The sequence below is a fragment of the Mastigoproctus giganteus genome, chromosome 10 (genome assembly GCF_048544385.1).
Source record: "Mastigoproctus giganteus isolate SK-2022 chromosome 10, ASM4854438v1, whole genome shotgun sequence".
NCBI lineage: Eukaryota > Metazoa > Arthropoda > Arachnida > Uropygi > Thelyphonidae > Mastigoproctus > Mastigoproctus giganteus.
Genome location: NC_143584.1, coordinates 94,298,986 through 95,228,601, shown reverse-complemented (window position 1 = coordinate 95,228,601; position 929,616 = coordinate 94,298,986). Strand labels below are relative to the sequence as shown.

Below are 929,616 nucleotides of genomic sequence, written 5' to 3'. Positions count from 1 at the left end.
CCCACTGCCCTCCTGCCTGAAACAGAAAAAAATTTGAGTAAAAATGTAAGTTTTTTTAGCTATGTTTATGATAAAATTGACTATGTTTACGAACAATAATTTTTTTCACACGAAGCATGTTTACTGTTGGCTAGCTGCATAGCGCAAGAGAAACGGCAGTGAATAGAGGTGAAATGGTAGTGGTAGTAGTAGTAGTAGTAGTAGTGGCATGTGATGCAAGAAAGCAAGTGTATGAGCTTATGCAGCATCAGCCAAAAAAAAAAAAAAAAAAAATCACACCATTCCCTCCAAATGCCTGTCCAGTTACTCCTTAAATTTATTTAACCTATCAATTTCCACAACGAAAAATGGAAGTTTGTTCCAGCAATTAACCACCCGCTGACTAAAGGCAAATTTCCGCACATCTATTCTACAGCTGTCCTTTCTTAATTTGAATTCATGCCCCCTTAGGTTCGTAATCTGAACAAGTGGAAGGATCCCGTCAGAATTCAGCGTGCTCAATCCATTCAAGGCCTTATAAACGTCAATCAGCTCACCGCACAGGCGCCTAGTCTCCAGCCACTGCAATTTGCAGAGCTTAAACCTCTCTTGGTAAGAGGATCCCTTCATTTCCCATGGTATTAGCATGGCTGCTGCTTCCAGGGCAATATTTAAGGATTTGTGACTGCTGAGGTGAAAGTCAAATAGGGACACACTTATTGGGGTCATTATTATTGAGTATAGTATTACTATTGCACCTGTAATATTTCTAAGTATTATAGAGAATATTTTTGAGCACGTAAAAGCATGCGTCGCGAAAGAAACATGGAAAAGCAATACAGGACTTGATAGAATTATGGAAGAAAATTTGCAAGAACAATGTAATTTCTGGAGAAATGAATTAGAACGGGTGACTAAAATAATCCTAAAATTGTCAAGAAATTCATTAGCTTTAAGGAGTTATGGAAACATTTGTGGGATGTAAAGTTGTTAGCAAAATGCAACCCAATTTTGAGACGGGTTGTGATTTACCGACCGGAAGAGTTACTTATTTAAGTCGCAAAATCCAGAACGACGTTATTGAATGCTTGGGCCAACATTTAAGAAAACAATTAACTAAGGATGTTAAAGAAACTCCATATTTTTCCATCATTGCTGATACAGAGGACTGCCGACTTGAAAATGCAGAACTGCGCTTTAAAGTTAACATTTTTCATAGTGTAATTGATTTAGTGACCACCTAACTTCACAAAGGTATCAAGGACTAAAAACATTTCCTGATTTGTTTGCATTTCTTACTCCAACTTAGTTAATACAGTTGGATGAAAATTCTATTATAAAAAGGCAGAGAAAGTGCAAAAGAAATTTTCAAGTGATTTTTCAGGAATCATTTTTAATGCAATTACTACTTTGCGTAAAGTCACTAAAAAGTGAAATTGCAAAAATTAAAACTATTCGCGAATTTGCAGAACTAGTCATAGTAAAATACTACGATATGAGGGCTAGTTCTTCGGAAGTGTGCTTCTTATTGATATTATTTTTAACAATTCCGGTTACTCTATCAACGACAGTTACTGTATCATTCTCGAAATTAAAATTAATTAAGAATTACTTGAGAAACACCATGGGATAACAACGTCTATCAGCGCTAGCACTGCTTAGCATAGAAGCTGAAAGAATGGCCGTTTCTAAATTACGGATTTTGTCAATGCCAAATCTAGACGAAAACCATTCTAAATTACGTGAGTCAATATATGACTTCGTTTCATTTTCAGAATTTATTTTTCATTTTATATTTACAGAATTTAATATATTTTTGTTTTTATATTGTAGTGATAAAGATCTTAAATACACGTTTTCCGTTGCATTGGAATCCACTTTTTCTAGTTACGCCACTGCCTACCATAGCATATTGTTCCCACATCTGGGTTGGTGCCCCAAAAACCTCTTTCAGGCTTCTCTTTTAAATTGCATTCAAAAGAGAGCAGCGAGGTTAATTACTCACCTCTAACAGTGTCTTTCCTCCCTGTCTCATAGACGTTCTGTTTCTGCTGAATTCCTTTTCTATAGATACTTCCATGGGCACTGTTCTGAATTCGCTTTTATAATTCCGGTTATAGCTTTCAAAGCACTCCAAACACGTGCCGAAGCCAGTCAATATCCATTTACTGTCAACTCCAAACTCAAAGAACCAACTTTCCCTCTTCGTCATTTAATCATTCAACTTCAGTTTTCTGGAATAACCTTCCCTCATAGGCAATACTTGAAAATTACAATATACGGAAGTTCACATCTAATGTCAACAAATATCACCTTTGATATTCTTCACCTTCAACCCATGCACAGTATTAAGTACAATAGGTTCTAATACCGCTCGTGTTTGGGGTTTTCATTGAAAAAAGAAAAAAAATCGCGCTGCTCAAATACGACAGCAAAGAATGTTGAAATTAACAATTTCCGGTCATATTTTTCCGCATATCTAGATGGAACTGTTGTAGTAGTAGTAGTTGTGGTGGTGGTGGTACACTGCTCGACAAAATCGTTATTAGTGGGTTTTAGGTGCATCGGCGACTAAGGACATGTTGCTCCGTGCATATTGTCTGTAGATTTGTGTGTTCTGAGGTACATTTTCTGTTTGCTGGACGAAAAACCCAGATTTCCAGGAGAAAATCCACCCTCGGTTGAGACGAACAAACTCAGCCACGTTGTGAAAAAGACCCATAAAAATTTCTCCCGTGGTTGAGGCTGACAGCCCAGGGAATGTCAAAGGTCAACTGGATCGGTAGCTACTAGAAAATGGCTCATACTTATAGTTGTTTGTTTTGGTTTTTTTTAGGAGCATTAGCAACTAAGGCCATATTGCTCCGGGAATATGCGGTAGCCATTCCCTGACCTTCCCGCATCTTCCGTATTTGGTGGTGACAGGCTCGAACCCCGGTCTAATCAAGAAGCGTGTGCTACACACTGTTGCTCCTTCCCACCTGGCTACGGAGGCGCCATACTTATAGTAAATTATAAATAAATATTTCATATTAGCGTTTCCCGAGAGAACAGTCATCCGCCCATCTGTATTATATCTATAATTTGAGTGTTGTCTTGTTGGTTCCCTCCTTTTTGCTGATCGAAAAATCGGTTTGCGGTTTGCGGAAGAGAATAAAAACTTCCTGTCCTCGTTTGAGGCTCACTAACTCAGCTGTGGTGAGAAAATAGTTCTAAAGCAGTTACTCATAGCATTGACAGGATTCGAACGGAGACCATTTCCACAAGGTGTGAGGCAATTGGTATTATCACTGTCCTCCTTACACATGCATGCGAGTGGCGCAATTCATATAATTACTGCCGTCATGCCAGGTGGAATATTTGAGTTCAAATTCCCTGAATGACGCTAAGAATTTTTATGGGTTATTTTCACAATGTGGCTGAGTTAGTGGGTCTCAGGAAGGGTTGCATGGTTTTTCTCCCAGAGGCTGGGGTTTCTTTTTCATCAACAAACAGTAAATCGGCAACATATGGCACAATATGATCGAAGTTGCTGATGCGCATATACCAACCAACCTCTCCACACTGCTGGGAAAAGATTTCACTTCGAATCCGAATCGCATCAAACAAAAAAAAAAAAAAAAAAAAAAAAAGCAGTTCATCCGTCCGTAAACTTTAAGAATTTGTCTAGTTCTCCCTTCAATTTGTTCAACCTATCCACTTCCACAACAGATAGAAGCCTATTCCAACAATCAACCTATTCCAACAATTTACTTCACAAAATCAATTCAAGAAAATAATTCAACACATCACCAGGGATATCTGATTCAAATTACCTTCCACTCAACTCCTGGATTTTAAAAACACCAACATGGAAATAATGTACAAATGTTAAAGGAGGCAATTGGCAAATAGTTTGTAAATTTCTGTGCATGTATCTCATCATTTTTCTTTTCTCTCATTTAATTGTAAAAATGTTCACAATGATGTTATACGTAGTGATGCTTTTTGAAGTCTTCTGTAAAGAAATGTACAAAAAAAAACTCCAATTTATTTATGTCTTTCCTGTTGAATATTACCTGTACAATTTCAGAACTGTACATTTTTCAATTGTATATTTATAATTTTTTAAGGGAACACTCCCTAAAAAGCCATTGGCTTATGTGTTCTCCCTCCCTTTTTGCTGTTTTCTCCCAAAAAAGTGTAACGTAAAATAGGGATGGATAAATAAATTACTACTACTACTACAACCTGCCCTCGTGGATAGCCAGTCTCAGGTGAGGGTAGCATGGTTTTATCTCCCGAAAACTCGGGTTTTTCTTCCAGCAAACAGAAAATCGACGGCAGAACATACACAATTTAGAGACCATAGTCGCCGATGTCCTTAAAACTCTACTACAATAACAATGAACCGCGCGATTATATCAAATATTCGACTTTGGCGAATATGCAACACTTCACAATAAAATATTAATGAAAAACATTTTGTTCTAGCTCTCATGGGTAGCACAACCACCGACACAGTCAACTTATTCAATTAACTCACTGGCTAAAAGAAACTTCCTCGCAGTAGCACATAGCGGAAAAAACGTATGTCAGCAGTAACAGTGGTCCCCACCCACAAAAATCAGCCAAGCCAAGATGAGGGTGTGAGTAACACAGGTATCAAGAATAAATTGTTAATATTATTCATCTGGTCACTTTGTTACTGTAAGGCCCATCACCAGGAAGGGGTATTTTAGCCTCTATCCATGGCACAAGGAGCCGGATCAGGTCAGTAGAAGTGCATCTGTCTATAATAGGGAGTGAATAGGGGGGGGAAGAGGTTAGGGGAATAAAAAGTGTTGAGAAACAGTAGGAACCACAGAAGGAATCCCTTCAAAAGTTAGAGCAAGGAGAGCAAGAGTGCGAGTTGATTACAGAAACGAGAGTAGCAAAAGATTGACGGAGAAGGCACTCCTCCCCCAAAAGAGGGAGAGTGCAGACACAGAGAAATCCCATGCCAACCTAGCGGCATCAGCAATAAAATTCTACTCAGAAGGGTTTCCTGAATGAGTGGAAAAAGATTGAGTTCATGCAATGCCCACATGACCAATCTAGTCAGAAGCCAGTGGGATGGCTGGAGTGGATGCAACAGCCAGATGTCTTCTTCGCTTGATGAGCTGTACAAAATTGTAGGAAGGTGATGAAAGCATCCTTGTTTACAATCAAGGAGTGAAGTGAATGAAGGTCTGGAAGGTTGTTGTGAAGAACTGTTGCTTGAGGTCGAGGTTAGCCATGCAGATGAGCCCATTCTTCATTCTTGCCACAGAAACATGTGCCATCCTCCACAGTCACAAGCTGCTTTAGGAAGCCTTAACATACCCCCCCCCCCCCTTCGTGTTTATTCCTGGCCCAGCAGGGATGCCATATGTTGGTAATATTGTCTAAGCTCTTCTTATCCATGGTATCAGTCTTCGGTGAGAGTAGAAATTCCCTGGATGTTGGTTGGTTGGTACATTGGTCCATATAGGAATCCGCAAAAGATGATCTAGAGGGAGATTACTAGAGAGCTGGAGTGGAAATGGTTCTGGAAGTCCTGATTATTTGAAGTTTCACTTGATTTAGTTATTTATGAGTTATTCTTTTCACCCTGCAGAACCAGAGGAACATAAGAAATTATTGGAAGGAATACAGCTGCATACACAAGATTGAGGATCCAACCTTTGAGTCCCTGGTCTTTCTGGGTTACCAGCACAAGCATAACTATGCATTTCCTAACTTTGCCCTTGATATAGTCCAGATGTGACATAAAGGTCCATAAGGACATCTAGACATCTCACTGTGGTGCTGCTGATTTTTAGGGACTTACACCAAATGTGGATAAGTTTTTGGATGTCTAGAATACCCTAAATTAAGAGCATTGTGATTTTGGTAGACAGCTTGTTTTGGCCCAATTTGAGGGAGCAGGCAAGACATGATTAGCCTGCAACTCAAGGGAGGCCCTGAAGGATGAGATCATCACCATAAACAAACATGGTGGCTTGTTGGAAACAGTTTCAAAGTCATTTGTCGAGAACAGTTCCCTATGGCGGGGCCCATGATGGAACCTTGAGGGCAGCCTCTTGGCAATTGTATGGTTATACTATGAAGAGGGTTCCGATAGTAATTTTCCTCTCTGTAAAGTAGCTGGTGAGGCTAATATAGATCTGTGGTGTGCATTCTGATTGTCTGGCCAGTCTGATGACTTTTGACTCAGTCGGAGCCACCAGACTGAGTCAAATGCTGTCTTGAAGTAACAGATTTCTTGTAAGTATTTAGATTCTGAATCTTCTCTCTTCCTGGTGAGCTGTAATAGTGCATCTGTTATCAAGTGCCTAGGCTTGAAGCTGTACTGGTTATGGGCAGAGTCCTGGTACCTTGTCAAGAGTCTGGATAGAAGTAGTTGTTCCTGAACCTTCCCCAGGATTGGTAAAAACAAAATGGGGCAGAAGGTAGCTCTTTGGTCTGAAAGGATGAGGTCTTTAGGAATGAGTTGGAGATTCGCGTGCTTCCTGATGTCCAGGAAGCAGCTCTCACGTAGACAGAAGTTAAAAGGTTCCGGAGTTATTGACCAGACATACTTCTTCAATCAGGTCAAGGCCTGAGCTTTGCCCAAATTGATTTTGATGGCTTCAGCAACTTCCGTGACAGTGAAGTTCTCTTCCTGTTCAGTGAGCATTGTTTTCTACTATTGCCTTGGATTGAATGTCATTACTGGTCCTCAATAATCAGTTCAAGGATCGTGCATGGTATACAGCCAGGGGGGTAGTTTCAGGGTCCCTTGCATGGTGATGTAGTCTATGTCCAGAGTGCTCTCTGTCCTACTGATCTTATGCACAAAGCCATAGGGATTCTTGTTGCCCTCAACGCAGACTAGCTTTTGCCAAGTAGATTGCTTTTGATGGCATATTGGCTTTTTTTAGGGTTCTGAATTATTTTAAAAGTGGCTCAACCTGTTGGGGGAACCCCCCTCTGCCTACTCTCTGGAGTCTTCATCTTAGTCTTCAGATGGGACCTAAGCAAAGACAGTTTCGCAGAAACAAAGGAACTCTTAGCGAGTCTTCTTCGTTGCAGGTCATTGTTAGTGTAGGTGACCAGCTCAGCCTTGGAAGTAGCAGACAACCCCTCCAAATCCAGTGAGGAGTGTTGCAGGAGAGATGGTGGAGAGAAGCTGAAGGTTTCTCAGTTGGCAGGTTTGATGGCATATTGTGCAGTCATTAGGCTTAAATCTGCAAATTGGCTGACCATTCATGATGTTCAATGAGAGACCTGTGGTCACTTGTGAGAATCTCATTAACTTTCCAGTTGGAGATGCTGCTGGTAATACAAGGAGCAGCTGCTGTGATGTTGACATTTCATTGGCCTGTAGAGGCAAAGAATGTAGAAGCCTTTTTTGGCATGGTATAAGGATGGCAATGTCATGGGAAGCTAGAAAGTCCTCAACCAAAATACTTCTAGCATTCATAGTAAATGGTAGCACAATACTAATCTCTCCTAATAAAAACACCAAGAGGGTAAGTATGGGTGTTAAGCGCCAAAGCAACTAAGGGGACAAAGTAACGATATATATCGTGTCAGTAAATTGCATATATGTGATCAATTTGCCTGTGAAAAACCAGCATTCCAGGAGAAAAACTGTACAACCTTTTCCTAAGATAAATAAAATCAGTCGTGCTGTGAAAAAAAAAAAAGCCATAAATTTCTCACAATGACAGTATTTCAACCCAGAAAGGGAAGGACAGTGATTATTGGCCACAGTGCTACCAACAGGGCAACACCAGGATGGATGGACACTACAACTTTTTCCTACCACAGTTGAGTTACGGTATATCTTTTGTAAAAATAATCCAAGATGCAGCACCATATGTAGAACAACTCATAATAGTAAAAATATAATAATGAAGGAAATAAAGCTGCCATAATGCTTTCCTATGTAGGCTTTTAAGATAAATTAGCACACACAAGTCAGCACAATTCTTTTGTGACATTCAATTAGTGGGACAACCCATCTATCTATACACCACAATTTAAAACCTAAAGTATTTTGTGAGATATTTAAGCTGTTTTCCCCCTTAAACAAACTGACTTTCACACAGCATAAAGGATATAATATTCTGAAGGGAAGGGCTTTTGCTTTCATAAAGGTAATTACAGAGGTCTCAGTTTTTAATTTCTGTACAGTGGGATCAACTGATGATGTTACCAAGATTGAATTCTAAATGGGAATTTAGAATTCAATAAGCCTTCAGAGACTTAATTTTGGAGGCTACTAGGTTTATCATTCCAATTAAGAAATACTGTTCAACGTTTAGGCCTAAATGGATGTCAGATGAATTAATGAGGCTCGAGGCACAGAGGCCTATGGCAGATATAAACTGGTGCGTAATCAAGTCACAAAGAAGGTTAGGCAGATTATGAGAAATCTTTGGCAAAGGATGCAAAGAAAAACAGCAGAGTTCTTTACTTATGTAAACTCTAGAAAGGGATGAATCGGATTGGACCACTTAACATACATGGGTTGACTATTGATGATCATGCTCAGGTAGCTGATAAACTGAATGAGTATTTTGCATCTACATTCACACATGAGGAGCTATTCAATGAGGACACATGCGTGGGTTGGGACAGTATAAAAAAACACCTGATACTGAGCTCCGTTAATCAGTGATATTACTCTTGTTTTTCAGATGGGAAAGGCAGCAGACTTACGCGAGTTTGCCAAAGGCCAAATTGTAATGGCCAGATGACTGGATCAGAGCATATACAAAACGGCACGGCTGGTGGGGTCAGCCGTGGTTAGTAACTACCAAAAGTGGACCGAGGAGGGGGAACCCACGAAACGCCAGCGAGGTTTTTTTGGACCACAGCCCATCGATGCTCAAGGTGAGCTAAGGATCTCCCAATGGTATGTGGCAACAGAAGGGCGACTGTGCCGCAACTTGCCAGTAATTGGAATGCTGGTGACAGGAGTAATGTGTCACAACACAGTACATCACACCCTGCTGAAAATGGGGTTGTGTAGCTGCAGGCCATTCCAAGTGCTCATGCTAACCATGGTTCACAGGCGACAGCATGTACAATGGGCAAGTGAGCATCGAAAGTGGACCTTGAGTGATTGGAAGAAGGTCGTCTGGTCCGATGAATCGCATTTCCTATTGCACCATGTGGATGACCGGGTATGTGTGCGTTGTTTACCTGGGGAAGTGATGGCACCTGGATGCACCATGGGTCGAAAACAAGCTGGTGGCGGTGGTGTCATGCTTTGGGCAATGTTCTGCTGGGATACTCTGAGTCTAGTCATCCATATGCCGGGCACTCTGACAGCTACCACCCACCTAAACTCACTGCTGACCAGGTACACCCTTTCATGGCAAGGGTCTTCCCCTCTGGCGGTGCCATCTTTCAGCAGGATAATGCGCCATGCCACACCACCCGGATTGTTCAAGACTGGTTCATGGAACATGAGGAATACTTCCAAATATTTCCCTGGCCTCCAAAATCCCCAGACATCGATCCAATCGAACATCTCTGGTTTGTGTTGGAACAGCAACTCCGATCTGAGGCATCTCAACCACGGACCTTACAGGAGTTAAAGGATCTGCTGGGTACGTGTTGTACCAGATACCACAAAACACATTTAGAAATCTTGTAGTGTGCATGCTTCACCGGGTACGAGCTATTTTGGCTGCATGTGGAGGACCAACATCATATTACGTAGGTGGTCATAATGTTTTAGCTGATCGGTGTAAGTGCTGTGAAAATAAATATGATTATGTTAGGGGCCAAATGATTGGGATGAATATATCAAATAATACAAACGAAAAAATAAATCTGTATGGAAAGGACATACACATGTGTTCCCCTGTCTATAGTAACCCCAGACAAAGTCCACCTTGTGTCACTGTGATGGATTACAGAACGTCTGTAGAACAGGCCTGATGTATTGTGCAAATGTGGGTTCGTGTGTGTATTGTAGTGTATGTTGTATATGTCAGGGAGCAGCCATTGCCTGCACAACTGCTTGGTGCCTGTCCCCCGGCACGTGGAGCAATGCCTACATCCCTGTCTTTTGTAGCATCCACCGGAAGTAGTGCTTAACCCCCCCCCTACATAGGTGGCCCGGACCTGTGTAATGAAGAGAAAAAAATATATATATATATATATTTGAACTCTTTCCTTGCAATCCAAGCAAGAAGATTCACCCACAGCAGGAAGTGCAATACCTGTGGGTGAAAAAAAATTTTTCAACAAGATATGTATATAACAAGGTATATACATAATCACTGATCATAACCAAGATATTCAGGAATCACTTATGTCTCGAATCACCCTATTTAAAATAATCAGGATTTCTAAATAGTCTTCAAACAAAACAAGAACTTCAAGAATTTAAATTTTCAATTTGCAGTCTCTTTGCCAATATCTCCAAAGAGAGTTTTTGTAGGGCACTGAAACTCCTTGAATCTTCAGTCAGTTTATTAATCTTTGCTTCATTTAAATCTGATATTATACTGAATAGATTAGATCTGATGTTTTCATATAGGGGACATGTCATGCCCAGTAATAATATATTTTGTAAACATGGATGGATAAAACCAAGAAAAAGTAGCCTTGCTTTCACAAAAGAAACATCACGGATGAAGTAACATGTTACACTACCAGTTGCACTTTGGTCCCAGCAAATTTTCCAAAGTGACAAAAGTGTTGTCAGAGTTTCAATTTTTCTTGTTTAAAATTACTAAATGGGTAACTTGTGATTCCAAGAGTAGCAAGAGATAGTCCTCTTTTAAGAGTGTATATCAATCCATGGTATATGATGAATAGGTTGAAGGGTGAGGTTCCAGCAATAATTTGAAAACAGTGAATTGAAATATTTCTGGGAGCTTTCAGAATAGTAATTAATATTGGCCTTTGAAGAGAATGCAATTTTGCCTGAATTTTTACCTTATTCAAAGTATGATGCCAAACACCTGCTGCATATGCCACAATTGGTAGATTGTTTTATAATATAAGAATGGGATCTTATTTCCAAGTCCACATTCGGACATGTACGGAAAGGTAAGACAGAGCAGGCAGGTTGGGGGTGTTATATTGTTGGTTAAGTACATAGGAACCTTGGCATATGGCACTGTACCCAGCTGATGTGGGTATCCAGTGAAATGTTGACACAGTATGGCATAACATAAGTACTAGAAAAACAAGCATCAGTATTTGTATGTTATAGGAGTATTAAACCGATATAGTAGGCCAGCACTGCTTATGTCTTATAATGGGGGATTTTAACTTTTCAGTTAATTTGTGGATTAGACACTTACACAATAGCAAGATTTTTACAAGACACTTACACAATAGCAAGCATGGTTGAGAGGCAAAAAGAGAAAGCAATAAATACTCTTGATGTGATTATCAGTTGTTATTTTTAACAGCATTAGCAACTAAGGCCATATTGCTCCAGGGATATGCGGTGGTCATCCCCTGACCTTTCCACATCCTCCGTATTTGGTGGTCACGGGCTCGAACCCCGGTCTAATCAAAAAGCGTGTGTTATGCACTGTTGCTCCTGCCCACCTGGCTACGGAGGTGGCATGATTATCAGAGCAGCGACTCTTTATGTATTAAGAACATCCAGATAAAGGAACTAGATGGCAGTGAACATAATATATTGAGGTGGGATTTACTTAAAATATATATCTACTGCCAAGGTAAAAGAAAAGAATTTTGTTTTCATAAAGGTGAAAAAAGTAGTCTGAGTGAGACAGTTTTTAAATTCTTTCCAGTGGGAACAACTGATGATGTTGCCAATTACAAATTCTAAATGGGAAACATTCGGAGAAATAATCATAGAATCTAATCTACTAAGCTTTTTACATCAACCAAGGAATATAATTCAAGGTTATATCCATTTATCTACTGTAAATGGATGTCAGATGAACTGATGAGACTAATGACAGGGGAGAAAAATACATGGGATTTTTATAGATTATTAGGGATAAAAAAAACTTAGTAAGTAAAAACTAATCTGCCATCAAGTCACTAAGGTGGTTAGGCAAACTAAGGCAAATTATAAGAAGCCTTTGATTAAGAATGCAAGGAAAGTTAGCAAAGAATTCAAAAAGAAAATTAGCAAAGATAAAGGATGAACCACATTGGTCCACTAGATACGAATAGTATAACTATTGATGATTCTGTAAACGTTGTTGACAAACTGAATAAAAACATTTATCTATATTCATGCACAGTTTCAATGGACCAGAAAAACAGGAATACTCCAAGTTACAAAAGCTAAACAACTTTGTGATAATTGAAAAGGAGTGGAAGAGAAACTGCTGAAGCTGTTGGAATCTCTCCAATTTTATTAAAACCAGCAGCAAAAGGGGTAAGCAAACCCTTGGCCATAATTATTAGAGTATCCGTAGATTCACAAGAGGTCTCTACAGATTGGCAATGTACAAATAAACTTTCTGTTTATACTCCAGTACAATCACACAGTCAGAGGAATTTACAAGACAGAGAATACAACAGCACCATATTTAGCAGTCAAGGGCATGAACCCCAGTCACTCAAAGCATGCATTCTAACACTTGCCCATTCGGGCATAGTGGTCTATCCTATTCACAAAAGTAACAGATCAAAGGGCGACCTGTAATTACAGGTCGCCCTTTGATCTGTTACTTTTGAAGACAGCTTGACTTCCGTTCCAGAGAAAATAACAAAATCAGTGGTTCAAGAAGTAATACAGGATCATCTTGACAGGAATGTAGAAATACCACATGGGGTTTATTTAGGAAAAATCTTTGTCTGGAAAATATGATTACTATTATGCCACAGTAACAAAAATAAGTGGATGAAAAAAAAAATAATTTTGACATCCTACAATTAGATGACAGAAAAGCTTTTGACACTCTTCCACGTGGAAGGCCACTAAAAGAATTAGAATAGTGTAGTATTAACAGAAAGTTACTGCTATGGTGTGGTTATTTAGGGTGGTTACAGTAAACTGAGGAGTGGCATTTCACTGTGTCACATCCACACCACACAGAGAAATGCTGTCCCTCTGTGTTATTAAGCAATACTAGGCAGTAGATGGCTCTCATCGACCAGTGCAATACAACTACTTTACTTATTGGAGGCTTGAAGTGGTAAAACCCATGTTTAGTCTCCAGAGTAAAGCTACTGTAAACCCACATCTCTACCATCACAGTATGATTCATGTCTTTTGAGTTTACGTTGGGTATCATGGCGAGATCCAATCTTCTTTACATTTTGAGGGTACAGTTCTAAAACGGTGTTCGCAGGCTGGTGGCTAGGTAGTCCACCAGACCAAACCTACTGGTAACTCTCTAGGAGGCTTCAGGATCAGCTAGTGTATAATCTTGCTACCTCTACTCAGCCAGACAGTGACTGCAGGGAGTCTGAATAGTGTTATGTGGGAGGGAATCATTCTCAAAGCTACATTATGTCAAGGTTAGGAATATTCTTGTGTGCATGCCATATCCAAAAATTTCACCGTTTCATGCATGTCCTCCCCACGTTTTCTTACTACTGAATACATCATGGTAAAACTAATAGAACTTATCTGCAAAAAGACCTAAACCCCCAAAAACACTTCCTTCTTCATTTCACAAAACATGTGGTCTCAGTTAAAATCTCAATGATGCCCATTTCAATTTACAGTTTGCCAAGCCCTGCTTACTTTTTCTGACAGAATTCCAATTCTTGGTTGATTCAACCACTACTCATCTCAGTTTTCCTAATTATTTGCTGTACAATTCATTTTGTTTCAAAGGTAATACTTGTGTATATGTCCACTCTGATATTCCCTAGTAATCCACTCTGATTACTAAAGTCAGAGACTTAATAATTTGTAATCTCTTTTCAATTTCTCTAGCTTAAAATCTCTCTACCCCTCCATCCCCATTGGGTTAAATTCATCTGTTGGCCCTTTCATTCTCCCACCTTTACTAATCGCTTGGAACTCGTTGATTTCCTTTCTTTGAAACTTGACTTTCTCCAGTCCAACTTTCCTAACAGCGAGGTACTTTTTTTTCCTTGGTGATTTTAGCATTCACAACTCCAGCTGGCTTCTGATTTCTAGTCACATGGACAGCTGGTTGAGATAAGGGCTGCAATTACTAATGACTGCACACAGATTGTTCGTTTACTTATCAGAATACCAGAAAATCCTAACCACACAGCCAACATCTTGATGTTTTTCTCAAAAGCAACCCTTCTAAATACAGTAATACCCCGACTTACGTGAACTCGGATACGCGGTTCTTGATTTTTTCGTTTGGTGTATATCTAAAATTAGCTTACCAGTGATTTGGAAGTCAAATCATAAAGCTTGGGTGACAGCTTCCATTTTTGAGGACTGGTTTGGTCACCACTTCATACCCGAAGTCGAACATTATTGCAAGTCTAAACAGATTCCATTTAAAGTGATGCTTCTTATTGACAATGCATCCAGTCACCCTCCTGCCACCCTAATTAATTTCGACCCACGTGTGAAAGTTGTGTTTTTGCCTCCAAACACAACCAGCCTGCTTCAACCGATGGACCAGGGAGTCATCAAAACATTCAAGGCTTACTACACGAGGCATTCATTTGCACGTCTGAATGAAGCTATGAGACAAAATAGTGATATATCTGTTAAAGATTTTTGGAAACAATTCAATGTTTTAGATGCCGTAAGAATCATTGAAGAATCTTGGGATGAAATTCACAAAAAAACATTGAATGGTGTCTGGAAGAAACTTTGTCCATTTTTTTTCAAAAACGAGAGGAAAACAACACCAGAAACTGATCATGTCGCTCATGCGATAGAAGTTGTTAATCTTGCCAGGCAATTAGATTTGGAAGTCAATGGTGATGATGTCAATGAGCTTTTGGATTCACATAGTCAGGAGCTGACAATGAATGAGCTCATAGAGATGCATGAGCAAAATGTCACTGAAGTATCCGACACTTCAGACCCAGTTTCCCCAGAAAAGCACATGACAATTGCAAGCTTGACAGAAGGTCTCAGCTCAATTGAAAAGGGCTTAAAAATTTTAGAACACAGACTCCAACGAAGAATGGGTTATAGCTACAAAGCAAGGAATAAAAAAATTATTAGCTTGCTACGAAGAAATTCTGCGTGAAAAAAAGAAGGCGCTGTGTAGTCAGACGAATTTGCTAGAATTTATGAAGCCATCGACATCGAAATAACTTTTTTACGTAACTCATTTATTTTTTTAATACGTATTTTGTATTAATATGTATAAAGAACTGCAATTTTATTAAATATTTTTCTTCTAAACTAGTGTTTTTGTTAGTCCTTGGTCCCAATTAAACAAAATTTATATGTATTTATATGCAAAGTTGTACCCCGACTTACGCGAATTCGACTTAAGCGATTTTTGTTGGACCCACCTATGGCATAACTTCGGGGTATTACTGTACACAATTGAGGTGAGTGGCAATCTAGGTATCTCAGATCGCAACTTGGTGATGGTCTTTTCTCCAACAGAGCCTTTCTCTTATAGCCATTCCAACCTCGGATAATATCAGTGACATTATTATTGTAGGGATGAAATCCTTCATTCAACACTTCACCTTAAAAGAATAATTTCACTGACACGACCTAAGCAAACAATAACATCAAAAGAATGTGAAGGTGCTTATATTATTTAATTAATTTAATCTTTTGTAGGACTTATAATAAAAATGGATAAACATGTTATTAAAAAGAAAAAAAAAAAAACATTGTAGTGGAACTGGTGAGAAGTGCACCATCATCTTCAGTTTTTTTTTTTTTTTTTTTTTTTTTTTAAATGGGGCATGAGGTATTAGAACCTAAAGTACTTAGTACTGTGCATGGGTTTAATATTGAGAAGATGAAAGAACTTGTTAACATTAGACTTTAATTTCTGTAGACTGCAATTTTCAGGAAATATGTATGAAGGGAGGTTGTTCCAGAAAACAGAAGATGAAAGAATAAATGAGAAAGAAGAAAAGCTGGTTGTGTAATTTTGAAGTTGGACAGTAAAAGGATGCTGACTGACTGGTTGTGGCACATTCGGACTGATTTGGAAGAGAGAACAGGAATCATAGAAGCCAATTCAGAAGGACAGTGCCCATGAAAGTATCTAGAATAGGCATGCAGTAGAAACAATGTCTATGAGACAGAGTGGAGAGACTGTTAGAGAGATGATTAGAGTCATTAATTAAGCTAACTGCCTTCCTTTGAATGGAATCTAGAAGCTTGAGAGAGTTTCAGGGGCAGTGGCCCAGATGTGCGAACACTATTCCATGGTAGGGTGGATTTGCGATTTGTACAGAGTGAGCAGCTGTTTGGATGAAAAGTAATGCAGAGGGTGAAAGAAAAAAAACAGTTTTTTAGATGCAGAGGAAGCAATATTTGTGATGTTCTTATGCCAAGACAAATTAGAAGTCAGGGTAATCCCTAACAGAGACATGTGATCTAGAAATCTGAGTGTCATCAAAGATAAGTGTAGAAGCAGAAATCCTGTCATATATCTCACAGAAACCTTTTTGCAAGATATAAGACAGGATTGAAATCAACTAAGTTATTTTTTTGATCCACTGGAGATCGGTATTTATGCAACTGGTAGCAGATATTCAAGAAGCTAAAGCCAACTACAAGAATCTCATACTACATACTGAAGTAAGATGGCTATCACAGAGAGTTCGGGAGAGGGTTTACACGTTAAGAAAGGAACTAATGGTTTTTTGTTGATGAAAATGTGTACTTTTCATGATTTATTAAATAGTGAGAAGTGGTACATCAAATTAACTTATCTTGTAGACATATTTGCACAAGGTTAATACAGCTATGCAAGGACAAAATGAAAATATATTAACTTCTTGTGATAAACTTTCCACTCTATTAGAAAAATATTCACATCTGGATAGGCTGTGTTAGCAATAATCAACTAGAAATGTTTCCACTTACAGTTGAATTAAATAGAGCAGAAATATGTCGACTGATATTAAAGCATTTAAAAATGCTGAAAAATAATTTAGGGTACTATTTTCTGGATTTAGACACTGAAAAGTAAGATTGGTTAGAGATCTGTTTACTGGAAACTCAAGAGTCACAGAATTCAATACCCAAGAGGCAGAATAATTCATTGAAATGAGAGATCACTTATGAGAGATGAGATGTTACTGAGAGATCACTAAACATGAAGCATTAAAGAATAACCACTGAACAACTTTTGGGTTCAGGTTTCCAAGGAATATTCAATTTTAGGACGAGAAGCACTTGCCATCTTGCTGCAATATTCTACATCACACATATGTAAACTTGGTTTTCGGCTTTGGCAAATATAAAAACAAAACAAAAAAAGAGACATTTATTTCTGCTGATGAGAAACTGAAAGTTTGTCTATCCATGATTTGTCCAAGAATCAGTGAAATCTGTAAGAAGCAGCAAGTTCAAATATCTCATTAGAAAAAAATCATTTGCGAGTGTTTTATATTTATGTGTTAGCAAATTGTTTATATTTACCTTTATATTTTTCTTTAGAAATATATTACATGGCTTTCATAATTTACCTAATTAATGCTATTATTACTATGACAGTACAGTAGTGTACACCCACATATTGTTATGACACTGATCTACAAGAGATATTTTATTTGTCGTGCTAAACGATATTATAATAAGCACTACGCCTACCTACCGCAATATTTTAAATTAAAATTTCTACTTCTAAATGTTCACAAGTGATGTAATTTTATTTACATTTAAAAATGTCAATTATCATATATCAAAGTAAATTATCATACACAATAAAGTGTTGAAACTACGAAACTTTACTAACTAGTAGAATAAACAATGATAAAATCTTGATTTCTCACCTCGTGTGATAATGAAAAAGCATGATTACTACTGGTGGGGAAGAGAAGGGGTGCTGCTAAAATCTGAAAACTGCTTAAGGGTGCCACAACTATAAAAAAGTTGAGAAACACTGCTGTAGACAGAAGACTAAATGTTCATGTACAGATTATTACCCTGATACTCCTTGAAGTTATTTGAGCTTGTGTTTTTTTATTATTATTTTTTATTTAATGAGCTTGTTTTCCTAGTATTAGCTACCTGTTCATTTGAAACATTGTTAGCGTTGCACATCTTTGTCCATTATCAGCTATTGTAACAACAGTCTTGAGATACATGCAAGTGTAACTTTGACCTATACCATCAAATAAACAGTTTCTATCACCTCCCATCCTTACTTGAGTTTCCCTGAAATAAACAGTAAGAAATAAAATGCCTGAGAAATATTTATATGCTGCCTTGCAACGTTCATAGTCTACACTTTGCAGAGTAAGAATCCACCTCAAAGATATTGGTAAAGTCCCTTGCACCACATTTATTCAAATGTATTCAGTTTCTGCAATGTAGGTTCCCACAGACAAAATCCTGCCCGAGTTCAAGTTTTGGATTAATCCACGAGGCTTTCATCTCCTAGTGCTCCTATCATCTGGGCAGAATTGCAGATAGATAAATGTTCTAACTCGGCATTTTCTCAGAATGATCTTATATGAAGTCAACAAATCATCAGTTCACATTCTCTTAATATCATTACTCTCCAATTGCATAATTAAATGGTCTCTTTTTATTAAATATCTTCTTAAAAACTGATAATTTGTTGGTTATATTATCAACATAAATTTTTGCTCATGACAGACACACCTCAGTTCTAGCACAATATCCTTATTACGATGTTATTAGATCTCATGACAACAGCATCTCTCAATAAATTAAATCCTCTTCAGCCACTTCTTGTCCTGTTCACCTAATTTGCAGCCAAAATAAAGTTCATATGCTTTCTTTTAGATTGTCTGCAAGATTTATTTGCATAACTGCCACAAAAATTATCTGGTGAATTAACACACTACTGTGACATTTTAAAATGTATATTCAACTGAAATTGACACCAAAAACTATAAAAAGACCACAAGTTTACTAATATGTAATGTTAACTCACATATAGCCCCAACCAACTTACCCAACGAGGAGTTCTGCTTCTTATATCTGTCTGAAATTCAGGGAGCATGTCTGACAAATATATAGTGTAGTCTAGAAACTGACCACTGCAGAAAAATCTAGGAAACGGACTCCAGAACTTCAACCAGAAGGCCAACTAATATGAATAGATAAACCAAAATCTAAGTTAAGTACATATTAAGTATTTAGTACATGTACTAAATACATGTTAAATACTTAGTAGAATTATCTTGCAAACTACTGGCGATAGGGAACAAAGGCTGCACGTTCAAAATCAGAATCATAAAATACAAAGTCCATCATGGTTGAAGAGCCCAAGGGAAAAAAAAATTATCAGTCCAATTTTAATTGATTCTCAACTAAAAGCTCTATCTAATAGTATTTCAGGACAGGTTTAATTATAAAATTTGTAAAATGGTCTGATCAAATTTCCAAGGCATTTTATTTCTTACTGTACAATTACAGTAAGAAATAAAATGCCTGAGAAATATTTATATGTTGCCTTGCAATGTTCATTAGTCTACACTTTGCAGATTAAGAATGATAAGATCAGGGGCCATCATTTATACACATGAATGCAATTATTCCTTGTTCAGACCTACCAGAGAAATGAAGAGAAGTAATATGAACCAGCAGGAAGAGACCATCACCACTGATGGGTCATTAGTTGCTCTCCCGTTATGTTCAAGAACTGGACAGAGTATCCTCGCCAGCTTTAAGTAAAAAATTAGCACATTCCAAGACCAATATCAAAATATTACGCATAAGAATAGTCAGTTTCTTTACCACCTTGAATTTTACTTCAGCTCCCACCACTCACCAGCTGTAACTTTAAAAGAAATCAGGTACACCTAAGTGTTAATGAACTAAAAGGATTGCATGCTGATATTCTAACAAAGTCAGCTAAACATAAGACACTCCGCATTTAAAACATTTATAATCAGTGTGCAACCTCGCAAGTTGCATACGAATTATAATCACATCCTTCCTTCCAACATCATATGGAACCATTTCAGTTCAAATCCCGTCAACGACAAAAGGAATTTTTATTGGGTTTTTTTCATAACACAGTTGAGTTAGTCAATCTTGGGCAATGTGTGAAGGCCAAGGCATCAGTATATTATGTCTGTAACTGTATTCTTCCGTCCATTTGCTTAGTTAAAAACTAAGAAAAACTGGAAGAAAAACCGTGCAAACCTGACCTAAACAGTTCTGTTCAAATGCTGAAGTCAAATTGCTTTTAAAAATTTTTCCTTTGCAACCAAAAGGAAGTAATGTACATCAAGGATCAGGTAATGACAAACATGTTCATTTAGACCAAGAAATTCAGCCACATTTTCGCTACTCTCAAACAATCAAACTACTTCAAAATCTTGTATATCAAAATATCATTTATAGACAAAGGTAAATTTTCAAATAATAAAATTTTAAAATAAAGAAAACCAGTACATTTTATGTGCATTAGTTTTCGAGCAAAATCTGCAAAAATTTAGTTCAAAAGGTTTTTTTTTTTTAATTCTGGAAAGGTACTAATTGATCAAAAAGTATGGAAATTTCATAAAGTTATTCTAGTTCCCATGGTATCCAGTGACTGTAGTGTGACTTATTTTCATACCATCTCAGTGTGTTTTACCTTTCTAGGTCTTGGAAAACATTACTAAAATCCTTTATTCCAGTGGTCAAGAGCAAGAGTGCATAGTACGCGTCCCTTGAGTGGACCGTGTTTCAAACCTGTGACTACTAAATACGATAAATATTTGTATTGATGATTTATTGTAAACTCTACTGACTTGGTTGTCGTGCCGGAGTATAAACAGAGAATTTATTTATTTATTTATTCAGTCAGGTTTTTGTAAACCAGTTAAAATTTAGTCCAGTCTGGTATTAAAAGATGATGAGTCACCCACTTAAAGCAGATAATTAGCAAGTTAATCTTGCCTGGAATGCTGGGGAGGATTTGCACTTTCTTTACTTCAGTGTTACTTCCTTTTGATTTGATCAACATACCCATTCAATTGATTGATGTGTTGCAATCTTACTTCAGTGTTTCTGGTTACATCCAGTTCATTTTTGTTCTTTTCAAATGACTAGGCTGAACAATAATTTTGTTCATTTTTTGATATTCCATAAAGGAGACAGAGTGCTCCTTTTTTTCAATTTTCTATCCATTTAGCTCCTTCTCTGTAAGAAACACATGAAATGCTTTGGTAAGAAATAGAAATGAACGTGGACTGTTTGGAAATCAAAACTACAGACTCATTGAACTAACATCTTAATTTATCCTTTTTCCTTTTCTTTGGAAAAGGACCATACTTCTTATGTATCTCCTAAATATTTATAATCTACGAAATCCAAGTTCAAAATATCAATGATTATTTTCGTCTCTTCAACTCATATGTAGCACTTGAGTACTAAAGATTACACTTATCTTTCATTTGAGATTAAAAAGGAAAAAAAAAAAAAAAAACAGCAACTGATGCATAGTGACTTCAAGTAATTTATGCATCAAGGAATCCCAAACAACCAAACTATATAAATGTTTATCACTAAACATTTATTACATTTCAAGGGTACAGCTCTAAAATGGTGTTTGCAGCTGAACCTACTTGTAGATCTCTAGTAGGGTTCCTCATCAGATAGTGTAAATCTTGCTGTCTCTACTCTGCCAGATAATGACAGAAGAGGGTTTTTCAAGTAGTGTGTATGTGAGGGGCATTGTCGAGGCCACATTATGTCAAGGAGCAGGGTATATTCTTGCCATATGTACACCATATTCAAAAATTTCATTACTTCATAAGGTCGTACCCACCTTTTCTTACTACTAAATACATCATGCATAGTCAAACTAATAGAACAAACTTATCTGCGAAAAAATTTAACCCTCCCAAACACGTAATTGTTCATTTCACAAATATACATGGTCTCAGTTCCAATCTCAATGATGTCCATTTCCATTTATAGTCTGCAAAGCTCCACTTACTTTTTCTGAAAGAATCCTAATTATCGGCTGATTCAACAACTGCTCATCTCAGTTATCCTAATTATTCGCTGTATGAATCCTTTCATTTCAAAGGTGGTACTTGTGTAACCATTTTTGTAATTGGGCCAATTTTCCCTCTGATTCCTCTGCAGGCGATGGTAAACAGCACTCTGTCTAACTTCTCCACTAATGCAGGTGTTCCCCAAGGTTCAGATCTTTCTCCCACTCTTTTCCTCTTATATATTAATGACCTTTCATTTTCCACTGATCGGAAAGCCACATTTTTTATAATGACAGCATACTGCATTCCACCTTACAGTTTGACAAACCTTGCTCTGCTCAACCAGCTTCATCTTCTCGAATATTCACTACCAATTCCTTAAATGCTGATCTCTAGTGGAATAAAAAGAACTCAGTTGATTTCAAAATTCAGTCCTGTCTTATATCTCATCTTCAATAACATTCAGATTTCTATACAAGATCACACATATCTCTATTACGGATTACCATGACTTCTATCTTGGCTTAAGCATATTACAAATACTCTTCCTCTGCCTCTAAAAAAGTTGGTTTTCTCTTTCACTCAGTGTTACTTTTCTTCCAAACCGCTTTCTGTACAAATCACAAATCCACTCCACCATGGAATATTGTTCCACATCTGAGGCAGTGTCCACAAAACCTCTCTCTCTCAGGCTTCAAGACTCCATTCAAAAGAGAGCAGTTAGGTTAATTAATGAGTCATCTCTAACAGTCTCTTCACTTCCTGTCTCATAGATGTTCTGTTTCTATTGCATGCCTTTTCTATAGATACTTCCATGAGCACTGTTTTTCTGAATTGGCTTCTATAATTCCAGCTCTCTCTCTCTCTCTCTCTCTCTCTCTCTTTCTCTCTCTCTCTCTCTCTCTCTCTCTCCCAAAGCAATCCAAACATGTGATGCAACCAGTTAACATCCTTTTACCATCCAACTTCAAACTCGCAGAACCTACTTTTCTTCTTCCTCATTTATTCCTTCAACTTCCGTTTTCTGCAACAATCTCCCTTCACATGCATTTTCTGAAAATTACAATCTACAGAAATTCAAGTCTAACATCAAGAAATATCTTCTTTTATCTTCTCCAACTTCAATCGATACACAACTAAGTACTATAGGTTAATACCTCTTGTGCTTGTGGTTTAAAAAAAAAAAACTGTCAGCTCAAATTAGCAGTAATTTATTTATGTATTGTTTTTTGAGAAAGCTAACTGACATTTAATGTTTCTTATAATAAGCCATAATTGTCAGTATTTAATTATTTTTACTATTATTCACTTTCAGTGAAAATGCACAAAAATTACAAAATGTTACATTACACAGATGATGGATTAATTTAAAATCACATGAACATTTTAAAATCGCGCAAACAACTGTCATGAGAAAATATCCTAACAAGACTGCCAGAAATATTTTCCACGGTATTTACAAATTTCATTATTAGACTGCTGTATTTATTCTTGTTTTCTCTGACAATTAACTAAATTCACTTTTCAAAGGAACACTTAAACAGCATAAATAAAATATACATTTAATGAAACGTATGCTTTATTTATGCTTTAAGATATGTATGTATTCATTTCTTGTCTTGTTCTTCTGTAGGGTTAAACGAACCATGAAGTGCATGAGATATTTCAATCCAATCCATTGCACGCACAACTTTATCACTTTCAGTGGGAAACTGATCCCAGTTCCAATATGTAAACTTTTTAAAAGAATCTTTCATCTGGTATTCTGGTAGAGATTTCTCTTCCAACTGTGTGGAAGACTGTTCTAAAAGAATACCAATATATCCATCTGGAACTTGCAACTCTCTTCCATATAATGGACGTCCCCTGCAAAAAGAAATATAAACATGTAGTTACAAGATGAATTCTTCATATGGCAAAAATATTAATGTACCTAAAATTCAAGTTAAATGTGTTACTAGAAGGTATCTTATTTAATTCACCTGTAAAAGTAAATTTAGCAAAATGTGAAAAACACAGAATTATTAGTTTTCAATTCATATGCTTATTACAGAGTTCAACAAATTTTTTCCAAATCTGGGTAACAACTGCAAAAATTATGCAGGATTAAATTAAAAATCATGTGCATATCAAAGAATGTCCTTTTGATACTACTGTACACACATGCTACCACCCAAGCTAGTCTAGATTTGATGTTGCTGAATTCAAATATGGCAACCATATTGCTGTAACACCCACCAATTTTAAGAGAGAAGGGATTAAAGTCAAAAACTAGGTTTCTAGTAAAAAAGATTTCATATATTTTAAGAAAATGTTACATACAATACTAAATATTGAACAAGGGGTCTATTAACCTTTTTTTTTTTTTTTTTTTTTTTTTTATGAAAACCCCAAACACTAGAGGTATTAGAACCTATAGTACTTAGTACCATGCTTGGGTTGGAGGTTGAGTAGACGAAAGAAGATATTTGTTGACATTAGACTTGAACTTCTGTAGACTGTAATTTTCAGGAAATACGTATGAAGGAAGGTTGTTCCAGAAAATGGCAGTTGAATGAATAAACAAGGAAGATGAAAAGTTGGTTCTGTGAGTTTGAAGTTGGACAGTAAATGGATGTTGGCTGGTGGTGGCATGTGTTTGGACTGTTTTGAAGGAGAGAGCAGGAATTATAGAAGCCAATTCAGAAGAACAGTGCCCATATAAGTATCTGTAGAAAAGGCATGTAGCAAAAACAGTACGTCTATGAGACAGCGAGTGCAGAGACTCTGTTAGAGAGGAGTCATTAATTAACCTAACTGCCCTCTTCTGAATGGAATCTGGAAGCCTGAGAGAGGTTTTGGGGGCACCGCCCGAGATGTGGGAACAATAATCCATGGTAGGGGCAGATTTGCGATTTGTACCTTATTCTATTTACAAAAATGTTTACCTGATAACAAAACTTTTGTCATTTTTTGCCTTTTATAATCGTCCATTATTGTCTTCTGTATGAGATTCCAACAGTAGTCTGCCAACATATTTGGACTCCATTTTCTATGGTATTTTTTTTTTTTTTTTTTCATTTGAGAAATATCTTGGTGAAAGGTTTCACCAAGATATTTCTCAGAAACTGCTCCCAAATTTTCAGGAAAAAAAAAGTCTAAATGTGAAAGCTTTAACGGCATGTTGCATCCATGTTGTTAAAGTACACAAAAATTAGCTCATCAACAATTTCATTGTAATTTTGTGATTTCTCATTAACCTAAAAAGTTCTGGCAGATGTTTTCAAATGCCTTCCAGGCTCATTTCTGTAGCATTTAATTTTTTAGTGAATTCCTCATTTTGGAATAGCAGTTTGATTTGAGGACCCACAAAAATTTCCTCTTTTTATCTGGCCACACTGATTCGAGGAAACCTTTGCTACAAACAGGAAAATCCTTCTTTTTTATTCATCACTTTCATAAATATTTTTTTTTTTTTTTTTTATTCAAACCTAGCTTGATGTGCAACGGAGGTAAATAGATTTTTGGCTTGTACATCAAAGGAGGATGTGCTACATTTTTCTGGCCTGGTGTAGTTTCTGAATGGTCTTCTGGCCATATTTTTACCCTATAATGGCAATCCTTTGTTCTGCTGTCCACTTACACAAAAAGCAGCAGTAATTAGTGTGTTCACCTTGCAACCCAGTCAGCAAAAATACCACTTTTAAGTCAGCACAACAGATGTTCCATTTGTATTCTTGGTAGCATATTTTTTGCAAAAGAACCTGTAGGTTCTTGTTCATTTACTTCATGTGAATTTCATGGGGCAATGAAATTCAGCTTTCAAATTTTCCATTATGGAGTAAAACTGCTTTCAAATTTTCCATTATAGAGTAAAAACTGTTTTCAAACTGACCTTGGATGAATCAATGAAAAGCCTCCACTGCTCAGGGACATGCTCCAGATGCAACTCTTGCATTAATTCCTGGACACTATTACAATAAACTAAAACACTATCCATGGAGTAATAGGTAGTTACGTCAGATTGCCTCTTCCTATAAAAAGACACCTTGACACCCTTTTCAAGAAGATTCCACTGCTGAAGCCATGATCCTAGTAATTAAGCCTTGGTTTTGGAGAGTTCCAAATATCTGACCAAATTGTTCAATTCTGCCTAGGTGATTAGATGCAGCTTTGCAGTATCAAGAGTTGAAAAATCTGGATCTGTACTCGTTCTGGGTTCTGCATCTTCTGGATGCCTCCTTTTCCGATCCTGAATCAGAGTCAAGTCCATACAGAAGTTTCTGGTGGCTATAGCACTGGCATTGCATCATCATGAGAAACTGACCTTAGAGCAAAAAGTATATTGGGAAATTTCCCAGAAAAAAATGGTCAATCATTTATGTGGTCTTAAGTTTCCAGCCATATCACCAGAACAGCAAAAGGCATCGATTTATGACCACATCTAGGCCAGCCTGTTAATGTCCTTGCTACAGGAAATATTTGTAGCCCATACTTTATCTTTATCTCTGACCTTACATCAAAATAGAGCTCATAGGCTTTTCTAAGAAGATGGGACAGTAGCTTCTGCTGCAATTCTAATTTCACTTCTCCACAAATGTAGCAAAACTATCAGGCTTATTTTGGCAAGAATGTGACATATTTCATGTAGGGTTGAGCTACTTGCACATAAAAACACAATTAAGAAATTGTAGATTTTTATTTCTAATTTAACCACATTTCACACAATTTACAGTAATGCACACAACACTTGTGTACAGCACTAATTCACTAAAACACTTGTTCACTTTGTTCACCACTTACTCTCTGAAACATATACATTTTATGAAATAATAAAATGTTTGCTTGGTGCATAACCCACTCGTATATATACTAGTAGAGAAGTTTCTAGAAGGCTCAAAGTTTCTAGAGAACTCCTTCAAAAGTTCTAGAAATATCCAGACCCTTTTGCAAGTAACAATATTCTAGAATGTTCTGAAACATGTTGAAGAAAACTCCCGAATACTTGGGAAATCTGAATGTTCTTGAAATAAAAAAACATAGACAGAAAAGATGATTAAACTAACTACAGGGCTTGGTTTTTGGTCATTAATCTACGGTATTTGAAAACTGTGGGTGTTGAGAACTTTTTATGCATATAACTAAGTTTTTGAACATATTTCCCACGAGAATCTGTCGAAATTATTTCAGGGAGGAAATTGATGCTGACTAGTGTAATAAATAACAGAGGTATCTGGGTGGTTTAATTAATTTTAAATAATTTCACATGACCACAAGAAACTTACTACAGCATACTGAAGAAACATATTTTCCAATTTTTGAAAGTGGTACCTTTTGAGTGGCAAGTGCAACTTGAAAATCAGAATGGTAATTAAGCTTCTCAACCCAGCAGAAAAACTACCTTACTGCTAAGTCTGCCAACATGGGATGGAAGGGGGGGGGAGTCAAGGCAATCCCATGGCTAATTTTTTATGGTTGTTAGAGATCACATGGGGGACGGATGGCAATTTGTTGGGGAGGGAAATTCATAGCTTCACCACTGTCTAAAACTCTATTTCACAAATTGTTTAGTTTTCTGCGTGGGCTTGATATGTTTGAAGACTGACTTTAATTATGGATTTAATAATACGATACAATTTATAATTTTATATGGGTAAGTGCATAACATATGAAATGCAACAATAACCAATAACCAGTGCCTAATTTTCAAATTGTTTTAACAACCACTCTTCCAAATATAATATAATCCAACTCAAAAACCAAAATTATACTAAGAAATAATAAATTCATATTCATATCACTCTCACTGATATTTTCTATTTTAAAGTATTTGAGACAGTATTCATTATTATTATTATTAGTAGTAGTAGTAGTAGTAGCAGCAGCAGCAGTGGCAAATGATGCAGGAGACCAAGCTTATTTTATTTTTTTTTTTACAGCATCAGCCAAAAATAAATCACATTTCCCAATTCAACTGTCCATCCACTCTAACAGTTTATCTAGCTGAATTTATTCAAACTACCCACCTCAACAAAACCAGATGGAAGTTTGTTCCAATAATCAACCACACTCCTGCTAAAAGCAAATTTCTGCACAACCAACATGCAACCATCATTCATCAATTGAATTTATGACCAGTGGAGTGTAGCGTGAGCAAGAAGAAGGATTCAATAAGTATTGAGCTTATTCAATCCACGCGAGACATTAAACACCTCAATCAGATATCCTTGTAGATGTCTAGTCGCTAGATGCTGCAATTTGAAAAACTGAAGAAGAGCCTTCCCTGGTGAGAGCACTCTTTTGCTCCACTCACCAATCATGTTGCACTTCTCTGAAGTCATTCCAACAGGTTCACATTCTTCCTAAAATAAGGCTTCCAGACCTGATGTGGCCTAACAACTGCCTTATAAAAAAAAAAAAAAAAAAAAAAGGTAAACTGCAGCCAGCCATTATCAACTCACTGCAGGATGGAAACCTCCTCAACAATTCATGCTGAGGGAAATGGACCTTAATCTGCCACGCTGGTCCAGTGCAGGTTGGCAGATCGACCATATTTAGCAGTTAGGGGCTTAAACCCCAGTCTACTCAAAGAGCGCGCGCTACTCCCACTATTGACCACTCACCTTATATAAAGGGATAAAAACCTCCTTATCCATGCTGGCAGAATTCCTGTATATATCATTGAAAAGCCCCATGGGCTTTCTTGGCAGCCTGTCAGCACTGCTCAGAAAACATATCTAACTGCACAATTACTGCCCAAATCTTTTTCATTCTCCACAACGAGTATGGTACCACACAGCACAAGTTATCTGAGATTACTGCTCCCCATATGAGGTACTCTGCATTTGTTAAAATTAAACTTCAATGGCCAGTTCTTAGCCCATCTATAGCCAGTTCTTAGCCCTAATTTGTCTAGATCATGTTGCAGTAGCATACCCTAATTCCTGTGATTAACTACTCTGCCACCCTTCATATCAGCTGCAAACTTATATACTAAGTCTGATATACTTTCATCAATATCATTAATAATTATAGAAAACAACTGGTCCAGCACTGAACTGCAGAAGGACAATACTTTAGTCAGGAAGAGCAGTGCCCACTGATAACCTCTCTGTCTGTCTTCTCCCATCCCTTTATCCATAAGCAGCAACATGCCTTAATGCCACACTACAATTTGTATAGCATTAGCATTAGTAGAGGCATTTGATGCAAGAAAGCAAGCTTATACAGCATCAGCCAAAAAAAAAAAAAATAAATAAATAAATAAAAAATAACCACTTCCACTTCACCCCTCTGTTTGTTCGAAATACCTGTCCAGCTGAGCCTTAAACTTATTTAGGCTATCAACTTCCACGACAAGGGATGGAAGTCTGTTCCACCAACCAACCACCCGCTGGCTAAAGGCAAATTTCCGCACGTCTATCCTACATCTGTCTTGCCTCAATTTGAATTTATGCCCTCTCAGGTGATTATTCTGAGCAAGAGGAAGAATCCCATCAGCATTGAGCATGCTCAATGCAGTCTTTTTTATGTGTAACAGTATCAAAAGCTTTTCAGAAATCTCAGTATATGATGTCAAAATTATTTTTTGCATCCACTTCCTTTGTTTCTGTCATAATATCCATTCAGATTGATCAGAGAAGATTGCCTCTCAATAAATCCATGTTGTAACTGCATTCCTGTCTAGATGATCCTGCACTACTTCTTTAACCAGCAACTCCATTGAGTTGTTGGTTAAATTTTCTTGTGTCTGAAAAAAAAAAAAAAAAAAACTTTTTTCAGACATTACATATCCATAAATTCACATGGGAAGCAAGAAACAAAGTCTATAATAGATTATATTACCATTAATGAAAATTTAAATGACAAAATTAGAGACACTAGAGTATTCAGAGGCAGTGAAATTGACAGTGACACTACCTAGTAGAAAGCACTTTCAAAATAAAAAGAAATTATCTTAATAAAAAGAAGAAAATACCAACAAAAACTACTAAAAAATTAAAAATACATTTGTTGGAAGATGAAAGTACTAAATTCCTGTATGAAAGTCGATTGAAAGATAAACTCAAATCAGATGAAAGTGATAATGTTGAGGAAATCTGGTCAAACATGAAAAAATCAATTCTGGGAGCTGCTGAAGAAAGTCTTGGATATAAACCTATAAAAAATAAAAACTGGCTAAGAACTTGGAATGAAGAATTGAAACAAACAATCAATGAGAAAAAAAAAGACCTATAAACTGTTCCAACAAACTAAAGACCTACATCTACATATAAAATATAAAAAGCTTCGAGTGGAAGTCAGAAAACTAACCAGAAGAATCCAACGAGATGACTGGGATAAATTTGTTAAATCTTTAGAGTGTGATATCACAGGCCCACAGAGAAGAGGTTTTAAAATTTTTAAAAAATTACAACTAGACACAAATGATCAAATAAAAACCAACTCCATCTCCCAAGGAGAATGGAAGCAACACTATTCCAAACTATGGTATAACCCAGGCACTAGGGAATTGGAAGATGAATCTGTGATAACCAAAGATGAAGAAAATATAACAATGGAAGAACTAGAGTTAATATTACAAAAATCAAAACCAATAAAGCCCAGGCATAGACAATTTGAATGTAGAACTATTTAAATATGGGGGCACCTTACTAAAAAACGCACTACTAAAATTATTTAACATCATATGGCATAAGCAACAGATACCCAAAGATTGGGAAACAGGAATAGTAATCAATTTACACAAAAAAGGCTCCAGAAATAAACCTAACAACTACAGAGGGATAACACTGCTGTCAAAGCTATACTCCAATATACTAAAGAATAAACTTAATAAATACAGTGAACAATTCTTAGAAGAAGAACAATGTGGGTTCAGAAAAGGGAGAAGCACAATAGATGCCATTTTCTCACTACAACAAATTTTGGAGAAAAGAAGAGAATTCAATCTACCAACATTTCTGCTCTTTATTGATTATGAAAAAGCATATGACAATGTAAACCGGGAAAAACTTTGACAGATTCTACGTGAAGAAACTATCCCAACCCAACTCCAGAAAGCGATCCAAAGCCTATATAAAAACTCAAAAGTCTGTATAAAATATTCTAATGGCCAACTATCAGACCCAATTAACACCAATAAAGGAGTGAAATAAGGATGTGGACTATCACGAAATTTATTTAATATCTACATCAATAAAATTCTTAAGGAATGGAAACAAACAATTAACAACGGAATACAGTTGAACAACAGGAATAAAATCCAAACTATATTATATGCTGATGATCAAGTTATAATTGCAAAATGCGAATGTGAACTACAGATAGAAGATGAACTACAAATGAACTTAATAAAATAGGTAAAAAGTATGAGATGAAAATCTCCACCTCAAAAACAAAATCAATGGGATTATGTGGAAAAAACATACAAAGAGTCAAAATTGTTATTGATCATAAAATAATAGAACAAATATCTGACTTCACCTATTTGGGAAATTTAATATCAAATGAATGGAAAGACATCCACACGAAACTACAAAAATATAATAAAATGAATGGAATGATTAAACGCCACTTCGGAAAACAAATGACAACAAATAAAATTACAACTGCACAACATCACTTCAAAACCAGCCCTCTTCTACAGCTGTGAGACTTGGGTCAAAAATAAGAAATATGCACACAAACTAGAAGCAGCACAAATAAGATTTTTAAGACCATTATTAGACTTTACAAAACTAGACCACCAAAGAAATTTAGACAGCCGCGAGAAATTAAAAGTAGATAACATAGTAAACGACATAAAACGGTATCAGGAAAAATGGATCAGCCACATAGAAAGAATGAACCCAGACCGGATCCCAAAATTAGCCTTTAACTACAAACCTACAGGCAAGAGAGATGTTGGTCAACCAAGACAACGATGGCGAGATCAAGACCACTTCCAAGAGCTACAATGGAACAGGTCTTAAAAGGCCTAAGCCGGACCAAGTTCAGATGTTTCTGAAATTGAGAACGTTGCAGTCGATTTTGAAACCAGATTCAGTGATTTTAAAACAATTGAAGACATTGTTCAATATATTTCTTATACATTTAATGTTGACTTAGATACAAAAATTGCAGAAAAAAAATCGCTGCGATTTTTCACATGGAGAAAATTTTACTTGAAAAGGAAATTATTACATTGCGAAACGATATCTTCCTAAAAGTCAGGTCATCAGAAGGAGACTTCTGGAAATATGTTTGCCGAGAAAAGTACCTAAATGTAAAAAAATGCAGTGAACTTTTAAATTGCTGTTTTTTGGTTCCACATATCAATGTGGAACCAAATGTGTCGGCCTTTTCATATTTGAAACAACAAAGACCAAGAATCGTTCTACTCTTACAGACTTGCATACAGAAGATTTTTATGGTTGGCCTTATCACGGTGTATCCCTGATTTTGAAAGCTTGGCTTGTTTGTTATTTGGTTTTTAGGAGCATTAGCAACTAAGGCCATATTGCTCCGGGATATGCGGTGGTCATTCCCTGAACGACCTTTCTGCATCCTCCGTATTTGGTGGTGACGGGCTCGAACCCCGGTCTAATCAAGAAGCGTGTGCTATGCACTGCTGCTCCTTCCCACCTGGCTACGGAGGCGCCAAAAGCTTGGCTGATAACATGAAGATACAAACTTTGCATAAATTAAAATACGTATAAATTTAAAACAAGAATTCTGAATTGTATTGAATTTTAAAATTTATAAACAACATTTTTCAATATGTGTTGATTAACTTTTTTAACCTTGTGCAATGAAATTCTTGAGATGGTAGATCACGGCACATTTTGAAGGAAAAAAGTAGATCGCATCACAAATTAAGTTGGCCACCCCTAGTCTATATGATTTAGGATCAGCATTGGGGTTTCACAGGATTTTTTAGAATTAGCCTTAAGACAACTTTTTTCCATATTTTTGGGAATATTCCCTCTATCAGGCAGTGATTGTCTATTAATTTGTTAGGGTGCTATTAAATATATTAATTTGTTAGGTACTATTTCTGCTAGTTTTTTGATTTGAGTATTTCAATTTCTAAGAGGGTCAAAACCTGGGCATTTATTGTTCTTGGTTTTAGATAATGCTATTTCTAATTCTTCTGTAGTGAACAGGGGTTCTATATTGTTATTTTCATAATCAGTATTTTCTTTCATGATGTCAATTGGGTAGGGGAATAGTTCCCAGCCTCAGTCTGAATAATACTGTCTAAGACGTTGTTCAAAGATTCTGCCCAACACAAGGTTAGGGTTCCATCTATTTGAAAGTTGTTTCTATAAAATCTCCTCTTGGCAGCTTGTTTGCCGCTATTCTTGTCTATTTCCATTTGTTCCAACCAAGTGCCTCCAGGATTCTTTTTTCTTGTCTCTAATGAGGGCTGTATATTGATTTGTGAGAGTTCTGTAAGAATCTCTCAGGACATCCACTTGATTTTGTGGCCAAGATGTTCTGGCTCTTTGAAAGTGTTTCCTCGCCTGGTGTACCCTTCTCCTGAGTATAGTCAGTTCAGGACACCACCAGCGGACTACGAGCTTCCACATTTTTTTCGTTGGATAGTAATAGAAATACAGGCAGGTGATACAAGAAAACAAGCTTATGTAGCATCAACCAAAAAAAAAAAAAAAAAAACATTTCACACATCCATCCCCTCTAAACGTTTGCCCAGTTTCTCCTTGAAATTATTTAAGCAATCAACTACCCGCTGGCTAAAGGCAAATTTCAGGCCATCTATTCTATAACTGTCTTTCCTCTCAATTTGAATTTATGCCCCCTCAGATTTTTAATCTGAGAAATTGGAAGAATCTCATCAGAACTGAGCCTGCTCAACCCATTCAAGGCCTTATACACCTCAATCAGATCACCTCGCAGGTGCCTAGTCTCCAGATGCATGCAATTTGCAGAACTTAAGCCTTTCTTGGTAAAAGGACCCCTTTGTTCCCCTCACCTATCTTGTTGCACTTCTCTGAACATGCTCAAGCTACTCTACACCCTTCCTAAAATGAGGCATCCAGACCTGTACGCAGTACTCAAGGTGTGGCCTGACCATTGATCTATACAAAGGGATAATCACCTCCTTTTCCCTACTAGCCAAATCCCTGTATATCATTGACAATAGCGCTTGACCTGTTCCGGCAGCCTGCCTGCACTGCTCAGAAAACTTCATATCTGACTTCACAGTTACCCCCAGGTATCTTTTATTTTCTACCACCATAAGTGTAGTACCACACTGTTGGTATGTTTCTCTGGGGTTACTTCTACCCATATGCAGTACTTTGCATTTGTCAATGTTAAACTTCAGTTGCCACTTCTCAGCCCATCTGCCCAACTTTTCTAGATCTTCTTTCAGCAGCATACTGTTATTACTGTCATTAACAACCCTGCCAACTTTTGTATCATCTGCAAACTTGGACATTAATCCAATACATCAATATCATTGATTAATATACAAAACAACAATGGGCTCAACACCAAACCCTGGGTGAGGGACACCACTCCATTACATTAGTCCATAAAGAGCAGTGTCTATTGATTATCATAGTATCACTCTCTGTCTTCTCCCATTCAACCATCATTTTATCCATTGTGGCAACTTGCCCTTAATGCCATACTCTCAAATTTGTACAGTAGTTTTTCATATGCAAGAGTATCAAGCACTTTCCTGAAATCCAAGTATATGATATCAAAATTATTTTTTGCATCCAGTTCCTTTGTGACCACATCATAGTATCCAATCAGATTGGTCAAACAAGACTTGCCCTTAACAAATCCATGATGTGTCTGAACTACAACTGCAGTCTTGTCTAGATAATCCTGCAGTGCTTCTTTAACCAGTGACTCCATTATTTTCCCCAGAACAGAAGTTAAACTAAGAGGTCTGTAATTACTCATGTCAACCTTTGTGAATTGGGGATACATTTGCACATCTCCAGTCCGTGGGGACTTCTCCTGAGTCCAAGGATGCTCTCATCATTATGGCTAAGCGTTTGCTTACTTCCTTTACCACCTCCTTTGATATAACTAGATAGATCCCATCCACCCCAGGTGCCTTTCTTATGTTTAACTTCAATTTCTCCTCCACTTTGCTCTCACTTATAACAAAATCATTAAGCTCCCTGTTAGAGTTTAATAAGCTTCTATCCTCCACTTCCCTATAGAATTCCTCATATGTGAATGTAGATGCAAAATACTCATCAGTTTGTCGGCTATCTGAGCAGGATCATCAACAATCAAACCACCAATATCAAGTGGACCAATCTGATTCATTTCCTTCCTTTTAGAGATTATATAAATAAAGAAGTCTTTGCAATTTTCTTTGCATTCATTGCCAAAGATTTCTCATAATCTGCCTTCGCTTGCCTAACCTCCTTTGTGTTTGCTTACAGACTGGCTTATATCTACCAGAGGCCTCTGTGTCGCCTGATAATTTCTATGCATCCCATGCATTTTTCTTCACTGAGACGAGTCTCATTAGTTCATCTGACATCCATTTAGGTCTATACCTTGAATAGTATTTCTTAATTGGTATGAAAAGCCTAATAGCTTCAACGATTAATTCCATGAATGCTTCCCATTTAAAATTTGCTGTTGGTAACATCATCAGTTGATCCACAGTATAGAATTTAAAAACTGTCTGAGACCACTGTAGTCACCTTTACGAAAGAAAAACCCTTGCCTTTTCCCGATGATAGTTATATGTTTAAATAAATCCCACATCAGTACAATGTGATCACTGTCACCTAGTGGTTCCTTTATCTGTAAATTCTTAATGCACGAATAATCACTGACAATAACCAGATCAAGGGTATTACTCTCTCTTGTTGCCTCTCGAACATACTGATGCAGAAAATAATCACCCAATAAATCCACAAATGTCTTGGTAGTGTGCATATAACCAACCTACAAGTTCCAGTCAATATCTGGGAAGTTAAAATTCCCCCATTACAAGACATTGATTAACTGGCCCACTATTTCTCTGTACAAAAGATATCAATCATACTGCATGATGAAAGAGATGGGGGAGGGTGCTCTGGAGACTAAACATGGGTTGCACCACTTCAATCTTCCAATAAGCAAAGTAGTGGTATTGAACTGGTTGATGAGTCATCTACCACCTAGTATTGCCTAGTAACACAGAGGAGCAGCATTGCTCCATGTGGTGTGGGTGCCACACTGTGACCCCTGCTTACATTGGTTCACACCTGGGTGGTCACCCATAGTGTGCTGGGTGCTGTATTTCAGCAATTGCACATAGCAGTTATTGCCCTATACCCAGACCGACCCCACATGCGGCCACTGCTTGGCAAAAGGCCACACTTACAGGGATTGCCCAAACAAGAGTACTGACCTAATCTGCACCAACTGCAAAAGTCTAAAGCTGGACTGCACCCACTCAATCAGGGATAACAAGTGCCCCACCTACATGAAAGTTAAGAGCTTGTTCCAATCCAGGCTGGATTATGGGGACACACTTTAGAGGATACAACACTACAGAGGTAAAATTTCTGCAGATCAATGCAGAGGGCCAGGGCAGTAGCAGATGAGATCCGTATAAAGGCTTAAGAGGAGAATGTAGACGTCATGATAATACGAGAGCCATACTCACACATAAAGATAGTAAGGGGATACCCCCCCCTGACCTACAAGATAGTACAATTCAAGGACAACACCCATGGGCCGCAGTCATGGTCAGAAATCTGGATATTACTGTGACCAAAATCACACAGCTTTGCACAGCCTGGGCTGCATGTGCCCACCTCACCACAGCTCTGGAGGCATTTTATGTTATTGCCCTCTACTGTCGCCCAGGCAAAGACATCCTTTGCCACAAGATACCTCCAACTGGCTGCTGACACCCTTCCCAATGCTAAAATTATAGTCGGTGCAGACGTGAACTGCCAGTCACCAATGTGGCATAGTCACACGCCAGACAGACATGGCACAAGAAACAGAACTAGATTGGAGGAGTTCCTTGCAAATTCAACGTTGACAGTGTTAAACCAACCAAACAATTTGCCCACATTCAGTAATACACTGTGGGAGGCCACCATAGATGTCTCCATGGCTTCCAGGAACATCGTTAATAATTTTAACGACTGGTCCGTCCAAGAGGACAACGTCCAATCACTGAGCCATTACGTTCCAACTCAACAGATCACTGACTAGGGTACCTGCAACTAGACAAACCACTCACAGATATGCCATTTCCAAAGCAAATTGGGAACTCTTCCAAACGACCTTAAAAACCAGCATACAACAGAGACAGAGGGAGCTTGAGTGCCTTGAAGATCCAGATCACCTCCAAAGCAAGATAACAGAGATCATAACGCATACAAGCGACATTGCTATTAAAAAGAAAAATCCAACCCCTGGGGCTGTGTCCTGGTGGAACCTAGAACTGCAACGACTCCAAAAAGAAGCACAAACCAGAAGAAAGGCCTTTCAGCGGGCCAGGCACTCCTGGCCGATGGTGGAGGTCAAAGTACTCCAACAACGCTACAAAGAAGCAAGCACAGCCCAAATCAGAAGCATAAACAGCAATCTTGGGAGGGCCTGGTCTCCACTACGGGAAACGAGAACCCCTGGGGAATCGTCTACAAACTGACCAAGAATAAACTCCCACGAGGGGAAGCTATTGCCGCCACCATATTGACCCAAGGAGGCATGTCCACAACCTGGGAACAGACCATTTCCAATATCCTGGACACAGTCTTCCACCCAGCTATACAAAAGGCCACAACAGAGCAGATCCAACTCTGCTTAGAAAATGAAAGCTATCAAACAGCAACGACAGAACCTCACTTCACCATGGAGGAGCTCAATAGTGCTGCCACTCTCGTTAGGGTAAATAAATGCCCTGGACCAGACCGTTTGGAGCCTGAAATCATCAAAAAAGACAGTAGAGTGTGCCCCGAACCTATTGCTCAACCTCTGTCACCTTCCCGACCTCATGGAAGAAAGCAAACGTCAAACTAATTCTGAAAAATCCAACCAAACCACCACAACTCCCAGACTCGTACAGACCGATCGCACTTCTCACAACTGCAAGTAAACTACTTGAACGCCTCCTCTATGGATGAATACAGCAATATTATGACAGGGCTGGCCTGGCCTCACCCAACCAATTTGGCTTCAGGCAGGGTTGCTCAGCCGTGGATGCCTTAACACACCTACAAGAACAAGTAAGAAGATGCACCAAGAAGTATTTCCTCGTGATTGCCATGGACTTTGCTGGGGCGTTCGACTCACTTTGGTGGCCGAGCGTCTTGGCAAGGTTACGGGTTGCTGGGATCCCAGGCAACCTCTACAGCATCATCAAGAGCTACCTCACAAACAGATCCATCAGGATTGTTGCTCCCTATGGGATCCTCTTCAAAAATACATTTCGCAGCTATCCACAGGGTTTGGTCCTTGGACCACTACTTAAGTTCTGCAAATTGCAGCAGCTGGAGACTAGACACCTGCGTGGTGATCTGATTGAGGTGTATAAGGCCTTGAATGGATTGGGCACGCTGAATTCTGATGGGATCTTTCCACTTGTTCAGATTACGAACCTAAGGGAGCATAAATTCAAATTAAGAAAAGACAGATGTAGAATAGATGTGCAGAAATTTGCCTTTAGTCAGCGGGTGGTTAATTGCTGGAACAAACTTCCATCCGTCGTTGTGGAAGTTGATAGGTTAAATAAATTTAAGGAGGAACTGGATAGGCATTTGGAGGAAATGGTGTGATTTTTTTTTTTTTGGCTGATGCTGCATAAGCTCATACACTTGCTTTCTTGCATCACATGCTACTACTACTACTACTACTACTGTGAAACATAGTAATGGACTCCTTCCTAGCCATACATAGGTATGTTCGTGTCAAACGGCACCTGGGATTTCTCCCAACTCAGCATGTGTTTCGCTGTATCAAGGACAGTACACTATCAAGCCAGAGACGTGAAAGTGTGTGGGCCGTGACTGTGCAGTGTGATATGTTGTGCCCATTGTTTGACCGGCTTATTGGCTGCCAGGCCCCTAGTGGAGTCTGACATTGCCCATACCCTGCCATGCGGAGGCTAGCCGGGTGTATCCAGTATCACAACAAATTGCTCTGGCAGGTCCTGCCACCTAGTTTCCTGGGATTTCAGTGGCTAGGACCTTAAAAAAAAAAAAAAACGCATTTGGCATTAGTGCTTAATGGGATTGCTGTTAGGAAATCGCTGGTTGGGGTTGAACACTAAAGAGATGTGTTAAAGGCCTAATAGGTCAGGCAAAATTTTGTTATTAAGTTTAGACGTGAGGCTATAAGCTAGATAAAAGCTAATAGTATTTGTTGTCTTAGAGATTTAGATGAAACTGGTGGAATTTAGACGTTAATTAGAATTTGGCAGCATTGTTAAGTGAGAGAGAGAGGGGGGACTGAAGACTGGGGGGAAAACAGAAGAATAGGGATGATAGAGTAGGCATCCCCAAAGGGGTCAGTGGAGACGAGCCCCACCAGGTGAAGTATGGGGGAAGATAGGCAGGGAGGAGAGGAGACAGAGATCTATCTCCCCCCCCTGCCTGGGGATGGGGTTTTAAAGGGAACCAGGTTAGAGTACCCAGTTCAGATTGCCAATGGCATGTTGGCAGCAAAGCCGCAGAATGTCTTCGTCAGTGTCATGTCCAAGCAGTGTTGAATCCAGTATGAAGGTCAAGCTGCCCATCCCGCTCCGGGGGTAGGATATGTTAGCTGGCAGTGGGGAACCCACCAGGCGAGGGGGGTGGGAGAGACACATTTATTTCATTCATAATCTGCATTCTCACTCTACTTGCATTCTTTTTTTTTTTTTTTTTTTATTATATATATATATATATATATATATTTTTTTTTTTTCCACTCAACTCATTCATCTTTTTCTCACACACCAGGAGGGGATGCAATGATGTGTAGTGCAAATTTAAATACTAATTAAAACGAGTTAGTGTGTACTTAACTGTAGCATTTATGGTTTGTGTTTTTTTTCTCGCATGCTTACACTTTTATTCATTCTTCTAGATCTCATCTCATTTATTCGACTCTTACTTTCTGCACTGCATTCTGGGCACCTCAACTTACTGTTATTCTTCAGTTGTGGTGCAGGCCTAGCTGCAAGGTTTTTTTTTTTTTTTTTTCTTTTCTGCAGGCCAGGGGGAGAATGCAGTGATAGTGTTTATGTGGTTAGTAAATGTTTGTTAGTACAGTATATGAAAAGTAACGTAAGTTATTTTTAGCTTTGTATTCTTTCAGCCAATTACATTTGCTCTTCCACTCATTCCCATTCACTCTCTCTTTCCCTCATGCTGGGTCACTCTTTCTTTCACCAAAACTGCCATTTATTCCCTTTTACCATAATTCCTAGTTCACTCAGTGCCCAGCCTATTCATTCTCTTTCATTTTCATTCTACATTGGATCCCCTTGCTACTAGCTTACTGATATTTTTCAGTTAATCTGCTTCCCTGGCTGCCTGTACATCTCCCTCCCCTGCATGGTAACTTATTTGATGTGGGGCCCTAGGTTCCTACACATGGCAGGGTAGTCCTTGGGAGTTTTGTTATATCAGGTTTCTGTCAGGGTGCAGAATACTGCTGTCCTAACAGTTTTTAAGTCATCGTCTGGGTGTGGTGGGAAAACTTGGGCAATTTTACTATTCATTATTGTCTTAATTGCTGGGGGGCTGAATTGCCATTCTTTGGATTGCTCTGCGCATTTCGAATACTTTCTGTGTGAAAGATGTAAAAGCTTTATAATTTTGCTCTTCTATGATGAACAGATGTTCTTCTCCCCTGGGAAGGGGACCAATCTGTGCTATTAGCTCTGTTCTGGGTATGTCATATATTATACATTCATATAGAATGTGTGCCCAGTCTTCACGCCACAAGTGCAGTTTTGGTCATCAGTCAGGCCTAAGGAGGTTAGTTTCGCCTTTAGGGAGCCATGACCTGTCAATATAAATGTTGTAAAAAGTCCAGGGGCATACCACTTAAGTGGCTCTGGGCTAACCATTGACACCGGTGACAGAAACCATTTGGTAACCAGACCTCTGGTTTCCTGCTCCAACTTTGTTTGCCATAGCTCATGGAGCTTTGTGGCTATTCTTTTTCTTTAATCATTGAAGGTGTTGGTTGTGTCAAGGGCTATCCCCAGAAATTCTGTGGGTATGCCCTTTTTAAATCTATAATATAAGCCTCTTTTGGCTACTTCCAGGTAAAGTGGGAGAGTTCCGGCCAGCAACTGTAGTGCAGGTGTGCTTACTGTGTGACATGCTCTGGTAATAGTGAGTAGTATTGTCCTTTGTATTGATTCTATTTTATTCCTATTTCTTACTATGGCTGAGTGGATGAACCACGCACCGGCTCCATAGGTGATAACAGGTAGGAACATTGCACGGTATATGACCGCCAGGGTCTTTCTTTTGAGCCCCCAGTCTGCTCGACTGATCCTGGCAATCATACCTGCATAATTTCTCACTTTCTTCGCCAAGTAGATCAAATGGGGGTAAAAAGTTAGTTTTGAATTTTGATTTGTGGACGTCTGCGTATGTCCAAATTGCCTTTTAGAAGTATTTGTTTGGTTTTTTCAGGAGATATTTTGAACATGTGCATTTGTGCCCACTCCTGCAGCTGCAAAAGGGTGCCATTTGCTCTACAACCACTTGTGAGTTACCTTTTACAAGGAAAATCATGTCATCCTAGCCATACACTGTGACGAGGTAAAATCACAGGCCTTTGCTGATGACCTCATACTAACAGTGTCAGCGGACTCAAGAGCACAACTGGAGACATTGGCAAACCGGGCTCTGTCCACCCTTCAAGAATGGGCAAAGCAAAATCAACTTAGAATATCCCCTGCAAAGACAAACTCTATCCTGCTCAAGGGGTGCCTCAACCTCAGGCGGCCTCCACAAATCAAGACTGACCAGAAAAAAATTTAATTCTCAAAGCATCTAAAGTACCTTTAGATGATCCTAGATCCAAATCTATCATTTCAGGACCACCTGAAATACTTGCACACAAAAGTCAGACGGTACACTACATTGGTTGCCAGAGTCACTCGCAGAGACTGGGGCCTAGACAGACGGGTGCTACATCTTTTCTATAAAACCATCTTCACCCCAATAGTCATGTATGCATCTGGCACATGGTATTACAAAGCCACAACTGTTGTCAATAAACAAATCATTGACTCGATTCACTGATCAATCCTTCTGACTATTACTTGAGCTTGCAGCACAGTGAGCACACATGCACTGCAAGTCCTTGCTGGTGTCCTCCCACTGGACTTAGAGATCATTCAATGGGCCTCACGCACCACCTGGACAAGGGTATCCCACAGACATGTTTGGGATTCGCCACCAATAGCAAGACTATGGAGAAGAAAAAGCTGCATGCTCACCTGCTGCAAATGTGGCAGGATAAATGGGCCACCTTGCAAAAAGGCGAAATCACCAGAAAGTTTCTGCCCAACATTGGCCGGGTTTTTCCGAACTACCCACCCTGGTTCTCCCCTAGCCTACAAAGTAACATACCTTCTGAATGGAGCTTTGAATGCAAAGCTATCCCTACTCGGAAATAGGAAGATCTCACCTGCACCTCGGGGGCTGGAGAGTTGGCAGCACCTCGTGCATGATTGCCAGCTCTATGATGACCTCCGCAGCGCATTCATCACCAAAATACAGTATTACCATACGGCCAGGAGCACCACATCTTGGACACCAGGGAGGAATATGAGGCTTGCAATCATGCATGAGGAGCCAACTATGCACTGGCCCTGTTCACAAGACGGAGAGCTCTTATCGCAGCAAACTGCAACCAACCACTGACACAATAAGGAAATGAACAAACCTCGAAGGCAATCGTCCCACACACAGAAGACGTCTGGAGCCCAATAGCCTCTGATGATCAAGGCACTAAACCCTGAAGTGGATCTAAAGTCAAATTAATGAGAAATTACTCTATAAACAACAGCGACGCAAATACCACATGGATGAGAAATGACAAAAGAAAGACTCCACAAATGCCGACAAGCAAACCCAGATGGGAACCATCCCATGAACGATCACGCTTCGGTCTGATATCTGCTGGGAATGGACTAGGACCACCAGCTCCGCTGCCAAATGCTATATGGCGATCTGAATGGGGTACCCAAACCCTATTCATCTTTAATTCCCTACCCACAACAGGAGGGAGAGGAGACATGCTGTTTCCTCCTCCCCGCCGACCCAGCTCTTCACCTGGTGAGGCATGGACCTGCCTCACTGACCACCTGGGGTCGCCTTCTCTATCATCCCCATACTTCTGCCTTTCATCCCATAGTTTTCAGTCTCCCCCCACTCTACCTGTATACCCTATCCATGGCAGGGGGAGATAACTTTTCTGTCTCCCCCACCTGCCATCCAAACTTCCCTCTGGTGTGGCATGGGCATGCTACACTGCCTAGCAGGGGTCATCTCTTCTATCGACCCCTTACTTCTACGCCCCCAGTCTTCAGCCTCGCCTCCCCTCCCTCCCACTATTATCTTTCATCTAGCACATAGCCCACATGTCTAAATTTAACAACAACAAAAGTTTGCCCGACCTATTAGGCCTTTTAACACATCTCTCTAGCATTCAACCCCAACCAGCGATTTCCTAATAGCAATCTCATTAAGAATTAACGTCAAATGTGTGGATTATTTTTTTTTAGGTCCTAGCCACTGAAATCCCAGGAAACTAGGTGGCAGGAACTGCCAGAGCAACTTGTCATGATTCTGGACACACCCGGCTAGCCTCCACGTGGCGAGGTATGGGCAATGTCGGGCCCCACTAGGAGCCCTGGTGGCCAATAAGCCGGAAAAACAAAGGGCACAACGCATCACACTGCACAGACATGGCCTACACACTTTCTAGTCTCTGGCTTGACAGTGTTACTGTCCTCGATACAGTGAACACATGCGGAGATGGGAGAAATCCCAGGTGCTGTCTGACACGAACATACCTTATATACAGCAGTTACACCCAGGGTTACCAATAGTCCCGCAATTGTGAAAGTTCAAGGAGAGGATCTGGCTGTCATAGACCAAACCGACTTTGCCGAAATTGTGTCCACTCGACTTGAGTGTCACCGGAATATCACATCCATTAGTGTTTTAGACTCCCAGGTAGCAAGCACAGCTTGGCATATCTGAAAGAATGTCTGCAACACCCTCAAGGACCTGGAGGGCAACCTAGTTATGATGTGTGTATAAATATATAATTTCACCGATATACACCCATCATCAAGACTTTGTGTGCATAATTTCAACTATATACACAGTCACATTCAACATGTGGGATGATACAAAACTACACTTCTAGTATTTCTGAGGAAGCGCCATGACCATCAATCATTCATTTGGAAGGGGGATACATATATATATATATTGAATCTTTGATTATATATATTTTTTTTTCTTCAGAACAGATATAGAATGTTATTTACCAGAAAGTACAATTTACACAGATTACAATACACTATATAATATTAAAATTAATAATGTTTACTAAATTTAATAGGTCCACAAATGAAATGAAATATATGAAAATCACAACTATATTACTAAATACAATGATAATAAATTCTTCAAAATATAAGATATGAAATATGAATAACATATATGAAAAATAAACAACCCTGAATCAAACTTAATACATTTTGTTATTGATTAATTTGTAATTAAACATTATCAATGTACTTGTGTTGTTTTTTTATAACTAGCTTGCAATAATTTTCCATGCTATTAATCAGCTTCTCAGCATCATTAATGGATATGATAAGATGCCAAACTTTTAACAATTGATTCAATAAGCTGTTTTCAAATGTGCCTGACTTATTTTGATAACTCCTGACCAATATACTTCCACAGGTTTTCAGTGAAAAAAGACAATGAGAAAATAAGCACATTACTAATGACCATGACCAGTAATGCTTGTAAATAAAGAATATCAGATCATCAACTATGTGAATGATCTGATTTGACTCAGAATTATTGATTCTTTATGTGTGCTAATTAGCATTAGCAGAGGCATATAATGCAAGAAAGCAAGCTTATGCAGCATCAGCCAAAAAAAAAACCCCACTTCCATTTCACCCCTCTGTTCGTTTGAAATACCTGTCCAGTTGAGCCTTAAATTTATTTAGGCTATCAACTTCCACGACAAGGGATGGAAGTCTGTTCCACCAACCAACTACCCGTTGGCTAAAGGCAAATTTCCGCACATCTATCCTATATCTGTCTTTCCTCAATCTGAATTTATGCCCTCTCAGGTGATTTTTCTGAGCAAGAGGAAGAATCCCATCGGCATTGAGCATGCTCAAACCATTCAAGGCTTTATACACCTCTATCAGATCACCTCGCCGGTGCCTAGTCTCCAGACACTAATTTGCAAAACTTAAGCCTTTCTTCATAAGAGGAACCCTTTGTTCTATTCACTAATCTTGTTGCCCTTCTCTGTACTCGTTCCAGCAGCTCTACACAATTCTTGAAATGAGGCCTCCAGACCTGTATACAGTACTCAAGGTGTGGCCTGACCATTGCCTTATACAAGGGAATAATCACCTCTTTATTCCTGCTAGAAAAATTCCTGTATATCATTGACAAGACACCATGGGCTACACTTGCAGCCCGTCTAAACTGCTCAGAGAACTTCATATCTGCCTGCACAATTACCCCCCAAGGTCCTTTTCATTCGCTACCATTGTCAGTACCACAGAGTTGATACGTTTCTCTGAGGTTGCTGTTTCCCCTATGTAGTACTTTACATTTGTCATTGTTAAACTTCATTTGCCACCTCTCAGCCCACCTGCTCAACCTTTCCAGATCCTGTTGCAGCAGCATAGTGTCAGTAGTGCCCTTAACAACTCTGCCGACCTTTATATCGTCTGCAAACTTGGACATTAAGCCTGATATACCATCATCAATATCATTCATAAATACAGAAAACAATGGACCCATCAATGGAATGAGGGGCTCCACTAATAACATTAGTCCACGATAAGCAGTGTCCATTGATTACCACTCTCTGTCCCACTCAACCATCCCTTTATCCATAGCAGCAATTTGCCTCCAATGCCACACGCTCCAATTCGTGCAGCAGTCTTCCATGCAACAGTATCAAAAGCCTTTCTAAGATCCAAATATATAATATCAAAATTATTCCCTGCATCCAGTTCTTTTGTGACTGCATCATAGTATCCAATCAAATTGGTCAGGCAAGACTTTCTCTCAACAAAACCATGCTGTGTCCGAGCTATAACTGAAGTCTTGTCTAGATGATGCTGCAGTGCTTCTTTAATGAGTGCCTCCATTAATTTTCCTGGAATAGAAGTTAAACTCACAGGTCTATAATTACTTGTGTCAGCCTTTGATCCTCTTTTGTGAATTGGGGTCACATTTGCACATCTCCAGTCTATGAGTACCTCCCCTGAGTCCAAAGAAACTCTCATAATTATGGCTAAGGGTTTGCTTACTTCCTTTGCTGCCTCCTTCAATATAACTGGATAGATCCCATCCACCATGATGTGGTTACAAAGGAACTGGATGCAAAAAATAATTTTGATATCATATATTTGGATTTCAGGAAAGCTTTTGACACTGTTGCGCATGGAAGACTATTGTACAAATTGGAGCAGAATGGTATTAAGGGTAAGTTGCTACAAGGGATAAAAGGATGGTTGAGTGGGAAAACACAGAGGGTGGTAATCAATGGGTGCTGCTCTTCGTGAACTAATGTTATTAGTGGAATTCCACAGGGTTCGGTGTTGGGTCCTCTGTTGTTTTGAATATTTATCAATGATATTGATGAAGGTATATCAGGCTTAGTGTCAAGGTTTGCAGATGATACAAAGGTTGGCAGGGTTGTTAATGACAGTAATGGCAGTGTGCTACTGCAACAGGATCTAGATAATTTGGGCAGGTGGGCAACTGAAGTTGAACCTTGATAAATGCAAAGTACTGCATATGGGTAGAAGTAACCCCAGAGAAACATACCAACTGTGTGGTACTACACTTAGGGTGGTGGAAAATGAAAACGACCTGGAAGTAATTGTGCAGTCAGATATGAAGTTTTCTGAGCAATGCAGACAGGCTGCCAGGGCAGGTCATGGGCTTTTGTCAATGATATATAGGAATTTTGCTAGCAGGGAAAAAGTAGGTGATTGTCCCTCTGTATAAGGCAATGGTCAGGCCACACCTTCAGTACTGCATACAGGTCTGGAGGCCTCATTTTAGGAAGGATGTAGATTTGCTTGAGCGTGTGCAGAGAAGGGCAACAAGAGTGGTGAGGGGAATGAAGGGATTCTTTTACAAAGAGAGACTTAAGTTCTGCAAATTTCAGTGGCTGGAGATTAGGCGCCTGCGCTGTGATCTGATTAAGGCCTTGAATGGATTGAGCACGCTGAATTCTGATGGGATCCTTCCACTTGTTCAGATTATGAACCTAAGGGGGTATAAATTCAAATCAAAAGAAGACAGATGTAGGATAGATGTGCGGAAATTTGCCTTTAGCCAGCGGGCGGTTAATTGCTGGAACAAACTTCCATCTGTCGTTGTGGAAGTTGATAGGTTAAATAAATTTAAGGAGGACTGGACAGGCATTTGGAGGGAATGGTGTGATTTTTTTTTTTTTTTTTTGGCTGATGCTGCATAAGCTCATACACTTGCTTTCTTGCATCACATGCCACTACTACTACTACCCCAGGTGCCTTTTTTTTTGTTTATCCTCAACAATTTCTCCTCTACTTTCCTCTCAGTTATTACAAAATCATGAAAGAAGTAAACTCTAGCTCACTGCCAGAGTTTACTTCACCTCTGGCATTCTCCTTCCTGAATTCTCCTTCCCTCATGTGTGAATGTAGATGCAAAATACTCATTTAGTTTGTTAGCCACCTGAGCAGGATCCTCAACTGTTAAACCATTAATATTCAGTGGACCAATCTGATTCATCCCTTTCCTTCTAGAGTTTACATGGGTAATCCTTTTATAGAAAACCTTTTGAAAAATTTATTATTTATATTACACATTACTTTTAAGTTAAACGCTTATCAAAAATAACTTGAAATGAAAAAAGGGGTCAAGGCAGTGATTGCTGCTGGAGCCCATGGTGTTTAGTATATTACACATACAAAAAAGGAGTGGGGGGGGGGAGATTGTTCAAACTGCCAGGACCAAAGACAGCCTGTTAGTCCCAGAACGTCTAATTTAAGGGCAAGAGTAGCGTTAAATTTCAAACTTCACTTTTAACTGTGTCACTTTCTGCATTTGCAAGTTGGTGCATCAAAATTTTGAAGCAATCAGTCTTTTTTTGTTAAAAAAAAGATGGAGGGGGGGGCTTCTGGAATGCCTTTGGAGGGGGGCTTCAAAATTTTGATGCACCAACTTGCAAATGCAGAAAGTGACACAGTTAAAAGTGAAGTTTGAAATTTAACGCTACTCTTGCCCTTAAAAAGGATAGGTGGAATAGGACCAGGGTATGTCTGCCAGGGGCAAAAGTTGATGACGTTGTAGAGCGGATATCATCTTTTAAGGGCACAAAAGGTGATATAGTTGTACACGTTGGCACTAATGACATTAAGAGTAGGAGACCGGCGGAATTACTTGACAAGTACAGGTCACTGATGAAAAAAAGCCGTGAATTAGGGTTGAAATTGAAAGTGTCTGCAATTCTGCCCAGACACGATAGGAGGGAGTATATGATGAGAGCCCTGTCAATCAATTCGGCCCTGGAAAGATTGTGCAGGGCTCAAGGGGTAGAATTTTTTTCAGCCTGGTCTGTACTTGTTAACAGGAGAGACTGCTTCTACAGGGATGGGATACACTTAAATAGAAAGGGTGCAAGAATGTTTGCTGATGCTATCGAGGCAATGTTAGGTGGGTCGGAAAACTGCTAGATTGGGGGGATACAAGGACTAATAGATTAACAGTAGCCACTGGCAGAGGTGAAAGTGATTCTTGCACTGCTTCTATTGGAATGAGCCGCAGCCTGGAAAATAAGATGCAGGATATTTCAGAGACTGCTGGGAATCATTGGGGTACAAGTAAACACATGGGTTGTGTTAGGGTAGCTAAGAAAAAGAACAGGTGCATGTATACTTGTGTGTACACCAATGCTAGGAGTTTAGTAAATAAATTTGATGAATTTGAGGTATTGCTCAAAACATCAAAGGCAGATATTGTGGGGATTTCAGAGACGTGGTGTCACACAGATATAAGAAATGCAGAACTGGAATTTGGGGAGTACAATGTCTACAGAAAGGATAGACAGGATAGGAAGGGAGGAGGGGTTATGCTATTAGTTAAAAAACACATAAAATCCAAGGAAGTGAAGCCAGTCGACATCGCTGGACAGTGCAGTGTCGAGTCAGTTTGGTGTGACATAAGCATTGGGAGATCAAAATTGAGAGTAGGAGTGTGCTATAGGCCTAATGACTCTGATGAGTATAATAAGAAACTGTTCGGAGAAATAGAGTGGGCCAGTAAATCAGAGAGTCTTATAATGGGGGATTTTAATTTCCCAGATATTGACTGGAATTTGGGGGCTGGTCACTCACACAGTAGCAAGGCTTTTGTGGATTTATTGGATGATTGTTTTCTACATCAGCATGTTCGGGAGGCAACTAGAGGGAGTAATACTCTTGATTTGATTATCAGTAGTGATTCTTCATGCATTAAGAATCTGCAGATAAATGAACCACTTGGTGGCAGTGATCACAGTGTGCTGAAGTGGGAGTTACTCAAAGAGGTAACTACCATTAGGGGTAAAGGGAAGGGGTATTGCTTTCGTAAAGGCGACTACAATGGACTGAGACAGTATTTAAATTCTATACAGTGGGATCAACTGATGATATTGCCAACAGCAAATTCAAAATGGGAAGCATTCAAAGAACTTATCGTGGAAGCTACTAGGCTTTACATACCAACTAAGAAATATTGTTCAAGGTTTAGGCCTAAATGGTTGTCAGATGAACTAATGAGGCATATGGCAGAGAAGAAAAATGCATGGGATACATACAAATTAACACGTGACACGGACGCCTATGATAGATACAAGTTGATCTGTAACCAAGTTACAAAGGAGGTTAGGCAGGCGAAGGCAGATTACGAGAGATCCTTGGCAAGGGATGCGAAGAAAAACAGCAAAGAGTTCTTTACTTATGTAAACTCTAGAAGGAAGGGGATGAATCAGATTGGTCCACTTGAGATCGATGGGTCAACTGTTGATGACCCTGCTCGGGTAGCTAACAAACTAAATGAATATTTTGCATCGACATTCACACATGAGGAGTTATTCAGCGAGGGGAATGCCAGAGGTGTATTCAAATCTAGCAGTAAGCTAGAGAATCTTGTAATAACTGAGAGCAAAGTGGAGGAGAAATTGTTGAAGATAAACACAAGAAAGGCACCTGGGGTGGATGGGATCTATCCAGTTATATTAAAGGAGGCAGCAAAGGAGGTAAGCAAACCCTTAGCCATAATTATGAGAGCTTCCTTGGACTCAGGGGAGGTACCCATTGACTGGAGATGTGCAAATGTGACCCCAATTCACAAAGGGGGATCAAAGGCTGACACAAGTAATTATAGACCTGTGAGTTTAACTTCTGTTCCCGGAAAATTAATGGAGGCACTGGTGAAAGAAGCACTGCAGGATCATCTAGACAAGACTTCAGTTATAGCTAGGACACAGCATGGTTTTGTTAAGGGGAAGTCTTGCCTGACCAATTTGATTGGATACTATGATGCAGTCACAAAAGAACTGGATGCAGGGAATAACTTTGATATTATATACTTGGATCTTAGAAAGGCTTTTGATACTGTTGCACATGGAAGACTGCTGCACAAATTGGAGCAGTGTGGCATTGGAGGCAAGTTGCTGCTATGGATAAAGGGGTGGTTGAGGGGGAGAAGACAGAGAGTGGTAATCAATGGACACTGCTCATCGTGGACTAATGTTATTAGTGGAGTCCCTCAGGGTTCAGTATTGGGGCCTTTATTGTTTTCTGTATTTATAAATGATATTGATGATGGTATATCAGGCTTAATGTCCAAGTTTGCAGACGATACGAGGGTTGTCAAGGACACTACTGACACTATGCTGCTGCAACAGGATTTGGAAAGGTTGAGCAGATGGGCTTCGAGGTGGCAAATGAAGTTTAACATTGACAAATGTAAAGTACTACATATGGGAAACAGCAACCCCAGAGCAACGTATCAACTCTGTGGTACTACACTGACAGTGGTAGAGAATGAAAGGGACCTGGGGGTGGTGGTGCAGGCAGATATGAAGTTCTCTGAGCAGTGCAGACGAGCTGCAAGAGTAGCTCATGGTGTATTGTCAATGATATATAGGAATTTTTCTAGCAGGGATAAGGAGGTGATTATTCCCTTGTATAAGGCAATGGTCAGGCCACACCTAGAGTACTGTATACAGGCCTGGAGGCCTCATTTCAGGAAGGATGTAGAGCTGCTGGAACGAGTGCAGAGAAGGGCAACTAGATTGGTGAATGGGACAAAGGGGTTCTCTTACGAAGAAAGGCTTAAGTTTTGCAAATTACAGTGTCTGGAAACTAGGCACCAGCGGGGTGATCTGATAGAGGTGTACAAAGCCTTGAATGGTTTGAGCATGCTCAATGCTGATGGGATTCTTCCTCTAGCTCAGAAAAATCACCTGAGAGGGCATAAATTCAAATTGAGGAAAGACAGATGTAGGATAGATGTGCGGAAATTTGCCTTTAGCCAGCGGGTGGTTGGTGGGTGGAACAGACTTCCATCCCTTGTCGTGGAAGTTGATAGTCTAAATAAGTTTAAGGCTCAGCTGGACAGGTATTTCGAACGAACAGAGGGGTGAAGTGGAAGTGGTTATTTTTATTTATTTATGTTACTTTTTTTTTTGGCTGATGCTGCATAAGCTTGCTTTCTTGCATCAAATGCCTCTACTAATGCTAATACTAATGCTAATGCTGTGGAGAGCAGAAGGCATGCATTTTTCCCCACAAAGGGACAATCAGGTTCAGGGACTGTTTGTCCCAGTAATTTTTTTTTTCTATCATGGCTGCAAATTTAAGTTTATTTTCATATCAATTACTGTGACTGCATCATTTATGCATTAGTTCGAATTTTTATTTTATTTATAATATTTTTATTTCAAATATGTAAATATTTATTTTCACAAGTTCGCAAATTGTGAAACGGTGTTCGACAGAAAAAAACAGCTCCGAAAGTGATAATTGAATTATATGCAAATTTATCACTGCTATGGCAAAAATCCGTTATTACCCCCACCCTAGTCCCTTCGACACGGTCTTCGCGATAGCACAAGTGGTTATAATCAACGCCCTCCCAACACTGACTGGCAAAAAAAAGTAGGGTGGAAAGTTTACCAGTCAACAAAGTGAAGCACTTTTATACGCTTTTTTTCACTGCGCAGCCGAATTAGTCGGTCAGAACGAACAAATCCGCTCCGAATTAGTGGCGTAAACTAAACTAACCTTTTTTCACTAGCCAAAAATGAAACCCCACACTAAAAACAACCCACACAATTAAAAAAAGCTATAGTTTGGAGTGCACACCCTGTTCTGAATTTTAGCCAAAAAATTTACTGACTGGAAATAAACGGAATTTGATTGCCATCTCGGTACCTTGTGCGATAACGTAGACTGAAAAGTTAGTGTAAAATCTTAAGGTTATTATTATATTAAAACGACCCATACTATAAACAGCATAATAAACTACATTATTAATTTTCACGTGGTATAAGAGTGGTTTTAATATAATAATAACCTTAATCTTTCCCTAACTATTTAGTAAAATCGCTAGGAGAAAAACAGCCTGAGTAAACAATGGATAATGCTTCCAAAATATAACTCCATGTCCTTAATATTCCTACTTATAATAATCAGCACATGCCTTCGGAGAAATAAAGCTTTTCTATTCCATCACTGATATGATAAATTTAATATATTCCAATTTGAGCACTGAGTGACAGTAATAAATTTTGCTTACCTGAATGAACATTTAAGAACATTAACATCACTTGAATGTGTCCTGATGAAAGGATTGAAATACATCGAAACAGGTGCAGGGCCATTCCAATCAATCTGACAAGGCATCAAATGGAACATTTTATTATCTGTAGTTTCAACAAAATTTTTCTCACGTTCAAACTTCACACTCATCTTCAGACTTATCACTGAACACAACAGTAAACAACTCAAAACTGCTCCTAGTCTAAAGAGATGCACTGGATAACCATGGACACAGTTCGGTCAAAAATCAGGAATCTATTACTTTGTTACTAATACTATAAAGTTATTGGATATGTGTGAAAAGTAACTGTCACGAAATAATTTACTTGTAACGAATAGCGTACACAGAATACATCGCAGAGTAGTATATAACTACTCTGCAGAATAGTACAAATCTAATTGGAAGAATATTGAGCTCATGGGAACGCATAAGTTTATAGGAAACTTTTTACCGTATTTTTGATTAATTAACATATTAAATTGTGTTTGACAAATAGTTTAATAGTGTTGGTCACGTTCGTTAGCTTATTTTTAAATTTAGCTAGTAATTTTGTAAATTACAACTTACTATTCGTACCGCTAGTGCCAGACTACTCTGTGCGCTACTTACGTTGGTGCGAATGTCGTTACACGTAACTAGTAACGCAGTGGAATAGTTGGGATCAACTATTCCACTGCGTTAACGGTTCTAATCACTTGTTAAGCATTTTTTTTTTTTTTTTGCTAAGAAATTTTACTTTTTTTGGAAAGGACATAAGTAATTTAAAACTGCGATCGTAATGGTATATATACGTATATCTTGAACTTGATAGCCGAAGGTACACGGTACTGTACTTCCGTTCAGGGTTATTAGCCCTGACGGTGGTGGCACAGAGTATCTTACTTCTCTGTGGGTGGTGGTATCCACTGAGAATAAGTAACATCAGTCTTCTCCTGTAGGTGAAGCGTCACTTATTCGAAGTAGCGCAATATCATGGCAACTCGTTGTGAAGTTATTCACAATATGAGATATAACTTAAAACGACGCCGCCTTTGCAAATATTTTGCTAATTTAGAATTGGCTGGCAAATGAGGCATTTGCACTTAACTTATACATAGTCTAGACTTTCTCGCAGCCTGAGGCATTAGCCCTAAACGCTTTTTAGGCAGGTCTTTCAATACTATCCTATATATTCCATTTTTATTTGTAATAACTTAACGATTCTAATCACTGTGAAGAAATTAGACGCAAACTCAGCGTTTACATGGCTATTTATGAGAGTTTGAAAAATAGAGTAAATGCCCTCGAAGGAATTAAAATGAGGTTCATCAAGCTCTCAGGTGCCCAACTCAACGCCAGAACTCACGCATGTACATCAGGCAATACCGAAGGCACAGAGTAGTAAGATATCTTACTTATCTTAGTAAGATATCAGAGAGTAGTAAGATATCTTACTACTCTCTGATATCTTAGTAAGAATGAGCTGGTTCCACAGGAGTAGGGGCGCACCGTCCACGTGTGCAATGTGTGCGACGCACACAGGCTCCAGGAGGCCAAAGGTAAAATTCGTTGAAATTTAGAATATTATTTTCTGATGTTTTTAATTAATGGTGCGTATAAATTTTTGCACACTCCTGGCTTGCTCCTGGAGGTTGATATTGTCAGGGAAACGGGAAATATATATTGTGCAAGTATAGATAGAACAGGATCAGAACATGTCTGCCAGGAGGAAAAAGTAAATAACGATGCACAGCAGATATTATCTTTTAAGGGAGAAAAAGGTGACATTGATACGTTAGCACTAATGATATTTAGAGTAGGAGATCAGAGGACTTACTTAACAAGTTTTTTTTTTTTTTTTATCATATGATGTGAGCAATACACGAAGGAGCTAGTTTTTTCTGCTTTCTTCGTGTATCGTGGCAGTGAGGTCCAACCGGAGAGTACGGCACCATCGTAATATCCATGCCCGAGGCGGGATTCGAATCCGCGAATGGTGCGCATTATAAATTTGCCAGGCAGCCAAATTGGGTTGCCAGGCAGGCACTTTACCCACCCGGCTGACCAGGTCTGCACTTAACAAGTACAAGACAATGTTGGAAAAAAGGCGCGAGTTAGGATTAATTTTGAAAGGGTCTTCCATTCAAACAAGACACAATAGGAGGCAGTATTGGTTGAAAACCATGTCAATCAATTTGGCGTGGTCTGTACTTGTTAACAGGAAAGACTTTTTAATAGGATGGCGACACTTCAATAGACGGGAGCAAGAATATTTGTTGATGCTCTCGAGGCAGTTAGGTTCGAAAACTGATAGCTTGAGGGATACACAGACTAATAGATTGACAAGAGATGTAGGCAGACGTGACGGTGATTCTTGTTGCACAGCTTCTAAGGAAAAATGCAGCAGCCTGGAAAGCAAGGTGTTGGAGATTTCAGATTTTGTGTGGGTCATCATAGAAAAGGTGAATAGTAATAGTAATGGAGGCATGAGATGCAAGAAAGCAAGCGTATGAGCTTATGTAGAATCAGCAAAAAAAAAAAAAGCAATTTCACACATCCATTCCCTCAAAACGTTTGTCCAGTTCCTCCTTGATTTTATTTAAGCTATCAACTTCCACAACGACAGATGGAAGTTGGTTCCAGCAATTAACCACCAGCTGGCTAAAGGCAAATTTCTGCAACTGTCTTTCCTCAATTTGAATTTATGCCCCCTCAGGTTCGTAATCTGAGCAAGTGGAAGAATCCCATCAGAATTCAGTGTACTCAACCCATTCAAGACCTTATACACCTCAATCAGAGGTGTATAAGGTCTTGAATGGGTTGAGTACGCTGTCCTTATGTTCTTACTCCTAAACTGCCCTTATACACCTCAATCAGAGGCGTATAAGGGCAGTTTAGGAGTAAGAACATGTGCATGCATATTTGATTGTACACTAGAAAAGATGCAAGAATATTTGCTGATGCTATCAAGGCAGTGTTAGGTGGGTCGGAAACCTGCTAGCTTGGAGGGATACAAGTACTAATAGATTAACAGTAGCCACCGCAGAGATGAAAGTGATTCTTGCACTGCTTCTATTGGAATGAGCAGAAGCCTGGAAAACAAGATGCAGGATATTTCAGAGACTGCTGGGAATCATTGCGGTACAAGTAAACACATGGGTTGTGTTAGAGTAGCTAAGAATAGGAACAGGTGCATGTATACTTGCGTGTACACCAATGCTAGGAGTTTGGTAAATAAATTTGGTGAATTCCAGGTATTGCTCAAAACATCAAAGGCAGATATTGTTGGGATATCAGAGACCTGGTGTCACACAGATATAAGGAATGTAGAACTGGAATTTGGAGAGTACATTGTGTACAGAAAGGATAGGAAGGGAGGAGGGATTATGATATTAGTTAAGAAACACAAAAAATCCAGGTAAGTGAAGCCAGTCGACGTCGCTGGACAGTGTAGTGTCGAGTCAGTTCGTGTGACATAAGCATAGGAAGACGAATAATAGAATAACCATTGCACAAAAAACTAGAAGCATAGGGAGATCAAAATTGAGATTAGGAGTGTGCTATAGGCCTAATGACTCTGATGACTATAAGAAACTATACAGGGAAATAGAGTGGGCAAGTAAATCAGAGAGTCTTATAATGGGGGATTTTAATTTCCCAGATATTGAATGGAATTTGTGGGTTGGTCACTCACACATTAGCAAGGCTTTTATGGATTTATTGTATAATTGTTTTCTACATCAGCATGTTCGGGGGGCAACTAGACGGAGTAATATTCTTGATCTGATTATCAGCAGTGATTCTTCATGCATTAAGAATCTACATATAAAGGAACCACTAGGTGGCAGTGATCACAGTGTGCTCATGTGGGATTTACTCAAAGAGGTAACTACCATCACGGGTTAAGCAGCAAAGGAAGTAAGCAAACCCTTAGCCATAATTATGAGAGCTACCTTGGACTCAGGGGAAGTACCCATGGACTGGAGATGTGTAAATGTAACCCCAATTCACAAAGGAGGATAAAAGGGCGACACAAATAATTATAGACCTTTTAGTTTAACTTCTGTTCCTGGGAAATTAATGGAGGCACTGGTTAAAGAAGCATTGCAGGATCATCTAGACAAGACTTCAGTCATAGCTCAGACACAGCATGGTTTTGTTAAGGGGAAGTCTTGCCTGACCAATTTGATTGGGTACTATGATGCAGTCACAAAAGAACTGGATGCAGGGAATAACTTTGATATTATATATTTGGATCTTAGAAAGGCTTTTGATACTGTTGCACATGGAAGACTGCTGCACAAATTGGAGCAGTGTGGCATTGGAGGCAAATTGCTGCTAAGGATAAAGGGGTGGTTGAGGGGGCGAAGACAGACTGGTAATCAATGGACACTGCTCATCGTGGACTAATGTTATTAGTGGAGTCCCAGAGGGTTCAGTATTGGGTCCATTATTGTTTTCTGTATTTATAAATGATATTGATGATGGTATATCAAGCTTAATGTCCAAGTTTGCAGACGATACGAAGGTTGGCAGGGTTGTCAAGAAGACTGCTAACACTATGCTATTGCAACAGGATCTGGAAAGGTGGAGCAGATGGGCTTCGAGGTGGCAAATGAAGTTTAACATTGACAAATGAAAAGTACTACATATGGGAAACAGCAACCCCAGAGCAACGTATCATCTCTGTGGTACTACACTGACAGTGGTAGAGATTGAAAGGGACCTGGGGGTGGTTGTGCAGGCAGATATGAAGTTTTCTGAGCAGTGCAGACGGGCTGCAAGAGTAGCTCATGGTGTATTGTCGATGATATTTACGAATTTTTCTAGCAGGGATAAGGAGGTGATTATACCCTTGTATAAGGCAATGGTCAGCCCACACCTACAGTACTGTATACAGGTCTGGAGGCCTCATTTCAAGAAGGATGTAGATCTGCTGGAACGAGTACAGAGAAGGGCAACAAGATTAGTGAATGGAACAAAGGGGTGCTCTTACGAAGAAAGGCTTTAAGTTTTGCAAATTACAGTGTCTGGAGACTAGGCACCGGCGAGGTGATCTGATACAGGTGTATAAAGCCTTGAATGGTTTGAGCATGCTCAATGCTGATGGGATTCTTCCTCTTGCTCAGAATAATCACCTGAGAGGGCATAAATTCAAACTGAGAAAAGACAGATGTAGGACAGACGTGCGGAAATTTGCCTTTAGCCAGCGGGTGGTTGGTTGGTGGAATAGACTTCCATCCCTTGTCGTGGAAGTTGATAGCCTAAATAAGTTTAAGGCTCAGCTGGACAGGTATTTCGAACGAACAGAGGGGTGAAGTGGAAGTGTTTATTTTTTATTTATTTATTATTATTTTTATTTATTTATTTATTATTTTTTTTTTTTTTGGCTGATGCTGCATAAGCTTGCTTTCTTGCACAAACACAAATGCCTCTACTAATGCTAATGCTAATACAATTTGATAACCTTCTGCCATTTTCAAACCTTAGTAATTCCTCATGTGTGAATATAGATGCAAAATACTCATTCAGATTGTTTGCTATCTGAGCAGGATCATCAACAGTCGAACCATCGATGTCAAGTGGACCAATCAGATTCAACCCCTTCCTTTTAGAGTTGATATAAGTAAAGAAATCCTTGCTGTTTTTCTTATCATCTTTTGCCAAGGATTTCTCGTAATCTGCCTTCCCCTGCCTGACCTCCTTTGTGACATCATTACAGACTAGCTTATATCTGCCATAGGCTTCTGAGTCGTTTGATAATTTATACACATCCCATGCATTTTTCTTCCCTGTTACGAGTCTCATTAGTTCATTTGACAACCATTTAGGCCTAAACCTTGAACAATATTTCTTCATAGGTATGAAACTTTTAGGAACATCCACGATTAATTCCTTGAATGCTTCCCAATTAGAATTTACTGTTGGTAACATCGTCAGTTGATCCCACTGTACAGAATTTAAAAACTTTCTGAGACCACTGTACTCACCTTTACGGAAACAAAAACCCTTTCCATTACCCCTGATGGTACTTAAATCTTTAAGTAAATCCCACATTAGTACACTGTGATCATTGCCACCTAGTGGTTCCTTCATCTGCAAATTCTTAATACACGAATGATCACTGCTGATAACCAGATCAAGAGTATTACTCTCTCTCTGGTTGCCTTTCGAATATGCTGCTGCAGAAAACAATCATTCAATAAATCCACAAAAGTCTGACTAGTGTGTGATTGACCAACGCATAAGTTCCAATCAATATCTGGGAAGTTAAAATCCCCCGTTATAAGACATTCTGATTTACTGGCCCACTCTATTTCTCTGTACAATTGTTCATTGTATTCATTCGAGTCATTAGGCCAATAACACTCTCCTACTCTTATTTTTGCTTTCGCAGTACTTATGTCACACCAAACTGACTCAAAAGTGCACTGTTCATCTATAACAACTGGGTGCACTTCTTTTGATTTTATGTTTTTCTTAATTAACATTCTAACACCTGCTCCCATTCCATTCTATGTATTCTTTCTGTACACATTGTACTCCCCAAATTCCAGTTCTGCATTCCTTATATCTGTGTGACACCACGTCTCTGCTATCCCAACAATATCCGCCTTTGATGCCTTGACCAACACTTCAAATTCATCAAATTTATTTACTATACGTCTAGCATTGGTATACATGCTCCTATTCCTATTCCTAGTTACCCTAACACATCCCATATACCCATCCCTGAAACCCCCAACACCCCTCCAGGTCGCTACTTTTTCTAATAGCAGTCGTGCAAGAATCACCTTCGACTCTGCTTACGGCTACTGTTAAACTATTAGTCCTTGTATCCCCCAAGCTGTCAGTTTTCCGACCCACCTAACACTGCCTCGATAGCATCAGCAAATATTCTTGCACCCTTTCTATTTAAGTGTATCCCATCCCTGTAGAAGCAGTCTCTCCTGTTAACAAGTAGTCCAGGCTGAAAAAAATTCTATCCCTTGGGCCTTGCACAATCTTTCCAGGGCCGAATTGATCGACAAGGCTCTCATCATATACTCCCTCCTATCGTGTCTGGGCAGAATTGCAGACACTTTCAAATTCAACCCTAATTCTCGGGTTTTGTTCAACAGTGGCCTGTACTTGTTAAGTAATTCCGCCGGTCTCCTACTCCTAATATCATTCGTGCCAGCGTGTACAACTATATCACCTTTTGTGCCCTTAAAAGATGATACCTGCTCTACAACGTCATCAGCCTTTGCCCCTGGCAGACATACCCTGGTCGTGTTCCACCTATCCTTTTTACAAAGCATGTTTCCCGTTTCCCTGACAATAGAGTCACCAACAACTACTAGTTCCTGTGATACCAGCGCATTCTGCCTTGGGGTTTGCCGCTGTGTTGCGTGATGACCAAGTGCAAGCTCTGGCGTTGATGTGGGCAGCTGAGAGCCTGATGGGCCCTCAATTTAGATCTTTCGAGGGCATCCACCCTGTCCTTCAAACTCTCATATGCCCATAGCAACGCTCAGCTGTCGCCTGATTTCCTTACAGTCCTTACATCGCGCACACACAAAGACATCCCCATGGCAATATCATGTTCCATTCCGGAGAGTTCGGCAAACATTTCACAAGTTGCACATTTTTTTAGGCTGTGATGCGTTGGAGAATCGCCCCCCTCAGTTCTCCCCCAGTCACAGCACTCCTGACACTTTGTGCCCGTTACTTTGCTGCTCTAGTTTGTTGCATGCTATTTTAAATTAATAAGATCAGAATCACCCCCCTCAGTTCTCCCGCAGTCACAGCACTCCTGACACTTTGTGCCCGTTGCTTTGCTGCTCTAGTTTGTTGCATGCTATTTTAAATTAATAAGATCAATAAATTAAATTAATTAAATGTCAATACTACGCTATCTAACAGAAACAGTGAAGCGTATTACTCTATATAATTATGCGTTAGAGCTACCTCAATTATCAGGTGTTTATTCCCTTGATAAGCCAATGGTCAGGCCACACCTTGACTACTGTATACAGGTCTGGAGGCCTCATTTCAAGAAGGATGTAGAGCTGCTGGAACGAGTACAGAGAAGGGCAACAAGATCAGTGAATGGAACAAAGGGTTGCTCTTACGAATAAAGGCTTAAGTTTTGCAAATTACAGTGTCTGGAGACTAGGCCCTGGCGCGGTGATCTGATAGAGGTGTATAAAGCTTTGAGTGGTTTCAGCATGCTCAATGCCGATGGGATTCTTCCTCTTGCTCAGAAAAATCACCTGAGAGGGCATAAATTCAGATTGAAGAAAGACAGATATAGGATAGATATGCGGAAATTTGCCTAAGTTAGCGGGTATTGGTTGGTGGAACAGAATTCCATCCCATGTGTTGTGGAAGTTGATAGACTAAATAAATTTAAGGCTCAGCTGGACAAGTATTTCGAACGAACGGAGGGGTGAAATGGAAGTGGTTTTTTTTTTTTTTTTGGCTGATGCTGCATAAGCTCGCTTTCTTGCATCATATGCCTCTGCTAATGCTAATGGCAGAAGCAGTGACGGATCCGGAAAAAATGACAGGAGGGGCACCATTTGTGACAGGGGGGACACAATTTTGTGCTTTGTTTGTGCACAAAAAGGCACAAAATAATGCACAGAACAAAACAAATATGACACTCAAACATAACCCCAGGGGCTCACATCAGGAGAGTATTGGCTTGGCACACCCAGGTTCCTGAGCTGGATATCATTATTCTTCTGTTTCTTGGTGATTCCTTTTTACTTCTCTCTCTCTCTGTCTGTCTCTCTCTCTCTCTCTCTCTCTCTCTCAGGGCAACTCGGAAATTTTTTTTTAGCTGGGGCAGCATTAGCCTGTGGCTTCCTTGCACCATATGCCTAATAATAATAATAATATGACTGGCGGACACAGGTACACAGCTAAAGTCTGGATTACTTTGAAGTAAACATTCGCATGACCGAACTGCGTGACGCCTCGAACTAGAATGGCGATCAAATCAACATCTGTGTTGCCAACTGCGGTCAGCTGAAAATAGCTGAGCCACAATGCAAAAATAGATAAAATCCTATGTTAACATTTAAAAAAAAAAAAAAAAAATTTGTAGCTAAAGGGAATTTAAACAACTGGTATATATTCCCCGATAAACGAGAGGGGACACGTCCCTGGGACCCTGCCCTTACTTCGCCACTCGGCAGAAGCACTCTAAATAAACGATGAATTTGGTGTACTGAAGAAGTCATCAAATGCCGTCACTGTAGGGATGGCAGAGACATGATGTCATTCAGTCATAAGTGATGCTGAATTTGAATAGGGGAAGTAAAATGTATACTGCAAAAACAGACAGGGAAGAGAGGTTTCTCACTTGTTTGAAAAGTAAATTAAATCTAAGGCAGTGCATTTAGTCCCCATGGGTGACCAGTGCAATGTTCAGTCACATTGGCAGGGCCGCATTTCCCATTAGGCACCATAGGAATAGTTCCTAGGGCCTATGAAGAAAGGGGGGGGAGGAACAAACAAACAACAACAGTTCACCGGGACCAACGAAAAACGAACTGAGAAAACATGTGCGCAATAGACTCTAGGAGCTTCAATTCAATACGCATACGCTATCTAGCGACTGTTCCCGAAACTAGCAGAATTGAAGTAATGGTCGCTCCGTCAATTCAGGTGGTTTATCATTTATTAGCCTACGAAGAGCAGTATCCATTGATTACCACTCTGATTTCTCTCACTCAACCATCCATCTATAGCAGCAACTTCCCTTGAGTGTCACACTGCTCATACGTGTATAGTAGTTTTCCATGTGCAACAGTATAAAAAGTTTTCCTGAAATCGAAGTATATGTTATCAAAGCTAGTTTTGCATCCAGTTCCTTTTTGACCTCATTGTAGTATTCGATCAAATTGGTCAGGGAAGACTTCCCCTTAACAAAAGCATGCTGTATCTGAATTATTACTGCAGCCTTGTCTAGATGATCCTGTAGTGCTTCTTTATCTAGTTCCTCAGTGAATTTCCCCGGAATAGATATTAAACAGTTCAGTAATTACTTGTGTCGCCCCTTGACTCCACTTTCGGAATTGGGGTCACATTTGCTCATCTCCCATCCATGGAAGCTCTCATAATTATGGCTAACCGTTTGCTTACATCCTTTTCTGCCTCATTTAATATAACTGGACAGATCCCATCCACCCCAGGTGCATTTCGTATGTTCCACTTCAACAATTTCTCCTCAATTTTGCTGTTGTTAAGAAATCATTTAGCTCCCTGCCAGAGTTTGATAAACCTCTGGCATTGTCTTTCTTGAATAACTGCTGTGTGAATGTAGATGAAAAATACTCATTCAGTTTGTCAGCTACCAGAGCAGGGTCCTCAACACTTGAGCCATTGATATCAAGTGGACCAATCTGATTTTCAGCTAATTTCTTCTGGAGTTTACATAAGTACAGAACTCTTGGTTGTTTTTATTTGCATCCTTTCCCAAAGATTTTTTTGTAATCTACCTTTCCCTGCCTAACCTCCTTTGTGACTTGATTACACACCAGCTTATATCTACCATAGGCTTCTGTGTCACCCAATGATTTAAATGCATCCCATGAATTTTTATTCTCTGCCAAGAGTCCCATAATTTCATCTGACGTCCATTTAGGTCTAAACCTTGAACAGTATTTCTTAGTTGGGACAAAAATCCTAGTACCTTCCAAGATTACCTCCTTGAATGCTTCCCATTTAGAATATACTGTCGGTATCATCATCAGTTGATCCGACTGTGTTGAATTTAAAAGCTGTCTCAGACATCGTAGTGACCTTCATGAAAGCAGAAACCCTTCCCTTTACCCTTGATGGTAGTTACATCTTTGAGTAAATCCCACATCAGCACACTGTGATAACTGCCACCTAGTGCTTCCTTTATCTGCATATTCTTAATGCATGAAGAATCACTAATAATCAGATCAAGAGTCTTACTTCCTCTGGTTGTCTCTCGTACATGCTGCTGTGGAAGACAATCATCCAATAAGCCTTGCTGGTGCAAACAACCTAGAAGTCCTAGACAATATTTGGGAAGTTAGCATCCCACATTACAAACAGTGTGATTTACTGGCTCGCTCTATTTCTCTGTACAGTTGTTCAACAGAACATATACAATACACACAAACCCACACCAATCACATTTCTGGACCTTTAGAGTGGCATTCTTCTCAGAGATACAAGGCAGAGCTGAAACAACATTCTAGCCTTCCTTTACATATACGCATGACCATATCTATAGTTGTTCATTATACTCATGTCATCAGGCCTATAACACACTCCTCTGAATTAGTAGTAGTAGTGGCATGTGATGCAAGAAAGCAAATGTATGAGCTTATGCAGCATCAGCCAAAAAAAAAAAAAAAAAAAAAATCACACCATTCCCTCCAAATGCCTGTCCAGTTGCTCCTTAAATTTATTCAACCTATCAACTTCCACAACGACAGATGGAAGTTTGTTCCAGCAATTAACCACCCGCTGACTAAAGGCAAATTTCCGCACATCTATTCTACAGCTGTCCTTTCTTAATTTGAATTTATGCCCCTTTAGGTTCGTAATCTGAACAAGTGGAAGGATCCCATTAGAATTCAGCGTGCTGAACCCATTCAAGGCCTTATACACCTCAATCAGATCACCGTGCAGGTGCCTAGTATCCAGCCACTGCAATTTGCAGAACCTAAGCCTCTCTTGATAAGAGGATCCCTTCATTCCCCTCACAATCCTGTTGCCCTTCTCTGTACACGCTCAAGTAAATCCACATCCTTCCTAAAATGAGGCCTCCAGACCTGTACGCAGTACTCAAAGTGTGGCCTGACCATTGCCTTATACAGAGGGATAATCACCTCCTTTTCCATGCTAGCAAAATTCCTATATATCATTGACAAAACCCCATGACCTGCCCTGGCAGCCTGTCTGCATTGCTCAGAAAACTTCATATCTGACTGCACAATTACTCCCAGGTCTTTTTCATTTTCTACCACCTTAAGTGTAGTACCACACAGTTGGTACGTTTCTCTGGGGTTACTTCTACCCATATGCAGTACTTTGCATTTGTCAAGGTTAAACTTCAGTTGCCACTTCTTAGCCCATCTGCCCAAATTATCTAGATCCTGTTGCAGTAGCACACTGCCATTACCAACCCTGCCAACCTTTGTATCATCTGCAAACTTCGACACTAAGCCTGATATACCTTCATCAATATCATTGATAAATATACAAAACAACGGTGGACCCAACACCGAACCCTGTGGGACTCCACTAATAACATTAGTCCAAGAAGAAGAGCACCCATTGATTACCACCCTCTGTCTTCTCGCACTTAACCATCCTTTTATCCATTGTAGCAACTTACCCTTAATACCATTCTGCTCCAATTTGTACAATAGTCTTCCATGCGCAACAGTGTCAAAAGCTTTCCTGAAATCCAAATATATGATATCAAAATTATTTTTTGCATCCAGTTCCTTTGTAACCACATCATAATATCCAATCAAATTTGTCAGACAAGACTTTCCCTTAACAAACCCATGCTGTGTCTGAATTATTGCTGCAGTCTTGTCTAGATGATCCTGCAATGCATCTTTAACCAGCGACTCCATTATTTTACCCGGAACAGAAGTTAAACTAACTGGTCTGTAATTACTCGTGCCACCCTTCGATCCCCCTTTGTGAATTGGGGATACATTTGCACATCTCCAGTCCGTGGGAACCTCCCCTGAGTCCAAGGATGCTCTCAGAATTATGGCTAAGGGTTTGCTTAGTTGCTTTGCCGCCTCCTTTAATATAACTGGATAGATTCCATCCACACCAGATGCTTTTCTTACGTTTAACTTAAACAGTTTCTTTCCACTCAGTTATAACAAAATCATTAAGTATCCTGCTACAATTTGATAACCTTCTGCCATTTTCAAACCTAAATAATTCCTCATGTGTGAATGTAGATGCAAAATACTCATTCAGTTTGTTTGTTATCTGAGCAGGATCATCAACAGTCGAACCATCGATGTCAAGTGGACCAATCAGATTCATCCCCTTCCCTTTAGAGTTTATATAAGTAAAGAAATCCTTGCTGTTTTTCTTGGCATCTTTTGCCAAGGTTTTCTCGTAATCTGCCGAACCTATTTTGTGACCTGATTACAGATTAACTTATATCTGCCATAGGCTTCTGAGTCGCTTGATAATTTATATGCATCCCATGCATTTTTCTTCTCTCTTACGAGTCTCATTAGTTCATTTGACAACCATTTAGGCCTAAACCTTGAACAATATTTCTTAATAGGTATGAAACTTTTAGTAGCATCCACGATTAATTCCTTGAATGCTTCCCACTTAGAATTTACTGTTCGTAACATCGTCAGTTGATCCCACTGTACAGAATTTAAAAACTGTCGGAGACCACTGTACTCGCCTTTACGGAAGCAAAAACCCTTTCCTTTACCCCTGATGGTAATTAAATCTTTAAGTAAATCCCACGTCAGTACACTGTGATCACTGCCACCTAGTGGTTCTTTAACTGCAAATTCCTAATACATGAATGATCACTGCTGATAACCAATCAAGAGTATTACTTTCTCTGGTTGCCTCTAGAACATGCTGCTGCAGAAAACAATCATCCAATAAATCCAGAAATGTCTGACTAGTGTGTGAGTGCCCAACCCTCAAGTTCCAGTCAATATCTGGGAAGTTAAAATCCCCCATTATAAGACATTCCGATTTACTAGCCCACTATTTCTCTGTACAATTGTTCATTGTACTCATTCGAGTCATTAGGCCTATAACACACTCCTACTCTTATTTTTGCTTTCGCAGTGCTTATGTCACACCAAACTGACTCAACAGTGCACTGTTCATCTATATCAACTGGATGCACTTATTTTGATTTTGTTTTTCTTAATTAACAGCATAACACCTCCTCCCTTCCTATACATTGTACTCCCCAAATTCCAGTTCGGCATTCCTTATATCACTGTGACACCATGTCTCTGATATCCCAACAATATCCGCTTTTGATGTCTTGACCAACACTTCAAATTCATCAAATTTATTTACTATACTTCTAGCATTGGTATACATGCTCCTACTGCTATTCCTAGTTACCCTAACACATCCCATATACCCACCTGTTTCACGATGACTGCGACCCGTCCCTGAAACCCCCAACACCCCTCGCTCCAGGTCGCTACTTATTCTAATAGAAGTTGTGCAAGAATCACCTTCACCTCTGCCTACTGTTAAACTATTAGTCCTTGTATCCCCCCACGCTATCAGTTTTCTGACCCACCAACACTGCCCCGATAACATCAGCAAATATTCTTGCACCCTTTCTCTTTAAGTGTATCCCATCCCTGTAGAAGCAGTCTTTCCTGTTAACAAGTAGTCCAGGCTGAAAAAAATTCTATCCCTTGGGCCTTGCACAATCTTTCCAGGGCCGAATTGATCGACAAGGCTCTCATCATATACTCCCTCCTATCATGTCTGGGCAGAATTGCAAACACTTTCAAATTCAACCCTAAGTCACAGCTTTTTTTCATCAGTGACCTGTACTTGTTAAGTAATTCTGCCGGTCTCCTACTTTTGATATCATTAGTGCCAACGTGTACAACTATATCACCTTTTGTGCCCTTAAAAGATGATATCTGCTGTACAACGTCATCAACCTTTGCCCCTGGCAGACATACCCTGGTCCTGTTCCACCTATCCTTTTACAAAGGATGTTTTCCGTTTCCCTGCCAATAGTCACCAACTACTAGTTCCTGAGGGACCAGCGCATTCTGCCTTGGGGGTTGCCGCTGTGTTGCATGATGACCAAGTGCAAGCTCTGGCGTTGATGTGGGCAGCCGAGAGCCTGATGGGCCCTCAATTTAGATCTTTCGAGGGCATCCACCCTGTCCTTCAAACTCTCATATAGGCCCACAACAACGCTGAGTTTGTCGCCTGATTTCCTTACACTCCTTACATCGCACACACACAAAGACATCCCCCATGGCAATATCATGTTCCGTTCCAGATAGTTCGGCAAACATTTCACAAGTTGCACATTTTCGCTATCTGCTTATGTCACACTGAATTGATTCAACTTTTCACTGTCAATCCATATCAACAGGATTCACCTCCCCTAAATTTTGTTTCTTAACTAACAGCATAACCCCTCCTATCCTTCCTGTACACAATACTCCCCAAATTCCAATTCTGCATTCCTTAGATCTGCGTCTCTTGATATCCAAACATCTGCCTTTGATGTTTTGATCAGCACCTCAAATTCATTTACTAAACTCCTAGCATTGTGTAAATGCAAGTATTCATCGACGTTATTCTTAGCTACCCTCGCACAGCCCATGTAATTACTTGTTCCACGATGATTTACAGCAGTCTCCGAAATCCCCCCCCCCCCCCGAAAAAAAAACCTTTCCAGGCTGCTGCTGATTCCAATAGAAGTAGCTCAAGAATCACTTTCACCTCTGCCAGCAGCTACTGTTAACCTATCCATCTGTGTATCTCCTGAAGCTAACAGTTTTCCAAACCACCTAACACAGCCTTGATAGCATCAGCAAATAATCATATTGTTGCACCCTTTCTATTTAAGTGTATCCCATTCTTGTAGAAGCAGTCTCTCCTGTTAACAAGCTGAGACTGGGCTGAGTATAATTCAAACCCACGAGCCTTGGACAATCTCTCCAGAACGAAATTGATTGAAAGGGCTCTCATCATATACTCCCTACAATCATGTCTGGGCAGAATTGCAGACATGTTACATGTAATCTTTAAAGATTAGTATCTAAGTTTTTAAGATGGCTTAAAACTAAGTTTCCTAATTACAGCTCATTTTGTGTTAAATATAAAAATACAATATCATAATTAATAATGAGAATTGACCAGCTACAACACTAATGATCCTTGCATTTCAATGATAAAACCATTTTCCCCACCTGCTAACCCTTCCCTGGCATAGCAATTAGAAAAAAAAAAATTCATTGAAAGTTGTAGCAAGATAGATTAAATGTTACCTTCAGAATTGTCAGTCTCATCAAAAACTAATTGTACTCGTGGACAATTTAAAGTTCAACCATTATGGAATCTTAATGATCCCAGAAACGTGGTTCTACTGATCATTATTAGATGCGGAGTTCCTCTCCCCACTCAACTTTTGCACACTTCATAATGATTGTAGTCAGGAGAGACTGCAAAATCTTTATTTGCCATTATGTCCTTCCAAACTATTGAGGTCTACACCCTACTCAATAATTTGGAAGGTTTATACACCAAAGTTAAATTAAAAAGATGCCTCATTCTGTTCATTAACCTTCATTGCCTGGTAAATACTGTCAGTTCTGTTATAATGTGCAATTTGGCAACCTGAATTTGCTCCAACACGACTGATATATTAAGGAACCATGCAGGTATAACACAATTTTTGAGTTGGCATGTGTGTGATGTTGTCTGCGAGTAAGATCAGGTAAATGCAAAACCCGGCACCAAGCTGAACATAGCAACCTGTGCAACAAAGCATACAAGGTTACTAAGTTCAAAAATGTCAAATGTGCGAGAGCTATATTTCCCATTTACTGTAGTTGTATTCATCGGGAACACTGTTGTCATTCACTCTATTCACAAGATAACACATTGTAGGTCTACTGACATTTTCAGCTCACATTTTTCATTTCAAACAGAACTTTCGTGAGGCGTGATAACATGTGCAGAGTACATTCCTGGAGGTCACTACCATAAAATAATAAAAACAATTTGCAGTTCCCAGTTTATTGGGCTTTTCTATTAGCTCAATCTATTTATAAAGTTAGTAAACTCCATCTTATTGCATTTGCGATAATACCGATAGCTGGAACTGCGTGGGGTTTTTACTTTATTACAATGAAATGTGTTTCTCCTACCATGAAATCTTCAATCATATAAAAAACAAGTTTTCAGAATCTTCTCTTCATTCATATTTTCCTATTTTTAATGTGTGAAATTGTTACTGTTTCTCACTTGTGCATGCCATGTTCCTCGTTATTGATTGCTTATCTTTTTTACTGTTTTAAATTTTACAATCGAGAGAAAAAAAAAAGTCAGTGAACAGAAATATTAATTAATATGTATACAGGGTGTCTCAAACATATTGGTACAAACGTTTAGGGGAGGTAGGTAACATCTAAAGGAATGCGAATCGCATAGGAACTCATAACCGGAAACGTCACCATAAGTCGGTACACGGCGCTGTTCATCAGTTTGCGAGAGGGAAAATTTCTGGTTTACTCATTCAAGCAGCTGTTGTTGTTGTTGTTATTTGGTTTTTAGGAGCATTAGCAACTAAGACCATATTGCTCTGGGATATGCGGTGGCCATTCCCTGACCTTTCCGCATCCTCCGTATTTGGTGGTGAAGGGCTCGAACCCCGGTCTAATCAAGAAGCGTGTGCTACGCACTGCTGCTCCTTCCCACCTGGCTACGGAGGCGCCCATTCAAGCAGTAGTCGCCGCACAAAGAGCATGCATCGATATACGAACTGAGCTGGCAGACATGCACCTAGTGTATGGATTAGCAGAGGGCAATGGACGAGCCTCTCAACAAATTTATGGAGAACGCTTAACAGACATGTACCAAACCACCGTTTGTTTGCGTGTGCATCAAAATTTGTGCGACTATGGGTCATTTAGAGGTAACAGGAGTAGTGCGGGCAGACCACGTTCAACGCAAACTTCCACCATGGAAGAAAGTGTGTTGAACGCTGTCCAGAATAATCCTACTACCAGCACATGTGCCATTGTCTCTGCCTTAGGAGTGTCTCATTGCAGTTCACAGCATCTGGCACGATTCCTTACACCATTTTCATCTCCAAAGGGTTCAGTTACTGTTCCCCCAAGATCATCCTGCACGTGTGGCTTTTGCGCAGTTCTCTATCCAAGAAAGTGTTCAAGTCTTGAATTTTCCAGCCTATGTTTTGTTCACGGATCAGGCTTATTTCACTCGGGAAGGCTTATTCAATCAGCACAATGCTCATGTGTGGGCTCACAACAACCCACACAGTGTGCATCCCCATGCGGCACATCGCTTCGCAATAAATGTGTGGGCAGGTATGGTCGGTGACTGCTTAGTCGGCCCATACCTGTTACCATCAAGCACGAACTCCGCTAAATATCGGATCTTTCTTGAACAAGTTTTACCAGGGTTACTTGACGATGTTCCAGCAAATGTGAGACGCAACATTTGGTTTCAACATGACGGGGCGCCTGTCCATTATGGAAGGTGTGTTCGTGACCATTTGAACAGGCATGTTGGGCATCGATGGCTTGGTCGGGGTGGATCCGTTGCCTGGCCCCCACGCTCACCTGATTTATCGAGCCTTGATTTCTTTCTTTGGGGAGCCCTCAAATCTATCGTATATGAATCGCCTGTGGAGACGGAAATGGATCTTGTGGCGAGACTCATCTGCACTGCTGCTGCTGTCAAAGAAACTCCAGGTGTGTTTGACCGTGTTTGCCAATCCATGCTGCGTCAATGTCACGACAGTGCATCGCATCTCATGGTGGAACCTTCGAGCATCTGAACATCATGAAATGCATCCATCTCATGCTCCATTGTTAATATTATGTCAAATAAATGTTTGCCACTAATTACTGTTTTGTCATTTCTGCTTCTTGTGCCGCTGCTACTACTTTCCTGTGATGTTTTCGGTTATGGGTTCCTATGCGATTCACATTCCTTTAGATGTTACCTACCTCCCCTAAACATTTGTACCAATATTTTTGAGACACCCTGTATATTACACCCTGTATGGGCAATTATAACAAATATTACCCTGTATATTTGCTGTAATATTTATTTATTTATTAGAAATTTCAGATGTTTAAACCTGTGTTAGCATCATTATGTTTCAAACTTTTTTTTAGTGTTTTACATTGAACATTTTTTTAGTGCTCTGCCTCATCCCTATTTTTCCCCATAAGCCCTGTTTCTTTTAATGTGCAAAATACCATAACACAGAAATTTTTACATAGGCATTATAGCAGAACTACTAATTTATTGTGGGAGTTTGTAAAAACCTAGATCAATTAACTTTGACATTTAAATATTTGGATACCATCATAGTACATTTAAATATTTGGATACCATCATTTCACCAGATTAAAATCTTCCATCACTGGAAGATTTTAATCTGGTGAAATTAGCTCACCCTGTGCTACACTAATTAGAATCTGATAATAAAAATTACGAACAATCGCGCTCCAGTCCAACAAGTGAATGTTCCAAACCAGAGAAGACCCCATCTATTTAATATTCTCAAATATTCACTTGGAATTTGATGTCATCAGCTTTATTCAATCGGACTATAAAGCACTAACTTTTAATACAATAATAAAAAATAAATTTTCTGTTTATACTCCGGGACAACCACATGGTCAGAGGAGATTACAAGGTAGAGAGAATACAAGAATCAGCACTGTATTTCAGCAGTCACGGGCTTGAACCCGGGTCACTTAAGGCAAGTGTACTTATGCACCCGTGCGCCTGACCACTCGGCTACGGTGGCGGCAAACCACAACAGTTTAACTGATATTATAATAAAGTAAACTGGACCTCCCTTAATTATACTATACCACTTTAATGGGCAGTCAATAACAGGGACAAGTTGAACACTAAAGAGAACTCACTGAGGCAGCTGAAAGCAAACCCACCTTTGTGAATTTGACCGTTATGGGTGACATGTTTTTAGTACAATCCAAATTGAAGCAAAAAATTGCAGAGTAGAAGGCTCAAAATTTAAAATATTTCGTCAAGAAGGGTAAAATATTGAAACTCATCACCTTCTACAACGGGAAGGGAATTGTGCACAAAGCCAGTGTTACTGTTGCCTACTATCTGGATGTTTTGAAATGCTTGTTGTGGAGAATCCATTGTGCAACCTCAGTATGAAGAAGACTGGTTCCTCTTGCATGACAGTACACCAAGCCACAAGCTCTTGTGGTTCAGATTTTGGCTAGCAAAATAAAGTCTGTGTACTGATGCACAAACCATATTAGCCAGACTCAGCTCCTTGCAACTTTTGTTCTTAGAGCTCAAGGCACCACTGAAAGGCTGTTATTTTCATAACATCCACATTATTCAGAGGAGATGTAATGAGAACATTGAACAGTGCACCAGTCGTGGCCTTCCATCAGTTATTCAAGTCTACTTTATGATAGTTTCATGCAGTGTGTGGATGCAGAAGTTACTTTGAATAAACCAAGGTTAGTTTACTCATACACGGGATCATTATTTTTTTTTCTAATGTTAGTCTAGTTTTCTAATTGCTGCACTGCGTAATTATCAAATGAGCTAAGTCAAATTCTTGTTCCAAGATTACCACACAGTATAAATGAAGATAATCCTCATTGCCAAAGTGAGTTTTGTGAATGTTTTAAATGGATGTAAGGTGTTCAAATAAGGTTGCTTAGTTGGATGAAGCAATTCAAGCAAAGTGGTACATTGAACCAATATAATTTTGTTTATTAGTCATCCAATAATCCAAATATTCTTGTAGAGAAGGCAGTAGTGAATTTATGAGATAGTCTGGTGTGGTGTCTCAGAATTATTGAACCATTTTTTGGAGTTACCAGAATATGTACCTCCAAAAGTTATGTATCCATTGTGCTTGGCCATTTATGAGCTGTATGGGGGTGAAGTGGTTTACTATTAGGTGTTTCAATTAGTTTAGTGCATGACTTTAAGTAGTGGATGATGACATTTCAAGGTCACGGGCATAGAGAGTTATGTACATGAGGTGCTGAACATGCAGTGAACAGATTAAAACCTTTCAACTGCCATGAACTTTTACTACTTCTAACAAACCCAATTCTGGTAAATTTTACTGAATAGGTAACATGTATGCACACTCATACACCCAATCTATATGAAACACCTAATATCCAGGGGCGGGAAATGCCATGTTATCATTATTTCATGGCATATCTCGAATTCCATCTCCAATCAGAGATTACATCTGAGATGTAATGAACTGTAGTAGTTTTGAGAATATAATATCCAAGATGTGTTTTGTATCACCCATATTTCTTTTTCCATTTTAAATTATTAAAACTGAGAAGTTCCTATTCCTTGAAAATTAAAAAAAAAAAAAAAAAAACTCAATTTTGTATTTTTTATTCCTTCTAAATTCAATTCCAAATTGGAAAATTCTTTACAAGTTATATACATTTAAAATATACAGCCAAAAATATGGCTGCATAGAGTTAAGTTTTTTAACAATACATCAAGTTAAAACAATATGATCGAAATTACTACATAATTATGAATTAAAATCTGGACAAGAAAGTAAACTGAAGCAGCACCTTTGTAGTTGAAAGTGATCAAATGATTTTTAATTATAATAAACATACCAATTTCTAGTTTTCGGCCATTTTCAGAAAGAACAAAATTTGTGTTAATATGTTTTCTTTCTTCTTATGCAATCATCACTTATCAATGTTCTTTTTAGTTAAAACAAATTTTTTTTCATTTAGTGATTTACTAGAGATCTATACCTTTTTTTTTAAATGAAAATTTTGCAATTTTTTTCTTTCTTCATATTTTTTCAGTATAAGTATTTTCTTACTTTTATAGATTTATTTCTTTCACACTGAAGTAAAAAAAAAAAAAAAAAAAAAAAAGTAAAGTGCAGCCATTATCAACCCACTGCAGGATGGAAGCCTCCTCAACAATTCATGTTGAGGGAAATGGACCATAATCTACCATGCTGGTCCAGTACGGGTTGGCAGATCGACCGTATTCAGCAGTCAGGGGCTTGAACCCCAGTCTACTCAAAGAGTGTGTGCTACTGCACTCCCGCTCCTGCCCACTCGGCTACGGAGGCCTTGAAGTACTTAAGTTATATTTGGGAAAAAATCCAATGATTTGGTATGAAAGTTACATAAAATAAAACAAGAATTAAATACTTTAAGTAGCTGTGAAGAAATATTTAAATTTCAAAACCATACGTCATATGTTTAATTCTATTTTTTTTTATCCATTGTTTAGATGCCTATGGTGGCTTTACCTAAACAGTTTCATATATTAATAAAGAATTCAAAGATATGGCATATGGTTTAACTAAACAATTTTTGTGAAAAATTACATTTAAAACAAAAGTGAAAAAAAAATAAGGACTTCTCTAGAAGAGGCATCACCAAGTGGCATATGCAGAACTAAGAAAGCTGGCACAAGCTTTTAACTTCTGGAGTTTTATGACTGAAATCTGATGTGACATCACCTTTTTCATCCTGAAGATCCTCTTTATTATTTTGTGTTTCTGTAAGTAAAAAAGCTTAAAAAAATTCATGCACATATACAATTGGTGCAATGTTAATCAAAATGTTCAGGCTTATACAAAACTGGTGGTATAATTTTGAACAATTGAGCCTAAATAGCTAACAAATATTACTTGTAAAATCAGAAGTCCAATTAGGAATGGAGACTAACATAGTTTTCGTACCACATATTTCTAACTTTTAAATATAATGTTTAAGGCATACATTTTCATTTTAAACATGTACTGAAGTACCCCCAACAGCAGCAGCCATGTGGAAAGGAGCAGATATTGGATATATGCATGTAATACATTATACAAAAATGAATAGAACTCACACTGATGTGGAAGGAAATTAAATGGTAAAATTCCTCGTCAGGGGGGGGAATCACTGCCATGACAAATAAATATGGTATACTAGTACAGGTCTGACGTAGCCCAGTGGTCAGGAGCGAGAGCGCATAGTATGTGTTCCTTGAGTGGACCGGGATTCAAGCCTGTGACTACTAAATACGATAAATATTTGTATTGATGATATATTGTAAACTCTATTGACTTGGTTGTCGTGCCAGAGTATAAACAGAAAATTTATTTATTTATAACCCCCTCATGTTACGATGGAAAAAATTGGTGTGTAAATCCATTCTGCAACAGGCCAACTTTTGCATCAAAACATGCTCAAAAGTTTACACGCACACACACGACAAAAAAAGAAAAAGTCACTTCATCTGCCTATTCCTGCCAGTATTTGTCCAAAAATTCTTTAAATTTAATTTTATCCAAACTACACACTTCCACAAAATAGAAATTTACTCCAGCAATCAAATTAATAAATGCAAATTTTTATAACTCTATACAACAACCATCCTTTTTAAATTAAATTTGTTTCCTAATGTGTGTCATCTCAGAAATAGTAAAGATATCACGTCATTTAATTTGCCTAACTATTTTATAAAGCATCTGTACCACACAGATACCAAATTTCCAGAATTCTAGTCTTTCTTGGTAAGAATATCCTTTTGTACCCTCAACTAATCTTGCTGCTCTTCACTGCACCCTTTCCAACAGATCTATGATGTCCTTCCTAAAATGACGGTTTCAAACATGTACACCACAGTGCTTTGTAAAATGCAATATAAGCATCCCTTTGTCCTTGCTAGCAAAGTCATGTATGTCACTGACAGAACCCACTCCATGGGCTGTTCTAGTGACCTGTTTGCCCTGTCAGAGAATTTCATGTCAGACTAGAGGTACTACTAGGTCTTTTTTTCCTTATCAACTACCTTGACCTTAGTTCTAACCAAACATCATATTATTCTAGGATTTCTGCTACCCAAATGCAATACTCTATACTGATCAATGTTAAACTCCAGTTGCCACTTTTCAACTCCTCCACTTTGCTTTTCTAGGTTTTGTTAAGTAGCATACCATGACTACTTTCATTAATCATTGTGCCCACCTTCATGTCATCAGCAAACACTTAGACTTAAAACAGCTAAATCAATATCATTAATTTCAATAAGGGGTTCAAAAATGGTTCCTGTGATACCACAAATCACATTAGACCATGAAGAGCAGCGACTATTTGGGCTGATGAGAATCTGAGTAGTGCAAGTTCAACTTGCAAAAAAAAAAAAAAAAAAAAAAGTTTGCACACACATATCCTTGTTCCCTTAACATTTAAAGCCTTTACCTTTAAATTCCTTAACCTTGCTTCCTTCTATTTTGCTGGTAAATTAAGTCATTAGTTCCACGAGTGACCACAGCAAGCACAATTATCATATAGCTGAAAATTGAAACTGTTTAGAAAGACTAGTGAGGTCACTGTAAGATAATCATTATATCATGAAAACAGTAGTTCTGCTTGTTTAAGGAAATTTATATTTACACATGACTGTAAATATTTTCCACAAAATAAATTTAAACTCTTTAAAGTTCAGCAAACTAAATTGCAAAGCATATTTAAATTACAACTAAGGAATCTTAGTAGTTTTAATTATAATTTTTTAAAAATTCTGAATTACTACTAAGGAATTTCTTTCGATAACCTTGAGGTTGGTAATGTTCATATTATTTTGAGGGTAGTTTTACTATTGTGGGCATCTATGAACAAGAAGTATTAAATTAGAGAAGATGCTATCAACTAGTCAGAATTAAAAAAGAAGATTAATCTATAGAATACACTTTGAAGAATTCTTTCTACAACACCCTTTGAAAACAGCAGCACTGGGTGGGGGGGGGGGAAATTACAGTCGATCGGTTAAAGATGTAATGGATTTGATAAGAAAAAAAAAGTAGTCCTTTTGAAAATTTGGACAAGGAATCTCTAAGCATTTTCAAATTTTGTAGTGAAAAGCAAATTTCGGTTAGCATTTGATTTCAAAAACTAACCAAATTCATTGCTAACTGCAAATGAGAAATTGCACAAAAAAAAAAAAAAACCCCAGGCATGAAGTTGAGGGGGGGGGCCTTTAGATTTACAACAAGAATAAATATAAAAGTCAAACAGAATTTATTTTGTTACGTTTTCCTTTCTGATTTTCACTATTAAATTTTTAAGTAATTTCTTCATTTTTTTAATTAACCTCAAACACAATAGTGGTGCAAGTCATTTTTTTCCCCATTCAGAAAACATATTTTCAATGTTTTTAATTTTAGTAATCTATGCTGTTTCAACTCTTTTGCTATAACAATATAGTTACTCAGACATTTCATCATTTATTATTCCAAAAGGGGACTATACAAAAGGGGACCACACAGTCAATGATATAAGTAATTAAGAGAAAGACACCACTAAATGGTAATAAGGCAAGGCAAGCAACAAAATTAACGGTACAATATATAAAAATTGTACTGTTATTTATTTTTGGAGTACATGGTCTCTTTTAATTATTAATATCATATTAAAATGAAGCTCTTGTTATTTTTAATATTAGCTTAATAACTAGCAATCATCAGGGTATAATTAATGTTAGTATTACTAATATTATTTGAGTGTCATGTTTCTCGATTTTTCTGTGATGAAGTACTAAAAAAACTAAACAATCATACGTGTGGTTTTGTAACAAAGGCTTTACTGAAACCTAAGTACACGATTTCAAAATTTCTTTGCATCCAGTTCCTCTGTTAACAGCTTATAGTAGCACAATCTTCCTATAACAAACCCATGCTGTGATTACCTTATGATTACACTCCTACCAAGATGATTTTGCATTATTTCTTTAACTGCTGATTCCATTACTGTCCTTGGCACACTGGTCAAACTTACGGTTACCACTTCACCCTTTGAACCACCATCGTAAATAGGAGATATATTTGCACTTCTCCAATCGGCAGTAACTTCTCCTGAATCTAAAGATGCTTTCATTATTATGGCTAAAGTTTAACTACTTCTATTAATAATTTAATCTTTTAATAATGCATTTTGTTAATGCCATCTAAATTAAATTCAGATTGCATTTATGTTCATAAATTAATCAACATTTATTTAACATAATTAAACGAATAACACTGATCAAACTAAATTTTCAGATTAATGTGTCTATCTGATATTATGGAGCATTCAATAATCAGTATCTAGAGCCTAGTCTCTAGATGCTGCAATTTGCAGAACTGAAGCTTTTCTAGGTAAGAGCACCCTTTTGTTCCCTCCACCAATCTGGTTGCCCCTTTTTGCACCCAATCCAGTAGATCTACATCCTTCCTAAAGTGAGGCATCCAGACCTCTACACAGTACTCAAGATGCAGCCTAAAAATGGCCTTATACAAAGTGATAATTACCTCCTTATCCCTGCTAGCAAAATTCCTGTATATCATTGACAAGACCTGCTCTGACAGCCTGTCTGCACTACTCAGAAAACTTCATATCTGACTGCACAATTACTCCAGGTCTCTTTCATTCTCCACTATCCTGAATCTAGTATCCCACAGTTGGTACATTACTCTGGGGTTACTGCTATCTATATGCAGTACCTTGCATTTGTCAATGTTAAACTTCAACTGCCCATCGTCCAATTTTTCTAAATCTTGTGGCAGTAGCATACCATCATTAATCACCCTGCCAACCTTTGTATTATCTGCAAACTTTGACATATAGCCTGATATACCTTCATCAATATCATTAATAAATGTCGAAAACAACAATGAGCCCAGCACTGAACCCTGGGGAACTCCTTGAAGAGCAGTGCCCATTGATACCACTCTGTCTTCATCCACTTAATCATCCTTTTATCCATAGTAGTAACTTCCACTTAATGCTACATTACTCCAGTTTATACAGCAGTCTTATGTGCAACAGTATCAAAAGCCTTCCTGAAATCCAAGTATATATCAAAATTATTTTTTGCCTCCAGTTTCTTGGTCACATCATAGTAACCTCTCAGAATGGTTAGATAAGCCTGCCCCATAACAAATCCATGCAAATCGATGCTGTGAGTGCAGTGTATTTGCATTCCTGTCCAGATGGTCCTGCATTACTTTTTTAACCAGTGATTCCATTATTTTCCCTGGAACAGATGTTAAGCTGACAGGTCTGTAATTACTCATGTCCCGTTTTGATCACCCTTTATGAATCGGGGATGCACTTGCACATCTCCATTCCATAAGGCCCTCCCCTGAATCCAAGGATGCTCTCATAATTACAGCTGAGGGTTTGCTCACCTCCTTTGCTGCCTCTCTTAATATGATTAGATAGATCCCATCCACCCCAGGTGCCTTTATACCACAATATGTATCTCCCATATTGTGAACTTTATATACGTGAAAGTACTCAAAGGGTGCAGAAAAATAAAATGAATTAAAGTGAGTTATGGAAAAAGCCTATGTTATTGTTGCTATATAACACTATTGTACTTGGAGGGCAAAGCTGCATTTGGCAAATCTTTAAATAAAACAGCAATATACCTCTCCACTGCAGCAGTGTGTTTCATTTAGAGCAATCCAATATGAGGCAACACCTATCTCCACAATGTGAGCTAGGTGCAGTAAGCAGCAAACTTAGACTGTTAAATGCTATATACGAAATGCAGCTTTGCCCTTGAAGTACAAAGGTGTTATATAGTACTTTTAGTATAGGCTTTTGCCATAAACTCACTTTGCTTCATTTTATTTTCCTGTATCCTCTTGCATCTTACAATATTGTGGATATTATCCAGTCACAAGTTAAGGTATTCATATTGCCTATGTGCCCACAAACATATTAAATAGCACTGGCACTTGAGTCAGGATAGTGGCAAACACTTTAAATAAAACAGCAATATACTTCTCTTTTGGAATAGTGCATTTCTTTTAGCATCTAACTCACACTGTGGAGGCATTCAACCAAGTATATATCGAAATTATGTTTTGCATTGCATCCAGTTTCTTTTCATTCACACAGCATAGTGTGCTGTGTGAATATTTAGAACAAATTTCTGCACCTTCAATGCCAAACAGAAAAAAAAAAAAAAAAAAAACTTTCTCTGATACCACCTTTCTCAGTTTAGAGATGTACCATGTTTTTTTCCTTTAAAAATTTAGTGAAACTGTTACCAAATCTTCAAAGCCACAAGAACTCATTGAAGTTAATGTAATTTTAACATTAGTCTTAAATTATATTCACAACAACTATAATAAGCTTCCTACAGTAAACTTGTGCAATGTGAATAAGATTTGGCAGAAGGGACAAGCCAATATTTAAAACAATCATTTATTGTAAAATGTTTAACTGCATAATACACTAATTCACACCACACTCACTTCTTACATTAATCTTTAAGAGCAGGGTTTGTTTGTTTATTTGGTTTTTAGGAGCATTAGCAACTAAGGCCATATTGCTCCGGGATATGCGGTGGTCATTCCCTGACCTTTCCGCATCTTCCGTATTTGGTGGTCACGGGCTCGAACCCCGGTCTAATCAAGAAGCGTGTGCTACCACTGCCGCTCCTGCCCACCTGGATACGGAGGCGCCTTAAGAGCAGGGCTCTAGTCAAGAAGACAATGAGGCATTCACCTTAATTGCTTAAAATAATTACTCAGGATTAAAAATAACAGATCAATAGATGTATACAGGTTTTCACAATGATATGGCCTCATTCATTCTTCTGTGAAGCCATTAACAATGGTTAAAGTAAATAGAAGTTATATCTTTCATTATATAAAAAAAATAATGGGGAAGAAACCATCCACCATCTTCAAATTTATGCTATGACTCTTTCACACACATATTGCTCACATTCGTCTAACACTCCGTTCTAAATGAGAATATTCTTTTGCACTTGGTACTATTTTGAAAATGACCACAAATTTACTAACTGCTTCAAGGGCACTGATTTTAACCCCTGACTTTCTCACTCATCCTTTTTTGAGATTCAAAAGGTCCTCTTTTATACCAGAGACTATCCTGAGTTTCCAAGTCATACGCTTTTAAATGGATGCAAAGTTGGGGTTCATGTTCCTAGCAACCAGACAACACATGATGGAAGAAAGATTCCATCATATAAGATTCATTTAGTATGTCCTGTGACTAGCCATTAAATATAAACAGAACCCTCTTCATTACTTTATTTGTATTGGAAAGGTGAAAATTGATATTATGTATATGGACTTCTCCACTCGGTTCATGCCATAATATTTTACCAATCATGTAAAAATCACTTCCTTTCCCATTTGGTTAATAATAACACAGGATTAGTCTTGCAGTGTCCTGTTGTTTAACTTTTAAAATTAATTTTACTCCATTAGCTACCTTTCGTTAATTCTGAAACAAAGTAATGATCCACGCGTAATGTCTTAGCAGTTACAAAAATGGTGTTTCGACATGATATTTGATAAGCATAGAGTTTCTAATAAAACACTTCACTCGAGGTAACTGCCTTTCAGCTGGCAAACTCTCAGAAAATACACTAGTGAACATTTTATAATAATATAAAATAACAGAATTATAATATCACAATAATATAATGTAATAGATACATTAATACCTTGGAAAATTAAAAGGGACGGGGTAATAATAAAAATTGAGAGGGGAGGAGAGAGAGAGACATTCCAACTTTGTAACAGCAGAAAAAAGACTGAAACCCACTGCATCATGCTGTGTTAACATGGAAGGTTGTACAGAGGTGCCAGCACCTAGGGGGGGAAACAAAATGAACACAGAAGGTTTTGTGTTTGGGAGAGGAAGTACCAAGATGAATAGTGAGCCCTTCCTGTATTTTTGGTGGGAGGGATTTCTTGTTTGTAGTCAGCCATTTAAGTCTTGACATGACCATGCATTACATTAACAAATGTTTTCAAGTAAGAACAAAAGATTTGTAACCATGAAAAAAACTTGTCATTATGGTCTATATCTGGAACCACAATGAAACTGAATTTAATTCGATGTTTGTTTGATTTCTGCATTTTTAAATATTTACACAAGATGTGTAAATAAAAAAAAAAATAAATAAATAAAAAAAAAACAATGGATTTCAGTATGATCATTCAAGAATATGGAATTCATACAAGGCATTGATCCTTCACAGACAGTACATTGGTTATGATCTCTGCTTCCCACACAGTAGGTTAGTGCGGGTAGTTTTCTTTTTATAAGCTGATGGCATTTAAGCTTGCTTCCTTGCCACACTATCTGAAATGAATTTGGGAAAAAAAAAAAAAAAAAAAAATTACATAAGGGATGTGTGTAAAAGAATAAGAGAAGTTTACCTCAATATGATATGTAGAACACTTCCGTATGATACTCTCCAGAAATTAAAATGAAAACAATTTACAAAAATCAAATCTTACATTACAGTAAGAAATAATTAACAATAATTAAAAATCAAATGAACACAATTAAAAATCATTTGTGTTCATTTGAAGAATGAAAATAGTTTAGCAATTTTTTTCGTTTAATTAATTTTTTACTTAATTAGGAAGGAAAATCGGTTCGCAATTTTTTTCGTTTAATTTTTTACTTAATTTTTTAATTGTGTTCATTTGATTTTTAATTATTGTTAATTATTTCTTACTGTAATGTAAAATTTCTATTATATTTTTAAATTGTTTTCATTTTAATTTCTGGAGAGTATCATATGGAAGTGTTCTACATATCATATTGAGGTAAACTTCTTATTCTTTCACAAATATTAATATCAATGTAGAACGTATTGAGCATTATAGCTCTTGTTCATACTATATAAGGGATGTATACCATAGATTAGTCAGACAAAAATCACCTCTTAACAAACCCATCCTATGATTGCCACATAACTCCATTCCTGTCTAGGTTGTCCTTATTAATTCTTTAATTAGTCACTCTTATTTTCATTGGAACAAAGGTCAAAACACTTATATGCTTGAATTCCATTCCAGTAAAAATAATGAAGTCACTGGTTAAAAAAGGAATGCAGACAACCTAGACAGGAATGCAGTTATACAGCATTCACAGAAAATGGCTCAGAAGCCTATGGCAGATATAAGCTAGTCTGTAATCAGGTCACAAAGGAGGTTAGGCAGGCAAACGCAGATTACGAGAAATCCTTGGCAAAAGATGCTAAGAAAAACAGCAAGGATTTCTTTACTTATATAAACTCTAAAAGGAAGGGGATGAATCTGATTGGTCCACTTGACATCGATAGTTCGACTGTTGATGATCCTGCTCAGATAGCAAACAAACTGAATGAGTATTTTGCATCTACATTCACACATGAGGAATTATTAAGGTTTGAAAATTGCAGAAGGTTATCAAATTGTAGCAGGATACTTAATGATTTTGTAATAACTGAGAGCAAAGTGGAGGAGAAATTGTTGAAGTTAAACGTAAGAAAAGCACCTGGGGCGGATGGGATCTATCCAGTTATATTAAAGGAGGCGGCAAAGCAACTAAGCAAACCATTAGCCATAATTATGAGAGCATCCTTGGACTCAGGGGAGGTTCCCACGGACTGGAGATGTGCAAATGTATCCCCAATTCACAAAGGGGGATTGAAGGGTGACACGAGTAATTACAGACCAGTTAGTTTAACTTCTGTTCCGGATAAAATAATGGAGTCACTGGTTAAAGATGCATTGCAGGATCATCTAGCTAAGACTGCAGCAATAATTCAGACACAGCATGGGTTTGTTAAGGGAAAGTCTTGTCTGACAAATTTGATAAGATATTATGATGTGGTTACAAAGGAACTGGATGCAAAAAATAATTTTGATATCATATATTTGGATTTCAGGAAAGCTTTTGCCACTGTTGCGCATGGAAGACAACTGTACAAATTGGAGCAGAATGGTATTAAGGGTAAGTTGCTACAATGGATAAAAGGATGGTTAAGTGGGAGAAGACAGAGGGTGGTAATCAATGGGTGCTGCTTTTCGTGGACTAATGTTATTAGTGGAGTCCCAAGGGTTCGGTATTGGGTCCACTGTTGTTTTGTATATTTATCAATGATATTGATGAAGGTATATCAAGCTTAATGTCGAAGTTTGCAGATGATACAAAGGTTGGCAGGGTTGTTAATGACAGTAATGGCAGTGTGCTACTGCAACAGGATCTAGATAATTTGGGCAGATGGGCTAAGAAGTGGCAACTTAAGTTTAACCTTGACAAATGCAAAGTACTGCATATGGGTAGAAGTAACCCCAGAGAAACGTACCAACCGTGTGGTACTACACTTCAGGTGGTAGAAAATGAAAAAGACCTGGGAGTAATTGTGCAGTCAGATATGAAGTTTTCTGAGCAATGCAGACAGGCTGCCAGGGCAGGTCATGGGGTTTTGTCAATGATATATAGGAATTTTGCTAGCAGGGAAAAGGAAGTGATTATCTCTCTGTATAAGGCAATGGTCAGGCCACGCCCTGAGTACTGCGTACAGGTCTGGAGGCCTCATTTTAGGAAGGATGTAGATTTACTTGAGTGTGTACAGAGAAGGGCAACAAGATTGGTGAGGGGAATGAAGGGATCCTCTTACCAAGAGAGGCTTAAGTTCTGCAAACTGCAGTGGCTGGAGACTAGGCACCTGCGTGGTGATCTGATTGAGGTGTATAAGGCCTTGAATGGGTTGAGCACACTGAATTCTGATGGGATCCTACCACTTATTCAGATTACGAACCTAAGGGGGCATAAATTCAAATTAAGAAAAGACAGATGTAGAATAGATGTGCGGAAATTTGCTTTTTAGCCAGCAGGTGGTTAATTGCTGGAACAAACTTCCATCTGTTGTTGTGGAAGTTGACAGGTTAAATAAATTTAAGGAGGAACTGGACAGGCATTTGGAGGGAATGACGTGATTTTTTTTTTTTTTTTTGGCTGATGCTGCATAAGCTCATACACATGCTTTCTTGCATCACATGCCACTACTACTACTACAGCATTAGCATAGACACAGGATGCAAGAAAGGAAGCTTATATAGCATCAGCCAAAAAAAAAAGAAACATCCCCCTTCTCAATTCACCTATCTGCTCGCTCCAAATGTTTGTCTAGTTCTTGAATCTATTTAAGCTATCAACTCCTACAACGATAGATGGAAGTTTGTTCCAACAATCAACCACACCTGCTGGCTAAAGGCAAACTTCCACAGATCTATCCTATAACTGTCTTTCCTCAATTTCAATTTATGCCCTCTCAGGGGATTATTCTGAGCAAGAGGAAGAATCCATTCAGCATTGAGCATGCTCAAACCATTCAAGGCTTTGCACACCTCAATCAGATCACCTCGCCGGTGCCTTGTCTCCAGACACTGTAATTTGCAAAACTTAAACCTTTCTTAGTAAGAGCACCCCTTTGTTCCATTCACTAATCTTGTTGCCCTTCTCTGTACTTGTTCCAGCAGCTCTACATCCTTCTTAAAATGAGGCCTCCAGACTTGTATACGGTACTCAAGGTGTGGCCTGACCATTGCCATATACAAGGGGATGATCACCTCTTTATCCCTGTATATCATTGACAGACACCATGAGCTACTCTTGGAGACTGTCTGCAGTGCTCAGAGGCGCCTTCGTAGCCAGGTGGGCAGGAGCAGCAGTGCATAGCACACACTTCTTGATTAGACCGGGGTTCGAGCCCGTGACCACCAAATACGGAGGATGCGGAAAGGTCAGGGAATGACCACCGCATATCCCTGGAGCAATATGGCTTCAGTTGCTAATGCTCCTAAAAACCAAAACAAACAAACAAACAAAGCAGTGCTCAGAAAACTTCATATCAGTCTGCACAATTACCCCCAGGTCCTTTTCATTCTCTACCACTGTCAGTGTGGTACCAAAGAGTTGATACATTACTCTGGGATTACTTCTTCCCATATGTAGTACTTTACATTTGTCAATGTTAAACTTCATTTGCCACCTCTCAGCCCACCTGCTCAACTTTTCTAGATCCTGTCATTCGTGTCATTAACAACCCTGCCGACCTTTGTATCATCTGAAAACATGGACATTAAGCGTGATATACCATCATCAGTATCATTAATAAATACAGAAAACAATGGACCCAACACTGAACCTTGGGGAACTCCACTAATAACATTAGTCCGTGTCATGGAAACGGGGAACATATAGTGCAAATCGGATAGATGGAACAGGACCAGGTGCCAGGGGCAAAGGTTGATGATGTTGTAGAGCAGATATCATCTTTTAAGGGCACAAAGGGTGATATTGTTGTACACGTTGGCACTAATGATATTAAGAGTAGGAGACCACCGGAATTACTTAACAAGTACAAGTCAACGCGGAAAAAAAGCCGTGAGTTAGGGTTGAATTTGAAAGTGTCTGCAATTCTGCCCAGACATGATAAAGGAAGTATATGATGAGAGCCTTGTCCATCATCTTAGCCCTGGAGAGATTGTGCAAGGCTCAAGGGGTAGAATTTTTCATAGCCTGGTCTGTGCATGTTAGCAGGAGAGACTGCTTCTACAGGGATGGGATACACTTAAATAGAAAGGGTGCAAGAATATTTGCTGATTCTTGCACTACTTCTATTGAAATGCAATTGAGCAGCAGCCTGGAAAGCAAGGCAATGGGGATTTCCAGGATTGCTGGGAGTCATAGTGGAACAAGTAAATACATGGGCTGTGTTAGGGAAACTAAGAGTAGAAACAGGTACACGTATACTTGAATGTACACCAATGCTAGGAGTATAGTTAATAAATTCAATGAGCTTGAAGTGCTAGTCAAGACATCAAAGGCAGATATTGTTGTGATATCAAAGACATGGTGTCACACAGACATAAGCAGTGCGGAACTGAAATTTGGGGAGTACAATGTGTATAGAAAGGATAGACAGGACAGAAAGGGAGGAGGGGTTATGCTGTTAGTTAAGAAACACAAAATCTAAGGAAGTGCATCAAATTGATGTTGGTAGACAATGCAATGTTAAATCTATTTGGTGTGACATAAGCACTGGGAAAGGAAAAATGAGAGTAGGTGTGCGTTACAGGCCAAATGAATATGATGGGTATAATGAGCAATTGGGCAGAGAAATAGCGTTGGCCAGTAAAGCAGAGTGTCTTATAATGGGAGATTTTAATTTCCCAGAGATTAACTGGAATTTGTGGGTTGGTCACTCACACACTAGCAAGGCTTTTGTGGATTTATTGGATGATTGTTTTCTACAGTAGCATGTTCGGGAGGGAGTAATACTCTTGATCTGATTATCAGTAGTGATTTTTCATGCATCAAGAATCTGCAGATAAAGTAACCACTAGGTGGCAGTTATCACAGTGTGCTGAAGTGGGATTTACTCAAAGAGGTAACTACCATCAAGGGTAAAGGGATGGGTTTTTGCTTTCGTAAAGGTGACTATGATGGTCTGAGACAGTATTTAAATTCTATATGGAGGGACCAACTGATGATGTTACCAGCAAATTCAAAATGGGAAGCATTCAAAGAATTAATCTTGGAAGCTACTAGGCTTTTCATACAAACAAAGAAATATTGTTCAACATTTAGGCCTAAATGGGTGTCAGATGAACTAATTAGACATGACAGAAAAGAAAAATGCATGGGATACATATAAATTAACATGACACAGAAGCCTATGATAGATATAAGCTGGTCTGTAACCAAGTTACAAAGAAGATTAGGCAGGCAAAGGCAGATTATGAGAAATCTATGGCAAAACAATCAAAGAAAAACAGCAAAGAGTTCTTTACTTATGTAAACTCTAGAAGGAAGGGGATGAATCAGATTGGTCCACTTGATATCAATGGTTCAACTGTTGATGATCCTGCTCAGGTAGCTAACAAACTAAATGAATATTTTGCATCTACATTCACACATGAGATGTTATTCAGGGAGGAGAATGCCAGAGGTGTATTCAACTCTGGCAGTAAGCTAGATAATCTTGTAATAACTGAGAGTAAAGTGGAGGAGAAGTTGTTGAAGATAAAAATAAGAAAGACACCTGGGGTGGATGGAATCTATCCAGTTATATTAAAGGAGGTAACAAATGAAGTAAGCAAACCCTTAGCCATAATTATGAGAGCTTCCCTGGACTCAGAAGGTACACATGGACTAGAGTTGTGCAAATGTGACCCCAATCCACAAAGGAGGATCAAAGGGAGACACAGGTTTCCCTTTTACAGACCTGTTAGTTTAACTTCTGTTCCAGGGAGATTAATGGAGGCAATGGTTAAAGAAGCATTGCAGGATCATCTAGACAAAACTTCAGTTATTGCTCGGACACAGCATGGTTTGTTAAGAGGAAGTCTTGTCTGACTAATTCGATTGGATACTATGATGTAGTCACAAAGGAACTGGATGCAAAGAATAATTTTGATATATATTTGGATCTTAGAAAGGCCTTTAATACTGTTGCACAAATTGGAAAAGTGTGGCATTGGAGGCAAATTTCTGCTATGGATAAAGGGATGGTTGAGTGGGAGAAGACAGAGTGGTAATCAATGGACACTGCTCTTCATGGACTAATGTTATTAGTGGAGTGTCTCAGGGTTTAGTGTTGGGTCCATTTTGTTTTCTGTATTTATAAATGATATTGATGATGGTATATCAGGCTTAATGTCCAAGTTTGCAGATGATACGAAGGTTAGCAGGGTTGACAGTACACTGCTGCAACAGGATCTAGAAAAGTTGAGCAGATGGGCTGAGAGGTGGCAAATGAAGTTTAACATTGACAAATGTAAAGTACTATGTATGGGAAGCAGTAATCCCAGAGTAATGTATCAACTCTGTGGTAACACACTGACAGTGGTAGAGAATGAAAAAGGACCTGGGGGTAATTGTGCAGGTAGATATGAAGTTTTCTGACCAGTGCAGACAGTTTGCAAGAGTAGCTCATGGTGTCTTGTCAATGATATACAGGAATTTTTCTAGCAGGGATAAGGAGGTGATTATCCCCTTTTATAAGGCAATGGTCAGACCACACCCTTGAGTACTGTTACACGTCTGGAGGCTTCAGTTTAAGAAGCATGTAGAGTTGTTGGAACGAGTACAGAGAAGGGCAACAAGATTAGTGAACTGAAGAAAGGGTTGCTCTTACGAAGAAAGGCTTAAATTTTGCAAATTACAGTGTCTGGAGACTAGGCACCTGCGAGGTGATCTAACTGAGGTGTATACAGCCTTGAATGGTTTGAGCATGCTCAATGCTGATGGGATTCTTTATCTTGCTCAGAATAATCACCTGAGAAGGAATAAATTCAAATTGAGGAAAGACGGTTGTAGAATAAATGTGTGGAAGTTTGCCTTTAGCCTGCAGGTGGTTGATTGGTGAAACAAACTTCTATCTGTCATTGTAGAAGTTGATAGCTTAAACAGATTCAAGGCAGAACTTGATAAACATTTGGAGCGAGGGGATGGGTGAAATAAGAGTTTTTTTTTTTTTGGCTGATGCTATATAAGCTTGCTTTCTTGCATTATGTGCGCTTGCTAATGCTAATGCTAAATATTGATATTAAAGAGCAGTGTCCATTGATTACCGCTCTCTTTCTTCTCCCACTCAACCATCTCTTTATCCATAGCAGCAATTTTTTTTTTTTTTTTTTTGGCTGATGCTATATAAGCTTGCTTTCTTGCATCATGTGCCCTTGCTAATGCTAAATATTGATATTAAAGAGCAGTGTCCATTGATTACCACTTTCTGTCTTCTCCCACTCAACCATCTCTTTATCCAAAAGCAGCAATTTGTCTCCAATGAATGGATTTGTTTAGACAATCTTGTGTGGCCAATCTGATTCCATACTATGATTAGTAACAAAGGAACCGGATACAAAAAATAATTTTAATATTATAGGCTTAAATTTCAGAAAAGGCTTTGGAGACTATTCCACACCTGATGTACAAACTGGAACAGTGTGGCATTAGGGACACACTACTGATATGAATAAAGGGATGGCTGAGTGGGAGAAGACAGTGTTATAAATGGGCACTGCTTTTCTTGTATAAATATTGTATATACAAAGGGTACTAGGAAAGTTTTGCAATACAGCTTTGTTTATTTAATTTTTTCAAAGTAATTTCTTCTACATTCAATACACCTCTCCATCCTCCGAAACCAATCTTTAAACCAGTTCTGCCAAGTTTCACTAGGGAGTAAAGCACACTCGTTGTCCCAAGCCCGTAGAAGGTCCTCATCACTGGAAAACCGCCTCCCTTTTAGCTTCATTTTCACATGCGGGAACAGTGCAAAGTCGCAGGGAGCAAGGTCTGGCCTGTAGGGAGGGTGCTCGAGAAGTTTCAGTCCTGTAGTGGTCAAATATTCGGTGCAGGCTTTGGCGCGGTGAGCTGGAGCATTTTCGTGATGGAGGTACCAGGTGTCCATTCTTGACTTTGGCCGCAGGTTCTTCATAGATCCAATGACTTTAGGCAGGCATTGTTCAGTATACCACTTAGCTGTGACTGTCTTCTGCGTGTCCAAAACGACACGTTCCACAATTCCACTCGATTTGAAAAATACAGCTATCATTTTCTTCTTTACAGATCGGGATTTTCTGACAATTACAGGTGTGTCGTCATCATCAAAGACCCAAACTTTGTTTTGAGCCTTGGTCGGCAGATCGTAATAGTACAGCCACGTCTCGTCACCTGTCACGATGTTGTTCACATACCGAGATTGTCCCTTATCAAACTTTTTTAACATCTCCTGGCACCAAGTCACACGTCGTGTCATCTGCTCTTCAGTCAGTTGATGCGGTACCCAGAGAGAACAAAGTTTCTTCACGTGCAAATGATCTTGCAGAATCGAACGAATTGCTGGTGCATTTAGGCCCAAAGTATCCTCTATCTGTTGGTAGGTCACTCGCCTGTTTTCGTCAAGCATTTTCCTCACAGCAGTAACGTTTTCCTCCGTAACTGACGTTCGTGGCCTTCCCGGCCTCTCAGAATCCTCCAGAGTGAAATTTCCCCTTTGGAATTCTCTATACCACCTGAATATCGTTGTACGATGTGGACAATCATCATCTAGTGCAAGAGTCATTTCTTCTAAGCACTGGTCTATGGTTAAACCACGCACGAAATTATACCGCAAAACTGTCCTTATCTCTTTTCGTGACCACGATGCCATCGCAAACACTTTACACTCTCACTACTAATGACTGAGCCCATCGACTTGGCGCGGCGGCTACTATGCACGTATGAACATGTCTCAACATGCAGCAACAAGCAACTTCCTGTGATTCATTGTTGCGTCATATTGCAAAACTTTCCTAGTACCCTTTGTATAATTAATAAAAAAATTAATAAATATTGATGTTTTCAATATTTATTAATGACATTGATGAAGGCATATCATGCTTAATGCTTAATTTGCAGATGATACAAAAGTTAGCAGGTGGTTAATGACAGTAATCAAAGTATGTTTCCAACAAGATCTAGAAAATTTAGACAGATGGCTGGGAAGTGGCAACTGTTTGTCACTGACAAATGCAAGGTTATGCACATGGGTAGCAGTAATCAAAATAATAACATATCAACCCCAAAAAATCTGGGGATAATTATGCTTCTGCTGCTCTGTTTACTTTTAATTGTAATAACTTTGCTTCTAGTACCTTTCCAGTTATCATAAAATCATTCAATTCTCAATTACTGTTTAAATAACTAGACCGATTGTTGCATATAAATGCAACATACTTATTCAGCCTATCAGTAATCACTTCATGATCACTGATAGATACTGTTACCACAGATATCAAGTGGTAATATATATATAGTTACTCCTATCCTTTCCATCTTTTGCTAACATAAGCATTTAAATCCTTGATATATTTTTTTTTTGGCCTATACCTTGAAGAATACCATTTTGTTGGTATGAAAAGCTTAGTAGCTTCAAGAATAATCTCCCTAAAACATTCCCCATTTAGCAACTGCATTTCTTAAAGTTACCACTGAATGCCACTGAAAAATAATTTAAATGATGCCTGAAACCACTATGATCCCCTGTGTGAAAATAAAATCCCCTCCCCTTTCCTTTGATAGTTATTTCTTTAAACAGATCCCACTTCAATACACTGTGATGATTACTGCTTTCCACTGGCTCCTTTATTTGAAAGTTTTTAATATCTGATGGATCCTTACTAATAACCAAATTAGGAACTTTTTTTTTTTTTTTTTTTTTGTGGCATCTCTAACATGCTGATCAAAGAGGCAACCATTCAGCAATTACAAAAATTGCCTAACTACTACTACTATTAGTTCTGGTGAATTAAATTAATGGAATTATTTAATGTAGCAACATCACTATCTCAACATTAAAAAAATAATACATAAAAAAACACTAAGACACTTCCCACTTTCCTTCTTTTTTAAAATTCAGTTTACAGTAAGCCCCATTGCTTTTACATGCCAGTTTTTTTTTTTTTTTTTTTTTTTTTTGTGAAACAACTCCATTTCTACCTTACACTGCTCAACTACAGTCATGCTAAGTAAAAAAAATTTGGCCAAGTGAAGAACCCACTACACTGCTGTGGAGAGCAAAACTTGAAGTATCACGTGAAATGTCAATCTTTTGCTAAAAACTATTAAAGGCCATGTTGCAAATGGTCATTCTACTTTGGAACATGAAACAGTTTTATAACAATGATGCCCTACAGGCACTAATATACCTGCTTATGTGTTAACAGATATACAGGATGTTTCTTAACATATAGGCCATACTTTTAGGATAGATTCAGGACCTAAAAAAATAATATAAGCATTTATATAAATGTTTCCAATTCTGAACAGTTACAGAAATGGATGGAGCTATGGCTGTTTGAATTTTAAAAAATAGATATGGAGTTTTCAGTGGCAAAAAATAATAGCAAGCATATACCTAATATCAATAAATATTTTACTAGCTATGTGCTGCTTATTTTTATTTATTATTTTATACAAGTTGAAAATTCCATAACTATTTTCTAAAATACAAGCAGCCATAGTTCCATGATGATTCACAATCGGACACACGCTTATTTGAACATTTGCATTGTTTTTCCATTCCTGAATTGATCCTGAAACAGTCCACATGTAATGAAACAGCCTGTATATAGAAAGTGTAAAGTTAATTTCTGATAATACTAACCTTCCAACATTTAAGTAATCATAGAAAAATCTTGAGATGTAAAATATACTTGAAACATTTCATCTGAAAGAGATAACTGAAATGGAGTATAAAGTAAGCACACATTCACAAATTGAAATCTATTTTAAAAGATTACCTTTATGGAAAACAAAAGTAAGGGTTTCTGAAAATATTCAGAAGCGAGATTTTCCATCTGGACCATCTTCCAGGAATTCATGACCTAGCCCAATACCACATCTGCCACATGATACCTATTAAAAGTAATTTATTAATACAAAAAATTACTGATCAGAGCACAATTTTGGGGGTGGGGGATGGAGGAGAATGGAAGGCTGGCTTGAGAGGAAGAATAATCATAATACTCATCTTTTCTTGTAAATGCAACATATTCCATTATTATAAACATCTATCACATGATTATTTGAAATTGAAATACTAATAATTACTAACTAATCAGCATTTTTCATAAAGACAAGATTTTCACAACTTAAGTCATTTTACAGTAAGTGCAACTGATGTAATATTGATCATCATTACTTTGTAACAGATGCTTGTAATAAAGACACTCAAAAAACAACTTTTAAGATACTTGAACGCAAAGGTTCCCACTCAAAACAGTGATTTTAATATGGCATCAGTAATGTAGTGCCACCACTTGTGATAATAAGTGTTGTGGGGTCTATCAGAAGCATAACTTTTTTTTAAAATTTCTGATTTTTTTTTTTTTTTTTTTTAAATTCTGCTTGGAATATACCAATGCTTGCACTTTAATGGATTGCTATACTAATTAAATTTATTATATTTCAGAGAAGACTTCAAAAATTTAGAGATACAATATTTTATATATCTATCCATGTTAAAGGATCAAATAAAATTTTTTTATTAAATCTGCTTGCAAAAAAAAAAAAAAAAAAATGAAACTCATCCATCAAGTTCATAAAAATTAAATTAAATTTTAAACTGAAAAACTGAAGTGATTTAAACTGATTTTCTGAAGGGGATGGGTAGAATAAAGCAGTGTTTCTGGGAATCATTGAGCTGTGATCACCATGTAGCAGTAAAAAATAAATAAATAAAAAAAAATAAATAAATAAAGAAACATTTTTTATCATGGCGAGAAGGGAGACAATAGCATCACTGACTCTTGAGACCATCGCTGTCATTAACCAATCCATGCTTCTCAAAGACAGTTTTTACACAACAATCATTTAATAGCAACACTGACTGATGCAATACTAACTGCCAATTATTTTGCAATAGATGCCTCTAATTAGGGCAATCAAAGAATAATTATTTAAGACAATTTAACCCAGATGTTACCAAACAGAGCAGTACAATTTTGATTGGTGAGAACGTTATAAGGTGGCAGTATAGTAATTTTGCCACTACACTTTTTTTTTCTTTGATTACCTTAGTTGTCAGACTTAGTTTTTTTTATCTTAGCTAACATTTTAACCTAAAGTTCTGAGATTACTGCATTTTGAAATTTTTACTTAAATGACAAAACTTTGAGCCATCCTGAAATTGTTTTTTGTATCTTCCCCAAAATCTTCAAGATTTTCAATTAGCCTAGCCTTTTACAAAAACTAATAAACAAAAATAAATAACATTAATAAAAAATCTGCTGCTAAAAATTCTTATATTTTTTTCCCTAACTGCCTCTTAATTTCTTCAGTACACCATGCTATTCCAAAATTACAGACCTTCTCCCTCACCTTCTTTTACAGCTTCAGTAAAATTATTGCCATTTTTCACCTAAACCACTCCATTAGGAATGCCAATTAACTTTTGCACCAAGAGGTTTCTATAGAGTGTCTCAAAAAAGATGTACACACACATTTTAAGGAAATGCATAAAATTAATTACAAACCTCTGAAACTATCATTATTGGGTGTGTACAGTAGTAATAGTCAGTGCACATGGTGAACTAGCTTAGAAACTCAATTTGTCTAACATTTGTTTCCAGGCACTATTGAATGGCAAATGTTTGCCAAGGCAAGATAATCTTCGCCTGCTTAATTTCATCCTTTAGCTGTTGAGGTAGCAAAGTTTTCAACTGTACACTATATCCTTCAGGTATGAAAGATGTAGTGTACAGGAGGAAGTAAATTGTGGGGATACCTGACACTTCCTCACTGACCTACCCACTGGTCTCTGAAATGAATATCAAGATAGGACCTGACATGATGATGTGCAAGTCCAGTTGGTTGTTAGCCACTTCATCCTCAAAAATGGCAGGCACAACGGATGCCTAAAACACAGAGGTGTATATATCACCAGTAAGTTACCTTCAAAAAAATAAAATAATAAAATAAGTCTACAATTCCCAAACCTGGTCAATTTGCTGCGTTCTGTATGTTTGGATCATCGGGGACCAATACACAAAATTATCAGCTCACTGAACTTGAATGTTGCCTTATCTGACCAAACAATCTTGTATCCCCATTCACTTTCATTTCAAACCATTCACAAGAGCTCAACTCTGTTGTCAGGAACTTAATTCATGTCTAATAGGAATCTTGACACAACATTTCCATTTCACTCTTTTGAGAATGTGGCATTCGCTTGTTTTGCTGATTCCTATCTCAAAGCAGCTTGCCTAACAGATTTCTATGGTAATTGTACAAATTGCTGCAACACCATAATTTTCAGTATTTTCCTCATTTATGGATAAGTTGCTTAGACAGATCTTGCCGGTACCATATGTCTCAAATCTATCACAAATTCTTGAAAATTCTAAATTTCTTTATGATGACAGTTTGTGGCAACGTCTCCACTGTCTTTGAATTTTGCACTCATTCTTAGATTTCTGATACCACTTCACTTTACATTTGCTTTGCATTATGGGTATGCATTTTGCTTATGTTTTTTTTTAACAAAATGCCACCTTTTAGCAAAACATACTAATCAATGATGATAAAAGTTAAGTTCAACTATATATACATGATTTATAAATATTTATGAAGAAAATGTGGATACATCTTTTTTATGCTATTACTCATTCAACGGTTCTTAACCCCAGGGGCTCACATCTGATGAGTATGGGCTTGGCACACCCAGGGTCCTGAACTCTGGATATCACATTCTTTTTCTTGGTGATTCCCCCCCCCTCTCTCTCTCTCTCATTCAGAAATTTTTTTTTTTTTTTTGGCTGGTGCAGCATAAGCCTCAGGCTTCCTTGCACCATATGGCTAATAATAATAATAAATATGAGATGGTGGTAAAACTATCATACCATCAAGTATGCCACCACAGGATGTCTTAATCCTCCAACTCCCAAAGTGGCTCTCATCAAGTGGCAGATGGTTATTTTGGCATTTAAGGAGAACAAAGAGGCCTGTTCAAGAACTGCATGGGGGAAGGAAAGAAAGAATATGTAGTTTTGTTTCTGATCAGAGAATTTAGATTATTGTTTCAGTACCTTATTACACCTCTTGTTTTCTAATTAAGTACTAATTACCATTTGTAATTATAGCAGCTTGTATCTGCTAAATACAAGCTGATAGCCACTTCCAATCTCAAACCCTCTATATACTGTTGTATCTTTATATGTACAGAATCTGATACTTCTCTATTATTATGCTTCCTTGTTTCTGTTATGCTCACTACATGTAAACTTGTCTATTTTTATGCTGAAATAACTGTTTGTAATTAAGAATCAATAGCTTCCAGAAAATTCTATTAGCCTTTACCATTACTGTTATGTTTATCTTTCTCTCCAAATTATTCTAAAATATCTCAGCAGAGCAGATAATTGTTATTTCCTACCCTACTGTTTAAATTTTAGACTAGTACTTTCTTTCTTTGCCATCAGTTTCTACTGCTTTTCCTAAAATATTAAAGAACTAATAACGATTAGGTGCGAGAGTACATGTGAACAGGCAGAGTTTTTACGGCTCCAGCAAACAGAGAAGTTATTGCTTTTTTATTGACTTTAATTGGCATATTAATTTATTTTTTAGAGTTGCTTTATATTCATAGTAACAATAGTTCCTAGTTTAAATTGAATTTAGATAGAGATTTTGTAGGTTATTACTTAGTATCGGTAAAGGTATCAAATCCACGTGTGGACAGGTTTTGCAGCTCCTGCAAACAAAAGTTTTTAATTATACTTAGCCACTTTATTGACTTAATTGTAAGATTAAATTATTTTCTATAAGTAGCTTATAGACCTAGTCAAGCTCCGCGGTTTATTTTGAATTTAGATAGGGCAATTTGGAAAGTAAATAATACCCCGTGTCCATAGATTGACCGTTTGTAACTTGCCGCCATTGTTATACGATACAATGTGTGCTAGCGCAAGGTTTAACAGAAAACTAGATAACAAGTATAGTAGTATAAATTAATCAGTAAAATTTATTAATCTTATTAAATTTCATTGTCAATTGAATTGTACTTTTTTAACTAAATAATAACGACATAGTTATTACAAACATAACATCAAAAATTAATACATATAAGTTGACAGGTGATAAGAAGGTCATATAACGTAACTTGGAGATAATATTAGATACGGAAATACATATATATAGTACTATAACTGCATTGGGATATAGGTTTAGGGTTATATATTGTATTGGAATTTTATTGAACTTGAATGAAAATCATAACTCAGACTAGAGCAGCAAAGCAAAAGGCTCAAACTAGTGGAAGTACTGTGGCTCAGGGGAGAACTGGGGGGGGGGGGTTGTCCTCTGATTCACAGTCTGTTGAATTGCACTGCTTGTTTGATGTTTGTGGAGCAATAAAGAACAGGACATGATATTGCCAAGGGGAATGTGTGTGTGTGTGTGTGCACGATGTAAGGAGTGCGAGGAAATCAGGCGCCAACTCAGCATTGTTATGGGTTTATATGAGAGCTTGAAGGACAGGGTGGATGTCCTCGAAGGATTTGAATTGAGCGCTTGCACTTGATATCATGCAACACAGAGGCAACCCCCAAGGCAGAATGCGTTTGTCCCAAAGGAATTAGTTGTTGTAGGTGATGCTATTGTCAGGGGAAACGTGGAACATATTGTGCAAAAAGGATAGATGGAACAGGACCAGGGTATGTCTGCCAGGGGCAAAGGTTGATGACATAGGGCAGATATCATCGTTTAAGGGCACAAAGTGTGATACTGTTGTACACGTTGGCACTAATGATATTAAGAGTAGGAGACCGGCAGAATTACTTAACAAGTACAAGACAATGCTGAAAAAAAGCCGTAAGTTAGGGTTGAATTTGAAAGTGTCTGCAATTCTGCCCAGACATGATAGGAGGGAGTATATGATGAGAGCCTTGTTGATCAATTCGGCCCTGCAGAGATTGCGCAAGGTTCAATGGGTACAATTTTTCTCAGCCAAGTCTGTGCTTGTTAACAGGAGAGACTGCTTCTACAGGGATGGGATACACTTAAATAGAAAGGGTGCAAGAATATTTGCTGATGCTATCGAGGCAGAGTTAAGTGGGTCAGAAAACTGCTAGCTTGGGGTGATACACAGACTAATAGATTAACAGTAGCCAATAGCAGAGGTAAAAGTGATTCTTGCACTACTTCTATTGAAATGCAATTGAGCAGCAGCCTGGAAAGCAAGGCAATGGGAATTTCCAGGACTGCTGGGAGTCGTAGTGGAACACGTAAATACATGGGCTGTGTTAGGGTAACTAAGAGTAGAAACAGGTGCATGTACACCAGTGCTAGGAGCATAGTTAATAAATTCGATGAGCTTGAAGTGCTACTCAAGACATCAAAGGCAGTTGAGATATTTATTATTGTTATTTGGTTTTTTTTTTTTTCATTAACAACTAAGGCCATATTGCTCCAGAAATATGCAGTGGTCATTCTCTAACCTTTCCGCATCCTCCGTATTTGGTGGTGATGGGCTCGAACCCCGGTCTAATCAAGAAGGGTGTGCTACCCACTGCGGCTCCTTCCCACCTGGCTACAGAGGCACTACAGTTGAGATATCAGAGACATGGTGTCACACAGAAGTAAGCAGTGTGAAACTGGAATTTGGGGGAGTACAATGTGTACAGAAAGGATAGACAGGACAGGAAGGGAGGAGGGGTTATGCTGTTAGTCAAGAAACACATAAAATCTAAGGAAGTGCATCCAATTGATGTTGGTGGACAATGCAATGTTGAGTCTGTTTGGGGTGACATAAGCACTCGGAAAGGAAAAACAAGAGTTTGTTTGTTTGTTATTTGGTTTTTAGGAGCATTAGCAACTAAGGCCATATTGCTCCGGGATATGCAGTGGTAATTCCCTGACCTTTCCGCATCCTCCATATTTGGTGGTGACGGGCTCGAGCCCCAGTCTAATCAAGAAGTGTGTGCTACGCACTGCTGCTCTTTCCCAGCTGGCTACGGAGGCGCGGAAAAATGAGAGTAGGTGTGTGTTATAGGCCTAATGAATCTGATGAGTATAATGAGCAATTGTGCAGAGAAATAGAGGGGGCCAGTAAATTAGAGTGTCTTATAATGGGGGATTTTAATTTCCCAGATACTGATCAGAATTTGCGGTTTGGTCACTCACACACTAGCAAGGCTTTTGTGGATTTATTGGATGATTATTTTCTACAGCAGCATGTTTGCGAGGCAACTAGAGGAAGTAATACTCTTGATCTGATTATCTGTAATGATCCTTCATGCATCAAGAATCTGCAGATAAAGTAACCACTAGGTGGCAGTTATCACAGTGTGCTGAAGTGGGATTAACTCAAAGAGGTAACTACCATCAAGGGTAAAGGGAAGGGTTTTTGCTTTCGTAAAGGTGACTATGGTGGTCTGAGACAGTATTTAAATTCTATACGGGGGAACCAACTGATGATGTTACCAACAGCAAATTCAAAATGGGAAGCATTCAAAGAATTAATCTTGGAAGCTACTAGGCTTTTCATACCAACAAAGAAATGTTGTTCAAGATTTAGGCCTAAATGGATGTCACATGAACTAATTAGACATGTGACAGAGAAGAAAAATGCATGAGATACATATAAATTAACATGTGACACAGAAGCCTATGATAGATATAAGCTGGTCTGTAACCAAGTTACAAAGGAGGTTAGGCAGGCGAAGGCAGATTACGAGAAATCTTTGGCAAAGGATGCAAAGAAAAACAGCAAAGAGTTCTTTACTTATGTAAATTCTAGAAGAAAGAGGATGAATCAGATTGGTCCACTTGATATCAATGGTTCAACCATTGATGATCCTGCTCAGGTATCTAACAAACTAAATGAATATTTTGCATCGACATTCACACATGAGTTATTCAGGGAGGAGAATGCCAGAGGTGTATTCAACTCTGGCAGTAAGCTAGATAATCTTGTAATAACTGAGAGTAAAGTGGAGGAGAAATTGTTGAAGATAAACACAAGAAAGGAACCTGGGGTGGATGGAATCTATCCAGTTATATTAAAGGAGGCGGCAAAGGAAGTAAGCAAACCCTTAGCCATAATTATGAGAGCTTCCCTGGACTCAGGGGAGGTACGCATGGACTGGAGTTGTGCAAATGTGATCCCAATCCACAAAGGAGGATCAAAGGGAGACACAGGTTTCCCTTTTACAGACCTGTTAGTTTAACTTCTGTTCCAGAGAAATTAATGGAGGCACTAATTAAAGAAGCACTGCAGGACCATCTAGACAAGACTTCAGTTATAGCTCGGGAAACAGCATGGGTTTGTTAAGGGGAAGTCTTGTCTGATTAATCTGATTGGATACTATGATGTAGTCACAAAGGAACTAGATGCAAAGAATAACTTTGATATCATATTTGGATCTTAGAAAAGCCTTTGATACTGTTGCACATGGAAGACTGTTGCACAAATTGGAGCAGTGTTACATTGGAGGCAAATTGCTGCAATGGATAAAGAGATGGTTGAGTGGGAGAAGACATATTTTATTATTATTATTATTTTTTTGTTAGTTGTTGGTGCATCGGCTTCTGTGACCATATTGCACCTCCTACTCTGATCCAAGCCCAAGGTGGGATTCGAACCCGCAACCTTTGGGTTGCCAGGCAGGCACTTTACCCACCCGGTTAGCCTGGTCGGCAGGAGAAGACAGAGAGTGGTAATCAATGGACACTGCTCTTCGTGGACTAATGTTATTAGTGGAGTCCCTCAGGGTTCAGTGTTGGGTCCATTGTTGTTTTCTGTATTTATAAATGATATTGATAGTGGTATATCAGGCTTAATGTCCAAGTTTGCAGATGATACGAAGGTTAGCAGGGTTGACAGTACACTGCTGGAACAGGATCTAGAAAAGTTGAGCAGATGGGCTGAGAGGTGGCAAATGAAGTTTAACATTGACAAATGTAAAGTACTATATATTGGAAGCAGTAATCCCAGAGTAATGTATCAACTCTGTGGTAACACACTGACAGTGGTAGAGAATGAAAAGGACCTGGGGGTAATTGTGCAGGCAGATATGAAGTTTTCTGACCAGTGCAGACAGTTTGCAAGAGTAGCTCATGGTGTCTTGTCAATGATATTCAGGAATTTTTCTAGCAGGGATAAGGAGGTGATTATCCCCTTGTATAAGGCAATGGTCAGACCACACCTTGAGTACTGTATACACGTCTGGAGGCTTCATTTTAAGAAGGATGTAGAGTTGTTGGAACAAGTACAGAGAAGGGTAACAAGATTAGTGAATGGAACAAAGGGTCACACGCACAAAAAAATACGAAGAAAGGCTTAAGTTTTGCAAATTACAGTGTCTGGAGACTAGGCACCTGCGAGGTGATCTGATTGAGGTGTATAAAGCCTTGAATGGTTTGAGCATGCTCAATGCTGATGGGATTCTTCCTCTGGCTCTCAATAATCGCCTGAGAGGGCATAAATTCAAATTGAGGAAAGAAGGTTGTAGGATAGATGGCAGAAGTTTACCTTTAGCCAGCGGGTGGTTGGTTGCTGGAACAAACTTCCATCTGTCGTTGTAGAAGTTGATAGCTTAAAGAGATTCAAGGCAGAACTTGACAAACGTTTGCAGTGAGTGGATGGGTGAAATAAGGGGTTTTTTTTTTTTTTTTTTGGCTGATGCTATATAAGCTTGCTTTCTTGCATCATGTGCCTTTGCTAATGCTAACTGTTCTATTTCAGTTTTTGTGCCTTCAACTGGGTCACACGCACAAAAAAATTTTATCACTTAACTCTTCACCTTAAATATTGTCCACATAACTCCCCTACATAATGCCTTGAGCAAATCAAACCTTCTTTCACATTAGCCCCAAAAGATATTGCTACACATTTGTTGCACTCAACTTATTCTTCGGAAAAATTAATTTGTAATTACTGTTTTAGGTGTAGCTCCTCTGTATTCATTCTCTCGTTTCTGGGATATCTGCTATTCTATTATTTAACACCCTACTTCACATGTTAATTTCACTTCTTTGCCATTAAACTTATATCACTGAACAATCATGATAGTACCTCTCTTGGCTGTTCCAAAAGCATATTTTGCCTGTGTATCTTCCTGACCTTGACAAGTACCGGGAGGGTATAAAATAAGTTTCCTTATCCAGGAGACCTGAGTGTCAAAATGGTTAGAGATAGCACAGTGAAAATCGATGGCTATGTCATTTTGGGTATGGAGAAGCGCTTTATAGAAGAAAAAAAAAATAGTTCAAATTTCTGCCACTAGGGGAGAAACTGGCACTGTAAACATGAGATGGAATATTGAGCTTAGGATTAGATTTTAATATCAGAACTTAGAAATCTACAGATATTGTTCTATGTGCTTTCCTTCACTTGAAATGACATTTTGAAAACAGAGGATTGTGTGTGACACAGCTTCGAGTAGTATCTCATTGAAGATGTTGGCTACATGCTGTTTAATGCTTGCTTTCAAATCGAAAAACATCTGTATGCTGCCACAGTAAACTCTCTCATTCAGGTATCCCCATAGCTAGAATTTACAGGGATTGAGGGCTGGCCAGAACTGCAGGAAAGTCTCTAGAAATGATGCGATCATTTCCAAATGTAGAATGCAGCAGTTCCTTCACTTGTTGACCAACGTAGGGAGGGGCACCATCTTGCACGAACACTACGGTCTCCAAGCACTGTCTTTCTTGCAGAGCGGGAATAATGTGATCTCTTAGAAGAGCGCAGTACCAGGCACTAGTACCTTACAGGTCCACGAGGTGTAGACTCAAAAAAAAAAAAAAAAAAAAAAAAAAAGTCCGATTATAAACTCTGCTGTGAATCCACACCCTGCTGTAATGTATGGACTTTGTAGTGGTCTTTCATGCACAGCAGATGGATGTGAAGTTACCCATATGTGGCAGTTTTGTGCATTTACAGCTCCATGAAGAGTGAAACGTGTCTCATCAGACCACAAGATCACTGGAGCCCATGTATCATCAAGTTCCATACGAGCCAGAAATTGTAGAGCAAAGTCTACTCATTGTTGCTGATCACAAGACTAGTTCTTGCACTACGTGAATCTTGTACGGGAACCAGCGTAAAATTAATCGAAGCACTTTATGTACAGTAGACCAAGGAAGGTTCAAGTCTCTTGACCCACCTCTGGCAGGAACTACAGACTTGTAGTGTTTCGCATTCTGACCACTGCAACTGCCACTTCCTGGCACCTCCATAGCCAGGTGGGCAGGAGCAGCAGTGTGTAGCACATGCTTTGTGATTAGACCGGGATTTGAGCCCGTGCCTACCAAATACAGAGAATGCGGAAAGGTCAGGGAATGACCACCGCATATCCCCGGAGCAATATGGCCTTAGTTGCTAATGCGCCTTAAAAACAAATAACAAACAAAACTTCCACTACCTCCTTTCTGTTATGTGGTTGTCCCCTGCCGGGAATCACACCTAACTCCCCGTCGCTTCAAATGTCTTTATTAGTTTTCGAAGCCCCACTGATATCAGAGGTCCTTTATGCAAACCTTTAAGTTTCTGATATTCACGTAGTGCTGCATTAGCACTACTATTATTCTGGTAGAACAGTTTTATTAAAAGCGCATGTTCCTTTTTGGTAAGAGCCATAATGGTTATTGTTGGTGGCGTAAGCAGCATGTCTTGAAGTAAATGACAACTTTTACATATGTGCAGTGCCGTTTCCCCCTGGTGGTGGAAATTTGAACTAACATTTTTTCTTCAAATCGTTTCCCCATACCCTAAATGACACCCACCGATTTTCACAGCTCCAACTCTACCCGTTTTGACACTAGGGTCTCCTGAATAGCGTAACTTACTTTATTACCAGCCGGTACAGTGAGGGCATGGCTGACACAGATGACATTTCGGCTGATATATATATATATATCAACCAGTTTGTTCTACCATAGTGATAAGTATTCTGCTCATAAGTTACCTAATCTGGTTAGTAACCCATTCTTTTTTCATTCAGTAGCCAAACAGAAAATTTCTTACTTAATAGGTATAAATCCTAGTGAGTTCCCCACAAGCCTAGTTTAAGAAATGTAGAGGGGGAGAGTTCTCCTCCTGGCTAAATAACCTCAGAACATTCAAGTAACTCAAAAGGTAAAATGGATATCTAAAATGTTGATCTTTAAGAAAACAATTTTAATAGCTAACCATTTAGCTCCTAATTAAACAGTTATTATTATTTTTTTAATTTGAGATGAATACATAAAAAAGTAAATACTCACTGTAAAGTTATTTAGCCCTGTAATTAATTTAAACATGTGAATTAGATAGAGGCGAGTGAAACTATTTCATTCTCTATTATATCCTGTTATAACTCTATACAACTATAAACTTTAAACCCTTTGCTTCTGTCTGAAACAGAAAGTAGCAATTGCAATTTATACTTTGTTAGAGAAAAATTGTTGTGAAGCATAATCCATACAATCTATGTTTGCATTGTAAATAACACATGGCAACAATTGGGTGCACTGTCATGTGCATGGTGGCATGCAAACATGTATTATTGTATATATTAATATTGCAACAACTTGTGAAAGAAATGGATCATCAATGCAAACTATAAACTTAAAGGAAACCCTTAGAATAATTATTAGATTAATAGGCCATTATTACAAGTGTTTTTACAAATGTTCAGATTACAGATACAGGTGCTTCAACATATAACAGATGAAAGAAATACACCAAGCTGTTGTCTTTAGAACTAATAACTCTGAATTTTAAAACTCCTAATTATTTCCAAAGGCTATAATCCCACACTCCCAAAATAAAGAAATAAAAAAAAAAAAAAAAAAAACAGGTAAATTCAAAACACATTACAAAAAACTAAACATATGAATCTGAGCATAAATAAAGAAACAAAGTAGACTTTGGAAAACTTTTCATCGCATGCTAGTTACATACAGACAACAGAACTGTAATGTTAGAAAGGTTTAAGAGGTCTTATCTGATTAAGCTATATTTTGTATAAGTCCACTGTGTTAAAATATATTTTTCTTTTGCTCAAGGTATTATGTCCTTGTCATTTATTTGATCCTAAGAAACATTATCTACCTTTTTTGAATTTAAATGAAAGCTGAAATTAATGGATACAGAACATGTTATTAAAGAGAAATAGAAACTTGTTCACTCATTTTGTTCACACCATAACTGCTCCTAACACAATTTATAAATTACATACCTTTAAAGCTTTTGGTCTTAAAAGCTCTGGTTTTTTAATAACACTGTCCTCTTGCACTGTTTGGGTAAATGCAGGCCAAGGAGAATGATGGGCATATTTACAACGACTGGAGAACAATTTATGACCACACTTGGCACACACATATATACCTTAAACAACAACAAAAAAAATAAATAAAATAAAAAAAAACTTTACTACTGTACAGAATTATAGAAAACATGCAGTATATGTATATCATGGAAGTTTGAAAAGTCTGAGGCTGGCTATACTTCAGCACACTGTAAGAAGCTATAGTTGGGCAGCAAATCATATGGTAATGGAATAAAAGTAGTTAGTAGAGATAGACAGCAACATTAGTCTAAGTTTTTTGTGTCTGCAGCTGTCTACTGCTTGAACCACTATAGTGGTTCAAGCAATTTTTCATATGTATTAAAAACCTATAAAATCATAAAAACTTTTCACAGATTTCAAATTCTGTGAAATATTGAATTTCAAAGGAAAAAGTGGCCAGGAGATGCTGGAGCATATTCAATAAGTTTGCAGACTGCATATTAAATAGGATATTAGAATTAGGTACGTAAAGCATTTTGAGGATAGTAAAGCCTGTGCTGATCTTCTCTTGTCATAGCAAAGATTATGCTCCTCTCTTTTCTGCTGCAAAAGCAACTCTGTAACACTGGGTTTTCACAACCAAATGATGACTGGTAACATAACTCGGCATCAATTTCTTCCCTGAAATAACTGACAGATTCTTGTAGGAAATATTTTCAAAAATTCAGATAGGTGCTTAAAAAGTTTTCATCACCCTGTTTTCAAATATCATAGGTTAATGACTGAAAACCAAAGCCTGTCATTAAAGCTTAATTTTCTACATTCCCATTTAGACTTTTTTCCTGAAAACTTGAAAGTGGTCTCCGACGAACACAGCAAAAGGTTTCACTAAGACATTTCTCAAATGGACAAAAAAAAAAATACCAAGGAAAATGGAGTCCAAATATGTTGGTAGACTACTCTTGGAATCTCATATGGGAGACACTAATGGACGATTATAAAAGATAAAAAATTACAAAATAAGTGTTGTTATCAGGTAATCATTTTTGTAAATAGATTAAGGTTAATAGACCCATTATTCAATATTTAATATTGCAGGTAACATAACATTTTCTTAAAATATATGTAATCTTTTTTACTAGAAACTTAGTTTTTGACTTTAATCCCTTCTCCCTTCAATTGGTGCGTGTTACAGCAATATGGTTGCCATATTTGAATTCAGCAATGTCAAATCTACAACAATTACCCGGAATTTTAACAGGGAACGAGTGAAAAAATTTATTTTGCCGACCAGTGTAATTATTATTTGCAGACTATGGAATCAATGGATTCTGCCTCATTACAAAGCCAGACCATATGTTGAATATATGGCACTATATATGGCCATTAGGGCATCTGTTGTAAAGACAATTTCTCACCCACATGCAATTTTTCAGTGTTCCCACTTTAAAACAAGAGCAAAGATAACACAAATTTTGGTAGAAATGTGACTGTCACTGCAATGAAGAGACAAAAAATTTTGCTGGAAATGAATTACATGTAAAAGCCACTATTTTAAAAAAGAAACTTCAGATGCTGAATAATTGTTGTACACGTTGGCACTAATGGCATTAAGAGCAGGAGATCTGCAGATTTACTTAACAAGTACAGGTCAATGTTGCAAAAAAGTTTTGAGTTAGAGTTAAATTTGAAAGTTTCAAATTTAACTTGATAAATCCACGACAGCCATAGCCACATTTTCAACACGAGAGGAGTCCACTCGTTTTCAACCTCTACCTGGTTGAACACCAAAATGTCCTGTCACTTCAAATTTCGCAATCATTTTGCGGACAGCACAAACAGTCATAGGTCCACACCTTATGTGTTTCTCATGCTGGAATTCTCTGATAGCTGCAGCTGCATTGTTGCTGTTCTGATAGTACAGCTTCACTAATAGCACCTTTTCCTACAACGTTGTAGGCATTGCTGCTGTAGTGCAGGCAAACATCTACTGTATGATTTTGAAGAGACTGCTTTGCTTTTATACAGTACAGTAGAGCTGAGAAATGGCACTGTGGCAATAACTTACAATTATGCAAATAACGTAAGTTATTTGCATTATCATAACTAAGACAGTTACGAGCCATACAGTGACAAATTTTGTAACTAATTTTTTTCCCCAATAAATGACGAGCGCATTCTTTATTGTACCTGTTGTCCAAATTTTTCTTCAATGCGAGTCTTAGAACTCTCTCCAGAGCCCTCTACATAGGGATACTTTAATTTTAACAACCCTGTACATAGTATGGCGCAGCCAGTCAGCATTTAAAAATAAATAATAAATAAATAACATCAAAAAAAAAATAACAATCAGCATTTAAAAATAAATTACACAAAAACAAAATATGCCAGCAGATTAAAAATTTGTAAGAATACTGGGACTAAAATAAAACTGACACAAGCAGGAAATTTAAATGACTTGCAGTCTGAAAGACATCACCATACTAGTACTAGTTAAGGATTAACTTGGCAGTGGTGGTGGGTCCTGATGGTATTTCTTCACTTTTTCTCAAAACATTGCTCCTGAATTTACTCCTGTTTTTGTAGCTTTTTTAACGTTCTTATTCCAAAGGTGTGTTCCCTTCTGCCTGGAAATTTGCTCATATCTAGCCAGTTCCTAAAAAGGGTAACAAATCCCTCCCATCCAATTATCGTCCCATTGCAATTACTTCTACTCTTTCTAAAGTAATGGAGAAATCAATTAACTGCCAACTCTTAAACTATCTAGAAACCTTCCATCTGATCAACGATCGCCAGTATGGATTCTGTCAGTGTCGATCCACTGGTGATATTCTGGCTTATGTCACCCATTTATTGACAAATTCAATGGAAAGGTTTGGTGAAACAAGCAGTTGCTCTTGACATCTCAAAAGCTTTCGATCGTGTTTGGCATAAAAATCTTCTAAACAAGATTCCAACTTATGGTTTGCCAACTGTTTTTTGTAATTGATTATCCAGTTTTCTCTCTGACTGCTCACTGAGGGTGACGGTAGATGGCTCTGTCTTCTAGCTTCTCCACTAATGCTGGTGTCCCCCAAGGTTCAGTTCTTTCCCCCCACTCTTTTCCTCTTGTATATTAATGACCTTCTTCCACTGACTGGAAATCCTATCCATAGTTTTACCAATGATAGCACATTGCATTCCGCATTCCAGTTTGAGAAACCTTATCCTGCTCAATCAGCTTGAACTTCTTGAATATCTGCTACCAATTCCTTAAATTCCAATCTCCAGGTAATTCTCCAGTGGGGCCAAGACAACTTAGCTAATTTCAATCTTTCTAAAAAACTCAGTCCTGTCTTATATCTAACAAAAAAGGATTCTTCTGTTCCTATGCTTATCTTTGGTGACACTCCAATTACTAGGCAAGATGATATATCTCTTTTGGGGATTACCCTGACTTCTAATCTCTCTTGGCACAAGCACATTAAAAATATTGCTTCCTCTGCATCTAAAAAAAAAAAAAATTTGGTTTTCTCTTTCGCTCTAGGATTACTTTTCTTCCAAACAGCTGTTCACTCTGTACAAATCGCAAATCCGCCCTACCATGGAATATTGTTCCCACATCTGGGGCAGTGCTCCCAAAACCTTTCTCACGCTTCTAGATTCTATTCAGAAGAGAGCAGTTAGGTTAATTTTTTTTTTTTTTTTTTTTTTGGCTGATGCTGCATAAGCTCATACACATGCTTTCTTGCATCACATGCCACCACTACTACTACTACTCATCTCTAACCGAGTCTCTCTGCTTTCTGTCTCAGACAATACTGTTTCTGTTGCATGCCTTTTCCACAGATACTTCCATGGGCACTGTCCTTCTGAATTGGCTTCTATAATTAACCCCGGGGGCTCACATCTGGTGAGTATGGGCTTGGCAAACCCAGGGTCCTGAGCTGGATATCATCATTCTTCTCTTTCTCTTGGTGATTCCTTTCTACTTCTCTCTCTCTCTCTCTCTCTCTCTCTCTCTCTCTCTCTCTCTCTCTCTCTCTCTCTCTCTCTCTCTCTCTCTCTCTCTCTCTCTCTCTCTCTCTCTCTCTCTCTCTCTCTCAGGGTAACTCGGGAATTTTTTTTGGCTGGTGCAGCATAAGCCTCAGGCTTCCTTGTACCATATGGCTAATAATAATAATAAAAATAATAATAATAATAATTCCAGCTCTCTCTCTTTCAAAACAGTCCGAACATGTGCCGCCACCAGCCAACATCCATTTACTGTCCAACTCCAAAATCCCAGAACCAACTTTTCATCTTCCTCGTTTATTCATTCAACTGCCGTTTTCTGGAACAACCTTCCTTCATACATATTTCCTGAAAATTAGTCTGCAGAAGTTCAAGTCTAATGTCGCAAATATCTTCTTTCGTCTTCTCAACCTCCAACCCAAGCATGGTACTAAGTACTATAGAATCCAATACCTCTTGTGTTTGGGGTTTTCATTAAAAAAAAAAAAAATATATCTGTCAGACACCATGCAAACTGCTAGCTCAAGGTAGCTCACAATTTTAACATTACTTATTAAGTTGTTTGGACCTAACTACTTAATAAACGGAACTGTTAGTTATTTCTTTTGGCCTAGGGCACTGTAAAAAAATTACCGAGACACTAAGGGTGCTGTTAACCGAGAAAGTTTGGGAACCTTTGCACTATGCTATAGAACTCATTACGGCAATCCTGCAGTTTAGTGTCATTAGTCACGGTCAGCTCCAATCTGTTGTGAATCAGATTCTGACAGAGCAGTTCCGACTTGACTGAGCATGCACAACACTCACTGTATCTGCTGGTCTATCAGAGCATTGCCAAGGGTGAGGCAAACGAAGCTCTTGACTCAGATCAAAAGCTGAAAGGGGCACCAAAAGAAAGATTAAATAATTGGCAACGTTGCCATGATTAACAGTAGTGCACAATTTTTCATTCTTGCCTCAGGTACTAAAATGGCTCTGCACCACCGGTCTATACACTGGAAATGTATTACGTACTTGCAGTATTTTTTTATTTTTTTTCTTCCCTCTTATCTGTATTCTGGGAAAATAGCTATTTCAATGCGTTTTCAGAAAGAATAAAAAACAATCTCCTGACTACATAAGAATTTGGTTATAAAAATAAAAGTAGATAGTTATAAAAACAATAATGGAAATAGGTAATTATCAATTTTTAATTAATTATAACACTGGCATTTTGTGTTACCTAAAAATAATATGATTATATTTTGTGATTATTTGTATATATTTTTAATAATTTGTATACATCGCAGTGTTCTCATCTGTATTCTGGGAAACTTTTCTGACCATATAAGAATTTGATTGTGACACACCTCCCTTTGTACTTAAATTTAATGGATATACAGGCCAATTCTGATTATAAGTGCTTTTTTTTTTCACAGAAGGACCTTATGGCACAAAGGTAAGTATCGCACACAGGGCAAGGACCTTATGATTGAAAGGGAAGTGTGTCTTATACGTCAAGTGGTAACACTGCAATGTGTGACATATACAAATTATTACAAAAAAAAAGCCTTATTATTTTTAGGAAATACAAAATGTCCTTGATATAATTAAAAATTAATAATAATTACCAACTTCCTTTACTGTTTTTATACTCTTATTTTTATAATCAAATTCTTGTGCAATCGTCTAGTAATGTACGGGCGAGAAGAATCGTAGTTTGCACGTGGATCTAAATTTTTGTTAATTGTTTTTAAAAAAAAATTGCGTTTTGCTTTCTTTTTCATTTACAACTCCGACATACTGTTACGGCACGTGATATCCGCCACGTGCGGTCGAGGAGAAGAGGGGGGGGGAACGCAGCGAGTGGCGGACTCAACCCCTCAATTACTGCTTTCCCCCTCTTAGCCATCTTGCACCCTAAAATAAATTTTTGCCCTTCCGGTATGGTTGCGAGGCGTTACGTCACAGTATATGAATAGTCCGCAATGGTTAGTCATAGGGTGTTTATTACCCCCTTACCGCTGTTTTAAAATTGGGAACTCGTTTGCCTCTGTTAAAACAGGGGTATGGCATTAGATAAACACCATAACTAATACTAACCATAGCGAGGGCTAAGCATATCATTTACTGCTACTCGCAACCGGAAGTGTACCAGCTTGTAAAAATCAACCAAACTGCGGTACATTGTACATTTTCGGTACATAAACCGGCAGAAACAGCGAGTGTCGCGCATGCTCAGTCAAGTCGGAACCGCTCCGTCAGAATACAATTCATGCCAGGTTAGAGCTAATGGTGATTTGCGAGCTGACCGTGAATCCCGACATTGAAATCCAGATTACCCTCATTACTTACTCATTGAAAAAAATGTTGGTCTGCTTCCACTAATATAATTATAATCCATATATAATTCATCGGTAGGCCAATAAAAAAATCAGTTACATAACATTAAACAACAATCATTAGATAACAACTAAGCAGCATTTACTGAAACGGTCTTGCAAACTTGGATTACCTGGCTCGAAATGATCCTTATATTTCTCTCCTCCAGACCATAGACAATACGCCATAATGAACACTTTGCTTAAAGCTGATATACCTTAAAGAAATGCTGGAGTTATGAAACAACCGCGATTTTCAACGAACGAGACAAGAATAAAAGTTGCAGCGTAGAATCAAACACCGTATGCCTTGCCACGTGCAAGAATGAGAAAACCAAAACGTGGTAGAGTGATCAGTCACATGGAGTGAATGGATGGGTGAAATGAGAAGTTTTTTTGTTTTTTTTTGGCCGATGCTGCATAAGCTCGCTTTCTTTCATTATATGCCTTTACTAATGATAATATATCTATAGTAGTTATTTTATAATTACTATAGTTGTAGGGTTTTAGTCAGAGACTTAGACCACATTATGCCATACATATTACGTCTATTAATTGCGTGCGTTCCGTATGCGATTTTATGTTTGCTTGACGAAAAGCACGAGTTTCCGGGAATTAAGACCACACAGCCTTTTTCCGAGACCAATAAAAAATAGCCAGTAAACATTCTTCCCTTAATTGATTGGATTCTAACCGGGCAGAGGCGGATTTAACGGCGGGCGCACCGGGCGCGCGCCCTGGACCCCGACTTCTGAAGGACCCACGCAAAACCCCAACAAATTAGTTGAACATATTAGTTCAACTAATAGTTAAACTAATATGTTCAACTATTAGTTCAAAACTTTGTGATTATTATTATGCTATTATTATTATTATTATTTTTTTTTTTATGAAAACCCCAAACATGAAAGGTATCAAAACCTACAGTACTTGGTACCGTGCATGGGTTGAAGGAGAAGGGGGAAGGAGGATGCCGGAAACTTTGCTCTAGAGACTAAACATGGGTTTCTATTATACATATATTATATTCAAATTTTATTGGAAATAAAACATTAATAGCACATAATATTTTTTATTTATTTAAAAAAATGGTTAACATGTATTTTTATTTTCCCTATCTCTCTCTCTTTTTTTTTAAGCCCAATATTTTCTTCTGCGCGCGGGGCCTTAACCTCAACCGACCTTAATCCTCTCCTGTAACCGGGATTTTCTTCAGGTGGACTGTGCTTATATGAACTGTGGTACTGGGAGCCTATAGGAAAATGGCGGCGACTAGGCGCCATTCTTTAAGGGGCGCAAAACAGAAGTACAGTACAATGAGACAAAAAATATATATATGTCCTTAGTAAAGGACACCAAAAATCATTCTGTCTGGAGCGCAGAAATACCTTCGTCCGGCACTGTTTCCACCAATAGATTGGAAAACATCACTCTATCAGTCTCAGGAATGGATAGAGTGGCATTTTCCATCTGAAACACGGATTTTTCTTCCAGAAAAAGAGGTAAATCGACCAGAGAACTCACATACACAACATAAATTGTGTGGATGAGTACATAATACACATGGACAGATATGATAGCTCTTGGTCGGCAGCCCCTAAGGACCAACACTATTTCAAAAGGTTACAACCACAAAATCTTTACTTAAGGTACTCTTTACTGATGAGAGTAGATGCAGTCTCAGCAACGATTCTGGACATCAGCTAATCTGGCGAGCGGTTGGCACACGGTATCATCCCACAAACATCATTGAAAGGGATCGATATGGCAGTCGAGGCGTTCTCATCTAGGGAGGCGTTATCATGGATGGACGTACACAACTCCAGATACTGGAAGGCGGTAATGTAACTGGTGCACCCTAATATACTGAAGTAATCCTTCCCCATGTGCGTCTGTTCCGAGGTGCCATTGGCCCCGAGTTCGTGTTTATGGATGATAACGCCACACCCCAACGCACTGCAACTGTTGATATGCTTTTCGAAAGTGAGAACATTGTTCGTATGGATTGACCTGCCCGTTCTGCCGATCTAAATCCCATCGAACACATATGGGACGCTCTGGGGAGACGTAGACGTCTCGCGGCACGTCCACACCCACCAGAAAATGTTCACCAGCTGAAGATGGTGCTGACAGAGGAATGGACAATGTTACCGCAAGAACTTATCAACAACATTGTTCTAAGTATGGACAGGTGGTGCAAAGCCTGCATCAACATTAGGGGTGGCCATATCTCCCACTGAGGTACTCCCACCTCTTCCCTTTGTTCCATCTTTGGCAGTGATGCATCTGTAAAATGGCAGCCAGTGCTATGTTGCCATTTTTGAATAAAGTCACTCTGTGCCGTTTTGTTTCCGTTGTTGTTTCCTTCATCATTTCTGTACCTCACGAGGTTCCTTTGGTATGCTTTTCCCATATCCAGGCCACTCCTATGAGAAGCTATAGGTGAAAACGTGACTGGTCCTTAAGTTTTGCACACCAGTATAAACCAAATATGGAGGATGCGGAAAGGTCGGAGAATGACCACCGCATATCCCCGGAGCAATATGACCTTAGTTGCTAATGCTCTAAAAAACCAAATAACAACAATCAGTATAATATGTAGGGGCGGGCCGTCCCGAGGGTGATAGGGGTTCACATTTTTTTTTTTTTTTTTTTTTTACATTTATATTACATTTATTTACATATACAGGCACTTCTTGACTTACGTACTTAATCGGGTTTTTTTTCATGTGCGTAATTCCGTTTTGTACCTAAGTCCAACTTCAGTCTTGTAGATACAAAATACAAGAATGCAGACAGGCTGCAAGGGCAGGTCATGGGGTTTTGTCAATGATATATAGGAATTTTGCTAGCAGGGAAAAGGAGGTGATTATCCCTCTGTATAAGGCAATGGTCAGGCCACACCTTGAGTACTGCGTACAGGTCTGGAGGCTTCATTTTAGGAAGGATGTAGATTTACTTCAGCGTGTACAGAGAAGGGCAACAAGATTGGTGAGGGGAATGAAGGGATCCTCTTACCAAGAGAGAGGCTTAAGTTCTGCAAATTGCAGTGGCTGGAGACTAGGCACCTGCGCGGTGATCTGATTGAGGTGTATAAGGCCTGGAATGGGTTGAGCACGCTGAATTCTGATGGGATCCTTCCACTTGTTCAGATTACGAATCTAAGGTGGCATAAATTCAAATTAAGAAAAGACAGATGTAGAATAGATGTGTGGAAATCTGCCTTTAGCCAGCGGGTGGTTAATTGCTGGAACAAACTTCCATCTGTCGTTGTGGAAGTTGATAGGTTGAATAAATTTAAGGAGGAACTGGACAGGCATTTGGAGGCAATGGTGTGTTTTTTTTTTTTTTTGGCTGATGCTGCATAAGCTCATACACTTGTTTTCTTGCATCACATGCCACTACTACTACTACTACTACTACTACTACTACTACTACTGCTACACATGCAGTACAGTACAACGCACCGAGTTTATAATCCCTCGACAAACTTCATCATATACAGCATTTTACAATTTGTAACCTAGATAAATGAGGCTGAAAAAACATACAATGAGTAATGAATAATAATGTATAGTACAGTATTTATTCAAAACTAATTTAATCTAATAAGCGAAAATAAGAAAAATATTATCCAGGCTATAAAATTAAAGAGATAGAACACAAATTTACACTTTACTTCCTCCAATTAACAAAATTAAATCATGCGTGAAAATCGGAAGAATATTTCCCACAGGTTAGTAAAATAAAAATAAATTTACGCTTGCATACTAGCTTAATTAATAGTTGAACTAATTTATATTTCTGTTCACTGGGATTTTTTTTTTTTTGGTCATAAAATTTAAAACAGTAAGAAAATAAGCAATCAATAATAAAGAACACGGCACGCACAAATTGCAACTAACACGATACCGGTAAGTGAGATACGGGGTAACAACTTTACGAAGCTCAAAAAATAGGAATGAAGAGAAGATTCTGAAAATTTATTTATGTTTTTTAGAAAAATATCACGAAGACATTCAAAATTGATTCTTATAAACGAATATTATTATTATTATTATTATTATTTATAGCCATATGGTGCAAGGAAGCCTGAGGCTTAGGCTGCACCAGGAAAAAAAAATTTCCAAGTTACCCTGAGAGAGAGAGAGAGAGAGAGAGAGAGAGAGAGAGAGAGAGAGAGAGAGAGAGAGAGAGAGAGAGAGAGAGAGAGTCAAAAGTAGAAGGGAATCACCAAGAAAGAGAAGAATGATGATATCCAGCTCAGGACCCTGGGTGTGCCAAGCCCATACTCACCAGATGTTAGTCCCCGGGGTTATAGCAACAGCTTTGTGCTTTGTACGTGTCTACTTAAGTAGAGGAGTGTCTGTATACAAATATACATAGATACAAACACATTCTATTTACAGACATCCGACGCTGTATAATAAACTCTTTCCATTTGTAAAGCTTCACTTACCAACTATGAAAAGCATTATGTATGAATGAATATATATGTAAATATGTATAACATGTCTTGGGTGGCTCCTAGCTGTTAGCCAAACTCCATCTTTAACAAATTTTAACAACTGTGCTGAAACAATATGACTGTCTACAGGCCTGATTGAAAACGACACCTGGTCATCTGCTACTTGGTGCTCTTCCCTAGGCATGTATACATTGGCCAGGTATTACAATCTAGTGCTTTCTGCACAAACAGGTTGTCCATGGGAGGAAGTGCAATACCAAAGGACAAAATTTCCCAGACTGCCCAACCTGAGGGAAAAAAAAACAATTACATATATACACTGAGTGATCACTGAATTATGACTACCTACCTAATACTTCATAGATCCTCCTTTTGCCCTCAGTACAGCAGCTATCCGATGTGGCATTGATTCAACAAGATGTCGGAAGTGTTCGGGAGGTATGATCAACTAAGCTGTGTGTAATGCGGTCAGCAATGCAGGTATAGATGTGATTGGTGTATCCAGATGCCTGATATGCCTTTCCATAGTGTCCCACAAGTGCTCTATAGGATTGATATCGAAGCAGTTCGGAGGCCAATCGACATGCTGCTAGTCAGAACTGTGTTTCTCAGACCATGCACTGTAACCTGGGAGACACCATAGCCATTCGGGAAAAAGTGTAACATAGTGGGGTGTACTTAGTCAGCAAGCAGTTGACGACAGTGGATAGACCACTGATACGTTGTTTCACATGACCAGGGGTACAAGTGCCTTCCAGTGAAACATGCCTCCAAACCATACAACTGCCTCCATCGGCCTTTTGATACATGCATTATGTCAAGAGCCTCATGTTATTGAGGCCAAATCCTTACACGACCATCCAAGTTGTGGAGTAAATAACGTGAGTAGTTGAGACTGGTGTTCTAACAGACTTCAGCTCTATGAATTTTGCCATCGATTTTCGTTCGTGCTGCTGCCGCCTTAGTTTCGAGCATGTGCCGAGGTTGAGGCTTAGTTGTTCGGGAGGAGAAATGCTAGATTTTTATTTAATTAAATATAATTTTTTTTTTCCCGAGGCTCGAGCCCATTTCGTATTTACTGCCGAACTGGTGTTTATCCCCACCGATACCCTTTCAGTTGTAAAAATATGTGTAAATGTGCCTGTTATACTTAACAGTGTGTATGTGGGTGACGTCAAGAGAGCTCGTATTTTGCATACGAGCTTTGTTCTGATTGGTTGTGGGGTATGAACGAGCAGTCTTTTTATTTATGTATTTTTGAGGATTAAATGTATATTTTGGCGCGATAGCGTGGCGCCATCTATCGATTCTTTCTGTAAGTTGAAAAGTGAGAATCTGAAATTAAAGGATTTTATATTTTTTAATTTTAGTGCTTTGATGATTAAATATATATATTTTTTTACCCATAGCTATGCAAGGCAGTATGATGGCGCCATCTGTTGAGTCCATCTGCAAGTTGAAAGCTGAGAATCTGAAAATTAAGGGATTTTATTTCATTTTATGTACTTTGACGTTTAAATATACAGTATATACTGTACAGTATTTTTACCCATAGCTATGCAAGGTAGTATGGTGGCGCCATCTTCTGATCCTATCTGGAAGCTGAGAATCTGAAATTATTGATTTTATTTTATTTTATGAACTTTGATGATTTTATTTCATTGTATGAACTTTGATGATTTTATTTCATTTTATGAAATTTGACGTTTAAATTTATATATATATATATATATATTTTTTTTTTTTATTTTACCATAGCCATGCAAGGTGGCGCCATCTTCTGACTCTATCTGCAAGCTCAGAATCTGAAATTAATGATTTTATTCCATTTTATGTACTTTTGTTTAATGTTGTGTTTTTGATGGTTAAATTTATATGTATATATTTTTACTCAATAGCCATATAACTGTACAAGTTGAATTTGTTTCTCAATGTTTAGAGACACATTCTGTCTTGGAAAAAACCTGAAAAGTAAATGTCTTGATGCGTATATTTATTTATTTCACCGTCCTCGTGAAACGGTGGCACCTTCTACTGGTCCAATCTGCAACTTGAATTTTTACTCTATACATTTGAAATAATTTAATACCTTTTACATTTCTAAAAAGTAACTTCTCAAAAAAAAATTAAGGTTATTGATTAATGGAAAAAATTAAAAACTTATTTTCTAGTATCTAAGAAAAAGAGACAGACAATATTGTTCAAATAGATATATTTTTATTTACAAATAAAAAAAAATTACAAGTTGGTGGTTATTGACATGTTTACACCAGTAACAAAATCTTAACCGTGAGTTATCAACTCCCCTTCTTTTGACAACAACAGCATTATTGTTGGATACGGCTCGGATACGGCGCAAAGAAAAACAACTATAAAAGCCACAAGTACTCCTGGTTGTCGTATGAGTAAAGACTCTCCATCTGGAAAAGAACAAAAAAAAAAAAAAAAAAGTTAGAAGATTACAACGATCCTAGTGTCGTGGGAAGTTTCAGTGGTGTTAATGCATTCCAAAAACATATAAAATTACCCAGGCGTATCGTGATAGAGTACTTGTCATCTCAGCAGCCTGCTTATGTGAGACACAAACCTCAAAGAGTTAATTTTCCTAGAAACCAAATAATAGTTCCAGGACTACCCCATAAGTTTCTGTGTGACTTAGCAGAAGTTTACAATCTGTCTGAAGATAATGGCGGAGTTTGCTATTTGCTTGTCTGTATAGATGCCTTTTCAAGATACGCCTGGGTGAGAACACTTAGAAATAAAACATCAAAGCAAATGGTAAAGGCATTCAAATCAATTTTCAAGGAAGAAACGCCATTCAGTCTTAACAGCGACCAAGGCAAATAATTTACAAACAAAGATGTGAGAGCATTATTTAAGTTTCTTAACATTAATTTCTATACTACTAGATCGGAAAAAAAGGCTGCCATAGCTGAACGTTTCATCCGAACCCTGAAAGAAAAAATATTTGAATGGATAACTTATTCTGAAAGTAAGAAATATATGCATGTTCTTCCCGACATTGTAGCTACATTTGTACTTATAATCGAACGCCACATTGAACCGTAGGAATGCCACCAGCCGATGTCACTTTGCATAATGAAGAAGACGTCTACAGGAAATTGTATTGAAAAAACCCAAAGAACATATTCCTAAAGTTAAACTGGGGGATCGTGTCGTTCTAAGCACAGGTTCTCATCTTTTCCGCAAAGGATTCTGGGGTCGTGAGATTTTTACTATATCCCAAGTATTGAAACGAAGAAGGACAGTTGTGTACAGAGTACAAGACAAAACAGGCGATACGATCGAAGGTATCTTTTATGAGCAACAACTACAGCTTGTTAACATCCACGACACATTGCCTGTCGACGTCTATCTTACTGAAAAAGTACTTAAGGAACGACGTGTGGGTGCAGAGCATCAATTACGTGTTAAGTGGTTAGGATATCCAGCTTCCTACAACAGTTGGGTTTCGGCTAAAGATGTTCTTCTTAACCCTACCGAGTAATGCGTGTATGGATTTCCATCCCCAGAATAAGCAGTCTAATTTTACTATTATCTTACCCGATACTATAGCACTCAAAGGCAAGTGGGAAGTTTCACTGGCAGAAATACACGTTCCTAAGTCCTGGGACAACTAACTGGTCTGTAATTACACGTAGTAGTAGTAATAGTAGTACTGGCATGTGATGCAAGAAAGCAACTGTATGAGTTTATGCAGCATCAGCCAAAAAAAAAATAATAAAATAATAATAATAATAAAAAAAATAAATAAAAAAATAATAATAAATAAAAAAAAATTAAATTAAATAAAATAAATAAATAAATAAATAAAATAAAATAAAAATAAATAAATAATAAAATTAAAAAAATCACACCATTCCCTCCAAATGCCTGTCCAGTTCCTCCTTAAATTTATTTAACCTGTCAACTTCCACAACGACAGATTGAAGTTTGTTCCAGCAATTAACCACCCCCTGGCTAAAGGCAAATTTCCGCACATCTATTCTACATCTGTCTTTTCATAATTTGAATTTATGCCCCTTAGGTTCGTAATCTGAACAAGTGGAAGGATCCCATCAGAATTCAGCGTGCTCAACATATTCAAGGCCTTATATACCTCAATCAGATCACCACGCAGGTGCCTAGTCTCCAGCCACTGCAGTTTGCAGAACTTAAGCCTCTCTTGGTAAGAGGATCCCTTCATTCCCCTCACCAATCTTGTTGCGCTTCTCTGTACACGCTCAAGTAAATCTACATCCTTCCTAAAATGAGGCCTATAGACCTGTACGCAATTCTCAAGGCGTGGCCTGACCATTGCCTTATACAGAGGGATAATCACCTCCTTTTCCCTGCTAGCAAAATTCCTATATACCATTGACAACACCCCATGACCTGCTCTGGCAACCTGTCTGCATTGCTCAGAAAACTTCATATCTGATTGCACAATTATTTCCAGGTCTTTTTCATTTTCTACCACCTTAAGTGTAATACCACACAGTTGGTATGTTTCTCTGGGGTTACTTCTACCCATATACAGTACTTTGCATTTGTCAAGGTTAAACTTCGGTTGCCACTTCTTAGCCCATATGCCCAAATTAACTAGATCCTGTTGCAGTAGCACACTGTCATTACAAACCCTGCCAACCTTTGAATCATCTGCAAACTTCGAGATTAAGCCTGATATACCTTCATCAATATCATTGATTAATATACAAAACAACAGTGGACCTAACACCGAACCCTGTGGGACTCCACTAATAACATTAGTCCACGAAGAGCAGCACCCATTGATTACCACCCTCTGTCTTCTCCCACTTAACCATCCTTTTATCCATTGTAGCAACTTACCCTTAATACCATTCTGCTCCAATTTTTACAATAGTCTTCCATGCGCAACAATGTCAAAAGCATTCCTGAAATCCAAATATATGATATCAAAATTATTTTTTGCATCCAGTTCCTTTGTAACCACATCATAATATCCTATCAAATTTGTCAGACAAGACTTTCCCTTAACAAACCAATGCTGGGTCTGAATTATTGCTGCAGTCTTGTCTAGATGAACCTGCAATGCATCTTTAACCAATGACTCCATTATTTTACCCGGAACAGAAGTTAAACTAACTGGTCTGTAATTACTCGTGTCACCCTTCGATCCCCCTTTGTGAATTGGGGATACATTTGCTCACCTCCAGTCCATGGGAACCTTCCCTGAGTCCAAGGATGCTCTCATAATTATAGCTAAACTTAATTGCTTTGCCGCCTCCTTTAATATAATTGGATAGTTCCCATCAGCCCCAGGTGCTTTTCTTATGTTTAACTTCACCAATTTCTCCTCCACTTTGCTCTCAGTTATTACAAAATCATTAAGTATTCTGCTACAATTTTATAACCTTCTGCCATTTTCAAACCTTAATAATTCCTCGTGTGTGAATGTAGATGCAAAATACTCTTTCAGTTTGTTTGCTATCTGAGCAGGATCATCAATAGTCGAACCATCGATGTCAAGTGGACCAATCAGATTCATCCCCTTCCTTTTAGAGTTTGTATAAATAAAGAAATCCTTGCTGTTTTTCTTAGCATCTTTTGCCAAGGATTTCTCGTAATCAGCCTTCGTCTGCCTAACCTCCTTTGTGACCTGATTACAGACTAGCTTATATCTGCCATAGGCTTCTGAGTCGCTTGATAATTTAGATGCATCCCATGCATTTTTCTTCTCTGTCACGAGTCTAATTATTTCATTTGATAACCATTTAGGCCTCAACTTTGGACAATATTTCTTAATAGGTATGAAACGTTTAGTAGCTTCCACGATTAATTCAATATTAATTCAATCCAATTCCTTGAATGCTTCCCACTTAGAATTTACTGTTGGTGACATCGTCAGTTGATCCCACTGTACAGAATTTAAAAACTGTTGGAGACTACTGTACTCACCTTTACGGAAGCAAAAACCCTTTCCTTTACCCCTGATGGTAATTACATCTTTAAGTAAATCCCACATCAGCACACTGTGATCACTGCCACCTAGTGGTTCCTTTATCTGCAAATTCTTAATAGACGAATGATTATTGCTGATAACCAGATCAAGAGTATTACTTTCTCTGGTTGCCTCTCGAACATGCTGCTGCTGTGTCCAGTCCGTGGGGACCTCCCCTGAGTTTATTCATAGTTAAGGGTTTGCTTAGTTGCTTTGCCGCCTCTTTTAATATAACTGGATTGATCCCATCCACCTCAGGTGTCTTTCTTATGTTTAACTTCAACAATTTCTCCTCCACTCCGAACTTTCATGTAGTAGTAGTAGTGGCATGTGATTAATGTGGCAGGGTGCTTAATGATTACAAAATCATTAAGCAACCTGCTACAATTTGATAACCTTCCGCTATTTTCAAACATTAATAACTCCTCATGTGTGAATTTGGATGCAAAATACTCATTCAGTTTGTTTGCTATCTGAGCAGGATCATCAACGGTCGAACAATCGATATCAAGTGGACCAATCAGATTCATCCCCTTCCTTTTAGAGTTTATATAAGTAAAGAAATACTTGCTGTTTTTCTTAGCATCTTTTGCCAAGGATTTCTCGTAATCAGCCTTCGCCTGCCTAACCTCCTTTATGACCTGATTACAGACTAGCTTATATCTTCCCTAGGCTTCTGAGTCGCTTGATAATTTATATGCATCTAATGCATTTTTCTTCTCTGTCACGAGTCTAATTATTTCATTTGATAACCATTTAGGCCTAAACCTTGGACAATATTTTTTAATAGGTATGAAATTTTAGTAGCTTCCATGATTAATTCAATCCAATTCCTTGAATGCTTCCCACTTAGAATTTACTGTTGGTAACATAATCAGTTGATCCCACTGTACAGAATTTAAAAACTGTCTGAGCCCACTGTACTCACCTTTACGGAAGCAAAAACCCTTTCCTTTACCCATGATGGTAATTATATCTTTAAGTAAATCCCACTTCAGTACACTTTGATCACTGCCACCTAGTGGTTCCTTTATCTGCAAATTCTTAATACACGAGTGATCTCTGCTGATAACCAGATCAAGAGCATAATCCTCCCTGGTTGCCCTCGAACATGCTGCTGCAGAAAACAATCATCCAATAAATCCACAAAAGTCTTACTACTGTGTGAGTGACCAACCCACAAGTTCCAGTCAATATCTTGGAAGTTAAAATCCCCCATTATAAGACATTCTAATTTAGTAGCCCACTCTATTTCTCTGTAGAATTGTTCATTTTACTCATTCGAGTCATTAGGCCTGTAACACACTCCTACTCTTATTTTTGCTTTCGCAGTGCTTATGTCACACCAAACTGACTCAACAGTGCACTTTTCATCTATATCAACTGGATGCACTTCTTTTGATTTTATGTTTTTCTTAATTAACAGCATACCACCTCCTCCCTTTCTATCCTGTCTATCCTTTCTGTACACATTGTACTCCTCAAATTCCAATTCTGCATTCCTAATAGCAGTGTTTTAGAGTGTTTTCTTTTATTCTCTTTATACTTTTTCTCCACGTTATGTCACCTCCAAACAGTAAACATGGAAAACAAAACAATGCATTTTTAACTACACAACCACAAAGACAACTTTTCCTTTGGTTCCTTTCAGTTTTAAAACTGGGAATATATATATTTTGTATTACTTATTTCGCGCTGGGAAATTTGAATCTTTGGTGTGGGGCGACCTTCTTTTTAGATCGCATTTTTTTTTGGAGTGATAATTGTGGAAAACTAAGTTGCTGAAATTTATTCACTGTCTCGTGATTTACTTCATGGAAGCATGGCGCCATGATCGAATCAAATTTCACAAAACCGTGTTTCATAGAAATAATGTTTTACTTACACATCACCTCATAGTATAACTTCAACTTACCAAGGTCAAGCCCAATTCGCAATTAAGCTGTAATCACATAATTACACTGTTGAATGTTGAGCTTTGACTTAACACTGATATTATTTAGTTACTTAATGGGAATTCGGGAAAATACAAAAAAGACACCAACATTGTGCTATACACCCATCATGGTCAACGATGAATCTGCGCTTTACAGTGACTTTGATTTGATTCACCTATAAAAAAATGTATATTGGCAAGTTATCAATGGCAACCAACTACCAGGTATTCACTGGAATGCAAAATGTCTCACTGCCTTGTGCACATTGAGGCCTACGGTTAATTAAACTTGAACGTTGGAGACGTCGTGTTTTTATTCGTTTATTATTGAAATGATTACTGGAAATAGAGAATGCGCATGCTATATGCCGGTCCTGTTAACAAAAATATTCATTGCGTTTCATTGTTTTTCACAAAATTTCATATTACTCCATTCACTTTATATCTAGATTTAAAAAGGTGGGGGTGCTGCAGAGCCTATGGACCAGCCACCCCTATCTCTCTCTTTCTCCTCCCCAAACATTAAGATGCCTTTGTTTATTTTGATACTCTTGAGAGTTGATGTCTGGATGCAGCCAATCCAGGGCCTCTGTGTTTTAACATGTCCCTATATAGGGCATCTAATTAATTCCTTAAGCCCAAGGCGGGAATCGAACCCGCGACCTTTGGGTTGCCAGGCAGGCACTTTACCTACCTGGCTAGCCCGTCGGCATAGGGCACATATTGGGCATGATATCTTTGTGCGTACATAAGTAGCACAGAACAAGCTAAAAAGAGAAATGGTAAAAATTCACATTTCTGTGTTCTTGATGAGGTTGTGTATCCTTTGTATCATGTTTTGCGTTAGAAAGTATACTGAAGATTAAGCATTAATTTTTTTTTCAAAATTTTTTTAGCGGCAAATACAGATGTACAAAAGGGTTGACCTTCGCATTGTGTAAAAATGCCTTGACTTTCACATTGTGTACATCTAGAATCTCTTGATGGACATGGCTTTTATAAAGAATCTCTGATGTAGTTATAAATGTTTAAGTAGAGAGGTTATATACTTTATACATTTTCATTGTGAACGTGTTAGCGCAATCTGAACAATTTTATTTATTTTTCATGCTTTCTTTTATTATCCGTTTTTATTTCATTGCATTTTCTGGATTTGTCTGTATGCATGATTTCTGTGTAGTTCTGCTATTCTATGGCGTGTAGTTTTGGAATGTTTTTGATAAACTGTGGATTACAAGATTGGTGTTAGAGGATATCTTTGAAAGATGGCTACAGATGACAATGGTAGGGATATGAAAGGTACGCATCTGTATGAAAACAGGGTTAGCGTTCATCTCAGACTGTTTTGTTCTTTAGTATTAATATATTGAAATATTGATAGCCCGATAGTGATTGCAATGATGGTAACACTATATACCATTATTGAGAAATGTAATTGGATGTATGCTAAATGCATTACGCGTGTTGTATTTTCAATGTAAACAGCAGTTTAAACATTACGAGTAGCCGATATTTACTTCTTTTGATAATGGATAAAAAATAAAATAAACAGAAAGTCACGATTGACGTAGTAGCGTAGATGCTACGTTTTTGGATTAGATTATATATTAAGTAAAGTTAGCATGTTGCAGTTTGTTTAAATAAGTGACCTTAAAATATTAAAGAAATTTTCTTTTTACACTAGTTTGATGTCTCTTAGATAATAAGTAAATGATTATTCTGTTGGAGAAGAGTGCAGAGGGCATATAACATTAATGTTAAATTAAACTGTTAGTACATGACAGTTTTGTAATGACATTTTAGCAATTAAGATACTGGAAGAATACTTTTGGAAAATTGTTTTAAATTAAAATGAAAGTTTTTATTTATTTTCATTTAAAAGTTTGGCCTTTTCGGTTTAATATGTTTTTTTTTTCTTTATAATAACAAAAAATCATATCCAGGATGAGCAAGAAAATAACTAAACATTTTAAACTAATGTAAATTCCAAAAAAAAAAAAGTTCAGTGTTCATTTTATTTAAGATCCTTGTAAGGGTTAGTGAGATGGTTGAATGAAGAAACTGATAGAACAAGGATCCTGAAGTCACACTCTGAATTTTTGGGTTCATTTTATTTTATATTTTTTTTGTTTGCAGAATTCTTTCATCTATTTTTCATTGCTGCTTTATTTTATGAAATATCTTACAACCATTTAGAAGGTAAATTTTATGTATGGTATATTTTCTCAGTGAGGGCTTATAAGTTCGATTTGGCTTGATCAAGAAAGTTGCTTTACAAGCATGTTTAATTTCTTTTACTAGTTTGTGTAGGCACCTCCATAGCCAGGTGGGCAGGAGCAGCAGTGCATAGCACACGCTTCTTGATTAGACCGGGGTTCGAGCCTGTGACCACCAAATACAAAGGATGCGGAAAGGTCAGGGAATGACCACCGCATATCCCCGGGGCAATATGGCCTTAGTTGTGAATGCTCCTAAAAAAAAAAAAACTAGTTTGTATGCATTGAGTGGTATGTAAAGTTGACAGCTGTACACATACAACTATGGTTGTTAATTTTGAAAAACTTTTAATTATACTTTAAAAAAGTCTAATTATTGATTAAGAAAGATATGGATTAATACAGCAAAAAATAATGGAGAAAAGACTTGTGCAAGCTGAGAACCGAGGCCATTTTGTTACTGTGCATTTAACATGTTGCTACTTCATTCAAGGCCTCCATAGCCGAGTGGTCAGGGAGTGCAGTAGCACTCGCTCTTTGAGTAGACCGGGGTTCAAGCCCCCGACTGCCGAATACGGTCGATCTGCCAACCTGCACTGGACCAGCGTGGCAGATTATGGTCTATTTCCCTCAGCATGAATTGTTGAGGAGGCTTCCATCCTGCAGTGGGTTGATAATGGCTGCACTTTACCTTTTTTTTACTTCATTCCTCCAGCCTACAGCAACAACACAGACTTAAACAAAGATTCTTTCCAATAAACTGGCAGAATAGAAGCAGTGCTAGAATCCATTACTCTGCCTGCCGCTACTATTATTCTACCAGTCTATGTATCCTCTTAAGCTAGCAGTTTTCTGATCCACTTGATGCCTTGATGTCATCAGCAAACATTCTTGCACACCTATTTAAGTGTATCCTATCACTCTAAAAACACGCTCCTGTTGACAAGCACAAATGATGATGAGAAAAATTCAACCCCTTAAGTGTCGCAGTCTATCCCAAGCCTGCAAAAAATGAATTATCTGTAGTGGGACCTAAACCCTTTGACCTTATGTCCCACTACAGATAATTCTGCAAAAGGATAGTGATTAGCCCAATTAGCTCAATGAATGTAACTATGATTTACAAAAGAACTGCCATCAATGTTTCCCTATCCAAAGCATTTCTGCTACTTGAAGCTTTTTGCTGTGCTGTATTTGAGTCATGTTTTCTTTGGAAGACATTTTTTAAGTGTCTTTCTAAAAAATCATAATTTGAATGATAGAACTGGAATTTGAGTATAACTCCATGATCCTTACTGTGTTGATTTTTTTCCATTCTACGTTTAACTAATTCTGACAATAAGGTCCTTAATAATAACCTGTACTAAATTTTACAAGGATCATTTATAATCTGAGATAAATTTTAAGTGACCATTATAAGCTAAAATAAAAAGGAAATTAACATAAAACTGTTTTAAAATTTAAAGTTAATGTTATGTTTATTCAAAGCTTATATAAATTTTGTGTTAGTATTAGTAGTTGCAAATTGTGCAAGAAAGTAATCTTATACAGAATTAGCCAAAACAAAAAAAATAATTCTCACCTTATCTTTAGAACTGCTTGGAGTCATCATGTAACAAGTAAATATATGGGCTGTGTTCTAGTAACTAAGAATAAGAACAGGCACATGTATACCAATGCTAGGAGTACAGTAAATAAAACTGATTAATATGATGTGCTGGTCAAGACATCAAAGTTGGATATTGTTGGGATATCAGAGATGTGGTGCCACACAGATATTTGAATTTGGGGAGAACAAGTTGTGCAGAAAGGATAGGATGGAAGGAGTGTTATGCTTTTAGTTAAGAAGAATATTAAATCTAAGGCAGTTATTCCAGTGGACATGTGTGGTCAGTGCAATGTTGAGTCAGTTTGGTGTAACATAAGCACTGGGAAAGCCAAAATGAGAGGAGTGTGTTATAGGCCTAAACAACTGTACAAAGAAATAGTGGGCCAGTAAATCAGAATGTCTTATAATGGGGGAGTTTTAACTTTCCAGATATTGACTGGAACTTCTGGTTATTCACTCACGCTAGCAAGACTTTTGTGGATTTACTGGATTACTGTTTTCTACAGCAGCATGTGTGAGAGGCTAACCACAGGGAGTAATACTCTTTCTCTGATTATCAGCAGTGATTATTCATGCATAAAGAATCAGATAAAAGAACCACTAGGTGGCAGTGATCAAAGATGTAACTACCATCAGGGGTTGTTATTTGATTTTTAGGAGCATTAGCAACTAAGGCCATATTGCTCTGGGAATATGCGGTAGTCATTCCTTGACCTTTCTGCATCCTCCGTATTTGGTGGTGACGGGCTCGAACCCTGGTCTAATCAAGAAGTGTGTGCTACGCACTGCTGCTCCTTCCCACCTAGCTACGGAGGCACCACCATCAGGGGTAAAGGGAAGGGTTTTTGCTTTCGTAAAGGTGACTATTTTGGTCTCAGACAGTTTTTAAATTCTATATGGTAGGACTAATGATAATGTTGTCAGCAGCAAATTGTAAATGAGAAGCATTCAAGGAAGTAATCTTGGAAACTGTTAGGCTTTTCATACCAACTAAGAAATATTGTTCAAGGTTTAGGCCTAAATGGATATCAGATGAACTAACAAGACTAGTGGCAGAAAAGAAAAATGCATGGGATGCATATAAATCATCAGGCGATACAGAAGCCTATGATAGATATAAACTAGGCTGTAATCAAGTCACAAAGGAGGCAAAGGTAGATTACGAGAAATCTTTGGCAAAGGATGTAAAGACTTCTTTACTTAAGTTAATGCTAGAAGGAAGGGGATGAATCAGATTGGTTCAGTGGATATCGATGGTTTGACTGTTGATAATCCTCCTCAGGTAGCTGACAAACTGAATGATTATTTTGAATCTGCATTTAAACATGAGGAATTGTGTAGAGAAGTGGAGGCCAGAAGTTTGGCCAACTCTAATAGGGAGCTAAATGACTTTGTAATAATGAGAAGAAAGTGGAGGATAAATTGTTGAAGTTAAACATAAGAAAGGTACCTGGAGTGGATGGGATCTACCTGGTTATATTAAGGGATGCAAATGAGTAGCAGCAAAGGAAGTAAGGAAACCCTTAGCCATTATTATAAGGGCATCCTTGGATTCAGGAGAAGTCCCCACCGATTGGAGATGTGCAAATGTATCCCCAATTCACAAAGGGTATCAAAGCATGACACGAGTAATTACAGACCTGTTAGTATAACTTCTGTTCTAGGGAAAGTAATGGAGTCACTGTTAAAGAAGCAGTGCAGGATCATCTAGATCTGCAGCTATAGTTCAGACGCTGCATGGATTTGTTAAGGGGGAAACTTGCCTGACCATTTGATTGGTTACTGCGATGTGGTCACAAAATAACTGGATGCAAAAAATAATTTTGATATCATATACTTGGATTTCAGGAAAGCTTTTGATACTGTTGAACAAAGAAGGCTTCTGTACAAATTGGAGTAGTATGACATTAAGGTAAAGTTGCTGCTATGGATAAAAGGATGGCTGAGTGGTGATCAGTGGACACTGCTTGTTGTGGATTAATGTTATTAGTGGAGTCCTCGATGGTTAAGTGTTCTAAATTTATCATGATATTAATGTAGGTATAACAGGCTTAATGTCCAAGTTTGCAGATGATACAAAGATTGGCAGGGTAGTTAATGATAGTAACGATGGTATGCTGCAACAGGATCTGGGAAGGTGGGCTGAGGGAGGTTGCAACTGAAGTTTAACATTGACAAATGCAAAGTTCTGCAAATGAGTAGCAGTAACCCAAGAGTAACGTACCAACTGTGTGGTACTACACTCAGGGTAGTGGAGAATGAAAAGACTTGAGGGTATTTTTTCAGTCAGATATGAACCTTTCTGAGCAGTGCAGACAGGCTTCCAGAGCATGTCATGGGATCTTGCAAATGATATGTATTCAGGAATTTTGCTAGCAGGGATAAGGAGGTGATTATTGCTTTGTATAAGACAGTGGTCTTATACAAAGGAATAATAACCACACCTTGAGTAGTGAATACAGGTCTGGAGGTCTCATATTAGGAAGAATATAAGAGCTGCTGTAACAAGTACAGAGATGGGCAACGTGATTGGTGAGGGGAAGAAAGGGGTGCTCTTACCAAGAAAGGTTTAAGTTCTGCAAATTGCAGTGTCTGGAGACTAGGCACCTGTGAGGTGATGTGATTGAGGTGTGTGCCTTAAATGGTTTGAGCAAGTCAGGAGAATCACATCAGTACTGATGTGATTCTTGCCCTCACTCAGATTATTAACCTGATGGGGCATAAATTCAAAATGAGCAAAGACAGTTGTAGAATAGATGTGTGGAAATTTTCCTTCAGCTAGTGGGTGGTTGATGACTGGAACAAACTTCCATCTGTTATTGTGGAAGTTGATAGCTGAAACAAATTCAAAGAAGAAATAGAGAAACTGTTGAAGCTGATGAATAGGTGAAAAGGGAAGCTTTTTTTTTTTTTTGGCTGATAGTGTATAAACTTGCTTCCTTGCATCATATGACACTACTAATGCCCAGGTGGTAGATGACTCTCATCAACCAGTGCAATACCACCACTTTGCTTATTGGAGGCTTAAAGTGGTGGAACCCATGTGTAGTCTCCAGAGCTAAGTTCCAGTCAACCCTTCCCCATCTCTTCTATCGTGCAGTATGACTGATGACTTTTGAGGTTATGATGAACATCAAGGCGAGATCCAATCTTCGTTACATTTCGAGGTAATAGCTGTAAAACGGTGTTTGCAGCCTGGCCACTAGTTAGTACACTGTACCAAACCTATTGGTAACTCTTCAGGAGGCTTCTGGATCAGCTAGTGTATATAACCTTGCTACCTCTACTTTGCCGAATAATGACTGGAGGGAGTCCAAGTAGTGTGTATGCGGGGGCATTGTCGAGGCCACATGTCAAGGATCTGGGTATATTCTTATAATGCGTATGCCATATCCAAAATCACTACTTCATACAGCATGTCCCCCCCACCACTTTTTCTTACTATTATTGAATATACCATGAATTGTCTAATTAATAGAGTAAGCTTATCTGCGAAAAGACCTAAACCTCCCAAACACTTCCTAGTTCATTTCACAAATATACGTGGTCTCAATTCTAATCTCAACGACGTCCATTTCTACTTGCAGTCTGCCAAACCCCATGTACTTTTTTTGACAGAATCTCTGTTATCGGTTGATTCAACTGCTGCTCATCTCAGTTGTCCAAATTATTTGCTGTATGATTCCTTTCACCTCATAGGTGGTACATGTGCATATGTCCATTCCGATATTGCCTGTCAGAGACTTGGTAATTTGGAATCTCCTCTTTTCGATCTTCTCTGGCTTAAAATCTCTCTACCTTGTTGTGTCAAATTCATCTGTTGTCTCTACCGTTCTCCCAACTTCACTAATTAGTTGGAGCTCTTTGACTTCCTCTCTTTGCAACTTGATTTTCTCCAGTCCAACTTTCATAACAGTAAGGTAATTTTCTTTAGTGATTTAATGTTCACAACTCCAGCTGGCTTCTGTTTTCTAGTCACACCGTCCCAGCTGGTCAAGATGCTGAGGCTTTTGCAATTATTAATGACCTTGCACAGATTATTCATTTACCTAAAAGAATACTGGACAATCCTAACCATACAGCCAACACGCTTGATCTTTTTCTCACAAACAACCCTTCTAAGTACACAGTCAAAGGGAGTGGTTCTTTAGGCACCTCTGATCACAACTTGGTGATTGTCTCTTCTGCAATGGAGTCTTTATCTCATGGCTATTCCCAACCTCGTGTTGTTTGGCATTACAAGAATGCAAAATGGGATGACCTGCGAAATTTCTATTCTTCTTTTCCTTGGTCGGATTACTGTTTCAAAACTTCTGATATCAACGTTTGGTCAGATAGTGTCAGTGAAATTATTCTTGTAGGAATGGAATCCTTTATCCCACACTCCACTTTAAAATCTCGTCCTTTATCTAAATCTTGGTTTTCTGATAAATGTGCTTAGACTGTTCAAGAAAAGAACGTTGCATGTCGTAATTGGCTTGTTTCCAATTCTTCAGTTTCATTTTCTACCTACACCAAAGCTCACAACAATTGTAAAGCAGTTTTTAATCAGTCCAAACTAGATTTTGAACAGGCTAAGAGTAGAAAACTTGCTTCTTTCCCTAATGGTAGCTGAGCATTCTGGTCTCTTGTGAAAGCTATTGGCCACAAATTTTGCCCATCTCTGCTCCCACCTCTGTCAAAACCAGATGGTTCTGTTGTCACTTCAGCCAAGGATAAAGCTGACTTGCTAGCATCCCATTTTTCTTCCTACTTATGTATTAATGTTCTTGGTAAAACACCTCCCACCATTCCCAACACACTCCATTCAGTGCCTTCTATGGTCTTCCGTCAAAAGGATGTCAGAAGGATTTTGACGAATTTTGATGCTAAGAAAGCTCCAGGTCCTGATGGTATTTCTCCACTTGTTCTCAAAACCTGTGCTCCTGAACTTACTCCTGTTCTTTGCTGCCTTTTTTCACTTTCTTATTCCAAAGGCGTTTTTCTTTCTGCTTGGAAATTTGCTCATATCCAGCCAGTTGCTAAAAAGCTTGACAAATCCCTCCCATCCAGTTATCGTCCCATTGCAATTACTTCTACTCTTTCTAAAATAATGACGAAATCAATTAACTGCCAACTCTTAAACTACCTAGAAACCTTCTGTCTGATCAATGATTGCCAGTATGGATTCCGTCAGTGTCGATCCACTGGTGATATTCTGGCTTATGTTACCCATTTATGGACAAATTCAATGGAAAAGTTTGGTGAAACGTAAGCAGTTACTCTTGACATCTCAAAGTCTTTCGATCGTGTTTGGCATAAAGGTCTTCTAAACAAGCTTCCATCTTATGGTTCACCAACTGTTTTCTGTAATTGGTTATCCAGTTTTCTCTCTGATTGCTCACTGAGGGTGATAGTAGATGGCTCTCTGTCTTCTAACTTTCCCACTAATCCTGGTGTTCCCCAAGGTTCAGTTCTTTCCCTCACACTTTTGCTGTTGTATAAAAATGACCTTCCATTGACTGGAAATCCTATCCATAGCTTTGCCGATGATAGCACATTGCATTCTACTTTCCATTTTGAGAAGCCTTGCCCTGCTCAATCAGTTTCAACTTCACGAATATCCGCTACCAATTCCTTAAATGCTGGTATCCAAGTAATTCTCCAGTGGGGCAAAGAGAACTTAGTTGATTTCAATCCTTCTAAAACTCAGTCTTATCTTATATCTCGCAAAAAGGATTCTTCTGCTCCTATGCTTATCTTTGGTGACACTTCGATTTCTAGGCAAAATGATATCTCTTTCGGGGATTACCCTGACTTCTAATCTCTCTTGGCACAAGCACATTACAAATATTGCTTACTCTGCATCTAAAAAACTTGGTTTTCTCTTTTGCTCTCGGCATTACTTTTCTTCCAAACAGCTGTTCACTCTGTACAAATCGTAAATCTGCCCTACCATGGAATATTGTTCCCACATCTGCGGCGGTGCCCCCAAACCCCTCTCAGGCTTCTAGATTCCATTCAGAAGAGGGCAGTTAGGTTAATTAATGACTCCACTCTAACAGAGTCTCTGCACTTGCTGTCTCATAGATGTACTGTTTCTGCTGCATGCCTTTTCTACAGATACTTCCATGGGCATTGTTCTTCTGAATTGGCTTCTAGTATTCCCGTGCTGTCTTTCAAAACAGTCCAAACCCGTGCAGCCACTAGCCAACATCCATTTACTGTCCAACTTCAAACTCACAGAACCAACTTTTCATCTTCCTCATTTATTCATTCAGCTGCCGTTTTCTGGAACAACCTTCCTTCATACGTATTTCCTGAAAATTACAGAAGTTCAAGTCTAATGTCAACAGATATCTTCTTTCGTTTACTCAACCTCCATTCCATGCACGGTACTATATGTTCTAATATCTTTCATGTTTAGGGTTTTCATAAAAAAAACCAAAAAAAAACCTAGTATTTGAAAAGTGTTAGGGTGATGAGAACTTTTTATGCAGATATCTTAGTTTTTGAACATATTTTATACGAGAATCTGTTGATATTATTTCAGGGAGGAAATTGATGCCAACCAATCTTATTGGAGGGGATGGATAGGTGATGTGGGAAGTTTTTTTTTTTTTTTTGCTGATGTTCCATAATCTTGCTTTGAAATGCTTGATAATTAGATGCAAGAAAGAAAATTGTTCACTTTTACGATAGCATTTTAATTTTGAATATTTTATGAACACAACTGAAAAATCCATTTATTATACTGCAAAGATGATCTTTAATTAATTTTTTTAAATCCCCCCCCCCACATTTAATGTGCTTCAGATTTGTGCGTTAAAATTTTTTTTTTTTTTTTTTTTTCCAACCTCTGCCTTTGTGCATTATTTTCATTGTTGGTGAGTGAAACTTGAAAGAAATGATATTGAAAAACCATGTCCTACATTGATTTACACCTTGCTACATTCATAAGCAATCTCCGACTAGCGAGTGTCTCTGTTTGCTTGCTTGCTTGAGATCAAAGGTTACGATAAGGAACCATTTTTATTGGACTTATAGACACCACTAATTTTAAATTTTAGTTTTGGAGCACTTGGTAATTATATTCAAGAATTGGCTTTACTAAGCTTAACAGAAACTTTCCTTTTATTGTTTATCATGAAATTTGTTCTATAATAAAAATCTTAATGATACAGATTGACCTCCTGAGTGTAGTATCACACAGTTGGTACATTTCTCTTCGGTACATTTGTCAATATTAAACCTCAGTTGCCACTTCTCAGCCCATCTACCTAACTTTTCTAGATCCTGCTGCAGTAGTATACTGTCTTTACTATCATTAACAACCCTGCCAACCTTTGTATCATCTGCAAATTTGGACATTAATCCTGATATACCTTCATCGATATCATTAATAAACACACAAAACAACAATGGGCCCAGCACTGAACCCTGGTGGACTCCTTAATAATAACATTAGGCCACGTAGAGCAGTGTCCATTCATTACCACTCTCTGCCATCTCCCACTCAACCATCCTTTTATCCATTGCAGCAACTGGCCCCTAATGCCATACTGCTCCAATTTGTAAAGCAGTCTTCCATGTGCAACGGTATCAAAAGCTTTCCTGAAATCCAAGTTCATGATATCAAAATTATTTTTTGCATTTGGTTCCTTTGTGACCACATCGTAGTATCCAATCAAATTGATCAGACAACTCTTCTCCTTAACAAACCCATGATGTATATCAACTATTACTGCAGTCTTATCTAGATGATTCTGCATCACTGTAACCAGTGACTCCATTATTTTCCCTGGAACAAAAGTTAAACTAACAGGTCTATAATTATGTGTCACCCTTTGAGAATCCCCTTTATGAATTGGGGATATATTTGCACATTTCCAGTCCATGGTGACCTTCCCTGAATCTAAGAATGCTCTCATAAATATGGCTAAGGGTTTGCTAATTTCCCTCGCTGCCTCTTTCAATATAACTGGATAGATTCCATCTGCCCCAGGTGCCTTTTTTATGTTTAACTCAACAATTTCTCCTCCACTTTGCTTTCTTCTATTACAAAATCATTTACTAACCTCCCCTTCTTTACAGAATTCCTCATGTGCGAATGTAGATGCAAAATCTCATTCAGTTTGTCAGCTATCTGAGCAGGATCATCAACAGTCGAACCACCAAAATCAAGTGGACCAATCTGATTCATCCACTTTCTTCTAGAGTTTACATAATTAAAGAAGTCTTTGTTGTTTTTCTTTTCATCCTTTACCAAGGGTTCTCGTAATTAGCCTGTGATTGCCTAATCTCCTTTGTGACTTGATTATAGACTAGCTTATATTGCCATAGGCATCTGTTTCACCTGATAATTTATATGCATCCCACATTTTTCTTCTCTGCCATGAGCCTCCTTAGTTCATCTGACATCTATTTAGATCTAAATCTTCAACACTATTTCTTAGTTGGTATGAAAAGCCTAGTAGCTTCCAAGATTAATTCCTTGAAGCTTCCCATTTAGAATTGGCTGTTTCAAACATCATCAGTTGATCCCACTGTATAGAATTTAAAAACTCTCTGAGACCACTGTAGTCACCTTTACGAAAACAAAACCCCTTTCCTTTACCCATGATGGTAGTTTCATCTTTAAGTAAATCCTACATCAGTACACTGTGATCACTGTCACCTAGTGGTTCCTTTATCTGCAAATTCTTAATGCATGAAAAATCACTGCTGATAATTAGATCGAGCATTACTCTCTCTGGTTGTCCCTCGAACATGTTACTGTAGAAAATAGTAATCCAATAAATGCACAGAAGTCTTGCTAGCGCGCGCGAGTGACCAATCCACAAGTTCCAGTCAATATTTGGTTTTACGTGTTTCTTAATTAACAGCGTAATCCCTCCTCTATTCCTATCCTGTCTATCCTTTTTGTATACACTGTACTCCCCAAATTCCAATTCTGCATTCCTTATATTTGTGTGACACCACGTCGCTGATATTTCCAACAATATCTGCCTTTGATGTCTTGACCAGCACATCAAATTTATTTACTAAACTCCTATTGGTGTTCATGCAAGCATACATGCACCTATTCTTACTCTTAGTTACCCTAACACAACCCATGTATTTTCTTGTTGGACGATGACTCAAAGCAGCTCTTGAACTTAGCATTAGTAGAGGAATATGATGCAAGAAAGTGAGCAAGTGAGCTTATGCAGCATCAGCCAAAAAAAAAAAAAAAAAAACCCTTTCATTTCACCCCCCCTCTGTTCATTCAAAATACCTGTCCAGCTGAGCCTTAAATTTATTTAGGCTATCAACTTCCACAACAAGTGATAGAAGTCTGTTCCACCAACCAACTACCTGCTGGCTAAAGGCAAATTTCCGCACATCTATCCTGCATCTGTCTTTCCTCAATTTGAATTTATGCCCTCTCAGGTGATTATTCTGAGCAAGAGGAAGAATCCCATCGGTATTGAGCATGCTCAAACCATTTAAGGCTTTATACAACTCTATCAGATCACCTCGCTGGTGCCTAGTCTCCAGACACTGTAATTTGCAAAACTTAAGCCTTTCTTCATAAGTGCAGCCCTTTGTTCCATTCACTAATCTTGTTGCCCTTCTCTGTACTCGTTCCAGCAGCTCTACATCCTTCTTAAAATGAGGCCGCCAGACCTGTATACAGTACTCAAGGTGTGGCCTGACCATTGCCTTATACAAGGGAATAATCATTCCTTGCCTGACCAATCAAATTGGTCAGTCAAGACTTTCCCTTAACAAAACCATGCTGTGTCCGAGCTATAACTGAAGTCTTGTCTAGATGATCCTGCAGTGCTTCTTTAACCAGTGCCTCCATTAATTTTCCTGGAACAGAAGTTAAACTCACAGGTCTATAATTACTTGTGTCAGCCTTTGATCCTCCTTTGTGAATTGGGGGTCACATTTGCACATCTCCAGTCTATGAGTACCTCCCATGAGTCCAAGGAAGCTCTCATAATTATGGCTAAGGGTTTGCTTACTTCCTTTGCTGCCTACTTTAATATAACTGGATAGATCCCATTCACCCCTGGTGCCTTTCTTGTGTTCATCTTCAACAATTTCTCCTCCACTTTACTCTCAGTTATTATAAGATTATCTAGTTTACTGCCAGAGTTGAATACACCTCTGGCATTCCCCTCACTGAATAACTCCTCATGTGTGAATGTCGATGCAAAATATTCATTTAGTTTGTTAGCTACCGCAGCAGAATCATCAACAGTTGAATTATCGATATGAAGTGGACCAATCTGATTCATCCTCTTCCTTCTAGAGTTTACATAAGTAAAGAACTCTTTGCTGTTTTTCTTTGCATCCTTTGCCAAAGATTTCTCGTAATCTGCCTTCACCTGCCTAACCTCCTTAGTAACTTGGTTACAGATCAGCTTATATCTATCATAGGCTTCTGTGTCACATGGTAATTTATATGTATCCCATGCATTTTTCTTCTCTGCCCTATGTCTCATTAGTTCATGTGACATCCATTTAGGCCTAAACCTTGAACAATATTTCTTAGTTGGTATGTAACGCCTAGTAGCTTCCAAGCTAAGTTCTTTAAATGCTTCCCATTTTGAATTTGCTTGGTAACATTATCAGTTGGTTCCACTGTATAGAATTTAAATACCGTCTCAGACCATCGTAGTCACCTTTATGAAAGCAAAAACCCTCCCCTTTACCCCTGATGGTAGTTACCTCTTTGAGTAAATCCCACTTCAGCACAGGCGCCTCCGTAGCCAGGTGGGAAGGAGCAGCAGTGCGTAGCACACGCTTCTTGATTAGACCGGGGTTCGAGCCCGTCGCCACCACATACGGAGGATGCGGAAAGGTCAGGGAATGACCACCGCACCGGAGCAATATGGCCTTAGTTGCTAATGCTCCTAAAAACCAAATAACAACAACCACTTCAGCACACTGTGATCACTGCCACCTAGTGGTTCCTTTATCTGCAGATTCTTAATGCGTGAAGAATCACTACTGATAATCAGATCAAGAGTATTACTCCCTCTAGTTGCCTCCCGAACATGCTGATGTAGAAAACAATCATCCAATAAATCCACAAAAGCCTTGCTAGTGTGGGAGTGACCAATCCACAAATTCCAGTCAATATCTGGGAAATTAAAATCCCCCATTATATGACTCTGATTTACTGGCCCACTATTTCCCTGTACAGTTTCTTATTATACTCATCAGAGTCATTAGGCCTATAGCACACTCCTGCTCTCAATTTTTATCTCCCAATGCTTATGTCACACCAAACTGACTCTACACTGCACTGTCCAGTGATGCCAATTGGCTTCACTTCCTTGGATTTTGTGTTTCTTAACTAAAGCATAACCCCTCCTCCCTTCTTATGCTGTCTGTCCTTTCTGTACGCATTGTACTCCCCAAATTCCAGTTCTGCATTCCTTATATCTGTGTGACACCACGTCTCTGATATCCCAACAATATATGCCTTTGATGTTTTGAGCAATACCTCAAATTCATCAAATTTATTTACCAAACTCCTAGCATTGGTGTACACGCAAGTATACATGCATCTGTTCCTATTCTTAGCTACCCTTACACAACCCATGTGTTTACTTGTAATGACTCCCAGCAGTCTCTGAAATATCCTGCATCTTGTTTTCCAGGCTGCTGCTCATTACAATAGAAGCAGTGCAAGAATCACTTTTGCATCTGCTTGCGGCTACTGTCAATCTTTAATATGTGAATCCCTTAAGCTAAAAGTTTTTCGACCCACCTAACACTGTTTATAGCATCAGAAAATATTCTTGCACCCTTTCTATTTAAGTGTGTCCCATCCCTCTAGAAGCAGTCTCTTCTGTTATCAAGAACAGACTACACTGAAAAAATTCTACCCCATGAGCCTTTGCACAATCTTTCTAGGGCTAAATTGATTGACAAGGCTCTCATCATATACTCCTTCCTATCATGTCTGGGCAGAATTGCAGTCACTTTAAAATTTAATCCTAACTTGCAACTTTTTTTCAACATTGACCTGTACTTGTTAAGTAAATCTGCAAATCTCTTACTTTTAAGATTATTAGTGCCAACATTAGTGCCAACAATATCACCCTTTGTGCCCTTAAAAGATGATATCTGCTCTACAAAGTCATCAACTTTTGCTGCTAGCAGACATACCCTGGTCCTGTTTCACCTATCGTTTTTGCATAATATATTTCCTGTCTCCCTGTAACAGTTGTCACTGACAATAACTAGCTCCTGTGGGACCAGTGCATTCTGCTTTGGAGATTGCTGTTGTGTTGCCTGATGCACAGGAGTGAGCTCTGGCATTGAGTTGGGCAGCTGAGAGCTTGATTGGCCCCCCTCATATTAATTTCTTCGATGGAATCTACCCTACACCTCAAAATCTTTAGTCACCCATCTGAACGCTGAGTTGGCGCCTAATTTCTTCACCACCTAGCACACACACAGACATCCTCACTGGCTAGATCATGTCCTGTTCTAGACAGGTTTGCAAACATTTAAAATTTTGCACATTTTTTTAGACTGATGTGTTGGAGAATTGCCCCCTTCGGTTCTCCCTCTAGCCATAGTATTACTGCTACTTTGTGCTCATTGCTTTGCTGCTCTAGTCTGAGTCATGATTCTGTTTAAATAAATTTAATTAACAATGAAATGTAATAAGATTAATAAATTTTTAATTCATTATTTGATAATATTATACTAAGCTAACAGAAATCTAATACAGTGCTACGTATTTCGCTATCTAGTTTTACGTTAAATCTTACACTATCAAGTTAATAGAATAGTATAATGCACATTGGGATGTACGTTAAGCTATTCTGTATCGTATAATAATGGCGGCAAGTTATGAACACTGTATCTATGGACACTGTAAGTATTAACTTTCAAAATCGCTATCTAAATTCAAAATAAACCAAGGAGCTTGACTAGGACTATAAAGCTACGTACAGAAAATAATTTTATATGACAATTAAGTCAATAAAACAGCTAAATATAAATAAAAAGCGTTTGTTGGAGCTGCACAGTCTTCTCCAACTCATGGATACAGTCACGCGCTCCACTTTAGTTGTTGAAAAGATGGATGCCATTGTTCTTATACTGATTATCAGAGCAGTAATTGCAGTTGGTCTGAAAATGTGCATAGGATATGATTAAGGACATTCATAGAACTACAAACACATTTGTATATATTTCAATGAATATATCTCAAATGTTATTTTGGATTGAATTTTAACAGTTTCAGTAAAAGTCTTGTTCTTTTATGCTTTTGACCTTAATAAAAAATATTAATATATCAATATTTTCAATCATTCAAATTGAACACAATAATATTTAATTTGTTTTCTGAAGTACATGAACACACTGGGTATTTGTATAGAAAATAGCTAGGCTTTTTCATACATGGAACAAGTTTCCTCAGTATTGCACTTAGCAAAACAACAATCCCTGTTGAAATAGGAAAGTGTTTTTTTTAGCAAAAAAACACTTTACTATTTTAATGCTTGCTCTATTTTAAGTAACTTTCCTATTTTAACAGGAAGGTGACTTCAAATAGAGCAAGACAAAAAACCCCTATAACTTACTGCAAAAGAAGCTTGACATTTTGGGGGAAAAAAAGAGTTTCTGATTAGTTTCTTGGTGGTTTCTTTAGGTCAAATAGGTGAAGTGCAGGTGATATGCTTGTTTTATTTGAAGCACAAACTAGAAAAAAGATCAATTTTGTAATACAGGGTGGCCATAAATTAATTCACCTGATTATGAAGCTCGATTAAAATTCTATTTGTAAAAGAAGCTTGACATTTAGGGAGAAAATTTTCTGATTAGTTTGCTGCACTTAATAAAGAGACCCAAAAAATTTCTTATCATACAATTGCAATTCAATAACCTTCACATGGTCACTTTTGGTAGCATGTAAATTGTCAAGACTGTAGCTTCATTCCACGTGTTTTGAAGCATCTCTTGAGAAATGGAGGTCACTGCCTGTTCAATCTGGTCTTTTAACTCTCTAATGTTAACTTTTTTTTTTTTTGCATACTCCTTGTCCTTTACATAGCCCCCTTATAAAGAAATCCATAGGTGTGATATTCGGGGAATGAGGTGGCCATGGAATGGGACCATCCTGACAGATTCATCGGTTAGGAAATTTTTATTGAGGAAATTGCACAAATGCAAGCTTCAGTGTGGTAGTGCCCCATTTTGCTGATAGAACATGTGGCTGCATATCTTCCGGCTAAGATGCAGCATACAATTTGAACATATCTAGATAATTTGCAGGGTTCATGGTATTCTCATGGAAGAAAAATGGCTCAGTCACCTGGCCAAAGGGTACGCACCACACATTTACCTTTGCATTTCACATTTGGGACTATCATGCCCACGTTTATGAACTGAATGGGGATTTTCAGATCTCTCATGAGGTGATTGTGTCTGTTAGCTTTACCAGACTGGTGGAATGTGGCTTTATCACTGAATGACATTTTCTAGAAAGTACTCATCTTTGTCTATACTTCTGAGAATGTGAACAGCAAATTCCTCTTGTAGTTTGTCATGAGGTTTAATTTCCTGGACAATTGCACTTTGTAAGCATAAAGTTTCAATCTCTTGCAAAACACTCTGTGCAGTATTGCTCGTGGTATTTGCAGCTGCAGGTTTTCCCAGCAGTTAGGTTTTGTAGGACATCAAGTAAACACTTCCTGAATTTCCAAAAACTTTATCTGCAGATACATTAGGCTTGTCTACTTCTTTCTGATGCAGCACACTGCTAGTTTCTTGAAACTGCTTCTACCATCACTTCATTGATTGTTCCATAAGTGGACCTTTCTGAAATTTCCGTCGAAAACATCTTATAGCCACTGCAGATTTGGTATTCTACAGCCAAAACATGCAAATTGCTTTCTTCTGCACTGTTGCCATTTTAATGCTGTACTGTTGCAATGTTTGCTGGGATCAAGGCTGCCAATTGCATGAGAAAAAATTCATTGAGTTGCTTTGATAACTGCAACAAACATTTTTAAGATACCTATTACAATAAAATTTGAATCGAGCTTCATAATCAGGTGAATAATTTATGGACACCCTGTATATCTCTGCAGGGATAGGTTCTCCCAGGTGGCCTAGTGTTGATGCTACTGGGACTAGCTAGCCAGGTGGGTAGGAGCAGCAGTGCGTAGCACATGCTTCTTGATTAGACCAAGGTTCGAGCCCGTGAGCCACCAAATACGGAGGATGCGGAAAGGTCAAGGAATGACCACCGCATATCCCCGGAGCAATATGGCCTTAGTTGCTAATGCTCCTAAAAACCAAATAACAACAACTGGGACTAGCAGCAAATATGGGTTATTGACTAATAATCATGACATGGTAAGTGATTCAGATGGGATCAGAATTGTTGAAAGCAACTGGGACCAAGACCTGCTAGTCCAGCCCATTATCTTTGGATATGCAGTTCATTTTTTTTTAAGTTTGGTACTTCTGATTACACTAATAAAGTTGGCAGGTTTATTGCACAACTTGCACAATCCAAAAAACCCCAAGCTTTAAAGTACATAAATGTATTATTAAATATGTTATTTTCCTAGTTTGAGATTGTAGTATCTTAACACAGACATTTTTTTTTTTTTAATTTGAAAAGAAAAAAGTGAATACTTTTCCTGTAAATTGATACCTCCTTCCAGAGTTTACTGTACCTGCAGGATGAATTGCTTTGGTTTGTACTACTTCACATGAAGTAACCAAGGTTTAAAAAAAAACTTTTCTGTTTAAATCATGTGCATCTTTTATAATATGTTGCCCCTTGCTTTTGTTTTTCTTTAATAGCATTTCCTTGGCTTTGTGTGATGTTGTGCAATGCTATATCAACCTGTAAAAGTAGCAGAATTCTCTATATTGAAAAAAAAAGAAAAGAAAAGAAAATACAGTAACTGATTCAATAGGGAAATGCTCCAATGTTAGAAATAGTGCAAAGTCATGACAACTATTTGTGAAGAGTGAAGGTCTATGCCATTACAGGAAAAATGACTTTTTACTCGTTTTTTTCCTAATGTTAATTTAAGACTGTCTTTAAAAAATGACATACAATTTAAATATCCTAATAAAGATCCTTAAATGACATCCTAATGGGGATTAACTCAGTCATTGATTTGTGATAATTTTATTTATTGAAGTACAGTACCAAGGCAGCGCATTGTAAAGATAGAGGATACTCAATCTCTAATGGTAACCAACTCATTAAGAACTGTAAAAATCATTCATGAAATACAGTTTTCTTGCTGTTCTGCTCAAATGCCAGAATATCATTAGTAGTTACCAGTAGGTTTGCAATCATTGACCTGTTCTTGAATTCGTAGTGGATTTTTTCTGTGTTATTGGATACGAGGACTTGTGGTGGTTGGAATGTAATTTTTTATAGAATCTGTAGTAAACAAGATGCCTTACAAGTAGATCTGAAGCAACTTGACCTCATTTGGGACTGTAGGTTTTTAGGATTGGCCTGATGCATATTAGACCTGATGTAATTAAATGATCGTTGTAGATGATTTATATATTTTATATATGAATCAAAAACATGTTTGATTTATATAATCAATCATTTATTGCCATACAATAAAGTAAGGGCAATATACTGGTACAGCCATGCTAGAAGGGGTTTACACAATTTCAGCAATAATAATAAAATATAAATTGTGACAAGCTCAATGAAACTTGAGATAACAAGTCAGCAAAATTAGAAGTTCATATGAATGATTTAAAATTCTTTTTCTGGTACATCTTGTTGTGAATCCAGATTTTACATCTTTCTGGTACATTTTTTTGTGAATCCAGATTTCAGGATCAAGATCGAAGGATGTAGCTAGCTTGATGGAATTGTTGATTATGAAGAATTAAATGTTTATTCTGGAGAGTTTAGACTGAAGAGATGGAGTGGCAATGGTAGTCTTGGGTGGAATTTGCCACTGAAGAAAGTTGCAGATATTAAAGAAATCACTTTGGCCAACAATCAGAGTTACAAAATGCTGAATTGTTTTGTAATGCCAGTGAATGATGACAAGGTCAAGGTGTGTTTGTTTTAATTGCTTGCTCCAAGATTTCCCCTATATGTCGCCGTAGCATCTGAAAAGGCATAAGGCCAAGGCCGGCAAGTGTATGTATGTATATAGATGTGTTAAGTATGTGTGTTGTTACGTTGAGTGCTGGCGCCTGGTGACTTCCAACCTTGGCCATGAAGAGGCATGCCAGGGACTGCTTTTTAACTGAAACTCTTACTGTGTCTATCAGGCAAGCCTAGGAGCCCCAAGGTGTTTAGGGAAGGAAGTGGAGATAAGAATGAAAAGTGTTGGGATTGGAAGGGAAGGAAAAGTTGGATAGAAGATAAGGGGAAAAAGAAATAGACATCCTCTGAAATAGAAGAGAAAAGTTTACAATAGTTGAGAGAGAGAGAGAGAGAGAGAGAGAGAGAGAAAGAAAGAAAGAAAATTATTATCAAAGGAGAAGTAGGGGTTGAAAGGGAAAGGATAGACTGATTGGAGATGAAAGAATGAGGCATCTCCTGGAAATAACTAAGAACGAAGGGAATAGAAGATAGATAGAAATATATAGACTGAGTATTGGACATTTTGATCCAGTTAAAGTACCTATAGATAAAGACAGATAAAGCAAAGAGTTCTTTACTTATGTAAACTCTAGAAGGAAGGGGATGAATCAGATTGGTCCACTTGATATCGATGGGTCAACTGTTGATGACCCTGCTCAGGTAGCTAACAAACTAAATGAATATTTTTCATCGACGTTCACACATGAGGAGTTATTCATCGAGGGGAATGCCAGAGGTGTATTCAACTCTAGCAGTAAGCTAGAGAATCTTGTAATAACTGAGAGTAAAGTGGAGGAGAAATTGTTGAAGATAAACACAAGAAAGGCACCTGGGGTGGATGGGATCTATCCAGTTATATTAAAGGAGGCAGCAAAGGAAGTAAGCAAACCCTTAGCCATAATTATGAGAGCTTCCTTGGACTCAGGGAGGTACCCATGGACTGGAGATGTGCAAATGTGACCCCAATTCACAAGGGAAGATCAAAGGCTAACACAAGTAATTATAGACCTGTGAGTTTAACTGCTGTTCCCGGAAAATTAATGGAGGCACTGGTTAAAGAAGCACTGCAGGATCATCTAGACAAGACTTCAGTTATAGCTCGGACACAGCATGGTTTTGTTAAGGGGAAGTCTTGCCTGACCAGTTTGATTGGATACTATGATGCAGTCATAAAAGAACTGGATGCAGTGCAGGGAATAACTTTGATATTATATACTTGGATCTTAGAAAGGCTTTTGATACTGTTGCACATGGAAGACTGCTGCACAAATTGGAGCAGTGTGGCATTGGAGGCAAATTGCTGCTATGGATAAAGGGGTGGTTGAGGGGGAGAAGACAGAGAGTGGTAATCAATGGACACTGCTCATCGTGGACTAATGTTATTAGTGGAGTCCCTCAGGGTTCAGTATTGGGTCCTTTATTGTTTTCTGTATTTATAAATGATATTGATGATGGTATATCAAGCTTAATGTCCAAGTTTGCAGACGATACGAAGGTTGGCAGGGTTGTCAAGGACACTACCGACACTATGCTGCTGCAGCAGGATCTGGAAAGGTTGAGCAGATGGGCTGGGAGGTGGCAAATGAAGTTTAACATTGACAAATGTAAAGTACTACATATGGGAAACAGCAACCCCAGAGCAACGTATCAACTGTGTGGTACTACACTGACAGTGGTAGAGAATGAAAGGGACTTGGGGGTGGTTGTGCAGGCAGATATGAAGTTCTCTGAGCAGTGCAGACGGGCTGCAAGAGTAGCTCATGGTGTATTGTCAATGATATATAGGAATTTTTCTAGCAGGGATAAGGAGGTGATTATTCCCTTGTATAAGGCAATGGTCAGGCCACACCTAGAGTACTGTATACAGGCCTGGAGGCCTCATTTCAAGAAGGATGTAGAGCTGCTGGAACGAGTACAGAGAAGGGCAACAAGATTAGTGAATGGAACAAAGGGGTGGGTGCTCTTACGAAGAAAGACTTAAGTTTTGCAAATTACAGTGTCTGGAGACTAGGCACCAGCGAGGTGATCTGATAGAGGTGTACAAAGCCTTGAATGGTTTGAGCATGCTCAATGCTGATGGGATTCTTCCTCTTGCTCAGAATAATCACCTGAGAGGGCATAAATTCAAATTGAGGAAAGATAGATGTAGGATACATGTGCGGAAATTTGCCTTTAGCCAGCGGGTGGTTGGTAGGTGGAACAGACTTCCATCCCTTGTCGTGGAAGTTGATAGCCTAAATAAGTTTAAGGCTCAGCTGGACAGGTATTTCGAACGAACAGAGGGGGGAAGTGGAAGTGGTTATTTGTTATTTATTTATTTTACTTTATTTATTTATTTTTTTTTTTGGCTGATGCTGCATAAGCTTGCTTTCTTGCATCAAATGCCTCTGCTAATGCTAATGCTATATACAATATATACTATTAGCTAAGTGAGTAAGGTCACCACTCCCAGGGATCTTAATCAGAAAATCCAAAACTACGAATACCAATCCAATTAATTAATTAACACCATTTCAAAAGTATTACTATTAGGCCGCAGCAACCAGACACTTATTCAGTCATTATACAAAGGGTACTAGGAAAGTTTTGCAATACAGCTTTGTTTATTTAATTTTTTCAGAGTAATTTCCTCTGCATTCAATGCACCTCTCCATCCTCCGAAACCAATCTTTAAACCAGTTCTGCCAAGTTTCACTAGGGAGTAAAGCACACTCGTTGTCCCAAGCCCGTAGAAGGTCCTCATCACTGGAAAACCGCCTCCATTTTAGCTTCATTTTCACATGTGGGAACAGTGCAAAGTCGCAGGGAGCAAGGTCTGGACTGTAGGGAGGGTGCTCAAGAAGTTTCAGTCCTGTCGTGGTCAAATATTCGGTGCAGGCTTTGGCGCGGCGAGCTGCAGCATTATCGTGATGGAGGTACCAGGTGTCCATTCTTGACTTTGGCCGCAGGTTCTTCATAGATCCAATGACTTTAGGCAGGCATTGCTCAGTATACCACTTAGCTGTGACTGTCTTCTGCGTGTCCAAAACGACACGTTCCACAATTCCACTCGATTTGAAAAATACAGCTATCATTTTCTTCTTTACAGATCGGGATTTTCTGACAATTACGGGTGTGTCGTCATCATCAAAGACCCAAACTTTGTTTTGAGCCTTGGTCGGCAGATCGTAATAGTACAGCCAAGTCTCGTCACCTGTCACGATGTTGTTCACATACCGAGATTGTCCCTTATCAAACTTTTTTAACATCTCCCGGCACCAAGTCACACGTCGTGTCATCTGCTCTTCAGTCAGTTGATGCGGCACCCAGAGAGAACAAAGTTTCTTCACGTGCAAATGATCTTGCAGAATCGAACGAATTGCTGGTGCATTTAGGCCCAAAGTATCCTCTATCTGTTGGTAGGTCACTCGCCTGTTTTCGTCAAGCATTTTCCTCACAGCAGTAACGTTTTCCTCCGTAACTGACGTTCGTGGCCTTCCCGGCCTCTCAGAATCCTCCAGAGTGAAATTTCCCCTTTGGAATTCTCTATACCACCTGAATATCGTTGTACGATGTGGACAATCATCATCTAGTGCAAGAGTCATTTCTTCTAAGCACTGGTCTATGGTTAAACCACGCACGAAATTATACCGCAAAACTGTCCTTATCTCATTTCGTGACCACGATGCCATCACAAGCACTTTACACTCTCACTACTAATGAATAACTGAGCCCATCGACTTGGCGCGGCGGCTACTATGCACGTATGAACATGTCTCAACATGCAGCAACAAGCAGCTTCCTGTGATTCATTGTTGCGTCATATTGCAAAACTTTCCTAGTACCCTTTGTACAGGACTCAACTACTTAGTCTCTTAATAAAACTCAATGATTATCTGATCCTACACTATCAGATTTCAGCATTAAACTTAGCAGGCAAACGTAGTATACAAACAAGATAGCACTTTGTCAGTGCTGTATGATTCGATATATTTACAACATGCATAACCAACTTTTCCTCTGTACACCAAACCGCTATCATTATCCTGATGGTCTTTACAAGTCACACCATGACAGGAGAGACACTCAGCTCAAGAACCAATAACACAACCAACAGATAACCTGTCTGTTAAATCCACTAAATCCAATTTTATATTTACAACAAATAATCCACAAAAAATTACCATAGGGAAGAACCAAACATATTTTCATTAGAGAACAAAACTAAGTACTCATTTACAGAAAATGTAACAATTTGTCTGAAAATTTAGAAAAGGCTAGGAAATTGTCTTTATCATTGACAAAATGTGGTAGGTCATCTTCATTGTACACTTCTATAAGCAGCTGTAAATTATTTCTTAAATCTACAAAGAGGTAACAGTCAGATATTAAATGCTCCATGGTCTCAGGAGCACCACACTTACATAATAGAGTGGCAGCCAACCCCAGAATGAACAATTTGGAGTTCAAGCTGCCATGCCTCATAAGAAGAAAAGATACATTCTGGCCTGGGCAAAACCAAGTCGACTGTTGCTTGGTAAATTCCGACACGTTAGGAAAGTAGCTCTACCTACATCTGCAGTGGACCAAGTTGATTGCTAACTATTAACAAACTGTCTTCTAATTCTAGAATTATCATCCTTGGTTGGTATATCTAAATTAATTGAATAGTTGCACACCCTTGCAAGCAGGGCTTTCCAATGATGATATTGTAAGTAGTGGTACATTACTTCATATTGGATGGGAAGTTTCCCACTCAGTACTTGAGTGCCATTGTCGACACTGTTTTACAATTTCTAGTGATTGCAAGGAGAAAGAAACTTTGTGCTTGAGCCAAATACTTCAAACCAAATAATTATTAACAGTGAATGATAACAGGCACTATTTCAGTTTGTTGGTACAGTTGATGACACAATAGGATGTCCAAGCTTGGCATTTAACCATCCAGTAAGAAAATATTTTCCCAACATGTTAAGCTGAAGAGCAGATTTCAAGATGAAAGACTAGATAAGTGAGATAGGATAAAGATAGCAAAATATTTCTGTATAGTGTTTGAATTATGAATGAGAGTGAGGTCACACTTCATAAACCAAAATGCTGTTAGAATGGTAGATGGAAGCTTTGTGCCTTGGACTGGACTGAGAAGTTTAGAATCCAGGTGTACTCTGAAGAATTTAATTGGTTTACAGGTGGAATTAATTTAGATTGGATTCTAACTTGTAGGAAAGAGGAGATTGTCTAAGGCGCAAACGGTAGATACTTGGTCTTCAAGGGGTTGACATGCAGAACAGCAAGTTCAGTATGATTCAAGGAGTCATCAATCAGTTGTTGAGCTCTACATGATGAATTGAAAAGGTTGATGTTGCCAAAAGGGCCTGGAAAAGTCAAGATGTTATGAGTGAGAACTAAGTTTGCATGATTTTATGTTTGTTTGTGTTTTAGGAGCATTAGCAACTTATGCCATATTGCTCCGGGATATGTGGTGGTCATTCTCTGAACCTTTCCGCATCCTCCGTATTTGGTGGTGACGGGCTCGAACCCCGGTCTAATCAAGAAGCGTGTGCTACGCTTCTTGATTAGCACTGCTGCTCCTTCCCACCTGGCTACGGAGGCAAGTTTGCATGAACTGAAAGAAAAGGAAAGATTATGGCTGAGAGGAACAAGGGCGAGAGAGCTCCTCCTTGGAGCAGGCCTAAGCTAATGTTTCGAATACAGGCTGTGGATTTGTTAAAGATGATAATAGTGCAGTAATAAAGTAACTGTTAAATCACTTTCATCAGAGGGTTTGACTGTGGTTCAAGCCCACATGACCCCCTAAATATATTTAATAATGATATGTGGTTGTGTAGGAGTATAAATAGAACATTTTTTATATTTTCATTCCATGTTTCCTGAAAATATTGCTGTCAGTATGGAGGTGTCAATTTTTCTCACTATTTATATTACCATTTTAGTACCCCCTGTTAATTATTTAAGAGTTAATCACCATATATAACTTCCATTCAATTCCTCTATATGTGTCAAATTTATTTTAGTACTTTTATTATCATAAAGTTATTTAATTTTTCTTTTTGGCTATAGTTATCCATTCTATGAATAGTAGTGAAATTAACTTGGGATGATAATTCTTAGAAGAACGGTGCATTTTGATTTTGAGAGATATACATACGATAACTTAAACCATAGACTTATTTAAAATTTTTAATCTTCATGTATTTTTTCAGACTGCTCTCAACAACCTGTAACACAGATAGAAGCTGTGAATAATACACATGTTCAAGAAGTAAGTAAACAAGATGCCCCTGATCCAGAAATGAAAACAGGTGGAAGTGAAAATAGTGATTCAGTTACAGAAATGGCAGTTGATTCTACACACAGTCTTTCAGGTATATTTTGAATAGTTCTAATATCTTGACTGGACAATCACTGTGAAGTGTCTCTAATGGTAAAATTAAACACACACACACACACACACACACACACACACACACACACACACACACACACACACACACACACACAAAGCCTTCAAGTCCCTGACTACTAAATATAGTCAACCTGCACTGCACCAGCTTTGCAGATTATGGTCCATTCTTTCAACATGACTTGCTGATAGACCTCCATCCCTGCAGTGGATTGAAAATGGCTGCAGATTTATTTATTATTTATTTATTTTATATACATACAAATTATTCTCTATTTACAACATGGATATGTTTGTAAAATGCCAACCTTAAGTCAAAATGTTTTTGCATTGAAATAAATGTCAAATGGAGGGTGTATTCCTGTAAGATACTATTTGTACATAATTTACAGAAATGATTTAATCGAAAAAATTCTCAAAAATAATTATCATCTAATAATTTTTTATTTTAATAACTTGACTTCCAGTGGACGGAGTTTCATGAAATTTTGTATTTGGCTGTTTTAGAAAGATTTTTCAATCGATCTTAAATTTAAATGGAAAATGAAAAAGATCTGGGGATAATTGTGCAGTCAGATATGAAGGTCTCTTAGCAGTGCAGACAGGCTGCCAGGATAGCTCACTGGGTTTTGTCAATGTTATACAGGAATTTTGCTAGCAGGGAAAAGGAAATGATTATCCCTCTGTATAAGGCAATGGTCAGGCCACGCCTTGAGTACTGCGTACAGGTCTGGAGGCCTCATTTTAGGAAGGATGTAGATTTACTTGAGCATGTACAGAGAGGGGCAACAAGATTGGTGAGGGGAATGAAGGGATCCTCTTACCAAGAGAAGCTTAAGTTCTGCAAATTGCAGTGGCTGGAGACTAGGCTTTCCTAATGTATTTTGTGAAGAGTCTTACCAATTTCTGTGTTATGTCTCTTCCTCCCAATTTTAACAACTCTTCAGTAACTTCATCTTCACCTGGGGCTTTTCGATCCTTCATTTTCTTCAATGCATGTTGTATCTCATTAGGAAGGATATTGGGTATGTCGTATTTGTTGCAAATTTGTGAACCATCTTACCCTCTGCTGGCATCATTCCCTTGCTCCTTATATAATACTTTATAGTCTCCATCACTATTATTCAGATTTGGTATCATTTGTCTTTCTGTATTACTGCTCATGACTGTTGATTTAAGTCCTTTATTTTCCCTTAATGCTTGTTCTACTTTTCTTGTGTTAAATCTTCTTTTGTCCTCTCTGAGTCTTTTTAATGGCTTTGCATAACTCAGTATACTCAATTTTGCCCTTCTCAGTGTTTATCGTGCTCTTCATTTGTTGTCTTTGGTTCATCATGACAAGTGTTTCTCGACTAATTTTTTCTTCTTAGGATTTCTTTTTACTTATAGATTTTCTTGGGCTTTATCACTTTCAAAAAGTTGTATTCCTCATTGATATCTTGGTCCTGAAAGGTCTGCAGAAGCTGAAACTTGTTCTTAAGTTCCAGTTCATACTGCTTTTTCTGCTCTTCTGTTATCTCAAAGACCTTCGTATTATTTACTCAAGTCAGTTTTTTCCTTTCTTTTCTTACATTTATATGAAGTGTGCATCTTACCATTCTGTGATCACTTCCAACATTTATTTGCCTTGTTAGGGATGGTAACATTATTCACAATATATCTTCTGTTAGTGAGGATGAAGTCAATTTCATTAGTTGTTAATCCATTTGGCTTTTCCATGTCCACTTTCTGTTCACCCTTTTTTTTTGAAAAAAAAGTGTTCGTTACTGACATTCCTCAAGATTCTACAAATTCGACACGTCTTTCACCTCTTTCATTTCTTTCACCAATTCCAAAATTTCCTATAGTTTCTCTTTCTGTGCTGATTTGTCTCTTTTGAACCTTAGCATTGAAATTCCCCATAATGATGGTGTAGTGAGTTTTCTGTTCACCTAGAAGTCTAAATTTTGGTGTACATTTCTTCAACCTCTTTATCATCATGGCTCAATGTTGGTGCCTATATCATTATAACGTTTAGTTTGTACCTCTTAGAAATCCTGAATAGTAATCTTGACACCTTTGGTGATGTACTTCTGAATTCAAAAATGTTGATTTTTATATCTTTATGGACCGAAAAGCCAACTCCACCTTCACTCTTTTCACTGTTTCTGTTGGTATACAGTCTATTTACGCTTGATAAACTTTATAAGTGATTCATTTCTTCTTGTTTCAGCCAAGCCGTTGATATTCCAATTCACATTTTTTAATTCCTGTTCCAGCTCTGATATCCTCTTCACTAATGAGTGATCTTACATTGTAACAGGCCAAGTTCAGTTTCTGTGCATGGCAGCCTGGTCACACCAAGAGATTCTTAGCACCCTCTGCTTCCACTCTGATTCTCTTGCTGCTATAAGAGGGAGAGTGAAAGCTACTGTGAACTGAGAGCCATTTTTTTGGCATGTTTTCCAAAAGTGCTGAGTGCTGGAGGGTTTGGTCTTTTCCTCTTCACACTGACCAGGCGCCTTGAAGAGAACCATTCTGCCCATTCTTTGCCACCAAAGTGATTTAATAGGGTTTACCAATGTGGTGTGCATGAGTGGATTTTATGGAGGCAGGTCAACCAGACTTCTCCTAAATCTTCTAAAATAGAAAGATATTGAATCCATCAGTGTTTTAGGCTGAGTGTCTGATAACACGCAGAATGCCTGTTCCCCCTCCAAGCCCCAGCACCAGAGGTACTGTGCATGGGTTGAAGGTTGAGAAGATGAAAGACGATACTTGTTGACATTACATTTGAATTTCTGTAGATGGACAAATTCAGTGGAAAAGTTAGGTGAAACTCAAGCAGTTGCTCTTGACATTTCAAAGGCATTTCTCAATCGCTGATATGGTCAACTGGGGATATATTGGCTTTTGTTACCCATTTATGCACAAATTCAGTGGAAACGTTTGGGGGAAACTCAAACAGTTATCCTTGACATTTCTTGATCTTGTTTGGTTTAAAAGTATTTTGAAGTGATCATGTTTGGTATAAAGGTCTTATAAATAAGCTTCCATCTTATGGTTTTGTAATTGGGTATTCAGTTTTCTCTCTGACAGATCACTGCTTTTAATGATGGACATCTGTCTTCTAACTTCCACTAATGTTGGTGTTCCCCAAGGTTCAGTTCTTTCTCCCGCCCTTTTCTCTCTTGTGTGTTGATAACCTTCCATTCACCAGAAATTTTGAACGATAGCACATTGTATTCGACCTTCCAGTTTGAGAAACCTTGCCCTGCTCACACAGCTTCAATTTCTTGAATATCCACTACCAATTCCTTAAATGCTGATCTCAATTTAATTCTCCAGTGGGGGTGAGGATAACTTAGTTGATATCAGGCCTTCTAAAACTCATTCCTGTCTTGTATTTCACAAAACGATTCTTCTGCTTCTATGCTTACCTTTGATGACACTCAGATTTCTAGACAAGGTCACATATCTCTATTGGGGATTGCCCTGACTTCTAATCTCTCTTGGTTGTTGGGGTCCAAATGTTAATCGAGCATTCTGGTCTCTTGCTAAAGCTATTGGCTGCAACTTTTGCCTATCTGTACTCCCATCTCTGTTAAAACCACCAGGTTTTAACAGAGGTGGGAGATAAAGCTAAAAATAAAGCCAATTTATTAGCATGCTACTTTTTTTCTAACTTTTGTATTGAAGATATTGGTAAACCACCTCCTACCATTCTTGGTACACTCCACTCGGTGCCTCCTGTGGTCTTTCATCAAAAGTATGTCAGAAGAAGTTTAAACATTCTTGATATCAAAGAAAGCTCCAGGTCCTGATGGTATTTCTCCTCATGTTCTCAATGTGCTTCTCAGCTTAATCTTGTTCTTTGTGTCCTTTTTACACTTTCTTATTCCACTAGTATCCTTCCTTCTTCTTGGAAATTTGCTCATATCCAAGCTGTGCATAGAAAGGACAACTCTCTCCCATCCAGTTATCACCCTATTGCACTTACCTCTACTGTTTCCTAAGTAATGGAGAAATCCAGCAACAGCCAACCCTTAATCTATCAACTTCCATCTTATGGACCGGTTTTTTGCAATTCAATATCTGGTTTTCTCATTTGCGACAGGCAATGTTAGATAGTGCTATGTCTTTTAACTTTTCCACTAATGTGTTTGTTCACCAAGGTTCTGTTCTTTGTCCCATTCTTTTCCTCTTGTATATCATGACCTTCTTCCACTGACTAGAAATTCTGTCCATAGTTTTGCTAATGCTAGCACATTGTATTCCACCTTTCAGTTTGAGAAACCTCTGTCCCACACAAACAGCTTCAACTTCTCGAATATCCACTTCTAATTCCTTAAGTGATGATCTCTAGGTAATTCTCCAAGGGCAACGATAACAGTTAATTTCGACCTTTCTAAAATTCAGTCCTGTCTTATATATCATAAAAAGGGTTCTACTGCTCCTATGCTTATCTTCGATGACACATTTCTAGGCAAGATGTATCACATATCTTCATTAGGAATTACCTTGATTTCTAATCCCTCTTGACATAAGCACATTACAAATGTTGCTTTCCTTGCTTCTAAAAAACTTGGTTCTTGGTGTTTATAGATGTGGGAAGTTGCTCCGAAAACCCCTCTCAGGCTTTCAGACTCCATTCAAAAGAGGGCAGTCAGGTTAATTAATGACCTGTCTCTTACAGAGTCTCCACTCTTTGTCTCATAGACGTTCTGTTTCTGCTGCATGCCTTTTCTATAGATATTTCCCTGGGCACTGTTCTTCTGAATTGGCTTCTATAATTTCTGTCCAAACCCAAAGACATTCTGCAACTGGTCAGTCTGTCCAACTTCAAACCCACAGAACCAATTTTTCTTCTTCCTCATTTATCTCTTCAACTTCAGCTTTCTGGAACAACTTTCTTTCACATTTATTTTCTGAAACTTATAATCTACAGAAATTCAAGTTGAATCATATCTTCTGTCTTCTCAGCCTTCAACCCAGACATGGTACTAAGTACTATAGGTTCTAATACCTTTCATGTTTGGGAATTTGTAAAAAAAAAAACTATCATGGAGGACATGGTGAAAATTGTGGTTAACAGTTCTGGTGTCAGTAACATTGTGGTTCTCTTCAATAATGTTATAACTGAGTTTGATTGTATTAAAAAAATAATACAACTCACACACATGTACATATACAAGACCATTCCATCGAATCTGATGCCTCTTACTGTAATTTATTTACCTTCAGTAAATTTATTCTCAGTACCTTAAGATTTAATAGAATGAATCAGAGCTGTAATGCTCAATACATTCTATATTGATATCAATATTTGTAAAAGAATAAGAGAAGTTTACCTCAATATGATACGTAGAACACTTCCGTATGATACTCTCCAGAAATTAAAATGAAAACAATTAAAAAATCAAAAATATTACATTACAGTAAGGAATAATTAACATAATTAAAAACAAATGAACACAATTAAGAATCAATTTAACCCAATTAAAAATTAAGTCAAAAATTAATTTAACAAAAAAATTGCAAAACGATTTTCCTTCCTGAAGCACTGATTTTTAATTATTGTTAATTATTCCTTACTGTAAATGTAAGATTTTCGATTTTTTAATTGTTTTCGTTTTAATTTCTGGAGATTATCATACGGAAGTGTTCTACGTATTATATTGAGGTAAACTTCTCTTATTCTTTTTATAAGTACCATAAGATTATACTTCATGTATGTTGGAATAGTTGACAGTAATAAAAATATTTCCACATTTTTCATTTCTGTGCGGTTAACAATTAATACAATTACTGCTTAATTAATTATTTTCATATTATATTCAGTTAATACCCAGAACTGAATTGAAGTAAGCCTTCTGCCTTCTAAAGATCACATCCTAATAATAATGACTTCTGATAATGTAATTTTATTTCATGTAGTAATAATATTATAAAATTTCCACACTTTATCATCAAACTGTTTTATTGCTTTGCTTTTGCAGAAAATAAAACTGACAATGGGGAATGTAGTGTTTCTGCTGAACCATCTTCACAACCAGAGGAAGTAGAATTTAAAATAATATACAATAAACAGAAGTATGATGTAAGTTTTCCTTTTGATGAAACAGTAGCATCTCTTAAGTTGGATATTGAGAAACTTATAGGCAAGTATTTTTATTTTGGAAAAGTATCAGTTTCATTTTGAATATTATGGTAATGATAATATAATGAAAAGTTTTCCAGCAAGTTTATAAATTAGTTGGAAAAGTTGATTTGAAATAATAGCCTCTAATTGAAGTAGCAGCATTAGCTATCATTTTTTCCAAAAAAAATATTTTTTGGAAAAAATATAATTTTTTATATTTTTTCTGAGGCTACTATGGCATTATATTGGAGCACTATGGCATTAAGGGCAAGTTGCTACAATGGATAAAAGGATAGTTGAGTGGGAAAAGACAGAGAATGGTAATCAATGGACACTGCTCTTTGTGGACCAGTGTTATTAGTGGAATCACTGTTGGGCCAGGTGAACCCAGGGTTCAAAACAACAATGGGCCCAACAGTGAACCCAGGGTTCACTGTGGCCCATTGTTGTTTTGTATATTTATCAGTGATATTGATAAAGGTATATCAGGCTTGATGACCAAGTTTACAGATGATACAAAGATTGGCAGGGTTGTTAATGAGTAATGGCAGTGTGCTACTGCAACAGGATCTAGAAAATTTGGGCAGATGGGCTGAGAAGTGGCAACTGAAGTTTAATATTGACAAATGCAAAATACTGCATATGGGTAGAAGTAACCCCAGAGGAACGTACCAAGTGTGTGATACTACACTTAGAGTGGTAGAAAATGAAAAAGACCTGGGAGTAATTGTGCAGTCAGATATGAAGTTTTCTGGCAAGGTCAAAACAGGTCATGGCGTCTTGTCAATGATATACAGGAATTTTTCTAGCAGGGATAAGGAGTTGATTATCCCTTTGTATAAGGCAATGGTCAGGCCACACCTTGAGTACTGTGTACAGGTCTGGAGGCCTGTACACAGTACTCAAGGTGTGGCATCTCTGTACATATGCTGCAATTTGCAGAATGTGTACAGAGAAGGGCAACAAGGCTGGTGAGGGGAACAAAGAGGTGCTCTTACCAAGAAAGGCTTAAGTTCTGCAAATTGCAGCATCTGGAGACTAGGCACCTGCGAGGTGATCTGATCAAGGTATATAAGGCCTTGAATGGTTTGAGCAGGCTCAGTGCTAATGGAATTCTTCCTCTTGCTCAGATTACGAACCTGAGGGGGCATAAACTCAAACTGAGGAAGGAAAGTTGTAGAATAGATGTTCAGAAATTTGCCTTTAGCCAGCAGGTAGTTTATTGCTGGAACAAACTTCCATCTGTCATTGTGGAAGTTGATAGCTTAAATAAATTCAAGGAAGAACTGGACAAACTTTTGGAGTGAGTGGATGGGTGAAATGGGAAGGTATTTTTTTTTTTTTTTTGGCTGATGCTATATAAGCTTGCTTTCTTGCATCATATGCCTCTGCTAATGCTGAAGTACAGAATGTTCTTATTTAGTGGTAACTCAACTAATTAACAAATAATAATTTTGTTTGGCTATAATAGGATGTCTATGTTTATAGCACAGGAGGGAAAAAGGTACAGTGCCTAATGAAAGGCATTGATATCTCTCAGATAATGCTGTTATAAGTTTTCTTATGCTGTACTGCTAATAAGTAACACCTCTTTAAGGGGAGAGATACTGTTCGCCATCATAAGTTCTCTGCAATAATTTTATCTCTGGCAGATAATTTTTTTATTTATATTTATTGGTCACTTTAGCACTTATTGGATGTATGTAATCGTCATTAGTTTAACAAATAATGATTAAAAAGAATCATCGTTTGTTCATAAAAATTCTGCATTTTCCTAATATGTAGAAGTTTTGATACTGAATTAAATCAGCCAGAAGAATTTCTGGCTGATTTAATTCAGTATCAAATTTAAAATCAATACTATATAAAACTGGTATTTTAATACATTTCCATTGATATTTCATGTTTTCCAACTGCCTTTCCCATCTTCCTTTCCCTTGATGGTGCTCTATCCTGTTTCAATTATTCTTGGTACCTAGCTCATTGTCATTCACCCCATATTTATCCTCACTCAACCTTATTTTTACTTCTCTGTCTGTCCTATATAAATCTATATATTCATTTCATCATTCATTATAGTTCTTCTCCTTTTAATAATTTGCGGGCGCCTCCGTAGCCAGGTGGGAAGGAGCAGCAGTGCGTAGCACACGTTTCTTGATTGACCGGGGTTCGAGCCCGTCACCACCAAATACGCAGGATGTGGAAAGGTCAGGGAATGACCACCGCATATCCCGGAGCAATATGGCCTTAGTTGCTAATGCTCCTAAAAACCAAATAACAAACAAACAATTAATAATTTGCCATCTTAATCCTCGATGGCATTCTGTCCTGCTCCTTTCTTAAATTCCTCATGGCTTACTGCTTGGTGAATACAGGCTATTCAAGTCCTGGAGCACTTAGCCGAGCTAAAGCTTTTACACATTACTTTTTCTTGTTACTTTTATTTGTTTATTTATTATTATTATTATTTATTTTTTTTTTTTCCAGTTAACTTTTCTAGAGAGAAGTTAAGAACTGAGAGAAGGCAGTAGAACCTGCCTTCTTTACTTCAGAGAGAAGTTAGTGAAATCTGCCTTCTCTCTAAAGTAAAACTGTCGTGGTAAACTACCATGACCTGTTTGTATTTCCCTTGTATATGATGTGAGTGAACTCATAAATTAGCAGTGCAGTAGGCCCTAAATTATCCAATTATTAAGTCAGCCAGACAAAGGAAATGAGGGGGGTGGGTGGATAGAGTATGAAATTTTAAATTGATTTCCCAACAGTGTCTAGCCAATAAACTCTCAACTGTTGCTTGCAGTGGAAAACAAGAACTGACATTTGGATAAAAAAAAAAAGGTAAACTGTAGCCATTATCAATCCACTGCAGAATTGAAACCTCCTCAGTGATTCATGCTGAGGGAAATGGATTATAATCTGCCATGTATTCAGTGTGGCTTGGCAGATCAATCGTATTTAGCAGTCAGGGGCTAAAACCTCTCTCTACTCAAAAAGCGTGTGCTACTGCACTTCAGCTCCAGACCACTTGTCTACAGAGTTTCTACTCAAACTTGTAGTTGACATCGATTATCTTAATCTTTTTGGAAAGCTTAGACACTAATTATTTATACAGCAAAAAAAAAACTTATCAGCAATGCATTTAGAACTTTTTATTTTTAAGCATTTTTATCTATGTTATTGCATAAAATTATAAATTTATCAGTTTAGTGAATGCCACATGATATGCATTTTAATGTACTGTATTATATTTAATTAAAAAAACTTTAATATTATTCTGTATTTACTCATTTCAGTCATTGTAAGTAATAAATACTGGACAGTAATAAATGAATCCCAAACCCTTATATAAATTGGCAAAAAAGAAAAAGTTTAGTTTCTGAGATTTCTGTTATCCAAGGCAGTGTTTCAGTCCCATTCACTTTGGATGATCAGAGTGGTCCTACCGTATTGGTGATGGGATTCTTTGATGATGACAAGCTTTTCTCCATAATCACGGGACTAATCATGATGATAGCCACACGCTCCTTGATTAGACCGGGGTTCGAGCCCGTCACCACCAAATATGGAGGATGCGGAAAGGTCAGAGAATGACCACCGCATATCCCGGAGCAATATGGCTTTAGTTGCTAATGCTCCTAAAAACCAAATAACAAACAACAACAAATATGATGATAGCCTTTCTCTTTAACATCTAGCAGGGAAAGAGGTGTGATCTTCTATATCATTAAGGGAAATCCTCATGGGGACAATCTTGTAAGAGAAGAGAGAGTATACTCTTACTTATTGGTAATGTGGTCCCCCTTCCTCATATGTCAGCTTTGGTGCTCATCAAAGGGATGATAGGCATCTCTTCAATACAGCATCTTACAATTCAGTGATGGTTTAATTCACAAGATTTTCATTAAGTACATGACACAGGTTTGGTAAATCTTTAAAACTTGTTTTTAACTGAAGTTTGGGATATCTTTAGTTCACTGAAAGTGTTCTTGTGTATTTTGTTTGATCCAGAACTACCTTAACACTTGAAATATTATCTTGTTTGCTTTCTAAGTGAATGCCTACTTTCTGTTTGAACTGAGGGTAGGCATTCACTCATAAGGCAATTAGCAACACTTTGTCTCATTGAAAATCTTGTTATTTGATATTGAGGGTATGATCAAAAGCTCTAATCCCAATATAGAAGCAGCTAATAAGCAACACTGAAAATAATTTTCTTTCTCAATGTAATTCTTAGAGGGTGCTGCAGCATTTTATCCCTCCCAAAAAAAAAAAAAAAAATTCTTTTCAAAGAAACAAGTCATTGGAGGCCAGATCTGGTGAATAGGGTAGATGATTAATGATTTCAAATCTAGCTTCATGAGTGGCAGCCACTGCAACTTGAGATTTCTGAATTGGTACATGAGAACAGCACACAGTGATGCAACTTTCCCCTACTATTCTTCTCTTTAATTCTATCATTCTCCAAACTCCACTAATCACCAGGAACTCTTTGAAACTTGACTTTCTCCAGTCCGACTTTCCTAACAGTGAGGTAATTTTCCTTGGTGATTTTAATGTTCACAACTCCAGCTGGCTTCTGTTTTCCAGTCGCACAGACCCAGCTGGTCGAGATGCTGACACTTTGCAATTACTAAAGATCTCGCACAGATTGTTCATTTAACTACCAGAATACCATGCAGCCTTAACCACAGAGCTAGCACACTTGAACTTTTTCTCACAAACAACCCTTCTAACAACCCTTGAACTTTTGTCATGGTAGAGGTGAGTGGTTCTCTAGGCACCTCAGATCACATCTTGGTGATGGTCTCTTCTCCAATTGAGACTTTCTCTCGTGAGCATTCCCAACCTCATTCCCCCCCCCCATTAGTCGTTGGCGCATCGGCTTCTGTGGCCATGATACACCTCCCAAAGTTTTTGCATTTTTCACTGATCCAAGCCCGAGGTGGGATTCGAACCTGCGACCTTTGGGTTGCCAGGCAGTCACTTTACCCACCTGGCTTTGGTCCTTGAGGCTGTCACAGACATTCTCTCAGATATGCCAGACAAGCTGTATTTGTTAACTGGGAGTCTAGAACGCTGATGGAACTGATATTCGGGTGACACTCAAGTCAAGTGGCCCCAATTTCGGCGAAGTCTGGACAGTCTGTGACAGCCAAATCCTCTGCTTGCACCTTCATGATGGTGGGACTGTTAGTAATCCTGGGTATAACCTCCATGTACAAGTTCATGGTGGGTAACCACCCAGGTATGAACCAACGTAAGCAGGGGTCGAGGTGTGGCGCCTGCACCACATGGAGGAATGCCTCTCCTCTATGTTACCAGGCAGTACTAGGTGGTAGATGACTCTCATCAACCGGTGCAATACCACCACTTTGCTTATTGGAGGCTTGAAGTGGTGGAACCCATGTTTAGTCTCCAGAGCTAAGTTCCAGTCAACCCTTCCCCATCTCTTCTACCGTGTATGACTGATGACTTTTGAGGTTATGATGAACATCAAGGCGAGATTCAATATTCCTTACATTTCGAGGGTACAGCTCTAAAACAGTGTTCGCAGGCCGGCCGCTAGTTAGTACACTGGACCGAACCTATTGGTAACTCTCTACGAGGCTTCCGGATCAGCTAGTTTATAATCTTGCTACCTCTACTCTGCCAGATAGTGACTGGAGGGAGTCCGAGTCATGTGTATGTGGGGCCATTGTTGAGGCCACGTTATGTCAAGGATCTGGGTATATTCTTACCATGTGTACGCCATATACAAAAATTTAATTCCTTCATACAGCATGTCCCACCCACTTTTTCTTACTATTGAATACACCATGAATTGTCAAACTAATAGAGCAAGCTTATATGCGAAAAGATCTAAACCTCCCAAACACTTCCTAATTCATTTCACAAATATACGTGGTCTCAGTTCTAATCTCAACGATGTCCATTTCCACTTGCAGTCTGCCAAACCCCATGTACTTTTTCTGACAGAATCTCAGTTATCGGTTGATTCAACTACTGCTCATCTCAGATGCCCAAATTATTCGCTGTATGATTCCTTTCACCTCAAAGGAGGTACTTGTGCATATGTCCATTCTGATATTCCCTGTCAGAGACTTGGCAATTTGGAATCTCCTCTCTTTGATCTTCTCTGGCTTAAAATCTCTCTACCTCATTGTGTCAAATTCATCTGTTGTCTCTACCGTTCTCCCAACTCCACTAATCACTTGGAGCTGTTTGACTTCCTCTCTTTGCAACTTCACTTTCTTCAGTCCAACTTTCCTAACAGTGAGGTCATTTTCCTTGGTGATTTTAATGTTCACAACTCTAGCTGGCTTCCATTTTCTAGACACACCGACCCAGCTGGTCGAGATGCTGAGGCTTTTGCAATTACTAATGACCTTGCACAGATTGTTCATTTATCTACAAGAATACCAGACAATCCTAACCATACAGCCAACACGCTTGATCTTTTTCTCACAAACAACCCTTCTAAGTACACGGTCAAAGTGAGAGGTCCTTGAGGCTGTCACAGCCATTCTCTCTGGCTAGCCCGGTCGGCCCCAACCTAGTGTTGTATGGCCTTACAAGAATGCAAATTGGGATGATCTGTGAGATTTCTTATTTTCCTTGATTGGATTACTGGTTCAAAACTTCTGATGATGTTTGTTCACATTGTGTCAGTGAAATTATTCTTGTAGGAATGGAATCCTTTATTCAATGCTTCACCTTAAAACCTTATCCAATAAATGTGCTAAGAGGTTGTGTAAGAGAAGAATCTTGCAAATTGTAATTGGCTTGTTTCCAAATCTTCAGTTTCATTTTCTGCCTACACCAAAGCTCGCAACAATTGTAAATCAGTTATTAATCAGTCCAAACTAGATTTTGAGCTGTATAAGAGTAGAAAACTTGCTTTTTGTCCAAATGGTAGCCAAGCGTTCTGGTCTCTTGCAAAAGCTGCTTTGTCGCAACCTTTGCCCATTTCTGTTTCCACCTCTGTCAAAACCAGATGGTTCCATTTCCTCTACAGCCAAGGATAAAGCTCACCTGCTAGCATCCTATTTTTCTTTCAACTTGTGTATTAATGATCTTGGTAAATCACCTCCCACCATTCCCAGTACACTCTATTCAATGCCTCCTGTGGTCTTCCATCAAAATGATGTCAGAAGGATTTTGATGAATCTTGATGTTAAGAAAGCTCACTGTCCTGATAATATTTCTCCATGTGTTATCAAAAGCTGTTCTTCTGAACTTACTGCTGTTCTGTGTCACTTTTTTTTTCACTTTCTTATTCCAAAGGTGCTTTTCCTTCTGCTTGGAAATTTGCTCATATCCAGCCAGTTCCTAAATGGGTGACAAATTCCTCTCATCGAATTATTGTCCGATTGTAATTACTTCTCTTTCTAAAGTTAAGGTGAAATTAGTTAACTGCCAAATCTTAAAATATCTAAAAACCGTCCGTCTCATCACCAGTATGGATTCTGTCGGTGATGATCGACTGGTGATATTCTGACTTATGTTACCCATCTTTGGACAAATTCAATGGAAAAGTTGCAATGGTGAAAATTAAGCAGTTGCTCTTGTCATTTCAGAGGCTTTTGATTGTGTTTGGCATAAAGGTCTAAATAAGCTTCCATCTTATGGTTTGCCAGTTACCATTTTATGGTAATTGGGTATCCAGTTTTCTTTCTGATTGCTTACTGTGCGTTATGGTAGATTGCTCTCTGCCTTCTAACTTCTCCACTAATACTCGGGTTTCTAAGGTTCAGTTTTCTCCCACTGTTTTCCTCTTGTATATTAATGACCTTCTTCCATTGACCGGAAATCCTATCCATAGTTTTGCTGACGATAGCACATTGAATTCCGCCTTCCCGGTTGAGAAACCTTGCCCTGCTGAAACAGCTTCAACTTCTCGAATATCCACTACCAATTCCTTAAATTCTGATCTCCAGATAATTCTCCATAAGGGCCAAAGATAATTTAGTTGATTTCTATCCTTCTAAAACTCAGTCCAGTCTTATATCTTCTGCTCTTCTGCTGATTCTTCAACTGAAGATACTTCTGAGGGTTCTTCTGGTGCTACGCTTATCTTTGATGACTCATTTCTAGGCAAGATCATATATTTCTATTGGGGATTACTCTGGCTTCTAATCTCTCTTGGTATAAGCATATTACAAATATTGCTTCCTCCGCATCTAAAAAACTGGGTTTTCTGTTTTGCTCTCAGCGTTAATTTTCTTCCAAACAGCTGTTCACTCTGTACAAATTGCAAATCTGCTCTACCATGGAATATTGTTCCCACAACTGGGGGATGCTCCCAAAACTTCTCTCAGGCTTCTAGATTCCATTCAAAGAGGGCAATTAGGTTAATTTATGACTCATCTCTAGCAAAGTCTATCCACTCTCTGTCTCATATACCGTGTGGTTATAAAATAAGTTCCCCTATTCAGGAGACCCTAGTGTGTCAGAACGGTTAGAGTTAGCCCTGTGAAAATCGGTGGGTATGTCATTTAAGGGTATGAGAAAGCAATTTGTAGAAGGAAAAAAAAAATAGTTCAAATTTCCGCCACCAGGGGAAAAACGTGCTGCACACATGTAAAAGTTGTCATTTACTTCAAGACACACTGCTTACGCAAATGACATCCTGTTAGAGAAAAGCAAAAAGGCCAATGCCACCATCAATCACCATTATGACTCTTACAAAAAAGGAACGTGCTCTTTTAGTAAAACTGTTCTACCAGAATAATAGTAATGCATTAGCATTACTATTCACATAGTGCTGCATTAGCAGCACTATGTGAATATTGGAAACTTAAAAGGTTTGCGTAAAGGACCTTTGACGTCAGTGGGGCTTCAAAAACTAATAAAGAAATTTGAAGCAACTGACCGGGGAGTTAAGTGTAATTCCAGACAGGGGATGACCACATATCAGAACGGAGGTAGTGGATGAAATGGCAGTTGTAATGGGCAGAATGCGAAACTACCAATCTATAGTGTCTGCCAAAGGTGTGTCAAGAGACTTGAACCTTCCTTGATTTGCTCTACATAAAGTGCTTTGAATAATTTTACGCTGGTTCCTGTACAAGATTCACATAGTGCAAGAACTAAAGTCTTTTGATCAGCAACAACAAATAGACTTTGTTCTACAATTTCTGGCTCATATGGAACTTGATGATACATGGGCTCGAATGATCTTGTAGTCTGATGACACATTTCACTCTTCATGGGGCTGTAAATGCACAAAACTGCCAAATATGGAGAACTTCTTGCTGTGCATGAAAGACCACTACAAAGTCCATACATTACAGAATGGTATGGATTTACAGCAGGGTTTATAATCGGACCATTTTTCTTTGAAGAGTCTACACCTCATGGCCTGTAAGGTGTATAGTAACTAGTGCATGGTACTGCGGTCTTCTAAGAGATCACATTATTCCCGCTCTGCAAGAAAGGCAATGCTTGGAGACCGTAGAGTTCATGCAAGGTGGGCCCATCCCCACGTTGGTTGACAAGTGGAGGAACTGCTCCGTTCAACATTTGGAAATGATTGTATCATTTCTAGAGACTTTCCCACAGTTGTGTCCAGCCCGATCACTAGATCTCAATTCGTCTGATCTTTGGCTATGGGGATACCTGAAAGACAGAGTTTACTGTGGCGGCATAAAGACTTGTCAATTTGAAAGCAAGCATTAAACAGCATGTAGCCAACATCTCCAATGAGATGCTATGTGAAACTGTGTCATAAGCAGCCCTTTGTTTTCAGAATGCCATCTCAAGTGAAGGAAAGCACATAGAACAATATCTGTTTCTAAGTTCTGATATTAAAATCTAATCCTAAATTAAGTATTCCATCTCATGTTTACAGTGCAAATTTCTCCCTGGTGGCAGAAATTTGAACTAATTTTTTTTTCTTCTACAAATCGCTTCCGCATACCCTAAATGACACCCACCGATTTCCACAGCGCGACCTTTAACCATTTTGACACCAGGGTCTCCTGAATAGGGAAACTTATTTTACAACCACCCGGTACATTCTGTTTCTGCTGCATGCATCTTCTGTAGATGCTTCCATGGGCACTAGTCTTCTGAATTAGCTTCTATAATGCGAGCTCTTCCAAAAGCAGTTAAACCTTTTGTGATGCAACCAGTCAACATCCTTTTACTGTCCAACTTCAAACTCACAAAACCAACTTTTCTTCTTCTTCATTTATTCATTCAACTTCCATTTTCTGGAACAACCTTCCTTCATACTTAGATGATTTATAGAGCTTCTTCCCAGACAGCTTCACCAAGTGTTTGCCAATACAGACATAACGTTAATATTTTCTTCGTGCAGTAAATTAGGGACCATGTTTAATACATATAAAGAGACACACGAATATCCAATAAGTGACATTAACGTTATATATTTAATTAAATGTCAATCCGGTTGTAATGCATGCTACATCGGGAACACTACTGCAAAATACGGCACCACAAAAACTTCCAATACACATGCTTATTACTATCGCAATAGCTTCAGAACTAATAAAGCCAGCACCGAACTTACACATGTACACACTCATAACCATAATCCTCTAATTGATTCAGCCATTGCAATTATTAAATTAAGATCTAGTTACAAAATCTTCCAACATGAGGTGTTTGTCATAGAATGGTATTGTCACAACACTAAATTTAACGTTCTAAACACGAAACTGCCAACCAACCTTTCACCGGTCGGGAACCTTATGCACATAAGATTTCCACATGTCTTGAAATGCATTATGGGAATATAAAAATTCTTTAAATACATAATTCCTTTTCTCCTATCATTGCCAACTGAAGACGTTTTACACAAAAATCACTCGTGACTATTGGCTTCACCTGTTCTCATATTAATATTTTATAGTATGAATCAGAGCTGTAATACTCAATACGTTCTACGTTGATATTAATATTTGTAAAATAATAAGAGGAGTTTACCTCAATATAGTATGTAGAACACTTCCATATGATACTCTCTAGAAATTAAAACGAAAAAAAATCGAATTTTTTTTTTCGTTTTAATTTTTGGAGAGTATCATACGGAAGTATTCTACGTACTATATTGAGATAAACTCCTCTTATTATTTTACAAAAATTAATATTTTATAAATGACAACCAGGGACGAGGTAGTGCACTTCTTCTTCCTTGAGAAAATTTTAATTACAGGTTTTAACAATTCTGTATTTATTTATTTATTTTAACTTATTTTAACTTCATTTCCACTTGAATACCATGTAACTAAACAGATCAGTTGAGGTGAGCACCGTCAATTAAGCTCTTATTACTATTTTCATTATTAAGTCTACAATAATGTCTTTATTTATTTATTTATTAAGTACAATAATGTCTTTATTTATTTTATTATTTATTTATTATTTATTTATTTATTAAGTCTACAATAATTACAATCTACAGAAGTTCAAGTCTAATGTCAACAAATATCGTCTTTCAGCTTCTCGAACTCCAACCTGTGCATGGTACTAAGTTCTATATGTTCTAAAACCTCTCGTGTTTGGGGTTTTCGTAAAAAAAACTTCTGTATTAAACATAAAAAATAACAATATTTATTTCTTATATGGTGTAAAGGAACTTTCTAATACATATTAACCGAATTTTTTAATAAACAAATATATTTATATAGAAAATCTTGTTCTTTTGCAGGGGAATGGTATGTGCTTCATATTAAACGAGCACTTTGTATAAACCAAGTTTGTATTAATGAGATTTTACTGTAATGTGGCAAACGAATATATCGCATTTTTTTTTGTACAGATTGGCTGTTATTAAATATTATTGTTATACAACTACAGTAGAGCATCAATTATCCGGAATAATTGATGTCAGAACTCTTCGGATAGCCAGATTTTCTGGATAATCGAATGTAAGGTAAGATTAAATAAATTGAATCTTACCTTATGATTAAATCAAATAATTAAGATTAATTAAATAAAAAAAATTATAGACCAATCTTGGAAAACAGAAACATAAAAAAATCATTTTTATGATTTTTATACAAAACAGGAAAATTAGAAAGATTTTTAAATGCTCAAGGTTTTTTCGACTTACTGATAATGAACATGGACGATTTGTGCATCCCAGTAGCATTTGCACACACAGCAGTTGTAACTCATTCTTTTCTTATCTTAAAACCTGGTGCAGACATTTCTCTTTTAGTGGCCAGGATTTTTCTCGGTAATGCTTTCCATAATAAGCATGTCTCATCAACATTATAAATGTTTTCTTTCTCATAATTTGCTATAACTGAAGCAAACTTACGACACCGCTACAGATTCATCTGCAGAAAGTTTCTCAATTTGAATATTTAGTTCACGTATACCCTGTCAATTTCAGTTTAAAGTTTTCAGCCAACCTGTGCTTGCCTTAAAATCTTCATTACCTCTTAATTTTCGATTAAAATCCAATGCTTTTTCACACCACATTGAGGCCAGACACTAGTCCATCTAAACTTCTCTTTTGAAGAAACCACAAATAAAGTGCACTCTCTACAGAGGAATTTTCAGGTGTCAACATCTTTTTCCTGCCAGATCCTCTTTCGCTATCCATAATCTACACAAATTCTGTTATAGCATTGAAATTTTTCCTTGATGTTGTAAATTGTTGAAGTCTCCACATTAAACTCTTTGGAGAGATTTCCTAAATTTTTACCTTTTCTAATTCTATTAATAATTTCCATTTTTCGTTGCTATGTTAAAACTGCGTGCTTTCATTTTCTTCACATTTTACTGTAAAAATTGAAAAAAATAATAAATCACACCGTTTCGGGCAGATATTATTCTTACCGAATTTAGAGAATTTAAACTAATCTGAAATTCACTCATGGTTTCTAAGAAAACCCAGTAGTGTCTGTGATATTTTTCTAAAGCACATTTCTGAAGGTCACATAGAATTCTAGAGGTCACAACCATAAAACAGTAAAAACAATTTGCAGTTTTCGGTTTATTTGGATTTTTGTTTGTACAATCTGTTATAAACGGGTAGTTAGCTCGATCATTCACTTATTAGAATAAAAATTTAATTTGCGAACATGATCACTATAACCAGCGCTTACTGCACTACTGTTAATTAAAAAAAAAAGAAAGATCAGCCTTTCAAATTATTTTGGATAACTGATGTTCTACTGTATTTGCAAAAGCATAGTAAACTTACTGGGAAAGAAACAGTAAAAGACACACAAATACAGTAATACCCCGACTTACGCGAACTCGGAGTTACGCGGTTCTTGATTTTTTTTCGTTTGGCAACGCTGCCGCCCACTATCTTCAAGGTCGTTTTTCATATGTTATCGATATACGGTGCGACGGCGGAGAATGAGAGCGAAAGATGAACAAAATTTAACTTTGTTGCTTTTATATTTTTTATATCAGTGAAGGGGAAACACATTTCACCATAATAACGTAAAAACCAACACAATTCCAGCTATCGGTATAATTGCAAATGCAATTAGATCGAGTTTACTACCAGTTTATAACAGATTTCACTAGCAGAAACGCAACTGGATTTTTATTGTTTTATGGTAGTAACCCCTAGAAATGTGAGGTGTTAATAGCGTACCTCTGCCTTTATGGTGTTGTTTATTCAGTTGCTACATGCGCGCAGCTTTGTTTATGCGTATCAAGCGTGCCTCCTCATTTTGTAATTGTGCTTTATTCCCTAAAAATAGTAAAATACTTAATTAAAAGGTGTGAAAAGAAAGCGTCCTGGTGAAGACACTGCAGATTCAGAGAGAAAAAGAAAAGCAATTATCGATAAACAGAGGCGGACTGGGTCAAAAATTCTTACCTGGGAAAATTTATAGTGGCCTCATACTATGGTTTATGGCCAAAATCACACTGGCCCACCGGGGTTTCCCCGGTAAGGCTTATGGCCAGTCCACCTCTGTCGATAGAGAAAAAATATGAAATTGTGAAATGCTTTGAGCGAAATGAAAGACCATGTGATATTGCACGTGCTACAGGCCTAAATGAAGCAACGGCGAAAAGCACATGACAATTGCAAACTTGACAGGTTGAAAATTGAAAAGGGCTCATTTGTAAAGGGCTTAAAAATTTTAGAAAACATAGACTCCAATGAAGAACGCGTTATAGCTACAAAGCAAGGAATAAAAAAAAATATTAGGTTGCTACGAAGAAATTCTGCTTGAAAAAAAGACGCTGTGTCGTCCGACGAATTTGTTAGATTTTATGAAGCCATCGACATCGAAATAACTTTTTTACGTAACTCATTTGTTTTTTTTTAATACATATTTTGTATTAATATGTATAAAGAACTGCAATTTTATTAATATTTTTCTTCTAAACTAGTGTTTTTGTTAGTCCTTGGTCCCAATTAAGCAAAATTTATATGTATTTATATGCAAAGTTGTACCCCGACTTACGCGAATTCGACTTACGCGATTTTCGTCGGACCCACCTATCGCGTAACTTCGGGGTATTACTGTACTGACAATGTGAGCAGAATACACTATTTTATTCCTATATCACTGAATGGACTGTCAATGAAAAAGACTTGGGAGTAAATGCACATTCTTGCATGAAGTTCTTAACCTTGCAGACAGGCTGCTAGAAAAGCATATAATGTATTATGGTGTACAAGAACTTCACTAGTCGGGAGAGGGAAAAAAGGTTATTTCATTATATGAAGTTTTGGAATTCTCATTTCAGGAAAGATGTAGAACTGATGCAAAAGAGTTCATATTCCTGGAGTGGGGAAGAGGGGGATGAGTTTAGTTTTGTGGTTGCAAAATCTTGAGACTAGATATCTGTGTGGCAACTTGATTGAGGTATGCAAGTCTGAAAGGCTTTAGTAAATTAAATAATGGGTATTATCTTTTTCCTTTTAGAGGTGGCACAAACTGAAGGATATACAGGTAGTTCTCAACTTTACGAGTTAATTCGCTTTACGAGCGCAATTATTTCGTGCTCGTAAAGTGAAAACTCGTAAAGCGGGAGTTTATTTCCCATAGGCATAATGTTAGTAATGGGGGTTACGTTCTCAACAATGAAATTAGTTAGCCAATTAATTTATGTTCAAACAATGATTGATTTATCCAAAGAAATGAAAACATAGCCTGTAAAATCAAGCAAATTATAATAATAAAGAAATTATTTATGACTTACAAATGTTAAAGAATGTTTATTCTTCATCGTCATCGACTAAATGCACACTCGTTGATCACTCAGTATTGGCTTGGTACTCACTGGTTTGTTGCACAAGGAGTCGGCGTCTTCAGAAATGCTTCAAGAGGCGTTTGTTTCCAAGATAATCTTCTCTTTTCTTTATAAATTTCAATAGCATACATAAGCATTTTTTTTTTAAAAAGAACGCACAAATTGCAACTAACACGATTTGCGTGGAGTAGCAAGTTTATGAAGCTTAAAAAAAGGAATGAAGAGAAGATTCTGAAAATTTATGTTTTTTATATGATTGAAGATTTCAGTAAAGGGGAAAACACATTTCACCATAATAACGTAAAAACCCACACAATTCCAGAACTATCGGTATTTTTGCAAATGCAGTAACATCAAGTTTACTACCCGTTTATAATTGATTGCACTAACAGAAAAGCCCAATAAACCGGAAAGTGCAAATTGTTTTTATTGTTTTATGGTCGTAACCTCCAGAAATGTGCTTTAGAAAAATATCACAAAGGCATTCAAAATTGATTCCTATAACAGAACATATGATAACAGTGAAAGTGTAGTGCATTTTAATGATTTGAACTGGTAACTAATAATACAATTTACACTATAAAAATGACCTTTCAAAGAGTTATATAGCGAAAATTTCAACTTCTGAGGTCGTGGAATGAATATCCAAAAAACAATGTGTTATTGGGTTCACATTACAATGGTGTCTCTGGAATGGATTAATATTGTAAAGCAGGGTGCACTGTATTGTATAGCTACAAACGTGGTTTGAAATGCAGGATTGCAATTAATGTTCATATTTTCGATTTTGTTGATACTTGAAAAAAAAAAACTTGTAAAGTGGGAACTGCCTGTACATTTAGGAAGAGATAGTTTTAAGCTGGATATAACAAAATTCTATTTTTAGCCATAGGATCATTAGCTGTTGGTATAAATTACTACCTAGTCTTGTAAAACTGGAGAAAGTATGTAAATTTAAGAAATAGTTGCTCAAGACACCTGGATGGAACCAGGTCACTTTTTTTTTTTTTTGTTGCTTTGTTTAGGCTGATGATGACATCAGTGTGGCTGCCTTGGATCAGTTTGTTTTTATTAATACTAGTACTGGCCTTTTACCTTTGCTTTCTGGATACATACATTTAATAAGAGGGAAAGAAAACTTATGAAAATTTTTTTTTTTTTTTTTATGTAAGATTTTTATTTTAAATACTGAATACATTTTATAGAAAATAAGAATTTGATTTTTTTTAAAATTACAAGAATTTAATTGAAATTGAATTTTCTTCATAGGTGTGCCAGCACCAATGCAAAAGGTTATGTATAGAGGTTTGTATTTCTTTATCCCTTAATCTGCAATGCTATTACTTGTTTTAATTCAAATTATGCACTGTTATTAATATCACTCATGATTATTTTGTATTTTTTGGCAGAGGGAAGGGGAAGTATTGCTTAAAAAAAAAAAAGGACAGTTTTAAAACTATCAACAAACACAGTTCTAACCATTGTCACATCAGCAGTCAGTTTCCCATGTTAGTGGTACTGTGGGTTAAAAGTAGAATAAATTTGGTGGGCTGTACCTGCTGGGTACAGTCATGCTATAACCCTGGGACAACTGTAAATAAAAATTCAAAAAACCATACCAGGTAAAAATTTGTTTATATATTGAGGAAGGTACAGAAAATAATAGTTTTTTATCTTCAGCCAACAATTAATATAGGCTTATTATTTTTAGTTACACCACACAGGTATAGCACCATGACTATGGGGTTAACAGCATTACATAGCATGTAATGTTAGTATGATGTATTCTGTATGCTAGTATGTACTTGTGATATATTGCAGAAAATGTTGGCTTCATAGTGTCAGTTATAATGCTGTATTGTATTTTGGTATCTTCCCCAATAGAAAAAATGCATTTGAATATAACTGAATATATAACAAAATTGCTAATGTTAAAGAAAAATCCTGCCCAGCAACAACTACATCAGTTCATGGCCAACTTGGAACTGTCCCTGAAGCAGTTAGAGAAGATCCCATTTATTTTGGTGAAAAAGCAGCTGTAAACTCACTCGGTAATCATACTACAGAAATGATCCTGTGAAGTATCCACGTTTACAGCGTGGTGCAACAACGCTTGCCAAGTCCTTTAGTCCAGGTTTACTTTAGTCCAGCCATCCATAACACATGCTAATGTCTTGAACCTTTGAAAACATGAGAATTAAATTCATATACCACATCTAAAATTTAACTACTACTATTGCTGCTGTTTCTCACTTCTTCATGCTTGCAACATGTTTTTCTTGTAAACAGAATGAACTGTAATCAATAAAAATTCAGAAATCAGTAAGCATTTACTTTTCTCTACTGGTGCCTCCGTAGCCAGGTGGGAAGGAGCAGCAGTGCGTAGCACACGCTTCTTGATTAGACCGGGGTTCGAGCCGTCACCACCAAATACGGAGGATGCGGAAAGGTCAGGGAATGACCACCGCATATCCCGGAGCAATATAGCCTTAGTTGCTAATGCTCCTAAAAACCAAATAACAAACAAACAAACTTTTCTCTACTATTAATAAGTTTAACATTGACAAATGTGAAGTACTGCCTGTCGGTAGCAGTAACCCCAGAGTAACCTACCAACTGTGGTACTATACTCGGGTAGTGGAGAATGAATTTTGCAGTCGGATTTAAAGTTTTCTGAGCAGTGTAGACAGGCTGCCAGAGCAGCTCATGGGATCTTGTCAAGATATACAGCAATTTTGCTAGTAGGGATAAGGAGGTGATTATCCCCTTGTATAAGGCAATGGTCAGGCCACACCTCGAGTACTGTATACTGGTCTGAAGGCCTCATTTTAGGGAGTGATGCTGAGCTGCTAGAATGTACAGAGAAGGCAACAAGACTGGTGAGGGGAACAAAGGGTTGCTCTTATCAAGGATGGCTTAAGTTCTGCAAATTGAAGCATCTGGAGACTAGGCACCTGCGAGGTGATATGATTGAGGCGTATAAGGCCTTGAATGGTTTGGGCATGCTCAATGCTGATGGGATCCTTTCTCTTACTCAGATTGCACACCTGAGGGGCATGAATTCATTAATGTTTGGAGCTAATTGATGAATGAAATGTGATTTTTTTTATTTTTATTTTTTTTTATTATCTGATCAACATTCTGTACTCAGCACAATCATGAATAAAACATAGTTTGGCATTGACCATGTGGAAGGATTAAATCCAAGGCCATTATTGGCTGGTTATCAGCAAATTTAAAAGTACTGATAATTCATAAATCTCATATTTCATTTTATTTCATGTCTTATTTGGTTGGTCTCTTGCTACAGATAGTTTCAACAGTCTTGGCATTAGAACAGTAAAAATGTAGTGACCATCCAGTCAGAATGAATAAGTTTATTCACTCAAAAAGGAATGAACCTGTTTATTTAGTGAGATGAGTAATTCTTGGAAATTAGCTTTCATAATAAAAAATTAAAAATGCCTAACAAAAAAAATATAAAAAAAATCTTCACAGTCATCTTACAGAAAATGGTTGCAAATGTTTTGGACTTTTCTGAGAAAGAAGCATTGAATGGTATTCCAATCATACCAATTAAAAGTGGACTGCGGTGCATAGACAAAAATGATGTTTCTTGACATCATTTTTGACATCAAAAATGATGTTTCAATGGACAGTTTTTAGAATATAAAAAGGAGCAAAACATATTTCAAATTACCAAATAAAACAAGAGATGACCATCTGATAACTGGTATTGATGATTTTTACTGTTCTATAATCTGAGTGATTATTTATGATTAAAGTTCATTAAAGCTGTTCATTATTACTTCAAAATAATAAGCTGATATGCAAGCATGGCTTATTGAATAACAACATCCCATTTTTGAACAGATGCTAAAGGCAAACTTTTATATTAACAAAAGTTCATAAACCTTCAAAGAAAAGATAGAAATTAAATCAATATTACAGCCATATATAGAGTTGTTTTTCAGTTGCTTCCATATTATACAGATCTGAATCCCATCAAGTGATAAGTAGACATTAAATTGAAATCTGTTTGGATATTCAAAAGAAAAATTAGCGAAACCATACAAGCTGGCTGGATTTAATGTAACTGTGTTGTTAAACTTTAAAATTTCATAAATCATCCTCTAATTGAAAATATAATTATTATTCAGTTTGCCAATGTGTCAAGTGAAGAACATCCAGCGAAAATAGCATATGTTAAGCAATACTGAATGATTAAAACTTTTCATTTTCTTTACTGTTAACAATAGTTTACTACATTATGACTTTTCTATTGTTAATGTCTGTTCAAATTTGTTTAGTCCAAAACAGCTTTCTGGAATATTTTTACAAAATGTCATGTAATTGGTTTGCACAAGTTTTAATACAAGTATTATTTATTAGAATGGAGGGATTTGGTAAAATATTATTACTGTTTATACTTGTATTGTTTATCTGGCAATAAATTATTAATGTTTCAAGAAAATAACAGACACCAAAATTATATAATTGTAAAGCAGTGAAGAAAGAACATTCAATCAAATATGTTATTTTTGCTATAAAGCTGGAAGGTGAACCCAATTATTAGAAAAATTCTGATTAGAGCAGAAGAGTTGGCAGATTTGTGAATACCCTTTTGTATCCCTCAACTAAACTCTCTTCTCTCCACTGTATATACATCCTTTCTAAAATGAGGCTTGTAAACCCATATTCAAGATGCAGCCCAATAATGACAGTATGCAACTGAATAATCCCCTTTTTGTCCCTGATGATAAATTAACTATATATCATTGACAATCCCATAAGAAAAATTCTGACCAGAAGTAAGTCAGCTTAGTAAATACTAAGCACTACCTTGAATGAAGAATATCTAGGGATAATTGTACAGCCCAATATGAATTCTCTTAGAAGTGCAGATAGGTTGCTAGGAATGAGATTTTGTCAATGATAAGACTGACTCATGTTCAAATCCAGTTCATGACCCAAAAGAAGGAGACAAATTGATGAACTCACAAAAAAAAAATTCTGAAATTGCAGACTTCAGGTAAAAGCAATCCTAAACAGGCTGTGTAATCTGATGAATTGTAGGCATGTTATCCTCAGTCATGCAGAAAGTCTGTTTGCTTTTCTCTCTTCTGGCTTGAATAAGACAATTTCTTTGTTTCTTTGAAATGTTATGCTAACATTTTAAAATCTGAATATGGCTCTTCAATCCAACATACCTTACTAAGCCTGATGTAGCCAAGTGGTCAGGAGAAAGAGTGAAATTGCATGTGCTCTTTGAGTGGGACAGGGTTCAAGTCCGTGACTGCTAAATACGATTAATGTTTGTATTGATGATTTATTGTGAACTCCACTGACCTGGTGGTCATACCGAACAAGAACTTTTTTTTTTTTAATATACTGAGGATTACTCAGTATATTAAATTAGATTTGATATACTGATTACTCTTAGATATGTTGAAGAAATGTTATATGCAAATTTGTCTAACCAGGAGTTTACAAAGCTTCCACTTAAATTTTGGAAGTTGATTACTATAGCAGACTAAACCAGAAAGGATGATTCTGAGTTAGTCATAGGCATTTCTACTGCTCAAGTAGTGGAGAGTAAACAACAGGAGAAGATTCTGTTCTTTTGCCCAATGACTTAATGGCTGCATGTGGCCACATGGTGCATGAGTTTCCATTGAAAAATTGTTCTTATAAATGCTGAAGTAGCACAAGTTTCATCAGTAGGCTGTGTGTCATTTTCAAATTTGAAATTTTTTGTGGATAGTTTTCCTCTACTTCCTGTTTGTTAAAGAAAGAAAAATAGATGAAGCAATAGATGTTTTGCAACATCAGCTGTCAGTTTCAGTGGAGAACTTATAAGACTCTATTGTAAAAGAAGAAAAAGCTGATATACAGCAGTCATTGGTTGGGGAAATGACACGTACACAAGGTAACTTGAAATATAATATTTTCCCAAATCAAGTTTGTCATTTTAACAATTCCTTATAGGATTCTGATGTGAGAGATATTCAGCCAAGTAGAAAAACAAACTGAGTTCGAAGCTTTGGAAATATCTCTGACAGCAGGTTTAGCAAGTTTTCCATTGTTTGAACAAAACTTTTGACTTAACAGTTCGGAAGAGGACACAGTCTTCAACATTATCTTTCTTGAAGCATTGAGAACCATTTGTTGTCTAACAGAATATCCAAACAGAAATGTACAGATGGGAAAATTTTAATTAATCTAATGTTTAATACTATACTGTTCTTGATGTTTCCATGGAATCATTACACATTTTTAAATATAAAATTCCATGGTTGTATGATTCCATGGAATCATTACACATTTTAATATAAAAATTACACATTTTAATATAAAATGTGTAATTTTTCCAGTGAAATTTAATTTCTAATGCAGTATGAACTTCAAAAAATCTCCTACTTTTTCCAATAATTACCACATTTTTCTCTTCTTTTTGCACTCCTGCGTTTTTGCAATAAAACTTACTAAGTTTTTCATGTTTTTCTCCTGCTTACAAATGCTTAATTTATATCTTTTTGGAAAGTTAGAAGAGGTTGGCAGTTGTGCATATGGGGTCAAAAATTAACAAACAAATAAAATAATTAAATATTAAAAAACCCTACTTTAACTATGGGGACCCCCCCCCCCCCCAGAAATACATGATGTTTATGCAGTACTGCTGACTGTGACATGATGTTATGCAAGACTACAGAATTATGCCATGCTAATAAATGCAAACCATCAAATCAAAAATCCAAAATGAGAGGGAAAAAAGAAAATTGAAAGAGTAAGGGAACTATCGGCATGATTACTTTAGGGGAGTCCTTGTTTAGTTTATTTTTGATTTGATGGTCTGTGTTTGTCTGCAAGAAATAATTCACAGTCTTCTTGCTTTAAATAAATAATAAATATTAATAATTTATATTATTTATTTTATTGGTTTGTTATTTTTTTTTTTCCCATATATGGCAGCAGCAACAGTTACTTGATATTTTTATTTGAAATTATTTGAGAAATAAATGATTATTTGAATAGTTTAATGTTTGCTTAATTATACCATGTAGGTTTCCTTTATCCTTTTTTCCCTAATTTGATACTTAAAGTAATACAATTTTCTTCCCTGGGTGGCCATTTGGATGGCCAGAAGAAATAAGAAAATCCTTTTATTGCATAGATTAAATTGTTGGATTAAATTAAACTGCATGAGCTTGAAAATTTATTAACTCGGTAATGTAGCTCATGGATGTTGTTCTTATTTACAGCAATCTTACAGCTGTTTCATGTTATTTTAATAGGCTAGTTCACTCCCTCACAAGGTATCAGCTTGAATATAAATCCTTCCATGATCAAAGTGTATAATCATTTTGGTCTATCATATTTGAAAAAACTTCCCTTGATCTGGTTGATAATTTTTTGTCTTTATTATTGTTTCCTACAATGAGAACAAAAGCACTCCCAGATATATACAGTAAACCCCCGCTATTCACGGTATCTGTATTCGTGGTCGCTGATTTAATATAAAATGAAACCTGAAAAAATGTGAATTTTAAAGTGCCATGAATTTTTTCCGCCATAAAAAAAACATGGACGTGGCTAAAATTATCTTTCCCGGTCAAAACAGCGCTCAGCGGGTGGGGGGGAGAGGGGTGACAAAATCGCGAGCGTGGATGTTTCTCGCTAATCCTTGTTCAGTATGTGTTATGCGCTTGTCATGGAAGGTTTCGTCGTTTGCTTTTAATTTATATGCTTATAAATTTAATAAATTTATAAATTGATATGCTTACAAAAGTGATAAATCTACCGTTTTGCAGTGTAAAACAGACTTTTTCAACTGTGTTAACGGAAGAAAGTGACTTTATTGTGGCTTTAAAGTGACTTTAAAGTTCTTTCTAACCCGTACAAAAATATGGCTACGAATAACAAGGGAAATGTGAAAAGATCAAAGGTGATGACATTAGCGAATAAAATTGAGTTATTAGACAAAATTTCTAATGGTGAAAGTGTCTCCTCAGTGGAAAAACATTGTAAAATCAATGAGTCAACGGTACGATCAATCAAGAAATTGGAAAGAAAAAATCTGCCATAGTGTCCATAAAAACGTGCTAATTGCTTCAAAAATTTGCTCTGTAACTCGTGATGTTAAATTAGAAAAAATGGAAAAGGCTTTAAATCTGTGGATAGAATACCGAACTCAAAATAAAATTCCGTTAAATTCACTCATCATTTGTGAAAAGGCAAAACTCCTTTATCAACACTTTAGCGAAACTGGTGATAGCACTGGCGGGATACGTTTTTTAGCTAGCAAAGACGCTGGTTTGAAATATTTGTTTGAAATTTCTAATAAATATTACATTTAATATTAAATTGTTTCTTATTTTCATTTCGATGCCATATGCTTGCATTTCACTATGTACTGTCTATGTACATAGCCATATTATGAAGGTACATATAATACATACATAGACAAAATTTTAGACCAGTTTTTCTTATATATTTCATACTTTGGAACGGAACCCCTTTATTACTATGGGAACCATAACTCAGTATTCGCGTTTTCGGTATTCGCAGCATTTCTCAGGAACGTAACCTCCACGAATAGCGGGGGTTTACTGTATATATATATATATATATATATATATCCAATATTTTAAAATAAAATAAAACATAAGCCAGTAGTATGGCAAAAACTGTAGAGCGAAAATTAACATAAAAATAACTCAAAATAAAACGAAAGAACGAGAAAGGGAAAATAAAGATAAGACATAAACAGTAGCCGAAAAACCCCTATATAATTTAGCACTTTAAATCCAATTAATAAAACTGATATAAAATTTAAAATAATGCCAATTACATAATAATTTAGCGGTATCCCCCCCCCAGAAAGGTACCAGTTCCGAAAGACGTGAAATATCACCAAAAAGGGTTACTACTAAAAGATAACAAAATCAAAATAAAATAAAAATAGACTGACCATTATGCCCCATACCTGATTCTGCAATATGCCAACCTGATCTGAAAGTACAGCCTTTTCTTCACAGAGTAGCTTGATGAGTAATATGGAAAGAAAGTTAATAAATTGTAACAAGCTGTAACTAATACTTATGGGCCAATGCAGTTGCTAGAGCAGTTATGAATTATGACCATAATGTGTATAAAATATTTTGTATAATATTGAAGATAATAATATAGAAGGTAATTCAAGCAGACAATACCAAGCCGGATTTAAAGAAACGCAAGGGATATATATATATATAAAAAAAATATATATATATATATACTTATCGTCTACCCACAATCTAGATGACTTCGACTGAAGGCAAAAAACGACAAGGAGTTCTGTGTTTCTGTAATGATCAATATCTGCTAAGATATATAAAATATAAAAAAATCCAGAGATTAAGTAATTTGAATCTAAACCAATTAAAGGTAGTTAAAAATTTTTGAATCAAAAGGAAGATATTATAAATGAAACCATATATTGAACATTGTTGACCCGACAGAGAACGTAATTTAATAATTAAAAAAAGAATAAATGTAAAGTATAAGGCATATCTATCGTATCCAGGACATAATGTAACAATTAGTCATTAAAATAATAATCCCTCTAGCGAGTATATATGTGGTGACCCCTATGTGATGGATATGGTAAAAATAAATAATTAATTAAAGTTAAGTTAACGCAAAGAGAAACATGCAGATAGTAAGAAGAATAAAAACTAATAGAGTAGGAATAATAGAACCTGAACTCCATAAAGGCGAAAATATAGCGAGTATAAATAAGAAATAGTTTCTCCTACATCCTTGGATTACTCTAATAATTTCAGAGAAATAAGAACAAAGAGTGTAGGATAGCTTAAAGACAATACAAGATATAAGTTGTAGCTCAGGTGTGCCCGGGATCGCAAACCCGTTCCTATAGTAGGATCCTGAGCTGAATTTGCATGTCACCTTAGCGTGAACTTAAGTATATACAGTGTGAAAATAAAATAAATGATACACTATAATTTGCAGGCTGGTGGGTACAAGTTTTCTAAGCTGTAAGACACAAAGAAAGCAAAGTGTATCCTATGTACATAATATACATGGCTCTAAATCCGTAATTATGGTAATTATATTGAAGCAATGGGTTCAGAAAATAAATTTTTGAAATTAATTTTATTTATCGCCTTCCTGAAGTGGTATTTCAGGTAAGTGATAGGAAAATTATTATTTATCAACTTATTGTACAATGCTATTATGTTTGCTGAATAGGTTGTGTTTTTATTGCAAATAGAAGCAATCCTCAGGCATTGGAATAAAATGATAGTAGCATGCACTGATTTCGATATATTAGATCTCCAGTTTGTAAGGCTGACTACATTGAAATTAAATGCATCTCTTTTATTATATATGTTTACATCTATATTATTATGGAATATTTCTATAAGAAGATCCAGGTGATTTGCTATAGTATCAGAACTGTTAGTTTTCTCCAATACAAGTTCTTCTGGATATAATTTGCTGTAATCCTGAACGAAATGCAGACAATTAAACACACATAGATCATCTATGTATCTGAACATAAGTAGGTTATCTTGGAATGTTCTGTAGAATATAGATAGAGGTTTGCAATTATGCAGGATGCTTGACTTCCCATAGGGGTGCCATTCACTTATTAAGTATAACGAAGTTCTGTCATATACGTAATTCTTAAAAATACATAAATTTATTAGAGTATCCCAGTAGGCTAAATCAAACTTTATAGCATTTTTATGTTCCAGATATAGTTTTTGGAGAACATCTTTTAAATTGTTGAGATTGATGCTAGTGAATAAACGGTTAAAGTCAAATGTTTGTATTTGCTGAATATTGTTATTTTTTATTGCATTTATAATTGGTAAGTTGTTATTTATTATAATAGTTTTATTTACATTATTTAATATAGTTTTAAGTAACTTTTCTAACGTTTTACCTGGAATTTTAGTATAACTATCTCTACATGATGTTACGAATCTAAATGCAATAGGTGATTTATGGAATTTAGGTATATCATATATAAACGGATATTTTAGGTTATTGTACTTTAACTTTAATTTTTTATGCAATGCTATTAGTTTTTTGATTATTACGTTAGGGGAAGATGCTACGTACAGTCTGTCCTCGTATAGCACGATAGTTGTGTTCCTAGAAACCCTCGTGCAATGCAAAATCGTGCAATATAAACAACAGGCCCTATGGGAAAAGTGGGGTTAGGTGCCGACCACCCAAGATTGAACACACATTTGGAACCAAAACATTACCAAACACAATAAATAATCGGGTAATTTTAATCGTTATAAAATACTTATGTATTTTATAATGATTAAAATACGTAATAAAAAAAATATATTTTTTTCATTATAATATAATAAAGTATTTTTAGTATTTTTTAATACTAAAAAAGTATTTTTTACGAATAAAATACGTATTTTATTTGTAAAAAATTTATTATATTAAATAAAATAGTCGTAATAAAATACTTACGTATTTTATAATACGTAAGTATAAATTATAATACGTAAGTCGTAATAAAATGCTTACGTATTTTATTACGACTATTACATAATAAAATATTGCTAATGCTTTTGCTTCTATCGTAAGCAAACTTGTTTTTTGTTTGATTTTCTATCCAAACAGATGACAGCCGTTCCATCTCTTCCAATTCTTGTGTCTTAACCTAATGGATTTTAATTACACTTTGAGTTGTTCCCGCTATGAAAGTTTTTTTTATTTTCTCTGCATTCTTTGTAATTCTCAGGGTTGCCTCATTTAGGTCTGTAGCACGTGCAGTATCACATGGTCTTTCATTTCGCTCAAAGCGTTTCACAATTTCATATTTTTTCTCTATCGACAGAGGCGGACTGGCCATAAGCCTTACCGGGGAAACCCCGGTGGGCCGGAGGCCGGTGTGATTTTGGCCATAAACCATAGTATGAGGCCACTATAAATTTTCCCGAGTAAGAATTTTTGACCCAGTCCGCCTCTGTTTATCGATATTGCTTTTTTTTTTCTCTCTCTGAATCTGCAGTGTCTTTGCCAGGACGCTTTCTTTTCACACCTTTTAAGTATTTTACACATTTTTAGGGAATAAAGCGCAATTACAAAACGAGGAGGCACGCTTAATACATAAACAAAGCTACACACGTATAGCAACTGAATAAACAACACCGTAAATGCCGAGATACGCTATTAACACCCCACATTTTACTAAAGCACATTTTAATACTACCATAAAACAATAAAAACAATTTCCAGTTTCGTTTCTGCTAGTGAAATCTGTTATAAACTGGTAGTAAACTCCATCTAATTGCATTTGCGATTATATCGATAGCTGGAATTGTGTTGGTTTTTACGTTATTATGGTGAAATGTGTTTCCCCTTCACTGATATAAAACACACAAATACATTTTCAGAATCTTCTTCATTCCTATCGTGTTGCGTTCGGTTGGGGTGATTCCGTGTTCGACTGCCATTTCTTGTAAACACAAAGGCGAATCGTGCATAAGCAAATTCGGTTCGTGTTATATAAGATAACGTTCCCCTATTTATAAATCGTGTATGATTGAATTCGTGTAATGTAAACACGTGTTATACGAGGACCGACTGTATTTGTATGTGCTACTGGACTGCAGTTCATTTTTAATAATTTCTGTGTAATATGACTTACATATAATTGCGAGCAGCTTTGTCAACCGGAGTAATTACAAAATGCCTGTGTATTTCTTTGAGCTGCTTATTTATTAATTTTGTATTATTTAGATTATCCGGTATGAATTTCAATTGATTGTATTTGTTAAATATGATATTTAGCATTGTGAACAGCCACATGTGGTATACCTCAACCGGTATGTTATATTTGTTATTTGTATGCGGATCTTATGCAGTATTTTAATAAATCTAGATATAACAGTTTTTTAAAAGTTGATTTATTAATAGGTAGATTAGGTCGAAACTTAAAACTGAGTGATAAAATATCTCTAAGCTCAGGATATGGGATTATATCTAAATCGCTGGTTATAATGTGGTTATGGTTAGGATCTGCGTATCTAAGAAATGAAGGCTTGTGGAAAACACACATCCTGTCCAATGTTAATATTGTTGAAGGTTTGTAGCTATAATTTTGTTGTTACACACTTTAAGACCAAATGGTTTAGCATATCTAAATCTGATATTAATATGTAAGTTATTAATAGGTAGCAAGTTGTTACATAAGTTAATAGTTCTATGTATATCCAAATTATCCATCATTTTATTTTGAAAATATAAGACAAAGACAGAGTTTTTTGGTTGCTAGTTAATATTAAAAATATTAATTCTGAATTTAACAATGTCTAGTATAATGTGCATAAGGTGAGAAGATCCAAAGACATAATTATTGGCTTTCCTGCTTAGGGCTTTGAGTGCACTAAGTTTAATGATGAAGAGTGTATTATGTATTTTACCAATGTTTATAGGATTGGTGTCCCAAATTTTAAATAAATCTATGACATCCCCTAGCTGTTCTCGGTTGCTCTTAAATGTTTTAGATTTACTATATTTTCTTTTGCATTTATATTTATGAAGTTTAGCAATTTGAAACATATTATAAACACAAATATCTTTCAAATTATTAGTCATGTAGTTTTGATTAAATCTGTTATTCAGTCCATATGGATATAGTGTTTTATATTGTAACATGTGCTAATTTCTTCCTGCAGTAATCTTTCATTTGTGTTAATAATTACATTAAGTATTGAAATGAAAATATTACCAAAGGTTTGTTTTTGGAAATGTCTAAATTCAATATCATGTTCAAGATTACCTGTTTTCTTACTAGACTTGTTACTGTAAGTATTAATGTCTGAACGACATTAATACTTTACATTTATTCTTATTTTAATTATTAAATTATGTTCTCTGTCGGGTCAACGATGTTCAATATATGCTTACATTTATAATATCTTCCTTTTGATTCAAAAATTTTTAACTGCCTTTAATTGGTTTAGATTCAAATTACTTAATCTCTGGATTTTTTATATTTTATATATCTTAGCAGATATTGATCATTACAGAAACAGAGAACTTCTTGTTGTTTTTTGCCTTCAGTCTGGGTGGTTGGCCCCAGTTGAAGTCATCTAGATTGTGGGTAGACAACGATAAGTTTTATGTATATATATATAAATGTTTTATATATATATAATAATATATATATATACATATATATCCCTTGCATTTCTTTAAATCCAGCTTGGTATTGTCTGCTTGAATTACCTTCTATATTATTATCTTCAATATTATACAAAATATTTTATATATATATATATATATATATATATATAAAGTTATGTAGAAGAATATGAGGAATAGAAAAAGAGTGTCAGAACAACAGATTAATGCCATCACATTATTGATTGAACATTACATCAGTCTGTATATAACCTTAATTTTTTAAATACAGTACCAACTGGATAAATTGGAAAATTTAGAATATAAGTTAGGGGCTAAAAACTATACCCATTAGGTCAAAGGGCCAAGTATTTAGGTAACATAAGTTGGACTTCTTTGTTGTACCCTATAAATAAACACACAGAATATAATAAAATAAAATAGTAAAATTAAAATGATGTAGCTAATCACAGATATATGGATACATTGAATGGAACGTTAACACTTGCTATCTCCACTCAGTATATCCCATTAGTAATTATCTGAGGCTATCTGTTTCTGTTTGGCATATATTTAAACTGGCATATATTTAATATATGCCAGTAAATCAGAATGTCTTATAATTGGGGGAATTTTAACTTTCCAATATTGAATGGAACTTGTGGTTATTCACTCGTACTCTAGCAAGACTTTTGTGGATTTACTGGATTACTGTTTTCTACAGCAGCATGTGTGAGGCAACCCAGAGGGAGTAATATTCTTGATCTGATTATGAGCAGTGATTATTCATGTATAAAGAATCCCCAGATAAAAGAACCACTAGGTGGCAGTGATCATAGTGTACTGATGTGGGATATACTTAAAGTTAACTACCATCAGGGATAAAGGAAAGGGTTTTTGCTTTCATAAAGGTGACCGTTGGTCTCAGACAGTTTTTAAATTCTACTGTGAGACCAACTGATGATGTTGCCATCAGCAAATTCTAAATGGAAAGCATTCAAGGGATATACTTAAAGTTAACTACCATCAGGGGTAAAGGAAAGGGTTTTTGCTTTCATAAAGGTGACCGTTGGTCTCAGACAGTTTTTAAATTCTACTGTGAGACCAACTGATGATGTTGCCATCAGCAAATTCTAAATGGAAAGCATTCAAGGAATTAATTATGGAAACTACTGGGCTTTTCATACCGATTAAGAAATATTATTCAAGGTTAGGACTAAATAGATGTCAGAAGAACTAATGAAATTCATGGCAGAGAATAAAAATGCATGGGATGCATATAAATTATCAGGCTAACAGAGCAGAAGCAGTGCATAGCACACGCTTCTTGATTAGACCGGGGTTTGAGCCCATCACCACCAAATACAGAGGATGCAGAAAGGTCAGGGAATGACCACCGCATATCCCGGAGCAATATGGCATTAGCTGCTAATGCTCCTAAAAACCAAATAACAAACAGGCTACACAGAAGCCTATGGCAGATATGAGCTAGTCTGTAATCAAGTCACAAAGGAGATTAGGCAAGAGAAGGCAGATTACGAGAAATCTTTGGCAAAGGAAGCTAAGAAAAACAGCAAGGACTTCTTTACTTATGAAGAAGGAAAGGAATGAATCAGATTGGTCCACTTAAAATACATGGTTTGACTGTTGATGATCATGCTCAGGTAGCTGATAAACTGAATCAGTATTTTGCATCTACATTCACACACAAGGAATTAATCAAGTAGTGGAATTCCAGAAGCTTATCAAACTCTAACAGGGAGCTAAGTGATTTTGTGATAACTGAGACCAAAGTGGAGGAGAAATTGTTGAAGTTAATAGAGGAAAGGCACCTGGGGTGGATGGAATCTATCCTGTTATATTAAAGGAGGCGGGAAAGGAACTAAGCAAACCCTTAGCCATAATTATGAGAGCATCCTTGGACCCAGGGGAGGTACCCACAGACTGGAGATGTGCAAATGTGACCCCAATTCACAAAGGAGGATCAAAGGCTGACAAAAGTAATTATAGACCTGTGAGTTTAATTTCTGTTCCAGGAAAATTAATGGAGGCACTAGTTAAAGAAGCACTGCAGGATCATTTAGACAAGACTTCAGTTATAGCTCGGACACAGCATGGTTTTGTTAAGGGGAAGTCTTGCCTGACCAATTTGATTGGATACTATGATGCAGTCCCCACAGACTGGAGATGTGCAAATTTTTCCCTGATTCACAAAGGGGGATCTAAGGGTGACACGAGTAATTACAGACCAGTTAGTTTAACTTCTCTTCTGGAGAAAATAATCGAGTCACTGGTTAAAGAAGCATTGCAGGATCATCTAGACAAGACTGCAGTTATAATTCCGACACAGCGTGGGTTTATTAAGGGAAAGTCTTGTCTGACAAATTTGATTGGATTCTGTGATGTTGTTACAAAGGAACTGGATGCAAAAAATAATTTTGATATCATATACTTGGATTTCAGGAAAGCTCTTTATAGCGTTGTGCAAGAAGACTGCTGTACAAATTGGAACAGTATGGTTTTAAGGGCAAGTTACTACAATGGATAAAAGAGTGGAGTTGAGAAGATAGAGAGTGGTAATGAATGGACGCTGCTCTTCATGGACTAATGTTATTAGTGGAGTCCCCCAGGGTTTGGTATTGAGCCCACTGTTGTTTTGTATATTTATAAATGATATTGATGAAGGTATATCAGGCTGAATGTCCAAGTATGCAGGTGATACAAAGGTTGGCAGTGTTGTTAATGACAGTAATGCCAATATGCTACTGCAACAGGATCTAGAAAAGTTGGGCAGATGGGCTGAGAAGTGGCAACTGAAGTTTAACATTGACAAATGCAAAGTAGAGAAAGACAGAAAATCTTTATTGCAACTAAATGAATACAATATACATAGATTTAAGTGAAGTTGCAATTGCCCCATCACGGCCAACGGCCAGGGGCTCACATCAGAATAGATAATTAGTTAATAGATAAAAGGTAATGCACATAGATAATAGATAATGCTCACATTAGAATAAATAATGGATAATGCACACTAATTTTAAAAATGTAAACATGTCATTACACTTCCTCACATTACGCAGGATTAACTATATTTACAAGTTACATCATATGGTTATATTTACAATAAAATTTACAATAAAAATATCTTATTTACAATTTTATTATTTAAAAATTTTATTTTCAATAAAAATATCTAATATACACGAATGGCACTTCTCTGTCAAATGAATTTTGTCGTGGCACAGGAGAGCTTGGCAGATGGTGCAGAGGGCACACGAACTTATTCAATTCTGGAATTGGAGCGAGCTGTTAATACTTCTTTCCTGTAGGTTTTATTCCTGCAAAACCTATGCAAGTCAGCGTTGAGGTGCTGTACTTCAGGTAGCATTTGGTTTGGGAGGAAGCAGTCTGTGATATGAAGCCTCCGATTCCTCGAGCAGAGCATTGGTGTTGACCGAAGTTCTGGCTTGGGTATTTGCCAGTAACACAAATCCCAAATGGACGATGTTGAGATCTGACCCGTGATCATTTTAACTGTAGCTATCAGTCGATGATATCAGGCAGTCGCTGATATTTCGATGATATCAGGCAGTCGCTGTATCTCCAGTGAGGTTGATAAGCCTGTAGTTCTTTCCTGTGGTGGGAGACAAGCTTTCCAGTTTGCCCATTTAAGGAGCCAGAATTCTGCAGCGAGGATTGGTTTCTTCATTGTAGTAGCGGCTGACGCCCACACTTCAGCAGCATAGAGGAGTGGAGAATAGATTACTGTTCTGATGAATTTCTTATTTGATATCATATACTTGGATTTCAGGAAAGACATTTTACCATTAATTGTGGTACTTTGTCCACCTCCGCGGTTGCTGTCGCTGGAAGGGAGTTTATTGCTGTTGTCAGCTGACGTGTATAAATGGTGATGGAATGTACGATGTCTTGTTGTAATTCATTGTCAGGACATAAAAGAGAGTTTAGTTGATCTGCGTGTGTATTGAATCTGGTAATATTATCTAGCCATCGAGCTGGGTCCAGCTGACTAGGAAAGCTATGGTGGGATCTGAAGCGTATGGGATTTTCCCTTTTTGAAGTTGGGTGCCCAGTTGTGCTGTTATTGCTCACGAGTTCTCCCTATTAAATTGTGCTCATGCTCTTAAATAAGATATCCGGTAGGAAGCCTGTTGAGTTCTTTTGCAGATCTGGTGTAGCTGCTGCTTTAACAGGAAAACCATGTGTACATTTGCATTCCACTAGGCTTTTGAGTAAGATGAGATCCTTATCTTCTTTGATGTGGAATATTGTGCAATGGTGTTTACCCAGTTTGTCAATAGTTTTACTGCAAGCGAGATGTCACGCGTTTCAAGGACATGCCAAGGTATAAGGGTGGCGGCTTGCAGGCATTTTTGGATGTTAAGGAGCTTGGAGCTGACGATGACGGCGGTTTGAACGTTTTTTCGGCAGGTGGTCCCGGAGTAGGAATAATTAATTTTGCGTAGATAGGGTTGTGATCCAATTTGTAGTGTATCTCAGGTGGTTCTTCAGTCATACATGCTAAGGAGGAAAATAGCAAGTCAAGGTGGTTTTCTCCTCCAGTAGGGCAGTGATCGATTAGATGTATATTTGCTGACTTCTTGTAGTCAACAAGGACCTTCTTGTGGCCAGTGAGCTGTGGAGTGAGGTTGAAATCTCCGATGGCTATATTGTGAGCTGAGGAGTGAAAGTGGGTGATTGCCCAGTTGGCTGCCTCAGTAATGATATCAATTGTGGGTACCGGCAGGATATACATTACGCAGATATCTATTGTGGATGCGTTTCTGAGCAGTGTAATGGCTAGGGCTTCAAAATTTGGTGAGTCACTGTAGATAGTTTTGATCAATTTGAAGGCCGTGTCTTTGAAGACCATAGCAACACTACCTCCCCATCTATTCCTCCTGGAGGTGAACTCTGCCACATAGCCTGCTGGTGTAGCCCCATCACTATGTTCTGTTGCTCAAGCCATTTTTCGGATATAGCTAAAATATCGAATTCGCCTGCTAGCATGATTTGCTCCGTAGTCTCCATTTTATTTCGCAAGCTCCTAACGTTCTGATACATAACACTTACAGTGTCAGAGCGGTGCACTTGAATTAAATTTTTGGACATCGAACGAGGAAGTACCACACGAGGTCGTGGGTGTGTCATTGTGATCACTGTTGGGATTGGCCAGCATAGCTTGTTTTGCTTGCTTGGAGAATTTGGGCTATGGGATAAAATGGGGCTGTTGTCTACTAGACTGACTGTCTTGTATTGTGTATGGCATAAGGGGCGCAGCAACATAGAGCCTGGATCTTGAGTCAGCTTCCATTTAGTCGAGTATCCGATGCGTGTTCCGCAATGTTTCTCCTTCTGACGCTGTTGCTTGGGTCAGACAATAACACCAATCAGCCAGGAAGAGGGGTTACTAATAGCTTCGGCGGACATTTCTTTACAGGATAACTTGAATGAAACGTAATTATTGCTCTTGGTAGGTAGCTTAGTGACTTCCGCACTGACGTAGAGGTCTTGAAGGAGGACGTTAGCTGCTTGTCCTCGAAATGAAAAAATTCTTAGATGTTTTGTTGCGATATGGCATCATGGCTCTGAGCCTAGAAGAATTTGATGTGCCTGTTACACATGCATTTTTCATTCGTGCACCTGGTTCGTGTGATTGTTTGAACTTTGGTGATGGAGTGTTGTAAGTGGGATGGGGCTGAGATCTAGCCACAATTCCTGCCCATGTTGTTCTGATGGCCTTTTTATTAGGACGAATTTCAGTGCCGTGAGCTAGCGGTTCTGTATGATGGCTGATGTCACTTCTTGGTGCAATTCTTGTGGTACCGATGGCATAATTTCTGGAATTTCTTCACGACTGCATGAATTGACTGATGAGTTGTGCACGTGTATAGGTTGTGAGGCACTCGTGATGGCTGTGCTACGGCTGGTTGGAAGGGACATGGAATGCTCACTCGGTGGAATTTTTACATTTTCATTTGACGTGTCAGTTGAGGACTGCATTGCAGGTATATTATTGCCTTTTGCATGGGAATGCGATATTTTCTCTGTGTAGTGATTGATTTCTGCAACTTTTCCATAGCAGTGTGAGTCAGGAATAGAATGACTTATGCTGCGTTTCACATCCTCACAAATTTTGCTAGAGAAAAGCCCGTAACACTTATCGTAGAATGCATCAAACTCCGATTGTACACGTTTTAGCAGCGCAGCCTTGAAGTTACTCAGCATTGGCAACAGGAACTCATCAGTTATATGCGGTTGGGTGGAACGAACAGGAGGGTTTTTATTTTGCAGCCCTATTGAATACTGCCTATTCGTCTCTGCTGTGACTTCAGCATCAGGGTACATGCTGACACTCCTTGCCGTCCAAATCAATTCGGCGGCCTCGGGTGCGTGGGTCCATTTAGTCTGTGAGAGGTAGGATTGAGATTGTGCTGTGTTCCGATGGTGCGCTTGGTTGTGGGGATGTCTTTAGCATTACTGGTTTCACTGGGAGTATCCTCCCAGTGAAACCAGTAAGTTAGTCCGAGGAACGGAATGGCACTTTCAGTATCAGTGGTCGATGTAGCTGGCTGTGTGCCCTTTGGTTTCTGAGCTCAATTCACGTCTTGAGACGTCGAACCGGGTTTCTCCGGTGAGATTTCAGATTTCCTTGGGGATATCCTCCGGCACTGAGCACAAACGTAACACTCTTTAGCTGACTTTGACATTTTAAAGATTTGTGACTGTCCAGAGTTTGCATAACGAGCAGCTGCAGTCACTATTGCATATTAGTATATGTTTGACCTTCTTCTGACAGGCCTTACAAGTACTGCATATGGGTAGAAGTAACCCCAGAAAAACATACCATGTGGTACTACACACAGGGTAGTGGAGAATGAAAAAGATTTGGGGTGTAATTGTGCAGTCTGATATGAAGTTTTCTGAGCAGTTCAAACAGGCTGCCAGAGCAGGTCATTTGGTATGGTCAGTGATGTATAGGATGTGATTATCCACTTGTATAAGGCAACACCTTGAGTACTGCATACAGGTCTGGAAGTCTAATTTTAGGAAATATGTAGAGTTGCTTGAGCAAGTACAGAGAAGGGCAACAAGATTGGTGAGAGGAACAAAGTGATCCTCTTACCAAAAAAAAAGAAATCTTAATTTCTGCAAATTGCAGCATCTGAAGACTAGGCACCTGTGAGGTGATCTGATTGAGGTGTGTAAGGCCTTGAATGGGTTAAGCAGGCTCAATTCTGATGGGATTCTTCTTCTTTACCAGATTAAGAAACTGAGGGCAGTATAAATTCAAATTCAGGAAAGACAGTTGTAGAATAGATGTGTGGAATTTGCATTTAGCCAGTAGGTAGTTGATTGCTGGAACAAATTTTCGTCTGTCGTTGTGGAAGTTGATAGCTTAAATAAATTCAAGGAGGAACTGGACAGACTTTTAGAGGGAATGGATGTGTGAAATGTTTTTTTTTTTTTTTTGGTTGATGCTACATAAGCTCATGTGCTTGCTTTCTTGCATCACACACCTCTACCACCACCACAACCAATTGGAACTGATGGTAGTACATTGCCATTATGTAGTAGCACTGCTTTTAAACTCAATTTAGAAGCATATATGAAGAGTCTCTGGTCTTGAAGGTTGTGATCAGTATTAAATGAGTCCGTTAAACCATTGGTCAGTGCAGGCAAGAAGATTATTTTCCATTTTAAAAATGCTGGGTTAAATCCTTTTTGGTGGCACCAGTATACAGACACTTTAACATTATCTTAAGGAGATTCCAATGTTGCAGTCTTGAGCTTGAAAGTTCTGCCCTATTTTTTTCGTAAATCAAGATCTCTGAATTTTGTGTCCCTCTGAAGAGTGGAAATTGGAAATAAAATCAGGGTCTGTTGATGTGGAGGGTTCAAGTGATTTATCTTGGCTATAACCTGACTTTTTCATCAGATTCTGAAACATATTCATGTTTTAGAATCTGATGGCTTGTGAAGGGGAAATACATCTCTGTGGCATACTGGTCAAATAGCAGATAATGTATTCAGGTAGCTTAAGGTCCACTCTTTCATCTGTGAAATACCCTGCTGAAGGGGTGGTACTATACAAAAATAACAGTCCATTATATGACCTACTAAAGGCTCTCTTCATATCATAGGCATGGAGAAAGGCATTGAGCAGCCTTTGTGATTTAACCAGCTGTAAAGATTAGAAACACAAGTATTGCAACTTATGCGGCACTCAGCTTTTGTCTTGGTCCCGAACCTTGTAGTCAAAATAACAGTTGTATGCTTTTTTTAATTATCAGAGTAATGGCACGCTCCTGTGATGCAGACGTCACTTCACTACAAACAACAAAAATTATCAGCACTATTTACTTATGTGGCATGCAAAATTTTAAGATTTTGCTCAGTTGAAAACAAGTGTAGCATGGACAGATGCCTGGCTTAAACTGACTGATGTCTAGACAGGAAGTAGCTGATTTAGCACCAATGGCTGCAGTGCTGCCACACATACTGTACCTGAAAGGTCAAATTTCCCTAAAAATTGAGCAAAAATGTGCTGAAAGTGACATGTATAGTATCATCAAAACTAGAGTTAATAATTTGTTTTAACTGTCATATTCGTATTTATTGCATTAATATTGTGCTAAATATGAACATTAATATTAATTTTGTTATTAGCACATTAATATTGAAATTGATTAATTTTATTACCGAAACATTTTAGCTGTTGACCAAAATCAAACAGATTTATGGCAAAGTTTCCAGTGTGTTGTAGTGTAGCAGAAGGAATCAGAATTTTGAAAAATGAATGTTTTTTTTTTTTCCCCCTCGTTCCTTCCCAGATAACATCATTTCATGGTTTGCTAATGGTATGTCCTTGGCAAACCAATGATATGACACTATTTGAAAAAAGTTACATTAATAATATTAATAAAAATAACACATATTAATGATAAACTAGCATTTAAAGCAACTGTTATATAGAATACGTGTGTGATGTATTCTATATATGTTATTATAATGTCACTTTTGGAAACTAATGTGTAGGGGAAAAAAAATTAGCATTTTTTTTTTTTCATTATTCCTGACAAGTAGGGAAACTATTCATTGTTTTTAGTCAACAAAAATCAAGTGTATCAGTGCTCTTGTTTCACCATTAACTTCATATATTTATATTTTAATATTGTTTTATGTAATAGTAATAGTTGACTTTGTATGGTTTTCATATATATATATATATTTTTTTATGTAAACCGCAAACACGAGAGGTATTAGAACCTATAATACTTAGTACCGTGCTTGGGCTCGAGGTTGAGAAGACAACAGATGATATTTGTTGATATTGGACTTGAACTTCTGTAGACTGTAATTTTCAGGAAATACGTATGAAGGAAGGTTGTTCCAGAAAACGGCAGTTGAATGAATAAACGAGGAAGATGAAAAGTTGGTTCTGTGATGTTGAAGTTGGGCAGTAAATTGATGTTGGCTGGTGGCAGCATGTGTTCGGACTGTTTTGAAAGAGAGCGGGAATTATAGAAGCCAATTCAGAAGAACAGTGCCCATGGAAATATCTGTAGAAGAGCCATGCAGTAGAAACAGTACGTCTATGAGACAGCGAGCGGAGAGACTCTGTTAGAGATGAATCATTAATTAACCTAACTGTCCTCTTCTGAATGGAATCAAGAAGCCTGAGAGTTTTGGGGGCACTACCCCCGATGTGGGAACGATATTCCATGGTAGGGCGGATTTGCGATTTGTAAAGAGTGAACAGCTGTTTGGTAGAAAAGTAATGCCGAGAGCAAAAGAGAAAACCAAGTTTTTTAGATGCAGAGGAAGCAATATTTGTAATGTGCTTGTGCCAAGAGAGATTAGAAGTCAGGGTAATCCCCAAAAGAGATATATCATTTTGCCTAGAAATTGGAATGTCACCAAAGATGAGCATAGGAGCAGAAGAATCCTTTTTGCGAGATATAAGACAAGACTGAGTTTTAGGATTGAAATCAACTAAGTTGTCCTTTGCCCCACTGGAGAATTACCTGCAGATCGGCATTTAAGGAATCGGTAGCAGATTTTTGAGAAGTTGAAGCTGATTGAGCAGGACAAGGTTTCTCAAAATGGAAAGTGGAATGCAATCTGCTATCATCGGCAAAGCTATGGATAGGATTTCTAGTCAATGGAAGAAGGTCATTAATATACAAAAGGAAAAGAGTAGGGGAAAGAACTGAACCTTGGGGGACACTGGCATTAGTGGAGAAGTTAGAAGACAGAGAGCCATCTACCATCACCCTCAGTGAGCGATCACAGAGAAAACTGTATAACCAATTACAAAAAACAGTTGGCAAACCGTAAGATGGAAGCTTGTTTAGAAGACCTTTATGCCAAACATGATCGAAAGCCTTTGAGATGTCAAGCGCAACTGCTTGTGTTTCACCAAACTTTTCCATTGAATTAGTCCATAAATGGGTAACATAAGCCAGAATGTCACCAGTGGATCGACACTGACGGAATCCATACTGGCGATCGTTGATCAGACGAAAGATTTCTAGGTAGTTTAAGAGTTGGCTGTTAATTGATTTCTCCATTACTTTAGAAAGAGTAATAGTAATTGCAGTGGGATGATAATTGGATGGGAGAGATTTGTCACCCTTTTTAGGAACTGGCTGGATATGAGCAAATTTCCAATCAGAAGAAAAACACCTTGGGAACAAAAAAAGTGAAAAAATGCGGCAAAGAACAGGAGTAAGTTCAGGAGCACAGGTTTTGAGAAAAAGTGGAGAAATACCGTCGGGACCGAGAGCTTTCTTAGCATCAAGATTCGTCAAAATCCTTCTGACATCCTTTTGACAGAAGACCACAGGAGGCATTGAATGGAGCATATTGGGAATGGTGGGAGGTGTTTTACCAAGATCATTAATACATGAGTTGGAAGAAAAATGGGATGCTAGCAGGTCAGCTTTATTCTTGGCTGAAGTGACAAAAGAACCATTTGTTTTGGACAGAGGTGGGAGCAGAGATGGACAAAATTTGCAGCCAATAGCTTTGCCAAGAGACCAGAATGCTCGGCTACCATTAGGGCAAGAAGCAATTTTTCTGCTCTTAGCCTGTTCAAACTCTAGTTTGGACTGATTAATAACTGCTTTACAATTGTTGCGAGCTTTGATGTAGGCAAAAAATGAAACTGAAGAAGAAACAAGCCAATTACGATATGCAACATTCTTCTCTTGATGAACAGCCTTAGCACATTTATTGGAAAACCAAGGTTTAAATAAAGGATGAGATTTTAAAGTGTAGAGTAGAATAAAGGATTCCATTGCTGCAAGAATAATTTCACTGATACGATCTGAGCAAGTGTTGACATCAGAAGTTTTGAAACAGGAATCCTACCAAGGAAAAGAAGAAAAGAAATCTCGCAAGTCATCCCATTTTGCATTCTTGTAATGCCAAAAAATCAGAGTTTGGGAATAGCCATGAGATAAAGGCTCCATTGGAGAAGAGACAATCACCAAGTTGTGATCTGAGGTGCCTAAAGGACCTCTCACTTTGACTGTGTACATAGAAGGGTTGTTTGTGAGAAAAAGCATTTTGGCTGTTTGTTTAATAATACCCGGATTATCCGGTATTCTTGTAGAGCTGTCATCAGATATGGGAGGACATATTTAGATAACAGTCAAATATAGGCAAGGCAGGCAGATATGCAGAATCTGATGTCAGCTGAAGTAAATATTGATACATGGTCAGGTATTGTCCGGTAGGTAAATGAACAATCTGTGCAAGGTCATTAGTAATTGCAAAAGCCTCAGCATCTTGACCAGCTGGGTCTGTGTGACTAGAAAACGGAAGCCAGCTGGAGTTGTGAACATTAAAATCACCAAGGAAAATTACCTCACCGTTAGGAAAGTTGGACTGGAGAAAGTCAAGTTGCAAAGAGAGGAAGTCAGAGAGCTCCAAGTGATTAATGGAGTTTGGAGGAAGGTAGAGACAACAGATGAATTTGGAATTGGTAGCAGATTTTTGAGAAGTTGAAGCTACAATGAGGTAGAGAGATTTTAAGCCAGAGAAGATCAAAAAGAGGAGATTCCAAATTACCAAGTCTCTGACAGGGAATATCGGAACGGACATATGCACAAGTACCACCTTTGAGGCGAAAGGAATCGTACAGCGAATAATTTGGGCAACTGAGATGAGCAGTAGTTGAATCAACTGATAACTGAGATTCTGTCAGAAAAAGTACATGGGGTTTGGCAGACTGCAAGTAGAAATGAACATCGTTGGGATTAGAATTGAGACCACGTATATTTGTGAAATGAATTAGGAAGCATTTGGGAGGGTTAGATCTTTTCACAGATAAGCTTACTCTATTAATTAGACAATTCATGGTGTATTCAATGGTAAGAAAAAAGTGGGTGGGACATGTATGAAGTAATGAAATTTTTGGATATGGCGTACACATGATAAGAATATACCCAGATCCTTGACATAATGTGTCCTCGACAATGCATCCCGCATGCACACGTCTTGGACTCCCTCCAGTCACTATCTGGCAGAGTAAAGGTAGCAAGATTATACATTAGCTGATCTGGAAGCCTCCTAGAGAGTTACCAATAGGTTCGGTCCGGTGTACTAACTAGTGGCCGGCCTGGGAACACCATTTTAGATCTGTGCCCTCGAAATGTAAGGAAGATTGGATCTCGCTGTGATGTTTATCCTAACCTCAAAAGTCATCAATCATACTGCATTTATCAAGGCATATGAATTAGTATATGATAACGAGGTCAAGTGCCTGTCTGGCAACCCAAAGGTTGCGGATTCGAATCCCGCCTCGGGCTTCGATCAAAGTACTCCAAAAACCTTGGGAGGTGCATTATGGCCACAGAAGCCGAAGTGCCAACAACTACCAAAAAAAAAAAAAAAAAATATGATAACGAAACTTAATTGAAACTTTTTTGATACTCTCATGAAATTTGGAAACTGCCACTCATACTGACTTCAGGTGCTCTTGTAACACTTTTATATTTGGTTCATCTCAACATATTTGACTAATATTGGAAATCCTTTTCTAAACAAATGTATTTTAGAGAAAATTTTTTCATTTTCTTAGGACTTGCAAAAGATGATAAATCACTGAGGGATATTGGATTAGTGAAAGGTGCCAAAGTCATGGTTGTAGGTTCCACTGTAAATGATGTTATGGCAGTTATCAAACCTACTGATCAAACAGTAAAAGATGATAAACCAGCAGGTAAGAGTTTTTAATAATTTAGATGGCCATTCTTAAAACATATGTCATTTAAAAAAAAAAAAAATACCTTAATATACTGATGTTACAGATGTCTTGTTACTTCAAGTAGTACAGCAGGATAAATATATTTTCATATATATATATATATATATATATATATATTTATAATAATGGATCAAATAACCAACAATATTCAACATATGTATAGATGGTTTGTTCTTTTCAAGGGATAATAACATTGCCATCTTTTATGGAAGATGTTATACAACATGCAGTTGTTCACATTTCTAAAAGTACTTCCCATGACATCCTTCTACTTGTTAAGTCCCCTTAATTGACTGATGAGTTGAAGTTTAGGAGGAAGTGGAGTGACTAGAACCAAGTTATGTTGTTTCAAAATAATTTGGACCAGTTACAAATTTGGTCTGAAAAATGGCAGCTGAGAATTTAGGACTTCTAAATGTAAGGATGTGCATCAGGGAATAGAATTACTTGAAAACTTAGGGAATCGGGGAGTTAAAAATGGTTCATGATGAAAAAAAGGTTGAGGTTATTATATGAATTTTTAAGATATGGAGAATATGATGTGAAGTTTGCCATGCAATGTAAACAGGCAGCAGGTAAGGCATTTGGTGTACTCCAGTGATGTATTAGTGGTCAGGCGCGGGTGCATAAATACACGTGCCTTGAGTGACCGGTGTTCGAGCCCGTGACTGCTGAATACTGTGCTGTTTCTTGTATTCGGTCTATCTTGTGAAGTCCTCTGACTGTTTGGTTGTCCCGGAGTATAAACAGAAAATTTATTTATTTATTATTGGACTTTTACTAGTAGAGAAAAGGATGTCATTAATGGTATAAGGGGATATTTAAAAGTTTGTATCATTACTGTAAAGCTATTGACTTATGCTAGTGATTGTTTATTATTTTTTAGTATATAGTCTCCTCAGAGCTGCATACACTTTATGCTGATGCTGCAGTGCAGTTATAACTCCTGTCAAATGATTTGTTAAGGCCTGATAAAAATGCTTCCATGGCTGGTATAATTTCTTCATTTGTTTTGAATTTTTGTCCAGCTCATGAAATTTAAGTCTGGGAAACAAAAAATAAGCCTGAATGGTACAGATCTAGTGAATATGTGTGTGTGGTATTAATTCTTATTCACACTGATAAATTTCAGCCATTGTAATTATATTAAATTATGTGAGTGGGAGCATTGTCTTACTGAAACAAGACATCTTTTCTTCTAAACTTTGTAACATCTTGAAATTTACATAATAGGTTTGAATAGTATACTGTATCATGTTCCAGTTTGACCTCTTTGAATATAGTCCACCATTATTATTCCTTTAGAATTCTAAAGAATTGTTACCTTTCTTGTCAAGGAACTACTTTTGCAGTGGTTAACTCATGTTTCCATTGCTTGGACTTCTACTTTTGCTCAAGATCCATGTTTACAGATTTTGCCATTTTTCCAGATCTGTTTCAATAATATCACCGAGAAAATCTTGTATTGACTGTTTTTGAATGGATATCAGAAGTTGTGGAACATATCTTGCAGAAACTTATGATAAGCCTAGTATCTTTTGTCAAAATGTTTTCACCCATTCATATGAGATGCTTGTAGCTTTCACTATTTTGTGGATTTATGAAAGGGTGCACTTTTCATATCAAATATCAGTTCTCCAAAAGTTTGAGAGAATCTTTATGGGACCTCAAATCAGAGAGTTTCTGCAGGATGAAAGCGTTGAGAAATGCTTCAGTATATTACAATGAAAAGCGTAGCATTCTTTCAAATGTCTTTATGGAAATTTTTTTGGGTAACCACAGGTCTTCTGCGTATAGAGAAGTGTTCAGAAACTGCTTGGTGCATATAAAGAAGTGAGATATCACATGTAAGTGGAACCTTAGCTTTTGCATTTAGATTTCTTTCCCAAAAATCTTGGCACAGTGAGTGACAAGCAGGGGGAATGATTTCATCAAGTCATTGGAAAATGGCTATAAAGCTTTGTGGAAAAGTGTATGTTGACAAACTACTGCAAAGATATTGTACTTTGCAATATTATACTGTGATTTTGATATTGCAACATTGTACCGTGTTATTTCAACTGTGTATAAAGTGCATTAGATTTAAACTGTAAAAGTGATAAAAATGTAATTGTAACAAGTCTTATGTTTTGTAATTATCTTAATTAACTTGTACTACAAAAATGCTGAGAAAAGCACTGAGAAAATATTTGAAATAAGCACTCAAAAGAAAAGGTATTTAAAAAGTGTGTTTAAGTCATTTTGCTGATTAGTGACTTCTAATCAGAAGTCATGCAGCAGCGACTTTTCATGTATTAAGAATCTTCAGGTAAAGAACCACTAGGTGGAATTGATCAGCGTGTATTGATGTAAAATTTTAAAGATATAACTACTGTCAAGCATAAAGGGAAGGAAGGAATTTTGCTTTTGAAAAAGTGACTACAATGGTCATAGTTTAATTTCTTTTCAGTGGTCCAACTTGATATTAAGAAATGCAAATGCCAAATGGAAATTGTTCAGAGAAGTAATTACAGAAGCTAATAAGGTAGCTTTTTATACCAGCTGAGTGATGAAACTAGTGGTATAGAAGGTTATATGTAGAATGATTATACAGAGAACACCGATGCCATCACCTACAGTAAGTAGAAACTAGTAACTATTAAGCAGGTCACTAGACGCCTTGGGCCAAGACTGTGAAGAAAAGTAGCAAAGAATTCTTTACTTTTTTTTTTTTTAACACTACAGGGAAGGGAATGAACCACATTGGTCCATTGGATATGAAAAGCACCAGTGATAATTCTGTACAGCTTTTTGACAAGTGAAATATATTACATTTACATTCACACATGAAGTTTTTAGGGGTGGGGATGCCAAAAGTATACCAAATTCTAACTGGGAGTTAAAAAAAGATTTTGATTGCTGAGAAGAAAGGTAAAGCATTGGTTGTAGCTAAAAGGAAATAAGGCACCTAGAGCTGATTGAATCAATCCATTAAATAATTGAGAAAGCATACTTGGATTCAAAGCAGGTTCCTATTGACCAGAGACCTTCAATGACTGTTTACAAAGGGATATTAAAGAACAAAGTTAGTAGTTGTAGTCTTTGACTTCTGGGTGGAAAAATAATAGTCTGTGGTTAAAGAAATAATGTAGGACCAACTTCACAGGAAATATATCATTTGCAGCACAGATTTCACATAATAATTTTGACACCATTTACTTAGATTTCATTGAAGCTGTTGATACTGTTTCTCATGAATGACTGCTATAAAAATTGGAGCAGTGTGGAATTAGGGGACAGCTACTACTGTGTCAAAAGGTATGGCAGGGGAGTGGTTCTTAATGGCCTCTGCTGTTCATGGACTAAAGTGAAGTCCCTCAGGGTAAATGATGTTGACTCCTTTGATATTTTCTCTATTTATTAACAAAATTGATGAAGGCATATCAATTTTAATGTCTAAGTTTGCTGGTGATATAAAGATTGGTAGGGTGGTTAATTGACAATAATCAGGATTATAACACTTTAGGACCTAGATAAATAAAATAAACACACATTTATCTCCTTGTTAGAGTTTGATAAACTTCTGACATCCCCTTCCCTAAAGAATTCCTCATGTGTGAATGTCAATGCAAAATACCTATTCAACTTGTCTGCAACCTGAGCAGGGTCATCAACAGTTATTGCATGGACATCAAATGGCCCAATGTGATTTAACCCTTTTCTTCTACTGTTAATATAAGCATAAAAGTCTTCATTCTTTGCCAGAGACTTCTCATCATCTGCTTTAGTTTGCCTAACCTCCTTTGTGACATGATTATAGACTAATTTATAGGGTTCTGTATCACCTGATAATTTATATGCATCCCATGCACTTTTTTTCTCTGCCACGTGTCTGAATAATTTGTCTGACATTCATTTAGGTAGCCTTGAACAGTATTTCTTCGTTGGTATGAAAACCATATTTGATTACTTCTGTGAATGCTTCCCATTTAGAATTTGCTGTTGGTAACGTCATCAGTTTGTCCTACTGCACAGAATTTAAAAACTGTCTGAGACCGCTGTAGCCTCCGTTATGAAAGCAAAAGCCTTTACCCTTGAGAGTAGTAAACTCCACATTAGTACACTGTGATCACTGCCACCCAGTGGGTCTTTTACCTGCCATTCGTTAATGCATGAAGAATCACTGCTGATAGACAACAAGAGGAACATTGCTTCCTCTTTTTGCCTCTCTAACATGCTGCTGTAGAAAACAGTCATCCAAGAAATCAAAAGTCTTGCTAGCATGTGTGTGACCAAATTCCAGTCAACATCTGGAAAGTTTAAATCCTTCATTATGAGATATTCTGATTTGCTGGTCCACTCTATTTCTCTGTATAGCTATTTGATATACTCATCACAGTCATTAGGCCTATAACACACTTCTACTCTGTTTTTCTTTTCCAGTGCTTATATCACACCAAACCGACTCAACATTGCACTCGTCACCCATGTCAACTGGATACACTGCCTTAGATTTAACATGCTTCTTAACTAAGAGAATAACCCTCCACCTCTCTTGTCCTGCTGTCTTTCCTATATAGACTGTATTAAAATCATAATAACACACCAATTGGGTGGTACACCAAATTGGTGTGTTATTATGTCAACATCCATGAGCAGTAATACAGAAAGACAAATGATACTGAAACTGAAGAATAGCAATGGTGTATACTTATAAATAGCAGAAGACTACTATACAGAATTATACAAGGAGCGAGGGAATGATGCCAGCAGTGGGGAAGATGGATCACAAATTAGCAACACATATGACATACCCGATATTCTTCCTGATGAGGTAGAACATGCAGTGGGGAAGATGAAGAATCAGAAAGCCCCCGGGGAAGATGAAGTTACTGTAGAGTTGTTAAAATTGGGAGAAAGAGACATAACACGAAAACTGCAAGGCTCTTCACAAAATGCATTAGAAAAGGTGTGATGCCTAAGCAGTGGAATACTGCAATCATAGTTTTGCTGCATAAGATAGGAGATAAATCAGAAATTGGAAATTATAGACCAATTGTATGGTTCTGTCAATAACATAGAGCAATTTTGCAAGCAGCAACAAGGCAGTGGTTATCCTGTTGTTTAAGGCAAAGATTAGACTATGTTTTAAATACTATGTACAGGTTTGGTAGCCTGATTTTAGACATATGTGGATCTGTTAGAATGGGTGCAGGGCAGTGCAATAAGATTAGTGAGGAGGAACAAAAGGTTACTCTTACCAAGAAAGACTAGTTCTGCAAATTGCTGCTTCTGGAACAGTTTATCTGAGGAGAACTGATTGAGGTGTTTAAGGCTTTTAATGGATTGAGTAAACTAAATGTTAATGGCATTGTTACTCTTGTTCAGACATCACACACACAAAGGAACATAAATTAAAATTGAGGAAGTACGGTTGCAGGATAAATATGTGGAAATTTGCTTTCAGCCAGCAGGTAGTTGTTTGTTGGAACAATTTACGCTTGGCACTGTAGAAGTGGGTAATCTGAATAAATTTAGGGAAGAACTTGACATTATTAGAGGGGAAGGACAGGAAGTGAGAAGGTTTTTTTTGGCTGATGCTGCATAAGCTTGTTTCCTTGCATTATTTACTGATACTAATGCTATATCTGTGTTACACACACTGAAAGGACAGAATTCATGGGATACCTAGTTCCTGGGCAACACAGTGCTGTCACTCCTCTCACTAGTGGACAAACCCACCACTTGGCACGTATATAGGTACACTGCATTCACATAGACGGCAATTCGATATTAGTATGGATAAATATCATGAGTTAACCGATTTTGAAAGAGGGATGATAGTGGGTGCCTGATGCATGGGTCACTTTATCACAGATGTGGTACAGAAATTGCACTATCCCTGTTTGACAGTACGACGAGTGTATCGGGAATACGCCATTTCCGAATAACATCTCATTGTGGACAGCGCTGTGGGCTGAGAAAGATGGTGGATGAACGTGGTAGTCGATGTCTATCTCGCATTATTTCAGCCAACTGGAGAGCAACAGTGGCACAGATCACCAGCGACTTCAGCAAGGGAGGTGCCAGAAATGTCTCCACCACGACCATCAGGTGATCATTAGCTGCAATAGGTTATGGGAGCTGCTGACCCACCAGACTCCCATTGCTAACACCACAACACAGGACTTTACACCTCAACTGAGTGAAAGGGCATTGGACTTTGGATGACTGGAGACTGGTCTCCTGGTCCAATGAGTCTCGTTTCCAGTTAATGAGGAAAAAGAAAAATTGGTTCTGTGAGTTTGAAGTTGGACAGTAAAAGGATGTTGATTGGTTGCGGCACATATTCGGACTACTTTGAAAGAGATTTGAGCGGACAGGAGGGTGCTTATCTGGCAGAAACTGCACCTATGCACCCTTCATGTCAACAAGGAACTATTCAGGCAGGCAGGCGGATGGCTGGTAGTGGTGTGCGGTGTGTTCAACTGGCATGCTTTGGAACCTCTGGTACATCTAGACGCATCTCTGAATGGTCCAGGTTACATGTCCATCCTTGCAGACCATCTGCATCCCTTCATGGTCATCGTGCACCCACAGGGCAATGGAATCTTCCAGCAGGACAATGCCCCACCCCACAGAGCTGTGGTGACTAGAACCTGGTTCAAAGAGCATTATGACCATGGAATGACCTCATTGTTCATCGGACATGAACCCTGTGGAGCATCTTTGGGATGCTGTGGAACGGTCTGTTTGAGCTTTGGATCTTCCAACCAGGAATGCAATGGAATTATGGACAGCAGTACATCAAGCTTGGATGGACCTGTGGAATGCTTTTGTGAACTAGTGAACTTAATGCCTCGCTGTGTGACTGCCCATATCTGGGCAAAAGGTGGGCCTACCTGTTACTAGGTAGGTATTCCATGATTTTTGTCCACCCTGTGTGAGAATTTTGATCACATTGGGCCATGTTATATGGCACGGCACTACTTCTGCTACTGACCACCAAAATAATCGAGTCATATGGAGTGCACAGCTACATGTTTGACCTGCCTGCCCTAACCATATACAGTTAACTCTTTATAGCGATCCTCTTTTTAATGTCCCACACGTCATAATTCTATGTGGTTTGTCCTGGCCAAGTTCTCATTAACCTAATGCTATTTTATGAACAATTGATATAGCGCCCTTCCGATATAACAACTGTTTTCTCATTTCCCTGGTGGGGCGGTCATTATATAGAGCTTCGACTGTACAATAAAATTACACAACATTAAGTCTAATAGTGTTTCTTCAACTTAATTTATTCAAAATGAATAACTGTGTAATGTCACTCTGTCAGTTGAGTTTTGTGTATATATATTCTATACTGTCTTTTGATATTTTATTCATGATATTGTTATTTGTTTTGGTTTTATTTATAGCATCAGCTAAAGAACCTTTATGCAAGCAAAAGGTAAATGAAAACATTTATTTCTAAGATTTCAGCCTGGACTAAATTTATTATTATTTTTCTTTTTATATATACTGAATACAATCTCAAAGTTTCAGGACTGCATACTTTATGCAAAAACTGCTCTACATTACTGACTAACTGGAGATTTTTTTTTTTTTACCTGTCTCTAGCATACATATTACAAAAGCATTATTGCTTTTGATGCACGTCTAGTTTTCTTCTTTAGTACTGGCTTTCACATTGACAAGTGCAAAGTACTGCATATGATTAGAAGTAACCCCAGAGAAACGTACCAACTGTGTGGTACAGTGGTACTACACTTAGGGTGGTAAAAAATGAAAACGAACTGGGAGTAATTGTGAAGTCAGTTATGAAGTTTTCTGAGCAGTACAGACAGGCAGCCAGAGCAGGTCATGGAGTGTTGTCAATGAAAAAAAAGCTTTTTGATAGTAGGGAAAAGGTGATTATCCCTTTGTATAAAGCAATGGTCAAGCCACGCCTTGAGTACTGTGTACAGGTCTGGAGGCTCCATTTTAGGAAGGATGTAGAGTTGCTAGAACGAGTACAGAGAAGGGCAACAAGATTGGTAAGAGGAACAAAGGGTTGCTCTTACATAGAAAGACTTAAGTTCTGCAAATTGTAGTGTCTGGAGACTAGGCTGAATTCTGATGGATTCTTCCTCTTTCTCAGATTACGAACCTGAGGAGGCTTAAATTCAAATTGAGGAAAGACATTTATAGAATCAATGTGCGGAAATTTGCCTTTAGCCAGAGGGTAGTTGATTGCTAGAACAAACTTCCATCTTTTGTTGTGGAAGTTGATAGCTTAAATAAATTTAAGGAGGAACTAGACAAACTTTGAGAGGGAATGAATGTGTGAAATGGTTTTTTTTTTTTTTTTTTTTTCCCCACTGATGCTACATAAGCTTGCTTTCTTGCATCACACGACTCTACTACATATTTTACATTGTTATCTACTGTTGCTTGCACTGAAATATCCTTATGTTTCAAGACACATTTTCAGTTTGGAAAAGTAACTGAAGGGGGATTGAAGGTGCTTCAAAAGGTATGAGATGTCATGGTACACCAACGGTGATTGAAATTTGATATGCTATTGGTGAAAACGATGACAAAGGTGGAGTATCAAGTTTACTCCATAAGTGCTTAGGTTTCTGGAAATAGGGTGCTGATTTAGAAATAAAATAATTTGGAAGGTAATCTCTTCAATTATTTTGCAGCTGTGGCAGTTTTCATTCAAAAAGAGAATTCCAATTCAGCCCAATGTAGGATTATCAACAGTTGAACCTTAGAGATGGGAACATGAAGTTCAGCAACATATTGAATATAGAATATCGTATCGTCTGCAAACTTGGACATTAAGCCTGATATACCATCATCAATATCATTTATAAATACATACAGAAAACAATGGGCCCAACACTGAACCCTGAGGAACTCCACTAATAATAAAAATAGTCCACGAAGAGCAGTGTCCATTGATTAACGCTCTGTCTTCTCCCACTCAACCATCCCTTTATCCATAGCAACAATTTGCCTCCAATGCCACACTGCTCCAATTTGTGTAGCAGTCTTCCATGTGCAACAGTATCAAAGGCCTTTCTAAGATCCAAATATATGATATCAGAGTTATTCTTTGCATCGAGTTCCTTTGTGACTACATCAGTATCCAATCAAATTAGTCAGACAAGATTTCCCCTTAACAAACCCATGCTGTGTTTGACATGAAGCCTTGTCTAGATGATCCTGCAATGCTTCTTTAACCAGTGCCTCCATTAATTTCCCTGGAACAAAAGTTAAACTAACAGGTCTGTAATTATCTGCGTCTCCCTTTGATCTTCCTTTGTGGATTGGGGTCACATTTGCACATCTCCAGTCTATGGGTACCTCCCCTGAGTCCAGGGAAGCTCTCATAATTATGGCTAAGGGTTTGCTTACGTCCTTTGCTGCCTCCTTTAATGTAACTGGATAGATTCTATCCATCCCAGGTGCCTTCCTTATGTTTATCTTCAATTTCTCTTCCACTTTACTCTCAGTTATTACAAGATTATCTAGCTTACTGCCAGAGTTGAATACACCTCTGGCATTCCCCTCCCTGAATAACTCCTCATGTGTGAATGTAGATGCAAAATATTCATTTAGTTTGTTAGCTACCTGAGTAGGATTATCAACAGTTGAACCATCAATATCAAGTGGACCAATCTGATTCATCCCCTTTCTTCTAGAGTTTACAAAAGTAAAGAACTCTTTGCTGTTTTTCTTTGCATCCTCTGCCAAAGATTTCTCGTAATATGCCTTCACTTGCCTAACCTCCTTTTGTGACTTGGTTACAGACCAGCCTATATTTATCATAGGCTTCTGTGTCACATGTTAATTTATATGTATCCCATGCATTTTTCTTCTCTGTCACATGTCTAATTAGTTCATCTGACATCCATTTAGGCCTAAATCTTGAACAATATTGCTTTGTTGGTATGAAAAGCCTAGTAGCTTCAAAGATTAATTCTTTGAATGCTTCCCATTTTGAATTTGCTGTTGGTAACATCATCAGTTGGTCCCACCGTATAGAATTTAAGTATTGTCTCAGACCACCATAGTCACCTTTACGAAAGCAAAAAGCCTTCCCTTTCCTCTTGATGGTAGTTACCTCTTTGAGTAAATCCCACTTCAGCACACACTGTGATCACTGCTACCTAGTGGTTCCTTAATCTGCAGATTCTTGATGCATGAAGAATCACTACTGATAATCAGATCGAGAGTATTACTCCTTCTAGTTGCCTCCCAAACATGCTACTGTAGAAAACAATCATCCAATAAATCCACAAGAGCCGTGCTATTGTGTGACCAACCCACAAATTCCAGTCAATCTCTGGAAAATTAAAATCCCCCATTATAAGACACTTTGATTTACTGGCCCACTCTTATTTCTCTGCACAATTGCTCATTATACTCATCAGATTCGTTTGGCCTATAACACACACCTACTCGCATTTTTCCTTTCCCAGTACTTATGTCACACTAAACAGACTTAACATTGCATTGTACACCAACATCAATTTGATGCACTTCCTTAGATTTTGTGTTTCTTAACTAACAGCATAACCTCTCCTCCCTTCCTGTCCTGTCTATCCTTTCTGTACACATGTCTTTCAGTCCTGGAAATCCCCATTGCCTTGCTTTCCAGGCTTCTGCTCAATTGCATTTCAATTGAAGTAGTGCAAAAATCACTTTTACCTCTGCCAGCGGCTACTGTTAATCTGTTAGTCTGTGTATCCCCCCAAGTTAGCAGTTTTCCGACCCATCTAACTCTGCCTCTATATTATCAGCAAATATTCTTGCACCCTTTCTATTTAAGTGTATCCCATCCCTGTAGAAGCAGTCTCTCCTGTTAACAAGCACAGACCGGGCTGAGAAAAATTCTACCCCTTGAGCCTTGCACAATTTCTGCAGGGCCGAATTGATCGACAAGGCTCTCATCACACACTCCTTCCTATTGTTCAAATTCAACCCTAACTCACGGCTTTTTTTCAGCATTGACTTGTACTTGTTAATTAATTCTGCTGGTCTCCTACTCTTGATATCATTAGTGCCAATGTGTACAACAATATCACCCTTTGTGCCCTTAAAACATGATATCTGCTCTACAATATCATTGACCTTTGCCCCTGGCAGACTTACCCTGGTCCTGTTCCATTTATCCTTTTTGCAAAATATATTCCCCATTTCCCTAACAGTAGAGTCACCTACAACAACTAGTTCCTTTGGGACCAGTGCATACTGCCTTGGGGTTTTGCCGCTGTGTTGCTTTATGTTCAAGTGCAAGCTCTGGCATTGATGTGGGCAGCTGTGAGCTTGATGGGCCCATCAATTTAAATCCTTCGAAGGCATGCACCCTGTCCTTCAAGCTCTCATATAAGCCCATAACAATCCTGAGTTGGCGCCTGATTTCCTCGCACTCGTTACATCTTGGACACACAAAGACATTCCCTGTGGTAATATTATGTACCATTCCCGATTGCTCCACAAACATCAAACAAGCAGTGCATTTCAATAGACTGATTCAGAGGACAACTGCTCCCCTCAGTTCTCCCCTGAGCCACAGCACTTCCAATAGTTTGGGCCTTTTGCTTTGCTGCTCTGGTCTGAGTCATGATTTCTAATCAAGTTCAATAAAATTCCAATACAAAATATAACCCTAAACTTATATACCAATGCAATTATAACACTAAATATATATATATATATTTCGGTATCGAATGTTATCTCCGAGTTACGTTATATGACTTTCTTACCCCCTGTCAACTTTTACGTATTAATTTATGATGTTACGTTTGTAAAAACTAGGTCACTATATTTATTTAATTAAAGTACAATTCAGTTGACAATGAAATTTAATAAGATTAATAAATTTTACTGATTAATTGATACTACTATACTCGCAATCTAGTTTTCCGTTATACCTTAGGCTATCTAGTTCGGTGCACACGTATCGTATAACAATGGCAGCAAGTTACGAACAGTTAATCTATGGACACGAGGTATTATTTACTAATCGCGCTATCTAAATTCAAATTAAACCACGGAGCTTGACTAGGTCTATAAGCTACTTATAGAAAATAATTTAATCTAACGGTTAAGCCAATAAAGTGGCTAAGTATAATTACAAACTTTTCATTCGCGGGAGCTGCAAAACCTGTTCAACACTTGGATTTGATACCCTTGCCGATACTAAGTAATAACCTACAAAATCTCTACCTAAATTCAAATTAAACTGAAGTATTGTTACTAGGAATATAAAGCAACTCAAAAAAATAAATTAATATGCCAATTTAAGTCAATAAAAAAGCAATACATCTCTATTTACTGGAGCCCGTAAAAACTTTCAAATTTGCACATCTCCAGTCCATTGGTACCTTCCCTGAGTCTAAAGAAGCTCTCATAATTATGGCTAAGGGTTTGCTTACTTCCTTTGCTGCCTCCTTTAATATAACTGGATCGATCCCACCCACCCTGGGCGCCTTTTTTATGTTTATCTTCAACAATTTCTCCTTCACTTTCCTCTCAGTTATTACAAAATCATCTAGCTCACTGCCAGAGTTTAACTCACCTCTGGCATCCCCCCCCGAATAACTTGTGAATGTAGATGCAAAATATTCATTTAGTTTGTTAGCCACCTGAGGAGGATCATCAACAGTTGAACCATCAATATCCAGTGGACCAATCTGATTTATCCCTTTCCTTCTAGAGTTTACATAGGTAAAGAACTGTTTGTTGTTTTTCTTTGCATCCTTTGCCAAAGATTTCTCATAATCTGCCTTTACCCGCCTAATCTCCTTTGTGACTTGATTATAGACTATCTGATATTGCCATAGGCATCTGTGTCACCTGATAATTTATATGTATCCCACATTTTTCTTCTTGGTTACAGACCAGCTTATATCTATTATAGGCTTCCATGTCACCCATTAATTTATATGTATCCCATGCATTTTTCTTCTCTGCTACATGTCTCATTAGTTCATCTGACATCCATTTAGGCCTAAACCTCGAACAATATTTCTTAGTTGGTATGTAAAGCCTAGTAGCTTCCAAGATTAATTCTTTGAATGCTTCCCATTTTGAATTTGCTATTGGTAACATCATCAGTTAGTCCCACCGTATAGAATTTAAATACTGTCTCAGACCACCATAGAGGCGCCTCCGTAGCCAGGTGGGCAGGAGCAACAGTGAGTAGCACACGCTTCTTGATTAAACCGGGGTTCGAGCCCGTGACCACCAAATACGGAGGATGCGGAAAGGTCAGCGAATGACCACTGCATATCCCCGGAGCAATATGGCCATAGTTGCTAATGCTCCTAAAAACCAAATAACAACAACATCTAGACCACCATAGTCACCTTTACGAAAGCAAAAACTCTTCCCTTTACCCTGCCTTTTTGAGTAAATCCCACTTGAGCACACTGATCACTGCCACTTAGTGGTTCCTTTATCTGCAGATTCTTCATGAAGAATCACGACTGATAATCATATCAAGGGTATTTTCCCTCTAGGTGCCTCCCGAACATGCTGATGTAGAAAACAATCATCCAATTTAACCTTGGGGCTCACATCTGGTTAGTATGGGCTTGGCCCACCCTGGGTCCTGAGCTGGATATCATCATTCTTCTCTTTCTTGGTGATTCCTTTTACTTCTCTCTCTCTCTCTCAGGATAACTAGGATAACTCAGAAATTTTTTTTGTTCGGTGCAGCATAAGCCTCAGGCTTCCTTGCACCATATGGCTGATAATAATAATAATAATAAATCCCCAAAAGCCTTGCTAGTGTGTGTGATCATCCCACAAATTCCAGTCAATATCAGGGAAATTTAAATCCCCCACTACAAGACTCTCCGATTTACTGGCCCACTCTATTTCCCTGCACAGTTTTTTATTATACTCATTAGAATTAGCATTAGTAGAGGCATATGATGCAAGAGCTTATGCAGCATCAGCCAAAAAAAAAACAAAAAACCCTGCCTCCCATTTCATCCCCTCCGTTCATTCCAAATTGTCTCTTTCCAGCTCAGCCTTAAATTTATTTAGGCTATTAGCTTCCCCAACAAAAGATGGAATCCTGCTCCACCAGTCAACTACCCGCTGTCTAAAGGCAAAGTTCTGCACATCTATTCTAGAACTATCTTTCCTCAGTTTGAAACCGTGCCCCCTCAGGTTCTTAGTCTGAGCAAGACAAAGAATCTCATCAGCATTCAGCTTGCTCAACCCATTCAAGGCCTTATATACCTCAATTAGATCACCTCGCAGGTGCCTACTCTCCAGCCGCTGCAATTTGCAGAACTTAAGCCTTTCTTGATAAGAGCACCAATCTTGTTGCCTTTCTTTGTACTCATTCTTGCAACTCTACATCCTTCCTAAAATGAGGCCTCCAGATCTGTACACAGTACTCTAGGTGTGGCCTGACCCTTGTATAACGGGATTATCACTTCCCTGTCCCTGCTAGCAAAATTCCTATACATCATTGACAAGACTCCATGACCTGCCCTGGCAGCATGTCTGCACTGCTCAGCGAACTTCATATTAGGCTGCACAATTACTCCCAGGTCTTTTTTCACTTTCCACTTGCTTGAGTGTAGTACCACCTAGTTGGTACGTTTCTCTTCGGTTATTGCTACCCATATGCAGTACTTTGCATTTGTCAATGTTAAGCTCCAGTTGCCACTTCTCAGCCCATTTTCCCAACTTATCCAGATCCAGTTGGAGTAGCATACTGTCATTACTGTCATGAACAACCCTGCCAACCTTGGATCATCTGCAAACTTGGACATTAAGCCTGATATATCTTCATCAATATCATTGATAAATATCCAAAACAACAATGGGACCAACACCAAACCCTGGGGAACTCCAATAATAACATTTGTCCACGAAGAGCAGTGTCCATTGATTACCGCTCTGTTGTCTCATCAGAGCCATTAGGCCTACAACACACCCCCTGCTCTCAATTTTGATCTCCCAGTGTTTATGTCACACCAAACTGACTCGACACTACATTGTCCAGTGATGTTGGCTGGATGCACTTCCTTGGATTTTGTGTTTCTTAACTAATAGCATAATCCCTCCTCCCTTCCTATCCTGTCTAGCTTTCCTGTACACATTGTACTCCCCAAATTCCAGTTCTGCATTCCTTATGTCTTTGTGCACCATGTCTCTGATATCCGAACAATATCTGCCTTTGATGTTTTGACTAACACCTGAAATTCATCAAATTTATTTACCAAACTCCTAGCATTGGTGTACATGCAAGTATACATGCACTGCTTCCTATTCTTAGCTACCCTAACACAATCCATGTGTTTACTTGTATTGCAATGACTCCCAGCAGTCTCTGAAATCCCCAGCACCTTGTTTTCCATGCTGCTCTTTGCTTTTTATCGTCCTGATTTTGTTCCACTTTCAGTCATTTTATCCATTTTGTATTGTCCCTTATATTGAAGGGAATAATTTAACATTTTTATTTTCAGTCTACACCTATTACAACTCAAGTTTCACCTTTTTTTCCCAGTCTACTCCTATCACAATTCAAGATTTGCCTTTTTTTCCAGTTTTGGCGGGAAAACTGCCAAAAACGAAGAATACTCTATCAAATTCTAAAGATACGTTAAAACTACTGTTGGAATAGAGTTTTCCATCCAAAATAAGTTTAGTGTAAGTGGTTTTAACTTTAATATACCCAAAATCTCTGGGTTTTTGAGGTGCAAGCAGTCCAGTGACTGTAACAGTGAGATCATTACTGCCAATGCTATAGCGATTCCGCTGCACAAATGCACACTCAAAGACACAAAAATAAGCAGAAACTATAACCAACAAAACTTTTACCTGGATTAAATTACTTATCTCCATCAGCAATTTCCCTGAGAATGAAAAAATCCATGGTGAAATTAGCAATTCTAACCTAGCAAAATCGTTATCGGTCACATCAAATGCCGTTTTGTTGTTTTTTCTTGTTATTTGGTTTTCAGGAGCATTAGCAACTAAGGCCATATTGCTCCGGGGATATGCGGTGGTCATTCTCTGACCTTTCCGCATCTTCCGTATTTGGTGGTCACAGGCTCGAACCCCAGTCTAATCAAGAAGCGTGTGCTATGCACTGCTGCTTCTGCCCACCTGGCTATGGAGGTGCCTGTGGAGCTTCGTGCCGATGCATCTGTTCACATCCACGACTGCAGCGCCACCCTGCAGAGAATGGCAACGAGATTGATGGCGGGTGCAAAGCGGTGTCCTTAAGCCAATTAAGAAGAACAGTGCCCCTGGAAGTATCTGTAGAATAGGCATGCAGCAGAAACAGTACATCTGAGACAGCGAGTGGACAGACTCTGTTAGAAATGAATCATTAATTAACCTAACTGCCCTCTTCTGAACGGAATCAAGACGCCTGAGAGAGGTTTTGGAGGCACCGCCCCAGATGTGGGAACAATATTGCATGGTAGGGCAGATTTGCGATTTGTAAAGAGTGAACAGCTGTTTGGAAGAAAAGTAATGCCAAGAGCGAAAGAGTAAACCAAGTTTTTTAGATGCAGAGGAAGCAATATTTGTAATGTGCTTGTGCCAAGAGAGATTAATAGTCAGGGCAATCCCAAAAAGGGCGCCTCCGTAGCCAGGTGGGAAGGAGCAGCAGTGCATAGCACACTCTTCTTGATTAGACCGGGGTTCGAGCCCGTCACCACCAAATATGGAGGAAGCGGAAAGGCCAGGGAATGACCACCGCATATCCCGGAGCAATATGGCCTTAGTTGCTAATGCTCCTAAAAACCAAATAACAAACAAACAATCCCAAAAAGAGATATATCATTTAGCCTAGAAATCAAAGTGTCACCAAAGATGAGTATAGGAGCAGAAGAATCCTTTTTGCGAGATATAAGACAAGACTGAGTTTAAGAAGGATTGAAATCAACCAAGTTGTCTTTGCCCCACTGGAGAATTACCTGCAGATCAGCATTTAAGGAATTGGTAGCAGATTTTTGAGAAGTTGAAGCTTATTGAGCAGGACAAGGTTTCTCAAAATGGAAATTGGAATGCAATGTGCTATCATCGGCAAAACTGTGGATAGGATTTCCAGTCAATGGAAGAGGGTAATGGTAGATGGCTCTGTGTCTTCTAACTCCAAGGTTCAGTTCTTTCTCCCACTCATTTCCTCTTGTATCATTAATATCACCCTCAGTGAGTGATCAGAGAGAAAACTGGATAACCAATTACAAAAAACAGTTGGCAAACTGTAAGGTGGAAGCTTGTTTAGAAGACCTTTATGCGAAACACGATTGAAAGCTTTTGAGATGTCAAGAGCAACTGCTTGTGTTTCACCAAACTTTTCCATTGAATTTGTCCATAAATGGGTAACATAAGCCAGAATGTCACCAGTGGATCGACACTGACGGAATCCATACTGGCGATCGTTGATAAGACGGAATGTTTCTATGTATTTTAAGAGTTGGCGGTTAATTGATTTTTCCATTATTTTAAAAGAGTAGAAGTAACTGAATGGGACGATAATTGGATGTGAGGGACTTTTCACCGTTTTTAGGAACTGTCTGGTTATGAGCAAATTTCCAAACAGAAGGAAAAACACCTTTGGAATAAGAAAGTGAAAAAAGAGGCAAAGAACAGGAGTAAGTTCAGGAGCACAGGTTTTGAGAACAAGTGGAGAAATACCATCAAGACCTGGAGCTTTCTTAGCATTGAGAATCGTCACAATCCTTCTGACATCCTTTTGTCGGATGACCACAGGAGGCATTCAATGGATTGTGTTGGTAATGGTGGGAGGTTTTTACCAAGATCATTAATACATGAGATGGAAGAAAATGTGACAACAGAACCATCTGGTTTTGTCAGAGGTGGGAGCAGAGATGGGCAAAAGTTGCGGCCAATAGCTTTGGCAAGAGACCAGAATGCTCAGCTACCATTAGGGCAAGAAGCAAGTTTTCTACTCTTAGCCTATTCAAAATCTAGTTTGGACTGATAATGACTGCTTTCAATTGTTGCGAGCTTTGGTGTAGGCAGAAAATGAAGCTGAAGAATTGGAAACAAGCAAATTACAATATGCAACGTTCTTTTCTTGAACAGCCTTAGCATATTTATTGGAAAATGAAGGTTTAGATAAAGGACGAGATTTTAAAGTGGAGTGTGCAATAAAGGATTCCATTCCTACAAGAATAATTTCACTGACACAATCTGAGGAAACGTTGACATCAGAAGGTTTGAAACAGTAATCCGACCAAGGAAAAGAAGAAAAGAAATCTTGCAGGTCATCCCATTTTTCATTCTTGTAATGCCAAACAACACGAGGTTGGGAATAGCCATGAGATAAAGGCTCCATTGGAGAAGAGACAATCAGCAAGTTGTGATCTGAAGTGCCTAAAGGACCTCTCACTTCGACCGTGTACTTAGAAGGGTAGTTTGTGAGAAAAAGATCAAGCTTGTTGGCTGTATGATTAGGATTGTCCGGTATTCTTGTAGGTAAATGAATAATCTGTCCAAGATCATTTGAAATTGCAAAAGCCTGAGCATCACGAGCTGGGTCGGTGTGACTATAAAATGGAAGCCAGCTGGTGTTATGGACGTTAAAATCATCAAGGAAAATTACCTTGCTGTTAGGAAAGTTGAACTGAAGAAGGTCAATTTGCAAAGAGAGGAAGTCAAAGAGCTCCAAATGGTTAATGGAATTGGGAGAATAGTAGAGACAACAGATGAATTTGACACAATGAGGTAAGAAGATTTTAAGCCAGAGAAGATCAAAAAGAGGAGATTCCAAATTACCAAGTCTCTGACAGGGAATATTGGAACAGATATATGCACAAGTACTACCTTTGAGGCGAAAAGAATCATACAGCAAATAATTTGGGCAATTGAGATGAGCAGTAGTTGAACTGATAACTGAGATTCTTTTGGAAAAAGTACATGGGGTTTGGCAGACTGGAAATGGACATCGTTGAGATTAGAATTGAGACCACGCATATTTGTGAAATGAATTAGGGAGTGTTTGGGAGGTTTAGATCTTTTTTGGAGATAAGCTTACTCTATTAGTTTGATAATTCACGGTGTATTCAATAATAGTAAGAAAAAGTGGGGGGGGGGGGACGTGCTGTATGAAGTAGTGACGTTTTTGAATATGGCATACGCATTGTAAGAATATCCCCAGATCCTTGACTTGACATAATGTGGTCTCGATAATGCCCCCTGCATAGACACTACTCAGATTCCATCCAGTCACTATCTGGCAGAGCAGAGGAGCAAGATTATATACTAGCTGATCCAGAAGGCTCCTAAAGAGTTACCAATAGGTTCAGTCCGGTGTACTAACTAGCGGCCAGCCTGCAAACACCGTTTTAGAGCTGTACCTTCGAAATGTAAGGAACATTGGATCTCTCTATATTGTTCATATAACCTCAAAAGTTATCCGTCATATTGCATGATGGAAGAGATGGGGAGGGTTGACTGGAACTTAGCTCTGGAGACTAAACATGGGTTCCATCACTTCAAGCCTCCAATAAGAAAAGTAGTGGTATTGCACTGGTTTATGAGTCATCTACCACCTAGTACTGCCTGGTAACATAGAGGGGTGGCATTCCTTCATGTGGTTTTGGCGTTACACCTCGACCCCTGCTTATGTTGGTTCATACCTGGGTGGTCACCCACAGTGTGCTTGTGCATGGAGGTTATACCCACAATTACTAACAGTCCCACCATCATGAAGGTGCAAGCAGAGGATTTGGCTGCCACAGGCCGTCTGGACTTTGCCGAAATTGGGTCCACTTGACTTGAATGTCACCCGAATATCAGTTCCATCAGCGTTTTAGACTCCCAGACAAGACGTACATCAAGTACGTCTTGTCTGGCATATCTGAGAGAACGTCTGTGACAACCTCAAATTCCAAGGTCCTTGAGGGTGTCACAGACCTCAAGGTCTGCAAACATGCATTGGAGAATCGTCTCTTTGCTTCTCCACGAAGCCACAGCACTCCTCTTACTTTGTGCTTGTCGTTTTTCTGCTTTAGCCTGGGGCATGATTTCCATTTAAATACTATTTAATTGATGAACAATGAAATTTAATAAGTTTAATAAATTTAATTGACGATACTATGCTAAGTTAATGCTGTAATATATATTACACGATCACGTTCAAGTTATTCGCTATCAAGTTACGCTATACCGTACCGATCACAATGTTAAATTAGTTATATTCTTAGTTAAAAACAAAAGATATATGGCCAACAAATGATTAAAACTTTCAAACTACTTATTTATCATGATTAAAACCCTACTATTCCTCTGCACTACTGGTTACGTTCTACGATATTTGCATCAAAAACACCTATACAATAGCGGTATGAGCAGTGAGTCATAACTTACAAAAAATCACTAGTTAAATTTAAAAATAATATAAAAATTGATACTAAGCCTATTTAATATCTTTGTCATTATATTAAAAAAAATTTCGTTTCAAATAAAAAAAAAAAATCATTGACAAATAGATTTTAGGTTAAGTGTGATCTTCATGGGACCACTAACAAGGCAAATTTTGCATTACAGCCAATGAGTTTAGAAGCATGTCAGATTTGGGAATGACAGATTTGAGAGTTTGTGTGATACATTTATATAATATAGTTTATTTTGTGAAGATTGTATAGTGATTGGATGATGGAATATCCAGCCATAGTGATTTTTTTTATCTGTCAATCAGTCATTTTCTGTTATGAATGGTATTTTTTTTTAAATCAGTTAAATCATTTAACTGATAATTTTTCACATACTTTTATACCGTGTATATTATTTCAGATGCATAAGAGAATAATCGACAAGAGTGTACCGGAGGATGCTATGCCTGGAATAAAAAATGTTAAGGTAAGCTTGCTATAATTAATTTATCAATATTAGAAAAGATGAGGATTGATAACACTTTCATGCCCTTTGACTCATGGTTTAAAGATGTACTAGAACACACTCTGAAATAGCAGTATTTAACTATTAGGACTTATGACTTAGTTGGATTAGTAAGTAGACTCTCGATTTTCCAGGATAGATGGTAAAATAAAAATCCTGGATAATCGATTTCCCAGTTAATCCAAAAATATAGTAAGTTCCTGACATATGTCCCATGACTTCTTACGTAAGTAGAGTTTCACATAACTCGGGAATAACTAATAAAATATTGCTCCTACATCCGTGATATGCCAGAATTACAAAAACCACATAATATCCTCAGAAGAATGAAAAATAGTTATATTTTTTTCGATTAGTTAGTTATATATTTTTTATATATTAGTTATATATATAGAAAAATAGTTATATTTTTAATTAGTTCAATTAAAAACTAAATTTATCTGGGGACAGTGGTGAAGTTGCTGGAGTGGCACATAAGAAAATAAAACATTAAAGGAAGAAATTGTATAGTAAAAACTGATTTGTATTTCGTAGCCTTGGTTATTATAGTTGACTTCATTGGTGCCGATCCCTTCACCGTTTGTCGTATTCTCTCTTTCTCCTTTATTATTGTGTTCACTGTTGACACTGACAGATCTAAATTCCTCGTGATACTTGTTCATCTTTGACCATTTTCAAACAACCTTGTTTTAATTTTCTGATCTGAATTGATCGCTTTCCTTTTTTTATTATTTTGATAGATTTAGTAGTACCCCTGTCGCTTCTCTTAGTCGGCACCATGATAACAGTCAAAATGAAATTTTGTGTAAAGAACTTCACGAGGTTGTTAAGGCCAAAACTCACTATTATCACCTCATGTGAGCTCACATTTTACTAAATCACATTTCTGGAGGTCACTGCCATAAAACAATAAAAACAGTTTGCACTTTCTGGGTTACTAGGCTTTTTTGTTAGTGCAATTCATTATAAACGGGTAGTAAACTCGATCGTATTGCATTTGCGATAATACCGATAGCTGGAATTCTCTGGGATTTTACGTTATGGTGAAACGTGTGTCCCCTTCACTGAAATCTTCAGTCATATAAAAAAATCTAAATAAATTTTAAGAGTCTACTCTTCATTCCTATTTTTAAGCTTGTTACTTGCTTGTGCAATTTGTACATGATCGTCATTATTGATTGCTTATCATTATTATTCTGTTTTAAATTTTACAGTCCTAAAATAGAAAAAAAAATTAAGTGAAAAAAACTAACGTAAGTTGAAGTTACGTAAGTCAGGGACTTACTATATTCAAAAATGTTCAGCAACCTACTTAAAAAATATGGCGATAGATAAAACACTTACAACGTACTACTCGTGTGTCCAACAGATGCTTCCCTTTATTTTTTACAATGTCATGTATGGTTTGGTCACCAACATTATAATGGTTCTTTAGAGATTTAACGGATGCACCGTTTTCAAACTTTTGAATAATTTCAAGTTTTTGTTTAATTGAAAGTGCAACTTGTTTGTGTTTACCCATAATTTAAAAAAAAAAAAAAATTTTTTTTTCCGTTATCCTGATATAATGAAATAAAATTTCTCTTTGCGGTCCGACGGAACAACAACAATCGAAGCGACACACTAAAACAAACTAAACATTTGTTCTCTCTCTCTTTTAAAAAAATTTATTTTTATTATTTTTTTTTTTTAGCGTCGGGTGTGAAGACAGTGGTGGTTGCAAGATAATGATCTCCCAATGATGACTTTATAATGCCCTGCTTGTCGCTTATATACCTCTTCTAGTTATTACTTGAATTTTATGATTTCTGGTTGATTATTTATTTATATATTTTTTTTAATTTGGAGTCTCTAAGTGTCCCGGTTAAACCGATCCCGGTAAATCAAGAGAGTGCTATATATGGGAAAATCTCCTCCACAAGTGTTTCCTCTCACTTGCCTTTTCATCTTATAATTGTTCTTTTTGTTTGAAGGATTTTTGTATGGTGGCAGAGAGAATTGTAAATCTGTGATTCTTCCTTAAAACAATCACCACCTGTTCACAGTCATTTTCCAATATTCATTTATAGCCTTGATTGTGTTGAACTGTCTTCATAATGTGACATAACCCAGACTGTAATTCTAAGTGAACACTTAACAGTAACTTTGGGGGGGTGAAATGAGAGAGGTTTTTTTTTTTTTTTTTTTTGGCTGATGCTGCATAAGCTTGCTTTCTTGCATCATGTGCCCCTGCTAATGCTAAATGCTTTGGAACATTGAGAAAAAATATCTTCCTGACAGTTTTATATAAATTGTATTGAGATTCCTAGTTGTATAGAACTTATTGTATTCACTAAAAGTAATTCAATAATTTTAAAGTAATATTTTCTCATTTCTTAGTGGTGTGATGCATGCTGATTTGCACATTGTAATTATATTTTGCATTCGAAAGGTTCATCAGTAAAGATTCTGAAACCTGGATCCCAATTGCAAAAAACAGTCAACAACCCATAGGATGGGAATTTGTTTATCTTTATGCCAGACACAGTCAGAAATCTTACAGATGTCAAGAGCAATTGCTTGATTTTCATAAAAATTTTCTATTGAGTTTATTCAAAAATGGATAACATAAACAGATATATAACTAGTGGATTGATACTGGTGGAGGAATCCATATTGGCAAATTATTAATCATGGAATATTTCAAGATAGGTTAAGAGTTGGCAATTGATGAATTTCTACATTACTTTGGAAAGAGTAGAGCTAAGTGCAGTTGTGTGATAATTAGAAGGAAAGGATTTATTGCACTTTTTTAGAAACTGGCTAGATATAATAAAATTTCCAAGCAGAAGGGTAAAGCACCAGTGGAAGGTGGAATAAGAAAATGTAAAAGGCGATACAGAACAGGAGCACAGGTTTCAAGAACAAGTGGAGAAATGACATCAGGACCTGGAACTTCCTTCGGTTGAGATTATTCAGATTTCCATCCTCCTTCTGTTGAATGATCACAAGAGGCATTAGAGTGTATTTGGTATGGTAAGATGTGACTTACCAAGATCATCAATACAAGACAAGAAAAGTAAGATGCTAGGAAGCTAGTTTTTTTTTTTAGTTGAGGATGCAGTAGAACCATCAGGTTGTAAGAGATGGGAAGGTAGACAGAGGGACATTACAGTCAATAGCTTTGCCGGTAACTAGAATGCTTGACAACCATTTTGGCAAGAAATAGGTTTTCTATTCCTAGACATTTCAAAATGAAGTTTGGATTTGGATTTTCACAGTTGTTGTGAACTTAATGTAGGCAAAAAAAAAAACAAAGGTGAAGATTTGGATAAAAGTCAGTTATGATATGTTACATTCTTATCTTGAACATGCTTAGCACATTTATTTTGAAGCCAAGCTTTAGATAAGGAATGAGATTTTAGGATGGAAGGTGGAAAAAAAGGATTTCAAAAAAAAAAAAAAAAGAATTTCACTAACGAGCTGGTAAACACTTGGGTCAGAAGATTTAAAACTAAAATCACATGAAGAAAAAGAAGAATAGAAATCATGCCCAATTTACATTCCTGTAATAGTAATAGTATTTACCATATTGTGGAAGGAAGCCATAGACTTTTACTGCATGGGCAAAAAAAAAAAAAAAAAAATGCCATAAGAAAATGCAAATTATATGCTTTCCTCCTCATGCAGGTAACTATCCAGTTGATCTTTAAATTTATTCACTGTCAGCCTCAACTACATGTGAGGGCAACTTGTTCCAGCAGTCAGTGACTCTCTGGCTAAAAGAAAACTTCTAACAATCTGATCTAAACATCAGCCCCTGTAATTTGAATTTAGGGCCCATAGTTCTGGAATTCTTTATAACAGTGAGAATTCGCCTTCATTCATTTTACTAATCCCTCTAAAATCCTTATAAACCTCAATCAGGTCACATCTAGAGCGCCTGGTTGCCAAGCTCTGTTCACATAATCAGAGTCTTTTTTCAGATGAGTTCTCCATACTTGAACACAGCGTTCCAAATGTGGTCTTATAATTGCCTTATACAGTGAGCTGTGATCTCCATATCTCTACAGGATATGTTTGAAAAATCATCGATAGGACACCATGGGCTTTCCTGATTGCCTGTTTACACTGTTCAGGAAACTTCATATCTGTCCATATTTTAACTCCCAGATCCCTTTCCTCCTCCACTGTTTTTACTTCAACCCACCAAGCGTATAATTTATTTATGGGTTGTTATTCCACAAAGTAAAACTTTGCATTCAGTAGCATTAAAACAGCTGCCACTTTTCTGACCATCTTTGAGGTCTTTTCGAGTCATCCTGAAGGAGCACTGCTTGGCACTGATTGTTAACAACTCTGCCAATCTTTCATCTCTCTGCCAAATTTTGACATCATACTTTTTGTTCCTTTGTCAATGTCATTTATGAAAATCAGAAACAACGGTGGTCCAGTTTGTTAAGAAGTTGGGTCCAATTTGTTGGGACCCAACTTCTGATGTTACATAATTCTGGGCGCATTATAGCCTTAGTTGCTAATGCGGCAATAAAACCTAACAAACATAATTCTGAAGAATATCCATTAATCACAAACCTATGCCTTCTGCCCTGCAGCCACCCAGCAATCCATCTTAGAATTTTACCAGTAACCCAGCCTGTTCCAACTTATACAGTAAACTCTCATGAGAGACTGAGTCAAATGCTTTGCCAAAATCCAAAAAAATGTTGAAATTGTTCCCTAAATTCATCTCATGAGTAACTGTGTCAAAATAGCTTACTAACTATTAAGGGTAAATCATTAAGCATGATTTACCCTTAACAAAGCCATGTTGTGTGTCTTTCAGAATGTCATCTTACTAAATGTCCCTGGATTGCAATCTTAATCATTGCCTCTAAGATTTTTCCTACTACTGAAATCAGATGAACTGGTCTGTACCAGCTTCACTCTTAGAACTGCTTTTATGTATTGCCAATACATTGGCTCCTCCAATTCAAAGGAATCACCAAAGTCCAGAGATGCCCTCATAATTAACCTTAATGGTAAAATACACAATTTTGCACTCTCTCAAAACTACACTCGCTTAGCCTCACTCGCACTGCCTCCTCTTCTCAGAATGAAGGGTCTTTTGTCACAAAAGACCAATGCAAAGTACCTCTTTAATTAATCCACAACATCAGCTGAGTTATCCAAGACTTTCCAACACCCAGTGCACACATGTCCAATCTAATTAGCTTTCTTCTTTGTTGTATTCACATACGTAAAGGTGACTACAGTGGGACCTACAGTTAAATTCTGTACAGTGGGATCAACTGATGATGTTACGAACAGCAAATTCTAAGTGGGAAGCATTCAAGGAATTAATCATGGAAGTTACTAGATGTTTCATACCTATTAAGAAATATTGTTCAGGGGTTAGGCCTAAATGGTTGTCAAATGAACTAATGAGACTCGTGGCAGAGAAGAAAAATTCACGGGATGCATATAAATTATCAAGCGACACAAGCCTATGGCAGATATAAGCTAGTCTGTAATCAAGTCACAAAGGAGATTAGGCAAGCGAAGGCAGATTACATGACATCTTTGGCAAAGGATGCTAAGAAAAACAGCAAGGATTTCTTTACTTATATAAACTCTAAAAGAAAGAGGATGAATCAGATTGGTCGACTTGATGACGATGGTTCGATTGTTGATGATCCTGCTCAGATAGTAAACAAACTGAATGAGTATTTTGCATCTACATTCACACACGAGGAGTTATTAAGGAAGGAAAATGCCAGAAGGTTAGCAAATTGTAGCTGGGTGCTTAATGATTTTGTAATAACTGAGAGCAAAGTGGAGGTGAAATGTTGAAGTTAAACATAAGAAAGGGTGGATGAGATCTATCCAGTTATATTAAAGGAGACAGCAAAGGAACTAAGCAAACCCTTAGCCATAATTATGAGAGCATCCTTGGACTTGGTCCCCACCGCCTGGAGATGTGAAAATGTATCACCAATTTACAAAGGTGGGGATCAAAGGGTGACATGAGTAATTACAGACCAATTAGTTTAACTTCCGTTCTGAATAAAATAATGGAGTCACTGGTTAAAGATGCATTGCAGGATCATCTAGACAAGACTGCAGCAATAATTCAGACACAGCATGGATTTGTTGAGGGAAAGTCTTGTCTGACAAATTTGATTGGATACTACGATGTAGTTACAAAGGATCTGGATGCAAAAAATAATTTTGATATCATATACTTGGATTTCAGGAAAGCTTTTGACACTGTTGCGCATGGAAGACTTCTGTACAAATTGGAGCAGAATGGTATTAAAGGTAAGTTGCTACAATGGATAAAAGGATGGTTGAGTGGGAACAGAGGGTGGTAATCAATGGGCACTGCTCTTTGTGGACTAATGTTATTAGTGAAGTTCCACCAGGGTTCAGTGTTGCGCCCACTGCTGTTTTGTATAGTTATCAGGCTTAGTGTTGAAGTTTGCAGATGTTACACAGGTTGGCAGGGTTGTTAATGACAGTAATGGCAGTGTGCTACTGCAACAGGATCTAGAAAATTTGGGCAGACGGGCTGAGAAGTGGCAGTTGAAGTTTAATATTGACAAATGCAAAATACTGCATATGGGTAGAAGTAACCCCAGAGGAACGTACGAACTGTATGGTGTACTACACTTAGGGTGGTAGAAAATGAAAAAGACCTGGTAGTAATTGTGCAGTCAGATATGAAGTTTTCTGAGCAATGCAGACAGGCTGCAAGAGCAGAGCAGGTCATGGGGTTTTGTCAGTGATTGTTAGCAGGGAAAAGGAACTGATTATCCCTTTGTATGAGGCAATGGTCAGGCCACGCCTTGAGTACTGCGTACAGGTCTGGAGGCCTCATTTTAGGAAGGATGTAGATTTGCTTGAGCATGTGCAGAGAAGAGCAACAAGATTGGTGAAGGGAATGAAGGGATCCTCTTACCAAGAGAGGCTTAATTTCTGCAAATTGCAGTGGCTGGAGACAAGGCACTGCGAGGTGATCTGCTTGAGGTGTATAAGGCCTTGAATGGGTTGAGCACATTGAATTCTGATGGGATTGTTCCACTTGCTCAGATTATGAACCTAGGGGAGCATAAATTCAAATTGAGGAAAGACAGTTGTAGAATAGATGTGCGGAAATTTGCCTTTAGCCAGCGGGTGGTTAATTGCTTGAACAAACTTCCATCTGTCATTGTGAAAGTTGATAGCTTAAATAAATTCAAGGAGGAACTGGACAAACATTTAGAGAGAATGGTTGTGTGAATTTTTTTTTTTTTTTTTTTGGCTGATGCTACATAAGCTCATATGCTTGCTTTTTTTGCATCACATGCCTCTATTACGTGAAAAATTCTTTGTCTCCATTCTTCTCTCTCTTAGCCAGTGCTTTCTCATATGTAGCCTTGGCCTCTGTGACGTTATTTCTGTTACTATTGCAGTTCAACTTGTGCTAATTGTAGGCTTCAATATTTTTCATCACTCTGTAACTGTCCCATGCTATCTTTTTCTGCTCTATTTTACCAGCCAGCTCTGCACTCATCCATTACATCATTCTCCTCCTGCAATATTTTCTTAATAGTATATATGTGTTCATGGCTTCTGTGATTTTTGCTTTAAAAGTATTCCATAATTCAAATGTACTTGCCATCCCTCAGCAATCTGCCCAATTCATAGATGCCATATATAGTGCCTTAAAATGTCAAAGTCCTCTCTTCTGAAGTTAAAACCCATGCATTTACCTTTAACTACTGCAACATCTTTCTTCATCTTCCAACTGATGATTGCATGATCACTTCCTGGCAGTGGTTCCTCTCCTTTAAGCCCTGAGATGCATCTGATTTGTTAGTAATGATGCGGTTAAGAATATTCTTGCCCCTAGTACTTTCCTTAACATGCTAGTACAAATAATAATCATCTAGTTTATTTAAAATAGTTTTTCCCCAAGGTGAGTTTTCCTCCTACTTATTCTAATCAAGCTGGGGCAGATTAAAGTCACCCATAATAAGACATTTGCACTTTCTTTCCCATTCCATTTGCATGCAAAGACTCATGTCATGTTCTTCACCATCTTCTGATCTTCTTCTTCTTGTCAATAAAATGGCTGAATGAATTCCGCCATTTTATTGACAACACTCCTGACTTTACTATAGACAGAGTTGAGACTATAGTTTATTATCCTGACATGCCCTTTGAAGTTATTTAGGTTTGTATCCCAAGCTTTATCTTCCCCCTCATTTGAAATATTGCTACCTTCAGAACACCTTATAAACATTGCCTGTTGTAGCAACAAACAAGAATTCAAGAGGTGAGTGCAATTTTTATCAGGAATGCTGATAAAATCCCCCCCCCCCACAAGAGCCTTGCAGATTCCCTCAAGTCTAATGTTAATTGTTAATCCACAAGGCTTTCGGCATATAATCCCTTCTATCATGTCTGGGCAGAATTGCAGGCACATACATGTTCTGATCCAACTCTCCTAATTTTTTCAGCATAGTCCTATATTTAGACAACAACTGATCAGGTCGTGCAAGTTTAATATCATTAGTCCCACATGAATAATAATTTTCTCTTTACCTTCCTTAAAATCTGACAAGCTGTTGGTAACATCATCAATTGTTGCTCCCCACAAACACATTCTGGTTCTGCTCCACTTACCTTTATTACAAAAAATGTTACCACTTCCCTGACAGTAGTTTCTCCCAATAAAACTCGATCACCTTCAACCAGATACCTGTAATGTTTGTAATTTCACTGACATGATCTGAGCAAACAGTGGGGATCAGATTTAACACATTAAATACAATGAAGGAAAAGAAAAGTAGTGAAAGAGTCAAATTGTCAAAATTAAAAGGAATAGTCTGATTAATGTCTTCATTCTGGTTTTGAACCAAAGGAATAGGTAAGAGAATCAAAGCTATATTATTATTTGCCTAATTTGAAATGCTTGTTATTGAATTTACACTGACAATGAATGATGTTATAGGCACTAACAATTCTGAACTTTAACCAGAAAGCAAATTTAGTAGTGCCTAAACTCGTTTATTAAATGTTTTTTCAACAAACTAAATTAATTTTTAAAGTTGGATTCATTTAAAGGATATTACTAAACGTATTGTCCTTTTCCTCATTTTAAATAAATGATTTTCTTCCAAAGCAGAATTTGTTGGATGAAACAGCCACTTAATTTAAAGGTTTATATGATTCCAATCATATAAATCTTTAATATTGGTCATGTAACTTTGTTACTGCTTGTTAACAGAGGGAAAACTATCAGAAATATGTTTGATATTTCTGACAATTGAAAACTGTCCAAAATTGCAGCAGCAACTCTTAAGCTCACTTGCTTTATGCAAAACATTAATTTTCAGCACTGATACAAGCAAGAATTCAGTTATTGCACAGTGTGTGAAAAATGTAGCAGTGAATCCAAATTTGAGTTCTAATGGCAAAGCATCTGCCTTTAGAAAAAACAAAGGAAGCCAAAAAGGGAAGCCACTTGTTTGTTTTAGATGTAATTTACCAGGGCATATATATCAACCTATTGTTCTATTACAAATACGTGGACAGCATTGTTTGCACAAATTTCTCTGGTTGCCTTATGTGATAATACTACACAACTACCTTTGCCATTCTTCTGAAATGAAAGAGCAGAATGGAAAGAATTCTAGTGTAAACTCTTTAATTTTAATGCCATAACCATTTGAATCTAACTTAATTTATGAAAGTGCTCAGCACAAATTGACTAATTAATAGAGTGAATGCTGAGAAGGCTTGAACAGGGATAAAGCCCTTAGAACTTAAGATATTTTGGTTTCAGTGACTGAAACTGTTGCACTTCTAGATGTAGGTTAGATGATTCTCATATATCTACTGAATTTTTTGAGAAGCTGAAGGCTATGATTGGTTTAAAGAAGGAATCACAACTCTTTGAACTAATTTAGTTATTGATACCAAATGGGGTGGTTCTTGTAGACAGAGTTGAAGTGTCTATGCAGTTACACATTACACTTTACATATTCATTTTACATCTTGGACAAATCAGAACATTTGGGATATGACTTAGAATTGGGTGAACAATGTCTTATAGACGTAAGCATTGCTTTGAACTATCCAGACAAAGTCATTGAATTTCTTGGCAGATGCATATCAATAAAACCAGGTATCATCACTCTTGATGTATCTAAGCAAGTTGCTCAAGATGATGGACAGTACTATTCTGCATTTTGAAAAAAAAATTAACTGATGTTTTCTCAGAAAACAATTTACTGAATCATTTTTAATGCTGATTTCAAAAGTGACTTCCATTTGTTTCCTCATGTCAGATTTATTCAAAAATTACAATTACAAAAAAAAAAATTTTTCACAAATGTTTATTAATTTTGGCAAGATTTGTGCACTGAAATTATAACAGAGTGCTACTCTTACCAGACTTTTATATATAAATACATCTTTAAAACACTATTAAAAAGGGCAGCATGGTAAAAAGGCCATTAAACATTCACCTGTTATTTTGAAAACTGATCTATGTTGGTCATATTTTTGTTTCTTTGATTTTCTTGTAGATCCTTCTACCTTACAGTCCCTCTTTAGCATCCAACAATAGTTAGCCATCATGTTGAAATTCCACCTACCGTGGTACCCGATCCCCATGTCTGTAATGTCCCTGGTGAAACCTCTCACCCTGTTCTTCACTAACACTTCCTAGATTTTTTGGGAAGTAGTAGACGAAGTGTAAAAATGTACACTTCGTCTACTAAGTGTAAAAATGTACCTTGACACTCATGTTGCAGCCCAGCTTCTTAAAGTTTGCCAATCTATTTTCAACTATATTCTTGTACTCTGGATCTTTGTTGTTCCTTAAGTTCTCAACAACTGATCTGAACCTAATCCATGCCTGTTTTTCTCTTATGGTTCCCTCAAAATCTTGGTCCCTCTTCAGTTTGCGAATTTGAGGTCCAACAAAAATACCTAACTTTAGTTTCTCTTGATTGATCTCTGGGAATTTAGTACAAAGGTAGTTGAAGCAAGGACCTTCCTGAGGTAAAGCTTTCACAGACTGTTTCATTAAACCCAGCTTGATATGCAAGGAGGACAGTTTTGGGTCTACCAGCGGTTTTTGAACTATGTTCTTTGATCTTGGCAACAAACAGTCCATCTTTGGCTAGATCTTGCCATCCCAGTGCCTACTCCTTGCATGACTGTCCCACTCACAAAAAAGCAAGACATTTTTGTTTAGCCAGATTGTTGTCAAAGTAATGTGCATATCACTTTAAAGTCGGCACAGGCCAACCGACCATGTTTTTCATTCTTAATATTTGTCAACAACTCCAAGTTCTATGTTTCTTTCAAATGCATAGTGCGAGCTACTGGAATTGACCCATATTTATTTCCATTGTGGATCACCTTTGAGACTCCTCTTTAATGAGTCAGTAAGAAGATTGTAACTAATTCCTAAATAGTTCATTAAGTCTTTATATTACTGTAAAAAACATAGAATTATCCTCAGAAAAGTAGGGGACTAGTCTCATTCTTTGTGTTTGTACCATGAAAAAAATCATCCCATGTGCGTGAAGATTTTTTGGCTTAAGTCTAGAACCAAGGAGTTCTGCAGATCCCTTTGGTAAATTTAAATGTCTAATCAGATCATTGAGTTCATGCTGTGAAAACAGTTAAGGGCTGAACTCAATGTCTCCAGGCATGTCGACTTCAGTTTCATCTTTCAGCACACTCTGCTGCTACATTCTCCAATATAAGTGGAGAACATGGAATTGGCAGATTATGTCTCAGACATAGCATGGGTTTGTTAAGGTCAGCAAATTAGTCAAACTTGTCTGACTAATTTGATTGGATGCTATGATGTAGTCACAAAGAAACTAGATGCAAAGAATAACTTTGATATCATATATTTGGATCTTAGAAAGGCCTTTGATACTGTTGCACATGGAAGATTGCTGCACAAATTGCAGCAGTGTGGCATTGGAGGCAAATTGCTGCTATGGATAAAGGGATGGTTGAGTGGGAGAAGACAAAGAGTGGTAATCAATGAATGCTGCTCTTCATGGACTAATGTTATTAGTGGAGTCCCTCAGGGTTCAGTGTTGGGTCCATTGTTGTTTTCTGTATTTATAAATGATATTGATGTTAGTATATCAGGTTAATGTCCAAGTTTGCAGATGATACGAAGGTTGGCAGGGTTGTTAATGACAGTACACTGCTGCAACAGGATCTAGAAAAGTTGAGCAGATGAGCTGAGAGGTGGCAAATGAAGTTTAACATTGATAAATGTAAAGTACTACATATCGGAAGCAGTAATCCCAGAGTAATGTATCAACTCTGTGGTACCACACTGACAGTGGTAGAGAATGAAAAGGACCTGGGGGTAATTGTGCAGGCAGATATGAAGTTTTCTGAGCAGTGCAGATGGGTGTAAGAGTAGCTCATGGTGTCTTGTCAATGATATACAGGAATTTTTCTAGCAGGGATAAGGAGGTGATTATCCCCTTGTATAAAGCAATGGTTAGGCCACACCTTGAATACTGTATACAGGTCTGGAGGCCTCATTTTAAGAAGGATGTAGAGCTGTTTGAATGAGTACAGAGAAGGCCAACAAGATTAGTGAACAGAACAAAGGTTTGCTCTTATGAAGAAAGGTTTAAGTTTTGCAAATTACGGTGTCTGGGACTAGGTACCTGCGAGGTGATCTGATTGAGGTGTATAAAGCCTTGAATGGTTTGAGCATGCTCAGTGCTGATGGGATTCTTCCTCTTGCTCAGAATAATCACCTGAGAGGGCATAAATTCAAATTGAGGAAAGATGATTGTAAGATAGATGTGCGAAAGTTTGCATTTAGCCAGCGGGTGGTTGATTGCTGGAACAAACTTCCATCTGTCGTTGTAGAAGTTGATAGCTTAAATAGATTCAAGGCAGAACTTGACAAACATTTGGAGCGAGCGGATGGGTGAAATAAGGTTTTTTTTTTTTTTTTTGGCTGATGCTATATAGCTTGCTTTCTTGCACATGTGCCCTTGCTAATGCTAATACAACATAATGCTAATGTCCATGTGAAACTGATCTAATGGCAGTTGGAATATTAGAATACACAATGCCCTTCTTACTCTTTGCATTGTATCCCTCTGCATTAACTAAGAAAAAGTAGCAGTTATCACAGTGGTTTGTAGGCTCATGCAAATCATGGGAATTACAAATTGCCTAGCCTTCTTTTTACCATTTTCCCACAATCTCAATGCTTCAACACAAGTTTGGAAAACTTTACATCGAGCCAACATTTATCTTAGTCACAGAGTTTCACTCTAAAATAAGCACAACACACATTTTTTACAAATTCTGTAATTTCTTTTCTTTGCTTGAGAACTACATAACTTACGCAAATATAACAAAATAAGTTCGGATTGTTCAAACACTTGTGTGAAGACATTTTACTCGTTTTTCAGCACAAGTTTACACGATAACCTCAAAAATAAACTGGGCTCACACTGATAAACGCTGTTGCATGGAGTTCTCAAAGTCAAGAAACAAATGACTGAAGGCAGTGTTGCCAACATATAAAGATTTAGTTTATAAATTCCTAGCATTTACTCCTAACTTAATACATTCAATAATAAATCTCATGACAGCAGCTTAAGTGATTTGTGAAAAAAATGGTGCATGATCTAAAAAAAAAAAAAAAAAGTCTGAAACAGCATATATTTCATAATTTCATAACATGTCTGAAATTATAATACTGTTAAAAACAGCGATTAGTTTACAAACATCGAAAACCATGCAGTGTGTGTGGTGAAATCTATACATATATAGCCTAAACAAACAAGAGTTAACTCTGACAAGCCTGTCAGAGTTAACTCTTTTGTTTGAGATAGTCAATGTTTAGGTTAAGTAAAGATAGTCGGGATATCTTAGCTATTGCCAAGGACTGTTCCTTGGTTCCGAAATCAGCAAATTTTGTGCTCAGCTAAGAATGGGGCAAGAATATGCTGACGTATCTTGATTCAAATAATGGTATGAGATTAAGGAACAATAAGGTAAGAACTCTTAATCCATTCATATCTCTACAAAGGATTGAAATCCTATCATGAAGATGATGTCATTGAATTTGTTTAGGCACGTCATGGGTGCCAAGTTAGAAGTTTAGATGCAAGGCATCTCTTCCTCCTGTGCTTTTCTTAATAGGAATTTTCAAAACATTGCCATCGATATCATTGGACCCTTGCCTCTCTGATCCAATGGAAATTGATATATAGTAGTAGTTATCAATATGTTCTCTAGGTGAACTGAAGCATTTTCCAGAAGTATTAATTATTGGTTTGTGACGCTGCAAATGATATTGTCTGATAGAGATCTAGATTTCACTTATGAGCTCGTACAGCAGTTATGCAAATGGTTGAAGATCAAGAGACTGTTTATTACCCCATTTCATACCCAAACTAATGGAATGGTAAAACATGTAAACAAGATACTTAAAGAAATTTTGGCTTAAATAGTTAGTGAAAACATCTTGATTGAATTCTGTGCTTAGCCAAGCCCTCTTTACTTATAATACTCCTGTATGCACTAGTGTTAAAGAAAAGCTATTTTTTATTCTCTGTGGATATTATCGTATTTTACCAAATGTTTATTCTTTGAATTATGACACAGAGACCTTAAAACTGGTAACCTGGTACTTAAATCAGTATTAAAGCAAAAGTTGTCAGATAAGAGATGGCAAGAGGGCATTTTAGGATTATAGAAAGAGTATTGAAATTAACTTTACCACCAATTTTAAACACACACACCAACCGTTTATGACTGATTGAATAATGAAATAAAAATAAAAATTTTTAAATTTAAAAATTTTTATTTTTATTTTTATTTCATTATTCAATCAGTCATAAACGGTTGGTGTGTGTGTTTAAAATTGGTGGTATGAGTAATCCCAACCTCAGAGGCCTTATTGCAGATAGAGTTAACTTTACATTAAGAGATATCTTATGCAACTTGTATTGCTCACATTGACAACATAAAGAAGTACCAACTAGGATAAGTTGAAGTCAACGTGTCAGGCATTAGCAGTACTGTCTTAAATAAGGATCATTTCTCCTCACTGAATAAAGAGAACTGTTTACAACCTCATCAGAAGAATTTCATTCTCAAGTTAGTTTCACAGAGATGATGAATTGTGAAACAACTTGACAAGGGTTGAGTCTATCTTTAGGAATAACTTGGTGGTTTCAAATCAATTAAAACATGATTATCATTCAGCTGTTATCCTCTTCAAATATTCCTGATATGGAAATTTAAGAGTGAAGAGATTCATTTGTCTCAACTGTCTCCATTGAATTTATCTAAGAACAATTGTAAAGAGATTGGTTCTGTTCACATTGCACCTCTTGGTTTGTTCTTAAGAGAATCCCCTCAGGGCCAGTCCACTCTGTCAAAGAATTTACCAGGCATACTTTGTATGCCTTACAAGACCTGTACTCAGAGAAGACAAAAGACTTGTAAATTCTGTGAATGTGGAAATTGATTTGTTAGATGTAACTCTAATAAACATATTTAGCATATTAGTTGTGTTATATATATTAAAAAAATAATAGTAACAAAAAAAAAAAAAAGAAATTGTACTTATATCGAGAAATAATGGTTTGTATGTTTAGATTATCTAAAAAACTTTTGCAATACGTTAGCTAATCCAGACACTTCCCTGAGAGTTACCACTAGGTTCAGTCTGGCAGACTAACTAGAGCTGTACCCTAGAGTCTAAACATGGGTTTTACCACTTTGAGCCTCCAATTAGCAAAAGTGGTAATATTGCACTGGATGACAAGGGTGATGTTGTTTAGCACCTTGGCTGTTACGTCCAATATACAAAGTGTGTATTGTTTCTGATCTTGCAAACTGAGGGAGGAGTATACTAACTGTCCCGCCATCATGAAGGTGTAAGTAGAGGATCTGGTTGTTGTAGAATGATGAGACTTCATCGAAATTTGGTCCACTTGACTTACAATTGGGACCTGCATGTCAGGTTCATCAGTTTTAGACTTCTAGGTAGCAAGCCCTAGACTGTCATAAGTTGAAGAATGTAACAAGCCTCAGGGACCTAATTTAACCCTGCACCAGTAGCACTGGACCATTGAGGATCCTCTTGAACATAATGGGCCCACATTAATCAATATTTTAAGTTAAAAATCTGATTTTCTGTACCTTCCTAAATATAAATAAATTTTTACATTTGTTTGCATTTTCCCAGAGTTACTGTTTGAGAAAACCTACTGGTTTCATGCCACCACACAATACTAGTGCTATGGAGTTGGGAATTGTGTTTGTTTCTAATTATTTATAAAACTCTCCCATATGATCTACAACGTAATCTATCCATGTGATATATCGACAGTATTCTAATGGTTTTATGTGAGTTATTTTTGAACCATTCACTTGGAAGATTCGTTAATATTTTTGTTTGATAATGACTTCATTATCATTCAAACCTGTAAGGTGACATTCTCTCACAGATAACATGTATAATCAAATTTTGTCCATTTCATGGTATGCCAAATTTGAAATAAATTTCAAAAATATTTTTCTAATATTTATATATTTATTAGAAATTAGATAATATTTTCTAATATACATTTTCTGATATATATATATATATCATTTAAAAATGTTTCTTTTTAAATTATTATGCACCTTATAAGCCTAAAAATATGCACATGAACACATTTTGAATTTCATGTGTTTAACAGTTTTTTTTAAACTGGAAAATGGAAGTGACCAACAGTTCAATGGAATCTATCAGACAAAGCTACAATTTAAACATATTTAATGACTTCCATCCCCAATTTTGGGAGAATACTTAGGAAATCTTTCGAGATGCCTCATGCTAATTGTGGAAGGAATCTGTATAGCAAAGTATTATTTCAAATCATTGTCATTCATTTAGTCATCTCAAATGGAGTAAGTGAGAATATCTCTTTCCCATAATTTGAGTAAGCATTTTGCATACTGCTGCTGTTTTTTTTTATGGGTTTGAATTGTTACATTCAATCATAAAAAAAAAAAAAAAAAGTGCATTATTTTGAGACACAAATGGCAGATCTAGTGTTTGATTTGTCAGGAGACAGTTGCTGTTCTCAAGGAATATAATCTTGAGACACATTACTAGTCAAAGTGTCCAGCATCTTATAAAGCAGAGGTTCCCAACCTTTCTCGGTTCATGGCGCCCTTAGTGTCCCAGTAATTTTTTCACGGCACCCCTGGCCAAAAGAAATACCTAGCACAGTGGTTTAGACCTTTTAGTAATCCAATTCTGTGTGTGTGTGTGTGTATATATATATATATATTTAAAAAATATATGTTATGTGATAGTTACTACAATAATATAATTAGAAACAAAATTACAATTAATAATACAAATTATATATACTTATATAATGATTTTATTCTTTATATATAGGTACTAAATAAATATCAATTATAGATCACTACAAAATTAAAACGATATGGTACAATGGATACCGTACACCATTTTTATAATGAAATAAATTTTTATAAAAAAGTTTTAATTAACTTAAACCCAAAAGATATGGCACCCTAGTGTGATGCGGCACCTCGGTTGAAAACCACTGTTATAAAGCATCCAGCATCTTATGAAGCATACACCATGTCACTCAGACCTTGTAACCATTTTGTCCAATTCATGGCATGCCAAATTTGAAATAAAAATTTCAAATTTGGCATGACTAACAAACCACTGAATAATAACCTGCAAGATGCAGCAGTGTTTGTTACTCAGTGGTGTGCAGCCTTTCAAGAAAAAGCCACTGGCATGACCTCCAAGGTAGCTTTCTTGATTGACAAGCATGGTAAGTCATTTTCAGAAGGTTTGTTATTGGTTTATGAATTGCATTGCAAAGTTAGTGGAGGGTCTTGTGTCCTGAAAAAAAGATAATACTGTGCAGCAACTGATTTTTATTCAAGGTACGGATGAAGGCTTTGTAACAGGAGCTTGCATAGCATAACTTCAGGGAAAGATATCTTTGAAGAATTTTTAAATGTTTGGAAGGTTGTTGACTTCTGGGAAAAGTCAACAACCACTAACACCGTCCCCTAAAGATGGTATTTTGAGCAATGCATAATTATCACCCTGGACTCACTAGCCTCGTGGTAATTGAAATGGAGAAGAATTGCAACTCTCTCATCGCTCTCTATTGTTTAATTCACCAAGACATTCATGTTTGCAAAAAATTGAAACCATCTGATCCACCTCAACCACTGTTGCATGCAGTTCATTCCGATGATCTGCACTGCTCTGGCCTTTGACTTTTGCATTTGATTCAGTCCCTCATGAGAGTTTACTGTATGAGCTGGAACATGTTCAGATTACTGGAAAGATTCCAAAGTGTATTGCTTGATGTCTGCAGGGCAGAAAGCATAGGTTTGTGATTAATGGATATTCTTCAGAATGATGTAATCAGAAGTGGGGTCCCCCAAGGATTGTTTCTTGGACCACTGTTGTTTCTGATTTTTATAAATGACGTTGACAAAGGAACAAAAGGCATGATGTCAAAATTTGCAGACAATGTACAGATTTGTAGAGTCATTATGTAGAGTCATATATTATCAATGCCAAGCAGGCCTCCTTCAGGATGACTTGCACAGATTTCAGGAATGGTCAGAAAAGTGGCAGCTAAGTTGTAATGCAACAAAATGCAAAGGCTTACACTTGGACAATAGCAACCCCAGAATAAATTGTACACTTGGTTGGGTTGAATTAAAAATCGTAATAGCAGAAAGGGATCTGGGAGTAACGATATAGGCAGATATGAAGTTTCCTGAGCAATGCAAACAGGTGGCCAGGAAAGCTCATGGTGTCCTGTTGATGATTTATCGAACATTATCCTGTAGAGATATGGAGGTTATAGTCCCACTGTATAAAGGCACTTTTTGGAATACTGTGTTCAAGCATGGAGACCTCATCTGAAAAAAAAAAAAGATGTTGAGCTTCTTGAAAGGTTCCAAAGGTGGGCAACTCACATGTTGAGATCTGCAGAAGAGTTACCATATGAGGAAAGGCTCCAATTATGTGAGCTACAGAGCTTAGCAACCAGGCACCTTAGAGATGACCTGATTGAGGTTTATGAGGCTCTGAGTGGGGTTAGTAAAATGAATAAAAGCAGAAATTTCACTGTTACAGAGAATTCCAGAACTTGGGGGCATAAATTCAAATTATAGGGGTAGAGGTTTAAACTAGATTGGAGAACATTTTATTTTAACCAGGAAGTTGTTTGGTCGGAACAGGCTGCCTTTGCAGGTAGTTGAGGCTGACAGTTTGAATAAATTCAAAGGTCAACTTAATGGTTACCTATGTGAGGAGGGAAGCGAATAATTTGTAATTTCTTATCTACTATTCGCCCATCCCCAGCCAGTGCAGCAAAAGTGTGCAGTTGGCTTGCACTATGTGGCTATTGCTATTACTATATTATTATTACCTTTACTAATAAACACGATATTGTGAAATCAAAAGCAGCTTGCTTTCTATGCCAGTATTGGAAGGTGCCTACAGGGTACAATATTTGACAACTTCTGAAAAATCTAAAAGCATATAGAATTCCTTTAGAAAATTGTCAGTCAGTGTTGATTACTTTCCTTTTATGGTAGACCTAAAAACTCGAGTATTGAAAGGTACTAAATATCCCTGTTATCTGATTAATTTGTGTGCCGAAAAGGAGTGCATACCTTCCTGTGAAAGTGGATGAATATTTGGTTGATATTGACTATTGTCTAAAAAGAAGTGCTAAAAGAAATGAAAAATTGAAACAGTTTCAAATAATTCATGCCATTATTGAGTTTAAAAAAAAAAAAAAAAAATGAAGCATGTGTATTCAAGTAGTTCCTGACTTTACAAGCTTTATTAATACTAATTCGTTCCTAGCACACATTCATAAAGCAGGAATTTATTTCCCATAGATGCAATGTTAAAAAACGGGGGGCTATGTTCTCAACAGTGAAATTTGACCATAGTAATGTTAAATAAAGGTCAACGAAACAATAGTTTATGCTTAAACAATGATTTATTTATCCCAAGAAATGAAAACAGGCTTTAAAATGCAAATGTTAAAGAATGTTTATTCTTCATCATCATCGACTAAATGCACACTCGTTGGTTTGTTGGAAGTACAAGTAGTTTTCTTCTTCGTAAATGCTTCAAGAGTCGTTTGTTTCCAAGATCTTTTCTTAATAAATTTCATGATAGTATGCATAATCAAAATTTGAATCTTGTGACTCGAAAATCTCAGTTGCTTTTTCTGTGTTGAAAAGCTTTGCCAAGCCCTTTGAGAGTGAAGGAACAAACAGGAGTTTCAGCTGTTAAATCTTCTTCCTCAGCTTCTTCATATTTTGCCATTTCAAGGAGGTCTTCATTGGTGAGCTCTCCATAGTGTGCTTAAAGCAGATCAGTGATGTGAGTTGTAGAAACCTCAAGTGGCAATTGGTTAGCAGAATTAATGACTGTTTCATTTTATAGTCTCTGCTGGTTCTTGAAATCCTTCAGAATTATCAATAAACTGATGACAGTTTATTCCAAACAACCTTCGTTCATGTTCTTCTCTGTAATTTTGGCCCAGACGCGTTTTATTATTTTGATTTCATCTAAAATATGGAATTCTTTCCAAAATTCTTTTAAGGGTTGGACCTTACTCCTTAACTCTGCCTGAACAAACAAATGCACACACAGTAGTAGCACAATAATACACAGTAGTATTGTATAACTACGCCCGTGGTTTGAAATGCCATATTTATGTTTAGCAGCATTTATTTATTGCAATTAATGTTCATATTTTCGATTTTGTTGATACTTGAAAAAAAAAAAAAAAAAAAAACTCGTAATGCGAGACCTGCTTGTACATTAGCTGTCTTTAGGTAAATTTTTAACTAGACTAGTAGAAAAGTGGCAAACTCAGAGAAGCCTACTTAAAGAAGAGGTTGTAATGGTAAGAAAGCCCTATTGAGCCATTTTCAAAGTAACCCAATTGAAAAGTATAACAATCGGAGATGTAACATGAGTATAACAATCGGAGACATGTCTTGAGTCAGTTAATAGTGCTGAGTCACATCCAAATCCAGTTCATGGTCCAAAAGAAGTTTTGTAAAGAAGATATTAACAAACACTCCAAGGAAAAGAACTTGGCATTTTTAACATTTCCTCATAGCAGGGTCAAGTGTGAAAAATTATTCGGCCTGGCGAAAAGAACGAAAACTGAGTTCAGATCTTCTCCTTCTGGTGAAACTTTGGAATTGCTCTTGACAGAAGAATCATTGTTATAAAGAAAACTGTGATCCAACATTTGAAGAAGGCAAAGCATGCAGTAGTATGTTTTTTAATGAAGTCATAATCAGGTGATGTCTCACAGTGTTCAGATAGTAATCTACAGATAGAAAATTCCTGGGTGAGCTAGAGTTCAGAGCATACTGCTTGTATGCAATCATATGGGTGTATTTTAATATAAAATGCATATATTGTCAGTGAAATAATTTCACTTCAAAAGTATATGTTTTGTTTCCCCCCTTCCCTTTTTCCAAAATTTTCCTGCTTTCACCCTGTACAGTAATTTGATCTTCAGCTTTTTTAAAAGTCAAAAATTGGTATCTATGTTCATAGTATAATTAGTCTTTGAAAAGCTGCACAGATCACTTGCTACTATGCCTTCAAGAAAGAGTTATCTAACAGTTCTACTCTTTTGAAGGTCATATTATTCACCTATTTTTGAAGACAAAGATTTATTTTATTTTGAGAGAATTTCCTAAAGCCTTTCTCTTCACATTCTGTTCATTGATGTTCGTTTAACTTGATTGTGAAACTTCATAACAGCATTTTAAGCCGACCGGGCTAGCCGAGTGGGTAAAGTACCTGCCCGGCAACCCAAAGGTCGCGGGTTCGATTCCCGCCTCGGGCTTGGATCAAAGTACTGCAAAAACCTTGGGAGGTGCAATATGGCCACAGAAGCCGATGCGCCAACAACTACCACATCACAATCACAGCATTTTAATTTTCTTTCATCTCTGTGTATACCAAGGTTACACCCTTAACTTAAAGAAATTAATGTGGTTATGAATATCCTAAACTAACCTTTTAAATGAAAAAAAGGGGGAAATGTGTGTATAGTTAACAATGATATTCTGTTTGCCTTAATTGTTGAATAAATAAATTATTTTTTAAAAGTTGTATGGAGGAAGAAGACCATTTTATGTAGTCTTTATTGAACTTAAATTAAAATAATTTTGTGCGCTTGAGTTGATTCACAATATTGTTTTTTTTTTTTTTTAATATGATGTTAATTTCTAGGATGGTTTACCACCATTTCCTCTCTCTGGAATGGTAAATAAAAGTGGAGGGAAAGTTAGACTAACTTTTAAGCTGGAGTTAGATCAATTATGGATAGGGACAAAAGGTAACCTTTTTATCCTATGAGAACCACATTATTCTATAATATTTATTGCATGAATAAAATTATATCTAAATTTATCAGATATAATATTGCAGCTATGACCATGAAATTTCAAATTTGCAATATAGGCAGTAGTTGACATTTTCAGGAAAAATGAATGAAAATCATTTATTTACAGCTATATTATTATAAATGGCTTGTGAGTTGTCTTTCTTCAGAAATTAATTGGAGAATTACTACTGCAGTTATGATTATGATATTTCATTTTCATAGAGAAAATTGTTTTTTTAATAAGTAATCACTAAAAATGGGGGGAGTGACATGTTTCATTTTCAGGTTCTATATAGTATTGTTGAACAACTAAAAGATTTTCAGTATATAATTTCTAGTCAAACCACATGAAATATTCTGCAAGGTTTTTTTTAGGAACAAATTGTTATCAGCATTGGTTTCTTTAGTAAGTTGAAGGCATCTGTTTGATAGAGCTAGAATACATTTGAACAGTAATGGTGCAAGTGCCTTTGTCAGTATCATTGAGAAGGCCTTTAGGGTTCAGAGTAACTGCTAGTTGTGTGTGTGGGGGACATAAAAAATTCAGTTATGCATTTTTGTGATGATACAGGTTAATACACACTTTTCAAGATTTCATGTTATGATGGCTGCAGTGCTTTAAATGAATGCAAAGTTAATGCTAGGGCAACAAACCTGATTCATGAAATGTTTTAGAGTAGTAAACAATACAAGAATACTTAGTATGTCAAGAGTGTTAGAAAAAAGAGTGGGTTTGAACTCTTGTTAGAATGACTAATGCCAACATAATAGGTTTGTTGGAAATTTGGTGTCACCCAGAAATAGATGTTGAGGTTTGTTATGACATTGTACAATGTGTTTAGGAAGGGTGGACAGGAGAGGAGGGATGGAGAACTAAAGTAGCCCATGTATGATATTTTCAAATTGAGAACTAATACATGCTATCGTTGAGTCTATGTTGTGTGAGATAGTAGGAAGCAAAGGAAAAATGAGAGCAGGCATATCCTACATGCCAGAGTACTGTGAAAAGTATGATGAGAATATTTCTAAGCAGATGGAATGGGTGAGTAAATGTGAGGGCATTGTGTGGGAGATTTCAGTATGTTCCATATTGATTACAGCAACTGGGAGGAAATCTCACCATGTAGATCAAACATTTGAAATCAGCTAGATGGTTGCTATTAATATTTGCATGTTAGAGAAAGAACTAGGGGTAAGAATATACTGGACCTGATCATCATTTCTGATACTTATAGTATCATAGTGTTGATCGACAGTTTAAGAGTCATTAACAGGGAGTTGATGATGAGTGAAGTCTTAGTTATTAATTTAAGGTAAGGGCAAGCATTTTAATTTAAGTAATGAAGACTGTAAAAATCTAAGATGCTTTATGGCTGTTTATCACCTGGAAAGAGAGGGTGGGTAAGAAGAATATGGGAATATTTTGGAATATCTTTAAAACCACAATAATGAAAGCCGTGAATATATATCATTATACTATATATACCATTAAGAAAACAGTATGGGAGGAAGATGCTGAGATGGATGAATGACTCACGTCAACCACTTTGCCTTCACTCTACAATCTACCCAATTAATAGATGCCATATAGCACCTTAAACTATCATCATACCCTTTCTGAAATTAAAACTCATGCCTTTAACTCCTGCAACAGCTTTCTTCTTTCAACTAACAATTTCATCATCACTACCTGCCAGTGGTTCCTGTAATTTAAGTGCTGTGATATCCGCTTGTTCATCACTTATAATGAGGTTGAGGATATCCTTTTTCCCTAGTATTTTCTCTAATATGCTGGTTCAAATAAAAATCATCTAGTTTATTTTAAAAAAATTTCACCATGTTACCATTGGTAAAATACTTATTCCAATCAACCTGGGACAAATTGAAGTCACCATAATAAGATATTCACTTTTCCTCTCCCATTCCTTCTGCATACAGACTTGTCATACTCTTCACAATCTTCTACTCTGTAGGTTACTCCAACTCTCAGGGCCGACCGGGCTAGCCGAGTGGGTAAAGTACCTGCCCGGCAACCCAAAGGTCGCGGGTTCGATTCCTGCCTCGGGCTTGGATCAAAGTACTGCAAAAACCTTGGGAGGTGCAATATGGCCACAGAAGCCGATGCGCCAACAACTACCAAATCAAATCAACCAACTCTCAGTATACCTTTGTTTCTAACTCACCACACAGATTCCATGCTGGCAGATGTAACTTTTGATTTAACACAAGCTCTTTTCATGCTCAGGCTGCTTTAGATAAGCATGACCCATCATCACCCCCTTCTATCTACCCTGTCTTAAATACATTATACAGACAGACCATAGTGGAACCTTGTCATCTCCAATTTATATGTGGTACCACGTTTCTGTTAGCCCTATTATGTTAGCATTAGTTGTACTAACCAGGAGTTTGATTTCAGCCATTTTTATTGATAACACTCCTGACATTACTGTAGACACAGTTAAGACAGTTAAGTATTCTTCTATACATTAGTTTAAGTTTGTTACCCTTACTATATCTTCCTGATCATTTGAAATGTTGCTACCCTCAGAACATCTTGCTAACTTTGGCTGTTGTGACAACAAACAGGAATTATTGAGGTGTGTGTGTGTGTGTGTGTGCAAACATTACTTTGTCCAAATCATCATATAAATGCAGATCTATATTACCCTTTCCCGTCTAACTAACAGTTTCCCTGAACCCTTAAGTTATTCAATTCATGGTATCCTGAATGATACTGGCAAAAATCCTTACCACCTTTGTTCAAATGAATTCTGTACAAAACAGATTCCTTCTACCTACAAGTTTGGGTCACACTGATAAAAAAAATTTCCCATCTAGAGCCTTGCAGGTTCCCTCAGAACTTGAGCTAATCCACAAGACTTTCAGCATATAATCCCTCCTATTCTGTCTGGACAGAATTGCAGATGCCTACACATTCTGACGCAACTTGCAACATTTTTTGCAGCATGATCTTATATTTATACAATAAATGGTCAGGTCATGTTCATTTAATATTGTTAGTCCCCCACACGAATAGTACTGCTCTCTCTACCCTCCCTTAAAATCTGACAGTTTGTTGGTAACATCAAGTGTTGTTACTGGCAAATGCATGTTGCTTCTGGTCCACCTATCTTTATTACAAAAAATGTTACCCATTTCCCCTGGCAATAGTCTTCAAATAAAACTAAATCACCTTCTGCCAGAGCAGTATTCTGGGACCCGAATCAGGGGGTCATGAGCTACTTGAGTACCTGATGAGCTCCCATTTACATTTGAGTCTAGGGGAAGCACCCATTTCCTTAGTGACTCAAATTCTTCTCATAATGCACGAAGTTCTAATTTTAGATTGGTACATTCCTTACACCGTGTGCAAAGAAAAGAGTTCTCAGTTAAGCTAGGTTTTCTTAGAATATGCCACAGGCCATAAATTCGACAAATTCGTGACTTGTTTGTAGAAATGTTTGCAGGCATTTCTGTCTGAGTCACGATGTCCTTGAATTTTATAAGTGGATATTGTAACTACCATTATTTAGGTAAAATTTGAACCTAAATTTGAAAGATTACAAAATTTAAATTGTGATATATTACAGAATTTAAATTAACAAAGTATTACATAAGTTATAAACTGTTAACAAAACTTTAACCACTACTGAAAATAAATTTATTTACTGAATGAAAGTTATGAAGTTCCTGCCAAAATATTGATAATAAAGGGTATCTGTGTTATTAAGCAATAGTTTTCCAAATACTTATCTAAATACAAAAATAAACTAACCTACATGACTATAGGAATTCAAACTATATATTAACTACAGTTTAGTATATTAAATAAAAAAATTTAAAAAAAAAACAAAAAAAAAAACTCAAAATTATTTCAAAAAGTAACCTGCTATGAAGAGCTTCTGAAATACACAGCAACACAGTATAGCTTTGTTCCCATCATTGAAATGAGGTATACCCTCAGTATATATTCATTTCCTTAATAAACTTCTGTTAATTAAAACCCCCAGAGCTGGCAATGCCTTTCCCAGTGATACTACTGGGTGGGAAGATGTACAAGGTGCATTTTTTTTTTTTGGCTGATGCTGCATAAGCTTGCTTTCTTGCATCGTATGCCTCTACTAATGCTAAATGCAGGCCTGTACATGTGACCATAGCATTTTATAGCCCCGGACACAGGAAACATCTGTCATTTCAAATGTAAATCAGCTACAGAAAATTAACATTAAATTAATGTAAATTATTCATGGGCATAAAAAATAACTTTTGGGAGAATGAACATACAGCTTTCAAAGTTTCTCCTTGAGATAAATTGAAACTTGCATCATTTCCGGTTTTTCTTGCAATTCAGCCATTTTCTTGTTAAAACAGTATTAGTTAAAAGTAAATTTTTAATAGCATAATTAAAGAACACACCTTTGAAGGCATGCACTGTAAATTATAGTTGGTTGGAAAATAAGATTGAAGAGCATTGATGTTTTTTCCAACGGGACCTTTCAGGTACCCAAACATCTGCTAATGGCTTGCTCCTTTCAAGGTGTTTGGAATGAGTAATGCTATTCCAGAGGAACTGTGTATTTTGATGTGTAAAAAAATAAACAGAGTGCTATAGTGGGCAAATGCAGAGTGTACTGAGGTATAGAGGGGATAACTGTACTAATAATACTAACTTAGGTACTTAACCTTAAGTGTCCTACTACAGAAACCTTGAGTGTGTGTGTGGAAAAAAATTTACATTATAACCATCTAAATTTCTATGAGTAAGAATGTTTTGAATTTGATGGTCATTTTTATAATTGTGTTAGTATATGTTTATTCTCTGATAATATAGATGTAGCAGAATATTATTTACATTTTGGTTAATTCAACATTTCCTTCCTGTTTGAGACTTACGTTATAATGGTAATATACGCCGATGATCCAAAACATGACCAGCGAATCGTTATGCAAATCGAAGCAACTGCAGGTGAACTACGGCGTGTGCACAGATCGGGACACAGTATAAAAAACACCTGATACTCAGCTCCATTAATCAGTATCACTCTTGTTCTTCTGATGGGAAAGGCAGTGGACTTAAGCGAGTTTGACAAAAGTCAAATTGTAATGGTCAGAGCATATCCGAAATGGCATGGCTGGTGGGATGCTCACGGCCAGCCATGATTAGTACCTACCGAAAGTGGTCCAAGGAGGGGGAACCCACGAACTGCTGGCGAGGTGTTGGACGACCACGGCTCGAGGTGAGCGAAGGCTCTCCAGGTACGTGGCAGCAGAAGGGCGACTGTGGCGCAACTCACCGGTAATTGGAATGCTGGTGACGGGAGTAATGTATCACAACACACAGTACATCGAACCCTGCTGAAAATGGGGCTGCGTAGTTGCAGGTTACTCTGAGTGCCCATGCTAACCACAGTTCACCAGCGACAGCACCTACAGTGGGCACGTGAGCATCGAAACTGGACTTTGAGTGATTGGAAGAAGGTCGTCTGGTCTGATAAATCATGTTTCCTGTTGCACCATGTGGATGGCTGGGTACATGTGCATTGTTTACCTGAGGAAATGATGGCGCCTGGATGCACCGTGGGACGAAAACAAGTTGGTGGCGGCGGTGTCATGCTTTGGGCGATGTTCTGCTGGATACCCTGGGTCCAGTTATCCATGTGCTGGGCACTCTGAAGTTACCACCTACCTAAACACCATTGCTGACTAGGTACACCCTTTCATGGCAACGGTCTTCCCCTCTGGCCATGCCGTCTTTCAGCAGAATAATGCACCATGCCACACTGCCCAGATTGTTCGAGACTGGTTCACAGAACATGAGGAAGACTTCGAGGTATTGCCCTGGTCTCCAAATACCTCAGACATCAATCCCATCGAGCATCTGTGGTTTGTGTTGGAATGGCAACTCCGATCTGCTGCATCTCAACCACGGACCTTACAGGAGTTAAAGGATCTGCTGGTTACATATTGGTACCAGATACCACAAGACACATTTAGAACGTCCATGCCTCACTGGGTACGAGCTGTTTTGGCTGCGCGCGGAGGACCAACATCATATTAGGTAGGTGGTCATAATGTTTTGGCTCATCGGTGTGTATATTATCCTAACTCATAAAGAAATCTGAAAAAATTAATATTAGTTAATTGTTTATTTGTAATATGATATATCTCTAAAATTTAATGCACAGTGTCTAATTTTTTAAAAATTAATTTTCAGAAAGAACAGATAAGATACCCATGAATTCAATAAAAAATGTAGTAAGTGAACCAATTGATGAACATGAAGAATATCACATAATGGTACAGTTTTTTTTTTTATTATTTTTTTAATTGATAATGTATATCTTTGGATACTTGAAGTTGCTAATTTAGAATTTTGAGTTCATGTATATAAAGTATATATACAGTAAAATCCTGTTACAACGAGTACTATTTTTACAAAAATTTCAGTAGAACAAAAATATTTCAGGTCCTAACTGACTTACCATATTATTAATGTTTGGTAAGTCTTGTCTGATTGAAATAGCTTTGATGAAAAATTCAGCACAATGAATTTTTTCAAAATCCAGCTAGGTTAGATTATGCTTAAAATGCATCGGTTTACAATTACTATTGAACAGGTTAGTACCATTGCACCATATTTTGTCCGTAGTGAACTGCTGGAGTAGATAATTGGCATTGTTTTAATTGTATCTCTTATTGTGAATACCTTCACGAGTTGCCATGGTATTTCACTACCTCAAATAAGTAATGCTTCACCAGTGGAGAAGACTAATGTAACTTATTCTTGCGTATACCACCACTGCCCAGACGGCACTGTTTCAAGGCTTGTTGGCCTCTCCTTGGTGGGCAGGCAGGTACCCTGTTGTTACAGTCGTGACAATTCAGTTATGAACTTTAACTCCACAATATGAGAGATGCCAGATGGTGTGCAATAGCATAAACTAAGGTGATTATTTTGCATAAAATATGAGACTATGCACAAGATTGACTAGTGAATGGGTTAGTGCCATTGCACCATATTTTGTTCGTATGGAACTGTAGTAACGCTTCAAGTGTTACTACAGTTACTACCTTGAATAAGTAATGCTTCAAGCATTACTTATTCAAGGTAGTGCAGTACCATGGCAACTCTTTGTGAAGGTATTCACAATATGAGATACAATTAAAATGATGCCAATTATTTACTTCAGCAGTTCACTATGAATAGAACATGATGCAATAGCACTAACCCATTCACTAGTAAATCTTACACATAGTCATGTTTTATCCAAAATAATCACATTGGTTTACAATGAAAGAAAGAAAGAAAGACTTTATTGAAAAATTATTATATAATATTGGTATAAATACACCATAGTTTACCCATATGTTTAACTACATAAGTAGTGTAAAGGCATCGTTTGATTTTATCTCATATTGGCTTCCTTACCTTCAACAACAAAATACCAGGTATTGCACTACTTCGAATAAATAATACTTCTCTACTAGAGGAGACTATTGTTATTTATTCTCAGTGGGCACCACCATCGGTGGGTGGGCAGGTACCCTGGTAATGCAAACATCATGCATGTTTGCATTACCAGGGTACTTCGAATAAATAATGCAAACATCATGCATGTTTGCATTACCAGGGTACCTGCCCACCCACCGATGGTGGTGCCCACTGAGAATAAATAACAATAGTCTCCTCTACTAGAGAAGCATTATTTATTCGAAGTAGCGCAATACCTGGTATCTTGTTGTTGAAGGTAAGGAAGCCAATATGAGATAAAATCAAACGTAAAATGTAGTTAAACTTATGGGTAAACTATGGTGCATTTACAACAATATTATATAATTAATTTCAACCCGTAACATTATGCCTTGTGCATTTAGTCTTCTAAAAATTGAAAAATTATGAATGGCACTGTGTGCGACATATTTACAATATGTAGCACACAATGTGAGCATTTGCTTGTTGAGTGGGAGGGGATAGAATTTTTGAAAATTATGCAAAAGAATTCTGAACTTTACTACATGTTCCAATTTTTTTTGTTTATGCTTTTTCTTTCTTTTTTCTCCATAGCAGTACACATACTTTCAATTTCTCTGAAGTTGAATTTCTGTATAAATATGGGGAGTTAAACATTAAAAATAAAATTGAAATGTTAATATGTGAAAACAATAACTTCAATATGCTGTATTGTATTTCTGAATGTGTGGTATTTTGTATAAATAAAATATGCTTTTTTAACCAACACTGAACAAAATATTTTTACTTTTTGTGGTATATAAGTATTTTATTATTTTATTTATTTATTATTGATTTTAAAGTCAATATTTAAATAAAATAAAACAAAAATTACCACCTAAATATATTAGAAATCACAGCAGAATTTATTTATATAAATAATGATCCCTTTGAAATAATTTTTAGCAATATACATTACAATGAAATTTCGATATAACGAAATGATTCTTGCAATCCTGAGAAATTCGTTGTAATAGGATTTTACTATATTATATATATATAATATGAAGTGTTCATTTTAAAAGTAAAAGTGTATTATGTATGCTATGAATGCTAGTCAAGTTTTGAGAATGGAGTATAGATGACACAGATACAAACATCTGGGTTTTTTTTTATTTTTTAATGTGTTCATTCTGAAATCCAGTTTACTTCTTGCCTTGGCTTGGATGAGGTTAAAGGGTTTTAGGAATGAAAAGAATCCGAACATGTTTGACATTTAAAAGCATATATTTTTTTTTTCAACAATTTCATCAATTTGAGGTTGCAATACATGTTCAGTAGGTAAATTACTTACAACGAGTTTGTGATAGCTAAAATAGGAAACATACACTTGAGATTGTAAAGAGTCTAAATGTCTTTGAAACATGGCATCAATTATAATTCTGTGATTAGTACTCGATACAGATTTAGAGGTATTTAACATTAGTCTAAATTTATTTTCTAAGAAATCAGTCAAAGGTTTGGATTGAGTATCTGCACAATTAACGTTGAAATCTTCACTAAGTATCATTGGTATTCAGTCGTATTGTTTGCGAGAAAATTGTAGCAGTGCAGCTCCTTCAGTCGTGTAATGAAGTAAAACAAAATGGATGAATTCAATGATGTGTTTGATCTTTTGGTTAGACAAAATGTAAATGACTACTTATGATGTCATATGACCATCAGGAAGAAGGCATTCAGCTGCACAAATGTCTCCAACAGGTCGAACACTCAATATTCCAACAGTTTGTCGATAAATCACTTTCATATGAGGAGTAACAACACGAGTATGATTTTCTCTCTTTTGATAAACTGCTACACCACCAGCTCGTTGATCTTTTCATTTGAATTGAATGACACAATCGAAGTTAGGTATGCTTACTTCTTCGTCGTTATTTAGCTATGTTTCAGAAAGTAAAAATAAATTGTATTGTTGGGTGACTGCATCAGTAAGATAGTCACTGTGAGCATGTAAACTTTAACAATTTAATGTCAGAATGAAAAGATCGTGTTGTTTACTGATGAACTCGTATAAAGTGTCTTGCATGGTAAGTAGAGAAATACTTGAAAACCTGGTCATTTCAGCTTGAAGTGCAAGAGTGGATGTAGCTTTTCTCGGTCTGTGATAAAATTCTTTACTCCATTTGCAGCAGTAATGTAAAGATCATTGGTATCGGTAACTTGAGATAATGCAACGTAAACTAGTTGTAGTTCGTGACATTTCTCATATTCATAAACTGCAGAATCCTAGTTCATGAATACCTTCTGAGATTTATGGATGGTAATAGCACAAGCCAGTTTAGTGGAAAATGATTTCGTTAAGCTGAGATCATTCTGTTGTTATTCAACAAAACACTTGTACCTCTTCTTGTGACGCGATCGGGTACGACTTCTGAATCGATTTCTGGAGCCATAGCAAACTGACAAGCCTTCATTCTAGCAAGGTGACCCACAGCAGGTGAATCTGGAAATTTCAACCAAAGACATTTAATAGAATTATTCTCTTCATCATATTCAGCACCCACCAATTTTCCTAAAGCTCTGTTAGCTAGACCATCAGACACATAACTATTAGTTATTATCAAGTATGGTTTGCCATTAAGTAAAGGAAATTCATACTGTACTCCACCAGTGTCATATTCAACACATGCCAATTTTCCTAAAGCTCTGTTAGCTAGACCATCAGACACATAAATATTAGTTATTATCAAGTATGGTTTGCCATTAAATAAAGGAAATTCGTACTGTATTCCACCAGTGTCTAATACTGTCATTTTATGTAGTTTTTGTTGCACATGAGCCTCACATTCTGCACATCTGCACCCTCTGCACACAGAATTGTTATAATCATTCACAGATTTATTTTTGAAATATAAATGAACACCGTTATAACAAATTGTCCACTTCTTCTTTGCTTGAAAATCTCAACTCGATAAGTTTGTTTGTCGTCATTTAACCGAACACTTTTTCCGATTTTAGCCAACACTCGAGAATTCTGAATTCAACTGTCTTGTTACTTCATTGAGTTCATAATATTGTAACCCACGCCAAGGAATGGGGCCTGTGACATATTGCTTAATCTGTTTATAAATAGGCATTGCTCATATGGGGGCAGCTGTCGCAAATCACTAATAAAAAAAACATGTCTAATCCACCCAAATTATGATCTACACAGCCTGTAATTTGTTGCAGGTGAATATCAATCTGAGATAAAAGTTCAGCTTTAATCATACTAACTTTGTCGATAATTAAAACACATATTTGAAAAGAGTACGTATTGTTGAGCAACTTCATAAGACAGGTAGATTCTTTGATATCGAAATTTCCGAAATGGTGTGCACAGTAGTATCATCAATAGTTGCAACAGCTTTTCCAGTGGAAGCACGAGTTATATAAGCATTACCGAAATTATCGGTGCTAGTAAACAATTATAAACTTCCATTAATAATCGAATCACAAACGTCTTGCCACAGCCAGCAGGGCCAGTAAGGAATATTTGCATAGGTTGACGATTAGTTGGAATATTTGCATAGGTTGACGATAGGTTGGTGAATTAGCAAAGAAACAAGAAAATTTAATGCAAAATTCATTCCTGTTTTAAATTAGCTTTTCACGTTAAATTCCAAAACAGATCATTTGCATTAAATTTTATTGTTTCTTTGCTAATTCACCAAGGTGATTTAGAGTTGCTAGTTGAAGATTGGAATTCATTTCACTGTTTGGGTGTTTGTAGAAATCTTTAAATGGATAAGCATCTTCACGAATCAACATTGCTAAGTTTTGTACATCACTGACGATGGCTGCATCAGCTTCTATGTCAGTATAGCATATTTCATGACAGATCTGCATAGTTTTGTGAATATCTAATCAGATTCATAATTTTTACGTGCTAAAATAATCTTACATACAAGGAATTTCAGAAAGTATTTCCTCTTCTTCACTTCGAAAAGCGAAATAGAGTGTAACCATCTCACTTATATTCATTCGAGTTGTTGGCCATATCATAATTTTGATATCGCAGTATTCTTGGATATTGAAGAAGTCTATATTGACATCCTAAGGCGCAAGGATAATTGGCAATGAAATCAGCTGAAGTAACGTTTTCTAATTCTAGAGGTCTTTTTTTGCACTTACCAGACCAATTCTCTTTCCAAATGTCAGTTGAATCCATGTTTTCTCTCTCCACTTTGTTCAATTTTCTGTTACGCTGTCGCTCAGTAGGCCACACGTGGTAGGTATATAAGTTATAATGACTGAACTCTCAGACATCGGTTATTGAAGCAACCACCAAGCATCCTCTTGATTAGTAATTTCCACAGAGTTGAGAATGTCACTGCTTAATTTTCTTTTAATTTTATTGATGTTAGCTACTGACAGTACAATGGAAACAAGTACTGCAGTTAAAAAGGCTGTTGCATAGACCTTGAAATAGGACTTTAAGTCTGTCAAAGTCAAATTGCTACGTACAATCAGAAACAAGGGCATTGTGGTGGAAACAACTGATAAGTTTCTTTTCTCTGAGGTATTAACTAAATAGGGTATTTCAGTATAAGCGAATTATGAATAATCCAATAATACTAATATATATGATGCCCCTAAAGAACTCACTAACGATGATATTGTTGACCATCCATTCTACAAGAATTTCAAAGACTGGGTATATGCTTGATGAGGTCAAGAAGCAAAAATGCTAACTGGGTCATTGCATTCCTGGTTAAGATGACGAAAAACTTATTTGAGCATGATAGATTTATTTAGGATATTCTTCGCATAAGTTTTGAAAGTTTACAATCGTAAATAAGTGCTTTCATTGGTTAGGGTATAGGCATTCGTCACAGTACTGTTCTCACAAAACAGTATCTTGCGGCCATTTTGCCCTTGGTGGTCACCTATTTGCCAAATGTCTGAGTAAAAGCACTGCTCCACAATGCATCAACTGCAAAATAAAGACTCAGACTACTCTGTAAAGGACATCTCCTGTCCTCAGTACCAAAGAGCTTTAGACATGGCAAGATCAATGATGCTTGATGGGTAGTCCTTCTGACTCCCTAAGAACAGCTGTTTCTGGTGATGCAATTTCATATAGTGATATCTCAATTCTACAATTGAATGCTCAGAAATCTTGATCAGATGAGATAAGATAAGATTAGTTGTTTCTGAAAATTCTTACAATGTCGTGTTTACAGGAACCTTATTTTGTACAGCATCATGAGGGGGCAGCGTTCCAAAGTTTGGATTTTCCTACAATGTTAAGCGTAATCTCTTCTCTGGTGGGCTCTCCGAAAACAGCAATAATTTTAAACTCTAATCTCAATATCACAGTTATAAATTCCCTCTGCTCACAGAATGCTACTTGTGTATGTGTCTCCTCTGTCAGCCATACTTTTTATATCATTTCCTTATATTGTCCTCCTCCTGATAACATCCAACTGGCTCTGAATTATCTGGATGTTGTCCTCAACTTGTCCTCTGCACCAGTTATCGTAACAACAGATGCCAATGCCAGATCCCCTCTTTGGAACAGCAATAATGTGAACCCATGTGGATGGCTCTTGGAGGATTTTATCCTCTCATAACCTATGTGTCTTAAACAAACCACATCTGCCCAGCAATTTTTTTCTCTGTTTTGTGTGAATCAAATATCGACATCAGCAATTCTAAATACATACATAATTGTAGTGACCACAGAGGGATCTCCTTTACCATCTCTAAAAACCAAAATGTTGTTCATCCACCTCCACAGGATCTTCGTAGATACTTTATCAAATTTATAAAATGGTCACTTTTCTATTCTTCTTTATGATTAGCTTTCAATGACACCCTTGCCTCTCTGAATCAGCTGAATCCAAATGAGTACCTTTCTATGTACAGGCAGCCCTTCCCCTGCTACTGCTACATCAACTAAAAGAAAGACATGGGCATTTTCTGTACCCTGGTGGAACCCTCACCTGTCTGAGCTGGGAAAGAGATTTAACCACTTTATTTTTATTAACCACTTTCAATAATCTGTACATTGTGCCAGAAGGCAGGCCAGAGACCATTGTTACCAGACGAAAAAAGGGATTATTGTGCACTGAAAAAGGAGTATAATAAAGAAATCAATAAGCAAAAGGTTCTAACTTGGCCAGTTTTTGTTGGCACAACTGGAAAATCTGACCCATGTGGTTTTCTATATAAAATCTCTAGGATAAATTGGTTACAAACTAGATCTAAAACTCTGTAATATGTGATAACTTGGAAACTTTGATGGACTGACACTGTTAATGGTATTCTTGATGTCTTGTTTCCAATCGATGACTGTTCCTCTGATACCACTTTCAATAATCCGTTTGCAAAATTAATTCTGAATATTCTACCAGCCAGGAAACAGACCTTTTTACAATACCTGAGTTGTGAGCAGCATTAAAAAAAAACTCAGCTTATCTAAGTGGCCTGGACCGGATTTGATCGAAAATGTTGTGATAAAGAATTATGGGAACTGTTCCCTGATGTTCTATTAAATTTGTTTAACAAATGTCTGCTAAATGGAGTCTTCCCACGTTTGTGGAAAACGGCCCTGGCGAAGCTCATCAAAAAGCCGGGCAAGCCAGCTACACATCCAAAATCTTTTTGTCCTGTTTCCCTTCTTCCAAACTTAGGTAAGCTATTTGAGTGAATGCTTTACCATAAAATTGCAGATTTATTTCATAATCAGGAATCATTTTCGACTCACCAATTTGGCTTTATCAAGGGAAAATGTTGTGAGGATGCTTTATTAAAACTAAAGAAACATGTTAAGAAATTGGGTTCTAATTATCATTTAGCTATCTTTATTAATTTTGAAGGTGTGTTCAATTGCATGTGGTGGGAAAGCGTATTCGAAGCTCTGCTCTGCGTGGTGCTAAGTGTTTGCTGCCACTTTATCTGGTCATCTGGAATTACTTCAGAGAGGTTTATCCAAGTGTCAGCTAAAAATCAGACAACTAGTAGGTTTTTCTTGCCTGGACTCTCAAGGATCTGTCCTGGCATCTCTCTGTTTTGGACCATTGTTTTAAATAGATGGCTTATCAGGAAATTTGAGTTCACCCACCCAATTGCCTACGCAGACAACTTGGTTCTTATTGTTTCTGGATGTTCAAGATCTCAGCTTGAAATCAGGGCATCTACAGTCCTTCTGGACCTAATTGTTTGGACTAAACCAAACACGCTTACAATATTTCAGTCGAAAACTAAGATGATGTCATTTAACAGCCAGTTTAATCTAAACTGCTGTCCTAGTATTAAGATTGATGGCAAACAAATACCCTACATCTGTAATTTGAAATATCTTGGCATTGTTCTAGATGACCAACTAGACTGCATCCTACACATCAAGAAATTTACTGTGGCCATAGTGATAATCTCTAAATCTGACTAGGGTCTTGGCAGGAAGACCCTCTTGCTCTACTAAAAAGCCGTGTTTCTTTCAGTTGTCTCTTATGGGTCTCCTATGTGGTTTGAGCGTGTTAAAACTGTGAAGTTTCGACTTAAACTGTATTCTCTTCAGTGCTCAGTGGTGCTTAGTATGCTAAGTGCCTGCAGGACAGTTTCTGTGGATACCCTACAAGTAATAGGTGGGACATTGCCGTTAGATCTTCATTTTATATTCAGATCATTCTGTTATCATCTCAAGCACACATTACTGACGGAATTTGCTGGTATTACTGCAAACTCTCCAAATGATTTTAAGCAGGAAAGGAGGCATATCTGGTTGGAACTTAATAACATCTGGCAAGATCGTTGGACCACTTCAGTCAAGGGCTGAATCACATACAAGTTCATTGATAATGTATTGTTTGCTTCTGATCGGCAAATTTCATCTTGGCTTTCTCCTAATATCTTTTCTCATCACTGGGCACAGTTCCATCAAATCAAAACTTGTTCAGTTCGGTTTAGAAAATAATGACACTTGCCTTTGTCAGCAGCGAGAAGGTTGGGAGCATGTTGTCTTCCACTGCCCTTATTATTGTGACTTTAAAAATTCCCTACTGGAAAATGTTCTGTAATTCTCGCCTGAAAATGTAAAAGTTTTGATTGAAACTGTCTCCAATTTCAACCATTTTCAACAGTTTTCTGTTGACATTTTCAATAGAAGAAGGCAGTTACTGACAATGAGTTCCAATCACGTATCATGGTGAATGGATGCTTTCTTCTTGCATCCTGTTTGTCTTTTAGGATTATCCGTAGTAATACTGAAAGTCATGAAAGTTTCTTTCTTTTCTTTTTTTTCCTCTAGTATGTGCAACTAGAGAAATCTACTGGCAGCCACCAATTTAGCACTGCTTTTGGTGAGTGTGGATCTGCTCCTTTTTTGGACAGTTAAGTTAATACAGTCAACCTCCTCGTGCTGAGGATGGGTACTGCTTTGCTGCTGCCTGGTTAAGGTGACACATACAAACCACGTGTGATCTACATTTGGCCGAACTACAGCATTCTGTAAACATTGTTAACTGGCAGAGTCGAACTCTGTTCCAAGTGCTGCCGCTGCACTGAACTGTTGCAAGTATATATTTGTATATATTTATATATATGTAAATAAAAATAAAAAAATAAAAAAAAAAGAAATATATGTCAAACTCAGGATACTTATTCATAATTTCAGTAATTTACATTGTAAATTGCTAATCTCTTGATTGGTATTGTTCATGTATTCAACAACATAAGCAGCACAAGAATATTCTTCCACAATGAATTGAATGTCCATGTTAGACTTTAAAACACTCAACACAAAACGATTGAAGGGGTTATGTCATTTTTGACGAGGTTCTCATTTCAGAAAGACTTTTGGCCAGTAATACCAGCTCGAAGTAAAGCGATATATGATTCCGGATGAATGCGATTTTCTTTAAAGAAGTGATCGATGCTAGTATATTTGTTGTCCACTAGACCCTTGCACAATTTCTTGTATTCAGCATTATATTTGTGTCATCGAGTGTCTGCTTTTGGCATAGGAATTAAAATGATTGTAGATTGTGATGGCATAAATGGAGCTTCAGAATGGCAAACCTGTTTGTCGGTGGCTTGTATCCTCTTATGATAAGTAAAATTATGTTTATGAGTTTGGAGTTTGATATTAGCAGAAGCTTTTGCAATAGAAACGGATATGAGCTGAATTATCATAACTATCATTGCATTCATACCATTTCTCATAGGTTCTTTAGGAGCATTATTAAGCCACAAAAGAATGCAAGCACGTGACTGCCATGATGTTGAAATTCGTTCCATTTAAAACATTAATGTCATAATATTGTTGAAATGGACTGAAATGCATACAATCCACAAGTTTAAAATGAATTGCACATGTTACGGCATCTTCGTTAAATGTTTCCTTCTCCCAAAAATGAAGAGCTTCTGCTTGCTTGTCAGGAGTATCCAAATCATTGTGTTTTAATTTGTATAAAATATTTAGCAATTTAGGCTAACCGATTTTGTTTGCACTCAAAATTAAGAAGAACATAGGTTTACCCAATTGTCTGGTCATTGCAAACAGATCTCTTTTACGTCGTGTCCAGTAATAAGTTGAAATAGGAATCGATTTCATAAACACTAAATGTTTTTCAATTCAGTTATTTACGTATTCTTGAGATTGGATTTGTTTTTTGTTGAGCTTAGTGTCTTTTCTGACGTATTTAAAATCACCTGTTAATGAACCTCGAGATCTTAGTCTCATTATTTTCATGACCATATAAGGAAGGTGATAGGTGTCATTCCACACTGATCTGAATGATGAAGTTCACTTGATGCCATCATAAACAGTGTAACTTAAATTATCCTTAAACTCTTGATACTGACCAAGGTAAATGCTAGGAGAGGGCAATTTTTCGGTACGTTTGTCAAAAAGTAAACTGGAACATTTCATTCACCAGGAGCTATTCATAAATATTTGTCATCGCTCCACAAAAGAGTTTGTTGTCAAGCGACTAAACTTTATTCAATAGGCATAGCCTCACTCATTTCATCACGTGTATGAGCATCTTGTTCCATGTCTTCATCCGAAGACTGCTTTGTCAATATCGATATCATACAGATGATACAAAGGAGTCGTAAGCAGATACTTTTAACCAAACCTTTACATGTCGTTTACCAACCAAGCCCATTAAATAACTCAATTTGTGAATTTTCTTATGTTTGATATTAACATTAATGTAATAATCGTCATCTATACTCAGAGGCAAATGATTAAGCATCGAATTAACATTTACAGGAACATTTATAACTTGGCCCAAAATTCCATATTAGCCGAAACCATGTCTTAGTCTTCTAATTTGCATGAATGGTATACGAGGAGAAATGAGTCACTCGGTCATTAAATCCATTCAAGGCAGATGAGGTGGAATAGCAGGATAAACGAAAATGTTGGAATTGCATTGATAAATCCTCCTTACCACACTGCAGCAATCTCAAAGAAAAGGCAAAAAATGTTGCTGGAAAAATAGCTTGAGTCACTTGGAAGGACTGGGGTCTGAAGGGACTCCTGCTAAAATTATGCTATGTGTGTATATTTCTCCCTATTATGACATATAGTGCTGGTGTGTGGAGGGAGGACACTGAATAAAAGTTTCTGCTGTCTAGTAAAGACACCCAGACCCAGAGAATTATCCTCTTCATAATTTCCAGGGCCTGCAGGATGCTTCCACTCTAGCCCTGCAGGTCATATGTGGAAAGCTGCCAATTGAGCTTGAGATTGTCTTCCATTGCCTAGAAAGGGCTTCCATAAAGAACTAGATAGCATCATCCTATACATGAACAACCAAATTCAATTGAAAAAAACCAGATTCAGAATGGAGCTCATGAACCTCTGGCAATTGGCTTGGAATCTGACCATCCCGGGCAGGACCTTTAGACTTCTACCAACAGTGCAGGAGTTTAGTAAAAGCCATCTCAAATGGTTTAATCCAGAACTTCATGCCACATACCTCATCTCTGGATACAGCAGCACGAAACATCACAAACTTCGCTTCTTTTCAACTGCAAATAGAATCAACTGGAATCCTCGGAACACATACTGCACAATTGCCCATTCTATACTGACCTGCATTTCAACTGCTGCATTCAAACTGAATTTTCCACCACAGAGGATGTCTTTAATTTTTTTCTATTGAATGATAATATTTGATATTCTTGTTATTATTCTTTGTTTTGTTTTGTTTTATTTATACAGGGTGTTTCAGTTAAACGTTTCAGAACTTCTAAGAGGGGTAGGGTACATCCTGACAACTCGAAATCATATAGCAATGTGGGGTCGGAAATGCTTTCCTGAAGTGGTGTTGTACACAGAAGCACCATAAAGAAAAGAGACCGTAAGTGAGAAATCGTTTTAATAATACATGAAAAGAAGCAAAAGGTACATGGATTAAAGTAAGTGTTCGAAGTTTCTTCCACGGGCTACAATGCACGCCTCACATCTCCGACGCATGGACATCCGAACATTCTGGAATACTCCAGGCGAATTTCGAATTTCTTCGGCAGCTACTGCGATTCTTGCAACCAGCTCCTCAGCATTGTCAACAGGGGTGTCATAAACTAGCGATTTCATATGACCCCAGAAATAAAAATCAAGACATGATAGGTCGGGTGACCGAGCAGGCCAACGCACGGGACCACCACGTCCGATCCACTGTTGACCAAATGTGACATCCAGGTAGTTACGAACATCTCCGCTATAATGGGCAGGGGCTCCATCGTGTTGGAACCACATTGTCTGTTGCATCGATGCAGAAATCTGTTCATCTCTCAAAAGTTGTGGCAATACTTGCTGCAGAAAGATCAAGTAGATAGGTCCGGTTAGACGACACGGTAACAGGTAAGGTCCGATGAGGTGATCTCCCATAATACCGGCCCATACATTGACCGAAAATCGAATCTGTGCTGCACGACGTCGTATTGCATGCGGGTTCTCGACCGCCCAGATATGGTCGTTATGCGTGTTGAAAATTCCTTCCCTTGTGAAGGATGCCTCATCGGAAAACAACACTTCAGCAGGAAAAAGGGGATTTGTAGCACATTTTCCAAGGTACCACTGTGCGAAAGCAATACGAGGTGCATAATCCTCCGGTTGCTGTGGCTGGACACGCTGCACGTGAAACGGATGCATGTCTTGTTCTCGGAGAATCCTCCAGACGCTGCAATGGGAAACCCCGACTGCGTTTGCTAGACTTCGTGTATTTGTTCTTGGATTCCCCTGTACATGCTGCAGCACATTCTGTTCGACGGCTGGAGTCCGTGCTGTTCTTACCCTGTCCCTGTCAGCTCTTTCAAATGAACCTCTCTCAGCTAACCTCTGGTGCAGTCTTGCAAAGAAATTATGACTGGGAATTCGCCTCGTCGGATATCGTTCCGCGTACAAACGCTGTGCGGCTGGCCCACTACAATTTGCAGCCCCGTACGCCAAATGCATATCGGCTAACTCTGCGTTCGTGTAATCATCCATCCTACTAACTTGGCGTTCTTGTTCAAGAAATTCGAAATTCGCCTGGTGTATTCCAGAATGTTCGGATGTCCATGCGTCGGAGATGTGAGGCGTGCATTGTAGCCCGTGGAAGAAACTTCGAACACTTACTTTAATCCATGTACCTTTTGCTTCTTTTCATGTATTATTAAAACGATTTCTCACTTACGGTCTCTTTTCTTTATGGTGCTTCTGTGTACAACACTGCTTCAGGAAAGCATTTCCGACCCCACATTGCTATATGATTTCGAGTTGTCAGGATGTACCCTACCCCTCCTAGAAGTTCTGAAACGTTTAACTGAAACACCCTGTATAGACCTTTTTTCCTATACCCCCACTTACACATCTGATTTAGACTTCACAGGAGAATTCCAGATTTAAGGGAACTTCTCAATTACGTATAATTCCCTTCGGAAAAGCTGAATGTTCAAGAATGACAAAAGCACAAGTTAATTTATAACATAACATAGTTTATTTACATATATATATATACAACATGAAAAAATGATCAAACTCAGGCACATACTAGTATTATCCAAATTTGCCTATGTAGCATCAGATATATATATACAATTTAATACATTGGTTTTACACTTGAAGGGTTATTTCTTTATACACAACAAAATCAGTATCCTTACACAAACCTATTTTAGTTTCTTCTTTCTTCACACAGGAACAATAATTACTTAAAAAGGTTTAGTTCACACTCTTTCTCTTATGTAAATCTTATTCTTACCTTATAAATTGATTTAGGAATTTCACTCTTAATTTCTGATTTAATTAATTCCCTTTTTGTCTTGGGGAATATGATTTCACAAACTTTCCCCAATCAAGACAGATAGTACATTTGACCTCAATTTCTGGACTAATGCTGGTCCCAAGGGTTAGCTACATTCATAAGGCTATTTCTTTCTCTGTATTTCTCTACCCTTCCCTTCCAAAATATATCATATCTATATGTTAGACAATAACTAATAACAAATATCCAATTTCTCCCTTTTGCCTTTCTACCTATGTCAAATTATACATTACTCAAAATCCAAAACTATCATCTGACTTATCTCTATATTTATTTATACCTTTGTACAACCTTCCCTTAACATCTTTCTAAATTTCTACTAATCTGATATTAGAGTTCCTACAGTCCTTTATAGGTAAGTGAGAATACCTTATAACTAGTCACTTACTTAATTTTACGAATCGGATTTCTCCGTTTTGGGGCCTTCAGCTCCTTGTCTGGGAATGGCATCATCGTTTGCCAAGGGCATTCATCTCTGGACTTCTAGTTTCTCAATGGGCTGTAGTCTACGTCTGGATAGGGCATCATTGTGTCTTTTAGGAATTTATGGGCTTGTCTTCGATACTGCTACTTAGCCTATGGTTCAGCTATTCTGGCGGACTTGGGATTACAACTTTACCTTCTCAGCTCACTTATTGCGCATTGCCTTTATCACTGCCTTCAGATGATGGACTAGGGTTATTTTTCTCGTGACACTACTTATTTTCACTCTGGCCACTTTCTCTACCTTCCTACTCATCGAGCTACTAATTCCGCGTTTTCGCTCCTTCTCTCGAGCTACTAATTTTGCGGATTTCGCTCCTTCTCTCTCCACCTTATTAAAACTTATTCACAAGAAGAAAACTCACAGGGCATCTCTCACTAACTCCTTCTCCACTCCACTTTTTACAGCTCATCCACAAGGAGAAAGCTCATAGGGTGCCACCCTCGCTCCTCCGCTCCACCTTTTAAAAACTTCTTATTAAAGTAAGAAATATTTCACAGCGCTCGTTTGCATACGGGTCACTACCCTTGCCTTCCAACTACGGACTACTCGACTGTTCTCTTCTATTATGAAACTCCACTAACTTTTCTTAACTTACTGACTGCACTTAAACTTATCTAACCCTTCACTACTCCATCTTAACTTTGTCAGAACTTTCCTAACTGGCTGACAGGACAGGACAGGACTTATCTAACCCTACACAACTTATTACTCATTTTCCCACTAACATTGTCAAAAACTCAACTCTGTCTTTCCTAACTCATCTTCACAAAACACCAACAAAAGCTCAACTCAGTGTTTATAACTCATTTCCATAAACACCCACATAAACTCAACTGTGTGCCTATTTTAACCCATTTCCACAAACACCGACAAAATCTCAACTGTGTGACTCTAACTCATTTTCACAAAGAACCAACAAAATCTCAACTGTGTGTCCTAACCCACTTCCATAAACACACACATAAAACTCAACTCTGTGGCTTTTAACTCATTTTCACAAAACACCAACAAAAACTCAACTCAGTGACTTTCTAACTCATTTCAATAAACACCGACAAAATCTCAGCTTTCATGACCTATAACTCATTTTCACAAAACAACAACAAAATCTCAACTGTCCGTTTTTCTAACTCATATTAAAACCACCAACAAAAACTCAGTTCTTATCTTACTAACTCATTTTTACTTACACCGACGAAAAAACTCAATTGTGTGTCTCTTTTGGCTGAGTGCGCTCTCTTTTTGTTTTCCGAATTTGTGTAACGCCCTTTTGTGTTGGCCCACCTTCGCTCAGAAATTTAACCACTCGTACATCAATATTTAAATTTACATCCTGACTATTCGCTAGTGTGGGTTTCCCATGCTTATGACCATCCTCGCTAGATTCAACCTCCCATTTTAATATCACTATTCCTTTCCCAGGCTATCTAGAAAGAACGTCCTGGCATTTTCTCGATTTGCCAATAAAGTCTTCAAGTGAAGAACTCAACTCCACAGGCTGGAGTAGTCTATCCTTCTCTAACTTGTTGCTGTAGACTATACTGGAATCTACTCACACAGGGCCAACTGCCTACTTATGATGATTCCTTCAGTGACTGACCTGTCAAGATCAGATGGCTTTGCTGGCATCTGATCTTGACTTTCCTTACTACCGGCTAACCAAACTTGACCTGTTGCTCACTATTGGAGTTTACATCCTGACTTTGACACATACAAACCAATTGCTGATCCCATCCCAGGGTGGGATTTACTATTGATCCAGCATCACGCTGAGTGGGATTTCCCTGCTGGCCCTAAAGACACTCTTGGAGTGGGTTTTTACTAACCCTGTAGAGGTAGGAAATAGCGAACCCTAGTCTTCCAGATGGGATTTTTCCAAGCATATAGTTTGGATGTACTAAACCTCTGTTGGGGTGAATAGACCTTGTCCTTCCTATTCTTTCAACTTGCCTTCATAAGTATCTTATATCTTTAAACTTCCAAGGGCAGGAAGCTTCTTTCACCCACCCCCTTTCTTTTCTCACCCCGATTCAAAATTTCTCCTGCTTTCCTTCCCACTCATTTCAATGTTTCATCCAGGCTTCCCCAGAATTCTCTGGAAGAACGTGGCTTGTGCCTCCTCAGGGTGAAGGACAGAAGGCAGAATGCAACCGACCGGGTGTCCTCCCCCAACTGCCGTGTTGCTAGTTTCCTGCCTACAGCATTCCAACAGAACTGTTCACCAACAATTCTCACAAACCCCCACTTCAACTGTATGGCCAGCATTGGCTTCTGCCAAGTACAGGTGACATAGTGGCAAATGGGGGAAACCTGGAGACTACATACAAGCACATATGACACATTTACATTGTATACGCTTAGACATGATGGATGCAGAATTTGAATGCACTCCCCTCACATGTTCAAATTATGCATCCATTATGCCTGAGTGCTATTACATTTCCACTATCCTTTCAATGTTGGCATTACATGATGAAAACTGTAAAATGAAATTTAAATTGTAAGTTGTAGCTTATTATTTTGAATACAGTTTCAGTTATTTCCATTATTAGTATTTCTTACTATAATCACTCCTTCCAGTGAGAAAATTTTTTGTGCCAAAATTTCCTCATGAGTTTCTAGCTATTATTTTCAAGGAAACCATCCAACGAGCACAACAGCACATTAGCATCAATTACTTTAAAGTAATTGCTAATGTGCTGAATTGGAAGTTTGGAGACAAATGAAATAGAAGTTGCAGTTATTTGTAACTGATAGCTATCCAATTCTTCTGAGTATGTCACTTGGCAATTCTAGGTATAACACCTTCACTGCATTAAAATTTTTTGACAGTTTTCAGTGCACTCTTCTTTAGCTGTCTACAAATCTAGTATCCTTAGTCACACTGCAGTTTTGTTTTAAATATGGTTTTGAAAATAGCATTGAACTTCTAGGTTATTTTAAAAAATATATTAGACAGCTATACAGGGTGATTCACTACCAGTGCGACAAACTTGCAGGAGGTGTAGGGGGCACAAAGACGAATCGGAATCACATAGCATTGCAGGGTCCGAAATGCCTTCGTCATGCAGTAGAGGACATTGAACGGGAGGTCGCGTGAACAGCGATCCCGCTGGAAGTCAGCATTTGCGAACCGTTTCTATTGAAGAAGCCAAGTAGCAAAAGCCCTCCGGAATGGATAATCCACAGGCTCCAATGATTGGACGCGTTGCAGATGGTATGAACTCATTTGGTTTGTTGACAGTATCCTCCATACAGTGGATTGGGAAATACCCAATCGTTGGCCTATCGCTCGAGTACTTGTACTCGGATTACTTTCTGCAAGATGTAGGACATTCTCCTCATTGTCTAGCGTCCTCGTTGTTCGCTCTCGATTCATGGTACCTCTCGTGAAACAACCAGTCTCATGTGCGAAAATCGTATGATGAGGAACACGCCTGTGCGGGAAACGTTCCTGGTACAAGTGCAGAGCGCCGCACCCATTACAGTCAGCAGCTCCATACGCGAAGTGCATGTCGGCCAGTTCACCGTTTGAATACTCGTCCATCCTACTGCCTCGGGAACCGGTTTGCAAATGCTGACTTCCAGTGGGATCGCTGTTCACGCGACCTCCCGTTCAACGTCCTCTACCGCATGACGAAGGCATTTTGGCCCCTGCAATGCTATGTGATTCCGATTCGTCTTTGTGCCCCCTACACCTCCTGCAAGTTTGTCGCACTGGTAGTGAATCACCCTGTATATCTAGAAAATAGCAAACATGCAAAGATTTACAAATTTTGGCTCTTTCAGAATTTGTAAATGAAGCACACTATGGAGGCTTGCTGCTTGTTTCCCTAATTTATCAAATGTTACAAATACCAAGTCCCCAAAAAATTTGTTCATTGATCACCTGTTCAAAACTTGAGACTCGTGTGTTCTCATAAAAAAAATGTAAACATTATTGTAATTTACAGAAGTACACGTAACAAGTTGTAAAGCAACTATAATTAAGGTAAACTTTCTTAGTAAAAATTAAATTAATGAAAATATTCTGTAATTCACAGTGATTTTTTAATCCAAAACATCTGTGATCTTCCTTCATTTGTCATATCATCCCAGTGAGTTTATCTACATCTATTATCCAAAATTTGTGTGGACCCCTAAGGTAACCAAATAGATTTCACAGCAAACAGAAATCTTCTTTTTTCTCTTCTGTTTCTCATATTACATTTAATTTTTCTTCCACACTTAAAACTGCTCATTTAACTTGCTCGCTGCATCGTTTGATGAAAAAAAAATACAGCAGGCCCTCGTTATAATGTGGTTCGTTTTATGCTGATTTGCTGTAATGCTGTTCTTATATTATAACCCGTATCTTACTATTACGCTGTCACAGATCACTATAACGCTCTTTTACAGATTGCATTTTTGGCATATTTAATGAAATCGTTTCATTTGATGGAGTCAATAGCTTGAAAATGAATGGCAAAACAGCATTAAAACGTTTCCCACGCCGACTTGAGAAATTTTCCCACGCTCAGTGAAATTTTCTCGCACGCTAATTTAATTGCAGTACAGTGACTTGTTACGTATTCCGAGATCAATATTTTAATAAATGATCAAGTATATTGCTTGTAACATTTGCGTTATATGCATTTATCCGAAGTCTAGTCATCACTCAGTACAGTATTAGACATCATGTGTAACGGACAGTTTACTCGAACATTGTATTGTAATTAATGCAACCAATGCAGTGACATTTTTGAAGAGTTAATAATGGCAGATAAGAATGAAAAAGCAACGTCTGAACACAGTATGAAGACTATAAATGTAAGAAAAAGACTGAATTTTAAAATTAAATTAGACGTTTTGAAGCGAATCGATTTCGGTCAATGACAAGCGGATGTGTGCCATAATTTGGGACTGGTAAGTTTAACTATAAGAACAATCATAAAAAATAAAGAATTAATTTTAGCAGCGGGGAAGACAGCTGTTCCACTGCAAGCAACTAAATTGGTAATGGCGAGGCCAGCTACGATTGAAATGGAGAGACTTTAACTAATTTTATTGAAGATAATATTCAATGCAGAATTCAGTTAAGTTAAATATTATAAATAAAAAAAGAGAGAGAGATTAGCCAAATGATGATCTGAAGAAAACTCAACTAAAAAAAAAAATGTGGAACCATTTAAAACTAGTAAGGGATGGTTGAATAGATTTAAAATCCAGGGTGAAGCCACAAGTGCAGATCAAAGAACCAAAACTTTCAAAAAAGAACTTTTTAAATTATTGAAGAGGGGTATTATATGTGTTATACTTCTCAACAAGTTTTTAACATAGATGAAGCAGGACTTTTTTGGAAACGAATGCCTAAAAGAAGTTTCATATTGAAAGAAGAAAAAAACATGCCAGGTTTCAAAGCGGCAAAGGATCGGTTGACTTCATTGTTGGTGGTAACACTGCGGGTGATTTAAAATTATAACCCCTTTTAGTTTACCAGGAAGAGGGTCAATGTACAACCCAAAATCAACACATTTTTCATGATTAAATTAAATCAATTAAAATCAATTTAGATCAATTAAATTCATGATTTTAATTGGAATTTTAAGTTTAATTTTGATACTTAAGTAGTTACCACGTAATTATATATGTATGTAATACAGAATATTTTATACGTACAAATATTTGAATATTAAATATTTTGACCAACATTTGTGCATCTTTTCACTACCGTTTATCATTGATTAGGAAATATCCTATGGCACTGACCGCAACTCACAAATACGTATGTTACCTTATGGGAAAGCGATGCTCGCTTAGCGAGGATGTACTTAGCACTCCTTTTTTCCGGAACAAATTATCAGCGTTAAGCAGGGGTCACCTGTAATAATAAAATAAAAAAGATTTTTACTTTTTACTTGTTGGCAGGATGATGATTTCACTTCAGATGCATAAAATTATTTAGCATGCTCCAACCACTTTGAAATGAATAAATAGTCAGGTACATTATAGTTACTTTACAATAAAGAAACCCATTTTGGGCAGAAGTAATCAATTTATAATGGGGGAGTTTTTTTGAATTGCAGAGGCCTATCTCTGTTGCTCTTTGCCAGTTAATTTTACGAATCATTATTAATTAATGATGAAAAGTGTGCCCCAGTGGTTCTTTCCTGAAACAAACTCTGTGTTGAATCAGTTGAATCATCAATTTGAATTTTATTTGGGGTGGTGGAATCAGAGACTGTACTGTAACAGTTTTAAGCAGCATTGTGTGTATGTAATTCGATGAGCATCTGTGTTTCTACATACATAACAGATAAATTTGGTTGCATGAGTCCCGTACTGTAACAGTTTTAAGCAGCATTGTGTGTATGTAATTCGATGAGCATCTGTGTTTCTACATACATAACAGATAAATTTGGTTGCATGAGTCCCGGCATGGTTGCACCTGTTGCTTAACTCCAACCTTGGGCCAAGGATCACATTGTGATGCTCCCCCCCCATCTCATTTGGTCATCACATTAAAATTAAAATGGAGGCTACTAGGCTTTTCATTCCAACTAAGAAATACTGTTCAAGGTTTAAGCCTAAATGGATGTCAGATGAACTAAGGAGGCTCGTGGCAGAGAAGAAAAATGTATGGGATGCATATAAAGTATCAGGTGACACAGAAGCCTATGGCAGATATAAACTACTCTGTAATCAAGTCACAAAGGAGGTTAGGCAGGCGAAGGTAGATTATGAGAAATCCTTGGCAAAAGATGCAAAGAAAAACAGCAAAGAGTTCTTTACTTATGTAAATTCTAGAAGGAAAGGGATGAATCAGATTGGACCACTTAACATAGATGGGTTGACTATTGATGATCATGCTCAGGTAGCTGATTAACTGAATGAGTATTTTGCATCTACATTCATACATGAGGAGTTATTCAATGAGGGGAGTGCCAGAAGTTTATCAAACTCTAATGACAGGGAGTTAAGTGATTTTGTAATAACTGAGAGCAGAGTGGAGGGGAAATAGTTGAAGTTAAACATAAAAAAGGCTCCTGGGGTGGACGGGATCTATCCAGTTATATTAAAGGAGGCATCAATGGAAGTTAGAATCCCTTAGCCATAATTATGAGAGCTTCCTTGGACTCAGGAGAGGGTCCCATGGACTAGAAGTGTGCAAATGTATCACCGATTCTCAAAGGGGGTTCAAAAGGTGACAAAACTATAGACCTGTTGGTTTAAATTGTGTTCTGCGGAAAATGATGGAGTCACTGGTTAAAGAAGCATTGCAGGATCATCTAGACAAGACTGCAGTAATAGTTAAGACACAGCATGGGTTTGTTAAAGGGAGGTCTTGTCTGACCAATCTGATTGTATACTGTGATGTGGTTACAAAGGAACTGGATGCAAAGAATAATTTTGATATCATATACTTTGATTTCAGGAAAGCTTTTTATACTGTTGCACATGGAAGACTGCTGTAGAAATTGGAGAGGTATGGCATTAAGGGTAAGTTGCTACAATGGATAAAGGGATGGTTGAGTGGGAGGACAGAGAGTGGTAATAAATGGACACTGCTCTTCATGGACAAATGTTATTAGTGGAGTTCACCAGGGTTCGGTGTTGGGCCCATTGTTGTTTTGTATATTTATCAATGATTTTGATGAAGGTATATCAGGTTTAATGTCCAAGTTTGCAGATGATACAAAGGTTGGCAGGGTTGTTAACGACAGTAAAGACAGTATGCTACTGCAATTGGATCTAGATAAGTTGAGCAAATGGGCTGAAAAGTTTAACATTGAAAAATGCAAAGTACTGCATATGGGTAGCAATTACCGAAGAGAAACATACCAACTGTGCGTGATACTACACTCAGGGAAGTGGAAAGTGAAAAAGACCTGGGAGTAATTGTGCAGTCAAATATGAAATTCACTGAGCATTGCACAGGGGCTGCCAAGGTAGGTCATGGAGTCTTGTCAATGATAGGGAGGTGATTATCCTGTTATTCAAGGCAGTGGTCAGGCCATACTTAGACTACTGTGCACAGGTCTGGAGGCCTAATTTTAGGAAGGATGTAGAGTTGCTAGAACGAGTACAAAGAAGGGCAACAAGATTGGTGAGGGGAACAAAAGGGTGCTCTTACCATGAAAGACTTAAGTTCTGCAAATTAGAGCACCTGCAGAGGTAAGCATCTGCGAGGTGATCTGATTGAAGTGTACAAAGCCTTGAATGGGTTGAGCAAGCTGAATGCTGATGGGATTCTTCCTCTTGCTCAGAGTAAGAACCTTACTAGGACCGACACTAGGGGAATGGTTGCATGTGCAACCATTTCCCTGAAATAATCTGAAATTAATATTGTTGCTTTTACAAAGGGTCCTGGAGGCTGTTAGTCTCAGACATCCAGAAAAAATGGCTGCATTCTTCTTTGCTGAATGTACATTCACTATACAATATTTAATTATCATGAAATTTTAGTGTTGGCTGGCTCCAGCTGCAGAACATCCCTAAATGAGCAGCAAAAAGGATAGCTGAAATATGGATTGTTTGTATTGTTGCCTCTCTAACATGCAACTGTAGAAAATAGTCATCCAATAAATCTACAAAAGTCTTGCTAGTGTGTGTGGGTGACCAACCCACAAATTCCAGTCAGTATCTGGAAAGTTAAAATCCCCATTTTAAGGCATTTTGATTTTCTGGCACACTTTATTTTTCTGTGTAGTTGCTTGTTGTACTCATCACAATCATTAGACCTATAGCACTCCTATTCTTATTTTTGTTTTCCCAGTGCTTATTTCACACCAAACTGATTCAACATTGCACGAGTCACCCATATCAACTGGATGCGCTGTGCCTTAGGTTTAATATACTTCTTAACTAAGAGCATAATTTCCCACTCTTCCTGTCCTGTCTGCCCTTCTGTATACAGTTTGTACAATAATTAATCATAAAATAAAGATCTATTTTCTGTAGCAGATCCATTTACCACATATCAGATGACATTGCCAGTTTCAAACTATACATGAGTCATATGTTGTTTGTGAGATGCGGAAAGCAGAAATAGCACGTTAATTGAGAGAATGTTTTCTTTAGAAAGTCAGGTGTTACTGGTAGTAACCTTGACTTTTTCAGCAACCATTTGACATGCAGTCAGAGTGAGGTGCTGTGCAATTATAGAGCACAAAATGTTTGTGGAAAACTTGTCAGATTCTTTACATTTTTAATTCAAAGCAAACATCTTTTCACTTCCAAACATTTTGAATTAAAAAAAAAAATTCAGATTTTTAATCATTAATTAATGATTAATGTGCAATGGATAATTTTTGAAGGATTCCTGTGAAGTGCTGCACAGTTACCTCTGAGTTAATTAAGTTTTAAAAAATCACACTTCACTATCTTAATGCTGTTTTAATTGTTTTATTGGTAGCTAAAGAACAAAATTGTTACTCCTTTTCCCTAATAAATCCAAACGTTGTAGGTATATCAAAGACATGGTATCACTCACACATAAGGGATGCACAATTTGAATATGTGGAGTACAGTGTGTACAGACAAGAAAGGAGAGGGTGTAATGTTCTTATGTAAGAAGCACATAAAATCTAAAGTAGTGCATCCATTTGACCTGTGCAACTTGAGCCAATCTGATATGACATAAGCACTGAGAAAACAAAAATGAAAGTAGGAGTGTGTTATAGACCAAAAGACTGTGATGAGTGTAATGAACAGCTATAGAGACAAATAGAGTGGGCCAGTAAATCAGAATGTCTTATAATGGGGGATTTTAACTTTCCAAATATTGACTGAAACTTATGGGCTGGCCACTCACATAGTAGTAAGCATTTTGTGGATTTATTGGATGATTTTTTCTACAATAGCATGTTAGAGAGGCAAAAAGAGAAAGCAGTACTCTTGATCTGATTATCATGCATTAAGAATCTACAAATAAAAGTTGCTAGGTAGCAGTGATCATAGTTTATTATTGCAAGATTTACTTAAAGATGTAACTACTGTTAAGGGCAAAGGGAAGTGGTTTTGCTTTCATAAAAGTGACTACAGGGATCTTGTACAGTTTTTAAATTCTTTGCAGTGGGACCATCTGACAATGTTACCAACAGCAGCGTCTTAAGTTGGAAGCATTCAGGGAAGTAATCATAGAAGGTACCAGGCTTTTTATAACAGGTTTTTTTTTTTTTTTTTTTGTTAGTTGTTGGTGCATCGGCTTTTTATAACAGGTGTTTTTTTTTTTTTTTTTTTTTTTTGTTAGTTGTTGGTGCATCGGCTTCTGTGGCCATAATGCACCTCCCAAGGTTTTTGCACTACTCTGATCCAAGCCCGAGGCGGGATTGGAACCCGTGACCTTTGGGTTGCCAGGCAGGCACTTTATGCACCCGGCTAGCCTTTTAGCTTTATACCAGTTAAGAGATACTATTCAAGGTTTAGTCTTCAATGGAAGTTGGGTGGACTGGTGAGAGTTGTGTTAGAAAAGAAAAATATATGGGTTGCATATAAAGTATCAGGTGATACTGAGGCCTATAATAGATATAAATTACTGCAATAAAGTCACAAAATGCAAAGAATAGGAAGCTAAATAATTTTGTGATAACTAAGGGAAATTGTTGATGTTAAATGTAAAAAAAAAGGCACCCGGGTTAGATTGAATCTGTCCAATTATATTAAAAAAGCCAGCAAAAGGGGTAAGTAGAACTTTAGCCATAATAATGAGGGAACTTTTGGATACAGGGAAGGTCCCTGTAGAGTGGAGATTTTATCCTTAATTTTATTCCAAATTCACAAAGGAGTATCAATGGGTAACTTGATTAATTACAGACCTCTTAGCTTGACTTCTGTTCAGGGAAATTATGGGGTCACCTATTAGGTGACCCCATAATTTCCTGGGGGAAAAGGTTGGACACAACTGCAGTAGAAGGTTGACTAAAGCCCATTGCCAGCATCGAGAATACCCCCTGATCTGCTCACTGTTGACCAGCGCGATTTCTTCGTATGTGGGACAGCTGGTCGTATAGGTGCTATGGTGCAACCAATGAGTATCCCTAAGTTGTAGAATGGTAATCTCATTAGCTCTCTTAATTTGTGCAGCAGCACTAATTGCCTGAAGGCCAGAAAGACGAACAATGCTTACCGAGTTAAATCTGTCCTAACCCGTTCTGTAATTAAGCTTATTTGAATAGCAGGTAAACATGTTAAAAAAAATTTACGGAATATTACAAATTTTGAAGTGTACTGTATCCAAATGTCACACATCACTGTTAATAAAGGTGCCAGTATGCCGTACTGTTGGGTACCATCCCAAAAAAAAAGCACTATATATATATATATACACACAGTCAAACTTGGTTATAACGAGCATCAAGGGACCAACAAAATTTCCTCGTTATAATGATTACTCACTATATCAGTGATAGTGGAGATGGGGAAACTCCTGAGGTCATTAAACAATGAACACTTTATATCAGTGATGAGTTAAATCTTCCTCCTATTTTTTAAATTCTCAATAACTTGATAAAAAGATAGATCCAAAAAAAAAAAGAAATATTAGAGAGAAAAAAAATAATATTAAGTATATTATTTTACTAGGCTGAGAAAAATTCTACCCCTTGAGTCTTGCACATCTCTCCAGGGCCGAATTGATCGACAGTCTCTCATCATATACTCCCTTCTGTCATGTCTGTGCAGAATTGCAGACACTTTCACATTCAATCCTAACTCGCAACTTTTTTTAACATTGACCTGTAAATAATAATGTAATAATAATAATAATATACCTACATATTATTTATATTAATATTCTTGTATAAACTACAATACACTTAATATTAAGCACAGTTTATTTGTCTGTAATTTTAAACCATACACTTAATACTAAGCACAATTTATTTTTCTGTAGTTAAAAACAATACTATTTAATAATTAACACAATTTCAATTAGTCTTTATTTATGAATCTTAAAATTGATCTTTGTTTTAAAGATTACACTTTGATATTTCTTAAGTTTCCCCTTAAAACACTCAACATGTTAAGTCTCATTGCCTCAGTTCCTTCAAAAAAATTGACTAATGTGTGTATTGCACCTTGAGCTTGTGAGATTGTTGGCACTGATTTTAATTCACTTTCAATTGTCATCATATCATCGTCTTTACCATCGTCATTATCGTCTTTGTTGAGCACAGCATCCACAATGTCACTCTCTATAGGAAGATCACTAGTTAATAAGTTGTCATTGACTCGTACAGATTCATCAGTGTTATCAATATTAAAACCTACAGCGTTGTTACGTAGCAACCATTCGGATAATGGTAAGTTGTTTTCTTCGTTTCCATCTTATTCTTCTACAATTGAAATTTCATTTGAATTTAATTTTGATTTCTTGAAGCAATTCAATATTTGAAGTAACGTTGTTCCACGCATCATTCAATAAATTTATAGCATCCAATATCGATATAGACTCGGTAAGTTTCTGTTCTCTTTGACTGATCATGAAGAACTAGAAATCTTATAAAATCCTTTCAAACTCTTTTGATTACTCCTATGTCCATTGGCTGTAAATTTGATGTCGCATGGGAGGTAGAATAATGATGTAACGAGAAAGTTTTCTCGTTACATCATTATGGCTTTTTGCCTGTGATCTTGTTATTTCTGTGTTCGTTATAACCAAGTTAAACTGTATATTATATTTTTTTCCTTCACATCTACTAACAACATTTCAAGGAAATTCATCTATTGGCAGCCTCATATATTGCAAAAACTAGCATCAAATAGAAAACACTACATTTTCCACTGAATAAAAATTAAGTTCATATTACTCCTATAGATTTGTTTGTGAAAATGATATTGCTGCAGCGCTTCCCGAGATGTGTATTTTGATCTTGTAACAAAATTTCAAAAAAAAAAACCCTCACCTCCATTGTTACTTGGAATACAAAAGAAAAAATTGTGCTATTCTTAATAGGTTGTTGTTTGAAAATTGTACTTACAAAATCTTTATTTGATGTATATTTGACAAACTTTCAAGGAAAAATTCTCTAATAACAGAATTTTTCCTTGAAAGTTTGGAATATTACTGCTGCTATTACCTGTAATGTTTGGAAGTCTGCATTATGACCTGCACACAAAGTTATAATTGATTGAAAGAGGTTTTTTTTTTTTTTTACTGTGACAACTGCAATATGGAAAAATGTTTTACGCTATGATTATTCTCAAGATGGTCTGTATGTATGTATTGCACATTAGATCTTAGATGATCCTGGGGATATTGTATCTCTAAGTTACCCAGGGCACTAGTTGCTTTTTAGAATGGAAAACATTCGCTGTTCACAATGATAAGGAACACACTCTCGTTTTGTGCACAAAGTAAACCGAAGTGAGTGCTGCTCATAAAGACTTGCTTTATTTTTTTTTAAAAAATTGTATCTTTTCTTCGATGGTATTCCATCTACTAACAGTAGTTAAAGGAAGTGTATCAATTGACAATTGTGTTATAAACTTACAAAGAGTGATGTCAAACTGAAACTTTAGCTTGTGTGCAAAGGATAAAAAAAATATTTATTATTTGTTATAAATTGTTTTTTGAAATTTGTATTGTTACATAGTATTTCAGTTATGTATTTGAATTAATTAGAAAAAAATTTCAAGGCAAATTTTCTATTGGAAACTGCATTATAAACTTCCAAAAAGCCTGACATCAAATTGAAAAACAGAAAAAAAAAAAACAATAAATGAATTAAAAAAAAAACTAATTATTGTGACTATTAATATGAAAAGTTGATTTTGCGAGCTAGATAGTAACTAGGGTGGAACAACAAAAAAAATTTTTAAATTATCGTAAATGCTTATGTCGTATCGAGTTAACTTTCTGTAAACTCGATACCACGAATAAATTATACCTGTGATACTAGGATTGGTCCACCTTGATCTTTTTGACACATGTAGGCCAACTAGTGTGATAATCATAGACGACAGTGCAGTATGGTTAAAAAGTTGTTTGATTTCAGTAAATCCTTAAAATAAGAATTAATAATTTAAAGCTTTTTTTAGTTCTTGGCAACTGTAATGCTCCTAATGCGTACACTGGTATAAAATACAGCAGGCCCCCATTATAACGCGGTTCGCTTTACGCTGTTCTTATATTATAACCCGTATCTGACTATAACGCTGTCAGAGATCACTATAACGCTCTTTTACAGATTACATTTTTGACATATTTAACGAAATCGTTTCATTTGTGGAGTCGATAGCTTGAAAATGAATAGCAAAACAGCATTAAAACGTTTCCCACGCCGACTTGAGCAATTTTCCCACGCTCGGTGAAATTTTCTCTCACGCTAATTTAAGTACAGTCACTTGTTACGTAGTTCTGAGATCAACATTTTAAAAAATGATCAAATATATTGCTTGTAATATTTGCGTTATATGCATTTATCCGAAGTCTAGTTACTCATCACTCAGTACAGTATTAGACATCGTGCGTAACGGACAGTTTACTTGAACATTGTATCATAATTAATTCAACCAACGCAGTTATATTTTCGAAGAGCTAATAATGACCGACAGGAATGAAAATGCAACAACGTCTGGGCGCAGTACGAAGACTATAAATGTAAGAAAAAGACTGAATTTGAAAATTAAATTAGACGTTTTGAAGCGAATCGATTCCGGTCAACGACAAGCGGATGTGTGCCATAATTTAGGACTCGCAAATTTAACTGTAAGAACAATTATGAAAAAATAAAGAATTAATTTTAGCAGCGGGAAAGATAGCTGTTCCACTGCAAGCAACTAGGACTAGACCGGCTATTAGGATTGAAATGGACAGACTAATTTTTTTGAAGATAATATTCCAATGCAGAATTCAGTTAAGTTAAATATTAAAAAAGAGAGAGAGAGAGAGAGAAAGAGATTAGCCAATACGATGATCTGAAGAAAACTCACCTAAAAAAAGAAATGTGGAACCATTTAAAACTGGTAGAATAGATTTAAAATCCCAGGAGAAGCCGCTAGTGCAGATTAAGGAGCTGAAACTTTCAAAAAAGAACTTGTTAAAATTATTGAAGAGGGGTATTATACTTCTCAACAAGTTTTTAACATAGATGAAGCAGGACTTTTGTGGAAACGAATGCCTAAAAGAAGTTTCATATTGAAAGAACAAAAAACATGCCAAGTTTCAAAGCGGCGAAGGATCGGTTGACTTTATTGTTGGGTGGTAACGCTGCGGGCCATTTAAAATTAATACCCCTTTTAGTTTATTTGGAAGAGGGCCAAAGTTCAACTCAAAATCCACACATTTTTCATGATTAAATTCATCCATTAAATTAAATCAATTAAATTCATTATTTTAATTGGAATTTTGTTTACTTTTGAGACGCAAGTAGTTACCACATAATTATACGTATGTAATGCAGAATATTTTATATGTACAAATATTTGAATATTAAATATTTTGACCGACATTTGTGCATCTTTTCACTACCGTTTATTATTGATTAGGAAATATCCTATGGCACCGACCGCAGCTCACAAATACATATGTTACCTTATGGGAAAGCGGCGCTCGCTTAGTGCGGATTCACTTAGCGCTCTGTTTTTCCGGAACGAATGATCAGCGTTAAGCGGGGGTCACCTGTAATTAAATTTTCATGACTGACCTAAACAATCCAAACCAGTTTTATAAAGATAATCACATGATGAAAGTTAACAATGAACTGGTGAATGTGAGATTGAAACAAAAAAGCATTCGTTGTTAACTTTCATTGTGTGATTATGTTTATAAAATCAGTTAGGATTCTTTCGGTTGGTCATGAAAATTTAAGTGTTTCATTCCAGGGTATGTACTAGGACAGAAGTTCTCAAAAGTGTGGGGCTGAACTTGTTTTTTTTTGGCACCCCATTATATAAATCAATTTTATTTCAATCTTTGAGATTAAATATATGGAACTACATGTTAATTTATAAAAATTTGTATGATTTTTATTTTGTATAATTTGTATAGCTAAATTTTATGTTAAATCTATTTATTTGCACTTGTTTTGGAAGATGTGGGAGGTGGAACATGAAATTTACCATCACCATTCTATTTGAACAGTATTTTTGGGTGGAAGAAGTACCCCAAGTATAAAATCTGGCATCTTGCAGAATGTTATCACACATCATCCACTACATGTATTGAAATCAAATGAAAGAGTTAGAGTAATCTATCAAATGTAGTTTAATATATTGGGTATGTAAAGTACAACGCAACTTAAGGTGAAGACAGTGATGTGTTTATTGTGTTATGGCTACTTTCCTAAGTAGGTGCTGATAGACAGTGCAGCACAAAATATAATATTCTTAAATGCATTTATACGAGGTGGGCCAAAAGTCGCGAAGGGGTTTTAAAAATTTGTAACTATTTTCTATAATAGTTTTTTTATTTTATTTTTTTTTGTTGCAGATGAAGAAGTCCTTGGAATTTAATAATGGAGACTTACGTGGTTGAGCAACATACCAAGATCACTGAATTTTATTTTGCAAATGCTCAATTATTCAAATTCAGAAGAACTTATCAAAGACATTATAAAGTTAGATAATCACCATAAGAATCCATGATTTGTCGTCTCATTGCATGATTCCAAAAACAGGGTTCTGTAGCTGATTTGCCATGAAGCCGAATACCATGAAGGAGTCATACTGATGATAACATGGAGTGAGTGTGGGAGAGTGTTGAAGAACACCTGCAAGAATCCACCTGAAAATGAGTATCTCAGTTTGGATTGCCAAGAACATCACAGAGGTGCATTTTGAGAAGCTGTTTACACCTATTCCCATACAAGCTGCAATTGGTTTATGAATTGATGCCACCAGATCAGGTTCAGCATTTACAATATGCAGTTTTACAATATGCTTTTCAAGAATTGGCTGGAGAAAATGACTCATTTATTCACAAACTGATAATAAATGATGAAGCTCATTTTCATTTAAATGATTTCATCAAAAAGCAAAACTTGCAGTTTCTGGAGTATCAGTAATCCAAGAATAGCTCACCAGTGACAAATGCAACCACTTTGCTGTAGTGTAGTGTGGTGTTACATCCAAAGGGATCATTGGTCCTTACTTCTTCAAGGACGAAGATGGTGCTGCTGCCAATATAAATGGCAACTGATAGTGGGCCATGGTTAGAAAGTTTTTGTATCCAGAGTTTGTAGGCAATCCTGCAGTGTGGTTCCAACAAGATGGTGCAACAGCACACACTGCTTGAGAGACTGTGGACTTAAGATCAGTTTTTGGCAAATGCATAATCTCAAAAAAATTCAGCATTTAATTAACTTCCACATTTGCCTGATTTATCAGCCCCAGATTTCTTCCTTTGAGCTATCTCAAGGGACATGTTTATGTGAACAAACCTATGTAGAGGCATTGAAGAACAACATCCAAGATGAAATTGATGGTTTAGAATATGTTTGAGAAATTCAATGTTAAATGCACTCAAAAGAGCTAGTCTTTGTGAAGCTGAAAATGGGGATCACTTAAGTGACTTAATTTTTCGTAATTAGTTTTCCATTAAATAAATTAACGTTTTCATTTTATTTCTCGTATTTTTACTCAATTTTGAAAAATTTATTGGCATTACACTCCCTCAGAAGAAGGTCAAACTTTAAATAAAATTGATATATTGAGCACTGTGAAGAGTAAAATAATGCTATATAGTGCTATATATTCACTGTTTTTAAGTTCATCTTTATTTTATAAATGCATTAAAGAAATTATTGTTTACCTCTTATTATATTTTTGTGCTGTGCTGTCTATTAGCGCCTAATTTGTAACCTACCAGGAATGGCAGCCACTGCACGATAAAAATAACATTATCTTTACAGAGTTGTGTTGTACTTTACATATACATTATATCATTCATTCATACTTCAGGTCTTATGTACATGTATATTCAGGTAGGATATACATGTACATAAGGAAAACAGAATTTATTATACCTAATTCTTTTGCACTTTCTAAACTTGCATCTCTCTCTCTTATTTTTAGCAAACACTATTAGTGTTTATTTCCTTCCCCATTGGCCTTATTTACGATATTGGTTGCACCAGATATGGTGTTCCAGTGAATGAATTTTAGAGACAGCTGAGGAAAGTAAACTAGAGTTTATTCATTCCTCCACTAAACATTCACAATTTTCAGGTTTTTTATTATTATATGCAAATCAAATACATTTTATGCATAGGTGTACTTGAAAAATAATTTGTTGCACCAGATTTTTTTGTCAGTTCTCTTTTGCTTGAGTGAGACTTATAAGGTACTGTTATTAAGGGAAGTCCTCTAGAATCTAGAAGTATTTTTGTTATTGTGAAGTTTTCATTAAGTAGTATTTGTTGTATTGGGATTTTACTGCAACTGTTAACAAGAAAATTTTCAGAATTAAATATGATATAATAAAATGCAAGGATATTAAATAGATGCTAATTGGATTCTGGTACCATTCTTTTGTTTATGCTCTGCATTAGCTCTAACATTCTGTACCCTGTTGAAAATATGTAGGTGTAAACAGAAACTGAACTCAGACTTATGGTAGTTCATGGTAAGGGTTATTTCATTTTTTTTTTTTTTTTAAAAGGAACTGTTTAACAATATTTTACTTATTCATGTTTCTTTACTTATTGTAATTTATTTAAAAATGTTTAATTCATTTTAGTCACAAAAAATTTACTTGTAGGGTATACAGCTGGGTCCTACAGAAGCATCAAGGTACTGGATATACTGGGTACCTGCACAATATGTGGATGCTATAAAAGATGCAATTCTAGGAAAATGGCAATATTTCTGATTGTGATATAAAATGTACAGAAAAAAAGTCTATTGTAATTTTATTAGCCAGTTGATTTATCGGACTAAATGCTGGTGATTAGAAATAAGACTTCAACAGCAAGTGCTCAAAGTTTTCAGCCAGCTTCAAGGTGCTTCAAAATAATAAGTTAAACTATGATAAAAATTTCTTTGGAGTGATACATATCACTTGGAATGTACAAAAAAAAAAAAAAAAAGGGGAAAGAAAAAGAAATGAAGGAAGCAGAATTTTGTACTATGTGTCACAGGTTTTCTAAAGCTTAAAGCATTTTTTTTTTTTTTTTTTTTAATGTTCTATAAAGTTTCAGAAGGTAGCTATTGTAGTCTTCTCTCTTTCTAGATTTTAGACTTATATGTTTCCAATTCTTTACTTTTTTTTTTTTTAATGCATATAATTTTAGTTCCATTCTTACAGCTATATTAAAGATAGCATAGAGAATGTTTGTTTGTGTAAAAGTGCAGTTCCTGCAGTATACTACGGTCCTAAAAGTAAATTTCTTTTGTATGTTTGGAAGCAGTATTTTTGTACAAAATTTTTATATTAAAATCTGTAAAGTGTTAATCCTCAAGCAATTAATCTTTATATTGTAAATGTCTAATTTAGAACAGTTAATATTTATAAAGCAGTTCTTTATATTATCCATGGCTATACAGCTGGCACAAAATGTTTACAGTTGCTAATCTTTAAGTGCTTGTTAATTATTTTTTGCCTACTGTTCACAGATGTACAAAATTTTCTAAGCATCTTTGAATAATGATTGCTGCCTTTAATGAAAGTGCTAGCTTTTATTAATGTTATATACCAGTTGAGTGCTTGTTCTTTTTTCACATAACTGAAATGACTATGGTGTTATTATGCACTTAATTTTCATTTCTGTGTAATGAAAGATTCTGATAGTCTCCACTTTAATAAACTTTATTTATTACATTTCTGAAATGAGTTTGTTTATTCTTTGTATCACATCATTTGGTTTGGGGAACTACGTTTTGGTAATAAAACATAGAAAAAGGTTTGCAAAAAAATTCTTATTTTTAAAGAAAATTTTGATAGAGTAAAATACTTGGGGCTGAACAGTAGTCTCATTATGCTGATTAACACATGATTTACTTCTGATGCCTTGTTGAAGATCATTTTGACATCCATGTTCTGTCCCCCCCCCTCCCATTTCATTATAGAAAAACCAACCATTTTTTCACTTAGAAATAATTTGCAGTGGTTTAAAAGGTAGTTTTTCAACGTAATGTCACTATTGAAATTTCAATTATTTTCTGTTGAATAAGGAAAGTGTTAGCGTTCTGTGCATGAATTCATGTAACTGCCACCAGGCTAATACTAATTTACTTAATTTTAAATGAAAGAGAAAATGTGGTATATTGCAGATTCAGAAAATGATTTGGTTACTAACTTTTCAAAAGGGAAACTTTCTGCTCCTTGTTGGTAATCAGTGCTGTTGAAGGCAACCTTACATGTTGAAATCTAAAAGTTTTCCTTTTGTGTAATTAGTAGCTGAATTTTTTTATAAAACCTGTAAATGTGTCATGATGCTTTATAGCTTGATGAAAATGTCTGTAGATAAGATTTTTTCATTGCTTCTCTTTTCTGTTTTAAGAAAAAAAATGTGGAATTTTTGTGTCCATTGTTTTCAAATAAGTTTGGATTAAACTATATCAGTTATCATTATTTCCTTATGATCTCTCTCTTTCTCTCGGCGCCTCCGTAGCCAGGTGGGAAGGAGCAGCAGTGCGTAGCACACGCTTCTTGATTAGATTGGGGTTTGAGCCCGTCACCACCAAATACGGAGGATGCGGAAAGGTCAGGGAATGACCACCGCATATCCCGGAGCAATATGGCCTTAGTTGCTAATGCTCCTAAAAACCAAACAACACACTCTCTCTCTCTCTCACACACACACTTTACCATCCAAAAATTTTAGGGCTTCTTTCAACCTCAATTAAATTAAATTTTAATCTAGAAAGAATTTTCCCCACCCATTTGTGTCCTGTATGCTTAAATAAGGTTGGATATTAAACAGAATCAGTTATTCTCCAATTATATTTTTAATTTTTTTATGATTAAATAAACATGCTAATCTAAACATGTATAAACATGCTAATAATTTTCATATTGAAGAAAACCTGTTAGAGCATTATTTATTTTGTAAGATAAGGATGAAATTATCTTAAGAACCCCCCCCCCCCCACAATTAACATTACATAAGTGTTAATAAGGCAGTTTGTGATTAGACAAATTTTGATTATATTTTTATTTTCCATGGAATTATTTATCATAACAGATTATTACATAAGTTCAGCCTCCAAAATCTAGCAGTCCGTTATCTATCACACCCATTTTTAGAAAAATTGGCAAATGCAGCAAATCATGGAATCGAAAAATTTAGTTCTTCCATTGGCCACTCATGTGTGTCAGAGCTGATTATACAGGGTTGAGATTTCACATTGGAACAATAGCAATTTATTGCAATCCAGCTATATAGGGAAATTTTTAAGATCATGGGATTGTCTGCTGTTATTAATAAGATTATTGGCTCACTGATAATTATCATTTGGTACGTTCTCTTAAATAATCATCCTAAAGAAAAACAATTTGCCCAGAAGATTGCAGCGATCTAAAATGAAAACATAGGCAAAGGTTACATTGTTAAACTGTAGAGCAGAAATTTTGTGTGCTTGTTTATTGCATGAATAATATTCTTATATTAAAGAAACATGGTTGATGAATGAGGTTTTTGGCATTGGGTCATCAGTTGTGTGGGGCATATTTTGGAAGGGGAAATAATTTTATTTTTACTGTACTGCATTGTACTGTACAATTGATACTTTTCAATGTATTGTTACTTTTCTCTTAGTATAGAATACGCTTGTGCAGTAATATCTATTATAAGTTTCAGTATATAAATCAAGCACATTTCTCTTTTTTGTTATATTGTATGAATATAATCTGACCAAAATCCATCATATCCAGGTCCCAAGGTTGCTAGATTTAAGAGGTTCGGCTGCATTCTAATTAAACTTTTCTAGTTTGAGAATTTGTTATCAGTGAATTGTTACGTAATGTATCATCTATGTTATAATGCCGTGGGTGGTTCCATTATGTAATAAATGATATTAGATAAATACATTGTTGATAGTTAATAAAGGAAGATGTTTCATGTCTGTTGCTCAGAAACATTATGGTTGTTGCAGAATTGTGTTGATGTTCAGAGGTGTTATCATTTTAGAGATTTATTTGCACGTCTGTATTGTAAAGTGTTTATTCAAATCATGTAAGTTGTATTAGTAGGTTATGGAAGTTGCTCATTCTAGAGTTATGTGAAGGATGCATTCCTGTTCTGAATAATCAGAATAGGAATGATTCAATACCTGGTCTAGCTGAGTGTTTTTAAAATTTTCCCCTGATATCATTAATAGTAATTATGTAAAAAAGTAATTAGCTATAGGTACTGCAAACAACTGGTTGTATCAATCACAAAGTAAATGTAGTTTTTGCATTTCTGAATTAGCTGCTGTATTTGTATTGCAAAAACTTATATGATGGCCATTTGAAAAGTTTTTGGCTGGCCTAGCTTGGAAAGCATAAGCAATCTGTAAATGAATCAACTGTTATTCAGCATCTTGACCTCTGTGGGCTGCACACGGTGCAATATTCCTCTTTTTCACATCTTCCTTGTTCCGGAAAACTGATAACGCTACCGTAATAACTGTTGGCATCTTCAAAATTTCTTGTAACAAGGGGTCTTTCATAATGCCATTCCATGTACTTATTTTTTGCTCTCTGGATCATAGTAATGATTTAAGTTTTATCCATGGTCACAAGTTGGCTGACATTTGAATCTTGGGCAAATTTCAGTTTTTTTTTTTTTTTTCCACAGTTCATTTTCTTTGCACAGTCCATCCTCTGTCCTTTATTCAAATCCTTTGGTATCCATTTCCCTGATTTATTTATTATTATTATTTTTTTCATGCTTAATTCTTTATAGACATTATGATGGACTTGTTCACAGGATATGTCAGGTATTGTAACCCAACCCAGTGAGCTTTCCAACTCATGTCATAAACAGCATCAGTGTTTTAAATGGTCGACACTATCATAGGTCAGTCATTCGTCTTTGGATGATTCCTTGATCCCTTTTGAAATTCTTGATGGATCAGTACGGTGGACAATCATTGTATAGTGTATCCTTTGATTTGCTACCCAGATAGTTCTTTAAAAGAATGGTACTCCATTACAGCATTGTTTGCTTTTATGAAATTATTAGTTTTTTGGAGAATATGGCTTTTAAACCTAAACACACACACACACACACACACACACTAACCACTTTATTAGGTACACCTACTTTATAAATAGAATTAGCAAGTAAGCCCCTACTACTGTAGCCCTGAAAACAGCCTAGGCTTGTTGTAGCATGGACTGAACTAGGCACTGAAATCACACCACAGGGATGCTGGTCCTCACTGACTTGTTTTCTTTCCACAGGTATTGCAAATTGGATGGTTGTGGATCTCTACTTCAAAGAGTTCATTCTGTGGGTGCTCAATTGAATAAATACCTAGTGACTAAGCAGGCTATTACAGTAGGATAAATTAGTTATGATGTTACTGAACCAGTTTTGTAGATTACTGTTTTTGTGACATGTCATATTATCCTGTTGAAAGAATCTATTTGCATATGGATATGCTGCAATCATGAAGGGATGTGCCTGTTCTGAAATAATTGAGTTAGCCCTGTAGCATCCAAATGTTGCCCCACTGGCATTGAAGGACCCAATGTGCACCATTAAAACACTCCCCACACCATTATACCACCAGCCTACATTATTGATACTTGGTAGGATGAATCCATGGACTTATGCTGTTTAACTGTATTCTGGTCCTCCTATCAGTATGAAAAGGCAGGAACCAGCAAAGTTTCTGGAATCCCCCCCCCCCCCCATACTTCTCCTTCAACCCATGCACGGTACTAAGTACTATAGGTTTTGATACCTTTCGTGTTTGGGGTTTTCATTAAAAAAAAAAACCAGGATTTTCCATAGTGGGCAATGCTTTTACAATCTTCCATTGTCCAGCTTGTTCCTAACCCCACTCTAACTTTACTACTCTAAAGGGCTCTCAGAATCCTTTTTTTGTTGAGAGGAGTGGAATCTGGTTCAGTTGTAGTACTCCAGGTACAAGAAGTGTGTGTGTTCTAAATGCCTGTTTTGCTACCACTGTTATACTGGGTTGTCTGACTACAGCCTTTCTGTTATCCTGTGCAAGTCTTGTAGTCCCCATCATTGAACTGTTTTTGACCATGATGCTGATTTGAATGCACTTCAACATGTAAGTTGTATTAGTAATGCTGCACCAGGTTGATAGGTGGGATCGCTGTTGACTGGATGTTATTTGGTTATTGGATAAATCTCAGTATAGACCCAAGACAGTTTTATGTGAAGACTCAAGCAGGGTTGCAATTTCAGAGATCATACCAGTCAGTCTCAACCATTGTCACATTGGATTGTACACATACAGCATCCTCATGAATCTTTCTACTTATATTGTCTAGTACAAATTCAGTATTGTTACTGAAGACACTCCATTTCATTGAAAGGGCCTTATATAGTTGAAGTGAAAGTGGCCACTCTGTATGTATTTGTAATTGAATATGCTATAATAAAATATTTAAATAACCTTTTGGAAATTAGCATTAGTAGAGGCATATGATGTAAGAAAGCAAGCTTATTTAGCATCAGCCAAAAAAAAAAAAAAACCCTTCCCATTTCACCCATTCATTCACTCCAAAAGTTTGTCTAGTTCTTGAATTTATTTAAGCTGTCAACTTCCACAACGACAAATGGAAGTTTGTTCCAGCTATCAACCACCTGCCGACTAAAGGCAAATTTCTGTACATATATTATTATTATTATTATTAGCCACATGATGCAAGGAAGCCTATGCTGCACCAGCCAAAATATTCTACAATTGTCTTTCCTCACTTTGAATTTGTCCTCTCAGGTGAGTAATCTGAGCAGTAGGAAGAATCCCATCAGCATTGAGCTTGCTCAAACCATTCAAGGCTTTATACACCTCAATTAAATCACCTTGCAGGTGCCTAGTTTCCAGAAGCTGCATTTTGCAGAACTTAAGCCTTTCTTGGTAACAGCAACCCTTTGTTCCACTCACCAATCTTGTTGTCCTTCTCTGTACTCATTCCAGCAGCTCTACATCTTTCCTAGAATGAGGCCTCCAGACCTGTATACAGTACTCAAGGTGTGGCCTGACCATTGCCTTATACAAGGGGACAATCACCTCCTTATCCCTGCTAGCAAAATTCCTGTATATCATTGACAAGACACCATAAGCTACCCTTGCAGCCTGTCTGCACTGCTTAGAAAACTTCATATCTGACTGTACAATTAACCCCCCCAGGTCTTTTTCATTCTCCACTACCTGAGTGTAGTACCGTACAGTTGGGATGTTACTCTGGGGTTACTGCTACCCATATACAGTATTTTACATTTGTTAATGTTAAATTTCAGTTGCCACTTTTCAGCCCATCTGCTCAACTTTTCTAGATCCTGTTGCAGTAGTGTACCATCCTTACTGTCATTAACAACCCTACCAACCTTTGTATTGCATGCAAACCTGGACATTAAGCCTGATATACCTTCATCAATATTGATGAAGTCTTCAATATCAATAATAAATATAGGAAACAACAATGGGCCCTGCACGGACCTCTGGGGAACTCTGGTAATAACATTAGTCCATGAAGAGCAGTGTCCATTGATTACCACTCTCTGCCTTCTCCCCCTTAACCATCCTTTTATCCATTGTAGCAACTTGCCCTTAATGCCATACTGCTCCAACTTGTACAGTAGTTTCTCATGTGCAACAGTATCAAAAGTTTTCCTAAAATCCAAGCATATGATATCAAAATTAGTTTTTGCATCCAGTTACTTTGCGACCATATCATAGTATCCATTCATTCATTGCACATCGTGTTGTTTTAAGGAGCCACAGAATGGTAATGGTTTATGGAAGCACTACCATTCTGTGGTAGTGGTTTATAGGTTTGTCTGCAGATGTCAGTTGCTGTGTTCTCACATATGGATATCTCACTGCTATATCTTTTTCTAACTGCAGTATAAAATCCTATCATTTTCTTGTATGTGTTATATGTCATTAATGGCAGCAAGATCTAGAACATTAAAGCACCTGAACAGGCCATATTTGTGAACCAGTTTTACAGCATATTTCCTAGCCATTTAGTCCATGGTATCATATCCATATTTTGTGCCATTATAAAGCCACAAAGTTTCAGGTTTTTTCTTGCAGTCAATACCAATGGAAACAGATGACTGTGAAGTACTTTAGCAGAGTTTTTTTTTTTTTTTTTTTTTAAATAACAGGATAAGCTTGATTTCCCCCGATAAACAGTAAGTGTATATTCATTCTTAAAACTGGCCATTTCATATAACTGACCCTTGCTGTTATTATACCTTATTATGATTCCTAGTTTGTGTTATAGTGGTATTATTAACTGCTAATTGTTATTTCTACCTTACTTGTTGGAAGGCACTAAAATATGAAGTACCACATTTTCAGAAAGCAGTTGATCATTTGTGGACATTTCATCTTCAACTTAATATGGAAAATCATTCACAACATACTTAGACATAGATCCTTCACTCTGAGAAGTGTTAGGTGGGTTGGAAAATTGCTGGCATGGAGGCATACGCTAACCAATGGTTTAACAGCATCTGTAAAGCAGAAATAAAAATTAAATCTTGTATTGCTTCAATTGGAACACACAGAAAACAGGAAAACAAGGTATGGGTTATTATAAGGCTTGCTGACAGCCCTTGTGGAACAAGAAATTAATGGTATGTGTTAGAGTTACTAGGAGCAAAAACAGATGCATACATGCTTTTGCACTGATTCTAAGTATATAGTAAATTGGAGGAATTTGAAATTTTGGTTATTTATTTCATTAGTTGTGAACATTGTAGGAATAGAAGAAAGGTCGTACCACTCCTCTCAGACATAGGGGATGCAGAATTTGAATATGGAGAGTACAACTTTCACAGAAAGGTCAGACAGAACAGGAGGGGGGGGGGAGTTATGTTCTTGGTTAAAAAGCACATAGATTTGAAGGCAGTGCACCTGGTTAATAGATGGAAACTAATGTTGAGCCAGTTTGGTGTAGTTGTATTAAAAGAAGCAGCAAGCCAATATAAAAACCAAAATGAGTATAGGGGTAGGGCCAAATGACTATAGTGTGTATGATGAAGAGCTATATGGACAAATAGAATGAGAGAGTAAATCAGACTGCCTTATGATGGGGGACTTTAGCAGAGAGAGTTATCAGTTATTGGTTGTCACTTGTGGACTGGTTGATCACACTTGTGCACTGATTCTAAGAATATAGTAAATTGGAGGAATTTGAAGTTTTGGTAGTTATCTCATCAGTTGTAAACATTGTAATGCTCTAACATGCTTTCTACACCGGCATTATGCAGACAACAAGGGGAAGCAATACTCTTTATCTGATTATCAGCAGTGACTGTTTGTGCATTAAGGACCTGGAGATGAAAGAACCACCAAGTGGTAGTGATAAATAGCATTAAGGACCTGGAGATGAAAGAACCACCAAGTGGTAGTGATAACAGATGTTAATGTGAATTTACATAAAAAGATGTAGCTACTGTCAAGGGTAAAGAGAAGGAATTTTTATTTTGTAAAGATGACTATAATGGTCTTAGTTTAAATTCTATGCAGTGAAACCATCTGATGATGTTACCAACAGCAAATTCTAAATGGGAAGTAATTGTAGGAGCTACTAGGCTTTTTATATAAATCAAGAGATGCTGTTCAAGGCTTACAGTAGACCTAAATGGATCTCAGATGAACTGATGAGACTTATGACCAAGAAGGAAAAATATATGGGATGGTTATAAATTATCAGGGAACATAGGAGCATAAAGTAAGTACAACTAATCTGCAATCAAATCACAAATGGAATTAGGCAGGCTAAGGCATATTACAGGAAGTTGTTGGCTAGGAAAGTGAAGAAAAGTAGCATAGCAAAGAGTGCTTTGTTAATGTTAACACTAGTCAAAGGAATGTACTACACTGGCCCAGTAGATATGAATGGCATACCTGTTGATTCTCTTCTGGTTGCTGACGAAGAAATTTTGTATCTACATTCATTAGTTAATTAAGTTTAGTAAAAAGCAAAAATGTTTGTGGTTGAACATAAGAGAGTATACAGTAATACCCCGACTTACGCTACCCCGACTTATGCGAACTCGGAGTTACGCGGTTCTTGATTTTTTCGTTTGGCAACGCTGCCGCCCACTATCTTCAAGGTCGTTTTTCATATGTTATCGATATCCGGTGCGACGGCGGAGATTGAGAGCGAAAGATGAACAAAATTCAACTTTGCTGCTTTTATGTTTTTTATATCAGTGAAGGGGAAACACATTTCACCATAATAACGTAAAAACCAACACAATTCCAGCTATCGGTATAATCGCAAATGCAATTAGATCGAGTTTACTACCAGTTTATAACAGATTTCACTAGCAGAAACGCAACTGGATTTTTATTGTTTTATGGTAGTAACCCCTAGAAATGTGAGGTGTTAATAGTGTATCTCTGCCTTTATGGTGTTGTTTATTCAGTTGCTACATGCGCGCAGCTTTGTTTATGCGTATCAAGCGTGCTCCTCGTTTTGTAATTGTGCTTTATTCCCTAAAAATTAGTAAAATTAAAAGGTGTGAAAAGGAAGCGTCCTGGTGAAGACACTGCAGATTCAGAGAGAAAAAGAAAAGCAATTATCTATAAACAGAGGCGGACTGGATCAAAAATTCTTACCCGGGAAAATTTATAGTGGCCTCACACTATGGTTTATGGCCAAAATCACACTGGCCCACCGGGGTTTCCCCGGTAAGGCTTATGGCCAGTCCACCTCTGTCGATAGAGAAAAAATATGAAATTGTGAAACGCTTTGAGCGAAATGAAAGACCATGTGATATTGCACGTGCTACAGGCCTAAATGAAGCAACGGCGAAAAGCACATGACAATTGCAAACTTGACAGGTTGAAAATTGAAAAGATCTCAATTGTAAAGGGCTTAAAAATTTTAGAAAACATAGACTCCAACGAAGAACGCGTTATAGCTACAAAGCAAGGAATAAAAAAATTATTAGCTTGCTACGAAGAAATTCTGCATGAAAAAATAGAAGGCGCTGTGTCGTCAGACGAATTTGTTAGATTTTATGAAGCCATCGATATCGAAATAACTTTTTAACGTAAGTCATTTGTTTTTTTAATACATATTTTATATTAATATGTATAAAGAACTGCAATTTTATTAATATTTTTCTTCTAAACTAGGGTTTTTGTTAGTCCTTGGTCCCAATTAAGCAAAATTTATATGTATTTATATGCAAAGTTGTACCCCGACTTACGCGATTTTCGTCGGACCCACCTATCGCGTAACTTCGGGGTATTACTGTATTAAGTTATAACTGGGAACTGAATGATTTTGTGATAACCATGAGGAAAGTAGGAGAGAAATTGAGACTAAAAGTAAATAAGGCACCTACAGCTGCTGGAATCTATCCAATTGTATTAAAAGAAGCAATGAACAGATAAGTAAACCTTTAACCATAATAATTATTAGAGCATCCATGAATTCAGGAGTGGTTCATATGGAATGAAGATATGCAAATGTTTTCCCTATTCATAAAGGGAGATCAAAGGAAAGGGAAATGCGAGTAATTATAGACCTATGATTATAAGCTTGACTTCTGTTCTAGGTAAAATAATGAATTCAGTGATCAAAGTAATGCAAGAGCATCTTGACAGGAACACAGCTATATGGCAATTGTAGCATGAATTCATTAATGGAAGATCTTGTCGGACCAACCTGGTTGGCTACTATGACTAGTAACAAAGGAACTGGAGAGAAAACAATTTTTACATTGCATACTTAAATTTTAGAAAAGCTTCTGATACTGTTTCACATGAAAGAGCTGCTATATATATTTGAGCAGTTTGGCATAAGAGAAGCTGCTGCTAGAAATAGAGATGGTTGTGTCAGATGGCAAAGATTGGTTATTAATGAACACTACCTGCTTTGACTAATGTTTAGTCAAATCACCGAGGGTTCAATGTTAGGCTTTTTATTGTTTTCAGTATCTGGTGTTGCAGAAGTTGGCAGTTTGAATAAATTCAAGGAAGAATGCTAATTCCAGTAATGACATTTATTAATGTTGATGAAGATAATATCCAAGTCTGCAGATGATACAAAGGTTGGCAGGGTGATTAATGACAGTAGGTCAGGGTATGATGCTACAAGAAGACTAGAAAAATTAGCCAGATGGGGTAAGAAGTGACAATTGATAAATGCAAAGTACTGCACAAAGGGAGCAGCAATTTCAGATTAATATACCAATTACAATATTGTTTATTTGAATTTCTGCAAAGCATCTGACTCAGTCCCACCTTATAAGCTGGAACAGGTTGGAATCACGGGGAAAATCCTTAGATGGATAGCAGGATAGCTTCAGGGAAGGAGGCAGAGGGTTTTGATAAATGGTTATTCCTCGGATTGGGTTAATATAAGAAGTGGGGTTCCCCAGGGGTTAGCATTGAGACCACTGTTGTTTTTGATTTTCTTAAGTGACATCGATGAAGGGATAGAGGGCATGATGTCTAAATTTGCAAATGATGTAAAGATTGGTAGAGTAGTTAATGATCACTGCCAAGCAGAGCTTTTTCAGAGTGACCTGGATAGATTTCAGGGATGGTCAGAAAAGTGGCAGCTTAGCTTTAATCTAGCAAAGTGCATGGTCTTACACCCGGGTAACCCCAAATTAACTTATACACTTGATGGATTTGAACTAAAGTCAGTAGTGGAAGAAAGGGACTTGGGAGTTATTATATATACAGTCAGACATGAAGTTCTTTGAGCATTGTAGACAGGTTGCAAGGTAGACCCATGGTGTCCTATCGATGGTTTATCGAACATTTGCTAGTAGAGATAAGGATGTCATAATCCCATTATACAAGGCTGTTGTTAGACCACACTTGGAATACTTTGTTCAAGTATGGAGAATGTACCTAAAAAAAGAGCTTCTCGAAAGGGTCCAAAGACGGAAAACTTGCCTGGTGAGATCAGCAAAAGGGTGTCCATATGAGGAAAGACTTCGAATATGTGGGTTGCACAGCTTGGAAATTAGGCCCCTTAGAGGAAACTTGATCGAGATGTTTAAGGCTCTAAGAGGCAGAAGTAAAATGAATGAGGATGAAATTTTTCACGGTTGTAAATGATGCTAGAACTAGGGGCCATAATTCGAGTTACATGGGGAGATGTTTAGACTGGATTGTAGGAAGTTTTATTTTAGTCAGCGAGTTATAAATTACTGGAATAAGCTACCTACATGGGTGGTAGAGGCTGACAGTTTGGGGAAATTCAAAAGTCAGCTGGATGTTCAAAGGTCAGTTACCTATGGGAGGTGGGAAATGCATAGGTTGTCTGTTTCCTTTTCTTTTATTATTTGTTTAGTATTTATTTTATTATTATTTTACTTCTTTTTTTTTTTTTGCTGGTGCAGCACAAGCCTTAGGCTTGTTTGCACCATATGGCTAATACAAACAAGGCTGGAAACCACAAGCTAAAGCCATTGTGGCATAAGCTCCAAAAAAACTTAGAGGCTCTGTTACTGTTGAATTACTGTCCAACTCATCCTTCAGCTAATGTCCTGAAATTGTGAAAGATGATGGCAAGATCAGAGTTGCATTTATGCCAAGGGACATAACTGCACTAATTCAGCCCATGGATTAGGTCATTATTCAAGCTTCAAAGCCTACTATCATGGCTTACTGGTGTTGTGAACTCAGAAATTCAAATTCTAGAATTTCCAAAAACATTAACACTGAAAGATGTTTTAAATACAATATTGGATTAGCATGGGAGAAAGCAAGCTCATCAGCAGTTGAAAACTGATGGAAAAAATGGATTGAAAAGATGAGATCACAAATCTTGAATTAACTGTATTTTTAGAACAAGAAGCAAAGGCTGCTTTTAACATATTGGTGGCAGTCTTGGATACTGAAAAAATGCTGTCATTATTTCAGGCAAACTACATTATGTGACTATTTCAGAAATGGATGAGTAAAATGTAAGTTTGTAACAGCATTTTGTATTAGTAGAATGTAAAGGGAATGATATAGCCTTTAATACTTTGTCTTTAATTTGTATACTCATAAAACATTATTTACTAAGTAAAATGTATTTATGTTAAAAAAAAACTGGAAAAAATGGTAAAAAAAATTTTCAGCTAAAGTTGTCGCCTGACACCCTCATATCGAGGTTGCACTGAATTTTTGTGGTGCTGAGGATTCTTGTTATATTTCCAGTATATCAGCCAATGTTGAAGGAAGCTTTTTCAAAGAAGCCAATCAGAATCCACCTCTGTTCCACAATGACAAAAGATCAGTTGGTTTGGTTGGAACTTAAATCAATTGAACTTGCCATCACCAAGGATTTAGACCTGGATGAAATGATTCAAAGATTTGCAGCTGTTAAGGTCCAAAAAGCTGAAACAGAAAATTCAATGAATATGTCATAAATGCTACTTGTTTATTAAATTTAAATTAATAAATTATATTTTTATTTTAAGATTTTAATAAAATGAATTTAATAAACTTATACACAATTTATAATTTATTTTTTCAACTGGAAAACCTTTTTTCAGCTGAATGGTAATGGAGCACAGGCCTTTTGAGCTGATTCTGAAAGCAGTAAAAGTGATAAATGTGGTGGAGGAAAAATTAACCTGACTACCCTTTTTTTGAATAGAGTTAAGGAACTGAGAAAGGTTTTGGGGTAGTGCCTGAAACCTTTCGGGCACAACTCCAGATCCACGAATAATATTACATGTTTAGAAGAAAAGTTAGTTCAGGTTAGCCAACAGAGAAATTTATTTAAAACAATAATCCATCTAAGGAAATGGGGAACAGAAATCAATAAATTAACCAGTTGTATAAGATCATACTTCTTCACGTGCCATCTCCATCTTGGAGGCCATCAAACACCAGCAGTCTCGTTTTCTACTCCTATGAATGATTCCTTCTGTGGAAAGTCCTGTCCGTCTTATATCATCCATCCAGTTTCTTCTTTTCATTCCTCTGAGTCTTTTTTCTTCTAAGCAGGGCTGTGGAGCTGTAGCCATGGAGCCAGAGGTTTCTATGGAGCTAGAGCCAGTAAAAAAAAACTGGCTCCTTGGCTCCACCTAACTTGGTCAATTGTAATCATGAGGTTGGCACATATGTTATATGCTTTGATGCTGCATGGTGTAGTTTCATTTCCCTGTTCTTTTTATTTACTATTTTTTTTTTTTTTTTTTTTTTTTTTTAAATGTCTAAACCAGTGAGTGGTTTTCAAATAATGCACATTTTATTTTTTCAGAAATGTCAAATGTGTGGAAGCCCCTACAATGAACAAAAGATCTAGAACAAAGTCTAATGTATTTGAACACTTTATGATCACTGAAGATGATAAATAATATATTTGCACATGCCAAGTGAATGATACTGATGACTTTTGAATGATTTGACTTGTGGAGCAAAAATTAGTAAAACTTTGACCAATAAAATCAGTGTTTCAACATATGTCCAACATACAAGTAAGTACCTTCATCAACTAGTGAAAAGTGTTCTGCAAGAGTTTGAAATAAGAAAAGAGCATGTAGTGTGCATTGTGACTGATAATGCCTCCAACATGTCAAGTACCATTGAGAAGTTAAATAAAGACCAAGAGAGAGGTGATTTAATAACAGATGACAAAAGTGAAAGAGATGAATCAAGTGGTGAGACTCTAGAAGTAGAACCTGATGATGATGTAGAAATAAAACTGGATTTAAGTGACATCATGGATGAAATTTCAAACCTCTTGAGAGTCCAGCACATGCGTTGTAGTGTTCATACTTTACAGCTGGTAATTCCTGATGGCTCAGGAAATAAACATGCATCTGCCCTTGTAAGATGAGACAGGTTGTACTAGCTGCTAGAAAGCCAAAAATAGAAGCAATAGTTAAACGGCGTACTGGAAAAGTAGCAATTTTGATCAAGTTACTAGGTGGGGTAGCACATGTATGATGATGGACCACTTATTGAAACTGAAACTCGTGGTGTGGATGGGTATTGGGAAGCAGCCTTCCTGGTGATCGCTGCTTCTTGGTAGCTAAATGGCCAGAAACAACTAAACAACACAAACACAATATGCAAACACAGCACTACACTCATTTCTGGCAATTGTAAAGAATTTTGTATATCATCACAGAGAACCATGGCTGAAATGAACTAACGTTTAGAGGCTGCCTTACATAAGACATAACACATGTCCACATATCCTTATTGACGTGGCCAACCCTGAACTAACACTAACAGAAGTACTGTGGGACCAGGTGCAGAAACTTAAAAACTTGCTTTGCCAACCACATACAAAGAAAATTCAAGGTGAAGCTTGCATTACCAACCAATCACAATTCTTGCTTTACCAACCACTACAAAGAAAATTCAAGGTGAAGACTCGACGCCTAGTCAGTTCCTAAAGGAATGGAAGCCTCTAATCTACTGCCTCTCCAAGATATATGGTCCCATAGCTGAAGGTGTCATGACCTCCATGTAGAAGTTAAGGAACAATTTTTTATTGGGAAATGATGTAATATTAGCTAGCATTTGTTATCTCAAGTACAGATGTTTATTAACAGATGGACAACAAAGCAAAGCAAAGGAAGCTTTATGTGATATAGCACTCAGAATAAGAAACCCCCAAGAATTACTGGCCCCAGGAGATGAAATACAAAGCAATCTACCACCATCATCATCATCTAATAGTAATTCTGAAGATGAGTTTGACTTTGAAAAGATTATTGACAAACAGCACAGCTCGAAAGGCTGTCGACTGGAATTAGAAAAAGGCGTACCACTTGTTATTCCTATTAGTACATCGACTAAATTCAAGTTAGAAGTATGTGTCCTTCACTGAAGTCGAAAAAAGGTGATCGTCAATCAAAGACGTCAGCAAAATATGCAATATTAAAGTACCCTAAAATCATACGAGATGTTGCACAACAGGTGTGTTTGCATTGCCCTCTACTCAAGCCAATGTAGTGTGTTTATTTTCCAGCTCTAAAAATCATTAAATCAGATTTGAAAGCATCAATGAAAGAGAACTTGCTTGAGGCAATCTTGTTCTTAAGAACAAACTGCTATACATAATTAAAAATTTGAAAATTCACTTTTTAAGGGAATTAAAGTTAATTTGCATGTTTTTATATGGTAAATATAAGTCAATGTTTTTTCCTATAATGCAATAAGTTGTTTTCAATTCATAATTCATTCATTTTTGTTCCTTTTGTTCATTAAATTAAAGGTCAAATTAACGGTGTATTTTTAGTCTATGATGTTGGATAATTCCAACAGTGTTTTCATTTGTTAGTTGGGCATGATCATTGCTCACTTCCAACAGTTCAAAACTAAATCAAATTTTGATGAATTAAAGGAGCCAGAGATGGAGCTGCAAAATTTTCTTCTGGCTCCACAGCCCTGCTTCTAAGGTCGATTTAGGTATTTCATATTTTGAACACCTTATGATATGACCACAGTAGCCTACTTTGAGTCTGCAGATTTTGTTTAAATGTTCTCTTTTGGTACCACTCATTTGGATTCATGTTTCACATCCATATATTAAAATGGGTCATATGTAACACCTATCTAACTTCATTAGTAATTACAAAAACCTCAAAAAACTAGTTGGTCTGTCCAACTGGAAACTTGAAGCTTGCTGTGCTGGCAAGAATCAAGGAAAATTACCTCACTCTTAGGAAAGTTAGACTGGAGAAAGTTGAGCTTCAAAAAAAAAGGTCTATTGATTTGTAAAGTTGGGAGAATGATAGAGGCAGTAATTTAATTTAACAGAATGAGGTAAAGGGATTTTAAGCCAGGGAGATTGAAAAGAAAATATTCCAGATTAGGAAGTCTTTGACAAAGCATTTCAGGTGACTGATATGCTTTGTCAGTATCACATTTGAAGAGAAAGGAAACATACAGTAATTAGAGCAACTGAGATTCTGTCAGAAAATGTAAGTCGGGCTTAGCAGACTTACATGACTTATGGATGGAAATGGACACATTAAGATCAGAACAGAGACTATACATACAGGTGCAAAATCATTGCAAATTTAGAAGTCTAGGGACAGACTTGAAGATTGCTGGTTTTTAGATTTTCTGTTTTTTGGACAGTAAATCATGCTGTCTACTTTTCTGACAATTTTTCGGTGTGATTAACTTATGATGCTTAACTGTAATATTTTATTCTTTTGTCCTTTGCACTGATGTTCAAAATTTTTAAATGAAAAGCCGACTGCCCCGAAGTGATCACGTACAAAATCACTTCAGTAATATTCCTTAAAAAAATAAAATAGCAAAGAGAGTGGGGGAGAAAAAGGACCACATGATATAATTTTTTTTCCCTAACAGATGAAGATGACACCACCTGCATATAGGAATAAAAGAAAAGGCTTTTAGATTTTTTCCCTTTGTGATCAACACAGAATACTTCTGCTGCTATGGTTGCCATGGGAAAGCATTCTAATGGCAGTGTAACAACTTTCAATTCCATACAATCAATGCAAAAAAAAAACATCACTCTAGAGAGTGAGAGAGAAATGAAAATAAAATACTGATAAATTGTATTAATTTGACATTACCAATTCATTTTATTCAGAAAGTAGTCTCACAATCTCTTGTTGTAGTTCAGGGGTCAAACAGTTTATTCCAAAAGCTTGTGAGATGTAAGACAAGATTTGGAGGTGATACTTTATCAGGAATTGCTAAGTGAAACTTACTTTTATTCCTTTTTATTTTTTGTAAATTTTTATCTAAATTAGTAGTGCAGTTATTGCTTGTGATTCTCTGATTAAGTTGGTGAATTTATTCATTTCTTGGCCTTTGCAATTGCTTAAGAAACTAAGGTTGACATTATTATTATTTAAAAAAAAAAAAAAAAAACCCTTTTTCTTTTATGAGATTTTTTTCCATCCCTTAATGTTAGTTAGTTAGTTAGTTATTTGGTTTTTAGGAGCATTAGCAACTAAGGCCATATTGCTCCGGGATATGCGGTGGTCATTCCCTGACCTTTCCACATCCTCTGTATTTGGTGGTGACAGGCTCGAACCCCGGTCTAATCAAGAAGCATGTGCTATGCACTGCTGCTCCTTCCCACCTGGCTACGGAGGTGCCCCATCCCTTAATGGGTACTGGTACCAAGTGCATTGGGAGGTTGTGTCCAGTTACTATTGTTACTGTTGGTCAAGTAACTTGCTTACTATCCTACAGGTGATAAGGACTGTGGCTTTCTGGAGTTCCATGTAAATGTTCCCTAGAAGGCCTTTTGCTACTAGGTTTTGAGGCTACTAGGTTTGAGGCTTATTGAGGCTGTTTGGCACCATTCTGCTGCTTGACACAATGGTCGGGATTGTCGTTAGATGTTCTTTGTGCCATATATCTTTGACTTCTTGTCTTAGGTCTGAGTACTTTTTGATCTTTTCCTCGTACGTTTTCTGGAGGGTGCTGGAGTTGGACACTACTATGTCAATCAGTCACTTAGAGGGGAACAGGCATTCTGTGTGTTATCATACACTCAATCTAAAACACTGATTGATCAAATATCTTTCTATTTTAGAAGATTTAGGAGAAGTTAAGAGAATTTAAACCCTGTTACATCACTTTGGGGGCAGCAAATGTGTAGAGTGGTTATTTTCAAGGTGCTGGTCAGCGTGAAGAAGAAAAGACCAAACCCTCCAGCACATGACAACACAACGAAACAAATGGCTCTCACTCCCCCTCTTACAGCAGTGAGAGGATCAGAGTGGAAGCAGAGAGTGCTAAGAATCTCTGGTATGACCAGGCTGCCATGCATGGAAACTGAACTTAGTCTGTTACAACGTAAGATCACTCATCGGTGAAGATAGGATATTAGAACTGGAAAAGGAATTAAAAAATATGAATTGGAATATCGGCATGGCTGAAACAAGAAGCAGAAGAAATGAATCACTTATAAGTTTATCAAGTGGAAATCTGCTATACACCAATGGAAACAGTGAAAAGAGTGAAAGTGGAGTTGGCTTTCTGGTCCATAAAGATATAAAAAACCACATTTTGGAATATAAAAGTACATCACCAAGAGTTTCAAGGCTACTGTTCAGGATTTCTAAGAGGTATAAACTAAAGGTTATAATGATATATGCACAAACATCGAGCCATGATGATGAAAAGGTTGAAGAAATGTACACCGAAATTGGGAGACTTCTAGATGAACAGAAATCACTACACCATTATTATGGGGGCTTTCAGTGCTTAAGGTTGGAAAGAGACGAAACAGTGCAGAAAGGGAAATTATAGGAAATTTTGGAATTGGTGAAAGACTTGTGGAATTTGCAGAATCTCAAGGAATGTCAGTAATCTCACTTTTTTTTTTTTTTTTTTTCCAAGGAAAGGGTGAACAGAAAGTGGACATGGAAGAGCCCAAATGGATTAACAATAATGAAGTCGACTTCATCCTCACTAAGAGCAGATATATTGTGAACGATGTTACTGCCCTGAACAAGATAAATTGGGAGTGATCACAGAATGGTAAGTTGCACAATTGATATAGATGTAAGAAAAGAAAGGAAAAACTGACTTAAATAAATAATACAGATTTTTGAGATAAGATGAGAAAAAGCAGTATGTACTGGAACTTAAGAATAAGTTTCAGCTTCTGAAGACCTTTCAGGCCAAGATATCAACGAGGAATACACCTTTTTGAAAGTTATAAAGCCCAAGAAAACCTATAAGTAAAAAAAAATCCAAAGAAGAAAAAATTAGTTGAGAAAGACTTGTCATGAAGAACCAAAGACGACAAATGAAGAGCAAGATAAACACTGACAAGGACAAAATTGAGTATACTGATTTATGCAAAGCCATTAGAAAGAGACTCAGAGAGAAGATTAAACACAAGAAAAGTAGAACACGCATTAAGGGAAAACAAGGGACTTAAATCAGCAGTCATGAGTAGTAAGACAGGATACTAAAACTGAAGAATAGTGATGGTGCACTTATAAATAGCAGAAGATTACTATAAAGAATTATATAAGGAGTGAGGAAATGATTCAAGCAGTGGGGAAGATTGATCATAAATTAGAAACATATGACATACCCAGTATCCTTCCCGATGAGGTAGAACATGCATTGAAGAAAATGAAGAATCAGAAGCCCCAAGTGAAGATGAAGTTACTGTAGAGTTGTAAAAATTAGAAGGAAGAGACGTGACACAGAAACTGACAAGACTCTTCACAAAATACATTAGGAAAGGCGTGACACCTAAGGAGTCGAATAATGCAATCATAATTTTGCTGCATAAGAAAGGAGATAAATTGGAAATTATAGACCAATTAGCTTGCTCCACATCTACAAGTTGTTCACAAGAGTCATTACTAACAGATTAAAAAGAATGCTTGACAAGAATCAACGGAAAGAGCAAGCTGGCATTAGGACAGGACTCTAAACTGTGGATCACCTTCATGTAATTCTGCAGCTAATAGAGAAAGCAAATGATTATAACACACCATTATGCCTGGCATTTGAAAAGGCATTTGACTCCATAGAGCATAATGCAATGTTCTGGGCACTATAAAGACAAGGCATAGACACCCCATACATTATGATTTTGAAGAAAATATATGAGAACGCTACCTCCTTTATTAGACTAGACAAAGACAGTAGCAAATTTAAAATTGAGAAAGGAGTTCAACAAGGAGACACAATCTCCGAAGTTGTGTACTGCTACCCTTGAAGAAGCTTTCAGAAGATTGGACTGGTTGCAGAAAGGAGTCAGTGTGATTGAAGATACCTAAACCATTTACGATTTTCAGATGACATTGTGATCATAAGCCACGATCCCAAAGAATTAGCGGAAAATCTTAATCAGTTATGCAGAGTTAGTAAGGATTTTGGACTAAAAATGAATATGGCTAAAACAAAAGTAATAGTGAACGAGTATGTCACAAAAAGGGATGTAATCATTGAAGGAGTAGTAATTGAAAAGGTAGATTCATATACTTATCTGGGACAAGTCATTAGCTGTAATGATGATAAATGGCTGGAAGTCAAGAGTAGAATAAATTACAGATGGATAGCATTTAGGAAATATAGTCGCATACTGAGAAGCAATATCCCAATTTGTCTGAACTGTAAAATAATGAACCATTATATATTCCACACCGTGACTTATGGAAGTGAAACTTGGGCACTCACCAAAAAAATGGAAGAGAAGCCAGATGGAATCCACACAGCGAAGAATGGATTGAATTATATTAGGAATCAGACTGTTGGTTAAGAAGAGAAACACTTGGATTATGTAGCAAATACAAATAAAGGACATCCTTATCAAAACTAAAGAACTGAAATGGTCTTGGGCAAGACACAGCTCGAAGACATGATGACAGATCGACTAAGAAAATAACAGAATGGTACCCCAGAGAAGCTAAAAGAAAACCCAGAAGACAACAGTTGAGGTGAACAGAAGAAATTCACAAGTTTGTGGGTAATAAATGGATGGCCATTGCACAAAAACAGAATGAACTGGAAAGTTGCTGGAGAGGCCAGTGGGTTGAAAATGGGTGATGATGTCAATCGGGTAGATAGCCATTTCTTTCTTGTCAGTGAGGGTTATGTCTAGTCTGTTGTGTGGGATCATCTTGTCTGTTGTGATGGCAAGGTCCCAGTATAGTCTGTGAGTAGAGGTCTCTAATACAGCTTGTACTTGTAATACGGTAAACTTTCTTTGATCAGATGGTATTTTTGCAATAGTTTCTGATGTATTATCCCATCTGCCTGTTCGTTTGTTTGTTTGTTATTTGATTTTTAGGATCATTAGCAACTAAGGACATATTGCTCCGGGGATATGTGGTGGTCATTTCTTGACCTTTCCGCATCCTCCGTGGGCGCCTCCGTAGCCAGGTGGGAAGGAGCAGCAGTGCGTAGCACATGCTTCTTGATTAGACCGGGGTTCGAGCCCGTCACCACCAAATACGGAGTATGCGGAAAGGTCAAGGAATGACCACCGCATATCCCGGAGCAATATGGCCTTAGTTGCTAATGCTCCTAAAAACCAAATAACAACAAGCATCCTCCGTATTTGTTGGTCATGGGCTTGAACCCCTGTCTAATCAAGAAGCGTGTGCTACGCACTGCTGCTCCTGCCCACTTGGCTACAGAGGTGCCTGCCTGGTCGTGTCTGCAAGTATATTCCGTTTGGATGATGTGCTGGATTGTTTCTGGGGCCAGATGGCATCATTAACATTTGTAATCTGTTACCCTTCAGTTCTTGGTGATATGTTTCCTGTTGTTCCTGGTGTTGATTACCTTGTCTTGGATGACAAGCGTGAATCCTTCAGTCTCGGAGAACAGTTTTCCATTTGTGAGCTGAGCGTTGGAAGCCATCTTATCTTCGTAATCTTGATGGATGTCATTTTAGTGTTTTCTGTGGCAGATACTACAGTTACATCTGTCTCTGTGAGTGTGGACCCCTTGTTAAGGTTGACTGCTGTGTGCCATTTGTCTACTTTCTTTCTTATGGCTTGGTAGATTGGTGCTATGTTTTCCTGGAAGTAATCCTGCAGGTTCTTAATCACTTTCTCTTGTGCAGTGACATCAGTCAATCCCCTCCCTACTTCTTGGCACCTCTTGGTCATCATTATCCTTGTTGATCTCATAATCTCCTCCAGCTCAGTGTTGGCCCAATATATGATCCCAAAGGAGTAAGTTAGTACTGGAACTGCATCGGTGTTTATGGCTGTGATCATGTTTCCGTGGCGCCTCCGTAGCCAGGTGGGCAGGAGCAGCAGTGCGTAGCACACGCTTCTTGATTAGACCGGAGTTCAAGCCTGTGACCACCAAATATGGAGGATGCAGAAAGGTCAGGGAATGACCACTGCATATCCCCAGAGCAATATGGCCTTAGTTGCTAATGCTCCTAAAAACCAAATAACAAACAAACATCTTTCCACCATTCAGCTTTGATTTTAATAGGCCTCTCAGTCTCTGATGGTATTTCTCAATGAGGCGGGCCTTGATCTTGTGTTCTCACTTGTGAGCCTGCATCATCTGCAATATTTGTATATATCTCTCTGTATTCGCTTCAATCTCTTTACTGGTCTTCAACTGGTAGTTTTGTCCAGCTAGATGCCCTTGATGCAATCCATGGGTCTTCCGTTTGTCCAGGCCAAATTGCATCTTGATGTCAATGCTGAACCCTTCAGTGTTCAAGAGTAGCTGTTAAAGGTGATCCTTGGTTTCTGCATAGAGTTTGATATCATCCATGTACATCAGGTGAGAGAGGGTGTAGAGGTTAGAGGTTCTTCCTTTCTTTTGGGCATATCCATACCTCCTGTTATCAAGCATGGTGGACAGTGGGTTGAGTGCTAGACAACCATAGCAGGCTCAGGACATCTGCCTGGAAAATTCCTCTTCTGATGGATATTGGTCTGGTCATGTTTTTGACCTTGTTGGTGCTCCACCATTTTGTCATGGTCTCTTGTAGGAAGTGTGTCAATGTTGAGTTGACTTATTATTATAACTTTTTTCCTTTTTTACGCCCCTTGATGGGTACTGGTATCAAGTGCATGGGATGGTTAGTTGTCCGGTTACTATTAGTGTTATTATTGTTGGTCAAGGATCTCTCTTACTATCCTACATGAGTTCAGGATTGCAGATTTCTGAAGTTCCATGAAAATGTTCTCTGGGAAGCCTATTGTTACTTATGGTTCTTATGCAGGCTCTTTGACACCATTCTGGTGGTTGACACAATGATCAAGACTGTCATTACTTGTTCCATATGCAATATTTCTTTGTCTTAAGTCTGAATACTTCCCAATCGTTTCCTTGTATGTTTTCTGGAGAATGGTTGTGTTGGGCATCACTGTGTTGATTAGGTAGACAGCCATTTCCTTCTTGTTGATGGGGTTATGTCTAGTCTATTCTGCGGGGTTTTCTTGTCCGTTATTATTGCATGGTTGCAGTATAGTTTGTTAGGGGTCTCTAGTATGGCCTGAGATTTGTACTTGTAATACAATAACCTTTTTTTGTTCAGCTAGTATTTTTGCACTAGTATCTAATGTATTATTCTTGCCACCTGGTCTTGCCTGTGAGTAGTCCATCTGGATGATCACACAGCACCCTATGGTGATGTGCTGGATTGTATCTGGGGCCAGGTGGCATTGTGACATGTGTCATCTGTTACTCTGGTCCTTGGCAATGTATTTCCTGTAGTTCCTGATGATGATGATGATGATTACGTAGCCGAGTGGTCAGGAGCAGAAGTGCAGAAGTGCTTGAACCCCAGTCTACTCTTTGAGTAGACTGGGGTTCAAGCCCCTGACTGCCGAATATGGTTGATCTGCCAAACTGCACTGGACCAGCTTGGCAGATTATGGTCCATTTCCCTCAGCATGAATTGTTGAGGAGGCTTCCATCCTGCAGTGGGTTGATAATGGCTGCCCTTTACCTTTTTTTTACCTGGTCTTCGATGGCAAGCATGAATTCTTTGGTTTCTGTGAAGAGCCTTCCTTTCTATAGCAGATCTTTGATGGCTACCTTAGGGAGCTATTTTCACAGGAACAGCTGAACTCTGAAATCTCTACCTGTCGATGATCAGGTAGATTTTATACAAACAAAAATCCTAACAGCTTGTAAAATGTCAATGCATTATAGAAAAAGGAAGCCTTATCATGTACCTTGGTTGTCCCCTGTTTTATCTCAGTTGAAATTGTTGAGTAAGGTGAGAGAATCAAAGAGCAAAAAGAGATAGACCTTGTTCTTCCCTAGAGATAACTGTGTTACAGAATAGGTATAAACAGGTGAGAAGGAAATATCAGGAGATTTCTAAACTGAAGAAAGCCTCTTGGGAAGACTTGATGAGTACCCAGGGAAATGCTGATCTTAGGGACTTATTTATAAGCTGTTGAACAATAAGATCCTAACTGGAGATGTATTTGTTTCATCAGAGTGGCAGATGTCAGGATACTTTGTCTTGGGCACCCACTATTAATAGGATTCTTGATGTCATTATCCATCAGGATAATGAAGATTGTGTTCATCCCATGCAAGCAGAAATCAAAATGAAAAACTCTGCCTATACTGGTTCTCCTGATGAACTCCCTTTCTCAATAGAGGAGATCGACTCTGCTATCAAATCATGCTCTGGAAAATGTCTGGGTAATGACAGTTTAGAGGTTGATGTGATTAAATGGGTTTGGAAGGTTGTTCCTGCTGTTATCCTTGCTTTGTTTAACTCTTGTCTTTTGCAGAGCATTTTTCCTAGGGCATGGAAGATTGCTAATTTGAAGATCTTACTAAAAAAACAAGAAGCCCAAGTCTGTTCCATCTTCTTACAGGCCTGTTGCCTTGCTCCCTGTTTTGGGCAAGGCACTTAGAAGGTTATTGCTTGATGTATTTTGATTGCTTACACTAATAAAAGACTTCTGTCTCCAGTGCAATATGGATTTACAAGTGGCAAGGGTACGGAGGATGCAATTGCTTCTCTTCTAGCATCACAGGCGGAGACTACAACTAAATATTTGCTTGGCCTCTTTGTGGACTTCAAAGGAGCCTTTGACACCCTTTGGTGGCAAAGTGCCCTGGAGAGGTTCTGGGAGGCTGAAGTGTCAAGAGCAATATACAGTCTTTTGTAAAGCTATTTCTCATATCGTTCCATAAATGTCAAGAGTGGATCTGTACAAGTCTCCAGGAATATTTCACGAGGATGTCCACAGGGGTCAATATTGGGGTCCCTGTGTTGGAATCTGGTATTCGACTCTTGGCTTAACAGAAGATTTGAAGTAGACCATGATTGCATATGCTGATGATCTTATCATTCTTGTGCAGGGAAACGCAAGGATATCTTTAGAGGTTATGGCCAATTATGTACTGCAGTAACTTGGTCCACTTGGTCTAAAATACACAAATTGCAGGTCTCAACGTCTAAAACATCTCAGATGTTGAAGGGTAAGCTAGATAGGGGCATCCTCCATTGATCAAGTATCGAGGCCAGTCCACGAAGTATAATTCCACAACTAAGCATTTAGCATCTACCTTGATGGCACCTTAAGTTTTCTGCCCCATGTAAATCAATTTTAGCAAGATTACGATTAGTAATCAGAAAGGAGTGGGGCCTGAGAGGTCACTATATTACAATTGTCTTTTTGTCTGTTATTACCTATGGTGCTGGTGCTTGGGGGCTATAGAGCTGCTAAGTCTGCTGTGATTAAACAGTTGTTACAGGCCCAGTGTGCTGCCCTCCTGATGATGTCTAGAGCATGTAGGACTACATGTACTGTGGCTTTATAGGTTCTGTTGGAAAAACTACCAGTACATTATGAGATCCAATACAGATATACGAATTATCATCTGAAGAAAGCATGCCCTGTTTCCTTGAAAGATGTGCAGCTTGATTTGAGTGCTTCTTTGGCTTCTGAAAGGAAAAGACTGTATTCCATCTACATTGAAAAGTGGCAAAGAGATTGGAATACCTCAGATCTTCGTAGTGTAACGAGAGAATTTTTACCTTTAGTTAGAGAGTTTAAGAAGAAATAATTTTTATGGTTTTCTCCAGGTTCCTGCTGTCGGGTCATGGCAGCATTAATAGTAAACTGTTTAAACTAGGACTGTCTCCTACTGCACTTTCTGTGTGGGGCTGAAGAGAACGTGGATCATATCTTATTTGATTTTCACTACAATTTAGACTATAAACAAGAACTTAAACTTTTGAAGGACACTTCACTAGTGAAAATAAACGTTTGCCTGTTCGATCTCAGGTTGCATTTATTGCTCTTAATACAAGCACACGCTTCTTGATTAGAAGTGTGTGCTTGTATTAAGTTTTGGTGGTGACGGGCTCGAACCGGGGTTCGAGCCCGTCACCACCAAATACTGAGGATGCAGAAAGGTCAGGGAATGACCACCGCATATCCCGGAGCAATATGGCCATAGTTGCTAATGCTCCTAAAAACCAAATAACTAACAAACAAACAATCGTAATACATTTGCTGCATGTCTTCAAAAGGAGAGATGAACTTCGATCAGTTAACTCAAGAAAGACTGTTCTTGTGGCTTTTTTGTACTTCAGGGTTGGTGTATAGAAAAATGATTTCTATGTATGAGTTCTCACAGTGATTACTTGTATTAGATGGTAACAATGTTATTGTTATAAATTAGAACTACTGGATTTCTACTGCCTCTGAATATTCTTCTTTTTTGATTCTTGGAATTGCTAATCCAGTGGATTATCCTTTTGGGCCTGTATTGTTTGGTGAACTGTTGAAGCCAACTTGGACTTGCTATTGATTGTACATAGTACATATATTTGTTAATGATGAATCTTTCCCTATTAATGGAGTTTGATGGGGTGAAAATTGGTTCATGATATTTGGACTCTCCTCAAAGAAGACAGGAATGTCCTTGAGGAGCTTCCTCTGTTTGCTGATCCTGATACCAGGATGGGACTTTTGGCAAAATGCCAGGTGCCTATCACACAACATAACAGCAGAACAGAGCACAAATTTACACACATGACCGGTTATGGTGCAAGCCTCCCCACAAGAAGTATAAAAGCAGCTAATGGGGGAGAACCCGGGGGTCCATAACAACTATACTTAAATACACTTAACTAACTTTATGTGCCATGCATTGGAAACCATTTTATCTATGTGGTCTTGATGGAGGTTGTAGTTTCTGCCATGAAGTGTCTTCGCCCATTTTTTTGTCTTTGTTTCTTCTGTCTCAGTGCGGTCTCCTTGATAAGGTTGAGTGTTGTGTGACATGTCTTTCTTATGGCTCGGTAGATTGCGCTGTTTTCCTGGAAGTAATCATGCAAGTTCTGAATTGCCATCTTCTCTTTTTCAAATTGGTCAGTAAGTCCCCACTCTCCATTCGCGCCTATGGTCAGTCTCTCGACAACTGACTTGTGGCCATTGAGAGAGTGACCATAGCCTGGAAAGGAGGGAAGCATCATCGTTTTCCTGGTCAGTCACACGATCTCCTCCAGCTCTGTGTTGGTCCAATCTATGATCCTGAAGGAGTATATTAGTACTGGAACTGCATAAGCATTTATGGCTGTGATCATGTTCCCACTATTCAGCTTTGTTTTTAGCAAGCTTCTCAGTCTCTGTTGTTATTTCTCATTGAGGTGGGCCTTGACCTCCTCGTGTTCTAACTGGTGGGCCTGTATGATCCCAAGATATTTGTAGGTCTCTTCCTCTGTCATGGATTCAATCTCTTTACCGGTCTTTGGCTGGTAGTTTTGGGAGACTGGATTTCCCTGATGCAGTCAATTGATCTTGCATTTTCTAGGCCAAATTTTATGCTGATATCAGTGCTGAACTCTTCGGTGATCCAGATTTGTTGGTTCTTTGGTGTTGATTCTTGGTTTTAGCATAGAGTTTGATGTCATCCGTCACAAGAGAGGGTGTACAGGTTCTTAACGCCTTCTTTTAGGGTATATTCATACTTGTTATTGAGCCTGGCAGACTGTGGGTTGAGTGCTAGACCAAACCATAGTCTGCTCAGAGCATCTCTCTGGAAGATTCCTCTTCTAATGGGGATTGGTCTGGTCATGATGCTCTCAACCTTAATGGTGGTTCTACATTTTGCTATGGTTGTTTCTAGGATGTGTATTAATGTTTGGTTGACTAGATCTTTATTGTCTCTATGTGCCAGCTATGGGGCATGGAGTCAAAGGCCTTGTGGTAGTCAACGTAGGCCATGTACATGTTGCAGTGCTTCTTGTAGGCTTGCTCCATAACTGCTGTTTCAATGCTAAATTGCTCATTGCATCCTTTGCTGGTCTGCTTACATCCCTTTTGCTGCTCAGTTGTGTTCTGGCTTTCCAAGTGGTCTGATATCATCTTAGTTGTTAAGCTTGTCTGGATGTTGTACCTTCCTGGTCTATATTCAGTAATTTTGTACTGTATTTGTTCTTAGCTTTCAGGTAGGTGATTCCTTGAGTCAGAGACTGTGGGATTGTGTAAGGGTGCCTCATATTGGATTGTCAAAGTATTCTTCGATCCTCTGATTATAGGTCTTGTTTTTGCTGTGGATATTTTCTTTCTTGAGGATGGCCTCCACTTCTTCTGTTACACCATTGATACCGGTTCAGTTAGCCTACCTTCACTCTTATCTTCTTCTGTAGCCTTCTTTTCCCAGGCTGGTTTTGTGTTCTGTCGGTCTCTGGTTTCTCTTCTGTTCATCCCTGTGGCTGCTACAGCGCCACAGTTAATGACTGTGTAGATGTCTAGCTTTACATCATTGTTGTTGAGGTAGTTCAGTATTATTTACTATTTGAGGTGGTCTGTGACTTGCCCCAGGATTCTTTTGGGTCTCTGCTTCGGTGTGGTGTGGGTCTTTGTTGGGGTGGGGGGGGTCAGTTCCCTTGAATTCTGCTAGAGCTTTCTTTCACTTCTAGATATCACGACCTTGCATTTCCACTTCAGTTGCTCTGGGTTGGAAGTCTTGTATTGCTGTTCCTCCTCCAGTTCCGGTTTGGTTGTATCCATATTTGCTGTTGTTTGCAGTTGGTCATTCACATCGTGCCTTGATTTTTTTTCCAATATTGCAGGAGCTATGAGGTTTTTCTTGGCGATGGTCCATCTCTGGTCTGCTATTCGCTGTTCGATGACCTGAACAGTTTGGATCCATTCCAACCACTTGGTGTGTAATTTTGTCCTGTACATTGGCATGTTTGTTTCTAGTTTATGCTCGCATGATGAATGTATTCATTTTGATGCTCTACTTCATGCATCAGCTTTTTCCTCTATGGGTGGTCACTAGTGCAGTTGCATAGGAAGCACTTCCAGTTGGTTTGGCTGGGTGGGCTTGCCCTCCAGTTTTTGGGAACATACAGTAGACAGTGACATTTGCTCCACTATCATCTGTGGGAGACTGGCTCTGGCTTTTTGAGAACTGATCCCTCTGCCTAAGACCTGAACATGAGAACTTTATCCTGCACCAGACTCAATTCAGTATGTTCAATATTTCTACTTCTCATCTTTGTCCGGCTATGGAGGTGGACCTGTTAAGCTTTGGCATCCACGGGTGGTAGTTATTGAGAGACACCAGATTGCACCACTCTTTGCATCAGCTGTCACTTCAACCTTGGGGGGGGGGGTTGATGAACTGACTTTTGCTTCCCCCCTTTGTGACAGGATTTGAACCCCTGTTCATGATATTGGTGGTCTGGCATTGTAACTTCTGACTAATCACATGCCTCTATTATAAAACTTTTTCTCCTTTATATGGGATTTTTTCTGTCCTGTGATGGGTGCTGGTACCAAGTGCATGGGATGGTTGGTTGTGTCCGATTACCATTATTACTATTGGTCGATTAACCGTCTTACTATCTTACAGATTTTCAGGATTGTGGCTTTCTGCAGTTCTATGGAAGTATTCTCTGAGAGGCCTATTGATGACAGGTTCTTATGGAGGGGCTTTGGCACCATGCCTGTGGTTGACACGATGATCGCAGTGATCATTACTTGTTCCATATGCTACTTATCTTTAACTTCCTGTCTTAAGTCTGAGTACCTCCTGAAATTTTCCTCGTATGTTGCTAGTGTTGGACACTGCTGTATTGATCAGGTAGGCAGCCATTTCCTTCTTGTCAGTTAAGATTATATCTGGCCTGTTGTGCAGGATCATCTTGTCTGTTATGATGGTATGGTCCCAGTATAGTCTGTTAGTACAGGTTTTAGTATGGCCTGAGGCTTGCACTTGTAATACTGTAAACGTTTGGAGCAATATGGCCTTAGTTGCTAATGCTTCTAAAAACCAAACAAACAAACAAACAAACTGTAAATGTTCTTTGATCAGCTGGTATTTTTGCACTAGCTTCTTGATGTATTATCCTGGCCACTTGGTCGTGCCTGTGAGTATACTCCATCTGGGTAAACACACTGCAACCTGTGGTGATGTGCTGGATTGTTTCTGGGGCCAGGTGGCATTATCAACATGTAGTAGTAGTAGTGGCACGTGATGCAAGAAAGCAAGTGTATGAGCTTATGCAGCATCAGCCAAAAAAAAAAAAAAAATCACACCATTCCCTCCAAATGCCTGTCCAGTTCCACCTTAAATTTATTCAACCTATCAACTTCCACGCCAGGTGGAAGTTGATAGGTTGATGTGTCATCTGTTACTCCATGGTCCTTGGCGACTTATTTCCTGTGTTGATTACCTGGTCTGATGGCAAGCGTGAGTCCTTTGGTCTCGGAGAAGAGCCTTCCATTTGTGAGCCAAGCATTGGAAGCCATCTTATCTATGTATTCTTGATGGAAGTCATTGTAGGGTATGCCATGGAGTGTCTTCTTTGCCTATCTTTGTGTGTGTGTGTGTGTGTGTGTGTGTGTGTGGTCCCCTTTTGAAGTTGAGTGTTGTGTGCTGTTTGTCTGTTTCGTATGGCTTGGTAGATTGGTGTTATGTTTTCCTGGAAGTAATCCTGCAGGTTCTTAATGTCCTTATAATAATTATTATTATTAGGAGTAGCAGTAGTGTGTAGTGCACACTTCTTGATTAGACGGGTTTGAGCCCGTGACCACCAAATACTGAGGATGCGGAAAGTCAGGGAATGATCACCGCATATCCCCAGCCTGGATAAAGGGTGAGGGTTGGCGTCAGGAAGGGCAATCGGCCATAAAAATTTCATGCCAAAACAATAAAAATGCTGACCTCATATATATAATGGGAAAAGGTGAGGACAAAAAAAATAGTAGTAGCAGTTCTTGAATTTATCTCAACTGCCCACTTCCACAACAAATGAATTTTGCTCCAACAACCAATAACCTGCTATCTTGAGAGCAAACCTTTATGCATCTACTTTGCAACCATCCTTCCTCAATTTGAATTTATGATCCTTCATGTGAGTACTCTGAGCAAGGAGAAGAATGACATCAGCATTTAGTTTTCTCAATCCATTCAAAGTCTGAAACACTTCATTCAGATCAGCTTGCAAGTGTGTAGTCTCCAGATGCTAGGTAAGCCAGTCTACCATCTTGGTAAGACCATCCTTTTTTTCCCTTCAGCAATTTTGTTGCCCTTCTCTGCACCCAATCCTTTTTGATCAGTGGTCAGTGTCACTTTCTCCACTCTTAAAGTTCCTACCCAATGTCTAACTGTACTCACATCTACAGTATTGTCACCATAAACGGTTTTGAGATGTATGGATTTCGATAGGCATCCCTTTCCATTCCCCAGTTATCAGAAAATTATTTAGATCTCTGTTAGAGTTTGACAAACTTCTGGCATTCTCTTCCTTAAAGAATTCTTCGTGTGTGAATGTGGATGCAAAACACCTATTAAGTTTGTCAGCAGGCTGAACAGGATCATTAAAATTTTAACCATTGATATCAAGTAGACTAAAGTGATTCATCTCCTTTCTAGTGTTTAGATAAACACTTGAAGGTAGGGGATGAATCACCTCTGCCTGCAGTTCTAGTTAAATTATTATCTGAGGCCAAAGCCAAACCAGCAGTTTTCCAACCCTCCTAACACTGCCTTGACAGCATCAGCAGATATCCATGCACCCCTTGTATTTAAGTGTATCCCATCCCTGTAAAAAAGTCTTTTCTGTAAACAAACAGAGACCACACTGAGAAAAGTTCTATCCCATGAGCCTTGCACAGCCTTTTCAGGACCAAATTGATTGAAAAGGCTCTCAACATGTACTCACGCTTATCGTATCTGGTGGAATTGCAGATACTTTCAAATTTAATCCTAACTCAACTTTTTCCCAACATTGCCCTGTACTTATTAAGTGAGTCTTCAGATTACCTACTCTTAATATCAGTAGTGCCAATGTGTACAACAATATCGCCATTCATGCCCTTAAAAGATGTATGCTCTACACCATCACCTACTTTTCCCCCTGACAGACATCCCCTTTATATTAATATTTTATTTGTTTCATAACATCTGGTGAGTACTGTGTCATTTACATGTGGCTTCTTGAGGAGGAGTAGTTTGATGAAAATGTTAGGAGATAGATTAGGATAAAATCAATGCAGCTGGGTTTTAAAAAGGGGTACCCGAAAACTGATATTTGTGACTGATCAAGAGTCAAACATTGTTTGTACTCTTGCTGTGCACACATTAAATGTAGTTTTTGCCTTTTAAATACAGTTTTATAAAATATGTTTACTAAAATATTTTTTGTTAAAAATTTGTCTTATTGGTTCATTATAAATGATACAAAATCACTTGGCTTATTTAAAATTTCTGGACTTATTCAATATCTAATTAAAATGGTTTTTCAAGGATGTGAATCTTGCTATTACAGTGTAGTTGATCCAATCATTTTTATGCCACTGCTGGAAAAGGTGATGATCATTTTAATGGAAGCTACCAAAGCTATCAGTGGGATTCCTAACAAAGACATGGTGAGACCTGATGACTTTCCCTTCTTCATGCAGTCCATAAAATTTTTCACACCTTTCATTTTAGATGTCTTGCTACATATCTTGAGCATCATGATAATAGTATGTAGATATGTTTTTCTGCATATTATCATTGAAAGTGTCACCCTTTTGGTTTCAAATTCACACTCATTCATAAAGTAAATAATTCAAAAGTCTTCAAAGTTTCTGTTAGCTGTCCTTATTGATTGGTTTCGAGAAATATCCACAGGAAATTATAGACCACTAGTTTAGCCACATACTGTCATTCATAAAGTCATTCAACCATTAAAAACCTTCCAAATTCAGTATCTGGGAAGCTCTCATTGCTAAGTTACATATATTGTCTTTTTACTGTAGATGTAAAATCAACATATGACAGACACTCTTTAAATATGCTTATGCCCATAACAGAACATCATTTCAGCTTTGATGGATATCTGTTTTCTGCCATTTCCAAACTGAAAAAATATGAGCTTGTGATATCAAACAGACACAGCTTGATATTTTACAAGGAGTGCCATATGAAAAAATTCTATCAGCTGCACTTTTTACCTACAGCATTGGACTCTTTTCTGTTAATCCATTTGAACTTTGGTTGATATTAAGTACCTGACACACTTAAAGCATGCTATTTCTACTGATAAATTAAACCACATCCACATTAGCCTGGCAAAATTGGAACACTTATCCACTTCACTGGCCTAATCATTAGCAGTGATAAATGAGTGCTCAAATGAGTTTTGTTTAGAGGGTTATAAAAATGATATACAGGTGTTGTCTTGATTTGGGGCAGGAATCTTACTTTTGAGCCACGCTTCAGTAATCTTGGAAGAAAATTTTTCATTAGCATGAGCCTTGAGGCAATAGTTAAGAAACATTTTAGATCAGGATACTCTTATGCAGCAGAGGATTCTTACTAGAAATTTATCCTAGGACATGAGTACTGGCTTACAAGGTGAATTACCAGATGGCAAATAAACCTTTCATAACTTGTACAACCATCCTAAACTTCTCTAAATATAAAAACTGTTGGTGCTTCATAATAATGTCTAACATAAAAATTCTGAGTGAGCTCCTATCTATGAAATTAACCACCCATTCATTTCTATTATATTCTTTGATAAGGGGGATTCCTGAATATCAGTAAGTTAATATTCATTCGCAGAAGAAATCTGTGGAATATTCAAGGTCAGAAGCACGTTCCTTCATAATGTTCTCATAAGTTCTGTGATATTCCTTCATAATGTTTTCATAGGCCTGCGGATTGATTCATTTGCTTTTTGTGATGATATTTCTTACAGAACTTGAACTTTGAAAGAAGTTCTCATGTTTATAAAATTATAAAATAAGAACTCTACCTACTGGATGGATTTATTAAAATCAAATTTGCTGACCTTTTTAGGTGCATACACATATGTGTTCCTAAGATCCTATTGTCTTCATAATGTCAGTTTGTCCACATGTAACAACTCAACTCCCAGTGGATGGATTTTCATGAAATTTTATATTTAGTTCTAGATTTGTCAAGCCATCCCAAATTTTATTAAAATTGGCAAACAGAAATCTAACAATTATTATTTCTTTTTCATACAGTTCGTAAGGAAAACAGAAATTCTTAGATTAAATGTGATTTTAATGTAGTATTGTTAGGTTTTTTAGGCAGTCGTGTGTATTGTTATGTAAGATTTGTGAATGTGTTGTCACTTATGAAGAGACGAGAGAGAGAAAAGAAGAGACAAAATGCTTATGGGAGAAGAATAATAAGTATTATACAGTTGTAATTAAACTGAATGGCTAAGTTTAGAAAATATAAAACTGTTGCCTGAAATGTAATGCATAGCACATGTTACCTAGCTTCTTCATCATCATCTGTTATGTATACAGGTTTTTCAAAACTATATGTGGAAAAATTCTGCAGTGATAACTTATTAACCCCAGGGGTTCACATCTGGTGAGTATAGGCTTGGTACACCCAGGGTCCTGAGCTGGATATCATCATTCTTCTCTTTCTTGGTGATTCCCTTCTACTTCTGACTCTCTCTCAGGATAATTCAGAATTTTTTTTTTTTGGCTGGTGCAGCATAAGCCTCAGGCTTCCTTGCACCATATAGCTAATAATAATAATAATAATGACATGTCAAAGGACATGTCATGTGTTTATGACATGTCCTTTGACCTGTCATAAACACATGTCAAATTCTGAATGGTTACAGAGCTATGGGTGATTAAATTTTTAAAAAAAATGGATTTGGAGTGTTGAATGGTAAAAAATAATAAAAAAATAATAACAAAACATGTGCCTAACATTAATTATGCAAAACATTTTACTAGTAATGTATTTGCTTATTTATTTTTGTACTATTCAAAACTCCATAACTATAAACAATTGGACATATTTGTTTTTTGTCATGCTTTGAGCCATACTTTTAAAACATTCTGTATTTTGTTCTGCTATTATAACTCTGTGCTATAACAGGTGAATTTTATATGAATTTTATTTGTTTTTTGCAATGCATTTCCTTTAAAACTTAGTCTTGCTTGTAAATTGTTACCCTTCTAGATAATGCTGTCCTGTTGAATGTAAATGTACTGAAGAAAATAATCGAAGATGAATTTTCTCTTTATATTCTAGGGCAGGGGTTGGCAACCTTTCAGCACTAATAAAAGAGTGCACTGATATATTTATTTATATATATATATATAGACTTATTATTATTAGCTATATGGTGCAAGGAAGCCTGAGGCTTATGCTGCACCAGCCAGAAAAAAAAAAAAATTCTGAATTACCCTGAGAGAGAAAAAGAAATAAGTCAGAAGTAGAAGGGAATCACCAAGAAAGAGAAGAATGATGATATCCAGCTCAGGCCTTGGGTGTGCCAAGCCCTTCTTTACCAGATGTTGGCCCTGGGACTTAATTGTTGTATACTGTGTATATATATATATATATATATATATATATATATTTTTTTTTTTTTTTTTTTTTTGATAACTATAATATTTTTAGAGACAACAAAAAACAAAACTTAAAGAAAACAAAGATCTGCTTGCGAGATACTATTAAGAAATGTGTAAATGTAATAAAATCTATTTTAAATTTAATTTTTCAAGGAAAAATGAAAAGTATCACATTCTCATTACTTGTTTCTCTATGTTTTTGTAATTTAATTAATCAGAATTTGTGGATGGCACACCTCAGTTTATCAGTGAAATGCCCTGAGGGCCAAGCAGAAAGGACATGTGTACCGCATGCAGAATGGTCTGCAGGTGCCAGTTGCCAATCCCTGGCATAGAGCAAACATACAGTCAGAGGAGTTCGCAACTGCAGTGATTTGTAGCTGCTGCGTAGCATTCATTGTTTGCAGACTTTTCCAGGGTCACATGTAGACCTGAATGCATGATGTGCAGAATTTTGCCTTTTATACAAATTATTTAACCACAACAGCCTCAACTCAAAGCTGCATTTAACATGAAATTGTGTTTTTTGTGTATAGATTTTTTTGTGCAATTGTTCAGTAATAAAGATTATATTATTATGAAATTAAACATTTCTTATGCCATTTTGGCAGTGTTAGTCACACGGGATTGATTTGACCCCAAACAATATTTCAGAAATTCATGCTCATCATCTACTCCCTCCACACAGCTGAAATTCTTATAGTTTTTTGAAATGTTATCTTTGATTTCTAAAAATTTCAGAAATCTCTAATTATTGCACAGTCAGGAAAAATTCTTGAATTAAGTTAATCCTAATTACATGCACTTGTTGATTGTCATGTGTCACTTCAGTTATTGATAGCAAGTTGTGTTTACTGCCATGCACTTTCCTCCAATCAGTAAGGCTGTCTAGCTTTGTGACTTGAAGCATCATCTGGAATCAAACTGTTGATGCGTGCACATCACGTTCAATGCAGTTGATGCTCCTGTTAGTGACAGGAGCATCAACTTTAGACCTGTCGGCAAGCAAAATGCTTGCCGATAAGTCTAAAGGGAATTTTAATTTCAAAAATTTATTGAATATATATATATATATATACTTTCAATATAAAAAATGGAATTTTCACAGTTGTGTTCAGAAAAGATTAAAAATAAGGGTAGCATGAAAAGAGTAAACAATTTTTAATTATTTTTTTTGCTGATCATGTCTAATCATGTGGGATCACTTGGATCCCACATGATTAGAGGAAGAACAATCCTTTTCATGCCTATGGGCAGGTTAATTACTACAATGTTCTTTTTGAGTGCAGGATTTTAATAATTTTAATAGCAGGATTTTAATGTCTAGGGTAGGGCAGCACCAAAATGCGAGTTCAACTCTGCCTGTTCTAGTAAATAAGTACAACACCCCTTATGGGAGTAATATTAAAATAAAAAAAATCACTTTATGCACAGCCATTTGAAGCTTGTAAAAAAAAATAATTCACTCGGAATGTCTTTTTTTGTGGAAGTAATATTTACAGTAGTCTCTGGACCTGAATGCCAAATACATTAAAATTCAAAGTAGGCAGTCACGTGATGAGCAGTCTTTAATGGTGATAACTGGATCAGAACGGTAGCCAGTAAATGTTTTCCCTTCCTTTCGAAGTTCTCTAATGATATTCTTCCTACAATCCTGAAAAAGACTAAGACAACTTTTGTGGTTATGCCCAGATATTGTGGAAAGTCTCTTTCTTTTGGCTGCTTTATTGTCAATATCTAACAGCAGACTTAGTTCTAGACAAGGTGGGGTGGTATCACTGTAACATGGAGACAACTGGTATAGTGTTACACCATTAGGATATTTCAGCTCCAATTTGCTGTCTGTGTTTCGTCTAGGCACCTCTTCTATAGTATTTTCGAATATCCCTGGTGGTACACTGCCAAAAAGTTTATTCTCCGATGACTTTTTACCAATAAGCCAGTATGTCCTCATTTCTCCCTTTCCCTAGAAGCATTAAAAATGGTAGAGTTAGAGATTGAAGTTTACTTGTCTAATAAATTAACTTCAGAAACTTTGCTATATTTTGCATAAAACTGTAGTTTGTACTTTCACAGTTAACATAATTTTATCCTAAGAAAACAGTTAACATAATTTAACATGATTTAATATCCTAAGAAAACATTTTTTCCAAATTAAAAACATTTTAATTTGGAACATATTTTACATTTCTTAAAGAAATTACAAATGGTAGAAATTTAATACTCTTGTTTATACTCTGATATGATCACCTGGTCAGAAGAGTTTACATTAATTATTTTGGCAGCAAATACAATCCTTAAACCATATTTGATAATCATAGCTTGAACTACAGTCTGCTCAAAACGTGTATACTTCTGCACCCTCTAACCTGACCACTTATCTCTATTGGGCCTTTACTCTTATGATAACCATATAACTAGAAAGACTCTTGGCTATATCATATTTATTCAATATGGAAAGTTAGTTTGTTTAAATTAAGGTCTGAAGTTTTTAGTGAGCAATCTTTCAATGGCCATTGGTAATGCTGCCACTTCGGAGTTTAACATGCTAATGGAGCTGATATTTAGGTCCTACTTATGTGCAAGTCACCAAATTTCAGCAAAGTCCAGTTGTTCTGTGACATGCAGATCCTCTTATTACACCTTTGTTACTGGAATTGTTAGTAATCCTGGGTATATCTTCTGCCTGTGAGGTTTAAAAATACTATGCCTATATGTGAGGTAAAGGTAGGAGTCCCAGAAAAAGAATTTAGACTGTTGGGGTTCATAGTGGTTATTATGTTTGTTCAGTGCCCAGGCTTCCCACCCACTATGGAGTACAAATGGGGCATCTGCTACCTGGCAAGCAATAAATGTGCTCAGGAGTAAGAGAAGAAAAAGGTCTGTGGTATATATATTTTTTCTTGTAGTGTTTTAGTTGCATTATTTTTGTGTGTGACAATTTGGCTGTAGTGTTTCAACAGGGGACCTTGTTTCCTTCATATAACTTTGTCTTGCAAATAATATGAACGTGCAGTATTTGCAAATTCTTGAAAATATTGATATTTGCAAATTTCTGCAATTTCTGCAAATATTGTAAGTTCTTTTTTTCTCTGAAATTTCTAGTTTGCCGCTGTCAAGCTGCTTGTCATATCCAGTTCAACTTTCAATGCTGAGCCATTTTAGTACCTGAGGCAAGAACGAAAAATTGCACCCTACTTTAAATGATGGTAACGTTGGCAATTATTTAATCTTTCTTTTGGTGCCCCTTTCAGCTTTTAACCTGAGGCAAGAGCCTCGTTCACCTCGTCATGACTGTGCTGCAATGAATGCGACTTCATTCTAAAGAAGAATGAAGAGACTGTTCATGGAGATTCATCACTCCCTTCCATCTTAAATATTTTAAAAACCATTCACCTTATAAACCTTTCAAGTTATTGGTATCTTGGCTTATGCTTTGAAAGTGTATTTAAAAGGAAAACAAAACTGTATTAACAAAACTATAAAAATATGCTGAAAATTAACAGTCAAATGCTAGTACATGTTAGTATTAGTAGTGATAAATGATACAAGAAAGCAAACGTATGCAGTGTTAAAAAAAAAAGTAAAATAATGCACTTTCCTCATCTGTTCATCCCTTCCAAGGATTTTGTCTAGTTCTTCCTTAAAATTATTCATACTACCGTCCTCTACAGTACCAGATGTTAGTTTGGCATCATCTACTTGCTGGCTGAAGGCAAATTTTTACACACCTGTTCTGCAACCATCTGTTCTTCAATTTAAATTTGCATCCCCTCATGTATTGTCTGTGCAAGAGGAAGGATGCCATCAGCATTTGGCTTACTCAGTCTGTTCAAAGCTTTAAACACCTTAATCAGATATTCTTGCAGGTGCCTAGTTGCTGTATACTGCAATTTGCAGAACTGGAGTCTTTCTTGGTGAGAGAGCACCCCTTTGTTCCCTTCACTAATCTCGTTGCTCTTCCCTGCACCTGTTATAACAGATCCACATCCTTAAAATGTGGCTTCCAGACCACCTCAAGAGATGGCCTAACCATGCCCTGTACAACAGTATAATCGCCTTCCTATCAAAACTGGAAAAATTCCTATATATCATTGACAAAACCCCTTGAGCTTTCCTAGCACTGTGTCTGCACTGCCCAGAGAACTTCATGTCTGACTGCATAATTATCCCACGTCATTTTCATTCTCCACTACCCTGAGTATGGTACTACCTAGTTGGTGTGCTATTCTGGGATTACTACAATAGCTTGCTACAGTAGTAGATAATGTTTAACATTTGTCAGTGTTAAACTTCAACTGCCACTTCTTAGTTCATGAGCTTTCCTAGCACCCTGTCTGCACTGCCCAGAGAACTTCATATCTGATTGCATAATTGTCCCATGTCATTTTTCATTCTCTACTACCCTGAGTATGGTACTACCTAGTTGGTGTGCTATTCTGGGATTACAGCAGTAGCTTGCATTTTATGGCCGATAAAGTTTAACATTTGTCAATGTTTAAACCTTCAGCTGCCACTTCTTAGTTCATTGGCCTGATTTTTCAAGATCTTGTTGTAGAAGCATTTCTTGATTACTTTCGTTAGCCATCCTGCCAACCTTCATATCATCTGCAAACTTAGATATTAAGCTTGATATGCCTTTACCAATATCATGCATAAATACCTAGAACAACAATGGACCCAGCCTTGAACCCTTGGGAACTCCACTAATAACTTCAGTTCAGGAAGAGTAGTGCTCATTGATAATCACTCTTTGTCTTCTCTTGCTCAACCATCCCATTATCCATAATAGTAATTTGTCCTAAATGCCATACTGTTCCAATTTGTACAGCAGTCTTTTATGTGATACAATAACAAAAGCTTTTCTTGGAATCATTGTAATTGATTAAGACTGTGCAATATGAGCAAGTACTTCCCAAACCATGAAGCACTAGGCACATGAATATCATAACATCATAGCATGACTTCATGTTTAGCTAACAAGAAAGCATTAGTTATATTCCTGTTGTTGCAAACAGTTAGCCCAGTGCTGATCATAGCAATCAGAAATAGTTGGGCTCTTATATTGATAATTTTAGCATGTTATATATATGTCTGTGTGTTGCTGAAATGGAGGGAAGGTAAATTCCTTTTCTATGAGCTATTCCAGATTTTTCATTTCACAGAACACAAAAATCAGTGAACCAACTTAGAGAAACATGAACTGGTTCACCATAACCAAAATAGTTAATGTGCCAAAAGTCTAAACTATCAACAAACCAAGTAATCTATTTTTTAACAAATTTTCAACAACACAAAAGGCTTTTTTTTTTTTTTTAATTTAAAAACCAAATTTTTTTTTTTTTTTTTCCTTTTTTTTTCTTGACTGAAATGTTCATAAACTGACATGACTATTCCATTGGAAAATTTCCACGTTCTCCAGTCATTTCCTATTATTCTCCTCTCCCACCTCCTTTCAAAAGATCTTACAAACCATAGCACACTAAGGCCATAGATGCCGATGTGCGTAATAAATCCCTAAACAAACAACTTTACAAATCATGTAGATTTTTTTTGCTGGTCATAAGGTTAGAACAAACCTCTAAAAATTCAGATAAGAATAAAATAACCTAGATAAGAATAAAATTACCTTGAGTTGTGTCAGTCCTCGTTCTTGCAAGATGTATTCCCCAATTTTATCCAGAATATCTTTGAAAGCCTGACTTACGTGTATTTTCAGTGCTTAAAGATGTAAAAAAAAAAAAAAGTCATTTTGGTATACCAATGTATTTAGATGAAGATAATGTAAGCCAACTCTATAATGAAGCACTGCATACTACACTCAACTATCCTGCTTTATAGCTTAGTGTAGTACTGCACACTAATGTACAGGCACTCCCCGGCTTACGTCATACTCGACTTACAGAAATTCGAATTTATGTAAGTTTTTGCTAGCCGGTGCAAGCTTAAAAAAATCATGGAAACATATTTTGCATTCTGTAGGAATAAATGGAGGGGGTATCATAAAAATATCGTAATCATAAAAATAATCCCAATAACACTTTTTTTTTTTTTGGTTATTCATTCCAAAACCTCGGAAGTTGAAATTTTTGCTATATAACTAAGCTATTTATCTCTCTAAAAGGTCATTTTTATAATGGAAATTGAACTACACTTTCATCGTTATCATATGCTCCGTTATAAGAATGAATTTAGAACAACTTTGTGATATTTTTCTAAAACACATTACTGTAAGTCACCCAACTACTAGGGTGACCAACTCTTGATCAGCCGATTTCGGGATATCGACCTTAAAAAAAAAAAAAAAAAAAATCGGAATTTCATTGGTACATCAGATTATAAAATACCTTGTATTTTATGGCAGACCCCTGCATTATCTATACATGCCAATGAACATGTTTCACATATATTGCGATGTGGCAGTACACACACATGTACCAATCAGAAGCTTGGATTTTGTGTCCGGGAATCTAAGACAAATAAACATCGATGTAAATGGAGATTTATTTTATTTAAACTTTCTATACACATTCACATTATGCTAGTTAATGAATTTTAGTACAATCTATTATTATATTTTATATTATGTGATAAATCGGGACAAGTGGCCTAGGGTGCTTTCCGGACGTCCCATAAAATTCGGGACGGTTGGTCACCCTAGTCATTACTATAAAAAAATAAAAACAATTTGCACTTTCCAGTTTATTGAGCTTTTCTGTTAGTGAATCTAATTATAAATGGGTAGTAAACTCGATCTTATTGCATTTGCAATGATCCAGATAACTGGAATTGTGTGGGTATTTACGTTATGGTATTATGGTGAAATGTATTCCCTTTCATTGAAACCTTCAGTCGTATAAAAAAACAAATAAATTTTTGGAATCTTCTCTTCATTCCTATTTACTTAATACAATGGTGAAGGGAAAGGGACCAACGGAAAGTGCAAGTGCTGACACTGCTAGAAAATGAAACAAAATTGATTTAGAAATGAAGATGATTAATTAAGAAGTATGAAGCAGGACAAAGTTTGTCATCTATTGCACAGAATTAGGTCTCGCTGCTTCAACAGTGAATACTATTTTAAAGGACAGTGCATGTATAAAAGAACATGTTAAAGGAACAATGCATTTAAGATCACTAGTGATCACAAAACAGCATTCAGGTGCTATATCGAAGATGGAAAAGCTATTAATAATATGGATGGAAAATCAGATTCAGAAGCAAGTGCCTCTGAGTCCAATGGTGATTCAAGCAAAATCAAGACTTATTTATGAAGGTATTAAGGATAAGTACGGCGAACCCCAAGCCAAGTTTGTGGCAAGCAATGGTAAAGTATGCGGTGAAGTCGCCAGTGCAAATTCTGCAGAGAAATTTTGTGATGTGTTGGGAAAAAACCCTTCTAAACCTCCACAGCCCTCCACTTCCACAGTGGTGTGCTTATCAGTTGGAGAGATAATTCTGGCAATGATGCTCGAAAGGTAAAACTTGCTGACATACCTGTCTCCTCTCTCTTTTTGTAATTTTGAAATTTTTGTAATTTTTCCTGCGCATGAGATAAAAAAATTGAATAAATAATTCTATTTAAATGTTCATCGAACGTTTCTTTTTTGCTTCAATTAAATTCAGCGTGCATATTGCAAGTGCTGCATAAGCATTTAGGGAAATTCCAACTTACGTAAAATCTGACTTATGTAGAGTTCTGCGGAATGCAACCTTTACGTTAGTTGGGGAGTGGCTGTAATGTAGAATGCTTCATTAGATACTTAAAAATATAGTTTCAACACAGTTAATTCATTTCATATTACAAACTGATTTAACAAATGAATGATATCCAGTTAATTAAACTGAAAGGATATATTGTACATGCTGTGGTTTAGATACAAAGTATAAAAGCCATAAGCATTTTCAACACAAAAAAACACTTCTAACACAAAAGCTATGACTGTTCTTTAGAAATCAAGTTTTTTCCATTTTTTTTACTGCTGGCTAGTTTAATATATTTTTTCTATTGGCAGATAGTATCATATGAAAGCTGCACAAACTTTCTCTCTCTTTTTTTTTTTTTTTTTTTTGCTTTCTGATTACTGGTAACCGCTATCATATGTGATCTAACCAACTTTGAGATTGATGTTTCCCAAAAAGGCATGGTTGGGAAATCTTTCATCTCTGTTTGAGTAGTGATGAAATGTTTCCCAGTTTTAGAATCCAAATAATGTGCATCACTATGAATGAATGCAAATCCCTGTCCCTCCTGCAAAGTGAATTATAAGAGATACAGTCTGTTACTTCATATGTTCATATGAAGCATAAGCTTAGACTAAATCACATCCAGTGCATGGATGTGGATGAGCCTGTAGCTATGATAAAGACAAAGATTATATCTTCTGCATATGCAGAACATTCAGACAATATGGGCTCATGAGTAAAAGGACAACACACAAGGTATAGGAGGGAGAGAGGGGGACCATGTGGCTCATGATCATTAGGCATCTTTATATGTCTAATGAATTCAGGATATATCATTGGTTACAAATCTAATTTGCAACTTAAGGAGATTTAACTAGCTCCAAATTCCCTTTTTAATGTGAAACATCCTTGGGGCACCACAACTGAATAAATCTGATTGGTTGCAAAAAATGCGACATGGAAGTGATGTCATCTGCAGCTTCCACTAGAGCCGTTGTGTTGTTGCAATCGTACTATTCAACAAATGGCTACAATCAAATGGGTAATTAGGCCATTGGGTTGGATTTTACTAACCTCTTGTGCCTGATCAGATTTATTCTGTTTAGATGCCCTCAAAGATGTTCCACATAAAACCTTCTACTGCACATGCCAATTTTTTGCTTCATATTTCTTCATTAATAATAGGTAACAAATTTAACCAGTCGCTAGTCACACAAACAATTTAAATTATTCTGTGTGCATGAAAAGTCGAAAAATCAACAAAAAACTATAATTCAAAATTGTTTCATTTTTTTTGATGCAGCCTTTATTTTCAGTCCTTTCTGAACACAACTGTGAAAAATCCATGTTCTATATTAAAACGTATTTTTTTAATTCATTTTTTAAATTAAAACTCCCTATAGACATGTTGGTGAGTGAAATGCACATTAAAACTGTGTATTTCAATAAATGCTGCAGTTAGATGCCAGCCTGTCAGTAATAGCAGTGCTCACTGTGTGAAATGTGAAGCACACATGTCAACAGTTTGATTCCACACAGTGCATCAAATCCATAAAGCTAGGGAATGTTACCAACTGGAGGAAAGCAAGCAGCAGTAAAGCCAGCTTTGCTATAAGCAACAGATGCCAATCAACATATCATATAATTAGGTTTAACTTATTCGTGAATTTTTCCTAATTTTGCAATAATTAGAGATTTTTGGAATTTTCAGTACAGAAAATACCAAAAATCTCTGTTAATTATTGCAAAGAAATCATTTTCAAAAACAGTTGTTAGCAGTTTCAACTGTTGTGGATGGAGTAAATGATGCATGAAATGTTGAAATATTGGGGCTCATTGACCCTGCTCACCTAATTCGGGATTAAAATAAAAAAATATTTAACTATGATGAAAATGAGTGAATTTACCTAACGTTGATACTCCCTGATTTAAAAAATGAAATAGAAAAATTTTCTATCATATTAGAGTTTTTGACTATTTGGAACTTGGTACTAATTTGTCCTTAACATACCACTATATTACACAAGACTCTTTTAAAGGTGAAAATTATATTAAGAGAGGCAGCAAAGCAGGTAAGCAAACTCTTAACCATAATTATGAGAACATCTTTGGATTCAGGAGAGGTTCCAGTGGGCTGGAAATGTGTGAATGTATCCGCAGCTAATAAAGGGGAAATCAAAGGTGATTTGAGTAGTTACAGGCCTGTTAGCTTAACTTCTGTTCCAGGAAAAATAACAGAGGCACTGTTTAAAGAAATAATGCAGACCACCTAGACAGGAATGCAGTTATACTGCCACCACAATGGCAGTTTCTTAATGGCAGTAATCAGGGTAAGTACTGCAACAAGATCTAGAAATAGGCAGATGGGCTGAGAAATAGGCAGATGAAGTTTAAACATTGACAAATGCAAGCTACTGCATATGGGGTAGCAATAATCTCAGGTTAATGTACCAACTGTGTGGTACAGGGGGTCCTCGTTATCCGAGGATAATTGGTTCCAGAAAATTCCATTTAAAACGGGGACCAAATTTTCATAATGTGTATTTTGTACTTGTACTATAAAGTAGTGGTGTGAATACACCATATATAGCTCATAAATGAAAAACTACAATCGTAGTGTAAAGGCATCAATTTAATCGTATCTCATATTGTGATTACCTTCACAATGAGTTACCGTGTATTGCGCTGACTGGGCTAGCCGGGTGTGTAAGTGCCTGCCTGGCAACCCAAAGGTCGTGTGTGTGTGTGTGTGTGTGTGTGTATACTGTGTCAGGGTGGTTCCCAGGCAAAAGCCCATCTCCACCTAAATAGTTTTACAACAGAAAATCTGTAAATTGGACCTGAAAAATAAAAAGATAGCTAAGAAATAAGAAGAGTAAAACCTAATTTTGAAAAGAAAAAGGAGGGAGAAAATTACATTAAGTTCATATACTAAATCTAGTGCATAATAAATAGATTTTCGTATAGGAAAGAATGAAAGTATATATACGAGAGATATGTTTGTGAGTGTAGTATGTTGTTTATGTCAGGTCACTTTGCCATCAGAAAGCAGCTGGACTTTTCAACTACAATCTGATGCCCGTCCCCGGCACGAGGAAAAGGCCCTCTGAAAAGTTTCTTATTATACATCTTCTGGAAAACACAGTATTTGCGAACACCTGTAAGGCCTGAAAGTTGTCAACTCCTTGCACCAATGTATGCACATTATCTTCATCAAAATTAGATATTTGTTCTTTCAAAAGATGCCTTTCTACTTTATAGAAAGGACAAGAAAATAATATGTGTTGCCAAGTCTCTATTGCTCCACAAGAACACCATGGATCTGGCTCCAATCCTCTAGAGTGCAATTTATCCCGGATCGAACCGTGTCCTGTCAGCAGAAAACTGGTATACATAGTGGGGCAAAACCACGACGACACTTGCTTAGAGATAGCAAAATCTGCCACTGGAATAATCTTTCTAGTTATCGCTCCCACAACCCAAAGGTCGTGGGTTTGAATCCCGCCTTGGGCTTGGATCAAAGTACTGCAAAAAAACCCTTGGGATGTGCATTACGGCCACAGAAGCCGATGCGCCAACAACTACAAAAAAAAAAAAAACAAAAAAAAATGTATTGCGCTACCTCAAATAAGTAACGCTTCACTAATAGGAAGACTTTTTTACTTATTCTCAGTGGGTGCCACCACCCAGACGGCATAGTTTCAAAGCTTGTTGACCTATCGTTGGTGGACGGGCAGGTACCCTGGATGGTGGTGCCCACTGAGAATAAGTAACAATAGTCTTCCTTATTAGTGAAGTATTACTAACTTGAGGTAGTGCAACATGGTAACTCGTCGTGAAGGGAATCACAATATGATATACAATTAAATCGATGCCTTTACACTAAGATTGTAGTTTTTCATTTATGAGTTATCTATAGTGTATTTACACCAATATTTTATAGTACATTTTAAGCTCATATCGTATTATGCCTGTGTATTTATATCCTAATATTTGTACTTGTACATACTCCTCGATGTGGGGACCTCCCAGTGACGCTGCTGGGCATCCAGATTAGCATCACTGGGATCCAACACCCACAGCCTAGGTTCCAGGCTATCATCATAGGAATCTGATGTGTTTGATGTGTGCTGCAACCCTAAAAATTCGGAAAGGGGATCTGATGGTTGAGGGGCCCAGCTTCAATGCACCACTTTGGCCCCTGCTTTCACAAGATGGGTGGTCCTGGATGGCCCAGCTAGTGGGTTCACTTACAAGGGTCAACCATGCTCAACCATGCTAATGTCAAGCCCCCTACCCTCATGGTTCAAGGGACAGGATTCAGGCTGGCGGCGGTGTGAGTATAGTTTCTGGTGTCCCATTCCCGAGCACATTTATTGCTTGCCGGGTAGTGGACATCCCTTTGGCCTCCGTGGTGGGTGGGGTGCCCGGACACAACCAAAACAAAATCTCTATGAATCCCGATAAATTAATTTCTTCTGGGGCAGCAACGTGGTCCCTAACTGAAAACTTGATTGTTAACCAAGAAAATGTCACTTCTGCAAAAAAAGCCAGAGAACAGAAGATATATCAGGCCCAACACCTCGGTTCCTGATTCACTCAACTAGCGAGAAGCCTATAGGAAAAATGTCACACTTCTTTATCCAGAAAGGTTTGGAAGGGTTGGTAGACTCTCCTAAGTCTGTCAAATGGCTTTGCTTAGATGACAAACTTGTAGAAACCAGAAGTGACAGACATTCAGAACAGCTGCTCTGAGCTACGTCTATCGGGGGAATGTTGATCACTGTCACCCCTCACAAGACACTGAACTCATCCCATGGTGTCATCGTGGAATTGGGATCTTATGGATGTGACCGAAGAGGAAATCTGTTCTGAATTAAAACCACAAGGAGTGACAGCTGTTAAACGTATATTCATGTGTTGGGATGGAAAACTTGTTCCGTGCCCACCCAAAATATCATCTTGACATTTAATTCACTAACATCTCCTAATGAGATCAAAGCTGGCTATATTAACTGTCCAGTGCATCCATATGTTCCAAATCCTTTGCAGTGCTTTAAGTGCCAAAAATACAGACACTCACAAATGCAAGGGCACCACAACAGGTTTGCTGTGGTGCCCTTGCATTTGCTAGATATGGTGTAAAGGACCACAAAACATGTTCAGCTGCAAAGCCAACCTGCATTAACTGCCAAGGAGAACACCCAACTTACTCATGAGCATGCCAGAGGTGGAAGGAAAAAAAACTTAAAGCAGAGCTGACATATCGAGAGGCAAGAAAAGTGAAACCCATAAATACAAACAAACCCACCTACACCCAGAAGGTAGCAAGGAGATGTTCCATTGGAACTCAGACAGAAATGACCATTCCACCAAAAGAGTCATTCACTCCCATCGCAAGCTGCCTGTTAAGTTCAAAAAATCCGCACAGGACCAATCAGCAGCCACTCCCATATCGGTAACTACTAATGCTCCACCAGTAAAAAAAGGTAGAGAATAAGAAGCCTCGGGTACCCACCAGTGCGCAAGAAAATATGGAGGTTGAGGAGGAGGTACCAGATGATTCAGTCTTGGAACTCTTTGCGGAGGAGGAAATGGACATGGAACAGCATCCATACTTCCCCAAAAAAGATAAATTTAAGACTGAAAAAAAGTCAGCCTTCAGCACCTCAGAAGCCGTCTGATGGACCCACCAAGCCAAAATAACGGCTAAATTCCTACAATGGAATTGTCTTGGATTCTGGCAAAATACTGATGACATCAAGGCCCACCATGCGTAACATCACAATTTTTCACAAGGATAGAATTGTGGATGATCCTGCTCATGGAGGAGTAGCTGGCTATCCTTGTGGGCAACCGGACCCCATCTGAGCCCTTACTACTTACAACCAGCAGAGGCTGTTGCAATTCGCCTTACAGTGGAATTTTTATTTCCACGTGTCTACCCGTATGTTTTCTGCCATTGATCTTTCCATCTGCTCTCCTTCTCTATTCAGTGCCTCCGTATCCAGGTGGGAAGGAGCAGCAGTGCGTAGCGCACGCTTCTTGATTAAACCGGGGTTTGAGCCTGTCACCACCAAATACGGAGGATGCGGAAAGGTCGGAATGACCACCGCACCGGAGCAATATGGCCTTAGTTGCTAATGCTCCTAAAAACCAAACAACAACAACCTTCTCTATTCCCTTTGTTCACTTGGGAAGTGGAGGAGAACCCATACATGATCACTTCCCTGTGATAACCTCTTTACACAGTGGAGACTGTGTCTTCCTTTTAGGTTACCATGGTGGAAGATTGAACAGGCTGACTGGAATGCCTTCCAACATTTGGCAGAGTTTGATATCACTGCAGTCAGTCAGGAGCCCATCAGTGATGTCATGTACATCATTGAAATTATCATCCAAGCAGAATGCCATTCCAAAAACATCAACCTGGTTTCCATCTTTTCCCAAATCATGGTGGAATTCACAATGCACAGCAGCGAAAAAGGCTCAAAACAAAGCCTGGGGAATATTCCGAAGATATCCTACCACTGCTAGCCTTTAAATGTACATGAGCCAAAGCACAACATATCTGCCATCAGAGTCAAAAGAAATCGTGGATCCATTTCACATCCTCTATTATCCTGAGGTGGTCTGAGAGAAAAATTGCAGATTTTACTGCAATAGCAAATACTCTTGGGGAAACTTTTTCTAACATCTCAGCAACATCATCCTACTCCCCAAAGTTTCTGGTCTTTAAATATAAAACTGAAAAACAGGCCCTTAATTTTACATCCAAGAGTTACCACCCATATAATGGACCATTTACCATCCACGAGCTGAAAACAGCACTTGCCCTTACAAGGCTACTGCTGTTGGACCAGACAACATCCATTATGAAATGATCAAATACTTTTCACCAAAATCCATGGACCTTCTGCTCTTCCTGTTCAATAGAATCTTCCTGAAGAGCATTTTCCAGACACCTGGTACACGACAACTGTTCTTGCTGCCAAGCTAGGAAAGGATCCTAAATCTCTGAAAAACTATTGTCCTTTTGCTCTGACTAGCTGTCTGTGCAAAATATTGGAGAGAATGGTCAACGCTCGTCTCTTATGGTACTTAGAATTGAATGACCTTCTCTCCCACTTTTAGCGCAGCTTCCGAAGAAACGAGGCTACTTTGAACCACTTAATTAGACTGAAAACATCTACCTGACATGCTTTCCTAAAAAGAGAACACTTGGTGTCCATCTTCTTTGATGTGGAATGACACAACTTGGAGATTTGATATTTTAAAAGACCTTTATACCCTTGGTTTAAGAGGTGACCTTCCCGTTTTTATTAAAAATATTTTATCCTGCCATCATTTACAAGTTTGAGTAGAATCCACCCTTTCCTGGCCCTTTTGCTAAGAGGAGGGGGGGGGTACTGCAAGGATCTGTCTTAAGTGTCGCGCTTTTTGCCATTAAAGTAAACTCAATTACCGAACAACTTCCTCCAACTATAAACAGTGCACTTTACGTCGATGACTTTAGCATATTTTCTCAATAATGCAATATAAGGGTATTGAGAGACAACTGCAACAAGCCATTGAACGTCTGAACTCCTGGGCGAAAGCTAATGGTTTCAGGTTTTCACAGAAGAAAAATGTCTGTGTACATTTTTGTCACAAATGTAACCTCCACCCCGAGCCTGTTGTGGCTTGGGCAAAGCACCATTCCAGTAGTAGCAGAGACGAAATTCTTGGGACTCATATTGACAAAAAGCTGACATTCATCAGCTATGCACAAAGTGCATGAGAGGGCTTAACATTCCCCATTCTCTCTCTTCTATCCCTTGAGGCACAGACAGATGCATTCTACTCCATCTGTACCATGCACTAGTAGGCTCAAAATTAGATTATGGGTCTCAAGTATATGCATCTGCCAGAAATAATGCTCTTTGTTGGCTTGATCCCATCCACCATCAGGTCTTTTCTATTGCTACTGGTGCATTCAGAACATCACGTCCAAAGTCTGTTACGTGTGTTGTTTGTTATTTAGTTTTTAGGAGCATTAGCAACTAAGGCCATATTGCTCTGGGATATGTGGTGGTTATTCCCTGACCTTTCCGCATCTTCCATATTTGGTGGCGATGGGCTCGAACCCCGGTCTAATCAAGAAGCTTGTGCTACAAACAAAGCGAATGAACTATCCTTGTCGCTTCGATGAATACAGTTGTCTCTATAATATGATTTCAAGCTGAAATCCCTGCCAGGATCACCCCACGTTGACATCTTTTTTTGAGCCGTGATGGGATCAAATTGTTCGATCATCAAATCTTTTGGTGATCGAGCAATCTTGTCTGCCAATTGCCCATTCAGCATTTGTGTTCAAGAGCTACTCAATGAGCTTAACATCACGACTGCTCGATCACCAAAGCAGCCCCTTCCACCCTAGCATGCTCAAATACCAGCACGTGACTTCTTGCTCAAGAATGCAACGAAGTCTAATACTCCATCTTCTGTCTACCTTCAGCTCTATTCACAACACTGCAGGACGTTCTGCCAGTTTACATAGATGGCTCGAAGTCAGAATTGTATGTGGGAGCTGCTGCTGTTTTTCCAGCTAATACTATATCAGAGCAGATAACCCTTGACTGCAACATATATACTGCAGAGCTGCATGCTATAGAGTTAGCTGTAGATCACATAAATCACTGATTCCAACAGTGTATTATATATGCCAATTCAATGAGTGCACCACAGGCTTTATCAGCGATGTCAACACATTGATCATCCAACCCTATCCCGAATTCAGCAGATAATATACACCCTCTATGCAGGTGGATTCAATATCTGCTTCTACTGGATCCCCAGTCACATTGGGATTAGAGGAAACAATTTGGCCGACACTGCAGCCAAATCTGTAGCCCTGACAAATAACCTTGACCTGTTAGTCCCCTATACAGACTACAGGCAAGTAATCTGTAGTAACTTACATTCTCAGTGACAAGAAGCGTGGCATCGCCTGATTATAAACAAACTACATCGGATTCAGCCTGTGATCCATCTTTGGCAGTCGGGTCTACGCAGGGATCGTAAATAGAAAGTTGTTCTTGCTCAGCTTCACATAGGACACAGTAATCTGACACACTCCTTTTTACTGAGGGCTGATGACCCTCCTATTTGTGAGCAATGCGACACCATTTTATCTGTTAAGCATATTTTATCCGACTGTACCCAATTTAAAAATGCTCGTTTTGCCGCTTTTACTCATCTGACTGAGCCATATACACTCAGTTAGATTTTAAATGACAATGTGTCAGTAGTTTTTAAATTTTTAAAGACAATATGTTCACACTCATAAATTTTTTACCTATTTACTGTGTTATATATAGGGTGGCCATAATTTAAGTATCCCTATTCAGAGCTCTCTGTAGCTCTAAGTAATAAGCAGAATGCCACCAAAATTAGTAAGTAAACTATTCAAGGCATGGGGAGAAGGATCCTATGAAAAAAAAAAAAGTTCCAAAATCTGCCGATTGGGGATAATATGGCACTGTACAAGAGGAAAGACATGACAAAGTACCAACAAATAAATAAGACAAACCTTAATGAAATTACAAATTTTTATTTGTGCTCTTTGCAAAAAAACAAAGACTGAATTGCAGTAAAGTTTTAAATCCAAACTAAAAAATAAGACACCCAAGAGAGCAGAAAATTTGCATAAATCTGACTTAATTTAATTTTCCCAGCAGCAGAGAGCTATAAAGGCACAATGCAAACATCACAAGCGTATTCTATAAGTTTACTGTTAACATTATTCCTCAACCGCAGCAAAGAGGATGCCTGGATGAGACAATTTTAATGCAAGATGGGGCTCCTCTTCATATTGCATGACCAGTACAGCAGCTTCTCCGGCATCACTTTACTGTAGAAAGAGTTATTAGTCATTTAGGGTTGAATTTGAAAGTGTCTGCAATTCTGCCCAGACAAGATAGGAGGGAGTATATGATGAGAGCCTTGTCGATCAATTCGGCCCTGGAAAGATTGTGCAAGGCTCAAGGGATAGAATTTTTTTCAGCCTGGACTGTACTTGTTAACAGGAGAGACTGCTTCTACGGGGATGGGATACACTTAAATAGAAAGGGTGCAAGAATATTTGCTGATGCTATCGAGGCAGTGTTAGGTGGGTCGGAAAACTGCTAGCTTGGGGGGAGACAAAGACCAATAGATTGACAGTAGCTACTGGCAGAGGTGAAAGAGATTCTTGCACTGCTTCTATTAGAATGAGCAGAAGCCTGAAAAACAAGATGCATAGTATTTCAGAGACTGCTGGGAGCCATTGCGGTACAAGTAAACACATGGGTTGTGTTAGGGTAGCTAAGAATAGAAACAGGTGCAGGTATACTTGTGTGTACACCAATGCTAGGAGTTTAGTAAATAAATTTGATGAATTTGAGGTACTGCTCAAAACATCAAAGGCAGATATTGTTGGGCTATCAGAGACGTGGTGTCACACAGATATAAGGGATGCAGAACTGCAATTTGGGGAGTACAACGTCTACAGAAAGGATAGACAGGATAGGAAGGGGGGAGGGGTTATGCTATTAGTTAAGAAACACATAAAAACCAAGGAAGTGAAGCCAGTCGACATCGCTGGACAGTGCATTGTTGAGTCAGTTTGGTGTGACATAAGCATTGGGAGATCAAAATTGAGAGTAGGAGTGTGCTATAGGCCTAATGACTCTGATGAGTATAATAAGGAACTGTACAGGGAAATAGAGTGGGCCAGTAAATCAGAGAGTCTTATAATGGGGGATTTTAATTTCCCAGATATTGACTGGAATTTGGGGGCTGGTTACTCACGCACTAGCAGGGCTTTTGTGGATTTATTGGATGATTGTTTTCTACATCAGCATGTTCGGGAGGCAACTAGAGGGAGTAATACTCTTGATTTGATTATCAGCAGTGATTCTTCATGCATTAAGAATCTGCAGATAAATGAACCACTAGGTGGCAGTGATCACAGTGTGCTGAAGTGGGATTTACTCAAAGAGGTAACTACCATTAGGGGTAAAGGGAAGGGTTATTGCTTCCGTAAAGGTGACTACGATGGACTGAGACAGTATTTAAATTCTATACAGTGGGACCAACTGATGATGTTACCAACAGCAAATTCAAAATGGGAAGCATTCAAAGAACTTATCTTGGAAGCTACTAGGCTTTACATACCAACTAAGAAATACTGTTCAAGATTTAGGCCAAAATGGATGTCAGATGAACTAATGAGGCATATGGCAGAGAAGAAAAATGCATGGGATACTTACAAATTAACACATGACACAGAAGCCTATGATAGATACAAGTTGATATGCAACCAAGTTACAAAGGAGGTTAGGCAGGCGAAGGCAGATTACGAGAAATCCTTGGCAAGGGATGCAAAGAAAAACAGCAAAGAGTTCTTTACTTATGTAAACTCTAGAAGGAAGGGGATGAATCAGATTGGTCCACTTGATATTGATGGGTCAACTGTTGATGATCCTGCTCAGGTAGCTAACAAACTAAATGAATATTTTGCATCGACATTCACACATGAGGAGTTATTCAGCAAGGGGAATGCCAGAGGTGTATTCAACTCTAGCAGAAAGCTACAGAATCTTGGAAATAACTGGGAGTAAAGTGGAGGAAAAACTGTTGAAGATAAACACAAGAAAGGCACCCGGGGTGGATGGGATCTATCCAGTTATATTAAAGGAGGCAGCAAAGGAAGTAAGCAAACCCTTAGCCATAATTATGAGAGCTTCCTTGGACTCAGGGGAGGTACCCATAGACTGGAAATGTGCAAATGTGACCCCAATTCACAAAGGAGGATCAAAGGCTGACACAAGTAATTATAGACCTGTGAGCTTAACTTCTGTTCCAGGAAAATTAATGGAGGCACTGGTTAAAGAAGCACTGCAGGATCATTTAGACAAGACTTCAGTTATAGCTCAGACACAGCATGGTTTTGTTAAAGGGAAGTCTTGCCTGACCAACTTGATTGGATACTATGATGCAGTCACAAAAGAACTGGATGCAGGGAATAACTTTGATATTATATACTTGGATCTTAGAAAGGCTTTTGATACTGTTGCACATGGAAGACTGCTACACAAATTGGAGCAGTGTGACATTGGAGGCAAATTGCTGCTATGGATAAAGGGGTGGTTGAGGGGGAGAAGACAGAGAGTGGTAACCAATGGACACTGCTCATCGTGGACTAATGTTATTAGTGGAGTCCCTCAGGGCTCAGTGTTGGGTCCATTATTGTTTTCTGTATTTATAAATGATATTGATGATGGTATATCAAGCTTAATGTCCAAGTTTGCAGATGATACAAAGGTTGGCAGGGTTGTCAAGGACACTACTGACACTATGCTGCTGCAACAGGATCTGGAAAGGTTGAGCAGATGGGCTGAGAGGGGGCAAATGAAGTTTAACATTGACAAATGTAAAGTACTACACATAGGAAACAGCAACCCCAGAGCAACTCTGTGGTACTACACTGACAGTGGTAGAGAATGAAAGGGACTTGGGGGTGGTTGTGCAGGCAGATATGAAGTTCTCTGAGCAGTGGAGACGGGCTGCAAGAGTAGCTCATGGAGTATTGTCAATGATATACAGGAATTTTTCCAGCAGGGATAAGGAGGTGATTATTCCATTGTATAAGGCAATGGTCAGGCCACACCTAGAGTACTGTATACAGGTCTGGAGGTCTCATTTCAAGAAGGATGTAGAGCTGCTGGAACGAGTACAGAGAAGGGCAACAAGATTAGTGAATGGAACAAAGGGGTGCTCTTACGAAGAAAGGCTTAACTTTTGCAAATTACAGTGTCTGGAGACTAGGCACCAGCGAGGTGATCTGATAGAGGTGTATAAAGCCTTGAATGGTTTAAGCATGCTCAATGCTGATGGGATTCTTCCTCTATCTCAGAAAAATCACCTGAGAGGGCATAAATTCAAATTGAGGAAAGACAGATGTAGGATAGACGTGCGGAAATTTGCCTTTAGCCAGCGGGTGGTTGGTTGGTGGAACAGACTTCCGTCCCTTGTGGTGAAGGTTGATAGCCTAAATAAGTTTAAGGCTCAGCTGGACAGGTATTTTGAACGAACAGAGGGGTGAAGTGGAAGTGGGTTTTTTTTTTTTTTTTTTTGGCCGATGCTGCATAAGCTTGCTTTCTTGCATCAAATGCCTCTACTAATGCTAATGCTAATTTATTTCCCATTGCATGGCCACTACGTTCACCTGACCTTACACTGTGTGATTTTTGGCTGTGGGGTCACCTCCAGGCCAATGTCTATCAAGGAAGTGTCCCTAACCTGGCTGTCTTAAAGGACAACATAACTCAGTGTACAGAACATTACTCCAGAGATGTTGCATTCTGCAGTGGAGCACACTCTGCATCAAATGCAATTTCTGGTACAGAACAATGGTAATCGCATCGAAAACCAACTCATCGACCATCGGGAGTAAACTGTGAGTGAATTTGGAGCTGTGAAACCATTTCTTCTGGCAGTTTAGTTCAGTTTTTTTCTGTTTTTTTGCAAAGAGCACAAATAAAAATTTGTAATTTCATTAAGGTTTGTCTTAGTTATTTATTTGTTGGTACTTTGTCATGTCTTTCCTCTTGTACAGCACCATATTATCCCCTATTGGCAAATTTTGGAACTATATATATATATTTTTTTTTCATGGGATCCTTCTCCCCATGCCTTAAATAGTTTACTTACTAATTTTGGTGGCATTTTGCTTATTACTTAGAGCTTCAGAGAGTTCTGAATAGGGATACTTAAATTATGGCCACCCTGTATGTAAACTTTTGTAAACTTTTATATGTAATATATGTAAACTTTTGATGAGGCAACCTTTTTTAAAGGTTACCTCATCAAAAGTTTATTCATAAAGCATAAGTTTGGTAACCTTTTTTAAAGGTTACCAAACTTATGCTTTATGAATATTAACCTTTTCATGGCACATTATAACCTTGTCGTTTTTGTGCCACAAAAAAAAATCAAATCAAATCAAATCTACATACTGTATAACTTCTAATTTAACATCTAAACCATAACTTTTGCATTGTCTTTTTTTTTCATGATGCTTTATCATCAGCACTTCACTTGGAATGCATGGTTAATATAAATAAGGAAACTAAGAATTCACTTAACTTAAAAATTATTGAAAATAACAGACACATCTACTATAACGAACAGTAAACAAATAACTGACTGTAGGTAGAGTGAGTCGAGTCAACAGGATGCTCGCAGGAAGAGCAGAACAAATAGTCAAGTGTGTAGTGGGGGTGCTGTAGCCGAGTGGTCAGGAGTACAAGTGCAGTAGCACACGCTCTTTGAGTGGACCGGGGTTCAAGCATGTGACTGCTAAATACAATTAATATTTGTATTGATTGATTTATTGTAAACTCCACTGACCTGGTGGTCGTGCCAGAGTATAAGCAAGAACATAAATCAAAACAAAGTACACAGATACTATTATATTTTTTGTTTTTGTATTTTTTTATGTATTATTTGCAACCTTGTAACTGCAGGGACACGGATAATGAATACTCGGATACCGGGGACCCCCTGTACTACATTCAGGGTAGTGGAAAACAAAAAAAAGGACCTAGGAGTAATTGTGCAGCTAGATATGAATTTCTCTAAGCAGTGCAGACAGGCTGCTAGGAGAGCTCATAAGGTTTTGTCAGTGATATTCAGGAACTTTGCTAGCAGGGATAAGGAGGTGATTATCCCATTGTACAAGGCAATGTTAAGGCTATATCTTGAGTAATGCATTCAGTTCTGAGGGCCTCATTGTTAGCAGGATGTACATCTGCTAGAACGTGTGCATAAAATGTTAATGATAAAAGCCAATAAAAGGGTGCTCTTATCAAAAAGGCTTTAGTTCTGCAAATATGCAGTTTCTGGAGGCTAGGAACCTGAATTGTAATCTGATTGAGGTGTTTAAGGCTTTGAATGGATTGAGCAAGCTCAGTGCTAATGGCATTTTTCCTCTCTGATAGCTGTTCTTATTCAAATGGAGTAAGACCACAGGCATCAAATCTATCATATTTGTCCTTTGTTTTAAAAATCTAGATATTTAGAAATATCTAGATTTTTAAAACAAAGTGAGAATTGTTTCTACAGAGCAGGTCTTTACTTTCTTCTAATTTCATTTGCAGTGCAGGTATTTTTTAAAATGGGAAACATAAAAAACATTCTTTTGTAAATTTATTATCCATAGCTTTAACTTTTTCATAAATGCACTTTATCTTGCTGGATCAGAGTATGAATATGAGGGCTTTGCATTGATTTATTTAAAGTACCCAGTTTTTCAAAATATTCACCAAATATGCAAGTTCCAGGAGGAAATTTTTGCAATAAAATGAATTTGCTTCCTCATTGTTATCACTAAGTAAAATAGTAATTTCTTCTTTTAGCTCAAATACTCTTTGAATACTTTGGCACAAGAAAGTCAATGTGTTTTGTGATAATAAAGAAGTGCCCTATGTTCTGCCCTCATATCATCACAGGATTTTGCAAAAGGCCTTTCTTTTAATGGATTGATAAAGTTAATTACTTTTGTAATAGCTTGAAAAAACTGGGTAGCCCTTCACTCATATTTTTCAATGCAAGTGATTGGCATTGTGAAGCATGCAGTGTTCCAAATTGCATGAGGGGGGCCACGTTTTTTGCTTTAGCACTGTAGACCTACATTTTTTACTGTAGACCTGTGTTTCATGTTGACATCAATTGAGCTCCATTAGTGCAAGGTCCAATACAGTTTCTCAGTTAACTGATTGCAAAGATCTTCTGACATAGGCAATTCTCTTTCCCACTGTAAGTTGAACCATTCAGCCATTTATTTGTGTATTGATAGATGTTGTCCCTGTTGAGTGCCTATCAACGTGTAAAGGATGGCAGTTAGTTTTATATAATTAATTATATATTTTATTGTAACGTATATAAATATAACATTTGGCCAATCCTTTTTTGGCCTATTTAATATGCTTAAATTCATGTCCTTACTTATCATGGTTCAAAAACAGTAGTACTAATTAATAGGTTTCTTTTTTGCAGCAGTAATAAGTAATATGTAAACAACATTGCTAACTAGATTAATTTCTGTCACAATTGATGATAGTTGTAATTACATTATACTGTATATTATATAAGTACATATAATACATAAATTTTACAGTAGTTTTAGAATTTTCAATTCACAATTAGCTGAAATATATATATATATACACACACACACTTATATAATAAAAGAATAATAGTATTCTAGAAGCTAAGTAATCATAGAGGGTGGAGAGTAACAGTACAAAAAGGAAGATAATGTTGATTATGGATCAGGGACACTGCATTAACAAAACGTACCCTACAGCCATAATGTGTATATATATATATATATGTTGTTGTTGTTGTTGTTATTTGGTTTTTAGAAGCATTAGCAACTAAAGCCATATTGCTCCGGGGATATGTGGCGGTCATTCCCTGACCTTTCCGCATCCTCTGTATTTGGTGGTCACAGGCTCGAATCCCAGTCTAATCAAGAAGCGCGTGCTGCTCCTGCCCACCTGGCTACGGAGGCACCCTATATATATATGAATCTACTGTATACACCAGAAGTGAATTCGACGAAATGGATAAGGAATGTAGCAATATATGGTAGGATGAGGTGACCAGGTATGATATGAAAAAGAGAGAGACAGATAGTTGGCAAAAAATTAAAATAAGAAATGAAAAGGTGACCAAAATAAGACTACATTGCAGTGTTTTTCGCAATTTCAGTGTCTTCATCAGAGGCCGTCAACCGAAATTATGAGAAAGACAACAATGTTCTTGCTTCTGTTTCCAACATGTTCTGTATGCTATGGTGCACATGTGCTGTAGATACATGTTAAGAACAAAATTTGAAATTTTGCAGCATGAATAAGGTCTAATAAATTGTGCCAATAAATGTAATTATATTATATAGAGCGTACAGATCATGGATGACCTTACAGAAGCATGTAAAAAGAACTGAAAAACTGGAGTAATAGAAGTGCATCCAGTTGATATAGATGAACAGTGCACTGTTGAGTCAGTTTGGTGTGGCATAAGCACTACGAAAGCAAAAATAAGAGTAGGGGTGTGTTATAGGCCTAATGACCCGAATGAGTACAGTGAACAATTTTACAGAGAAATAGTGGGCTAGTAAATCGGAATGTCTTATAATGGGGGATTTTAACTTCCCAGAACTTGTGGGTTGGTCACTCACACACTAGTCAGACTTTTGTGGATTTATTGGATGATTGTTTTCTGCAGCAGCATTTTCGAGAGGCAACCAGAGAAAGTAATACTCTTGATCTGGTTATCAGTAGTGATTATTCGTGTATTAAGAATTTGCAGATAAAGGAACCAATAGGTGGCAGTGATCACAGTGTACTGATGTGGGATTTACTTAAAGATTTAATTACCATCAGGGGTAAAGGAAAGGGTTTTTGCTTACGTAAAGGCGAGTACAGTGGTCTCCGACAGTTTTTAAATTCTGTACAGTGGGATCAACTGACGATGTTACCAACAGTAAATTCTAAGTGGGAAGCATTCAAGGAACTAGTCATGGATGCTACTAAAAGTTTCATACCTATTAAGAAATATTGTTCAAGGTTTAGGCATAAATGGTTATCTAATGAACTAATGAGACTCATAACAGAGAAGAAAAATGCATGGGATGCATATAAATTATCAAGCAACTCAGAAGCCTATGGCAGATATAAGCTAGTCTGTAATCAGGTCACAAAGGAGGTTAGGCAGGCGAAGGCAGATTACGAGAAATCCTTGGCAAAAGATGCTAAGAAAAACAGCAAGGATTTCTTTACTTATATAAACTCTAAAAGGAAGGGGATGAATCTGATTGGTCCACTTGACATCGATGGTTCGACTGTTGATGATCATGCTCAGATAGCAAACAAACTGAATGAGTATTTTGCATCTACATTCACACATGAGGAATTATTAAGGTTTGAAAATTGTAGCAGGATACTTAATGATTTTGTAATAACTGAAAGCAAAGTGGAGGAGAAATTGTTGAAGTTAAACATAAGAAAAGCACCTGGGGTGGATGGGATCTATCCAGTTATATTAAAGGAGGCGGCAAAGCAACTAAGCAAACCCTTAGCCATAATTATGAGAGCATCCTTGGACTCAGGGGAGGTTCCCACGGACTGGAGATGTGCAAATGTATCCCCAATTCACAAAGGGGGATCGAAGGGTGACACGAGTAATTACAGACCAGTTAGTTTAACTTCTGTTCCAGGTAAAATAATGGAGTCACTGGTTAAAGATGCATTGCAGGATCATTTAGACAAGACTGCAGCAATAATTCAGACACAGCATGGGTTTGTTAAGGGAAAGTCTTGTCTGACAAATTTGATAGGATATTATGATGTGGTTACAAAGGAACTGGATGCAAAAAATAATTTTGATATCATATATTTGGATTTCAGGAAAGCTTTTGACACTGTTGCGCATGGAAGACTATTGTACAAATTGGAGCAGAATGGTATTAAGGGTAAGTTGCTACAATGGATAAAAGGAATGTTAAGTGGGAGAAGACAAAGGGTGGTAATCAATGGGTGATGCTCTTCGTGGACTAATGTTATTAGTGGAGTCCCACAGGGTTCGGTGTTAGGTCCACTGTTGTTTTGTATATTTATCAATGATATTGATGAAGGTATATCAGGCTTAATGTCGAAATTTGCAGATGATACAAAGGTTGGTAGGGTTGTTAATGACAGTAATGGCAGCGTGCTACTGCAGCAGGATCTAGATAATTTGGGCAGATGGGCTAAGAAGTGGCAACTGAAGTTTAACCTTGACAAATGCAAAGTACTGCATATGGGTAGAAGTAACCCCAGAGAAACGTACCAACAGTGCGGTGCTACACTTAAGGTGGTAGAAAATGAAAGACCTGGGAGTAATTGTGCAGTCAGATGCGAAGTTTTCTGAGCAATGCAAACAGGCTGCCAGGGCAGGTCATGGGGTTTTGTCAATGATATATAGGAATTTTGCTAGCAGGGAGAAGGAGGTGATTGTCCCTCTGTATAAGGCAATGGTCAGGCCACACCTTGAGTACTGCATACAGGTCTGGAGGCCTCATTTTAGGAAGGATATAGATTTACTTAAGCGTGTACAGAGAAGGGCAACAAGATTGGTGAGGGGAATGAAGGGATCCTCTTACCAAGAGAGGCTTAAGTTCTATAAATTGCAGTGGCTGGAGACTAGGCACCTGCGCAGTGATCTGATTGAAGTGTATAAGGCCTTGAATGGGTTGAGCACGCTGAATTCTGATGGGATCCTTCCACTTGTTCAGATTACGAACCTAAGGGGGCAGAAATTCAAATTAAGAAAAGGCAGTTGTAGAATAGATGTGTGGAAATTTGCCTTTAGCCAGTGGGTGGTTAATTGCTGGAACAAACTTCCATCTGTTGTTGTGGAAGTTGACAGGTTAAATAAATTTAAGGAGGAACTGGACAGGCATTTGGAGGGAATGGTGCGATTTTTTTTTTTTTTTTGGCTGATGCTTGCTTTCTTGCATCACATGCCACTACTACTACTACTACCTTGAAAATGACCAAGTTGGTGGCATGCCAGTATATTTATGTATAGGTCTGCTAGCAGTTCCTAGAGTTAGAAAATGGTGTGAAAAAAAAAAAAAAAAATTGCATGGTATGGTGTCTGTAGGCTAGTTGGATGTATAAATTGAAATGCAATATGTGGTGATAAATGCTGTTAAATACATGGTGCCCAAACTGCCCAGGATAGTTGAGAGATATAATAGCTTACAAAGTAGTGGTGAAGAGCAGCTAAACTTTGTTTAGGTGAAAAATAGATTTTGTCATCAATTATTTGCTGATTATGTTGTCTAATGGCTCACAGGACATAAGAAGTAGGGACAAGTAAAGCAGAAAGATGAATAAAGTAGAGGTAAGTAGTTGGGCTCGGGTAGTTCGGGGTTGCAAAACCTGTTCTTATAGTTAGGACCCTGAACAAAGGAAGTCCCTCCCATCAGACTGCGCCATTTGATTGTCAGTTGCCAGTTAATTGTTGTGACTGTAGAAGTGAATCAGTGAATAGCAGCAGTTGTCAGTTCCAATTGTAGAAGTGTTTGCTAAAAATGCCAAAATGCCGCACATTTTTACTAATGCTGAATATGCAGATATGCAGTATGTTTACGGCTTCTGCGATGATGTGCCCCTGCTGCTGTTGTAGAATACCGTCGACGCTTTCCTACATGTTGAATTCCGGATCGTAGAGTGTTTTCCAAAGTTTTCAACACATTGCGTGAAAGTGGTATGCTTCCCAGTGCTCATGTTTCATATGAACAAAGACATCAAGAAAATGTGCAGGAACAGGAACACATTCTGAACATGGTTCAGCGTAGTCCTACAATTAGTATGCAAAGACTTTCTGCACATCTTGGTGTTTCACGAACATGTGTATGGTGAACACTACACGAAGAGAGCTCATACCCATTTCACCCACAGTGTGTGCAAAATCTTCACATAGGGGACAGTGCCACGCATCTTGAATTTTGTCATTGGTTAAATGCCAATTGTGAAGTGCATCCATCAATACTATTTACTGATGAAGCCACATTTACCCAGAATGGAATCAACAACACACATAACACTCATCGATGGTTGCATGAGAATCCACATGGTATAGTGGAAACAAATTTCCAAGTTGGTTTCTCAATCAATGTGTGGTGCGGTATGATCGATAACCTGTTGATAGGTCCCGTTATTTTAGAACATTGAATGACAGGACTCAATTACCTTCATTTTTTGCAAAATACATTAGGACATTCCTTTAGCCACATGGTGTGCTATGTACTTTCAGCATGATGGGGCCGCTTCCCATTCTATCAGACGTGTGAAGCAACATCTGGACCGAATTATCCCTAATTGGTGGATTGGTCATGGTGTTGCCATTAACTGGCCACCAAGATCTCCAGACCTAACCCCATTAGATTTTTGTTTATGGGGTTAGATGAAGAGTGGTGTACAGAAGGAATGATCTGCTAGCTTGCATAATGGACACTGTTGCCCCTATAAAAGAACGTGAAGATACACTTAGACAAGCAACATGCCATGTTCTCATGAGAGTAGAAAAGTGCATTGAAGTTGATGGTGGCATTTTTGAAAATTTATTATAAACTGTTCCAAATTTGCCACTTGGAAAAATAAATATTCAAATGCCTCTATCTCGGAAACCATTCAAGATAGGGCACATGTTTATATGAACTTTTTTGTTTAAAATGACCTATCCTTTCACTTCCTGGAATTTTGACCTTTCCTCCTGGGACAGACTAATTGCTTATGTTCAGTTTTAATTTTTTTTAAAGGCCATAAGTTTCTTTGTAATTATATTGCAGGAACTGGATATAGGTTTGTATGTGTTGCTGGAGTTAAGTTCAGTTCTCAAAGTGTGTGCATAAAATGTTTTGCAAATAAAAGCATAGTTATTTGATGTACTTTATCTACTGGTGTAATGATGAAGTCTTTATGTATCTCTAGCAGTTTTTGTTTTAGTTTAGCTAGGTTAAAGTAGCTGCATTTGTACTGGCTATATATATATATATATATATATATTTGAACTTAGTGATGTAAATTTATGTTTTAAAAGAGTGAATGTATTGCTAATCCACATATGGTATGCCTCTATTGGTGTGTTATGTTTATGTGCTAGGCGAAAGCAGTAATAGGTCTTGATATAGCTGTTTCTTGAAAGTAGTTAGATTTATTTTGCTACATGGCCTGAATTTAAATCCTTGGGCTTGTATATATTTGAGTATTGGGTCTGCAATTGCAGACCCAATATTGATACTAGAAAGGTTGTTCTGCTGCATTTATATCCATAACTGTAGTCATGTGACTTGCAACGTTGTGGGACAAACCATTTGTGTGCACAGCAGGGGGTGTACCTAATAAAGTGGCAACACAGTATATATATATATATATATATAAATAATGTGTGGTTTGTAACATAAATAATATCCTTTTGCTTCCTTTACTGTTGCGCTGCAAGTTTTGGAGCATTAAACATATGATAACTTTTGTTATTTTCCTTTTTCTGCTTATTTTGCTTCTTTACAGTATCATATCAATATTATATATATCAATATTATATATATATATATATATATATAAAAGAGTAAATGAGCCTGTAGTACCAGGATCCTTTGCTTAAATAAATATAAATACATTTGAAATCCGCTTCAAAACGGCCTCCATCCTCCGATGCACATGACCCACCTGCTCCAACCTTAATCACCGATAGCACGACGCTCTTTCCTCCATAAGAAAAGACAACACCATCGTCGTGCTTCCTGCTGGCAAGGAACATCACACTGTCATATTGTACTGGTCAGCCTATCTAGAGAAAGCCCTCGTCATCCTATAAGTCCCCAACATCTATGAACCGGTGACAGATCCACCTATCAAAGTCTTGGGATGCCTGGAGTCAGACGTAAACAAACTTTTCTATGCATGGTTTAAAGCAAAGAAAATTTCTGCTTCAACTCGGTGGCTTCTTCATGCCACAGGCTGCCAACTACCTCAGTTTTATGGCATGCCTAAGATTCATAAGCCAGGCATTCCTCTCCGACCCATTGTGTCCTGCTGCAATGTGCCTACATATGAACTATCTAAATATATTGCACGACTCCTCACACCTCTTGTAGGAAATACCATCCACACTATCACTAACAGTGTCAAGTTCATTCACCTTATTAAAGAGTTCAATCTCTGACAGTGAGATTATGGCATCATTCGATGTAGTGTCTCTGTTTACATTGATTCCTGTCCAACAGGCTGTGAGCTGCACCAAGAAGCTCCTGGAGAATGATCCGAACCTACCGAGCAGAATATCACTGTTCACTGATGGCACTGTACCTCCCTCAACCTGTGTTTATCAGGTAGCATCACTGCCTTTGAGGATTCCTTATACAAGCAGGTGCACGGCACTGCCATGGGCGCTCCTGTTAGTTCCGTTGTGGTAAGCATTGCCATGAAAGAACAGATATTCCCGAACCCACCTGTACCTATTACAACATGGTGCAGATACGTCGATGACATCTTCACCGTCATTCCACATGGTTCTGAAACAACATTACTGGAGTACCTCAATTCCTTGTCAGTGTTCATCCAGTTCACTTTAGAGTTAGAAGTGGACAGATCCCTTCCATTCTTGAATGTCCTGGTAAAATGCATGGGCCCACACCTGGAAACCTCAGTATACCGCAAGCCAATGTGGTGCGGTCAGTTCACCAACTACAGATCTGGCCATGCCCCAAGCCATCTCAACAGCACCGCCCACACCCTGTTCTACTGGGCTTGGAGCCACTCCAGCACAGATGAAGCTGAAGCTAGGCACAACAAAATTTCCAGAGTGAGGACAGACTAGGTCAATTGTGACTATCCAACCCACATATCGGACAAGTGCTTATTGCAAGCACGGGACCTTGCAATCCACTCGAGACTGCCATCAACTCGTGACAATGTACCTACCACCTACATTCCCTACTATCTGGGCATGTCGGGCCAGATTTCAAAAATCTTTTGAGAATACAACATAAAATGTGTGCGGCTACCTGGTCGAAACTTGCGTTCTGTTTCCAATGTGAAGACTGGTCACTGCTCTCTTATGCAGCAGTGTAGTATACCACATAACCTGCAAAGATTGTAACAGCTGCTAAATAGGGGAGACCTTGAGACTCCTTCAAGACTGCCTTGCAGAGCACGACAGATTGATTCGCCTTGCTGAGACTGACCAATCCGCAATCGTGGAACACTTCTGGTCAACCCACCACGACCTTAATCCCAAGCACAACTACGAAGTGATTGACCAGTCCCGACACTTTCGCCATTGCCTCTGGCTACAGTCGCTTAATATATCATGTAATTCAAGAACTATGAACTGCAGCAAGGGAATGAGACTACACCCTATCTTGGAGGCAACTGTTTTGAGACTAAATAAGCACTGGAAGCATAACCATACACATCCATACAGCACCAATGAACACCAATCTAGTGGTTGAATGGTCAACCTCGTACCCACGCACGCCTCATTGTGTGCACAACTGTATCCTTTAAAATTTTGTCTCTAACGTCTCCATTCTGTTAGTATTTGCTGATGAAGAGGCCCGTTTAGCCTCAAAAGCTATAAACCATTCGTAATTAAATGTGTATTAAAATTTTTACTAGATATACGTATTTATATTTATTTACTTTTATATATATATATATATATATTATTATTTTATCTTTCTATTGTGGTTTATTGTGTTTATTTTCTTAATTACGGGTGTTTTCTACTCATAGGTATTATGGTTAATACATTACTGGTCTTTAAGCTAGCCTAAACTCGGTTATCTTAAATGCCCAGGGCCTATTCATTTATTATTTTTCAACTTGTTACGTATTGCTAAAGAAATTGTCATATTAATTATAGATGAAAAACTGTAGCAATACTACTTTATGACAAAATGATAAAATATTAAACATTTTTATACATTTATTGTATTACATCTTTATACATATTTGTATTACATCACATGGTCGTCAATCCCCTACTTCATCGGGGGCTTTGAGCGGATTGACGGTCCATTCGATGTAATGCATTACTTACTTACCCGTTTCTGTTTGTATCTATCACAGCTTTGCTATTTTATCCGATACTGAATTCTAAGTTTCTTTTAAATTCCCATTTTTGTCCCTTTCCCATAGCTATTAGTTAAATAGGTATTATTTATTATAAATTTATTATGAACCGAATTAATATCCCATAATTTCTACAGCAACTGTGATAGAATACACAAAGCCCAACGGGTGAGTTTTTTAAAAAATTACAATAACTTTACTTACTTGATGTGTATAAGTGGAGGTCGTAGTGTCGAATCAGGAAAGTTTCCCATCCTACTTGATGTGTTTCGGTGGAGGTCGTCGAGTCAAAAAAGGAATGTTTCGCACCCTTAACTTGTTTTATAGATGGCTATTTTTATGGCTTTGTCGCTTTAGCGTTTCCCTGTGTTCCGATGGTGTTTTGGCGGAAGTCCCCGAACTTCAGGCCAAGGTCTATTATGGTGGTTTTGTGGCAGGTTAAATGAATTTATTTAGTTGTGTATTTACAATATTTTTACATTTATTTTATGTCTCACCTCGGACAATATATATATATATATATATTTATATATATATAAAAATATATATATATATATATATATATATTTTTTTTTTTTTATTTTGATTGCTTAGATTACTTAAATTTTTCTGGTATCTATTTTCTATAGGGTATTAAGGTGTATAATGAACAGGAGATTTAGTTAGCGTTTTTATTCTAACCTATTCCTGGGGGTCTGTAATGGTATTAAATTATATAATATATAATGAATTTAGTTTTAATTAATCATCATACAATATGATGATTAATCATAAGACAATACGGGCTGTTATGCCTTAGAAAAGCTATACCGGCCCAGTCCAAAGGGATAGCAATACCAACTCATGTAAATAACACTTAATGTAAATAACAAACCGGCGCCTCCGTAGCCAGGTGGGAAGGAGCAGCAGTGCATAGCACACGCTTCTTGATTAGACCGGGGTTCGAGCCCGTCACCACCAAATACGGAGGATGCGGAAAGGTCAAGGATTGACCACCGCATATCCCGGAGCAATATGGCCTTAGTTGCTAATGCTCCTAAAAACCAAAACAACAACAACAAATAACAAACCAACTCATGTAAATAACAAAAAACAACGCTTGTAAATAACAAAAAACAATGCTTGTAAATAACAAACAACCAAAACATGTAAGAATTTAATTTTCACCACAGAGTCAATTAAAAACCGGAAATAAAAAAAAAAACCCGGACTCAGCCCCACCCCAGCTGACGTAGGAATCAGCCCACTCATCGGATGACTTGCAAAAACATCACCCTACAACAATATCAAGCAACAATAGGCACGGCTGCGCACTCAAAAACCAAACCAGTGATAAAACAAACAATGAGTAGGGCAAACCCCTCATTTACCGAAAGACCACCACCGGACAGATAAGTATAACTCCACTCGCTTATTCCGATAATTACCCGTTGGGCTTTGTTTCCCCTCTACCAGTTTGCCGAATCCGATGTTAAAATAAAAATACTTTCAAAAATTAAAATTAAACTAAAAGACAAATTGAAATAAAAATATCCATATTCAATTAATTAAATAGACTTAAAGAGCAAAATAATCTCACTGCTTAGGCAAAACTGGTAAGGAGATAACAGAAACAGGTAACTATGAGACATTCCTTTAAAACTGGCTATCGATCCGCTCAAAGCCCCCGATGAAGTAGCGGGTAGATGACCAGGTGAGGGAATGTTAGTTAGTTAGTATTGTATGATGATTAATTAAAACTAAATTCATTATATAATTTAATACCATTACAGACCCCCAGGTTAGAATAAAAACGCTAACTAAATCTCCTGTTCATTATACACCTTAATACCCTATAGAAAATAGATACCAGAAAAATTTAAGTAATCTAAGCAATCAAAATAAAAAATATACATCAAGCACGTAGCCCCGGGGGCTCACATCTGGTGAGTATGGGCTTGGCACACCCAGGGTCCTGAGCTGGATATCATCATTCTTCTCTTTCTTGGTGATTCCCTTCTACTTCTCTCTCTCTCTCTCTCTCTCTCTCTCTCTCTCTCTCTCTCTCTCTCGGGGTTACTCGGGAACTTTCTTTTTTTTTCCTGGTGCAGCATAAGCCTCAGGCTTCCTTGCATCATATGAATATTAATAATAATAATAATAATAATAATAGTCCAATTGCCACAGGGCAATGGCATTAACGTAGCAAGCGATAAATTAAAAATAATCAATTAGACATTAACAATAATAATAATAACACAAAATATATATATATATATATATATATATATATATACACACTATTGGAATTATGTCTAATGACATTTAGATTTAAATATTAAATAGCATAAATGAGGGTATTGGCTCCTATGTTAATGCTATTGTCCTGTAACAATTAGACATTATACGTGCAAGGATTATATATGTACTTAAATTATTTATACATTATTACTTATTAAATTATGGTACTACTTGGGAGCATCAGGTTTGTAATGACCCCAACAACCTGCTAGTTATACATTTGTATATAAATATAGAACATAGATACATATAAAAACAACAAATTAATGTTATATATAAATATATAACATAGATACATATAGAAACAACAAATTAATGTAAATTTAAAGAAGATTAGAAAAATTGGAGAAAATTAGCAGAAGTTAGTGAAAAATTAACATTCTCCCTCATGGCCATACCTCTGCTACTTCCTCAGGGGCTTTGAGTAGACATATATCCCTACTAGAGGAATGTATTATACATACCCGTTTCTGTTATCTCTATACCAGTTTTCTAGGTTAACTTTAGGCAATTACTTGGTGGATAATTTGGAACAATGAGAGAGTAATCTTTTTGAATGTATGTACTTAATTTTAAATAAACAGGGTGGTTTACGAATGTGGCAGCAAACTGTGATAGGAGATTCAAAGCCCTATGGGTATGTATCAGATTGAAATATCATAGTACCTCACCTCCATATCCTGTGGTGATCAGTCTGAAAATGTTCAATTTTCCCGCTTTCATTAGGTTTTATGTGTGTAGTACTATTTGTTGCGCAGACGTACCAGGTTTTATCCGTGGTGTGATAGTTTACCTTGCTGTAGGCAAAATCTAATGCTTTGCATTCCTGAGAGTGGGTTGGATGTTAATTATAATTTAAAGTTTGGGGAATTGTATATTTTTGCTTGTGTTATTGTGGGAAGCAGATACAATATGATTTCAATTTTAGCCAAAAATGAAAAATAATAGAAATAAATGGAAAAAGTTGACTTGGTGGTATTAAACTAAAATGATAGATCTTAAAATTAAACATGTTATCCTTAGGGGTGGACTGGCAATGCTTTTCTAAGGCATGACGGCCCTGTATGTGCCCTTGGAGATAACTATTTACAAATATATACAGCCTCTTTCATTGTGAATATTAACCCTGTGGTTTCTCATTATATTCCGTGCTTGTAAATAAATCTCATTTTAGTGGAATGCAATATACCTGCATGATGATGATGACCTGTGTATGTACATTCATGGTGTTAACAACTCTGCTAGTGGGGGATATGGTTTTGACATCCAGGTACTATGTGGATAGGTGACAAGCCTCACCTATGCGCAATTAACCTGAGGTTCAAATGGGGGCCAATTTACAGCTCTAATTGGAGCGTTTATGTTCCATGAAAATTATTTTTTATAAGATACTATTAGAATTAATGTTAGTAGGTTGTTTGAGTTTAGCTTGTGCGGCTACATTTATGTGGTGTCTGATGTAATTGTCATGTATATTGTTATTGATGAGGGTATTTTTCAGTTTTATTAAAGCTTCCATCATGCTTTCTAGGCTATTGCATATGTGTATAATTCTGTTGGTTTACTTTCTGATCATGTTTCCATGTATATTTTTGGTTAATTTAGTTTCCCAGTTAGTTAGTTTAATAGGTGGGAAGCTAAACCAGTCTCTTTTATCATAGTGTCTAGCAGTGGTGGATTTAGCACTTGAGAGGCTCCAGGTGCAATTCAATTTTGAGGCCCCCACTCTAAATATTTTCGGTACCACTACAGTGTGCATTCTATGTGCACGTTTTTACTATAGCACACGTTCTAGATTTGGTGTTGCGGTTTTAATCATTTTGGTTGCACAGTTCTTTCATACATATTTTAACTAATGTTTAAATGAAAAAAATGGCACAACTAAGCATTAATGATAATACATATTCTACTTCAGATTCACTTAGTTCGCATAGATATTTCATATAATATGTAGGGATATTCGCATAAGAGTTTACTAACTTCTCATATTAAATTATAGTTTTATTCAGTAACGGTAATAAAGATGAGTGTAAAAATTAAAAATGAACAATTTTTTTTTTTTCGACACCTGAGATTTGAGGCCCCCTCTATTTAAGAGGCCCCAGGTGCGCACCTTGTGCGCCTGTGCGGAAATCCACCACTGGTGTATACGAAGTCATTCGTTATGGTGATTTGACTATCTAGGTAGGTGGTTTGTAGGTTGCTTTCTGTGTTGGTTCTTTCTATAGTCGATTCTTTGGGATAAATTTTCTTAGCCATGTTGTCGAAATCTGCATAGTTGATGACAAGTACATCGTCAATGTACTTGTAGTATCTGATGTCTTCTTTAATCTTATTTTCATAAATGTGCAAATAGAGGTTGGCTATCGAGCAAGAACTGCTAGAACCCATAGCCACACCTCTTATTTGCACATAGTTTTTTTTTACATTAAGGTTGACAAGGTCTATCCAGTACTGTTTTTTCCATCCTAGTTTATCTTGATATTCTATGTAATATTCAGATAGTACTTTTATCCAATTGTCTTGTGATATGCTGGTGAACAAGTTTTTGAAGTCACGTGTAAAATTTGTTAATATGGTTGTAATGTTTAAATAAGTTAAATACGTATATAACCCATGCACATATAATGTCTAATTTTCACTGTACAATAGCATTAATGTAGGAACTAATACTCTCATTTATGCTATTTAATATTTAAATCTAATTGTCATTAGACATAATTCCAATATATATATATATATATAATGATAAAATTATAAGTAATTAATAAACAATACAAAAAGATGGAGAAGTAAATAACACAAGGTGCCGAGCCTAATAGGGGGAAAAAAGAAGAGAATGAGAAATTAAAAGAAAAAATGTTTAGAACCTAAAAAAAATATATATATATATAAAATTATATAGAATTAAAGGCTGAATTAACGAGCCAATCATATGTACATGAGCTGAAAGGGAAAGAAGAAATTAATCAATGTTAAATAATAGAGAGCATCAAAATGAGGGTGGTAGGAAAGGTTAATAGGAGAAAAAAAATACTTCTCCATCTTTTTGTATTTTTTATTAATTACTTCTAATTTTATCATTATATCTTTTTGTATCCTGTCTTTGCAGCTTTGTGCATTCAGGTGCAATTCCTGTTTCTCTCTCTGTCTCTTTCTTTTTTGTTGCTTTTCCCATTTTCTTGCATTTCCTACTCATATATACTATATATTTGATAGTATGAACCAGAGCTGTAATGCTCAATATGTTTTACGTTGATATCAATATTTGTAAAATAATAAGAGAAATTTACCTCAATATAATACATTGAACACTTCCGTATGATACTCTCCAGAAATTAAAATGAAAAAAATTACAAATCTTACATTACAATAAAAAATAAAAAATAGTTAAAACTCAATTGAACACAATTAAAAAACAATTGAACACAATTAAAAAATTAAAAAATCAATTGGACACAATTAGAAATAAAGTTGTATCACCTGTCTAAGACAGGTGATACAATTTGGGATTAAAAACTACGATACACTATTTAATAACCTTAAGGACTGTAGACTTGGCGATAATGATAATTTATTCTCACTAGATGTTACCTTGTTATATACAAATGTTAAATAAGGGTGCCATAAGCATTAATTTGACATGTCACAAAATATAGTAAATTGGGCAAACGAATTAATTAAAACTAATTTAATAGGTATTATTTATTTATTATTCAAAATATTTTTATAAATTTTCCACAGTAAAATCATGTTATTATTATTTACATGGTGCAAGGAAGCCTGAAGCTTATGCTGCACCAGCCAAAAAAAAAAAAAAAAAATTCCCGAGTTACCCTGAGAGAGAGAGAGTCAAAAGTAGAAGGGAATCACCAAGAAAGAGAAGAATGATGATATCCAGCTCAGGACCCTGGGTGTGCCAACCCCATACTCACCAGATGTGAGCCCCTGGGTTATCATATTTCTCATTGTGTTTCTTTTAACTATGAGTCTAACTTAACTCTGTCGATGCACAACATGCCAACAGCATTAATAATAAATAATCATCCTTATTTTAAAATGAATATTTTTTTGTTTTAAATATACGATTTTTTAATTTGTATTTCTTTTTAACTTCCAGAATGCCATTCCAGCAAAAAACAAGCCTTATATATATATATATAGTTGTGTCCCCGTATCCGCTGATTCAGTTACCCTTGGTTAACCACAGAAAAAGACCGAAAAACTTAACACGTACTACTCGCGTGTCCAATACGATGCTGCCCTTTATTTTTTACGATGTTGATTTTAAATCAAATAAATAGCTTCCCTTTATTTTATACAATGTCGCATATGGTCTGGTCACCAACATTATAATGGTTCTTTAGTGATTTAATAGATGCACCATTTTCAAACTTTTGAATAATTTCAAGTTTTTGTTTAAAAGTATTACTGTGGAATGAGAACGAATACTGTGTATTGTGTAAGTGCGATATTATTGAAGTAACAAAAATAAAGGAAAAGGTGATATTTAAACACACTACAACAAAGAACTAAAAGTACACTGAGTGGCCAAAATGATAAAATTATTTTTTTTCTTGAGATATCAGGGGGATAACATTCAAAACTAACTGTTTAAGACTGTTAAAAAAAAAAAAAAAAAAAAAAAAAAACGAAATTTGAAAACTTGGCATATTTGCACCATGATTTTCAAAATCCAGGGGAGGACCCACAGATCCACTCTTCTTCTTTTTTTTTAAAATTTAAGTATTAGAAGGAAATTAAAATAACTGCAGAATCAAGAAAAAGTGAAAAAGAATTCATTATCAAAATTTTCAAGCAAACTTTGAAGGGATTCACAAACCACCAGCTGAGAAATGTTGATTTATATTTAACTGAGATAACTGAACTTAAAATGCTGTAAGTATAAGTTACCAGAGTCTTCATAAAAATCTGTAAAAAGTAACTGCAGAAGGAGAATTTTGCTGGATTGTTTAAATTAGCTGGATTGTCACATGGCACAAATTACCTTGTTAATTCGGGCCATGTGACAATAAGTATTACTTTTTTTTTTTTTTATTTATTGCGTAGACACCACCTGCTGAGCAATGGCATTTGTACCAAGTATTGTGTTTGTAAGAACATTTGGTGAAAGAGAGAGAGAAGAAACAACATGGGAAAGTCTTCCGCCTGAGACAAGCTAACTGAGTGGCACTTGAAAACTTGTTCAAAAATTACCTTGCATCAATGATAGGATTCATAACCGAACCTTTTCCAAACAGATGGTGAGTGGCAGATCCACTCGGCCACAGAGTTCTTGATATGAGGGCAGTATCTGGTTTCATATTGGATTAAAAATGTTTCTGAAAGTATTCTCTTCTCAGAATAAGCAGGTATCCTTGAGGAACTGGAAAAAAAAACTTTTTTTATAGATCACAGGTAGTTCCCTATTTATGAGCCATTGTTTTCTGTTTAAATAACTGATATAAACAGGGGATGCATTACTGTGTAAATTTCTGTCCACATAACTTTAAGTACAGAGATGTGCAAATGTGGCCCCAATTCACAAAGGAGGATCAAAGGGTGACAAGTTATTATTACAGACCTGTTAGTTTAACTTCTTTCCGGGGAAATTAATGGAGGCACTGGTTAAAGATATACTGCAGGATCATCTAGACAATACTTTGGTTATGGTTCGGACACAGCATGGGCTTGTTAAGAGGAAGTCTTGTCTGACCAATTTGATTGGATACTATGATGTGGTCACAAAGGAACTGGATGCAAAAAATAATTTTGATATCTATCAAAAAATAATTTTGATATAAATAATTTTGAACAGGAGTAAGTTCAGGAGCACAGGTTTTGAGAACAAGTGGAGAAATACCATCACGACCTGGAGCTTTCTTAGCATCGAGAATCTTCACAATCTTTCTGACATCCTTTTGTCGAACGACCACAGGAGGCATTCAATGGATTGTGTTGGGAATGGTGGGAGGTTTTTACCAAGATCATTAATACATGAGATGGAAGAAAATGTGACAACAGAACCATCTGGTTTTGACAGAGGTGGGAGCAGAGATGAGCAAAAGTTGCGGCCAATAGCTTTGGCAAGAGACCAGAATGCTCAGCTACCATTAGCGCAAGAAGCAAGTTTTCTACTCTTAGCCTATTCAAAATCTAGTTTGGACTGATAATGACTGCTTTCAATTGTTGCGAGCTTTGGTGTAGGCAGAAAATGAAACTGAAGAATTGGAAACAAGCAAATTACAATATGCAACGTTCTTTTCTTGAACAGCCTTAGCACATTTATTGGAAAACGAAGGTTTAGATAAAAGATGAGATTTTAAAGTGGAGTGTGCAATAAAGGATTCCATTCCTACAAGAATAATTTCATTGACATGATCTGAGGAAATGTTGACATCAGAAGTTTTGAAACAGTAATCCGACCAAGGAAAAGAAGAAAAGAAATCTTGCAGGTCATCCCATTTTTCATTCTTGTAATGCCAAACAACACGAGGTTGGGCATAGCCATGAGATAAAGGCTCCATTGGAGAAGAGACAATCACCAAGTTGTGATCTCAAGTGCCTAAAGGACCTCTCACTTCGACCGTGTACTTAGAAGGGTCGTTTGTGAGAAAAAGATCAAGCTTGTTGGCTGTATGATTAGGATTGTCCGGTATTCTTGTAGGTAAATGAATAATAGTAGTAGTGCCATGTGATGCAAGAAAGCAAATGTATGAGCTTATGCAGCATCAGCCAAAAAAAAAAAAAAACAAGCACACCATTCCCTCCAAATGCCTGTCCAGTTCCTCCTTAAATTTAATCAACCTATCAACTTCCACAACAACAGATGGAAGTTTGTTCCAGCAATTAACCACCAGCTGGCTAAAGGCAAATTTCCGCACATCCAATCTACATCTGTCTTTTCTTAATTTGAATTTATGCCCCCTTAGGTTCGTAATCTGAACAAGTGGAAGGATCCCATCAGAATTCAGCGTGCTGAACCCATTCAAGGCCTTATACACCTCAATCAAGATCACCGCGCAGGTGCCTAGTCTCCAGCCACTGCAATTTGCCGAACTTAAGCCTCTCTTGATAAGAGGATCCCTTCATTCCCCTCACTAATCTTGTTGCCCTTCTCTGTACACGCTCAAGTAAATCTACATCCTTCCTAAAATGAGGCCTCCAGACCTGTACGCAGTACTCAAGGCGTGGCCTGACCATTGCCTTATACAGAGGGATAATCACCTCCTTTTCCCTGCTAGCAAAATTCCTATATATCATTGACAAAACTCCATGACCTGCCCTGGCAGCCTGTCTGCATTGCTCAGAAAACTTCATATCTGCCTGCACAATTACTCCCAGGTCTTTTTCATTTTCTACCACCTTAAGTGTAGTACCACACAGTTGGTACGTTTCTCTGGGGTTACTTCTACCCATATGCAGTACTTTGCATTTGTCAAGGTTAAACTTCAGTTGCCACTTCTTAGCCCATCTGCCCAAATTATCTAGATCCTGTTGCAGTAGCACACTGCCATTACTGTCATTAACAACCCTGCCAACCTTTGTATCATCTGCAAACTTCGACTCTAAGCCTGATATACCTTCATCAATATCATTGATTAATATACAAAACAACAGTGGACCCAACACCGAACACTGTGAGACTCCACTAATAACATTAGTCCAAGAAGAGCAGCACCCATTGATTACTACCCTCTGTCTTCTCCCACTTAACCATCCTTTTATTCATTGTAGCAACTTACCCTTAATACCATTCTGCTCCAATTTGTACAATAGTCTTCCATGCGCAACAGTATCAAAAGCTTTCCTGAAATCCAAATATATGATATCAAAATTATTTTTTGCATCCAGTTCCTTTGTAACCACATCATAATATCCTATCAAATTTGTCAGACAAGACTTTCCCTTAACAAACCCATGCTGTGTCTGAATTATTGCTGCAGTCTTGTCTAGATGATCCCTCAATGCATCTTTAACCAGCGACTCCATTATTTTACCCGGAACAGAAGTTAAACTGACTGGTCTGTAATTACCCGTGTCACCCTTCGATCCCCCTTTGTGAATTGGGGATACATTTGCACATCTCCAGTCCGTGGGAACCTCCCCTGAGTCCAAGGATGCTCTCATAATTATGGCTAATGGTTTGCTTAGTTGCTTTGCCGCCTCCTTTAATATAACTGGATAGATCCCATCCACCCCAGGTGCTTTTCTTACGTTTAACTTCAACAATTTCTCTTCCACTTTGCTCTCAGTTATTACAAAATCATTAAGTATCCTGCTACAATTTGATAACCTTCTGCCATTTTCAAACCTTAATAATTCCTCACGTGTGAATGTAGATGCAAAATACTCATTCAGTTTGTTTGCTATCTGAGCAGGATCATCAACAGTCGAACCATCGATGTCAAGTGGACCAATCAGATTCATCCCCTTCCTTTTAGAGTTTATATAAGTAAAGAAATCCTTGCTGTTTTTCTTAGCATCTTTTGCCAAGGATTTCTCGTAATCTGCCTTCGCCTGCCTAACCTCCTTTGTAACTTGGTTACAGATCAACTTGTAGCTATCATAGGCTTCTGTGTCACGTGTTAATTTGTATGCATCCCATGCATTTTTCTTCTCTGTTACGAGTCTCATTAGTTCATTTGACAACCATTTAGGCCTAAACCTTGAACAATATTTCTTAATAGGTATGAAACTTTTAGTAGCATCCACGATTAATTCCTTGAATGCCTCCCACTTAGAATTTACTGTTGGTAACATCGTCAGTTGATCCCACTGTACAGAATTTACAAACTGTCGGAGACCACTGTACTCGCCTTTACGGAAGCAAAAACCCTTTCCTTTACCCCTGATGGTAATTAAATCTTTAAGTAAATCCCACGTCAGTACACTGTGATCACTGCCACCTAGTGGTTCCTTTATGTGCAAATTCCTAATACATGAATGATCACTGCTGATAACCAGATCAAGAGTATTACTTTCTCTGGTTGCCTCTCGAACATGCTGCTGCAGAAAACAATCATCCAATAAATCCACAAAATCTGACTAGTGTGTGAGTGACCAACCCACAAGTTCCAGTCAATATCTGGGAAGTAGAAATCCCCCATTATAAGACATTCCAATTTACTAGCCCACTCTATTTCTCTGTACAATTGTTCATTGTACTCAATCGAGTCATTAGGCCTATAACACACTCCTACTCTTATTTTTGCTTTCGCAGTGCTTATGTCACACCAAACTGACTCAATAGTGCACTGTTCATCTATATCAACTGGATGCACTTCTTTTGATTTTATGTTTTTCTTAATTAACCGCATAACACCTCCTCCCTTCCTATCCTTTCTGTCTTTTCTGTACACATTGTACTCCCCAAATTCCAGTTCGGCATTCCTTATATCAGTGTGACACCATGTCTCTGATACTCCAACAATATCCGCCTTTGATGTCTTGACCAACACTTCAAATTCACGATGACCACCACCCGTCCCTGAAACCCCAACACCCCACGCTCCAGGTCGCTACTTATTCTATAGAAGTTGTGCAAGAATCACCTTCACCTCTGCCTACAGCTACTGTTAAACTATTAGTCCTTGTATCCCCCCAAGCTATCAGTTTTCCGACCCACCTAACACTGCCTCGATAGCATCAGCAAATATTCTTGCACCCTTTCTATTTAAGTGTATCCCATCCCCGTAGAAGCAGTCTCTCCTGTTAACAAGTACAGTCCAGGATGAAAAAAATTCTATCCCTTGAGCCTTGCACAATCTTTCCAGGGCCGAATTGATCAATAAGGCTCTCATCATATACTCCCTCCTATCGTGTCTGGGCAGAATTGCAGACACTTTCAAATTCAACCCTATTTCACGGCTTTTTTTCAACAGTGACCTGTACTTGTTAAGCAATTCTGCCGGTCTCCTACTCTTGATATCATTAGTGCCAACGTGTACAACTATATCACCTTTTGTGCCCTTAAAAGATGATATCTGCTCTACAACGTCATCAACCTTTGCCCCTGGCAGACATACCCTGGTCCTGTTCCACCTATCCTTTTTACAATCTGTGCAAGGTCATTAGTAATTGCAAAAGCCTGAGCATCACGACGAGCTGGGTTGGTGTGACTATAAAATGGAAGTTAGCTGGTGTTCTGGACATTAAAATCATCAAGGAAAATTACCTCACTGTTAGGAAAGTTGGACTGGAGAAAGTCAAGTTGTAAAGAGAGGAAGTCAAAGAGCTCCAAGTGATTAGTGGAGTTGGGAGAACGGCAGAGACAACAGATGAATTTGCCACAATGAGGTAGAGAGATTTTAAGCCAGAGAAGATCAAAGAGAGGAGATTCCAAGTTGCCAAGTCTCTGACAGGGAATATCAGAATGGACATATGCACAAGTATGACCTTTGAGGCGAAAGGAATCATACAGTGAATAATTTGGGCATCTGAGATGAGCAGTAGTTGAATCAACCGATAACTGAGATTCTTTCAGAAAAAGTACATGGGGTTTGGCAGACTGCAAGTGGAAATGGACATCATTGAGATTAGAATTAAGACCACGTATATTTGTGAAATGAATTAGGAAGTGCTTGGGAGGTTTAGATCTTTTCGCAGATAAGCTTGCTCTATTAGTTTGACAATTCATGGTGTACTCAATAGTAAGAAAAAGTGGGTGGGACATGCTGTATGAAGTAATGAAATTTTTGGACATGGCGTACACATGATAAGAATATACCCAGATCCTTGACATAAGGTGGCCTCGACAATGCTCCCCGCATACACACTACTCGGACTCCCTCCAGTCACTATCTGGCAGAGTAGAAGTAGCAAGATTATACACTAGCTGATCTGGAAGCCTCCTAGAGAGTTACCAATAGGTTCGGTCCGGTGTACTAACTACTGGCCGGCCTGCGAACACCGTTTTAGAGCTGTACCCTCGAAATGTAAGGAATATTGGATCTTTCCACGATGTTCATCATAACCTCAAAAGTCATCAGTCATACTGCATGATGGAAGAGATAGGGAAGGGTTAGTGTTTCTGCTTTTATCTAACAGGATGTCATTTTTGTAAGCAGCATGTCTTGAAGTAAATGACAACCTTTACATATGTGCAGTGCCGTTTTTCCCCTGGTGGCAGAAATTTAAACTAATTTTTTTCTTCTACAAATCGCTTCCCCATACCCTAAATGACATACCGACCAATTTTCACACTGCTAAATCTAACCGTTTTGACACTAGGGTCTCATGATTAGGAAAACTTATTTTATAACAATCCAGTACGTGGATCTCAAGAAAGCTTTTGATACTGGTGCACATGGAAGACTACTGTACAAATAGGAGCAGTATGGCATTAAGGACAAAATGCTGCTATGGATAAAGAGATGGTTGAGTGGGAGAAGACAGAGAGTGGTAATCAATGGACACTGCTCTTTGTGGACTAATGTTATTAGTGGAGTCCCACAGGGTTCATCTTTGAGTCCATTGTTTTTTGTATTTATTAATGATATTGATGAAGGTATGTCAGGCTTAATATCTAAGTTTGCAGACAATACGAAAGTTGGCAGAGTTGTTAATGATACTAATGACAGTGTGCTACTGCAACCGGATCTAGAAACATTGAGCAAATGGACTGAGGTGGCAACTGAAGTTTAATGTTGACAAATGTAACGTACTGCATATTGGTAGCAATAACCCCAGAATAACATATAAACTGTGTGGTACCACTCAGAGTGGTAGAGAATGAAAAGAACCTGGGGGTAATTGTGCAAGATATGAATTTTTCTGAGCAGTGCAGGTTGAGTACTGTATACAGGTCTGGAGGCCTCATTTTAGGAAGGATGTAGAGCTGCTAGAACAAGTACAGCGAAGGGCAACATGATTAGCAAATAGAAGAAAGGGTTGCTCTTACGAAGAAAGACTTAAGATTTGCAAATTGCAGTGTCTGTTGACTAGACACCTGCGAGGTAATCTGATTGAGGTGAATAAGGCCTTGAATGGTTTGAGCATGCTCAATGCTGATGGGATTCTTCCTCTTACCCAGATTAATCACTGGAGGAGACATCAATTCAAATTGAGGAAAGACAGTTGTAGAATAGATGTGTGGAAATTTGCCTTTAGCCAGCGTGTGGTTGATTGCTGGAACAAACTTCCATCTGCCATTGTAGAAGTGGACAGCTTAAATAAATTAAAGGCAGAACTAGACAAACATTTGGAGCAAATGGCTTGGTGAAATGGAAAGGGTTTCTTTTTTTCCTTTTTTTTTTTGGCTGATGTTGTATAAGCTTGCTTTCTTGCATCATATGCCTCTACTAATGCTAATACTTTAGGTAAATTTTACCAATTGTCCGTTTTCAGCTTGCTTAGGTATGGTAGGAATAGCAGACCACCTTGAACATGGCAATAACTGCCAGTCCCACTGACTGTATAGTGAAGTTGTTTACAACAAAGTTAAAAGAATGCTAACATAAACGAACAATTTTCATATGTCATGGGGCAGGAGAACTGAATAAATGTAGTAAATGGTTTTTATTGATATAATGAAAGCTTCTAATGAGAACTTTGTTACTACATATTTTGCACACATTGTTTGCAGCAGTTTCTCGATATTGCTGATAGATGATAAAAGAAATTTGTCTTCAAATAAAAATGCTTCTGTTTTTATAATATTTATAAGCAGGTGAATGTCAGAATATTTTCTTATGTGTGCCATTATTTCACTTTGCTGATCTAGAATGAGCACGGTTTTGTTACTCTACTTTTTCTTCACACAGTGAACACCTTAATCCTAGCAGCACTTATTATTAAGTGTTTGAAAATATTTTCAGCATTTTCACAAATCATCATTGCTATGGCTCAGGCAAGTTAAATGTTGGATGTATGTTCACCTGTATCAAATTGTTTTACTTTGAATTTCACAACAGAGACTGTTTTCTGTGAACTTAGCCACATAAATTTGTTGATAAGACATATATATAGCTGTAAATATGTATGTCTGACATATGTACTTGTCCATTTTCCATACAAGGTTTGTGGAAGTTTTAATGGGATTTGTCTAATGTTATTCTCACAGTGAACAGTAAACTCACAGAGAATTAGCAATAATTACTCTACACAGGCACAGGAAACAATGCACTCTTCTTCCCTTACAGAGAAAAATAATTGCCATCCTTCAGTTTTCATAATGCTATAGCAGTGAAACTTTGCAAATCATACATCATATCAACAATGTTATAAAAGAGTGATGTCATTGTACAAAACAATGTAAATAGAAATATTGTAAACAGAAGACTACCTGTATAATGATTATGACACAAGAAGATCGACCTAAGTAAATGAGTAAACCAAATTTCTCATTTTTATAATAATGAAAACATTTCTAACAATTCCTCTGAGCACATCCACATAAACACTTTGTGCTTGTGTGGGTACACTGAGAGGATTTGTGGTGTACATATATCAGTCATTGCTCTACTATTTATTCACCTTCTCCTGTTGATTCCATCCTGGAAGCAGTGTTCACTGTATCTCCAAAGAGACAGTACCTCGGCATCTTGAGTCCTACCACACCTGCCACACATGGACCTATAAAAATAATAGCAGTAAAAAGTATAGTTAGAGGAAGGGAATGCAGTGGACATGCTTTTTGGCAAAAAACCATGTCTACAGAAGGTGGCATGGCATACTGCATGAGAATATGTGTTTATGCTATTTAGCCCACTTACCAGCTACTGAACACTTAATGATTTTATGGGGTCCTTAATACTATACCCATGATTACCAAATACTTTGAGCTAAATTTTTAATTCTTTTACCCTTTCACATAGGAACACTAGGAGAGTGCCTGAGGTAGAGTCCTTCATTGGGTTGGGTACTGCAGGAACCCACAGGTCACCACATATGGGTGAGGGTTGCAGGTCAGATCTTCAGAAATTTTGCAGTTCATGCATCAACTGCACTTCCAGTTTTTGAATGTAAATAATTTAATATGATAACAGAAATTAATATACCAACTCATATAAAGGACTAGTTTTATTAGTTTTTTTTCTTGTTCCTAAGTAATGTATCATGGTTTTATTGTGAAAATTTTCATCCTGCAGTGGGCTGATAATGGCTGTACTTTACTTTTACTTTTTTTTTTACTGTACTCTGCTACTCTGATATCATTATAAATTTACATATATTACATAAAAGGTAAGATTAGTTTTCTAGATTTAAAACTATTATTTTACCTTCCCCATCACCATCCCTCTATTAATATGGCATCGTGTCAGACATGAAAAGTAGTTAAAAAAAAGTTCCTTTCTGGTTTCTGAATTCGCTTATTATGATGTTATTATTATTATATAATACGTTAGTAATGTATTACTAATAAAACTAGTGATGTAAAACTAGTAATGTAAAGTAAAATAAAAAATTAGTAATGTAAAGTAAAATAAAAAATTAGTAATGTAAAGTAAAATAAAAAATTAGTAATGTAAACACCACCATATAAAGCCAGTGCTGCAGAATTAGAAATTGAATCAATGCTAAAAATGAAATCTTTTTAACACAAAACCGAAAGGAAAACATCACTAAAAGTTTCTTTAAAATTGCAGCTTAAAAGGATTCTAACTTTTTAAGAAGCATTCATTGCAGGGAATTCATAATTATTATATAATTTAAGTAGCTTATGGTCATACAAACAAAATCATCTGCATTTTCATTTTTTACTATTTATTAACATTATTTTCACAAAGTGTATGCTCATGTCCAGACTTCTTCAAGTAATAAGAATATAAATATTGAATTAAGATTTGATTTCAATTTAATATGGCTCATAGGCAACATAGCATTCATTATAGATTCTTTCAAAGTAATAAGGATATAAATATTGATATAACAATTTGATTTGATTTCAACTAATAACGCATGAGCAACTTAGGCCATAGTGTGCCAAGTCAAATGATATAAAGACGTGAGATATATGAATATATAAAATAATACATATGATTAAGAAAAACAGTATTTAGAGTTTGAAATCAGGGCTGGAAATTGGTGGGGGGCATTTAGGTAAGCACACTCCTCACTATGGCAGGTAACATTTTAGAATATAAGTGATGTCCAGTCTTTATCAGCTACATTTCATCCTCTCTAATTTAATTCTTTCCATTTCTGCCAACAATACAATACACAAAGCTTTCTGCATTTGGATATATAATCCAACTAAGAAGAATACAGCAAACCCATAAAATGTTGATGTCTTGTTTCTGCACAGCAACTTGCCAAAAAATTTGTAAAACTAATTATATTATGAATAGGTTTAATTTTTTTTCTGAATTTAATTTTATTTTTTTATATACACACACAATAAAATATTAATATTATTGATTTATTTATTTTGATTTTAAGCTAACTACTGCATTATTACTGAGAATGAGTAGAATATTTAATACAAATTTTCTTAATATGTCCTTTTTTTTTTTTTTTTTTGCATGTGTTATGGGTAGGTTTAGTTCCAGTTACTGTGGGTGCAGGTCTAATTTGGTGGACCCATGCATGACTAGCCCTGGGACAATTCCTAAAAGTTTATATTATTTTCAATATTTTATTAACACATCACTAGGTCAATCAGAATATCCAAGTGACACTTTTTTTTTTTAATTGTCTCTAACTGTGTATAATAAAGCATTAATCTTAAGTAGAATTTTATTAATTTTTCAATTATTATTTATTTATTATAGAAAAGGCCTGCGTGTCAGGGACCATATCAACAATAAAATTACCTGAGATGACTGACTGAACTTTATTAAAATAAATATACAAAGTGAGTAAAAGTTAAAAATGAATACAAATAATATACTAAAAAGGATAAAAATATATCAGGATAAAATATGTTAAATCATAAAATATAAGCAAGATAAAATCAGTTAAAATAAAAAATGTGATTACTTCAAGGTGGTGCACCTTTTCATTAACCAAATACTGCATGGCACAATGTGCCATAAATAGACAGTTTATCATGATATAGGAATGAGGACAGTGATTCCCCCACACACACAGTGATCTGGCAGTGATAAACAATGTTCTTTGGCAACAATATTCCAGGTGCAGCAATGTTTGTCAAATTGTAGGATGATGGACTCCATAATAGGGCAGATATGCATACATTTATTGTGGTTGAAATTGGGGCCCACCATAGCAAAACGAAGTGCCTTGAGCCACAAGGAAAAACAGAAATTGTGCAGGCAGTCAATAATGCCACTGCTATATCAGGGATCAAGTTTATCATACTGTTCATTTCAGTAATGATCAGCAACAGTGGACTGAGCAAAATTGGCAGTGCCGCAAATAGTTATGTGCACCCACCCTATAATGGAATCTGCCATCCTGCAATTTGATGAACGTTGCCAAGCTCAGAATATTGTTACCAATGCACCCTGTTTATTGCCACTATACCCTGATTAGTTGTATTGTGTGTGTGTGTGTGTGTGTGTGTGTGTGTGTGTGTGTGTGTGTGTGTGTGTGTGTGTGTGTGTGTGTGTCATTATGTCCTCATTCCGCTATCACATGACAAACTTGCTATTTATGCCTTATTGTGCCATGCACTATTTGGATGATGAAGAGGCACACCACCTTGAAAGCTTCGATGTTTTTGATTTTAATGTACAGGTAGCCCTCAGTTTACGACAGGGTTCCGTTCCCGAAGGAACTGTGGCAAAAAAAATTGGTGTAAAATGAATCTAATTATATAATGTAAGTCGATGAGAAGTCAGTGATTTACATTCCAGGCCCCTCTCAAAATTGACATAAGTAATATAATATTATATTTAAAACTCTGAAATGAATGCTATGAATGTAAAAACAGAATTTTTATGAATATAAATCAATTAAATGTAATACAGTATAAAATAACCAAATTAAATTAAATTAAAAAAATAAATTTTGTACATTTACTTTGATATGTTCGAAAGTTTTTGTAAGCGCCACTGTAAGGCACCTGCATTGATCTTATTTTACAGTGGTGTAATGCAGAGATTTTACTTCTGTGATGATGTCTCTGGTTGAGGATCTTCCCTTTTTTTGAAGAAAGCATGCATTGTTGACTGTCAAGATTTCCTCTATCTTTCTTTGAGAATCTCAGAATAAGGGCCAATGGATACAGTTACATTCCTTTTCACTTTCGCACTTCTCTCCCAGTCGTGGTCAATCTCACAGAGCTCATTTGTGAGAATCTCCATGGTTGAAAGGATGCACCGTAGATCATTTCTATTCATAGATTTTAGAGGAGGCTCTTCATCTTTATCCTCCTCTTCCTCCTCCTTCTGCTGGCTTAGTTCTTTAGCCAATTCTTCCAAGTCTTCATTGAAAAGCTGCTGTCCATGGCTATCCAACAGCTCTGTTACATCTTCACCTGTAACCTTGCTCAATCCCTCCTCTTATGCCAGCCTGCTAACATCTTCAGCAGTGTTCTCCACTGGCTCTAATCTTGTGAAGTCGTGCATAAGTTGTGGGAGAAGTTTGTGCCACACTTCATTCAAACCGTCCTCCCAAGTTGAGTTGATGTTATTATTTCGCTTCAAAATGTTGAATGAGTGCCAATAATCCTTGATAGTTTTGTCTGACCTGTCTAAATCTCTCCCCATTTCCATGAAGGTTTGGTGGAGGTAATAGGCTTTAAAGGTTGCTATTACCTCCTGGTCAATTGGTTGAAAAACTGAAGTGGTGTTTGGTGGCATGTAAACAACTTTGACATCCAGAGATGTTCTGACTTCAGCAAGGTTTGCAGGATGGACAGGGGCATTGTCCAAGAGAAGAAGAGCCTTGGCTGGTAACTCATTCTCTTGACAAAAACAGAGCATAGTAGGGCAAAAATAGTTTGTGTACCAATCCAAGATTTCTTGTATCACCCAAGTCCTCCTGTTTCTTTTCCAGTAGACTGACAACATGGCTTTGTTTAGGCCCTTGAGAGCACATGGTGTCTGTGAATGGTATACCAACATTGGTTTTAATTTTAAAGTGCTATAGACATTGGCGCCGAGCAGAAGCATTAGCCTGTCTTTTGCAGTCTTGTAACCTGGTGCAGACTGCTCTTCATGGTCAATGAAGGAATGTGATGGCAATTTATTCCAATAAAGCCTTGTCTCGTAAACATTAAAAATGAGATCAGGAGGATAATTACCCTCCTTTACAATAGCTTGAAACTCTGCAGGAAATGCTGCAGCTGCATCAGCATCTGCACTTACCACTTAATTTCACACAGTGGCACTTACTTCGAGATTTAATTCACATGAACCATCCCTTGATACCTAAAAATGTCTCATCACCACCCTCTTTTTTTCTTAAGATCTTCAAAAATTAATTGCATTATCGGTAATAACAGCTTTAGTTAACAGAATGTTTTTTTTTGATTTACGTTATCCACCCACAATGACAATAATTTCTCCATATTTTCTAAAAGTTCACTTATTGTTGTAGCATGTTGCATTGACTGTTTTATTTTATCTGCATTTTTCATTATGGTACTCACAGTTGATGGAGGCAATTTCATACTTGTACACACACACTAGGACATGTTTGACCATCATCCCTTATACGAATTACCTCCATCTTTTTTTCCAATGTGATTGATCTATGTGACTTTTTAGCAACATTTTCACATTAACTTGACTTTACTGCACTTCTCTTATAGACATGGCAGCTCTTATTTTATTAATTTAATCAAAACTCACAAATTGACACTGTAGAATAGTGGCCCAACAAGAAAACTGAGTGTTCCTCTCTTCTTATCTCTGGCTATCTCATCCCTGATTGGCTTCATAGTAGGTGGGGATAGCTCTCATCTCTGATTGGCTCTGTTGTTTCTTTACATTATATCCAGTATTTATAGTTGCACATTTTTGAAATTTTTTATAGTTTTTTGATATTTTTGGTCTTTTGGTTTCGGAACAGTTGTTATTGTGAATCATCACAAAACAAACCATCGTAAACCTAGGGCTGCCAGTATTTATCCTGTATATATATTTTCATCCTTTTTAGTATATTATTTGTATTAACTCTTATTATATTTTTAACTTACTTTTACTTATTTTTGTATATTTATTTCAATAAAGTTCAGTCCGTTATCTTGAGTAATTTTATCATTGATACTAATTACTTAAATTTGAAGTGCAATAAATTTTGTAGCAGTAGGATCCCAAAATTCCAGAGCATCTAATGCCCCAGCCAATCTAAACACACCTGGTAATAGATCTTAGCTTAATTATTTATAAGAATAAAAATATTATTTTCTTTGTCAAACAAGGTGCGCATCATGTCCCTTAATCCTTCAGTGACTTGGTGAGAAAAACTTCTTCGCTGTATGGATTTAATCTGTCTGACTCATGGGAGAGAAAAATGGATGGCAGAGACAAAATAGAATTTAACAGTAAATCAAGATTTGTTAATGTTCATGGTAATGTAATGCAAAAAGTCTCAACAAAAAAAAACAAAACAAAACCACAGATCTGCAATATTGTTCAAACCACAAAAGTGTTTTAAAAAGAAATTTATGTCCTTCAATTCATCATTTATGTTCATTTAGAGTGATGCTTTTCTATGCAGTCTATAAAAATAAAAATACACTAACATTTTAATGTATGTTACACAGAGATATTTTTTAGATAGTATGAATCAGAGCTGTACTACTCAATGAGGTAAATTACATATATTGAGGTAAACTCCTCTTATTATTTTACTAACAGAGATATTTTTTAATTTTTACTGCTAAAAAATGCATTAAAGTAAAGACAGTCTTCAAAGTTGCATCATTTAAAAATCTAACTCACAGAAATTGTAACAAACAACTCTTTTCACTTTTACGGAACATCACTATCCATGTTAAGTCCAACAGACCACAACAGAAATTATTAGTATAGGTCCTAAATTGAAGCCTACTGACAACTAATTGATACAATATAAAAAAGATGGTGAAATGGTAGGAAGTTAGCAAGATTACCAACAAAATCCTGCATAAAATGAGTAATGGGCAAACAAAAATATTAATGCATAGGTAACGAAGAAGTATCCATATATTTCCTAAACTAAAATCCACTACAACTAATTAATACACTAGCAAGAAGACAGGGAAAGGGTAGCAAGGTACCTTACATGCAAACACAATACACCTATACAATAACAGATTTAAACGTTAGCGGTAAATGGTTCAAGAACTCTCTGGGGTCAGTAATTGGATACATGTAACCAGTGGCAGCTCGTGACTCTGATGTTTAGGGGTGCTGCATCTTAAAGTTACATTAAATTGCCTTGATTATAAGAGATGTAGACATACACAGTAATAATAACAAGCAAGTTAAAAATACTACAAAACATTAACTAGACATTTACCATTAACAGACTTGAACTTTTATTTAAAAACAAAATCCATTCTTCGGTTTTTATTTGTTGAAAATAGATTAATAACTTTTTCATTCAAGTTTGGTGCACTGTTGACCAAGCTTTTCTCTATTGAAAGCATTACTTGAGCATTTTGGCCTTTCCTGATTCATAGTGCTTAAAAATGTTTTTATTCTTTTTAATGTCGAATGGCAGCGTTCGGGCTCTGAAGTAGTCATCAGAATGGTCAAAAGAACTTTTATGAGTTTTGTAAGTTCACCAAGAACTTCAGCTAGATTATTTTCTGAGATAAATTTCAGCAAGTCACTTAATTTAACCCCAGGGGCTCACATCTGGTGAGTATGGGCTTGGCACACCCAGGGTCATGAGCTGGATACCATCTTTCTTGGTGATTCCCTTCTACTTTTGTTTGTCTCTCTCTCTCTCTCTCTCTCTCTCTCTCTCTCTCTCTCTCTCTCTCTCTCTCTCTCAGGGTAACTTGGGAATTTTTTTTTTGGCTGGTGCAGCATAAGCCTCAGGCTTCCTTGCACCATATAGCTAATAATAATAATAATAATAATAATAATAATTTGCAATAATTGTATAGATCATGTCTGCTATAGAACACTTGTATTCCATAAGAAGTTTTTCTCTTTCAATCATGAGATATGCCTCAGTAGTCTGCCATACCTCTTCCATGGGCAATTTTGTACAAAAAATAACAAAGTTCTCCTTGTTAAGCAATTTAGCAGCAATTAATTGCTTTGTAAAAGAATATCTCTCACCTATGTCAACACTTATATAGTTGCATACTTCCTTTGCTTCAATCATGAGTGTTTTTGAAGGATTTTCACTCAGTAAAGTGAATTCCTGATTTTAAGAATGGCATTCTTAAAGTTTCTTATATATTCATGTATTTTAACTGCCTCGGTTTCTCAAGATTGCATTTGATTATAAATAACTTCCATGTGAGGCATTATCTGATGGAAAAGTTCTAACCAGAACTCGAATTTTTCATTACTCAAGATGTGCAGAATTCCAGTTGCTTCTGAAATTGTCCTATCTGCATTTGCTGTTGCTTGTAGTTCCTCCATGCACATTTTTAAGGATTCAAAATTTTCATAAACGCTGTTCACGGTGCGTATATTGAAGTTCCATCTTGTAGGGAAGATCGGGCAACACTGCTGTCCATATGCTTTCTGAGAACAGAGAGATGCTGTGGTGATCTCGAGAAAAATGTCGGTATCGACATGAGGTTCGAAAAGAATATCCTTGAATCTCGGGTACTACTTGCTGCATTTCTCATCATCAGATTCAGTTGGTGTGCATAGCAGTGAATAAAATGTGCATTTTTGTACACTTCTTTTATTTTAGCCCGAACTCCCCCTTTCTTGCCTTTCATCACACTTGGGCCATCAAATGTTTGAGCAACCAGTTTTTGAGTATTTCCTTCGAGGATTATGTCTAACTGATCTAGAATGCACTTCGATATTCCATCTGCCGCTTGGTTTTCCGGAGTGAAAAAACCCAAAAAATGCTCAAAAATGTCTCCATTCAGTTCATATCCCAGAACAGTTACCATTTGTATATGTTCTGAAACATCTGTTGTGTCATCAACCATGATAGCTATGAATGAAGCTTCTTTAATTTCTCTTTTTATTTCATCCCGGAATATCTGAATAGTTTTTGAAATACCTTTAAATGCTGCATTACTTTCTAAATGGTTCTTTAAATTGGAATCTAATGTACAGGTGAAATTTATTAATCCTCTGAATATTCCTAGATTTTTAGAATCATCTTTTTTGTCATGTCCACTTAAAGGAATTTCAAACTGTCCACAAAATTTAATGCAGTCTTATTTTAGATAATACCTCACAATTTTTGGTAACTTTTCTTTATGTTTGCAGATCGAAAGTCTGTAGGCCTCACTAAGCTGTTCTTTAATATTTATGCTTCCTAAAAGTGATAGTGAAATCACATTATCAATATGTTTCTTCGAACCCTCATGTTTTAGAGTTTTTTCTTTCATTCTGTTTATATTTTTAAAGCCACTTTTTGTCCACGTTAAGTCACCTCCGAACAGTAAACATGGAAAACAAAACAATGCATTTTTAACTTCACAACCACAAAGCCAGCTTTTCTTTGGTACTATTCAGTTTTAAAACTGCGAATATATTTCTTATTATTACTTATTCCCCGCTGAGAAATTTGAATCTTTGGTGTGAGGCAGCCTTCTTTTTTAATCGCATTTTTTTCTTGGAGATAATTGTGAAAAACTAAGTTGCTGAAGTTTATTCACTGTCATGCAATTTACTTCATGGGGAAGCATGGAGGCCATGATCGAATCAACAATTTCACAAAATCGTGTGTCATAGAAATAATGTTTTACTTACACATCACCTCATAATATAACTTCAAGTTCAAGCTCAATTTGCAATTAAGCTGTAATCACATAATTACACTGTTGAATGTTGAGTATTGACTTAGCACTGATATTATTTAGTTACTTAATTGGAATTCGGGCAAATAACAAAAAGACTGACATTGTGACTACAGACATATCATGATCAACAATGAAATCTGCACTGTGCGTTTTAGAGTGACTTTGATTCGTTTCACCTATAAAATATGTGTCACTGCCTGATGCACAGTAAGGCTTGTGGTTAATTAAACTTCAAAGTTGGAAACAATTTTGTGTTTTTATTCATTTATTATTGAAATGATTACTGGAAATAGAGGATGTGCATACTATATGCGGGTCCTGTTAATAAAAATATTCATTGCATTGCATCATTCTTCACAAAAATTTCATATAACTCTGTTCACTGTATACCTAGATTTAAATAGCTGGGGGAGCTGCAGTGCCACAGTGCTTATGGACGAGCCGCCCCTGCATGTAACTTATTGTAAACATCAACCACTTAAAAAGAAAATTTACTATAAAAGTAAAAGGTTATAAAGTATTTAAAGTTAAAACTCATTAAACAGAATGTATTAAATAAAAGAAATTAAAATACACTGGTTAAAAGCACTAAAAATATACATAAGAACAGTAGTTTTTGGCTACTTCAGGCAACCTTCATGAAATAAACTAACAGTAGTTAGCAGAGTGACTGTAGGTGATGATGTGTGCAAGCAAGTCATGGGGAGAGGAAGGAAGAAGTGATGTTGTGAATTAGAATGGAGGGTAGATCTCGGTAGCAGGTGAAGAAAGAGGAGAAAATAGAAGGTGTTGTTGTTGTTGTTATTTAGATTTTAGGAGCATTAGCAACTAAGGCCATATTGCTCCGGGGATATGCGGTTGTCATTCCCTGACCTTTCTGCATCCTCCGTATTTGGTGGGCATGGGCTTGAACCCCGGTCTAATCAAGAAGCGTGTGCTACGCACTGCTGCTCCTGCCCACCTGGCTATGGAGGCACCCCCATTATCATTAGTTGAGGCATATGATGCAAGAAATCAAGCTTATACAGCATCAGCTAGAAAAACCTTATGCTTATATGGCTGATGCTTATACAGCATTAGCCATTCATTCTCTCCAAATGTTTGTCTAGTAGAGCCTTAAATTTATTTAAGCTATCAACTTCCACAACAACAGATGGAAGTCTATTCTAGCAATCAACTACCTGCTGGCTAAAGGCAAATTTCTCCTCAACTCTTCTACAAATGTCTTTCCTCAATTTGAATCTATGTCCCCTCAGGTTCGTAATCTGAGCAAGTGGAAGAACCCATCAGCACTGAGCCTGCTCAAACCAATTCAAGGCTTTATACACCTCAATCAGATCACCTCGCAGGTGCCTAGTTTCCAGATGCTGCAACTTACAGAACTAAAGCCTTTCTTGGTAAGAGCACCCCTTTGTTCCTCTCACCAATCTTGTTGCCCTTCTTTGTACTTGTTCTAGCAACTCTATGTCCTTCCTAAAATGAGGCCTCCAGACCTGTACACAATACTCAAGGTGTGGCCTGACCATTTCCTTATACAAGGGGATAATCACCTCCTTGTCTCTGCTAACAAAATTCCTATATATCATTGACAAGACTACATGACCTGCTGTGGCAGCCTTTCTGCATTGCTCAAAGAACTTCATATGTGACTGCACAATTACCCCCAGGTCTTTTTAATTATGACTTCCCTGAGTGTAGTACCACACAGTCGGTACATTTCTGTTGGGTTACTGCTACCCATATGTGGTACTTTGTATTTGTTAATGTTAAACTTCAGTTTCTACTTTTCAGCCCATCTGCCTAACTTTTCTAGATCCTGTTGCAGTAGCATACTGTCATTAACAACTCTGCCAACCTTTGTATCATCATGTAATAATGTAGCAGATCCCACTCAGTGGTGGATCTTAATGCCATAGGCATGATCTTATATGAAAGCATCACTATGAGGTTATGGCCTTTGTGGGGTCACTTTTACAAACTTCCTAAAGTCTGTAGAAGTGACCCCATGAGAATAACCTGATATTCCCTCATGTCTGATTATATCCAGCATTGGCACTCTAACCCATGAACTTGCATCCACAAGGCCATCATAAAGCCCTAGTAGGAAGAACAGACCTTACAGTAAATTCATGTGAAGAAATATTGGAGAAACCAGAACCTCAGTGAACAAGACCTCCTAATGTCCTATGACATCACCTCGTTATATACCTGTATCAAGTGGTGGGATTCAGCCGGTTCGCACCGGTTCGGCAGAACCGATACCTAATTTTTTGTTGAGTTCGGCGAACCGGTTGTTAAAATGGCACTTGTGATTAGGGTTCTCTCTAAGGTGGGCGCCTGGTATTCTATGCCATTTATTAATTCAGCAAGAAATTTTCGTTTAATATCAATAAAATGAAGAAAATGTATGTTCTGACTGATGTTTATCAATGGTCTAAGCATAGTGCTTTGTTTATAAAAGTTTATGATATGACCACACGTGGACAGAACTAGTAAAAATATTCAAATATATTGGCACTGCTCTATAATATATTAAAATAAAACATTTTAAAATTTTTTTGCAGTAGCCCTTAAAAGGATGAAAAGGCAACAGAGTTTGACAGATTTTTTTCAATAAGAAACCAAAATCAGAATTTGTTGTATTAGAATTGGCCTTGGATTCAGTTACATCACCAACAATTTTCGTTGAACTAGTTGAATTGGAAAAAACAAGATGCAGAGACAATACATTCTTCAGTTATGGAAAGTTTAAATAATGTTGGGCTTACTAAGAACTACCTAGAAAAAAATTTAATAGGATTTTGGTCCGATGGTGCCAGCGTTATGCTTGGAAGAAAATCTTGAGTGAGCACTAGGATTGCAAAAGAGTTTCCAAACATAATAATATGGCACTGTTTAAATCATCGCCTCCATCTTGTTTTAGATGATTTGATAAAGGAAACAAAGCAAGTAAATCATTTTAAAATATTTATTGATAAGATATATACTATTTTTCATCAATCCAATAAGAACCAAATTGAACTTTCCAAAATATCCGAACAACTTGGAATTGAAATTATAAAGATTGGTAGAGTTTTGGGACCAAGATGGGCTGCCTGTGGTTTAAGGTCAACCCTAGCTGTGTGGCCCGCTTATCCAGCGCTACATCACTATTTTTATTCAAATAAAAAGTACTTAGGTATGGCTGCCTGTCTTGAAAATATATATTTTATAACTGATTTGGCACTGATGATTGATATTTTAAACGAAATTTCTCTTCTTTCAAATGCACTGCAAGCAAGAAATATAGACATAATAAAGGCTGAAAAACTCGTGATAAGATCTACTAAAGCATTTCAAATGCTTGGAAAGGAAAAGGGTCCATACAAAAAAAAAGTTGATGAATTAATTACTTCAGAAACCTTCAAAAATATAAAATTTGTAGAAAATCATCGATTTGTCTCGGGCTTCCTCGGGAAAGACTTTTAGAAAACATCGTAACGAATTTGAAAAAAAGACTAATGGATTGTAAACATTTAAAAGCAAGTTGTAGCTAATTTCAAGATAGGAATAAATTACAATTTCTCAATTTTTTGGAGCCAGATTACTGGAATATTGAAGAAGTATTAGTTCCATGGAAAGCAGCTGAAGAACAATTGCTCGTATTTAATGACATTTTTAATTACCAAATTGATATTAATGATTATCGAGATTTCTTGGAAAACGTTTTAAAAAATTCCCAGAATTATGCAATTTCAGAATTATCCTGAAAGTGTTCAAAGAGCTAAAAATATTGTCAGAACAATTGCTGTAAGTTCAGCAGAAGCGGAAAGGGGTTTTTCAAAGATGAACATAATATGTTCAGAGAAGAGAAGTCGCCTAACTGTTTCTAATATATCAAACACAATGACTATTAGTCTAATCGATCTACCTCTAAAGGAATGGGATCCTACTCCTATAGTGATTAAGGATAAATCACTCAGCCGATGATGCTCGGATAAAAGCGAAGAAAATTGCAAGCGAGGACGCCAATCAAGAAACAATATGGAAATATCTTAAATAACAGTTTTATTGTTTTTTGTCAGGTATTATTTCATATTTTTTCATTAATATTTTAAAACTCTTTCTTATAACATAATCTAGTTTTGTGGACCTCTTTTATTGTTCTTATTTAAGTATCAACTGCATGAAATAATAAACTACCTTTCGGTATATAGTTTTTTTATACTTAGAACGGTCATTAGGGCAGCGAACCGGTTGTTAAATTATTTGAATCCCACCACTGCCTGTATCCCCATAACTTGTGCCTTGAACAGCATATGTTGACCTCTGGAAATTGGCCAAAACTTAATACTGCAGACATTTGTATGCCCTGTATATGTGTGTAAATAACTTTTATTTGTGAAAACACTACATATAAACAATCCCATGGCTTAGTTATGGGCTCTTCCATTAGTCCTCCTGTGGCAAACTGTGTCATGGAGGATTTTGAATTCAATGTCCTTTTTAATACTCCCCAACATCCTATGAAGAAGATATATTGGAGATATATTCAGTATACTACCCCAGGGCAGTGAAATGGTAGCATTCTTGGCCTATTTAAACAGTAAATCATAATTTTTGATATTAAAGGAGTTCTCTGAGAAGTCTGCAGACAGGTTGCCAGGAAAGCTCATTCAGTTTTGTCAAATGGTATACAGGAATTTTGCTAGCAGGGATAAGAAACTAATTATCCTGTTGTGTTAGGCAATGGTTAGGCCACATCTTAAATACTGTATACAGGTGTGGAATCTTCATTTTAAAATCTCTTTACCTCATTGTGTCAAATTCATCTGTTGTCTCTACCGTTCTCCCAACTCCACTAATCACTTGGAGCTCTTTGACTTCCTCTCTTCTCCAGTCCAACTTTCCTAACAGTGAGGTAATTTTCCTTGGTGATTTTAATGTTCACAACTCCAGCTGGCTTTCACTTTCTAGTCACACCGACCAAGCTGGTCGAGATGCTGAGGCTTTTGCAATTACTAATGACCTTGCACAGAGTGTTCATTGCTACAAGGATACCGGACAATCCTAACCATACAGCCAACACGCTTGATCTTTTTCTCACAAACAACCCTTCTAAGTGCACGGTCGAAGTGAGTGGTCCTTTACGCACCTCAGATCACAACTTGGTGATTGTCTCTTCTCCAATGGAGCCATTATCTCATGGCTATTCCCAACCTTCTATTGTTTGGCTTTACAAGAATGCAAAATGGAATGACCTGCGAGATTTCTTTTCTTCTTTTCCTTGGTCGGATTACTGTTTCAAAACTTCTGATGTCAACGTTTCCTCAGATCGTGTCAGTGAAATTATTCTTGTAGGAATGGAATCCTTTATCCCACACTCCACTTTAAAATCTCGTCCTTTATCTAAACCTTGGTTTTCTAATAAATGTGCTAAGGCTGTTCAAGAGAAGAACGGTGCATAGCATAATTGGCTTGTTTCCAAATCTTCAGTTTCATTTTCTGCCTATACCAAAGCTCGCAACAATTGTAAAGCAGCTATTAATCAGTCCAAACTAGATTTTGAACAGACTAAGAGTAGAAAACTTGCTTCTTGCCCTAATGGTAGCCGAGCATTCTGGTCTCTTGCTAAGGCTATTGGCCGCAACTTTTGCCCATCTCTGCTCCCACCTCTGTCAAAACTAGATGGTTCTGTTGTCACTTCAGCCAAGGATAAAGCTGACCTGCTAGCATCCCATTTTTCTTCTAACTCATGTATTAATGATCTTGGTAAAACACCTCCCACCATTCCCAACGCGCTCCATTCAATGCCTCCTGTGGTCTTCTGTCAAAAGGATGTCAGAAGGATTTTGACGAATCTTGATGCAGAGAAAGCTCCAGGTCCTGATGATATTTCTCGACTTGTTCTCAAAAACCGTGTTCCTGAACTTACTCCTGTTCTTTGCCGCCTTTTTTCACTTTCTTATTCTAAAGGTGTTTTTCCTTCTGCTTGGAAATTTGCTCATATCCAGCCAGTTTCTAAAAAGGGTGACAAATCCCTCCCATCCAATTATCGTTCCATTGCAATTACTTCTACTCTTTCTAAAGTAATGGAGAAATCAATTAACTGCCAACTCTTAAACTACCTAGAAACCTTCCATCTGATCAACGATCGCCATTATGGATTCCGTCAGTATCGATCCACTGGTGATATTCCGGCTTATGTTACACATTTATGGACAAATTCAATGGAAAAGTTTGGTGAAACACAAGCAGTTGCTCTTGACATCTCATCGCTTTCGATCGTGTTTGGCATAAACGTTTTCTAAGCAAGCTTCCGACTTATGGTTTGCCAACTGTTTTTTGTAATTGGTTATCCAGTTTTCTCTCTGATCGCTCACTGAGGGTGGTGGTAGATGGCTCTCTGCCTTCTAACTTTTCCACTAATGCTGGTGTTCCCCAAGGTTCAGTTCTTTCCCTCACTCTTTTGCTCTTGTATAAAAATGACCTTCTTCCATTGACTGGAAATCCTATCCATAGCTTTGCCGATGATAGCACATTGCATTCTACTTTCCATTTTGAGAAACCTTGCCCTGCTAAATCAGTTTCAACTGTACAAATATCCATTACCAATTCCTTAAATGCTGGTATCCAAGTAATTCTCCAGTGGGGCAAAGAGGACTTCGTTGATTTCAATCCTTCTAAAACTCAGTTTTTGCTTATATCTTGCGAAAAGGATTCTTCTGCTCCTATGCTTATCTTTGGTGACACTCCGATTTCTAGGCAAAATGATATATCTCTTTTGGGGATTACCCTGACTTCTAATCTCTCTTGGCACAAACACATTACAAATATTGCTTCTTCTGCATCTAAAAAACTTGGTTTCTCTTTTGTTCTCGGCATTACTTTTCTTCCAAACAGCTGTTCACTCTGTACAAATTGCAAATCCGCCCTACCATGGAATATTGTTCCCACATCTGGGGCGGTGCCCCCAAAACCTCTCTCAGGCTTCTAGAATGCATTCAGAAGAGGGCATTTAGGTTAATTAATGACTCCTCTCTAACAGTCTCTCTCCATTCACTGTCTCGTAGATGTACTGTTTCTGCTGCATGCCTTTTCTACAGATACTTCCATGAGCACTGTTCATCTGAATTGGCTTCTGTAATTCCCGCTCTCTCTTTCAAAACAGTCCTAACACGTGCTGCCACCAACCAACATCCATTTACTGTCCAACTTCAAACTCACAGAACCAACTTTTCATCTTCCTCATTTATTCATTCAACTGCCATTTTCTGGAACAACCTTCCTTCATACATATTTCCTGAAAATTACAGTCTACAGAAGTTCAAGTATAATGTCAACAAATATCTTCTTTCATCTTCTCAACCTCCAATCCAAGCATGGTACTAAGTACTACATGTTCTAATACCTCTCTTGTTTGGGGTTTTTATAAAAAAAAAAAAAAAATTGAAGAAGCGTGGTTTCAGGATAGACATGCAGAAATTTTCCTTTATCCAGTGGATTGTTGGACTAAACTTCCAGTTGGTGTTGTAGAAGTGGACAATGTGATTAAATTCAAGGAAGAACTGGATAAACTATTAGAAGGGATGATCAGGTGACATGAGAACTGTGTTTTTTTTTGTTTTTTTTTTAATTTTGGCTGATGCTGTATAAGCTTACTTTCTTTCATCATTTGCCACTACTAATACTAATGCTTTATACAAATAATTGCATGATTGTATTATTATTGATCAATGTTCATGAATGCATAAGGTCACAACATGGAAGTGTGAATCAAATTTTAGGGTAAAACTCCCTTTTGTTGTTGACATGAAGTTGTCATGATGTTAAACATTGCATAGTAACTCTTATTGTTAAAAAGTTACTATATTCTATAAAGTTCCTTATTGTTAAAAAGTTACTATATATAGCTATAGTTATCAATTATAGTTATAATTTTCTTAATAACTAATCATGGCTCTTTAATAGTTTAATGATTATTATTATCATACAACACTTTCATTTTCTTATGCGTTTATATTTCTGAACTGCAAGAAACTGGACCCTGGCTATACAAAGTGGTCCCCAACTATATAAAGTTTTGCCTGTTCTAAATGATTATACAGTATGGCATTTTCTCTTTTCATTTCAATAGATTATATTATAAACTTTATAATTATATTATAATTATTTATAATATAATTATTATTATATTATAAATATAATTATTATATTATAATTATTTATAATATAATTATTATTATAAATATAATATAATTATTATATTATAATTATTTATAATATAATTATTATTATAAATATAATATAATTATTATTATAAATATAATATAATTATTATATTATAATTATATTATATTATATTAGAGATTATAAACTGAGAATTTGATTTTTGTTTAGACTTTAAAAGATGGAAGGTGATTAAAAAGGTTTTTCTTGTACTCAATTGCCATTCTCAGTGGTATCTGTGAGATGCCAGTGAGAGGTGTCTAATCTTTTGATAGAACTTTGGTTTTGCTGGTTAAATGTGAACAGCTTAGTTAAAAAAAGAAACTCATGTTGTTGCCACTGAGCTGCTGTGTTTCCATTTATGGGTTCTCGTAAATTTTTTGTTTGCTATTTTGTAACTGAGTCAACAAATCATAATTAATAGAACACTGCTTTCGATTCAGTAAAAAGCTAAAAATAATTTTTTATAATTAAATGAAAAAAGACGTCTTGCATATGCCACATGAGATATTGGTTGTATTTCACCCTCTGTTGTTCAAGCATGCGCAAAAGAAGACTACAAGGTACACACAGTGTTTTGAGAGGAGGTGCCACCGGTGGTGTCCCACAACTGTAAAAAACAAGGTACACACATTGATACTCAGTTTTTATCTGTATTTGGACAAGAATCATGGGTGTAACACATTCAATTACTTTAGTGATGGCTTAAGAGAGCCATATCATCAATATTTTTCGTTGTAAAAAGTCTTTGTTGTTTTGGTGTAAAAAGCTTCCCCTCACATGATCACATAAGTTGAGTGGTGTGATATCAGAACTCCCTTGTGGCCTGATCCCATGCAACAATAGATTATCTGATGGAAGGATCGGTAAAAATGGGTCAACGTATAAAGTCATGTACACTGTTTTATTGAAAGAGAATGCAGAAATTATTACCATTTAGAGTTTGAGATAATTGAAAAACTACTGTACCACCAGATCTACTGCTGCAGGAGAAGCTATGGTTCTGATTTGGTATGTTTGTTAAAGATCACATGGGGATCACTGGGCAATCTAGTGGGGTCCCAGAATATATATAATTTTGTCACTAGTTTGAGAACAATTTTTTTTTCTTTTTTGAAGTTTCTGAATAAAATAAATGAATGTATAATGTAAGAATATTTTTTAAAATTTTTATTTATTATTATATATTTTTTTATCTCAAATACACTTATGAAATCCCACAGTTCATTTTTGGAAAACTGTATACAAACTTCAGCTTTGGAAATGTAGCTTTATTGCATGCACTCATTGTTTTCTTTTCTTTTATTTCTTTCTTTTTTTTTTTTTTTTTCACTATATATATTACAAAAATTTTAAAATAAAGTTCAACTTTTGGGAACCCTCAAATAATGGGTCCCTAGATACATGCCCAGTGCACATATGCATCAATGTGCCAGTGATAACACATCTTTTTAATACCCACACATCTAATACTCTTGCTAACACCTCTTTTAATGAAACCACTTTCAGATACATACAAAATTTAATAGACTGTCATTTCATGAATTATAATAAAATTATAACAAAATTATGGCGTTTCAGCTGCTGAACTGTAAATGAAACTAATTAGTTAATTATGTACTTTGTGGTTTTTGGTGCCATTACCAGGGTACTGCATAAACAAGTAACAAATGGGCAATTTTCAGTTACAGTATGAAATGAAGGCAAAGTTTTTGAAATGGAAAGTAACTAAGATCATATTAAATACCTGAATGGATTCCTATTCTCAGTTTTAGTCTCTCTCCTGGCCTGTGTCTGATCTCAAAGTTTTGAATAGCTCCCAAGAGATGAAGGGCCATGGAAGCAATTTCTGCTGCATGTTTTTCTTCATTCCGGATGGGCAGCCCACTGACTACCATGTAAGCATCTCCAATTGTCTCCACTTTATATACATCATAGTGACCAATGATGGAATCAAAACAGGTGTAAAGATCATTCAGCAGATCCACTACCTGTAGAAGATAAATGGCATGTAGGAAATTGCAACTGACATTTACCTTATATTATCATAACTTTAATATTAAGCAGATTACGGTTCATTTTTGGAGCAAATGTAGAAGAACATTGACAATTAAATATCTACAAGAAATATAAAACTGAATTCAGTACTGCCTTCCAATGAACTAGAATTATGATGGATATTTTTTATTGCTACCAAATACTATACAAGAGCCAACAGTAAGTAAATTACAATCAAATGGAAACATTTACAAGTACAGATATGGACCTGGCAGTATGGTGAAACTATCTCACTGCCAGGTCCACCACTGTAGGGGTGCCCAAGGAGTCGGGGGAACAACAGCTGGTTTGGTAATGGTTGTTGAGGATCATGGGCATTTTGGCAATCTTGGGTGGGGGACCATCATTTATAGTTTTGCTGGCTAGTAGATGCTGGACTAACCATTGGACACTGTCTAGTTTGGTTTGAACTGTAATAAGTTTGGTTCTGCGAAACCATATGCTGGCTGCATATATAACGATTGGAATAAACACTGTAGTATAGAATTCTGAGGGTTCCCTTTTTTAAATCCCAGTCCTGCCGAGAGATTTTGAATAATATGGCCGTCAAAGTTTTCACTTTTTTTGGAAAGATTCTGGATGTGTGGTAAGAATGACAATTTTTCATCAAAAATAATACCAAGATGCTTGTGAGTGGTAACAAGTGGCAGAGATGCTCCATTAAACTTGACAACCGGAGGTCTATTATGGTCTAGTTTTCCATGAAATATCATCATCTTGGTTTTAGATGGTGACACTTAATTTATTTTTCAGAGTCAATCCAGCAAGTTATTGAGTACAGAGTTAGCCCGTTGTTCCAATTGGGACCTGGAGTTACCATGTACTAAGATGGAGAGATCGTCGGCAAAGGCAGGCATTTGCGCATCGGCCATGTCAGAGGGAGAAGACAGCCAATCATCACAGACGAGGGGCCAAGAATGGAACCCTGGGGACACCCTAGAGAAACAGCTTTAGATACCGACTGATGTTTGGTTTGGATGTAGACAGTACGTTCAGCAAAGTAACTTTTGAACAAAAGGAAAAGATGTCTAGAACAACGAGTGATTCTAAGGCGCTGTAAGACACTCTCCCACTGGACATTGTCAAAGGTACCTTCAAAATCAATAAAAACTGCCAGTGTATATTTGTAAGTAGAGTTATCAATTAATTTTTTCAATTCAAAAAGTGCATCCACAACTACAACCAGGCATAAATCCATACTGAAGAGAGGAAGATAGATTATTTTCCAAAAGAAGATTACATCTGTTTGCCATGAGTCATCAGCCACAAAAAAAAAAAAAAAACAGTACATACTTTCCATCCATATCCTCCAAGAATTTGTCTAGTTATTTCTTGAATTTATTCAAACTGTTACCTTCTACAACAGATGGAAGCCTGTTCCAACAATCAACCACCCACCCACTGGCTGAAGACAAACTTCTGCACATCTATCCTGCAACCATCCTTCAACTTGAATTTTTTACCCCTCATATGCAGTCTCAGCAAGAGAAAGAAAGCAAGAACAGGCATTACAGCAAATGAAACCAACTGATAGCATATATATATGTAAATATATATATTAAACCCTAAACAAAGGGTAATCCACCTTAAATAACTGAATATCAATCAATGCAATGTATAATAACATTAAGGCAAAGAGGAAAAAGTAAATAAATAAAAGATACTGTTGAAAAGAAAAAGATTAAAATGTATGTAATTTGTGTATACACTTGCTCAGTCAGCCATCCTCCAGGCCAGCTGTCACTCTGCTAGCACATTCCTAAATTCTGGTAAATGACTACTGAGTAAACCCCACCAGATTCTGCCATCAGAAACAGACAGCACTCAGTGGCTGCTACCTGGATGCACTGAATGGTGCCAGCCCCAGACAATGCACCATTCAACGTACCCACACATGACAATCAACTACAATAACTTCATTAATATTTGATACTCCATCATTACAACCTTCTTGAGGTCTTTCTCCCGTCTCCAGAAGGGCATACATAGCCCCTCTTTCTTTACCAGCTTGCCTTCCCCTTTTTATACATATATATATATATATATATATATATATAATTATATTTAAATAATGTTGAAAAAGAAGTATTACTTAATAAAAATCTCTCTTCCCTCCCTGTTTAGATTTGAATTTAGGTTTAATTTTGTTTTTTCGCTCTAGTCTTGCCGTACTGCTGGTATTATTTTGTTTTATTTTAAACCTTATTCTAATTTATATGATTATATATATATATATATATATATATATATATATATATACACACACACACACACGTACCTTGTCCGTTATTATGGTGCAGACCCGGTATAGTCTGTGAGTACGGATCTCTAGTATGGCATAAGACTCATAGTTGTAATATGGTAAACTTTCTTTGATCAGCTGAAATTTTTGTACCAGCTTCTGATGTATTCAAGCCACCTTGTCGTGTCTATGAGTGTACTCAGTCTGCGTGATCACACTGCATCCTGCGGTGATGTGCTGGATTGTTTCTTGGGCAGGCGTCATCTCTTCTCACTCTGGGATCCTTGTATTACCTAAGATCAGGTAATCAATTCCTGGTATTGATTACCTGATCTTAGATAGTGAACATGAATCCTTTGGTCTCAGGGAAGAGCTTTCCTTTCATGAGCCGAGCTTTGAAAGCCATCTTATCTTTGTATTCTTGATAGAGGTCATTGCAGTGTCTGCCATGGAGCGTCTTCGCCTATCTTTCTGTCTGTCTGAGTGTGATCTCCTTGTTTAGGTTGAGTGTTGTGTTTTGTTTGTTTCTTTCTTATGGCTTTGTAGATTTATGCTGTGTTTTCCTGGAAGTAATTCGACAGGTTCTTAGTCACCTTCTTTTGTTCAATGAGGTCAGGCAATTCCCTTCCTCTTTCTTTACGGACTGATCAGTCTCTCGATGGCCAACTCTGGGTGGTGTTGGCAGCTACTGCTCATCGTTATCCTGGTTGATCTCATACTCTTCTCCAGCTTGGTGTTGGGCAAACCCACAATCCCGAAGGAGTACATTAGTATTCAGATTGCATAGGTTTTTATGGATGTGACCGTGTTTCCACCATTCAGCTTTGATTTAAGCAGCTTCTCATTTTCTGATGGTATTTCTCAGTCAGGTCGGCCTTGATCTTGTTTTGTAACTGCTGGGCGGGCATCATCCCCAGCTATTAGTATGTGTCTTTCCATCTGTCATGGCTTCAGTCTCTTCACTGGTCCTCAGCTGGTAGTCTTGTCCAACTAGATATGCTTGATGTAATCCATGATTCATGCATATGTCTAGGCCAAATTGCATCCTGATATCATTCTGAACTCTTTGGTGATCCGAAGTAGTTGTTGGAGTTAATTCTCAGTTGCAGCATAGAGTTTGACGCCATCCATGTACATTGGTGTTCAAAGAAAGTGCATCACCCCTTAAAATTGTAATTGTCGTCCGAATAACAAGTATATGGCAATATTTCTTACAGATTGCATCAGATAAGATTGACACGCGTAGGTGATGACGTAATATTGAATCAGCTGTTACTTTTGGCTATATAAGCACGCTCTGCAAGAGTTGCAGTCATTCCTTGCTTGTGTCAGGATGGCGAGTTATGTGCTGGCACGAAGAAAGAGTGCTATTGTTGCTTTACGTGAGGAAAGATGTTCTTCTCGTCATATTGCTTATAGAGTGTCTTGTAATCAGTCAACAGTGAGTAGATTTCTTTCCAAACTCAAGAATACTGGTTCTGCTGATAGGAATAAAGAAACCAGATGCAAACGAATCTATGCCAAAACAGGACCGCGTTTTGAAGCACTTATGCCTTAAAAACCGTAAAGCTTCATCTGAGCTGAAAAGAGAACTGGAAGAACATACAGAAGTGGTAGCAAGTGCAGTAACAGTCAGAAGACTCCTCTTCAAAAATGGACTTGTAGCCCGTCGTCCTATGAAGAAGCCCCTCCTCGCACAAAAAATGAAAAAAGCCCAATTAATTTGGTGTAAGGAGCATGTCAAATGAACCACCGTTAGTTAGTTATTTTCTTGGATGAGAAGAAATTCAACCTGCATGGCTCTGATGGGAGACAAACAATTCGCCATAGACATGGTGAAGAATACCATACAGACTGGTGTCTACAGTGAAATTCCCTACCAGCCAAATGATATAGGGGTGCATTTCGTATCGCGGAGTAGGTCACCTGCAGTTTATAAAAGGTTCCGTAAATGCCAATGGATACCTGGCTATATTGGAAGGCATATTGCTGCCAACCATTAGAGACCATTTTAACCTGTCACGTAACTGCATCTTTCGGGACGACTCTGCTCCTTGTCATCGGGCGAAAAGTGTAAGTAGGCACTTCTGTAGTTACTTTAGCTTCATTTCTGCATTAGAGGTTCGACAGTAATGTGTTTACATTTGTTACAGGTGAAAAAAATGGAAGAACGGTCCATTACGACTGTTAGCTGACCAGGATCTTAATCTTATAGAGAACTGTTGGCATTGTGTGGAATCTGCAGTTGCCAGAATTCGTGTTTGGAACCACGAGCTATCAGTTGATTATCTTCATAAATTGATCTTGTCAATGCCTCGATGGTGTGCTGCTGTCATCAGCGCCACAGGAGGTTCAACTAAATATTAGTTTGCACCTGGTAAACTTTTCAATTTGTTTTCCTTTTAAAATGAGAAACTGAAGCATAATTGTCGTGTTTACCAAAACTGTTGTATAAAGGTTGCAAATGCTCATTTTGGAATATATTGAGGACACCTGTCAAATATTACTTAGCGTTGCCTTAACTATTAATAAATACCTTTTGTTTATATTTCTATTTGTGATGTTAGTCATTAATGTAACATACCATCGCGAAAAAGGGTTAGAAATGTGAAATTCCTAGGTGATGCACTTTCTTTGAACACCAGTGTACATCAGGTGAGAGAGGGTGTACAGGTTCTTGCTCTCTTCTTTTAGAGTATATATCCATGCTTGGTGTATTGAGCATGGTGCACAGTGTCTTGAGTTCAAGACAGAACCATAGTGGGCTTATGGCATCCCCCTGGAAGATTCGTTCTCTGATGGGTATCGGTCTGGTCATGATGTTCTCAACCTTGATGGTGGTCCATTTTCCCGTGGTTGCTTCTAGGAAGTGTGTCAGTGTCAGGTTGGCTCTGTAGATCTGCAGTGTCTCTATCATCCAGCTATCAGGCTCGGAGTCAAAGGCCTTGCGGTAGTCGATGTACGCAGTGTACAGGTTGCGTTACTTCTTATAGGCTTGATTCATAACTGCAGCGTCAATTATGAATTGCTCCTTGCATCCTTTGCTCATCTGCTTACATTTTGCTGCTCAGTCATGATATTCTAGCTCTCCAAGTTGTCACATATGCAGCGAATCAGGATCTTGTATATTGCTGGAAGAGAGGTGATTGATCTGCACTTTGCCTGGTTTGTATTATCTTTGTCCTTATCCTAGAGGTGGGCGATTCCTTCAGTTTGGGACTCTGGGATTGTGTCACGGTGCCTTATTATCTGGGTGTACTGGGGGTACCAGTAGTTGTGGATGTTATCTCTTCCTGCAGTTTGCCAGTTGTGATACTTCCTCATCGACTGTTGTACTTCTTGCTTTTGAATCTCCCATTCTCTTTCCTTTGTTGATCTATCCAACTGGCAGGGCTGTTATGAATAACTTTGCTGTAAAGCTTACGACATCAGTTTTGCCAAGTGTGTAACTGATATATTAATCTAACGAATGAATATATAGGAATGGTATGAAAAGCACACATCTGTATTTACTCTTAGGCTATTCATTTACATACTTAATGAGAGAGAGATCTTTACCTGAAGGGGTGTACTGACGGCGGACAATGCTGTGAAACCTACAATGTCACTGAAGTAGATGGTCACGCTGTCAAAACTTTCAGCTTGAACGGGCTCTCCACGTTTCAGTTGTTCAGCTACAGGCCTTAAGGAATATCAGAATAAATTTTAAAAAAAAGTAACAGAACATGAAACTTGAGAGAGAGAGACGTCAGAATATCTTTTGCATAATAAAACAAAAGATTAACTTTTAGTACTAGTAAAGTAGAATCTGAAAAATCCGGGATTTTCAAACTTTTTGAAAATTTTTTAAAATATTTTGAATAAAAAAAAATTTCTAACCACCAATTTCTCTCTGTTTTATATATTTCCTATACTGTATTTTACTTATAAGCTAGAGTTAGTGGAGTTCAAAGTAAACCACTTTTAACTCTATTATCTCGAGCTTATAAGTAACTCCGACACCGACGAGCCAAAACATTACGACCACTTACCTAATATGATGTTGGTCCTTCACGTGCAGCCAAAACAGTTCGTACGCAGCGAGGCATGGACGCTACAAGATTTCTAAATGTGTTTTGTGGTATCTGGTACCAACTCGTAAGCAGCAGATCCTTTATCTCCTGTAAGGTCCGTGGTTGAGATGACGCATATCAGAGTTGCTGTTTCAGCACAAACCACAGCTGCTCGATGGGATTGATGCCTGGGGAATTTGGAGGCTAGGGAAATACTTGGAAGTCTTCCTCATGTTCTGCGAACCAGTCTCGAATAATCCGGGCGATGTGGCATGGCGCATTATCCTGCTGAAAGACAGCACCGCCAGAGGGAAAGACCGTTGCCATGAAAGGGTGTACCTGGTCAGGAATGATGGTTAGGTAAAAACCAAATTATGATATTAGGGTCTCTGTAAATGATTATATCTACCCATATATTTTGTCTGTAAATTGCGTGTATTCTCAGGTCGATTTGCCTGTTTGCTGGAAGAAAATACCCCAATTTCTTGGGGGGCGAGAACCTTGCTATCTACGCCTGAGACCGACTAACTCAGCCACGGAGTGAAAAAAGCCGACTAAAGGTACTCGCGTCATTGAACCCGGGTCCTTTCCATCCGGTGTGGGGAGGACGGTGATACCACTGTGCTACCCACGCAGACTAATGATGTTTAGGTAGGTGGTAGACGTCAGAGTACCCAGCACATGAACCCAAGGTATCCCAGCAGAACATCGCCCAAAGCATGAAACTGCCACCATCGGCTTGTTTTCGTCCCACGGTGCATCCAGGCGCCATCACTTCCCACGGTAAATGACACACACGTACCCGGCCGTCCACATGGTGCAACAAGAAACGTGATTCTTCAGACCAGACGACCTTCCAATCACTCAAGGTCCGGTTTCGATGCTCGCGTGCCCATTGTAGGCGCTGTCGCCGGCGAACCGTGATTTGCATGGGCACTCGGAGCGGCCTGCAGCTATGAAGCCCCATTTTCAGCAGGGTTTGATATACTGTGTTGTGACATTACTCTCGTCACCAGCATTCCAATTACCGGCGAGTTGCACCACAGTCTCCCTTCTGTTGCCACGTACCATCCAAGAAAGCCTTAGCTCACCTCGAGCATCGATGAGCCGCGGTCATCCAACACCATTACAATTTAGCCTTTGTCAAACTCGCTTAAGTCCGCTGCCTTTCCCATCTGAAGAACAAGAGTAACATTGATTAACAGAGCTCAGTCTCAGGTGTTTTTTATACTGTGTCCCGACCCACGCAGGCGCCATAGTTCGCCTGCAGTTGTTTCGATTTGCATAACGACTCGCTGGTCACAGTGTTTTGGCTCATCGGTGTAGATCTCTATCCTAGTCCTGACTGTTGCTGCGGACTCAAGGGCAGCTCCTGGCCAACTGCGCGCTGGTGATCCTGCAGGAATGGACGACGACTCACTGCCTATAGATATCAACGATGAAGACTTGCTTAATCTTACTGAATGGCACGATTGATATCAGAAGACTACCGCAAATTAAGCTCCAAGGGAACAGGATAAAACTGATGAAGCAAGTGAAATATCTCGGACTTATCATAGACAACAACCTGTCCTTTAAACCGCACCTCTTATACTTAAAAGAAAAAAAAATAAGGAAATACGCAGCCAGGTCGGGCATAAATTTTGGTGTGTCTTAAATTTTGATGTTGGGCTGATCGCTATGTAAGATGACAGTTTTGGGTGGGGAGGCAGAAGACTGGGGGTGGAAATAGGAAGCAAAGGGTCGATAGAGAAGATGACCCCCCATTTTTCAGTGGAGCATGCCCATGCCCCACCAGAGGGAAAGAAGGGTGGCAAGGGGAGAAGAGGGTTCTTCCCTTGCGAGGAAATGGGGTTTAAAGAGAATCCTGCAGGTGCAGGATCTGAGAGCCAGATGGCGCTCTACTCTAGCTCTGGGACGCTTCAATGTTGGTCTCTTTCAGGAATTTCATCAGTGTGACGAGAATTTGTCTTGTCTGTGGTAGTTTTCCTCAAGATAGTTGTTTTCTCCTTTTCCTGAGCAGCTTTGATTGGCACTAATGGTGCATTTTTTTGAACTGTTGAATTTTCTTCTTTGTTTCTGGTTTGTTTGAATTTCTCCGTTGTTCTGGTTCATCCATTCCTTCTAAGTTTAGGCTTTTCTATTGAGTGTTGTTGTCTTCCTGTTCGACAGATTGTATTGCAATAATTGTTTTCCTTCTTGTAAATAGTTGAGTTGCAAAGTTGGTAAAAGCTACAAACTCCTCTTGTGAATTCAGGAGTCGGGATTCTTGGTTAATTGGATTGTACTGGATGTTTCTAATGAGGCTCGCTCTTATGTCGTCATAATTTTCACATTCATGCATGATATGAGTCCATGATTCGGGTTCTCCGCAAGTACAATTTCTATCTTCTGTTATGCCTAGTATGTTTAGCGTTGCTGTATGGCCAAATTGGCTTTCCTGACCACACTCCCCTCCCCCTGGCGGAGGTGGGAGGAGACAGTTTCTGCAGTCTCTTCCCTCCCCCGCCGCCTCCCCGTTCTTCGTCTGGTGAGGCATGGGCCTGCCTCACTGGCCAAGTGTCCTCGGCAGACTCCGGGAGGCAAACATTCCCAGCAACTTATACCAATGCATCAAAACCTATCTTTCAGACATAAGGATCTCAGTATCTACACCCTATAGCCAACTCACCCGGCCAGTGTTCCGGGGATGCCCACAGGGATCAGTCCTGGGGATCTTGGTTTTGGACGGCTTCCTCAACCAGGATCTAAACGGAGCAGATGCTCAAGCCTTCGCAAATGACCTGGTCCTGATGCTAGAGGCGGACAATCGTGCACAACTTGAGGCTATTGCAAACAGGGCCATAGATACCCTCCAAGAATGGTCAAAAAATCATCACTTAAGAATGTCACCTTATAAGACATCCTCAATACTTTTAAAAGGCTCCCTTGATATCAGGAGGCCACCTCAGATAAAAATAGAAGGAAAAACCATAAAACTGACCACGGAATTAAAATACCTAGGAATCATCCTTGACAAAAATCTTTCATTCACCCCACACCTCGTATATCTACAAAAAAAGATCAAAAACTACTCAGCCCTCATAGGAAGAGTCTCGCGAAAGGATTGGGGCTTAAGGAAAAGAACCCTGATCCTCTTTTACAAGGCTTTCTTCATTCCAGCCATCAGCTATGCAGCAGGGATCTGGTTTAAAAAAGCAACCACCGCAGTCAATAAAAGAAAGCTAGAAACGATACAGCGCAGCATCTTAATCACCGTCTCCAGAGCATGCTGCACGGTCAGCTCACATGCACTGCAGGCCCTTGTGAGGCTCCTACCCTTGGACCTGGAGATTGTCCGCTGTGGCATGCTATATCAACTATCAAGAGGGAACAGTGTAACTTGCATTGGCTTCACCACAGACCCGACCAACAACAGCAACGCAGAAAAGAAACGACTAACCAAATATCTTCAACAAACCCGGCAGTCCCGATGGGCGGACTCAACTAAAGGTGAGATAACCCGGAAGTTCATCCCGGACATTACCCAAGTGTATCCTGAACAGCCAAACTGGTTCTCACCGGGGCTGTACACCACCTTTCTTCTAACAGGGCATGGCTCTTTTAATGCCAAGCTGTCAACTTTCGGCATCAGGGATTCTCCATTATGCCACTGCGGAGAAAGCCAAACATGGTCACACCTAATGCACGATTGTCCCCTCTTTGAGGACAGGACATCAGATGTCATTTCATCACAAAGATACGCTTTAATCCGAAGGAACGGGAGCACCTTATATTACATGAGGAGGAGCACTACAAGGCCCTCTCGTGCTTTGCACATGAGCTGTTTACCTGGCTAAGGGCAATGACCCAACCTCCCCAGGCTTGATGCAGGACTTAACTACAACTGCAACTCATTGGACGGGACTCTGCTCTTATGAGTGCCATTACTTTGTCAACTGTACCAGAAAGATCAAAGTACCACGATATCGGACGGGACTTTGCTCCCACGAACATCACAATCAAACACAGACACCCTGTCAACTGGACCGACAGTGCATGTAATTTACCCAACGAACTACCTAGAATGTGACAATCACCATATGCAGGAGTGACAACACTGCATCGACGCCCAGATAACAGAACAAACAGTGAAAGTGACCACATACCAACAATGACCACCCAAAATGGAAATAGAAGGACCATGACCACAACCAAACTGAATGAGACCTTGGTCCCATTACCAACGCCGGCATTCAACCGATCTGTGAACAAGTCGGTAGAGACCTTGTCCCTGGATGTACCTCCTGGTGGGGCCAGTGATGTGATGCTGTCCTGAACCTGCTGGCCTAGCCACCACCCTGCAGACAGGCTGCACACACGCCATATTGGCGACCTGTGCTGGCTCTCTTGTCCGGCCTTTCTATCCCACCCCGGCAGGGGGGAGGAGACGGTCATACTGTTTCCTCCCCTCCACGCCACCCCCATTCTTCCTTCTGGGGCATGGGCATGCCCTGCTGACACCAAATTTAGGCCTCCTACTCTATTGGCCTTATCCTTCCTCCTTTAACCCCCCCAGTCTTCATTCTTCCCCCTCTCTATTTTTACACAAGCGAATTCCCCCACACATAAATTCAATGAATCCAAATTAACTTACGCCCATATTTCGGTCTATCCTTATTCAAGCGACATCACCCTACGCAATCGAGAGATATCACACATATATCTATACCTATATGTGTAAAAAAAAAAAAAAAAAAAAAAAAAATTTATTTATTTATTTTTTTTTTTATTTATTTATTATTTATTTTTTTTAAGTGGCTAGGACCAGCCACTGAAATCTCAGGAAATTAGGTGGCAGGACCTGCCAGAGCGAACTAAAGACTATCGAGTACCTGGTCTGCCTCCACAGGGCGTAAGTGGGGCAACGTTGGGCCTCAGAAGAGGTCCAGCGGCTAAATGGCTAGAGGAACAACGGTACAAAACACTACACTTCCATAATCCATACACTTTTAAATCTCTGGCCTTCCCAGTGAACTGGTACACCCACAATAAAAGCAACGCGGAGATGGGGGAAACCCCTGGTGCCGTTAGACACTGAAAACACTTACTGACAATCTAGGGACTCCTTCTCTATCGTCCCCATACTTCTGCCTTTCACCCCCAGCTTTCAGTTCCCCTCCACTCTATCTATACGCCAGACAATGCCCACACTGTAAAACTCTAACAATGCCTAAATTAAACTAACTACGCAAATTTTTAGGATTTACAGAACCTAGTGTTTACCCCTTTGATGCTTTTTTTTTTTAAGGCCCTAGCAACTGAAATCCCAGGAAACTAGGTGGGAGGGCTTGCAAGAGCAAAAATTTCAAACTACTGTGTACCTGGTCTGCCTCCGCGAGGCCAATTATGGGTAACGTTGGGCCCCAGCAGGGGTCTAGCGGCTAAATGACCAGATGAACAACGATACATGACACTACACTTACAAAATCCATACACTTTTAAATCTCTGGCCTTTGCAGTGAATTGTTACACCCACAATGAAAGCAACGCGGCGATGGAGAAAAACCCCTGGTGCCGTCAGACACGAATATACTTTACACTTATCCCAGAGATATAAAACCTTACAGTTACCAGCATTAAATTTCAGTTTCCATTTTTCAGATCAATTGTGCAACCAATCTAATTTCTTTGAAATAAATCATTTAGCCCTTGTGGGTCGCACAGTTGGTAAAATCACAGTCCTCCCCATACTGGATAGAAAAGACCTGACGCGAGGAATTTTTATGGATCTTTTTTACAAAGGCTGAGTTAATCGGTCTCAGGAGTGGCTAACTCGGTTTTCTTTCTCTTGGATTTTTCTTCCAGCAAAAAAAAAAAAAAAAGCAAATCGACCACAGAACACATGCAATTTACAGACTTAATGTAGGCCATACGGTGCAATATGGGCAAAGTTCCTAATGTGGGCCTAAATTCTACAACAATCAATTAATAAAATGACTTAGATTAGTGGCACAATAAAGTGACAGTAGTGGTCGTTAACCACCCTCCCCACTTTTAGATCATCACAAAACTTTGACAACTTCCTTTGCACTTCATCGCCAATGTCATTGAAAAAGATAAGAAATAGAAGCGCACCCCAATACTGATCCCTGAGGGAGTTCATTCTGAGGAATGTCCATTTATGACTACTCTTTGTCTCCTATCTTTTAGCCAGCCATTTTTAACCAGTAATCCTAATTTGCTGCAGTTTATATAATAGCCTTTCATGGGGAATAATGCCAAATTTGGTTCTTGGATCCAACTGTTTTATGATCCGTCATAATAAACTGGGTTGATCAGGAAGGGCAAGATTTGCCCTTCATGAACTCATTAAAGAAACTTTCCAACTTGCATGTGATCCATTAAGGATATTTTTCCATGCTGTATTCCATTAAGGATGTCTTTCCATGTGAATTCTCATTCTATTATCCGTTCAGGACCGATATCTTTCCCAGAGGCGGGCCGTCCCGAGGGTGAAAGGGGTGCACTGCACCCTGGCGTCAACGTTTAAGGGGCGCCAGTAAACCTGAAACTTACATACATATATGAAGAAAATTTTAAAGGGGACGCCAGATTTAAAATTGCACCGGGGCGCCACATATCCTAGGGACGCCCCTGATCTTTCTAACGTGAATGTGTAATCTACAGACTCCATGATTTTTCCCACCACCGAAGTCAAACTCATTTATCTATAGTTGCCCATCATTTCCTTGTCATTGCCTCCTCGTCATTGTTCCCTCGTGGTTTTCGATCATTCAACTGTAAAGATTGTCGCGAAATAAAAGTACATATTCAAGTCATCTGCTACTTCTCCTGGCCTTTTTATGACTTTTCAATTTCGACTAGGTAAGGGGAAGCCTATATGATTCACTCCCTTTTTTTTTACGTACTAAAAGAACTTTTTGTCGACCATGTTACCTCTCTCTTTGCTAGTAACGTCTCGTATTCAACTTTCACAAGTCTTATTCCATAAATGGTTTATAAACGCTTATAATATTCATATAAATTAATGTCTCACGATAGTCTGTAACTGTCCTATGCTTTTTTTCCCTTTTACTCAAATTAAACCATTAACCTCTCTCTCTCTCTTTCTTGGCATCTATTTGGACATATTTATTTTGCGAAATTCTCTATTGGAATGCGTCCATACCTTCAGGATAATTCCCTTGAATACGTCTTATAATGAACTCGTATCCAACACTGTAAAGTTGTCTCTCTCCTTTATAGAGTCCAAAAAATAACTAAGTCCACTATAGTGCCCTCTCTTGAACTTGAAGCCCATGTCCTTTTTTCTTGACCACAAATCTCTTTAGACAGTACTCATTTTATGACATTGTAGTCACTACTTGCTATTGGTTTCTGCATTGTCAAATTTTGGAAGCAGTTTCCATCCTTGGTGAAAACCGAGTAGAAGATATTAGAATTACTGTTATTGTAGTAGGGTTATAGGGGCATCAGTGACTAAGGCCATATTGCTCCGTATATATTCTCTGTACATTGTGTGTGTGTGTGTGTGTGTGTGTGTGTGTGTGTGTGTGTGTGTGTGTGTGTGTGTGTGTTCTGAGGTCGATTTTCTGTTGCTGGACGAAAAAACTGAGTTACTTGGAGAAAAAACCACGGTACCTCAGCCTGAGACCAACTAACTCAGCCACACTGTGAAAAAGGCCCATAAAAATTTCTCTCTCATCGACGGTACTCGAACTCAGGTCTTTTTCCCAAGTGTGGGGAGGACGGCGATCCTACCAACTGTGTTACCCACGAGGGCAAGATACTAGAGCCCCTTGTACTTCTCTCGCATGTTGGAATAAATAGCAGTCACTTATATGGCTTAAAAATCTGTTTCCTCCATGGCATATTGCTAGTTCGCGATTTTTAATCTATAAGAGGCAGGGTGAAATCGCCCATTACGAGGCGATCACATTTGGCTGCCCATTCAAGTTGCCTATAGAGATTTTTGTCATAGTCTTCAGAATCGTTTTGGTCTATAATATGCTCTCATCTTATCATATCGCCAATATGGCCACCATTCAGTGTGCACGTGCTAATTAACGCTCCGTTAATTTCAGTATAAATTAATGATTTTAACTTGCGCTACAGCTTGGATTTTCTCCATAACACGATTCTTATGGACGAAGAACAACGTGGCGAGGTTTGTTTCTCGGTTTATGGTTCCATTCGTGTGTCTCAATGAGTTAATTATTCAACGCCAGCGACATTGTGTCTGCTCAGCCGCCAGAACTGGGTTGTTGAGCTCGCGCCCATGGCATGGAGGGCTTTAAGCACCCAGAACAGAATCTATGTTAACTGAGGCAGTCACCGCTTTCGGGAGCATGTGACTGTGCCCAAATGCTATAGGTGCTGCAAATTTGGGCATACAACCCATACATGCACCCAGACAATTCCCACGTGCGGGCATTGTTCGGCAAAAGGTCACGCCTTCCGTGACTGCCCAAACAAAAACACTGACCCAACCTGTGAAACTGCAAGAGTTTTAAGTTAGATAGCGCACATTCAATCAGAGATGGTCAATATCCTACATACCTCAAAGCAAAGAGTTTATTCCAATCAAGACTCAACTATGGGAACACGTCCTAAAAAATATAACATCACAGAGGTTAAATTCATGCAGATAAATGCACATAGAGCCAAAGCGGTCGCCGACCAAATCCGCAAGAAGGCGGAAGAAGAAAACATTGATGTAGTAATACTACAACAAGAAGACGTGCAGTTTAACGCTCCGTAGAAATTTGTTTAAAAAATGTGCTTTAACTTCAGTTCTTGTCTCAAAATGTGTTTCCACTCAAAGATGTCAACTAATGGACTCCCGTGGTAAGAAAATTTGAAATTTCTGTTGGGAAATTAGGTTATTTGCGTTAATATCTGTATCCTTTGTTTACCAGACCGCAGTGGTCACCATGTGGCTGGCAGCAGGGATATAGATAGGCGCCGCTATCTCGCGGTTGCCAGGTAAATACCCTGCACTTCGTAAGATGTAAAAATCTTACAAATATAATCTTTTTGTGGAAGAGTGAGATTTATTTAAAACAAAACTTATAATATGGCAATATGGGGGAGCGAACCTTACAAGCCAAGGGATTAAATTAGACAACGTCTATACAAGGGGAGCGGTAAGTGAAAAGCTATTAGCAAGCTAAGGACACTTCAACTCTCAGCTCACACAGGCAAACCAGAACAATAGAAACGAGTAGCAACGGCTATTAGTAAAAGGTGTCAACTCTGGTAAACAATAGCGCCGTGGATCATGTGCTGTTGGGACATTTCTTTAATCGGTTACACCTGGACAGTAAAAACGAACAAATGCTGGGAATTAGATGGAAGTCTGGCTCTGGCTGTCGGTGATGGCAAGTTTTATAGATCGTGGGAAATTAGTCTGCTAAAGTATAACTATAAGCGGCTGACTTCAAAGGTACTGATAGCCTGAGAAATTTTACAAATTTCTTAAAATAAGAAGTTAGATCGAGCAACAAGGAATCAGCGTAAGAAAGATAAAAATTAGCGAATAAGAAGAGAGAGAAAGTTGATAAAATGAGTAGATTGGTTAAACAGAAAACTAAGGCATTTTTGACATATGTAGGCGGTACAGAAAAGGAGATGAACAAAAAGTGAGTGAACAGGGGAAAACACAGTCATACCCCGAGTTGAGTTATGTGGGTGTTTAGGAAAATGAGTTAGTGGGATTCTAAGTTGAGTTTTTTTTGTTGGTGCTAAGGAAAATGAAATAGTCAGTGGACACAGCAGTCGAGATTTTCGTCGAGATAGGTAAAATGAGTTAGTAACACGGACAGTTGAGGGTTCTGTTATGGTAGGAAATATGTGTCAGTTAACAGTTGAGTGTTTGGACGTGGTGGAAAAAGAAAAGGGTAGCGCCCTGGGAAGTTTTCTTCTTGAAAGAGTTCTTAATAGGTGGAGCGGAAAAACGAGGGTAGCACCCTATGAGTTTTTCCTTGTGATAAGTTTTAATAAAGTGGAGTGGGGAAGGAGTTAGTGTGAGATGCCCTATGAGTTTTTCTTGTGATAAGTTTTAATAAAGTGGAGAGAAAGGGAGAGAAATCCGCAGAATCAGTAGTTCGAGAGAAAGGAGCGAAAATGCGAAATTAGTAGCTCTAGGAGAAGGAAGGAAGCAACGAATGGAAAAAATAGAAGTAGCTCGATTAAGGTGGAGAAAGAACGCCAGTCCCATGCAGTAAAGAGTTCCTAAAAACTACCTGTAGCAAATTCAGGTGTAGCTGATGAAGGAGATCCTCAGTGAGCCAAAAATGAAAGTTTGAAACCGCCCCAGAAAGCGAAAGAAAGAAAAAAGATAATAGTAAGTACTGTAAGTTAACAAAGACTGTTAGTAAAACAGTACAGTGATTAATTAATGAAAAACAGAGATAGTACTAGACGTAAATTGATAAATAAATTATCTCTTAAGTAAATTATATATATACTAACAGAGTTAATTAATTCAAAAAGGTTATTGTAAAATGCAAGAGAAACGGAAGATAAGTAATAGATTAAATTGTTGTTCAAATGATTATAATATGTTAGAAGGATAATAAAGTTTATAGTGAGAATCTTTGAATGTTTTAAGGATAGGTAATTGAATATAGTGTTTGTATTAATGAAGAATTGTTGATCTAACTGAAAGACTAATAACAAATAGAGACTTTAGGAAAGTTAAGATTAGTCTTCAGTGTATTGTAACAGAATGGCGAGAACACAGATTATAATGATGCAAATAGCATATTGATTGTTAATATAAGAATAATATATGCAAGGTATCCTTGACTTAACCTTGCATATATATTACATGTTTTTTATTCAATTGTGTATATATATATATATATATGTAAATAAACTTTGTTGTTATATATTAATGTGTGTGTTGTTTGTTATTCCTGAACACCCAGCCTTTCCGAAGGGAATTATAATTAACTGAGAAGTTCCCTCGAATCTGGAATTCTCCTAAGAAGTAAGTCAGATGCGTAAGTGGGGGAAATAAGAATAAAGTGGACAAACACATAATAGGGAACAAAACAAAACGAAATAAAATAAAAATAACAATAAAACAATAACCAAAATATATAAAATAACTAAATATATCATCAATCATCTTTGTTTTCCACCCCCCACAACTTGACTCTGGAGGGTGCCCCCATCAATGACTAACCCAGGCTGAAAGAGAGCCCTAACTTTCTGTGACAGTAAAGTGCACTTATACCTGTAACTACAAGCAAGCAGCTCTTAATTCGATTCAGGTTAATTTTGAATTTTGAACATTACTTTGTTCTCTGTGATAAAGGCAATTGTCCGTTGCTTTTCCGGATTGTATGAGGACATACAGAACTCCCTGCCTGCACGAGCTGCCGACACTAAGCTTGTCAGTAACATCTCTGGAATTTACGCCTCAGGGCTCATTGACCCACTCCTCACTCACTCACGGTGCCTTCAGCGACTTTACACATATTCTGTATTCGTCGTTCAGTTATTCGCTGTCTTCAAGGACGCTGATAATCCTTTAAATCGCAAATACCTACGGTTTCTGCAGCTATGAGCGAACCTACTACTTGCACAGGGTGTGGTTATCAAGTTGACTATGGTTGACTATGGCCAACAGAGGCGGACGGCTTTGCACGAAGTGCACAGCCGTCCGCCTCTGTTGGCCATGTAGCCCATACACTGATCTGAAAAGATTTGCAAAGAAAATTAAAAATTCTTGGGAAATGTCAACTTTGCAAACAAGCAGAAAATGACTCGAGGAACGTCGATGACACTTCACCTAATTTACAAACTGATCCGGAGTGCGTATCCCGCCGTGATTTTATTCAGCTAAGTGATTCTGTAAACGAAATTCAGACCGCAATCTCTCAACTTTCTGCTGAGTTTACACAGTTAAAGGAGTCAGGGCAACAGAGAACCGACATCACAGGTGCGAAACCTGATGAACTTCTAGAACTGAGGATACCTGAACCCGGTGTGTCATGTTCAGGAACCACGGACACAGTTGTTGAGAGTACCGAGCGGTTGATCTCCAGAATTAATCAGCTTGAAAATGAATTATTAAACTTCAGGACACCCTCATCAGAAGCAATAGCGAAAATAGATCATGGAAATCAAATCTCAAAAGCACAACTGGCAGAGCTACAAGACACCTCACAGTGCTACACAAAGAAAACAAGGAGATGAAATTTATACTACTTGATATCTATAATAAGATCGAACTGAGCAAGCTAGCAGATCCGAGCAAACTCACTAACCTTCTGAACTCAGACGATCTTCGTAGATTATATAAAAATTACCCAAAGGCCATTACAGTATCAGTCTGTCCCGAATGTAGCAAAAAATAAATCCCCAGTCCTCCATCAGAAGCTCCAGGTAGGAAGGAATCTGAAAAACGACCAAACATTGGACATCGTCGAGCGCCATCTCCTCGCTCCAGCCAGCTTCTAAAAACAGATGGGAAAGGGCAAAAACCACCCACAAAAGCCCATCATTCACGTACGCTCAAGAAGAATCTGAAAAGGGCAACTGATACTAATCACCACTCAACGAAAGAGAGGTTTCCACAATTACAGAAGCAGGCTCCACCAACGGTCAATAGCACCGCATGTAGAAACTCTCTTACTTGCAATAACGAATTGTCTACCTCTATGCCAATGAGGCAAAAGTCATCATTTCCACCTTCACACCCAACTTCTCGCAATGCCTGTCCTGTCATACCTCACTCGCACTTCTCATCTTCACAAGGCCTGGGACTCAGTGTCGGAGAGAATTCAATATTCGAACCAGCGGATTCTTCCACACTACAATTTCCACTCCCAGTTCACCCCACTGCAAATCCATCCTATCCTATGCAACCAGAGGAAAGTACATATATGAACTTCAGAGTGAGCCAACGAACAAGTACAGCTTCACGTAAATGGCTTCGAATTGGCACATCGACCAACTCCAAACTGCAGCCTTCCCACACACCTCCCAGACGGCAGAAGTCCAGACCCTCTAGTGGACTTTTCATATCTCCCTTAGCCCCAAATACCACAGCAAATCATGTTGCTGAGGTTCTATGTGATCAACTAAACCTTCGACTAAAGGTGCAGCAACTTCACACCAGGAACCCCCGCTGCGCATCGTTTAGGGTTGAATGCGCACAGGACCTGTTCAATTTAATTGGAACCGAATCTATCTGGCCTACTGGCATCATTATTCGACCCTTCTATAATAGGAGAACCAGTCACCTTCCCCAACCTCCACCTCTGCACCAAAACCAAGTCTGCAACATCACCACCTACAGCTGACTGGATTCACTCCCGGACAACTTCCAAGGATCTCAGCAGTCCTCCTTTAATACCACTGCTCTGCCAAGCCCACAGTTAAAGCACCACCCCGCCATGATAAGAGTATCCTGAGTCCCCTATGTAATGGTCCCCATAAAATACCAGTCCATATTTCGTCAGGAAATCGTGCCGTTCGCTCGCGAACATAGACGCCACACAGCCATGGTTGCCAAGGTCACGCGTAAAGAATGGGACTTGAAAAAGCGAGTCCTCAAACTGTTCTACAAAACTATCTTCACTCCGATCGTCACCTACACATCCGGCGCATGGTTTCAAAATACAACAGCAGTAAACAGACGTATCACAGACCAAATTCACAGATCCATCCTCCTAACCATCACTCGCGATTGCCAACTCAAAACACCTCCAATCAGGACGGAAGTTCGTCGAACACCTGTCATCAGGGTGTACTTCCAAAATATCAGGTCCATTAGGAACAAACTAGACTCAGCAGAAGAGATCTTCCTCTCCCAGGTCGCTGACGTGGTCTGCCTCGCAGAAACGTGGCTTCAACCTAATCAAGACACTCTTCTGCTCAGCTATTGCTGGTTACCACATGCTCTCTGCCTCCAGGGACCAATCTAGAGGCGGTGGAGTAGCATACTGTACAACACCTCCCTATTCTCATATGAGAATTCGACCTCAACTACAACTCAAGCTTTTGAAGCGATTATAGTCTCGCTACGCTTCCACTCCAGCCACATTGATATCGCATCTGTGTATATTCCCCCAGGGGCTACAATTGAAATTATTGAAAATCTAGGGAACTGGTTCTTAAACCATCTTCGTCCGTCTGCACAACGCCTTGTTTGTGGTGATTTTACCCTGCCTCCAAACCGACATCACCTCTTTATCAGGTTCTGCGAGTTCTTCAAATCCATCAACATGACACGGGTCAATAAAAACCCCACCAGGGGATTGAACCTACTGGATCTCGCTTTTGCTTCAACACCATGCACAGCTGAGGATGATCCCATCACATTCTTCCTGTCCTATCAACAGCCCATAGTTTTGACATGGTCATTGCAGGTGCCAAACTTCAACATCCCTGACAACAAATTAATCAAATACGTTTCAGCACCTAAATACCTTAATCCTCAACTCTGTGTAGAAGCAGCATCCTACATTCATTGGGATGTCCTCATTGACTGCGACCTCAGCCTCGCAGTGACACTCTTGTCTAACTGGATTAAATCCGTCACCGACTATGCTGCCACCAAACGAATAAATACTTGATACTCAATCAATAACTCGCCGTTCCAGATCGTGGTGGACTGCTGACCTCAACAACAGCTTCAAAATGAAACAAGTCCTACATAATAAATGGAAGCTTACAAATGGCAGTCAAGACAGAATCGCCTTTTCCCGCACCAGGGCCCACTTTAATTGAAAGACAGCTGCTGCAATCCAAGTAAATCTTACCGCACTTTGAGGAAAGGAAAGCCATTCTATGCTGCCCCACATGGTGGATTCAGTCATATGCTTGATACTCAAGAATGCCTCAAATACATCGCCAGGTTTTCAAATACAACCACAGTCCCATCTACAGTTGTCCAGCCTGATTATGAAAACCCTTCAGATGTCCTAGGGACTATCCAGATCACGAAACAGGAACTCATACGTGCCATCAATTCCCTTCCCACAACAGCCACTGTTGGGGAGGATGGATTTCCGCAATTTATGATCAAATGCTTGGGCACATTAATCATAGACCCTCTTCTCTAGATTTACAACAGATGCCTCGCTGAGCATTATTTCCCACCCCGGTGGAATAAGTACAGAGTGCACCCCCATCCCTAAAAACCAATTTGCCACAAACGTCAGCCAGTTCAGACCCATATCAGTTGCCTCTTGTCTGTTAAAAACTCTTGAAAAGGCTGTGCTACCCACAATCACTCAACAAATCCTCCAGACAAAACCACCTGAAATCCACTATGCCATTGCAGGAAAATCATCAATGACTAACTTGGCAGCCACCACAGAACGCATTCTCTCAGCATTCGAACAAAGAGCTGAGCCAGCAACCACATATCTCGATATAAGCGCAGCCTTTGATGCCGTGTCGATCCCGGCCTTGCTCCTCCTACTTAAGGAGAAATTTCACATTCGAGGTGATATGCTGTGCTTTTTGGAATCTCTTCCCTCTCACAGAATACTTATTCTCCATCGGCAGCAACATACCCTATCCTGCGGCATTACTGCTGGAGCACCGCAGGGGGGGGTGTCCTATCTGGTGTCCTGTTCACAGCTCTCATCGTGCCCATTATTGCCTCAACGAATGGTCTCCTATGCTATGCCGATGACCTCAAACTGCTGACTCAAATTAACCCTGGCGACAACCCCGTTCATCTCAGCAACAGGATCAATTCCCAACTTAAGGATCTAGAATTGTACTTGGCAAACTTCAATCTAAAAATCAACCCACTGAAGTCTGCTCAGGTTATATTCTCCCTTAAATCCATGCCGACAGTACTCAACGTTACACTCGCAGGGGTACGAATACCAAACGTACCTCGCACCACAGACCTTAGCGTTCTGTTTGACCAAAAGATGTCCTTTGTCAACCAGATTGACAAAATCAATACCAGATTTTTTCGTACAACTCCTGCCCTAATAAAACCGCCCGACCAGTGTGCGCAAACTGCAAAGCCTTAAAACTACCAACAGATTACTCCATTAGAAACAGAAACTGCCCCGTCTACATAAAAGCCAAAAGTGGTCAACAATCAAGAACCGATTATGGGAACTCTTCATAAAAGCAATAATGTAAACACAAGCTGTTGCCGCGCAACTAAAGAAGAAGGCTGATGAAGACAATCTTGATGTCCTCTTCCTCCAGGAGCCCTACATGCACAAGAAAGAGGGGAAGGGCTATCCTCTCTCGTATAAAATAGTTCAGCATGACGGATTGATTTTGATTTTATTGGCGCAAAAACGACTGCGGTTATACTGCGCCAAGAAAAGATTAAAATATCAACAAAGATAAATTCTGTTAACCTTTAAAAAGGTTACCCTGTCAAATTGTTATATATATATATAACAATTTATATAAGTGTGTGTATATATATATATATATATATATATACACACACTTATATAAATTGTTATATATATATATATATATATATATATATATATATATATATATATATATACACACACTTATATAAATTGTTATATATTAAGGCAGTATAAGTTTAAAAGTAAATTATCCAATTTATATACAAATTTTGTATGTGTATATATATTAATAGCTTGTAAAAACTTAAAAACTGCTGACACGTGGTCGTTGTCTGATGAAATCTGACTGAGTGTATAAGGCCCAGTCCAGCATGACGGAGTCAAGCATACCCCCTGGGCGGCTTTGATAGTTCGCAATCCTGACTTCACGGTAACAAAGATAACACATCTCTGCAATGAATGGGTCACCTGTGTCCAAATCATCTCCCCATTAGAAGAATTCTATGCAATATCATTATACTGTCGACCTGGCGAAGACATTCTCCCTGCAATACATTACCTGCAAAACGTCCTCCATGAGCTCCACAACGCCAAGGTCTGTGCAGATGTTAACTGCAGGTCGACTGAGTGCGCCGATCTGTTGTTTCAAACAGTTTTAATAAGTACTGTTAATGAATTACACTTGTTTGTCTCAGATAGAGATAGATTTAATGGTTTTCAACATTTTTGTCTTAGTGTCTTTAGAAAAAGACGACGATTGCTGCAAGGCACTCAGTAATATCTATCTTTTTTTTTTTTCTTTCTCTTTCCCATAGTTTTGGTTTTAATAATTTGTAAACCAATAATTTGTTGTTTTATTTTAATTTTAGATATTTTTGATATTACCATTTTTTTATATAGATATTTTTAATTAATCAATTATTTTATTTATATATATGTAATTTTTTTTTTTTTTTTTTTTTTTTGCTGGTACTCGTGTTGGGTACGGGATTTGCTGGCATCCACTGGTATGGCACACCCGCCGGTGGACGCGGGACTTTATGCTATAGCACAGACTGTTGGAACAGGCCCAGCTCTATATGACGTCGAACGTGCGCCGGGAATTGGCTGTCCAGGAGCAGCTGCTCCCTAGTGGCAAAATGGCCTGACATGGATGACACATACTATAATATTGTAGTGTACTATGTCAGGCCCATTGTACAGAGATTATTCCTTCACAGAGACATTAAGTGGAGATAGGCACATGCCTGGGGGCCGCCATACACAGGGAACATACACATACAGGTCGCCTGAGTTCAGATGTGAGCTGATACATTTGGCGGCTAATTTTGGCAGGGGGAATGAGGCAGTGTTGTCTTCAGCTGTTAATTATAATGCATTACAGCATTTTTGTAGAATGGTTTTTACAAAGAGGCGGTTGTTGTCAGTTAAATAAATTTTCTGTTTATACTCCGGCACGACAAACAAGTCAGTAGAGTTTACAATAAATCGTCAATACAAATTTATAGTACTATTACTGAATAATTGCATTAATGACGTTACTAATATGTTTATACAGTATTAATTATATGCCTGTACGTTTTTTTTTTTTTTTTTTTTTTTCTGCTGGCTTCCTGTGGATTCAGGTTGCGGGATGATACCCCGTATTTGGGAGTTATCTCCTGGGGTGTGTATATATGTATGTGTGTATATATATGTATATTAATTCAAATCAAAAGGGACAAATAAGTACAATTATTATTATAATAATCTTAAATTATAGGTGAAAATCTCATACCTTTGAGTAGGACTGTTAATCTCTCAACACTCAATGGCGAATGATTATAATATGAACTTACCCCCCCCCCCGTGTATTGTCATAAATGAATCAAGTTAAAATAACTATTAATTAAAATAAGCGTGTATTCAACTCTCATATCACGTCAAGGGAATCGGAAAGAATCAAGGAAAGACGGCGGCCACCAACCTTCAAAAACCAACCAACACCACAAGCCATCATGGGAATTGAAAAACAATTGTCGCGAAATTCTAAAAACGACGACACTAATAAATTAATTCACACATAAGTTAAACTTTAAAATCGTTATTAACTTGTTTTAGGAGACCACCTTATTCGGTTTGTTACCGCGTTCACAAGAAGTACAAAACTGATTCGCGAATGCTATCCCCCGTTTTATATCAAATTAACGACACCTGACACGAGATTATTTATATAAACCAATGTATGAATTGTTGTTCATGCATGCGCATAAGAGTTCACGAGTCCGAAATATTATAAGGTCTGCGTATATTAATAGAACTAACATTTAATCTCATTTCTAATGTTTCGACAATTAATAATTTAAAATATTCACGCTGTTTATTAAGAACCTTGGATTCATTAAAAAGAAACACGTGTCCATCGGTGATTGCATGAAACGCAAGCTCAGATGCACCCGTCAAACCTGCTCTAACTGATGCCAAATGCCGCTGTATCCTTACCGAAAGTGAATTTTGGGTCGAGCCAATATAAGTAGAATTGCATCCACCACAAGAAATACTGTAAACAATATTGTGAGCTTCCATGGTAGGAACTACATATGATCTATATTTCAAGATAGCGTGGAGCTTACTCGTGGGTTGTGGAACAATCTTAAATTAGGTGTTCTTAAATACTGTATGTTAATAAATTGTCTATACCAATGTTGTATTACGGAACTTGAATAAAATGTTTGTGATCGGCCCTGTCATTTGTCGTACTCGTCTCTAATTTATATTTCGCCCGTTGACTAATCTGCATAATGGTACCTAATGAATAACCCCTATTTAAAAATCTTTTTATAATTTCCGCGAGCTCATCCAATAAGGATTCTTGAGGAGAGCTGTATCTAACGGTATATGCATTATGTAACTGGTTAAAAATAATGCTCCTTTTATATGTAAAAGGGTGGTAGCTCGAACGGCGCAAAAATTTTTCCATATTCGTTGACTTCCTATAAATTTAAAAAAATGTTTTCATTAATTCTGGTTAAAGTAAAATTTAGAAAATTTATGGATTTGTGATGCGGGATTTCCATTTCTAGAGTGAACTTAAGTCGAGTATGAACGTTATTAAATGTATCCAGGACCTTCTGTTCCATGTATTAATTTAGTAATTATTAAGATATCTGCCGTAGAACATTATATTAGGGAGATGTGGTGTTAAGTATACCTGCTCGATCTTATTCAGATAAATTTCAGCCACCAATCCACTCGAGCTAAGTCCCATTGGTAACCCGAATATCTGCTTGTAAATTTTATCTTGGAAATTAATATAATTGGTTTGTACAAGAAATTTAATCGAATAAAATATTTCATTTCTGGGTAAATTTGACACGTTTAAACAGATTGTCTGATCATTGATAAGGTCCCATATTACGTCAAGGGCATATTCTACGTGTACGTTGGTGTACAAGGAAACGACTTCTAAAGAGGATAATTCGTCATCTCCATTTAGCGTTTTTCTTTTAATTGGTCGAATAACATCTCTGAATTCTTTAGACTAAACTTTAATGTTAAACGCTAAGGTTTAATAATGTTGTAAAGATACGCCGCGAGCGATGCAAAAGCTGTGTTTCTGTAAGAAACAATAAGTCTAATTGGGTATCGTATTTTATGAAGTTTGACTTGTCCGAAAAGAGTTGGTATCGCATTAGTCCTAGCCTTAAGGGATTTTAAACTGGCCATCGAAATCTTTTTTTCTGTACTCAGTTAACTCGCTATTAAATTGTTTAATTAAGTTGTCAAACACCACTTTCTCTTCAACCTAGTACGTAGAACTATCTGATATAATATTACTAAGTTTTTTTTTTTTTTTAATGAAAACTCCAAACACGAAAGGTATCAAAACCTATAGTACACGGTACTAAGTACCGTGCATGGGTTGAAGGAGAAGTATGGGGGAGGGGGATGCCGGAAACTTTGCTCTAGAGACTAAACATGGGTTTCACCACTTCAAGCCTCCAATAAGCAAAGTGGTGGTATTTCACCGGTTGAGTTCGCCTATGTAATCCATTTTATTTAAGACTACAACTGTATCACCCTTGTCGGCTTTCTGTACAATAATATTGTTGTTCCGTCGTAATTTTTGGAGACCAATACTTTCTTCTTTTGATAACCTCGGTATATACGAGTCCCTGTTCTGATTCCATGTGGCTCACTGAACTGACACAAAGATTTTTAAATAGGGGTTATTCATTAGGTACCATTATGCAGATTAGTCAACAAGCCAAATATAAATTAGAAACGGGTACGACAAATGACAGGGGAGATCACAAAACATTTTATTAAAGTTCCGTATATACAACTTCGGTATAGACAATTTATTAACATATTTAAGAACACCGAATTTAAGATTGTTCCACAACCCACGAGTAAGCTCCACGCTATCTTGAAATATAGATCATATGTAGTTCCTACCATGGAAGCTCACAATATTGTTTACAGTATTTCTTGTGGTGGATGCAATTCTACTTATATTGGCTCGACCCAAAATTCACTTTCGGTAAGGATACAGCGGCATTTGGCATCAGTTAGAGCAGGTTTGACGGGTGCATCTGAGCTTGCGTTTCATGCAATCACCGATGGACACGTGTTTCTTTTTAATGAATCCAAGGTTCTTAATAAACAGCGTGAATATTTTAAATTATTAATTGTCGAAACATTAGAAATGAGATTAAATGTTAATTCTATTAATATACGCAGACCTTATAATATTTCGGACTCGTGGACTCTTAGGCGCATGCATGAATAGCAATTCATACATTGGCTTATATAAATAATCTCGTGTCAGGTGTGGTTAATTTGATATAAAACAGGGGGGATATCATTCGCGAATCACTTTTGTACTTCTTGTGAACGCGGTAACAAGCCGAATAAGGCGGTCTCTTAAAAGAAGTTAATAACGATTTTAAAGTTTAACTTATGTGCGAATTAATTTATTACTGTCGTCGTTTTTAGAATTTCGCGACAATTGTTTTTCAATTCCCATGATGGCTTGTGGTGTTGGTTGGTTTTTGGAGGCCGATTCCCTTGACGTGATATGAGAGTTGAATAAACACTTATTTTAATTAATAGTTATTTTAACTTGATTCATTTATGACAATACACGGGGGGGGAAGGGTAAGTTAATATTATAATCATTCGCGATTGAGTGTTGAGAGATTAACAGTCCTACTTAAAGGTATGAGGTTTTTACCTATAATTTAAGATTATATATATATATATGTATGTATGTGTATATATATATATATTTTATTTTTATTTTATTTATTATTATTTTTTTAAATTTATTATTTTATTTATTTCATTTTATTTTTTTTTTTTGCGAGCTCCTAGGAGTGGGCATCCTAGGGGCGGGATGCTGACACCCCACTAGTCTTGCACTTCACTAGTGGGTGCGGGAGTTAGGTTCATATCGTACCGTCTGTGATAGCAGACCCAGGCCTGGCTTTTCGCTCCAGGGCACGCACCGGGTGATATTTGCCCAATTGTGGCTATCACCTGGTGGCTGAGTGGCCTGTTCACTATAACATACTACACCCATTTTTACACACGCTTACTTTAACAGGCCACCATATTTAGATGACTAGTATGCCTACAATTATATTGGTTGAGATGGATGTAGATCCGGGTGCCACCCTGTGATGGAAACATACATATATATATATATATGTATAAACTAAACTAAAAAACTGCAGGTCGCCGGCTTGGCACAGTTAAACCCCTGACCGACGTGGTACTGCTAACGGCCTCGAAGAATTCCTCACCAACAATAGCCTGGCAATACTAAACCAGCCGAACAGCACATTATGGGAAGCAACAATAGATGTAAGCTTTGCCACCCGCTCCATCGCTGGACATATATCTTCATGGAAGGTCAGAAAGGATTGGACAACTTCTGACCACAGAGTTATTACATTGCAGATGCACCGTGCTCTTAACAGACAACCCACACCTAGAATAACTGTCAACAGATTCGCCGTTGACAAGGCCAGCTGGGAACAATTTCAAGAAGCACTGACTGGCTCTGCCCAAACTTTTGACTATGCAACCCTTACCCCGGACCAACACCAACGCGCGATTATAAACAGAATTACAGAGGCTGCAAACGCAACCATCAAAAGGAAGAAACCATCCCAAGGAGCAGTCCCCTGGTGATGCCCGGAGCTTCAGAGACTCCGACACCAGGTAAATACACGCAGGAAAAAATTTTCAGCGAGCAAGAAGATCCTTGCCGGCAGCAGAGGAGGAGGTTCTCAGACAGCAATACCGCGAGGTCAGGAATGAATACACCGCCTCGATCAGAACCCGGAAGAAACGATCCTGGGAAATGCTAGTTTCAACTACCGGGAACGAGTACCCCTGGGGGGGTACTCGTTCCCGGTAGTTGACATCCCCCTATGCCACTGCGGACTACGCGAGACATGGAGGCACTTGATATACGACTGCCCACTGTACGAGGATCTCCGCTGCCGATTTATAACCACCACCCAAATAATGCTAAGAGACCAGGAATATCTGATACTAACTGAAAAAGATACTTATAGTGCCTTCACTCAATATGCGCAAGACCTCTTCACATGAAGGCGGACTCTCCCGCATCCACCACCACAACAACAACCATGATATGATATGTGGACCTCCTTCGGACAGGACACAGCCTCATAAGTGACTTTCTATTCAGCTGTATTCCAACCAGTCCAATGAGACCACAGAGCTTTCTGCATATGCCAGCCATAATGGTAATCGGTGCCGGCGCTCTTGCTGGACCCATCTTTCTTTCCCCCTCCCTTGGCGGTAGGGGAGGAGACAGGAGGTTTTTCCCTCCTGCCTTCTGCCCTACTCGCCAACCCAGATTTCCTCCTGGTGGGGCATGGGCATGCCCCACTGACTTTTAATGGGGTCGCCTCCTCTATCGACCCCATTTCTTCTGTCTTTCTCCCCCCAGTCTTCAGTCTCCTCTCCCTCTCTACCTGCTCGCCAGCGTATATCCCACAGGTCAAAATTTAATAGCTCCAAATTAAGTTCGCTCACATTTCGGTCTTTCAATATAGCGATCAACCCACGCAAACGGTTTTTTTTTTTTTTTTTTTTTTAAGGTCCTTGCCACTGAAATCTCAGGAAACTAGGTGGCAGGGCCTGCCAGAGTAAATAACTGTAATACTAGTGTACCTGGTCTGCCTCCACGGGGCGAAGTGTGGGCAACGTCGGGCCTCAGCTGGGGTCCGGCGGCTAAATGGCCAGAAGAACAACGGTACACAACATCACACACCTCAAGATCCATATACTTTTAAATCTCTGGCCTTTACAGTGAACTGTATCACACCACAATGTAAACTACGCGGATATGGGGGAAACCCCTGGTGCCGTTTGACCCTAAACACACTTTACACTTTACCGCTGGGGGGAGGAGGTCTGCGCGGTAGCACAGTGGTATCGTCACCGTCCTCCCAACACCGGGTGGAAAAGGCCTGGGTTCGAATCCCGTCGATGACGCGAGGAACTTTAATGGGCTTTTTTCACTCCGTGGCTGAGTTAGTTGGTCTGAGGCGTAGATAGCAAGGTTTTTCTCCCCAGTAACTGGCGTTTTTTCGTCCAGCAAAACAGTCAAATCAACCATAGAACATACGCAATTTACAGACACAAATACGGGTTAATGTATTTAATTACGGGTAACCCTAAAAAAAATAATAATAATACCCCTGGGGGGTTGTATATAAAGTTGCAATGAACAAGCTAACCAAAGGAGATGTAGTTCCCTCGACTGAAACACCTGCTGGCTTCTGTACAAAATCATGGTACCAATCAATAGACAGTGTCCTCAATACCACCTTCCGGCAACTCCACACAGCTCACTCCCCAGAGCAAAAAAAACTATTATTTTAAGGTCGCCCGAATAATGAAATTCATCTGTCGTGCTGTGTATCTTATGTCTGTTAATTGCGTGCGTTCTATGATCGATTTGTCTGTTTTGCTGGACGAAAAAACCCCAGTTTATTGAGGAAAAACCTTGTTATCTACGCTGAGACTGATTAACTCAGCCACGGAGTGAAAAAAAGCCCATTAAAGTTCCTCTCGTCATCGACGGGATTCGAACCCGGGCCTTTTCCACCCGGTGTAGGGAGGACGGTGACGGTACCACTGTGCTACCCACGCAGACTACTCCTCGGAGCAGCACCGTCTCTGCGAGGAAAACGCAAACTACAACCCAGTACAAAGCGAAGACCCATTCACACTAGCAGATCTCTACTTGGCCACCGCCAAAATACGAAACAAGAAAACGCCTGGTGAAGACTATCTGGAACCAGAGATCGTGAAAAAGGCCGTAGAATACATCCCAACAACTATCCGAAATATGTTCAACCACTGTCTCTCTGCAGGCTACTTCCCTCACGACTGGAGATCTGCGCGGATCCGACTGATCTTGAAGAACCCGACAAAATCACAGGAACTTCCGGAGTCGTACAGACCTATAGCACTATTACTAGTACTGAGCAAACTATTTGAACATTTACTCCACAACAGGATAGAAACCCACTATCTAGAAGCAGGCCTACGATCCCCCACACAATTTGGCTTTCGTAGAGGCTGCTTCACTGTGGATGCCTTGGAACGTATATTAACCGCAGCTACCAACTGTAACCGCAAATTCTTCCTGATGATCTGTGTCGATTTTTCCTGGGAATTTGACTCACTTTGGTGGCCAGTGTCCTCGGCAGACTCTGGGAGGCAAATATCCCCAACAACCTGCACCACTGTATCAAAACCTACCTATCTGACAGAAGGATCTCAGTATGTGCTCCCTATTCTCAACTTACTCGGCCTGTCTAACGAAGGTGCCCACAGGGTTCAGTCCTGGGGCCACTCCTTTGGAACCTGGTGATGGACGGCTTCCTTAATCAGAATCTTAATGGGGCAGATGCACAAGCTTTTGCAGACGACCTCGTCCTGAGGCTGGAGGCGGACAGCTGGGCACAACTGGAAGCCGCTGCAAACCGGGCAATTGACTCCCTGTAAACGTGGGCAAAACAGAACCACCTAACGATATCACCAACCAAGACATCCTCAAGGGCTCTCTCGACACCAGAAGGCCACCACAAATCAAAATAGAAGGAACCACAATTAAACTAACTAAAGAATTAAAATACCTCGGAATCGTATTGGATAAAAACTTATCCTTTACCCCACACCTCGTATATCTCCAGAGAAAGACCAGGAACTACTCAGCCCCCATAGCAAGAGTTACACGAAAAGATTGGGGACTAAGGAAAAGGACCCTGTCTCTCTTTTACAAAGCTTTTTTCATCCCGGCCGTCTCATACGATGCAGGGGTTTGGTACGACAAAACAACCACGGCCGTCAAAAAAAGGAAATTAGAATCAATACAGCGTAGCATCTTGCTCACCATCACAAGAGCGTGCTGCACTGTCAGCCCACACGCGCTGCAGGCCCTGGCGGGATCACTCCCCCTGGACTTGGAAATTGTCCGCTGCGGCATGCTCTTTCAACTATCAAGTGGGAAAAGTTAACCTGCATTGGCTTCACTACCGATCCAACCAACAACAGCAACATAGAGAAAAAACGTCTTATGAATCATCTCCGGCAAACCTGGCAGTCCCGATGAGCAGAATCAACTAAAGGCGACATAACCCGTAAATTCATCCCGGATGTTACCCAAGTCTACCCCAGACCAGTCGGCCTGGTTCTCACCGGGGCTCTATACCACCCTCCTTCTAACTGGGCACGGTTCCTTTAACGCCAAACTTTCGACCTTCGGAATAAAAGAATCACCACTACGTCATTGCGGTGAAAACCAGACATGGACACATCTGATGCATGAATGTCCCCTCTTTGAGGATATAAGATGCCACTTTATAACAAAAATAGGTTTCAATCCGAAGGATTGGGAACACCTTGTGCTGTGGGAGGAGGAGTACTACAGAGCCCTCTCACAATTTTCTCACGAACTGTTCACCAGACTACGGGCACTACCACAACTTCCCCAGACTCGACATTGGAACTCTGACAACTATGACTTTACTGGATGGGACCTAGGTCCCATCAGTGACGCTGTCGCGGACCTGACGAAGCCGCAGCTTTGCTGCATACACGCCATATTGACGATCTGAGCCGTCTCCTTTCTCCGGCTCTTTCTTCTTCCTCACCCCGGCGGGGTAGAGGTGACGGCTTCACTGTCTCCTCGCCGACCCCACTCTTCCCTCTGGTGGGGCATTGGCATGCCCCACTGATTCCACCTGGGGTCATCTTCCCTATTAACTTCATTCTTCCGTCTTTATCCCTCACAATCTTCATTCTCCCAACCCCACTCTATCTGTATACAAGCAAATGCCCCACACTTCAAAAAAAAAACCGTATCTAAATTACACTGTTCGCTCACCATTTTGGCTTTTCCAATTCTAGCGCAATATCCCCATGCAATTTTTTTTAGGTCCTAGCCACTGAAATCTCAGGAAACTAGTGGCAGGATCTGCCAGAGTGCAAATTTAAACTACTGGTTACCTGGTCTGCCTCCACGGGGCGAAGGGCGGCTAACATTGGGCTTCAGCAGGGGTCCAGCGGCTAAATGGCCAGAGGAACAACGGTACATAACATTACACACTCACATGATCCACACACTTTTAAATCTTTGGCCTTCCCAGTGAACTGGTACACTCACAATGAAAGCAACGCGGAGATGGGGGAACCCCTGGTGCAGTTAGACACTTAACACACTTTGCAATTGTCATCTTATCAGTCTGCGCGGATAGCACAGTGGTATTGTCATCGTCTTCCCCACACCGGGTGGAAAAGGCCCGGGTTCGAATTCCGGCAATTACACGAGGAACTTTAATGGGCTTGAGTTAGTCGGGGTCAGGCGTCATAGCAAGGTTCCTCCCCCCCCCCCCACCAAAAAAAACTGGGTTTTTTCCCTCCAGCAAAACAATCAACTCAACCAGAGAACACGCGCAATTTATAGACATTATACATATATGGGTATATACATGTATAAGAAATTATGGGTGGCCCTAATATAATAGTTTGAGTTTTGTCATCTTATCATCTTCTCTTTATAGTAAATTTGTGTTCGTAGTGTGTGTGTATTTTAAGCGCCAAAGAAACTTAGGCTATAAGATGTCAGTGTGTTGTGTCTGTAAACTGCGTGCATTTTGTGGTCTATTTGCTTGTTTTCTGGACGATAATCCGGTCTTCGGGAGTGAAAACCATGCATCCCTCACCTGAAAATTCCCCACATCATTGATTGAATTCAAACGAGAGCATTTTTCACTCGGTGTGGGGATGACTGTGAATATAATCTCTGAGCTACCGTGCAGACTGCATTATGGTAAGTCTGCTTGTTTCGCTGGTGAAAAATATGAGCTTATAGACATTATACATATATGGGTATATATAAAAAATTATATGTGGTCCTAATATAATAGTTTGAGTTTTGTCATCTTATCATCTGGGGGGGAAGGAAAGAATCGTATCGCGCGACGTCGATTCTCTCTGTCACGGTGCCAAAAATGCCCAGTCTAAAATACAGTACAGAAAGACAAAATCTCAAACACATTGCTACCGCGAGCATATGTTATGCCTAATTATAGATAAGAAATGGGAACAGTATATTAATAATTAGCAAAAATTAAATTTCAGCCATTCCAAATTGCTAATTAAAGTTCATCAGGTTTTCTGCAGTGTTTTTACCGAATGCTTTTTTATTTACGAAGAATTTAGCCACAGTTCTCAGATTTTAAATTTGCCTCATAAAGAGTTAAGAGGTATTAAAAGGGTACTCAGAAGCCGAGTGGTCAGGTGCCAGATGCATAAGTACACGTGCTTTCAGTGACCGGGATTCAAGCCCATGACTGCTAAATACGGTGCTGTTTCTTGTGAACTCCTCTGACCGTGTGTTCGTCCCGGAGTATAAACAGAAAATTGATTTTATTTATTTACTAATGGTCCTATCCTTGCCAGTAACAACGCTGAAGCCACCGACATCCTCTACGACATTGCCCGCATTGCCCGGCCATACGGTTTGAAGATCAATGCTGGTAAGACAAAGGCCCTGACAACAGATGGGTCGCAAGCCACCATCTATCTCGAAGGCGTCCAGATCGAGCAAATGCAGGACTTTAAATACCTTGGATCGCTGGTCCAGGAGAAGAAAGTTGCATCCACCATGGAAATCCACAGCAGAATTGGACAGGCGGCCACTGCGTTCGCCTCGCTCAAATGGTGTCTGTGGAAGAGGACCAACATTTCCACAAAGACTAAAATCCGACTCTTCCGGACTTTGATCCTGCCTATTCTTCTTTACGGATCGGAAACATGGATTTGTCTCAAGTTAGATTTGAACAAACTTGAGGTATTCCAAATGAGATGCCTGCGGCAGATCTTGGGCATCTCTCTTCGCGACCGCATCACTAATGATACCATCCGCGCCAGATGCCAACAGCAACCAACCATTGCCGACCAAATCCAGAAGCGAAGGCTTAGATGGTTTGGCCACGTATGTAGAATGGGCACGAACAGAATACCATCCAGACTCCTTTGGAGACAACGACCCACCCAATGGAGCATCCAACGGACCGCGCCTAGGAAAACGTGGGCCAAGCAAGTGGAAAATGACTTGAAGAGCCGACGTCTCGACCTTAACCAGGCCAGGACTGACGCCATTGATCGTAAGGTATGGAAGAACATCACAGAGCAAGTCCGAAACCCTGCGGCACCTACAGCAGCATACTGGTTGCGTGGCCAACCGCCTCCCCCAGCTGCCAGCTAAGGACCAAAGAAGAAGAAGACTAATGGTTCTGGAGTGATGTCCATGGCCACCATTATGCATGTTTCGAGCCCATGCACTGCAATAAAAAATGCATAGTTCATTTCAAACTGTGGCGTTGTTATATTGGCTGCGAATATGCATTTATAATGAAGGTATAAACTCTTCTGATTATTCTAATACTGATTTGGAATATATAAAAAAAATTACTTACTTTGGGAGCATGCGAAGAAGAAGATTTTCAGTTTTCTTCTTTTCTTCCATTAACTGAGTGGTCCTTTCCTGAACTAATCCTTCCAAGTTGTAAGAGTACTTCTCCATCATAGCTATCACATTATCAAAGATATTGGATTTTCTGAAATAAATAATTCCTAGTGAGTCTATTTTGCCACAAAATAACCCAAATAGGTTTTCAAATAAACGGGACTGATTTACCATATTAACCAAACAATTCCGAGTAGTAATATTACACCGTTATCAAGATTAATCACAATGTTTTAACGATTCTCGTCTTCATTTTTCAAGGGCTTAACAGCCATTGATTGTCGACTGTTTTATGGCTTTTTTTTTTCACATCTTAGTCGAGGTTAGCCTATGTTGGACGAGGGTTAAACGGTTTTTAATCCAGGAAAACAGACAACTTCCTACAGAATACATGCTATTTAAATACAGAATACACTGACGCCTCATAGCCTTAGTTACTTTTGTACAGACCAAGACGTGAACAATTAAACAGCTGTCACAGCTTTTAATTCAAAAAATTTTAATGCACATTTGATCCCAGTTTTCTACCTACTTCCGGAAGAAAAGTCGGGATTCGCCTGCATGCTGCATTCCTCCTCCTCCTTCACAGCAGCTGCCATTACAGCGTTTTGGCCCCAGTCTAATCCAGCGCTCCATCTAGTGCTACTAGCGCTCAGTGGGATGTGGTCCGAGCTCTGAGTCAGACAGTCCAACTTTCGATGTCATTGTTCACAAACCGACCCTGTATAATCCTCTCAATATGACGAAGTGTTTATTATTATTATTATTAGCAGCCATATGGTGCAAGGAAGCCTGAAGCTTATGCTGCACCAGCCAAAAAAAAAAAAAAAAAATTCCCGAGTTACCCTAAGAGAGAGAGAGAGAGAAGGGGAATCACCAAGAAAGAGAAGAATGATGATATCCAGCTCAGGACCCTGGGTGTGTTGTCGTGCTAATAGTGACAGGACTCCTTTCCGTAGTACTGCCGCAACATAGGTAGCGTATAACTGTCCAAATAGTTCATGGACCTTATAGCTTCCGGCACTACTGCCAAATAAGACCAACTGAAACAGCCCTATGTTATCATACAGCTTCCACCAAATTTCAATGTCGAGACACTATACTCAGATAGGAAACAGTCCGTAATCTCTAAATCCACCGAAAAGAATTCGATACGCACAGCACCCTCTGCCACAGAATCTGTGAACGTCGGGAACGACACCACTTCAAACGCCAATTCAAAATATTCTTATCCAAGTACTTTCCCTAACATGCTGGTTCAAATAATAATCATCAGGTTTATTTAAAAATTTTGTTTTCCGTGGTGAGTTTCCTTTCCACTTGTTCCCGTCAAAGTGAAGCCACCGATAATAAGACGTTCGATCTTGCTTCCCCATTCCATCTACATGTAAATGCTATATAATAAAGAGAGCCTCTACATACGTCGAGGTTCTCTATACCCACTCGAATTATACCTTTGTTTATAGCTAACTCATGCCACGATTCTATACTAGCCTTCTAGACTCTACACAGATTCTATTCGATTATTTTGTAGCGCTCAAGCTGCTTTTGATAAGGAGCGCGACCCCATCACCCCTTCTATGTTCCTTATCCTCCCTAAATGCATCATACTTACCATATTGAAACTCATCATCTCTTATCTCTGGGTAATGCCATACTTCCGTTAGCTATATTATGTCAGTGTTAGTTGTACTGGCCAGGAGTTCGAATTCACTCATTTCATTGAAAACACTGCTTACATTATTGTAGACACAGTTAAGTCAAAATATTCTTGTGTAGTTTGCTACCCCTAACACACCCCTTGTAGTTATCTAAGCTTGTTTTCCAAGCATTGACTTCCCTTTCGTTTGGAATATTATTACACTAGGCCTATCTTGACGCAACAAGCAAGAATTCTTGAGATGAATGCAAGCATTACTTTGATTTATATCATCACATAGATTGGTATCTATATTACGCTTGCCCTTAACTAGCAGTTTTCCCTGAACCCTTAAGGTAATCTCAAAGATTCTGGAAAAGACCTTTGCATTACCTATTTTCAAATGTTTTCTGTGTCTACAGAATAGATTCCTTCTATCTACAAGTGCGGGCCACGATGCTAAATATTCTCCCCCCCCCAAAAGCCTTGTGGAATCCTTTAAGTCGAAATAATCCACAGTCGTTTGGTATATATTTACTCCTTTTGTGTGTAGGCAAAATTAGCATTAGCATTAGCGGAGGCACATGATGCAAGAAAGCAAGCTTATACAGAATCAGACAAAAAAAAAAAACTCTTCCTATTTCACTGATCCATTCATTCCAAATGTTTGTCTAGTTCTGGCTTGAATTTATTTAAGCTATCAACTTCCACAACAAGATGGAAGTTTGTTCCAGCAATCAACTAAAAGCTCGCTAGCTAAAGACAAACTTCCACACATATATTCTACAACTGTCTTTCTTCAGTTTGAATCTATGCCCACTCAGGTTTGTAATCTGAGCAAGAGGAAGAATCCCATCAGCATTGAGCCTGCTCAATCCATTCAAGGCCTTATACACCTCAATCAGATCGCTTCGCAGGTGCCTAGTCTTCAGAAGCTGCAATTTGCAGAACTTAAGCCTTTCTTCATAAGAGCACCCCTTTGTTCCCTTCACCAGTCTCGTTGCCCTTCTCTGTACTCGTTCTAGCAACTCTACATCCTTCCTAAAATGAGGCTTCCAGACCTTTACGCAGTATTCAAGGTGTGGCCTGACCATTGCCTTATACAAGGAGATAATCACCTCCTTATCCCTGCTCGCAAAATTCCTGTATATCATTGACAAGACCCCATGACCTACTCTGGCAGCCTGTCTGCACTCCTCAGAAAACTTCATATCTGACTGCACAATTACCCCCAGGTCTCTTTCATTCTCCACTACCCTGAGTGTAACACCACATAGTTGGTACATTTCTTTGGGGTTACTGCTACTCATATGCAGTACTTTGCATTTGTCAATGTTAAACTTCAGTTGCCACTTCTCAGCCCTTCTACTTAACTTTTCCTGATCCTATTGCAGCACCATACTGTCATTACTATTATTAACAACCCTGCCAACCTTTGTATCATCTGCGAACTTTGACATTAAGCTTGATATACCTACATCGATATTATTGATAAATATACAAAACAACAATGGGCAGAACATCGAAACCTGAGGGGCACCACAAATAACGCCCCTGGTAGACATACCCTGGTCCTATTCCACCTATCCTTTTTGCACAATATATTTCCCGTTTCCTTGAAAGTTGAGTCACCAACAATAACTAGCTCCTGTGGGACCAACGCATTCAGCCCTGAAGGTTGCCGCTGTGTTGCCTGGTGCATAAGAGTGTGCTCTGGCGTTGAGTTGGGCAGCTGGGAACTTGATGGGGCCCCCCATTTTAATTCCTTCGAGGGCATCCATCCGACTCTTCAAACTCTCATAGATCGCCCATCAGAACGCTTTATCGTTGTGTATCGATACTACACAACGGCGGCAAGTTTCGAACGGTACAAGTTTTACCGATTCTAAGTAATAACACACAAAATCTCTATCTAAGTTCAAGATAAACTAAGTATTGTAACTAGGAATATAAAGCTACTTCTAGAAAATAAATTAATATGCCAATTTAATCAATAAAATGGTAAAAATTTAAGAAAAACTTGGCCCGCACCGAGCTAATCTCGTTCCCACTCTTGGGAACGAAAAAATTGCCACATTTCTTTTCATCTTTGGTTCTTCCAACAACTCGTCAGTTCGAGCGCACTTAATAAGATTAATTTTCACACGAATGATAATGCTCCTTTTATCACCCTTCACGCAAACATTAAAACTGACAGTTCGGTTGATTACATCATTAGTTGTTGCTTCTGGCAGTTACTTATCCTTATATTTTGTAAGAATTATAAGTTCACTTATCATTATTACAAAATATGTTTTTTTATGCAATATTATATTCACATTCAACATAAAAATTATGCAAATTGAAGCGTCACATGGTGATGACTTCTGACTTGGACAGGAAGGCGCTATAAAGCCATGTGGCCAACTACTGCCCAAATTTCACAGGCAACTGGGAATGGACGGGATATCTCACTGACTTCAAAGAGGTATGACTATCGCTGCACGTTTAGCAGATGCTGCACTATTCGTAATGTTCGAGGTAACATTCATAATGGAATTCGAGTATTCAACGAATTAAAAAACGTCCAGAACATCTGGAACGCCCGGAAAAATGGCGATGGACATAATAGAATTTTTTTTTATGAAAACCCCAAACACGAAAGGTATCAAAACCTATAGTACTTAGTACCGTGCATGGGTTGAAGGGGAAGTATGGGGGGGAGGGGGATGGCGGAAACTTTGCTCTAGAGACTAAACATGGGTTTCACCACTTCAAGCCTCCAATAAGCAAAGTGGTGGTATTTCACCGGTTGATGAAAGTCATCTACCACCTAAGGAATGATTTCATAGTCGAATGATTGGAAATCGAGAGATTGCAATAATCGAAATATTCATTAGTTAAAAATCTTTAAGTTTTTTCGAAATTCGAATCATGGAGTAACGTCGGTCGGTTTAGCATAGTTGGATAAAAATTAAGTCAGTATATCTTATGCAGTGCTGAACTTCGGGCAGATGGCACCTAGGGCGAGTGGTCCTTGGTGTGGTTTCTGCCACAAACAAAACAAAAAAGCCATATGAAATTGAAAGGGGCAAATTAATCATACACGAATGAAACTGAAGGCCCATCATAAAAAAACAACTTTTTTTACACAGATTTTAACTTTTTAAAAATATTTTAGAGATTTTAACACAGCGTTAAAATACATAAAAAAATTTACACCTTTCTATTAGCAACGTCAGTTCTTTCCCGATTTTCCGTGAAAACAATAAACCAAAAAAAAAAAAAAAAAAAAATCGATTATCTTATAAACATTTAAATAATATATTTTGATTACTTATTGTTATAAGGTTTTAAGCGACTTAGACAGTATTGTGCCGTATATATTATATTTGTAAATCACGTTCTGTGGGTGGTTCTCTATTTTTCGTCCTGTTTGCTGGAAGAAAAATCCTAGGTTTCTGGGAGAAAAAAAACATGCAACCCTTGTCTGATCCCGACTAACTCAGCCATGTTGTGAAAAAAGCCGATAAATTCCATGTGCTATTTATGGGATTTGAACCCGAGCTTTTCCACTCGGTGTGAGGAGGATGGTTCTTATGCCCTGTGCTTCCCGTGAGGGCAATATTTTGAAGAGCAATATTTAATTTTGCTATAAAATCGTAGAAAAGTTATCAATGTGTTTTGTAAATATATTCCATACGCAAACGGTAAATAAAAAAAATTATGTGACTGAAAGCCAATTTCAAATTTACAGAAATTATTCAAAAAAATCTCTCAAATAATAGTAACTATTTACTAACAATCATCCGATATATTCATATTGAGAGAAGATTCGTAATTTACTTGGTCAACTGTTGACGAAGCAAATTAACTAATCATTCGAATTATACGAGTATAATCGAATGACTCGATTATGCTATGAATCATTGAATGAATCGATATAAGATGACAAGGAAGAGTGTTCGATATCTGGGGAAGTTTATAAAGTGCAATCCCCGCCAAATGGACAAACTGTATCTCATGCGAGAAAACCGCAAGGGCGTGAATACCCGCACTGTGGGAGTTGAAGACCACTTAAATCGTAGATCTCGAACACAAACAGGAAAATACGTCTGTACTGGTACCATGAACGCAAAAGGTGGATACAGAAGGACTGAAGAAATCATGTGATCCGATCCACAGGATCTATAGCCATCCAGTTATGTATTGACAGCGTAGGCTTCTGGAGGAGGCGTTATAGCGAGGGAAATGTTTCGCGGCATACCTTTAGTTTTCTGATCCCACTGGAGAGCATTGTGAACACCAAAGCATATCTAAAAATCGATCCAATATATCTACAAATGTTGCTGTTTCATCCTATGGATAGGGATGCTTTCAAGATGACAATCCAATCATCCACCACGCGATTGTATGAAAGAGCACCTGACCTGGCCAGTCAATTCTCGGATCTCAGTTCCGTTGTGTTCATATGTAGAATGAACAAGAAAGGTGCGTTTGTAAACGCAATGTTCACATGACATCCTTATATCACATTTCACAGCTTTTTGACTCCATGTCACATTGTCTGGGGGAAGTTTTTTGGCTAAAGGCGGTCCAACACGCAATTTATTCTGATAAAATGACCAGGTATTTGTAGGCAGTTGTAACAGGAATTTATCAAGAAACAAGTAGATAAAAACGAAATGCCGTATTTTCATTATATTAATTTTAGAAGTGAATCATGACTGCTCCAGAAGGGTTTGTGATTTCTTTTAAATGTGCTTTATTTTCCCTAATAATTGTATTAACAAGGCTTTAGGCGATATCCACCAAAAATAATTTCTTTATCATAATAAATCGAAAGAATTAACGTAGATGAAAATTTAATACTATGCATACGAGGCGCAAATTAGTAATTAAAAAAATACGATAAATTAATCATTCTTACAGTCCTGTTTGCATTTCTCGAAGTTTGACATTAATCAAGCGGAAATCCGGTCTGGATTCGGGATCCTCACTCCAACATTCCTCCATGCACCTAATGATATATTCTTCGCAATTAAGATTTTGAATATAAGGTCGATGGAATTTCCACCAGTGGTTTCCAGGATTAATTACTCTCTCTATTATACCTGCAAAGAAAGAGACAAAATGATTTATTCATTGTCCAAATGCGACTGTTCATACTGTTGGATCAATTTACTTGCTAAATCTAAGAATATCCCAAAACGCCAATTTAATTACCACAAAAATGCCATTATGATCAACGAGAATGAATGAGGTATGTAAATCAACAGAAAGTAATCTTATAAGTTAGGATTTGGTAAAAATAGCGTGCATAATTTTTTATCACATCTTAATGTGATTCAAAGGGAGTGGTCACAAAGATGCGACGGATAAGAGCGATTGACCAAAATGATTGGAACAGTCGCAAGGCAGACTACATTTATTAAAAAGGGGGGGGGGTAGGAAGATAATGGGACGAGGAATAATAGCAGACTCTTGTAGTGACATACAACTAAAGTTATGTTGACATGATTCCACTGCAACAACTGAATAATCTGTTGAAGAATAACAAAAAGTTCTGGTAGCAATATTTCTATGGTGTTTTAATTTCTCATCAGTTTATATATGTTTATATCTAATCAACCGCAATAGCTATTACAAATGATCCACACACGGAGTTGGTATTTTAGATTTATCTAAAAGAACAAATGCCAAAAAAAAAGAAAAATTGAAAACAAAATGGCACATACATATTTTTGCTTCTTCATTTTCCACTTCACTCTGGCAGTTGCCTCCTGTCACTTATAACGTTCGTGTTACATATTGGGGATGCGGTTATTTCATGGTCCTTAATTTACTTTTAGCATTTCGATTCAATTATTCAGCTATTTAATGTGGATTAAGATGTAACTAAGCATAAATTATATTGGAACTATAGTCCCGCTAAAAATTGGGACGCTTTTCTAAAGTAAAATTTAAAATTCACATTTATTTTTCATCATTACTGACGTGCTATTTTCGGATCACTGAGAATTGCTACTTATTCTCACTCTAGTGGTAGGTTTTATTTCATATTATATTTACACAATTTGGATTTTACAGAACAAGCTTTTGATCTTAGGGCCATATACTACTTGTATCACAGCGATTTAGATGATTCCTTTGTTAATCAACGCATCTATTTTAAGAGCCTGATCACCAATTTAAGTTGATTTTAAGATATCATCGTTGAAGAAGGGAATTATTATATTACATGTCCATAATGAACACCGGACGTTACATCGTTTCAATTTAAACCATCTCGCATAAGTACGCACATGATTCCCATAAGTACTAAGAAGGTTCTTTCACAGAATTTTTTTTGACGGATAGATTCAGATACATGCGAACAATTTAAATAAATTCGGATGCATGCAAACAATAATGTGCAAGTTTGGGTAAGTCGATTTTAAATTATTTTTAAAAGTCAGAAGGAAGACTTAATTTAAGCCCTAAAGTTTTTGAAATATTTTGTTTCGAGATAATATTAACATCATCTTGAAGATCTCATTTTTTAGATCGTAAAAATCTGGAGCAAGGTGCTAACCTTCTCTTGCAGCGTGCTACATTATGTTGGAAATGCGTTGCGTGGCACCAGGGAGCAGATTTAGAAGCTGCCAGAATCAATACCCCCACTTACAAATTTATTTGTTAGATGTAAAATAGTTTATTTATTTTTTTATTTGCAAGCACATACCATAAAAGTACTTTACGCAGTTATCAAAAATATTTGATGGCTCCAGGCGCAGATCAGTAAGTGGGGAAAGGGGGTTAGTTAGTCCGTCAGACAAATAACACACTAACACCCCCTCCCCCACTTACTGATCCGTTCCTGGCACCATCATCAAATATTTTTGGTAACTGCGTAAAGTACTTTAATGTTATGTGCTTGCAAATTAAAAAAAAAATAAACTATTTTATATCTATCAAATAAATTTAATATAGGTTAAGGAATAAATGTTCGTCCTTATACAATTAATATCATGAGGAGCACTCCCCACTTACCTGTTCTAAATTAAAGCTAAAAGGCGGTAAATGTGAACTTAGGGCAAAGGTCAAGTAACCTAAAGCGACGCAGAGGCCTTAATACGGACCAGATTTTTTATCAGGTGACTCTTACAGTATTTCTCTCTCTTTCTCTCTAGGTTAATGTTATTTTTAACAGGTAAGCAAGGTAATTGTTATGAAAGATCCATGAAATTAAATTATGTTTGAAATTTCTTACATTTCACTGGAAGCACATTTGGCTCCCATGGTCCTGCACGACCCATTATCTCATGAAGAATTATGCCAAACGAATACACATCTCCCTTTTGAGTACCTCTACTAGGAGGGTTCCTCGCCCTTAGAAGTTCCGGGGCTTTCCACAGAAGTCCTATATAGATATACATACACAGAATATATTAGAAAAGGATTCTCACAAAAAAACTAACAATATACCAAAATTTGGCCCCTTACATTAAATTGAAGATCACCTGAATTTATATTTCCTTTTTTTTTTTTTTTTTTAGAATTATTGTCGGACGCACAGTAGAAGGAGTAACTAACGAAGAGCGATTTATACAAAATGTCAGAGGTGAAAATCTCTTTAAGCTTTGAAGTGTTTTTTTTTATTTTCAGTTTAATATCGGGACGTCGTGCTGTGTTTTGAATCTGCGTTGGGCAATTCGGAATATGAAACTTCAGTATGCCGTCTATAACTGCTCGTACAGTTTGTTTGTTTTTCAAGAATGAAGAAGAAAAAAAAAAAAAAAAAAACCTGGGTTCGCCGGAAGTTGCCTACCATTAGCAGTTATTAGTCAAATAATAAATTGCCCTAGAAGGAGACGAAAGAACGATCAGTCTATTACGCGTGTGTAAAGAAATTAAGTTTTTATAGAATTTTACTAAATATTCAACTAACAAAGCCCAGAGGCAGAAATCAGTTTTAAAATTAAAGGAGACAGTTGTTAAATGATTTCCGGGTTTTTCAGGTCTCACAATGCCGATGAGATTTCAAAAATTATCGAAACCCGGTTCAGGGTAGCGGAATACACTCTAAATAAAAAGCAATGTACTTCTCCATTGGAGCGGTGCTTTTTATTTATAGTAGTGCAATACCAAAACAACTCGTAGCGAAGTGCCTCGACAATATGAGATGGATGTATTAAGTAGCAAACCCAGTTTCCTCACATGACTCATTCATCTACCTTTTCATCATAAACTAAAGAACACGATGTATATACATTAGAGTGGTCGGAAGCAAGTAACAAAGTTGTCCAACGTTCAATCATTTAATGAAGAAAAGATATTGTGAAAATGTAATGTCAATTTTAATTGCACAATTGTTGGGGATAGTAAAGGTACAAAGCCAAAACCTATACCCATATTAGCAGTACAAGTTTGCATTGACAACTCTCAAGCTATTTTTATAGTTCATGGAAATTTTATCCAACCAAAATTTGGGAAAATATTACTTCAAGAATGTAGTCCAGAAACTTGGCTTATTAGAAGTGATCCTTCAAAGTCACAGCGAAAAGTTAATCTAATACATTTGACAAACTGCGGAATGCTTTTAGCGTCCTGCTCTGTCTACTACCGATGTAGCAAATTCAATTTTCTAAACTGTATTATGACTCGTAGAAGACGCAGATACTAAAAAAGATTACTTTGATGGCAAAAAAGAAAAAAAGTGAGATTTGGAGAAAACAAAATCGGGATGAGTCAATTGTAAGTGCGATTTCCGGTACCATGGTGTAAGTAAAAGGATGAGTACCACTCGTTCAGAGTTATTAGAGTTTACTGAGTTAATGCACAGCATTAGTGAGAGGTTGTGCACTAGACATAATGAATATTTCATCGTATATATTGTATTCTGATAACATCTAACATTATTCTGTTTTCAAGCAGTCCTTCATTTACTACCACTGCTGTTTGCTTATAAAAATATTTTTGCTCATCTTTCACTTTCAAAATTAAACATTTTCATTTGAAATGAATGCTTATTATGTTAATTATGACTCGAACAAAATTTTTGATCACGTCCCTGTGAAGTTATTTTTATTTATTTATTTTTGTTTTGGTGAATATGCCTGGGACATTTCCGAAAATGTTGCTCCAAAATAATTTTCCAGCAGATTAGTTGGCACTTTATGTTCATGGCAAAGGTTTCAACTATGGTTTTATATTTGCTACTCTCTTTTCGTTTTTAAGTTGTTTTTTTTTTTTTTTTTTTTTTTTCACAAAACAAATAAATAATAACAAATGTATAAGCTGTTAACTTTCTTGAGTTGTTCAATTATCATCTTAAACTATTTATCTATTATTCTGTTGATGTTTACTTGACAATTTCAACTATAATTTACCTCACAAAGGGCTCTTATGATTTATTATCTCGATGAACGTACCTCGTTGGTATCTGGTCTCTGCTTCAGGCGGAATTTCCTCTCCTTCTTTGAATTCATGAAGCCCAAAATCGGTGATTTGTAGGACCCACCTGCTGTCTACCAAGCAGTTGGATGATTTAAGATTACCGTGAGAGACAATCTCACTATCGTGAATGTAAATCATTCCCTAGAGCAGAGGGGAAAACGAACAGCTTAAGAATTCAAATATAGAAATGTAATGATAAATAGAAACTGCCAGATATCCGTTAACATCGCTCTCTGTTTTTTAGATCCTGTTATCCTGAATTTATTTATTTCAAAGTTTATTCATTAGTATCAATGAATTTTGTAAAACATTTTTTTTTTAATAATAAGAGCTCTTACTTATAATAGGAGCCAATTGATTAGCCGGTTGTAGTCTGACCACGATTAGAGATTAACATGGGAACAGGATAACTACTGAGGCAGATACCCGTTTTTATCATGGTTTCCCATAGTTAATTCAGTTCGAGAAGTTTAGGGAAACTAAAGCGAACACTTCTTTTAAAACAGAAATGAAATCTTTTTCTTCACAAATATCCTGATAGTGAAATGACTATATAAAAGGAGCACACATCGTAAGCTGTTTGCAGGATCTATTTGTCTAAGGGAAAGTATCAAAAAAAAAAAAAAAGAAGCACCAACATGAAGCGTTCCTCAATTTTTCTTGGAAACTCTAATTTTAATTTTTCGTCGAGCAAACCGACTGAAGTAAGCATGCGCTTACAGACATTATGTTGATGCCCCATAGCTTTAGTTTCTTTGGGGCTTCACGCACACCAAACTAATCTAAGTTTCTGAAAAGGTAACAAATGTTAAAGAAATGTTTGAAAATTTTCTAACCAAATCTCTACAAAAGCGGTGAATTATTGGGAAGAACTGGGGATTTATTCGTATCTCATGTAAAAGTGGTTTACAGTCAGGTTGGGAAGGTAAGTGCTGTAACCAAGATCCCGAGGTGTCAGTATATCGCATTCGTAAATTGCGTGAATTCTAAACTGGGCCGCACGTAGAAAGAAAATGCGAGTTCGGGGAGGAAATCCTTAACCTCTGCTTGAGACGGGAATCGAACCTCGCACCTTTTCCAAATGGGTAATGAATCCATTTTTCGTCATGGAAGATGAAAAGCAATTTAACACGACACACTTAGGTAATATTATTAACCTTGAAGCATGTCAGTATATTAATGTTACATAAAGAAAGACGACAACTTTTATGTTTGAAAAATCCCTGTCTGATATTGAAGTTGCACCCATAGTTCCAGTCGCCGAGTTTGGTATCAGACCATGATCAGAGAATTCTGTGGACGTTTCTGCTCAATGATGGAAGCTTTACTGAACTCCTTAAAACGATATCTGGTTAAATGAAGGTGTTTTATTTTCCCACGTGGTTGGTTTTTTTCAGCAAGCATTTTTTTTTTCTTTTCAAAATGGCATTTAGGTCATAGTGCGGGGTGACTCAAGAGCGAGTGCTTCATTGATCAATTACATTTTGAGTGGCACAATGAATACAGCACTGTTGCTGGAATTACTTAAATATTGGCTTCATAATACAACATTCTAGTCAGCGTTACATCACAATATCACATTATTAGCAACTGTATTACTGTTGTATACTGCATTAGCAACCAAATCACCCTAATTTGAGAACTGACGATGTGATTATAATTATTATAAAACTTTTTCTCCTTTATGGGAATTTTTCCCGCTCCGTGACGAGTACTGGTATCAAATGCATGGGGGAGGGGGTTGTTGTGTCCGGTTACTATTATTATTATTGTTGGTCGAGGAACTTTCTTACTGTCTTAAAGGTGTTCAGAATCGCGGCTTTGAGTTCCATGTAAGTATTCTCTAGGAGGCCTGTTGCTGCTAGGTTCATGGAGGCTCTTTGGAACCATACCAGCTGCTGAGAAGGTGATTGTATAGTTACTTCATTGTTGTTGAGATAATCTGGTTGTCTGTCGCTTACCATCAGGTATCCTCATTAAAGAATCATTTTTCTTTGATGTCCATGTCTCTAACATTGTGAAGGTAGCTAGCAAAAAACTAGGTTTCCTGAAAAGAATTAACCGAGACTTCAATCAGTTGGCACTTTTCATCTTTCTTTACAAAATCTATGTTAGGCTAGCCCTAGAATTTGCCTCACAGGTCTGGTCCCCACATGTTGCTTATCAAAAATTAGAAATTGAAAATATTCAAAAAAGAGCAATCCAATACGTTTGCTTTAAAAGTGGCCTTGAATACAATGAGAAATCCTACCAAGAGTGGTGTGTATTCTTTTGACTCGAAACGCTGGAAAAAAGAAGAGATAAAGCCGACTTACTCCTTCTTAACCAGCTGTTAAATGGTACCCTGAATTGCCCTCATCTCGTCTCACAAATAAATTTCAACGCTCCGACAATAGCATTAAAAAACCATCCTATGCGAGAACAAATTATGGATACTACAACTTCTAAAACAGGACTGCAAGATCAATGAACAAAGCAAATGTGGAGATATTTGACACCCCCGGACACTTCAAGAGGCAACTGAAATTGCTAACCTCATCCGTTACCTGACTTAAAATGGACTCTTCTTGCAAGTTCTAAGACTCTGATTGTGTAATGTGTGTGAAGAAATACCAGTGCTCTGCCTTACTCCTACCTGTTCACTTAAATAGAACGGATGAGTCCTACTTTTATTTATTTAGTTTTATTTTATCTGTACATTTCAATTCGCTAGTCTTCTTATGTACATTTACTTCTCTCTTTACTTTGGAAATGTACAAATACTCCAAGCTTCTGCTTTATAGCTGTGTAATAATGCTTGGTAGCTGCACCCTCAGGCACGTTTGTTTGCGGTTTTGTAGCTGTTAACAATAATAATAATAATAAATACCACTCGATTCTGTTGGGTCTCTGCTTTGGTATGATGTGTGTGTGTCTTTGTAGGGTCCATTCCCTCGAATTTTATGATAGGGCTTTCATATACTCTTCTTCTATTCTGGATATCGCAATCTTGTCTGCTTCCACTTCGGCTGTTCTGGTTTGTAGTTCTTGTACTTGCTGTTTAGCCTCCAGTTCTAGTTTCGTTTTTGTCCTCATTCTTTGTTTTTGTAGTTGGTCGCTTACATCGTGCATTGATTTTTTTTCCAAGATTGCAGGAGCTATCAGGTTCTTCTTGAGATGGTCCGTCTCTGGTCTGCTATTCGCTGAACAGTCGGGATCTGTACCAACCACTTGGTGTGTAGTTTCGCCTTGTACATTGTCATGTCTGTCTCTAGCTTCGTTACATTGTAGTACCCTCGCATGATGAATGCATTCATTTCGATGCCCCGCTTCACGCGTTGGCTTATTTTTTCTTGGGTGATCACTAGTGCCGTTGAACAGGAAGCACTTCCAGACGGTTGGGCTGGAAATGCTTCCTGTTCCGAATTTTTGAACTGACCCCTCTGCGTAAGGCCTAAATATGAGTGATTTTTTTCCTGCACCCCACGATACGGTATGTTCAATGTCTCATGTTCATCCAGCTATGGAGGTGGACCTGTTTTAGATTTGGCTTTTGCACCTTGTGGTGGGTAGTAGTTATGAGAGCGACATCAGATGGCGCCACTCTCTGCCTCTGTCACTTGGACCTTGGGGAAAGATCGGTTCGACGAAGCGACTTTCGAGATTTTTTCAGCCTGTGATTTTTTTTCCCTTGGCGGTGGGATTTGAACACGGGTTGATGATATTTGGGGCCCGGCCTCTTATTCATTGGGTTAATTTACCATTATTATTATTATAGGGGAAACTGTCTAGGGGCACGAAAACCCCTAAAACACACAGAGTGCTTGTTCCTCGGTTGGACAAAGATAAAGACAAGAAAAAGGATAAAAATAAAAATCCTCATGGGTGGGTGGAAGAGTCTACCTCATCGATGGGAACGGATGTCATTGTTATTACTTCTACGGTTAATACGGATAATCAAAATAGTTCTAGTGAAAATGATGTGGTTCAGGATATCCATAGTTTGTGGGTAGATTTGGAGGCAGTCACGTCAGCTTTATTGATTGACAATGAGCGATTAAAAGCTAAATCAGCGGAACTAGAAATTCGGGCGAATCATTTTGATCAGCTAATGAGGAAGCGGGCAGCTTCTCACAAATTATTTGCTGATGCAGTTAGGCAGAATTTGGTTTGTGAGGATTCTGATGGTGATACTATTGTTAGGGAGGCTACCGTGCGGCGCGCAATGGGTGTTGCAGCTGCAGATTAGGTTGTGCCTATGTCCTCAGTTAGTTCTCGGGGTATTTCGGACTCTAAAAACATTGTTATACTTAGACCAACAGAGAATTCTGCTTTGGTTTCGAGCCAAGACATCAGGAATGCAATTAAGAAGGATTATAAGAATATGAAGATTAAAAATATTCTTCTCCTGAGGAGTAAAGGGGTTTTATTAGAAACCACAAACTCAGTGCAAATAGGATAGGGAATGTTTCAGTTTTAAAAGAGGTTGGTCTATCGATCGAGACGCCTAAAATGTCAGATCCAACAGAGCTTGTATACGGAGTGCCCAAAGAGTTTACAAAGGACGAAATCCTGGAGGATTTATACTATAAAAATTTTAAAGATTATGAATTTACCCAAGATGAGGTAAAATATGAAGTAACATTCAGATTTAATTCTGGATCTGGAACTAAAGTGACTAATTGGGTCATTGGTTTCAACCCTGGATTATATAAATGCTTGTTTCATAATGAAAGAATTTTCCTTGGATTTGGTTCTCATAGGTTTCGGAAATTCACGGTAGTGAACAAGTGTTTTAGATGTCTGGGTTTTGGACATGCTGCGCAGTCATGTGCACACTTCACACAAGACTGTTTCTTATGGTCACTGTGTTAGTGGAGGTTATGTTTTCGCTGAGTGCCCTCACAAGGAGGACCCTCCACAATGTATTAATTGTAAGAGACGAAACAGAGATTGTAATCACTCTGTAAGGGAGATTAAGTGTCCCAGGTACATGAGAGCAGTGGAATTAGCAAACATGCGTATCACTCATGGATAATAGCTCCTTCTCTGATTTTTACCTCTGGGGTATTGCAAGGACACAGAGATTTACAAATTTTGCAAATAAATGGTCAGCGCTGTCGGGCAGTTGCTGATGGAATAAGGGTGATTGCTTTGGAGCATTGTATAGACATTGTTTGTATCCAGGAGCCATTTTATTCCTCACAAGTGGGATTTCATAAGATTATGGGCTTTCCTTCTTCTACTAGAATAGTAGCAGCTGTGAATGTTCCTCCAAAATCCGCCATTGTGATTTTTAATCAAGACTTTGTTGTAACGTCAATCACGGATTTGTGCTCGGCGTGTATTACCAGCATTCTTGTGTCTTCACAAGTTTCTTCTTTCTGCCTGGTATCACTGTATTGTTCTCCATCTGAAGATATTCAGATAGCTCTTTATAATTTGGAAAATATTTGTTTAAGATATGAATCCAATAATCTCATTGTGACTGTTGATTTTAACGCAAAATCACATTTTTAGCACATTGGATATACTGATATGAGAAGGAACCAATTTGAAGACCTCTTATCTCATAATCTTGTTGTTCAAAACCTTCCAGATAATCCGTTCACCTTTTCAACTGTGAATGGAGAGTCTAATATTGACGTTACTGTGACATCTCTTCGTATGTCCGATTCTATTTTGAATTTGGAAGTCAATCCTGGCTTAGTAAATAATGATCTATTTCTTTTGATCTATGTTTCGAAGGAGGGGAAAAGGGCTTAGCTGTGAGTGATCTGTGTAGATTTTGTATGGACCGTGTTAATTTGAACAATTTTAAAAATTATTTGACTGCAGTTTTCGATAGTGATAATAGTGAGATACCTGGAGAGAGTTTAAATGCTATGGCAGCTTATGAATATGTAAACTATGTACAGTATTATATTTTCCAGGCTTGTGTGCACTCGATCAGGAGAAAAAATATTAAAAAAATTGTCTGTCCTGTGGTGGACTCCTGCTTTGTCTACTCTGAGATCTCAGGTATGCCAGGCTAGAAAAGTATACCAAAGAAATAGACATCTCTCTAGTGTTGAAGTGGAATCATTTAAAATACCTATAAAGAGAGAAGAAAGCCTTTTCATAAGGTTATTGCTAAGAGCAAGAGAACTTGTTGGCAAAATTTGGTTAATGAGGTTGGTAACACAGATCTCTGGGGGTCTCGTGTATAAAATATCTAAAATTTCTCGCAATAAATTGCTTTGTGGAGAAATATACAACACTGTATTGAACAATAATGATGTGACATCGGATTGGTTTTCTACTGTGGAAACAATTATTAGAAGTCTATTTCCTCAGGATCGTCCTCAAGATGATTCACCTGAACTAGCGGAGATACGCCGGATTAACTCTGAGTTTACAGGAGCAGGTGATTCTGATGCTGATCTGTTCAGTTTGGTAGAGTTGGGTGCAGCTGTAGCCAAAATTGAACCTTAAGAAATGTCCGGGTTTGGCTTAATTGAGAATCAAGTAATCATTAAGTTTTATGATTATTTGCCTCAAATTATGTTAAATTTATTTAATAAATGTTTCATTGAGGGTACTTTTCCAAGACCGTGGAAGCTGGCACTGCTAAAGATATTGCATAAGCCTGGTAAGCCTAGCACTGATCCCAGAACATACAGACCAATTTCTCTCTTGGCGAGCATGGGTAAGGTTTACGAAAGGTTACTTGCTCCCAGAATTTGTTAGAGGATAAGCATCTGTGTTCTGTTGATCCGCATGGATTTAAGAAGGGGCACTCTACAGAGGACGCCATAACATCTCTTTTAAACTACATCAAGGATTCTTCTGATAAATATGTTCTTATGGTCTTTATAGACTTTGAAGCAGCATTCGATTCGGTACGGTGGGAAAGTGCCTTTCGATCTCTTGTGCTTTCACAGTGTAATAGGTACATATTTAATACTATAAGATCATATTTTTAGGACAGATTTATTACTGTGCGTGCACATCATCTGTCATATAGTGCCGGTGTCTCGAGAGGTTGTCCTCAAGGTTCGGTTTTGGGACCTCTCTTCTGGAATGCAGTTTTGGATCAGTGGCTTGTTAAGGAGGGTACAGAGTTTGTTAAGATAGCCTATGCTGATGACCTTGTGATTGCAGTTTCTGGCGCTCCAGACTTATATTGGAAAAAAAATGCAGTCAGTTTTAGATGATTTAATGCAGTGGGCCGAATTGAACAAATTGAAGATCTCTGCAAATAAGACCTGTTTTATGGTTTTTTAAAAAAAATTTGATTAAAGCAGACCGCCAAGAGTTCTTTTAGGTGGAGTTCAGATTCCTTATGTGGCTGAAACTAAGTATTTGGGATTAATCATAGATGACAACCTTTCTTTTTTTCCACTGCTTTCACACCTGAATCTAAAAATAAGACACTTTACAGCCTCCATTGCTAGGTTTTATCGCAAGGAGTGGGGATTGAATAAGAGGGTGTTGTCATTGTATTATAAGACTATTTTTCTCCAGATAGTGGCATATGCGGCTGTTGCTTGGTTTTCTATGGTAACTAAGACTAGGATTCGATCGAAACTTTTATCGATTCAGCGCTCTATGTTATTAACTTTACTGAAAGTACCTAGAACTGCGTCTACAAATGCCCTACAGGTTATTGCTACAATGCCATTGGATTTATTTATTGTCTACAGAGGGTTTTTGTACAAATTGAAAAAGGGTATGTTGTTAACGTTTTTGGATATCACAATCGATTTGGAGAATAATATTAAAGAAGAAAAACAACGAATATGGAATAAATTAATGGATTTATGGCAGACCAGATGGGAAAGTGGTACTGTTGGAGCTGTGACAAGGAAATATATTCCCCAGGTGAACTATGCATTGTCAAAAACTGTGGCATCTTGGTTTGCGCCTTCTATGTATACTTCTTTTTTGTTAACAGGACATGACTCACTTAGGGCCAAATTATATGAAAGAGGATTGGAGACGGATCCTTTCTGTACATGTGGCGAACAGGAGACTTGGATGCTTGTAATTTTTTTGTCGGGAGTATGAAGACCAAAGGCAGACTTTGATGGAACATATTCCTGGCTTATCATGTGATACAGTACATTTACTTATTGCAAATCGTGACTGTTTTAATTCACTTCAGGAGTTTTCATGGATTTCATGCTGTTTTTGCAAGAAGAACTGTTCTTAAAGCCTTTCTTTGAGGGGAAAACCTGGTGACTGGATTGTCTTCATGGAGTTTCTTGTTCGACCCGATCCCTTGTGTCGGTTCGGTGATTTTGGAGAACATTGCGTTCAACTATTGGTTTCTACCTCTGGCTAGCAGCTGGAGTGCTGGTCCTGATCCAAGGTGTTGGGTCTGGTGCTTTGGTTAGTTGTCTTTTGTGCTGCGATCATGAATACTTCCTTCTGGATTCTGGGGGTGCTGGACCTGATTCATTGCGTCGGGTCTGGTGCTCTAATGGTTCTATTTTCCATGGCGGATAGTTGAACATTTGCTGGACGGTATTTTTATTGGGTTTTGAGGTTCCAGTGCATATGGAACAGCAAATGAGGAAATATTCAGTCGAACTGTGATTTTTGAAGTTTATAGTTGTGCCATCCAGACTATTGATTATTATTGTAATTTTTTTTTTCTCTGCTGGCTTCCTGGTACGGAAACCCGGGGAGCGGGATTGCTGGCACTCACTGGCATTGCACTACGTCCAGTGTGTGCGGGATTTCATGCGCGAATTGCACTACAGTAAAACCAGACCCAGGTAATTCAACATACTTTTCCTGGCCTGCTTTGTAAAGACTACATATTCACAAGTTCTCAAGGTAGAGTTGGGCTTATGCCTGGGAGCTACCCTGATTAAAGAACACACACACACACGTTTAATGATATGTAGAGAGCATCTAATTATATGTGATTATATTTTGTATATAAATCATGTATATATTTTGATGTACATAATCTTGAGACTGTATATTGTGTGTAATTAATAAATGAATGAATGAAAAATATTATAAGAGAAACCCTGGAACCTGCAAAAATTTAATAAAATACTTTGAATATTATTTTTCCCTGATTGAGTTTTCCACCTCGTAACGGGTATTGCTACCAAGTACACAGGGTGGTTGTTATGTCTGGTGTTACTGTTTGTCGAGGAACTCTCTGAGTATCCTACAGGTGTTCAGGATTGCGACTTTCTGGAGTTCCTTGTAGATGTTCGCTGGGAGAGACCTATTGCTGCTAGGTCGTTATGTAGGGTCTTTGGCCCATACTGGCGGTTGACACGATGATCGGGATGGTAATTACTTGTTGTATATGCCGCATTTGATCTCCTGTCTTAGGTTCGTGTACTTCCTGATTTTTCCCCATGGGTTTTCTGCAAGTTGCCAGTGTTGGGTATCGCTATATCAATCAGATAGGTAGCCTTTTCCTTCTTGTCCACAAGGGTTATGTCTGGTCTGTTGTGCGGTATTGTCTTATCCGTTATTATGGCGCAGTCCCAGTACAGCTTGTGGGTTGGGGTCTCTATTACTGTCTGGAGTTCATACTTGTAGTATGGTACACTTTCATTGATCAACTGGTATTTCCTTGCTAGCTTTTAATATATTATTCTGGCTACCTGGTCGTGTCTATGAGTGTATTCAGTCTGGATGATCACCTTGCATCAGGCGGTGATGTGTTGGATCGTTTTTGAGGCCAGGTGGCATCGTCGACATGTGTCATCGGGCATCCTGACTCCTTGGCTATGTATTTTCGATAGTTTCTGGTGTTGATTACCTGGTCTTGGATGGCGGGCACGAATCCTTCAGTCTCGGGCGGGGAAGAGCGTCCCGTTCGTGAGCCATGCATTGGAAGCAATTTTATCTATGTGATCTTGATGGAGGTCATTGTAGTGTCTGCCATGGAGTGTTTTCTTTGCCATCTTTATAGCTTCCTTTTGTGCCTTCTGGGGATTCCTCCTTAGGTTGAGTGGGGTATACGGCTGGTCTATCTTCCTTATGGCCTGGCGGAATGCTGCTGTGTGTTTCTGGAAATAATTCTTCAGGTATCGCTGTTTTCTGTTGCTCGATGAGGTCTATCAGACCCCTTCCTCCTTCTTTCCAAGCAATTGTCAGTCTCTCCGCAGATGACTTCGAGTGGTGTTGGAAGCTCTTGATCATCATTGTCCTTGTCTTTCTCGTGATATCCTCCAGCTCGGTGTTAGTCCAATCTATGATCCCGAAGGAGCATGTTAGCACTGGGACTGCATAGGTGTTTATGGCTTTAATTGTGTTCCATCCGTTCAGCTTTGCTTTCAGCAGGCTTCTGAGTCTTTGTCAGGCGGCCTTAATTTCCTTGCGCTGTAACTGCTGAGTCTGCATCATCCCCAGGTATACGTAGGCTTCTCCCTCTGTCATGGCTTTGATATCTTTACCAGTCTGCAGCTGGTAGTTTCGGTTGACTAATTTTCCCTGGTGCAATCCATGGTCTTGCATTTGCCGAGAACCACGGATTAATTTATTTGACTAATTTGACTAATTTATTATTGTTATTATTATTATTATTATTATTATTATTATTAGTGAAATATGATGCAACGAAGCAAGCTTAGAAATCATCATCCAAAGGAAAAAAAAAACAAACCACATCACTTGCCCACCATGCCAATGATTTGTACAGTTCTTCCTTGAATTTATTCAAACTATCCACTTCCACTAGAGGGAAGTTTTTCCAACAGTTAACGACCTGCTGGTTTGCACTTGTTGATATTTGCCATAAAGTTGGGAATTTCTTGATGTAATTTCCTTGAAAATATCCCCTAGTGTACATTCAACTTGGAGAAAAAGAAAAGTAAATCTTTGGGAACCGTGATTATTTCAGTTGTTTTGTTCTTACGGTCGTAGACTAAATATTACCCTAATAAGCCATGGAATTCTTAGTCTCTTTTATTCTGCTATTATTATTATTATTATTATTATTATTATTAATATATAGCTTTATCCTGAATGAAGCTGTTTATTTACGTCTTTTTCTACGATCTTTTTTTTTCTAATATGTTCGGTGGAGGCAAAAAGTATGATAAGAGGGCATAATAGCCTGAATTAAAAAATGCCTTCCAGCATACATTTCTTTCCTCTTAACATGGTTTTCATTTCAATATTTTATATTTTAATGCACTGCTACTTAAAACATGGAGTTATGCAGTAATGAAGGTTACAAATTGCAGCCAGAGGATGATATGGAATCAAATTACTGAAAATCGTAATTCTTAGAAATAGTTTTGCTACATTCTTTTAAGCCTTACCTTGATAAGATCAGCGACAAGTGAAGCCATGAACATGGAGTCCAGGTCCAGATCTTCGTTCTGGAGAATGTCCTGAAAGTATTACTTACCGAATTATTTGGTGTACGTTGGAAAGTATATGGAACTTCACATTATCATATAACTTTAAATAGAATATACAAATACGGTCGAAGCTCTTTGTAGCAACCCCCACAAGGGAATGAGAAAAACGGCCGTTATACTGAAAGGTCGTTATATCGATAGTGCATGCAATCAATAAAAGAACAAAGAAAAGTTTGAAATTTAAATGTAGTTTTACTACATTTAATATTGTATAATTTAATTCAGAATGTGTATTACAACATTAAACGAGAAAAGTTTGCATTGATTGCACAGTGTAGTAAGGTTAATTTTTAAATTACGTATGTACCGTATTTATTATTATTATTTATTTATTATCAATTTATTTCTAAAGAAATGTCCTTTTACAGCTATCCAGCTAGAGGACGCGGGTTACATGATGATAATAATGAATAAATAAATATTGCCATACTATTTATAATCTATGTACAGAGTACTCGAATGAATTTATACAATACATGGCCTAAAACAGCATCTGATTACATAAATACATAATTGTAGATACATAAATACAACATAAGTGGATAATATAGCATCCCGGAAATTATATCACCTACAGTTTGACCAGGGCATACATATCTGCCAGAAAGGCAGATCTGTATTTTTTGTCCTTGCAGAGCTTCTGACAGTCAATGGATAACCTGTTAAATATTTCCATGGAATTAAACGGAAACATGTTATCCAGGGAGATCATGCTCCGCAGCTTGGATCTGTATGGCAGTGTGCCGGTATGATTTCTATTACGACCTGACGGTCTAGCAATGATACCCCAGATATCAGGTGAGCTTAATTTTCCGGAGAGAAGCTGGGCGACTGTCAAGAGGTTCCTGGAGATTATATGATGCTTCCAAGGTAGCATATTTAGATTAGAGAGCGTCCAGATTTTGAGATTGTAGGTGGTAGGCATGCGACCTTATTTAGCCATTTTAAAATCCAGTGTTCCAGGGATAGGAACCTGGTTTGGTAAGATGGAGGTGCTGAGAACCATATCGTTGAGGCATACAATGGAATCGGGGTTTTGCAACGGATAATACAGTTAATGGTAAAATGTGAGTTATGGAAGTGGGAGATCTCCTGTTTCACTGCCCATATAGCTGCATATGTTTTTTTTCCCGAGTGGCATTAAAATGAGGCAAGAACGTAATCTTTGTCCCGGGTGAGGTCCAAATATTTATGCTGGGTGAATTTTTTTTAAACTAGGGAATTTATAATCATGATGTTCACATCGTTTATATGTCTCTTTTTGGTTATAGTAAGTTGAGCAGTTTTTTTCGTTGTTAATGAAGAGCCCAATCGCGTTAAGGTATTTTTCAAGTTGTTGTAACTGTCCGGTTGGAGATCACTGTGGTAGACTGGAGAGACTGGTGGCATTTTGTAACAACAAAGAACCATCGGCATTTATATCACGATGCGGCAGAGAGAACACCCCCCCCCCTTGGGGGAGCCCTCTGAAGAACATACTTTGATGATGATTATTATTATTTCTTATCCATAGGGTCCTGGTCTGTAAGAGCTTCTTAAGGAGATCTAATAGATGACTAGAGATTTTGAAGTAATGGCCCAGTGTGGCGCATAGTGCAAGGATGGAGAGATTGTCGAAAGCCGCCTTGATGTCGAGAAACACAATATCGAGTTGTTCTTTGTTGCGTAATGTATGTTCTACACTGAAAAGTGTGTCCACGAGGTTGGTGATAGCGGATTGTCCAGGTAGAATACTATGGAGGTATGGAGGGTTGTGGCCAAACATATGATGGGTGAGAACAGGAAGGGTGGCTTTTTCCATGATTTTGAGAAAGGTGCATCCTATAGCAATTGGTCTGTAATCGTTGGGAGTTTTGGATTAGACTTCCTTGGAATGGGGGAAACATAATATGTGTTCCAGATGGAAGGGTAAGCTCCTGTTGCGAGGATGGAGTTGTATGCATCAAGCAGAAGTTCGATGATGTATGTGCTGCGTAATTTGATCATTAAGTCATCAACAGTCTTATTCGGAAGACTGTTGATGACTTTAATCAGGCGTTCCTTGGAGATGGCTATTTTATCCAGTGGTGTTTGGTTTGCTGGTGGATTAACCTGCATTAAGGGGACAGGGGCAGGCAGGGGTTTAGTTTTGAGTGACTTGATCCACTCGAGGAAGATGTCGATAGTCATGGGGAACCGTTGGTTCTTGTTCGTGTAGATTCTTTTCCCTAGTTTCATTCTAAAGGAGATCCAATCATTTTGTCCTTTTCTCTGTATGCGTAGGAAATGTGCTCGGTATTTTTTATAGAGCTGGTAGTGGGCTGGGCCTTTTTCCATTTCCGTTATAGTTTCTGTTTCATGATGAAGGCGCATTTCCCGTCAGTGAATCAGTTCTTGGTTCTGGCGGACGGATTTGGAAGCCCCATTCACTAGCGATGTCTTTTAACAAGTCAGCTAAATTGGTGAGCATTCGATCAGGATGGTAGCGACGATTTGATTCCAGTCTGTAGATCCTAATCCTAATCTTTGTAGGATGATATAAGGTTTTATATTCTTTATGGAGAAGATCCTCAGTTGAGTTTCTTTATGGTTATATTGTCCTAGTTTTTGGGGACAGCAAAGTTTCTGCAATCAAAGGCAATTGGAAGATGATCCGATGCAAACTTAAAAACCAACATTGTGAGAGTGAGATTGTCCAGGTTATGAAATAGAAGGTCTTGTCATCAATACAAGGTTTTGATGTCTTGTAGGTCGTGTATGGGTTAATGAGAGGCCTAGAGATGAGAAGGAACGTACGAGATCACTCGTAGTCACATCATGCCTTGGGGAGGGCATGTTGAAGGCTCCTAAAACGAAGGTGTACGTATGAGGCTTGAGGTGTGTTATAATCCAGGTAGTTAGCTCATCCCTTGTGTCGGGGTTATGATCTGGAGGTAAATAAACAGCCATAACCTGAATCCTCACACCATGGACTACAAACAAGGCAGAGATGGCTTCAAATGCTGCTGGCGAGTCGCTGAGTTGTGCACTCACAAGGTGGTGGATGTCTTTGAACAAGATGTAGACGCCACCTCCACATCTGTGGTTCATGTCACTGCAAATATATCTGTAACAGTAGGGAGCAGCCATGTGAGTAAGTTGTCTTCCATAGTTAAGCCAAGTTTCCTGGATACAAATGATATCGTATATACAGTAGTGCATATGCATAGCATCTACGTATATGCGTATGTACTTATATGCATATGAAGGCCTAGCCATAGAGAGGGGTATTGGTTTCAGACGTTAAAATGAGTCGTCAAAATGCGCTGTTTCAGTGGGAGCATGTTTTAAACGAGAATTATGAAGGCGCACAAGAGCTGTTCATTCGTGTTAGCAGTTAGGCTACGCTTGAAAAAATAAATAAATAAAACAACTACGTACAAAACCTAATCCTTGTTGAGTGTCCTTAAACGAAACGTTTTTTGCTAAACCACTATAAGTTCCTCTTCTTCACAGCTACAAATTTCAGGTTCCATTATGTCTGCAATGAATCCTCTTCATTCGGGCACGTTCTGAAAACACCCAATGTCTGCATCCACTTCGGCGCAGCCTTCAAACATGTTTTCCTCTTACGCTTAGGTGATGACACCCACCAATAAAATTTTCTTCACTATTATCGGATTGCCCTTCATGATTAATAAAAGAAGAAAAATGCGGAGCTTCATTCATTCCGTCATTCAAGGCGACAAATCCAGCATGTTTTAAGTAGCAGGCGGTCACTTTTTGTCACTGTTATCATCCCCATGCTGAAATATATAAATACACTGCCTGCAGCCTGTCGATTTCGCATTGAATTTTTGCTTTCGAGACAAAGCATAATTTTGTTTAATATTTTCTGGTATTTTTTGTTAAAGCACTGGATTACATCTTAATCAAATGGATGAAGAACGGATGTTATATTAGGTGGCAGGTACTGAACAGCGATTGCACGTAAGCCATTCATTTGTCAGTGAGGGGGGTGCACTTATCCACAGACTGCATTTTTTTTCTATTTTCCCCCTTCAACTTGAGATCTAAATTTCTGATCCATTCTCAGATTTCTAAATTTCTGATCCATTCTTAGGTTTTTAATGACGTAAAAACCTTTTTGGTTTTCTCAATACATAGTAGGCAATGTCTCTAAACCTTTAAAGCACTGGGGCTTCTGGGCTTTCCCAATGAATAAGAGAGGAATGTCCACTGTGCCCGACACATTTTTTTTTTTTTTTTTTTTTTTTTTTTATGTGAACCCCAAACACGAGAGGTATTAGAACCTATAGTACTTAGTACCGTGCTTGGGTTGGAGGTTGAGAAGACGAAAGAAGATATTTGTTGACATTGGACTTGAACTTCTGTAGATTGTAATTTTCAGGAAATACGTATGAAGGAAGGTTTTCCAGAAAACGGCAGTTGAATGAATAAACGAGGAAGATGAAAAGTTGGTTCTGTGGGTTTGAAGTTGGATAGTAAATGGATGTTGGCTGGTGGCGGCACGTGTTCGGACTGTTTTGAAAGAGAGAGCGGGAATTATAGAAGCCAATTCAGAAGAACAGTGCCCATGGAAGTATCTGTAGAAGAGGCATGCAGCAGAAACAGTGCGTCTATGAGACAGCGAGTGGAGAGACTCTGTTAGAGATGAATCATTAATTAACCTAACTGCCCTCTTCTGAATGGAATCAAGAAGCCTGAGAGAGGTTTTGGGGGCACCACCCCAGATGTGGGAACAATATTCCATGGCAGGGCGGATTTGCGATTTATACAGAGTGAGCAGCTGTTTGGAAGAAAAGTAACGCCGAGAGCGAAAGAGGAAACCAAGTTTTTTAGATGTAGAGGAAGCAATATTTCTAATGTGCTTGTGCCAAGAGAGATTAGAAGTCAGGGTAATCCCCAAAAGAGATATATCCTTTAGCCTAGAAATTGGAGTGTCACTAAAGATAAGCATAGGAGCAGAAGAATCCTTTTTGCGAGATATAAGACAAGACTGAGTTTTAGAAGGGTTGAAATCAACTAAGTTGTCTTTGCCCCACTGGAGAATTACTTGAAGATCGGCATTTAAGGAATTGGTAGCAGATTTTCGAGAAGTTGAAGCTGATTGAGCAGGGCAAGGTTTCTCAAAATGGAAAGTTGAATGCAGTGTGCTATCATCGGCAAAACTATGGATAGGATTTCCAGTCAATGGAAGAAGGTCATTGATATACAAGAGGAAAAGAGTGGGGGGAAGAACTGAACCTTGGGGGACACCGGCATTAGTGGAGAAGTTAGAAGACAGAGAGCCATCTACCATCACCCTCAGTGAGCGAGCAGAGAGAAAACTGGATAACCAATTACTAAAAACAGTTGGCAAACCATAAGATGGAAGCTTGTTTAGAAGACCTTTATGCCAAACACGATCAAAAGCCTTTGAGATGTCAAGAGCAACTACTTGTGTTTCACCGAACCTTTCCATTGAATTAGTCCATAAATGGGTAACATAAGCCAGAATATCACCAGTGGATCGACACTGACGGAATCCATACTGGTGATCGTTGATCAGACGGAAGGTTTCTAGTAGTTTAAGAGTTGGCGGTTAATTGATTTCTCCATTACTTTAGAAAGAGTAGAAGTAATTGCAATGGGACGATAATTGGATGGGAGGGATTTGTCACCCTTTTTAGGAACTGGCTGGATATGAGCAAATTTCCAGGCAGAAGGAAAACCACCTTTAGAATAAGAAAGTGAAAAAAGGCGGCAAAGAATAGGAGTAAGTTCAGGAGCACAGGTTTTGAGAACAAGTGGAGAAATACCACCAGGACCTGGAGCTTTCTTAGCATCGAGATTCATCAAAATCCTTCTGATATCCTTTTGACGGAAGACCACAGGAGGCATTGAATGGAGTGTGTTGGGAATGGTGGGAGGTGTTTTACCAAGATCATTAATACATGAGCTGGAAGAAAAATGGGATGCTAGCAGGTCAGCTTTATCCTTGGCTGAAGTGACAACAGAACCATCTGGTTTGGACAGAGGTGGGAGCAGAGATGGGCAAAAGTTGCGGCCAATAGCTTTGGCAAGAGACCAGAATGCTCGGCTGCCATTAGGGCAAGAAGCAAGTTTTCTACTCTTAGCCTGTTCAAACTCTAGTTTGGACTGATTAATAACTGCTTTACAATTGTTGCGAGCCTTGGTGTAGGCAGAAAATGAAACTGAAGAATTAGAAACAAGCCAATTACGATATGCAACATTCTTCTCTTGGACAGCCTTAGCACATTTATTGGAAAACCAAGGTTTAGATAAAGGACGAGATTTTAAAGTGGAGTGTGGGATAAAGGATTCCATTCCTGCAAGAATAATTTCACTGACACGATCTGAGCAAACGTTGACATCAGAACTTTTGAAACAGTAATCCGACAAAGGAAAAGAAGAAAAGAAGTCTCGCAGGTCATCCCATTTTGCATTCTTGTAATGCCAAACAACACGAGGTTGGGAATAGCCATGAGATAAAGGTTCCATTGGAGAAGAGACAATCACCAAGTTATGATCTGAAGTGCCTAAAGGAGGTCTCACTTCGACCGTGTACTTAGAAGGGTTGTTGGTGAGAAAAAGATCAAGCGTATTGGCTGTATGATTAGAATTGTCCGGTATTCTTGTAGGTAAATGAACAATCTGTGCTAGGTCATTAGTAATTGCAAAAGCCTCAGCATCTCGACCTGCTGGGTCGGTGTGACTAGAAAACGGAAGCCAGCTGGGGTTGTGAACATTAAAATCGCCAAGGAAAATTACCTCACTATTAGGAGAGTTGGACTGGAGAAAGTCAAGTTGCAACGAGAGGAAGTCAAAGAGCTCCAAGTGATTAGTCGAGTTGGGAGAACGGTAGAGACAACAGATGAATTTGACACAATGAGGTAGAGAGATTTTAAGCCAGAGAAGATCAAAGAGAGGAGATTCCAAATTGCCAAGTCTCTGACAGGGAATATCAGAACGGACATATGCACAAGTACCGCCTTTGAGGCGAAAGGAATCATACAGCGAATAATTTGGGCATCTGAGATGAACAGTAGTTGAATCAACCGATAACTGAGATTCTGTCAGAAAAAGTACATGAGGTTTGGCAGACTGCAAGTGGAAATGGACATCGTTGAGATTAGAATTGAGACCACATATATTTGTGAAATGAATTAGGAAGTCCTTGGGAGGTTTAGATCTTTTCGCAGATAAGCTTGCTCTATTAGTTTGACAATTCATGTTATATTCAATAGTAAGAAAAGTGGGTGGGACATGCTGTATGAAGTAATGAAATTTTTGGATATGGCGTACATGTGGTAAGAATATACCCAGATCCTTGACATAACGTGGCCTCGATAATGCTCCCCGCATACACACTACTCGGACTCCCTCCAGTCACTATCTGGCAGAGTAGAAGTAGCAGGATTATACACTAGTTGATCCGGAAGCCTCCTAGAGAGTTACCAATAGGTCCGGTCCGGTGTACTAACTAGCGGCCGGCCTGCGAAAACCGTTTTAGAGCTGTACCCTCGAAATGTAAGGAATATTGGATCTCGCCACGACGTTCATCATAACCTCAAAAGTCATCAATCATACTGCATGATGGAAGAGATAGGAAAGGGTTGACCCGAACTTGCTGTTAGGAGAATGGTAATCCGTTGTTTTGTCATTTTCCGCCACCATATTTCTCACCATTAAATGAAATGTAAGCATTTTATCCCGTAATAACAACCAACACTCAGTGTAAAATGTATTGATGTCTAACGGCACCAGGGGTCTCCCCCATCTCTGCCCCTACACTCAGTATCAGAGAAATGATGTGAACGATGAACTATTCATCTACAATTAAAAGCCTCTCCACTCTTCCTATTTGGCCATGTTACATGATTCGCAGTGGGCAACCTAATATGGGAACAAACACAGAACAGTTTGCACTGTCAGTATCGGATTACAAAATCTAACAGAATGCTGGAATGTTCACGTTCATAATCTTCTCAGAGACTTAAGAGATCCGGATTGCCCCTTCTCCACCGGATTAACTTCACCCTTTCTTGTGATGATTACTTTGAGCAATAGGGAAAAGGCGCTATAGCAAATATTAACATCCAACAATCTTGCTCATACACAAAATCATTCTCACTTTACTAAGATCTATTGATGGTTCAAAGTCTGTCATTAAATTGAGTGCAGCTGTTTCAAAAAATATTTTTAAAACGATTCTCTTTCCATTATTTTGTAGCTGCGGTGTCAACGGCTGCACTTTCATCGCAAACTTTTTTTTAAATTTCTGGAACCAGGAGTCGGAAGACTTAATCTTCAATATTCATTTAGTGCGCAAAAAATTCAGCCTTAATTTTTAAAAGATTTTCATCTATGGGAACGTTTTTTACAATTTTTTTTTTTATTTTATTTTTAAATGCGAATAGTGAAATAAAGAAAGTAAAATGTAAGATAGAATGGTGAAAATTGTTTAGCTGTGGAGAATTCATTCGTCTTTCAATGTCATTATAACGAATGAAAAACAGCATTACATTGAGTGCTTTTTTTTGGAACGGTAAAAATTCAAAATGGCAGCGCTAGACAGGAAAATGTAATTTTCGTGTCCTCCTCTCTATTTCTCTTCTAATGGAGCTAAAAATTTAAAAATCACATTAGCTATGCGTTATTCTATGCTTATCAAGGGAAAACTATTCCGATTAAAATCTGTCATTTACTTTTTTGTGTTAAAATTAAAAAAAAAAAACAATTTTTTATTGCACTTCGATAGCGCGCTTCTTTGTACTAACTCTCCTTTTGGTGACAAATTTTTCTTCACTAAAGAAGGTTGCTAAATAGTTAGTCAATAGTTCTATAAAGGTCATTTATAAATTTTGCGAGGAGAAGTATTTTTTAATAATTTTAAAAGCTGGAGTTGTCCTGGCAAGGTGGTACTCAGAGAGCCAGTGTTGAGGCGGCGGTGGTGGGAAGTCTTGCACGGCCCTCACCTGCCAGTCGCTTCTTCCCCAAGACTTTAATCGCTTCTTCAGGAAGAAGTGAGTCTCTTTTCCCACCCTTGTCATTCACATCAACTGGAAAGACTCAAATAGACAACGTTTTCGTTAGTTCCTCAGTTTTAGGCCAAGCCGGGTTACTAGAAACTTTTCTCAGTTACCATAAAGCTCTCTATCTGAGATACTACACTAAGGACCATTCGTGACTACGGATCCTTCCTCCTGAGTGCCCGGCACTCAGTAGTTGACCGATTTATTTACTTATTTTACTCACATTTTACTTATTTTTACACGTTCGGCAGACGTGTAAACTTATTTTAAGCATTCTCAGTTGTCTTTATGCATTTCTCCAAATAAATGTTTCTCTTTGCTACTGAAGTTCCGTGTAAAGTGTATTCCTACTGATCTATCATTTCCGTTTCACTTCTCGAAACGCAGACACTCCGTAAGCATCCTCTTCTACTTTGAGAACAGGATGAATGTAATTCTGAGACTAAAATCAGTTTAAACAGATTATGTTAACGGATTAAATCATTATTATCTGTTATGAGATTTCGTGCTGCAACACGATTTCATTTTGTCGATCCCTCGCATGAAGATTTCATTAGCCAAAATTGTAATAAGCAGGATTGCATTATACGAGGGGTACAGAAAAAAGTTATCTACTTCAGTAATAAAGAAACAACATAACCTAATTTTAATATATATTTCTTTGAGTTCAATACGTCTGCTCCATTTTGAGGGAAAGGAGGAAATGTTTCCTATCACCAAACAACTTTGTTCTAGCCTCTGAAAAAAAGAGACATTGACAGCTTTCTTGAGAATATCATCACTTGAAAATTGATACCCCTGCATGTGTTTCTTCAGATTTTTGAAGAAGAATTAATCACCGAGAGTCAAGTCTGGACTGTAGGGCGAGTGTTTCAATTACATATCGTGTCAATTTCCGTCTTTCCTGTTTATTTATCCCCTCCTTTAAATTTTTATGAACAGCAGCAGCATAGACACCAGTGACTGCTTTTCATGTAGTCTATCAAAAGAGTTCCTTGCATAACACAAAAAATGGTGGTCATGATCCCAACGGGATCATGACTACATGTTGATCCATGGTGTTTCGACTGCATGAACTCCTGCTTTGTTTCTGGATTTCAGTGATGAATTCATATTGCTTTTACCAGTTACATTTACTGAAAGAAATCCTTGTGAATTTGCATCATGTACGTGTAAATTTTCCTCACGACGTTGAACCTTTCGCTGTCAATGCCACGTCAGGTGAAAGGGGTTATCACAGCGAAAGGTGGTCCAACACGCTATTAGGTAGGCGGTCATAATGATTTGGCTCATGAGTGTAAATAATACAGTACTCATGAGCGTTATATTTTCCCATGGAAGATTTTTCTGATATCCAGTCCTCCCTATAATATAATCTCAGTACAGCCTTGACACTCTTTAAATTTCGAGTCTCGCGATGTTGACAACTCATTGTAATCTGATATCGACTTGGGAATCTGTATCAACAATAAAATTGAACTTCATAAAAAATCGAGGTGTGGGTGTTTAATATCCCTGTTTCTTTTAAGCTGAAAATACGTCTAAGGTGTTATCATTTGTCTTTTAGAACCTTGGGGGGGAGATGTATTTCTCTTTTTCATAGCGAACACATCGCAAATCCGTTCTCGACCGCTATCGGTTACCAGCTACCTGCCCTTCCTCTCATGAAGAGATGGAATATGCCATACATTCTGCCACGTGTTGAGCAATTTGGCCGGTTTATTTTACATTTGGTTAGTGTTATATGTTTTTTTCCGTAACCTCCGGTTTAAGGTTGCTCTTGTTTGCGGAAGGTGAGTTGTGCAATTGGATAAGTATGCAAAAACGTTGAGAATAAAAAAAAATCTTCTTTGAAATACGATAATGAGGTTTATGAATCTTCTGAATTACTCCGAATGCTTCTTTTTAACGTTACTGTATTATACCGTATATGGCCCCTGAGTGTGTTGTTAATTTTGTTGTGACAAATTGAGTTCTTGTAATTAATGGTTGAAGCGATAGCATCTGATTACGAGGACGCACTGAGCTTATCTTTGTTTACATGATAACGTTGCTGTCATGGAATATATTATTTTTGTTGCAACTAAGAATGATTACTTTGTTTGCATCAAGCTGAAAGAAATTTTGGCTTCACGTTTCTTGCGATTACTTCATTTTGCATAATTTCTCTCTACAGAAGGGCTTTGGTGAATCTGAGATTAAAAATTCTCTGAAAATACCTCAGTGATTGGCTTTGATAGTGCCTTGTTTGGCTTCTGCTTCTTCTAATTATTGGATAGTTTGTTCTCTGGCTGTTTATATTTTCAGTAGTACAGTATTTGTTTGGTAAAGAAGGTCACTCACCCTTAGGTTAGTATAATTTGCAATTAGATTTGTTGTAGTTGCACTTTGGCTATCAGTTTACTTATTTATTTATTTTTTTGCTGAGTTAGGTTACTGTTATGTGGTATGATGTTGAATTGCGTTTGTCGATGAGCAGTGATTTGATATGAGGATAAGCGTAGGTTTGTGTTGTGACAGAAAATCATCTGAATTATAGTGGTTAATTAGTGTTATTTGTGTGTGTTATTTTTATATCCTGCAAACAGAAAACACTGTCCTTATAACGTGTCCTTATAACGTGCACAATTCGCAAACACGACACAGACTTCGAATGACTTAGGTTGCCTTGGTGTAAGTCCAAAACCACACCGCAACTCCGTCTTCCGAATAAATCGCTAAATTATACGGGTAGCTTGGCGTAATATTAAACACACTCATTTGTATGGTATGGTACCATAAACATTAAGCTGTTCGTTGTCATTTGGTATTACGTTTTATGCTGACAAGCTGGATTGACAGCTACAATATGAACACTCGAGTCAACCTGCATAGCTAGCCATACAAAGTAATATGACAATAATTAAATGCGTTATTTCAATTCTCGATTAACCCAAATTAACCAGACATCACTTTGGATAAGTTTACACAAATCATTGCCTCCATATTACTGTGTATAATTCGTCACGCTGTAAATATGCGAACGTAGGGAAGTTGTCGATATCCCCGCTACCAATTTGACGATTAAGACATCCGTGTTTATTCCTAGCAGAACTGTTATCTTAATTAAGTTAAGTGATAGTTAATTAACTTACTTTAATTTATTGGTTTATTTTAATTATTAATGAATAATTTGTGTTATAGTGAATAAGGTCAAGACGAGCAGCGCAACTAGAGTTAAAACGTCAAATGGAGCTGCCCACTCTTAAGGGTTTCGCAGCGACCGACCGAACTCGTGAACTGAATGGTTCCTTACGTACTCCTGTTATCATGTGAGATGAACGAATTCCCAAAAGTAAGTAAAACTCATTCGTTAAGTCCTTTTTAGGCTTGTAGTCGAAGCAGCTCAGATTTCGATGTAAATATAATTAAGGAATACTTTTATGAAAGCGTAAGCTACCACTTGAAATAATAGCCTCATGGCCAATTTTTGTAATGATTCTTGTGGATATGCATGCCTATAAACTGTTGGTAGAGCGCCCAACCAATTCGGCCTGAAAATTTTGTATTGGTAAAAAGAATGCAGCGGAATATTTAACGCACCAGGTGGCATTATTAAACACTTTATTATAATACTTTATTAGAATATTATATTAAATACTTTATTTAATATTTAGACTGTATGTAAATCCCAAGTGGCAGATGCCCTTTTCGTAATTTCCATTACGAAAGATGGTTTTTCAGAAAAAAAGCATTCCCAAATTTATTTACCGTCAGTATGACTGTTATATTATTTTATATTATTTTTTAGTACGCACAAAGTTAGTTTTACATTTTTTTTCAACGTCTCAAACCAGATAGTAGTTTTTGTCAATCGTGTAACAGTACATATAAAAAATTCCCAATTTTACTGCAAAATTTTGAGTGTGAGCAGTTCGGCTTACTAACTTAAGAATCTTCAAAGTGCCTTCCTTCTACACACACCCACTTTCTCCAGCGGTCTTCCCCAGCTTTGAAACATTCTTTGAAGTCGTCGTGTTTGTTATAGCGCTTCGTCTTCGTCGTTTCCTTTGATGTCCTTTAAACGAGACCCCAAAGCTCTAGAGGTGGGGGAGTAGGGAGGCTGTTGCGTTAATTTTTCGTCACCAAAAACTACTGAACTGCCTGCAATCCATTTGATCCAGACGTAAGATTTAAGTGTGCGTTATGTGACAGTCATTCAATTTCATTTCGCACGAATTTTCCGATCCGGCTTGCCGGGTGGGTAAAGTGCCTGCCTGGCAACCCAAAGGTCGCGGGTTCGAATCCCGTCTCGGGCTTGGATCAGAGTACTGCAAAAAAAAACCCTGGGAGGTGCATTATGGAAACAGAAGCCGATGCACCAACAACTAACAGAGAGAAAAAAACTAGTTTTCCTTTTGATTTTTTGACGTTTTGTGACATCGTCCACTGCGAAGTTCATCTTCCAATGTTTCCTATCCGGTTTCCTATCCGTTTTTAAATCGATTAAACCATTCCTTAACTGCTATTTTCTTCAAAGCATCATCTCCATTAACTTTCTTCAATGCCTGCAGCGTTTCTGTAGCACTTTTTTTCCAGCATAAAGAACTTGATGTTAGTACACTATTCAAACTGCGAAATTCCACAATAGTACAATATTATTATTAAATAATACAAAATGAGTCAGTAGAGCAGCCTTTCTCAATCTTTTTTTTTTTTTTCTGGAGGAACCCTTGAAATAATTTTCAGATCTTAAGGAATCTCTGCATAAAAATTGTTATATCTACAGCTCGTATAATAATAATAGTCGATGCTCTTTCGAGTAGAGAATATTTTTCTGTGCATCTGTTTATTTTGGCCAACTCATTAGCCTACTCTTTTTTGTGTGGTTCCCCCTCTCCACAAAATATATCAATTCTAATGCAAGTCAGTAGTACAGGTTGAGGAAACTTCAGTTTTTCCTTTTTTTTAAATTTCCTACTTGATTTTCTTACCTTATCTCAGTAGGCCTAAAAGTCTTATCACAAATTTTTACTGTGCATGAGTAGTTTTCTTTTTCCCCTAACTAAAACTGACTTTTTAGTAAACGTTTCTTGAAAAAAAAAAAAAAAACAGGTAGTTACGCTTAGCCTACCTCCTGAATGGCAGGATACTCTTCTTTCAAAGAAATCCAGAAGGCAAAATATTCATTGCTATCCTATGGTAACTCCGCAAATTTCCACCAACATAAAGAACTATGCCATCTATCGGCACGATCGTAATAATTCAAATACTGCCCGTGGGGGTGTGGCCATCTTAGTCAGCTCAAATATCCCGACCAAGCAAATTGTTTTGCAAAATACAATTGAAGTTGTCGCCGTACGTTTGATAACCCAGATTGCTTTAACACTGGTATCAGTCTATCTCCCACCAAGTCATACCTTCTCTTACCAAGATCTTGAAAACCTGCTAATGCAATTAGTACCCCCTGTCTGTCTCTTGGGTGATTTCAATGGCCACAACCCCTTATGGGGATCGACAAAATTAGACATACATGGCCGCTTAATTGAAACCTTTCTGGATAAGGAAAACCTTACTGTTCTTAATACTGGTGCACCTACTCACATACAACTACCAACTGGACAAACCTCTGCAATCGATCTATCAATATGTTCCCCGATTCTGTTTCCAATTATAGAATGGTCTGTTATGGACGATCCCATGGGCAGCGACCATTTTCCGATTATTTGCGACCTGCTCACTGCACAACCACCATTAGTCATACCCTGCAGGAAATGGAAGTTCTCTCAAGCCAACTGGGTCAAATTTCAATCAGTTGTCACCCTGGATGAACAATATACACGAACACAGTCAATAGATGAAGCCACAGAGTATATCACTTCACATATATCTGCAGCTAAATGTTCAATTCCATTGTCGAATCCTCAATCCCGACGGCACCTTAACTATTGGTGGAATCAAGAATGCACAAAAGCTAAGAAGTTAAAAAATAAAGCGTGGAATTTATTTCGTAGATCCCAACCACAGCTAATCTTATCAATTACAAGAAACTAAGAGCAAAAGCACGTCGCACTCAAAGAGAAGCAAAGAAAAATTCTTGGATTCGGTTTGCATCTACCATAAACAGAAACACTAACTCCAGGTTAATATGGAAGAAAATCAGGCAGATTTCCGGAAAATTTCCAACCACCCCTTCACCAATTCTTGCATGGAATGGGCAAGAACTATCTGCTCCTCAAGACATTGCAAATGCCTTGGCTAAAACGTTTGCCGAAGTTTCTGCGGCATCAAATTATTCTCCGGATTTCCAGAAAATAAAGACCAAGACTGAACAACGAGCCATCAACTTTCGAACCTCAGTTTTCTTTCCATATAATCAGCCTCTTCAATATCATGAACTTATACATGTCATTAAAACAACACGCAACAGTGCCGCTGGACCAGATGGAATCTCTTACATTATGTTACAAAACCTTGGTGACAGAAATTTACAAATACTGCTGGTCTATTATAACCGGATATTTATGGAAAACATTTATCCCAGCTCTTGGCATCATGCCACAGTTCTTGCCTTTTTGAAACCGGGTAAAGATCCTACCAGTCCTAACAGTTATAGACCTATTTCTCTATCCAGTTGCCTCGGTAAATTACTTGAAAAAATGATCCATAATCGCCTTGTTTGGATCATCGAAACGCAACAACTAATTAGCAATAATCAGCATGGCTTTGGAAAGAACAGGTCCTCCTTAGATCTCATGATCAAAGCTGAGTTTGCAATTCGTAATGCCTTTGTGAAAAATGAACATCTTGTTATGGTTTCCATAGACATAGAAAAGGCATTTGATACTACCTGGCGTCGTGGCATTCTCAGTGACCTCCATGCTCTAGGTCTACGAGGCAACCTTCCTATATTCATCAGGAACTTTCTCAGGACTCGTTCGTTCCAAGTTCAATACCGCAACTCGCTTTCTATGACATTTTTACAGGAAGAAGGAGTGCCACAAGGGTCCATACTGAGTGCAACCCTGTTTGCCCTAAGAATCGATTCCATCACAAAAGATCTTCCAAATACTGTTGAGACCTACCTTTATGCCGATGATCTCTCTATTTCTTGCCATTCTCTGAATATGAGATCCATTGAACGGCAGCTGCAGATATCTTTAAATAAAGTCCAAAGGTGGGCAGAGTTAAATGGCTGTCATCTATCACAGCAGAAAACTGTTGCAATCCACTTTTGTAATCAACGGAAAATGCATACAGATCCCGAACTTCAGATGCAAAACTTTACCGTTCCAGTGACTAACAACATCAAATTCTTGGGATTAATCCTTGACAGGAAACTGAATTTCCTTGAGCACATTAAATCTGTGCGTATATCCTGCCTCAAAAAGCTGAACATACTAAGAGCTTTATCTGCCTTGTCTTGGGGAGCAGATCGTACGTCTTTGTTGCTCTTATATAGAGCATTGATCAGATCCCGATTGGATTATGGTGCTCCTCTTTATGATTCCGCCCGTAAGAGTACATTGAAATGGCTGGATCCTATACAGCATAGCGCATTGCGGATTGCACTTGGTGCTTTCAGGACATCTCCTACTCATAGTTTGTACATTGAAGCTGATGAGCCCCCCCCCCTTCACCTCCGCAGAAAACGCTGCTTCTAAAGTATGCAGCCCGAATACAAAATTGTGGTCATCATCCTGTTCAGCCATACCTCTTTAATCCACCACTTCAAAACCTCTATAGAAATAAACCCAGTAAAATAAGACCGGCAGGCTTACGCCTCATTGAGTTAATGCAAAGTTGGAATGTTCAAATTTTCAACAGGCAACATTTAATGAATTACTCCCAACTGCCATGGACTCCGCCTCCTCAGTTATATTTGGATACTTATCTTGACAAATGGGGAAAGAATCGTCTACCAACACTCAATATGAAACAACTCCATGCAAGCCATATTCAGAAATACGTTGATTTTTTGCCCATATATACTGATGGCTCCAAATCACAGTATTTCCCTCTACTATCATCTCAGCTGCCCTTCCACCTGAGTACAGCAGCTTCTCCGCAGAACTTCATGCAATAAAATTAGCTTCAGAAAACCTGAATCTCAACCCATCTGTAAAATATGTTGTATACACAGACTCTCTCAGCTCAATAACTGCAATGCAAAACTCCTCCTACAAGGCTCATCCTGTGTTAAATCAAATCGGAAGACTCCTATTACAAATTGAAGAACGTCATCAATCAGTGACCTTTTGCTGGATCCCAGCACATTCGGGGATAAAGGGTAACGAACTTGCTGATGAAAATGCTAAAAATCCGTCAACCTTTGATTTAACCTCCAGTCCGGTTCCAGCCTCTGACTACTGTCACATCATACGAACAGCAGGTTTCGCGAAGTGGAAAGAGCTATGGCACACACAAAAGAATAATAAACTCTATCAGTTGAAACAGGATCCAAAGCATTGGCGCTCTAGCACCAAAACAGTGCGAAGAGAAGAAGTGGTTCTTGCACGGGCACGTATTGGACACACATATCTGACCCACCTCCATCTGCTCAGAGGCGAAGATCCTCCTCAATGTCCATACTGTTCAGAAAATTTAACACAAACATATTCTGATTGACTGCCCTCAATATCAACAGGACAGAACATCCGTCCTGTGTTCCCTGAGAAATCTACGAGAACCAATGATATTGCAACATATTATTGGAGATGATGCAAACATCAACGAGTTTTTCTCTTATCTGAAAATAATTGGACTTTATGATAAATTCTAAAATATCTCTGTAAACGCAACCAAGCTGTTATGCCTAAATTATGTTTTTAGCTATGCTTAAATTTTGTGTTTAGCATTTTCATGTGAATAGGCGCATTATAGCCACAACAGCTTATGCGCCGATAAACCCCCATAACACACACACACACACACACACACACACACACACACACACACACACACACACACACACACACACACACACTATCCTATGAACGGCAGAATACTCTTCTTTCAAAAAAATCCAGAACTTGTCTAGGGGCAGATCAGTAAATCTCACCATGAGTGTACGATCAAACTGCAGCTCACTAAGTTCTTCCCCTTCTCTCAAAGCCAGGTTCTCGGGCTGAGCAGAAGATTCAGAGAAAGAGTTCCTCACCCAGTCATACACTTGTATTTAAGGGGAGGGAAATACTGTTCAGTTTTTTTCTGCAGTTCTTCCAGGTGGTTTTCAATAAGACTGAAAACCACCTTGCTGATACCCTTCCTTACTCAAGCCCAAGCAGCAGTGGAAACATTTCAAGATTTCCTTTTGCAACATGATTTTTCCAAAGATTCAGATTCCTTTTTAAATTCAAGAATTTTGTCACTTGAAGTCAAAACATTTTCTCCAGGGCCTTTCAGAGACTTGTTCAACTGGTTCATGTGACTTTGCTGAGTGCTTTTAAGATGAAGAACTCAAAAAAATATAGCCTACTATTTTCTTGAAAGTACTCCTGCAATTCGCCTTTCGGTCAAACACCCTGTTGAGAACTCTTCCTCTGCTAAGCCGCTGGACTTGTGCATGTATCAGGAGATTTGTGTGTTCTTTGTCCACGTTTTCACATTCTTGAGTGAACTGGTCTTTGTTTAATAAAGTTAACCATTTTTGAACTACAGAACTTTTTTTCATTTAATCTCCAAGCGTTTTTGACACCAGCACCTCTGCGAAGAAAGCAGTGTGTTGTAAGAACGTTAGGATTTTCTTTTTTTTTCCAGAGAGGCGAAACCTCTCATTGAGCTAATCATTGATGGGGCATCATCAGTACAGATGCCCAGGGCCTGATTTATATATAATCTAAACAAGCTACAGCTTAGGGCCTCTCATTACAAGAGGCCTCGCTCCATCTTAAAAAAATCCTTTTTTTATTTTTTTAAATATTGTCACAGATGAACTGTAAGAGAGAAGGGCTTCATTCATGTTATAGCTTAGGGCTACAACAAGTTTAAATCCAGCCCTGCAGATGCCAACACAGTTCCTCCAAGATAGACCTTTTGTTTCCAGATATGAAGACAAAATATTAAATATATCTTGGTCTTTGCTTGTTTCGGGCAGCTATTTGCAGCAGAAAAAGTTTTTTGAATTTCACCATCATTTACAAATCTTACAAATGCTACAGCATGACATTTATTGGTGAAATCTGTTGACTCATCAACCTGAATAGAGAAGCTGTTGTTTTTCAGTTTATTACACAAAACTTCTTTTGCATCATGTGACATGTCATCAGTATGTCAACTTATCGTACTGTTTAAGAGTGGAAATTTTTCAATTTCTCATACTGCATCTTGTCTAACATTTTAGTCACTGCAATTTTACATGCTGTCATTATTAGGTTCTCATCAACTTTGTGACTTTTCCTTTTCTGGGCAATAAATTCTCTACTAAATAACTTGCTTCCTGAGCCTTTTCACTGAATGTGACTGTTTTAAACAAAAGCTTTACTGTTTTGAGATTCCAATAGTCGTTTAAAATAATCAGTACCTTTACTTGTCAAATGTGATTTGTAGTTGTCTTTTCAATTTTGCTGGAGCCACTGCTGCATTTGTAAGTTGTTTGCCACAGACAGCGCACAATGGAATAGGACAACTTTGATTACCATCCGATGTAAAACCATTGATAAGCAGCTTTCATTGCAAAGACAGACTTGTGTCCCTTGTTGCACTAGTGCGGTGAGATGACTCAGAAGATTCTAATTTTTCATCGCTAACCTTATCAGAATTGTCCTTCTGTCTATGCCTAGAATCCTTCTCTTCCATTTCACATCTCGTCTTCAAAAATCTGACAAGTTTTTAAAACAAAGGCTAATTAAATATAAAACAGAAAGGCATAATAAATAACAAAACGCAAAAATAGGAAAATTTCACAATACACTTCATTTATTACCTACAGGGAGGTAATTCAGGAGGGAGAAGCTGACGTCACCCCTCCGCGCAATACATTAATTTTCATTTATTTACACACAATTTTATGTACATTTTCAAGATTTATACATTAATTTATATACAATTTTAAATATACATTCTCATGTGGGAACGTGTGTGTGTATTTGCGTTTCTGGGTGACTCTGGGGCTTCAAATTCCTCGTAATTTTAGTTTTCTTGGCCTGTCATACAATGGTGAATCGAAGGACGTGATCAATACCGATTATATCCACATATAGGTTAATGGCTATAATTGAGACCTGATTAGTAATTATTGATTTTTAGAGGAAGACACGTAGGCGATGAGAACGTAAGTTGTTAAAATAAGAAAATTTTTTCATGACAAAAGAATCCAATACTTTTGCGAGCGAATTTAAGAGAGAGGTGGGTCTATAATTTTGTATTACTTTTTTGGATTCCTTCTTTAAGTTTATATAACTTCGTTTTAACTCTGTTGGGTGACTTCTATGGTAAAAAATAAAACGATGGTATGAGAGTTAATTGCTTTTTATTTTACAAAACAATATAGGAATGCCATCAGGTTCGTTAACCACCTTAGTATTTTGTTAAATACTAAGGTGGTTAAATTCGTTTCAGAATATTAAATATCATATTAAATCCGTTTTAGAATATTTTATAGTGGAAATAATGATATCTGAACCCAATACCTCAAAAGTTATTGGGTTTGATCAGAGAACCACTTGTGAATCCAGAGATACACCTTAGCCGAATGGTCAGTGAGTTGGTGTTTAAGTACACGTGCCTTGAATGACCGAGGTTCAAGCCCGCGACTGCTAAATATGGTGTTGTTTCTTGTATTCTTTCGATCTTGTGAACTCTTCTGACCATGTGGTCGTCTCGGAGCATAAACAAAAAATTTATTTATTTATATATAGAAATATTCAGCAAAACTTTGCAGATGCTTTTGGGATTGAGGACTTCTTTTATAAAATAAGGTAAATGCATTTCATTCTGGCTGTCTTTTGTTGCTACAATAATCACCTGATGATTGTTTTCAGTAGATCCTTAATTTCTAAGATTCTGTTCTTATTTTAAAGGTACTTTGAGTAATGTGGATATTCTTACCTCCAGGCTTCCCCTTGCACAATGTAAAGTAAGGGTGCAGATGTTTGGTGGATCTACGCAGGCTCCAATAAATGGATTTATATTTTCATGTCTCATTTCTCTGATCTGAAAGAAAATAAAAGAAGATTTAAAACTATGTGTTTTGAAACCTAAAGAAAGAAAGCCGGTTAGAGGTGTCGAAAACAGAAAAACAGATTATAATCTGCGTTTTGTTGCTTTCTTTTAATAATAATCATTATTAATAATATGTACGTGATAAATTCCATAAAAAAGGAAAATAAAATACCGTACCAGAAATTAATCTTAAATATATTTTAAATTAATAAAATTTAAACTTAAGATTTGTGTGATATTAAAATTTAATTTTGTTTTGGAGGAGGAGGAGGAGGCTCACATATTGTGCTGCGATTGTAAAAGCCTTCTAGGAAAAGATATTTCATCACGAATTTCTAATATATATTGCTGCGTTGGGGGGGGGGGGGGGCTGAAAAACCCGGAAGAAATTACGTGAAAAACTAATTCCTATAATAAGCCGACTATAAAGAGGTATTAAAAATTACTTCAGTCTCTGACAGAATTTAAACCCAGACCTTCCCAAACGAGTGACAAGTGGCGAAACCACTATGTTGTCATCGCAGAGGACCCTCCACGAATGACGTCATAAATAGGAAAATTTCACCATCTTAAAGGGATAGAATCAGCTATTTGTAATGTGGGCGCAATATATATAATCATAAAAAATAACCAGAAAGATACTGCTAACGCCCTTGAGCTACCCGCGGAATAGTTCATTATTGTTTCATTTGTTGTGCTTATTTTACTTTGCTGTTTAATGAAGCACCCCATTAAGGTTGAGAATATTAATAGTTCCGGTTAAGAATTAACGTGTTTTTTTTTTTCTTAAATTTGTGTTTTGGATTATTTTTTCCAATGAGCAGCATTAACAACCACCGTTATGTTGACAATACCACCTTCTTTGTTATCTCTTCTGTATTGCCTTCATTTTCTTTGAAGCTTTTCTCTCTCCTTATTCTTAGCTAGCACTCAAGGCTAGCACGAAAGTAATTCAGATAGGACTGTAAGTAGGTAACTATCAAACTGTTATTGTGACCAAACTTTAAGTTATTTAGTTCAGATATTTCCAACAATCGTTTAGAAATTTGTTTCTGTTCCACAGTAAGTTCCCAATAACATCTTTGAAGACAACTCGTGCTTCTTTCTCTAGTTCATTATTCCTACAGACAGTGTAACTAGCGTTAACTTCCTAATTTAAAGCTACATAAAGATCACTTCTGCAAGTTCCTAGATGGCAGTTGAGAATTTTTCCACAAATATGCCTGAATCTGGCCAATAACTACATTTTACTTTATCAAACCCAATTTTGTATTGAAGGTAACAGAACTTTTCGTTAGGTGAAACAACTTTTCACGAATGATATTTTTCCAACAAGGTATTAACTGGGTCTGGACGGTTACATCTTCCAATTCTGACTTCTCGCTCTGCTGTTCCATTCATACAGACATTTTTCTGCAACCAGACTGCTAACGAAGTAGCATGCACAGAATTTTCAGGTCGGGTGCAAAGTCGTGGTTCATATTATGATTTTGTTGTCAGTATCACCTACAGTATCATCATCGATCGGTCCGACATAGTTCTATCAAGATTTTATGGTAGGTAAGGAATAAGCAAATTCTGTTTGTGTTGAGGGTCAAATTACAGATTGAGGATCCGAAAGAGGAGTGTCTCGTCATTCCTAGTGATGAATATATTGCCCAAACAAAATAACCAGTATTTCCATCCTTCATAGGTTCACGTCAGAGGAATTTCAAAGTGGATGGCCCTTTTTATTTTCAGACTTCATTTCCTCAATGATTGAAAGGAAAATGTACCCTCTTATTAAATGGGATCTTATAAATTTTGATTCAGATTTTCATATCATTTTAACGCCAAGTTCATCGTATTACACCGATTAATGATGTATCTCGAAATATAAAAGCATCTGTTATTCTGATCGCTAAGTATGCCTTTAAAGTAATGTCTTTCCATTAAATTATGCGTTTTGATGAGTTAAGCTTTTGATTAATTTAACTCTTAAGCATAAGACTGTTCTAAAAGAAGGTTCTTCTCATATTTAATAACATTGCATTTAAAAGAATCTTGAGGTATTATCAATTTTCGTTTACAACGCGTAATTCACCTTAGAATGCTGCTCTCCTGTATGTCTCACCATCTCTACAGGGAAGCTACCCACCCCGTTAGGCAACGTTCACGCCGTGATTTCGCTCCGCGCCCTTTCATTCTGAGCGACTGCTAATCCACAGAATTGAGGCGACGTTTACAGAAAGTAATCTCTATCGCTGATAACAAATTTAAAATAAATGTCTTTATTGTGAAGTACAGAGTTACAGCACAATATCCCATCTCGGTGACGAGCGCCAGGGTTCCACATGTAGCTTGGAGAAACTGTTATCAAAAGTATTCGATAACCACATGACATGTGCAATATCAACTAGTCTGATTAGCAGCCTGTGAGTATAAATCGAATTGCATTTTCAAACACAATACCACTTGGAGCAGAGCTTAGCGAGTCAAATACTGACAAGCAATTGGTATCTCCACTGCAAGACCTAGTGTTAAGAAAGATTTCGGATTTCATCATATCGAAGTGGAATATGAAAGGGGATGCTTAAGTTAAAATGGCCGACCAATTTTTAGAATATTTCTAAATAGTCCTGTGGAGATTGAAAGAACTCAACACGAAATTATAACTTAAACGAATTGAAATTGCACTAGCGCATAAGTTAGTGCAATTTCAACATTTTTGTACGTGGCCAACTACTTAAGTAGCTATAAATTGGCATCATTAAGTATACTGTAAGGACCCGTCCTTACATTAATTAATAAAAATTGTTAAATATTATGAGAATTTAACTGTAGTACGAATAGTGGTTTTCTGGTACAAACAACATGGATTAAGAAACACTGGAATTCAAAAATACCTTCCAGTCACTCTCTGTTTAGTAGTAGCTTGTTTGTATAGAAGTTCTTTGACGAGTGAGTGAAAGTAATATACCATGACAAATTCCCCATTAAGACAGAGGCAGATGCACCATAGTAAGGGCCAAGAGCACTTAAGTTGGCTCTCTTAGAAATTTCACGGTGGAACGCTAGTAGAGGTGGGCGACGTCACCAGGTGTGCGCGCGTGAGGTCACGGGAAGAGCTGTGACGTTTCTCAGTTGACCTGAACTTCCGCTTCTCTTTCTGGATTGTTCTGGTATGTTCGAGGTCCACGGAAGTTGGGAAGAAGACCCGCCCACGGAAGATGAGAGGAGACAAATGAGAGCACAGGAAAAGGGATGCGCAGATCTCCTATTGGCCAGGAAGAAAAGAGAGGGAATTTTGAGAGGGAGATTCTGAAGAAGTTCGTGGCATTCTGGAAAAGTTTTCGTGAGATTCGGAAGAAGTTTTCGGAGGAGGCTGAAGAAGTTCACGGAGCGGTCTGGAGAATGAATTGAAGGAGTTGGAGAACGATACTAAGCAGAGCAGTAGTCTGATTTGGGTGATAGCTGCAGACCTGAGATAGATGGAAGCAGTGATAGAAATTCTGCATATCCCGACAGCCAGTAGGAATGTTCACCTGTAAGCATGGAAGCCGTAGCAAGGAAGAATCACATCCTGAAAATTATGTAGGCAAAGCCAGTCGAATGAGTGGTCGAACCATTGACCTACTAGACAACTCCTCTATCCACGGAAGAAGAAATGCTGACCGGTAAAGAGTATGCGACCCTGATTGATTCCAGCCGTGCAGTATCCGGTAGGGAGACACCATAAATCACCGAGATCCCCAAATGAGCGCCCCCGCATTCCAGTACCTGAATGACCGATATGAAAGGAAGCCGAGCAGAGAGGAAAGTTCCAGGCCAAACATGTAAGTGCTATAGAGTTTACCGAAATAGGTGTACCTAATTTATTAAGGAGAGGACTTTAGGAGAAATAAATATATATAGTTAAGGAGGGAGATTTAAGCAATGAATATATGTATAAAAGTGTAATGTATTTAAGACGGACGTAGCCTATAATTTGAAGTGAAGCTCCTCATAATAATGCTTGATGGAAGGAGAGGGTTTAATAGATAACTGAGAATTGTTTAAAGTTGGGAAAGGTTTTTATATTATATATGAAGTTAAAGGTTGGAATTTTGATTTATAATGAGTTGATTTGTGGAGAGTATTTCTGATTTGAGTAGGGGCTAATTAAAAGTGATATATATAAAGGTATAGGGGATTAACGGTCCTGAAGGGTAATGTTAAATTGAATTGATTAATATTTCCTGTTAACCTGATTGCAGTAAAGGTGTCTAATTGAATAAATGAAATTTTCTTACAAATTGAGACACGAACTCTGAAGGTTTTTGTGAGCCAGTTCATTGGCTGGTAGTTGTTGGTGTATTATATAGACTGTTCAGAAGAAGAGTTGGAAGAATCTATGTGAAGTGAATACCACGACCTATCCAAGTCCCTGTAAAGAACACGAAGAGACACCATTGCATAATGAATAATAATGTGTATTAGAATAGGATATCTGATGATAAAACATTGGAGTTTGAACAGGATATTTACACATATAAAGGTTAATGAAATAACAAGTCACTATTATTAGTTTCTGTATGATATGTTAATAAACATTGTTTTATTTTACATTCATGTGTTGGAGTCTGTCATTCCGAAACTCAGCCAATCCTGTGGAGAAATACTTAAAATAATTAAGGTCCCCTTCGAGTCAGGTAATCTTCTGAGAACAAACAAGTCAGATGCTAAAGTGGGAGGATTGGACTACGGGGATATACATATAAAAAGGGGATAAATTATAATAATTAAAATATAAAGAAATTAGGGCAACCAAAAAAAAAAAAAAACAATAATACCAAACCCCCCACAATAAATACCCACACCCCCACAATTGGCGAGAACCCACCCCGACCCCCACAATACATCATATTGTGAATACCTTCACAACGAGTTGCCATGATATTGCTCGAATAAGAAACACTTCACCATAGGAGAAGACTATTGTTATTTATTCTCAGCGGATACCATCACCCATACGGCATCGTTTTGGATCTTATTGGCTCCTCATCAGTGGATGGGTCGGTAGGTACTCTGGTGTTGCAATGACAATAACCCAGTTGCGAAGTATAACTCCACATGATGGTGTGGAGTAATTTAGATTACAGAATAGTTTAGGGCTAAAGCCTCAGGTTACGTAGGGAGTTAACTAGCGTATAAGTTAATGCAATTGCATAATTTCTGCACGTCATTTCACCAGGCATCTCTCATATAGTGGAGTTATACTTCGCAACTCGGTTGTCATAATTGCAACACCAGCGTTACTTATTTGAGGTAGTGCAATATCATGGCAACTCGTTGTGAAGGTATTCACAATATGAAATATACTTAAATGATGTCAATTATGTACTACTTTAGCAGTTGGCTATGTACAGAAATGATGCAATTGCACCAACTTGTACGCTAGTTAACTCCAGGGACGGATTAAGGATGAAATTGACCCCCAGCCATATTTAAATTTGAGGCCCCTTTTACACACACACATATACAACAATAGGTTTTTATATTTATATTGTGAATAATAATTTCTTGATAAAAATGTAAAATAAGAGGTCAAAAATGTTTGTTGTTTGACTTGAAAAATAAAGTAATAATAAAAACAATTTCAATAGAAACTTGTAACTTTTTTTTATTTTACAATAAAAAGGTATAAGAATAAAATTTTTAAACACTTAAGTTAAGTTTAAGTATGCTTTTATATTAAATGTTTTCTTGTGGTTTATTATTATTAGAAATTTTTATTGCTACTTTAGAAAATATTTGCACTGAAAATGAGGCCCCCGGCCATGGTCGGTTTGGCAGTAGCGTTAACGGGGCCCTGGTTAACTCGATGTAACCCGAGGCTTTGGCCCTAAATTATTCTGTAATCTAAATTATTCACACCATTAGGCATCTCTCATATTATGGAGTTATACCTCGCAACTGGGTTGTCATCATTGCAAAACCAGGATACCTGCCCACCCACGTATGAGGAGCCAATAAGCTCCGAAACGGCATCGTTTGGGGTCCCTCGTTACTGCGATTAGGTAACAACAGTTTCCCTAATGCGGAAGTTGCCTATTCGGGGGATTCATGAGTGTTTAGTTCAGTGAGTGAGTATGAGGAGTAATTGTTCCTTTTCTCTTTCGACGGCATTTCTTCTTCTTCCTCTCCTACACCATTTTTCCTTTCCTAAGTCTAATAGGGACAATAAGTGGATAACAGTGTTTTATCCCATACCACTTTTCAAACGCTGCCGTATGGGTGATGGTACCCGCTGAGAATAATTAACAAGTCTTCTCCTATGGTGAAGCGTTACTTATTGGAGATAGGGCAATATCATGGCAACTCGTTGTGAGGGTATTCACAATACGAGATATACTTAATGATGCCAATTTATAACTACTTAAGTAGTTGGCCACGTACAAAAATGTTGCAATTGCACTAACTTATACGCTAGTGCAATTTCAATTCGTTTAAGTTATAATTTCGTGTTGAGTTCTTTCAAATCTCCACAGGACTATTCAGAAATATTCTAAAAATTGGTCGGCCATTTAACTTAAGCATCCCCTTTCATATTCCACTTCGATATGATGAAATCCGAAATCTTTCTTAACACTAGGTCTTGCAGTGGAGATACCCAATTGCTTGTCAGTATTTGACTCGCTAAGTTCTGCTCCAAGTGGTATTGTAATTGAAAATGCAATTCGATTTATACTCATATTCGATATTTTTTGTGAGTTACGTCACGCAATAATTAAGAAAAGTCATTTAGCGATGGAATGGAACATTATACATTAAAAAAGTCAGACAAAAATTCTTCCGCGGGTCTTTAGACATCGCATTTGAATAATGAAACCTGGACGTTTCAATAAAATTATGGAATAAAATTGCAAAATGAGATGAACGTTTCAATAGATTTATTTATATTTGGAAGGACAAATAAAGATTTATAATTCATTAAATAACTTATTTAGGAATTATACGTATTACTATCAGTATGCATAGAGAACTATCGAAATTTTCGTATGAGCCTTCAGTGTGAAAAAGCTTTGCGTTTAGTTAATAAAAATTATTTTTATTAACTGAGGCTCTTACCTTAATCATTTCTTTCCTGAGACTCCTTGTTATATCGATGCTTTTCTTGTATACCGGTTTGATATACACCACATTTCCCTTGTAGAAACCCATCTTGGATATTGTGCGGCCTGTAATGGAGTCTTCATCCTTAGCATCTGGCAACGGACTCAAGCGACTTGTCTCAAGACCGTGTAACTGGAAAACAATATCAACCGAGAAGTTCATAATAAACTGCAGCTCATCTGTTTCCAATACTGAAGATTTAATAACTAAATTGATTAAGAAAAATGAACTTAAAAAAATCATGACATGTTTGTGCAGCTACTGAATCGGAATGAATGGATTTTACCAATTGTTTTGTTTCTTCTTGAAGTGTATATCCCAGGTTTTCAGATAACAGAGTAGTCACGTTTTTCTAGGAAAAATAAAGTGTGTGATTGCTTTTCGAATGGGGAAACGCTAGAAAAATATTTCCACATCTGAGAGAGTGGTTAGCAAACATCGTAGTTATTGACAGTGGATTAGAGTAAGCTTTAAGATTAATACTACTGGGATACTATTAGAAGGTACGCTTGAGAGATACGCATTTCTTATTAATTCGTTTGGTGTCTTGTGGAGTTTGAAAGGCCACTTAGCGCACTTAATTTATATGGATCTTCTATTCAGTGGATATTCTTAAAAATTAAACATTTCAGAGGATAAACTGAACTTCAATTATTTCTTTTCAATTTTTAAAGTAGAAATTAATGGCGAATCAGTAGTTTATGAAATCATTAAAACTCGATTTTGAAATGGTGATGCACCGCAGAGATATCAGCAATTGGATAGTTATACGTAATAATTCAAAAGTTAAAAGTACATTATGTATGAAGCGCGAGTAATCCTCTAATGACTTGCTGTTCACACGTAAGCAACAGACATCGGGGAATTAGCGACTATTTTGCAACATTTTTAAAGAAAGAGTTGAGGAAACTTTTTCCCCTAAAAACAAGAAAGGTATATGACCTTTTCTTCTGTCCTACCAGACTTCAATTCGTTCGTCATTGATTGAATTTAAAATGGGAACAACGCTGGACTGTGTTTTCATTGCATTTTGCTATAAAATCATCAGTTTTTTTTCTACGAATTTTGATTAGTAGATATTTCCAGAGTGAGCGAATGATTGATGTAAATGCAGGCTTTACGCGTTTGACAGTGTAAAAATAAGAAAAATTAAATAACATTTTTATCTATTCATTCAAAAGTTATTCGACACTGATGGAATAATAATAGAGAGTAAAGAAATAACATAGCAAGGCATGGATATTTGTACCCCATAATTCTCTTTAGTCCTTTGGTGTTAAAGAAGCTTCAGTAATTTTTTTTTTATTTAGACTCTTACTCAGTAACGTTCATATAAAAGTCTTATTTTCAAATTGTTTCGGAGATGGGACGATTGAGTGTGCAATTCACATTCCAATACATTTGACAGAGAAAATAAAATTTACTTTTAGAATCGTTTAACTACACTGAGCCTTACCTGTTTATAGCCCTTCAGATTCTGTAGCGTACTGTCGGAATTTGTCCTCAGCAAAAGGACGTCTTTCAGATCGACCTTCCACAGAAGACGAGCCAATTTTTGTTCGTATCTGTAGTGACTGCAGAAAAACAAATGTTTTATCAAATTTCCGCAAAGAAACAAATTCTACATAACACAATATATGAGAAGTATTAAAGTAATTTCAGCGCCTATTCGAATTGCTCTTTGGTTCGATTACAATGCATTCCTTCGAGATGTCACTGGCTGTGAATGTAACGCACAGATAAGTAGATCCACGATTTATATTTTTCTACGACTTTTATCTTTTCCTATCACCTAGAAAAACTCATTTACCGAGTGATAAGTAGTCGAGAGTCAAAGTTGCAATCTTATTTCTTTTTCATAACACTGACCTTCTGCTCATTTTAGTAAAATTTCTTTCCTTTTCTGGATTTATAGGTATTCATTGTCAAAATGATTAATTATAAACCCCTCTGACTTGTGGTTATGCCGGAGTATAAACAGAATATTTTATTTCCTTGTGGTACACTACAAAAAGTGAAACGTTTTCTTTCATTGTTATTTGGGCAGGCTGCATATATCAACTGGAAGAGTAGATAGGGATTGTCTTATTTTTGAGCCGGCTGTATCTTAGTGGTTACAGTACGAGATAAGTCCTTGGAGAATCTATTTTACTGACTATCACTATACAATAAAATTGGTGGTCTGGCGTTAAGAGTGCCAGATCAACCCAGTATTTGTAACAGGAGAGGAACTTAAATATTTTGGTTGTTCGGTAGCGGGTGTTTCGTGTTTGAATTACCACAAATTGTCATCTCTGTTTATTTAGTTTCATTAGGCTATTTCCCCATGCGTGCTTCTATGGATTCCAATGAGGCGGTTGTTATATTTTGAATAGTTTACCGAGCCCGTTGTTAAAAGAATTAGATATGTGTGATGAGTGATTTGTCTGTCTTAGCGAGCCCACTGTTACTTAAATGGTAACACATCACACTCTATTTGTTGCTAAGTATAGCTTTGCATTTTTTTTTGTCGGTTCTGCTAGTGTTGCTGGACTTTGCACTTATTAAACATGTTAGCTTGTCTGCTTAGAATGAAGTGTTTATTACTGTTTTCATTTTAGACATTTAGGATGACTGATTATCCTTCTTTTGTGGAGAAAGGAAACTTTTTAAAAGTGCAATTAGAATTTTCCAATACAGGGTGTCTACGTGACACCTTTTTAAACACGGAATAAATATAATCTGCAGATGAGGGCGTATAATTTAACTCACTTGTTTTGAATATTGTAAGGAAACTGAAAAAAATTATTACAACAGATTATTTTTTTTATGTTCCTGATGAGGGCAGGAACCTGAGAACTCAGCAAATGAAAATAACGGTACCTCAAGAGAAGGCCCCGTAGATTTCAGATCGGGTGCCAGCGGGCACCATTAAGTAGACCATCGATACATAAATTCATGGACATTGGAAGTGTCTGTCTCACGACGTCTGCGATCCGCGTGATTGTGGATTGGATCCGAAAATCATTTGTGCATAGTCCTCAGAAATCTGTATACACGTGTAGCTGGGAATTACAATTCCACAGTGCACAAGGTGATACATAGGCTCACGAGAATGCTACGTATTCAGCTCCTTTCCTCAGATGAATGATATTCTAAGATGACGCTACTATCCATGTCTTAGGGGAAGTCAACCGTCACAAGCTTAGAATCTGGGGCTCCGAAAATCCTCAACGTGACAGCCCCAAGACAAATTTGCGGAATCATAGACCACCTTGTGGCGGGACCATTTTTATTTGACGAATTTACCATCAATGAAAACAGTTACCACCTACAAATGTTGCGGAATCATGTTATTCATTAGTTGTCTAACCATGGTGCTTTTCCACATTGGGGAAAGGAGGTTCGAGATTATTGATGTAACATTTCCAGTCGTTGAAGGTGGCCCAGTCACTTGCGCCTTCCCTTTTCCTGACATGACCACTACCAGTACGGATTTATCAAAGATCGCTGTGTGTTCGGAAAGAAACTATAAGCAATATAGGAGCAACAGCAGAAGATCACTAATGCTGTTGTGAAGAACTAGAGTACCGCCTTGATATTTTCTAGATGACAAGAGAAGTCCATATTGAAATGGTCTAATGATGACAATAAGTGAAAAATCTTTAGGCCGTGTTCTTCACAAAGCAAATCTTAAAGTGTGTTCTCGTTACCTTTTTCACAGCGATTCTAAATGTAAAGGTTTCGTGTAGACGCCAGTTAACCAACGACATTTCCCTATACTTAAGGGAAAAGCGACACAGATCCCCTGATGACTGGACGGAAAATGGATAAGTTTTAGTTTATATTTCTTGCGTATAGGCTTCCACAGCTGAACAAGCATGGAACGGAAAGTCTGCTCTAATTACTGAAAGCCAAGTTTTCATCTGCTTTCAATCTGTATTCAATGTATGTACTCAGAAGTATCTAGTAACGTATATAATTAAAAAGAATCGACTGCACTAGTTCGCGCGTGGTGGATAGTTCCACTCTACTTAATCTACATTGAAAGAATAAATAAATTGATATTTCTATGACTGATTCCTAATTTGCTAACCAGAGGAGAACTTACCGGAAGATGAAAAACCCAGCGATTATCACTACGGTAGCACACACGGAACAGATGATTATCAGTCTCCAGTCTGTAATAAGAAAGAGTAATGTCAAAGACCGTACGTGGTAGTGATGAACACGCGGTTATTCATATGGACTTAAATTTATAACTTGAATTGATTGCCCCATTCATACTCTTCAGATCTTGCATAAAACATGCACTAATATGGTTTTAGAGATAGTCTCTCCTTTGTTATGAGAATTAGCTACGATCCGAAATGATTTTCCACGTTTTTTTTGTTCATTTCTCATAGTAAGATGTCTCGAGTATACGAACTCGAGACTTTCCAGCGGAACGAAAAATTGGACAATTGTGTATGCTTATTGTTTTATTGTACATCTGGCAACGGAGCCATGTGAAGAGTTGGGCCGTCCCATCTAGGTGTTCCAGAACACTGTTCAGTTTATGATCGTGAAGCTGAATACTACCGATAACTTAAAAAAAAAAAAGAGAAAAACTGTATTTTGTGCGTGCTTCTACCCAAAAGTAATAAGAAGTAGTTTCTCAACACTGAAATTGACTGCACATATTCTTACGAGTGTTACGATAATCTGTTATTAATGAACTCAATAGCAAATTCTATTTCTTTCTCTCACTCATTCACGCTCAAACAACGTTTAGACAAAGTGAGAAAATATCGTACCCGGTTTGTAGACACAGTACTCATCATAAAATCCACACTTCGGTTCACCCCTTGGCGGTCCTGCAATCCAATTAATCTCCCTGTGTAACTTGAAGGACTATAGAAATAAAAAGAAAATTTGCAATTAATAAATGCAAGGAATGTTCTACGTATGGTATTTTTCGAGTAATATGTACACGCGATAGTAAAGATGTCACGATGATGAGATATTCTGTCATCTCGATCCGAAATCGCGTACCTTACTTCGATATACATAAGGTTGCATCTACACTTACTGGCCAGAAAAATTAGGAACATTTTGTAGTTCGCGTCGACAGATAATTAAATTTACGGTATGCAAATATAAGCTGTCACGTGATGTGATCACAAGTTCCTTGGTGTCAGATAAATACTGCGCACTTTCCAGGAGCTTCTTGGTCGATCCGGTCATGGGAGGACAGGTACTATTTTTGATTTTCAGAAAGGTATTATTGTTGGAGGACGTCTAGCAGCAACCACAACTGAGAAAACAAAGGAAATCGTTGGTGTATCGAAAGCAACCATCTCAAAAGTATACAATGAGTGGAAGAGAAAGGAGAATGCAACTCTAAAGGAAAAAATTCAGCAGAAAGTCGGTACTCTTTAAGAAAGAGACAGCAAGAACTTAAGAGTGTACGCCAGAATAGAAAGTCCAGTGTGCAGAAAATTACTGAAAAATTCAATTTAGGCAAAGAAAGAACTGTGTGGCGGGAGTTGAATTTGGGAGTCTTATGTCTATACGAAGGCTGCTTCCTTCTGTGAAACATCAAAAGATTCGACTGAAGTGGCGTTGCCAAGACTATAAACTGGAACAGTGGAAAAAGATCATGAGCTGGATTTACACTTTTTTTTTTTTTTTTTTTTTTTTTTGCACCAATGGTAGGATGAAAGCATGACCTGATTCTCACGAATCAATCCGTGCATCCAGCCTCTCGTGTGTTTACTACTCAAGCGACTGGAGGTGGTTCAGACTGTTCCGCTCATACCGTCAGAGATCAAATTACCTCTAATAAATATCTTTCTGTCGTGTGGGACCAACTTCGCCCTGCAATGCTTCATTTTTACCCGGGTTGCAACGTCGTCTTTCAAGACGACAACGAAACTGTCCTCGTTACAAAAAAGGGTATCTGATTGGGTTCGAGGAACACTCCCAAGATTTCTATCCACTCTGGCCGCCTCCTTCTCCAGATTCAGAATCCAATTCAGAATGTCTGGAATATGTTGGAAAGGGCAGTTCAGCGTCATGCGTATTGAATAAATGTTTCTAATTTTATTAGCCGGTAAGTGTATACTGTTGTGCAATAACTGTACTTGGATATTTGCTATTAAAGCTGCTGTGTGTGTGGGGGGGGCGTGTATCGTGTATTCTGTGTTGTCTTTTCGGCAAACTTATCTTCATTAGTAATAAATACTCAGCAGGAAAACCGTTCGTGGAGCCTTTAAAACAGAACACTTTTTCATCTTTGGGATACAAAAATGTTTACATTAATTCATGAGGCGCGTTATTTTCTTAAACATTTCTGCTCGCCTCTGTTAAGTAAGAGACATGGCTCTAATGGTGTGTTAGAATCTTATAACATGAATACTTGGAAAAGTAATTTTTAAAAGAATTGGAAACTGCATATTTAATATCTTGATTCTTGAAATTTAATAAAAGTTTCAGGAGTTAAATTTTATCATTTCTTAACGAAACACATCTGAAAAAAAAATTTTTTTAAAATTTCAGTTCACCGCAAATTGGGAAATACTCGCGTATTTGATAGAGGGGAAGTTGATTTTTCGAAAGATAGTAAGAATGCAGCGTGGAGCAGAAAAGGGCTGCTGGTCATACTCGTATGTAAGAAATAAAGTCCCTGATTACCGTGTGCAGGGGCACTGACTGAAAAAAAGTTGAACACGATTTAAACAGAAACAGAGATGAAACGCAAGAAGTATAACAACTGTCCTGACAGGTTTCTCATTCAGCCACTCGAAAAATGTTCAAAGCTAAATCGAATCACAATTTGCACAGTTCGGTTAGCAAGTTATTAAATTCAAAATTATATCTGATCAGTAAACTTCGCACGCGATTGAAAGAAAACGGAGAAAAGAAAGTATAACTTGTTCTTGCATGCGGATGATATTTTCGTTATTACATGTGCAGGAGGGTGATATGTTTATTGTACTGAACTTTAATGTAATGTTCAAATATATAAATTGCATACTTACCGGAAGTCCCTCTAAATCGTCATGAGTAAATCCCCCAACAGGATGCATACCCGCTCCTTTCTTATCTTCCCTCAGAGCCAGAACTGTGTAATTTCCTTCGGCATCCCCGTTGTTATCAATCGTCATGCTTAAACCCGTAATACCTGGAGGGGCAAAAACATATCTTTCATTTTGCAGTGTCGCTGAAAAACAAATATTGTCTACAATACAATAATAATAAAAAAGGTAAACCGCAGTCATCATCAATCACTGCAGGATGGAAGCCTCCTCAACGATTCACGTTGAGGAGGCTTCCATCCAACGATTCATGTTGAGGGAAACGGACCATAGTCTGCCACACTGGTCCAGTGCAGGTTGGCAGATCGACCGTATTTAGTAGTCAGGGGCTTGAACCCCCGGTCTACATAAATAGCGGTACAAATAAGATATATTTGTTTGTTTAATGCTATCGGCATCAGCTGTGTAATTTGTAATGATTTATCGCGCTTCCATCTTCAGTGTTACCGCATGAGTTTTATGAACATCTTTGTTCGGTGGGTTACTTCACATTCTCCTCTTTTGTCATCCGTTGTCATGTTTCTGATCTATTATTACACAAGATTAATGATACGATTAGTATCAATATGCAAAATGCAGAGCAATTTCCATCTGGAATTCCGAAAAATTGAGCACTAGTTAAAAATATTTTAAAATTGAAACTTTAATCGCATAATTTGAAGGTAAAGTACGAGTAAAGCGTACATTTTTTGCACATTTTAATATAAGCAAATTACAATTTATAATCATATGCTGACTTAAAGTACGTGCTTTAAAAATATAGAGAAGAAAAACCAACAGCTAAATAAATTAATTAAATAATTAGTGAAATGTAAAGTACAGCAAAAATACCGCCCATTAATTAAAAAGAAATGTAAATAAAGGAATAGGAAGATTTGATTCCTGCGCTACTTCGAACCAAACATGTAGCAATTTGCAAAAGGATGGGGGAAGTTCATTACTTGTCCAGGATATTTACACTGAGTACACTTTATTTACAATTTATTAAACACATATCTAAGAGCAAGAGCGGTATATTTCAGAGCCTGGATTCATCGTGGCATGGCCTCAACGAGGTTCCAAAAGCGTGCCACAGGGATGTTGATTCACTTGCTTGAAAATTGGATGGCTGCGGATCTCTACTCCGAAGAGCTCGTTCCACACAACCTGCAGGCGCTTAATTGGATTGAGATGGGGTAGCCACTGCAGTAAGCTGAATTTACTCTCATATTATGGAACTAATTCCGCATTATTCTATTGGAAGAAACCATTCACAGACGGATACTGCAACCACGAAGCGATGAGCCTGGTCGGAAACAATTAGAGATAACCTATGGTATTCTTACGCAGTTCTGGCCATTTTACGGAGCTTTGTATCATCACAGAGAATTATGGCACAGTTGAACGATCCGGAGCCACCCTACATACAATACAAAATACATGTTTATATATGTCCACGTAATAACCTATGTCATCCAAACGTTCATTGGTATCAAAGGACACAAAAACACTCCTCACACCATTACATCGTCATCACTAGCCTGCATTGTTTACCACTTGGCAGGACGGCTCCGTGGACTGTTTATGTCATGTTCTCGTTTGAAATAACAAGAACCGAAATTCATCTGAGCAGACAACGTTCGTCTAGTCCTCAATTGAAGATAGAAGAGTGCCCATTCTCGTTTTACCTTTTTCTTTTGTTCGGTCATCGGATACAGTACTCCATCTGTAACAAGGTGTAACGAGAGGTCCGTTCTGAAATGCCCCTTTGGTTGCCACTATTGTACTGGGTTGTTATTTGACTAACCTTTCTGTTACCCTGCATAACACTTTTTTTTATCCTCTCGTAATAAAAGATAGTCTCGCATTAACGAGCTGTTTCTGTGCACATAATGGCCGTTTGCTGGATGTTATTTGGTTGTTGGAGTCTCAATACATTGAGATGCAGTCGCACGAAAACCATAGGAGGGTTACAATTTCCAAGATATTGTAGTCCGCTCCACATACGCCAGTATGTGGAGCGGACTACAACAGCACTTCCACTTAAACTTTTCGCCTTGCTTATTCTTGCACTGAATTCCACTTTATAATTGCATGGTAGGAACACGTGATGCTCTTTAAGAAGAAGCGCTCTGTTTCGTGAAGAGCGTAGGTGTACCTAGTAAAGTGGCCAACGTTATAACTGACTGCAAGAGCTGCTGTGAAGCTGGCCGTAAGAGTATAGAACAACGGAAAGTAATGGGAAACTATCGAATAACTGTACAGGGAGTGCTTAAACTGTAGGAATATCTAGATGGAAAATTCCTGAGGAAGGCACTGCCATAAGTAACTGTATGGGATATTCATATGTCAGAATTATAAAGAGCCTGAAAAGATAGATTGACGCAGTGAAAATTTATACAGATAAATGCATTGAGAAAGCAGATGCGAATATATTATAGTGGGAATTTTAACCTTCCAGAATTCGAATAGGACGCTTTCACAGAAGCAGTATATTTCTTAATCGATTAGATGACTGCTGCAGCGCTTTAGAAATGGCACACGACAATAGTATTCTTATTAAAATTTTATAAAGAATTTAACTGATAGAACCATTAAAGCACCATTAGTTGATAGTGATGGTAATCATATTGTATTAATGTGGTACGTTTCGAAAGAGATAACTACTGCCAGGGGTTAAAGGGAAGGATTTTAATTTTTTCAAGGGATATTAGGAATTTAGGCAGTAAAGTTCTTGAATTTTGTTCAGTCAGCAAGTTGGTGACGTCTAACAAATACAATTTCTAAACGGATAATGTTTGAAGAGGAAATTCTAGAAATTTTCCATTTTTATAAACTTTAAAGCGTTATTATACAAGGCCTAGACGAAAGTAGAAGATCATCGAGCTGATGAAGTAAGTCAGTAACGGAAAAGGAAAAATTGCATGGGTTGAATATATTTTATCAGAAGACACCGGGCACTATGACAAGAATAAATTAATCGGTAATTCCGAGAATAAGAAGTATTTGTAGGAATATGAATAGTATCAGGAAAAATAAATGAAAGCTTTGAAAGGCGAAAAAGAATGTTTCGTGGGAGTTTAAAAATTTGGTTTAAGAAAAAATATTGGTAAGATGTCTGAGGTTGGAGTGTGTACTTTATGGAACAGATATATAGCCGCTGAGAATGGGAGAATTTGGATATGGAGGATATATATATTTTTTTATTTATTAAAGAAGGCGGTCCCAGCCAGTTTTCTTGGCAACTCCACCATCTGTTGAAATACTGAACAGGTAATTTCTAGCATAACATATACTGTACTACAACTAGCTGGTTATCACCAGCACATGCAGCTGATGTACCCATCACATAGCGATTTTGAAGCGGCAATCAAGAAATGGAACGCAGTTCGTATACAAGTCTATGAAGTAATGAATGAAAAGCGGATGTAGCATCCTTTCATTAACTAAGGAATACGCAGTTCAGTAGCAGACCAGTCCGAACCATCTTCAAGAAGCAAAGCAACGAAAGACAAGATAGTTTGAAGTGAAAAATGAGGGAATTTAAAGAGTTGGTGAGGTATGGTGTTTTATGGAAATAACTGAAAGCCGGATAAGAAATTGGTTTGAAATATGTTCATCTGTTTTGAAGCAATATCCATTCAAATAATTTTTGTAGTGTTCTTTACAGCTGTTATAGTAGATAATCTCTATTTATTTAGTAGCCTCTTGATAAAATTTTTCTGTTGAACTAATGAGAATTGGAATTAGAAGAAACCACATAGCTGAGGTCTCTTCGATCAAGAAATAGGTAATGTCACAGTTATGATGAGCTGAATGACAGACACTTTAATGGACCCATATTTGATAGACTTTTGTAAATAATGCTTTAATACGAGCGAAAAATTTATCGTCACGCGTGAAGAGGATATTCAAAGTCTTTGTAAGAAATGATTTTAAATAAAAGTATGTGATTTATTGTATAATTATACCTTAAAAAAATAAACCAAGTGTGAGGATCCGAAAAAGACATTGCACAACATTGTAACATTAATTGCAAAGTTACTATTAAGATAGCATAACTTCATAAGGAGCCGAATTACTTACTACTTCATAAGTTTTAAAATCGCCAGGGTAGGCTAAGAAAGATAATGGGAGTTTTTAAAGACATAAGCTAGGTCGCTGACAGAAGTTGAAGGGTAAGGATTCCAGTACCTTGAGGGACGTCAACTCGAGAGTAAACGAGACAATATAATATTGATTTTCATTCACAAAATATGCTTTTTATCTTTATTATTCAATATAGTCCAAGTCGACTCTGATTTCGTTTGCCTCTGAATATCGGGACTCTTCTGTGTTGCAATTAGCCTCGTCAAAGAGTAGGAGGAGACCATCCTACTCTAGAGGCAACAGATTCGAATCGCTGTCTGTTTTTTACCAGTTTCTACATTTTCATATCTCTGAATTACTCTAAGAATACAACTAACCAAACAATACAATAGTAAGAATATTAGAATACAACTTTTTGCCTTTTTACATGAGACGAAAAGAGTTCCCTATAATGTTTTTTCTATGTCTTGTGTAATTCCTTCGAATTCTTCAGCAGAAAAGTGTTTCAAGGCCGCCACCCGTTTTATTATTTTATAAGAAGCTTGTTGAAATCTTTTTCTTCCTCTCGTTTATCGTTCACTGCAATATTAGTTTCGAGATCCATTATTCATTGTCTAGTGATTCTTCGTATATTACATTCTCTTCACTCTAAACGGGCGTTATTTCAATATTATTACTCATTCCTCCTCCAAAAACTTTTCTTAGAACATTAAACCTTTGCCAGACTGTCATCCATGTTCTCGAGTCTTAACGGACCTAATCAAGCAACCGTTAACGTGGAAAAGTTTTATTGATGCTGGAAAGCTTTTGCCGAACAAATAACACGCGTCGCGGTTTCCATTTTTTTTAAATCATAAATTGAACTTTATTGCAACTAAAACGTCACTACAGATCAATACCGTTAGTATTGCATCTGTTTATATCCCTATTTTGTCTATATAAGTAGAGAAATAACTGTTCTCCACTAATATTATTGTTAATCTACTTGTCATATTAATCTGTAGTCTCTTCTGTTTTTCACGCTAACATCTATTTCAAGGAAAGTTTTTTTTTTTTATTTTTCTGCCTTCCACAGAGTTCTGTTCTTTGCTCACAAACATCGATTAATAGTTTTTTTAAGTCTTTCAATTTACTGTTTTTAATTTTTATTTACGTGTTTCGAGTGTTCTCCAGGTCTTAAGTTAATCAATTTGTTTATTTTCATGTTTTTAGTCTTTTTCAGATTTTTTTGTTTTTACTCGTATGTAGTTCAGTAATGCAATTTCTTATTAGGACAAATGGGCCTGGTGTACTGGGGTCCATGGTTAAATGAATAATGTTAACGTATATATCCAGTAAAAAATATATTTTAATTATAAATAACTACTTTGAAGCTTTCGAGACAATCGTGTCTCTTTATCAACAAATTTGAACTTAACGGATACAGTTATGCGTGCAGTGAGGCGTGTGAAGGCACGTTATTCATTAAACTGGTGTCTGTTGTTGCTGCACGGACATGCGCTGTTTTACTCCAGCGTTTGTCGAGGCATAAAATGGTTGTCTCCAAGATGGGGTGCAATCTCATGCCTTTGCAGCGGTTCATGGCTTTCGAATTGCTTAATATATTGAGTGACTCTAACCATAGGCGTTGGCGAAAGTTGCCGGCAGTGGTCTATTATTTCATAGTCTCGTTTGGGATTGAAGTCGTGGTGGGTAGCCCAGAAGTGCTCTGCGATTGCGGACTGGTCGGTCTCAGCAAGGCGGATTGCGCTGTCGTTGACGAAAATATCGTCAACGATATTTTCACTGTCATCCCACGTGGCTCTGAAACAGCATTACTGGAATATCTCAATTCCCTGTCTGATTTCATCCAGTTTATTCTAGAGTTAGAGGTTAACGGGTCACTCCCATTCCTGGATGTTCTAGTAAAACGCGTGGGCCCACGTCTGGAGACCTTAGTATACCGTAAACCTATGTGGTGCGGACAGTTTACAAACTACAGATCCGGCCATGCCTCCCAGTCATCTCAACAGCACTGCCCGCACCCTATTTTCCAGAGCTTGGAGCCATTCCAGCACTGATGCAACTAGACGCAGCGCGATTTCTCGTGTGAAGACAGACTTAATCAATTGTGGCTACCCAACGCACGTGCTAGACAGGTGCCTATTGCAAGCACAAGAGTTCACAGTCCACCTGAGACCTCCGAACCAGGACAATATATCTACCGCCTACGTTCCCTACTATTCAGGCGTGTCAGGGCGGATCTCAAAAATCCTCAGAGAATACCGCATAAAATGCGTACAGTTGCCTGGCAGAAGCCTACGTTCTCTAATCTCCAGTGTAATATACCGCATAACCTGCAGAGACTGTGACAGCTGCTACATAGGAGAGACATCAAGACGTCTTCAAGACCGCCTTACGGAACACGACAGAGCAATCCGCCTTGCTGAGACCGACCAGTCCGCAATCGCGGAGCACTTCTGGGCTACCCACCACGACCCCAATCCCAAACGAGACTATGAAATAATAGACCACTGCCGGCACTTTCGCCACCGCCTATGGTTAGAGTCACTCAATATATTGAGCAATTCGAAAGCCATGAACCGCTGCAAAGGCATGAGATTGCACCCCATCTTGGAGACAACCATTTTATGCCTCGACAAACGCTGGAGTAAAACAGCGCATGTCCGTGCAGCAACAACAGACACCAGTTTAATGAATAACGTGCCTTCACACGCCTCACTGCACGCATAACTGTATCCGTTAAGTTCAAATTTGTTGATAAAGAGACACGATTGTCTCGAAAGCTCCAAAGTAGTTATTTATAATTAAAATATATTTTTAATGGATATATGCGTTAACGTTATTCATTTAATGCAATTTCTCTTTGTCTTGTTTTGTTTTGATTCTCGATTTATGTTCTAATTAAAAGGGCATTAAAACTTAAGTTTGTGCTAATTAAAAGCAGAGATTTAGGTTTAATCTCTTTGTTTATCAGAAGTTAATTTAATGGCTTAAAACTTGAGTACCAAGAGTATTCACTACTAATTAAGAACGGAATAAGCTCGATGCTTTACAGTACTCGCCCACTGACTACTCTCCGTTTATTCAGCAAGAGGTAAATTGTACAACAGATAGACAGGGGTGACAACACATAAATAGCGAGTTCTACCAACCCCACAAAGTGCAATTCTGTAGTAAGATCTCATAACAGTCGTATGACGTGGTACAACATGTTGGTAAACCATAAAAAAAAAAAAACAGATGACCATAACATTTCCTGTAGAAGACAACTTTTGCTTTTTTCGGTGTTGGCGATGACGTAGATTTCCAAACAGAGATTCTGTTGCTTATTCTCTGGGTCAAAATGATGAAGCCAAGAGTTTGTTTTTTGTGCTATATGGAAGCATAGATTCACCATTAGCCCCTTTTGACATTTCATAGTTGATGTTATCTTGAGACGGAAACAAAATATGCGAGCAGCATACCTGTTCCTCGCGTGTCGTGTCCATTGTTACATTAGCGAGATTGAACAGGCATAAATTTGACGGAATGCTGAGGTCACACCATGCGCACGATTCAAATTCCGCAGCTCAGCTAGAAATAGCAACCATTACGGTTGTTCATGAAAAATTATGAACGTTATTTATGGAACAGGCCTTGTATTTTGAAACTAAATGAAACAATTCAAGATTTATAGCAAAATAAGTCCAACCAGGGACATGAAAATTTGTTACAAAGATTCCTAAATATTTTAAATAAGCATTGAATTTTGAAATAGATCGATCAGAGCTCCTGTTCCAAGTATGTATTAATATTTCTGCAAGAGGAACTGGGGAGGGAATGCTTTGATATCGGAATTGAACTTGGAACCATCCCAGGGGCCAACAGAATATATGTTGGTAGCAATCGGCATTTTTCTTGTTGAGTATTACGAAAACATACTTTAATTTATGCCGGTGTGTGGTGGAGGGGGGGAGGGTAAGTTCATTAGTATCCTGTTTGCGGAGGTGTAAGCATGGCTCCATGTGTTCAGTTGACACCAAGAAAAAAAGGTGTAGCTATAAAAATGTAGCTCCAGGAAGGGCTTTCTACGTGTGCTATCGCTGATAAAATAGGCTGCCACCAGTCAACAGTATCCCTGATGCTGAAATTAAAGCGTGAAACCGATGATGTAAGAGAAGAACTGGATCAGATCTTCTCTTCACATTCCAAAGGTTTTAATCATGTCTTTAAATGAGAGTTTTTATTCGTGGGTGTTATTCACCAAGAAATAAACTGTTCAGATTGTACACCACGATGAAATACCTCGTAGTTTATAGTTTGCTTTTTTATTCCAAAGGTATTCAGTTGATTCATTTCTGGGCTGGAAATGGCAGCTTCTCTCTGCAAACTACTGTTTGACCGAGCTTTGTACCATGGAGTGTTGTCATGATGATATATATGGCACTTTTCTAAAGAATTTCCACAATGATGGTAAGGAAAAAATGTTCAGAATGTCAAAATAGAGAGCGCTGCATTCATTGACGACAACCAGCCGACCAAATACAAACCTCATAAAACAGGCATACTATCAGATACATCACGTTCGGCTAGTACAGTACTGGTTGATGCTTTCGTTCTCTGCACCAGGATAAGTGGTGACATACATTGCTGGAAGATAGCTTCGGCTAATGAACTGCTCTACAAGATAACCCACCTTGTGTAACGTTTCTTTCTGATACTGTTCCTACACTTATCCCAGTTCTGTTAGGTGTCGACAGTCTCTCGAGCCAACTTATTCAAGTCACCTTTGCAATTTTCTCTTGCTATATTATTAAATTATTGACATGCTGTGAGAGTGGCCTAGCCGGTTGAGATGAATAACGGGTTATATTCTATCTTCCGTTGTCATTTGATGTTTGCAAGAGCTGATTTTGGAAGTTCCACTCTTTGTGATGTGAACATAGCCACTTTGTGTTTACTATTAAATGTGTGAAGGTATTTGGGTCCTTTTATTGTATCGTTCTGTTCTGTTCTGTCTACCCATCACTAAATATGCACGCCCTTTTATATCCTACTTTTAACAGGCCTATGCAGACATGTATAGTATCTTATGCAGGAAGGCACCTGAACGAAAGTTCAACTCCGCCTTTGTACACTGTGATGATTACAGAACACTGAAAAAGGCCCCGAAATGTGTGTAATATTATGTGTCTGTGTGTTGTTGTATTGTTTCTGGACGTTTTTTCACCTGGAAAACCTGCCCAGTGTCCGTCTACACCACGGGGAGGTAGGTCGGAACTACGCATGTCCATGGCCAACCTCAATAGTCACGCACTGAATGTCCAAAGCGAGTTTGGAACCATTCAAAAGAACCTCATGCCAGCAAGCCGGAAACAGCACACGCACAATCATTATCAGGAGATAGGACAGCAGAAGACGAAGAAATAAAGAAGATAATAGCATAAAGTAAAAAATAATGTCTGTCTTTATCCATGTATTTGTCCACGTCTTTATCCAGTGCTGCCCAAAGTAGTCCACAAAGAGAAAAGGTGTACAGTCAAACAGTAGTAATGTCATCCAAAAACAAGATCAGCCAGGAACAAGTTATAGATATAATTCTGTTAATCTGGAGTGGTATCAGAACTCACTGGTTGATAACGGTATCACTGTGCAGAGGAAGGATTTAGTTGTCGAGAGTCTTGATAAAGAATGAACCAGAAAATGCAGCATCTGTTAATGGCAGTTTTTATGACCTTATTATTCTCGTTTGATAGGTAAGTTTCAATTTCTTCTCGCAGGAAAGTAAGTACATCGACAGGGTAAAGATCTGAAAGTAAGACAGACGCAACATTTAGTATTTTTATTTTTCTGGCAGTTGGTGTTAAATTGTCAGGACTAAAAGACTTTTCTTGAGAAGAATCAGTAACGATGTTTGTTGTCGTAGAAATCGGTACCTCACTTGATAATTCGAGATGTTCTGGTTTAGCCTTAGGAGCGGTTACACTTGTAGTTTCCCTTATCTTACTTTGTTCCTGTGAAGAAACTAGAGGTGGAAACTCATTGGTGTTTACTGACCAATTAGTGGCGCCTGTATTTTCTTCCACGTTGGAGATTTGTTCTTGGGAGGAATCCAGTATGGAGAAGTCTCCTTTATCACGGGAAAAGTTAATAGTTTCACTAATAGCCTCTGTCATTAGTGAAGCTATTTAACTGGCCCATGAAAATAACCATTCCTTCCCAGGGGTGAGGTTTACCAATACATGCTGAAGGATAGCTTGCACAAACAGAGGACTTTCACAAAGCGCTGCAAACGTCTTCGGCAAAGATCTTTCCATAACCGTCACTATAACTGATCACTGTGGAGAGCAAACCAAGGAACAATTACAATACGCAACACGATAATCATAAAGGCGACAGAGATGCTTCTGTCAGATCCTCAGTTAGAGCAGAAATATATCGTTGGGATCTTATCAAGCAACAAACAGAAAATTTCTTTCCATCGAAGAACCCAATATTCGATGGTGACGAATATCCAGAAGGCAAATGTACCAGAACCTCAAGCTCGAGCCCTTGCACCTACTGATAAAACAGGCGAATATTGCTAACCTATAAAACCTACTCTCTGAATTGGCTGCTTATTTAGCTACACAGGCTGATCATTTAATTTGTGGAATGGCCAAGTAAACCGTACAGCCACCCAGGTTTCGGCGAACTGCCAGTAGATGGCAGGAAAGTATATCCAAGAATACGCTGACACAATTGCAAGTTTCTGATACGTTGTTTGATAGTAAAGTGGTCTTAAGTTACGTGCTGTAAGTGTAAACGGTTTTGTGAGCTGCATAATTGAAAATTTGAAGTTTGGACAACGATTTTGAAGTTGGGCAAACCATTCACTGCTGAAACCATCCTATGCGAGAACAAATTATGGATGCTACAACTTCTATAACAGGACTTGAAAGATCAATGAACAAAGCAAATCTAGAGATATTTGACACCCCTGGAAACTTCAAGAGGCAACTGAAATTGCTAACCTCATCCGTTACCTGAACCTTAAAATTGACTCTTTTTGCAAGTTCTAAGACTCTGTAATGCGTATGAAGAAATACCAGTGCTCTACCTTACTCCTACCTGTTCACTTAAATCTGACTGATCCGTCCTCTTTTTATTTATTTAGTTTATCTGCAGATTTCAATTTACTGTTTTGCGCTCTCTTTATGTACATTTACTTTTCTCTTTACTTTGGAAATGTATACTCCAAGCTGTGTGATAATGCTTTGTAGCTGCACCCTCAGGCATGTTTGATTACTATTTCGTAGATGTTAATGATAATAATTTGTTATTCGTTGTTCGACATGAGTGTTACAGACACTGAAAGTTTGGAGACAAGTGTTTGAAGAAAATTGCAATTTTCAAGTGGCATATGCGCATCAAAGAAGGTCGAGAATCTGCGGCCACTACGACCACTCTCGAGGACTTATAAAGATATGACTTTTGAGAGCACCTCTACGAGTAGGTTCATCAATGTCACAAGTGCGTTCACTTCGAAGGAGATTATTTTTAAAAGTAGAGAGCATCGGCAGACCTTAGCGATGAAGATTATAAAGAAGATAATTAAAGGCAGCTCTATTCCGTGAATTAAACGATCAGCCGTGAATTATGAGATAATAGTCATTGCAATTCCTCAGACAGAAGTCAAGATCCAGGCAACTTTACGTCTCCTGAGCAGACTCCAACAAAGGGACACGCTGTTTACAAATTCCACACATTAACACAGTTGCCATAAATTTGTGATTAGAAAAGTCTACAGAAATGAAATCATGATCCGTATCCGAAACAGTTGAAAACTTCATCCTTCAAGAAAAACTGCAACTTCCAGGAATGCTAACATCTTCCTCTGGGGATATGAAAGTCGAACCAAACATAATGAACGTTTTTGTGTCGCCGAACTGTAGAAAATGTTGTCCTAAAGTCTGTGTACTAAATTTTCCTTGCAATTATAATCACTGTCTAGGTACGTATTTGAATTCCCTCATTTCTTATTTATTCTACTTGTCTTGATGTTTCTTATAACGGTATGAACATTTTTGTTTCATCCCTGCCTCTAGTCAAAAGGCTGTGGTGGGCTTACGTGTATTTACGAGATAATAACGGATTATTTATTTGTTTTACTGAATGAGATAATTGTTAAGAAATTAGAAGGGCCGTGTCAATTACAGAATGAAAGGTCAGAAGCAAAGTATAACAAGAACTAACTGCATTATCAATATACAGTATATGGTGGCTGTAACTGAACTGTTCCACTCGGAGGTTAGTAGGCAAAAAAAAAAGGTTAATTACACGCCTCTAAATTTTGGAACGAACATTATCCAGACCATGCGGAAGTGAAAGACATGAAATAGTTCCAAACCATGACCTCAGCGTGAAATTGTGCTTTCCTCTACGTTGAAACAAGTTTATTCAAATTATAATTGCTGACGTCTGTTCAGATCACATAATACAGTACACAAACCTGATGTTGATCAAATTGTTCCGCGTTATATCCATCAATGGAAAAATGCAGAACTGTTATTGCCAGCTGCTGCTCGTAGTATTTCCTGCGCAGTTTATGCTCGTCTGCTTTGTAGTGTCCTCCACCAATCTACCAGAGGTTGAAAGTTTAGAAATCGTATGGATCCCAATCAGAAATTGCATTGGTTGAGGTTGGCTGAGCGAGGTGAATGGGCAATTTCGAAATGGCGGATAATTATGCGGTCACTGGATGATGTGTAGCTGTCACTGGGCAAGCAGATGAGGTGGTGTCCTATTCCCTATAAAAATGGTTGCGTCCAAGTAATTTTTTGCTTGAAAGTTTATGAATAATACCCTGAGTATTGAGTTCAGAGTAACGTGCGCCAAATTCGTTACTTGTCACGTAAACAGTGAACCTTCTAGAAGGAGAAAAGCATAATGGCCAAATTAGTTGATTTTGACAAGAAAATTAAATAACCAAGAATAGTTACACTTTGATTTATAATTATTTTCAATCGTTTTAATGTTTTTTTTTCTGTTGATTTTATAGATATTTATTTCCCATGAACTGTTCAAGTAAAAGTTCTTTTCATGAAAAAAAATGTTAAAACGAACGCATTAAAAATGCCTCTTTTGGAAGATCCGTAATTTGGAAAGTAAGGCCTAAACTTCATCAGACGATGGTATATCTTTATGGAAACTAAAAGAGTTTTATGACCCATTTAAAAACAAAACATTGGATGTGAAACAAGCTGACTGTAGTTAAATTTAAATGACTATTTTCTTCACCTTTTAAAGCAACAGTACGTTTCATTTTCTTTTTAATAATGGAAAACGTATTCATTTCCATTCGTTGTCTTCAAAATAAAATAAAAAAAAACATAAAAGCAGCATATGAATAACGGATAGTAAAAGGTTTTAGCTCAAAAAATTAGCAGAACTCCAAGCAGAAGAAGAAGATAAGCATCAGCTTTTGTAACAAGTTTCTTCTCAGCCTTAAACCCATACACGGTACTGAGTATTAAAGGTTCTAATACCTTTCGTATTTGTTTTTTTCATAAAACCAATCATGCAGTTTTCATGCCAAGTTAGTAAAAGTGAACTACTTATCATAAGGAGATGCGTGTCAGAAACTTAAACATCAGTGATTTGCAACTGCGTATGTCTGGTCCGAGTCATGTATGTCTCTACGCAATGTCATCATTTGAAATGCATTACCACCTGTATATTACCAGATTAACGGACAAAGCGACATTAAACGCTTCCTCGTTATTTGTGAGGCACACCAAAGAAGTAGTGACTCCTGACATCCTTAAGATAGAGCCTGATCAGCTAATCGAACACTTGAGCAGAAGTAATCGTTCACTAACTTCCTGGAGATACGGAGAGCCTTTTACATGCTCCAGTGATCCACATTAACGATGATGGCTAAATCACATAAAGAGACATTAATTGAAGATCAGAAAAAAATTAGGCTTTTTTATTTTGTTTGCTCGACTACAGCATCGCAGGTAAAAAAAGGTCCAGTGAGAATAATGAAAGGAATTGTTAATGCAGCGTGAAATATTGCTAATTAAGTAATAGAATTGCTAATTAGTTAATTGAGTTTACAAAATTGATTAATAATAAAAAGTAATTCCTACTTTCTCCAATCAGGCAACTTTTAGAGATGATATTTTACTTTTAGCAAAATTTGGTGAATCGCATAGTGACTAATACCAGTTTCCTGTCTGGTGAGGGCCAGCTACCGTCCTCCAAGTGACTCCAACTGCTTATTCTCATATCTGGATAACTGATCTTCGCTCGTTTATCAGTGATCCTGTTGATTTAAACTTTTCAAAAGATCTGAGAACTGTCATGCGTAGTGGAGTTTTTTTGCTGGGTGTGATCGGTGAACATGAATTCCAAAAAAGCACCAATTCCAGCTTTATGGAGAAGCTCTGATTGAACTTTATCTCGGTTATTCATCTCTATATTTTAGAATCTTTGTGGTCAGATCCTGCGAGGTTACTTTCATGTCAGGGAACTTCCTGAAGGAAATCGAATACTCTCCGACAAAATTCTGTATGAATCAATGGTTATATTGAACTGAATTTTATTCTTTAATTTCAATTTGAACTCCGATACATGCACGTGTTTTATTTTAGAAGGTTATATTAAGCATGATATTGGGCTGGATGTGTTACAGTTCGATGAGAGAATTCAATTTAAATGAAGCCAAAAGCAGCTCCGCATGCATCGCCAGCTTCATTTTCAGCGCCACACTAACAATTTCAACATCCCGATTACACTTCGAAATCATTAACTTCGTCCTATTTATTCCCATAGCAACGGCGCGGTAAACTTTACATTATAACTCTGACAAGTTCTGACTAATATCTAATGAACGAAATCGTGATGTGCCTGACACGAATGCTCCTATTTGCGCTTTATACAACATATTTGAAATAAGATATCTCAAATTTCTAATTAATGGAAAATAGAAATGAATTTTATGGAAATTGGGTGTGAATGAAATATATTTGGAGTCCTATTGTTTTGCTAAATAGAAGTTATTTTAGCAAACTGGTGCAATTGGTATATTTTAATTATGATGCTGGTATCTCGAAATATATTGTGCGTGCTGGGAGTCCGCTAACTGGTTATAGTAGTGAAGGTAGAGGACAGTGATTAAGACCAATCTGACCTGAATTCTGTCGAATTAAGGTGAGAGTTCATTCAACAGCGGAGAATAAGGGATTCACCACACTCCCATACAGTTTTTGGTAGTTATTGACTCGTCAGTGAGGTGCTAGACTTAAATCGAAGCGTAAAACACACTGAACTGCCAAAAGAGTACCCTAGGAATTCTGCAGTTGGCAAAGCGAATTGGATCAAGAAGAAATGGCTGGAGTGCGTGCGCGCACACTTTAGCCACATTTTTGTGACACGGGTAGGGGCGATCGAGGACTATGAAAACGCAATTGTTCTGAAAATTCCTAGGGACCAAAGAAACAACCGCCTAAATTGGAAGCGACCTAAATTTTCATCTCGAGTTAATGCTCGAATATCCGGAAACTAACATAATATAATATCGAATTCGAATTTATCCTGAAACATTCACAAGTATCAAAGAAACATACGCTGAAAATTTGGTGTCGATCTGATCGAGCAATAAGAGAAATCGAAATTTTATTTAAAAAATTCTGAATTTCTGTTGATCTGATCTTAATGAGATTTAGGATGGCTCGACAAATCCTTCTAAAAGATTCTAAATATAAAATATTAAAATCCGTTTACTGGGAGCAGAGTTATTACATGTGGATTAACACGGAGACGACTTTTGGATGACGCACATACGAATGTGCCTAGTCAAAACATTGTTTATTAAATGTTTGACCTAATTACATTTAAATTTGTTACAAATGTGACGTTTCTGGACTCTTGCTGGATCCTGTCATCAGACACGAAAGCTTCGTTTTCAGTAACTTTATTAATCTCTTGCCTGTAAACGCTGATCCAATTTTTGTGGCCGTTTTGCTCAGCATATTAATATTCTCATCAGTTACCACATTCTTTTTCAAATATTCGCTAAACAACTCCTCAAATGAATTAGCGCCCACACACACCATATTCGTCTCTTGACTTTTTTCTAGAAGATAGACGTTCTACATAATGTAGACTTCCTGTGGCTTATAATTGTTTACTCTCATAATTATAATCTTCAAATGGCTTATAATTGCAGCAGTCTTTACTGTGATTCACTGCTCACAACCCATGGGAACAGTTCATTCAGCCTACGATGTTTATCAGGTCTGTACCATCAGCGGATATGAATCTATCGCAATCTGACATTTCTCATTACTGCTAATTCTCCGAGTGACTAATAAAGCCTTTGTTTAATCCATCACTAAGGGAATTGTAATTGAAGTGCGTTGAGAATGAAGGCGACATGAAGAACGTTATGTGTAGAAAGTAATGTTCTTCAAGACTGAGCGAAAGCATTTGGTCTTGCAGATATTTCAAGATAAATTCAAAATAAATTCCTACTTTTATACACTGGAATGACACACCGAGAAACAGAAATTTTAGATACTTGCTGTGCTTTCATCACCACTCATTCTTCAAAGTGATATTAATTAAAAGCCAAATTTTCCGCAAATTTAATTTTTGGCAATTCAGATGATGGGATTTTTTTTTGGCGTGACTCAAGCCTGCGACTTTTTTGTTAATGAATTGTTAATAAATAAATTCCTTACCTCTGGTATCGAATTTTAATTAACAATTTTTCTTTTACATGTATTGCATGAAGAAGCGCATCAAGGAGCGACCTGGGGTCGCCTTTCGTATTGACCCCATATTTCTCTCTTTTCTCCCAGCCTTCCGTCTCTCTCCCCCCATTCTACCAATAACGCTAGCGAAAAGCGAATGCTATACACAACGAAAAATTTAAAATGCCAAACTCAACACACTTGCAGCAACCTCTTTCGGCCTAATTAGATTCTAGCGTTTATCCCCCTTTATATATATAGGTCCTAGCCACTGAAATCTCAGGAAATTAGGTGGCAGGACCTGCCAGAGTACTTATCTAAAAATATTGGTGTACCTGGTCTACCTCCACGGGGCCAAGTGTGGGCAACGTTGGGCCTCATTAGGGGGGCCAGATGAACAACAGAACATAAACTACTATCCATTATCTACACATATCCATTATCCACACACTTTTAAATCTCTGGCCTTCCCAGCGAATTGGTACACCCACAATGAAAAAACGAGGAGATGGGGGAAACCCCTGGTGCCGTTAGACACTAAATACACTTTACACAATTTTTTTACCTCTCTGTGCAGCAACCATTTGGCCCCTCTGCCCTTAAAACACACTTCAACAAGTTCCTCAGCCTGGAATACTGGCTCTTGAAATGACTCAACTGGCGGACTGGCAACCAGTACACCATTTCTAGGGCTAAACTCTACATAAATCTGGAAGTCACCCAATGGAAACAACAGATTGTGGCAGCAAACCTTCATACACAATACATGCATATGCACACACTTGTTGAAATAACGTTCTACCCATTTTTGGCAACGTGAGATACTTTTGTGACACTTCCTTCGATACAGGTCGGAATTTCTCTTATTTTCCGTGATAATACCCATGGGCGAGTCGTGATCTTTAAAAAGTTTTTTGACAGTGGAAAACAGGACATTGTGATGAAATGAAGTTTCGCTATGCGACTAACTGTACTTGGCCGGACACAATTGAGTAACGTAAAAGGTATTGCCATTTACTTTACTCAATTGTGTCCAGCCAAGTTCCTCATAGGCTTCTCCACCCCAGTTTACATAAATTAAAAAATATAAACTTGACAATAAGGCAGAACATAACAACCACCACTAATTCCAACTCGAGAGGAGTAAATATTTTTCTGCAGGGGCCTGTCAGGCTACGCGATCCCGCTGTACATACAGTTAACTTTCTTTTTTCTCTAATGTCTCTTCGCAGGAAATCAGCAATTCTTTCAGAAAGTCCCCATAAAGTTATCTTTTCTTTGGTATTTTATCACACTTTTCCATTCCGAATTTCCTACATAATCTGAGTTGCTGTGTTCAGAGAGAAAAGTACGATATGGTATCCCTTGACTTCCGCGTTTTTCTTCCGTTCTGTCACGTAGTGATGGTGTGGAAACATTTGTTTAGCATTGCCTCTGGTGCATTACGCGGGTAGACAAATTGCACTTTAGCTCAATCAATACATAGCTTCGGACATGCGAGGACACTACCAAGCTCCACGTGTCACTCGAAGGCAGAGTTGGAGGATATTAACTGTCACTGCTTACTCTTGCGGTTTGCGCACACACCCTCTGAAGAGAACATGTGATCAATGACCTCTGCCCTCGTTATTATCTGTTTGTCTTTCTGGCCATGTCTTTAGTTAATGGGTAGTAACTTCTAGAGGTTCATCAAGTGTGATGTTGGTGTGTGTTTCAGAAGTCCTTACCTCAGGGCACTTGCCAAAAGTGGTCTCGTTTTATTCATCGAATGACATAACGACTTTCGGAGAGTTTTTGTATCACTGCCTAAATATGTATTTTTATAATCCTTCTATTAATTATTCTTTATTTTATTTATCGCTACAATTTTATATCTGCCTTTAATTTTATATTCCCTTTATGCCACCGTCGATCTTCATCGACGTGTCAGTACCATGGGTGAAATTTTACTTTCGGGCCTTGTAGCACCAACATTGCTTTTTATATAGTTTAGTTATAAGAATAAGATTGAGTAGTGTACGAAAGCGAATCTTTTAGTTTTTAACTAAGAGTATTAGAACTTGGCGAGCATTAATAGATGTAATAATCAAAGCAAACCTAGATCGACCAACTCCAGGAAAGACCTTAAAGAAACAATTTCTCGCAATTCAGACTTCTAGTGCTTATCTTTAAAAATAGCAAAAATACATCTTGTTATAATCGATCCTGGAAGTTTAGACTTTGACCCATCGCTTTGTTGATATGTTTTTTGTTATCAGTTTACTTTTTTTACATTTTTCGTCTATTAAACGACAAAACAATGCAATCCTTTCCGAGACCGACTAACTCGGCCACGGCGGAAAAAAAATCCCATAAAAAGGCCTCCCATCTTTACGAGATTCCAACCCAGGTTTTTGTCGACGCGATGTGGAAGGGTTGATAACGTAACCACGACCTACCCACGAGGATACACTTGGAAGAAACAGTAAAATATTTTGCGAAAATACTTTAAAATACAACAAACATTACGGTTATCTTAATGATATATCTACGTTCATGGAAGAACAACTTTTCCTGTACGTGTATTTCATCATCATAAATAACTTTATTATAGAAGTAAATCTGAAAAAAAACTTGTTTTAATCGATGCCCCTCTTTCCTACTTCTAATATATAGTTTTACATGTATACGTAAAACGAGGGTTTAAGATGGGTTTCAAAAACAAAGCAAGCTGCGCACATATGTAACGAGAGAGAGACTTACTGTGATAAACTTGCCCTCGAATATATTCAAATATTTCTCTTCCGTCTCGTTCTGAGCCATTATTAGCGAGTACTTTTGTCACAGCATTGGCGTAGATCATCACAGCATCGTAGGCCAGTGCAGCGTAAACAGGAACCTGTGGTAAATAAATTGAGAGACAAAATTATTAATGGCTTCTCGTAACCCGCGTATGAACCACGTGATCCAGACAGCCTTAAAACCTGCAAGAGTATTACTATTTGGAACCAAGTTTATTAACGTAATTAAATGCGAAATTATTTTTATTACCACACAGGCGGTACCGTTTCAAGACTCTTTGGCCTCATTGGTGGGCTGGAAAGTAACGGGGTATGAGAGCCTAACGCTCTAATTGTGTTTTATTTGCACAATGTGAGAGATACTAGAAAGTGGACATCTTAAACTAATGAAGTTTTATTAGTTTAAAACGTACGCTTTGAGTAAATAAACGAGTTGAGCACTTCCTCTGGAAAGTCTGACAGCAAGGAAACAAAAAAGTTTCACTTAACTAAAAAGTTTTAATGAAAACTATTACGCGCATACAGAATTTCCTTGAAAATTAATTACCTAAAGTTAGGAAAGGAAACACAATTTGTGTACAATATATGGCCCTGTACATTGGGCAGTATTGCATTAACATTACGTGATTCATTTTTCATTCTCACATCAACTTTCTTAAAGCTCTATCTTTCCTTAAAATGTGGCTATTGAATCAACAGCTCCTTCATATCTCGAATCCAGTTACCATTCATTGCTATATATACCGGCAAATGCCTTCTTTCTTCCATCTTATATTCACCTGCGGCACACTCCCATGCTAAGAGTCTCCTCTCATTGGGATATCGGTTACTAACTTGATTAATCTAAAAACTGGGATGAACACACCACTCCCATATTACAATGGTGGGTTTCACGTTAAATCTTTAATGGCAGTTCCCACACTCTTCTTAAACGATTACTAGACAGAAATCATCATTAATTCTTCCCTGTAAAGGAATCTTTCTTTTGATAGGTTAGGTTTTTTTCTTATCCCTCCTCAAATTTATTCAGCAGCTTAATGTAGATAAATTCTTATATTCTCTGTAGGCCACCAATACAGCGAGGAAATTGATGCCATCCTGTCTTTTAACCTGTAGGAGCGTGTGATTTTTTTGTTGTTCTTTTATTATTATTATATTTGATTCTTGATATAAATAGAACTTATTATTTATGTCTGTTTGTGATCCATGTAAACCCTTCTGCGATCGGCCGTCGAGTATGTTGTCTGCAGTCAATTATGTATTAGACCCGAAAGAGCACATGAAGCCCAATATGTCCTATTATTAATCTTAAATTTTAAGAGGAAACCTCATCCCTTTTTAGTAGGAGTTTAATTCTCTCGACATTCAATCGTGAATGAATGTATTATTATATGAACCCATGCCACGTGCTTAGTATTAAATAAATCAAATTAAAAATAGCTACTAATAAAAATCATCATGTATTCAATTCTCATATCTCACCTAGCGCATCGACAAGAGCCATGGAAAGTCGGTGGCCACCAACCCCCCAGAACCAATCAATATCGCATGCTACCAACTTCTTTTATGTGACCAACTTATTCGGATTGTTTCCGAGTTCACAAGAAGTACAAAAGTGATTCGCGAATGACACCCCCCCCTCTGTTTTATATAAACTTATCGAAACCTGACACGAGATTATTTATACAGGGTGTTTCAGTTAAACGTTTCAGAACTTCTAAGAGGGGTAGGGTACATCCTGACAACTCGAAATCATATAGCAATGTGGGGTCGGAAATGCTTACCTGAAGCGGTGTTGTACACAGAAGCACCATTAAAAGAAAAGAGACCGTAAGTGAGAAATCGTTTTAATAATACATGAAAAGAAGCAAAAGGTACATGGATTAAAGTAAGTGTTCGAAGTTTCTTCCACGGGCTACAATGCACGCCTCACATCTCCGACGCATGGACATCCGAACATTCTGGAATACTCCAGACAGCGTGTCCAGACACAGCAACCGGAGGATTATGCACCTCGTATTGCTTTCGCACAGTGGTACCTTGGAAAATGTGCTACAAATCCCCTTTTTCCTGCTGAAGTGTTGTTTTCCGATGTGGCATCCTTCACAAGGGAAGGAATTTTCAACACGCGTAACGACCATATCTGGGCGGTCGAGAACCCGCATGCAATACGACGTCGTGCAGCACAGATTCGATTTTCGGTCAATGTATGGGCCGGTATTATGGGAGATCACCTCATCGGACCTTACCTGTTACCGTGTCGTCTAACCGGACCTATCTACTTGATCTTTCTGCAGCAAGTATTGCCACAACTTTTGAGAGATGAACAGATTTCTGCATCGGCGCAACAGACAATGTGGTTCCAACACGATGGAGCCCATGCCCATTATAGCGGAGATGTTCGTAACTACCTGGATGTCACATTTGGTCAACAGTGGATCGGACGTGGTGGTCCCGTGCGTTGGCCTGCTCGGTCACCCGACCTATCATGTCTTGATTTTTATTTCTGGGGTCATATGAAATCGCTAGTTTATGACACCCCTGTTGACAATGCTGAGGAGCTGGTTGCAAGAATCGCAGTAGCTGCCGAAGAAATTCGAAATTCGCCTGGAGTATTCCAGAATGTTCGGATGTCCATGCGTCGGAGATGTGAGGCGTGCATTGTAGCCCGTGGAAGAAACTTCGAACACTTACTTTAATCCATGTACCTTTTGCTTCTTTTCATGTATTATTAAAACGATTTCTCACTTACGGTCTCTTTTCTTTTTATGGTGCTTCTGTGTACAACACCGCTTCAGGAAAGCATTTCCGACCCCACATTGCTATATGATTTCGAGTTGTCAGGATGTACCCTACCCCTCTTAGAAGTTCTGAAACGTTTAACTGAAACACCCTGTATAGACCAATGTATGAATTACTGTTCATACATTCGCGTTAGTCCACGAGTCCAAAATATTATAAGGTCTGCGTATATTAATAGTCGGCATTTAATCTCATTTCTAATTTTTCAGCAATTAATAATTTAAAATATTCCTGCTGTGCATTAAGGACTTTCGATTCATTAAAAAGAAACACGTGTCCATTATTGATCGCATGCAACGCAAGCTCCGAGGCACCTGCCCTAACCGATGTCACATGCTGCTGTATCCTTATCGAAAATGAATTTTGGTAGGAGCCAATATAAGCGGAATTGCACCCACCAGAAGGAATGTTGTGAGCGTCCATGGTAGGAACTACACCAATCGCCCTAAGTTTCAGGACGGAGTGGAGTTTATTCATGGGTTGTGCAACAATCTTAAATTCAGTGTTCTTAAGAATGTTAATGAATTGTCTATACCAATGTTGTATATATGGAACTTTAATAAAATGTTTGTGATCCGCTCTGTCATTTGTTGTACCCGTCTCCAATTTATATTTTGCCTGTTGACTAATTTTCATGATGGTACCTAATGAATAACCTCTTTAAATGAATAATGCTCCGTTTATATGTGAAAGAATGATAGTTCGAACAGTGCAAAAATTTTCCGGTATTCGTCGGCCTCCTATAAGTTTTAAAATGTGTTTTCTCTAACCCTGGCTAAAGTAAAATTTATGGATTTATTCTGCGGGATTTCCATATCTAAAGTGAACTTAAATCTGTATGTATGTTATTAAATGTATCCAGGACATTCTGTACTATGTTTACTAGTAATTATTAAGATATCATTCAGATATCTACCGTAAAACGTTATATTTGAGTGGCATTAAATATCAGTTCGATCTTATTCAGATAAATTTCAGCAACCAATCCACTCGAGCTAAGCCCCCTCGGTAACCCGAATATTTGCTTGTATATTTTAGCTTGGAAATATAATTGGTTTGTACAAGAAATTTAATCAAATAGAATATTTCATTCCTAGGTAAATTTGACATATTTAAACTAATTGTCTGATCGTTGATATAATTCCATATTGCGTCTAGGGCATTTTCTACATGTACATGTATAAAAGTCAATTATGTATGCACTGAGTGGACAGAAATCATGGAATACTTACCTAGTAACGGGTAAACCCACCTTTCGCACGGAAAAGGGCAGTCACACGAAAGCGTTCCACAGGTATTTCCATTCATGCTTGCTGCACCTCTGTTCATAATTCCGTCGCATTCCTGGGTGGGTGGAGGATCCAAAGCTCGAACGGACCTTTCCACAGCATCCCAAAGATGCTTCGCAGGGTTCATGTCCGATGAACGGGGAGGCCACTCCATGGTGGTAAAATCTGCGGAATGCTCTTCGAACCATGTTCTAGTCACCATGGCTCTGTGAGGAGGGGCATTGTCCTGCTGGAAGAGTCCATTTCCTTTGGGCGCACAAGGATGGACATGTAACCTGGACCGTTCAGAGATGCATCTAGAAGTACCAGAGGACCCAACGTGTGCCAGTTGAACACGCTACAGACCATTATCGACCGTCCACCTGCCTGAATAGTTCCTTGTTGACATGACGGGTGCATAGCTTCGTGCAGATTCCTCCAGGTACGCACCCCAGCGTCCGCTCGAAATAACTGGAAACGGGTCTCATCGGACTAGGAGACTGTCTCCAATCATAGAAGGTCCAGTGCCGATGTTTCGCCCAGTTGAAGCATAGAGTCCTGTGTCGTGGTGTTAGCAATGGGATTCTAGTGAGTCGGCGACTCCCATAATCTATTGCGGCTAATGATCACTTGATGGTCTTGGTGGAGACGTTTCTGGCACCTCCCACGTTGAAGTCTGCGGTGATTTGCCCCACTCTCGGTCTCCGGCTGGCTGAAACAATGCGAGACAGACGTCGACGGACACGCCCACCAACTTTTTCTGCCCACAGCGCGCGCTGTCCACGGTGAGATGTTATTCCAGAAATGGCGTTTTCCCTATACACTCTTGATACTGTCGAACGGGGATAGTGCAATTTCTGTACCAGTCCGCGACAGTGACCCATGCGTCGGGCACCCACTATCATCCCTCTTTCAAAGTTGGTTAACTCACAACGTTTATCCATACTGACATCGAATTACCGTCTACACGAATGCAGTGTACCTATATACCTGCCAAGCAGTAGGTTCGTCCACTAGAGAGGGGTGACAGCTCGCCTTGCCCAGGAACCTGGTATCCCATGAATTCTGTCCTTTCGGTGTACATCTTTTTTACTAGATAGAGGTTGGCTATAATAATATAACAACTAACATAATAACAACAACAGTGACCTTTTAATTAATTTCCCCAAATATCTGAGAAACGGATCGATAAGTTTTGGTCAAGTTTAATTCTTTTTCGATAAATTTATTCCATTAGTTCGGAATTTTAAAGATGCATTTTTGTAGGTGATGTGTAAGTCGAATTCATAATAGCTTTCTGTAAACAACCCGTTTGCCGAAATCTATAGCATTATTTTTGTTGCACCGGAAGAAAATTTTCGTATCGAGGCTAGAGCCTTTTACGCAACCCAGAAACTTTAATGCCATGTGTTACGACGAATGTGGGATATCTGTTCAAGTAAAACAAATTAAAACGTGCTAATTGGCTTAATCTTCTTTAATAATCTGATGTCCACCAGACGAAGCAACTCATCTTCCATATCTGGGCGCTTGGCAGATCGAAGCCTTAGTGAAGCCTTGTAAAAACGTGATGCAAGGCATCGAGTGCAGTAGCTGTCTAGAAAAGAATCTCGAGATTCGGAACATCACATCCTTCAACTTGCACACAAGCTCCTCACCTTACAAATAGCGATAACACAAGGAGATATTGATTTCCTTTGCTTGATAGAAACCTGGTCAGAACCAGAAGAACCGATAAAAAAAACGTTGTGGGGGGGGGGGTTATAATTCGCTATCAGAAATCCACAATTTACAAAGTAACCAACAACCAACTAAGATAATTTTTAAAGGGGTTTTGAATTGTCTTCGTAAAAGAAGATATGAAAATACAGTTACGTATCATATTACCGCTCTAGAACACACAAGGGAAATACAAAAAAAGGAGCTATGAGTGTAGCTTACCGCAAATTTAAATCTGGGAAACTGACAGAATAATAGAGAAAGATTGAAATGTGCTTCTCGATCAGGGAGGCCAAGAAAGAGCTAGCTACTACACTAGAAGCACTGCACTTAACCCAACTAGCGATACCAAAGTTTTTCACAAAGTTAAAATTGGACCACAGAGCGATTGAAGTAGAAGCAGCAGTAAAGATCAGTAAACGCTTGCAGAAGGAGATAACAAACAGGACCTAACAATGTAAGCATATTCTCTTGGGGAAATATATTACTTAGAAAAAATCCTCAAACGTCTAACTGCGTAACATCTTCTAAAAGTAGAAGAATCTACCGGAAAAATCGGTATAGCTCTTCCTATAACAATGATCACACGAGAGCTGTACCAAACAGCATTAAAAAGAAATGAGAATATCGATGAGAGTGAAAGAAAATTGGTGGTCAACAGAAATAGGGAACAAATGAATGGTGAACACGTTTTTATGGAGTGGGCCAATTCGACCTGATAGGCACACGGTTTTTGACCTAAAAGATTTACACACGGAAAATGATTCAATCTTGGAAGAATCGGTGCACAATCCCCTTTGAGTGAAATTGCAATCGCCGAAAAGAACCTAACGAAGGCAATCAAATATCTGCAGCACTCTTGTAGCGGATTAATTTTCAATCTCTGTAGAAAAGTAGTCCATTTAGCCCAATTTTTAAGATAAGCAATCCATTTATAACAGATATATATTGCTATACATTATCTTTATTATGCATATAATTAAATCAGGAGTGTCACAAGCATATAGAAATTACATTGTAATCCCCCTATAAAAGATTAAAAACCCAAAATGGTAAGGATAACAGGGCAGTTGCTGTCAGCTGCAGTTACTGAAGGTCTTTGGAAAAAAATAAAATAAAATGACAACTTCCGACCAGAAACCAATGCTGTTTCGGCCATAAATCATTGCGTTTTTACTGTGTGGTTCTGAGAGATCAACAATAACAAATACAATTAGAAAAAGAATTAAATAAAATACAATTAGAAAAAGAATTAAATTAATAAATGATAAAAAAAAGATTATTTTCAGATATATTAGCAACATATTACATCTCAATCCCAGCATTCATTGAAATTTTAAGACTTATTTTAACAGAAATGGAAACTTGATAAACTAAACATAATAAGAAACGTTTAGACAAAAGGCAACAACTTAATGTTAAGCAACTACATGTACAAGTTTGTTTTACCATCTCTCTTTCTCTCTCTCTCTCTCTTGCACTCGCGCAAAGCCTCTCTGGATCTTAAGTGGGACTGTAGGCTCAATTTTGCTCAGCTTCGCTTACATGAAGGCGGAAATGCTTTATGAGCTCCTACTCAAGAACTTTTGGGAGCTAGGAACTCTCTTCTAGAAACACAATGCATCTTTGCGTGTGTCTTCTTCCTGTTGCGATGTATTCTCAAACTTGCTCCTTGTAACATAGCGGGGTACACACAATCAGCAAACAGTTGACGATAGCAGAGACCACTGATACGTTGTTCCACATGCACCACGGGTCCAAGTTCCTGCCAGTGAAACATGCCCCACGCCATACAACCGCCTCCACCGGCCTGCACTTTTGAACCAAGCATGATGGATGAAAAGCCTCATGTAGTTGACGCCAAATCCGTACACGACAGTAGATTGTATCCACCACGGCGTACATATACAGGGCCTCGCTACATGCCCCCCCCCCAGGGAGGTTATTGGCACGGAAAAGTGGGATGGGGTTACCAATCAAAGTGGCATGTGGGTCACAGGGCTGATGCATGTGGTTTATTATCAGTCAGAAATATCAATTAGTGATGCAATGGAATTCCAGACAGGTTCCAGCTGGTAGTTTGAGGAAATGTTTACGATAAAGCTATGAGACAACTTCTTCCCTATTATGCAGACTCCATACACCTTTGTAATTGGTTCTGCCTGTCCAGATACATTTTAATTCCATTTGATTGGAGGGTCATTAACGTTTTCTGATTGGTGGTTTCCCCCAAAGAGGGTATATATAATTTTTCTGATCGATAGGCTTTGAGAGTGCATTTTTTATATAGTGACTTGAGTTTGTTTTCGCTATATCTCGTGTAAGTTTGCAGTTTGTATTGTCAAGAGGAGTTCGATTCCATGTTTCCCTTAGCGAGTTCGATCCTAAAATCTCTATAGAATCACGCTATAATGTTATTTCTTTATCTGCAGATGTGTGAGAAGTTATGAAATCGCACGCACCTCCCTACTCTGAGAAGATGCTTACATGATGGTAGAAAAGCAGACTTTATTCTTGGTGGCACTTGCCATGTAGAAGCAACCGAAGACATTGTTCATTTCTCCTTCCAAGACAAGTCTGTTGAAGTTGACATCGATGACATTTCTACCCTGATTTCTCGTGCTAGCAGCATTAGCAGTCATCTAGAAGTTTTGCGTGGGTACAGACATGTTTTTTAAATCATGGCAGAGATTTTAACATCTTCTCTGAAGCAAGTTTGTGTGAAATTGAGCTACGATTGTCGTTCCTTAAGTGAGACAGATTTTCTTTTTGTTCCTTTCGCATTAATCGAAGAACTTGAGCTTACAATTCTAGATTCGACAAACCAATTGCAGGGATAGTGTTTTTTATTTTGTGCTGGCCCAGCATTTATTGATTAAGGCAATGTTAACCCAGATGTAATATGTTATCATTTTTTATGACAAATGTAAATTATTATTTTTTAATAAAAAAAATTGTATGATTTCTACCTGAATTATTTTTTTGTAATGAACAATACGCAAGTGATTATATGTACTGTGTTTAAACTAATTTAGTGTCAGTTTGTAATGAATGGACAACTGTACACCGCTTATTACACCCTCTCAAAGCCAGGGAGCTTTGCAGGGCAACCTGCCTTTCAGAACGCTTTTAGTGGCAACCCTTCTACTATGAAACAGTGGCTTAGGACACAACCTGCTTATACACTACACAGACCTGTGAAACATCGTTTCAAACGATTACGAACGGTTATGAGCGGCACACCAGCATCAATGCGATCTCGTCGATTTGACTTCAATAACGGATTCAAATATCTTTTATCTGTTATTGATTGCTTCAGCCGGTTCGCATGGATGATTCCCCTAAAAACTAAACGCGGATTAGAGGTTGCACAGGCTTTATCAAAGGTGTTTCGCGCTGGTTCTCCACCCTACTTTTTACAGACCGATAAAGGAAAAGAGTTCTGGAATAAACATGTTCGTGAATTAATGAAAAGGGAAGGTGTTCATCTGTTTTCTTCGTATGGCGACACGAAAGCGAGTCTGGTTGAGAGGTTCCACCGGACAATGCGTGGGAGGATGTGGGGATATTTTTCTCACAAAAATACATACCGTTATATCGATATTCTTGATGCTCTCGTAGAGGGGTATAATAAAACTAAGCACAGAACAATAAGCATGCCGCCGGCTGAAGTTAATTTTTCTAATGAATCAGAGGTGTGGAGGCGCTTATATGGTACAGCAACACCTCCTGGACGTTCATTGTTTGTCAAAGGAGATGTTCGCATTTCGCGTCAAAAATCAACTTTCGAAAAAGGCGCGACTCGCAATTGGTCAGAAGAAATCTTTGTGGTGAACGATATTTATAAGACATAACCTGTGACTTATCAATTAGTAGACATATCTGATAATATCATTTCTGGAAGGTTTTATTAGGAAGAACTGCAAAAAAGTAGACCACCCCGAATTTTATGCCATTGATCGTGTATTGAAGAGAAGAGTGTATCGTGGCAAGAGGCAAATTTTGGTGAAATGGCGAGCGTACGCAGACCCGAGTTGGATAGACGAATCCGAATTGCGTCTTTTATAATAATTTTATGTGCAGTAGGATTAATTACAGTGATTGTATTACTGATTGCAATGCCCTCTATGAATATCAATGTAGGGAACTTTACGTTTTCTGAACGAATTAGTTCCAGCAAACGACTCAGTGTATGTGGCAATATTGTCGACATTCGTGTGTTTACTTCTCATAATTCTACCTGGATTCCGACGATAAAGAGAATTAACTTGGAACCACATGAGTGGGACAGACTCGTTTCCTTGCAGAAGTCAGTTGAAAAAGCGTGTAAGCTTTGCCACCACCGCTCCTTAAATTTTTATTGTGCCATCTAGTGAAAACCGATATGGACAGTGGATTTCAGACAGAATGCAGTTTCAAAAAAGAGTCAAGCAGCTCCAGTTCTTGCTTGGAATATCGGGCGGTGACTTTTTCATAACACGAGACGGGATGCATCTAGAGACTAGAGCACATTCTTCAGAATGGCAGACTAACTTTCCTCTCCCCCAAACGGATATAGACTTACCTGACTGTTTCTCATATATATCACTGTACTGGAAACAAGAAAGCAGAATTCAGACCCTACAGAATCGGTTCTTTTAGAAATACTTGCAGATGCGGTTCCTCCTCATTTCCAGAGACACACAAGCAGATGTATAAGCTGTGATGGAAGCGAAACAATTATTCATTTAGCCATCGCCTTATCGAGAGTGGATTTGACAGTTGTTTCGCTGTGTATAAGAGTCGATCGCTGTTTAAGTGTAAAGATCTTTTATCACTACAATTTTTAGAAGGTTGGCTGATAGACTGTGGAAACTTACGTCGATTAGAAAGAGCGATAATCCCAAATTATTTTAGTGATGGAATACCTGATTCTACCTAGTTCCGCCAGCATGGACGTTTTTCCAGAAAACACACAGTCGCACTATACTGTACTGTGAGACTACCCCATCCTGTCAATCTAGGACCTGGAGAGTGGACTGTGGGTTTTGCCGAAGCCATTTTGCCATCGGAATTCGACAATATCGACGATGCTTTTAATAAGATTATTGTCGAGGAATATTTTGATGCACAACATGAAGATTTCGAATGTACCGTGAAAATGCGACTGAGTTCGCCTGCAACGCAAGAAGCATTAGTAGAGCAACTTTCGGACGCCCTGATGTCGCACATTATTTTTGGTGCAGAGCTGAGGGGTGCAAACAAGCATTTTGTTATTTTTGTAAAAGGTGAATGTTCTGTTTTCATTCCAAACGATCTGCATTCTGTATTGGAACATCCACATTCAGTCCTGGTACACTTTAACTACGGCGGCTCTCGAACACCCCACCAGTTTAACCGTTTGGGAAATCGAGGCATCAGCTCGTCGAGCACCCACAATCTGTCCTTTACCAAAGTCCAATAAATCCTTCCTTTTACCCATCACTCTCGGAATTTTACTACCTACTGAACCACTGACACCTTATCTATGCTACGTAGGTCGAATAACTCCGCACTCAGTACCTCACGTGGTCAAACGGGTCACATTCAGTTTTCATAGGGGTGGTCATAATTCAGCGATCACTCAATGTATGTAACCCATTGCAAAATCAATTTCCGTTTTTAGTGTATTAAATTGTATGTTGCTACGTAAAAGTATTTTTATTTCCTAAGACCCGGAATTTTTGTAGTTTCTTTCTTTACCTTGCTTTGGAATAGTTCTGTAACCGACGGTTACACCAAAAAGAGGTTTTAGATGTTTTTTAGAACCGTTCATGTGATGTCATTATCATCATAAAGATAATAACTAGGTTATAACTCTGGGACATTGTTGTTGCGCAATGTACTCAAAGATCGTGAAGCCTCACGCAAACTGCAGATTGAATTGCCTTTTTCGTCAATGAGTCACGCAGAAATCCCCTTATTTCGTTCTTTTTCTGACTTATCTCCTGTTTTCGCGTCATAAACTAACGAAAATGTTCGTACATCTTCCTTACGGCAGAGCTATAATGACACTCTTCACTGTACAATAACATTCTGAAAGCTGAGCTCATCCTCTTCACTCTCTCATCTTAAAAGTCAGCCGAAACTCCCCATCATCGAAGTTTTTCGAATCGCGAGGCGCGGACTGTTTGATCCTTTATTTGCCTTTATATAATTTTTCGCGCATTAGGGAATAATTTGAATTGGTTGAAGAAGCTCTGTATATGAAGCTGGTTTCTTAAATTAACTAAAGAAGTTGAATTAAGAAACCAGAGATCTTGTTGTTGTTATGGGAGAGTTTAAAGGCGCATAAGCTACTATGGTTATAATGCGCCTTAGAGATCTTGTAAAGCCATTGTGAACTCAGTCTATACAAATGGTATGATAAGCAGACCGAATGGAAAATTTCCAATTCCTTGAGGTATAACAAAAGAATAAATGATGCTTGATTAAATACGATGGTTATTAAAAACTAGGTGCCCTTTGAATAATCGTTAGCGTGATGGCCATACATGTTTACCACTATATTTGCAAATTTTCTCGTCGTCTGTAATGCCATTTCAAAGTTAAAGGCACCCTTTGGCCACAGTAGCCCTTGCGCCATTAACCTCCTCTCCAACAAAAACATAATGCAATTATATACTACAAGAAACGGAAGTTATTGCTTGTATAAATGACCAGTGTGAAATCCGACCCTGCACATCAATACGGAATGCGAAGAAGCGTAAATTGCAAACTCGCAAAGTGGTCATTGTGACCGTTTCAATCGGGGAACAAAGCGAAGTTCAGCAGCAGTTTAGTGAAATTGCCTTTTCACAATTCAGTTACTCCCATTTGAAATAAATCTAAACCAGTTTTGGTTTCAGGCATATAATGTATTTTACCTCAAATGAAAATCACTTAATTGCCGTACTTCAGTATCTTCGGGCCTGCCAAGAACTGTTTTACACATTCTTCGACCATTTCCATCTTTGATTAGGGCCTGCCAACACAAGCATATCTTTTTTTTAAGTGGACAGATTGCTCACATCTTGAAGGTATTTATTCACTTCCTAATTTAAATGCTGTACTAGCTAGCTAGCCAGCCATTTTTCCATTTAACTTGCAATGTTTGCAATGTAGTTTTTTTAAGTAATAAAAATCAATTACTTAAATCAAAACAAACAAAAAAGAATATCTTTGCTCACCTGTGTTTTTATGAATGGGTGGAACACTATATTAAAGGGTGCTGCTGCGGAATAATTCCTTACTTTGTCCTGGAATTCGGTGTAGTTTGGGTTAATCGGGCCAGTTGGAGTCAATATAAGTACCGATCGAAATGGTTCGATGATCCTCTTGTAGTGGGGCCAAGAAACTTCGAAAACTAAAACACAATAAAGACAGTTTTATAATAAAAAATTTCGCAGAAACGTCACAGATTAAGCGCATGAAGAAACAAATATAAATTTTTAATATATTACTCAGTAATTGATTACAATACAATCTATGAGATCACTATATACAGTGAAAGAAATACTCTGATGTCAAAATTTGCTGACTCTTTGAGATACGATGCGACATTCACTTTGGAAAGGTCTGCCATAGCGTATCGTATTGGTAACCTTTCTATGGGAGACTTAACTTTGGTTAAATTTTTATTACATAAATAGATTGCTTTTTATTTATTACAAACGGCAGTAAAATCATTATATATTTACCTCTTAAAATGAGGACTGGTGCGTACCGTTTTTCTATACGACTTTATGTACATTTATAATTGTTATTCTCTGTGACATAAAATGCTTGCATTATTTATTCATTCATAAATTAATTACTGTACTTATTTAATTACATATTAGTATTACTAATTATTAATACGTTTTATTATCTCCAATTACTAATTAGGGATAATATTTTACAGAACTCTTGCGAACATTCTCCATTATTTGGATTTATGGGATGAGCGCAACCATAAGAAACTTCAGTTCCCAAGTCAGAATAGAATAGTTATTGTAGCACCTGAAAAAAAAAATTTCAACGCATAATTTATATATTTTTACCTTTCACGAGATATTCTGAGCTCTCGGGATCGTAAACATCTTCTTCCTGAACTGAAATGATGACGTATTCTCCCTTCTGCAGATACTCCCTTTCATACATTATGTGAGCAAAGTCTTGTGTTGCGTACGTTTCTGCCAGTATCACGTACACTAGAGAGCACATAAAAAAGAGACATTCATGAATATCCAAGAAAATACATTTAAATTGCAATCCAGAGTTGATTAGGACAGAAAGTATTAAGCTACGAATAGTGTATATGGTACAGATAATACGTAATGTCATATTTGTTTATTGCTATAACCAGGGCTCGACAAACTCGATCGCCATGGCGAATAAGAAATCCATCTTGGCGACTAGTATTTTAGAGATAAGTCTAGTGACTGTGGGATTGAATCAGCTCTTTGTTTTGCGTTCGCTGTAGTCTGTATCTTGCAAGGATTGGCACTTCTGACAAAGGTATAGTACGAAGGACTCTTAGTACTGATGCTAAATTATCGACAGCGTCATTTCACCGGAAGAATCTTAGTAGTTGAAGAAACAGCAATTATACAGACAATTTATCCACTTTTGATTGATTAAGGGAAAAATAAATAAATATTCGAAGATTTTCATTCTTGAAAAATTTATACTGTTCATCTTATAGGTTTTGTTGACATATCAATGGCTGAAGTCGAGTGTTCGTGACTCAGGCAGTAACCCGGTAGTTTATTATCGCTGGAGTTCTTCGATTTGCGTAGCTTTGGTTCGCTCTTAATAGTTAATGTATCACTTATAATTAATTTAACATTGGGTAAAAGTTAATCACGTAAAAATAACTTAAGTTTCTAATTTTCACCGAGTTCAACTGTGAACGGACTGATCAATATCATAGCGTGACGTTCATTGATACCGGCTGCTTCGGGAAGATGGCATTATATGAAGTTAACGCTAGCTGGCAAAGTAGTTTTACCTCATCACTTGACTCCCGTTTACTACGTGATTGCTCTTCCAGAATATCTTTGTTTTTAGTATGCCTTAACGTCCTCGCTGCAGCTGGTTGCCAGTTTGTGGCAATCACGACTACATCTTGAACAAATTTGTTGAAGGAACGTGACGAAGACTGATAACCCGACCAACCATTCTAGCTTTTGAACAGGATTGGGTGGGCTATCAGTCTTCTTCACGTTATGTTACTTGTCTATAAAAATTAAAGGCAAAACAATGTTTGCCCCGAGAACATCACTATATTACATCTCATTGCGAATCATTCTCAACGAATTTCCCTACTTTTAAACTTTAAATATTTACCTCGGAGAGGCTACACTAAATCAGCGAGGGGGAGGATGGAATACGCCTCTGAGTTAACCCTCTTTTGAGCTCACGAAACTAATAAATATGGTAATGATTGTATTTTTAATATTTTTTCATTGATTAAAAAAAACCCCTTAATTTCTTCCTTTCATTTGAAAGGTTTAAGAAGCGGCGCAGTTTTTACTCAAAAGAGAAAAAAAATTGATGTATTAGACTTACTCATAATTTTCTTTTTCCTCGAATTCAATATCAGCCTCTAGGGAAGCGCCGAATGGTAGATTCATTCCTAAATATTGCATCTGCCTGGAGTTTTTATATCGCAGGAAGCGGTCAGACAATAACTAGAATCCTCGAGATTTAAAACGTATGGAATGAGATGAAACAATCCTGCTGCGAACGGTGGAAGATTTAAAATGCCACATTACAAGGTGCAGGACGATCGAAGTGACTTTATTGCTAAGAGCGGAACTTGGTGTTAGTTTTACAATGGAGTGCTGCGATGCATCCCAGACGGCTGTCGCCATGAGATATTGCGTGTAGTTGTGAAAATTGCGGAGAGTAATACCAATTTTGCAAAGCGCTTATAGATTAAAACAAAAATGTAAGGGATTTAGAATTGTTATTGTGGAATTAAGGCAAAGAATGACCTTTCTAGTTTAGTTGGGACAAGTTTTAATAGGAAAATGTGCTTCTTGAAGGTCCTTGCTGTGGAAGGATTAATCGGTCTTGGGTGAGGGTTATTAAACTCACGTTTTTCATCCCGCGAAAGTGGCAAACCAAGCATAGAGCACACGCAATTTACAGACACCACATACTGACATCTATTGGCCTTAGTTGCTTCTGCGGAATTCAAAACAGCTGAGCAGATCGATTGAATGTCTACTTTATTGAAAATCTTCAACTACTCTCGAAAAAGTGCTACTGGTAAAAAATGCAACTTAATGGCATTTTTGCCAACAACTCCACACATATTATTTACTTACTATATTAACATGGACATTTGCATCACTTTTCTTTGCGGTTTACTTATAAAGTTTAATGATGGATCTAACGAGATGAACAAAAATAAAAGACGACGGAGATTCCGTGGAACATGGCTTAGTTGCAAATCTTCCAAAAAGACAGTCTATTTAATTGCTATGAACCGCGAGAAAGACGGGATATTCAGGGTGTCCAGTCACAAATCTATCTAAATATCTGGAAAACATGCATTGCCATAACCTGGACTACCTTTTGCGCTAATGGTGAACCTAATTCTGTCACCGATTACAGAGAGCATACTGATAAGGTGTCAAGTTGTAACTTTTACTTGAACTGATGGAGAATAAAACATTTTATCCACACCTTTGTGCTGTTAGTTAGTCTCCGACCAGGGTACTATACCTTCTTAGAAGATGATATCAACGCAGCGTTTTGGGTTAGCGTCGATCCCATTTGACATTTTCCTTCGGTTACTCGCTACCATATAACAGTTATCAACACTCATTAATATCATTGCTGTATTTGCTATCAGAAATGGCAATAACACAAGAGTGGTTAATTTAATAGTTCACCAACCTAATAGCGAGTAGCATCTCCTTTAGCTCACCGAACAGCCAAAGTCATCGGAGCATAATCGATCGACTCTACTAAGTGTCAATACGCACAGAATGCTGTCCCGCGTAAACTAGATTGTAACTTCAGGTCTGCTGGCTATATTTTAAGAACTTCTAGAAAGAGTTCAGACAAGGGAAACAAGATTGAGGGTGTGCTAGTCAATGTCCATACGGAGGACGGCTTAGAAAGTGCCGACTAGACATCTTAGTGGGGGACGTGATAGATGTAATTAAGGGCAACAACAACAACAGAAGGTTATTGTTGGGTTTGAGGCGCATCAGCGACTTAAACCATATTGCGCCGTATATAATAATCTGTAACTTCTGTTCTGTCGTCAATTTACCTGTTTGCTGGACGAAAAACCCGCGTATCCGAGAGAAAAAAATCAGGAAACCCTCTCTCCAGACCGACTAATTCAGCCATGTTGTAAAAAATGCCCATAATTCTTTTTCTCGCGCCACTGACCGGATTTGAATCGGGCCGTTTCCATCCGGTGTGGAGAGAACTGTGCTTATATGCACTGAGCCTTCTATTACTACCTGTGAAGGCTGGTGAGTAACAGAAGGCTGGGTTCCATGAAGCGCGTTGAAGACCATTGGAATGAATTGCCTGAAACAATGATTGTGGTTGATGGTTGGGTAAAATGCAAAGCAGAATTGGAGAGGAACGTTTTGCGACAGGTATAATATGAATGATAGAATTTTTTTTTTTTTTTTTTTTTCCTTTGGCAGATGCTGAAAAAAGCATGCTTTCTTGCATCATTTAGCCATTATAATAATAATAATAATAATACTATCCCCAATTTGTCTCAGACAGGACGACGCGGATCCTTGCGATGAACAGCACGTTCTACTTTATTCTACAAATGCCCACTTGGGTTGAGATCCGTGGCTGAGCAGATCCAAGAAGTAAGGTAACGGCACTCTTACTCTTAGAGCTATTCCCAAACGAGCCATGCTTTGTAACACGGGGTATTATCCTGCTGGAAGTAACCATTCGAAGGGATTACTTGGTGGGCCACAATGTTCAAGTAGAAGTTGATCCACCGGTATCAGGGGATGCAATGTGCGCCACGAAGGTACCACACTATGACACTTCCACCACCAGTTGCAGAATTTAACATTAACTACCTGTTACGAAGGGCCATACTCTGACCCTTCCCTCAGTAAAACAACTGAAACGGGGATTTTTCGGACCGTGCAGCCTTTTTCCACTCCTCGAATGTACAGAACAAGTGTTCTTGTGTTCTTGTATCCACTTGTTTTTTTATTCTGACAAGAGTGAAACCCAGTGAGGATGTCTGCTGATACACCGCATCTTTGGCAGGCTGCTTCGCACTTTCCGATATACTCCCTTCGCACACGACCGATGTACTTCACTGTAATTTGACGGCACCATTCTTTTCACCCTCTATCCGCATTTCACATTAACAAACTGTTTCTGGCTACATCCCTGCCATTTTGGCTGGATGTTTTCTGGTTATTGGACAATTATCGATATACTTGAGACTGTTGTGCGTGAACCCCACAGGATGGCGATAATGTTTGCGATATTTGCACCGGCACGTCTGGAACCATTCACAAGTTGACTGTTGTAACGGCTCCAAGTCATTACTATCGCACAGTTGGCTTATTCTCTTTCTTATTTACATGTAAAACCCTCCCCAGGAAACTTGGGGTGTATTGAAAGAAACCTAATTAATAATGCTTAAAATGTTACTCATATCGTATAAAATTTGTTGCTTGCTTACATATATTATGTACTTATCTTACAAAATCGTATTCAAAAATAAGTTGCAGTTGTTCAAGAACTCTTTAGAATGGGATTTTACAAGATCTCTTTCGAATGGGATTCTTCGTATTTCTTCTGGGATATGTGTGTGTATTATATAACTTTTTTTTGCTATACAATCATTGATTATCGTGCTAAAATTAGCTTTTTGCGCGTAATTACAGTGAGTTCAGAAAATGTTAAGTAATTTAACTAAATTTTTTTAATGCATCGTATTCATTAATTCCTGCATCCAATTTAACTGATCGTTATCCGCTGTTTTTACGTTTCATCGGTTTTATTTATTTATTGAGTGGCCACTTTATTAGGTACGCTTGCTCTTTTTAGGATATCAAGAGCTCCTTCAGTAAAGTTACGTGTTAGTAGCACGAGAAGTAAACAGATGAGCCGATACGTAGGGATGCCGAAAGTATGCATTTCAGTGAAGACGGTTTAAGTGCTTGAACGTGGTTTAAGTATCTCGTAAAGTGCAACACTGCTGGGTTTACACGTACAGCTCTGTTTTGGGTACAACGAGATTTGTCCAATAATCAAATAACGTCTAGCCAACGGTGATCTGTGCTCGGAAACAGTTCATTGATGCAAGACAACAGTGGAGACTGACAAAACTTGTGCAGGATAACAAGTAGGTCGCAATTAGTCAAATAGCAATCCTGCACAACAATGGTAACCAAAGAAGCATTTCAGAACACAGAAATCGTGATTTTCCACATGTGACTTCCATGCACCAAATTGTGATTTGGGGCATGGAAGTCATAGAAGGCCGATGGAGGATAACAGAAAGGCTAGCTAGAAAGTCAAATAACAGTCCAGAAAATAACATTGGTAGTGGTCTTGTGACGGATGGGATATTGCAGCTTGCAGCAATTGAGATCCACTCATTTCAACAAACAAGAAGATATGATTACATTGGGCTTATAAGTGGTTGGACCATCCTCCCATCACCGTTTCATTGTGATGGGATGACTGTTTTATTCCTATTTTTTTATATTCTGGTCCTTCCATCACAGTGAAACAGTGAAGGAAGGACCAAAATATGAAGGAAACGATATGAGTCGATGGAACCATCCTTCCCGGTGTCAACAGCAATGTTTGTTGTTGGTGGTTTTAGTCGTATTAGCAATCTAGGCCATATTGATCCTTTATATAAAATATGACTCTAAATTGCGTGTGTTGTGTCGATTTTCTGTTTGCTGGGCGTAAAACTAGTTTCCGGAGGAAAAATCACGTTTCCCTCGCTTGAGACCAACTAACTCAGCCGAGTTGTGAAAAAGACCCATAAAAATTCTCGCGTCGTGGACTGGATTCGTACCGGGTCTTTTCCGCCCGGTGTGGGGAGGACGGTGATTATAATAAAAAAAAAATATCCCACGAGGATGGGATTCTTTTGAATGGTTCCAAACTCGCTTTGAACATTCAGTGCGTGATAGTCGAGGTTGGCCACGGTGCGTGTGTAGTTGTGGCTAACAGATACTCGGCAGGATTTCCAGTGATTGCCTTCCTGGTGGCAAAGTGGCCGGAAACAACTGAACAACACACACATACACTGCCCAAACATAACATTCCATACGCTTCTGGCCTTTTACAGAGTTCTTTAATCATCACAGTGTACCAAGAAGTGGAACTGACGTTCAGGTTCCGCCCTACATAAGATACTATACATGTAAGCTCTAAAGCTATGAGGCGTTGTCATATTATTTTTATAAATTGCGCATATCTTCTCTGTGCTGGATTTAAAAACGAGTTTTGAGAAAAATCCACACAGTCCTCGCCTGAGGCCGACAAATTCAACCACGGAGTGGAAAAATCCCATAAAAATTCTTCACATCATTGACCTGAACTCAAAGCTTTTCTATCCGGTGTTGGAGGACGATGATCATATCAACTATGCTACGCGCACCTTTGAACGCTGTAGGTTATCTGGAAATTGTTTCCGACAAAGAGCATCCCGTCAATTGCTGTGTATCTGTTTGCGATTGGGTTCTTCCAAAGGGAGAATGCCCCATGCCACAAGGGCAAAATATTGCACATAACTGGCTCCAGGAACATTCAACTTACTACTGTGGCTTCCCCCAGTCACTAGATCTCAATGTAATTGAGGGATAAGGTGAAACGAACTCTTCGGTGTAGAGGTCCCCAACCATCCAGTTGGCAACAACTGTGGGGAAGCAATTGAGACAACATGGACTAGTGGAAAGCAATTCAGTCAACGCTCACCAGTGGCATTATTTCACCACCTTGTTGAGTCCATACCACGACGAATCCAGACTGTTCTGATCGTTAAAAGTGGGGGGGGGGGGGGTAAAGAATTATCACTATTAGGTAGGTGTACCTAATAAATTGCCACTTAGTGTATTTAGCAATGCATTAAATTATGTTTTTTTTTTAATAATTTGATATCATTATCAGTTTTCTTTAATTACATTTTATATAAAGTAAAGGTAAACGTTTTTCTCGTGTACTATATATAACGCGCAAAGTGCACATAATATGAAGTGTAGCTGTTATTACTAACTGGATTCGCTGTCCTTCGGTCATCCACTGTTACGCTTTTATATAAACAATAAGAAAATAATTCTTAAAAAAGCATCCCAAGACGCATTCTTTTGCTACACTTTTAATCTCGTTATTAACACTGCAGAATTGAAATAATCACGCAGATCGAAAGGATGTTTAGGAGCACATACATGGAAGGGAACAGACAGAGAGAGAGAGAGAGAGAGAGAGAGAGAGAACGAAAATGTATTTACTCTCAATTAGCTGCAGATGAATTTACCTCTAGTCCATTTGTAACTCTTTTCAACGATGTCCTCCAATTTGCTTTTGTGTTGAGTCACGTAATCTTCTGGAATGTAGAATTTACTCGTTATCTGAATCTTGTGTCGTTTCGCCAGTTCTTCCAGGGCCTCTTCTACTTGTTTGTCACTAGCATTTTTGGACACGATCAACACGATCTTCTTCCAATCGTAGCTTTTCAATAACGATATGATCGATTTGGCTACTTTCGAACTTGGGGAGATTGTTCGGGCAAAGGTCGAATAGATGGTTTTGTTCGTGACTCGTTGGTCGGAGCACTTCTGTAGAAATACAATAGAAATCATTGATTAATAATACATTCAGTAAAAGAAGTTCAATGAACCGAACATAAAATATTGCGATATGATTTTAGTTTGTCTTCTGGTTCCGCTGTTGCGTTTCCACTCAATAAGCATACACTTGCACTTTCACATTAAAGTGTGATTGGCAATTATAATATATAGTCTTAAATTAATAAGAAATAACCATTACCTAAAATAAAATAAATTAATAATACATATTTTTGTTTTTAAATTCTATAAGTCGCACAATATGTTTAAAATACACTTGTATTAAAATTTCTACAGATTGTTATGTAGTGTCGAATAACCACTCGGGAAGTAGAAGAATGGCCTTCACCTATTTCAAAATGCTTAGTAATATTCATTTTCCTGTTGAACTGTTTTTTACGGCATAAATTGTCACTGGCACAATTTTTTTTCTCTGTTTTCCGCACGAACTTAAAGGAGTTGTATAAAATTTATTCAATTTCAAAACTACTGAATTTTTATTTTACAACAATCATTTTGGGCGATTGGATAACTGGTAAAGCCATTCATTGAAAAGTCTGATATTTAAGTACCTATTTGAATAAAAAGAAGAAATATTTTGTTTCTATAGAGATTTCCATTTGTTATTTTTTATTGTACTGCACAAAAAGGCCTAAATGCGCATTTGAAATTAAAAAAGAAATATTAAAAAAGAAGATTTTGATATTTTGAGAAAAAGAAATATCAAAAGAATTATAACACTTACAGAGCACGAACTGTTCAAAATAATAAAGATTTCTGAGTTGTTGTTGTAGTGGAATTTATTGCCGCAAGGGCTGCTATGGCCAAAATGCGCCTATAACTTAAGATTGTTGGTCAATATATGAAAGGAATTGTCTAGAAGTGACTGTATACGTTAAGATTTCTGAGAGCTGGAAGAAAACGTTTGAGAACCACTTGCATAGAGTGAAGCATGTAGAAAGTTTTCCGTTCGCCTAACTCTTGAGTAATCCCATGGAAACAGATTTAACAACTACATCTTCCAACTTCTGCTTCCCGATACCATAATTTCATTCTCTTAATTGCTCATCATGTCATTTCCAACTGCCTTGTTTTACACTGTAGCTTTGTTTCTCTGTATGCTTCATTACCACGGCACTATAGTCACTATGCTAAATGTATCTCATTTGGAAAAGACTACATTGCGTAGCCACTTTATTAGGTACTGATGCTTAATAGATCAGAGAGTAGAGTAGGTTCCCCCGTTAGTCCTCGGAAACCTGGATTCGCCATGGCATGGACCCAACGAAGTGTTTTCAATCGGGCCACAGACGCTGATCCCATATTCACTCAATTGCTTTCCACAGTTGCTGTAAATTGGATGATTGCGGATCTCTACTCCAAACAACTCGTTCCATCTTATCCCGCAGGTACTTAATTGAATTGAGATACGGTGAGTGTGGAAGCCAATCCAGAAGGTTAAATTTACTCCCGCCTTCTTGGAAATAGTTCTGTAGAATTTTGGCTTTGTGACATGGCGCATTATCCTGTTGGAAGAAGCCATTCACAGACGAATACACTGCAGCCATGAAGGGATACCACAGATCATGTGGAAACAAATTCCAGATAACCTGTGGCATCTAAATGTTAGTCCTTTGTTATCAAAGGGCGCATGCGCATCACGAAAACACTTCCTACGCCATTACTTCGCCGCCGCCACCACCACCAGAGTACAGTACATTTTTCATACTTTGCAGGATAATTAAATGTGTTCATAATGCTTCTACCACACTTTCAAGGGTATGAGAGGACTACATTTTGGTTCTCTCACCACGTGAAAGGGATTCATAAAGAAGCGGGATTCGTAACACCAGGCAACTTTTTTATTATTTTAAATAGTACACTGTACATTGTTGGAGTTCCTGAGAACTTAATCTAACCATACTGACAAAAGCGAAACTCGATCGGTCGTTGACTGCGATATCCTGAACAAGTCCTTTCAGGATTTGGCAATATGATACACCAAAGATAATACGCCTAATACACCAGAGACCGCGTACGTGGAAACTCCAGCAGGGTTGCAGTTTCCAAGATGGCGCAGACTGCTTGAATCTTTTGTCTTGCCCATTCTCTCACTGAATTATATACTTGCAGCATCCTGTCTGCTTGTTTGATATGACATGGTGCGCTATTACTGAAGGAGCCCTTCATTCGGTAAAACGGTATCTGATCACGTGGTCACCTAGTGTAGTGCGAAATTGTGTTAATATTGTTATTTTTTATTTATCAATTCTTTTGACTGGTGTAGCGAAAGCCTTGTGTTATCTTTGCATTATATGGGTAATATTTAAGAAGAAAGGTAAAATCTCAATTTTGAACCTTCCCAACCTCCGTTAATCGCACCGCTTCATCAGAATGGTTTATGAAGTGATCCGTATGTGGATTATAATTTTCGATTCAACTTACAAATGTCTACTGGATCGCTAGAGTCGGTAACAAACCTAAAAATTCAAAAAACAGTTAATAGGAAAAATAAAGATGTCCAACACGCACAGCCCTTCCCAAAAGAAATTAAAAAGGAGAAAGACGTCTGAGCACGACACACAAGATGAACATCATCTTTAGGCTAAAATTACACCATTTGCTATGCATGAAATATTGAATGTTGTCGAGCAACTCCGTCTAGTTATCAGTAAAATCCTCGCTCCAGTTTCTTTAAATTATTTCCCGGTCCTTTGGTTTTTGTGCGGTTCCTCTTGATCCATTAGAAATTCAACGATCCTTTTCCAACCACACTGAGATGCAGTTAAGTGCCACTTATTTGTGTGCTCGCCTGAGAGTTATATCTATCCTCGGAAACAACTTTTGAGCGAAAATACCAAAGAATGGCAGAAACATTCATGCAAAGACAGACACTTCATAAACAAAGAAATTCTATAGGAACCTGTGCGTATTCGTTGAGTTTCGATACTTTATTTCTTTAAACCATTTGGAAGACGCAACCCATCGATAAACCATTCAAACTAAAGAATTCTTCATTCAGAACGCATGCAGAAGTAAGTTTCCAATTTAATAATAAGACTTCGGGGAAGAGAGAATTAAATTTAATACCTCGAAGTTAAAGCGAAATCAATTTTATTAAGAAAAACGTTTGCTACATGTGCTTAACAGTATTTGGGCTAATGCCAATGGAAGGATTTTTGTTGAATGCTTAAATTTGATTAATTTTAGAGAGCGCCACTCGAAATTGCACGTTAGGAATAACTCTGCACACGAAATTAAAGCGCTGCAATGTAACACACAGTTTCAGTAAGTTTACATTCGCTAGAAATGTAATTTTGGAATTTAAAAGTTGATTACGTAATAAACAGAACAACCTGAATGTAAACAGGGGCTATATTTTTTATTCCGTGACTTGTTTGTCAACGATTTTCCTTGACAAGTAGAAAGTCTAGGTTAGAATTTTGTCCTAGACCGAAAACACTTTTGTTTTGATTTTTCAATTGAGACACTTGCTCGCAGCCAGAAGTAATAGCTGTTTCCCAAGCTATTGCTTCACATGGAGAAACTCCAGTTTTTCATCTTGTAAGACAGGCAACACTAACCCCAGGGACAAACACGAGCAATTTATATACATGAGGCGCTGCCATTGCTAAGTTTTTAAACAATTCAATTCCTTTATTCATTTTGGCAGTTTAATCTTATAATCCCCATTGTCCACTTCTCAACATATCCATTTGTTTTCTGATCGTTTTTTTAATTTTAACTCCAACTTCCTCTTTTGCAAAACAACCCATTCTACGAAAGGACATGGAGTGCCCCACCTCTGAAACAAAATATGCAAACGTTTTGGCGTCTAAAGGTTATCACTGGTTAGCCAGGAATTAGTTTCAAACATAGGACCAATTGAGCACAGAGGATGGTTTGAGAGGTGGAGGGTGAGATTGTTAATGTCATGTGGGGAAAAATATCTTTGCGTGCTGATCAGCAATTAATAATTCCAAAGTGTTGTTAATTGACTACATGCTGAATAAATGGAAGCCCGAAGACGCTACCAAGCAGGCCTAAAATAGACTGCGAGGTACAGCCAACGTTTCTTTAGACGGCGAGTTATCTCATCTGCACATTACATCCTCAGAAAGTCTGTGCATGTAATATCTGTTTCCTACCAAATCTTGGTATCACATCTACGTTGTCAGCAGGGAGAAGATTGGGTGCATGTTGTCTTACACTGCCCTTATTATTGTGACTTTAAAAATTTCCTATTGGAAAAGTTCTGCAGTTCTTGCCTGAATGTAAAAGTTTTGATTGAAACCGTTTCCAATTTCAACCACTTTCAACAGTTTTCTGTTGACGTTTTTAACAGAAGGCAGTTACGGACAACTTTCATGACGAGTTCCAACAACGCATCATTATGAATGGATGCTTTCTTGTCGCATGCTACTTACCTTTCAGGATTATCCTTAGTAGTACTAAAATTCTCGAAGCCTTCAATGACTTATTTCTTTCTTTTTTTTTCTCTCTATTTTGGGCAACTAGGGATCTGCTAGCACTTACCGATTTAGCACTGCCTTCGGTGGGTGCGGATCTGCCCTTTCTTTTGGGCAATTCAGTTAATACAGGCCCACATCCTCGTGCTGAGGATGGGTACCTCTTTGCTGCTGCTGCTGCCTGGTTAAGGTGGTACATACAAACCACATTGTGATTTACTCTTGGCCAAGCTACACCATTCTGTAAGCAATACGGTGATAACTGGCGGAGTTGAACTCTATTTCAGAGTTCAATTCACTCTGAGCGGGTAGTCTGTATTGCTGAAACTTTGTACACGCTGGATATGGTTGGGGTACAGTTATTGGCTATGTAAAATTCGCCACACACTGCCATGACTCAGTACACACTCTTGCAGAGTAACCCTCCTTGTCGAAATTCCTTGATTTTGTTGTTATTCTTTCTAACACCCTTTCTTCAACATCAGTTATGCTTTTGGGCCTACCTGCTCGTACTCCATGTGCGAAGCGCCCATGTTCTTGGCGTTGATGTATCCTGATGAATGTGCGCCTGTTGGTACAAACATGCAGCCTCGAGTGCACTGCCGTTGGCTTTACCATACATGAAATGCATGTCCGCATACTTTTCGTTGCTGTAACCTCTTTACATGTTGACTATCCTTTGACAAGTATTAGTATGGTAGAAGTCACTGTCAGTTCACCTTGTCAGTGGTGGATCCCAACTGGAAATGTGCAATATGTCGAAAACGATTCACTTAAGGACCCATGTTTACTAGGCTTTTTTTGCGTATTGTAGTCTGACAGTTGATTTTTAAATTATTGACCATCACTTTTGAAACACCCTGTATATAAGATCAGCTTGGGATTTATTATACCCACTGTCACCTTTGGCCTGATTGTCCACATGGCTGAATATGTTTTAGATCTGGTGTTGACAAAGTGGCACCCTAAAAGTGGGATGGCAGTGGGTAGTCTCTTAGAATTTTCTGGTTGGAGAGTCAGAATTATGCATAGCGGAAAGAAATTCTGTGCATCTAAACTCATTTGTCTGTCCTCATTTCTCAGGTGTTGCTGGCTTTCTGTCTATGAGGGTTCATTAGGCTCAACCATTTGGTTGAGGTGCTGGAGATTAGTCTGTCCCTTTCATGCAAAAGGTGGTTAAATTCAGATAGTTGAAGAGGTTTGTCATCATGCTTGGTTTTATTTTATTCACTCAGAGTAGGCTTCATACCTTACCTTAGATCTTCAGTTTGCGGTATTAGACGCTTTTTTATGAAAGGCCTGGAAAACATATGATGTGGATATGTTCCCCACAGGATATTCCAAAGCTGTTAGTTTGAGTTAGGCATAAAATTTTCCGTTCAAGTTTGCTTTTAGTACCGTATTTTAGCCATCACAAGATTTTAGAAAATAATTCAGTTCTTCCATACAAGATGTCATTTGTTTAAACTCAGCTGACATCTGATCTTTCTTCGCTAATTTTAAGAGAGTTAAAATAACATTCTGGCAACGTGGCAGATCTGTGCTCAGAATTCTGAGGTAAATGCTGCCGGATTAGTTGAGCACAACGGATTTATGAGTACGTCTGTAATAGTATTTACTAATTCTCTAAAGCGTTGTGGGCTTTGGAGATTTTGTAATAAGATCAAGGCTTTTATCTGCTGCGATCGGATTATCAGGTTGACAGGTAACGACACCTCATGGGTAGCACAGTTATTATAATCGCTGTCCTACACTGAGTGGAACTGTCTGACTTTTTATCCTCTCAGTGACGCGAGGAGTTTTTATTCTCAATGTTCGGTCTCAAACGTGTTATGTGGTTTTTGCCTCCCAGAAACACAGGTTTTTCGTTCAGCAATGATCAAGCCGACTGAAGAATTCACGCAATTAACACAATGCTACATTGTAAGTTGATGTTTTAGGTCAGTGGTGTCCAACCTGCGGGCCGTATCCGGCACTAAAACAGCATTTTAAAGAGTCGCGCCACTGCGTGTACAGGCATGCAAGCGTCGAGCTTGACTGTATCAAATTTGTACATGTTGTCCAGTGTAGTCGTACATACGCTAAATACAGTTATGTACGTATCAATCTTTTCATATTATGAAATTCTTCCCTTTTGATATAACTTGTTCATTGTATTGAATTTAAAAATAATCATCCTTAAAATCCCGAAAGAGTTAAGTCGATTTGGAGTGTTGGGTTTTTAATCAAAGGTGGATTGGAGACTATTTCTTTATTGAGTAAGACGAAAATACAGTGTATTTAGCGTGTAAGGAGAGTGTGTGTCAGTTTTTAAAGAATTTTAAAACGACGATATGAGTCCAAGCATAACTGTTATGATCAATATAAAGGTGCTGCAAAAAGAAAAGTGTTCAAAGTTGTAAAACGAATTAAGAAAACAACAAAACACGTATCATCAAGAAATCTATCTGCTGTAAGTGCAGTTATCAAGTTGCACATTTGATCGCTTTTGAAAGTAAACCATTCAGTGATGGTGAATTTGTTAAAAGTTGTGTAAGAAATTTGTCCGCAGAAAGGAACAATAATACAAGACACAAGTTTGTCTCGACACGCAATTATGCGAAGAGTAGAAGATATTGGAAAGAATTTGTTCGAACAGCTTTTGAAAAACATAAAACAAATGAAATATTTTTGTGTAGCACTGGATAACAGCCCAACACCTTATCTTCATATGTGGAATTAATGATAATTTTGTATCAGTTGAAGATTTAGCTGATCTGCGATGTATCACGGAACAGCTGCAGGTGAAAATCTTTTGGAAAATTTTTGCCAATCTATTGAAAAGTTAGGATTAAATATTAAAAACCTGGTAAGAGTCACAGCTGACTGTGCAAAAAATATGATTGGTAAAAACATTGGGCTTATGGGTAGAATAACCAAGAAAATGATGGATATCACAGCTGAAACTCCAATTGGAAGTCACTCCATTGTGCATCAAGAAGCTCTTCATGGGAAAGTATTGGATCTCCAAGACGTTATGAATGTGATTATTTCAACTGTAAATTTTACAAGATCAGATGGCCTTAATCATCGTATGTTCAGAAATTGAAGCCGAACATACGATGAATACGAAGATGTAATTTTACATTGTGCAGTGAGATGACTTAGTCGTGGCAAAGTGTTGCATCGTTTCTTTAAACTGCGTCATGAAATTAATATTTTTATGACAGAAAAAGGGAAACCAATAAAACGACTAGCAAATACGGAGTGGCTGTTTGATCTTGCAATTCTTAGAGACATTTCTAGTTATTTAAACGCTCTTAATTTAAAACCTCAAGGGAAAAGAAAATTTTTCTCTGATTTGTAAGGTGATATCAAATCATTTCAGAATAAGTTATTATTTAAATCCCAAATCGGGCAAAACAATTCAGTTCATTTTCAATGTTATACCGAGCTAAAAGAAAAACGCATATTTCGAAAGAATCGTTTCTTCTCGTTATTACAATTACTTTTTTGACGAGTTTGAAAGTCGATTTGCTGATATAAGATCCCATGAAAAAGACAAGGTTATGTCTTGTTTGAGAATCCATTTACTTCTTTGGCTGAAAACTACGACCCCAGCTTGCAACTTGAAAGTATTGGTCTTCAAGACAAAACATGGTTCAAAAAGGCTGCTAAAATAAACTACTTGAATTCTACAAGGCTCTTCCATCTGAAGATTTTCTGCTAATAAAAGAAAATGCCACGAAAATGGCTACTTTTTTCGGATCAACGTATGTTTGTGAGCAAGTTTTTTCACGCATGAAATCAAATAAATATTTAAAAAGAAACAATAACAGATGAGCATCTTCATTCCGTATTGTGAAATGGAGTCCCAAATTTTCAACCAAATTTTGAACAATTATCTAAATATATCCAACCTCAATCATCTCATTAAATGTTAATTTTTGTTCAGTAAATGTTATTGTGTATTGTAATATTTTTCAATACACAATAACAAAATAAAATTTTCCAAATTTTCAGGTTATGGCAAATGCAACACAAATTTTTCTCAAATTACTTTGAATGTGGCCCCTGTACGGGAGAAGGTTGGACACCACCGTTCTAGGTAATTCTGTTTGTCCAACATTGTGACACTTTTGGTTTTGTAGAAGAGACTCTTACGCTTTCCAAATTGCCAACAACGCTTCACCTTACACAATATGGATTGTTACAATATATACGGACACTCCCATGTGATCATGTACTGTAAAGAGATTAATATCGGAACATTGCAGCGGCCATCATAGAACTCATGCCTGAACTCAGTTGAATATCTTTATTCAATTGGAATGTTTAAAGAAGGAGTGGGGCCCAATATCACCAAATTTCTATTAGAAATGAATCGAAAGGCTTTCTCCGTGTATTGAAACAATCGTTACCTCCAATATTAAAATCAATTAAATTATCTTTATTGTTTCTAAGCAAGGTACAGGCAGTACCAGTAACTGTGTTACCCATTATGATGCCATTGCCAGTTGTATTACATTTTAGTTATGATAAATATGATTGATGATGCATAAGGAGTAAAACAAAAATAGATGGGACAATTTGCTATTAATTTCTTTGGATGTATGGGTGTGCCCCAGGACTTTTGGTGGGGATAGTGTGTACACTAGCATGTATTCTTTTCACATTTCCATATTAATTACAACTTATGTGAATCAAAGTGTTAGAGGCATAACTCAAAACGTTGTTTATCATTTGTGCAGGTTATTGTGGCCAGCACAGTGGTTACGATTACTGGCCTTTCGGTCCTGGCTTGATTGGACCGGAAAGGGTGGGAGAAATCTTCATTGGTGATTTAACGACAAGAGTTAGTCGACCTTTGTATGGGTTCCATGATTTTCACTCCATGAAATGGAGTTTTTCATCCAATTAAAGAAACCAACCAACCCTAGAATATATAGGTAGTTTACAAACAGCGTATATTGATTCCTTATAGTTTCTCGTTGTCATTGCACAAATGGTAAACAACGTAACCTAAACTGTGCATTTCATCTTTTTAATCCTGTGACCCTGGCACCGAGTCTAAAACAACCGTTATTTGTGAATGTTTTGAAATCAACTCTCTGTTACGTATATTGTAATAGCTTTAAGCAACTTACGAAACGTTGGATTTATTATCCAACGTTTCATATTGTTCAAATGCATTTTTAAATAAGTATTGCGTTTTCAGTAAATGTGTAAAACATCTATCTTCGTGACCATCCACCCCCACTCGACTGACAAAGCGACTTCCACTATTGATTTTCACGATATTTGCTAATTCGATTTTTTAGAAAGATTTTGTTGAGCCATCTGAAATTTCATTAAATTCGGACAAATAGAAAGCTAGACTTTTGCATAAATTTCTCCGGTCCTCTACGTATAAATGAAGTATGGTTTGGATGTTTGGGCATTACTCAATAATGAAAAGTCGAATTTATTTCAGATTAACAGCCACCTTGTTTCGAGATGACCGACTGCAAATGTACTGCCCTCCCTGCCAGGGAGGGCAGTACATTTAGAACCCCTTAGAATACCTAATATATAGTGCATATTTGGTTTTGATTGGGCTATGAATAGAATGAAACAGAAGCAACAACTCTTCAGTTGAATCCCCTCAGGAAATCCTACAATTCAACGACATGTATTTAATATCCGATTTGAATGTGAGCATAGAAGATTTATCCCGTTAATTCGCTGTATTAGATCAGCACCTAATAAAATAAAAATATGAATTTAACGTATGAAGAAAATTTGTCTTAAATTTTTTACTCATCAGTAAAAATGCAAAGAGACTAATCATAGAATTTATGTGAGCATGGAGTAATCTTAGTGAATGATCCCGAGCCACCAATTGTTTTTCTACTTAATATAGTGTCTACTGTTCCTGCAGAAAGGGGATTATTACTTTGTTAATCGATTAATGCCACACTTAAGTTTGACAATCCTACGATGGTAGTTTATCACAATGAGACCATCTCCCTTATGTGGAGTGTTTTTTTTTTTCTTATTCTTGTCGTCGGCGTTCTCCTCACAAGGCAAGGTCTGATGTGGCGAGCGTTTATTAAAAACTCCCCCGTGAAATTATTCTTAGGATGAGTCTTTTGAAACTAATGTTTTCTTTGAAAAGTGAATGGTTTAATTCTGTGAGAACTCAATTCTACCCTTTTAGAATAAGATGTTAATTTCTTTTTCACACTTATTTTTGCCTGCAGTCTTTATTCAGAGCGTATACTTTTAATAATGTCTGTATTTTTTTTCTTTGCAGAGACCGAGTGGTAGGTCGTGAGTATTTTAATTTTGTGTGCAGCGGACCCTGAGATCCGTGTCGTCATCGCGAGAGATTTTTTAATGAATTGCCGCGAGGCAGGTAAGCCACCGAATAAATTTTAAATCATTTTGTCGAACAAATTGAGATTTCACAAAATTAGAAACTCCAATTTCTTAATTAGATTTTAGAATTTTTACACATTTGAGATTAATTAAAATTAAGCGTAATTGAGTCAACCGACGGTTGTTTTATAGAAAAAAAAATGGGGACAAACGAATAATTTTTCATAATTCAGTATTTCAGTGAATATTCATGTTTTTTTTTTTTATATTATATAGTAAATCAGTTATATTAACCGGAGCAATTATTGAGGATAATTGAACGGCTATTTTGAACCATTTAATGTGAAGATTTATTAAACCTTGCAATAATGTTAGTAGCAGCATGATTCTCTGTTGTTTAGTGATACTAGATCGTATAAATTGACGTCACTGATATCGTCTTACAGCAGATCTTTTCGGAGCCTCAGGAAGCGAGGCAATGTTGAAATAACCTTCTAATGGATACGTTATGGGCCCTACATCTCTAAATAAAATGTTCGAACGCAAATGAGTGCGTATTACATGTACTAGGGTAGACGGTGTGCCAAAGAGAAATTATTGAGGATTTTAGCTCCACTTTCCGTATTACCTGTAAGTATGCCTTACAGGAAGTGCGTACTTGCTAGCAAAATTTATAATTTTAGAAACTTTATTTGTTAGTGGTTTAACAGTAATTTTATGTGAACCGCATTCTGTTGTGTAAAAAAAAAATTGGACATAAAAAGGCATCGTACGCGCGTTTTAGGAACGGTTTTTTAAATTGACTCTTCTTGAATACTCTAATTATTCTTTCAGAGTAGTCTGCATAAAAAGGCGTTATGATGGTGCTCGATATTGCAATGTCTTTGAACCAGAGATCCACTGACAGGTCTTCTCTAGTCCAAAGAATTCTTTAAACCATGCTGGCATTAAATAGAAATCCAAACTATAGTTAATGTGAAAAATCGCGCTTAATTCACCTATAACATGTGGTATGTGCGTGTATGTAAACAGTCCAAAATATTATTTGGACACCCTCTGTTTTCATAGTTCATTGGATCTTCCCACACACGTTAGTTGCGTCGTCATGGCAAGTACTGGCGAGCTGACTGATTTCGAGAGGGTTGTTGTCGGGGGTGTCACAATGCTGGCTTGCAGATTCGTGCAACTGTTGAACAGCCTACACCGTCTAAAATGTTATTGTGAAATGAGGGGTAACCACCAGTAATTCAATACCAGAAAGATTCGAGCCACATGATCAGAAGGTGCTTGAAAGGGTTGCGCGAAAGTCACGTTAGATATTCCCGCGGAACACCAAGCAGGACTTTAAGACGTCAACAGAGTTGGGATCTGTACGGATTCTGAAAGAGGTGGGTTAAAGTCGTCCATTATGAAACAGCCCTACTTAATAGTCTATTCACTATGCTTAAGGAATTTTTTTTTCATACACGCAAGAGATATTTAGCCTGTAATGTACTTCCATTATCATTTTCCCTTTACTGCCGTTATTTCACACCACACTTACTCAACCCCCGAGCAAGTGTGGTGTGAAACCTTGATCTGACTCTGGGAACATCCTTGGCACCGTCAGGCAGTTTTTGAAGGGAAGCATCATCATCGCCGTCCCTCCCTATCTCTCCTAAACACGATATTCACCGAAATGAAATTCTTCATCTTGTATCTCTGAGTAGTACCATGTCTGAGAGCTCAACTATACTAGCATTAGTCGATAAAAGCTCAAATTCGTTAAATTTGTTTGTAGTACTCCTGGCATTATTGTATAGAAAAGTTAAGCTTTGTACTTTATTGCTTTCGACGACCCTGATACACCTCTTTTAGAGAAAAATTACTCGACTCCAACATCTTTTGAAAAACGTGAAAAAATATATGGGAGGTCAGAATTTTTCTCATTCTGTATGTACTTCGATGGAATTATCAAAAACAGTATTTTCTGAGTACTAACTGACACCGAGAAACCGAAGTCTGTAGGGCGCCATCGGTGGTTTCCCACAAATGCGTGGTCAATACTTTTGTGAAGTACGAGAATTCTGTGAATGCCAAGAGTGTATGCAGTACGTTCTTTATGTATAGAACAACTTATTGTGTTGTTCTGTTGTTTTTCTGACTACTTGGTCGCAGGGCCCTAGTGTGATTCTGCGTTGCTCGCCACCACTACAGGAAGGTGAGCCAGGCAGTCCATCGTTCTCTGGCTCGTCTCCGCCAGGGTCACCTGAGCTTTCGAATGGAGACCAAGAAAAAATAAAATAAATTATTTCAAAGAGAACACGAGGTACAGGGCGAAAAGGTAGATTGGGGGAAGAGGGCGCTGGCCTCAAAGAGAAAAGTCAGGGAAAGACAAGGGATCGCTATTTGAGGCTAAAATGACAGTAATATCCCAGTATCAATTGCTGATACTGCAGCGCAGTATCAGCAATTGTTCCTATCCCCCCCCCCCCGCAGAAGGAGTTTGTAAGAAGAGGTAATCCCACACTGTGGAATAGTGCTTGCAGTAAATCCTACCCCGCATGGGGCCCGCAAGACCCATCTATTATTAACTGATGTGGGCGTCCCAATGTTTTTCCATGTAATATTTACTGGTTTTAAGGCTCTTTCAGGTCTTACGCGCCAAATATCGTTGGTAATGATCGTTTCCAATGATATGGGTATTGTGGGATTTCCAATGATCGTTAAAATGATATAACAACAAAATGTTAACTAAAAAATCGTTGGACCTTTGACAGCCTTAGATAACGGTAATGTAGAATTATGAAGTAGAACTTATTCCAAGTTACGCAACTTTCTTTGTTTTTGTCATCTACCCTAGCGGGGTTGAGGTTACCCGGCTAACTTTTGGTATATGCTTTTCCCCTAAATGTCCATTCTATAGAGAAATTCTCCCAACAGTTGAGGTAGTTACCATAGTAACAGTAACGTACTTTAAAGTCCGAGCTGTTCTTAACTGATTTAAGTAAACTTGATCATTAAGCGACCTCCCCATTCCCAAAACAAACACCTTCGTTGACAGCTACCTAAAAAAACACGCACACTTCTGAAACGAATGTCTCCTAATGCAAGGCACGCGCTTCGGAGCGCGTGCCCTGCATTAGGGGACATTCGTTTCAGAAGCGTCACGGTAGAGAAGCAAACGAGTGCTTAGCACGAAACTTCCTTTGAGGATCATTAAAGTAAGACGTATAATAGAGGGGTGACTTCGCAGCATTAACTTGTTATTGCCTCTTTGTTCTTGTTATTTGGAACCTGTCAACTTGGTCTGCTCCCTCTGAAGAGCTTATTAACTTATTAGCGAGACGCAATTAAATTGGGACCCTTCAACTTTGTTAGTGAGCAACCTCAGATAAAAAGCTTCGTTGTTAATGGTATTCTAGTAAAAGGCACGCGAAAATGTGGATTTAAAATTTATTGAAAGGGTTGCATGAGTACTCTGACTCATGCAGCCCTTTCCCGTTGCCGAATAAATCGACGACAGTGAAAAATGCCAATAAAACGATCGTAACCAAAGTGATATCCGCCTGGGTCTTGCAATTTGATCTTTAAACTCGATTTCGGGATAGCCGATTTCCGGAATCTGCAAGACTGCGAGTGCTGTAGACGTCCAAAAGCTTCCAACTTGGGAACTGTCGATAAAGTTCTCACACTAATTGCCTCTGATCGTCGAATGACCCTTGGAGTGTGGTGTAAGGGCAACTTCAGCGAAACAGTTAGCCCAATGTTGACAGAAAATTTGGGCCAACGGAGGAGGATGTGCGACTAGATTCGTTTCGCACTGTTTGACTGGTGAACAAAAGCTGCTTGGATTCGACGCGTGCGACGAAGCCATTAAAGCTATTGACGATGAACTCTTCTTGATCTGTTCGATTGAAGCAAACGAGGGTCGTGGGGCATCGAAGAAAGCAAAAAGAAAACAGACGCCCTTTTGACACAAATTTCGTTTAAGGAAAAACAAAGCGTTTATCACTTTCTTTGCTAGAAAAGGAATTATTTACAATAAATTAGTTACACTAAGTCTGAATAAGGAGTACTGGCTGCAAGTTTGGGTTTGTTTAAATCAGTTCACTGAGCAAAGTCTCCGCCAAGGAATGTCTGACGTCTCTGTACGTTTCGTATCCAGCATGTCCATGCGGATATTGCGAAATACAGTGTACTGAATAGGCTTACCAATGCTGCAAATAATTTTGGAACAAAATTTTCTGATACTCCACAGACGGTTCTAAAAATATTAATGAAATAGTTAAGTTACTCAGTATGAGGCCCTGTTTAGTTGGACTTATGTGCTGTAAATGGATCTTTTGTTGCGCATTAACTTCTAAATAAAAAACTTACAGGAGGATGGTTGTTGAGCACTATTTCCTTCCCCTCCCGCATAAATTATATTAACTGGACAAGCCCGTAATAATCACAAATTGCCCATTTGTGAGTAACATCGTTTTAAATCCGCATAACGGATTGATTTAAAACAGCTTTATCATATTATTTAAAAATTGTTAATCAATCAGTTGTCTTTGTTGTAAATAACGTGTTCTCTCTGAATGCATCGGGAGAGCGTTTCACATTTTTAAACTTTACTTATCTCTTCTCTATTCAGTCTGCTGTATCCATTTTTCGATGTCAAATCAATTTGGGTCTTAATAAATAATCTCACAATATTGAGAGATGCAAAGTTTTTCGCCTAGCCGAAGTCATAAAAACGGATTGCAACAGGCCTTTGTAACGTTTGTCTCCATAACATTGCTGTTTTATGACAGCTCATCTAGTCTTGATGGTTGAAATGAGAATGAGCAGCTTCGAACACCTTGTTGAATTTCAGGCGGTTGGGGAGAGGGACTAATCTCTACTCTGCCACCACTGACGTCTGCTGTAACACCAGTGTCACGTAAGATAAAGCAACGATTAGCCACTCGATATGCCGAATGTTCGTTTCCTTCGCAGCAATTGGGTTCACCTGAGAGCCCGCTAAGGTTACCAAATTCACGGCCTCTTTTGAAATCCGCTCATCTGTATATAGTTCTTCAGGAGAGACATGATTCGCCATATTATGTCGCTAATATTCTGAGGATCTACCTGGTTCTTCTTGTTTCACCAAAAAGTTGTTGGTTCAAAATAGCAAACACATTGAAGCGTCTGAGATTTACCCATAATCCTTCATGGTATAGTGTCATTGCTGTCGGCATTTATGCGTGGTTAGTACTTTAACACTAAATGTAATGACTATGTTATCAATTATTCATTTTTTCTTAAAAATAAGTGCACGTAGATTCGAACGACTGTCATATTCTCAGGGATCAAATGAATAGTGATTGAGGTTGCTGAATATTTAGTATTGCTTTGGCACGTTACCTACACTACTGTGGTTTCAGATGATTTTACTGTCCGTATATTTGTTTGTATTATTATTATAAGCCATATGCTGCACCAGCCAAAAAAAAAATTTTCCGAGTTACCCTGAGAGAGAGAGAGAGAGTGGAATCGCCAAGAAAGAGGATGATGATGGTATCCAGCTCAGGACTCTAGGTTTGCCAAGCCCATACTCACCAGATGTGAGCCCTATACTGTACTTGAGGAATTAAATGAGAACAAGTGTCTCATTGCATCATTAGGACTCAGTTTGTAAAACGAATGGTTGCCAATTTTCTTGGAACATTGTTCTAAAAATCAAATAATCGGAACATTATTCCGGTTATTTGATTTTTATGAACAACACGTGACCTTTAATCAGTTGGATATAACACATGCAGAGTAGTCATTTTACTTTAGCCGAAAGTATGCTGGATTCTGTGATCGACTTGTCTCTGGTATTTGGTATCCAAGTGGATCGCACAGTGCTGTAGACGTCGGTTATAAACTTTGACAATAAGGCTCCAGTTTAACGTTCAGTTGTTGGTTCCTTTTTTTTTTTTTAATCAATTAATTTCCTTTCCAGTGACACGACTTCTCTCATTTATATCACACGTCATTCAACTTTTCTGTCAAAAGAATGAAGTAAAAGTTTGAATAAAAAAAACGGGGGAAAACCTACGTTGGAACTTGATGTCGTATATCCGACTTAATGGAAACACACATGATTCTCTTATCCATCATACTACTGGTTCAGTTGTTATCTTATCTTCATTTACAATGTCAGTTAGTCATTTACACCAACGTATCAATTACTTATTTTCCTTCTTAAAAATTTAATCATTAAATTTTGTTTAATATCATTAACTCAATTCCTGGTTTTCCAATGATGTGGCTTATTTTTGTAGATGCAAAAGTCGAAGCCAATATCGTGAACAAACATATTTAAGAACGGTTTTGATAACGTATAATACATTTCCAAAATGAAGAGGAGAATGGATGAACGCATGCAGGATACGCGAAATGATAGCATCTAAATTCACAGACTTGCAGTGACACTGATACCTTAACTGTTTACATCACTCTACAGACCAGCGATATTGTATTACTGGAATGAAAGCAGCGTACAGTATGGGGTAACCAAAATCCATATTAATCACAGAGAAGACAGTCTGTACATTTTGTCGATGGGCCCTCGTTGTTGAAAAAGGAAGTCTTTGTGGAAACTTGGCGTTAGCAGATATTGCGTGTATGGCTTCACATAGCTCATGTTGATGCATTGTGTGTACCAATGAAAAATAAACTTCGACTAAGTCTATTCCTTTTTCTCGAAAAATATGCCCAGTTGTAAAAAGCAAAGTTCCTTCGTGCATATTCAATCTTCTTGACAACTTTATCTTTTGATGCCAAGCATGAGATATGGTTCCAGTGTTAGTACCGGCTTTGTTCTCCGAGTTAATTCAACCATAAAAATAACAGGAATGAATGGCGCGCGGGTGCATAAGTACACGTGCCTTGAGTGACCGGGGTTCAAGCCCGTGACTATTGAATACGGTGCTGTTTCTTGTATTCTATCTATCTTGTGAACTCCTCTGACCGTTTGGTCGTCCCGGAGTATAAACAGAAAATTTATTTTATTTGTATTTAAGTTCTTAAACCTTTTGGGTCTTAATAAATATTCAATGGTTTGGATGTACCATAATTAGGGTTTTTTTTTATTAATCGTACCATTTTATTCATCTAAAGAACATAAAATGTTGTTTAGAAATTACTTGAACTACGTGTGACAATGTTTGGAAATTTCAATGCATCCATCAGTAATGTGTCGCATCCGGAGTGTGAAGTTACAAAAGTCGTGATCCAACCTTTCCTTTGACATAAAAAAATTTCATCTTAAATCGCTTTCTTCAGCGCAGGAATGATTTGCAGATTCTTCTGAAACGTTCTCTTTGAGATAACCCAAATATAAAAATCGCATGGGTTTAATAAGGTGACACTGGAGGTCACGCCAGTCCTTTACCATATATTTGAGGGGTAGCCGTTAGAAACCACGGTGTTATCAAAAATTTCATCCAGGAACTCCAGGATAACCCCTGCAGCATTGCTATTCCAGTATTGCGAATCAAATCTGCAAACTAATGATGTTGTTGGTACGAAAAATTTGAATATTGAGGAACTGCAAATATAAGAAATAGTATGATGAATAAAAAAAAAAATAGAAAGATAGAACTAAGCTTGCCGTGACCGGTGGATTTTAGTTTGCTTGAAAACTGCATGGAGTTCAAGGTCGAAAAACGTTTCAAGAAAGAAAGAAAGAGCAGATGTTCGATGAAGGGTATCATATATACATTCGTAAATTTCTCTGAATAATTTTTAATATTTTATCTTAAGGCGAGTGAATGCCCACACTTTTGGTGACCTTGATTCGTTTTCTTTAGTTTTTAAGTAAGACTAAATGCAACTGGGCATAAAATTTTTAAGAGTTATAATTACTTATATAATATAGGTGTAAAAACACCATAGACAACTCCTAAGGGAAAAACTACAATATTAGTGTAAAAGGCATTTCAACTGTATCTCATATTGTGCCTATCCTTCACAACGAGTTACCATGTATTGCACTGCCTCGAATAAGTAACGCTTCACTAATAGAGAAGGCTATTGTTAATTCTCAATGGGCACCACCACTCAGACGGCACCGTTTTGAAATATGGTATGGGATAAAGTTCTCGTTATCCTCATACTATCCCTATTAGACTTAGAAAAGAGATAAAGATGTAGGAAGGTAATAGTAGGAGAGGTAGAGGAAGGAAATGCCGTAGAAGGAAGAAAGGGACAGTTGCTCCTTCGACTCGCACTCAAAGCTCATATATTCCTCGAATAGGCAACGCTTCCCCAGTAGAGAAGATTGTTGTTACCTATTCGAGGAAACTCAGTGGCCATCAGGGCCCCCAGACGGCACAGTTTCAAGGCTTGTTGGCCCTTCATCGGTGGGTGGGCAGGCACCCTGGTATTGCAAAAATGACAACTCAGTTGTGAAGATAATTTCACAATATGAGAGATGCAAAAAAGGTGTATTTAAGTAATTTATTAATTTATTTTAAGTACTTATTAATTTTCTTTAATGAGGTGTTCTTCACGAGTAGCACATTATTGTTCGTAATTTTAAAATTAAGAAAGTAGTCGAGGAAGTCATTCAGTGACCACTGTCGTCGCGATGTGTAACTTTCGGTAATTGGCCTGTTATCATCGCGTGGTACAAGATCTGATGTGTAAGGCGGATGCTACAGAGCTGTTATTCCACGTTTAGTGAGCCACTGCTTACATAAATATGATTGTGTAATTGCATTGTTATGCAGCAAAATATTTGAGTCCATCCACCTCCCATTGAATCTCTTGGACGACAAGCATTTACTTATTTTATACGCATATTTCTATCCCACAAGATACGCAGGGCCTTAAAACTCAGGTGAGAAACTTGAGGGAATAAAGAATATGCCTCGTGATATGAATTTATATTGAAGATATTTGTTCATGAATTGATGGAGAATCGAAATTGGAGTTTATGAAAACGTAAAAGAAAAGGGATCCATGGAGCTATAGTCTGTGACAGAGAGGGACGACTGAAATGCTGGAAAAGCAATGCATTGTTCAGCCAGCGAGAGAGAGAATGATTTCTAAAGCATAAGAATTTTATTTGAATTGCTGGAATCTTTGAGAAAGATATCACAAAAGTTAAAAACTAAAAGTAGATGCCGATTGTAGAGGAAGGGCTAAATTTTTCACTTTTGAAAGCTGAGGAGAAATCCTTAATTAAATCGAGACATTTTGAAGTCTGAGATATGAAGAAATCGATCTGAGAGGAGAGTTGATCGTCATATTGAAATAGGATATCTAAGTATTTGAGAGTGTCGGTAACTCTTCAGTCACGCAATTATAAGTGAATGATGCCTTTGTGCATTATCCATTTCCATCAACATTCTGAACCTTCCTTTATGCTATAGAATATACATTTTACAGAATTCCCACCTGGCTTGCTGTAACGAGATAGCAACGTCAGATGGAGACTCCTTTGCCGGCACACAATTTGCCATTACTACTTTTAGCAGTCATCGATATCTTGCCGTTACTGTGGAAACCAAAATTTACCTCTTCGATATAAGGGCATTGACGTGTTTTATCACTCTCTTGAAGATTTATTATGATATGGGGTATTTTTAGAAACATTTTGAATGTAACAGTAAGACAAAGTATACGATGCTCTTACATTAATTTTCTTTAACTCAATGGCTTCTTTCCATTTATTGAAGGGCGATGCATAGTGGTGATTTTTATATTAAAATGAAACTTTATACTCATTTATTTATTATGATATCGCTTACAAGACTGTCTTGTAGTTAATGACCATAGTACAAATAGCAGCATAATTCTATAAAGTACCATATCACATATGGTACTTTACAGATTACGCGAATCGAGAACATTTTTATATATTCGATTATACAGTTAGTTAAGCAATACACGCATATTTTAATATGATTTTATCAAGTAAATATTTTAGTGAAATCTGGTACTCGGAGCTACATATTTGATTGTGTCAGAATAATAACAATCTTTATACACGTGGAATATGCCAACTTCTTCTCAGAAAGCCCTTATTAAATCAGTACGAAGAATACCGAATACTCTACAGAATCAGTATGAATCGGCTTGCAGAGCGCAAACTGTACACACATAAAATAAACAAAACTAACACAGTATACGTCATATTTTCTGAAACAGAGAATAATCAAGCTGTACTCTGATTTTTGGGCCTGAGAGTCATTTCATTATGGCGCGCCATTTTATACAGAGAAGATTAAAAGAAAGATGCACAGTTTTTTAAAGAAGATCTTGTTAACGATTTAAGAAATTACTCCGAGGGCAAAGCATGTATCACGTTTTCAGATATACTTTTTGCGTTCTCTGGCGGATCCTGGAGAATTCCTTGTTAGAATATAGTGAAGACAAAAATGTGTGTGGTTTTCTGTAAACTGCGCGCAGTCGTTTGTTTGCAACATGAAGGTATATTATATCCTTTCACCCACCCCCTGAAATGGGCTAACCGAGGGTCATTAAAAATTCCTTCAATGGACGATGGGAATCGTCGACGAAGAAATTTAATCCTGTGTTCCATTCCTGTGGTAATGGTTTTTGCCTTTATAACTCATTTTGGGAGGCTTCGGTTTGAATTCCATTAGACTGGAGAAATTCTTAAAAGCCACTTCAGTTAGAAGTGTAGTTAGCTGATCTCAGAGGAGGAAGGATAATCCCTCTTTCCCTTGAGTTATTCTGGATTTTGTGCCTTCACGACATGCAAATCAGTCAATCCGATAATGACATACAGTACCATATAAACTGCGCTCTATGGCCAGAATAGTCGATGCGGAAAATCAACCAAACAACTACCATCTTAAAACAGTTTTTCAGAGGCACTGTGCATTGAGAATATTTCACAGCAAAACAATAATTGAAATGTAGTATTTGCTTGTAAATATTAAAATCGTATAAAATTAAATTCATTCAGAATAATTTAAGAATTCAGTATTTGCATAATTTACACGAAAATATTAGGTTAGTTGCAATTTTACATTTTTTATCCCAATTTCACAGAATTGGTACTAACCCGATTATTCATAATTATCATGAATGCTCATTTTATTTTTCAATCTCAGGAGGCACTTCCACCCTCTTAAATTGATATATCTGATGGTGTTGGCTAGCTCACACCAGATACTACTGTAATTGTGTGAAAAGGCTTAACATTGCGCAAGTTTTCTCTGGAAGGCTTATTCTGGGTTTTTTCTACCTCGGGGAGCATATTTTAGAGGTATTTATTAGATATATTTTTTATCTAAAGCTTATTCCAACGTGAAAGCACAGAGTTTCGAATTTTTTTATTTCTCCCCCACACGAGGAAGCAGTTGACCGTGAGTGTTGCCTCAATATCAGAGATTGTTGTTCCTTCCATTCCAATCATCCGTGCACATCTCGAAGGACAGTTAAAATACGCTTTATTGCTTTTTAGTGGCAAAGGTTATTGATTGCAATTTATTTGTCCGTGTAAATCGAAACGATCCAAAGACTGACTGGAAAGTGTCTGTAGTTTCTGATACCACTCATGATTTACGAGTCCACTTCCGACGCTTTGTTTTCCGAATAACTGAACCGCACAGGCACTTTGGTGCCTTTATCGCTAGCAATAAGAAACAACGGACAGGGACCCGGGAATTTTGCAATATGTGAGTGCTCTTGTCTTACGCAAGAATCCACCAGGCATTAAACGTTGGATTAATTCTCCTTTTATGAGATGATGGAAACTAAGTGTGCCTGAAAGGATCTTCTATAAAAATTATAAACTACAAGCCTCTGCCTTTTATTACCATAATATTTTAATCCTTTAGATGTTTCATTACAAACTCTTGAGCAACATTAATGACTCCGTAGAGTATAATACTGTCCGGGAATTGTGGAGAAGCGCTAAGTTGCTTCGATTAGAGAAGATTAAAGGATCTCTTTTCTGCTCTCATCATTGATATTTTAAAGGTTCGTGAATAGATAAGCTTAAATTTCTACTCTTTATTCCTTATCCATGATTATGTTGGAATTTTTATGAGTAACTAAACAATCCATTTTTAGCTTGACATCAGTTTCGAATTACCTGCCCCGCGGTTTAAAAATGAAGAAATTTTCCGCTTTGGAAATAAAAAGTAGTCTTAAAACACACACTTTTTTCCTGTTATGTTTTTGAAAATAACTTGGTTGTCAGCGAACGGCACTTCTTGGAGTTAAGATTTCTGCTCAAGTTGCCCATGGTTTGCTTGTAATACTTTATTTTTAATAATCCTTTAGGAATCCTATTTTATATTATGAATGATCTTTATTATACGCTAACAGGGTACAAAATGCCATGAGGCCAGTGGACTACAGTAAAGGGATTTTACCTGCTGGAAGAAATATTAGAGATAATATTGGTAGCTAATAAAACGAAGTCGAATGAGAAATTGTTAAAATAAAGCTTGTGAAGCATTGTGAGGCAAAAATATTTAATGCAGTTTTCAAGGTGGAACTGAATGCTGGTGGGAGAAGATTGTTTTAATTACTTCGTACATTATCCAGATTCTTAGTTAAACACTGAGCCACGTACCAAACACTCCTCAGTTCAATACATCAGATTTCATTGAAAACGTAATATAAGTATGCTGTCATATGATATGATATCATGACATGAAGTCATTATTCAATGAAAGTGGACGTGCCTTTATAACTGCCGATTAATGCAGATGATATCAAAGCAAGATTTTAACTGGATTTATGGAGTCGAATACTATTACAAGGTCATGCTGGGATGATCAAAATTCGTGCAACCCAAATATTAGTAATTCAAATTTATCGATGTTTTACTATCAGATTATGCAGTCAAGCATTTGTAATAACCATAACGATAAAATAATTATAAAAAAATGTTGAAAATATCCACCTTCTTGGATACATGCACAAACTCTTTTCACCATATTTGATGAATCCTTTTATACTTTTCCTTTCAACAAGCCGACAAATAATAATCTGGTGACCTTAAATCTGGGAGAGAGGACCTAGGGGTGGCCTGAAACACGTTCAAACTGGGAATATTTATGTTTGCTAAAAAATAAGTTCTTCTAACTTACCAACCCAACGGCTGTTCTGCATGTGGAAGTGTTCAATGTTACTACTGGTGTGACTAACAAAATTAGAGAAATTAGCTCTTTCATTTTGGGCTGCCCGAATTTCAAATCACTGTATTAATTTTCTAAACGTAATGCGATGAATAAAACGCATATTTTATTTAGAAGAGGAAACCACATACTTACCAAGGCTTGCTATGAAGATTCAACGTGTGTATTTCAGTAAGCTGACGCGTTTACAATTCTACAAAGAACGTTATGAAATCGATGTGATTAATTAACCCGAGGAATCTAATAAAACGGATAATCGAAGAGAGCTAGATCTTCAGCGTGAATGTGTAATATTCAGTTTGTACTCTAGGCGTTAGAGGAAGAAATGACTCAGATTTCCAGAGGGCATCGTTTATCAAGAAAACCATCAATGAAAGTGATACACTTGCGAAAAAATTGCTAAAAATAAGCATTTCGCTTTGAATGTGATCTGATGTGTTTCTGGGTATTGGTAGGACGCTAAGCTAACCCTGATGGTGGAAGGAGTTGGGAGTCACTTTGCGAGCTATTCAGAGTGTTTTTTTTTTTTTTTTAGCCAACACAACGTGCATATCTGCTTCCTACTTTTACATTCATTTGGTACCATATGAACCGAATCGCGATAGCCAAAGTAGTCCATGTTCCAGGGGAACCAAGTACCAACTGGAGTTTGGGCATGTCTCTGAGGTGCTGGAGAATTTCAATTTTCGAGGTTTGTACCTATGATCACTTTAAATATGTTTTGTTATCGGATGTTCTTCATTCTGGCTGACGTGCAGTTCTTTCTTAATTGCGAGAAAGAAAGAGGCTGTGCAGGGTAGTTATAAAGTCCTTTCCCACATTTAATAATTAACCCAAAAATTTTATGTGTAATATGTAGAAACTTTTTTTTTCGTATTTTAATCGGTATATGCGGGATTTTTTTAAAAAAAAGTTCAAACTTTTATCATCAGGAAGGTGGTCAAATTTCCTGGCTCCAGTGCAACCTTGTCAGTACTGAGCAAAATCATGACGACTTTTGATAGTCATTGAGTACCAATTAATGCAGATGTTTAATTTTATAGGGAAACAGATGGAAAGGAACATTGTATAGGTGTTGGAACCTTTAGGGCTTTACATACTGTGTTCCTAGTGAATACCAGCAGCACAAGACTGCCATAGCCCGAGTGGTCAATTGAGAAAGTAAAAGTACATGTGCTTTGAGTGATTGGTGGGGGGGGTTCAAACCGTGATCCACTAAATACGGTGCTGTTTCTTGTATTCGCTCTATCTTGTGAATTCCTCTGATCGTGTGGTCGTCTTGGATTATAAACAGAAAATTTATTATTTTTACAGGATGTGTGGTGAGCACCGGATAATCTCAATGAATTACTTACCCCCGGTGTTAGAAATTTTACCACCACGTGAGTCATATTTCTAACTTGATTACACTGGAAAGAAAACGTTTATGATATGACCAAAGTTTTCACGTAATTCATTTTTAAAAGCGGGAAAGGACTTTATGAGCACCGCATTTCTTTTCGATCCATCCCTAATTTAATCTTTTTCATCGCGTATTGACAACGGATTAAAAGCAGATGTTGAAACTACATCTTAGTTATTCTTGAAACTTTGTTCCAGCAACTATTTTGTCGATCAGCAACTGCTTCAGTTCGTTACCTCAATGAATGCACAATAAATTACTGCAACGAAGCAGAATTGTAATTGGTATTCCCATAACCCCTATCGTGTGGGTTATTAATATTTACCACAAGCTGTTCGGTGAGTGCATCTGCTACTGCAAATGAAATATCATCTGCATCTGGATCGGCTTATTACAATTAATACGCAATATTTAATTGTAATAAGCAACTGCTTTAATGGCCCGATTGGAAATACAAGGAATTTCACCAGTTTGTTAAAATCTTCATAAAATAACCCAGAAATTTTCTCCTTTACTTCGATTGGTGGAAATTAAATTGACTCTGCGACACGCAAGAGTTGAGGTAGGAAAATAACGGGTAAGCAAACTTTAAAAAATAACCAGAAATCGATATATGTATTTAAATCCAAATATGTGGATATTTATTATAATTCGGTTTTAATCCCAAGTAAAAGTAGAAGATTCAGTAAAATAGTGATATCACTTCAGGATCATTTTTCCTTTATCTAAACCTGGCTATAGCAGTTAAGTTTGTAGGTCAGACAAGAGATATGATTCTGTAAAATAGATATTACGAAGGGAGAATTTTTGTATGACATTCATGGATATTTGGTGTTATGAAAATGTTTCTGCACAGTTAACTGCGCGGTCAGTGGAAACGTGCAGCGGTGTGGAATAATGTGCTGAGTTTTATGAACCAGGGCTGCTGCCTCTGACGCTATTCGGCGCTTATAAATGTACTCCAGACGTTACAAATTGACATTAACCACCTGCCATATGTAAACAAAGACCAAGGCTGATTGCTAATAATAGGAAAATCTGCATCTGCTGTAGCCAAGTTCTGTCGAGTTATGGTTGAAACACGTGCAGATAAAAGGCACTGCTTACATCAGGGGTGGCCAACATCCGAGAAAAGGGTGCAGCACAATTAAAATTCTTCGTGTGGATGAGACCTGCACTTACAAATCAGACAAGAAGTTCCTTATTGTCAGTATCACTTCCCTGGTATTGATGGAGGAGTGAAGGTAAAAGCAAGTGCATATTTACAAGTTGCCATTTTTAATTTCACATTTAAGCATATTTCTGTAATAAGAGAATATTGAATAAATCAAAAAAGCGTGAGAAGACTCGTAATAAAATTAAAGGCCGGTGGTGGTCACTGCAGCAGTACGTACGTTTGATTTGACCGTAGTTCGATTCCATACGAATGCGATTAATGGTGATATTCTTATCAAATAACAAGTTGTAAACCTCTCTGGCCTATGTGGGCGTGTCGGAGTATAAACAGAACATTTTATACCTACTATAGGCGCAAGGAAATAAACTCTGAGTGTTAATTTTAATGATTTTAAGAATAATACTTCTTTTTCACTCTATGGATGTACTGAGCAGGTGAGCTCGATGCTTACGCATAGTAGAGCGTTGTTCTTAAAATCATAATTAATTCATTCATTCTCAGTTATATTTTTCACTCCACACTGGAACTCTAAGTTCCGAAAATTAAATACCTTGGAATAAAGTTGGTGGATGTTGATGAATTTATTTCATCATAATATGTCAGGATAATGGACTTACTATTTACAAATAAATAAATAATAAAATAACTACTTCTAACACACACATTAACCGCAAATTTCTCTTTAATATGAGACTAAAGCCAGGGCTCAGGATGGACTGGAGCTCACAGAGCGCAGTATCAATTCGTCTTACGCATCGGTGACGATGTCATCTACATACAGTACTTTATAAGAAAAATGGACTATATTACTGACGAGCGTTCCGTACCTTAAATTTTCCATTTCGACCCCATGAGCTATTATTATTCGCAATCTCACTTCTGAACATATCATTGTGCGTTTGGATATGAACCTGACAGCACTCATTCATCCGTTTTAAAGTAATTTTCCCATAATAGTGTTTGTTCAGGACTTTGCCAGTTTGGTTTGTACGTTACTCACTCGAAATATGTTCTGTAGGGCATACGCCGGCTGAAATTAAACGCTTTGCAAGCAGAGAGATGCACTCGGTAGCAAACATAGTTTGCTCGATGTTACGTACAGAATGAGACCATGCACTTGTAAAGAAACGTATCAGAACCAATTTACTTTTAGTGATGACTTAAAATTAATCGAAGCGCCTATAATTTTGAATTACCCGATGACAACAACTAGATGTTTCTTAGTAGTATGAAAAGTGAATGGAAGAACAGACGCTATATTGGGAACTATGATATTACAACACAAAATTAAAAATTTTCGGACTGTGTATAAACGTTTTGGAAAGTTCGATTTGAAACGGATCACATTCTTTTCTCTGTGGTTTTACTAAATTCGAAAATTAAGTTAAATTCTAAACTCAAACTCAGTTTTGTTCTCTGATTGCAGTTTTCATCGGACGTGATTCGGCCATCCATATCCACGATGTTATTTCGTGTGCATCAAGATTGTCAGGACCCACGAATTGCGCATAATTTGGCCAATTTTAAGTAAGCCAAATATTAATTTTTCATTCTGGAGCCATTGATTCACAAAATAATCACAGCATTCAATGATTTTCTTGCCTTCTAGAAAGTTCTCCATAACTCAACGTCCATTTCAGTGTTCTTTCATATAAGCTAATGCTGCGCATCCGGATATGCGATCGAATGACTTCATCGTTCAATTACTGTTCTGTGAAGCCTTACCGTTCAACTCGTTTCTGATACACTGATTGAAATAAGATGCAGCCTGAAATCCGAAATTCTTGAAACCATTGCACCAGAGCCTTCAAAGCTGCAGCTTCAAATCGAGTTTTTCTGTGGCTGTGTTCAGTGACTGCAAATGACCTTCAAAAAAACTGAACAACCGTTCGTTATAGCTTTCTGACATGTCAGGAAGCAAGGCGCAGACAACTGGAACGACATCGATTATTTTTTTCCTTCTGCCTTGTGTATCAATTTTCCATTCGCGTTATGTAGCATTCCTAAATGTAAAGAATGCTCTAAGAATTCTAAGTACTTTTCTTGCTGTCTGCTTATTATATAGTCCTGTGCCACATCACTGTACTTTGTGTTTAAATTTTGATTGTCAATATCCCTCTGGCATTTGTTATGCGATTCAATACTGTAATATCTGTTGACTACACGAATTGCTAGTAATCATAATTCATTTCCGAATCCAGAACTCAATCCAGTTTTGAATTATAGATATTGAATTGCAGGGTTGTGATTAAAGTTTCTTGTGTGACCATTGCCTTCTATGCCCATTGTGCTCAAGAATACACCTTGAGCACAATCTGCTGTTTTTATTTTATTTTATTTTATTTTTACATTTTCAACATGACCGAACTGTCACGTTTATTCTGCGTTGCTCCTCTCTTTAATACCATTTCATGTATCCGCTCGAATTCGAGACAGCCAATATCCTTATCGCTTTTGCTACTCAGCAGCGGCCACCACATTGCTTCCAGTTCTGTATTTTGATTCATGCAACTAATTAATCATTTTCACCATTAGAACTGAATCTAGAGCATTTGTTTGGCTCAATTTTATTTATTTATTATTATTTTTTAATTTTTAGTGTATCCAAATATTTAATTATGAGGGCAACTTTGGACTCGTGGAATTGAATTTTCTTCGATTCATTTGAATTGAAGAAGTGTCACTGTATCGCCAATACATAAAGGCGACTCCGAGAGTGAAGTTGGTAACTACAGACCAGTTTGTCTGATTTAAGTGGTAGGAAAAATCTTAAGAGGCAATGATTAAGGGTGCAATCCAAGGGATATTTAGATAGATATAACATTCTGAAGGACACACACAGCATGGTTTTGTTATGGGAAAATCATGTTTAACTAACTTAGTTGGCTATTTTGAATCAGTTACTCATTAGCAGGATGTAGGGAACAATTTCGACATAGTTTATTTGGATTTCAGCAAAGCATTTGACTCGGTTCCTCATGAGAGGTTACTGTATAATCTTGAACATTGGTAGGATTCTAAGATGGATTGCTAGGTGGCTGCAGGGCGTAAGGCAGAGGGTTGTGATTAATGGATATTCTTCCGATTGGTGTAAAGGTCAGAAATGTGATCCCCAAGGATCGGTTCTTGGACCATTGCTGTTTCTCATTTTCATAAATGACATCAACCAATGGATAGAGGGCGTGATGTCAAAATTTGCAGACGACGTAAAGATGATCAGTGCCAACGGCGTGCCTTCAGAATGACTTGAACAGACTTCAGATGGTCAGAGAAGTGGAAGCTATATTTTAATGCAGCTGAATGCAAGGTCTTACACGCAAAGAACAATCCTACTGACAGTTACACGTGCTTGTAGGACAACCAGTACCCACGCGCTGCAGGTCTTGGCCGGAGCTCTTCCCCTTGACTTAGAGATCATGCGTAGGGGAATGAACTACCACATAGAGAAAGGAATACCTTGTACATACCATGGCTATACTGTGGACGTTAATGCACCACAAAAAAATGAAAAGACAAGGCTGCAAAAACACCTGATGCAAGTTTGGCAGGAGCGCTGGGCCAACTCAAATTAGGGAAATATCACCAGGAAATTCATTCCGAACATCGACAGGATGTACCCCAGTCCCCCAACTTGGTTTCAACCTGGCTTATACACCACCTATTTATTGACTGGTCACGGGGCCTTTACAGCCAAGCTGGCAGCGCTGGGGATTGAGGTGGATCCGAGATGTGCCTGTGGGGAGCTTGAGTGCTGGGAGCACATTATGTATGATTGCACCCATTATGAGGACCTCAGGTGCAGACTGATCACTGCAATACACTACCTCCCCAAGAACTTGGAATCACATCTATTGGACTCACTTGAGGAATACAGGGAGCTAAAGGAATATGCCCAAAAACTATTTGGTAGGCGTAAAACATTGATAGCCATCTACAGAAGGTAAAAAAAAAAAAAAAAAAAAAAAAAAAAACACAGAACATGCGTGGAGAGGACTCAAGGAGAACCTCGCCCAGGAACCTGCTTACTACTAATCATCTAAAACCAGCGATCGCAAGAATAACCCCATGGAGCTGCGGATCTTCCCATGATGAAGAGAACCACAGCCATAGCTAACAGACCAACAATGGACCTGACCAGTGTTCATAGCTGAGGAAAAATATGGCTACCAATGACAGAGAAGACCAACGAAGATAGAGAAACTCCAAGTTGCTGCCTCAACGGAGCCATATTGGCTCTATGCTCTGCACTCTCTTGTGCAGTGCAATTCTTTTACTCCCACACCCGGCAGGGGAGGGAGGTGACGGCTTGCTGTCGCCTCTCTTCCCTGCCACACCATTTCTTCCCTCTGGTGGGGCATGGGCATGCCTCACTGAAAAATTGGGGGTCACCTACCCTATCGACCCTCTTCTTCCTATTTCACCCACCAGACTTCATTCTCCCCTCCCAGCACTTTTTCTTGCACAGCGTATAGCCCTACACGTCCAAATTTAAATACACCAAAAAATTTCGCCCAACCTTTTAGGCACTTCAGAAACAGGCTTTCAGCGTCAAACCCCATATTAGTGCTTTAATGTAAGTGATATAAAATCAACCGCGGTCGTTCCAATTTTATTTTAGGTCCTAGCCACTAAAATCCCAGGAAAGTAAGTGGCAGGACCTGCCAGAGTACAATTGACTCAATGGTAACACCCGGCTAGCCTCCACGTGGCGAGGTATGGACAACGTCTGGTCCCATTAGGGGCCTGGCGGCCAATAAGCCGGATAAACAATGGGCACAACATATAACACTACTCATGACCCACACACTTCTAAATCTCTGGCTTTGACAGGGTACTGTCACCGATACATAGAACATTCGCGGAGATGGGAGAAATCCCAGGAGCCGCTAGACCCTCAATATACCTCATACCTCATACTTGGGGGAAATAGCAACCCTAAATAAATTATACACTTGGTGGAGTTGAATTAAAAATAGTGGAGGCGGAGAGGGATCTGGGAGTTACGATACGGGCAGAACATACCATACGACAGAAACAGTGAAAACAGCAGTCAGGAAAGCCCATGGTGTCCTATCGATGATTTAGCGAACGTTATCTTACAGAGATAGGGAAGTCATAATCCCATTGTATAAAGCAATTGTAAGACCACATTTGGAATACTGTGTTCAAGAATGGAGACCTCATCTGAAAAAGACATTGAGCTTCTTAAAAGGGTCCAAAGACGGATAACTCGAATGGTGAGATTGGCAAAAGGACGACCGTATGAGAAAAGACTCCTATTATGTGGGCTACAGAGCTTGGCAACCAGGCACCTCAGAGGTGATCTGATTGAGGTTCATAAGGCTCTGAGAGGGATTAGCAAAATGAGTGAAGGTTGAATTCTCACTATTATAAAGAATTCCAAAACTATGGACCATAAATTCAAATTACAGGGATTGAGGTTTAGATTAGATTGTGGGAAGTTTTCTTTTAACCAGCGAGTCGTTGATTGCTGTAACAAGTTTCCCTCAGAAGTAGTTGAGGTTGACAGTTTGAATAAATTCAAAGATCAACTGAATAGTCATCTGATGAGGAGAAAAGCATATAATTTGTATTTTCTTATCTACTTGGTTTTTCTTTTTTTTTTTCAGTACAGCAAAAGCCTGTGGCTTTCTTGCACTATATGGCGAATACCTCGAATACTATTACTATTTGTTCGTTATTTTATATTATTAGCAGAGCATCATCATCGTTCTGCAAAAGAAAACGCTTCCAAAAGAGAAAACTGCAGTCTTTCCGTGTTAGAAAGTTCGCTCTCATTTAAGGCTGACTAGAAATTTTCTTCATTCAAACCTAATCTCTCAGGAACGGAAACGGTCCGATGAGGTGTACGATTGGTAAAACAGCTTTATGAAGTGAGAGGGCTGTGCACGCTGTTACTGACAGCACATTGAAAGTGATTCAATTTTTTTTCGTTACGGCAACTCAGTTTTAAGCACGAAGTTTGCGCCTTTCTCGCACGCGCCACTGACCTTGAGTTAAACTGCACCCTGTGAGAGTGTTGTGACGAAACCCCACACACTCTCTCTCTCTCTCTCTCTCTCTCTCTCCCCCCGCTGAGAGACTACAGCGTGGCCGTAATCGGAGTGTAGAGAAAGGGATCGCGAAGAAAGACACTGTAATGAGAGAAAAATGAACAAGAGTTTACCTGAAAAGAAGCTTATTCGTGATGTCTGGTGTAATGCGACTCCCCAGCCACTGTTTAGGGCAGGAGAGGGCGATTGAATGCGTTAGTCGGAGAAGGCTCTTTAAACACTTCATCTGCCTTCATAGCTACTTTTTCTCCTGCCAAATGACACAGTAATTAGCTTTTCTCAGTCTTAATTAGCTGCGCAGAGAGCGAGTGAATCTCATTCTGCATGCCGCACTTCAGGCGCGCCACTCAACACCTCGCAGTGTTCTAAGACTCCTAATTGCCGAATTTTAAATCGCATTAAGCGGGTGATGTAATTTCGAGCGACAGGACAATGGAGTCTCGTTGTCACGACCGTCAAGTTTTGTTGAAGTCGTGATTTATTATCTCCTGTAGGCCTGCCACTCTCGTAGTTGACATCCAACGCCTTCGTCGCTTAAGCACAAATAAATTATCTTTAATCTCGTACACGTCTCCCTCGAGGCAAAATATCTTTTGCTTTCTGTGTGGCGTTGTTCCTGACAAGCTCGAACTAGTAACTGGGAACAACCACAACCTGTACCTAAAGGTTTCTGCTCCGATTTCACTTCTATTGGAGTTAAACTTCTGTCTTTGATCAGGGGCACAATTCGTAAGTCAAGTTGACTGTTTTGTTCTTCCAGCCGAGGATGAATTAATTGGGAAACTAAATGCTGAAATTTTGGATTTTGAAGCCTTCAAATCTGCATCAAAGATGTCTTGTACTGTGGGGGAGGGGGGGATTAAGGTATGCAGAATTAGGACTGTAGCCGTTTTCGAGCGATTTTTCATTCTAGAATTTGAATTTGGCCTTTGTTGTGTATGTGGAAGGAGGGAATGCTTTTGATCTCTGCATAGTTGTCCAAAATATCAGGAAAGGATGTGCTTAGTTTTGATTCGGTTACAAACTAAATTTATAAAATTTTTAGGAACTCTACCGCTGATTTAAAACGAATTTCCATCGGTGGAAATGAAAGAAAAAATATTTGTTTTAACAGTATCAGAGGGGTATCGTTTGCGTCTCTACATCATATACGAAGGTAAAATATTTATCGTGATTTTATTTTATACTTACGCATGCAGAACTTCCTGGGTAGTTTTTTGAAAATATTATTTTTTGTTACCATGACTTTTCTAAAGAAGCACAGTTTCCAACGCTGAGGCCGCAAACTGCTGTGTGAGATATTCATATAACTGACGAAATCGCAATTTTATTATGACGTAGGTACACATTTGGCCTTAAATGCAATAAGTCGAGATTAATAAAATTAATAATATAGTTTATTAAGCTAATCGCCCTACCCACTATACATTTAATGTGACGTTTCAGGCATCTTACCGATACCCATCATCAGACCATGCTGCTGACAGATTCCTACCTGACGATGCTACAGGTAGGAGTCTGTCAGCAGCATGATCTGATTTATTTAATTTATTCTTTTATTAATTGCACGTGGTATATGAGTGGTTATTAGATATAGTAATTAATGTTAATGGAAAACAACCACGTAACGTCCTACCCTAACTATATTGCGAAGCTGACCTCTACAGTCGACTTCAACCATGTTATCGGACATTGTGCTTTAAGGCAACAGGAAAGGTCCTTTAACGTAAAATTCGAACACCTGAGGACGTACATCATTATCTATATCGAAGTACAATCCATTCATTGTATTTCCTGCAAAAATCAGCTATCCAATGGCATACTAAGAAAACCATCCGAACAGAATTGCACTTCCCTCACTGTGTTCCATAGAGGGAATGATGTATCCATACGAAGCGTATTCCTGCTTGTCGCTAGACCAGATCTTTCCATCACTCCAGGGGGTGGAAACGACTTGAGTTCGAATCCCGTCAATGACGCGAGGAATTTTTATGGGACTATGGGATATTTCGCAACGCGGCTGAGCTAGTGGGTCTCAGGCGAGGTTGGCATGTTTTCCCTCCAGCAAACAGCAAATATTGATTACAGAATTTGCATATATATATATGGTGCAATATAGCTTAAGTTGCTGATGTGCTTAAAACCCCTAAAACCCTGAGAGAACAAAATCTTAGTCCCGCTAACTCTGCCGTGGTGGGAAACTTTGACATCAAACTTGAAATATCTACATCAAGGCTCATACAAATATTAGTAATATTTTTAATATTACTAATATTTGTAAATACTAAAAACAGTAAGGAGCCCAATACAGATTTCTGTGGAACCTCACTTTTCCCATTAGTCCACGAAGAACATAACCATTTATAACCACTCTTTGGCTCTTGATCATCCATAGCAGTAATTTTCCCAAGAAGCCACATTGCTCCAATTTATACAAGAGTCTTACATGTGGCACGGTATCAAAGGCTGTACTGAAATCTGAATATAAGATGTCAAAATTACTTTGCATCCAGTTCCTTTGTGACAACCTCATTGTAGTTAATCAGATTGGCGAGGCGTGATGTCCGTTTAACGAATCCATGCGGTGAATGCCTCAAGCTTCATTCCTGTAAAGATGATCTTGCATTACTTCTTTAACTAACGATACCATTATTTTCACTGGCGCAGAGATTAAACTTGTAATTCTGTAATTATCTACTTCACTCCCTTAGAACCAATCTCTTGAAAAGAAGATTCATTTACACATCTCCACTGTACAGGTACTTCAATTGAATCCAAGGTTGCTCTCATTATTAGCTCAAGGTTGAACTACCTCTTTCCTTTTAATTTAAAATTTGGATAGATCCCATCAGCCCGAGGTGTTTTGTTCACTTTTAACTGCAGAATTTTCTCTTCCACCTCACTTTCTGTTATTATAAAATCATTTAACTCTCAATCACACTTGATAGATTTTTGCTAATCCCATCTATAAAAACTTCTTGACTTGTAAACATTCATTTTATCAGCAGTCTGTACAGGATCATCAGTAGTGTACCATCAATAACCAGTGAATCAATATAATTCACACCTTTCCGTCTGTGCCTTCGGATGGAAAAACTTTCTCGTTGACACGAGGAAGTTTTACTTGCCTTTTTTCACAACGTGGCCGAGTTAGTCGATCTGCAAGAATCGGCGGTCTAATGGCGAGAGTTACGTAAAGAATTTCTTGCTATTTTTTTTGTTGCATCCTTAGCGAAATGTTTCTCATGTCTGTCTTAACCTGCTTGGCTAACTGATGAGTAACATGGTTACACACTAATTTGTTCTTACTGTAAGTTTCTGTATCCTCTGACAGTTTATAATCATCTCATGAATTTTACTTCTCATCCACCGAAATAATCAGGTCACCTGACATCCATTTTGGTCTGAATTAAAAAAAAATATATATTTCCTACTTGGTATAAAGCGTCTACAGTTTCTCCTTTGGCATTTACTTACATATCTCTTTGTCTCAAAGTCACCTACTACTTAAGTAAAGCCTGAGAAATCCTATGCTTAATTCATTAGTAACAACATATATAACAATATATATTTTTTATCCTTAAAAGATGGCAATTGGCCTAAAATACAAAGTATCACTAAATTTTTGCCCCTGCCAGACGTACTCTGATCCTGTTCCTATCTATTGCATAAAATATTCGTTTCCCCGACAGAAGAGTCAACAAGAATAACTGCCTCCTGTGGGACCAGCGCATCCTCCTCGTGTTGATTTTACTGTACAGCCAGATGCACAAGGGCAGGTTCTAACGTTAACTCATCAAGCACCCAGCTGGGTGCTTGATGAGTCCTTTGATTTAATTCCTTAGAGGACAATGAATTCCCTCTTCAAGTACTCAAATTCATCCATGAAAGGAAAATTTCCGTTTACTTTTCTCACTCTCTCTGTCAATACCAAACAGACGTGAGGACATCTCCTTTAGTTGACCACCTACAGTAAGGTCTACGTACATGATATGTCTGCGATTCGTAGTACAACCGGCTTCGGCTTTTCCCACCTCAGCCAAAGACATCCTCAATACTTTGGTTTATATGCTTTGCTTGCTGCTGTAGTCAGTAATAATCCATTTTTCCCAGCTACTACAGCAATATATGTATCACTTAATATTCTTAAAACGTTAGGATATTAATTATATGCCACCAGAACCTCACAAAATAAAATATCTAAGATATCCTCCAGTTCTATATGAATTCCCACCAAGGCAATATTTCGAATTTCGCAATGGCGACTTATGTTTAACTTCCTAAATATTTAGATAAATACAAAAATAAACAAATCGCTGTAATAAAGGCGCTTAAAAAAGCATTACTTCACTACAGATTACAACGTTTGTTGAGCATAAATGCGAGTGTTTCTTTAGACTATTAAAACGCGCAGTTCTCGGTGGCCACCTGGAGCATTCCCATCCGCGGCATCCCTTAACTGTTGAAGAGATCGTAACGATCTTTAATTTGAAACATAATCTACGTAACTCTGTGGCAATCACGCTGCTCAACAACATTTATAGCCTCCCCCAGCCACAAAAGCCAAAAACCTCAAATGCATGGGGATTACAGACTTATGTTGCAGCCTAATTTTGTTGAGTACGTCCATTGGTGCCGAATGCAGAGATGCTCAAATGTTGTAAAAAGAGCTTTCCTTTTCGCATGCCACAACAACAACAACACCAGTACATTTCAGAAGTGTTTCAAAGATCTTCGATTATTTTTCTTTAAAGTCACAATTCGGTCTTAAATGATGAAGCTGACGGTTCGGACACTGGTTGCCTCTGATCGATGTAACGTTTAGGTTCATTCACTGAGGAGATTCAAGAGGAGGAAATTACTCACGCACACAACAGATGGAGCCACTGCAACAAACCAATATTTAAAGTATGACAGGGAAAGAATTGTTTTGAAGGTTTTAAAATGAGGGAAGCTTTCAAAAAGTATAGATAGGCGTCTTTTAAATTGTACTTTACTGTTTAGATGCGCTCATTGGTGAAATGGACCAGTGCTGCTGGTCGTCAGAGAATTTTTCGTAAAGAAAGGACTAGCGTATGAGTGCTCCAACTCTCCTTGTATCGTATTCACTTTAAAGCTGCCCTGAGTTTTGTTCAGCGCAGTTTGCTCAACAGTCGAATCTCACCCATGTGAATACTACCGTGTTTCTCCATGTATAAGACGCCCCTTAATTTTGGGGCCCGAAATTTAAAAAAAATGTATTACATAAAGTTATTGAACTCAAGTTTTATTCATCATAAAATTCATACAACTCCTCATCACTGTCAAAACTCCCATCCAGATGAGCTTGTCCTCATCTGGGTCTGATGACGAATCACTGTCTTCATATATTGCCTCGTCCTCAGTTCCATCTATGGCATTTGAAATGCCACACTTCTTAAATGACTTGACAACGATCTCAATCTTGATATTATCCCAGGATCGTTTCACCCAGGTACAAACTTCTCCTATAGTTGGTTTCTTCACTCTTCCTGCTGGTGTCAAATTGTCCCCAGAAGACTTCATCCATTGGTTCCATTCGTCTCTCATGGCAGCTTTGAAGGATTTGTTAATGCTGACATCAAGTGGTTGGAGCTGGGATGTCAAGATATGACGGCAAGTTTTGTTTTTTGCTCTGCAGCAATGTTCTTTGTGTTTTTTGTTATGTGTGCCCTGAACTGATCAAGCACCAATAGGGCAGATTTGCGTAAGAGCCCACCTGGTCTCCTGCTCCAAACTTTTTCAAACCAGATCTTCATCCCATCCTGATCCATCCAACCCTTGTCATGAACGTGGACAATCACTCCTCGTGGAATGTCTTCTTTTGGCATTGTTTTGCGTTTGAAAATCAGCATAGGAGGCAGCTTGGTTCCGTCGGCATAACAAGCTAGAACAACTGTATAATGGCTCTTTTCATATCCACTTGTCTTCACAATTACAGTTTTCACCCCCTTCTTATCAACAGTTCTGTTACTTGGGACCTCAAATTGAAGGGGGACTTCGTCCATATTTGCAATCTGTTCCAACTCAAACCGATGTGTCTTCCGACATTGAATGACAAAACGATGAAATTCAAGGACCTTCTGCTCATAGCTTTCAGGCATCTTTTGGGCAAGTCTGGTGCGTGTACGTATGCTTAGTCCATTCCGTTTCATGAACCTGAAGCACCAATTGTGTCCTCCTTTGAAATCAGTAACTTCTTTTTCATCAGCAGTTCTTCTTGCCTCATGCTGAACCATCTTTGTGGACACAGGAATTCCAATTGCCCTTTGCTCTACAATCCATATCTTCAATTCCCTCTTTAAATCAGGCCATTTTCCTGACATGTCTCTAATGGCCTTCTTCTGCCGTGGCGTTTTCAGTAGGGTTTCTTCTTCCCGTAGCCAGTCTCGGATTGTTTTCTCAGTTGGAGGAGGACCAAACTTACGTTCAGCAGCACGATTTCCATTCACTTTTGCAAACTGGATCACTTTTAACTTGAATTCAGCACTGTACGAAAATGTTTTCTGAGACATTTCTGGGCAGAACGTGGTAAAACGTATCCTAATTTACCGGTAACAAGTGAGAAACAATGAGCGCAAAGACAACAAGCAGGAAATGCAAGTAAAAAAAAAAAAATCTACAACCACTCTATAAGACGCACCAGTTTTTAGACCCCAAATTTTTCGAAAAAGGGTGCGTCTTATACATGAGGAAATACGGTATATACAAAACTTTTATTTTCCACGACAGTATATTAGGCCCTATCCCATTTTCATTTTTACAGTGAAAAAGGGTCAAACCAGGGAATCGCATGAATCATAAGGCGAAATGTAAACTTTTGATGCTTCGAATACCTTCAGCATATTCAACAATCAAAACTCTAGGTTGAGTTGGACGAAACTCAACGTTCCTTAGACTTAAGAACGATTTTTGAAATCGTTGGTGTGCAAGGATAGCAAGAACTATTAAAATCTCAGGATTCTTCAGGTCTAAATATGAACTGTGAAGTCGGCTCGCATAAAAAAATTGGAAATAAAGGCTCGAATGGTCCAACGCATTTGGACTAGCGATCGGAGAATGTAATGCTATTGAGGTCTTATGAATTCTGATTTAAGCCACTTTGTTCAAATGGCATTACTAGACTGGGGAGAGGAACTGCATCATAAAGGATCAATCAGTTGTTGCGCCTATACAAGGCTATGGCTGGGAGGAGGGAATTCTTGTCAGAGGAATTCTCTCATGGAATTAGGAATATTGATGTTGTCTGCAAGGACGTCAGAAAGCTGTCGCATATTTACGGAGTTTATCAGCTCACATTAGATGCTGCCTTTTTATTCAGAAGGACAGGGGTTAATTTGATAATACGACAATCCATTGCACTTATTTAACGGCTACAAAAAGTTAAATAGAACAAGCAATAGCGGTTGTTCATTATAACTAATATTTTCTTCAGATTTTCGAAATCGATACTCTGCCTTCTGTCCCCTGAGGACGTGTTTGAATAGAAAAAAACTATCATTAAATCTCATCTTATAAGCTGAGATGTGATGGGAGGATATCTTAAACGCAGAACAGTTTCTGGATTCTACTAATTATTCAGGGATATCCTTCATGTTTGGTTTGTTTCACACGTATAGAGTAACCTTCATTCCCTGAAACATTGCCAGTTTCATAAATCACTGAAAACCTTCGAGAAATTTGCCAGTAGAGTGACCTTTTTTTTTTTTTATAGTGAAGTAATGGCATTCGTTCCTTGAATGAATTTGAGAAATGAACGGCAGGTCTTTTGTGGATTGACGTGTTAGCAAGAGCTGTTTATCTTTACAGCTATAATATTTTAAAGATTCTGTGGCAATGCACAGTGAATAATATGCACGTTTCCTTTCTAGTCAGAACAGACCGAGTAGGCAACAAAAACTGTCGCTATTTCTTCAAAAAACTGAACACTTACTGGGGCTTTCAGAAAAAAATGTTTTTGATTTAAACACGGAAAGATCTACTTAAGGAAACTACCTACTTCTATCCTGTGGAGTGTTAAACAAGTCGCGTGAATCATTTCAGGGAAAAGAGCTTTCAAAAGCTATCATCGCTTTCTTCATGTATGGAGCTCCATTAGTTAATAACAGGAAGACATTTATGTCATTAATTCCATCCGGCCAAAGCTGAATAAGTATGTTTGTAAAAAAAAAAATCTGAGGAATGGTTGTGGTATTATTATTATTATTTTCTTATTGCTGCGTCTCTTGGAAAGATCTGTTTAGCGTGTTTTTCCACTCTTCCGAAGACCTGTTTGAAAAAGTTGAGTAATTATATTCCACTTATATACCTTGCTTTTCTGAAATAATTATTTATAAATTATTGCCAGTTCTCAGACTGAGATTCTCCTCTATTCGGAAGGGGGGAAGGTTCAAGGCTCGCCGTAGCAGAGTGGGCAAAGCGCGAAGGTGCATAAGTACACGTGCTTCGAGTGACCGGGGTCCAAGCCAGATGACTGCTAAATACGGTGATGTTTCTTGTATTCTTTTATCTTGTGAACTCTTCTGACCTCTGTAATTCATACAGAAGTCAGAACAGCAATAACTCCGAAATATCATGCTCCAACGAAGGACATTTATAATTTTGCGTAACTCAGCCGACCATCTGAGCGCATCAGTTGAAAATAATTAATAAAATAAATAAACTTCGAATTCACATTCGTTGGCAGCGTACAGATTGCAACCCGTGACCTGTGGAATTTCCTCTCTGCACGCTAACCTCTGTCCATTCGAAGTTCTAACAGCAACCAGCATCGGCGATTGCTTCTTGAAATTAATCCAATCGAAGGAAAAATGCTTTTCGAATCTTACGGTCAGACACTCTGTTTAAAATTCTGTGCCATTTAAAGTCTCTCTCTCTTCACAGCTGTAAATCACTGACTTACGCGTAATCTTCTAAAGAAGTTTAGAATCAACTGCGCAGACAGTGTCACACGCAGGACACACCATACGTCAATGAACGTTGTTGCGCTAATTCGCGTATCCAAGGGGAGATTGATCTATTCGTTAGCAAAGACTCTCACATCAAACATTAAGTGGCCAACTGGATTTACTCATGTCGGCTTATTTAATAACTAAGTCTAAGGAATGATTCCTCATACTCGAAATTTTCAGGGGCAATTTTAAAGTTAAGATGAAACGCTTTTCGGAATGAAAAGCGTTTAAATGGCTCAAATCTAAATGGCCGGTGGCACATCGCATTTCAGATTGTAAACGAAAATACCCAGAAATCTTCTTTAAGCTGAAGTTTTAGCCAGATAAGCATTAAGAATTTTTACAGAAGAAAAGGAAAATATGTTGGTATGACCTTATTGCAATATCAGTTGAATTAAAATTAACCATCGTCATGCATGGTATCACTATTGTTAGAACTGATGATAAATAACGTGAGTTTTTCGGCAGGATACGGATTCGACAGTTTCTGTAGTAGATTATGTTCCATTCTAAACTTGGGACTATGTGCTTTGAGTGGTCTAGAGTTCATCTTGCGTTAAAGGTAACAAATGTGACATACGCTTTCCTCTGATGTTTCTTTTATTTACTATCATTGCTCGTAATTCAACTTTACAGTGCTGTTGAATCCTTTTCAAAAATACACCTTTGTTTTGGCATACACCAAAGTTCAATTAAGTACTAAATATTAAAATCGGATGGACAAAATAATAGAAACACATGTAATAAGAATTGCAGTATGAATTAAACAGCTAGTATTTTATGAAATGGATTCAAATAAATATTGAACTCTCTTAAGAGAATACTGTACGATTCTTCATGGAGGAATGTTTCAAGCTCCATGAGTGAAGGTGTTTCTATTATTTTGTCTACCCCTCCTTTAATGTTTAGTAATTCCAAATGTGCCCACAGTAGCTCAGTAATGTTTAAGTCTGTGCAGGCCAATGGGGGATGCTTAGCCTCATGACTGGACACGTGTATCAATATTATCATCTTGAAACATGGCATCGTTTGTGGGAAATAATGTTTGCACCATGGGGTGAACCTCTCGTCAGAATATCAAGGCAAACAACTGTCTTGTCCAAGATATTTCGGCTCAAACCTCTGTTGATCCTCCTCCATGTTTGATGGTTGCACAAGACAGTCAGGATGATTCGCTTCCTTTGGGGTAAACTCTCCCTGATATTGGAAAAAGTGTGAATAATGATTCCTCTCAAAATACGATGTTTACAATCATCAAGTGTTTAGTTTTTGTGTTCCTTAACCCATTGCATCGTCTTTCTAGCATTACCATCAGTAACGAGGAGATTGGCAATAGCGGATCTGCCAAAATTTCAGCTCTGAATTTCTCACAGGACTGTTTTGCTATAAACTGGATTTCTAAGACTCGTTAAGTTCTGAAGTTATTTTTGAGGCAGTACTTATGTTTTTGGTCTACAATCCTTTTCAGAATCCAGCGGTCTCTTTCAGTCAGCTTCGATATTCTGCAACAGTTCTTCTAATTAGTTTTTCCATATTTGTGAATGCAGATAGCACTTTTGATCCAGTTGGTCTGGATACGTTCAACAAATCAGCAGTTTTAGTCATCAGTGCCCCCCCTACTAAACGTGCACCAACAATTTTGACCTCTTTGGAATTGAAAAACCGTTCATTTTCTTTATGTACCTTTTTATTTTTATATTGCCTCTAAATAAACATCAGTTTTTTTTAAAAAAATATATAATACTGCATGTTCATAAATACATCATACAGCCATTACGAAAAATTGTAAACTTTTCCCCACATGGTGGTATCACTGGAAACCCCTAATAGCATTCTTAAGCGCTTACTCTATAAAAGGACCAGTTGCCGATACATGAGGAAATTAGACAACAGCTAAATCACAAATTGGGGAGAACGATTTTTCAGGGAAAAAAAAGGGATTAAAACAGAAGTGAAGACTGTGACAAATTTAAGATTCTCCTCAGGCACCAAAATGGTTCCTACCTCCAGCTCTGTCACCGCAAGAAGCAAGCCGTGCTTAATCCCTTGTAAAGAACAAGATCAGTTCCTTCCGTTAGTTGGTCTGCAGATGTCCCAAGGGGGCGCCAGTTTAAATTGCTTATTTCCTATTGCAGCGCAGTAGTGGAAACAATCCAAGTGGCAATATCGAAACCGGACAATTTTATTTAACCGTTTAACAGCAACCTATTGGCTACCAATATTGCAGTGTTGTTTCGTGAAGGTTGAAGTCGGAGATTTTTGACACACCAAAGAGATACTTTGGGGTAGATACTTACATATTCTTCAAATTTCTTGGAACCTACGAGAACGTCTTCTGTGGAAGCTAGAATGTCAATGGCGTGGTACTTGGCGCATTATAGCCTCAGTTGCTGATGCGCCAATAAACTCAAACAAAACAAACAAACAAGGCGTGGTACAAAAAGTACCCCAAGCTTTTATCTGTGAATTACAACTAATAAATAGCTTGAAATCTTGTAATTCACACCCGCAAGCTTCATTATCATCAAGACTCTTGAACACCTTAATTAACATAATGAGAATCCATTGCGTGTGTTGCTTGGCTCTTGGGATAATCACCTCCACATTAAAGTCTGTAACCTCCTTTGGCAGATATAGTCTGTAACTTCCTCTTCCTCCTCCTTTTTTAGATATATGCGAGCTGATTTCTGTATTGGAAAAATGTCATGCTTTATCCACAAAAGCACAGTACTGTTTCTTCATAAGAAATTGCTGTTGTCACCTAATTAAGTAGCTACTCAGTGTACAGATGTAGTCTTTTTGAAAGAGGATTTCTCTCAAGTGAAATAGAATTTCAGCCTGGAAGAGAAACTGCCTGCAGACAGAATTATTTATTAATGATCTCAGGATAAAATTAACGAACCTGTACTTTAGTTGAGACATTCAATATTTATACCTCTCTTCTTCGTGAAAATTATCGTTTCATTCATTGATTGAGACACTGCGAAAGAGTTACCTAGCAACTAGTGCCATTGCAGCAAGCATGACTTAAGATAGTTAATGCAAATTTGAAATGTTTTTTTATTACATCTTACAATCTAAATATCGTGTTTTCTTACGGGCTATGTAAAACAGGTGGTCAGATACCGAAGGATAATGTGTGTGCACTCGTGTATGTCTCGAATTCAGCGAGAGAATGGCGCCACTTAAGTGACATTGAATATATGACAGGTGGCTCCAGTCGTGCCAATGTTCGTATCGCGAAACTGCGTGAATACCCTAGCAAGGCGTGCGTTATTCCTGCACGGTAGTGTCTCGTGTGTATCGAGAGTATTTCAACAACATACATGTAAGATGAAATAAAAGTATATTATATATAGGACGGCACCTGAATGTCACTTCGACTCCACCTTGGTGATGAATACAGAACTCTGTAAAAGGCTAGAAATGTGTGTAACTTTGTTTGTGCAGCGTGTGTGTATATATACAAAGGGTACTAGGAAAGTTTTGCAATACAGCTTTGTTTATTTAATTTTTTCAAAGTAATTTCCTCTACATTCAATACACCTCTCCATCCTCCGAAACCAATCTTTAAACCAGTTCTGCCAAGTTTCACTAGGGAGTAAAGCATACTTGTTGTCCCAAGCCCGTAGAAGGTCCTCATCACTGGAAAACCGCCTCCCTTTTAGCTTCATTTTCACATGCAGGAACAGTGCAAAGTTGCAGGGAGCAAGGTCTGGACTGTAGGGAGGGTGCTCAAGAAGTTTCAGTCCTGTCGTGGTCAAATATTCGGTGCAGGCTTTGGCGTGGTGAGCTGGAGCATTTTCGTGATGGAGGTACCAGGTGTCCATTCTTGACTTTGGCCGCAGGTTCTTCATAGATCCAATGACTTTAGGCAGGCATTGTTCAGTATACCACTTAGCTGTGACTGTCTTCTGCGTGTCCAAAACGACACGTTCCACAATTCCACTCGATTTGAAAAATACAGCTATCATTTTCTTCTTTACAGATCGGGATTTTCTGACAATTACGGATGTGTCGTCATCATCAAAGACCCAAACTTTGTTTTGAGCCTTGGTCGGCAGATCGTAATAGTACAGCCAAGTCTCGTCACCTGTCACAATGTTGTTCACATACCGAGATTGCCCTTATCAAACTTTTTTAACATCTCCCGGCACCAAGTCACACGTCGTGTCATCTGCTCTTCAAGCAGTTGATGCAGCACCCAGAGAGAACAAAGTTTCTTCACGTGCAAATGATCTTGCAGAATCGAACGAATTGCTGGTGCATTTAGGCCCAAAGTATCCTCTATCTGTTGGTAGGTCACTCGCCTGTTTTCGTCAAGCATTTTCCTCACAGCAGTAACGTTTTCCTCCGTAACTGACGTTCGTGGCCTTCCCGGCCTCTCAGAATCCTCCAGAGTGAAATTTCCCCTTTGGAATTCTCTATACCACCTGAATATCGTTGTACGATGTGGACAATCATCATCTAGTGCAAGAGTCATTTCTTCTAAGCACTGGTCTATGGTTAAACCACGCACGAAATTATACCGCAAAACTGTCCTTATCTCATTTCGTGACCACGATGCCATCGCAAGCACTTTACACTCTCACTACTAATGAATAACTGAGCCCATCGACTTGGCGCGGCAGCTACTATGCACGTATGAACATGTCTCTACATGCAGCAACAAGCAGCTACCTGTGATTCATTGTTGCGTCATATTGCAAAACTTTCCTAGTACCCTTTGTATACACCGATGAGCCAAAACATTATGACCAGCGAGTCGTTATGCAAATCGAAGCAACTGCAGGTGAACTACGGCCCATGCGCGGGTCGGGACATGGTATAAAAAACACTTGATACTGAGTTCCGTTAATCAGTGTTACTCTTGTTCTTCAGATGGGAAAGGCAGCGGACTTAAGAGAGTTTGACAAAGGCCAAATTGTAATGGCCAAACGACTGGGTCAGTGCATATCCAAAAGGGCACGGCTGGTGGGATGCTTACGGTCAGCCGTGGTTAGTACCTACCGAAAGTATTCAGAGGAGGGGAAACCCACGAACCGCCGGCGAGGTGTTGGACGACCACGGCTCATCGATGCTCGAGGGGAGAGAAGGCTCTCCCGGATGGTACGTGGCAACAGAAAGGTGACTGTGGCGCAACTCTCCGTTAATTGGAATGCTGGTGACGGGAGTAATGTGTCGCAACACACAGTACATCAAACCCTGCTGAAATTGGGGCTTCGTAGCCGCAGGCCGCTCCGAGTGCCCATGCTAACCGTGGTTCACTGGCGACAGAGCCTACAATGGGCACCCGAGCATCGAAAGTGGATCTTGAGTGATTGGAAGAAGGTCATGTGGTCCGATTAATCACGTTTCCTGTTGCACCATGTGGACGGCCGGGTACGTGTGCATCGTTTACCTGGGGAAGTGATGGCGCCTGGATGCACTGTGGGACGAAAACAAGCCGGTAGCGGCGGTGTCATGCTTCGGGCGATGTTCTGCTGGGATACCCTGGGTAAGTCATCCATGTACCTGACACTCTGACGTCTACCACCTACCTATACCCTAGGATGCCAATATGGCATCCTAGGATGCCAATATGGCCGCCGTTGTAAGTGGACACGTTATTTTGCGCTCCTGATTTTTGTGCTTAAATATGTGGTTAAAATTTATTATAGTGAAAGAAAGGTGTATCTCAGGAAGAACAACATCAGTTTAAACCTCTGGTGGGAAACTTTTGTTATTTTGTTGGATAATTAGCCTGATTGAAGCGTAATTATCTGTATCCTTTGTTATCGGACCATTCATCACCATGTGGCTGACGACAAGGATATAGAGAGGTGGCCGATATACGCGGATGCCACGTTTCCACCTGGCACTTGATTGGGGAAGTGTCTCAAGCAAATTGACCTTGAACAGTGTCTCCGTTCCAAAAATTTAAAACGTGATGTGCGACTCTATCGTACAGAATAATGACTTACATGGAGTGAACTTACGCGCTGAGGAATACATCAAGCGAGGCAGAGAAAACAAGCAATGCACCAATCCAGAAAAGGAAGATGTTACTGAAGACCCAAAATATTGTCATCCTCAGACCCACTGGGGAGGAGAAAAACTCCAGTGAACAAATTAAACAAAAGGTCATACAGAACTTGAAAGTAGACTTTGAAAACACCAGAATCAGATCTATTAGGAAAACAAGGAATCCTGGAATCGAGGGAGAGTAAGGAAGAGGCAGAAAAATACTAGCAAATCCAAAGATAAATTACCTGGGACTCATGGCAGAGGCCCCCAAAAGAAAAGGGCCATCGATTACAATGTTCAGTGTTCACCTGGATCTACAACCTCAGCAACTGGCAGGGGAGATCTACAGAAGAACCTTAAAAGCCACCTACCGGACCCGGAAGGGGAAACACCTGTGATCCCAAAATATAAGACAATGTCAAAAAACGGTGGAGGATGCAACTGGACCGTGGAGCTGGCCCCACCTGCTTGGTAGGCCCTAAAAATAGAGAGCAGAATCTACATTGAGTGGAGTAGCCTATTGTTTCGGGAACACGTGACCATAACCAAGTGCTTCAGATGTTGGAAGTACGGCCACACCTCCCATACCTGCAGCCAAAAGGAACCGACCTGCGCCCACTGTTGGGAGAGAGGACACAACTATAACAATTGTCCCAACAAAACCAAGGAACCCGTCTGCATAAACTGTAAGAGCCTCAGACTTGAACACACATACACAATCCGAGATGCAAACTGCCCCACCTATCTCAAGATAAAGAGTACCTTCCAATCGAGAATCGACTATGAGGACATACCATAAACGTTACAACAACGGAGTACTAAAGATCCACCAAATGAATGCACAGCGGGCTCGAGCGGTGATTGACCAAGTGGGCCTTAGGGCGGACGAAGAAAACGCCAACATCCTAATCGTACTCGAACCATACACCCACCGGAAACAAGTTAGAGGCTATCCACTTAGTTATAAAATAATGCAAAGCGATGAAGATACTCCCTGGGCAGCCATACTGATAAGGAACTAGCTAACAGTTAGAAAAATTCCCCAGTTATGCATCCCCTGGGCCACCTGTGCCCATTTCATGACTGATATGGGCACAGGTGGAAGCTTTTATGCGATTGCTCACTACTGCAGATCGGAAACTGAATTTGACTTTGCCACAGCCTACTTACAGACCATACAATCAATCCTAGAAGGCCAGAAAATCCTTATGGGGGCGGATGTCAAATGCCAATCTCACCTTTGGCATAGTGCAACACCAGACCACCGGGATACGATGAATGGACAGCGATTAGAAGAATTTTCGCAAATTCAATTTTCACGGTCAAGAATCAGCCCTTCTGCCTCCCACCGTACTGCAATACGCTATGGGAGTCAACAATCGACATAACCTTAACCTCCAGGAACATCGAAAGCCATGTCATAAACTGGACCGTGCAAAACGCATGGACCACGTCTGACCACCGAACTGTCACCTATTGTATAGAAAGAAACCTAACCAGAACAACGGTTACCAGACACATTCAGTACAGGTTTGCAACAGGCAAAGCAAACTGGGACATATTCCGAGAACACCTCAACAGACATCAACAATACTGTATTTGGAGAAACTGGCTGTACAGGAAACAGACAGCGGACAACCCTATTCCCGATTCACACGACAGTGTGAATCGGGAATACTGTCGAACCGGGGATAGGGCAATTTCTGTAACACCTCCGCGATAGAGTGACCCATGCGTCGGGCACCCACTATCATCCCTCTTTCAAAGTCGGTTAACTCATGACGTTTATCCATACTGACATCGAATTACCGCCTACATGAGTGCACTGGCGCAGTGTACCTATATACCTGCTAAGCGGTGGGTTCATCCACTAGCGAGAGGGTTGACAGCATCGCGTTGCCCAGTAACCAGGTATCCCATGAATTCTGTCCTTCCAAGTGTACATGCAAGCGCTCATGTTACTAAGTTTAAATTACGACACACGAACTGTTTCCTTTGTGAACCTGCTCCCAGGGTGACGGTGACGTGATCTTAAATCCATCACCCTGACCATCTGAGGTCCCACTAAAGCCGTGTGCACATAAACCTGCAGAGCAGAAGCTGTCAGCTATAACAAATAACTGATCTAACTTTGAAATATCGATATGTTATCAAAATGCGCAGAGGTTAGTCGGCTTCTTCCCTCATCTGATAGAACTGCAGTTGAAACTGGATTTTCAAATACTCTGCTTCACTGAGACTTGGTTAAGAATTCTATTGCTCCAGGTGAATTTTTGTCGCATAATTACAATGCATTATGTAGAGACAGATTTTCTAGGGGGGGGGGAGTCATGATACTATTTCGTGACACTCCCCACCCAGTCGATTTCTTTTCGGATTTGGAAGGATTATATGCTTTGTTTAAATTTCAAGACATTTCGCTATTGTTAATACTATTTCACCTTCCTCTCCCATAACCGCTGAGATAATAGTTAAACTAAAATATAATATGAATATAATCCAATCAGATTTGCTACCAACTATGCAAATCATCGTGGTAGGGGATCTTAATCTACCTAATTCTCGTTGCCTTTTTTACTTGCAGGACAGAATCACGCGCGATTTCAGTAGTACCTTATTGTCATTTAATCTGAAACTGCAAAATAAGCAGTCAACTCGAAAGCAAATTACTCGACTTGGTGTTATCCGACGAGCAAGTAACAGATACCACGAATTCAAGCTTCCCGTCAGATCATTTAGCGTTATATCTTTCGATCGGTCAATTTCCGTCATCAACCTAACACTGTTTGCACTCCTAACTTCTGTTGCCCTAATTGGACCGTTGTTAATACTGTAATGGCTTCAATCAACTGGTCGAAATTCTACCTTTATGTAAATGTTAACCTTTCGGCACTGGCCTTTTTCATAAAGACCCGAGTGGTATCACCGATGGTACGATACTAAAAGAAATCAACAACAATCGTCATCCGTCGTGGTATACTGGTAATCAATACGCGTGAAATTTGAGTTTTGTATCCTACAAAAAAATAAAGACAAATCTACTTTTATATCGTTACGTCAGAAAGTAAAACTCAATCTACGAGGATCACAAAAACTACCTGGATAGCAATACAAACGGGTTACCAGCACACCACGACCTCAGACCATTTTGAACAATAGGACGCACACAACAACGTAAGGGCTCTGTTAAAATCTTTTCTCAAACTAAACGACACCACAGTTTCTGACTCAACCGATATCCGCAGTGCTTTTGCAGATTATCTAAAAGCAATACATTCCAAACCTGATCGTCCACTAGTTATAAACAACCTGCCTCTAAAGCAGCTCACTTATTTCACACCATAACTATTACAGAGTTCGAGTTTAAAAAGTGCAGTACAGTCACTTTCGAAGGACTATGGCCGTGGTCCGAATAGCATACTATTATGTTTCTGGAAAAAGGTCATCTTTTCAGTCTTTCTCTTCGAACTGGTACATATCCGCCTTGGTTGCTGATGCTCCTAAAACCCTACTACAACAACAACAGCTATATCAAGTTTCTGTCCACGACGCTGTTTCCAATATCTTTTCTCCATATAATCAATGATATAACCTTTTGAGACATCTCCAATTAAATTGTCTTAAGCAGATGACATTAAGTACTACGTGGATTTTCCTCCGGACACACTGCAGTGTGTCCTACTCAATCATGCACTCCACAAATTTTTCTAGTGGGCTTGCTACAATTACCTGAATCTCAATATCAAAATGTAGTGGTAACCTATTCAGATCCTAGAAAGAAAAACATTTATTTTTCATCCTTATAAAATTAATAATCACTTCAAGGATTTAAGGGTGTTGTTTTTCTCCAAGGCTCGATCCTTCCTCATACTTTGGGAACTTTTAAGAAGGCGTATAAGGTTCTTGGATTCATTGCGAGGTTCGCATATACTTTCATTAATACAGTGTTCACTAAACATTTATTTGTCGCATTGTCTTAACGATTCGTATGTATGCTGTCCCTATGTGGTCTCACAAAACACTTGCTCAACAGTTGGAAAATATTCAAAAAACGTGCATAAGATTAATATTAAAATTAGATGACTCTAAATGTTTCCACAGGAAATATTATTGTATGACCTCCAAAGATTTTCCTTATCTTATTTATTAAACAGGCGAACGCTGTTCAAACTTAAATTTGTTTTTAAGCTTTTGCATCATAAAATCGTAGATAAAGGCTGCTTAGAAAATATAGCTTATTCTGTTCCTTTCACTTCTTTTGTCTTCTCTGAACATTGTCATTGGAATGTGTATATTATTGAATAAAAGCTTATAAAACTTAATGGTGTTCTGGGGACTGAAGTAATATTAGCGTACTCAATAAACTTCCCATTTTGTGTATATCAAAGGCTAATAAGCAGAAACTAAATCAATACAAGATTTTATTTTTATTTATTTCACGATTAATGATGCCTGTATAAGTATTATATGAATAAAATACTCATGGACTCCGGAAGACATGAAACGTGGTTTTGTCCCATGTAAATGACGAAGGATTTTTTTCCAATAAAATGGGGATTGTTGTCTTAACGAACTACAAAGGCAGAAAAGTATGTTCTTATATTTTTGCTATCTTGTGAATAAAATGGAAAAAAATGATTACAGCAATAAAAGCCCTAATCTTGGTGGCACAGACATTGTGTAAAGTTACACAATAATCCAAACTGATAGAACAATACTTTACGGTTGTTCATATTTGCGCGTGCGCGATTTGCGCGATCTGCGCGTGCGCGTGATTGTTCGGGTCGGGTTATTCACACGCTCCGCTTACTTCAATTGTTTTAGTTTCTTAAACTAGTCTAACCATCTTAATTTTCATCTAATGTCTTAGATCTATATTCATAGTTCGTGAAAAGTGAGAATCAAAGTGCTTTTTGCTACTATTTCGTCCCGTAATTTCGGATTTCCTGGCAGAATTTCTAAAGTTGAATCGGACCTTGTTGTTCGCCATTGTGAGTACAGTGTGTATTCATTTACCCGTTGGAGCCCACATACTGCGAAAAGTAAGCGGTGAGGTCTTCACCACCCTACTTAATCCTAGCCTGAAGGAACATTCCTGGGTCAGTAAGTACTCTGCTTTTATTTTGTCAGCAACCTTGCCATCTCTCCCTGTAGTGTTTAGTGAATTTTGGGTACAATGCCGTCTAAAAATATGCAACCCTGCTCGAGCTGCGAAAAACTTTCCGACTGCCTAATAAAATGTTCTTCATTATCATGCCAGCTTCTTTTTTGCAATTTTTGTAGTGGCATTAAAGACCTAAAACGGACTGCGCAACTTAGGAAATCAAAATGGAGATGTGTAATCTGCCGCAAGCAAAATAGGGATTCATCAGATACAGCTGACATATTAGCTGCTCCCTTAGTGCACCTGCCTCCCTCCCCCACAGTCTCTCCCTCTAGAATGCTGAATGTTGTTAATGACGTCACCACACAGATCAATTCCACTCTTAGTGAACCCGCTACGAAGAACAAGTTTTTGCCTGGGGTTACTGATAATTATTCTCAAACGGAATCACAAGCTCAAGTCAGCTGCGCTTTCTGCGGGTGTAACACTGAGAAACTTGAAACTATTGAAGGCATTCTAAGAAAACTGTATTCGGAAAATAGCTCGCTAAGGGAACGTCTGAGCCAGCTCGAAGATTATCAGCGAAAGTCCTTGAGCCTACTACAAGGTCTCTTGCCCGTGAACACTAGGCTCCCTTGTCCGGGCCCACTGGAACGCCCATCTCCCACACCTGAGTCATTCCTACTACCCGAAACGGATATAGTTACTCTCTCTAAAGACAGCGCCTATAGCGCCATGCTAAAATCAACAAAAAGGAACTCTGACAATGCAGGCATGAATGGAGCACAGCAAGGCCAGATGCCCGGACCTCAACCTCAACCGCCGCAAGCAGCCCCACGCCAACGGTTTTCCAGAAACAGCAAAACCACCTTGATTGGCACGAGAGTAGTTAACACTAGCCTCAGAATACGAGATCGCCAAGCCACCAGCAATACTCATGCAAATATATTCATTAGCAGGCTGGATCCGTTGACAAAAGTTGAAGAAATTCAGGCACTGTTGATGGAACTAGGCATACCCGGTAAGCCTTTCAAAATCAATACCAAGCATCCGTCTTATGCTTCCTTTAGGATTCAGATTGATGGGCCTAATTACCAACAATACCTGAATGCCGAATACTGGCCCAGAGGGCTGTTGGTAATGCCGTACTATGGGACACTAAAGACCAAGAACTTATCAAGCCCGAACCCCATTCCACAACAAGGCATAACTACAACAGCATAGCTACCTGTCCTCTCTAGCGGAGTCTCCCAAATTATATCCGAGAGCGAGTGCAACTTACGGATGTCTAACGTGGAGATGACGAGCGAACATCGGACCGATCGCATTCCAGTCAGAATATCCAGTAAGAGGGCTCATCGAACGCGACATCGATCCCGGGATGAGATTTCAGATCATTATGTGAAAAGCAAATACGGTTCCAAGAGTAATCTCATCATAGTACAACCTTCTGTCGAAATAAAAATTAGATGCTTCCTACAAAACATCAGGAGTGTCAAAAACAAATTAGATGGCCTACTTGATTTGCTTTCCTGCTCAGACTACGACTTCGTCATTCTGATTGAAACCTGGCTCAGAGATGAAATGGAAATTTCCGCCTTCACCTCAAATCTTGGCTATCACACGCTGGCTGCTAATAGAATTGGGAGACGTGGTGGCGGTGTTGCAATCTGTCAAAGGAGTTCACTACCCCTGATTAAGGCATACACTTATCCAGGAAGTGACATAGAAGCTGTTCTTGGAATCTACCGAATTGCTGGTTTGTCGATCTCTGTGTGTGCCGTGTATTTACCCCCACCAGTTTCTGAGGATTCTGTCCTTAATCTGACAGCATGGCTGTCATCCACAACCAATCATCGGCAAAAGCTCATCATCCTCGGAGACTTTAACCTTCCACTGCCAGCCACAAAGAAGCTCCTAGATACTCTGTCATCGAACATGTCGGATATGGGCATTGGTCTTATTATTATTATTATTATCATCAATTTATTTCTCTTATGAGAACACCCGGTTACAGCCACAGGCTAGAGGGTGAACATACATATACAACTATGTTACAAAACATACAAATATGTTACAGTTATGAAATACATGAAATACATAATATCTGATTTATAATTATCTGGAATATAGAATATTTCAGTTATTAATTACTTACTACCGTAAACTGGTAAGAACTTAATACCATGACAATTGAAGCATACCTTTTGCTTGAACAGACACAAGTGATAGTTTCACCGTATTTACACAAACACAAATATTTACAGCCAAACAACGTACAGCATTTGTAACCACAGGAATGACTGCGATACAGTAAAAAAAAAAAAAAAAAAAAAAAAATTGAAAGTTCAAATTTCCAGCAGTCGTCTTCTTCTGTGGGATTAGAGTTGTGTAGGTATGACAATCCTGACATCTATTTCTTGATGAGGTCGGGTTTCCTAAATCCCAGTGGCTTGTGTCTGGCCGAACAAGGTGCTGGAACTGTATCCTTAATTACATCTGTATTTGCAAGTAAGAGTTTCTGAGAACTTCCTTTCTGTAGGATTTGCAATTGCAGAGCTTTTCAGGATTGATATTTAGGTTGTTGAATAGCTGGATGGTGTTTGCTGGAAAGAATCTTCCGAGGCTATCTAACTGCGTAAATGCCGATTTCAGTTGTGGTTTCTTTTCTGCAACTCTTCTTGGTTTTTCGCCGGGTATTTTTATCCACTCTCGGGCTTTCGGTGCGTCCAGTCGTCCCGTTAAAAGCTGAGCGAGGGTCATTATGTTCCTTGACGTTATTGTTTGTCTCCAGGGTGTGACCTCTAAATTGGAGTATAGTATAGCTCTTGAGATGGTAAAAGGTTTAGCTGAAATTCTGTTCAGCCATCTCAAGAGCCAGTATTCGAGTCCTAGAAAGGCTTTGATACTGCATTCGGGAGCTGAAGACCAGATTTGTGCCGCGTATAGGGGAATAGGAGTAACACATCTGTTGATGTATTGCTTCATCAGACCGGGGTCTCTAATACCGGTGAGCTCCTGCCTGGTTGCCCAAAGCGCCGCGTATGTTTTGTTACGGATGTATGCGAAGTGCGGGCGGAAGGTCAGGCCTTCGTCCCACTTGAGACCAAGATCAATGTGTGACTGTGCCTTTTGGACGAGGATGCCGTTCACAAATATTGCCATTTTGTTTGGCTTTATTTTATTTGTGAAAGTCATTTGTGCCGTCTTTTTTTCGTTCAACTGCAGCCCGATACAATCTAGATACTCTTGAAGTTCTTTTATTCTAGTATTAGCCACTTGGTTGTGGTAGTCAGCTGATTTCTGATCTCCTGAGGTAATAAAAAATTTTATATCATCGGCGTATGTGATGAAGTGCTTCTTGTTCTGGGCTAAGAAGGGTTCGAGGGCTATGGCAAAAAGTGTGGCAGACAATACTCCGCCTTGCGGGACACCTTTATCAACCTCATACGTTGCGCACATGTTTTCGTTTGTCACCGCAATTTGTCTGCGCCAAAGAGTGCTCTTTAATAAATGGAGGGCATTTCCTGTAATGTGGAAGTAGTCCCGCAAAATGACTATGAGAGCTGGGATGGATATGTTATCATACGCGGATGCCACATCTAAATAGACTACGTCCACCTGCTGCTTACTGTTTAGTGCTTGCTGGATCCTTAGCAGTGTCCCCATGAGGTTGGTGATGGTCGATCTCTGCGGAAGTACTGAGTGCAGGTATTCTGGCCTGTGCTTAAAGCAATGCTCGATGATGGTGTGCAGGATTGTTTTTTCAAAGATTTTTTGCAATGAGCATCCGATAGCGATTGGCCTGAAGTCTTTTGCAGATTTTGGGTTTTTTATTTTGGGGATAGGTTTTACAAAATAGCTTTTCCACAGCTTCGGTTCCTCCCTCACACGGCGATGCCACCCTGCAGCGCATCTTCTCAAACTGTTTAGTAAAGGAAACCCTGACCATAACTGAGAACTTCCTCCCATCCGATCATGTTCCGATTGCTGCGATGATATCTATGCAGGCACCTAAGGATGAACGTAGAAAACTACAAACTACAAACACTGTCAGGAGAATATACAATCCCAAATACATCAACATTGGAAAAGTTACTACCCTTTTCCAACTTTACCCATGGAACATACTGGCTGAGCTTAACATAAATGAGGCTGCCTACTGGCTTTCGAGATGGATGGAATTCATTACAAGGTCTGCAATGTCCAAAACTTGCATCCTAAGTCCCCACTCAAAGCCATGGTGGAATGACTTCCTGACCAAGGCCTTTAGGGAAAAACAGGCAGCCCATGCCTCTTACAAGAAGTCGCCTTCACAAGAGTCATACACCAAATTTTCCAATGCAAGGATGGATTTCCAGAAGAGGAAACAATTTTCTATTGACAATTTCATGAATGGCCGGCTATCCAGGGGAAAACGTGTGTGGTCCACTAGTCATAGTTGCACCCCTCTATCTTTTGATGTCCAGGAATGGTGTGAGCATGTGCTCCGTATTAAGCGAGATCACCGTGAGTCCGAAGCATATCCTTGGAACGAAGCGTTGAACATTTCTTCACCTACTAGTAATACAGAAATTTCCGAAGAACAACTAATAAAAATAATAAATTCTCTACCTGACAAGTCCACCATAGGAATTGACGCAATACCTCTTTTTAGTCTAAAAATCGCTTCTTATTTCATCAGCAAAGAGCTCACTCAACTCTACAACAAAGTTCTCAAATTTGCACAGGTACCTTCAAGCTGGTTATCATACAGAGTCGTGGCAGTTCCGAAAAAGCCTCATGCGAAAAGACCGGCTGACTTCAGGCCAATATCAATTGCCTCTCCCTTCCTGAAATGCCTCGAGAAGTGCATCTATAATGATGTAGCACTCGCAATCTTTGCGCATAGGCCAGAACATACCCATTATGCCATGCCTAATAGATCTACCGTAACCTGCCTACAGTCATTATCACAGAAAATACTTCAGGCCTGGAATGACAACGAAGATCTTCACACCATTTTTCTGGACATGAAAGCTGCTTTCGACTCAGTCCAGATAACACCCCTTCTTGCCTTACTTGAAAGATTCTACGGGATATCCGGAAATATGCTCGAGATCCTCAATAATTTGCTATCTAGGAGAATGCTTCACTTCAAAGGTGATGGCATTACAGTCACTAAAAGCGTCGAAGTCGGGATTCCACAAGGTAGTTGTCTCTCAGCCTTGTTATTTGCAGCAATATTCGTTCCACTAATGGATCAAATTCCAGCCTTCCTATCGTATGCTGATGATATTGTTTGCTACTTGCCATGCAAACGCCATGTTGGTGATGCACAAGAAAGACAAACCGCCTCTGAATCTGCAAACAGCTACCTAAATACATTCTATAAGTATGCTAAATTTTTTGGCCTGTCAGTCAATCCAGAGAAGTCAAACTATCTCATCTTTACGCCAAGTCGGATGACTTCTACTGATACTGCATCTTCTCTACTTCCGGAATTGGCAGGAAAGGTCCTGACGCCCACAGACAGCGTCAAATTCCTAGGAATAATCCTTGATGCCAACCTCACATATAAAAAACAAATCCAAGCACAGTATTCCAAAGCCCTAAGAGCGTTCTGGGGAATGAAAATTGATCTGTGCAAAACGCACAATAAGAAAATAATCAAGAAGTACCTTGCAACTTACTTCTGTAGTGTGCTCTCCTATGCCGTGGAGGTCTGGTCGGCGGCACCACCCACCAGCCTCAGGAAACTATGGGGCCTCGAATTCTGGGTGCTGAAGTGGGCCAACTTGTGGTCGCACCAGAACTACACAACATCTAAATCTATTCTCTGTTGCAACCTGCAATATACGCCCATCGTCCACAGAGCCCATGTGCTAAAAATAAAGTCATTCCTTCATCTGTGCTCAGCTAAGCAGGATCACATCAACATCTGGAACACGGTTGGTTGGCGTTTGCCAGGCAGACATCTCCGTAGTACCCCCTCCCTGTGCTCAAGGCTCCAGCGGTTACAGAATTTCAGGAGACACTTCCCTAATGTGACTCTGGACACTCTCAACTCGCTCAACATCGACATCGACCTGTGGACTATAGACAAGGCATATCGCGATGGCATCTTGGCCCAGCTTGCTGTTTGTAAAGGACATTTATGTAAGTGCCGATCTTAGTAAGTTAACCGATGTCATTTCATGTTCTGCTCAACTTGTAGTCCGTTTTCGCTGTAATTACTACTTCATTCATTTTACATTCTGTTTATCATCTTTGCTTTGATCTATTAATTATTATATAGTTATTATTATTGTTATTATTATATATACATATTTTTTTTTTTTTTTTTATATAAAACAAAATCACTTGTATAAACAACAAATTGTAAGATTCCTCTGGATTTCTGTGTACGGAATCATTATTGTATAAAATTTATGTTAATAAAGAATCTTATTATTATTATTATTTCAACTTTAATTGAGATAAAAGCTTACTTCTTTTTTTGTGTTGGCTGTTCCATTTCCTAAGAAGAGGAAATAAAAACAATATATCATAATAAACACCCTGGTGTGCTGAAAATTGTTCTTCTCAACAACACAGACTTGCTATAAAGCGACTACACACGATCCACTGAATTCAGGGCCATCTGTTTCGTAATTGAATTTGTTCCTTTATTGGCGTGGGCGAACAGTTGTCCTTCTTTTTGTCTTTCTTTTCGGAAACCTCATTTATCAGATCTTTCCCCCCCCCCCCACTGGAACACAGTGTTTCTTGACAGGTGCCAGTAACGTACACCGAGAGAACGGTTGGACTTATACAGAAGAGCGAAACAGTTGGACTAATGAGGGAAGTTTCTGTCTGTTCACAGTGAAAAAGGGGTTTTGGGAAATCTGGTTCCGTAAAAACTAAAATCTAAATTGGACATCCATAATTTACGTACACATATCTAGCTACATTTGTGGATTGTACTGATTGGATTGCATTCAAATTTGGCATTTACGTGTTTTAAAGGATGCGAAAGGAAGCTTGTCAAAAATCACCACTACATTGAGAGTGCCTGGAATAAATAAATGAATTTGCTCGTCGTTCGAAGGCCTGATTTCAGTCATCAAAAGATGGCTACTCTCTGCATTCATGGCAAGTGATGAGAAAAAGAATGAGATGAAAGCATTAAGCGATGAATTGATACTCCCTCGGTGAATCTAATATCAACAAATGAAAGGATAGAGACAAGCTAATTTAAAAAAAAAAAAAAAATGAAAGCACGTGGTGTGGCAGATTGTAGGGAATGAAACCGATTCTTAGGGGAAAGAGATAATTGTTGCCTTAGACGAAATGAACAGCGCACAGGACAGCAGGTATTTGCCGTATTGTACAGTGGTTGAAGTTGTCCAATGGAACTGTCCACAAAACGAAGGAGAAAAGTTCCTTAGCATTTCCGATACAAATTGAACTGCGTGAAACTCTTGGAATATCAAATGAACTACGTCACAAGGAGGGCGTTCTTTGGCGTCGCAAAACTCGTTTTCATTTCATCGAAGAACTGAATATCCACCGCTTTAAAATTCCGGAGAAAATCTACACATAATATTGACCAATACGTCGGTATGAGCCTAAATGACTATAATATCAGAAGGATTCATCATCGGTTTCTACTTTTGTGAGCGAATTCTTGAAATGTTCTGTTAAGAGACGGTATGGTATTCTATTTGCACAATACCCTTCGACTTGTATGTATATCTTCTGGTTGTGGAACTGTTGAAGAACTAGTTATATTACGTTCATATTCACATGGTAGTTTGTTTTAAAATCAGAAGTACTCATTGGTATCCAATATTTCATTGGGAAACTTGGTTGCGTCATCCCGACAATCACCTCTGCAACAAGTTAGATCGAAAATTCGGTCATTACCGGGAGCAGCCTGAAATATTTCAATTATTCCTAGTTTAGTAAACCCTCCAGGCGCAATTTAGCCACAGTCTACACTCACTTTGGTAACTAAATACAGAAAACTCCCTTTATTACGCTCCTGATTATAGCTCTCCCTCGCTATTAACACTCTTTTCGTGGTCAGTCCTATGAAATGCCATGAAGGATTAAATCTGGATATAACCTTCCTTCCTCTTGATTTGCTGACAGACTCTAAATTAGATGATGCTGTGCAATTGAAAAATATGGAAAAACTTGTATATTAGCAACTTAAGCAGAACCATGGAAACAGTGTTTGGTTCTAAGTTAGCTCTAACTGGTATAAGCCAGAGCCATAAGTTCAGGTACTCAGCCATCGGTCTTCAGCGAGTAGAAAGATATCTCCATGATCGAAATCGAACTTAGGTAAAGCGTATGGACTTTTTTTATCTTCTCCTCATTTTGTTCCGTGAGTGGAAAAGTCTGGGTTCGAATCCACCTGCTAGCCGAAATTAAAAATAGTCTCTTCCCGAGAGAAACTTTTAAATTGCTCGCTCAGATAGGAGTATCTTTCAATTTTGGCCAACTTTTATTTCATGGTCTCGCCTTCTTCTTTATAAACTACGGTTTTTCTTCCCGCAAGCCATGCAAACGGGCCATAGAATGCACACGAGATACAGACACAGTCTTCTGAAAATATCTGTGTGAAGTTTTTATTTTTAATAATAATAAATTTTCAACCTTTAGACTTTTGAAATTTAGTAGTAGTAAAAAGAAATATATAAAATGATAATCTGACAAAAACGTTACCTAATTAACACTACGACTAATTACCACAGGACTGAATTTTTGCTAAGTAATTTTATTCTAATAAAATGGGGTTCCACAAAGATTCCATTTTTTTGACATCTGTCCATTGAAGATAGTGCCGCATCAAGAAAGCTTCATGACCCGTTTTTGTGCACTCAAATTGGTTTCTCTTAGTTTCAGAGGGTGGTTGGCTGCCTCAACATCTACTGAAAAACAATAACTCGTACCCAATGAATTTGTTTGCACTCCAATAACTTCATCTTATCGTTTCCTTTCCCGATAATCGTTTCAACTGTTGATCGACATTCCAGACGTGCCAGAAACTGACCGATCGTTCTTAGAAAGGATAGTTTTCGTTGCGTAAACGTTTTCTTATAAATTTTCCAAAACACGCAATCAGAATTCTGTATGGCATAAGACTCGATGTCAGTTAAACCTCCCAGAAGAACGTGTGATGCACGGATAGAGCGAAGGACGAAAATGTATTCATACATAAACGAAACAGATGTCGTTTGGCGTGCAACGGTTGAACTTCTTGATTCAGATGTCGTGCAGCAAGCAAATAACCAATATTTCAGGACCACAATTAGAGAGTGGACGCAGCTCCGATGCAATGAAAACCTGATCTGATAAGGAAGTTCATCTGTTGTTGAGATCTTGAAGTAATACGAGCATAGGAGACTTCGCGTGGAAAGAGCGTCTTAAAGCATTCGAGAATGTGAGGAAGTAACTTTGCCTCGCTGAAGCACCCCTTTGACAGCCGCATAGAACATTAATTAGCAGTCGGTCGATTGTCTTACTTTTTCAGGTTGCACTGGCGGTAGGCATTAATTGAGAATAACAGTAACACGCTGGAGACACTAAACGCGCGTAAAAAGTTCGTTTTTCTTTGGTGTTTCTTGTTAGCGATCTCTTCGTACCCTCGTGCCGTCTGGGTTACAACGACGCGTGACAACGTCGTTGTCCTTGGCCTTCTTCGTTATATATAGTTTCGACGATGCTTTCCGCATGTCGAGTTGTGCTGCGGAGTGCGTCAATCACATCTTATTACCGCGTTCATCCTCACGAAGGAAATACAGTATTTCTTGAAACAAATGGCTCTCGAAATGGATCGTAGCACATTCGGATAATGACAGCGGATCTCGCGAAGTTTGATTCACATTCCGGTTCCAGTCGTTGTGTACTAGTCACAGATGAAGTAATTCTGAGGCGCACCCATCCTCTGGGTTCCAGACTGTCTTTTGTATCCGAAACTTCGTTATTTCTTATAGTTTGCATCTTGAAATGGAGGATGAAACCTTTCAAAGAACTTCTATTATTGTACTGATCTTATTGGATAAGGACGATAACGCTGCGATAAGTATGACCTCAGAAAATAAAAATTAAATATAACTTAATTGTTTCTGCTCAGCAGGCAGATGTGCTTTTTCAATCGTAGCGGCTGTGTTAACGAATTTCGCATATTTCCATGTCTTACCTTAAAATGATAAAACAAATATTTGGAGAGAATCAGGAAATAAAATAAAAACGACCCTCTCCCCCACCCTTTGTTTAACTTTTATTCGTTGGGGGAAAAAAATGTCCAGACAATGTATTTGGGACTTTAAAATTAAACAGTGAGTCATCTCAAAAGAAATACGAAATATATTATTAATGATACATGCATTGGTACAACACTGTCATTTGAGCACAAGTTCGTTTCGAAAAGGTATCCCCTGTATTTGGCATTTGTACCTTGTGATACCACCTGAATAACAACATAGTATCTTGACAAGGGATCTCCGAACAGTTGGTGGTTTTGTCCAAAGAAATCGCCATCAAGTTTGCCAAAAATCATCGAATAGGTGTGGGTACTCACGAAGGAAATATTTCTTGAAACAAATGGCTCTCGAAATGGAGCGTAGCACATTCAGATAATGACAGCGGATCTCGCGAGGTTTAATTCTTGAATCACTCCACATACAGTATGCGTGCTGTATGTGGAGTGATCCGTAAACCCTGTTTCATATACGAAACAGCTTTGGGTGGAGGGAGTCATACTCGATGAAGCTAACTTGTCAAGAAGAGAAAATGATTCTCTTGGGCAGTTGGAGTAAATTGAGTTTGGCCTGAACCTAGCGAACGTTTCAAAAAGTGACTACACTGTCTCCCAACTGTGAGGCGTGGTGGTGAGTCTGGTTTATATCTGCTTTTCGTGGCATGGTGTTGGACCAATAGTTTATGTGAATGGTAATTTGTGAAAGGAGCGATATCTTGACAACTTAAACGCAGTTCTTTCAACGCTGCAGAATTAGATTTTTCAACAAGACGATCCCATTCATGGCAAGAGTACATCTGTGGAGTCTTGGTTTGGTGAGAATAATGTGGTACTGATGGGGACCAGCAATATTTGTCCAATTAAAAACTGTTATGCAGAATTAGCAAATCATTAATTGGTGATTCGTAGTCCATACACCATATTAAAACTTAATATATTAACCATATTTTATTTACATTAATGTCGCAGCACTTTTGTCAACTTAAAGTATTTCCCAATAATTGCAACTTCAGGAATTTCAGTTGCATTCAGTACGTTTCTCTCTTCGAAATCTTCTAAAGAGTTTTAAAGCCTGTACTATTCATTCAAGAATCCTAATTTCGGATTGCCATCACGAAGCAGCGTGTGGATAAAATCGTGTTAGAAAAGTTATATAACTAAATTCACTTCACATATGCTAATACTACGGTATTTTGTTGTCTGTATTGTCCTCTTGCTGAATCAATACGCGTGCATTGTACTGAATTTCTTTCGAAAATTTTTTTAACTCTAAAGGAGTATCAGGCGAATAAAGTATTCTGAGGGATTCTCTGAATATTTTTCATCCAGTGTAAAGATTCTCTCTATGCAGAATTTATCTCCGATTTCCAATTCCTTATACGTGAACTTCATTTATCAATCAGTCACCCTTGGGATATTTCTCGACGACTCTGACATTCTCGTCTTTAACCCGACTCTGCAGATCTTCGTTCATTTCCGCATATATCCACCTTAGCTGGAATCGCTCGTTAACTGGAATAGATTCGCGTGCCTAGTCAATAACTAGCAAAAAGAGATGGAAAACTTTGTTTAAAATGCATTAAATATTAAAGCAAAATATTAATGTAAAAGATCAAAGATTTGGATTTTGTCCCAAACGAATGTTATAAAACTGTTTTTTATTTATACTTGTTTTAATCTACAAAACAAGAGATCTTCCCCTTGAATTAATGTATAGACGAATCTGTTTATATTAATTATAAATGTTAAAGAATTAAAATACACATTAGGCATAACGTGAAATTTTATAAATACAAGGTGATTCTAAATTATTGTCGGGGTTTCCGTGGCCTATAATTTGCAAACCGGAAAACAACAAAATAAAACTGCTTACGGAACATGAAAGTGTAACTCAAAAAGTTTATTACCTATAGAATCAATACTGCAGAATGCTAAACAACTTCAACATGCACGCCTTTCGTGGCACGTAAGATATCCAAGTGTTCTCCAGCATTTGCGGTGTAACTGTTTCGATCACAGCAACAATTCTGAGCTTCAGTTCATCGAGGGAGGTCACAGGGGTCTTGTACACAATGTCCTTCACGTATCCCACAGGAAGAAATCGAGTGGCGTAAGATCGGTCCACCACGCCCAATCCAGCGCCCAGAAAAATGCATGTCAAGAAATTCTGACAATAAGAGCCCAATGTGGCGGTGCACCATCTTGCTGGAACACCACATTTGGCTGATGATTTTCCAACTTGGATAACAGATATAGCTGTAGCATGTGCAGATAAGTCACGGTTGTCACTGTTTTTTCCGCAAAGAAAAAGACCCCAAAACTTCCGAACAGTACAAAGCACACCAGACATTGACCTTTGGACTATCTCTTACGAATTCTCGAATGGCGTGAAGGTTTTCTGATCCCCATATTCTGCAGTTATGACGATTTGCCCTCCCTGATACGTAAAACGTTGCTTCATCACTAAATCTCCATCTCCGAAGGTATTTTCAGCTTTGACGTTTGACAAAATGTCTTGGGCAAATTGGAAACGGCGGAGTTTATCATTCGGCTTTAAAGCCTGCACAATCTGCAGTTTGTAGGCATGGAGGTGAAGGCGGTTATGAACAACCCTCAAAAACGTCGTTTGTGGTATACCTAACTGCAAAGAAGCTCGTCTAGTTGATTTTTGTTGGCTTCGAGAAAACGCTTCATGGATTCGATCAACATCTTCCTGCGAAGTGCTCGGTCTTCCGGCTCCTTTTTCGGTGCAGAACACTACCAGTCTCTTGAAATTGCTTTAACCAACGTCGGATAGCATTATCTGAAGGTGGATCTTTTCCATACTGAGTTCTGTAACGACGTTGCGTTGTGATAACAGATTTTGTTTCGAAAAACCAAAGTATGCACATTGCCTTCTCTTGAACAGTCGCCATTTTGAAGTAATGCCGTCAATATCTCCCAGGCATCAATGCAGCGAGTACAACGTTGCCAAATAAAACTTTTTGAGTTATACTTTCATATTCCGTAAGCAATTTTATTTTGTTGTTTCCGGTTTGAAAATTATAAGCCACGGAAACCCCGACAATAATTTAGAATCACCCTCTACTTTTGAGAATTCTTGAGATAAAACCTGCCGATCGAAATCTTTTTTTTGGTTTGCTGTAATGGCACACAATCATTGTTCTGGTAAGTACTTTAGCCCAGTGTTTAGACCTAACTGAGTTCTAGCAGTTAAGACAGATGAAACAGGGACTGATTTAACAGAAATTAGCCATAAGACCGTACTGAATAAGTCTAGACTGCGTGTATGTTTCGTACTGTAATGTGTAAATTAAATATTCGATTCACTTCATGTAGCCGAGCGTTCAACGCGATTGTACAGTAGTACACTCGTTTGACCATGGTCATCAGCCACTATACAATGTAATATTCTTTGTTCTCTGTCTTTTAAAGTCCTCTGACCTTACGTAGGCGGCTCGGAAGAGATGACTTTGTTGTCTATTGTAACTGCATTTAACTACCTTTTGTTTTTTTACATTTTCCAATAATTTTTTTTTAAAGTCATGAGAGGGGTAAAATTATTACGGAATATTAGTGTAGCACAGAGGTTCCCAAAGTGTAGGGCACTCCCCCCACTGGGAACACACACGGTTTTTTTTTGGAGGAGGGGCACTTTTTAATGAAATATGGACGAAGCGTTTTTTTTATTTATTTCTATTATTCATATTTTATTTCTTTGAGATTAAATGTATCGAAGTTTATATTAATTTACAAAAGAATGCATTCACAGCAAACGTTTAGGTGAAATTTGTGTATTTGCACTTGTTCTGGAACTTGGGGGAGGAGGGGTGCGTGAAATTTATTTGGAAACCTCTGATGTAGCAGTTATACGGAGATGACAGCAAATTTGAGATTGATATTTTTATGCCCTGGTTTTTAAAGCTTTTCTTTCTTATGATTTCTAAAACTTACTAAGAAAAGCTGCAGGATGATTGGAATCGAACCCCGCAGACTGTTATACTAATACAGTTTTGTTTGCGGATACAATTTGTCCACCATGTAATCAACATGTAAATTATTACATCCTTTAAGCGAGCATATAAAGGATGCGATTCAGATAATTACATTACATTTGTTGACCTTCTTTCCAAAATTGTTTCTGTGACCCGAATTTTTAAACTCTAGCTTGTCTCAAGTCGTTGCGATTTCTGGCTCTTCTATGGTTTTGAATAATTTTGCCATTAGCATATTATCAAATATAAACTATGCTGGAGTATTTTTACAAAGTCCGTGGGAAGAGCCCATTGAAATCCCTGTGCTAAGTGTGAAGTTGTGGGATGACGGTTGAATATCGTTTGTTACGAAAGAAACCCTCCTTGAAGCAAAGGAGGACGAATACAGTTTGGTAGCATCGAAAGTGCAGTTAGCTATATTACCAGCGTACAGGTGGTGGAAATGCTGCATATTCTTTGCTCCTCTGTCAGATTAAAAATGTCACTAAGTAAGACGACTTGTATGACTTTTGGCAATCACTTCAACTATAACAGATCTCCTAGGATCCTTCTTAATAACATACAGATGCCATATGTCTCTGAGACTAAATATTTAGGACTTATATTAGATGACAGATTGTTTTCCGTCGCATGTTTCAAAATTGAAGTACAAAATTCGAAATTTTATTGCCTCAGTGGTTAGGATCTCTAGGAAAGAATGGGGTCTTACTAGGAAGATATTATCATTCTATTATAAGACGATCTTTTTGCCTGTAGTTTCTTATGCCACCAGCATATGGCATGCGCCTCCGTAGCCAGGTGGGAAGGAGCAGCAGTGCGTAGCACACGCTTCTTGATTAGACCGGGGTTCGAGCCCGTCACCACCAAATACGGAGGATGCGGAAAGGTCAGGGAATGACCACCGCATATTCCTGAGCAATATGGGCTTAGTTGCTAATGCTCTTAAAAATCAAATAACAAACAAACAAACAAACAGCATATGGCATCAAAACGTTACCAAAGTCAAGATAAAAACGAAGCTATATCCTTGCAAAGATCTGTCTTACTAACCATTCACCGCATTCCAAGAACTACTTCTAACAATGCCTTTCAGGTTTTGGGAGGAGTTATGCCGCTTGACCTCTATATCATTTATCGAGGAATGTTGTAAAATCTCTAAAAGGGACTTTCGATCACAGCGTACGGAATAACAACCGACCCCATAAATAACATAAAGCAAGAAAAGGCTAGAATTTGGCAACGCAGATGGGATGAAAGCCAATTTGGTCTCATCACTAGGAAATGTATACAAAAGGCTGACTACCTAACATGGTTTACGCCAAATATGTACACTTCCTATATGCTAACGGGTACGGCTCTTTACGGGCTAAGCTCCTTGAACGTGGACTCAAACCTGATCCATCCACATTGTACATGTAATGACCTCGAAACTTGAATACATGTTCTCTTATTTTTCCCGGAATATGAACAATTTAGACAGACTTTAGTTGGTATTGTTCCAGAGTTATCAGAAGAAAACGTTAGTATTCTTGTTGAGTGTGCCACTAACTTTAAAGCCCTTCAAGATTTTGCTACAAATGTTTTCAAGCAGTGTCTTCAACTAAGATCCCTGGCTCTCGGAGGATGTAATAAGTGATCTCCTCAACTTCTTTCTCCCTTTTCCACTCTCTCTCTCTTGTTTTTCAGTAAGGATTTTATTATTAAAAATTTTTAACTCTTTTTATTTTATTTATTATTATTATTATTTTATTTTATCTTTCTTTTTTTTTTGCTGGCTCCCAGGTGTGGACTACCTGAGAGGGGGATTGCGGGCACTCACTGGTATTGCACTACTCAGTGGCTGCGGGATTTATTGCATTGCCAGGGTTGGGCACCAGGCAGCAGCTGCCCCGCTGTTGGCTGCTCCCTGGTGGAAAAGTGGCCTGTCACAAAACAGAACACACACTAACATCTCACACCGAAACATTTACACTTTTCCAAGCCCTATAGACAGAGTTCCTGTACCAACACAGAGGACAAGGTGGAGATGGGCTTTTAGCCTATGAGCCACCCAGAAACGCAAATACACATACAGATATTCCCACATGAGTATGTATATTTAAATTTGTATATAAATCTTGTATATAAATTAAGTTATAAATCTTGAAAATGTGCGTAAAATTGTGTGTGTAAATAATTGAAAAAGAAAATGAAAGATGTCAGATTTACAATCCAGCGGCGATTGCTTTGAAGGTAATGAAGGAATATGTACGAGAAGACATTGATTACACTTTTATGGATTCTACGGACAAAACACCTTCCCGTAATTTTCTTTCTAGAGTTTGATAAGCTTGAAGATTAACGTCTTTATCCAAGAGTGTCCAATATTGCTGACTGGTAAACTATTAATAAATGTTGAGTGTGCAACTGGGAAAACAAGTTTCACCCATTTGTACCCTCAATATTTACTGAAATGACTGTCATTCTGTTCAGTAAAAACTTCAACAAATTGACTTCACGTTGGAATCTCTTTTTCCTCCAGATTAGTTATCAGCAACGAGTTTCAAGACTTAGGATTTAAGTGCATTGGGTAGTTACTGACCAGTGAAAGTATTGCCCTGATAATTCAACAATTTCATTGGATAGGCTGCCATTCAACAGCGGGGCATTTCGTAATAGCTTTCCTTTCCTTGTTCCTGTTATTTTCTACGGTCAGATGGCCTATATGTTTTAATGAAACGAAGACAAAATTGGTAGCAGACAGTAAACAGATCGTTCTGGAGGAACCGCTAGGGGAAACAGGCCAGACGAGCTGTTGCAGCGGATAATCTTGGCTGAAACGTAAATATTAAGAATCAACGTGTACCTTAGACCGTTGCCTTGCACGTTTAATGTGTCACAAAAAATAAATTTGATGAAGTTGCTTAATTTACTGAAAGATAGCTTTAAATTCAGCCAGCCAAGCATTCAATATCAGTAGAAGTAACTGAAAAGAAAAGTTGTTTGCATTTAAGTGATAATATTCTGCCAACCCGCACTGGACCAGCGTGGCAGATTATGGTCCATTTCCCTCAGCATGAATTGTTGAGGAGGCTTCCATCCTGCAGTGGGTTGATAATGGCTGCACCTTACCCTTTTTTTTTATTATTATTCTAGAGACCATCTTCATATGGCGAATCAATTTGCATTCGAATGAAAGTTTCCTCTCTGTGGACCTCAAAAATGGCTCAGTTAAAAAAGAAATCAGTACGAAAGAGACAAAGTCTAATGTTAGTACAATATTCGCCACATAACAACATGAATATATCACTTGCTTTCAAAAACGAAATTGAGGCAGTCAGGTTTGAATTTGTTGATAACTTTAGAAATTTAAGGTCTTGCCAGTAGAAGCAGAGGTCTAAGTTTTTGTAGCACACACAGTTTATTAACTGTTCTTAGAACACACGCAGTTTAGAACGATATACTGATCCCTCGTGGTCTCAGATTCCATCTATTGCCAATCTGAACTCTCCAGCCTTTACTGGCACCACAATCCTAAACATGAAGTTCTGTTTAAATTTTCAGAAATTACTAATATTGCAAATGCTCCATCGTTATAACACAAACTGCTACAGGAGTCTGCTTTCTGTGCCCACCCTGAACATTTTATTTTTATTTAAAACAACGTACACTGGAAGCATGTTCTCAATAGATACATGGCATAGCAAACGTAAAGTGTACATTTTGGGTTGGGTTGTTAATACATACACACTCACCTCACCTAGCTACCACTGTGCTAACTGTTAGGTACACTGTTAGGTCACAGTTCATAAATGGGTATGATTATTTACTGATTTGGGGGTGATTTTAAAGCGGAAGTCTTGGGCCTTCGCGATATTAAGTGGGCTTATCATCCGTTTGTAGAAGTCCGGTTCGAATTCCTTCGGAGACCAAAAGAATTCTTAAAGATGTCTTTAATCGTGGCTAAAGTTAGCCAACCCGAAAGGTAATTTTTCTGAATTATTACTCTTTTAGCCAAGAAAACATGAATCAGTTCAGCAGCGCACAAAATCATATGTTGGACCATATAAATTTGGCATCAATGCAGTTATTGAGCCGTGGGTAGCACAGTCGGCAGGATTACCTGCCGACTGTGCTCAGGACCTTTCTACCCCACAACGAACTCAGGACCTTTCTACCCCACAACGGGTAGAAAGGTCCTGAGTTCGAGTCCCGTCGATGACTGAAGGAATTTTTATGGGTCTTTTCCACAACGATTTAGTCAGTCTCGGGCGAGAGTAGCATGGTTTTTACTCCTGGAAACTCGGCTTTTTCGTTCAGCAAACAAAAAAAATTTACCTCAGAACATACGCAATTTATAGACAATACACACGGAGCCGAATGGCTTTAGTCGCTGATGCTCCTAAAACCCAACTACGACATCGTCGATGGCCAATATATATATTTTTTTTTTATCTCACGGTAACTTCGGCTTCGCGTCCAGCAGCGGGTAGACTCATTCCTCGTGGACTTACTGTTTGCCTTGGTCCCCTTTTAACACACCTGTTTATTTTTTAATTATTTTTTTTAATCCATTACACTGGCCCACTGCTTTATAACTCTTTTGACAAAAAAAAAAAAAAAAAAAATGAAGTGAACGAAAATGAATTAACAAATATAAATAAGCATGAATATCACCAAAAATATAATTTATAGATTAAATATTAACCATTGAATGTTATATGTTGCTCGCGTGTCAATATAATAACTAATTTACGATAACAATTAGGAGACTCCATTGTCAGGGAAACGGGGAATATTTTTTGTAATAAAGATAGGTGGAGCAGAACCAGGGTATGTCTGCCGGGAGCAACTATTGATGATGTCACCAACAGATTGTCACATTTTAAAGGGGGTAAAGAAAATATTATTATTCATGTGGGGACAAATGACATTAAACGTACACGATCTAACGATTTGTTGGAAAAATACAGGACCATGCTGAGGAAATGTCGCGAGATAGGCCATAATGTCTATGTGTCTGCAATTCTGCCCAGACACGATAGGAGGGATTATATGTTATGAGCCTTGTGGATTAACTCAAGACTTGAAGGAATCTGCAAGGCTTTAGGGGGTAAATTTCTAACAGCATGGCCCACACTTGTAGGTAGAAGGAATTTGTTTTGTAGAGACGGGATACACTTAAACAAAGGTGGTGCAAAAGTTTTTGCCAGTATTATTGAGGATACCTTTCTGAAGATTCTGAAGATTATGACAAAAGCCTCTACATGCAAATGGAATGGGCAAGTAAGCGCCAATGCCTAATTATGGGTGATTTCAATTTGCCTCTAATTGATTGGAGTAAATGGGAAGGAAACTCGACATGCGGAACAAAATTTTTAAATCAACTAGATGACTTATTTGTATCAACATGTCAGGGAAAGTACTAGAGAAAAGAATATCCTAGACCTCATCATCACACATGAATCAGATGACATAAAAGGGCTTGACAGTAGAGGAACCAGTAGCAGGAAGTGATCACGGAGTTCTACGGTGGATGATGATGATGAGAGAGGTAGCAGAAGTAAAAGGCAAAGGAATGGGTTTTAATTTCAGAAAAGGAAATTACGATGCCTTAAGGTACTACATGGCCTCTATTTACTGGGTAGATATCGCGCAGAGAATGAATACAATTGAACTGTGGTACGCTTTTAAAATATTACTCACAGATACCTTGAATGCGTATATACCATTAAAAAAAATACTCCACGAGGAGGGTTCCAAGTTGGATGAATAGTGAAGTTGCCGCATTACTTGAGCAGAAAAAGGTGGCATGGAAAGGTTACAGAGCAATAAAAAGTACTGAAGCCTATAACAGCTACAAGGTGATGTGTAATAGAGCCACAGAAAAGGTTCGACAGGCAAAGGCAGTTTATGAGAAATCACTAGCAAACAGAGCAAAGAGGGGGGATAAAGAATTCTTCACATATATAAATGCCAAGAAGAGCAGGACAAACCAGATCGGACCTTTACGTAAGGGAAAGGGGATAATATTAAATATACCAGCTGCCATTGCAGATGAACTCAACAGTTATTTTGCATCGATATTTACAAATGAAAAACCTTTTGTGGCAATGGGAAATTGTGGGAGCGAAGTTAAAAAATATGTAATTAATGATATTGAAATTTCGCAAGATTATTTAATGAAAAAACTTTCGAGCCTACAGACCAGTAAGGCTCCTATAATCTTAAGAGAGGCGGCAAGCGAGTGCATTGAACCATTGAGGCTAATTATGCGAGCATCACTAGACTCTGGGGAGATTCCCTTGGATTGGAAAAGTGCAAATGTATCTCTCATACATAAGGGTGGCTCTAAAAGTGAAGTTGGAAATTATCGACCTGTCAGTCTGACTTCAGTAGTAGGGAAAATCATGGAGGCAATGATCAAGGGTAGAATTCAGGATCATTTGGATCGAATTGAAATTCTCAAGGGTACTCAGCATGGTTTTGTAAAGGGAAAATCATGTTTAACAAATCTGGTTCGCTATTTCGAAAGGGTCACTCACGAGCTGGATTTAGGGAATAATTTCGACATTGTTTATTTAGATTTCAGCAAAGCTTTTGACTCAGTCCCACATGAGCGGTTGCTTTATAAGCTGGAACAGGTTGGAATCACTGGGAAAATCCTTAGATGGATAGAAGGATGGCTTCAGGGCAGGAGGCAGAGGGTTGTGATAAATGGCTATTCCTCAGATTGGGTTGATGTAAGAAGTGGGGTTCCCCAAGGATCAGTATTAGGACCACTGTTGTTTTTAATTTTCGTAAACGACATTGATGAAGGGATAGAGGGCGTGATGTCTAAATTTGCAGATGATGTTAAATTTGGTAGAGTAGTTAATGATCACTGTCAAGCTGAGCTTCTTCAGAGAGACCTAGATAGACTTCAGAAATGGTCAGAAAAATGGCAGCTGTGCTTTAATCCAACAAAGTGTAAGGTATTACACCTGGGAAACTAATCCCAAAATAACTTATTCACTTGATGGAGTTCAACTAAACCCAGTACTGGAGGAAAGGGACTTGGGTGTTACGATACGGTCAGACATGAAATTCTCTGAGCATTGTAAACAGGTTGCAAGGAAGGCCCATGGTGTCCTATCGATGATCTATCGAACTTTTGCAAGTAGAGATAGGGACGTGATGATCCCATTATATAAGGCTTATGTTAGACCACACTTGGAATTCTGTGTTCAAGTATGGAGACCGCACCTAAAGAAAGACATCGAGCTTCTTTAAAGGGTGCAAAGAAGGGTAACTCGCCTGGTGAGATCGGCAAAAGGGCGTCCTTATGAAGAAAGACTTCGAATATGTGGGTTGCAGAGTTTGGAAACTAGACACCTTAGAGGAGATTTGATTGAGGTGTTTAAGGCTCTGAGAGGCATCAGTAAAATGAATGAGGACAAAATTTTCAAGATTATAAATGATGCTAGAACTAGGGGACATAAATTCAAGTTACGGGGGGAAATGTTTAGATTGGACTGCAGGAAGTTTTATTTTAGCCAGCGAGTTATAAATTACTGGAATAAGTTGCCTTCATGGGTGGTAGAGGCCGACAGTTTGGGAAAATTCAAAGGTCATCTGGATAGTACTTTCGGGTAAGGGAAGCGCATAGGATGATAGGTTTAATTTCCTTTTTTTTTTTTTTTTTTTATTAATTATTATTATTTAGTTATTTATTTTATTTTTTTTTGTTTTTATCATTGTTTTGTTCGGATTTTTTTTTTTTTTTTTTTTTTTTTGGCTGGTGCAGCATAAGCCATAGGCTTTCTTGCACCTTGCGGCCGTTACTAATACTAACTCATTACAAATATTGCTTCCTCTGCATCTAAAAAACTTGGTTTTCTCTTTCGCTGTCGGCGTTACTTTTCTTCCAAACAGCTGCTCACTCTGTAAAATAAAAATAAATAAATTGCAGCCATTATCAACCCACTGCAGGATGGAAGCTTCCTCAACAATTCATGCTGGCTCACTCTGTATAAATCGCAAATCCGCCCTGCCATGGAATATGTAGCCAGGTGGGAAGGAGCAGCAGTGCGTAGCACACGCTTCTTGATTAGACCGGGGTTCGAGCCCGTCACCACCAAATACGGAGGATGCGGAAAGGTCAAGGAATGACCACCGCATATCCCGGAGCAATATGGCCTTAGTTGCTAATGCTCCTAAAAACCAAATAACAAACAAGCCATGGAATATTGTTCCGACATCTGGGGTCGTGCCCCCAAAACCTCTCTCAGGCTCAGGCTTCTTGATTCCATTCAGAAGAGGGCAGTTAGATTAATTAATGATTCATCTCTAACAGAATCTCTGCACTTGCTGTCTCATAGACGTACTGTTTCTGCTGCATGCCTCTTCTACAGATACTTCCATGGGCACTGTTCTTCTGAACTGGCTTCTATAATTCCCGCTCTCTCTTTCAAAACAGTCCAAACACGTGCCGCCACCAGCCAACATCCATTTACTGTCCAACTCCAAACTCACAGAACCAACTTTTCATCTTCCTCATTTATTCATTCAACTGCCGTTTTCTGGAACAACCTTCCTTCATACGTGTTTCCTGAAAATTACAGAAGTTCAAGTCTAATGTCAACAGATATCTCCTTTCGTCTACTCAACCTCCAACCCATGCACGGTACTATAGGTTCTGATACCTTTCGTGTGTGGGGTTTTCATTAAAAAAAAAATCTCCCTGGAAGAATTTCAAGCATTCTGTGGCCAATTTGTTCATTTAAGTCTTTAACAAATGTGATAGAATTATTGGATTTCCCAAGAATGGCACAAATATTTATAAGTTCTAATACAGCTTTTCTCAGCGTGAAATTTTAAATTGATTTACGAATAATAAATAAAATAATAAGTAACGGGTGGTGGAAATTCTGCGAGGTATAAACACTAATAATCTTGTATAACCATTAGTACTTCAACATCTTCCTCTTTTTCTGCTATAACGGTTGCACGTTGTGCTGTTAAATGGATGAGAATACATTTAACTGTTATTTTATTCATATATCAGAGAAGTTGATTCGGTAAAGAAAGTTCACAAAATTTTCTTCTGTTCCGATGGGATCTGAACCCAAGCCAAGCCAAGCCAATCCGCATGGTGTAAAATAACGGCAATGTATGCTATCAGCGATGGTAGTATTGTACTATCGTGACCCTGTGCATTCTGAAAGCTGTATCGTGGATGAGTTCTGTTGGAGTCTTAAGGTCTAGGTTAGCTTTGCCCCAAGTATATAATAACTATAAATGCGAATTGGACGAATTTATATTTGGGTCACATTATCACGAATTATATAAATGAACGTGTTATGTTATAATATAAGGGATTTGAATCTAGAACTCAACAGGCGCCAAATCATCATCATCAGCCATTTTCAATCCACTGCAGGATGAAGACCTCTCCAGCAACTTTCCAGTTCCTTCTGTTTTGAGCACGGGCCATCCATTTACTACCCACAAACTCATGAATTTCATCTATCCATCTCCGCCTTTGTCTTCCAGGTTTTCTTCTAGCTCCTCCTGGATACCATTCTGTTATTTTCTTAGTCCATCTGTCATCATGTCTTCGAGCTATGTGTCCTGCCCAAGACCATTTTAGTTCTTTAGTTTTGATAAGAATGTCCTTTAGTTGAGTTTGCTGCCTAATCCATGTGTTCCTCTTCTTATCTAACAGTCTGATTCCCAATATAATTCGTTCCATTCTTCGCTGTGTAGTTCTCAGCTTCTCATCCATTCTTTTTGTGAGTGCCCAAGTTCCACTTCCATAAGTCATGGTGGGGAGTATACATTGATTCATTATTTTACGTTTCAGACAAACTGGGATATTGCTCTTCAGTATGTGACTATATTTCCTGAATGCTATCCATCCAAAATTTATTCTTCTCTTGACTTCCAGCCATTTATCATTATTACAGCTAATAACCTGTCCCAGATAAATATATGACCCCACCTTTTCAATTACTGCTCCTTCAATCATTATTTCCCTTTCTGTGGCATACTTGTTCATCATTACTTTTGTTTTAGCCATTTTCATCATTAGTCCAAAATCCTTACTAACTGTGCATAACTGATTAAGATTTTCCTCCAATTCTTTGGGATTGTGTCTTATGATCACAATGTCATCTGTAAATCGTAAATGGTTTAGGTACTCTCCGTTCACATTGACTCCTTTCTGCGACCAGTCTAATTTTCTGAAAGCTTCCTCAAGGGCAGCAGTAAACAACGTCGGAGATATAGTGTCACTTGTCGAACTCCTTTCTCGATTTTAAATTTCCTACTGTCTTTGTCTAGTCTAATAAAGGAGGTAGCACTCTCATATTTTCTTCAAAATCATAATATATGGGGTATCTATGCCTTGTCTTTCCAGTGCCCGAAACATTTCCTTATGCTGTATGGAGTCAAATGCCTTTTCATAATCCACAAATGCCAGGCATAATGGTGTTTTATATTCATTTGCTTTCTCCATTAGCTGTGATATTACGTGAAGGTGATCCGTAGTTGAGAATCCTGTCCGGGGCGCCTCGGTAGCCAGGTGGGAAGGAGCAGCAGCAGTGCGTAGCACACGCTTCTTGATTAGACCGGGGTTCGAGCCCGTCACCACCAAATACGGAGGATGCGGAAAGATCAGGGAATGACCACCGCACCGGAGCAATATGGCTTTAGTTGCTAATGCTCCTAAAAACCAAATAACAACAACAAAATAACAAGAATCCTGTCCTAAAGCCAGCTTGCTCTTTCGGTTGATTCTCATCAAGTATTCTTTCTACTCTGTTAGTAATGACCCTTGTGAACAACTTGTAGATGTGGGATAACAAGCTAATTGGTCTATAATTTCCAATTTCTGATTTATCTCCTTTCTTATGCAGCAAAACTATGATTGCATTATTCCCTCCTTAGGCGTCACACCTTTTCTAATGCACTTTGTGAAGAGCCTTGCCAGTTTTTGTGTTATGTCTCTTCCTCCCAATTTTAACAACTCTACAGTAACTTCATCTTCCCCCGGGGCTTTCCGATTCTTCATTTTCTTCAATGCATGTTCTACCTCATCAGGAAGAATATCAGGTATATCGTATGTGTTGCTACTTTGCAATCCATCTTCCCCACTGCTGGCATCATTCCCCTGCTCCTTGTATAATTCTCTATAGTAGTCTTCTGCTATTTGAATTATGCCTTCTCTGCTGTTTATAAGTACACCATCGCTATTCTTCAGTTTTAGTATCATTTGTCTTTCTGTATTACTGCTCATGGCTTCTGATTTAAATGCTTTGTTTTCCCTTAATGCTTGTTCTACTTTTCTTGTGTTAAATCTTCTTATGTCCTCTCTGAGTCTCTTTCTAATGGCTTTGCATAACTCAGTATACTCAATTTTCTCCCTGTCAGTGTTTTTCTTGCTTTTCATTTGTCGTCTTCGGTTCATCATGACAAGTGTTTCTTGACTAATTTTTTCTTCTTTGGATTTCTTTTTCCCTATAGGTTTCTTGGGCTTTATCCCTTTCAGAAAGTTGTAATATTCCTCGTCGATATCTTGGTCCTGGGCAGTCTGCAGAAGCTCAAACTTGTCCTTAAGTTCCAGTACATACTGCTTTTTCTCCTCTTCTGTTATCTCAAAGACCTTTGTATTATTTACTCGAGTCAGATTTTTCCTTTCCTACATTTATATCAAGTGTACATCTTACCATTCTGTGATCACTTCCAACATTTACCTTATTCAGGACGGTAACATCAACATCATTCACAGGCTCCAAATCAGCCACTGATAATTTTTGACTCTGAACGAATTATATGATGTTTCCGGAAAATAAAAGTTGAATGTTTATTTAAGGAATAAATTTAAAATAAAAAGCTTTTGCTGTAACAACACAGTGTAGAATCAATTTGTAAAATATTTGATAGAAGCGATCCTTTCAGGCATCTGATAGCACCCCTAAACCTCAGATAAAAATCTTGTATATATTGTGACTGTCACGCGAGGTTACTCGACGTTCTTTCTGGAAATTCATCCCACACCAAGGCTACACGATTAGCTCACTGCTTTGTGAGAAAGTCAGGACTCAATTTCTGTCGCCCGAAATACTAGGCATCGTCAGAGAGAGAGATTAAAGTTTAACTCCTGTGAGAAAATAACTCTCCCAATTGCTTAACTAGTTGGCACGTTCTTTTTCCAGTTACACATATCTTTTTTGTCAGAAGAGGCTTTAGATCGCACGCTACATCTTTGTAAGCGGCTCTGGTACTTTCTTTCCATTTACTTGAAACATTGGCTTGCAGTTTTAAATATTAAGCTTGCTGCTTTCTACAGAACTTTCTTGACACTCCGTTACTGAACAACAAATTCGAAAAGCCAGTGCTCATGGGAACATCGCGCGTGTGTTCAACACCAGCAGCAAAGCACGAGTTCAACCTTCGGAGCTCTGCTTCCACCTGGTGTGGAAAAGCTTAGGTTGCATAAAGGCTCCTCCCACTTAGAGGAGAGGAATATTTATGCGTGTTCTTCACACCATGGCCGAATTAGCCAGTTTGGGAGAAGCTTTGCGTGGCTTTACTTCGCTGTAACTGGAGATTTGAATCCCGCAAAAGAGAAACCGACTACGTAATATACTACACGGTACATGCATTTATGAGCCTCTGTGCATATTATAAACAATGCAGCCCCCACTTCTTACTATTACTTTTAAAGATTTTTCAAAGTGCGACCACCTGTGGTAATGTAAACCATGTTTCAGATTCAGGTTGCCTGAGACAGTGGGCAGGAGTTTTCCATTCTATTGTCCGTGAAGCAATTGGCATTATTTATTAGCCGTTTAGAATATCCCATATTGGGAAACTTTGTGTGACAGCGATAGTTGAGGTGCGTTACTATGATGTCGATAAATAACAGATATTTTATGATGGGATCTGTGTTAATACGCAGGGAATTAACCGTTGTGGAATAATCCTTGAATAATTTCAGGACCCAAAAGAGCGCAAAGAGAATTCGTTTACGCTACAGAGAGCATCTTCTACAGCGTAAACGAGTATGCTGTCAATATTACTCAAAGTTGTAAATTTGAATAATATTTAATAATCTCTTGCCAGCCAAACAGTCATCAATTAACCTATCGAAATTTTGATGCCCCGAGCTGGGGATCAAGATACGGAGTTTCGATAACAAAAAGGTTTCTCCTAAATTGAATAACTTTTCCTTCGGATTAAATAAATTCGTTTAGAGTAAGATGATCATTTCAACTTTAAAGATTTAACCTTATGTAAGATGAGAGGGAGAAATAGTCTACTAACAACGTATAGAAAGTGGCCGCGCTCTGGTTACATCCACATTCTATAAAGAAGGAATAGCGAAAGAAACAATCTTGCCTTTGAGAGTTAAGAACGATATTGTAAGATAAATCTTGTAGTTTTGTTTTCAATTTAAACATTGATTGGTTCACAGCAGACACAATTGTGCTGGCCAAGCGTCAGGATGGGAAAGAACTGACTTTTCTAATCTCTCTTAAAGTAAGTTCGATTTCTTATTCCGGCCAACAGATTTCCATTAAAAACTAAGTACATAACGGCGCTGCTAAAAAAAAAAAAAAAATGCAGTAAATTAGTAAACATCAATACAGCATGATATGTTGTTTTTGTTCTATTTGTGATCCTGTTGGGCAGGTTATAGCAACTGTTGCGATTTTATTTCTTTCCTTTCAACGTAATAATTGTAACTATGAGTGTTCCTCGTATATTGTGATACTTTCTGTTTTCTTCGTGTGAAATTCTGTTCAGAAGTTATTCGCGTTTGATGCTAAAATTCAGTTTTGTTTTCTCCTTTTCGGGGAAGAACCTTGCAAGTTCCAGTCTGTGGAAGTGGAGAGAGAGCAATAAGTTATTAGAAATTTCTTTAAGTGAACAAACACTGAGGGGCTTCACTTTATTAGGTACGCTTACCCTTTTCGTGAAATGGAGTGCTCCTTCAGTAACAGCATCACGCGTTCATATCGCGAGATGAAAAGAAGGTAGGCAGATGCGTATGGGTGTTCAAAAGGCAAGACGCAAGAATTAAATGACTTTGGAAGCGGCATGGTAGGCTGCACCAGAACACGCCGATATGAGTGTCTTGGAAATTGCAGTCTTGCAGGGATTTTTCACATGTGAAAGTGTCAGGTGTATCAAGGTTGTCTAATGACCAAATAACAAACAGCCAACAGGAATCCTGTGGTTGGAACCAGCTCGTTGATGCGAGAGGCCAACAGGGCTGAAAAAGGTGCGCACGGTTAACAGTCAGTCAAATAATAACTCGGTACGACAGTGGTAACAAAGAGGCCTTTCAGAACAGAACGTACAACTCGCCCTACCTTATCATGGATGATGTATCGAAGCCTAAGACTACAGTGAGCTCAGAACACGAACCCTTCTTGATTGCAGTGTACTCATCTGCGAATCGGTTCTTCCAAAAGAATAATATACCGTGTCACAACGCCAGAATTCTATATAGTTCAAGAAACGCGAGAATGAATTCAACCTCTTGCACGGACCTTCCCAGATATCAATCCAATTCAGGGACGAGGTGGAATGAGCTTTTTTAAGGTAGAGATCAGCAATAATCAACTTGCAACAACTGTCCGAAGTCAATACGAACCGATATCCCTCTGGAACGCTTTTGACACTTTGTTGAGGGTTTAATGGGGATCTACTCTCTGTTTATTAAGCGTACACAATAAAATGGTTCGCCAGGTGGCGCTTAGTAGTATACCTTGTGTATCTTGTGCTCCTAATCTTAAGTAATTTAGGTTAATTATGTTAATTGCCTGATCTTTCAAGTGATCAAGTAACAATCAGTGAATACCTGTCTACTTGTGCATGAAGTTTCAGCAGCGTTGTCCAGCAAAAGATAAGTATTTTATTAATTTCTCTTTTTGGCTTTGAGACAATGCACTTCTCCAAGATGGACACTATCTTGTACGGTAGTTATTTCTTATACAGCATAATGGCAGTAAGTGGACACTAGCTAAGTGCTTCGCTGACCAGTAATGTTTCTCTTGCTCGTTTCGTGTCACCTTCCTGCTTGCGCGGCGCCTTCGTAGCCAGGTGGGCAGGAGCAGCAGTGCGTAGCACACGCTTCTTGATTAGACCGGGGTTCGAGTCCGTGACCACCAAATACGGAGGATGCGGAAAGGTCAGGGAATGACCACCGCATATCCCCGGAGAAATATGGCCTTAGTTGCTAATGCTCCTAAAAACCAAATAACAAACAACAAACAATTCCTGCTTGCGGCAATTCCTCTACAGCAGGAAGTCCCGTAAGGAGAAAGCTTTGTTTGCAGCAGTGACTAACGGGGTTAAATTGTGTGCGAGCGCCGAATACGTATTTTAATTTATTTCCTTAATTATGGTTTAGTACTAAAAGAGACTCGTACTAAAAATGCAGATATCTGCAAATGATGCAAAAAAGAAATCAATAAATTAAACAAGGGTGTATATATTCAATTTTTCGAAATGCAAATGCAGAATTTGCCAGAGCTGTTCAGGCCTCTCCCACTTAAATCTGAAAAAGCTATGAAGCGCAGCCCGCCCGAAATTTGTCGCATACTGCTTTCGGAAAAAGCCGGCGAATGGTCAAGGGAGCCCTTCCCTCAGCCTTGGGTTCTCATTCTAAGTTGCTGCTCGACTCTGCAATCGCTGCAGCGTAGCAGAAGGCGGCACGTAAGTGACAGCCAGGTGTATTCCACCTAGTTTGATAAACACGTATATTTCAGCCATCTTCGTAAAGAAAGCCATGCTGACATGCAACCGGCGACGGGAACACAGACTGATAACGCAGAAGAAGGAAAAAAACAGCGAGTCAACCCCCAATCTAGATCCCACTCTTCCTGAAGAAAGCATCCTAGAACAGATTCGTACGTTGTGTATGCAGCTGGAGAGCCTGATGGGCAAATCAAATAACAAGATCACCACAGGCCTCCGTGGTGAGATTGTCAATATGTGGACAAAGATGGAGACTATATTAATGAACACCCACGTGGAACAAGAAAAGGCCAACGCTAAACTGGAAGCTTTTTTCATGGACAGGGCAAACCAAATGCGACAGAGTGCCCCAACCTACGCTGACTAAATCTGCCGATAAATCGGCAACCACCAGTAAACAAATGACAACGAGGAAAGAAACCGTTTTTACTCCAGCAACCAAATCTTGTCATACCAAAGCCTGCTACAGAAGACGCCCCCGAGACAAGTGAGGGAATAAAAACAACTGTGATCACCAAGTTAAACGATGATCTGAAAACCACAAAGGTTAAATCAATCCGCAAGAGCAGAAACACAGGAGTAATTATAGAAACGGAGACACAGGAAGGGGTAACCAAAATCCTCAACAACACAAGAATTCAGTCGTTTGGGCTAGTGGCTGAAACTCCAAGGAAAAAAGGCCCGGCGATAATCATTTTTGATGTCAACAAAGACCTGACCCCGGATGAACTTAGAGGAGTTATACTATCGAGATGGATCAACTAATAACCCCGAAATATAAAACAAGATCTAGGAATGCAAATGCCACCAACTGGATGGTCGAACTTGCCCCACCAGTATGGCAAAAAATCAGTAACCAAAACAGAGTTTACATTCAATGGGGAAGCCACTGTTTTAAGGAGCAAGTGTTTTAAGTGCTGCCGCTTCGGCCACACCACACACACATGCACCCAGACTGAGCCAACCTGCGGGCACTGTGCCGAAAAAGGGCACAAATACAACACATGCCCTAATAAATCCGCCGAACCCGTCTGTGCAAACTGCAAGGCACAGAAAATGCAACATGACCACTCAGTCATGGATAATAAATGCCCTGTCTACCTAAAATACAGGAGCATACACCAGGCCCGAACCGATTATGGGTACACCGCATAAATGCTATAACACCAAGGAGATTAAATTTTTACAAATTAACGCGCAGCGAGCTCAAGCGGTAGTAGACAAAATAAGGAAGAAAGCTGACGAAGAAAACATCGACGTTATCCTAATACAAGAGCCCTACACGCATAATAAGGAAGTCAGCGGATACCCCTAACTTACAAGATCGCCCAAGTGGATGGAAACACCCCGTGGGCTGCTGTAACGGTCCGAAATCCTAATACGTTCACGAAAATCGTACACTTTTGCTCGGCTTGGGCTGCATGTGTATACCTTATTATACCTCTAGAAGAATTACATGTCGTCTCGCTGTAGGTAGGATATCTTCCCCCAGGGGAAGATATCCTACCTGCAACCAGATATATGCAGGCAGTCCTTGCAGAACTTCCCAACGCAAAAATCGTCATCGGCGCTGATGTTAATTGCCGCTCCCAGCTGTGGCACAGTGAGACTGTGCCACAGCGACGTGGGAATGGCCAGCGGCTGGAGGAATTCCTTGCAAATTCCACTCTCACCGTCAAAAATCAACCAAACCACCCAGCAACCTCTTCAAGTACTCTTTGGGAGGCCACAATCGATGTGACCCTTGCAACCAGATCACTGGGACGATATCTCTCCAACTGGACGGTACATAACTCATGGATAACATCCGACCATCGGGCCATTACGTTCCAGCTGAAACAGTTCATTGCTCGCTCACCAATAATCAGAAGGATAATGCAGCTGCACCCTCGCCAAAGCGGACTGGAACCTATTCAAGCAGGTGCTGGCCGTCTCCTCTCACAGGCTTCATGTAAGTGATTTCCAAGCACTAAATCCAGGCCAACACCAACGTGCTGTCACAGATATGATCACATTGGCCTGCAACATCTCCATCAAAAGAAAGAACCCCAAACCAGGTGCAGTCCCTTGGTGGGGCCCTGAGCTAGAAGCCCTAAGATGCAAAGTAAATCACACACGAAATACTTTTCAGCGCGCTCGCAGATCGTGGCCAGAGGCTGAGGTAGAAGCCCTCAGGCAGCAGTACAGGGAGGTCCGGAATGCCTACACCGCATTAATTAGGATCGCAAACGAAAATCGTGGGAAGACCTTGTTTTACTTTTGGCAACTCGGATCCCTGGGGTGTAGTCTTCAAGGTAACCACCAACAAGCTCCCCAGAGGTAAAATGATTCCATCCACAAAGACCCCTCTTGGAACTATGACCACGAGTTGGCACGCATCGATAAATAACATACTTGATGTAATATTCAAACAGCCAGCTTCCCCATCCACTCCGCAGCAAATACAACTGTGTGAAGACAACAAAAGTTACACCACGCAACAGCAGGAGCCTCCATCCACAGCCGAAGAACTCAGTATCGCAGCATCAAGAGTGAGAGACAGAAAATCATCGGGACTAGACTTGTTAGAACCGGAAATTGTGAAAAAGGTGGCTGAGTACAATCCAGAGCTTCTCCTTAATTTCTTTAACCATTGTCTCCCGCTGGATGGTTAAAGAGATTAAAGTTCCCAACAGACTGGAAAATAGCGAGCATCAGGCTAATTTTGAAAAATTCCAGCAAACACCATGACCGACCAGATTCCTATAGACCCATCGCTCTCTTGTCAGCAATAAGCAAGTTGTTTGAGCATCTTCTAAGACAAAGAACAGAAACATATTACAACAATGCCAACTTATTGTCCCCAAATCAATATGGATTCAGAAAGGGTCGTTCCATTGCTGATGCCCTGGAGAACATGATTGAGGGTGCAAAGAGCACAGACAGAAAATATTTCTTAGCCATCTCAGTGGACTTTGCCGGGGCGTTTGACCCACTGTGGTGGCCAAGCGTTCTCGGCAGACTCCGTACAGCAAATCTCCCTAGCAACCTGTAGCAATGCATAAAAAATTATCTATCACAGCGGAGCATAATCGTCAGAACACCATATAGAAAAGTTACGCGGCAAATCTACAGAGCATGTCCCCAGGGCTCTATCCTGGGTCCCCTACTATGGAACATCGTACTTGATGAGTTCCTGAACCTGCAGAATGTCCAATCTCAAGCATATGCAGACGACTTAGTCCTTACCCTTGCTGCTGATACTTGATCCCAACTGGAAGCTGCAGCAAATAGAGCACTAGGCACTTTACATGACTGGGCCTGGCACAACCACCTAGAAATCTCATCAGTGAAGACAAATTCCATCCTGCTTAAAGGCTCTCTGAACGTAGCGAGACCACCACAAATCAAAATCCAAGGGAGAACTGTCCGGTTAACAACTGATATGAGATATCTTGGAGTGATCTTGGATAGGAACCTATCTTTCACACCACACCTGAAATATCTACATACCAAGGTTCGAAAATATACTGCGCTAGTGGCAAGAATCGCACGTCGGGACTGGGGATTGAAGCGACGCGCGCTCACCCTCTTCTATAAGGCTATGTTCAACCCCATAATCACCTATGCATCCGGTATTTGGTTCTCAAAGGTAACCGCAGCAGTTAACTAGAGGAAGCTTGACTCGATTCAGCGCGTCATTGTGCTCACCATCACCCAGGCCTGCTGCACAGTCAGCACACATGCCTTGCAAGTGCTGGCTGGCGTGCTACCTCTAGATCTAGAAATAGTCAAATGTGGTTTGCTTTATATGCTTTCCAAAGGTAAAGCCATCTCATGTCTGGATTTTACCACCGACCCCTCAAATAACATCAAGGCCGAGAAGAGGCGCCTCACTGCATACTTGCAGCAGGTCTGGCAGGCTGGATGGACACAGTATACAAAAGGAGAAGTCACCAGAAAATTCATTCCTACAATAGCAACAGTATACCCAAAATCTCCCACATGGTTCTCCCCTGGCCTATAAGTCACTTTTTTGTTAACTGGCCATGGATCTATCAGAGGAAAGCTTACTGCGCTCGGGATCACCGAAAACCCACAATGCCTCTGTGGTTCCCTCGAAAGTTGGGACCACATGATGTACGAGTGCGAAATATATGAAGATTTGAGATGCCTCTGCCTGACTAGGATACATTACCTTCCTAAAAACCAAGAACAGCACATCTTCGAAAGAGAAGACTATGTCGCCTTTACGCGCTATGCACAGGATTTATTCACACGACGGAAGACCCTACCATGGATATAGAGTCTATCTGGATCATCATCTAAACCAAGAGAAGACAATCACCTATATTTTGGGAATGAATGCAGAGGCCTACCAGCAAATGAGATTACACCACCAAATCTGAGAAGATCCAATATAGGACAGCCACAGCTGCATTCCTATTTATATCCCTACTGACTTACAGATCACCGGATAGGACTTTAACTACCAAACTGGACATCACCACTGAAACTGATTCACGGCTGGATCTGAATGTGAAAAGTAAGAAGATCGTGCCAAATGGCGATCATGCTTGTGCTCCCTTGCACGGCAACTTTTCTCCCACTCCCATCCCCTATTTTCGCCTGATGGATGTATTACATTGTACCTAGGGGATGCCTTCTTCTTCATCCCCCATACTTCTACCTGTCTCCCCCATTTCTTGACTCTAAAGCCACCCACGCTAACTTTTTTTTTTTTGTTTGTTTTACATTGGTTTCTGTCAAGAAGCTTAGGCAACCCTGGCAGAGACTAGCCAGAGAATAATGGGCAGCCTGGCGGTGTGTGCGGGAAACGTGGGGTTCCACCAGGGGTCCCTGCGGCCAAATGCCAGGACACCCAACACAAAACACTTTTCTGGCATTTACAGTAGTTCTGTATTTCTTACATATGGTGCAGATGTGGGAAACCACAGGCGGCGCCTGACCCTAATACTATGCCCACTACGCTATGTACACAATAAAGTGGCCACTTAAGTATAAAATGGGTCCGTAATCAAATTATAATGTTTGTATAATACACCAAAATATGAGAACCATAATATAATTTACATTAGGCTAATAAAGAAAAACAAAAATCAGTATTGTGCAATAAAAATTTTAGAATAAATACACTTTAAGGTGAAAAAAGACAATTTTATCAAAAGTTTTCTGTCTATAGAATACATTTATTATGATATTTTCATTGCGATGAAGATACAGCAGGTGCAGGTGTAACAGTATGCGTAGCAATGCTCTTCGCGACTGCGTGACAGATATTCCATAAAACTGGAAGAGAAAAAATCTTTAATTATCCAATTTTCCACTTTTTAAGATTCGGTAATAAAAGCTTGATGAAACATCTAAGAAGTTCGTTGGAGAAATCACATACTGCGGGGCATTGGAACAGATGCGATGCTCCTCAGGATTATACACCGGTGTGCAAAACTTAAGGATCAACACTATTTCTAAAGGTTACAACCACAAAATCCTTATTTAAGGTACTCTTTGCTGATGAGAGTAGATTCAGTCTCAGCAGCGATTCTGGACGTCAGCTAATCTAGTGAGAGGTTGGCACACGGGATCACCCCGCAATCATTACTGAAAGATTTCGATATGGCGGTCGAGGTGTTCTCGTCCGGGAGGCGTTATTTTGGATGGACGTACACAACTCCAGATACTGGAAGGCGATACTGTAACCGGTGCACGCTATTGTACTGAACTATTCCTTCCCCATGTGCGTCTGTTCCGAAGTGCCATTGGCCCAGAGTTCGTGTTTATGGATGATAACGCACACCCCCATCGCATTGCAGCTGTTGATATGCTTTTGGAAAGCGAGGACATTGTTCGTATGGATTGGCCTGCCCATTCCCAACGATCTAAATCCCATCGAACACATATGGGACGCTCTGGGGAGACGCCCTAGCGGCACGTCCACACCCACCAGAAAATGTTCACCAGCTGAAGAAGGCGCTGACAGAGGAATGGACGATGTTACCGCAAGAACTTATCAACAACATTGTTCTAAGTATGGACAAGCGGTGCAAAGCCTGTATTAGGGGTGGCCATATCTCCTACTGAGGACCACCTCTTCCCTTTGTTCCATCTTTGGCAGTGATGCATCTATATCATGGCAGCCAGTGATATGTTGCCGTTTTTGTCGGCAACATATCACTGGCAAATAAAGTCCCTCTGTGCCGTTTTGTTTCCGTTGTTGTTTCCTTCATTTCTGTACCTCACGAGGTTCCTTTGGTATGCTTTCCCCACATCCAGGCCACTCCTATGAGAAGCTACAGGTGAAAACACGACTGGTCCTTAAATTTTTCACACCAGTGTACTTTGCATGGCCACTGTATTAGGACTATGCAAGTTTAGGCTGTATACAACCATCTGTTCAAAAGAGATGCAACTTGTTTACAAGAAATGTTACATATCTGCAAGAAACTTCACATGTGCAAGAAAGCTCTGTAAAGCCGTGTGACCAGCCTTAGCGCACAAATAAGTTCACAGACAATGGGAATGGCCAGAATCTCACGAACTTCCAAAGTGCTTGTTTAGCAAGTGCTACATCGCAAAGGATGACTGAACTTGTTACGTGTTCAAAGGCTAGATTCATTCCCGTCTTTAACGAATGAATGTTCTCCCTGGAAATATCCCTGAACGGATGTAACTGGAGTCAAAAACGTACGGTAACGGAATGAGGTACTTACGCCTGGAGCAGCGGATTATTATGTATAACCATCACCAAACTCGGGAACAATTAACCTCTGCACTTAATGCAAGAATATCACCACAAGACATCAGTATATGCACCATGCGAAGAACCTTACAGAAAATGCACCTTGACGGACATTTTCTGTACCTTGACGGACGCCATTAATCTCGGACAATAACCGGAAAATACGACTGCATTGGTGTAGTTGTATTTTCAGAGAATACTTGCCTCCACTACATCCTTTGTAATGTGGTCCGATGAGTCCCAATTTATGCTTTTCAGCAACGAAGGAAGAGTGCATATATGAGGGAAAGCGCACGAGGCACTGGAACTACACTGTCGTGTACCGACAGTACAATTTGATGGGAAAAAAAATGTAGTGGGTTTTAATGTTCCGTGGTCCCAAGATCCCACTGAAATTTTGAATGCCAGAGTATATCTCAACATCGTTAAGTATCAGATACACCAGGAACGATGCATCTTTACCTCTATGGAGAAGGACGCTTTTAAGAATGCAACAACTAGCAATAGCACAAAATGTGTGAAAGAGTAATTTGAAGAAAGCCTTCAAGCATTTGTCCCACCAATGAGAACGGATTCTTGGTTTTACAGCCACGTTTCAGGTAGGCAGAGAAGTATAGTATGATTTGCTCTGATGTATGCGTTTTATTCTCTCGAAGATTAACTACAGTGGTTATGCCACCATTGTTCTTCACAGTGTGGAACAGGCCTATGTTCGAATTCTAGCAAGGCTAGAGGAATTTTTAAGTTACATGACCAAGTTAATAAGTCTGGGTTAATAAGTTCTAGTGAGGGTTGCAGTGTCACTGCTCACCCTCACGCTGGAAACTAAGGTGTTGGTAGTTCATCCTGTAAAACAGACAAACAGAATGCATTGCTTTATGCATGTCATTTGAATGTTAATAGGTTTGTTATGGTACCTGCCACTAACAAACCTGTCTTGTTCAAAGCAGTAAAATCTCTTTAAGTGACTACGTAACTGTATATAAATTATCGCTTTTATAATTTTTAAATAAAGCAATTCTTCTGTTTAATGGCCTGTAAGATTCAAACAGTTTTTTTTTGTTATGTTGGTGTTCGATATAAATAGCATTGGTTTCTGAAATCCATGTATAATCCATCCGGCCCTATACTATTGTCCATATGAAAGGTACAAATCATAAATTGTAATAAATCTTCGTAATCTCAAAATATGTAATATTATCTGTCTCAGTAATCCTTATTAATTACATCTGCGTTATGAAGATTCTCATAATCTGCAAAATCCTTCACAGAGGGAGTCTTGTTATCTGCGGTATATGGCAACGAATACAATTATTTGTGTTTAAGGTGTTGCCAAAATGGACAGAAATTTGAATCATTAACAGCTGTGTCTTCAGAAGATTTTACGTAAGTTAAATTGTCAGTTCTAATTCATTTTTAACTGTTTTGTTAAGGAGGAAAATTTAAAAGCGGAGTTCACGAGTGTTCTTAAGGATTTAATTTAAGGCAGAATAGATGATGTGGTAAAACGCAGTAAAATTTTCTTCAGTACTTTTCAATTTAAAATAATTATATTATCCGATTCATTTCAATTAATTAAATCTCAGGTAAGATCAAATTAATATGAATATAGTTTTTAAACTTATGCATAATCCAATCTATCCAGTATATTAGCTGTTTAGTTGGGCCACACATGGGGACATTCTGCGAGCTTTCCTTAATTTAATCTTACTACAGACGGTATGATATAATTCTGCTAAGCAGAGGTTAGAGCGTAGCCACTACTGAAAGTTGATGTTCGCAATTCCTACCCTGAGCGACACCCATAATATGGGTTTTGTGGCCTTGTCATGGTAAATGAAGCGAGATCAGTTAATACGAATAGGTCTAATTGGAGTTCTGTAGCTTATGGGCAAGTGGGGGCATAGAGCATATACTTTTAGGGAAAGTGGGAAAAAGGGTTGAAGCTATTAGAGCAAGTGGGGTAACGCTTCAAGAGTAGTTGTGAAAATGTTGAAAACGTTATTGCTTTCACTTGAGACTGACTTTTTTTTAACAGAAGAGATTCCGATGCAGTGGTAGCTCTCAAGGATCAAATAGTAGGTAAAAGGGTGTTGAAACAGTGGGGAAATTTCTGAACGGGCATAAAAATAGAACATTCGAGGTTGGAATATGATGATATTCCAACCTCAAAATTCTGAATTTACAAGGGATGTTCGCCAACGATTTTTTATAAATTTCAGAGTGTGCGAGTTTTAGGGTGAAAAGCTAAAACAGAAAAGTTCATATAAACATTAGTCGAAAAACTCCTGCTTTTTGAGTAATAGTCAGTTGAAGAAGTTAAATGTTATGGAATAAAACATATAAAAAAACGACTTTAATATAATATAGCAGTATTCAGAAAAATTCATACATAATCCATCGGTTCTTGTACCTTGGACTAATCTTTAATGCAATTATCATTTTACCACTTCAAGGCCTCTGATTTACAAGAATCTTTTGCATGTTTCTTTTTCGAAATTATACCTCTGGCAGGCTCCTTCCATTTTCAAAAAAAATAGGCTAGCACTCATCCCCTCTTCTCTCCCTGGGCCAGTTCTCCTTGAACCCTTTTACCAACAGTCTGTTTTGACATTGGATCGATTTTGTGCTAAACCCTACCTTAAATTGATTAAGACTTACAACATTGATATTGGTTTCTTTGCTGATCACCAGCTCAAAAAAATTGTTGATACTTTTTCCTTTAAAGTTAACTGTACTTAAGCTGTAATCCACGTGAATTTCATTATGTTTGTGATGCTGGCCGTGTTGCTATTCACTTAGTTTATGGCAAGAACCCTATCTAGAAATGCTGTTTATCACAATGTCCAAAACCAGTTTACAGGAGTAATGCTCGTAGATATGTGAGGCTGTGGACAATTCTGAGTGGCCATTAACCATATTAAAAAACAATAGTTGGTGTATTGAGCATGTATTTTAGTGGCTGAATGCAAAACCTTTTTAATGGATTCAAATTGTTATACATTATTTTCGAAAGAGTTCTCCTCCTACACTCGCATATTCCAGGATAGCAACCACCAAAACAGTAAAAAGCTTTATTAAGAAGTGATTACGTTAGTTTTTGCCCTTTACAGAAACAATCTACTAAAAGCTTTCTTTATTATGGGTTTGTTTTACTGCGAAAAATGGCGTTTCTTCTTTAAATGGAGTTTATTAGAACAAAAGAACGCATATCCTGTTATTGTTAAAATATCTTTATTGAAAAGAAATATAGAATCCTTCGAAATTTGGCCATTATTGGAGCGTGCCGTAACAAGATGAATTTTAAACTATGGCTCTTACTACTAGCAATAGAACATCTACAGTGGCACGGTTTAGAATAGAATAGGATATGCGGATCTCCACCTGCACGTCGACCAGCTGGCTACAAATAGCATCAATTACAATAATGGAAACGTCCATTTATCTAGAACATCAAGAATTTCTGGAGACCATCAAGTTTACTAACTCGACGAAATATAACTTGTAATTAGCAAGTTAAGCCTAAAAATAAACAAGATGGAACTGTCAATTGTAGCAATCTATATAGCGTATATTGCGCAACTTTGTTTCAAAAATGGAAAGCGATCTTATGAGATTGCTATCCATGTACATTTATCTAGCTCTTACTCCTAATAACTAGAGTATTTATAGTTCGAGTCAAGCCAGTACTTGCGAGGGATTTTGAGTTCCTAACAGTGTTTTTTTTTTATTATTTACGTCCGCCATCTTGAAACAAGATGGCCGCTCAAATTATAATCCGCTCGTTTATAGCTCTCGTATTTATACTCCGATCCAAACCAAATTTAGATACAATGTGAAAAGAACCAACCGCATACTGAGTTCATATTCTTTTATTATCTGCCTCGTCGAAACATGGTCGGTACAGGCTCCATTATTCACCCTGTCGACGAAGCGGAAAGCGAGCTTCATTAATTTTGGTTGAAACTTTTTGTTGTATTCAAGCTCAGTGAACTTGGTAATTGTTTGTGCAAGTACTGAAGAAAGTGACAGTTATGAGGAAATTTTTTTTGTTTGTTTTCTGGTGCTGCCAGTTAAAACCGTTTTGAGTACATTTTCTGGCTCTGATGGATATATATCGTTGTCGTGAATAACTGCACATTTACCCTTTACTTATAGGAGTGGTAGAGATGTGATATAAGATGGATTTAGATGATAAACCTTCCTCGTTTAAAAAAAAAAAAAAAAATACAAATAATGTTATTTATTATTATTATTATTATTATTATTTTGCTTCTTTCTTTTTTGCTAAAAATTGAACGTAACAATTACAAACGGATTAACGAGGTTCTGTCGTGTTTATTTTTGCTCATTTTGTGGAATCTGAGGAAGCTGATATACAATTACTGCGAAAAAGGAAATTGTTTTTAATTTTAGTATAATTTTACAGTACTTACGTGCCATTCTTAGACGATATATAATATTTGCAAATAGCCATCGGTTATTAAGCGCATATTAATTTAACATTCTTTCAAACAGTAATTTGATATTTCACTTTTCTTGTTCCAAATGATCAGCTAAAATACGTGCGTTCTAAAATAAGGAGGAAAAGAATGGGAGGCTCAAGGTCGTGCATTGCGCCTACTCATTGGTTTTCTCCAGAAATTTAGTTCCATTATTTCTATGGTACTATAGTTTAGGAAAATTGTAGTTCCATTGACATTCTGGCTTTAGATAAATCGCCCGTTTACTTCTGATTTCTAGAAGATTATGACAAATGATGTAGGATACTTTTTTTTTATTTATTATTGTTATTATTATTTTTTTTTATTATTGTTATTATTATTTACCTTTACAATTTTTGAAGAGGTTCGCACTTTATTTAATTTATTATTTGCATAGAAATTTTCACAACCACAGAGTCGCAAACACGTTCATTATTGAGGTGAGTAACATAATTAAAAAAATAATAATAAAATGATTAAAAAACGCAGTGATTTCTTAAACAGAGACGATAACAGTAAAAATGGAATTCCTGGAATCTATGAATGCTAAATAGGAGGCGAGATGAAGTAATAGCAAAGATACCTTGCAGTAAAAAGGTTTCAGACAAAAAAAGTAAAGGAAATCTATATTGAAATCAATGACACTGTAAACAAAGAATACCATGATGTGTTCTCCCATAACACAAAGGAGAAGTTTTAAGAGAACCAAAGAGATTCACGACGACTGTAGATTACAATCAAATGGATGCTTGATGGTAATGTTGAAAACAGCCGAATGTAAATAGCTGTTTATATCTGATGGTTGATCAATAGAGCCGTTCCTGCATATATAAATAATTCATTTTAAACAAATAGGGTCAGCGTAAAAACATCATTGTAAATGAGGTTCTAGAAAGCCTTCTCCAACACCTTGCATAAAAAGTAATATTCAGTTGATTATTAAAATACAAGTTCATTCACAAAGGCGGGCCATGTACTTTCGGCTCCCCGAACAATTTCCGACAGATGGAGGCCTGTGGGCTTAATCATCTTGGTGGCAGATCAATTACCCAGCTATTCAATAGTCTATAAACGTGCAAAATTATTTTATTCAAAGTTTTGTATAACTCGATTACTTCTTTTCAGAAATATGTTTGCCTTTAAAATGATAGACGCATTCCAGTCAGAATAGCCAGCATAATAAGCATGTGTTCGTTGAATTCTTTTCCGTTCCTTATGGGCTCTTTCGAGAAACTAAGCTTTGATTTTTACATCTCGAAGCGTTCGGCATTTCTTACAACATAAATAAAAGCCTTTAAATTTCCCTCCCCCATTGGTTCATATATTCGATCAGTCATACTACCGATAATAACTAACTGCGAAAGCTGACACTGCGGCCATTGTTAACCACATTCTTTATAATTGAATGTAATTTTAAACCTTGCCCACAAAGATGTTGTGAATACATTTAAGTTGATTTTAGAATGAAAACCGGACTCTGACTTTTGTGACGATTCTTGAAGTTGATTTCATCTAACTCTCCCGACAGATAAGGCAGAGTACTTGTAAACAAATATGAGCAACCCAATTCAGGATGTGCTCTGCTTCTGTCCTCCCACAGGAATACCAAAGACGTCTGTCGATGTGCCCTAACTTCTGTAGCAAATAGACTGTCTATTCAAAGTACAACTATTAAATTTCCATCAACGATCTTTACATATTGAAGAGAGGCAGGTGGCGATCTCCTTTCATAATGGGCTGGCTTCACGTGGATTCAGGTTATATACACGCGCGCTGTCAATGCCCATAGAAACATAACCAGCTGTCCGATTGATGGAGAATAAATACGTCGTCCGAGCATAATAAAAGACGAACTGAACTACTGCTGGCGGCATTCTCAAGATTTCTTGTTCAGCATTCGTGAATTGATTATTGCACTGGTAGAGAGGCTTGTTCATGGTGTTTTGGGATTTGACAAATCAACGAGACAAGTCATGTATTCTACGACCGATTTGACTTATGCGTACTGTAGCTGTTTTATCAACTTTGATGTTGAAGCAAAACTTGGTGAAAATTAACTTTGTTCACTTGAATTACTTGAATGGTACATTTAAAAAATATATAAATATAAAATCTCATATGTTTTCACGTGTGCAATTTTTCTTCACTTTGTACCTTCGCTAAACAGCTTCATCTGCGCAGTTAACTCGACATATAATGGTGTTCTACGAGATAAAACTAGTGCTAAAGTTCTCCAACAACCGGGTGTTTCAAAATTCATGAAAACCAAAATTGTAAGCGTTACTTTTGTCATTGACATTTTAATAGAATTTGTTTGCTGAAATGGCCCTTGAGGGTAGCACAGTTTTTGTAATCACCATTCGGATAGAAAAGTCCTGAGTTCGAATCCCTTCAATGATGCAATGAATATTTATGCTTTTTTCATAGTGTGGTCGAGTCAGTTATTCTCTGGACTATTCACAGTTTCTTTTTTTTTTATATATATAAAACTATGAAGATTTTATGGGGGGAAAAAAGAAGACAAAACAAAAACAATGAGAGCTTTAACATGTTTTCCCTCCCGAAAACTCGGATTTTTCGTCCAAACAGCAAGCCAACCGAAAAATAAGCGCAATTACAGCACAGTATACTGACGCCTCATAGTCTTAGTTGCTTTGGTGCTAACCTAACCTGACTTCTACAGTAGCAGCGCTGTTCATCTCCATCTGGTTCTTCTTCAGATGCCCATCAGTTATTGTTATGCGATAACTTTCGGACACTAATCCAGAGCTACAAAGTGGATGTCGCGTGGTGTCTCAAAGGCTTTTAATATTACATCAAAAAATAACATGTCAGATATAACATCGTGACATTGGCCCGAAACAATAGAAGTTGCTTATCGTTGCATTTACCATCAACTTTAAGGTGAGGATCGAAAAGTGTGGTGTAATTGCGATTATTTAAAAGGGTTGGAACTGTATGCACTGACAAACAACCTTCATACTGGAAGAATAAAATTGCGATAATTGCTCAGGTCTATAACCATGGCGTAATTCATATGTCAAGGTGAAACAAAAGTGTAGGTTTTGCTTACATTTAGAAAGGAGGACACTTCCAAAATTCATGTAATTCTCGGTTATATTGCGTTTATAATGATAATTGAAATAAAACTGAAAATATACGTGTGTTACGTATGTTTTAAATCATTCGTGGTCATTCTCACAACTTTCTGATAGCGAAAACTCTGGTCACACTCAAAGTTGTTTGCATTGACCGGAGTTTTTGCGCATGTGTGGACTAATGAACTGCTACAATCCTTAAATACCAATACAGTATTGTTATCACAGTTTAAATTTTCCAAGGTTAATATAATGAAATCGGTGTGTTACCTAAAATATTCAATAGGCAAGCATTAAGCAAATTTAGAACAAATTCCTGCTGGTCTTGGCTGAGCCACCTGTAATATCGACGTAATAAAAATTAATCGAAGACGCGATCAAGTTTATTAAATCTTTGGGATCATAAATCGTTCTAGAACAGATGACTTTGGACGTCGTATGAGACGGGATACTAAACAAAGACAATGAAAAAATTATTTACGGTTTCTAGCTGTTCGTTCTGTCTCAATTATTTAGGTTGAATTTAGTAGACAGATAAAGTGAGTAAATGATCAATGAACCTTCATTGATCATTCATTACAGAAAAGCAGGCCCAAAGAGGAATATTGCTGCTTCTTGCCTATTTAAACCATAACTTTTAATCATGGTAGAGTGGATCAAGAACTCAGTGTCATAATTTTGAAGTAAACTATTTATGGCATAGCCGGCTTGCCAACTTCCTTATTAAACTCGTAATAGTTGATACCAGTTGACAAGGCCGGCTATGCCATAACTAGTTTACTTCCAAGTTATGATATAAAGTACTTCATTCACTGCCACCACGATTAAAAGTTATCAAATTAAATTAGTGGAGAAATACAACGAGATTTGAAGAGTATTCAGTTTGAATTCAATCCAAAATGGAAAGGTTTTAAGATATACCACAATTTCGAATATTTTTCGAATACCGAAGATCAGTAAACACTTTTCCAACATTAACAGATTGGTTGAAGTGCTGAAATTGCCAAAACACGATTTACTTTACATTACTGTACAGTATTTTTTAACACACGTCAATAGTTAAAAAAATTGAACGAAGTCTCTTCACATTTGAATTAATACTTGACCTTGTTAAATAAAAGAAATTCGACCTTCCAATAGCGGTAATTGAAATTTGATTTATTGTTAAAATATTTTAGTGTGGGACACAATATTTGAAAGTTCTTTGTATGCTGTGCTAAGATACAAAGAAGTTAAGAGTTCTGGAAAGATACTCCCCACTTACGACTAACTTTCTTTTCTTTCTTATTCTTTTTTTTTTATATATAAAAAAATAATCAGGAGTCGTATCTATACCAAACAGAATAGCTGTTTAACTGACTGATTGAATAATCCAAGTCGGTATGATTTGCATTCATTTTATTTCATACCTCAAGCATTTAAGATTAAATTTAAACTTCGCGAAAAGCGGGTGCCTTTTGCGAAGCTAAATTTAATCTTAAATACATTAATTCACCGATTGATTAAACGTTACAAAATCATTTTAAATTCGAGAAGTTTAAATTTTAAAACACCTTTAAAACCGCAACGCCAATAATTGCCAATGGAACGTATGGTTTATTATTTATCCTCATAAATCATTTTTAATCTTTACAGCCATCTTGCAAGCATTTAAATGGAGCGACGATATTCACCAGAACTTGTCAAAGAGTGTAAATATGTTTCGGTACAGAAATAGTAAAGAAGCAAGCGTCGAAATATCTGTAAACGGCGGTCACTGAAATGACGAACACGAAGCGAGTTGTTACGGGATGTTCAATCCAGTTAACCCTGTACGGGGGAAAAGCTGCCAGAAGGCGTAAGAATGTCCATCCCGCTATCTCAAATGTGCCCTTGACGACAACGCGAATTGTGATGAGATGCGCGATGCTATCGCTTGCATCGCCGATATTGCGACACGCCAAATGACTGTCAGTGCGCGACGAGTAAACTGCGACAACCTGTCCTACGCGCGGAGGGTGATTCACCGTGAAATCTGTAGGTCAACACGACACAACATTCGAGAGAGGCCGATCGCACGCACGCTTTTATCCATCATCTGAGCGCGCGTTATTTTTATATGTACTTTGGCCACGAGCCAAACGGACCATGATCGGTATATCTCAGCTCACGCTCCGACTGCGAAGAGGAAGTGGAGGAAGTACAACTCATCGTCCTCATAAATTATTGCGCGAGTTTTCGCGGTAGCTATTTCAGAACGCTTCTGCAGCCAATGTTAAAGGTCATGAGTCACTTAGACTCTCGATTATAATGTCTCAGGAAGCTGAACATTGTGAAGAAGCGGGAAGATGGGTCAAGAGAAAGATAATCTCACTGAAGGGGGGGGGCATGCATAATTGTGGGGATCGCGTAATAAAAGAGATGGCACAAGTTGGCAATTTCGGGAGTGGGGGAAGGAATGACAGATACGAAAGCACCTGAAAGTAGAAACGCGGCCAGAAAATTTCAGCCACATCCCAGGGGGGTATGTATTACGTGGGCGAAACTTTCCCTCCCTCATCATCTGTAAATAGATTTCTTCACGCGTCCAAATAGTCAAATGCGTTAATTGATGACAGCGATTTCAAGGTGGACCTTCCATTTTTCCACTTGACTTATGGTAATTGCAAAGTTTATGCGAGTTTCGTTTGGCAACAACTGCGCAGAAACTCGAATATTCGAGTCTCGGCAATTTGCTCATAACGGAACTGTTCTTTAATTACGAAAACAAATTTTGAAAGAATTTAAGAAATCTATAACCATACTGACGAAAGTGTACCCTTTTTTTTTTTTTCTCACTTTGACATCTGTGACAGCTTCACGCTAGAAACAGTCTGCTACTTATATTTCGTGTTCTGTAACTGTAAAAACTAATTGCTTGTTGTTTTAATTCGATTTTTCTTTGATTGTGACAGTTCTTGCAAGCGAGTCATAAAGACTGTTTTGAGTTGTACAGAGGAGAAAAAATTAACGATTCTCATTTTTCTGATTTTGAAAAGTCAGCAGTTTCGAGCTTGGCATCCTGAACTAATTATTCTAAGGAAATCCTTGAAATAGCCGAAATGAGGATTAAGATACTCGAAAGAATCGACGAAAAATTCGTTTAATAAATGGCTGGTCTTACAAGAGATGGAAGTTAATGAAATTTCCACTACATGTGGGAGTCCTTGCTTCGTCAATTTGACTTACTGATTCGCCTCTTGCGGACAGAGATTTGATTCTGACGCAATCTTAAAACTCAAAGGAAATAAAATAGGCTTTAACGTGAAAAGGATGGATTGCACTTGTATATTTCTCGGCTGTGCATTTGTTTTCCATAGAGCATCATTTTGACAATCAGTTCTTTCAGTGCGCACTAAGAGGGGACAGAATATTTAGGCGTGTTAGCAAAAAATAATAATTCATGATTTATAACAACAACAAAAAGACGATCAAAGAGCAACGGGTTTTATGTGCGTACTGGGAACATTTCGTTTCTGCGCATCCACCATATTGCCTAGTCAATCTCTGATAAGCTCACAGCAGCAAACATAATATCAGCGCTTCAACTACAATATGGGTATATGAATAGCCCATGTTATATGTAAGAAAGAAATAATTGTCAGTTTTAATTAATTCATTTAGTCAGATTTTAATTAATTTTAATTCTAACTTTCAGATTTTCAATTTTAATTTGGGAAAGTTGAACAAATCTTTCTGAACACTCAAATAATAAATTTTCGTGAAAATCCATCCGCTGGGAGTTGAGTTATTACATGCGGACAGACAGACAGGCGATTTAAACATTTTCTAAAGCGCCTAAAAACAAACAAGGAGAAAAAGAGCCATAAATTGGTATTATAAATCATTATTACGCATATATTGTATCAAAGATAGCACTTTTAAACATTGGGTTATATATTTCTATTGCTTAACTCAGATCTTGTTCATCACTTGCTACATTTTATCCTTGTATTCCAAAGAACGTCTGACTTGAAGTTTCCTGTAATGCTGAATATTATGCATACGTTACCACGCGCCGTTTTCTATTTTACTTCGAGTAAAAATTTGAGCAAATGCTGTTTGGTTTTTTGTATCTGATTCCATTCCTGCTACAACGATCCAAGAGATTTTATTAAATCAACGATAATTATTTTCCAATTTCCACGTGCCATAAAGTGAACTTTGCAGTTAATAATTATTCAGGTTTCGGATTTACTAGAGATGTAAATTAACTATTAACTTTAACAAACAGAGATTAGTCGAGCGAGTTTATTAAGGAAGCACTCAATTTATCTATCAGGATGAACAATTAGTAATTAGGACACTCCACTAACTCACTACTCGAAAGCTAATCCAGATGACGGGTTGAGTGGTCTTATGCTGGGAATGATCTTTGATGTACTCAGTAGAGGATGGGGGGGGCTAGTTAAAACGAAGTCAGGAGTAAAGCTCCAGGTCCGAAATGTAATCTACTAGAAACCCGCGCATCATTTTAGGAGAGTAATTGGATGCTACCCCCTGTGTACCTTAAATGATAATGGGGTTCGCTAATGAAAATACTCTGAATGCGATCTTCATTAAGTGAAGGTCGTGTCGACTGCCAGAGAAATTACATTTATTGATGATGAAAATACAGTTTACTTTCTCTGATTTTTACCAGGCATAAGAAATAAATGAAACGCACTAAAAAAAAAGGGGAAATTAAAGTATAATACCATCCAATGAGTGATATTTATGGAACGGAAGAGTACAGAATGAGGCAACAACCATTTTCTTACATTAAACACCAATCTCCGCTAAGAAAGGATTCCTATCCATGGCTACAGGGTTGTGCAATTCATCTCGCTTGCATAACGCTTTCTGTTATATCGGATATGTGTGTGATTGATTGGATACAGCTTCACAATCCAGCAGTGAAACGTCCAAATTTAAGTGCCAGTCCGATATTTCAGTTGCAATATTTTTTTGAATGAAAGTGTATGCGAATAAGATTTAGCCATGTGGCAGAATTGCATGCTAAACAGCTGCCTGTTTTTTTATCCAAGATAGACTGGATCTGTTCGACGCAGCTGTAAGGAATTGGCATTAAACTGCTTTTAAGGCTTCAGCTCCAGCTTAAATTGGAAATACGAGCCACGTCTCCTCTTAAGCACTTCTCTTTTTTGGATTTATTCAGAGATAAGTTCGGTTCGAGCGAAATAACGGTTAAAAATTTCCGCATCGCTACAAGAGGGAGCTGTGCAAATAACTATCGTTTGTGGCTATGTTGCGACTGCACCACCTGACGCTGGTCACTAGTTCAGAAAGATTTGAGTTCGATTCCCTTTCTGATTTGTTCTTCTAAAGTGTTAAAGGCAGAAACTTCTAAAGGATTGTCCGTCTGTTTGGGAGTTTTCATTCCGAAAAGCAGCAAAATCAACATTGAATACACGCAGTTCGCAGAAAAGACGTACTAATGGACTTAGTGCTGCTTCGCTACTTATTCAGAGGATAATTGCCAATTGGATCTCACACGCCCTCCTTCATTGTACGATTTTAAGTTTTCCAACGAAGCATTAATTGCACTATATAGATTGCAATAACATCCACTGCCTCGATCAAAGAAACTTGTTTAGTTCCTTCCATCATTTTCTTAACTATCATCCTTTTTTTTTTCTTTTTGCTATTGACCTTTTTGCTCTTTCCTCTGAGGAACAAACAACTGTTATGTATTACTGCTGTTTGTTTGAAGTGACGAAAAAGCGGTTGCGCAATCACCTGGCTAATGAAGTCTCTCTCTGCTTTTTGTTTTAACGAGGTCACAGTCTGAACACTTCAAAAAGTTCATCAGTTTCTGCGATAAATGTATTCCGCATTACTGCTGGTTGTACGTGCGAAGCTTATCGAGGCTTTTTATTTTAAAAGTTTGTCTCCAGACATTTCCCTTTCTCGTGCATGGCTCGCATAAAATGATCTTCTAAAATATCGCTAGTTCTTTCAACTTGCTCAATCAACCGACTGTTCACAGCTGAAACAGAGACGTCGTTGTAAATCCACAAAAAAAAGAAGTACACAAAAAAAGAAGCCTTGGGAAAAATGGTCGTTATGATGGGTCCTTTTCTGATTCATTTTAAAACAGTTCCTACAGTAAGTCGTACTAATTTTAGCTGTAACTTCATACTAATATCAATTCTTAGACATTAACAGAGACTACTCTAAACTTCTTTCATCGAGGTGAGTAATGGGGGCTATTTCAATCTTGTCTCGAGGGAGCAGTTCGAAATAAAAACATCCCTGTCACAATATCCTAGGACTGAGAAAACGAACTTCATCCTAAATATTGATATGCTCGTATTGGAAGAAGGGAAAAACGCACATTGTATTTATAGATGGGGAAAAAAGTTTTCAAATCGAGTCAATAGACGCATGCTGTTTACAATATTCTGTAAATATCGGAGTAGAATTGCCAAATTGCTATTGGAGGAGAATTGCAAAGGAAATTTCTTTAAAGGTAAAAGGTAAAGTGCAGCCATTATCAACCCACTGCAGGATGGAAGCCTCCTCAACAATTCATGCTGAGGGAAATGGACCATAATCTGCCGCGCTGGTCCAGTGCGGGTTGGCAGATCGACCATATTCAGCAGTCAGGGGGCTTGAACCCCGGTCTACTCAAAGAGCGCGTGCTACTGCACTCCCGCTCCTAGAAGAAATAATGTAGAGGATGCAAGGAAAGGAATTCTACTACAATATTGGAAGAACACATATATTATATATATTTTTTTTTCATCTATTTCTGCTAATTAGGTTTGTATTAGTTTGCTTATTATTTTAGATTAAATTCAGTTTGTACTTCTGTATTTAAATTTATATAAAGACTTTAGTTTCTTAAATTCTTACCAATTTGTTGTCACATCGTGTTTTCTTTTCTCCCAAACTGAATAGCGGGCACAGGTATGTTATTTGGTTTCTACTGCAGTCGTTCCACCTAACTGAGGTGAGCAGTGCCATTAGAAGATGGGCGCATTGTACATATTGTTTTGTGGCAGGCAGGTATTAAGATGAAGTACAAAAAACTAACCAGCAAGACATCGCCTAAAGATGTATACTTCATAAAAAAAAACAGGAGAAAACCGCACATAGATACACAGAGAGCTTGTTTGAGAATTTAACTCTGAGTACCACTAAGCAGAAATTTCTAGAGTCATTTCCGGTGTTTATAAATAAAAATAAATTTTCTGTTCATATTTCTTTCTCTGGGACGACCACATAGGGTTAGAGGAGTTTATATGATAGAGAATAAGATAGCATTACCGTATTTCGAGGTAATGGTCTTGTATTCCAATAGAATAATATTCTCAAACCTCGGTCAACTAAAATGTGTATATCATTGCACCACTGATTTAGCAATTCATCTACAAACTCTCGTAAGTACGAATCATTTGGTTACTCCCCACCATCCGGAATGTTGACAGCTTTATCAGCATTCGTCGATCAATATAAAACTGCAAAATTATTTTACATAAAAGGATGGAGAATATGAAATTGCTGTTGTAAAGTTGCATAAATTTTCAGTTAAGTGTTTAGTCGATCGTTTCTGGGGTTAAAACAAAAAAAAAAGAATAGTTTCGAAATAATTCTAACTAGTTGAAGCTTAGCTCACCAAAAATGGCGCCACACCGATTTGAACAATGTGATTCCTTCTGATACCATCGATTATTTCATCGGCTACGAATAACAACTGCCTCGCAGTTTAATGAGCGTAAGAAAGTAAATACTTATGAAGGTTTAAACCTATTAACCGAAAAGTGTTTAGTGAACAAGCCAGGTTTCTGGTGGACTACAGAACTTAGAGTTAAGAAAAGAAACATTTAAACCAAGGAAAAAGTTTCAACGTCAGAGAAGGTATGGAAATTTAGATCTGCTATATATATGTATAAAGAGTTGTACAAAGAAAAGAGGCATTTGTATTTTAGAGAAGTCAGTAGAACTAAGATTGACATTTGGAAGAAGTTTGTGGAGGAACAGGGTTCCCGAGATCCATGGAACGCTTTTTAAAATTATAACTAACAAGCATAGTTTAACGGATATAACTTGAACGATTGGTGCTGGTAGTAGCCAGACACTTACTAGGACCGGGTCTGTGAGTAAAATCTTGCACGATCTCTTGGCGCCTCTGTAGCCAGGAGCAGCGGTGCGCTTCTTGATTAGACCCTGGGTTCGAGCCCGTGACCACCAAATACGGAGGATGCGGAAAGGTCAGTGAATAACCACCCCATATCCCGGAGCAATATGGTCTTAGTTGCTAATGCTCCTAAAAACCAAATAAACAACAATCTCTTTCCGGGTTTTTTTTTTTTTTTTTTTCAGTTAGTTGTTGGTGCATCAGCTTCTGTGGCCATAGTGCACCTCCCAAGGTTTTTGCAGTACTTTGATCCAAGCCCGAGGCGGGATTCGAACCCGCGACCTTTGGGTTGCCAGGCAGGCACTTTAACCACTCGGCTAGCCCGGTCGGCCTCTTTCCGGTTGGAATAGATCCATATACAGAGCAACAGGTTCAGGTGGTATTGGAAGATGCCCAGTATGATTTAGAAGAGCTGGAGGAAAAATTTACCTAAATGAGGTAAAAGAAGTCATGAACCGTGCGAAGGTGGGCAAGTCGCCGGGCTTTGACAAAGTAGAAATTATTGTTATGAAAAAGTCTTTTCAGTTAAAACCTGAATTGTACAGTAAATGTATGGAGGAGGGTGCCTTCCCATCTTGCTTGAAAGATGATCAAATTAAATTGATCGTTAAAAGTTTAGATAGAATGTTAAATGAAACTGGAGCGTATCAGCCTATTGCTCTTCTCTGCTCCCAGCCTTAGGAAAAGTATTTGTATAAAGGTATCAAACCGATTGATGATTATGTATGAAAATAAACAGACGTTCTCAGTAAACCAATACGGGTTTAAGCAAGGTTATTCAACTGAAGACACGATATATAAGTTGGTTCAGACAGTGGAGCAGAGTGGTTATCGATTCTCTGGGGATATTTGTAGATTTCAAAGGAGCATTTGATCGTTTATGGTGGGAAGGTATCCTTGCCAGAATTATAAGAACTGGATGTTCAAATAAGTTGTTTAGTGTATATAAGAATTATTTCTCTGATAGAAAAGTAGTGGTTAAAACTAAATATACTAAGATAACTAAGAAAGTATATCGTGAATGTCCGCAAGGCTCGGTGATTGGCCCCTTCGCATGGAATATGGTATTTGATGAGTTTTAAATCTCTATACCTGAAGTATAAATTATAGCGTATTCTGATGATTTAGCATTGGTTATACAAGGAAATGCTATATCTCATATTGAGAAAAAAGCTGAGGAGACATTAAAAGTTTTGGAGGAATGGGTAAAGATATATATAAATTAGAAATTTCTAAGGTTCAGATGACTGTTCAGATGTTACTCAGGGGTAAGTTAAGTATGAATCGGGCCCAACCGTAGGCTTCAGGGTGATGCTGTCCGATATGTTAAGACTACAAAATATTTAGGAGTACTTTTGGAAGAATGGCTCTTTTTTATGGAGCATGTGAGCTTTTTGAAGAATAAAATTAGAACTCTGTACGCCAAGCTCCCCAGGAGGGTAAGGGCTGATTGGGGTATCTGGAAGGATTCTCGTCCAGTTCCTGGTCCTGCTGGCAGGAATGTTTTTTTTATACAAAGGGAAATGTAAATAAAGCAGAAATGGGTTTAACATCATATCCTGATAAAGAGAGAGGCTTTATTCAAAATTCGATGTTAAGTCAGAAAAGAAGCGATTTTTACAATCTATAATGGAGATATGGCAAGAGAAATTGGAACAAACTGAAAAAGGACGAACAATGGTTGCTGTATTATATACCACTATGAATAGGCAAAAACTTTAATTGTTGGCTTCTACAGTAACAAATGGGATCCATATCGTATGATCTTTGATTAATGGTACTCCCAGTCAATGAATTGCCGACGTAGTTTATGAGGAGAACAGCTGTTTCTCTGATGAAACTTCTTGTCGGTACAGTGGACACGAACACTCATGTTACTAAAGCGGTATCAGTAGTCAAGCTGATAACTAATTATCTCTTTTAATCTTTATACCTCTAAGGATGTGCACGAGTAAATTGCAAACATTGCCATCGTTTTTCTACTAATTATATCAGCCAAGAAGCAGCATAACAAGCGACCTTCCCTCGAAACTTCCACTTTGGAGGGAAGAAGTCTTTCAGTGTTTTTTAATCATAATAATATGCCATTTGGATCACTGCTTGTATACGTTAGAACTGTCCATTGGCCATTCCTTGACTGTTGAGGATCGTTCATTCTACTGACTATCACCCAAGAAGCAGAAAAACAAGCGACCTTCCTTTTAAACTTCCACTTTGGAGGGAAAAAGTCTTTCAGGGAAATGAACAGCCATTCTTTCACTATTGAGGAGAGTTTTTTTTCTTTTTAATTCCAGCAATTTGTATTAATCGAGATTCTTCTGAATTAAGTGTGCTTATCAGAAGAAATTAAGTATTTGTATGCATTTGGAGATATTAACAGTGACCATTGGCTGTTCTGCATCTGCAATCCCTCAGCACGCTGATAATTTATCTTTTAATAATTAATATTTGTATACCAAACTTTAACTCTTGAATTAATATTGATTTCAATTGCACAATAAGAGTGTGACAGTTAATAAAGATAAGATCGAATCGATGTGTTTTGTCAAGTTACACAAAAAATAAGTTCGTTTTCTCTTATTATATTTACAATAATACTGATAAGAAGTTAGTGCTTTGAATAATAATTTAGGTATATATTTCAGAGAATAGCCGTACTTTGATGTTCATATTTCGAATATTGTGGTGAAGGCAGGCAAAAAAACTTTTTAGGCTTTCTTAAAAAAGGGGTTAGTACGGAATTTTCATGGAATAAGATTATTTCTTTATTTATAAAATTTATGTAAGGCCAGTCGTAGAATATGCTTTGCATGCCTCGGTTTCCGAGTTTATCAAAAATTATTGATATAAAATATTTTAAAAAAAGATAAATATTTTAACAATGCGCTGTGCTTCAACAGTCGTTTAAAATATAATGAAAAATAGATAAAATTGTTTATTTTTATTTATTGTTATTTAATAAGTTCTTAAAGGGAACTGTGCTAATTTAGTTGTCAAAGTAAACTTTTAAAACTAAATTAGACCCATTTTACTCTAGTACGAATAATGGAATTTATAACAATTATAAAAGAACTGAAAAAAATAAAAATTAAGTTCATATTTGATTATTTGGACATGTATTTGTATTTATTTACGCTTCATTTTAAAGCGTGTAATTTTTCTTTTTTGTTGCTGACAAATGAAATACATATTCTGCAGATAAGTACAGTTGATCGGACGTTTTTTGGACTTGATGATCTAAACGAGACCGGAATTTATTTCGAATTTTAATAAATGATTTTCAAAACACATTAATTCCAAAATGCCTCAATCATATTAAATCTAGTTCATGAGTTAACTCGTTAACACATAGCAGGACCTGTATAACTTATTCGCTTGATTGCGTCTACCATCTTCATGGCCACTGTCCGTGAAGTCTCTACACGTCTCACCTGGACTGTCCTGGACTCCAACTAATGACATGGACTGTCCGTTCAGGTCCGTTTAGCTGGAGGATGAGACATGTAGTGGATGTAGTTTACTTTGATTCTACAAATACGTATTAGACAATGCAATGGATTTGATTTTGAGAAACAGTTATTCAACTAATAAAAATGGTTTTATCAAACGACAGACATTCAAATTCAGGAATTCTTTATGCTTCTGTTTTAAGTGATTTTGTTTCAGCTTTGATGCTCCGATTTAAAACTGCGACCATTCAATTGATAAAGCAAAAATGAGTAAACTGAATATTTTACCTATAATCATTGAAAACACATCTAACTTCCCTTGGACCTAAAACTCTTGTATCGTTTTCCTTTTTATTAACTTCTTCCCCAGATCTGCTCATCAATTTATCTTCCGCGCAGATTACCTTCCACATCAGTACATCAAAATTAGGAATTTCCAAGAAGTCCTCTTAAAACACTGAGACTTCTCAACAAGTATTACCTTCATTTAGCTTTTGACAGCAGGGAGTTTTATAGAGCTATATAGGATTGGTTATTTGGCTGGTATTAAACTTGAAGCGAAGCTGTTTTATTCTGTGCGGTATAATTCGTGATGCACCAGTTGTATGGGAATTTTACACGGCACCAGCTTAGAGAAAACACCGAGTGAATCTGAGACTCCCTTTATGTGTTAGCAGGAAACCATTTATTGTTTATCATATGTGTATTGACATATTGCGGATTGAATAATAATAATACATGCTCTCTGTTTAGGGCTGGAAACTGATTTTATACATATATTTAAAACTATTAGAGGCTTATTAATCATTAAGTGACTGATATCACCATTCAAAAGTAAACAGCTCATATTTAAGCCGAGTTGTGTTTATGTTTTTTTTTTTATAATGACATTGTGGATAATATGAGCTCTGCCGATGCAAGATTAGAATCTTAACTGTTGATTTTAAGATATAACCAAAGAAACTGTAGTTAAATTTCGAGGTTAAGTAGCTGGTTTTATTAATTGGTGCTGCGATAATTACTCTTGGTCAGTTTGAATAAGTGTAGTGCATTACACTTGGGGCTCAGTAATTGATTCCATAATTATTATCTTAACTACACTCGGTGTCGTGATCGTTAATTTGGCAAATTAAGACCTTGGGATATTTCAAAAACCCTTTAAAAATTATTTTTCGTATTAATTTGGACTTTACGCCTTTCGGTTATCGTACCCATAGGCATTAAAGTGCACTTAGGCAATTTTTCGAGTGTACTTTTATTGGCTCGTCTGTCACTCCCCGTTAATTCAGAAAATTACTCAATATTGTAATTAATTCACCGCGTAACGGATTTTACCGATTCTTTGCGTTAAATTAATTAGGTGACATTTTTAAGTAGCCGAGACCGTCCTTATGAATAACCTTTTACTCGCTGCCAAAAGAAAAAGAAAAAAATTCAACGAAAATTGAAAAAAATGCCAACTTTACCTGAAGGAATCTCAAAGAAATCGATCGCGACCACATAGGTAATTAGGAAGAAAAACTCATTATTGCCAGCTCACTTTACCTCCCCTCTTCCCCACTCTACCCCATCCACCCGGTGAAACGCATGAATGAATGCCTTATTAGATTAAGGAGCGAGCAGATACACCTCTTTCACGTGTGTCCTTTCAGCTAATACATCCACTTTGTTAATCACTGCGCAGATCGACAATGAAGGGTTGATAGATTGGGAGGCGAAGTGGATAATGTAGTGATGGGAAAGAGGATGAACTCTGCGCGAACAAATCCTCTTGCAGTTCTTCGCTGTCTTCCTTGCAGGAAAAGCAGAGAACCAACAATAAGGGCAAACATTTTCTCACTTCTCCGATGTACAGTAGACTAAGATTTGTTTCTGAGAATCAATCACCAGACATGAATGTTTGTTTTTTTTTCTATGACAGGGAGGAGGAGGAAGGACTACTTTTCCAAATAAGATTTTTAACGTGATATGCTTGAGGTGGTTTGCGTGAGAGTTATTCAGAAAATACTTCTAAATTATACAACTGACATTTTAAATGAAAGTAAATAAACTTTATTGCATTATCGTGGATTACAAGTTGTTATCCAATATGTGGCAATAATTTCGATTATGTCAGTGACCAGGGGGTTCTCATCGAAATCTCAGATCTCTTTTTTTTAGATGTAAAGTTGTAGATTAGTTTAAATATGAATCAACAACTTTAATTTACTTTGACAGCCTAATCGAAAAAATTAAAGATTATTTAAATAAAATTAAATTGCGCGTGTAAAAGAAATGGTACAGAGTGGTTGAATAAACTTATTGATTATTGCAGTATCCATTGAAGATCTCCATCACAACGTTGACGCGAAAACCCATTTTGCAGTGGATTTGTTTGTTTCCTTTACCACTTATCACTTATAAATTGTTAATATGCATCAAGGTATGCATCATAATACGGGTGTGGGAAGTTCTAATCGATCGTCTGGTAGCCTGTCTACGTTACTCAGAGAAAATGCAGACAGGCTTCCAGGATAGCTCATGGGATTTTGTCAATAATATACTCGAAGTTTGCTAGCAGAGATAAGGAAGTGATTATCCCATTGTAGAAGGAAATGGTTACGCCGAATTTTGAGTACTGCATACAGGTCTGAATGCCTCATTTTAAGAAGGATATAGAGCTGCTGGGAAGGGGACAGGGAAGAGCAACGAGATTGTGAGGGGAACAAAGGGTTGCTCTTACCAAGAAAGGCTTCAGTTCTACAAATTGCAGCATTTGGAGACTAGAAACCTGCGAGATGAACTGATTGAGGTGTTTAAGGCTTTGAATGGATTGAGAAAGCTTGAATACTGATGGACCATTCCACTTGCTCAGACCACACACATGAGGGGGCACAAATTCAAATTGAGGAAAGATGGTGCGGAGTTTTGTCTTCAACCATCAATCGGGTGGCTGATTGTTGGAACATATTTCCATCTGTTGTTATGGAAGTAGGCAGTTTAAATAAATTCAAGAAGAACTAGACAGATTACTCGAGCGGATGGATAGGTGATGTGGGAGGGTTAATTTATTTATTTATTTTTATTTTTTCTGGCTGGTGCTTTACAAGCTTGCTTTCTTACATCAAATGCCACCACCACTACCTGATAATAATGTAAATTCTAGCTGTCATTCATGGAACGATCTAAAATCATATTGGTGTGGATGAAACGCTTTCAGGTATTGTAATTGTTTCAATACCCGCTTCAGTCCGTATCACGGCTGTTATTTATCATAATGAAATTACGGATTCTTGTTGTAGCGCACTGTACTGCATGATACTGCATGATATTTTAGATGAAATAAAAAGTGAATAAGTGTACATAAAATACATTTTCATTAAATATCACTAGATCTATCTTCCTGCTATATAATACTACGCTGATACTAATACTTCCTGCCGTATAAGCTGAAGATATCTTCTTCCTGCTCCTTCTTCTTCTAGCTTCCTGCTATATAATACTACGTATTATATAGCAGGAAGCTAGATCGAGTGAGAAGTTGATCATCCGGTCTTCCTATGAAAGAAGTATGCAGTCTCAGAATGGCACACTTCTGGGAAGTAGTCACCTGAAACTTCCCATGCACACAACCACAATTAGAGAAACCTTTTTAACTACTCGACTATAAAAAAGCAAAAAGGAAGGAAAAGACTAAGTAGGCTACATTATCTCTTTCTCTCTTTATATCGGGAATATGTGTCACTATCATATGAGATTCTCGGAGTCTTTAGTTGCGCAACGTTTGTAATAAACTCTGTTTAGCGAAAAATGCCTTACTCGAATTCATTACATTAAGTAACCTCCTCACAGATTAATTTAAGTTATACAGTTTTCTATTTTCACCTAGAAAAATGAAAACGTAATACACGCATAAAAAAATAAATAGAAGATTTACTGACTGTTAGGATTCTTATGGTGGTCCCAAAACAGAAGTTATTAGCAACTGCTGTATAGTACCCGCGTGGTACAAGGTACTATAGTTCTGCTACCGTGAAGGTTGAGAAAACAGAGGATGCATGTTGCCGACTTGACTTGAACTTCGAGAAATATATACAAAGGAAAGACTGTTCAAAAAAACCGAAGGAAAAAAAATGAAGCAGAGGGAATAAATGCGAATTTAGTTTTTTGAGTTTGGAGTTGACTTGTGAATGGAATGGTGACTGATCGATACACTTTTGCGGGCTGGTTTGGAAAGAAGCGGTAGAGTTACAGATGCCAATTCAGAAGAGCCCAAATGCCCATAGAAATATATACAAAGATAAGGAATGCGGACAGAGCCTGAACGCCTGTGTTAAGTGAGATTGCAATTCAGGAATCCTTAATTAATCTGATCGTCCTGTTTTCGATAGAGTTTTGGAGCTTGAAAGAAGTGTCTTCGGGGAAACCTCTCCCTCAGATGTACGGATACTGTTCCATGGTAGGGTGAATTTGTACAGAATCAGTCTGTTCAGGAGAAAAGTAATTCTGAATGCGAAAGAAAAACCCTAATTTACTCGATGCTGAAAATGTAATATTTGTGATGTGCTTGTGACAAAGGAGAATTAGAAGTTATGGTAATATGGTGGAGTGCAAGCAGAGGATTTGGTTGTTACAGAACGACAAGTCTTTGCCGAAATTGGATGCACCTGATTGACAAGTGGAAATCGCATGTTTTCCTTCCGAAGTGGGCAACCTTTGCTACCATCGCTAGAAGAAAGTCCAGGACAAACCATAGTGACTGAACTATATATATACGAGGGGTAATCATTTAATTCGAGGACTGGTGCCAGATTTTATATTTACCGCGCGAACTTTCCATAACTGCTGCTAGAGGCGCTCTCCCTGATCGCTACTGAGCAGACTGTGTGCACATGCCAATATTTATCGAGCTAGTGTTGCGCGAAGAGTTTTTTTTTTTTTTTTTTTTTTAGCCGCGTGTCACTGACAGTCGTTTTGCAGCAAGTATCATGTCGGACATACAGATTGAACAGCAATATGTGATTCGTATTGTGTCAGACGGGGCTTAAATGAATCAGAATCCCGCATCAGCGGTGTTCACTGGACTAAGCCCCGTGTGATTTCTTCCTGTATCCACAGCAGCACTTCTCATTCTTTCGAAAAATGGCTCGCAAGAAGCATTTAATGCGTGGGTACGATGGTGGCGAAAGCGTGTAAAGTTGAAGGGAGAGTATTTCGAAGAGGAGAAATCCACAGAAGATTCAGATGATGACAATTAAGATAAGATTTTGCACCAGTCCGCGAATTAAGTGATCACCCGTCGCGCGTGTGTGTGTATATATATACACACACACATACATACACGCAGTCCTATCATTAATATCCGGACACCTGCTTTAGGACAGAAAATGAGCTTTTATTGTATCATTTAATATTTTGTGCTGAAACCTTTTGCTTTTATGACGGCCTTCAATCTTCGCAGCATACTCTCAACCAGCATTTTATAAATGTCAGGTGATATGTTCCTCCACTCGGTCTTGATCTTTGGGCGATCTCGCCGTGCACGTACACTCGACGATCCAATACATCCCAAAGATACGCGATTGAGTTCGGATCAGAACCCTGGGCTAGCCAATCCAACTTTTACACACCCTTGTCCTCAAACCACTCTGTTACGACCCGAGCAGTATGGCATGGCGCATTGTTTGGCTGATACAGGTATGGGCCTTTCCCGAAGTATTGCCATAATGTTGGAGGTGCATAATTGTCCAGGCTGTCCTGGTATTGCACAGCATTCATGGTTTTGTCGATAACGACTAATGGGCCCAAACCAAACCATGAAAGGAGCCCCATACCATGACATTGTCTCCACCAAACTTCATTGTTGTGAGGATACAATCGGGAAGGAACGGCCATCAGACTGGTAGAGTGCGAACCTCGACTCGTCTGTCCATAGAACTATTTTCCACTGGTCTACAGTCCAGGATCCGCGCTCCTTACACCATGTTAATCGGCGTTTAGCATTTGTTGAGGTGATCAGTTCTATTGAATATGTCATCTTGCATGCCCACTTTTGCAATTGTCTGTTCGAAGCCCATTGTGCATATTTACCCCTAAATCACCGCCTTGGCTCCACGTAGGACTGCACTCCACTTACCTCCTGACGAGTCACGGACCTTCCAATGAAAAACTTGTAGCCTTTGGGCTCCTGGAGGACCTACACTGTCCATGCGGGGAACGGAGAGCTGGCAGCATTTGATGCAACGCTGTACGACGACCTACTTATTGTTTTTTGATTTTTTTTAGGAGCATTAGCAACTAAGGCTATATTGCTCCGGGGATATGCGGTGGTCATTCCCTGACCTTTCCGCATCCTCCGTATTTGGTGGCCACGGGCTCGAACCCCGGTCTGATCAAGAAGCGTGTGCTACTCACTGCTGCTCCTTCCCACCTGGCTACGGAGGCGTCACGACGACCTACGTGGAATCCTAATCGCCAGACTAACTTACTTACCTCAGGACCGGGAACACCATCTCCTGGACAGCTTCGATGAGTAGAATGCGCTCACCAAATTTGCACAAGACTTATTTGCAAGAAGGAGAACACAAATTGCAAACGATGATGCACGCCGTTAGCCCAGGGCTCCCTGCACATGAGCATCTGACACGAACATACCTTATGCACATGAGCATCCAAACTGAACCAGACTATGACCGTTATGGTGGGACTTCTCTCTCTCTTTCTCTCTCTCTCTTTCTCTCTCTCTCTCTCTCTCTCTCTCTCTCTCTCTCTCTCTCTCTCTCTACCATCTATGCGGACTCTACTAGACAATGATCTCTCTCTGAACGGGACTCTTTCTCCCATGGGCGATGCAACGACTGGACATGACCACAGCAGCTCTGCTGCAGCACGCCCCCTGGCGTTCTGAACTGGGCACCCTTGTCCAGTTCACTTTTAAAACCCCATCCCTAGGCAGGGAAGGGGAAGAGATGGGGCTCTGTCTCATCCCCTCCCCCTTCTTCTCCTGGTGGGGCTTGCTCCACTTACGCTCCTGGGATCGCCTTCTTTTTCGTTCCCACACTTCTACCTGTCCCCTCCAATCTTCAGTCTTCCCCCACTCTACCTTTACCGACCGTGAATGTCCCAACTGCAAGCTGCTAAACTCCAATGTGAAAAATTAACCTAACCTTCATTTAAAACCTATCTCGGCCTTATCTAAACCTCTAGCGTCTACCCCTTTTTTTTTAACATAGGTCCTAGCCACTGAAATCTCAGGAAATCAGGTGGCAGGGCCTGCCAGAGTGAATAACTGTAATACTGGTGTACGTGGTGTGCCTCCACGGGGCCTCAGTAGGGGGGTCCCGCGGGTAAATGACCAGATGAACAACGGTACACGACAGTACACATGTACAATATCCGTACACTTTTAAATCTCTGGCCTCAACAGTGTTCTGTTTCACACGACAATGTACACTACGCGGAGATGGGGGAACCCCTGGTGCCGTTTGACACGAATACACTTGTGCATATTTATAGCAAGTTCTGTGACGTGTTGCATGCATAAGACCTGTTTTCCCATCCATGGAGGGGTGTCCGGATATTAATGGTTCGGCAGTGTGTATATATTATTATTTTATATTAGGTAAAATCAAAAGTTTAATATAAAAACTATATAGCTTTTTTGGGAGAAAAGAGTATTGGTTGATTGAAGTATAGAATGGCAATATAATTATTTTCCAGTGTCTGATTTTAAAATTTGCTTAATATTCAATAATTTATATTCAATATAAAACTATAATTTTAAAAATCTGTTTTTAATTAGATTACTTTTCCGGAGTCAGACAACCTCAAGGGTTGCCCTTCGGGTTCTGTTTTATATTCCCACTTTTTGCAGTTGAATGTGGTTATTTCCTCACTTCTGCTCTGATAATGGTCTGTTTGCCAAACTTTTTTTGCTCATTTCAGTACTGCTTTGTGGGGTTTCTTTTCAGTGTAATAATCCTCTGACCCTATCTTTCTACATACCCCCCCCCATTTGTCTTTTTACATTCCCCTGCCGACATTTATAGCATTGTCACTCGCAGTGTTGTTCTATCTGTCACCCCAAGATTTTTTCTAACAGCTGCATTAGTTTGCTCTTTCGTTACTTTGCTGGGTTGTTATTTGTTTTCCCTTTCGGCTTTCATTCCGTTGTTACCATCGGCATCATAGTGGAACGAACAAAAAACCGCTTTCTCAATGAGAATCTTCTTTCTCATTCTCTCTCTCGAAACTTCGAGTCTTTCTGCCTTTACATTTATTTTTAAATTTCTTATTTCCGGAAATGATGTAAAAATCTAACCAAGTTATTGGACTAGTAATTGAACGCGTCTGCTTCACCTACTTTAAATAGGAAAAGAATCTTGTTTACGTTAGTTTTCGTCTCAGTTTCCACACCCTTGATGAAGTCCTGCAAACAGTTTTAAACGAAATAGCATTCTTGATGCTTCTTTAAAGCCGGGTTACTAGCAGCTGTTACACGATGCTACACCACTCTTTCAATCTGTACGAGTGTGATGTACTGTTCAGTTTACAAGTGTAAGTCGCTTTGATATTTCTTTTATATTTTGAAGACCTTATTGATTGACAGGAAAACAGTCGAAATCATTATGTAACTACAAAAAAGGAAACGCCCACCATCATTCTTTCATTTAGATAGAGGACAGCATCATCGCGCTCAAAAAGAGGGGGAAAGAATCTATATAAAATTAATTAATTATGAAAAGTTAAAACGTAAATTAATACGTAGTTAAATAAAAATAATTATAATTAAATTCGTTAATAAACAAATAAATTCTCCACTTATGGGTTAAATGCCATAATTATAATCTGCATGAAGTATAAGCGATATAAAAAGTTAATTAACGGACTCAGTGCGTTACATTTCAAGTTTATGCGCGAACCGAGAACATTTTCTTTTCTGCGCATCCGCTGCATTGCACATTCATTCCTCCAACCAGCGTACGACAACAAACTTAATATCCAGTGCTATAGCTACAATATATGGATAGCCTATGCGATATGTATGAAAAATAATCGCTGGATTTCTATTGTTTCGATTTTAATGAAATTTGGGAAAGCTGAACAAATCGTTCTAAAAGTGCCAATATGAAATTTTATATCTGACAGCGAATCTACTAACAATTGAGTTATTACACGCGGACGGACAGACGTGGCGAAGACAATGGGCGCTCTACATATACGTGCTACATTAAAATTTAACCACGTAACGTTCAAAATAAGGAATTCGTAATCACTGTTTTAGGAAGATGGTATACGCATAAGCCATCAAATAAGAATTGACAGGACACAGCTTGCCATTTCTAGAACCCATGCATTGGAGATCTGATCTTTGGACCTGAAAGCCAAATGAAGATGTTGGATAAATTGGATTGCAGTTCCATCTGTAATACTATAATGGTTTCGCCAGTTATCACTCCTTCTAGTTTCGAGTACTGTCATCGAGTGTGGGTCTTCCCTCCCCCGATTATTGCGGAGCATGGGGGGGAAGATCAACACTCTGTGACGATACGATGTTTGAACGTTCACGATGTTGTACAGAAACAGACCATGTCTTTTTATAATAACAGCATCGTTTTCTTTCACTAACATTTGAAAACAAAACTGGATATTCTCTTTTTATTTGGTCCTCGTGCGTATACACTAATTTTATTAGCAAGCGAACATTGCAGATTCTACCCAAAATATCTTATTTTTTGTTTAACAAGTTTGTTTCACTTAGTGGTTGTTCTGTGTTGTTCCCTTCGGTAGTTGGGCTATTATGGCTGCATTATAGCAATACAGCCATAATATTGGCTATAACGACACACGCAAACAAATATCAAAGATATATCCAGAAATGGATCGTGGCAGAGAAATAGAGGGCATCATTGGTTCATAATAGTTCATTACAGCTATGGATTATATCGCCAGCTTTCCCACTCCTTGCAACTGACTATAGCTCAGTGGAGAAGTAGACACTAGGAGGTGTGGAAACCAGTCATTTGATCCGAAGGATGCTGGTTGCAGTTGCAACTGCAATCAGCCGTCATATGTAAAAAAACAACATTAATTCATGGGACCATTATATTGAGGCAATGCAAGATGGTGGTAAGTTGGTTTTGTGTTCTGGCCACATTTTGTTCAGAAACACTGGGATTCCTAATATAGATAGACCAACCTATAGTAAGTTAAGGTTGCTTAGACATCATACTTAAACAAGTAAATTTCTTCACGATGGCTTTCTTCCTCTTCTCAGTAATGGTTACTTTCATGTCCCGTTCGAACTTGCATCGTTAAGGGTGGATCCAAGAATGCCAGTGATTTGCCGTATGAGATTCCTGGCCCGAATGGATTCAGATCCATTCGTTGGATCTGAATACAATACTGCAGAGAATTTGTGAAACGAGGTCGAACGAGAGTACATTTTAAATATATTATGGGACCCTTATCCTTCATTCATGGACCTTACTCCAAGCCAAATACCAGAATGTCCGCTGTAACATACCGCACGAATCTTCTCTACTTGTACCACTCTTATAACGCTCTATTGTGCTACACGATTTGGTCAACAAAGCAATGACTTCATGACAATAAAAATTCACCCCAGAGAGCAGATGTTTTGGAACAGCAAAATTCACAAATGAACTCGCCCTGCCTTGAGGGATATACAATAAAATTTTGGTAGCTGCACATAGAAAACTTGTTCAGCGTGTTTCTTCATAAGACTGGGTCTTTGAAGCTCACGAGGATGCAACACATTTAAATTTTTTTTTCTCCTTGTTCTGATGTTTGTCGGAGGATTGAGTGAGATCCGTAGATAGGGATGATAACTTCTTTACCGTTCATTGTCTCCCTCTCACGCTTAAAGAATAAAATTCGCATTAAGCTTTGAGAATTTACAGTTTGTTGAGATAAATAGTGCTTCTATATGGATGCAGCGTGTTGTGTCAAATTAATTTTTTTTAATTTTTTATTGTTTTCTGCAAACATAACAAACTATAAAAATGAAAAAAAGTTAAGTTACATTCAGCAGTAGGTTACATTTAAGACTCGTTAGCAGTTGGTAATAATTCGTGACTTACAACAACTAAAAAATAAAAAAAAGAGCAAAAACTTTTATGCTCAAACTGAAAACATTTCTTTTTTGCACATTCGCCACATTGCCCATTCTTTCAATAGTAAAATTCATCAGCTGGAAAACGAGTTATTACATGTGGACGGGCAGATAGACAGACGGACGGATAGGTGAAGACAATAGGCGTATTATGCATTTATGTTAAAAATTCATAGTTTAATAAAAGCTCGAACCTATTGGCAATCTGGCTATGAATGATGCCTGTGACGTAAATGATGATGCAATGCTTTTGGGCCAATCTTTATTACCATTGTTGGATAAAATAATAAAAATTTGATAATCGGTGAGATATATACGTACACAGCATAGAATTTAAATATTAGATAATAGCTAATTTATAATATTTTCTTATGTTACGTTATTTCTTACGCTATTCTGGACTGGTGGGTGGATCGTACTAAGATGGGGTATTTAGATACGCATCCCAATAGCAAAACCTAAAGAAATTAAAATATTTAAATAATAAACATTTGAAAATTTAAAAAATACGGATATTAAAGGCAGGATCTAAACTAGAGTACACGCGTTTTCTGTGCGAAAAGTGATAGTTCAGTTTTGAAGCTTGCATAGGGTGGAATTTGATTACGTGGTAGCATTTGAGAGTCTCTTGGAAAAATATAGTCGATGTATTTTGGATGCAAAGATTATAATCGAAAGAATAAATACCTCATTGAAAGTTTTCTTCATGGAAAAGAAGAAGCATCTCTGTTAATCCATCCGCTAAATCATATTTAATCTGATCTCACACAATTATCATTGAGTGTAATTTATTTTAGCGTTGATATCAGACGTGAACAACAACGAAATGGACCCAACGCATTCAATGTCGGGATTACTGGCATTCATCAAGCTTTACTTGGGCGATTAAGACTACCTAAAAGCTAAAGTAGATCGAGTGTTTCCTGCTTAGGCTACGGCGCTGTTGAAAAGAACGTCCGTTATTATGGCCTTGAAGGACGTCTGCGATTATTTAGGAAGGAAGTCAGAGTCATACAATCGTGCCACAGTCGACATTCAAGCTCATCGTGCGTCATTCGGGAACTGTTTAATCTGCACAAGAAGTAGAAGTTTGACAGGAAACTGAAAATAACACAGATTTGATAGTTTAAACTTTTTTTGTAACGAACAGATATAAAGAGAGAAAGTAGTTTAATCCTAGTAGCAGTCTTAAATATGTGTTTATGTAGGTGAACGTAAGAGGACATCAATTTAATTTTCAGAATAATGACGGTTCTGTATGAGCAGTATTCTCATTCGAACCGATTATGCGAATTTGCGTTTTCGTTTAAACTTTATGTTCCATGAAGAGGATTAAGTAAAAAACATCATGATTTGTAATAATAACCAACAGCCTGCCTCGAAGACGTCAATCGCTGTGAGAGAATGAAGGAAATACAGAAGCAACGAGATACGTTTGTAGATAAAAATTCATAGTATTAAAGACCAGAAAAAAGAAAATTCAAAGTATATCAGACAATAGAAACATAACCTGCTCAGCTTTTAAGAAAGCATATTTTGATGTCGAAACCTGTTTGTTCCGTGAGGGTTCGGCATAAAAATATTTTATTTCACTTCAGTTCTCGCTGTAATAAAGCGTACGAGATATTCAGTAAGAACATTCCCGGTGGAAAAGTAGTTAAGTGATTTTGAATTACAATGAAGTTCCTCTTCAACCTGTTTATGGAATTCCCTTAAAACTTTTTCTCTTGGCAATAAAATCGGAAAAAAAATTCCCGACTCCGCAACTAGTCGGCCTGGAGAGAAATAAATTGACTAACATGAGGAAAATTGCTTCCTCCTTTCCGTTTATTGGCCGAAGATGATGATGTTCAAGATGGACTTGGTGTGCGGGTTCGGAGAGGAAATTTATTTCGGTGGAAGCGCCTGGTTCAAATCGATATTTGCTGCCATTTTCAAGTGGGCCGACTTAAAGGGAACAAATGAAAGGATAAATAGAATTAGGTAAAGTGCAAATAAAAAAAAATAACTTTTCTCGGAATACAAGAAAATAATGGTAAATAAGAAAGTATAAATTATCTTTGTTCCTATTTCTCTAGTGGTCTAGAGCAATTTTGTTCTTTGTCCACTGTTCCTTTTGATACAGCTCTTGTTAAAGCTTCTTTATTAATTCCACAAAGAACATTTTGTGATCTGTTGTTGTGTGTCATAAGTGTACTTTTCTAACCATGAAATTTCCACAGATTCTGGATTAGAGGGGGGAATCTCTTTGCAGAAATAGCAAACAAAATAAAATACGGTGTCTATGCTAATACCGAATTAGTTGCTCATCTCAGTTTTTGAAATACATAGAGAAAAGAAAATAGCGTCTTCCAATTTAGAATTACGTCTTTCGAGTGAATCGTATTTTTCACCTTTTTTTTTTTAATATTTCCAAATAAAATATTCCCAATTCAAATTCCAAATATTGATATAAGACAGAGTTATCTACTGGGCCAGGCCCACCTTACCCTGGTATGGACGAGTACTTAGAATCATCTCTTCGGGTGACTGATGCTGCTAGGTAGCCAAATGGCCAGAACCACACACACAATTCATATATGTGGCTCTTTTGCATTCGTTAATTCTATGGTCTTTGCGGGAGAGAAAGCCCAAGAAACGCTCCTCTGAGACCAGTTAACCCACCAGATCCGAAAAGAGCCCATTACGTTCAACCTGTCTCGAATGGAAGTACTTCTGAACTTCATCTAGCAAACAAGAATCGAAGGCTTTTTTATATGCTGTGTGTGATACGGAGATCCGCGATGGTACATGTCGTTATTTCATATATTCCGAAATTCCAGTCCCCTGTAAGACGCGCGTCAAGTTTTAAATGCATTTTTTTTTTTTTTGAAAAAGACGCGTGATAATTAGAGAAATTCTATAATTTCGAAGACCAGTGGTTACTTCTATGAGCGCCCAGTTTCCCCAAGTAGAAAACTGGGAGCGTATTATCCTAATCACGTTAGAATAGGGATCGTAATGGTGACGTCACTGTTATTGCAAAGAGTTTATTTCGAGAATGTTTGTCGGAAACCATATTTATTCATTTGCCTATTCGAGTTCGTATTCAGGAAATATACGAACTGTTCACCTGAATATTAGCTAAATATCCTTAGCATAACTCATTCGCAATCTTCATAAAGCTCTAGATAACTGGCGGTCTGCAAATTGGACGGACTTGCTGGAAGGCAAAATTTAAGGCTTAACTAACTCAGTCGCGCTTTGCTTTAATCCGATTACCTCAACGCACAACCTCCACCCAGGCAACTTCGCTCTCCTAAGCTCAAATCCATATATCCTTCAATCAGAACGAAAATTGTGACTTTAATTGCATAACTGTAGTTAACCTTCACAAGGTTTCACATTTTCATTTGTTTGTAACCTAAAGTTACTGAAAGTTCGGTGAACAAAGTCATATTTGTCGGTTTATGATAGTGGTCTCCAATCGTAAAGGCCACTGTCATAAACGCCATTGTCTTTCTATACAAGTTATGCGTCTAGGTCGATCTGGGATATTATGAAAAATGTTTAAAGTTTACAGTTCCCAGAACACATCATTTATTTTTATAGTGTTTATACAAACCGTAATAAACCTAATTCGAACTTTTATAAATATTTATTTATGTACTTATTACAATTATTTTGCAATATATTTTAATTATTGTTTATACAATTATTTTGTACCAAGTTGATGTACATTGCACCACAAGATGTATTGCATCGTTGACTCAAATAAATCTCCTTTAACTGTTTATCGTAATTTGCATAAGATATCAACAGGTCCAAGTCATAATAAGCTAGAATCTAGATGAAGAAGGCGTTAATCGGACTTTCCCGGTATCTGTTCTAAATTTCATCTGTTTTAAATGTTAATGTGTGAGATTATGATGAGTAATGATGCCATTTTACCTTATCATGTATTTTATAAGAAGTATTTGAATTTTTCAAATTTATTTATTCAATTTAAGGAATTAGGAGACCAGATTGGAGAAGTTCCCAATTTACTTTGATTCGTGCAGGTAGATCGGATCAGAAGAAAAGAAAAATTCACTGAACAGGAAAGGTAAGAAGTTCTTTTAGTTTAAAATTTGTATGGAAATAAACCCCTTGTATTATTTGTAAGTATTCTAATGTGGATAGGACTAAAGAATAATATAATTTTTGCGTTAGTCTGGAATTTCAAATACATAATCTAATAAGAATCTTCTTATAAAACCGAGTTTGCGGATAAGCTGATGATAAGATTTTATTTATATGAGTAGAAAAAGAGCAATTCGCTGTAAAAGTAATTCCTAGGTCTTGTATAATAGATACTCTTGATATTTGTTGAGAGATATATGGGAATTGGATTATTTTTTTAGGATGATGGAAGAAACGGTTTTACATTTGGACCGGAGTTTAAAAATTGAAAGAGCAAATGGTATTTGATTATTACGATTTGATATTTCAGAAGAAATGTAAAAATTTTATCGATAATTTTGTACCCTCTGGGAGAGAAATGATATTCAAATGTTAAATAGTAAAGGGCCCAAAGAAGACCCTTGAGAGATTCCAGTTTGAAAAGTGATAATCCTAGAAAAATATCCCTGCAATAATACTTGGTAATGACGATCAGATGCACATTATATAAGCCAACGAATAATTGGATTAGTCAGTCCATAAGATTCTAGTTTGTTTCGGTAGTTGGCGATTGATGGAAACGAAGGTCTTCGAAAGATCCGTGTAAACTGCATCAAACCCTGTCAACCTCGAGGGAGACTAATCTCCATAGATTAGCAGGGTTGGTAGTCACGGATCCCTCTGGATGGAAGTCACGAAGTCCTGCTCCCAAAATTAGGTTAAAATATGATCACAACTTTGCTGGATAATAGTATCAAATTATTTTTGAGATAATATTTAAGATCGTCATAAAATTTTAGGGCGGTAATTTTGTGCTTCAAATTTAGATTGTTTTTCAGATATGGGTATAATATAGGCAGCTTTTAAATGTTTAGGATTAATACCATCAGATAATGATTTGTTAAAAAGAAAAAAGTAGAGGACACGATAAGGCAATTTATTCCTTCATACATTTTATCCAAAAGATAAGGGACAGGTCGTCAGGGCCTTGAGAGTAGCCTTTTTTTTTAGATGCTGCAAGGCTTCCTAAACGTTTTTTATATTTAGCATAACATTCTAGAGATTGTCGACATGATTAAATTCAAGTTTATAATGTTTGCTTGAGTTCTTTAAGTTCGTATTTATTTCTTCAAAATAATCTGTCAATAAATCGACCATTCTTTACGGGGTAGTAGGTGTTTATACGTTAATTTTGAAATAAAAGTAGATCAGTTTTTTCTACGTTGATTCACACATTCCAAAATGCTCGTGTGTCATTCTTGTTAATAAATAAGTCGTGTATATATATTTTTTATACTTAAGACTAATAGGTGTTTAACCTTTCTTCTAAGAGTCGTAAATTTATCCCTATTAATAGGGATGTCAGAAAGCTTCAAGTATTTATGGGCTTTTTCTTTTAGTTTGTTTCAATTTAGCAGAGTACCATATTGGAAATTTAGCTTCAGAATGCCAGGGTTTAGATATATTAGGATTCAATAATGCCATAAATTAATTGAAAAAATTGCTAATTACTTGGTTTACATTGGATTCGGAGAAAACAATATTACAATTTTCCTGGGATGAAAGAGTATTTAAATTTGGAAGATTAGCCAAATTTAAATAATCTTTAATGCAGTGAAAATAAAACTTAAATCTTAATAGAGAAGATCTGTGGTTAAGCCTTAATACTGGACTCATCCACGGTTTGGAATCATTATTTTTTCTTACAGAAGGATTCTATCGACAAAATTCAATTCATATTTGCGAAACTTCTCCTAGTGACTATGATGCACTGTTGCATTTTTTGTTCAGAATATCTCTTCTGAAAGAATATACCGATACATGCACTTCTTATGTAAACTACTGAACGATAAAATTATTTGTCCAACGTTTCCAGAGTTAATTTGAATGAACAGTCTTGCACTTTATGCAGGACAACTGGGTTTGAAATCTCAAACTTGTGAGGAATTCTGCATTTCAGAACGAGCATACTTTGAGGAAGATTAAGTACAATATTTTGCTTCCCACCAGTTCCCTTAGCTTTTTTACAAACTTATTTTTATAGGAAACGGAAGGAAGAACAGTCATACTTAAAATTTTGAAAAATCATAGCAAGTCACATAACCAGAGAATGTGTCGCAATTGGAGTTTTTCTGCCAGTGTTATGGATAATTGCATTACCCATAATACAGGGTGTATTTTTTGAATCGCTTTTATGATGTTTCAGCTCGACTGCAAACAATAGTTGGATAGAAAGACTGTACTTCAGGCCCAGTGTAAGTACACAATGTGCAGACAGTATTCTGCCTCGCCACACACGAACAATTTAAACGTTTGAAGAAATTTCTTCGTGCAGAAACAATTTTCTTAAAGAGTACACTAAATATTTATATTTTGAACTTTTACGTTCCGCCAATATGTGTATGACAGTATAATAAGAAAGATAAAAATGACAATGGAAACAGGATAAAGCATCCCTTCAAAACTGGGAGTCCAATCAGCTCTTTCCCTTTGTTTGACTTTAGCGTAAAGGAAGATACAGTTCTGCTACCGTAATTCTATGTCTGTTCAAGACGTTCATTAATTTTTATCTGGTCGTTAATTGAAATCCTTTATATAACAGACATCTGAGAAAACTCGCGATGTCTTCAGATTAGGCAGTTTTGAAAGAGGAATGGAATTACACCAGCGCAGCTGATATGACATTCATTTGGGACTTTCATTTCTGATTATAAAGAATGTTTCACGAGGAATGTTTGCAATACTCTCGTGGCATTTGAACTGAAGTAGTACAGAAATAGTACATAAAAGGCTTTCCCACTCTCCTGCGTTCCTCTTTGAAAGTCCTTGTGGCTAGCACAGTGGCTATGACTTTGCAATAAATGCCTGGATTCAAGTTTCACGTAGACTAAAGGAACTTTTATGGTTTTTATTATTTTTGTTTTCATAAAGTGGCCAAGTTAGTTCAGTCGAGGCGACGCTTGCGTGGTTTTTATTATACTGACGTAATGGCCTTAGTTGCCTCGGAACTAACTCCAAAACCAACCGACCATTTTGTAATTATTATGATCGATGAGCGAGCGATAAGTGTATACTGTATGCAGTAACTTCAGTTTAAGAAAGTTATTCCGAATAGGTTGTGTTTTTTTTTTGTAAAGGTAAAGGAAAGAATTGCTGATGAACCTTTCAGTCTCTGGTTTTCTCTTTGCATATATTAAATCTTGTTTTCTCAATACTGGAATCAGTATTGGGAAAACAGATCTCTTTTTAATCTCCCGATTTTCTCTCTGTACTTCGCCCATCTACCTGTTTTTGTTTTTCTCTTATTGAATAAGTGTGTGCATATTTATAAATAAATAGTAAAAATAGAAAAACTTCGGAGAAATATTAAATTGTGCCGCTAGCAAAATACTTACACACGTAAAGAACCCCTGAGATCGGGAATAGGATCATATATAAATTTTGTGCAGCCGCCAATCAATTTGTAATAGAACCTTATTATAAAATGCACAAATTTAAATAATTGCAGTTGTGGGGAGTAGAAACGAGAGGAGTTTGATTAATGGGGGATTTATGGCGCATGATTAGAGGTTAATTGTAGCCAAGAAGTTGGTAATTATGGGAGGGAGATTGGGCGATTGATTCAAACATGAATGATTTAAAACTAGGGTGCCATTATTCTTATTAATTTAATTATGGTGCTACAGATGAGAACAGATTACAGCCAGTGTCGGGGTTTAAAATTCTGCGCATGAACTATTATGTAATTAATAGATGACAGAGCTGCAATGGCTCAATATGTTCTACGTTATATATCAATTAGTTAAGGAAAGGAGGAATTACCTCTATGGTGTCTTGTAGAACACTTCTGTGCTCTCACGACATCTATACTTAATTCAACAACTCTCTGTTGTTGAATTAACTATGCAAATAATTTACATAAATTCCTCACGCTCGTAGACGAATTCAATGATCCAATGCACCCCAGAATCGGAGACCCCAAACACGACCCCAAAATACATCGAATCACCAACCCAAATCAAGTTCATACTTTAAAAAGAATTTATTGTTTAAATTGCATTTAAATTGTTTTTAAAGTATGGACTTATTGTCTCCTGTCACTCAAAAATTTCGGTTGGTGATTCGATATAAAGGGGTCGGATTTGGGGTCCGCGGGCCTCCGATTCCGTAGTGCATTGGATCATTGAATTCGTCTACGAGTGTGAAGAATTATTTGCGTAGTTAATTCAATAACGGAGAGTATCAGCACAGAAGTGTTCTACAAGACATCATAGAGGTAATTCCTTCTTTCCTTAACTAATAAACTATTATATATGCATTATTTGGCAGGGAGTTACATCCTTTCTGCCAGTAATGTACCACCACTACCGCTGGTTGGGCGAGATTGGCCGTCCCGTTAGCCGTATGACGATCTTTCAGGTGGTTTTCAGATGTCGAATAGCCCTACCGATGTAGCGCGAGTTACAATAGCAACACCATTCACATTACAGTAGGTGAATGGTGTCATTCACATACTGTAAATGACATTACCAAAGGCGATGTCATTCAGACGAAATTTACTTCTACCGCCATAATAAAATGCCAACATTTCATAAAGTTCCCAGCTCTTTTATTTGCAATAATAATTCCACTTGAAAAAAGTCTGTTAGAATGTCGCTGTTCATTTTATGATTCTATATATAAAAAATTATTCCTTTCAATCTTCGAAAGGTTTAAATTCAGAAGTGCTTTTGGATCGCACAAACGGTGTTCCAAGAGAGCTCTTGGGGCGCACTAGTGTTCATACAGAAGATCAGTGGCTTTAGATTAGTTTAGAGAGGTACGGATTCAAAACCAAAGGAATCCTTTCCGGCCTCTTCAATCAGGAAGCCTTTTAAGCAGAAAAGCTCTTCTCCTTGGGGTTTTTTAGCTTGTAATCGTTAGAGAAGATCGTCGTATAACAGTAAGACGACTAGCAGAGACGTTGAGAATATCAGTAGGAAGCACGCACGATGGGCGCCTCCGCAGTCAGGAGCAGCAGTGCGTAGCACACGCTTCTTGATTAGACCGGGGTTCGAGCCCGTGACCACCAAATACGGAGGATGTGGAAAAGTCAGGAATGACCACCGCATATCCCCGGAGCAATATGGACTTAGTTGCTAATGCTCCTAAAAACTAAATAACAACAGCACGCACGATGTTCTCCATGACCATTTGCATTACACATGCTTGTGCACGCTAGGTTGCAACACTACTCACACCTGAACAACAACAAGTTCGAATGTATGTTTGTTGGGAGCTGCAACAGATGGTTACTGAAGCTTGTGAGGCTCTGCACAAGGTGATAACAGACGAAATTGTATTTAAATTTCGTCCATCATTTCGACCCAGAGAGTAAGCAACGAAGCTCTGTTTTGGAAGTCTCTCATTGCCAACACCGAAAAAAAAACAACGTTGTGACTTCTGCAGGAAAGGTTATGGTTATCTCTTTTTTCACATTCAAGGAATGGTTTACCAGATGTTGTGCTAAGTCATACGACTGTTGCGGGAACTTACTACAGAACTATACTGCACACTTTGCGGATTCGCATTAATCGCAAACGACCACAACTGGACGGATTCCGCATCACGACAGTGTCACATTGCACATATTGTCATCGAGTACTTAGCCAGCATTAATGTCAAGTGCGTTCTTCAGCCGCCCTGCAGCACTGACCTTGACAATTGACTCTGCGATTTTTTATTTATTTCCAAAGTTAAAGAAGGGACTGCGAGGAAAACGTTTCCCGTCGTTAAAAAAGGTTGTAAAGGTTTGGTTTTGGTTTTTTTTTTTTTTAGGAGCATTAGCAACTAAGGCCATATTGCTCCGGGAATATGCTGTGGTCATTCCCTGACCTTTCCGGATCCTCCGTATTTGGTGGTCACGGGCTCGAACCCCGGTCTAATCAAGAAGCGCACTGCTCCTGCCCACCTGGCTGCGGAGGCGCCCGAGTTGTAAAGATATCGGAAGCGATTCTTAAAGGCATGTCATAAAATGGTTTTCACCACGTTTTTGAAGAATATCAGAAACGTTGGAGTAAGTGCATTTCATCATCAAATTGGGGACTACTTAGAAAAGGACCATCAAAATATAGATGATGATTAATAAAGGTATGTTGTGGGGGGGAAATTATGATCATTCTTTATTGAACAGCCCTGTTATGTTTTATTATATCCCTCTTTAAATTTACTGAAGTATTCCAGTTCCACAAGAGTAGGATTTTCTCATATCCGGTGTGCAAGTAGCCATTCTTAATTTAAAGCTACTGCTCTTGTGTATGTCGCTCGAGAAAGAGAAAAAGATCCCACCACTCAAATAGCTAGTCTTCAAACTTTAAGAATTAGACAACTGAAGTCTCTCTCACTCTCAATAATATCTTAATGCTCTTTTCTGTACCCTGATCAACAAGTCCACATTCTTCTTGAAATGCATTTTCTAAACTTGTATCATACAAAATTGAAACTTAACTAGCTAATGGTTTCTTCAGATATGGTTATGGTAAAAAATATGGTTTCTTCAGATATTATCATAATATTTGAAGAAACCATATCTCGAAGCTCATATTTTAAAACTTAGTCTGTTAGAACAGATAGCGTTCTGTTCTGATTTTAAAAAAAATCATGACATATTTGAATTAGAATGATGCGCCTGAAATGTAACGCACACATACCTCACTTAAATTGTAGTGGAAGCATGTTATCAGATGTTTAGACATTGTTTAATCGATATCACAATTTCAACGTATTTTTCGTTGGTCCCGGGAAAGCCTTTAAGCTCAATCATAACCTCTTGTCCCCTTTCCGACCACAGAAATCTATTCATATAAATGAAAGTATATTTCGCGTATTACTCCAGAACGAAGTTCTATAGAAATATGTGAAATATAACGTTGGATCAAGACCAAACTTTTTTTTCAACCTATGATCCGTTAATTCTTGGGAATATATATCTGTTGTCCCCGCGGGATCCATTATTTGTATCGTAATCCTTAAATTCATTTATTGTATGCGACCAAATATCAGTAATAAACTAGAATAACAAACAGTAACTTTTTAAATTTAAATGCGTGTCACTCTTGTTGTTTTTCATCCTTTGTTGCACTGCGGAGGATCGTTGGCCCATAGCACAATAACGTATATTGGAGCAAACACTAAATACTTGTTAAAAGGAACACAAAATGCGGTTCAGTGTCTATGTATTATCGGAAATCGATTTATTCGAAACTACCAGTAAATATAGAAAAGCAAATTCAGAGAGATAAAGGGGAAAAGACGAATAAAAAGATGGTGATAGACAAATAGTGCAATTGAGGAAATTAGAGAATCAGGTTAACCAGTGACCTCCTGATATACGATTTTATTTCTTTTAACCAAGAAATTACGACATAAATAACGGCTAAGCACTCTTGGAATTGTCGCATAACGCCAGGTTTACTTACCGCATATGAATTACATGTTTAGTACCAAAATTCAAATTGATATCAGTAAAAGAGACTTCGCTATTACATGTTAAGTGGGACGTTTGAAACACATATACAAAGTAAGTTCACATTGTTGCAGCATAATAACTTTCTCCCTCTTTCCCCCTCGTCAAACTTCAGATGAAATACCTTCCACTGACGACATGATAATCAGTTGGAGATGTTCTCTGTCATTTAACTATGTATACAAATGTCACTGAATTGCTTAACAACTGCTGTAATTAAAGTTCAAAGCTGAAAGTCATAATTAGCGACGACTTGCTTACAGTGGAACGGTGTATACGATCCATGCTTGTTGGGCCTCTTTCGTCTAATCGCCAGCACATACAAATACCCTTCAACAGGAACTGAATGAATTCCAACTGTTAATAAGTTTGTGAAGATTCATGGACATTATTCGTTCTATAAAGGCAAAATGTGAACTGAGGTAGAGTTGTAACTCTCTGGCAGTCACTTTAATGACATGTCCATAACAAATGAGCATTTAAAAAAAAATGCTATTATTTTATGCGTCAAAGCAATTAAGATTATAAGGCGTCATATACTATTTGTAAATAGCATGTATGTTTAGGTCAATGTACGTTTTTTTTTAAGTTAAAAGCCAACTTTCCTGGAGATAAACTTCACTCTGGTCTGAGACCGATTAACCTGGCCACAGTTTCAAAAAGTTCACAAAAATCCTTTCCACCTTTACCCGATTCGAATTCAGGCCCGAGGTCCCAGACTGTACAAGAAAGACAGCAATTGTGGCCTACGAAAAATATTTCCTGGAGATGAATCTTCAAAGTGTTTCATTGATGTTCACTGATATGGAAAGGGAAGTTACTTTTAATATTCTCGACAGTGGTATCAGGGAAGACTTTCAGGAACACACATTGACTAGTGTGCCCTGGCGGACAGACCAGTTGTCACAATCGCCATCCTCTCACACTGTGTGGAAAAGGCGTCGGTTCGATTCTCGTCAACGACTCAAAGAAATTTTATGGGTTTTTACCGCAACGTAGCAGAGTTGGTCGGTCTCAAGTGAGGGTTGCTCGGTTTTCTCCCGGAAACTTTGGTCGTCCATCGACTGAAACATGCACGCAGTAACAACATAACTGTGATCTTACAGCCTTAGATGCTTTACCCTTAACACACACACATGCACGCTACGCCACTAGCAAAGGCTTCTTGATAAAAGAATAACTGATCAAAAGAATACTTACGAAAGAAATCATGGGGAGATTCCAGGCAGCAGCTACTTTAGCTTCCGATTCGCAGCTGTGGTCCGGACCAACAAATGCGACTACGTCATTTTGTACCATTTCAGTCATTTTTAAAATAGCCATGGAACTCTCTGGCTGTTCGGTGTCTCCGACCCGAAAATTTAAAGTGTGGTTGGGAAGCAAATCGTCCCTCTTGTTAACTTCTTCCACAGCAAGTGGGATGGCCCCGGATATCAGTTTTGCCAGTCCAGTTCCAGACTTATACTTAAAAGAACTAAGAAACCCAATGGTCAAGTTAGGCTTAACTACTCCGTTTTCTGCGCACACACTAACGAAAATATCGGGATAAACAGTTAGTGAGAGTAAGCAGAGAAATATAGAAAGAAAGTAACAGCCACGATATCCTGAAGCCATCATACGAATGCGAATAAAGGAATCTCCTTGCGAGAATAAAGGTGATTAAGTCTCACGCTCCTATCCTTGGGAATTTCAGAGAACAGGATTAAGTTCTCTGTTGGGATTAAGTAAATCCAGCTTCATTCTGTGGAAGAAGAATATTTTCCGTATCACTCAACTTTTCCGCGTTCGGACTATGCATTACTGACATAGGTAGCGTCCCGCGAACCTTGACAACTTTATCTTGTTTATTCGCAGCATCACGTTGCTGATCTTCGACACCAAGCCTGGAAGCCACAAACTCCACGAGACAATAGAATCGATAGAAGCCAGGGCTCATGGAGACTTGTAAAGCTGAAACAGAAAAGAAGCAGCAAATTAATATCGCGAATACTTGGAGACTTCATATTAAACAAACTTAGAACTGTGAAAATGACATATGATGAGGCAGATTGTGGAAGGTTAGTTTGAAGGCAGCCACAAAACCAGTATTGCATACCTAATTATTGAAATCAAAATACAAAGAGAAACAGAGTCATTTCAGTAGACAACTTTTATTTTTTTTCTATCAGAGATAATTTTTTATTTATTTATTTTTTTTGTTTATTTCAGTATTTACATTTCTTTGTTCTCTCCATAATTTATTTTCATATTATGTTTTAGTATCATACCTCCCTATAACGTTATATTTGTGTTTGTTTACGGTGAGGTATTTATTTTATTATTTTATCCCTAATTATGGTCTCTGATTTTGAAACGGTTTTCCTAGGCCATTCGCTAGATGGTCCATTGGCCTTAATCTATTGGTCACACTTTATGAAGCATCTGGATCAGTCCACAGATTCTTATAGTGATCATAATTAATGCTGACACCCACTTGAGAGTGTAAAACGCAGATGCAGCTCACATTCGAATCTCGTACTTGTGAGCAAGGATCGGCTCTAACAACCAGATTCCCTGTTTGCATTTTCACGCTGATGAGTGACTGTGCATATCCCCCATGTGCAAATATGAATGTAAGCAGGGATTAAGAGGTGTGGCGTTCAAACCACAAAAAGGATTGGCGGAGCCTTTCTGAGATAAGATAATCCTAGATGGCTCACGTTGTCCAGTGTAATAAGACCACTTAGCTTAATGGACAGTACTCAGCGTGGCGAAAAACCATGTTTTGGTCTGCGGAGCAAAGCTCGATATTTCTCCGTCTCCTTATGAATCATGGGTTATGTCTTTTGAGGTTGTACTTCGTATTGTCTTCGTATTTGAGGTTGTACGAAGTACAACCTCAAATACGAAGACAGTACGAAGACAGCCAAACTCTTACATTTCGAGGGTATGGTTTTGAAACGATTTTCCTAGGCCACTCGCTAGATGGTCCATTGGACTTAGTCTATTGGTCACACTTTATGAAGCACCTGGATCAGTCAGTACGTAACTTTAGTACCAAGACTCTGCTAGTGGGCCTGGTGAGAATCCGAATGGTGTGCGTGTGTGTTGGGGGGGATGTGGGGGATACTGTCAAGGGAAGTTATTTTATGTCTATATCTTGCCTGGGTATATGAATGGTATACGTAAAAATATTATCAGTTCATATAGGGTGTTCCCTCAACCCCCCCATTCAACTTTTACCTCATCTACATCAATGCATTTAACTGTCAAACTAATGGAACAAATTTAACTTTAAAAAAATAAATAAATGTGCGTTCTTCCCCCCCCCCCCTGAAAAATAACTTCCTAAGTTATGCCCATTTCCATCTACAATCTGCTAAGCCTCACATTTACTTTTTTCTGAAGAATCGCAATTATCAGTTGACACAACCGCTACTCATTTCAGTTGTTCTAATATATCACACTTTGTGATTCATTACTCTTAAAAAATAACATTTATGCTTAAGTGCCGTGTGATGTTCCTTTTAACACATTCAGTAAGCTGGAATCTTGGCTCAAAATCTCTTCGCTCCATTATTATCGTTCTCTCAACTCTAGATATCGCTAACCCTTGGTGACTTTTTGACTTCCTTTCTTTGAAACTCGCCTTTCTCCAATTTAATTTATTTTCCTAATCGTGAAACAATTTTCCTTGGTGATTTCAATGTTCACAACTCCAGCTGGCTCTAATTTTCTAGTTGCATGGACTCAACCTCCAGAGATGCTGAGCTTTCTGTTACTAATCCAAGAATACCAGACTATCCTAACCATGCTTGATCTTTTTTTATCAACAATTTTTTATTATTTATTTAGATAATACAGCCTACAAGGAGTACCTACTTAGAGTGAGCGACAAGAATTTCATAATAACATTAAAATAAAGATAAGAAAAAAGTTTAAATACAAAAATTAACGATAAAGTTTAAATAAAATATCAAATGTGATATTTCTTAAATACAAAATTAAAAATGTTAAGAACGCGCAGGATATTATTATTATTTTTCAAGTTTTTCTATGAATTCCTTTAGTGGTATAGCTGGATATAGATTTTTTGCGTGTAAAAATGACGATTAGTTCGATATTCACATCTTGTGTAACATCTGCACGATCTTGTACAGATGTAGACCTAACCTTTGCTTCGTGACTTTGAAAACCGTCGTGAATATCCGGGCATCTCGATGTTCCCGGTGCTAAAAATGCCTAAACTGGACGTTGAAGCAATTTCCTGAATATTTTAGGCTATTTCCTCATCTGCCTAATCAGGGGCTGGTGGCCTACCTTTTCTGGTGGTATCATTCACGCTTCCTGTCCTGTCAAATATTTTTACAAGGGCAACGAGTAATTTGGTGGATCAAGTAGTATCCTTCTTCCACTTTCCCCTGTACAAACGTCTTCATTCTTTCGCATTAGACAACTATAAAATAATTTTCTGAAATGATATGTGATTATCAAAGGCATTTAAGCAAAAGTGGAGTAAAGAAACTGAGTTTTGTGGATCTAAATTATCAGAATTCAGCTGCTGTGTGAATGTGGGCAACAAGCAGTTGAGGCACGTTGAGAGAAAATGCTTGTGAACAGTAAGAAGCGCAAAGTGAGATTATCTACTTCATATCAAAACCTTTTAAGCAACTTGAAAAATTATTTTACGAAATAAATAATCTCATCTAACTTCCAAAACCGAATTTCCACTTCCGAGTGACAGATAGCAGAAAACAAAAAGTATTAAGCACGGTTAAAATGTCAGAAAACGCTCTGGATTTAAGTAAGTGTCGGGCACCGAATAAAAGCATTCGGTTCTACGCTGCATTGAGGTCAGAGGAACAATAATACGAACCTTAGACGATGCAGTCCACCATGGAAGGAACATTGTCAGACGGAGAAAATTTAGAAATCGCCGAGTGGCGGCTGGAAACGCAAACAGGCAAAGTGAGTTCAAACTGGAACGAATATAAAAAAGGAGAAATGGATCTCCTAGGAACATCGAGTAGCTGATGTCTCTTTTCTGCTTCCTTCCACTTGCAATTGTTGTAGACATTATAACTAAAAGAGCAAAAAAAGTTATGCGTGTTACAGATCTTGCGAGGTTTGTCCAATAGAGATTGGGTCGCTGCCTGAAAATTACAAAATCCGTTACATCTACTGGCAAAAGGAAATAATATTCTGAAACATCAACAAGTCCATTCACGTAAATATCGTTCATCTGGCCACTACATGCAGGTAGCTTCTGAAATATTATGTGCTGCCATCTGTTAGCAGCATATTACAATCTATCAATCTTCAGCAAAGCCTCTCTCTCTCTATTTTGAAAGGAAAAGGCTTTAAGCGGAATAAATCGTATCAAAGGAAGTGAACGTGGTTAGGTGGTCTTCGAAAGAGGATAGATTTTTCTTGTCAAGCATAATATTATCTTAAGTTAATAATGTATTTTCTCTTGGTCGAGTATTCTTCCCTCTGATTATTTTTATGTTGGTAGAAGCATTTTTCTTTTATTAGAGGGTTTCCAGAAAGCGAGCTTTGCTACACCAAGATTGGTTCTCAGCTTCATGAAGCATGGTATTTATTTAGTATTTTTCTCGGTCGTATTATTATTTGACGATAGTTGCAGGATGGAATAATGGATAGGAGCTTTTACTCTCAGGTAACATTTGTGGGATTTGTACATCGAAAGTGGAGTTCGCATTTATTTATTATAAAACTAGACTTGCCAGTTTTCTTGAGTAAGGAGGTTTCTCGGGATGCTTTTCATTCTCAAAATAAACCAATGATTGAGCCTGTCTTTCTGTCATATTACTATAAAAATCAGTAGTAATATTGATTATTACCAAATGGCAACCATCCTTGCTCTGAAGATTAAATTTCTCAAACAGTAGCTTAACCATTCTCGATTCAATCTTCAACTCATATTGGTCTCCAATAATCTCTCGCTGTTCTTAATGCACGACAGAGAACACCATAATATTCTTACCTAGATGCTTTAATACAAGTGCAGGATAAGCGAAATATTCCGTCTCTAACACACTGTCATTGCGATAATGCTATTTCTAGATAATGCTTTCTTGTGGGTTAGGGAAACAGAGAAAATGCTCTTGCATTTTCGCATGGCTACCCTTTCAGTTTTTTTTTTTCTTTTAGAGTTCAGCCATAGCAAATACTCTTAGAACTCCATTTTAGAATTTCAAGTGAATGGTATTGTGCAGGGAGTGCAATTCCCCTGTGGCTGGATATAAAATGAAAAGCGGGAAGGGGTTATTGATTCACCGAATGCTCAAAGTTCTCTTTCTGTTTCTCTGCATTGTTACATAACCGGTATTTTTTTATGCCAACAATAACGAACGCTTTCAGAGGATTCTTGAGATAACAAGGTCCCTCAAGGCATCTCAGTTATCCCTAGTTGACCTACTCGTTATGATTTTTAACGCGTGCATCACACACACGATAGGTCATTCCGGTTCAAAGATCAACAGTATTCCGCTTCATGCTTGATTGTGCAAGACGATGTATTTATGGGATTTTTTTCATTTATTGAGTAAAGCGGCCCCTAGCCAAAAGAAATCTGGAAAATCCGCCATACATATAGAAATAGTATCAATACAAATCAAGTATACTGTGCAATGGTCATCCCCTCAGCTACGGCAGAAATCGATGAAGAGGCACTGTCCACAGATGGGCACAAGCATCACATCCTAGAGACTGATCATCACAACAAGGTGGACAAGTAGGCTACATGAGATTTTGCTTTCGAATTGCAGGCAGATGGAACACATTTCGAAATTGTAGGATGGAAAAGAGGATATTATTGAAGCAAGACTCGCCAAACGATATTGCGAACTTAATCTTCGTATAACTTGCCAGTGGTTCATTTTGAGTACCAGAAAACAAGAGCTGATAGAAACACCTTTCTTGCTCTGCCATTAAACGCATCGAATAGTCAGGTGCGTCATTCCTCCGCACAAAAAAAATAATAATAAACATATATCTTTTTTTTAATCCGACTTTGAACAGCCAGTTACAGTTAAAACAAATGCATCGAATGCTGCATTCCTCTTTTTATCCGATAGATAGTTGCTGGCAGAAATTTTCTGAAGCCTGTAATATTCGAACCCCTCAGTTGGATCATTTAAATGCGTGCGACTGCTCCCTCCCGATTGTAATAAGCTGTTTTCAATCATACGACCGTCACACAATGAATTTTCTGCGCCCCTTTCTGTCAAACAGCGCAATAACATCTTGAAAAGTAATATTCTGGGAACTGTTTTTTTCTTTATAGATCGAAATAATCACACGTGCAGTTGCGATGCCAATATTTCTGGCAGGAGAAACACATCCGCAAGTTTAGTTAAACTTAGCAACCTTCGCGTGTCAGAGCAAAACAGCGCTTCACTCTGTGATTTGGATTTGGACACTGGAATGCATTTTCAGTCATCGCCTGCAATAAACGTCATTAAAGGAAATGAAACCTAGTAAATTGCATTTTTCCGTTCAACAAATCCATTGCTGCATCAAGTTTTAAAAACCTTCGTTATTTTAAATTGCGCCGAGGCATTCTGTGGTTGTCTGTTTTACTGGATAAAGGACTCTGTAGAAAATATTCACGCATTATGACCGAGTTGCTGGTCCATTGTGTGATAATAATATGAAAAAAGTATACGCGAGTTCCTCTCGAGACAGGATTCGAACCCATGCCTTTTTTATATGTCGCGAAAGGACACAAAGGTAGTCAACCCCAAAGATACACGTTTTGAAAGGACAGAGTATCGATTTTCTTAAATCAGAAACTCCAAGTAGGGGATATTCTTATGCTAAATAATCTGTAAAAATCATTCTTCCTTAATTTCCTTGTATTTGGCTCAACTTTTCATTTTATGATTAAAATTATAACCCGGTTTTGTCTTCTGATTACCTCAGTGACAAGCGCAGTCGCTATACTCCTGTCTTATTTGTAAGCGAACTCAGCTCGACTCAGGCCGACCACAGAATTGTGGTTATCTGCAGAATGCTAGCCGACCATGCATTCTTATAAAATAAAGATGCAGTTAGTATTTCAGCCCATGGATAAATTATTGAAGCGACTGGACAGTTTTTACTGCTTTGAATTTACCGGAATAAAGGAGATCGCCGACTGGTTACATTCCTTGTGGCCAGTTGTTCAACTGATTCATATAAAATTGAGAGAAGGCGAAATAAAACATGATTTCTTCTTATCCGATTATGCCATCTGGCTCTGAATAACCAAAAGGGATATTTATGCATTCAAGCAGTTAGGAACTAAGCCAGGATGACCCGAAGAATCTTTATTTGATCCTTCATTAGTTTTTATTTGTAATTTAAGATAATTATGTAGGAGGTAAATCATATCATGTCATCACATGTTAAAATATAAATAATTAACAAACAATCCACATGATTATTTGTTAATAAATAATTAGAACAATTATGGCGCTTTGAATTAAAGCGGGAAATAGTAAAGTTTCTAATAAGCAATTCCAGATTTGCTCCAACAAAAGTAATAAATTTCCAAGAGTATACCTTAGAAACGGCCCTTCTTACTTCTGAAAAAACAAAACTTGGCAAATGGAGAACAGTTATCTCTGACTCTTCTTTTAGGGGAAGAATAATAAACATAAATTGAATGGCACAAACGTGCTTTGGCACATTCTCAAAATCCAAGCTCTTCCAGCCAACTCTCTCTATAAGATATAAACAGCTGTAATTCGCTTCGATGGGCATGAAATGCTCTATAGGACCCTGGGAGTCCTCATTTGACTAAAACTTACTTCCATTTGTATTCTCTACTTTCTCAGCAGCGGCCATTTTCACGTTGCAACTCATTTAAATGTCCCGTCAACTGCAAGGTCATCTCCATGTTAGAAACGGATAACCTTGCGCATCTTCAGAATCACAGAGGACCTGAATACCCCCTTTTTTTTTTCTAAAACCACCATGGAAACATCATTCCTACAATCGCACTGTGGTTATTAAAGCCACTGTTTATACCCGGCGTCTTCTTCGATTACTGATAGCACTCCATACCAATGGATCTTTGATGAATAATACGCGAGAGAATCCTGTTGCTTGGAAAGTGGTTGAGGAAAATTTTTCATTCAGCAGTTTGATTTATCTTTCCCTCCGCTCTAATTCTTGTTTTGATTTCGTGTTCAATACACCAATAGAATGACATCATGATATAGACTTGCTTTGAAAGAAATAATTGTGTGCACATCTGGAGATCGAATTTTATCGACAATCTCCAAAAAACAAGCTACCCTTCGACTTAACTAATTTTATATATAAGTTTAACATATGGTATATATATTCCATTGATTGTTGTCAGATATGAAAGTTTACTAATGCAGTAATAAACAAAACTTTCTATTCCTGCGTGGTTGGAGAGACAGTCCATACAACCAAATATATAAAGAGTGGACAGCACCTCAACAATTTCCAGAACATAGAAAGATGTCCTACTTACCTAGAGCACGGTGACATTCGGGCACGAGATAGAGAAGTGGAAATCCTTGTAACAAGCAGGCAGGATGTTGACTAACGGATTTCTGTTAGTTCCAAGGGCACTGACAGCGGAACTGTTGTTCTAATTTTTTACTTCCGTTGGAGGAAGTGAGATACCTGGAGAGCGACAACGTTGTGTTTAGGTGCCTTCCTCTAACTTAGGCGCGCAATATCAGGACAACTATTTAACTTAAGGCGTACGACGGGTGAACAATATTCAAGGTTAATTTAGTTCAAGTTGCATCGCACGAAAGCTGCCCATCATCGAGACATCGGGATGCGTGCAACAGCTCGCTCCACGATGCGGGCTGCTTTCCACTCTGAAGTAAGCGCTCAGCTTTCCCACGTTGCTGGAGGAGAGACAACAGCGCCGTCCTGTGGGATGGGGAGGTGAGAGGTGGCTACCTGGAAAGTTTGCAACAACAAAGTAACATAAGTGCGCTGCCATTAGTCACGAAAAATAAGCAACCCCCAGACATCAACTTCGGGTTGTTTAGGTAATTAGGGTTCGCCATCAGTCGAGAGAAGAGCTGTCTGCTGTTTCGGTGCTTTGCGGTTCTGCCTTGGATAACTACATCTTAACGCATTCCAGCAATTCCATAGAATGGAGTCATGCACGGGAGACACATCGCTGTCTCGGTACTCTTATGAAAATAAAAGAATCAAATCCGTAATTGAGAACTTTTCTCTTCTGTTTCAAGGATTTAAGGTATCGAGAGTAATTGATATCTTCGTCTTCCGAGGAGTTATATATGCGAGAATTTTTAAGAGTTAAAAGTATAGCCTGAGCATTGCGATAGATCGATCAATTAATAAACCCTTTGAGAAACACTTACGGGATTAGTAGAAGCAAACAACCTCGATGCATCACGGTACTGGCACGAAGCTTCCAGTAAGGAAATGCGCTCCCAGTTTTTGCGGATGTGCCGCTTCCGTTTCGCACGTGTAAATTGAGTAGATGGGCTTGGAGAAATATCCCTCCTGACAAGCGATTTTCACAATCTCGAGAGCTGCCTGAAGGGGGAGCTTTAGCGATTGCAAAAATTGCCACTTCGACATCATACACTGAGCTACGTCGTTCAAAGTGACTTCTTCGTATGAATTGCTGTTCTTTTGTGTCACACTTCCAGCATTTTAATAAAAATGTCTTCATAAAAGAACCCTTTCTTTATATCCATGATGGGTTTCCAGCCATGCTGGTTTCCTTACCAATAAAACTAACTCTAACTACTGTTGGTCGAAATCCTTCAGTATTGTAAAACGAATTTAATTAGATAATTTATGGTAAATTCTTATGTTTGTAAAATATGTTGATATTTACACATTCTTATCCTAAGAATTTGATGAATATAAATAATTAAAGGTTAAAAACTTAAAAGAAATTAAGAAAAAAAGACACGTGCATGTAACTTTGATTTTAGAAACAGATACATAAAATCCGAGGAATATTTAAAAATTGATTAAACGAAAAGACACTCATCTTCTGTTACCCTCAAAGAGTGAAATTAGACTATGCCTCGAAACAGATTTTTTTTTGGTCAAGCTAGATGGTAATAGATCGAATTATGGAAAGTAACGTATCAGGGTTCATCTCCGGTAATCTCCTTCTCCTAATTGTTGAACCTTGTTGTTGAATCTATTATACATTACCAAAACCGTTCTTGAACATACTTGTATGTTTGTCAAGAGCCTGCTCTTGATTTTTGCAAAAGTTAATCTAATTAATTAATCATAATTAATTAGATTAACTTTTAATTACGAAAGTGCATAATTGAATAAATTCTGAAATGGCCAAGTTTGCAATACATTTTCTGTATGCAGTGTGTGTTAACAGGGGATTTTTTCCCAGTTGTTTTATGTAAAACAAAATTTAAAATATTGATAATTGTAGTACTTGAATTCAAATAACAAATTTAAACGTCAGAAACAGCTGCAAGCTTGTTAGGGTGGGGGGCTAGCAAAAAGGAAATTGGTTAAAGGGTTATCCACAAATTACGTAACGTAAAGAACGAGATTGGTTCAGGTATAATGCTGGGTGGGGGAACTCACAAAATGCTAACAAAGTTTAGACTGAAAATAACGTGCAATGTGACTAAGGCTTCTCTCAAGCAAAATATATGAAACTATTGTTTGTTAAGAACTCAAATAAAGTAAGGCAGTCTAGCACATTTTTCATCTATTCATTAATGGTAACCAAAGGTTATTGCTGTTCATTTTCTTTCATTGATCAATGATAACTTCTCATATCTTTAATTTGCCACGAAATGTTTTTAAACGACAACCACTATGTTTTTTGTTTGTTTGTTTTGTATTTGCGACATCAGTGCATCAGCAAATTGTGTGTGTATATTTTATGGTCGGTTTACAGTTTTGATGGATGAAAATCTGGAATTTATGGGATTAAAAATCGTGCTGGTTGGTTGCTGTAAGGTTAAAGGTGCATTAGCAACTTTGGCAATATTGCGCCGTTATGATGTCTGTATATTGTGTGTGTTTTGTGGTCGATTTGCTGTTTGCTGGACGTAAAACCAGAGTTTGTGGGAGAAGAAACCAAGCTACCCTCGCCCGAGACCGATTAACTTAGCCACATTGTAAAAAAGATCCATAAAAATTCCTCTCGTCATTGACGGGATTCGAACTTGGGTCTTTTCCACCAGGTTTAGGGAGGAGGACGATGATTATACCAACTGTGATATAGAGGGCGGAAAAAAAATCGTACAACTCTCACTCCATCACGACCGACTTTGGCTCCTGTGTGTAGAAAAAATAAATAAATAAAATAAATAAGTTTCTCCCATAGAGATGAAAATTGACATCTGGACTGAAGCAAACGTAGAACAATTGCAATTATGAGCACTGTGTTAATAGACCATTCTAAAATTATAGAAAATACTAAGAGCTGATAAAATAATTATAAATTTAAAACAATGCATTTTACTGTACTAAAATGAAATAATCATCGTATTTCAAATGCGCAGTTAGTTCAGAAATCGATTTAAACCACCACACTGTGTTAACGAAGATGAACTTGTATCCTTGAACCGAGTTCCACATTGCTAAACCCTCATGTTAGGCTGCTTATCGTAGACATTCACTTACTATTTCGTAGCACGAGTACAGTTTATACTTGGGGACAAACACACTTTCAAAAGGATTGACAACTATAATACATGGATTTATAAGCATTATTAATGTACACTGAAAGGACAGAATTCATATGGGAGTTGCCAACCCATCAGAGTCCCATTGCTTACACGACCGTACAGGACTCTACGCCTCAACTGGCGAAAGAACATAGACCACGGATCATTGGAGATGGGTCTCCTGGCCGATGAGTCCCGTTACCATTTATTTCGAACGGACGGGAGGATGCGTATCTGGCGGAAACCGCAGGAAGCTATGCACCCGTCATGTGAACAAGGAACTGTTCAGGGAGGTGGACGGTCGCTAATGGTCTGGGGAGTGTTGATGGCACGTTGCGACCTCTGGTGTGTCTAGACGCCTCTCTGAACGGTCCCGATTCGTGTCCATCCTTGCAGACCATCTGCATTCCTTCATGGTCATCGTGCACCCACAGGGCAAGGGACTCTACCAGCAGTACAATGAGCCTTCCCACAGAGCCGTGATGACTAGAACATGGTTCGAAGAGCATTCCGCAGATCTTGCCACCATGGAATGGCCTTCCCGTTCACGAACCCTGTGGAGCATCTTTGGGATGCTGTGGAAAGGTCCGTTCGAGCTTTGGATCCTCCGCCAAGGAATGCGATGGAACTATGGACAGCGGTGCAGCAAGCATGGATGGAAATATCTGTCATGCTCTCGTGAACTAGTGGGGTCAATGCGTCGTCGTGTGACTGCCCTTATCCAGGGGAAAGGTGGGCCTACTCGTTACTAGGTAGGTATCCTTTGATTTGTGCGCACTCGGCGTCTTTTGTGGCATCAGGTGGATTCGAATAATTATTATGAAATTCTCTTCTTGTGTGTTGAATTCTGCTACTACGGTAATTTTTTTTTTTTTTGTTAATTTGTTATGTACAGCCGTGTCACTACAAAACGTGTATTCTTCAAAATATGTAATTTAGTTTAAAATTGTTGTTACCTTGAAAAAAAAAAAAAAAATCAGTTTCAGTTTTCGAGCTCCATTAGTCCTTATTTTTGTGCTTCTTCGAAATATCTAGGGTACTTAATCGAATAGATGTTAGGAAGATTTGCTGTTGAAAAAGGTTTTTTTTTAATTCTTTTTTGAAGCCTCCCATTTTATGTTACCACGATGCATTATTTTATGCTGTTTTGCGTGTTATGTCGAAATGCGGGTGACATATCTTCGCAGAAACACTTTTAACAGTTCAAGAACATAAACCTTTAAACGGATGTCAGGAATAATATTCGCACGCGGATATGTGAAGAGCTGCTGTCCATTCTTGTTGATAACAAGGCGAGTAGCGGATGTAGTGCTGTGCGAGTGAAGAATTCCTTTCCGGTTCTAATGCCAACGCGCATTTCAAGCAACCCATCAGCTGCCGTCGGTCTCTTCGTTTGGCTGTGGCATTCTCTTCACAGCACGCGATGATTTCAAAGGACATTCTTCCGTGTGTCGATGGATGTGTCCTCTCAGCTACGTTGAGCTGGTGGAAAATATTCTTCAGTGTTGATTTTATTTCCTTCCAACCCACCACCCTTTCTGAGCAGTCATTCCGATCACCTTTAGTTTTATCGGCGTAGTTATGGCAACTACTCCGGCTATAGATAACGCCATTCTTCAGTGATCAGGGACGGAGACTGTTAGATCGCTTCCTGGTCGTCAATAAATCAAAGTTTCTGCACCAGATAGGTATATTTACCTTTCTCCCTCTCAAGCCTAACCACACAGTTAACGTAATTACGGAGTGTCTGTAAAACGAATTCATTCTTCTAAATCAAACAGAGCGAAGGGCTAACACATTTGCTCTGGTCAAGCGGATTGCACGTGGAAGCTAACAGACGGAACAATTTCACTGACGTGGAATGTCATATCTTCGAAGAACACTTTTCACTCAGTAACGCCGTTCACACTTAATTGAATCCTTGCGACACAGGATTGCTGCTATAAGTGAAACGATGGCATTGTGTATACCATAATATTCTTAATATTTTGGTAGGGTTTGTATATGTTGTCAATACTGAGAAATGAAGTTGTAAAAAAATACGTACCAGTTAACAAGTAATTGTTTATTCCTCAATGTAAACCGAAAATATGAAGCCACTGTTCGAAGAGTTTAGGAAATTACCTTCTGACCCGTGATATTTAGAGAATTGATGGATCATTTTATGGATATTATGTATTCGTATTCGCAGCTAACCGATGAAACAAAAAATAACGCCAAAACATTTTGTTCTGCTAAGGATGTTTTTTTTATTGTGATAATAATAATATTTGTAAAAGTCTACATTTGATCATGCTCCCAACATTTTTATTCATTTATTTAATAAACTTTATTCGAAGTAACTAATGGAATTTTTATTTTATGATTCGTTATTTGTGAGACTGATAATCTGGATTCTAATTTTCTCTTTTATCACGTTAGCTGCGTGGTTTCTGTAGACAATTTTATATTGATTTTTTTTTCTTCTTCTTTTGTCTCCCCCCTCCCTTTCCCTTTTACACTGTTCAAAGAAAGTGAATTGCCCCTTAAAATTGTAATTGCCGTCCAAATAACGTGAGTATATGGCAATATTTCATACAGATTGCATCAGATAAGATTGGCACTCATAGGTGATGACGTAATATTGCATCAGCTGTTACTTTTGGCTACATAAGCACGCTCTGCAAGAGTTGCAGTCATTCCTTGCTTGTGTCAGGATGGCGAGTTACGTGCAGTTGACGCCACGAAGAAAGGCTGCTATTGTTGCTTTACGTGAGGAAGGATGTTCTTTCCGTTATATTGCTTATAGAGTGTCTTGTAATCAGTCGCCAGTGAGTAGATTTCTTTCCAAACTCAAGAATACTGGTTCAAGAATACCAAAACAGGATCGTGTTTTGAAGCGCTTATGCCTTAAAAACCGCAAAGCTTCTTCGTCTAAGCTAAAAAGAGAATGGGAAGAACATACAGGAGTGGTAGCAAGTGCAGTAGCAGTCAGAAGACGCCTCTTCAAAAATGGACTTGTAGCACTAAGAAGAAGCCCCTCCTCACACAAAAAATGAAAAAGGCCCGATGAATTTGGTGTAAGAAGCATGTGAAATGGACCCCAGAGCAGTGGAAGTCAGTTATTTTCTCGGATGAGAAGAAATTCAACCTGTATGGCTCTGATGGGAGACAAACGATTCACTGTAGACGTGGTGAAGAATACCATCCAGAGTGTATGGTGTCTACAGTGAAATTCCCTACCAGTCAAATGATATGGGGTGCATTTCGTATGGCAGAGTAAGTCACCTGCAGTTTATAAAAAGTTCCATAAATGCCAATGGATACCTGGCTATATTGGAAGGCAAATCGTTGCCAATCAGGTGAAAAAAAATGGTTGGAAGAACGGTTCATTACAACTGTTAGCTGGCCAGGAAACAGCCCGGACCTGAATACTATAGAGAACTGTTGGCATAGTGTGGAATTTATTGGGGGAATTCACTGACTAAAAGATTAACGGTAGCCGCAGGCAGAGGCGAAAGTGATTCTTGCACTGTTTATATTATAATGAGCAGCAGCGTAGAGAGCAAGTTGCTGGGGACTTCAAGAGCTGCTGGAAGTCATCATGGAAAAAGTAAATACATGGGCTGTGTTAAGGTAAATAAGAGTAAGAATAAGTGCATGTATACTAATGCTAGAATTATAGTAAATAAAATTGATGAATTTGAAGTGCTGATCAAGACAACAAAGGCAGGTATCGTTGGGATATCAGAGACGTGGTGTTACACAGATATAAGCAGGGCAGAATTGGAATTTGGGGAGTTTCTTGTGGATTTCACCTTTAATCCACAAGTTCCAGATATTGACTGGAACTTGTGGATAAGTCACTCGCACGATAGCAAGACTTTTGTGGATTTATTGGAGGATTGTTTTCTACAGCAACATGTTTGAGGGGCAACCAGATGGAGTAAATACCCTTGATCTGATTATCAGCAGTGATTATTCATGCATTAAGAATTTGCAGATAAAGGAACCACTAGGTGACAGTGATCAGTGTACTGACGTGGGATTTACTTAAAGATGTAAAGGGAAGGGTTTTTGCTTTCGTAGAGGTGACTGCAGTGGTCTCAGGCAGTTTTTAAATTCATACAGTGGGATCAACTGATAATGTTACCAAGGTGAATTCTAAATGGGAAGCCTTCAGGGACTTAATCTTGGAGGCTACTAGGCTTTTCATACCAATTAAGAAATACTGTACAAGGTTCAGGCCTAAATGGATGTCGAATGAATTAATGAGGCTCGTGGCAGAGAAGAAAAATGCATGGGATGCATATAAATTATCAGGCGACACAGAAGCCTATGGCAGATATAAGCTAGTCTGTAATCAAGTCACAAAGGCGAAGGCAGATTACGAGAAATCTTTCGCAAAGGACTCAAAGAAAAACAGCGAAGACTTCTTTACTTATGTAAACTCTAGAAGGAAAGGGATGAATCAGATTGGTCCACTTAACATAGATAGTTCGACTATTGATGACCCTGCTCCTCAAATAGCTGATAAACTGAATGAGTATTTTGCATCTACATTCACACATGAGGAGTTATTCAAGGAGGGGAATGCCAGAAGTTTATCAAATTCTGACAAGGAGCTAAGTGATTTTGTAATAACTGAGAGCAAAGTGGAGAAGAAATTTTTGATGTTAAACATAAAAATGGCACCTGGGGTAGATGGAATCTATCCAGTTATAATGGAGGCAGCAAGGGAAGTAAGCAAACACTTAGCCATAATTATGAGAACATCCTTAGATTCAGATGAGGTCTTCCATGGACTGGAGGTGTGCAAATGTATCCCCAATTCACAAAGAGGGTTCAAAGGTTGACACAAATAATTATAGACCTGGTAGTTTAACTTCTGTTCCGGGAAAAATAATGGAGTCACTGTTAAAGAGGTGATACAGGATCACCTAGACAAGACAGCAGTAATAGCTCAGACACAGCATGGGTTTGTTAAGGGGAAGTCTTGTCTGGCCAATTTGATTGTATACTACGATGTGGTTACAAAAGCAACTGGATGCTAAAAATAATTTTGATATCATACACTTCGATTTCAAGAAAGCTTTTGATACTTTTGCGCATGGAAGACTGCTGTACAAATTGTAGCGGTATGGCATTAAGGGCAAGTTGCTGCAATGGATAAAGGGATGATTGATTGGGAGACGGCAGAGAGTGGTAATAAATCGACACTGCTCTACGTGGAATAATGTTATTAGCGGAGGACGCCATGGTTCGGTGCTGGGCCCATTGTTGTTTTGTATATTTATCAATGATATCGATGAAGGTATATCAGGCTTAATGTCCAAGTTTGCAGATGATACAAAGGTTGACAGGGTTGTTAATTACAGTAAAGACAGTATGGTACTGCAACAGGATCTAGAAAAGTTAGGCAGATGGGCAGAAGTGGCAACTAAAGTTTAACATTGACAAATGCAAAGTACTCCATATGGGTAGAAGTAACCCCAGAGGAACGTATCAACTGTGTGGTACCTCTTTCCCCTCTCTCAATGCTCTGAGACGTAGCAGGCATACCATACTAGTACTTGTCAAAGGATAGTCAACATGGAAAGAGGTTACAGCAACGAAGAGTATGCGGACATGCACTTCATGTATGGTAACGCCAACGGCAGTGCACTCGAGGCTGCACGTTTGTACCAAGTTGCGTTTCCCCGCCGAAGGCAGCCCAACAGGTGCACCTCCATCAGGGTACATCAACGCCTCAGAGAACATGGGCGCTTCGCACATGGAGTACGAGCAGGTAGGCCCAGAAGCATAACACTTGACGTTGAGGAAAGGGTGTTAGAAATAACATCCTGTAACATCTGTAAAATTCTGTGGTGTTGAAACCAAAAATTAAAAATGTATTATCTTATGTTTAATAAAACCACCCTTAGCAAAGGATTCACAGCTTTTTGCTAAACTAGTGCTCCCATAGTCAGTGACGGATCTTAATAGATATTTTAGCAGAAATTATTAAACATATTAAAAACAAAAAAAAATAAAATAAGCATCCACACTACCTGTCCGAATAAAGTGAGCTCTTAAGAAACTCAATCGTGTTATCGTTTAAACTGAATCTAATTTTGGTACATATTTAATTAGCGGCAGAAAACATCCTTTTAGATTCTGGGCTGGTTGGTGCTTTGTACTGAGATAGTCGTAGACGAGTTGCAGGTTAACCCCCCCCCCACCCTTATTCGCTCATCTTCAAAAAATCTTGTTTCCTTTTTATCAAAAATGAAAAATATTTCCATTTTGACTTATCTAAGTTGTGGGGGGCGGGGGTATTTATTTATTTATTTTTATTTCCCTTTACCTTAGTATCACCGTCAGTGACCATTGTAATGATTTTCGTACAGCAGCTCACCTCGAGCACTAAGCCCCATAAGCCACCTGACTGCATTAAAAATTAGAATTTCGAGGAGCTGAGGGATATCCCCCCCCCCCCACACGAGTATGTATATTATATGTGAACTGTCAGTTTCTCAAGAGCAATGACACAAAAGTCATTTATCATACAAATCTATTTACAATACATAACTGGTGTTCATTTACATGTAATCTATTCATTTTTCTCATTTAATCTGTTAATACATCTATCATTTCCATAAAATCTCTCAATTAATAAACCCAACTCTCTCTCTACAGCTTCAAACACTAAACTAATTCAATCTTAATCACTCTTCCTCATATTTCTCTTAGGCAGCAATCCATAAGTCGCTAACTAACAATTCCATGTAATCTCTCTTAATTTAGCAATATAAATTTTCTTTACAACTTCAACCAATAAATCAACTCAATACCTTATTTCCTCATTTCCTTATTTCTCGTGTTTCGTCAACTTCAACCTTATTCTAAAATAATCTCTAATCTCCCACTTTATCTAAGTACCGTTTAACACAGTTCAGAGGACTTGACCTACCTTCCTTCTCTTTCACGGTGGGATTCCTTTGTGCGGGCTCCTTTCGTGGAGTGCGGTGATCTTTCTCTCTCTTCTTAGTTGATCTCTGCTGTATAGCTCTTCCAGTACTGTCTTATTTAGGGATTTCGAGAACATTTCTGTTAATATTGAAGAAAATTATCGCAGCAGTAGTATTATTATCATCTGTTTATTAACCTTAGGTTCACCCATTGAACAGCCAGTGGGCTAGGAGGGTGAAGGAAGCCAGTAGAAGCCAGGGCACTATCGGACTGGCTTGTTATTAACTTCTAGCACATGAACATGCCCTGTGGAACCCTTCACTATACAGCTGGACACTCCCAGAACTGAACACAGAACTACCACTAGAAGTCGGCAACCCCTCTGAATAACAACCACAAACCCTCTTTTGGTGCGAGCACCTTATTTATTTCCTTCTCATTTATTTATTTATTGAATTGATTGCAAGTTACATTCGCCCCTTGTACTACTTTTTTATACTCAAGCTTATGTGCAAACCCCTCTGGGATTTGCACATAAACTTTGAGTATAAAAAAGTACGTATCTCCCTCTATCTACTTTAAACCTGACCCAATCACGGTATTATTCTTCAAACTTACTCTTCTTCCTTTGGTGGGAAAAACAGAATATTTTTCCTACACAACGAATATTTTTCCTTACATCTTTTACCTCAATATCACCTGTTCACAATACCTTTGAACTGCTCCATACCGAAACCGTTTCCCAAAATGCACTAAGTTTTGCAGTGTAATAGAAGGATTAAACTATTGTTCAGTTGGTTTTAATTTTAACCCTTCCGCACCTGCCATACCATTGTTCACCTTATTCCTTAACTGTCCTAGCAGGCCTACTCCCACTAATGGAAATATTTCCATAATGATGTTTTCGTTATTCCTTAAGTGCTTTACTTTCACACACACTTTACTTACTAAGAGCTTGCTTTCTTGCATCATATGGCTCAACTAATGCTAATCTGCAGTTGCCAAAAAGAAACCAAAGACCCTTCGTGAACTTCATAATTGGTGTTTGGAATCACGAACTATCAGTTGATTATCTTCAGAAATTGATCTTGTCAATGCCTCGACAGTGTGCTGCTGTCATCAGGGCCAGAGGCCGTTCAACTAAATATTAGTTTGCATCTCGTGAACTTTTCATTTTGTTTTCCATTTAAAATGATAAACTGAAGCAATTGAGGGCTTCTGATAACATTTCAGCCATAATTGTCGTGTTTACAGGTTGCAAATGCTCATTTTGTAATATTTTGAGAGCATCTGTCAAATATTACTTAGCTTTGCCTTAACTATTAATAAATATCTTTTGTTTATATTTATAATACTAGTCATTAATGTAACATACCATCGCGAAAAAGGGTTAGAAATGTGAAATTCCTAGATGATGCACTTTCTTTGAACACCAGCGTAGTTGAAGACCACTTTCCATCCGGTTCGAAAGTCTAATTTCGGATGTAAATTACAATATCAAAAAGTTTTTCAATCAATCAGACAGGCTTACTTAAAGTGGTATCGTTTTTTCGGAATGAAAACAAATTGAAAACGCTAGAAGGAAAAAACATTGGCGTCAATAACATCCAGTATAGTTTTGGCCGAAGATATTTGAAAGCATTCTGACAAGCAATGCCTCTAACTTTTCGATCTGCATTACGTACACATACACAACGTGGTTTCTGATGCATGTTCGTATCTTATCCGAGCTTCAGAGCCAATTGTAATATTCTTCATTGGTCATATGACGTTTGATATGATTTAATATCCTTTAAATATTAGTATTAGTCGTGGGAAAATGATGCAAGAAAGCAAGCTTATGCATAATCAGCAAAAAAAAAATAATAAATAAATCCATTTAAATTTGATCAAGGTTGAATGCTTATACCGGATGATTAAAAATTCGCACAACCCGAATATGAGCAATTAAAATGTGTTAATTCTTTTATTGTCATTACGTAATCAAAACAACTATGATAGCAGTTGTGATAATAAATGTTGTAAACATCCACCATATTTTCATTGTATTCGATGATTCAAACATTTGTTTGAATTTCATTCAAACAAATGTTTGAATCAAGAATAAACTAGTTAAACATTTTATGGGGGGGAGCAAGGAACTACCCTCTCCCGGGCGGGGGTAGCTCCCTTAGGAGAACCTTGAAAGTTCAACACCCCAAAACGGGGCATTGAAATTTCAAGAAACGCGAAGTGTAGTGGTGTGTAACCTCGTGTGTGTAACCGACTGTCGATTTTAGGTCTGTGAGGGGAAACCGGAATACCCGGAGAAAACCTCACTCCACGGCCCGAGACCGACAACTCGGCACCGAGTGGAAGAAGGCGAGAAAACTTCCTAAATACCTTCTGCTGGATTCGAACCCAGGCCCTTCCACTCGGCGAACAAGCACGCTTCAACTGTGCCACCGTGGACCGCACGAACAGCGAGCGCCAGTCAAGTTTTATTTACAGTTTCCCCGCAATGGTGGGATCGTTTTAAGTAAGCGAACCATTCAGGTCGCGATGCCACAAGCAATTTAAAATTGCGAAACTCAAATATCATTAATTAAAACGTGTTAATTCTTTTACTATTAGATTATGTCATTATAAAAATTTATAATGAACACTAAAAATATCAAACCTCTTGAATATATGCACGCAATCTTTTGTATGATTTGTTTTTAGTGTGTCACTAACACGGGTTGATAATCATGAAATTGTTTATTTGTTTGGCTCCAGTGAATCTTGATATTTGCTCGAAATTCCGCTTTGACGTTCGCGTTTCTATTTATGCTATTTTGGATGAGTTTGTGTAAGTGTACCCTTACAACCCCTGCTCTGCATGCGCAGATAGACAGCGTTGCCAAAGATGTGGTTTTGTACGAATCGCGTATGATTATCAAAATGAGACAAACAGATTGTTGATGAATGTCCTTAGTACAGAACTTTTATATTACAGTACACCGTTGCACGATCACAGAATTCTGGATTGCACGCCGGACTTCAAATACCGTATACAGGTTCAGCTGAAATATTTTCTTTCATATTTCGGGGAGAGATAATAATCCTAAAACTGGGGAGGGGGAACCCCAGACTGAAAATAAAATATTATTACTTCTCAAGCCGAACAAAATATCATCACGCCTTTTGTGGGTGGGGTATTCCCAATATATCCTCGTTTAAAAATCGGAAAAGTGGATGAATCTTTAATGAGAAACACTTTCTGAAATACTAAAATATTTCTGTTATTACTTCCCTGTTCGGGGTGGGAGCACTAATTTAGTAAATGATGTGAATCCTTTGCCGAGGGTGGTTTTATTAAACATAAGATAATACATTTTTAATTTTTGGTTTCAACACCACAGGATTTTACAGATGTTACAGGATGTTCTTTCTAACACCCTTTCCTCAACATCAGGTGTTATGCTTCTGGGACTACCTGCTCGTACTCCATGTGCGAAGCGCCCACATTCTCTAAGGCGTTGATGTACCCTGATTGATAAATGTGCGCCTGTTGGGCTTCCTTCGGCGGGAAAATGCTTCTTGGTACAAACGTGCAGCCTCGAAGTGCACTGCCGTTGGCGTTACAATACATGAAGTGCATGTCCGCATACGCTTCATTGCTGTAACCTCTTTCCATGTTGACTATCCTTTGACAAGTACTACCTGCTACGTCTCAGAGCATTGGGAAAGGGGAAGAGGAGAGAATGAGCATAATCTAACCTAACCTAAACAAACAAACAAATCAGTGGTGGATCCCAACTCTGTACAGTTCACCTTGTCAGGGGTGGATCCCAACTAGAAACGTGCAATATCTCGAAAACGATTCACTTAAGGACCCATATTTACTAGGCTTTTTTTGCATATTGTACTCTGTACAGTTCACCTTTAAATTATTGATCATCACTTTTGAAACATCCTATGTAAGTAGTAGCAAATGATGCAGGGAAGCAAGCTTACACTATGCCAAAATATTATGATGACCTGCCTAAAAGTTTTAGGCCCCCCTTTCCCCTTATATAACCGCTTGCACCGAGCGGGGCATGGCTCCACAAGAACGCAGAAAGTGTTCTCAGTTATCCTGGGCTAGCTGGACAGAAGGAAGTCTCGAAGCGAGGCACTGGCGAATGCTACGTTCCACTGCATCCGACAAATGTTCGATGGGATTGATGCTGGAGGAATTTGGTGGCCAAGGGAGAACACAAAATGCTTGGACATGATCCTAGAACCATTCCTGCACAATGCGGGCCTTGAGATATGTTGTCTTGTTTAGAGCATGCAATGCTATCTCGATACGCAGTGATCACGTAGGGCAAAACCTGGTCCGAAACAATGAGGAAGTAGGATCTGGAGATGAGGGGGTCCACGAAAACATCCCCCAAGCCATGATGCCATCGCCTACTGCCAACTTGTACAGTCTGGTTGGACAGTTGGATGATATTCAATTATTATTAAGGAAACTATTGACTACATTTCAGAACAGCCTAGCAAGATAATATTTCTGTATGAAAATTATCCGTGAAAGATATAATAATATTAAATGAAATATATATAATTCCAAGAGTAAAACTTCAATAAGTTTTACTAGTTTTTCTGCGAGGAACAGTTTATGCTTTATCATCAACTCCGAGAACTACATGTTTTTAGAAAATTTTATATACAGGGTGTCTCAAAAATATTGGTACAAACGTTTAGGTGAGGTAGGTAACATCTAAAGGAATGTGAATCGCATAGGAACTCAACCGGAAATGTCACCGTAAGTCGGTAGATGGCGCTGTTCATCAGTTCGCGAGAGGAAAAATTTCTGGTTTACTCATTCAAGCAGTAGTCTCCGCACAAAGAGCATGCATCGATATATGAACTGTGAGCTGGCAGACATGCACCTATTGTATGGATTAGCAGAGGGCAATGGACGAGACGCTCAACAAATTTATGGAGAACGCTTCCCAGACAGACATGTACCGGACCACCGTTTATTTGGGCGTGTGCATCAAAATTTGTGCGATTATGGGTTATTTAGAGGTAACAGGAGTAGTGCGGGCAGACCACGTTCAACGCGAACTTCCGCCATGAAGAAAGTGTGTTGAATACCGTCTCGAATATTCCTACTACCAGCTCACGTGCCGTTGCCTCTGCCTTAGGAGTGTCTCGTTTCAGCGTACAGCGTGTCTAGCAAGACGATTCCTTACACCCCTTTCATCTCCAAAGGGTTATTATTATTATTATTATCTGTTTATTTCCATAAGGAAACCACCCCGGGACGGCAAAGTGCCAGGAGGGTGCTAAGTACATATCAGGGTACGAGATACTACGTGCAGTGGGTTACATATACTGAACACGTAGTCTCGTCCCGAAATGTTATATACACATTTTATGTTTAATATATACGGTATTTACACATTAATGATTCTGTACATACATTATACAGCTCATATATTTACAATTCACTAATAATTCCACATATAACTTGTTTGTTTTGTTTGTTTGTTTGTTATTTAGTTTTTAGGAGCATTAGCAACTTAAGGCCATATTGCTCCGGGATATGCGGTGGTCATTCCCTGACCTTTCCGCATCCTCCGTATTTGGTGGTGACGGGCTCGAACCCCGGTCTAATCAAGAAGCATGTGCTACGCACTGCTGCTCCTTCCCACCTGGCTACGGAGGCGCACATATAACTTACATATTAACATAACTGTTACAGAAGGTATATTTTTACAGTCAACAGATTATTATTGTTCTTAAAGCAGAAAGCTTCACTTTTATTCACAATTCTTTAGTACTTTGCAGCCGATTCATATTTCAGTAAGTCTGTACGAATCCTGGAAGATCTCTTTCCGGTATGCTGCATCCTCACACAGTTTTTCGGCATCTATCTGTAGTGAGTTAAATATTCTCGCTGCATTTGATGGGAAGAATCTTTGCAGGCTACTAAGATTGTTCAGGACTGAACGCAGTGGATTATTTAGTTCTCCGCAACGTCTAGCAGTGGCACGCGGTTTAACTAGAATATTATCCAGGACTGGAGCATCCACTCTGCCTGTGAGCATTTGTGCGAGAGTGTGTATGTTCCTGTTAATTGTCCGCTGCATCCAGGGTGTGATGTTAAGGTTTGAGTAGAGAATGGCCCTTGAGATAGTAAAAGGGTGGCCAGCAACTCTGTTAAGCCATCGCAAGAACCAGTACTCGATCCCAAGGACGGACTTATAATGTGAATCTGGAGCTGAAGACCAGATTTGCGAGGCATACATTGCAATTGGCAGGACACACATTAAAATGTACTTGGTCGCTAGCTGAGGATCCCTAATTCCTACCAGTTCCTGCCTAGTAGCCCATAAAGCGGCGAATATTTTTGTCTTCATATGGGCGAAGTGTTGAGCAAAGGTGAGTCTGTCATCCCACTTAAGACCCAGGTCCAGGTGAGAGTGCACTTTTTCCACACTAGACCCGTTCACAGAGATTGAGATGTCATTTTTATTCTGCTTGTAACTTATGGTCATTTGGGCAGACTTCTGTGCATTAATACGGAGCCCGATGCAATCCAGGTAGCTCTCAAATTCTCGGATTGTGCTATTTGCCATCTGGCAAATACTTTCTGCTGATTCATGGTCTTTGGAAGTGATGAAGAATTTTACATCGTCAGCATATGTTATAAAATTGTAGTACCGTGCAAGAAACGGCTCCAGGACGGCCGCGAAGAGAGTAGCCGAAAGAACTCCCCCTTGAGGCACTCCTTGCGAGATGGTAAAGCAAGATTGTAGCTTTTGGTGCTTAACAATAAGTTTCCTATGTTCTAGCAGGCTGGTTATTATAGTTAACAGATTTCCTCTTACATTAAAATAATTCTTTAAAATCGCAATGAGCGCTGGAATTGAGACGTTGTCGTAGGCTGCGGAGATATCCAAAAAAATAATATCAATTTGCTTTTTCGCATTTAGTGCTTTCTGCACGCGAAAAAGGGTTTCCAGTAAGTTTGTTATTGTTGATCTACCCGAAATAACTGAGTGCAAATGTGGTGGTCTATGGCTGAAGCAGTGTTGATTGATGGTGGGAAGAAGCACTTTTTCGAATACCTTCTGTAGGGTGCAACTAACAGAAATTGGTCTGTAATCCTTAGCCAATTTTGGGTGTTTAATCTTTGGTATTGGGGTTACAATGTAATTTTTCCAAGCTTGCGGGAAAGCTCCTGACCTGATGATTTTCTGATAGATGTGCAGTAATAGATCTATTATAAATGGGCTACTTATTTTAAGGATGAACATTGGAAATTTGTCTGGTCCAACAGTGGCCTTATTGGGCAGATCGTTGATTGCTTTCATTACGCTCTCTTTGGTGATTAGTATTTCACTCAATGGAGGTCTTGTTGGTTCCTCTCTTGCCGAATAGTTTCGCTTGTTTAAATCTTTCAGGAATTCCAAAATTTTGTTACCATTATCAGTGTTCTCAATTTGATTCAGTCCATGCAGGTTACTAAAAGTGTTATTAGCCCATTCCTTGAAAATGCATTCTGTCATATTCTCTGTGCTATTTCTATTGCTAGTAATTCTTTTTGCTCGTTTTAGTTTGTTATGAATAACACTGCAGTGTGCCTGTCGTTTTGCTTTGATGAGTTCAGTTACTGCTCCCCCAAGATCATCTTGCACGTGTGGCTTTTGCGCAGTGGTTTCTCCAAGAAAGTGTTCAATAAGACTTGAATTCACGGATGAGGCTTATTTCACTCCGGAAGGCTTATTCAATCAGCACAATGCTCGTGTGTGGGCTCGCGACAACTCACACGGTGTGCGCCCCCATGCGGCACAACATCGCTTCGCAATAAATGTGGGCAGGTATGGTCGGTGACTGCTTAGTCGGCCCATACCTGTTACCATCTCGCATGAACTCCGCTAAATATAGGATCTTTCTTGAACAAGTTCTACCAGGAACATCATTGCTGGAACATCGTCAAGTAGAACTTGACGGAACATCATTGCTGGAACATCGTCAAGTAGAACTTGACGATGTTCCAGCAAATGTGAGACGCAACATTTGGTTTCAACATGACGGGGCGCCTGCCCATTATGGAAGGTGTGTTCGTGACCATTTGAACAGGTGTTTTGGGCGTCGATGGATTGGCCGTGGTGGACCCGTTGGCTTTCCCCCACGCTCACCTTATTTATGGAGCCTTGATTTCTTTCTGTGGGGGGGCCCTCAAATCTATCGTGTATGAATCGCCTATGGAGATGGAAATGGATCTCGTCTGCACTGCTGCTACTGTCAAAGAAACTCCAGGTGTGTTCGACCGTGTCCGCCAATCCATGCATGCGTCGGTGTAACGCATGCATCGCGTCTCATGGTGGAACCTTGGAGCATCTGTTGTAACATTATGAAATGCATCCATCTCGTACTCCATTATTAATATTATGTCAAATAAATGTTTGCCACTAATTATTGTCTTTTGTCATTTCTGCTTCTTGTGCCTTTGCTACTACTTTCCCGTGACGTTTCCGGTTATGGGTTCCTGCGCGATTCGCATTCCTTTAGATGTTACCTACCTCCCCTAAACGTTTGTACCAATAGTTTTGAGACACCCTGTATATGCAGTGACTATTACTAATATAAAATAATACAATACAATACTAACACTAGGTGGCAGATGACTCTCATCAGTCGGTGCACTACCACCACTTTGATTACTGGAGACTTGAAACGCAATTATCAAATTGCATGAAAATCCGTTCACTGAGAGTTATTGGTTAAGACAAGTCGCTTATGCTTGCGAACTGTGCCTAAAACGCGAAAATTTTAATTCTAATTAAACCGGGGGCCAACAAATTGTCGATCACATTTTAATCGATTGCAGTCTGCAGTCGATCAAAATATGAGATTAAAATATTAATTATAAGAAAAATAGGATTAAAAATATAATTATAATAAAAAAAATAGGATTAAAAATATAATTTCATTGTCTGGAGAAGGCCGATGCCAGAAATTTCATTAATTACTTGCCTAGTTTAGACTCTTAAGTTTATCTCAACTTTTTATGCGCCTATTTAATGCGTTTTTTTATAATTCAAAATATATATTATAATCTACGAGCAGCGTATTTTTTTAAGATTGAGATACTCAAAAAATTCTGATAGATCGATATCAAGACCTTTTTTTTTCGGTGCTTCGCATAAATGTATAAGCACCTGTTTTCTTCGTCATGTCTCTGGATTTGCATAAAAGTTTTGTATTTTTTGGTTCTTTTAGAAATGTTTTTCGAATTATTCCAAATTTCATTAAAATTGGACCAATAGAAATAGCATTATTCAAGAAGGAAAATCAGGTCAACACATTTTCAGCCTGTTCTCTGAGAAGCTTTTAAGACCAGTCATAGCCTCCCCTTGTTCCCCGCACACAGAAATCTGTTTATTTAAATAAAAGTATGCAATGTGATTACTCGAGAACGGAAGTAAGAGGGGTAGGGTACATCCTGACAACTCGAAATCATATAGCAATGTGGGGTCGGAAATGCTTTCCTGAAGCGGTGTTGTACACAGAAGCACCATAAAGAAAAGAGACCGTAAGTGAGAAATCGTTTTAATAATACATGAAAAGAAGCAAAAGGTACATGGATTAAAGTAAGTGTTCGAAGTTTCTTCAACCTCGTATTGCTTTCGCACAGTGGTACCTTGGAAAATGTGCTACAAATCCCCTTTTTCCTGCTGAAGTGTTGTTTTCCGATGAGGCATCCTTCACAAGGGAAGGAATTTTCAACACGCATAACGACCATATCTGGGCGGTCGAGAACCCGCATGCAATACGACCTCGTGCAGCACAGATTCGATTTTCGGTCAATGTATGGGCCGGTATTATGGGAGATCACCTCATCCGACCTTACCTGTTACCGTGTCGTCTAACCGGACCTATCTACTTGATCTTTCTGCAGCAAGTATTGCCACAACTTTTGAGAGATGAACAGATTTCTGCATCGACGCAACAGACAATGTGGTTCCAACACGATGGAGCCCCTGCCCATTATAGCGGAGATGTTCGTAACTACCTGGATGTCACATTTGGTCAACAGTGGATCGGACGTGGTGGTCCCGTGCGTTGGCCTGCTCGGTCACCCGACCTATCATGTCTTGATTTTTATTTCTGGGGTCATATGAAATCGCTAGTTTATGACACCCCTGTTGACAATGCTGAGGAGCTGGTTGCAAGAATCGCAGTAGCTGCCGAAGAAATTCGAAATTCGCCTGGAGTATTCCAGAATGTTCTGATGTCCATGCGTCGGAGATGTGAGGCGTGCATTGTAGCCCGTGGAAGAAACTTCGAACACTTACTTTAATCCATGTACCTTTTGCTTCTTTTCATGTATTATTAAAACGATTTCTCACTTACGGTCTCTTTTCTTTATGGTGCTCCTGTGTACAACACCGCTTCAGGAAAGCATTTCCGACCCCACATTGCTATATGATTTCGAGTTGTCAGGATGTACCCTACCCCTCTTAGAAGTTCTGAAACGTTTAACTGAAACACCCTGTATAATGAAACAGTTTTCATTTATTTGCATTATGGTGGTTGTTCGTCGATGCATTCGATGCCCTACAGACGCCGAAATATCGGTACTGGTATCATTATTTCGGGGTTACTTGCGAAAAATGTGAAGCACATTGTCAAACAGTGATTGAACGAGGAGAGCCGTATTCTTATTCTCACGCGACTGCTAAATGCAATTAATGATTGAATTCATTATCAAATTGATTAAGATCAGGATAAAATCTACGGCATTTGAAGGTCACTTCAAAGTTAATCGCATCGCTCTCACGATGCGACACCACTCTTTATTAACAAACTGTTGGTCTAAGAACAGCGCTTGTTTTCGAGGCATGAGGAGAGATAGCGAACGACCTTCAACCGCCTGTTGAATTTCTGCTAACTGTAGTTGTAAACCCCTTTCACTTATTTGGCCCTATCAGAGCATGAATATAACATTAATATGCGGTAGTGTACTGGCATTTTTCAAAAAATGCCGTGTGCGATTCATATTTACTGAACATACATGGGCATTTTCATTCTGAGAGTGTAAGAAGCTTTCTAGTCTTGTAATTAGGACAGGGGTTATAGGTCCCCCGCTCGTTTGAGAAAAAGCGGAGAGAGAAATACTGCGGTGGCTGTAGAAAGTAAAAGCTCCTACCTGGCTTATCTATAAATCAAATCATGGTATTAATTTCGATGAAATCCGTTAATTTTGTCATCAGTAATAACATCAGTAATTAGGAATATAGTTTTTGATACATCTACTGTTTCGGATAGGCCACGTTTCTCCAGAAAGCATCTAATCCAATGATTACGTCGCGATCAGTTGAAAATTGTTTTCTTTCTACTGGCAGAACCATTTCCAGTCTTACTTTCTGCTCTTTTTTCCCAATCCCTTCTTATGCTCGTATTTCACTTATATCCTATGTTTTGCTCCTGTTTCCTTATTTCACATATTTTTAACCTGGCAAAATAATTTAATGGTGATTTGTAATTTCGAAGTAAGAAAAACAACCGTTATATACTTTTACATCTGAAACACCAAGAATGCAATTGTATTCAGTAGTTTTCCTTCATAATAATTTCCAGCTTGACTTTACTTTGGCGTATAAATGAAATGGCAATTTACCATTTTAACTCCAACATATATCCTTTTTGATCTTTTCCTATAGTAACCGCAAGCTAGGTTACCATCGTTAGACTCTCTGGACTGATATTACAAGTCCGCTTGCATGGTCTTTTCATTGAAGCTGGATCCGACAGTCGTTCACCCTACGCATGACGGGAAACTCATCAAAAGTGTAGCAAAATATCGTGACCTCGGGGTGATCTTCGACGCAAAGCTTCACTTCAACTACAAACTTGAACATCTGCGCCTTCAAATGAGCTGAAATCGGTGGATGGCGAAACAGCACCTTCTGTACGTTATAAACCCAGGCATTACCAAGAAGTACAAACGATTGCAAGTGAAGATGGAACAGAGGCGCCTAACCTTCACTGTGAAAATGCTCACGGGAAAGATCTCCACTCCCAACATCTGGGATGTGATCTGCTGGAGGGTTCCTCCTCCTGCGTTGAGAGCAAAATCACAGTTGTTTTCGACCCATGTGAAACTGCACATGACTGAAAGATTTCTTCCCACACAAACGTTGACGATTTTACAATCGCTAGACATTGATCTGAACCGGTTTGACTGCGACAAGCAGTATAGGAGAAGGATGTTAACAAAAGCATGTGGTCTGTTCCCCATCAAGTAGGGGAGGAGACGAATTTTAAATCTTTCTGAACTGTAAAGAAACTCGATCTGTGAACCACGAATTCCTCTAATGTAGATGTATGGAGAAGTGGTTCACATGATATCTTTTCCTGGATCAGACTTTATTGATTCAATTTTGATATAATCATCATTGTTATTATTAGTATTATAGTCTTACTATATTTATCCTTACAAACCCCTGGCACCATGCCGTGATGGGTACATTGTATCTTCTCTTAGAGCGAGTTCAGTAGCGCGTGCGTGTGTGATTTAATTGTGATTTTATTTTAGATTTAGAAAAATTCGTTACATTTAGTTTTTGTTTGCGCAATTGCTGCTGTGAGTATTGCCTTACCATCGTACTAATACAATAAAAGTCCCTCGTTACGAATTCGTAATTAAAATCAATATTTAATGTATCGTCTTTTGTGTAGTAGGCAGCTGAACACACACAAAGTTTGTAACAAATGTATTAGCAATAAAAACATTCGCTGCAGGCTTGGCTTTTAAGTACTGTGTGTCCCATGATGTTAATTATAGGAGGAAAAAATCTTTGCTAATGCTGTAAATCGATGATGACGCAGTTTTTCGCCAATGTTTTTTTTTTTTTGTTTGTTTAAATACGAGTCTCTTGATACCTGAATTTAATTTAATTTAAAAAAAAAATAGAAGTTTAAATCAGTTAAAAATGTCACTAACATTATAAAGTTAAAGAAAACATTATTATTTACAGAAATCTATAAGAAACCAGCAAACGTTTTGTCCCTTATTCTTGGAAAATTCGGGTTAATAAAATAACATTATTGAACTTAGTTTAAATGTATATGACCACGTACAATCTAAATAAGGTTTTCAGATCATTTAAATGATGAAATTATGTGAAATGGATGACCCTATTTCACAAACCTATCTGATTGAGAACACCAAACATATGCGTTCCAAAATTTTTAAAAGAAATTAAACGTTTCCTCGAAGAATTCGAAAATCGAGATTTTAGACAGTTGACGTAGGTATGCACATTCATATGTAATACGGTTACCTGATAGATAAGTACTCTTTCTTCTTTGTATGTAAAAGTTATAACTACTTGAAGATATAACGATTTCCAAAGGTAAAAGGAACATATTAGGATCACGGATAAGATTCAAAGATGGATCGCAGAGTGGCTGCAGGGAAGGAACAGAGGGTTGAATTAATGGTTTTTCTTCATGTTGGTCTACGTTAGAAGTAGATCCTCCAAGGATCTCTTTTGGAACCACTCTTGTTTCTGATTTTCATAAATTACATTCGCGAAAGGATAGAGGGCGTGATGTCAAAAGTTACAGATGATGTGAAGATTTGGAATAATTGTTAATGATCAGCGCCAAGCTTCAGTATTAACAATTAAGCAGTCCTTGTGCAGACAACCAGGAAAGTCCATGATTATCTATCGATGATTTATCGAACATATGGGTGAATCAGTACGGTTAATAAAGCTAATTTAATAATATGTTTGTAGAGATAGTAAGGTTTTAAGGCAATTGTAAGACCTGACATGGAATGCTGTGTCCACATATGGACACAGACTTCGAGCTTCTTGAATGGGTCCAAAGACGGCAACGCACTTGGTGAGATTTGCAGCAGGGCATTATATAGGAAGGGTTTTAAATATGTGGGATAACAGCTTGGCAAACAGACGCTTCAGATGGGGTTTCATTGAGGTCTGTAAAGTTCTGAGAGGGAGATAGTGAAACTTTCACTATTATAAATGATTCCAGATCTAGTGGCCGTTAATTTAAATTTCGAGAAAGAAGATTACACTGGATCGTAAGAAGTTTTCTTTCAGCCAGCGAGTTGTTAATTACTAGAATAGATTCAAAGGAAGCGAAGGTTGTTTATTTCCATTTTTTTATATTTTTATTTACTTTTTTAATGTTTTCGATAGTGCGGCAAAAGCTTCTGGGGTCATACACTTATATGGCCAGTGCTCTACGTACAGGGTTCAGTATGCCCCTTTTCATTATGCTCACTCTGTGCAGAAGAGAGATAACGATCCGAGTCCTCTTTAGCATATAGTAATAGCACGTGTGCTGCGGCTCAGGTTTCTGGTCGTATCATCTCTGAGACATTGAAGTTATTAAGGCACTCGTCAATCATTTTATCTCTTGTTGACTCCTGTTTTCGGTACGAGCAGTATGAATTATATTTTTGTCAGTTCAACTTCTTAATAATTCGCTTCACGTCGGTGTCTAACTCAAAACTGATTACATTATTCCTTTACTGGAAATGCCAGGGATGCGTTGTTAAATTATAGACGTCTGAAACTTCACTAAGTTAATATTTTATTTGAGTCATATTTTATCCTCAAAGTAGCGTGCTTATCAATCTTTCCATTTTAGTTATGTCTAATTTGACTGCTTTTGGCTTTATATCAGTGACTTTAGGCTCTAAATGCAAAGTTGGTACTGTTTATTGCGATCAATCTAAAAATACGTCTGCTGTACATGGATTTTTCAAGTTACAGAAATATGGCATTTGGGATCATTTATTGTCTTGAGTTTGATCTTGCATCTGTGGCTGAGACTTCATCCTATTAATAGAACTTCATCTAGTTTTACATTTAAGACAGGAGTTCTTCTTGACCATTTCTTCTACCCCATTTATTCGAATAACCTGAGAAGGTGAATATCGGCATTCCCGTTTATGCTGATGACTTCAAGCTTTTTAAAGTATTACGGAACTCTTTGAATGTTGCATGTGCTGAGCCGAACTAATTTACGGCAGCTCAGCAAGCTTTGACCATGCTTTTGACCTCATTTCGTTCGAGACATGTTAATCACCCAACCAAAGTCTTCTTTGTCCCCTTTACTGATTTTTATCTTCTCTGTAATTTGCCACTGCTGTCAGCTTCATGGTCATTGGAAAAGTATTAAAGCTTTGGTACATGTCGAAATTGGATAGGGTGATTCGTTATTATAGTTATCTAATTAATACTGAAAGACGGAATAGTTATATCATTGGCCACCCTGAACATATGAATATCTTCGGTATATGAAGTGCTTTTTTTGTGTTTAGATAAAGTTTCCTGCTGGCATAAAAATGTTGGGCGAGCCTACTTTAAAGCAGCGATTGCATTTAAGTGTGTAAATCCTTCATGAAGTGGCAAATTCCACAGTTCAGGTTCCTTTCTGTCCTGAATTCCTGCATGCAACATTCGTTCGATGGGGAACTCATAAATATGTTAACGGCTCTCCTATCGGGGGGAGGAAGGAGAATAGAGATCAGTATATTTTATACTTGCATCAATATTTATTAATATCGGGACAGCGCATTACTATAGAATGTAAATTTTAATAAACCTTGAAAACTTCAGTAACTTTCAGGAATAAAACCACATTCAGTTAATTATTTACCTGTATTAGTGCTTCGATAGCGTACACTTTGTTAACAGAGTTTATGGACTTCATTAACAGAATATTCAATTTAGATTTAGACCCAATGTTTACTTAATGAATTATTAAATACCGTAAGAGGCAGATTGGAGTTGCGAGTGTGATCCTCGAGAAGACGCAGGTAACTGCACCAGCTGAGAACCCCACAATGGACCGCTCAGCTTGTGCCGCTCGCAGGTCAGCGAGAGAGAGACGCAATTATCGAAATGGTTTGGAGGATAATTAGTGTGTAGAGAGAGAGTGTAAAAGTAGGATGACCCAATTTGGTAAAAGAGGGATGTGGGGCGCATTTTGTTTCTATTTTCATTTATTTCTAATAATCTACTTATTATTCCAATTTATGTGGTGTATTTATATGTATTACTTAATCTGTTTGACAATAAATAAATTTGAGTTTAGCAATTCATGAAGGTCTGGTCAAGAAAATGACTCACGAGGGAACCCAGATCATGCTAAATTCAGGATTTCAACCCAGGCATTTTCCACATGGTACATAACATTTGATTGTTACCATCTGCTAATCGCGAGTACGGGAGGAAGCTGTCGGCCATGTTCAGTCTTATTTATTCAAGGGCTAGAGTATAGTCACCCCGAGTGCACAGACTGAGATTATTCATGCCTTTTTTTTCTGTTATTTAGGTTTTGATTATTAATTCTTTTCTTTTAACCTCATTAGTTAAGATTGGCATCTAAACTGATCCGAAATACGCAGTGTGCAGCAGCAGTCGTTTACTGTGTTTCATGAAGATGCTGTTTCCGATTGAAGTTGACTGTAAAGGATGTGGTCCACGACGCTTTTGTCCTCTCGAAGATTCGCACAGTTTTAAATGTTGAAGACACTTGAATTGTTATTGCCTTAATAGCTTTCGACGCATTTTAATCAGGGCAAAAAATTTGAGGACCAAGGCGGTAGGACTGAGATCGGAAATGAAGGCCTATTTCAGGCTCACAGTTGTAAGTGGTAATTCGAGAATGGGGTCGAGGTGGTGCTGCTCTCTTGTGTCATCATTGTTAATAATTGTAACCTACAGTGCCATGCAAATATGAGAGGTAGAATGATAAATTAAATCCTCAACAATAAAATGCTAGGCAGAAATTACCCTGATGGACAATAAAGGCATAGATGGCAAGAGTGCAACAGTTTGCAAAAATATCGACTCAAATCAATGAATTTGGTATGGAAGTACATTGAGTTATTCGCCCATGTCATCATAGTTATCGACCCGCCGTAACGGGTAGAAAAGGCCTCAGTTTGAATCCCATCAATGCGAGGAATTTTTATGAACGCTCGGGTTGTCCATCCATCCAGCAAACCAACGAAGGAACACACGCAGTTAGTAGCCTTACTAAGGCCGCTGTAGCCTAGTGGTCAGGCGCGCGGGTGCATAAGTACACGTGCCTTGAGTGACTGGGGTTCAAACCCGTGACTGCTGAATACGGTGCTGTTTCTTGTATTCTGTCTATCTCGTCAACTCCTCTGACCGTTTGGCCGTCCCGGAGTATAAACAGAAAATTTATTTTTATTTAACTGCATGTTAGCTCATAGCCTTAGTTGCTCTGGCGCCTAGCACACATACCTAACCTAACATTTAGTTATGACCACTGTCGCGTGCAAATACTCATCAGCGAGATTCTGGTCTGGATACCTTTATGTCCCTTCCCCTCCCGTTCTGGAAATATCCTCACTCCGAAAGACTTCCTCCATTAGTTTGGTCTCCTCTGAGAGCTGGAAACAAAAAAAATAAGCAAGGTTAAATTTAATGTCCTTTTTAAGTATTTATTTTACCAAAAATTTCGTTGTTAATTTGATACAGAAAGTGGGCGATGAATTAAAATAGACCACCCATTGTACGTATGCTATTAATTAAAGATTCAATGGACAATTGAATCTTTAATTAATATTTGCTCATGTTTATGCTCTATAGCGTCAGCTTACAAAAAAATAAAACGGCAAGTTTCGAATTCAGGAACGCTCGGATTCAAATATCAAGTTTAAGTCGAATTTCAATGTAAGTTTATTATTTGCAGTGTAAGTAAAGTCCGCTTTGGCTTCCACCTGTGTAATTGCATTCTTAATTTGTTCCTGGAAATTAGACTATTTTAAGTTTTTATGTTGAAATTAAAAAAAAAAATACAATATAGACATCATTAGCAAAAATGTACAGAGCGCACATAAATTCGCGTGGAAGTGCGCAACTGTGGAAATGATCACTTCGTGCAAAAATACAATTACGTTTTAAATCATTAGCAATTGAAATCTTTGCTTAGTTATCTGAATTTACAGAGCCTTTGGTAGCCTTATTAGAAAGTTTAGTAGCCTTATCAGACGAGATGAATCATTGAGAAACATACCCAAGTTTTAATTGAATCTTAGGCTGCACGCTTGGCTATTGAATGTCATCTGCCGCGCACTGGAAGATGATCGGATTTCTTAATTTACATATAAATGACCACAATTAAAGCAGCTGTAAAGAAACTCCTTTGATGGATTTTTCAATGTCTATTGATTCGCGTGAAGGGAAGTAAACACTTTAGACATTAATATCTCTTCAATAGACGCCAGCAAGACGACATTTGAGAGGGAAATATGAGATCACAAGAGCAATAGACATCACTAAAGAATACGATGACTTTTTTTTTTTCTGGCAAAGGAGAGATAAAGCTGTCAGCTGCTGTTAGAGGGCTGAGTTATGAAGCAGTAATCACAATGGAAAATAATAATAAATGTGTTCTTGAACTTCTTATTCCTTTCAACGTAAGAAAAATATGGAATTGAACCACAAAAGCTCTCCATGATGCAGCATAATCTATTGGAAAACGTGGAGAGTACTGAAAGATGTGGCTTCAAAAACTTTGCGCTGCCAGCAGACGGGATGAGTTGGCTGTAATTGGGTTGCTTCTTAATATCAAGAAAATAAATTTCTTCTCTCGTAAAAATAAAAGCCTTTTCCCACTAGTTCAGCACGTGACAGAAAATCACAGTGAATATTGGCATAAATAAAAAGAACTGATGCATAACTGAAGCTCTATAAGATAAACACCATAATGTTTACAGAATGAGCAACTTTATAGAATATTTATTTATTCTACTTCGATGATTCGTTCCATAAAATAATGCTGTCGATGGTTTAGCGTCTTACTAAAAGTTAATCGTACTGTATCAGCGTCAAAAGTTGACGATCCGTATCGATCGCAAAACAAAGGCCTTTCCACCTCACAGCAATCTGTAAAATAATAATTTCCGAGTAAGACTTTGTTTATTACCCTAAATATGCTGAATTATGTTGCAAAACTTTGTTTTTTATGAATTTTAAATCCGACAAAAATTACCATACTTTGCTAAGTCACAAAAATTTTGCAACAGTACTCGATGAATCAACACAGGATTGATGCATGAAGATTGATCCCAAAGCAGAGGACGATTGGTCATGTAGTGTCGCGGGCTGCTTGATAAAAGGAGGCCAGTGGTGTAGTCCTCCTTTGACATCCAAGATGGGATGAACGAAAAATACAACTGCGTTCCAAGGAGGAGGATTAATCAACGTTTTAGACAACAGCTGTCAGCAGAATGTCCAAGACCATCATCTCGAAGGTGTAACACGAAAAAAAAAAAAAAGTAGTAATCAGAGCTCCAGACCAAAGCAAATTAGCCTGAACTAATTGCACAACACATTCCAGTGTGTTGCCAACTGTTTCTTCTGGGGGTCACATGAAAGTGTTAACGATAGGGATGTACCACCTTGGAGAATTTTGGACGCACATTTTGAGCAACTATTATAAGAGCTTTAATATTAGTCGCTGACGAAGTTGGATCCATGTTGATGTCTTTTTGCTTCAAATCACTCTTTGAATTTGGCAGGTTCTTCTGGAACACCCTGTAATAGACAAAAGAAAATAAAAATGATAGTAATAATAGTGACAGTATTTGAATGAAGTATTTTTTTAAAATTCTCTCTTTACAATTGCTATACTCTAATTATTATAATTGAAAAGAAAAAAAAAACTTACTTTGGACTATGCGCATTTCGTGGAAGATAATATTCATAATGTATAAAACACAATAACGATTTACATATACTTAGCTGTATGCTTGGGAACTAATCCCAGTCTTGTTTACCTGCAACAAACCACAAAGGATTTAACGTAATGGCTTGGAGACTTTATCTGGGATTAATTAGATTAAGTTACTTGCATGTAATACAGGATGTTAAGCCGAGAAAAGGCTTTAAATTTGCTAACGTGCTACACAGTAAATGTCTTTGTTCTGTACTTGTGTAGGCAGGAAAACTAATTTAAGTCTCCCATGAATGAAACTATTGGGGGTTTTAAAAAAATTTAAACGGTTTGATTGGTCGTCATCATCCCCATGCGTTATCTGCCACATGGCAGGTCCATGAAATGTTGACTATCCACTTATCAATCCGATATTTACTTTAATTAAAATTCTCCTTTGTCATTTCAAAAACCCATTTCAGATATTGAAAATATTTTGTCACTTAATTAAATTGAATATTTCGTGAACGAAAAGGATGTTGTCTCACAATGTCAGTTTAATAAGAAATGAAGTTATTTAAGAGTACATTCAAAATAGCTTTTCTAAACCCATTCTAATGCCGAAATCTTAGTAATGCACATAATCGCAGCTTGACTGCAATTAATATTTCAAATCTGTAGATTTACAATCTTAAAAAATAAATCTGTAAAGATTCACAGATTGAAATCTTACTCAATTAAAATTGAGTAAGATTTCAAGGTTTCAAATTATAGTGTTATTGAATATTTTTATGTATATGTTTTCCTTATATATATATATATATATATATATATATATATATTAATAAAAAACTGGAATCGAACCTCGTATCTTTTCCAAACAGATTCCGAATGGTGGAGCCACTACACCAAGTGTTCCCGAACACTGAGTGCATTCCACTTCTCCATTTAAATTGGACAGCGTTGGATGACCGAAGGATGTCCAATAAGAATTACTGTCGAACAAGTTGACTTGATCAGATGAGCTTTATTTTGTAAGCATTACATTGCTCCGCTTCTTTCCGGAATGACTCCACTGTCGAGACGATGGAGGGATATACAGTCGGACCCCTCTTTAACTGTATATATATTGTAAAAATCTGTGGATCCACTTATAGAGCAAAGTTAAACACAAAACCTGATGAACAAATTTCACTGGATAATGTTAATACCGACGAGTTGTCATGCTGTTGCCATGACTACAGCCAACAGAGATGCTGTACCATTTAATTAACGTCTAAAAACATTCGGTGTATTAAGCATTGCCTCTGGGAAGAGAATAAGGAACAAAAGTGTGGGCTGTTTTGTTTCTTGACGAGGCTGCTGATGACAGTTTGACATATTCGGGAGGAAGCTCAGGTCGATGACTGGCAATTAAGGAACTTTTTATGCACGTGCTGTGCATCTTGAAACTTGAGTGGGTGGTCTTAACTTCCATATCGAACTATAATTAATAGCAACTCTACATTAATTAAACTTTAATATAACTTCGAAGCTGTATAGGCCACACTGTTTATAATTTTAAGCCACTTTACAGAAATGGAAACTCTTGCCTTCGCTAAGTGCGTTGTTGACTTCTACTTATATTCTCCTTCTCCTAGTAGAATTTACTGACCCCAGGTGGGTCAGTAAATTAATTTCTGTTCTGACACTGTTGCTATGGCGTATTGAGCATTAATGCTCACTACGCCATATCCCAATTTGTCTGAAATAATATAATGAACCAATGTATACTCCCCACCATGTCTTATGGAAATGAAAGAGAAGCTGAAACTACACAGCGAAGAATGGAACGAATTATATTATGAATCAGATTGTTGGATAAGAAGAGAAACACGTGGATTAGGCAGCAAACAGAAGTAAAGGACATTCTTATCAAAACTAAAGAACTGAAATGGACTCGAGCAGAACAAAGAGCTCGAAGACATGATGACAGATGGACGAAGAAATTAAACAGAATGGTACTCAAGAGAAGCTAAAAGAAAACCTGGAAGACAACAAACAACGGAGATAGACAGATGAAATTCAAGGGTTCGTGGACAGTAAGTAAATGGCCATTGCACAAAACAGAAGGAATTGGAAAGTAACTGGTGAGGCCTTCATCCTGCAGTGGATTGAAAATGGCGGATGATGATGACGCCATAGAAACAATGTAAGCACTCTCTAAAAGAAATTAGACTACTCAAATATTTTAATGCTAATAAACAAACAAGCTTTATGTTCGGTCTTTACATCAAAATCGAAAAAGACCTCTATTATCCCTGAAGGAGAATTTTCCATAAATGAGCGAGTTTCCTTCATTAATTTTGTTCTAGTAATTTCAGAAAAAAAAAACCACATACATATATATCACATCAACGTATATAAACCTGAGAGCTCCAGTATTAAATAGTAAAGATATTTAATAGTGCAATCTAAACTCGTATATTTTCATCGTTTTGCTTGAGTATCTCTATATTATACGCGCTCAATGGATACAGTATGACATTCAGGAGTCTGTTCATTAGTTAGCGAGTACCAGGCTAATGTAATTGCAGTGGACATTTTTATTGACGACGTTAGGATAGCAAGTCTGGCACGATTAATAATTATGACGCTGTCTAAAGTGTGACTATTATGAGATTGTTTCAAAGAAATAATCTACTTTAAAGAGATTGCATTTTCAGCTGCACAGTGAATATATTTTTCCTGACGAGATAATGTAAATAAACACCGAGGCATGCAGGTGGTCTATATGGAAATATATTAACTGAAATTTTATAAAATCACTGACTACTTTATTATATTGTTGGGCCACCTTTCGCCGAATTAACACTCTAACACGTCTTGCCATAGGGTCAAGAAGAATACTGTATCAACCAGCCAGCCACGTATGTTGCAAAGATGCAGATTAAACTGCGTGTTCACCGACTTCCAGCCCATTCCAGAGATATTCAATCCAAACTGTTCCTCAGATTCCTCACATACACTTTTGGCGCGGAGATTAGTCGAATATATTAGCGAAGTGGAAGTATCCATCTGCGTCAAGTAAAAGATAACATTGCTGGATGTTATACTAGATCTGCGCTGATATTCAAGTAACACATATTTAACCCATTAAAGGCCATAATTATACTACAATGATTTTTAATGCTATCATATTTGTTTTAATTTCCTGAAGGAAGGCCTCATCAGATTACTGCTACAACCATTAAATATATAGGATTTACCTATCTTGAATCTGAAAAAGGGCATCCCATTTATGGGACAATGGCCACCACTCCTAAGCTCATTTAGGATATAAAAATGCCGAGATATCTTAGAATTCCTTTATTTTTCATATCATACGAAGAAAGCAAAAATGTAGGCATGGTCACTAAATGTTAAAAATAAACAAGTTACTCACTGTTTACTCCTGGAAAAGAAATTTATATATTTTAATAGTGATTAAGAGTCCATCTCTATGATAAAAATACAAGCAGTTCATTATAGCTCATTTGTATTATTTAAACATCGGAACATCACAACGACTGTAAATTCTCTTCGCCGTAATGCACAGAATATTTGAGTTTTTATTGGTATTATGAAGCTATCTGCTTGATCGAACCTAATATCTTGTCTTACTCTTTCCCTCTTTAAAAGCCAACTTCTTTGTGGATTAGGGCGCTTACGATTCGATGAAAAAAGGCCTTGAAACGATTTTTCTTCTTGCTCCTAGCAAAGAAAGGGTGTTGTTTGGAATTAGGTACTGATAAATTCTCCAAGAATTTATCAGCACTTTGGAGTGATAACTTTCCTCCTTCGTTGCTAGCGACCATGACGTATCTGGCTGTTGACCGCATAAAAATCTTACTACTTTTGCACCATCTACTGCCAGAAAATGCAAACCATATATGATTGTGTTCATGGGATACTTTGACAAATCTGAGAATTAGATTCTGAAAAGTAATAAAGATAATTATTTATTACTGCAAAAATTGTATTACTCCTTTGAGTTGCATCCCAAAAATGGGACATTGTCCGTTAATGGGTTAAAAAAGAATTTTATTCGCTGTTAAGATTTGTTTCTCACATTTTTAAACTGTTTTTGAAAGAAAGCAACGCAACGATACAGGCGAGGTTGAATCCCCTTTTTCTTTACGCTACTGGTTGTAATGACTCTGTTAAAGTCGTCAATGAATTCGAGCAATCAGCTTTAACAGCCCATTTCACTGCCTAAGACTTGAGGCCACCTACCCGCCTAATTAGTGTCTAGGTTTCTCCACTTTGGAGTAGCTTAATAACAACCGACTAGCGATGGAAATAATTAAATGATTAGTAATAGAGAGATTTCAATAATAGAAATATTTATTCGTTAAATTGTTTCGAAATTCGAATGATAAAGAAACTTCTGCTGGATTAGTTAGAAAAATCAAAACATCTTATATAAAAAATTCTCTTGAAAAGGATTGGATAAATTATGAGTCACTAGGTTGCTGAGGTCTTCACAGTGCCTACCTGCCCACCAGTAAGATCCAAAGGATCTTACTGGTGGGCAGGTAGATATTAACACAGTGTCAACAATATTAATATAAACAATAGTTAATATTGTTTATATTAATATTAACACAGTGCCCACCAGTAAGATCCTTTGGATCTTACTGGTGGGCAGGTAGGCACTGTGTTAATATTATTAACCCGGAGATAAATCGAGATGGGGAAATTTTCCACATTAATTTCAAAAAGGATCGCAACTCAGGTCTTGGGGTAGTGGCATATATTTTAAGTAAAAAATATACTTCTCCAATGGAGCTGTGCAACGCGTGGCGAATTTCCTGTACAATACGCAATCGATGCATTTGGTAGCAAACCCAGATTGCTTGTAGCTATGTACAGAAAGAGACTATGCCCGACACGTACGATGACTTGTTTTAACTGATATTTTATGATGTAAAGTAGCGTTTGTTTTGTGGAATAGTAAAGAAATGTTCCACGAAAGATTCAACTCGGATGACTATGCATTTGTCTAGGATTATCAAGGATAAATCACTCTATAGCCCAATTGCCACTTAATAACGAAAAACAATTCCTAGATTTAAGTTAACAAGAGACCTTCCTTCATTTTCATAATCTAAGAGAAATAAAAATAATGAAAAAACGGAAATCGCATCGTGCCTTCCATTTTTTCGTAATTTGTAGTAACTTTACTGGTATGTAAGAAGAACGTCATTATCCCTCTCTACAGAGCGATGATTAGATCGTATTTGGGATATTCTGGACAGGGTCCAAAGAAGGATGACCACATTAGTAATATGTGAATGCAAAGTTCGACAACTAGACATCTAAGGATGATATCTGATTAAGGTGTATAAAGCGCTGAAAGAGTTGAGTAAAATGAATGAATGAAGAAGATCTGCTCTCCCTCTTAAATGAGACAAGAACCAGGGAGCGCAAATGTAAAATCTCATGGAATAATAAAAGTTCGGATCTCACGAAGTTCACCTGTGGGGAGAGGGTGGTCGATCACTGGAATACATTTCCTTCTGATCTGACAGAGGCAGTGAGCCTGGCGATTCGAAGTGGAATTGGATGGTTACTTTGTGAGAATATTATGAACATTCAGTGTTTTTATTTTATCACCCAGTCAATCCCCTTTTGTTATTAATCTTTACTTATCCTGCGTCATCACTGATTTTGTTTTGTTTAAACTATTTTGAAATGAAGGGCTTAAGTAATTGGATAGAAAATTGGTCTTCAATATCATTTCAAGAAAAATAACAGATGTTATTCCACCATTATTTGAGCATTATCATTAGTAACGTTGTTTTCGCATGCTGTGAATTTCATCGATCATTCCCAACAGTTTGTAAGTTCTTAAGCTCGTGCGTTTAAACAGGGCAGCATATCACAGGACACTCGCTTGTTTATCTCTGCGATTAATGCCAGGAATAAATACCGCAAACATTTTTAGTATATGGATGACCCGATTATCAGTTTTAATGAAATAAAATGCACGATTGATCCACCCCCCCCCCTTTAAAATATCGTGCATTTTGTAAATAAAATCACGTCCAAGATTACGATTACTGTGGTGATAAAACATGAAACGTGCGTGTGTATATTTAATGAGCTAAAGTGTTTATTAATTAATGAACAGCGAAAAGGCAGGTGGCGCCCGCCTCGAACAATTTTGATAATCGAGTTTTCTGCGGTTGATGAAATGTCTAGTCTTTAATTAACCATTGGGCGCTCGAATTGGAAACGAAACAAGAGCAAATGGCATTTAGCTCCAAACGTTGCGGGTTTTTCCTATGTCATGCCATTATAAGTTAATCAGTTCATCATAAAATTAATTCTTTTTGTCTTTGAGTCCAATTTAAATTGAATGAAGCTGAGCTCGTTATTCGATGTTAATTTTCTTTGAAGAACGTTTTGAACAAGTATCAGCGGCTTCCGTGGTACCGAAATACGGTACCACGGAATTAGGCAAAAGAACCTTTTGCTTGAACAAAGAAAACATTAAAACTTTGAGGTTATAATACTCTTTCTTCTAGGACAGTCGTTACGACCACTCTTTTTTTTCCTCATCTTTTGAAAGGGCTGGGTTCGATTCTTGCCGCGACGACAGGAACTTTTATGGGCGTGGATTGTGTAGGTTTCATCTGCAAATCAGGCAAACCGACCAGAGAGCTTCATGAGCTTCGTGGGGATGGGGGAGAGGAATGGAAAGCTGCGAAATGTATTAAACGCGAAAAGGAAATACGGAGGGTGAACACAAGTTGTATACTGTAGTATTGCAGTCTTCTGTGTAGATTACATTACTTTCTACGCGTAGAGAGGCACCAATTATACTGTGGTTGCCACGCAAATACCCTGCACTAGACTTGGGAGGAATGTGTAGCACTCCCCTCCGGCGCAGGGATTAGTGAATTATCTACCCCTTCAGCTGTGACCTTGATTGGGGACGGCAATTCCACCTGTGAAACCTTGAACTGTGATAACGTCCAATATCTTCAAACTATGTTAGGGAACAATTTTCGGTGAAATCATGATTTCAGTGACCCCCCCCCCCGCTGCAATAGACTTACCATGGACAGCTTTTACTTTCGTTCCTGCTTGTATAGTGGAAAAACAGACTTTACCATAAGCTTCTGCGGCTGCGAAAACGCTAGAAGAAAGTAGCACAGGTTCTCCAAGGCTATCTTACGGCTGTGCGTCCCCCCCTCACGTTACAGTGGGGGATAGCCCAAATCGACATCCGTGCACTATCTGGCTTCAAATTTAGCCACAAACCTGTGGTTGGCACCAAACTTCGTCATTCCTCAACCTCTATCAAACTGTGCAGCAATAATCTGTTATCCGAATATTCCCGATAAACCGATATTTCCAACTAATCTGAGAATATGGATACACCCAGTACAAATCCCACTGAATTGATTTGTTCATCGAGCGCTCAACAAACCACTGATAATACAAAAAGTGACCAACCTGACATTGAAATCACGGATAATTTTGAGGATGTCCGGCTGACACCGGTATCCAAAAAGAAACATAGAAAACGGGTAGTTCCCCAATCGGACAGGGAAACCCGCTCGCAAAGTGAGCCTCAAGAGCCCCAGGGATCCCAGGGCCCCATACAAGACAACCGCGAAAAGACGACAAAACAGCAAGAGTCGACTAACATCGACCCAACTCTTCCAGAGGGCACCGTTAATGAGCAGGTATTGGCCCTGCGAGTTGAACTAGAAAATAAACTAAAAGAGTCTTCCAGCCGCATTACCTCAACCCTTCGGGGCGAGATTGTTGGTATCTGGGCAAAGCTTGAAACCATCCTGCGCAACGTTCACCTTGCTTCTGAGAGGAATGAGGCCAAACTCGAGGCATACCTCGAATGTAGGGGCACACAAATGCTACAGCGAGCCCCAACTTTTGCTGATGCGCTGAGGAACACAAAGCCAAATACGAGAACGGACCCGCCACCAAAAAGAAAGACATTACTACCAACACCACACCTGGTAGTTCTCAAGCCGGCCACAGCCAATGCACCAAAAACAAGCGAGGAGATTAAGAAGACTGTAATCGCTTCCCTTACTGATGACCTGAGAAACACTAAAATAAAATCCATTCGAAAGACCCGAAATACTGGCATCATCATAGAAACTGACTCGAAGGACGACGCTGATATGATATTAACAAATGCTAAGATACCTACCCTGGGCCTTCTAGCTGAGCCCCCAAGGAAAAAGGCACCCTCAATAGTAATTTATGACATCGACAAGGGCCTGGACCCCAACAACATACGAGATGAATTGTACAGGCGCAACCTCCAACATGCACTCCCAAAAGAGAACCCAGCTAACCTAATAAAGCCAAAGTACCAAACAAAGTCTAGAAGTGGCACTTCCTTCAACTGGGTTGTAGAACTGGCACCAACAGCCTGGCACATACTGACCCACCACAATCGAGTGTACATAAATTGGGGCTCTCACCGCTACAAGGAGCATGTAGCTGTCCCAAAATGCTTCAGATGCTGTCGTTTCGGTCACACGACCCACACGTGCACCCAGACAGAACAGACCTGTGGTCACTGTGCCGATAAAGGCCACAGCTATGAAACCTGCCCGAACAAGGCCAATGAACCAATCTGTGCTAACTGTAAAAGCCAGAAACTACCTCATGCCCACTCACTTCGGGATAATAAATGCCCTGTCTACATCAAGGCCAAGAGCACGCTCCAACAACGAATAAATTATGGGGACACTGCATAAACAGTATAACAGCAACAAGATAAAATTCCTGCAAATAAACGCGCAGCGGGCAAAGGCCGTTGTGGCACAACTCCGACAGAAGGCAGATGAGGAAAACATCGATATTCTCTTAATACAAGAACCCTACACTCATTCAAACAAAATAAGGGGATACCCTTTGTCCTACAAAATTGTCCAGGCTCCTGGTGTGACACCCTGGGCGGCGATCGCTGTGAGGAATCCTCACTTGACTGTGATGCAGATATCTCATCTCTGTTCTCCATGGGCCGCCTGTGCCCACATCATCTCCTCTCTGGGCGACTTCTATGCCGTTTCTCTGTACTGCAGGCCGGGAGAGGACATTCTACCTGCAGTCCAGTACCTACAACATGTCTTAACAGAACTGGCGGGTGCAAAGATTGTCATTTGTGCTGACGTAAATTGCCGCTCTGCCCTCTGGCACAGTGAGACCCCAGGGCGTAGAAGTGCTGCAAATGGACAGCGGTTGGAGGAGTTCCTGGCCAATAGTGGTCTGGAAGTCATAAATAGGCCCAACAGCCTGCCGACGTTTTCCAGCTCACTTTGGGAATCTACAATTGACGTGACTCTCTCCACTAGGTCCTTTGCTAGATTTCTGTCGGATTGGACCGTACGGGAGGGCTGGTCCACCTCAGACCATCGGGCCATAACTTTCAACATGTACAGATCGATTACTCAGTCCACAATTATCAGACAGAAGCAACACAGATACGCTTTGAACAAAGCTGACTGGAACCTGTTTAAAGAAACACTCATCAATGGGATATTGCACTTACAAACCGAGAATGTGCAAGTTCAGCATCCAGACTCCCATCAGCGCAAGGTCACGGACATGATTACGAACGCTGCAAACACAGCAATAAAACGGAAAAATCCCATCCCTGGAGCAGTCCCCTGGTGGTCAGGAGAGCTTCAGGCCCTCAGACGTGAAGTAAACCAAAAGAGGCGTGCATTCCAACGAGCCAGGCGATCCTGGCCCCCTGCAGAAATTGAATACCTCCGGCAGGAGTACAGAGAAACTCGAAACGCCTACAACGCGATGATCAGGCAGCGTAAAAGACTGTCCTGGGAGCACCTGGTATCAACAGTTGGTAACTCTGACCCCTGGGGTGTCGTGTTCAAGGTAACAACAAACAAACTGCCAAGGGGAGAAGTTATTCGCTCCACAATCACCCCACAAGGCCACATGACCTCCACCTGGCAGCATTCAATTTCAAACATACTTGATTACTCTTTCAAACAGCCACCAGATGACAACTCACCAGAACAACAGCAGCTTTGCCTTGACAATAACAACTATAACTCAACACTCGTGGAAGAGCCTTTCAACGTCGAGGATCTCTCTATGGCCATTGGGAGACTGAGAAATAACAAGTCACCAGGCCTGGACATGCTCGAGCCCGAAATAATTAAAAAAGTTGCTGAATTCGCTCCAGAAACCCTGCTAAACCTCTTCAACCATTGCCTGCTAAAGGGATGGTTCCCAACTGATTGGAAAACTGCGTCCATTCGGCTCATACTCAAAAATCCAACTAAACCGTATGATCGCCCTGACTCGTACAGGCCTATTGCTCTCCTTCCTGTGCTGAGTAAGGTTTTTGAGCAGCTCCTTAGACGGAGACTGGAAAACCATTACAATACTGCACAGCTACCAGCACAAAATCAATTTGGATTCAAACCGGGCATGTCTACGGTCGATGCGCTGGAGGCTATTACAAATGCTGCCAGGAACTGCACCCAGAAGTACCTCCTTGTCATCTCGATCGACTTTGCTGGGGCGTTCGACACCTTATGGTGGCCTAGCGTCCTCGGACGGCTGAGACGCGCTGAGCTCCCAGGAAATCTCTACAACTGCATTGCCAACTATCTCAGTGACAGGAGCATTGTGGTTCAGGCTCCCTTCTCCAGCGTGGAACGTCGTGTCCACCGAGGTTGCCCTCAGGGCTCTGTCCTGGGCCCCCTTTTCTGGAACTCTGTACTCGACGAGCTTCTCAGTACTGACTTAGGCGATGTCCAGACCTTGGCATATGCTGATGATCTCTCCCTCATCCTGGCAGGGGACTCCAGGGCTCAGCTTGAAGTATCTGCCAACAGAGCTCTTACCACCCTTCAAGCGTGGGTCCGGAAAAACCATCTGACCATCTCATCCACAAAAACTCAATCCATTCTCCTGAAGGGCTATCTTGATCCGCAGAGGCCGCCTCAAATCAAGATACATGGCACAACCATCAAGCTTGTTACTCAGCTGAAACTCCTTGGCATTATCATCGACAGCAAACTAACATTTCTCCCACATCTCAACTATCTACAAAAGAAAATTAGAAATTACATTGCACTGGTTGCCAGGGTTACCCGCCGAGATTGGGGGCTCAAAAAACGCACTCTAGCCTTACTGTATAAAGCCATATTCATACCAGCTATCACCTACGGTTCTGGCATATGGTTCACCAAAGCCTCCACTGTGGTAGGACGAAGAAAGCTGAACATCATTCAACGGCCAATTCTCCTTACGATAACCAGAGCATGTTGCACCTCCAGCACGCACGCCCTACAAGTCCTCGCCGGTGTACTGCCCCTAGACCTTGAGGTGGCCCATGTGGGGATGATGTATAAACTCAGCAGAGGAAAGTCTACCACCTTTATTGATTTTACCACGGATCCTGCTAACACCTATTCCAGCGAAAAAAGCAGACTCCTAACCTACTTACAACAGACCTGGCAAGCCAGATGGTCTGAATCCACCAAAGGGGCCATCACCCGCAAATTTATACCAGACATATGCAAAGTATATCCCAAATCACCATCCTGGTTCTCCCCAGGCCTTCTAACCACGTACCTCCTAACAGGGCATGGTGCCTTTCGCAGCAAACTGAACCTTCTTGGACTTTCCGACAGCCCCCTTTGCACCTGTGGTGCCCAGGAAACCTGGGACCACTTGATGCATGACTGCCTACTATATGATGACCTCAGATCTTCTCTCATCACACAAATTCATTTCATCCCGAGAGATCAGGAGCAACATCTCCTGGAAGACCACCATACCTATACAGCATTTTCGAACTTTGCTCAGGGCCTCTTCACGAGGCGGAAAACCCTACCACAACCACAGAATCAGACCCAACCAGACAATGAAACGGCCTAAACAGCCATGTGTTAAGACCACTACTTGCTTCAGCACACTGCAATCCCCGTGAAGACTTTCAACCTGCACAATAATTGTGCCTTTACAATGTAGTCTCAACATCACCTTCATCTACCATGACTGCCGCTCCGGCTTCGCCTCCCACCAAGTTGACTCACCACTGAAATGACTCTACTATCTGGATGGGACTTCTTTGTCCCAGGATTGACACTACTCGGATTTGATCCTCTCTGATTGACTCTACCAAATACATCTTCATGCAGCTCACTACTGAAATGACTTCACCACCTGGCCGGGACCTGTCTGTCCCAGGACTGCACTACTCGAATCTTACCTTCTCGGAGTGGACTCTGCCAACTATGACTTCACGCAGCATTGCTGCCAATGCCACGTGGCGATCCTGAACCCGTGCTCCCTTGCGCGGCCCTGTTTCTCCCCTGTCCTGGCGGGGAGGAGGTGAAGGTCCCCTTGTCTCCTCCCCGCCACCCCCCCTTTCCTTCTGGTGTGGCATGGGCCTGCCTCACTGATTTTGGGGTCATCTACTCTATCGACCCTATACTTCTGTCTCTCACCCCCCAGCCTTTAGTCTCCCCTCCCCCCTCTAGCTTTCCAACTAGCGTTCATCCCATGTCAAAATTATCCTAGCCCTACACCCAAAATTCTTAATTCCACACTGTATAACTTAAAACTCCTTGGCCTGACCCAACCTCTAGCGCACCCCCCCATTTTTTTTTTTTTTTTTTTTTTTTTTTTTGGTCCTAGCCACTGAAATCCCAGGAAATTAGGTGGCAGGACCTGCCAGAGTACTTATTTAAAAATACTGGTGTACCTGGCTTGCCTCCACGGGGCTAAGTGTGGGCAACGTTGGGCCTCAGTAGGGGTCCAGCGGCTAAATAGCCAGATGAACAACGGTACACGACACTACATCCAACAATATCCATACACTTTTAAATCTCTGGCCTTTACAGTGTTCTGTAACACGCGACAATGTAGACTACACGGAGATGGGGGTAACCCCTGGTGCCGTTAGACCCTAAACACACTTTACACTTTACTTTACTTTCTACGCGCACTATTAGCTGCACCAAGCCAATGATTATTTGCTTTTCTGGTTTTCGAAACTTTCAGCATTCATATACTGCCGTTTTCATCCTTTCAGTATCTAAAAAAAAGATTAAATAATTCTTCAGAATGAACCATTTCCAAAATAAAATGAGCTATTGGAGAACGTCTGATACCGTTTCTGGCTTCTCTCTCAGAGTCACCGTTGACTCCTACACGCTCTACTACATTGACTCGACATTCTATGATGAATTTTCTTATATCATTTCGATTTTATATTTGCTCTAAAAAGAGAAAAAAAGAGACAAATCGCAGGTCGCATTTCAGTGTGGACTGCCATCTTGTAGAATGATGTCTTGAGATGGTGCAATTCAATATTGACAGTAGACTTTTAAGGATACAATATGCCACGAGAGTTCTTTCAATTTATTTATTTTTTGCATTAGAGAATGCAAAAAATGTAATTTACATCGGCTTCAGGTTTTCCTAAGACTCGAAAAGATTAATCATCACGTACTAATTGGGCTCCGCATTGCATTATTTATTTAATTATGGTAAAGTTACTCCTTAAAAACTTAAGCTAACATAGAAATGTAGAATTGACTAAGGAAATTAATGAAAACATTTCTTTCTCAAAATATTTATAATTAAGATAATCTTTTTGACTAATTACATTAATTTCTGTACTGATTTGTACAGAAATTAATGAACAACAGATTCTATAATTTTTATGAAATATAAACACTAAGCAAAATATCTGGAATTCCTAAAGTACTGCCTCCTTAGGAATTCCACTAACGTGCGGAGTTAACTGGGTACCCCCCCCCCCCCGTAAATTCTGTTTTAGCTCCAGCAAATAGGAAAGCAATCGAAGAACACGTGTAATTACAGACACAAATATTGATACCTCATGGCCTTAGTTGTTTTGACTCTTAAGACACACCTTGCCTAAATATAAGTGCAGTAAAACTTGTACTCCAAAACAACTTTACTTTTAATTATATCTTGGGGTTACGTGCATGTGAAGTACTTAAGACATTGTGTTAAAGTAGATGGAACGTAAAAATTTTCATTAGAGTTGACATCACGCGGAGAAGGGCAGGAATACTCCATCCGTTATTAAAAAAAAAAGTGAAAAAATGAACAGCTCACAGCCAGAATAATGGCTTTCACTAACGCAGCGGTCTTCTCGAAAAATAAAAGTGTGAACGCGTGTGCCAAATTAAAACTCTATTCAAATATTAAATTAATACCCAAGTGGCCGTCTAACAGAAACTTCTTGAAAAAGAGAATATTAAGAGTCCATCGTGCATTTTTCCAACTAGCGATTGAAATGCCTACTGCTGTGCAGTATCATCGCTTTCTTGAAGTTTTATTTTTGAACATATCAGCCTTACCACCTCAAGTCGATCCAGGGGCAGCAGTGCAAGAAGAAAAACTTACCTTTGGTAATTTGAAGAAAAGACTCATCCACGATTAAAATTAGGTTATTTAATTGGTCAGTTAGGACAAAAATTCACCTTATCAAAGTAAGTTTCTTTCTTACAGAGAAAAGGAACTGTCATCATACAGATAATCAGGTGGTTGTTGTAATAGAGTTTTAGGAGCATCAGCGACTACGGCCATATTGCTCCGTGTATACTGTCTGTAAAACTGCATGTGTTCTATGGTCGATTTTCTGTTTGATAGATGGAAAATCCAAGTCTGGATAAACAAACTCCATGCAATCTTCGCGTAACTGACGAGAGGATTTTTTATCACAACGTAGCTGAATCGAACCCAGGACTTTTCCATTCAGTGTGGGAGGGTGGCTATTAAATTCATTATGTTATTCGCGAGGGAGCTAGATCGATGTTTGCCTGTAAAAATTACTTTCGTAATAGGGGACACCAAAATCAGTTGTGACATTTCAAATTTGCCACCTGCTGTAGCGGTTCAAAGATGTTTTAAAAAATTCACCATCGTGTCAGTATAATATTCAACAGGTTGGATTCCTGCAGATGTCTCGCAAAAGGATCCAATCCTAAATTCGTGAAGCCGTTGCGGTAATTGAAGTACTGTTTCTTTCAAGTCATCAACCATGCCAGGATTAGTCTTGAACACTTTGTCCTTTGAGATACTTACATGGATTTACATTGGGTGGAACAGGTCGTTAAACGAATCTGTTCCCTTGGTGTTTCAGGAGAACTTCAATAATCACGGATCTATAGATGCCAATACCGAAAAGAACACTACATAACTTGTTGACAATGAAAGGATCGTCCTTAATAGTTCAAACATTTTTGTTCATATAATCATTTAAATGAAAAGCATGACAAATCATATTGCACCTAAAATGAGTGGCGCATTCTCAAGAATATTATAAATCGCAAATTACAGTGCAAGGCGTTCTCTGTGAAGAACTTTTGCAGTAATTAAATTATTTTTCGTTGTAAATGCCGACTACTTTCTTTTATATTAGAGTAGCTTTTTCGCACCACAAGAAGTAGGCAGATGCCCAAAAAGGAAATCCATCTTTCTTTTTCTTATAGCGGCTTGGTCACCTCGTGCAGCAGCCGGCAACCTGGAAAGAAAAGTAACCCTTCAATGTCTAGGAGGAGCAAATCATGGAAAACCCTTCCTCCTATTAGGACTACCAATCTAGTGACCATTTCCATTACCTGATTTGACAACTCAAACCATTTCACTTTCAGTATGAAAACAAATATACCTCAAATGGAATATTCAAATTTCTCGCTCAAAAATGTTTGTCAGAAATTTACGCACCCCCAAAACTGTCTGCCGAGGAGATTCAATGTGCTCAAATTGTTAAAAAGAACATATTCATACTAACTCTAATGCCCAACCTATCTGCATGGTTGCCAAGGTGTTAAGGCAACTGTCCAACCTACTGTAAATCCTGTGAGCATCAGAAAATCTAGAAAAAGAGCTGAGTTGTCTAGAATGTTAATACTTCGACAGAAATTGTTCCGGGAAGGACGAGTCCAAGCCTTAACCGAGAAAGAACTCGAGACAGTGATAACAACTCCACCGAACTTCACAGTTGGGAGAATACACTATAGTTAATAACCCTTGCCATACCCAAACACAGCCATCAAATCGAAAGCCGTGTAGCGCGATTCGTCGTTCCACAGCATAGCTTTCCAAGTATTCTTTCTGCTGCCTGATGTTTGCAGATAAAATTACGATGTACCGATTTTGCGTGCTACTGGTGTTCCGTAAAATAGGAAGCTATGCAGTACGTATCGCATACTAACATCAGTGTCTGTGGTCTCCCTGAACACTTCTGGTTGACAGTATTCTATAGGATCTACATAACACTGCTCTGTTGACGCCCTCCTGTCGATTTCTACCCAAATTTTTCCCGGCTGTAGTAACACTTGATTTTCCATTTGATGATTACATTAGCCACCGTTGATCTTGGATGTTTCCTTTTTGCTACAATGGTGCAGTTCGGTTATAATATGCTATCCTGTGGTGACATATCACAAAATTCATCTCCATATGTTTAATTATAGCATGAACCAGTTGCTTCTATACCTGTCCCTGACATGACGGGTATGATTAATTTTTTTTTTTAAGCTGATCGAGAAGCCAAACAGTGTTTTGGTTGGTGACAAAGTACGTAAACCAAACTTTTTTCTTTATACAGTATTCTTTAGAATCGCCAATATGGCTGCCTTTTTCTGCCACGTTATTTTACCGCTCCTGGTTTTTAGTTAAATATATGTTTTAAGTGTTTTTCTTCAAATCAAAAGTGTTCTCAGTGATTCTACAACTTCAGTGGACCCTCGTGGTGAGAAACCTTCTGGATTTTTAGCTTGCTAGAAGCGTCTTTATTTGTATCCTTTGTGTCAGACTGCATGGTCACCATGTGGTTGACACTTTGAATATAGAGAGGCGACCGATATTTCGCGTTCGCCAAGCTTCTATCGGGCAACTTGACTGGGAGGGTACCATAGTGGTTGTAACTTTGAGCAGTGATCGTGCCCCAACCTTTTCGGCTTGAATGCGGCATAATTTTTACCAAAATAATGACCTGTGTTTTCTCCCAACACCATTAACTGTCCACAGTGAGGATAGGTATGTTGAGGGTCTGACGGCTCCGGGGATTTCTCCCATCTCCGCGTATGTTCTGTGTATCGAGTGACAGTACCCTGTCTATTCCAGAGGTTTAAAAATAATGTATGGGTCATGTGGTATATAGTTTGTTGTGCCCATTGTTCATCCGGCCTGTTGGCCGCCGGGCCCCCAGTGGGACCAGGCCTTACCATACCAAGTGACGGGGACGCCGACCGGGTGTACTAAGAAACTAATTATACTCTGGCAGGTCTTGCCACTTACTTTCCTGGGATTTCGGTGACTAGGACCCAAAATAAAGGTTGGAGTTATCGCTGTTGATTTAAGTAAAATTGCATTTAGAAACCGCTGCGTGGGGTTTTACGCTGAAAGAACTATTTCCAGAGAGCCTAAAAGGTCGGGCGAATTTTGATGTGATTTAAATTTGGACATGTGGGGCAGTCGCTGTACAAGAAAAAGTGATGGGAGGGGAGGGTGAAGACGGGGGGATGAAATAGGAAGAAGAGGGGTCGGATAGGAAGGTGATCACCCATTTTCAGTGGGCATGCCCATGCCCTACGACAGTGAAAATATGGGAAGGCGAGGAGAGGAGAAGAGCAAATACCCCCTCCCGAAAAAAAAAAAAAAAGCCGCACAAGGGGTTACAGTTTTGGGTTGCCAGTAGGCCGTCCAAATCATCCTAAAGTCTTGTCTTTCTGTGGTATGGTGAGTTTGTTTTACTCGTTTGACTTCCTGCATTCTTTCTAGTTAGGTTGCCTTTGGTGTATTTATATCATTGTCTTCCTTCTAGAAAATAGGTCCTGGGCATATTGACTGAGTGCCTTGTAGTCCTTTTGAGTATCTAACAGTCTGGGTTCTTGGTTGTCTGGGATATATTGGATTGCAGTTATTGGGCGTAGTCGTAGGTCGTCATACAAATCGCACTCAAACATTGTCTCCAGGACTTCGAGTTGCCACAGGGACAGTCCGCGTTATTTATGATGCCAAGTGGTGAAGTTTAGCTTTAAACAGGCCGTGTCCTGTAAGGGGGAAGGTTGTATATCGACCAGGGTGAAACCACGCTGGCGCCTTAGGGTACAGCTTGGTGACAGTGGGGAGGAATCTTCTGGTCACTGAACCTTTTTCTGTGTTGCTCCACGCCCTCTGCCATATCTGGACGAGGTGGTCGGTGATTCTTCTCTTCTCATAGTTGCGGTCATTAGTGATGTCAGTGGTGAGGTCATATATTGTAGCCGATGTGTTTCTGGAAAGATGGTAGAGCAGACCACAGCGGGTAGCTTCGAGATCCAGGGGCAGAACTCCTACCAGGACTTGGAGGGCAGCTGTGCTAGTCGTTTTCGACATGGTAAGGAGGATGGTCCTCTGAATGGTTTCGAGGATCGTTTATTCACTTCTAGTCCCGCCCTCGCGTACCAGACAGGGGAGCCATATGTGATGGCAGGGATGAAGAGAGCTTTGTAGTACAGAGGCAGGGTACTACGTCTGAATCCCCAGTCCCTGCGAGTGACGCTAGCGACGAGGGCCGCGTATCTTCTTATCTTTTGTTTAATTAATATATTCTAGTTGTGACTTGAAATTTAATTTTCTGTCCAGGATTATTCCTAGGTATTTAATCTGTTCGCACAGCTTAATTGTTTTGTTCTCAACCTTAATTTGTGATGGTCTCCTTAAGTCTAGCGTACCTTTTAGCAGCACCGATTTTGTCTTGTCGGGTGCTAGTTTGAGCAAGTGTAGCTTCGTCCAACTAGCAGCCTTTGCAGGGCATCATTTGCTTGCATTTCTAGGGAGGATCTTCTCTCAGCCTCGATGGTCAAGACCAAGTCATCTGCATAGGCCTGGGCCTCCACACCAACCAGATCCATGGGGAGGAATTCGTCTAAGACAGAGTTCCACAGGAGCGGCCCCAGGACAGAACCCTGGGGCCAGCCCCTGCGGACTGGGCGACTGAGGCATTTATATGGTGTGGTAACTTGCACTGCTCTATCAGCCAGGTAATTCTTCATGCAATAATAAAGATTCAATGGAAGTTTGGCAGCTCTGAGTCTCGCCAAGACGCTCGGCCACCAGAGGGTGTCGAACGCCCCGTAGGGTAACGCTGGCACACACCAGGACTTTGATGCAAAACCAGGAAACAACCGTGCGGCAGTAAAAAGAAGGCTTCAGGCCCACTTACTGTAGGCGTGGCAATCGCGGTGGGACACCTCTACGAAAGGCCGGATAACCAAGAAGTTTTTCCCCAATGTGGACAGATTCCAGCCAAAACTCCCAACTTAGTATGCACCGGGTCTATTTGCAACTTACCTGCTCACAGGACATGGCGCCCTATATGCCAAACTAACTGCACTGGGAATAGCGGACGATCCAAACTGCACCTGCGGCGAACAAGAAACGTGGACACCTAATGTTTGACTGCCACCAATATGACGACCTCCAATGTCAACTGGTGACTAAATTGAAACATTCCCCCAAATACCAGGAACAGTATATCCTGGATGACAAAGAATCATACACAGCCTTCACTGATTATGCCCAGGAATTATTCGCTAGGCGTCGAACCATATAATCTCAACGAATGAACCCGCAACCCAATCAAAACGAGAATGAAGACTCAGAGACGGAAACTGGATAACATGAAAGAAAACTGCAGTGGAGTAACAAAGCAACACTATATTATGACAAGGCTAGGACGGAGACCAGAATTAAGCCCGCTGGGTCACGGAAGCTGAAACACCATCACAAAATGTGACTACACAGTTCTAACAAAGAACTACATCTGAATTTAGAGAAACGGATGCGGAACTCAACTGCATGAAAGACCACAATCCTGGACTGAATCTGCGACTGAATTGGAACATACCGATCTAGACCACGCAGCCTGGCTGCCGACACGCCTTAATGGCGATGAATCGAGCACTCTGACTTGATTTATTTTAATTCCCTTTCCTGGCGGGGGGGGGGGAGGAGACACTGTCTCCTCACTCTGCCGCCAACCCTCTCTTAACCTGGTGGGGCATGGGCATGCCCTATTGATCATCTTGGGACACCTTCCCTGTAGCCCCATTCTTCTGCCTTTATCTCCCCCTACTCTATCTGTCCTCAAGCGACGCCCCAAACACCAAATAAAATTTCGCTCAAAGTATAGTTTCGCCCAGTTCATTCTAAGCGATACCCCAACAATCGATGACGCATGCAAATTCAAATTCATTGTTTTTTAAGGTCCTTGCCGCCGAAATCTCAGGAAATTAAGCGGCAGGACCTGCCAGAGTAAATCTAAGTCAACTGGGTTCCTGGTCTGTCTCCAAGGGGCGAAAGTGGAGAAACGTTGGGCCTCAGTAGGGGTCCAGCGGCTAAATGACCAGATGAACAACGGTACACGACACTACACATGTACAATATCCATACACTTTTAAATCTCTGGCATTTCCAGTCAACTGGTACACCCACAATGAAAGCAACGCGGAGATGGTGAAACCCCTGGTGCCGTATGACAACAACACACTTTACATTTATACAGTATTCTTTCTGCTGCATGATGTTTGCAGATAAAATTACGATGTATCTATTGAGTCTTTCAAATATTCAGTCCTAAAACTGCAGAGAATTGAAAAAGATGGGGAAAAATACCTGGTAAATAAATCTCACTCATGTACACGAGCAAATCGTAGTGCTTGGGGATTATAAAAGGAGGTGGACATGTCTCAGTTCGATTCTTTACATAAACATGACGTGCCAGTGTCCAACTTTGCTTCAATAATCTTGACAAATCTCCTTCTGCTCTGTGCGCGCCTTATGTTTTTATTAAGATAAAGAATAAACATTAATCAGTCTTGACACAAGAAGTGTTTCAGCCTTGACAGGTATTTACGTAATTGTTTGATGTCTGTGTTTCTTGTTTCCGTTTTTTTAGTTAACATGGGAATTGTCCATGCTCTACTTATTCCTAGAAAAGGGAAGATATCTGTATTACCTAGTTATTGTCTTATTTTGATGAACTGCGTCTGATTCTGAAATAATGCAGAAATCCATTAACATCCAGATCGTAAACTACGTTGAAACTTTTCACTTAATGATCGCTGACTACAAAAGGATACGGCCTCAAGAAAGAAAAGATATTTGTATGGATTCTGGTGCTATCGATTTATCTTGTTTACGTCAGTTGGAGAAAGCTTAGTAGCCCTTGACATTTCAAAGACAGTTGATTGTTTTCGGAATAAAAAAATCTGAATAAGCTGTCATCTTGTGACTTTCCTTCTATGTTTTGCAATTAGTCTACCCACTCGCTGAATCGTTAACTTCAAATATCTCGACCGATGTTCCTCATAAAATAGAATATAAAGTAGTTCAGAAATGTAAGTTCTTGAGGAGTATTCTGGAAAAAATGTTGATCATAATTACAACTGACTGTTAGATGTTTTTTGATTGAATTGAATGACGGTCATTTTATTAAGCTGCCAAAAAGTACCAGTAATTAAAATTGTATACGACAAAGTAATAGTCAAAATTGGAGTTGGTCGATAAAGATTTATTAAGGAGCTTAAAATGTGGAATATCTTCTGCCGAAAGAACTATTACTTCCATGCGACTGATATAAAGCCTCTTTGTCAAACAGCAAAGCATCAGTGGGAAATAAGATCACGTTTCTGTAGAATATTATTATATTCGCATCAAATAAGGGAACCAGAAATTCATCAAAGACTTCGAGTATTACACGACAAGCGGGGAATCCAGGAGGTGGAAGAAGAATAAAATAACGTCGAGTGAATGGGCGTTGAAAGATAACATCAGTGATGGTAATGCTGACATCGTAATCCGTAACAACTTGGGATTCGATAAAACGAGGCATAATGGTGCCCAAACTACGTCCCCAGATCAAAACACGAGCGGGTCATTTTTGTGAATGCATCGCAATGGTTAGTGTGACTCAAATCCAGTTTACTGCCAAAAAAGCAAACGTTTCCTATAATTGATGTTATTCCCATACGATTGGAACAAAAGGTATTTTGAAGGAGAAAGAGTACCTAAGAGTGACTGTAATTTTACTTTGCTGCGTTAATTGTACGACTTGTTAAAAATAAATAAATAAATATTCTGTTTATACTCCGTGACGACCATACGGTCAGAGGAGTCCCCAAGATCGACAGAATACAAGAAACAGCACCACAGCCTACCCACGACACAATTTAATGTTCCATTGGACTGCACTGTCCGACTTTCTCGCATAATTTTGCACGTTCAACGTAATGTATTTGTAACCAGCGTGAAACTGAAGTTACATTTTATAAATAACGTGTAAATCTAGCTTTAAGATGTTTTAAATTAACTATACGATAATGGTATAATGTTAACTTTGAGAAATTATGCAGAAACTACTTGGTGTGGTAGCTCTGGACATGATTAGCTCATCGCTGCATTTCTGAAACGAACGTACGTCGATTTTATTTTAAAAAAAAACTTAAAATCAAAACAACGGTTGTGTGCTTTTTCATGGTGCGTGTTTAGCTGCACGACTGCACTTGTGCCGCGTCTCCTCATGTTACAATCGCTGATTTTTTGTTTATTTATTTAAAACTAGCGAGTTACACTTGGCAACTTTTGATTAAAACACCTTGTTTATATACACTAAATTATAACCACCTACCTAATACCGCGTTGGACGGCTATTCGCCTATACATTGACTCCAATAGGTGTATAAAAAGGGAACTGCACTCATGCTGCCTGAAAGCCTTTCCACAGTCGGAGTAAATGACGGTTGGTGTCCATAAACCTTACTTCCCGTTCCAAAACATCTCGCAGGGGTTCCGTTGGATTGAGGGCAGGCGAATTTGGAGGCCAATCAAGATGAGTGATATGTACACTGTTTTGCGAACCACTCGTTCACAATCCTGTTTCTGTCCGGAAGAAAATGCAACATAGCAGGATGCACGTGGTCTTCTAAGAGCTGCTGGTAGACCTCACCAGTGAAACGTTGGTCCATACGCACCAGGGGTACCAGTTCTTTCCAATAAAACAAGGCTCATATAAAGCTACCACAACCACCTACCTGGACAGTGGAAACCACACGATGAGTCTATGGACTTGTCTTGCACCAGCTATTTCGACTCATTCGACCAACCCACTCGATTCCAGTCCTCCAGAGGCGCCTCCGTAGCCAGGTGGGAAGGAGCAGCAGTGAGTAGCACACGCTTCTTGATTAGACCGGAGTTCGAGCCCGTCACCACCAAATATGGAGAATGCGGAAAGGTCAAGGAATGACCACCGTATATCCCGGAGCAATATGGCCTTAGTTGTTAATGCTCCTAAAAACCAAATAACAAACCAGTCCTCCAGCGTGTTGTTAACCACAGCATTAGCCATCGACGATGATTAGCAGTAAGGAGTGGGTATCTCTTGGATCGTCTGCTGTGGAAGCCCATACATCTGAGCATAATAAGAGGTTCCTAAATATCGGCTTTCGTGTAAAAGCAATTTCTTCTTATTTCTTGGAGAATTTTATTTTAAATACTGTATATAACACAATGTTACAACACAGCAGAGCTACAGATTTATCACCGTCAGATCTTTCGAGGGTGTCCTCATGGCTCCATTTTGGGATTTTGTTTTGAAAGGTTAGATTAACCGAACCTTTGACAACGTGAAGATCATCGCATATGCGGATGATTTGACAGTCTTTGTTAGTGGCAATTCAAGATCTTCAATTGAAATGTCTATTGAGAAAGTTTTATCTGATCTTCAACAATGGACGGTTAAAAATTAGTCCCACCAAGACAAAAATTATGGTCCTTGGTTCGTCGACCACCAAGAGCTAAAATAAACAATACATAATTACCTCTAACAACGGAGGTTAAATTTTCTCCCTCATTTATCCAATCTGCGAATTAAGATTAGAAATTTCACTGGCGTTCTTGTCAGAGTTTCTAGAACTCAGTGAGGTCTTTCTAGAAGATCTTTAAGAATTTACTATAACTCTGTGTTTCTCCCTATGGTTGCCTGTCCTGCTGGCGCTTGGTTTCATAGGGTGCGGACTGTAAAATTTCAATCAAAATTGATGTCAATCCAGCGTACAATGTTACTTTGCATTTTGAAGATTTTTCGAACGGTTTCAATACCTGCTTTGCAAGTTTTAGCTGGGACGTTACCACTGAATCTCTATGTAATTTTCAGAGGATTGTGTTATCGCCTGAAACGTCAGATTCTCACTCAATTCAGTGTTAAATCTTGAACGACAAAGAATTTGGCAAGAATTGATCAATTTGTGGTAGAGTAGGTGGGTACCTTAAACATGAAACGAGGCGGAGATGAACTAACGTTCCAGGTGCCGACCTACACAAATACATATATCTGAGTGTGCGGGGCATCGTCATTTTGGTTATTGTTATTGAATTCCTCACATTGTGACCTGCCGCTGAGCTCATACAGCTCGCTGCACCCTTCGCTCTCCACAAACATACCTTTCGTAATATTTTACAGTTCTGTCAGTGGAAGTTGGTTTGACCCTTTAGACACTCATTCTCTGTACACCTTAACCACAGTGGGCCGTGAGCAACCGATAAGATGTCGGGTGCTTTCAAAATGGAAGGACCCGATCCCCTACAATCATGTCCAATTGAAGCTCCGTGATATCTTTAATACGTCCCACAACTACTACTTTATCATCTTTGACTTGCACGATGAGATGCAACTTACCAGTGCTCTAGGTACGAAGTTATTCGGCTTTTTATACTCTAGGTTGCGGCATGAATCCATTTCAGATGAGTGCATATATGTTTTTGCGAATCGATTGCTTTGATATGAATGTGCGCTGGTTCGTATGGCATCTTTTTTTTTCTGTTATGTATTTATCTGCCATAGCCTTTATGAGAAACCTCCGTTCTCCGTGGAACACCCTCCCCTAATTTTTGTAAATATCCTCCGCTGTTTAGCTTTCAAAGCAGCGACCAATTCAGCCCTGTTTTTTGGGTAGTCTCTCCTCCCACGATCTAGTTGATTCCAGAGATTCTCTATAGGACTGAGGTCTGGGCTGGCCAGTCTAACTATGATGGTCATGTCCTCAAACCGATCCATCACAACTTCAGCAGTATGACATGGAGTGTTGTCCTGCTGATAGAGGTATAGGCCTTCGCTGAATTGCTGTCAAAACATAGGTAACGAATCCAAGACGGGTAGATGGACTTCATCATCATTGATGGTTTTGTTCAAACTAACCGAACTGGTAAACCATGTATTCGCTCCGAAGCACAATTTTCCATTGGTGTACGATCCAAGAACGGCGGGTTTTACACTAAGCTAGACAGTATGTGGCATAAGTTTGAATAATTAGTGGCTTGTGGACGTGTGCACAACCATGGTAATTCATGTCATGCAGCGCACTGTATTGGTGCATCTCAGTCGTCTCACTGAGGGTCTGTGTATGTTACGATAACACCGACCAGCGTACGAGGGGACAGTTCTTTACAGGGCTCTTCTCTCCTGTAACGTTCCACCTACCTCGGAGGTTTTCCAGGTCATTTCATCAGTAGTCGACCTAGAGATCTTCTGTGCCGTTTAAATGGCACCTTATTATAAATAAATTTTCTGTTTATACTCCGGGACGACCAAACGGTCAGAGGAGTTCACAAGATAGACAGAATACAAGAAACAGCACCGTATTCAGTAGTCACGGGCTTGAACCCCGGTCACTCAAGGCACGTGTACTTATGCACCCGCGCGCCTGACCACTAGGCTACGACGGCCTCATTGCGTGCTGGAAGTCTAACTTCGTCGATCTAGGCATCTCGCATTCAGTGTCATACTGCTGTCTCTTCAAAGGCCTACGAGCATATTTATAGTTGTGTGGGACGCGGAGGACTGTCCGGATATTAATGGTAGACCAGTGCGGTTCATATTCGCGTGTAACATCACTGTTGCTATGTGCATATTTCAAGTGTGTTCCATTTCTTCTTTAAAGCAACTAAAGTTGTAACTTTTAGTTTTCTAGAAGAGATGAAAGAGTTGGGAAAGAGGAAATTGTAAGAAATGGGATAAGATCGTCAAATCTTTTGATTAGTTTCTTAAAACTACTTCGAACTGGCAGTAAAAACAGACCGATTGTCGTCAATATATTGAAAGATCGAGCTCTTTCGGGACCTGACTTAGATTACTCACGAACAAGGTGGACAGCAAAGAAAGACTATTTATAGCGAGTAATCTTTATTGAGTCATAAAGACTGGGGGAAGTTTCACTCAGCTCAGCATACAGATTCAGTTAAATGGAAAAATCTGGCTGCAGCGAATCGTATATGAAGAAAATAAATAACGGTTAATAAAGAGCAGGTTAACCTTCTTGTAAAATAAACATCGTTCTGCTTTGATTAATTCGTTGAAAACACGAAGTTCGTTAGAATTTAATTTCGAAAATAAAAGAATAAATATTTAATAGCGCTATGATCCGCTGTGTGTGATTTAAAAAAGTTGAATAAACAAATACCGCTGTCACAAAAATTTCCTAAAAATTGCAATCTTCAGAAATTCGAGTCTAATGCCAGCAAGTATCTTCTTTCATCTTTTCAATCTTCAGCTCATGCACGGTACTAAGTGCTGTAGGTTTTAATGTCTCGTGTTTGGGGTGTCCATAAAAAAATTACAGGGAATGCTGATGTGTTCACCGTGCGGCTACGTAAACTGTCGATTTTACAGGGGGATGCGTAGACTTTTAATCGATCCGATTTTTGTTGTAATTTGCGCTTAGCTTTATCAGAGTGTGGTAATGATGAAGATTTGGGGGTTTCATTTGTTGTAGTTAGTCGGCACGATATAACGCCATTCGTTTGGGGAAGGTCCAATCGTGTTTTCTGGGAACATATGGCTGAGCGAAGGACCCGAAATGAGCTTGGAGAGGGTAATTATGTTACGAGTGGTTATTCCATGCAGCGAATGTAGTATACCCCTAGAGATAGTAAGGGAATATGCTATTAAGAGATCGAAGGAGCCAATACTTGATCAGCAGGTAGGTTGGAGGACCAGATTTCAGATGCGTACAGTGCCTGTCTAGTCGACCAAAGGGCTGCAAAGAATTTTCTTGCTTCCTTGAAGTGGTCCAGAAAAGACTGGTTCAACTTGATGTCCATTGGATTTATTCTTCTGCTCTTTGTAAATGTCGTCTGGGCAGATTTTTCGGCATGTAGCTCAAGACCAATATATTGAAGAAAGGTGCTTATATGAGAGATTTGTTTTGTTGTAGCTCTGCCCAAACAGTGCGCTTGCTCCGGTTGATCTGAATGAATGAAGAGCTTCAGATTCTCGGCGTACGATATCATGTTTTGAAAATTTGCTAGCAGAGTTCCCGAACCCGTTGCGGAAGATAGTAAGGGATTGTGAGAGACCGTTGTGCTCAACAAGGAGCCGACTTTCCTTTAATACAGTGAGGGAGATCCTCAGGATGTGGTGGAAATTCTTCATATGTAGATTTAACGACGTCAAGAAAAATTATGCTGAGCTGCGTTCGAGAATTCAAAGCTTCCTGTGTTTGATGGCAGTAGGTCTGCCAGGGACAACGTTATGAAGGTGGCATGCTCTGTGATGAAAACAGTGCTTAACAAGTTGCGCTAGGATTGTCTTTTCAAAAACTTTAAGGAACGAAGAGCCCACTGTGATCGGACGAAAATTCTTCGGAATGAGTTGGACGCACCGAAAACGTTTCTAAAAGAACACAATGAAGACAGAGGATGTTTTAAGATGAATAAGGGAAATACATCAAGCTCGACGCTAGCTTTGTTCGGTAACTCGTTTATTACTTTCAACAAAAAAAAACAACTTATTTTAAGGTCACCCGAATAATGAAATTCATTTGCCGTGCTGTGTATCTTTTGCGTTTGTTCTATGGTCAATTTGCCTGTTGTGATAGACGAAAAACCCCAGTTTCGGGGGGGGGGGGGGAAGAAACCTTGCTATCCACGCCTGAGACCGACTAACTCAGCCACGGAGTGAAAAAACCCATTAAAGTTCCTCTCGTCATCGACGGGATTCGAACCCGGGGCTTTTCCACTCTGTGTGGGGAAGACGGTGACGATACCACTGTGCTATCACTTTCAACAGATTTCCCATTGTGATATTAAGTGTAGACAGGGGAATCAAATTGCGTAAAGGGATAGAGAAGAAACGATTAGATTCTTCTTTTTCGCTACTTTCACCAAAAGTATTGTCTGCTCATTCTATGAAGAAGCTCTCATCCATCTGAATATCCTTGAAGAGATTTGCAAATGGCCGCTTTGAGCATACTGAAGTCGTCCCTTACATTATTGACATATTCGAATTGTTTATGAAATAAATTCTGAAGCAATCTTCTTCGTAGACTGAGGAATTTCTAGCTGGGTTCTTTTAAATTACTACACACACACACACAGGTGCTCTTCCAATTCCATTCTTTGATACCTAATAAGCAAAAAAAAAAACAACGTTAGATATTCCTCTGGAATGGCTAATTCTAACTATGTGATTTAAATGGTAGCTATCATATTTCGCAGTTTCATTCTGAACATATCACGTGAACTGATAAATCAAAATATTTCTTCGAATAACTTTGTAGAAATATTAATAAATAATATGAATTTTCTGTTTATACTCCTGGACGACCAAACGGTGAGAGGAGTTCACAAGAAACAGCACGGTATTCAGTAGTCACGGGTACTTTTTCGCCTGACCACTAGACTACGGCAGCCGCTCTCAGTAGATAAATTTAAAATCTGATGTTCTCCTGCTCTTCAATATTTAAACCAAACTATTATTTTTAGTCCACCCGAATAATTAAATTCATCTGCCTTGCACATGGTCGATTTGCCGGGGTGGGGGAACCTTGTTATATACACGGAGTGAAAAAAAGCCCATTAAAGTTCATCGATGGGATTCGAATCCGGAGTGGGGAGGAGGACGGTGACGCTAACTCTTTAAAGGAATTCTACCAGGTAATAAGCATATTGATAAAATAACAACCCAAGCTTCCCACAGAGAGATATCCACTATCCTGAGACACCTCGCCAGCAAATAATGGTTGATTTTAGATATGTGATAATATACAAATTTGTATTATTTATTAGGGCGCAGAAAAGTGGGATATAAATAAAGTACAGCTCAATGAGGGAGGTGACAACCTAGGAAAGAGTAGTACAAGAATACCTAGATTATTTCTGCAACCCCAACTTTACAGGACCGTTGTCGAAATATGCCCAATAGAATCAAAAGAACTATTTACAACACATCACTGGTTCGTGGAATGGCAAGATTGTAACCACAGTTTCTATTAGTTAACTCAACTATTGCCGTAGAGTAAAATCCATTTCTATTTATGCCCTGACCCCTTATCACGTGGAAAGAGCACAAGGAGGAATGTGACGATATTTGGCCGGTAGCTATTTCGTTTTTTCTTTTGTGCGTGTTTAGGGTAAATGTAGGACAGGAAGTTTATTATCTGTTAAGAAAATCAGTATTTTATCAATACCTTGAGCTGCATGGACATCCGATTATATCTTTATGCATCGTGCACTGTGACCTCTACTGTACGACAGTCCATAATTTAGGTAACGAAGAGAGTTTTTTATTTTTTTTAAATATAATTATTGAATTTCTAAAGACAAGGAGTCAATAATGAGCTAACTTGTAAGATTATCAGGTGGCCAATGCCAATTTCAGAGTAGAAATACTCTGCCTTTACCCTTCGTATCTATGAAAGGAAGAAGAAGAGTATAAAAAAATTTTCGTTTAGTCATTCTCTATAATAAGGACCACTGGTTAGGGTAAATTTGCAAAACCTTTAGAACCCCCCCCCCCCCACACACACACAGAAATATGTACTTTAGGTGATCCCCTCGCAGCAAATGTTCAAATTTAAAACTGACAGATGGCCCAAGTTAGGACGGCGATTCTTCTACCAGTGTAAATACATAAGCTCACTATAACCGAAATACGTGTGGTCCACGGTAGCACAGTTGTTACGTGCTTGTTTGCTGAGTGGAATGAACTGGGTTCGAATCCAGCGGAAGGTGTTTAAGAAGATTTCCTGAGTTGTGGGTCTCCCCCTTACAGACCACGACACTTCGCGTTTCTTGAAATTTTAACGCCCCTCGCCCGGGAGAGGGTAGTTCCTTACTCCTGGAAAATACAAAACGTAGTCAAATTAAATCTACTTAAGAGTCAGTAATGAATAATTTGACTGACAGATGGCGCGCTAGTCATTAAATACAATAAAGCATTTATTTCTAAACACGTAAAAATAAGAGAATTTCAAGAATTTAATTCAACCCAAAGGCACCTTCACACTGAGAAATATTTTAATCATAAGACATTTGTTTGTCTCTAAATAATACTTGAAAAAATGAACACTTCTGTCATGATTCTTTGCGTGTATTTTGACTGTAAAATAAATAGGCAGTAAACTTTACTGCCTACAATGGTATCACCTCATATTGTGAAGGATTTCACAATAAGTTTTCCGTCTCATTATACCTTGAATAAGTATTGTTAGTTATGAACCACCACCTGGACGGCGGGTAGGTAATCCGATGTGTAACAGCTGACAACCCAGATATCAGTTTTACAATCAACTCCATTATCAAAAAGGTACATGATAAGAAAGACCTTGTTTAAAAAATAATTATAGAATGCATTGCAACTTCTCTTACGTCCTCCTTGCCGGCAAAATCCCCACATTAAAATAAACGGGTGATGACAACAATAATTTGGGATTCTTCCCCATTGAAGGACAAAAAAACAAACTGTACGCCTGATTGTACTGGCGAAAATTACTTCACCGGACAGATCCTCGCCTTCCATCCATTTTCTGCTGCGATCAGCGTCCCTTATTAAGGAACTCAAGACGACTACAGACTTCTCCCTGCTGTGCAAACTATTTTTATACTTCCTTGTGGTATTACTATTAACTGAATAAATTTTATTTTCTTCTCTATACACACTAAACTGGTTTCAGGTCGCGGGTTCGAATCAAAGTAAAATGCAAAAAACTTTGGGAAGTGCATTATGGCCACAGAAGCCGATGCGCCAACTAACAAAAAAAAAAACTAAATGGGTTTCCTGTGTATAATTTCTGAAATAAAATGCAATCTGCTTAATTAACTTAAGAAGGATTTTAGTGATAAAAAGAAAAGGTGGGTCGCTCACTTAACAAAAACGGAGTGGTTAAATACTTAACCAATGAGTCCAGTACGATCACAAAGTCTGCATCCGACTTAGAGAATATAGCCACTGCATTAACGAATGTCTAACAGTTATATCGGATGAACTGCAAATTAGGGCAACTCACTTCGACAATATTATGAGCGATCCCTCAACTAAAATGGCATCCGAACTTTACTCAAGTGTTAATGAAAAAACCTACTCATTCTTACTTGAGACAACTCCGTGGCACACGCTTCTTGATTAGACCGGGATTCGAGTCCGTGACCACCAAATGCGGAAAGGTCAGGGAATGACCACCGTATATCCCATATGGCCTTAATTGCTAATGCTCCTAAAAACCAAATAACAACAACCTTCTTACTTGAATTCTGTTCCCGAAACTAGGAAGTCTCAGGATGAGAAGGTTACTACTTCTAGAAGTATCAAGAATAAACCTAGTTAATACTCAGAGCTGCGGAAAATTGTCAGCTCAACACCAGTCAGGACATAACCAATATAGTCGCCAATACCTAAAAAACGACAAGATTAAAACTATGCGAACGATCAAGACCAAAGGTATCATACTTCAAACAGCCAAGGAACAAGATTGTGAGAGAATCGCTTCCTCTGAAACCTTTTCACGAGTAGGAATAATTCCAGTCAAATCCAACTCTTTTAATCTACGACGACATGACACAAGACCTATTCTACAAAAATCAGGACCACAAACTGTGTGTTTGTTTAACATTTAACTCACACAGATTTCACAAATTGGTTACTACAGTAACCAAATGGTCGTTCTAGTCAACACTGCTCATATAAAAATGAAGATCCAAAACAAGGATCACAATCATTCTGTCTAGAATATATTTGGGCCTTAGAGATTACTTATAAGAAGACACTCCATGGATAACTCAAACTCTTTTTCCCAAGATACAAATAATATCCTCTTTTACAATCATGCGGATGAAAACTTATCTCTAAGCACTTTCATGGACAATCTTCACATGCCCTCAAGAAACATTGTCTTCTGAAATAGATCCTAAATCTGCCATCATATCACTATTATCTCTGGCTTGTGTAATCAAAATTCTACCTGTATTTTAGTCACTATATTGTCCACCTTCAGCGGGTATTTACTGCTTTAAACCCGAAAATTTAATAATTACAACTGACTCTAACTCCCTCTTTCTTATGGTTCAGAAATGTCTTGGAAGTAGGATTTTCGAGGAATTTTTATTCACTTATAATCTAAATCTGTATACTTTGTCAAACGTCCATTTAATCATACATAGTGACCACAGCAATCACCTTTAAGGTATCTTTCCTCCACAAGATTTAAAAGATCTTAATGTTAATATTAATTGTTCTTTGAAGCAACTCAATGCCTGAGAACAAAATTAACAAGCATTATTACAGTTCCATGGTGGACAGATGAACTTTTTACCCTGCGCGGAGAAAGTCGCTAGACTAAAAAATATCTTCGAAAACTGTCTCTTGGCAATAATTCATTCTACAAAACTAGTTACGAACTGTACGACACTGTGATCAACAATGACACAGAAGCTACTAACTTGAATGATTCAGTTAATGGCGCCCTAGACGATCTCACTCCAGAGATTATCTATTAGGAATTGCAACTCAACTGACCTCCTCACTCAAAGCTGGCCCTAAGCAAAATAAATATCCCGGTTTACATCTTATGGAAAACGTTGAAATCTTTCAACTGCCTTGAGGGAATTTTTCCTAATTTCTGATCCCAAAGCGTACAGACCCATCTCTCTTTTTGTGAACCTTGGCAAACTATTTGAAGGTCAAAACTTAATGTCTCCGAGAAGGGAAAATGAAGAAGCTATTTGCAAAACAGATTCATCCAGGCAGTCTCTCTCAAGGATCATCATAAGAGGATGATGCCCTCTGGACAGCTAGCTTTTGCAAAAACCTGACAATATCTCTGCCTACGCCAATGATTTGATTTCACTAATTCCAGGTCGATAGCGTCTTCAACTAGAACAATCTGCCAATATAACTCTTTCTGAGTTAATTTAGTGGTCTAGTGTAAATAAATTACGAATAACTGATGGTTTTTAAGGGCAAGTTAGACTGTAAGCAAATCCCTTTGGTACCTCAATTAAAACATCTTGGAATAATTTTAGATGACAGATTAACCTTCTCCTCGCCTTAATGATTAAGTTCACTACGGCAATTATCCGCATTTCCAAATCAGAAGACACTCATTATATTATATAGCAGTAATTCAGGAATCTGGTCTCATAGGGCGTTAATGTTAAACTTCTTTCCAATCCTATCTATTCAGTGGATTATACTGCTGACATCAAAAACGAGAACCAGAGAATTTGGAATGAACTTACCAATGCGTGGGATTCCAGTACTACTGCTCAAGTCACCCGCTCTTTTGTATCTGTAGTTACCTTTCCTCTCAACAAGAATGTTCGCAAATGGTTTTATCCCAGCTTAACAACGTTATATATACTTACTGGGCATGGTGCTGAGGAAACCTGGGGACACATGCGAATCGCTGCAACCTATACGACGACAGATATAAACTACAAGCTGCTGTTACAATTTTTCTGAAGGAAATGAAGGGACTGAAAATTCTCCTCAGTGTTTTCACCAAAAGAAAGCTACTTTTCTCGAGTCTATCATCATCCAAGTTACAGCATCCTTGTTTTATATCTAAACCGTTTCAAAATGCACTGCTACACTCACCTTCTATTCATTTATGTTTAAATGAATATAAAGTGAGTGTAGGAATAAGTTAAATGTCAATAATTTGATTAGTACAATAATATCTGATAATATTGAAACAAATGATTGGTATTCCATTATTTTTACAATTACTAACTAGTTGTTTTGAAGATACTGAGTGGAAGGCAGAATTGTCAATATATTGGATTCTCTGAGTTCGAGCTATTTGTATTAATATAAACAAAACCCCTGAATTGATTTGTTGGAGAACATTTGCTGAGTCTTTTGGTAAATATATTTAATAATTGAGACAACTTTTCCAGGGTTTTGACCAAATTAATTCAGAAACCTGGTAAACCAATGATTGATCCACGTGCTTATAGACCGATATCATTATTGCCTAATCGAGGAGAGGCATTTGATACAGCCTGTGTGGTGTCAAAGTGTCCCTTCCTCCTTAAAGAAATTTGTCATGCCCAGACTTGTTATTAAGGGTTACTTCACTGGTAGAAGATTTATTGTCAGATCACAGCATCTTACTTACGGTCGTGATGTTAATAGGAGCTACCCGCAAGGGTTAGACTTAAACCAATGGCTCCAAAAGGATTTTCCTTTTTGTCATAAAGGAGCTTATGCAGACGATTTGGTTTTGTGTGTGCCAGGCAGATCTTGAGAAGTGGGCATCTTTAATTAAGTTAAATTTCCTCGAGTAAAACAGTTATGATGTTGCTACGGGGGAAGTTAGATTATAATCAGCCCCCCCCCTGTCTCACAGGTTAAGTATTTAGGTTTAATCCTGGATGATAAATTGTTATTTACACCCCATTTAGAACATTTAAGAAATGAAATTAAAAATTATACAGCCTCTATTGTGAGGATAACTAGGAAAGATTGGGGGTTAGGCAAACGTGTACTAAATCTGTATTATAAGGCATCAATTTGGTATCCCAACATAGGTAAGGTGAAATTCAAACAGAAGTTACTTTCCATCCAAAGAATCGTGGTGTTATACATCGCTTTCAGTTATTTTTTGCGTAAAGGAAAGCAGATATCTTTTATGGGCATTACAAATGACCTGACTGTTGGAATTAAACAGGAGAAAAAAATTATTACTCAGAAATTGAATGAAACTGCAGTCGACTGGTAGAACAACGAATCTATTTATTCGGAATGTGGGGTTTAATTGCAATAATAAATGGTTCTATCCTTCTATGGAGGCCTCGTACTTGATTATTACTCGGCATGGGTTTCTAAGAAATAAGCTACTCCAATTGAGCCTAGAGGATCACCCATTTTGTGTTTGCGGTAGATGCGAAATTTGGGATCATTTTTATATGATTGCCCGTTATACGATGAATTCCTGGGGGGGGGGGGGGGGGCACTGATAAATATGCAGTTAGTTGGAAGACGGTAGGGGCTCTGAGTAGATTGGGAGCGGGATTACAACATCTTCCAGGTGTGGGCAGCCTGTGAATAGGAGCACTCACCATTATTGCACTATCTCGGGTGGGTGCGTGGTTTTTAGCGCAATAAGCACAGACAGAATTGTAATACAACGTGGATCACCCTCCGACAGTTATAAATACAATACAAAAATGTGCCATTAAACAACATACCAACAACAACCTGTCCTCTTGTAGCCACAGTTAGCCCTAAACTCAAATGTGACAGGTGCAAGCGCGCTCTGGGGAATAAACCTCTCTGCCGTCAGCGTTCTTGTGTCGAGTGGAAGGAGTTAGATGCGAATCCTCTAGAAGGTATTTAGGAAGTTTTCTTGCCTTCTTTTAGTCGGTCTGTGTGTTCACCACACAGACCGGAGACGCAGAAGGTTACGATATCTTAAATTTCTTTAGGTATTGAGCTTTCAAGGTCTTTCTGCTGGAGCTACCTCAACTCGGGAGAGTGGTAGTTCCTTGCTTTGACTATGCTATTACAAACATGTATTTTGCTTGATTATCCACTTTACTAATTCGACTAAAAAGCCAGTTACTATAGCGATCGAAGTAGTTGTGAAAAAATTTGAATACAACTATATAACACATACAAACAAAATGGAAATTACAATACGTTGAACTATAAATTGAGTCCCGTCGGAACTGTCTCAATCTTTATTACAGCAGGCAATTTTATTCTCACCTCCCTCGAAGACAAACACCAGATGGTACGAATCTAAAAACTTTAGTACAGTAAACCGTATGAAGTTTACCTTCGGATTGCGGCAAGGGTGTCTGAGGAGGAGACGTTGGCGAAATTCAAGGAAGAACTGGATAGGGACATGTCAGTTTTTTAGATGCAGAATAAGATCGCTTTCTTAATCTGCACCTACAAAATACTTTTTAACTCCCTTTGTAAAAGTTAATGATTTCTACTTCATTTTACAATTCACGTAAAGTACCAGTCTTCATTCTTATGAGATATTCTGGTTGCCAAGAAGAGTAACCACCCAAGATAGGGGTGGGGCGGAAAAGGGCACGCTAAATAATTTCATCTGCTGATGTAACTGATTTCACTTGCCCAGCTCCAACCCAACGCAACTTTTCTGCGAGATTCCCAGAAAATAGTCTTTTGCTTTTGTTATTCATTTCAATATGCAGTTACCATCCATTCATCATGTTAAACTATCTTAGTTGCATGCCCCCCCCCTTTTTTTTTTTGTTTAAAATCGTCACACTGGCCAAAGAATCTCCAAAAGAAAAAGCCTCACTGATTTCAGTAAGTGTGTGCACTATTCGTGGACTGAGAGGTTCCTCTCAAATTATCACTCCAAAATCTTCAGCACCACACCTAATCAGGAAAAGAAGAAAGCGTTAGATTATACTACAGAGGCATTAAATGGCCATTCCTAACTATGTGGTATAATAGCTATCATATTTCGATTATTCGGGGAGAGTCCTCCTCTATAATAAGAACCACTGGTTTCCGGGCCTAACCCCGATGTTTGGGGCAAAAACTTTAGTTTTTTACTCGCACCTCCAGTGCGAGTAAACCAATTGTAAAAACAAATTTAACGAAGTTTTCTCTGCGCATTATATTAATACACTTCACCCCACCCCTTTCAGCAAAAGGCCGAATTAAACTTCGCTTGTTCAAATTTGAAACTGACAGATGGCGCAAGTAATTACCGCTATTCTTCTACCAGCGTACATAAGCTCACTATAACGCAAGTACGGGTGGTCCACGGTGGCACAGTTGTAGCGTGTTTGTTCGCCGAGTGGAATGAACTGGGTTCGAACCCAGCAGAAGGTATTTAGGAAGATTTCCTGCCTTCCTCTACTCGGTGCCGAGTTGTCGGTCTCGGGCCGTGGAGTGAGGTTTTCTCCGGGTACTCCGGTTTCCCCTCACAGACCTAAAATCGACAGTCGGTTACACACCACTACACTTCGCGTTTCTTGAAATTTCAATGCCCCGTTTTGGGGTGTTGAACTTTCAAGGTTCTCCTAAGGGAGCTACCCCCGCCCGGGAGAGGGTAGTTCCTTACTCTGACTATCCTAATACAACCGGCCAGTTCTGGACGTGTGCATTAGCAACTTTCTGCAAAGTACAAAATTCAGTCGAATTGAAAGTAATTTTTTAAACATCAGTAGTAATTTTCAGCGATAGATGGCGCCAGTTGAAGGAATCGGCCTTTAATAATACACTACTAGGAGCTCCGAAATAAATACAAATCATTTCACTGAGTCGTCAACAGATGGCGCCACTACATAAACAATGCGCGCATCTCCACGGTTTTAATTATTTAACAAGTACATTCGAAATACTTCCACACTATTCACGGAAAATTCGCTTATTTGTCACGTAATTATGAAATCGGAGACGTGGTGTTACGGAATTCGAATATGGAAAGTACAAGGTATGCGGGAGGGGGTTATGCTCGTAGTTAAGAAAAATATTAAATCTAAGACAATGCAAGTTTGGTGCGTTATAGGCCTAATGACTGTGATAATTATACCAAACAGCTAACACAGGGAAATAGTGTCTCATAATGGGAAGGGGGGGGGAGACGTTGACTGGAATTTGTGGGTTGGTCACTCACACACTAGCAAAACTTTTGTGGATTTCTTGGATGACTGTTTTCTACAGCAGCATGTTAAAGAGGCACAAAGATGAATCGATACTCTTGATCTGGTTATCAGCAGTAATTTTTCATGCATTGAGAATCTGCAGATTAAAGACCCACTGGTTGGTTCTGATGTGGAAATTAATTAAAGACATAACTACTGTCAGGAGTGACTACAGAGGTCTCAGTTTTTAAATTGTCTGCAGTGGGAAGTAAACAAAAAAGCTACTAGACTTTTCATACCAACAAAGAATGTTCAAGGCCTAGACCTAAATGGATGTCACATGAACTATTGAGATACGTGGCAGACAAGAAAGGTGCATGCGATACATATAAATTTCAGGTGATACAGAAGCCTATGGTAGATATAAATTAAGTCGCAAAGGAGGTTAGGCAAGCTAAGACAGTGAAGTCTCTGGAGTATCTACAGCAAGCGCCTAGAAATTTTTTGCTGATTATTAAAAATTAATATATATGGTATAATCATTGATGACCCGGGTACTGTACACTCCCCATCCCCTCTCTTTGCAAAGATCACAGTAAATGAACTTTGCTGGTACGACAAACAACTTACATTTTTTTTTGCAACTTCTCACGTCATGTGGCCGCTGGACAATTTTCGTTTTCAATGATGGAAATGGTACATTAAAAATTTTTAAAGGCATATTTCTTCATTTGAAACCATCCCAAGGAATTAACGCTTGGTGGAACCACATGCTAACAGTATTAAGAAAGTTAGTTCATTCTGCCAGGAAGAAATAACAACAGGAATTGGCTGGAAAATGTGGTAGATCGACTATTAAAAATAGATATACCAAAGAAATTCTAAATAGGAAGTGTGACATGTGAAAGCAATTTGTAACTACGAGTAACACTAATCCTTGGGGGCTATTATATAAAACTACATACAGCTGAGTTATTTGGCTCAGTTGTTAATATGACAGAAGCAACTCTAGCATGGACAGATACTATTAATGCAGAAATAAAAAGGTTGTTTCTTACAGATGAATTGAAACAAGTTCTTCAAAAGATTAATAAATGTCCTGGAACAGATACAATTGAAAATATTTTTATATTAAAGTTCTTTCAGTTCTTTTCGCAGGTTTAGTTAGTGTTTGCATGATTTTATATTCCTCAAAGAATAGAAAGAGACTTGTCTCAGGGACAGGATATTATCATTAGAAGCTGAACTTCAAAGCACAAGTCCAAGAATATAAAACTGGAACCCGATCACCTAAGGCTATAGGACCCATGTACAGAACTAGAAATTATTGGAAAGATAATTAACTAGGCTGAGGAAAGCAGCAGATATTCAAATAGAATTAGAATCTTTAAAGGATGAATCCAAAATTGAAAATGGTGACAGTCTGTTCATTCCTTCTTTCGGTGGTCCTTATATTGACAACACTCTTAGCTTTCTATCCTTCCTTGGCACGGTTCTCTGCCACCGCAAGATTCTACCTGATCCGGGAACAGTTCTTTATTGCCTTAGAAGTGCAGCAGATTAAAATTTGCTTGAAAGTTTGTGGATAAGCTCTCATAATGTCAACAATGTTAAACTACTTTATACTGGATGATCCATTGTGCTAATGTACAGTGGTGAATGCTGTTTATATTGTGATTTAATTATCAACCATCCTCATGTGTCCATAAATACGTTTGTGCTAATTTACCAGAAGTGATATAAGGCAAGGAAAACAGCAAAAGGGTCCTTTTTTTATTTTGACCTTGTTTTTGACAACTTCCAGAAGGAAATTTTATCAGACAATGCCTTTAGTATGTCCTGAGAAGTTGTGTAGATATTTCCAAACCTACATATGTACAGTTACACATCAACAATCATACTCTCACTGTTGAAATAAACTTTAAAAGCACTCTAGATTATAATGGTGAGTGGACTCACCTGTATATGGGGCAGTGTAGGGTAATGTATAATATTGTTTCTTAAAAAATTTAAGAAAATGCTAGACTGCCATTTTGTAGATAACTAAATCGCTCCCTGTCTGTAAAGTGAAAAATGCCTTGTAAATACGCACCACAGTCATTTTGTAGCCTGCAAGAAAGACTGAGTTATAAAAATAGTTGCTTTGCTGAGTGCTTGAATTATGGTGTGTTGTGAGTCTATAAATTTTGTTCTCAACTTGATTAAATAAAATATATGCTGATAAAACTGCTTAAGAAATCTAGCAAACTAGCCCAATCTAGGAAAAATATTAGAGTGTTTAATGGTCCAATACGAAAAATCTGATTTTGTTTCTCACGCACAGAGTTCTAGTGCCAATATATGTGAATTTTGAAGGGGCCTAAAAAACTCGATTTCCCTTACCAATTACATAGAAATTATTTCTCGGACAGATTCCTAAAGTGGGAGTGCCCTCAGAGAGCAATACAAAATGAATGGATTTAAAGAGATTTTGATTGTTGTAGAACTACAGCTTTTTCAGATGACCTCACGGTCATCGTTCGAGGTAGATCACATTGCTAACTACATCCTTATTGATTTCTTCCAGTGGTCTATTAATAATAAATCCTAGTAAAACAAAAACGATGATTTTTAATACTGAACTAGATCACAAATTAAAATTCTAATGGACAATAAGTTAAGCTTTCATCCTCGTTTGAGGTACCTTGCAAAGAAAATTAAAAAGTTCTCAGGAATGATAATTAGAATTACAAGCCTACTGGGCCATTCTAGAAAAACGGTACTATTTTCACATATTCAGCATGAACCTGGTTTTATACAGCTGGACAGTAAGATTTGCAAACAAGTTACAATATTAATATTGATCCAAAGGTCAATCGTGCTTGTAGGACAGTATCACATACCCCATTGCAAGTATAAGCTGGAATTGTGCCATTTTTCGTATTGTGTTAAAAGGAAGGTCTCAACTTAATACCCAAATTATACCACTTGATCTACACAGGACAATCCACAGATAGAGAAGAAAAAATGTTGGAATGAACTTATTAATCTGGGGCAGTTCCTCAACGGGAGTCGTGACAAGAACATGGTTTTCTATGGGAATGGAAGCTTCATATATTATAACAGGACATGGGTCCATCAATGTAAAATTTTTCCAACTCGGACTTATGTGCATGTGGTGCTGTAAAAAACTGGAAGCATTATGCTAACTTACGATTGCAAATGCAGGGCAGGGCTGTGTTTATAATTTCTATTCTGGGGGGATAAAAGAATCTTCTTTCCAGAAATTACAAGAATTTTCTACGGAAGTGTTTTAAAAAAAAGGAGACAGATGGTTTCCTGAGAGTATTAAGAAGTTGGAGTCACCAACGTTTTTTTTTACTCCTCTGGAGTGGGCTCCCAGAGGAATCTAGCCCACCTTCCCCTGGTGTGGACGAGTAATCATCTCTCTCCAGGTGATTGATGCTTCTGGGTAGCCAAGTGGCCAGAACACACACAAACCTAGATTACTCACACATCCGTTCTTCACAGAGATAAGAGGCGGAGTTGAATTGACGTTCTAGGAGTCTCCCTTTAAAAAGCACATGTATGTACGACTGCTGATGGGTGCTGCCATCTTTCGATAGTTTCATTCACGTCGCTGTTATAAGATGTAATCGCTTTATTTGAATTTATAAAGATCCATACCTTTCTTTAAAAGACCCGCTTCGTTTTCTTTAACTTCAATACTTAATATTTACTTTCTGACTGCAGCCGTGAACTGTTTCCGAGTTATGCCTCCAGTAAAGTTCAACACGTGGTCTTAGTAATAACGGCTTCAATAATCACAGCGCTCCCTCATGAGAACGGCATTCGTAGTGACTGAAAACAACACTAAGATGGGTTTGGCATACAGTGCTCAAAGAAACAACAGATAATTAAACCAAATTCTCACAGGTGTGCCAACAATCCTTGTGTTTATGTGTGCATACATGCAGATGTGAACGCTAAAAAGCAACGCGTCAATTATTAAAAATTCATTTTTAATAATTGGTAATTATTTCGTTGTATATAATATAGGCAGTGGTTGGGACGGCAACTCGTACTGTGAGTACGAGTTGCTGATTATTAAAAATGAATTTTTAATAATCGGCAATTCGTCGGAACTGTTTGGTAGACTGCTTTGGTTGATTGGCACAAGATAGAGAAACTTCGAAGCAGTTTCCAAGAGTCCTAGCATCCGCCATTAAAAAAATAATAAAAATTGTGTACTTCGTTAGTCCATCCCTTCTAATAATTTAACCTTCCTTTAAATTACCCACATTCACAATACTAGGTGGAAGTTTATTCCAACTATTGACTACCTTCTGGCTCTAAGTAAATTTACGATCATCTTTTCCAACTGAAATTTCTGTATTCCCTTGTATATGTCATCCTAGAAAGGGCAAGGATTTACCCGTTTAAAGCAGCCTTAAATACTTCAACGAGGTCTCCCCCACAGTTGCCTAATTTCCAGACGCCGAAATCAGATCATTCTTGGTAAGAATACCCTTCCAGTCCCGGATGCAGTACTCACAATGAGTCCTAACCACTGCCTATATTATATACAACGAAATAATCATCTGCTGGTACAATTACTGTACATTATTGACAAAGCCCCAAGAGTTTTCCTGTCCTCACTGCTCAGAGAACTTCGTGTTGGACAGTAAAATTACCCGTACCTTGAGTTTGGTGCCACCCAATTGATAGGTTATTCTGGAATCATTGCTGCCCAAATGCAGTACTTCGCATCTGTCACTCTTAAACTTCATTTGCTATTTCTCAAGGTCTTGTTGAAGCAACGTGCTCTGATTACTGTCAATACTGTCTACTTTTGTATCATCAGCAAGCTTAGTCATTAAACTTGATATCACTACATTAATATCTGTAACAAATAATAAAAACAGTAAGGGACCGAACCCTGAAGGACTCCATTAATAGTATTAGTGTATGAAGAGAAGTTAGAGCCATCATAACCACTCTGTCTCTTGCCTTCTGTTCAATAAAAGATTGATTCAGTTACGGTGAGGCGATGTACATTGGTAACGGCACTTGGCCATCATAAAATACAAATCCATCCTGAATTCTGGTGTGTGTGTGTGTGTGCGTGTGTGTTAATCAATTAACTGGTTGTAAACTATACATCTTAATAAATTTCATGAGAATTCACATAATCATAATTTGAAAGAATTTAAAATAACTTTTGAATTGAATAAAATTAAGAATGATATTTTGCTTCAAAAAATATTAAAATCTGTATTTCCCTAAAGATACTACACTTCACACATCTGTAGTAAAATTCTTAATGCATTTATTAATATCCGGAGGTTCAAGAGGCTCTCTGGAAATATTAAACACAGCTGACTAGTTTCAAGTAGGACTTAAGTGGCATTTGCTGTTGATAACTGAAGAAATACACTACTGAAACGTGACAGTATCACGTGACACACGCGCTTAGATCTAAATTTGACCTTCAAGTTCTCCGTGGGAGAATTCAAACAGTCCGAACCAGCAAATGTCTTGACCCGGCTGGTTCAATATTTTTCCATCTGAAGTGGGAGTGAGCTCTGAGGAAACTACCACCCATCGGCCCAATGTTGTGTATTAGCACCCCCTGTGCAGAACGTAATCAATCTAAGGGCCATTTCGAGGAATTTCTGGAAAACCTAATTATGCCAGTCCTGTAAAGAAGAACCATCAGTTGCATTTATTTTTATGCATTGCATTAGTCGTCACGCAGAGAAGATGGCTCTACTAACCAACAATATGAACAGGTAATTCACCTCTGTTGCAGATCATTGCACTGATAATTTAGCAGGGCAATCGCATTTCATTATTAGTGCGGTTCCTTGTGCTGTGGCAGACTCACTGCACTCGACTTGAAGGATCCTGTGCGGATGGTCTTTGGACATTGTTGCCTACTTTTGAATGGATGTACCATATTATGAATTGTGTGTATGGTATTGACGCGAACAAAACGTAGTAATATAGAATTGTTATTAAACTTTATGTTAAAAATCCCATCTTAAATAAATTGGCCAGTGTTTCCACTTAACACGTGGCATTCACCACGTCAGTGAAGACCTTATTGGAAATCTCCTCTCCTCCACTATCGTGAAAGGGTAAAGCTAATAATTGTATACGGTTGCGAACACTACATTGATGTGGATCCAGTGAAAAATTTTAGAAGAGGGGAATGCAAGTTTCACATAAACACAGGCGTAGCTTATGGGATTGTAACTGTTTTTTTAACTTTAAAATTTGGAGAATTATAATAAAAGCTACAGTTGTTTTAAGGACAACATATTCTAAGCACCGGCTAAGAGCAACCGATGATCACACCTTGTCATCAGTTATGGTTCGCTGTAAAGGCCAGAGATTTAAACGTGTATGGATATTGTATAGAATAGTGTCATGTTTATCTGGCCATTTAGCCGTTACACCCCTTGTGGGACTCCATGTTGCCCGCCACCACCACTGGGAGGTGACCCATTCATTCGAATGCTCGCCGTGTTGATAATCGTGAACTGTCTGACTCTCTTGAACATTACGCCAAAAGGCACAAGTCTGGTCAAGGTCCAACAGTTCGTGTCACCAATAAAACACTCGTAGTAGTCAGCGTAAAAGTATAGTCATGCACGTTACTAGTTCAAATCAACGTGATATACGGGAACATTACTGTAAATTTTCAATGGTGCAGTTCGATATACAAACCGAAAATTTATTTAAATTGAATTAGTCGATTGTGAAAAATATTATAATGTAAACTAGGGAGCTTTGCTCGCCAACCCCCGCGCACACTTTTGAACGTAAAATGTAGAGGTATGGCGGAGTAAGTCGAATCTCACTGATGTTCTCTCTTCCCCTTTTTACTCCCATCCTTCAGCTATCTTTCTCACGAAGCTCAGGCGACTCCTGATGGAGACCAGTCAGAATACTGTTGACAGCCTGGCTCACCTCCCAGTGGTTTATTTGGTTTTTTTAGGAGCATTAGCAACTAAGGCCATATTGCTCCGGGATATGCGGTGGTCATTCTCTGACCTTTCCGCATCCTCCGTATTTGGTGGTGACGGGCTCGAACCCCGGTCTAATCAAGAAGCGTGTGCTAACCTCCCAGTGGTAGTGGGGCCCAACGGCACATGACACTATACTACACAATATTCATACACTTTTTAAATCTCTGGCCTTCACAGCGTACTGTAACACATGACAAAGTATACTACGCGGATATGATGGAAATCCCTCCTGGTGCGTTAGAACCCAAACACACTTTACATTTCAGGGCAGAACAGAGCTAATAGCACAGATTGGTCCCCTTCCCAGGGGAGAAGAACATCTCTTCATCATAGAAGAGCAAAATTATAAAGCTTTTACATCTTTCACACAGAAAGTTTTCGAAATGCGCAGAGCAATGCAAAGAATGGCAATTCAGCCTCCCAGCAATTAAACAATAATCAATAGTAAAATTGCCCAAGTTTCCCACCACGCCCAGATGATGACTTAAAAACTGTTAGGATAGCAGTATTCTGCACCCTGACAGAAACCTGACATAACAAAAGTCCCCATGACTACCATGCCATGTGTAGGAACCTGGGGCCCCAAACCAATGTAGGGGGGGGATGGGAATGCATGCAGAGAAAGTGAATGGGAATGAGCAGAAGAGCAAATGTAATTGGCCGAAAGAATACAAAGTTAAAAATAACTTACATTACTTTATATATACTGTACCAACAAACATTTACAAACCACATAAACACTATCACTGGCCTTATAAACCACATAAACACTATCATTCTCCCCTGGCCTGCAAAAAAAAAACCTTGCAGCTAGGCCTGCACCACAACTGAAGAATAACAGTAAGTTGAGGTGCCCAGAGAGTGCAGTGCAGAAAGTAAGAGTCGAATAAATGAGATGAGAGCTAGAAGAATGAATAAAAGTGTAAGCGTGAGAGAAAAGAACACAAACCACAAATGCTAAGTTAAGTACACACTAACCTTAATTTTAATTAGTATTTAAATTTGCACTACACATCATTGCATCCCCTCCTGGTGTGTGAGAAAAAGATGAATGAGTTGAGTGAAATTAAAAAAAAATAATAAATAAATAAATAAATAAAATTATAAAATAAGAAAAAAGTATAAAAAAAAAAAAATAAGAATGCAAGTAGAGTGAGAATGCACATTACGAATGAAGTAAATGTCTGTGTGTCTCCCGCCCGTCACCTGGTAGGTTCCCCACTGCCAGCTAACATATCCCACCCCCAGAGCGGGATGGGCAGCTGGACCTTCATACCGGATTCGACGCTCCTTGGACATGACACCGACGAAGACATTCTGCGGCTTTGCTGCCAACACGCCATTGGCGATCCGAACTGGGTACTCTAACCTGGTTTCCTTTAAAACCCCATCCCCAGGCAGGGGAGGGAGCAGACGGATCTCTGTCTCCTCTCCTCCCTGCCTACCCCCCATATTTCGCCTGGTGGGGCTCGTCTCCACTGACCTCTTTGGGGATGCCTACTCTATCCGTCCCTATTCTTCTATCTGTTTCCTCCCCAGTCTTCAATCTCCCCCCCCCCTCTCTCTCTCACTAAATCGACCTAGTACACCCCTTAACAATGCCGCCAAATTATAACCAACGTCTAAATTCTACCGGTTTTGTGCAAATCTCTAAGATATCTAACACTATCAGCTTTTATCTAGCGTTACATGTCTAAATTTAATAACATCAAAATTTTGCCCGACCTATTTGGCCTTTAACACATCTCTTTAGTGTTCAACCCTAACCAGCGATTTCCTAACAGCAATCCCATTAAGCATTAATGTCAAATGCATAAACTTTTTTTTTTTTTAATAGGCCCTAGCCACTGAAATCCCAGGAAACTAGGTGGCAGGACCTGCCAGAGCAAATTGTTGTGATACTGGATACACCCGGCTAGCCTCCACGTGGCAGGGTATGGGCAACGTCGGGCCCCACTAGGGGCCTGGCGGCTAATAAGCCGGATAAACAATGGGCACAACATATCACACTGCACAGACACGACCCACACACTTTCAAGTCTCTGGCTTGACAGTGTACTGTCCTCGATACAGCGAAACACACGCGGAGATGGGAGAAATCCCAGGTGCCGTCTGACACGAACATACCTTATACCTTTACATTTCAGGGGCGCTGCAGCGAAAAAGCCGGCACAAACAACAGCATCCAACACTAAACTACACTTTTCTGGCTTTTACAGAGGTTCTGTATTCATCACAAGAGTACTGAAGGTGCCTTACTCAAACATTATGATCGATATCTAATCAGGAAATGACCTATGTAATTATCGCATCCACTTGTAGCACCCTACCACGCGACATAAATCTATGTAATTATTTACCTGCGTTCACCTAGATCGCTTCGGGTTCCATGAGGAATATTGTTGCATCCGAAAAAACAGGACTAAAATATTTACAAACTATAACAGGTCCCCTTCTTCAGCTGACATTACAATGGAACATCAAATGATGCCGTGAGTGGTCATGTATTACAGAGTGAAGCACGAGGCAGCTGTCTTTAAATGGAAGACAACAATGTAATTATTTACGTGCGAGTGATGTAATTTCCCCGAATAAATATCACTAGGAGGAAACCATTTTTAATGTATAGAGAGATTGAAGCCTAAGGAAACAAAAATGTGAGAGAGAGGGAAAGAAGTTTTTCATTTCCCAGAAATGCAGCCCAGATTGATCTGTAAAAACGTTCATTTATGATTAAGATATTTTAATTTATATTTTAATTTAAAGTCTTGGATATTCCTTGAGCAGCATGGTGATTAGGTAAACTGTGTTATTTGAAGATAGTAAAACACTCAAACCTCTATTGGAAGTATGTACATGATAAAGCCAAACGTTTCGTGGTATTTTCTTACTACTTCTTCAGTGACAGCTCTCTTTGCAATATCACCGTTACAGGCATAAAGGTTCTTGTGACGGTGATATTGCAAAGACAGTTGTTGTCACTGAAGAAGTAATAAGAAAATACCATGAAACGTTTGACTCCATTATGTACATATTTCCAAATCAGAAATAAAACCAACTACGGTGGTTTTATTTCTGATTTGGAGTGCATTATTATCTTCAAACAGAAAAATAACAATTTTGAAAGTGTTTCTAATTAGTACGTGAATTTCTAATTAGAAACATTACACTAATTGGCAATGTTACACTAACTTATAATTAGTGTAATGTTTCTAAATGTACTACGGTTAATTAATATCTAATTAGTGTAACAGTAACACAACCATTACCTCCTTTTCTGAAATAACAACCTAAAAACAAAGAAACACTTTTGGATGCGTCCCCATCGGACCTCAAGGTTATACACCATACATGCTCCACTTTCATTAACGAAGCTAACTCTGCCTTTCCAGTGGATGAGGAAGCTACACGGTATATCAGCTTCCCGAGTAAAGATCAAAGATCTCGTTTCTTCCAACAAATTTGAAAACTAAATAAGATGTTATAGAATTTACTGAACCTGCGTTAGTTTTATGGTACTGAAGGTGGCCTAATTAAATCCAAATCCACGATGAACGTAGCAAGCTGGAGAGGACGAGTATTTTTATTGCGTTCCAATGGAACTTGAGGGAGAAACTCGGTATCCGCTGTAGTTCTATCATAAAACGACGAAGTGGAGATCAATGTCCACTAAAACGTGTTATGACGCCAGCAGTTACATCTTAACTGGTGTAGTCTCTTCGAAATGCAATCATCCCGTTTGCTTCTTCGAAATCCATTTGCAATCCATTAGTGAAGGAAACTTGACAATCTCTTCAAGTTTTCCCTTAAAACGAGAATCCGCGTTGAATAAAATAAATCTGAAATCAGCTATAAACTCGGCGTCTTCGATTTACAAAGATGCTGCTCCCCCGCTGTTGGCCAGTTTGAGGGGTCCGATTTAACACGAGAATCAGTGCTGCTTTAGGCAACATCTATATAGGCATTCCACTAAGTGCAGACGTCCGTCACGAGCGAGCCTGAGAAATCGATAATCCGGGTCCGTCCTCTTAAGCAGTGTGGAGAAAGTGGTAGAGAAGCTGTCCGAGCAGCTGTCAGGTAGGGGGATAAGAGGGGGTCTCTTTGTTAGGTGTACTTAACCAGCATTATAAGAACTTTAACTCACGTTAAAATTATATTTAAGTCTTCGGATAAACTTAAGGGACGTATTCGGCATTAATTCCTAATTAATACTCAGACTTTGATTAAAAGTTATCCATTCAATATGTTTAAGTGTACATTTTTGTATATTATGGATGTGTAACTACGAGAAGTTTAACAGATTACAGAATCGTTTGCCAATCTTCGATAAATTTCGAAATTATACTATAAAAGCATCGTGGAGACGCAGTTGACTAGCAGCTTATTGAGAAGTGAAATATTGTATGTGGTATGATCCTGATTCTATAATTTATGGCTTCTGTATTAAATCAGGCGCAGAAGTAGAACCAATTCCACAGTGTGTTGTTTGAAATCTTCATTTCAAAGACACTTAACGACAAAACACCAAACAATTTAAAAGACAAACCTTGTGAATTCGTTCATAGAAAGATGACTGAACTATGTGCTCACAAAACGGCTGTCTTTCTTCACCGATGTTAATTCCAACGTAGTGAAAGCATCATAGTTAGCGAGTTTACGTATTGCTAGTGCGGAAAAGCTCACACTATTGGAGAAAGATTGGTATTAGCAGCAACCAAAGATATTGTAAAATGTATCTTGGGAGAAAAAACAGCTAAACAAATTGATAATTTTTCATTATCGAATAATACGGTGAAACGCCGAATAGATGACATGGCATGGCAACTCAAGTAGAAGCCATTCTACTCGAAAGATTAAGAAAAGCCCATTTTATTCCCTGCAGATTGATGAACGCACGGATATCTCAAATTTGTCCCAATTGATTGTTCGATTTGAGCACGAAACGAAATGCAGGAGGACACTATTTTGCAAACCAATAGGTGGAAAAGCAACGTCCAATAATATAATTAATGATTATCGCAAGAGAAATGACATAAACTGGATAAAATGTGTTGGAATTTGCGCGGATGGAGCACGTGCAATGGTTGGAAAGCTATCTCAAAATTAAGCTACCAAAATTAAGACAGTGGCACCAGCATGCAAGTCTCTGCACTGTATAATTCATCGTGAAGCTTTTGCTGCAAGAAATGTGCCATTTAATCTAAAAAAGGTTCTAGACGAAGTAGTAAAGACAGTGAATTTCATAAAATCTCGAGCTCAATTCCCGATTATTTAACATTCTTTGTAACAAAATGGGGAGTGCTCATAAAAAACAGTTACTCCACACAGAAGTGAGATGGCTTTCTCGAGTTCCGCTCCGAAGTATACAATTTTCTTCAATCAGAAGATCCCAAAAAAGATAATTTCTCGAATGAACAGTGGTTATGCGGTCTACCTTATTTAGCGGATATTTTTTCCCGAATGAACGACTAGAATCCGAGTTTGCAAGGAACAATTAGTGCAGTGTTTGATTCCAGTGATAAAAATTAATGCTTTCAAAAGAAAATTATCTAACGGAAGAGCAGGTATTAAAAAAGAATGAGCATGTTATCTCCACTTCACGATTTTATCCAAGAAAATATCATATCTATGACCAAAAATGTGACTGACGAGATCCACGAACATATAAAATCTTTGCGCATAAGTTTTGAAAGATATTTCCAAGTAGACTTTACAACACATAATTGGATTAGAAACTCTTTCGCATTCTCGAATGAGATCGCAGATGTGACGTATATGGAGTCACTCGTAGATTTAGTGTCTGACGGGGGCTTAATGTTGAAGAGTTCAAATTTAACAAAATTTTGGCTATCTATCCGCCACGAATGTCCCGTACTTTCTGAGCAGGCTTGTTTGTTTTGTTATTTGGTTTTTAGGAGCATTAGCAACTAAGGCCATATTGCTCTGGGGATATGCGGTGGTCATTCCCTGACCTTTCCGCATCCTCCGTATTTGGAGGTGACGGGCTCGAACCCCGGTCTAATCAAGAAGCGTATGCTACGCACTGCTGCTCCTGCCCACCTTGCTACTGAGGCGCCCTTTCTGAGCAGGCATTGAAAGTTTTAATGCCATTTAATTCGACTTACTTGTGTGAGGCTGGATTTTCAGCGATGACTGCATTGAAAAATAAATATAGAACTTTGATGAATATGGGATCAGATCTTCGACTGAGACACTAATCAATCCAGATATACATTCACAAGTAAAATCGAACCAGATTCAGCCATCGCCTTAGATCTAGTACACTGGTGTACAAAACTTAAGGACCAGTCAGGGTTTTCACCTGTAGCTTCTCATAGGAGTGGCCTGGATATGGTAAAAGCATACAAAAAGAACCTTGTTAAAGGTTATAAAATAAATGATTAAACAGTCAGGCTGCTGTCATAGTAAGAAATGCAGACTGTGTGGTAACACAAATTGATGAGTTGTGTTTTACTCATGGAGTCTGTGCTGAGATCTTAAGTGAGATTGGTAGCGTATATATGGTAAGTATATACTGCCAGTTCCGTGATGAACTGCAGCCTTATTTAAACTATATTAAAAAAGTGGTAGATGTATTACAAGGAAAGAAAATTGTAATTGGTATTATTGATTCGATTGCAAGTTCAAGTTAAGTGAGAAAATTGGTATTATTGATTCAAATGCAAGTTCAACAACTTGGGGAATTCGCGAGACTGATACTAGAGGAAATCAATAAGAGGAAATGTTGATAAGTCAGAGACTTAATATTGTAAATGAGCTATGGTGTTGGAGGGTTAGGGAGGACTGGACTACCAGCGATCATAGATCTATCACTTTCGAGATAAGAGGGTAGAATGTAATACAGGGTTTGAAAAGAGATTTGCAGCGAGTTCTGCAAACTGGCAGTGTTTTGAAGAAGAGATTACAAAAAGACTTAGAGATAATAGACAAGAAATAGATAGCAGCCTGGCTGGAGAAAGGGCTGAGAAAATAGTTAGTATTATGTATGAAAGTTGCTGCAGGTCTATGAGGAGGAGCACAAAATTAAAAAGGGTTGTTCCTTGGTGGAATGGGATATTAGTGGAAATGAGGAGGAGAGTGAACAGGGCTAGAAGAATTTCCAGAGGATACGGAGAAGAGGAATAAGTGAACAAATGGAGGATTTAAAGAGGCAATACCAACAAATAAGACGGGAATATGTTGGTAGAATTCAAAAAGAGAAGAGAGAAGCATGGCGAAACTATGTAAAAGAGGAAATAAATAAGAACGTATGGGGATTACCATACAAATTATTATTTGATAGAATGAAAATTGATCAAGTTTATAGTACTATAAAATAGAAAATCAGAGTACGAGGGACTGGGAGTCCTCCATGCGGTGTTTGCTCTCCTCATTGTTTTCTATAGATCAAATAAGTTTGGATAGTAGAGAACAAAGACAAATTTGGAAATTAAATTATGAGTATGTGGGGGAGCATGAAATTGAAAGGTTAATTACGGAGGAACAATTGAAGATAGCATTGGAAAAAGTTAAGACAAAGAAAGCAACCAGGCAGAGATGGATTGCCACCCGAAGTGATAAAGAAGTTTGGTAAGGAATTGGTAGAGTTATATAATGTGTGCTTAAATAAGAAAATCTTTCCTAGTTGTTGGAAGTAGGCATACATTAAAATATTAGTAAAGAATAGAGAAAAAGAGAGGGCGGATCCTGGATCATATAGACCAGTGGCATTATTGCCAGTTATTGCAAAGGTTTTTGAAAGAGTGTTGATGAATAGATTGGAGGGATATTACGAGATTAATGGAATGAGCAGCCCTAGGCACTTTGGCTTTCGGAGGGGGTAGATCTACTGAAGATGCTGTGGTTAAAATGGTGTCATAAGTACAAGAGACTTCAGAAAATTATGTCCTGGGTTACGTTCTTGACTTTAAGAGGGAATTTGATCGTATGTGGTGGCCAAGCTTTCCAGCAAGAATGAGAAAAATGAAGTGTACCATGCAGTTCTATGGAGTTTTAAAAGATTATTTTAAAGATAGGAAAGATACAATTGTAAATAAATATGGGAAGGTTACTCAGGAAGTAACAAGAGGTGCTCCACAAGGTTCAATCATAGGTCCCTATAGTTGGAATATTGTATTGGATGAGCTACTGGTTCAGGAGTGTGTAGGATGTGAACTTGTAGCATATGTTGATGATTTCTTAATAATGATGATGGTGGGAAAGTCTAGAAAAGAAATGGAGGAGAGAATTAAGAGGGCTACGGGACAAGTGGAGAAATGGGCTCAGGTCCATAAAATGGAGATATCAATGAAAAAACTCACATGGTTCTGCTCAAAGGGAAGCTCAGTGAAAGTCCAATTGCAAAAATATTTGGTACGACGATAGCATATGCCCCCTCGGTCAAGTACCTAGGAGTTACATGGATGAAAGAATGTCCTTTTTGCCTCACGTGCCGAAATTAAAAAATAAAGTGAGGATGATTTATTTAAAAATTAGGAAAGTCACAAGGGTAGAATGGGGAGTGAAAGTCAAGTCCTTAGACCTCCTCTATAAATGTATATTTCTACCGATTGTGCCGAATGCATGTCGGGCTTGGGGTCATAGAGTGACTAATAGCCACGCTAAAAGAATTCTTATTTCAGCACAGAGTACTGTATTGCCCTTCTGGCGGTGACGCGGTCCTGCAGAACCGTTTCAAATGATGCTCTGCAAGTTATTGCAGGAAAGGAACCAGTGGATCTGATTATACTTAAAAGGACAATGGAATATGCGATTAAGAATAATAAGAGAATAGAACTTATGACAATAAAACCTTGTAGAGAAGAGAGTATGGAAGACATGATTTGAAAGTAGAAAAGAAAAGGTTGCAGCAAGATATAGATTGTATATGGCAGGAAAGATGCTAAGGGGCGTGTTACCTTTGCCTTTCTGCCTGGGGTGAAAACTATGAAAGAGATTCCATAGTTTTCCATTTGGAACATTCCTTTCATAGGAATGTTCCAAACAATGTTAATAACTGGATATGGGTTAAAGAAAAGACTGGTAAAGGTTGGTGTAGAAGAAAATCCAATGTGTATTTGTGGGGTGGTAGAGGACACAGAGCATATTTTACAGCAGTGTGTAAGTTATGATATACCAAGGTGTTTTTATGGAGTTGAGATTTAGTTGGAATTTAAAATTATTGATTTTATAGTTGTATAAAAAGGAAATGTTGAAAAAAAAAGTATAAAATACAAAAATATATTGATGAATTTTAAATTGGCTGGAACAAGAATCACAATTTATAGAATTTTGTTTGCCTTTAAAGTTTAATTGAGCTCTAGATAGTGGATATCCACTTCTTCGGGGCAGGGGCGGTAACATATCCTCAATGTTTGATTTATCATATGGAGGATATGATTAAGGATCAAAAGATTAAAATTGATAGGATAGAGGAATAAAGCGCGGATGAGCGTATTGCTCAGGAAGCGCAGGTACAAGTAGGTGTTAGGGCAATGATGTTCATACGAATGACAATTTATTGCAATGACCTCGAGAATAACGCGGGTGGAATGGGTGAAAGCACTCCATTTGATTTATGATTGCATTTTTCTGCCGATTGTTACGTATGGTGCATCAATCTGGGCTGGCCATGTAATCAAAGTGAGCAACACCAGAAAGCTCTATTCTATATTTTATCTTGTTTTTTTGTTTTTTACGTTTTAATTAAAAACAACTGTGATTTATGTTGTATCAAGGAAATGTAAATATGAGATTGTTTTAATATTACTTTTCAACTCCGACTGCTATTGAAATTACTATATTCTTAGACAACAGCGAAAGTACTGTCTCAAAAACTAGAGCTAATAAAAAATTTCTGAAGTCATATTCGTTTTTCTCGACCCAAAATTAGTCAAGTTTGCCTATTTTAAGAAAGGAAACAAATTCAACGAATTTTTTTGTTGAGCAGTGATATCTATTTATTGTTCAGAATGTAGAAATCAAACTAAGAAATGAAATTGGCTGACCCTCTGAGCACATTCAACCCATTCCTCTCTCTACGCATCTCAGATTTGATCTTCTGCGCCAGATGTTACCATCAAGGCTTTCCTGGGTTTAGAGTATTGGATGCTGAGATTTTTTTTTTTTTTTTTTTTTGATTTGGTAGTTGTTGGCGCATCGGCTTCTGTGGCCATATTGCACCTCCCAAGGTTTTTGCAGTACTTTGATCCAAGCCCGAGGCGGGAATCGAACCCGCGACCTTTGGGTTGCCGGGCAGGTACTTTACCCACTCGGCTAGCCCGGTCGGCGGATGCTGAGATGGTTTAACAGGATTACCATCTCAAGGGCTATTTTATATGCCAAGCCTTGGTCTCACATAATTGTCACCAAGAACATTCTCACGTTTGCAAAACTGCTGACCGGGAGACTCGACTCGCCGAAAACTGACTACCTGCTGACTCGGTCCCCCCCCCCACCATGACGCAAAGGTGGGAGAATAGGACACTATCACCTCCACTCAGTAGCGCGCTCACGCAGCTGGAAAGTCTTCAGCGATTTTTCCCTTCTAACACCATTAAGATGTACAACGATCTTCAAGCAAACTCAAGAAAGGCTTTGTACAGAGAAGAGGTACAGGACTGAAATGTTTCAGAATGCACTACTCCACCTATAAATGTTGAGTGAAGCCCACAGATGAAAACAAAAGAGAATGCAGGAAATGAAGAATGAACTGGTCGGGACTGTTTTTGTCCGCACTGGTGCTCCTGTTATGTTTATATTATACGTCTTACCTTTCTGTTATCTCGCTGTAAATAATGGTGTAGATGTGAACATTCTTTAAAATTCTCTAATTCCTTGTAAAATTACAAATTACGCTCTCTATCTGCCTGTCATGTAAAAATAAGGCAATGATATGTATAATATAATTAATTAGACAATGATGTGTATAAATTATAAGTGGATAATGTATGTGACTTATATTTGTATATATGAATGTACACCCCGTGGTTAACAGACGTAAGCGGGTGTCTCTTAGGAGAAAATAAAGATAATAAAATACTAACTCCAGCCAATCAGTTCTTTTGGAGAAGTTTTTTTAAACGCATTCAACAGACTAAAAATACTTAAGACAATCGGTATGATTAAAAAAAACGTAAGAATACATAAATAAGAGGTTCTATGAAAATACTGCAGATTAAAAGAGAAAGAAATCAGAACCGAGATTCGCTGCATGATCAGATAATATCAAGAGGCTGTGCAAAGATTGCAACTGCTCAAACAGGAAATAAATTATTCAGAATTCTCATTCCGACTGAGGAAAGTGGGAATAACATTCTGATATAGTTCTATCCAGTAAGTTTCCAGAACCATCGGCATCCCTGGGGTTATTAATTTAGCCAGAGGACCCAAAATACCAAATACACTAATTCAGAGGACACAAACAACAAAACGAGCCGCCTTTCTTCGGGTCAGCACAAGCTACTGCAGTAGCGCTCCGAGCATCTTTATCGAGCTCTCTGAGAGAAACCAATCTGTCCTTAAAGAAACTAATCTTTTCCTGATGTAAGAGCCCTTCGTCAAGCTGTTTAGAAGATTAAATTAGTTTCATTCAATCCCCCGATATCCCGATTCCTCCAAACAGTACAATTTCAAGATGATCTCGTGGGGTTATCCAACATTACAAACTGTTTTCGAGGTAGTGTTTCACTCTTTTACTCCCAGTTGACCATTGTTTTAATTACTCTCGAGCTGCATTGTGGTAAATAACTTGTAATTAAAATCCACGATATACAGGGTGATTCAGGAGGAACAGTAAATATTTTGGGAGGTTAGAGTATCCATTATTCTGAGTAAAAAAGTTCATTTAAACATGTGTCCAATTCTCAATGAATACCGAGATACAGTTGTTTGAAACTGACGCACACAGCCCTCTGAATCAGATGTGACCAAGAAGCAGTTATAATCTGACCCTGTTTGGTGTTAGAAGTGTTGTTAAGAATGCCGCACATCTTCACACATGCTGAATATACCGATATGGTGTTTGTCGATGGTTTTTGTGGTGGAAGTGCTACTGCTGTTTGTAGAGAATACCGTCGACGGTTTCCTAACCACAGAACACCGGATTCAAGAGCGTTTACACCAAGCTGCGTACGACTGGTACAGTTTCCACGCTCATATTTCTTTTGAACGTAGTCCTACTATTAGCGCACGAAGAATTTCTACGCGTATCGATGTTCCACAGACAAGAGTATGGCGAACCTTACGTGAGCACGGCTTATATCCATTTCACATACAGCGGGTGCAACACCTTCAACCAGGAGACGACGCCCAGGTATTGGAATTTTGTCCAGCGGTGGGTAAATGCTAATCGCCGATTAATTCCATTAGTACCGTTCAGCGATGAAGTTACTTTCACCCGTAACTCTCATAGGCGGTCAGACGAAAATGCACATCCCACTGTAGAAACATATTTTCAACATCGCTTCTCTGTAAACGTGTGGTGCGGCATCATCGACAATCAGTTGATTGTGCTTGTTGTGTTAAAATTCGTCTTACAGGGCCCATTTACATAGAATTTCTGCAAAACGAACTTCCATTACTATTGGAGGATGTTCCCTTGGCAGAAATTCTATGTAAAATGGGCCCTGTAAGACGAATTTTAACACAACAAGCACAATCAACTGATTGTCGATGATGCCGCACCACACGTTTATCACACCTCGATGATAAAATCAAGAAATTCACGTCTTCGGTGATTAGAATCTCCAAAAAAGAATGGGGACTTAACAAACGAACGATGTCACTGTATTACAAAACTATCTTCCTGCCAATTGTTGCTTATGCGGCTGGTGTGTGGTCGGGATCGGTGATTAAAGTAAAAATAAAAAACAACCTCATGTCATTACAAAGATCTATGTTGTTGGCCCTATTGCATGCCCCGAGGACGGTATCTACGGCTGCGCTACAGGTAATTGCTGGATCTATTCCTCTTGATCTCTACATTGCATATCGTGGAATGTTATATGCTATGAGAAAGGAAATCCCTGCTAATTATTTGGACATTTCCATCAACCTGGATGCCAGTGTTAAGGAGGAGAAACTTAGAATCTGGAATGAACTAATAGAGATTTGGAGGAATTGGTGGATTTCGTCGGATGTGGGAGAAATAACTAGGAACATTATGCCTGCTGCGGACTTTGCTACTTCTAAAACAGTTTCGTCATGGTTTTGTCCTTCAATGTTCACCAACTATGTGCTGACAGGACATGGGTCCTTTCGAGACAAATTATGTTCATGGGGTCTGGAGCCAGATCCGTGGTGTTCTTGTGGTGAGGCGGAGACTTGGCTGCATACACTGTTTCATTGCCCATTTTATAATGTTGAGAGGCGTCGTCTTTTCGAACTGATTGTCGATCTAGCTGAAAACAACGTGCAGGAGTTTGTGAACGGAGTGTCTAATTTCTAGGCATTGCAGGTTTTTGCTGCTGCAGTGTTCTCTAAGAGATCAATTATAAGGAACCTATCAGAAAATGAACTGGCAGTGTATGTTGGGAGTTTTGCTTGATGGGCTCCTGAGTATGTACCATTACGGTGGTTTTTTTTTTTTTTTTTTTTCGGTTCTTGGGTTTGGGCGGCCCAAGACTGGAAAGCTGGCACCCAATAGTATTGCACTTTCTCTTTTGGGTGTAGAATTGTGCTTTGGCACTACAGCTAACAATAGTAGAAACAGGTCCGGCTCCACGTGCCGGGGACGGGCATCGGTTGGCAGCTGCCTCCTGATGGCAAAGTGACCTGATATTAACAACACACAAACACTTCTTTAATACGTTTTAATCTTTCCTATACAAAATGATGTGTTAATTTTAGATACTAGCGTTGAAATTTGTAAACATCTCAAAATTTTTCTTGTTTTGGATACTATTTCTTAGCTATCTTATCTATCAGGCCCACTTTACAGTTTTCTTTAAATGTACTAGGTGGAGATGGGCATATGCCTAGGAACCACCCCGACACAGTATATATACACACACACACACACAGTCCCCAGGGTACTGCAAATGGAGATAATGTTAATGTTTCTAAGTGTTATTGTTAAGTTAATGTCATTCTCGTGAAACTGGCTTTGTGGGCGGCAGTTTCAAACAGCTGTATCTTCGTATCCATTGAGAATTGGACACATGTTTATATGAACTTTTTTACGCAGAATAATCGATACTATAACGTCCCAAAATATCAGTTCCATTTACTGATATTCCGCAAAAAAAGAAATACCAAAGACACCACTGGCCAATATCTTTTTAAATAACATATGGTATGTACAAACATATATTGCACAAATTTACCACAAAATATCAAAGTCACATACCGATGATACGAAGACGAACCATTCGCAAGTCGACAGCAACGTTATTCTCCATTACAATAAACAGTTGCATTGAAAAATGCACGAGTCACTGATTTACATATTTAGGACTAAAATACGAATTTATTTTACGTGTCTACTCATAGTTTGAATGGCCGATCGAAACACAAGAACAACACTAATAATGATCCGAATTAAAAGCAAAATTGCATTCAGTTTGAACCTGCTGCACCGCGACAATCGAAAATATTGAGTCTAATGATGCGTTCCCTCTATCAATGGGAGATTAAATAAATAAATCTTTATTGTGAAGTAGAGTTACAGCACAATATCCCATCACGGCGACGAGCGCCAGGGGTTCACATCTAGATAAGATAAGTACGGCATACAAATACAAAAGGCTACAAAATACAGCGAACATACAAAAAGACTACAAAATACCGATCACAAATGCAACAGAAATACAAATACAGCATAAAAACACAGAGCTAGACACAAATACAGAAATAAATACATAAGAAATACAAATAAATAAATATCAAGGTTCAAGGGCTTTGATAAAGTTGTGTCTATCCTTCTTGTTCCTTATTATGATGTCGATGTCGGCGTCCACACGGTTGAGTACGGGGAGCATCTGCTTGGGAAGAAATCTGTCAGTGAGTACAAGCCTGTTGTGGTGAGACACGAGTGCTGGTACCGACCTTAGGCTTGGCTGTGGAATCCTCCAAGAGCAAGCGTTCCAAATATTTGGAGATGATATCTGGCCTGTGAAGAGTTTGGCTGTGAAGACCAGCCTCTTTTCCACGATCAGGAACTTCAACCTCGGGATGTCGAGTGCCTGTGCCATCATAGTGGTTGTGGTAGCGGGAGGTAGCCAAAGCTTGTTATTGGCCCATTTCAGTAGCCAGTACTCAGCGGTGTACACCCGCTTGAGGTTTGTAGGTGCAGCAGAGGCCCATATTTCTGCACCATACAGAATGGCGGGGTAGACGGTGGAGGTGATGAATCTTTTAATAGTGACAGGATGTCGGACATGTAGCAGCTGCTGCTTTGAGATCCACCGTAGACGAGAAAATCTGGTACTGATTTTGTCAATCTGGTTGACAAAGGACATCTTTTGGTCAAACAGAACGCCAAGGTCTTTGTGTGAGGGTACGTTTGGTATTCGTACCCCTGCGAGTGAAACGTTGAGTACTGTCGGCATGGGTTTAAGGGAGAATATAACCTGAGCAGACTTCAGTGGGTTGATTTTTAGATTGAAGTTTGCCAGGTACAATTCTAGATCCTTAAGTTGGGAACTGATCCTTTTGCTGAGCTGGACGGGGTTGTCACCAGGGTTAATTTGATTCAGTAGTTTGAGGTCATCGGCATAGCATAGGAGACCGTTCGTTGAGGCAATAATAGGCACGATGATAGCTGTGAACAGGACACCGGATAGGACACCCCCCCTGCGGTACTCCAGCAGTAATGTCGCAGGATAGGGTGTGTTGTTGCCAATGGAGAATAAGTACCCTGTGACAGAGAAGAGATTCCAAAAAGCACAGCATATCACCTCGAATGTGAAATTTCTCCATAAGTAGGAGGAGCAAGGCCGGGATCGACACGGCATCAAAGGCTGCGCTTATGTCGAGGTAAGTGGTTGCTAGCTCAGCTCTTTGTTCGAATGCTGAGAGGATGCGTTCTGTGGTGGCTGCCAAGTTAGTGATTGATGATTTTCCTGCGATGGCATAGTGGATTTCAGGTGGTTTAGTCTGGAGGATTTGTTGAGTGATTGTGGGTAGCAAAGCCTTTTCAAGCGTTTTTAACAGACAAGAGGCAACTGATATGGGTCTGAACTGGCTGACGTTTGTGGCAAATTGGTTTTTAGGGACGGGGTACACTCTGTACTTATTCCACTCAGGTGGGAAATAATGCTCAGCGAGGCATCTGTTGTAGATCGAGAGAAGAGGGTTTATGATGAATGTGCTCAGGCATTTGATCATAAATTGCGGAATTTCATCCTCCCCAACAGTGGCTGTTGTGGGAAGGGAATTGATGGCACGTATCAGCTCCTGTTTCGTAATCTGGATAGTCCCTAGGACATCTGAAGGGTTTTCATAGTCAGGCTGGACAACTGTAGATGGGACTGTTGTTGTATTTGAAAACCTGGCGATGTGTTTGAGCCATTCTTGAGGGTCAGGCATATGACTGAATCCACCATGTGGGGCAGCATAGAATGGCTTTCCTTTCCTCAGAGTGCGGTTTAGATTTACTTGAATTGCAGCAGCTTTCTTTCGATTAAAATGGGCCCTGGCGCGGGAAAAGGCGATTCTGTCTTGACTGCCATTCGTAAGTTTCCATTTCTTATGTAGGACTTGTTTCATTCTGAAGCTGTTGTTGAGGTCAGCAGTCCACCACAATCTGGAACGGGGAGTTACTGTTACTCGTTTGGTGGCAGCATAGTCGGTGACGGATTTAATCCAGTTGGACAAGAGTGTCACTGCGAGGCTGAGGTCGCAGTCAATGAGGACATCCCAAGGAATGTAGGATGCTGCTTCTACACAGAGTTGAGGATTGAGGTACTTAGGTGCTGAAACGTATTTGACTATTTTGTTGTCAGGGATGTTGAAGTTTGGCACCTGCAATGACCATGTCAAAACTATGGGCTGGTGATCCGACAGGAAGAATGCGACGGGATCATCCTCAGCTGTGCATGGTGTTGAAGCAAAAGCGAGATCCAGTAGGCTCAATCCCCTGGTGGGGTTCTTATTGACCCGTGTCATGTTGATGGATTTGAAGAACTCGCAGAGCCTGATAAAGAGGTGATGTCGGTTTGGAGGCAGGTTAAAATCACCACAAACAAGGCGTTGTGCGGACGGACGAAGATGGTTTAAGAGCCAGTTCCCTAGATCTTCAATAATTTCAATTGTAGGCCCTGGGGGAATATACACAGATGCGATATCAATGTGGCTGGAGTGGAAGCGTAGCGAGACTATAATCGCTTCGAAAGCTTGAGTTGTAGTTGAGGTCGAATTCTCATATGAGAATAGGGAGGTGTTGTACAGTATGGCTACTCCACCGCCTCTAGATTGCTCCCTGGAGGCAGACAGCATGTGGTAGCCGGCAATAGCTGAGCAGAAGAGTGTGTCTTGATTAGGTTGAAGCCACGTTTCTGCGAGGCAGACCACGTCAGCGACCTGGGAGAGGAAGATCTGTTCTGCTGAGTCTAGTTTGTTCCTGATGGACCTGATATTTTGGAAGTACGCCCTGATGACAGGTGTTCGACGAACTTCCGTCCTAATTGGAGGTGTTCTGAGTTGGCATGTTCTCGAGCGAACGGCGCGACTTCCTGACGAAATATGGACTGGTATTTTATGGGGACCGTCGTATTGAGGACTCTGGATACTCTTATCACGGCAGGGTGGTGCTCTAACTGTGGGGCTTGGCAGAGCAGTGGAATGAAAGGAGGACTGCTGAGATCTTTGGATGTTGTCCGGGAGTGAGTCCAGTCAGCTGTGGGTGGTGACGTTGCAGACTTTGTTTTGGTGCAGAGGTGGAGGGTGGAGAAGGTGACTGGTTCTCCTATTATAGAAGGGTCGAATAATGGTGCCAATAGGCCAGATAGATTCGGTTCCAATTAAATTGAACAGGTCCTGTGGGCAGTCAACCTTGAACGATGCGCAGCGGGGGTTCCTGGTGTGAAGTTGCTGCACCTTTAGTCGAAGGTTTAGTTGATCACGTAGAACCTCAGCGACATGATTTGCTGTGGTATTTGGGGCTAAGCGAGATATGAAAAGTCCACTAGAGGGTCTGGACTTCTGCCGTCTGGGAGGTGTGTGGGAAGGCTGCAGTTTGGAGTTAGTCGATGTGCCAATTCGAAGCCAGTCACGTGAAGCTGCACTTGTTCGTTGGCTCACCCTGAGGTTCATACGTGTACTTTCCTCTGGTTGCGTGGGATAGGATGGATTTGCAGTGGGGTGAACTGGGAGTGGAAATTGTAGTGTAGAAGAATCCGCTGGTTCGTATATTGAATTCGCTCCGACACTGAGTCCCAGGCCTTGTGAAGATGAGAAGTGCGAGTGAGGTATGACAGGACAGGCATTGCGAGAAGTTGGGTGTTAAATTGAAGGAAACACAATGATTCAGTTTCACTGGAAATAACAAACCACTCGTTTGAGTCCATAAAAGTATTAAAATCTCCAACCGCAACCGAAAAAAATAGACAGTAAAAATTTGAATGGCAGATACATATTCATAGAGGGTTTCATATAAACAATAACCAAAGTAAAAGCTTTATTTAGATATTTAAAACCAACACAAACTGCGAAAATTCGACAAAAAATGCCAAGCTTATTCTTGCTAGAAGCAGCAATACAGTTATACCCAACATTCTGCTGAGAACACAATTCAATCAGATCTAATTTGTTTTTCACACTTCAAGCATTCTGATAGAAAAAAGGAAAACAGTATTCAAGTTATGAAAATTTAATCTTACAAACTGTATGAAGCCTTTTCAAAATTCCCAATTGCCTGACAAACGGAAAAACGTCAACAGAAAGTATGGAGAGATCAGGAAATCCAGGAAAAAAAATCGATATGAGGAGAAAGTTCTGATTTGGACTTCCTCTTCCTCTAGAACTCTACATCTAATATTTAACACCTCTCTGAGATAATTCTCTATTCATCTTGCGGAACAAACCCATCTTATGTAGTTTCTGATGCGACCGGAGCACCCTGAAGAATTTTGGTGGCGTAGATATACTATGACAGGTAACCATATTCATATGGAGAACATGACTATATTTCTCGAAACCGAAGTTGAAGGCCCGCAGCCATTCACAGACTTAACGCCAGAAGATATGATACCACTTGTTCCTCAACCGAACAACGTTCGCAAAACATTATGCATATATTTAATATTTTATGGAACAAAAGTAGGAGCACATTTTACAGCTAAGAATAAGAAAAGGTTTCAATTAGCATACGTCTCAAAAGTCTATTTCTAATATTAAACGTCCATCAATACTGTATGTAAGGAGGCATTGAAGGGTTTGTTTTTTCCTTCAAAATTATTGTCTGAATAACAGTATCCGAGTAAAAAAGTATTGCCAATTTGTTGGAGCATACTGACCATTAGAGGTTTTCTTTTCAACTTAAATTGCGGGGGAAAATATAGGAATTAGGTCGAAGGAAAGAAAATCAAAACACATTAGAGGAAAGCGAGTCGTAGCGTGGATAACTTCCATTATATTCCGACTATCATCGTGAAGCAAACCTCGACAATAAAAGCAAACTTGTGCAACGGACGCCAAGTGTACGAGTTATATTTAGTCATTAAATTGGAGCTGCAGGCGCACAGCATCCGATTACAGAGGCCAAGACCGACACGGAAATGCAGGTTCAACACGTGGTCGTTCCCGAGGACCACAGTCCCTTAAAGAACTGCGCGCCCAACACTCTGAAGGACAACATACAACAGTCAGACGCGTAATGAATAAAACAGGATTTGTCTGGAACGAGATTTCAACGTGAGTACAACAGGGTGATGGGATTTCGGGACTCGCATCCTTTCTGCTTAACAGGATTATGAAGAACGGCCCCGCTCATTCCTACGCAATGCAACTAATTACTCAGTACATCAGAGCTGCTAATTAAGTAATGGATAGTTAAATTCGAACTCATGCGCTCTCAGAACTACCCTTTGCCATTCTCCTCTCTCTCTTATATGCTGATGAATGCCTAATGAGCAAGCTGTGATGATGATGAAATCTTTCATTAGTTTGCGCTCACTCACTGTCCAGAAAACAGCATTAACAATAACGATATCAGCCCACCCGTCACTCATAACCTGCAGATGACCTTTCAGCCAGACGGTCGTAAATCAACGTTCAGCGATGAATCTTCATTCACAAAGATAACCAACTGCTTCTCGCTATTGCTCTTCAGATGGCAACTGAAAACTGTAGCTCTGCGAATAGTGGATAGTAAAATTTACGAGTAAAATCCCCCCGCTCCCCCCCAAAAATTAAAGGCTGTAGGTGACAGATTGTGCAGTGTTACTGACTGGACCCACCTAATTCTCAAAGAATTGGTTAATGAAAAGCATCGTTGCTAATGTATCTATCATGTTTTGTCAATTGATTTTATCGTTTCAGGGTTTAAAAAAACAACAAGGACTTGGATTCAATAAAACCTCCTTTGTAACTACAAATACTTGAATTCAATTCCGGAAGTAATGATAACCGAAAGTGATCACGTTTCCGTAATAGTCCAAGTCTCATAATCTTTTAACCATATATTTTAATTTCTAGGAGTAGTCTAAATTATTTGGTTCTTATTTCGATTGCTGTAATTTATTTTCTTCAACCAGACAAATTACTGCATCTTCTGGAAAACTACTTTGTTGACGATAATCTTGAAATAAGCCAAGGAATTATTTTTTGGTACAGTGAACATATTAACTTTTCCTGAAAAACTAACGTCATACAGATAAAGTTAACTGCATTTCCCACAGAGCAGGATCTGTGGGGAATTCCGATGGCATTCGTTTTTGTCACGTTTACAAATATTTGGGACTTGAGGCATAGTCTCTTCTTTATCCCTCTCTGTATGACCCAATTCGATAATAAGGTTATTTTATTATTTTTGTATTGTACGCATCTTTACTTATGAATCTTTTATTATCAAATTTAACTACAGACCTGTAATGTTGTTTCTGTTTCAAAAATTAATACGCTGTGATATAACCCTTCCTTTATCATTTTTGTGGGGTCTTGATTGAGCGAATGTTTTGTTTCTGCACCTTATATTAATAAGATTATTTTTCAGTTTTCAATTCCTCAGTTGTTCAGCAGTACTCTGGTCCTTAGAGAATTTTCCTGCTTGTTGGTAATTGATTTCCCTGGAAACAAATGCGATTCCTTCTTCATCAAATTCGAGGAAACGGCTTTTTTTCCAAAATAAATGAATCATCTTGCATTGTGATTTCATTCAGTTCCATTTCTGACGTCAATTCCTTGTTTTATATCACACTAACAATGTTACTGAATCCATTTCATTTAAATTTTGACAGTGTATCATCGAATTATTGTTTAGTATTCAATTTATTTTTTAAACTAGCAAAGTTTATAAACTTTAAAATCGTTCAATTTTAAAATAAGTCATCATATCTTGGCACGATAGAATTTTATATGATATATATGCGATACGTGCATTATAACCCTCAACCTGTAACACGTTAATCGCAACTTACTGAGGCGAACAAATCTGAAGTTAAAATTAATACATTCCAGAGATACAAGATGTTCCAAAATGGCAATGGAAGACTCAGCCACTTCCTTTCTTCTTTCCAAGATCAAGAAAAAAACGGGTGGGCAGTTTATAATGGCGCGGACTAGATTTACTATCAACATCAGTATCAGATATGGTGGTCTAAAGACAGATTAGACTGGAACAGATCATTGGGCTTCCACAAAGTGTTTGCAGCGCCACTTGTGCCAACCGGCACAAGTGGCGTACAAGATTGTTGCATATTGTGAATTGTATGCGATTAAATGGTTCAGAATGGTACATAATATTGTAGTTTGAAAACTGAGAACGGTTAATTTAGGTCAATATGGTGAAATACAATATTCTAACGTTAAAACTTTTATTTCAAGGTCTACTGCGTATATTTAGTATTGTAATTTTTTGTGTGACTTTAATAAATTCAGTTTTCCGAATTGTAAAAAAGGTTAAATGTAATTACGGATAATTTGTGATTCTGAAAACTTTGTAAATAAATTTAGTGTGTTATTTATTAGTAGAGTTTCGCATTAAATTTTTCATTGCATGTCTTTATCCTCGGGTAAAAATGGAGGAGAAACAATTTCTTTAATAATCCGCGTGGTATATTTTATAAAACTATTTTTCGGACCTGAAAAATTATTCAAAAATAATACAGAGTCCATGGCACAAATCTATGTACCAAACATACGGTAATGTTTAAAGCTGCGTACAAGTTGTACGCAGCTTTGATAATATTATTTTATCTTTCTATCTCAAACTCCTCTGGCCGAATGTGGCATTCCGGGAACGTAAACAAAATATTTGTTTAAATTTAGAATCCCACTTAGGACATATAAAAATTTCCCCTTACAAATATGAATAAAATATAGAGATTATTTTTGGCACAAGGATGTGCCAAATATTTCTTAAATAGGCGACCGATTTATGTGGTGGGAGTAAAACGATCGTCTGGAACATTTTTAAGGAATACGTTTGAGGGCGCCGAGAACCCTCTGAGTCTGAGGGTTCTCCAAGCCATTCTCGAGTAAATTTAAAAGGCGCCCACATTACAGCTGTCAGAATACATCGCAAGAACTTCTTGATGAAGGCAGAAAGACAAATACAGTTTTCAGCGCTTCGTGTGAATAGTTCAGCAAGCGTTGTAGTCCGCTGTGACCTCGCCTAATTAATCATTAGGGCCACCCCACCAGCTGTTGTGCGTACAAATTATACTTCATCGTCACGTGCGCAACACTGCAAGTTCTGTTGGTGAAGTCACGTCACACTGCATTCGTTTGATATCGCGAACGTTGAGCTGGTTCTGCAGTTTCTTTAAAAGCATGCGTGTGGTGAGCTCATAGCGACACCACCTCTCTAAATCTTCCGATATCACCAGTTTCCGCAGCCTTCCTCTTCCGCATGAAAGTTTTATACAGACTAGAAATGTACAAGTATATCCTGTTTATAGCATGCACCCGCAGATTGAGATATACTAGCCAGTTGGGGTTCTTCGTGAAGTTTCTTTAAAATTTCACCAAAAGATGTTCAGGTGTCCTGTAACTCGACTCTATGAACGCCTTAGGTTAGCCTATTATTTCTTGTAACGCAAGACGTGCAGTCTTTGCTCGCGTGGTACTTTAATTCAGTTCTTGTTCAATTAGAGAGCTTTAAAGAAGATAAATCATCAGACAAACTTCTCAGCACTTGGAAGAGCGAGAGAACTTTAGCTGATAAAGGAAACAGCATAAAATATTATTATTATTATCACTAAAAGCTGCTTTATCACCAAACTCAACGTTCATGACGCACAGTCATGAATGTTGAGGTTGAGTTTGTTTGTAAGATGGATGGAGAAATTGTGAGTGGATTTTCAGCTCTACGGTTCATCCATCGTAGGATCCAGTGTTCCATGGCTAGGAATTTGTTCTGATCAGTGCTAAGGACCAAATCTAGGAGGAATACAGTGGTATGAGTGTGAGGCATCACTCCATATACTGGCTTATCAGGATCCAGTTCTGGCAGCCAGTTAGTTCTTGGCGGATGGTCCAGAAGGCAGCGTAAGTTTTCTTTTTAGTGCGCACGAAGTGATCCTGGAAGGTGAGGTTTTCATCCCAGATATCCGTTTCCCATTCCGGATTACATGGATATGTGGGCGGATTTGGAGCGATTAAGTTCTAATCCTATCATCCTTAGCTTGATGCTCGATTTTTGCTACTACTACTATTTGTTGGTTTATTGCCGCTGTGTGTCGAGGGTCCTTCAAAGTTACAAAGAGCTTCAAATCATCAGCATACGAGCTAAAGTTAGTATATCGTGCTAGGAAGGGTTCCAACATCGCACGAAATAGGGTAGACGATAATACCCCACTTTGAGGTACACCTCTCCTGATATTAACAGTTGTCCTGTAGGTTCCATGAGAAATGAATGAAGTAGGTCTTGAAAATATCCATGAGATAATCCTCCTTTTCTTTGTCATCTCGTGGAGTTTAACCGAAAACAGAGCGATCAGCGTGTTAGCTGAAAGTGGAATTACAGTAAAGCGAAAAGGATGTGAAAGGGCAGACGGTAAGGAACAAATTACTTTTTTCAAGTGCAAAGATGTGAACCTTAAACAAATCAATTACGTACGGAGCGGTTTAATACTTTCTTCAATACACTTCTAAAACAATCATATTCTTTATAAGGTACACGCGTGAGGAAACCCTGGAAACAGCACGTTCCTCACAAACAGTTGCATTGTTAGCAATAATGGAACATGATGACAGCAATCAGTCGCTGATGTTGGTGTGGTTCATAACAATAATACGACATTGTCATTTGGTTTCGAACTCGCCTCTCGATTTTACAGATTTCTGTACAAATTTCTAAGAAGCTAGGTGAGCCTATGGCTTTCCTAAAATAACGAGAGAATTGGCGCTGTTGTAGGCAAGAAATGGGCTTTCCATTCACAGACACTTCGGAAGATTATCAAAGAGAACTCCTCGGAACAGCATTGAATTAATAAAAAAGGAAAAGTCCCGTCTTGATGGGACTCTCTCTTTAAATAGGCCAATTGAAGAGAAGTCTCGTTGGGTGTAGGGGAGGGAAACCAGCTTGAAACTACTGTTGAAGTAAAGCCACGTGTGCAGCAACTTCCTCTCTTTGAAATAGCGTGATGAAGCATTCTTCGACAATCATCCTGTGATTTAGAAGAAGTTGGTTAATGATCTCGTTAGCGAAGTTATTCCCTCAAAAAACGAAATGTCACCATGCTAGCCGGACTTGTGGTTGCTATGCTTGCCGTCTGCCAGATTAAGTTACAGAGAACCGACTAATTGGATCACCTTCAACTGCTACGGTCAGGAGAACCATGTGGAAGGTGAAGGGTCATGGAGCGTGCAGAAATTGAGGTCATCAATATCGTGGGAGAAATCTTCAGTTGCTTGGTACACGGAAACCTTAAATAGCAGCTGTAATGATAGAGACGGGCCGGATTTCCGAAAGGGCTACCTAATCCCAATAAACAATGGCATAACGGAAAATTTTTACGTTGGAAACACGTTTAAAGGGTGTGACAGTTTCTGTGCATTCGGAAATTCCCCTAAGGAGCTAGGGGAATGGCTTTTCTAAAATAATGAGAGAATTGGAGTTGCTGTAGGCAAGAAATGGACTTCCAGTCACAGACTCTTCCGAAAATTATCAAAGGGGAACTCATGGGAACAGCATGAAATTAATAAAAGGAAAGTCTTCTATCTTGATGGGAATTTCTCTTTAAATAGGGCACTTGGAGAGGTCTCGTTGGGTAGGAGGGGAGATGGAATCCAGCTTGAAACTATTATTAAAGTAAAGCCACGTGAAGAATCATCTGAAAGGAATAATGTTTTCGTGTTTATCTGCGATAATTAATAAATAAACAATTCACTACGTAAGATATTGTTTTCCCCATAAAAAGAAACATCTACATTTATCTCAAGACATTAATATGCCATACAAGTTCTTAAGAAGGTGAAAAAAATCTTGGTTTCTTTTCATACTTCGGGATGGTTACCCAATGGATGGTTTGCTACATTTAGACAGCCAAAGCGACAGCATTCTATTTTTGAACGCTCTGCATGAGTATCTGCGAACACGTGCACTCCCACAGTATATAGTAGGAATCCAAATCACCCCTACTCCATCGAAAAATTTAGCAATATCTTTTGTTCTCGTAGTTCTTACGAAATCATCCATCAACGAGAACAACAAAAAATTGCTCAAACATTCACATTGACAAAACACAATAAAGTAGGACTGAATTCTCTTGAGGTAGGGAGGACGCAGTTTGCCCCAAATCCTGTTGCTCAGGTTTAGAAAGCTCGCCGTGCTGCTTTACTCTTTGCGTATTTCTTGTACTTTCCGGCATTCCATGGGGTCTAATAACTCTGCGAATGCTTCATCAAAGGAATGGCATTTTAGGAATGAAGAAAAAATCTTATAACATTTCTTTTATCATCAACGTTTCCGAATTCTTTCAAGAAAAAAATGCTTCGTGGGAAGGGGGTGGGGAGGAATAAGTACAATATTAACTTTGGAGATGTTGCCGAAGTAAATATCTCAGTCCACTGTAAGTGCTAAAGATTATTGTATGCTCTACCATTTCTGTAGTGGTAGCTAAACAGACTGGAGACTCCACATTGCGAAGAATGGCCCGAATACTTTCATAAATATCATTAAAAATTTGTGTAATTGTTCTGAGATATAAAATGTAGCGAATCTTTTTCAACGATGGCACCTAGATCATAATTTTCGTGGCCCCTTTGACTTTCCTGACAAGCCCGAAATATCAGTTAGATACCTGAATGTGTCGCCTACAACGTCATCGCCTCATATGTGTCATCAAGACGCTGACACACAACCATCTGTCAACGCCATGCATCGTTTAATTATATCTCATATTGCGAATACCTTCACAACGAGTAGCCGAGGTATTGCACTGCTTTGAATAAGTAACGCTTCACCAGTGGAAGGAACTTAATGTTACTTATTCTCGGCGGATACCACCACCACCACCCAGACGGCACCGTTTCGAAGCTTGTTGGTTTACTCATCGGTTCAGGTACCCTGTTGTTACAATAGTGGCAACCAAGTTATGAAGTATAACTCCACAATATGAGAGATTCTTTAGTCATTAACTGTATTTAGCAATCACGTGAACTCGAACCCGGCCAACCGAAATGCCTGTACTGCTGCACTCCCACGTTGTCAGCTGCTCTGACCCTATTTCGTTGGCTCAGAGTATAAAATTGAAATTTATTTATTTATTTTTATTCGTCTAATGTCATATGCAGAAATTCGATACAGAAGACTCGAGCAACGGTGTCAAAGAGGAAAAAGTCAGATGACTTGTAAAAGGCAATGTTATTTGTCTGTATATATTTCATCTTGCTGTTTCTCAAACACGGGACATCATTCACTGATTCAAGGGATTCGGGAGAATATTTATTTAAAGAGCTACAATATATACATTCAAATTCATTCTTTGTTTAAAATCTGATTTATTTTGAAGGATCCTGAATAGAAAAAGGTTTTGTTAATACACACAAAACAATCGCAAAGATAAGGTTATTTTCTTTCTAAATTTCATCAAAAATTCTTTAAAAAGGGCCTTGGTTTTTCAGTTTTCTGCATTCCGTTGCAAACAATACGATATTTCTTTCACCATACCTCTCCCCTACGTTCTTTATCCTTGCAGCTGAATTCTTATAATACTTTCAAGAAGTTGAAGGCCTGTTCTATCTTCAATTCAATTCATTTATACTTTGCTCTTTCTTCAACAAATCAACGAACTTCGATATATTCGGATGGCGAGAACTTATCACTGAATTAAATGGTCTATGCCAGGGATTCTTTTACTTCGCGATACCGCGACCTTCTAAAATGATTAATGAATTTTTGCAACCCTCCCATACCTTAATAAATAAAATTAACGATTTCATTTGGGTTAGAGTCACTCTTAATAATTAAATTTTGATCTATATATCAAATAAAACAATGCCAGAAGCATAAGTTTATAAAATAGAACCGTTCCAGAGGAAATAAATGAAAAAAAAATCACATTTAAATCCTGAGGCAAATAAAAAAAATTGCGATCCCCCTCTAAGTCGATCATGACCCACAGTTTGAGAATCCTTACTCTGTACCATCCTTCGATTGCATTATTGGCTCTTTAAAGTCCTTTTAATGAGGGCTGCGGACCTTTCAATAATCAATAGAAACTCTGAGGAGGCGGGGGCTACTTATTCCGAATCTCTTTGGCCTTCCAATCCTGGTCTCTTTGTATTAAGTCTCGACATTATCTGCACAGTGTTTTGAAGTACTATGAGGAACAGCAATTGCAAAAGGTTTGTATGAGATGAACTTTAATTTATATTTTGCTTTTTTCAGACCATTTATTAAAAAGACTGGTGGAACAAGCGGTTGATATTTACCATCCATTTAGTCGCAGACCACGGCTGGTTTCAGCGTTTGTTGACTTTGCTACGTTGGCATCTTCGACTAGAGTCAACAACGTTTTCCTCGACGAATTTAGCGGAAGAATATCCGCTGTCTCTGACCGCACTTTGTGTTGATTAAACGTATTTTTACTTTCATCGGAGAAATAATATTTAACTGCCGAATTAATCTTTCCTTGAGACTGTTTATCTTAAATATTACACAAATAATGGTGTAGCAGCAGAACTTGTCAACAAGAATCAGTGGCGCGATAAACCTTCATGGGGCCCAAGGCAAAATGGAATTTGGGGCCTCATCTAAAGAAATAAAGAACATTTTCATTTTATTGTGACAACAAAACAAACAAATAAGACATAAGAACTAAATATAAAATTTCATCAAAAACGGTAAAACCATAAAAAACGTAATTTCCAAATTAATCTTCAAGTAAAGTTCATTGACCTTGGCAGATAGTGAGTTCAGTTTCCGATTAAAAAAAACTCACTTAAAATATCAGTAAAAAACAGCAATGAGTTTTTGAAAGAGGGCTTTTGAGGTCCCCCACCCTCTGTTCAGGGGACCTCAAAACCTTTTTTTTTTTTGCCTATAGGATAACGCGTCACTGACAAGAATTCATAACAGTTGAAGAAGCGGCAAGAAGTAACAAAGCTGCAGAAAAGTAGTCAAGTATTATTAAAATCACTAGATATTAGAATGACTCATTCATGAGTTTGTAAAAGGTGCTGCATTCTATTCATCCTTCGTAATAACCCTGCGCTTATAGTCCAAACTAAATTTAGTTTGGATTGTAAGCGCTGAGAAGGCATTATTGTTATTTTGGTGAGCGCCATTTTCAAGATGGTGGTCATCCATTTATAATTTGCGTATACAGTCCAATAAAAACAAAAATCATAGTAGGGGGGGTATCCTTATTTGTCGTAACAATATAATTTTAATTGGACTTTCTTTTTCCTTTAGATGCAGTTTAGGAGCCTGGAAGATTTTCGCAGTGGCGGATGACGGCAGGGCACTCGCAAACTGAGGCAGTTAGAGCCTTAGACTGATCAAGAATTTTAATTTCAAGGTTATGGCAACAACACCAGGGGAGGGGAGAGGAGAGGAGAGTCGTCTCAAAGGAAAGTTCATGGTCCACCAAGACGAACGACTTCTCAAGATCACCACTATCTGGCTCCAACCTCTCACCGATCATGAGAACGACAGTTTCAAGGCAAACTGTGGAGGGCCTCTCTACGAGGCAGCTTCTTCCACACAACATGGTCGTCTCTGCAATCAACGTCAATGTTTTCTTTGAAATTTGTGCTCCCATTCATAAAATGTCAAGGAAATGGATCACTATCGTGGTGATGTCTGGAGGGATCCCATGATGAAAGGCTACAGCGCTACATATCTTTGAGAACGGCACCATAAATGCTCATATGTCCAGAGACGATATCTTCGAGTCCTAAATAAGACTTTCAGACATCATATTGCGTTTACAAGTGTATTCTACACGATGTAGACTTTCATTACAGAATGTTGACTGCAGTGAAAAATTTTAACATTTCATAAAGGAACTTTAAGCGAAAACACTGGAAAGCATTATATTTGATTTCGATAACGTTACAATGACCACATTTATCATAACGAAAACCATTGAAACTTTATAAAGTTCGATATTGATAACTTCTAAAATGTTTGGTTAAAAATGATGTTTTCTTTCCTATTTTAAGCGTTAAGTTTACATTTTTTACTCCCCCAGTTGGTGCCGTTAAAGACTGCATACACATTTTCGCTTGAAGTAAGCTATGAGATGCGAGCGGCCACTAGAGGCGTTGAAAAAAGAAAAACCACAAGGAAAAAGAGAGAAAACATAATTCGAGAGAAGTTTAAGTAAGAAGGAAAGTTATTCTAAATGTGTTAAGAAGATAGAAGAAACTTTTCTGGATTCAGTGCAAATCGTTCTCGAGCGAGCTACGTTAAACGAAAAAAAACTGCTTTTGGAATTTTGCTTTCTTCCATACGACATGAAAGATGGACTACGTGAAAATAAAATGTTTTATCAGCGAGGATTCTCTCTCAGACACAACATATGTTGCTCAAACTATTTTAAGGAATTACAGGAAGAAGAAATTAGCTTCTTTATTACGAATTGGTGTCCAAAGCATTCAATAAAAGACGTGGCCACGCAACAGAACATTTGAACAGAATTCTGTTAATATTAATGTTTTGAAAAATGCACAGTTCATTTGTTTTAAAGTATAAACTACTAAAAGCTAATGCATTAGGTGGCCATCAATGTTAGTTAAGAGTATAAAAGTGTTCAGATACCAACTTTTTTATGCTATGTGATATTCTCTGTTGTATGTATTTATTCTTTTTTAAGAAGGGCTGCTTCATTAATGTCTAAAGGCATTGCAGAAACTGTTAAGCGTCTTCTCGCAGAGCAGTGAGGTTCCTAAAATGGGCAAGATTAGGGAAATCCAACTTGGTCAGACAAGACGATTTCTTCATTTTAGAAATGCCTTTTCTTTTTTAATATAGATTAAAACGGACAGGGGGAAACCCAGATTGCCTAACTCATACTTCAACCATTGTTTGTCTGTTTAATTAAGAATAATTAATTAGATATAAGGCCGAGTTGAACTAACGTTCCGGAGCAACCCTATCTAAGACACAACATCTATCCTTAGATACGTAAAACGTTCTATAAAATGGAGCGGTGTAATGTCAGGGGGCTGAGTGTGCACAGTCTTCCGATAATTGTGCACACTGCAGAAGGATGTATCGATCTATATGTACTCTAGTAAGAAAGATTTCCTCCTACCTGTTTCACTGATGGGATTTTGAGCCGTTACTTATTGAAACAAGGGAAAATTTTATTGCCTTTCAAAATTTTGCAAATTCAGTTTTCTTGAGAAGGAATATTCTTTTGCAATTGGAAGAGTTAAGGTTGAATAATGGATGAAACTGTGGATTGTAGCCTCTTATTTAAATGGAACAGTATGTTATTTTTTATATAGGAACAGAGAAATTTCTTTGCAGAAGTGAACAGGATGTTGGTACTCTGTTTCCTTCATGAGTGGGTGTCCACTTCTACTCCTGCAAACGCAGTTTGCAAGAAGCCTTAGTTATGTTTTTCTTGGTTTTTATCCTGCAATAATACCTTCTTCCAGCTCGGTTTTGTTGGTTAATATGAATAACCTCTGTTAAGTTCTCTGACTGCTGGTGGATTGCTGTTCCTTGAACTGTTTATCTTTTGGAGATTGCCAACGATGATCAGCCTCTAGGATGCGATGCTCATCGGTTTCTTTTGTAGACTGCTTGTCCAGCTCGTTATTCTGTAGCTGATTTCGGGATGACCATTGGACTAATTGAATTAATTGATGATGTACAACGTTTCATGTATATAAAAATATTGTTAATACTTGTATATGGTACTATGTCTATGTATATAATGGATTTGCCAGATTTTTTGGCTAGGGCCGCTTTACCCAATAAATGAAAAAAAAAAGCCTGTTTCACCGAAAACAGAAGCTTCAAGTTTCGATTCTTGTTTGATTTATAGGACCGTATTACATATTTGGATCTGCCATGCTATACACATGACAGATTCGCAGTCAACATATGGGACCTGTGCTGATTGAGTTACCGTATAATTTGAGGTAGGATTAAATGTCCTGTATCAAAAAAAATACTAATCGTTTATTATTCTTCGGTTGGAGCATCTGATGTTTTTTTTTCTCTCAGGTGGGATGGTTGGTGAGAGGGGATCTTCTGTTTTTTTTTTTAATTTATGGTTATAAAATAACTGTAAGAGAATAAAAACATTTGAAATTTCAGTTTATCCACCAGATTCTGCTAAGCAACATCCAGCCTTCTCATTTGCTATATAGGATAAATAAATCGATGCATGCACGGTGCATGTGAGCAACGCTATCTCTCAGTTCCTTGACTGTTTCAGATAATCGCCGTTTCACATAACGAACCCACTGTAGAATGGACTACATAATGAAAAAAAACAACAGAATTCAGAAACCGCCTGATGTTCCCCAACGCATCTTACTTGTCAGATATTTTGTAGTGAAAACTAGAATCCTTCTTACAGAAGATGACAAATGGGAAAGCAGCAGAGCCATTAAGGGTGGTGATAAAGGCGATAAAACGTGCTTAGCTCTCCACTAATACCGCTCTACGGAAAAACATTTTGGAATGGAGAAACCGTGCAGGATTCAAACTTACGAACACGTGCTGAAGATTATGGAAAGAACAGTGGATAAAAAAATGAAATAACAAGATTTATACGATGCAGTTTATAGCTTTTTCACTCCATTTACAACTACAATATTAATGAAATTTTTAAGATCCTGTGAAAAACTCTTTCTAATCTAATTTACCTTGTTTTCGTCAACAAATCTAAGTACCTGCTCCACAATAAAACTGTGATGGAGTATCGAATTAGTGAGCTGCTTTACTGATCGTTTTCATTGAGAATTGAGTAAAGTTCGAAACCGGATTATGATGCAGAAACAAAGTTTGTGTCATTTGCTAGACAATGTGAGGGGGGGCGCGTCGTTTGGGGTTGGTGCAAAGGTAAGTCAAGCTATGGAGCCTAAGCATATTATCTATAGAATTCTATAAAGGTCGATTTGCATGTTTTTGGGGGTTCTAAAAAATTTTAACACCTACAAACGTTCCTGTATTCAACTACGTGATTCGAGACTGATCTTTCCACTTAGCGGGCAAAGTCATTACAGACCTCATGCCCTGTATTGTAAGGGTGCTGAATAGTAGCTGCTCACAGAAGTAACTGAGTAGGCTGATGCAACAATGCCAGCATTTGAGAAAGTTGATTACACTAGAACAGATCCCACCTGTCATTAGAAACATCCAGAGGCCTTTTATGTCGTGTACGTGCTCCTCTGGAGGGTAAATCGCACAGACAACTGGCTACAGGCGAAAAGAACAAAGTTATAAACAGAGAGATTATAGCAGATCTCGAAAAATACGCAAGCCAGGTAGCCGGTATCCGGGGAAAGTGATATAACACGCTCAAGGAAAAATACATCAGTTTCACAGCGAGCCACGTCCTTCGAGTCACTTAAAGTCTATTTGTTGTCCCAAGAGAAACGTTGTCCTCGGAGAATACACACTCTTAGACCCCTTCCTTCTTTCTCTCTCTCTCTGAAGGAAATCGCTATTTTCTTTTTTTGCGAAGACGTAAGAGAAAGCACATCACTTCTGATGGGAGGAGAGACGTGATGCCACCGCTGTGCTAAGTGGATGCTTCTTTAGCTGCAGCTGAACTTAAGACTAAGCTCTTTACTCGTCTTGACACTAGAATGGAATGTAATACAAGGCGCGATGAGCATTACCAAGAAAGCACGCGGTCCTTCTATTTTTATAAGTACTCCGATTCACAGCAGATAGATCATTAGAGGAAATGCTTATCTGAAGCTGTAGATAAATGTCAGCAGAAATAAACAGAACACTTGGGCAGAGGAGCCAGTGAAATGGTCGATTTGCTGAATAATATTAATGTCGATGAGAACTGTCTTTCCTTCCAAGAAGAATTTAATACACTGAAGGCTGCGATTCGGCATTTCGAAAGATCTAAATGCGGAGGCTATCTTCGGCTACTTGTAGCTTCACCACTCAAGAATGATTAGAGGGCTGGTTAGAAAACATTACTGAAGTGAAGTACATATTGTAAAACTTCCAAGATATCGAGGAAGTTTGCAAGCCTGTTAACTACAGTTCGGTTCGTCACCACCCAGCATTTTTACATCAAAATATTCGGGACAAATTGATCGACTTATCCATCTGCTTGCCAGTAAACCTGTTAGTGTGCTGTATTTCCGGAAATACAACACTTAATTTTATCTACTCGCAAAGGGAAGTATTCACAGTTTTTATTTTAGATACGCGGGGAGAAACGTTAAATCTCCCTAAAATTGGCGTCTAATATCCTTACTCCGTTTGACACCCGACACGTTTTATTTTCTTGAAATGCGAATTTATTTTAATATGTTTTTTATTAAAAAAAATACAGCAATAAAATAGTAGACGCTTGTCACTGAGGATTTTTTGTTGCAATTGCCAGCGACGACGACTACAGCGTCAGCCAACATGCTTGGTAATTGGTTTCTTGATATTCGTTTACTATTTTATTCATTTTGACAAGCTCATTTTCAGTTTTGAAAGTTTATCGCATATTGACACCTTGTCGTTTCATAACAAACTTCGTATTTAGCTATCGGCAACTCTAATTATACCCTCCTCCCTAGCTGAAGGTTGTTCAGGGGTGTGAAGCATATGCAATAAATTGAGTTAATAATAGTAATAATTCGGCATTCAGATTTTGCTGAATGCCGAATTATTGTAAATATGTTCGATACGCCAGTGAGTTGGACGTGCACGTGTCAAATTGCAGAGAGGAAATTATATTTACACTTTATTATGATAGACAACTTATAATATAATACGAATATTGATGGTACGCAATATATACGTGTTTCCAAAATCCAATCTACTTGCTCGAAAAACGATATTTCTAAGGGTCTTGCTTCTGAATTCTTTCCATCATAATCTTGAATTTAAAGAAATTTTTAGAAGAATATTTCTATTTAAAGTTTTCATCGTCCTTTTATGACTTTTCTTTATATTTAACCGATTTTGCTACATCGCAATTAATTCGTGTACATATCGGGGAAATTTTTCTTTTAAACACCCACCTATGGCGTTCCTCGCCCCCGATCCCCTACTCACAGCAAAGAAGCGATAAACTGATTGGGGGTAACCAATCACATCGCTGCACAGAGCGGACTAAAGAGTTCATTATGGTCAATCTTAAAGAAGACAACTTGCGAATTTAAACACGCAGCAAAAATTTGTTGACTGCCAGAGGTCTTTTATCTCGTACACGTGCTTCCCTAGAGGGGGGACATAGCACAGGCACCTGGCTACAGGCGAAAAGAAATAAGTTATAAACAGCCGATCGAATCGAATTCACCCAATGCAATTCGAATTCGCACAGTCAAATAAAAATTTCCGTTAATTTACTCCAAAAATAGGGTTCGTAATGTCCCATTAAGCAAAACAAATTAACGCATGAATCATTGTCTGGACTATATCCATTGCACCCACTAAAGAATTGTTTCTTTGCACACCATCTTTCATAGCTTTAGTACGGAGTGGAAAGCCAATGAAGTGACTGAGCCACCCATTGTTTTCTACTAAGATATCCAACCAAACATCCAATCGAGTTTCTCTAATTCGGTCAATATTGCAGAACGCTCATTTCTTGAAAAAAAATGAGCAGCAACTGGAAGTGGAGAGCTTTAAAAGTATTTGAAGGGTACATTCTCTCAAAGCAATCTTCAAACTCCGTTTTGTGGAACAAATAAAAGTCACAAGGCCTCAATATCAAGAGAATTGGCGCTGGAAAGGTGTTGCTCAAGAATTTCTCATTATCTCTACTGCAGTAACGCTTTCATTGCGGTACCTACGAGGTACCTTGTATTGTCGTGCAAGATGACTGACGTTATCTCCATTATTCGAGATAAATGAGATGCTTTCGCCATGCTAATGAAAGCAAGTACTTCTCCAGATGCGAGTTGTAATACGCACTAATTACAGCGTTGGCCTGTGGATCAGCATGACTCAGGATAGTACCCTCCCAATTGTAAGTAGCAATCAGCATTACTATTAATTAACACTTCTCCCCCCCGGTTCTCGATGGATTCATCACACAAGAGCGCTGAGTTTTCTCCTTAAAAACAGCTCACAGCACGCATTTGTATTTCGTCAAGTGAAACAATTTTCCCATTACGTACACTTACGAAACTGCTGCTATACAACTACAGCATCTCCTTTTATACAGCCCACCGGGCTATTCTTCCTCAAGAGCACATGCAAACAGCAGTCTTGCCACTACTTTTTGAACAACTAAATTCTACAGCGAATAAGCTCTAGAATAATAAGCTCGTGTATTGGTCTGATTGGACAAGGTCTTGAAAAGTTACCTTGGTATTAAATTTAGTATTTAGATCGTAATAGTCAATAAACTAACTTCGGCTTATTCACATGATACAGGAGCGTTTTATTCCATAATTAAAATATATTCAAACGTGCGAAGGCCTCTCGGGACTGTACAAACAATTAACATTCCTCTATTCAAATATTTCAGAAGCCAAAAATGTATACCAACTGACAATGTCCATTTCAAACGGTGATGCTCTAATCCCAATCTTCTCTTCCCCGAAGCGTGAAAGATGCAGCAAAATATTTTCGCTGTCTCTACGCGAAAGAGAAAATATTATGGTTTTCACTATTAAGGACAGGGATTACGTATTAAGAGGAATAAATTAACAATAATCTTTCCATTATCCTCTCTCTCTCCTATGGTTCCTTTCGTTATCTCTTCGAAAAAGGATTCTTAAGATGGCTTGTGAATTTACTATTGTCTTAATCTGAGTTCTCATCTTATTCCGTTATCCTTTGTCATCCTGCACTCTCGTGACAACCGGCTATTAGACGTAGTTTCATATTCAAGTAATGACTGCTCAATTCCATTTCTCCATAACTGCGCGTGTTATTACTTTGTCCTCACTTAGCCGCGCATTAGCATAATCGCTGGATCATATTTTAATCGGGGAATACTTTAATGAATTTGCTTCTAGAAATGGCTGCAGTTATAAAGGCTTAACATCGTCTAAAGTTTATGTTACATAATAGCGTAAACTTTTCGCGATTATTCTTACAGTAGTTGGTTTGTGAAATTTTAAGCGACACTGATTGATGCAGTCGTCAGTAATTAATCGTTAGTAACAACACAGAGAGAATATTCAGCGCAAAGCTATCTGAGTGAACAACATCTTTGACGTTGAACATTCGAAAGGGCACGTTAATGTTATTTATGGGCGTGAATTCTTCTCTATTTTTTGTCTTTTCCAAATTGGTCACCTTTATACTTGCTTTTGCTATCTTCATTCCTTATTTATTACTAATAGCCGGAAGGCATCTACACTATGCTGTCAAAAGTGTGCGATCAAAAATGCAAATATACTTAAACATCATCACTTGGTATTATAATCATAAGAAATGGCACAGTGTATGCAAATTCATTGCCAAACCAACTATGGATTTCTTAGATCCACGTGATCCGGATCTAAGAAAGTTGCAGAAGGAAACGGAAAAGTTTTGTAAATCATGAAAAATTAATGGGAAGGCGGTGGAAAGCACCTTCTTGCATTGAGTGGAGTTTAATGACAACTAGGAGTCCCTCGCGAATAGCGCAATTGGTAGTAGAAGTAGAATGGTTTTATGAGCTTCAGCGACTAAGGTCATGTTGCTCCGTGTATATTGTCTGTGGTTGATTTTCTGTTTTCTGGACGAAAACCATGCCACCCTCGCCTGAGATCGACTAACTCGTTTTGAAAAAGGCCCATAAAAATTCCTCCCGTCATCGACGGAACTTGAACTCAGGTCTCTTCCACTAGGTGTGGAGAGGACGGCGATCCTACCAACTGTGCTACTCACGAAGGTCACAAATGGTAGATCGGCCATCTTCCCCACACCTGGTGGAAAGGACCCGAGTCCAAATGATGTGAGAAATATTTTATGGACCTTTTTCACAATTTGGCTGAGTTACCGGTCTCAGGCAAAGGTGGCATGGTTTTTCTCTCCCGGAAACTCAGATTTCTCGTCCAACAAACAGCAAATCGACCGCAGAACGCATGCAATTTATAGACATAGTATACAGTGCAATATGGTCTAAGTCGCTGATGCACCTCAAACCCAACAACAAACAAACAAGAAGAGCGATTTTTGTGAGGGAAGTTCGTAGAATTTCATGGCTTAGGTAACCATAAGGACTGTTGCTTAACTTTTAATCACCACAAGCAACGGTAACTGTGAAGTAGTGCAAAGAGCACGGAGAGTGGATAGTGTAATAATCTGCAACTTATTTCAGACGTACCATGCCACTTTCTATGTAGAAACAACGCTAATTACAGTTGTCTGCCGTACTAACCACAGCAGGATTGCAAATATGCATTTTGTAGCGTAGTACAAAGTTAGATTCTGAGAACAGTAGTTTCGCACACATGCCACTAGGCTACCGACGAGCCCTACTTACTGTGGAATTTAAGAATGCTCCGCATCTTTAAATTCTCACGAAATATAAATTTCTGAAGTATTAAGCTATTCAGTGAAGGACAACGTCTTCAAGATCATCTTTTCTAAGAGGAGGAACTGCTTAGCACAAATTAGTATGATACTGAGCAAAACAGTAGCGTCTTTAGTGGAAATGGGCAATTATGAAGTGAGAAAACTGTCATCGAAACGAGTAATGGAGATGGAAGGGAGAGTTCTTCTCTTTCACTGCCCAAAGCCGCTGGCCTGAGGCAGAAAACACACGGAGAAGATCTCTGCATAATGAACTAGGAACGAACTCGCAGGAGTATCATTATTTTAGTGCAGAGTGCGTAAAATTACGTTGAGCAACTTACTTTTAATTCCCATAGCCGGAAGCAAGGCGTGAAAACTCGGGAGTATGTTACCAAGGTTATTTCCTGCAGTATCCTCCCCGAAGAGATTCGAGGAAGAGAGAAAAAAAAAGTTAAATAAACTGTTTCTGGATGCCTAGTGCAATTTACTTCACTTGCGACTCACGTAGTCGACAAACTCGCATCAAGAAAAGAATCTTTGACATGGAATTCGATTAGTAACCTGAAGTTTGTGTGAAATATAAAATCAGGGTAAGATGAATGATGCTATTTTCCATTATAATGGCACATTCACACGCAAACGATCAGTCATTTAAAGAACAGTCTCTAATCTTTTTTCCAAAACAATAGTCTCCCGCATCCTGGACAGCAACAGGGAATGTGATGAGGTTGAAGGGTAAGCGTGAAAAACATTTCATTACACAATAACATATTCTGATGTTAGTGGTACATGCAATCAGAAACATGCTTGTGGATATTCAAGGGCAATTTTCATGAACACCAGAGATTCAGAAGAATCGCGGGCATTGCACGACAGCCAAGTTTAACGAATGGGGAAGAAACGAACTCGGAATAGGACCCTTTTCTAAGTATTTAGCACCATACTTTAAATAATGAAAACGACACTGCGTTGGATCAAGTGCCTAAGGAAGCCACTACATTGCTGGTCCAAAGTATCTACCAACTACAGCCGAATTGTGAGGTCCTCTTCACGTTCCTCGCTGTGGAAACTGCATGCTGCTTTCCAACTAGCTTTTAAAAGAAGTAAAAGTGTGAAATATAACAAAGGAACTGGCGAACTTACCATCTGGTTATTAACGAATCATTCATTACTACATTGTCGATATCTTTATTACTGTCGTCCATAGAAAGATGGCCTGAATCCCTTGAAAACTGTTACTGGTAAATGGGCATTTCGTGACAGTCAAACTGTCCACTAAAGTATCGTACGACAAATCACGTGCATTAAAACTATGTCGCTATTCATTTTTGAGATATTCATTTACATATAAACATTCCGAAGAAACCGCACATGGATAGATGTCATAAGAAGGAGACACTTGCCCTCCCCTGGATCATACGATACTTTTAACAAGGCCGTCGTTTGAGAGATACCGGCCTTCCCAATCTACGTATCCCCCCCCATAAAATATATGGTGATATTAATGCAAATCAATTGACTAGGCCCCAGGATTAGGGGAATCCAACCTAGGAGGTCTGGTCTAGGTTCGGAAAAACCGGACTCGAACTGCATACAGTGTCAGAATACACAGAGGCTGGCGCTGGTAACTTACCAACCGTGAACGCAAATTTAAAATTTCTTAATTAATTAGTTAGCAAATTTCAGGTAAAACTATAACGTTTCCTCCTTTGGGAAAATCCTCTTCTACTCAGGTTCTGCGATACAGGTGCAAATCCTGAATATTATGGGAAAGTTGCGCAGGTTTGCTGCAGTGGTTATTATCTGTTGTCTTCCGTTCCTTGGTCGTATATTTTGCTTGTTTCTGCGTATTCAAATGATGTCACGCAAATTGCGGAATCCAAAATAATTCACGATGAAACCTCACTCCTCTATCTAACATTAGTTGTCTAAGCCCTCAGTTGAAGAAGCTATCAGAAATTCTTTCCGCCAACGATGGGACCCAAATACAATTCGTTTCAAAAGTGATGAAACCCTGTATTATCACGGAGGATGTTGAAAGCTTAGAAGAATTTGTTAACACTTTGCATTAATGCATGTTCACAGACTGTAGGGTGAAAACGTCACGACACATATAATCATCCATGTTTATCACTCAACACAAAAGGTAAACGAATGGCGGGTCAAAGAGAAAGACGCCGGAGGATACATCATATTTGAGCACCCTGTCTCCTAGGATCGGTCCTACTTGTACTAGCACAGAGTTACGACTAAAGCATTAAAATGATTTAAACAGCTGAAGAACATCTTCTATTACGTACAGAATGCTTCTCAAAAGAGAAAATTCATTTATTTATTCGTTGTTCAATGATTTGGCAATCTACGCAATCGCCGAAGACAGTTCTTAAGCTCATTCACATTGATTTCAATGAAATATGCCTTAAGTTCGAGAGTATGTTGGCTCTAAATTTCACTTGGATGGAAAATCTAAGTAAAATAACAATCCTGGTTTAAAATCATCGACCTAATTCATCGTAACTGATATCGCGAAGTTGACTTATTGTTAGAGTGGACTCCTCTCCTGCTCTTTGAATCTTCAAGAAGTTGCGTGATTTATTACTTGACACAGCGACTGAATGTCATTTATAGCCGGTATACGCAATCGTCCACATTTCTGCTCCCACCACGCACAATTTTCATTCTAAAAGGGTGAGAGAGGCTGTCTACAGAGCGGGAGCGACCTTTGAAAACACCTGTCCAAGTGATGTTCTGGGCTTCGCAAGTAATTTCGAATGCCGCTTCGTTTAATGGAGCGACTTGCATTAATTAGAAGACACCGGGGAGGTCAGAGGAGAATTGATGTTGCTAATAAGTCGATGAAGTTTCTTGTGTAATTAATGCCCCTAATTCAAGACTATAGATTGAGTGCTCACTTTAAGATTAATGATCTCTATATTGATCCACATGCAACGCCATGGCTGTACATTTATTTTAATCTGTTGCAACGAAGTCTCTTCCTGCTAATTTCAGCCACCACCATCCCTCTTAGTCTCAATAATCCCCGCAATCAGTTCGTAGTTCCCATAATAATAATTAAAAATGATTATCAGATAGTTGTAAGAATGGCTGAAGTTGAGAAAACCCATCAGCCGCGAAAGTGTTGCACAATTTAGATTTATATCAACTTTCTACGATTTTACTCCTTGTTATTGGTGACAAATATTTGCTGAAAGCTCAGTTCTACCTCTGCCGAGGTTCAACACGCTATCAAAATGAATAGAAGCCATTATGTCAGTCCATCTTTGGGTACTGCACTACTCTATACAAACCTGCCCGAATCATAACCGCCTGAAATAGGAGACACTGAGGAAAATTAATGGAAACACATTTAGAATATCGCCGATGAACTCGTGGAGTAATTTTCAATAATCGGATACGGGAAATGCCAGTGAAGAACAGATCTCTGTGATTAATATCTTTGAGTTTTGGGGGCAGCGATTCTAGTAACAATATTTCAAAAAGGATGTAGTGCCCTGTATCGGTACCTAAGCGATAATCGAGTAGATACACAAACAAGCCGTTTCCTTTCAGTGATAAACGTATGCTGATGCGTCTCTTATTCATCAGGATTTTGCACGCGGTTAGTGCCAAATATGCGATCAATTCCAAAGCTCTGTAACTTGGCTTCCTTCTGTGACTAGCAATGTGAAGGCTACTTAATGCACTGAGATGATCAGCACTTGCCACCAACTGTGCGAAGGATTATACAGTTTTTGAACGGCTCAATGGATAAATATAAAGGAACCGATTAAGTTTGGAGAGTCATTATACGCAGTAAAGCCAGTCAGTGTAAAGCCAGTCTAGACATTTATATTTCAATATTAGCAGAAAGGAAATGGGCAGGTGATGGATAGGATGACTCTGGTTTGTTGACATTTTAAATGGAGGATAACCTAACAAATAATTCGAAATCGGCAGCAATAAAATCCTGAACTTACTGTGACATCATGGTATTTTCAACAAGAAAGTCAATTTTTAAGGGCCTGCAAAAATGAGTACTCTTGCAATTTTAAGAATTAGCTCAATGCAAAGGCACCCAACACCATTTACAAATGTGCCGCTGTGCAGCGCTGATGTGTGTCCAACTTTCACTGCTCGTATTTTGTATAATATGAAAAGGTCGGAGCGCTTACCATGGATGGGTTAAGGATTGGAAATAGGGAAAAACTGTGTGGTGAGATAAGTGATATACGAGGTGTGGCAATAAGTTCCCGGAGTGGTGTAATAACAAGAACACAAAGCAAAGGAACTCAAAAATGGTTTTATTTTTATTCAAAGTAATCGCCATCTGATTAAATACACTTATTACACCGTTCAAAGAGATGTGATCAATTCGGTGGTTATATTTTTTCTTTATGTCCTTAACATCCTGAAATCTCTTTCCTTTGAGGGCAGTTTTCACCTTGGGAAAGAGGAAAAAGTCCGCTGCATAAGGTGGATCGTTGATCTACACAGTGCCATGTTTACGTCTTCATAGCAAGTGCGGAATGGGCGGAGATATTGTCGTGCAACAAGAACTAGCTGCCTTTCTCTCGAAATTAAGGCCTCACCATGGAAATGCGCTTCAATAGTCTTTGAAGTACCTGTACGTAGAACGCCGCATTGATTCGCTCTCCTTCAGGTACAAATTCTTTATGAATCACACCCTATTTGTCGAAAAACATGATCAGCATCGTCTTGATACTGGACCTCTGTAAACGAAACTATTTCAGCCTTGTGGTGATTTTGAAGTCCAGTGCATGCTCTGACATTTCGTTCTCCAGTGACAATGCAGTCGAGGAAATCAGAACTGTCTCGATCTCTGGATGAAGTCTTTAAATGATGTCACTCTTCATTGCTTCTGCTGATTCGCGAGGCTGTGCAGCTCGAATTTTGCACGCCTTCCTTTATCCTAAGTCTTCATGCAGAATTTTACGAATCATCTCCTCATTCTATCCAACTCATCAGCCATCAATCGACGATCTCTTGCCACGATTTTCCGAACTTTTCCAACTCTGTCCTCATTTCGAGAGGTTGACGGAAGCCCAATTTTTGGGTCATCGCAAACATCCTCATTTCCATCTTTGAACCGCTTATACCACTCAAACACACTGGTACGACAACGTTTCACCATCGTAAACAGGTTTTATAATTTCAAACTTTTCTGTTGCAAATTTTCCCAGTTTAAAGAAAAATCTGATATTCGTTCGTTGCTCCACTGCAAAGTCGCGACACGGAACGTTAACGCTACTGAACAATCTTTGTACCACCATCTGTTGGAGGTTTGAACTACAACGTACCACCTCCGTTTATTTTCAAACTCATCGAACAGCAGCAGTCCGGGAACTTTATTGCCACACTTCGTATTGTATAAATTGAGAGGAAAAATAATTTGGCAGCGAGAAAGTGCTAAGCTGGAGGCTTTTTGGATTCAGGCTATAAAGCGTATGAGGAAATGCTTACAAGCTGTTGAAAGAAATTCGTTTCTTTGCAGATCAGCCACTGGAGAGCAGTCTTTCAAAATTTAATAAACAAACTTTTTGGACTTGTTTATTGAAAACAAATCTCTGATTGTTTCGCTTAGAAAAGATTTTGAAGCAGCATGATTATTTTAAGATTGATATTGACAAAAAATGACGAAAATTTAATAAACTGATGCAAAATATATGAAAAAAAATTTAATCAACTTACATAAGAAAATGATACAAAAATTAAACCTAAACAGAAAAAAAATATTAAATTCTTCAAGCTGAAAGTTCAACTAAATTGAACACGTTGGTCGTCTGATTCTTTGCTTGTATTTCCTGTCAGAAAATTTTCAAAAACATTTGGCCTCAGAATTTCAAAGAACTGTTATATATTTCTTACTTGAATGGAAGAGAAGAGTGCACATCTTTTCAGTTCATTACACCTTTTGCCCCAACCCAAATTGTTTTTTCTCTCTTTCTGAATTTACAACTGTGAGTAATATCAGAGAAAATACGATTCTCGGTGATGAAGAAACAACGGCCTTCACATAAAATGGCTGAGATACTCAGCACAGTTTATGATAAGTATCGGAAGAGTAACTGATGGTCAAATTAAGATGGTCTCTTCCTAGCGGTTCATATGACTTCAATTCTGAACAAGTAAAACGTTCAATGTTTATATAAATAATAGACTGTGATCATCTTTGCCCTGCAGATTATGCAGCACAATCGTTCTTGGCCAACACACTAATACTTGCTGTATATTGTTTTCTGACTGTGATGGCTGTTTCCACTTTACCAATTGGTTGATAAAACAAGTCGATGTACCATCACATGGCGGCTATTAGTTTAAAATTAACCAAAATTGGCCTCTGATCGTTCTTTCACTGTGCCCTTTATGTATATAACGATGAAGAATGGCTCGGCAAACAATATCGCCATGACTACTAAAGGAATTCGATTTGGCAATTATAATTTTACAGATGTATGGCGGATGTGAGGTTGTGCTTCCAGTTCGTTTTTACAATCACTTTGGTATCTTGATTAATCAACAATTGGCACAGTCTGTCGGGCTCTTAGTACGGACACTAAAATGAAATAGTATTATTTTAGGATACAAATATTATGGGTTGAAGAAATGTGACAAAGAATAATATCCCAACAAACCACCCTATAGCGCGAAAACTGAAGTTAGCCGCAGAGTATTTTGTAATTACTTTCTTATTCACCATCAGTATAACAAACTTTATCGTTTTGTAATTGATCATAAATAAATAAATAAATATTCGAAGGTGGTTTTTATTCATGAAAACACGCTGCCTATCTTATGGAGTTTTGTTGGCATACACTGGGATCGTAAGTCGGGTGTTCGTAACTCTGGGAGTGATCCGGTAATTAATTATTTCTTGTGCTTTTTCGATTTGTGTTGCTTAAATAGGCTGGCAATAGTAATAAAAAATAAATAGATAATATATTATTTATAATAGCTGTATAGAAACACCCTTTTTGAAAATGTTTTATGCAATTTCTATTGAAATTTAACAACTACAAGGCCTTGAGCTATAATTCTTCACGTCATTTATAATTAATTTCACATATAAAGGTTAATCGAGTATATATTTGAAACACTTTTATACCACGTGAATGAAGAAGAAAAGAATGTAAATGCATTTCAAAATTCATGTAATGAGAATTCTGGCGTTTTCGCATTAAAAACACTAATATTTATAATGCGACTCGAGTTTACGGCGAAATAGCTCTTCCAGATCTTTATTTATTTATTATATTTTTTTTTGTACCCTCCACCGGGTGGATAACTATATGGCAATGGTATTTAGATCCTGGAAAGATTTTTCGAGGCCTAGTAATGAATATGTATAAAAATAGCCACCACAGATTTTAAGTCATTTTAGTTAACTTCAAGATCTAAAATTCTTCAGAAGGAAGATAAAGGTCACAGAAACATTAGGACTAATTTCAAGAAAAGGGTTTATTTTGGCGGTTACTTAGCATGTTTGTCTTTAAACATGTGGAAATTTTATTTGAAAAGAAGGAATGGAACAAGTCCATTAAAAGATTCTTTTAGAAATTATGTTTTACGAAACAGTTTCGGCGGATAAATGATGTTCGCAAAATTAAGATATATAAAAGCTGTCTTAATTAACCTAAGGTTTTATGTCAGTCAGCGGAAATCTTAATGAAGGAACTCAAATAATACGGATTAAGAAAATATGGACAGTAGAAAAGAATCGGTAAAATATTTTCTTGAGCACAACTATGTAATGATAAAAACAAGAGCAGCAAAACCTGGAGATCGAAATCCTAACTGCCCCCCCCCCCCTCCTCAATGGACTTCCTATCATTATCGTTGTTTCCCGCTGCATCATTAGAAATATGTAAGCTGTCATCTTACTACAATTCAGCAAACGGAATGCAACAACCTGATTTCATCAGTTGACTATTCCTGTTTGTTCATGCACTTTTGGTGATTAAAAGAAAAGGTGGGCCGCTCACTTCTGCCTATTTTTCGACCATTATTCAAATGAAGCGGAGTCAAGTTTCATGTACGTACACAAGATGCAAAACTTAAGTAGCAGCAGTTAAAGCAGACCAAAAGTGAACTTCTGCTGCTTAAATTTCGGTAAAAGCCGAAAAATTTCAACAAAAATCTGCGGAAATTTGATGCAGTCTTAAGCATGTAGAACTACGCCAATACTCCAGTAACTTTATTATGTACTAATCTACAGATGAGTTCTATAGATTGGCAAATACAAAATTACAATGAATACACATCTCATGCAGTACAACATAGTGGTCAAGTGTGAAATCGTGGAGAAATATCAATTGCTGATCAGTAGAGGAAATGGCCTCCCTTTCCCCTAGATATAGTGCTCACAACGAGGTCGCTTGCTTTCGAGGATATCAAGAAGTTCACGTATCAGTATTCTTCTCTGCAACGTACAAATTGTACTTACGATGCAGAGAAGAATACTTCTCTGCATCGTAAGTACGTTGTACAGGACAGAGGTCAAGAGATCTCTCTGCCCATCTTAAGATGGCGGTTGACCAGTCTGGCGTGTTCGTGTGTTGTCGGAAATTACCATCCTGTAAGATCAACTCGTCCCCTATAACACCTGCATAATGTCCCGTACACAGATCCAGATGGCATCTTTCTATACCACGCCCAGTATATATATCTCAGGAAAGCATATACGGATACGAACGTCCACCTAGAAATTACTTAGACTAACGCCCTCCTCAATAGGTATCCCTTTCTTTGATGTTATAGGAATATACAGTATTGTGTCCACAGCTCTCTTCAGATGAATACTCATATACTTCTTGATTCACTCTGTAGAGAAAACTGGGCTTGTCGAAAAATAATACACACTCTCATTGGGTCCAAGTAACATGCTTTCTACATCATGGGTGCATGAGACAAGGACATGCTATAAATTGTATTTCATGGAAGCCCCTTTATGCATGAAAGTATGCTAAGGTATGAATTTTTTTTTAAATTTATTATATTATGAGTAAAGCAAAAAAAAAGAGAATTCTGTGAGGGATTTCATCAATAAAATTGAGCAGATGGTGGGGGAAAATATTTACTCGCAATACTTCAAAAATATCTAACGAGTTTTTACATCATGTTTGCTTAAAGCAATATATTAAAGTGGATCAGAAGCACGAATAAATTTAAATGAAAAAAAAGGTTTAAAGAGTCTTGAACTTAGAGTGAGGCATACTGAAGAATGTGACTGCATGCAATTTTGTAATCTTTATCGATAAGAACCAAGAAGATAATGAACGTTGTAATTATTTTTACATCACACAGAATGAAAGCGGTCGTACGTTAAGGGGCTCCAAACTACACTAATTAGTAGCAGTAGCCCGATTTCGAATTACACAGCCGCTTTTAATAAGTGACTAGAATTTGGTTGTTCAGGCGTGGCGATCTTACTTATTATTACGTTTTGATCTTGGTGTTCGATAATCCAAACATACCAAATGATTCAGCCCTCGACTCGTAAGTAGGGGAACTTGATGAGCCACAAGGACTGAAAGAAGATTATGGCAAGGAAGATTTTTCCAAATAAGGAAACAATAATTAGCCATCTCGTACAAAGTTAATTGGTTGATGCCGCAACAAACACAATGTCAAGTTACTGCCTAGTGTTTATGCATGGGCAACACATCATTACAGAAAGAAAACACGATTTGCTTTCCAGTGATCGACTAAGATTACATAAAACTACCTATAAACTGTGTATTTGCTAAAGCAGCATTTCTTAGCCTAATACGGTCCACACCACATAAACACAAACGAAATTTTCGTGGCTCAACTATACTTCACGTTTCGCAACTACATGGATATTGGATAAAAATATGTAAAATCACAAGCTAATTAAATGTTTATTTATAGGTTAAAATATATAGATAAACAATATTAATCATCAAAATACAACCTCATCAAAGCATCAAGAGGACAGTTGGGTCTCACCAATATATATTAAATACTGTATACTGTATATATTTTATTTATTTATTTTTTAACTAACCTTACCTTTCCGAGATCCATCTCGAATTCCTTCACGGCCTGAGAAACACTAAAACTTCTAAAAGTCCGATGATTAGTTTTCCGGGAAATGGGGTGGAGAGAAACAGACTCACTCGGTATACTGCGGAAACATGGGGGAAAAAAGTTCCTGAATTCAAACAAATGATTTCACGATTCAGACTAATAAATAGGTGAAAAACAAGTGAACAGAACAGGATTGTAATTCGGCAAAACACTAACGCCAAAACTCTGCCTATAAGCACCATCTGGTGAGTTAACATTTTACAGTCCATTGCTAGTATTATACAAGAACAGAATTTGTGGTCAACAGCAACATTAAAAATGTCGAGTTAAGATTTCAGTTTTTAAAACTTCCCCACAACATAATAAGAATTATTACAATACACATTATTGTAAATCAAACTGTAATAAACTATTTAAGATAAGTATACACTATAATTATTATTTAATTTGTTTTTATATCTCCAGTTATTCATTTTTTAAAATATAATCTGGTTACAATTAAAGGATTTTCATTAAATTTCATAATCCGAAGAATATCTATATATTTAGAATGCTACATAAAAGTAATTACATAACAGTTAATTACAAAAAATTAGACAGTTAAGTGAATAAACACTGACAGCTACGAAAACTATAAAAATTCGTTGTATATTAAGGGCACAGCCACTTTCTGTACACAGTTATGAGCAAACTGGCTTTGCTACTAAATGCACCAGTCTCATATTGTGAAAGCACTTCACCATGAGTTGCCTTAGTATGCATTACTCTAAATAAAAGGTACATATAAAAACTGCTGTACAAACTGAAGCAATGTGGCATTAAGGGCAATTTACCGCTATGGATAAAGGGTTGGTTACGTGGAAAGGCAGAGAGTGGTTATCAATGGGCACTGCTCTTTGCGGACTAATGTTATTAGTGCGGTTCCCCAGGGTTCAGTGCTGGATCCATTGCTGTTTTCAATATTTATCAATGGTATTTCAGGCTTAATGCAAGTTTAAGTTTGCAGATTAGACTGGTTTGGTTTTTATTGGCGCATTTGCAACAAAGGCTATAATAGAGCTTGCACATGATACAAAGGTTGGCAGGGTGGTTAACGACAATCATCAGGATGAGCTACCGCAACAAGATCTTGCCTGGTCTCCATGTGATCTTTACCATCACCGGGCATGGATCCTTCCAACAAAAACTGACGACCATGGGAATTGAGAATGATCCAAGTTGCCACTGCGTCGAAGAGGAGTCCTGAGGGCACCTCATGTACGAGTGCCCCAGCTACGACAACATTAGGCTTAAATTCCTCACCACAATACAGAGGAACCCTAGCAATCAAGAATTCACTCTGCTGCTCGAGGAAGATACCTATAAGGCATTAACGACCTACGCGCAGGAAGCATTTGCACTTAGCTAAAATAGCAGAACTCCGAGCCCAAGAACTAACCCAGACCGGCATGGGATAACTCTCCACCCCCCCCCCGAACAACACAGACAGGACCATGCTAACCCGAATAGGGGAGGATTTATTGCAGGCACCATCCAAGGTGCGGGATGCTGGCACTCCTCGGAGTGCAGGATTTAAAGGTTATTGCAAACCCGAATTGGGTAGGATATACTGCTGGCACCGATTTAGGTGCGGGATCTACAAGTACTATGCCAATGGCAATTACACAGGGATGCCTGCCTCCCCATGAATTTTAAACCCTCACCCTTTCCCTTACTTCGCTTAAACTAGGGTGGATTAATTCTCCCCAGTCCACCCAAATTCATTCCTCTTTCAATCCTCTCTTTTTCTATATCCCTCTCTTCTTGCTGCTCTTTTTTTTTTTTTTTTTTTTTTTTTTTTTTGTCTCCGTCAGGAAGCTCAGGCAACCCTAGCGGGGGGCCAGCCAGAGTATAATGGACAGCCTGGCTCACCTTCCAGTGGTGGTAGCGTGCAATGTGGGGTTCCCCTAGGGGCCCTGCGGCCAAGCAGCCAGAGACAGAACATAGCACTACTCTGTCACAAATCAGACACTACACTTTTTCTGGCTTTTACAGTTTCTGTAATTCTTCACAAAGTACCATGGCGTAGATGTGGGAAAGTACTGGCGGCGCCTTCCACAAAACACTATGCAACAAGAGCTAGGAAAATTGGGTCGATGGGCTGAGAAATGGCAGTTGACGATTAACATTGACAAATGCAAGGTACTGCACATGGGTAGCCTCAGATTAACTTAACTGTGTGTTACTCGCTCAGAGTAGTGGAGAATGAGAAAGACCTGGGGGTGATTTTGCAATCAGACATGGAATTCTCTGAGAAGTGCAGACACGCTGCCAGAACAGCTCACGGAGTTTTATCAATGATATACAGAAACTTTCCTAGCAGGGAAAGAGAGGTGATTATCCCTTTATATAAAGCCATGGTTAGGCCGCACTTGAGTACTGTATACAGGTCTGGAGGACTCACTTTAGGAGGGATATAGATCTGCTAGAACGGGTGCAGAGAAAGGTAGCCATACTGGTGAAGACAACAAAAGGGTGCTCTTACCTAGAAAGACTTCAGTTATGCATATTGCAGCGTCTCGAAGCTAGGCACCTGCGGGGAGATCTGATTGAGGTGTTTAAAGCCTTGAACGGATTGAGTAAGCTCAATGTTAATGGCATTCTTCCACTTAATGAGACTACACATACAAGGGAGCATAAATTCAAATTGAGGAAGGATGATTGCAGGATAGATGTGCGGAAACTTGACTTCAGCCAGAGGGTAGCAGTCAGGGGCTTGAACCCCGCTCTACTCAAAGAGCCGTGTGCTACTACACTCCCGCTCCTGACCATTCGGATACTGAGGCCCTGGATATGGTCTTTTAAAGAAAGTATCATTACTCTATCATCCATCGCAGGGAAAAGGCAGGGGTTCGATTTCCTTTTTCGCCTCTGAGATTATATATAAGATAGCGACTATAGTAAATGAAGCGAGTGAGATTTTTGACTTGAATTTCTAATCTGCTTCTATAATTTTATATTGTCGCTTCAATGACCAAACTTGATATTTCCAAAGAAACTTAACAATATGTGCAAAGCTTTACTTTAACTGGATACTTCAGAACTTTAGCCTGAGAGTTACTCTTTATATTTAGTGTTTAATATGTATTAACCTTATTTTAGAAAGTAATTCATTTGATTACAAAGACTGCTTTCTGTTCTCAATATAATCCTGGAACGGGAAGGCCAAAGCACTTGGGAAAAACTATTTCGAAACCGTTTTGCATCCGTAGCAAAATAATGCTCTTTTTATTAAGTAAAAGAGAGTTGCATCTGGTTTTTGTCAGCGTAACCTTGCCTATGACATGTAAATGGCACTGAATCAATGCAAGATACCACACACACAAAAAAAGAAATAACAGAAACTAAAAGTGCATCTCTCTTTCTCTGATACGCATTCTGATTATTGTTTAAATATAATTGCCAGTCTGGTTTTTCGTTAATGTTGGCCATTTCTTTATTTGTGAATCAATATATTAAACAGAGGATCGATAACAGAATAGTGCTCATTATACGAATGCAGATTCTTAAAATGGCTTATCGATTAATACGCATATTCGGTGCTGCTTTTACCCAAGGGGTAGGGAACTCGTCCCAAATTCAATTTTAAACTTAAATAGTAAAGTAAAATCTCGTTTAATATAAATAGCAACTCGTCAGCAAATATAATATTTTTAAATAAAGCTAGGGCTGGATTTGGTCCTGGAACGGCGTTGCATTCTGGTGTGAACGCTACGAGTTTAAATCGGTATACACCGACAGTAAAACTGCGCCGTTCACTGTTAACTAAGAGCTGGTGTACAGCTACCATAAAATAGATACAATCAAGGTCTCAAGCCACATCCAATTTGGATTGTTTGCAGAATTCCAAGTAATCACCGCATGTTTCTCTTTCCTTTTAGATAGCATTCAAATATTTCGTTGTACAACATTCATTGGATATTCGTTTAACACTATGTTCCACTTAACATTTACAATAAAGCGATCGGAACGAACGAAGTGTTATTTGTGCCCACACGTTGTTTACTTTTTCTTGAACAAAGATATTATTGCAGATTTTTAGTTATAAATCTAAGGGGTAATTTGTCTCAATTAATTGAACTCCACCTTTATTTATGTCCGGCGCTACAAAACTCGCAATATCATCCACTTTTTAAGTAGACCTTGAGACCCGTGTAAATCCTGGTTAAGATCTTCAAAGCAATGTTCATTTCTTATACTTAATCCACGATACATCTTATCTTACTGGAGTACTTATGGCTTATTTACCGAACACTTAGCTAAGTAAGCTTGCTTTTATCCTCGGTATCTTTTGACCTTAGTTTCTTTACGATGCCCTCCTTCCTTCATCGAGATATGCCTTTTGGGGGATTATCGAACGTGCTACCCAATTCGCTGCTAAACTTTGAAAGTTTAACAGCGAGCGCTATGGGGAACAAAAAATCTTAATGAAGTAACGAAAAAATAGGAGAAGTTTTTGTTGAGAAAATCTCTGAGCCACCCAGTGTCGAAAACAATACGATATGTTTGATCTTGAAGAATAAAAAAATTCAACTCAAGTTTCAATCCTTAAAGTGCACAGTTACGATGGTGAAAAGAACAGGTAGCCGCGCCACGATAGTTCCAAGAAAATTGCATAGCTGTAATAAGTATATCTTCGATTTAATTCTAGTCACATGTATAACAAGTTCTTGCTGATTTGCATGGTGGCAATGCTGTCCCCGCCTGGTCATTTCTCTGTGGTGTCTGGTGAAATCACCTTCCCGAAGAGATTGTCTCACTTGAAACGTTGGAGGAATATTGCGAATGCTGGAATGTTCCCCAATTCCATGTACATTCCATTCTAACTCAAGCGGCCATGTGACAATGAAAAATCATTACATAACGCAACGGAATATCCATGAAATGCAATTATCAGCACATAATATTCAAGGAACGGAGAGCACTGCTGTCTTCGCTCTCCTTCCACATGGAACAGTGCGATACTGTTGTAATCATAAGCACAATCTTGACTTTACTCACTTCCTTGCAGGGGAGATCGTGGGCGGAAACGCTTACTGAATTCCGTTTTCATTTCAAGCTCATATAACAGTGACCACTTTTAATCCAATGGTTCAGCAAAAAAATATCTTCTTGTATTTCAATACCTTGCCAAGTTCAATCTCGTAATGGTGCGACTTCCATTAACTCCGTGTTACTTTCTAATAAGGTAGACACAGCACCAGCACAACTAACAGACGATTCTAACACATGATCCAAAGTTCTTGCTGTCTCCACCTCAACTTGAAATTCTTCCCTCTTACCCTCAACTTTAAAATTAAATTTCACATCCCCCGGCTTAAAGGCAGCCTTGTAAATCGGCATTTGGCTATCATTGACCAGAAATATTTATAACACTGCTTTCGTTTGTCAAGATAAAGTTGATGATATAAAGCGTCAGCCATCCAAATATGGTTTGAGCTAGGCTAACCGTAAAAACTGTAGAATCGAATAAACGGACAATGCCATCCTCCTCGCCTGTTAACGATGAATTGTGGGCAGTAATATATGCATTTTCCTACCGCTCTGTCCTCGTTATGCTACGTCAACCTTAACTACCTAACCCATCTCGCTGTCATTTAAAAAGTTCGAAATTGATATGACTGGTTAATAATCTCTTCCAGTAATTTGTTAATAGTTCTTTGGAACCTAAGCCTTACTAATTACGAAGAAAAAAGCTTGTTATCTAACTCTTGTAGCGGTTTAGGATGCTCTGGAAAGTCTTCTGAGGTGATTAAAAAAAAATTGTCTTTTTGCGCAGAAACCAGTTTTTCTATCGCCCTACCTACTATATTTATCTCCAAAGCCTTCAAAATGGAACCCGAAACACGTTAATCAACCTCTGGACATTTTTCTTAAATTATATTCTTGAGAAGGGATTCTGAAGTAACGAACAGTTGCGCGAGCACAGTTTAAAGTAGTCCTTTTTGCATCGGAATTCATTTGGAGCGTCTACCATTAGCATATTTGTTCAATAAATTCCTTTGTTATTCGGTATCTATGACTACAAAAGAAAAACAACCACGTTTGTTGGATGAAGGCTCATCATTTAAGACGGGCTTACAAAGAAATTCTTTAAATAAAACTGGCCGTTCGATATTTCATCTGTGTCCCACACACATATAATTGCCATCTTGAGAATCGTAAGAATTCCCCGAGGAAGAGAATCATTTTTCCTTATGATTTCCTCCGGCATAATGCACATTAAAGGACTGCTGCATAATTACTGAATGTACAAATTATTTTATTTTCTAATTTGGATGAAATGAAGCAAAGTAATTTTTTTCCCTGCAAAGAGTGAAAACTTGCTTTTCCAAACAAGCGACAGAATTGGATATCGCAGATAACGGTTCCATCTGAGGCGGAACAAATTTATTCCATTTGTTTTCTGAGTCGTTAACTTTGAGGGCTAATGGAGAGGAAGGGAAGAGACAACTCATAAAAAGAAAACTTTTAGTCTGCCTAACGTTTCCGAATGCTAAGGAGAAGGAGTTCGTTTAAAAAAGATACTTTAAAATAAGAAAGTTACCCAGTGGTGACTTCGGAAAAAAAACGAATACATAAATTGAGAATTACATTTTATATTGAAATAAAACACGACTTTAAGAAAGGGAAATCAGAAGGGAATAATAAAGATGAAGTGAAATGTCTTCGTAGATTGATAATCCGGTGTTGCAACAGAAACTAAACCACACGAATCTTTAAAAACAAAAGAGCCCAGGGCAGACTCGGATGACTTGGAATTAATCTGGTGTCTGGGTCTTTTATCTATAGCAAAACCAGCCTGCTTTGTTTCATTAAGAATGAGAGTACAATGGCTGTTTTGAAAGCAGATGAAAGAAAAGACACTAATACAGAAGAACAAAATGGTGAATGAATGAAGACAAACAACCAAATTAATATAATCATAGAAATCTAAGGATGTTTTCAGCCAACACAACTTCTGAGCATGCCTGTGAGGTGTTCTCGATTATCAAGCGCTGCTAGAAGAACACAGTGTAGAATCTGAAAGCGACGGACTAAAATCCCAGCGGAAGATCACGCTTTCTAAAGTCCCGTGATGAAAGATTACCATTTAAATCATGTATAATATGTTCAGTAGAGATAATAAATTTAAACTTATTTAAATAAATTTTCAACGCTTAGAATTACAAGCTGAATTTTCAGACTTATTGTAACCTGGTGGCTCCAAAGAAATAAAATAATAATAGTGTACTACTTTTCGATAGTCTTCAATCACATTAGGGCACCTGCCTCGCTATGTCAGCATCGCACAATCCCTCTGTAGTAAAATTCAGGGATGTTCCAATTTGACTAAGTTTCAACTCACCGTTTAATTTTCGTCTTTGCTAAATCGGTACCGTTGAATATTTATTTAATTAGGTAAAGAAAAGTTACATCCACCTCTTGACAGCAATCAAATGCTAGGAGGGTAAACAGAATTATAAAAATGAATACAATATCAATATTGGGTAAAATAAAATATACAGAAGTTAAGACAGATTAGGTTCGACGTAATGCTCTAAATACATTCAGCGTCTGTCCAAGAAGTGTGCTGGGAAGCTGGTAACATGCTGTAGGCGCTCAGGAACAGGAGAACAAGCGCATATCATACTCCAACACAGTAGCCACGCAAAGCGATGGTGACACGAAAGATCTAAAATTGCAGGACTGTGTAGGTATCAGCTCAACCTTTTGATCTGTACGCCTTGTCGACGCAAATCGTCTCAGGGTTGATATTCAGGTCGTTGAGGAGTCCAATCGTGTTTGCTGTGATCATATGGCTGAGAGCAGGTTTGATCACAGATGTTTGCCGGTTAGTTATTCTGGTGTTCTTCGTGGGCAGGAAGATAAGGCTATCGATGTTAAGAGCATCCAGTTTACCCGAAATGAGTTTGGAGAGGGTAATTATGTTGCGAGTGGTGATGATTTGCTCCAAGAGATCATTCCATGCAGCGATTCTTGTATACCCCCTAGAAATAGTAAGAGGATGTCCTGAAGTCCTATTGAGGGATCGCAGAAGCCAATACTCAATCCCCAAGAAGTGTCGCAGGTAGGTTTGAGGGGCAGAGGACCAGAAGATGGCACAAACAGGTTTACCAGAAAGGATAAAGTTGGAGGATGAGGAAGCACTTCTCACCCATAACGCTATAACCGCTGCCGGGGACAGACGAAATGTGGGGTGTTTCTGTGCTTCACTGCCATCCAACAAAAACTACTCCTCAAAGCAACCTTTTTACGAAAGACCATCCTTAATTTGTCTTGAGTTTGACAATATTTCTGGAAATTATAATAATAATAAAATTCTTTAATAAATTAACTGGTATATATTTTTGATTCCCTGCACAGTTTATGGTTTAAACTCTTTATGAGAACAGTGTCTGTAAACGCGTTCATATCCACGTAGCAGTAGAACCAAACGTAGCTCGCAGTTGGCTCGTTTTAATCCTTTGACATGAAGAATTGGATCAGTGCGCTGATTTCTTCAAGTAGGGATGGCATTTTGGTTCGGTCACCTAATGTCAGCAAGATGTACGGTCTTACAACAGTAAGAAGAAGAAGAAATAAAAGGCTACTCTTTTTATTCATACAACGTTTCAGTATTGGGGAGAGCACGATTTATTCCCAAAACACGTTACCTTACTTTTCAAACATCCCTCATGTCTAAAAGTTAAGGAAGATTTCTATGAACTTAGAAGAACTGAAAGTCGGAAATAACTGCGGAAGGTAGTGGTGTCACCTGGCCGGTTCGACTTGCCGAAGCGACTGATAAATAAAAATAAAAGAAATTATAAAAACGCTATTGCTTTTATATTGGAAAAAATATTTTACTTTTTCTAAAAGAATAACAGAAGCAAACAGGTTGCTAAAAGAAAAAAAAAGTGAGAGACACCGATGGTAGAATAACATAAGAATAATGGGAGTTTACTGTACCTTTGAATTCGGTGTAATGCGAATCCTGGCCCAAATTTGATAATGCGGAAGATCTTAATTCTCCTTGAAAATTTTTCATCCTCCGACTTTGACACATTTTATTTGTTTTAAACGAATTTAACGTGTAAAAATATCATATAGCTTGAAATATAAATGCACTCGTGTCCAAAAGTTCAAATACTCAATAAGATCTGAGTTACCAAGAAAAACGCAGGACCTACTCATTGGAGTACTACAGAATGTTTTGTGCAATGGTATTATTGTTAGACTAAATTACATATTGAATCTCTAATAAAGGGTGTCCAGCCCTTGGGCCGCTCGCAGCTCATTTCTTTATATTGTGCATCCACCATTCTAAATCTTCTACAGAGAAAAATCTACCGGGTTAGATTAGAAATGAAATGAAAGGAGCTACTGCACGTTGATAACTTTTTTTCGGACCACCTCAACTGGTTTGTATGTTATTGAGCTTAAAATCATATTCTGACGTCACCTGCTGATTTCTCCTATTAAATTACTGTGGGATTTTGAACGTCACATTTCGTTATACTCATTACTTCACGCATTTCGAAACTGACAGAACTGAAACGGGCAAATTACAGCATCCATTTGGATATCAATGCGTTAAGCTCCGCCAAATCTGTCTGTGTAAACACGGACAAATCCAGATCGTAAATGCGCCTGCGCGTAGTACTGAGCTTAAACTGCTTTGGGCATGCAAGTCGTTTGAGCCACAAGACCCAGTCTGTCCACAAAGCAGAATGTAATCCGAATATGATCAATTTTGAAATATTTATTCTATTATATAAAATCTTTAAAATTATATTTGAAAATTTAAATTATTTGGCAAAAAAATTCCCATTAAAATGCCTCTCTTCTTTTACTGGTTAAAACCCAGGACTTTCCCCCAAGGCCCGGAAGGGCAGCTACAGTAACTACTGCGTTGCTGACAGTAAACGTCGATATCAAATAAATTTATAAATTTCTTTGATATTGACGTTTATTTTCACCAGGTGGCATTAAATCTTTTTTGCCTTGTCGAGGTTTTTTTTTTTTAAGAATTGCAAAATATGATATGCTTTCTCTGTCGTTGAAAATGTGTTGGTCGTCTCATTGTCCTTTAGGTACACGTGAGACAACGTCTTACATTCCGTAAGATTGAAGCACAAAGCATCGTCACTGAAAATTGCTTTACATTCAGAGGAAGTGATTATGAATATCTCATTACATCTTTTCTCTCCTAACAACGTCTTGTTTAAAATTCATGGAAAAATTTAACTACGAAAAATTGTTCTTCGCAATCTGAAAAATATTGTGACAAATATAGCGATGCTTTTCATCTGGTTTGGTTCCACTTCGTTTCGCCAGCAGAATAAGAACACTGAATGTTTTAGACAAACTTAAGGAAGCGTGTGTGAATAATAAAATCAGTCTTGTCGAAGGGAAGGCAAAACCATGTAGTGAATAAAATTAACGGGTTTCCAAACAAATAATTAACAATCCAAAGTTGTTGGCTTTTTTTAAAAATTTCTTTCGTATAGGGACGTATATTGTACAAAAAAATACAGGTGCATTGTAATTTTCAATGCTTTTTTTTTAACTGACTCGAAAATGCTTTGAAACTATGACATTTTGGACGTTGTCATAAATAATAGAACTCCTGAAGGCCTCAACTAAATGTAACAGAGTGGATTCTTTAAAAAACTTCCCAATCCGAGAGAGAGAAAGGAGGTGGGTAGAAATTCTAGATGTTCTGCTATACCACGGAAAAGGCCACAGGAATATTTCCAATAGGTGTAATATTAGCAGGAAAAAAATTCAAGCATTTTTTTTTCTCGTGCATGTTCCTCAGGGTTGGACTAGCCCTTGCTGATTAATGATTTGATCAACGACGGCCCCATTCGATTCTTATCCTATTGTGATAAAATTCTTCACAACGAAAACTAACCAATTACTCTAATTTCGACATTAAGTTCTCCAACCAAACAGATCATCGATAATTTATGTCAGTCTAACATTAATCTCCTTTTCTTGCCGCGCAGGAAAATTACCTCTTGATATTCATATCACTGATGAGACGTTTATTACTGGAGTCGACTCTGACAGGCTCTTCTATGCGATACCCAAGTTTTCATTCAAACTTGTTGTTTAAGGCATTCATGGAGATTATACAACTATCGATAATCACAGCTTTAGATCTGTTTATGTGCGTCCAACTATTACGAATTCAACTTTCTGAAGGATGTGCAGCTAATAAATAAATTAAAATCATTAGGTAGGCGTATTGTAGCGTAAAAGACAAGCGTAATTTACAATACGCAGGAAAAATATGCAAAATAACCGCATAAAGTTCTTAAATCTCCAGGAAATAATTAAAATTTATTTTAAAATACAAAATTGATTGACATGTCGTTAAGTGTGCAGGTTTGGAGAAAGATAAATGTAAAAGGTGAAGAAAGAATTTTAAAAAAATCTAATAAAAAGAAATTTACTTCAAGAATAACTTTTTTTTTTTTTTTTCAAAATTACTATATTCACTGTCACAATTTCTACATATGCCACCTATTCTTCATCTATCACGTGCTTAATAGATGTACAGGGCGGTTAAAAGTACTTTCCTACTTTTAAAATGAATAAAACCGCTGCATTATAATTCAGCAGTTTTTATCGACACAGTCTGCAGCGATTTTTTTGTTTAAATAAAACAAAACAGTTTGAAATTTGACCATCCTGAAGGCACGCAAAGTGATCGGCTTAGAAAACAACACAAAAATAAATTTTTCATCAATCTTTATTGACGATAAAATCTGAAAATAATCTAGACGCGTCTACATCATTTTCTAATAGGCAACTACCTCAGGACGGATTACGTCCTTCAAATCTGAAAGAACTGATTAGGAATCTCCACAAACCAAAAGTCTCCTGAAATTACGTAGGGCGATTTTGCAGGCCAAGGGCCATAGAGAATGGCGACTAATAATCTACTGGTCGATGAAAGTTCATTGTAGGATGGAGCTGTTCAACATTGTCAATATGGGGGCGTAGAGCCGCCATGCAAAAAATTATGCTTCCATGTAAACTACGTCATTAATTTCTGGGATAATATTGGTCAGCAATAAACTAAGGCATCGTTTGCCGTTAACTGTGCATTGCTCAAAACACCCTCAATTGTTAATGGCCTAAAATAAGAAGGGCCAAGAACACTACCGGAAATCCACACCATACTATAATATTTAATGGATGCAGTAATTCTTATCGTGGACATGAAGGTTTTCTCTAGTCCAAATTCCACAGTTCGTGCCTATCACAGTACCTCAAGGAGAAAGTGCGCTTCATCCTCAGATAGGATTTTAAAAAAATCATTCTGAATCCAACGCAACCTTGTAAATCATAAACTGGGGGACATTAACAGTTTTCATAGTATTGTGGCTTCAATCGATTAGGTGGGTGCCTCCCTTTTAAGGCTTTACGTACCTAGCTCCAAGGAATAGCATTCGCACGAGTTATAAGGCGAGTACTGGACCACCTCAACAAATTGGATCGAGCTTGTTATTGTTGCACCTCATCAAAATCCTTTGAATCACTTCCTGCGATGCTGACCGTGCAGCACAATAAAGTTTCCGTTTGTACTTCGGGATGACCATAAGATTAAAGGGATTCTTAAGATGCAAAGAATACAAGAACGTCGCCGTATTTAGCAGTCACTTGGGGGATTGAATCACGGTCATTCAGACGCCTGTACTTCTGCACTCTCGTACTTCACTAATCGTTATAGAAGCAGTCTTCGATACGCCTTATAATATTTAATACGGTTCTCCAACAAGGAGATCTTTTTATACTAAGGGGTTGCAATAATATTATCGCCATTCTTGTAATACAGCTCAATTAAAAGTGTTTTCTCTTTAGGCACCATTTTAAATCGAACTTGAGTGGACTTGGTTATTTAGGTTAGAGTTACAGCTTCAAGGTTTTTATCTTGACAATGAAGAATAAGACCACGACGAGCAAAACTATTTCTCCGATCTCGAAGTCACTCCTTTTCATAGCGATGGCAAAAGCTAATTTGTTTATGCGAGTGAATAAATCGCTCAGCCCCACCCCGTTGCAAAATTTTGAATTATTTCTTTAAAAAAATCCCACACATACGATTGCAATGCGAAAAAAGATACTACCTATAGATTTTTGTGTTAATTTTTAACAACGAGAAAAGGCTTTAATAACTACCCTGTACAACGAGAGGATTCGCCAGATTTGAAGTCTTAGCCAGTATAATAAAGCTACACTGTGCCCTGATAGATAGCAAAGTGCTGTTTTCGAAAATTACTGATTTAAACAGTTTAACAATTCCACTAAATGCAATGCTACTGTCTATGGCTGGATCATTTACGATTAATGCTATATTGGAGGAATAGTTCGCGTGTTTAATGGTATGTAACGTTCACGTGACAAGAGACAGTCATCTTCCTGAAACAGATTCCGCAAAGCTCCTACGTAAATGCCTGTACAGCTTCGCATTCGCCAATAGTCTACCCATCATCATCCATACTGCCCTTCGTGAAGCAAGAGTATTGTTGGTGTCCACCGAATATTTTCTAAGGAAGAAGCAAATTTAAAAATCAAATACAAACGGTATTTTGCTCTGTCTCAAGAAATATCTTATTAGGTACACTCGCAAATTATAAGCGTCCGCACGTAACAACAATTCGATTTATAGTGGTTGTTCAATTATCATGAATTTTTTTATTTTGGTCTTTGGAAAGATTGTCGCGCAATAACGAAATATATGTTAAAGTCGAACCAATAGAAAGTCGTCGTTTTTTCCATAAAATCTCGAGTTCTCTCTGTACATAAATCGAAGTGTGTTCGGGTATTATTCAAGAAGGAAAAATCGAATGAACATCAAATTTTTAGCACATGTTTTGTTAGTCCCTGGAGATGTGTAAGGTCCAATTCCGATTCTGCAGCTCATGCCCAAAGAAACATTGATATAAATTTGGAACAGCTCTAATTCGTTTCAAACCTTCAAATTTACTTAGAATATTCTTTATGAATCTTTCTACCCAATTTCGCATTGAGAGATTAACCTATCCCCTCACCTTAAAAGAACTGCCACACAAATCTCATCTCATGATTACCTATTATGTAGCAAAGTTTACGTAATTATATATAATCTCACACACGCACGCGCGCGCGCGGCAAATTGCTCTATACCGTCCCAATCTCAATGAATTCTTCAAGAATCAACCATCAATTTCGAAGAAAGAAAGCAATATGCGGGTCTTCTGTTTCTGTAATAATCATTATGCAGGCAACAAAACAAGTGAAATCTAGGTTTTTGGGTTAGGCCAAGTGGATAAAGAACAACTGTAACATTATTAACGTGCATACTGATTTTGTTGACCCAACGGAAAACCAAATTGAAGATGAATGCTAAAATAGAAACGCAAAATATAAAACTTGCCGTTTCCAAGGAGCAATAAGAAACGCGTGTTGCAAAATGCAACCGGTTTTTATAAATTCTGAAGCAAAACACTTCTCTTTTGCTTCAGAAAATTATAATACTAAAAAAATGGCGAATAAATAAATAAGGTAGCCTATTACAGTAATAAAGTAGCTAAATGTGTGTTGTGTTTAAGATTAAGTCAGACGCGATGAAAACCAGCTACAGATGAGAAGATAACTATAGCTTGCGAAGTAGTAACGTAAATTTACTGAACTTCGTAAAGGAGGAAAAAAAGGTGTTGTAGTAAGAAAATTGCGTCTCATCCATCTTCAGTAATTTCAGGAGATTAAAAAAAGAAAAAGCTAATAAAGTAGAAATCCGTGGTGGTTCAGTATGTCCGGGGTCGTAAATTAGTTCCCTTGGATAGAACCTCGAATAGCTTGTGCTGAGTGCACCGTGTGTGATCTTAAATATTGGATATGAATGAACAACGAATACAAAAAGGAATGTACAAAGGTTAAGACCAAAATATATTAAAAATCAAAATTAAGATAAAAATTATGATATACACAAAGTGATAATTAATACATGTATGCTATTTGGTGGGCATTCGTTTTCTAGACAGTAAGTCGCGCCAAGGAATTGCACAAAAAATTAAGATAAATAATAATTAAAAATTGCCCTTTGCGTACTTCATTCCAAAATTTAAGAAAAATCACCAGTAGGTTTCAGATTTATATCAGTTAGGGTCAGCTATGTCAAACGGCGTGGAAAAACCTTTTAACAATTATAGTTGCATTGTAAAATAACAGTATAAACCACATCCAAACTTTTGGCTTTCGAAGTTTATTCACTGTATCGTCTACTGTAAAAATATTGGCAACCAAATATATTTCCCACAAATTTCCATCTGATGGAACAGCACTTAGCAAGTCAAAGGAACATCCATGGGCCAACGTGGTCAGAAACTACTCCACAAATTTGTTAATTTTTAGAATCGTAGATGTATGCATTTCAAACGTCCAAATTTCATCCAAAAATTCGGCTGCAAATATCCTAAATAAACAATGTACATTAGATAAAGCTAATATAGACAACCTACGTGGCAACTATCTAGATTTGGACATAAAAATTGACTCTGAAAATATAAAAATTAACCTTTACAACAGAGAGAGCCATTAAACTTCCAGGTTGTTAATCTTTCCTATTATTTAACCTAACATTTCAAAATCGGTCCGTATTGCAATGTACGTTTTTCCCAATCCATGAGAATTGGCTCCATATGGAATTGTACGGAATTCGGATTGTACAACATTAAGGGACGATCGTAGGCAGCAAATTTCTTGTACCCTTCCTAAAGTATCATTTTAATAAGGCAATTAATGAAAATGATCTTTCCAAATTATTTATATATATTTTACTGAATTCAAAACAGAAGTCCTCTTTTCCACCCGAGGGCGCTACTGTCTCTGTGGTACCACGTTCGTTTTTCATTCCAGTTTCGCATGTGTCAACACCCTCTGCTCATTGCTCATCTCGGAAACGGGTCCATGAGCACAATAATAACCTGATAATATGATTCCAGGATTCACGCAGTGATAACATTTCAATTATTTGTATTCTCTTAGCCTGACTTTAAAATCAAAATTCTAAATTTAACACGTTATGTATTATTTTCCTACAGAATGATTATTACAGAACTAGAGGACCCGCACCTTGCTGTTCTTCTGAAATTTGACGGCTGACCCTTCAAAAAAATGAGATATGCCGTATGTACTTATGTACCACTCGATGATTAATATTGGACGTATATATATTTCTGGTTTAAGTATTATTTGTGTATACTCTGTAGAGTACTCAAAGAGTTGGTCAGGTCGGGTGCCAGGAGACCTGCAGGTTACTCACAATGCGGTTTCAGTTTTTGATTTATTTTAATTTAAATTCGACTGGTTACATCATTGCTGAATTGCGGAAAATTTAAGACTTTTTTGGAGGGGATTCAGGTGTAAAGAATGCAGATTGGGTCCAGGCCCAATTCAATGGCACCGCCAAACAACATTTCATTACAGTCGTAGAATTAAATTACAGTACTTCGGTAATGGACATCATCCATAACACGCGTTTAAAATATTAATTTATTGAGTGACGTTTTAAAATTGTTTTCCAGGAGAGACAATTTCACTCTCCTTCCGAAACCGGTGATCTCAATTTATTTATTTGAGGAAATGGTTCAAACTAAAAGCGTGATTGAAAATCAGCCAGTGTCAGCCCTGTTTGTAACCTTAAGTCAACAAACTTTCAATGACTTCTTAACTTTCTTCGAGAGACAAGCTTTACAAATTAGAAGGACATCCTGTTTATTTTAGCTACCTCTCCGTGACTCCTAACTTTTTATTAGCGCGTGTATACAGACATTTGTCGTACGACTGTCTCAGTCTGAAATATAGGTTGAAATGCACGTGTCATTCGGCCAGGTACGTTTCTGCGTAATAACCTTGACGATGATGAAGGAGTCCCGTTATATTTACGGAACCATTCAAAATTGACAACCAATCAGATATGCCGCTGCATGTCTCGTCATGCATCTTTCCGTGCACATTTGACGAACACGACTTATCTTCCACGTGAATCTCGATATGAAGCGGGAAGAGTGAATGCAGCCACCCCGGCTTGTTTGTCATTGGCTCTCGAGATCTCTCACAACTAACACACAAGCCTGGGTGGTGTTTTCCCACGTGACGACTTAACTTGCAACTGGGCCGGGTGGACTCTCCGAAACTGAGACGTCGGCGGTCGGAAGTGGTAGCAAAGCCGTGGGTCAGTCGCCGCCGCATTCTCGACGAGGTGCTTTGTCCCGGACTTTGAACACACCGTGGCGTCTTGCTGAAGTGAAAAGCGAAGGTAAGTGAACGCTTTCGCTTCGAGGAGTTTATCATTTACAGATACGCTCCCGCAGCGTGCGCAAGAAAATTCACGCTAAGAGCAGGTAAGATGAAATTTATTGGGTGTCAAAGTATAATATTTCAGCAGTGGTAAAAGACATCTTTGACCAATAATTAGCCAAAGCGGTAGGAGAATGAGTATTTTGGGATCCACCCGACTATGCATCTCTACCTTTAAGTATTCGACCTTTCTTCTGCATTATACCTTCCAATTCAAAGCGTAGATTTAATAATCGTGGACTGAATGTGAGAGGCCTGAATTCTCTGTACTGATGAAAGTCCTATATCAAGCATGAGCATGCAAACGCATTATTTGGTACGACAGAGAAACACTGAAAACCAACAGGATGCTAAACAGAATCCTTTTGGATTTCATTATTTCTCTGTTATCCAAGCAAGGACAATTTTTCCTTTTTTAATATAATTTATTTAAACTATTAAATTCTCTTTCTGATATTGTATATCATTTCTATAACAGTAGCAACGACACTGTAGAATAGCGTGGTCTGTATCATTATTTATTATGAGGATCTGCGCCACGATTTTATACTGAGATATACAATACAAAGTTTAGTATACACACGATTAGTTTGTAAGTCAGAGTATTTGTAGTTACGAATGATCGACTTCATGCAAGTGGTTGAGACGTACCACAAAATGAGAGAGAGCCAGAGAAAAAGCAGTGTGGCATCGTATACTGATTGAGGCAAAAATTAATACACGACGAAGCATTACTTTTTCTCTGGCTCCATCATTTTGTAACACCTTAACCATTGGACCATTAATTGTCAAAATAGCATTGTTTCAAGGTATCCGATTTGTTCTAGAAGTGATACAATTATTAATATCAATAAAAGAACTCTTCATAACAACTTTAATACTCTGTTCGGCACAGATCCAGTGAATTTCTGAAGTTGATTATTTGTAATTGCACTCCATGCATGAGAAACGGCTCTTCTCAGAATTTCTACATTACTTAACTGGCACACATTCCTTGAAACTTTGCTAATATTTCCCACATATTCTCTACTGGGGTTTAAGTCCAATAGGCATAGTAGCTAGCTAGCACGCATCAATGTCATTAGCTGAGAACCATTCGCATTATGGATTTTCTTGTTGGAAATGGTTGGTGATCTCTTCTAAGGATGCCATAAATGGCACGAGATGCTCATTGAGAAGTTGCTAATAAGCAGCTGCACTCATGGTATGGATACAAATGCTAAACTTGTTTGTCAAGTTCTGCAGAATCCTCCCCATACAATCGCGCTACGTCCTCCTCCTTTTTGATGCTTGAAACTGCCACCTCGTTCGTGTGAATATCGTGCCAATAGCATTTCCAATCGACTGACGCGTCGTTGTTGAACTTTAACTGATCACTCCATATGATCAGCTTTCATTTTCGAGCCCAAATCATGCGATCAATGCTTTCCCTTCCCCATATGGTGCTTGTTGAATAGAAGTTTAGACTTCATTTTCCTATTATGTGGTTGGCCACACAGCTACATCACTGGATGGACAGTAGAATATGTGGTACTAATATCAGATTCGTCTGCTGCTTATCGGATATTCACTGTACAGGCTGTTCGCACTGCCATATTTTTTGACGAGGCATCGAAGCAAGTGGACAGTAATTCGGTTTATAGGGTCTGTTAGAATTAATGTAGTTTTGTACTGCACGATGATGATGATGTTTTGCGGTAGGCCCTAAATGTTTAGCTTTGTACAGTTCCTGAATTTATTTATTTGCTTTATTTATTTGATCTTATTTGCAATAAATACGACTATTTTTAGTCTCACGTACATTTTAGTCTCAGCGCATTTCGCTGCTTTGTGAACATCAGTGGGGTCACCGATTTGAGATTATTTCGTCTTTTTTTATGCAATCTCTATAGTTTGGAGTAGGTCCTTTACCCTTTTCACGCAGCGCCACTGCTACCTCAGTTATTTGGTATTAGGAATGAAAGACGCGGGTTTTCCCATTTCAGTCTTCGCAAGGTATGACCTTGAAGGACGATTTTCTAGCTACACGCTTTCAACGACTTGGAAAGATTTGACTTTTAAATACCCAATCTGAAGAAGCGAAGAAGACTAACTTCTGGTTTCTATATAAAGGTTACGTTTTTTTTTTTCTCTCAAGGTAAAATTTCTCATAATCGAGACTGCACGTAAGAGTCACAAAAAAGCGCAGCTTATAAAATGCTTTTCCACTTAATAAAACTCTAATAAAGTTATGTAGAACTTTATTACGTGGGAAAGAGCAATATATAGATATATATTTTTGCTTTAAACTTTCTGAGCAAACTCCCATTCTGAACTTCTGCATTTCTAAATTACAGAACTGTTCGTCATTTATTCCAAAATTTAAATAAATGACCTAGATACGATCTGTCGATAAACTGAAAATTCTCTCTCTCTCTTTTCATTTTCAATATGAGCGAGTTGTTATCCTAAAGAAAATCCATTCGTGAATGAAGGCAGCATTTTTTCTTCTTCTTACCTTATTTGGTAAAAAGGTCTAAATAGATCCTCAAAGTGGATTTCAAACTACGCATTTCAACAGCAGCACAAGAGTGTTTTCATCCACACTGTAGCTTAAAAAGGACGGAGTACTTTGTACAGTTCCTTCTGACAGATATCTCACATATTTCAGTTTCGCCGGTTGGGGATTGCTGCTTGATTTTAAACAGAAAACCTACACCAAAGCAATGGCAGCGATTCGAATAAGAATAAAAATAAAGTGCCCTTAAAACCCACCGAAATAGCGCACATTTTAGAATAATCTTATAAGATTATTCTAAAAAGTAAACGAAAAGTGTTACGCTGTTTAGCATTGTAGAGCTGAAAGACTCGAAGCTTTCCTAGCACTCGCAAAATAATAATAGGAGCTAAACCTTCATAGCTCCTATTATTATTATGCGGTAAATTCCCCTTAATGAGGTAAGGTCACAGGATTCAGCCAGTGTTTTAGTCATAGGCAGACTAAAAACAAAAGCAGTTGGGATTCCGCATGAGGTAGCACGAAATTAGCATGATTCATCAAGCTAAATTCCTATTGAGTGCAAACTTCCTCTATTAATTTGAATACAACGAGAACGATCTGAGCTAGTATTCAATTAAGTTCGAGCGATCGGCTGAAGTTCCTTACTATGGCTACCTTCATCATATGCCTTAATTACACAATGAAGTGGCGCCTCCGTAGCCAGGTGGGCAGGAGCAGCAGTGTGTAACACACGCTTCTTGATTAGACCGGGGTTCGAGCCCGTGTCCACCAAATACGGAGGATACGGAAAGGTCAGGGATGACTACTGCATATCCCCAGAGCAATATGGCCTTAGTTGCTAATGCTCCTAAAAACTAAAACAACACAATGAAGTACCTTGAGAATTAATGAAGTACCTTGAGAACTACATCCTTCCTAAAATGAGGCCTCCAAACCTGTACTGCGTACAGGTCTGGAGGCTCCATTTTAGGAAGGATGTAGATTTGCTTGGAGTGTACAGAGAAGGGCAACAAGATTGGTGAGGGGAATGAAGGGATCCTCTTACCAAGACAGGCTTAAGTTCTGCAAATTGCAGCGGCTGGAGACTAGGCACCCGCGCAGTGATCTGATTGAGGTCACCTTGAATAGTTCGAGCACGCTGAATTCTGATGGGATCCTTCCACTTGTTCAGATTACGAACCTAAGGGGGAATTAATTCAAATTAAGAAAAGACAGACGTAGAATAGATGTGCGGAAATTTGCCTTTAGCCAACGGGTGGTTAATTGCTGGAACAAACTTCCATCTGTCGTTGTGGAAGTTGTTAGGTTAAATAAATTTAAGGAGGAACTGGGCAGGCATTTGGAGGGAATGGTGTGATATTTTTTTTTTTTTTTTTTTTTTTTTTTGGCTGATGCTGCATAAGCTTTCACTTGCTTTCTTGCATCACATGCCACTGCACTCCAAGAAGCCATATTATGCTTGTAAATTTCTGCCCCTGGGCGAAGGCACTCTTTTCATCTGGATAGTATTTAAAACATCAGCGGCTTTATTGGGTGGTATACAAGATGAAGCACTGTGATGATTTTGACATTGAAAAAGATTTCCGTAATAGGCAATCTGTAAAATGATGTTATGTCATATATTGGGAAAATAATTTGTAAAAGAATAAGAGAAGTTTACCTCAATATGATATTATTCTTTTACAAATATTGAAATCAGTATTTGTAAAAGATGATGATAGTCTATGATGCTCAATATGTAGAAAGCATTGAGCATCATAGCTCTGGTTTATATTATCAAATCGAGAAAATAAGAATAATTAAGATTAGCCTACTCTACTGGATATATAATACGATACAGCTTCCGTATAAACATAATGTTTAGTACATGGTCGTACTGCTGATGGAGAATTAGACAGGAAGTTCAGCAAGTCATTATGGGAGTCTTTATTCGGTATGAACGCCATTACATCCAAATAACTTCAAGACAGCGAAAACTGAAAGCAAAATGCAGATCAGTCAATGTTCACAATTTCGTGGATAATTAATTGCGAGAGCGAATATTGCAGTATAGACTCGCCTTCAAATACCGCTAGAGCCAAAAATCGCAAAGTATGACGTCGATTGAGTTGGCAGTTATGGCAATTATGATAGTGAAAATTCTCGGTTAACACCCCATCCTCTATAAAAACACATCTATGGAACTACAGAATAGAAGGTGCAAAGCAGGGCTGGATTCCAACTTTTAAAATGATATGTTCCGCAGATCCTTTGCCACAGATGTGGTATAACGTGATCCAAAAGAAGAACATGTTTTTAACCCATGCGGTCCATATTCTTCAAGTAAAACAAAGTTTAAAGTATGCAGTGAAACTGCACTAAACTGCTTCCTTGAGTAGGGAGAGGCCTTTAGAATGTGAAGTTTTCTTTTCTTGTAAGGACAACTTTAATGGTGGCCACAATATTCAGATGAAAGTGCGCCTGCTGAGACTAATTCAGAACACAGTGTGTTCTGAAGATCGATTTGAATAATTTTCTGTATGAAAAGCCAAACTTTCCTAGTGGGAGACAACTACCTTCATCAGATCTGTAGAAGAATCTGCGATGCATACGGTTATACTGTATTCCGAAATGGGTTATGTAATATAGAGTTGCAATATTCTTCTCATATAACACCACAGGGATCAACCATACCTGACTACAATCATCCACTCGTACAATAATTTTCTCAGCGATTCACTGATCCAAATATTTAACTTCGCGAGGCGAAATAACCGTCTCTTCTTATTACTCTGGATTAATATTAACCAGTGGAAATTCCTTAAGCGACATGTATCGCAGAGTTCAAATGAGTTGCAGTAATCTGTATTAGTAAAATGGTACAAATAATCTGCTCGAAATTGGAACATCGTTCTGCTAAATCGCTGTTGCCAAGGGAATGAGAGGCAACCTGAATTTCGAACATGATCTACTGTATTGGATATTAAATTACGAAGTGCGTGGTCCAAAGACTGGCAAAAGGTCTTCATACTGGAAAAGTTGTATTATCACATGCTTACTGTTAAGAGATAACTTCGAAGTGATAAAGAAATTATATAAATCTTTAGATTTATAAACAGACGGAGCCCAAAAAATATTTAAAAAGTCAGTGGTTTCTGAAACCTGTCAAGGAATACATACAAGAAGACGCCAGCACTAATTTCTTTCTAATTTCGGATCTGATCTGACCTATGATATTTGAATCGCAATTTCCTGTTGGCTACTAGGGAAGAAACCACGGAAAACGTGAACTTTTTTTCCTTTGAAAAATCTTTACAATTTCTTTTATTTTCCAGTTTTACCCTGGTCTGAAAGCAATTAACCAAACTAGACCAAGCAGCTAACCAAAAAAATCTCAACAAGCGACTTCATCAGGAAGAGGGGGAAACGGATACAGCTATTTGCTGTTGACGTAACTAGAAAGGTAATCGTGCTATTTACCCCTACAGCCATTAAACTTCGTAATTTCCGGAAAATGTTCGAGGCACGATTTGTGGCATTCGGTGCAACCTCGATTTAAGTAAAGCAAAATCTTGTGTCACTTCTGAAGCTTAAAATGCGCTGCCTACTTACTTTATAGGCCAATTACTCCAAACTCGTGAAAACTCAAATGAATCCATTGTCAGGTCACCATGTTTCCAAATTTTCCCAACTGTTATATCCAAAAAATACCGACAAGATTCTTCACGAAGCAGTTCCGAAACGAACTCTTTCTTCAGCTAAGTGATTAACTTGGTGAAGAACAGAAAAGTTTCGTTCCTGGACATTAACTATGAACGATGACCAGAGGATGAATAGGTGGCTTTCACGTAAGTTGAGAGAATAAAAGAGCAGCGGCTTCATAATCTACTTGCCTTTCTTCTTTCATCGTCAGTTGTCGGAGGTGGCACGATGCCTCTGGTTACAGATCAGCTATCGTGGCATACGGACAGAATCGGCCTAGATTCCTCACCGCGATATCGAAATGCTTTATTTGGCTCCGTGTTTCCGAAGTGATCGCAAGATAAGCAAGTTCGGAAAAGGAACGAGTAGACTGTGCCGCAGAATGCCCCGAGGTGAGCGCACAGAGCGCGCGAAATGATAAGATAGTTATTAAAATTCAGCCTGTTTGTTAACGAGTCTAATTACGCTGGTTCTCTGAACGTAGTCGTATTTAGGAAGAGAAAGAGGTGGTTAATTGCGAAAGAATAAAAGAGGTAAGCCGTCTAAATCTCAGTTGCGTAACTATGCGCTGAGATATACTAAAAATTGACCCAAATAGTCGGAGTGGGACAACTGATAAGTAATCTACTGTAATAGTTGCCAGTCAATCGTTAACTAATCATTAGTGTCGCGTGAAGCATTTCATCAAATACTTCAGAATCGTCAGCAGATAACCCTCACTTAATTCGCTACCCCCTCTTCCAGTCTCTGCGCAGTGCACTTTAAACTTCAACAAAAACTCAAAAATTTCAAGATACACATTGTGATGTTGATTTTCATGCGCGGAGTTGCTGACGAATTAGTGGAAAAAAGACTTTCCTCCGCAGATAATTATGTAACATCTTATAATTACAACGTTCCATCGAGGGTTGTCCTTAAAAAAAGTAAGTAGAAAGCCTGAAAGGGGAAAAAAAATAGTTAAGTTTCACCCGCCTCCTTTCTCTTCGCAATGTACACTTTTTTTTATGTCAACATTGCTTTTTATGTTTAATTTCTCTTGTACTTGTAACTTGTTGTGAATTCTTACAAGACGGGTGCTTAGGAATGCATTAAGCCAACGACGAAAAAAAAAATCTATTCTCTGGTATTTGTGGACGCATTATTCAACATAGTGGTCCTCAGTATTATCAAATTTGGTACAGATTTTGCAGAAAATAATTCGGAGTGGCTTTCCAACAACGGGGATACTGACAATGATCCCACTTCAGCTCTACATTTTGCTATAATTTGCACTTAAATGAAATTAAATCTTTAAATCACTGTCTTTTCAGCAAGCATGTGCAGACATTTCAGAAAACGCTCGTCTAAACATTTAAACTGGGAGTGAATTTCTGGAAATCTGTGAATACGTAGGCATTAAACGAGTTCATAAGCCAACAGGGAATTTTCCATTAGATCCAGTATGCAAGATATTCAAAAAACATACTTGGACAATTAAAGCTGTAAAATATGTCACTTGGAGCTACCTGAATCGAAAGACACTAAAATAGCGATCTAATTTTGTGTGAAGCAGTATTTTAATTAATCAATTAAATGGTGGAACTAAACAACAATCACTTTCACGCTGGTATGCCAGTGACTGAAGCCCAACTAGATGGGCAATTATAATAACAAAATACTAAGAAACAGGCCACGATAACACCCGAAGAAGATGGGGTATCCATTTCAGTTTATTATTTAAGTATTAATGAGTTTAATAAATATATTGCAATACGACTCCGAACTATTTGTCAAATTCCAAGATCATGCATTTAATTCTAAGGAATGAAAGTTCCTTGGGACTTTGAAGAAGCATAAATATTTTATTAACGTAGAAATCTGAAAAGAAAAATTTATTTACGTAAAAATAGGAGGACTTTCGAGTTCTCTTTTGTGTCCAACAGGATTAAAACTTCCTAGTAAGATTATTGCATTTATGAATCTGTTTTATAACCAAGAGAAGACGAGAGCTTTCCAGCTACTTTTCTTAAGGTCTAATCTTATTTTTTATAGACTTGTATTTCCATGAAAAGTAAAAAAATCGCAAATGAAATTCTTTAGTGTCACTTTAAAAAAGTGCACGCTGAAAAGAATAATCTGGAAAAATGTAAAAAATAAAATCTGAAATGAAACTTAGCGTGCGACCAGATAGCTGAAGAAAGATGAATAAATCTTAATTCCAGAAATGGTCTGAACAATGTTATAAAAGAAATTGTTTATCTTCTGACTGAGAATTCCTCTGAAACTTGAGGCAAAAATGTCTTCTCTGCCAGGATTGAAAAGTTAACATGACGAAGATGTATCAGATCTGTATCTCTGGACGAAATTTACCTCTCAGTTGATTACTTAATCTGTCTAGACAGCAAATGTACTTCTTATTTATTGTTGCTAGAGTTTCACAGATCATTTCTGCTAATCCCCGCCCATATAATTTGGACGAAACGGTTGTCAGGATTGTTTGGGCAAGAGTTTTAAGATAATGAGAATTCTGTCAGGATTCCGATTTTCTCATTTCTCTATGTATTGTAAATAGACAGTATTCGATATTCCGATGTTGAGGGAGCAGCTGCTAAGAGGATATTATAACTTCTGCTTCAGAATTTAAGCTTCATTTTGGAGGTGTAAATGTTCAGCATTGTGTTGAATATTCTTTTATGTTACACAAAACTTGCAGTTACCGTGTCAACTAAATCATAATTTAACCATTGGGTCAATGCCATCATCAACTAATGGCACTGGCCCACACTTGTAAATGTTGAACAACTGAGTCATTAGCAGGATGTACCAATACAGTTTTTTTAGCTAGATTAACGCAGAATTTATACAGGACGTGAATGCGTCCAAGTAAAAGGGCCATCTACACTCGTCGAACATAGAAATACAGAACAAATTCGGAGAATCGAATTGGGGGAAGGGATGGAGGCAGGTACAGGGAATAGTGAAATTTTATTTGTTTATTTATCAGTTTACTTTGAAATATTAGACAACAATTTTGTTATCATTTCTTACAATCTTTATCAGTCTGCAATATATCTTTAAATAATGTCCATAATTAACATATTGCATCAATACATATACACAATTTATAAAAAAAAGGTTGTTAGACAAATGCCCCTGCAAACATAATAGTTCAAAGGAAAAAATTTGGAGACGCTGAGATAGAGAGGTTAGTCAATCAAATAAATTCTTGTTATGTCTGGCAGAGTCGCTGGAAAGCAACTGGAAGTCTTGAGTTGAGAAATTGAAAAGAGAGTTTGTAGAGAATTATAGTATTCCACTACGTTGCTTGGGAATGAAAAATTTAAATATCTAAAGTTGTTTGAAAGTTTTCATCTAAACTGATTGCTCTCTCTCCTTGAGGATAAAAAGACACAATATTGTTTACTGCATCTGTTGGGAAATTAGTTGCTGTAATATGTTTAGGTTCCTCAAGACTACGATGTAATTCGTGGTGTAATTTCAAGAGTGGTACAGAGGACTGATTTTAATATCGTGGGAGGATTGTTCAAATGCCAATTCAAACTTGACATCCTCCAGTACTGCAATGCATTAACAAGCTTTTGGTATGTATGAGGTGCAGATGACCAGATAACCGATGTATTTAGGATGAATGACAGAGCTATACACATTAAAAGATATAGAACTATAGCTTCTGGTTTGTGATCCCTATTAATCCTTTCTTAACGCTCCAGCGAATGGAATAAAATTTATTTTAAGGGCACTGAAGTGAAATATAAGTGATCAATAAAGCTGAGATTCTTGTCCCAGGTCACACCTACACCCTTACGCACAATTACCTTGTGGATTTGCTCTAGGTCGATGAAGGTACGGCTGTCATTTTCTACACGCCTCTTCGAGGACGTGAGTTGTCCCGATTTTTCTTTATTTATGTGGAGTCCAATGGAATAAAGATAATTATTTAGGTAAGCATTATATTTTGGACCTCAAATTTGATCTTCTGTACAGGTCGGGAGTGTTTGAATGAACGAAGGGCTTGAGGTCATCAGCATAAACCAAAAAAATTAAGATTTTCTGACAAGAACGATTCCAGTGCTGTTGAAAACAGTATCGAGGATAAAACTCCACCTTGCGGAACAGCTCTAGTTGCTTTAAAAATTAACTGTTCACCGTTGTGGTAAACCAGAAATGTCCTATTGGTGCCCCATTTTAAATTTTCGTAAAGACTTGTGAATAAGTGAAATCATCATTTTACTAAAGGACCTTTAAGTACAAATTAAATCATCATAAATTGCCTGCCTTCCACTATAAATCAGCAGGTCCTCACAAAGAAGTATGCTTCTATTTGTTTGTTATTACCCAGACAGTCAAAATTTAGCTCCAAAAAGAGTTTCATTATGTGCACTTTTTGAAATGTGTCGCGTATAACAGCAAGTTATTATCATTGGGTTGTCATGTGCTGTACTGACGATGCTTCATTGCCCACCGATTAACAGGTGACAATCCCCGAAATGGTCATGTAGGTAATAGAACTCATCTTCTATACTTACATATTATTGGTCACTTGCATTTCACACGCCAGATTAACGATTCTAGTGTTGGGTCATTTACATATATTATCCCGAAATTAATAAAAACTGCCACTACATACCAATGACGCGTGACCTTAGTTGTTAATATCAATCAATAAACTTTGTAGTTTTTCTACCGAAACTTAATCATTCCAGTAAAGTAAAGAAAAATAAAACAGTTCTAATACAATTGTTAATTAGAAAAAGAGAGGGAACCTTTTCTAAAATGGAGTATTTATTAGAAACCTATCTGAATTCTCAATAACGTCGAACGGGATATCCCGCATGGTGTCACGTTTCAGTTACGTTTAAGCGAGTTTAAAATCCAGTTACCCGAGATGCAACCCCCGATAACTAACATAAGCCCTTAATCGCATATTCCCCTGTTAATTTCCTGCATTTACGGTACCACAAAACTATATATAAATGGGAGAGTGTTAATTAACGCACCCTAGATTTTCACCGGGATACCAGCCTACATCCACCACACCTTTATACTCTCCTCTGCTTCTGTCCCACTTATATATAAACGAAGCATTCTTTTTTAAATCAGAAAAAAGTAGTTTAGATTTCCAAACACAGCTGAACTGTATTCATTTATCATCATGAATTAGTGTCCAAAAGCAGATGGAAGTCCATTTCTTATGTCACGGATTTCTAATAAGTCCTCCATTTTAGATGGAAATTCCGCCCCTTCTAATTAACTGTATGATAATTATCTGTCTACGTAGAACGTGTATATCACACCCTTCTTAGAATAGCATATGCATTTTGCTACTTATGCAGGTTTAAAAATGCCCATCAATAACTCCAGTTAATTCATTCCAGTCTATGTTATTTGAATTTCCGGAATAAAGTGTTTTCTTTAATAACTGTGTTATTAAAAAGCTTGTGCGTGCGTACACAACTCAAATTAAGACATTATATTTTATTAAATAAAGTTTTCAAATTATAAAATATTATTAGTATTAACAATTTAAAAATCAGAACGAACGCTTGGACTCAGCACTACAAAAAATGATTGCCCCCCCCGCATAAAAGAAAATTATTAGCTAATGGAATCTTACTGTAATAGTGGCTTAGTAATTAGGGGTCAAGCGTCACCGGCAGTTACACTCATTTGCGCCCTTTGTACTCTTGTCATGAGATGCAGTACTACTGGAAAACCCAGAAAAAGTGCAATGTCTCGTTTGTGTTAGTACAGTAGTGTTTTATTCTGTTGTTTTTCTCTGGCTACTTGGCAGCAAGGCCCTTGTAGATCTGACTTTAACTCCCCTCCCACCACTATCGCTGGGTAGCGACCCTGGCGGAGAACCAAGTAAAAAAAAAAAAAAATGGGTGGGAGAAGTGAGTGGTGAAGATAGTAAAAGTAGTAGATGGAAGTGGGAAAGAGAGAGGAGGATGAAGAAAGGAGGCATCCGGAGGAGGAGCGAAGAGGTGGGAGGGGAGAGGTCGGGATTTACCCTAGCCTAGGAATCCACCCAGACCAGGGAAAAAATTAAAGATCGCGGGACTAGAGTGCTCCACAAGATGAGAGCCAATTTGGCTTGGGACTTCCGGGGATGTCTGCTCCACTTATCTTATTGTGATATGAACTCGAATTAATTATTTTAATCTAAAAGCTAATTTTTCGCTTTTTCTTTCCCTAATGGAAAAACCAGGACACTGAAATGGCCCATAATTTTTGCTTGCGCCATTAAAGATCCAGATGTATGGCAATTCCACTCCACAGACAGTGGAAAAGCCTCCGTGTCTGTTTTTAAATGAGTTAAGTGCATAACTCAAGTGCTCAAAGGAGAATGTAATTTATATAGCAACTTATTACACTTATATTTTAAGGTTCTGACTGCTTGAGCAGAATACCTCTAATTCAACTGTGGTTGTAATGCAATAAGGCTACGTTGAATATTAGAACCAGGCCTCTAGTAATAAGGCAACTAATGCTATTATGACGCATCAGCATATTGTGTCTGTCACTGCGGTTGGTTTGCCTGTTTGCTGAACGAAAATCACGAACTTAAGGAAGATAAAACCATGAAAACTTTTCTCTGAGACCGAAAATCTGGTGATCACTCTGTGAAAAAGTTCAATAAAAATTCCTCGCGTCATTGACGGGATTGGACCTCAGGTCTTTTCTGCTCAGGGAAGGAGTATGGTAATTATTACCACTGTGCTACCTGCGAGGACAATTATGTAGGAGTGGTTTCATTTTAAGAACTGCACATACGCTGTAGCTAGGGTTGCCAGCTCATGGGTGCTTAATTATGGGAGATTATTTCTAGGTAGGGAAAAAAATAAACATATGCAACAACGAAACTAGTTTTATTTATCGATTAGGAAACTTATAGCAAATATTTAGCCTTTCCCATCTGTTTGTGTTACTCTACTTGTAAGTCTGAATCTTGGCAATAATGTGATACTGACTGATTCAGTAATAACGAAACTACAAATTCCGAATGCCCCCTCCCCCTTCCCCCTGTGCTCTTTAATAAAAATTATTTTTTTCTTAAATAATACTCTTCATTTTTACAATTTGTCTACTGTTTTTGGAAATGCTTCTTGATACGAATAAAGACCCGCATTACAATCAAGACTGCAACAACAGGCGGCATCCAAAATATTTACTTATATATTCGAGCAAATATTTATATTTCAAAAATTACTAAAAAATAAATAAATGGAAAATTAAATAATATAACAGTACATTAATGCTGTATACATTACGTTCCTATACATGATAAATCTCTTTTATATTATATAATTGTGCCATCATTCTGCTTGTAAAAGCTACCAAAGTAGAATGCACGAGAACCCTCCCTCTCCCAAACAATTCCTGTGTGTGCCATTGACGACCACAATCACTGCAGCTCCTTCCAAACAGTATCAGGACCAGGCAACTCTACATCCTCAAACTTAACGGATTTCAACAAACAAACAGGTTATTCCCAAAATGCCGTACTCCAAAGCAGAGAATTGACTATAACAAATTCGTTACAAGCAGATTCTACAAATCTGAACTCATCAACCAGATCCGAAATATATGAAGACTTCATCATCTAGCCCTTGCCACAAAAGTATGAATCTAAAGTTATCCGAAACTCCAGGCCAGACAACAACATTGCAGACCTCTTTTGTCTAGAGGTTTGGAAAATCATGCGTCATGATTTTATTATGTGAAAAATGAATTTAATGGGCAATTTCAATGCCTTTGAATTGTATCAAATGTTATCTCAATAAGCGGGTTCGTTGGTTGTTGTAGGGGGTTTTAGACGCATCGGAAACTTAGGCCATATTGCGTGTGTTCTGTGTTCGATTTGCTGTTTCTGGATAAAAAAAAAAAAAAAAGTTTCCGGGAGAAAAAGCATGCTATCGGCGCCTTGAGCAGGTTACGAAAAAGGCCCATAATTCCTCACGTCACTGACAGGATTCCAACTCGGATATTTTCCATCATATGTGGGGAGGACGGTGACTGCGCCTACCACGAGGGCCTCAATATGCAATTCTGTCTTCACATCCAGTTAAGAACTATGTACTAACATATTGTCTCCTTTGCTATTAATTCATCTAATACCGTTGTTCTTTATAACAATTTTTTGTCAATTCCTGCCACAAGGTACATGCTTCAAGACCTCAGTAAAGACCATTGACATATTTGTCAGCTTTATTTGTAGATCAATTGCACTTATCTCGTTTAAACTTTCTTATTACCTGAGCGGTCCTCATGAACTTCTTTCAAAATAAACTTTAATCATCTTGCTTGAAAATAAAAACATAATCAGGTTTATTTAGGGGCGGACTGACTATGGGGTAAATTTCATACGAGCTGGATCTAATTAGTCCCGACGTAGGTGAATGGTGAATGCACGTGTGCAATAGCACACGCATTGGAGTGACTGTGTTCGAGCCCACGTGACCGCTCAATGCTGTTAAAATATTATTAATTATGAAATGGCTAGTTGTAAACACTCTCGACCTATTTGGTCGTCCAATAATATAAACAGAACATTTCTAAAATTGTTAAAAATAATAAAACGGAAACGGGACTTCCACAAAATCTAATTAGAAACATCCGCATAAAAGTATTTTCCACATGAATGCACGTAGAGAAAGTGGATATTTCTGTTAAACTGTCGGAGAAATAGGATTTCGGTATTATCATTGAAGGAGCAGTAATTGAAAAGGTGGAGTCATATACTTATCTGGGACAAGTCATTAGCTGTAATAACGATAAATGGCTGAAAGTCAGGAGAAGAATGAATTTTGGATGGATGTCATTCGGGAAATATAGTCACGTACTGAGGAGCAATATCCCAATTTGTCTGAAACGTAAAATAATGAACCAATGTATACTCCCCGCCATGACTTATGGAAGTGAAACTTGGGCACTCACCAAAAGAATGGAAGAGAAGCTGAGAACTACACAGCGCAGAATGGAATGAATTATATTGGGAATCAGACTGTTAGATAAGAAGAGAAACACACATGGATTAGGCAGGACACATAGTTAGAAGACATGATGACAGATGGACTAAGAAAATAACAGAATGGTACTCAAGAGGAGCTAGAAGAAAACCTAGAAGACAACGACGGAGATGGATTGATTAAATTCATGAGTTTGTGGGTAGTAAATGGATGGCCATTGCACAAAACAGAGGGAACTGGAAAGTTGCTGGAGAGGCCTCCATCCTGCAGTGGATTGAAAATGGCTGATGATGATCAGTATCCTATTCTCATGGACGCATATAAATATTCCGTCTTCTCCTGCTCCAATGATAATGTCTGATAATTAATAATTATAATATTTATGATTATACTATATATTAGATGTAATGATAACTGCTGACATCCAAATAGTTTTCTTTAAAGATAAAGCAACGCTGTGACCATTTTCTTTAATATACTGTATATATTTTTAAATATCCACGCCCAAATCTCTGAATTTTTCGTTTTAATTAGCTGTTCTTAAGATAAAAATATAATTTTAAAGGAGTCGTTTTACACTTCTGTTTCTCAAAAAATTTCTATATTACTTCTTTCGGAAATTGATTTTAAAAATTCTTTTTCCCCCCAACAAGAAAAGCAGTTTTGAATTTAAAAGCGAACAATTTCTATTATGGACCTATTACGTCTCCAACGTCGTATTTCAAACGATTTCCGGTGAACCAAATAAAAATAGCATCTTTAAACAGATGAATTGGGAAACTTCTAATGCACTTTAATGACGTAACAGAGTGCTAATACCTCAGGTGACGTATACCATTTTGAACCTCGCGATAACAAAAGTTACTTATAAAATTGGTAGTTTTTATTCATTTTTATTGAGTGCATATCAGGAACTACTAAATGAAAATACAATTTAGATGACAATGAATGAAAATAAATAAAAAACCACAACCCATATCAAAACATAGAACTGTTCTAGGAAAAATATTATGCCTTTAATATAATTCTAGACCATCGTTATGGAACTAGCCGAAGCCTTTAAAAACTGAATTAATCTGGACTTCATTAGTCCTAAATCCGCTGAAAGTAAGTTAACATCTACAAAAATTAATGGCTACCCCTAACAGTGGTAATATTTGCTAGACGTTTCTAAACGACTGCCTCATTATTTGTGTTTACCTACTCAAGTTACATTTTCTTCGAGCGAAGATCTATCCGAACCACACAGCATCTCAAATTTGCCGTTTGAGTTTTTGCTTGTTCCACCTCATTAAACGTGAATACAACAGTTAACATTTTTCACCGTTCTGACCAACTTTCCAAAATTAATCCCCTTTTCTTTTATTTATTTTTTCGTAACCCTATTAAAAAATCGTATCCTTCTGTTCTTATGTGAAAGAGTAATTTCTTTTTGCCATCTTCTGTTTGTTTCGTCTTGAGAGGGAAAAGAACGGAACGAATTGTATTTTCCTAATAACTTGAAATTAATTATTTCGATGGATTCACCCAGTTACCTTTTTTAATTCATTTAAAGTGTGCCTAATTTATAAAATTTCCGTAGGGGAAAATGCAAAGATTATTTAATTAAAAAGACGTTGGCTGAATGAATAAGCAGAAATAACGAGTGCGGCTAAATTGTCGCTCACGTGAACCTTAATTTTATACAAATGCCGACAATATCCACTTACCCTAAAAGCATTCGACTAATTATATGGTGGAATGCTGAGTACACATTTACATCATTCACTACTCGTATTTTTCTGACAAGACCTTTGCAGGTCATCACCATCATAGAGACCGTCAGACTCATTTTGATTTTCATTGGGAATTGGAGTTTCAACCAGAACGAAGGTGTCAAAGAAGCACAGTGACAACCGGAATGAGATCCATTTAGAAGAGTATGGGCCTTTTGGATTTTTTTCTCAACCACACCTTTACAGAGGTATCTTCATCTAAACTATAGCTAACAGGCTATTCTATTGTCTTAGATTAATACTTCCAAAAAATTGATCAGAGGACCTAAATGAAGTACTGCAGATACGTCGTTTTAACAGCGGTTTCGTATCTCGAATGTTTGTCCGTTTTATAGATACAAAATTAAAGGAAAGTAGCTGTTCTATATTATACGAGGTCTAAAATCAAAATAATTAATTCTCTAGGACCGAATTGACTAAAAATTTACAAAGAACTAGCAAAGTTTAGTCAAGCGTGTGTTAGTTTTAGGATCACTGGTCATTTGGAAAGTTCTGCGCGAGTGTTTACAAGAGTTTATTCTTCTGCTTACTGACTACGATCCCGGGAGTCACTTTCACTCGGTTAATTGCCAGTCTCCAGAAAAGTTACGGAACAAAGTGAGAAGTTTTATGACCACCAGTGTACGTCCCCTACAGGATATTACTATCCCACAAAACTCAGGGGTATCAAGTTGCTCAATTTCCTAAAGATGTAGTACCGAGCAAGCACTTTCACTGCATGCATAAACGATGCTGATTTTCACAAGAAGTTGCCATCGACCAAAGTCAATCTTCTTATTTATATAAACAGTTTCGAGGGAAAAATTACTTTGTGATGTTCCCCATCTGAGCCTAAAAAAAATGATACCCTTGGAAGGCGTTTAAACGTGGGGAAAAATCTAAAGTTGGTATCTAACATTAGCCTCTTCAATCCCAGAGTCAATTGCGATTAACACCCCTTAATAAGCAGTTCCTTCTCGTTAGGAAGTATTATGCGGTATTGAAATACATGTTCTCACTTATATACTGTTTTAGCAATTCTAAGTCCGCTTATAATAAAAAATATATATTTATTTATTTATTTATTTTATATGCAACACTGCATTTTGGAAATGATTCCGCGAACACCGAGAGAACATTTTAATCAGGTGGAGTGCTTTGTTAGCCGAAGTAAGTTTCCATGGATATAGTCTATCCATTGGTAATCGCCTGCTAGCATCCTTTGAAAGCAGCTTCAACAAGGCACTGGAACAGCCTTGGAACGGCAAAGTGTTCTCTAGAACACCCTAAAGATCAAAATATGTTTCTTCTCCTACACCCACCCTTTCCATTCAGGTCTCCAATGCCTGCTTTATGCAGCTATACGCTGCAAAAATCGACCAAGAAGAGAAACTTTCTTTTGAACACTTCGTATTTTTCTCACGCAACTACAGAGCTGCGAGTAGCATCGATTCGGATAACAAAGCGCTTTAAAGTTTCAGTACAATAACGATTATCAGAGTTCCGTATAAACGAGAGATCGTATTATCCTCACCAATAGAATAAATGCAACGCTTTGAAAGAACAGCTTATTTATATATACATACATATATGGTATCTTTGATTACTACACAGAGCACTACCACATCGACTCTTTCTGTCGTTATTTGATTATAAAAATATAATAAAGTGCCACCTTTGCAGCAAGAACTGAACCTAAAAATATACCGTCTACATGTTATGAAACGCTTTTCACGTGCATGTCTTAATATACATTATTATTCAAAAGCTATAATGTTTTGATAAAACATTATATCAAAAATCTTTTAATTAATGACAAAACGTTAATGGGACATTCGCTTTAATGTGTCGTAACGTACAAAGACTGGACAATTTCAAGTGAGTCATTGAGCACCCAGAAATTGAGAGTATTTTTTGACAATCCATTGAAACATACAGGTCTGGAGGTCTCATTTTAGGAAGGATGTAGAGTTGCTTGAGCGAGTACAGAGAAGGACAAGATTGGTGGGGGAACGAAGCAGTCCTCTTACCAAGAAAGGATTAAGTTCTGCAAATTGCAGCAGCTGGAAACTAGGCACCTGCGAGGTGATCTGATTGAGGTATATAAGGCCTTGAGCACGCTGAATTCTGATGGGATTCTTCCTCTTGCTGAGACTAAGAACCTGAGAGGGCACAGTTTCAAATTGAGGAAAGACAGTTGTAGAATAGATGTGCAGAAATTTGCCTTTTGCCAGCTGGTGGTTAATTGCTGGAAAAAACTTCCATCTGTCGTTGTGGAAGTTGATAGGTGGAATAAATTTAAGGAGGAACTGGACAAACTTTTAGAGGGAATGGTTGTGTGAAATTGTTTTTTTTTTTTTTTTTTTTGGCTGATGCTACATAAGCTCATGCGCTTTCTTTCTTGCATCACATGCTTCTATTACTACTATACATACTCCATTAAGCTGTGCGTCCTTATTAGGTCGTAACAGAACAATACGCAATAATACATAATGAGGATCAATGCGGTACGTGACATCGACTCCTCGTCCTGAGAATGAATCTGTTAAATTACCGCTCGGGTATCAATTCTTATTCATACAAGCTCAAGAAGCTTTTGGGATGGGAGACTAACAACTCTTCTGCCTAGAGCATCTCAAGCATGCTCTACTGGATTGAGCTTTGGGGATCTGGCTTGCTATTACATACGAACTATACGTACTTTTCCCTCTGTAGATAATAATTAAATCAATTAAACTCCATTAAAAAGAGTCTGGAAAAACTGCTCCTACAAAAGACAAACATAAGGATCTCACTGCGATACCTTACAGCCATGAGAGTTCCTTCAGGAACACACGACCACTGACAGTGATTTCTGCTTACACCATTCACCGCCTCCATTTCATTCACGATATCAGTAGGCCAGAATTTGATCTTTCGGTCCTTCGATAAAAATACATCGAGAATCCGGTTGAAGGATGTAGCTCAACTGATCCTCACTGATCAGTTGAGACAGAGCTCTCTTGACCCCTAGACAAAACTAGCTCTTTTGTGTAAGACAGCAAAAAAACAGACTACCAACCATCGTGCGTAAAGATCTCTCTCATGAAGCATTCTATCGAAACTGCACGAAAGTTCGTACAGTCTCTAATACCACCCACTTAGCACCAGATAGCCCTCATCTTAAGCGGAGGTTACTTGTAGGATGGTGCGTGCCTTTGGAACTGGTTTCACAGTGTCTGCTTGTAACGCTACGACTCATTTCAGCCACATCCTCTTGAGTTAGTCTTGTCTTCATTCTCCCTATTACTCTGCCCCTCAAAAAATCATCCACAAGGTGTGATATTTTCACAACGCCGGCTACTATTTATCCGGTTTATATGTTGTAAAAAATGGTGGACGACTTTGTCTACGGGGGTCAAACAGATATTGTTTAGTTTCATAAATGACGAATATCTGGTTATAATTTATTTTTATTTAAAATGAACTAACAGAAAAATTCCTGTTTTTCGGTTAGTTTCTTAGAGTTGAGCACCAGTGTAGCAGGATGCAACACTCAAGGCAAACATTGGCAAGTCAATCTATGGGTAGAAATAGCCCTTAACAATAATAATTTGAAGAGAATCGGGTTCGGCAGCAACGTGATCCTTGATGTCATTAATCACAGCGACAAGAGCATGACGAATTGTTTAAAAGTCCCAAGGATGTCACAAAGTGAAGACAGGAAGCTGCAAATAAGCGGGTGGATGGTATAAAGAATAAGACAGGAACCAACAGGTTGTCTTTCAGAAGAGGGGGTGACTTTAAAAAGGAAACTCTATGGAACTTTCACAAATTTCCAAAAATAATTTGCTGTTAGAGTAATGGATAAATTTTAATTCAATCCATTGATGTACTAACGCTTAACATCAGAATCCATTTGAGAAAATTAGTAGGAGACCTACCGGAAATATATTTTTTTTTTGAACGACACAAATTAATATCCATTTCAAACTGCGCCGCACTGGCCAAAACAGACCATAACAGAATGACGAATATGCGAACAGCACGAACTGTGTTTTCTGACATGGAATTTAGACTTAAGTTCACTATTAGAATTTCTTTGGATATGAATGTTTTCATTTGAGAGTGAAATCTGCTTACTCGTGTTTTAACATTTGATCGAACGACTTAAATTTTAATTTAAATGAAATATCAACAGTAAAGCTGCTCTTTCTGGTTTTTCCGATTTTGACTCATGCTTTTCAGAGTTTCTGATGGCCTTCACTGAACCCTTTTAATCCTGCAAAGGTGGTGGTAAGAGTCGGATGAATACATGCGCAGAAATTCCTTTAGAAGGATGTTGAGGCATGTAAGATTGTTGCTGTCAAACTGAATGGCTATATTAGAACTTCAAGGGTTAATACGGCCACTTGGACTGAAATTTTCTGCTCCAAATAACTGAGTATTGGTTAAATCTACGGTTGAATGATCATTCGTGAAAAACAGCATGTGTACATCAGAGCATTCCGCTTAGACTGGAAACTAATTTCCACCTTTTCCAATTCATGAGAGAAGACGAAGTAACAGAATCGATCGCTGGACGGATATTCTGCCCGTAAACTGGTAATCGTCGAATACACTGATAGCCTTCAGAGATTGAACTGCTTTCAAAGCAGCAACGTAACCTTTCGTGAGAGGTACTGCGTGTAAAATTGAAATTATAAAAGAACAATTAACACTGCGTGATAAACAGACAAAATTATAGTTATTAATAACAATACTTAAAATATTAAACTACTACTGCTAAAATTACTACTATTAATAATAATAATAAATAAATAGATATTCTTTATTGCAGAGATCAATATGCATACCTGTGATATACCCTTCACAGGCAGCTTGGCCAGGTACTCTATTTAGTTTCACAAAATATAATAAGAACCCAACTGGTTAGTGCCCTACATCTAGATAACTGGCAATCCGTAAGGTCTAAATTATAAGTTAAACTGTGTAACATTTTCATGACAGAGATTGGATACACAGTAGATGTTTATTTTAGAATTGTTATGGATTCCCGCACGCTCAGACAAAACGAATTATTTATATTATATTTATAAAAAGGATTTAAAATAGTTATAATAACATTAAAAAAATTGAAGGCGTTTCCTGATAGTTAATCGTTCTTCATTAGGAAAGTTACTATCTTTATTCTAACACCAGAAAAGTGACAGTGTGGAACGAGCATGGGTGTTGTCTGATAGGCAAGTTGAGGGAACTTGTTCCCATACTGAATTTTAGACTAACTGTTTATTCAATCGAAGGACTTTAACGCGCCTTCCTTCCCTCCATTCCCCCCCAAAGTTGTTCACTATTACAAACATCGGATTACATCAATTGAATTAATGTCCCAAAGGTAATTTTTTAATTTCAAACTTCTCAAGAAACTTTTAAAAGTAGAAATCCGACTTAAAAATCCTTAACGGAGAAGAATCGCTCAAACAGCTGATTTTAAATGAAGACATTGTGCTGTCTTCATTTAAAATTCTCGCCTAGGTAATGATTTCAAGTAATCCTCGTGTCACTTACAATAAGGAGTTTCATGTATTATACGTCCCCTAAGCTCTTCATTTCTGGTTTTACTTCGATCTCACAGAATAGCATTGTTTTTGGAGCAGTCACACATCAGGTCTCATCCTGCTACAGCTTTTGTTGCCCAGTAAAAAAAAAAAAAGAAAAGCGAAACTGATTTCCGTCATTAAATTAAACTGCATGTCTCTCGGAGACCAGAGGAGATTTTAAACGATCACTGACAACAGCTCAGTTAGCAGAAAAAAAGCTGAACAAAAACACTGGCCAGATTCTAAAAGACAACTTCCCCGGCGCTATTCACCTGGCTGACTTTTCAAAATCTCCTCGAGCCTTCATTTACTTCCTGTGAAAATCGGTATTTTAATGAAATTGGCTCCATCCAACTATCCCTGACCTGTACATTGAAATATTTTTAATTACATTGGAGTTTGTGGAAGCAACTCTTGGGAAAAGAAAAAAGCTTTACAAACAGAAGTATTACAGAACACGCGCACCGGATAGGCCCCTTTATCACCACACAAAAAAAAAAAAAAAAATACTTGAGCTTTAACAAACAGACTTACTTCTTTTACGATATTACTTTTATTGGATAATTCCCAAATCAAGGACTTCACTTCACCCACTGCTGTGAGTGAACATTTCTTCGATGCGATGTCCTCATAATTTTGCATAGCTCATCAGATGGGCTGGAATTTAAAGAAAACACTGTGCTGTCTTCATTTAAAATCATCGAGTAGACAGTATTTTGCCCAATGATTTCAAGAATAAAAAGGCTATCTTCGCATAATGGCACTCGTATTATTGCAATTAATTCATCAGTAGTAGTATGTGGACTCCTCTTTGGTACCAAATACTGCCCAACTGCTAAGAATGATCAGGTAAGATAAAAACTTCCCTTTTTGAAGAAACGAGTGCAATCAATAGATGATACTTACAGAGATCCGAAGTATGCTCAATGGCGGTCTTGTAAATTCTGATCTATTTGATTTGCATTTTTGGTGCAAATAAGAACACACTTCAATCAGGCTTTTAACAAATCCTTTCTCTTATTTACATTTCAAAAACAAAGGAAATCCGAATGCTAAACTAACAGCATTCGTATTTCTAGGATTCTTATGGGATTATAAGAACCCAACGAACAGCTGAAGATTTTGTTTTTGCAGAAATAAAGAAATTGTATGCGACAAGAGGTCCAACCTTTTAGCAGAGGACACTACGCGCACAACAAGTTTTGCAAAAGAGATTTTAGTAGCATTCGTTAACAGATTAATTATAAGTGCATCAATCTTCTCAGGCAGCACAGTTTATAAACCACAGCGCATCGACTAAAATCACCTTTCAAATGTCTCTCTGTAATCTGTCCTCGGCCCCGGTTGCAAGGTTCATTTCCGCGAATATAATCGAAGACAGAATGGTCGTTAAAAATACGCCTCATACTAAAAATAAGTCTTCTTCAGCACTCCCACCAGTGTCTTCCAGCATTATCAGTGTATCGACTTCTTTCTAGAAAAATGCCATTAACACTTCTTTGCTACTCACTGAGAGAAGAAAGACATTTCAGAGAGAAAGCCTGCAATTGCAACAGTAATGCTCATACGCTCATTAAACGAACACATCGTATATTTCCGAAATATTACCAGTTTTCGAGCATGCACAGCAAGATACCTTTTCCTGACTTAAGTGAGATTCGTAGCTCGGAGATAAGAACAACTTCTTCCTAAAGAATGCAAGTTTCAACGTCTTGGCTTGAAATATTTCATCAGTGGGTTCACATTCTGGAACATACCAGTCACGCATCATTAGAAAGCCTTTGTTTTCTTTTAAGTTTTTTGCGTTACTCAAAGCCTGGCAAGTGTAAAACACAGAGGAGAACCCAAATTAACAAAATAAATAAATAAATAAATACTGTAATAATAAAAATAAGTGCAGTTTACAATATTAGATCCCGCTGTACAACTGTAAGTAGAGCTGCTTTTCCCCGAATTAATACATTAAAAATATTCTCCATTCCGGATTCCAAGTAGTAATGAATTCTAAGAGATGATTATTAATTTTGCAATTCGTTACGATAAAATCACGACTGATTGTTCATTAAATATTTTTCTTGAAAAATTTTGGTGCATTGGCTACCTTTGCCGCGGTGAGTCAGTTCTTATGGCACTCTCTAACTCATACGGTTTGTCGTTTATTATGTCTGTGCACGCGTTCACGGGCCGGTTTACGTGATGTGAGGGATGAAAAACTTGAAATAACTCACCGAGGAATATCTACTCCTTTCGTCTCAAATCGGCCACCTACAGCCCCGATTGAAGAGGCCTTTAAGAGTTCCTCCAACGAGATTCAAACCCAGCTATTCCAAACAAGTGGTGAAATCATTGTCCTGTCCCGGAGGGCATATGTTTTATAATAAACCTCATTTCTCACCATAGTAGCTTTTTTTAACTTATAAAAAACAAAATTCTTCCAGAATTGAGAGGGAGAGTCATATAATTCAAAGTAAGTAAAAACAAGAAAGAAACAAACAGGAAACTGATCCGAATGTAGCATTTACTTTTCAATATGATCACCAAAAACATTTATACACTTGCGCTTTATCAAATTCTAGAAACTGGCTGCACAAAAAGACGCCGGTCACTTGCCTAGAAATACATCGTTTTCAACTTCCGCATTGTCAGAAAATAAATTGTTTACCCTCAAGCTGTTGTTTGAGGAGGATCAAACAAATGGAAATGGCTAGGAGCGAGAAAGGCTGTAGGGATGATCAACGTGTTCCTACCGCATATCAGTACTGTTCACTAGGGGTTTCACATGCTGCATGCGGTCCATGCGTTGCCCACAGTAGTTATAACCACCACCCGTTCCACACCGGGTGGAAAATGCGCAGTGTTTGAATCTCATCAATGACACGAGGGAATTTTATGGACTTTTTCCACTCCAGCTGAGTTAGACTCGGGCAAAATCTCCCCCCCCCCCCACACACACCCTAAATTCGGGGTTTTCGTTCAGAAAATAAGCAAATTGACTAGAGAAGAACACACGCAATTTATGGACAAAATACACATGGGTAGATGAGATAATTCTCGAGTGGCCCTAAAATAATAAGTTTATTTTTTGCGTTGTCCTGCCACAGCAGGTACTTCAAGTCTACATAGGGTAACGCAGCTTGTCCTCAAGTCGGCTAATTTGTCCATTCATCAGTGTACAATACTATGCGGTATTCATGGTATCCACAGGCTTTTGAAAAAATGTGCAAGATAAACGTCATGATTGTCCCAGAAAGCAGTCACCATTACCATTCACTGCTGATGACGGCCTTAAACATTGATTGGGTAACCAGGATGTTTCTATTGCGCTAATGCATCTTTCCATTCGGATCGAAAGCGGTGAACCACGATTTCATTTCTTCTGATTCTTTTGTTTTTCTCTCTCTTACTTTGCGACTTACTGACACGCCCTCGTACCTACTCAGGTGGCAAACTTACTTGAGAGATGTTTTCGAGAAGAGTTTATTTGGTTGTGGAATTGTTTAAGAAATTTCATTCCACTGTCAGAATTGGGTAAATGCGTAAAACGATAATAATGTTCTTAATATATACTTTAACGAACCATCATCAGGCTTATCAACCTTCCGAATGTCACTGAAATAGATATGCTTAAGGGGCGCGTTAATTTTCCTTGGGAGTTTGAGAAACTCAGAACCCCAAATTTCTAGGACTCTCACTATTGTGTTTTTAAGTTATCGAACTGTTATTATTTCTAGATATTTGTTATAAGAGGCAATTCAAAAATAATGATACACTCCTATATCTTTATTGTAACGTAAGCAGTGAGTCGATCTTAAAAAATACCTTAAAATTATAAAATTTCAATTTAGGCACCCCGTGTCACACCCAATCGATAATCGAATTGCTACCATACTTTCACCTGCATGTCTGTACCTGTTTATGGCTGCTACCGCTGTGATTATCCATGGTCTTAATTCCTCAGTTAGAGGAGGAGTCGGATGACTAAATTTTCCAGCCGGATGGGGCTCCTCCTCATTTTCATTGCGCCGTTATCTCAATGAAACTCTTTCACACTGCTGGACTGGACGTGCTACTGACCTGCCCTTCCAGGTCTCATCACATGCGACTTCTTACTCTGGGGATATGTGACGAACACCTACCACACCCCCTGCCACAGGATCTTCAGGAATTAAGACGACGGTGTGCGAGGGATCGACATTGAAAGTTCTTCACTTTAACGAATGAAACTGGGTGAGTTTTCTAACGATTGGTGCATATTACACGATTGTAGGCTCAATGATTACTTCTCAATACACATATGACAGTGTATCACTCTTTTTGAATTGCTCCATTTACGTGCTGTTCAATCTGAACTTTTGTTATTGGCTTTGCTATTATGCATGATGTTATCAATAAAATAAAATACATAACGCCAGCTTTATAAATAACATTATACTGTAGCATTCTGCTAAGTGCACTTCGTTCTGTAACTGGTGTGTTGCATAATATTTCTTGTATGGTGGTGAAATAACGTATTTGCTATTTCTGTCAGAAACACTTTAAACAAGTTCGTAGAACAGAAGTCTGGCTCACCAAATGTCAACAGAAAGGATTTAATTCTACACCGCGTTCAAAACAGGGGTGTCGCTAATTCGAAAACAAGACGAGCGTTGTAGACAGAACAATCAGGCAGAATGGTTACCATATAAGTGTAGCCATTCTCCACGCACGTGATAATAAAATAAAGAGCAGCTGTCACGTATATAATCTGGTGTGCCGCAAGCTGGCAGTGCAGTACAATGAAGATGGGATCATTTATTCCCGCAATCCTTCCGTGACGGCAAACGATGATAATTGATGGTAATCCGCATTCAGTGCGGACAAATCCATAATTAGCGTCTTCAGTTTAATTATCATCCTCGCACAAATTATGTTACCGGTCGCACTGTTGCTGGTCGTCCGACCTTCACAGACCATTCAGCTATACCAGCACTCTTATCCTCATGCTATATTCATGCGCACACTTTGAGGATGTCAGCCGTGTCTTGTTGATGGATTAACTCTGTCCTGGGTCAAAGTGTCTTGCACGTCTTCATTATCCCTTCTGTCTGCAGTCAGGATGAAACTAAAACCTCGTCTGCCATGCGCACTCCAATTTCCCTCGCCAAAGTGCTGCTTACGAAACGGGAATGCGAAAGGTCAGGACAGAAAAGGACTCGCAAAACAAAAGTTCGTTAAAATTGTTATGCTCCGATAAAATATTTCCAAGCCCTCTCCTCCCCTCTTCACAGTGGTACGATGAATAGTTTTTTAAATGTACTTTAAGGATCGGTAAAGTTCATGCGTTCTACAGGTTGGTTGGCTTCTTTTTTCAGGGATAAAAAACTAGTCTCAAGTTGAAAACTCTACGATCAACTGAAAATGTGAAAACTCCTGTAAAAGTTCCTTTCATCTTGAGTCGCTAGCAGTTACCAATTATCTTCAAATTTTGGGCGCATCTGGGCGATCTCTGAGAAATATTCCACGTTAGCCGAATGGTGCCATGTAAAAAAGGCGCTGAAAACTGCAAGGAACTTATTATACGCGAATAATTCTCATTTAGAATTAATGTTCTTTTTCTTCTTCTTCCGGTGCCACTTTTATCTCAGCGGGTCAGCGATCTGGGTGTAGAGCACACACACACACACTCTCCTAGAGAGATAACATAGGCTTAATCGGGTGGTAAGATAGAATGAAGAGAGAGAGAGATCAATGAAGATAGTATGAACAGAATAGAATAGCCAATTACTTTCAGTTTTAATTGTTTTGAAATTTCCATGTTGATCGGGACCAATCGATAGGCCTAACGAATTGAAAATATGCAACGCAAAATCTACTAAACTTAAAAAGAAAAGAAAAAACTTCCCAACTGAATAAGAATAACAGGGGTTAGTCCGTCCTAATCTTTGTCATGTTACCTGTGTGTGTGACTGGAAAATTCTCACACGCTTTTTCGTTGGTTATTTCCTGTACCACCGTATACCTTTTACCAAGTATTAAGTTATAAAATTATTTAAATGTGAAAATGTCAATATTTAATTGAAGATATTTTGGAAATGTTTCACGATTCAAATGAAACTCATATTCATGCTTAATAGGGTGTTTCTGAAGGGACTGAAGTTCCTACATCAGCGCCTTCGTTGGGTGGTAAAAGCTTTTTTTTTTTCAATCAACTTTAGTTAAGTTTCAAACCGCGTTATCGCCCCCCCCCTTAAGCTCCTTCTGTTATTTTCCCCCAGTCACTCGGTTTTGATGGGTATTTATTTTGTCTACTTGTAGTTGATCTGTATTTGTAACATAATTATTATTAATGATTATTTTTAATTAAGGGTTGATCACGGGCAACATTATAGAAATTTGCGTGATTTCAGGTATTACTGTTCAGCTAAGGTAAACAAAGGTACACTGAAGCTAAAGCAACAGCATTTGAGATGGATGAAAGGCATTTGCAGTTTGATGAACAAGAGCGAACACAAATCACAAATTGCACGTCCAGATCGGCGAGAAATGGAAACTGTTCTAGCAGACTAAACATTAAAACACTCGGACACGGATCTCCTTCTCCAGAGAGGAGTTGAACGGCTGCTCACAGAAGATACTTGCGACAACTAGCGTGGCTCGCGTTCCAAAACAAACTACTTGTAGCTCGTCATTTGACACAAGCTCGTTTGTACTAAATATCACCAGGTCATGACTAGTATGCTTCGCTGGCAATCAGCTGTCAGAATTCCATGACGGAACAGCAAGGGATTATCACTCACTTCACTTGGCACAAGAATCTCTCGACATTGCAATGAGTAATACCAATGGTTTGATCCGCTTGAAACTCAATAAAAGTACAAAATCGTTTGTCTACAAACAAAACGTGAACACTGCACATTATTGAGAATGCACGCAGGTGGTGATGATGCCGTTTGCACAGGTTACCATAAAAAGCCTAGAAATTATTTTAAAACTACTAGTCTGCTAGTCGACTTATCCATAGTTCTCGATGGTCAATCGCACGGATGGTGGACCTTTATTTCTTAATTTATGTAGGCATTTGAGAGTAAATTAAAGTGCGTCTCTGATCTATCCTCCCTCCTCTCTCTCTCTCTCTCTCTGCTTCCGCGACACTTTTCTATTCTTTTAATTGAGCCTCTATTGTCTACACAACTTATTCCTTCCCGAACCATGACTGAACTTCCGCAAGCTTGGCTGATTAGACAGCCAGTACCACCGCAAAGTGTAAGGGAACACTCACAGAAAAGTGCCACATGCAGAAATTTGCTGAAGTAAAAAGCAAACAATTCCGTGTTCGTTAAAGTGTGTCGAGGTCCAAACGCATTCTTCATTTTAATAAAAATTTCCATTTTGAGCTTCTCACTTTACCTAAGACTCTGATGAGACTCTGCACGAAGAAGATTTCCGATATTTTTCTTCTTTCATATAATCTTGGACTGCGCCCCTATTCATCTCCACAGCTACAATAACTTTATTCTTACTTTTCTGGGGGGGGAGGGGGATACACTTGCGGCCGCAAAGTTGGGAGGTAAATAATAGCAGATTGCGTCCCGAGCAGGGGGTATTTAATAAAGGTGGGCGAATCACCGTCGTCTCCAATCTCGCAGTAATTCTTTCCCTTCTGTCAATATTCCAACCGTCATCACTCGTTTCAGAATTTTATTTCGCTAACTAAATAATGCTAGGGTAAAGGATATCTCCCTTGGTTCGAAAACTTCCTGGCAGAAATAACTTCAACATTTCTTTCCTCTTAAATGATACTCGGTTATTCCCAAATGTGTGCGGCGACATTCTGGTGTGCCGCAAAAGTAGTAAAATGATATCGAGAGATCAGAAGGCAAAGTATGCGAGCTAAATTGAGCGTACTACTTTATGTAATTGTCTTTTCTTTAATATAGAAATTTAAATAAGCACACGTAAAGCGAAGACGGAATTTAATATAGTCTAAAAAGAAAAAAATGTACGGTTTGTATCTATCACTCATTAAGAAAATAATAAAACAGCAAAAATGTTATGCGTGGAAATGTGTTCTATATACAATGGACTATTAGCGACATCTATTGCATCATAGTCTTATAATTCGCTGAAACCTTCCTTTGTTATTGTTATTGTTATTTTGGTTTTTAGGAGCATTAGCAACTAAGGCCATATTGCTCCGGGGATATGCAGTGGTCATTCCCTGACCTTTCCGCATCCTCCGTATTTGGTGGTGACGGGCTCGAACCCCGGTCTAATCAAGAAGCGTGTGCTACGCACTGCTGCTCCTTCCCACCTGGCTACGGAGGCGCCCCTTCCTTTGTCAGTGCACACTGGATGTGTGACTTTAACTGACGCTTGATCCTCAACCACTGAATAACGGACTATTACAATGACCAACAACCTCCGGAACAAAAGTTGCAGTTTCTAAAGGATATCGATTCGCCGAATCAAAAAAAATACCAAAACCCTGTCTCTATAATGTCTTAGTTGAAAGATATACTGAAATTTTAGTAACTTAATGGACAACCAATTTCAAATACCCTACAATAATACATATTCTATCTTATAAATGATTCTCACTCATTTTAAAATACGGTGTAATAACTAAAAATAATAGAAAAAATATATAAATAGGATGGATAAAAGTTAAGACATTGGAGAACCATTGGCAAACAAAGTAAAGGAAGTCTAAGCAGACATGACGTGTGCGTATACATATACACTATCTCATTTCGGGCGACTCCAGACGTTAGTTCAAATTCGCTGCTGTGAAGTTAACAGGAAGATAATCTCAAATTCAACCAACAGTAAAATTAATAGGAAATGAAGAAGAGAATATGTCACCGGCACAGGTGCACCTGTGCTGGGCGACCTACGCCGTCTGAGACTAAAATACTTTCTCTATGTAAGTTAGTACTTCTCTTCCCCCCCCCCCCGTTTTTTATATTGATCGTTCCTTGGAATTCCAATTATTGGAGAGTTAACCTAATTTCAGTTTTATAATTAAAGCAAAAGAAACTACTTTTTCATGTCTTTGAACCAGAAGTTTAATTTAAGCTTTGGACAACTTGCACTGTTTTATTTTTATGTTTTAATAAAGGACAACAAATCAAAGCTCAGTACTCCAAAGCCTTGTGAGACTTCTGGGAAATGAAAATAGATTTGTGCAAAACTCACAATAAACAAATCATCAGGAAATACCTCGCAACTTACTTCAGTAGTATGCTCTTCTATGCCGTGGAAGTTTGGTCTGCCGCACCTTCCACCAGCCTCAAGAAATTATGGGGGTCTAGAATTCTGGGTGGGCCAACTTGCTATCTCGCCAGATCTACACGGCATCCAAATCTGCACTCTGCTCCAACCTACAACACACGCCCCACAGAGCCCATGTGCAGAAAATAAAGGCAATCCTTCATCTGTGTCCATCTAAGCATGATCACATGAACATCTGGAACACGGTTGGAATTTGCGGGGAAGACGCCACCGCAGCACCCCCTCTTTGTGCTCAAGGCTCCAGAGTTTCAATAGACATTTCCCAAATGTGACTTTGGAGACTCAACTCGCTGAACATCGACATTGGTCTATTGACAAGTCATATCGCGATGACATCTTGGCCTATCTTATTGTACGTAAAGGACAGGTGTGCAAGTGCCGGTCCTAGTGTGCTGATGTCATTTTATGTTATGCCGAATTTGCGCTCTTGTTTGTTTTAATTATGATTAATTCTCTATTCTGATATATTGTTTTTAATGATTATTTTGTAGATTAACTTTGTATTTCTGTGCTTGGTCACTTGTATAGTCAAATGTTTTATAAGATTCTTCTGGTTGTCTGTGCATGGAATCACAAATGTATATGATTTAACTTATTAAAGAATTTTATTATTATATTATTTTTCTCTGATTGGAAGTTCCACCTCGTGACGGGTATTGCTACCAAGTATGAATATATATGAAAAAATTTCTGTTTATTTTAACAAGTAAGCTGAGACTCAAGAGCTACGGTCCGATTTTGAAAGTAGGATTAGCACAAGTTGGGTTAGGATTATGTTGCGTGATACATGATGCGAATAAACATTGAGCATATGACAACATTATTGACATTAGACATGAAGATATGTATGGTAGCTTATGTAGGAGATACCGAAGCGTTAGTCCTATAACAGCACATTGTCCACCGTGGGATTGTGTGATGTTACAGGACTCTGTAAAACGGCCAGAAATGTGTGTGTTATTATGTTTGTGCAGTGTGTGTATGTGTTGTTAAGCTGTTTCTGGCCACTTTGCCACCAGAATGCGATCGCCTGGCCAGCGCCGGTCTACATCACGAAATGTGAGCCACAACTAAGCACGAATCATTGTGGACCCCGATTATCCCGTTAGAATGACCAAAGTGAGTTTGAGATCACTCTTAGAAGATAAAAAAAAAAATCCCACATCCAGTAGTGGGAGTGCAATACCAGCAAACCCCCTAGCCCGGAATCCAAAACCTAGGCACCAGCAAAATCTAGAGCAAAGATAAAGGCCAGCAAAATCTGCCCTCAAAAACGGATAACATTAAACAAAAATGAAATAAAAAAACACTTGATAGGATAGCAGAAGAAAGAAAAATGTAGAAGAAAATAAAAAAGAGAATAAATATAAATCGACTGAGAGCCAGCTTAATGCACAATACAAAAGACATATTATATGACCTCCAGTGTCAAAAGCAAACTCACAGATCGGGCAGTAAAATAGAAAATGAAGAGGGAAGATTAAAGAGAAGAGAGTTAGAATATGTTATAGTGGCAATGCGGTGTGAACAGTCCCGATCCTAAGATGCAGTGCAGGATGTTCACAGGTGGACCAGGAGAGCTATTTGAAAGCGCAGGAACAGACTCTGCAGAAGACATCCGTAACGCACATCGTCCAGAAAAGGACTTGTCAGCAAAGTTTAGTGATTGATTAAAGATATCTTCGGATTGTAGAAGCTCAGCTCAGACCATGAGAGAAGAGACTGCACGAGGTGGCCAACGGATGAGTAAGATAGTAATAGTAATAGAGGCATGTGGTGCAAGAAAGCAAGCGTATGAGCTTATGTAGCATCAGCCAAAAAAAAAAAAATCACACCATTCTCTCCAAATGCCTGTCCAGTTCCTCCTTGAATTTATTCAACCTATCAACTTCCACAACGACAGATGGAAGTTTGTTCCAGCAATTAACCACCCGCTGGCTAAAGGCAAATTTCGGCACATCTATTCTACATCTGTCCTTTCTTAATTTGAATTTATGCCCCCTTAGGTTCGTAATCTGAACAAGAGGAAGGATCCCATCAGAATTCAGCGTGCTCAACCCATTCAAGGCCTTATACACCTCAATCAGATCACCGCGCAGGTGCCTAGTCTCCAGCCACTGCAATTTGCAGAACTTAAGCCTCTCTTGGTAAGAGGATCCCTTCATTCCCCTCACCAATCTTGTTGTCCTTCTCTGTACACGCTCAAGCAAATCTATACATCCTTCATAAAATGAGACCTCCAGACCTGTAGACATTATTCAAGGCGTGGCCTGGCCATTGCCTTATACAAAGGGATAATCACTTCCTTTTTCCTACTAGCAAAATTCCTGTATATCATTAATTCCGAATGATATAATACAGGATATGATTCCGAAAGCAGGCTGTTTTATTACCTGGTTACCCAATTTTCCTGTCGTCCACGAATTCGTTTAAATCAGGCAGGCTCCCCCGTGGCAGCTTAGTTGGCGCGATTCATCGTCGTCTTTTACTCTTAGAGAGGTCTGGATTCGGTTCCTGTAAGTGTAAGACAATAGAGGATTTCTAAAGTCGTCTTCATTCGGACTGTAGTTTTCCGATCTCAGGCGGAGGCAGTGGGGTCTCCCCCAGTTAGCTATTCAGCGGCACAATATGTAAATCGGCCCGTGAACACACACACACACACACAACTTATACAGACATAATACTAGTTATGATCACACTCTAGGAAGCGATTAATACCTATATATATATACACTTCGCCTAAAAGTTTGGAATCACACCTATGACAACAGTTTTCGTTAATTTTTATTTATTTTTTTTAAATTATGAAAATATAAAGTTTAATACAAAAATATATAAAATATTGTAAGATTCTTTTATTAAGCGCTGGAAAAATTACAGCAAAAATATTGAAATGATTAATAAAAATAAAAATATTAATAGCTATACTGATTTTTCATTAAAATATCCTCCACAAGATTTTAACACTGCCTTACACAGAAATGACAATAAATAAATATATATATATATTATATTTTATGACTGACTGACATTGTTCCAAGTAATTTGCAATGTTTCCCTTAAATTTTGTGAAAATCGGCAGATTTCACGGAGTTGACTTAAATTCAATAGAACTTTTATGAGATGATCCCATAAAAGTTCTTTTGAGTTTAAGTCAGGCGATTTGGGTAGCCAACTATAATTTGCAATAAACTCCCCACTTCCTGTTGTCAAATTCCAGAAAGTCTCTGCACAATTTAGAGCTATGCGTCAGGTCATTGCCTTGTAATATAAAATTTCTTCCACAAAGTAGAAGTCCAGAGTTGCTTTATGTTCAAGAATGTTTTCATAGCCTTTAAAATTCCTTCAATTCTGTCGATGTCACCCACTCCAGAAAAATAGAAGCAATCCCAGATTACGATGAAACCACCACTGTGTTTCACTCTAGGCACTAAACAATGTGGCTCCATTTTTACTTCAGTTGATCGTCTCAGATGAACTCTACGCTTGGATCCAAAAATTTCAAATTTGGATTCATCCGTCCGCAGTACGTTTTTTCACTCTTCAATTGTCCAAAGTTGACGGCTCTTAGCCCAAGGATTTTACAGTGGACGCAGACACGGGAGTTTCTCTGTTCCTATTGAATTTAGTTCGGATTTCAGGTGCAGTAATTCGTCGATTGAGTTTAGAAATCAGCGTTGTGGTCTTATCTTGTGCTTACTTTGTTAAACGCGGTCGACCTGATCGTGGTTTGTCCTTTAAACTGCCAATCTCATTGAATGGTAGGTTTGTATTCCTTTAAATGAAACGTCTAGTTTTATTTTCTTTTTTTTTTCCAGTACTTACCATGGAATAACTTTCTTTTTTTAAATATTCAGTTAATTTCTTGGCATGTTTATCACGAAACACACCAAACACTCTTTCTGAATGACGGATGTTGGATTTTATAAGTTACAGCTCTTACTCCTCAATTGATTTCTAGAATGAATCATCTACAATCTTCTATAATATTGAAACAATACTCCCAATTTCCAGAATAATCTACAACGTTCTACCACATTCAGGAATCTTCTACACCTTTCTTGAATATTCTCAAATATTCTAGAAATTTCTTAAATATTATTTAAGTTTTTTTTTTATATATATACAACAGAAAATATTTTAATAAAAAATGGTAAACAAATTGGTCATATTTAAAAAAAAAAAAAAAAAATTAAGAAAAACGAAACGTGTTTCCAAACTTTTAGGCGGAGAAGCGTATGCATGCGTGCGTGTGTGTGAACAGTGAATTCTGGAAAATTGTACAATCCTGAAATATTAAGAAAACAATTCGGGCACTCTCATCAACAATCTATAAGAATCCATGCATAAAAAGAGTAGCATTTCTTTAAGTTGCTTACAGAATCATCTTTTCTTTCAATGTGTTTTACTGACAACAGGATTTAATGATTAACTCAGATTGAACAAAATAAAAAACAAATGCATTTTGCATGGGTCGTACTTAATACCAAAGATGTAATCCTCTCCTGTCTTAAAGAGAGATACTGTAATGAAAAAAAAAATGCTATAAATAGTATTTTATAAGTACTGAAGAAAGTCTGTTTTCATCCTTGTCTCTGAATAAAACAAACAGGCAACACTGGATAGATGAGTGGTAAGTAATAACAACGGGGATTAACAGTCGGGTTATGGAGTCTTTTTCCTCAGTATAAATAATCCCTCTTGTTTCGAACCCCAGTCGAACAGAAAAGACCATTAATAGTTCGGCAGCGCAGTACTAAAAAGAACATTTTTCTCTGCTGGAAACAATTAAATTGGCTCTGTCAACAGCAATGATCACAAACAGCGCATGCATCATTTGCTCTGAACTAACCGAATATAATGACTGAATTGTTCTGCGATGGTTTTGGAAAAGGCGTATGAGACAAAATTATTCCTATACGACATCCAAAAGCAACAGGTGAAGAAAGACTAATCGACTTCTGCCACGAAAATCAAGTCGTATGTCTTGAGAGTCTCTACTGGCCTTGGCACTTAGGAATGCAGAGAATCCCTCATAACACATACGTGTAACAGGTGTCTGTTACTTGTCATCCTTATGCTTCAGACTAGATTAAGAAGGCGCAAAACTATTTTACATACGCATTAATTTCTTCTGCTTCTTCGCATCATCCCCCCCCCCCCCTGTGTTTCTATATACGCGAAATCAACCCCTATTGATTACTTCCAAGGGACAATAGTATGCAGAAACTTTATTCACATCCAAAGGCCGTTTTAAGAAACGAATACGTTCATTATACCGAGCGGTAATTATAAATATTAATCGTAATTTACATCCCATGAATAACCAACTACTGTCAGTCATTAAAGCTATTTTAAATTGGCCGCTGTAGCTTGTCTGGGCGGTAATGAATGCAGCAATTCATCGCGATGAGCTAATCAAATTGCAATTTAAATAATCAGCCAAACTTCCCAGGCTTCGTTATCCCACTCGTCTGGAATTAACTTACTGTTAATTCCAGACGCGTCGGGAATAAGTAATTTAAAACATGATGCACTGGAAAAAGAATATAATATTGGAATTTGTTGCGTTATCCGAGCGATGTACACTATGCACTCAAAAGTATTCGGATAGTAGTGAAGTAGGACCAACAAGCAGTATGCAGTAGTAGCAGCCTTAAAACTGTCAGAGAAGTATCACGATATCAGTAGCAGCAACACAAAGCACAGGAGTCTCTAACATTAGTCGTTTTTCATTGAAGGTCATCCTTTCAAGTTAAATCCAGTATACTTGTGAAAAGACGGTGGGTGATGCAACAGAGATGTATCAGCAATTACTTAAAGAGGCTAATCGCAGTCAACAGGCTAGACGAGAGTCATCCAGACTGTTGTCTCTACAAATAGTGGGGTCAAAAAGTCAGGCATCAGCAAGAGTGGAGGAAATGCGCTTGCTATCTATTTCGCAACCGAAGAGCGGACCTTGGGTCCACTCTTCTTTATTGTTTACATTAATGATCTGTCAACTTTATTTTAGTCCGTTAATGTTGAGTGGCAACTCTATCCAGATGATATTAAACTTTACCAAGTTATTTATTCTTAAACTGACAGCGATGACCTCCAGTCCTGTCTTGATTCCCTTTCACTCTGGTTCAATAAAAATAACTTGTTTCTAAACCCATTAAAATGTAAATTATGTCGCTTTCGCTCGAATCGTGTAGTTAGACCCTCCGTCTTTACAGATTATTATATTGGAAACTCTTATTGCAAGTACTGATACGTTCAAGGACTTAGGTGTCCTATTTTGATCTGAATTTCGTCCCTCTTCCCACGTTGATCACGTAATATCTCAGACTTATAAACTTCTTGGATTAATTAAGCGTTACACCTCTATTTTCAAGAGTGACAATGTTATAATTCTTCTCTACAAGCAGCTTACTTCCCATTTTTGACCATTGTGATATTAATTGGTCCCCGCAACAGGAATATCTTTTTCACAGATTTGAGAGAATTCAAATTAAATTCATTAAATTCTTATGCTTTCGAAATCGCCTTGCCTTTCACCGTCGAAATTATGGCGCTCTTTGTCGTCGCTTCAGAATGGTTCCTTTTCACTCCAGAAACTCCATGGGTCTCTTTTTGTCTACAATATCATAAACTCCATCTTTTAATTCTAGTTTTGTATTGATTCTCTGTAATTCTCGCCATTATCTAGGGTCTGCAAATAAATAACTAAATCTGTAGGAAGCTGCCCAGCCTCAGTTTCCATAGTTGAACCGCTGCTCATAATCACGGTATGAAGTCATCAAGAGCCAAACATAGCCTGGAGTTAGTTGCCTGTCGTTCCAGGCTCTTGGAAGAGATCATATGAAACGACACGTTGCATGGACGCTGTTCGGATGATGGAGTGCGGGCGTCGACAATAGCCACAAATGCGATTTACTAGGCAGTGGTCTTCTCCCCTATCGAATGTAAAGTTAAATAGGAAAGTTCAAAGCGCTTTGGAACCTGGGCCCGTGGCATTTTGTCTGAGAGACTACCATGTTATCAATCTTAAACAAACAATAATGAAAGCCAATTTTTCTGAAAACTGGCAAAAATTAAGTAGCAGATCTCTTTCTCCAGATCATCGATTGTATAGCGAATACTTTTATAGTTTCATTAATCCCAGCGATCTTGACCAGAACCTGTAATTTCAGTACGAAAGTTAATGGATGTCCGTCTATAAACTAAGAAATTAAATACAATTCCAGGTGGCTTTTCCATTCTCAAGCAACATTACGGCATGAGATTTATTAATATTTATGTTGAACTACTTGTTATAGCCCAATTATATATCTTCATCACCTTAAAATAAGTACAACGGCTGTGTGACTCTCCTGGAGAGAAACTGCTCAGTCCTCTTAAGATGCAATAAATTCATTGAAGAGCCGGAAGTTTCTACCAGGGGAATTTGAAATGCCCCGAGAACAATAACACTACGTGTTCATTGTTTCTGATTCCAACGATGGATTTCGAAGTTGTTTTATGGAGGAGCGTAGTTTGTGGGTGTTCTGCTATAGAACATAATTATCTATTCAATTTTGTATTGAATTCTATTAGCTTCATTAAAATATTTTTATAAGGTTTCCTTAAAAAGTAAGATTTCTTTTTCCTTCCATTAAGAGAAGACCTTGAAATAAATGTATGACTATGCTCTCGGTATTAAATATATTTCTGCAATTTTCTTTTATCTTTGTTTGTAGCGCTCTCGATTTGCTGTCTTTCTTAAGCTGTCTTGATTAGTTTCTTGTTCGCATTTCATTACTGTTTGTCAGAGGAGACGGTAATTGACTTTCAAGTCCTAACAAAAATATTTGGTTACTGGTTGACGCAAATTACATTACCTGACAAATTTTTTTTTTCGTCATACATCTGGTACGAAAGTTGGTTATTCTGAACAAAATTAATGTCCTGATTATGAAAATATCAATCTTTTACTTCTATCACGTCTACATCAAAAGAGATACTCATTTTTTAAATTCCTTGTTTTTATACAATATCAGCATACATGGTTGTAATTATTACACACAATATATGTTACTTAGACATGTTTCCCACTCAATGATTTTCTTTTATACTCTAGATTGCTTTCCCATTTAAGAAACCAACAGTAATCTCCCATCATGGCAGTCCCAGCGACCCTGGGTATCGTTTTTCCATTACAGATACGTCTTGGTGGAAGCGCTTTTCTTGTTCATCACTGACATCTGCTAAGTTTTCAGGAAAGAAATCCAGATGGGAATGAAGGAAATGCATTTTCAATGACATTCGGCACCCCATGTTCTTGTAACATTTCAGAAAGTTTGTCACCAGTTGTTCATCGTTCTCTTTCCGAGGAATCCGTGTACCAGAGCCTTGAAAGATCATGCAGCCAGTTCAACATCATTCAGGTTTCTTTGAAATTCATCATCTTTTAGGAGCTTTTCTTATTTGAGGACCTATGAAAATTCCTTCCTTCAGCTTTGCATGAGATAAATTTGGAAACATTTTCAGTAAATATGCGAATCCTCTGCTTTCTTTTCCCAGTGCCTTAGTGAAATTCTTAATCAGCCAAGCTTGATGTGTAAAGGAGGAAGAAAAACCTTTTTTGGATCAACCAATGGAACATACTTGACATTGCTTTTGCCGGGAATATATCATCTCTCTTATCCTGTTGTACGACTTACTGTTTGGCTGTTTCTCGACTATCCAACAAACACAGGAAACAACAGCATTTAGTGAAACCACCTTGCAACCCAACAAGCAGTCCAATCACTTTGAGATCACCACAAATATTCCAACCATAGTCTTGTAACGTATAGCAGCAAGAATCTGGGACATACAATCGCAAGTTTCAGGCTAACAGCATGAACAAGAGGAATTGATGGTAAAGTATTTGAAGCAATACTGCTTTCAAACTTAGCTTTGACGCATCAATGAACAAACGCCATTCAGAGGTATTATGATCGACGTTCAGTTCGTCCATAAGACCAACGACGTCTTTGCAGACACACATGTTGTTTTCCATTGCAAAATATCTTGAAAACTCTTCATTTCACTTACGGTATATTGTAATGTTTGTACTTTTGGCGTTCGGCCTTCTCTTTGGGTAAGCCCAAGTCGCTTAATTCTTCTTATTCAATGTAGTGTGGGGCCTTTTCTTTTTCTGGCTCGTAGTCCAAATCATGTGAAGTACATTGTTCCGCGACATCTGGTAAAACGATTTCTTCTGTACCTTCATCACTACTTCTAATACCCCAAGATTTTGGTGGCACAGGTTGTTTAGATCGTTGTTTGGTTTTTAGGAGCATTAGCAACTAAGGCCATATTGCTCCATGATATGCGGTGGTCATTCCCTGACCTTTCCGCATCCTCCGTATTTGGTGGTCAAGGGCTCGAACCCCGGTCTAATCAAGAAGCGTGTGCTACGCACTGCTGCTCCTGCCCACCTGGCTACGAAGGCGCCAGGTGGCACAAGTACTGGCAGTTCTTTACCGTGTGGCACTAGCCTAATTGCTGATGGGATATTTGATGCAGCGCTTGCTCTTTTTGGAAATACCTTTTATTTTTGTCATGCAGATATAGCAGTCGTCGAAATGATTCTTGGGCTCGCGCCACACCATAGAGACGGCAAAAGGTAATGCTCTCAGCTTGCCATATCACCACAGCCTTAAGTTCGTTGTACAAGTAATACAACAGATATGTGGAGCCCAATTTTTTTTCTTGGTCACCGATCTTGCAGCAGAAGTACAATGAGTATGCAACTTTTGTGACATTGTATATTTTCTTCCTCTGAGTTTTTGGGGTTAAGTGTCCACAAACAGCAGAAGTTGTCTGGGTGATTGACGAAAGTTTTGTGCTTTGTCTTCTCCAATTTAACAATGCATTAACCTAAAAACAGTAAAAGCAATTGATAAATTTGAACATCAGGTGAATCCTTGTAGCGTAGTTTATCATACACTATATACTGAACAGTTGAATGCTGTAATAAAATTAATAAAAATACTGACTTGTCTGGAAAAGTGCATCAAAATCAAAATATACTATATTGCAAGAACGGTAATGATGTACTTGCTTAACTTTTAGCCCAATACACAAAACCAACCAAAAGTTAATAAGTTTCAAAATTGTACTTCAAACAGTAATGATATCTTTATACAGAATCCAGTTATCTATCTATATCTTAAAACTGAGACGTGATAGGAAATTTTTATGATTTATTTTAAATTCTATACATAAAACTTGACCAGAAATAACCATTGAACAATTGTATAACTATAACATATGAAAAGAATCTTCAGGTGCTCCACACAAACAGAGATCAGTGTTGGAGAGATTAAAGTTCGGACAAATGATCCGTACTATACACACTGACCACAGGTAAATTCTGGTTTATAGCATGTTTTTTCATTGTGCACAAAATTGGCAGTTATAACAAACGGTAACCAAGAAGAAATCACTAGATTTATATGACACAAACATGAATTTATATACGTATCACTAAATTATGATACCATTAAATAGTCTTTTCTGATAATTCGCATCAGCCTTTGATCCACCCTGAGACCTCAGAAACCCAGTTATCGCCTGTTCGATTGCTATTTTCACTACATCATCAAGTTGGAAGAGAAGGTTTGTTGTTTGTTATTTGGTTTTTAGGAGCATTAGCAACTAAGGCCATGTTGCTCCGGGGATATGCGGTGGTCATTCTCTGACCTTTCCGCATCCTCCGTATTTGGTGGTCACGGACTCGAACCCCGGTCTAATCAAGAAGCGTGTTCTACGCACTGCTGCTCCTGCCCACGGAGGCGCCTAAGAGAAGATATAGAATTTATCTTTCTAAACTGTATGACATAATGTTCCATTCAAATCATTGTTTAACAACAATCGTGCCTTTGAGTCGCCACTTCTACTATCGGTCTATGCGTTTCATAAACGCATAGACCGATAGTAGAAGTGGATAGTCAAGTATTCTGTAATGTATTATATTAGTATTTAAAAATGGCATAATGATGCAAGGAAGCAGACTTATTTTGAATCTGTAGGGCGGGGGCTCTGACACTATTTCGATCATCAAAAAGTGCCAATCCAATATGAATTCTTCCTTGAATTTTGCCAAAAAACCTCTTCGCCTCAGCCAACCTTGCAGGAAACTTACTCCAACGTCCCGCAACAAGCTGCTCGAAGTTAAATTTCCCAAGGTCTAGTCTACTGTTACTCCCTAAGAATTTATAGTTGTACCCCGCTGGTTCTTGTTCCACTCATCAGTAAGAACTCTCGTCCCTTTTATTTTACTAATCCCTCTCAAGGCCTCAACAAATTCCCACTGTAACGGGTCTATTTGCTAAGCTCTGCAGGCCACTTTTAAGCCGGGATAATGCTTAACGCTCTTCACCAATCCAGTCATTCTTCTTTTGAACTTTCTCCAGAAGGCAGCCTCCAGCCTTGGATACAATATTCCAAGTGTGAGCGCACCAATGTCTTACAGAAAGGGATAATGAGGATCTCCTCTCTACTTGCAAAATTTACAATAAATCACAGACAGAACACTATTTTCTGACTACTAAAAAGAGGTTCATGTCTTTCTGTATCATAATCCCCAAGTCTTTTTTATCCTAAGCATTCTTTAATTCCTCTTCCCGAGTCTATGAACTACTTCTGGGTTGCCGTTCCCTAGTGCAAAACTTTGCACTTGGTAGCAATAAACTTTAGCTTCCATTTTTCAGATATATCTTGCGGTCGGTCCAATTTTTTCAGAAGCAGCATAGCCTGATTGTTCTGATCAAAAGTATCCCACTCTCCCAACCATTAAGTTGCCAGCAAACTTTGACAACTTTCCTTGTTTTTTTTTTTTTTTTAACTTATTAATGTCATGTAGGAAGTTCAGAAACAAGAGAGTTCTGAGCAAGGATCCCAACCGTTACTGCAGTCAACTCTACAAAATATCCACTTATAACCTGTCAGTAATCACACTAATGGTGATTTTCTGCGATCCCGACCTGCTGTAATTTATACGAAAACCTCTTATGAGGAACTGTATCAAAAGCCTGACCACAAACCTCAATATATAAATTTACCAGTTTAGTAAGGCAAGATCGCCCCTTCACAAAACCCTGCTGAGACCTATTTAAGACCATTCTTGTCGAGATGATCCTGTATTATGCCTTTAACCACAGATTCCACAATCTTACCAACTACAGAAGTCAAAGTCACTAGCCGATAATTATCAATCGCTTCTTTGGCTTCTCCCTTATGGATTGGGGAGACACTGACAATTCTCCAATTTCCAAGGAAACAATCCCTAAATCTAATTATGATCTTATTAACATTGCTAATGGCTAGATTCATTCATCTGCTTCCTTTTTCAGTATAACTGGACGTATTCCGTTTCCATAGGGATTTACATTCTTTCAGCCTCAGTAGTTTTTCAAACAGGCGTTTCTCCGATATCATTATATCAGTTATTTTATACCACATAAAATAAGTGATACAAATTGGTTCAACTTGGTTTCAACCATTCCACTTTGGCACTAATATAGTTTCAACAGTAAAGATATTTGAAATTCAGCTCGCTGCCATTTCAGCTGCACTGTCAATTATATCACTACTTTGATCTTGCAAGAGATCTATGGAATTTATTTTTCTTTGCATTCATCTAATCAGAACTCCTTTCCCTATATACTAGCTTTCTTCGCCAACGATTTTTCATGCTGATCTTTTACAAGACTTTCCCCGGAAATGGCTTATTTCATATCTGCTTACAGATATCGTATAAAGTAGCATCAAGTGATAGCTTAACCAATGATTTTTTTCTTTTGCTCAATTTAAGTCTTTCAGCTCTCTTGTCATCCATTTTGGCATTCTTGCAGTGCTTCAATAAATCCAACTTCCCCTAATGCATTAGCATCAAATAGTAATAACTCCAGTAAATAGAGCTCAAGTCCTTCGTAGTCCCCCGTTCCTATAATTATAGCCCTGACCTTTCTCTTTGACCATCGAAATTACCTCGGATACTACCCATTTTATGACATTATGATCACTACTCGTTAACGGTTCCCGAACTGTCATATTTTTGATACTGTTTGGATTCTTAGCGAGAACTAAGTCATGGGTATTTCATCCTCTTGTGCTTTCTTTAACGAGTTTAAGTAAAGAGTAATCATCTAGTCGATTCAAGAAACTACTCCTGCAATTTGTCCCGCATGTCCACGATTTCAGATTAAAAGACGGAAATTAAGGTCGCTATTGTTTGCCCAATACATTTCCCTAAAAGATTTTCATCGTACTCTTCGGAATCGTTTTCAGTTCCCTCTCTGGTAAACTACGAAGTAATCTCGAAGAGGGTGCAAATGTAACTTTGGTCGATACTTTAATCAGTTTTAGAAGAGATTCCCTGTGAATTACTCGCCGCTGATTGTCATAAGGTAACAACCAAGCTCTGATTTAATGGTTTCATTTACTACTAAAGTACTATTAAACTATCAATCTACAAAACAGCTACAATATTATTTGCAGTACTGTTTATATTCAGCTAAGTAATATATAATTATATAAATAAACCTACCTATGGGTTTTGACACCAAAAAATCACCGCTAGGAATAGCCATTAATTCAAACAAGTCTACCTTCTGAAATACTCGCTTGATTTAAGAAAGAAACCCAGCTACGTGATCAGCGGTATAAAAACTGTAAGATGAAATAAAATCCCAGATCACAAATAAATTGAAACCCACAAAAATTCATTAGCTTCACTGCAGCTGAAAAGACATACAACCGATTCCAAAATAAAAATAACTCCATAACAAAAGACCCTTATTTGCAGAACGCGAAGTAACTGGCTTAGCTGGGGAAACATGATTTTCCTTTATTGGAATTAATGCCCGCTTCCGAACCAGTCTAAGGAAACACTCGAAAGCACCGGTGGATAAACTCGGTGTCAGCTGTGCGCTGTTCAGTCTAAAGTAGAACCAAATTAAGCCGGGGTAATTTTATTGTTGCATCCTCCACTTATCGAATGCAAGGTTTGCACGTGATAACGCTGCGGTGTATCAACTAAGATGCTGCTTTAATGCGACAGCCCATTAGGAAAGCAACTCTCGTAAGCCCGCGCGGCAAAACATCATTAAGCTCACCTCCGAAAACAAAGACCGAAATTGACACTTGACAAGGCGGCGATTCTAAATTAAAACTACTCTTCGACGCCCTCTACGCATCCCTGTTACGTAAACAACACAAACGATAGTATTATCTTCCGAGGTGCATTAATATTTCATAACAGTAATAAAACTTCGTTCTCCCCCACCCTTCGTAGCTGCGTTCAAAGAGGTTTGTCTTCGTGTTTTGTTTTTTTTATCAAACACGAACCATTTGTTCAAAGGAAAGCACTTTCGTAGGTAATAGAGACTTGCATCCTGCTCCCCATCTTCCTTCTGTGACTAATGCACCGCGTGCATATCGTAACGCGACGCTACCGTGTATTTTATAGAAGATATGTCTTATGAGACGACTGCCAAAAAGATGTTGTGGTAAACGAAGTAGTAAAACGACACGAGTGAGTTTCAACCGATGATGCTTGTTCGTTGCTACCATCTTTGAATCCTAACATGCTATTTTGATCAAACTCCCGAATTACAGAGAGAATCAAAGGTCACGATCCTCGTGCCGATAGATGGTGGTCGAAGAGTATTTTATGTAGTTCAAAAATTGTAGTTTCTCAGTTATTTCGAATGTCTACGAAGCAGAGAAATTACGAATTCCCTCGTGTTATTATTGTTATGCAAATTCCAATCTCTACCAATAAGAGAAAAGCCGAAATTTACGAATTATCTTCCATTATTATTGTCATGAACATTTCTTAAAAAAAAAAACATTCAAATATCTAAATATTCAGACGAAACGAAATTTTTTAAATAATACTACATTACTCGTGACTTTAATTTTTATCCCTTTTTTTTTATGAACAGAATCTGATCATGAATCATATTTCACACATCCTCAGTATTAGTTCAAAATAACAGATCGATTAAGTCTAATTCACAATAGCACTCTTTGCGGTAAAATGATTTTTATGAAAAATAAATGAAAACCTTTCAAACTCCACTATTGGATCTATTTATACCGTTCATCACTAATTCGTTGTTATGACAGCAGGACTTCTGTCCACTTTCTTTATTCAGGAAGCCTTATTAAGCCAATTACGCTTTAGTTCTGGTCACTACTCTTAAATTATGGTAATACCGCCATAATGGGTACTACAAAGCAAACAGACAATAAAAATAATTATTCAAAGGGTATCTTCAGATTCGCTTACTTTCCCTTGCACAAAAATCCAGATATCATGACCATCAACATTCATAACGGTTCTTAAAGCATTGAATTTTATTCAACTCTATCTCCTTTTAATACACAAAATGTTGTATTACCTTCATATAAGTTTAACGCTGTTAACCTATGAAATTTGATATCGTATTTATTCTTCAGCAAAGTTTTTTCGGCTCTTACCAATTCTTTAAACATCTCATCCGAAGTTCAGAGTTCTTCTTCCACAAGCATCAACATAATTGCGTCTAGGGCCATTTAAAAACTTCTCTTAATTAACCAAACAGTTTAATTCCGATTAATCCCAGTTAAGCTCTCTAAATCCTTGCTTCTTCCTTTGCGTAGTATGGCGAATTCATCCGACCACCTTATTACGCAATGTAAATGTGACGTCACGTGTATTTGTAGATTCTAAAGTCGATATGTTATTTTTGGTGTTGAGCTTGCATTAAAACAAACAAGAAAGGCTTACTTGTTGTTCTTCTCTTTCTGAGACGCAGCGGATAAATCCGCTGCGTCTCAGAAAGGAACACACAAATCAAAACAGCAATCAGAATTAATCAGTTATGCCAACGATTTCAAAAATTCCTTCTCTCTTCCCTAGAAAATTACGGACACTTCAGTCAACAAATGCTCAAATACCATCTCAAGTTTCCGGGTTTCCCAAATCGATATCTCAAAATCCGTTATTACGCGAAACAGGATGGAAAATCGTAAATCTCCTACTAGATGGCGAACCCATTAAACTAGACAATACTTAAAGAGGACTTAGGTATAACCTTTACTCACACCAGTGGGTGAAGTAATCTCTGGGGGAGCCCACTCCAAAGAAGAAGGGGGGAACTCCCGTAGTGTTGAGGGGAGAGAGAGGGGGGGGGGGAAGTGTGCCCAAGAGCACAGTTAACTATGTACATAGCACTAAACACTACTTATATTATTTATAGTATGAGTAGTAGGATACAGAGTAGGATATTGGATTTAAGTAGTACACCTTCATGACTAGCAGTAGCGCTGCGTTCCCATGTGCTGCCAGTAAGCAAAATAAAATTTGCTGCCCTAAATGTTGAATACTGATAAGTGTTAACCAATCAGAAAACAATATCAAAAAAAATTTCCGCGCCCTCTTGAACTGCCGCCCTTAAGCGATGCTTACCTCGCCTACCCACTTGCGGCGGCCCTGATGACCAGGAGAAAGATTCGGAACAGTTTGTAGAATAGTTAAGATCTTGATAAATTTCACATTCGAAAAGCAGGTGCAACCAGTTCTCCTTAGCACCGCAAAAATAAAGGTCCAAATTGTGCAGCCCAAACTGATGCAATTTTTCGTTGAGAGGTCCATGACCCGTAATAACAAAAGACATCTCAAGTCCGAACGAGAACCAAGATTTACTTTTCTTTTCAAACAAGAAAGTTACATCTGGTATGAATTTCTTTAGTAGTAGCACCCAAAGAAGTTGTGTCCCACTTTGTCTGTCGTATGTTAAGAATTTCATTGAAGATCTGCTTTTCTACGCTTCAGGATCTATGGCCAAATTTAGCTGAATATCTAATATTTTAGGTATAAATTTCTTGACACGATAAATAAGAAATGCATCGAGAGGGCCAGCATCAGAAAGAGAACCTGAAGAACCACATTTGAAACAGTTCTGCAAACACGATTAATGGTAAGCAGCATAGTCTTATGAATAGAAATGAGTTCAGGCTGGAATTTTGAGTTAACCGCCGCATAGACAACAATGGGAAAATAAATATTATTATTATTGTTAACAGCTACAAAATAGTAAAAGGTAAAGCGTTTTACGAGAAAGGCCCCGTTCAGAACGGAAAATTCGAATTATCGAACTAGAAAAACATTTAATCTTGGAACTAAGGTGAGCAAGACGAGGGAAAAAATCTCATCCTATGGTCAATCACTGACCACAACAATAGGTATTCGCATACAATTTAATCGAACTTGTGATGGTCTTCTGAGATCTTACTTGGATTTGAACAGCATCATTTTAGGTTGGACTGATAGAAAGTTTATTAGTAACTGACCAGCTAAAAGGTCCGATGTCACATGGTTAGCCTTGTCTTCGATAATGGATCTGGCTGTTGTTGTTTGTTTGTTATTTGGTTTTTAGGAGCATCAGCAACTAAGGCGATATTGCTCCGGGTATATGCGGTGGTCATTCCCTGACCTTTCCGTATTTGGTAGTCACGGGCTCGAACCCCGGTCTAATCAAGAAGCGTGTGCTACGCACTGCTGCTCCTGCAAACCTGGCTACGGAGGCGCCGGATCTGGCTGAAACGATGGTCAGGTCGTCAGCAAATGCAATTACTTTGGGTCAGCAAACCTACAACAAAGTCAGTCCTGCAAAACCATATTCCAAATCAAGGGCCCTAATACGGAACCTTGAGGACAACCCCCAAAGTTTTGTCTCGTAACTGAAAGATATTTGGATTTTACAGTAATAAAACAGTCCGAAAAAGAGCTTTGATAAAGAGCAATAAAATTGGATCAGACAACTAGCTGAACGAAAATGTTCGAGGGCACTAGAGCATTAGCATTTACGTTGTCAAATTCGGTGTTGGTGGGTTAGGAGTTTTCTCACCAATCGATCTTTTGTCGTAGTGCGCCAGTTATGGTTTATCGTGTATTGTCTGTAGAAGTGAGTGCTGTCCATGAGCTGGTTTGCATATTGCATGGACTTAAAAAAAAACTGGAACAACTCATTGAACAACAATCACTCCACCTGAAACTGGCCCTTAAAGTCAAGTTTTCCAAAGAAGTGAATTCTAATTAACATTTAACCTTTTATTAATTCAAAATGTAATTAGTGAGGCCGAATGATGCAAGGAAGCGAAAGTTTTCTGTGTCAGCCAAAAATAAATAAATAAAATAACAAAATTTTAAATAAAACTGAATATTCATACTATTTCCAATCCCACAAGTTAATCACCCAATTTTGCTTTTCACTTAGAATCACTGCCTCCACCACATTGGGAAACAAGTTACTCCAATGTTCAACGGCCCCTACCCAGATGAATTTTAATGAGATCCAATCTTCTGTTATCCCCTGAGATTTTATATTTGCATTCGCTAGTTCATGTGTCAGGAAGAACAGACGTTCTTCATTCACTGTGACCACTTATGACAACCCTCTGTCTTCTGTTTTTAGCCAGCCTGCAATCCAGCTTAGTATCTTAAACAGTAACTCCAACTTTTCTAGCTTATATAGGCCTTCCACAGGGGACTTATTTTGGAATAAAACTTTTTAATTCTTTTTGTACTATTTAATCTATGTAGAACCTAAAAACACTTGATTCAAAAACGGAATATGGAATTGAGAGACCTAGTTGCTTTTTAATTTAAATATTGGTTCCGATTATCGAAAATTTTAAAATTGTATGCAAGACACGTTCGAATTTATCAAACTGATAGCGAAACCTTTATGTAACGTTATAGGAGGCCATTCAAATACATCAACTTTAAATGGCGTCAACAACAGTTCTGTCGCAGAACTGCATTCCTGCGATAATATTCCCAAAGTCGAAACCGGAACAAAGTATGAAAAACGAACAATGCCGAGGGCGGTGAAAAAACTTCTTGAATTGTAGCGTGTCGGGCAGTAAGCCCTCTCTCGTGTGCGTAACACATTGCATTTTATCTGGCTTTCTCTCCGCCTGATCAACACGAAGAGCTTCCCTGCAGCGGGATGGTGCGATTCACGTGCGCTGACATCAAATCAGTGTTATGACTGCGAACTGCATCACGTCTTGCATTTTACGGCAAACTTCGTGATATGAGTGCGGTTTATCGTCGGTTGAATGGCTCGTGGGATGGTGCAACCGGGTGTAAAGCCCAATCAACTCTGGCAGCATATTTAGGTACCGTTGTAAGGACAACACCATTCTTTCTCACCCCCTCTCCCTCTCCGAAACAGTAGCTGTAGCAACCGTAGGCAGTTCGTAACAAAGAACACCTTCGGCACAATTTTATGCACTGCAATCTTTAGTTAACAACCCCAGTAATGGATGTTTATCGCGTTGGGGAGAAAAAAATTGTGATTTTTCTTTCTTGTAATCTCATAAGTTTCCCTTCTCATTACGCAGTAATAAAAAAGGGCACTGTACTGACCCCGAAACGACTCTTCTATTACACGCTGGCGTGCGTCTTATTAACCGCAGTTTGGTAAAGGTGCAACAGGAACCAACTTCAAAATATACGTAACAACCCCTCCACAAAATTAAAAGAATTGCAAGAAAAATGTCGTATGTAGTAGAATCGTGAAGTTGTGACGCGCCAGCAATTCTTAACGATATTTAGTGAATGATTCGGTATCAGAGAAACTCATGGATTTCAAATGATAATCATTTGATCTAGAAGTGTCTATACGCGTGTAAATTAACTGAAGGTAGGAAGAAGCAGATCTCTTACTTGTAGTTAGTTGTTGCAAATGAGTCTATAGGTCTTAGTGCAAGTTGGTGTTCTAAGATTATCACCTTTTCCCCCTCGACATTTCACTCAAATACTTTCTCTTCAAAGGCGCATTTGCGCATGAGAGAAAGCTCCGCTATTTTAATCTCAAATTGACTTCAATGCTTTAATCAGGCCTGTCTAAGATTTCCCAAAATAAATTCCGAGCAAACCATTGATTTTAACTTCAGTGATTTTGTTTAGAATCTTTCACGCTTATTATTACCAAGTTGGCATCCAACACACGTGAAACTTCCATGGAAACTTCTGGACCTTGATATTCAACCCTTACTCTCAATTATATTATCAATAAATAACGAGAAGCGGTACAATTTGGTACGCATGACCACTGAAGCGTTGAACAACGTAATCTTCATTTATAAAATAATAAACTATTCTTTACCCAGTACATTTCTTCCATTTTCATCGTGAACTGCTTGCAGAAAGGAGCCTGTCGGTTCAAGGACAATGACTAGTTGGGGAACAACCCTGGGTAGTGTTAAAAACAGCGATCGATCGCTTCCAGTACTATCAGTTCGAGTTCGCACAATGAGAAATTCGCCAGAAATCATGCACAGTATGACCACAGCGTCAGGGAACAGGTCTCAGAATAGTTTATGCCAATGGTTTCAAACTCATATTGCATGCGGGCCGAATGCACGATCTGAAAGCAGCTGACGGGCCGCAATTTTTTTTTTTTTTTTTTTAACAAATGAGAGTGAATATAAGCACCGTATTTACAACAAATACATAATTTAAATGTATTTGCGGGCCGTGTAAAATTGCTTCGGGGGGCCGGATGCGGCCCGCCAGTTTGAAACCACTGGTTTATGCGACAGTGTGGATCGATAAGTCATGTCGCACTCTCAGTCACTGCACGAACTGGAAATTATTAACCGGAACTCTATTATTTGGCAGCTAAAAACCAAGATTAAATGAATTTTTGTCAAATGTTTATCCAACAGATGCAAACATTCTCATTGGCCCTGACACCATAATTAATCACGAATGTTAAGAAGGTCATTACGACCTTCTTAACATTTTATAATCGGGAATGACCTTCTTAACATTTTGGAAAACTTTTTTGGAAGTTTTTGCGGCTGAAACTCTTCGAATTGAATTTTAAAAAGTAAACTTATCACAATGTAGATTTATAACTTTTTTTTTTAACGTAGAAGGAGATTATAATTACAAATTTATCAAATTCGATGTTACTGCATTACATTTTGTTTAATGAAATCATTATAAAATTATTCCGACTTAAGTACTTTTCATTGCAATTACTCTGTCGTTGAAACATAATCATCGTTCCAAAGTATAGATTTGCTTGTTCGGAGTGGGCACCCAATTCAAAGAAAGATGGCCATGCAGTTCGCTTATGGCTTAAAGTTCCAGCTGGGACAACGAAGAGATATATACACAAACTGTGGTCGGTCAACAGTTTTTGGATGTAAAATTACTTGTTTGAGCTTCACACATTCTCTGCTGCTTCAGGTTGAGATCATCTGTGAAGATGCTCTTCGTCTCTTATATTTGGAGTTCTGTTCCACTTAAGTGATAAAAATTACATAAAGATATTTACAAGCAAATCAGAGAAACCCGTTAACCCAGCATGCCGGCCAACTAGCTGTTTCTCGTTATTAATGAGAGGAACTCTGAAGCCAGATATAAACAGAAAACGCTAAGGGAAAGGAAAGTTCGCTTTTTATCGAATGTGTTTGTTATAAGCTCGTATAAAATGTGAATAATATATATATATATACAGTTTCATTTCTTCTCCTGTAAAAATTGTAAGATGACAGAACGATGTTGATCATCGATTTGAAGTCAGCAATTCGTAATTTAACAGAATCAGCTATTTTCATTTTACGGCAATACACGTATTTAAAATTTGTCATAAAGTATTATTATTAAAATTTCTTGACTCTAAAGTAGTACAAGGTTTTATTTGATCGAATCCAGATATAATTTCAGGTTGTTCATAGCATCTTAAAATGTGGACGTAGGACAACACTGGCTGTTCAGGAAGTAATGGGGAGAGGAGAGATTCAGTGAGAAAAGAAAATCGTTCTGAAAGAGCCGAAATGTCAACACGCTCTGTTCTGTGGACCTGAAGTGGAATTTAACGATCAATACACGCAATCATAAAAACGGTTGAGCACTGGCTGGCAAGCGACCCACAAGCAATTTCGGTGAGGGGGAACCGAAAGCGATAATCTTTCAGGCGTGTGTTGGGGCGTGTCAAATCGGTGATCTTATCACATTTGTGTCAAATGATTGCGCCTCAACTGGTAATTTCCGTCCGACTGGCCGCGATCGAAGTAGAAACAATGTCCGTCTGTGATCAGAGAAGCGAAAACAACTTCACTGCACTGTCCCCGTGCTCATACTTCGTTGAAAAGAAAACTGCCGGGTGGACAAAAATAATAGTCCGGCGGACGATTTGGCTTGATTTAACCCGTAACATTTCAAAAGTGGACACAGCTAGGTACGTAGGTAGTGAAGTTTTCCACGAGACACATCTGTTCTTCCCATTTCTTATTCTTCTCAGTGGCAGTTTGTTTCCACGAAAACCGCATTTAAAAGTAGTAAATAACCCAAAGGAAAGAGTGAGAATGCGATGATGAATGCCCTGAAATTAGCCCAGTTTCATCCTGCTCTAAAAGACCGCTGAAATTCAACAGCAAATCGCTGACACCAATGCACACACTCAACTTCCAGCTTAGACATAATTGCCAGTTTATTAGCTTGGATAATGTTAACCAACAGCAGAAAAGATAACAGAAAATAATCTCCTTAAAAATGAGGGCCCACATAGAGAGACCTCTATTGGTGAGTCATCAGACTAACATGTCAGCGTTCACAAGGCGGAAATTAGCTGTTGAAGTAGAAGTTCCGTGGTAACGCGATAAGACTGAATATTTGATACGTCTCGCCGAACATGTAAAGGATTACCATGTCAGTTAATGACACGAGCCAACCCATACGTTGCTATACGTAGCGGCAGCAGTACCTTGACGGCGCACGAACTCTGCCATCAATAAAACCTCCTTGTCCAAGAAACTAATGGAGACCTCCCGGGAACAACCACGAGAAATTGTTTTCTTAAAACTGTGGCTTTCTGCTGCTTCCCGTAATTAGAAAGATTTCTTAGGCTCGGTGTTTTCTTGAGTAATTAAGTGTGCAATCGGCAACAAAGGGTTGTCCAACCATCTCTGTCTTCCTCTGCGATAAGTAATTTAATTAAGAAAATAAGCGTAGAATCTTTTAAAACTGCTAGGAAAGGTGGCGTTTGAGAAAGGGCTAAAAAAATTTAATTAATGTTCCGTTTAAAAAGTAACTAATTACATTCAGCTAACATTAAATATAATATCTAAAAAAAACAGCATTAAATTGCGTACTTAAAAACTTCAAAACAAATGTTTTAATTATTTTAATCAGTTATCTATTAAAAATTTAATTATTACGTTATTTAGAGTTGATGAGATTAGAGTAAAGAATCGAGTTTGAGGAACTGTGATTTTATTTTATTAACTTTATTTGTCGAAGTTTGGATTCAAGAAAAAATAATCTGAATATAGCGAGCAGAGGAAGTTCTAATTACACCCGAGAAACTGCTTTTTGTTCAATTTATTAAGTTTGTTCAATACCAGCGATGGTCCTTCCTTCGCTACATCTCATACGTGTATATGCCAGCAAATAATAACAGAGTAACGAGTCAAGTTAATCCCAGTACTCAGCAGCAAACCATTTAAGGGTAAAAAAGCTAATCCAGGAATGGGCACAATGCAACTTTCAGCAGGCAAATTTACCTGACCAGAATCTTCTCTCTCACACACACATGAGGGCTGTGTGTGAGAGAGAAGCCGGAGGTGGATGATATCGAAATATCTGGAACTCTCCTCTGACCGTGTTGTATAAACAGAAATTTTATTTTTTTTGAGCAGAGGCGGATTTACTGTGAAGCTAATAAAGCTTAAGCTTCAGGGGGCCCCTCACTTGTACGGGCTCCTTCCAAGATCTAGCTAAGGGGAAGTTGAGTTGGGGATACATTTAGTTTGGGTTTCGTGGGATATATTTATGGGGTCACTTCCTTGTACAGTTAAGTTATCGCTAGTCGTTCCGATGTAGAAAATAAGTGACCTTCTTTTCTTCGAGGCACCTTCTTTTGTCATCTTCAAATTTATTTATTAAAGAACCGAGAGAAATTTCAGATAAAAAATTAATAGAATATGAAACAAATGCGTTAAAGATGAGCGATGAAATCAATAGAAATTATTCTAACATCGAGAAGCAAATTGTAACAAAAAAAATTTCAGATCATACCAGACGCAGTAAGAGGAAAGATAAATTTCGAATAGAAGTAATGAATAGGCTCTTGGATTGTTTGATAATCCAATTAATGGAGACGAATGAATCATATGAACACACTGGAAAAAGATTTAAATTTCTTGCTGATTTGACCCGAAATACTGACATCGACGAAGATAATATAAAACTATAAGCCAAAAGCGACGACAAACTGGTTAATGAGTGTCGTCAATTCAAAGAGTATTTTAGATGAGTCACTGCACAAGAAAACTGTCCTGAAATCTTACAGCTCATACATGAAAGAAACTCGAAAGAGGTTTTTCCAAATTTGACAACAATCCTAAAAATTTACATGACATTACCAATAACGAGTTGTGAGGCTCAAAGAAACTTTTTTAAACTGTCAGTAATAATAAAAAAAACAAATTTCGATCAACCACGCTAGAGGAAAGACTGAATTATCTTTTTATTCTCTCTATAGAAAATGAATTACAAAATCGTTGTCATATGAAGAGACGATAAAAGAATATGCAGCCAAAAAATGTAGGGAAAAAAGTATTAGAGAGGTGTGTCAGGCAATTAATTAATAAAAATATTACGTTATTTTTCTGGATTTTGTGATGTTTGTTAGCCCTTTTAAATTTGTAATTTGTTGTGATTACTTTTCTCGTTCTAAATAAATTGTCACTTTCGTACTAATTTAGTATTCGTAATTTTGTATTCTTTTTCTTAAAGAGGACTCCAAAATTGTATAAGCTTCGGGCTCCACAAAACCTGGATCCGCCCCTGATCTAGAGAGAACCTTACTGATGTCAAACAAATTACCAAACAAAGCTACTGTGGATCTAGATGGAGTCCCACTTTCCACAATAAAATTATGCAGCACATACATAGTAGACCTTCTCCTTCACATCTTCAAACAAATTCTACAATCTGGAATCATTCCAACAATTTGGAGATCATATCACATTAAGCCTACTCCAAAGACTAAGAAGCCAAAATCTCCTAAAGACCTGCGACCAATCTCCATCCTCTACTCAAAATATTTGAAAAACCTGATTCGGCCAGCAATTGCCTAGCATTCCTTGGGCACAGGCCCGAGTGCCTCCATACTATTATGCACAAAAGAACAAGAACTACTGATCTTCTAGATACCTTCTTCAGAATACAACAGGCCGTTAACAGTAGATCTCAGATTGATATTATCTTCATGGACATTAAATCGATATATGACAGGATATACCTACCAGCTCTTTTTTACTATACCGAAACACTACTTCAGCTTGTCAGATATCATACTACAAATTTTGAAGTCAATCTTACTTTCAAGACATCTGTTTGTTTCCCATAACAACTTACACGTAACCCTTAACGTCAGAAGAGGTATCCCGCCGGGGGGGTGTACTTTCAGTTATCTTTTTTTGGAGCCTTTCTTAACATATAATTCAAATTTTGTTACCTATGCCGACGACCTGAAGTCCTAAGTGAGTTGAAATAATCCTCATCAGAACCATGATAAAAGTCTTCATGCTTCTAGGTAAACACTGAGACTAGAAAAATAGATTGAAACAATTGGGCTACATGTGAACCCTTCAAAGTCAGCTCAAATATTAATTACAAAAAAAAAAGGTAAAAACGATAGCCAAATCTTTGTAGGCGGTGAATGAGTACAAAGGGTGACGACCCACACAGACCTAGGCCTCACTGGAGATGAAGGGCTCACTTTCCAACCTCACTTTGACAGAATGAGAAACATGGGACATACGACAGAAGCTCGTGGGTGTGTATAATCCAGTGCTGCTTTGTCAGTACATCCTGAAGTATATTACACCTATACCACTCTACGCTTCTGAAATTTGGTCCTCTGCTCCTACCTAACTAAACAAGTATCTCGGATTGGAATATTGGTTGCTGGGATGGATGAACAGGGTGGTGGACAACTGCCTTACTATTTCCAGATCCATCCTCCAAACAGATCTGGACACCACTCGCTGGAGACATCTGATGACTCCAAGAAATGCTCTTACGTTAGCACGGTTTATAACGGGGTGAATAGCTGTCCCAACTGTGACTTTTCAAAAATATTTTATTATATTTATACCAGATTAAAGATACGAGTAATTATTATCCATCAATAAAAGAAAAAAAGGTAATTTTAAAAAATAAATATAATAATAGCAACATCTTCGAGTATATAAATACGAGAATACTACTTTGATTATTAGCAAACATTTTCGCTAGAAAGTTTTATCCGCTAGTATTTAAGACTTTTTTTTAAAGTATTTAAAAACTGATTAAACAGAAAATAGTTTCTCAGACGTCTTGATGGAGGTCTGAGGCTATGTTCGGGCGCGTTAGCAATGGATCTAACTGAGGCTTAAACTTAGGGATTCTTCAGTGATCCATCGAGCTTTTAGCTATTACTCATTATTGCCACGTAAGATAATCAAAATCGCAGAAAATCCACTATCATCTAGGCTCTATTCACCACAAATCGACACAATCATCACACATCGGCATAAAACAAAAACGCACGCAGGGATCTTTGGTACCACTTCGTTATACCCTTAATAAGTTACTTAGCAGACATACCCCCGCAGAATAGCGTTTGCTCTTTCAACAGACTTGGCGAAAACTGCTTGTTCTGAACCATTCTTTACTGATATCAGAAACTATTCACATGATTTAATGGTGTTCTTAATTTCTGAACCGTCCCCGGAACAACATCTGCCATTCTCCCCATTATTACTTAGACAAGTGCTCATTATTTCACCAATTTAAAGTTCTTAATATACCTGCGCACCATGCCGCTAAGAGAACATTTAAGTCGCATTATTTATGGCAAAAATAACCCGTTACGTAACATTTGCGAGCCAGCTGAAGTAGCTATTTGCGTTATGAAATTTGTGAATGTCTCTGGAACAAATTTCTCTACACCAGCCCCCTCTCTCCTGGCTGAGTTAGTCGACCTCAAGCGAGAAAAGCAAGGTTTCCTCCCACTCCGAAACTCAGGATTTTCATCCAACAAAACAGAAAAACCGACCAGGAATACACGCCTTTACAGACGGATAGATAAGGTAATTCTCGTGTACCGACCCCCTCCAGAAGAATCCATCAGTGACAGAAAGAACGCTTTTGGGCTGGTACTCACATTGTGGCTAACTCAGTCCGTCTCCGATTAATTGAATAATCGTTAGCCATATCTATAATATTGCCATAAAATATTTTTGAAAACTCGACTGCGCGCATGGTCTACCAACCATAAAAACTGGGTTATAAACAGACAACACAACTCCCACAGCTGGCTTTCATGAAGTACTAAGAAACAACGAACTGCACAAAACTCATTTATCCTGCATCAGGACATTAAACCCAATATGGTTATGACACAAATGCTCCAATACCTTTACCAAGATCTACTACCACTTCATAATAATCAGCAACTAGGCGATTATTCCATTGCGTGATTCGAATCGAAAATTAATCTAATTCTGAATTCTCGATTACACGTGAAAACCTTTCAAATGATATATGATTTTCCATTTTGTACACGCAAAATCGAGGACAAGATTGTGGACAATCATATTCAAGAATGGGGTTTATAACGTATAATATACAATGTAGATTTTCGTACTGGAAGAAAATATCTCTGCTGAACTGGGTTCTTCTTACACGCGTAATCTATTTACATGACATTATAACAATTGCTGTGACACTATTTATCGCTGTATTCCGGATATATTTCTTCATGTTATGGAAATATATGGATAAAAAGCTTGCACGACCATGTCCAGTAACTTAATTATTTATCCAAACCTATAAATAACCGGTAGTTACTTAACATAAAGAGAATATAATTAATTCTTTAACTACATCTCCAAGCACCTCACGAAATGTGAAAGGGTAATATTCCCTCTCTCAATGTCAGTCGCTCAATAAGCATGATTTCTGGGGCACCACGAAGAATTCAAATAACTGACGCCAGTTATTTGACTTAAAGTCCAATATAGTTTGATATAGGTCCAAAAGATGTATGCATAAATATACATACACTATACGTATATTTTCAAAGAAATGCTTTGTCCATTTATGCAATTTTTCCCTCGTTGGGATTAGACCTATCGATCGTTTACCAGAGCGCAGTACGTGTCACCCCTAGGAAACAAAAGTCAATGAGAAAGTAATCACGTATTAAATGTCATTTTCCACGATCGGCACACGTGTCGACCCGCACAGAGGATTCGCTTTATTAAAGTGATTCCATCTCCCTGGCTAGAACTCAGAACGAAGCCATAAAAAAGTTTCTGATAATAACCAGTTTGGTTGTCGAGCTTTGTGTGCAAAGATAGATTGTCGTAACAAGACCCTGCAACTGCTGCTGACGATGCTTGTAAGTGCCGCAATATTACAATACACATTTTAGCAGCGAACTCCCTCCACTGTCAACAAAGTAATGACCCGTGTACCATTGTGGAGGTTAAACGATCAGCCTTTGTTAGTGACAGGTTGATTTTGTATGTAAAATACTGAAGCGAGTTCGCTGAAATCAGATATGAAATCTGAAAGAACGCCATCTGATAGCAAACAACTTCTCGGGAAAAGTTTTAAGTTAATTTTCGGTAGCATCAAATAGCATCCCATTAGAAGATCGTTAAATGAAAGTGAATTTTTAAAAACGAGCAGAAAAAAATTGAGAAATTTTATTTATGCTTCAAATTGCTTTCCATCACTAAGCGATCCCTGATATTAGCCTAAGTTCAGGAATGGCAGTTAATACAGTTCATTTTTTTTTTTGTTTAGGAATTTAACCAAAAAAGAGAGAGAGTTGTGGTGCCAGTAGCCATGTTTCAAGAGAAAATAGGTGATCCTCATCAGATGCAAATACCGAATTAGGGTCATGAGCTGATGTAAATCTTGAATGAATGAACGCCGATCGCTGTTCATTCACAATGACAGTCATTAGAAACTCTTCCGCGTTGGAATGCTACAGATTATCCATAATGTAATTCCCAGTTTAATTGCCTTTATGAAAAATAATCTGCGAGTGAAAAATACACGCCAACAACAAAAAAAAAATCTATTATTTCGCTCATTAGTGGTAAAGAAAGGCTTCATAAAAAAGTGTCTCATTAACTCTCATAAAACCTTACCTCAAATACAGTATTGGGTCTTCTTCACCTTGGATTCACGTGAGTACTCTCTCCAATTGCTTCAGTGTGGTGAAAATTGAGTTGCAGCTTGGATAACTCGTTCTGGTACATTCCGCAATTTTTCAACGAAGCCCGAAATGTTTCCAAACTTCATAAAATGGAAAGAAAAGAAAAGTCTCTTTTTAAATTTATATAGTTTAATTTAAATTTGTTTTTAAAGATTACGAAAAAGCAGCAGTAAATCTTTAATTGCGATCAAGAGTAATTTTTTCGGCTTTAAGTCCTCTTTAACGTTGTTTTTATTGACAAAGCCTCCTTTATATTCGCTACTACACAGTACAGATTTATAGTTGCTCGAAACCATTTATCTCTTTAGGACATCACGCGTTGTGCAATCAACGAGAAGGCAAATTAGATTTCTACCATTTTGTGACAACGAAAATTTCACTAATTAGATTACTGGTGATGCTCCCGGAAGCAACAAGTGAGGATGGTGAATGGTCAACTAGAGCGCACTCGCTACGTTTCGTGTTTCTACATAACAAACTGTTTCGTTTACACTCGCTGAATCTCATTTGGAACAATCGAAGCGGCGCTATTTTATCTCCCGTTTCCACAAAGCTCGTCCCTTAAACGGGCACTATCCGTGAATACGTTTGAGAGGTCGTGGAGACACTAAAAGAATCAGAGCTGCAGCTATTCGTGTTCCTGCTATAAATTACTTTAACAACGCACCCACCCTACAAGTGTTGTTTTCAACGACTACAAAGGTTTTCTCTCTGAGCTCTAATGAGACGTTTATCTAAACCAATTTCTTCTTCTTCTTCTTCTTCCAAAACACAGTCAAAGTTTTTATTTCATTGACTGCCCGAATTGCTTCTGAAAAGCGCTGGAACAGTAACTATTTGCAATTTTCCACTACACTGCAGTAAAAAATTTCGAATATAAGCAACCAGGTGTCCTTTAAACCGGTATCATTAGCTTTAGTTATTGCTGTTCATTGGTGAATGCACCAAGGAGCTGCAGAAGACTTAACCCACCCTAAATTTACTGCTCTCTAAAACAGGCAACTCAGAATTGAAAATAGCAACTACCTTGCCGTCTCATTTCCAAAATTAAAACTAAAAATACCCAATGAAACTCCATATTTATACGTGCAGTAGGCCAATATCCAGATATTTACAAACACAGAAAACGCAGGATACTAGTAGCCTTAGTTAGTTTACAGACGTTAATCTGTAAACTATGGCCGGTTTGCTTTGCCAAGATGTGAAAAAAGGCCACAAAAATTGTTCACTAGACAAGATTTAGTTAAGTTAATGATTAGTTATTAAGAGATATCATCTATTTATAAAAAGGCAAGCTGTAATAAAACTAGAGAGGAAATACAGTATGAACCAAAGGCTTAGCTTTTGTTATATTTGTACGCCACATAAATGTAGATAAATTAAATTAATGAAATAATTAAATTAATAAATTCTGATTTACATTTTAAAATTATCCTGACTCTTGGTTCATCCCGTACTTTACAAGTGAAATACGACGAGGAATGGCATGCATTAAAGGATGGATGCACACATTTGTCTTACTGCATGCCAAGAGTACTGTTACGGATCTTGAGATTTAATTCCTTATCTCTTAATTGAAGCATTTAATAGTCTTCGCGTGATGTGCACCAAAATATTAAGAGGTGATTGCACTGCACTCTTTGTAAACAAGGAGTTAAATAGCAAAGAACACCAAGTAACAGTTAGAGTACTGCGCAATGCACGAAGATCGCATCCAATGCTTTTAAATTGAATAAACTATAGTGACATCAAGAGAGCCTTCCAGATCTGGCCGTCCAGGTACAGCTGAACTCAATAAATGATTAAACTTTTTATCAGCAATGAAATTTGTAGAAATCCGCTCCAGCGCGATGACCAAGGAAGTGGAGGGCACAACCAAAACAACTAAAGTAGGTAGAGAGATGCGCGCTTTCCGTAGGATAACTGATAGAAGAGATGTTAACCTCCATTCTAAAGGAAATTGGAAGATTTCGATCAAGATTTTACTGCTGCTGGAACTACGTGTCACAAGTGGCAGTCATTCTGCATCAGTGATGACGAGGTGCAATTCTAAAGGTGGCACAAACAGCCAGTTTGGAAAATCACGAGATCCAGTGCAAAGTGTGTGTGTGGGGGGGGGGAGAGTTCCTGAAATGTTACGTCGAATAAAAGAAAACATACAATTACAACATACTCAAGAGGGTAGGGTCGGTGCCAATTCTGGCTATACCTGAATTTTTGAATGAATTGAAACTTTTAAGTTTCAATTCATTTAGTTCTCTAAGAAGGTTGTAAAGCTTCTTACTGAACTATTCCATAGAGGCCGCCGGTCCTTCCAGCAGGATTCATCTTCTGGTCATAAGACCAAGGTATCGACAAGCACGATTTTGAATGTCATTAGGGTCCTGGAAGTCCGGATATGAACCTACTGTCTACAGTTCATAGTCACGGTTGGAATTCATGGCATTCCCAAAAATAAATCTGATACTGATGGTCTGAACCGATCAGCAGCCATATTTCATTAAAATTGAAAGCCTCTGTAAAGAGGCTAGGATAGCCGTTTAAAATTTGTTTACTAATATATCAGTAAAAACCTTGTAATGGTTTATTGGCAGTACTGTACATATATCATGCACGACAGAATAACACTGAGATGACTGCATAGGCTTTTGTTAGACAGGGATAATAGAACAGTAAGTTATATAATTTTGGAATGATGACGTTAGATTGTTTCATAAGATGAAAGTTATGAAATGCTATGCTCCCAAACTAACTTCATCATATCCATAGTGTACCTTTTCTCTCCTGTGGTTTGCCAATCATGCATGGTATACCATGTGTACCTTCAGACCACTAAATTTCTTGCAAAGTAGATGCTTCGGTTACCATCCTTCATCCGGGTTCTACTGGAGAAGGTATCTTTAGAGTTATGGTCATTATGAGTTGTAAAAGATGATTATTCGCTGAATGTGTAGGGACAGAAAACGAAGTGTTTTTTTTATTATCCTTATTATTATTATTATTCGCGGTTTACAGGTGCACTGATTAAAGTTATCTTTAGTAATGAAATATTTCAAGTAAGTAAAGTTTTGATAGTACAATTCAGTTAGTTTCAATTGCAGCCTGGGGAGGGGGGAGGGGAGAGAGAGAGAGAGAGAGAGAGAGAGAGGATAACATAACTTTGTCACGAAGTTTAGTCGGGACGGTTGTGTAGGCATCAGTGAAGGCTGGAAGAGAACTGCACCGTAGAGAGTGTTGGACGTGGTAACAAAAGTTGATTGCGGTCCTGGAGAAGCATATGTGCTCACACTAGCAAGCCTTCCCCATATTTCGTAGGTTAATGGGTCGCAATATTTCAATGAACTTTTAAATTCTTTTGCCGCGGATAGCTGTCCCGAGCAAAAGTACAAAAAAAAATAAATCAGAAGGCCAAAAAACAGAGGCATGGAGAGCCATTGAGGATATTTGAAGACATTAACTCTGATTGAGTAATTAGTCGAGTAAAATTTCTTTTTTTAGCTCAACAAAAATGTTTTGCTATGCCAAGGAGTAACAACCTATTTAGTATTAGTAATGGCCACATGGTGCAAGGAAGCCTAAGGCTTATGTTGCAACAGCCAAAAAAATATAAAAATAAAATAACAAAAAATAAAACAATAAGAATATAAACAAATTAATAATAATAAGAAGAAATTTTTAAAAAAATAATAAGAAGAAGAAAATTAAAATAATAATAATAAGAGGAAAGGAAATGGACAACCTATGCATCTCCCGTAGGTAATTATCCAGCTGACCTTTGAATTTCCCCAGACCGTCAGCCTCTACCACCCATCTAGGTAACTTATTTCAGTAATTTATAACTCGCTGGCTAAAATAAAACTTCCTGCAATCCAGTCTAAACAACTCCCCCCCCCCCGTAACTTGAAATTATGGCCCCTAGTTCTAGCATCATTTATAATCTTGAAAATTTCGACCTCATTCATTTTACTGATGCCTCTCAGAGCCTTAAACACCTCAATCAAATCTCCTCTAAGGTGCCTAGTTTCCAAGCTCTACAACCCACATATTCGTATTCTTTCTTCATATGGGCGCCCTTTTGCCGATCTCACCAGGCGAGTTACCCGTCTCTTGGATCCTTTCGAGAAGAAAAATGTCTTTCTTTAGGTGCGGTCTCCATACTTGAACACAGTATTCCAAGTGTGGTCGAACGATATTTAAAGAAATGACTTGAAAAAAAGTACAAAATGCCAGAAGCACACTACTGAAAAATATTTCTGTGCTACCATATATTTCTTGAATAATACGTCTTCCCATATCACATACTGGGAAGGGGGAAAAATCCCACTTTACCAAGCTGATGGTTGCCGAAAACTCTGAGAAGAAATTACATACCGGTAGGGTTTTCTTTTTTTGTTTTTTAATAAAAGTTGAAAATGCTTTTTTTGACCTTCGGAAACTTGTTGGAAATCGGCAGTGGGTTGAAATCATCATTTTCTGATGTCGAAACTCAGCTAAGAATATTTTTAACAACTCCCATGACAAACGCCTCGGGAGAGACCCTTTCTTAGTCGAGAAGCGGATTAAAAATCATTTGCAAATAGCAGAGAGCCAAAAAATGGAAGATGGGAATTTCGCAAAAAGTATTGATCTTTTTTTAATCAAAAGAGAGACAGAAATATTAATAAAGTCTATATATATTAACTTTTAAAGCCACAGAAGTTATTAACTGGTGAAGTTACTTTTTTATACATGCGTTTATAAACAAATTACGAAACTTTCTGCTTCTTTTCCCATCGAGTAAATCGTGTGCTAAGTTATTAAAATTAAACTACGTATCATACGCGTCTTTCACACGCCAGCACTGGAAAGTAACAAGCATGATGTCCACCATTTTCCCAGTATATACACTGAGTGATCGCTGAATTATGGCCACCCCATCCTTAATAAACTATGCCGCTTAGCTCTCAGTATAAAAAGCACGCTGAAGCAGTAGTAATTTGCATCTGGTCGTGGAGGTAAAAGTGATAAATCAGCACTTTGGCTTGCACAACCAGATACAAATTACCACTGAGTTTCAAAAAGAAATGATTGTGCGAGCTCGTGCATCCATATCGGAAACGGCACATCTTGTCAGCTGCTCACGGCCCGCTGTGGTTAAGGTGTACAAAGACGTGTATTGCGACGTCAACTGTCACTGTGCGACAGTTGACGTCGCAATACAATATGGAGATTGCAAAAACAATATCCGTAATGCACAACACACTCAGATGTATGGAGTTTCAAGGCAGACGACCCAAGAGACGCCCTCTCCTCATCGCTAATCATCGTTGACGGAGAAGTTATGGTGCCAACAACCCACTAGTTGGACAACAGAGGACTGGAAACGAATGTGCTGATGGCATGAATCCAAATACCTGCGCAACAAGTCAACGGACGCTTTCGTATATGGCGCAAGCAACACAAACCCATCATTCAAGTGGTGGTGGTTCCTTAATATGGGGTATGTTTCGCTGGCAAGAACTAGGACCCATCGGTGTGTTGCACCAGGTATTTCTGCAAAACGCTTCACTGGTGAGATATACCGGCAGCTGTTAGGAGACCATGTTGCATTTTTCCCGGACAGAAACGGGATTTTCCAAGAAGACAATGCGCTGTGTCATCGGGCCCGCACTCGGCCCAAGTGGTTCGAGGAACACAGTGAAGATATCACTCATCTTCATTGATCTCAAATTCGCTCGACCTTAATCCAATTGAACATCTGTGGGATGTTTTTGAACGGGAAGCGAGTCGTATGGACACGCAACCGCACTAGAAAACTTTGCAGGCAGCATGGCCCTGTATGCCTGACTGTAAATCAGGCATACAGGGCCATGCTGCCTGGGAGGCGGTTGTAAATCAGTGATCACTGAGTGTATATAGACTGCCACGAGAACGAACCCAAATTCACCGCCCATGCATAGTCTATTTAAGAAGTGGAGCAATTACTGAAATAGGGAAAAAAGAGAATGAATACAGATATTATATTTATATAATAGATTATAGCTCGAAAGGAGATCAGAATCGATTCTATACATTATTTTTTTATGAATTTATATGTTTACTTTCTTTTAAAATTAATGTAAATGTCGAAGTGCCCCAAATCATCATCACTTCTAAAATAGACTGCATCTGCTAGTGACCTTGAGGTTATTATCGTCACGGTACGACTATACCAGAATCGATAAATTTATTAATATTCTCAACAAATTTAAACAATATCACCCCATGAAACTAGTTACGCAACGCTGTCGAAGGTTCGCTCCTATTTATTCTTCGGGTATTTCGGGTTTTTTGTTCCAGTTGCACTTTGAATTCTTTCTTTATGACATTCTACTTTATTTAATCTGAAATCGCTTTTGTCACATCCTGTTCATTCCTCCGATTGCATCTGCCTAGTTTATCGTTTCAGGTATGACAACAATTTCAGTATAGGTACTGCTAAAGCAAGTAGAGTAGAGTAAAATTGCACAACTTCCACTCGTCCCCTGGTTCTAACAAGTCCAGTCACTCTCATTCAACAGTCAAAATGGAAAGAAAATGAAAGTAATTTTTGGAGATCCGCGAGTAAGTGCACCGAGGGAGTCGGTGAGGTCCCGGAGGAAGCCGAAGCTTAGAAAGATTTTTCCCAGCATCTCACAGAGCCATTCGACCATGTCCTCAAACACCCTGCAATCAAATTGTCTTCCCTTTTTCAGACGTTATTGGAAATTTTTGAAGCATCTAATACTAAGGCCAAAGTGAGCCACTTTCACTTACATCTCGAGAAGCAAACTCCACATCATCTGTGTCTGTATTTGCATAATGTCAGCGTCATTTGCTGTCCCATTTGCCACTGATTGTCTCATATTGCAGTAACTTTGGCTTTCATCAAGGTGTTTCATTATCGCCAGCTTCAATTCCTGCTGATTTAAGCATCAACTGGAGTCTGTGTTGCACCAGGTATTTTTCCATCCAATCTTCTTTTACTACCAACACAGAAGAAAACTCAGTTACACACAAATGGACTGCTATGACTTAGGAATAACTTTTCTGAATCAAGATGAAAAGTTGGTCAATTCACTTTAAAATAAAACGAATTTCCTAACTTTTCGTAAATAGTTAAGTCAAATTGTTTTTAAAAAAATAATTTGACTTATAATGAATTTTAAAACAGTTAAGATATTCAACCACACTGCATTTCCTCACCGTGTTATTTTATTATCTATAGAAAATATTTTTTGAAGCATTATTGTATCTAAAAATACAATAAAGCTTAAAGCAGTCTGTCAAGATAATGAAAAATATTTCAAACAGAAGACGCAGACATTTTTCGCAAATGACACTTTAACAGCACTACTCGTAAAGGCTTTGATTTTGCGTACACCAGTATATAAAATGAATGAAAATTCTCTATTTGAAAGAGTTTATAATAACCTGGGCAAAAAGCTTTTCTAAGCTTTATTATACTTTAAATATGCCTACGCGCTCAACTTTTTTTATTGATGGAATCGTCTAGCGAGACAGTGTCTAACACAGCAATTTTGTTTCGTGGGGAATGTCTAGGAGTATTGAATACCTCTGTATTTCGACAAAAATAAGTCTAGCTAAGATTAAATTGACGATGCATACGCCGTTTGAGTGGCTAAAAAGTCTAACGTAACAAATATGGCGCTACTTCAAATTAATTTTAAAATATATCATTCGAACGGTTAAGTTTGGGATGCGAATCTTTTTTGACTATGAAATTTGAAGTACGATGCGGGAATTAAGCATTTCATTTGTATTTGGTACGGCTTCTGACACCGAAAAAGATGGTTTAATTTTAAAACTCAGTCAAACAGGAACTGTGAGCTCACGTTTTAAGAATACAGTGCGCTACTCAGTCAAGTATCCGAAATGCGTGGGTGCTGGAATTAAATCATCCATCCCTATTACTTTCTAACAGGAAACCATTCATTCCTGTTCAAAGCAACGTTCATGATACAAAAAGAAATGTCACTTTTTTTGACATATACGAGGATTTTTTTAAAATCATCGAAGGCATTTAACTACAAATATCTCCGGTCGTATTTGCCGAAACACAGTTTGGTCTGGAGTGTAGACTGGAAGCTTAGCAGCACACATCTTGCGCATGCGAAGTGATCCTGCAGTAACGCCATGTGCTTATTGAGTAAGTTGTAGCCTTAACCACACAACTGAGATGCTATATTGTGGAAAGACATTTGAAACGAAGAGAAATTCCAGTCATGAAAAGTGCGGGTTTTCATATGCATCAAATTTCATCTGTGAGGTTTCATTTGAGTTGTGTTCTTTATAAGCACTTATAACTCTTCAAACAAATTAGTGATTTTGACACACAAACGGTTGTAAGCCATTTGCAAAATTTTGTTTGACATTAATTTTAAAAGACCCTTTATTTTAAACCGTTTAGAAGGGAAAATTGTTTAGTTGAACAATTTTAAAACTATTACGTATAGTGGCACATTATACGTAATAGTTTTAAAACAAAAGATTATAAGATTCACAGAGAGAAGGAATAATCGCAATAATGCTATACAAATGGTACACGGGTAGCTATAAACCGCATAATAGCCAGGAGTTATTCTTAAAAATTATTTTCAATAACGGATTCTCAAAACATAGGGATATGATTCAAATTTATGTCAATAAATTGTTTGTTACAAGCTAAGTTAAATAAATTAAGTTAAACGAAAAGATAATACAAATGAGAGAATGATAAATGAACATAAAATCTCTACAACAGAGGCTGACAAGAACCGCTGTTAGGCTAAATCAGATCAGCTAGCGTTTTCACGCAGATCTTCCTTTAGTGGCAATAAAATGGTATTCTTCGTGAAGTATTGCATTCCTGTTCGACAATGGCTTTTACATCCTCCAGATTCGTTGGTTGCTGAGGTCTATCCCGTACGCACTATTCCAGATGATCCCACAGATTCTCTTGGACCTCGTGTCCGAAAACTGTGTTGCAGATGCTGCATACCCTGACTGCATATTTGGCCTCTGTGCTGTGGCAGGATAATCTTGGCCTAGTCGGAATCTGTCAGCATTATGGGACAAACCTGCTCCACAAGAACATTCAGAAGCACTTTCCACAATGGTCACGTCACGTAGCAGACCACCAAAATAGTTCTCACAACCGTCAGCGGCCTGCGCAGAGGATAGGATGCTTTTCGGATTCGTATGACTTCCTGCACATCCTCATTCGTCCATCAGTACTAAACAGTGGAATCATGATTATGTTTCACCCACATTCGTTTTCAGGTTTCCACCGCAACTAGATTCGTCTGTTTCCCTCACACACTAGAAGCTTACGGAATGCTATACAACTGATCAGACCAATTGCCGTGAACCCCTGCTTGCCGAGGTGTTCGCGTATCTTCTTCAGGTCGAATTTGGTCTTCTTCTTCTTTCTGGTTTTGTCCCACAGTAACGATTTATTGAAGACTCTAGACAATATCCTGCGTCACGACAGGTTTAAAATCTGCTATTCTACCGCATGAAAGATGGCTCACACGGCAAGAGCACCTACGATCATACTTCTCAAAGTCACTGATGTTGCGTACGTTTCCATGGTGCACCTTCAATCTCTCCACAGAAATAATGCAGCTTTAATTATAGCCTGTCGTACCACATGACAATCGCATCACGGGTTATTTACTTTGCCTACAACAGAGATGCACAATTACCAGAACTTTGGACGGTCTAATAATTTCGTAGGGAAATGCAATGTGTATGTTTTATTTTTAAGAAAATCTAAAAATATAAACAGGCTTTCACATAACAAGAATAAAGATACATTGCATTTTTTTAAATAATGACTACAGCCATAACTACATTGCTCGAAAAAATTAACAAAACAAAATGTATTCATGAATATTTTATTGTGAAAAGTGTCGCCGAATGCGAATATTCGATATACAGTAATAGGCATCCCGGCTTGCAAATTCCGATCTAACAGAAATCGATCTACCATCTACACAGCTGCTCATTATGCAAATTATTCATGCCCATAAAAACACGAGTTGCGACCACATCACTTCATTCCCGTTTTTTTGGTTTGCTAACTGGGACAGCGACATCTCCAGAACTCAGGATAGTAAGTAATCATCATTTAGATGATGCTTTGAGATGGCGGTTTGGAAGACTTGTAGCTGGGCAGTCGCAAGTGGCATGTTGGCTTAATGTGTCACGCAGTGTCGTTTCGGCACTATGGAAGCAGTTTCAGGACAAAGGAACCATTAAAAGAAGAGCTGGCCAAGGTCGCCCGAGGGCAACGAACCAGAACAGACCACTATCTGGCTCTAACAGCAAGACGGAACTCTACGATGTCCTCTCATCAACTGTCTCCTGAGGTTGCTACAGGTGAAAACATTTCCATCGGAACTGTGTGAAGAAGCCTGAACTCCTCAAATAGACTGTACGCAAAGAAGCCAGTAGTTTGTATCCCTTTAACCCCTAATCACCGCAGAGCTCGTCGAAACTGGTGCCATGTCCTTGGCACCAGTTTCGAAGCGCCCCTCTTCATGTTTTTGATAGGGGTACCGTAACTGCGCAGAGGTATCAAGAAGGCATCTCAAACCATATGTGCGACTTTTTAGGGGTGCGCTTGGCCCAGATTATTTTCATACAAGACAACATCACTGCGCATAAAGCTCAAGTGGTGGAGTATCTTGAAACTGAAGATATCCAACGACTAATGTGGCCAGCACGATCACAGACTTAAATCCGATCGAAAATGTGTGGCACGCCACTGGAGTCGCATTGCACGCCAAAGCCAACTCCTTGGTCACTAGCTAAGCTCTGTGCTGGTGGAAAAACGGTTGCCACAGAATCTTATAGACACCCTTATATCGAGAATGGTTCACAAGTGTCAGGCCTGTTTAGCCGCTGGAAGGGATCATACACTGTTCTGATGTCATGTGACCATACTTTCGAGTATTTTGTATTAACTTCTGTAATGTGACTGTCCCTTATAGCTGTCCAAAGTTTCTCGCTGTCTCCTCATTTCATCGTTCTGTGGTACAGTAGCATACCAAAAGTTGGCATGCTGGTGTACCACATCATCGCAAGCTGCACGAGTTATACGTTTCTGTTAATTTTGTCGAGCAGTGTACTATAAATAACATTGAATCACCTGATAATCGTTAAATTTCTTAATAATGATATCTATAGTGAATACACGCGAAGATTTTTTTTGTAAACAATGTTAAAGCCTTACAGATTTTTTCTTTCCTTTTTTCAGGAAAAGGAAGATAATGCCAGCTGGTTGCTAAGGATGACCAGGAACCTTACAAATCTCTGAGCATCATGGACGACGAAGAATACATCGATATCGAGACCGAAGTTCAGGAGCCGACTGAAGATCCCATCGCTGGTCCAATTGCAGTGAGGGTGCTGAACGAAACTCTCTACCGATTGTGCAACCAAACCATCTACAACAATTCTCTGCTGTGCAATGACACAGAGGAGTACGACTACGGAAGGCACGATTACAGTGATGCATTTGCCATGCAAAGAATCCTCAGCATTGTGGTGCCAATTCTTTTCGGCGTCATTGTCATTGTGGGGTTGTTTGGGAATGCCCTGGTGGTGATAGTAGTGTCTTGCAACCCGCAGATGCGCTCAACTACCAACCTTCTGATCATCAACCTCGCCATGGCTGACCTCCTTTTCATTATCTTCTGCGTCCCGTTCACAGCTTGGGACTACGCTTTACCCTACTGGCCATTTGGCGACGCCTGGTGTCGAGTTGTCCAATATCTGGTCATAGTGTGCGCTTACGCCAGCATCTACACTCTCGTGCTCATGTCGCTCGATCGCTTCCTGGCCGTAGTTCATCCAATTGCCTCTATGTCGGTTCGCACCGAGAGGAACGCCTACCTGGCCATTTTTTTCATGTGGTTCGTTATTTTTCTGTCGTGCATCCCAGCCTTGAAGTCTCACGGGGCAGTTACCTACACCTTCGCGTACACGGAGTATTCGGTATGCGTGTTTCTAGTAAACGACGGATACAACTACGCCGCTTTCCAGATCTGCTTCTTCCTGTCCTCATACGTCATCCCACTCGGCATCATATTCTGCCTCTATATGTTGATGCTGAAACGGCTCTGGTTCGGATCCACTCCCGGCGGCCAAATGAGTGCCGAAAGTTTGCGTTCTAAGAAGAGGGTGACCCGTATGGTGGTTGTAGTGGTGGTGATCTTCGCCGCGTGTTGGTGTCCGATACAAATCGTGTTGGTGCTGAAGAGCGTCAACGCTTACGAACTCAACCCCCCTCGTATAATCGTCCAGATAACCTCCCATATACTTGCGTACATGAATTCGTGCGTCAATCCGATCCTCTACGCCTTTTTGTCAGAGAACTTTCGCAAGGCTTTTCGCAAGGTGATCGCGTGTAGTCCGCAGCGAGAACGCCCAAGAAGAAGAGACTACGAACGTACTGTCAAAGAGAATGTCACAAACTGTTCTGGCAAAAATTAAGAGATCCTAAAATGTAAAATGGCCGGAGCGACTACGAGCTGAGTTATTGTGATGTTGGTTCGTCTGAGAATGGAGTATTCTTGCCGATCTGCTCTCCTTCCATTCAAATGCTCAACTCCTCGAGTGGATCTTGAGGCAGAACTTATTTTTGAATTTCGAAGAGATTCCACAAGGACTGAATATTTTCGTATTGTGTGTAGTATATTGCGTGTGTTAAAACAGACTGCCCTTATCCTATTCGTTATATTTTCTTCTGGATGAAGATGTTAACCCAACCAATAAGACTTTGGCGTACAGCGACTCCCCCTGTTGGCTGCTCAACAATAAGCATATCACAATGGGAGCGGATACGAACAAATCCATTACAAAACCTGATGACTTTTATACAGACAACCTTTGACGATTTGTTAAGGAAGAACACACCAGTGATGACTGAACAACCTGGAAGGGAAAGGCAAGGAGGCAGGTGTCCTGGAAAAGGCATCATTCAGCCACCTACCACTAACGAACGAAAATTCTTGTTATGCTCAAAAGAATTCACCATCAACAGTATGAAGCAGCGACATTCGAAGTGTGACAGCGGTGTTTCTCTTGTGCCCAAGGGTTCTATTTGTACGTTGGGGCTCTACAAATAGAATCGTACGAAGCACGCGAAGCGCAGACGTCACACTATCTACAAAAACAAACTAAAGATACGAATATTACTGTTAGACGGATTTGGTTTGATGTTTGTGTTCGGTATCGAGATGAAGAGTTCTTTTTGTTTATTTATTTTCTATTGTGTGCCAACATAATACCGTTAAACAAACAGCTTGAAGCTATAACAGATACGTTTCCTCCTCTGAAGTAATTTTCTCTTTCAATGGGTATTCGGTGTTATTTCTTCATTTCGGGAAGTCATTATTGACTACATTCCCACCTTCTCTTATCGGCTACTGATATTATGAAATTGGCAAAAATAATAATAAAGCTTCAAGCAGTGTGTGCTGATAGCAAAAAATGACAGCTAAAATACGTATATGTTTCATTAAAAAAACACATAAAATACCACAAATATAATTTTGATAAAATACGATATTAAATCAAAGAGAGTTCGATTTTAAACCAGCCAGCCTCATGCATTTCCGCAAAATACCACTGGCGGGCTGATCAGAAATAACGAGGAAACCTTCTTGTACTCTCAAGAAGACGTAGATGACGAAGTACTGCGAGTTTTATAATTTCCAGGCCTTGCTGCTTAATAAAACAGAAATAAAATTTTCCGTTTATTTTCTAAACGGTCGAGGCCAGAAGTGTTTACAAATTAACGGTGACTGCATACACATATTGAATTATTACAGTCGGCTGTGCATATTTTTTTTTGTGGAGTCGAATAAGGCTCGAAACCGCACCTTGTAGCCTCTAAACTAGCTACTGGATCACAGCCGGCTCAAAAGGAAAAATTACAACCCACTATGAGTAGGACGAACGCGCAACCTTTTGATTACTTTGAGTATTCATTAACACTTGGGCAAGTGCTGCCCAAGTATTAACATCGTGCCATGCTACAACAACCTACCATTCAAGGGAAAATCCTATCCTTGAAATCGGATATAGTAATCATTAAAAGTGTTCATTCCGTTTGGTTATTCAAATACATTATGTAAAATTATTAATATCAATGAACTTAAATTTGAACATAAAAGTAAAAATGCCGAATATAAATATTAATGGGACTGGATGTTTAAAATTACAAAGATTAGATTATATCTCTCCTAAACTCAATATGAATTTGCTCAAAAACTGTCGAGAAAATAACACATGGTCTTATTATTCAAGATGAGTTACCCATATTATATCACTTGATGACCCTTCCCCTTTAAAGGTTAAAAGATAGTTCTTACGAAAGATACTACTCCTACTGGCAAGTTTCAATCTATCACTCCATATCCTTTTTGTTGGAGGATGAAAAATCAACAGGCACGAGGCAATACGAATTCCATTACTTCAATTATAATAATTGTGGGAAACCCTGATCTAGAAACGTGTTAAATACAACAAGACTACAAATGAGTTTAAAAATACCAGCGAAACATGTTCAGTAATTAATAAACAGTGCACTAATAGTTTAAAAATTAGACGTAGTGAAGAGATAAATAGAGAGGGTGGACAAAATAATGAAAACAATCTGTGATAAAAATTACAGGTACACATTAATATGGTATTATGGGGCCACCCTTTGCTTTTAAAATAGCTTGCATTCTACGAGGAACGGATTCAAATAAATCTTGAACTGTCTTGAGAGGAACCTTGGCCCATTCATCATGGGCCAAGGTTCGTTTTATGCTCATTGAATGATGAAGGTGGAGGAAATCTGCTTCTCACTCTCCTCTCCAAATATGTCCACCGTGGTGCAATAAACGTTTTAAGTCTGGTGATTACGCAGGACATGGAAGATGCTTCTCAAACAAAAATTGAACACATCTGGTTGTGCATATTGGAGCACTGTCATTTTGAAACATGGCATCGTTTTTGGGAAACAATGTTTACACCATGGGATGAACTTTATCGTTCACAATATCAAGTTAATTAATGGCAATAATTCGCCACTTCATGGTGATGACGGGACCTAAAAAATACCGAGATATTGCTGTACAAACCACTGTTGATCTTCTTCCATGTTTGACGGTTGGCACAAGATAGTCAGGATGATTTGCTTCTTTTTGCATTCGTCAAACGTAAACTCTCCCTGATGTTGGAAAAAGTGTGAATATAATGATTCGTCTAAAAGTTTTTCCAATCATCAAGTGTCCAGTTTATGCACTCAATTATACTACTGCATCCTCTTTCTAGCATTACCATCAATAACGATTGGCTTTGCAGTAGCTCTTCTTCCATAACAGTTAAACACGAATACTAATACTTAAGAAATATCAGATAAGAACTTATAAATTGCAGCAGGCAGGTTGAGAAATGAGAGATGCAGTATGAAACTTAGGAGACGGTGTTGATATGGCACCAAAACTAAGTTTTCCCGCAGCTTTTGCCCATTTACAGATAATGAAGAGCGCTGCAAATGTTAATATCAATGGAGTGGAACATTAATTTGCTTCGATAGTTGCTCGGCGCTTTTTATTTAATTAATTTTTTTTAATGCATTGCATACAGTGTTCTTAATGTGCATTCATTATATGGTGGTTTTATATATTCAATGTTTTATTTGTATTTCACTTTTATCAATGTTCTATTTGGGTGTAAATAGAGAATTTACATCCAAATATTTTGGAAATATTTCATGAATAAAGTTAAAAAGAATTTCCCCATAAAAATACGTAATATTTGTTAAAATAAACATTTTTTTGGGTTATAAGAAGTTTTGTCGAAAATTCTTATTGTCTTACTCTTATTCTGTCGGATACACAGAAAAATTTCATTATTTTACAACGAAGATTGTAATGTGAAAAGAAATATCGCTGAAATCAAAGCGGGCAAACATCGTTAGGGATATTTAAACGTAATATTTTTCATCCCAATTATCAGATTACTGTTGCACATCTATATATGTGAAATGATTTTCATTAGGGTGTATACAGTCAAAGAGGGAGTTTTATTCGTCTATTTTAAAAGGAGGGATGAATTTTTCACATGTTATCCTAGTTTCAAAATCATGGGCAACGGGTGGGCATTCTTGAAATCTTTTCACTGTTATGTGCGCTCTGTTAAGAAGCGTTACCTTTACTGGTGAGATCAAAGCGAACGTGATTTTCTCTTGGGACACAATCATCAGGTTGTGCAAGCCGCAGTTTCGCAAAACAGAATGTGGGACGCTACCATCACATGACATATAAGTGGAACGAACATCTATCACTCTACCATGAAGTTCGTTTGGATCAGACGACATGAATCCACTGTCACCCTGATTAAACTCAACACTTTCTGTTTCTAAAATAAAAAGATAAGATGTCATAGACTCTTCTGTGCACAGTGATTACGTAGCTTTCCACTACGTTGCAATTATTTCCCAAGTTCCATTCTGACAGATTCGTAATTTTCTTTTACGTAAACAGAAAACTTCAGAAGATAGAAAAAATAAAAAAAATTAAAATTTCAACACCTACCTCCACATGTCGCAATTACTGTCATCATTCTTAATTAACGTCTAGGACACTTTTAAGAATTTGTTTGTTTTTTTTAATCCATCTACCTGTTTTTTTATTGATCGCTTTTTTCTCGCCAGCCGTCCTTCTAACATACCTGGCCGAAAAGGAAACAGGATATCTCCTCCTCGTGCTCATACAGGATTCATGCTAATGAGGCAATCTTTCTGAAAGCATCTTCATGCGAATGTTCATTTCCATCGAATTTCGGGCCTTTATCTATGCTAGTGCATGCAGATTGGTTCTGTTCTATAAAGAGTTATTCGTTTTGTGCGCACGAGATACGCAGATGAAGTAAAGTTGCCGCTCGCTTCTGGAAAATCTCAAAAAGAAATTCAAATATCTGATAATGGTGTGTGTGAAATCTACTGCATTGCCGGACTGCATCTCCGCACTTAGTTCTAATGGAAACTACACAGCCTGCAGTGATAAATCAATGAGATCTATTTTGTTTCTTTTGTCAACCAAGCTTCTGGAATCTTCTTTTCTAAGAAAAATAACATCTGTGGACGACATTGGTCCATTTCGTCAGAGAGCTGCGGAGAGTGGGCAAAGGCTTTCCATCCATCTAATCGCCTTTCACTTAGTCTCGCTCGTCAACTCCTTATACACTTCCAGTCAGTATAACAACAGCAATTTCTTCATTTCTGGTAAACGTCCCGAAATGCACTTCGCCTCGAAGTAATTACTGTTGGTTGAAATTTCGCAGTTATTTTCTTGAAAGAGGAGGCCGCCTTAACAAGAAGGTCAAATGTTAGAATCCTGTTAATGGACTCTGGAAATCTTCCGGAGAATTTTCTGCTAATTCTATGCTCGATCATAGTCATGAAACTTTCACCGGGTACTCTATTATTCACTTTTCAATACCCTCTAGCAGTATTGAATAAAACCGTTTATATTAGGGACAAGGAACTTAGGTCAGGAGGAGTCGATGTAATTTTAGAAGGGACTGAAACGAAAATGAGCACCACCGTCAGCTGCAATTTCCAAGGGTCAGGGATATTACACCGCTTAATCAGAGAATACGTGAGGAACACTAATTCTCAGAGGGGGACACTATTCTGTTGGGGGATTCCACTTGGGAGAAGAAAATACTGACCTCTCAATACCACACAGTTGACATAAGATCTTTTCAACTCTGTATTTTACAGAATTAGTGAAGACGGGAATTTTGTATTTGTCCTCGTACATTATACGAAGTCAAAAGGATTTTGTGGTAGTGCCGGCGGCGACTAAGTTACTCAGGGACCGTTTCCGTTAAGAAAACGAGAACAGCCCTTGAGTAAAACTCACGAAAAACTATATAACAAACGAACTTGCTAAATATACAACAGCAGAAGCTGACTGATCATCGTGAATGTAGAGTTACACATGCCCAAAAACGATAATCTTGTTATTTCTCTAAAGGCGAATGCGTCTGATCATATCTGGCTGTCCCACAGCATCATAAAGGTCAGAAAAACTACTTTTTAAACAGTTAAAAGTTACTAACTTCGCATATGATTAACAGTCTTGCACTTTTCACGCAGCCGCACCTTTTTATGCGTTTCATTAAATAAAAGAATAAGAGTAGTGACAATATTCTTGAAATGCTCTGAATGCATTTAATGTTTGTCCTTTATTTACTTTAAGGAAAAGAGGACGTTTAATCCAATACTAGCGTCAGAGTTGAGGTTCAATCAGAATTAGAAAGCAAATAACAAACTTTTTTTTTTCTAATCAACTGATTAGACTTTTTGTATTTTTTTCTCCATTAACAAACTGCCACACCACAGCTAAAACACTAGCATAATACGAAGGTCTTTCATCGTGCAATAAAGGGATTTCTCTCAACCAGTGTGTTCCTATGTGCGTATGCGAAAGCTGGGTTCATCGATTGATTCCCCTTCAAAGTTACTTTTCTACCATTTTTCATCCCAATTACTGACATTCTCCAGTTTTGTTATCCGATTTCCGTAATCGTTCTATTTACTGGCCGCTGCATATCGATTAAATTTTAATATAATCAAGGTCACATCTTGATTATGTTTTCAACTACCTTTATTTGCCTATTCACATTTCAGGAGTTTAATAATTTTCCTCTTCTTCCACATGGCATGCGATTAGGATGCTTGCCTTGTTTAGGATCTGATTTTCCGCCTGTCAACTGAACAGCTGCTTTTCTCTGAGCCAAAAAAGTATTTAAACGAAAATACCAGACTGTGTAACGAATAAGACACGAACTCAAAGGATACTAATATTGCAGGAAGATGATTCAACCGCTCTGTATTAGAAAGCTACATAAAGAGGTATGGCGTATATTTACATTTGCAAGATTTAACTAATCGAATCTCGAGCAGAACGGCCATATTATTATTATAATATTTCCACTTTGGCCTTGTTTTCTTTGCTAATTTGAATGTACACCACTGAGTTTCTGAAATTGCGTAGGTGAAGAGGAATCTAAAGCCAATACAAAAATGAAACGGGGGTGAAACAAAGTTTTGCTGGATCGCTGATCTGAACTATCTAATCAGAAAAAGTAGTCGGAATTCATAACAAATACTCAGACTTCACCTTGGACTGTGTTCCGGGACCTAACACTCAGAACACAGTTCAAATACATGGTTCGGTCTGAGTATTTCTGTTAGTATGTTCCATGGTAAAATACTTTTTTTTTCTTGCCCTAAAAATCGTGCTTCAGATTTTTGCCCTGTAAGTCTACCCCTTTTCTTACACATCCTTCGCAGCTGTATAGTTGGTGTATTATAGTAAAATCTTCATTAAAAACCACTGTTGCCTTCTTAATTCAGCTATTTCTGCTCATTCTGTTAAAAGTTTACATTGTGTCAATTTAGTACACTGCGCATAAGCTGTAAAAGAAGCGGTAAGAGTACACAATACGCTCATGTCACAAAATCAAACGCCATAGGCGACATTGCTCTTAATGATTCCATGTGTGCCTGGGATACTTTGATTATGTAACTAAATCATTCTTTTTTGCCTGTTTAGTAATGTATGCAAATTGTTTTATGTAAGCAATGTCTCAAATAGAAGAACGTACACCATAAGAAACTGACGAGAACTCGATAAGTAAAAGAAAAGATTCCGACAATCTTGTCGACGAGAAGGAAAGGGCTACCTATCTGATCGATATAACAGTGCCCACCGTTGGAAACCTTCAGAAAACCAACGAGGAAAAGATCAAGAACTACACCGATCTAGGAGATCAAAGAGTTGTGGCATATGGACCAAGTAACAACCATCCAAATCACAATGTCAACTACCGGCACAGTGCCAAAGAGCCTACACAAAAGTTTTTAACGTGTGTAGAATTGGGGAACACCGTTTGAATGAGTAAACGAGCTTTGAACACTGTGACGCTTCCACAATTCCTTGGCGTTTTCTCCATTCGACTTAAGACATTTTTGATAAAAAAATGTAATTAGTTCATTGAATGCAAAATGCTGGAGAATTTAAATTTAAAAGCCAACCAGCGCATTCAAAAATTTAAAAGTATATGCAAATGCTCGCAAGCGACGTTTATCATTCCACTTTGTTTAATTATCATCACGCCTTTGGCACTCACCCACTGGCAAAGATCTGACAATTAGATCTTCCAGCCAACCATCCTTTTTCCTGAATTTGAAACTACTCAGAAAGGAGGTGGTGTGGTAAATCGTTAATTGGGTCAAGGAGAGATCATCTTGAATTAATTAGTTTCGATATTTGAATGTGGTGGCTTTTGGATTCTCCAACATTTAGACTTCAGTATATAAATAATTTTTTGTCATAAATATGGTGTAAAGTGTCTTTCATTTCACAAATAGTACATCCACGTTATGCCTTACAAACTTCACCCAAGTCCTGACTCCGGTCCTGTTAAGAATGCAATTATTTTAATAGAAAGGTAAATAAAAACCTGACCGCATAAATGATAGACGAAACACAGTTCGGTTGCTCCGTGCTTTCCGACTGACTACACCAACGTAGAATTAATCCCTCTATAATGATGATGGAAAGGAACCTAGCATTTGTGGTAAAGCCCTGCGGAAAAGGAAAAAAAAGGGGGTACAAAATCCAAAAACGAACATGCGCAAAGTGAGATAAAAAATATCCTTACTGAAAAGTGAAAGTAGGTCCGATGCAAAAAAGAAACGAACAGTATCAAATTTCCGTTTATTTTTTAATCTCCTCGGAGATCTCGTCTCCACTTTTGACACTTAATTGCAAAGCCGTGGCTGTTAACTCATTCGCAGTTGTAAATATTACAATGCGATTAATTTTTAACGTTTATTTAATTATTTGTGACGAGCTTTGTAAAGTTCTTCGGCAAGTTTCTCTCTTTAAGGAACAAGAAGATTAATTTTCAGCCCATATTAATTACGCAATATAAAACACTTCGTCCAATTAAAAACACTGGTGGAACCATTTTTCTCTTTATTAATATGAATCGATCTGTGCGGAATACTTGAAAAAGGCCGCTTCTTTAAAGAGACAGGAGATTTAATTTAAGAATCGATCATTTTTCATAGCCGTCTCCAAGTTGTCCGGCCCCGGTAATTATTCTCGTTGTTTGAAATAAAATGAATGTCTTGTCAAGAAAATAATTAGCAGCAGAGTCTCAAAAAAATAAAAATACAGTTTACAGAAATTACTTTTAAAGCTCGTTTACTTTAATTCCATCAATTTTCATTCAAATGTGTTAGAATTCTAAACGAAAACTATTTTTAAATAGCATTCCGGTTATAATTCATCCTCATTCGCGATTACATGAGAGCTTCGTCAATCGATAATAGACCAAATATTTCCTTCAGTTCTCTACAGAACTGAAGGAAAATTCCTTCAGGGGAATTGTATATTATAATCAGTACACGCGTATACGATGGGAATAACTTCAAAAAAGATTTATATTCCACAAGAAGAGCCAGAGACTTGTCTGGTTGGGACTTGTTATGAGAATGGATGACAGCAGAACAACTAAGAGTATAATGAAATGGAAACCTACCGGAGGGCAAGAGGAAGACCGCGGAAAAGATAGGTGGATGACGTAGAAGAGGACTTAAAGATCATGAGAATAAGAAATTGGAGAAGTTTGACTTCTGGGAGGGCTTACTAGTGGAACATCGTTGAGAAGGCTAAGACCCACCCTGGATTATAACGCCAGAAGAAGATTTCTCTCCAAAAAAGTAGTAGTTTCTTTTTGTTTGATACCCTTATACCAACCACCGAAATTTTGGCTTCGATTTGGCTTCATCACAATTGAGAGGAATACAGATCAGCGATTCGGTTCTTCTTTCTGTAAGGGAAAACACCCAAAACAATCACGAGGAAATGGTCGCTGTTTATGGAGAAGACTGCCCAGATTGCAGTGTTGTTGTTGCACGTTGGTTTAAAAAAATTCAGATGTGGAAAAACCGCAATGCATGATGAAGAAATCTCAGAATGCCCAGAAACTGCTATAATAGAAAAGGGTGTTGCAAAAATTGAATCATTAATCTTGGAAGATCACCGTTTTAGCGTCAAAGAACTAGCAACAGAACTCCAAATTAGTGTAGAGTCTGTGGAGAACAGCATCCATCAACAGTTGTATATGAGTAAAGTGTCTGCTAGACGGGTTCCCCCATGGCCCACTGCAGGACTTAGTTGCCACTTTTGTGCAGGAATATGAACAGGTAGAAGACAAACTGAAATACTTGCAGAGATTGACTAACTTACAGTAATACAAATTCTATTCAAATCCTTGACAAATAAATCACTGAAATATGTCTGAATTAGTTGTTTGTTGATAAAAAAACCCACCAAAGTGTGTTGACTGTTCACTTTGTAAGACAGAGAAAAAATAATTTATTTTTATAAATAAAATAAAAGGCTTTAGTTACAATAAAACCAGAGAATTTTATTTTCTGTAATTTCCCTTACAATATTTACATCCAAATATTCTATTTTATGTTAAAATCAAAAGTTTTATATCAAAAGTTATATTAAAATACATCGTATAGAAGTAGAAATAAAATATATAAATTCAACATTTTGTTGCGTTTTGAAATATGAAATAATTTGTTTTTTGTAAACTAAAAATAATGTGAGATTTTTCTGTGAGCAATTTTCCGTGTGGGTATTTTTCTTGTCAGCATTTATGACAGTGGGGTTTTTCTGTGCGGAATTTTCGTGTGGGCTTTTTTCATGTTCGCATTTATCTGGTCACCCTTTAATAAACATGACTGGGAGTTTGGCAGTAGTGCTTTAGCCTCTATGAGATTAAATTTTCGAGTGTGGTTTGATAGTGTAGCACAAGTACTTCAAGCAGAAAGAAAAAAAATTCTTCTGAAAGGACGGCACTGAAAATACTGAGATGGTGATCCAAAAATAAATGGGCTGAGACAATTGATGAGGACTGTGGAGCTGCATCGACCCCCGTAGTGCTGGTGGCACGCAACATGCAATTCACATCTGGCAATCTGATTAGTGAAAGTATCTCTCTCTTGAAGTCATCACCAGAAAATAAATCAGATTTTTTGATACTTATAAAGCCTATACATGCTGGGAAAAATGTGTGATGGGAGATCACATTTCAGTGGACAGGTTTGTGATCTCTTTCCAAGCGTTGTTTCCAGACGATGTCTTATAGCATGGAACTTAAGACGATTGAAGCAGGCCCATGCTCTTGGGTATGAGATTCGATCTGATATCAGTCCAGTACTTTTTCTATTTGTTAGGAGCTATTGTTGACACTTGAAGCTCTCGATGAGAACTGGAGTTCACTAGCGTGAGCACTAAGAGATCGTAATCTTCTTTAAAGGACAATAAAAAGAAAAAAGCCAGCGCCTCAGAGCCGTAACCAGATATCTGCACCAAAACAAAATAAAAATTTTCCACCGTTTACTATCTCACGTTTCTGCACCCCACCTGATTTTCGTTGGCTCATGACAAGTTTTCAACTTGTCCCATCCCAATTAGGGCTCTGCAAAGTGTTAGCAGATTGAGAAAGCTGTATTCCCCATGATTTTGAGAATACAATTTTCTCAGTCTGCTGACAATTTTCAAAAACTGTCCAAGGAAAAGCAGTGGCTACGTCTAGGCATTTTTCAAGACAGATCACAAATTACAATGACTCATGTCGGGAGACATTGTAATTTGTGATTATTGTAACAAGGTCACAATAATCGTTTTGTCTTGTCGCTAAGTTAGAGATAAGATGGATTCCCAGAATTCGAAAGGCGCTAAGCAATCTTGTTTGAAGGTGATAAAGCTGTCGTGGTGAGGTTGATATCCTTACAATAGGTGAAGGCAGATGCTTGCCTTGATCGAATTTAAACAACGATTATATAATGTATTGCAGTCTCGCAAATGAGCCAGTTAAAGACTTCGTCAATACGCCTCCGAGACTAGGAGGTATATAAATGACTGCTATATTGAGTTGCACTTAAGTGCCAGGTAGCAATGAGCTCTTCAAGCCTACCAGAGAGTAGCAAAGCGTAATTATTGAACACCGCCTCTGAGAATTTTCAGAACCCGACTCCTCCTCCTCCTCCTGTTGTCTCGAGTGCTAAGAATAACGTTACAGCCAGCTTGTGCAGCACAAGGGAAATTATCTTTATGTTCACTAAGCCATGTCTTAGTTAAGTAAAGCAACTCCAAATGCTGTTAGAATATAAGGAAATCATGAAAATTCACTATATAGATGGAGCAGTAAATTTGCCACGTGTCACTCGTTTGGAGAAGTCTAACTTTGAGTCCCTTCACAGACTGGAAAAATTTCTAAAGGGCCTCTCCAGTCGGGACTGTAGTTAGCAATCTCAGGCGAAAGCTTCAGTTCATACCCCCCCCCCCCTCCCATGAGTTCTTTGGAGTTTTTTAGGCCACACATGTAATCTACTGATGTTAAATAGTGGGCTGCGTTTCGGTAGAGCGCTGGATTAAGGGACCAAAAAGGAGGTTGTCACATATTGACACTATAAATAATCGTTATTACTAGTAAGCATTCGTATTATTGGTTACAATGTATTACTAGTATATGCTCATCACAGTAGCAGGGTCAGGAGTTTCAATGTTTCCACACCAAACCTAAATGCTATTCTGATTTTGAAATGCTACCAAAGAACTGCCTTCAAAAATTAGTTAATAAAGAAAATGTAAATTTTCTTTATTAACTAATTTATTTCTGAGGAATGTCGAAATTTTCTTAAAACGCTCTTCTGATTGCTTTTCATTCCTAAATATGAAAAAATTACTTTCCGCATTACTAGAAGGGAAGTGCGAGAGGACTGAAATGTAATTCAATTGATATAAATATATGCCTCTCCAAAAATCTGTTTTAATCTTATTGATCTTTCTTCAGGATAACAGGAAGTAAGTAACTGTCGAATTCAAAGGCAGATTTCCGAGTACATTTTCTTGGCTCATGTAAATCTAACAACGTGCATATGCTGTATAATTCAATAGTTATCCAGGGATAATATTGATAGATAGAGTTGGCAGCACACACTCATGTGTTCGCTTCCCATACAATTATGACTGCTATCTGATCTGAATTCATTTAATTAAACTAACTATAGAACTGGCAGCGATACTTCACAATATTTCGTTCTTAGTGAACTACAAAGTACAGTAGTATAATGGATGGCGTCGATTAATTGTATCTCATAATGTGATGCATTCACAATGAGTTACCACCACCACCACCCAGACGGCACCATTTCAGGGCTTATTGGCCTATCCTCAGTGGGTGGGTAGGTACCTTGGCGTTGCAATCATCCCAACCCAGTTATGAAGTATAACCCCACAATATTACAGATGCCTGATGGTGCACATAGTGATAAACTAAGAAAATAACCGCACAAGGCATACGACTACGATTGGCAATATACACCATCAGGTATCTCTAATATTGTGGAATTATACTTCATAACTGGGTTGGCATGATTGCAACACAAGGGTACAAACTACCCGCCCACCGATGATAGGCTAATACGACATGAAACGGTGCCGTCTGGGTGGTGGTATCCGCAGAGAATAAGTAACAATAGTCTTCTCTATTAGTGAAGCGTTACTTATTCGGGGTAGTGCAATATCATGGTAACTCGTTGTGAAGGTAGTCAAAATATGAGATACAATTAAATCGATGCCATCCATTGTACTAATTTGTAGTTCACCACGAACGAAATATTGCGCAGTATCACTGCCAGTTTTATAGTGAATTGCCAATTGTAGTCTTATGCCTTGTGCGATTATTTTCTTAAATAAATCAAGGTAGCCAAAGTGGTCACTGGGTTAGATGACTAACCTTACCGAGACTTATAATTTATCTAAGTAATATGTTAAGTCACGTTATTTCGTAGTCAAAACAATACGTTTATTTTTGCGGGATAACATTGTCTAATCACTCTGATCAGGTTACAGAGTTCAACTGTCGCTATCAATAACGCAACCAATGGAAAACACGTGGTATTCCATTTGATTGACAATATGCCAAAGCAATGAACGACAAGTCATAGTCATTCTATTCAAAAACTATCCGGTGGTCAATTCTTTCGAGTTGCTCCCTTCAGAATCACTAAAGAAACCAGGGGGATGCAAGACAAGTTTACATTCGGTGGCAATTAATCTGACTTCCCCACTACGAAAATAGCCAGCACAAATCGATTAACACTTATTTTATTTTGATACCGAAGACTGATCTGAAGAGCAGAGGTCATCCGGGAAAGAATGACTACAAGAGTCTATGGAAACTCCATCAGTTCGTATCTCTATTTCCAATCTCTCTTGGCGGCTTCTAGGTTCAACGAACTCTAAATAGTAACCTTATTACATCCGAAATATTAATTAATATCGGTGCACAAACACTTCAGCAGCTCCTCTGCTTTTCATTTCCTGAACAAAAACAAGAAAAAAAAGACTCCAGAGATGTCTCAGCGGAAATATTTGCCGAGAAATTAAGCTACAGACGAAAGGGGGAAAGACAGATATAAAACCTGTTTACAGCGCGCGTCTATTTACTCATCTAGGTTTACGATCAGCACAGGAGAACAGACTCATTTCAGAAAGGAGAAGTACTGAAGGCTATAAAACTTTTGTTATAAAAGATGAAGCGAGTATCACGAAATTGCACGCGATGCAGTATTCAACTAACGATAACCACGAAGGTGAACATCACTTTTAAAAGCAGATGTTATGCGATGCTAGTTATGGTGCATTCGAATAAGCTAGGGACGAACACTACTTGTGCGGGGATTCCTCCCCAAGAATCTAGCCTATCACAAGACCTCTTGTTTGAAGAGATCTTGTGATAGGTTCTATACCACAGCTTCGTATACCACTATACCATCTCGAAGAATTCCAGAAATGAAAGACCTTGCCAAAAAAAGTGCTGATTATTATTATTAGTAGTAGTGGCATATGATGCAAGAAAGCAAGCTTATAAAGCATCAGCAAAAAAAAAAAAAAACTGCCAGATAACCTGTCCATCCCGTCCAATAATTTGTCCAGTTCTTCCTTGAGCTATTCAACCTGCCCACTTCCACCACACTAAATGAAAGTTTGTTCCAAAAATCAACTACTCGCTGGCTGTAGGAAAATTTCCGCAACCATCCTTGTTCAATTTATACCCCCTCAGGCGTGTAATCTGCGCAGGAGGAAGGATGCCATCAGCAATCCCTTCAAAAGCTTAAACGTCTCAATCAGACGCTGCAATTTTCATAAGTTAAGTCTTTCTTGGTAAAACCACCCTTTCGTCCCCCTCACTAATCACATTGCCCTTCTTTACATCCTTTCAACAGATCCTTCCAAACATGAAGCCTCCAGACAGTGGCGTAACTATGCCAACGCAGTGCATGGGGCCAACTGCCCACCTAACCGAAACAGAAAAAATATTAATTGAGTAAAAATTTAAGTTTTTTAGTTATGTTTATGATAAAATTTACTACGTGTACAAACAATTTTTTTCATACGAAGCATGTTTAATGTTAACTAGCTGCAGAGCACAAGCGAAAGTGCAGTGGGCAGACGGAACAATATGGCCTTAGTTGCTAATGCTCCTAAAAACCAAACAACAGCAGCAGTGAACAGAAGTGAAATAGTATTAGTACAGCTGCTGCGTCCGGTGCAATTTTTAAGGATTTGTGGCGACGGGGGCCAAAATGAAATAGTGACCCATTTATTGGAGGTCATTATTATTGAGTATAGTATTACTATTGCACCTATTTTACAAAGGGCTCCACACACAACTTTGCACTGGGGCCCACTTTTTTCTAATTACGTTACTGCCTCCAGACTGTATGCAGTACTCAAGATGCGGCCTGACTATTGTCTTATACAAAGGGATAATCACTTCCTTATCCCTACTAGTAAAGTTCCTGTACATCGTAGACAAAACACCATGAGCTTTCCAGGCAGCCGCTCTGCATTGCTCAGAGAACTTCATAACTGACTGCATAATTACACCCCTCCCCCAGGGTCTTTTTCATTTTCCACTATCCAGAGTGTAACACCTGTGTTATGTTTGATTATAATTTCATTTGTGTGCAGAATTCTTCCCTACCAAACCCCTTAAAGTCCAACAAATCACAAGTCGATGAACTAGAATTAGATAGTTCGTAAAAACAGAACTCAAAATAAGCTTACAAATACTATTGTGCATCTCATTCAGCAGCACCCTTTTTATTTCAAATTTAGTTTTAATCATATCATTAATAATTAAGCAGTGGATGTTCGGTGTCAATCATTCAGAAACAATCTTTACTATTTCCTAGGGCGATATTGTTTCTTTAAATGAACCATATTTATTAGAATTCATAGCTGTTCGCCCAGAAGCCGACACTGGCATACCCTTTGTTTCGGAAGAGCAACCATCATTAATTAAATCCTGAAGCTGTTTCCATTCGTGCTGTAGATCACTTGCCTTGATGTAATCTAAACAAAAATAATATCGTATTGCTATCAATCTCGTAGTTTCATGTCTTAGACGACGAAACTCGAGTCTTGTAGTAATGGAATTAGTTTTGTAGTGGACGTAGTATTTTCCTTTTGCGTGGTCTTAAATGAAAAGTCAAACCACTGTTACAGAAGTTTCTTATTTCTGATCTCAAAACAAACATTTCTTTGAACGCTAGTTTTGTTTTACCTTTAAGGGAAGCTGTCTAAGACATATGGTATGACTTCGAAGGCAGAAAACGTATCGTTGCTATTTAAATGTAATTTCTTTTATATTCCAAGACAGCCATACGGACATAAGGAGTTAGGAAGCCTCGCACTGCAATGAGTCTCATATTTTTCGTGATACTACGTCGATTCGAACAACCAACCGTCTTAAATTCCAGGCTATTTAATTCAACTGGCTATTTAATCTGATGATTGTACGCCAAACGGATATCTTCTATAACTACTTTGAACACCGATGAGTGAGCCAACAAGCTCCGAAAGGCGACTGAGTGGTGGTACCCACTGAGAATAAATAACAGTAGTCTCCCTCTACTAGAGAAGCGTTATTTATTCGAAATAGTGCAATACCTGGTATCTCGTTGTGAAGGTAGCCACCATACGAGATATAATCAAACGATGCCTTTACTCTACTACATGTAGTTAAACTTATGGGTAAAGTATGGTGAATTTACACCAATATTATACACTTCTATAACTACAAAGTAATGAGAGCATAAAGCAATTGATGCATACCACCTTGCAGACGACATAGCCAATAACCACGTGCTGCTCCAACGTAGCTGAACCACTGCTTTGGAGATACTAGTGGACTTAGAGGCATATCAATCCAGTTATTATAAGATAAAGCCAATACGCGAAAAAACTTCATTTAAGCTTCCTCTGCAATGACAGAATTCAAGAGTACAAATAACAGATTACTTCCATTATATGGTCACTCGTATTTCTCTGCTAAAAAACTCGGATAGTATTCAAATCGGATCGGTAGTTGCTCGCCATCATTGACAATCCACGCTGGAGTTGAGGCACTGTGGCGGTGGGAATCGGTAAAAGCTGCAAAAGATTTCAACAATTCGTGTTTCTTCCATGGTGAGGAATTAGAATTGAAAATATCTTTATTGAAAAGCCATGTCCCAGAACTTTCAGCAGTCAGTGTATTCGAGTCCTCACTTCCTCAGACAAAACTGCATAATTAAACACCGTTGTGTCGCCAACTTCGATTTGTTGTACTTGAAACACAACACCATCCAATTTTTTTTAAAAAACAAATAAACACACTTCAGTGAGATGCACAATTATTAGTTGCCATGTACGAACCAAAGTATAATTTAAACTGTTTGGTTGTGCAGTTTGATATTCACGCTATCTTTAGCCATCAGCTCGTCTCTTGGAGGGAAATCAATTAGTAAATGAGAATTGCTGCGTGAAATACGCAACACTTGGATTGCATCTATCACCGCATTTCTCGTAATTAAAATGAAAACCATTAAACCAGTTGAGGAAATGAGCCAAAGAAAAATTCTCCTTTTTCGCGAGTTTACTGAATTCGTTAACCCCCCCCCCCCAAAAAAAAAGTTTTTCTATTGCAAACAGCTCGTAGCACCGCATGTCTACAAAAAATGGCTAATGCTGGAGCACAATTAAGTCCACGGAATTTCAATTGAAATGAAGATGTAAAATAGGACACAGCGGCAAGACGAAGTAATGTACAAGATCTCGGCGCCGAGAATCGTAGCTACACTTCAATTGTGCTGCATCACGGTACACAGTTCACATCGAGCAATCAATGTAAGGGGTGGCATGCTCGCTTTCCCTTCTTGAATAAAGCTGATATGCGAAAATTTATTGCTAAACTTATAAATTTTCATTCTTCTTCATCCTTTTCGTGCGTGATAGAAAGAGAAGAGATAAGTGTCCTACACCATTTAACTCAAGTGTCTGGCTGCGATCATCCTTTACCATGACGGTTCCACGCTCATTCCCCTAAATCAACAATTTTACTTAAGGTTCTGCGGATTTCCGTTCTTAAACAACATAAATCAAAACGTACGCCATAATTATATGACAGGTTTGATCCTCATATTCTAATCAACCTGTCCATAATAACAATTTGGAATTAATTATCTTAAATATCCGAGAATTTTCAAACCCACAAAATAATCAAAAGGAAAGTAAAATTCTTCTCTTTCTTTTAAAGATGTTTTACTGTTTACATATTTACTTATCCAAACCAAATCACCTGCTGTGCAAAATAAATACGGTACATGACAGACAGATACTATGAGCTGTGTTCCCGCATAGGCCAGGCTGTCCTGCTGAATTTCATGCTCATCGGGGTTTGCTCCTCTGTCAATATTCTTATGTAAAACCCTTAGAATTGTTGTCGTTATGGGCATTGCATCAGTCCTCCATGTAAAACCTTACTTCTATTTGCTGATTGCAAAAAAAAAAAAAAAAGAACAAAAAAGATAATGGTAAAAGCATTCCGATGGTTTATTATTAGGGGAAAAAATCCGTCAATTTACTGGTTTCATCGTTGGTAGTTATTAACTATACCAGGGGCAATTTGAAAATGTTACCTTAAAGTTAATCTAGTATTGCTTCACATTAAATCCAAATAATGGTTCAATACAATATCGCTTATTTGGATCTGTGTACAAGATAATTTACTGTTATGCTCTAACGTGTAGTACGAGGGAAGACTTGAGGGTTCAAGGGGTAGGTCCCTTCAACTCATGTACTCCATCATTCTCATCCAATTGTTCTCTATGGTGCTGAAGCATGGTACTACAGGATCAACCAATCCGATCTCGAAGAGACACAAAGAATCATTCTACCAGCTTTTTCCACATTTGCTACTTCTCTCTTTAGGCGAAGACGTCACATCCTATCATCAACTCCTCCACAAACCATCTCACAACCAGTTCCCCCTCACCCCTTCTACAGGGCACACGTACTCCAGGTCATTACAGAGTGTTCCTATTCCAGGGTCGTCTCTACAACACTGAATCCTTTCTTTTCCAAGCTATGCTAATTTGCTTCTGCTAACCTAGATGGCTACCTGTCTTCTGGGTAGGATTCTGCTGACGAAGGCTCCCCTTTCCTATTGTGAATTTCTGCTCTTCAGGATGGAACTTTCTCCTTTGCTGCTGTTTCTCCTCCACTGCTCCCTGCAAATATTTATTCTTATTCTTGCTGCCCTGAATAGACCCATCTCATCCGGACGAAATTTAAGTGCAATCCTTTGCACAATGCAAACTCGGACCGTTTTTCCCGAGTAGGATCTGCTGATTTATTTGCAGTCATCAAGCTTGAATAATGACTTCCGAACTACTTCCCACATATGATTCTTAACAATCCTCTTTGGGGTAGCATTTTCTCGTTACCCCTACAGGCCTTGGCTCTCTTCCAACTCAGGTGGGCCGACCGGGCTAGCCGGGTGGGTAAAGTGCCTGCCTAGCAACCCAAAGGTCGCGGGTTCGAATGCGGCCTCGGGCTTGGATCAAAGTACTGCAAAAACCTTGGGAGGTGCATTATGGCCACAGAAGCCGATGCACCAACAACTACCAACAAAAAAAAAAAAAAAAACTCAGGCGTCAGCAGACAGACAGACAGAGCCACAGATAAGCGAGGAAGATCCCACCTTAGTGTCTTTACCTTTACATGGAGTCTGGACAGTCCTTCCCTACTTTCAGAGCTCCACAATCTTATAGGAGCCTTACGCGCTGACTTCTGGGTATCCCAGTTGTCAGATTGTTATGCTGACACCAAGAACCTTGGTGTGAGGTCATGTGCTCAATGGCTCTTGTGTGGGCCAACGTCTGACTACATGCTTTTGCAGTTTTTATCTTTTCTCCAACCCACTCATGGATTTCCTAAATCCTTCTTCAGGGTTCCCTCCTTACTATAGGCTTCTGTGCTCTACTTTCGCCTGGGGATATCTTTTCGAATATCACCTCTATGCCTGCTTTCAGACACTTCATACTATTAACCCCATCTTTTCTCACGGGCTTGCCTGAATTCTTGTTGAGGCGAGAGTGCAGGCTGTTCAAACAGCGTGTCTTTGCAACAGTAAAGTAGACATCCTGACTCCTCGTGGCAGGGACGGTAACTAGTCAGCATCTCTCCTAGTTACCTGTTGAGTGGTTGCTAAGAGACCAGTCAAACAACACAAACCTTGCAACACTCGCGACTAGCTTAGCAGTGTTCATGCGTCTTCACAGTGACATTCGGCTGGTTTGTGGGACACCTCTGGAAGCGTCCCAACAAGTAACAATGTCCCTCTGTATAGATACATAATCAGAATTACAAGAGTGAAACGATAAACGTTTACTATCTACGACACGAATCTTTGTTATGCGTACTCTGTAGCCAGTTCATTAGTCGCACTTGTAGTCAAATAACAAGCATCTCGTTCGTTTCGCACAAGTTTAACAAATTAGATTGATAACTACATACGCAGTGTTTCTGTTGTTTATCAAACTGACACTATCAACGAAATATAAGGCTTACTTGTTTGATGATGACAGCATGTGGGCCCAATGACTGGCCTGCTGTTTCCCTAGAAAAGAGTGCCCCGAGAGTGGTCAAACATCCGCTTTGTATACTAGTAACAGGGCCATCGACCAGCTGAAGCCCTCTGACCTCAGCACGCGATGGGAGTTCTTTTAGTGAAAAACGAGTAGCTGCTCTCATTATTCGCGTCCCAACATACTACATTTAAAAATTATTAATTACAATTTTCACAGGTCCTCTATCAACTGGTAGCCTAATGCAAATGTCTTGGGTGTCCATGCGTGAAATCATCTGATTAGCAAAGGAGGGGAGGAAGTTTACTGTATACCTACATAAAAAAAAAAAACAAAAGCTAATGATCTTTTGTTTGGCCCAAGCAGCATAACTCCTCCTTTTTGAACAGATTTGCACGAAACCCTTCTCGTGTACGTAGAATAACTTTTTCCAGCACAAATTCATTTAAGGACCACCGTAGCCAAGTGGTCAGTGCGAGGGTGCATAAGTACATGTGCTTTGAGTGACCGGGTTCAAGCCAGTGATTGCTAAATACGGTGCTGTTTTTTTTGTATTCTCTGTCTCTCTACCTTGTGAACTCCTCTGACCGTGTGATCGTCTCGGAGTATAAAGAGAAAATTTATTTATTTATTTTTATTATTTTGAAAGGGGGGGGAAGGGAGGTATCTCGAATTTTGAGAAGCACTGTATTAAGGGATTGCTGTAGGAGCGGAAAAGATGAGACATTCTGTTTTACAGAAAATTTTTAATCTTTATACCGTGCTGTGCATTTAGTGAATACAGAATTGTGTGTACTCAACTTTCCTTTTCATATTACTGGGCAGACCCACGTCGAAATACCTATTCTTCGACAGAAAGACCCTGTGTCTTTCCCATTACGGTTAAATCGAAAACGCATTCGTAACGAGTTTTTAACTTCGTTTCTGTACGCAGCAAAAGTTATTGTACTCCTAATCCCTTATTCTCGCCTGAATTATTTTCTCTTTTTAAAAATTATGTTCGACGAGGTCTTTGGTTACAGCAATAATCCGTTTCGCCATAATGACGTCTCTTTATTAAGCGCGATTTTTAAATGGCGCATATTTGCATGGTGTAACCAGTCCGACCTAAAACGTATTTGTTGAGCGTATTCATCTGTGGCTCCTTCCTTTTTTAAACGCGCCACGAAATTACATTAGAAAGGGCGCAGAAAGAAATTTTAATCAACGTATTTTATTCCCTCGTTCCCATGTAAGCTAATCACGTCACTTAATATTTAAAATTTAATCTTTCATTACAGGATTTTCTTCTCAATTCCCAGTCGAATCTGAAATGCTGCAGGTGATTTTCAGTGCGTTCGTTATATTTGAATGCACACGCGTTGGTGAAGTTAAGGAGAGCCAAAGGGGTGTAAGGCACAGCCAGTGAATTATAGCAACGCATCGAATTGACTCTCCATGCTTCTCACTGATTAAGCAACGAATTTGTGCTTTACTCTTATGTTTCCCCATAAAATTATTTTAGTACCTACCGCTGGACCGAAAAAAACAAAATAAAACCACGAAAGTATGAAAAATACGCCTCTTTATCAGCAGTTAATTATCTATGCTGCTAAAATAGAATACCTGGTGAAACTACAGTACTTGAAAAATATACTTCTACTTATAGACATTTATAACACAGAAAATTACCTTTTCCAAAGAAGTTCGTAAAGAAGAATTAAATCCCAAATCTTTATAATTTCTCCATTTCGTAGTTCACATCAAAAAAATGTTTTTTTTCTTCAACGCAGCAACAAACGAATGATACTAACCGTATCTCAAAAAATCTGACAAATTAAGAGCGCCATCTGAACTTCTATTTATCGTAACAGAGATTTATAATTATTTATTACTTGAAAATAATTTGATGATTTCTCTCGCTTCGATGTCTTTACAATTCTTTGCCCATATTAAGAAAGGAATAATATTTTAATCATCATTGGTGAAAAAAAAGGGATTTATTTCTAAGATTCATCCCATCTTCTGCATGCCAATCCATAATAATTTTGCAAATTCTGGAGTAACTTCAGAGTAGATCTAATCGCTGCACTATCTCTAAATCAAATAAATTCGCGAGTGGGGAAAAAAACACCTGCCCAGCCCAGTCTGGTTTTAAATAGAAGATGTTGCATCCTATAGCTGAAGAACTTTTTCTATGAACTATCGAACTGTCACCGGAAAGCATTGCGGGACTTGTGAAATGGGTCTCTATATGTGGCAACAAAAATGTGCGCTTCTCCCTCAAACTATTAGAGAATGCAGTTATTAGCGAGTGACAAGGTCAGTAGTAGTCCTTTTCGGTTACACCAATTCTAGATAACCTATAGCATCCAAATGTTTCTTCACTGGTATCAAGGAGCCCAATGTGCACTACAAAAATGTTCCTCAACCGTTAAGCCGTCAACACCAGGCTGATTCTTGACACTTGCCATCCGATTACTCCTATTTCACAGCAGGAAACGGAAGGCCAGGCAGCATTTTCCCAATCCACCACTGTCCAGTGTTGGTATTCCTAAGCTTTCTGTACCCGTACCTTGGATGGGGTAAGACGGATGCCTCCGGATGTAACCGTACCGTTGAATCGGTTACTCATTGTTCCCCATCCATGACAAGGTACAACGAGTTGTGCGTTCTGGAATACCTCTTTAGTTATTACTGGGTCATTATTTGACTGACTGTAACCTTTCCATTACCTTACATGAGCCTCGTCCGCTCCATTAGCCTCTAGCATTACTGAATCATTTCCAAACACAGGTTCGCCGTTGAATGGATATTATTTGGTTATGGACCAATCTCGAGATACCCAAGACACAGTCTACGTAAAACCCCAACCGGGTTACGTACAGGTTTTACTAGAAGATTAACCAATAACAGAATCTGCAACTTCAACAGAAAATGTAGTACGATTCGAAAACTGCAACCACAGCAGCCCTGAAGTTTCCGAGATAGCCACTCTGACTGCCATCCCATGTTTAAAGTCACTTATATCGTCCATCGTCCTCATTCTTGCACTGAACTGCACACATTCAACATTCGTACGTATCTCTACATATCCTACGCTGGTGCCGGCTTGCCGGCACGAGATTCTTCTTTTGAATGGTTCCAAACTCGCTTTGAACGTTCAGTATGTGATATCTGAGGTCGGCAAGGTACATACGTAGTTGTGACCCACTTCGTCATGGTGTAAATGGGCACTGGGCAGGCTTTCCAGGTGATCGCCTTCCTAGTGCCAAAGTGGCCAGAAACAACAACACAGCAACCATAACATTACACATATTTCTGGCCTGTTACAGAGTCCTGCATTTATCACAATGTACCAAGGAGGAGTTGAACTGACCTTCGGGTGCCGCCCTACATGAGCTGCTATACGTCTACATCCTTATGTATCTGCTCACCTGCTTCATATCGCATGGTACGAACCCGTGACACTGTTTTTTATGTTCTTATGCCTTTTTATGTTTTTTTTTTTTTTAACTGCAAATCTCTGTCGCAGACTGCGAAGAGCACATCCTATATATACATATTCCATATACATACTTTTGCAATAAATGTTACTACCATATTTATCTTCAACATGAATCGGGCACAACTCTTCATGGCCAAGCCTTTGGCATGCCAGATCCTACTCAATCAGTAAGTAGACTGTTTCACTATGACTCTGCGTCGTCAGTTATTTTTACCACAGAACGGAATGGGACAGACAGTTCGGTCATTCGGAATTGGAAGCCATTTTTCTTATTGTCATCTCTACCAAGTCCCCTTTCCACTCTCTCTCTCTCTAATTTTATCGGAATCAGGGGTTCTTCCTTGGTCAGAGAACTGCTTCTGTCATCATTCTATCGCGCTTACTGCTACAACTAGCGATTTCCCTACAGACCTATTTCTAATAGAAGTGGTGCACCTTTACGCCCTATGTGCATTGTGCGAACACCACATGTATCGACAAGGCGCACTTGCTGTCATCTAGTGGTCACATCACTTGGCCTGCTCAATTACATCGCTTACAGTTGATGTGGAGGACGGCTATCAAAGCTGACATTACTCTGATCGATTCTTCTAGAGCAGACGGCAACTCTCGAACGCTACGACTGAATTTGATTAACTCTTCTCGCTGTGAAATCTCTGCTGCATCCAGAGTGCTTATTTATGCAGTCGTCTTACTTAAGCAAAGTGATCAACGTTGAATGCCCAGTTTTGCAACTCTTTTTCACATTCTCAATATTGAGAAGATATTCCTAAGATTTTTATTTTTTATTACTCTTGTTATCTTTTTTTTAAACACGAGGTTTTACAATAAAGCAGCTTGAAAGCAAGGAGGACATGATACAAATTAAAATGGAACCATCTCTGCGAAATTCGAATGTAAAATCACGTTAAATTAAGATAGGGGCATTGAATTAACATAAGATCACGATAATATTTACACTGTTTTAGAGATGTATGATGTGTTTAAATATATATTCAGATAAATGGCTACAGACGACATGGAACATTTTACAGCTTCATCTATATTTATAATTAACACCAGGATAACCAGCTTATACTGAATCAGAAAAATCAAAATATATGGTGCTTAGAACGAAAAACAAACCACTAAATATTGATTTAGACGTAACATACAAAGAAAAACAACTTTAAAGGGTGAATGAAACCAAGTTTCTCGGAATCTGGCTGGATGATAAGCTAAGTTGGGCAAAACAGATGATAACCCTACGAAAGAAAACTTCGTCACTAGCCGGAATACTCGGCAGGGCCTCTGCTTGGGTGCCTCCTTCTCTTCTTAGACAAGTATTCCTTTCTTTAATTCAGCCGCACCTCACCTATGGAATCATCTCATGGGGTACCACCAGCCAAGAAAACCTCGCGAGAATCAATTCCATTCTCAATCGATGCGTTCGTTCAATTTTGGGCCTTCCCTGGAACGCATCGGTTAGTTCGAGATACAAGGAAATGAGACTCGTAAGCATCTACCAGCTATTGCAGAAAGCCGAGGCGATCCTTGTTTACAATGCTATGAAGACAGCAGACTTTCCCCCTCTCTTCAGATCCTTTTTCATAACCACAGACGAAGAAGAAATATCGTGCGATATAAGAAATGAAGTCAATCTGAAGATTCCGCTTTTCAGAAAAGCCATGGGTCAGAAAAGCATAAAATACAGAGGTGCTAAAACCTGGAACAAACTTCCTGCAAAAATCAAAAATGTCACTTCACTAAATCAATTCAAGAAACCACTAATTGAACACATCACCAGGGATGTCTGATTCAAATTACCTTCTACTGAACTGCTGGATTTTAAAAACACCAACATGGAAATAACGTACAAATGTTAAAGGAAGCAGTTGGCAAATAGTTTGTAACTTTCTGTGCATGTATCTCATCATTTTCCTTTTCTGTCCTCATTTAATTGTAAAAATGTTCACAATGATGTTAGAAGTAGTGATGCTTTTCGAAGTCTTCTGTAAATAAATGTACAAAACACTTCAATTTATTTATGTCTTTCCTGTTGAACATTACCTGTACAATTTCAGAACTGTACATTTTTCAATTGTATATATTCATCATTTTTTAAGGGAACATCCCTAAAAAGCAATTGACTTATGTGTTCTCCCTCCCTTTTTGCTGTTATCTCCCAGAAAAGTGTAACATAAAATAGGGATAAATAAATTATTATTATAACATCGATACTTATTTAGAGTTACAAATTCAGATTAGAATCAAACACAGTTTCACAGAATGCTTATAAGGCATATTTAATAAAAAAAAAATTTCTGAAGACGTATTTGAGTGTGTCACCATGCCTTTAAAGCTGTAAATTTATCATGAGTATTCTAAATTTTAATGAGGTCCCTTACTTTCCTCCCACCACTAGCCTAATCTCTCACGCAGCTGCGTAAGACTTGGTCTTCGTGCTATCTAAGTCCCGTCCAAAAAGTCAGGCATTCGTCCCACCAAAGCCCAAATCCGTATGGGAGGAAACTTTCTTCCAGAAATCAAACATCCGGGCAGATTATGTCTTGTAATCTTAAAATTAGCAAATGTAGTTTGTTTTCTGGCTTTTCTGTGAATTTAAAATAAGGATCAATTCAAAAGTATTCAGACTTCTAAAAGAGTGGCACATCGCTGGTTTTCATCACAAAGTCACAGCTCCAACAATAGCAAGACCAACATTTGCTGAGAAATGTCAATTAAAAAAACTCCTCGAGTTTCCAGGGAAAAATCCACGCTACCCTCGCCTGGCACTGACTAACTCAGCCATGTTATAAAAAGACCCATAAAAATTCCTCGAATCACTGACAGGATTCCAATCAGGTCAATTCCACCCGGTTAGAGGAGGAAGGTGATGATACCAACTTGCTATCCTGAGTATAGTACCATACATTTAGTACGTTAATCTTGGATTACTGCTACCCATGTGCAGTATCTTGCATTTGTGTCCTCGTGGGTATATCATTTTACAAGACAAAGGTTCGGGCACATCTTGAGTACTGCATACAGGTCTGGAGGCCTCATTTGGAAGAATGTAGAGCTGCTGGAACGGTTGCAGAGAAGAGCAACGAGCTGGAGAGAGGAATAAACGGTACTTTTACCAGGAAAGGCTTCAGTTGTGCCAACTGCAGCGCCTGGGGACTAGACTAGACTGCTCGTTGCTCAAGCAGGATGGAATCCTTCCTCTTTCTCGGACTACACACATGAGGGAGCGTAAATTCAAATTGAGGAAGGATGGTTGCAGATAGATGTGCAGAGCTTTGCCTTCAGCCAATGGATGGTTCATTATTGGAAGAAGTGTGTAATTTGAAGAAATGCAAAGAACTGTACAAATTATTGGAGGGATGAATAAATGATATGAGAAGTCTTTTTTTTTCTTATTTTTTTTTATTTTTTTTTTTTTGGCTGATGCTTTGTAAGCTTGTTTTCTTTCTTGCACCATATGCCACTACTAATACAAACCCCCAGTGAACTCTAAATATGACTTATACAGTTGCACTTCCTTCATTCTTCACCTCTAGAAGGATGGAAGAGGTGCCAAAGAACAAGTTTCCCTGTTATATGCTGAAATTAGACAGACGAGTGTGAATTTGTTCCAGCGATTTTGAACCTGTGTTCTACAGAAACTTCGGTTTCTACAAAGAAATCTTCAGGGGTCTCAAAAGCCTGCCATTTTTCCTTCTATTGAATATATGTAATCTATGCATGTATATCTCCTTTCTATAATAAAATACTGATCTACTGAAATCCGGAAACAGTATTTACTCAGCACATTGTCCCGATAATTAAGTTCAGAAGAGTTGTCATGATTCAGGGAAGCTTCTTCTCGTTTGCAGTGGGTCCATTAGCCCATGAACCACCACGATCGATGATGTTGAATATTCACTATTCTGACATTCCGAACTACCTACGCTACAGAAATGGATGGATAGATTCGTTTATTTAGAATAAGCATCGAGAAAGTTTAGGCTGTGAGGCGTCAATGCATCTGTCTGTAAATTTCTAAATTAAAAACGGGTTTTTATTAAAAAAAATACCCAACGCCCTCACAAGACCCGCTATCTTGGCTACTGTGACATATAGTGATGAATCGAAAAGAGAATTGAACCCAGGGCTTTCGTAAGCCAGTGATTAATACAGTGGTTAAATGTGAATGTGCTGGTTACAAAATGGATCCTGCAATTATCAGGATATAAGGTTTGTAAGTACTTCTTTTAAGGTTTCAGAACTGGTCTAGATGGCACAATGTCCTGATCTAAATTCCCTAGTACATCTTTACAATACAAATATTCGTAACTTTGGACATCAGCTGCCTACTGCCGCAAAATGGATCGAAAGTATTCTCAGGAGGATTTTGTTATTTTTGGTACATTTAAGGCTATGAAACACCAATATTTCTTTTCTATAAACTGCGTGTATTCTGTGAACAGTTTGCCCAGGTTTAAAAACTCTCTTGAGAGAGAAAATATCATTGACAAAAACAATTTATACAAATAAAGGGAAAATAAAAATTACAATAGGCGGGTATTGTAGACCAAATAGCTGCGATGAGAATAACTAACAAGTATATAGACAAATAGAGTGGGCCAACAAATCAGAATGTCTTTTTATGAGATTTTTCAGTAATTTGTAAGTTGGTAACGCACCTACAGCAGGACATTTTTTGATTTATTGGATGGCTGCATTTTATATCAGCATGTTACAGATGGTACACAGACAAGGAAACTTTCTTTATCGAGGGCTCTTCAGATATTAAGAATCCTCAAACAAACAACCACTGCAAGCAGTGATTCATTCAAAGAAATAACTACCGCCAATGAAAAGAGGAAGAGCGTTTGTTTTCACAAGGTCTTACACGTTTCCTACGGTATTTTCATTGAGCTAAATGGTAATTTTAATGCTATCACTACAAGGAAAATACTCAAGGAAGCCTATTCAAACTTTTTAAACTAACAAAAAAGATATTGTTCAAGATATAGACCAAAATGGATGCCAAAAGAATTGATGGACTTAGTGAGAGAAGAGAAAGGTGCATGGAATTATCAGGCAACCCTAAATATGCGAAAGCAAAATTATGGCAAGTCCTTAGCTAAGAAGGCAAAGAATAATAAGTAAGGAATTCTTTGCTTAAGTTAGTAGCAAAGAAAGAAATCAACCACTCGATATCTGTGGTAAAATCATCAACGGTGTCCTGAAGTAGTCGAATAACTATTTTGCATCCACATTCATATATGAAGAAGTTCTTAAATTCTTAAATGTTCATTTTGTGGCACTAAAATCAAGTACAACGTATAAAAAATTCCCTAAGAACAAAATAAAAAAGAATCTGCACTTAGAACAATGTAAAAACATAATCTGCCCTTAAAACAAAGTGAAAGAAGAATTTGCCCTTAGTACTGACAAGATAACATTGCAGCTTAAGTAAAATATAGTAACACTAGAGTATAGGTGGAGAAAATGCTGGATATAATTTGTGGGAAATATATGACAACATTATCATTATTTACTGGTAGTCTTAAAGTGGAATGTCTTATTTAAATTGGAATCTACTAATGGATAGGATTTTTTTGGAAAACAAAGAAGATTAAAACCACGAAGAAGGATGACAAAAATATAATTTACTTCAATTTATATTGAAATATTTATGGTGGGACAAATAGGCAATATACAAATATAAATTGCATGCATTCTTTGGTCTATTTGCTGGACGAACAACCCGATTTTTCGGGAGGAAAAACCACCCTTCCTTCTCCTGAGACCGATTAACTCAGCCATGTTGTGAAAACAGCCCACAAAAATTCCTCCGAACTCAGCTCTTTTCCACCCCCGTGTGGAAAGGAAGGTGGCTGTATCTAGTGTGTTGCTGCGAGGGCGAATGGAAGGTAAAATGGAAAGGGTTTTGAAAGCGTGGTCGTTAAAAAAACAAAAGGAGAAATTGTGTGAAAGTGAAATATCTCAAGAACTGAACAAGTACCAAAACAAAATAAACAGCGTATTACGCAATTTTGTAGAGGATTCTTGAATAATGGAATTTTCTTGGTAAAGGGAAAGAAAATGACAGATGAACTGATGGATTTATACGAGACAGATCCCCAAAAGAGCTTTGTAAGAATGTCGATTAATTCATGTGCTCGTTAGCGGTTTATATTTTGAACAACAATCCATTAAAGAGAGCGTCTCGGTGAAATAACGGTATGATAATACATTCCTTATTCTTTTAATGCATCCTTTATTCCTAATGGTATTTACGTTAAGAAGACTTTTCATACTTATAACGCGCATTTCAAAGCACGTTATTATTATTAAAAATCAATAAAATCCTTTGTACAGCTGTTCAGATAGGAGGGCGATGGTTGCATTCTATGTACAAAAACAATAATAAACATAACAAAAGCAAATTTATACACAAATGTGTATAAAAAGTCTTGTATTATTTTAAAAGAATGCTGAATGCGCGGGTTTCTTTGTTAAGAATTTTTTTTGTCTGGTATAATAGCAATGCAATTAACTTTAGGAATTTAATGTCAAAATTTTACAGTAATTTATCTGCAGTTCGTTTAAGTACCGTTTTTTTTTTTTTTTAACAGAATTCCAAAAAACGTCACCTTTTAACATTTTTGGGCACGTGTCAAGTTGCTTTAATCTAAATTTTCCTTCCTCGAAAACATTGTTTTGGCTTTTAAGCGCAGAAAAATAAACTTCGTTAAATTCTCTGACGACTGACTGCCATTTATTTGACTTTGAAAACAATGGCATCCATTACAGCTGTTCGATACCAAATGAGCAACATAATCCGGTATGATAATCAATTTTAATCAATGTTGCGTCATTCCGGTTTTATGCATTTCGGATCAAAGTGGATTCTGTAGTTCTCTTGAAGAGAAAAGAAAAATAAATACATCTTAATTTTTAATATAAAAAAATATTTTGAATTTTAACTTCGATTACTCCTTAACCATAAATGAAACCCAGCTATGCCATTAATATCTGGCTTTCGCGTTACGCAATTTTAAAAAACTCGTTTTTGTTATGATATTAAAAATAAAAAAAAATACAAAAGTTGGACCGCAGCCTCAGTGCAGCTCACAAAAGTAAACTGTTTTGACTCCATAAGTAAAGACTTTAATAACCACAGCACTGTCACTTGGCAAAATGAATTTCTCTTTCATACCAGCGTGGTGTTCCTATATGACTGTATCGCAACTCAGTGGGGGGGCACCTCAAAAACAGTCTCGGGACAAAGACTATAACAATACTTGAACGCGTAGGGAAGCTATGAAAATGTCAGAACCTCGACCCAGTAAAAATCGGTGACACCAGAGCGCTGTTAGCTTGTCGCCAGATACTTCTGGATACAGCATTAACAGAGATGCGCTTCTGGCTTCTCGGGGTGGTTTATGAGAGAGGAGGTAGCGCGGCGGAGATTTTCATAAATGTGCCATTAGCGTCAGTGCGTAGACATCCGCGTAAACTATGGTGGATACTTTGGGGGCTCGGGAATATTTTAGTGTCGGTTTAGGTTCGCTTTTTATCCCAGATTATAAAAGGTCGGCGCTGTAAAATGCGACGCCTAAGAGGTCTCTCTGGGCTCTAGCTGTCAACCCTTTATGTAAGTTATGGTTTCGCACGTAGTAATGGGCTCTTAGGTGTTTCTTTTTATCATTTTTTTTGCAAACAAACCTTCAGATCCAAGGCTTACGACTGCAAATCAAAGCTTAAAGTTTACGTATTGTTCGCATCTTTGATTATTTCGCGGCTATAATAAAAAATATATTTCTTTTTAATCCTTTAAAAGTATTTTAAAAGAATGCTAAAAAAAATGCATCCTATAGCACAGAAACTTTACTATTAATCCAGAAGAGGAATAAAATTTATAGAATTCAATGAAATATTTTTATTTCATTGAGTTCTGGAATATTAAAATATTATAATTAAAATTCTGTAATATCCACAGTTCAACAGATCTCTGTACACAGTTATCCAATCAAAGTGCAATCTATTTTAATTAGATGGATGTGCTGGATGTGTCCACCTTTCTCGTGCAGATACGCATTCACTTTTTACTGTTTGGCGCACCTCTTCAAAGAACCATGTTCATCAACAGAGAGAGAGAGAGAGAGAGAGAGAGAGAGAGAGAGAGAGAGAGAGAGAGAGAGAGAGAGAACATACTTGTCAATGTTTAGCTTCAATCTTTTTGGATGTGCCCTGTTTGGGTATGCATATACTAACAAATGCATTGCTCTTTATGTACCACTACTGTGAAGATGAAACTTGACTTCCATCACCTGTTTGAAAATACCTCACTCTATATCCTATGATAATATCACGTGCTCTATTGAGATAATGACATCGGTGTACTGTCCAGTGAATAGCGTAATTAAAAATGGATAATCTGGCCTGTGTACATGTTGTGGTAGTTTTAGGAGCACCGGCGACTTAGGACATATTGCTCCGTATATATTGTCTGTAAATTGCGTGTATTCTTAGGTCGATTTTCTGTTTGCTGAACGAAAAAAACCCGAGTTTCTATGAGAAAAAAAAAAAAAAACATGCTGCCCTCGCCTGAGATCGACTAACTCGGCCATGTTGTGAAAAAAGCCCACAAAAATTCCTCACGTCATTGACAGGACTTAGGACGAGGGCATTCCTGTGTTAGTATTATTATTAGCCATATAGTTCAAGGAATCCACATGCCTTTGCTACACCGGCCAAAAAAAGATAAGAAAACACAAATTATGCGCATTACTCCTCACGTGCCTAACCATCCATTTGACCTTTGAGTTTTTTTCAAATTTTCAGCCTTAACTACCGGCGAAGGCAACTTGTTCCAGTAATCAAAAACTCGCTAGCTAAAAGAAAACTTCCTACAGTCTTGTCTAAACGTCGTCCTTTGTAATTGTAATTCTTTATATAATTCTTGGCATAAGCTTCAACACAAGAAGTACAATAGCGGCTTATGGGGGAAACCCTGGGATCCGCCACAACAACACATGAATATCCCTGAATATCCTGTAATTCTTTATAACAGTTAAAATTTCTCCTTCATTCATTTTACTAATCCCTTTCAGAGCCTTATAAACCTCAATCAGGCCCCCTTTAAAGTGCCCTGGAGGCCAAGCTCTGTAGCTCACATAATCGAAGTCTTTCTTTGTACGGTCACCCTTTTACCGTTCTCATCGTGCGAGTTTCCCTTCTTTGGACTCTCAAGAAGCTCAATGTCTTTTTCAGATGAGGTCTCTATACTTGAACACAGTATTCCAAATGCGGCCTTCCAATTGCCTTGCACAGTGGGACTATGACATCCCTACCTCTAAAGGATATTGTTCGATAATTTGTTTTTGTTATTTGGTTTTTAGGAGCATTAGCAACTAAGGCCATATTGCTCCGGGATATGCGGTGGTCATTCCCTGACCTCTCCGCATCCTCCGTATTTGGTGGTCACGGGCTCGAACCCCGGTCTAATCAAGAAGCGTGTGCTCCTGCCCACCTGGCTACTTGTTCGATAAATCATCGATAGGACACCATGGGCTTCCCTGGCCACCTAGTTACACAGCTCGGAAAACTTCATATCTTCTCGTATTATAACTACCAGATCCTTTTCAACCTCTATTATTTTTAATTCGACCCCACCAAGGGTCGAAGTTTATTTTTGGGTAGCTATTTCTCATGAGTAAGATCTTGCATTTTGCTGCATTAAAACATAGCTGCCACTTTTCTGACCATTCTTGAAGCCTGTTCAAGTCATGCCGAAGGAGGTTGCGTGGCACTGATCATTAACGACTCTCCCAATCTTTACTTCGTCTGCAAATTTTCACATCACTTCCTTTATCGATGTCGTTCATGAAAATCAGAAAAACAGTGGTCCACGAACAGATCCTTGGAGGACTTGGATTTCTAACATTACAACGTGAAGAATATCCATTAATCAGAACCCTCTGCCTTCTGCCCTCCAGCCATCCTGTAATTGAACTGGGAATCTTTCCAGTAACACCAACATGTTTCAGCTTGTACAGCAACCTCTCACGAGTTTTCGATATTACGATACAACTTCTACAGTAATATGCTACGTGAATTAAAAGTACAAATTGGTCGATCTGCTATTTGGTTTATATTGATCTTCATACACACAAATTGCGTGCACCACACAAATTTTAAATAAATTTGTCACTCACTGGTTCGAGCCAAATTATACCACGAAAGGAAAATAGGTTTGCCCGAGAACAATACCATCCATCCACTTGTACCACTCGTATATCCATAACTTGTATTTGTTTTCTGGTAGGTATGCCTGTTATGCTGTACGAAAAACCCGATTTCTCTGAGAAAAACCTTGCCTCGCCTGAGACCGACTAACTCATCCACGAGATGAAAAAAAGCCCATAAAAGAGTTCGTATTATCGACAGGATTCGAATCGAGACCTTTTCCATCCGGTGTGGGAGACGACGATTATTATAACCACTGTGCTAACTGTGAGGACCTTTTACCACAAAATATTTCCTGCAAAGGGACACGTGACTGTTCCTACAGGTCATTACATTTTAGTTTAATACTGATCTGAACATTGTCAGACTGCAACGACGATACATAATTCACTCAGCTAAGGTAATCGCATATTTGATGGTTTTCCAAAGAACCAAGTGGCGTCTTTTCGAAGCAGTAAAGGTAGAAGTAAGCCCCAAGCTGCTTTCATCGGGAATAAAGAAAAAAATTAAGCGAACTGTAGCTAAGAAACCACGAAGTCACATCACAGCATTTAAGAACGGTCCATTCTATTCACGAACAGCGAAAAGCTCTTGAAGGAATTTCATGCACAGCTGGAAAATCTCGCTGTGTTCTGTAAGGAATTTGATTGCAGAGAGAGATTTCTTTTTTCCTCTTGAAGAATCTCTCATGTAACGTGAAACAGATAAGAGAATTCGAAACGCGAAATACAGTTATTAGCCAAAAAAAAATAATAATAATAAATATTGGAACCTTATCGGGGGCTTCGGTTGAGAAGAGAAATTTTATCTTGGGTATTCATAACTGAAGCTACTAAGAACACGGGAGAGGACTGGACGATAACAGAGAGAGATTCTCCAGCGCTTCCGCTCTCTCTCTCTCTCTCTCTCTCTCTCTCTCTCTCTCTCTCTCTCTCTCTCTCTCTCTCTGGAAGCGTAGCTTTTGAGGCCTTTGCCCACTTTAATTAGAAAATTTATTAATGCCACTGGATGAAAGAGAAAACTGTACTTTGCTTATTTCCTTTGCTTTAGTGTTGGATTTTTAATTCAAAAAAGATAAATACAGCCCAAAGTTTCCTTTCGCTCTTTCTTTCCTTCATCTTAAATGGTGTGTTTAGATTGCGAAAGTCAGCCAGAGACCTAAACGCAATGACTTTTGATAACTAGCCAGACGATAAATAGAATGGTTGTATTCGTCTTTAAGCCAGTTACGGCTGTGTGTGTTCATAAGCATACTAATTGTCCTTTCATTAGAATTCCTAATGAAACCGGCAATTTTATTAAAAAGGGAAAAAATCTTAATTAGCATGAGACATGGAATTCATCCTGTTGGCTGGAATGTAAGGCAATGTACACTATGCTTTCGCTTTACTGCTAATTACACACTTAATTATTATCTTCAGTGATGACAACAGCTATTAATTGTTTAATTACATAAAGCCACTCATTATCCCCTTATCTCTCTCTGTGATAAGTTAAGAACAGTAGTCAGAAATTTATGATAAACAAATTCGTGTTTTTGTAATAGACATAAGGCCACACCAGCATTGGAAAGGCAAATTGACTTCTGATCTAGAAATTGCTTTTCTCTCTCTCTCTCTCTCCCTCTATCTACAAAATACACGTAGCTATATCGTACTCGTGGTTTAATTATAAGGTCTTTTTGATTGCTGGTTTGTTATTAAAACAAACAAATAAAAAAAATTCTCTACTTGCTTTCCTACAAGTCTTTTGCTCTATAAGCAAATCAATACTTGCGAACAAGTCTGGTTCCCGAGTGTTCCCGTGGGCACTCTTTCCTGAGTAGGACTCTTCCAAGCTGCTGCTCGGGAATCTAAAACGTTGATGGAACTGATATTCCAGTTGTGAATCAAGTGCACTGAATTTCGGCAAAGCCCGGTAGGCAGCAAATACATTTTCTGTTCTCACCCTCAAGAGGGCATGTTAGGTATTACAGTATATTGGGGGTCACCTAATCACCTAATGTGAACCAACGTCCACGCCATGCGGAGGAAATTCACGGCCTTTGATACTGGACAGTAAATTACTATTCATCCAGTGCAATACCACCACTTCCCTTAATGTAAGCTTGAAACGACAAAAACAATGTCCGATTTCCAGCGCAAAGCTCGGCATCTCCCCATCTCTTCTGTCATGCATTATGGTAAAACAAAAAACTACCATAATTCCAGAGCCGCCATCGTGGGGGGGGGGGGCTGTCAATCAGAGCTACCACGAATAACCTCATCTACCCATGTGCATTGTCTGTAAATTGTGTGTGTGTTCTCTGCTTGATTTTTTCCTGTTTTCTGGGCTAGAAGCCTTGCTATCCTCCTGAGACCGACTAATTGCTGAATTAGTCGGTCTCAGGAGGATAGCAAGGGGGAAAAGGTTCTCGTGAACGAAGGGGGAAAAGGTTCTCGTGTCATTGACAGGATTCCAAACCAATATTTTCACAAGGTGAAAGAAGGAGTGATTATAACTACTGTTCTATCCCCGAGGACATCGTGGAGCGGAAAGGGAACCTGAAGCGTCAGAGGGCCGGACGTTTGGTTCGGTTGCGGTTATTAAAAGTCTCGACCATTTGAATTTTTTTCATAACTCCAGTTGGCTCCAATTTTCTAAATGCACGGATTAAGCTGGTGGAGCTGGTAGGGTTTTTGCTGTTACTAATAGCCTAACACACCCAGTTCATTTACCACAATCTTAACCGGTACTTAATGTTCTTGATTTTCTTCTTAAATAGCCTTTCAAAGTGCATTTAATGTTATTAGTTCTCTAAATACTTCTGACTATAACTTGGTAATCCATCTCCAGTGAAACTTCTGTCCAATGGCAGTTCTCACATTGGTTTCGTCCGGCATTACAAGAATACGAAATGAGTCGATCTGACTCATTTCTTTTCCTCCTTTCCTTGACTGGACCACTCTTTTAATCTCCTGATTCTAATAATTGTTCAGATCGTGTCAGTTGATTCTTGGACGGATCAAATCCTTTATTCTTCTTTCCGTCTTAAATTATCTTTATTTATTTAAACCATATTTTTGCAATAAAGTGCGAAGTTTATATAAGATAAGAATACAGAATGATGAACTTGCTTGTATCCAAATCTCTAGCTTCACATCTGCTCAGTAAGGCTCAGAACATGTTATTAATCAATGTAAACTATTTTTAAAAGGCTAAGAGGGGAAACTTGCTTCTACCCAAATGGCAGTCGAGCCTTCTGGTCTTCTATCAATGTCATTAGTTGTAACTTATGTCCATCCATATTTCCAGCTCTGTCCACCCCGAAGATTCTATTTGATATTCATCTAAAGATAACTTTAACTCTTGTATCGATAATATTGATAAATGTCCTCCTACCTTCCATTCATTATCCCCTTTGGTCCTGCAAATGAAAGAAAATTCTTGAAAAATATATCTTGATGCCGAGGAGTCTCCAGGTCCTGGGGAATTTCTCCACTTGTTAAAAGCGGAGAAATTCCTCAGAATTCTTAAAATCTGTGCTCCAGAGTAAACACACCTGTTTTGGATCACTTTCTACGTTCACATTTCATTGGTGTTTTTCTTTCTACATGGAAAATCGCTAACATCCCATCCAATTATTCCTAAAAAGGGTGACTAACCAATACCTCTCTTTCAGTTATCGTTCCATTATACTTACTTTTGTCAAAAGTAATGAAAATTCAACAACTGCCAACTCTTACACTATCTTGGAACCATTTTACCTATTTGAAACCAGTTGTTTGATAAATAACATAAGTATTATTTATCTTTGGATAAATTACATGGAAAAGTTCTGAGAAACTCAAGCAGTTTCTCTAAACGTATCTAAGACTTTTGATCGTGTTAAGCAGATTTTGGCACACTTAATAGATGGTCAGCCCTGTTTTCACAGATAGCTAGTTTTCTCTTTGACCGCTTATTGCGTGTAATAATAGACGGTTCCCTGTAATCTAACTTTTTAGGTAATGCTGTAATTCCCAAGACTTTTCTTTCGCCATTTCACTTTTATATATTAATGACCATTTTGCAACTGACTGAAAATCTTGTCCGTAGTTTTGTTGATGATGATCCACTACATTCCCCGTCCCACTTTGAGAAACTTTGCTCTGCACAAAAAACTACAACCTTCACTTGAAAACGACTAACTCAAAAACGTTGTTTGTGAAAAAGGCCCTTAAAAGAATTCCTTGAGTCACTGACTGAATTCGAACCAGGGCGTTTTCCTCCAGGTTCTTCTCTGATTGTTCAGGTTGTGTTCAAGCGGAAACTGGATGTTTTAGGACGAAATTTCCAGTGCGAACAGAACAAAGATTATACAGAGAATGTCTATAGATAGGATTCTGATTTTAAATGTCTATTTAAAGAATTTAAATCAAATATTTTTCTGTTCATTTTGCGTTTTAGTTCGCCTTGAAATATCGGATTATTCCTGAATTATCGCGCTTTTCTCTAATCAGTTGTTTCAGCATTCTTATGTTCAGGTGTTTTAATGTAACATTGGCTGAATCTGTACAAATTGCAGTGGATCTAGTCTATTCCCCCATCTCCCCCCATTCCTGGCCACTAAATTGCTAATGTATTCGCTATCGTTCACTTTCTTGGATTTGAAGTAGGATGATCTGGTCTTGATGGCTGAATATGTCGGAAGACCTTTACCATCATATCTGAAGCAACACTAAGAAAACACTTTGCTGTTTTTGAGGTGAATAAAGAGAGGGTCTGCACAAATGTTAGTTGTTTGTTTTTTATAGCTAGAATTTTCGTTAAGGAAAGTTAGGATGTGAGAGGGAGTACATAATGTCTGTAAATTGTGTGAATTCTATAGCCGGTTTACCTATCTTGAGAGATAAAAGTGTCGTTGTGAAGATTTTGCTTCTGTAAAAAGATTTACATTTCGGCGTTACTGAGGAACATTGAGCACCTTGAAGGAATTAGTTCAATCATAAACTCTAACTTAAACAAAACCTTCGCACTACTACAGATTTATATACAATACATAATGAACTTATATGGATTATAAATAATTTCAACAAAACTTAAATATTAAATCCAAAAAATAACATGATTATTAAGAACGTTTACATAAAAATGAAGAGAATTCAAAATAATCCGACTGAAAATGCTGTAAGCAGAAATAAACGCATTAAATAGTTGTTCGGAATTGTTCTACAACCAGCCATTGCAGCGAGCTCTAAATTTAATGAAAGGCAAAGCCTGACAACATTAGTATTAAGGAAGACGCTTGGTAAACCGGTTAAAGTTCCTTTAATTAAGTGATAAGTCTGAAGCACGCCTGCACACAAAGGAGGGATATCATTTCTTCCCATAATCCTAAAATACGAGTAAATTAGGTGACAGAGAAAGATTCAGAGAAAGATTCAGGCACACAGCTAAAGCATCCGCTATGAATTATTCGTACGACGTAATAAATAAAAACATACGTTACATAATTTAATGCATACGAAACATCGTAATGAAATATTTTCAAATGCAAAATATATTATAAACATCACGATTTTTAACGTGTATTTAAAATTCATGATATTTATTTTGTGTATGTTTTTACAAGAAGTTTGGACTTGCATTCGTATTTCAGAAGGATGAATAGCAACAACCGATTATGACAAAATTCTTAATGCAAAGCACTGCTTTATATAAAATTTAATTTCATTTTTTGTTATTTTTCCATTAGTGTTTGTTTGTTTGTTTGTTTGTTTGGGGATTTATTAGGCGCATCGACAGACATCTATGGCCATAGTACACCATAGAGATTAGGCGACTACGTCATTGTCACAATACATATTTATAATATGAATTTTAAAATATTTTTTTGCATTGTGAGAAACTCCCATAGGATTTAATATTATAACGGCTAAATGATAGGAAACAGATTTTTCTGCATTTGCCAAAAAAAGGAAAACAAGTCTTTCGCTCATACCTTCCCCGTCGCTAAAAATTGCCTATCCAATTCTTCTATGAACTTCACCAAATCCTTCACCTCGACCAATGTGGTAGGCAATTCACTCCGATGATCTACTACACTCTGTCCAAAAGTAAACTTCATGGAACCAAGCCTTCTGTTATTACACTCCCAAATTTTGTATTGGTACTCCCTGGTTCATCTCTTTTCTACCAGTGAAAATATACGTCCTTCGTTCATTTCACTGATTCTCTTCAGGGATTTGTAAACTTCTATCAGTTCTTCCCCTCCCCTTCCCTCCCATTAAGATGTGTAGTCGCCAAATTTTCCAGTCCGCACCGTCTAAGCCATTCTTCATATGGCAGCCCCTTACCAACCGTATTTCTTTAAGTGTGATCTCCAGACATGAACATTTTCTAATTGCGGTTTCATTATCGTCTTATATAAAGGAACAAAGGCATCCTTTTCCCTAATTGAAAGGTTTTATATACAATTTTATATAATATATAAAGGCTAGGGGAGAGGATTTCTGTTATCCGAGTGCAAAAGCATTAAGAATTAACGGTTGCGCATTTAGTTGCCAATTCACGGTTGCCAATTCAGTTTCCATTTTTCAGGTCATTTATACAACCGATCTAAATCATGTTGTAGCAAAATGGCCTGCTTCTGGTCGTTAACCGCCCTTCCTAACCTTTAATTCATCAGTTGGCTTGAACAACTTCCCCTGCACTCTTCACCATTGTCATTAAGGAAGATAAGAAATAGAAGTAGCCCCAACACTGATCCCCGAGGGAATCCACTTGCTACGCTGGTTCACCTTGAGCTACGGCCATTTATGTCTACTAATAGTCTCCTATCTTTTAGCCAGTCCTTGATACAACAAAGGAACTTGCTATTAATCCCAATATGTTCCAATTTATATAATATCCTTTCAAGGGGAACAGTATTAAAAGATTTACTGAAGTCAAAGTAAATAATGCCAAATTTGTTTCATGCATCCACTTAAACTTTTAAGACTTCGCCATAGTAATTAATTAGATTAGTCAGCCCCCTTCATGAACGCATGCTGTGATTCATTAAGTATACCACTCCTATCGAGATGGTCCAGTACTGTATCTTTAATCACAGACTCCATGATCTTTCCCACTACTAAAGTCAAACTCACTTGTCTACAGTATCTGTCACGTCTTTCGCACTTCCTTTGTCGGGTGGGGAGAATTTAGGCTTCTCCAGTCTAAGGGAATCGCTCTTTAAAGTAAAGGTTATTTCATTAACATCCCATCTGGATGCTGTACTCAAGTGCAGCCGTTTTAAGTATACATGTTCTCCTAGATCCTTACCTTAGCTGAGACTCGGTAGTTTTCCCCATAAAACTCTTCTCCGAGATTGATATATCACTTAATTTAGGGTAGTCTGATTCCTTATCATTGATCCCTCGTGATTCGAATGGATTTTTCAAATGTAATATTTAACCCAACCGTCACTTCTGCTATGCTTTCTATGACTTTTCCACCTGGATCAAGTAAGGAACCAATCTGATTCTCTCTCCGTTGTCTCCATTTTTATTTTTTCGGTAAATCCATAAATCCGCATCTGTCGCATAACCCAAAATCAATATAAATTTGGAACAAAAACAGAATTAACTTTAACTGCGGATACATCTCAACATTTAATTTTTTTTTATGCCGATGAAGGAAATGAACCCTTTGACTAAGAAAATGCCAGACCTGTAGAAATTTGCTCATTGGATAAAAGAACTCCAGCGTACACACGATATATAGTATGCTACTAGTCCTTTTTATCATTTTAATTTTGTGTTGATTCACTTCACATACTGAATCTATTTGAACAGTTCATCAACATGCTTTAGTTACAAAATAAGCAATCAGGGCAGTGCTAGGTTTCCCCACATATGTTTCAGCTCTTGAGCTACATCCTCGAGAGGTTCTCATCTGACAATGCAATTTGTCTTTCCTATGGTATGGAAAAATCAAGGCCATAAGTGTTTGACAAAGGTATTCGGATTTCTTTCGAAATAAATACGCAATTTGCATATTAACTTAAAATAAAATTTCAAAATTTACTGTCAACAGCGAGACCATCGTGATGAGAATTCGCCACTACTTAAGCTACTGAAAGCAGAGTTGGAATGAAGAATTATCTTACAATGATCCTGACAACTCCTGGTTTCTCAAGAATTCCTACAAAGTCGTGAAATTAGAATCTAATTTAAAATTTTCTTCAAAAACCATGTATAAGACTCGAGCTTAAGATAAAAATTTCCAACTAGAAAGCAAAAAATAAGAGAAGCCATTTTTATAATTAAAATAGCAGTCCATCGAGTTTCTTGGGCAATGTTTTTAAAACCGAAAATTAGTCCATCTTGCGGAAGCTTAAAGTTCTCAAATAACAGATCTCTGAAAGTGCATTTTGTTCACTCTCACTTATACTGTGTATATATATATTGTTTTTTTAATCGATCATGGGTTGTGTCAGTGATAAACATGGTGAAAGGATCCATTACCTGATTAGAAATTAACTACCAAAGAAGATGAAACCTTGTTAAGTCCATTATTGTTACACTCTAATTAGGGAACTTCAGTTAAAAAATACAATCATCAGCAAAAACAATTTTAAATTACTACAGATTTCACTTTAAAATAGCAAATAAAATTTGATAGCTTGAATAATATTTGTTTGTAACTGACAAAAAATCGGTGCTCGATAAGAAATTTTAAGTTCTGCTCATTAGAATTTATGAGAATCCCACATTTACAATTTAAGGAGTGAAAAAAAATTTCTGTTTTGTTATTCGGTGCAATTTTTAACAGGAATAATTCACGAAATTTATTAGTTATAAAAAAAAGTAATAACATCAAAATCAAGAGCAAATGAAGCTAAATTGCCTCAAGGCTTAGAAGTATTAAAGTACTTCCAAAATGCATGAAGAAATGGAACATAAATAACTTCGCTTTAATTAACTTACATAAAAATGTATCATGTGAGAACAAATTACCAATATCTCTCTCTCTCTCTTTCTCTCTGCATCTTTCAAGTGGTTCATATTTTATAGTTGTGTAACCGAATATATCATATCACCGGTATTTCTTAACGTATTTCTTTGAATTTGGTTAAGAAGTACAGGCTAGGTGAAATTCAGAAGGATGCTACACAAACAGAGATGAATATGGATTTATACACAACGAGGGTACTGAACACTTGGATACTTTCTGCTGTGGGGAAAAAAATAACTTAAAACTCAAAGAATTATATTAGTTTAGATTGCAACCTGTCCTTGATCCACTGTTTACTAGCATTTCTCATTAAGGTTTCTTATTCTTTTCTCCGAGAATAAGAAACCATAGTAATTTCAAACATTTTTACACTGCACTGTTTGATGCATTTCATGTTTTTTTCAAATGATGCTTTCTATTTATAAATTCTGGTTAGAATGAATTGTCGAACGTTTAAAACTCGGCTTGAAAAGAAATCGTAAAAAAGATTCTATGGATTCAGTTTTCTGTATTCCAATAGAAACTGTTTTGCAAAGGCCTACTTGTATTATATATTACTGAACAGTCTTAAAAATAAAACGGTCTTTCGATTTACATGCCAATAGCTTTAATGGCTTCTGAGCTATATTTAACACTGCATCTTATCTAAATTAGTTTGGAGTTTTTTTTGTTAAAAAAACTGAACTTTATTAAATGATTTTGCGAAGCAACACGATTACAAGTTTTTGAGGGACAAACGCGGACAGAGCAATAGAATAGGAGATGACATTAAAACCTCTCGTAGTCAACATCTTTATTTCCACATCAGTGGGCACCCACGGAACAACCTGGTTCGGCTAGAAGGATATACATTATGCAAATTCGAATTGATTGCATTGATTGGAATTACAAGAAATCAAAACAGATTGAAAATACAAAATAAAATAATAATAATAATAAAATAATTTAAAAAAAACAACGGCCTTGGCAGGGAATTCCATCCACATAATGATTATTGTTCATGTTTATAGACTTCTTTCAGGGTGTCCTGTCTCCTGCAGAAAACATTGATCTAAGGCATTGCACGTTTGTCAGGGACGATTGTGAACACGGTGTTGAACTGCACTGGGTTAATTCTGAGGTCCGAGGGTTTATCGTCACCTCCCAGATGTCAGGCGAATCCGTTTGGCAGCATAGAAGTTGCGCCAAGGTGTGTAGATTCCTCTCTTTGATAATGGGTTCTCAGAATTTCAAGCCAAGGTTTCCATAGTGCACGCTCCTAGAGATGGTGAAAGGGTAACCCATCTCTCTATTTAGCCATCTCAGGAGCCAATATTCAACCCCAAGAAATCTCTTTAGTTGAGTAGAGGAGGCTCATGACCAGAGTACCGAGGCTTAGAGCGGTATAGGCGTCAAATTTCTTTGGACGTATTTCAACAGGAACCCTGCAGGCCTAAGCCCGATTAACTCCTGCCAGATCAACTCCTACAGAAAACTGAGGGCCACAAGCGTTTTTAGCCTGCCAATTTTGAGATGGTCTCTGAAAGTAAATCCCTCATCCCACTTCAACCCTAAATCTGTGTGACTGAACCTTTTTTTAATGGCGGTCCCATTTATTGTAGGCATAATAGTCCTCCTTTTTGGAAAGGTCATCTGAGCTGCTTTCTGAGGATTCAGTTTAAGTTCCTGACGTCCTATATAATCCTGGAGTTCAAATAGTACTATCAAATTTCATAGGCGACTTTTGCTGGATCGTCGGATGTGACCAGCATCTTAAGATCATTAGCGTATGAAATGAAGTTTGGGTGCTTCGTAAGTAAGGGCTCTAGTGCTGCAGCAAAAAAACATGATGAAAAAAACTCTCCCCCTCCCTTGTGGGACGTCGACAGAGGTCGTGGTGGTCCTCTCCAATCTATGATCATATTAAATAAAAATTTGCCTTTTGATGAGAAGTTGATGGAGGATAGCAAGAAGGTTACCTTCGATTCTGAAATAATGCTTCAAAATTTTAACTAGCTCTGTTGTGCTAAGTGTGCCGAAAGCTGCTTCTATGTCCAGGAATAAGATTTCAAGCTGTTTCTTACAGTTAGGGCTTTTTGGATTTCCTAGCTGGTCATTAATACATTTGATAGTGTAGACCTCCTAGGAATAATAGTATGAAGATGCTGTGGTCGCACATTGAAGCAGCGATCGACTCAGATGGACTGTATCGTTTTTTCAAATACTTTTAGTAGTCCACAGCCTTTGGGGTATTTCGGTTTGTTAGCTTTTGGAACTAGTAATGCATGATAGACATTCCAGATTGTCGGTGTGATACCAGTCTCGAGGATACGGTTGAAGATGTAAAAGGTCAATCACATAGACACTGCATATTTTGAGAATAAAGAGTGGAAATCCGTCGGGACCAACTGTAGATTTATTGGAAAGGCTGTTTATTGCTTTCATAATCATTTCCCTTGAGATCTTAACAAGTGCAAGCCCGGTCTTGGCCTTATCTGTAATGGCCGCTACAGGGAGGGGCGTATGTTGTTCCTGGTCAGGGTGGAAGGTTGATTGTGCCCACAGTTTTATCGTTTCTTCATTCGTTTCCACCTGAAGACCACGTGTGGAAACGATGCGCTTGGAATGCCTACGCCTTCTCTGGATATACTTACGATGTGCCTTCCGAACGCGCAGGAAATTCGTTCTTTTTTGTTGTAAGCGATGTGATCTAGCATAGACTTTTTGCTTTAGGTTAAAAGCCTGTTTCGTTTCGGAGTTGAACCACCGCTTAGTGTTTGAGGAGATTTTAATTGTCTTCGACGCACCAATGAGAGCAATGTCTCAATTCATTAGAAATGGCATTAATTTCCTCTCCCACTGGTTTGAAGCAGAGATTATTCCAATTAAATGTTTTAAGTTCAGTAAGGATAACATTTGGCTTGACCAGGTCGGTTGAAAACGTAGTTACTGTACGCACCAGGTTCACGGATATGATCCCAGCGACTGAGGTTGCAGGTGTCTGTGCAATTTCAATCACTATTGGAAGGTGGTCCGACACGAATTTGGAGTGAATACATGAATTCGAAATTCCGATGGCAACTCCACCTAGCGAGTATTTGCACACAATGTTAATAGACCTACTTATCTCGCGAGAATTTCAGATGGATAGTCATATTAAACATTCCGTATTTTCGCTATTCAGCCATGTCATAATTTCAGTGTTTCTGACTGCAGATCGTATACGATTTAAGTAAAAGCACGAGTGCACGGAAATATTTTCTGTTTTATTTTTCACGTATTGAGGGGAAATAACCTGGATGCAGCCCCTTCTCTTTTTACCCTACAGGAACCTAGCATAAACAGTATAGCATTTCCTGAACTAAAGAATTGAAAACAAACGTTTAAAAATGGAAACTGTTCAGTATAATTGCATAAAGCGGATGTCCATGAAATTAAAATGAATTTACATTAATTATCCTTAATTAATACGACACGTTCCCAGTTGTTGCATGACTTTGCTTAAAAGTGTTCTCCGCTAATGAAGACCACACTACGTGCTCTTCTGTACTCGCTCGTTGAAACATAACATAACATAACAATGTTCGGGATTTCAACTGGCCTTGCTCTAAAAATGGCAAAGAACCATGTACATTATCAAAGAATCTTTTGAATATACGAGTACGTTTGTCCACGATCTCACTTGAGCCTTTTGCACCTACAAAGACATGCTTACGTATCTTACATTACTCGAAAAAGCATTGACGAAGAATTGAGTTTATGACACTTCTAGATTTAAATTAATTCATTTTAATTGCGGAACTTTGGAGATTTACTAGTACCAGAACTCCCCAAGAGGGTTACAAGTAGTTTAAGAATGTCACGTTAGAAGAAGTTGGTAATGTGACATTTCCGCGAAGTTTCGTCCAATTATCATAGAGATGTGGTGGTTTTTCTCAATGAAATCATCATTGAGATTATGTTTTTGAGCGCTGCATTCTGCTATGGTTCCTGCATGATGATGTTTTCAGTTTAAGGATGACCTAATTTGCTTTAAGACTCTAGTCTTGGTATTCCTGCCTGGTGGGGCAGGTTAAGCACTTATTTTCAAGGTAACAAGTTTGTTTGTGATAAGGTGGCTTGTGGTTGCGCCAAGCCAAGGTGTTCTTGACTTGGAGCACTTTGTAAAATTTGTATATAATTGCTTACTTCTCCACATAATTGGAGCTTGTTTAAGAGATTGTATAATATTGCAATAACTGCGGTAAATGATTGAGTTGTTTGCTGATCTGGTTGGCTGAATAATTCCCTATTATTGGGACATTATAAAATTGATGTAAATGATTATCTTGGATTTCATGTTCTCTAATTCTGGGGTATAGTGTTAATTTATTGTAAATAATTATTTTTGGGGTTAAATATTAGCCTTAATTGTAAATGTGTGAGTTGTACTCCTAAGCCTTGGGGTATGTCGAAGCTGTTGATGGTTACTGATGTTAACTGAAAGTGTAGTTAATTGTTTAATTCTAGGTTCTGATGAGCTGCCAGAGCTGTTTTAGTTTAGTTGTTACGCTGTAATAAATGTAATTGGATAGAGAAATCTCTGTCCCTTAGTCCTTCTCTTCCCTTAGCTTACTTTTGATCTTCTCTCTTCATCTTGCCTTTCTTTATCCCCTTATTTTTATCTCTTTCCTTTCCTCCCCACTTCCCATACTTCTCAAGCTATTTTCCTGCTCCTATTCTTATTGGGGTTTTTCAGAATTTTCTGAAATCCCCTCCACTTACGTGTCACCACCTGGATAGCAGTCACTGGCGCGCCTCTTCCTGGCCAAGGTTGGGAGTCAGGGGGCTGGAGACCAAGTGTTCTCTACCCCCCTGTGCTCGGAAGTCGCCAGGTGCTGGCACCCAACACGGAACATAACAACACACAGACTTACACATCTACCTACATACACTTGCCAGGCTTGGCCATTTGCCTTTTGAGATGCTACAGTGGTATACAGAGGAAACCCTGGAGACCGCAATTAAAACAAATACACCTTGTTTTTTCCTAATATTTATGTGATTTTTATTGGAAACTGAACTTTCTACCTGTCAAGGTCAATGAACTTTACTTGAAGATGAACTTGAAAATTACGTTTTTTTCAAAAATGGTTTTATCGATTTTGATGAAATTTTATATTTAGTTCTTATATCATACAATTCAATTTGTTTGTTTTGTTGTCACAATAAATGAAACTGAAAATGTTCTTTATTAGTTTTTTTCTTTAGATGTGGCCCCCAAATTCCATTTTTCCTTGGGCCCCCATAAAAGGCATTGTTTGTTGTTGTGGTGGGGGGTTTGATGGCGCATGAGCTGCTTTGGCTATAATACACCTCCATGGAGTTATATCGCGCCACTGATGGCGAAAGACAGCCACAATACGTTTCTCTCATCTTTAAACGATGGCTGTTGAAAGATTATTAAAAATAATAAATAAATTCTATGGGAAAACCAAATTAAATGGTCTCTTAACTACTGAACACAAAAAGTAGCCAAAATAGAATTTAAAGAACTAATTAATGATTTTGCAAACATAATTTGTGGGGGGTGGAGAAAGAAATAATATGTATTAAATAAGAACCATATTTTAAATTAATCGAATTCTAACGTTGAATATTAACATTATACATTATTAAAGTGTTTATTTTGACAGTGCTTTATTTTTAGTGTTTTTATAGTTTAGATTTGTTGAATATTACTTAAGATGCACATGATACATAATCTGCATTACGTTAATAAAAACAGGGGATCCTTCGGTGTGTTTGCATGGAACCAAAAATTCCAGCTATGCCTCTGATCACATTACTAACTTAGCATTTACAAGCACGCATTCTAAAATATCTCTGAATACAGTCCACTTTTTAAAAAAATTATTTTATTGTGAAATTAGAGATATAAGTGCTTATTATCGATCGAAAAATGAAAATTAACAGTTATTATTATTATTATTATTATTATTATTAGCAGTAATAGTAGCAGTATTTTTTCAACTTGAAATCTCCGTAATTTACAAAGGCACGAATTAAAAATACCACAAATTTTAATTCCGGGCACATTCACAGATTAAGTAACACACGTAATTTCCACGACGGGCTGCTGACGCTGCTGGATACAATGCCTACTTCAAATCCAGATCTGTAGCGAGGGGTGGAGGAGTAGCCCTATTTGTACGTGACAGAGCACTTCAAATAATCTCGGTCACCTACTCGGATTCAGAGCTTTATGAGGCATTACTTGTCACTTTAAAAGTCCACACAGCACTCTTAGATATAGCAGTCGTTTACATTCCACCTGTCCCTAGTCTAGAAATGATAAATAATGTAGTAGACTGGCTTCTCACCAAATTACATGTATCAGCCACCCATATAGTATGTGGAGATTTCAACCTTCCACCACAGCTCAATAACCTACTGGACACCATGTTAAATAAACTACAGCCATGCTCCATCTCTCTTATCAATGATCAACCTACAAGAGGTGAAAATAGACTTGACCTAATTCTGTCTTCTGGTAAATGTATAATTGATGTACCCCCCGAAACGTTCTTTCCATCCGATCATAGCCCAATTGCAATGCTCATAATGCTACCGTATGTGGACTTCAATGTCAAGGAAAAAATTAAGAGCCAGCTTGTCACTTCGCCAGCCTTTCTGGACCCAAATAAATGCTTATTTGCTGCCAGCTGTATCCCGTGGGAATGTCTACTCAAATGTGATGCCTTATTTGCAACAACTCTCTTAACCAGTTGGATCAACTCTATTACAGAATTTGCGGCTTCCAAAGTAGTAAGGAGGTCATCAAAATCTAAAACCTGGTGGAACTCTAGCTTAACTGCATTGTTTAAACTAAAGCAAAGTCTGCACAGAAAATGGAAACTGTCTAATGACCCACAAAATAGAATTGACTACTCGAGGGCCAGAGCAATATTTAATAGGGAAAAATCTAGAGCAATCAACCGCTACATCAAAGACACACTTGACAGGGGAAAGCTACCTCCTTGCACACATAAAAGTGACACAAATAAGGGGCTGGACAAAGAAGCGTGGATGGACCACATCAGCAGATTCTCCAGCATATATCATGAGTCTCAAGTCAGGGAGTTTGAGTGGGATCAATTAGTTGACAATGAGATGGAGTCTGTTATTATCACTAAAGAAGCACTAATACAGAGTATTAACTCCCTCAGGGCAACTAAGACAGCTGGAGTTGATGGAGTCCCCCACTTCATGGTAAAGTGTCTCAGCCCTTACCTAATTGAACCACTCCAAGCAATTTATAGCTCTATCCTTGCTTGCCGAGTTTTCCCTGAGAACTGGAATAAGTACGCTGTAATTCCAATGCCGAAAATTACAAAGCCTAACCTTGTGGAGCACTACAGGCCAATATCTACTGCATCTACCCTGTTAAAAGTACTAGAGAAAGCTCTTTTGCCAAAGTTGTCGAATCAGATACTGGCTGGGCAGCCTCAACAAATTCATTATTCAATAACTGCAAGATCAACAATTACTAACCTCCTCACAGTTCAAACCGCGATACTAAATGCTTTCCAAGCCAGAAAGGAAATTGCAATAATTTATGCCGATATAAAAGCAGCCTTCGATAGCCTGGATGTACATGCCTTACTTCATCTGCTCCAACACGCCTTCCAAATAAAAGGAAATTTGCTGAAGTTCCTACAGACCCTACTTACTTGTCGGTCCATTTATTACCGCACAGATAGTCAGATCCTCCAACGCCAACTCCATGCAGGAGTTCCACAGGGTGGAATTTTATCTGGACTCCTCTTTACCGCCATGATGATCCCGTTCTGCAAGGGTAGGGATGATGTATGCACTTATGCAGACGATATTAAGATCCTAACACCCATCCAACCGTCCATGACCAATAGTGAATTGTGTGAACAGATTAATTATAAGCTTCTGAACTTATTCGTGTACTTAGACAAATTTGGCTTGGCCCTAAATCCGCAGAAGACTGTAATTATGGTGTACTCGCTCAAAAAATCCCCTACGCTCGTACACCCGAAACTTAATGGCAAACCTATCCCAGTTGTTGAGACGCATAGAGATCTGGGAGTAACATTTGATACGAAACTTACGTTCAAGTCTCATATTGACCTGATTATAAAGAAAATGAACTACTTACGTTGGGCAACAAAACAGCACCTCTTG

At 38.2% G+C, this 929,616-nt stretch overlaps 4 protein-coding genes and 1 pseudogene across 5 annotated transcripts; 2 read left to right on the top strand and 3 right to left on the bottom strand.

Annotated features, from left to right (window-relative positions):
- Positions 1-23,428: 23,428 nt before the first annotated feature.
- Positions 23,429-53,672, bottom strand: LOC150079168 (ribonuclease H2 subunit C). The gene is made up of 2 exons (XM_090382819.1): positions 53,001-53,672; positions 23,429-23,841 (listed from the first exon to the last, which is right to left on the bottom strand). Exons 1-2 carry the CDS (start codon positions 53,171-53,173, stop codon positions 23,583-23,585), a joined length of 432 nt encoding a protein of 143 aa, XP_090238945.1. The 5' UTR covers positions 53,174-53,672; the 3' UTR covers positions 23,429-23,582.
- Positions 53,673-75,037: 21,365 nt separating this feature from the next.
- Positions 75,038-113,015, bottom strand: LOC150079167 (methionine-R-sulfoxide reductase B1-like). Its single transcript, XM_090382629.1, has 4 exons — positions 112,841-113,015; positions 106,303-106,451; positions 93,883-93,997; positions 75,038-75,294 (listed from the first exon to the last, which is right to left on the bottom strand). The coding sequence occupies exons 1-4, from the start codon at positions 112,893-112,895 to the stop codon at positions 75,191-75,193; spliced, it is 423 nt and encodes a 140-aa protein (XP_090238755.1). The 5' UTR covers positions 112,896-113,015; the 3' UTR covers positions 75,038-75,190.
- A 13,258-nt stretch (positions 113,016-126,273) lies between these two features.
- On the top strand, positions 126,274-284,757 carry LOC150079166 (ubiquitin domain-containing protein UBFD1-like). Its single transcript, XM_090382325.1, has 10 exons — positions 126,274-126,392; positions 152,208-152,369; positions 158,386-158,547; positions 174,999-175,034; positions 201,007-201,147; positions 208,596-208,627; positions 221,971-222,036; positions 244,403-244,508; positions 250,774-250,856; positions 284,480-284,757. Exons 1-10 carry the CDS (start codon positions 126,359-126,361, stop codon positions 284,588-284,590), a joined length of 933 nt encoding a protein of 310 aa, XP_090238451.1. The 5' UTR covers positions 126,274-126,358; the 3' UTR covers positions 284,591-284,757.
- Positions 284,758-322,625: 37,868 nt separating this feature from the next.
- On the bottom strand, positions 322,626-656,494 carry LOC150079165 (guanylate cyclase 32E-like). The gene is made up of 21 exons (XM_090383559.1): positions 655,959-656,494; positions 523,142-523,442; positions 515,688-515,837; positions 514,836-515,011; positions 501,822-501,957; positions 482,233-482,375; positions 480,007-480,103; positions 479,322-479,391; positions 476,688-476,805; positions 475,187-475,363; positions 467,984-468,088; positions 446,838-446,909; positions 435,552-435,717; positions 433,391-433,540; positions 431,069-431,252; positions 424,471-424,611; positions 394,645-394,768; positions 388,534-388,777; positions 369,269-369,367; positions 326,746-326,837; positions 322,626-323,082 (listed from the first exon to the last, which is right to left on the bottom strand). Exons 1-21 carry the CDS (start codon positions 656,373-656,375, stop codon positions 322,654-322,656), a joined length of 3,591 nt encoding a protein of 1,196 aa, XP_090239685.1. The 5' UTR covers positions 656,376-656,494; the 3' UTR covers positions 322,626-322,653.
- A 147,937-nt stretch (positions 656,495-804,431) lies between these two features.
- Positions 804,432-878,942, top strand: LOC150079164 (allatostatin-A receptor pseudogene; annotated as a pseudogene). Its single transcript, XR_016547579.1, has 2 exons — positions 804,432-804,599; positions 876,957-878,942. The product of XR_016547579.1 is annotated as an allatostatin-A receptor pseudogene (transcript).
- The last annotated feature ends 50,674 nt before the right edge of the window (positions 878,943-929,616 follow it).

What these genes read in the sequence shown, in the direction of transcription:
- LOC150079166 (XM_090382325.1), top strand. Translation starts at nt 126,359, where the DNA reads ATGGCTACAGATGACAATGGTAGGGATATGAAAG. An exon ending in TTCTACACACAGTCTTTCAG is followed by an intron (nt 152,370 to 158,385) that starts GTATATTTTGAA and finishes TTGCTTTTGCAG; the next exon opens with AAAATAAAACTGACAATGGG. An exon ending in AAAAGATGATAAACCAGCAG is followed by an intron (nt 201,148 to 208,595) that starts GTAAGAGTTTTT and finishes TTTTATTTATAG; the next exon opens with CATCAGCTAAAGAACCTTTA.
- LOC150079165 (XM_090383559.1), bottom strand. Translation starts at nt 656,375, where the DNA reads ATGATGGCTTCAGGATATCGTGGCTGTTACTTTCTTTCTATATTTCTC. An exon ending in AGAGACCAGATACCAACGAG is followed by an intron (nt 433,541 to 435,551) that starts GTACGTTCATCG and finishes ATATCTATATAG; the next exon opens with GACTTCTGTGGAAAGCCCCG. An exon ending in GAGAATAGGAATCCATTCAG is followed by an intron (nt 369,368 to 388,533) that starts GTATTTAATATG and finishes TTATTTTTATAG; the next exon opens with GTCCATGTGTGGCAGGTGTG.
- LOC150079168 (XM_090382819.1), bottom strand. Translation starts at nt 53,173, where the DNA reads ATGAGTGTGAAGTTTGAACGTGAGAAAAATTTTGTTGAAACTACAGAT. An exon ending in GTTCTTAAATGTTCATTCAG is followed by an intron (nt 23,842 to 53,000) that starts GTAAGCAAAATT and finishes TTCTTTTTGCAG; the next exon opens with GGGACGTCCATTATATGGAA.